This window comes from Budorcas taxicolor, chromosome 2 (assembly GCF_023091745.1).
Source record: "Budorcas taxicolor isolate Tak-1 chromosome 2, Takin1.1, whole genome shotgun sequence".
Classification (NCBI taxonomy): domain Eukaryota; kingdom Metazoa; phylum Chordata; class Mammalia; order Artiodactyla; family Bovidae; genus Budorcas; species Budorcas taxicolor.
Window position 1 is genome coordinate 108,190,541 of NC_068911.1, and position 986,751 is coordinate 109,177,291.

General features: G+C 40.0%; 1 protein-coding gene across 1 annotated transcript; it reads left to right on the plus strand.

Annotated features, from left to right (window-relative positions):
• Positions 1-9,136: 9,136 nt before the first annotated feature.
• NCKAP5 (NCK associated protein 5) lies at positions 9,137-915,705 on the plus strand. Its single transcript, XM_052635984.1, has 17 exons — positions 9,137-9,205; positions 267,706-267,779; positions 374,436-374,499; positions 481,720-481,853; positions 634,746-634,833; positions 668,684-668,833; positions 758,705-758,773; positions 769,033-769,071; positions 777,213-777,329; positions 840,088-840,189; positions 845,685-845,873; positions 851,079-854,836; positions 855,725-855,902; positions 863,248-863,326; positions 908,352-908,666; positions 912,434-912,570; positions 915,601-915,705. The coding sequence occupies exons 1-17, from the start codon at positions 9,137-9,139 to the stop codon at positions 915,703-915,705; spliced, it is 5,667 nt and encodes a 1,888-aa protein (XP_052491944.1).
• The last annotated feature ends 71,046 nt before the right edge of the window (positions 915,706-986,751 follow it).

A 986,751-nucleotide genomic window follows, 5' to 3' on the forward strand; every position in this document is an offset into this window, starting at 1 on the left:
AGCTAGAAAGAGATGTATGTGAGGGCAGATCGCTATCAATGACCATCCGTCACCAGAAGATGCTTAATAGCCTGTCTTCCTTAAACACTGACCATTTTCCTCCTCATACAGGGAGGGAGAGACAGCCAGCCCATCACTCGGAGGCAGGTATATGCTCTTTATAAACAGAGATGTAAGAAGCCATAGAAAAGAAACAAGCATGACTGGATTATGGTGCTTTGTAGGTGCAGTCAAGGCCCAAGCAGTAATGTTTAGGTTGACAGGGGCTTTAAAATCATGATAAAATATTGTCTTTGAGGCTTAGATATATCTGTATGTTTCTCTAAGAAAGTAATTTCAGTGTTATGAATGTCCATGGCCTTTATTTGCTTTAACAATGTTATATTGCTTCCCAGCTCTTTATGCGTTCATGAAGATAGCCATAAACATTCAAGCATTCATTTATCCATGCAAACAACAAATGCTCATTGAGTATCTGCCACGTTGCTATGCATCAAGCATTATACTACCTAGGAGAACATGGGGTATAAAACAGTTTTCCTGCTCTACAAGAGCTAAGTGCCTAGTGGAATTTTTAATTTCCATGCTTTCATTTCAGAGTGTATTAAAAAGCAGAGACATCAGTTCCCAACAAAGATCTGTGTAGTCAAAGCTATGATTTTTCCAGTAGTCATGTACAGATGTGAGAGTTGGACTGTAAAGAAGACTGAGCACTGAAGAATTGATGCCTTCAAATTGTGATGCTGGAGAAGACTCTTGAGAGTCCCTTGGACTGCAAAGAGATCAAAGCAGTCAATCCTAAAGGAAATTAACCCTGAATATTTAGTGGAAGGACTGATGCTGAAGCTGAAGCTGAAGCTCCAATACTTTGGCCACCTAATGCAAAGAGCTGACTCATTGGAAAAGACCCTGATGCTGGGAAAGATTGTAGGCAAAAGGAAAATACAGTGGCAGAGAATGAGATGGTTAGATAGCATCAGTAATTTGATAGATATGAACTTAGACAAACTCTGGGAGATGGTGTAGGACAGAGGAGTCTGGCATGCTTCTGTCCATGGGGTCACAAAGAGTTGCATATGACTTAGTGACTGAGCAAAAACAACAAGTTTCAGAAGGTTCACAAGAACGAAGCCAGGGATTACTCAAGGAAGACCAGCTGCCTGGTCCAAAGGCATTTCTATCTTGACCTCAGTCATGGTCAGGCCTGGAAAAAAGAAACTACTTATTTCAAGCAGAGAGGAATTTAATGCAAGAAATCAGTTGTGAAGCTGTTGGAAGGACTGGAGGGGCAAAAGACATAAGGTTATGGTACTCAAGGCTGGGCAGCTGCTCCTGCCCTTTCTTAGGATGAATGGTTGGAGGAATCATGGAAGTTACTGGAGCTGGTAGTCCTTGCTTTTAATCCTGCCCATCTAGAGATGGAAGCAGAGTGGCTTCTCCCTTCCTATTGTGTTCTGATCTCTTATTACCTCCTATTGGTGGCATCCAACTTGACCAACCAGCTAAGAAGTCTTGATAATTTAGTTTGTACCTCTAGACCTATAATACAGAGAAGAAGTTATAGCAGTGCAAGGCAAATGCAGATGATGGTGGTCATGAATCCAGTAGTCAAATAACTAGAGAGAGGTGGGGTCTGGGAGTAGTCACTGACACTCAAGAGTTTTCCTGACTTGGTGCAATGAGATGTGACCAGGCTTTGAAATCTGACTGAAACTAATCATTATGGACTGAAATGTATTCTCCCACCCAAATTCATATGTTGAAGCCTCAACCTCAACTGTGCCTCTATTTGGAGATAGAGCATTTTAGGAGATATTAAGGTTAAATGAAACCATAAGAGTCAAGGTCTCATTCATTCTGTGTGTTAATTGCTCAGTCATGTCCAACTCCTTGCAACTCCATGGACTGTACTCACCAGGCTCCTCTGTCCATAGAATTCTCCAGGTAAGAATACTGGAGTGAGTTACCATCCCAGGTGATCTTTCTGACCTAGTGATTGAACCTGGGTCTCCTGTATTGGCAGGCATATTCTTTACTGTCTGAGCCACAAAGGAAGGCCCATTCAATCAGACGGGTGTCCTAATAAGAAAAGGAAGAGACGCCAGAGGCATGTGTACAAAGAAAAGCCACGTGAGGATGCACAGAGAAGGCAGCCAAATGCAAGTTAAGGAGAGATACCTCACCAGAAACCCAACCCTGCCAGCACCTTGATCTTGAACTTTGGGCTTCCAGAACCATGAGAAAATAAATTTCTATTGTTTAAGCCACCCAGTCGGTGGTATTCTGTTTTGGCCACACAAGCTAATACACTAAAGAAATGTATAAATGATGAATATAAATAGTCAAATGTCAAATTGCAAATTTTTACTAAAAATGTAACTTTCTAAAACATTGCCTACTTATATTTGCTGGACAGAATGTTCTTCTTCTACAACTAAAACCACATGGCGGGGGCCTTCTTTAGTGGTCCATGCTTGAGAAACTGTCTTCTAGTGCTGGGGACATGGGTTTGGTCCCTGGTCAGGGAACAAAGGTCCCATGTGCTGCAGGGCAACTTAAGCATGCTAGAACTACAGAGCCCATAAGCTCTGGGACCTGTGAGCTACAACTAGAGACAAGCCTGTGCACTGCATGGAACAGTGTACATGCCACAATGAAAGGTTCCTTATGCTACAATGAAGATCCTTTGTGCAACTAAGACCTGACACAGCCAAAAAAAAATCCCTACATGGTAATCAAATAAAATTAGGAGGTTGTTTGATGACAGTCTCTGATCAGGAGAGTTTGTTGGAAGATATGAATAGCCAGTGTCATAACAAAACGTCCTCTCTCTGTGGAATTCTCCAGGCAAGAATGCTGGAGTGGGTAGCCATTCGCTTCTTCAGGGAATCTTCCCAACCCAGGGATCGAACCCAGATCTCTTGCATTGCAGGTGGATTCTTAAGGTCTGAGCCACCAGGGAAGCCCCAAAGTAAGTCTGACATACCCACTTTTCCTCTAGACCCACAGTCCTTGTTGGGTTTATATACACGAGGGCACTCCACCCCCATGGTGCTGGGGGCAGAGTGTATCAACATTTCTGATGTTCCCTTTGTGGCTTCCTCCTCTTTTCATACTGACACATCCTGGCTGCCATTTTGTTTCTTTTGGATGGTCTTGCATTGACCCTTTTGGATAACTCACTTTGATCCTTTGCGTATGTTTTATTGTTTAATTTACAAATTTTCAATTCTTGGGGCAGAGATAGTTCACACTTAGGCTGGTAACTGCCCAGGATACACTGCTAGAGCTGTACTGCTTATTGCCTTTGTTCCCTTCTGATCCATCAATACTTGCGCCATCTCAGTCACTAAATGTTTCGAATGTCAATCTTTGCCTGTGTAATTAGCACCATAAAGTGTGAAAAGAAATTGACCAGGTTAAGCTGTTCAATTAGCCTTCCATATAGCAGACTAGACTATTTGAGAACTGTCAAAAAGATTTCCATTTCCAAAAATAACAGCTTCATCAGCCTATCTCAGAGCATAAAATCCAGCCACTAGAGTTGCTCCTTAATAAATTTAATCTTATTTACCAGAAGGGATAATCAATATGTCTAACATTTAAAGCTTAACTACCATGTGATCTTTATTTATTTAATTAAATTTTTTCTTTGGGGGGAGGAGCAGAGAAATGTTTATTGCAGGGCCAAGCAAGCTTAAAAAACTCCAAACTCCCTAATGGTTTTTGGGAAAAAGATTTCATGGGCAGGATTCGGGGTGAGGGTAGCAGAGTGTGTAGCTTTCTTCTGATTGGTTGGTGGTGAGGTAACAGAATGATGTCCCAGAAAGTGGAGTCCCAGGAGTCTGTGCTCATCTTGAAGTTATCATCCTTCACCTGCTTAAGTGCCTTAGTTCCTGCAAAAGGGATAAAAGATATTGCTATGTATAGTATTTGTGGAGGAATCAGGCTCCGTATTCCTGCCCCAAGGCTGCGCTGTTTGTTGGCTGCTGCTTCCTAGTCTCTTCATCCCCTCCTTTCCCTGACCAGCACCTGATTGAATATACCCTTTAGAACTCAGGGAATGTCATGGAGGCTAAATGAAGTCAGTTTCCTACAAACAAGAAATGGGGGACACAGAAAGGATTTGTACCCAGGAGCCCCACAGGATCCTGCTTGGCTTCAGTCCCCCCTTTGACCTGATCCTTCTCAGTCTTGGGGAGAACAGGTGATGGACGAGAAAGAGCATAATGTTTGGATAGTTACTGTTGTTTAGTCTCTAAGTCATGTCCGACTCTTTTGTGAACCTATAGCCTGCCAGGGTCCTCTGTCCTTGGGATTTTCCAGGCAAGAATACTGGAGCAGGTTTTCCTTATCCAAGGGGTCTGCCTGACCCAGGGATCAAACCAGCTTCTCCTGCATTGGCAGGCAGGTTGTTTACCACTGAGCCACCAGGGAAGCCCCAACATTTTGGATGGAGACATTAGTCATAAACTCAGCAGAAGAACTCAGTTTTAGGGGGACTCAGTTTAAATTCTACTATGTGATCTTTAAATGGATCATCTCATTCATCATCACAAGCCTACTAGGAAGAAAGAAGTGAAAGTGTTAGTTGCTCAGTCATGTCAACTCTGCGATCCCATGGACTGTAGCCCATCATGCTCCTTTGTCCATGGGATTTTCCAAGCAAGAGTATTGGAGTAGATTGCCATTTCCTTCTCCAGGGTATCTTCCTGACCCAGGGATTGAACTCTGGTCTCCTGCATTGTAGGCAGATTCTTTACCACCTGAGCCACCAGGGAAGTCCATTACTAAGAAGAAGATCATGTTATTAGTGTCCTTTCATTGATGAATCAACTGGAGTTTCAATAGGTTAAATAATTTGTTAGGACTTCTCTGGCAGTCCAATGGTTAAGACTTCACCTTCCAATGCAGAGGGTGTGGGTTCCATCCTTGGTCAGGAAGCTAATATCCCACATGCCTTGTAGCCAGAAACCAAAAACATAAAACAGAAGCAATATTATAACAAACTCAATAAAGATTTTTAAATGGTCCATGCTTAAACTCAATATTCAAAAAACTAAGATCACGGCATCTGGTCTCATCACTTCATGACAAATAGATGGGGAAACAATGGAAAGTGACAGACTATCCTCTTCACCTGGAAAATCACTGCAGATGGTGACTGCAGCCTTGAAACTAAAAGACACTTGCTCCTTGGAAGAAAAGTTATGACCAACCTAGACAGCATATTAAAAAGCAGAGACATTACTTTGCTGACAAAGATCTGTATAGTCAAAGCTATGTTTTTTCCAGTAGTCATGTGTGGATGTGAGAGTTGGACCATAAGGAAAGCTGAGTGCCAAAGAATTGATGCTGTTGAACTGTGATGTTGGAGAAGACTCCTGAGAGTTCCTTGGATGGGGTGGAGATCAAATCAGTCAATCCTAAAGGAAATCAGTCCTGACTAGTCATTGGAAAGACTGATGCTGAAGCTCCAGTATTTCGGCAACCTGATGCGAAGGACGGACTCATTGGAAAAGCCCCTCATGCTGGAAAAGATTGAAGGCAATAGGAGAAGGGGATGATAGAGAATGAGATGGTTGGATGGCATCACCAACTTGATGAACATTGAGTTCGAGCAAGCTCTGGGAGTTGGTGATGGACAGTGAAGCCTGGCGTGCTGCAGTCCATGGGGTCTCAAAGAGCTGGACACGACTGAGTGACTGGACTGAACTGAACTGATGTCACAAACAGAACAACAATAATAATTTGTTTAACATGATCAATTGGTAAACAGTAGAGAATCAAATCTAAAGATTAACCATTGTGTTTAGAACAAACAAGTCACCTTGACCTACCAGATCCTGTGTGATCTAGTTGTTACATTCTAGAGCTTTTCTCAGACTCTTCCTAACTTGCTTTATTCCTAAGAACATGGTCCCAAGTTTTGGGGCACACAAACCTTTTTCCCAGCTATTTCCCAGCAGAAAGACTGACCCCTCTACTGGGAATGCTCTTTACCCATGCTTTTATATGTCTAGCTCCTCCCCTTGCCATTCTATCTAAAATTTGTTCTCTTTTCTTATACCTGACCCTATGTTATACCAACTACTGGTGGTTATTTCCTCATAGTGAAACCAGTCTAGGCCCTATGGGGCTCCCGGACACAAAGGGCTTTTTTTTCCCCCCTCTGTTTCTGAAAGGTAAGACTCCACCCCCAAGGACCTTCCCTGAGTTACAAAGGGCAGATTTGAACAGTTTCTAATGAAGGGAGGAGCAATCACAAAACCATTAAAGGCAAGATTGAAGAGACCAGAGACGCTCATCAAGTTTGGGAGAACTGACCACCTGAGGCAAGGTTAAGGGAGTGCAGGCCCTACACACACCCTAGTCTTGTCAGAGACCCCACCTTTGAACCATTGTTATAAAACCCCTCATCAAGTCCTCTGAGGTGGGATGCAAAGTTTTCAAGGGTGAGATCTCACTGTGTCCCACTTTGCCTGGCAAAGCATTAAAGCCATCCTTTTCTACTTCACCCAAAAGTCTGTCTCTGAGATTCAGTTCTTCACCAGTCTAGAGAGGCCAAGCTTGGCATCAGTAGCAGGCATCTATCATAATTTGGAATTGTTTACTTATTTGTTTTCTGTATCATCCCACTGGTCTTCCCAGGTGGCTCAGCGGTAAAGAGCTCACCTGCCAATGCAAGAGATACAAGAAACGTGGGTTTGATCCCTGGGTCAGGAACATCACCTGAAGTAGGGAATGGCAACCTGCTCCAGTATTCTTGCCTGGAGAAGCCCATGGACAGAGGAGCCTGGTGGGCTACAGTCCATGGGCTGGCGAAGAGTTGGACGTGACTGAGTACACACACACACACACACACACTCCTCCCACTAATTTTCATGAAGGCAAGGGCTTGATCTTTGTTATATGTGGCTGTTTTGCAAACACAACACAACAGAAATATTGAGTCCTCCACTTATTAGGCACTTAACAATTTATTGACCAGAGATGTATTAATACATCATTTTTTATCCAAATGTTATAGAGTGGAAACTTATCAATATTCACTTAAATAACAATGTGCCAAACACACACATTAGTTTCTGCAAAAATCCTCCGATCAATAATGTTCATAAATATGAGCTAAATGCCAAAGTATCATCTATTGTGATCTATTAAACCCCAAAGTTCTTGGGAATAAGACTCAGGATAGTATGCTTTTGTTGGACAGGGACTTCTCAGGGTCTGAGTGGTCTCTGTAGCTGGACTGATTATCACAGAGAGTATTCTGAGTCACCAATGCATAAAGTCATAGAGATGAGGAGGCGGCTGCAAAACGGTTGGGGATAGCTGAAAGCAGGAAAGACAAGCTCCCAAATAAATTTCAGTTGACTCATGTGCTCAGTCACCTCCAACTCTTTGTGACCCCATGGACGGTAGCCCTCCAGACTCCTCTGTCCCTGGGATTCTCCAGGAAAGAATCTGGAGTGGGTTGTCATGCCCTCCTCCAGGGAATCTTACTGACCCATGGATCAAACCCATATCTCTTACATCTACCCACATTGGCAAGCAGGTTTTTACCAGTAGCACCACCTGGGAAACCCCCTTAGTGTGTTTGGGGATTGTAAAAGACTGGTTGGCAGGAACTTGAATGTGATGTTGAAAATTTTGGATTTTATCCTTGTTAGAGTGCACTCCTAGGAGTTTCTGAGTGGACTAGTAATGAATTAAAATGAATGTTTCTGAAAGTGAGAGATGGAATGATTAAGATGGAGGAGGGAATGTGTACTGGAAAAGGAGCCCATCAGTTTCTGACAAATTGACTATAATGTGGGCAAACCCTGCCTGGGGCACAGCTGTCTCAACTCTCTTCCTGGCAGAGGAAACCAAGGGAAAGAGGCCACATACTGCGTATGGGCTGTGCAGTCTCATCTGTTGTATCCTTGTTAAACTTGGAGCAGTTGGAATAATTCTAAAAGGTATTTCTTCTCAATTCTATTAGAAACCGATTGGTATGGTATTTTGTTAATCTCAGCTCTTCCTATATTGGCAGTACAATGACTGATATAAAGAGTGTTTTCTGCAGACGATGAACAATTTCTGTACCTCAGAGTAACTTCTGAATTATCAAAGATATGTTAAATTATGTTGACTTGTATTTAAGGTTAGCTGGTTTTTAACATAATCTTTGTGTAATTAGAACTTAAATATAAGTTGTCATTTAAACCATTTTTATATACATCATTTGATGACCATTTTTTATCTGTTGTTGCAGTAGAGAAAGATTAGCTTCAGAGAACCTCGGTGTCTTGTACAAGGTCACTTGGCTAGTAGGTAGAAACGCCTGGGTTTAAACCTTTCTTTCATTTCCAGCATTTTATATCTTGGTAAAAACTGGAAGCTAGTGCTTAATACATATAATGCATCGTTATGAAACAGAATTCTGAATCATTATAGAGCAAGCAACTCAGTGGAGTGCAGGGGTTGACTCTATCTGATTTGATGTAATTCAGTGGGTGTTCAAATCACTCAGTAATGATAATGATGTCATCACCATTCATTCTGATTCAACCCATCCCAAAGTGAATGTATCTTATAATGTTCCTCAAACAGGTTTAATTTAAGTATTTTTAAATTAAATATTGACAGTAATGTTCAGGCTTCAGTTTCCCCTCATTGGGTTTTGGACTCCACAACTCTAGGATATGGAGTGTGGCTTTGTTCGTTTGCTCTCCTGGAATTTGCAGACAGCAGCTATGTACTTGGCAACAGGTTGATGCTGGCAAAGAGAGAGAGGACGGGTATGAAACAAGTGTGGCATGAAACTGTTTGCTTTTCTCCACCACAGTCTGCTGATTCGACCTGCAAACCCATTCCCCAACTCGGTTAGCAAAACCTGTGAAAACACAGGGGCCTCCGTGAAGACTACTCTGACCTTGGCAGCTGGAGAGAGCTTCTGACCCCAGTTCTAAACTTATGATATGGGCCTGGGTATTTTTGGATTCAACACTTGCCCTTGGTTAGAAAGTGAAAAACAAGGGTCTAAACACTATTCACTCAGATAGTAAAACGCATGTTCACTTTTTGCAGTGACCCTGGCAACAGAAGGGGAATTCTTATAAATCACAAAGGAAAATAAATCACTTCACCCATGGAGGGAAAGAGACAGCTTGAGAAAAGGGACTTTGGGAAAAGGCTGTCTTTAGATAGCAGTCTCGTGGTAAGTACTAAATATTCATTACACTCTATATATTTTGGCTTGAAATGCATTATTCTTTGTGATTTCTTGAACCCCATGCTTTCAAAAGCCTCTATTCGAGTTACCCTGTTAGCAATATCCCCTGGGATTTTTGTTTCACTTATTTTTTTACAAAGTCAAAAGCCAGCAAGTTATTGGAATGTTTGTATAGTGTCCTAATAGGCAAATGTCATAATCTGTCAGCATTACATGTAATTACATTAATTCCAGCTGAAGTAGACTTTAACCCATACAAAAACACTACTGTGCAGCTAATGCCAAATGCCAAGCCTATTTATAGTTGTTCTATCACCCACTTATCTTAACTTTGGGGATAAGTTGAACAAGAATTCAGTAGGGTTTCTAATACTGAAGAGAAGAGAAAATCTCTGAGATCTTAGGTATAGAAATTAGTTCATTGGTCCATAAACTTTATAAAGTTTGAATGCTGATAATCATCATTCTTAAATTGGTTGGGTTTCATGTATGAGAATCTGGTTAGTTCAAAGAAATAGACTATATCAGTGATTTCTGAACGTTGGCGCTTCTTTCACAGTCTGAACTAAGATGTTTTGGTCACTTACTCAAGTAGCCATCTGAACAGAATAAGAAACCAAATGGAGCAAGTCACTCCTTTCTCTTTTGGCCATTTACTCACATGAAAATGTAGCTTAGTTCCTTCTTTGGCATGTTGTTGAGGAACGTGGTTTATTCATTTTGTGTCTTCCCGGTTCCTGGCCTGGAATTTGGGTCAGAGTAAATGTCCAATAAAAGATTTGTTGAAGTGATTTATCAATTGCCCTTTTCCAATCTCTGACTGCTAAGGTTTCACATCATAAACTGTTCATAGATGTGAGTTTCTGGGAATTGAGAAAAGGATTGCATTAAACTTTTGTGTCTAGCTCTTCGGTTATTAACATCAACTTCTCTGTCTCTCTGACTGAGGTAGGTACTGAGCAACATACCTTCAGAGGCTAAGAACTCTTATAGGATTTTAAGTTCTTCTCCCAATGGATGTACCTTCTCATCTCTGAGGTTTTTCTGTCTCTAGGTAGAGTGTGGTGAAAATAGTATGTGTTTGTGTGTGTGTTTCTGTCTATACCCTTTGCAACTTCTAGGGAAACTTAGAATAAAAAGATAATTTCTCAGCTTCCCCTTTTTCTCTTTGCCAAAGGAAACACTTCTTACATATCAATCTGCCAGTAGGGTCTGTCTTATGCCTAGCCAGGCACTCACATTGTATATATAATATGAGTAGTAAAAGAAAGTTTCTCTTAACCCGGAAGCATTGTCCTTGCTGATTACTCCCTAAAGCTCATAATTCTGCCTTAGGGCCCAAAGAAGCTAAGCTAAGCTGTTGTCTTTTTTTGATTGGAGGGGGGTATCATACTCTTTTATTCACATTTAAATTTCACCAAGAGTTCAGGAATATGCTAGCCTTATTTTCAGATTTTTGAAATGAAGGTAAAATGGACTAACAGCTTTAAGGGTACAATGTATTCATATTAACAAACTAGACATTCTAAGGGATGGTATAACTATATGCTTTGGAGCACAATATAAGGACAAGCCCTGGAATTGAAGGAAAAAGCCACCATTCAGGACTGAACAAAGGTCCTTGGTTGCTGATAGAATCTCCCCTTGACTTCAGACTTGAGACAAACTGTGAGAGTCTGTCCGTATACAAGAACCCTTGAATTCAGGACAAACAGTAACAGGATAGATTGACCAGAGCCCTTTAGACTGTGGTGGCCTTTCTGAAGCGAGCAGGAGTGGCTGGAGGCTGGAAATGTTGCAGCTGAGGTCTGGGATCCCTAGATGAGAGCAGCTATCTTCGAAAATTCGCTGATGTCCAAACAAGTTCCTAAGATGTTTCTCCCAAACAGTGTAAGCTATTGTCTTTTAATCATTCACAGTAGCACTCACTAATAAAAGGTCTTGGATCATTCTCAGGTGTCAGCCAGATGAGTAGAATTTTGTTGAAGTTATTGGTAAAGAAACACATGCAGAGCATGGAGTCCTGGTGTGCAGGACTGGGTTGGGGCAAGGAGGAAAGGGGACATGGATTATCACAAGGGTATGAGGAATCTGAAAATCAGAGAAGGTGTTTCAATGAAGTTTTGCCCACGTTTAAATTTTCCTTAGGCCAGACTTGACTGTGAGCATAAATCAAAGCCCTTCATATTACCTGTGCAGGCTGAAATCCCCAAGCTGAGCTTGCATTCCCATTGGCATGTGGCTCTAGCCTGAGTCTTGTGAGGGCTGTGGATCTGTTTCTTTACTTACAGTGTCAGAGAGCACTGAGAAAAGAATGTGTTGCTTGGTACCACTTGAAAATCATCAACCTGTTAAATCTCCCTAAATGATGATTGGAAGGGTTTTTGCACTAATGAAATATCTTCCTTGTTTCCTGGAGGCAGATTGAGTGTGACATTTGCATGAGAATGTTGGGAAAATCCTGAAAGAGTGTGTGGGTGTGCTCTCCTATGACTCTGTGGCTCCATGTATAGGAATGCTTGAATACCATTAATCATTATACAATACAGGCCATATGACTGATTTTTGTCTTCTATTTCACTGTTATGTTCTTTCCTCACATAGGATGCCACTGGTGGAACAATGACAGCAAGGTGATTCTTGTCAGGTTGGTTTTTAGGGTGTGAGACCCATTGAAAGGCCCTTAAGTGAATTTTATTGTGACGCTGAGAGAAACAGATGAGAGAGATTAAAGCTGACTGGCCTGTAAGGGACTTGAACCCAAGACTTTGTCCTCTTCTTGGGCTCCATGCCAAAACCACACAAATAACTAGGCAAGAAGCACACAAGGATGATTCTAGACCAAGGTTTCTGGGAAATACAAGGAAAAAAAATTAAGAAACACCTGGTATTATATCACACACACTTCATTCCCAAGGCATGTTTACTTTGTGTCATTCTATCCCACTCTATTCTATTCTATTTTTAAATTGTAGAATGCAATTTGAGAATGGGTTATCTAGTCCCCCCACTTTACAGAAAAAGTATTGGGTTGGTCAAAAAATTCATTCATATTTTTTTCAGTAAATGTTATGGAAAAACCCAAACAAACTTTTTGGCCAAGCTGATACTTAATAATCAGCAGGGTTAAATGCTTTCCCTGAGGCTACACAACTAGGGTACAGCCAAGAGTAGAAGTGAAGTTTCCAACCTGAAGATTCACTTCTTTGTTTTTCTTTCTCTAATAATAACCCAGTAAGAGAAGATCCTTTTGGAAAACTGAGCAGAGGAAAGAGAAACATACTGAACTCTTAAGTCTTGACATTCCACTGCAGTAATCATTATGAGCCGTATTTTTGAGAATTAGATGGCCCAGAGGTAATTTCCACTTACAGATTTTTGCAGGCAAAAAATTCCTTAGAATGTACTGCAAGGATAAGGGGCTATTAACTTCATTACACTTTTTATTTTTCATAATCAAATCGTGAAATGTTGAGTAGAAATTATTGCCCCCCCTGCAACAGTTTTTAAAATTTTATGCTTGAAGAACCACAGAATAAAAAACCTCACAGTTGAGATACTGAAGAAAAGCTCCAAATGCGGGAATATGAGTTTGTGGTCCTTGGTCACAGTTTTTCTTTCAGGATGTGACACGGGGAGGGCGTGTGTGTGTGTCTGCACACATGCTCACTCTAGTAAGGGTTGAGTATTCTTTGATGTTGATGATTTTTTACTTGGTAAATCATCCTTTTAAAGACAAACATGGCAGGGAAGTGAAACTGAAATGAAGCATATGTTTCAATGTCAGGGGTAAAGACCCTGAGAGAAAGACAAGTGATTGCACATTTGCCTCCCCCTAGTAGGAGTGTGCCAAGTAGCTACATATCCATGGCAAGCACAGTCTTCTCTATGATAACAATAAAAATCACTCCAGGAATTGGGGCCTCTTCTTGACCCAGAGCTCTTCAGCCCACACCCCAGGATGTTTTCTGATCACAAAAAGTCAGCATTTCATAATGTGCTTTATTTGTAAGAATCATCCCCAGGCTATGTGTTTAGCTATTTGACACTTATAGCTGTGATAGCATTTAACTGATGAGCAAGTCAGGGAGTGAATTATCATTTTTACCAGCTCACATTTCAAGAGCAAAGATTCTCTTTCAATTTTGGAAAGAATGCTTTTTGCTTTTAAGTACAGATAGGTGTAACAGTTTCTCTTATGAATGATGAATTGCAGTTGGTACCCCAATCCTTTCTCCCTCACCAAAAGGAAGACAAAACGTGCTAGATCCTTACACCTAACCTCAGCACAGTTTTGATAGATTCGTGGCAGCAGGAAAGGCCCTATGCTTGACCTTCAGTTCATCCTTCAACCTCTTTGATGGTTTGCATCCAAATCATTAGAGTAATTAGGCCTTCCACAGGCTACATTAACTTTGTGGATCAACAAGCACCACTGAAAACCTGCTTTATATTTAAGATGCTTTAGTAGCCATGGGATGTGCTGGATAGTTGCCATTCCCCCACCCCACCCCCACTCCAGTTGCACTCCATCCTTCTCTACGTGGCTGTCCTTCCTTGCAGGATGTACCACATGGACCTTGGCAAAAGAATTCCTGGCCTTCTGGCAGCTCGTTCAGTTTGGCCAATGGGATGACCTAGCAGGACGTCATTGGTTGGGAGGAGACAGAGGTCAAGGTAATTGTTTTCCTGCTGTCTCCCTGCCTGGCTGTGGACCACAGTGACTGGGCTACTCTTCCCAAGTCCACGGCTTTTGTTGGGCAATCCTATCCCACAACTGTAGCTGTGGTTATAATCACAGCTCTCTGTGTTCTGGCACTTGCTCTCTCCCCAGGTTCCTACAAACATTATGGTAGTGATGATTCCTGGATGTCGCCAGTCCATCTCACATTGGTTTGTTTTTTGATCTGCCCACACTTCAGTGAATAATTTCTTTTACCAAAATTTCCTCAATTAGGTGGTTTGGGTGTGCTATCTTTTTCCTGCAGGGTGCCCCTGCCTGATACTCCTTCTCAAAGTGTTTATAGTTTATCTGTAGAAGCTAACCTATTAAAGAGGAAAAATGACATAGCACAGAGAAGGTAAATCAGGTGTGACATTGACAGTGATAGGAGTTGAGATCCTTCTGGGAGGATATAAGGAGACACCACACAGAAGTTGCAGTTATAGCTGTTCTTTGAAGCAATGGAGAGAATTTAGGAAGTGAAGACTGGGATAGAAGAGAAAGAGGCAACCCACGGATATTGTGCTATGCCCCTTGGTGACAACTCACTTCATTGCTGAATTATTTTTTTCCCAGGAAAACTTCTTCCTCATATCAAATTGTAATGGTTAATTTTATATTCACTTCAACTGGGCTAAGGGATGCCAAGATAGCTGGCAAACATTATTTCTGGGTGTGTCTTGCTGGTGTTTCCATCAGAGATTAGGATTTGCACTGGTAGGCTGAACACAGAAGACTGCTTTAATCAATGGGGGTGGATATTGTCTGATCTGTTGAGTGCCTATATAGAACAAAAAGGCAGACGGTGGGTGAATTCATCTTCTTCTGTCCTCAGACAAGGGTGTTCCTGGTTGTTAGGCCTTTGTACTCAGACTGAGACCTGTATCATTGGCTCCCTGATTCCCAGGCCTTGGGGTTTAGAATCAACTATAGCACCAGTTTTCCTGGGCCTCCATCTCCCAGAGAGTGATGGGACTTCTCAGCCTCCATAATCACAAGTAAAATAATCTCATAATAAATCTCTTTATTCATACACACACACATACACACACACACAGATCTCTGACTAACACACAGAATTAAACCTTTCTGCTGTTTTATCTTCAGTTATATCCCCATGTTTAGTGACTGGAAGCTATTCAAAGTAGGGCTCAGCAAACTCTAAACAGCCAGTGAGTGACCAGTTGAGTCTTTGCAGGCCCAAGGAGGAGTCATGACAATTCAACTCTGTCGTTGTAGCCTGAGAGCAGACACAGACAAGACACGAATCAGTGGGTGGGACTTGTGTGCCAATAACACTTTATTTACAAAGACAGGCAGCAGGCTGGATTCTACAGGGTATATGCACACATTACAGAAATGGGAAACTTGAGAGTCCAGGTTGGATTTGTTCTGAGTGCTGCCTTTCTGAGTAGTGACTTGTGTTTCCCCTTAGGATACACAATACACCAAGGCAGGCAAAGGGATAGGTTGAGGCTATTAACATAAAAATGAAGATCTTCAAGTGGCCAGAAGTTGAGCAAAGGGAAAGATTTTAGAAGTTTCCCGACTCACTGAGACTTTTTCTAAACATGAAGTAAGGTCATGGTTAGTGTGGCTCAAAGTAGCCATTAGATTGTGAATACTCAGGAAAAAATCTGCACCTTGGAATGCTGCAGGCATTTCTTCAACCTTCTCTACTCTTTTGGTATTATAGTTGGACCACCCCTCACTGGAGGGATGCTGTGCAGAAACTACCAGTTTGTAGGAGGTTTCTAGCTACTCAAATCCTAACTACCCTTGACCAGTTCTACTATTGGAAGCAAATGTAAAGTATGGTTTACTCAGTGCTGTGACCACTGGGCAAAGGCCAAGCTGTCCCCTGGGAAGCTTGACCTTTGTTCTCTGGTGTCAAGATTGTTTGAGATTTCCCAAGTGAGCATCAAGTGAAGGAGGGTCAAGGAATGTGAGGGAGCTTCTTATTTCCCAACCACATTTTTCCCTCTAATGGGGCTATTCTCTTAGCCATCTGTTAGATGTCCAAAGAACAGACCATGCATTGGAGCCTAGAGTTGGAGGGTATGGTTTGATGTCTGAGGATTCAGCCAGTCTTTTTTTAAAGAAAAAGCAACAATGGAGAATAGACCAGCTTTTATCTAGGTTATTCACCTTTCTGAAGTGGCTTGCTGAATCTGACTGCTCCCCTTAAAAGTGGGAAATTGTAGAGTTTGAGAAGTGTCAGATCCTTATATGGATATTTACCTAGTGAATCTGCCTACTAGCTTAGCCCAGCATCTTGACCATCATGGCAGGTCAAGAGAGGACTGGAGAAATACCCTGTCCAGCTGCTCTCTAGCAACACAGATCCTTGGGGACTATGGATAGATTCAGGGCAGATTCAGCACAGATCGTTGGGGACTATGGATAGATCATGGGGATTATGGATAGATTCATGGGGATTATGGATGATTCAGGCCAGATTCAGGGGTGTGGGTGGTGGGTGGGGAAGACCGGAGAGGTTTGGCCAAGTGGGCACAGCCCACAATACCTGGTTGCTAAGGGTTGTAAAGGGGCTCTGGACAAACAGAAAGAGATGAGAACAGTGGTGGAAGGGAGGTTAAAGAACTGAGCAATGCTACTGCTGGGGACAGAGTCTGAAGGGAGAGTGATAACAGAGGACCATGTGTAGACCATGCCCAAGCCAAGGGGCTTAGAGTGTCAGCAGCGGGGCTGGTTGAGTCTAATACAGAAGCCACCTTAGCAGACATTGAGTCATGCATTGAATCTCAACCAGGAGGGCTTTCTTCCCTTAGTAATAAAAGCGGCAATTTGTTGAGGCTTACTATGTGCCAGGAACTCTGCTCAGTACTTTAGGTGGAAACTGAAACTGTCATTTAATACTCATGAAGCCCTTTAAAGTAGGAACTCTAATTATTCCTATTTTACAAATGAGAAATCTGAGGCTTGATGAGCTCATCAACTTCCTCAAGGCTAGAGGACTGCAAAGGGAATTAGACTGAGTGATGAGCTGGTATTTCAACTCAGATCTGGCTACCTCTAGACTACTCTCTGCTGTGCAGCTTGGAAGCAGAAAATTTTCTGCCAGTGACTGGGAGCTCCTCACGTGATTGCTTCCCAACCATAAAGAGCCCCAGACTCAGCAGGGCTAGAGGTTTACATGTGCTTTGCCTCCTCTGCCGTATCTTTGCCTCCTGATGACAGAGGGCTGGTCCTGATTTTGACAAAAGAATTGTCAAGGGGCAGAGGTTGGAGGTGGAGGGTTATAAAAAATAAAAAACTGCACGTGTTGAAACTTGGTCTAGACCTAATCTGGTCTTGTGTTTTTTCATATAAACCAGGTCTCGGAACCAACCTCTACAAAGATTAAACTTTGTAATACACGTACAATATATATATATGATAAATACATATTTATAATATATAACTTATCTGTAAGTTAATGTTTTTAGCCATATGAGAATGATTGTGGTATGTACATGTACGAGGTGAAATTATTTACTAGATAGGAGTAGAGTTGGGAGAAAGTGGTGAATGATGGGGTTCATCAAAAATACAGGTGTCCCCCAGTAAGAAGCAGGGAGTATGACCTGAGCGATGCCTACCAAATGGCTGGACCACCTTTTGACTGGGCCACTGCCTGATGGAGATGTATATGGCGCCAGCATCGTTTCCCATGAGGAGATTCCCGAAATATGTCATGTGTTTCCCCACTCCTTGCAATTGGTGCCCCTTCCCCTGATGTCACCCATAGGAGGGTCTACCTTTATTATGATGATGGCTCCCCTTAAATGACTCATCTCTCTCTTCTTTTCTTCATCTCATTATTGAAAATCAGGCAGATGTAAATAAATAAATCAGAGTTCTTATTAAAATGTCCTTTCCTCAGGTGCTGTAAGAGTCACTTCTGATCTTTATCTCCACACGTACCGCTTGAGCACAAGCTTGTCCACTGAAGAACCTCAACTGAGGCACTACTGACATTTTGGACCCTGTATTTCTTTGTTGTGAGGGCTGTCCTGTGCATTGTAGAATGTAAAGCAGCATCCCTGGCTTCTACCTACTGGATGTCAATAGCACTCTTCCTTCAGTTGCAATGACCAAAATGGCCTCCAGACATGGCTGAATGTCCCCAGGGGAGCACAGTCAGCCCTGACTGAACTGAATGCCCTTTGAGGACATGAGCCTTTTCATAGTCATATTTGTATCCCTAGAGTCTGATGCATAGAAAACTTTCCATGAAATGAATGAGTGAGTGAATGTACCAGTGAGTAGCTGTTTATGGCATGTACCAACCAGCTGGAAACACTGGGTATGGGGGGAGATGCAACTACTTGGAAAACACTGAATGCTGAGTGGGAAGGTCTATGATATTCTGCTTCTTCTGTTTTGCCCAGGGATGAGTCTAATGTGTGGCTAAAGTTTTTATTATTATACATCAGAAATTTTACCATATCTGGACCCTGAGTCCCAAGGTGCTTGATAGGGCACATTTATGACAAGATTCCAGAGGTTTAAATTTTCTGAAATGCATTAGATTTTATGTGTATATGCTTAAGTGCATTTTTCTGAGGGGTGAGTCCACAAGTATAATCAGATTCTCAAGGGCATCTGACTCAAGAATGGCTAGGTGGCGCTACCTGCTGTTAGCCTAGGAAGTCCAGCCTGTAGCACCTGCACACAGATGGCTTCCCTTCCCCAGGTCACAGAGCAGGTCTCAACAGCACCTGCTTCCATCACCTGCGCTCAGCTGCTGCCGTGAGTGCTGTCTGCCTGCTGTGCATACGCAGCGTCTCACAGATCACCAGATCAAACCAGGAACTGGGAACGTTTTGAAAGCTCTTTGCAAACACTGTGTTATGAGTAGATGATGAAATGAAACTACCTCTACACAAGAAATTACTACAAATGGGCAGAGACGTTTGCTTGGCGTGTTCTGTGTTGTCTTAAGACTCAGAGATCTGCTTGTCATTCTCCTGGTGTCTCTCCATCTTTCAACAGTGGGAATCATCAGATCACACAAGTTTCCATGGCAACTGAGTTTTCTGCATCATTCTCTGGCAGCCTAAGATCATTCCTGCAGCGGACTCTCTCTAGTACTTTGTCCCTAACAAGAGATAGAGCTTTCATCGATTGCCTTAAAGGCGGGTCCTCAAACCCAAAAGGTAGCTGGGGTGTCCTCTCTGATAGGTGGTTGCTTTTCTTTCTAGAGTTTCTAATGAATCAGCACAGACACTGAGCATCTAACAGGTCTGAAGCACTGTAAAGTAAGTGCTAATAAATGCATGGCATGATTTCTGCTTTACAAAGCTTAGGAAATCGAATCAAATGTATAGGAATCATAGTAACACCAGCAGGTATGCAATGGTGCCAGCAAGCAGGCTGGGATTTAGAAAGGAGAGGTTGCTCTCTGGCTATATTGATCAGGGAGGGGGGCTTCTCAAGAAGGAAAGCTTTCATTCCCCCTCTAGAAAATTGGTGCACATTAGTCTATGGTGTCTCTGAGTTCCTGGAAGCAGAAATTGATTGAGAAAGCCACAGTGTCTTAAAAGAACAGACCAGGACTCCGAGGTGCCTGGTTTATACTTGTGGAATTGCTGAGACCCTAAGAAAGCTCTATTGTGATCCTGAATTATCATCTTAACTTTCCTCCTGTCATCTCTAGCTACCCCTCCCCACCCTTTTATTAATATTCTCTTACCCATACATCCTGGTGCCAGGCAAAATGCACCTCACAGATAAATCACTTTTATTTTCCTTTCTTCTCATTCATTTAGCAGTGCATACCCACTGTGTATATGTTAGCTGCATTTCAACAGCCTAACTGTCTCACAGTAATTTACCACCCTGTACTCTAGTTCATTATTATCAATTAATATTTATTAAATATCCACAGGGTTCATAGCTATGAATTCAACAGCATTTTTATTACTTTCTGTTGCCTTGCCGTGTTCTGTTGACTTGGCTCAGCCTAGCCAGTATTTATGATCCTCTTGCCAGTTTTCTATTCATGTGACAGCCCTCATATTCATCCCAATTTCAATTAATATTTCAAAAGCAAATCCAGGAGCCATCATATTAAAACGCTTCACTTAACACCAGATGTACTGCCTCGACTCGTGTCCCTTTCATGTACTAATTTTGCAGTTTTTGCCTAAGACAGAATCCCATTTGTCTGGGCTGCTCTCTACAAGCCCAAACAGTGGTTCCTTCTGGTTCCTTTGCATTCCAGGCAGCTCCAGATGTTTCCTCCTCATAAATTTCAGTCCCTTAACTAGGCTTAATGGATCATAATTGTCCATTTCCAAAGATGCCTCTGAGGTTTGCTTGCCTTCTGTCTTTCAGCACCTTTTTGGTTCTTAGTTTGAAGCAGTTGTCTTGAGCTTGGTAGGTTTCCTAATACAATTAATCCATTGACTGCTCTCATGCATGTGTTGAGGGAAATAAAATCATTTGGTCTAGTGAATTCTGGGATCCATCTGTCAGGGCCAGCAGAGAAGCAGGCTCAGGGGCTATTAGCCTTTTTGTGAGGTGGAGCTGTGGTCAGAGGCCTGCCACCTCCAGAACAGTGAGGCCTTGAAGGCTGGCAGGAGCTGGTGTCAGTGGGTACAACCTGAGCTGACATTCTTGAAGGCACCCACTAGATATGACTGGGACATAGCTGGTACTGTCTGTCATTCGTTCCTCCCTGGTTGGAATCCTAGCTAGATGGTGTTGGGGGAAGCTATCTGGTGATCTCCTGGGCCAAATTTGGAGGTCTGCAGAATACCTTACTTCATTCCTGTTTCACGAGGTGCAGTAAGGAGGAAGTGAGGCTATGAGAGAGTCAAATGTCACATAGTTAGCATTTGCTATCCTCTTCAGTTCAGTTCAGTTCAGTCGCTCAGTTGTGTCTGACTCTTTGTGACCCCATGAATCGCAGCACGCCAGGCCTTCCTGTCCATCACCAACTCCCGGAGTTCACTCAAACTCACGTCCATCGAGTCAGTGATGCCATCCAGCCATCTCATCCTCTGTTGTCCCCTTCTTCTCCTGCCCCAATCCCTCCCAGCATCAGAGTCTTTTCCAATAAGTCAACTCTTCACATGAGGTGACCAAAGTACTGGAGTTTCAGCTTCAGCATCATTCCCTCCAAAGAAATCCCAGGGTTGATCTCCTTCAGAATGGACTAGTTGGATCTCCTTGCAGTCCAAGGGACTCTTAAGAGTCTTCTCCACACCACAGTTCAAAAGCACCAATTCTTCGGCACTCAGCCTTCTTCACAGTCCAACTCTCACAGCCATACATGACCACAGGAAAAACCATAGCCTTGACTAGATGGACCTTTGTTGCCATCCTCTTAGGAGGACCTAAATAAGGGTCCATAGTTTTGTCTACAAAGATGGTTCATCAACAATCTGGTTTTCTTATTAATTGCATCCATTGAGGTTCTCAAAGGAAACAGATGGCACACTGACGCAGAGGAGGGTTTAGTAAAGAACCTCTTTACCAAGACGTGATGGAATTCAGGGAAACTTATATGACCGTAGTGCAGCGTCCAAGGTTGGAAAGAGTGGGACGCCACTGTGACCTAGGCCTGAAAGGACTGGGCGGGGGGAGGAGGTAACCCGAAAACCATGTGGCTGTAGGCAGGGAGCCACTTGGTGGGAGATGTCATCTTAGATGGAAGGATGCAGACCACCAGCAGGGAGGTGATCAGGACATGAAAACTCTCACTGGGGTCCCCTCCCACTCTCCAGGCTCCTGCTGGCACCTCCCATTTGTCAAACCCAATTGAAAGCCAAAGAGGAAGGGGCCCTCAGAGCATCTGGGGACGGGGGCAGTGCGGAGAAGGATGGAGAGTGGGTGTGTAGGGGCATACAGGGTGTGCTCAGTGCATGTATCCCATATAAATATATGCCCTGCCTCAGTCTCTCTCTTCTGACATTTCTGGGATGAGAAAATACTATCCAAAGTCTGACTAGTTTATTATTTATATACTAGAAATGGGTTCTTGCCTGTTAGATTTGCCAACTTAATTTGACTTGAGCAATATGATATCACATCTTCAGAAGATAAGTTCCACGTGACCAGAGGCATGGCCTTCTCTTCCAGGGTCCTCATAAAGATGCCCAGTGCAGGGCTGTGTATGTGTTGTGCAGTGGCTGGGGTTCAAAGAGTGTGATCTAGTGGATTAATCACTGTATTAGAACTCGAAGTCTGTAGATTTAAACTTGAAGCGCACCCTTTAGTAGATGTGTGGGCTTCAGCAAGTCTTTGGAACTCTCTGAATCTCTGTGTTCTCAGTAGCGGAGATGCTATGAAGGCAAAATTAAATAAAGAACAAGAAGTTATTTTACTAAGTGAAGTCATACAGGGAAAGATGGGTATCGTGTGATCTCACTTGTAAGTGGAATCTTAAAAAGTGATACTAATGAACTTATTTACAAAACAGAAATTGACTCACAGACTTAGAAAACAGCCTAGCCAAAGGGGAATGAGACGGAAGGAGGAATAAATTAGGAGTTTGGGATTAACATATACACACGTCTATCTTCTATATATAAAAGAGATAAACAGCGAGGACCTATTGTGTAGAACAGGGAACTATACTCAGTATCTTATAATAACCTGTAATGGAAAAGAAGTTGAAAAATAATATATATTTATATGTATTATATACATATATGTATAAAACTGAATCCATCTGCTGTATACTTGAAACTAACATAATCTTTAAATCAACTGTACTCTAATTTAAAAAAATTAGTGATGAAGACAGGCAGTCTGTGACTCCACATAATTTATGTGCATGATAAAGTCACCATTGGCATTGAACAAAAAAGAACAAGAGGCTGTTCTGGAGGCTGTAGGATGCTTTGTAAATGAAACATCTTGCTATCATGGCCCTGCTGCAGCTCCTACCTGCTAAACTTCAGTGGATCAAAAATATACATAGCAGTGGCAGCTTTAGGAAGAAATACACACTCAGGGCCTCCTGTGGACAGAATACTCCTTTCAAAGGCTACAACAGAAACCAGTGTCACATCAAGTAGTGGAAAGAGCATGGGCTGGCTGGAGAATCAGCCTGAACTGGATTTGAACCTCAGCCTGCCCAGTTCTGCCTACCTGTGTGAGGTTGGCCATACTCTTTACCTCCTCTGAGACTCCATGCTCTCATCTATAGGAAGAGGTGCTAATCTCCTCCTCGAAGGGATGTTGAGAGAATGAACAGAAAGGATTCAAGCAGAGCACACAGCCCGGTGCTTGGAGAGTGGTTTCCTCTGTGCTGAAAATCTGTGGAGCTGGCCGCCGTGGGGCCTCCAGATGGCAGTTTTCTTTGTCTGCAGATGGAAGGGGGCATTCAGAAAAGATGTTTTCTTAATGTGTGGTTTGCGTATATTCCTATATGATGTTTAAAAGCTGAATGGCATCTCTGTGATGTTATTAATACTGGCTAGAAATGTTCAGCCAGGTGTTAACTCCAGGTTGTGCCTGACCAAACCTTGGGTTTCTTTCTTCTTCGTCCAGTGGCTCAGTTGGTCTTCGCCTATTAGTGAGCTGACTCCAGACCTTCTTATATGGAGCGTTATATTTTTTCTGGAACTTTTAGCCTACTGCTGTCACCCTTGAAGCCCAGCCAATGTCTATTTATAACAGGCAATTGTATTCAAAAGGCTTCCAGAAGTGCCCATAGTTTTCCAAGCAACTGTACAATGACCCCCTGTGCACAGGGGCCCGCTGGGTCTTGGGCTCCAGGCCCTGTGCCCCTGATAAAATCAGGCAGGAGGACTGGGCACCAGAGCTCTCCTTTGTCTGCCTAATGCCTTCGCATGCTTTGAGCTGTGCCAGCTCAGAGCAGTGGGAGATGAGATTTGGGGAAGGGGCTGGGGACCATTTCCCATGTGACTCCCTCTCTTTACTGCAATGGGGCGGGGTGATTGGGGGAAGACTTGGAGGGGCTGGAGTGGGAAAGATTTTCCACTACATAAAGAGAATGAGAAAGGAAACAGGGGCCCAGTGGCCTCTTGCCAGGCCCCAGGAATGCACCAGCCCTGGGAATTGGCCCCTGGCCAGCCTCCTCAGAGGCTGCTGACTTGGGAAAACAGGCTCCCTGGCCACTGCCAAGAATGCAGACAATGGTCTTTTGGATATTTCACTTTTGAAAGTTAGGCTTTTTGTTTTATTATCACCAAAGGTAACATTTATTGGGCACCTATGTATGCCTGCCAAGAGATAAAGCGCATGATTGGAAGTCAGTGTAACTTAAACCGAGCAGAAACACCAGGGTCCTCATATAATATTTACAACCTGTTTCTAATTAGGGCCTAATCCTTTGCTTGGGTACTTTGCTACCTTAAATGTGACTGCTGAGTGGTACTGTAATTTTAGAATTAAAATTCATTTGTAAGTGCTCAAGTGACTCATATTATGTCACCTGAAATGTCCAATTGTCATTTGGCTGAGAAAGGATTTTGAGAAAAAGAAGCACAAAACTGGTGTGTTCTGTTGGAGGAAAAGAGGACAAGATCCAGCTATTGGTTCAGGATGGAGTAACTCCAACATATAGGATGTGAATTCTGAGATGGAAAGAGGGGGACCAGTTACATACGCCCCTCAATGTGTCATCACATTGGGTGAAATGATGATGATGGTGTTATGGAAAAATCAGATGACCTTAAAATATTCTTTATGATTTTTAATTCCCATCTGAATAAGTGGCATTGATAATAATAGCAGTTAACATTACAGAGCATTTGCAGTATCCTGAGTGCTGAACTTACATATTTTATTTATGTTCAATTTATTTAATTTTCATAACAACTCTACAGGGAGGGACTATAATATCCCCATTGTACAGATGAAGAAACTGAGGCTCAGAAATTAAATGAGTTGAGTGCTCCAAGATCACTCAACTAATAAACTCCAAGGGCAGTCTTACCAAAAATCTCATGCTATTTGTAATGCCTGCACTGTCCATGTGTATCTTGAATGCATTTTAGAGTTGAGAGGAGCTTGCCTCTCTGGGTTTGACTGAGGGCTTTCTGGCTTCCCTTTCCCATGGTGATGGGGTGGTCTACTTACATGACATCATCTTCTGGAGGGTTCTCAGCTGTAGCTTCAATAACCATTTGACAGTGGTTCTTCTCAAAGCAGTTTTCCTGTTGGTTTGAAGGCCTTTACATCTGATATCAGTGTAGCCTCCTTCATGTTTAGAAACCTTCCTCAGTTTTGTGATGAGAGGTCCTACCAGGATTCTGAGCAGGTGAAAGGATGAAACAAGCTGCTGTGAAATTCCAGGAACTTCACCACTTTGCAAGTGAGGCTGTGCTCACACCTTGGTTTAAGAAAGTTCTATTTATATGACTCTACTGTGTGGATCACAGTAAACTGTGGAAAATTCTGAAAGAGATGGGAATACCAGACCACCTGACCTGCCTCTTGAGAAACCTATATGCAGGTCAGGAAGCAACACTTAGAACTGGACATGGAACAACAGACTGGTTCCAAATAGGAAAAGGAGTACGTCAAGGCTGTATATTGTCACCCTGCTTATTTGACTTATATGCAGAGCACATCATGAGAATGCTGGGCTGGAAGAAGCACAAGCTGGAATCAAGACTGCTGGGAGAAATATCAATAACCTCAGATATGCAGATGACACCACCCTTATGGCAGAAAGTGAAGAGGAACTAAAAAGCCTGTTGATGAAAGTGAAAGAGGAGAGTGAAAAAGCTGGCTTAAAGCTCAACATTCAGAAAACGAAGATCATGGCATCTGGTTCCATCACTTCATGGGAAATAGATGAGGAAACAGTGGAAACAGTGTCAGACTTTATTTTGGGGGGCTCCAAAATCACTGCAGATGGTGACTGCAGCCATGAAATTAAAAGACGCTTACTCTTTGGAAGAAAAGTTATGACCAACCTAGATGGCATATTAAAAAGCAGAGGCATTACTTTGCCAACAAAGGTCCATCTAGTCAAGACTATGGTTTTTCCTGTGGTCACGTATGGATGTGAGAGTTGGACTGCGAAGAAAGCTGAGCGCCGAAGAATTGGTGCTTTTGAACTGTGGTGTTGGAGAAGACTCTTGAGAGTCCCTTGGACTGCAAGGAGATCCAACCAGTCCATTCTGAAGGAGATCAGCCCTGGGTGTTCTTTGGAAGGACTGATGCTAAAGCTGAAACTCCAATACTTTGGCCACTTCATGTGAAGAGTTGACTCATTGGAAAAGACCCTGATGTTTGGAGGGATTGTGGGCAGGAGGAGAAGGGGACAACAGGGGATGAGATGGCTGTATGACATCACGGACTCAATGGACACGAGTTTGAGTGAACTCTGGGAGTTGGTGATAGACAGGGAGGCCTGGTGTGCTGTGATTCATGGGGTTGCAAAGAGTTGGACACGACTGAGCAACTGAATTGAACTGAGGTTTACACAAAATATTGGGGGGGGGGTTTCCTCTTTCCACAGAGATTCCTCATATAACAAAGGACTCCCCAGAAGGTTTCTTAAAATAGACTTTAATGCATTTTAAATTGAATTGAATTTCCAAAATGCAGTTTGTCGTGGTAATTTCCCATGGAACTAAACACCCAAAATCAGACTTTTTTTTTTAAATTTTCCTGTGATGGAAAACAGATCATACGTGGTATTTGGGGTCAGAGCTCTGTCCCCAGAAGCCCTTAAGGGGCTAAGAGCCTGTGACTGTCAGTTCAGTTCAGTTGCTCAGTCGTGTCCAACTCTTTGTGACCCAATGGAACGCAGCATGCCAGTCTTCCCTGTCCACCACCAACTCCCAGAGCTTACTCAAACTCATGTCCATTGAGTTGGTGATACCATCCAACCATCTTATCCTCTGACATCCACTTCTCCTCCTGCCTTCAATCTTTCCCAGCATCAGGGTCTTTTCTAGTGAGTCAGTTCTTTGCATCAGGTGGCCTAAGTATTGGAGTTTCAGCTTCAACATCAGTCCTTCCAATGAATATTCAGGACTGATTTCCTTTAGGATGGACTAGTTGGATCTCCTTGCTGTCCAAGGGACTCTCAAGAGTCTTCTTCAACACCACAGTTCAAAAGCTTCAATTCTTTGGCACTCAGCTTTCTTTATAGTCCAACTCTCACATCCACACATGACTACTGGAAAAACCATAGCTTTGACTAGACAGACCTTTGCTGCATAGTAATGTCTCTGCTTTTTAATATGCTGTCTAGATTGGTCATAGCTTTCCTTCCGGGGAGCAAATGTCTTTTAATTTCATGGCTTCAAACACCATCTGCATTGATTTTAGAGCCCCCCCCAAAAAATAAAGTCTGTTACTGTTTCCATTGTTTCCCCATCTATTTTCCATGAAGTGATGGGACCAGATGCCATGATCTTTGTTTTCTGAATGTTGAGTTTTAAGCCAACTTTTTTGCTCTCCTCTTTCACTTTCATCAAGAGGCTTTTTAGCTCCTCTTCACTTTCTGCCATAAGGTTGTTATCTGCATATCTGAGGTTATTGATGTTTCTCCCGGCAATCTTGATTTCAGCTTGTGCTTCATTCAGCCCAGCATTTCTTATGATGTACTCTGTATATAAGTTAAATAAGTAGGGTGACAATATACAGCCTTGACGTACCCCTTTCCCAATTTGGACCCCGTATGTTGTCCCATGTTCAGTTCTAACTGTTACTTCTTGACCTGCATACAGATTTCTCAGGAGCTTGGAGGTAATTTTCACTCAGGACAATAAGAGGAGGATCACCACCAGGACTCTTAGGCTTGGCTCTTCCCGGGCAGAGTCATTTTCTTTCATTCTTCTTTTCTTTTAGTTTGTTTGTTTTTTAAATTTTTTGGTATTACCACGCAGCCTGTGGGATCCTAGTTCCTCAACCAGGGATTGAAACTGCATCCCCTTTGTTGGAAGTGCAGAGTCTTAACCACTGGACCATCATGGATGCCCCTCTTTTCTTCACTCTTGACAGCTCTGGTGGGGCTCATGAGCTGTGCTCTCTGTCATGAAGAATGGGTGGCAATCTACAGTTAATCCAAGCAATTCAGACATCTTCACAATCCTCTTGCATGTCTCTGGAAGACTTTCCTGGTAGTTTTTTCTATAAAACGTTTTTTAAAGAACTTTTTAATATAAAAGTTCTTCCCTCCTTGCCAATTATATCCATTAAACATTTATTTGTACAGATCCCATGAAGCCCATGGAGCCCATGGAGCTGAATAAATGAAAGAAAACATCGAAATGGAAGACATTAGCTTAGAATTAGATTATGACTCATTGGGGATACTGTACTGATCCAGGTTACATATTTTAATCAGTCCTTTAACAAATATTTATTGTGCTTGATTCTTTAATGAATTCTGTGGTTAAACAAGCCAAATACTGGCCTTCTCTAATGGAGCTTATATTCCATTAAATTTTCTCAACAGTCTGTGAAGCAGGTATCATGCTTTCCAGTTTAGAGATGTGGAAACTGAGGCTCAGAAAGGTTTAATCACTTGCCCCAGACAGATCACCCAAGTTAGTAAGAGGTGGCATTTGTTTCAGAACCAGAACCAAGCTCAACCAAAAGTCAGTTGCTTGGTTTTTCTATACCCTGAACTAAATATTTGAAACAATTAATGATCAAATCTATATTTCTTTTATATTTATTTGATAATTGGAGATTATCTGGAAGACACAGCAAAAACAACAACAAAAACAACAAAAAACCCTGGTATTAAGTGAGGAATTAACCAGGATGAGTCTTAGTAGAATAGGACCAGAAAGATAGTTAATCCTTTCCCCTATGTGGTTACCATCTTCCCAGTGGGAAATTGGAAAAGTATTTATAATGGTTATTAGTGAAAGCACAGCTTTGCAAGTCACACATTTGGTATTTAAAGTCCTTTTGCCCAGAGAGGATCGACTGTTCCTGTTGATAAGCACGTTGCTGCGGGGCTCCTTTAGAAAGGAAAAGAGCCACAGGCTGGTAGAAATGATGTGTAACTCTCAGTGTCACAAAGTAAGACCTAGCTCTGCTGCTGCCTGGCTGTGTACCCTTTAACCTTTTCTGAGCCTCTGTTTTCTTCAGGACTTATATTAGAATCAAGTGACATGAGAGGGAAAAAAAATTGAGAGAGTTAAAAATTATACCCCAGTAACAAATGAGAACAGTAACAATATGGAATTAGGATAAGGAATAAGGGTTTTGACTGTGTACAGTGAGATCCCCCACTACCTGGTGGAGGGCCACTTTCCAAAATGGTCCATGAATGGCTGAGCAAAAGAAAATGAAGGATAATGGTTGCACTAATGAAATAAAAACTAAGTGTCATTGCAGTGGCACTACAGCCACTACATAAAGCTCTATTCTATTGAGTACAGAGAGTGAGCCACACACATTCTTTTATTTTTAAAATTTTAATTGAAGTATAATTGATTTACAATTTGTGTTTCAGGTGTATAGCACACTGATTCAGTTATACACAAACACACACACACTTATTATCAGTGAATCACTGTACTAAAACTAACGCAGTACTGAGTTGAGAAGTTCTCCTGGACAAGGAAATGGCTACCCATTCCAAATGAAGATTTCTATGTCTACAGCCTTTGTATACACACCTAAATAATAAATCAACTAACTAAATGAATAAACTGAAATTCTCTTGGTTGGAGAAGTCCATGAACAGAGGAGCCTGGCAGGCTATAGTCCATGGAGTTGCAAAGAGTCAAACACAACTGAGCAACTAACACACACACATATATGTATATACACACATATATATTCCATTTTGGATTCTTTCCCCTTATTTCTTAATTAAATAAAAAAATGACAACTTGCCCCTGAGAGTGGTAGGTGCATCTGGCCACTCTCAGATGCCCAGGAAGCAGTTCACACAACTTGATGTGATCTAAGAAAGATCATGGTGGATACCTGCCCTTACTGGGGCAAGGAAAAGGGGCCACCTCCATCCAAAGCCCCACCTCCTGAAAGAGCTTCAACTTTTCCCAGACACATTTGTAGGCTTACCATTTAGTCTTCCGTTTACCACATGTTCATTGAGTACCTTCTGTGCAAGGCACTCTCCTCCTATTAAAATCTTTTAAAAATGTAGCTCTCTTAAAAATTTACTATTTCTTTCTCTCCGGATTTCTGCCATGCATTCTTCAGAGCTGTGACGAGGGCCCTCTTGGGAAGCTGCACAGATGGGAGTCACAGAAGCTTGTAACATGTGCTGTGAAGAGCTGCATTCAATAAGTGTTGTCTTTCTCTGCATTGGTCCTTTATGAATGTTGAAAGTGGAAGTGGATGGGTGACAGAACGGGGAAAGAAGGCAGAGAACTGAGTCAGTCCCAAGGCTGGAATAACTCTCTAGAGAGAAGCTAGTGACTTTTGGGCTGAAGGAAAATGAGAGACTAGAACAATGATCGCATCACACACACACACACACACACACACACACACACACTCACACAGATGCAACAATGACACACATACACACCCACAGACACAACAGATATCCAATAATCGGATCCAGTTTCTTCTCTGCTCCCTCACTTCTCAGATATGAGCCAGCATTTATGTGATATCCCAGGGTAGGTAAGGACCCTGGTTCATAATGTCTGCATGCATGAAGGGACGCAAAGACCCCTGAAATGACACAGCTCAAGCATTATACTTTTTTGCCCATCTCCAAAATGAGATAAAGTTAGTACATTTGGGAGAAGACACACATCAGCCAGATAAAGAAAATGTGCAGAGAGACCAGACAGAACCATACATGGAGTTCTGAGATGCTGGGGAAACCCAAGGCCAGAGCCAGACACCAAAGTAGTAGGTATTGTAGTTACCACAAGTACATGAGGGGATGGGAACTCAGAAATCTAGGGAACCTCCATGTGCTCATGAAGTAAGGGCTGTGTGTCAAGTGTTGGAAGTTAATACTCCTTCCTGTTTGAGCTCTGTGATTCATATCCTTGTCCCATGGTTCAGACAGTCCCAAGAGGACTAGAAATTGATAAGGTGCCACATTGTGATATTTCTTAAAACTAATTATCTGAGAGAATTCATGGAAAATTGAATGGAGTAAAGGTTCACACTTGACTAAAATTCACTATCATGCATGACAATGTACAAATTGATCCTTTAGGAAAATTAATAACTTAGCCAATGTTAATAGTAACCAGTTAGATCTGAACATCAGAATTAAGATTTTTATGTCTACAGTCTTTGTATACACACCTAAATAATAGACTAACTAAATGAATAAACACAACTTTAATTCTGAGTATATAATTAAAGAGCTTGAGCTCTCTCTTCACAGTCTATAAATGCATTTTTTTTTTTTTTTAGTAAAGTTAAAAACACATCTGTGGGCTCTAAGTTCTAATACTTCTTTATGGGTGCAACATTCTAAGGATATGAGTTTTATATCTCATTTATTAAGTTCATTAGATCAATTCACAAGGGTTAAGAACTAACTTCTATGTTTATGGGTAGGCAGGCAGATTCATTGTAACTATTGGGTTTTGAGTCTGGCTAACTTCTATATGAAAAGGCACTTGTAGTCCTTTTCTGGCCTAGCCCACAGAGGGCTCAGTAAAGTCTTGGGAGGTTGATGCCAAAACTTGGCCTCTGTGCATCAGTGCTGAGTTGAATCTCGGATGAGAGTTTTGGGTGAAGTAGAAAAACAAAGCTTTATTGCTTTGCCAGGCACAGGGGGACACAGGGTGTGTGTTGTGCCCTCAAAAACTGTGTATCTCAGCCTGGGTGGGGGGCGGGGGGGGGGGATTGGTGAGGAGTTTTATAGCAATGGTTCAAGGGTGGGGTTGCTGATAAGTATCAGGGTGTGTGCAGGGCCTGCACTGCTTTAATCCAGCCTCATGTGGTCTCCTGACAAGCTTCTGTGGTTCTCGAGGTTATCAAACTGTGACCCTCTATCTAGAATGAAGAATGCTTCATCAGATAGTTAACATCTTCCATTTGTTAGGGGTCTTAGTTCTGTAAAGAGCTCAGACACTGTTATGTACTTCCCTTGAGTTGGAACCAGGCTTTTGTCCTAAGAGCACTATTGTTTTTTGGCTGCTTCTCCTTTGTCTCTGTATCCTCTCTCTTCCCTGATCAGCAAATATTTGAACCTGCCCTTTGGAACAAAGGAAAATGCAAGAAGTGAGGAACACAGAAAGGCTTCCATGCCCAGGAACCCCACAGGGTCCTGTTCCGTTTCAAAGTGTGTTGCCAAGTGCCTGCAGGTGCCACACTTCTGGACCCAGCTTTGTCTCTAATGAGCTGAGTCACTGTAGACAATTTTTCTTTTTGTTTTGAGTTTTAGCTTTACCTTTTTGTCTTCGTGATCAGAGGGTGGGGCCCAGTGACCTGTCAGGTTTCTTGGACCTCAATGATTCTGTGATATTAAGTGTCTAACATATTGTGAGGAATGCCAAAGATGGGGAAAAACAGATTCTAGCTACCACAGTGTTCCCGGTACAGCTCTGGAGATGGAGTTTTGGTCACTGAGAAGACATAGCAGGCCTTTCCTCTGGGTGATAAAGGGAGGAATGCCTAATGATGGAATTGCAAGGAGAGAACAGAGAAAATAAAGGGAAAGAAATATATGTCACATATATATCACCATCATAAGAAACTCACTTGTAAGGTTCTGAGGAAAATTCAATGGGAGATAATTTGTACTATCCGAAAGTTATTTGCTTAGATTCCTTTCAAATGCATAAAGATAACCTTATTTGTTTATTTTTATTAATTTTTAAAATATGTATTATGTCATCTTTATCTGTTTGGCTGTGCTGCATCTTAGCTGTGGCACAGGGCATCTTGGATCTTTGATCCTGCATGTGTGGTCTTCAGTTGAGGCACGTGGGATCTTTTCTAGTTGTGGCATGCAGACTCTTAGTTATGGCATGTGGAATCTAGTTCCCTGGCCAGGGATTGAACCTGGGCCCCTGCATTGGCAGTGCTGAGTCTTTTAGCCACTGGACAACCAGGGAAGTCGCAAGATAGCTTTTTTTAAAAAAAGGTCAGTTTACAATCCATCTTACTGCTTTAATTTCTCACTTTGTCCAAAGCCATCTTGTGAGATTTACAGTGAATTTAAGGATTCTATTTTGCCCAGCACAGTGTTGCTTCAATGGGATGTGGCCAATGGGTATTGTATTTGAGAGACGTTATTGCTATGTCTGGTTTGCATATTCCCCACTAGAGTTATCCCTCTTCTGCTTTCCAAAGTTATACTTCAGAAAAACACATGTCAGTGGAGCAGTGTCTTTGACCTGATAAGCATACTTCAGTTGTAAATTATAAGGAAAAGTCTTGTCACAAGTCATACTTTTGTGGACTTGAGAGGGGTTGAGTAAATGGTCAAGCCTCACTGATTTGGAGACTTTGGAGTTGATAGTCTGTATGACTGAATATTATTTAAAAGACTGATGGTTAAGGCATTTCAAATTTATAGTTGAATTAACAGTGAATAGAATTTTTTTCACTCTGTTTGAAAGATAAATAAATAAGTTATGATTGGCATTACTTTGCCAAAACATCCATATCCCTCTCCTCCTCTTCTTCCTCCTCCTCCTCCTCCTTTTTGAAGAAACCCTTGCTTAAAAGAGGAAAAGAGGGGGAGAAATGAAGAGATGGAAGCATTTGAAGAAAGTATAAATAAAATTGCAGTGGGGTAAATAAGAAAACAAACTCCACTAGCTCAAAGTCTCACAGACAAGCCTGCAGAAGGATCTGGACTAAGACTGTTAAGATAGGGACTGCTTTTGCCTTTATATCCTTTGAGAATGAAAGAGCACCCAGTCCATTAGATGCCATTTGAATGAATGAATGATATTGTGATGAAGAAATACTTCAAAATGGATCTGAAGGTCTAGGATAAGGACCCAAAGCCAGCAAAGCCCCAGGAAACAGAGGTTGGCCTCTGATAACTCCCATTTGGTACCAGTTCTGAACTTGAGAACTTTGTCAGTCAAGTGAGTGTGAGGCATCAAGTTATTATCCTCAGCACAGGGAAGATATACTATCTATTGAATGAATGAATGCAGAAATAGGCATCCATGTTGCTAAAAGCAATGGGTCCTTTTCACAAAATGCCATGTTTTTCTGTAAGTTGATATAGACTCAGTAGATTTCAGATGGAATAATCTTACATATCCAGGTAGTCAACTCAAAACTCATGAATGTTTACAGTGTTTGCTCTTCTAAATCCTGTGACCAATCAGGTCATATAGCATATGACCTTTGAAAATGTGGTTCTTCCACTTAGTTTAGGTGTTTTTAGGACCCAGAGATGATTGAGACAGAAAGACAGACATGTGTTCCACTATCTTGGGGTCATAGTTTAACTTGCAAATAAGCTTTTGGAGTTAAATATTTATCTCATGACCAGATAATATAAAACTTCTCTGTTTAAAGACTGGTTCATTTTTACCAATTTGGTACTGGGTTGCAAACCAAAAATAGCTCGTAATTCTTCAGTAGAAGTCCTTATGACTTTGATCAAATCTGCAAAAGTTGCAAGCAAAAAGATAAAGCCATGGACGCCTGGCCACTCCAATTTAGTAACTGGAATGATACCAATGACTTCCCAGTTAGTTTTAAAAGGCTACCTTCTCCCCACACAAAGAAAGCAATGTTGACTTGCCAACCTGTATTAGAACTCAAATAAAATGTCAGCCAGCAAGTTCTTTGAATCAAGAGGTCATAGACCTGGGTATGACTGCTACATTTCAGATAGGCCTGGGTTATTCTTGGAGCAATAAAACAACTGTATGTGTGGAAGCTGAAATAATGAACTATCAAAGCTTGTGAAATAATCATGTCAAGCTTGGGGATCTGAGTTGATCACCTCTTGCAGAGGACAAGCTCTCTCATCTCCTTCTAGACCTTCAGGTCAGCACAGCCAAAATCACTTCCATCTTCTCTTACAAGTGTTTTTGCTGCCTTTTCCTTTTATTTTGCCAACTCTTCCCTTCATCCCTTCCATTTCTTCCCTCCATCCCTTCCATTTCTTCCCTCACACACATTCTGCCTAGTTACATGTCAATGTAAATATCCTGAAAGGAATCCATGAATTTATTTGGACCCTCAGGGCCTTGTTCAGCAGATTTGCTTATCAACAATAAACTCTTACCTTACCTTCCAAAATATGAAACTCTGAAAACTACCTCTAGCCCTTGAAAATGTGAGGCACAGCTCTCAGATGCTGAGCATTTACAAACACAACTTCCAATTAGGAGCATATTTACTTATGGACTTTTTTTTTCCTTGACAAAAACCTCAATCACTGAAAGCTGGCATGAAATTTCAAAGACTTAGTCCCTATGAGAAGCTACAAGATCAGAAAAGTGGAGAGTTTTAAATCTGGGGTCTTAGATATTTGAATAGATATTGAAATAAGCCCAGCTCTGCGGGTTGCATTTGCTCATTTTGAACATCCTGGTTTGTGTTACCTGAGGTTCTTTGTGTCTGTCTGAGGATGCAGAAACAGAATCCCCTACGGGTCTCTAATTTTTACTGGATACAAAGGCCTGTGTCAGAGCAGAGTTAGCCATGTTTTGAACTTGTTTGCTTTCTTCCCAGTTGGTCACAGTCATATATAAAATTAGAAAATGCCAAAATTGCCCAAGGAACAAACAAATCTTTCAGAGGTCTAAAGCAATTTCTCCCTGGTTTTCCATGCTTGGGAATGGCAGATAGCAGATCTACTGTTATTAATAGCAGACTTCATTATACAGCAGATGTGTCCTATGTGATAAGGTCATTAGTGAGGACCAGGGAAGGAATGCCAGAAAGAGTGGATAGAGGCTGGATCACTCTTACTGCTTTGTTACTTCCTGTTGATCTTCCTGGTGGGATGCTCTACGGCAGGGGCGTGGGCTAGGAAACCTTATCTGTGAGCATCTTATTCAGCCCATTCATAGCTCACTCATGGCTGAAACTTGGCATGCTGGAGTCCAGGCAGGAGGCCATGGCAACCCATTTAATACCAAGGTTCAGAACAATCTCCTTGTAATGAGGGCAGTATTAAGAAAACAGACCTTCTGCCTTGTTCTGGCCAGAGCTTAAAGATGCTAGGCTGTGTTGTAGTAGGGCTTTTCTTTTCTCTTAAGTCAAATTTTGATCATCCTTTATCCTCAAATATAGATGAGCCATGCTTGATATTTGGAAAATAAATTCGTGGTATCAAATTTTCAATGCTAATCTTTTAAAATTGGCAATTACCTTAGCTCAGTTATATGTTCTCTAACCCTATCAATTTGTATAGTACTTGGTTTCCATGGGAATAAGCTTTGCATGTTCATTCATTCAGCCCAGAACCTGAATTAATTCAGGAGACTGTGGTTGTCCTGACACTCAGTGCTAAGCAATTCTCCTGATAATTAGAAATATCATCTGTGTTGCTCCATTAGACAAGCATTTCTCTGTTTTATGGGTGGTTTTAAACAATTTTTTCGTATCAATAATCTTACTGTGCCTACTTTCTGCAAGAAGTAGTTCTTTGCTAAGATAATTGGAGTTTTTTGTTTTTCAACTTCTTCAAATCCATCATAAGAACCCCAATCTTTCCTTTTTCTCATAAACTAAGCAAATCGTCCAAATAGATGCTGATTTTTAGTCATAGGACCATAATTCTCCAGTTTGAGATAAAAGTCAAAATCATACAGAAGTCTCAATAAAACACAGATTACTGGTCCCACCCCAAGAGTTTCTGATTCGGTAGGCCTGGGTGGGGCCATGAATTTCCATGTCTAACAATTTCCTAGGCGATGCTGATTCTGGTGCTGATGGATGGGGATGTACACCTTGAGGCCCATGAGGTTTGTCAATGTTAAGTTGTCACAAAAGAACCACAAGGCTCAGAGAATTTCTGGAGAAGTTGCTATGTGCCTGGTTGCTGCTGCTGCTAAGTCGCTTCAGTTGTGTCCGACTCTGTGCGACCCCATAGACAGTAGCTCACCAGGCTCCCCCATCCCTGGGATTCTCCAGGCAAGAACACTGGAGTGGGTTGCCATTTCCTTCTCTAATGCTGGAAAATGAAAAGTGAAAGTGAAGTCGCTCAGTCGTGTCCAACTCTTAGCGACCCCATGGACTGCAGCCCACCAGGCTCCTCCGCCCATGGGATTTTCCAGGCAAGAGTACTTGGTTAGCATGTTGTAAATTTTGTCAGATGTATTTTTTTACTATCGTGACTTTGTGTAAATTACATGCAAATTCAAGAGGGATACACAGTGAAACCTATAAATAGAGAAGGAAAGAGAATGAATATGAGGTGGAGGACACAGAGTAGACTTTGAAGAAGATATTAGACTAGAGCTGACCAGGAAACAAGTGAAAAATGTAATTTTAATAAGGCAGATAATTGTTTTTTCTTTTTTTATAGGAAGGAAACTCCTTAGGTGATTTATTGTTTAAATTATAGAAAAGCAGTTCATTTATAGGATATGTTCTTGCCTTTAAAAGATCAGTTTTTCCATATAATGGCTCTGTAATTTGTGTTAAGAAGTAGATTCCAGTTCCCTAGAGTGATCATGCTTTTGAAATTGTGTTTTCAACTAGCTCTATAGGTATTTCAATTGCTCTAAACTTAAGTTATTGTCAAAGTTTTAGAAGCAAATCTAAAAAATTTTTTTTGAAATATGGTTGATTTATAATGTTGTGTCAGTTCCAGGTGTACAGTATAGTGATTCAGTTCTACAAGTGTATGTATTCATTCTTTTTCAGGTTATTTTCCCATATAGGTTATTACAGAATATTGGTTAGTGTTCCCTGTGCTATATAGTAGGTCTTTGTTGGTTATCTATTTTATATATAGTATTGTGTACATGTTAATCCCAAGCTCCTCATTTATCCCTCCCCTCAACTGAAACAGATGATTTTCTCTTACTTTTTAAAATAATTTATTTATCTTTGGGTCTCCTGGGTCTTCGTTGCTGCGGGGGCTTTCCTCTAGTTGCGGTGAGCAGGGGCTACTGTCTAGTTGTGGTGCTCCGACTTCTCACTGTGGCGGCTTTTCTTGTCACAGAGTACAGGCTCTAGAGTGTTCAGGCTTCAGGAGCTGTCGTTCCCGGGCTCTCAAGCACAGTCGCAGTAGTTGTGGAGCGTAGGCTCAGTTGTCCCACAGAACATGGGATCTGCTTGGACCATGTGTCTTGCATTAGCAGGCCCATTCGTTACCACTGAGCCACCAGGGAAGCCCCAAGGCTGGTACTTTTTCAATCAGCAATTAACAAGTAGCACAGACTTGGGTTCAAGAGATGCACCATGTGTCACCCATACGGTTAACTGTTGCATGTGTAAGCAGGATTTCCACTTTATAAACTAACAGATTCAGCAATGATTCAACAATAGCTGCTTTTTAAATGTCTCCTTGTCTATAAATAATGTCCAAAGTTGGCTTGTTCACTGTCTCCAAAAGGATTTTGTTAGATATATTTGACTGAACCACTGGTAAAAAAAACAAACAATGACAAAACCCACATTTTTTAACCTTGAGTATTGTTGGATTTTGTACATACTCCTGGTTTTAATGAACTTCTGAATAGACATATGATCTGTCAAAGCAAGTGTACTTATTTAATTGAGACCTTGAGATATTGTGACATTCTATGCTGCTGCTGCTGCTGCTGCTGCTGCTAAGTCACTTCAGTCGTGTCCAACTCTGTGCGACCCCACAGACGGCAGCCCACCAGGCTCCCCCGTCCCTGGGATTCTCTAGGCAAGAATACTGAAGTGGGTTGCCATTTCCTTCTCCAATGCATGAAAGTGAAAAATGAAAGTGAAGTCACTCAGTCATATCTGACTCTTTGCAACCCCATGGACTGCAGCCTACCATGCTCCTCCGTCCATGGGATTTTCCAGGCAAGAATACTGGAGTGTGCCATTGCCTTCTCCAGTGACATTCTATGAGGAGGACATAAAATTTTGCCTGAGAGTAACCAGTAAGGAAATGTTTTACTGCTTATTTATTTTAAATGTAATCATTACCTAATAATTCCTTGTCTAGTATTTATACTACACAGATGCATTAGCGGGTTTATTCCTAAGTGAGACTAATTGACACCCCCACTTCCCCACCCCCTCCATACCCATGTCCCTGGATTGAATCCTTCTGTGCTATCCTGAGGTCTTTCTGTGCACATGTAACCACAGCCCTTCAGAATCAGACTGGCATGAAATAGCAGTTTCAGTATTAAAGAAGAACTAAAGAAGATGCTCTGGCTTTGGACTCTACAAATCTCACAGGAGTTTAAATCATGCTAGCTCTTGGCAGGTAATGGTGGGTTGTCAGCTCATTCTGAGTGTGAATCTGTGCATGTGTTGCTTGGTCAAGTTGCCGTGTTAGTGTGTTCCTGGCATGCACACCTGTAGTTCTTCATAGCTGGATGACAAGGCATTCTATCACAGAAGTCTGCCAGGGATCACATTTTCAGTTTCTCCTTTCAAATATAGTCATTGGATTGTTGCTCTCTCCTTCCCAAGGACCAGGAGTCTTGTCTGGGACTGGTAGGATTTTCTATTCCCTCAACCTCCCAAGTGGCATAGCAGTACACTTGATTGTTTTGTGGCTCTCTTCTGACCTCTGGGAAATCAGCAATTGCATTATTAGCAGGAAGAACAGGAAGGGCAGATCTAAGAGACAGAGATGAATATATTTATTCATTAGGTTGGCAGCCACTTAGTGAGCATTAGATGTATCCTCTTTGTATATGTATGTGTGCGTATAGATGACGCACGATCTTCAGCCTTGGGGAGAGGTAAGTAACCAGCTAATAATCTAGCACTATGGTTACTATTGATAGAAAGAGAAGGTGCCAGGGACACACAAAGGTGAGTGGTTGGAGGGCTGCCTAATAGAATTAGGGAAATCTCCAGTAGGTTTTAAAAAGAGAGGAGATTGGAAGGAAGATGACAGAAAGAAGGATGTTTTAGACAGAGATGTAGAACAAGCACAATAGTATGAGAGAGCTAGTGTGCCTCAGGAATGGCAGGTCGATGGGCAGAGTTGGAAGGGAGAGTGTCACCAGAGAAGCTGGACATGAACCTGGAGAGGGTAACAGGAGCCAGGTCATGAAGAGTGTTATATCCTGTGCTAAGGAATTGGATTTCAGTACAATGATATACGATGAGTACTGCCTTTTCAACTCACACCCGGGGTGAAAATATTGAAAACGGATTCAAGGGGCATATGACTGGTTAGAAAATATTTCTGTTAGTTTAAGAAAAACCCAAGAATAAGTTGAGCTAGGGTCATGGCAGTGGGAATGCAGAGAAGAAGGCTATTACGAGAAAGAGGATTGGGAAATTTGGGGGGACAGGAAAAAGGGCTAAGTGAAAGCCTGAAGTTCCAGGTTGGGGCTAGATAGAAGTTAATCTCTATTAACAACTTTGTTAGATAGCCTCTCTGGCTTTTGGTGTGCTGAGGATGAACAGTAAAGGCACAGAGAAGAGTCAGTTTTGCGCTAAAGAGGCAAACCTACATCTCTCCATTGGTAAAAAGAAATGGAAAAGGGGCCCTCTGTGGACCTTGTAATACCCACTCCAGAAGCTGCATTATGGTCCATAGCATCATCTCTGAACAGGAAGGTCTGCCGAAGAATGCATATTCATGTAGAACAAGCTAAAGGACCACCAACCTGTTCTCATAAATCCTTTCTTCCCTGGTTACAATGAGTTCTTGGGTAAGGAAGAAAGATTTGACCTCTCTCTCTTTGTTTTATTGCTTAAAGTGAGCAGTCTTCAGGTGCTGGAGCACAAGGGCAGCTGGCTGATCTCAGACCTTCCAAGTCCTCCCTTTTGTCATCATCTCTTGGTTGCATCATCTCTTCAGTCTGCTCACTTTTTCTTTCTTTTGATGGTGCTACACATGCTAATGTATTACTCTTCTCTGCAGCGCAAGCAAATGGAAAAGTTTGCTCTATAAGACAATCAGTGGCAAGTTTTTAATTGTGTAAGAGGGTGATGACTTCATAACATTCTACAGTGGAACTTGAAAAACTAAGTCACAACTAGTGAGTGGAAGGGCTGGAATTAGAATTCACATTTTTCCTGACCGCATTTTTACTGAGGGCTTCCACAGAGATGACATGGATGTACATGCAAAATAAAAACAAATCCAGATCCTGAATCCTGCATCAGGTGCTTGTGGGACAGGTATTATGAAAAGCAGTAAATAGACTTGAAAGAAGAGTTAGGTCAAAGAAAGGAGCAAGCATTCTGGCTGGGAAGGCCTTCCAGAAAGCCTACGAAAAAAATAGAAGTTCATGGGGGAAGTCACACAGAAAAGAAATGGAAAAATAATCCTCCTCCAATAAAAGCAAGAAAAATATATGAAAGAGACTGAAGCACATTCATCTTTCTTTTCTCCGCCATCCTCTGTGCAGTTGCATTTGCTCCTCGCCAAGTCTTCTCCCAAGACTTTCAAGATTAAGTGATTTTTTTTGCCAAAAACAAAAGCTGGATCATCTCATTCCCCAATGGTTTTGCATGAAAACTGGTACAAGAAAATGGGTACAGTTCCTTGCTCTCCTGATGCCTACATGTTGGATTTTTACAAAATATTTTTGTAGTGTCCATACTGTCACCAGATTTAATAAGCTTGCCAAAATTATGGTGAGGATACTGTAATATCCTTGAACAAGAATGATATGGAGATATTTAGTCATTGGTTAGAGATGCTTGTTACTTTCAGCTATGTTTTCTTTTTCCTGTGCCCAATCTAGATTATTCCTGCCCTATGGACCTATACTGGCATTCATGCCTGTATTATTTTTCAACTACTGTACACCTGGCTCTGCCTTCCATACTTTGAAGTGTATCAGCCAAATGTAAATCCTGTCAAGGTCAGGGTGTCATTTAGAATTGCAAAAAAGTTGCTGGGCATGTCCATTCGGGCACTGTGACCTATCTCCACCCAACTTTGCCCTGCCATTTGGTGAGATATTTATAACACCACATGACTGCTTCAGATAGAGGGACTTAAGCTGAAATAAACACAAAGTGATTTGTCAGATTTACCAGTGCAGAGTCCGTTAATGACCTTCACCTTGGAAAGAAATACATGGGGGTTTCTGATAACCCTGAGCTGAGTCACATGTACCTTAACAATGGCCTTCTCCTTGTGACTTCTGTGCAACATCAGAATGACTCTCACTTCTCCCTGGTCTTCTAGTCCAGGAAGGAGTTGTCAGAGAGAAGTACTTAGTCTCTGAATTTCTTTCTAAAGGAATTATAGCTTCACATAACTGAATTTTGTATTAAATCAACAAGAATTAAGGAGTTAAGAGCCACAGAATCAGAGGTTTTAGAACAGGAAATGCTTTCCTTTTTCTATCTATTATCTTGTAGATTATATCCAATAACCCTGTGAGGTTAGCATGATTATTCCTATTTTGTAGATGCGGAATTTGAGGCTCAGAGGAGTTACATGACCTTTATTCTTGGTCATATAACTAGAAAGTGACAGAACCTGAAAGGAATCTGTCTCTGATAATTCTAAACCCAGTGCTTTCTGGAGCATGTAACACTATCTTCAAAGACCGTTGATAGGAAACATAATGTGTTATTAAAAAAAAAGTGGAAACAGAGACATATTTTATCTTCTTGGGCTTCACAATCACTGCAGACAGTGACTGCAGCCATGAAATTAAAAGAAGTTTGCTCCTTGGAAGAAACGCTATGACAAACCTAGACAGCATATTACAAGCAGAGACATCACTTTGTCGACAAAGGTCCATATAGTCAAAGCTATGGTTTTTCCAGAAGTCATGTATGGATTTGAGAGTTGGACTATAAAGAAGGCTGAGCACCGAAGAATTGATGCTTTTAAACTGGTGGTGCTGGAGAAGACTCTTGAGAGTTCCTTGGATAGCAAGGAGGTCAAATAAGTAAATCCTAAAGGAAAACCCTGAATATTGATTGGAAGGACTGATGGTGAAGCTTCAATACTTTGGCCACCTGATGGGAAGAGCTGACTCATTGGAAAAGACCCTGATGCTGGGAAAGGTAGAAGTCAAACAGAGAAGAGGGCAGCAGAGGATGAGATGATTAGATAGCACCAACTCAATGGACATGAGTTTGAGCTATCACATGATAGCTCAAGACAGGGAAGCCTGGCATGCTGCAGTCCAAGGGGTCACAAAGAGTCAGACACGACTTAGCGACTGAACGACAACAAAGTGTTATAGGTACTGTGGGACATAACTGAGTATCAAAGGCATAGCCCCTTATTACAGAAACCCATAGCCCTCCGACATCTGTTCCCATGCCCAAACGCCCGTTTATACTGCTCTCTCTTTACAAGCATGCTATGGGTACTAGCGTGCACATTCTGTTTTACAGTGGAGTTTGAAAAACTAGTTTACAACCAGTGAGTGGAAGGGCTGGAATTAGAAGTCACATTTTTTTCTGACTTCACTTTTACTAAGGGCTTGTCCAGAGATGACATAGAAGTACATGCAAAACAAACAGAAACCTAAATCCTACATCCTACATTGGGTGCTGGTGGGGCAGGTATTATGCAGTTCAGTAGATTTCCCTGATGGCTCAGCAGGTAAAAATCTTCCTAAAATTCAGGATACCCAGAAGTCATGGGTTTGATCTTAGATTCAGGAAGATCCCCTGGAGGAGGAAATGGCAACCCACTCCAGTATTCTTCCTTGGGAAATCCCATGGACAGAGGAGCTTGGTGGGCTATAGTCTATGGGATGGCAAAGAGTCGATCACAATAGCACACATACACACAGACTCCAAAGAAGAGCAGGGTCAGAGAAAGGAGCAAACAATTCTGGCTTGACTAGCTGGGAAGGCCTTCTAGAAAGCCTGCAAAAAATGGGAGCTCCTGGGGGAAAGTCACACAGAAAAGAAGTGGAAAAATAACCCTCCTCCAATAAGAGCAAGAAAAATACATGAAGGAGATTGAAACACATTCATTTCTGTTTTATTTTTTGCCATCCTCTGTGCAGTTGAATTTGCTCCTTGCCATGTCTTCTCCAAGACTTTCAAGATTAAGCAATTCTTAGCCAAGAAACAAAAGCAGGATCATCTCATTCCCCAGTGGATTTTCATGAAAACGGGTAATAAAGTCAGGTACAGTTTCAAGAGAAGAAGAATCAAGCTGAGTCTATAAGGAGTCCTGCACATGAGCACATGAAGTGGCACACATATTTATGCTGTGTCCAGATCTCTTGCCTCTCACTACATTGCTCTGAGAACATCACTACTCTCTGAACAGCGGGATGTGTTTTATTGGAAAAATAATTTGTCTCTTTGTGTCAGTGTTTCTACTCCAGCACTTTGGCTCAATAATAAATATGTGAGAACTTTTGTTGAAAAAGGAGAGAAATATAAGCACACTTACAAAGAAATGCATTAAACTTTCACATGCCTTTATGAATGGACATAAAGAGATTGAGGACTTGTATGCATGGTCCTCATCTGACAGGCCCTGCAGGGAGGCAGTGACTAAGCGGTCTCCTGTTTCTACCTTAGCCTGCACCAGTGGCTTTAGCTGACCTGCTCATCTTGAGGTTCTTAAACTATGCTCACATCTCAGAGCAAAGGCTAGCTAACCCTTCACATCTTGTCAAAATTCCTTCCCTCACATCATAGGGACCCCTGTTCAGAGAGCCATCCCTGACTACCTTATCTAAATTAGCTCATGCCAGGCACTCAAGAACCCCAATTCCTCCTATATTTTCATTCAGGGCAATTGTCATTACCTAGCTTTAATAATAAACTTACTTATGTGTGTTTTGTCCATCACCCATGCCAGATAGCAAACTCCACAGGAGTAGCTTTTTATTAACCTTTTTTTCTAGTGCTTAAAACAGGACCTAGCATGTCAAAATGTCCAGTAGTTATTGAATGAATGAACTAATTAATATTCAATGATGTGGATAAGATATCTTAGGTGGACATGAGATGAGTTTGCAAATTCCTAGTGTTCTCTTTCTCTCAATATCAGTTATCTTCTTTTCCCACTTCCAGCTGAGCATTTCCCTGACATCTCTTCTGGTTCTTTTTGGAAAATAAGCATACCTACTTTTTTTTTTAAAGGACCTCTCCTCGAGGAGAGGAGAACAGTTCTTCACAGAACAGATTATGAACTCAGTAAATACAAAGCAAATAGACAGTGCTTGAGTCTCTGATGACTTGGCTAAAAAGGAGCATTGCTTTGAAATTTAGCACCAGAAACTCAGTTGTTAACTGTGTCAGTGGCGTTTTCCTGGGGCTAGCAGCCTGGGTCTGACAGGTTATGTCCACAGGTATTAAAAATATTGACATAAAGCTGAACGATGATGCATGAGGTGCTCTCTTTTCCTGTCCCTTCACTTAACTTTGCATTCGAACGAACCCTAAGTCTCTTGGCTCCGGACCTTGTCTTCCTTATGCTGATGGTGTAGAACATGCTCTGTGCAATGGAGATCATGCTTTAAGTTTTTTGCCTTTGCCCTACACCATTCTCTCTCATTCCCACCATTCTCAAAAAGCTTAGAGATGCTCTTTGATTCAGACATAACCTTGGTGATTCTCTTGGACTTTTCTGCACACACCATTATTGCCATAAAACAAGTGTTAACTGCTCACTCTGCAGGCCTGAGGAATCTGGAAACAGTGTTGAGAGGGGTCACTTGTGTTGCTTTCTAGACCAGCTTGGAATTGCCTAAGAATAAGTGCTCCTTTAGGGCTCTAGAGAAACTGGCATCACCGTAACTACTCTCAGCGGCCCATTCTTGGCCTCACTGGGGACCTGTGTCCTAGACTTCACTCAGGATATGGGAGTAAGGGTGGTTGCAAGACCAGGGCTGCATCTAGCTCCAGGGTGTTGATCATTGATGCTGGCACAGCCAGCATGTCATGAGTACTCCCAGCACTCATGGCATGAGTACTCCTAACTTGGACATTTGGGAAATTATGTCAGAAATCATAAGTTTGCCAAGAGGAGGTCCTTGACCCTTTATAGCACCAGTGCTCTGTCTCTGAGACCCTTGGGTCCCTGTTCTGCCAGCATCATAAGCCTATTTTCTGCCAACCTCTTCCATAGCCACCTTTGCTCAGCACACTGGAAATTCCCTGCCTAGTTCTGCCTAGATCTCTGTGTGTAATAGAATCCGTAGGTTAACAAAGTTGATTATCACAGTTTCCACCACTCAGATTGAATCTTGGTTGTCTGGGTATTCTGCCTGCTGCTGAGGCATCTTTCTGAGTTGCCCCCGTAGCTCCAGTTCACATCTGAGGATTCAGCTAACCTCGGACTGTGTAGTACAATAGCATTCAGCCACGAAAAAAAAGAAACACATATAAGGGGAAAAAAAACTCATGCAGTTCAAACCAGTGTTGTTTAAAGCTCAGCTGTAGTTACCTGGGAAAGTAAAAGGAAGATATTCAACTAAAGAATTTGTTTGGTTTCTTTCTTGCTACTTTAAAATTCTCTGATTCTACTTTGCTGTAGAATGACCATATCAATGTGAGTTAGGAGTGAAGATGACTAAAAATACAGTACTACCAAAGCCTTGCTTTCATATGAGAACTTCCATGAGTCCTTCTGGAGGGATGATTGTTTTTTTCTCCCACATCTCCCCAGAAAGATCCCCTTTGTAACCCATTTTTAATTTTTATCTCCCTGAACATAGACTAATTTCTCAAAATGTCTTTCTTTCATGTAAGATGATTTGTCTTTTGAGAGCTGTTTCAGATGATCTAACCTCATGTCTACAGAAAAAGTAGACATAAACATTAGGATCCTGACTTTAGATGAGCATTTATACCTATAGTTTCCATATATTATTGACTGATTTCTCAGCACATTTCACAGAAGCAGAAGTAATAGAGGAAATATCCCATCTGATGACACTCCCAACATACAGGTGTATGTTCCTTTTCATGATGAGAGGGGTGAGAGGTAAGGGAAACACTTTGCATGTCTAGGTGGATAGCAAAATGTGCATCTGTTGCCCTAGGGAAATCTAACCATAAACTTGGAGTCCCCGTTTCAAATGTTTAGATTTACTCACTAAGTGGACCAGGGCTTCCCAGGTGTCACTGGTGGTAAAGAACCCACCTGCCGGTGCAGGAGACATAAGAGACTTGGGTTCCAGTTCCTTGGTTTAGCAAGATCCCGTGGAGGAGGGCTTGGCAATCCACTCCAGTATTCTTGCTGGGAGAATCCCATGGACAGAGGAGCCTGGTGGGCTACAATCTAAAGGGTTGCAAAGAGTCGAGCATGACTGAAGTGACTTGTCGAGCACTAAGTGGTCCACATTAGAGACTTACAACCTGATTTTTGCCTTTTTAATAGAGCTCAAGTCAATGTGCAGTCAACTGCTGCTTGACCATTCCATGCTAGAAGACTTTCTTTTCCCATGGAAGGTGTTAGGGTGATTCAGGAGGTCAAAAGACCTGGGAAAACAGACCAAAACAAAACAAAACAAAACACAAACATTTCTTCAAGCTAAATAAATGAAATGCTCTGTAAAAATAATGTTAACAAATACTAGAAGATAATGTCTATTGAGTGTTTAACCCTGTGTTGTGCACTTGATAGCTACATTTAAAGCTTATAACTGCATTTCTGTCTGCATTTTGGAAAATTAAAAGGAGCAACAACAATAGCTGAAGGTCAGAGAAATATTAAGCAGTTTCCCAAAGGCCATGGATCTGGTACTCGGCAGAGTAGAGAGTACAGATCTGTCTGAGCCCAGCACCTGTGCTCTTTACCCACAGGCTGTGTGGCCTCTAGTCAAAGGGTGTGCATTCTGCCATCTTGAATTTGTGAGCCCTGGGGAGGAACATTCATTTGGGCACCAGAGAAGATAGAAGGGAATTTTATGGTTATGGATCTCTGAGAATTAGACTGTGGGCTCCCTTGGTGCTGCTGCTGTAGCCAGGAGGTTGAGGACAGCTTTCTTATCATCCATTTAAGCAGCCGTCCTAGGAGGAGCAAAGCAATGACCGTGAACCTGGATGTGCTTCAGTCTTCCTCATCTTCAAATCCCTTAATACCCTTCCCAAGGGGACAGGAACTTATGTATTTGGCAGGTGAATCCAGAATTCCTTCCAGCTCCTCCCCCCACTAGCCAACATTCTCTATAGGTTCATACAATAGAACATTTTTGGAATTAGAGGAAATTCTTACAGGCTGTCCAGCTCTGTCTCTTTTACCCTCTGCCCATTTTATGCAAGAGACCTGGAGATGTTTGGGGGCATGCCCAAGAGTGGGGGCATGAGTAATTCCCATCAGCACCAACAAAAGCCTTGATTTTTCTAATTTCTGCTACAGTGCCCTTTTCATATCACTTCTGAGAGGCAACCTTTACAAATCCTGCCCTTTTTGTCTTGCCTTCCCATTTAGTTTAAATTTCTCATTACTTAAAAAGTGTCTCCTCTCTACTCTCTCTACTCCTCCTAGGTTTTCCTCGTTTTCCCTGCATTGTGTCTATGACTCTTCCTGTGCTATTTTTGAAGGCACATTAATGTTGAATAATGTCCATTCCTTCATCCAGTTTTAGTTTGTATTTTCTTTGTGGCAGGGAGGGAAGTATGAAAGAAATGTGTGCTATGAACAGCTGTTACTGAGTTCTCCAAACAGGAAAGTGCCCTGGACTATTTATAAGCCCTGCTTTCAAAGACGCAGGTCAGGGCACTGCCTTTTGCCCCTGCAGTGTGCTGCTGGGCTGTGTTTTCCAGGGTCCAGTTGATAAAAGCTGTGGTTATTGTTTCTTCAAGCGTTTGTCTTCCTCGAAGTGGGGCCCAGTCAATGACTGCACTTGTGAAAAAGTGTGGGAAGACTGAATTACAGGAAACACAATGACCTATTGAATGAACTGGTGTCTATCAATGATTCTAGTGAATAGATTATGAATTGTTCTTACCAGAACCAAAATAAGTTCTTCATAATGCCTGACCCTATTTAACTACATCAAGGTTTGGGCTTTTTGTGTAATTGCTGAGAGGAAAAGATTTTTAAAAGTTCGCTACTCAACCTGTTATAGAATAAAAAAATTTGTTAACCTAGTGAGGTCAGTTCAGCTGATTGAATCTGAGTTCTATATTAACATGTGTTGAACACTAACCCATCTGTAGTCTCTGATTCTCTGATGGTATGTTTAAAAGCATTTGAACATTAAATTACAGGTAAGCATATGAAGGATTGCCGAGAATGTACCTCAGGTGACAGACAAGTGTTTATCATTATTATCACATGTTATTGGAGTTTGAGTTTCCCTTCCAAAAGAGTAAAAAAAAACATCATGATAGTGATGCTGCTGCTTATAGCAACAGCAACAATATAATGAAAGATTTCAAATGAAATCAGACAAAGGACTGAGGGACCTGCCCTAAGATCTTTTTCTTGAAAAGCAAACAAGATGTGTGATGTTTACCTACTTTGGCATTTAGTATAGTCACTGGCAGCTCAGCTTTCTGAGAAAGAATACAGTGGGCTTTTACAGGATGATTAGAGACTAGCTGTGGTCTATTCCATTCCGTGTATCTTCTGTGTAATCTAGTCTATGTGTTTTCTTCCATGTCATCTGTTGTTTTTGGACTTCATCACTATTAGTGTCTATGTGGACTTCCCAAGTGGCTCTAGTGGTAAAGAACTTGCCTGCCAAAGCAGGAGATGTAAGGGACTTGAGTTTGATCCCTGGGTGGAACGATCCCTGGAGGAGCACATGGCAACCCACTCCAATATTCTTGCCTGGAGAATCCTATGGACAGAGGAGCCTGGTGGACTGTCCATAGTGTCGCAAAGAGTCGGACATGACTGAAGCAGCCTAGCATAGTGTCTATATAGCAGCCTTTTGACATAGAGACATATGGTGTCTGTATGTGTGTGTGTATGGACACATATGTCTGCATGTTTGCCAATTAGCTACATAACTTGGAAGTGATTCAATCACTTCTTTAGCCCATAGTTTTCTTCTTTCAGATGGATAGATCACCCCATCTACTGCACATAGTTGTGAGGGTATATCTTATGTGACAGCTGACTTAAAGACATCATTGAGGTTACAAATGTGATCTGGTGTAAACTAATGTCTTGTTAATGGAATTTATTAAGTTTGGGTTAACCCTACCACCCCAATATTTAGCAAGTAGGATACCACAGTAGATGTTTTCCATGACTGGAGATAAATTTCACCAAGCTTTCCATATGCTCTTGGGTTCCTTTACAATCATCTCATGTTTGGGAGAAGAGCCAATGTTAGTAGTTTATTTTGTGGCCATGAAACATTTTTGCTAAGTGAAGTTAATGGGCCTTAGTTTATGACTTTGACCTTGCCGTTAATTCCTAGCCAAGGGATAATGTTGACACTGAGGTCACATCTTTTGTCTTTAAAGTTTAGAGACCCTGTTGGTTTTCATAGAAGATATTTACATAGCTACATAGCCCTGCAAGCAAAGTGTGGATACTTCCTTACAAAGTATATGTCTATAGTTATCTAGAAGTTGCCAAAATCTGATAAGACTGATCAGTTTCATTCTCAAGGGTAAATCAGTTCATTTGGAGAGTTCCTGGAATGCACAGCCATCTGCCTTTCCACACTTCAGTGATTTAAAGGGCCAGGTGTGCTGTCTAGGGTAGGAAAGATTCCAGCCTAAATAGTTCCTTTAGAGTGCCTCACCATCTTTCTTTTCCTCCTCAGAAATAGTATCAATGTAATTACATAGTCACTGTTCATTATTTGTCTGTTTTCCTTATGACTATAAACTGTTTGTGGTCAGGGAGCACGTTTGTCTTATTATTTCCTGCTTTTACCCAGTATGTAGCCATTGAGTGGTACACTGAAGGCCTCCATGAGGGATTAAATAAGTGATAGCCTGATAGACATGTACCACATCAAGCCAGAAAGGGTTTAATTTCTTCAATTTGAAGATGGAGAAATGAAAACGTAAGGGTATTTATGATTAGCCTGACTTGGCTATTTTTGTTAGTGGCAATGTTGAAACTTCTATCTCGATATCCTGATTCAGTCTGCGGTTCTCTTTATGGTGTCATGCTTATGTTTGGATTATAATCCATCCTTTCATATTATTTTAAGTGTAGTTTTTTGATTCTAGGGGATACATTAGGGAGAGGTTAGGGGAAAAAATCATCTTGTACTGTTCATTTGGGGTGGGGACATGCCAGCTTCCTAGCTGCACCAAGTGCCCCTAGGGAAGAATTTATTCACTGCTGAGATGCAAAACACAAGATGTGAACTCTCCCTGCCTTGAAATTCCTAGAAGCAAATCACAACCACATGAAGACAGGGACAAAGCCAGATGGTCTCTCCTCGTACTTTCCAGCTTTGTGACTCAATCCCAATGATTCAGCCAGGTTGGAAATAACTTCACATCTTCCCCCTCCCCGGGGCCTGTCCCCCACAGAAGAGCTATCAGAACTACAGTAATCAAGGATCAGATTATTGTTGAAAGTCTTTATTTAAACTTTTTGAAGGGCTTTTTCAAAATGGAGGATTTGGACACAATATTGGTCCAATGATTTCCCATCCAGGTTTTTCTTCCAAAACATAAATCCAAAGGAAATTAATAGAATAAAGTTATAATCACAGGCACTAAAATTTTAACTGCTAAGGCAATATTTAATGTTCAGACTCGAGACTCTAGGCATGCATGGTTTTCAAACCTGGCTGAATATCAGAATCACCAGGGAAACTTATTCTTACCTGCCAGAGATTCTGCTTCAGTAGGTTTACTGTGGGACCCTGGAATATTCTTCTTCTTCTTCTTCTTTTTTTTTAAATTGACAGCCCCGCTGAGTGATTTTAATGATGGGCTGCATTTGGAAGCCACTGTTCTAGAAAATCTTAAGAAACTTTCCAAACGGCAAGTTCTATTTTTAAAGCATTGTTTAAAAGCAAATCCCTTGTTCAGGATTCTATTTTAGGAGATAAAAGGCCCATTACTGTGTGGAGTATTAACAGAGTTCTCAAACAGTTATTCATCTTTGGTTAAGCGTTGGATTTTTCTTAGCATTTTTTTTTCTTTTTATAAATTCAACAGAGTGTAAAACACACCCCGCCCCATCCCCGAGCAGGGGGAGGGGCATCTTGGACTCATTTGCAAGTTTCTTAGTCAGTGGATTTTTATGATCTCCTTGACATCTGGTCAGCTAGACTTAAACTGCTCCTGTATGGAGGAGTGCTGTGAGTCCAGGAGTCTCAACTCTGTTTCAACAGTTCTTTAGTGTAGTTTATGTAATATATTAACTTATGAGTTAGACTCACACATCTGGAGAAATCATGACAATAAAAGATACAACAGATTATGAATTAACAAGTACCAGATGCACCAGAGTAATGTAGATTGTTCTATTTGCAATTTCAGATGCAGGTTTTAGAAAAATGGCCACTTTTCAGGACTATACATGTGTATTTGGAATCACTTAGTAGTTAGGTAGAAGACAGATGATAGGAAGAAAGTAGGATGATAGCTAGATAACTGAATGGATGATAGATATACTTGGACTTAATAGGAATCTAGCCTGTTTATTTCAAGTGGTACTGGAAAGCTGTATGATTTAGTGGATAAAAAGAGTTTTGGGAAACCATGTATTTGAATCTTGCATCTGTTCTCCAGTTCCTTACCTGGAAAAGTAAAAAGCAACTTGTGTTTTCCTCCAAAGATTACTCTATCACGGGAGTGGTCCTTAAGTGAGAAACAACAGAAGGTAATGATTTCAGAATATGGTGGGGGAGCTAATAGAGAAGGCACAAAATCATATGGAGTCTTAGTTTTAGATGCCCAGGCACTCGTCAGGGAAATGCTGGATTTCAGCACTTCAACATGCCAGGTGTGGGCATTGGCAGAAACACCATGAATCATTTGCCAGATGACTGTACAGCTCATCCATAATGTTCATTTTTTAAGAGCAACTTAATAATACTGTCAGATGTTTCAGAATTTCTTGCCATCTAAAGTAATAACCACACTGATCACCAGCAAGATTTGTATGTTTGTATATATGTACAACTTTCCTCCTATTATTCAAAGATATAATATGGGTCCACTTAAAATAAACCTATAAATATATAAAGTTATTTGGTGGTAAGGAACAGAAATGGATGCCAGCTGCAATATACAAGTGGAGCAAGAATGTTATTAGATGAGTGGAGGATAGATTGGGGCTTCCCAGGTGGTGCCTGCCAATGTAGGAGACATAAGCGATATCTTCCCCCTGGGTTGAGAAGATCCCCTGGAGTAGAAAATGCAATCCACTCCAGTATTCTTGCCTGGAAAATTACATGGACAGAGGAGCATGGCAGGCTACAGACCATGGGGTCGCAAAGAGTTGGACACAGCTGAGAGACTAACACACACACACAGAGTATAGATTAGTAACAGAGTGAAAGTTGCATAATCTCACCTTGGGAAGGATGGGCAGAGAGCAGTTTCGGCATCTCAGTATGAAGAACTGTCTTCACTTGGGTTTTCTCCAAGGCAGAGTATAATTAAGAACTTGTAACAGGCAGCTCATTTGGGAAGTGTTCCCAGGGAGCAGCAGTAGGGGGACAAGCAAGGGTGAGTCAGAGGAGAGGACAACCATGCAAAGGTGTGTTCATGAACTGGCCACCATTGTGAGCTACGGGTGGTCCACCTGTCTGGTGCCTTCTGAAGAGCAGTGTTGTCTACACAAGGCATAGAAGGTACACCAGTAGTCCAGTGCTGCCTCTGGGAGTTGACTCCCTTTCACTTCCTAGATTAGCATATCTGAGCATGCCCTTGTGCAGAGGGCTCTTGCTACAGCGTTAATGAAGAATAATGACAGGTCTGTTCTGCAAAGGAAAGACCATGAAAGGGTGATGTTACCAAAAGATGGGGAAACAATGAGGCAAGCAAAACCAACAGACATTGCTTAATTGAAGCCTAAGGATGTTCATGTACATATGTGAGAGAGAGAGAATGGGGGAGAAAGAGAGGCTTGATTTAGGATATTAGGACCTGGTAAGTTATTCATATTCACCCAGGCTTTCATTCATGCTTTTCCTTCTCCTTCTCCTCCATTCATCCAAATCTTAACAACCCAAGGCTCCAATCCTCCTGTATGTCTTGAGAGTATCATATTTCTCATCATTGTATTCTTTCTTTCTTTTCTCTAAAGCCTCATCAAAGTGTCTCCACCATTGAACTTAAACTGCAGTTATCCCCTAGGACTTCAATGTTTGATTCAGTTCCTACTCATTGTAGAAGTACTTAAGTTTTTGCAATAGCCAGAATGAAGCCAAAATTATTATTCTGCCACTAACTGGTTAATGCCATGTTCTCTTGGGCAAGTCACTCCTTGTACCTTAAGGTTAATTCATCAGTAGAATGAGTGTGATAGTAACCACTTGGTAAGTTCATAAAGATTATATTAAAGCAAACTATTTACTTTTGCAAAGTAAATGTTAGGCACTTAATAATTATTAGTTCCTCTGCTTTGATAACAAGGACTAGGCCTTATGCTTCTTTTGAATATTCCCTTTAAATATTAGTTTGGAATGAGTTCTTACTAGAGTTTAGAGTTATTTCTTGGTTATCCATGCAAACTTGGTTGTTGAAAGCCTTGCAACAGAGATTGCAAACTCTTGTGATCCATGGGGCAAATCTATCAATGATGAATTTGACCATTGTACGTTTAATAACTGAATGAAAGGCCAACAATAAAAACTCTAGGTATTTTGCTTACAGAAATATGGATTGCTGCTTTTCTTAAGATATTTGGCTTACCTTTCTGCGTGGTACAATTAATTGGACCCGGTGTCAGTGCCACACTTTAGGAAGACATGGACTCTCCAGTTTACTACAGTCCTCAGCACACCTTACATAATCTTATGCTAGGTCTTCTTTTCACATTTTTGGTCTCCCTGATCCTTCTGCATTTGTGTTTAAAACTCCAGCTTATTCATGAGGATAGAAAAAGATGAAAACTTAAAATGCATTTTAGTCTGAGTGGTGAAACCACTGTCTTGTATGACTTATCTTAAATATTTGCTAGTTTGTGAGACAGTAGTACTTACTCAGATGATTTTTAGAGCATCTGTGTGAGCCCTGGTGGTTTGAAAAGTGGCTTGGCAGATTCTACTTTATGGGACCATCTCCCATCATCCTGGCTTTTGAGGTAACAGGGCAAGTGGCATGATCATCCCCACTTAATGGCAAGAAACCAGCCTCTGTGGGATTGTGAAAGTATCAAGGTCATAGTTCTAATAAATGGTGGAATTACTGACTCCAAATCCAGAATTGTGCTGATGTCTGGTGAAGGAAATTTTAAAGAAAGCAAAGGTCATTGACCTCAAGGAGTTCATTATCAAATGATATTTCTAGAAAAATGCAAGGAAATGTGTCAGGAATATTTATTGGGAATACATATAATGGTACAAAATGAGCTACTGGTATGAACAAACTGCAGAGGACTTGCTGGCATGATTAGGGTCAAGTGATTCATGATTCATTGTGATAGAAAAGAAAGAAAAAGTTTGAAGCCACATTCTGAAGATTTGGTTCTTTTTGCACAGGCTTAACTTTTCCTTTTATGTTTTAAAGTTATAATGTAGATCCATGTGAAATTGAGAAATAGGAGCATGTCTATGGGAAAACACTGTCATGTCATTAAAAACTCAGTATTTAATTGGAAGATGTATAAAAGAACCAACAGCAACTTGGTCTTCCTGAAATAGAATAGAATGTCTAAGCTGAAATAAAAATAAATCATCAAGAAGATTTTATCAAAGGGAGAGGGTACAGCTCTCCAATTGTGTGCTAAGGGCAATAGCCAGAGTTCCTTGACCTTGAGATTATAACAGGAGCAGTCAACTAGTCAGGCTGCTGGGTCAGGACACCTGGGCTCAGGGCCAATGTTCCTCTCTTTTCCTCTTCTGAGGAAGTAAAATTAGGGTCATATTGCTCAACAGCTTTGGAAAAAAATGTACAGAGTAGTTAAAATCAACCTTAAATTTTCTCCATAAGGGAGAAATCATGATTAAAAACATGCTTCAGAAACATATTGAAACTGACCAACAGAAAAAGAGAAGAGAATTTTAAAAAAAGGTTGAACAGAGCAAGACTGAGTAGATTCTTTTGTGGTTGTGGCAATTTCACATAGGGAACCTTGATATGAATTCCAGTCTCATGTCTAGCTCATGATGGGAAGGTGTTCAGAAATAGACAGGTAATTATAATAACATCCTCAGCTACTACCTTTTTTCTTTAAGCACTTTATATTGGAGGATCTGGGAAATCAGATGTATTTTCCTAAAGAAAATCTTCATCCATAATGTAAAAATCACTGTGCTATATATGATCATGAAGGATAGTCAGTGTGAGTGGGAAAAGGTGAACTAAAGATGGATGACTCTATCTAAACACTTTAAAATATAATTTTACCTGGTAATTTATTTTTTCTTCTTTTATATTGATTAATATCATTGGCTCTAGGGGAAGAATATATGAAGAGTAAGCTAAAACAGTAGAGATTAACTCCTCTATTAAAATGTAAGGGCACAGAAAGCAGGATATAGGGCTATCATATGTTGCTTGATTACTTGATAAGGCCTCTGGAAACTGTAGGATGCTGTCAGCAGAATCAGAAGTTTTAATTACGCAGGTGTGAAACTTTCCAGTGTGAGGGCAGCCTGATTAGAATGGATGGACCTTGGCTAATAAAAGCCTTACAGGTTATGAAGTTACACTTTATAATTAAAGAAAATCAGTTATCTTAAAGTGTTTTTTATTTCCCCATGGTTTAATGCTTAGTCGAGATGAAAGAGAAACCTGACTTTGCATTCCTCTCTGCAGTGAGTTTTATTTACACTGAAAGTATGAATCAAAGGGCACCATTGGCAATATCTTTTCCTTATTAGGAAAAAACCTTCAGGGCTCAAGAAACCAGTTAAATTCAATTTTAGTTTTATATTTGATGATTGTCAAAACACACATAGGCCTAGGAACTAGACAACTCCAGAACCAAAGGATGCTAAAGAAAAAACTTTCTGGCTTGGCTTCCTTTCTGTCAGGCATACTACAGAGTGTTTTTTTTTTTTTTTTTTTTCTTGTTGTTTTTGTTTGGGAAGATTTTTTAAAATTATTAAATAGATAGAAGACAGCTGGCTCTTGGATTGATGCATAAATTTTCCCGTTTCCAAACACTGTGATTAATTGCATGCTTGTGAAAGATTACCTGGAGTTATGATAAGGGAATACTGATGCCTTTAGTCATTGTCATGAATCACACCCATCATTTCCCTCTTGAAAGACACACCAAGATAATGCTGCTTGATCCAAATACATCCAGTATTTATATTAGATGACTTAGACCAATATTTTTCTGTATATCTGTTGAAAGTGTGGCTGAACTCTGGGTGTTTCATTGTGAGAAATCTAACATGTCACTGAGAAAGTCCAAAAAGGGCAGTTATGGTATGTGAAGCAAAATGCTGTTTGCCATGTCATAAAAGAGTTTACACTTAGCTGTTCGTTCAGTCTGTCTTGTTTATTTCTGTATGAAGAAACAAGAGCACTTCATACCTATTTCTTAGGTACACTGCATTTGGAAATAAGAATAAAGTGTAAGATCTAGTTTCTGTTCTTGAGCTGCATTGTAGTAAAGACTAATACTTGTACAAACATTTTAATTGAAATAAATGCTTTCATATAAATTTTAACCAAGTGTCATAAGATCAGAAAGGACAGCATCACTAAGGCTGTATGTGTGTGTACATGTGTGTACTGTGTGCACATTGAGAGTATGGTTGTGGGTAGCCTGCATACTAGGGAAGCTGCATTGAGGAACTGACATTGCGTTGCAATTCTACGTTGCAAACTTACAGGCCTTGGGCTGAGTTCAGCCATCATATGGTTTCATTGTTGAAAATTTTTTGAATCCATTGCACATATCTAAGTATCTGGAGATTTTGCTTAGAAATCTGAATTTCTGGCCTCTTTTGAAAAACATCAGAAGTCTTAACAATAGTTTCCTGAGGATAATAACAGTGAAGAGCTGGGGAGAGGCTGAACCTTTAAATAGAACTCTCTTCATGTTGTCATTCTCGTGTTTCATGCATTCTTGACTTCCTACTTGGTCTACGTGCATATTTAAGTTTGTGATTTCATTTAGTTATTTGACAACAGAAAAAGAAAACTTGTGCTAACTAGGTTCAAGGTGGTAGAATAGAAGAACGTGCACTCATCTCCTCCTGTGAGAGCACCAAAATTGCAACTAGCTGGTGAACAACCATTGACAGGAGTGTGCTAGACACCCCCCACAAAAGATACCCCACACCTAAAAACAAAGAAGCTGCAACAGGATGGTAGGAAGGGCATAATCACAACAAAATCAAATCCCTTACCGTGGTGGGAGAAACACTCTTGGAGGGCACAAACAAAATCTTGTGTGCACCAAAACCCAGGGGAAAGGAGCAGTGACTTCACAGGAGAGTGAACCAGACCTACCTGCTAGTGTTGGAGGTTCTCTTTCAGAAGCATGGGTCAGCAGTGGCTCACCATGGGGATAGGAGCACTGGCAGCAGCAATCCTGGGAGGTGCCCCTTGGTGTAAGCCCTCTTGGAGGTTGCTCTTAGCCCTACCATAGGCTCCAGAGTTAGGTTGCTTCAGGTCAAATAACCAACAGGGAAGGAGCCCAGCCCTACCCATCACCAGACAATCAGATTACAGTCTTACTGAGCATGGTCCTGCCCACCAGAGACAGTGCCACTTTTACCCACTGCCAGTCCCTCCCATCAGGAAGCTTGTGTAAGCCTGTTAGCCTCATCCACCAGAGGGCAGGTAGAAGAAGCAAGAGGAACTACAATCCCATGGCCTCCAGAACTGAAAACCAGAATCATAGAAAGTTAATCAAAATGAGAAGGCAGAAGATTATATCCCAGTTGAAGGAACAAGATAAAATCCCAGGAAAACAGCTAAGTGAAGTGGAGATAGGCAACCTTCCAGAAACAGAATTTAGAATAATGATAGGAAGATGATCCAGGATCTTGGAAAAAGAATGGAGAAGATGCACGAAATGTTTACCAAAGACCTAGAAGAACCAAAGAACAAATAAACAGAGATGAACAGTATACTTAAAGGAATCAATAGAGGAATAACTGAGGCAGAGGAATGGATAAGTGACCTGGAATACAAAATGGTAGAAATCACTGCCAAAACAAAATATAGGCAAAAAGGATGAAAAGAAAAGAAGACAGCCTAAGAGACCTCATCCCAGCTGGCACAGTGGTAAAGAATCTCCCTGTCAATGCAAGCGATGCAGGTTTGACTCCTGGGTTGGGAAGATACCCTAGAGGAGGCATGGCAACCCACTCCATTATTCTTGCCTGGACAGTCCCATGGACAGAGGAGCCTGGCAGACTACAGTCCATAGTGTCGCAAAGAGTCAGACATGACTGAAGTGACTTAGTGTGCACACACACAGGAGAGCTCTGGGACAACATTAAATGCAATATAGGGGTCCCAGAAGGAAAAGAGAGAGAGAAAGGACCCAAAAAATTATCTGAAGAGATAATACTGAAAACTTGCCTAAACTGGGAAAGGAAATAGCCAAGTCAAGGAAGCGCAGAGAGTCCCAGGCAGGTTAAACTCAAGGAGGAACACACTGAGACACATAGTAATCAAACTGACAAAAATTAAAGACAAAGATAAAATATGAAAAGTAACAAGGAAAAACAGCAAATAACATAAAGGAATTCCCTTAAGATGATCAGCTGATTTCTGAACAGAAAAATAAGCCTTGGATACAAGGGCTACTCTGGCAACCATATACAAGGAGGGGCAATTCTGAAACCAGTTAGGAGATGCGCATAGCTGGTAATTTTAGCAGGCAGGAAAGTCATTTTCACTGGTCAGCTCTACCAAGTAAGGCTGGATGAGTAAACTGAGTCCAAATTTTAAAATGTACACAATTAGATTGTCAGTTATTAGATTATCAATATTATTTTACAGACTAGCAGATTTCAATGAGTCATCCCCAGACTAGCAGCTTTGGCATCTCCTAGGAACTTCTTAGATACACAGATTCTCTGGCCTGACCCCAGACCTACTAAATCAAAAATTCTGGAGGGTGGGACCCAGAAAACTAGTTTAACAAGTCCTCCAGGTAATTCTGATACATGCTGAAGTTGGACAATGATATAAGCAAGAGAAAAAACTAATAAAATACTTAATTGGACAAACTTTGCTTCAGATCAGATGGGTTACAGTGGTGAATTGTCAGCATGGAAATCAATTGCAGACAATTATTACATAAGTAAAAGATGATAAAGACCTAGAACAAAGCAGTGACCGTGAGAGAGCCAGTAAGAGAAGCACTCCAAGGTGTGAAAGAGACTTCTAAGACAGTGCTAAGGAGGACTTGAGGCCTGTTGGATACGGAGAAGAGAGAGAGGAGATTTCTAGTGTCGTTGCCAACCTCAGAGATTGGATGAATCTTGGTGCCTTTACCTGGGTGCCATTACATGTCCACCTGGAAAGTAGAGTAATTTCTAGAAGTCAGTGTTTACTGCTTGTGAAAATATTTGAGGTTTTGGTGGGTATATGTTTGTTGGCTAACAGACACAGGTCTGGGGCCCCAGAGAAAGTATGGCCTTGATTGTGAATGATTTCACCCAGATGAGAAGAAGAATACAGAAAGAGAATTATTCATGAAACCCAAGAGAACCCTGACTGTTGAAGAGTGGATGGTGGAGGCGGAGCTTATAAAAGAGATGGAGAAGGAATAATAAGCAATCCTAACAAAATAACCAAAGTTGGGAAAATCTATATGTGCAAAGATATCCCTCACAGAATTGTTTAAATGAGAAAAATAAAAAGCCACATTAATGTTTGATAGCAAGGTTAATTATAAGAAATCTAAAGAAAGATTCCATAGGCATTAGAAATGATTATTATAAAGCCTATAGTATGGTATAAAAATGAATATTTACAAATGAAACCAAGCAAAATTTTAAAGTATACACAATTTCATGTAAATATGATTTCAGTTATGTAAAATTACATATAAAATGTAGTTTGGTGCACGAACATGGTAGAAGTAAGAGAGTGAGATGGTGAAATTATGGGTGAATTTATCTTTGCTCTCAGAATTTTTTTTCTTTTTTAAATTAATTTTTAATTGAAGGATAATTGCTTTACAGTTTTCATTGATTTCTATGCATGAATCAGCCATAGGTTTACCCATGTCCCCTCCCATTTGAATATCCCTCCCACCTGTCTCCCCATCCCACCCCTTTAGGTTGTTATCGAACCCCAGTTTGAGTTCCTTGAGTCATATAGCAAATTCCCATTGGTTATCTATTTTACATAAGGTAACGTATGTTTCCATGTTAGTCTATGCATACCTTCCACCCTCTTCTTTGCCCCCACCCCTCAGCCATGTCCAAAAGTTTGTTCTCAATGTCTGTGTCTCCATGCTGCTCTGCAAATAGGTTCATCAGTACTGTCTTTCTAGATTCCATATATATATATGTATACAATAATTGTTTTTTTCTTTCTGACTTACTCTACTCTGTATAATAGGCTCTAGGTTCATCTGCCTCATTAAGACTGACTCAAATGTGTCCCCGTTAATGGCTGATTAATATTCCATTGTATATATGTATGACAACTTCTTTATCCATTCATCTGTTGATGGACATCTACGTTGCTTCCATGTCCTAGCTATTGTAAATAGATCTGCAATGAATATTGGGTTCAATGTATCTTTTTCAATTCTGGTTATGCCTAGTAGTGGGATTGCTGGGTCATATGGTGGTTTTATTCCTAGTGTTTTAAGGAATCTCCGTACTGTCTTCCATAGTGGCTGTATCAATGTCATTCCCACCAACAGCACAAAAGGGTTCCCTTTTCTCCACAACCTCTCCAACATTTATTGTTTGTAGATTTTTTGATGATGGCCATTCTGACCTGTGTAAGGTGCTATCTTGTTGTTGTTTTGATTTTCATTTCTCTAATAATGAGCGATGCTGAGCATCTTTTTATGTGTTTATTAGCCATCTGTATGTCTTTTTTGGAGAAATGTGTGTTTAGGTCTTTTGCCCATTTTTTGATTAGGTTGTTTGTTTTCCTGGTATTGTATGAACTGCTTATATATTTTTTTAAATTAATCCTTTGTCAGTTATTTTATTTGCTATTATTTTTCCTATTCTGAGAGTTGTCTTAAAATACCTAGGAATAAGCCTACTGACAAAGCTAATGGAGGTGATGGAATTCCAGTTGAGCTATTTCAAATCCTGAAAGATGATGCTTTGAAAGTGCTGCACTCAATATGCCAACAAATTTGGAAAACTCAGCAGTGGCCACAGGACTGGAAAAGGTCAGTTTTCATTCCAATCCCAAAGAAAGGCAATGCCAAAGAATGCACAAACTACCACACAATCGCACTCATCTCATACGCTAGTAAAGCAATGCTCAAAATTCTCCAAGCCAGGCTTCAGCAATATGTGAACCATGAACTTTCAGATGTTCAAGATGGTTTTAGAAAAGGCAGAGGAACCAGAGATCAAATTGCCAACATCTGCTGGATCATGGGAAAAGCAAGGGAGTTCCAGAAAAACATCTAACTTCTGCTTTATTGACTATGCCAAAGCCTTTGACTGTGTGGATCACAATAAACTGTGGAAAATTCTGAAAGAGATGGGAATACCAGACCACCTGACCTGCCTCTTGAGAAACCAATATGCAGGTCAGGAAGCAACAGTTAGAACTGGACATGGAACAACAGACTGGTTCCAAATAGGAAAAGGAGTATGTCAAGGCTATATATTGTCACCCTGCTTATTTAACTTATATGCAGAGTACATCATTAGAAACGCTGGACTGGAAGAAGCACACGCTGGAATCAAGATTGCCGGGAGAAATATCAATAACCTCAGATATGCAGATGACACCACCCTTATGGCAGAAAGTGAAGAGGAACTAAAAAGCCTCTTGATGAAAGTGAAAGAGGAGAGTGAAAAAGTTGGCTTAAAGCTCAACATTCAGAAAATGAAGATCATGGCATCCGGTCCCATCACTTCATGGGAAATAGATGGGGAAACAGTGTCAGACTTTATTTTGGGGGGCTCCAAAATCACTGCAGATGGTGATTGCAGCCATGAAATTAAAAGACGCTTACTCCTTGGAAGGAAAGTTATGACCAACCTAGATAGCATATTCAAAAGCAGAGACATTACTTTGCCAACTAAGTCCATCTAGTCAAGACTATGGGTTTTCCAGTGGTCATGTGTGGATGTAAGAGTTGGACTGTGAAGAAAGCTGAGCGCCGGAGAATTGATGCTTTTGAACTGTGGTGTTGGAGAAGACTCTTGAGAGTCCCTTGGACTGCAAGGAGATCCAACCATTCCATTCTAAAGGAGATCAGCCCTGGGATTTCTTTGGAGGTGATGATGCTGAAGGTGAAACTCCAGTACTTTGGCCACCTCATGCGAAGAGTTGACTCATTGGAAAAGACTCTGATGCTGGGAAGGATTGGGGGCAGGAGGAGAAGGGGACGACAGAGGATGAGATGGCTGGATGGCATCACCAACTCAGTGGACGTGAGTCTGAGTGAACTCTGGGAGTTGATGATGGACAGGGAGGCCTGGCATGCTGCGACTCATAGGGTCAGAGAGAGTCGGACACAACTGAGCGACTGAACTGAACTGAACTGAACTGATGCCTACCCAAGGAGAGAAAAGAGCAGTATACAGAAAAGACATTGATGAAAGAAATCAGAGACAACAGAAGCAGATAGGGACATATTCCATGTTCCTGGGTTGGAAAAATCACTATTGTGAAAACGACTATACTACCAAATGTAATCTACAGATTCAATGTAATACCTATAAAATTACCAATGGCATTTTTCACAAAACTAGAACAAAAAAGTCTTTGTATGTAAACCCAAAAGACTTGAATAGCCAAAGCAATCTTGAGAAAGTAGAATGGAGCTGGAGGAATCAACCTTTCTAACTTCAGACTATACTACAAAGCTGTAGTCATCAAGACAGTATGGTACTGGCACAAAAAAAACAGAACTATAGACCAATGGAATCGGATGCCTTATTTTTGACAAAAGAGGCAAGAATATACAATCAGGCAAAGATAAGTGCTTATTGAAACAGTGCTTCAAGAAGTGCTGCTGGGAAAACTGGACAACTACATGTAAAAGAGTGAAATTAGAACACTTTCTAGCATCATATGAAAGATAAACTAAAAATGAATTAAAAGCTTAAATGTAAGACCAGAAATTATAAAACTCCTAGAGGAAAACATAGAACATTCTATGACATAAATCACAGCAAGATCCTCTATGACCCACCTCCTAAAGTAATGAAAATAAAAACAAAAATAAACAAGTGGGACCAATCCAACCTAAAAGCTTTTGCACAGCAGACTTTTTTTTTTTTTTTAATGTTGTTATGTTATAATTGGGCTTCCCTGGTTGCTCAGTGGTAAAGAATCTGCCTGCCAATGCAGGAGATGTGAATTTGACCCCTAGGTTGGGAAGATTCCCTGGAGAAGGAAATAGCAACCCACCCCAATATTCTTGTCTGGGAAGTCCCATGAACAGAGCAGCCTGGTGGGCTATAGCCCATGGGGTCGCAAAAAAGTCAGACATGACTTAGTGACTAAACAACAACAACAGCATGTTATAATTACTTCTAAAAGTTTACTCAGTTGAGATTATGCATAATGAACACTAAGTTGAAATAAAGAGGAAAAAATAAACAAAAATTTATTAGCAACTACTGTTTCAAACTAAAGCATAATTTATGGTATTGAAAGTTTGAAACTTAAGACGAGTGCTTTGAAGGGGTTGTAAGGAAGGTTTGCCTCATTTTCTGGGTATCGCAGAGGGAGCCCTGAGTAGGCAAGGAATAGGAGATCAGTGTCTATGGGCAAGGCAAGAGGAGTATTAACTTGTCAATTATCCCTTGGGAAAAAAGTTAAAAAGGAGTTTAACCTGTGATGAAAAACATCCGTGGAAGCTATGTTTTATTTACACGTGAAACACCGGTGGTCCAGATAAAACACTGTCAGGAGGTCATCAAAATTGCCCTCTTTCTGAATGCTTATGCCCAACAACCACAACTTTAATCTGTCCCTGCATGGTCATTTTTCTCCTCCATCCCAGATTTTCATTTCCCCTGATTTTAGAACCTGGAAATAGTTCTATCAATAGGCTCCTTGCAAAGAGAGACAAAATTTAAAATAACGAGATAACTAGAGAGAAATGTCATTGCTTCTTTCTTGGGTTAAGGGTTGGCAAGATAAAAGCTGGTCCAGTAGACTGGGGTGTTCATGAAGGACACTTTATTTTTTTCATCCTTTTCTGAATGAGTACCACTGGCTAGCATGAATGCAAAGCTTTTGGGCACTGTAGTAACTATGACTATTCTAATAGTACATAAAAGCCCTTTGTCAAACAGGGAAAAGGTGCACTGAAAGTCTGAGAGATTATCATTGCAACGAATATACCTATTGAATATACAACATAAAATAAACATTAATGCAAATTATTGGTTAGAAGGGAGGTATAAGATTTTACAACTGGATTCTTAGGCAAAACTATGGTGAGATTAAATATTCTGTAAAAGGGAATCCTCAAAAGCACTGTGTTATGTTGATCTTGGGAAATTTGGAGAAGGATAAAGCAGAGATGTTGGTGTATTTGGCTATTACTAATAGGATTCCAAAACCATGCAGTGCTATAGGCCATGTTGATGTATTGGCATGTGCCTGGAAGATGCCATGGAAGGAAACATTGAAAATGCATTGAAATCTTTAGAGAAGACAGCCTAGTGTGGGGCCAGCTTTGTCCCAAAGTGTTGTTGGATGTCCAAGTACATGGTGAGGAAGGAATAGCCCTGGTAAGAACCAACAGACTTGAGTTTGTATTCTAAGTCAGTGACCCCACATCTCTGTGACTCTGTTTCTTCACCAACAAAATCATCCTCATCATAATGCCTGCTTTTATATTAATAGTTAAGATGAAATGGAATATTGAGGAAAACTGTGTTTCAAACTACAAAGTATTATATAAAAGTTTATTCACAATTTTCAGAGTTATCTACCATGGATTTAACTTTAGTACATTATATGTGGTCACTCAGTTTATTGTGTTTCTGTCTTTCTACTCAGAATATCTGTTTGCTGAACCTTTGAGATATCCCCAGAAGCCCCAGATGTCTCATATAAATTGCCAAGGCGGCAGACGGAAGTCTGGAATGACCCAGAGCCCATTGATGAGACATTGGGAAATGCAGATTAGATAGTGCTGTTTGCAATCATTCCCCATGAAGATGCTAACCTGAAATCCCCAAGCTTTGTCCAATGGGATGCTTGCTGAAATATATGGTTAATAGGAGAAAGAGATTGGATTATAAATCTTTGGAAGTAAGACTTCTGAGATAACATCTGATGCTGGAACCTCAAGGGAACCTAAATTCTTTAATCGATTGAAAACCTGCCTTGCAAAAGCTTTTAAATATTTAAATACCATGATATAAATCAAGTCAGAAACATCCCACCAGGGAATAAAGGGGTCCTTGCCATGTAAAATATTAATTCATCCTTTCAAGGCAGAGAACAAACCCTTCATCTAGAAGAAAATTGGCTAGGAAGTAGTAGAGGAAGCAGAAAATGCAGACTAGACTCATTGTATTCACTTTGGATGCCCTCTTAAATGTCTCAGGTCTTTGGGCTTTTACTTATACTGAAAAGTGAAGATCGTTCAGGGCTTTGTTCTAGAGTATTTTACTCAAAGTTGTTCTCATGTCTTTGCACATTAGTTGTCCCCAACTGTTTATTAATAAATGATCTGCAATTCAACAGTTGATTTCAGCCTAGAATTTAACAGATAGGCTCCTGGAATGGCAAAGGAATATTGGCAGTGGCACTAGATTTTAAAACACAGTTGCTCTACAAAAACAACTGTGAATGAATCACAAAAGGGCAAACACCAACCACATGGCCATTACTTCATTTGCTACAATATACATGCATCAGGAGTAACACAAGCCAGCCTGGAAGACAACCAGAAAGGAAACTATATGATTAGCAAAGTTAAAATCTGATTTGCATCTAAAAAATTTAGGGTATGCTCATTTATGTGCAAATGTAATGGAAAAAGGCTGTAGGTAAAGTGACTAATGCCTAAACAAAATAAACACTTAATTTTCTTTTATTGTACCCTGTGACTATTAATAATATTATGGTACCAAGTCAGAAACATTAAGCCAAGCAGGGGAGCAATAAATGTTTCTAGACTGTGCACCACTGTGGATATTAGCAACTAATCACTCCAGAGTTCACATAAAATTCAGATGGGAGTACAAGGAAGATATTTGATGAAGTCAGCAGTAGCAGGAACCATTCACAGTGAAACCAATAACTAGAGGGCAGGCTCAGCAGGGGCAGGCCCTGGGGAAGAGATCGAGAAAGGCTTCGAGAATCATTGGTTTTGAACGTGTCTGTACCTATTGACATATGGATGTTCTTAAGCTCATAAGTTTCTTGATCTTAATCTCAACTGACAATATTATTTGAGCATTTACAAAATTCTTTATCAGTTGATCATTATCATAACTTGATGAGATGTGTATGATGACTCTGGTTCTTCCCATCCTTGTGTGCATGCTAGTAAGCTCAGTTATATCCGACTCTTTGCCACCCCATGGACTGTAGCCCACCAGGCTCCTCTGTTCATGGAATTTTCCAGGCAACAATACTGGAGTGGGTTGCCATTTCCTACTCCAAGACATATTCCCGACCCAGGGATTGAACCCACATCTCCTGCATTGGTAGGCAGATTCTTTACCACTGTACCACCTGTCTTCCCATGAGCAAGAAATCAGAGTTGTGAGTATGGTCTGTTGACAGAAGAAATTCAGGAGTAAAACTCTAGGCTTATGATTCCAGCTCTCTTGTTCTTTTGATGATCTTCCTTAAATAATTATATATGCATATAACATATATATATATATATAATCTATGTAAGTGTCTATGTCATTATAATTTATGTAAGCATGTGTGTCATGTAACATGGTATTCAGGGCTTTCATCTCCTAAGTGTCTTAGAAAACCCCACACCCAAGAAGAAAATTAAAATGCTGGTTAAACTGTAAAACAAATAAATAAACCTCATAATTTTAAGTGTATTGCAAAGCTAGAACAAAAGCAAGGATTCCAGAGAGGCCAGAATTAAAATAGCAACAAGAATTAAGGAGGGAAGTGGGCGCCAAGAAACTAAAGGGTATCTGCCAATCCATTAACTGCCATTCTGATGGCTTCATAGCATGATGTAGCGTGAAGTAAAAGCTCAGGGCCACTCAAGGTGAGAACTAAAAGGACTGTGGTCTCAGAATGCGGACAGCTGGAAATACATCCAATGCCCTGAAAAGATCCACAGGGAAACTTGTCTGTGAGGGCTAACAGAAATTAAATCAATTTAACATTTTTTAGGATTGGTAAAGGCAAATGTATTTGCTCCCTGGAAGAATGCAACTTCAACCCAAGCCCTAAAACATTCCCACAGGAGTGCAAACTTGTACAGCCACTGTGGAGAACAGTGTGGAGATTCCTTAAAAAACTGTAAATAGAACTGCCATATGACCCAGCAATCCCACTGCTGGGCATACACACCAAGGAAACCAGAACTGAAAGAGACACGTATACCCCAGTGTTCGTCACAGCACTGTTTATAATAGCCAGGACATGGAAACAACCTAGATGCCCATCAGCAGATGAATGGATAAGAAAGCTGTGGTACATATATACAATGGAGTATTACTCAGCCATTAAAAAGAATACATTTGAATCCATTCTAATGAGGTGGATGAAACTGGAGCCAATTATACAGAGTGAAGTAACCCAGAAAGAAAAACACCAATACAGTATACTAATGCATATATATGGAATTTAGAAAGATGGTAATGATAACCCTATATATGAGACAGCAAAAGAGACACAGATGTATAGAACAGACTTTTGGACTCTGTGGGAGAGGGAGAGGGTGGGTTGATTTGGGAGAATGGCATTGAAACATGTGTATTATCATATGTGAAACAAATCACCAGTCCAGGTTCGATGCATGATACAGGATGCTTGGGGCTGGTGCACTGGGATGACCCAGAGGGATGGGATGGGGAGGGAGGTGGGAGGGGGGTTCAGAATGGGGAACACATGTACACCCGTGGTGGATTCATGTCAATGTATGGCAAAACCACTACAATATTGTAATTAGCCTCCAATTAAAATAAATTTATATTAAAAAAAAGAAAAAAAAAATTCCCACAAAAGATGTCCCATAGAAGATAAACTCACAGTCACAAATCACAAGAAACAAAGGGCAATATGACATGATAAGTAAAAAACAGAAAACAGCAGATTCAGACTTCCAGAGACTTTGATAGTGGATGTATTAAGCACATAATGTAACATCTTTATGTTTCATGTTGTTGCCCTCATTTCACATGCCAGCAAGATTATGCTCAAAATCCTTCAAGCTAGGCTTCAGCAGTACATGAACTTCCAGATGTACAATCTGGATTTAGAAAAGGCAGAGGTACCAGAGCCCAAATTGCCAACATATGCTGGATCATAGAAAAAGCAAAGGGATTTAAAAAAGTACCATCTACTTCTGCTTCATTGACTATGCTAAAGCCTTTGACTGTGTGAATCAAAACAAACTATGGAGAATTCTTAAAGAAATGGGAATACCAGACCACCTGACCTGCCTCCTGAGAAACCTGTCTGCAGGACAAGAAGCAGCAGTTAGAACCGAACATGGGAAAATGGACCGGTTCAAAATTGGGAAAAAAGCACATCAAGGCTGTATATTGTCACCCTGCTTATTAAACTTATGCAGAGTACATCATGAGAAATGCCAGGCTGGATGAATCACAAGCTGGACTCAAGATTGCTGGGAGAAATATCAGATATGCAGATGATACCACTTTAGTGGAAAAAATGAAGAGGAACTAAAAAGGCTCTTGATGAAAGTGAAAGAAGAGAGTGAAAAACCTGACTTAAAACTCAACATTCAAAAAACTAACATCATGGCATCTGGTCCTATCACTTCATGGTGAATAGATAGGGAAAAGGTGGAAACAGTGTCAGATTTCATTTTCTTAGTCTCCAAAATCAATTCAGACAGTAACTACAGCCACAAAATTAAAAGATGCTTGTTCTTTGGAAGAAAAGCTATGACCAACCTAGACAGCATATTAAAAAGCAGAGATATCACTTTGCCAACAAAGGTCCATATGGTCAAAGCTATGGTTTTTCCAGTAGTTGTGTATGGATGTGAGTGTTAGACCATAAAGAAGGCTGAGTGCCAAAGAATTGATGCTTTCAAACTGTGATGCTGGAGAAGACTCTTGAGAGTCCCTTAAACAGCAAGGAGAGAAAACCAGTCAATTCTAAAGGAAACCAACCCTGAATATTCATTGGAAGGACTGATGATGAAGCTGAAGCTCCCATGCTTTGGCCACCTGATTCAAAGAGCTGACTCATTGGAAAAGACCCTGATTTGGGGAAAGATTGAGAACAAGAGGAGAAGGGGGTGACAGAGGATGATGGTGGGATGGCATTACTGAGTTTGAGCAAACTCAGGGAGTGAAGGACAGGGAGCCTGATGTGCTGCAATTCATGGGGTTGCAAAGAGTCAAACACAGCTTAGCAACTGAACAAGAACAAAGATGTTTCATAAAATAGATTTTCACCTATTCCATAGTAATAGTAGAAGATACACTGCCGCCTAGTTGATTGCATTCCCCTGTTCCCTTTGGAATCAGATGTACAATCATAATTAGGTTCTCACAAATAGAATGTGTGTGAAAGTGATGTGTACCACGGCCACCTCTTGCCCGTTCATACTTGAATGAAGCCCAGAAAAGTCAAAACCAAGCTTTCACTATGCCCATGTTGACAGTGTTTTAGGAGGTGGAAGAACAGTGTGTCTCTGAATGAACATAGAAAGACCTCGGTCATTCAGACTCAGACCAGGTGAAAGAGATGTAAACCCCTGAGTTATTTAAGTTTCTGTATTATATTGTTAAAACGACAGCTTTGCCCTTAATAATATATATAGCTGCTTTTGAAAAATACTGAAGAAGCTTGAACATATAAGCAAAAAAATCACCAAATTAATGGATCAATAAAAAGATCAAGGAGGGAGATTTGAAAAAGAGTGAAGTTGAACTTTCAGGAAAAAATTTTTTCATTAAATTTAAACAACTTATAAAATATAAGAAAACATAGGGAAATAGAAAAGGTTATCCATATTTCCAAAGACAGTGTTTACATTCAGAGGTTCTTCTTCCAGTGAAGACTGCCAAAGACAAGGGTGCATTCTCCTGCAGCCACTGACCCATGCCATCTCCATTTGGCTGCCTTTTGTTGCTTGGGTACAAAGAACATAATTTAGAGTTTCTGTGGACTAACAGAAGGCTCACGTAAGCCACTTCTTAAAACTCATTTGGAAAAATAGGGTTCTTTTTTTTTTTTACTTTAATAAAAGAGATAGGTTTGTTTTTCTCTAAAAATTGTAAGTAATGTACTGATCCTCTGATTTTTCTTAAATATTGTAAACTCCAATACTTTGGCCATGTGATGTAAAGAGTCGATTCATTGGAAAAGACCCTGATGCTGGGAAAGATTGAGGGCAAGAGGAGAAGGGGGCAACAGAGGATGAGATGGTTGGATGGTATCACTGACCAATGCACATGAATTTGAGCAAATTCCGGGAGATAGTGAAGAACAGTGGAGCCTGGGGTGCTGCAGTCCATGGGGTCTCAAAGAGTCGGACATGACTTAGCGACTGAGCAACAACAGTGCTTCCTAAGGGAAGTGTTAGCTTCTCGTTCCTGACCAGATACATACAATGCTCATCTTTACATATTTGTAGAACTTTACAGGCATTTAGTAGGTCAGGAGAGTCTGGCCCAATTCCCAGTTTTCAGAATGCCAGTCTATTAAAAAAAGTACAAATGCTAATCAGTTAGGAAAAGGGATGAATTTTAAATGTTCCCATTGAACAACTGAAGTGAAATCATCCATGTGGAATTCTTTCAATCCTTACAGTGTAACTCTCCATACATAGGCATAATTTCAATTGGAGAAACCCAGAAACTATTGGTAAAGAGGAGGCCTGGCCTCAGTGGCCCCTCAACTCCTTAGGAGGATAGGCCCCAGAAGAATCCTACAGAAATGTATTCACAAAAGCCAAAGAGACAAATTGTTAGTCCCTGATGCCTCGGAGCTTTGCTCAGGCTCACATCTCAGTATGGGAGAAATGTACAAATATCCTGGAATCTGGTTTTGTGATGAAAAATTCCGAGAAAATCCTTTTTCACCCAAGTGCTCAGTGCTTCAGCTGTTACAGACCCAGCCTTTGTGCTAGTTCGTCTCATGAGCTTAGCTCTAGAGAGAAAAGAGCACAAGCCTACGTAAAGCTGAAGTAACGCCAACACGGCTGGTAACAAACCAGAAATGGAATACATGCATATCTAGACTCCACAAGGCAGGAAGTCACCCAAGAGTCCTCTTTCAGGAAAGTTTATGATCATCATCAGAAGCCATTTTAAGGATTTTCTAAGTGAACATATTTGTGAAGATGAAATTCTCTGTAGGCCAGTCAATAATGTTCCCATCTCAATTTGATAGTATTGATGACCTGCCTATTTAAATACCTGTTTTCTCGAATCCTAAGATTCTTACCAGCTTCCTCTTCACCCCTCAGTCCTTCCCCTCACTGTCCTGTTGTACCCAGGAGTGATTTCTTCAAAACGTTCTGAAGTAGTAAACACAACAATGAAAAAGATTCTATTCCCTTTGTTAAGGGCTTATTTTTTCCTGCAGGAGCCTTCTAAAAGGTGACAATCAGAATCTAAAGACTTGATATTTGTTTTTCCGTTTCTTTTTTTAAAAATATAATTGATTTACAATGCTGTGTTAGTTTCAGGTGTACAGCAATATATATATATATATATATATACATATATATATATACACACACACATATATGTTTTTTTTTCATTTTCTATAATCTCACATAGTCGATTTAGAAGGTAGGTGTGGTATGTGGATAGGGAACAATCCACCTCCAGTCCGATGCTTCCTCTGATCTGATCAGATGGCAGCCAGGATATTGCACTGGTCCCTCAAGTTTTTCCTGCGTCTGCACATTTGAAACATCTAAATGCCTAATACATAATGTTGCTCATATTTTTAAATTATCCTGATGCTTAGGATATGGTCTTTTAAGATTGGGTTTGAGGGACAGAGAAAAGATGGAAATCTTCATGGGAGGTGGGAACATTGTCTTCACTACTAAAGGAGTTTCATCTGCCAAAGTATATCATGAGGAATATCAGCCCCCATCCTCTTCCCTGACAAACAGTAGATTTTAATTAATCCTATAAATGTGATTCAAGTTACTACTAGTCAATACCTAATCCAGTGGCAATGGATGGGCCTATTGTAAATGCAACTCGGTTCTCTTTAACTCTGCGTATGTAGCTTAAACTGAACACATCCTTATGAATGCTCCTGGAACTCAGGATTTTTTTATGTAGCCACCAGGCATGGTTGTACATGCCAGCTGAGCTCATAACGGATTTATTGGCTGCAATATGAGGTAATAGAGGCCTGAGATCAAGGCTGAACACAGGAAGTGGTGAAAAGAGCATGCATGTTTATGTATTAGTCTAAGTAAAGAAAAAGGGAGAAAATGATGTTTAATCTTTGTCCTAGTACAACTGTCTGAAATTTCAAAGTATATAATTTTCCTTTTATTACCAGTCATTATGTATAGCCTGAAGAACATTAAAAAAAGAATTAGGATTTATACTCTTAGTTTAAAGAAAAAAAAAAAGAGGGAGAAACTAGCCCTTTAAGGAGAGATTTTAGCATTTCCCTTTTCAGATTACACAAATGAAGATTATTAGGTAGACTTGTCTGTATAGTCAACTTTATGATATTTTACAGTAGTCATGTGTAAATGTGAGCATTGGACCATAAAGAAGGCTGAGTGCTGTAGAACTGATGCTTTCAAACATCAATGTGGTGCTGGAGAAGACTGTTGAGAGTCCCTTGGACTGAAAGGAGATCAAACCAGTCAATCCTAAAGGAAATCAATCCTGAATATCCATTGGAAGGACTGATGCTGAACCTGAAGCTCCCATGCATTGGCCACCTGATTCAAAGGGTCAGTTCATTGGAAAAGACCTTGATGCTGGGAAAGACTGAAGGCAGGAGGAGAAGGGGATGACAGAGGATGAGATGGTTGGATGACATCACCAACTCAATGGACATGAGTTTGAAGCAAGCTCCGGGAGATGGTGAGGGACAGGGAAGCCCAGTGTGGCTGTAGTCCATGGCATTGCAAAGAGTCAGGCACGACTGAGCAACTGAACAAGAAAAAGTAGACTTTATTGAGTTGGCCTTACACCTCATCTCACTTGGAAACTCATGAATGTTATTTTTGATGTGGATTATTGATTGTTCTGAATGAAAAAGTTTCCATAAGACTTTTTTCCTTCAGGCTATCAAAAAAATAGTTACTTTAAATTTATCTTCCCATCTTAAATATTTTACTGTTGTTCCTGAGCCAGCTCTACGCTATTTAGAAAGTATCCTATTTTGAAATATGAAGATGCAGTCTGTATTATCATTCTGCGCTGGACATGGTATAAGTGCTTCTGTGAACATCTTTGCCTCCACATCAAATGGGAAAGAATTCACAGTGGCAGCATTTGATATGTAACCAAGGGATGGATTGACTCTTTGAGGTCAAATTGTAGTTTTGGCTCTACAAACCCTAGGAGACATTATCTTAAAATGATATAAATTCAGTTACAAATGGAAAGATGATTACATGATTAATGGAAGTTAATAAAAAATCATTGAAATCGTAGCCTGGATGAGGCCATAGAAAACTATTGAATCCAATTTTCTTTGGCTCCAGGCAGGCCACATGGGAACCATTTTGTCAGATGGAATCTATCTCCTCATCACATACCTCTCTGGGGAAGTCAAGTCCCTTTTTAATATGAAATATTATACATCTTAAGTACCTATTTTTACCTGGGACTTCTTTGCTACCAGTGTTTCTCACTAGAAATTAAGCTCTTGGCTATGGACTAATAAAATGAATTGGTTGGACAGTATGGGACTGAAACACAAAGCTCTCCCTCCACTAATGACATATCCAACTGTCCCCAAAACTTTAGTAAGCATTTACATGGCTACTGAGAGTACGATGGTTAGAGTTATATGGTTGACACCCTATTTGTTGTTCAGTCATGTCCAACTCTTTGCAACTCCGTGGACTGCAGCACTCCAGGTTTCCCTGTCCTTCACTGTCTCCCAGAGTTTGCTCAGACTCATGTGCATTGAATCAGTGATGCCAGCCAACCATCTCATCCTCTGTCGTCCCCTTTTCCTCCTGCCTTCAATCTTTCCCAGCATCAGAGTCTTTTCCAGTGAGTCAGCTCTTCACATCAGGTGGCCCAAGTATTGGAGCTTCAGCTTTAGCATCAGTCTTTCTAATGAATATTCAGGGTTAATTTCCTTTAGGATTGACTGGTTTGATCTCCTTGCTGTCCAAGGGACTCTCAAGAGTCTTCTCCAGCACCACAGTTCAAAAGCATCAATTCTTTGGTCTTCAGTCTTCTTTATGGACCAATTCTCACATCTGTACATGACTACTGGAAGAACCATAGCTTTGACTATACGGACCTTTGTTGGCAAGGTGATGTCTCTGCTTTTTAAAATGCTGTCTAGGTTGACAAAGGACACCCACAGGGTACATTTGACAGTGCTTTAGTTCAAAATATATAGGAAATACTACTTCAGTTTAAAAAAAGAAAAAAAAAAAAAGGCCAATTTGAATTTAAAAAAAAAAAAGTTGTATTTGCTCTAATACCAGAGCACCTGACCTGCCTCTTGACAAACCTATATGCAGGTCAGGAAGTAACAGTTAGAACCGGACATGGAACAACAGACTGGTTCCAAATAGGAAAAGCAGTACGTCAAGGCTGTATATTGTCACCCTGCTTATTTAACTTCTATGCAGAGTACATCATGAGAAACGCTAGGCTGGAAGAAGCACAAACTGGAATCAAGATTGCCGGGAGAAATATCAATAACCTCAGATATGCAGATGGCACCTTATGGCAGAAAGTGAAGAGGAACTAAAAAGCCTCTTGATTAAAGTGAAAGAGGAGAGTGAAAAAGTTGGCTTAAAGCTCAACATTCAGAAAATGAAGATCATGGCATCTGGTCCCATCACTTCATGGGAAATAGATGGGGAAACAGTGGAAACAGTGTCAGAGTTTATTTTTTGGGCTCCAAAATCACTGCAGGTGGTGATTGCAGCCATGAAATTAAAAGACACTTACTCCTTGGAAGAAAATTTATGACCAACCTAGATAGCATATTCAAAAGCAGAGACATTACTTTGCCAACAAAGGTCCGTCTAGTCAAGTCTATGGTTTTTCTAGTGGTCACGTATGGATGTGAGAGTTGGACTGTGAAGAAAGCTGAACGCCGAAGAATTGATGCTTTTGAACTGTGGTGTTGGAGAAGACTCTTGAGAGTCTCTTGGACTGCAAGGAGATCCAACCAGTCCATTCTGAAGGAGATCAGCCCTGTGATTTCTTTGGAGGGAATGATGCTGAAGGCGAAACTCCAGTACTTTGGCCACCTCATGCGAAGAGTTGACTCATTGGAAAAGACTCTGATGCTGGGAGGGATTGGGGGCAGGAGGAGAAGGGGATGACAGAGGATGAGATGGCTGGATGGCATCACTGACTCGATGGACGTGAGTATAAGTGAACCCCGGGAGTTGGTGATGGACAGGGAGGCCTGGCGTGCTGCGATTCATGGGGTTGCAAAGAGTCAGACATGAGTGAGCAACTGAACTGAACTGAACCTATTCTCACTAATGGAAAAATGACTTGATTAATGTATTACTGATTTGGGGTCAGCAGCCTTCTTCAAATTCACTAATAATAAGACTATTACATCAGGAGTTAAGTACACCTGAAAATAAGAGATATGAAATCATGAAAATATCTTAAACAAGAAAGGAGTTTTTTTTTTCCTCTGCAGCATGAATCTTGGAGGAGGCAATCCAGAGCTGATATTTGTGACTCCTGGATGTCATCAGGGAACTGTACTCCTTTTTTTGGCTATCCCACCATTCTTGCTATATAGTGTCCACTATCAAGGTCTCGTCAAGGTTACCTCAGGTCACAATGTTATTGAAGGAAGGAGGAAGAGGGAGATAGGAGGGCAAAGGGGCAACTGCCAACTCAGACACCTTTGAACAGTTTCCCTGGGAGCCCTGGCACAACAACAGTGACTTTAGCTTACAATTTCAGTTGTTACCCCTGTCCTCCAAGGAGCCTACTAAGTGCCATTTTTCACTTGGGTGCAATGCTACCCTTGCAATATTGAGGTGCTTTTAGTGACGTATAAAAGGAATAAGGAAACTTTCCCAGGAAACTGCCAGTCTCTGCATCAGGTACTATGCTTAATTTTTGCTTGTGTGGGCTCTCACCTGGGATCCCAAAGGGATGATTTCATTGCTTATAAAACAATAAAAGTTCAGAGAATCAAACAAGATATGGTATACAATCACTCCATAGATTCAGAGCCCAGATGTCTTTCCATTTTGATATTGTTTGATTTAGTGAATTTCAGCTTCCTCTTCTTCTCAACTGTGGTTGGGAAAATAAGTTATGGGGTGTTTTTACCTTTGTACTTTTATCAGTGGATTTATTTGTGTCTCAGCATTGCTCATGTAAGACTTAATGCCTGCAAGGTTTTACCTTGGCAGCTATTTGATTGTTAGGATTTCAAACTCTAAAGAGTTTTATGTTCTATTGCAAGGACTTTTTCATAGATAATCCTTTATGCTCCCATTTCTTATTGTCTTCATGTCTTGTTTTGTTTTTTCAGGGGGTGGTGTAGAAGTGGTGTAAAGCGCATTTGGATTTGAAGGTATCTTGGCTTCTGATCAGAATTTGAACAAGCAGAAAAACCTAAGATAGAAAAAGAAAGTAGAAACATTGTCAATTAGAGTAAATAAAGAATGATCATCATATAGTGCAGTCTAGATATAATTACTCTGTTAGGTAGGGATTCCTGAGAAATGGATTTGATATATAGAGCCCAGTGACATAAGTGTGCAAGAGTGTATTTGGAGTAATAATGAATACATTAGAATATTTGTCCCACAAATGACTAGAGCCACTAACCTATGATAAAGCATGGAAGGGGGAAAAGCCATAATTCTAATATTCATAAAGCCATATCAAATGACTGACCTTGAATTTAGACAGGGAGGAAATGGACATGAACTGTATCTCCATGTGGCATTTTAGATTTTACAAAAGGAATCTGAATTGTTAAGACTTTAAGATATTATAATCATACCCCCCAAAATTGCAGAGTCTTTCTTTTTGGACTATATAAAGAATATGCTGTTGTTTTATTGTTATTGTTGTATTACCTGAAACACATCCAGGCTTGATGAAACTTTTGTGGCTTTTAGAAAGCTATACTTTACCCAATATTTGGGTAAAGATTCTGACCAATCATCATGAAATATATTTTGAAAACTGAGTCATAGGGTTTGGTTCATTTCATCTGTGAAATGTGTTGGTCGTAAAATAACCACTGTTACATCTTCAAGGGTACAATGAAGCTGTGGATCTGGGGTTGTTTTTGTGGTCTCACTACTTCCTTTGACTGCTCTAAGGATAGTCAGTCTCCTGACCTGGTGCAGTTCAGGGGATGCAAATATCTTATTAGTCATATTTGTCCAAGAAAATATATTGGGTTAGCCAAAAAGTTCATTTGAGGTTTCCCTTAACATCTTATGGAAAAACCAGAACAAACTTTCTGGCTAATCCAATACTTAGCACCTTCCTCTCTGAACTCCCTAAGAAAGACTCTTTTGAAAATTACTATTTGTCCTTCCTATCAGTTCTAAGTGGAAACTTCATTGTATTTTAATCTGAAGGAATCAAGGAATCATCAGCTATGTTTAAAAAAAAAAAGGTTTTCACTCAAGCTGCTAGTAATCTACCAGTGCTGAATATCATGCCACATATTTGCTCGATTCATACACTTTGGATAAAAGTATGTGACCATTGGTCCAGATTCTCTCTGTGTGATACGTAACATCCCAATTGTTTTCATTTTGGATTGATTATCATAACTGAAAGTATCTTGGATTGTGCAAATAATAGGGTAAAATATTTCAACCTATTTTTAAAAGTTAGAGAAAAAGTCCCTGAAAGGAGGTAAGCCCTACAACCTGTTTATGCAAACAGCCTTGAAAATAGAAACCATCTATAGAATGTAGACATGTTTATACTTAGCTGGGCTTTCTAGGTATGATTATTTTGAACATCTCAGCTACGTCCAAAGCGCTTCAGTTCTTATGGAAGCTGACATCTGAAATACTAAACAGATTCTTTCTTGGTGCAGAGAGGGTTTTGGGTTTACTAGTATATTGTTTGATCAAAAATGTTGATAGCCATTATTGATGCAAATGATTGTTTGATAACTATTACATGGTTTGATCTGAGTTAAAGAGATACTCATCTCAAAGGCACAGAGCACTGCTACAGATTTCTGAAGTGTTTCTACATTTTCTTGTCTTTAATGACCTGACTCAGGTAACAGACATAATATTTATCAAAATCTTTATTATGTTTAAGTATAATTCTGTAGGAAATTATTTCACTGTAGGTTACAGAGTTCAAAGTAAGTCAGCCATGCTTTACATGTGGTAATCACTGGAATCACTGGCTTATTCCATTTCAATTGTATTGGCCAGCTTGCATACCCTGAAAGCTGTTTTGCTAACTCTGTTTAAAAGAAAAGTCTGAGCAATATTAGCTTGATTTCTAATCATAAGTGCCTAGTTTCTTAGCTTCTACTCATATTATTGGAAATGAACATGTACTATCCCTTTTACTGATTTGCAACTGCCCACTAACAGCAAGATAATTAATAACTACTGTTGCCCTTTTTAAGATAATTATTAAAGTAAATTCAAAATATGTGACAAATTCTTATATGTAAGTAACAGGCTTGAAAATGCTTAGAAGTAGTTTTAAAACCTGACTCTCCTATGTCACTTCTTATTTTCAACTTCTGTTTTTCAATAAGGTGTAATTGACATAATATTATATTAGTTTCAGGTGTATTACATAATGATTTGGTGTTTGTATATACTGTGAAATGGTCATTCACAATCATGCGCCTGAGTGGCACAAGAGGGGATGAAAGAGGAAGTAGGGGGCAGATGATACATTTCCTGTCTGGATAGAATCTTCCCAAATGGCCCCTGCTTAACAATTTCTAAAATAGAAGATGTCAACATGACAGAAAGGCCATCAGAGGAAGCAGTGTGAAACCAACCTGTCTACCATTCAGCTCTAGTTAATATCCATTACTATTTATAGTTACACATTTTTTTTCTTGTGTTGAAATCTTTTAAGATCTACTCTTACCAATTTTCATTATGTATTACAACATTATTAATTATAGTCATGTATTAAATCATCATGATATTTATTTTCTAACTGAATGTTTGTATCTTTTGACCCCCTCAAGTCATTTTGCCTCACCCCCACTCCCTATATCTAGAAACCACCAGTTTGTTAAAACAGTCTATTCTCTGCATCTAGGAGTTGGGGTTTTCCTATCATTGTTTTACATTCTACATGTAAGTGAAATTAGAGTATTTTCAACTTTATTTTTTTGTAATTTATTTGAATGTGTTTCTGAGTATGAAACTAATACTTGATCATTATAAATATAGACATGAAAGTTCAAAAAAAGAAAACTCAGTCAACATTTTGGATGGCTGCCCTGCCTGTCTGCCTTCATTCCTTCTGATTGCCCATCTGTCTGCCTCTCCCTTCATTCATTTGCGAGAGACCATACTGGGTGTATAATGTTTCACTTTCCTGTTTTCATGAACACTGTTTTATCCATGCTTTCCAATGGAATGATAAAATCTGAAACAGTACTGCTTTTACTGGGTACATTGTATGCATGTTCAGTTGCTCATTTGTGTCTGACTCTTTGTGACCGCGTGAACTGTAGCCTGCCAGTCTCCTCTGTTCATGGAATTATCCAGGCAAGAATACTGGAGTGGACTGCCATTTCCTCCTGGGTCAGGTGAACCTGCCTCTCCTGCATTGGCAGGTGAATTCTTTACCACTGAGCCACCTGGGAAGCCCAAATATTCCATTAAGTAAATTGATCTTATTCTGTCGATTTCTAACTGAATTCCCTTCCTCATTCCCTTCCTTCTTCCCTTCCTTTCTTTTTCTTTCCTCCTTATTTTTCTTTTATATCATAAGCACCAGTGAACATCTTTGCTTATAAGAATTTGTCCATATCTATTACTAATATCCTAGGAAATTTTATTATAATTGAAGTTATTTCATCAATAATGTGCAGAATATTTTCTTCAGGGTCTTTATAGTAGGCAAGATTTTCTGTTGAGATTATTGTAGCTTAATCTAATACTACTGGTTGGCTTAAGGAGATGGAGAATTCCAGGGTTCTTTATCCTGTGGTTCTATAAATGTCTTGAAATAGTTAAATAATAAATTTATTTTGATTATTTTTGCATTTAGGATTTTCTAACTTTCACAGATCTTGTGAATGAGGTGACTTGATGATTAGGGGGAATCATACATTGTTTCACTCTACTGTCTGATGTTCTTCATTTATAGTTAGGTGATGACAGAAAGTGAAGAGGAACTAAAAAGCCCCTTGATGAAAGTGAAAGAGGAGAGTGAAAAAGTTGGCTTAAAGCTCAACATTCAGAAAACAAAGATCATGGCATCTGGTCTCATCACTTCATGGCAAATAGATGGGGAAACAGTAGAAACAGTGTCAGACTTTATTTTGAGGGGCTCCAAAATCACTGCAGATGGTGATTGCAGCCATGAAATTAAAAGACGTTTGCTCCTTAGAAGGAAAGTTATGACCAACCTAGATAGCATATTAAAAAGCAGAGATATTACTTTGCCAACAAAGGCCTGTCTAGTCAAGGCTATAGTTTTTCTAGTGGTCATGTATGGATGTGAGAGTTGGACTGTGAAGAAAGCTGAGCGCCGAAGAATTGATGCTTTTGAACTGTGGTGTTAGAGAAGACTCTTGAGAGTCCCCTGGACTGCAAGGACATCCAACCAGTCCATCCTAAAGGAGATCAGTCCTGGTTGTTCATTGGAAGGACTTATGTTGAAGCTGAAACTCCAATACTTTGGCCACCTCATGCGGAGAGTTGGCTCATTGTAAAAGACCCTGATGCTGAGAGGGATTGGGGGCAGGAGGAGAAGGGGATGACAGAGGATGAGATGGCTGGATGGCATCACCAACTCGATGGACATGAGTTTGAGTGAACTCTAGGAGTTGGTGATGGACAGGGAGGCCTGGCGTGCTGTGATTCATGGGGTCGCAAAGAGTCGAACATGACTGATCGACTGAACTGATAAAAATAATAAATACTTCAAGTTCTATTTTTTCTATAAAGTTGAAGCTATTGTTTTATATATTACTGAATGACTTATTTGGAGATTTTTAAATCTCTCCTGCCTTGTATATAAATTCACCTATTTAACAATGACTTTATGTATGTAGCAATGCAAAGAACATGAGGAAAAACATGAAGAGGAGAGGCTCCTTCAGGGAGTTTAGTATCTAGTGATGTGAAGACATATACTAGATTAGACTTCCCTGGTGGTGCAGTGGGTCCGAATCTGCCTGCCAGTACAGGGGGCATGGGTTCGATCCCCGGTCCAGGAAGATGCCATATGCCACAGAGCAACTAAGCCTGAGGACCACAACCACTGAGTTTGTGCTCTAGAGCCTGTGCTCTGAAACGAGAGAATCCACCACAGTGAGAAGCCGAGCACTGCAACAAAGAGTAGCCCCCTTTCACCACAACAAGAGAAAGCCCTCACAAAAGCAATGAAGTGCCAGTGCAGTCAAAAATAAATTAGTTTTTTAAATATACTAAATTGCAGTAAGTTGAAGAGTGGCAACTTCTAGTAGCAGAGAATACAGCAGAAGCAAGGTGCCCCCTGGCCTTGTACAGGTAGGGCTTTTGGGCTGCACAATTATGTGTAAAAATGTACCTCACTTTGGTGACAACTTTTTGTTTCTTATTTTTTTTTTTGACTGCTACATGTGACTTGCAGGATCTTAGTTCCATAACCAGCGATTGAACCTGGGTCCTAGCAACGCAATTGCAGAGTCTTAACCAATGGACCACTGGGGAATCCCCAGTGACATCCTTTTGTTGCATGTATCAGAAACTAACTCCTGAATCTTGTCCTGAATGGATTGACAGGTTGGTTTCACTCTGCTTCCTCTGATGGCCTTTCGGAAAATGTTGACATCTTCTGTTTTAGAAATTGTTAAGCAGGGGCCATTTGGGAAGATGCTATCCAGGCAGAAAATGTATCACCTGCCCCCTACTTCCTTATCCCTCCACTCTTGTTCCACTCAGATGCATGACTGTGAATGACATTTTCTGGTGAGGTCCAGTGACAGTTTCTCTATCCCATGTTATCAGCCATAGGTCTAAATTTATAAATGGTTGATATTTTTATTGAAAAACTTACTGATAAACTATTCTCCACCAGTGAATTTCCTTCTTGGGCACATGTTCCTTGTAATCAGGGCTTCCCCTGGTCCCATATTCCTCATCTCATGGACTGCTCCAGAACTACTGGTTATTTTCCTAATCATGGAGCCTCTTCCAGTAGGCTGTGTTTCACACTTTGGTTCTTCAAATGGTCCCATGTCCTGGGAACATGGATGCCCTTCAGTGTGCACTGAACTTGCATCAGTGGGAAATAGTTCTCTCAAGGAGAGGAGGTTGCTTTTAATGTAGTGCTGTTTTTGAGTCAAACGTTATTATTTTTGGCCAGTTGGCAGTTTTCTTCTTCATCTCAGAGAACTGAAATATGTAGTGAAATGAGCTGGGTAGCTGTCTCAGAAGACTCATTTGCCAGATCACTTGTCCTAAAGAAGACTCAATGAAATCCTTTATTTGTGAAGTTTCCTCTCCTCTGAATAGGCTTGTGTGGTGTACACATAGACCTGGTTACTCAGTATGTGTGTGCAATTGAGTGTGGGGTAAGACCATCCACAACTGTATTTTAGAAGAGAGTGTTTGAAGCTCCTGTCACTTCTTTTCTGCCTAGTAGGACCTACTAGTATGAATCGGCAAAGCCACACAGGGGCTTTAGCTCAGAAAGAGTAAAATGTCAATTCACTCTTAGGTCTCGGTCTCTGGGACTGCGGGATTACTTGGCATCAGACAGCACCAGGGATGCAGGTTATCTGGCTGATAGACGCTGGTATTGTCACTCTCTCTGCCTTGCTATGGAAACAGAAGGTTTAGCTCAAAAATCAGTGTGTTTTTAGTGAAGTGGATCTGTTACCCTGGCAGAAAAACCGGTGCGGTACTTTTGTGTGATTGTTACATGGCTGTGTGTGGCATTGTAGGGAAAAGATCCTTTAAAAGACAGACAAGATCTCACAACTCACTTTTCATCAGACTTGGTTTTCACTGATGAAGTTGATTACTGGAAATGATACTCATGAGTCCTTAGGTTTTCTGATATCTGCATGTGAATAGACCCCAGTCCAGTTCCCTGAAATGTGGGCCTTCAATTTCTTTTTTTTTTTAACTTTTATTTTATATTGGGGCTTCTCTGGTGGCTCAGATGTTAAAATGTATGCCTGCAATGCAGGTTCAATCCCTGGGTCAGGAAGATCCCCTGGAGAAGGAAATGGCAACCCACTCTAGTATCGTTGCCTGGAAAATCCCATGGATGGAGGTGCCTGGTAGGCTACAGTCCATGGGGTCACAAAGAGTTGGACACGACTGAGTGACTTCACATAGTCGATTGACAATGTTGTGATAGTTTCAGGTGAATGGCAAAGGGACTTAGCCATACATACACATGTATTCATTCTCTCCTAGACACTCCTCCCATCCAAGCTGCCAAATATAGCCTTGAGCAGAGTTTCGTGTGCTATTCAGTAAGTCCTTGTTGGTTATGCCTTCAGTTTCTTTGTGACATGAAAGATGGAGAGAGGTGAGGTGAGAGCTGGTTTCCAGGGAATTTGCATTGCATTTAATGGGTGATGCTGAAGAACAGGAAGTAGTGAGATACATTACCACAACATCAGAGTCAAGGATGGCCTCTGATTAGACTCTACAGATGGCAAGATTTCCCCCTTGCTTATAGAATTGCCCCATGATATTGAATGATCTACAGAAAGCATATTCATATTACAGATCAATTGTATAACTGAGCATTCATGTATCATAGGTTAAAAAGTAATTAACATGAGGACAATATAAAAGGCCAAGAAGAAGGAAAAAAGAAACAATATAATGCATAGTATATTCTCTCTAAGTGGAAAGGTTAATTTTAAAATTTAGTAAAAATTCCTTAAAATATATAACTTCATATTTCCTATTGACATATTATAACATGTTCTTTAAAGTGTTATAGTGTTTTATTCAGGCTGTTTCAATTCAGTTTGGTCTTTCAATCATGGCTGACTCTTTGCAACCCCATGGACTGCAGCACACCATGCTTCCCTGTCCATCACCAACTCCGGGAGCTTGCTCAAACTCATGTCCTTTGAGTCAGTGATGCCATCCAACCATCTCATCCTCTGTTGTCCCCTTCTCCTCCTGCCTTCAATCTTTCCCAGCATCAGGGTCTTTTCCAATAAGTCAGTTCTTTGCATCAGGTGGCCAAAGTATTGGAGTTTCAGCTTCAACATCCGTCCTTCCAATGAATATTCAGGACTGGTTTTCTTTAGGATTGACTGGTTGGATCTCCTTACAGTCCAAGGGACTCTCTAGAGTCTTCTCCAACACCACAGTTCAAAAGCATCAATTCTTCAACACTCAGCTTTCTTTATGGTCCAGCTGTCACATCCATACATGACTACTGGAAAAACCATAGCTTTGACTAGATGGACATTTGTTGGCAAACTAGACATGCTGTTTACCAGGATAAACTATTCCAACTTAGTTCAAATGAATTATTTGCTTTTTGAGCCTTATTCTTCTAATAATCATTTGTTGGAATGTTTTGTGTATGTGTGTGTTCATGCATGTGGTATTGTGTACACCAGCAATGGACATAGTTGAAGTTTGGTGCTAGAGTGGTTACAAAAAGAATATTATTCCTTTCCTCAGTAAGGTTATAATATAATTAGAAGTATAAGAGTACCACTCAAGAAATAATTGTAGAACATGACAATGTATGTTACTAGATGGTAAGTTCTGTACTTCTCCTTTTAATGACTAAGTAGTGAAAAGAAGGTAGAGATGAATATGGAATTTCAGTAGATGGGGCAGGGGGCATACTTGGTTTGCTCATATGATTTGGGCGGGTTGAAGGCAGAAGCCTTGTGCTCTCCATATGATATACAATATATACATTTCTCCCTATGATACAGTGCATTAGTATCCAAGAGCTAGTGGGAACAAATCATACTCACTGTGTGGCTTGAAAAAAAAAAATCATTCTCTCATAGTTTTGGAGACTAGGAGTCTGAATCCAGGGTCCGCCTGACTGTGTACCCTCTGAAGGCTCTAAGGAAAAATCCTCCTTTGCCTCTTAGCTTCTGGTGGTTGCCAGCAATGCTCAGGCATAACTTCATTCACTGTATTCTAGTTCACACAGCCATCTTCCCTCTGTGTCTGTATCTGCGTCCACATCTCTGTTTCCTTATACGGATACTCATCCTTGAACAGAGCCCTATATGACATCATCTTAAATTAATTTCATGTGCAAAGACCCTGTCTCCAAATAAGGTCACAAACTACTGAGTGAATATGAATTGAGGGAGGAAGGAACACTATTTAACCCAGTACACACAGTTTGAGAAATACAATAATAAATTTTTTCTCCATCTTTTTTTTGGCAAAGCATTCTTTTAGTTTTATCTTGTGGAAACTTTTCCCAAGATTTCTCATTTTCCCTTGTGGAAAATGTGGAGAAATGTGGTCTGGATGCAAAGACTATATGGTGAATTAGATCTTGGTTGAGTTATTGCCCCCAGAGAGAGATTACTGTCAGTCAAAAGAAGGTTTTTGTGGCATACTCCACAGTGCTTTTCATGGCCTTGGGTATGTTCAAATTTTTAGTCAATTATGTGAATGAAGGTAATGAAAACATTGTCTGTCTCATTTGAAGATAGCACATAGTTGAATTTTTTAGTTTCAGCCAAATAATGATGTTAAAGGATAAATAGAGCTGGAAAAAGGATGTTTTAAAAAATGAATGTAAATTTTGATATGGTTCTAAAATCAAGTGTGCATTAGAGCATCCAAGGGCTATTGTCTTAGTGACCATATGTATTTAAATAGCCAACATTAATCTCAATATGAATGGCTCCCAAAATAGTAATGTGTAAACCAGAAACTGCCCTAATGGAATGAGAGAGGCCATCATCTTCCTCCGCTTTAGGCTGGTCAAATTATATTGCTAATAATGATGTCCAGGGGAGGTTACCAAATATTTCAAGAAATCTGATGGAGATTTGAGAATGTATTCAGAGAACAATGGCCAAGGGAGTAAATGACTCAAGATGACATTACTTGAGGGATAGGTAAAACTTGAAATGTTAGCCTGAAGAATGAATGGGAGGAACCAGGCTGAACAAGTCAGCTTTAAAAAAAAATTTTTTCAAGGCTGTTTGTATGTATGTTTGCTTGGAAGAGGGATTCTATTTTAGCCTATTTTACTCCAAGAGGCCACATTTGGACACATCAATGCATGGTTCTGGAAGGTATATCTTTGATACTTTGTAACCTCTTTTCTGAGATCCAGGGATTGCCTAGGGGACAGTGAGTTCCAAGAACTCCTGGAGCTGTGCAAGCAAAAAAGCATGGCCATTTGACAGAAGAGTTTGTCATGACAATTCAGTCAATGCAACAGTGCTATTTGGCCTCTAAGAGGCCTTATACCTCTGAATTTTATAACTTCTGTTGAAAGAATATGCTGTAAAACTCTGTGAGGTTTGGATGGGCCATAATGCATTAATTATATATTATCCTCCCTTTATGGTTCAAATTGATACAGCATGTAAAAGAGAAATGGTAATAAAGTCAGGATGATACAATCTATGATCTCAACTTTGACATGAAATTCACTTCAGATTGGCCTGCAGTCTTGGAAAGGGAGCATTTTGGAAGTTGAGTCATATTATTAAAAAGAACTGCTGTGCTTGGGGCAAACTGTTCTATTTCCTTGTTCAGAGAATTCTTTAGGTTGGAAGGGACCTAAAAGTATACCTGTTTCAGAGGTATCTGGGTCTAGTATTTCTGTCTTAGGAAAGAAGATATATTCCCTATCTATACAATGTCATTTATACTTATCTATACATTCTATATAATGCCATTTACCTATTTTGATAATTTCTCATTATTCTAATATATTTTAAAATTCTTTAAATCTTCTCAGGATAAAATAGATGACTTAGAACTGCTTTTGCCTAAGGCACTGTATCTTTCAGCTAAAGTTGAAGAAAAAAAGAAAAAAGCTAGGGTCAGAAATTCAGTTTTTTCTAACATATATGAGAGCTGATAATAGTTTAGGGAATATTTTTTCATTCAGCCATTTACTGACCCACCAAAGATTATGCCACAGCTATTCTGATAGGAAACAGAAATGTAAAGTAGATAGAAACTATCCTTAATCCTGTACTTTCAGTCTAGGAGGGAGAGATAACTCTATATAGTATGAGAAGTGCTCTTATGGAGGAATATTCAGAGTGCCTGAAAGTTTCAAAGAACATCAAATCCACAGGGCAGAAAAAAAAACCCACCAAGCACAGCGTATATATAAAATGGATAATCAACAAGGATTTACTTTTTAGCACAGAGAAGTATAGCCATCATTTTGTAATAAGCTATAATTGACTAAAATCTGCAAAAATACTGAACCACTATACTGTACATCTGAAGTTAATAGAATATTATAAATTAATTATACTTCAATTTTAAAGTAATAAATACATTTTAGAAAGCAATAGACTCACTTGAATAAATGTAGCTTCATAGATAACTCAAAAAAAAAGAACAGCCTATACTTTGCTCATGTGTACATCTTATGAATGTCTGTGTAAACATAGCATCTTACCTACCTATGTTATTTTACAGAAAGGAGAAAGATGATTAGAAAGTCTAAGAAGCAGATAGACTAAAATGCTAAAATAGCTGTAGAAGTCAGGGTTCCTCTCTTATCAATAAGGTTTTTTAAAGGGGAAAAATAAATTATGGAAAAGCTGCCCAAACACATACTTCTAGGTAGAGTTCACTTTGCAGCCTTTAGAGAAATCTTGAAGAATACCAAATCAAGCATTTACATGTACTGCTTTGTTTTAAGATTTAGCAAGTCTTTCCTCTTGACTGCTCAGGATAAACAATTGGATTGCTTGACATGATTCTACGCAGAATGGATTAAATTTGTTCCTCCCAAGTCAATGAAATGCATGAACTTCCTCATGCCAGAATGGTTCAGAAGTTTGATTTATGGTGAAGAGTTTCTAGGAGCTTACAAACTGTAAAAATTGTGCCTTTTTTTTTTTCAGAATAAATGTCAAACTGCTTATTGGAATGAATGCTGACAAAGGGGAGAATACATTCAATAGGAAAATAAATCTTGCCTTTATTTCAGTAGTACTGTTTCATAGTATTTCTAAGGGAAATACTATGGGAGGAGTAACTTAGAAGTAGAAATTTTAAGTATATGGATTTAGGACACTGATCTGCTGATTCGTCTCTGCTTTAGTCTGTTGCTATGTCTGTTGCTTCACGTGTGTCTATTTATAATATAGTTAATAGGTGTGTTTGCTTTAGTCTGACCAGTATTCTCAGCAGTGCCCTTAATGCTGTACAAGCCAAAAGCCCATGCATGTGGACAGAACTATTGGAAGTACCATCTGTGGAGCTCTGTCTCAGCAGGCTAGACACACCAGCTACCCTTTAGAGCATCAAAATGAGGCCACGGAGAGAAGTGCAATATGATACTGCCTCAAGACTGAGTTTTCCTCCATTTAAAATAAATAAACAGACTTTGAAAATAAGTTGTTAAACAGATTAGCTTTGAGTGTATTACCTATCTAAAAGGACTATTTTACTATAAGAATGAGTTCAGGGACCTTGCCATTGACCTCCAAATTCTACATGTCACTCAGTAGAAGATGCAGATGGAGTTTCCTCTTAAATATGAAACCTCTCTTGGGTTTATGGTGATTTGTTTCTGGTTTTCTCCTGGCTTTGTTGAGGAGAGGGTGGGAGTGGCTGGTGGGGAAAGTTGGAGTTGGGAGTTGCAGTCATTTGTGTTAGTGTTAAACTCACCGTAAACCATGAACTCTACCTCGATCCCATCAGAATCACCAGCTCAGCTGTACCAATGGCCTTGCTTGCTTGGTTCCTTGCTTAACTGACCTTCCACATTTAGTTTTAATGGGACCATGCTTAGAACTTACTTGCAGGTCTTTGTTTAGTGACTATAAGCCTTTGGTCTCTTTCTCTAGTTCTCCTTCTTTCTCACCTACTAAGTGTGTATATTTCTAAGTTGCATTCTTCATCTTCCCTCCCATCTCTGCTCTTCCTTCCCCTCACTTCTCATTGCTTCTCCCTGCCCTTCCCCTCTCCCCCAGGACCAGCTCATCCTCTTCATAAGTCCAGTTGACAACTCTGCACAGATGCCCTGCAGAAGTGCACTTTATCTTCTGTTACTTTTACACTTCATCCTTGACTTAGACCTGCTTCTTTGCATGTTCATCTAGTTGGTCCAGGGCATATGTGATTGCTCCTAAAAGAACCAAATACCACCTTGTGTTCACTCCCCTGATGGACACTGATTGCTGCAAACCAAAGTTCTGAGCCTTGTGTGGTGAGAAGGATTTGGAGTCTGAAGGAAGGAGATCTGGAATTTTAATCCAAGGTCTGCCAAAGTCAGTCTCCATTTTATTGCTTACATAACTGTCGTAACAATAATAGCCAAATCACAGATTTTTTAATGACGATTAAGTCAGATATGTATGAAAAACATTTTAAAACTAGCACTTTTTTAAAAATCCTAGTTTTATTTAAGAACTAGTTGCTTTGCATTTCATTTTTAATATATTCCCCACGTTCCTTATGTATTATAACCTATTTAGGATTGGTGTTGAATAATTATTTTTGACTAAAGCTGTAAGATTCAACTTGTAAAACTTTGTAACCACAACTTCCTTCTTTTAAATAGAGTTTTATTTAAAAGAGTTTTATTTAAAACTTCCATCTCTCCTAATAGAGCTTCCCAGGTGGTGCTAGTGGTAAAAACAAAAGCCCACCAGCCAATGCAGGAGACATAAGAGACTTGAATTCAGTCCCTGGGTTGGGAAGATCCCCGTAGGAAGAAATGGCAACCCACTCTAGTATTCTTGCCTGGAGAATCCCATGGATAGAGGAGCCTGACGAGCTACAGTCCATAGGGTTGCAAACAGTTGGACGCAACTGAAGCAACTTATGCATATTAGTTGAGATCTAACTAAATGTGGGGGCTGTGTCAAGGTGGTAAAACATGAGAGAAAAAGTTCACATTATCTAATACTTTTGTAACTTGCCCTTTCATATAAGGAAAATGGCCTTTTAATAAATTATTTCATTTTCTAAATGAATCAGTCACAAGAGAATGTTTAGCAATGTTTAACATTCTCTTATCGGAGAAGGCAATGGCACCCTACTCCAGTACTCTTGCCTGGAAAATCCCATGGGTGGAGGAGCCTGGTAGGCTGCAGTCCATGGGGTCGCTGAGGGTCGGACACAACTGAGCAACTTCACTTTCACTTTTCACTTTCATGCATTGGAGAAGGAAATGGCAACCCACTCCAGTGTTCTTGCCTGGAAAATCCCAGGGATGGGGGAGCCTGGTGGGCTGCCATCTATGGGGTTGCACAGAGTCGGACACAACTGAAGCGACTTAGCAGCAGCAGCAGCATCATCCTCTTATGAGATAAACAAAATGATCTAAGAAATCATTATTAACAACTAACATCTTATTAACAACTAATATCTCTCCTCGCCCCTTGAGATCTTAAAAGGCAAAGTATTAAAACGGTTCTTCACATGGAGAGCACAATCCATGAGAGAATCATATTGGGTAAAAAGGTTCAAAACGTTAGCTGAGGAGGGAACATTTAGAGACTGCTGCTGCTGCTGCTGCTGCTGCTGCTGCTGCTGCTGCTGCTGCTGCTGCTGCTGCTGCTGCTGCTAAGTCACTTCAGTCATGTCCGACTCTGTGCGATCCCATAGATGGCAGCCCACCAGGCTGCCCCATCCCTGGGATTCTCCAGGCAAGAACACTGGAGTGGGTTGCCATTTCCTTCTCCAATGCGTGAAAGTGAAGTTGCTCAGTCGTGTCCGACTCTTAGTGACCCCATGGGCTGCAGCCTACCAGGCTCCTCCACCCATGGGATTTTCCAGGCAAGAGTACTGGAGTGAGGTGCCATTGCCTTCTCCGATTTAGAGACTGAAAGTGAAGTAGCTCAGTCATGTCCGACTCTTTGCAACCCAGTGGACTGTAGCCCACCAGGCTCCTCCGTCCATGGGATTCTTCAGGCAAGAATACAGGAGTGGGTTGCCATTTCCTTCCCCAGGGGATCTTCCTGACCCAGGGATTGAACCCAGGTCTCCCACATTGCAGGCAGACTCTTTAACCTCTGACCCACCAGGGAAGCCCCAGATTTAGAGACTAGGTGGATTCAAAGAAGCAAGGAGGCCACTGTCTGGCCTGGTGTCAGGTGTTAGGTTAAGAGGGGTTAGCAGTCAAGTGAGGAGTGAACTGTTGTTCTGCTTGAGCCAATAAGTGGGAAACCAAAGATGAGGGTATGAGGAGGGAAAACACAGGCACCTGACAGTGCCCACAGGTAACACGTAGAGAGACTTCTAATCATCTCCTGACTTGAGATTGATGTCTTACATCTGTTATCTCACTTTATCCTTTTAACACCCCACTGGGATAAGGAGAACAAGGTTCATTATCCTCCTGTTTGACAAGAGAGAGAGGTACAGTGGGTTTCTCTTGTAGACTATATCAAGAAGGTATTTTTAAAGCAATACCAGAAGATGGATAGCTCTAAAAAAACAAGTTCTTCCAGTTTTTGTCTTAAAATGTTCTTTATAGTTTGGAAAGTTTCTGGGGTCCTCATGGCCTTATGTTGGTTGTTCCATTGTACTTTATCAGCCCTAAGATCCTGGGGCCACTTTTCTTGATTGTGTTCCCAAAACTTGAGCACATCAGTCCTTCATTCTTTCTGATCTCTTTCCTCATCTGGAGAATGGGACAAAATGTTGGAGGCCTGGACACATACCAGCTTTATTTAAAGGCCTCGTGTATGTCAGTTATGAGAAAGGGAATTTTGGACAATGAAGTAGACTAAAAAAAATAATAGAAACGGATCGCCAGTCCAGGTTCAATGCATGATACTAGATGCTTGGGGCTGGGGCCATATTTAAAAGCACTCACCAGGAATTGAAATGTCTCAAAATTTTACACTTGCCAGGTGTTTTTTGTACATTGATTAAGCATCTTGCATGCAATTAGGAAGGAGCAGCCAGTTGCCCTGGGCAGTGGTGTGAAACTGTCTGAAACATATCAGTGAAAAAGCTTGTTGGAATCTTGACTTCTAGTTTCAAGTGTCAGCCCTTAGGTTCAAACACAGGAAAGATCACCAGGAGAATGAAAATATACTCAACTGGTCCCTTTACTCATCCTTCCCCCACTCTCTTTTTCCAGCAGAGAAACAGCACTGAAGAGGAAAGATCATATATGAAAAGGGAGCAGGACACTCAGGGATGAGCTGGGGCAGCAATTGATGGAAGCCTACTTGAACCTTGGGAGTCACAAGAACGTGTGACTGTCCATGACTGTGGCCTGGCTAAATATAGAGCAGCTGCCTTGGGGCACATGCCCCAGGCTATGTGGCACAGTGGGAATGGGAGGCTGATTCATGCCAGAGAGGCTAGAGTCAGCTCAAAGTTCTCAGAAAGTTCCTGCAAGTAGAGAGTCCAAAAATGAGCTATAGAGAGGAAGGTCCATGGAGGAACATCAGAAGGAAACAGGAAGTTTCCTACTAGGGATGGGCTGAACTTCAGTGCTTTGCCATGCCATGTAGTCTGAGTGGAGCTATGGGATCCTGTGGACCAATCAGTGGCCATCACTGAGGAGCATGATTGTTGGCTTTTGTTAAATTCCAGGAAGAAGAAGCAAGGTTAGAGCAAAGGCCAGCACTGAACAGAAAGAGCAGGACAAGAGAAGAGCTCTTCTCCCTCCCCTGTAGGAGTCTGTGAGGTTCAGATTGTGACGTCCCTTAAGCCTGCATCTCTGGGGACACTGGCTTGAGAAAACTCTGGAGTGACTAATTTAAGATTCTATTTTTGTTTTTTTTTTAAAGCCATCTAAGAGGATAAGTCGGAGAAGGCAATGGCAACCCACTCCAGTACTCTTGCCTGGAAAATCCCATGGATGGAGGAGCCTGGTGGGCTGCAGTCCATGGGGTCGCTAAGAGTCGGACACGACTGAGTGACTTCACTTTCACTTTTCACTTTCATGCATTGGAGAAGGAAATGGCAACCCACTCCAGTATTCTTGCCTGGAGAATCTCAGGGACGGGGGAGCCTGGCAGGCTGCCATCTATGGGGTCGCACAGAGTCGGACACGACTGAAGCGACTTAGCAGCAGTAGCAGTAGCAAAAGGATATGTACAGAAAGAAAAGCTACGTTTTGGTAAATATGTGTTTGGAATAATGCCGTTCATTATCACTTAAAAATAACATCTAGCCTCAAATTAGAGATGAATATTCAGAAATTTACATGCAGCTGATGGCAAGAATGTTCTAGAACAAGAACTCTGTGGCTACCTCTTTTTCCCAGGCAGGACTGTCTTCAAGCCTGCAGCCTCTGCCTTCTGAGTAGCTATCTGAGATGGCCTGACCCGAGGCTTCCATGCTGTGCTGACTGGGAACTGGCTTCATCTCAGAGGCCACAAGTATCCCCTTTCAGGGGCTCAACAGACACATACAGGGTATGTTATATGTACCTAGTGCTGCCGTCGGAGCTGGCTGAACTAAAGGTGGGTAATGCATGTCATAGCACCAGGGAGCCAGCCCTCAGTCTAGTGGGGCAACAACTTTTGAGGTACCAATTAGAAAGCAGTAGAATAAGAGAGCCACACCCAAGGCCCAGCATGGTGTGGACCTTAGGAAGGCTTTATGGCAGAAGTGATGCTGGCCATATCAACCTGGGTTAGTGATTTGTGCTTTTCCCTGGCCAACCAGAATGGAGAGAAGATACAACAAAAGTGGAGTAGTGAAGAGGGTGAAGAAGAGGAAAAGAGGGAGTGAGAGGTTGTCTATGTTATCTCTGCTCCACTAAAGCTTCACAAAGCCCAGGTACATTGCAGTCATTGCCATAGGAAGGACTAGTAGAAACTCAGCAGCATCCTGAGGCAGGCAGATGAATTTTTTCCTGGCTTGGACAGTTTTGGGACATTTCTCTAAATTATATGTAAAAGCAACATTTAAAATGCCCATCTTTCATTGTTTTCTTTCATCAACTAATGGAAATGATGCTGCGGCCTAGTCCTCACTTCTCACCCCTTGATCAAATAGAAATGGTGCTTTTTGCCATGCCATTCTGTGCCCAGCGAGATTTGCCATTAATGCTGCCAAAAGGCAACTAACTTCCTTCAGCCTTGACTCAGAAAAATAGACACGTCTTTTCTCTTCTCCCCTCATTCACACACTGCCTACCACTTGCAAGGCTCTGTGCCCAGCATACTGGGCAATGGCATGAAGTATTGTGTGGTCCATGTTTCAGAAATACTTAAAGGCGCACAGAGACTCAATGCATATACCCAGTAAATGGTGCTAAAGTTCAAGGCCATGAGGATCTGGGGCCAGATAGCAGTGATGCAGAGCAGTGTTTTCAACCACTGCGTGGTTGATCCTCTGTTGTGTGGCTGTCCTGTGCGTGGTAGGATATTCAGTGGCCTCCCTGTTGTTTGCCACTAGAGATAGCATCCTCCCAGCTGTGACCACCAAAAATGTCTCTAGACTTTGGCAGTGTCCCCTGTGGGGGCAAAAATCACCCGTAGTTGACAAGAACTGGTACCAAGAGTAAGTACTTCAGATGTCAGAGGGGAGTTGCTAGGTGCCTTGCAGTTGTTACAGGGATGTGAATCTCTGCAGTGACTCAGAGATGAGGAAGGTTTTGGTAGGCACAGTGGAGTAGGGAAGTCTTTCCAGAGGATGGTTCTCTTTGTTATTACCACCCTATCTCCTCTATTTGTATAACTGTCTAGAGTCATTTCTTCAGCTCAATCACTGCAACTCTATTCTATTTCGTCTTCCCCTTCCGTCCTGCCTTTGATGTGTGTCCCTGACTCCTTTTCTATCACTGAGCAGAGCTTCGTTGTGAGACAACAGCTGCTCTTTCAGAGCACCAGAATAGCCTCCTTTATGTCTGACGCCTCTCCTAAGAACTCGGATTTCATTAGACATCTACCTGATGTTCCTGTGAAGGGCTGCAGGTAACTCTCTGGTAATCTGCCTTCCTCTGTACTTAAGATTTTCCTTTGAAATCACATTGTCTGTTTCTTCATTTGGTCTTTTTAGTCGTTACATTCTGTTCTATCTGAAGGCCATGTAGGCACAATTCTCATTGTTTCCCTGATTTGAAATGCATTTGAATCCTATTTGGGTATAAGAAAAAGAACAATACTTGGCAGAGTTTCTCTGACAGAAGGACCGAAAGAACAAGATTGATACAGAGAAGACTGGTATAAGTATATACATGAAAATCACGGTAATGATATGAGTTTTTCCTGAGCTGTTTTGGGAAATATCTAAAGCAACTGGAGTGTCCTGTGAAGGTCATTGTAATCGACTGGTGACTAGAGAAGAGGAGGCGGCAAGGCCAGGAGCAAAGAAGATGTGTGGGATGGTGGTCGGTAGCAGAGGGCTGTTTCAAAGAACTTAAATACTGTGTAAGTCGCAGAACTAGTTTATTATCTTAGCTCATTGTTCATCTTGATGCTGAGCTTACTCTGTTACCTTTCTTGGAGTCCCCAAATCTTTTTGCACATTCACTGATGTGCAGCTGTGTGGATAATTTGTACCCACTCTTGGAAAGTGTTTTGTATCCCCATCCTCTGAAGACTTCCAGCCAGTTCTATAATGCACTTCATGCTGACACAGGCAATCTGCTGGAAGAGGCTTCATATTTAGACATTGATGAACTTCATTCAATGTTTCCCTGAAAGTTCATCTTAATGCTGGGCTCTGAGTCCAGACCTTTGCTCTTCAAGCATCTATTTTAGATAAGGCACTTCTGGCTCACCAAAAAGACCATGGCTAGAGAAGACGTTCTGACAAACAGTCTTCAAGTTGAATATTGGATTTGAGTTCAGGTCTCTTTTTCAAGCCAGCTTCCTAGCTGGTTATGACAGATCATAAATTTTTGGGCCTTCAGATACTGCAGGTAGCAGATGAGTGAGTTGTGACAGAGGAAGGAAAAAGATGAAACTCTGATATGTGTGTATAGACACTGGGGACTGTCTCAGTATATATGTTATTTTATTTGTGGGGCTTTAAAGGAAAGAGTACATATGTCTTCATTGCAGAACTATAGATCCAGAGTGTCAAAGACCTTAAACTAAGTTCATTTGTGTGTCTTAGGTAGGGTCATCATTAGTAATACTAAAGCCACATACTTGTCTGTTTCAGCACTCATAAGGGATGTACAGGTGTTAACTCATGTAACCCTCACTCTCTAGGGACATGGATACTGGTAAGTACCCATATTTCACAGGTGAGGATTCTAAGATGTACAAATGTTAAGCAGTTTGCCCCAGATTCCACAGCCAGAAGGTTTAGTATTGGGGTTTGAACTTAGGCAGTCTGGTTCCAATGTCCTTGCTCATGAGTACTGCCTTCCAGTCCTTCTCATATCCCCCAAATCTTTCTTGGGTCAGGGTTTCTGTTCAGCAAGGGAATGACTATGAATTGAACTTCCACTGCACACCAGACATTGCACAAATGTCATATAACAGCATCACAGTGTGGGCATCATTATGGGTTATTACACCCATTCTACAGATATGGAAACTGATTCAGGCTCACGCAGATGTCAAAAGTCAGGGATGGGATGAAAATTCCAAATTCTAGCTCCCAAACTAGCACCACCTCCTTCCCTCAAACACACACACACACGCACACACACCAACTGGATTTAGAGAAGTAGTAATTAATCTCCTCCTCTATGTTTTGTACTGTGGTCACCTAAGAATAGAAGAGTCAGTCAGTCTGCCCTAGAAGCACTCACACCACTGCCATGGGTACACTATACAAATAGAGATATAAGTCTATATTCTGTTAAAATGCCAGTGTTTAAGATATAGAAGAAAAAATATCCCAGAAAAGTTTACAGAAGGGAGAGTTTTATGGAGATGGTAATTATAGAGACTGCACTCTTCGACAGTTCCAGTTTTTAAATATTTGAATGTACTTGTCAGATCTCATATCACAATTATTAGTCCATAAAATGTGCTTCTGTGGTTACTAGAACCTTGTGGAAGACAACAGTCTTAAAACTGAGCTGCGGTGGCTGGGAAACAGGTGGGTGAGCTGAGAAGGGAGCATGATGGGTGTCCTTTGGATCAACAACTACCAGGATTGTGGTGTATCTGGTGGGTAGTTAGGAGAGGGGACAGGTCACAGAATAGTATGCCCTGATCATTCTTTGAGGCATTTATAAGTTTATTTTTCCCTCAGTGGTGATGCTCAGTATCATACAATTTTCCACTCAGTTCCTGAGCTGATGAAAAACAATGGCCCAGCCTGTTCCAAAATCACATAAATATATGGCACTGAAATAGGTCTTTGCTCTTACATATGATGCTTTTGAACTGTGGTGTTGGAGAAGACTCTTGAGAGTCCCTTGGACTGCAAGGAGATCCAAGCAGTCCATTCTAAAGGAGACCAGTCCTGGGTGTCCTTTGGAAGGACTGATGCTAAAGCTGAAACTCCAATACTTTGGCCACCTCATGCAAAGAGTTGACTCATTGGAAAAGACTCTGATGCTGGGAAAGATTGAAGGCAGGAGGAGAAGGGGATGATAGAGGATGAGATGGCTGGATGGCATCACCGACTCAATGGATGTGAGTTTGAGTGATCTCCGGGAGATGGTGATGGACAGGGAGGCCTGGCGAGCTGCGATTCATGGGATCGCAAAGAGTCAGACGTGACTGAGAGACTGAAATGAACTGAACTAAACTGATGCCTGGCCCTTTAAGTGTTGAATTGACGCCGTTGCCCCCTACGTCTTTTTCCAGCTTTGTTAATTTTATTTTTGACCTCTGCAAAGAGCAATATGTCTACGTATAATCATTAATTGAATATGATTCAATCTGGTCCCATCTTTAATAAGAAACCAAAGAAGGAAATTCAATTAGGCTCACCCTTTCCATTTCAAAAGATCAAGTCCTCCCCTTTCACAGTTTAAATTATGAAGGATTATCTTCTTAGTGGAAGGCTACAGGAGAATTTGGATTCCTGTCAAATATTTAGTGTACTAGCCTGAGATCTGGATTAATATAGCTTTCCAGCAGCTTGCTCTGAATTTCTGTCGATGTAATCTCTCTTCTGAAAGCCTTTGAATAAAAGACATTCTGGACCCTTGCATGACTCAGTGTATTCAGCAGAAATGGTAACAAGATCAAACAGTTTTAGGACAAGTTATCTTGCCTTCTGGTCATAAAAACACAGATACCTCAATCTCATTCTCATAGCTTGGTGTGATCTGCTAAATCCTTGGAAAATATTGAAATGATTGTAGTGTATATGAATATTTGGGAAGTGATCTAAAAATCACAAACAACAGCACCAGGAAAAAATAACATAGGATAAGATGAGAATAACCTAATCATCTTTGCTGGAATTTTGTAAAATAATATTATTAATAATTACCAATGCAACATTGTAAATCAAGTATACTCCAATATAAAATAATTTTTTTAATAATTACTATTATTACTACCACAGTTAAGGCTTATTGCATCTATTTTTGGTTCTTGATACTCAAAGTGCTTTATTTTCTCAAATGTGTGTCTGACTCCAGACACATCTGCTATAATCCCTGGACTGTAACCCCCAAATTCCATTGCTTTTTAACCCTATTGATAGTCCCCTTTCCCCAGAATGAAATATCTCCTATTATATTTTATGCAAAGTTATCCACAAATCTTCTTTGGGAACAAGACATATATATAAATAACTGGGACTATTTTGTCGTCCCAAGCTTTATTTTGCAGTCTGATGGCATGATGTGTTACAAATATAATCATAAAAGTGTTGATTTATGCAAAGCTTTCCATGTCATTTCAATGAGTTCTGCCTCAAAGCTCTGTTCAAACAGAAACCCCTAGTGTCCCCTGGTATTCCAGGTAAAAAGGTAAATATTTATAATAGGTATATTGCAGTTATATTCCCAACACTGGCAAGAGCATTCATTTCTTTCTATGTCATGCTGCTAGAAGCTGGCACCCATCAGCACCTGTGGCTTGCTCTGAAATTTAAGTCATGGGTCACTGGTTTTTTTTGTGTGTGTGTGGTTTTTTTTTTTTTTTTTTTTTTTTTTTGCCACTAACATGTTCTAGGGAGCAGGCAAGGCATGGGCTTGAGTCTCTGAATTGCAGAGGAAAGGAGTAACACTGGCTCCATCAGCCACTCAAGTTACAAAGATCCCAGGGGAGAGTCAGGTTGAAATCTCTATAGTCAAACATTTCTAGCACCGTGCTTTCACAAAGTATTTCTTTTTAATGCAAGCAAATCCCTTCTTCAAGTGAAATATTATTTTAAGTCCAATAAGTAAAATAGGTAAAAGCAGAAGGGTTTCTGTTTCTCTGAGGCTTTCTCTGTGACAGGCATCTTGATAATCTTCCTGCATAGTTTTGCTCATGTAATTCTCTGTGATTGTGTGAGTAGGTACATTATTCTCCATTATAAAGTTGAATTAGAGAGTTTATACAAACTTACCCAAGTCATGCGTCCTCGCAGTGGAACAACACAATGCAAATGCAGGTTGCCTGACACCAGAGCCCAAATCTTTGGCCACAAAAAGCATTCCTGGGTTGGGAAGATTCCCTGGGGAAGGAAATGGCAGCCCACTCCAGTATTCTTGCCTGGGAATCCCATGGACAGAGGAGCCTGGAGAGCTATAATCCATGGGGTCACAAGAGTTGGACATGACTAAACCAAACCAGGTGCTCACCAGGTGAAGAATAGGGATCAACATGATGAATAAAGAAGAGAGAATGAGCCCAGGGCTGAAGTAAGGAGAACAAAAGATGTGAGGCAGTGTCGGGGCATAAGTAGAGAGGCCACAAAAAGTTAAGGAATTTGGGATTCACTTTCTAGACATTGGGCAATCACTGAAGAGATTTAGACAGAATGAGTAGATGAACATTATAGATGGAGCATCCTGGTACTTCCTCAGGGTTGGTTGTAGGGGCACAAAACCAGAGCCAGAGATAAGAACAAGAAGAGTGATTCTGAAGTCTGACTCCACTAAAGTCACATTCAGTTCAGTTCAGTTCAGTTGCTCAGTATGTCTGACTCTTTGAAACCCCATGGACTGCAGCACACTAGGCCTCCCTGTCCATCACCAACTCCCAGAGTTTACCCAAACTCATGTCCATTGAGTCAGTGATATCATCCAGCTATATCATTCTCTGTCATCTGCCTCTCCTCTTGCCCTCAATCTTTCCCAGCATCAGGGTCTTTTCAAATGAGTCAGCTCTTCGCTGACTCATTTGGCCAAAGTATTGGAGTTTCAGCTTTAGCATCAGTCTTTCCAATGAACACCCAGTACTGATCTCCTTTAGGATGGACTGGTTGGATCTCCTCGCAGTCCAAGGGACTCTCAAGAGTCTTCTCCAATGCCACAGTTCAAAAGCATCAATTCTTCAGTGCTCAGCTTTCTTCATAGTCCAACTCTCACATCCATACATGACTACTGGAAATGGAGCCCCCAAAAATAAAGTCAGCCACTGTTTCCACTGTTTCCCCATCTATTTGCCATGACGTGATGGGACTGGATGCCATGATCTTAGTTTTCTGAATGTTGAGCTTTAAGCCAACTGTTTCACTCTCCTCTTTCACTTTCATCAAGAGGCTCTTTAGTTCTTTACCTTCTGCCATAAGGGTGGTGTCATCTGCATGTGTGAGGTTATTGATATTTCTGCCAGCAATCTTGATTCCAGCTTGTGCTTTATCCAGCAGTGCCTAGGCCCTGCCCCATCATGAAGAAAACCACATCTCTTGGAATGGATCAAGCCCTGGTCATGTTTTCAATTCCCCATGTGATTCTAACATACAGCCATAAGCAAGAATCCCTCAGCTAGAAGAATATTGGTTAAAACACAAGAAATAATTGATAATTTAGAGTGTATAGTCATAGGTGGGATGTAGGGAATGGATTTTAAGAAATATTTTTTGAAAGGGAAATATCATTGTAGGAAGAATTGATAACCAGTTGGATGGGGTTAGGGAGAGATAATGTTTCCTGCTTGGGAAACTAGGTGGAAGATGGTGCCAGTGACCAAAGTAACAAACTAATAAAGAGCAGCTGTTTTACTGGAGAAGACAAAGGGTTAGATTTTGGCAATGTAGAATATCAGGTATCCCAAAAACAGTTGTAGAATGTATACAGAGTCACAAAAGCAGGAGCCAGTGAGGCATCCCAATAGGTATGTAGCAGATTTTAAAAAAAGACAAAAACATTGTGAAGGAGACAGAGAAGAATAGAGATGTCAAGGGGATTCACCTAGCCTTCACCATCCAGTATGGTAGCCACTAACCACAAGCTGATATCCAAAATGAAATCCATTCTTGACAAGATCTGATGAATGGGAAAAACCCTGACTCTTTCATCTACAATCTTTTGTAGGTCAGTACCTTCTCTAACTTCATTGTATGTGTTCATTCAATCATACATTCATTATCTCACTCACTTCCTTGCCCACTCTTTTACCCTATTGTGTCTAAGGTGAAAATGGTGATGCCACACCCAGATCATACTAAACACTGTAGAGGCTGGCTATGTTCCACCTTGGTAAAGCCAGTCTGTCTCCATTTTGAATGATGTGAGCTGTGTGTCTAGCCATCCTATTATCTTGCGGTTCCTAGGAAATACATTGCTCTTTCTAACTCCAAAAATAAGAATTGCATTTTAGTGGTGAGTGATGTGACTACTAAGTACATGGATTAAAAAAAAAAGTTAAAAATGACTCTGGGATTTTCCAGGATAAGTTGTTGCCGACATTATGTTGTTTCTGATGTCCTGGAGATTAAATAGGCCTACATCAGCTCCTGAGTATTTTATTAGTGAATCTGTGTCATTTGAAAAATCCTTCCCTGAAGCTTTCCTACCCACTCTCCAACCCCCACTTGAATGAAGAAATAATTAAGGATGAGATCAGAATCTCCACTTCATCTTGACCCGTTCCAGATGGTGTAATAGTCATGGCTTTATCAGTAAAGAGTAGAAAGGCAGGCCTGGGCTATGCCAAGAAAATTGTACTTGCATTAATTCAGCCATTTGGATTTGCGTTAAGACTCTTCTTGTCTTTTATCTGATACTGTTCATCGCTCTCTCATTATTCATTCTGTTGCTGCATTCGGGTACATGCACCCTGCACCCTGGAATTGTTTCTGAAATGTACCTGTATTGTCAGTCCTGTGTTGCACTTTCATACTTTGAAGACACAGGAAATGCTGTCCTTTCAAGAAATCCTAGTAGAAAAGTCTTTATAGCCATCCTTTTATTCAGCAATTATTTATGAATCACCTACTGTGTACCCAGGTGATGTTGGTTCTAAAGAGTACACATATATTATTCACAAGATATTAATAATCTCATATGGAGAATACTTGGTGTTATGTGCTGGACACTGTTCAGAGTGTTCTTACATATTTAACTTACTTCGTCATTACAACACTATGAGATTGATAATGTTATTATTAACCCCATTTTGCAGATGAGGAAATTGAGGAATATGGAATTTAGCAACACATCCCAAATTGTACAGCTAATAAAGGCTAAGCTGGTATTAGACTAAGGCTGTCCATCTCCAGTCTCTGTTCTTAACCACTGTACTTTATTTTCTCTCCTCCACTCAGCTATGGTCTCCAGTGGGAGACAAAGCTCCCCTTGAAATGAATTTTGTAGAATGCGGTAGTTGACTTTTCAGTGGCTGACATTTAACTCTTTATATATTAATGATTCTTGAAAAGGAACATTAAAAAAATACTCTGTCTCTTCTTATTAAGCATCGCTTAGCCAAATAGAAATGAAAAAAGAAGTAAACATTTAGCTCACTGTGCACACCTTGGGTTATCATTATGAATGTTTGACCTTTCAAATCTAAATTTTTTTTAAAAGATCATGATGCTTTTATTTTTTTATTATTTATTTATTTTGCTTTACAGTACTGTATTGGTTTTGCCATACATTGACATGAATCCACCACGGGTGTACATGAGTTCCAAATCCTGAGCCCTCCTCCCACCTCCCTCTCCATCCCATCCCTCTGGGTCATCCCAGTGCACCAGCCCCAAGCATCCTGTATCCTGTATCGAGCTTAGACTGGCGATTCATTTCTTACATGATAGTATACATGATTCAATGCCATCTCCCAAATCATCCCACCCTCTCCCTCTCCCACAGAGTCCAAAAGTCTGTTCTATACATCTGTGTCTCTTTTGCTGTCTCGCATACAGGGTTATCATTACCATCTTTCTAAATTCCATATATATGTGTTAGTATACTGTATTGGTGTTTTTCTTTCTGGCTTACTTCACTCTGTATAATCGGCTCCAGTTCATCTACCTCATTAGAACTGATTCAAATGTATTCTTTTTAATGGCTGAGTAATACTCCATCGTGTATATGTACCACAGCTTTCTTATCCATTCATCTGCTGATGGACATTTAGGTTGCTTCCATGTCCTGGCTATTATAAACAGTGCTGTGATGAACATTTGGGTACACGTCTCTTTCAATTCTGCTTTCCTTGGTTTGTGTGCCCAGCAGTGGGATTGCTGGGACATAAGGCAGTTCTATTTGCAGTTTTTTAAGGAATCTCCACATTGTTCTCCATAGTGGCTGTACTAGTTTGCAGTGTAAACAGTGTAAGAGGGTTCCCTTTTCTCCACACCCTCTCCAGCATTTATTGCTTGTAGACTTTTGGATAGCAGCCATTTGGACTGATGTGAAATGGTACCTCATTGTGGTCTTGATTTGCATTTCTCTGATAATGAGTGATGTTGAGCATCTTTTCATGTGTTTGTTAGCCATCTGTATGTCTTCTCTGGAGAAATGTCTATTTAGTTCTTTGGCCCATTTTTTGATTGGGTCATTTATTTTTCTGGAATTGAGCTGCATAAGTTGCTTGTATATTTTTGAGATTAGTTGTTTGTCAGTTGCTTCATTTGCTAATATTTTCTCCCTTTCAGAAGGCTGTCTTCACCTTGCTTATAGTTTCCTTTGTTGTGCAGAAGCTTTTAATTTTAATTAGATCCTATTTGTTTATTTTTGCTTTTATTTCCAGAATTCTGGGAGGTGGATCATAGAGGATCCTGCTGTGATTTATGTCGGAGAGTGTTTTGCCTATGTTCTCCTCTAGGAGTTTTAGTTTCTGGTCTTACGTTTAGATCTTTAATCCATTTTGAGTTTATTTTTGTGTATCATGTTAGAAAGTGTTCTAGTTTCATTCTTTTACAAGTGGTTGACCAGTTTTCCTAGCACCACTTGTTAAAGAGATTGTCTTTAATCCATTGTATAATCTTGCCTCCTTTGTCAAAGATAAGGTGTCCATAGCTATGTGGATTTATCTCTGGGCTTTCTATTTTGTTCCATTGATCTATATTTCTGTCTCTGTGCCAGTACCATACAAATCTAAAATATTTTTATAAGTATTCTTGGGTGTTTACTTTCATTCCAAGCATTTAAGCAATGAATATCTACAATGAGAATGCCTTGTTTTGGAAGTCACATATAAACATTTATACAATAATACCAACCTCTGAGCTTTACAGAACAGATTCCACCTTGGGCCCTGTTGCCAATTGCCTAGATTGTCTCCACATTCCTGAATGGGTCTATTCCCAAAGCCAAAAATACTTGAGCTGTATGAACATAAAGAAGTTAGATACACCAGTAGTCCCAGAGCACTTACAGAGTAATTTGATCAGGACTTGGGTTTCTGGGAAGGTTTTATTTTATCACTCCACTATTATCTTGAATCTGCCATTCACTCAAAGGTTTTTGTTGGCCTTAATTCAATTCTCTACCTTCTGGGCTATCAGTGTGTTGCTGAGCACTTTTCTATCCAGACAGATAACAGGATTTGGTGACAGCTGTCAATTGTATTAGCACTGAAACTTGGGTAGGTATAGGGTTTCTTTGTGTGGGCTGGTCCCTGACTGTGACTTACTTCAGCTATCATTTATGGCTCATAAAACTGGCCTGACTCTACCAAATAACTTACTAATTCTGCCAGAATGAAAACCTCCAAAGGTATTTATCAACACATATGTAAATAATCTCAGGGGCCCCGGTCTATCATATAAGTCCATTGAGTAAAGAGATCCTTGGCAATAGAAGTATTAAGATCACCTAAACTTCAGCTTTCAAGGCTCCTGTTGTACTTTTGAGAAGGAATATCAAAGGAACCAAACTGTCAAAAAAGTTATGGTGCCGAAGTTTAATGAAGTATCCGGGAAAGGCTCCAATACATAGAATGGGGAGTAGTTCTTCAGTTGATGGACCAAAAAAAAAAAAAAAAGAAACTATAACTAAACAGAAAAAAATGTTAAATTTACAAAATTAATTCCATTCAAATTACAACAAAATATTATTAGCATTTTATTCTCTCCTCAAGTTATCCACTGTTTTAAAAACCTTTAATAGCTAGTCTTCATGACAAGTGATAAAATTTATTTTTTCTTGTTTACTTATGACATTGTTCATGTAAGTCATTTGGCAAGAATCTTAAAAATCTGATTCTTTGGCCCATTAATTCTCCTTTTGAGAACTCAAAATATGGAAAAGTCACATGAGTAAAGTATTAATCCCAGCAATGTTTAATATGGTAGTAAAAGAAGAAACAATGCAGAAGCAGTTAAAGAAATTATAATATCCTCATTTTACAGATAGACAAAGTTCAAAGATTCTTATAGGCTCCATTCAACATAAGCATGTATTGTCTTATACGTGCCCGGTAGTGCCAGGTGGCTCAGTGGTAAAGACTCTGTCTGTTCATGCAGGAGCTATAAGAAATGTAGGTTCAGTCCCTGGGTCAGAAAGATCCCCCTACAGGAAAAAATGGCAACCCACCTCCAGTATTCTTGCCTGGAGAATCCCATGGACAGAGGGATTCTGTCCATGGGATTCTACAGTCCATGAGGTCACAAAAAGTCAGACACGACTGGGTATGCATGCATGCATGGTCCAAATACTGCTCCAGGTTCTGAGACTATCGTGATGAATAAATTACTTACCATTTGCTACTAAGCTGTCAGCGGAGTTAGATATTAGTGAAATTAACACACCACCTTCATGAGCAGGTATGTAGCAGGGCTAGTTTGATGGTTAAAAGATTGACCTTAATATGCTACCTGACAGAATTGCATTTGGACCTGACTTTGTGCACAGGATGGTAATATTGATGGAATGTTTATCCCTGGCTTAGAAGTGACATCAGGCAATGGGAACATCTGAGCAGCCTGTGGGAAGGGCAGGGTGGAACTCTCAAAGTGCTCAAGTGATCAGTGCTGTTATGAGGTCTGAAATCCAATGTTTTGAAGCTCCGCTGAGTCTTCTGTTGACAAAACTAAATGTTTAGGGTAACAACACTTCTGTTTCTCTTGTGTGTGTGTGTGTGTGTGTGTGTGTGTGTGTGTGTGTATATATTTTAGGTCCTATATACTAGAAACAAAATATGAATAATTAATAAACAATTTTTATTGTATCTCATGAACTACAATGATGGTAAGCTTGTTGCCTGATACAGATAACGCAGTAGTAGTAACTGCGCAGTTCGACTGTAAAGGTGATATTCCCTCTTCGCGGTTTAATGAGCTCTTGCTGTGGGCAACATTAGGCACTTATAGAAAAGTCATTTTTCAACTTAACTTGCTAAGGTTAAGGAATGATGTAGTGATAGATTCCATGACTTGGATATTTATCTGATTCAAGTGTTTGGCAAAATGTGTATGTTTCAGAGGGAAACATATTTATTTCTTCTCAATAGGACCCTCTCTTACATGGACAATTTTACTCAAAAGTTATACTCACTAAGAACTCTTGGGTTCTTGGGTTGTGATTTCTTAATTTTTATTTTCACATAAATAGGTTTGATTCTTCTTCTCATTTGCATGGAAAACTTACTCCTGTTCTTGCTTTCGTGATAAAGGAAATTGTTTTCTCACCTCTCACTTTCTTCTTTATTAGCATCACTTCCACTCTCCATCTCCCTGTTTGATATTGGTAATAGGAAGAATCTTTACTTTTGAGGTTTAGGTGTAATTGCTAAAAAGTACAATAAAAAGAATCCTCTCCTTTATGTACAAAATGCAAACCTTGTTCTGCTATGGAAAGCACAACTCACTTAAGCAGGTTACCCTGGTTCTCTGTGCTTCTGGCTTGATGCAAGCAGGCACTGTAAAAAGATGTATTATTGCTGACCACTGCAGAGGTCTCAGATGATCTTTGCATCAACTTCAGCCTATTTTCTCTGAGGATGAGTCAGTGAAACCAAAAGGCCACATCAAAGAGACAGCCTTCAGGCCTTCCAAGCTGTGTACCTTGGAAATGGCTTTCTCCCTCCTCTTCAAGCTGAAAGCCCAGAGGTGGGAATGGGAGGTGGTTAACATATCTCATCAACACACAGTAATTAATTCTATGCTGGGACTAGATTATACATCTGAAGACAACTAGAAACAGCTAGCTTAAACATAGGAAACATGGGCAGTAGGACCGATTAGCTTGGCAGAATAGCTGAGTTCTGTTGATGTTTGCCTTCCGGGGAATTATTATTTCAATATTCTGAGGTTCTGTCAGCTGCAGTACTGGTTTCTTTTATGTCTCATTGGTACTTGGTCATCTCAGCAGAATTGGATACATGAATTTATGCACCCCTAAAAAATAATACTATTTCCATGATGCAGCAAAACTTTATTTAGCCAGATATTTCTCTCTCTCAAAAATAAAAAAATAAAGTTTTGAGATTTTTATTTTCTTTCTTGTTACTGTGTAGTATAGATAGCATTACTGTTTGTTTGTCTTTATCTTATTTCTCAGTTGCTTTAATGTAGTCTCTGAACTTTTTAAAAGATTGTGCTGTGTATCTTGAATGCACAATTTAATGAATTGTTTTATATAGTATTTCCCAATATTTATATATATATATTTCATTTTCACATCTTATTACATCTGCTAGATGCTCTAAAGTGATGTTGAAAAGTATAGCAATAAGGGAGATATTTATGACTTTAATATGAATGTGGTTTGTTTTGCTTTCTAGTAAACAGTTTCTCATGCTTACGAAGCTTCCAGTGGTGTTTCTTTTACTTAAAGTCAAGATTCTTGCAAAAGTGTTGTAAGTGATTTCAGCATCTAATGATATAATTACATATTTTTGTTTTGATTTGTTAATATAAATTCAATGGATAGAGATGCTGATTCACCCTTATATAACTAAAATAAACTATACTTGGTCATAGTTTATTATAAGGCTGAAAACAATTTACTAACATTTTATTTAATACGTTTAACTTTTAAGATAAAAGCGGAATTTGTCTATGCCAGGTTTATCAGGCTTCAATATTAAGATATACTGGCTTAACAAAGTTAATTATAAAATGTGTTTTCTTTTCTCTGACATAATTTGAATTATATATGAATTGTCTATTGCTTAAAATTTTACAGGGCTTCCCCGGTGGCTCAGATGGTAAAGAATCTGCCTGCAATGCAGGAGATGTGGGTTTGATCCTTGAGTCAGGAAAATCCCTTGGAGGAGGAAATGGCTACCCACTCCACTATTCTTGCCTGGAGAATTCCATGGACTGTTTATTTGCTTACTTTTAAAAAACAGATCTGTAGCAATATCTTAAATTTATTTTATTCTATTTTCTTCAGCCTTATTACTTGTAGTCATCTGTATTTTACTTTTAAAAAATATTCAGTTCCCAATGCAGTGTCAGTGAATTGCACGTAGTCTTTTCATTTCTCAATATACATCAATAACTTATTTCTTAGTCTTTGCATTGTATACTTTTGTCTTTTTTCATTAATCAGGATGCCAGAGAGTTACTTATTTTGTCTTCCTGAATAACCAGTTTTCAATTTAATTGCTCCTTTGCTTTTTTATTTTGATGTTGTCTCTCTCTCTGGAACATTTCCCCTCAGATTTCTCCCTGAGCTCCCCCTCCTTCATTATGAGAGTCTCAGCTCAAATGCTGCAGAGGAAATTTTGCTGATCACCCTTCCCAGCCATTCTCCCAGGACATCCTGTTACATTACCCTATCTGACATTCTTTGTAACTTTGCTTTCCTGGTGGCTCAAATGATAAAGAATCTACCTGTAATGCATGAGACATGGGTTTGATCTCAGGGTTGGGACGATCCCCTGGAGAAGGAAATGGCAACCCACTCCAGTATTCTTGCCTGGAGAATACCCATGGACAGAGAAGCCTGACAGGGCTATAGTCCATGGGGTCTCAAAGAGTCAGACAAAAATGAGCAACTCAGCACAGCACACAGCACATCACTATCTGAACTCATACACTTATTTTTAAAATTTCAAATAGACTTTGTTAGAACATTTTTAAGTTTACAGAAAAGCGTGACCAGCTAGGGCAGAGAATTCCATATCAATTCAGCTCAGTCGCTCTGCCGTGTCCGACTCTCTGTGACCCCATGAACCGCAGCACGCCAGGCCTCCCTGTCCATCACCAACTCCCAGAGTCTACCCAAACCCATGTCCACTGAGTCAGTAATGCCATCCAACCATCTCATCCCCTGTCATCCCCTTCTCCTCCTGCCCTCAATCATTCCCAGCATCGGGGTCTTTTCCAATGAGTCAGCTCTTCACATCAGGTGGCCAAAGTATTGGAGTTTCAGCTTTAGCATCAGTCCTTCCAGTGAACACACAGGACTGATCTCATTTAGGATGAACTGGTTGGATCTCCTCGCAGTCCAAGGGACTCTCAAGAGTCTTCTCCAACGCCACAGTTCAAAAGCATCAATTCTTTGGTGCTCAGCTTTCTTTATAGTCCAACTCTCACATCCATACACGACTTCTGGGAAAACCATAGCCTTGACTTGACAGACCTTTGTTGGCAAAGTAATGTCCCATATACTCTATATCTAGTTTCCTCTGTTATTAGCATCTTACATAAGGATGCTATGTTGGTCACAATTAATGATACATTATTATTTTTATTAACTTACTATCACCATACTTTATTTGAATTTCCTTAGTTTTTTGTTTTTTTGTTTTTTGACTCTTCCACATGGCTTGTAGGGTCTTAGTTTCTCAACCAGGAGTTGAACCTGTGTCCCCAGCAGTGCAACTGCTTAACTGCTTAACCACTGTCTTAACCACTAGACCACCAGGGAATCCCTAAATTTCCTTAGTTTTACTTACTGTTCTTTTTCTGTTCCAAGATCCTATCCAGGATACCACACTGACATCTGGTTGCCCTGTCTCTTCAGGTTCCTCTTAGCTACCACAGTATCTCAGTGTTTCCTTGTTTTCCATAACCTTGACAGTTTTGAGAAGTACTATTCAGGCAATTTGTAGGATGCTCTTCTCTTGAAACGTGTCTGATTTTTATTTCATGATTACACTGGGGTTATGGGGCTTGAGGAGGAAGCCCACAGTGAGAAAGTGCCATTGTCATCACATCATATCAAAGGTACATACTGTGAACAGAATATATCACAGTTGATGTTTATCTTGATCACCTGGCTGATAACTGTTTTTCTGGTTTCTCTACAGTAAAGTTACTATTCCCCAACCTCCTTTCCATATTATACTTAGAGAGTAGGGAGTTATGCTCCTTCTCACTGAAGGTGGAATATCTACATCAATTATTCATCCATTATTTTTTGTTCATCTATTTAGTAATGGTTTTCCTTCACTGCTGTATTCACCGAGTCAAAAAAAGTAGGAAAAAACAAACAACAACAAAGAGAACTCCTAGGCACTGTTCAATAAATGTTTGTTGAGTCAGCTAATGTATAAATTGATTACTAGCCAATTTATTTCATGTTTTTTCTATCCTTTTTTAAGTTCATTTTATTTCGTTAGGTCCCTTAATTCCTTTGGGAATTTTGAGATATTAATTTAATTATATTAAAAAAAAAAACTATATAAAGCTATATATTTTCTTTGCATTCAGCTGCATCCCAGTTTTGATAAGAATGAAGTATTCTTGATTGTTGTGCTTATATCTAAATAACTTGTACTTTGTATTTTTATTGCCTTTGTGATACTTGGTTTAGTTAGGAGACTATTTTTTTCATTGAAAACCACTTAAATTTTCTTATTTTGTCCTTTCCTCATTCACTTCAAGGAATCTCAGTGTCTTCTTTGTGTCCATTTGCCTAATCACTTCCTGTAAATTTATGCCCCATGGGCAAAAAGAAGGCTGTATATTTCCTGTTCATAAATGTCCATGCATACACACAGTGTTGGGACCTAACCTGAGCCATGACAGGCTCAAGAGGCCACACTAGGCCTAGCCTCAGGTTCCTGTAAACATGAGTCATAATTCTAGGAAGCCCCACCCTAGGAGAGTTCCAAACTGGATTAAAACCTGAGTCATGATTCCGGGGAACCACACCCTGGGAAAGTCTCCGATGGCACCAAACCTGAGCCAATCCGGGTAGGGATGCGGGATTTGGAAATCGCGCACGCCAATCATTACCCGCCAGCTGTACTAAGACCCGCCTGTATAAAAGCAGCTGTGAGTCAGAGCTCAGGGCTCTTTCATCAAGATTCCACTGTGCTGGATGAGACTTGAGCCCTAGCTCGAGCTAGCAATAAACCCCTTTATGCTTTTGCATTGCTGTGAACGTCTTATTCTCTCAGGTTTGGGGACTCGGACACTGGGCATAACAACACAAATAAAACTTTGTACTCAGTTCCCATTTGAAATATTTAGAATTTCAGATTCAGACTTCTATTGTATTTGCTGTTACAATATGTACCTTCTGTTTTAGGAAGCAAAGCCTTTAAACCTTTATATTATTTCAATTTACCATGTTATAGTCATCCATTTAGATTTCACTTTTAGTTACTTTAAAAAAAAACCAGTTATTTAACACCAAAACATTTTGTATTGGGGTATAGTCCACTCTAGTACTCTTGCCTGGAAAATCCCATGGATGGCAGAGCCTGGTAGGCTGCAGTCCATGGGGTTGCTAACAGTCAGAGATGACTGAGTGACTTCCCTTTCACTTTTCACTTTCACGCATTGGAGAAGGAAATGGCAACCCACTCCTGTGTTCTTGCCTGGAGAATCCCAGGGACGGGGGAGCCTGGTAGGCTTCTGTCTATGAGGTCACACAGAGTTGGACATGACTGAAGCAACTTAGCAGCAGCAGCAGCAGCAGCAGCATAGCCAAATAACAATGTTGTGATAGTTTCAGGTGAACAGTGAAGGGACTCAGCCATACATATGCATGTATCCATTCTCCCCCAAAATCCCCTTACATCCAGGCTGGCACATAACATTGAGCAGAGTTCTATGTGCTATAAAATAAGTTTTTGTTGGTCATCCATTTTAAATATAGCAGTATGTACATGACCTTCCCAAATTCCTTAACTATCCCTTCCCCCTAGAAACATGGATGGACCTAGAGAGCATCATATGGAGTGAAATAAGTCAGATAGAGAAGGAGAAATATCATATGACATCCCTTATATATGGAATCTAAAAAGAAATGATACAAATGAACTTACAAAGCAGAGACACAGATTTAGAAAACTTTTAGTTACTTTTTGCTTATCACCCTTTTTAGTTTTGCTTTGCTTTCCTTTTTCCTTTTGCCAAAGGGTGTTTGTGCTGTCCTCTAGGCCTGGAATGCTGTCTTCTATAAAATCCTTTATCCCTTTATTATCTGGTACAGTCCCTATGCTGACAGCTCTCCAGATCATTTTACAAAAGGAAATCATGTACATACCCCTTTGGAACTTGCTTAGTCCCAGACTAGTACGTCCAAATACCAAATTGACCCACACATGTGTGTTTATTGGCCCCTCAAATCTCCCACTCCAGAATAGACTTCTCCACATATGTCAGAAGCTTGCTTTTTCTCGTTTAGACTTGACTTACATTTTATAGCCTCCTTGACTATGAAACTAGAATTCACAAGGCACAACAACATAAATTACAATAATGTCTTTCATTTCCTTGCTCAAAAAGCTTTGACTTGCAGGAATGTTTTTATTTTTATAACTCTATCAAATGATTTTATGGAGGTTTGTTCCCTCTTTACCCCAGGCTTAAACAAATTCTAAAACAGTGCTCCTCAAACTGTCATGGCTTCAGACACCCAGCAATCTTCCAGAAGTGCAGATTCTGATGCAGGTCTGGGGTGGAATAGGTTTGTCCATTTCTAACAAGTTCTGGTGATACCAAAATTGCTAATCCTGTGGATACACTTTGAGCAGCAAGGCTATAAAATCCTTCTGGATTTAAAACAAAAATTTTTTAAAGTTAGTTTCTGAACCTCTCAAAAAAGAAAACTTTTTAACTGATGAACACTTCTCATTTTTTACATCAAACTTTTTACCCACCTTGCAAATCTATTGGGTGGTGGGGGAGCAGGGGTGGCTCTAAATATTTATTTCAAAAAGCCAACTGAGTTCTGAAGAATCAAAATTTGTTGGCTCAAAAAGATATAAATAATTGATAATATACTATATTGACTAAAAATGGTGCACAATGTGAAAGTTACAAGTTGAGTTTTATTTGGGGCAAAATGAGGACTGCAGCCAGGAAATAGCACTTCATATAACTCTGAGAGACTGCTCCAAAAAGGCAGTGGGGGTAGGTCAATAATAAGATTTTTATGAAGGGGGAGTTCAATACAATCAAGTGCTTACTTGCAAAAGGTCTTGTGTTAGTCATGACATGAGGAGCTGATGTCACCACGAAGGGATTTAGTGCTTTTCTAGATATGAGGCAATACAAGGATTAGGATCATGAAATCAGTTCCTAAAAATATCTAACTAACTATAGACTGGTTCCACCAGTTTCCCTGGAGCACAGAGTGCCTCACTCTCCACCCTGAATCCCCTTCAGGGGATGGTGCAGGGCAGCAGCTGCAGCAGCGCAAGCAGATGCCAGATGCCCTTGCTATTGTTGCTCAGTCACTGGCAAGTGCTTGGCAAGTGCCAATCTGTAGTTGACAGGTGAGTGCCAATTTGTAGCTGACAACTATAATGTCCATTCCCAGCACAGAGTTCTAACATGAGCCAAGTGATAGGAAGTTCAGTGGCCAACCCATAGGCTGCCCCAGACTTTGCTGGTGTTAGCACTCAACATCATGCTTGTTGGGAGTCCTGCCCCCAGTCCTGGGAAAACTGGGACAGTTAATAGCAACCTGAGAAGGACTCTGTGACCTTGAACATGTCTTATGCTCTCAAAGTGACTATTTTAAAAGGCCCAGAATTCCCTGCCCCACAGGAGTGCTGTGTGCTTTCAATAATCATCACTTATGCTTAATTATTCCTCATAAGAGGGGGGCAGGCCTAGCTACCTCATCTCAGGGATGAAGTGCCTTGCTCAGGTTCACATAATATCATAATATTGACTGAGGCTTCAAGTTTTTTGTCTATATTCATGATGAGTATATAATGCCACTTCCTTTCTGAAAAAGAAGACTATTTAATTGGCTTTTGGGCAATTTGTTTTATTTTGGAAATTTTCTTTAAGATGACTTATTAAAAACAAGCAAACAAGCAAAACAACCCCAAACCATCTTTCTTCTATTTTGTAAAGCTGAGTACACAAGAGATAAGCAGGGTATATTTGAAATATTCTGTATTTTGAAAGAGGCTTCCCAGGTGGCACAGTGGTAAAGATTCTACCTACCAATGTAGGAGACACAAGAGCGGCAGGTTTGATCCATGGGTGGGGAAGACCCCCTGGAGTAGGAAATGGCAACCCACTTCAGTATTCTTGCCTAGAAAATAACATGGCCAGAGGAGCCAGGCGGGCCACAGTCTATGGGGTTGCAAAGATTTGGACACAATTGAGGATGCATGCATGCATGTCTTTTGAAAACAGAAATTCTTCATAATTGACATCTGGATATGTCAGTTGCATTTGCTTATTATTCTCCATGGGATGACAGTTATCTCACTACCTCTGATATTAATTGTATTATTTGGAAAGTGTCCCTCACCTTGCTATAGTTTACTAAAATTGCCTTTAAAAACAAACAAAGGTCATATAGCACCATATCCTTCTAGTGGGATTGCAAGATAAATGGCACAAATCCACTCTAATTGGATCCAGAAATCCCTAGGCATTGGGCAATTAGAAGTAACAATTGTTCTATTAATAATGTATAGTATCCCCCATGCCAAATGTGTTATGTGTTATTAAGAAAAGAGATTCTGAAAACGTCTTGTTTTTTTTTTTTTTTTAAAGAGCAAGCTTGAGTGTGATAAAGCTTCAGTTTTGTGATGATTTAACATGCACTGTGGATTTATTAAAGACTGAAATTAAACCATGTTTCCAGGATATGAAAGAGACATTTGGGGCAGGATTCTGCTGAACATTAATGACCGATTAAAAAATGTCTTTGGCCACAACCAAGTCATTGGCATTAGTTCCAGGTCACCAGTTTTCACTGGAATGGTGGCAATGTCAGTTAGTATTTGTCAAAACCTTAAATACCTTGTAGTAAAATATGGAAACAGACTATAAACGTTCACTTTAGAAACAGTTGGGGAAGTGGACGTGTGGAGCTAGGAAATGGCCTGAGAAACTGACTGTGAGAGATGCTTCCATGCAGAGATGCTCTCGAGTTTGGAACATGTCCCAGATTAGATGTGTTGAGGTCCTCAGGCTGCGGTTTGCAATTCAAATATCCCAACGCTTTATGTGGCAGTCTCTTAGGCTCCCAATGGTGGGGTTCTTTGAATGTTCACATATAAATGGGGAGCTTTGTTCTCTGCAGCATGAAATTGAAGTCAGTTTTGGTAGAAAAGAGATTATGTGGATATATGTGAGGGCTGTGCTGGGTGGTAAACTCAAACTTTGAAAAACATCCTAAAGTGAGTAACTTTTGAGCTTTCCTGATCACAGATGAAAGGCCACAGTTTAATATTGCCCAGGCTCTGTAAATCTGTATAGATTGTTATTTAAAATTAATTTATTTATTTTTGGCTGAGCTGGGCCTTTGTTGCAGCTTGGGCTTTCTCTAGCTGTGGCGAGTGGGGGCTGTACTGTAGTTGCAGTGCCCGGGCTTCTCACTGCAGTGGCTTCTCTTGTTGCATGGGCCCTTGGGCACACAGGCTTCAATAGCTGTGACACATGGGCTCAGTAGTTGTGACTCCTGGGCTCTAGAGCACAGGCTTAATAACTGTGGTGCATGTGCTGGTAGGCTGCAGTCCATGGGGTCTTGAAGAGTCGGACACAACTGAGCGACTTCATTTTCAATTTTCACTTTCATGCACTGGATAAGGAAATGGCAACCCACTCCAGTGTTGTTGCCTGGAGAATCCCAGGGACAGTGGAGCCTGGTGAGCTGGCATCTATGGGGTTGCACAGAGTTGGACACAACTGAAACAACTTAGCAGCAGCAGCAGTATGGGCTTAGTTGCTTCGCAGGATGTGGGATCTTGCTGGATCATAGATGGAGCCCTTATCTCCTGCCTTCGCAGGTGGATTCTTCACCACTTAGTCACCAGGGAAGCACCTGTCTATCTTATTTAAAAGAGTCATCATTTGTTCATTAAGTGTCAGAATTTTTGTATCTTTGCTTTGGAATAGTCATGAAGAGATTAGAAGGGTATTTGGCAGATCCCTGTTTATCTGTGGCCAAGCCATGTTGTCCCAGATTAATTCCTTTGATCAGGGAAGAATGTTACTCTGTTATGCGAACTCTTTTCTCCCTGATCTTGAAAATAGGTTCCAGGTAATCTTCTTTACTCTCTAGGTTTATCTGCTATTTGAAAGACCTGAGGAGTCACCCATATTTGTAACACTAAGGGACCAATAGACTTCAGTCAGTTTTCCCTGTTGAGACATCTGCGTTCAAATATTCAGTCTTAGAAATAGCTGGAGAAACAGATGTTGTTTAAAAGTACAAACATGCAATGAGAGACAAACATGTCCTAGAGATCTAATGTGCACTCAAGTGAATATAGGAAAGAATATTGTACTATAATCATGAAACTTGCTAAGAGGATTAGATTTTAATGTTTACAACCACCAAAAATAAATAGTAACTATGTGCTGTGATAAAAGTGCTAACAACACTACAGTGGTAATTGTTATAAATACATCAAATTAACATGTTGTTACCCAACTAAGGTCCGTCTAGTCAAGGCTATGGTTTTTCCTGTGGTCATGTGTGGATGTTAGAGTTGGACTGTGAAGAAGGCTGAGCGCCAAAGAACTGATGCTTTTGAACTGTGGTGTTGGAGAAGACTCTTGAGAGTCCCTTGGACTGCAAAGAGATCCAACCAGTCCATTCTGAAGGACAGCAACCCTGGGATTTCTTTGGAAGAAATGATGCTGAAGCTGAAACTCCAATACTTTGGCCACCACATGCAAAGTGTTGACTCATTGGAAAAGACTTTGATACTGGGAGGGATTGGCGGCAGGAGAAGAAGGGGACGACAGAGGATGAGATGGCTGGATGGCATCACTGACTCGATGGACGTGAGTCTGAGTGAACTCCAGGAGTTGGTGATGGACAGGAAGGCCTGGCGTGCTGCGATTCATGGGGTCGCAAAGAGTAGGAGACGACTGAACGACTGAAGTGAAGTGAACTGAACCTTAGTATACACATATTATATGCCAAATGAAATTTAAAGAAAAAAGAGAAATAGCTGATAATCCAACTCATCAAGAAAATATGAGAAATGACTGACCTCTCTCATACCTGGCCCGTGGTACTTATGTGTGCAATCCTGCTATTCTGTAGACTGATAGAGCCCCCTGTGTTGAGTTTCAGCTCCTTGAGGATAGAGGCGATGCATTTATCCTTCTGTGTTTTTCTGGATCTAGCGTGGCCCATTAAGGATGTGATTCTGAGTGTCCCCATCTTTGGAAAATTCTCAGGTCCCATTCATGTCATCTCTCTGCAGCCACCTGTAATAGGAGATTCCCTACCCTGTGTGGTCCAGCATCCTAACACATAACACACTGTCTTGGCTGCCCAAGGATGAGATCTTAAATTCTGTATCTCCATTGAAAATTCAGTAGGTGCTCAATGCATGCTAAAAGAACTGAAAGAAATGAATGCATGGAAGGCACTCGATAAAAGTTCAGTTCAATACAGTTCAGTTGCTCAGTCGAGTCCGACTCTTTGCAACCCCATCAACCACAGCATGCCAGGCCTGCTTGTCCATTACCAGCTCCTGCAGTTTACCCAAATTCATGTCCATTGAGTCAGTGATGCCATCTGATTATCTCATCCTCGGTTGTCCCCTTCTCCTCCTGCCCTCAATCTTTCCCAGCATCAGGGTCTTTTCCAATGAGTCAGCTTTTCGCTGACTCATTTGGCCAAAGTATTGGAGTTTCAGCTTCAACATCAGTCATTCCAATGAACACTCAGGACTGATCTCTTTTAGGATGGACTGGTTGGATCTCCTCGCAGTCCAAGGGACTCTCAAGAGTCTTCTCCAACGCCACAGTTCAAAAGCATCAATTCTACAGTGCTCAGCTTTCTTTACAGTCCAACTCTCACATCCATACATGACCACAGGAAAAAACCATAGCCTTGACTAGATGGGCCTTTGTTGGAAAAGTAATGTCCCATATACTCTATATCTAGTTTCCTCTGTTATTAGCATCTTACATAAGGATGCTATGTTGGTCACAATTAATGATACATTATTATTATTTGCCATGAAGTGATGGGACCATGATCTAAGATGCCATGATCTTAGTTTTCTGAATGTTGAGCTTTAAGCCAACTTTTTCACTTTCATCAAGAGGCTTTTTAGTTCTTCACTTTCTGCCATAAGGGTGGTGTCATCTGCATATCTGAGGTTATTGATATTTTTCCCTGCAGTCTTGATTCTAGCAATCTTGATTCTTCCAGCCCAGCATTTCTCATGATGTACTCTGCATATAAGTTAAATAAGCAGGGTGACAATATATAGCCTTGACGTACTCCTTTTCCTATTTGGAACCAGTCTGTTGTTCTATGTCCAGTTCTAACTGTTGCTTCCTGACCTGCACACAGGTTTCTCAAGAGGCAGGTCAGGTGGTCTGGTATTCCCATCTCTTTCAGAATTTTCCACAGTTTATTGTGATCCACACAGTCAAAGGCTTTGGCATAGTCAATAAAGCAGAAATAGATGTTTTTCTGGAACTCTCTTGCTTTTTCAATGATCCAGCGGATGTTGGCAATTTGATCTCTGGTTCCTTTGCTTTTTCTAAAACCAGCTTCAATATCTGGAATTTCATGATTCACGTATTGCTGAAGCCTGGCTTGGAGAATTTTGAGCATTACTTTACTAGCGTGTGAGATGAGTGCAATTGTGCGGTAGTTTGAGCATTCTTTGGCATTGCCTTTCTTTGGGATTGGAATGAAAACTGACATTTTCCAGTCCTGTGGCCACTGCTGAGTTTTCCAAATTTGCTGGCTTATTGAGTGCAGCACTTTTACAGCATCATCTTTCAGGATTTGAAATAGCTCAACTGGAATTCCATCACCTCCACTAGCTTTGTTGTAGTGATGCTTCCTAAGGCCCACTTGACTTCACATTCCAGGATGTTTGGCTCTAGGAGAGTGATCACACCATCGTGATTATCTTGGTCATGAAGATCTTTTTTGTACAGTTCTTCCATGTATTCTTGCCACCTCTTCTTAATATCTTCTGTTTCTGTTGGGTCCATACCATTTCTGTCCTTTATTGAGCTCATCTTTGCATGAAATATTCCCTTGGTATCTCTAATTTTCGTGTAGAGATCTCTAGTCTTTCTCATTCTATTGTTTTCCTCTATTTCTTTGCATTTATTGCTGAGGAAGGCTTTCTTATCTCTCCTTGCTCTTCTTTGGAATTCTGCATTCAGATGCTTATATCTTTCCTTTTCTCCTTTGCCTTTCACTTCTCTTCGTTTCACAGCTCTTTGTAAGGCCTCCTCAGACAACGATTTTGCTTTTTTGCATTTCTTTTTCTTGGGGATGGTTTTAATCCCTGTCTCTGTACAATGTCACAAACCTCCGTCCATAGTTCATCAGGCACTCTGTCTATCAGATCTAATCCCTTAAACCTATTTCTCACTTCCACTGTATAATCATAAGGGATTTGATTTAGGTCATACCTGAATGGTCTCATGGTTTTCCCTACTTTATTCAATTTAAGTCTGAATTTGGCAGTAAGGAGTTCATGATCTGAGCCACAGTCAGCTCCCAGTCTTGTTTTTGCTGTCTGTATAGAGCTTCTCCATCTTTGGCTGCAAAGAATATAATCAATCTGATTTTGGTGTTGACCATCTGGTGATGTCCATGTGTAGAGTCTTCTCTTGTGTTGTTGGAAGAGGGTGTTTGCTATAACCAGTGTGTTCTCTTGGCCTAACTCTGCTTTTTCCCTGCTTCATTCTGTACTCCAAGGCCAAATTTACCTGATACTCCAGGTTTTTCTTGACTTCTTCCTTTTGCACTCCCATCCCCTATAATGAAAAGGACATCTTTTTTGGATGTTAGTTCTAAAAGTCTTGTAGGTCTTCATAGAACCATTCAACTTCAGCTTCTTCAGCATTACTGTTTGGGGCATAGACTTGGATTACAGTGATATTGAATGGTTTGCCTTGGAAACGAACAGAGATCATTCTGTCATTTTTGAGATTGCATCCAAGTACTGCATTTTGGACTCTCTTGTTGACTGTAATGACTACTCCATTTCTTCTAAGGGATTCCTGCCCACAGTAGTAGATATAATGTTAATTGAGTCGAATTGAATAGAACAGGCACACCCTCTAGCTATCGCTGGAGTGGGATTTAGTGCAGGTGATGTAATGTAACTTGACAGGGTAGTTAACTATTGACAAGCAGGAGGAAACATACTGGTCCTGTTAGAAGGAGGAAAGAAAGATCTGGCTGTCAGATTGGGGAACTGAGGCTCTAAGGGACCAAACTGAGAAGCTGCAGTGATCCTGATGACCCAGTGAGGTCACTCCCTCGTGAAGACTTCTGCTTCAGTAGAGGTAAGGACTGGAGCCCAGTTGGGACACTAACGGCTTGTGATGTGAGTCAGTGCAGATTCTGAGCCTGTGGCTTGGAGATGATTGGGATCTCTGCTGGCTGCCCCTTCGTGTACAGCTCAGGCTGACTCTCATTGAATGCAAGGTGTGTGAGTTCTATTTGGGTCTGTCCTCCCCTCACCACACCTTACTGCCCTCTCCCAGGTGATTTATGCTTTAACATTACCTCCTGATGTGTGTGGGTTGGATATAGGTGCATGTGTTCTGAATGTTTACTTGAGGAGCTCGTCCACATGAATTCACATGCAGGTGTTCTTTGATGGTGACAATGAGAGACACGCATGCAATAGAATGAGGATGTCGTAAACATGTTCAGTGCTGTCTAGATGTTGTTTTATGTATTCCAGGGTAAGGTGAGAGGTACATTAGGCAGTGCTTTTAGCTCTAATATTTAATGAGGAAGAAAGCTGAGGTAAGTTCAAGGAGTACATTGGGTAAGTGAGAAAATGTCAACTGACGGCAGATAGAGAAGTGGTTTAGGCAGGTCTAGCTCTGCGTTTAGAAAAGGACACATTACCTTGAGAGAAAAAAGGCTCCCTTTGGCTTTAGAAAGACTGGCATATTGCAGGTTAGCTTTTAAGAAAAGCTGCTTTCCTGTTCATAATTAAGTAGTCAACTTGCAGCAGTAAGAAACAGCCAAGGGAAATCATTTCTATTTAGTTTCATGTCTTTGAGAGGAGGAAATGCTGCATGACTGATGTGGGTTCACATATCAGCTTAGCGAGTAACTAGTTACGGAGGCCTAATCTCTGAGAGCCTTTATTTGCTCATCTATGAAATGGTCAAAATGAAATCAATTGGCAGGTTGCTGTGAGGCTTGAATAAAATCATTCACACTTACACTCACACACACACACTCACACACACGCACACACACACACTCTCTCACACACACACTCTCACACACACACACACTCACACACACACACACCACACACAGGCTGAGTCTGCCTGGCCCATAGCAGATCCTTTCAAAATATTAGTTCCCCTTTCCCAATTACAAAAGGCTTATCAGTTTTTAACTTTCTTTAAATAAGAGCTTTACTGAGCTGTAATTCACATACCATAACATCCACCCGTTTATAGCATCCTATTCAATGATTTTAGTATATTCACAGACTTGTGCAACCATCACCACAGTCAGTTTGGGGACATTTTTATCTGCTCCAAAAAGAAACCTCATCCCCACTAGTAGTCATTCCCGCTTCCCCCCCGAGTCGCCAGTGGTGGGCAACATTAATCTACTTGCTTTCTCTATAGATTTTACCTATTCTAGACACTTCATATAAATGAAAGTATACAATGTTATACTTTGGAATGGCCTCTTTCACTCACCAAACCATTTTCAAGGTTCATTCCTGTTGTAGTATGTATCAGTAGTTCATTTTTTTTTAATTAGCAAATAATAATGTTTTATTGTATAGATGTAAAATATTGTAATTATCCACTCATCAGTTGATTCAAATTTAGATTGTTTCTACCATGGGGTTATTATGAATAATACTGCTATGAAATTCATTGTGTGGACATATGGGTCTAGCTTATCTTTTTAATATAGATATAAAACTAGATTCTCCCCCTGCCCCATCTTCCTGAGAAGTTACATGGGAGCACAGTAGAAAAGACTAGGGGAGGCTACATCTTACCCAGTGGAAATTGAGAAAAATGACAAAATGGTCATCATTCTCCTTCAGAATATTGTGATACAAGTAGGACTTTCTCAATGTTTAAAGTCTTAGGTACATGCGGATATAATAAACAGGCCTCCTGTACTAGCTTATGTGAATGCACATGCCTTGTGTTCCCTAAATACATAATCACCATAGGATCAAGACTGTGCCATGTAAACTTCCCTGGTGGTAGAGTGGATGAAAATTCACCTGCCAGTACAGGGGACATAGGTTCGATCCCTGATCTGGGAGGATTCCCCATGCCTTGGAACAACTAAGCCCATATGCCACAGCAACTGAGACTGAGCTCTAGAGTCCTCGAGCTGCAACTACTGAACCTGCGTGCTGCAACTTCTGAAGCCCCTGAGCCTAGAGCCCATGCTCAGCAACTGGAAAAGTCACTGCAGTGAGAAGAAGCCCGTGCACCACAGTGAAGAATAGCCCTTTACTCTTCTCCACTAGGGAAAGTCTGCAAAGAGCAACAGCAACCCAGTGCAGCCAAAAATCAATCAACCAATCAATCAATCAAGAAAGAAAAGTGTTTTAAAAAAGTGTGTCATCCATGCAGATAGACATTAAGTTTCTTGTTTGTTAGTTCTTTGCAAAAATTATCATGATTACTATTTAGGAAAATAAAAACAACATATGGAACAGAAGGGGTTGCAAAATCAAATGTTCCATGGCCCATGAAAATAAGATGAATGAATGAAATCAATAGTTAAGATAAGCAACTGTACAAGTATGATGATTCATTCTAAATCTCCTGTGACCTCATGTCATGGTGACATTAGGGAGTGGGGTGACTATGGCAAACTAGAGAGTACATGTCACATCTAAACGGGACAGAAAACATGAAACTCTGGCTGATTGTGCTCGGATAGGTATATGAGCTCACCTGACAATGCCTTCTAAATTTTCAAGGCAATTAATTTTGAATTTTAAAAATTGACTTTGTGGGCCAAATAAAATATAACTATGAATCCTGTTTACCTCACTGAAGATCAGTTTGTGGCCTTTCAAACAGCAAATCATATGCCTTAGTGACCACAACATTTTCCCTGTGGGGCTAATTGGGGTAATTCCAGTGTGTCCTCCTCCTAATTGTATTATTTTTAGTTTGTCTCTATTTCTCTAACCTTCTATTTCCTGTTCAGAAAATAAGGATATTTGATGAAATATACTTGGTTGGTCTTTTTGCTTCTATCATTCGAGAGCTGCATAAAGACTGCCCAGTCCAGACTTCTGATTCTGACAGCAGTAGCACAGACCACATAATGAACAGAAGCGATGTTCCAGCCCATGACAAACCTAAAAAGGCAAGGGTGCATTCCACTTCTTGGGAAAAACTTAGATCTGCTTGGGACAAAGTCTCTCATCTTTTGGCTGAAAAGGATTCCCTTTATTTTCGAAGGTTCTTTTCTCCTTAGCTAGAATTCTGGATGGACAAGTTTTATTTTCTTACCTGGTAACTGAATATGTCTTCAGCTTGAATTTGCTCTAGGGGTAAAAATTTCCATCACTTTATGACTATGCTAAAACACTTCGCATTCCAGTATTTTTGCCTGGAAAATCCCATGGACAGAGGAGCCTGGCAGGCTACAGTCCATGGCATGGCAAAGAGTCAAACATGACTGAGCGAATAACACACATACAGAAAACACTTATATTTATTTGTCAATTTTGTATTTATTTAAAACATACCTATAACAAGTACCAAGGTCAGTAGAGTTCCCTAGTTCTGATATTTGAGAATTTCGTGGTGGAGTGTTTCCATTCGAAATGTCCAAACACTGTGGAGACTGCAGCCCTGGTTACACCTTATGTGTTTGCTTTGCACTGGTCTAGGCCTCCTGGTTGTGCCCAATGTTGGGCTGCAGATCTGGGAAAGACAAGAAGGAAACAGCAGCTTGGACACCAGCATCGCTTTGATCTTGAGTTCCCTGTCCTGCTGACCCTTCTTTGTTCTCACACAGAGGCTAGGTAGGAGTAGCTTATTAGAATAATACTAAGGAAGCCAGGTATTTTACTATTTGGGAGTAGCCCCGAGGTCTGAACAGTCTAATTACTACATACTTGGGTTCACTGTGCTTTTCATTCCTTTTATAATATGTCTCTCCAAGCAGTCCTCCAAGGTACAACACAGCAATCATCCCCATGTGACAGTTAAGGAAATTGAGCTTCAGTGCTTGTTTGAAGTCTGAGAGTTGATTAACAGCAGAGTTGACATCAGGATGCCCGTCATCCAAGGTCTTGATCTGTCACTTGGCCACAAAAACAAGTCCCATCTCAGCTAAGTAAGTTATTAAAACAAGGTTTAGGGAATCCTGCATGGCAACATCAAATGCTATCATTTTTTAAATTTTTTAATTGGAATATAGTTGCTTTACAATGCTGTTAGTATGTTTGTTGTTGTTCATTGTTCAGTTGCTAAGTCATGTCCAACTCTGTGACCCCATGGACTTCAGCATGCTAAGCTTCCCTGTCTTACACTGTCTCCCAGAGTTTGCCCAAACTTATGTCCATTGAGTCAGCAATGCCATCTAGCTAACCATCTCACTCTCTGTCACCTGCTTCTCCTCCCACCCTCAATCTTTCCCAGTATCAGGGTCTTTTCCAATGAGTTGACTCTTCACATCAGGTGGCCAAAGTACTGGAGCTTCAACTTCAGCCTCAGTCCTTCCAACGAATATTCAGTGTTGATTTTTTTAGGACTGGCTGGTTTGATCTCCTTGCTGTCCAATTAATTCTCAAGAGTCTTCTCCAGCATCATGGTTCAAAAGAATCAGTTTTTCAGTGCTCAGCCTTCTTTATAGTATCTACTTTACAGCAAAATGAATCAGGCATACATATAAATATATCCTCTCCCTTTTGGACTTTCTTCCCATTCAAAGAGACGTCAGTCATAAGGGGCAGTGGTGAAGGGCCAAATTCTGTTTTGCACATGGCTAACTGAAGGGGACTCAAAGGACCCCTGTCTTCTCCCTGCATCCAGACAAGTTTGCTTTTAAAACTCTCAACTGAGAAAATCTGAATTTTAAAACACAAAATGTATTCCTGTCACCAATGTTAGTATTTAACAGCCCGTACCATTGGACATTGCAAACAAGAATTTCCCCATCCCAGTCTACATTCATTTTCTCCTTCTGCCTTTCTTCTCACACAGAATGTTGAACAGTTGGCCATGTCAACAACATAATAGCCCCAATACCATCCTGGTCTCAAGACCCCCTCCAGTTCCAGCTTTTCTTCTCCCCGGCAAAATACTACCCAGGCCCTGGACCCTTTGCTTGGAGGTTCTCCTCTGCCATCCCTTGATCTCCATTGTGGTTCTCCTCTGAATCTCCTGTTGGAGGCCAGCAAGACAACAGCTCCATCTCATAAAAAGTGCACCGAAGCCTCTCAAATGAGAGGTCACAGAGCCTGGGGCTCCCATCACCACCCTGAATATTAGCATATTTCCCACATCCACATCAGGGGAGCGCTCTGCCAGGCAGGACACCTGCCATCATTCAGGCAGTTGGCCGACTTGTTGACAGCATTACTTCCCATGATCATAAAATCAACCTGGGAAAGTGAGGCGCAGGTTGATTGCATGCTGTGACGTCTGTAGGTTCACCTTATGGGACAGAAGGGCCTGCCTTCAGGGGGAGAGGCAATCAGAGGTTAATGGGAAATCACCATTTGGGGTTGTCACAAATCATGAAATGCTGAGAGAGCTGACCCCTCTGGATCCTCCAGGGCTGTTGGGAGCAAAGTGCCAACTGTCAGGACCAATAATTGGAAAAAATCAAATGAGTCAGATGGAAGATAATGTGGTTTTTAATAGAAACAAAAAAAAAAGTTTTCTTTTTATTCTAAAAAAATAGAATGGGGCGAAAAAGAAAGATATTTCCCTTATTCACATAAAAGTGCAAGAGAAAAGTGTTTCTCATTTGAAGGAACATTTTGAAAGCAGGGTATCTGGCAATGCTTTTATTGAAACTTGGGTTTCTCATTCTCTTTCTAAACATGCAAAACCAAATGTTTGGCAGGGAGAGGAGTTTTGTAAAATAGAAAGATGCTTCCCTTGGAGGCCTCTTTTTTCTTAAGCTTGAGAAGTTGCATGTTGCTTCAGAACTGGCGTTTTCTCCAGGATGGTCCAGGAAATGAGATGTTTCTCACAGAAAGCTTAGAATGATGAACCTGGGCTGAGTTGAAATCCTACTGAGAGATAAAAATAGGAAAACAGGCTGTAAAAATCATGTAGGATATAGTTATTCCAATATGATACCAAACAAACTTTTTCAGGTGATGCCAGAGGAAATCACTTTCATTGTCAAGTTGGTCATAAGCCCCTTTCCCTGCAAATCCACACAGGTAATAAGGAGATAGGGAACCCACCCAATCTTTCAGATGTAGTTGGGCATTCTCAAGAAGCCTGTGCTTTCTGTTTGCTGTGACCCTTTTCATCAAGAAGATGGCTTCTTAACTGAAACAAATATGTAATTCAACACTTTACTAAAATTGATGCACACTCAAATTTTCTATTCTTTTTTTTTTTTCCAATAAAATGCTACAAGAGTGAAGGGGATCAAAAGAAAAAGAATCTGGCTTCTTTTCTTTTCTGAGGATCCCCCATTCTCAGAAATTCTGAGGCTTTTTGCAAATGTGAAAAAGTTGTTCCAGAATATGTTTTTAATTTTTTTCCCCTTTATAGTCTGATAGGTGATTACTAAAAAATAATTCTAAAGGGATTTTTTATTGAGCCTATGTAGGAAATTTCCCATATCTTGGATTTGGAAAACAAAACATATGTGTTTGCTAGGAAAAAATAACTAGAGAACTTTCTGCTCATTTCAGTCTGTGAAAGAAGGGACCTCATCTGTCTTGTTCCCCGTGAGACCCAGAATCCCACATGGCACTGGTTACAGAGGAGGATGTTCTCTAGATATCTGTTTAATCATGATAACATGCCATATCATGAAGAGGGCAGGGAGGCCTGAGGTTTATCAGGGACAAACAGAAACCTGAGATCTCTTAGTAGCAGAGAGATCTGGCACTAAATGATAACAGGAATATTTTATTCAATGGGACTGTTGATTTGACTCCTCAAAATCAAACCAAGCTGCTTTCAATCCACCGTTCATAATGATGTTTTACTTTTGCTCCAATAAACTCATCTCTGGGAAGCAAAACCATATTTGATTGCTATCTTTACCTCTATCTATAACTATAAATCTATTCAGAATAAGTACATCATTTCAAAAAAGGAGTTAATCATTTTTACAAAAGAGAGCCTTTGTATACAGAGAGGGGATCCATGGTTGCAAAAAATATTTGAGTAAGAAATACAAGTACCATTTGGAAGTGAAGCTCTAGATTGGGGGTTGGAGTTTAGCTTAATTAGGGAAGCTGCAAATTATTTGCCTGATTTGTTGCCCGATGGTCAGTGGAACCCCTGGTGACCGAACACACTTGTTCAAAGTAAGAGCCAAAGCCCCTTTGACCTTTCGATGCATTGTCTGCAGGATGGATGGACAGCTGGCTCCATAAGTGAGCTGGGCCAGCAGCTGCACCGCCAGCTGGCTGTCACACACGTGCAGCAGCGCACGTGGAGGGGCCTCATGGCCTCACCAGATGCCTTATAGCAGGGTCCAGCTGATGCTACATGCAGTGCACCACCAATTTTACGTTACAAATAAAATGTCTTGATTTACACGTCATTGACATTACTTTCAATTCAGCAGAACCAGCATCTCATGCTTGTAATCTGGTTTCCCAAATGCACGAGCTGTGGTCCAATCTATAGCTGCTGGTGACAGCCAGATCACAGGCTCCAAGCATTTTGAAAGGAATTCCAGATATGCACTCTCTTTGGCAGTGACATACTGCAAATGGTAACAATAACTGCCTTCTACCAGTGTGAACTGAGGCAGCATCTGTGGAGACTAGAGGGTTGAATTAACCTGTGTAGCCATACTGAATAAATCTGAGGACGTAATGAACAGAAGCAGCTTGGTCTGTGTATTTACCAATTTGGAAAACGGCTAAGCGGAAAGGGAACATATTGTGGGTCAAAGATCAGCACCAAGGAGGATGAGAGAATCCCATCAGTGAATCCTTGACTTAACAGGCCACATGAGGGACCATTAGCCAGGACCTCCATCTGCCCCTGAATTTTAAATGCAATCTATTTATTTTAATTTTTTTATTTTATATTGGAGTATAGTTGATTTCCAATGTTGTGTTACTTTCAGGTGTATAGCAAAGTGCTTCAGTTTTACATATACATATATTCATGCTTATTCAGGTTCTTTTCTCATATAGGTTATTATAGAATATTGAGTAGAGTTCCCTGTGCTATATAGTAGTAGGTCCTTGATGATTATTTTATACATAGTAGTGTGTATATGTTTTAAATGCAATTTAACTCTCTTGATAAGCTAACTTATATGTGAAAAAATATGTAAAAAAATCATACTTTCTCTTCACTATATGGTTTGTATGCTATAATATTCCAACTCTAATAGACTTATTATGGGGAAAATCTGATTTTCTTGGCTAAAATTATGAGAAAACATCACTATTAGAATGGCATAACTAGGAAAAATTATGTCTGAGCATGACATGAATAGTGAAGAGATGCTAATAGAGGAGATGGACCATACATTGAGTAGGCCAAGGATCATACAAAATATCTTTTAATAAACATAAAGATGGAGTTAAAGATGTGAGTCAATTTCATGCCTTTTTGGTGTAGCAAGGAATGAATGACCTCAATTCATCCTTCCTGTCTTTACCCCATTGGTGTTTTTGCCCTTTGCTGCTTAGTGATAATGGGAACATTGCATTGCCTTTGGGGTAAATGATTCCACTTGAACAATTTACCATGTGGAAACCAAAGGGAACAGGTTTTTAATGTGGAAAATGTTTAATCTCAGAAAACTAAAAGGCAGACTCCATTTGGAATGATACTCTGTCTTTGAATCCTAGTGTGTATGTATATGAGAGCTCCAATTAAATCATGTGTCTATGTATTTTCAACTTTGATTAATTAGGCCTTACCTGATTCTTATTTCATTGATAATTTCAGAGAATTTGTGACTTTAGGAACTCCCTATATTTTATATGACTCCTCAGTTGTGACAGTTATAATAGCATGACATTTAGTATATCATTGATTTTTCTTGGAACCCACCCTAAGTGGTTCAGTGACTATAGAAGAATACAATAAGGGTACCTTTTATGTTCACAACCCCAGGGGGACAGAGATAGTGAGGTGTCCTTGTATTCTCATTTATGATGCAGTGTTAAACCTGAGACAGACTGTGCAAACTCAGATGACTTCTTGGGCAACCTAGCTTTCATCTCCATAATTCTTTATAGGAGGATGGGATGAAGCTAGTGTCTGTGGGGACCAGACAAATAACATACATAAGTGTGGCAGCCTGGGTAGTGAATGTGGCCAAGTGAAGATTTTAAGGCCTATCTTTGAGAATTAGGCCTCCAGTTGTTGTGATGGGATACCATGCTACTGTGGGAACAAGGTATAAGGGTGCTATTGTCAAATCTTCCAGTTTTTCAAGAACAGCTGGAAAATAAAATGTTTATATGAAATCTTCTGGTTTATAAAGGTTAACTCATTTTCTTGAGTTAAAGTTTAAAACATTTTTTTTGCTTTGAATAATTATAAATTTTCCAGCAGTGGCAAGAAATAATACAGAGAAATCCCATACATCTTACTCCTTATTTCCCCTGGTGTTAACATCTTGCATACTACAGAATATCACAATCAGGAAATTGACATTAATATAATACACTGACCTTATTGGCTCATTCTTTTCCAACTCAGTACATATCCACCAAATTATAGCTGTGGGGCAAAGTTATCCTGCTTTACTATTTCTACTTGCAACCAGTGTCTCTTACAATCTTGCTAGAATCAGAGAACCAGCCCATGGCTCTGGGTCCTCATTGCTGAAGATAGAGAAGCCTTTTTAGAACCTGGCTAGAAGATGGACCCCTCCTATCTTTCCCTTTCTGAATGCCTTTCCGTTCTTCTGGTCTGATCCCATTTGCATCTTGCCTAATAGTGAGAGCCCAGCAATGGTCCTGCTCGACACCCACCCTTTCTCTCCCCACTGTGTAGCTCCATATCTGGCCTTGCTTTCCACTGAAGCTTGGTCAGCTCTGCATGCGTCCTACAGGTGAGCCTGTCCCTGCAGGCTCTGGCCTTGGACATGCCCTCTGGGCTCACAGGCATCTCAGACTTGCTTTTTTCACATTCCTTCCTAATTTCTCCTGCTCTCTCCTTCCCCACTGAAGGCAAATACTTGAACGTGGTGGATATCCAAAGTATTTATTTGTTTATACTGGAATTTTGAAATCTCAAATATTTATTTAAAAGCAGTGAGCTGTAATTTGGAGATTACAGTTATGGAGTTGTTTTGCTTTTATACCATCTGTCATAAAAAATCAGTTTTCTACTGTAAATGGCTTTAAGACCCCCATGATATCAAAAAGAAAATGCCAATAAAGTCTTAGAGTATTGAGGGTGGTAATATACTTCTAGATTTCCTTCTGCTATAAGGGAAAAGTCTTCCTTGAATGTTTGTTGGCTGATCTCATAGACTTCAGTGCTTTTTCCAACCTCAGTGTGGGAATGGTTCCTATGCTACAGTGTTGTCATTCCAGGTTATCATGACAGAGGTAATAGCAGACATTCTTGGAATAAAAAACACTTTAATCAGCGACCTGAGATTTCTGAGTACCAACCAAGGTCAAAATTATGGGTTCAGAATTGGAAAGAATGTGGCAAAGAGGAAAAGAGGGGGCAGAGCCTAAGTGACCAGCACATGGTGACCACGATGACCCATGATGGGTTGAGGTCTAGAGCCAGCTGCTTTCTTCCCAATATTGTGTGTAAACAGTAGTTGGAGGCAGAAGCCATGAAGCTTAGTTTGAAGCTTCTTCTCAGATGACAGTGAACCGTCCTCACCCAGCAGAGCTAGTGATTCAGTTGTGTCTCTCATGGAGAAGAAGCAGAGGAAGAGGAGGATAGAGATAGTGGATTCAATAAACCCAAAGTTGAATTTTCCTGGAGTTAACTAGTTCATTTCTTGGATCCCATCCTTTTGAGCTAATGAACTTGTGTCTTCCTTACCAAGCAAGAGAAAATAGTTATAGAAGGAGAAATGAGCTACATTGTCCCTGGGTCCCCCCTCCATCTTTTCCAGCCTGACCAGAGTGCACACAGATATTCACCCAATTCTGTTTTGGACTAACGCCACACTCTCCAAGCCCTTCCATGTTGATTTGGAAATCAAAGTCTCCATGGGTCCTAGCCAACACTGCCTGCCCCTCTACTGACCCCTGTGTAAACAGGGTCTCCATCCGTGAGCACACCCACTAGTCACCCCTTCCTGATGCTGCTCCTTGTCTTGCCCTATACATCTCCCACCAAGTCCTGTGAGACCCACAGTCCCCTTTCTAGATGTTACATTCTCCAATGAATACCTAGCAGCTCTGCTTTTTGGCATTTAAGCCAAAAATACTCTAAGGTTTACCAATGCCTTCTCCATCACCCCCAGGTATTTCTCCTCCCTTCACCCAGACACATGACTCTCCAGCAGAGAGGACCCAGCAAAGACTGGTCCTGGTCTTCCTTCTATTACTGTAGGTGTAGCTACAAGTGAAAAAGACATTAGAATTCAGTTTTCACATTTGAAAATATAAATATGTGGTAGGGATTGTTACTGTTTCTGTTTTGTAAATGAAGATGCTGAGGCTAAAAGAAGTGTAGGAAACATCCCCAATATCACACAGCTACTAAGCGGTGTGGCAGGTCTGCATCCAGAGGGGACAACTGCACGTTGATGGATCTTCAAGTATCCATCACAGCCTGAAGAAAAGGAGAAAAATGGACTTCCCTGGGCTTCAGAATAAATAATTTAAATCACTGGGGGTCCTTCTAATAACTGTCAATGCCTGGGATTCTGATTTAGTCTAAGGTAGATTTGAGTATCAATTGTGTTTAAAAGCATCCAAGGTGATTTTAATGCTAAGCTGTGATTGCAGTTCACTTCTCTAGCAATTCTTCAGTGAAACATCTGTCAGAATTGTGCGGAGTGCTTGGTAACATACTCTCATTGGGCTCCACTCCTAGAATTTCTGGATTCTCTTCGTCTGGGGTGGGCCTGAGAATTTGCATTTCTAACAAGTTCCTTGTGATGCTGCTGCTGCACATCATAATCGAGGACCACAATTTCACACACACCTAAATGGAAGACTGGGATGGGGCTACATCTTAGCCTTTATTGCATACATGCTAGGTACTAGGCAGAATGATTATATGTTATATGACTTGGCCAACAAGTGACACAATCTTCCCACAAACCTTTTGATTTAGGTTGGATTATTCCTATTAAATATATGGAGGAAACTGAACCTCAGAGAGGTTAAATCTGTGCTTCTCAAACTGGGATCTCTGGGGATATAGCAGAAATTATGAAAACCACACAATGGATAACATGTAACTTCTTGGACCATGAATTTCATTGGCATCAGATGAACTCTTTGCTGAACAGGCTTGAATTACTTGAGAGGGAAATGTCCCTATTACCTGTACATTGATTATCTTAACTTTGATGTATATTCTAGGCCAGTAGTAGAGAGTCAAGTCATGGCTGTAAATTTTCCCCATTCTACTTCATCCTTGACCTGAAAAGACAAATGGAGATTGAAATGAGGCTTGGGAATTATTACTATTACCCTGTATACATAGTCACATCTCAGAGAACCTTGAGCCCTTGCTTTACTGCATCTGTGATTGACTTTTGTAAAGGAGAGGATGAAGTTTCCCTCATTGCAATGTGTCAAGTACCATTTTTATTAGTCATTAGTTCAGTTATAAGGATATTTCTTAAATAAGCTCTTATCTCATTGAAGTTGTTATGTTTAAGGGTTTTTTGGGTCATTTTGATAAAAAGTCTATTTTTTGTATGGTCTACAGTTTGATCTTCCATAGCAAAGTGTGAGTAAATGCACTTATTATATAGTCATATAAGTCATACAATAAGTCATATACAGGTTTCCCCATTGAACACACATTTTTCATCCTTTCTGAGTCAAGGGCTCTTTCAGAAATCTGATGAACAATATATATTCAGCACAGAACAGTACACACACACACACACACACACACACACACACACACACACACACACGTATATACATTCATACATAGCCTTGCTTTCTGGAACACTTACAGACCACTGAAACCCATCCATGAATCCTAGCCACAGGCCCCAGAACTCCTGCCCAAGTTTGAAAGCTTCTCTATGGCAAGGTTTGTGACTTGTCTGTAATGGAGTCTCTGGCGTCTAGTGCAATGGCTGGCTGGAAGGGCACTCAGTCAATGTCAAAGAATGAATGATTTCTACTGGAGTGATGAAGTAGGAAATGAGCTTGAGCACTTGTGGATATTGTGCCATAGGTGTTGTGTTTGTAGCAGTGTGTCAGGACTTTACAGGTGTGATGGGATACTCTGGACCTCTATTGGCTGCCCAGCAGGGCTTACAGGGAACATTCCGTCTGAATCCAGTGTGAGTACCATGTCAGTGTCCTCTGCTCTCACACCAAGGCTTTGCTATCTGACTTCCTGCCTGGTATTTCCTCTGCTGGATTTAGGGCCATGAACCCTTGCAATTCTTGTTTAAATAATCAGAACGGCCTCCTAATGTTGCTTCTTTTTTTGTTTCCTTTTTTTTGTTTGTTTTTTGCTGAAGTCCTGGCTGGAGGTGTGAGTCCCCAAGCTGATGTTTCCACAGTAAACCTGTTACAGGCAGGAAAGACTCTCACCCTAGGTATGGCAGCCTGGGTATTTCTGGAGGGTGAAGCAGAGGCAATAATTTCTGTGTCATGGTGTCTGCAATTTACTTCAAAATACTTTGGACTAGTGTGATTTTATGTATGTGCTAATTAGTTTAATTTTCAAATTAGGTTACAGATTTCTAATTGCAAATCCCCATTCCAGGGCTGGACAATACACTCCAGGGCCAGCTTCTACAAGCATTTCAGCCAGCCACCTGAGGTTTTGTGAATGTCAGACATTGCTTTTATTTGTGAAATTAGTAAATTAGCTTGATAAATGTTAGGAGTGGTCTTATTAGTGAAGTTCAAGGTGTTACATATTTGATATATATTAATTAGTTTTAGATATATGGGGTTCACTGGTGGCTCAGACAGTAAAGAATCTGCCTGCAGTGCAGGAGACCCGGGTTCGATCCTTGGCTCAGGAAGCTCCCCTGGGGAAAGGAATGAATACACACTCCAGTGTTCTTGCATGGATAATTCCATGGACAGAGGAGCCTGATGGGGTCCTCTGGGACCTCCTCCACAGAGAAGCCCATGGGGTCACAAAGAGTCAAACACAACGGAGAGACTAACAATTTTTTTCACACAGTTTTAGATACATAGATAGAGAATAGATAGATTCACCTTTGAGGCATAAAACAGGGATGAAAGCCTGACAACTGAGTCTTGACTTCTAGAAGTCCTTTTGCCCAGGCCTCGTTACAAAGAGTAATAGTTGCTTGCTGCCTATTAAAAGGCATGCTGCCTCTGGAATGTTTGGTGTTAGCTTCTAGAAAACATTTCATGGTGGGGTGAGATGAGCATCAAAGGACAGAGATCTGGCACTTTCTTGAACTTGCACAACAGGTTCTAAGGACCATTTTTATGCCTGCTGGCTAAGCCATATTTAGTTAATCATTGTTTACATTTGTGGAAGAACATCTGATCTGAGATTTGCTTCCGTTATAACTTAGCAGCAAGGTCAGGCTTCTTCAGGAAATGTCATTATCTACCAGAAAGAACCTCAGTGTTTTCTGTGATCTAATTGGCTGAGAACAGTTCACAGCACTTCAGCTCTATGGTGGATTTGCTTTTTGGAGAGATTCCACTTATTAAATCATGTGTGGTAACAACCCGGGAAAAAACACATTGGCTACAGTAACCAACATCCATTTCTCATTCATGGCTCTTTGGGTTAGCTGTGGAGCTGCTGGGTCCTTGCCTGGCTTGGCTGTGCTTGGGCAGCCAGATGAGTTGGGTCTGCTCCTCCTATCTTATCCCAAAGCCCAGACTCAAGGAGCAGCCCCACTTCCCACTTAGGAGTGTGTTTTCCTCACAGGGGAGGCAGGAACACAAGAGGGGAAGGCAAAGAGGCTCTGCTTGAAACTGGCACAGGGTGACTTCTGCCCATGCCTCGCTGGTCAAAGCCCATTCCTTGGCAAATCTCAAAATCAGTGGTGATAGGAGGTGTTTTTTAATTCTCCCTGAACAGGAATGGTAGAAAAAGGAGAATTACGAACAGGCAATACAATCTGTCACCATCCAAGTTAAATGATACAGCTTTCAATGTCCCCTTAATCACTCAGCAGGCAGTCCATTCCAATCAGTTCCTTAAATATTACCAAGTTAGTGTCAATTGCCATACACTTGTAGTATGGAAATGAGCCAGAAATATGAAAGGCATAGACCTTGGCCTTGAGGAGCTTTAAGTCTCAGAGAGGAGAGATTTTGTCTGTCTCACAGAGCCTATAGATTTACTATGGAACAGCATTCTGGCAGAATTTAAAAAATACAGATGTGTGATCAGGCCACCCAAGATGACTGTTCTCTTGCTGTTTGACAAGGTCCTGCTTCACCTACACCCTGCTGATATGACTGACCTTCCCTCTTCATCATAGAGCCTAATCAGTAAATGCCCAGGTACTTCCCTCCGGCCCCAACTAGGGATTGTTTTCATCTCTAGATCATAACGACTCCTCTATGATAGTTTATTAAAGGGGAAAATTCCTCCTATAACTGGTAACACCGCCCCCCTCCTATTGCCTACCACCACAGTGAAGCCTGCCACCATATCCTGTCCACCTTCTGCTGTACACAGTGGGGTGTCACTCCAGGACCTCACTTCAGACATGTAAGGTCCTCCATCCATTAAACCACTGATCTCTCTTTTGTTGCCTCTGGGTTTTTTCCTTCAGTTTGGCAGGTGGGCAGGTACAGGGCTTGCGGGCCTACAAGGTGCAGCCTAATAACACACTCCACACGAAAAGAACACAAAATGTGTGCCAGCCCAAAAAACATTGTTAGAGTAGTAGTCATAGGTCTAGCATCCCATTTTAGCACCAGCTGTCCATTCTAAAGCAGATCAGACCCTGGTGTTCTCTGGAAGGACTGATGCTAAAGCTGAAACTCCAATACTTTGGCCACCTCATGCGAAGAGTTGACTCATTGGAAAAGACCCTGATGCTGGGAGGGATTGGGGGCAGGAGGAGAGGGGGACAACAGAGGATGAAATGGCTGGATGGCATCACCGACTCGATGGACATGCATTTGAGTGAATTCTGGGAACTGATGATGGACAGGGAGGCCTGGTGTGCTGCGATTCATGGGGTCGCAGAGTCGGACACGACTGAGTGACTGAACTGAACTGAACTGAACTGAACTGTGCTCCACACCATTAGGAGACCAAGGGCTCTAGGATCTCCTCTTTGTAGTAAACTGCAATCAGATCTTCCCCAACTCAGCAGCAGGGAAAAGAAAGGAAAATATGCTAAGAGGCCAGACCCTGGTCCTAGCTCCCCACTGGGATGTGCAGCTCTAGCAAACTGCTTGAGTTTTCAGGGCTCTCAGATTTCTAGGTCTTCCCAGGTGGCTCAGTGGTAAAGAATCTGCCTGCTAATGCAGGAGATGCAAGATACATGGGTTCGGTACCTGAGTCAGGAAGATCCCGTAGAGTAGGAAATGGCAACCCACTCCAGTATTCTTGTCTGGAAAATTCCATGGACAGAGGAACCTGGTGGGCTACAGTCCATGGGGTCACAAAGAGCTGGACACAACTGAGGGACTGAGCACCTCAGATTTCTCATTTACAAAGTAGGGCCTGCAGTCTAGCTCATGAAGCCTACGATCCTGAAAAGTGAGGTGTGATCTGCCTGCGGTTTCCTTTGGTCTCTGTCCCCTCCCGTCAGGGCACCCAAGGATTGTGAGGCTGTTTCCTCCTGTCCTATTGCTGGTTAACCTTGATCCTCTCTATTCCTCTATTATTTCTTCCCTTCCCAAACACCAACTGTAGATGAAGTTTATTTGTATATATTGTTGAAAAACACAATTCAAACGAGTAAATTTATAGCCTATTAGCTTTCTTCAATGATTCGTGAATCAGGCAGTATTCCATCTAGCAGATAGAAAGGAGCTCTGAGGAACTGTACGAAATGGAAGGCTTAATAGGCAGAAGGGGGAGGAACAGGAAGTTATTAGCAAAGAGTAGATTGTTTGTCACATTCCATGAGCAGACAACAGGGGTCTATCAGGCAGATAGATACCTCACTGGTGCTGGTCAGGTAATTCCAGATCGACTGGTTTCAGATTCTATCCTGGGAGAGCCCGAAAAGTGTAATTGAGTTAGATGTTAAGCCTTGGTTTGCTGATATGCATTTATCACAAGTGACTGCATTTTGGGTCAACTGGCTCTTTTTAAAATGTCTGTAAACTTGTTATTTATAGTCCAACACTAGATGTTCTTCTCTTCACTCTTAGAAGAATTGAAAATTAAGAAATTGTTGCATTTTAGTTGTGATATTTCTGTGTTTTATATGCTCAGGGATGACGTATATTTGTTATCTTTGCTTGGGATAGTCACAGCATGATGTAGATTCCAAAGGAGTCCACTTGGGAACTTGAGGGACACTTGTTTGCATCCCTGTCTTCTTCTAAAAAACCCCAGACTCAGCTTGTTAAGTGGATGGCCCAGTCACCTCTCCCTGTGAAGGGGCACAGCAAACATGATTTGCTATCTCCCAGCCTCTTCACTGCCCCCACACCCCAACCAGTCCCGGGTCCCCAGTCCCACTGCATGTTAGCTTTCCTCCCAGACTTGCTCAATTGTTTTGACTGCTGTGGTAAATGGATTATTCTTAAATGGGAGCCTGGGCAAATCTGGTTTGGACTGGAAACCACTCAAGGTTTTAAAAGAAGCCAACAGGAGTGACTAGGATTAGTTTGGTTTCTCTGTTTTCATGGTGTGCTGACAAGCCCTAAAAGAAAACAACATAGTTATCCTGAGAGCAAACACTTGTGTTTCTAAGAAAACTTGAAAATCAACACTGATCAGCCCCTGAACAATAGACTCTCCTTACTTGCAAGTTAAGACGAAATTCTTGGAGCCCTTATTTCATCTTTCATACTTGGCAGATAAACATTCCTTATCTCAGGACTCTGGCTCCTGTACTTTTCAGATGCTATTGTATGAGTTCAGTTCTTTGGCAAAACAGATATGCATAGAGAGTCAAGTATGAGCTTGGGGCACAGAGACACCCTATTTCCCATTTGAGAGACTTCCCTGGTGGCTCACATGGTAAAGGGTCTGTCTACAATGTGGGAGACCCGGGTTTGATCCCTGGGTCAGGAAGATCCGCTGGAAAAGGATATGGCAATCCACTCCAGTACTATTGCCTGGAGAATCCTGTGGACAGAGGAGCCTGGTAGGCTACAGTCCATGGGGTCGCAAAGAGTTGGACACAACTGAGCGACTTCACTCACTTGCTCTCTGTGCTCTACCTGTTGGATCTGAGACATAGGAAGGCTCAAAAGGGCTGCCAGAATTGTTGGATTCATATTAAAAACACTACTAAAGGCTGCTGCCCTCCCTGCCCCCAACCCCCAGTAGGAGAGAGAAGTTTGGATTTGCCATCATGAAAATCCCCTGGAGGGCAGAGCCAGGTGGAACTTGATATGGACTTTGATTTTTTTCTGGGAGGTTAAGGAACTCCATGGTGGCCTGAATCATGTTTCTTGAGTACAACAATGCACTCCCTATGACACCACCCTTATGGCAGAAAGTGAAGAGGAGCTAAAAAGCCTCTTGATGAAAGTGAAAGAGGAGAGTGAAAAAGTTGACTTAAAGCTCAACATTCAGAAAATGAAGATCATGGCATCCGGTCCCATCACTTCATGGGAAATAGATGGGGAAACAGTGAAAACAGTGTCAGACTTTACTTTTTTGGGTTCCAAAATCACTTCAGATGGTGACTGCAGCCATGAAATTAAAAGACGCTTACTCATTGGAAGCAAAGTTATGACCAACCTAGATAGCATATTCAAAAGCAGAGACATCACTTTGCCAACAAAGGTCCGTCTAGTCAAGGCTATGGTTTTTCCAGTGGTCATGTATGGATGTGAGAGTTGGACTGTGAAGAAGGCTGAGCACCGAAGAATTGATGCTTTTGAACTGTGGTGTTGGAGAAGACTCTTGAGAGTCCCTTGGACTGCAAGGAGATCCAATCAGTCCATTCTGAAGGAAATCAGCCCTGGGATTTCTTTGGAAGGAATGATGCTAAAGCTGAAACTCCAGTACTTTGGCTACCTCATGCGAAGAGTTGACTCATTGGAAAAGACTCTGATGCTGGGAGGGATTGGGGGCAGGAGGAGAAGGGGACGACAGAGGATGAGATGGCTGGATGGCATCACTGACTTGATGGACGTGAATCTGAGTGACCTCCAGGAGATGGTGATGGCCAGGGAGGCCTGGTGTGCTGCGATTCATGAGGTCGCAAAGAGTCGGACACAACTGAGCAACTGAACTGAACTGAACTTCTCTTGTCTGTGAGTTTACTCATCAGAAAGCTGTATCTGCATTCCCGCGACAAAGAGCATCCCAACTTGATTAATTAATCATTAAACTCAACTGGTTTTCAGTTTCTGTCTCTCCTGCCTTTCTCCTTCTCTCTCTCCCTTCCTTCCCTCTTTATTAAGGGTTTTCTTGGGACTTCCCTAGTGGTCCAGTGGTTAAGATGCTGGTACTTCCACTACAGGGGGAATGGGTTCAATCCCTGGTCTGGGGACTAAGAGCCAAAAAAAAAGAAAAAGTAAAATAATCTTTCTTTCTACCTTCCTTCCTTCTTTCTTTCTTTTTTCTAAACAAATTGGGGTCATACCAAGAGAGCATGAGGCAGGCCCAACCTCGAGCAACACTGTGAAACAGAGGTTTGATTCTGAAGGCCTCACACCTCCCTTCCTTTCTTCCTTGTTATGTTTTGTATTTCTTCTCACCTCCAGGAGTCCATTGCCTTTATGCTGAATCTAGTTCTCCAAAGCGGCCCTTTCCTTCTGCATACCTTTTTTCACATTTTGCCTTTCTCCCAAATCACTACCCAAAGCTCATCAAAATGCTTCTCTTAGCTTAGCTAACAAATCAGCTTAGTTAAGTGAAAGGAAATTGTCTTCATTTGAGAGATAAGAGAATAACAAATCTATATCAGTACTCAGGTGAAATTGCCCCAAATCCCCTCTTCTCTCAACAATTTAGTACTGTTTCTAATTTGAGAGGCTGCTGTTGACTTATTGATGACATGTATGATTAAATAAAATCCAAACATAATAGGAAAAGATTATAGGCTGGAACTTCATAGAGGGTGCTTTTTAAAAGTAGTGGATCTTCAAGTTGGGGATTTTTTAGACCTGTAAAGTAGTCCCCTAAAATTTGGATACTATCAAAGATGGGCTATGTATTCTGTTTTGCCGAGAAAGTACATCTTATGAAAACAGTTGTCACTAATGAATTCATTAATTTGACAAATATCTATTGAATACTTAGTATATTGAGTTCTAGTGTATAACTGGGGATACAGTGGTAAAGAAAGACAAGCTATAAATTTTGGAGGCTATACTTCTAATATTGTTGCTGTCTAAAAGGAGAGACAGCAACAATATAAGAACATCTTATAGAGGTGGTTCCTAGGAAGAAAATTAACCAAGGCATGGGATCAGGTGGGACCAAGTGGGAACTGGTAATTTGTATAGGGAGGTCAGTTAAGACCTGTACTGTAAGGAAGACAATAAAGATAATAATATAATAAGGAGCCAGGCCTCCCAAGATCTGGGGGAGGCACAATCCAGGTAAAGAGAACAGCAAGTGCAAAGGCCCAGAGATAGGGGTGAGCTTGGGCTGACTTAGAAATGTGGAGATCAGTGGTTGTTGTTGTTCAGTTGCTAAGTCCTGTCTGAATTTTTGTGACCTTGGAGTGAAACAAACAAAAGTATTGAAGGAGATGTGGTTAGGAATGTAGGAGGTATCAAGTTGTATCTGGCCTTAGAGTTCATGTAGAGCATTTGAATCTGACCTAACTGAAGTGGGAAGCTGGGGACTGGGGGTGATCCCTCAAGTGATCTCATTCACAAAATCTAACTGATCATTTACATGCTGGTGGAGAATTGACAGAAGAGAAACAAATTGAAAGACCTGTAGTCTAGGAGTAAAAAATGTTAGCTGAAAAGAGGAAGACACACCAGCATTTAATAAAAGACAGCCATTTGCAAGAGAAAACAAGTGACAAATGTCCCCTGATATAACACAAACAGGAGAGCAGTGTTTCTGCTTTTAAAGGAGCACTATAGGAAAGTTTTGCTTCATAATGTTGCTTTGCATGTTACTGTGCTTTATGTTGCTCACTTTGGGGCTGTATTTCAACAGTTCAATAGGATAGGGAAGCCAAATGACCACAGTCTTTCCAGCCATGGTCACAGTGTAGTTTTGTTACTGAACCAACCTTGGACCCAACTGTCCATGTGCAGTGGAGCAATCTGCTGACACAGCTGGGTTATGGTGATGCAGGGTGCCAAGCAAGGAGTCCAGTTAGCTAGTGTTCAAAAGACCTGAACTCCCTGAAGGCTTTCAGGGAAAAGGTTATAAAGACAAGGCGAGGGAGGGGATTTGCAGGGTGTGTGATCAACTCATAGAAATTCTTCTGGTTGGTTGGCAGTGGATAATTGGGAGTCAGCACCATCAAACTTCTGGTTACAACCAGTTTGGGGTCTCCAAGCTTATAGGCAGCATAAGGTTAACTTCTTCCACCTGGTAGGGGTTTTAGTATATGCAAACAGCTCAAAGGACATGGCCCAGGATATTATCCATAGTCCTTGAGGAGGAGCTAAAGGCCCTTGACTTTGTTTCACAGCTATACTATTATTTTGTCTTGCTTGACTGTTTTCCTTTCTTTCTGCATTTTGTCACTTCTCTGATTAAACTTATTCTTTGAAGCTCAGGGAAGGCCTAAGAGGCTAATGTTTTCTACAGACAAAGGAAGGCGGAGGACACGGGAGGGATATGTCCTGGGAAAGGCCCTATAGGGGCCTTGGTTGGTTACACTTTCAATGAAGTGTGTTGACAAAACTGGAAAGTAGGCTCCTAATTCATTCAATTCAGAATACTTGGGAGACAGAATAAAGCTGAGGCACAGTAGCTGTGGTACCTGAGCCTCTGGGAAAATCCAGGCTGTAGGCTGTGTGGGTATGCAGAGCAAGCCTGGGGGCCCTGGAGCTGAGAAGTGGGCCTTCACAGGGCAGTCAACAGGCTCAGAACTGATTGGGAAAAACTCGCCTCTCCATATATGCCTCCTAGCCTGGCTCCTGGCCAGCTGTGGAAGCCCTAAGATTGAATGCATTGGTTAAGTGCTTTCATTTCCTGCACCCTCTGAAAGGTTGGATAAGGATGGACTGAAATGATGTGAATCCTCTTTGTTCCATTTTACCTAAAAAAGGAAGTTGGGGCTGGTGGAGGTGAGATGGACAAGCACTTGGAGCACTACAAAGAATGTGCCCAGAGGAGCATGTTCTATAGGACAGCATTTTGCAAAGGAGGTGATAGGAAGGGCCACAGTGACAAAAGTAGTTTACATCATCTGCTGTTAAAGCTAATGTCAGCCTCAAGTTATTAAAATTACATCAATAGATGGGCTTTCCTGAAGATCAAATATATTTCACATGGATGTGAAATGTAGTCATTTTGAACCAAGAGTCTTATGTTAAATGCTAGACATTCAGATTTTTAAAAACTCAATAAAACATTGTTGGTAGACTAAATACTTTGAGTAATACATAGAAGAAATAACTTACAACACCATGTGGTCATACATATCCACGACAGGCCATTTACTTTACTCTTATAAGGTGCTGGCTAAAGTAAATTTAATTAAATCAATTTCCGTATTTTTTTAACACTGTGGAAATACCAATTGTCACTAAATAATCAGTGATGCATGGCATTTTAATTATCCATTAGTCATTTCCTTTAAAATAAATGCCTCCATCTTAATGAATTTGGTTTTACATTATTTGTTTTAGAAATGAACTTTTGTGGTCCTACTTTATTAGTCATGACCTAGGACTTTCCACTCCAGTGTTCTTGCCTGGAGAATCCCAGGGACGGCGGAGCCTGGTGGGCTGCCGTCTATGGGGTCACACAGAGTTGGACATGACTGAAGCAACTTAGCAGCAGCAGCAGCAGCAGCAGCAGCAGCAGCAGCAGCAGCAGCAGCAGCAGCAGGACTTTCTTAGCTGTTTGAAGCATAATCAGCGAATCACAGTGCTATCTGGTTTCTGTGGTATAATTTCTTCTTTTCAAAGCTATTCAGAGATCTGTGCTATGCCATTTTGGGTCTGGAAATCTTTCTCCACAGGGATATAAAACTTAACCCTGGTCAATTATTTCCACAAACTGAAACAATCTTTCTGTTCCTTAGAACTCACTGGGAAATGTAAACAGTAAATAAAGATATATTGCTATGTCTTACATTTTACGTTGCTATTAAATTTTTGTTGCTGGTGACCTCTGTGCGTGCATGCTCAGTCATGTCTGACTCTTTGAGACCTCATGGACTGTAGCCCACCAGATTCCTCTGTCCACTGAATTCTCCAGGCAAGAATACTGGAGTGGATAACCATTCCCTTCTCCAAGGTATCTTCCTGACCCAGGGATCGAACTTGTGTCTCTTGCATCTCCTCCATAGCAGGTGGATTCTTTACCACTGTGCCACCTGGAAGCCCAAGGGTGACCTCAAACTCTCCTCTTATTTTGCAGCTGCCACATCTCTATGACCTAAAGAGAAATGTTTTCTCCATCAAATCTAGCATCGCAAACCAAATCCCCCACTTCCCATCTAAGCTCCTTTCTCATCTCTTCCTCACATCCAGATGACCAATCACTAGGAGCCTCATTCTAATGAGGACTTTCTAGATGGATCTATGTTCCATGCCATCAGAAGGCTGAGTGCACACAGTGCCAGTCAGACAAAATTGCAAGTTGAGCTATTCTTTAGCATTGGAGGCCTCCTATGGGTTTGCCTTTTCCCCTATTTATCCATCAAAAATAACTTTCTGAATTGAATCATAAATACAGTGTGCATAGATTATTAATTTGAAAGACACCAGGCTTCTCTGTCCATTCTCTGGGCCAGAATACTGGAGTGAGTGGCCATTCCCTTCTCCAGGGGCTCTTCTCAATGCAGGGATCGAACCCAGGTCTCCAACATTGCAGGCAGATTCTTTACCATCTGAGTCACCAGGGACGCCCCAAAACTTTACAGCATCCCTGATGAAGCTGTATAGGCTACGATGGTGACTGACAGGATGGTGTCCCTGAAAGGACATAAAGGATTTCACAATCTCATTCCTTGAGCTGATTTTTAAGAAGTCAGGGAAGGCAGGTTTGGAAACCACAAGTAGATTAGAGTAGTGCAGTTGGTCCAAGAAAAGAGTACAGGGAGAGAGAAACTTGGAGAGGTAGGTAAGAGCCAGGCTTTCCTTGTCATGCTAAGGAGTTCATTAAAACAATATGACTCAGAATTACCAGGTAATGCACTGAAGCTAAGGGATCTCCTAAGACCAGACATTGTATTCTGAACTTAATTAGCCAATTTATTTACATGTCTATCCCAATAGTAGGGTAAATGCACTTTGACAAAGGGATATGATCTTTATGTGCCTAGCACAATGCCTGAGACACACCAAGATCTTCTGGGATTGAACTACTCCTTAATTCTGGTACAAAAGCATGGATGTCATTATGTGTTATGCTTTTTACTGGCTTCATTTGGTGGTTACCTTGCAGAATATATCTTGCAGTATAGCTGTGATTTTTCCTCATGGGTTATAGATTTTATTCAATTGTTGTGGTAACAACATTAAATCATAAAGCATATAAATGTTTAAACACTATTGCCATTTAAAAGTGTTTTGTGACATTTTTAAAATAAAGAGCATTTAGAGATAAATTTTACCTTAGCTTCTAGTTTTATTACTAGTGCTTTATTATAATATACTTGCATATGTGAGTGCTTAGTAATTCAGTGTGTCCAACTCTTGTGACCTCATAGACTGTACATAGCCTGCCAGGCTCCGCTGTCCATGTGATTCTCCAATTAAGAATACTGAAGTGGGTAGCCATCGCCTTCTCCAGGGGATCTTCCTGACCTAGGGATCAAACCTGGGTCTCCTGTATTGCTGGCAGAATCTTTACTAACTGAGCCACCAGGGAAGCCCATAAGATACTTATTTTTAATCATTTAAGAGATAACAGTGGTAAAAAAAAATCAGCATTTTATATATGTCATGACTTTAATGAAAAGCAGATAAAAATAAATGGGTATCATTTAATCGTGGTGACAAATTACCATCCACATGGTGGTTTAAAACAACAGAAAATGTTCTCTCACAGTTCTGGAAGCCGGACATCGCAAATCAGATTGGGCTGTATTCCCTCTAAAGTCTCTAAAAGAGAGCTTTTCCTAGTTTCTTCCAGCTTCCTGTGGCTCCAGTCATTGCCTAGCTTGTGACTTCATTACTCCAATCTCTGCTTGCATCTTCACATGATCATCTTTTTCTTTTCTTCCTTCTCTATCCTCTTAATGTCTCTTTTTAAAAAAAATAATGAATTTGTTTATTGATGGCTGTGCTGGGGTCTTCATTGCAACTTCAGGGCTTTCTCTAGTTGCAAGTGGAGGCTATTCTCTAGTTTCAGTGCACAAGCTTCTCATTATGGTGGCTTCTCTTGTTGTGAAGCACGGGCTCAAAGGCATGGGCTTCAGTAGTTGTGATGAGTGGGCTCAGCTGCCCCAGGGCATGTGGAATCTTCCTAGACCATGGATTGAATCCATGTCCCCTGAATTGGCAGGCAGACTCTTAACCACTGGATCACCAAGGAAGTCCCTCTCAGAGTCTCTTCTAAAGAAATTTTCCCTTGGATGTAGCACCCACCAGATAATACAGAATGATCTGAGATGGAAATCCTGTCTTCCCTGGTAGCTCAGCTGGTAAAGAATCCTCCTGCAATGCCAGAGACCACGGCTCAATTCCTGGGTTAGGAAGATCCACTGGAGAAGGGGTAGGCTACCCACTCCAGTATTCTTGGGCTTCCCTAGTGGCTCATCTGCTAAAGAATCTTCCTGCAATGCAGGAAACCTGGGTTCCATCCCTGGGTTCGGAAGACCCCCGAGAGAAGGGAATGACTACCAATTCCAGTATTCTGACCTGGAAAATTCCGTGGACTGTATAGTCCATGGGTTAGCTTACTTATCTTCAGAGATCTTTTTCCAATAAGATCACATTCCACGCTTTAGGGTATGGGCATATCTTTTGAGTAGACCACAATTCAACCTACTATGATCTTGACTAATAACATTACACTTCCGATGTTTTATCTCTGACAACTAGAAACTGGGTTTTGAGAGACTGAAAATGCCAATCTTCATTAATATAAAACTATTTTATGTGTAAATATATAAAAGAAAAGGATAGATCTGCCCTCTACCCTCTATCCTCCACAAAAGTGTGCGTGGAAGATAGGGGGTGGAGAGCAGATAAGATACTTAAGAATTCAAATTAATTTAAAAATATTTAAGAATACTGTGTAAGGAAGATTAAGATTAAAAATGGAAAAACTTTTGTTTGCCAAAAACAAGTTTTTGCAGACATCTAGTATTACAGACCCGCTTTATATATTTATGTAGCAATTTAATAGGAGCCAAAAATGTGGTCAATATCAATGGAACTTTTCTGTTTTAACTTGGCACGCCATTATGTGTAAACTGACTGGTTTTTACAGTTACTTAAGCGTATTTAAATTGGGAGAACTACTGAGACCCCTGAACACCCCCCCCTTTTTTTTCATTAATTTTGATACACAAAAGTCTATCTATACTGTGCTGTGTGGTCAGAAATGGAGTCCACATCAGTTACTTGCAAATGTGAGGAAGGAATCAAGTTAGTCCTCCTACATAGATTTCTAAATATTATTGAAGTTTCCACACTGTCTCTCTTAATAATTTGCAAAAAGTATTCTTATTGAAAGGGATTGAAGATTTGGAAATTTTAGGAGGAGGGGAATAAAACCTCATATAAAATGCTGGAAAAAAAAATTCTGAAGTGAGCTTTTCCAAGTCACAATTTTTGCCTGTCAATATGGACAGAATCTTAAGAAAACTCTGGGCTACTGCTGCCCCTCCCCCACCAGCTCTGTAAAGATATCTTATCTTTTAATCTTAGGGTCAGTTCCTTATCTATGAGCCTTATTTGGCTGTAGAGACCTCCCTAACCTTATTCCTTCTTTCTCCTCTTTTACTTAGCACTTGTGCAGCTTTTGTTACAAAACTGTGACTGTAAGGAGCAGAAACTCACTGAGGCTAGCTCAGATAAAGAATGAGGGTGTTTCGTTGCACGGTTCCAGGGCTCCCTCTAAAAGGAAGCACGCTCAACAGGAATTAAACTTAGGATCCAGGAAGCCATCAGCAGGCTGGGAGGCTGTCCCTTTTTTGATACTTCTCTGGTTTTCTGTTATTTCCACTTGGCTCCTCTTTTCTCAAATTTATTTATTTATTTGCCCTCACATTTTGGAAAAGTGGCCTCTCTAGGCAATCTTGGTTTATGTCACTTTGACACCATTATCTGTGATGCCAATTCTCAGACCAACTCCATGTTAGAAACTTTCACCTGCTGTTTCTTGCTCCCTGCTTCCTGATGCTTTTGACTGGCTAACTTTGAGTCAGGTGATCAAAACTTATCCAGTCACACCCACCCAATGGGCCCCAGCCCTCTCTCCATTCTCCTTTCCCTATATCTCCATCCTCTGGGGCTTTGCTACCAGTCACCGCGTACATCTCTCTCCAAATACATCACTATTGATGTATCCACACTTTTGTCCCCCTGAAAATTTATCACTGCTATTTTTCCTACTCTCCAGTTAGAAGATGTATTTATTTAAAATGGACATGTTTTCTTTTACTCCATACGTTCATTATATTGAAAAAAATATGGTTCAGAGTGATTCTACTGACTCGCCTTATTGGTCATATTGCTATTTTGTGTGGAGACAATTAGGATAATTCAGTAAAACTTTCCTCTGGATGTGTTAAAACGCGCTAATCAAGGTCTTTATCACGTATCAGGGTGCCACATTTCTACCAGGTACTACCTTATTTCAGCTGCTTCTCATCTTGAGAGTTTCTTATTGTTGAGTTTGTTTCTTGTCCAGAAGAGTCAACTGTGATGAGTGAAGACAACAGGGTGGCCAGGTCCCCGCTCTCACATAGGAACCAGAGGGTAGAACATTTGCCAGGAAGGAATTCATACTTCAGTATCTTCATTTCTCCAATGCTGGCAGAATCGCCACTCACCCAGGAGCCCTTCCTAAGTAAAATTGTTCTTCCTGAGCTGATGCTGAGGGGGAGGCTGTCCCTGACATAGGACTCATCGGAAGATTTTCCCCAGATTAACTTTTCACATGATGCTAGAAATGGCACAGATTTTCTTCCTTTGGCTTAGCTCTTCTTGCCTGAGAATCTCCTGAGAGAGTGATGTGTAATCACTGGCAGCAGGAACAAGAGTGGCCTTTGCATCCCCTTCATGCAAATTAGAAAAAGCATCCCTTCTCATACAGATTAGAAAAGTGCTATAACATTCAGATTTACACTAGAGCAAGGCCTTGTAAATGTTTGCTCAAGAATTGTTATAATAATTATAACACTTTACACTCTTGTCTACAAACTGCTCCAAACTACTCAACAACTTCAGGATAATTTACTACTCAGTCCCCCAAAATGCATCTATGTTTTTTTGCTGCAAGTAAATTTTAAGAATAAGGAAAGAACAGGCAACACAAATACTCCCAATAGACAGTGAATATCAAGGTTAGTGAGAAAGAACAGACTGGGAAACAAAGGTAGCTTTCATAGTTGCATAACTTTCCCATTGAATTACATAGAGAAGGTAGTTAACAAAAAGGCTATCTTTGAAAATATTTTCAGATATCATTGGATGCACTGTTCTTCCATTCCAAGAGATTGCAATCAAGTGACTAGATGGATTCAAATATGAAAAGACAAGAAGGATCCTTTTAGATTTCTTTCTATAGACTTGAGTAAACAGCCATAAATAAAAAACCTATCTTTATTATGAGAAAAGAATATTTAGAGTCTTAGGGGTAAACAAAGATATTTGAGTGATTTTTTTTGAATTATTTTTAAGATGTTTCCTTTTTTGAAACAGAGGAAGAAGCTTGATTTTGCTGTGTTATTTTTGTTTTATGAAAAGAATGAGCTGACTTGATGTGGGTTAATTTACCTGGGTGTAACTAGTTATTGGTGACCTGTAATGTACAATTAGCATTCCCAGGTGGCTCACTGTGGCAACCTACTCCAGTATTCCTGCCCAGAAAATCCCATGGACAGAGGAGCCTGGCAGGCTACAGTCCATGAGGTCGCAGAGTTGGACACAACTGAGCGACTGAGCACACACGCAATGTACAAAGACCTCTTTATAGAAGCTGGTCCCCCTGCCTTGGCGTCATACCATCCTTGCATGATAGAGATGTTATCTGTATCTCATATAGTAGGGACCCTCAGAGGTGAGTTTCAGCCTGAGTCCATCAAGCTAGAAGCTTGCGCCTTTCCCATTGTAATTGCTGCTCCACAGACTCAGTTGAATAATAATGATGGTAAAGATATTAACATGTGTCATGGGTTGAAATGTATCACCCAACAATTTATATTATTTAAAAGAATTTGTTTATTTAATAATAATCCAATATATTAATTAATAATTAATGATCAATTAATATTAATAATTTGGTGATTTAATAATATTAATTCAATTAATAATTTCTATTATTAATTGAAGTTTTAACTCTCAGTACTTCAGAATGTGACCTTGTGTGGAGACACACAAGCAATCAACTTAAAATGATCTTTACATAAGTAATCAGCTTAAAATGAGGTCATCAGGATGGGCCCTGGTCCAATATAAGTCGTGTCTTTAGGAAAAGGAGAAATTTGCACAGACACACACAAGGAAAATACCGTGTGAAGATCAAGGCAGAAATTGGGTGATGTCAGCAAACCACCAGAAGCTAGGAGCAAGGCCTGGAACAGATGCTCCCTCAGAAGGACCCAACTCTGCCAGCACCTTTGATCTCAGACTTGTAGCTTCCAGAAATGGGAGAAGGTAAAGGTCTGTTGTTTCAGCCACTTGTCTGTGGTACTCTGCTACTGATGTCCTAGCAAACTAATACACTGTTTGCCTGAACTCAGGTGCCATCTGTGTTAAGCAGAGATCCTGAATCTCATTTTGGTTGCCTTCCTATAAGGCAAGAAACTTGGAGGAACCAGCTGCTATGAGTTTTGAGAGAGGAAAGGACCAGAGTGGGCTTAGTGATTCTCTTTTGATGAGAATCAGCTGGAGTCATCTTGGCGGCAAGAGCTGAGGTGTATAAATACGAATTCCTGCAAATTTCAAAAGCCCTTGCAACCACATTGTTCATTTATTGAGGGTTTGCCCCATGCTTCCCAGTTTTGTTTCTACCTCTTGTTGTAGTAGACAAAGCTCATTGACCTTTATATATTTTTATTCAATTCCAAGCAGAATTTTTATAACATCCCTCAGCTTGCCAACACTGCTGGCCGTATTCCTTGGATTTTATATATCTTGGTGATTCAATGACTCTTCCACGATATTCTCTTGGGCAATGAATAGGAGAGTTGAAAAAAGGAGTATGGGAGAGATGAGGGTTCAGTTCAGTTCAGTCGCTCAGTCGTGTCCGACTCTTTGCGACCCCATGAATCGCAGCACGCCAGGCCTCCCTGTTCATCACCATCTCCCGGAGTTCACTCAGACGCATGTCCATCGAGTCCGTGATGCCATCCAGCCATCTCATCCTCGGTCGTCCCCTTCTCCTCCTGCCCCCAATCCCTCCCAGCATCAGAGTCTTTTCCAATGAGTCAACTCTTCTCATGAGGTGGCCAAAGTACTGGAGTTTCAGCTTTAACATCATCCTTCCAAAGAAATCCCAGGGTTGATCTCCTTCAGAATGGACTGGTTGGATCTCCTTGCAGTCCAAGCGACTCTCAAGAGTCTTCTCCAACACCACAGTTCAAAAGCATCAATTCTTTGGTGCTCAGCCTTCTTCACAGTCTAGCTCTCACATCCATACATGACTACTGGAAAAACCATAGCCTTGACTAGATGGACCTTAGTCGGCAAAGTAATGTCTCTGCTTTTGAATATGCTATCTAGGTTGGTCATAACTTTTCTTCCAAGGAGTAAGCGTCTTTTAATTTCATGGCTGCAGTCACCATCTGCAGTGATTCTGGAGCCCCCAAAAATAAAGTCTGACACTATTTCCACTGTTTCCCCATCTATTTCCCATGAAGTGATGGGACCAGATGCCATGATCTTCGTTTTCTGAATGTTGAGCTTTAAGCCAACTTTTTCGCTCTCCTCTTTCACTTTCTTTCATCAAGAGGCTTTTTAGCTCCTCTTCACTTTCTGCCATAAGGGTGGTGTCATCTGCATATCTGAGGTTATTGATATTTCTCCCGGCTATCTTGATTCCAGTTTGTGTTTCTTCCAGTCCAGTGTTTCTCATGATGTACTCTGCATGTAAGTTAAATAAGCAGGGTGACAATATACAGCCTTGACGTACTCCTTTTCCTATTTGGAACCAGTCTGTTGTTCCATGTCCAGTTCTAACTGTTGCTTCCTGACCTTCATACAGATTTCTCAAGAGGCAGGTTAGGTGGTCTGGTATTCCCATCTCTTTCAGAATTTTCCATAGTTTATTGTGATCCACACAGTCAAAGGCTTTGGCATAGTCAATAAAGCAGAAGTAGATGTCTTTCTGGAATTCTCTTGCTTTTTCTATGATCCAATGGGTGTTGGAAATTTGATCTCTGGTTCCTTTGCCTTTTCAAAATCCAACTTAAACATCTGGAATTTCTCAGTTCACTCACAGCTGAGGCCTCACTTGGATAATTTAGAGCATTACTTTGCTACTGTATGAAATGAGTGCAATTGTGCGGTAGTTTGAACATTCTTTGGTATTGCATTTCTTTGGGATTAGAATGAAAACTGACCTTTTCCAGTCCTGTGGCCACCGCTGAGTTTTCCAAATTTGCTGACATATTGAGTGCAGGACTTTCACAGCATCATCTTTTAGAATTTGAAATAGCTCAGCTGGAATTCCATCACCTCTACTAGCTTTGTTCATAGTGATACTTCCTAAGGCCCACTTGTTTCACACTCTAGGAAATTGAGTCTGGCTATTTTCCCAGTGGTCATGTATGGATGTGAGAGTTGGACTGTGAAGAAAACTGAGCACCGAGGAACTGATGCTTTTGAACTGTGGTGTTGGAGAAGACTCTTGAGAGTCCCTTGGACTGCAAGGAGATCCAACCAGTCCCTTCTGAAGGAGATCAGCCCTGGGATTTCTTTGGAGGGAATGATGCTAAAGCTGAAACTCCAGTACTTTGGCCACCTCATGTGAAGAGTTGACCCTGAGGCTGGGAGGGATTGGGGGCAGGAGGAGAGATCCATACCACTTCTGTCCTTAATTTTGTCCATCTTTGCATGAAATGTTCCCTTGGTATATCTGATTTTCTTGAAGTGATCCCTAGTCTTTCCCATTCTATTGTTTTCCTTTGAAAACTTTAATATGAATTATTTGCTTAAGAGATGCTTTTCCTCTCTAGATCAATGTATCACATGTATTATGAACTGGTTCCTCATAGATGATGATAACACTAATAACAACAATAGTACCTGACATGTAGGGAATATTTTCTATTGGCAGATGTATTGCTAAATATTTTATTTATCTCATTCCTTAATTCAGAGGGAATAATCCCCTTGGTTATTTCAAAACCAGGTAACTAAATTTGCCTTTTAATTTTTCTGCCCACTGAATTTTTCTGTCCTTTTAATTTTCTGCCCAGAGCCTGAGTTAGGTATTTTCACATGGTTTAAAGTGTTGTTCCCATCTCCTGGGGTCTATCTCTGAGGCTATGGAGTCACAGGCATTTTGGTCTGCTTCCTCCTCATGCCTTCCTGGTAACTTCTTTGATTAATTGGATTGCATCTCCCCTCATATAATCTAATTCTCTAATGTGTTTTTCAAGGATCCTCCTCCAAAATGACACCTGGAATTTCTGTTAAGAAACATCACTACTTATTCTTTGGATTCATTTGAAAAGTTGGGATAATCATTTCCAAAGCCTCTACTAGAGGATCTAATATCTCTGGTTCCTTTTGCTACATAAAACCTTCCTAGAATGAACATTGTAGTTATCCTAACTCTAGTCTTTAAATCAGCACAGTGTGTCTGTGTTCTTACTGGTTTGCAAGTCACATGGCCTGCAGCTTCCCTTAGCCTATATTCTCTACATCCACCTCTTTTATCATTTTTAGCTCTGCCTTGAATGGCCCATCTCCTTAAAGACTTTTCCTGGAAACCTGTGTTCTGAGTTTGGAGCCCTTGCTAGATGTTTCTATGCACTTAACCTACCAGAGACATAGGTCACTGTTTTGTGATTGTGTATTTACCGTCTGGAGCTTCCCAGGTAGTGTTAGTGGCCTAAAGAATCCACCTGCCAATGTAGGAGATGGAGGAGATGTGGGTTTTATCCCTGGGACAGGAAGATCCCCTGGAGTAGGATATGGCAACTGGCCCCAATATTCTTGCCTGGAAAAATTCCACAGACAAAGGAGTCTGGTGGGTTATATTCCATGGGGCTACAAAAAGTTGGACATAACTGAGCAACTGAATATAATCACACTTTCTGTCTGAACATCTGTGACAAACAATTGACTTGATTTGGTTCTCTGGTACTTAATACAGTATCTGACATCTGAAAGTCAGGCCAGATTTTTTATTGAAAGAGTGACAGAAAAAGACATGTCTCTTCCCTCACTTTTACCGAACTGTGTGACTTCTTATGTAAATTGCCCATTATACAGAAAATATCTTTGAAAAGACAATATCTTCCTAAATAATCTTTGTATGCTGAGTGCTCAGTAAGAAGGCCAGGTCATAGATAGGTGCCAAATGAAGAAATAAGCAAGTGGGGACCAAGATCCCTAGTAAGAATCTCTTACATCATCTTGTATCATGTTTTTGGCAGTGAGAATTAAGACAGAAGGAGAAACTCTGATTTGCTTCTTAATTTTGCTCTACCACTAATGACCCTCAGACAAAGCACAGCAATTTTCCTTCCAATTATTTATAGCACCAAGGTTCTTAGCAGTGCTTTGTTTTTCCTTTATAGATAGGAAAGCGACTTAGGAAAGAGCCCCGTGATGGGAAGGTGAAGGAACTTGTTATTTATCACTTTCTATTTGTTTTGGAGGCTGGGTTACCTAGAATTCCAGAAACAAGTGTTAGAACTAATATTTTTATAAATATGAAAACCTGCTGGCTTTATATCAATCTGTAATGCTGCACTAACTCAGCATGAGAGATGAATATAATTTATGTGTGGTTATAAACAGCAGCCATTCCCTGGATATTCCAGATCCATTTTATAGAGTTGAAACATGCTTGGTTTTTGTTTGTAATTAAAACTGCAAGAATTTTTTATTAACTATTGCTCACAGTTCAGTGGTTCTCTGAATATTTCTAGGGCCTCTGGTGATGACTGCTAGGCAGGTGCAGATGAACGTGAAATAATGTGCATATATAAGCACATTTTTGATAACTGAAAGCTTTCATGTGCTCAACTAAAGTTTAAACAACTTGGAACGAAGAGGCGGAACCAACAAGTTTTCAAAACGCTGCTGGATGTTGGATTTTGACAAGGTCAAACTGAGTTTATTACTCAATGGCTCAGTGGTTCCCTCTCAAATCTCTAATAAAATAAGCATCCTGTATAATTCCTCCTTTGGAAAGCTCTGTTCCACTCATGCACATCTTTGGTGTAACATCTGAAAGTCTAGTTTCCAAAAAGAGTTGGTTGATTTGAATGTGGGACAGGCGGTCCAGTCAGTAGCTCTTGATTCAGCAGTTGTTGCTGTTCAGCACTCAGTCCTGTCTGACTCTTTGCAATCCGTGGACTGTAGCACCCCAGACTCAGCAGACCAGCCTCCGTATTTGTCTGATTCTATAATTTGGCTTCTGTAATGAGATCATTTGAGTCTTTTTTCTGATGAGAACTTTTTCTGAGAAACAATCAGATTATGGAAAGTGACAAGGTGAGTTTTAGGCTCTGTTGTTTGCTAAGAGTGTCATTTTTCACTAGTATTAATAATATACATGACCTGTCTATATCCTTCAAAAGGTATAGTAAGCTACATTCTCCCAGTGTTGAATTAAATTGTCTTATTCATGTTGGGCTTCCCTGATAGCTCAGTTGGTAAAGAATCCACCTGCAATGCAGGAGACCCTGGTTTGATTCCTGGGTTGGGAAGATCTTGAAAAGGGATAGGCTACCCACTCCAGTATTCTTGGGCTTCCCTTATGGCTCTGCTGGTAAAGAATCTGCCTGCAATGTGGGAGACCTAGGTTCAGTCCCTGAGTTGGCAAGATCCCCTGGGGAAGGGAAAGGCTACCACCCCAGTATTCTGGCCTGGGGAATTCCATGGACTGGTCCATGGGGTCGCAGAGTCAGAAACGACTGAGCGACTTTCACTTTTTTGTGTACTGAGTATAATGGACCTTTGGGGTACATGTTAAGAGTTTGGGAGGAGAGAAAGCTATTTCTGGACTGTGATAGGTGAACATAAAATCTTTAAAAAGTGTATTAGATTTTAAGCTTTTTAAGGGAATGTATGCTAGGAAAGATAGAAGGCAGAAGAAGAGGGTGACAGAGGATGAGATGGCTGGATGTGATCACCGACTCAATGGACATGAGTTTGAGCAAACTCTGGGAGATGGTGAAGGACAGGGAGGCCTAGTGTGCTGCAGTCCATGGGGTCACAAAGCCTTGTACAAGACTGGGCGACTGAACAACAGCAACAACAACAAAGGGGAGGCAGCATTCATCATTTTTTAAGTAGCTACTGAGTACTTGAGATGACTCAGTCATTGTGCTAGATTTTGAAAATGTAAAGGAAGGAAAAAAACAGTAACTTTACAGTCATAGTTACTGTCTTTAGGGAGTTCACCAGTGGGGAAGACAGAAATAAAGACAGCTAATTACACTGTTCTTTTTTAAACTGGTATCATGCTTGAGATTGTGCACTCAGTATGATGACAAATCAATTGATCATGAAGTATGTGTATGATGGGAGTGAGTTTTTCAGACAGAGGTGCCTGAGCAATGCCATGGTGGTACAAGTGAGAAAGACCATAGGTGGCCAAGGGAAGCTGCAAACCATTTTATGTTGTAGATTTATAATGGATTAGTAATGCATTCTAGTTGAGGCTGGAGAGTTAAGTGGTGTCAGATTTTGGAGGGCATCACATGCCTGGTTAAGGACCTTAAATTTTACTTTTGAGCAAAGGAAGAACAGTGACATGAATCACATTTTTCTTTAGATGTTTATCCTGGTGATTCTGCTGAAGATGGGACTGTAATTAGCAAAATAAATTAAGGGACACCCATAATTAGCCTTATTTTGTAATTAGCAAAATAAATTAAGGGACATCCATCAGAGAAAGGATGAAGGCCTGAATCAGGACACTGGGCACCAGGGACTGGCCATGTGAATGAACATAATTTCTTGGAGACAGTAGATTTAGAAGATGAGGGGAGGAGTGCCTGGGAGAGGTAGGAGAAACAAGACTCTCAGGTTTGAACTTCAGTGACCAGATGGATGATGGGTCTGCCAACTAAGAGGATGCAGAAGAAGTAGGTCCAGTGGGAAGCCAAAGCATTTTCTTTTGACACATTGAATTTGACTTGTCCATGGGATCCACCAAAGCAGATGTCCATGATGTGGTTACGTACACTAGTCTGAACATCTGGGTGGATATCTGGATTGAATATTTCAACTTGGAGACTCTCAGAAAGTAAATGATAATTGGATGGAGGCTGAGAGTTTTTTGGAGGGAGAAGAGAGCTCAGTTGAGAAGAACAGGGAGGCTGAGGATGGGAATAGTCAGAATGTCAACACAAAAGAAGGTTGTATTTGTATATTTAGGCAGGCTCAGGGCCCAATACAGGTGCATGTAAAAATTTAATAAATATAAAATGACTAGATTATTCATAAATACATTCTGAATGAGTAAATGAAAGTTAAAAGGTACAATTAGATAAAGAAATGTTTGGTAGTGACTCTCATCCCTGAGTATACAGTGAATCACGGAAGATCCTTTAGAAATGATCAGTGAGGAAGTCTTACTCCTTAGCTGCTGCTGCTGCTGCTAAGTCGCTTCAGTCGTGTCCAACTCTGTGCAACCCCATAGACGTCAGCCCACCAGGCTCCTCTGTCCCTGGGATTCTCCAGGCAAGAATACCGGAGTGGGTTGCCATTTCCTTCGCCCCTTGCTCTAGGGTGGGGCTGGGACAGAGGCACAGTCTCCTGTGTGTAGATTTTTAAATCTCCATGTGATCGCAGTGTGAAGCCAAGGGGAAGAACTACTGCTCTAGAGGAAACGAGAATGAACTGGGAGGGTAAAGTGAAGGTAACACCCTGGCTGGGGAATGGGAAATGAGGCAAGAAAAAAATTAAGTGATACAGTTTTAGGAAACAGGGAAAATTAGGATTAGAAAGAGCATATTCCATAAGAAACCAGACAAAGATCTTTTCCTAAGAAAAATTTGACTGAAAGAATTGGGTTAAAGAGCAGAACAAGTCTGCAAATAGGTGCATGCCCTCCAGGCACTGGGCATGTGTGTGTTGCTCTGCATTCTGTCTGGGAGGCACACCACAGGTACATTAAACCGGAAAATCAAGAAGTTAATTATCACTGACTGATACCCAGAACATTTTGAGGGGCTAAAACAGTCTTCACTGGAAGCAGTCCTGTCCATTCTGGGGTCTGAAGGGTTCAATGCACGGGCATGTCCTGTGAAGGAACAGTATGAGTACTTAGGTATTGACACCAGTGGGCCTGGTTGCCAGGAATTGCCCAGTCTTACTGATAGACAGCTGTCATTATGGGCGTGTTACTTCCCATTCTTAGTTGTGGGTGTAAGTTGGGATAAAGTGGAAGGCATCTTTGGTGCTGAGGGTTTGATCGAGATGCCTCACGCATGAGTGTGTGCTCAGTCGTGTCTGACTCTTTGTGACCCTATGGACTGTAGCCTGGTAAACTCCTCTGTTTGTAGGATTTCCCAGGCAAGAATACTGGAATGGGTTGCCGTGCCCTTCTCCAGGGCATCTTTCCGACCCAGAGATTGAACCTACCTTTACTGCATCTCCTACACTTACCACTGAACCTCCTGGGAAGCCCTAGAGATGCTTGAAGTATTCTCCAAACAGGGAAACTGGTCTAATCAAGCTATCACTTAGGTGGCCTGGAAGCCAAAGCTTCTGAAGGTTAATTTCAGTTTCAAGATTCTACTGTTGAAAGACCAAGCCACTAGATGTTCATTCTAAAGGTGAAAAGTCATTTTGTATGAAAAGAATGTAATTGTTGCTCGACATTGGAGTTCTCTGACGAATAAGAACAGAGAAAGCGAGAGAAAGTGAGAGAGAGAGGCAAAATAAGTAAGGGCAGGAGTATGAGGGGATTGGGGAAGGGAGACCCTGCAACCAGGACAATAGATGAGCAAGCACAGGGCCATACATTCTAATTGTTGTAAACCCTGTGATCCAGTTGGCTGTGGCATGTCTCAGAAACATGTGGGGTTGCTCAGTATTATTGGCTTTGGATGTTAGAGACTTCTTCCAGACTGTGATACAGAGCAGGAGGACCTTATGTTCACTGTTGCCTTCCATGCTGAATCTCTAATAAATACAAGCGTGTTAGGCACTGTCCTCTGGTAGGCTTTGTTGCTGACAGTGCACAGGTTAGTCCTTGTCCCATACCTGGGACTTACCTGGGTGCTCATGTATTTCGTGGCATCTCTGCCCCAATTTATGAAGCTGACACCTGGGTGGGGGAATCAGTCAGAAATGATAAGAAGTAAGACATCGTGATTTCACATCTGAACCTAGAGATGTGGTTTGACTTGGGTCTTTTGGATACACATGGCTTCCAAGAATAGGCCATTTTGCAGAAATACGCTGGTGAGATTTATGAGCCACTGGTACAGCTAAGGAGCTACTTCCCCTCAGAAATCCTAGAAGGCATTACTCTCATATGTACCTAGAAGCTGCAAATTATTACTAGCTGCTTCGTAAGCAATGGCATAAATTTCAACTAACTTCTCTCCTTCCTTCTTTCTCCTTTCCTTCTTCCTTCATTTCTTCCCTCCTCTGTCTGCCTCCCTCCCTTCCTTCATTCTTTCTTTTTTTTTCTCTGTTCTTCCTCCCTCCTTCTCTCCCTCCCTCCTTCCCTTCCTTCCCTGTTTCGTGTATGTCTACTACGTGTCAGCTGTGGGTTAAGCACTGAGGATAAAATGGTGATCTATCAAGGTCACAGTCTTGTTCTCGTGCAGTTTGCAGACTAGTGAGGACAGGGTGGTGTGTGAGGAGGCAGGCATAAATCAAGAATGTCCTAATGAATGTAGGGTTATATACTCGTGGAAGTCCTCCAAAGGAAACACATACTTATACTTAAGAGCATATTACTGAGCAGTGTCTACACTGATGAGTCTGCAAAGGCTTCCTAGAGGAAGTGGGTTTAAAGCTGAGATTGGGGAGAATTAAGGGCTGAGGCAGGAGTGATGGGTGGGGTCAGAACATGTAAGAAATTGAGGATTGTATTAAACCTCTGAGAAGTTATTGAGTGGCTTTAAGTGGAGGTGAGTGACATAGATATTTGAAAAAAATTACTCTGGCCACTGTCTGGTGGACACATGGGGGAGAAGGACAAGTTAAAAGTGAGAAGACCAATTAATAAGTTACTGTGCAAGTCTAGGCAAGAAAGGACAGTGTGTATGACTATCATCGTAATGGGGAAAGTGTAGAGATGTGGGGAATTCCAAGCTCTCTAGGGATATAATTTACGGTGCTGCTGATCAGATTTGAGGGTTTTTTGTTTTTTTTTTTTTGTTTGTACCATGTGGCATGTGGGCCTCACTCATGGTTCAGATGGTAAAGGATCTGCCTGCAATGCAAGAGACCTGGATTTGATCCCTGGGCTCAAAAAGATCCACTGGAGGAGGAAATGGCAACCCACTCCAGTACTCTTGCCTGGAGAATTCCATGGACAGAGGAGCCTGGCGGGCTACAGTACATAGGGTTGCAAAGAGTCGGACACAGCTAAGCAACTGATGCATGTGACATAGATCTTAGTTTCCCAACCAGAGATTGAACCTGCTTCCCCTGCACTAGAATCATGGAGTCTTAACCACTGGACCACCAGGGAAGTCCTGGATTTGGGACTGAGGAAGAAGGAGGGATGGCCTCTAGTCTTCAGTCCTGCAAAATCAAAAGAGGAAGAACAGGTTTGCTGTTGCTTTGGCATGGGTGTACAGAATAAACCATGAGTTAATTTTCAATGTCTTGAGTATTCTGGGAGAGACCTAAGAACAGATGTTCAGCAAGTACAGCCTCAGACCTGACCTTTCAGATTCCTTCTTGATACTCTCACATACAACACTCCTAGGAGTACCTGTGCATCACCCCCTGGAGGAATTTTCCATTTTGTTGTTTATCTTTACTCTACCTGATGGCTGGCTACACAGCCTTACCAAGAAGCATGGGCCACCATTACATGAGTTTGATTTACCCCTGCAACTAGGAGATGATGTGGTTCTCTGTCTCTAAACCCATATGCATATCCATGCCCAGTTTATCCTCCCAGTGGCTGTCATGGTTTTAGGAGTCATCTGACATAGCAGGAGAAATCCTGGTTAGATACAGTTGATCCCCAGTTGGGCTCAACCATGACTAGTAATGTGACTTGCCCACTGTGATTTCCCTAGATCAATATTCCCTCCTGAGAGAGAGAGAAGCAGTTGAGCTAGATAATCAATGAGTCCATCTGGCTCTAAAATCTCATTTATTCTAATTTCTAATCTCAATCTGTACTAATTGAGTCTCTTGGGGAATATAGATAAATATGTTTCTAGAGGTAGGGAGTAATATTTGGCCATTTCAGAATCTCTCATGTTTGGTTTGCTCAGTGGAGCCTCAAATTACCCATCTTTCATTTGTCATCACTTAATCTTGTTACTTATCATTTCTAGCAGCTTTTAAATAGGGATAAAGACACATTTTTGTAATGCTAATTTTGACTCATGGGCCATGGTTTACCCTGGTTCTCTACTAAGAAGGATTCTGGTGCAGCACCTTGGCTGGGAGGAGAAAGAGCCATAGTTGATCGGAGATGTCTGTCTTTCGTATGGGATGAGAAGTGGTTGCATCTTGAATGTCATGTCTTGCCATCCCTGGGTAGGGAAGATCCCCTGGAGCAGGGCATGGCAACCCCCACAGTATTCTTGCCTGGAGAATTCGAGGGACAGAGGAGCCTGGTGGGCTATAGTTCATGGAGGTCACAAAAAGTTGGATATGACTGAGCAACTAACACTTTCACTTTCACTTGCCATCTCAGTTATGAAATCTGGATCTCATATTTGCCCTGCTGATACATGAGCACTATCTGGTGGTTAAAAAAAGTAATTGCAGGATTATACTTAGCCAAACTTGTTCTGGAGCTGAAATTTTCCACTATCCTTTTTATTTTGTTGTGTTGAATTCTAATGCCATTTCCAGCTATCTGATGGGATAATGCTGGGGGTGGGGGGGAGGGGCAGTGTGCCTATTTGTCTGGTTCACTTTGTTTACTAGTTAGCACAGTTTTGCACTTCCTACAGAAAGTAGAAAATGATCTACTTTTCTGTTTCCAAAAGGAAAATCTATTGAAATAAATCCATCTTTCTTTGTAGGTTGAAAATCATGCAGGATCTCAGGGTTAGCCTTCCAAACTAGTACCTTTCAATTTTCATGTGCGTACATATCAGTTAAAACCCAGATTTCTAGAGTCTAACCCCAGAGATTCTGATTCAGTAGGTCTGGGTGAAGCCTTTGATTCTGGAAACCTGCTTGTCTGGGACTGTACATGGAGGAGCAAATGTCTCAACAGTACTAATACTTGTGTACCAACAAAGATACAGGTAGATTACTTAGAAGAGCTGAATGGTTGGTAGTGAGACCATCCCCTAAAAACACTTTATTTTGATAAACAATACTGCTTTCTAAATTCTTGATATGAATTTGTTTTTATATGATGTGCTTCTTACTAAGAATAAAACAAAGGAAAACATGCTAGTTTATTGAGGTCTTTGATTATATTCTGGACAAAGTTTGACTGAGCACCTAAAACACCCAATATATACCACAAAATGTGGTTATATAATTGTTATTTTATTTTTTTCATTGTTTTACTTAACTACAAAAAATGATCCTTGCCCATCACATGAAATTCAGACAGTGCAGAAAGGCATAAAATAGAAAGTGAAGACATATCCTCTCCCAAACCCTACCTCTCAGATTTAGTAACATCATTACAGCGTTTGAAGAGTTTGTTGTGAGCTTTTAGGCTTTTTCCTGTGCTTATGTAAATCTTGTCTCTGTATTCACATAAGTAGTTTAGAGGGAGAAACAAATTAATATCTTTTTTCTTTCTAAAAGGGAAATTATATTTTCAGTCCTACAGGATGAGTTTCAAAGGGGCTAAAAGTAGATTTTCTCTCTCTCATATTTCTGCACTTCACTTGTTGACACTTAAGATGCAAAATTTTAAACATCTTTCCAAATAAGTCCACACCCTTATTTGTTTCCCACTATTTTCCTTGTGTTAATTAGGTTAGTTCCCATCATCTGATTATAGATCCTAATTTTTATTCTTTTGTATCTCACAAAATACCTTACATGAGGTCCCTGATATTAATAAATACATAACTGATGCATTTTATTGCACTTTGAAGTATTCTGACATCACAATGGATCACCCTCTCAGATCTGGGATGTAATATTAATAATGCTTATTCGTTGATTCCATAAGCATTTCATGAGTCCCTACTTTGTGCCAGGTGATAAGTAGATACCTGTGCCAGACACTGGGGATATAAACGTGAATAAGTGAGAAGGCGATAGCTCCTGCCCACATCAAATTGACAAGGCAAGGAAAGATAAAACACTGGGGTGTTTTGCTGCAGTATAATTTTAGAACGATGGAACTTGGTATTTGGGAGATTTTTAATGAGAATGGGCTTACCTGGTGGCTCAGCTGGTAAAGAATCTGTCTGCAAATCAGGAGACCCTGGTTTGATTCCTGGGTTAGGAAGATCCCCTGAAGAAGGGATAGGCTACCCACTCCAGTATTCTGGCCTGGAGAATCCCATGGACTGTATGGGGTCCATGTGGTCACAAAGAGTTGGATACTACTGAGCAACTTTCACTCACTTTAATGAGAACAAGAAATCCTGGTAACTTTCCTCCCTTCACTTGATATGAAAGGATGAGATCATCACTAGTGTTGAGATTTCTTCCCCAGCTTTGGCCAGAACCCAGTTTGGTGAAATACATCTGGAGGTCAGATGTAGAGTGGGGTAGTCCAGAAAATAATTCTCTCTCCATGAATGTATCGAAGGATATGCAAGGGCAAGACTGGGAAGATATTATTTTGTACCGAGAGAGGTATGCACATTGGGATTTACAGGAAAAGTGATGAGCTTTATTAATTTATTGCTTAGGGCAATGGAGTGTGTAATAATGTTTTTTGACCAGTGCAAAGGTGGGATATGAATTCTTGCTACCAAGTTAACTCATGCTATATATAACCCCTGTTTTGCATTAGGCACCATTGGCGTATTGTATAGAGTTAGATGATTATATAAAGACTATCGTTGCTGACAAGTCAGCTCTTAATAGCATGGTTATGTTATCTGGATATTGAGAGTGCCAGGATTTGTTCTTCGGTGGCATAAGTTACTTTATTATTAGGATATCTTAGGAAGCTCGTTGATTGAAATAATTAGAAGCAAATTGCTCATATCCACATTGGTTAGGATAAGCTTCTTAGCAAATCACCACTTCACAATCATCCCAGATTGGGCTTCTGGAAAAAAAACCCTTACACACTTTTATTAGCAAGCGTAAAGACTGTATGTATATAGGTTTTAAATTTAATACTTGATAATCTTCTGCCAACAGTTGAGCAGCACTTAATGAGCTTAGCCTCTCTGCAATTAAGATGCTCTGAATCTGGGTGAGATGGGATGGAGGGAGGTCTTGTTTGTTTCACTTAATATCCTAGGTGGCACATGCTGCTTTCCCTCTGATACCCTTTCCTGGCTATGGGCTGCTCCCTATGCTGAGAGGAGGAGGCTTGGGAAGGAAGGTCTGGTCTGACAGGTTAATTATACCTGTCTCTCACCTGCTGCTCAGCAGCCTCATCCCCTGTGCCTTTGATGGCAGGCTTTGCAGGAAAGTCAGCCCTTCTTGTCTGATTACTGTCAATGAGGTGGAAAAAAAAAAAAAAAAGGCAGAATTGGATGCACAAAAAACATTGCAGATAGAAACTAAGAAGTTGGGTTTAGACCCACCTCACTGGTTATTCTGTGAAAATTTGAGAGTTTACATAAGAACTCAGATTATTTTGTGTCTGTAATTTATCTAACAAGTAGGGGGGAAATAACCTCTCCAAGAATATCATTTTAATGTTAGCACTAGATATTTTTTTTCAACTCACTGACGTGCCTTATCTTATCTCATTGGTTAAGTTCAGATTTTTTTCAAACTTTAGCAATTTGATATAAGCTTCACAATTTTCCATATCCCAGGAAGACCTGTGCTATCATTTACTTATAATTTTTCTTCATATCGACTCTTTTTTAATTTATGTGACCCTAAGAAAGAATATTAATGAATCACAAGGTTAGTTTTATTATAAAACAACTATACATCGTTAGCTTTATTTTTTATTTTCTTTTAGTATATACTCAAACTCATGGCTATGAAGATGTAAGTATGTTTTTCTGTGAGCTGCTATAATCATTCTACATATAACATAGCACATAACACATAACACACCTGGGGAAACCCTGCTTTTGTCCAAGCTTGTCCTCCCTGTGATCATTGATGTTAAGGTAGATCCAGGCACCTGCTAGCTGCCCAGTTCAGAACTTCTGCTTGATTCCAGACATCAAGGCCACTTTGGGGCTTGCACTGAGCTGGCTCTATCACAAGTCCAGCCTAGCTCTCACCTCCGTCTTCCCAGTATTGTGCCTTCTGTCTTTCTGTAGATCATTTGCTCTCACACATCACATGCTCTTTAGAACATTAAGCCTGCTGCCCTTGCTTTCAACCTCACACTGCTTTGCACACACTAGGTGGCCTGTGAATCATTTCCAGGTAACTCAGGGGAGCACTGGATGCCTCACCATGTAGGAATCGAAAGTGCTACTTAAGCCCATTTTCTACACTTCCCTTCGCTCTATCTCAAGGCTCTTTACACAAAATGTTTTTGTAGTGTTTTTTTTTTCCCTTCCTTTTCCTCCCACTTTTGATCCAGGCAAGGGGTAGTGTGGGAAATAATGTATTTTCCCCTACTTGCTTAGTGAATTTTCAATAGTGTAGGTGGGTGGCAAAATCTTTGCTGCAGCATTCACCAAGAATTTTATAGTGGTGTTATAATATTTTTACTGTGCTTATTGAAGCTTGTATGTTTTTCAGAATGCATCAATACACTTAATAATTTGAAACCGGCAAATCTCAAATAACTTATATTTGGCTTTGGAAATTATAGTCATGTTGGGTTTTGTAACAGGCTTTCTTTTCTGTTTATGTATGATTTTGGCAATGTTCAGCTAAAACAAGGGATAATATAGATTGATATGTTTCCAATGGATGGCTTTAGGTGAATGAGAAATACAGAATATAGGAACAGATTTTGATGTCTCAGAAAAACAGGACAAGACACTCACCTTAAGATGATTTTTTAAATTTTTATGCAATTTCTAAAGGTTACTTTCCATTTAAAGTTATTACAAAACATTGGCTATGTTTCCCATGTTGTATAGTACATCTTTGTGGCCTATCTTACCCTAATAATTTGTATAATACCTCCTACTCCCCCACTTCTATGTTACCCGCCTCCCCACTCAGGATTCTTTGTTAATTTCCTTGATACTATTTATTCAGAGAACTTCCAAACATTATGTCTGATATCTCAGGCATTTCTGCCCACACTGCTAGATGAACACAGTACCAGAATTGATTTCAGGACTCTCTACAGAGCTTTGCATTGTGTGTGGCTGTCAAAAAAAAAAAAAAAAAAAAAATCCAAGTTCCCGACAGGAATGGAACATGTCAGCAACAATATTGACTTCATTTCATTTGGGAGTCCCCAGCAATACTTAGTGCTGCTATAGACCAGCTCTTACAGTGATGCTTTTCTACCTTTTTTATTTGTTGGAAATGACAATGGAAGAGATTGGAAAGCTTTGTCAGGCCTGGACACCTGGCTTGATTCTGTAGACAGAGGAAAGCCACCAGCAGGCTTGAAGCAAGAGAGTCTGGTGATGAAATCTATGTTTTAGAAAGATCACTGCAGCTGAAGTTTGTTGTGGAGGGTGGGGGAATGAGGCAAGCAGCTTGGTTAGGAAGTCTCTGCAATGTTCTCACTGAGGCTTGATAAAGACAGAAATTTAGTCATAGTGGCTATGAGGATGGGGATCAAGTGAAATATTTCAAGTTTATTGAGAATATTAATGCAAGAGAACTTGGTGGCATGGGACTCTGGCCAATGGAGAAGGGGGCTTGAGGATGACTCCCAAACCCCTGGTCTGTGTGACTGGGTGACCAGTGATGCCACATCTCACGTGGTCTTAGTCACATGTGAACATACTGAAATTCAGGTATCAGTCACCATTTATTAAAAATTGTCCCCAGTTTCTAACACCATTGCTTTTATATTGGGTTGGTCAAAAAGTTCTTTCAGGGTTTCCCATGGGATGTTACAGAAAAACCCAAACAAACTTTTTGTCCTACCTAATAAATCATTTATTTTTACTAGGTTTGAGTATACTGAATTTGAGATCTCAGCTATCATGTATTGGAGATAATTTATCATTTCTGTTGCCTTCAGTTCATTCACTGAGTCGTGTCTGACTCTTTGCAACCCCATGAACCATAGCACGCCAGGCCTCCTTGTCCATCACCAACTCCCAGAGTTCACCCAAACTCAGGTCCATTGACTCGGTGATGCCATCCAACCATCTCATCCTCTGTCGTCCCCTTCTCCTCTTGCCCTCAATCTTTCCTGGCATCAGGGTCTTTTGAAATGAGTCAGGTCTTTACATCCAGTGGCCAAAGTATTTGAGTTTCAGCTTCAGCATTAATCCTTCCAATGAATATTCAGGACTGATTTCCTTTAGGATGGACTGGTTGGATCTCGTTGAAGTCCAAGGGTCTCTCAAGAGTCTTCTCCAACACCACGGTTCAAAAGTCAATTCTTCTGCGCTCAGCTTTCTTTATAGTCCAACTCTCACATCCATACCTGACTACTGGAAAAACCATAGCAGTGACTAGACGGACCTTTGTCAGTAAAGTAATGTCTCTGCTTTTTAATATGCTTTCTAGGTTGGTCATAACTTTCCTTCCAAGGAGCAAGCGTCTTTTCATGGCTGCAGTCACCATCTACAGTGATTTTGGAGCCCCCCAAAATAAAGTGAGCCACTGTTTCTACTGTTACCGCATCTATTTGCCATGAAGTGATGGGACCGGATGCCATGATCTTTGTTTTCTGAATGTTGAGTTTTAAGCCAACCTTTTTACTCTCCTCTTTCACTTTCATCAAGAGGCTCTTTAGTTCTTCACTTTCTGCCATAGGGTTGTGTCATCTGCATATCTGAGGTTATTGATATTTCTCCCAGCAATCTTGATTCTAGCTTGTGCTTCTTCCAACCCAGCGTTTCTCATGATGTACTCTGCATGTAAGTTAAATAAGCAGGGTGACAATATACAGCCTTGATGTACTCCTTTTCCTATTTGAAACCAGTCTGTTGTTCCATGTCCAGTTCTAACTATTGCTTCCTGACATTCATACAGGTTTCACAAGATGCAGGTCAGAATTGCTTTCAGAATTTCCCACAGTTTATTGTGATCCACACAGCCAAAGGTTTTGGCATAGTCAATAAAGCAGACATAGAGGTTTTTCTGGAACTCTCTTGCTTTTTCCATGATCCAGCAGATATTGGCAATTTGATCTCTGGTTTCTCTGCCTTTTCTAAAACCAGCTTGAACATATGGAAGTTCACAGTTCATGTACTGCTGAAGCCTGGCTTGGAGAATTTTGAACATTACTTTACTAGCGTGTGAGATGAGTGCAATTGTGCAGTAGTTTGAGCATTCTTTGGCATTACCTTTCTTTGGGATTGGAATGAAAACTGACCTTTTCCAGTCCTGTGGCCATGGCTGAGTTTTCCAAATTTGCTGACATATTGAGTGCAGCACTTTCACAGCATCATTCGATTTGAAAGATTTGAAATAGCTCCACTGGAATTCCATCACCTCCACTAGCTTTGTTTGTAGTGATGCTTCCTAAAGCCCACTTGACTTCACATTCCAAGATGTCTGGCTCTAGGTGAGTGATCACACCATCATGATTATCTTGGTGCCTACCTCTTTTTAAATTTGTTCATTCATTCATTCATTCATCAGATGGCTATTGGGTGTTTATTGAGACTATGTGCCAGACTTGTGTAGACAGCAGTACTCTGACACCTTCTATTCATTTCTGTTGTGGTTCAGTCACTAAATTGTGACCTACTCTTGTGACCCCATGGAATGTAGCCCACTGGGCTCCTATTTCCATAGGATTTCCCAGGCAAGAATACTAGAGCAGATTGCCATTTCCTACTCCAGGGAATCTTCCCAACCCATGGATTGAAACAATATTTCTGGCATTGCAGGCAGTCTCTAGCATTCCAAGTGGATACTTTTTTTTAAATTGAAGGATAATTACTTTACAATATTGTGTTGATTTCTGCCATATATCAACATGAGTCTGCCATAGGTATACATGTGGCCCCTCCCTCTGGAACCTCGCTCCCACTTCCCACCCTATCCCACCCCTCTAGGTTGTCACAGAACCCTGGTTTGAGTTCCCTGAGTCACACAACAAATTCCTACTGGCAGATTCTTTACTGCTGAACCACCAGGGATTCCCTCATTTCCATTGTACCTGTGCCTGATTCCATTGCCCAGCCCTTGCTGGTGGAAATACCATACTTCTCTGAACACCTAGCCAGGCCTTTGCTGCTGGAGAGCCAGCTTCCCTGATTGGACTCAATGGCCACCTTCTGAAGCCCTTTCTTTCCTGCTTTAGCTGGTCTTTCAGACATTAGACCCATTTCCCTTTTTAGAGTTCCTGTAATCATTGGCATCATTGATGAGCCTACTCTTAAAAATAGTGGCTTTCAGATTGCTATCCTTTTTTTTTTTTTTTCTAGATATTTAACTGCATGCCAGATTCACTTCATCTGACTCATTTCTCAGTACAGGCTACTGCTGGCCTACTTTTATCTTCTTAAAACTTTACCCACACTCTAGAATGACAGCAATATAATCACATTTTGGCAACATGATAAGTTACTATGGGTAAACTCTAAAATGGCAAAGAGAGCATAAGATTATGGAAGCAGTGTGTTTCCAAATGAGTATCTACACTTCAGTCTCATTAATAGAAGTTGGAACAGGGGGATTTTCCACTTGAAAAGGGTTCATGCTGGGAGGGATTGGGGCAGGAGGAGAAGGGGACAACAGAGGATGAGATGGCTGGATGGCATCACTGACTCGATGGATGTGAGTCTGAGTGAACTCCGGGAGTTGGTGATAGGCAGGGAGGCCTGGCGTGCTGCGATTCATGGGGTCTCAAAGAGTCAGACACGACTGAGCAACTGATCTGAACTGACTGAACTAGGGATTCATTTCATTGCCAGATAAGCACTATTTCACTCCACTGCCCGCAAAGCTGTGGCAATACAACAACCCCGACCCCCATACTTGCTCTCTCCCTCCAACTGAAAGAAGGGCACAGGAATAGAGGGAACTGTATTTATAAATTTGGGGTTGTCTCACTTGGGGAGTTTGAAATCCAGTTGTTGGAGTGGCCTTTGGCTTTGGGGTGGGGATGTCCATCTTTAATGGAATTTCAGAAGCCATCTGGGTATTAATTTGGCCTTAGGAAGAAAGTGTAATGAGTGTTTTCCTGAGACTGATTACTTCTCTAGTTGTGTGGCTCTTATTGTAATGTACGTTGGAGATGCTTCTTTCCCTAAAGACCAACAGCATAGAGAAAAGTAGATTTCATGTTTATTTCATGATTGATTTGCCATCTGTGTGGCCTGTTGTTGGTTAGAACTGGGATGTAGATGGCTGGAGGGTTTAGGAGAGGGAATGTGAAAGAAGGAAAGAAAGAAAGCCCTTCTCAGTCACTGGAAGGCAATGGAAGTGTGCTCAATTTGAGAAAGCAGAAAAGCTAAGGAGAAGACTTTATCCAGTTAGAAGGGGCCTAAAAAGGACAAGTTGGTGACGGGATTATAGGACTGACTCTAGATGGAAGTGCAAATCTAGAAGAGAAGTGTATTGTTGAGAAGAAAATTTCTTCCTGGAGCAAATGTGGCGGCGTAGGTGGATCCAAGCCCAACTTGTCCTCCCCCAGGTCTAGGGAGGGAGCTGCCTCTGGAAGTGCTCAGAGATTTGAAGGCAAAACTCCGTGGGTCCCTCCTAGCAACATTTACAGCTGGCTGGAATACCCATGGTAATTCATCAGCCTGGGCATGAGTTAAGCTAAGCCCTAAGGCAGTCCTCCATACTGTTGGGTGGAAAGATTTACTAAAGGGAGGAGGATGACACAAGAGAAAGGAAGAGTCATTATTAAGGGTAAAGTCTAGGAAGGAAAATCCCTCTTTCTTGGAAAAGGGAGTGAACAGTGATGAAAACCAGGGAATCTCCCTGATCACTCACAGGGTACAGCCAAAGAAGGAACAAAACTTCAAATCAGCTTAAATGACAGATTTAGTTAATTCCAAATCTGTGGTCAGGATCATGTCTCTTTGATGATGGAGAAGCATGGGAATGAGAGGACCAAGTTTTCCAAAGAAAGGCGCCAACCCAGCCAGCACTGTTGGGGAGCTGGTGCTGTACTTACTGAGAATAAAGGCTCTAAACCACCTGCTCTGGACTTGTGACTGGTGAGGTACAAGTACAAGGTACAAGTTGGGGGATGATTGTCAGGAAGCTATCAGCCTCTTGCATAAGCCAGACCTTGTGAAAAAGGAGAGGCCAGGCTTAGGGATGACGAACCCAAAGAAGTGCTGGGCACTGACCCTGCCCTCAGGGATCCCACCTGAATCCTCACTTTCCTAAGTGAGGAAACTAAGGTTGAATTAGTTGTAGAAATTTGTTTACACACATAATATAACAGGTCCAGGATCAGAGCATTTTCCTCTATAAACAAATCTCTTTCATTATACTTCTAACGATGGCCATCTTGTTTGCTAATCCCTGAGATCTCTACATAAAGCATGTGGAGGAATAAAGTGAGTTGATGGTATAAATGAAGAGGAAGGAAAGAGAGACTTACTTCATTCCACTGAGATATAAGAAAATTTGTTACTAAGTTTGAATTTTGTTTTTTGGAAACAAGTTTTGTTTTTTTTTTTAACCTCAGTGATTAGCATTAGGCAGTACTGATTTTTTTTTTTTTTAGTTTGCATTTTATTTTATTTTTTGCTGTGCCCCAGCCAGGGATAGAATCTGTGCTCCTGCATTGGAAGCATGGAGTCGCAATCACTGAACCACCAGGGAAGTCCCTAGAAACAAGTTTGCTTAATTAGTTTTAACTATTACATTTCACTATTTATCTCTTTTACTTTCTAAAAGTGAACTATTTGTTATGTTTGAAAAGGGGATGCTAGTTGATAAATAGTGGAGAAGGAAATGGCAACCCACTCCAGTATTCTTGCCTGGAGAATCCCAGGGACGGGGGAGCCTGGTGGGCTGCCGTCTATGGGGTCGCACAGTCGGACACAACTGAAGCAAGTTAGCAGCAGCAGCAGCAGCAGTTGATAAACAGAGTGTGACTTTTAGTCTGTTTACTTTTCTACAATGCAAAAAGAGTGGTTTTCCATACAGCTTTTGAATGTAAATGTTATGAACCTCTCTCCTCATGCTGGTGCTCTCAAGGGAAGTTGTCTATGATATGTGTATCTATCTTTAGTCTTCCATATGATTTAATTCCTTAACAGTAAGAATATGTTAATGGTATTGTCAAATACATAACTAAATTTTGTGACTCCTGAAATAACTTTTTTTTTTTTAATTTCAAAAATTTTTTTTTCTGAGAAAGTGAAGAAATTTAATGTTAAGTTCAGAAGAGTCTGGGAGAATCTCAAGTGGTCCTCACTTTGAAGTATGTGTTCTCTCAGCCTGTCTGCACACATCTTTCTCAGATAAAAATCTTAGAAAGCAAATCTGGCTCACACAAGTCATGCCCAAGGCAAGGCTGGGCCTGCTCCAAATTATGACATTGGCTGGGTCAGATATCCATTCCCTTCTCCCATTTGTCATCTTTACATCATTTGACCCTTAACAGTATTCCCTCCCCTCCTTTTTTTTCTGGATTAAGACTTTTTAATATACAAACTGTTTAGTACTTCATGGACTTCCCAAGTGGCACTAGTAGTAAAAAGCCCGCCTGCCAGTGCAGGAGACATGAGACAAGATAAAGTTTTGATCCCTGGGTCAGGAAGATCCCCTAGACAAGGGCATGGCAACCCACTCCAATATTCTTGCCTGGAGAATCCCATGGGCAGAGGAGCCTAGCAGGCTACAATCCATAGGGCTGCAAAGAGTCAGACACAACTGAAGTGACTTCACTTCAGTCAGACACAACTGAAGTCAGACACAACTGAAGCTCAGCACAGCACTGCACATGGTACTTCATATAATTTATTAATGTCATTTTCTATAGAACACTGTAATAACTGAGTGACATCACTATTGACCTCATACAGACAAAGGCGGAAAGCTGGGTTTTCTTGTGTATCAAAGACAAAACATGTGCTGAAGAGTTACCCCACACAACAGTTTTAAGATCAGCTTTAAGGATGACTCACGTTTACAGTAGTTGCTGCACATGGTTTTCCCTCAAGACTTGGAGACTCTTCGCAGTATCCCATAATTTATGCTCCCTTTGGTGTTCTGCATCTGTACTTCTTTTCCGCCTTTTCATTCAACATCCTGAGTAAGGACTGGATGAATGCCTTTCCACTAAATCTTAAGCATAAAAGCATAGCAGAATACTAATAATATCTAACATTAATATTTACCATGTGTCAGGTATTTTGACATATACATTAAATATGTACTTTATAATAGGTACATTATGTACATTATATCAACAGTCTTACATTCTGGGTAGTATTTTTGTCATTCCCACTTTATAGAGGAAGAAATTGAGACTTGGAAAGGTTACAAAACATAACCAAAATCCCATAAAGTCAGCAGAAGAATTAGGACTGGTACCCAAGAGAATCTGATGCTAGAAACTTCCCTTTTATAGCATACTTATAATATACATATAAAGAGTTTTGGGGAATGTAACACATATAAAGAGAGAAAATCTCAGGTTAGCTAAAAGAATATCTAATGTTGGAGCTTTGAGCTGAAACCAGTCATGGTTAGAGACATCTTACATGCCCATGGTGAGGGGTGGTGAGTTGGGGTGGGTGAAGAGGAAACTTCTGAAATCATATCATGGCTGCTCCTCATGTTGCCAGCTAGTCACATTCCTGAAACTCAGCTGTGGAAAACAGCCACAGAGAAGGCTGTCTAAGGAGCTATCTTTGTTGAGGAGTTGCTTAGACAGTGGCTTATCTAAGGGGCAGAGATTACTGCCAAGGACTTGTAGCATGGCCTGTGTCCATGTAGACTGGCTGAGTCATCAGACCCTGATTTGAGCTCACACAAAATTTCTTTGAGTGAGCTGCCTTTCCAGCATATTGGGGAAGGGTTTATGTCATCAGAATTTCCACCACCTAAATATCTGGGCACCACTCAACTACAATTATGTTGGTTTCCCTGAGCCCAGGTTGAATGCTACAAAGAAGATATGGGTATTAAAAGGAAAAGTGCAACCCAGAAGGTTCCTATGGTAGTAGGTCAAAGGGGAGGAAATCCTGAGTTACAGAGATTATTGTAGGTTTAAAGGGAAATGAGAAAGTTGAGAGAGGTTTGGAAGAAAGCATAACAGCAATTAAGCATCATATCATATCATATCATAGGTAGTAGTCTGGGTCCCCAAGTTGTCTGGATTCACTTGGTCTGGGACAGGGTTTAGGAATTTGTACTTATTTAAAGGCCCCCAAGGTGATTTTGGTCAGTCTTCATCTAATGTTGAAGCCAGTGACAAACATCAAAAATACTGCCAAGGGTATCAGCCTTTGAACCAGAGAGGAATGTTTGTTGTCACTGACATAAATGGCTGGGCCAGTGGACATAGGGAAAATAAATATGAGTTCTGGAACAAGCAAGCAGTGATGAGATAATGAGAAAGTATCCTGTAGCCAGTAAGAAATAGGAAACAGATCATTTTGATTGTCTTTTCCACACTTAAAATCTCACATAGTTCCTGCTTTCCTAAGGGATAAAATCCCATCCCTTAATAGGGCATTTGAAGGTCTCCAGAGTGGGTCAATCTGCCTGGCCCATCCTCTCCCCCAATATTCCTATAATGAAACCTTCATGGCAGACACAGCAGTATCCTCACTGACCCAAAACAGTCACACATTTTTCCATCCCCACCATCTTTGCTCATAATAGTTGACCCTTCTAATATTCCCACCCCCCTCAACTACCTTTATATAAATCCCACTCATCCTTCAAGGGCCAACTCAAATCTCATCTCCTTTGCCAATGATGATACAACTCTCTTCTCGAATTATGGTTCTTCTGGGTTTGCCAACTCACTTGTCCTTAAAATCATTATTTATCCTTGGATGTGTCATTCACTTACTAAACTATTATAAACACCAGAGGATAGAGACCTTAGATTAATTCCACTTTTCATCCATTACAAAATCTAGTCTATTGCTAAGCTTGTAAATGTTGAAGGACATGGTTGCACAGCAGCATTTGTTGAAGCCCTGAAACTCAATAAATTTGTAAGAAAATGTAAAAGGGAATGAACAGGAATGGGACAGCAATAAGTGACAGGAGAAGGAAGCCCAATAAAGAAATATTCAGAGTTCTGGAGGCAGAACCAGGAGAAACCAGCACATCAGCAGCCCAGGAAAGACAGATGTCAGAGAAGGCGAGATTGGCTCTGAGTCTTTATTGATTCAGAGGTTGAAGCAGGTGTGCATGAGAACATATATTATTTTTATAGTAAAATAGAGGATGTAAAAACTTTATGTAGCAGATTGTATATAAAAGAACTCACTCTTCCATCCACATTTGAAGAAATATTTATTGGGTGCTTATTGGGTGTCAGACACTCTGCATATTATCTTGTAGTATTATAAACAGGGCTGTTCCTAACTTCATAGTGGACATCATTGCAGGCAAGCTCCATGGCCCTTGATGCTATTTGAAAACCATGAGTTATGTTATTTTATGTTGCATTAAGGAGCATGTGGCATTCGTTTTCTGGGAAACCTAACTAAGCACAGATGTCTGATTGTGCCTTCTCACCTGGGGATTTAACTGCAAAACAGGGCTACCTTTTCTCCCATGTCCCCAAGTGCTTTGATTATACACATGAGTATTGAGATTCTTTTAAAATAATGGTTTAAAAGAATCCTCATGGTGAGGAGTGAGAATCTAATTTCTAATTCATGACTGACGGTATATTGTACAAATACTTGTAAATGCAAAACCAGCAAGTTTTCTCTTGCTTAAGACCAAGGGTCTTAGCTGATGAGAAACAACCACTTCTATTTGGAACCACACATAGATGTTTTCATACCCCGCTTCTTGTTTCCTACCTACGATTATATTGAGAGGCAAAAGATTTATGTTTCCCCAGTCTAATGACTGAAAAGTGTGCCTTCCTGTGCTCTCCATTTGGTTAGGAGGCATATTATGAGGCTTGGCAAATTCAATTGAATGAATCCCATTTGTTACTTTCAGGTCAATAAGCATCGTAAGCACACTGGGGCTGGCAACACTCTTTTTGTCATATCCCATAACTTCTAAACAGGGCTCTCCCTGGAGAAGTGTTAGCCAAAAGAAATGTAATCCTTTAAGTCTTACACGGACATACTTGAGTTAAAAAAAAAAAAAAAGCTAAAGAATCCATTTTGATGATGAGGCATTTTCTTATAAATGGTAAAAATACATTAGGCAAAATTTTCTAATTGACTTCATTAACTTCTTAAAATTACATACACATTAATAGGATCTTTAGTATTAATTCTTCTAATTTGTTTATAGTAGGCTTTGAAAGGGATCTTATTATTATTATTATTATTTTGAGCCTAGTTTTGCTTTGATGAGACTCATTAAACATAATGGAATCTGCCAGTTTATCACCCAGATTAAAAGCCCTTTCCCTGTAACCTCCATTTTTACCCTTCATATTTAGAGGCACCTCTCTGGCATCAGTCAAGGGCTTGGTATGATTTCGCAGATTTCTCAGTAACAGAATCTCTGCATAGCTAGGCATGTCCTTCCTATTCTGCCCTGCCCTTCGTCCCACCCACATTACTTGAATACTCAATTCTTTTCAGTCAAGCAGAGTTGTAGAAAGTACACAGAGTTAAGTTGTTTGGGTAAATGCAATCTTGCCTTTTCTATCATTTCTTTCCCAAGCCTTTTCTGGTCATATTTCTTCACTTGAGCCTTGTTCTGCAGGGAACTATCAGAAATCAATGCCCTTTACAAATGTTAAATGTCTCTTTCTTGTTATGAATGGAACATTAGCCACCTAAGGTCTCCTGTCTTCCCCTGTGGTAACTAATAGGATTGTAATTTCATCAAGGTCTCTGATGACATCAAAACCCCTACCAGTGGAACGTTAAGTGGATTTGGATGTCACCTGATCTCAGAGATGAAATTCGAAGCAGTGTCTATTTAAAGGTTCAGAGGCAGTGAGGTCTTAGCTCAGCCAGCCACTGTGACCCAATCGAGATGTCCCTGATGGGGCAGCCTGGATGATGATAATAAATCATTTCTTAAGAAACACTTTAAACAAAATATAGGAGACCTAAGCAGACATAAGGAAGACAGGATGACTTGTATTTTAGTTCATCCTTTGCATTTAAAATCTCTTTTTTCTCCTTTACAGATAAATTAAAAGGAAACATTCAGCTGCTCTTTAAGCCGTATAAAATACTATCCCAACATCCAAGGAAAGTGCTATTGATCTAGATGTCATATTTTCAGGATTTTTCTTATTAATTTTTTTTATTAATTGTTGTTTTCTCTTGGTATTGCCTTATTGATCTTCTGTATTTTTATCCTAGCCCTGCATTTGTGATAGCTGCATGAAATAAAAATAACACAGCTTAAGATTCAAAACAAAACTATATTGCAAATCAGAAGTTTGAATCTAGTCCCATGGCCTTAGTGTACAAATCTACAAAGCCAAATAGTTATAGTATAATTTTAAAAAACAGGAACATGAATGCTTCTATCTCTTTGCTTTCCCTTCTAAGATAGTGAGCCTCATCTTAACCATCTGTCACTGTCAAGGGATCACTGTTTTCAGAGACATTCATTTAGAACCTTGAGATCTTTGTGACTCAACTTCCCCCTTCACCTCCACCCCCACACATCTGATCTCTTGTTGATTTACACAGCCTACCCTCACTTCCCTAGCCCTGTACCTGGCATCTTGGACTCAAGCCTCCCCTTGCCAACCCATACTATACACTACTGGGAATTTCATGCCAATTAAATGACTTTTGCCACATGGTTTTCTTGACAAAATTTGTCCATGGCCTCCATTTCTTTCCACATCAAATCTAAACCACTCTTGCCTTGGCTTTCAAAGCCTTCCTCAGTCTGTCTCCACTCTACCTCTCCAGTCGTATTTCCTTCCTTCCCCATCATGTGCAGTCATATTTCTACCATCCGTTATCAGTCATGCTGTCTGGTTATTTCTTTGTGGAAATGTCCTCCCTGATCTAGCCTTTTCAAAGCATGTTCATCTTGGACCCATGAAGCCTTCTCTGGTACTTCTGTCTTATCTTATACTCCTCCACATTTATGGGGATTTGTGATGTGTGTGATGTAACATTATACTTTATTCTCTCTTATTTGAGGTTTATATGTACTCCTCACCCCCCAACACACACACAGCACATTTCTTAAAGTATTTGTAGCAGTTACTTAAGTAGATAGTATCTCATAATATTTGATCAATGCTTCCTACTTATATTTCTTATCTCCTCCCTTCAGACATCAGCTCTCAAGATAGGGACCATACCTCATGTTTCATTGCCACATTTGGCATGAAAAAACATGGAGAAGATCAGAACTAGAAGTCAAAGGATTTAAATTCAAATATAATTTTGCTACCAATTAACACTGTGACTTTGGTGAGTTGTTTGAACACTGAGGGACTAAATTATATATAATTTGTTAATGATTACAATTTCCACCAAGGGTTGAGCTCTTTTCCCCCACAAAAGATAATGCTTTCTCATTATAAACTATTCAAATAATACAGAAATGCTTAAAAAAGAAATTTAAAAGTCAATTGAAAATGTACTACCTTGAGATAGGTACTGTATTAATATTTTGGGATTTATCATTTTACATTTCTTATCCATGTGCACACATAGGTAAGAGATTGATCTATCTACCTATCCATCTACCTATTAATAATAGAAAGATATTTCTTGGCAGCTTTTCTCACTTAACACTATAAGATAGATACTGCTTACACATCACACAATCACTGTGCCATTGTATGGATATTAAAGCGTATATAGTCTCTTCTTGACAATATATTTTAGAGAATGAAGTCAGAATAGACATATATACTGACTGCTGAAAAGGATCTATAATCTCCAAGTGACTATCTTTGGTGAGTATTCCTGACTTTTGTACAGAACTTTTCACTGAACTTCATCACTGAACTTTTGTTTGTTTCTTGCTGGCCTCAGTTCAGTGGACTGGGCTGAAGTCTCCACTTCTGGCTTCTGAGAAGCTCCAACTTCACTTCCACCACATAGATGTGCAGTCCTTTGGCCACAGTCCCAACATCCAGAAAGCCCTAAGAGTCAAAAGTTTTCTTTATTTTTTTAGAAGTTTCGGCCCAGATCAATTGGCCAAAAAAAAAAAAAAAAAAAAGATGTAAATTGCTGTGAGGAAACCTATAGCTTTTTATGTAATCCATTTGCTGCAAACACTTATGTGTTTTGCTTTCAATATATGAATATATTTAACTATGAGTTGCTGCCCTAAGTCCTTCCTGGGAGCAACACCTAATATGGAGGATATGTTCTCTATTAAGTAGCTCATAGATACAAACTATTCTGAGTTCCAAAACATAGCTGGAACAAAGAGTTTTGAATAACAGACTCTAGCCTAAATTTATGAGATCTACAATCCCTGTGACTAAAATCAGCACTTTATTTTTTCTGGTTTGGGCTCATTTAAAAAAAAAATCAATAAATGAAAGTGTTGGGTGTTATAGCAGTGATATTTGACAGTTTCTCAGGGTCTGCGATATCAGGTAGGGCAGGACTGCAGCCACAGTAACCTCAGACACTGACTGGGCAAATCTGCCACCTGCCACTGCTCCATGGCTGGGAAGGTTTTGTTGTGGATATTTCTTTTGTTTTATTTTGGTAAACAGGAGTTCACACTTAGCATTTAAGAAGAATCCTTAAGAAGGAGATTCCATTACAGCTCACATTATTTAGAGGTAGAACATACATATGGGAGTTGAAGACCATTTGTCTTTAGATTTATTAACCGATCCCTGTTTGAGTTACTAATTTTCAGCGTTTTTGTATGATGAGTAAGGTCATGGGGAACATAAGAGCACATACACTAGTGCATGTTTCTATTACAATATTTTTATGATAAATTCTGAGAGTAAAACTGTCTCATATGCACTTTAAATCTTTTGTATATAGTGTCAAGATTGTATTCCAGAAAGAGCAAAACAATTTATATCATGTACACCCTAAATGTCCCTTCAAGTCCTGATTTAGAAAGATTTATTACATCAATAGTCAGTGTTTAACAATGCTTCCTCACTCTTTCATTTTATTTTTGGACTATACTAATTTTTAGTGTCATACAAATTTAATAAGCACTGAAAAGAAGTTATATCAAAACAACTATTTATTTAATTGTTAGTATTTAATTAAAATATTTATTTACATTCAAATCATCCATATTGTTTTAAAAATCTCTTATAAATTTGTGGCTTTATTGTCTTTTCTTTTTACTATTGATAAGAGATTTATAATGAAAGATCTCAGAATGGTCATTACTCCTTAAATTATTATAAAAAACTCCAAACACTAAAATTTCAAAAAAAAATGTACACTAGACAATTTTTCCCACTTCTGCAGGTTTTTTACTTTTAAGGTGAACAAATTTCTTTTTTCTCTATCCTTTTAAACATATCAAGAAACTGTCTCTAACTGAAATAATAAAAGCACATTGTTGAATAGGGCATTTTCTGGAGAAATCTTGACAACTAACATCTGACAACAATGTTTTAGTGTCAGCAGGGCATACCTCTGCTACTTTAAATACTAAAGGTTTTTTTTCCTTCCTCACAGTGACTGAATTGTAGAATGAACACATTTCAGATTGAATGAGACTATAGTTTTCAGAGGAGATAAATCTAACAAGAAAAATGAGAAAATGTGTTTCAAATGTGTTGAAATCCAAGAAATTTTAGAAATCAAGTCAATAAATAAATGCGGACTCTCCTAATAGGTTAACAATGTGCCTGTGTGAGCAGTGATGTGTCTTTAGTGTCTCCATAGCAAGCTCTTTTCATTATCAGTTGCAGTTTTGAAGTTAGCTAGGTGGCTGAATAAGATGTGAGAAAATAAAGTCCCCTTGCCTTCATGGGACTTATGTATTTTAATATAAATATAGAATCAATGTGTGTATTTTTTTTTTCTATTTGGCCAAATATAATGATGAGATTCTGGAAGACTCCCCCACCATCCAATAAGCCTGGCTAATAGGTGAGGCAGGAAAACTGGGCTGGTCTGACTCATGCAATGAATGAATATTTGGATCATGACCCAAACTACTCTGGTCTTTGGAATTCAGAGACATACATGCTAAGAGTTCATTTCTGTCATTCAACATGCTTCACCAGCTAGCATGCAAATGGTTAAAAATAGGAAGTAAACTTAGGATGCTCATAGCCCAGTGCTTATTCCAGTAATCTAGGAATTGTTGGAAAAAGGTAGAACTGATACTCATACTGTTTGTAGTTCTCAACAATTTCTGAATTGGAACTGTCATGAGATTTTGTGTGTATGTGTACACACATAAGTGTGTTAATGACTAAGCTACACATCAGCTTACTGAGCTTGTAGTCCATTAAATAAAAAGTCACATTGACATTTTAAATACCATGGTATAAGGCATGGGGAACACAGCATTTCAGTGCTATTCTTGTCAAAACAGCCTCAGCCTAGCAGGAGAGGAAAAAATCAGACAAACTCAAATTGAGAGACATTCAACAAAAAGCTAATCAATATTTTTCCAAAGTGTCAAGAAAGTGAAAGGCAAAGACTGAGAAAGTGTTACTGATTGGAGGAGACTAAAAAGCGATAGCAACCAGATGCAAAGTGGGATCCCAGACAGGATCCTGGCACAGAAAAAGGACATTAGTAAAAAAACTGGTGACATTTGAGTAAGATCTTTAGTTGAGTATTGTGCCAGTGTTAATTTCCTGACTGTCATTGTGCTGTATTTATTTACTTATTTTTAATTTGGCTGTGCCACACAGCATGTTGGATCTCAGTTCCCAGGCCAGGGATTGAACCAGTGACTCCTGCATCAGAAGTGTGGAGTCTCAACTACTGGACCACCAGGGAAGTCCCTGTGCTGTATTTAATAATAGGTTAACATTGGGAAAAACTGAGTGAGGAACAGAATGGGAATTCTGTACTATTTTTGTAATTTTTTCTGTCTAAAATTTGTTGAAAATAAAAACACTTTCAAAAAGTATGTTTTTCGTTTTTTTAAATTTTTATTTATTTATTTATTTTTTAATTTTTATTTTTACTTTATTTTGCTTTACAATACTGTATTGGTTTTGCCATACATTGACATGAATCCACCACGGATGTACATGTGTTCCCAAACATGAACCCCCCTCCTACCTCCATCCCCATAACATCTCTCTGGGTCATCCCCGTGCACCAGCCCCAAGCATCTTGTATCCTGCATCAGACATAGACTGGCGATTTGTTTCTTACATGATAGTATACATGTTTCAATGCCATTCTCCCAAATCATCCCACCCTCTCCCTCTCCCTCTGAGTCCAAAAGTCTGCTCTACACATCTGTGTCTCTTTTGCTGTCTTGCATACAGGGTCATCATTGCCATCTTTCTAAATTCCATATATATGTGTTAGTATACTGTATTGGTGTTTTTCTTTCTGGCTTACTTCACTCTGTATATTCAGCTCCAGTTTCATCCATCTCATTAGAACTGATTCAAATGTATTCTTTTTAGTGGCTGAGTAATACTCCATTGTGTATATGTACCACAGCTTTCTTATCCATTCATCTGCTGATGGACATCTAGGTTGTTTCCATGTCCTGGCTATTATAAACAGGGCTGCGATGAACATTGGGGTACATGTGTCTCTTTCAATTCTGGTTTCCTCGGTGTGTATGCCCAGCAGTAGGATTGCTGGGTGATACATAGAAAACCCTAAAGACTCCACCAGAAAATTACTAGAGCTAATCAATGAATATAGTAAAGTTGCAGGATATAAAATCAACACACAGAAATTCCTTGCATTCCTATACACTAATAATGAGAAAGTAGAAAAAGAAATCAAGGAAACAATTCCATTCACCATTGCAACGAAAAGAATAAAATACTTAGGAATATATCTACCTAAAGAAACTAAAGACCTATATATAGAAAACTATAAAACACTGATGAAAGGAATCAAAGAGGACACTAGTAGATGGAAAATATACCATGTTCATGGATTGGAAGAATCAATAGAGTGAAAATGAGTATACTATCCAAAGCAATCTACAAATTCAATGCAACCCCTATCAAGCTACCAGCGATATTTTTCACAGAACTAGAACAAATAATTTCAAGATTTGTATGGAAATACAAAAAACCTCGAATAGCCAAAGCAATCTTGAGAAAGAAGAATGGAACTGGAGGAATCAACTTGCCTGACTTCAGGCTCTACTACAAAGCCACAGTCATCAAGACAGTATGGTACTGGTACAAAGACAGAAACATAGACCCATGGAACAAAATAGAAAGCCCAGAGATAAATCCACACACATATGGATACCTTATCTTTGACAAAGGAGGCAAGAATATACAATGGAGTAAAGACAATCTCTTTAACAAGTGGTGCTGGGAAAACTGGTCAACCACTTGTAAAAGAATGAAACTAGATCACTTTCTAACACCACACACAAAAATAAACTCAAAATGGATTAAAGATCTAAATGTAAGACTAGAAAATATAAAACTCCTAGAGGAGAACATAGGCAAAACACTCTCCGACATAAATCACAGCAGGATCCTCTATGATCCACCCCCCAGAATTCTGGAAATAAAAGCAAAAATAAACAAATGGGATCTAATTAAAATTAAAAGCTTCTGCACAACAAAGGAAAATATAAGCAAGGTGAAAAGACAGCCTTCTGAATGGGAGAAAATAATAGCAAATGAAGCAACTGACAAACAACTAATCTCAAAAATATACAAGCAACTTATGCAGCTCAATCCCAGAAAAATAAACAACCCAATCACAAAATGGGCCAAAGAACTAAATAGACATTTCTCCAAAGAAGACATACAGATGGCTAACAAACGCATGAAAAGATGCTCAACATCACTCATTATTAGAGAAATGCAAATCAAAACCACAATGAGGTACCACTTCACACCAGTCAGAATGTCTGCGATCCAAAAGTCTACAAGCAATAAATGTTGGAGAGGGTGTGGAGAAAAGGGAACCCTCCTACACTGTTGGTGGGAATGCAAACTAGTACAGCCACTATGGAGAACAGTGTGGAGATTCCTTAAAAAGTATGTTTTTCATAGGAACTTTTCATAGGTTCTTTCAAACAAATAATAAGACTTTACATTTATCCTGAATAAAATTAGGCTTATTCATGTGTATAAGTTGCCCTAGCATATGATGGTTAGAAGATCAGAGTCAGGAAGACAAGGTTTTGAATTTCAGCTCTGCCACTTACTTGAAACTTGACTTTGGGAAGTTATTTAGTTTCTCTGAGCCTCAATTTTCTCATCCACAAATACTGTAATGAGGGTGAGGATGGTGATGATACTAACATCTTGTGAAGAGGTTGAAAGAGTTAAATGAAATAACATTTAATAAATATGTAACATGGTGGTTAGGATGTAATAACTGCTTTATAAATATTAGTTGTTGCTCCTGATATTATTATCTCTTTTCCTTTATTCAGAAGTGAAATGTAAACTATGTCCCATTTCTGCTATAAGGATAAAACAAGGTATTCTATCTAAACCATTATGTGTCTCTGGCACACAGTTGCTACTGCATAAGGTATGGTTACTGCTATCATCCATCCATCCAGTACTTTTGAGGGTCTCCTGTGTACTTGAGCTTGGCTTGTTTTTAATGTGAAGAGAAGCAATTAATCTTTGAACAGGCACAGAGATCATAATAAGCCATGCCGTACATGTGTAGAGCACTTTAAAATCCACACAGAGCTTTCTCATACATTATTTCATTAGATACCTTGTGAAGCATTTGCTGTAGTCGTCAGTTTCTAAAATGTGGGTGGTGATGAGTGTCTGAGAGGCTGTGATACATCTTAGCTTATGTGACTCATCAGAGGGTTGGCAGACGTTTTCTGTAAAGGGATCAGCAGTAAATGTTTTAGCTTTGTGGGCCATGTGGTTTCTGCACAGCTATTCAGCTCTGCCACTGGAGCCCAAAAGCAGTCACAGATGACAGGTGAGCAAATGCGTGTGCTGCGTTCCAATAAAACTTGATTCACAAAAATGAGCAGTGGGTCAGATGTGTGGGCCCCTCAACAGTGGTGAAGCAGAGACTCAACTTGAAATTCCTGACTCCAAGCCCAGGCATGTTACTATCTTCTGTTGCATCATTTCAGCACAGTTGTTAGGCAGAGAACACTACAGTACACCTCTGCAATGCTTAACTAAAATGCACTTCTAGGCCCTGTTTCCATGTCCTACTTCTTGGTTTACTTTATTAAACACTCAGTAAAAGTCCAGATTCACTTTACCCCTCAGTCTTATTACTTTTATTCAAGACTTATGAACATGAATTGTTCTTAGGAAGGCCCTGTGACTACTGATGTGTTCTCTCATTCTCATATATCCTTTTTTAAAACATTTCATTCTAGACATACTTTCTTTTCCCTTTTTTGAGGAGGGATGGGTAGAGGGGAGAGAAGCAAACTAAAAATTGATTTATAGCTTTTAAATGCAGCTTATGCCTTAATAATGAAAATTTAAAAATTCTGAAATGTCTTTAAGCACATTTTTCTCCTCCTAATATAGGCCCCTCTCTGATGCACCATGATTTCCCAAAGATTAGCAACAATGCTTCCACAGTTCCATGTGAAGGCCTTTCATTACCCGGGTGTAGTTGATCGGTGAGGGTTGGATTTATTCAAAATAGCTTGCTGATCTCCGAGGGATTTCTTCACTTTTCTTGGGCTTCATGTGTTCCTCTTCTTTTCAATATGGAGTAGTGTTAGTTGTGTAGTGGGTGAGGCTCTCTCTGGCATCTCAGATGCAGCCTCCAAGAAAAGACCGAAATCCCTAGTTAGCAATTTGAGATGAGTCCATGGCTGCCTCTAAAGACTTCAGGGAGAGTTCTCCAGTCACCAGAGAGAAGGTCCTTGTTTCTCTCTTCAGGTTGCCCACTGCTTTCTCTGACCATTCCTATCTCACACATTTTATGTTTAAGATAGTTATGAATTCTTCCTCTGAACTGGTATTTTTTCTTCCTTCTATGAGAAGACCCTAAAACCATTTATTGATTCCAGTTTCTTTCCAGCTTTGTAAATGGTCTTCTTCTTTTTTTTTTTTTTTGGTAAATGGTCTTCTATCAAATGATCATCTATGGTTTCTGGGAATGCTTTTCCCTTTTAACCAGTTGGGACATGGAGAAAAATCCACAAGATCCCACCTGCTCTGATACTTGTCAGATACTAATTGACATGTCCTATATCGATGATTCTCAGATGCCAAGAAGAAAGCATTTCATTGCATTACCATCAGGATAATGAAAGGGCTCTCTTGCTATCTAGACTTACCGATATTCAAATGAACTGGAATACCTAAAAGTCCTAGAGGATCCCTGGTATGCAGACTTTCTCTTGCCAAGTTTGTTGATGACTTTAACTTTTGAAAGTTTTGGTTGTGCTTGGTCTTCGCTGCTGCACATGGTCTTTCTCTGGTTGGGGCCAGTGGGGGCTACTGTCTAGTCGTGGTGTGTGGGCTTCTCATTCGACACCTTCCTTTATCACAGCCTGGAAATGGGCATTTTCTTGATGTCTACTCTCTCCTCTTTCTTCCTCTCACTCTTTCCTATTCTTTCCCTCCATCTTTTATGGGCTACTCGTCAGTCTTGGCTTATGCAATATAACATTAGCTCTGCTTTTAAGAGAAATACACAGATATTGGCTTTCTGTTTAGAGCATCTCACTCAGTCCCTTCAGCTTGATTCACTTTCCCTCTCTTCCCTTTACTTCTTATCTTCGCTCCTATTGGATTTCTATCTGGGATCCTGTGGTATCAAATCATCCTATGTGAAAACCATACACTTTTCAGAATTGGTTGTTTGGGAAATTAGTAACTTGGCTATGTTTTCAGGCAAAGTGTTGCTTAGGATTTTGTTGAAATTTGACTTCAACTTCTATAACTATTCTCGGGATGCCACTCTCCTGATGGCAAATGGCTGGATTCATTGAAATTCTCTCTCACCTACACCTGACAGAAATGTTTCTCTCCAAAGATCAATCATGATTCCAAAATCAATTCTGAAAATCTGGTAATCAAAACAGTGGTCCATGTGAGCTGTCTAGTGATAATTGGCATCATATTTCACATTCTAGGATGGCAGTGGTACAGTCAGACAAGAAAGATATAAGAGAAAGATACTCATATTCTTGTTGAGTGGTGTGAAGTTTCAGCACACAGTCTTCAGTTTAGACTGCCTTTGACTAATGTCAGATGATCACTTTCACCATAGCTCCCAACTTGAAATGGTCTGTGCCATAGAAGTAGAACAAATAAGTAATGTTAATGAGGTTGTTACAGTTTCCCTTAATTTCACACTATTGTAAAGCACATTAACCAAAATTGCATTTCCTAAGTTTTGCCGTAGCCAAAATACCTATAATATAATTAGTGATGGGATTTTAAGAAGTATAATTGTGGAAGAACTTCTCTGGGGTCACTTCTTAAAGGATTCAGGGAAGAATTCAACGGGTTCCAAAAAGTAATGTTTTAGAAGTTCTTTCTATATTCTGAGAGCCTGACTGGTTTCAGTGATGTGCTTCATCTTCATGGTGAATTCAGTAACTTTTCTGGTTGCATTATTTATATAATGACTTTTGCTTATAGATATTCAAATATATGCATTTGGTTATAATCCCAGAGAAAATGAGGGGGAGGAGGTGGGAAATAGATTCCTGAGTCATTACTATGGAGAATGATCTCAAACACAATAGATTTTCCTCATGACAAATCACATAAAATCTCCATAGCAACTTCACATAATTATGTATAAGATTTCAGTGTAGTAACAAAACAAAGCCCAGAAGAAATTGTAAAGAATAGTGATATAGGGTGAGAGAGACGTGGGTATAGGTAGAACATAGGAAGATTGAAGGGGAACAGTTCTAACATGTGAAAAATGCACAAAGGACAAAAATGATTGCGTATTTTGTGCTTTGGGGAGTACTGATTAAGTCACTTCATTGCACAGTCTACTGATGATACTGAGAAGGCTGCTAGAACCACCATTATTCAAGGAGTGTCAGCATTTCTATTATAAATTCTTCTGAGTTTATAACAACCATAAGGAAAATCTCTCTAGGCAATACATTGAAATACTAGATTGAAATAGAGAAATGATTTTATAACTATTTTTTGAATTTACGAAACGAGTTCTTAGATTTAAAAAGAAAAAAATCTATAGAAGCATTCCCAATATGCAAATAATATCAAATTTAGTTACTATGAAACAGAACTGAGATGGTATAATAGAAATGTTGCTTTCAACTTAAGTGATTATATTTTGCAAGTGTTAGCACATTAAGCAAACTCATGCTTGGGTATTTTTCCCACCTGAGTCTCCAGTATAAAGTTGCTTACTAATATATCAGTGTCAGCAATATGGCTTTTGTTAACACACATTTATGAAGAGTGTTGTTGCCCTATCATTATGAAGGACATTAGTAGCTTAATTCACTGATTCATGTAAGAAAAAAAAGAATGATAATTTATGGAAACTCCCAGATCACAACAGAACATTGAGAAATTAGGCAATATTGATGGTAAGAAAACAAGATAATGTTAGTCAGTTTGGTTCAATACATATTAATTCCATTGGTTCTGTGATTCTGATTTCAGAATGAGTGCTGGAAATATTAAGATTACTGATGTAGTTTGTGAAATGAGAATACCTAGAGTGCAGAGTTGGATATAAACATGTAACTGGTTAATTTCAATGTAACATAGCAAATACTGAGATACACTCAGGCATATATGGGGCTATAACAGAGGAACATATAACCAAATATCTCTAGGAAGATACCCCATAAAGCTTAAAGGGAGAAAGTATCAACAAGGTGAAGAAAAGTGAGGACAGCCATTTAGACAAAGGAAAGGACACAAAGGCACAGAGGTGTGTAAATGAATGCAGTGTGTTCAGAAAGGTGGTAGTAACTATTTCTTTAGAATTTCCAGAACTAAGGCAAAGAGCAAAGGGAATTGGGATTGAATATGTAGGAGGAGCATAGTTCAAGTCAGGGTTTACCCACCCCTCACCCTGCCAAAAACAAACAAACAAACAAACAAATACATTGCTCTTAAAAAGATAGGCTACTGAACAGGCTCATGAAAAGATATTAATCCTTGTTAATCATCAGAAAAAATGCAAGTCAAAACCAGCCTAAGATATCACCTCACACCTATTAGAATCAGTTCAGTTCAGTTCAGTCGCTCAGTCATGTCCAACTCCTTGTGACCCCATGGACTGCAACACGCCAGGCCTCCCTGTCCATCACCAACTCCCAGAGTTTACTCAAACTCATGTCCATTGAGTGATGCCATCCAACCATCTCATCCTCTGTCGTCCCCTTCTCCTCCCACCTTCAATCTTTCCCAGCATCAGGGTCTTTTCAAAAGAGTCAGTTCTTCGAATCAGGTTGCCAAAGTATTGGAGTTTCAGCTTCAGCATCAGTCCTTCCAATGAATATTCAGGGATGATTTCCTTTAGGATGGATAGCCTATTAGAGTGGCTATTAGCAAAAAGATCACAAATAGTAAATGTTGGTAAAGATGTGGAGAAAAGGGAACCCTCCTACACTGTTAGTGGGAATGTAAACTGGTACAACCACTATAGAAAACAGTATGGAGGCTGCTAAAAAAACTAAAAATACAAAATTAAAAGAAAAATAAAACTATCATATGATCCAGCAATTGTATTACTGCATATGTATCCAGAAAAAAAAAGGAAAAAAAACACTGTAATGAAAAAATACATTCACCCCAACATTCATAGCAGCAGTATTGACTATAGCCAGGCCACGGAAGCAACCTAAATGTCCATCAACACATGAATGGTTAAAGATGTGGTAATATTTTTATACACACACACACACACACACACACACACACACACATGCACACACACACAATGGAATACTTGCTGTTTAGTCGCTAAGTTGCATCTGACTCTTTGTGACCTCATGGATGGTAGCCTGCCAGGCTCCTCTGTCCATGGGATTTCCCAGGCAACAATACCGGAGTGGGTTGCTGTTTCCTTCTCCAGGGAAAATTTCTCAGCCCAGGGATCAAGCCTGCATCTCCTGCACTGGCAGGCAGATTCTTTACCTCTTTACCACTGAGTGACCAGGAAGTCCACAGTGGAATACTGTTGCTGTTGTTCAGTGGCTAAGTCATGTCTGACTCTTTTCAACCCCATGGACTGCAGCACACCAGGCTCCTTTGTCCTTTAATATCTCCAGAATTTGCTCAAAATCATGTGAATTGAGTCAGTGATGGTATCTAACCATCTCCTCCTCTGCTGCTCTCTCCTCCTTTTGCCTTCAATCTTTCCCAGCATCAGGGTCTTTTCCAATGAGTCAGCTATTGCATCAGGTGGCCAAAGCATTTGAGCGTCAGCTTCAGCATCAGCCTTTCCAATTAATATTCAGGATTGATTTCCTTTAGAATTGACTGGTTTGATCTCCTTGTTGTCCAAGGGACTCTCAAGTGTCTTCTCTAGTACCACGGTTCGAAAGTATCTGTTCATTGGCAGTCAGCCTTCTTTATTGTTCAACTCTCACATCCATAAATGACTACTGGAAAAGCCATAGCCTTGACTATATGGACCTTTGTTGACAAAGTGATGTCTCTGTTTTTTAATATACTGTCTAGATTTTTCATAGACAAACCTAGGAAGCAAACCTTGCTCCTTTCCTTCCAAGGAGCAAGTGTCTTTTAATTTCATGGCTGCAATCACTGTCTGTGGTGATTTTGGAGTCCAAGAAAATAAAATCCATCACTGCTTCCACTTTCCCCCCATCTATTTGCCATGAAGTGATTCTGAGGATCAGCTCTAGGATTTCTTTGGAGGGAATGATGTTGAAGCTGAAACTCCAGTACTTTGGCCACCTCATGCGAAGAGTTGATTCATTGGAAAAGACTCTGATGCTGGGAGGGATTGGGGGCAGGAGGAGAAGGGAACGACAGAGGATGAGATGGCTGGATGGCATCACTGACTCAATGGACGCGAGTCTGAGTGAACTCCGGGAGGTGGTGATGGACAGGGAGGCCTGGCGTGCTGCGGTTCATGGGATCACGAAGAGTCAGACACGACTGAGTGACTGAACTGAACTGAACTGATGTGACTGGATGCCATGATTTTAGTTTTTAGAATGTTGAGTTTCAAGCCAGCTTTTTCACTCTCCTCTTTTACTGTCATCAAGAAGCTCTATAGTTCCTCTTCATTTTCTGCCATTAGAGTGGTATCATCTGTATATCTGAGGTTGTAGATATTTCTCCCAGGAATCTTGATTCTTGCTTCTGACACATCTAGCCCGGCATTGAAATACTACTCAGCCATTAAAAGGAATGAAGACATTTGCAACTACATGGATAGATCTACAGAATATTATGCCTAGTGAAATCAGTCAGAGAAAGATAAATACTGTATGGTATAACTTACACATGGAATCTAAAAAATAAAACGAATATAATAAAACAAAAACAGTCACAGATCTGAAAAACAGTAGTTAGCAGTGGAAGGGGGAAGGGGAGAGAGGCAAGATGGACAATAGGGGATTAAGAGGTACAAACTACTAGGTATAAAAGTAAATTAGCTACAAGGGCATATTGTACAGCACAGGGAATATAGCCAATATTTTATAATAACCTTAAATGGAGTATCATCTATAAAAATATTGAATCACTATGTTGTATACCTGGAACTAATATGATATTATAAATAACTATACTTCAATAAAAATAAATTAACAAATACATAAAAGAAATCATAAAAAATTGAGGGATATCTTTCAGAGCTCCTAGCACCATTCTCATTTTTAAATTTAGTAGACTCCAAATAATAATTTTTTCTTTTCTTTTTTTTTTGGCCACCCACCAGCTTTGCAGTATCTTAGTTCTCCAACCAGAGATTGAATCCTGACCCTTGACAGTGAAAGCACAGAGTCCTGACAACTAGACCACTAGACCACTAGGGAATTCCCTGTCTTTTAAATATTCAAATGACTTTAATTAGATATTAAAAAAGAAGATGGAGACTACTGAAATACCGAAGTGCTTAAAGCAAGATAGCACCATGACAGGATTTACATTTTAAGTAGGTACCTTGACTTCATTTTGGAGACTGGAATTAGCAGGGTAAGATTAAAGCCAAAGAGATTGATGAAAAGATCATTTTTGAAGCACAGACCTTTCCAGTGACTTGTATCCTTTGTCCCAAGTATCAGGGCCTAAGTACAGGTCCCATGCAAGCTTATTAATGCCCCCTCTAACCATGAGAATCTTTATTTAAAATCATTATTTTCAAGGTGATCTTAGTGATGCCCTCTTACAATTAAAATGTTAACTGGTTTAATTTTGTAGTGTGGAAACCAGTCTCATTTTTAGGACAGATTTAGTCAATTTCTTTGCTTTTAATCAGAACATCTAAATGATTATGGAAACATAAGGATTTAATCCATTTTAAAGGCTATAAGAAAAAGTCTATTTTCACATTAGTCTGTGTGTGTGTATGTGTGTGTTTGTGTGTTTGAGTATGTGTGTGTGTGTCACCCAACTGATAGGGATAAGTGTTGGGTGACTACAGTTTTGAAAAATGGACTAGAAATAGAACATTATCTAGGGTTGGGAAAGCATGCACTCATTCATTTATCAATCTATCCATCAAATATTTCTGAACCCCTAACAGGTGACAAGGACTATGGAATGAAGCAATTGTTTTCAAAACGGATATGAGCCTTGCCCTTATGGAAATTACAGTCTAGCAAGAATGACCAATGTTACTCAAATAAATGCATTTGCCTTTAAACAATTAATGCAGTTCTATCTCACAATATCATTTATCCAAGTCTTCAAATTGGTCAAGAATCTCAGTTCCTTGGTATTTTCCAGCTCTCCATCAGCTGGCTTTGTATTGTTGGAGAAGGAATATAGATATTGAACATGGTTCCCTGACTTCCCAGGGAAAATAGCTTAAAGGCCTTCCCATCTTTTTTCATATAATGCAAATACCAGTTGTATGATTTCTCCTATTATCCATAAATCCTAATTCAAAATATCATAGTCAGACTTTAACTTCAACAGCAAAATTGTAGGTATTTCTCAAGGTGTAAGTATTTAGTTACAACTCCTGGATGAATGAATAACTATCTAATTTGTGGGGTATAAGCTTTCTCCAAATTTTATCATAAGTAAATAAATTCCCAAATGTGCAGTAATATCTTGATTGGGTAGATACAGCCCTCAGTTTATCTTACTTACATCCTGTCCTTTAGTCTCCATTCAATTGTGTGACCCTTTAACTCTAGGGAGTTAGATGTATTGGCCAGAAAATCAGATTTCAGTCTCCAATACTGATGCTGTTGGACTCTGCTCTCTTCTTTTGGACGCTGCAGGGAGAGTGGTGAAAATGGTCATTAAATGCTTTACTTTGGGGACTTCCCTGGAGGTCCAGTGGTTAAGACACCAAACTTCCACTGCAGGGGGTGTGGGTTCAATCCCTGGCCTGGGAACTAAGATCTTGCATGCCACATGGTACAGCCAAAATATTTCTAAAAAAATATAATGCTTTACTTTGTTTCCTTAAATAGTAAGTATTTATCTTGCATTGCTAACTCAGCATGCTGCTGCTGCTGCTAAGTCGCTTCAGTCATGTCCAACTCTGTGTGACCCCATAGACGGCAGCCCACCAGGCTCCGCCGTCCCTGGGATTCTCCAGGCAAGAACACTGGAGTGGGTTGCCATTTCCTTCTCCAATGCATGAAAGTGAAAAGTGAAAATGAAGTCGCTCAGTCGTGTCCGACTCTTAGCGACCCCATGGACTGCAGCCTGCCAGGCTCTTCCGTCCATGGGATTTTCCAAGGCAAGAGTACTGGAGTGGGGTGCCATCACCTTATCTGAGCTAACTCAGCATAGATAGTGGTAAATACGCATAATATTTTTTAATCATGGTGCCACAGGACCATGAGAGGAGGTTAATAAAAATACAAGACACAGGTGTGAGTTGAGATTTGTGCTGTAGGACATTGCTTCTTCAAGTGTGAAAAGCAGAATCATGGGTTTTAATATGACACTTCTGCACAAATATCTAATTCAAAGAACCTAGATTTTTTTAAAAATGCAGATATGTGACTTGGAGTACTTATATGCCATGTATCGTGTTTGTAGAATCTCTCTGCTTTGCTGGTTGAATCCCTGGTGGACAGACAGTAAAGAATCTGCCTGCAATGCAGGAGACCTGGGTTTACTAGGTTGAAATTAAGAAGCCTTCTTGGGAAAGCTGAACTCTGAGGTATCTTTTGCAGTAGAGTATCTGGGAAGTTGATTTTTCCTGGTGAGAAAGAGACTGAAGGCTAGGCAAGGTCATGAAAAAGAAATACTTTCATAATCACAATATTGAAAAATCTTTTGACTCAAAGTAACACTGAGGCTCCAGTTCCAAATGTACTGTAGCTATGAGGAAACTAAATATTTCCAACGCTACCTGAACATTTTGAAGACAAAAAATCAAGGAAAGAATTAACTCTTTTGTGTGATATTAGCATCTCATTTCTGGAGAGGTTCTGTCTGTTAATATGAATCATAATAAGATGATTTGTCAGTAGATATATGCAGAACTTTTTATTCAAACCTCAGTATGCTTTATTTGCATATAAAGTGGCACATTTATACTGAACAATAACTAGCCCTGAAGGAGTGATATTTAATAGGAGAATACAATTATCCCAAGCAGGCCATAAACATTTTCTTTAGAGCAATGGCTACAGTTTAAGATCAGCTCATAATCACTCATGTAAAGTATCAAGCTATTACAAAACTGAGCTAGAGAAAAATTTAAGCAAGAAAAATATTGTGGTTTCATTTGAATAAAATATCCATTTTCACTTATCTACCATTTTAGGAGGTATAAACATAAAGGTCAATGAGCTATTAAATTTTTATTTCAGATTCTCTGTGATGATCTCAAACAATTATTTTAAGTACAAATGTTAAGAAGTGTAAGTATTTTATTTTATACCATGTTAACCATCCAGAATAACTTTGTTTTTCAGCTAAGATGATGACATTATATGGAAACTAGTTAGAATATATCTAGTTCATGACTCGGGTCTTTTGAAGTGGACTCTTCAGGATGTTTTATCACATGCCTTATGTATCAATACCTTGGCACTATTTTTTTATTTTTGCATTTTTTTCTGATTAACTTTTTCTCCTTAATTTTTTAAGGAAATTATAGTTGATTTACAATGATATGTTGGTTTCAGGTGTACAACAAATTTAGTGATATATATATGTGCTTGTGTGTGTGTGTGTATATATATATATATATAATCTTTTTACATATACCATATATATACATATATAGGTTTTTTCCAGTATAGGTTATTACAAGATATTGAACATAGTTCCCTGTGCTATACTCTAGGTCCTTGTTGGTTATCTATTTTATATATAGTAATGTGCATATGCTAATCCCAAGCTCTTGATTTATCCTTCCCCCTGACATGGTTGTTCTTTCTACTGAGCATTTTTTTCTGAGATTTTTGGATGTTTTCTAAATAGCTATCATGTCTCAATATGTTACAAGTTATACATGATCTTGCAAACAAACTAGAAAAAATAGAAGCTAACTTATTTTACCCCATCCTCCCCATTTTGGTAGAGGTATTATTTTATTAGGAATCAGAAGGCTTGGGTTATTAATTTGGCTATCATTAATAAGATGGAAGACAATCAATTCTCTTCTACAGAACATTTTTTTAATATATTAGTTGATGCATTTGACCACTACTGAGCATTCCCCAGGCCAAGATTGCTAGAGACCTTGTCCCTTGACCCAAGATGGTGTGTGGTAACAACATCAAGGAAGTGTGTGGGCGAGAAGCAGAGAAGTGAGGAGGAGAAGGGAGTCTGAACAAGTAATGAGGGGGCCTGGAGTCAGTCTTACAGAGGACAAGGAAGACCTGAGTCACTGATGAGATATGAGAACAGTCACAGCCAATGCCTTGAGGTTGCCTTGTCTGCTGGCTTTCAGGGAGAACTGTGCTGAGAAGCCCAGGGAAGGGATAAACATGGGAAATCTGGACTGGATGGTCTGTAAGATGCCTTCGAGCAATGAAAATTGTAGGAATGTCTTCTCTCTTAAGCCTGTTGGATAACAATCCAGCTTGTTTCCTCTGCAAATGCTTCATGTCTATTGGTAACAACAAGACAGAATTTAGGTTTTAGATTTTCATTTAGGCCTGATTTTATGAGGCCTAAATACTAATGCTTTTTTTCTTTTCTTCCTTATCAAAGTTCACTTCCTTTAAGTTTGTAAATAACTGCATTCTAATTGAGAATTCAGTGTCCTCTGCTCAGTCCAAGTTTGTTTGAATAAGGCCCAAAGTTTCTTTCAATGCTGGTCTACTCAGAGCCTTGGTATGGTCTTCAGTTTCTAACAAGACAAACTTGTTTATTTGGCAAAAAGCTGTGGAGTCGCAAGACAGGCAGCCGACTATAAATGTTTCTTTTTGGCTTTTCTTTGGCCAACATCTGGACAACTCATTTTGAGCCAGTTTCTCAGCATATGTTCTGGAAATTCAATTTCAGTTGACAATGGGAAGTGAATTTGGCTAGTCTAAAAACGGCCTCGTTTTGGCCCCCAAGCCAGCAGGATTTCTGTTCAGAGTCTTCTGCCGCAGGCATGTCCCTGAGTTTTGGCAGTCCGTGTCAGTCACTGGCAGGTCCATCTGATCAGATCATTCTCTGAAGGGGAACGGATGCCCTTCTTTGCATGTGCAGAGAGCAACCATCCTTGTCCTTTTACACACAGCCACTCAGCAGTCCCAGAGTCATGAGGCTGGCATTGCCACCACCAGGGTGCTACCAGTGTCCCTGCCATACTGATGTGGCCACAGTCAGGAAGCCAGTCATCAGCATGTGCTTGGGTACACCCTAACCTTTCCTCCTCCTCATGGGCCTCTGCCTCACACTCACTTGAAACAGGTTTGCTGCTTATCTGTGCCTTGTAACCTATATCAAATTGTGTTTGGGACAGCTCTTGCCTTGGGAATGGTCATGCCTCATCCATGCATCCATCCATCTATCCATCCACCCATCCCTCCCTCTCTGCCATCCATGTATTGAGTCGAGATGTATTTATTGAGCACCTGCTGTGTATCAGATACACATCAGATACTCCCTAGTGTTCAGTGCTAGGGAGACAGCAGTGACAGAACAAGCATACATCACTGCCCTCCAGGAGCTTCCTTTCTAGTGTAGAAGACAGATTATAAAGAAAATGTGTAGAAGGTGGTGAGTGTTGAGAGATATAAAAGCAAAGCAGGGAGAGATACAGTGTGCTGACCTTGTGGAGTAGGGAAGGCTCTCCTTGAAGGAAAGATCTGAAGGGGAAGAGATGTGCCAGACAGAATCCAAGAAAAAGGGCAGGTTGTGGGGTGCTATCTCCACTCCAGAAGTGTGTCGTGTGTTACCCTGTGGATGACAGGAAGCCTTGGAGGAGGTTGAGCAGGAGAGTGACCTGATATGACTTATATTTTAACAACATCATTCTGGCTGTTCACAAAGGCAGGGGCAGAAGCAGGAGACCCATTTGGAGCCTGATGTAATAATATGGGTGGATCAGAATGTAGTAGTCGATACGGTGGGGAGTGGCAGGATTCTGAACATATTTTGAAGGAAAGCAGACAAACTTTCATAATGGATGTGATGTAAGGGGAGAAAGGGAAGAGTCCAAGAAGATGCCAGGTCTGGCCTGGGTCATGGCCAGGATAGAGTGCCTGTCTGATGTGGAGAGGTTGAGGGGAGCAGGTGGAGGAGGCTGGGTCAGGTGTAGAGCACTAAGTCCTCATGGTGTGTCTTTCATGAAGCAAGACAATCATCTTAGACATGGGATATATTTGAAACAGCTTTAGCCAAATAGTATTGCTATTAAGAGTTAACATTTACCCAATGATGTCCTCACCTGAATTTTATAGGGTAGATGATCTTTTGATCATTATTATAATAAATAATTATTATAGATTTAATTAATAATTTTATAATTATTATGATATAATTATATAATTAACTATATAGTTATAATTATAATTAGCTATAGTTATATAGTTATAATGGTTATAATTGTTATTATATGTAGATGAGTTTATTATTAGCAGTTTTATAGCTACTACTACTACTTATAGAAGAAAAAAAATAAGATTCAAAGAAGTTAAATTACTAGCATAAAGTTCTTCAGTTAATAGGTACCAAGTTTTAAACTTGGGACTTTCTCTCACTCACTAAAGCTGGGTTTTAAGTGGTTAAATGAGCCATGCAGGCAGCAGCCTACAAAAGAAATGCAAGTGCTTTTCACTTTTATTTTTATTCCTAAAGCCATCAAGCACTTGCTTTTGTTGCCCCTGGAGCTGTCAGCTGAGCTTGTTTCTGTTCAATCCATAGCTTTGAAATAATTGTCTTCTGTGTAGCAAGGTTCATGCTGGTTCTGGGGATTGCTGTTGCGTAAACACGAATATGCCCCCTGCCTTCTTACAGGTTACTCTTTACTTATAGAAATGAAGATGAAATTACAACTGTGATAAGTGATTCAGCGGAGAGGTCCAGGGAGTGGTGAGGACATGTAATGGACAAATGTGACAGTCTGGGGAAGGAGTGATGATTTAGCTGAACCAAGGCAAGTAGGAGCTAACTAGGCCAAGGGGGGTGGGAAGCAGGAGTTATTCCAGGCAGAAAGGACATGTGCAGGGTCCTGAGGCAGGAAGAAACATTGCACATCCTGCATCCCATCCCAGGATCTTAAAGAAAGTCTATGCCAATGGCTAACAAACATATGAAAAGATGCTCAACATCACTCATTATCAGAGAAATGCAAATCAAAACAATAAGGTACCATCTCACACCGGTCAGAATGGCTGCTATCAAAAAGTCTACACACAATAAATGCTGGAGAGGGGGAGGAGAAAAAGGAACCCTCCTACACTGTTGGTGGGAATGCAAACTAGTATAGCCGCTATGGAGAACAGTGTGGAGATTCCTTAAAAAACTGGAAATAGAACTGCCATACAACCCAGCAATCCTACTTCTGGGCATACACACTGAGGAAACCAGAATTGAAAGAGACATGTGTACCCCAATGTTCATTTCAGCACTGTTTACAATAGCCAGGATGTGGAATCAACCTAGATGTCCATCGGCAGACGAATGGATAAGAAAGCTGTGGCACGTATACACAATGGAATATTACTCAGCTACTAAAAAGAATGCATTTGAATCATTTCTAATGAGGTGGATGAAACTGGAGCCTATTATACAGAGTGAAGTAAGTCAGAAAGAAAAACACCAATATAGTATATTAATGCATATATATGGAATTTAGAAAGATGGTAACGATGACCCTATATGCAAGATAGCAAAAGTGACACCGATGTAAAGAACAGACTTTTGGACTCTGTGGGAGAAGGCGAGGGTGGGATGATTTGAGAGAATAGCATTGAAACATGTTTATTATCATATGTGAAATAGATTGCCAGTCCAGGTTCGATGTATGAAACAGGGTGCTCAGGGCTGGTGCACTGGGATGACCCTGAGGGATGGGATGTGGAGGGAGGTGGGAGGGGGATTCAGGATGTGGAACACATGTACACCCATGGCCGATTCATGTCAACATATGGCAAAAACCACTGCAATATTGTAAAGTAATTAGCCTCCAATTAAAATAATTTTTTTAAAAAAAGAAAAACCACAGATTTCTAAGTAAAATTCTCTTTCATAAAAGAACTACAAGGAACAATAAAGCGGTGACTATTTCTAGGTAGAGCAGCCATTAGATTTGGGTTGAGATACCTTTCTTTTCGTTTGGAATGTAATCTCAAGGGGAAAAACAATGCCTGACTGCAGCTCAACAAAGATGCACAAGAGTGGCTTCCAAACCCACTCGTCGCCCAGGACCTTACAGAAAAATATTCCTGAGTCGATAAAATGTGGAAAAAATTATGACACTTATGATGCTATTGGAAATTTGAACACTGACTGCATGTTTGATAATATTAAGTAATTACTGTTGTTTTAAGAATAATGGTGATACTATGATAAACTTTTTAAAAGATCCATACTGAAATATTACAGATTCAGTCATATCTGGGATTTGCTTTGTATTACTGAGGAGAAGAACATGGAATGGAAGGAAAATAAATAAAACAAGATTGGCCATGAGTCAACAGCTAAAAATAATAATAATAAAATAAAATTGAGAGATTAAAAAAGTAGCACATATAACAAAGTTGCTTTATATGTTCTAAAGTTATATGTAATGGTATCATATATTAGTATCATTTTGAGCTTACTAACAACCAACACTAATTTTTAAAATTTATCCTTGCTGCTTTGCTTTTTTCTTATTGCTATGTAGCAGTCCATTATTAAGTGTGTACATGTAAAACACATACATATATTTCATTGTTAAAAAAGAAAGAAAGAAAGTCTGTGCCACAGGGCCTCAAGAGCAGGGAGTTGAGTGATGCAAAACATAAGTTAGAGGTCTCTAGGCAGGGTCAGACATGGAGAGCTCATTGTGGGTGACCAAGTAATTTGTCATCCAAACTGCCACTCTTTTGAGAGTACTCAAATGTTAAATGGCACTCTGTGTGAGAAGGAGGTCTGTTCTGGCCAAACTAGACTGATAGATACACTATTTATGAGCCAGCTTAAGGATTTTAGTCCTGTTGTAAGGGTTAAGGAAGTAATTAACGGGTTTAGCAAAATGGAAAAGGTTGGCATAGTCAGATTTGCATTGTAAAGGATCACTCTGATTTAGTGAATAGCATTGTACCAGCATAGATTTCCTAGATGTTATGTTTGTGGTTATGCAAAATGTTATATTAGGAAAGCTAAGTAAAGGGTACAGGAAACTCTGTGTTTTAATTTTGTAACTTCTTTTGAGTCTAAAGTTATACCTACTCTATAGCAGAGGGAATTCTATTGAACACTCTATAATGGCCTACATGGAAAAAGAATCTAAAAAAGAGTGGATATATGTATATGTATAACTGATCCACTTTGCTGTACTCCTGAAACTAACACAGCATTGTAAGTCAACTATACAGCAATAAAAATCTTTTAAAAAGAATTCAGTATATAAAGGGCAAAAGAAAAAAAATCAAAATGAAAAAATAAATATATATATTTTTAATTTTTATTTTTACTTTATTTTACTTTACAATACTGTATTGGTTTTGCCATACATTGACATGAATTCACCACGGGTGTACATGCGTTCCCAAACATGAAGCCCCCTCCCACCTCCCTCCCCATAACATCTCTCTGGGTCATCACCGTGCACCAGGCCCAAGCATGCTGTATCCTGCATTGGACATAGACTGGCGATTCGATTCTTACATGATAGTATATATGTTTCAATGCCATTCTCCCAAATCATCCCACCCTCTCCCTCTCCCTCTGAGTCCAAAAGTCCGTTATACACATCTGTGTCTTTTTAGCTGTCTTGCATACAGGGTCGTCATTGCCATCTTTCTAAATTCCATATATATGTGTTAGTATACTGTATTGGTGTTTTTCTTTCTGGCTTACTTCACTCTGTATAATCGGCTCCAGTTTCATCCATCTCAAAGAGACACGTGTACCCCAATGTTCATCGCAGCACTGTTTATAATAGCCAGGACATGGAAACAACCTAGATGTCCATCAGCAGATGAATGGATAAGAAAGCTGTGGTACATATACACAATGGAGTATTACTCAGCCGTTAAAAAGAATACATTTGAATCAGTTCTGATGAGATGGAAAAAATAAATATTAAACTAACTCTGGTTTCAGAGAGCAGATAAGAGACGGGCCAGTTGGAAACACAAAATTCAGAGATGAGGCTAGTTCTATAGGCTGGGCAGGAGTTGAGGACAAAGCAGCGTGGTGGTGTTGAAAAGGGATAGTTAAGATACAGAGCCAACAGTCTCCTCTGGATACCGCAGTTCTCTATGCTCTCTGAGATGTCCCACCAAAGAGGGTCCCTGGAAGAGAAGACAGGGGGCATTGGGGCTCCCCTTCTAACACACAGCTTCCCTCCTGTTAACTGCAGACTCTCCTCTTCTCAGGCGGTCCCTGAAGTGGCAGGGAAAGAAAAATTCATTCATTCGTACTAACATTATCTCTTCTTTCTAGGGAAACAAAATGATGTTTCCCTAAACTGAAGGCCACAGAATAGGAATTGTAATGTTTGAACTTACCACAAACAAATTATTAAAATATACTCCCCTTTCTTTTTGTGGACAGAGAGAAGGCAGTAAAAAGGAAAGAGTTGACAGGACATTTTTAAATTAAGGAGAGGTCAAGAAGGATGTGTGCTCAAAATAAACTGCTTTTAGGGGGAAAAAAGTGCTTAAGAGTTATTTCTGGGAGAGAACTTTTTTATTACTCCAATACCAGAAGACTTCTAAAAAGAAATATGTTAGTATTTACTTACTTTTCCATTTTTGCTTGCATGGCTTTGGGGGTTTTCTAAACTTCAGTTCCTCTTTGTTATGTCTTCTTATTTCTTGTAACTCCTTCCCAATTAGGCAGAAGCTTACAGTCTTGATAAATTGCCTTTATTGGATATTGAATCTCGTTCATTAACCGTCAGGAGGAAATTGGTGTTTTCAATAGCATGGGTGGCAGGAATCAGGAAGAAAATGAGATTCCTTTGTTTTAACAGGGTTAGAAACTGTATTTCTTGTGATCAAGAGCATACAAATTGCAGTATGATATTTACGTGCAGGTTAGTGGTACCTCAGTGCCACTGATGGGCATCTGGGGGTGTAGGGAAGTGATGATACTGGCATGGCATCACTGTAACATCGTCTTCATAGTTTCTGAGAAGTATTTCCACCTAAAAAATTAGATGCAGATTTTGTGTTTTTTTATACTAGATAGATGGGTAAAATAAATGGATAGAAGTTTAAATATTGGAGTGATCTGTAAACAATATTGTCCAAATAAAACTTTATGTAAGAATAGCCACTTGCTTGTGAGCTAGGTCGCTTCAGTTGTGTCTGACTCTTTGTGCCTCTATGGACTGTAGCCCACCAGGCTCCTCTGTCCATGGGATTCTCCAGGCAAGAATGCTGAAGTGGGTTGCCATGCCCTTCTCCAGGGGATCTTCCCAGTTCAGGGATCAAACCCACATCTCTCATGTTTCCTGCATTGGCAGGTGGGTTCTTTACCATTACTACCAACTGGGAAGCCCTAGCCTCTTGCTTATTAAATTATTGTATTCTGAAAGTCACTTATTTGAAACATGGAATTTTTTTCAGCTTTATTGAGGTATAACTGGCAAAGCAAAATTGTATGTATGTATGTATTTATTTTGCTGAGAACACACGATTTATCATCTTAGCAAATTTTAGGGAAATCCTGTCATTTGCAACAACATGGATGAACTGGGAGGACAATACGATAAGTGAAGTAAACCAGACACAGAAAGACAAACACTGCATGATTCCACTTATATGTGGAACTTAAAAAAAAAAAAATCAACCTCACATTCTAAACAAACTTCCCCAGGATTTTGCAGCACCCTGGCTGACTTCACTTACTTCACTTCCTTGATCCCAGGTCACGGTTTGCTTTACTCCATCTCAGCTCCTATGTCACATCCTGAGCCACCTTCAAAGTCACAGTGCAAGCATCCCACTCCCTGACCACAACCCCTCCCTTCTCAGATGACTTTGGCAAGTACCCTCTGCTTTATCAAGGCCTTCAGGTCTCTGATTCTATCACTGCCTTTCCTATCTTTTTTCCCCCTAATTTAATTCCTTTCAAAATAAATCCATACCTTCACCAAACAAATCAGAATGGCCTCAGGGTGTGGATGTTTGGGGGTGTGGTTTGGGTGTTAGTATTTTTCAAAGCTCCTTGGTGATTAGAATCTGTAGCTGGGTTGAGAACCATTGCTCCCCCTCTGAATATCAAAACATTCAGTTTTCTAGCTAAGTTATGGATAAATCTCTTTTAGTTCATTGATAAGTATTAAGTAGACTTAATAACAGGATTATTTGGGAAGTAGCTACTATTGCCTAGAAAATTCCATGGATGGAGGAGCCTGGTAGGCTACAGTCCATGGGGTCACAAAGAGTTGGACACCACTGAGCAAGTTCATAGCTTCAGAAACATGGAGAGATTAACAGGGAACTTCCACATTTGTATTTTCACTCCTGACCTTCCCCAAGCTGTAGACTTTTATATATCCTGCTATCTACCTGATATCTCCATTTTCAGGTCATAACGCTCACCTAAAATGACCTAAACTGAACTCCTGACTTTCCCCTCTACACTTGCTCTTGCCTCAGTATTCTCCATCCAAGCTATGGTGCCACCTAGTAGCTAATTCACTTATTCATCTAAGAGCTAAGCTTAACTAAGACATTCTTGAGATTACCTTTGACTCATCACTTACCCTCTCCCATCTAGTCCATCAGGGACTTCTGGTAGGTCTCCTTGTCAATTATATTCCAAACCTAAAAGTACCTCATCACCTCCACCTCTGCCACTCCAGATCACTTTCATCTCTTGCGGAAATTACCTCTGTGCCCTCCTGGTCAATCATCATGTTTTCACCTTGGAAGAGAGCACGTTCACTACAGTGCTGTTTCCTACTGCTTCTTCAGCAGCCTGACTGCTTCTTTAAAAACGTATTGGGTTAGCCAAAAAGTTAATTTGGATTTTTAAAACAAGCTAACTTTTTGGCCAACCCAATAAATCAGGTCACAGCTCTGACCTTTTCAGAATTCTTTATTGATTCTCCATCTTATGCATACATGATTCAGATTCCTTCCAGTGCCAACAAAGTCCATGTGATCTAGCCCTTGCCTACCTCTCCTCTCACACTGGCCTTTCTGTTCCACAGAGAGAAAAGATATTTCCTGCCTTAGGTCCCTGTACTGACTTTTTCTTCCTGACCCATCCCCAACTTCCTACTTCATGGCTTATTTTCTCTTCATTCCCATCTCTGCTTAAATGTCATTGGCTTAAGAATTTTGATCACCTGCCTAAAAGATCCACCATTCCATGCAGCACCTGGCCCCTTAACCATGCTTTGCTTCTTTACATCACGTCCAGGCACGAGTTGGACCTGCCTTGCACTGCTCCACAGAGCTGACTGTATACAACATGTTGTCACACTGAATGTGACATCACCTTGGCAGTTTGAGGTTATCCAGAGTGGGAGTGTTTATACTGTGGCAAAAAGTTACTAGCTTCCCTGATGGCTCAGCAGGTAAAGAATCTGCCTGCAATGCAGGAGACACAGAAGATGCGTATTTGATCCCTGGGTCTGGAAGATCACCTGGAAAGGAAATGGCAAGCCACTCTAGTATTGTTGCCTGGGAAATTCCGTGGACAGGGGAGCTACGCCAAGTGCTCCCTCCCTGAAGTTTTTTGTGAAACATTTATACCACTGCTTCTGACTACCTGAATTCAGATCATAGACTTTGTGTGTTTGGCCTGACTCCTTCAGTAGAATTTAAGTTCCATGAGCACAGGGGCTTATGTTGGACCGCACCCCAAGGCCTGCAAGCCCTCTACTTGCCCACCCCACTGTGTGAGGCAGAAGGCAGGCAGGACATGGAAGCCTCACTGCGGCTGGGCGTGGGGGATGAGAGTGTTGCCGGTTATAGGGCAAATTGACCTCAGGTTGGTTTACTAGTTACTAGGGAAACCAGCAGAGGAGAAAGTCCCTTTAATAAACCATCAGAACAATCACTAGCTGGGCCCTGGGGCAAGTATGTAGGTACATACTGAATAGGTTCTGTGGTTATGTAGGAAGATCAGTCATGTGAGTAGGGTGTAGGTAAAGCAAGGATGGGTCAAGCAGAGGATGTACAGAGAGCAAGAGACATCCATCTTGGGTGGCCTGATCATATAACTTAGAGTGACTTTGGCCTATGGTCATATTTAACTGTCTGTGAGAGTCCCTGGACACAGTTGGCATTTAATTAATCTTCATCAGATGGGTGGATGAGTGAAAGTCATATTTTGGTGGTCTCATCCCAATTTTCAGAAATGAATTTTTCAAAGGGTGGAATTTTTTATTTTCGCTCCCTTATATTTTTCTTAAACTATTGATCTTTGCAATACTTCTCTGAGCACAGGTAGCATCAGTTCAGTTCAGTTCATTTCAGTTGCTCAGTAGTGTCCGATTCTTTGCGACTCCATGAATCGCAGCACGCCAGGCCTGCCTGTCCATCACCAACACACGGAGGTCACTCAAACTCATGTCCATCGAGTCAGTGATGCCATCCAGCCATCTCATCCTCTGTCATCCCCTTCTGTTCCTGCCCCCAATCCCTCCCAGCATCAGAGTCTTTTCCAATGAGTCAACTCTTCGCATGAGGTGGCCAAAGTACTGGAGTTTCAGCTTTAGCATCATTCCTTCCAAAGAAATCCCAGGACTGATCTCCTTCAAAATGGACTGGTTGGATCTCCTTGCAGTCCAAGGGACTCGCAAGAGTCTTCTCCAACACCACAGTTCAAAAGCATTAGTTCTTCGGTGCTCAGCTTTCTTCACAGTCCAACTCACATCCATACATGACCACTGGGAAAACCATAGCCTTGACTAGACGGACCTTTGTGGGCAAAGTAATGTCTCTGCTTTTCAATATGCTATCTAGGTTGGTTGTAACTTTCCTTTCCAAGGAGTAAGTGTCTTTTAATTTCATGGCTGCAATCACCATCTGCAGTGATTTTGGAGCCCCCCAAAATAAAGTCTGACACTGTTTTCACTGTTTCCCCATCTATTTCCCATGAAGTGACAGGACCAGATGCCATGATCTTCGTTTTCTGAATGTTGAGCTTTAAGCCCACTTTTTCACTCTCCTCTTTCACTTTCATCAGGAGGTTTTTTAGCTCCTCTTCACTTTCTGCCATAAGGGTGGTGTCATCTGCATATCTGAGGTTATTGATATTTCTCTCGGCAATCTTGATTCCAGCTTGTGTTTCTTCCAGCCCAGAGTTTCTCATGATGTACTCTGCATATAAGTTAAATAAGCAGGGTGACAATATACAGCCTTGACGTCCTCCTTTTCCTATTTGAACCAGTCTGTTGTTCCATGTCCAGTTCTAACTGTTGCTTCCTGACCTGCATACAGGTTTCTCAAGAGGCAGGTTAGGTGGTCTGGTATTCCCATCTCTTGAAGAATTTTCCACAGTTTATTGTGATCCACACAGTCAAAGGCTTTGGCATAGTCAATAAAGCAGAAATAGATGTTTCTCTGGCGCTCTCTTGCTTTTTCTATAATCCAGTGGATGTTGGCAATTTGATCTCTGGTTCGTCTGCCTTTTCTAAAACCAGCTTGAACATCAGGAAGTTCACGCTTCATGTATTGCTGAAGCCTGGCTTGGAGAATTTTGAGCATTACCTTACTAGCATGTGAGATGAGTGCAATTGAGCATTCTTTTGCATTGCCTTTCTTTGGGATTGGAATGAAAACTGACCTTTTCCAGTCCTGTGGCCACTGCTGAGTTTTACAAATTTGCTGGCATATTGAGTGCAGCACTTTCACAGCATTATCTTTCAGGATTTGAAATAGCTCAACTGGAATTCCATCACCTCCACTAGCAGGTAGCATAGTTTCTTCTTTTTCTTTTCTTTTTTTTTTTTTTACATGTGATTTTCTTTTGCATGTATATTGTATTTGTCATTTCCTACAAAAATAAGACTTTTCTCTTTTATGTATCTGTCTAAATTAAACATGTCAATTTTAGTGGGGGAGTGCTATTCTTCAGGGTCACCATAAATTCTGGAAACCCAGGAAAATGTACATAATGAATAGTATGTGGATAAGACATCAGCCAGCATGTTTGGGGACATAACAAGTTGAATGCATTGTCCCCTATGAACAGCACTTAGTTCAACTCAATGCTTTGTGCCAAGGGGAAGGAGGACAGTCATTAACACAGCACGTCCATCAATCACCACACCTGCATCTGTGATGCCTCACCTCGGAGGATTTGTGTCTCTAATTTTCCCTGAATGAACCTTTGCCTTTATACCTGGGAAGAAGGAATAAGAGAGTTTAGATCTGGTGAGCCTGCAGCCCATGTTCCAGGGTCACTTTCTCCCATCTTGCTTTGGAGATGATCTTCTCACCCATCTCTCACTGTTCTGATGTAAAGAGATGGTGCACCAGCCTGTGGGAACTGCTTTGGTGACCTTCTCCTAGCTTGTCAAAAGCAGACACTGATTAATCACAAAATGGTGACATCTGTCCAAATGTCCCCTATGTTTTCAGGCTCTGAAGTTACCTGAACCAAGAACACAGTGACCTCTGGGTGTTTTTGGGTCTGAGCATATTAGAGAACCCTTTTCCTAAAAGAGGTACACGGAGATGCAGGAGTGAAAGGGTCCTCCCCAGCATGCACAGTGCAGACTTGGAGGGAGAGTGGGAACATTGTTGAGCAATAGTCCTTAAACTTCTAGGGACTTCTCAAAGGACAAATTATCCTTGCAAAAAGCATATGGTCATAAGGCTGAATGAAGACAGACATCCAGAGTATCCAGGCCCTCCTAAGTCTGGCTCACACAGCCAGTTCTGGGAAGGATGAGGAGGATTCCCATGGAAAGGAGCAGTTGGGAGGCAGGCTTGTCTCTTGTCTCCTCCTCATTGACCAAAGCACATATTCCTCCCTTTGGGTCATCAAGGGCGGCGTTGGTCACAGTGTGGTCATGCATCTTCTGCATAACGTCGTCTGTGATACTAGTTATTCTGTAGGTTCCTGGGTCCCACCCTAGAACTACTGCATCAAAATCTCAGTGATGTTAGTTTTCTTCTCTTCTCCATTTCCTTTCCTGGAAGTCCTTAAAAAAATAAGCCTAGACTCCTCTATTCTTCCATTCACCAATCATTGCTTCCAGTTACTAGACTGAATCTTATGAAGTTGCCAGTGTGGCTACGTTTGAGCAGCAAAATTAGCAATTGAATGTAATCCTAAATCATGCTGAATTCCAGGCCCTGTCCCAGGTGCTGGAAATGCAAAAACAAAGAACATAATCCTTGATGTCAAAGCAATGATCCCCAACTTTTTGGCAGGATCAGTTTTGTGGAAGACAATTTTTTCATGTATAAAGGATATGGTTTTGGGTTTCACCTGCCTCTCACCTCCTGCTGTGCTGTAAGGCTCAAAGACTTCACTTTGTGGGTAGAGAAACATAGATGAAGAGATAATCTAGTGTAGTTATGTGTGCAGGTGCTGTTCTACTTAGCTGTTGGTAATTTTAAAATGACATTTAAGCACATGTATTCTGAAATACAGATAACTTTTAAATTATTTAGGTAGTCTCAGATGAGAGATTGAGAATAGGTTATTAAGGGAAGCTAGCATGATACTCATTGCATTTGATGTTAAGAAGAAATCCCTATCCAAGAGAGGGATAATTTTTGGTGATGGGAACCCAATGATGGGGAAGATAAGAATATTAAGATCACCTGAGGGTCTTTTCTTGAGTTACATATTTCTCATCTCATGACAGCATGTGCTATTTTCCTCTAAGAAAGAGATCCCATTCCTCCACCCCTCTTAGAAGTACTGCCTAGAGGGAATTGGTGAGGAGTGAGTCATAGCCTTCAGGTCTGTGCATACAGAGAAAAATATTGAGAACAACTTTCACTTCCAGAGTGACAAGTCAGAGGTCAGTGTTGGATTTGACCTAGTTGGTCATTATTTCTTGTGTTGTTATAGTTTGACATTTTTACCACTAAATATAGACTCTAATAAATGCTTCTTTTATGTAATAAATGAGCATGGTTATAGGAGATAACCAGAAATAGATTTGAGCCAGTGATTTTCGTAATTTCATCTAGAAGTGGATAGCAATTAATGGAGTTGAAAAGAGTTTGGAGGGGGGAACTGAATATTTAGAGTGGTTTGGATGAAGTATGAGACATGAACATGTCTAAATAAAACTACTTTGTGATGTTCCTCGGGAAGTCTAGGAACAGTGATGCCCCTGAGGAGGTGAGTTAACCGAGTCAGGAAGCAAATAGGAATGCACCGAGGCATAAGCAGTGGAAAATGTAGGTGTTAGAATGCCTTCTCCTTCTCCAAATGTACTTTTAAGATCCAGATTTATCCCATTCTTCTGAAAAGCAATCTGTCTACTCCAGCACACTCTCTCTGAATTCTTAGACCCTTCACCATTTTACATCACTCAAGTGGTGTTTATTAAGGTCATTGTTATGGGTCAGTTACTCCCTCTTTCTTGGCTTGTCAGATAAATTGTAAAGCTCTTCTTATCCCACACTTTGTCAAGGAATATCCAAAGTCACTTTTGTAAGTCAAAGAATTAGATTACATAGAATCCAACTCTGATGCAAAATAAAATCTTAATAAATACTTGTAGAATATAGAGAGAAGAGGAAGTAAAGAAGTAGGCTAGGACTCCCAATGTCTAAAATCCCATGAGTTTTTTTGGTAAAACTTAGTTTGGCTAGAGAAAAAGACTTTTGAGGGTCATATTAGGTCTTTGAACCTTCAAGATGAAGAGAAGGAGAATTGTTTTTCATTCCCAAAGTGACAGCAAGAATATATTATCCTCAGTTTTTTTAAAAAGGCACTTACCACCAAACTATTTAAAAAAATTGCTTGTCAGCTTCACACAGTTGTGAGTAAGTTGGTATTACTGTGATTTGGTCTATTTTCAAACACTTGTTCTTTTCATGAAAAGCCAGATTTTGTGTGTGTGTGTGTGTGTGTGTGTGTGTGTGAGCTGATATAATTAAAAAATACAATAATTTGTTGACCAGGGAGTATGTATGTTAGGGGGTAGAAATCTGCTTTTGAACCCCAGGAAGCTAAAATAACTAGAAAAATGTTCAGCAGTGGAAATTGGATTTGTTGTTAAAACCAAAAATTTAAAATTAAAGAGATTCCCAGAATCATAGCTGGTATACACTGACACTTCATTTTTTTTTTTTCCTTCAAATTGTATGGCCTACTTATGGGATGGGAACAAGTATTGGTGAAAGAAAATGAGATTAGTATTTTAAATGACAAACTATTCATCCCCAAATTTGCCATGTGTAAAGGTCAATTTTCATTCCAATTCCAGAGAAAGGCAATGCAAAAGAATGCTCAAACTACCGCACAATTGCACTCATCTCACACGCTAGTAAAGTAATGCTCAAAATTCTTCAGGCCAGGCTTCAGTAATACGTGAACCGTGAACTCCCTGATGTTCAAGCTGGTTTTAGAAAAGGCAGACGAACCAGAGATCAAATTGCCAACATCCGCTGAATCGTCAAAAAAGCAAGAGAGTTCCAGAAAAACCTCTATTTCTGCTTTATTGACTATGCCAAAGCCTTTGACTGTGTGGATCACAATAAACTGTGGAAAATTCTTCAAGAGATGGGAATACCAGACCACCTAACCTGCCTCTTGAGAAATCTGTATGCAGGTCAGGAAGCAACAGTTAGAACTGGACATGGAACAACAGACTGGTTCAAATAGGAAAAGGAGTACATCAAGGTTGTATATTGTCACCCTGCTATTTAACTTATATGCAGAGTACATCATGAGAAACTCTGGGCTGGAAGAAACACAAGCTGGAATCAAGATTGCCGAGAGAAATATCAATAACCTCAGATATGCAGATGACACCACCCTTATGGCAGAAAGTGAAGAGGAGCTAAAAAGCCTCCTGATGAAAGTGAAAGAGGAGAGTGAAAAAGTGGGCTTAAAGCTCAACATTCAGAAAACGAAGATCATGGCATCTGGTCCTGTCACTTCATGGGAAATAGATGGGGAAACAGTGAAAACAGTGTCAGACTTTATTTTGGGGGGCTCCAAAATCACTGCAGATGGTGATTGCAGCCATGAAATTAAAAGACACTTACTCCTTGGAAGAAAAGTTACAACCAACCTAGATAGCATATTCAAAAGCAGAGACATTACTTTGCCCACAAAGGTCCGTCTAGTCAAGGCTATGGTTTTTCCAGTGGTCATGTATGGATGTGAGAGTAGGACTGTGAAGAAGGCTGAGCACCGGAGAATTGACGCTTTTGAACTGTGGTGTTGGAGAAGACTCTTGCGAGTCCCTTGGACTGCAAGGAGATCCAACCAGTCCATTCTGAAGGAGATCAACCCTGGGATTTCTTTGGAAGGAATGATGCTAAAGCTGAAGCTCCAGTACTTTGGCCACCTCATGCGAAGAGTTGACTCATTGGAAAAGACTCTGATGCTGGGAGGGATTGGGGGCAGGAGGAGAAGGGGACGACCGAGGATGAGATGGCTGGATGGCATCATGGACTTGATGGACGTGAGTCTGAGTGAACTCCGGGAGATGGTGATGGACAGGGAGGCCTGGCGTGCTGCAGTTCATGAGGTTGCAAAGTCGGACACGACTGAGCAACTGAACTGAACTGAACATTTTATCAATAGCTAATTACAAACTGAAGAATCACATTGTCAAGACAAGAGTAACTTTTCTGCTCTGGCTCTAGATTTTCTTACTTATCCTCTCCCCCCTGACACACACATATTATTGAGTGTAAGTCTGTCTGTCTTGGTAAAAAGAAATGAATGGCTGCCTTTGAGCATGCTATGATGTTTGGTTAAAGTATGGTTACTCCAGCTGTGGTCCTAACAGTCCAGCCCACTTGTCCAATTAGTTCCCCTTCACACACATAAACATTCTTAAATGTCAAAAGTTAAGGAATTCTTAGTTCTTCCTTATTCTAAAGTTCAGGCCTTCAAAGACCAAAGCAACTCACTGTTTATATGCCTTATTAAAAATAGCTCTGGGGCATGAATTCACAGCCCAGGGGACCTGTTTCATAGAATTTTTTTTCAATGACTTAACCTTGTGTTCTTTTTTAAGATCAAAAGGGGAAAAGTTCCACAAAGTTCTCATTATTTCTAGGAGATTCTCTCTTGTGGCAGAGTTATTTTTAAAAAGATACACAACTTACAGTTTCTTTCTGTTGCTAAAGAGACTTCAGGGAGGAGAAAGAAACAAAGATGGGTAGTTCAGTTCTTAAGAATTTATATTACATTAGTGACTTCAGTTTTTTCCCCTGCATATTATGATAGCAGGAACAGACAGAAAGGGAAGAGTGTCCTTGTGTGTTAAAGAAGCTTATGTGTCAGAGCACCTTTGCTTGCAAAGAAGGAATACACTAAAGTAATGTAGGAATTCATGGGTTCTTGTCTTGATGGCACCACTAAACACTAAATAAATCTTGCGGTATTAAGTCAGTTATTGTCTCTGTTTCCTCACATATCAAATAGTACTCATTTGTTTTACCTTTGCTGAAGACTAAAAAGAATTAATCAGTCATATAGTAATAGGATTTAATGTCTCAGGATGAGACCTGCATATAAGAGTGAGGTGCACTATCCAGGTTGCTAGCATTTGAGTCAAGGCCGCCTTATGTAGCTTACTCTATCATTAATGAGCTGAAATACAATGATGTTCCTTGTGTATGCATTCTTTTCCAGGCAGAATTTCATTCTCATTAGTAAGAACTAGTATGTCTTTGTCTTTGAACATGTATTGGTATCTGTAGAGAAGAATATGCTATCACTTTGTGCAGACTTCCCTGCACTGTTTCACATCATTCATACCAAGTGCTTGTGAGGAGAAAATGCTACATAATTTTTTAACCAAATTGTTCCATTTAGAAATTTGATTGAAACCAACAAAAGATTCAATAAACCCATGTAATCCAGTTTTCCTTCCATCATGCCCTTTATATGTTCCAAGAATTTTTACTATACCTTGCTAATATTACAATCTAGACTTCTTGAAAATTTGGTTCAAACATTTGGGCTGGATGGAATAGAACATGTTTAAACATATGAATGTAACATATATCAGTGTTTGTTTATAGTCTAGAATATGTGTTACCAATTTTGGGGTAAGATTTTCTAAGGATGTACATTCTCTGCTCTAGCATGAAATTCTTCCTGAAAATGATTCATCCTACCCAAGGATGTTGATTAGTGGCATAATGAGTATAGTAGGGACTTCCCTGGTGGTCTAGTTGTTAAGACAGTGCACTTCCACTGCAGGGGCACAAGTTCAATCTCTGGTGGGGGAACTAAGAGCCCACATGCCCTGTGGCATGGCCAAAAAAATAGAAAAAAAAAATAGTTTATTAGTTTGTCCAGACTGCCATTACAAAGTTCCACAGACTGAGTGGCTTAAGCAACAGAAATAGGTTTTCTCACAGTTCCAGGGCCTGAAGTCAAGGTGTTGGCATATTTGATTTCTTCTGAGGTTTCTCTCTTTGGTTTGCAAATGGCCACCTTCTGGCCCTGAGCTCTTGCTGTTGTGTTCCTGGGTGTACATGTGTCCGATGTCTCTCTCTCTCTCTGTGTCCAAATCTCTTCTTCTGATAAGGACACCAATCACATTGGATTAGGGGCCACTCAAAAGATTTTCACTCAGTCACCTTTTTGAGGGCACAGTGATCTCTAGGTACTGGGAGTTGGTGTGAATTTTGGTGGGACACAGTTCAGCTCAAAACAATGAGGAAAATTCTTTCTACATCAGTCTGCTTTGAATCCATTCCTGTAACAGAGACACTGAGCAGAGTATTAATGCAGACCTCCAGTTTACCAACTATCTCTTCCATAAACCTGTATCTTAAACCAAGCTGCCTTGAATGTGAAACATCAAGGAGATGAAAAATCTCAGGTTGATGAAGTCTCCTAGTTTAGATGAAGTTCACAGAACACAGCTAAACAATGGCAGAGCCAGGCTTAAAACGCAGGTATGGTGAATATGAACTGAATATGTGAAAATCGCTCAGTTGTGTCTGACTGTGACTTCATGGACTGAGGCCTGCCAGGCTCCTCTGTTCTTGGAATTCTCCAGGCAAGAATACTGAAGTGGGTAGCCATTCCCTTCTCCACAGGATCTTCCGAACCCAGGGATCAAACCAAGGTTTCCCACTTTGCAAGCGGATTCTTGACCATCTAAACCATCAGTGAAGCCCTTGGACTGAATATGCTGCGTGGAAAATAAAAACTGTCCATCATGTTGACATAAGATGCATCCCTTACAATAAGGAAGTAAAGAAGATTGGGTGTAGGGGAGGGGAGCAGAGAGCACAGTTGCAAGGAGGCCTGACTTAAAGTACAGTCACAGAAGTTTGTTGGCTTATGACAAGAACCTCTAAAGGCTCTGACAGTTTTAGTTGTTTGGTATTTATGATAACAATGCCACTCATGTTTCTCTAATAGACACCTGGGGTCACGAGGACAAATCAGGTGAAGCTGTTTAATGAACGCCTCCTCTGCTCCTTGCGCTGAGAGACCCAGAGGGGCTGTGCTCTGCCTGATGGAGGCCCACTGCCTGTCACTTTTAGCGGTGGAATCAATTTTATCAGCTCTTCCTGAGGCAAAAGAGAAGTTGTTAACCTGAGAAGCATAACCCTTCATTCTACAAATGAGGTATTTCAAGGCCAGAGTGAAGGGGAACTTATTCAAATCTCCCAGCTTATCATTAGCTGATCTGAAATTAGGATTCTCACCCTGTCCCACTGAGTGGTTCTCTCTTTCATTTCAATTCACTAGCTCCATTAATATATGTGAAACTATTATATGTGTCTTTCCTTCAAACACATCTTTCATTCTGTGTTTGTTTGTTTTTTACATTTTCCTATACAACTCACTATGGTGTAAAAACCGGGGGAGGGCATGCACTTTGGTTTGAAACATTGCTAAAATGATCATGCCAAAGGGCACAATTATCGTGGAGCTCAATCCTTGTGTTAAAATGTATTTATGTAAACTGTGCATTTAGGGGGTTAATGGAAAGAAGAAAATGTGGACTTTTGAACCAACAGATCTGAGTTTGAATCTCAACTCAGCCACTGACAACTATCTGATTGACAGAGCATAAATCACTTTCCTTCTCTGAGCCTATGTCCTTATCTGAACAGTAACTACCTAGCCAGACAACTGTAAGGAACAGAAAATATATATGTATGTTTTACTGAGTTTTTTAAAGTATTCTTTAACTTATTTACTTATGTATTTATTTTTGGCTGCTCTGGGTCTTTGTTGCTGTGTGCAGGCTCTCTCTAGCTGTGGTAACCAGGGCCTACACTCTACTGTGGTGCACAGGCTTTGCGGCAGTTCCCTTGTGGAGGATAGGCTCTAGGCACGCAGGCTTCAGCAGCTGCAGCTCACGAACTCTAAGGCATGGGGCTTCAGTAGTTGTACGCATGAGCTTAGCTGGAATCTTTCCAGACCAGGGATTGAATCCATGTCCCCTCCGTTGGCAGGTGGATTCTTAACCATTCTTGGACCATGAGGGAAGTCCTGTTTTATTGAGCTTAATGCCAGGTACACCCAAGACATTTAGTAAATGGGACCTGTCTCTTCTCTACTTTCTCATCAAACTCTAAGAAATAATGGCTGGATTAGTGAAAACAAGATACTGACTTTCCAACCCTCTGTGTTGGTTGAAGGCCTATACCTCTTCATTCTTGGGAATATCAGATACCTAAGACTATAAAATGGAGGAATTTCTACCTGCTTGAGTGCTAACAGATGTAATAATCAGCAATACTGTCTCAAGAGAAAAATGCCTTGACAAACACCAAATACTATATAAGGCATCTAACCTGAAGCCTGACCAGCCATTCATTTTGCTTTAAGAAATTTATATCTCAACTTTCCGACTCTATTTAGCTTCTAAAATCAATTTTTTGGAATAGAAATGGAAAATAAAATATCAGCTCTAATTACTTCACTTAGCAAAGTAATTCGTAAAGATAGGAATACTTTTCATAATTGGCAATTTATTACAATAATAATGGGAAAAGTGAATAATTATTTAAACTCAGCTTTTAAGGGATCTTTTTGCTACAACACAGAGTATGCAAAAATGAAGATATGTATGCACAATCAATATATCATTAGGCTAAAATTTTTATTTAAGTTTTTTATGGCTCCTTGTTCTATGCATTTTTATAGAGCAAGTGACAGATTTAAAATAAAGGAGATTTATAGTACAGGTAAAATATATGTAGGATTAGGGGGCTTTGTGTAATTGCTTTTCTTTCAGTGACACACCCAGCTCCCAAGTGCCTAACTGATTTCCAGTTCTCTCTGTACATGAATTATAATAATTATAATATTACACTGTGTGTTCTTCCAACTAAAGGAGAAGGAAGAGGTGTAATGGTCCCAGCTAGAGCACCTAGTGGTGAATAGGAAGAACTGCTAGCAATTTAGGAGCTAGTGCTGTGCTTAGTGGCTCAGTTGAGTCCGACTCTGTGATCTCATGGACTGTAGCTGCCAGGCTCCTCTGTCCATGGTGATTCTCCAGGCAAGAATACTGGAGTGGGTTGCTATGGCCTCCTCCAGGGGATCTTCCCAACCCAGAGATTGAACCCAGATCTCCTGCATTGCAAGCCGATTTGGGTTATATTTCTGTTGGGAAAGTTAATCTCTTTGAAGTAATTTTTTTTTTTTAGCTTTAAGAGTAAGACAGGAAGAAACTATAACACAGTGATTATAGCTCAGAAAACATACTGCCTACATTTGAATCCTAGCTCTGTTGAGGTATTCCACATATACCATAAGTTGGGCCAGTTACTCTACCACCCAGTGCCTTGGTTTGGGCACTTGTAAAATGAGGATGACACCAATACTTACACCATTCAGCCACATGAAACTTAAGGAACAGACTTTTGGGAAAACACTTAGCATAATGCACGTCACATAATTAGCACCCAGCACGTGTTTGCCATTATTACAGAAGGCAGTGAGCAACTACAAGGTAATGAACATGTGTTTGGGTTTTTCTCTACCTCTTTGATTAACAGCAGAGACCCCTTTCAGCCAGGGCTGAAAGAAGCTGTTCTTTCCTACCAGTATGAAAAATCTAATATCAGGAAGCTATTTCCTGCACTTACCAGTGTGAGGGGCACCCTAATTCAAGAGTTTTGCTAATCACTTTCTGGCAAGGCATCTGGTGCTCCATGCTTGAATTAGCATGCACAGCTATTTTGCCTTTAATGTACACAACAGCCCTCTTGAACGGAATAGTATGCATGGGGAACAACTTGATAACAAAGTCAGTTCTCTGTGGCTTTGTACATGGAGAATTTCCTTCCTACAATTGAAGGAATTTTATTTTTATGTACAGTAATGTGGAGAAATCATAAAAGGCAATGTAGAGTGACGGAAGAAGCGTGGACTTGGGAACTAGACAGCTGTGGGATTGAATCTCCACTCAGCCATTCATTACCTTGTGACCTCAAACAAGTCATTCAATACTTGTGAGCAGTCACTTTAAAATGGGGGTAATAGGAGCTACTTGCTGGAAAGATTCAATAAAATAAATGATGAACATAAGGTGTCTGGCATCGGTCACATGGCATGCCCTCCATGACAAATATTTCTCACCACCACCACCGAGAGCACTGCTGTGTCAATTCAGTCCTCAAGGGGAATGGCTAACCCTTACACAATGCCAGCTTTACAAGTATTAATTTGTATGATTTTCTTGAAATCCATATGAAATAAGAATCATCATTGGTATTATACCCATTTTTCAGATAAGGAAATTGATACACAGAGTGCTGAGGACTTAACCAAGGTCAAAGAACCAGTGAGTTGTAGAACCAGACTTTGAACCAAAGCAAGATAATTCTAGCATCCATGCTCATAACCACTAAAATAAACTAACTTTCAAGGGATTGGTCACTGACTTTCCTCCCCTGCATCTCCTTAGAATCCCTTCTATAAGGCCGGTCACACTTTGTGGTACCTGGTTCATATATGTATATGCCTGTCTGCCTGGGAGGCTACAAGTTTCGGCTTGTGCCTGTGGCATGTTCAGTTCCTCAAGGCACCCAGTCTAGTCCCTCACTACATATGATGGCCAACGAATAGCATAAAAATTGAGGCAAAGAAGATTTTTACAACTTTCAAAATTTGTATACAGTTTTAAAGTTTACTTTCCACTTACAGTTACTGCAAAATATTGACTATATTCCCTGTGTTGTATAATATGGCCTTGAGCATATCTTATACTGAATAAGACAGGAGGAAACTTCCCTCCCCCACTGCACTGTCCCTTCTCTTTTCCCTCTCTCCACTGGTAACCACTAGTTTGTTCTCTATGAGTATGCTTCCTTTTTGTTATATTCACTAGTTTGTTGTACTTTTGAGATTCCACACACAAGTGATATCATACAGTATTTACCTTTCTTTCTTAATTATTTCACTTAGCATAATGCTCTCCGAGTCCATCTGTGTTGCTGCAAATGGCAAAATTTTGTTCTTTTTTATGGCCAAGTAGTATTTCATTGTGTGTGTGTGTGTGTGTGTGTGTGTGTGTGTGTGTGTACACCACACCTTTATCCTTTCATCTGTTGATGGACACTTAGATTGATTCCGTGTTTTGGCAATTATAAATAATGCTTCTGTGAACATTGGGTGCACGTTATCTTTTCAAATGGAATTTCTGGGTCCAGTGGTAATTCTAGTTTTAGGTTTTTTGAAATGCCTCCCTACTGTTTTCCCCAGTGTCTGAGGCAAAGGAGATTTGAGAAGATCTATCTCTCTGGGCACTCTTGTCTCATGGTATTGAGCAGTGCAGCCTGATTGACTCTCAGAACTGTTTGAGACAATTTATGGAAGGTCTCGAAGGAAAATGGTGCATTGCCACCATTCCTGACTCTACCACTAATTCAATGGTGTGGACAAGGTGACAGTGTGTGGCTAGGATAGAGAACTGTTGTGGACATGAATGATCATAGTATTTCTGTGTGACTTCACTTCCATACTCTTATTTGTTGAGAGCCACAGGGTCATGGCTATGCCTAGTTATGGGAAGAAGGAGAGAACATTGACATTCATGGTAATGCCTTAAGGGCAAAGGTAGCTTCAAACAGGCCAAGAGACTCCAGCGCTTTTGCTCCTCCAATGTACCATGTGCTCATCGATAAACTCTACAAACTCCAGGAGCCAGGTTTTATCTAAAACAGAAAAGATAAATATTTGGATCTATATATTGCCGGGAGAAATATCAATAACCTCAGATATGCAGATGACACCACCCTTATGGCAGAAAGTGAAGAGGAACTAAAAAGCCTCTTGATGAAAGTGAAAGAGGAGAGTGAAAAAGTTGGCTTAAAGCTCAACATTCAGAAAACGAAGATCATGGCATCTGGTCCCATCACTTCATGGGAAATAGATGGGGAAACAGTGGAAACAGTGTCAGACTTTATTTTGGGGGCTCCAGAATCACTGCAGATGGTGACTGCAGCCATGAAATTAAAAGACGCTTACTCTTTGGAAAGGAAAGTTATGACCAACCTAGATAGCATATTCAAAAGCAGAGACATTACTTTGCTGACTAAGGTCCGTCTAGTCAAGGCTATGGTTTTTCCAGTGGTCATGTATGGATGTGAGAGTTGGACTGTGAAGAAGGCTGAGCGCCAAAGAATTGATGCGTTTGAACTGTGGTGTTGGAGAAGACTCTTGAGAGTCCCTTGGACTGCAAGGAGATCCAACCAGTCCATTCTGAAGATCAACCCTGGGATTTCTTTGGAAGGAATGATGCTAAAGCTGAAACTCCAGTACTTTGGCCACCTCATGAGAAGAGTTGACTCATTGGAAAAGACTGATGCTGGAAGGGATTAGGGGCAGGAGGAGAAGGGGACGACAGAGGATGAGATGGCTGGATGGCATCACTGACTCGATGGACGTGAGTTTGAGTGAACTCTGGGAGTTGGTGATGGACAGGAAGGCCTGGTGTGCTGCGATTCATGGGGTCGCAAAGAGTCAGACACGACTGAGCAACTGAACTGAACTGAACTGATATATTATCACCCCTTGCTGTTTTGTCTCAAGCAATTCTGAAATGAATTAACCACCTATCACCTATAAAACTTTTGGGACTGCTAGAGTAATAGAATTTTTACTTACAGAACTAGCTCTGGGGAGACTGAAATGTAGAGGCTTTGTGTTCATTCTGCTAGTGACTATTAAGGGAAAATTCAGGGATCAATGGCAAATTTTATGCTCATAATTAATTATTCTGCAGACAGTTGGCAAGGAGTCACATTGATGGTAATATTGGGCTTTTACCAATTTTACCTGTTCAGAAAAAACCCAAATGAACTTTTTAGTCAATCCAATAGAAACTCCATTTTTTTGTTTATTTTGTTTTGTTCTTACCAGAATTCTCTCTCAAAGGAGAACCATTTAGAGAAGTGTTGTCAAGTGGTCCACCTACATAGTGATGGATTCCCTCATGAAATGATCAGCCCAAGCCCAGGGGTCTAACCCTAAATTGGGTATTGACATGCTGTCTAATTCTGAGCAGGTCATAGAACCTTCTACCTCAGGGACCCATCTGTGAAGTGAGAGAAAGATTAGTCTTCCCTCAGAAGGGGAAAAAAAAACCACACAATTAACAGAGTAAAAGAAGCACTTCAGTTTTGACTCTGGAATTCTAGAGGCCAAGAGTATATGCATGGATATAAATTTCTGTTTACCTTAATCATTAACCTCATAGTCCCTAAAACTTTTTAAAGTTATGTACAGTGGAAACATTTTCTGAAATGTTCAATTCTTAAGCATAAACACGTCAATCATTATATCTTTTTATGATAACTGTAGGATCATTGCCCAAGGGTCTTATGAAAATTTATTCTTTTAAAAATTTTATTGAAGTATAGTTGATTTACAATGTTTAATTTCTACTGTACAGCAAAATGTACAGTTCTACATGTATATATTCTTTTTCACATTCTTTTCCATTATGGTTTGTCACAGGATATTGAACATAGTTCCCTGTGCTGTACAGCAAGACATTGTTGTTTATCCATCCTAATAATTTCCATTTGCTAATCCCAAACTTCCAATCCATCACTCCTCCACCTCTTTCCCCCCTGGGCAGTCAGAAGTCTGTTCTCTATGTCTGTGAGTCTGTTTTGTAGATATGTTCATTTGTGTCCTATTTTAGGTTTGACATATAAGTGATTTCATGCAGTAGCATGTCTTTCTCTTTCTGACTTCCTTCGTTTAGTGTGACAACTTCTAGGTCTATCCACAGTGAAACTGTGAAAGCTGTTCAGTCGTGTCTGACTCTTTGCAACCCCATGGACTGTAGCCTGCCAGGCTCCTCTGTCCATGGAATTCTCCTGGCAAGGATACTGGAGTGGGTAGCCATTCTCTTCTCCAGGAGATCTTCCCAATCCAGGGATTGAACCAGGATCTCCTGCACTGCAGGCAGATTCTTTACCAGCTGAGCTTGCAGGGAAGCCACAAGGTCTATCTATGTATGTTGCTGTAAATTGCGCTTTTCATTCTTTTTGATGGATGAGTAATATTCCACTCTCTGTATACTCCACATCTTATTCATCCACATATCTGCTGATAGATGCTTAGACTGTTTCCATGTCTTGGCTATTGTGAATAGTGCTGATGGGAACATAGGGGTGCCTATACATTTTCAAGTTATAGTTTTGTCTGAGTATACACCCAGGAAAGGATCTGATGGATCATATGGCAACTCTGTAAAAACCCATTCTTTATGTAAGAAGCTAGATAGAGGCTGAACCACTGAGATGACCGACTCCAGAAAAAACAATGAATTTTGTTTCTTTAGCTGAAATGAGAATATGCTCTTGAACATCCTATTCTCTTTTCTAAAAATGAGGTAATAAAACTGATTCTGGTTTGTTGGGCACATCAGTTCCATTGGATTCTGGTTAATATAGACTTGGTGCATTTATTTAGAATGAAAGGCTTCACTTGGTTCTTGGTAGTATTTACAAGGCAATTTCCCTAGCACAGAGAGGCAAAGGTGCATTAAAAAATAACTCAGGTGAAAATGGTATATTGAGCGTGTTTTGCTGGGGCACTTGACCCTCAAGCTTAGAAACTCAGGTGCCCCATTAGGTGCAAAGTTCCAAGGTAACACTGAAGTTTCCCTGAAGACACATGTCTTCTTATCACCCAGAACCTCCTTCAGGACTGTCCAGATATAGAGGAGTTAGACAGGGGTCCACACATGTGACACGTACATGAGCTTTTAAACAAAACTGCCTGTAAAAGGAAGAGATGTCATTCCTGACAGCATCTGCTCCCACCAGCTGGGAACAGCCCAACCTCCTCTCCAGGGCTGCTGTCCTCAAACTAAGTGAGCGGGAAAGGAAAGTCAATATGTTATCTTCCCAGTCACTGTGCGTTGCTTTGTGCGTGGGAATGCAGTGTGTTCCCCGGAGGGACGATTGTAGTAGTTACTGGAAGGGCAGTGTCTGCTGGCAGCTTTCCACACCCTTAATGGGCACCACAGGTGACATCAACCTGCCACCCAGATGCCATTACGAAGGCTAAGCCACTTAAAACCTGGGTTGGCTGTTTATGCACTTTAGTGGGAAAGCAGTGCCCAAGCTGTCCCCAAGATTTAACGAGGACACAATAATTGCTTTCCTTTCCATGACCAGCAATGCATTTGCCACCATGGAGTAAAGCACATGGCTGCTCGTAGTCATAACAGGAGTGGCAGGAGAGAAACGCAGGAGGAAATAGAAAATGTCAAAGAGCTCAGGGTTGAAAATTGCATTTTGCAGATACTATTAGGTGCTGCCAGGAGAGAAAATGAAAATGCTAATTGATAGATTTAGTTATGTTTTGTTGTCTTCAAGTTTCTGAGTAAGTCATCAGGTGATTTTAATCAGGTGCAATTTAATCATTAATGTAAAACTTTGGAGAAATCCATCAATTGTTTGTGATTCATCATTTATCCTCTCCACAAAGATGTCTTAAATGACTATACCCTGCCAACAAGAAAAGGAGAAAGAGAATAAATATTTATATTAAGAGCAAGAACTGATAATAAAAGTTAATATGTACAACACAAGAATATTTGTAAAAATTTGTGTATCAATTTTGAGGACACTGTCCTTAGGATATATTTTATATTTTACTTAAAACCATAGCCACATACACATACATAGACACACACTTATGCAAACATATTTACCCAGGGTCTCTTGATTTGTAAAATGAATATAATACTAGTACATGCCCAACTGGGCTGTATGTGTGTATCTGTGTGTTTGCACAGCTTAAATAATATCTGTGTATAGTATAGAGTATAATGTTTAACTGCCACTAATACTATATGGTGTAGAGAGCAATACATCAAAATAAAGTTTTAAGTAAGAGACTTCCAATTTTCTTTTCTTTTTGTTATGACATAAAAGATGTCCTTTAAAAAATAAGGATCGATGTATTTAGAAAGGGAAAAAATACAGCTGTTTTCTCGCCCACATTCCCTTCCAAGGCTGGAGAATAATGCCAGTATGCTGTTATACTCTCTGTATCTTCCACAGCATCTTAGACACTGCCCTTTCAGGTCAAAGGTTAGGTGCTCAGGATTAAATGAAGACCTTTACACAACACAGAGTCCTCAGATTTATTTCAGACCCATGCATCAGAAGAGCAGAATCCATATTTTGAGACTCCTCAAGTGATGCATGAAACTGGACAGAGCACCCACAAACAGAGTCGTGGGTGACCACTCCTTTCCTGCACATTTAGGGAACGATGTGTGGGGACCTGGATTAGTCTAGGGCCACCATTATGTATGAGTGTGCGCTCAGTCATGTCCAACTCTCTGTGACCCCATGGACTGTAACCTGTCAGGCTCCTCTCTGTCCATGGGACTTCTCAGACAGGAATACTTGAGTGGGTTGCCACTTCCTTCTCCAGGGGATCTCCTCAACCCAAGGATTGAACCCACGTCTGTTGCGTCGCCTGCATTGACAGACATAGGGGAAGCCATTACAAAGTACCAAGTACCACAGGCTGAGTGGCTTCAACAACAGAAATTTATTTTTTTACAGTTCTGGAGGCTAGAAGCCCAAGGTCAAGGTGTGGGCAATGTAGGTTTCATTCTGAGGCCGTTCTCCTTGACTTGTAGACAGTGGTCTTTCCCTGATGTCTCCACACGGTCTTCCCTGTGTGTGTGCTCTAACCTCTTCTTACAAGGACCCCAGACATATTTGATTGGAACCATGCTAATAACCTTATTTGATACTAACCACCTGTTAAGGACCCTATCTTCAAATACAGTCACATTCTGAGGTACTGGGAGTTAGGATGTCAAGATATGAACTTGGGGGTGCACAATTCAGCCCATAACAGGATTCTACGCAGCTCCCTGTGTCTTTTTTAGTGTTTCCAAAATTCCAGAGCACTTAAGAGTTACAAAAATGCACATAATCTATTCCAGCATTAGCTCTGGTGAATAAATTAATAAAGTAATCATTTAATGTGTCATGGTACAAATATCTTTCCTATTATCTAACCCAAATTTTGACAATTCAGGTGAATTGATGTTAGGCCAGTTGTTAAACCTGTCTTCTCCTTCCATTGCTCTCCAAATGCCTTACTTATCCACCACCTGTTTTTTGTCAGATTTGTTCTTTTTCTCTTTTTTTATTTTTTTTAAATTTTTTTTTTTTCACTTTATTTTACTTTACAATACTGTATTGGTTTTGCCATACATTGACATGAATCCACCATGGGTGTACATGCGTTCCCAAACATGAACCCCCCTCCCACCTCCCTCCCCATAACATCTCTCTGGGTCATCACCGTGCACCAGCCCCAATCATGCTGTATCCTACATCGGACATAGGCTGGCGATTCGATTCTTACATGATATTATACATGTTTCAATGCCATTCTCCCAAATCATCCCACCCTCTCCCTCTCTCTGTGAGTCCAAAAGTCCGTTATACATATCTGTGTCCTTTTTGCTGTCTTGCATACAGGGTCGTTATTGCCATCTTTCTAAATTCCATATATATGTGTTAGTATACTGTATTGGTGTTTTTCTTTCTGGCTTACTTCACTCTGTATAATTGGCTCCAGACTCTTCCTTATTAAAGGATGGTGTTTTTGGTAGGTAAATTCTACCTCAAGGTCCTCTGCTTGCTTCTCTGTTATTTCCCCCTTTTCCTAAGGCAACTGGAAAACTGTGAAGTTTATGGGAAGTCATATCTGGTACACCCTCTTCTTTTTATGTGCCGTCTCCAGCCTCCTGCTCCCTTGCCCAGTGGCCACTTGGCTCCCCTTGCTTGCTCTGTATTCTCTCACAGACCTGTAGACTGCACAGTGGGAATAGCTAATGAGGCAAGACAGGGAGGTGGAACCAATCCTCATGGTTCAAGTGTTTCCCTTCTCCTGTTTCTTCAATAATTTGGCAGAAAGCTCGATTCCACTTTCAGAAAGTTTAGAAGAGAAAATTAAAACATGTGGTACATGTATATAATGGCATACTACTCAGCCATTAAAAGGAATGAAATAATTATATTTATATTGGATTGGAAATAATGCCATTGCATGGATGCAACTAGAGATTATCATATTAATTGAAGTCAGACAGAGAAAGATAAATATCATATGATGCCACTGATAGAAACAGAATCATGGACATAGGTGAGAGACTAGTGTTTACTATAGTGGGGCTGGGGGGAGGGTGTTGGAAGAAGGATGGAGAGGGAGGTTGGAGTTAGCGGATGTAAGCTTTTATATATAGAATGGATTAACAATAAGGTCCTACTGCAGAGCACAGAGGACTATATTCTATATCCTATGATAAACCATAATGAAAAAAATGATTTTTTAAAAAGAATATATATATATGTACAACTAGATCACTTTGCTCTACAGCAGAAATTAACAAAACATATACTTTCATCAAAAATATGTTAAAAAAGAAGTAAATAAGAGAAAATTTAATATATATGTAGGCCCCTATATTTGGGTAAAGGAAACAGTGAAACTCTAAATGCTTCCTTAAAACTAATTCCTCTTTATTGTCTTACTTTTCCTTATTATACCATGTTCATAGTTACTACAGGGCATTTCCACATAAAGAGATCTGCTTAATCATTTGTCCTGGGATTATAAACACCTGAGAGGAATAGAATTCTAATATTTTGATTGCTGTAAATTTTTACTTTCAGGAAAGTTCCCAGCATTTAATGATATTTCAGTAGTGCTTATATGAGTTTGAAAATGCAAGTTCATTTTAAATTAAACATGAGGCATGCATCTAGTCTATTCTTCAAATAAAACTTGTATATATTTTTCCATTTGTAGATGTATCTGTAGACCTTACTGGATGGGCTGGTTGCTTTCAATCCTTATTACCAACACATCATAATGGAGTTCATAGTGTCTGACTTTTTCCCATGTTTCTATTATGTGTTCATCATTTAATGCTCTTAAATATTTAAAACATTGGCTGTCAAAGAATGTCAAGGCCACTGAGACTCCAGGAGCTGTATGGGGTGCAGAAGAATTCAGAAAGTATTAATTACTTTCAACCTACTTGTCATTCTGTCTCTATTGTTGAGTCTTTTTTTTTCTCTCTCTTTAAATAGATTGTTTTAAATATCTTGATTCATGTAAGAGCTCAGTTTAAAACAAGAAGAGAAAAATCTTCATCTACGTCCAAGCTACTATATTATGTTAACTCCATTCTTCCATGACTATCTCCTACCCGAAACTTATATAATGAGAGCGAATGTTCAGTGAATTTGAAAATCAGTATAGAATTTGCAGTTTGCAGGACCTCCTATAAATCAACAAAGGAAGATTAAGGTAGTCTGCCCAGAAAGGGGAGGCGGCAGGTTGGAATGGGAAGGACGCAGCTGTAGAGGTAAGAGACATTGGTTCAAATCTTGGTTCTACCGAGTAGGTACCCTTGCGTTAAATGGCAGCAGGTAGAGAGCAGGTTAATTGTCATTAATGGAGCCCTGAGGATGTGGACAGTCTCTGGTTTGGTCTACATCAGAATTTCTCAACCTCAGCCCTATTGACACTTTGGCTAATTCTTGATTGTAGGAGCTTCTCTGAACAATGAGGTTGCTTAGAAGTTTCCCTGGATTCTGCTCACCAGCTGCCACGCCCCCTTTCCCAGGTCTGAGACCAGAAATGTTTCCTTGGGTACAAAGTCGCCCCCTGGTGAGAAGTACAGGTTTGCACGTTCACCTTTGGGCCTCGCATCCTCACGGGAGCCCTTTAGGTGTGCATATCCCTAGAGTCTTATTAAAAATCCAAAGCTATAGAAGGGAAAATATCTAAGGGCTTTTCAAAGGCTCTAAGAATTTGAGGCAATTGTATTAAATATATTTGCCAGTTTTAAAAAGATCTAGAAAACCATAACAAACACTGTTTTCCTAGATCCTAGATGGAGGGTTATCATTTCTATCCATTTTTTTTCCATAACAACTGTTCTTGCATTTTGTGAGTCCTGCAAATAAACTAGTTACTCAGACCAATCAATATACCATGTCTACAACCTGCAGAACAATGAGAGTCAAGAGTCTACATTTTGTTTTTGAAACTCTAAGAACATTAAACAGTGCTACTGGGTCGTAACTAGTAACATCTCTTGCCTAGGATTGCGATGTAAATACTTCAAAGGTCTTTTCTCACTTAATGATATAGAGTGAAGGTAAAAAACAATTTCAGATGCTAAAGACGCAGCATTTGGTAGCAAGCCTTCAAGAAAAAAAAAAGAAAAAAGAAATAGCTCAATGGGGAGCACTAGTGTGTTTCCAGCTGCTGACCCCCAAATTTAGGCAGGACAAGAGCTAGGAGCTGAAGGCACAGCGTGGAACTCGAAACTCAATTCCCATTTTTGTCTGTCCTTCAGAAAATCACCTGGGTTGCCTGGTAAATATCCAAGTTTCTTTTCTGGAGATTCTGAATCTGAAGGTTTGAGGTTATGCCCAGAAATTGTATTTTTAGGAAGCTCCCTGTGTGAATTTTATGATCAAGTAGGATTATAAAACACTGAGGTCTAAACCCTTGCTGCTTAGAATGTGGTCCACAGGCCAGCAGCAGCAGCATCCCTGGGCCAGCAGCTGCAACCCCAGGCCAGCAGGAGCATCTCTGGACAAGCAGCAGCAGTAGCAACTTGAGAGCTTGTTACAATCAGATTCACAGCCCACAGGTCTGAGGTGGGGCCCAGGATACTGCATGCCTAGCCAGCACCAAAGAGATGCTGAGGCTTCAGGTTAGTACACTTCGCTTTAAGTAGAAAGGATCCTGGAAACTTTTAAGTAGGAAGTAGTAAGAAAAATAAGTCATCACTAAGTCCCACTCTGTGGGTGATGACAGATCTCACAGGTCATCAGAGATGGGGGAGAGGTCCCTGGAGATGGGAGTGCAGAAAGATAAGATTTTCCACGTTAATGAACAGAGTGCTCAGAATTCCAGGTTTCTGTAAAGTTTTTTCAAATAAAGAGATGGAAAATGTCTCCAAGGGAAAGTGGAACTGTTATGTGCACCCCTCCTTCAGTGTCCCATTTTACAACTCGTGGCAACTTTTCCTGTACTTTCATCAGTGGTATCCTAAGTTATAGCTCTTTGTTGCCAGAAATGCTGAGCATATCATCCCTAAAGTGGTCCATCCTCCAGAATGAGTGAAAGGAGAGCCTGCATGCTTATGCTGCTGCTGCTGCTGCTAAGTCATTTCAGTCGTGCCTGATTCTGTGCAACCCCATAGACGGCAGCCCACCAGGCTCTTCTGTCCATGGAATTCTCCAGGCAAGAATACTGGAGTGGGTTGCCATTTCCTTCTCCAATGCATGCATGCATGCATGCTGAGTTGCTTCAGTCATGTCCGACTCTGCATGCTTATAAGGTTAACCTATTCCTTTTAACTACTAGAAGGCGGCATTGTTAGTGGACCTTAATGACATCCTTTGAATGGTTTCCCCTTTAACTGATTCGAGCATACACACCATCGGCAGCTTTTTATTGAAGAAATTGGGTAAAAGTGAACATTTCAGCTATATTGAAGAGGGGAAAAGGTAGCCAAAAGGTCACATGTATTGGGCCCAGGGGATGGTGATGGCTCCAACCAATGCAGAAGCTGGTAGTCTCAAGACTGGAAGAGAAAAGGAGATGCCATTCACGCTTTAGTTCCAGCAAAACCTCATTGGCTCTGGTTGGGTCCAGTGCCTATCTGTGAACCAGTCAGCATCTCTGGGGAATGTGATTGCTATTTGCCTTTCATTCAGGTCACAGGCTCCACCCTGGGAGCAGGGATAGAGAGCCACTGGGTAGAAGAGGAGTGAGTCTCTGAAAGAAAAGGGTTTCATGCTCTCCAAAGTCACAAATGTCTGCTCTGTGCACCCACCAGTAACTGAGAAATGCAATGCCCCATAGAGAGTGGTGCTGTGGAAACTAAGGATGTGAGCACTTAGGGAGAGCTGGGACTGAAATCATAAAAATGAGTCACAGTGCATGCAGATCCCTCAGGAAACATCATCCCCAAAGGCCCCGTACTGAAAAGAGTAGCTGGTAGAAGTGTCCCCTGTTGTTAGGCTTATGTGGACAGAGGGTTAAATAAATGTGATCTTTGCAAGATGCAGTGATCTGGTTTGCATACCGTATTTGGACCCATCCCTTCCCAAAGGTCAGAGCACATCCTTTGGAGACACAAAATCCTGGCTACGTTTCCCCTGATGCTCTCTCACTCTCTGGGAATAGTTGGGAAAGGGGCTTAATGTGGTGGAGCTATAGGGCTTCTTTTATTAAGTGAGATACCACTGCCTCATTTCCTCTCTTGCTTCCTCCCTCCCAAATGGTTATAAAGATTATATACGGCATTGATGCAGGGGACTTTATTTTTTATCACCATTGTACCCAACAGCTCCTAGCACTACATATAGCAGATATCAGCAAAATTTGTTGAGTGAATAAATAAATAAATGATTTTAAAAGTACTTGGCCTATAGGAGGTGCTTTAAAATATTTGTTATTTTCTTACTTGATTATAACTGATGCTTAGGTGTGCCTCTACAACAGGTTTCTTCTATTTGGCTAAAAGCAGGCCTTCTTTGAGAAATTTTCTTGTTTTTAGGATCTTCTATGTGCCAGGTATTTTCTTTTTTCTTTGTAAAAAATTCTTATTGGAGTATAGTTGCTTTACAATGTTGGTGTTAGTTTCTGCCGTACAAGAAAAATTAGTCACCCATACGTATATATTGTCCTTGTTTAGTCACTAAGTCGTATCTCTTTGCAATCGCATGGATTGTAGCCCACCAGGCTCCTCTGTGCGTGGGATTTCCCAGACAAGAATACTGGAGTGGGTTTCCATTTCCTCCTCCAGGGGGTCTTCCTGACCCAGGGGTTGAACCCCACATCTCTTGACATTTCCTGCATTAACAGGCTGTTTCTTTACCGCTGAGCCACCAGGGAAGCCAGTACGTTTATGTATATCCCCTCTTTCCTTCCCATTCAGGTCACCACAGAGCGTTGAGCAGAGTTCTCTATGCTATACGGTAGATTCTCATTAATCATCTATTTTACACATACTGATGGTGATGGTGGTCTAGTCTCTAAGGCATCTCTAACTCTTGTGACCCAATGGACTGTAGCCTGCCAGGCTCCTCTGTGCGTGGGATTTTCCAGGCAAGAATACTGGAGTGGATTGCCATTTCCTTCTCCATTTATACATAGTATCAGTAATGTAATATGTCAGTCAGAATCTCCCAATTCATCCAAGTGAACTCTTCAAAGAAGTTCTGGGTCTTTTTCTTTGTGCCTTGTTTTCAGAAGCACATCTCCAGGCCTTGCAACCAAGAAGCTACAGCATACCTGAAAGTTTCCAGTTTTTCTGGCAGTTTAGTCTGACTCATGGAGAAGGCAATGGCACCCCACTCCAGTACTCTTGCCTGGAAAATGCCACGGATGGAGGAGCCTGGAAGGCTGCAGTCCGTGGGGTCGCTGAGGATCGGACACAACTGAGCGACTTCACTTTCACTTTTCACTTTCATGCATTGGAGAAGGAAATGGCAACCCACTCCAGTGTTCTTGCCTGCAGAATCCCAGGGATGGGGAAGCCTGGTGGGCTGCCATCTATGGGGTCGCACAGAGTCAGACACGACTGAAGTGACTTAGCAGCAGCAGTCTGACTCAGCTGTCTGTGAAACAGACTTCCTACTTCTGACAAAAATCCTTTAAAATATTTTTTAGTGTCATTCCAAGTAAATGTTTTTCAAAGATTTTCTCAGTGAGTCAGTTTTGCTGTCACAAATAAGCTCAGAGAAACCGAAATGCCATTCAGGCCTCTATACTCTCAAAATAGAGTCTCTTGTCCCCTTGAACCGTCCCTGGAGGTAGATTAGTCTGCTGACCCAGAAGGCAGGGTTGATTCCTCTCCACTTCTTTGTAGAGGGATAAGTGTGCATGATTGCTAAGTCACTGCAATCTTGTCCAGCTGTATGTGACCCGCCAGGCTCCTCTGTCCATTGGATTATCCAGGCGAGAATACTGGAGTGGGTGGCCGTGCCCTCCTCCAGGGAATCTTCCTGACCCAGGGATCAAACCTGTGTCTCCTATGTCTCCTGCACTCGCAGGCAGGTTCTTTACCTCTAGTGCCGTCTGGGAAGAGGGATGGGCAAGTTAAACTTAATACCGTCCAGCCTTCAAACCTTACTTAGCCCTTGGAAACCCCATGGGCAGGGGTGGGGAGGGAAGGTCAAAGGGTATAGACAAAGGCAGGTATTTTTAGAAGCCAAATCTGTAAATGAAGACCTCTGTCTGGAGCTCAGGATCTATCTCACACAGTGAGGGTGATTTAGTGCCACTTCCAGAAAAATCTCTGGGAGTTTCTTTGGGCATCATTTCAAATTGTTGATGCTAGGTCCTGGATAGGACCAACCGTCATCGCAGTGAGGAGCTGAGGTTGACTGAAGGTTTCTGTCTTAGAGAAAAGTATTGGGCATGTTTGTTTTTGTTACTGCTTTTATGATTATTTCTAAACATGTGTCTATAGAACCTTAGTCCCATAAAAATGTGCTTCAGGCTGGGACAGTAATTATATCAAATTTACCTCTCTGTCAGATTTCCCAGACAATTGGCTGCTCATTTATTTTGCTGCCAACCCTGTACTCCCCGAAGTATATGCTAGGAAGTGAGGTAAATTTCAGGAAATGCATACCCTCATTAGTGGCACAGTTGGCACTAATGAGAGCTGATTCACACTGTGCAGACAAGGGGTTTTGGTCTCCATCAGGTAATGCACTGTGTTAGGAGTCAATTATACACTTTGCATGTAACCGTCCTCCCTTCTCTTTAACCCCAATTCTCCCTTTCTCAGCCTGGGCTCCATGTGGTCTTTGCTTTCCTAAGCTTCTCCAGCGAAGGACAGGGAGGAAAACTCAAAAATGCTGAAATAGGAGAGAGATGCTTGCAGTTACAGTGCGCGATCCTTCACTGTGGTGTGGAGGCTTAGTTGCCCTTGCCGCACAGCTTGTGGGATCTTTGTTCCCTGGCCAGGGATGGAACACCCATTCCCTACTTTGGAAGGGATCCAGGACCCCTTAACCACTGAACTGCCAGGGAAGTGTTAGTCACTCAGTCAGGTCCAATTCTGTGGGAACCCTTGGACTGTATCCCACCAGGCTTTTCTGTCCATGGAATTCTCCAGGCAAGAACACTGGAGTGGGTTGTCATTTCCTTCTCCAGGGGAGTTTCCCGACCCAGGGATCAAACCCAGGTTTCCTGCATTGCAGGCAGATTCTTTACTGAGGCAGGCTCTTAGTTCCCCAGCCAGTGATGGAATCCTCGTTTCCTGCATTGGGAGGCAGATCTTAACCACTGGACCACCAGAGAAGTCCCTGTGTTTTATTATCTATTTGCTAAATCATCTTCCCTACTTTTACCCAAACTGGGAACAAATGGAAAACGTACTGGTAATAAACATTCAACAAATGTTTTTGAAAGAGTGGATGGATGATGCTGGATACATGAAGACATAACTCTCAGCTGGTCCAGATGGAAGACCATTATTTAAGTTTTTCATACTCAAAACGACAGCAGCCTTAGTGCCTTGATCTGAGATATAGTTCAGTGGTTCCCCAAGTCCAGCAGCATCAGCATCACCTGGAAACTTATTAGAAATACAGATTCTCATGTCTTGCTCCTGCTATCTTTGTTTTAACAAGCTCTCCAGTTGATTCTGATGCCTTGTGAAGTTTGCCAACTACTGATCTGGCCCAATCTCCTTATAAGTAAGGCTGCAGAGAAGCAGAGGTATCAGAGTCTATATGGCTTGTAAGTATCCTTCATCTGATCCAGGGCAGATTCTGATATGCAGTTTTTAGAAGGATATTTTGAATGAACAGTGACAAATTGTATGACACTGTATTAAACATAAGGCATTATGTAAAATGTGATTTTTATACATAAATTATTTTCCTGCAAGCTCCCAGAAGCCTTGATCTTACATGCTGCTGGATCTCAATCATAGTTAGAATGGTACCCTTTTTATGTAAAATATGTCCATATGATTAAATGTGTGTAACTTTCCTACATCTATGCAATGTTACATTCTCAGAGGCTAATGGTCTTGTCTGTAGCAGAACAGAATTTGCATAGTGAGTATTAAAATATTTATTTGCTGATTTAACTATTGATATTTTAATATTTATGTTTAATCAAATCTACTGATTTTCTGCTAAGCAACGCTAGTATATATAAAATACTCTTTACAAACATGATGAATTGAGGGATGATACTCACTTTATGAAATGATTCAATGCATGAAAATTAGGTCCACATACAATTCTTACAGAAACATACTTTTGGGTAAAGTAAATGCACAAGCATAATTTAAAGATTTAGCTAATGTTTAAAAGCAAGCTAAGACAAGGCATAGTTAAAGTTGAGAAGGCTTTTAGCTTAAATTGGAGTGAATTAAATAACTATTGCTCTGGAGTTGGGCTTAATCTGGGTATTGTCCTGGGGTTTTTGTTTTTTTTTTTTTTTTTTTTTTTTTTAAGGTGAAATGGAATAGAGGATAAAAGAGTCAAGCACATTGTATGTGGATAGGGACTATTTCATTTCAAGCTTGGGGTGTAGCAAGGAGGTAGATTAGCAGGCTCTTGAAACCAAAAGAGTCAAGTGCTTTTAACAGTCAGGCTCAATAGGAAGCTGGATGTCTCCATGTGTCAGCAGCCAGGCAAAGTCCTTTTATCATTCATATCCTCCTTTTGTTTTTACAAATTATCTCTACCATGTCCATCTTTTCTCAAATCTAAGGAATGGCTGCAGCTTTCAAATTCTGGAGTTTCTTTCTAAATTTAGTACAGCTTTGACTTCTACTTTTAGCCAAAAACATGCTACTAAAATCTGTTTCTCTCATTATACAAGCCAACCTTGGAGATATTGTGGGCTCAGTTCCAGATCACTGCAATAAAGCAGATATTGCAATAGAGCAAGTCATAAGAATTTTTTGGTTTCAATGTGCATATCTACACTATATGGTAGCCTATTTTGTGTACAGTTGTATTATGTTAAAAAAATGTGCATCCTTTAATTTAAAAAATACTTTATAAAATAAAGTAAAATACTTTATTTATAAAATAAAGTAAAATATTTTATTTATAAAATAAAGTAAAAAAATAATAAAAAAAATGCTAACTATGATTTGAACCTTCAGTGGGTCCTGATGTAACATTAAAGATCATGACTGGAGATCACCATAACAAATAAAATGATAACAATGAAATAGTTTGAAATAGTGCAGGAATTACCAAAATGTGACACAAGGACATGAAGTGAGCAAATGCTGTTGGAAAAATGGTGCCAGTAGACTTGCTCGAGGCAGGATTGCCATAAACCTTCAATCTGTAAAAAATTGTCTCTGCAAAGCACAATAAAGTGAAGAACAATAAAATGAAGTATAACCCGATACTAATACAGTAAAGCACTATATTAAACAGAGCAACAGTATTATGCCCAGTGCTTTTGTGTAAATTGTGATCCTTTGAGGAAAGACAACATGAATTTTCAAGAAGTACAGTATTCACTTCTCTTAGGAGACAGAAAAGTATATTTTAAGAAGAAAAACTGAGTAGTGTCCTGAGTAATAATAGATGTCACACACAGTGTCTAGGGTGGAGGCATGGCTGTGATGCAAACTGATCTATCTTGGGGGCTTTAACCTGGGGGTGATGTTGAGGGCATGGGCCCTCTGAGAGTGAGCTCCCTGTAAGAGAGCAAGCCTTTGATTCCAGAGCAGTCCACGTGGGATAATGCAAGACTTGGGACAGTTATTGGACTCATCACTCCCCACCTCTTTAGTAGATGGTGGAGGAGCAAAAGCACCCCCTAGAGTTAAGTCAGGTCAGTTGCAATAAAGTTTAGGGGTGAATCCATTTCCAGAAAGGAACTTAGAGCATTTTTTAGAAAAACTGAAGCCCAGTAATGAGAAATTGTTACCAAATCAGACTCGGGTTCCTTTGCCCATTCACAGTAATGCCAGTCTACTGACAGCAGGTTGTGGTGAAGGAAAGTGCAGTGTTTATTGCACGATGCCAAAGCAAGGAGTCCAGGTGAATGGTGCTCAAAAGTCCTGAACTCTGAAAGGCTTTCAGAGAAAGGTTTTTAAAGACAGGGCTGGTGCATGGGGATGACCCACAGAGATGTTATGGGGAGGGAGGTGGGAGGGGGGTTCATGTTTGGGAACACATGTAAGAATAAAAGATTTTAAAATTAAAAAAAAAAAAAAGAAAAAAAAAATAAAATTAAAAAAAAATGTGAGGGAAAAAAAAAAAAAGACAGGGTGAGGGAAAGGGTTGCAGTGCATGTAATCGGCTCATGGACGTTCTTCTGATTGGTTGATGATGAGGTAACCAGAAGTCGACATCATCAACCTTCTGGTTCCAGCAGGTCTGGGGGCTACATGCTTGTAGGCAGCACACAATTAACTTCTTCCACCTGGTGGGGGTCTCCGTATCCACAAAACAGCTCAAAGGATATGGCTCAGAATATTATCTATAGCCCTTGAAGAGGAACTAAAGGTCCTTGACTTTGTTTAATGGCTAAACTATTATATTTTGTCTTGCTTGACTGTTTTCCTTTCTTTCAGCATTTTCTCACTTCTCTGGTTAAATTTACGCTTTGGAACTCAGAGAAGGCCTAGGAGGCTAAAGTTTTTCTACGAATAAGAGGCAGGTGGAGGACCTGGAAGAAGGTGTGTCCTGGGAAGACCCCTGGGGATCCCGTTTGGTTATAGAACAGGCAAAAAGGCTGAGAGTTAAGAGTTGTGATTACGGTAGAGTGACCACCTTGACCCAGTTTGTCCAAGACTTCCCTGGTGTTAGCCCTGAAAGTCTCATACCCTGAGAAGCCTCAGTCCTGTGCAAGTGTGGATGACCTATAACTCAAGTGGCCAGAAGGCATGTGTGTTTGTGTGTGTGTATGTGCATGTGTTAAGTTGCTTCAATCGTGTCTGACTGTTTGCAATCCTATGGACTGTGGTCCACCAGGCTCCTGTCCATGGGATTCTCCAGTCAAGTATACTGGAGTGAGTTGCCATGCCCTTCTCCAGAGGATTTTCCCAACTCAGGGATTGAACCCACATCTCTTATGTCTCCTGCATTGACAGGTGAGCTCTTTACCACTAGTGCCAGGCCAGGAGGCATGTAGAGCCTAATTTCCAGATTTTCCAGCAAGGTCATAAGACACAGAACCTGTCCAACAAAAGGAGGTCCAGAGCCCACTTGTTAGTGGGAGTGTTGGCAACCCACTCCAATATTCTTGCCTGGAGAATCCCATGGATGGAGGAGCCTGGTGGGCTACAGTCCACGGGGTCGCAAAGAGTCGGACACGACTACAGAGTGAGGAAGGGAGAATCAATATGCTAGAAGGCTAAATTCTCTCCAGCCTATCAGCCTAGGGCAGGAAGGAGTGGAGCAGTACTTAGATTTTAGAGAGATTCCAAAATAGAAGTTTGGTTTTGTTTTTCTGATATTATTAAATGATCGTGTTAAGTCCTTCCAAAATAACTAGAGGCTAAAAGACACATTGCTTCCACTACTTTTGATTCTTGTATCCAGACAAGTGGTGCCAGAGTCAGCAGAATCCTCCCACCTCTCACTTCAGTTGGTTTTGTTTGATCTGAGTGAATAACAGTACTGGAGACTGCAATGAGATTCACCTGCAGTTTACTCTCAATTTGTAGCCTTTCAGTCATAAAAATGAGGGTCCCTCTCATGTTAACTAGTCTTATTCTCGACTGTGATTCGTTATTATAGTAAATTTAATTTTGCATGAAAAGCAGAATAACTAATTATGTGGCATTTGCATACTCAGAACAAATTCCCAAAAATATTTGCATAAATTTCCTGATGTTCTTAACAACCTCATCATAGTAAATTGCCTTTCTAAATTGACTTAACACATCTGCCTTGTCTAAATGTGGCTTATTTTCATCAAAAATAAGGATTAGGATAGCTAAATTACTATCCACTGGTAAGTGACCTGTCTGTGTCTCAACCCCAGATAAGTATTTGTTTTAATGGAGTTCTTGTCTTGGGTGATTGTCCTGGTACAAAGAGCTCATGACTCTTCAAATCTCAAATGTTGCCCAGTCCGTTCACTGAATGGTCTTAGCTACTTAAGGCTTTCCGAGGAAATACTTAAATAAAAAAAATTAGAGTAACAGCACAGGTGTACCTCCTACCATTCTACTTATCATGGTTACTGACCCCATGCTGATTTTTTAAATGGCACCTTCATCAATAGTATGAAAGCTGGCTTCACAGCAGCACAGCTATTTTGCACTATTTTAAATAAACGGAGTTTTCACCAGATGTGATGAAGCAAGTCCCTTAATGATTCTCTAGTCCCCTACCCTCAAAATGAGATTTTAAAAAAAAAGAAAAGAAAAAACTTGGAATCTTTACTCAATGCTGAGAGCAACTCAAACTAATTATGGACTTTTGAGATTAGTTAATTTTGAAAATTCTAGGGGTGGGACACATGTGGTTAATGAATGTAATAAGGATGGGCTGATTAACTTATTAACCATTTATTGGGATGGTTCTCAAAGTAAAGTGAGATCAGAAGCACCTGGGGGTCTTGGTAAAACCAGATTGGTGGGCCCTGACTATAGAGGTTCTGCTTAAGTTGGTTTCAGGAAAGACCCGAGAATCTGCATTTCTACCAAGTTTGCAGGTGAAGCTACTGCTGGTCGGGAGACCACAGGGATAAAAGCTGAATTAGATCCTAATTTTAAGAAGAATGTACTTTTGTGAAGCATAACAGGTATTTGTGCTGTGTGCGAAGTTGCTTCAGTTGTATCTGGCTCTTTGTGGCCCTATGGACTGTAGCCCACCAGGCTTCTCTGTCCATGGGAATCTCCAGGCAAGAATACTGGAATGGGTTGCCATGCGCTCCTCCAGGGGATTGAACCTGTGTCTCTTATGTCTCCTGCATTAGTAGGCAGGTTCTTTACCACTATTGCCACCTGGGAAGCCCCATAATAGGTATTCAGCTAAAGCTAATGGACCGTTTTGGTCAGACCTGGCAGAGCTGAGAGGAGAATGAATGTGAGTAGGGTTCAGGTGATGTGAAATCATGAGATGCTATGTTCTGATCCTGCTTCTCTTCCGTGACCCTGGGTACAAAGTCTCTGTCTAAATTAAGAGGTGCTGTGTGTTACAACATTTCTCTTTAGATTTACCAATGAAAGCATTCAAGACTCCTATAACCACATTCTAACACCTACTTAATTTGCCTAGCCCTTCAAGAGAAAGAAATTTCTTTTCTCCAGAATCAGAGAGAGTTTCCATTGTCAGGACAAAATGGTTTTCTAATTACCTTACCAACAAGAGACAGTGCCATTTCCTTCAGCTGTATCAGTCCTCTAATTACCTCTAATAAGAGTACTTTTTAACCAGAGTGGTAATCATGTTATACTATAAGACATTGGGGGCACTTTGGAGAATAAACTCACATTTCTTTCTATATATCACACTATAGCATTGAGAGTGGAAACAATGATATTTAATCCAGTCTCTTTGAGAAAGGGCTTCTCTGGTGGCTCAGCTGGTACAAAAGCTGCCTGCAACGCAGGAGACCCGGGCTCCATCCCTGGATTGGGAAGATCCCCTGGAGAAGGGAAAGGCTGCCCACTCCAGTATTCTGGCCTGGAGAATTCCATGACTATATAGTCCATGGGGTCGCAAAAAGTCAGTCACGACTGAGTGACTTTCACTTCACTTTGAGAAAAATGGAGAAGTTCACTACTGAATTGTTATTGGGTTTTATTTATTTTTATCTTCTACTTCCTAAATCCTTTCTCTGCATCTTCCAACACTATGCTAAAATCTTCTTAGTGACTGGCAGTCATGCCATGGGCCTGATTCTGGGGGAAACTGTTTATCTTGGTGTTAAAGAATCCTCTAGGCTAGAAGATCAGGGTCTCTGGAGGCAAAGTTGAAGAAGAAAATTGTTCTGTCATTTCAGAGGAGGGCATGTTTTCCCACTGTGCTCTTTCTCTTTAAAAAAAAAATTTGTTTTCATTTATTTGGCTGTGTTGGGTCTTACAGCTCTCGGGATCTTTCATTGTAGCTCACAGACTCCCTAGCTGCAGCATGTGGGCTCATCAATTGCATCATGCAGGCTCCAGAGCACACAGGCTTCAGTAGTTGCAACTTACTTGCTTAGTTGCTCTGCAGCATGTGGGATCTTAGTTCCTTGACCAGGGATGGAACCCATTCCCCTGCATTGCAAGATGGATTCTTAACCACTGGACCACCAGGGAAGTCCCCCACTGTGCCCTTTTTCTGCCTTGGCAGAGTTGCAAACTAGAAAGAGGGGCTGCCTCATGAAAATGTAGACAGCCCCTGGATGCAGTCTGTTTGTCTTCAGGAGGCAGGATCCATTGGCAGAAGGGAGTCCTCACTTTCAGTTCAGTTCAGTTGCACGCCAGGCCTCCCTTCCATCACCATGTCCCGGAGTTCACTCAGACTCATGTCCATCGAGTCCATGATGCCATCCAGCCATCTCATCCTCTGTCATCCCCTTCTCCTCCTGCCCCCAATCCCTCCCAGCATCAGAGTCTTTTCCAATGAGTCAACTCTTCACATGAGGTGGCCAAAGTACTGGAGCTTCAGCTTTAGCATCATTCCTTCCAAAGAAATCCCAGGGTTGATCTCCTTCAGAATGGACTGGTTGGATCTCCTTGCAGTCCAAGGGACTCTCAAGAGTCTTCTCCAACACCACAGTTCAAAAGCATCAATTCTTCGGAGCTCAGCCTTCTTCACAGTCCAACTCGCACATCCATACATGACCACAGGAAAAACCATAGCCTTGACTAGACGGACATTTGTGGGCAAAGTAATATCTCTGCTTTTGAATATACTATCTAGGTTGGTCATAACTTTGCTTCCAACGAGTAAGCGTCTTTTAATTTCATGGCTGCAGTCACCATCTGCAGTGATTTTGGAGCCCAAAAAAATAAAGTCTGACACTGTTTCCACTGTTTCCCCATCTATTTCCCACGAAGTGATGGGACGAGATGCCACGATCTTCGTTTTCTGAATGTTGAGCTTTAAGCCCACTTTTTCACTCTCCTCTTTCACTTTCATCAAGAGGCTTTTTAGCTCCTCTTCACTTTCTGCCATAAGGGTGGTGTCATCTGCATATCTGAGGTTATTGATATTTCTCCCGGCAATCTTGATTCCAGCTTGTGTTTCTTCCAGTCCAGCGTTTCTCATGATGTACTCTGCATATAAGTTAAATAAGCAGGGTGACAATATACAGCCATGACGCACTCCTTTTCCTATTTGGAACCAGTACCTTTTAGTTCCCACTTGACATTTTCCTGGTCATGTTTAAAGATCTGAAAATGAAGAGTGGCAGCCAGACATGTCCTGCTTTTCCTTCATGCCTATTATATCAGTAAAGATCCTGGCGTAGGGAACCATATTGAAATACCATTGAACTGGCCTTCAAGGAGCTAAGTTTCTTTCTGTAGAGTTGGCCTCTTCCTGGAGGATGTTGGACAAGTTCAAGAGTCTCTACCATTAGATAGTCACAGCTAAATAAGCAACCTAGAGCTCTCCATGATTCACTGAGGTCTTGCAGGCTGACAGCTCTTACTGGCAGGGTTCTACTAGCATCTCTTGCAGAGTTACCAGTGGATACCAGCTCCTTTTTATTTTTTTCTTAGGCCCATAACCCACACAGAATCCAATCTTCAAACGCCACCCTAACACCCTGGCCCTGTCTGTCCAAGGATGAAATTAATCCTCAGTAGAGGACAATTCTTTTTTCTTTCTTTGCTTAAAAACTGAAGTAGAGTTGATTTACAATGTTGTGTTAATTACTGCTATACAACAAACTGACTCAGTTATACATATGTGCGAATGTGCCTATTAAATCGCTTCTGCTGCTGCTGAGTTGCTTCAGTCGTGTCCGACTCTGTGCGACCCCATAGACGGCAGCCCACCAGGCTCCCCCGTCCCTGGGATTCTCCAGGCAAGAACACTGGAGTGGGTTGCCATGTCCTTCTGCAAGGCATGAAAGTGAAAAGTGAAAGTGAAGTCACTCAGTCGTGTCCGACTAGTAGCGACCCCATGGACTGCAGCCTACCAGGCTCCACCATCCATGGGATTCTCCAGGCAAGAGTACTGGAGTGGGGTGCCATTGTCTTCTCCACTAAATTGCTTCAGTTGTGTCTAACTCTGTGTGACCCTATGGACTGCAGCCCGCCAGGCCCCTCTGTCCATGGGATTCTCTAGGCAAGAGTACTGGAGTGGCTTGTCGTGCCCTCCTCCAGGGGATCTTCCTGACCCAGGGATCAAACCTGCGTCTCTTATGTCTCCTGCATTAGCAGGCGGATTCTTTACCACTGGCACCACTATACACTCTTTTTCATATTCTTTTCCATTATGACTTGTTACAGGATATTGAATATAGTTCCCTGTGCTATACAGCAGGACCTTACTGTTCATCCATCCTATATATAATAGTTTGTATCTACTAACCCCAAACTCCCAACCCATCCCTCTCCTACCCCCTCCCTCTTGGCAACCACCAGTCTAGTCTCTGTGAGGACAGTTCTTTTCAACCCTGAGATCAAACTTCCTTGCTTCTCGTTGGTGTGTGCAAAAAGGGAGATGACCACAGAATAGTTAATTTGAATACATCACACAGACTATTATGTAGGAGACCCTTTCTACTCTTTTTCTGTTCTGTCCAAGCTTGGAGTTTTTCTGGTGCAGCCAGAAACTATTCATGATTGTTTGTTCTTATTTTGGACTGTCCCCTTATACCTTTTGTCAATTACACTAACATTTTTGAGTTCTAGAATTTTTCATAACTTTTTAGCCCTCTTTCCTATTTTGCATTGATAATACAGACTTATACTATATGTGTGTGCATGCACACACATGTATGCCCTGCAGAATATTATATCAGAGAAGGTTGTTGAGAGATGGCATATCTCTTCGGCGCCACCATCCTTTATTTCCCAAGATGTGTGTTAGGGGGGCACCTGTAGTCTCCCATTATACATCATTAGATATAATATGGACACCAGATTGAAGGGTAAGAGGAAGAACATGGTCAATGGTGGTCATTCAAATGTTCTGCCTTTTCTTATCTTAGGAAATACAAGAGAGAGCTAGTGTTTCTTTTCACCCAAACAAGTCTGAATGTTTAAATACTTACAACAATAGCCTCCAGCCACAGGAGAGTGAGAAAAACTCGAGCTTGGGTCCATTACCTTCATTTTTTTAATTTTTATGATGAAACTATAGACATCAATGAGACCTGATTGTACACCACCCACCCGGACCCAGAGGCAATAGAGAGGAAGTCTTTGAAACCTCTCGCTCCAGGAGGAATGTTTTTCTCCAGCATGATTGATGTACAGTGCCCACAAGTGAGAAATGCAGTTTAACAGGCAGTGTACTCAAATCTTTGAATCCACAAATACTTTCAGGCTCAGAAAATAAAATCCAAACACGGTTTCTGTGTTAATACATAAACCATCATCTTATCACCCAGTAGGAAGTAACCCATTTCTTAGAGAATATCACTTACCAAGCATGAATATGAAAACAAAGAACATTTTTAAATATTTTTACAGCTTTTTTTGTGTGGCAAGGGCATCTTCCTAGGATAGGCAACCCAAGCTTTCCTAGAAGAGTTCCTGGCTCCAACATGGATAGAATAATATACTGCTTTTCTCAAACATCTTTGTGTTCTGAGTTTTCTTTAAAAATATGGGAATGTCAATTGACTGCAACACCCTGACTCATGGAGATAGAACAAGTATTGTGAGTGGGTCAGCAAAAGGTTCATTTAGTTGATTGCTTGTTGGTGATTGGTTGGTTGGGTTTGATGCATTAGACCCTCAAAAATGACTGAAACCTCCATGTAGCTGACAATTCTCCAAAAGTGCCCCCAGAAAACTGACAATATTTTCTTCACTATTCCTGTTAAAATTAGATCTCTGGGGCTTCCCTGACTCCCAGATTTACAGAACCAGAGTCTTTGGTTTGGGACCTGGAATCTGCCATTTTTCTCTCAGGAGCATTGACCTTTAAGACACATGATATATTCTAGAAAGCTCTGTTCACACTTTTTCTCCAACCTGGCATCAAACTTTCCTTGAATCTCCCCTGCGGGGACTCTGGAGAGCCTGAGCCATGAAAACTGCTTCCGTCAGACCACTGAGGGCTCCATACTGGCAAAGGCCAAGGTCAACTTTGGGGCCTGTCGTATGTAATCCTTGATTGTATTTGACCTTCTCTTTTTGAAACACTTTGGGAAATTCATCCCTCTTTCTCTCTCACTGACTTCTCCTTCACTTATTGGTTTATTTTCCTTTTCCCAACCTTTGACTATGGGATCCTTTCATCTTCAGTGTTGTTCCTTCCTCAGGTAACCTCACTTCTGTCTTGTGGCTCGAAATGTTATCTGTGTCCTTGTCAGTATCTCCTCTCCCACATCCAATAGGCATCTTATACTCTCCTGTCCAGAGGAGGATAGTTTCTTCAAGATCCCCTGGATAAGGGAATGGCAACCCACTCCAGTAGACAGAGGAGCCTGGTTGGCTACAGTCCTCGGGATCACAAACAGCCAGACATGCCTGAATGACTAACACTACTGCTACTATATTGGTCTCTTAAAAGCCTAATTGTGAATGACACTGCTGAAACTCAACTTGGCATCTACCTTTCTGCAGTCCTGTTCTAGGTGCTGGAATCACAGAGAGCTTATATCTTGTTTATTATTTTTTCAGGAAAAGTGAGGAGCCTGGAAACACAAGTCCCAGGACAGCTTTGGGGGAATAATAGGAGATAAAATTAGGATATAACTAGCCAGATTTTGAATAGTGTTGATAGCAGTAGGCTCAGGGAGCTATGACACACTGTAATCAGTGCAATAGTATTCTGTGATATGATATTTCAGTGGAAGGAAATGTGAAAAGTTCAGTATATTAATGTAATGGATCCATCAGTCAATTCCTGATGTGTTTTGATGTGATACTGGAATTTGGAATAGTCCTTGAACTTTCTGTGGCCAAACTCTTCTACTTACAGTAGCTAGTGACCTCATTGAGGCTTTCTACTTATGTAAGGCTCTGTCAGCATCTCTCCATCAAAACAGGAATCAAGGTTGAAATGAGGACTCTGTTAACTATGTCATTTATATTTTTATGGTGACCAATATTTTTGTTGAGATATATATATATATATATAATCTACTGCCTTGCTGACAAATGATACGTTACTGACTCGCACAGTTTTAGGATTGATTGAATTATTTTTCATTTCTACTTCAGGAAAAAATAAAAAGGAAAATTAAAAGTAAGTTATTTTCCCATTTAAATGAGTTCCTTATTTGACCAATATATACTTATCTCCCAAATTGCTATAAAACAATAAGTATGAAAATAATATAAGCAACTTAGAAATACAGTAACACTTCTCTTTTTTACTTAAAACCAAGTATAACTCTTATGTCTTTTCCTCAGAGAATATCTAGGTATCAGTAATAGCATCTTTTCTCAAATGTGATAAAAATTAAAATGTATTGTGTTTGAATTCATTCCATTTCTTAGAGTGCTAAATATGAAATTACTAATTTAACTTCTGCCCTTGGCCTTATCAAAGCAAAACCAAAGTCAAACTTACACAGCATGTACCATTAGTATGAATTTGGAGGTTTATTCCTGACTTTGTTTATGACTGCAACTCTCCAGATTACCCTAAGTGAGGGACTGGCGGAGTCATTGTCCCTCTAGTTTCCCTTTCAGCACTGGGGTGCTGCGATTCATGGGGTCGCAAAGAGTCGGACATGACTGAGCGACTGAACTGAACTGAACTGAGCCCACAGGGAAGGACATTCTCCTACTTCAGTTTGGCCGGAGGCAATGAGAAATGTGCTAGACTGAGTGATTGTCTTAAGTCTGTCATTGTTTGACCCCAAACAAATCATCTAACCATAATCTGAGCCATAGTCTTCTAAATTGAAGTGGTGACCATGACTTAAAGGTGTTGTGAGGATTAAATGAGAATGGTTGCCAAAGTGCTTTGGAAAATGATGATAAAATGTATCAATCAATCAAGAAATATGGAGATGTTAAGTTGGTTGTTTAGTACCATATTTCACTTTGTCTGTTTGCCATGTTAATTTTGAAAGAATTGTCTTTTGAACAGAGTATTTATTCTATTACTTATGGTATAGGGCAAATTGTGTGACAAAGAGATCCCAAAATGTTTCATCTAAGATAGAAACTTACTTCTTTTTCACAAGGTGGGCAGACAGCTGCTTTAAAATCAATCAGTTTTGCCCTTCTGTTTTTGAGTCCAAGGTTGTTACTGTTTCCTCCCAGGGGAAGAATGTGTAATGGGCAAGCAACCTGTCGTTTTTTAAAAAACAGAATTTGAAAGTAGTTTGTTAGGATTTTTTTTTAAGGCCATGCCGTGTGGCATGTGGGATCTTGGTTCCCTGATACCTGATTGGGGATTGAACCTGTGCCCCCCTATATTGGGAGCACTAAATTTTAATCACTAGGCTGCCAGGGAAGTCCCAAGCAACTTGTCTTTAGGTTGAAGTTTCCTTGGATACTGCAAGTACCATTTTTGCTCCATGTTATTGACTTGAACTCAGTCACATGTTCACACCTAACATGCTGGGAAATAGAAACTCCACCTCAGGAACGAAGTGCTCAGCTGAAACTGGGGAGGAGTAGAAGCTATCTTTATTTTCTTATTGAAGTATAGTGATTTATAATATATAAATTAATATTTCTCTGTATAGCAAAGTGATTCAGACATATATGTATGTGCATACATGTGTGTATATATATATATACATTAATATATATGTTCTTTTTCATATTCTTTTCCTATATGGTTTATCGCAGTATATTGAATATAGTTGCCTTGTTTTTTGTCAGTTCCCTTTAAAATAAATATACAATGGGGGACAATTTAGTGGTCTCCAACAAATTGATACATATTGTCCTACAGTGTCCTGTTAAACTGTACTCATAGTTTGATTTACATTAATTGCATTGCCTTGGTCCCAAATAGCAGGCAATGAAACTTTTTGGGGACCACATGTACTATTTGTCTATACTCTGTCACTATTAATTTATGTTAATGAAATTCTCATATGTGACAGAAATTAAGAGATGTTTTCACCCTGTGGAGTTTACTATTCATTTTGCTATCCATTATCCTTCTATTTGACAACAAACTTTGGCTATGACTTTTTGTATTGTGTTGAAATCTTTGACAGCCTGTATGACTTACATAGCATAGATAAGCAGTGTAGCTAAATCTTCCTCAGGAGGAAGGATTAGGAGATCAGCAGAACACAATGATTTTGGAAAACTGTCCATAGGTTATTTTTCAGATTCCATTTCTGGTTTGTACTAATAGAGTAAAAGTGAGCATACAGTGGTTTTGGAAACCTGGCCTAATGTCTCTATGACCACTGTAATCTTTTTCAGTTAAAAAATAGCCCTGTAAGGTCAAACTAATACACTTATAATTTCAGATTCTCTTTTATTAGACTGACTACATCTAGCTGATTATCTAATTTACTTATTCATTTATTTATTACACATCTGTAATGTTCCAAGTGCTCGGCTAAGTATTGGAGGGTACAAAAATGAAGGAATAGGTGCTTTGAAGATCTGTGGCACATTCAAAGGGGCCTGTTTGGTAAATAGCCAGATACACAGGATTGGACCTCAAAAGAGTGATCTGCATGCTCACTCACTTGCTAAGTCGTGTTCATCTCTTTGCAACCCCATGGACTGCAGCCCACCAGGCTCCTCTGTCCATGGAATTTCCAGGCAAAAATACTGGAGTGGGTTGCCATTTACTCCTCCAGGGAATCTTCCTGACCCAGGGATTGAACCCACGTCTCCTGTATTGGCAGGTGGATTCTTTAACTCTGAGCCACCTGAGAAGCCCAAAAGGTGATCTAGCATACAGGTAAATATTTGGGAGTTTCTGGATTTTGGGTGATATTTGAAGGCCGAGTAGTCTATAGGATTTTCCAGGAGAAAAGGGGCCTATGATAGAACCTTACTTTTAATACATAAGGGGCTGGAAGAGGAAGAAGAAGGAAGGAAAAAAAACAAAGATCTCAGAGTGACAGCATGCAGGAAACACTTTCATAGAATACCAAAGAGGGATAAAGTATGATTTCACATGTTGTGCTATAGGAACTGTTCATACAATAAGGATCAAGGCAATACTCTGAGATTCCACCTGTGGAGGCCATCAGTGGCTCTAGTGGAGCAATTCCACTGAAGAATTTGCAGTAGAAGTGAGGTTTAAAGAATGATTGGAAAAGAAAAATTAGAGGTGACTAATAGGATAAGGCAATGGCAACCCACTCCAGTACCCTTGCCTGGAAAATCCCATGGACGGAGGAGCCTGGTAGGCTGCATTCCATGGGGTCACGAAGAGTCGGACATGACTGAGCGACTTCACTTTCCCTTTTAACTTTCATGCATTGGAGAAGGAAATGGTGACCCACTCCAGTGGTCTTGCCTGGAGAATCCCAGGGACAGCAGAGCCTGGCGGGCTGCCGTCTATGGAGTCGCATAGAGTCAGACACGACTGAAGCAACTTAGCAGCAGCAGCAGCAGCAGTGGAGAGATAATTGCAGTGAGATGAATTTGTCACAGCTAGTATTTCTGAATTGATTTGTTTGTGTTGTTTAACATTTAAAAATATTTTATTGGAAGAACTTATGTTGGCACAGATGCTAATCAAGTATGAGGCACCTTTCTTGTCTGTTACCTTGCTATGTCATTTCCAAAGTGAGTATGTTTTAGTGTTTTATATTTACTGAATAGATGTACCTTTCTGTTAAGGTGACAAAATAACTTTTGAGGACAGCGTCACTTGTTGTAGTAGTTAGTCATTTCCTAGGTGTGAAAAATCCTGTAACTAATGCTAGATCGGTTGATTTGAACAGTTGGCCTAGTTCATACAGCTTTGCCTGCAGGTGGATTTGGAATCCTACGTAAGTAGTATAAAACTGCTGACAGGATTTCACAAGCTCTGACATAAATTATGGTGATTATAGCATAACGATTATTTTGAGGGATTTTGGATCTCTGTAAGCTTTGAAATAGTATTATATTTTAAACTCCACTTGAAGTGAATCAAAAACAAGATCCTCTCATCATTGGAATTCATTTATAATGGGCTTTGCTCAGAACCGACACAGATCAGACAATACCAGGCTCAGTTTAAGTGGGCTTATACTACACAGATATGCAGTGTTCTGTGTATCTATAAACCTAATTACTTTAAATGTTTCATACTCACTGTCCTGAAGCATGTTCATTAAAGAAGTAAAAGGCAAATTCCATGAAATAGAGCGCCAAAATGATTCTAATTTGCATAAGTTAGATTCCTTTGTACAAGGAACAGATGCCATACCTTTGTAAAAATTTTAAAACATATCATACAGCTATGTCATGGTGTAACTTGGTGTTCCTCACCTGTCTGCACTTGGGTGGAATGCTTTTAGCATAACATTGACAAGAACAAGTGAAGAAAGGCTTCATTGTTTCAAATACTAGCTTAGCTCTCGGATAATATAAACTATTTTGTTTTATTGTGGTATTTTAGATCCAGCTTTCTAAAATTTAATTATAATTAAATTTTTGAACATTAGTTTATTGGCCTGTATTTTTCTAAATAATATTCATCACTTTTAATATTTATATAGTGAAGAAATTAATTTAGTCCATAATATTACCATGTATTATTTGCTTTATTCTCTTTTGACCTTTTATACATTTTCAAAACTGTGCTATATTGAATTATACAGTTTTATATCATACTTCTTTTACCTAATATTATACTGTTATCCCTTTTATTATATATTCTTTACAAATTTAAGAAACTGTATAATTCTTCAAATGGATAAAGTGTGCTAACCCTTTATTTTTGGAACCTAATACATCAAATTTTTTATATTTCTATAAATAATACTTTGAACATCATTTGTTTTGACTTTTTACTCAGGGTGATTCCTAGAGATGAAATTTCTGGATCAAATGAACATGAATGTTTTAATTTTCATGATGTATTACTAAGCTGCTTTTCCCAACTGTTAAATACAGCCTTGTACTTCTGATTTTCAAGTCAAATAGAACAATAACTTTATACCTATGTCCTCAGATGCTCAGTTGTGTCTGAGTGTTTGTGACCCCATGGACTGTAGCCCACCAGGCTCCTCTGTCCATGAACTTCTCCTGGCAAGAATACTGGAGTGGGGTGCCATTTCCTTCTCCAGGAAATTTTCCCAACCCAGGGATCAAACCTATATCTCTTACATCTCCTGCACTAGAAGGTGGATTCTTTGCCACTAGGGCCACCACAGAGATAGGGAAGCTCTGTCTCTATGTACGGAAAGATCTTTGCATCCTCCTGCTTCCCCCTTTCTCTTCCTTCTCCCTCTCTCTACCACAAAGATGCATAATTTACATCTTACATCTTCTTTTTAGGATGTTTAATTTTATAAATGTAGTTGAATTTTTAGACATTAAAATCTGTTTGAATTATTTTGAATCTTCCTTTTATAGTGTGAATTCCATATTTTTCACTTATGGTTCAGTATATAATGTATGTGTATATACACACATGCACATACAGGCATATATACATATTCATATCTGGTATATACTTTTTACTCACCTCTTTGATCTTTTGTGATTCTATGGACCAGCCCGCCAGGCTTCTCAGTCCCTGGGATTTCCCAGACAAAAATACTGGAGTGTATTGCCATTTCCTTTTCCATGGGATCTTCCAAATCCAGGGATCAAACCCACATCTCCTGCATTGCAGGTGGATTCTTTACCACTGAGCCACCAGGGAATGAATACAAATATGCGTGTGTGTGTATATATATATATATATTCATATGTGTATATATATACACACATATATACATATATATGTGTATATATACATATTTATAAGATTATGCAGTTTTACATCATAGTTCTTTCATCTAACATTATACAGTTTTATGTATGGGTCAGGGAGATTCCTCTGGAGGAGGGCATGGCAGCTGACTCCAGTATTCTTGCCTGGAGAATCCCAAGGACAGAGGAGCCTGGTGGGCTACAGTCCATAGAGTTGCACAGAGTCAGACATGACTGAATCGATTTAGCATGCATACACCAGAAAAGTAGAATTACTAGATCATATGGTAGTTCCATTTTTAATTTTGGGGGAGCTCCATGCTGTTTTCCAAATTGGCTGCACCAATTTACATTCCCACCTACAGTGCATGGGAGTGCCCGTTTCTTCACATCCTTGTCAAGATATGTCGTTTTTCATAATAGCTATTCTAACAGGTGTGAGGCATTTTTTATTGTAGTTTTGATTCACATTTCCCTGATGATTAGTGATATTGAACATCTTTTCATGTATCTGTTGACTATTCATTTGCATCTTTAGAAAAATGTCTGCTCATTAAAAAATCAGATTTTTTGGATTTTTTGCCACTGAGTTAGTATGAGTTTTATATTTCAAATATTAACCCATTATCAGGTATATGATTTCCAAATATATTTTCTCTATTCAGAAGGTGGTCTCTACCTTTTGTTGATGGTTAACTTTGCATCAGAGGATAAGATGGCAGGATGGCATCACTGATGCAGTGGACCTGAACTTGGGGAAACTTCGGGAGATGGTAAGGGACAGGGAGACCTGGCATGCTGCAGTCTGTGAGACAGCAAAGAGTCAGACATGACTGGCTGACCAAACAACAACTTTGCTATGCAGAAATTTTTGTTTTTGTTTAATGTAGTCCCACTTCGTTATTTTTGCATTTTTGGTCTTTGTTTTTGGAATCAGATTTAAAAATTCATCACAGAACACTCATGCCAAGGAGTTTGCCATCTATTTTATCTTTTAAGAATTTCAAATTCAGGTCTTACATTCAAGTCTTTAATCCATTTAGCATTAATTTGGGGATATGGTGTAAGATAGTGGTCTAGTTTCATTCTTTTGCATGCGGCTGTCCAGTTTTCCCAGCACCATTTATTGAAGAGACAATCCTTTTTAAATTGCATATTCTTGACTTCTTTGTCACTAATTAGCTGACCATATAATAAATATGGATCTATTTTTGATTCTTTGCTCTGTTCCATTGGTTTGTGTTTCTGTTTTCATGTCAATGCCACATTGTTTTGATTACTCTAGCTTTAAAATATAGTTTGAAATTGAGGAGCATGATGCTTTGTTCATCTTTCTCAAGATTGCTTTGGCTGTTCACAGTCTTTTGTGTTTTCCTGCAACTATTAGAATCATTCGCTCTGTTTCTGTGAAATAATGTTGGAGTTTGGTAGGTATTGCATTGAATCTATAGATTGCTTTGAGTAATATGGACATTTTAATAGCATTAACTATTGCAGTCTATGAGCATGAAATATCTTTCCATTTCTTTGTGTCGTCAATTTCTTTTATCAATGTCTTAGAGTTTTCTGAGTAGAGGTTTTTCAACTTTTTGGTAAAATTAATTTTAGGTATTTTCTTCTTTTTGGTGCAATTGTAAATGGGACTGTTTTCTTAATTTCTCCTAGTATATAGACATGCAACCAATTTCTGTATATTGATTTTATGCCTTGCCATTTCACTGAATTTGGTTATTAGTTCTAACAGTCTTTTTTGGAGAAAAGTTTAGGGTTTTCTACATATAAAATAATTTCATCTGTTTATAGTGACAGTTTTATTTATTTTTCCAACTTGGATGCCTCTTATTTTTCTTGAATGATTTCTTTGGCAAGGATTTCCAATATTATGCTGAATAAAAGTGGGGAGAATGGACGTTCTTGTCTTATTCTTCATCTTAGAGGAAACATTTCTAGCTTTTCACTGTTGAGTATAATGTTAGCTGTGTGCTTCTCATATACGACCTTTATTATGGTGAGGTATATTCCCTCTGTACCCACATTGTTGAAAGTTTAGTATAAATGTATATTGAATTTTGTCAGAAGTGTTTTTATACATTTACTGAGATGATCAAATGACTTATGTTCTTCATTTGGTTAATGTGGTATATCATATTACTTTGCAGATGTTAATGTTGAACCATCCTTACATCCCTTGAGTAAATCCCACTTGGTCATAGTATATGATTCTTTTAACATATTGTTGAGTTTGATCTTCTAATGTTTTGTTGAGGATTCTTGCATCTGTGTTCATCAGGGACATTGGCCTGTAATTTTAAATTTTGTGATGTTTTTGGTTTTTGTGTTTGTCTGGTTTTTGGTATCACAATAATGCTAGCCTCATCAAATGAGTTTTGAAGAATTTCCTCCTGTTCAACTGTTGAAAGAGTTTTAGAAGGATAGGTATTAACTCTTCTTTAAATGTTTAATAAAATTCACTAGACAAGGCATCTGGTCCCAAACTTGTATTTGATCAGTAATCAAAAGCCTCCCACAATCTCTCTATGTGTTTTGGTCTGTTCAGATTTTCTATTTCTTCCTAATTCAGTCTCTGAAGATTCTGCGATTCTAAGAATGTATTCATTACTACTATGTAGCCCAATGAGTTGGCAAGTAATTGTTTAGGATAGTCTTTTAAGAACTTTGCTTCCCTGATACCTCAGTTGGTAAAGAATCCATCTGCAATGCAGGAGACCCCAGTTCGATTCCTGGATCAGGAAGATCCCCTGGAGAAAGGATAGACTACCCACTCCAGTATTCTTGGTCTTTCCTTGTGGCTCAGCTGGTAAAGAATCTGCCTGCAATGCGGGAGACTTGGGTTTGATCCCTGGGTTGGGAAAATCCCCTGGAGAAGGGAAAGGCTACCCACTCCAGTATTCTGACCCAGAGAATTCCATGGACTGCATAGTTCATGGGGTCACAAAGAGTCGGACACAACTGAGTAACTTTCACTTACTTACTTTAAGATCCTTCGTATTTCTGTAGCCTCAATTATAACATCTCCTCTTCAATTTCTGATTTTATTTATTTCAGACCTCTTTTTTTTCCTTGGTTAGTCTGGCTAAGGGTTTGTCAATTTTGTTTATCTTTTCAAAGAATCAGCTCTTAGTTTTACTGATCTTTTCTATTGTCCTTTTAGTCTCTATTTTATTTCCATCTGATTTTTATTATTTACTTTCTTTTGCTGACTTTGTACTTTGTTTCATCTTTGTTTTCTAGCTTCTTTAGATGTAAACGTAAATTGTTTTTTTGAAATTGTTTTTGTTTCTTGAAGTAGGTTGATATTTCTTCCAGCTTCTCTTTTAGAACCACTTTTGCTCCATAGGTTTTGGTATATTGTATTTCATTTGTCTCAAAGTATGTTTTTATTTCTCTATTGATACTTTTCATTGACCCAGTGGTTGTTCAGTAATCTGTTGTTAAATATTCACATATTTGTGATTTTTACAGTTTTCTTCTAGTAATTGATTTAAGTTTCATACCATTGTGGTTTGAAGAAATGCTTGATATGATTTCAGTCCCCTTAAAATTGAAATTTGTTTTATGGCTTAATGTATGATCTGTTCTAGAGAATGTTCCATATGCACTTGAAAACAATATGTCCTGCAGTTTTTGGATGGAATATTTTGTGCATGCTAAGTTGCCTCAGTTCGGTCTGTTTGTGACCCTATGGACTGTAGACCACCAGGCTCCTCTATCCATGGGATCCTCCAAGCAAGAATACTGGAGTGGGTTGCCCTGCCCTGCCCCAGGGGATCTTCCCAACCCAAGGACTGAACCTGAATCTCTTATGTCTCTTGCACTGGCAGACAGGTTCTTTACCGCTAGTGCCACCTGGGAAGTGGGAATATTCTGGGAATATTCTTTCACCCAGAATATTCTGTAGATTCTATTAAGCAGATGTAAGTTGTCACTAAGGCCAATGTTTTCTTATGAGTTTCTGTCTGAATATCATCTTATTTGGAGTTCTCTGGGCTTCTGAGATCTGGATGTCTGTTTCCTATCCTAGGTTAGGGAAATTTTCAGCCATTATTTCTTCAAATAAGTTCTTCCCCTCTCTTTTGTTCTTCTCCTGAGACCATCACAACATGAATGTTAGTCATCTTGATCAGATCCCTAATATCTCTTCACTTTAATTTTACTTGTAACATTATTGTTGTTGTTGCTGCTTAGTTTAGATGAGTTTCCTTGCTTTGTCTTTTAAATCATGGATTCTTTCTACCACTTTATCTAGTCTACTAGTGAATTCTTTTAGTGCATTTTTTCATTCAGTTATTTTGTTCTCAGCTGTGTGTACTTCGTTATATTTTCTATCTCTTTGCTGAAGTTCTCACTGTGTTCATATATTCATCTGTGTTCAGTGAGCAGTTTTATGACTATTGCTTTTAATCTTTATCAGTTAGATTACCTATCCTCATTTCATTAAGGGCTCTTTCTGAAGGCTTGTCTTATTCTTTCTTTTGGCACATATTTCTGTTTTGTCATTCTGTTTGATGCTCTGTTCCTATGTATTAGGTGAGATGGTGACCTCTCTGTGTCTTGAAGTATTGACTTTGTGTATGTGAGGAACTTTATAATTCAACCTTGCTCTGGTGGTTGGTTGTCTTTTGAACCTTTGTGATTGTCCTACAGCCTGATTTATTCTTGACAGGTTCCTGTTGTTGAAGGTGTATCAAGACTTTTCTGTATTGCAAGGGGAAGGATCTCACTTTGTACTTAGCTTTAGGCTATTTGAAAGCCAGATACATGGGGAACAAGTTTTGAAGTATGCAAATATATAGTCCTATGGACCACATTCATAAGCCCTGCTGGCCTTCACACCAGGAAATCTGGAGGTGACCCTTGGGTAGCGTTTCCGTAAATCAGACCTCTAGACAAGTGTATAAGCTCCTTTCAGGGAGGTATCAGTGAGCTCAGGGAGGTCAAGGGAGTATGCAAGAATGGTGTCTTACATTCCCCAAGAATGCCTCTGTACTCTCGAGATGTGTGCAGACCTGAAGCCTGTCCCTCAAGCTGAATCTCCAGGACAAGTAAATTGTCCTTTTTAACAAGACTGGAGGTGTGTTTCAGTCTACTACCTGTACAGTGCCCTGGATGTGGCATCCTGTCAAGAACTATCTTTCCAATTGTTATAGTTCCATGGGGCCCAAGAATGCAAATCCCCTTGCCCACCAGGGCCAGATGATCAGGGGGGCATAGTCTGTCTGTCTGGGTTGCTTGAGCTTGCTGGCTCTAGAAAGGCATCTGGAATGCATGGGGGTGGGACATGCTCCTTGGCTTCAGCATGACATCAGGAAAAATCCTTGTCTGTGTGCCCCTGCCAACTTCAGCAAGGGAGTGGGAAAGTGTCATAATTTCACACTAGCTGGTACCAGCCAGGGAGTGAGGGAATGCCATACCCACTCATCCCTGCCTGCCTTACCATGACAGTGGGAGGGTCCCCTATCTGCATACCTGCCTGTGCTAACAAGGGAGGAGAGTGCAAAATGGCATCTGCCAGCACTCCACTCTCCAGAAAGAGCTCCAACGTCCTGACCTCCCCCAGCAGATGCTTGAAGATTAGCATATGAATCTACTTCACATTCCAGGCCTTTTCAAACTGCTGGTTTTGCAGTGGGTTCTAGGGCCAATGAGGCTTCCCTGGTGACTCAGATGGTAAAGAATCTGCCTGCAGTGCAGGAGACCTGGGTTTGATCCCAGGGTCAGGAAGATATCCTGGACAAAGGAATGGCTACCCACTCCAGTATTCTTGCCTGGAGAATTCCATTGACAGAGAAGCCTGGCAGGCTACATTCTATGGACTTCCAAAGAGTTGGACAACAGAGCGACTAACACTTTCCCTTGTTTCTAGGGCAAATGAGACCTCATGCAAGCCTTTTAAAAGGAGAATCTCAAGTCACCTCAACTGTTGACTAAAAAAAAATGCACATCCTAAAAATTGAGAGTTATGTTTTAGTCAGTGGACAACACTGGGACTTAAGGCTGAAACACAGCATCTCAGATAACTCTGAAAGACTGCTCCCAAGAGGCAAGGGAGGGAGCCAGGCTATATAGGAATTTTTGCAACAAAGGCCAGGTAGTCAGAACCTCAAAAGATTACTGTTAATTAAGGAAAACCAGATATTTCAAATTAAGGAATTTGGCACTTTTCTATATATGTGAAGATGCCAAGTCTGGGCTCACTGAAATCATTCCTTTGATATGCACCTCAGTTCAGTGTCCTGTGCTTCTTATCCTTGTCTCCTCAGGAAGTACCATCAGAGGTGGCTGTAAGCCCCTGGCTGACACATGTGGGACAGATCCTGCCTCCACCCTGAGTTCTCTCAGGGCTCACCATGCAGCTGTAATGTGATGGCTTGATGTCAGCAACATACTCTGTTTACTTATGTGGCAGGTGGCATTTTTAGTTCACACAGACTTTTGGATTCCTTGAACATAAGCTTTGCTGGTTTCTAAGCCAGACATTTTGGGGGCTCATTTCTTTGTTGTAGGTTCCAGGGCTGGGCTGGCTGATGTGGGGAACAAGTTCATCATCCTGGGGAAAAGCCCTCTGTTTGTGAGATCCCGCCCTATTGTGGGACTCTGCACCAGGGATGGAATTTTTGTTGAGCTTGCATCTCTGCATTTTCTACCAATCTCAGTGTGGTCCTTTGATCATGTATTGTGGAGGAGCAGTTCAGCTAATTTTCAGTTCCTTTTTGAAGAATATTGTCCCATATATAGCTATAGAGTTGGTGTGTCCATGGGGCAAGGTGAGTTCTTGATCTTCCTGAGTCTCCACCTTGGAACACCTCTCCCTGCCCCACCAACCCCGACCCCTGCCATGCACATGTATTTTTAATTAAGGGAGGTGCTTTACTTTCTGAATTCATGTAAACCTGGTAATGTCTTTCTGTTGCTTTGTTACAAAGACTCTACTTTATTGGGATTGTTTAGGAATTAAGACTCAAAGGTTTCAATGGACATCTGTACTTGCCAGAAGCTATGCAGTTAGCCTTTTTAAAATCCTTGGTAGGAGACCCATTTGTCTGTATGGGTACATGCAGTCTTCCAGCCCCCACCCCAAACATACACACATTTTTTTTTTTTCAGCCCTTATGTGGATAGAAGTGTGGATGATTTTCTGTAAAATCTACCTGGAGTGTGAAGAAACTTTTTGATGTGTAAAATCAAGTGTTTTTCTTTTTTCTCAATTTTATGCTGAAAGGTCTCTTTAATTATCCCTTTGATCATTGTTTACCTTACTGCTGCTGCTGCTGCTAAGTCGCTTCAGTCGTGTCCGACTCTCTGCGACCCCAGGGATGGCAGCCTACCAGGCTCTTCTGTCCCTGGTATTCTCCAGGCAAGAACACCAGAGTGGGTTGCCATTTCCTTCTCCAATGCATGAGAGTAAAAAGTGAGAGTGAAAAGTGAAAGTGAAGTTGCTCAGTTGTGTCCCACTTCGCAATCCCATGGACTGCAGCCCACCAGCCTCCTCCATCCATGGGATATTCCAAGCAAGAATACTGGAGTAGGGTGCCATTTACAAATCTTGCCAAATACTCAAATGCTATAATTAATAGACACACCTACATTTTCTGACCTGATATCCATCCTGTCTCTATTCATTTTCATCTTTATCCTTTATTTATCTAGATTGTCCTTCACAGGACTGTGTAAGTGTTTTTATTGTCACTTCTACTGTAAAATCTAATGTGGGTTTGTCATAAGGAAAATGAGTAGAATACAATGTTCATCATGTTAATAACTAAATTTGAATATAGTTTTTATGCTGAGTAACATGAGAAGTACCTTCTAGGCAAAGCAAGCCTGATGAAACTGGCATTTTTTCATGGATAATATTACAATGAATATTGACACCAAGGACAGTGGGAATATGGTATATGTTCTTCTTCTAGCTTGCATGCATGTGTGCTAAGTTGCTTCAGAAATCTTTCTCCAAGGTCTCCCAATGTCCAGTCTCTCAGGTACATTGGAGAGGTGTGTTATACTGAGGTAAACTTTTGCCATTCCCCTTCTTTTTGCCTGTGGCTTTGATATTCTGGAATATTGGAGCTTGTGTTAAGAACATTCAGTGTGTGCTTTATACTCAAGCTGGCACTATACACACCATTGCTACAGCACTGTTCTGGCTGTGACTGTAATTCCAGCGTGCACTGCTGCCAGCCCCACTGTGATCCTCCTCCATTGTTTCCTGGGAATTAATCTCCAAATGTAAATGATTCCCAGTAGAATAATTCTATTTTATTCTTAGAGAATGATAGGTGTTTATTATTAGTTAACAAATCTTTCCAATTCAGGAGCCAGAATTGATAAATGTATAAGGTGCTGCCTAAATTCTCTTGGGCAGAGGAAAACATTTCATTTAACAGAAAGCACATGTAAGCATCATCTTTTCTTCTTTCAATTCATTTAAGTTAGTGTGTGTGTGTGTGTGTGTGTGTGTGTGCATAGGGGTGGGGTATAGGCAATACCCAATAAATATGCAAGTAAGATAAACTGGATATTAGAAGTAAGCATGCCATGGAGAAAAATTAAGCTGAAAAGAAGGATGAAGAATTCATAGTTTTAGTTTTCCATTGTTTGTGGTTTAAGAGGTCATTATATTATAGCTATTTTTATGGACAATTGGGTAAAAATACCTTAAATGGAAGCACTCTGTCTGTATTTGTTATTTGAAATAGCATTTATAGTTTAAATCATAATCCAGATATACCAAATTAATGGTTGAAAAGCTGTATTATTACTGTTAATCTCTAACTATCTGTTCTAAAATCCAACTATAATTGAAGAGCGTTGACTTACAAACCTTGAAGCTGCGTAAGAGAAGAGAAAATGCATATAACCTTCACCTTGTAAAGTGGTTTGCCTTTTGAGAAGAGGTTTGATCTTTTGGAAATGGCTCTGTTCACTGCTTGCCTTGTGTTATATGCTTAAACTGTTTTATTTAATCCTTACTATACCTCTTCAATTATTTATCTCTATGAAAAAAAGTAAGGTTTAGAGAGATTAAATGACTTGCCTGAGGGGGCACAGCTAGTAAGTACCAAAACCAGGATTTGCACCTAAATCTCTTTGATCCAAAGATTATATTTGTAATAACATTTTAGAGTCCACCTCTGACTTGAGCTAAGCAGAATAAGTGGAACACAGATCTCTTGGTTACTAGAGCTTGCACATGGTTTGGCCCCTACCTTCCTGTCTAGGGAGGGCTTCCCTGGTGGCTCAGATGGTAAAGAATCTGCCTGCAATTCAAGAGACCTGGATTCGATCCCTGGGCAGGAAGATCCCCTGGAGAAGGGAATGGCTACCCACTCCAGTATTCTTGCCTGGAGAATTCCAAGGACAGAGGAGCCTAATGGGTTACAGTCCACGGGGTCACAAAGAGTCTGACATGACTGAGTGCCTCATACTCACTTCTTGTCCAGCTTCTTTTTAGGCTACACACCTCAGGCTCTGTTCCCTGGCCCCACTGGCTTCCTTTCTGTTTTAAATACCACATTTGGGGGTCTTTGCTTATGCTGTTTCCTTTGCCTGTGGTGTTCTTCCCCCTCTTCCTTTTTCTATTTGTTTGCCTATTTCTCTATCAGGCCCTAGACCCAGAATTCATTTGCTCAGAATCCTCTTCCAGCCATGGTGTATAAAGGAGGTGCCTTCCCCACTTAAAGTCCTTCCTATTTGTTATTTCCTTCCTAGCAGGTAGCCAACCTGAAATCAATCTGATCGCTTCCTTGTTATGTATCTCTCTACAGAATGTAAGCTCTCTGAGGGCAGGTATTTTTTTCCTCTTCAGTTCAGTTCAGTCACTCAGTGGTGTCCAACTCTTTGCGACCCCATGGATCGCAGCACGCCAGGCCTCCCTGTCCATCACCAACTCCCGGAGTTCACTCAGGCTCACATCCATCGAGTCAGTGATGCCATCCAGCCATCTCATCCTCTGTCATCCCCTTCTCCTCCTGCCCCCAATCCCTCCCAGCATCAGAGTCTTTTCCAATGAGTCAACTCTTTGCATGAGGTGGCCAAAGTACTGGAGTTTCAGCTTTAGCATCATTCCCTCCAAATAAATCCCAGGGCTGAACTCCATCAGAATGGACTGGTTGGATCTCCTTGCAGTCCAAGGGACTCTCAAGAGTCTTCTCCAACACCATAGTTCAAAAGCATCAATTCTTCAGCGCTCAGCCTTCTTCACAGTCCAACTCTCACATCCATAAATTCAGACTTGAAGAAAGTAGGGAAAACCACTAGACCATTCAGGTATGACCTAAATCAAATCGCTTATGATTATAAAGTGGAAGTGAGAAATAGATTTAAGGGCCTAGATCTGATAGATAGAGTGCCTGATGAACTATGGAATGAGGTTCGTGACATTGTACAGGAGACAGGGATCAAGACCATCCCCATGGAAAAGAAATGCAAAAAAGCAAAATGGCTGTGAAAAGAAGAGAAGTGAAAAGCAAAGGAGAAAAGGAAAGATATAAGCATCTGAATGCAGAGTTCCAAAGAACAGCAAGAAGAGATAAGAAAGCCTTCTTCAGCGATCAGTGCAAAGAAATAGAGGAAAAGAACAGTATGGGAAAGACTAGAGATCTCTTCAAGAAAATTAGAGATACCAAGGGAACATTTCATGCAAAGATGGGCTTGATAAAGGACAGAAATGGTATGGACATAACAGAAGCAGAAGATATTAAGAAGAGGTGGCAAGAATACACAGAAGAACTGTACAAAAAAGATCTTCATGACCCAGATAATCACAATGATGTGATCACTCACCTAGAGCCAGACATCTTGGAATGTGAAGTCAAGTGGGCCTTAGAAAGCATCACTACGAACAAAGCTAGTGGAGGAGATGGAATCCCAGTTGAGCTATTTCAAATCCTGAAAGATGATGCTGTGAAAGCGCTGCACTCAATATGTCAGCAAATTTGGAAAACTCAGCAGTGGCCACAGGACTGGAAAAGGTCAGTTTTCATTCCAATCCCAAAGAAAGGCAATGCCAAAGAATGCTCAAACTACCACACAATTGCACTCATCTCACATGCTAGTAAAGTAATGCTCAAAATTCTCCAAGCCAGGCTTCAGCAATACGTGAACTGTGAACTTCCTGATGTTCAAGCTGGTTTTCGAAAAGGCAGAGGAAGCAGAGATCAAATTGCCAACATCTGCTGGATCATGGAAAAAGCAAGAGAGTTCCAGAAAAACCTCTATTTCTGCTTTATTGACTATGCCAAAGCCTTTGACTATGTGGATCACAATAAACCGTGGAAAATTCTTCAAGAGATGGGAATGCCAGACCACCTGACCTGCCTCTTGAGAAATCTGTATGCAGGTCAGGAAGCAATAGTTAGAACTGGACATGGAACAACAGACTGGTTCCAAATAGGAAAAGGAGTATGTCAAGGCTGTATATTGTCACTCTTCTTATCTAACTTATATGCAGAGTACATCATGAGAAACACTGGACTGGAAGAAACACTGGACTGGAAGAAACACAAGCTGGAATCAAGATTGCTGGGAGAAATATCAATAATCTCAGATATGCAGATGACACCACCCTTATGGCAGAAGGTGAAGAGGAACTAAAAAGCCTCTTGATGAAAGTGAAAGAGGAGAGTGAACAAGTTGGCTTAAAGCTCAACATTCAGAAAACGAAGATCATGGCGTCCGGCCCCATCACTTCATGGGAAATAGATGGGGAAACAGTGGAAACAGTGTCAGACTTTATTTTTTGGGCTTCAAAATCACTGCAGATGGTGACTGCAGCCATGAAATTAAAAGAGGCTTACTCCTTGGAATGAAAGTTATGAACAACCTAGACAGCATATTCAAAAGCAGAGACATTACTTTGCCGACTAAGGTCCGTCTAGTCAAGGCTATGGTTTTTCCTGTGGTCATGTATGGATGTGAGAGTTGGACTGTGAAGAAGGCTGAGCGCCAAAGAATTGATGCTTTTGAACTGTGGTATTGGAGAACTATATCTATGAAGTTAGAACAGTACATGACATATAATAAGTGTTGAAAAAATTTGAAAGAAGACTGTATGGGTGACCTTCAAGTTTATATATTTGCCTCTACTTAGAAACACTGTCTTTAAAATTTTTTCAAAGGATGTATTTGAAAATATCTTTAAGAATTTTGAGTGTTCCTATCATGTTTAAACCTTGATCAAGATACTTAATAGTGTTACCACAAACCATTGCAACTTTCTGCAGCAACAGATTTCTGCTTTGCTTCTCATGTAATGGTCTTGTTTAAATAACTCACCTGAATGTGCATATTAATAAGAGTATAACTCTTCGGCTAATTTTCTGCAATAGAATTATGGAAAACTCTTAGAATAGTTTTGCTAGATAAGGACTGGGGATGCCCTCCAGTCTAACTGAAATCTTGTAGAAAGGTGAAAAGGCTTCTCCAAGGCTACATAGGTCCAGAAACTTGAACAGAGCCCTTCCTGTTACAGAAGGTCACCTCTTCTACTCCCCCACCCATGATAGTCAATATTTTTATAGAAACAACTAATTTTATATAGTATTCCATCAAAATGAAAATGTTTTTAAAAGGTATCAATATTAATCTGAGTTCCTAGTTTATCTTAAATCCATAAGATATAAAATGGTAACTTTCATGGGTACCTTAACACTGAAATCACTGCACACACTTCTGTCTAAGGCTGCTGTGATGTAGACACAGAGGCCTGTGGTCTCCTCAGAGAGAAAGGGAAAGAAGTATTAGGTTCAGGATGAAATAAATTATACAAGTTTTCATTGTTGTTGTTGTTGTATTTATCTACATAGTTAGCAATTAAAATGACTGTATTTGAACCTCATATTCAGGAATCACAAATTTTAAAATAATTAGGTTCAATAACTTACAGATTCTATGAGCAGTTCTCATGTAATGAAGGAATCCCTCATTTTTTGGAGATGTTTCTTGAAAACCTAATTTGATTTACACAAATTTATGACTATTTCTAAACAAGATAAAGCTTGCCTTTATATCTTCCTAGAAGCTAAAGATTGGTTTTCTAAGGAAATAAATAAGATAAAAAGAAAAAAAAGGAAACTCAAGAACAAATTGCATTGTTCATATAAGGAAATGAAGGAAAAATAAACATGTGATTCATCAATATAAACGATATGCCCAGTGAAGGAGGGCAATGACTATGTAGTTTCTATGTAGCTCAAAAATAGCGTTTTTGTTAGAAAGTGATTTGTGTAAAATCAGTATAATCAAGACTTGCAGTACCTACTTTATTCCTTCTTTTCTAAGGTTGGCTCAATTCCCATCCCCCCACAACCCCATATTTTTATATGGGAAAACATATAAAACATGGCTTCCCAGGGGGTGCAGTGGTAAAGAATATGCCTGCCAATGCAGGAGATGGAAAAGATATGGATTCCATCCCTGGGTCAGGAAGATCCCCTGGAGTAGAAAAATGACACCCTGCTCCTATATTCTCACCTGGAAAATACCATGGGCGTGGGAGCTTGGTGGGCCTCAAAGAGTCAGACACAACGGAGCAACTGAGCAGCTGAGCACACATACACATAAAACAGAGTGTAAATGACTATGAAATCGGCTTTTCTCTGTGATTAAGAGCATTTTTATGCTGACTTGATAGAACTCCAGTTCTCCTCCATTTTTTCATTTATGGAACCATCACAGGATGTGGGGAAAAATTTATTTGTCCCCAAATGACAATGCATATAAGTCACAGAAGCATCTATTCCTACAAATGAGAGGGACCAAGGGAATTATCTTGTCCAAAAGTGTCCTGTAGAGATAAAGATGGTCTTAGAACCCTGATGCCTATGGTAAAGAGGTTTTGTCTTTGCCTTTGTCTTTGGTGTAATGCAGCTTTATTTTTCTATGTACAGGAATACATGGACTCCAACAAATACATTGAACATCTGTTAAATCAACTTGAGGAGCAACACAGAAGTCTCTGGAGGTGAGTTAAATCTACTTCTTAACTTAATAGGTGCATCTATAGCTTTAATCTTGATCACGGAAGCATGGAGTTGGCAAAAGGTCCTTCTTCTACTTGGTGGCCAAACGCACCTTTGGGGGCAAAAATCAGCAGAGGCTACCTAAAGAGATCCATTCCTTTAATTAAAGTAAAACAGTGGTTGTCAAAAGTTGTCCTTGAGTGAAGGACCTGCTCAGAGCTTGGAGGATGGTAGAAATCATAACACTTGCCAAGGTCAAGGAATGCATTTGTCCACAGCCATGCAACAAACTTATATTGTAGAAAAGAAAGTGAAAGTGAAGTCACTCAGTCGTGTCCGACTCTTTGCGACCCCATGGACTGTAGCCTACCAGGCTCCTCAGTCCATGGGATTTTCCAGGCAAGAATACTTGTATTCTTGTAGAAACTAGAACCCAAAATCCTCTGGCCTTTGCCTGCCTAAATATTGTTTATGTTTTTCTATAATTGAAAGGCTGAGAACACGTCTGCTTAAAATTTCTGCTTCTCTTTATATTAAAAAATACATATTTCAAGAATGCTGTTATATAGGTCCCCCATGTTTGGTTTGGTTTTTGTTTTATGTGATGAATTCTAACTCTAGGTATGAAAACATCTGCAGGTAAACTGAAAAGAGAAGAGAGTATTACATAAGTATTATACAAGTTTTCCCAAGTAACTCATTCGCTGAGGCTTCTAGGGAATGGAGATTATTGTGATAGGGTTATCTAGATCTTTAAAGCCCATGTGGCCTTGTTTTTGTCAGTGCTAGTATGGACTCTGAATTCCACTTACTAAATTCCTATAGTTCTTGTTATCTGGAATAAATATGCTAGTGCTTAATTACATGATACCTTACACTGCATCAGAATTATTGAATATAATTAGCTTCCTCTCTAAGGGGTCAATAAGCCCCAAAAGTCCTTTATGTCTTATCTCCTCATGGCATGGAGGCCAGTTTCCCCTCTGTGAGGAAGTGAAGTGACGTTGCTCAGTCATGTCCGACTCTTTGCGACCCCATGGACTGTAGCTTACAAGGCTCCTCTGTCCATGGAATTTTCCAAGCAAGAGTACTGGAGTGGGTTGCCATTTCCTTCTCCAGGGGATCTTCCCGACCCAGGGATTGAACCCGGGTCTCCCGCATTGCAGGCAGACACTTTACCCTCTGAGCTACCAGGGAAGCCTCCCTCTGTACACAAAGATATTAGGGAGGTAAGTAGGACCTAACCATGTGGCTTTCTTGCCCAACCTCATCCAAATCCACTTTACTCATTTGTTCTGCTCTGATGTTAGTTTTCCTACTAGGAAACATGTTGTTCAGTCTCTAAGTCATGTCCGACTCGTTGTGAAACTAGAAAACGTGTCGGTAGTTATAGTAATAGACAATATTCTATTTTTCTACCTAGAAGAAAACTGCTAATAGGATACAACAAAACTGTACAATTTTTAAGTCCACTTGTCACTAAAAGACACATCAGTTAACTTTATATAAATTGATGCAATATTTGTTAGATTTGATTTTGAGATCTATAACTTGGTGATACAGTTTTCTTTTGAGAACGAGTGTGTAGCAATAGCAATATATTTATGGCTATATGCCTTTTAAATTATATTTTCCATAGATGTACTGCAAAGTATATTTAACTGAGTTGTAACATTTTCTTAAAACTATTTGTATAAAATAAGTTCCCCCATCTTTCCAAAGGAAAATATATGAATGATGAATACCATCTGATGAATAAATTATACTTTATTTATAATTTGGTCAGTGTGTTTTATATACATTTTTGAAGAGGAATAATAGTTTCACACATTTTTGAATCAAAAAACCTGCATGGGAAAGGATATTTTCCTGCTTTTTTAAGGTAGTTAATAAAAACCTTTGGTTTTCTCTGATATGATTAAATTAAAATCTCATTTCAGGTACAGACATCACCTAACCTAAAGTAAGAGCTCAGATTTTTGTGGGCAATCACAGCTATTTTCCTTCAGTAATAGAATTTTGCTAGTAAAGAAGCAAAGGCTTACATATAGTCACAAGATCTAATAGAAAAGCTTTATTTGAATAATAATAAAGGGCAATAATGATATTTGAATAGTCAGAATAACAGTGAGGAAATGGAAATGGTAGTATTGAAATGAAAATGAAAACCAATAATAGTAGATTTACATACTATTTATTGAATCATGAAATTATACTTGATTATATTTTGTAAACAGATCCTGACTGACGCATAGTGATAGGCTTTCTGATGCTTATTACAGTATCACAACTTCAACTACAGCCAAATAGTTTATGGTGAAAGATTTATGAGTGACAGTGAGCAGTGGGGGAGTTTTTTTTCTGTTTATGATTGAATATTTAAAATGCTTTCTTGAGTTAAGGTAGACTCTATGATATGCCGAGGACCATGGCATACCACAAACACAAGCACAGCTAAAGCGTCTGAAGTCAAACAAACATTCCCATAATTCAGTATATATGTTTTCTGATTTTTATTGTGCATTTGATTTGTAGCTGTTACAACTTTCGTGTAGCTGTTACAACTTTCGTTGATGTTGATATTAACTAATGGTCTTCCATTTATACTTAACCTATAACTTAAAAATTCTGAATATTTTTAAAAGATTATTTTGATGTGAACTATTTCTAAAGTCTTTATTGAATTAGTTACAATGTTGCTTTAAAAAAATGTTTTTGTTTTTTGGCTACAATGCATGTGAGATTTTAGCTCCCTGACTAGGGATCAAACCCACACCCTCTACATTGGAAGGGGATGTCTTAACCACTGGACCACCAGGGAAGTACCAACTTTGAGTATTTTGATCTTCCAACAATAATATTAGTCAGCATTAATTTATGGCCACAGTCTTTGAGGACTGATCAAAAGAAGATATACGTCATACTGTTATTGCCTCTTGCTCAATGATAAAAGAATTGGACAAATGGTAGAAGATTGGATATAAGAATGAAAAGTCTTATTTTTGTGAAGGAATCTCATAGTCTTTAACAGGCTTTAGTCATTTTTTATAGCATAACCATGTGCTGTGACACAAATATATTGTTGTAATCATACTCTCAAGATAACTGGTTATTTTGGGGTCCAGTTTAGTATTGTGCTGAAATAGACCTTTAATCTGCTCTAGGTTTTCAAATTGTTAAGGAATTTGTGGTGTTCAACTATAGCTGTCTGGCAAAGAGCATTTAGCTCAATTAATGTTTTGATACCAGCAGAAGAAAACTTCTGTGAATTTATCTGAAGAAGAGGGTGGATTTGGGATCTAGAACCTAGTCTAAGACTTGAGTACAAATCTGGGTGCATTTCAATTGCTCTGCCTCTCCCTACCTGATAAGAAAAAATAAACATACCCAGCAACAACTTATTTATAAGTTGATGTTGAAATGTGATCATATATTTTTGTATGTTTATTTGTTTTAATGAGGAAAGTTAAGATTAGGAGAAAAAGGCTCTTTTGTACTTAATGATTCTTATATCATCTGTTACTGTTTCTGATTTGACTAAATATATCTGTGACTGACAAGAAGGAATGTGAGAAAACAACTGCTGAGACTTTCTCCTGATATTTGACAGAAATCTTTATCCATTTGCAGCCTTAGATTAAGAGTTTAGAACAAACACAAACAGTTGGAAAATACAAACGGGATTCATGAATATTTATGGTGTTAATTACTCTTTCATGTCACATATGTGAAATTATGTATGACAAATAGAGGCAGCATAACACTCTAGAAATGGAAATAAGACTGGATTGGAGGTTTTGGAGGCATAGACTCTGGTCCTGGTCTGTCCAAAGTGATTACTGGGTAACACCTCTGAGACAGAGTTTCCTTAGGTATAAAAAGAAGGTATCAATATAGCTAGTATTTAAGATAACTGAGCACTGAGATTATATGAAGCATATAATATCTAAAATAGCATTACCTATAAATAACATGTACTGATCTGTATAATATTTTTTCTCTAATACTTATATAGCTGGATCATGTAGAATTTAATATATGTCATAAAAGGCTTCGAAGAATCTGTAGAAATGCCTCATATAATAGATCCCTAATGACTTGTGGGGCTTCCCAGGTGGCTCAGTGGTAAAGAATCCACCTGCAGTGCAGGAGATGTGGGTTTAATCCTGGGTGCAGAAGATTCCCAGAGAAGGAAATGGCAGCCCACTCCAGTATTCTTGCCTGGGAAATCCATGGACAGAGGAGCCTGGTGGGCTATGGTTCATGGGTTGCAAAAGAGTCAGACACGACTTAGTGAGTAAACAACAACAGCTTGCCAGTGACTGAACCAGATAATGTCAAAGTATTCATTTCAGATTTTCAGAGTTTGAGTTAGAGACAGAGTTATCAATAGCCTGTAAGTAAGTGAAGAATAAGTAGGTTTCAAGGCCAAAATTAAATGACAAGATCTGGTGAACGCACAGTGCCAATTTCCAGTCAACAGATGCCAAAGCGAAGCCTCATTGGAACAAGCTGTATTTAGGCTAGAGTTTCTCAGTTAAGGCACTCTTGACATCTGTGGACCAGGCACGCCACTACAGGGGGCACAGGCTCAATCCCTGGTCAGGGGCCTGAGATCTGTCATGCTGCATGGAGTAGACAAAAAATAGACAAAAAAGAAAAGATTTTGCTTTAATTGTAGAACTACTCAGAGCCATTTATATTGCTAATGTGTTATGCATATCAAATATAGACTATAAAATATAATTTTCACTTCTTAAAAAATATTTCCCAATCCTATTTTTCTTGGAGCATCTACTCTGACTAAAGGTCTAAGGAATATATTTTGGGAAATGGTGACTTATCTAGTTTGGTAGCCAAATATACAAAAACATAGTTGCATCTCTTTCTTCATCTTTCTCCCCTTACTTCACAGGTATGGGATGGGTACCTGTGAATGGTAGTTTGTAAAAAGAAGCAAATGGTATGGGTAGTTTGTAAAAGAGATGGGAAGTTTGTAAAAGAGAAGCAAATAGTGTGAGAAGTCTGGGTTATTGATAAAAGAGGAAAGTTAACCCCAAGTTCTGAGGGGCAGTCAAAGTATCAGTAATACCAGATTGCAAGAATCTGAAGAACGATTGATCACAAGCAATGTTTGCCCTGGTAAAGCACAGAACTTGTGTTTCCCAGAGGAATAAGTGTTGGTTGCCTACATCACCAAGAAGAAGAAAACACTTCAATGAAAAGCATGTAGAGATCTCTGGGTGCAATAAGAGTCCCTAGGATCCATCCTTCCAACAATAAAATGATAGTTTCAGTGCATCCAAAAATCTTTAAAGTAGGCTTTTGCATTCTGCCTTATTTGTGATTCTTAATATAAAGGAAGAGATAGAAAAAAATATTGGGCAAGAGCTTTGTTTCCATTCCCACCATGATTCAACATGCTGCCTACCTAAGCAGAGTGAAGACTGCCGTGAAATGATGCACATCCCAAATAGTCTTCACGTTCTCCATAATTTTGACGTATTTATACATTTTGGGGTGAAGGTAATTGGCCCCAGTGCCTAAAGTTTCCTTTAGCAGTAATCCCTGTTTCTGTAAAATGTGAGTGACATTAAAGTTGCTTACTGAGAGGCGACATGCTATCATTCTATCTCTAGGAAAAGATCATCCTTTGCTACCATGTTATACAGAAATTGTCTTGTGGCTGTAAAATAGAGTTAAGAGGCAAAAGCACACACAGCCTGAGAAAAGTCAAGCCCAGAACTTCTTGGAGATTTGCCTTCTGTGTATTTTGGTTCTTAGAATCGAATTATCCAGGCATCTTAAGAATTAGCACGTCTCTATCCTCAAGGGGTTAATTTATGTAGACCAAAGTGATTCCAAGTATTACACAGGGTGCCTTTGGTATAATCATAGACTTCCACTGGGAGAGCTTAATTGGCAACAAGTAAAATTGCTCTGCATGAATTCTTAATGGTGGACACCAAATAAAATAAGAACTGTGATTTGTTTTTTAAAATCCCTTCAAGAGAAAAGGAGACTACCTCTGGGGGATAGACTGTAGCAAACAAAGAACTCAGTGCTCTCTGCTAGCAATAAAAGCAAAAGCTCATGCTAAGCCCATAGAATAATAGTGTACGCTTTCCCAGCTCTGCATATTTCTCTCTGCTGAGGTCAAAGGAGACCAGGACTAGCAAGCTTTACAGTTTATTCCCCTCCTCTCTGCCCTTGCGCTGGATTTCTAGTATGTATCTGCGTCCTCGGGGCAAGTGCAAGCATCAGGCCACCCTGGGAACCCATCAATGTCACTTCTCAATTACCCACCAGGGGTTGTTCCAGAGATGCAGACAGTCTCAGACCCCTGCCAAGATAAGAGTCTTGCCTTTAAGTCATGCCCTCTGCCCAGCACAAGGGAGAATAAATCAGGAAATCGGATATTGTCACATGCTTCAGTGGTTATGTCATCCATGGACGGTGGTGGTGAAGGCTGTGGGCTGAGATGTATCCCCAAGGACTCTTATTATAGACTGATGGTGCTGCTTTAGGTAAACAAGGGAGCATGTAGGCTTCTTCTCAGAGCTCCGAGACTCTGGCTGAACTAACAGCTTTATCTTTAAGGTGACTTTTGTTCAGTAACAGAAGGGGCTAATAGAGCTAAATCCAGAAAGGTATCCGATTGATTGGAAGATTGCCCAGGTTCATCATGCTTCATGCTTTGCTCCTCAGTTGTGTCTGTTTCTTTGCAACCCCATGGACTGCAGCCCACCAGGTTCCTCTGTTCATGGGATTCTCAAGGCAAGAATACTGAAGTGGGTAGCCATTCCCTTCTCCAAGGCATCTTACCAACCAAGGGATTGAGCCTGGGTCTCCTGCATCGCAGGCCTGATTCTTTACCCCATAAGTCCCCAAGGAAGCCCGCCCAGGTTCATATTTGACATTTACTTTAGGATTGATCAACATTATTGTTGATTTAGGTGGCCGGTGTATGGTCTGCATGTTTGTCTACTTTGAGAGTTGCCTAGTATTTGAATCCAAGTTATCCAAGGCAAAGAGATTACCAAAAATGCCAGAGTGAAACTCTACACCAACTTTATATATACATGATTTACTTATTAAACCTGTCCACCCTTAAAAAGGCTGTGCTAATCCATCAGAGAATATATTTAGGTCTCAACTGAATAAATGTATAAAATAAACTATTTAAAACCTATGGGTTTTATCTTTGCCTATTCACTACAAATCTTGTTTGAAAGAAAAATTCACATCCATTTATCAAGACTGTTCCACCCCAGGCTAAGTGGAAGACTCTGTAAAACACTTTATATGAAACAGTCCTTCAAAAGACCAAAGGTTTCCCCAAGGAGCTGATGGTTTGATCTGAGTCCTGAGTAGGAGCAGGTCTAGAAGCATGAGGACAGATGAAGAATTGGTTATTGACTAGATTGAATTTGGGCTGCCTTTAAGACCTTTGAGTATAACTATATGTAAGATCTTTGATGAGGGATTCAGGTCTAGAGCTCTTTATAGTTAATACGTAAAACAGTATAGATAGAGCATTCGATTAACCTACAAAGACATAAAACTGCCCTCTGCTATAACTGGGGACACATCCCCACATTAAAGATGGATTTATTGCAGCCATGGGAAGCTTGAGTTGAATAATATTGTACAAGTAGGTCTGTAGAGGATCTGAAAATTATTCTACTTCTAGTTTAAATAGGTTTGTGCTCTTCAAGAAAAATTCTTAAAGTGCCAAAAAATATTTCAACATCAATAAGATTCAGGGGTGACCCAGAGAAATTTACTACTATGTAATCTGAAAACATTTGACTTAAAAACACATTTGTTATTTTTAGATCCATGCTTATCTTAATATGACAGCCAGGAACCTAATGTGATTTATTTATGTGAAATTAAAGTAAAAAGCCTCGAGCAAAAGGCATTTTGTAGATTTATTGGAGGTAATAAAGATCACAAATATTCCCTACTAAGTTGAAAGAAGAAAAACTCCAGCAGGCGATGATATAAATGACCTACTAGACATAAATGCATGTGTTGAAGCTGACGTGCACCCACAGTAAAGAATGACAAAGTGTCTTTTTTTTTTTCTAGAAGGAGGAATAAAATGGGTAATTTACCATGGCATCCTATTTAATTTTAATTTTAATGGAAAAAGAATCACCAACTTGTTAGTGCATGAGCATACTTGTGACTTTCCCCACCCCCAAAGAGATTGATTCTTAGGATATAACTCTACATATCTCTCTACATGTGTAACTCTGGAGTTTAAAGGAGTAAATTTATTTGTTTTTGCTTACCCTCTATTCTTTTTGTGGCTTCTGTATTCAGAGGCCTGGAAGGGAGTTCTAGAACCCACCTAAATCCTTCAATTCTAGGGAGAGATGTTAGAGCTTCTATGAAAAGAGAAAATACAAACTGTACATCTCAATTCTACGCTGCTCCATTAGCCAGCTTTTACTAGTAGAGGACATCATTCACTTAGATCCAAGGGAGGCCCTGGTTCTTGCTCTATCCCTTTACCCCTCCCCCAAGTTAATGAGAAAGATCCTTCAACAAAATAATCCAAAATGTAACACTGGCTCTGTCCACACCTCCAGTGACTTCTATACCAGTTCCAAGCATGAAGCTCTCAGTCACACACTGTCTTATTTTTTCATGCATGCGCATGCTCATGCTCAGTAGCTCAGTCATGTCTGACTCTTTGTGATTCCATGGACTGTAGCCTACCAGGCTCCTCTATCCATGGAATTTTCCAGGCAGGAATACTGGATCAAGTTGCCATTTCCTACTCCAGGGATCTTTCCAACCCAGGGATCAAACCTGCATCTCCTGTATCTCCTGCATTGGCATGCAGATTCTCTACCACTGAGCCACCTTATTCCTCTAAGGTTTTTGGCTTGTAAAACCAAATCTTTGGGTATCTCATCTCTCTCATAGTGCTTATCATAAGACATCCAACTTCAAACCTAACACTTCACTTAGCCTGAAAGCAGAGAGACAATTGGTTGTATGTTCTAATCATCTTTGTACCTAAGAGACTTAGCATGTGATAGAATTGATGTTGATTCAAGAAGAGAAACTATTAATGGTTCATGTGTTCATTAGGGATGAGTCTGCCTTTATTGGTGAGTCCATTGCAAGGAAAAGATCAAGCAAGCATAACAAAAGGTCCTTTGTTTCAGTGCTGTACCAGTGCTAAAAGGGATCCATAGTTTCAAGATAGTTCCTCTTAGAAAGGTAAAGATGGGATACTTCATGAAGATGTGAACATATTGCTTTTGCTATATAAAGCTAGGAAGAATGCTTGCTTCACTAGACTTTTATTTTATGCTTGTAAAAAAATTCAATCATAAAATAAGTTTGGAGACATGTCCTGTCTACATGTTGTGTCACTGGGCATCATAGGAAAGATTCCAACCATTAACAATAATCAAATGTGTATTTCTGTCCATAATTTTATTCCCATTATCTACCAGTTGTATCTTGGGCTGCAAACAACATTTTCAATAGACACAATGAAAGAATTTCTCATAATTTTTAAAGAAAAGGACTAAGAGACTATGAGAGGTTAAAAAAAAAAATCCATGGTAAAAATCTAGGCCTTCAATAATTTATCACCTTGAATAAAATGAAAAAAATTTAGAAAAATTGTAGACAATAGATTGTTACTTTTAAAGATAGAATTGATAAGATACACACTGCTGTACATAAAATATATAAACAATAATGACCTATAATGACCTTCTGTATAGCACAGAGAACAATATTCAATATCTTGTAATACCCTATAATGGAAAAGAATCTGTAAAAGTGTGTGTGTGTGTGTGTGTGTATATATACACACATATATATATAAACCTATATATATAGAAGCCTATATATAAGCTTATATAGCCTACATATATATATATATAGGTTTCCCAGGTGGCGCTAGTGGTAAAGAACCCACCTGTCAATGCAGGATACATAAGAAACGTGGGTTCTATCCCTGGGTCGGGAAGATCCCCTGGAGGAGGTAACCCACTCCAGTATTCTTTCCAGGGAAATCTCATGGACAGAGGAGCCTGGCAGGCTACAGTCCATAGGGTCGCAAAGATTCGGACATGACTGAAGCGACAGCGCACGTGTGTGCACGCGCACACACACACACACACACACAAACGTATATATATACACATACATATATAACTTTTATATATATATATATAAAAGCACACATTCATATATATATCACTGTATAATATATATAATACATATATTAAAAGTATATGTAATAGATATGTACATATATATTAAAAAACTGAATCACTTTATTGTACACCAGAAACTAATACCACATCATAAACCAACAAATACTTTAATTTAAAAAAAAAAAAGAATTGGGGCTTGGCCTGAAAATCTATAAAGTGGTACTGGCAGAGAAGACCTTAGAATTTCGTTAAGATGGACACACACTTGAAGTCAAGGTCATTCACCATAGATAACAATGACATGGGCTGCCAAACAGAGGGCAAGTTTTCAAAGGATTAGTGGCATTAGTAGAAAGTAAACAGATGAAAAAAGAGAGCAACTAACAGCTAAAAGTAAATTTCATTTTTATTAGCTTTCAGAGAAGGCAATGGCACCGTACTCCAGTACTCTTGCCTGGAAAATCCCATGGACGGAGAAGCCTGGTAGGCTGCAGTCTATGGGGTCGCTAAGAGTTGGGCACGACTGAGCGACTTCACTTTCGCTTTTCACTTTCATTCATTGGAGAAGGATATGGCAACCCACTCCAGTGTTCTTGCCTGGAGAATCCCAGAGACAGTGGGCCCCCGTCTATGGGGTCGCACAGAGTCGGACACGACTGAAGCAACTTAGCAGCAGTAGCAGCAGCAGCAGCTAAGTGCTTTAGATAACAAATAAGGGGCACTTTTTATCTCCTAAACCTCTGATCTAGTCCACCTGGGGTGGTATTTGGTGGCACACTGCCACAGTCAGGGTCTCTGTTCTGACTGCTTGGTGAGTGTGCTGTCCTGTTGAGAACTTTTTCAAATACTATCTCTGGCTCCTTCTCTGCAATGTGAAGTTCATGTCCTGATTCTGACACTTACAGTGTGGTTTCTGAAAAAGCCCTTTAGGCATCCAGGCCCTTGGTTTCCCACTGATAACAGGACAGGGTTAATCAGTGATTTCAGCAGTCTTTTCTTTAGGGCTAACAGTCTAATTATTATCAATTACCTTGTAGGTCAGCTGAAGGGTTGAGTGATGAAGACAGAAGAGAAATGATAGATCCACAAAATTACTGAAAGTTTGAAAGTGATAGAAAGTGACAGTTTTCCTTCTTGAAAGAAGGCAGCAAATTATTTTTATATACCTGGTCTTCTTTCAGCTCTAACTCTTGGACTGTGTCTTGGCACTGAATCTTCCAAAGGTAGTAAAACAGCATGCTGGCAGACCCAGGGCACCAGAATAGAGTCAGAGTCTGTGACACTTTCAAAAGGCTTTGCAGGAAGTTGTTCTATTGAATAATGTTTAAGTTTCCACAGAAGCTATGAGCACAGCATGGTGAAAAAAAAAAAAATCATTTGCTCATTATTTGAAAAATATGCCACTCTGAGGTTATGGTCCCTATTAAGGGAAACTGCACTGTCTTATGATGTCTCTTCAGTGTTCCCTAGAGATTCACAAAGTCATTGGCTAATTGAAAGCCAAAATGTGTATTTACCTGGGTTTATTCATTTTTATTATCTAATTGATTTTCCTGTATCTTGGCTTTGGAAATACATATCTGAGTGGGGTCAATTACAGACAGCCACTCTAAAAGAGAAATTCTTTGGGTCAGATACATAATTTAGGACTTTGGCCTTTGGAATCATTTGTTACCAAGATGATATAATTTAAACTGTACCAAAAATTGCATCTATCCAAAAATACCTCTACCACTGGACTGCTTGGAATTCTCACGCCTGAAATAAAAGAAATTGGGTGTCCAGAAAAATCACTTCTGAAATCTGTACTTGCCACCTGAGGGAAGTTCTAGCTTTACTCTCTTAGCTCCTGGTAGTATTCACCAAGGATTAGTTTGCCAATTAGGGAACTGTGGATATCTGAATACTGGCTTTTTTTTCTTTTTTTTTTTTTTAGCAAAGTCAAGCTCAGCATATTTAGAATTGAAGAAAGTCCTAGTAGACATGTTAAGAGTAAAAATCTAAGTATTTCTATTTCTAGCTATACATGTCCCTACCAACGCTGACCTTCTTTATTACTGATTATTCCTACACACACACTCCCTACTGTCAGTGTCTTATTCTAGTCACACACATCCTTCAAAGGAGAGCAGAGATGAGCTCAGTTCAGTCACTGAGTCCTGTCCAACTTTTTGAGACCCCATGGATTGCAGCACACCAGACTTCCCCATCCATCACCAACTCCCAGAGTTCACTCAAACTCATGTCCATCAAGTCAGTGATGCCATCCAACTATCTCATCCTCTGTCATCCTCTTCTCCTCCTGCCTTCAATTTTTCCCAGCATCAGGGTATTTTCCAATGAGTCATTTCTTTGCATCAGGTGGCCAAAGTATTGGAGCTTCAGCTTCAGTGTCAGTCCTTCCAGTGAATATGCAGGACTGCTTTCCTTTAGGATTGACTGGTTTTATCTCCTTGCAGTCCAAGGGATTCTCAAGAGTCTTCTCCAACACCACAGTCCAAAAGCATCAATTCTTTGGCATTCAGTTTTCTTTATGGTCAAATTCTCACATCCATACATGAATACTGGAAAAACCATAGATTTTACTAGACGGATCTTTGTTGACAAAGTAATGTCTCTGCTTTTTAATATACTGTCTAGGTTTTTCATAGCTTTTCTTCCAAGGAGCAAGCGATGGTCCTCCTAATCTATTACAACTCAGCACCTGGATTCCTCAGCCTCAGTCCGCCCAGGCTCCCTTTTTAAAATTCACCCTGAGTTTGAGACTATACCACATATGTCTACATAATTGTTTGCATCTTGCAAAAACTCCAAAATTATTCCACATACCTCAGTTTTTATTCTATAGATATTTTCAGCACCTGGTCTTCTACTTCTATATCAAATGGTGGCTAAGCATAGGGTTGAACATAATAGATGTTCAGCTAACACATACTAACTGATATTTCTTCGACAGGAGAATTGAAAGTTCTATTCTGTACTGTGTCTGGTAATACTGCATCAAGAATACTTATTTCAGATGTCAGCTAAGAACATTAGAAACCAGAGAGTATCTGGAGGGTCTGAAGGAATTGCACATGTTTAACTTGACACATAGAGAACTAAGAGAACTCCCATATGACTCAACAATTCCACTCCCTGGTATGTATCCAAAAAAACAAAACCATTGATAAGAAAAGATACATGCACCCCAACATTCATGGCAGAATACAGTTGTCAAGATATGGAAGCAACCCAACTGTACATCAATAGATGAACGAGTAAAGAAAATGGTGTGTGTGTGTGTTTAGACACACACACACACGCACACACATATCAGTCAGTTCAGTTCAGTTGCTTAATTGTGTCTGACTCTGCGACACACATATATAGACAATGGAATACTATTAAGCCATAAGAAAGAATGCAGCCTTGCCATTTTCAGCAACCTGGATGGTTTTGGAGGGTATTATGATAAGTGAAATAAGTCAGACAGAGAAAGGAAATGCTGTATGATATCACTTACATGTGGAATCTAAAAAATATAACACATTAGTACAAATAGCAAAAAAAAAAGCAGAGTCCTAGATATAGGAAACAAACTAGTGGCTACCAGCTGGGGTGAGGAAGTGGGGAGGGGCAAGATAGGGGTGGAAGATTAAGAAGTACAAGCTATGATGTATGAAATGAACTACAAGGATATTGTATGATATGGGAAATACAGGGAATATTTTATAATAGTTCTACATGGAGTATAATATTTAAAAACTATGAATCACTATATTGCATACCTGTACTTCATATAATATTATACTTCAATAAAAAACAACTGCAGTGAGTTATCTTGTGGAGAAGAGATCAACAGTATCCTAGGATATTCAGCAGGGCAGGTACTAGTTATCCAGTTGTCTATGTTAGAACCTGAGGGATGGCAACTCAGGGCTAAAAAGAAGTGTTCTGATACATTCTGTTTTCTAACACTACGGAGGGTGTTTGGAATAGTGAGCTCTGTGCCAGTACAAGTATCCAGGCAGAGCCTGGGTGACTATCTTTCAGAGGTCGTGTCCAAGGGATTCTCCTTCCGTGGATGGGGAGAGGTCAGGTGCCTTTTGTGTTGGATAACTCATCATACAGCTTTTACTCTCTGGCCCTAACACCACCATCAGTATCTCTATTTGTAATGACTATTTCCTTGTCAGCCCTTTAAAATATTGACAGTTTGATCTGTCTGACTTCAGTCTTCACTTTTCCAAAGGAAGCAGGTTTGGTTCTTGCATTGTTCCTGATACAACTTACATTTCAGACCCCTCTTACACATGGCCACCTATGTGATTTATTTTAGTTTGTCAATATCCCTCTGAACATGTGGGTCTCTAATATAAACATAATATATTTGATTAGGAGCAGATTACAAGTTCAATTTCAGTCATCCTTTGAGAGAGGGTTATTATTCAACTTTATGATTTTTATCCCAGTGGTACTAATTGTTAATAACCTTTACGCAAAATACCTAAAATTCCAGCATTGCATCACACATATCCAATTACTCTCTTGTGGACTCAAAAAATATAAATCATTATTTCAAGAAAGGACAAGGAGTGTTTTAAATTTAGAAAATCTGTTCTCTTTTTCTCCACTGTTCCATTACTCCCTGACTTTTGAAAATTGCTTTGTCCTGTTTCACATCTTTTTTTTTTTTTTTTCCAATGCCAAGGCTTTATTTATGGTTAAAGGGTCAGAGAAGAATTAATAATTACAAATAAATTAGGTCATTTCTGACCTTGGGAGAACTTTGATTGGATGATTACTCTGCTCTTCAGAGGGAAGAAGGGAATGAGGTTCGGATTATCAGTGAAATGAATAATTATTAATTTAACATTTACAATCCCAAGGTTAAGGAACATTAGGAAGGATACTGCTAGGAAGATTAAACAAAACTCATGAGAAAGTATTTCTGAGCATAGCCAAAGTGAATGGAACTACTGGATACTTTGCTTATGACTGAGACAGAAGTTGAGCCTTGTAGATGTTGTCTGGGTTCAAATTTTGACTTTTTCCAATTTTCTGACAGTGTTGTGTGCATTTTAGGACTTCTCTGGCGGCTCAGTGGTAAAGAATCTGCCTGTCAATTCAGGAGACACAGGTTTGATCCCTGGGTCAGGAAGATCCCCTGCAGAAGGAAATGGCAACCCATTCCAGTGCTCTTACCTGGGAAATACCATGGACAGAGGAGCCTGGCCGGCTACAGTGCATGGGGTCGCAAGAGAGTCAGACAGGACTTAGCGACCAATCAATAGCAACAACAGTGTGCATTTTACAGAGGCAGATGTCGCTCCCCCCACTACCCATGGCCAGAGGGATGGGGATAAGGAAAGGTATCACTTTTTGAAGATACATTATCCTGTGAGTTTCAGATCATTTATTTTGGAAATCCAATTCCACTGCCCAGTCTTTGTGTGTGACCCCACCCCGAGGTTTATTTCTGGCCCATTTATGGTTGTAGCAGGAGAGTTTATTTTTTCTGGCTTGATGCTACACTATCATTATAGAGATTCCATTTCCAGGCCATTTTAAAGTAGAACGATTATCTCCTTCCTCCTAATTTTAAAGCCAACATTTGAAAATCACTTTCAGCTCTGGATAACAGCTGAAAAATGGCTGTGTGAAGCTGGCATTCATCTTTGTCAGAGTGGTAGAGATTTTGCCATAAATACAATGTAGATTATTTTTCCTGTCAAAAGGCTGCTAGTCATTGGAGTAAATTAATTAGCTGGGACTGTTGTCAGATGTGGATGTCCTGATACTGTCACAGAGAAGGAATGAGCTGAGGTTGGGTAAAAGGCAAAAAGCTGATTCCCATGTTAGCAGGACACATTCTGAGGAAGTCGTTTAGGGTAGCCTGGGAACATCATCTTGGAGACCTGATAGGTTTATGTGATAATGGACTTCTGACATTTCTGAGCCAATGACACCTTCTTTTTCCCAAGAAACATGCAAGTTAATTCATTCAGTAGTGGGTTGGAAACAGTAGTGTTCTAGATATAGGTCTAAAACAAGATGCTATAATGTGGTAAGATTTTCTAATTGACGCACGGATGCTTGTGTATGTTGATGGGAAAAACCACAAAAGGGTCAGGATGTCTGGAAGGTTTCCTGCTTTGCAGTTGAGGAAACCAAAGAAGAAAGTGTGGATAAATCCTTATGAAAACTTTCTCATGGGATTTCCAAGACCTGATTCTTCATGTAAAGTTAGAATGTAGAAATATCCCTTATGCTCCTGTTAGGGAACAAGATATTTTAGATAGAGTTGTCATGGTTAATATATAGTCAAAAATTGGTTCCTTGAATGTCCATCTTCTGTTCAGAAACCCAACAGCCTAGCAGTTTCACATGGCATCCAAAATGAGGCATGTGGACACTTCACAGATGGAAGCAAGAACTGTCATGGTGCATCATGGTTCTGTGCTGCCTGTCTTTGGCGGAGTTGGCAAAGCAGCGCTTCTCTGATGTTCACTTCAAACACTGATAACATGACACAGACATTGCATTTTTTATTATGAGCTGTGATGGGCCCATTGTTACCTGACACGAGCCATTCAGAATTTGTTTGTATTTCTGACTTCCTCTACCTTGCGTTTAAGTTCCATAAACATAATCCCTACCTTGTGCAGTAGGGCTTCCTTTTACATGGCTGAAACACACATAGATTGCAAGTAGTGACTCCTCCATTAGACATTTTGAATTTAATGAATGATTCCATGTTTACTCTATTCATATCACTTACGTTCTTACAGACATAAATCACTTAGGTTCTAATACAGAACATTCCCAGAGAAACCACAGGAATAGCTCTGGATTCATGTTTGTTTTCTTGATTCTTTCATCTTTTAAAGCAGCTGGTACATTCAGTATTATAACAGTTCTAGTGTTGAGTCTGGCACTCTTGTCAATATGAGTAAGTCATTTGGTTACTGGACCTTCCATCTTTGAAGCAGAACTTTGGACTGTGATTTCTTTTCAGCTCTATGATCTTTTGAACTTGTGACCATCTAGGGAAATAGAGACTGTGGAGCTTACATTTCAAGACTACAGAAATAAAATTCAAATTAAATAGCCACTTTTATATTGTAATTACTATTTTGGGGAATAAATAGCAGGGAGTTTTATAAATATAAATTCATTATGAAATGAGAACTTCTTAAGGTGCCTCTGAATTATTACCTGTGGGTCAAAAAAAGAGCTCCTTTTACTTTTTAAAATTTGTTTCTCCTCTACTCTCTCCAAGTGGTCACTTTTACCCATTTTATGGTCATTCATGATATTTCATTAGCTTGGTATTCATTACATCCTTTGACTTTTATCCCTCTTCTTCTTTAAAATCTCAGTTAAAATGTTAGTTCTTCCAAAAAGTATTCCCTAAATATCTCCTGAAAATGGACCTTTCCTCCTTCTGTGTGCTTTTAAAATTTAGCATGTGTGTGCAGTACAGAATTTCTTTCATTCTGATTTATATTATGCATGGGTTAGTAACTTTTCTGTGTCCCTTGTTATTAGCTCCTGGAAGAGGAAATCATGTCTGCTCTTCTCACCTGGTGCCTAACTGTCCAGAATCGTTGGGCTATGTGCTGATGCAGGGGTGGTCACGGGTGGATGGTCAGGGGTGGATATCTGGTCATGGATTCAGAGCAGTTGTACTGCTGTGTACTGTACCAGTGCTGAGTCAACAGCTCTGATGGGAACTGAACAATGCCATAAACCCACCATTTGCTATGTTCTACATAGGATGGGAGCTGACTGCACATCCTGCACACTGGTTCTTGGCTCACTGTCTCTTTCTTCCCATTTCTCTTCTTTTGGTATTACCTTTGCCCTTTCCAATGGGACTCAACCCCTGGTGGCTCAGATGGTAAAGAATCTGCCTGCAATGCAGGAGACTGGAGAAGGGAATGGCAACCCATTACAGTATTCTTACATGTAGAATTCCATGGACAGAGGAGCCTGGAGGCTACCATCCATGGGGTTGCAAAGAGTCAGATACAACTGAGCCACTAACAATTTCATTTTTTTTCTAATGGGAGTCTTCTACTTTAACACTTATATTTAGTCTGACACAAACCTCATAAACCACTTATTAGAAGGGATTCATTCATATACTGTATTACCCAAATGTGTATACTATTAATATATTCTAGTCCTACCCAGCATATGCCACTTACTTTGTCCATGTTTTATGTTCACATCCTAAAATTCATTCTCTGACATTCATATTTCATAAGACCTATTGTAGTTGATGTCTTTATCCCCCTGGTGCTCCAGCTTCTCTTGAACTGGCTACCCCTTTAATGGCATGTCTCCTGCCTCTTGGATCAATATTACTTAGAAGGAAAACCTAGCATTTTGATTTCTTTCATTTAGTCATGGACCTTTCCTCATACTTCTCATAGGCATCTCTGCTAGGCCCAGGTCAACATTCCTAAGGCTGCCCTACTCTCTTTTTGACTCTGAAGAGCAGTGTGGCAAGTACATAACTTGGAATGAAACAACAATAACACATTTTACTGTACTCCAATACTCTTTTAAATACTGTGTAAGTTTTAACTCATTTAATTCCTACATTTCTATGAGGTTTAGTATTTTCATTGTACAGATGAGGAAAGTAAAGTACAGACAATTAACTAGCTTGGTCTGAGGGTTAAGTCCTTAATCATTAACCTAAACATCCAATGAGTTGTTAGTAAATAATTCTACTCTATCCCTTATGAGTACATAAGTGAAAGTGAAGTCGCTCAGTCATGTCCGGCTCTTTGTGACCCTATGGACTGTAGTCTACCATGCTCCTCCATCCATGGGATTTTCCAGGCAAGAATACTGGAATGGGCTGCCATTTCCTTCTCCAGATCTTCCCAACCCAGGGATTGAACCCTGGTCTCCTGCATTGTAGGCAGGAGATTTACCATCTGAGCCACCAGGGAAGTACATAATAGGATTACAGTTCCTGGTCCCTTGTGGTTGTGCAGGGTCATGTGACTATTCTGGCCAATGAGTCCTTAGCAAAAGGGACATTCCAAGTTGAATATGGTGCACAGACAACCCTCCAGTGTGCTCTTTTGTTCTGGCATGACAATCAGCAATGCTCAAGATGGTGTTTTATCTAAAGCTTGGGACATAGAATGACTACCATCAGCAGAGGTCTCTGCCAACATGTAGCATGAGAAACAAGCTTTTGTATCAAGCTATGCATATCTGGGGGTGATTTATTACCATAACCTAGTCTTTCCTGACTCCAAACACAGACCAAACAGAATAAAGGCAGAACAGATTCTCTGTGGTGCCTAGAAAATATTTCCTAAAAATTAATAATTTATTATGGTGCTACCTTATTTCAACCCCTTATATGCCAATTTCTGCTTTAGACTTTTTCTTTATTTTATCCCCAGTATATCTGAATAATATGTCTCAAAATTCTATTCCTTTTATAAGCAACTCTGGAATCCATTCTTCTTAATATTCCTTTAAATTTACTGAAATTGAAAAAGAATAGAAATATACACACACATACACACACACACACACATATATATGTAAGTGAATCACACTGTTATTCAACCATGCTCCACTATAAAATAAAAATTAAAAAAATTAGTTACTGTAATTGCTCAAATGGTAGCTACAGTTTCAAGATTTTATAGTGTAACATAGAAACTTAGTGTAACACATTGTTACACTAAGTCTTACTTATAGTATAACATAGAAAACAACATAAATATTGTATTCCTAATATATAAAAATGGATTTAAAAAATTTCATGTTTGTATGTTGGGAAAATACAATAATCTTGAGTGTACAAAGAACAAAATGAAACTATAAAAGCAACTATAACTGTCTTTGTAAAGAAAGTTACAGTAGATATCCTTTCATTAGGAACACTGTATTTTAATTATCGGGAAGTTTTCTTAGCTGTAGTTATAGCAGGCTATAAAATGTTAATTTAGGTTTAATTTTAAGTTAATTAGCTAAAATTACTCCTAGCTATTAAAAATGGAATGTTTCAGATTCTGCAGAAGTGTATATGCTGTAGAACAACTTACATCAGAAACTTGAGGGCTCATTAGACTCTATAACATGCATTTAATTACCATGGTTGTTTCCAAGTGTAGCTAAAAATTATAATCATTGGCAGTGTTTTGAAGTATAGTTATTAATGTGTATAGTTATAGCTTGTGAGAGAGCAATATTTTCTATAGTGGGGTGAACAAATTTTTCTGTTAAGGGCCAGGCGACAAATATTTTTGGCTTTACTGGCTGTATCCTTATGGTCACTGTTGCAACTACTCAGATCTGTAGCTGGAGCTGAAAAGCAGTCACAGATAAATGAATGGGTATGACTGTGTCCCCTCAAAATTTTATTTGGTACAATAGCTAAGATTTTGCCTGTGGGTGCCAATTCCTGATCTAGAATGTGTTTTTTAAAAAAACATGTTTGTGTTGTTTTGCATCTGTCTACATACCAACTTCTGTATAAGTAAAGAAGGATTATGGGTCAACATAATTATGATTTTGTGTCTCTACGTCTTTCTAAGGCATCTTTCAGAGCTGCTCTGCTAAGCCCTGGGGCACTTAAAGGTCCACAGATCTGGTGGCTAGGGTTCTGAACAGTGGATGTGGAAACCTCCTAGCCAACACTCAATTCTCTCTATAAATCCCTTGTGTGGTCCTAAATATAATGTAAGCCCAATTTCCCTATCTATAGAGCAAGCACAAAGAGTGATTCTAGGCTCTTTTCAATAATCATATTCTTTCATATGTGTCTATTATGAGAAACATTAAGAATGGAAATCCATAAATCATCAGGTAAAATCAATTGAAAAAACTAATATATGTAACACACACACACTAACTTTAGGAGACATTCTAAGACAGATCTGAATACAACACAAAATATTCAGAAAATCAGCTTTTAAAATTTGAAATCATGAAACTTTTTTGGCTCAAAGACTTTTGAATTTAAAAATCTATATCTGGGTAATAGTTGCTTAATAAATGATAGTTGAATACATAACTATGCTAATGAAAGAATGCACTTCCCTGGTGGCTCACATGGTAAAGAATCTGCCTGTAATGCGGGAGACTCGAGTTTGATCCCTAGGTTGGGAAGATCCCCTGGAGAAGGGAATGGATACCTGATCTAGTATTCTTGCCTGGAGAATTGCAGGGACAGAGGAGTCTGGCAGGCTATAGTCTATTGGGTTGCAAAGAATCTGACACGACTGAGTGACTAAACACAATGAAAGAACACGAATCTTTAAGCTTCAAAAAATAGAACAATTGGTAGAACATGGATGTGTATTTATCTGGGTTTTTTTTTTTTTCACCAAGGCCCAGAAGAATAACCAGGTACTACTTAAGTGCATTCCATTTATAAATTTCTTTGAAGACAATAATGCTATCCTAGAATGATGATCTGCTCAATTGTGACTGCAGAAGTGTAGCAAGTCCAGTGGAATCTTCTCTAAGTGTATGTGCTGAATTCAGCCTTGTACCCTAGCCTCAGAGGTCTAATTATTGAAGAAATCAAATTTCCCAATTAACAGAAAGTTCATAGGAACCATGAAAAAAATATAGCAGACAACAATCTTGGATAAATCCAAAATTAGTAAGCCATATAGTGTTAGTTATATGAAAGCTTTATTTCAAAATGAAATTTCTTATAACAAATAAATGTTTAGCCCTAATAATTTTCAAATCAATAAAGATTTATTCAATGTTACCGCACAGAAAATAGTGTAGAAATTGTTCATAAAGGATTACAAAATTAAATAATGGTTTTTAATCCAGTCCAAAAGATAAATAATAAGATAAGGATAAAGAAAAAATATAGAGTAAGAATAAGTTCCCTTCCTTATTGCTCAGTCTGTAGCCTACCAGGCTCCTCCCTCCATGGGATTCTCCAGGCAAGAGTACTGGAGTGGGTTGCCATTTCCTTCTCCAGGGGATCTTCCCAACCCAGGGATCGAACCCAGGTCTTCCGCATTCCAGGCAGACGCTTTAACCTCTGAGCCACCAGGGAAGCCCCAAGAATAAGTTAAATATATTTTAAACAACAGTTTAAAAATTTAGAAAGATGGTAACAATAACCCTGTATGCAAGACAGCAAAAGAGACACAGATGTATAGAACAGTCTTTTGGACTCTGTGGGAGAGGGCGAGGGTGGGATGGTTTGGGAGAACGATATTGAAACATGTATATTATCATATGTGAAACGAATCTCCAGTCCAGGTCTGATGCATGATACAGGATGCTCGGGGCTGGTGCACTGGGATGACCCAGAGGGATGGTATGGGGAGGGAGGTGGATGGGGGGTTCAGGATGGGGAATATGTGTACACCCATGGTGGATTTATGTTGATGTATGGCAAAACCAATACAATATTGTAAAGTAATTAGCCCTCCAATTAAAATAAATAAATTTATATTAAAAAATAAAAAAATAACAAACAATTTAGCATTGAATAATCATGTGCCTGTGTATTTTTGTATTGTTGGAAGTATACTTTCATCCCGGAAATCTTCCAAAAAGTGAAAATGCTCACTCCAATTGTAAATATACATGGAATTTTGTTAGAGATGTTGCCAAATTTTACTTCAGGAAGGCTGCAACAGGATCTTTGATCTTTGCTGTGGCATGTGGGATCTTTAGTTTGATGTGGGAACTCTTAGTTGTGGCATGTGAAATCTAGTTCCCCAACCAGGGATCAAACCCAGGCCCCCTGCATTGGGAGTGGGAAGTTCCAGGCACTGGACCACCAGGGAAGTCCTTGAGCTTTTACATTTTAAAACTTGTTGATAATTTATTGTTCTACTGCATTTTACCCACAAACCTTTGTCATATTTCAACCTTATGGAACTTACTGATACTTACTATGAGACTGAATATATAATGACTTACACCACTAGTTTTATTGAGATATAATTGAGATGCAGTACTATATAAGTTTAAGATATATAGCATGAGTTGACTTACTCACATCATGAGATGATTACTGCAGAAAGCTAGTGAACATTCATTATCTCATATAGATACAAAATAAAAAGGAAAAATAATGTCCTAGTGATGAGAACTCTTAGGATTTACTCTCTTTACAACTTTCACATATAAGGTAGAGCAGTGTTAATTATATCAATCATGTTGTACATTATATCCCTAGTGCTTATTTATCTTATAACTAGAACATATACCTTTTGAAAGTTAAGAAGGCAGACACAGTGTGAGTGGCAGCAGCCTTCCGATGGGCAAGGCCAACTCCTGTTAGCTGGACTTGGCACAGGCAGACCAGGGGGCCTCAGTTTGGTGGCAGACCAGCGTCACTTCTGTTTTTATCCCCCCCTTTCCTCTCCTGAGCCTGGCTTCCACCTATCCTCTCTGGCTGGGCCCATGGGCAGCTCCACCCTGCCCTGGATGGAACTTTTAGGACCTGAGGCTCTCAGGAGTCAGCTGGCTGCTGCCCCTCACCCTGGCTCTCCCAGCACATCCCACACCAATGGTTGGTCCCATGATTCTCCCAGTGCTGTGAGGGGTGTGGGTGGAGAAGCATTTGTTATTAAATGGCTGGAGTTTTACAGCCAAGTAAACAACAACAACAAAATAATACAATTTTGTATGTTCCACGTGTGCTTGTATATATATGTGTGAGACTTGCCCTCTTGCAGGTACATAGATATGGGGCAGCCATGTTTTAGACAAGGAGCACTTTCACCTTTCCAGCATAGGTCTAAGTGTTTCTGCCTGACATGTGTCAGAGTTTTGTTTTCCATGAAGCCCCACCAAAACATACTGTAATCAGAATGATTATTGCTTTCCTATCATGATAGGCATGAAATAGTATCTCAGTGTTGTTTTAATTTGTATTACCCCAGGAATGAGATTGAGCACTTTATTTATTGCCATTCAATTATCTTCTTTTGTGAGCTGTCTATAAATATATTTTCTTTATAAAAATTATTTTCTACTAGTGAAGTGGAAGTCTCTCAGTCATGTCCAATTCTTTGCAACCCCATAGACTACACAGTCCATGGAATGCTCCAGATCAGAATACTGGAGTGGGTAGCCTATCCCTTCTCCAGCGGATCTTCCCAACCCAGGAACTGAACTGAGGTCTCCTTCATTGCAGGCGGATTCTTTACCAGCTGAGCCACCAGGGGAAGTGTTTTTCTTTATCAACTTGGGATAGTGATTCTTTTTAGGTTATGTGTGTGTGCTCAGTTGTGTCCAACTCTTTGTGACCTCATGGACAGTAGCCCACCAAGTTCCTCTGTCTATGGAATTTTCCAGGCAAGAATACTGGAATGGGTTGCCATTTCCTTTATTAGGGGATCTTCCTGACCCAGTGATTGAATCCATGTCTCCAGCATTGGCATGTGGATTCTTTATAACTGTGCCACCTAGGAAGCCTCTTAGTTATATATGTTTCAAAAATATTCTTCTAATCTGTGCCTTAACTTTTCATTTTCTTTATGGTAATTTTTTTCTTTTCACAGTGGTTCAAAAATATGATGCAGTAAAATACTTCTTTATCCTTCCCAGCCTGATGATACAAACGTACTCTTCAAAAGGTTTTATAGACTTGCTTTTTGTGTGTGTTTTCTTTTCAGACTTACTTTTTAAGAACAGGTATAAGTTTACCAAAAATTGAGAGGAAGATACAGAGATTTCCAATATACCCTCTGCCTCCACATGTGCATAGCACCCCAGCTCCATTATTAACAGCACTCACCAAATGGTACACTTTTACCAACTGCGAACCTATGTTGACACACCATAATCACCCAAGTGTATAGTTTACCTTAAGGTTCACTCTTGGTGGTGTACATTCTATGGGTTTGAACAAACTGATGACATATATCCATCATTATAGTGTCATGCAGAGTATTTTCACTGCCCTAAAAATCCTCTGTTAATTTCACTGCCCTAAAAATCCTCTATTCATTTCCAGCTCTCCTCCGACATCTAAGAATCATGGCTATTTTTATTGTATGCCTTTTCGAGAATGTCATATAGTTGGAATTATACAGTATGTAGCCTTCTCAGATTGGCTCCTTTCACTTAGTAATATGCATTTATGGTTCCTCCCTATTTCTTCATGGCTTGATAGTTCATTTCTTTTTCTTGTTCGTTCACTAAGTTGTGTGTGACTCTTTGCAACCCCATGGAGACTGCAGTACACCTGGCTTTCCTGTCCATTACTATCTCCCAGAGTTTGCTCAAACTCATGTCCATTGAGTCATTGGTGATGCCATCCAACCATCTTATCCTCTGTCATCCCCTTCTTCTGCTTGCAATCTTTCCTAGCATCAGGGTCTTTTCCAATGAGTCAGCCCTTTGCATCTGGTGGCCAAAGTATTGGAGCTTCATCTTCAGCATCAGTCCTTCCAATAAATATTCAGAGTTGATTTCCTTTAGGTTTGACTGGTTTGATCTCCTTGCTGTACAAAGGACTCTCAAGAGTCTTCTCTAGCACCACAGTTCAAAAGCATCAATTCTTCAGTGCTCAGCTTTCTTTATGGTCCAATTCTCACATCCATATATGACTACTGGAAAAACCATAGCTTTGACTAGATGGACCTTGTTGACAAAATGATGTCTTTGCTTTTTAATGTGCTGTCTAGGTTTGTCATAGTTCTTTTTCTAAGCAGCAAGCCTGTCCACTGTCCACAGTGATTTTGGAGCCCAAGAAAATAGTCTCTCACTTTTTCCTCATCTGTTTGCCATGGTGATGGGACCAGATGCCATGGTCTTAGTTTTCTGAATGTTGAGTTTTAAGCCAGCTTCTTTGCTGACTAATATACTAGTGTCTGGAGGCACCATAGTGCATTTAACTACTGAAGGACCTCTTGGTTGCTTCCATGTTTGGGCAATTATGAATAAAGCTACTGTAAATAAGTTTTTATGTGGATGTGAGTTTTTTTAAGTTTTATTGAAGTATAGTTGATTTATGATTAATTTCTGCTGTACAGCAGTGACTCAATTATACATATATATGCATATTTTTATATTCTTTTCCAATATGATTTATCACAGGATATTGAATATAGTTCCCTGTGCTCTACGGTAGGACTTTGTTTATCCATTTTATATGTAATAGTTTATATCTGCTAATCCCAAACTCCCAATCCTTCCCTCCTCTATACTGCTTGGATATGGGTTTTCAACTCCTTTGAATAAATACCAAAGAACATGATTGCTGGATCATATGGTACAAGTATGTTTAGTTTTGTAAGAAACTCCAAACTGTTTTTAAACTGGCTCTACCATTTTGCACTCCCACCAACAATGTATGAGAGACCCAGCTGTTCCACATCCTCACATTATTGGGTGTTATCACCGAATCCTACCCATTCTAACAGGTATCAGTGTTATCTCATTAGTATTGTTTTAGCTTGTATTTCCTCAGTGACATTGTGTGGAGTATGCTTTCATACACTTATTTGCTGGGTGAGGTGCCTATTAAGGTTTGTGGCCCATTTCTAAAATCAGGTTGTTTTCTTATTGTTGAGTTTCAAGACTTGTCTGTAAACTGTAGATGACAGTACTTTATTAGATAGGTCCTTTGCAAATATTTTCTCCCAATCTATTCTCTTGATACTGTATCTCATTGAGCAGACATTTTTAATTTTAATGAAGTCCAGCTTATCACTTATTTCTTTCATGGATTATTTCTTTAATGTTATATCTAAAAAGGCATCACTGTACCCAAGGTCATCTAGATGTTCCCTGATGTTATCTTCTAGGAGTTTTATGGTTTTGTGTTTTACCCTTACGTCCATTTTGATCCATTTTGAGTAATTTGTATGAAGGGTGCAATGTCTGAGTCTAGGTTTTTTTTTTTTTTTTTTTTTTTTTTTTGCATGTGGGTTTCTAGATATTCCAGGACCATTTGTTGAAGAGACTGTCTTTGTTCTATTGTCTCTTCTCCTTGTCAAAAATCAGTTGGCTGTATTTATGAGGTTCTATTTCTGGTCTCTCCATTAATATATCTGTCCTTTCTCAAATATCATGCTCTCTTGATTACCGTGGCTTTATTTAAGTCTTGAAATTGGGTGGCGTTAGGTCTTGAAATTGGAGGTAAAAAGTCCTCTAAATTGTTCTCTTTTACACATTCAGTGTTTAATCTTAGTTTGTTTTTTTGTGAATGGTCTGAGTTCTTTATTCAGATAGAAAGTGGATTTGTTGCCATTGTTTCAGTAGTCAATTCTTTCTCCACTAATTAATGACACCATAATGTGGACCATTTTTAAAGTCTTTTATTGAATTTGTTATAATACTACTTTTGTTTTATGTTTTGGTTCATTGGCCACGAGTCATGTGGTATCTTAGCTCCATGACCAGGGAGCAAACCCACACCCTCTGCATCAGAGAAGTCCCAATGATACCATTTCTGATCAACACCTTTATTCAATAGATGTACCTCTATGTCTAGGCTCTCTTACTATTTCACTCATGCAATTGCCTACTTCACTTACCTGTTTAATTACCTACCTTTATAGCAAGGTGCCTGACTCATTTCTGGATGTTAGTGGAGTCACCATTCTCAAAAATTATTGTGCATTTTTTTGTTTTATTTAGAATTTTTAGGACAACATTCATTAGCTTTCCTGTATGATATGTTTACTTTTAGTATCGAGGTCATTCTAGATGACTCATAAAATCGTTCCTCTCACCTTTTTCTCCCCCCTTCTCTTTAATCTTTCTCCCGTCCTTGCCTTATTTTGCTAGAACTTTTCCTGCAAGATTTGAATATTAGAGTTTTTGTATTGTTTTCATGCTTTGTAAAACTTGCCTTAAAAAAACTGGACCCACAATTCAACAATAAAATGACAAATAATCCAATATAAAAATGGGCACAGGAACTGAAACAAAATTTATCCAATGATATCTCTCCATAGAATGACATATTGTTTGGCAACAGGAAGAAATGAAACACTGATATGTGCTACAGCAGGACAGGTATTGAAAGCATTATGCTAAGTGAAAGAAGATAAACCCAAAAGATCACATAGTGTTTGAGTGCATTTATATGAAATATCCAGAATAAGCAAATTTTATAGAGATACAAAGTGCATTGTTGGTTACCTCTGGCTGGAGAATGGAGAGTGACTACAAATGGGTACTGGGGGATTTTGGGGGGAGGGGTTATAAAAGTTCTTCTAAACTTAAATGATGGTGATGGTTTGTACACCTTAAATGGGTGAATTTTATAGTATATGGATTATATCTCAATAAAGATGTTTTTAAAATCTAGGCCTATTGGTTATGCGGGGGTAAAATTTTATTTTCAACTATTGAGTTGATGTATTATTTATGATTCTGTTGATTCTAGAGTTTTATGGACAGATTTTTTTAAAATTTAGGACATTGATGATTTTATCTGTGTTTTAAAATTTATTGCTATAAAGTTGTTCATAGTGAAGCAGTCCTATTATTTTAAATCTCTTGTATCCTTAGTTATGCAGCTTTTTTTTACTCTAAAACTTAGTGATTTATGTCTCCTCTGTTTTTCATTGATCTAAGCAGTCTCTGTTTTATTGATCCTGTATTAATGCTTTGTTATACCTTATTAGACTTTGATTTTATCTTTACTAATTCTTTTATTCTACTTGTTTATTGCTATGTTTGCCTCTTTACTTGGATGCTTTACACATTAATTTTCCAATTTTTTTCATTTCCAGAATATGCAATAAAATTATTCATTTCTCTTTAGTTGTTTTCAACTTACAAGTTTTGATAGTGTGTTAATTTTAAGTAAGTTGTTAAAACATACTGCTTTAGTTGTTTTCATCTTACAAGTTTTGATAGTGTGTTAATTTTAAGACATCAAATTCTATTTTTTCTAATTCCTTCATATTTAACTATTGGGTTTTATAAGTATGTATTTTTTCATCTTTTATTATGAAGAAATTCAATGTATAGAAAAAAGTAAAAGACCAGGGCAATGAAATACTCATTTATCCATAACTTGGCATTGTGCTCAGTCATGTCTGACTCTTTGCAGCCCTATGAACTAGCCCACCAGGCTCCTCTGTCTGTGGGATTTTCTAGGCAAGAATACTGGAGTCGGTTACCATTTCCTACTCAAGGTGATCTTCTTGACCTAGGGATTGAACCTGCATCTCTTGTGTCTCCTGCATTGGCAGGCAGATACTTTACCACTCAGTTCAGTTCAGTTCAGTCAGTTTGGGCGCTCAGTCGTGTCCAACTCTTTGCAATCCCATGAATCAAAGCACACCAGGCCTCCCTGTCCATCACCAACTCCCGGAGTTCACCCAAACTCATGGGCATCTAGTTGGTGATGCCATCCAGCCATCTCATCCTCTGTCGTCCCCTTCTCCTCCTGCCCCCAATCCCTCCCAGCATCAAGGTCTTTTCCAGTGAGTCAACTCTTCACATGAGGTGGCCGAAGTATTGGAGTTTCAGCCTCAGCATCAATCCTTCCAATGAACACCCAGGACTGGTCTCCTTTAGGATGGACTGGTTGGATCTCCTTGCAGTCCAAGGGACTCGCAAGAGTCTTCTCCAACACCACAGTTCAAAAGCATCAATTCTTAGGCACTAAGCTTTCTTCATAGTCCAACTCTCACATCCATACATGACTACTGGAAAAACCATAGCCTTGACTAGACAGACCTTTGTTGACAAAGTAATGTCTCTGCTTTTGAATATACTATCTAGGTTGGTCATAACTTTCCTTCCAAGGAGTAAGCGTCTTTCAATTTCATGGCTGCCATCACTATCTGTAGTGATTCTGGAGCCCCCCAAAATAAAGTCTGACACTGTTTCCACTGTTGCCCCATCTATTTCCCATGAAGTGATGGGACCAGATGCCATGATCTTAGTTTTCTGAATGTTGAGCTTTAAGCCAGCTTTTTCACTCTCCTCTTTCACTTTCATTAAGAAGCTTTTTAGTTCCTCTTCACTTTCTGCCATAAGGGTGGTGTTATTTGCATACCTGAGGTTATTGATATTTCTCCCAGCAATCTTGATTCCAGCTTGTGCTTCTTCCAGCCCAGCGTTTCTCATGATGTACTCTGCATATCAGTTAAATACTAACGCCACCTAAATGTTAATATTTTGTTTCATATATAATTTTTCCAAAATGAGTGGTAAACACAATGATACTTCACCCAGAATACTTTAGCATGTGTCTTTTAAAACTAAGGACTACTGTCTTTATAAACACAATATCATTTTCATCATTAGGAAAAGTAATAAAACTTCTCTTATCCTATTCAATGCCAACCTTATTTGAATTTCTCTAATTTCCAAAGTATCTTTAATTTTTTAAAATGTTTGTTTTATTAAAACAGGTTTTGTGGCATCATGGGTTCTAGTTGTGGCATATGGAATCTAGTTCCCTGACCAGGGATTGAACCCAGGCCCCCTGTATTGGGAGCATGGAGTCTTAGCCACTGGACCACCAGGGAAGTCCCTCTAAAGTCTCTTAAAGCTTTTTTATTGGACCAAGATCTAACCCCATTAGTTTCATTTAGTTTTGTCACTTAATCTATTTTGATTGCTTCTACTTCCTTCTGTTCAGACATTAAGTGCTGCAGAGCACCCTGTATTTTGCATAAGCCTCATTGTTTCTTCGTAGTGTCATTTATCTTCCTTATTTCTTATAAGCTGGAAATTATATCAAAGTCCTTACTTAGATTCAGGTTAAACATGGTTTTTCCAAGACTACCCCACAGGTGATGTGGTGCTCTTCTCACATAGCATCATATAAGCAGGAGCATGTCAGGGAATCTCTCTCTTGTATAACTTTTCCCTTAACAATTAGCAGAAAATCACAAGGTGATACCTGATACTGGATTAATCTGTTACTTCCCATCAATCCTTTATTTGATGGCTTTGGTACGTGTGTGCTAAGTTGCTACTGTCTTGTCCAATTCTTTGCTACTCTATGGACTGTAACCTGCCAGGATCCTCTGTTCATGGGATTCTCCAGGCAAGAATACTGGCATGGGTTGCCATGCCCTTCTCCAGGGGATTTCCCAGCCCAGGGATTGAACCCTGGTCTCTGGCATTGCAGGCAGATTCTTCACCATCTGAGTAGTTATCTATCTATACATAGAAGTGTATATATGTCAATTCCAATCTCCCAGTTCACCTCACCCTCTCCTTCCTCCTTTGGTATCCATAAGTTTGTTCTCTACATCTGTGTCTCTATTTCTGCTTTGCAAATAATTTTACCATTTTTTAAGATTCCACATATAAGTAATATTATGCGGTATTTGTTTTTCTCTTTTTGACTTAGTTCACTCAGTATGACAAGCACTAGGTCTATCCATGTCTCTGCAAATGGCACTATTCATTTGTTTTTATGGTGAGTAATATTCCATTGTGTGTATGCACCACGTCTTCTTTATCCATTCTACTGCTGATGGACATTTAGGTTGCTTCCAGTCCTGTCTATTGTAAATAGTGCTGCAGCGAACATTGGGATACATATATCTTTTCTGTGTTTAACTTTTTGAGAAGCTGTCAACTGTTTTCCAAACTTGCTATACCCTTCTGCATTTCCATCAGCTATGTATGATGAGAATTTAAGTTTCTCTACATCCTTGCCAACACTTGATATTGCTAATATTTTTAACTTTGTTGATTCTTGTAGGTGTGAGTAAATGTAACTGAGATTTTAACTTGCTTTCCTCTAGTGACTCATGATGATGATCATCTTTTCATGCAGTGATTTACCATTTTTATATCTTCTTTGATAAGGTTGTACTTAAATCTTCTGCACACTTAAATTGGGTTGTTGTCTTAAGTTGAAAATTGCTTACAGAAGTATATTTTTAAACTTCCATATGTCTGCAAGTTGTTTCTTTGTTACTACTTTACAATTTATTGAACATGATCTGAGAAAACATTCTATATGAAACTTGTGGGCTAGAAATCTTTGGTCTATTGACATTGCTTACTGAAAGGGAAACATATCTATTCCCTCTCAGAAACCTTGTTCTACATCAATATTTCTTGAATTTAAGAATAGGCGACCCCTCCAAAATTATCCATAGATAAGCTAAGAAATATTTCTCAGCATAAGGCATTTGATCCTTCACTGATTCATTACCTGATTCAGCACACACTGAATACCTCTCAGGCCCCTGACCTTTACATAAGTGATGGGACACCCTGAATGTTGTGCTGTAAACAGACAATAGATAATTAAGTTTTCTAGTAACCTCGGTTAACTCTCTCATAGCTTTCCTGTATGTTCTTTTGGGTTTTCTATGGAGATGGTCATACCAGGAGACTCTGATTAGCAGATCACTCCTTCCTTGATATACCTTGATTACTAGGTTCCTGAGGGAGTCTGCTTTCCTACTTTACCTTCTCCCTCTCAGGTTGCCATTTGGGGTCATCTCCTTTGCTGGTTCCTCTCTATCTTCTTGACTTTTTAAAGTTGGAATGTCTTTCGGGATTTAATCCTGAAACATCTTCTCTTTTCTAACTGTGTTCTCAGCCTTAACGGCCCACCTGATATGATGATAAATTTAATTTAACCATCTATGGTGGCTCAGATGGTAAAGCATCTGCCAGCAATGCGGAAGACCTGGGTTCAATCCCTGGGTTGGGAAAATCCCCTGGAGAAGGAAATGGCAACCCACTCCAGTACTCTTGCCTGGAAAATTCCATGGTCTGAGGAGCCTGGTAGGCTACAGTCCATGGGGTTGCAAAGAGTCGGACACGACTGAGTGACTTCACTAGCAAAAGCCAGGAACTATGAAGGGCTTTATTTATATAGCTATTTAAAAATGTAACTTAATAGGCATCCTAATCGTAACACATCTAACACTAAACCTCATATTCTTCCACCAAAATTTGCTCTACCCATTGTCTTCTGCCGAGGTCCAGCCTCAGCAGAGTCCAGGGATATCCTCAGGATGGACAACGTCAGTGAATGAAGAAAGATAGATACAGAGATAACACAGGGTGACCCAGCTTCTTCGAGCGAGACCCATTACTTTATTCTTCTCGGGGCTTTTATACCCTGAGTTATACATGCAGCGAGGTGAAAAATGCAGAGTCAACTCAACATTCCATCAGTAATAACTTTTATCGATATCAGGTTCCTTCCTGCAAAAGTCTTATTTTCTGTACATCATCTTCTATTCCGGAGGCCTGTTGATATTCCATGACCTCCTTTTGATAAAGGTTGGTCAGCCAGAACACCAGAACAATGATTTTCCCTTAAAGTGTTTCTTCTTAAATTCTTAGCCTGCGTCACCCTTAAAGTACAGTTACATTTTTTATGGAGCAAAGATTCAGCAGGTTACAGCAAAGAAAGAATTTATTAACTCAAAGTCTAATGTTGCTAATGCTAAGGCTATTACTTGCTTCTTCTACATCCTGACTATATGCACTCCCAGGAACACAATGGATAAGGGATGTGAGAACTTGGCAGCAGGCATTGCATAGGCTCAACAATGTTGCAAGAGTCTGGATAAAGCTGCCATGTAAGCTAGAATGCTAACAGAGGGTTTGAAACACTCCTTTCATGCCCAGGAGATTTAGAAACTAAAGCCCAATGTTAACTCTTTTGGTCAGGGACAGACCCCTGCTAATGTCAGAAGAGCTGGTGAAAGACATAAAATAATAAGGGTGACAGATTCTGGTTCGGGGGTAGATGCTCGAGCAAGTTCAGAGAGTCCCTTGAGTCCTGATCTCGCCTTTGCCCGTCAGGCCTCTTCCTCATGACCTTTGCCATGGGTGGGATTCTCCACACTGGTTCCCGGCATTCTTCATTTCAATTAATAGCAACTCCATCCTTTTGCCTGCTAAGTCCAAACACTTATTATTTTTCTTGTTATGGTCCTGCCCAAGTCACTCTGTCTTACCTGGATTTTTGCAATAGCCTAATAACAGATCTCCCCCTTACCATTTTCCTTTTTTTAAATTAGTTTGCAATATGGGGCTTCGCAGGTGGCATCAGTGGTAAAGAATCAGCCTGCCATGCAGGAGATGTAAGACACCTGGGTTCGATCCCTGGGTCAAGAAGATCCTCTGGAGAAGGGCATGGTAATCCACTGCAGTATTCTTGCTGGAGAATCCCATGGCCAGGGGAGCCTGCCAGGCTACAGTCCATGGGGTCACAAAGCGATTTAGCATGCAGGCAACCAGAATAATCTATTAAACAAAAGTCAGATCATGGAATTCCTCTGCTCAAAACTCTGTTTGGGGGATTCACTGGTAGTCCAGTGGTTTGGACTATGCACTTTCATTGATGAGGGAGTGGGTTTAATCCCTGGTTGGGTAACTAAGATTTCACAAACTGCACAGGGTGACAAAAAACAAACAAAATGCTGCCCTCTACCACAAAACCTCTCTATCCCTGCCCTCCCACATCACTTAAGAGTAAAGCCAGTCCTTCAGTTCAGTTCAGCCACTCAGTTGTATCTGACTCTTTGAGACCCCATGGACAGCAGCACGGGAGGCTCCCCTGTCTATCACACACTCCTGGAGCTTGCTTAAACTCATGTCCATCGTGTCGATGAGGCCATCCAACCATCTTCTCCTCTGTCGTCCCCTTCTCCTCCTGCTCTCAATCTTTCCCAACAACAGAGTTTTTTTCAGTGAGTCAATTCTTCGCATCAGGTGGCCAGAGTACTACAATTTCAGCTTCAGCATCAGTCCTTCCAATAAATAGTCAGGACTGATTTCCTTTAGGACTGACTGATCTCCTTGCAGTCCAAGGGACTCTCAAGAATCTTCTCCAATACCATAGTTCAAAAGCATCAGTTTTTTTTATGCAAAGCTTTCTTTGTAGTCCAACTCTCACATCCATACATGACTACTGGAAAAACCACAGCTTTGACTAGGCAGACCTTTGTCAGTAATGTCTCTGCTTTTTAATATGCTGTCTAGGTTGGTCATAGCTTTTCTTCCAAGGTATTTCATGGCTGCATTCACCATCTGCCCTGATTTTGGAGCCCCCCAAAATAAAGTCTGTCTGTTTCCACTGTTTCGCCATCTATTTGCCATGGTGATGGGACCAGATGCCATGGTCTTAGTTTTTTGAATGTTGAGTTTTAAGCCAACTTTTTCAGTCTCCTCTTTCACTTTCATCAAGAGACTCTTTAGTTATTTGCCTTCTGCCATAAGGGTGGTGTCAACTGCATATCTGAGGTTATTGATATTTCTCCTGGCAGTCTTGATTGCAGCTTGTGCTTCATCCAGCCCAGCATTTCTCATGATGTACTCCGCATATATGTTAAATAAGCAGGGTGACAATATACAGCCTTGACGTACTCCTTTCCCAATTTGGTATCAGTCTGTTGTTCTGTGTCCAGTCCTAACTGTTGCTTCTTGACCTGCATACAGGTTTCTCAGGAGGCAAGTAAGGTGGTCTGGTATTCCCATCTCTTTAAGAATTTTCCACAGCTTGTTGTGATCTACACAGTCAAAAGCTTTGATGTAGTCAATAAGGCAGAAGTAGATGTTTTTATGGAACTCTCTTGCTTTTTCTATGATCCAATGGATGTTGGCAATTTGATCTCTGGTTCCTCTGCCTTTTCTAAATCCAGCTTGAACATCAGGGAGTTCACGGTTCTGAAGCCTGGCCTGGAGAATTTTGAGCATTACTTTACTAGCATGTGAGATGAGTGCAATTGTTGCGGTAGTTTGAGCATTCTTTGGCATTGCCTTTCTTTGGGATTGGAATGAAAACTGTCCTTTTCCAGTCCTGTGGCCATGGTTGAGTTTTCCAAATTTGCTGGCATATTGAGTGCAGCACTTTCACAGCATCATCTTTTATAATTTGAAATAACTCAGCTGAAATTCCATCACCTCCACTAAATTTGTTCGTAGTGATGCTTCCTAAGGCCCACTTGACTTCTCACTTCAGGATATCTGGCTCTAGCTGAGTGATCACACCAACGTGGTTATTTGGGTCATTAAACTCTTTTTTATACAGTCTTCTGTGTATTCTTGCCACCTCTTCTTAATATCCTCTGCTTCTGTTTGGTCCATACCATTTCTGTCCTTTATCAAGCCCATCTTTGTATGAAATATTCCCTTGGTATCTCTAATTTTCTTGAAGAGATCTCTAGTCTTTCCCATTCTATTGTTTTCCTCTATTTCTTTGCATTGATCACTGAGGAAGGCTTTCTTATCTCTCCTTGCTATTCTTTGAAACTCTGGATTCAGATGGCCTGTTATGTCCCACCCAATGATCTGCCCTCTCAGATCATCCCTGTAGCCCTCTCACCTCACTCTGTTCCATCCCTACTGCCTCACTGCTGTTCTCAGACCTCTCCCAGCACACTCTTCTGTAAGGGGCACTGCACCTGCTCTTTCTGCTTCCCAGGACCATCTTCCTTCAGATACCTACATGGCTCACTGCTTCCTTGCCTCTTCTTTTTGCTTACTCACACTTGGTATTTTCAGTGGGATTATCACTGATAATTTTGCTTAAACTTTAATACCACCCAACCCTCCCTGCTTTATTCTTCTCCTTAGCACTGATGACCTTCTAACAGAGTATTATTTCCGTATTCTTTTCTAATGTCTGTCTTCTCCTGCAGAATGTAAGTTCCACAAGATCAAAATGTTTTTTTTGAATTTATACTCATTTGTATTTTCCAGCACTGAAACACAGCAAGCACTCAACATATAACTGAGAAGTAAATAATTGAGACAACTAGACAGGATATATTTTGAATTTAGAACCAAAGACTTGATGGATTGGCGGTGGGGCCGTCTATTTAGCCTCTCACTTATGTGGGCCTGATACAATTAAAACTACCAGCTTGCAGGGGAAAAACACAGCAGAACACAACAGTAAGGTGCCTGTAGCCCAGGGCCTGACTTTCCACTCAGCTCTTGTCTACTTGGACAACGGTGATTTCCTGGACATTATCCCTTAAATTATTTACCACCATCACACTTTATTCTGGTGGGGAGGACCTTTTTGGAAATGTTTACTTCTTGGTACCATGTTGATCAATCTTTAACAGAATTTTTAATATTAAACAAACTGGCAATGAAAAAATGCAATTTTTAGATATTATAAAAACATCTTAACATTGGATCTGTAGCTGTCCTTTATATTATTTACTTATGAAGGAAAGTAACACTTGAACTTCATTTTAGCTCACCTGTCCAGCCACAGTAATGTATATGATTTTAATTTACAGTGACCTGTAAATTAAAACTTCAAACTATCAGCATTCATGGAGTGCCCGTTACTGCATATTCCTGTTGTAAATACTACTGGGCTGTAAATAAGTAGAAGACACAGTCTTTGGTTGGATCAGTGGGGGACTTACTGTGACTTGCCTGCATTTCTCAACTATAGCATCAAGCAAAAGAATGATTTGAGCACTATTTTAAAGCTCTATTCAGTTTTCACAATATAGTTTTTTTTTTTTACCTGACTCTTACATCTATCTGAATAAATGACTTGAAGATTTTCCTCTTCAACTTTCCAACTGGTGATCTGTTTATCCAACAAATTATTTTACCAACAAACACTGTCATTCAGGGAACATTTCCAGCACTTGCAAAGAATGTATGAAAGCAGGCATAATCCCGTTGGTTGTATTCTTTATACTTTAAGATTTATGTATATCTAGGACTGCTGTTATTTTCATTTAAAAATTTTTGCCATAATCCCCATAAGCCTATAACCAGTAGAAATATGTGTGATTATATTGCAGTGGCATATTAAAATAGTTCAAAGTATATTATAGAAAGGAGCAGAAAAACTTATTTCATCTGCAGAAGAAACTATTTTAGTTGGGGAAAAAAAATCAGTTTCAGAAGTCATGATTTTCTAATAAAATAGCATTTCTTTAAAAAGGCCATTTCCATTAAAATGTGAGAGAAATATGATAATTCTTTTAACTAAGGATGGGGCTAACCTGAGTCCAGAATTTTCTTGCCCAAAGCAGATTTTCCTTTTATCTTTCAAAATGCCAACAGGAGGCAGTGGGCCCAGCTTCATCGCGAATTACAGGGTGGTTCTCTCTCCATAAACTTGATTCTCAAATGTACTTGGGAACCAACTTCTGACTGCAGACAAATGACTGTTAGTTCTAGCTCTTACCTCCCAATTACATCTTACTTTGACTATCCCTGTCAGTCTCTGGATCAGCCTGATGATAAGACCACAGGACCTGTTTGTTCAGTTCCTTAGCATTCGTTCCACCCAGAAAGAGCAAGCAGCGGTTTGGGATGCGGGTAAGGGGATGGATATGTCTACCAGGATGGATGGATTTTTCTTATCGGAAACTGGGAAAGGAAACCATTATTTCTCCATTGGGATCCCCATTTCCCCATTCACTTCCTCTGTTTGGGGCAGACAATAGAAGCCTCCAGGCCCCGCTCTCCCCGCGCTGTTCCCGGTAGCCCCCTCGCCCCCTCCTCCCCTCCGCGCCCGCGCCCCGCACCCACCGGCTCCCCCAACTCAGGCTCCAGGCAGAGATTTGTCAGAACCGTTGGGTTGAGACTGATTATGATTGCAGCAGATGGGCTGGATTTGACAGCCTGATTCTAAGCAGCTTCTGATGTGGGGGCCGCGGAGGGGCGGGGAGGGGGAGAAGGTGGGGGGCGGGAATCTACAGGCCGGAGCCGCCTGCTAGGAGCGCACCGCGCGGCCCCGCCAGGCGCAACGGGGCAGCTGTTTAACGCGCGCCTCCGGGAGGAAAGTGGCACGCGGATCCCAGGGGCCTCCCGGAAGGCCGGGGAAACGTCCCATTGCCGAGACGGCACCCAGCACCCCGAGGCAGGCTCAGGAAGACAAACCCAACACAACAAAGCGGAAGAGCGCCCGGGAGCGCACGGAGGAGGCTTGGCTGCCGGCCGCGGTAGGCGGTGGGGTGCGTCTGGCTCCAGCTGCCTCCGCGAGCCCGGGGTATGGCAAGTTTATCAACTGCGGGCTCCGCGGCCAGCGCCTTGCTGCCCCCGAAGTGACAGCACTGCAGGGTCTGCCCATCCCGGCCCCGACCCACTGCAAGATGCTCCACCACCGGCCAGGTAAGGAGATGCCAGCCTGTTCCCCTCCCGGGCTTGCCTCCCACTCCCGCCGCCCGCGCTCTCCAGCCTGACCCTTCGGCCCCTTTCCTCCCACTAGTCCGCGTGGACTCCTTGGTTCAGTGCCTCCCTCTGTGGTCTCCTCGGTCCATCTCTGCCCTCTACCGCCCTGCCTCACTGTCGCCCTTCTTTTTCCACCTTACCGGATCCCAACATCAGGGGGATAAGTTCGGAGGTGGCATGAGGTTCCGGCTCTCTTCCCCAAGCGCCTGCACCTGGACTCGCCTCTCAGGCTGTGGGTGGGAGCCGAGATGTGTGCTTTCATCCCCCTTCCCGCTCCCACGCAGTCCGAGCCTCGCACAACACACACACACACCCTCCTTTCCACCTGTGGGGCCTTGTTTTTGTGCTGGAAGCGCAAATGAAAACAAGCACACGTGCAGACACAATTCCACGTTGGCGTTCTCCAGAGACTCCTGAAGGGAGAGGGGTGGCGGGGGAAGGGGCTGATCTTGAGAACTTGAGGACCAGTGCTTCTTCCTGCTTCTTGGCCCTGACTTCTGTGTCCTGGGCTAGCAGAGCCAGGCCCCTCCAAGGGGGGTCGGGAGGCTACTGTACTTGGCACTGGCAATGCTGTACCACCAGAAACCCTTCAACCTAGCCCCCTCACCCCGCCCCCCATCCCCAGGGGCCAGCGGCCTGGCACCGCTTCTGGCCCCTGGGGCCTGCCTCCATCCCGGTACCCCCAGGCCCATCACCAATGGTCTCTGATCTTGTCTACCCAGCTCAGGTTGTCTGGCCCTGGCAGCCCCTCACTGGTTGCTGTCTCCCCAGCTCACCAGGAGCTACTAGTGTGTGCCCTGTTGCTACTGGCAACTGCCTGTGCTGAAAGCTCAGCCCCCAAAGCCGCTTAATGCTGATTGATGGGCAGAAATGTGATATTTTCTGGAGCTTAGCGGCCAGGCTAGTGCAGGGGCCCTCCCAGCCACTGGAGCCCTGCAGACCTCCTGCTACCGTTCCCAACTCTAGGCCCCACCCCACCCCACCCCACCCCACCCCACCCCACCCCTTAGCCAAAAGGGACAGTTTGAATCACCGTAGCCCCTGGGCATAAAGTGTCTGCATTTGCTTTCCTGAGTCTAGCAGTCTCCCTGGAGTTTCTGTTCTTGATTCTGTTGAGATGGCTTCTGCTGAGAAGCATAAACAAGGCAACATTTTCTGGTCGCTATGGTCTTCCATTCCGCTGCCAGCCCCCACCTCCTCACACAGAGGTAGACTTCAGATAGATCATATCATGACCTGAACTGTGCCTGCAAATGCTCCGGAAAACATTTTCCAAAAATAATTCATTTCCTCTCAGCACCTCTTCCTTAGCAGACTCCTCTCCTCCCACTGCACTGCCTCTTCCCTCCTCCCATAGGAGCTGGTCCTCTGCAACCCAAGGAGACACAACCCCGGAATAAGCCTGAGCTTGGGATGCTCCATACTGGGCCAGCCTTTACCACCTCTGTGTTTTTGCACATTAGCCATCCAAAATCCTTTTCCCTTCCCTTCTCTAGGATGGCAACCTCCTCCTCTAAGCTATTGTGAACTAAAAGAAATTTTTGCAGGCTCATAGAAATTCCTGTACCTGTCTGTCTCCCTTCTCTTCTTCTCCAATACTGAGTGCACAGGGCCAGCTTTTATTATCAGTGAAATTTTCTTCAAAGTAAGTTTTGGTTCTGCAGTTTTTTTCTGAGCCCCTTAGTGTTTTGGGCAGAATATTTTCACTATCTAAATAGTCTAGCTTCATTTTACATGCGGATATTAATTTGGAAAATGATGTGATGTTTTAAGCCATTCATTTGTTCATGCCAACCAAGCTTTTTTGTGAGCTCTCCTGTGTTGGACACCAACCAAGGACATGGATTGGAAATGGAGCAGAGACAAGGCCCAAATGGCTGTGGTCATTTTAAAGCCTCCATTAAAGCTTGATTGTGGTTATTGCCATGATGGTTAATATTACAACAGCACACTACGTTCGACCAGGACTTTACAGTTTACAAAAGGCTTTCATAGGCATTATCTCCTTTAATCCCAGCAGTGGGAATTTTCAATTGTAGGGATTCCACCAAAAGGCCCAATAAGGCTCGCCAATCCCGCTTAACCAAAAATAAAAAGAATCTTGCAGATCATCCCAACAGCTGACAGAGCTTTAAAACACAGAGTAAACAATTCAGAAGAAGCTTATGAAGCTTAGTTACTGGAATGTAGCTTGAGGAAGATAAGTGAAATGCATGGAACATGGGCATTAGCAGAAAGGCATCTTGGGAAGACACTCCATCTTTAGAGGGCTGGCCGCTGGAGGTGGCTTTCTGGGCTCTGGACCTTTGCCTTATGCCAAGATCTAAAATAGGATGAAAGTGTTAGCGCAAAGTTGCTGAGAGACTAGCAAATTAAGCAAAATGAGTAGGCAATGATGTTACTTTCTTTAGCTACAAGGCATTCTTGAGATATCCGCAAGTTTCTGGCATATATTTACTTTAGAAATGAAGCAATTTTCTGTATTTAGAGCAAAAAACTTAAGAATATTTGTGCCTTGTCTGAGCCATATGAAGACAATCAGGGTTTTATTTTCCAGCCACTACTTGGAAAACTAGGGTTATATTTGGAAACAGGTGGATAAATAGAAATTTCTCTGTTTTATCATTTATAGGGAAAATGTGCAGAAGGCCTTCATGTAGATTTGTTTCCGTAGATTTGTTCCTTTTCCCTTATTCTTCAACATGGAGGGCAGCTGTTTCTCATGTCTCAGCTGTGAATATCACTCATGACTTCCCTCCAAAAACGATGTCAAGAATGCCAACTGGTAGAAAATTTGGTTGGCATTTCAGACATCATATGAGGCCTCTTGTTTGTCATTTTGAACACTTTTATTCAAAGAAGATTTACAAGCAAGATGGTATATCATAAGGAGCTAAATATGGCCAGAGGCTGGCTGCGGGTACCACTAACTAGATAACAGATAAGCCAAGAAAGTAATCACAGAGTAAGGTCTGTTGTTAGGGAAGAATGAGATACCCAAGGAAGCTTTTTCTTGTTTGGTATCATGAGGGCTTTGTGGAAAACTTTTGATGTGTAGGTATTTTGGTTTTAAGGTTTTTTTTTGTTTTTTTTTGTTTTTTTTTTTGTGGAGAATCTGTTTTCTCAACCCTGATACTCTGTATTTGGCATTCCTGTATATTATTTTTAATTCTTAGATGTTAAAACATTTAGATTAGAGTTCAACTTACACGCTTAGGTTGGCTGTATGTCAATGAAAAACATATATATATATATAGAAAGTTTGATTGGGTCTAATGGACCCTCCTCTAACAGGGGGACTTCTGCAGCTTTAGTTGGATGCTTGAGATTTCTAGTGAAGTTTACAGAGAGGTATGATTGATTCCAACTCTAGGCATCCTCCTCTGGTTTTCCTGTTTAATGTGAGAGGCACGAGGAGAGGAAAGTTGTGGGCACCGTGATGATGGCTAACATCACCCTGCTGCAGGGTTGTCAGGCTTCCCCATGACTCTCTAATCTAAACCCTCATTACTGATTTGCTTGTTCAATAAATATTTGTTGAGCATTTTTAGAGACCAGTCTCTGTGGTCCAAGCCTCTTCGCTTTTTCTACAGAGCTGTGCCATTTCATCTAGTCCATTAGTCGTGTTCCTTTCAAATATCTGATGGTTTTGCCCTTCGGGGTTCCTGTAGCTGTGGTTTAGAGGACACAGAATGTGGTGCTTGAGAGGCTTTCTTGCTGCAGTGAAGTCCTATAGTATTGCTGCCAAAGGCTGCTGCCTCTGACCGTTGTTTCTTCCTAAATATTACCCTCTTCCAACCTTCATTCTCCCAGTAACTCTGTTCACATGTCTCCTCCTGCTTAGACTTCTTAGATGGCAGTGAATTAAGTAAGCTGTCCCTGTGAATTCATTGCTCATCTCAGAGAGCATGGCTGTTTCATGTTACTTGATGTTAACTTAGCACACAAATATATTAAGGATATTTCTGGTTCTGAACCCAGATTCTCAGGTTCTCTGACAGCTAGGGAGGGTTGAAATAAAGGGAAGGAAGTGAATCATCATATGCTGTGTTGAAAGATGTCAAGAATAGGTCATGGTACTTACAGCTGCAGGTAAGACTGTGACTCCTAAATGGATTGTGGATTCAGTGTTGTTATAACTGCAAGTTACCTGGCAAATGGTTAAGAGATTAAGCCTAGAAGTCTTGTAGACTTGGACTCAGATCCTGATACCATCATTTACTATTGATGTGATTTGAGGCAAAGTTGTTCATCTCTATAACCTCAGCTTTGTTTCCTTATTAATAAGAGAGAAAACAATATGCATTTATAACGCATTAAGTATAAATTCTAACATATACATTCCAAGTATACATTCATGGGCTTAGGACGGCATCTAATATGCAAGAAGGTTAGTGTATGCTCTCTGATGTGGCCTTCTAAGGTTTTCCATTGTGCTGGAACTCAACAGAACTGCTTTTTCACATCTATATCATCTTTGAACTGTCTCCCAGCACCATACAGAGGGTCACCATTATAGGAGAGTTATAGTTTAAAGCCATTGCAGCTACTTTCTGAAGGAGCACATGCCTTTTGCAAGTATGACGGTAGATGGTACCTGTTTCTCTCTTTCAGCACAAACAGTTTAGTTTCCAGGGTTCACAGGTAAACCTAGAAACTTTTCAGTTAACATTCAGTTCATCCGATGAAAGGCACTATGCTGGGATACAAGGGATGCAAAGAGATAAAAACAGTTTGTTCTCAGCTTTCAAGGTGGGAGAGAGGATGTGTTGATGTGAAAAAATATTACAGCATAATAGTAAGAAACTTCATCAGAATGAAGACACCTGTCACTTAGTAAGCCCCGGTGTGTGTCAGACACATCCTTTATTAAAAGCAGAATATGATATCTGTGAGAGATGTTATTTTAGATGTTATTTATTTTATCATATCTCTATCCATTATAGAGATAGGATAAAGGTAAACTTAAGTTTCACAGCGGTATTATTAACAAAATACTATTGGTTGCAAAGGAGAGTGTCAGCCTCATCAGAAAAGCCTTCATTAGGTGGTTTTTGCTGGTGTTTGAATGAGTTGCCTGGAAATATTGAAAGTGATTTATTTCATAACTGCATTATCCAGGGTTGTGTTGGGGTTCAACAATTTCTTGATCCCCTATGCTCTGTTCATAGCATTATAGAAAAGAGAGAAAAGACTGGACTTTATTAAGCAGCCACTGAGGAATTCATTCTCTTCTCTTTCTCAAGTCTTTGTTCATTTTCACTGTACATGCCCCCGCAGAAAATATCTTACTCACTTCCCTTGAAATGTTCTTCCTTATTCTAAGGACCATATTATCATCAATGATTTTTTTGAATTTATTTCTGTTTTTCTATTGCTTAACATTAAAGTGACCAAACTTTCCTGTAGTGTAGTTCATATCAAGTTTGTAAACACACATGGGTGTCTGCCAAATGGTAACTGTGGCATTTTAAAATAGCATGGATTATTGACTACCGGCATCAGAGTCAAATCCAAGATTCAACACACATTTCACGTGATGCAAATTCTGATACGCTGACTTCTCCCAAACTGTTCCTCTTTTGTTTTTCCTTTTAGTCACGTCTTGTTTTTTCACCTAAGCATGTTAATATTCTAATATTGTAATGCTTTTCTTCCCACCTCCTCCCAGGTGACAGATGTCCAAGCTCAACTGTCACTCTCCACTTTCTCCTATTGAGACTGTATAAAATGAACTGTCTTCTCAGATTTTTGAAGTGGTGTTTTTATCTTAGGAATCCTGAATTTGCCTGAATCACTGTAACACAAAAAGAGAATCCCATAGGCTATCTAAATATTTGGGCATATGAATTTTAATCATTCATAATGATATTTTAAAGGAGACAGGTAGTCTCTTGAGAAAGCATAGGTTGATCTTTGCAGCTCATCATCCGCTGTGCCCAGTTTAAAGAAATTCCAGCACAAAAAGAATTCTAGCCAAACACTGAATTTCTGTGCATTGCCAGAAGGCTTTCTTGCCTGCCATCTTTCATTCACTTGTTTATTCATTAATTTAGTCAACAGACTGGGATTAAATACCTACCATGTGTCAGGCAACATGTCAGGCTGAAGAGGCACTGCAACCAGTGTCCATTCTTCAACAGAAAGTCATTAATTCTCAAAAGAAACAAGCACAAACATTTGCCATTGCACATTTCTGCCCACTTCCTGCTTTGTGACTTATTTCAGGTGATCTCATTCTTATTGCATTAATATACTATTTCGCATGGATTTTCTTTTTATTTCACCAAAACATTTATTCAGAAAATAGAAACTTTTGCTCTTCTAAATGATTATATCTAGATTCTAGTCTGTCTCAGAGTCTATACTAGTTTTCCTGATACATTTTCACTTGTCTTTTTTGCTCAGTTCTCGATGCCCAGTAGGCTTTTCATAAATATTTGTTAACTAGACTACAGGAAGAAAAGGAAAACCTGACGAAGCTTAGGAATTTCTTAAAATGTTCAGTTCAGTCGCTCAGTCATGTCCGACTCTTAGCGACCCCATGAACTGCAGCATGCCAGGCCTCCCTGTCCATCACCAGCTCCTGGAGCCTACCCAAACTCATGTCCATTGAGTCGGTAATGCCATCCAACCATCTCATTCTCTGTCATCCCCTTCTTCTCCTGCCCTCAATCTTTCCCAGCATCAGGGTCTTTCCCAGTGAGTCAGCTCTTCACATCAAGTGGCTAAAGTATTGGAGTTTCAGCTTCAGCATCAATCCTACCAATGAACTCCCAGGACTGATCTCCTTCAGGATGGACTGGTTGGATCTCCTTGCAGTCCAAGGGACTCTCAAGAGTCTTCTCCAACACCACAGCTCGAAAGCATCAATTCTTCAGCGCTCAGCTTTCTTTATAGTCCAACTCTCACATCCACACATGACTACTGGAAAAATCATAGCCTTGACTAGATGGACCTTTGTTGACAAAGTAATGTCTCTGCTTTTTAATATGCTGTCTGGGTTGGTCATAAACCTTAAAGTGTTAGGAATTAGTAAATTCTCTGATTTGGGGGTTGCTGCTGCTGCTGCTGCTAAGTCGCTTCAGTCGTGACTGACTTTGTGTGACCCCATAGACGGCAGCCCACCAGGCTCCTCTGTCCCTGGGATTCTCCACTGGAGTGGGTTGCCATTTCCTTCTCCAATGCATGAAAGTGAAAAGTGAAAGGGAAGTCGCTCAGTCGTGTCTGACTCTTAGCGACCCCATGGACTGCAGCCTACCAGGCTCCTCCGTCCATGGGAGTTTCCAGGCAAGAGTACTGGAGTGGGATGCCATTGCCTTCTCCGGATTTGGGGGTTAACATACTCCAAAATGACAGTCATTTTTATTCCTGCATGTCATCACGTCTGCCTCAGATCATATGAGGGAATGTATCCTCTTTTTCACTGGACAGTCCATTTTAGGGTTTGGTGTACACTGCCTTATGTCTGTGTTTTCGTCTTAAGACATTTTGGTACTGAAGGAGATCAGCCCTGGGATTTCTTTGGAAGGAATGATGCTAAAGCTGAAACTCCGGTACTTTGGCCACCTCATGCGAAGAGTTGACTCATTGGAAAAGACTCTGATGCTGGGAGGGATTGGGGGCAGGAGGAGAAGGGGACGACAGAGAATGAGATGGCTGGATGACATCATTGACTCGATGGACGTGAGTCTGAGTGAACTCCGGGAGATGGTGATGGACAGGGAGGCCTGGCGTGCTGCGATTCATGGGGTCGCAAAGAGTCGGACACGACTGAGCGACTGAACTGAACTGAATGATTTTCTAGAACTGTTGGAACCCTGATGCTGCTCCGTGGACACCTCTTACCCACTCTGCTAAATTCTAATTATTCTGAAAGTTGCATTCTGTCTCAATATGACCTCCCTCTTCCTCTTCCTACACTGGCATATTTGGAGACATCTACTTTATTTCCATTCAAAGAGACCATGTGTAACACTTGTCCTGCACAAGACCTTGCCCCAGATTTCATGAATTTGTAGTGAGTTGTTAAAAAAAATGTCATTAGTTATAAAAATTAGTTTTAAGATGCAGATGTCCCAGAGGAGCTTATTATCTAGATGGAATAAGAAATATACCTGTAAGATAACAAAAACGTTTAGTGAAGGAAATCAGTGTAGCAGAAGTGGGAAGATGAAATGGTAGATGAGGACCAGGTGGATGGGATAGGCTTCTGGGTTTGGGGGTGAGGAAGGAGTGGGGAGGAGAACATAGCTGACCCCAAAAGCTGATTAAAAAGAGGGAGAAGATCTAGGCAGGAGAGGGCTTGCTCTTTGGCGCTGAGACAGGCACTTCAAGCAGCCCCAGAAGAGAACGGGTGCTGAAGATGGAGAAGTAGTGGGGACCCAGCAACAATGGTCGGCACATGTGTGCTAAGCCACCTGGGCTCAATCCTCTGGGCTAACTTTACCCAAAATACATCTCCCTGGAACGGTAGGTCTGCTGGGTGTTGTAGATGTGTTAGCCCAAAAAAGTCCCCATGGTTGAAAAGTAAGAAAAGCTGAGGGAGAGTTAAACAGATTTTCTTTCCTGCAGACATTCTCAGGGGCTTTAATACACTAATCTGCATTGTTCATTTCTTAAGAGTTTCACAAAATATTTTTGATAGCTGAATCCATTTTTTATGGGATCCTGTTTCAGGAAATGCTGTTGGAGGCCATTGATGATTTGGAGTCATATGGGTAAAAGATGTTAGGAGCAGGAACCTGAAGACAGTGCATAGTGGGTGGGATATGAGGGAAGAACACTGGACGATGAGGAGGCGGCAGGTCAGGATGAAGGCCTGGATTGGGGAGTGTAGTGGGAATGGGAAAGAAGAGAGAGATTTTGTGAATTCTTAGTGTATAAGAACCTCCATTCTTTTTTTTTTCCAATGACCAAATGGAAACGAGTTGCCAAGATGGGGAATCAAGGATGGCCTCCAACTTTTAGATTCTTATGTATTAGGAGCCTTATCTAGCAATTTCTATTTCTAAACTTCTTTAGTCTTCCAGGTGGTAGTCAAAAGCAAAGAAAACTTGATGAAACGGGTATCTTTGCAGGCATGTACCTTTTGGGGGAGATTGCCCAATAGTCCAAATACTTCCTCAGTAAAACGAACTTAACACAGTCCTGCTATTTTAAATTATGTGTCTGGTATAACATTGTCATAAATGACCCAACACAGCTATTAGAGCTTTCTGAATTGGAAGTGGCTTGTTTTTGCCGAGGGAGTGAAGACACCACACCCTGCTGTTGGGAATCTGGCTAAAGGGCACTTATGTTGGTTTTCCTCATCATGGGGAGCTTTATTGGAAATGACAGTGGGCACAGTATAGGAGTCACACCAATTTTGCTGCCAGTCTCTTGAGCTTATTCATCCCTGGAGAGGCAGAGATTTCAGCTTACAGAGTTGAGTCTCATCACTTGTCTGTTTGGTCTCCAAGGACTGGACTCCAGGTCTGTTCCTCATCTGCATATACTGTTTAATTTGTGTGCAGGAAATCATGCACCTGGCTTTTGGCTGTTCACATAAGATTACACAGAGTAATGATTTTTCCTTTTCTATGATTATTTTCTATTTTTGAGAAATGTTCTTAATACCTTTTCCCCCCCAAATAGGCAGCAGAATCATGCAGGGTATAAAATGAAAAGCTTTGCTGCTTTTTCTCTAAAATTGTTCATGGGAGCAATTAATTATGATAAGATTCCCAGTTTTCTTATATATTTATGAATATAAATACATTTAACTGCTTGATAACTCATTCATTCCCTATATTTACCTCTTTCCATTGCTATACCTATTGTTACTCTGTTCATGTATTTGAAAGCTTGCAAATGATTCAGAGTAGTTGTGAATATTCAGTACTTCTGAATGTTCTTCTCTTTTATTGTTTGAAATTCCAAAAAGTATCTGAATCCTTTTGGTTCTCCACTTATATTGCTTATTTGCACTGCTCATGGCCTTGAAAACCCTGAGTTATGCTTTTTTTGAAAAAATTGTATTGGACTATAGCTGATTTGCAGTATTATGTTGGTTTCTGCTGTACAGAAAAGTGAAATCATTTATACATGTACATTTATCCACTCTTTTTTTTTTAAAGTCTTTCTCGTGTAGGTCATTACAGAGTAGAGTTCCCTATCAGTAGACCCTTATTAGTTATCTATTTTATATATAGTAGAGTATATATGTCAATCCCATTATCCCAACTTATCCCTCTTCTCACAACCCCAATAAGCATGTTTGTTTTCTACATATGTGACTCTTTCTGTTTTGTAAATAAGTTTATTTGTACCATTTTTTAGATTCCACATATAAGTGATATTATATGTGTCTTGTCTATACTTCTTGCTTGACAGATCTCTGTCCGTTGATGCCTCACTGTGAAATTAACTTGTAATCTGTAAATAAACCAGTGTCCTTGAGCATATCAACTCCTTCAGGCTATAGACTTTTAGGTTGTTGCCTGATTTCTTCATTTGGCTGTCACTGTTGGCTAAATTACTATATAATTGCAAAATCAGTCTTTTCCTTTTTTGTTTGTTTTGTTTTTAGTGCTACACATTTGTGGCTATTTTAGTAATTATCCCCAGCTCTTCTGCTACTCGGATCCCACCCAACCCCCACTCAGTCCATTCCTTTGGTGAGCACTGTGTATTCTCCGCCAGTGTGTCATAGACAATGGCTTATAAAGGGTAAAGATGGAACTCTTATTATGACTCCAGCTCACTTGTCCAGCTATTGTTATTGTTTGGTTGGTTAGGATTCGCTGACTTTCTGTTGCTACATGAATCTAGGAGAGAAGGAAGGGAGGATAAGGGAAACAAATAGAGAAGGCACATCTTAGGAGGAGATACCTACCTGGGAACAGTTGTCAGTGAATGGCCTCTAGTGTGCTAGATTTCAACAGAAAGTTTGGCTGTTTCTTTTCAACTACAGGATATATTTTTCTTCCATTTCATATATTGTAGATAATAATCCAGGCCAAATGTCTTTACTAGTTTGTGTGGCCACATTAATTTCCTAAGTAGATGATTATAGTATCCTCAAGATTTTTATCTTTGTCATTCTTTCTCTAAACCACAATTTTAATATGCTTGTGAGAATATTGACTTGCCTTTTTACATGCAGATTTAAGAGAAAGTTTCAGAGTCTCTTGAATGTTCTTTGATAAAAAGAAAAGCAAACATGAACAAGGTATTATTAATATTCATGATAAAAAAAAACAATTTGAGGAAGATTAGAACAAAAGCATGCTGAATCAACCATAATCAATCTATAGTGATTGTATTTTGTAGGCACAACTTTTCCTAATGGGATTTTTAATTTTAATGAAGGATTTAGTCTCACTGCCTACTCACAGCTTCTATTTCTATGCAATTAGATTTAAGAAGAGTGGGTAGCATTCCATTTTGTTTAATGAGCAGATAAGAATATGTCACATAAGTATAAGCAAACACATGTATATATTATACATATTTTATTAGCATAATATGATATGAGTACCATTACTCAGAAAATAAGCTGCATATTTGAAATCAGACTGATCAGATTATATGTCCAACTTTGTTCTTGGTTTATTTAAACATTTTTATGTTTAAGCATTAAAACATAGATTGCTTTATTTAGTTTTAGTCTACCATTGTTCCTTCCACTTTTCGGTAGAAGCCATGATATTTTGTTTGTTCACATACTAGAAAATATATATGCTTTGAGGCCTTTGGAAAAGAATAATCTTAAATCTTTAATAAGAGAAGCATCTTCCTTACTACCTGTCATCTCATACTCAGGAGCTGGCACATAATTTGTTCATGAATAAAACTCTTATTTTTAACTCTAAAATATAAGCTTTAGGCATGCATTATCTTATTATGGTATACATTTTATTTCCGATGAAAGAAGTCCCATAAATTGTTGAGACTACCAGTGACACCATTTGGTTTCCAAAACAAAAACTGCTAAAAGAATTCTAGGCAATGACTTCAGGGGATATTGTAATGCTCTTAGCTGCCACTGCCTACCCAAGGAGCAGAGAGTTTCTTTCTCTTTATGAGAATTCTTATATCTGATTTCATTCAATAGAGCAGATAACTTCATATACACATTTGCTTTTTGCCAGACAGAATCTATAGTCATCATCTCTTTTGCACTTCTTTTCTGGTATCCAGTACCAGGAGGAGACCTCTCTTTGCCTAAAGATTGTGAGTATTCTCATTGCACTTTGCCTAAAGCTACTGCTCCCACCCCCGTCCCCTAGGAACAAAACTCCTGTAAATCAGTGGATCAAAGGGATGAGGAATATAGACATTCATTAGAAGTCACAAGGTTTCTGCTTTTTACAACTTTGCCTCCAAAAATATTAATAAAAACTGATGTATTATAGTTATCTTTGAGTTTATTCCCCATTTTTAAAAAGGGGTGTGTCCCAAAGCTCTCGAAACAAAACAGTAATTATATGAACATTTATCTTGGAAGGAGGCAAGAAAACACAGTTTGAAACTGGAAATATCTCTGATAACTATGGAATAGAGAAATGTCAACTTAATTCAACAATTCTTCACATTTGTATTGGACTTTTTTTTTTCCTTTTTGGCTTACAGAAGTTCTTTTTATTAAGCATATCATTTTGATCCCACAACCACCACAAAAATCTAAGACATTATTTTCATTTTTCATAAAAGGAACCTTTTGGTAGTCAAATTGTGTGTTCATTTTTATACAGCTGGTGATTAAGTCAGAAGTCAAGTTCAAGTTTCCAGGCTCCTAGTTGAAAAGCTATTTTCACTATAACACATGGGCTCCACTTAGATTATTTAAAATAAGTATCTAATAATTAGCAACATTTTCTGTTAGCCCAGTTTTCCAATGATTCATCAAAGACCAGTAATTTTATCATATGTTTTATGAAAAGTATAACACAGTTATTAAGAAAATGGGCTTTGTGGTCAGAGCTGGGTTTCAAATCCATGTCTTCTCGACCTTAGATAACTTACCTCGCCCAACATCGTGTGTGAATCGGAAGCATAAACCCTGTGTTAGTGAAGGTTAAATGAGGTGTATAGTGACGGTTCAGATGAAGGTAGCTCTCCCTCTCCTCTTCCTTCTCCACTGGTACTGTTTTCTTTACTACCTGATAAACAATTCCTGAACTTAGGGTTTAGAAGAACTTTCATTTTACTTCCTTCCTCTTACAGTTCTGCCTTAAGCTTGACTGGGTGGTTCTTTTGCTCCTTTTTGGCTGGGGCTACCATCCTCCGGGCGCTCCACTGGCCTGTAGTATCCAGGATGACTCACCCACGTATCTGGTGCTTCGGTGGGATGGCCAGAAGGCTACGCTCAGCAGGGATGCTGAGATGGCTGGCTCTGTAATTTATTCCACTTGGTCTTTTGAATAGGACCTCTTACATGGTGTCTCAGGGCAAAACTAGAAGCTTCTAGACCTTCTTAAGGCTAAGTTCTATAAGTGGAAGATTGTTACTTCTGCCATGTTTTATGGGTTGTAGGGATTCACAGGACCAACCTGTTTTCAGTCTTGGAGGGGACTATGCCTAAGAGTGGTCATCTTTGGAGATGACCAACTGTCATAGTCATTCTAATTGTTCAAAGCCTTTAAGGATGTCTTTCCCGTGCCTTTGCTGTGGTGCCATGAGTAAGACAACTCCAGTCCACGAGCAGAGGACTTGAGTCTGTCTCTGCCACTCCATGAGTTAATAGAGGGTAACCTGGTTGCTCTTCTAAGGAACATGTTAGTGTCCACTATTCTCTCTCATGTTGAGCTTCCCGTGGTAGAAGAGCTGGTGGAACATGTCTGGGTAGGGTTTTGTGGTAGTGACACCTCACATTTGAGTTTTTAACTGTAAACCACTTTTGCATATATTTTTCCTCTTCTCTCTGAAATGCACATAGTTTTGACCTATATACCCATTCTACAGATAGAGAAACTGAGTCTAGGACTTTAAATAACCTTTGCAATGGCATGAAGCTTGAAAAAAAGTAGAAATAGAGTCTCATTGCAGCGGCTCTGCAACTGAGATACTGCCTCCCCATCTTGCTTCCATTCTAGAGATAAATGTGGTGAAATGGAATGGGAGTGGGGACGGTGGGAGCAGAAGGGAAGAGTAATGAGTGGAGGGTGTTAAGGGGAAGCGTGGGGTGATAGATAGGACCTGAGTTCTCCGTATGTTTCCTAATTCTGCTACTTTCCACTTTGTGAACTCCAGCCTTTAACTTCTCTGCTCTTCAGCCTTCATTGGCTTTATTTGTGGGATATGTTATCTATTCCATGAAAAAGAGAAGAATCATACTTGCCTTAATCACTTCATAGGCTTGTCATGAAGGTTGAATTAAGTAATCATAGGGCCCAGCAGAGGACCTGGCATACAGAAGATGTTCAAAACATGTTAATTCTTTTTTCCTCTTTCCTTATATTTCTGAAAGGATCTTCTTTCTTGGGCACAGAGCTGAACACTTACTCTGTTTTTTAAAGTTTGATTTTATTCACGTAAAATTGATACACAATGAAATGTTGTGTTAATTTTCAATGTTGTGTTAATGTGTGATTCAGTTATACATGTATTGTGCTTAGTTGCTCAGTCCTGTCTGACTCTTTGGGACTCCATGGAATGTAGCCTGCCAGGCTCCTCTGTCCCTGGGGATTATCCAGGCAAGAATACTGGAGTAGGTAGCCATGCCCTCCTCCAGGGGATCTTCCCAACCCAGGGATTGAACCCAAGTCTCCCACATGGCAGGCAGATTCCTTGCTGTCTGACCACCATGGAAGCCCATACATATATTAGATTGGCCAAAAATTTTTTGAGGTCTTTCTGTAACATAGAAAAACTCAAACTTTTTTGCCAACCCAACATATATATATATTATTTTTCATATTCTTTTCCATTATGGCTTATCACAGGATATTGAATATAGTTCCCTGTGCCATACAGTGGGACCTTGCTTTTTATCCATTCTATATGTATTCATTTGCATCTGCTAATTCCAAACTCCCACTTTATCCCTCCCTCTCCCCCCGATTCTCCTTAAAACCATGTCTGTTCTCTCTGTGAGTCAGTTTTTGTTTCGTAGAGAGATTCATTTTTATCATATTTGATTCCACATTTGAGGGACATCATATGGCATTTGTCTTTCTCTTTCTGACTTAGTACAATAATCTCTAGTTGCATCCATGTTGCTGCAAATGGGATTGTTTAGTTATTTTTTATGGCTTAGTAGTATTTCACTGTATATATGAACCACATCTTCTTTACTCATTCATTTATTGGTGGACATTTAGGTTGCTTCCATGTCTTGCTAATAGTGCTGCAATGAACATAGGGATGCATCTGTCTTTTTAATTTTTTGTTAATAAAAAATCTATGAAATATTTATTATATTTTCAAATGCATTGAGCATTTTTATTGTGCTCTGTGTCATCACAAATGAGTGGAAAAGTTGAGGGTTACTTGCCTGGTTTCCCATCAGGGATTCTTTTATGGTTGCCCACTTCAGAGAAATGCAACTTGGGAAAAGTTGGCATCTTTTCCCTTGAAACACAGAACCAGTTATTCCTTAACAGGAGTGGTGACGTGAATGAATCCTTCTGTCCAGAAGGTAGCCAACAGAGTCTTCACCACACATACCACAAAAACTGTATTTGGCAGACCCACCGGGATTCACCACCTACCTCAGGAGGATGGGGAGGGACCGTGGCTTACTTTTGTAAATGACTGCTTCAGAAGATTAGTCTAAGCATTGGGATAGAGTCTACCAGCAGCACATCAGTCCCAAATTTAAACTTGTAGACTTTATGTATTACAGCTTTCTAAGCCTTCTGGCCCCTCCTTTTGGCTGGCATCGAAGAGAAGCTTTCTTCATTTGCATTAGATGCTGCTCTCTGGAAGCCTGACTCTGGCCTCAGAAACTTCTGTTCTGGAAAAGGGAAGGTTGGACTCACTCCCACAAGGATATAGGAAAGTGTTAGTGCATCTTCTTTGCCTAAATCAAGTCAGGACAGCTGAAATGTGACCTTGGAATTAAACAGTGACTCTTCCCTCAGTACTCTGCTCACAGATCTTTTGTGTTCTGATCTGATGGTGTCTGGTGGTTCTGAAGGGGGGCTCAGCTTCCACCAGTGATGGGATATCTGTAAGTTGTGGTATTGTTGGGAGGTTGGGCTTTTGTGTGTGTGAACAGAAGGAGAGCTCTGGGGTGAGAATGAAAGCTTAGAGAGTCTCTTTTCAACTGCTTCTAGGCATGATTATGTCAAAACCAACTTGAGCAGATATATTTATTTCTTCCTTTTTGAAAGCCTCTGGAAAAAATGATTTTATAGCTTTTCTAAGTAACCTTTCCTGCCAGGAACTCTCTCCTCATTGCTAATAAACATATCTCCAGTCTAAAAACCAGGCTTCTGTTCTCTTGTTTGTTTAATTAGGAGATGTGGGGATTGGACTGAACAGTGATGCTTCAGGTATTGAAGAGTACAAGATGGATGATATTAGCTCACGGGAGCTACCTTCCCCCGTGTTATGGAGTTCCAATTCTTAAACTCAGGGTCTGTGAAATCATTTTTTCCTTGAGAAATTAAAAATAATATTTTAGTGGGTTATGGCCAAGGCCAAACATGAGGAGACTTCCTCCTCATTTCAGGGTCTAAGCCCTCCATTTCAGAGAACCACTGGAATAAACAAAATGAGGTTGAACATTCACGGGGCAGATATAGGCATTTGTATCATGTCTCTGTTTCATTGCTCTTAAAAGAAATAAGCCTGTGAAAATAAATGTTATGAGTGCGTGTTTCTTTGTATGCACTGATTTCATTTGTATTTTCTAAACTTAACATCTAAAAATTCTCAATTCCCAATGGGTAGCGAACTTGCTTTAGGTTAAAGTTGCATACTTAAAGTGCCTTGCACAGTCAATAATGAATGATTGTATGTAGTTTTTGGCAATGGTATGTGCTGGATGCTGTATTTAGTGTTATTATCCCCCTTAAAACCACTGTGCCTGATAAGTCCATAGCCATGTCACAAAACAATGACTAGCACATTCATGCAAAGCCTGACCTGTCCTGGGAAGGCCTGGCCTGGCCTTGGGGAAGCTCAGTGGCAGTTTTAGGGTCTGGATCAACATCTATACAGTTGTCTATTTTCTGTTTCACTTCTGTGACTGTGGGCTTCCAAGCTGGCAAATATATTTATCCTCTTGCCAGTGCAGGAGACACAAGAGATGAGGGTTTGATCTCTGGGTCAGGAAGCTCCCCTGGAGTAGGAAATGGCAAGCCACTCCAGTATTCTTGCCTGGAAAATTCCATGGACAGAGGAGCCTGGTGGGCTACAGTCTATGGGGTCTCAAAGAGTTGGGCCTGACTGAGTGACCGAGCGTACGTGCAGTACACTTTGTGACTAGCAGCAGATACTTGCTTTAAAGGCAAATAAAAGTAAATTGGAGAGAATTTGTTTCCGATGTGGGTTCTTTTCCACTGAGGAATTAGCAGGCATTGAGATGCCCAAGAGGGCAGAGCTGGCCTCAGAGGCAGTTTGCCTCATGCTCCTCAAAGTTTTGGGAGGCATGTCTGGCATGGTTTCTCAGCAGCCTTGAAGGGTGGCATCTCTTCTGTGAGGTTGTGAACTCAGCCAAGGACAACATCATGTCCATTCCCGTGGTGGAGGCTAAGGCTCAGCCCTCTGGGGTTCCAACTAGCAGTGAAACGAAAAGTGGGCCAACCCTACTCCACCTGCTCTGCTCACTTGGGGTCTGGGCTTCTCTCCAGGGGGTCACCCAAGGTCCAAGTTCTGGGAGCTTGCCCCAACCAGGGGCTGTCCTGAATGCATGCTTCCCCTCTTCTCCTAGGCATGTTTTCTTCCTTATTCGATGTCCGTGGGGCACTGCTCTGTGGCTGGCTCACCAAAAGATGGATTGTTTCTGATAAAGGTTTATCCCAAAGCTGTGGGTTAAGAGGTACTCTGCCTGGGAAATATTTGCACATTTCATCAAAACCGCAAAGAAAAATCCGATGTTTTCCTTGTGCTCCGGAGTCTGTGCTCTGATTTCATCTCAGGAACGTGATATTTGCAGATATCCTGTAATTCCTCTGTTTAAAACCGCTCTCCTTAGATTGAAGTTAAAGCAAAAGCAAAACCAAAAAAAAAAAAAAAAAAAAGCACTCTTTCCTGTGGCATAGTAGTTGGATCTGATAGGGTCTGCCTTCTCCTCTGGCTTCCTTTTTCACAACCCGCCCCGACCTTTCCTCTGCTTGCAAAGCTCATTGCTGGCTGCTTGTCTCCCATCTCCAGGATAAAGCCTCCTCTTCTTTCAGGTCTTTATCTTAAGCCTCCTTCCTCTAGAGATGAAGTCAGCCCCCACAATGTGCTCCCATGGGAATGTCTTACTCACCTGGGGCTGCTGTAACAAATACCGCAGACTGGGTGGCTTAAACCACAGATGCTCATTTCTTATAATTCCAAAATCAAGATGCCTGGCATTTCAGTGTCTGGTGAGGAATCTCTTCCTGGCTTGCAAACTGGTGATTTCTTGCTGTGTCCTCTCCTGTGTCTTTATTTATAAGGTTGCAAATTCCATTCATGAGAACTCTAAGCTTATGCCTTCATTACCTCCCCAAATCCCCATCTCCAAACACCTTCACATTGGAGGTTAGAGCTTCAGCTTATGAGTTTTGGGGAGAACACAAACATCCAGTCCATGGAGAACATTATTTGCCTCCTTTGTAGCTTTCGTGTCATTTGCTGTTATTGACTTTGGGTCTGATCATCGGCTTCATACCTGTGGACAGTGTGTCCATGCTGTCCTGTATGGAGCAGTATGGAGCACAGAGCTGGCACATAGAAGGTGGTCAGTAAACATGCCCTGGGAAAAAGCAGGAAGACAAAGGAAAGGTGCTGGGATCTGGTCAGACTGGGGATAGTGGTACCGAGAACAGTCTTGGAGAGTGTGGTAGGTAGGTAGGTAGGAACGTCACTCAGTCGTGTCCGACTCTTTGCGACCCCATGGACTATAGCCTACCAGGCTCCTCTGACCATGGGATTTTCCAGGCAGTAGTACTGGAGTGGATTGCCATTTCCTTCTCCAGTGGATCTTCCTGACCCAGGGATGGAACCCAGGTCTCCCGCATTGTAGACAGACGCTTTACCGTCTGAGCCACCGGGGAAGTCTAGTCTCCTAATGCTGCCTGTAACAATTTGCCATGTATTCAGTGGCTTGCAGCAACATACATTTATGATCTTTACAGTTCTGGAGGTCAGCAGTCTGAAATGGGCTTAATAGTTCAAAGGTCAAGGTGTCGGCAGTACTGATTCCTTCTGGAGGCCCTTGTGGACAGTCCATTTCCCTGTCTTTCTAGCTTCTAAAGACCGCCTGCATTCCTTGGCTCACGGCACCCTTCCAGCAACTGGGTCACTCTGGCTCCTGCTTCCATTGCCACATCTCCTCCTCTGGTGCTGATCTTCCTTGCCTCCCTCTTCCAGGGATCCATGTGATAAAACTTGACCCACTCGGGTGACCCAGGATCCTCCCCTGCCCCCATCTCAAGACCCCTGACTTGGTCATACCTTTGACATCCCTTTTGCCATGTAAGGTAATATTCTCTGAGGTTTCAAGGACTGTGCTATGGACAGCTTAATGATGATGGGGAACACTATCTGACTAATCATGGAGAGTTCTGGGGACATGGAAAGATTGTGTCACACCTCAGTTAGAGCCAGAAGGGTCAGGGCATAATGGGGCATAGTGGCGGTCAGAGTGTCACAACAAGTAGGTGGGGGGGACACATTTATGTTGGGTTAAGTTGTTCTGGGGTTGAAGTAAGAGGTGTGACCCAGCAGGTCCTTTTATGTGGATGTAAGGAGGCATCACTCTATAGCCAACTGTCTGCGTGGTAGGCTACAGTCCATAGGGTCGCAAAGAGTCGGACACGCCTTCACTTTCACTTTCACTTTTTATTTTCCTGCATTGGAGGCAGAAATGGCAACCCACTCCAGTATTGTTGCCTGGAGAATCCCAGGGATGGAGGAGCCTGGTGGGCTGCCATCTATGGGGTCGCAGAGTCTGACACGGCTGATGCGACTTAGCAGCAGCAGCAGTACGTGCTTCATCTGTCCACTTGGAGACTGTCTGACTGCTACATTCGCATGTGGGTGATCGAGTTTCTTCCACAACTACTTAAATGGGGATATCAAGATGTTAGGAGTGGATTCAGACTGTGGGTTGGGGGGAGACTAAAGGGACACCCATAGTCCAGGATAAATGAATTTAGAGTTATCTTCCTTGGCAGGACTCAGAGGAAGGAAATAAAAATGAGAAAGTAAGATAGAAACATACAAGGGTAATGGCCACCAAAATCTCTCTAGTGGGGAGAGCATTATTTCTCTCTGAACTATTAAGTTATTGGTTGGAATTGAGGAAGGAAGAAGTAGGTTTTCCCAGGGACCAGGAATGGATCTGTTGAGCCAGTAGGGGAATAAGCAGAAGCAAGTCAAATGTTCTGTGGGTGCTCTGGGTTGGTCTGAGCGAAAGATGCCACTGTAAACCTGTCAGTTATGCAGCTGCATGTGCTGTGCATGCTCGCTCAGTTGTGTCCGACTCTGCAACCCCTTGGACTGTAGCCCACTGCCAGCCTCCTCTTGTCCATGGAATTTTCCAGGCAAGAATACTGGAGTGGGTTGCCATTTCCTTATCCATATAAAAGAAAATTTTAAAGTTGAACTGCATTTTAAAGTTGCCCCTGCATTTTATAACTTAGAAAACTAAGACCTAGAAAGTTCAAGTGGGTTGTCCAAAGACACATGGCTAGGTGGTGTCAGAATTTAGACTAGAAACCAAGGTTCTTGGCTTCAATCCTGAAATGGTCTCATATTAGTGTCCCATATACTGTTCAATGCCTGTTGTAGAGAAGCGTGGGGCTAGGACACATGCCCACTATCTCCATCCCAAAAACAGATTGCTTTTGGTTTGATGGAGCCCTGAGTGGTTTTGTTTGAGAAACAGATGGACAAAAAGCAGCTTTCTATGAGTAGCATACAGCAGGAGGTGGAACATGCATACCCGCTGTGTGATTGGGTGTAGATTCAAAAATAGCTAGTCCCAAACAATAGCAATGCAGTTAAACTCACCCACTTGGTCAATATAGTATTGTAATTACACCATCTTCTAAAAGTGGCTGTCTTGAAATCAAGGGAGGTCATATGACTGGCTGATAGGAAGGCAGCTGCACAGGGTCAAGTTCATTATTATTCCCCTTTCAGCATGGAGTCCATTTTCTTCCTGGGCAGTAAGAGAATAGTTTCTCTAGAATATCCATGCAGCTTTTGGGGTTGAATTCCTAAACTGCTTTGAACACTTCATCAGTAACAATTAGTAAGCAATCAACACATGGCTTTATTGACAGAGCAACTGCAGATACCCAGATAGGACTCTGAAAGTTTCAATTCCCTTTTCCTAATATAGTAACATATCTGAAAGGATTTTAGAGTAATTCTGGAGCAAGTAACATGAGATGAACATGACTTCAAGTAGCCTTAGCAGAAAATAGGATGTGATGGGGGGAAATTGGAGAACCGTAGAGTATGGGGAAAAGCAGATTTTTGCAGAAGAGGAAGTGAATATACACTTGAGATATTCTGTGACTGCCTACTTCCAGGTCGCCAAGTTTCAGAATGAATGAAGGCCTTCTCCACTCCCAGTATAAGCTTATATAAAGAAAACATGTACTCAGATATTTCAGTGGGCCTTTAACTATTCATGGATATTATCCCACAATAAACGCTTTGTGTAGCTGATTGGAATGCTTTTACTGCCTAAAGACCTTGGGTTCCTAGTGAGTTTTCTTTTTTAATTTAAAGTGATGACGGTGGGGGCATGGGTGGAGGCTGCTTATTGGATTTTAATTTAATGCTATAAAATTTGAAGGGGTTGGGAAATTTTTATGTTCTTTTAATTGAAGTCTGCATAATTTTAAGGAGATAGGAAATTAACATAGAATAAAATTGCTGTATGTAAAAAATTATTTTTAATATTCATCACAGTTTTTAATGTCAACATCATTAATGGCATGATCATAAAACAGCCATTAGCTTTGCTGATGCTGGATTTATTTAGTGAAAATGATGTAGAGACATAACTAATGAGATAAGTTAAAGAAAAGACAGCTTGCAACCTCACCTCAAATTGCCAGTTGTTTGACCCTTCTTAGGCAGCGCTAGGTGTATTAGGTGTTCCAAATGCAACACAGTTTAGAATTTACAAGGCAGAAACAGAATTACAGATACTTAAAACAAGCTTATGGTTACCAAAGGGGAAATGTGTGTGTGGGGGGTGGAATAAATCAGGAGCTTGGAATTAACACATACACATTACTATATATAAGATAGATAACCAACAAGGATCTACTGTATAGCACAGGGAACTCTACTCAGTATTCTATGAGAACCTGTATGGGAAGAAGAGTCTGAAAAAGAATGAATATACGTATATATTAAAATCGAATCACTTTGTGCTGTGAAACTAACACAACATTGTAAATCAACTATAATCCAAGACAATTTTTAAAAAATACAAAAGAACATAGGAAATGATTAAATTCCAGCATCATTTGATATTACTGAATTGAAGAGCCTTGGGAAAGAGGACATTTAGGGAGAAACAAATAACCCTAAGGTTTACGCAGGAACTTGGGAAGGTCTGCATGTCATCTTACTGTAGACTTTCGCTCTAGACTCTTACTGTAGACTCTGCACTGGCTGTTCTTTCATCTACTGAGTATCTCTCTCATTTAGTGTTCTTTGGCAAACATTCAAGCCTTTCCTTGTTTAAATTCATCCTACAGAACTCTACTTTCAGAGTCATGTTTTCCCAATTTTTTTGACTGCTAACCACAGTAAGAAATATACTGTATATTTCAACTTAATGCATGTATATGTGTGAATATATACACATACAGGACACGTACACATGTGTGACTAAAACAAATTTTTTAAAAAAGAATGCTCTAGCACCAGATGAAATGAAGACAAGCTGGATGAGTCAGCCATTACATATATTCCTCATATTCCCTCCATCAGGTATCCCCCACTCTGCCACATTTCCATCCTGGATCAGTTGCAATATGTATGTCCTTGCCAAGCGTCTGTGGAATGCACTGTGGTGTTTTCTTTCTTTCTTTTAAAATTGATTCTTATTGGAATATAGTTGCTTTACAATGCTGTGTTAATTTCTACTGTATAACAAAGTGAATCAGCCATTCATATATATATGTCCTCTCTTTTTTGGATTTCTGTCCCGTTTAGGTCACTATAGAGTATTGAGTAGGGCCCCCTAGTTATCAGTAGGTTCTCATTATCTATTTTGTACATAGTAGTGTATATATGTCAATCCCAATCTCCCAATTCATCCCACCCTTGCATCTTGGTATCTGTACGTTTGTCCTCTGTGTCTGTGTCTCAGTTTCTGTTTTGCAAATAAGATCATCTATATCATTTTTCCACTGTGATGTTTTCTAGTCTACCCTCTTCTTAAGGAATGTCAATTTTAGCAAAACTGTTTGAATAATTGCAGTTCAGGTCAGTCGCTCAGTCATGTCTGATTCTTTGTGACCCCATGGACTGCAGCATGCCAGGCCTCCTTGTCCATCACCAACTTCTGGAGTTTTCAGCCAAACCCATGTCCATTGAGTCAGTGATGCCATCCAGCCATCTCATCCTCTGTCATCCCCTTCTCCTCCTGCCCTCAATCTTTCCCAGCATCAAGATCTTTTCAAATGAGGCAGCTCTTCGCATCAGATGGCTAAAGTATTGGAGTTTCAGCTTCAACATCAGTCCTACCAATGAACACCCAGGACTGATCTCCTTTAGGATGAACTGGTTGGACCTCCTTGCAGTCCAAGGGACTCTCAAGAGTCTTCTCCAACACCACACTTCAAAAACATCAATTCTTCTGTGCTAAGCTTTCTTTAGAGTCCAACTGTCACATCCATACATGACTATTGGAAAAACCATAGTTTTGACTAGACGGACCTTTGTTGACAAAATAATGTCTCTGCTTTTTAATATGCTTGTTGGTCATAGGTTGATCATAACTTTCCTTCCAAGGAGTAAGCGTCTTTTAATTTCTTGGTGGCAGTCACCATCTGCAGTGATTTTGGAGCCCAGAAAAATAAAGTCAGCCACTGTTTCCACTGTTTCCCCATCTATTTCCCATGAAGTGATGGGACTGGATGCCATGATCTTAGTTTTCTGGATGTTGAGCTTTAAGCCAACTCTTTCACTCTCCTCTTTCACTTTCATCAAGAGCCTCTTTAGTTCTTCTTTACTTTCTGCCATAAGGGTGGTGTCAACATGATTTTAATCCTCAACTAATATATCGCTTCCCACAATTTGAAAAAGTTTCCAGAACATGGCAGTAAATGTAGTTGGATGAATTAAGATACCTCTTTCACAAGCTTCTTCTCACGCCATTGTTTTATCTAAGGGATCCAAGAGAGGACAATGATTTTTTTTTTTTCCATTAGAATAGAGCTTGGTGTTCAGTGTTATCTTCCCCAGCAGCTTCTCTTTACAGACCTCATGGTGGAAATTCAGTCTGTTTACAATCACCACCCATCTGTCCCAGCATTCTCCCTCTCTCTGCAATTTTTCTTAGCACTCTCTCCTCAGACTGCAAATTCAGTGTTGTATTTGTCTCCACTTCAGGCTCACATTCCCTTCTTCCACCAGGTATATCTAGATAGATTCAATCCTCCACCATTATCCTTTCTCAGGCTTCCCTACAGCACAGCTGTGGGAAGATATGGTCATTGCTGGTGCCAGCACTATAATCATTTAGTGTCTGGCACCACTTTTTTTCCCTTTGATAAAACTGAATCATTAAGTTATGAGAATTCCTTATTCTCTACATCTTTGCCAACACACACTTGGTATTTTCTTTCTTTTTTTTTAAACTTAACCACTGTGGTGGGTGGGCTTCCCTGGTGACTCAGCAGTAAAACCTCTGCCTGAAATGGATTTGATCCTTAGGTCAAGAAGATCCCTGGAGATGGAAATGGGAACCCACTCCAGTTGGGAAATTCTGTGGACAGAGGAGCCTTGTGGGTACAGTCCATGGGGTCACAAAAGAGTCGGACATGACTTAGCAAATAAACCTCCACCAGTCTGGTGGGTGGTAGCAGTATTGAACTGTGGTTTTGTTTGCATTTCCCTGATGACTAATGAAACTGATATGCATATGCTTATTTGCCATTTACGTATTCTCTTTTTGATACGGTCTGTTCAAGTCATTTGCCCGTTTTCCAATGGGTTATATCTCTTTTTTCTTATTAATTTGTAGAATTCTTTATATATTATGGATCCAAGTCTAAATTGGATGTAGGTATTGTGTTGCAGGAAAGGGGACCCCTTCCAGGGCCTGAAACTGGGCTCTTGTCTAACACTCGGAAGTGAATTGTCCGAGGAGACACATGTGCTGACAAAGAAAGAGATTTTATTGGGAAAGGGCACCCGGGTGGAGAGCAGTAGGGTAAGGGAACCCAGGAGAACAGCTCTGTCACATGGCTTGCAGTCTCAGGTTTTATGGTGATGGGATTAGTTTCCGGGTTGTCTTTAGCCAATAGTTCTGACTCAGAGGCCTTCCTGGTGGTGCACGCCTTGTTCAGCCAAATGGATGCCAGAGAGAAGGATTCTGGGAGGTGGTCGGACATATGGTGTCACCTTTTGACCTTTCCCGAACTCTTCCGGTTGGTGGAGGCTTGTTAGTTCTGTATTCCTTACCGGGGCCTCCTGTTGTAAAACAACTTATGCAAATAGTTACTATGGTGCCTGGCCAGGGTGAACGGTTTCAGTGTGCTTTCCCTCACAATTGCATATATATTTTCCTACCCTGAAACTTAATCTCTTCATTCTCTTGAATGTGTCTTTTGAGAATAAAGCTGAGTTTTCAGATTTTCCCCTTAATGCTTAGCTGAGTCCTCTCTAAAAATCCTTTACCTATTCCAAAATTATGAAGATACATGTTCCTGTGCTTTTTAAAGTAGATACTTTGTTGTCTTTTGTATTTATATTTGAAGTCCCTCAGAAGTTGATTTTGGTTTATGATTTGAGTAATGAACTCGAGTCATTTTACCCCCAGTAGATACCCACTGAATCCAAATCACATAGTGAGAAGACCACTCTTTCCCAAATACTTTCCTTTGTTATCTTTGTTATATATCAAGTGACTCTCTATTTCTGACATGCCTGTTTTATATATATATATATATATATATATATATATATATATATGTTTCAGACTCCATTGTGTTCCACAGGTCTATTTGTTTATTTTTTTGCTTCCAACAGTCTCAAGTCTCCAGCTTTATGGAGACTCAGATGGTAAAACATCTTCCTTCAATGCTGGAGACATGGGTTTGATGCCTGGGTCAGGAAGATCCCCTGGAGAAGGGAATGGAACCCACTCTAGTATTCCTGCCTGGAGAATTCCATGGACAGAGGAGCCTGGCAGACTACAGTCCATGGGGTTGCAAAGAGTCAGACATGACTGAGTGACTAACACTTTGACTTTAACATAGCGGAAGTCCTCTAGCTTTGTTGTTCTGTAGGATTGTCTTGGGCATTTTTTAAGTGTCATGCTAACAATATGGTATTCTTCAAATGGGCTGTAAACAAATTTTATGTAAGAGAAAGATGACAAAATCATGGCAAAATCAATGAGAGAAATTTATGCATGTTGTAAGATAATAGTTACTCTATTTTGATTTTGCAAATTTCACAATTGGGGCTGCTGCTGAGAGATGATCGTATACAGAGAAACCGATTCTGAGGGGATTTGACTGAGGAAAGTAAGAGACAATAAAGATGAATTAAGGTGGTGTTTAGAGTAGGAGAGTGAGCACTAAGAACGTCTGTCTTTATCAAATCTTGTGCCAAAAGAGAGACTTAAGTATAAGTAAGATGTAACATGGTGAACCTAGAGTGACTGCATCTAGGAAAAATTTCTGAAGACAGTTCCATTTCAAACGGATTATGATTAAAATTCACATAGAAAAAAAAAAAAAAAAGACCACAGACTTGCTTTATATTTTGGTTTGTCTACCATTTTCTTCTTGAAGGAGCCACAAAAGAAAGATCTTAGATACAAGGAACCTCTTCACTCTGAATTGCTACTCAGCCTGTGGTGTATGTACAGCTGCAGGAAAAACTCATGGGCTGATGACATTACAAGTGATGGGAATGTACATAGTTTCTTACCTCTGGAGAAGAGGAGAAATAGAAAAATGTAAAGAAGCAAACATTGTATTTATTGGAGCATATCAAACAGATTTAACAAATGTTTACTCCTCATTGTCTGGGCCTTAGGACTTCTTGCTGCCTTAGTTAGAAACACCTTCATGGGTTTTCTAATTTAAAACCATGGTATCGATCAAATAGGATAGCTTTAGCTTGCAAATACCTAGAGCTGGAGAGGGCTTAGCTAAGTTAAACATGTTGAAAAATGAAGCCTCCAGACATGGAATCCATGGAGGGTGAGAAATAGTTTTATTTTATATGGTTTGTAGGGAAGGAGACCAATTGGACTTTAAAAGATAGTTTCCGTAGCTCCTGTGCTGAATCAAAAGAAAATGCTGTCACAGCATTTTTCCCCTTGCTACCTTTACTGCTAGATGGTAGCTACCAGGCCAGGTCTTTTCTAGGAAATGAATTATTCCATGTATGAAATACTTCAATCTAGGATCTGCTGGAAGCAAACTTGCTCTGTTGTGAGAATGCCATTACCTATCCTAGAACTGCCTTTCTGTTCAAAAACATCTTTAGAAAGGTTCTCTCCAGGTAGAGTTCTGTTGAGCAGCTCCCTACCAATCGAAAATCTATTTCATGATTTAATAAATTGGGGCTAGTCAGACACGACTGAGTGACTGAACTGAACACTTAAATTATAGAAGAGTCCAGGCTTTTACTGCTCTTGACCTTTTTTCTTAAAAGTGAAAGTGAAAAGTGAAGTCGCTCAGTCGTGTCCAACTCTGTGCGACCCCATAGACGGCAGCCCACCAGGCTCCACCATCCCTGGGATTCTCCAGGCAAGAAAACTGGAGTGGGTTGCCATTTCCTTCTCCAATGTGTGAAAGTGAAAAGTGAAAGTGAAGTCGCTCAGTCGTGTCCAACTCTTCATGACCCCATGGACTGCAGCCTACCAGGCTCCTCCATCCAGAGGATTTTCCAGGCAAGGGTACTGGAGTGGGTTGCCATTGCCTTCTCCAAAAACAATATTAGGACCAAGTTTTCTTTTTTTTAATTTTGGATACAAGCTACACATTATATATCATGTTACTCTAGTTTTATACTCATCTGATATTTGTGCCACAGTGGTCTTGATCTTTTGTATAAAGTCCTCTGTAGTATGGGGCTTTTATTAAAACATCTTCCCAATAATAATTTGTAATGGACGCGAGGAGGAGGAATAGACATTCACTTTTCCTTTAATGCTTATGTGTCTCCCAACTGAGAATTGTAGAGTCTGTGAGTGCCTCTATTGTGTTTTTTCAAAGATGCTTGTCCAATCATTTATATTTCTTGTAAGGCTGATAGATCCAAGCTGACTTCTAAGAAGGGTCCTACTGATGCTGCATACAGAAGCTGTGTTCTTTCCGAGGAGTTACCAAAGTTTGCACCGACATAGCTAATGGTGGCATTTCCTTTAGCCATTCACTCAGCCACTTTTATAAACCCACAGTCCATTTAAGAAGTATGAGCTATATGTCAAACTCCCAATTCACCCAATACCCGCTTTCTCCGCCTTAGGGTCCATAAGTTTGTTTTCTGCAGTCTCTGTCTCTAATTCTACTTTGCAAATAGGTTCATCTGAACCATTTTTCTAGGTTCTACATCCATGTGTTAATATATGATACTCGGTTTACTATTTCTGACTTACCTTCACTGTATAAAATGGGCAACTAATGAGAACCTACTGTAGAGCATGGGGAACTCTACTCAGTGCTTTGTGGTGACCTAAGTGGGAAAGAAATACAAAAAAGAGGGGATATATGTATATGTATGAATGATTCACTTTGCTCTATAATAGCGGAGAAGGCGATGGCATCCCACTCCAGTACTCTTGCCTGGAAAATTCCATGAACAGAGGAGCCTGGTAGGCTGCAGTCCATGGGGTCGCTAAGAGTCAGACACAACTGACTTCACTTTCACTTTTCACTTTCATGCATTGGAGAAGGAAATGGCAACCCACTCCAGTATTCTTGCCTGGAGAATCCCAGGGATGGGGGAGCCTGGTGGGCTGCCGTCTATGGGGTCGCGCAGAGTCGGACACAACTGAAGTGACTTAGCAGCAGCAGCTCTATAATAGAAAACGGCACAACTTTGGAAAGCAACTATATTCCAATAAAAATTAAAAAAAAATAAAAAAGAAGTATGAGCTTGCTCTCCAAATAGAGCTTCAAGGCAAATACCCTGCATCCTCATTCTGACCCAGTTGCTCCTTTGAAACCCCATCTAGAAATTCTGGAGCCACCACTGTTTGTTTCAGGATGTCCCCTCCATGAGCTTCCCTGATGGCTCAGTGGGTAAAGAATCTGTCTGCAATGCAAGAGACACAGGAGATGTGGCTTCAGTCCCTGGGTCAGGAAGATCCCCTGGAGGAGGGCATGACAACCCGTTCCAGTGTTCTTGCCTGGAAAACCCCACGGACAGAGAAGCCTGGTGGACTATAGTCCATGGGGTCACAAAGAACTGGGCATGACGGAGTAGCAGTGGCAGCAGTCCGCTCCATGCTAGAGCCAGTTTCTTGTTTTTAAAGTACATTCACTTTTTTTCTGATGCAAGGGTATCTCCCTTTCTTTAGAGTAGATTGTGATTCCAGGAATAAGTCAAAGTTAATTTTTCTGAATGCTCTATCAGTTGTTTTTGTGGTTTAAAAAAAGAAAAAGGAAACAAGGTATTCAATGCTGAGAGCCTTGGCTATTTTCAGGAATTGGATGAGTAATTCCAAATAGAGATTGAGCTCTTTTGTCTTGATCATGTTTATTTTTAATGCACCAGATATCCCTATAATCCATATCATTCATCTCATCCTGAGATTCAGCTATCTAGGAGACAACCCTGGGGGTAGGCCAATTGGGCAAAAACACATTCCTGGGATATCTGAAAGGGGGAGGGTTATTAGCCCTCTGCAGATATGGGGGAGGAACAGAGAGCTATGTGGCAGGGTAGCTAAAAACTAGGAGAGAAAAAGCCATTTACTCCTCAAAACGAGGAGAAAGGATCTCCTTAGACAGGCCTATCTCATATCTCTGGGAACTTCTGCTGAAAACAAATGATGGTTCCAGGCTATGACTTGTTGCATCCATTGCTGAGTGCTGGCATATACCTCTGTTTATAAATACAAATTGTACTTTGCAAACATGATGTAAATAAATTTTCTTGGAAAGATCCAAAAGTCAGATTTCAGGGCTTGAAATCGCCGGTGATTTTGGTAATGTTTGAGCTCCTCAGCAACAGTGTGAAATGTTCATGGATATTTACTTGGGAATTTTTATTTATGACTGATGAGTAGCACTGCTGATTCTGAACTAAAACCCCAGAAAGGGAGGGGAAGGGAGTTCTTTGACCTCTGAAAACAAACAATTTCTGAGATGAAATTCCAGAAAATATCAATAGTTGTTTAGAAGCATGGCGTGGGAATGTTGCACCAGGGCAAAGCCTATGAGCTTTGCTAAAATCTTTAACTTGGTCTTGAAAAGCCAGTTTTCTTTGCCTATTAGTCCCAGATGAGACACAGAAAGTGAAGCCCATGTTGAGGATTGCAATGTAGAATAAGAAAACGATAAAGGAAGAAAGCTTAGCAACTCAAGATTGTTTCTAGATACACCAAAATATTAGCAGCTGATCATGTTGGGAGAGTGGATACAAGGGAGCAACATGTCACCAATTGCTTTTATTTGAAATAAGATTAATCTTCTATCCTGAATGAAAATAGAGGCAAACAGCAGCCATCCAGTGTGTGCTTTGTAAATCACATTATTGGGGCTTGCTTAAAGCGTTCACCTAGTATTCTATTGATATATAGAGTTGGTTGGTGGGGCCGCCATATGCCGGCTTGGGCCTGAGCCAGGGAAGCACACAAGGCTTTTGCATTCCAGCCGTCCACTCCTGCCTGGCAAAAGGCACTTTTTGTGCGTGGCATAAGTGGCCAAGTTATTTGTACACAATGGGAAGCTGAAATTTCATTTTCACGTGAAATTAGTGAATAATGGCTTTCAAGACTCACTGAATAAGCATGCCCAAGACACAGTCAACATTTTAAGTCTGTCTACAGGACGCCAGCCATCTGGATGAGAAATAAATCAGTTATGCAGTTACTTTGGGGGCCTCAGAGGTGGGACATGGGGAAGGCAAAATGAATGGGTGTTGTACTAAAGCTTTGCTTTTCACTGAGGCTTTGGTGCAGTCAAGGTTTGTCACTTCTGTGATTCCATGTCACTTTTCTACTGACCTGATGTACCAAGCCACAGACATTCATGCCTTGATGTGCACTTGTGTTATTTACTGTGTATCTGTTTAATGCTTTTTATCAGTTTTATTATTTTTTTATCTTTTTGAAATATACCTACACATGAATTTTGGATTTTAGACTCCAAGAGAATAGATATTCTATTTGCCTGGCGAAGTTAAAAGCTGTAGAATATACAGTTATACTGTTATGCAATTCTAGAAATGATACTTTCCCCAAATGGTGTGATAAGATCTCCTTTTCTACTAACTTACAGATTGTTAAAATAGCACTTTCTGAAAAAAATCTGATTTCATTTTTGGTAGATTATGATTTGAAAAAATGAGAACAGGGTTATTTATTTTGAGACCATAAGATCTTGGTAATTTATCTATGTATAATAATTAAAGCAAAGCATGAAAACTAAAATGAGAGAAGCAGATGGAACATCCCCTAGGTCAGTATGAACATTTGTTCTAAAAAATGGAACAAGTGCCAGCAAGGTGTATCATTATTTTCTTTCAATTACACCTGATTTTGATTTTTTTAAAATGTTGGCAAAGCAGGGTTTCAGCTTTATTTACCTTGCTTAGATTTCCTTCAAAAATGCTTTGGAATTTAGCACATGAACAGGATGTAAGTGAAAAATAGAGATATTTGAAGGTAATCAATTAATGGGCTATAAATAATTCCTTGGCTTGATAATTTTGGGGGTAAAATCGGAATCTAGCTAATGCGTTCAGATACTCCAATTTTCCTATATTGGTTCTATATATAAAAGGTTAACAGTTTATAGGAAAAAATGAAGGATCAATAAGGTTTCTTTAATTTGCTAGAATTCCATGGTATAGTACTTCATAGAATATATTATTCAATATATACATTGAGAACAGAACTATTTGTTTCATGCTCCTGTAATTTTGTTGATTCACATACTGCTCTAAATAAATGGGCCATCAGCTGGAGTTTCACTGTCCTTTGCTATTTGAGCTATGCACTGAAAATATATTACTTATAATGGGATTTGGCTTGTAACTTTATCATGTGAGCTATACACATTAATTAATTTCGAGGCAGCTGCTCATTACAAATTCTTTCTGGTAAACATAACAAGTGAACATATTTTGGAAGATGCCACCACATGATGTATTAAATGGATTTTGATAAAGGCATTTGGCTGATTTGACTGGCAGGTATAAAAAATTTCGTATTTATGGGAATCCAGCTTGAGTAACTGTAAAATGGTTTTTACGTTATGGATTTTAGGTATGCCGCGTGTGTGGTGTCCGACTCTTTGTGACCCCATGGACCGTAGCCCGCCAGGCTTCTTTGTCCATGAGAATTCTCTAGGCAAGAATACTGCAGTGGGTTGCCATGCCCTCCTCCAGGGGATCTCCCCAACCCAGGGATCAATCCCAGGTCTCCTGTGTTGCAGGCAGATTCTTTACTGACCTAATAAAGGAATTGGGTTGGTTATTAACTTGGAATGGGCGATATATTACAAGGTACCAGGTAGATTAATATGAAATGAAAGGGGACTTACTAATCCTCTTTTATCTACTCCTCTTGCTTTGTCATGGGAAAACCGAGACCAAAGAAGTGGTAATTTATCTGAAACCATATAAATGATAGAAGAATGGAAGCTCGAACTCAGCCTCTTGACACTTCAAATGCTCTCTCATGAATCATGAATTCATGGAACCCTGTCTAGGTAAGAATCAGATTAAATGAGAAGTTACCATAGATCCAATTCACTTGGAAAGAAAGAAGACTGTTTTGCTTTGGAGAGTACACACTTGAGGCTGCCTAGAAAAGCTGTGGAGAAAGATGGTAATAATAACCCTCTATGCGAGACAGCAAAAGAGACACAGATGTATAGAACAGTCTTTTGGACTCTGTGGGAGAGGGCGTGGGTGGGATGATTTGGGAGAATGGCATTGAAACATGTATATTATCATACGTGAAACGAATCACCAGTCCAGGTTCAATGCATGATACAGGATGCTCGGGGCTGGTGCACTGGGATGACCCAGAGGGATGGGATGGGGAGGGACGTGGGAGGGGGGTTCAGGATGGGGAACACATGTACACCTGCGGCAGATTCATGTCAGTGTATGGCAAAACCAATACAATATTGTAAAGTAATTAGCCTCCAATTAAAATAAATAAATTTATATCTAAAAAAAGAGGCTAGAGAAGTATAAGTACTGAATGGTAGAGGTATTAACCTAATGAAAGCATGAAAAGATTTTTTTTTTTTAAAGCTGGCAGAATGTGAATACTTAACTGAGGCATGTAAGATTCACTTCCCCAATCAGGGGTCTAACCTAGGACCCCTGCACTGGGAACATGGAGTCTTAGCCACAGGATCACAAGAGAAGTTCCACGAGAAGAGTCCTTTAGCTGCTTCTGAGAGCTGGGATTTCCTCATCTCTTCCTGTGGTCCACCTTTTCCATCCAATGGGATGATTCCTCTTAAATTATGCATTAAATTCACCCTGCTTGAGACCTGTGCTAAAAAACAGGTTTCCGTCTTCCTTTGGGATGCTAGGCCCTCCAAACCTGCTTCTACATTTATTTCCTTAGTCTTAAGAAAAGGTATCCTCTGAATCATGATAGTGTAAACCATGCTGGAGGAATCATTTGGGTCATAACTTTTGAAGTCTGCTTTCTTTTCATTATACACAGTATTTTATCTCTGTTTGTTTGGGAGCTGTATTGTTTTTGGATTTGGAATAATGGTCCCATAGTCTGCATACATTTAGAAGACTTAAGAAGGTGAGTTGGTTTCTCTCACGGGTGGCACATACCCACTTGGGCATTTTCCTCTCAGAACTGTTGAACGAAGTCTTCTCAAATAATTGTGGTTCTTGCCTTGTGTCTAGAATCCTCATAGATGTCCGAGTCTCTGCCTTCTTTCTGGTTCCTATCAGCATCACCCCAGTAGATCAGGTCCTTTTCCTGGTGGTACCGAGGAAGGATTAGCAGTGGAGGCCAAGGTGACTCTAATTCCAGCCTGGTTGGTCAGAGTGGACAAAGATGCTTCCTGCTCAGCAGCAAGGCCCTGAGCTCTTGGCTCTTGAAAGTCGTTTAGTGTGTGTGGGCTTCTTTGGAGATGACCTACCTGGGGGGATTGAGTTCTTTCAACTGATCCTGTTCCTCTTCAGTAGCCTCAAACAGATAAACTAACCATATTCAGAACTTAAGTCTGGGAAAGGACATCCATCACATTCCTGTTGCGTTAAAAGCAGGGGGAGATGAGAAAGGGATAAAAGAGGTACTAATAAAATTAAGAGGTGTCACTTTGTAGAGGGAAACTAAGGTGTGGGTCAACTTTCCATCACTTGCCCAAGCTAACTAACATCAGGGTAATGAAAACTGTGTACTCTCTCTTTCATGAGAGCACATATGTTTTCAGTGGCAAGAGTCAGGGTGCTCCAGCCAGAAACAACACTGGTGGGATCCAGTATCTCCACCTTCCGGCTAACTTGCTTTCAACTTGTTGTGGTGTGGACAGCAAAAGTGACTTGACAGTGAAGGTGAGAGTTGCCCATCCAGACTAGTCTGAGCATGTGAGGTTTCCCTCCCTCACATATGGAGTTAGAGTTGCATTATTTCTCAAGTGTTCCTATTAGAGCAGAGCTGACTGGTACTTTGGCCCCTGGAGAAACCATACTTTAATGTGGAGATGAGGTCACCCCTTGCAGGGTTATTTTTCAAAGCATCAGCCTCAGCTCCTTGGGCTTCCCTGGTAGCTCAGATGGTAAGGAATCTGCCTGTAGTGCGGGAGACCTGGGTTCAGTCCCTGGATTGGGAAGATCCCCTGGTGGAGGGCATGGCAACCTCCTCTGGTATTCTTGCCTGGAGAATCCCCATGGACAGAGGAGCTTAGTGGACTACAGTCCACGGGGTTGCAAAGAGTCGGACACGACTGAGCAACTAAGCACAGCACAGCTCAGTAATATTTTTCTCCTCTTGCGGTTCCATCTTTCATGGTATTTATCACCTTGTGATGCCTTTGTTGGCAATGTTTGTTCACCTATTAGAATGTGAGCTTCAGGAAGGCTATTCTATATCTTGTTCTCCTGGCAGTGTCTCTGATGGCCAGCCCAGAGAGGAACTCAATAAATTTGTGTGGAATTAATGCATCTTGAATGAATAAATAAATAAGTTGTATGAAAATAGATGCTTTCAAAATCTTGAAAAGCTTTTTAAAAAATTCTTAGTACAGTATTCTAAAACTTGTTTCCTTTAATATCATTTAGTGTGTTTTTACCTGTCAAATGTTTTTATAGAACAAAGCAATACCTGCCTAGACTCTTGATTCTGAGTTAGTGAAATCTGAATTAAAATGATCTTATCTTTACTAAGAAAGGGTTACTTTGTTATACTTTTACACAAGTGTATCTCTGCTAGGAGTCTATCTCTGCTTAGGAGTGCATTAATTTGTTTTTCATAATTAATCAAGGCAGAGTTTTTAAAACAATACTCTTGTTTCCTAAAGTACATTCTCTAGATTCATTAAATGGAGCCGTTCTTATTGGTGAGTTTCTGCTTTATGTTGAAACCCTGGAATTTTTTTACAATGAGGACAACTTTAATTTGAAACTATTGTCACTGACATGCTCAAGTTTGATTTGCCATTTTAATTGGATTTGTTTGAAGGGTTTATGCATAAAAGGCTATGATTTTCTAAGTGGCAGAGTTAATAGCCTATTCCAGTAGGCTATATTTACTTGACCTGGAACTCAGATGCCTTTTGATTGATTATAGATAATCTTAGTATTTCCAACTTCTACTAGTATACTAACTTCAGGGATATATTTAAATGCAATTTCATGTTTTCATACCCTCTCCTGTGGAATACAATGAATCAGAGGTCGATGTTTTACATTATGTTGCTTGCACATAGCTGAGAAGATGCTGGCTTTACCTTTAGATGGGTCAGATTCCCTAAGTGCCTACTTGTGCTGGTCACTTCACCAGCATTTTCCAAACCTACCTTTTCTCAGATCTAAAACACACTGATTGAATAAGGACAGTCACTGCTTATAATTCATGGTAGTGATGTTCTAGAAGCTTGCTACAAACACTGATTTGGTGTATAATGAATCATCACCCCTAAGGGAAGTAAAGAGTTTGGTTTCTACTAGCCTGTGGTGTTAATGTTTTCATTATCCAATCAGCACTTTATCTCCATGTATGTTCTATGTATATCTTTTTAAAATACCTTATTTAATATAGTTGATACCTTAACATTGAACTCATGGCTGATAGCATTGTAACTCATACCTGAATGAAACTGATCTAACATATATGTTTTATATGTAAGATATATCATAGCTTTTTTCAGTTAGGGACAGTCTGTGACATTTCAGCACTACATTTGAGGGCCAAAACAACAAAAACACAGAAGTGTAAAAAAACATGGCATTAAGTAGAGCATGGAAAGGATGCTTGTTTATGGTATGAGAGCTACAGAGTATTGCCCTGTTCAACCTCAGCCAGCAGTGTGGGCATTGACGACTCACATTTTCTGCTGCTCTATTCATGTTTGCAAATGATCATGAAAACACCTCAGGTATTGATTTTGGGATTGCAAATACATTTTACTGAGTAGGCAAATTTGCAAATATGTAATGGATGAATAATGAGAAATGATTACATTATCATGCGTGCATGCTCAGTCACTAAGTCGTGTCCGACTCTGTGCAACTGTGTGGACTGTGGCCTGCCAGGATCCCCTGTCCATGGTATTTCCCAGGGAAGAACACTAGAGTGGGTTGCCATTTCCTTCTCCAGGGGATCTTCTGGACCCAGGGATTGAACCCAGGGATCAAACCCACGTCTCCTGCATTGGCAGGCAGATTATTTACCACTGAGTCACCAGGAAAGCCCCTGATTACATTATCACTGGAGTTTAAAGATGGAGACTCAGACTTTAGATGTTAGAAAAATTCAGTTCAGTAATCATCTACCAAGACCTACTGGGCATTGAGCATGATACTAAGGGAGACATGGTCCATGATTCTAGGCTTGGCCCCTAGTTGTCAACTGGCCTAATGACTCATGTCTATATTTGTATAGACTTAAGAATGAAGTGCTTACTCTGTCTGAATAATTATTATTAAAATAATAATATTTATTTTTTGGTTCTTGCTTTAACATTGGATGTTCTTATAGAAAGCAAAACCAATCTTTAAAACTTTAGATAAATATTTTAAAAGTAAGATTTGATGTCACACTTTCCATTATCTTTCTCTAAAAATTAGAATGAATGCACAGAATTTAGCTCATGGTGAAGGGCTAAAAGTCAAAAGTAGAAGTCAACAAAACTGCAGGCTAGTCTAGATTTTGTTCTTGACAGATTTCTCCAGATGTGAGCAATGTGTCAAGAAATCCATGATGGTCAGTACTGGAATTAATGTTCCTAAGGCTGGCTTCTCCATCGTGGTGTATTGGTGCCAGAGAGATCTAGATTCACCCTTTCTCAAAATGAACCTATCAGGGTCCAGAAAACTGATACTAAGTCCCCTGCATATGAACCTTCAAGGTGCAAACTTTTGAAGATGCAAATGTGCCCCTGTTGCCAGCTGTTGTACTGCTGTACTTTTCAAGATACTGTACTGTAAGATTAAAAATGTTTTATTTTTTGTGTTTGTTTATTTATTATTTGTGTGAGAAGTATTACAAACCGGTTACAGTACAATACTATATAGTTGACTGTGTTAGTTGGGGAATTAGGCTAACTTTGTTGGATTTAATGAATAAATTGGACTTGTGAATGTGCTCTCAAAACAGAACTCATTCGGGGACTTACTGTTGAACAGAAGAGTGAACTAATACATTTTATTTAATTTGTTTAAAAGTGTTATGGGAGAGTAAACTTAAAAGCATGCTGCTAAGTCGCTTCAGTCGTGTTCGACTCTGTGTGACCCCATAGATGGCAGCCCACCAGGCTCCACCATCCCTGGGATTCTTCAGGCAAGAACACTGGAGTGGGTTGCCATTTCTTTCTCCAGTGCATGAAAGTGAAAAGTGAAAGTGAAGTCGCTCAGTAAGTGTCCGACTCTTCGTGACCCCATGGACTACAGCCCACCAGGCTCCTCCATCCGTGGGATTTTCCAGGCAAGAGTACTGGAGTTGGGTTCCCATTGCCTTCTCCGAACTTAAAAGCATATGTTTGTATATTAATATTATCCTTGTTTCTGATTTTACCTATTCTGAGTAGATCCCTTGTAATTTTGCCCTGTGCTTCAGCTGATCTAAGACTGTTTATCACATTGCTCATCCCTTGTAGAAACTGGAATTCTGTCCTTGAAACTTAAACTCCCAGGTGACCACTAGCTTTGAAATCCCCTTCATAGAACCTGGATTTGGGAAACATTCTGGACTTTTCCAAATCTAGACCTTTCCCTATACCTGTCAGAAGGTGCTTCTCTGAACTATGTGCCTGAATTTCCTATTTTGAACTCATAGGCCTGCTCCTGAGGGTAAGAGCAGGGGTGGCTCAAAGGTCCTCGCCCTGCCATCTGGCACTTCTAGTTACAGACTCTGTTGGGGAATTATTGTTGGAATCATCTTTGGTTTGATCATGTTTCAAAAGCAGTGTACAATTCCATTCATAACCAACAACAAATTAGATTCCACCGAATCTCTTCTGGAGGTGTGTGGCTTGAAGGAGTTTAGTGGTTTGAAGTTCAAATGACTGTTCATTTAGAAGGTCTTTTACTCATCTGTAAGAAGGATAGATTTGTGAGGATTCAATAAGAAAATAGAGGTAGCAGCATATAAGACAATGGCTGCCACGTTTAACGGCTCAGGAAGTACTGATTCTGATTGGGAGCAGGAGGAGAAGGGGACGACAGAGGATGAGATGGCTGGATGGCATCACTGACTCAATGGACGTTGAGTCTGAGTGAACTCCAGGAGTTGGTGATGGACAGGGAGGCCTGGTGTGCTGCGATTCATGGGGTTGCAAAGAGTCGGATACAACTGAGCGACTGAACTGAACTGAACTGAATAGTATTATGGATTTTTTTTTACTCTTCTCCAACTCCAGCAAATTATCAGCCTCATCTCTGAAATACCTGATCAGATTGTACTTCATATATAAGATGGTTGGTATTCAAATGTAGTTAGGTGTACATATCATGCATATAAAGTTATGAAATAGGAAACATCATATTCAATAGATTGTTCATAAACTTGGACTTCTGAAAATATGCATTCTATTTTGATTTTGTATTTTGATATAGTAGAAATGTACTTTGCAGCAAAAATATATTAATATGGGGATGCTGGCCAGAATATGAAAATAACTTCACTTACAGTGTTGAACATTCTGTTTATACTTGCAAGAAATGAGCTTTAGTAAACTCAGAGACCAAAGTAGTAGTTTATAAGTTCTAGCTTTTGGAGGACAGGGGCCATTGTGGATGTGTGTACTTTTCAAAACCCTGTGTCTTTCCATATTGACTTAAATATAACAGGTCAATGAATATAACGTTGAATACAGAATTACAACTTGTATTGTCACCCTTTCCTCTGTTTCTCTCTCAACTTTCTTTTTTTCTTTAATGATTTCCTTTGCCCCCGCCCCCGACCATATATTGGCATTTTGACAGCACTGCAGGTTTTCCCAGTGAGGAGCAGTTATCCCTTCTTGGGTTCACACGACAGAAAAGCTGGTTGGTTGAATAGATTCAGTGTGGTTCCTTCTGCAAGTGCTTATCTTGTTCACTGGTTGCTTTGTAATTGTTATTACTTTGAAAAGGCATTTCTTTTTCATCTGGACACTCAGATTATATAGAAGGAGACTTTTTCCTATTGAGGTATATTCTTATCAGGATGTTTTTCTTCTATTTTATAAATAATAGTATTATTAGACATAGGATGAGGCTCTCTTGTAGTTAGTGCCAAAAGAAACAATACCATAGGGCATGTGCGGTAGGGGGTGAGCCAGATAGAGCAGCTATCTTGTTTTCCTTGCCTGCCTTTAATCAATGTGTGTATTCTCTAAAAATGTTCTTATCCATCTTCTGTGGGCACTGTTTTGTGAATTTCCTTCCTTTCTTCCTTTTCTTTTGTGACAGTGTTTCTGTTTCTTTAATTTATCAAGGTGTCACATACAACAGACTTATTGTTTTCTGCTAAAGACATTCTCCATTTGCAAGAAAATCTGTCTGTTGCTAGGTTTGCTTTTCTTTTGGACTAACTTGGACATTGCTATTTTGCCTTTGATCTTAAGAATGTGTTTCAGCTCCAGACTTTGTATATCAGTAATTTACAAAAAAAAAAAAAAAAAAAATGAATTGAGCCCTTCACCACAGCAAGTATATTGTCCTTCTTTAATGGAACTCCCATCTATGACGATCTGTTTTTATTGTGACTTTCAAGGACTGAACCTTTCTTGTATGTGGATGCCTGCAGAATCCTTTTCTTGTTTCGTTTTCATTTTTGTCTTTTAGACATGAGAGTGTAGCCAAGGAGCAAAGAAAATAACAAAGCATTTGTGATCAAGAATGTTTTTAGCTACAAATCTCAGGTTTATCATTATCCACTAAAAAAGTACATCATTTCTTTACCTGTTTAGTTGTAGGGGAGATGATTACACAGAAGCCATACAAAACTTGAGTATCTTTTTTGAGCTTAGGAAAATGGCTAGAATCAAAAGGAAGTCAACCCCTTAGTAATTTACACATTCTATTTGCTTTTATGTAAAATTTATTAATCTCTAGTACATTTCTTTTGGAGAAGCAAATTTAGAAATCATTGAAGTGATGAATGCTCGAAATAGCTTTGGCTTTTATTTGCTACAGTCAAAAGCAGCTACTTTTAGTATATTTATTTTTTGAAGATTGATCCCATTTATTGCCTGTTTCAGTTTTTGTTGGATGTGATAGACATTGTAATCATTTTATTTCAGAGCAAATAACTGATGAGTTACTTATCTAGCAAGTAACTGCTTTTGATGTAATAAACAAATTGCTCTCTGTTTTATATCTTTAGTTAAGCCCTGATACTGACTTGGTCCTACATCACATTTGAGCATAGTAAAATGGGGCTGTATTACTGTATTTTTCTTAGTAAGTTGAATTGCTCACCTGCTTGTTTCAGTTGTGTTCGACTCTTTGTGAACCTATGGACTGTAGCCTGCCAGGCTTCTCTGTCCATGAGGATTCTCCAGGCAAGAATACTGGAGTGGATTGCCATGCCCTCCTCCAGGGGATCTTCCCTACCCAGGGACTGAACCCACATCTCTTTACGTCTCCTGCCTTGGCAGGCGCGTTCTTTACTACCAGCGTCACCCAGAAAGCCCCAGTAACCTGAATAGGTCAGATTAAAACCCAATAAGATGCACAGTAATATGGAGTCAATGAATTTGTTGAGTATTTAGCATGTTTTGTAGTTTGTACAGATTTGTTCATGTCACCAAATATTTTTCTTATAAACACAATTAGCCTAGAAGGAGCACTGGTTTGATTCCTATAGATAATGACTCTGTTCTTGCTCAGACTTTAATTTTTCTCAGCAAAGTAGTCAGCCTCTTTGACACTCGATTTTCTCCTCTCTAAATTAAGAGTGGTACTGTGAAAGATCTCTTTGGGCTCTCATATTAGTGGCCTGTGATCTCTCAGATAGATTAGAAGCACCAAACAGTTACTTTCTCTTTCTCAGTATCTGCTGCAACTTACAGAGTTGTCATCGGCAGCATCCCCTGGGAGCAGGTTGGGTGGGACATCATTGTGAAACAGGAGCTTTTACATAAAATATTTTACATTAGGAAACTAAAGCTGGTCAGAAGTCATGAAGCAAAAAACATGTCAAAGTTATATAATCCTTCACCCTTAGAAACAGAGATAGATAGCAGCTGCTGTGATCGTAACTCAAATTGTGTTCCATCAATGGAAAAACTGATGTTCAACTCTATTTCCAAATGACAGCTGAAGGAAATGAAAGAGGTGCATCTTCATGGGCAAAATAACTGACTAGATCTTGTAGAAGGAAAACTAGAGACTTCAGGTCTTTAATATTAAAGTCCTGGATTGTCAATAAATGAAAAAGATTACTGGGGACATTGAAGAGAAGTGTGCAGAAAGCCCAAAAGGCAACCAGTAGAACATTAGGACTGAGTTGAAAGAATCTGAGAATTAGAGAAGCATTGGATTTGATTAGTACCAGAAATGTTTCCTCTAGCAATTTTTTCTCTACTTGTGTTTTTTTCCATGTGAGTGTCTGGCTCATTAATACTTATCTCCTACCAGTTATAGATGATAATGGTTATAAGCATGAATACTTCCACACAGCTTGCCAGCCACTGTTCTAAACACTTCATAAAAATAATGCATTAATTCCTATAGCAATCCTAAAAGGAGGTGTAGGACATTGAGGCACAGAGTGTATGAGACAAGAGAGCCAGTATGTGACAAGCAGCCCCCGAATTATAGTGGGTTATAAACGCAGTGGTATATTTCTTACTCCAGCAGGAGTCTGTGGTGCATCTGCTGCTTGGCTTCAAGGCTGCCTCACTCCAGGACCCAGGCCAGCCTCTTTCTCAAACAACGCTGATCACAATGAGAAAGATAATAATGGCAGATTTTGTCCTAGCTCTACAAGTTTCTGCCCCAAAGTTACACATGTTCCTTCTACTCAACATTTCATTGCCAAAGTGGGTCTCCTGCCAAGACTGGTATCAGTGAGGTGGGGAAGTCAAAATGTTTCCCCAGAAAAGGGGCAGTCTGTATTTGTGAGTGATTGTACATTCTGTCTCAGGAGGGTAACTTCCCCTCAGTCAGTGAGTTGGTGGGTGGGTGAGCTTGAATTCTGAACCCACGCAGTCTGGTTGTAGTCTGTTCTGCTAACCACACCTCTGTTCTGCCTCTTTAGTTGCTTGCTCCCAGAGGGAATGAAAATGGATTTTGAGAAATTCACACAGATCTTTAGTGTCCATGTTACTGAACAACAATGCACCAAGAAAAATCGTTAACTCCAGCTAGAATTTTACTTGTCCGGGTGGCACAGTGGTAAAGACTTTGCCTGTCAATGAAGGAGATGCAAGAGACATGAATTTGATCCCTGGGTTGGGAAGATCGCCTGGAGTAGGAAATGGCACCCCATTCTGGTATTCTTGCTTGGAGAATTTCGTGGACAGGGAGCCTGGTGGGCTGTAGTCCTTGAGGCCACAAAGAGTCAGCCATAATTGAGCACACATTCACACACACTAGAATTACATGGATAGCACAGCATTCAGATGAGAATGGGGCTTTGAGACCAAGAGTGCCTGCCTCCAAATCCTGACATCATCAGTCACTACCTCCAAGACCTTTGAGCACATAAATAATCTTTTTCTGCCTTATTTTCCTTATCTGTAGAATGGGGATAACAATAGTGCCTACTTTTTGGTTAGGATGACGATTAAATGAGTTAATAACTAACATGCTTGGAATGTAATCACAATGTGAGTGTTAAGATTGTTGTTATTACTCTTATTATCTAGTTTCTTAAATGTAACCAAAATTTGTTAAAAAATGACTCCTCACTTCTTTAACCACCTTCTGACTTGAGGATGATGAGTGCCTGTCATTCTTCAGAAAATGGCTTTTTGTTAAATTTTAACTACTCACAACCTGACTTTCTCTTCCCTTGTTTTAAGATGCTAAAGATGCCTTCATTTTTCAAATGTTTCTCTTAAGTAAAACAGGTAATTTAAATGCTTAGATTTAATTACCTATAAATGAAAAGTTTTCAGTAACCTGTTTTGACAGAATTAATTTTGTTGCCTGGTTGTTGTGCTATTATTATTCTTCAAAAACATCTGCTGTTGTTTGCATATGAGTTATTTTCCTTTTTCCTAAAATATTTTTACTTCTGTTGAGAGTATCCCATGTGGTCATATATCTGAGAATTTTTTTTCCCCACTAGGGTCTTACCTGGTGTCACATATATTCTATGATTTTACAGACTGGTTTCTCAGACATTAGATTCTATTTTTTCACCCATGTCTTCTCTTTTCCCTCTAAAACTTCCCATTGTTGACTGTTTGGTGGCTACTCAGTTCAGATACTAATTGGATAGTATAGGTAGTTGGCCACAGTTAGGTTGTCTACAAAGAATATAGGGAAATATGAGCTTTTATTTTCTAGCTTTTCTACATTGACCTCCCTTTAAATGTGCCTTTAAAAGATACAGATTGTCTTGTAGTGTTACCGTTGGTGTTTTGAGGAGACTTGCTGATAATGGTGTGAGGGGCAGGAGCTAGAAGATGAAGATACACCCTGATTTTTTCATATCTTCTGAGAGTCTTCTCTCTAGTTTTAATATTATGTGTACTGTGTGAACATGTACAGAATGCTTCATAGTTGATAGTATCGCTAGGAATGTGCTCAACGTAAATTAAGTAACGCTGACAGTGGGGCTAATAAGGCAATATATAGAAAGCATATATGGACTAAAACTATTCTAGAAAGAAGTGAGAAATGTGCTCAATATAAATTTTTAAGTCAGAAATAGTGGAAGGGTCAAGAGAATATGAGGAAAGCAAGGTATAGGCTCCATTCTAGTCCAGTATTTTAAAAGGACTCCTCAAAAGGAGTTAGCCCAGTTAAAATGAATGTAAAAATTATTAAATTAAGAAAAAGTATGATATCTGGTTATTTTTGCTATAGGTCCAAGTAAAGATTAATTAGGATATCTATAGAAACCATTTTCCAAAGAGAAGACAACACATCTTAGCAACCCATAAGATAGACTGTTTTCTTCTCTGAAACAGCCCCCAGCCTATATTAGTGAGGAGTATGTCTAAGACTATGCTGTGTGACCTTGACCTCCAGGCCAAAGCCCATCAACTCAGAAGGTGTGCCCTACTCAAGCTGTGCCAATCAGGATCTGATTCCAGGGAATTTAAAATATGAAACTGGTGAGAAATGGAAACCAGAAGTTCCCAGAACTGAGCTCAAGCATTATAGCCACGCCTAATGAGAAGGTAAATCAATTCTGGACATGCTCTGGGTCCTGCCCTTTCTAGGGTTTGGTGGTTCAGTTGCTCCTAAAATAAAATAATCTGTTCAGTAAAAAGCTTCATCTTTCCTATGCCAGCTGGAGTTTGTTTCTGTTACAACCAGGAAATAACAGACTCATACATTCCCTATGAAAAGATAGAGAAAAAAAAAAAATCAGGTTACAAAGCTCAATAATGAAAATTCTGAAAGTAAAGTAAGTGAGCTAGGTTCTGATAGATTATGGATTCATTAATATGAACTGGCAAATGATCAAAGCTTCCAAAATTATTCTTCCTGAATGCTTCAGGGAAGGTTATTAAGTTGGATGGTTTATAAAAATCAGAAAATTAATAGTTCTAAGGCTTGATAATGGCTTGTTGGGAGAGACTTATGTTAGTGGGAGCCTGGTCATGGATTCTGTCTCTAGACAGAGCAGTTCCAGGACTGCACTTGACTCCTAACTGTTATGCTCCGAGCCCGTATCTCCGAACCGACTGAGAGAGCAAGTCCACCACAGTAATGCAAAAACAAGAAGGGAGTTTATCTCTAGCGCGCTAGGGCCCAAGTCTCATCCCACACAAGGGAATCCGACAAGAGCCCCGAACAAAGGAGTATGGCGGCTTATATACAGGCAGTTTTTTGTCTCAGTTACAGGAATAGCTGGCGTTACATGATTGGCCAGGCAGGATGAGTGCATATCCTGTCTCTTTTTGGTAAACATGACTCAGGTCCTAGAGACCGTCGTTTGGTCCCTAACATTCCCCCCTGTCCTTAGATCATATAGAGGAATCTTCCTCTTGGTCCTGAGACACAGTTTGATATTGTTGTCGAAGCACAAACAGCTGTACTGTATTTATGCATTCTTTTACAAAGGCTATAAGTCTATTGATAATACATGGGCCAAAGGTAAGCATCAGTAGAAGTATTAGCAGGGGTCCCAGCAAGGTGGAGATTAGGGTGGTCAACCAAGGGGATTGTTGAAACCAAGACTCAAACCATCTTTGTTGAGCCTCACGTTTTCGTTTACGCTGGGCTAGTCCCTCTCTTACTTTGGCCATAGATTTTTTAACTATTTTTGTGTGATCAGCATAAAAACAACACTCTTTTTTTAGGGCAGCACAGAGTCCCCCCTGTATCTCCCCACAGATCTTTTAGTTATGCCTGGGCGCACCTGGACATGCCCAGAATGCATGATTTGGGAGCTTGCCCCTCTTCCAGGGTACATTTACCACCGGCTTAAGGTCAAAGTATAAGTCTGGCCACCAAGTATTTGGTGGATGTATTGCGGTGGTGGAGTTAAGCATCTCACGTGTTAGTCTATTTTGCAGCTTCCAGGTGATTTTGATGGGTTGATGCGGGTTCACGCTGGCAGCTCCGGAGCAGAGTAACTGGGTCATCCACAAGACGGCCCAGCCGAGCTGTCCTGGTCCTGTTGGCGCCTTTGAAGCTTTAGCCTCAGGGGGTTGGACGGGTGCAGAGATGCTTTCTATTTTTTTTAGCATCTTTTTGCTCTGCTGAAGCAGCTGGGCGTATGTGGTTGCAATGCACCCAAGGCCCAATACCGTCGACCTTTAGGGCAGTTGGGGTGGTAAGAAGAACAACATAAGGACCCTTCCATTTGGGTTCTAGTGCCTTGGTTTGGTGCCTTTTGACCCATACCCAATCTCCTGGGCCAATGTCATGTGAGGGAATAGTTCCCTTATTTTGACCCACATGTATTTCCTGGATCAGTTTTTAGACACGAGAGTGCACCTTGCTTAAGGCCATCAAGGCCTCTTGGAATTGTCCCAACGTGGGAGGCGGTCGTTTTTTTTTTTTAAATATTGGACATACAGGGGGAGGTCTCCCATACAGAATTTTAAATGGGGTCAGATTAAGTTGATAAGGAGTATTACGTGCACGGAAGAGGGCGAAGGGAAGGAGGGTCACCCAGTCCCCGCCAGTCTCTATAGCCAATTTAGTTAAAGTTTTTTTTAGAGTCTGATCTATTTTTTTTACTTGCCCTGAGCACTGTGGACTGTATTTACAATGTAACTTTCATTTAGTCCCCAGGGCTAGGGCAAGGCTCTGAACTATTTGACTCACAAAAGCAGGTCCATTATCAGAGCCGATGGTCACTGGCAGGCCAAACCTGGGAACTATTTTTTTTTAAATCTTTTTTTGGCACTATCATCGTGGTTTTTCCCTTTGTAGGAAAAGCCTCCACCCACCCTGAGAAGGTATCCACCAACACTAACAAGTACCGGTAACCATATTTGCCTGGCCTTACCTCGGTGAAATCCATTTCCCAGTGTTGCCCTGGTCCTTCTCCCCGATACCTCAGTCCTGCATGTTGTCCTTTTCCCGGCCTCATCTGTTGACACACCTTACAAGCATGCACTATGTTCTTTACAGTTGTCTGGTGCCGGGGAAATCGCAGGCGCGCAGTTTGAAAGAGCATCAGAGTCTTCTTTTCTCCCAGATGAGTAGACAAGTGTAAATGCTCACATAGTTGCCGTCCCAACTGAGCAGGGAGTATCAAGTAGCCGTCTGAGTCTCGGTACCATCTATCTTCACCTTTTTAAAGGTTGGTGTGTTTTTGGATCCAAGCAAGGTCTGTGGATGAATACTCAGGGGTTGGGGGCAGAGTTCCCATACCTGGAGGTGGAAGTCCGATTGCCAACACAGGGGTGATGAAATCTTTATCAGCTACTTTTCAAGCTGCCAGGTCTGCGGCACGATTTCCTCATGCCGTGGGGCTGTCACCCTTCTGATGTCCAGGTACGTGTACTATTGACACAGCCCGAGGCATCTGTACAGCCTTTAAAAGTCTATGGATTTCAGGCAAGTTTTTAATTTTTTTTCCTTCAGCTGTCAAAAACCCCTGTTCCCGATATATCGGGCCCTGGATGTGTACCGTGCCAGAAGCATAGCGACTGTCAGTGAAAATAGTTATTCTTTTTTTTTGGCTCTCTCTAATGCTTGAATCAGGGCAATTAACTCTGCCTTTTGTGCTGAGGTATCCGGGGGAAGGGCCTCTGCCCATATCGTCTGTCCAGAGTCATCTACGACTGCGGCTCCCGCCCCTCTCTGTCCATCTTTTACATAACTGCTGCCATCTGTGAACCATTTTAGCTCACTGTTATCTAATGGAGTATCGGTTAAGTCTTTTCGCATTGCTGTTACCCCGGCCAGTATCTCATCACAGTCATGGAGGGGGCTATTTTCCTTCGGATTGGGCAAAAGAGTGGCCGGATTTAGAGTGCAGGGCGTTTGGAAATGAATCCGTGGGGTGTCAAGTAGCAAGGCCTGGTAGTGCGTCAGGCGGGCATTAGAAATCCATTTACCTGGGGGTTGCTTTAAAACTCTCTCTATGACATGAGGCGTGTAGACCAAGAGTCTCTGTCCATAAGTCAGTTTATTAGCATCGTGGACTAAGAGCGTGGTGGCCGCGATGATACGGAGGCAAGGTGGCCATCCGGCTGCCACTGGGTCCAGTCTCTTGGAAAGGTAAGCTACAGGTCGCTTTCATGGTCCCCATCTCTGTGTTAGTACCCCTTTTTGTATCTTCCGCTTTTCATCTACAAATAATTGGAAAGGCTTAGATGGATCAGGGAGGGCAAGGGCAGGAGCTTCTAGCAAGGCTCGCCTGAGCTCTTGGAAGGCCTCTTTCATTGGCTCAGTCCATTTTCAGTCCTTGTTTTTTTTGGTCCCTTCATATAGGGGCCTGGCCTTTTTTGCAAACCCCAAGATCCATAACCGGCAATATCCCACAGTTCCCAGAAGTTTTTTCACTTGTCTAGGGTTAGCCAGCTCAGGGATCTGGAGGATGGTTTTTTTATAGCCTGTGTTAGCCACCTCTGGCCCTGTTTTATCTTATAACTGAGGTATTTAACCTCTTGCTTGGCAATCTGGGCCTTTTTGGCACTGGCCCTGTAACCTAAAGTCCCCAAGGTTTGGAGAAGGTCACCTGTTGCCTCTTGGCACTCTTTTTTTGTAGCCGCTGCCTGCATAAGGTCATCAACATATTGTAATAAAATAACGGTAGGGTGTTCAACCCGATACTCACGGAGGTCTTCGTCCAGGGCCTCGTTAAATAACGTGGGCGAGTTTTTGAAACCCTGTGGTAAGCGAGTCCATGTCAGGTGCACAGGGGTCTGACCACCGTCTTCCTGCCATTTGAAGGCAAAGATCTCTTGGCTTGCGGGGGCAAGAGGCAAACTGAAAAATGCATCTTTTAAATCTAAAACAGTGTACCAAATGTAGTTTGGAGGCAAGTTGCTTAGCAATGTATAAGGGTTAGGAACCATAGGATGAATATCATTTACCCGTTTGTTGACTTTTCGTAGATCTTGAACCAGTCTAAAATCAGTTCCCCCAGGCTTTTTTACAGGCAACAGGGGAGTGTTCCATGGGGACCGGCACCTTCTCAAGACCCTAGCGTCTATGAGGCGTTGTATGTGAGGAGTAATTTTTTTTTTTTTTTGCCGAGCCTCTTGACTCATGGGATATTGTCGCACTCTCACTGGTGAGGCACTGGCTTTCAGTTCTACAATAATAGGGGGCCTCTGTTTGGCCAGTCCCATTCCTGCTGTTTTAGCCCAGGCCTGAGGGTATCTCCGAACCCATGGCTGTACTTCTGGACTTATTGTCGCTGGGGCCTTTGGCAAGTACAGTCTGTATTTATCTTTTAATGCCAGAGACAAGACCTGAAGAGGATGCCCGGTTCCATCTAAAACTGACACTTGCCCGTGGTCAAAATGAACTTGGGCATTTACTTTAGACAGTAAATCTCTTTCCAGCAAGGGCGCTGGACACTCAGGTATCACCAGAAAAGAATGGGTCACTTGGTGGGCCCCCAAGTTCACATGCCGTTTTGTAGTCCATCCATATCGCTTAGTCCCGGTTGCTCCCTGCACCCAGCTACTTTTCTTAGACATGGGTCCATCTTTTTGGTTTAAGACTGAGTATTGAGCTCCCGTATCCACCATGAAGCCAACCAGTTTTCCCTCCACATTTATAGTTACCCAGGACTTGGGGAGGGGCTTCGAGCCCTGACCCCCCTAGTCGCTATCCTCACCCGCATAGAGGATATGACTGTCTGGAGAGGGAGTCTCGTTCTTGGGGTTCTTGGGCCCCTCTTTTAGATTTTTCTTGGGGCATTTATCTTTCCAATGTCCAAACTCTTTACAAAACGCACATTGGTTTTTCTTAAGCTTACGCCTTGTCGTTTTTGTTTTTTTTTTCAGTTTTTGAGTCCAATTTTTTTTTCTTTCTGGAACCTGTTTTTGTTTTCAACCCCAGCAAAAAATATCTGGGCCAGCTCTTTTTGATTTTTACGGTTTTTTTCAGCTCTAAATTTTTTTTTTTCTTTTAATGTGGTCCTCTCTCTCTTTTGGGGTCTCTCTATGATTAAAAACTCTCTCGGCTGCCCTCACTACATCTTGCAAGGATTGTTCATTTAACCTCTCTATCTTTTGTAATTTTTTTTAATATCGGGGGCTGCTTGATTTATAAATGCTAACATAACTGCCGCTCGTGACTCATCTGCCTGTGGGTCCATAGGGGTATACTGTCTAAAAGCTTCCATTATCCTCTTCAGGAAGGCTGCTGGGCTCTCATTTGGCTCTTGTCTCACTGAATTTATTTTGGCCAATTTAGTTGGCTTTTTGGCAGCCGCTCTAAGGCCAGCCATGAGAGTCTGATGGTACACTCAGAGATGCTCCTTACCTTCAGCGCGTTCGAAGTCCCAGTTGGGTTGCACCAAGGGGAACCCCTCCTCAATGAGGTTAGGCTGTATTGTGGGCCTCCCATCCACCTCTGGCACAATTTTTCCGGGCTTCTGACAGGATCCATTTGCGCTCCTCTGTAGTAAAAAGTACCTGTAACAGTTGCTGACAATCATCTCAAGTGGGATTGTGAGTAAACAGGATAGACTCTAAAAGATCAATAAGACCCTGCGGCTTTTCAGAGAAGGAGGGAGTCTGGGTTTTCCAATTGTACAAATCACTAGTGGAGAAGGGCCAATACTGATATGTCTATTTTCTACCCTCTCTGGCTGGCCCCGCCTGGACCGGAAACGCATGAACGGTGGAGGAGGGAACCTCCGGGTCTTCTTCCGCTACACCGGCCATTTTGTTTTGTTTTGTTTTGTTTTGCCTTTCCCTGAGTTCCCTAGGCGGGGCCCCTTTTTCTGGGAGGAGCTGAAGGCTTGGTTCTCTTTCTGGCTTCTCCCGATGAAACCTGTGGAACCTGTGGAAGCAAGGGTGGGGAAGAGGGAAGGGAGGTGAGGGGCTGAAAAACAAAAGGTTTTAGCCAGGCCAGGGGGTTTTCCACCAGGTCCTGTCAGACCAAAATGTATGGAGTTTGGTCTGGCTGGGTGTCCCGAAGTGTAGGGGGCAAGCACCTTCTCTCTGACCACTCGAATAGTAGGCAGGCTGAAGGTGCCTTCTTGTGGCCAGCTGACATCAAAAGCAGGCCACTCGGCAGAACAAAAAGTTACTAACTTGCTTTTCTTTACCAGCAATGATAGATTCTGTGCTCTAGACTTGAAATCAGAGAGAAGTGGTTAATCATAAGAGATAAAGGAGTAGAAGTTGTTTGTCCCATGATCACAGAAAAGTACACTGGGAGCCAACAGAGCACACAAAGAGAACCGCAGACACCACGAATAGACAAACAGATAACAAACACAAGGTGGCCACCAACAATGTACTCAATCTTACCTGCAGGATGTTCACAGAGCCAGCTGCCTCCCCAGCACAAAACCGGGCCCCGGCCTTACGCTGGGCTTACCTCTGCACTTTACACCCAGATGCCTCCCCAGCATGAAACTGGGCCCCGGACTTAATCTGGGCTTCTGCAACATTAGCACCAGTGCTCAGAGCTCTTATCTCCTAACGAGGTTACTCCCTTCTACCAGGAGAGTTGTCCTCCCCGGCGGGACGGAGATCCCGGACGAGCCCCCAAATGTTATGCTCCGAGCCCGTATCTCCGAACCGACCGAGAGAGCAAGTCCACCACAGTAATGCAAAAACAAGAAGGGAGTTTATCTCTAGCGCGCTAGGGCCCAAGTCTCATCCCACACAAGGGAATCCGACAAGAGCCCCGAACAAAGGAGTATGGCGGCTTATATACAGGCAGTTTTTTGTCTCAGTTACAGGAATAGCTGGCGTTACATGATTGGCCAGGCAGGATGAGTGCATATCCTGTCTCTTTTTGGTAAACATGACTCAGGTCCTAGAGACTGTCGTTTGGTCCCTAACACTAACTCCTTATTATCTGCCAGTGACCAGTTCACATCCCTGTAATGAGGGTGGTGGCCAGAGAGTGAGTTAAGTGTAGTTACAAGGGAGAAGGTGGCCGCCAGAGTAAATATGTTTGCAAATCATCCCCACTCTGAAAGACCAACCAAGTCAGTATTCTAGTAGCACAAGGAGGCAGCACTTATCTTATACTGGATATCACGGTAGCCTTTCAGTTCAGTTCAGTCACTCAGTCATGCCTGACTCTCTGTGACCCATGGACTGCAGCACACCAGGCTTCCCTGTCCTTCACTATAGCCCAGAGCTTGCTCAGACTCATGTCCATCGAATTGGTGATGCCATCCAACCATATCATCCTCTGTCACAGTAGCCTTAGTAAAAGCAATACAAAGATGAAAGGACTAAAAATATCTTTGTCGCTAAGATAATGTATATTTTTAGAAGTTTAGATATGAGGTGTGCCATTTGAGCCATTCATATAGACTTCTTGAACTTTCTTGAGAAGTGGCATGGTAAAAGAAGTGAGTTGATTAGATGAGAAACAATAGGAACAACTTTGCAATAAATACTTTATAGTTCTATAGTCATAAATTCCTAGGTTTGCCTTCTGAATTATATAGCTCTTAACTTGTCTAAATGTGACTACCGTTTCCTCTATAAAGACCTCCTTGATTCTCTTGGTCAGAAGTACATATTCCTACTAAAACTATATGACACTTGCTTGGGGCAGCCATTATATTTTACTAAGCTATGTGTATATTTGCTTGTAGAGAGAGGGAATATGTCCAAACACATATACTTGGTAGATTTTATGTTAAAATTTAAGTGTATCTGAATATATTCATTTGTTAGGGCTGCCCTAACAAAGTAACACATACTCGCTGGCTTAAATAACAGAAATGTTTTGTTTCATGGTACTGGAGGCTACAGATACAAGATCAAAGTGTTGGCACAGTTGCTTCCTCTGAGGGTATCTGTTCCATGCCCTTTGCCTAGCTTCTGGTTTTCTGGTAGTTCTTTGATTTACAGAAGAATCTTCACAATCTCTTTCTTTGTCATCACATGGTATACTCTCTGTTTATACCCATCTTCAAATTTACCCCCCTTTTTAAAGGACTCCAGTCATATTGGATTAGGGCTCACTCTAATGACTACGTTTTAACTTGACTACCTCTGTAAAAACACTGCCTCCAATAAGGTCACATTCTGAGGTACTGGGAGCTGGGACTTCCAACATACAAAGTCATTCAAATTTTTAGGGGGACACAGTTTAACTCATAACACTGGCTATAGGCCCTGTTTTCTGAGACATGATGCTTCCTGACTACAGGGATTAAGCCTTACTTGTCATTGTATCTGAGACTAGCCAAGTGCTTCCAGCATAGTATGTGTGTGCTTAGTTGCTCAGTCGTGTCCAAATCTTTGCGACCCCATAGACTGTAGCCCACCAGGCTTCTCTGTCCATGGGATTTTCCAGGCAAGAATATTGGAGCAGGTTGCCATTTCCTCCTCCAGGGTATCTTCCCAACTCAGGTATTGAACTTGGGTCTTCTGCGTCTCCTGCTTTGGCATGTGGGTTCTCTACCGCTGAACTACCTGGGAAGTCCCATCCAAAACACTAGGCAGGACAATATTTGTGGGACAAATTTATGGCATTGCTAATCCATTCTAAGTGGCCACCACGTTGTTGAGCCAAATTCACCTTGGATGTGCAGCTCATTTCACAAGTGAAGAAGGAGTACTTAGAGGATAAACTGTGTTCTGTGTTGCAGTCTTACCATGGCTTTCTTCATTATCTCCTTTAATTTAATTCCCATAGGAACTCAAAAACCTTATTTTTCTTGGTCTAGACAGATGGCTTGAATCTACGCACAGATACTGTCTTGAGACCTTCATGAAAATAGAGACAGAATGAGATTTCAGGGCTATTGATAATTTAAAGCCATGAAAACCAAATTAATTGTCATATAAAGGCTTTTGTCTCACATACCCACAGGTATGTAGTGCTCCTTAGGAGACAGCTAACATGTGTTTTCTTGAAGAATTCTCTTTACATAGTAAATGACACTGTAGCTCCTTCCTTTTGAATGTTACCAAAATTCCAGTGGTCATGTATGGATGTGAAAGCTGGACTGTGAAAGCTGAGCGCCGAAGAATTGATGCTTTTGAACTGTGGTGTTGGAGAAGACTCTGGAGAGTCCCTTGGACTGCAAGGAGATCCAACCTGTCCATTCTAAAGGATACCAGCCCTGGGTGTTCATTGGAAGGACTGATGCTAAAGCTGAAACTCCAATACTTTGGCCACCTCATGCGAAGAGTTGACTCATTGGAAAAGACTCTGATGCTGGGAGGGATTGGGGGCAGGAGGAGAAGGGGACAACCGAGGGTGAGATGGCTGGATGGCATCACTGACTCGATGGACATGAGTATGAATAAACTCCAGAAGTTGGTGATGGACAGGGAGGCCTGGCGTGCTGCGATTCATGGGGTTGCAAAGAGTCGGACACAACTGAGCGACTGAACTGAACTGAAAATTGATGGAAGAAAATGCAACATTATTAATGAAGTTCTATTGTTTTTCCATTGTTTTCCTTAATTGACAGGCATAAAACAAACCTAGATGTATCTTTTTTAGTGGAATTTTAATATTAAAGGAAGACCTATGGGTGCAGAATATGAGAACATACAAAATTTGACATTTCTTAGAAAACTTAGAAGCCTAAGGAATTCTCATTCAGAAATCTAGGTTTTTTAGAAGTGACAGTTAAGTTTAAAAAATTAAACAGCCCTTCAATGACTCATAAAATGTGTCTCAAGAAGATCTTTTTTAAAGTCCTTAAACTTTGCTTAACATTCAAGAAAGAAATTACAGCAAGAGTTAAGACTCAAATTTCCTGTATTAAAAGGGAGGAGTTTTTTGTTATAATATGTATTTTAGATACACATTTGGTAGAAGACCTTTGGGATTTTCTTCTGCCCCACAAAAAGAAGAGAAGAAAATGGGGTTGTTTTAACTCAGTGTTGTGTTCAATAAAGTTAGTAGACCCTGTGTTTATAAAACATGTTGGGATGAAAGCATGTATTCTTCTAGTGAAAGCTAATAATTCTAAGTATTAGAAATATAGAAGAGAAACCCCAGAAATATTTCTTCACTAGTTTATTTATTTGCTAACAAGAGTACATGGTTCATCTAAAATGAGCAGAGTTCTGCAAGTGTGTTGGTAGAAGTAGGATTTACTATTGGCACATTTTGTTAAGCGCTGGGGCATGAGACTAACCTCTGATAATCAGTACAGATTCAGATACTCGGAAGATAGCTTGTGGTCTTGCCTCAAGTCCATAGGTTGTCTTTGCCCTGAAGCATGATCTTTCATTCATTGAGGATGTGTCTGTGCCTCTGACACACAAAGACGGTGAAGTCCTACTTGCCTGGGTCTTAACGCCCAGGGGAGGTGAGAAACTGGTAAGCAATTAGGATACAGTAGGTGGAGCAAGTGGCTGTATGGATGTTCACTAAATGAACATGCGGGTATCATTTGAGACACCGTTTTTGAGAGTGGAAGAACGTTCATTGTAGAACAGTTTATTTTAATCTTTATATTAGTTGATTAACAGTGTTGTGTTAGCTTCAGGTATACATCAGAGTGATTCAGTAATGCATATACATGTATCTGTTCTTTTTCAAAGTCAAAAATACTTATGTGACGTCTTCTTTAGAGAACTTTTAGAAAATTCTCAAGAAATTTAGAAAATTGGAAAAAAAAACATTGATAGCACTTCAGAAAACACCATGAGGAACAGCATGTGGATAGACCTTCAGGAATCAGGCAAATGAGTGTGCATTTGTTTTTACTTATGATCTCTGTATTTCAATATACTGAATTCTCTAAAAAGTTTGTGTTAATTTTTTTTTGGTAGAAAGGAAATTTGGTTAATTAGCACAACACACTGTTACTACACTGCCTGTCTCTCAAAGTCAGTGGGTGTGTATGCTGCCTTAAGTTTTGCTGCCCCAGATCGTTTAAGGTCACCAATTTAGAACCACTCTCAACTTACTGCATTTTATGGATTGTGGATTTTAATTGAGTCCTCTGAAATATGAAATAAGAGGGTGATTTTTGAGTTGTACAGACATTTCTTTCATCTGGATTATAGCTCTCAAAGTTTCTCTTTAAGTCTCTTGCTCTGAATATCCAAGTGGATGAGTAATTAAATGATCTGTTTTGGAAGGCTAATTAATTTAACCATTACTCAGGGCTTGTTGCCACTGATCTCCCCATCTGCCCACTCCACAGGCGCACCTGGCACTCGGTATTGTCCTGCCTCTCTGGCCGACACCTCCCTAGGATGCCTGTGTGTGCAGAGAATGGTTCTAGGGCTCCTGGAGGAGCAGACCTGCTCTCCTCTCTCTCACATACACATGCTCTTATCCATGGGGCCCATTCAGAAATGGGAAGGTGGATAACTTATTGAAACTTTTCTCCAAGAATTTAGAGTGTGACTTTCTGCCCCAAGGTATAAATGATAGGAATCATTTATCTCATTTCCCTTTGGGCACTTGGTGAGATCTTTGTAGCGAAAAAATGGGGGTGGGGATTGTTAACTGAAACAAAATGTGTGCCTGAACTTAGGTTTATATGGGGAATATCATTAGTATTTTTCTTCTACTCTGCCAGAAATGTAGGTTCATAGTTCTTGGAATTCAGTATGTCCTTGAAAAGTTTGATCAGAAATTTTCCTATTGATTGCCCTTCAAATAGTCAAGAAAGTTTTATCCTTAAAGACCCTCATTATTTCTCACATTATTGTGACCCTGACAAGGGTTCTTGACCTCCTTAATCAATAGAAATTGATCAGAGGTCAGACAGGAAATTCAGGCAAGGCGTTATGGGGGCCAGAGCTTGGAGAAGCAACAGGTTCTCTTCCTCACTCACTCCCAGATCGGGGAGGTAAGCTGGTTCCTCATATTTGGTGAAGGTAGAGGGGGGAGGTAAGCTGGTTTCTTGTATTTGGTGAAGGTAGAGGTGTGTCCAGGAGTCCAGTGGAGGGGTGGCTTGGGTGGTTTACCCACTGCTTTGGTGGTGGTATGTTCAGGGGGCATGCAGTGACCCGCTTTTGCTCCCTGCTCCTCAGAAGTGGCAGCTGGGTTTTTTGGTCTCTTTGTATCTTGTTGTCCATGATTTGCTTCAGTTGCACATGCACCCAGTTATTTTTAGTCCCTTATAGTTTCTTTGTATTTTGTTGCTGGAGGAGATGTTTTTCCAGCAAGCCTTTCTGCAAAGGGTCTCAGGTCCAGCCTGTTTCAATAGGTGATTCCTTTTCTAGCAGTAGAGGCAGTGTTTTATAGCTGATGGTAAATACAGAGGCACAAGTTCTAGCAAATGAGATTTTAGCTACATAAATATTCATTGCTATTTTGCAAATATAGAAATACCTGTGTGGTTGTATTTGAACTTAACAGCAAGGGCACAGTGGGCATGTTTTCCAGACTGCTTGAGCCTCAGGTTGCCAGGGAAGCCAGGTGTCACTGCATCAAGAGCACTCAGACTGTGGACCGGGGTGCTCCAGGGGCCCTACAACTTTTTCAAGAATTCAGAGTTCAAAACTGTTTATAAGAATACTGATATGTCATTTGTCTTTTTCACTCTCATGGGTGTATAGTGGTTTGCCAGAGGCTACTCAGTGTATAACACTGCAACATCCTGAATACAGAAGTAGTTATGGGAATCCAGATGTCGTTTTTTGTTAGGCAGACATGGAAGGCATTAGCAAAACTATAAAACACTGCCATTCTTTTTATTAATTTTAGTTTTGTATATAGTTGTATTTTATAATTACATATTGTTTATAATGAAATTATTTTTTCAAATAGATTAGTATATGTAGTATACATATTATACTATAAATTAATATATATTTAAAGCCTGTTTTAATTTTGAATATGGGAAACACTGGTAGGTATAACCTACATAAATTAAAGCACTTTGGAGTCCTCAAATTTTTTTCAGAGTGTAAAAAGTTTCTAAAAAATTTTGAGAATCATTGCTCTGTGTCCTGTTGATGATAGTAATACCTAACTCATGGGCTTGAAGTTGCGATATTTTATGTATTTAGAACTGTGGTTGACATACTAACTTTTCAATAAATATTAACTGTTAATATTATTTTTTATAATTGTGATATGGTATATTGGAATGGAAAAGGCTGAAGAAGTCAATTGAGTTTCTCTGAAAAAAAAAAAAAAAAAAAAAACCTGGATAGCATCATTGTCTCCTTGGCAAAACTTCGAACTGAAGTCCAGTATCATCACCTGCAAAACTTAAGGAATTTAATAGTGCAATCAAGATCTGTAATAGACATTCTTAAGAACTAAAATACTTGTGGAAAGAGACCTGTTTTTCTATATGACTTGCTGCTAAACAATGAAATTTGGAAAATAATTTTCTTAGAAATAGGAGAATGCACCTATTCGTTTAAAGGCAGATAAATTCTATTTTTTGAAAAAATCATTACCTCACATTTATTTTAAAACCCAACTTTTAAGTAAGCAACACTTTTTAATACCCAGCACTCATGTTATGCTCATGCACCTTATGACACACGTGTGCCTAGGTGTGCTCTCTGTGTGTCATACCCTGAGCTCTCTATTTCCCTGTGCCTAATATCAGGCCAGGCCTAGAGTAAACTCACATTAAATGTGTGCCGAATGAATTAGTATTTCCATCACTGGATTGCTATATATAATCAGCAGAACATTCCAAGTAAATTAAAATAGGGAAAGATATATACATTATATAATACATAAAATAACTGAGTTTAAATACTTTAAAATATAGGAATTTATCCTCACAACCAAAACGAACATGAAGGTACAGTTTGGTGGGATATTAGAAGATTCTTAAATATCATAGTATCTTTCCTACAGTTAAGGAAATGGACTTTAGGTTTGTAAGCTGCTCAGTAATATTGTTTTAAAAATACATATGTGAACATGCTTAGTTGTTATACTTTATTTTTCTAGAAGAGTCCAATAGAAGTAACACAGATTAGCTGGCAATTTGGTGGAAATACAGAGTACTTACTGTATTGATAGCTTGCTGGATGTACATTTCGATCTGCACCTTTCAAATGTGTTGTGTATATAGCCAGTTTGGGTGTGATGAGACTTACAATAAGTAGAAGTAATTCTCCACACTCACACTGAATATCAACCAGTGCTGCCCCTTCCTTCAGGGCAGTGTCACAGGGGTACCATCTGCGTGGTGGAGAGCAAGCCTGGACAGCGGCATCATTCCTGCGCATTCAGGATGGATAGGGCTTCCTTGCAAATGGCAGCAGAACACCACTGACAGGGCTGCCTGCCCCACTGCTGCAACAGATGGCTGTTCGGTGCCCTGAAGTTTGAGGTCTCCACACATCAAAAACTGAATATAGTCCCGCTTTGCAAGCTGCTGTCTCTTTGGGGAACATTTTTCTAAACATCCAAACCTTGCAGGTCTTTTCTGGATTTTACAAATGCCAACATCCTGTTGATATTGATATCATTGTAGACAATCTTTCTGTGGCTTAACTTGCAGGTGTATCAGTAGTATTCTGAAGGTTCATGGTTCATGTAAATAATTTTGTTGTTGTTTGTTACAGTCTTTAGATGAGATTGTCTGGGGCTGCAATGAAGGATTTAGAAACCTGGGACTAATTCAGTATTTGGGTATAAACTTGAATAAAAATGTAGCTCTGTTTCATCCTTCTTGGAAAGAAAAGTTCTCTTTGCATTTAACTGAAGGACAAGTGAGTGTTGTGATCTCTTTTGTTTTATTGATTGTTTATTTTTTATATCCTTCTTTTATCCCTGTTCTATAAATAAGGGGCCACAGCTCTTGATAAAATATCTCTGGACATTTGTCTTGTAATCATAAAGTCAGTATCCTCTTCATAATGGGTTACTAGCTTTGCCACAAACATAAAACAAAACAGAGATGCATTGCAAAAGCACAGTTGTCCATTTTTAGCAGATAAGCTAAGGCCTTTAAACAGGAACCAGAGTATTTGGGAGTGGGTTTAATTTGCCTTGGGTAGCCTGCAAGTTAAGGATTCTTTATTTCTTATACAAAGCTGTTTTTAAGAACCCTGAATTTACATGAAAAAGATGCTGGTCCCAGTTGGTTCCATACATATACTGGGACCATGGGAATTTGAAGATATGGCTTGCCAAGGGGCAGCTACACCAAGGGCAAATGAGAGTACAGTTAAAAAAAAAAAAACAATTTAAGTTTTAATACTTTAAGTTCATAATTTGAACCCAGAAATATTAACATCTAGAAATCCTAAGAATTTTATCATAGATCATTTCACCCATTCAACAACTCCATTAGTTTCTTAATTTTAATTTAAAAAAAAGACAATCCTTCTTTCATACACACAAAAAATACAATTTCTGCTGGGAAAAACTCCTGCTGACATAAAGTGTACATACTTGAAATACCAAAAGCTTGAAAGATTTAGGGAATACAAAAATATGGAACCTGAAGACCCTTTTTGGTGAGTTTTAGCCTTGAAACCCTCTTTTCAAAGGAAATATGATTCAGAGCCTTACTATATGGAAATATGATTCAGAGCCTTACTACATGAGATAGCTCCTAGAACATAAAATTGGGGTTCCCTTGCTGTAGTTTGATTTAGCTGCCACTAGTCTTGCCAACCCACCCCATAGAAGACACTGGGCTTTTATTAGTAATATTTGTTCTAAGACGTTATATATATTGTCTTTCCTAAACAAATGATTTAGAGCATTACAGAGCATGGGCCCAAAGAGGCACTTGTATTTGTTTTTCATGAAAATTCTCCTTCACCACCAGGCTGCTTTGAATGAGAGTAGTTCCCATAAACTAGACTAAAGTGAGTTTCCAACTTGTAAATGAAGACAACCAGGGAGCAGGGCTAGGGATGGGAATTGTCTTTCCTGTGACTCAGACTACTTGGAGATTTTCTATGTTTGCATCACACAATTCCACATGGCTGTTTGAAAGTGGGCATATGTCTTCACATGTTGTTCACTTGCCAAGTCATGTTCAACTCTGTGGCACAGTAGACTGCAGCACACCAGGCTTTCGTGTCCATCAGTAACTCCCAGAGCTTGCTCAGACTCATGTCCATTGAGTCAGTGGTGCCATCCAACAATCTCATCCTCTGTAGTCTCCTTCTCCTCCTGCCTCCATCTTTTCCAGCATCAGGGTCTTTTCCAATGAGTCAGTTCTCACCAGTAGTCAAAGTACTGGAGCTTCAACATCAGTCCTTCCAATGAATATTCAGGACTGATTTTCTTTAGGATTGACTGGTTTGATCTCCTTGCAGTCCAAGGGACTCTCAAGAGTCTTCTCCAACTCCACAGTTCAAAAGCATCAATTTTTTGGTGTTGATCTTTCTTTATGGTCCAACTCTCACATCTATATGTGTCTACTGAAAAAAACCATAGCTTTGACTAGACAGAGCTTTCTCGGTAAAGTAATGTCTCTGCTTTTTAATATGCTGTCGAGGTTCAGTTCAGTTCAGTTCAGTCTCTCAGTTGTGTCCAACTCTTTGCGACCCCATGAATCGCAGCACGCCAGGCCTCCCTGTCCATCAACTCCCGGTGTTCACTTAAACTCACATCCATCAAGTCGGTGATGCCATCCAGCCATCTCATCCTCTGTCGTCCCCTTCTCCTGCTCCCAATCCCTCCCAGCATCAGGGTCTTTTCCGATGAGTCAACTCTTCACATGAGGTGGCCAAAGTACTGGAGTTTCAGCTTTAGCATCATTCCTTCCAATGAACACCCAGGGCTGATCTCCTTTAGAATGGACAGGTTGGATCTCCTTGCAGTCCAAGGGACTCTCCAGAGTCTTCTCCAACACCACAGTTCAAAAGCATCAATTCTTCGGAGCTCAGCCTTCTTGACAGTCCAACTCTCATGTCTATACATGACCACAGGAAAAACCATAGCCTTGACTAGACGGACCTTTGTTGGCAACGTAATGTCTCTGCTTTTGAATATGCTATATAGGTTAGTCATAGCTTTTCTTCCAGGAAGCAAGCATCTTTTAATTTCAGGGCTGCAGTCACCATCTGCAGTGATTTTGGAGCCTAAGAAATAAAGTCTGTCACTGTTTCCATTGTTTCTCCATCTATTTGTCATGAAGTGATGGGACCAAATGCCATGATCTTCGTTTTCTGAATGTTGAGCTTTAAGCCAACTTTTTCACTCTCCTCTTTCACTTTCATCAAGAGGCTCTTTAGTTCCTCTTCAATTTCTGGCATAAGGGTGGTATCATCTGCAGGTCTGAGGTTGTTGATATTTCTCTTGGCAATCTTGATTCCAGCTTGTGTTTCATCCAGCCCAGCATTTCGCATGAGGTACTCTGCATAAAAGTGAAGTAAGCAGGGTGACAGTATACAACCTTAACATACTTCTTTCCCAGTTTGCAGCCAGTCCAGTTTTCCATGTCCAGTCCTAACTGTTGCTTCTTGATGTGCATACAGATTTCTCAGGAGGCAGGTCAGGTGGTCTGGTATTCCCACCTCTTGAAGAATTTTCCACAGTTTGTTGTGATCTACACAGTCAAAGGCTTTAGCATAGTCAATAAAGTAGAAATAGATGTTTTTGTGGAACTCTCTTGCTTTTTTGATGATCCAGTGGATGTTGGCAATTTGATCTCTGGTTCCTCTGCCTTTTCTAAATCCAGCTTGAACATCTGGAAGTTCTCGGTTCAAGTATTGTTGAAGCCTGGCTTGGAGAATTTTGAGCATTACTTTGCTAGCGTCTGAGATGAGTGCAATTGTGCGGTAGTTTGAGCATTCTTTGGCATTGCCTTTCTTCGGGTTTGGAATGAAAACTGTCCTTTTCCATTCCTGTAGCCACTGCTGTTTTCCAAATTTGCTGGCATATTGAGTGCAGCACTTCCATAGCATCATCTTTTAGAATTTGAAATAACTCAGCTGAAATTCCATCACCTCCACTAAATTTGTTCGTAGCGATGCTTCCTAAGGCCCACTTGACTTCTCACTCCAGGATGCCTGACTCTAGCTGAGTGATCATACCAACGTGGTTATCTGGGTCATTAAGTTCTTTTCTATACAGTTCTTCTGTGTATTCTTGCCACCTCTTCTTAATATCCTCCGCTTCTGTTAGGTCCATACCATTTCTGTCCTTTATTGTGCCCATGTTTGTATGAAATTTTCCCTTGGTATCTCTAATTTTCTTGAAGAGATCTCTAGTCTTTCCCATTATATTGTTTTTCTGTATTTCTTTGCATTGATCACTTAGGAAGGTTTTCTTATTTAGAGGAAAAGATACACTAAAGTAACAATCAAGGGAAATATAATACAATATAGATTAGAGTGTCGACTAGAAGTTAAATGTTTCTGTATTCAGTACAAAGAGAAAGCAATGAGTTCAGGTACTGTTATAATAACTTATTTATCATCATAAGCATCAGAGTAGTTTCTGGGTTCTCTTTATTTAGTTTCATGGTGTTATATATTCCAGTGAGAAATAATTTATTGATTATTTTGGTAAAAATTTGGGGTGTGATATTAAGTTTTTGTGTCACATGAATGAGGTGTGTGTCATCTCCTGTAAGTGCTGTACAGAGTGTTTTGTAGTGTAGCAGTCTTTTATTACATTTATTCCCTAAGTATTTTATCTTATTATAAATAATTTAAATTTGATTGTCCAATTGTGTGATGCTTGTACATAAAAACACAATTGATTTTTGTATATTCATTTATATCACTGTGTATCACTATCACTGTACTCTATATTCACTGTATCACTGTGACTTCGCTAAATTTTGTATTGTTTTGTAAATTCCTTGGGATTTTCTGTTTGGAACATTATATTGTTTGTGAATACAGACAATTTTTGCCTCTTCCTATCTGATAAAAGTGGAAAAGAAATGGAAGCAGTGACAGATTTTATTTTCTTGGACTCTGAAATCACTGAGGATGGTGACCGCAACCATGAAATTAAAAGATGCTTGCTCCTTAGAAAGAAAGCTCTGATGAACCTAGACAGTGTATTATAAAGCAGAGACATCATTTGCCAACAAATGCCCATACAGTCGAAGCTATGTTTTTTCCAGTAGTCATGCATGGATGTGAGAGTTGGACCATAAAGAAGGCTGAGTGCTAAAGAATTGATGCTTTCTAATTGTGGTGCTGGAGAAGACTCTTGAGAGTCCCTTGGGCAACAATGAGATCAAACAAGTCAATCCTAAAGGAAATCAATGCTAAATATTCATTGGAAGGACTGTTGCTGAAGCTCCAGTACTTTGTCCACCTGATGCAAAGAGCCTGACTCATTGGAAAGGACCCTGATGCTGGGAAAGAACGAAAGCAAAAGGAGAAGGGGGCAACAAAACATGAGATGGTTAAATAGTATCACCAAATCAATGGCTAGGAATTTGAGCAAACTCCAGCAGATAATGGAGGACAGAGGAGCCTGGCATGCTACAGTCCATGGTCTGCAAAGAGTGAGACACTACTCAGCGACTAAACAGCAAAACCAAATTTGATAATTGTATCTTTAATTTCTTTTTCTTACTTTATCAAGCAGAGTTATGCCATCTTTGAACTTCAATAAGTGAAATAAATTAGGTGTATATTCATCTACATTTTCTTCTTTCACCCATTATTGTTTCACTGAAGTCTTGATTATTCCTTCTTAGTACTTTATGATATTTTAATGTGTAACTGTGTTCAGGTTTATCCATTCTACTGTTAATGGGTGTGTGCATTTGCAGTTTAATGGTGTTATGAGTAGTCTTTCTATGAAAAATATAGTACAGTGTGTTTTAGTAAACATATATATACAGTTCTGTTGGGTTTATACCTCAGAGTGGACTTACTGAGTCATAGACTACTAATGTAATCTTCTCCATTCTTTTGCGCTCATGAATACTTACCAAGTGTTTAATTTTCTTATTAAACCAGAAATCTGTCATAGTCTTGTTTCAGTTCTGTGCTCCTGCTCATCTGGACTTGGATCAGAAAACATGTGTGGGCTCTTTGCCTGGCTAACCTCAAAAAGGGACACATGACCCCATCTCTTTCTGGCTTCTTCCCACCTACTTTGTTGCCATCTCACAGATTATAAGCACAGGTCCTGCCCTTGGTTCCTAAAACTTTATCCCTCAAAAGTCTCCTGATTCTATGTTTCCTCCTTCTAGTTTGTGTCTTTAGGTGTTAATTCAGAGAGAGAAATATTCCTACTACAAAGTCAGTCTACTTTGTGTGAAAGCGGAAGTGTTAGTTGCTAGCTGTGTCTGATTCTTTTGCAATCCCATGGACTATATCCTGCCAGGCTCCTCTGTCTATGGAATTCTACAGGCAAGAAAACTGGAGTGGGTAGGCATTCCTTTCTGCAGGGGATCTTCCAACCCAGGTATTGAACCTGGGTCTCCCATATTGTAGGCAGATTCTTTACCAAATGAGCCACCAGGGAAGCCCATAACCAAACTAAAATGCATGGCTTCTTGACAGTCTTGAGCATTTCAAATACATAAATGGTTAGAGAAGGAGAAATCCTCACCCTGATCTTGGATTCAGGTTGCTTCCTTGCTGCTTGCATGTAGCTGATCCTGTGTAGAGGGAAAGCAGAGGGCTGAAATAGCTTTCAAATTGAAGGCAGCAGAGGATTTCAGGGAAGATCCTTGCTAGAGCTAAGACTTGAGAATTACTGGAAGAGTTCATTACCCCTACTTCGTCTATCAACTTTTTAAGAATAGTTGAAAAGTTGGCCAAAATGAAGATATCTGTCACCTTACAAAAGTGTTTTTAAAATTTTAGTTACTCTTAGTGAAATCAGAATTCCAATTATAAAGGATACAAAGCTCTTAGAAACAGTTCCCTTGTTGTGAATTAAAAAATAGTTAAATAATCTGATTTTCAATTTCACATTTTCATATTTCCTAGATCCTGAAAAATGATATGCAGAATTTTAAAGTAGGTTTTGAACTAAGGAAAACCTAAAATTTGGTTGTGATATTACTATTTACCAGCTGGGGGCTTCATATATTATTTAGCCTCTTAGCCTCATTTCTATATGTATGAAATGGAGATAATAAAGCCTATTAATATTATAGAGTTGTTGTCAGTCTCATATGAAATCAGGTAAAATGGCCAGCACTGTTCCTGTTATGTATCAAGCCTGCCAAGGATTTTCTGTTTTTATTTCAAGAATGGTACCAGGTTACATTTTGTTTGCTTTTCAAATTCAATTATCTACATAGGGCAACAAAAGAAATAAAAATAATTAAAACTATTTATGAGCAGAGTTGATACAGAAAGGAAAACTGAAATATTTTAGCTATGGAACATTTATAAGTGATACATGCTCATGAAGTTAAAGGGAAGCTTTGAGTTGGGATATAGCATTTATTTGGCTATTACAAAAATCCAAGGCAAAATATCTCTTTCATGACACACAGTGAAAACAATGCACTTGTGACCAATCACTTTAAATATTTATAGAAAGTTTAGTGGAGGAAGTGAGCTAAACCAAGGAGGGGGTTTTCCTGGAGACGGCAAAAGGATGTTTCAAAGCCATGCCAGTGTCCCTCTGCCCTGAGAAGGATGGTCAGCTAATCATGTACTTTTGCTTCTCCAGGGAGAAGTTGGCTGTGGCCCGACTGCAGAGAGAAGTTGCCCAGAGAAGAAATGAGGGGGCCATGGTAAGTCCTGGATGGTCTGTCCCAATTCCCAACCTCCCTTCCGGAGGTCTCTGGCTTGAAAGGCATTTTGTCTCACTAAGGATTTCAAAGGAAAATATTTGCTTGCAGCAAACTGAATGCTACATTGGTAAATAATATGTTTATAATGCAGTTTAAACAGATCTGCCGTTTGCTGAGAGAGCAGGAAATATTAATTGGGAAAAATAACTCTTTGAGGGCTCTAAGGAGGATGTTAAAATGTTCAAAAGTTTGTCAGCATTATTTCCTGAAGGTCTATTAGATGCCTAGGCTTCCAGCTGGGAGCACAGTGCCCCTAAAGGATCAATCTCAGATTCTCAGATAAGGAGAGTGCAATTTAATTCAAGCCTCTCAGTTCTACAAACCTGAACAACAACAACACAACAAAAAAAACCAAAAACCTCAGAAAGAAAACAAAAGAACACTCAGATGTTTGCTAATGTAATTGTCTTTTACCCTCTTCTTTCTCTGAGCTGTTTGCAGTGTATTTTCCCTGTCCATTTCAGTATGTGCTACTTAGGAAACTGATGTTTCCTTGTGTTTTGAATTGTACTAAAAATCAATATAGGTGTTTTGGTCCAGGCAACTTCATTTTATAGACTTCTTTGCCAAAGTATCTGCCTGTGTGTCCTTCTATAATCAGAGACGACTGTCGGGGGACCTGGAAAATGGACTTGTGTGGATTAACTGCTGCTGTTACCTCTGAGAAGAGAAATCTGACACCAGATTTTTTCCCCCTACTGATAACAAAACAGTGGCATGTGTTCAATTTCTCAGCCAAAGGTTTTTTAAAAAGAGAGAAGCCACACATTTTTAAACCCTGAAAGCTGCTTCCATTTGATTTCATGAGAGTTGGCAATTCATTTGCTGAAAAAAGTAAGAAACTTATAAAATAAGCTGGCCTTGAACTTCTCTCCAGAGGGCAGGCAAAGGTCTGGAAAAAGGCTGAATGTTCAGTGGGTTCTGGAAGTTTTGGTGGCCCTTGAACATACTTAGGGAGGTGATCACATTGCTTGCTCTGCTAGTGATCTCAAGGCAAAGAGAATCTTGACTGTTCAAACAATATGATCTCTGAACAATGATACAGGAATAAGTTGGAGAAAATGGAAGTTTAGTTACATGGTGAGTTGAAAATGTTCAATCTGGACTTATGCTGCATTGCACAATGTTTCTCAGCTAGGTCATTCTGTAATACTTCCATCTTTGTTCATGCTGGCTGCTGTTCAGCACTTCTTCAGCTATGTTCAAAGTGAAGGTGAAGCAGTGACAGCTTTTCTAGGACTATTTCTTCATCTTTAAAATGAGGAGGTTGGGATTGTGCGATTCCGTTAGCTTAGTGAATCGTGAATGAGCATTTGCTCATGTGACGTTTTTATAATGAGAAGGTTTTTCTGGTATATTATTTAAGCTCATAAGATCAGACCCCTAAATAATTTATCTTTCTGAATCTGACAGTGGATGAACCTGGGTTGAAATCATCTCAGATAACTGTCTAGTTTTTTTTTTGTAAAATGAAACCCCCTTTTAAAACATTATAGAGGTTATTGTTCAGTGTAGGAAATACCCAGAGAATCAGTTCAGTTCAGTCACTCAGTTGTGTCCGACTCTTTGCGACCCCATGGACTGCAGCACGCCACGCTTCCCTGTCCATTACCAACTCCTGGCGCGTACTCAGACTCATGTCCATTGAGTCAGTGATGCCATCCAACCATCTCATCCTCTGTCATCCCCTTCTCCTCCTGCCTTCAATCTATCCCAGTATCAGGGTTTTTTCCAGTGAGTCAGTTCTTCACATCAGGTGGCCAAAGTATTGGAGCTTCAGCATCAGTCCATCCAGTGAATATTCAGGACTGATTTCCTTTAGAATTGACTGGTTTGATATCCTTGCAGTCTGAGGGACTCTCAAGAGTCTTCTCCAACACCACAGTTCAAAAGCATCAGTTCTTCGGTGCTCAACTTTCTTTATAATCCAACTCTTACATCCATACATGACTACTGGAAAAATCATAGCTTTGACTAGCCGGGCCTTTGTTGGCAAAGTAATGTCTCTGCTTTTTAATATCCTGTCTAGATTGGTCATAGCTTTTCTTCCAAGGAGCAAGCGTCTTTTAATTTTAAGGCTTTAGTCACCATCTGCAGTGGTTTTGGAGCCCAACGAATAAAAGATCACTGATTGCTCAAAAGGCAACTTTGGAGAAATTACCTGTGATTTATTATTCTTATTTATATAATATTATTGAAAAATCACATTTATGTATTGATTGATGTAGCCAATAAGTTATGGAGCACCTAACCCTTATCCTACCCAGCTCTATATAGGCACTGGGGAAGTATTGGTGGGAAAACAAGCAAATAGGTACATTCTGAGAGCATACTTTCTAGTGGTTGGAGAACAGCAGTTTGATGGAATTACTGATAGATGGTAGAAGCTGCTATGAAAAAAACATCAGGGTAGAGGAAAGTAGCATGCCAGAGGATCAGTATGAGTGTTCTTAGTAGTGTATCACTGAAAAGTTAGCGTGTGAGCAACATTTGAGGAGGAAAAGGAGTGAACCATGATGGTATCTGCTGGGGGAGAATGTTCCTAGTGGGGAGGTGAGCAAGTACAAAGGCCTGGATTGCCTGAGGAACAGCATGGAGGAGCAGGGTGGCTAGAGGACAGTGAGGGAGAGGCTGATGGTAGAACAGGAATCAGAGAAGTGATGGAGGCAGAGGGGTACATCCTGAGCATTCCCAGAGATCCCCGGTTCATGCCCTGAGTGATGGGACCCATTGGCAGGCTTTGAGTGAGTGCCCTTATCCAATCTGATTTACTACTATTCATGTGATATTTCCCCCTTTCCATAGTTTATCACATCTCGATGCTTTAAAGACACCTAAGCCCTGATTTTTATTAATGTTCTTTATTTCACTTTTTCTCACTATTTCCCCCCTCTCCTTACCCAGTCAACCCCCTCTAAGTTTTCGACTTAATTATATGCTTCAGCTTTTCTGCTCCTAGGATTCATTTATTTCTGAAGTCCTGATTCTCTCAGTATCTGACAGCTCCTAAAACCAGGCAGTTCTATTAATCCTCTAAATTTAATTCTTGCTGTTACAAGTCCAGAACTTTTGTCACTTTTGTAGCAGAAATGAAGACAGTTCATTACAGCCAGATCACCTTACATTTTTAAAGAATAATACTTTTAGTATTCTGTGTTTTATCACATGAAAGGAAAAATGTTATGAAAAAAGTTACGTAAGTTGTATTTTCAAAAAATAGTATAATCAAGGGTGATAATTGTTTTTAAAATCAGTGAACCTCTAATAATTGAAGCAAACCTGTGAACTTGTTATAATGTAAAACATGCCCTTTTAAAAATTTGACTATGCAATTAATCTTTTTCCTTATGAGTTTTAAGGTAGTAACAAAGGCATCATTTTTGAGAGTTTGCTTTTATTTTTTACCACACTATTTATTTTGGAATAATTTTAGACTTCCATGATGTTGCACACCTACAGACCCTTCAACCAGCTTTCTAGTGTTAATACTTACATGACTATAGGATAATGATCAAAACTGAGACATTAACACTGACATGTTACTACTAAGTTCCAGATTCTATTGGAATATTACCAGTTTTTCCAATAATGTCCCCTTTCTGATTTAGGATTCATTTCAAGGTATTGCATTGCATGTATAAAGATTTCTTTCTGATGGCTGATTGACACATATGTGGAAATCAGAGGAATATAAACATGGGAATAAGGCAGGTCTGGATTCAAAGTACAGTTCCACCACTAGTTAGCTATGTAACTTGGACATATTACTTTATGGGTTTTTAACAATTCTGTCTGTGCTTTTGTTCTGTTAACTCAGGTCTTATTTGGCAAAGCTATCTTTCATCATATTAGATACTTCCTGTTTGTTTCTTTGTTCTTTATTCATTCTTCCATACAATAAATATTGCCATTGTTTTCACAACTACCTTTCATTATTTTTTCACAAACTGCTATAAGGTCATGTTCCTCTTTATTCTGGGAAGTTGTGTTTCCGCCTGTGTTCCCTATCTCTGACTCAATTTATTGCCAAATTGATTCTGTCTGTAAGACTTTGATGTCATTTTCAGTTCAGTTCAGTTCAGTCGCTCAGTCATGTCCAACTCTTTGCGACCTCATGAATCGCAGCACGCCAGGCCTCCCTGTCCATCACCAACTCCTGGAGTTCACTCAGACTCACATCCATCGAGTCCGTGATGCCATCCAGCCATCTCATCCTCTGTCGTCCCCTTCTCCTCCTGCTCCCAATCCCTCCCAGCATCAGAGTCTTTTCCAATGAGTCAACACTTCGCATGAGGTGGCCAAAGTACTGGAGTTTCAGCTTTAGCATCATTCCTTCTAAAGAAATCCCAGGGCTGATCTCCTTCAGAATGGATTGGTTGGATCTCCTTGCAGTCCAAGGGACTCTCAAGAGTCTTCTCCAACACCACAGTTCAAAAGCATCAATTCTTTGGCACTCAGCCTTCTTCACAGTGCAACTCTCACATCCATACATGACTACTGGAAGAACCATAGCCTTGACTAGATGGACCTTAGTCGGCAAAGGAGTGTCTCTGCTTTTGAATATGCTATCTAGGTTGGTCATAACTTTTCTTCCAAGGAGTAAGTGTCTTTTAATTTCATGGCTCCAATCACCATCTGCAGTGATTTTGGAGCCCCCAAAATAAAGTCTGACACTGTTTCCACTGTTCCCCCATCTATTTCCCATGAAGTGATGGGACCGGATGCAATGATCTTCATTTTCTGAAAGTTGAGCTTTAAGCCAACTTTTTCACTCTCCTCTTTCACTTTCAGCAAGAGGCTCTTTAGTTCCTCTTCACTTTCTGCCATAAGGGTGGTGTCATCAGCACATCTGAGGTTATTGATATTTCTCCCGGCAATCTTGATTCCAGCTTGTGTTTCTTCCAGTCCAGCTTTTCTCATGATGTACTCTGCATATAAGTTAAGTAAGCAGGGTGACAATATACAGCCTTGACGTACTCCTTTTCCTATTTGAAACCAGTCTGTTGTTCCATGTCCAGTTCTAACTGTTGCTTCCTGACCTGCATACAGATTTCTCAAGAGGCAGGTTAGGTGGGCTGGTATTCCCATCTTTTTCAGAATTTTCCACAGTTGATTGTTATCCACACAGTCAAAGGCTTTGGCATAGTCAATAAAACAGAAATAGATGTTTTTCTGGAGCTCTCTTGCTTTTTTGATGACCCAGGAGATGTTGGCAATTTGATCTCTGGTTCTTCTGCCTTTTCTAAAACCATCTTAAATGTTGTTACACGTAAGAAAGCTCTTTCCATTCCAAGAGTTTAAAAATATTCATCCCATTCTCTTCTTGAATGTACATAGTGTTTATTTTTCTGTATGTAAATCTTTGCATATTCTAGGTGGAATTACATTGTTGTGAGGTAGGGATCAAAATGAGTGTTTTTCCAAATTAATTGTTCAGTAAATGATGTTGGGAAATGAAGCAATATCTGACTTTTGCTATCATATTTATTATTTTCCAAATCCACTCTCAATCAATCTGCGTCAATTACTGGACCGCTTATTTTTTTATATTAACCTTAGTTTAGTCTTCAGTTCAGTTGCTCCGTCGTGTCCGACTCTCAGTGACCCCATCGACTGCAGCATGCCAGGCCTCCCTGTCTATCACCAGCTCTCGGAGTTTACTCAAACTCATGTCCATTGAGTCAGTGATACCTTCCAACCATCTCATCCTCTGTCATCCTCTTCTTCTCCCACCTTCAGTCTTTCCCAGCATCAGGGTCTTTTCCAGTGAGTCAGTTGTTTGCATCAGGTGGCCAAAGTATTGGAGTTTCAGCTTCAGTATCAGTCCTTCCAGTGAATATTCAGGACTGATTTCCTTTAGGATGGACGGGTTGGATCTTCTTGCAGTCCACGGGACTCTCAAGAATCTTCTCCAACACCACAGTTCAAAAGCATCAATTATCCGGCACTCAGCTTTCTTTATAGTACAACTCCCACATCCATACATGACTACTGGAAAAACCATAGCCTCTACTGGAAAAACCATAGCCTTTACTAGATGGACCTTATACTAGCCTAAATTTTTTTTCCGAGTTGTTTTTATTATTAGAAATTTGTAGTCTAATATTTTATAAGTTGAGTTGTTTCTGATTAATTCTTTTCTCCAAGTTTATAAAAGATAATTTTATTTAGTGAATAACAACTCAGGTTCATGAGTTAAAAATAAGTGTTTGGATTTTTAAAAAATAGCAAAATTGTTCGTATACATGCTTATGACAGAACAGTATCTTAAAGACTATTTCAAAATGACATGAAAAAAGCTTAACATGTTCACTTTTCTACATTTATGTTAAAAAGTTTTAAAAGAATATCTCTTCTGCCAATGAGTTTGTTTTTTATTAATATCTGTAGAACACTAAAATTCTACCAAATATAATTTTTAAAATCCTTGGGTTAATTATGCAAAGTTAACAACACTGTATGGCTCCTTTTCATCCCATTGAGTAATTTCTAATTTGAGAAAAAGAAAAATACCAATTTTTGATTACTCATCTCAAGACACTAAGGCAACATTGTATCCCCATTTACCCTGTTGCTCATTGCTTTTTCTTTCATCTAGATGGATATTCAAACACTGACTGGGTGTCCATTGTGTACCATCAGCTGAATTTGGAACCATATCCCCTTGTTTTTTGTGTAATTAACATCTAAGGAATAACTATCAGTGATTAGGATATTTTCAGTCATCTCAGGAATTTGAGAAAAAATGAAAGTTGGAGGAGATAGGGAGGTCAGAATCCTTGTATGGATGTGAGAGTTGGATTGTGAAGAAAGTTGAGTGCTGAAGAATTGATGCTTTTGAACTGTGGTGTTGGAGAAGACTCTTGAGAGTCCCTTGGACTGCAATGAGATACAACCAGTCCATTCTAAAGGAAATAGTCCTGGGTATTCTTTGGAATACCCTTCTTTGGAAGGACTGATGCTAAAGCTGAAACTCCAGTACTTTGGCCACCTCATGCGAAGAGTTGACTCATTGCAAAAGACTCTGATGTTAGGAGGGATTGGGAGCAGGAGGAGAAGGGGACGACAGAGGATGAGATGGCTGGATGGCCTCACCGACTCGATGGACGTGAGTTTGAGTGAACTCCAGGAGTTGGTGATGGACAGGGAGCCCTGGCGTGCGGCAATTCATGGGGTCGCAAAGAGTCGGACATGACTGAGCGACTGAACCAAACTGAACCGAACATGGTTTTTGAGAGCTTTAGTCCTAGTCTTATTTTTAACATGTCGATTCCCTGCCCTCTACAGTGCATGAGTTTACTTTGCCTATTAGTTATTCACAGAGAGCAAAAATCACAGTGTTAAATAACTGTGTCTTAAACAAGAAGAGATGCTTTCTTTAAAAAAAACAACACTTTTTCTTTTACATTGGAATATAGCTGATTAACAATGTTGTGATAATTACAGGTGGATAGCAAAGGGACTCAGATGTGCATATACATGTATCCATTCTCCCCCCAAATCTCCTCCCATCCAGGCTGCCACATAACCCTGAACAGGGAAGAGATAATTTCTTTTAATTTAAGAAACATATGTGAAAATAGGAACATTGCACACAACCCAGGTGAACAGTGCCTTGGTGAATGGCCAGGACTGCGACCAGTGTGTCTTTCATCTTTTCATGCCTACCCAGCTGTATTGTCTGGCTTCTGATAGACAAGAGGGCAGCCAAGAGTTTGGAAACCCAGAAGTAAGAGGGCCTGGAGCTGCAGTACTAAACATGTCAATTCCTGCGGCTAGATTTCTTGGGGTCAGTTGTTTGGTTTTGGTAGAATTAGAGGACTACTGTTCACAACACAGTGGGTAATATAACTGATTTTCTAACTGCTGGTAGTCAAACAGCAGTGGGCTTTCCTGATAACTCAGTTGGTAAGGAATCTGCCTGCAAAGCAGGAGACCCTGGTTTGATTCCTGGGTCAGGACAATCTGCTGGAGAAGGGATTGGCTACCCACTCCAGTATTCTTGGGCTTCCCTGGTGGCTCAGCTGGTAAAGAATCTGCCTGCAATGTGGAAGACCTGGGTTTGATTCCTGGGTTGAGCAGTTCCCCTGGAGAAGGGAAAGACTACCCTCTCCAGTATTCTGGCCTGGGAATTCCATGGACTATATAGTCCATGGTGTTGCAAACAGTTGGAAACAACTCAGTGACTTTCACTTTCACTTCAGTAGTCAAACAAGAGGGGTTAGGATTATAGGCTGAATTAACTTTCTTGTATTTCTTTTCTTTTTTAGACAAAACTGACATACATCATTGTTATTAGTTTGAGGTATCCACCATAATGGTTCAATATATGAGTTTATCGGTTTCCCCTGCTGTCTGAAAGTAGATAATTCCTATGAAATCCTTGGTAAGCTGAATGGTGTAAAACTAGAAGCAGTTACCTTCTTTGTAATAGTGAAAGTCCTCTATGAATTTCTTTTGGTTGGCAAAAATGGTATAGATATATGTCTTTCATAAAAATGAGGTCATGCAAAATAAACTTTCAAAAAGTGGTTTCTACCTATATATTGCAGTATGATCACCTCAATAAGTCTAGTTAATATTCATCATTACACAGTTACAAATTGTTTTGCTTGTGATGAAAACTTTTAAGGTATACTCTCATAGCAAGTATAAAATACAGTGTTATTAACTATAGTTGGCATGCAGTCTGTTACATCCTCAGGACTCATTCTAGAACTGGAGGTTTGCACCTTTTGGCCTCCTTTACCATTTGCCTACCCCTTCCCCCCTCCTTGCCTCTATTTTTGTATCTATGAGTCTTGCTTATTTGCTTTTTAGGATTCCACACATTTGTGTGGTATGTGTCATTCTCTGTCTCATTTCACTTAGAATGCCCTCAGAGTCCATCCGCATTGTTGTAAATGGCAACATTTCCTTCTTTTTATAACCAAATAGTATTCCATTGTATGTATTATATACTACATTCTCTTTACCCATTCATCCATCAAAGGACACTTAGGTTGTTTACATGTCTTAGTTATTGTAAATAATGTGGAAATGAGCTTGATGGTACACTTGTTCTTTAAAGATAGTGATTTTATTTCCTTTGGATAAATACCTAGAAGTGGAATTCCTGGTTCATATGGTAGTTCTATTTTTAATTTTTTAAGAAACCTCCATATTATTTTTCATAGAAGCTTTACCAGTTTACTCCCATCAATGGTACACAAGCCTTCCCTTTTCTCCACATCCTAGCCCAAACTTTTGTTTCTTATCTTTTCATTAATAGTCATTCTGAAGGGTGTGAGATGATATCTTATTGTGATTTTGATTTGCATCTGCCTGGTCATTATATCTACTACTGCAGGCAGGAATCCCTTAAAAGAAATGGAGTAGCCATCATGGTCAACAAGAGTCTGAAATGCAATACATGGGTGCAATCTCAAAAACGACAGAATGATCTCTGTTCGTTTCCAAGGCAAACCATTCAGTATCACAGTAATCCAAGTCTATGCCCCAACCAGTAATGCTGAAGAAGCTGAAATTGAACTGTTCTGTGAAGACCTACAAGACCTTTTAGAACTAACACCCAAAAAAGATGTCCTTTTCATTATAGGGGACTGGAATGCAAAAGTAGGAAGTCAAGAAACACCTGGAGTAACAGGCAAATTTGGCCTTGGAATACAGAATGAAACAGGGCAAAGGCTAATAGAGTTTTGCCAAGAAAATGCACTGGTCATAGCAAACACCCTCTTCCAACAACACAAAAGAAGACTCTACACATGGACATCACCAGATGGTCAACACCGAAATCAGATTGATTATATTCTTTGTAGCCAAAGATGGAGAGGCTCTATACAGTCAACAAAAACAAGACTGGGAGCTGACTGTGGCTCAGATCATGAGCTCCTTGTTGCCAAATTCAGACTTATATTGAAGAAAGTAGGGAAAACCACTAGACCATTCAGGTATGACCTAAATCTAATCCCTTATGATTATACAGTAGAAGTGAGAAATAGATTTAAGGGCCTAGATCTGATAGATATAGTGCCTGATGAACTGTGGACGGAAGTTCCTGACATTCTACAGGAGACAGGGATCAAGACCATCCCCATGGAAAAGAAATGCAAAAAAAGCAAAATGACTGTCTGGGGAGGCCTTACAAAGAGCTGAGAAAAGAAAAAAAGCCAAAAGCAAAGGAGAAAAGGAAAGATATAAGCATCTGAATGCAGAGTTCCAAAGAAAAGCAAGAAGAGATAAGAAAGCCTTCCTCAGAGATCAATGCAAAGGAATAGAGGAAAACAGCAGAATGGGAAAGACTACAGATCCCATCAAGAAAATTAGAGATACCAAGGGAACATTTCCTGCAAAGATGGGCTCGATAAAGGACTGAAATGGTATGGACCTAGCAGAAGCAGAAGATATTAAGAAGAGGTGGCAAGAATACACAGAAGAACTATACAAAAAAGATCTTTATAACCAAGATAATCATGATAGTGTGATCACTCACCTAGAGCCAGACATCCTGGAATGTGAAGTCAAGTGGGCCTTAGAAAGCATCACTACAAACAAGCTAGAGGAGATGACAGAATTCCAGTTGAGCTCTTTCAAATCCTGAAAGATGATGCTGTGAAAGTGCTGCACTCAATATGCCAGCAAATTTGGAAAACTCAGCAGTGGCCACAGGACTGGAAAAGTCAGTTTTCATTCCAGTCCCAAAGAAAGGCAATGCCAAAGAATGCTCAAATAAAGCAAATATCACAATAATGTGAATCACATGAAGTTTTTGGTTTCCCAGGGCATATCTAAAAGTTATGTTTACACTGCACTGTAGTCTGTTAAGTGTGCAATAACATTATGTATAAAAAAATTACATGCCTTGATTAAAAATACATTATTACTAAAATGTTTCCCATAATTTGATAACACAGAATTTCCACAGACCTTCTGTTTGTAAAAATCACAAGCGTGAAGCACTATATAGTAAGCACTTAAAACAAGACGTGACTGTATTCAGATCCTCTGCCTATTTCTGAATTGGATTGTTTGTTTTGCTACTGATACATGTTACTTCTTTATGTATTTTGGATATTCACCCCTTAACATACATGACTGCAATTTTTTCTTCCATTTAGTAGATTGCCTTTAATTCTGTTGATTGTTTCCTTTGCTGGGCAGAAGCTGTTTAGATTGATATAGTCCCCTTTGTTACTTTTTGCCTTTGTTGTCTTTGCTTTCTGTGTCAAATCCAAAAAAATCATTGCCAAGACTGATCTCAAGACACTGCCTATGTTTTCTTCTAAGGGTTTTCTGGTTTTGGGTCTGTGTTCAAGTCTTTAATCCATTTTTGAGTTAATTTTTGTGGATAGAGTAAGATAGTGGTTCAGTTTCCTCTTTTTGCATATTGCTGTCCAGTTTCCCCAACACCATTTATCAAAGAAACTGTTTTTTCCTCATTGTATATTCTTGACTCCTTCATCATAAATTAGGTGACCATACACATGTGGCTATATTTCTATGCTCTCTATTCTGTTCCACTGAACTATGTATCTGTTTTTATGGCAGTACTGCACCTTTTTGATTACTGTAGCTTTGTAATATAGTTTGAAATCAGGGAACATGATGTATCCAGTTTTGTTCTTCTTTCTCAAGATTCCTTTGGCTATTCAGTTTAGTTGTGTGTGGTTTCATATGTGTTTTAGGATTGTTTGTTCTATTTCTGTGAAAAATGCCATTGGAATTTTGATAGAAATTGCATTGAATGTGTAGACTGCTTTGGGTAGTATGTACATTTTAACACTATCAACTCCTTCAAGCATGAGCACAGAATATATTTCCATTTATTTGTGTCTTCAATTTCTTTCATCAGTGTTTTAAAGTTAAATTTGGTTAAATATGTTCCTAGCTATTTTATTGGGTAAATTTGTTCCTAGGTATTTTACTCTATTTGATGAAATTATAAATTAGATTATTTTCTTAATTTATCTTTCTGATAGTTTATTATTATTATGTAGAAATTAACTGATTTTGGAAAAACTTAGTTATAGTCTCATGAGAAGTTTTGACTTGTCTGTTTGTGTTAATATATTGATGTTAGCAGCCATCATGGCAGTTGAATTTAAAGTGTCATCCAAGAAAAGTGTCTTGGGCAATACATCATTCATATTGTTTATCACTGGCTAAAATATATCCATAATATATCTCTGGAAAAAGAACCAGTTTTTTTTCTCTTTTTCACAGCAGCAATTAAAGTTGAAAAATCAAGTAGACATGTCTTCCTAAGAGTATAGAACGGTAGGTGGCAAACTTCAGGACATGTTTCTGTATATGTGCTAAATTTTGGAAATAGGCCCTGCATATTATTGTGTTCATTTATCTGTTCAACTTATCCAGCTGAGAATAAAATGAAGTACTTGCTTTCATAAAATTTATAATATACTTATTGCAGAAATACATCAATGTCATACTTTTCATGATATTTGTTCACAGTTACACCAGAAATCAATAACATCCCCTCAAAACTGCATATCTCTGAAAATTTTAGTAAAATATTTTAGATTATTCACTTAAAATTTTTTTGAAGTGGAGTTGATTTACAATATTGTGTTAGTTTTAGGTATACAACAAAGTGATTTAGTTATACATGCACACACACATATATATATATACACACAAATGTCTTTTCCACTTTTTAGAAAATAAATTATAAGAGAATTTAAAATATTTAAGCTGAATGAAAATGAAAACACTCTGTGTACACAAACTTCGGCAATATAATTAAATCAAAAGTTATGGTGAGATGTTTACCTTTAAAGGTATATAATAGGAAAAAATTTTAAATTAATCATTTAATTCAAGAAGTAATCAGGAGTAATATACAGAAAGAGGAAATAAATAATGAAGTAAAAAACAGAAGCCAATGAAGTACAAAATGAAGAAATAGCAGAAAATTTTCAGCATCACTATCAGATATGCATAAAAATGATAAGATAATTGTACTTGTGATCACTGACTATTTGATATTAAGAATTATTGTGTGTATATATACATATATATGTGTATATACATATATATGTAAACTTGAAATTGTGATTCTGTGTTTCAAAAGAGTTATGTTTAGAGAAACACACAGAAATATTTACCCTTAAAATGCTGTGATATCTGGGTTTACTTCAAAATAATGCTGGAAGAGGGAAACAGCTGAAGTTTAGATAAATTAAAATTGGTAATATTTCAGAGAAAGATATATGCTGTATAATATCAGTTATACATGGTATCTAAAAAATAAAACAAGCTGGTGAACAGAATAGAAACAGACTCACCAACACTGAGAACAAATTAGTGGTTACCAATTGGGAGAGGGAAGGAAGGAAGGGCAAGAGAGGGGTAGAGGGTTAAGAGGTACAAACTACTATGCATAAAATAAGTAAGCTAAAAGAATGTAATTACAGCAAAGGGAATATATCCAATATTTTGTAATAACGATAAAGAGAGTATAACTGTTGAATCACTATGTTGTACACCTGAGACACAGTATTTTAAGTCAACTATACCTCAAAAGTATAAATTGTTTTTAAAAATTGGCCATATTTGATAACTGTAGAAGTTTGAGTGTTGCTTCCCTGGTGCCTCAGACAGTTAAGAATCTGCCTGCAATGTGGGAGATGTGGGTTCAGTCCCTGGGCTGGAAAGATCCCCTGGAGGAGGGCACAGGAACCCACTCCAGTATTCTTGCCTGGAGAATCCCCACGGACAGAGAAGCCTGGCAGGCTACAGTCCATGGGGTCGCAAAGAGTCAGACATGTCTGAACGGCTAAGTACAGCACAGCACATACTTTTACAAATGTTTAAAACTTTTCATGATAAAAGTTTTTAACCATTCCCACCCCTCCACCCCCCAGAAAACTGCCAGGTCATGATTTCAGAGTTCAACCAAACCTGGAGTGAAAGAGATAATATTTTATACACATTGATGTGAAGAAGATGAAGAAAATATCCCCAACTCACTGTTTACAAAAATAAAAGCTAAACTTTTCTGTTGAGAAGTTATATGTTTACCAAAAAATTGCAAAGATATTACAGAGATTTCCAATATGTCTCATAGCCAGTTTCCCAACTCTTAACCTCTTATATTAATATGGTACATTTGTCACAGCTAAGGAACAGTGTTGATTTGTCATTAGTAACTTACGTCCATTCATTATTCCTATTTCCATAGTTTTACCTAATGTCCTTGTTTCACGAGCCTATCCAGAATTCATATGACATTTACTCACCTTGCCTCCTTATGCTCTTCTTGGCTGTGGCAGATTCTCAGACTTCCCTTGGTTTTGCTGATGTTGACAGTTTTGAGGAGTCCGGATTAGCTGCTTTGAGAGATTTGTCTCAAGGAGATTTGTCTGCTGTTTTTCTTATAGTTAGATGGGGATAGATTTGGGGGGGGTATTTAAAAGGCAGGTTAAAGTGCCATTTTTATCACATTGTATCAAGATTGCATATTAGCTGTATAACTTACCTTTATTTTGGTGAACCTCTGTCAGGTGGCTCAGGTAGTGTCTGTCAGGTTTGCACTGTGAAGTTTCTCTCCCAACCCCTGCTTCTGTACTGTTCCCCTTGAAGGAAGGTCACTCTTCATGGTCCACGCTTAGAGTGTGCTGTTGTATTCCTCCTCCTGAGGGTGGAATATTTTTGTAATCCTTCCACATGGGAGACTCGTCTGTTCTTCGCTGTTTATTTGCTCAGTCATTTATATTACTATGAATGCATCGGTATCTGCGTTTATACTTTGGGTTGTGAACCAACATACACTACATAATTTTGTTGGTATTTTGTTTCTCATTGTCCATTAGCAGCCCTTTCAGTTGGTTCTCTTGTTGCTCTGACACACTGTCATCATTGGTTTTGTTTATTTTCCTGTCCTTTCCTTTCTTTTCTGTGTGTGTGTGTGCACGTGTGTGTGCACACACATGCATGCTCAGTAGGTCAGTTGTGTCTGACTCTTTGTGACCCCATGGACTGCAGTCTACCAGGCTCCTCTGTCCATGGAATTTTCCAGGCAAAAATACTGGAGTGGGCTACTGCTTTACTCCTCCAGGTGATCTTCTGGACCCAGGAATTGAGCCTGCATCTCTTGCGTCTCCTGCATTGGCAGATGGATTCTTTACCATTGCACTTTCTTACTTTTTTGGTTTTACAAGGAGCTTCAGGCTCGTATTGTATATTTCCTGCCACAGTCTTCAAATCAGCTATTTATTTAACGAGCACTGGTTTTATTTGAAGAACAAGGGTATTTGAAACCAAGATCTGGTTGCTAGGTGTCAACTCACTTTTCTGAGGCTTATTTAAAATGGGGTTTATTCCAGAAATGCAGTGATTTCTTAACATTAGAAGATCAATTAAAATAATCACAGCTATAGATTAAATACAGAGAACAAAGCCTCAACACATACAAAATAAAACATTTGATAAAATTCAATAGCAATTCACAGTAGTTTTTAAAAATGCAGTCACCAAGAACAAAAGGATGTTTTCTTAAGTTGACAAAAGGTACTCACAGAAGATCTTCAGTGAGAATTGTACTTAAAGGTGAAAAACTGGAAGTGTTCCTTTTAAAAACCGTAACCAGATCAGGATTCTTCCAGTCAGCACGGCTATTTGTTTTTACACTTCTGGACCTAACTGACATGTGAAATTAAGTGATATATGGGTCAGGAAGAAAGCACAGTTTTTATTATTTGTAAATAATTGTCTAAGTAGAAAATCCAGGAGATTCTTTAGACATACTTTTAGAAGTTTACTGAATATTATAAAAGTTACTGAATATTACAAAGTTTGCTGAATATTACAAAAAGTTTGCTGAATATTACAAAGTTTGCTGAATATTACAAAAGTGAATAGAAATCCTGCATTTCCATTGTTGTTATTGTCTTGTTCAGTTGTGTTTGACTCTGTGTGTCCCCATGGACATGCTAGGCTCCTCTGTCCTCCACTGTCTCCCAGAATTTTCTCAAATTCATGTCCATTGAGTCAGTGATGCCATCTAACCATTTCACCCTCTGCTGCCCTCTTCTCCTTTTGTTGTCAATCTTCCCCAGCATCAGAGTCTTTTCCAATAAGTTGGCTCTTTGCATCAGGTGGCCAGAGTATTGGAACTTCAACTTCATCATTAGTCCTTCCAGTGAATATTCAGGATTGTTTTCCTTTAGGATTGGCTGGTTTGATCTGTCCATTATCAACTCTTAAAGTAATTTTAAGGAACAGTATAGTTTTTTTAAAGGGCATTTAGGAATAAATCTAAAAAGGAAGGAATATGTGAGATATTAATGGAGAAATGAAGTATTAAAAAAGGGACAAAGGTTGGTGGAGAGATGTATCATAGATACATGATGTACTCTGCATATAAGTTAAGTAAGCAGGTGATGGATGGATTCATTATCTTGATCTCATATAATGTATACATGTATCAAATGTATGTGTCTAGTTTCTCAGTTGTGTCCAGCTCTTTGTGACCCCATGGACTATAGCCCACCTGGCTCCTCCGTCCATGGGGATTTTTCAGGCAAGAATACCAGAATGGGTTGCCATGCATTCTTCCAGGGGATCTTCCAGGAGATTTTGCCAACCCAGGGATCAAACACAGTCTCCCACATTGCAGGCAGATTCTTTACCAGCTGAGCTACCAGGGAAGCCCATATCAAATGTGTATGTATGACAAATCATCACATTGTACAGATTAAACAGATATTGGTTAATCCTCAGTGAAGTTTCAAAAATTACAAAAATGAAAATAAATTGAAAAAATAAAGCTGTAATAACCATCAGCAGAGAAGATAGGAGAAATCAGAAGAAAATATTAGACTTCTCAGATTATTAGAAAATATGCGTTGTTTTTTTATGATCAGGGCATGGTTAAGTCATGTCTCTGCATGACACCTTGCATGTCACATGCAGGGCCATAAACTGTGAAGGTAAATGATGGAGAAATGATATGGACCTAACAGAAGCAGAAGATATTAAGAAGAGGTGGCAAGAATACACAGAAGAACTGTATAAAAAAGATCTTTGCGACCCAGATAATCACGATGGTGTGATCACTCACACTCACCTAGAGCCAGACATCCTGGAATGTGAAGTCAAGTGGGCCTTAGGAAGCATCACTACGAACAAAGCTAGTGGAGGTGATGGAATTACAGTTGAGCTGTTTCAAATCCTGAAAGATGATGCTGTGAATGTGCTGCACTCAATATGCCAGCAAATTTGGAAAACTCAGCAGTGGCCACAGGACTGGAAAAGGTCAGTTTTCATTCCAATCCCAAAGAAAGGCAATGCCAAAGAATGCTCAAACTACTGCGCAATCATACTCATCTCACACGCTAGTAAAGTAATACTCAAAATTCTCCAAGCCAGGCTTCAGCAATACATGAACCGTGACTTCCAGATGTTCAAGCTGGTTTTAGAAAAGGCAGAAGAACCAGAGATCAAATTGCAAGTATCTGCTAGATCATGGAAAAAGCAAGAGAGTTCCAGAAAAACGTCTATTTCTGCTTCATTGACTATGCCAAAGCCTTTGACTGTGTGGATCACAATAAACTGTGGAAAATTCTGAAAGAGATGGGAATACCAGCCCACCTGACCTGCCTCTTGAGAAACTTGTATGCAGGTCAGGAAGCAACAGTTAAGACTGGACATGAAACAACAGACTGGTTCCAAATAGGAAAAGGAGTACGTCGAGGCTGTATATTATCACTCTGCTTATTTAACTTCTATGCAGAGTACATCATGAGAAACTCTGGGCTGGAGGAAGCACAAGCTGGAATCAAGATTGCCGGGAGAAATATCAATAACTTCAGATATGCAGATGACACCACCCTTATGGCAGAAAGTGAAGAAGAACTAAAGAGCCTCTTGATGAAAGTGAAAGAGGAGAGTGAAGTTGGCTCAGAGCTCAACACTCAGAAAACTAAGATCATGGCATCTGGTCCCATCCCTTCATGGGAAATAGATGGGGAAACAGTAGAAAGAGTGTCAGACTTTATTTTTTTGAGCTCCAAAATCACTGCAGATGGTGATTGCAGTCATGAAATTAAAAGACACTTACACCTTGGAAGGAAAGTTATGACCAACCTAGATACCATATTAAAAAGCAGAGACATTACCTTGTCGACAAAGGTCCGTCTAGTCAAGGTTTTTCCAGTGGTCATGTATGGATGTGAGAGTTGGGGTATAAAAGCTGAGCACTGAAGAACTGATGCTTTTGAACTGTGGTGTTGGAGACTTTTGAGAGTCCTTTGGACTACAAGGACATCCAACTAGTCCATCCGAAAGGAGATCAGTCCTGAGTGTTCATTGCAAGGACTGATGTTGAAGCTGAAATTCCAATACTTTGGCCACCTGAGCGAAGAGCTGACTCATTTGAAAAGGCCCTGATGCTGGGAAAGATTGAAGGCAGGAGGGGAAGGGGACGACAGAGGATGAGACGGTTGGATGGCATCACGGACTCAATGGACATGAGTAAACTCCGGGAGTTGGTGATGGGGTTGCAAAGAGTCAAACACGACTGAGCAACTGAACTGAAATGAACTGATAACTTACACATTTGTTTTTGTTTAGAGGCTAAAGCTGTGTCTTACTCTTTGTGATTCCATGGGGCTAAAGCCCATCAGGCTCCTCTGTCCATGGGATTTCTGAGGCAAGAATTCTAGAGTGGGTTTCCATTTTTTTCTCCAGTAGATTATGTAGCTATGTTTTAAAAGTTGGATCAGTCTAGAGCCTCTGAGATTTTCCTAGAACTCTTTCAAGTTGAAATAGTGTTCCCTGAAGAAGGGTATATTCTTATTCATCTGTTCACCTCTTGCTAACCAGGTCTATCCCACAGAAGAGTTAGGTGAAAATCTCCATTTTCCTTTTAATGCAAGGTTGATACTCGAGATAGATACAGTATTCTATCAGGAAGCTCGTGAACTATTCTGAGTGTGTTCCATTTTCAAATAAGGTAGGACTTTTAGAAGACTACGTACTTACACGCAGAGTCCCTTTGCCTCTGGGTTCTGTATTTGAAAAGGGTACAGGGAGGTACAGGACACCATGAAACATGGTGCTCCCCCTTCTTGTACTTAAAAAATTTGAAGTGAAATTCACATATAGTGAAGTGCATATATCATAATTCTCCAATTTGATACATTTGTGTATATGTATTTCCCTATAAAAGCAACACTCCATATATGAATATTGAAAATATAGAATATTTTAAAAAAGATTCCTTCTTAACCTTTCTCCATCACCCCCCCCCCCCCCGCTGCCAAGTTCTGCAGAAACCACCATTGATACACCTCAGATAATCCATGTATTATTTGCCTATTCCTGAATTTTATATACATGCTTTCATACAGTATGTATTCTTTTGTGTCTGGCTTCTTTCCTTCAATGTAATGTTTTTGAGATTCTTCATATATTGTCTGTTTTAGTTTTTTCAGGTTTTCCTTATTATTTTCTTCAACTGTTGAGTAGTATTTCATTGTATGAATTTCATACTTTGTTTTTCCAGTTTCCTTTTGACAGATATATGGTTTATTTTTACTTGGTCTATTACAAATAAGGCAGCTATGAAATTCTTATATAGTTCTTCTTATGGACCTGTCAGCCCATTATTAAATACATGATTTCAGATGCTTTCTCCAATTCTGCTAGGTTCTTTCACTTTCTTTGTGCACACTGCCCTTTAAAACACGAAGGTTTTTTTTTTTTTTTAATAACTCTAGTTTATTTCCTTTTTCTCTTTTGTCACCTTTGGTGTCTTATCTAAGAAGGTCTTGCCTAACCCAAGACCATGAAGATTTTCTTCTAAGAGTTTGATAGTTCTAGCTCGTACATTTATGTCTGTGTTCCACTTTGGCATTTTTTTGGTTGTGTTGTTTGAGGAACGGGTCTAGCTTAATTCTTTTGCATGCGGCTATCCTGCTGTCATAGCATTATTTGTTGAAAAGACTGTTCTATCCCACATTGAATTGTCTTGCACTCTTGTTAAAAATCATTAGAGGTGAATGTGGAGTTTTGTTTTTGGACTTCCATTTCTTTTTTTATATCTTTTAAATAATATCTTTATTGACATATAATTTATATACCATGAAATTTACCCTTTTAAAGTGTACAGCTCAGTGTTTTAGATTGTCCAGATATCATCCCTATCTGAATTTTGTAAAAAAAAAAAATTATTGGGGTATAATTGACCAACCTAGATAGCATATTCAAAAGCAGAGACATTGCTTTGCCAACTAAGGTCTGTCTAGTGAAGGCTATAGTTTTTCCTGTGGTCATGTATGGATGTGAGAGTTGGACTGTGAAGAAGGCTGAGCACCAAAGAATTGATGCTTTTGAAATGTGGTGTTGGAGAAGACTCTCGAGAGTCCCTTGGACTGCAAGGAGATCCAACCAGTCCATTCTGAAGGAGATCAACCCTGGGATTTCTTTGGAAGGAATGATGCTAAAGCTGAAACTCCAGTACTTTGGCCACCTCATGTGAAGAGTTGACTCATTGGAAAAGACTCTGATGCTGGGAGGGATTGGGGGCAGGAGGAGAAGGGGACGACAGAGGATGAGATGGCTGGATGGCATCACTGACTCGATGGACGTGAATCTGAGTGAACTCTGGGAGTTGGTGATGGACAGGGAGGCCTGGCGTGCTGCGATTCATGGGGTCGCGAAGAGTCGGACGCAACTGAGCAACTGAACTGAACTGAACTGATTTACAATGTTTGTTCGTTTCAGGTTTCATCCCACAAAGAAACCCTATACCAATTAGCTTGGACTTTCAGTTCTGTTATACTGATCTATATGTCTATCCTTCTGCCAGAACAATGCTGTCTGAATTACTGGAGTAGTCAAGTAATACAAGAGCTATGGTGTAGTATAAATTTTGAAATTGGGAATTGTGCATCCTCCAACTCATTCTTCTTTTTCAAGATTGCTTTGATTAGTTTAGGCCTTTTGCATTTTGATGTAAATTTTAGGATCAATTTGTTAAATTTAGCAAAAAAAATAAAAAATAAAAAATAAAAAAAAGCACCTGGGATTTTAAAAGGGATTATATTGAATTTGTCAGATTAGTTTTGCTCGTTCCGAACTTCTTATGAATGAGTCTAGGGTATGTACTCTTATCATGTCTAGATTCTCTCAGGATATGCTTTTGAGAGTCATTCATGTCTTTGTATGTAGTAACAGTTCATTCCTTTACATTGGTGAGTAGTAGTTCATTGTGTAAATGCATCCATTTTGTTTATACTCCCGTTGTATACTTTTGGGTAGTTTCTAGTTTTTAGATATTATGAAGAAGCTACTCTGTACATTCATGTGCCGTTCATTATTATGGGCATATGCTTTTATTTGTCTTGGATAAATATGTAGGAGTGGAATTGTTGTACTTTAGGATAGATGCATATATATTTAATTTTGTAAGAAATTGCCACTGTGTTTTCCAAAGTAGTTGTTCTATTTTGTATTTCTACCCAGTGATATTTGAGAGTTTTGGTCCACTGATATCCTTGCCAATATTTGGAATTGTTAGTCTTTTGAATTTTAGCTCTTGAAATGAATATGTGGTGGTATCTCGTTGTTTTTTTTTTTTTTTTTTTTGACTGAAGTACACTTGATTTACAATATTATGTTTCAGGTATACAGCATAGTGATTCAATATTTTTGGTTTATATTCCATTTAAAGTTGCTGTAAAATAATGGCTGTATTTCTCTGTGATGTACAATATATCCTTGTTGCTTATTTATTTTATAGTAATGCATAGTAGTGGAGAAGGAAATGGCTGCCTGCTCCATTATTCTTGCCTGGAGAATCCTGTGGCTAGAGGAGCCTGGTGGGCTGCTGTCCATAGGGTCGCACAGAGTTGGACACGACTAAGGCGACTTAGCATGCATGCATTCATTGGAGAAGGAAATGGCAACCCACTCCAGTATTCTTGCCTGGAGAATCCCAGGGACGGAGGAGCCTGGTGGGCTGCCGTCTGTGGAGTCACACGGAGTCAGACATGCCTGAAGCGACTTAGCAGCAGCAGCAGCAGCAGCAGTAATGCATAGTAGCTTATCTGTCTTAATCTCATACCCATATCTTGCCCCTCCCTCATCCCTTCTCCTCACTAGTAACCACTAGTTTATTCTCTATATCTGTCAGTCTGTTTCTGTTTTGTTATTATTTTTGTTTGGTTTTAGATTCCACATATAAGTGATATCATACAGAATTTATCTTTTTCTGATTTGTTTTACTAAGCATAATACTCCCTAGGTCCATCCACATTGTTGCAAATTGAAAATTTTCATTGCTTTTTATGGCTTAGTAATATTCCATTGTGTAATATACCACATTGTCTTTATCTGTTCATCCATCCCTGGACACTTCGGTTGTTTCCAAATTTGGCTGTTGTAAATAATGCTGCTGTAAATATTGAAGTGCTTGTATCTTTTTGAATTAGTATTTTCATTTTCTTTGGGTATATACCCAGGGGTGGAATGGCTGGATCATATGGTAGTTCTACTCTTAGTTTTTTGAGGAACCTCTATACTGTTTTCCAAAGTGATTGCACCAGTTTACCTTTCCACCGACAATGTACAGTGGTTTCCTAAAGGAAGAAGTAAATTGTCACTATTTGCAGATGACATAGTACTATATATAGAAAACCCTTAAGTCTCCACCAAAAAACTATTAGAACAAATAAATGAATTCAATAAAGCTGAAGGATACAAAATTAATATAATGTAATCTATTGGTTTTCTTTACATCAAGAAACAGAAAGAGAAAGCAAGAAAGCAGTTATGTTTAAAGAATAAAATAACTAGGAATAAATTTAACCAAAGAGGTGAAAAATGCATTGTGATTTTATCTGCATTTCCTTGATGATGAAAGATGTGGAGAACTTTTCATCTACCTATTGTTCATTTATGTCTGTTAAATTCTTTTGTCTAATTGAGAGAAGTAACTAGTTTTCTTAATGAGTTGCATTATGTATTTTGAATATAGGTCTCTTGTCAAAGTATGTGTTGCAGATTTTCCATTGTTGGTTTGCCTAATCATTTTGAATAATGTTGTCTTTTGATAAGCAGAGACATTTTAATATTGATGAAATTGTGTTTAATTTTTCACAATTAGTGCTTTCTGTGTTCTGAAAGTCTCAGCCTACCCTATATTGACAAAAATATTATTTCCTCCAGAGCTTTCTTTTTTATGCTTAGATCAATGATGCACTGACCCTTAATTCTTTCTGTGGTGTGAGTTAGGTGTTAAGATTTGTTTTTAAAAATATAGATATCTACATGTTTTGTTATCATTTTTTGAAATAACTTTACTTCCTTTATTGAATTGTTTTGTTGCCTTTGCTGGATGTCATTTGACTCTATATGTACAGATTTACTCCTGAATTCACTTTGGTTGTTTGTATACATTTCTCTGTCCTTTGCAAATACTGCATTGCCTGAATGTGGTGAATTTGTAGTAAGCTTTAAAATTGTACAGTGCAACTCTTTCAACTTTGTTTTTCTGCTACTACCAGGGGCTAGGGAAGGAGAGAAAGGGAAATAGAAAACAACTAAATACTTCCCCTCCTGCCCTGTATACTCTCTTATTCTTATGGACCCCCTTTCCTGTTCCTTAGGCCAGAAAGAGAGGTATTCGTGGAGTCCTTTCTGTCTACACATGCTGTGTACTTCTGAGTTTTGGGGCTGTCACTGAGTCCAGGCCAAGTGGTATCAGAGGGGGAAAATAGTAAACTGACTACGTTCAGTAAAACTTCTAATCTCCTTCTCCAATATACCCTTCACTTTTCAGAGTCCTTTGATAATAGTTCTGTGCATCCAGGGTTTATATTTGCATTAAATGAGAGAGGTGCTGGAGTATTCTTGCTCCATCTTTGCTGTAAGCAGAACCAAGGGATTTTTAGGTCAGAATTAATACCTTCCCTTCATCTTGGCTTAGACCCTGAGCAATTCAGGGGCCTTGGAGATTTCCTTTGCTTTATTCCAACTGCCAATATTTGAAAACATGGCTCACCTCAGATGTCTTGCCCTGCAGCCCAGCTGATAGCATTTTGAGTCACTGGGAAGAGATCTTTGCCTCCTTGTGGTACTCTTAGCTTTTCCATGCCTTCCATGTTATCCTCTACTCTTCTTCTCTGCCCTTAGCCTTAGAGGGCTGTTGTATTTTCAGTGAGGGTTTGGAGTGCCTATGTGCATCTTAGTTCTCTTGCTTTTAGTCACAGTTTAGGAAACCCTGTACATACCTTCCTCAGGGTAACTCTTTCCCAGCTGTCTATGGTCCTTCACCAGCAGCTAGCTGTCCATGTTTATTTAGTACTTGTTGAAAGCCAAGACTGTATCACGGGCTTTCTGTGCTGTGCCCTTATCTTTAGTATTTCTGCTGCTCACATAACTCAGGGGAATCCTCTCCCAATTCTCTTCATCTGACCCAGTACTTACAGGTGGTGTTTCAGTGAAGAGTCACAACAAAAAGTTGACAGGTGGTATGTCAATCCCTAGGGGCTTCTAGGGTTTCTGAACAAACACACCAGCACACTCAACCTTTAACATTTTGTAAAAAGTTTGTCTGGTTTCTCCTAATTCCCATCAGTGGCAGGCTTCTCCTCTGTCATTGTCCAGGGTGAAAGCAGTCATGGGTCTCTTCATTGCTTGGAGTAGGAGCTCATCAGTTTCTGGGTTTTAGTTCATTTATGTTTCTCAATATCTTTAGTTCTCCAATGGGGTTGAGAATTTATAACCTTGATTTCTATGATTCAGGAAGCTCAGTGAACCTCAACAAGACAATTTCAAAGATATTTATGCCCAGGTACATCAGATTTGTTTTCAATTTTATGGTAGAAACAATATTATCTTGTGATTTTCTCTAAACTAAGCTGTTTGACATTTAAAAATTACTTTCTGGTACCATTTGTTGAACAGACATCTTTTCTGTATTGAATTGCCTTGTAAAGTTATAAAAAAAAATTCTGTGTTTTCCTAATTATCTTTAAAGTTTAATGTCAAAACTTCTGATTTTCATGATACTTTCAAGGCACTTATAAAGATGCCATGATGAGGTCCCCTTTCAACTGTAGTTATCTTGGGTTTCAGTGCTGATTAATTTTCACCATCACTTTAACCAATTTTCAGTGGCCCAAAACAAGAAAAATATTCTCTTGAGTATCTATAGGGAATTTTCCTCGAAATGTTTTTTCTAGTGATTGATAGTGATTTAAATAGAGACAGCAAGCCTTATAGAAGCTCTTAACCTCACTGTGTTCTGATTTTGTACTCATCTGATCATTCATGTCATCCTGGTGTACAACTCTACAGAGAGAAATCTTGAGGTGAGGATTTAGATGAGTAGTTTCTTACTCTTAGCCACTGCTTCTAAAATTAGCATTCAGCTCTTAGCAACTGGAGTGTGTAGTGTGAAAAGCAAGGGTTTAAATATACTTTAGAAACTCAACAACTCATACTCCTCTACTAGTGATTCAGTAGTAGTATAATATATATAATTATATTAAATTATATAATTTAATATATATTTAATTCTACATATAATTATATTAAAAGCCCCAAGGAGTCTTGCCGAATAGTGTTTAATTTTGCTTCCCAGGTGGTGTAAGTGGTAAAGAATGCGCCTGATAATGCAAGAAGCTCAAGAGATGGCTTTGATCCCTGAGTCCTCAGGAAGATTCCCCTGGAGGAGGGCCAGACAACCCACTGCAGTATTTCTTGCCTGGAAAATTCCATGGACAGAAGAGCCTGGTGGGCTACAGTCCATGAGGTTGCAGAGTCAGACACAATTGAGCATGCACACGCTAGACCAGTGCTACACTAAATGGAGTTGGAATATATTTTTTCAAATATCCCTTTGTTAACAGTTATCTAGTAGTTGTCTATACTCCAGTGATTCTTTTATCTAGCAAGAGAATTATCTCTTCTTCATTATCTGGGTCTTAAGATGGCAGGGATGTGAGTGCATTCTTTTTTTTTTTCTTTTTTTAATTCACTTCACATTAGAAGTACCAACATTTATATAAATATATTTTAGTAATATATTTGGTAATGATTGTAAAAACGAGCAAGATTCAGGATGCAGAGAATGAGAAATCATAGGTGTATAATTCTCAGAAATAGGGAACACAGGAGGACAGGTAATAGTGACACAACAGAAAAGTTAACCTGGCAGTCCTAGAAACAGTGATCTTAACATTGGTGTCCTTGGCAAGACGCCTGTACTTGCTGTGCTTGCTGGTATCTCGGGAAAGGTGAGGGTGGTGTGTGCGTATCCTACATGTAATACGAAATGAGAGGTCAGGGTGCCAGAGACTGCCTTGTAGGTCTATGATGCTAAATAATTGCCCATGTATTATGTGTGGGATAAGGTGCATTTCACAGTCTTTGTCTGGAGGAAGATGTTTGTTTAGTTATTAGATACACATTTTATTCCATTAGAATGACAGTGTTAGGTTTGCTGAGCAAGCACTCTGTTAGTGGATAATATATAAACTAAGGTACCTAGTGGAGAAGGCAATGGCACCCCACTCCAGTACTCTTGCCTGGAAAATCCCATGGGCAGAGGAGCCTAGTAGGCTATAGTCCATGGGGTTGCGAAGAGTCGGACACGACTGAGAGACTTCACTTTCACTTTTCACTTTCATGCATTGGAGAAGGAAATGGCAACCCACTCCAGTGTTCTTGCCTGGAGAATCCCAGGGACAGGGGAACCTGGTGGGCTGCTGTCTATGGGGTCTTACAGAGTCGGACACAGCTGAAAGCGACTTAGCAGCAGCAGTAGCAGCAACAGCAGCAACAAGGTACCTAGACTTAAATGACTGATCAATTTCAGGTACAGAATCAATTCAGTTCAATTGCATCCAGCTCTTTGCCACCCCATGGACTGCAGGATGCCAGGCTTCCCTGTTGGTTGCCATTTCCTTCTCCAGGGGATCTTCCCGACTCAGGGATCGAACCCGGGTCTCCTGCATTCCAGGCAGACACTTTAACCTCTGAGCCCCCAGGGAAGCCCCTGATACAAAATAGTCACTTTCAAACCCTTCTCAGAGACAGTGTCTCTTCTAGCTCTCATGAGTTTAAAAAAACAAGAGCCTTAAAAGTTGCCGTTTTTAAGCTTAGTGTATATAATAAATGTATATATTATATGTAATGTATTACACTTAAAAACAGTGAATTTAGTTTCAGGTTTCCTTTATCAATTGTAACCCAGCCCCCAATCCACTTTGTAAGTAGGAAATTTTCAGTATGCTTAGTTTTCTACTAAAATATATTTTGTGGAAACTTGTCTTTTTAAATGTAATTTAGTATTAAATCAGACATTTGCTTATTACAATCAGAAGATAAAATGCCATGTGACTCAGAGGCTACAAGTAACTGATTAGCTTTTATGTATTTACTTCTCTTTACAAATTTAATCAAACCTTAGTTGGTATTCACAAATATACACCGATTTCAGGGCATTTGCAAAGAAGCAAAAGTATCTCCGTATAAAAAAATAATAATTTCTGTTTTTTAACCTTTTTTATATCTAGATAACTATACATTCATATGAAGTTGTGTTAAAATAATATAGATTCCAGTGTTCTTTTTACCCAGTTTCCCCCAATGATATCCTCTTGTAAATAAATGGTATAAAAATCACAGTATCAATTGACACTTATACAGTCAAGACACAAAACATATTTTTGACTGTATGGACCCCTCATATTGTTGTTTTATGGCCACATCCATTTCCTTCTTTTTCCTACCTGCTCTTTAACCCCTGACAACCACTAATTTGTTCTCCATTTTTTTAGTGTTGTCTTTTCAAGAATGTTATACTAATCAAGACTTTTCTGGAAGTCCAGTGGTTAAGGCTCTGCACTTCCACTGAAGGGGGCTTTGGTTCAATCCCTGGTCAGGAAACTAAGATCCTACATCCTGCTGGAAGCCTTGTGGCTTAGCCAAAAAGAAAAAAAAAAAAAAAAAAAAAGAATATTCTAGAATGTAATGGAATCATATAATGTGTGACCTTTTAAGATTGGCCCTTTTCACTCAGAATAGTTCTCTAGAGACTCATCCAGATAGCTGTGTGTATCAAGAGTTAATTCCTTTTTATTGCTAAATAGTATTCCGTGGTCTGGATGCATCACAACTTGTTTAATCATTCACCTGTTGAATGACATCTGGGTTGTTTCCAGTTTTAGGCTGTTATAAATAAATCTGCTGTAAACTTTCAGTTTTGTGTGTGAACATGTTTTCATTTCTCTGGGATCAATCCCCAAGAATTATAATATGCAATTATATGATTTTGATTTATTGATGCTTTTTTTATCTCTTTGAATAGCTCCTCTATTCATTCCACTGATTATTACAATATAAACATAACTTATTAGTCTACTGATGTTGTCATTTTACCTAGTGAAATACAGAAATCTTAAATTCCTTTAAATCCCTTTACTGTTTCCCATTTAAATATAAATGCCTTAAAACTTTCCTCTACAAACATTTAAAACCACATCACCCTTTTCTATTTTTTTTTTGTATTATTTCTTTTCTTTTTAGAAAATTTTAGATATTCTTTTAGGGTAGGTCTACTATCAATAATTTATCTTCACTTTTCCTTCAACTGAGAATGTTTTAGTTCCCCTTTCATTTCTGAGGGATGTTTTAACTCAACCCAAACAATTCTGGGTTGGCAGAATTCTGGGCTGAAAGAAATTCCAACATTTTCTGAAAAATACTGGGCTGTTTACTTCTGGCTGTGATAAATTTTGATGAGAAATCTGTTCTAATTATAGTCTTTGTCTTTCATTTTCAGAAAGTCAGCTGTAATCTGTCTTGAGGTGGATTTCTTTGGGCTTATATGTATGGGATTTACTCAGTTTCTTAAATTTGTATGTTTTGGGTCACATTTGAGAAATTTTTGCACATTATTATTTTTTGTAGTGCTTTGTCAGTCCTACCCTTTGTCCTCTCTTTCCAGAACTCAGGGGACATAAAAGGTAGGCCCTTTGTTAGTGTCCACACACCCTTGGGGTTCTTCTGTTTCATACTTTTCTTCAGTCTCATTTCTCCCTGTTGTTCAGATTGTGCATTTCCTATCGGCGAATTCTTTCCTCTGGCCTCCCTGCTGCAGTTGAGCCCGTTCATTGGCTTCTTCATGTTGGTTACTGAATTTTTCAGTTCTAACATTTCCATTTGGTTCTTGTTTATGTCTTTTGTTTTGTTGTTTATATCCTTTATTTCTTTACTAAGGGCAAATAACCTGATTCTAGTTTTCATTTGTTTCAAATGTGTCTATGGCTGCTCAGCTAAGCATGTCTTTTGTGGCCATTTTAAGGTCTTTGTCAGATAGTTCTAGCAGCTCTGTGTTCTTGGGCTTGGCATCTTTTGAGTGTCTTCTTTTTTCTATTTGAGATTTTGATTACTTTTTAAATTGATTTATTTATTTTAATTGGAGGCTAATTACTTTACAATACTGTAGTGTTTTTTTGAGATTTTGACTATTTTTAAGAGTGATTTTTGCAATGACATCTGGACCTTTGTGTTATGAGACTCTGCAGCTTATTGGAACCTTCTGCTTTGCCTGGTTTTCCCTGACACTGCCCGTTGGAAGAAGGGAGAGGCACCTTGTTACTGCGAGGTTAGTGAGGAAGTTTGTCAGCCTCCGTTGACACCCAAGGGGGTGCTTCTCATTGTGCTGGGCAGGGATGGGAGTTCCGGTTCCTCCTTGGCCCCTGCCAGTAATCTCCTTTCTGGATGAGGGACGGGTGGGAGTGTCTTTTTACTGCTTCCACGTGATCTTCTCTGGCAGTAGGGGTGCTCAGCCTCCTTACTACTCAGTGATGGTAAATGCTTTGACCACCTGATGTGAAGAGCCAGCTCATCAGAAAAGACCTTGATGCTGGGAAAGCCTGAAGGCAGGAGGAGAAGGGGATGACGGAGGACGAGACAGTTGGATGGCATCACTGACTCAGTGGACATGCGTTTGAGCAAGCTCCAGGAGATGGTGAAGGACAGGGAAGCCTGGCGTCCATGGGGCCACAGAGAGTCAGGCATGATTGAGCGACTGAACAACAGCAAGTGGTAAACATGTCATCTCTCCACTAGGCCCCCACTGATACCACTGCAGTGGGACATGGGGTAGGGGTGAGGCTCTCATTACTGCTAGATAGAGGTGGATGTTTAGGCTGACTTGCCAGGGGGTCTCCACTTATATGGTGAGGGTCATGACCACATGACGGGGATGAAAGTCCTCATTTCCAATGGCTGCCTCTCACTCCCCCGTGGGTATGCTGAGGTGTTTCATTACAGCTTCAAAAGTATGGGATATAGACTAGGAAATACCAGAGATAGGAGTGGAGACTCGAACACAGACCCCTCTTCCCAAACTTGCCATATGAAAACAGCTCAAGGTTAAAGTGCTAGCTGGGAGCGAGATATGGGATCGAAGGATGAGTTGTTCTTTTTGTTTTGTTCTAAATGATTGGCACCATGTGTGTTTGCATTCTGAGAACATCTGTGTGGTTGAAGAGAGTAAAGCAAGGCTAAGGAAGCTGCACAGAGATCGCTTGGGCTTGCATTCTGGATTCCCAGTTCCTCTCTCTCTCGTTTTTCTTCACAGTGTAGAGGTGGGGAGAGGGGCCCAGAGAATTCCTAAAGTCCTGCTCTTGGGCTCACAGTGTTCCTTCTTTCTCTTTTCTGTACTTGGCAATGAACTCTGGAGGGTCTGAATCACTGCTAGCCTACCCAGATACTGTGAGCATGGATAGGTGGAAAACATGGACTGCGTGGATGCTTTTTATATAATATGTGCAGGGAAAAAAAAACACTGTGTCACCAAAATCCATTCAGTGTTGACTCCATTCTTTCTAGACTTAAATCATCTGCAACCTGGGCTATTTAGCTTAAAGTCACAGTACCTTTGAGATGCTATATTTACAGTGGGACTTTCGGCATTCATATCTTAAAAATACTGATTTCCCACCATTTTGGAGGAGTAGAGAGTTGATGTGATAAAGTTTCAGCTCAAAGAGGAATACACTATAGGACATTATTTATATAGATTTAAATATACTTGCTTCTAGGATGGGTTTCAGATGCCTGCAGTTGGGGAAGGAGAAGTGGAGTCTAAACAGGCTGGGAGACAAAGAAATTACTACAAAAAGAAAGACTGTAAATCCATATTGAAACTAGTTTTTAAAATAGATTTTAAAAACACAGCTCTGTTTTCCCATATATATATATATATATATATATATATATATACACACATATATACACACACACACACACTCATGTTTTTCATATAGACGTAGAGATTATTGTACCTGGTGAAATATAAAATCATTTAAAAGTGAATCCCTGGTTGCTTTCTTTCATTAGGTGTTTTCTAATCAAGTGACACAAAAGAAACAAAACTATCACTTGGAAGTGTTTGAGGTTGGGAATCATTGGCACACACTTGATTTAAAAATACAAATCCCATGTTTTAGGAAAAGAATATGAGTAACATTCTATCCAAAGGACAGAACAGAAGTGTAAACCTTAAAGCAAGAATATTTAATAGAGGGCACTAGCAATTTCAAAGGTTCTTAGAATGATGTTTGGTCCATGAAAAAGAAAAAAAAAGACAGTGATTCCATCTGTTACTTCTATTCCTAACAAAAGGAAATAAAAGGAGATCATTTTGATCAATGTCCTTTTAATTCCTGGACTTGGTATGAAATAAATCACAGTGCTGTGGCAGTTCATTTATAGCGGTTAAAGCAGTGTGATGTGGCTTTCATGGTAACATGGGTTTCACTTGCTGAGCGCCTGGGACTTTGATTTGCCACATTACCTGCTGTGGTGTAAGTGATGCAAAATAATTATTGGGACTTCTTGTCACAGTGGCCTATTCCACACCTGCACCCTTTTGTTGGGAGCCCGACAGGGATGCTGGATTTGAGTCTCCACTGAATAGCTGTCCTCTCTGTGTAGTCCTTCTCCACTGGATTGATTTATGGATGCATCAGGCTCTTTGTTAGCATGTAAACCCCTAATTAATTTAAAGCCCTCTGTAGAGAAATTAAACTCCTAGTTAAGATTTTTAACAGACTCAGATGGCTAATAATGGGGAGCAAGTCCTATTAATGGATTTACCATGGTCCCTGGCATTCGCCCTTCACAATGAGGGTTGGTATATGGAGCTTGGAGTGTATCCTGCAATAAAGGAAATCATTCTGTTGTTGCCTCTAAACCCAATTAAGCTTATCGTTAAGAGTTCTAGCTTCCCATCTGTGGGGTGAGAGAGGGAGACACAGACAGAGACAAACATGGAACAGAAGAGACAGGATAGGGAAAGAAGAAAAACTGGACTGCATAAAGCTTCAGATGTTTCTCTCCAACTTATGACACCAAGCTAAATATCTACACTGGAGTTAGCCCTGGTTTAGGTCAGAGTAGAAAAATCAAGGCATTCTCAGAATGGTCTGAGAATAATTGAGTAAGAGGCCTTAAGTAACCATCAAAAAAACCTTATTTCTTTTGATTATTGTAAAGCAATGAATTCTGAATGGATTAGTGACTTAAATGTAACATGAAACTCTGTAACTACTAAGATGAACAAAACCCAGATAAATTTTTCTTTAATGTTGGTTTAGCAAAAGGCTTTCTAATTATGACTCAAACTCTAGATGCAATAGAAGGCATCTATTTCACATAAATGCCTGATGTATTTCACATAAAGATTAAACATATTTGCATGACTAAAAACACTGTAAGCAAAGTCAAAAGACAAGTGATAAGCTGAGGTAAAATGCTATATATAATCTCACAACAAACAGCTAATATAACTAACATTTAAAAAAATCCTTTAAAAGTTGAGAGTCAGAGGACCAAAAACCTAATAGAAAAAAATGGAGAAAAGATATGTTCATATAATCTACAAAAATGATATAAAAATGACCTATAGGCATATGAAAAAAATGATCAAGCTCAGTTCTAATTAGAGACATGCAAAATAAAACATTGAGATACTATTTCTTACCTATGGAAGTGGTAAAAACTAGACAGTATCACAGCACATTGTGTTGAGTGGCTGTGTTGGGAATAAATATTGTCTTATCCATTTTTAGCGGAAATGCAAATTGGTGCTTTCCTTCTGAAGGGAAATTTGGTAACACCTAACAGAATTGCATATATACTTAGATTCAGACCTAGCGATCCTACTTCTAGGAATACTTAGGATTCCTACTTCTAGGAATTCCTACGTCTAGGAATCCTTATGATACATCTGCAGCATGCACAAGGTTATTCATTTAAGATGTTTTGTAATTACAAGATACTGGAAACAACCTAAATGCCAACAGATAGGAGATTTATTAAATCATCTGTAGCATAGCTACCCAATAGAATACTATGCAGCTGTGAAAAAAACAACAAGAAAGATCTCTATGAATTGGTCTGGAGTGATTTCATATTTGTGTGTGCGTATATATGTGTATATATATACACACACACACATAATTTTTCACATCTACACACATACAAACATATACATTGTACATACTTAACAGCCTATATAGCCCCCACACACATACAATATGCACAACAGTGTGGTATAAACAGAAATATAGACGTATACAACTGCATAGGTTACCATATACATGTATGTCCCAGCCCACTGAGGACCCAGTGGCGCTCTAGTCACAGTGAGCACATCTAGAGCCCAGATCTTGATTTCTGAACACAATTCACCAAAAAACTGAGACTCTTTGGAAGAGTGATTTACTCCAGAGCTTGAGCAGAAAAACACAAGATGAACTTGAAATATGTTGTTTTCCCAGAAAGCATAGAAGTGCCCCCAAATAGATGGAAATTTCTCAGAAGAACATGGGATCTACCTGAAGCAGCTCCTAATAGCCAAAGCTAGAGAAATATGAGTAGCAAAATAAATAATATCAATAACCCAGAATTGAATTTTAACCTATAGAACAGATTTCCATGGGTCCATATGGAGGATTCTAAAATTAGTGGGTATGTTTGAGGAAAAATCAAATTTACATATTCTCAGAGTAGCTCATCTGAGTTGCCTGCTTCCCTTTGTATTTAATATAAATATATTATGTGCATTTACATTAACATTTATGTGCTACATGATATATTAGTATTTATATAATATAATATACTTATATACATATTATAATAATATAAATATGTTATATTAAATACAAAGCAAAGTTGGCAACTTTACAACAGAGAGACCTCCACTAATGATCAAAGTCAGCATCACCCGTAGTAAGACAGAAGCATCACAAACTCTTGGTATGATACACTGAGAACATTTTTTGTGGTTATACTTTCCTACACATACCCTCATTCCAATCATTAAAACACCAGAAAAACTAAAATTGAGGGGCATTCTCCACAGTAACTAATTTGTACTCTTTGTGATTCTCAAGGTTATGAATGTCAAGGAAAAACTGAAGAGCTATTATAAACTGGATGAGACTAAGGAGATATGCCAATAAATGCAACATGGGATGCTGGATAGGATACTGGAACAGAGGAAGGATATTGTTAAAAAAAAATTGATGATGTTCAGATATGCTCCTTGGTGAATGGTGTTATACCAATGTGAATTACGTCCATTTATATCATTGAAAACAATGTAGTACATATTTTCCTACATCTCTTCATTTTTTTAGTCTGTGTTTCTGGTTTCCATATCTCTAATAAATCTATCATGTGTGCTAATTCACTTCAGTCGTGTCTGACTCTTTGCGACCCTATGGACTGTAGCCTGCCAGGCTCCTCTGTCCATGGGATTCTTCACCCAAGAATACTGGAATGGGTTGCTCTTCTCTTCACCAGGGGATCTTTCTGACTCAGGGATCAAACCCACGCCTATTACATCTCCTGCATTGGCAGATGGGTTCTTTTCCACTAGTACCACCTGGGAAGCCTGTGTGTCTATATTTTGGTATGAATGATGCTTGATATTTCCATATCCATTTCCTTTCTTCCAACTCCCCTCAGAGTTGCAATGTGCCTCTTTTTTTATAGGAAAGAACAAAAATAAGTATATCTACCCAAGTTGTCTTTGGCAATACCCCACGCCCGACTTCCTGTCATTTCCGAAAACAGGGAGTTTACTTAATCTTCACTGAGAGTTGGAGCCATCCTCAGAGGCCAAACACAAGATCACCCGGGTCTTCACTGGTCATGTTTGGTATGAGGCTGGAGCCCTCTGCCTTCCTCAACTTGAACTTTCTGCATGGAAGCACAGTGCATTGCTCCCAGCACTGAACTGCTTTCATCAAGATAAGATAAATCTAGGCTATAGCTCCTAGCGAGTGGCAGGATTTGTGATCCAGAAACACTGGGATCATTCAGGAGTGAATATAATTTAGCAATCAACGAAGTGTTCAGAGATAGAATGTGGGGGTCTAAACAGGCTCTTCTGTTAGGACTGTGAGCATTTTTGTTTTGTTGTGCTTTGTGTTTAACTATTCCTTGGCCTCTGTCATGCTCAGCCTAGTAGGAGTCCTTTTGGAAGCAGCATGTTTGTGCATCACCATTCTGTAATTTTATGTGGCTGTTGAAATTCACATAAGCATACATATTTGGCACCACACCATGGTTGTCTACATTTTTGGCTTAATGATACAAAATTATCTAATGGGGGCCCAAGTCTCAATTTCTAATAAACAAAAGACTCTTTTTTCAAAGCCTCCCTTCATAAAAATTCCTTGTATGTGATGGAGGGTACTTTTAATGCTGTGTATTTGACCTCATGAGGAATCAAGATGTCAAATAGGCATATTGAGATATTGACTTGGTCCCAGAAGAATTCTGTTCGTAATAGTTTTTCAAAGCAGTAGTTCATCAGTCCCTATATCCATTCACATCTTTATAGGTATGGCTCCTCTTCAAGAGACCCAAGGATCAGGAGACTGTTTCTTACTATTTCTTATTATTTAGAGGAAAACTTAGTTATTTTAACCCCAGATATCTTCTTTAAACAGCCCTTGAAAATACCTTTGTCAGTGTCTCATTTTTCTCTACTCAAAATGGGACTTCTTTTTTCCCTTTCTTGTCACTGTATTTCAGTTACGGCTCTCTTGACCATATTAGTATTGGTATCAGGAAACAGTGTAAGAATTATGGAGGGGCTGACACTGCCTGATTCACTTGTTGGGGCTCTTGTGTTGACATCTGTTTCTGGAACTGAGAGGAAGGTAGGCTTCTCAGAGTTTCTTATTGATTCAGACTTTCCACCAGAAGAGGGAGCCACATCCATTTAAAATCCATGTTGAGTTCTTTATTAGGCAAGTTTGGATGGAGTGCATGGGGCAGGATGCTCTGAACATCTTGGGCCCAGATCTCGCCTTGGGAGTGGGAGGGAGACAAGCTCAGAGACCAGCACCAGAGGCTGATGGCATGAGGATACTTTCAGCGCTGGGATGAGTAGATAGGTCTTAATGTGTTTTATATTAAAACAGTAATAGCAAAAATAAATGAAGAAAGGCAACAACAAAAATTAAAAAGCTGCTTGCTTTTTCTCCGAAGCCCACATTTCTACTCAGCTGGGAAATCGCATCTCCGTTGGATTAAAAGGATTGGATCTCTAATTAAGTGTATAATAGCCTACTTTTCCTTATCATTCCACGAAGACAATTCTCTCTTCTTTTGTGAAATTGATGCCACAGTATGAAAAATAGGTTGTAGCCTTTGTAACACAGTTTGAAATAGGCCTTCAAAAGGATCCTGCCCCCACATTCTCTCTACCTACCAGCTCTAGAGTCTAAAATTGCAGTGTGAAAAATGAATTCATTTGGATTATTACATTTTACTTCAGCGAGTCTTAGAACTGTAAATATCTCCAGCATGGTAATATATTCCTCTATCAGGAGCCATTTAACTGTGTATACTGGATTAGTTTATTAGACTTAAGAAGCTTGCCATCTGAGTGACTGAACCAGGAGATGGTTATGCAGTTTTATTTTTAATTTAATTTTGTTAATAATACTTAACATGAGATCTACCTTCTTAATAAAATTTTAAGTGACAGTAACTGCTATTGACAACAGTGTTGTACAGCAGATCTCTGGGACTTACTTGTCTTGTTAAACTAAAACTTTATGCCTGTTCAATAGCAAATCCCCATTCCCCCACCCCATCTCACCTGCCCCGCCCCTGACCAAGGCCCCTGACAACCACCATTCTACTCGTTACTGCTATGAATTTGACTGTGTTGGATATCTCATATAAATGGCTCCTCGCTTCAGTTGTGTCTGACCCTGTGTAACCCCATAGATGGCAGCCCACCAGGCTCCACCGTCCCTGGGATTCTCCAGGCAAGAACACTGGAGTGGGTTGCCATTTCCTTCTCCAATGCATGAAAGTAAAAAGTGAAAGTGAAGTCACTCAGTCATGTCTGACTCTTAGCGACCCCATGGACTGCAGCCTACCAGGCTCCTCTGTCCATGGGATTTTCCAGGCAAGAGTACTGGAGTGGGGTGCCATTGCCTTCTCTGCATATAAATGGAATCATGCATTATCTGTCTTTATGTGACTGGTTTAGTTCACTGAGATGTAATGTCCTCAATGTTCATCCCATATTGTAGTTCCTTTTTTAAGGCTGAATGATATTTCGCTGTGTTTGTATAACACATTTTCTTTATCTGTTTATCTGTAGATGAACATATAAGTTGTTTCCATGTCTTGGATGTTGTGGGTCGCCCTGAAATGAGCATGGCGCTGCTACTGGGCTGGTTATGTTTTGAATGGAACTGGAGAGAGGTTATTCCTGTTTTGAGAAGTGACTCAGGGCCCAAACAAAAACATATGTAAAATGAGACTTCAAAAAAGACATTATGGAAAGGAAATTTAGAAGAGAGGAATACACGTGTCTGAAGATATCCACGGCACCATGGCCCTGGTTGAGTCTTATCAACAACCTCTGAAAAATAAGCTGTGCTCATTTGATCATGATTGCCAGAACATGGGTGGAGTTTCTCAGTAGAGTCAGGCAATAGCTATTTCTTCTATTTTTTCCTCACCTATTACAACAATATGAATACAGAGCTGACTGTCAAAGTCACAAAGGTAGGGTTGATGCCACTGAGTAGAATCCCCTTTTATAGCAGTTGCAGAGTTATCTGAGAACTCACACGGACAGCAACTCCAGTCTACATTGGATAATGGTTGCAAGGACTTCTATTCGGGGGACACCTTTTCTGCTGAAGCTCTTTACAACAACCTGTGAAAATGACTCCTCTTAATATCGCATTGTTCTAGTTCAGAGAAGTTAAATAACTTGCCCAACTCCCATAGCTAGGAAGTTGCAAAGCTGGGTTTTGAACTCTGTGTGACCCCAAAGTCCAAGTTCCCAACTATATGCTTTCCATTTTACAGGAAGTCCCCAGAGGCAATGAAATTATACTTTTCTCCTAATATTTTCACTTTTGACATGCCTGTCTTTCCAGCCATTTTAAAAAGAATTGCTTTTGCATGAATCACTAAGACTTATTTAGACTTATAATATACCCTGACTAAAATCATTTAAAAAGTCATCCAAGGGGAAACATGTACTAAAAGTCAGTGTCTGATTATTGCAGTTTCTGTTGACTGTACATTGGGAATACAGTGCATTTTTTGCATCGATGGACTTGTTTATTGCTTTACAAACAAACCTATGATGCACAGTGATGCCTTACGCTTGATAAACACCTTAATTCTTTACTCTTGCAGCCATACTAGGTATTTGCTGTTACTTCTAAAGTCTGCCAGGTCTATTTCGTACTATTCATTTTCAACTGCACAAAAGCCATCCTGTTTTCTTTCTGGAAACGGACAAAACCCACTGCTCTAGGTAACACTCTTGGGGAACTGGCCGAATGTATGTGCAGGTGTGAACTTGCCACACACACACTAATAACTGTGAGTGGAAACCACTTTAATGTAAAAGTGTTGGGCTCAGCAATCCTGATAAACTTTCATCAGACATCCCTGCAGGCAGCGAGCAGAGGCTGGATGCTTATAGCAGCAATCCTGGGTTAATATTGTCACAAAAGGGAAGCTGTGTATAACCACTGATAAAAGATGACAAAGTCGCTCTTCAAGAGGAAAGGATAGATGACAAACCGTCTAGTTGTTCTGTCAGTAAAACTTGCCAATCCCCCAAGTGAGCCTTCTTGAAAGGCAAACAGATGCATTACTTTATCTGCACAATTGGACCTAATTGGGAATGAAAAGATTTCCATCTTGATTAGTGTGAGTGAGATGTCCTGTCACATATCTCATTGGAGGTTTCTACAAACAGAACAGCAGTCAGAACATTTGATCTGTTGCTCTTTTGTTTACTAGAGTGAACTTTGGCATTGCAGGGTCAGGGTAGTAAGATAAGATTGTTGAAAATTGTTCTCAAGTCTTTGTCCCAACTTGATAAGGTTTACTTTATTGTATGCATCTGCTGCTGCTGACAAGTGCTGGTTTGTTTTTCTTATGCTGGGACGCTGGGTCCAGGACTGGATTCTACAGCATTACAATGGTATTGATAAAGAATGGAAAAATTGACTAATGTGGTCCCTTAATGTCAGGGCTGCTGGGAGAGAGGGGTAGGTTTTCTGATTGCCTGGCTGTGCTTAGAATATGGGGGTGCTGTCCATGGTGCAAAAAGGAAGTACAGGGATGGATAGACTCTTGGCTGGAATAGGAAATGACAACCCACTCCAGTATTCTTGTCTGGAAAATCCCGTGGACAGAGGAACCTGACAGGCTATACAGTCCATGGGGTTGCAAAAAGTTGGATACCACTGAACATACACGCACAGACTCTTGGACTCTTTCTTTATCTGAGGAGTAGTCTTGGTCTTTTGCTATGAGAGAAATCTTCACCATTCATATAAAGAGTAAGTTTGACCTTTACAAAAATGCAAGAAAATTTCTCAGTGAATATTAAACATAGGTAATAAAAATATGTTTATTGTATTTTGTTTTTTTCTTCTTGGGGTGAAAGAAGAGGAAACTATTTTGGGGTCTTAGTGTCCAGTCTTAAGAGTTCTTCTTGAGAGTCAGTGAAGTTACAGCAAACTGAACTCAGTGACTCTCTACTGACTCAAAGAAGGAAGTGAGTTTTCTAGCAAGTCCAACAGGTGAAGCAGAGGAAGGGAGCCAGGCACAGGGGAGAACCTGGTCTGAAGGCTCTAGCCTGCAATAGATCTCTTCCATTGAGCCATTGCTCAACAACTCCTTTTGTTTGGGGAGACCCTATGATGGAAGAGTTCCCCAAAATGGTACAGACATCTCCATCAACAGTGGACAGGAATCCATCCACTAGGCAAAAACTGGTTTGGGCTTTTTACATGGGAATATGGTATTCTTCTAGACAAGGTAGATTTAAGCAAGGTCTATGGTCAAGAAATGTATGTCAGTTGGAGTCCACCCTTGAAGACTATTTTGACAGAATATTAAGTCAAGAACTGTGGCTTCATAAAATGGTTGTTGAGCACAATGGGCTCCAGAATTATATTGTCTGACTTTGAATCTTGACTGAAGCTTTGTGACCTTGAAAATATAACTTTACCTCTGCCAGGTCTGAGTTTGTAATTGTAAAGTAGAAATAGTGATTTTACCTAGTTCACACAGAGTTGGACACGACTGAAGTGACTTAGCAGCAGGGTCATCATAAGGATGAAATGAGTTGTTATATAAAATACTTAAAATTGTGCCTTACACATAGTAAGCACACAATTAAAATTAGCTATTTATATTCTGTTATTTCTATTCTATTTCTACTCTATTCTATTTCATATTACAGTTATAACACTGAAGTTGACTTATTGAATCAGATCATATTTATATAAACTTGGCATGGGCTGGAGTGTAACTGGTGATGTGGGGAGCAGGAATGTGTATTGGGGAAATGATTTTTCTCATGTAAAGAAAACAAAAATTTGTTCATAGAAAGTTGAATTTTCAGCCTTTAGAAGTCATGTTGATCAAACGTTATCCTATCACAAATAAAGACACTAGACCCAGTGTTACTTGACTTGCACAAGGGAAAATGGCTAGTTCATGCCAAAAGTTGAACTAGAAATGAATTGCTGTTCAGTGTGCTTTGATCCTGGTAGCATAGTGCAGAACAGTTGATTTGGAATCAGGATATCAGCGTTCATTGCTTTACTTCATTATATACGACTTCAGGCAGATCTGTTAACCTGCAAAGGAATCATTTTCTCATCTACAAAATAACAGGGCTTTCTGTCCTATAAACCCTTCAGAGTAGGAGGGTCAAATGTATGATTATGATTTATGAACTCTAAAGAACTCTGCAAATAATAAGCTCTAATTATGCTTGCATCATTCAGCATGCAGTTTAGAAATGATCCACACGGGAATTATTCTTAATGACGGCAAAGATATGGCGCATTCCAGTGATTTATTTTAGATCTCTCAATGATAGCTCAGTCCTTCCTTGTGATGCTTTCCACCTCTCACTGATGTTTAAATCACTGGCCCAAAGCAGGCCAGGTGATAGTTTTTCAGGTTGTCACCTGTCATCCCAATACTGAGTAAATTTGTGTCACCACAAAAAGACTTGAAATTTTATCACATGCCTACTATTGATTTTATGTAAATAGTTTCTGTGACATGGAGGAATTTCTCGATAGACCACAACCTGTTAAGTTCAGGACCCAAAATGGGTTGGAGCCACTGGAAAGCATTTGCACTGAAATTTTGAATTTACTTGTGAAAATTCAAATTTTAACTTTGAATTTGCTTAATAAGGAAGGGATGGAGGCCATTTGGGGATGGGAAATTGTTACCACTCAGAGGTCTTACAGAATCTCAAGAAGGAGCCACTCCTCTGATATCAGGACACTCAGCTTTGCGAAGCTTGGAACCAGCAAGTGCCGAGAAAAATATGATAAACCACTGATACTGACTTGCTCCAAAATGGTGGAGTAGAAGGATGTATGTTCATTTTCTCCTGTGAGAACTCCAAAATTACAACTTGCTGCTGAACAGCCATCGACAGGAGAATGTTGGATCCCACCAAAAAATATACCCAAGAGCAAAGGAGAAGCCCCAGCAGGACAGTAGGAGGGGCAAAATCGTGTCTAGAATCAAACCCCATACCCATCAGAGATGCTCAGAGTGCTCAAACAAAACCTTGTACGCACCAGGAATCCCCGCAGAGACTAAGCCAGATCTGCCTTTGAGTATCTGAGTGTCTCCTGCAGAGGTATGGCTCAGCAGTGGCCTGCCACAAGGGCAGGGGCTCTGGGTACAGCAGACAGGAGGAGGTCACCATTAACCCCACCATAGAGCCACCAGAACTTACACTGGATTGGGAAAACAGACTCTTGGAGGGCACAAACAAAACCTTGCGTACACCAGGACCCAGGAGAAAGGAGCAGAGACCCCACAAGAGACTGATCCCGACTTGCCCATGAATGTCCAGGAGTCTCCAGTGGAGGCGTGGGTCAGTGGTGGCCTGCTGCAGGGTTGGGGGCACTGAGAGCAGCAGTGCACATACAGGACCTTTTAAAGGAGGTCACCCTTTTCTTTATTACCTCCAGCATAGTTTGGTCTCAGGTCAAACAACAGGGAGGGAACACAGCCCTGCCCATCAACAGAAAATTGGATTACAGATTTATTGAGCATGGCCCCGCCCATGAGAACAAGACCTAGTTTCCCCCTCAGTCAGTCTCTCCCATCAGGAAGCTTCCATAAGCCTCTTATCAGAATGAAAACCACAATCACAGAAAACTAATGAAACTGATTACATGGCCCACAGCCTTCTCTGACTCAATGAAATTATGAGCCATGAAGGAGAGTTCTGACAAAATGTAGCCCACTAGAGAAAGGAATGGCAAACCACTTCAGTATTCTTGCCTTGAGAACCCTATGAACAGTATGAAAAGGCAAAAAGATGAACTCCCCAGGGCAGTAGGTGCCCAATTTGCCACTGAAGAAGAGTGGAAAAATAACTCCAGAAAGAATGAAGAGACAGAGCCAAAGCAAAAACAATGCCCAGATGTTGATGTGACCAGTCATGTAAGTAAAGTCTGATGCTGTAAAAAACAATATTGCATAGGAACCTGGAATGTTAGGTCCATGAATTAAGGTAAATTGGAAGTGGTCAAACAGGAGAGGGCAAGAGTAAATATGGACATTTTAGGAATCAGCAAACTAAAATGGACTGGAATGGGTGAGTTTCACTCGGATGACCATTATATCTATTTCTGTGGGCAAGAATCCCTTAGAAGAAATAGAGTAACCCTCATAGTCAAAAAAAGAGTTTGGAATGCAGTTCTCAGATGCAATCTAAAAAACAACAGAATGATCTCTGTTCATTTCTAAGACAAGCCATTCAATATCACAATAATCCAAGTCTATGCCCCAGCCAGTAATGCTGAAGAATCTGAAGTTGAATGGTTCTATGAAGACCTACAAGACCTTCTAGAACTAACACCTCAAAAGATGTGCTTTTCATTATAGGGGAATGGAATGCAAAAGTAGGAAGTCAAGAGATACCTAGAAGTGAAGTCAAGTCACTCAGTCATGTCCGACTCTCTGCAACCTCATGGACTGTAGCCTACCAGGATCCTCCATCTATGGAATTTTCCAGGCAAGAACACTATGACCTAAATCAAATCCCTTATAATTATACAGTGGAAGTGAAAAATAGATTCAAGGGATTAGATCTGATAGGCAGAGTCCCTGAAAAACTGTGGATGGATGCCGGGGTCCAGCCCCTGCAGGATCCAGGGAAACCCGAAGGAGAAACGGTGTCGGCGATTGCGATTGATTTAGAGAGAGAGAGAGTTAAGAATGTTGTAGATAAGAAAATAGAGGAGAGGAGAAAAGAGGCTGGTGTTTCTTGGTTTATATAGGAAATCAATAAAGTCTCAAGACAGGAGACTTGCACCGTCTACGTGAGGCCACAGGTGCACTCCCGGTCTTCCGAGGGAGTGAAGGCGCAGGGCGCCTTCCCGTTCAGGTCTTAGAAACCCAGGCAAATAAGTAGACACGGCAGATCTCTGTACTCCAGATGGGAACTAGCCTGAAAGAGAGAGTAAGAGGAGGAAAATGATTGACACGAGGAGATCAAGCTGCTTTGATGAGCGAGATCCATAGCTTTGTTTTTAAACAGTACTTATAGACCTTTTTTGTACATAGAGGGAAATGAAAGATGCAAGGTCATACAGAGTCAGCCCAACATTCCAGCAGGATTGCCCTTATCGAAACCATGATTTTTCTGCATACCTTTTCCACAAAAGATGTTGTGTACCGTATCTTCTGGCCTTGGAGGCCTGTGAACATTTTATGACCCTCTTTTGATAAAGGCTGCTCAACCAGAAAACTTATTTTCCCTCAAAGTGTTTTTTCTTTATATTTTTAATCTATGTCAGCCTCAGAAAATGCCAAACAGAGTTACGTTTTTCACAGAGCAAAGGTGCGGTGAGTTACAAGAAATAACCAATTAGCTCAAAAGTCTGATGTGGTTAAATTCAAGGCTACACTTGTTTTTCTAGCATTCTCACTATGTTAACTAATGCATTCCCAGGTGCACAGTGGATAAGAGATATGGGAACTTAGCAACAAGCATTGGCCCAATAATGAAATCCTACATCAGCACTAGCACTACTCTAATAACTTTTAACTCTTTCAAAGGCTCTATGTTTTAGGCTTTCCGTGCTTCTCACAGTTAGGAGGCTGTAAATAATTGTATGCATAGCTGCAAGAGTCTGGATAACCTGCCAAGCAAGCTAGAATGCTAATAGAGGGGGTTTGATTTGAAATATTCCTCTCATGTCCAGGAGAATTATTAGCTATAGCCCTAAGTTGATTTTCTCCAGAGAAAGGTGGTCAGGGTTAGCCCCCTGTTAATGTCAGGGGTGTTGGGGAAAGTCATGAAACAGTAAAACAGACAGATTCTGGTTTTGGGGTAGATGCTCGAGAAAGCCTAGGGAGCCCCTTGAGTTCTGAAGCCTTGCTTAACAGTTCTCTTCCACATGACCTTGTCATGGGTGGGATCTCCCATGGCGGCTCCCGGCAGATGGAGGTTTGTGATATTGTACAGCAGGCAGAGATCAAGACCATCCCCAAGAAAAAGAAATGGAAAAAGGCAAAATGGTTGTCTGAGGCAGCCTTACAGATAGTGAGAAAAGAAGACAAGTGAAGGGCAAAGGAGAAAAGGAAAGATATACCCATTTGAATGCAGAATCCCAAAGAATAGCAAGGAGAGATAAGAAAGCCTTCCTCAGTGATCGATGCAAAGAAATAGAGGAAAACAGTAGAATGGAAAAGACTAGAGATCTCTTTAAGAAAATCAGAGCTATCAAGGGAACATTTCATACAAAGATGGGCAATAAAGAACAGAAACAGTATGGAGCTAACAAGAGTAGAAGATATTAAGAGGTGGCAAGAATACACAGAAGAACTATATAAGAAAGATCTTCATGTTCTAATAATCATGATGGTGTGATCACTCAGCTAGAGCCAGACATTCTGGAATGCAAAGTTAAGTGGGCCTTAGGAAGCATCACTATGAACAAAGCTAGTAGAGGTGACAGAATTCCAGTTGAGCTATTTCAAATCCTAAAAGATGATGCTTTGAAAGTGCTACACTCAATATGGCAGCAAATTTGGAAAACTCTTCAGTGGCCACAAGACTGGAAAAGGTCAATTTTCATTCCAATCCCAAAGAAGGGCAATGTCAAAGAATGTTCAAACTCCTGCACAATTGCACTCATCACACATGCTAGCAAAGTAATTTTCAAAATTCTCCAAGCCAGGTTTCAACAGTACGTGAATTGTGAACTTCCAGATGTACAAGCTTGATTTAGAAAAGGCAGAGGATCCAGAGATCAAATTGCCAACATCTGCTGGATCATCAAAAATGCAAGAGAGTTCCAGAAAAACGTCTACTTCTGCTTTATTGATTATAACAAATCCTTTGACTGTGTGGATCACAACAAACTGTGGAAAATTCTGAAAGAGGTGGGACCACCTTACCTGCCCCCTGAGAAATCTGTATGTAGATCAAGAAGCAACAGTTCGAACTGGACATGGAACAACAGACTGGTTCCAAACCGGGAAAGGAGTACATCAAGCCTGTATATTATCACCCTGCTTATTTAACTTATATGCAGAGTATATCATGTGAAATGCCAGTCTGGATGAAGCACAACCTGGAATCAATATTGCTGGGAGAAATATCCATAACTTCAGATACATAGATGACACCACCCTTGTGGCAGAGAACGAAGAAGAGCTAAAGAGCATCTTGATGAAAGTGAAAGAGGAGAGTGAAAAAGTTGGCTTAAAGCTCAACATTCAGAAAACTAAGTTCATGAATCCACTCCCATCACTTCATGGTTACTAGGTGGGCAAACAGTGGAAACAGTGAGAGACTTTATTTTGAGGGGGCTCAAAAATCATTGCAGATGGTGATTGCAGCCATGAAATTAAAAGATGGTTGCTCCTTGGATGAAAAGCTATGACTAACCTCAACAGCATATTAAAAAGAAGAGACATTACTCTGCCTACAAGGGTTCATCTAGTCAAAGCTATGATTTTTCCAGCAGTGTTGTATGGATGTGAGAGTTGGACTATAAAGAAAGCTGAGCACCAAAAAATTGATGCTTTTGAACTGTGGTATTGGAGAAGACTCTTTGAGAGTCCCTTGGGAGATCAAACCAGTCAATTCTAAAGGAAATCAGTCCTAGATATTCATTGGAAGTACTGATGCTGAAGCTGAAACTCCAATAATTTGGCCATCTGATTTGAAGAACTGACTCCTTGGAAAAGACCCTGATGCTGGGAAAGATTGAAGGCAGGAAGAGAAGGGGATGACAGAGGATGAGATGGTGGGATAGTTACCACCTACTTGATGGACATGAGTTTGAGTAAGCTCCAGGAGTTGGTGAAGGACAGGGAAGCCTGGCAAGTTGCAGTCCATGGAGTCACAAAGAGTTGGACACTACTGAGTAACTGAATTTAACGGAACTGACTGAATTCAAAGACAATTGCAGGTAATATTGTCATATATAATGTGTCTTGGTGATCATTAGCCATCTTCAAGAAGAAATGTTTAAGGTTGATATGCTAGAGACTAAAAAGAGGAAACAAATATTTTAAATCATAACTTGGAGAAATGTCAGCCTCCTAAAATCAGGCTTTAGATTTTAAAATCTTTCTGTTAACTGTAGTTCAATTCTTCAATTTATATATGTGATGAATTTACAGAGAATTCAGGACTATACTGAAATTAAAGATATAGCTTGGATAAGGTGAGCTATTCTCTAAACACTTGAGGATTTGAGATATAAAACAGATTAAGATGAATCAGGAATGAAACATTCTTCATTATCCTATCATGTGCATCTGTGTTTAAATTTACGATAGGAGAAACTAGCCTAGAGCAATAATGCAAAAGGCATAAGGAAAAATTATGTTAAAAAAACCACTATATTTCAGCACTCTTCAGAAGGGCAAAGAATTATAAGTAACACAAATGACTTAAAAGCAAGACAGTGATTAAGTAAAAGGTGGCATAGCCCTCTGTGATATATCATGCAGCCATTTAAATTTTTATGAAGGCTGTGTGGCAACACCAAAAAAATATTCACTGATACAATATACTAAACAAGATACTAAAGTGCATGCAAATTATGACTACATCTCTGTAAAATATGAACTAGGTAAAATGACAAACATAAAGTTACATTGGAGTAAAGTAAAGATTCTCATGCTTTCTTATCTTCTCAAACTTCAGAGTTCTTTTTCTCTGGAATGTTGCTCTGATAGTTCTTTGCATTGCTGACTGTTCCATCCTTCTTTCGTCTGTGGACGCTGCATCCTCAGACAGACCTTCTACCGTAGTATCCCACTTGATACTGCTGCCAGAGCATGATCCTCAGATTGTCTGGCATCCCTGGGGAGCAGAGGTCACATCTCCTTCACCCCGATTGTGTGTATAGCACCAAACACAGCATCCTGTTCTATAGTAGGTGTTTGAACATCTGTTGACTAACGAATGCTAGTGGGGTTAACAAAGAAATAATATAAATTTTATATAAACTACAGTGAAAAGATAATGACTCAATCAGAGCCCTGTTTAATAATTTTTACAATTTTTCTTGCCTTCAAAAGAGGGGAAGACTTGGAATTCCTACCAGGGCCCTGCCTCTTTGGGCACCAAGGTACCTACGGAGCTAATTAATCATCAGAAGGTGACTGGGGAGAGTGACGTTCCATGCCAGGGATGGGAGATGATATGAAGGCATGACCCCTGGATCCTGGTGACACCAGAGGAGCACCCTTGTTTCACACACCAACGCTTAGACCCACCAGAAACAAATATCTCTGTTGTCTGCCCTGGACCCCTGCTCTTTATGTCTCCTCAGCTCTTTTTTCTGCAGTTCTCTTCTACTGGAGTCAGTTCATATCTCTGTCTGTCTCTCTATCTGCCTCTCTTTTTCAAGGCATGTAGCTGTAGTCCATTCATTTTCACAGCTCTATAGTTTAACACTGTATGGATATCGACTGAAAAAAATGCACAACCTAAAAGTTGAGAGTTAAGTTTTATTCAGCAAACATTCTGAGGACTTCAAGCCTGGAAAATAGGACTCAAGTCATTTTGAGGGACTGCTCCATAGAAACTAGGAGGGGAGGCAGGATACACAGGAGTTTTTTCACCAAAGTAATTACTATTAATTAAAGAAAACCAGATGAGAAGAAAGCTGAGCGCCGAAGAGTTGATGTTTTGAACTGTGGTGTTGGAGAAGACTCTTGAGAGTCCCTTGGACTGCAAGGAGATCCAACCAGTCCATTCTAAAGGAGATCAGCTCTTGGTGTTCTTTGGAAGGAATGATGCTAAAGCTGAAACTCCAGTACTTTGGCCACCTCATGTGAAGAGTTGACTCATTGGAAAAGACTTTGATGCTGGGAGGGATTGGGGGCAGGAGGAGAAGGGGACGACCAAGGATGAGATGGCTGGATGGCATCATGGACTCGATGAATGTGAGTGAGTGAACTCCGGGAGTTGATGATGGACAGGGAGGCCTGGCGTGCTGCAGTTCATGGGGTCACAAAGAGTCGGACATGACTGAGCAACTGAACTGAACTGAAAGAAAACCAGATATCTCAAGTTAATACACTTTTCTATGTAAGGGAAGATGCAGGAGTCTGGGCTCACTGAAATCATTCTTTTGACATGTACCTCAGCTCTCTGGGGCTAGCATCCTGTGCTTTTTCATCCTGAGTCTTCTCAAGGTACACCATTGTGGGTGTCTGCAGTGACTGCCTACTTGATGGTGAGCATCCTGTTTGCATCCTGAGTTTTCCCAGGGCTCACCATCAGGGTGGCTGTAATGTGATGGCTTGATGGCTGCAACATCATTTGCTTACTGATATGGCAGGCAGCATTTCTCTTTCACGTGGATATACCGCTAGGTATCTATTCTTCTACTAATAGAATTTTAGACTGCTTCTCCAAACAACAATGAATAGGGCTCTTTCAAGAATTTCTTGAAGGCACTGCCTAGTAGAATCTCTGGGTCATAGGCTATGAGCATGTTGAGAATGACCGTAGACTGCTAGCTTGTTGTCAAGGGGCAGGGAGTAGTTTGCAGTCCCATCGCAGTACATGAGAGTTATGTCTGTTCTCCATCAGTTTATCACTCTCAGTGCGACTGACATTTCGGACCAGTGATTCTTTCCTGGGAAGGCTGAGTGGGGGCTGTCTGTGGGCTATTGGAAGCTTAGCAGATTTCCTGACTCTATCTACTAGATGCCAGTAGCATTACTCCTGCAGTGTGACTACCAAAATTGTCTCCAGACATAGCCAGATGTCCCCCGAAGTGGGGGTGGGGAGCAAGGCAAAAACCTCCCTCTTTGAGAACCACAGCTCTATATCTTGCCAACACTTAGAATTTTCTGGGCTCTTTTCACACCACTTAACACCACAGGTCTGGGCAGGCTATGCCTCAGAGGAGGAATCTTTATAGGCATCTGAGAAGGCAATGGCACCCCACTCCAGCACTCTTGCCTGGAAAATCCCATGGATGGATGAGCCTGGTGGGCCACAGTCCATGGGGTCGCTAAGAGTCGGACACGACTGAGCGTCTTCACTTTCACGCATTGGAGAAGGAAATGGCAACCCACTCCAGTGTTCTTGCCTGGAGAATCCCAAGGATGGGGGAGCCTCATGGGCTGCCATCTATGAGGTTGCACAGAGTCAGACACGGCTGAAGTGACTTAGCAGCAGCAGCAGCAGCAAGCTTAGCTTATTGCTCTATGTTAAAGGTATTTTCCCACACTTTTGGGTGAACACTAGTGACTCATTGGAAAAGACCCTGATGTTGGGAAAGATAGAAGGCAGAGGGAGAAGAAGGTGACAGAGGATGAGATAGTTGGATGGCATCACCAATTCAATGCACATGAACTTGGGCAAAGGGCTCTGTACACAGAGAACCATTCAAAATTGTGTTTTTGCCTGAGGGCTTGGAATTGTTCTCTCATTGTTTGCCATGACTAACTTCCTTTATATTGTCTGTTTTCTTAGGCATTGCTGAGCTTAAAATAAGTATTCACTTGATGCTTGTTTTGTTCAGTTGAGATATGCCCATAAATGAATCACCAGTCTATGTTCGATACAGGATGTAGGATGCTTGGGGCTGGTGCATGGGGATGATCCAGAGAGATGATATGGAGTGGGAGGTGGGAGGGGGTTCAGGATTGGGAACTCATGTACACCCGTGGCGGATTCATGTCAATGTATGGCAAAACCAATACAGTATTGTAAAGTAAAATAAAGTAAAAATAAAAATTAAAAAAAAAGATATTGAAGTTTTGAGAATCCATACTTACAAAACAGGTAAATTATTCAGGCTAGAAACACAAGAAAAGGTTCTTACCTAGTTTAAAATGCTGCCTCCAAATAACAGTATTCTTTGAATTGGAATTCATCTAATGCAATTACTACTTGACAAAGAAACTAACAGTTAAGATGTTAAGGCAACTGATAAATAAAACTAAAAATTCCTTTGAAATGAGAATAGAATGAGAAATGGAGCATTTCCTGCCATATCAGTATACAAGGATGTCATAGTGATCAATGATTCCAGCCCTCCAAGGCATTCAGGAAGGAGGAGACTACCTGTGATCTGGCAGCATGAGGCTGCAGCCACTCCCTATGGTGAGCACAGGGGAACTCAGGATGTGAAGAATCACAGGATACTGGCCCCAGAGAGCTGAGACGCATATGAAAAGAATGCTTTTCAGTGAGCCCAGACTCTTGCATCTTCCCATATGTAGAAAAGCACTAAATTCCTTGAGTTATATGATTTTCTTTAATTCCCAAAAATACTTTTGATATTCAGACTACCTGCCCTTTGTTGCCAACTTCTATATAACCTGACCACTCCCCCCCACCTCCTCAGAGCAATTCTCTCAGGGTCACATGAGATGCTGTCTCTTGGGCTTGAAGTCCTAAAAATTCCCACCAAATAAAACACAATTCTCAACTTCTAGGTTGTGACTATTTTTTAAGTGGACAAGAGGTCAATAGGAAAATGAAAAAATGTTTAAATAAACAACAAAAAAACTCTGCTGCTCACTAAACCTTTTCAAGAATACATGGGTAAAGACCATCTCAGCATCTCTGAATAGTTAAATTCTTTGGACAGAAGCTATGCGTTTCAGAGTTCCAGTGCCAAATGATTTTTATTCTGAAGTTTTACTCTAGCAAAAGATAAAAAGCTGGCCTGACTTGGTGTTGACTAATAACTATCAGTGGTAGGGAGATGTGATGGTAAATTTTTTCAAAATAGCTGAGAAAATTTGGCAAGTAAAATATCTGTCCCCATTTTCCTCGGGGCCTCTGTTATTGAATGTTTCAGCTCAGGAACCCAAGAATGCTTGTATTCCCATGACATCAGGCTTTTCTGAACAGCTGATAAATCAGGTCTCAGTGCCCTTGTACCTTTACAAATAGAGGCAATTAAGTTAAAGCACAAGAAAGAACTATGTCCAAGAACAACAGTGTATATGGGGCCTTCAGGACCAATCATACAGGCAGAAGCAGGGCAGCCCAAATGGTAGGATGTGGTCATCTGAAGGGCTGGCTCTTTAGTTCCCCTCGAGGTTTCCAAAGTGCTATTGGAGGCATTTTCTTTTTTACTTTTGCATTTCTTGAAACTTAGTCCTCCATCTTTTTTAAAAACATAAAAGTAGGACATTTTTTGCCTCTCTTGAGGTATGGCATAATACCTAAGTTTCCTTGGACAGCTCTCTTTGAAACTTCTCCTTTTATGGAACTGAAAACACCACCCTAGTCCTCTAGTGCCATCTTTATGTCACTGATCCTTCACAATAATGCATTTGGTTATGTGGCAAGCAATAACATATGGCTGTTTAGGGGATCCTACTCTTGAAAAACACTTGGTTTACACAGTTATTTTAACTGCACAAAGTAATTTAGGAAGAGTCACAAGTGGCTTTGAAAGCTCTCAATTTTCCTGGCTTGTCTTCTTAAAAGACTATATATTTGTGAAGGTATAAATACTTGAATTAAACATTTCCTAAATTTGGAATGTTTATATATATAAATATTATCAAGAAAGTCGAGTCGGTGTTTCTGTAGGGGAAGAAAAGTTTCCCCTTCCTTCCTTCTAGATTCTTTGGCTGCTCTAATAATTATATTAACATAAGATAGATTAACATGAGAAAAAAACAAGTTTAATTTTATATGTAAGAGAGTTGCATGAAGACATGAGTGAAGTTGCTCAGTGGTATCCGACTCTTTGCGACCCCATGGATTGTAGCCTACCAGGCTCCTCTGTCCATGGTATTTTCCAGGCAAGAATACTGACGTGGGTTGCCATTTCCTTCTCCAGGGGATCTTCGCAATGCAGGGATGGAAACCCGGTCTCCTACATTGCAGGCAGACCCTTTACCATCTGAGCCACCAGGGAGCACAAAGACATGAGACATTTCCAAATGTCAGGCCGTTGAGGCTTATATGTCATATTGAGATAAGGAGAAGGGGTTAGGCGTCAGAGACTTTACAGGGGAGAAAGAGGATTCACAGAAAGTTGTGAAGAGCTAATGTTTGGTAAACAAATGTTTGCCATGCCCTGCAGATGAGTCTTCCTGATATAAAAATTTATTTTTGGTAATAAGTCTCTTCCTGGTACAGCTCCCTACCCCCATCTAAATTCTTTCCTGCAGTTAATGGAGAAGTAAAATCTCTTTGGGTTTCTTGGGCCTTGATTGTCTTCAGCTTGAAATAATTCACAGGCCAAAGCAGTGCATTCTGGAGTGACCTCTCTAAACCTCTTCATTTCCTTAAGAGTCAAAATGGGGCATCCGGTGTGGAGGTTGATTAGTAAGTCAAAGTCCCAAGGGTGTTCAAGAAAGAATTTAGGGCTTCTATAGATCACTTTGATTTTTTTTCCCCCTCTCATAGTCACACTGTATTTACAGGGATAAGTAAACGTTGTACTTCCTTTTACAAAAATAAATATGACACTGCAGCTTGAAGTATTTATACTTTTCTTTTCCATAGAGCAATCCTTTTCTGATTTAAGATGCTATAACTCTAATATATGTGGATACAGCCCTTTTTTAATTCAAAATGTTTTTCCATGCAGATCTTTACTCTTTAGTACAGTGCTTTATGTGAATTTTAAATGCAGTAATTAAATTTCTTACCAAAAACAAGTCTCTGCTAACAGTATTCCTTGACTGTGATAGAAATTATCTAAAACTTAAAAAAAATCTTTCTTCGTGGCCTTTTGTCTATTTATGTAGAGTATGTTTTCTGAGGTTAGTGGCGTGGTTGTGGAAAACATATGCTTTCAAGAGTGGTGAATGCCTAATTATAGGCTCTGTATATGAACTCTGCAAGAGGGCACAAGAGTAAGAACAAGAAGGAGCAAGTGCATCTTGGATCTTTGAGGATGGGGAAGGCAGAACCATGTGAAGTCTCTAGAATCTGAACCTACGTTTCAAGGGCTTTCCAAGAAATTAAGACACATCTGTACTTTTCACCTTGGCTGTATATCCTTTGTGCTTGTAGAAGAAAATGCCTTTGTGCATAACTCTGGGGTGTTCTGCTTTCCTACTGGCATGAAAAATAAAATAAATATTTTTTGGAAATCCTGAGCTTTGGGAGTGCAATTACTTTTCAAAACTTAGGTCTCACTTGAGAGCCTCTGAGACTTAATTTTAACATGGGTTTCTGTCTTTATCTTTTCACTTGAGAAATAGTGCTCATTGCCAGAGACCACAGTGCTTTGCTCAGTCCTGTGCTGACATGTAATGTTGACGTTGGAGCGCTAGGTGGCGCTTTTCCAGCTTTGGTTGGAAGATTGCATCTTCAGCGCAGTACTGTAGTTACGAATGCTATGTGTCCATGTGTATCACTCAGACACAAGGTAGTATTTGCCAAAGTGCTTGGCACACCGAAGGACCCATATGCTCATTATAAATTGGCCAGGAGTGTGTTTCTATGGGACAGAGTTTACATTTAGCTTTGAATTCCGTTTTTGGATATGTAATGTTTAAATATATTTTCAGATATACTAATTTTAATGAAAATGTATGGGGTTCATGCTGCACATAGAACAAGGCTTTAGGTAGAAGGGGATTAAAATCAGTCAGGGGTCTTGGCTCCTGTCTCAAAGAGGATGTCAATGCAGTAATTACTAAGCAGTTGATCAACAAGCATAAGATAGCATATTACTATATAGTTAGTTAGTAACATAATGAGTAAAACAGTGTCCTCCCTAGAAACAGTTTTTCACTTGGATTTTTCCAAATGATAAAGGAGAGAACTCTGGACCTTAACATTGGCACTGTGTATAGAAAGTTCTCAGAGAGGAGAGGTAATAAGCAGGAGGAAGAATGAGTAAGTTGCTTGCCTGAAAGCTTCAATTTGGACACACTGGAAGGCAAGTTATTGGTTGGGGGGCTTCCGATGCTGGTCAGAGTTGTTATTTGATACATATAGTTCTCAAAGCTTATCTTAGCCATTGTTATGGGTTGAGCTATGCCCTCTCCCTCCAGAATTCATATGTTGAAGTCCTAAACACAATTCCCAGAAGGTGACTTTATTTGAAAACTGAAGATGAAATCAGTTAAGATAAGAGTTTAATGCAATAGTATGAACTCCTAATCCAGTGCCTGACGTCTTTAGAAAAAGGGAATTTGGACACAGACATGCCCATGGGGAGAACATCACATGAAGGCTGAATGTAATGTCACCACAAGCTAAAGATCCAGCTGAAGCTAGAAGGGAGGGCTGGAATAGGTCCTTCCCTAGCACCTTCAGAAGGAATTTGGCCCTGATGACACCTTGATTTCAGACTCTGCCCTCCAGGGCTGTGAGAGAATAAATTCCTGTTGTGCTCTGTCTCCTCTTTCGTGGCCCTCTGTTACTGCAGCCCTGGTAAACTAGCAGCCATGGAACCTTTTTCGCAAATGTAGTCATACCCAGAGATTTAATATGTGAAAGCTGTCAACATAGAACTGCTATGACTGAAGGAAGGATGGAAAGCAGGGCTCAGTTACCCCCATCATGGAGCCTGCACACTCCTCTTTGCTTTGCTCTGCATCCTGACGTTGGCCTTGGGTACCCCTTTGAACAATTAAACCATTGTTTAGTCATAAGCCTTATGATCCATGCCAACCAATGAAGTTTACCCTTCCAGTTGAGCTGTTCTTTTCACAGTTATCCCAGCTTGCTTGTTCCTGCCACTACCATGTCTTCACTTGTTTGAAATATTTAGTTTATTTATATTTATTTTTTAATATGCACTTATTTTTGCTGTTCTGGTTCTTCATTGCTGCGCACAGGCTTCCTCTGGCTGTGGAGTGGGGCTGCTCTCTGCTGTGGTGTGTGGGCTTCTCATTGTGGCTTCTCTTGTTGGAACACGGGCTCTAGGGCATGTAGGCCTACTAGTTGTGGCATGGGGGCTCAGTAGTTGTGGTGGACAAGCCTGGTTGCACCATGGCGTGTGGAATCTTCCCAGATCAGGGCTGGAACCCATGTCCCCTGTAGTAGCAGGTGGATTCTTTACCACTGGACCTCCAGGGAAGTTCCCTACTTCTTTATGTAGCACTTTTCTTTATTCCCCCCAGGTGGCTTAGACGGTAAAGAATCCGCTTGCAGTATGGGAGACCTGGGTTCGTTTCCTGGGTTGGGAAGATCCCCTGGAGAAGGGAATGGCAACCCACTCTAGTATTCTTACCCGGAGAATTACATGAACAGAGGAACTTGGCAGGCTACAGTCCATGGGGTCGCAAAGAGTTGGACACAACTGAGCAACTTTCACTTTTCTTTATTCAAACAATTCACGTTCTGTTTCCTGCACAAAGCCTTCTGTGACTTCTATAAATCTCACTGACTTTTCTCTCCTCCAGATTTTTTCAAAACTTAAAATTTTTTCTTTAATTGGAAGAAAATTCCTTTACAATGTTTTGTTAGTTTCTGCTGTACAACAATGTGAATCAGTCATAATTATACATATATCCCCTGCTTATAGAGCCTCCCTTCCCTATCCTCACCATACCCCTCTAGGTTGTCACAGATCACCAAACTGGACTCTGGGTGTTAATATAGCTATTTCACACTAGCTAGCTATTTTACGTGTACATGTCACTGTGCCAGTGGTTCTCACCAGACTCTACATCTTCTACTTAAATATGAAATGTGTTGCTTTATAGAGTAGTGCTACTCTGCATATAAATCATTCATAGATTCTTTGTATTAGCCTTTAGTTGTTTCCATACATTATGTGCATTTAGCAGATTATAGTGGCTAGGTATATTTTATATAGGTTCAGAAATCTGGGACGGCTTGACTGGTTTCTCTGTTCCTGGTCTCATAGGTCCAAATTGAGGAGCTGGTCAGCTGGACTCTTATTTGGAGATTCTGGGAAGAATCTACCTCCATGTTGATTCAGGTTGTTGGCAGGACCTGGTTCCTTGTGATTATGGGACAGAAGTCTTCATTTTTCTCAACGGGAAGCCACTGCTGACTCCTGGAAGCCTTCTTCTAGTGCTAGCATGTGGACCGGCCCCTATGTCTCAGAGCTAGGAATAGTGCATTCAATCCTTTTCTTACTTGAAAGCTCTCTGACTTTTCCTTCTGCCTCATCTCTCTGCATAAAGCAAGAGAAATTCTCTGTTAAAGACTCATGGGATTAGATTAGTCCCATCCTTATAATCCAGGATAATATCCCTATTTGAAGTGTGTAACCTTAATTATATCTTCAGAATCCCTTCTGATTAATTTATAGATTCCAGGGATTAGAGCATGGACATCTTGAGGGAGGAGGGACATTATCCAATCTTCCACAGTCTTTAAGAGGCAAAGTTCTATGTGGTATTTCTTTTGTATTCCTTCTCCCCTCGATGTCCACTCACCTCCAGTGCCTAGAGTAATAGTAGGTTCTCAGTAACTTTACATGTTGATGGATTAATTGAATCATTGATAATCACTGAAGTACCATTTTGTGTTATTAATCCAGTAGCCAATGATCTAAATAATACTTGGCAAGACTGATTTGTTGATTGCATATAAGGTGAATTGAGATCCCAAATACTGAAGGTATGCAGACAAGCAGGAGGTAGAACTAATCTAGAAATGAGGTAATAGAGGTTGTTGGGGAAATGGAGGCTAGAGAAGCTCTGTTCTTCAGAGATGTGAATAGGACACCCGGATGCTACTGTGAGAGTAGGTGGCCCCTTATTTACATGTCTGGCACAAAATCTCAATGATATTTTTTGAATGAGCAAATGAATGAATACAGCAATTCAGATCAGTTCAGTTGATCAGTAATGTCTGGCTCTTTGCAACCCCGTGAACCATAGCACGCCAGGCCTCCCTGTCCATCACAACTCCTAGAGTTTACCCAAACTCACGTCCATTGAGTTGGTGATGCTATCTGAACATCTCATCCTCTGTCGTCCCCTTCTCCTCCCACCTCAATCTTTCCCAGCATCAGGGTCCTTTCAAATGAGTCAGCTCTTCTCATCGGATGGCCAAAATATTGGAATTTCAGTTTCAACATCAGTCCTTCCAATGAACACCCAGGACTGATCTCCTTTAGGATGGACTGGTTGGATCTCCTTGCAGTCTAAGGAACTCTCAAGAGTCTTCTCCAATATCACAGTTCAAAAGCATCAATTTTTTGGTGCTCAGCTTTCTTTATAGTCCAACTCTCACATCCATACATGACTACTGGAAAAACCATAGCCTTGACTAGATGGACCTTTGTTGACAAAGTAATGTCTCTGCTTTTTAATATGGTGTCTAGGTTGGTTATAACTTTCCTTCCCAAGAGTAAGCATCTTTTAATTTCATGGCTGCAGTCACCATCTGCAGTGATTCTGGAGCTCCAGAAAATAAAGTCAGCCACTGTTTCCTCATCTATTTGCCATGAAGTGATGGGACTGAATGCCATGATCTTAGTTTTCTGAATGTTGAGCTTTAAGCCAACTTTTTCACTCTCCTCTTTCACTTTCATCAATACAGTACTTTGAATTTTCTTAACTCAGAATTCAAAGTGAGTTCAGAAGGTAAAACTTCAATTCTGATAATTGAAGTATCTGTTTCTATTCATGTTCTTGAAATTAAATGGAGTAAAATTGGTAATCATCTTGGATTTCCCTCACAGCCCAGAGAAATATTATCTGCAGGCAGCAGTGTGTTTTCTTCATATTTACCCACGTTGCCTGTTTCTATAGCTGAATCCAGTACACTGAGATCAAAGAACACAATGATAGCAAATATATTCAGCACCTGCTTCAAATAGGTTCCAATGAAAGCCTACCAAACTGAGAGCAAACAGAAAGGAGAAATGGAATGTTTTGAATTTTCTAAAGGATAATTGTCTGATTTTTGCCTAGCTTAATATGTATAGGGATCGATACTCCTCTCTGGATACCCATGGCCTCTTTCATTTAGAAGCATCCACCCTATAGTTGCATTGAATGAAATGTTTTATGTCATATAGCTAACATGTTAGTACCCGTCAGTGCTTCATGAGGTTAAGAATTAGCTAGTATACCTTTGTTATATGAAGGGATTTATAAGGCAAATAGAGAATCATTTTCTCAGTTGGCAAATACCTTCATTCATTGTATTATGTGGATTTTTTAATGAAAAAAATAATCGAATAAAAGTATCTGTTAATAGGACCTGTTTAATAGTGTTTTTTACAATTGCTCCATCAATAGCATGAAATCTCTGTTTCTTTTCCATGCTTTTTCTTCTTTTATACACTATTCTAGTGTTTGTCAAAATGAGGGTCAAATACAAAACCACCAGCATTTTGAATAGCTTAAAGTCCTCAGTAATAAGGAAATTCCTGGACCACATTTACATCTTTTGAGTTATAGTCTCTGGAAATACATCTTGAAACCCTCTTTAAAAAAAAAAAAAGTGTGAAAACCAGGAATCAAAGCGTACACTGTAGTTGCTCTTTTCAAAACAAACACTCAATAAAATTAGCTACATGTAGAGTCTTCTTCTTTCTGTAAAACACAAGCAGATGGAGTCCTTTCCTGTATGCTTTTATTGCCTCAAAGTAGGAGCACAGTCAGTACAGGTTCTTTAGAAGCATAGTTTTTCACCAGCAATGAGGAAACACACTGAAGAAGGATGTGTTGAATGCTATCCCTGGGCTATGACGACTTTGCTTGAGGTTTGGTGTATACAAGAAAGTAGAACACCATTTAAAAATGGCATCCCACTCCAGTATTCTTGCCTGGAGAATCCCATGGATGGAGGAGCCTGGTGGGCTACAGTCCACGGGGTCGCAAAGAGTCGGACACAATTGAGCGACTTCACTTCCACTTTCACTTGATTACCTACAGCCTAATTTGAGAGTTGAGACATACCTACTTACTTTTCATAAATATTTACTTTGGAGTTTGGTTGATTTACAATGTTGAATTAGTTTCAAGTTTATAGCAAAATGGTTCAGTTGTATGTGTGAATATATCAATTCTTTTTCAGATTCTTTTCCCATTTAGGTTATTATGGAATGTTGGGCAGAGTTCTCTGTTTGATGCAGTAGGTCCTTGTTGAGTATCTATTTTATATATAATAGCGTGTTTATGTTAATTCAGAACCCTTATCCTTCCCCCCACCTTTTCCCTTTCATAATGATAAGTTCGTTTTCTAAGTTTGTCGATCTGTTTCTGTGATGTAAGTAAGTTCATTTGTATCATTTATTTTAGATTCCACATCTAAGTGATATCATATGATATTTGTTTTTTTTGACTGACTTCACACAGTATGATAAGCTTTAGGTCCTTCCATGTTGCTGTAAATGGCATTATTTCATTCTTTTTCATGGCCGAATAATACTTCATTGTATATATACACCACTTCTCTTTTATCCATTCATCTGTCTGTGGACATTTAGTGTGCTTTCCACATGGACATCACCAGAAGGCCAGCACCAAAGTGAGACTGATTATATTCTTTGCAGCCAAACATGGAGAAGCTCTATACAGTCAGCAAAAACACGACTGGGAACTGACTGTGGTTCAGATCATGAACTCCTTATTGCCAAATTCAGACTTAAATTGAAGAAAGTGGGGAGAACCACTAGACCATTCAGGTGTGACCTAAATCAAATCCCTTACGATTATACAGTAGAAGTGAGAAATAGATTTAAGGGATTAGATCTAATAGACAGAGTGCCTGACGAACTATGGACAGAGGTTCATGACATTGTATACGAGACAGGGATCAAGACCATCCCCAAGAAAAAATGGCTGTCTGAGGAGGCTATACAAATAGCTGTGCAAAGAAGAGAAGTGAAAAGCAAAGGAGAAAAGAAAAGATATACACATTTAAATGAAGAGTTCCAAAGAGTAGCAAGGAGAGATAGGAAAGCCTTCTTCAGTGATCAGTGCAAAGAAATAGAGGAAAACAATAGAATGGGAAAGACTAGAGATTTCTTCAAGAAAATTAGAGATACCAAGGGAACATTTCATGCAAAGATGGGCTCAATAAAGGACAGAAATGGTATGGACCTAACAGAAGCAGAAGATATTAAGAAGAGGTGACAAGAATACACAGAAGACCTGTACAAAAAAGATCTTCACGACCTAGATAATCATGATGGAGTGATCACTCACCTAGAGCCAGACATCCTGGAATGTGAAGTCAAGTGGGCCTTAGGAAGCATCACTATGAACAAAGCTAGTGGAGGTGTTGGAATTCCAGTTGAGCTATTTCAAATCCTAAAAGATGATGCTGTGAAAGTGCTGCACTCAATATGCCAGCAAATTTGGAAAACTCAGCAGTGGCCACAGGACTGGAAAAGGTCAGTTTTCATTCCAATCCCAAAGAAAGGCAATGCCAAAGAATGCTCAAACTACCGCACAATTGCACTCATCTCACACACTAGTAAAGTATTGCTCAAAATTCTGCAAGCCAGGCTTCAGCAGTACATGAACTGTGAACTTCCATATGTTCAAGCTGGTTTTAGAAAAGGCAGAGGAACCAGAGATCAAATTGCCAACATCCTTTGGATCATTGAAAAAGCAAGAGAGTTCCAGAAAAACATCTAACTTCTGCTTTATTGACTATGCCAAAGCCTTTGACTGTGTGGATCACAATAAACTGTGGAAAATTCTGAAAGAGATGGGAATACCAGACCATCTGACCTGCCTCTTGAGAAACCTATATGCAGGTCAGGAAGCAACAGTTAGAACTAGACATGGAACCGTAGACTGGTTCCAAATAGGAAAAGGAGTACGTCAAGGCTGTATATTGTCACCCTGCTTATTTAACTTATATGCAGAGTACACCATGAGAAACATTGGACTGAAAGCAACACAAGCTGGAATCAAGACTGCCAGGAGAAATATCAATCACCTCAGATATGCAGATGACACCACCCTTATGGCAGAAAGTGAAGAAGAACTAAAGAGCCTCTTGATGAAAGTGAAAGAGGAGAGTGAAAAAGTTGGCTTAAAGCTCAACATTCAAAAAACTTAAGATTATGGCATCTGGTCCCATCACTTCATGGGAAATAGATGGGGAAACAGTGGCTGACTTTACTTTTTTGGACTCCAGAATCACTGCAGATGGTGACTGCAGCAATGAAATTAAAAGACATTTATTCCTTGGAAGGAAGGTTATGACCAACCTAGACACCATATTTAAAAGCAGACACATCACTTTGCCAACAAAGGTCCATCTAGTCAAGGCTATGGTGTTTCCACTAGTCATGTATGGATGTGAGAGTTGGACTGTGAAGAAAGCTGAGCGCTGAAGAATTTATGCTTTTGAAGTGTGGTGTTGGAGAAGACTCTTGAGAGTCCCTTGGACTGCAAGGAGATCCAACCAGTCCATCCTAAAGGAGATCAGTCCTGAGTGTTCATTGCAAGGACAGATGTTGAAACCTAAACTCTAGTACTTTGGCCACCTCATGCAGAGCTGACTCATTTGAAAAGACTCTGATACTCAAAAAGATAGAAGGCAGGAGGAGAGAGAGACGACAGAGGATGAGATTGTTGGATGGCATCACTGCCTCAATGGAGATGAGTTTGAGTAGACTCTGGGAGTTGGTGATGGACCAGGAGGCCTGGTGTGCAGTGGTCCATGGGGTCACAAAGAGTCGGACACAGCTGAGTGACTGAACTGAACTGAGGGTGCTTTCTTGTCTTGCCTACTGTAAATAGTGCTGTAATGAACATGCATGTGGATGTATCTTTTCAGATGATGCTTTTATCTGGATATATGCCCAGGAGTGGGATTGCTGGATCGTATATTAGTAGATTTCAAATGTGACGTGTAGGCAGTAAGAACTGAAAGTGTTTGAGGAAATGAAAGGTGAGTGTAGGTGGCATAGTGACAGTAACAGGATGTGTGTGTGTGTGTGCATGCTCAGTCCTGTCTGACTCTTTGTGACCCCATGGACTGTAGCCTGTTAGGCTCCTCTGTCCATGAGATTTCCCAGGCAAGAATACTGGAGTGGGTTGTCATTTCCTACTCTAAGGGGGCTTCCCAACTTAGGAATCGAACCTGCATCTCCTGTGTCTCCTGCATTGGCTGGAGGATTCTTTACCACTGTGTCACCGGGGAAGCTCCAGTAACAGGCTTGTAACTGGGTTTTAGCAGATGCATATGAAAATGAATAGCCGATGGTTTAAAGCAACGGATAGAGTATGACACAGAGCTAGAGATGCTCAGAATGTGTACAAAATACAGTTAAACAGCACCTGGGGTAGAACATTAGCTTAAAGAACTGGTAAGACTGATACGAGAAATTAGCATGGGACCAGCTCGTGAAGAATCTTGCATGTAATAACTAAGAAGTTTGTATCATATTAGTTTGCTAATAGGATGCCATCACACTAGAAAAAGTTATGATCAGAAATTTAAGATGTAAAGTAGAAAGGGAGACTGGAGGCAAGGAAACAATTTAAAGTTTGTTTAATTATTTGGGTCACCAATAATAGAATCATAAAGCAGAGTTGTGGAAATGAGAATGGAGAAATGATGGATACAGATATAATTATGGAAGAAGGACCTACCCAAATGTTAATGGTGAATCTTTGCTTATCGGAGCAAAGCATTCCAGAAAGAAACTGAGATTTGGAGTCTGGAAGCAATGTATATGAAAGGCATATGCAATCTATAAGGATTTATAGAATTTTAATGTATTCATTTTTTTAAAGCATAGTTTGGGAACACTTGGAAGATGCCCAGTACATGCTGTGTTCGACTCCACTGATGCAAAAACCCAAAATGACATGCTACTTGTTAAGGGGCTTCCAGAATTGCATAGAACCCAGAAAGTTGAACCAACAATTCCATAAAGTCAGAAAGTGATACTGAGCTTTCAAGTCTAGGTGCCTGGGAGGAAGCACAGCAAGGAGCCACAGGCTTAGAGAGCAAGAAGGTGAGTTGGCTTTTCCCCTCATGGAATTTAGGATGCATTATACCGGTTCTATCCCAACAAAAAGCAGATGACACATTTGAAATAGGATAATTCAAGAAGGGTTAGTCACATAGGGACTTTTTCCAGAAGTGTGGAAATAGGGACGCCACAAGAGACAGTGCATGTACCAGAGACTTTAAGCTGTCAGTGTTAACAGCTTGTCTGAAGAAACATGCAGGACACATATTCCGTGCAGGGAACAGTTCTAGAACCTAGAGGGAACTAGGTCCTTGTATTGGTCAGACTTCTCCAGAGAACGAGGGTTAACAGGATGTGTGTGTGTGTGTGCACATGCATGCATGAATCTACCTACCTACCTATCCGTGTCTATCTATATGACTGTCTGTGGAGAGATTTATTTTAAGGAATCGACTTACATGATTATGGAGGCTTAGCAAGTACGAAATCTTCAGGGTAGATTGGCAGACTGGAGATCCATGGAAAAGTTGTGGTTTAAGTCCAAAGGCATTCTGCTGACAGAATGCCTTCTTCTTCTGGGGAGACTAAAAAGTGTGAAAGTGTTAGTTGTGTCTGACTCTTTGTGACCCCATGGACTGTTGCCTGCCAGGCTCTTCTGTCCATGGAATTCCCCAGGCAAGAATAGTGGAGTGAGATGCCAACCCCTTCTTCAGAGGATCTTCCCAACCCAGGGATCAAACTCAGGTCTCCTGCATTGCAGGCAGGTTCTTTACTGTCTGAGGCACCAGTGAAGCCCTCTGGGAAGGTTACTGTTTTTCTAATAAGGCCTTCAAATGATTGGATGAGGCCCACCCACATTATGGGGGATAATCTGCTTTACTCAAGAGTCCACTGACTTAACTATTAATTTCATCAAAAATATACCTTCACAACAATATCTCAATGCTTGACCAAAAATCTGGATACTAAGGTCTAGTCAAGTTGACACAAAAAATCAACCATCTCATTTGTGTAGAATGAGTTACTTTGAGAGGAGCAGTCACTTTTAGTGGAAGGACGTTAGAAGTATTCAGAAGTTCCATTTGAGGGAGGGAGCTTGGCAGTTGTTCTCAAGGTGGTATTCTGAACAGCAGCAGCAGCATCTCCTGGGGAGCCTGTTTAGAAATGTACATTCTCAGGCCCCATCCTAGCGGGCCTGAATCAGATATGCTAACAATGTTAACATTGTTAACAATCTGGGTGTTAACAAGCCCTGTTCTGTGTGATTTTGATGCTTTCTAAACAGGAACAGTTTAGTTAGGTAAATGAATCCACTTCCCTCCCTGCTTCCTCCTGATTTCTTGCTGGGCCAGACCTGACAGGAAGCCAGAGTACAAAACCTATTAATGAGGACCAGACAGGGTAGCCCCCCAGGGCAGGGATCAGTGTGGAAAAGGATAAGAATCTAATAGCCGCAAGGGTGTTATTGAAATATAATTTTTCTCTCTGAAAATGATTTTTACCAAAGATCTCCAAAGTTAGACTAATTTGCTTGCAAATAAATAGATTCTGTAAATGTGGCCTGGTTATTTACATAAGTGTAGCAATAATAGTGATTTATCATGTATCTGGTTTGCTGGATTTTTTAATAAGGAATCTCCAGATTAAGCTTTTAGTAGCCTCTCAAAGCTGAAAAACTATGCTGGACATTTGCCATCAGACTGCCTGCAATACCTATAGATTTGGGTAAATTCTTCTCTTTTTTAAGATTCTCAGAATATCCTAAGGTTCTTGGACCTGCCAGGAAGTAACTTTTCTTATTCATCAGTAAAGTTGTTGGGAGTCCTATAAGCAAGGTACCAGCGCAATTTTTTTCGGGGGCATTATGGATTTTTTAAAGCTGTCAGGTCATATCTGAGTCTGTATATGTCTCTCTCAAAAATGACATGCTAGTCAAAGTTTTGGTAATGTAATCCATGTTTCCAATCGTGTCCTAGAGAAAATTTGTATTGAACTTATGCAAATAACTATATTATCAAGAAATTAAGAATACTCACTAAGAGTTTCAAACTCTGAAAGGATTGGGTAAGGAGAAAAATATTTCAATTCTGCTTACAAAGTATCATTTAAAAATGTGCTCTAAGTCATAGTTAGCTTAAGAGGAAAGGTGTTCTAATATCTGAAAAACAAAAATTAAAGAATCAGCAATATTTTAAATAAAAAGTCATTAAAAATTATAATTATCCTCAGCAGTTCATTCAGCCCCATGTAATTATTCTTGTTCTGCTTGATCTTTTGTTAGAAATTTTATGAAGCTGTCAATTTCTCCATTAAGAATCTGTAAATTTTAGTTCAGTGGTATAATTTAAAGTTATCAGAAACTTGTATTTTAGTGAAAGTGAGGTTGCTCAGTTGTGTCCAACTCTTTGCAACCCCATGGAATTCCATGGAATTCTCCAGGCCAGAATTTTGGAGTGGGTAGCATTTCCCTTCTCCAGGGGATCTTCCCAACCCAGCAATCGAACCCAGGTCTCCTGCATTGCAGGAAGATTCTTTACCAGCTGAGCCACAAGGGAAGCCCAAGAATACCAGATTTGGTAGCCTATCCCTTCTCCAGTGGACCTTCCCGACCAAGGAATTAAACCAGGGTCTCCTGCTTCGCAGGCAGATTATTTACCAACTGAGCCATCAGGAAAGCCCCTTGGCAGGCGTGGGTAGGTGGATTCTTTACCAACTGAGTACTTGTTAGATTCCTCTCCATGAACTTCTCTAAAGGTGAAATACATTTACCAGAAGCTTTTGTAAAAGTGTCTGAGCAAAACAATAACTTGGTAAATGATAGAAGACTTTCAAATGGCCATGGTTAAAGATCTTGATGAGGCTTCATTCCAATGAAATTGGCAAGGAAATCTGGTTATTTCTGTGATAAACATTATGATAATAACTAGAATTACAAGTAATAAACTTATACCAGGACTTATCAGAATTTTATGAATTTTGTATGATTTTTAAAACACTTATATTAATAACATTTACCCATACAGTACAACCTAGTAAGGTTTATCATCACTTATTTAACAGTGCTTCCCACATAATTTAATATACCAAATTAGCCTGATTAGTTTAATATTTCCATTTCATAAGGAGAGAAAACAAATCTTTTGTGGTATTCATAGGCCCTCTGGAAAACTCAAAGGTCATTTCCAAGTCAGTAAGATTTCAGATAGAACTTGATTTTTGGGGAAGTTTGACAAAATTATCATAAGATTTTAAAACACTTGGTGAAATACGATCATAGGTCACTGTGCAACAATACTTAGTTATCCATTTAACTATAGTGAAAATAAAAGACTTCACAGGCAAATACAGAACACTGAATAGTTGTAAGTAAAACATTTTTTTATTTCTTTTTAATCACAAGGACTGACAGTTTTTTTTTTTGTTTGTTTGTTTGTTTTTAAATCCAACACCTGATAGAAACAATATGAAGGCGAGGAAATCATTTTGGTAAGAAACAAAGTCCTTGTTTTCTAGGCTGATTATTTTAAAAGTAAAGAACATCTTTTACAACCTGTTATCAGAAGAGCTGATCAAAATTCAGCAAATTCAGCTTTATACAAGTACACTACTGACAGTAAAGTTTGTTTTTCAAACAAACCTTTTTGTTTGCTTTTGAAATTATTTCAAAATTCAGCAAATTAGCAAATTCAGCTTTATACAAGTACACTACTGACAGTAAAGTTTGTTTTTCAAACAAACCTTTTTGTTTGCTTTTGAAATTATTTCAATCTGAGCCAGCTTGAGCACATATAAAATTACATTCCCTAAACCTTCAAAAACTTTTTAACTCAGCTTTTGTCCTGTGTTTTCCTTTTTTATTCTGGAAATCATTTTACTTTAGGACAAAGTACTTTCTTTTCCATCAACAAAATGTAATTCATGTTTCATACCTTATCCAAAAGTACATTTTTCTTTTCATGCACACGGAATTATTGCCCTTATTAATTCTAATGACCTTAATCACAGAAATTAATTAAAAACTTTAATTTTTAGTGACAACTAAGAAGTGTCTGATTGTGAACTGCCTGCTATACCTGAATTCTTTTAACTTTTTGAACACATTTATAATTTTTAGAAACATATATTTCCTCATAGCATAATAATTTAAAGTAGCACAAAGCGTATTTGCAAATAAATCCAGACATCTTTATTTGCTGTGAAGTAAGAGGTTAAACACAAGTAAACTTAAATTTGTTTAGAAATTAATGTTTTGGTATTTTATCTTATTTGGAAATCCAGATATTCAGTGAGTTTTCATCATTTAATTTAACTTAGCAAAACTCTAAGGTTTTAAATTACCGAAAAGAATTTAGAAGATAGCATTTGAGAACACATATCGTAACATATTTTATGTTAAAAATTATAACCTTTTTATCTATTTCCATCTAATTATTGTTCTCAACAGTTAGATTACTCATAAAAACTTTATGAAACATTAGACAAAATGAGTCATTATCTCAAGCTGATTTTCTTGCTGACACATTTTGTAACAGAAATAATGTAGACTGTCTTGACTTTTAGTAAAACCTGGTAGAATAAAAATTACCTAATGTTGGTAATTGTAAGAACTTGTCTGTTTTAATTAAACCAAAAAACTTAAATTAGACTTTATTTACCAAAACTTTTTCCCAGATCATATAAACTTGACAAATACTTGGCTTAGTTTCCATTATATTTGAATTTATATAAACATTTACTTGTTTTTAAGTGATTAAATTGAACTCTTTTACAAATTAACTTTGGTAATGCCATCTGAAGGTGAAAAATACCATTTAATGTGCATACATAGGCATCAGTTCAGTTCAGTTCAGTTGCTCAGTCGTGTCTGACTCTTTGCGAACCCATGAATTGTAGCACGAATGGCACCCCACTCCAGTGCTCTTGCCCAGGGAATCCCATGGACGGAGGAGCCTGGTGGGCTGCAGTCCGTGGGGTCGCTAAGAGTCGGACACGACTGAGCGACTACACTTTCACTTTTCACTTTTATGCACTGGAGAAGGAAATGGCAACCCACTCCAGTGTTCTTGCCTGGAGAATCCCAGGGATGGGGGAGCCTGGTGGGCTGCCATCTCTGGGGTCGCACAGAGTCAGACACGACTGAAGTGACTTAGCAACAGGTTTCCCTGTCCATCACCAACTCCTGGAGTTTACCCAAGCCCATTTCCATCGAGTTGGTGATGTCATCCAGCCATCTCATCCTCTGCTGTCCCCTTCTCCTCCTGCCCCCAATCCCTTCCAGCATCAGAGTCTTTTCCAATGAGTCAACTTTTCACATGAGGTGGCCAAAGTATTGAAATTTCAGCTTCAACATCAGTCCTTCCAATGAACATAGATACAGACATAAACAGAGGTCTCTTTGCCTTCATTTTAAAACTTTATCTATGAATCTGGTACAATACAGAATATAAACAACAGTTGGAAAGAACTGTTTATTTGCTCAGATGGCTAAAGTCTTCTACTACTTTTGGTGAAGACTTTTAAGATTTGTATTTGCTCTTGACAAACACTGTTATGGTGGCTGTTTAGAGTTTGGACAAGAGAGCTTTCTTAGTTGTATTTAAAATGGCCTCTTTCCTGTTTGTTTGTTTTTTTCTTTTAGTTTCAAGTTTGTCTCAGTTATCTCCTGAAGTGTTTACATTTCAAAGACATGGTAAGATTTACTTGTTCAAGGGATAGAGATAGAAAATATACCTGTTTTTTTCATAAGAATTTTAGAGTGTATTTATCTTATTACCAGAAGTCTTGGGCTTCCCTGGTGGTGTTAGAGGTAAAGAACCCACCTGTCAAGACAAGAGACATAAGACACGCGGGTTAGATCCCTGGGTCGGGAGGATACCCTGGAGAAGGAAACAGCAACCCGCTCCAGTATTCTTGCCTGGAGAATTCCGTAACAAAGGAGCTTGGCAGGTTACAGTCCATGCGGTCACAAAGATTTGGACATGACTGAAGCGACTTGGCATGCACGTACCAGAAGCCTTAGGGTAAACACTATATAGTTATTATTATGTTTTTCCTTAAGTACAGGATCCTTTTGGTTCTGATATCTTGATCTTTTATAATATCTACAGGCATTTTGAAAGAAACAGACAATGTTTGGGGATCATAATGATAGGTAGGCCTTGACTTGCTTCTAGATTTGTATTTCTGGTTTTATAGCAATTTGCAAGACAAAGATGGTTCCTTCTATTAGCCCTTGAATATTGGTTTCCAGGTGATCCATTTCCTGATTATTTGTAGGAGGACCAGGGGAGTTGAGAACATAGGATGCTTTTTTTAAGAAGGAGAACTTACAATGAATTTTTTTAAAAAATCTAATTTCTCTCATCTTTTTAGGGCATCCCTAAAGTCCCTAAAACACTTTCTATGTTTTGTTTCTTTTATCATGTTTTGATTTGTTTTTAAAATGAGAGCTCTCTAATTTTTTTTTTCTTTTAAGTATAGCCAACTTAAAGGATTTGTTGTTTGGCAGTTGATAAGTAGGATCTTATATTAATCTCAAATAGTGACTCTAACCAATAAGCCTTTGCATGGCTTAACCCAAGGTGAAAGAGAAATCTCACAGAAGAGTATGCAGCCCTTAACAGATCTAAAAAATTTTCTTTCAGCTTAGTCTAAGAAAGTGAAAGCCTTCCGTGGCTCTGGGTGGTAAGAATGGTGACATGAAATAGGGTCTCTGGGTTCCACAAGACTGGGGATGCCTCCAGTCATAGACCTGCTGTGTGCCACCAGGCAGGCACAGTTGGAATGGCATCTTTCCAGCACTAAAGAAGCAATGAAAATTGAAATGACAGATGCCCCTTTATGAACTGACAGCCCTTATGACAAATTCACCTGAGAACTGATATGACTGGACAAAGAGAGTGTGGCTTGTAACTGTGTTTCAGAACTTCATTTTACTTGACTGGTCATGAGAGACACCACAGTAAGGGTACCTTCTGGATGGCAGAGACCAGAAAGAATATTCTCACTGGTCATAAAGCCAAGATCTCAAGACATAGAACAAGCTGAAAAGAAAATTTTCCTTCGATTTTTACATAGAGGAACCACGGTAGAGTTTGCCGATCTGGTGAGAACCATTAATTTAACAGTCTGTGAGTCCAGCTTGAGCAGCAGGCTTATAGGGGTTTTGCCTATATTTTGCCCTGTGGTTTTCCTTCCTTGTGACAAATGACGCAAAACACAAAAACAAAAACAGTGATCATCTTTGGGAGGGAAAGAATCGATACTTATTACCAAATTTACCAGAGCTGCTATGTCCAAGAAGCTCTTCCCACACACATTTTCTCCTGATAATCTAAATTTAGAAAGAAAAATAGATTCGCTACTTTTATTTTCAGCAGATCGTGCAGCCAGAGGTCTGGGAGGCTGACAAGTAGTCTCACCTGTCGCTGGCTCTCGTGAGGAGAGGTCCCAAGGTATCTGTGCCTCAAGGTGGGAGTGGACAGGGAAGTGAGATCAAGTGAGCATCTTGCAGTCCATGACAGTTGTTGGGGAGAGGAAAAATTCTCCCCCTAATGCATTTAGTTCTTTTTGTTGTTCTAATACTTAAGTTGCCATTGACATAGTACAGGAGGAAAAAAAAAAAAAAACTGAAAAGACTTCCCTCGAGGTTCAGTGGCTAAGAAAGACTCTGTGCTCCCAATGCTGGAGACTCAGGTTTGATCCTTGGCCATGGAACTAGATCCCACATGCTGCAGCTAACAAGATCCTGAGTGTTACAACTAATACTCAATGCAGCCAAATAAATAAATAATTTTTTAAAATTTAATTCATACATATGAAAGTATCATAGAAATGGGATCTCCAAGGTGACCAAAGCAAGCTTTGTTTAAATAGTGTTTTGTTTACAAAGCTGTCTGGTGCTCAGATGGTAAAGAATCTACCTGCATTGTGGAAGACCCAGGTGTGATCCCTGGGTTGGGAAGATCCCCTGGAGTAGGAAATGACAACCTACTCCAGTATTCTTGCCTGGAGAATCCAATGGAAAGAGGAGCTGGGAGGGCTACAGTTCACAGGGTCACAGAGAGTCAGGCACAACAGAGCAGCTAACACTTTCACTTGACCTTTTAAAAAATTTAATTCATACATATGAAAATGTCATAGAAATGGGATCTCCAAAGTGACCAGAGCAGGCTTTGTTTGTATAATATTTTGTTTATAAGACTGTTTATATGTCATTTGGCTCAGATGGTAAAGGGTCTGCCTACAATGCAGGAGACCCGGGTTCGATCCCTGGGTTGGGAAGATCCCCTGGAGAAGGAAATGGCAACCCACTCTAATATTCTTGCCTGGAAAATCCCATGGACAGAGGATCCTGGTTGGCTACTGTCCATGGGGTCACAAAGAGTTGGACAGGACTGAGCGACTTCACTTCACTTATATTATTTTAAGACAAAGAAACAATTACTTTATTTTTAGACAAGCAAGTACTTGTGAAGGTTTAACAAAGCAAAAGGGCTTGTGCTTGGGGTAGCATGCTAATAAATAAATAACAGTGTTTGTTTATATAGTTTTCTTATCCTTGAGTCCCCCGACTCTGGTGATAGGGATGCTTTCTGTCCTCCTGGTATAGGGAAGATACCTTCACATGGGAGATTTATTTCTCATTTTCAGGAGGAAAGAAGGGAGTCAGAGTGTTTTTCCTGGCATTGGCCATTTGAGTACATTCTTGTAAAACAAAAATAATCAGTGTGCCATATTTGGCATACTTTAGGAGCAGATTGCCCTGAGGCCCCAAAAGTTGCTATAACATCTTGTGCAGGTTTTCTGTAGGCATAACTTTTGAACTGATTTTGATGAAAACCAGAGACTATGATTGCTGGGTTGTACATGGAACCATATGTTCAGGTTTACTTTGCCAACAAAGGTCTGTCTAGTCAAGGCTATGGTTTTCCCAGTGGTCATGTATGGATGTGAAAGTTGGACTGTGAAGAAAGCTGAGCACCGAAGAATTGATGCTTTGAACTGTGGTGTTGGAGAAGACTCTTGAGAGTCCCTTGGACTGCAAGGAGATCCAACCAGTCCATCCTAAAGGAGATCAGTCCTGGGTGTTCTTTGGAAGGACTGATGCTAAAGCTGAAACTCCAGTACTTTGGCCACCTCATGGGAAGAGTTGACTCATTGGAAAAGATTCTGATGCTGGGAAGGATTGGGGGCAGAAGGAGAAGGGGACGACAGAGGATGAGATGGCTGGATGGCATCACTGACTCGATGGATGTGAGTCTGAGTGAACTCTGGGAGTTGGTGATGGACAGGGAGGCTTGGCATGCTGCGATTCACGGGGTCACAAAGAGTTGGATACAACTGAACGACTGAACTGAGCTGAACTGATGTTCAGGTTTGTAAGATACTGCCATGCTGTCTTCTGAACTGGTTGTACCATTCTGAGTTGTCACCAGCATTGAATGTTAATTTCTCTTGCTCCTCAGCATTTTTTCTTACCACTGTTTGGGATTTTAGCTTTTCTAAACGGTGTATAGTGATATCTCACTGATATTTTAATTTTCAGTTCCCTAATGCGATATTATGCTGACCATCTTTTATAGGTTTGGATAAAAAAATCATTCATTGGTTAAAGACAGCTATTTGTTGAGCACTTGCTATGAGTTCTTCAGCAGGTGAATGAGGGATTTTCAGTGGAGAAGGACTGTTGGTATGTGTGTTGTGGGCGTAGAGTGGGGGGACAACAAAGAGCACTGGGATTTAGTAACATTAATCAGTGGTTGGTTACCTAACTCTTGCTATCGTTTTGTATCTGATTTTGAGAATCATTTTTAAAGGAAATGTGAGAATACCAGAGAAGGGTGGCAAACATAGTAATTAAAAAGAAGCTGGTGACAAGCCACAAGAGTGCATCATTGTTCATGCCATACATAAGTGTGAAAATAAAAGCTTGTCCTAGGATGAGAAGTGATGTGACTACTAATAGAAGACTGAAGGCTGACCTGATTTTTTTCTCCTGAAGTAAGACCTTTTTATGAAGAGCTGTGAATCTGTTTCTTGGATTGGTAGAAGTCCAGCTGATAAGGCAAGGAATGAAACTAAAACACAAAATATTTTGACCCATCATAAGGGGCAAAAAACTTCTTGACCACCAGGATGATAAACTGCTGAAATACAGAGGAAAAGTCTGGATACTTTTTCCCCCTTGGGGACCATTAAGAAATGGAGAGGCATTGATCAGTTCTGAGCAACTGAAGTGCTTCCCTGCCTCTTAACAGGACCAGGGTGAGGCGATCGCTGATGGGCCCCAAGTGCCCTTTTCACTTTAAGAAGAGGCAAATGTAAAAGAGAAAATTAAACATTAAGTTTGGAAATGCCCAAGTTGAACTTAAGACATGCTGACATTTAATTAAATAACAAACTCTTTAAAGACCCTAATGAAAGAGCTTTACAGGATGCCTGTTACATTTGCATAAGCACCGTGATGCCCTTCAGATTGGTTATCAGTCAATAAAAAGTGATATGATCCAGTGGAAATGACTTCCCCATTACCCATTACCCTATAAGCCATTGGCTTCTGCTGGCAATGGAGGCTTCTCTGCAGACTCCAGAACACCACTTTCAGAGGCAAATTCTATCATCCTGATGGCATTTTCTAGTTTTATTTGATCTTGAAAAACATTTCATTATGTTTAATTTAGGGAAATGAGATTTCTTTAATTACTATCAGTAGCAGCTATTAGGAGCTCAATTACATTTGCAAATTCATTTTTAAAAGCTTTATGGTTTTCAGATAAAAAAATTCAAGTTCTAACTGCACCCATTAAAAGTTACTGTTCCTCCCTTTGGTGCCCATGATTCCGAGAGAGAGGATAGGTTTTGTAGTGGAAAGTAAATAATGGTGGAAGCTGAGGATTAGCCTGAATAGGACAGAAATACTCATTTGAATAAATTAGATATTTCATGTAATACATTGGTTGATCAAGTGTGTTTATAGATTCCCTTCCCTTTGGGGGTTTCCCGTATGCCGTGCTCTGCAATGTGAAAGGTCAGGGTGGACCCATGCAAGGAGAGGCAGCTGATAGGCTGGGAATACAGATGTTTCTCATCTGTGTGCCTTCCTTTCCCTGGTTATAGTCCTACAGTGAACTGTGTAATACATCTCCACTATCAGGTCTGCTACAGTATCTCTGTGAAGGATTGTAAAAGGGGGTCCACATAACCTCCACTTTATTGGTCTCTTGAATACTATCAGTGGTTTAAGAAGCGACTCCAATTTTATGTGTTCAGAAGCTTCTCGTTCATGCAATTAAACAGTTACTGGCAGTAAGTAAACTTTCCCCAAGCTGGGTATTACCCTTGTTCTCAGGCACAGTAGCACTAATTGATTATTTTTTCCCTTATAGATTATAAAGATATAAATTTGTGTGTGTGTGTGTATATATATATATTATTAAATTTTATATATTAAGAGATAAATACAGTTTCTATATATCTAGAAAATTGTGGTCCATAATTGGACTTTGGTCTTCTCCCTCATAATCACAATGTATTTAATCTGTAGCATCTGGGAGAATAACTTGTACGTAGTACGTAATTTAGAAAATGCTAGTGGATATGATTTGTTCAACTGTCCTCAGATCAGAAGCAGCTGTTTGCTGTACAGCTATAAGCAAACTGGTGTTTGTCTATCCACTTGGTGGCAATTTTGAGCTGAGGTACAGAGGAACAAGCGCTAAGGCATCTTGGAACAAGAAAGAGAAAGTATGTTTTGAAAAACCTTGGAGTTGGTTCACTGAATTGCTTCACTGTAATGCAAAACCACCTCTGTTGGCAGTAAATATCAATGGTTGCTAATAAAAATTGTAAATGCCTTTGTTGTAGTTTGTCACGGATAAACACATGCAGGGTTCATATGATTTAAAATCGCTGTTCCTTGTTTTTTTTTTTTTTTTTTTTTTTTGCTAATAAACAGGAAGGCAAGCAACTGCCATAACCGATCTAAGGTGTGTGCATCGGAAGTGCTTGTTTGCGTGCTGTTGTACTTGGAAGTGCTTGGTGTTATTCTTCCCAACTTCATTTAGCTCTCACCTAGACCACTGACTACTTATTGCCAATTACGTGCTTTAGGAATTTGGTGTTTGAGTAAATTAGTCTTGGAGGGAGAGAGTTACACATGGTGCATGTTGATCGCAATCTTACGTGTTGCTGGCTGTTCATGACCCACATCTACCATGATTCTCACCAGAAGTTGCATTAAAGAGTATCCTTTGACAAACAGACAAACTGGAAATCAAGCGCTTACAAAAGCCAGGAATGTACAACTTTGAGTGTACAGGATTAAAATCCCACATAAAAGCATGCCTTGCATTTAGGGTCCAAAAAGTGCAATGATTTCTGTTTTGAAAAACTTACAGTAGTTTGATGATACACAAAGTCAACACATTTCGTAACCTCATTTTATTGAGCTACTGCTCTTTAATGACTTTGCCACCAAAGATGCAAAAAGGAACATGAGCAGTGTGTTTGCAATAGTTTGAAACAGTAATAAAGGCCAAAGGTGCGTTAATTGTTATTCTCAGAAAGCTTATTACTCAATAGCTGTCTAATTTAATAAAGTCTTGTTACAGTGGAATGATTCAGCTGTAAGAAACTTGTAAAAATTGTAATAAGTGCTGGAGTCAATGCGATCTTTTAAATTCCAGGGAGCGGTAGTTTTCATGCTGTCTGCTCTCAGGCAGGCTGCAGTGTGCTGCATAGTTGCTGTTTGTCAATGCCTGGGTTTATTTTTGTAAGAAAGTATTGATTACAGAGTGAAAAACATTTAGTTTAACAGCAATCAATGATCACAGACAAAGGACATTTGAAGTTTTGAAGTCTTTAAAATATGAACTAAATGCACAATCTGGGGAGTTAAATTTTCAGTGAAAGCATCATGACCCAAGGGCTACACAAATTCTAGTTTGTAAACTTTTTCTTTCTCTCCCGATACAACTCAGACATTATAAAATAGGGGGCTTAACTATTGACCACAAAAGAGTCAATTTATTTAGCACATAGTAAATACAAAACTTTTGGTAGAGCGATGGAAAAATAATTTTTTTGCTATAACCTGCAATCTATACACTCAAGGGTCTTATTGTATACTCTGAGTTGTTTGATCTTAGTGTTAGACTTAAGATTTTACTTTTGCATCTGAGAATATATAATAGAAAGCATTTAAAGATGTCATACCCTGCCAACATTAAATCCTATAGCCTCTTGGAGAATTAGAGAAAAACAAGATGTTTATCTGTATGACTATATAATCTTTTATCTATCCATATTTTATGACTAGAATTCAGAATTATCTAATATTGAGATTAGCTTGACGTGAAGTAGGTCCTTTGTAAATTGTTGTCGATTTAAAGTAACTTGAATAATCTCTAACACTAAGCAACACTGGCAGCCAATGACTATAGACTATTCTTTCTGTGGGGAGAGGTGGATATCTATTTCTAATGAGAATAAGAAGAGACTTTGGCTAATGGCTCAACATCAAATGATAAAATGTAATTCAGTGTGTAACATAAAGCTGGTGGCTTTGTACAAAGATAGCCACACAGGAATGGATGAGAGATTTGTCCCCAGCACACTGACCAGCACAAACATTACATTATTTCCAGAAGTACGAGAAGGTTTGTCCTTTTTTGGAAATCACAAAACTAACTTCTTGCTTACTGACAGAGGCTCCAATTTCATTAAGTTTGGGAAAAGTGTAATTGTGTTTGTTCCTCAGTAATAATAAGACTGTTCCTAACCCTATGGCTTCTGGGGAGCTTATAGATTTATTTTAATTTTATTTTTTTTAGCTTTTTATTTTTTTAATTTTAAAATCTTTAATTCTTACATGTGTTCCCAAACATGAACCCCCCTCCCACCTCCCTCCCCATAACATCTCTGTGGGTCATCCCCATGCACCAGCCCCAAGCATGCTGTATCCTGTGTCAGACATAGACTGGCGATTCAATTCTTACATGATAGTATACGTGTTAGAATGCCATTCTCCCAAATCATCCCACCCTCTCCCTCTCCCTGTGAGTCCAAAAGTCCGTTATACACATCTGTGTCTTCTTTGCTGTCTTGCATACAGGGTCGTCATTGCCATCTTTCTAAATTCCATATATATGTGTTAGTATACTGTATTGGTGTTCTTTCTGGCTTACTTCACTCTGTATAATCGGCTCCAGTTTCATCCATCTCATCAGAACTGATTCAAATGAATTCTTTTAACGGCTGAGTAATACTCCATTGTGTATATGTACCACAGCTTTCTTATCCATTCATCTGCTGATGGACATCTAGGTTGTTTCCATGTCCTGGCTATTATAAACAGTGCTGCGATGAACATTGGGGTACATGTGTCTCTTTCAATTCTGGTTTCCTCGGTGTGTATGCCCAGCAGTGGTCAAAGAGGACACTAATAGATGGAGAAATATACCATGTTCATGGATCGGAAGAATCAATATAGTGAAAATGAGTATACTACCCAAAGCAATTTACAAATTCAATGCAATCCCTATCAAGCTACCAGCCATATTTTTCACAGAACTAGAACAAATCATTTCAAGCTTTGTATGGAAATACAAAAAACCTCGAATTGCCAAAGCAATCTTGAGAAAGAAGAATGGAACTGGAGGAATCAACTTGCCTGACTTCAGGCTCTACTACAAAGCCACAGTCATCAAAACAGTATGGTACTGGCACAAAGACAGACATATAGATCAATGGAACAAAATAGAAAGCCCAGAGATAAATCCACACACATATGGTTACCTTATCTTTGACAAAGGAGGCAAGAATATACAATGGAGTAAAGACAATCTCTTTAACAAGTGGTGCTGGGAAAACTGGTCAACCACTTGTAAAAGAATGAAACTAGATCACTTTCTAACACCGCACACAAAAATAAACTCAAAATGGATTAAAGATCTAAATGTAAGACCAGAAACTATAAAACTCCTAGAGGAGAACATAGGCAAAACACTCTCCGACATAAATCACAGCAGGATCCTCTATGATCCACCTCCCAGAATTCTGGAAATAAAAGCAAAAATAAACAAATGGGATCTAATTAAAATTAAAAGCTTCTGCACAACAAAGGAAAATATCAGCAAGGTGAAAAGACAGCCTTCTGAATGGGAGAAAATAATAGCAAATGAAGCAACTGACAAACAGCTAATCTCAAAAATATACAAGCAACTTATGCAGCTCAATTCCAGAAAAATAAACGACCCAATCAAAAAATGGGCCAAAGAACTAAATAGACATTTCTCCAAAGAAGATGTACGGATGGCTAACAAACACATGAAAAGATGCTCAACATCACTCATTATCAGAGAAATGCAAATCAAAACCACAATGAGGTACCACTTCACACCAGTCAGAATGGCTGCGATCCAAAAATCTGCAAGCAATAAATGCTGGAGAGGGTGTGGAGAAAAGGGAACCCTCCTACACTGTTGGTGGGAATGCAAACTAGTACAGCCACTTTGGAGAACAGTGTGGAGATTCCTTAAAAAATTGCAAATAGAGCTTATAGATTTAGAATAAAAGAAATACCACCTCCTGGAAAAGAAGACTGTGATTCATTCCTTTTCATGAGATGTTAGCTGGTCATCTTGATAAAGGGTCTGAAAACTATGGCTGAGCTCTCCCCCTCCCCACATGTTTTTGGGAATAGATTATTGGAACACATCCACACCCATTCATTCATTTATTGTCTTGGCTGACTTTTGTGCTACTCGGGCATACCCAGACAGTTGCGACAGAGACTGTGAGGCTCATAAAGCCTAAAATATTTATCATCTGGTCTTGTGCAGAAAAATTTCACCAACTTCTGTTCTAGGAACTCATGTTCTGCCATCCAGTTGTTTGATGTGTGATTATTATAATACTCTTAATAGCAAAAGACTATCTCTTCTTTTTTTAAAGACCGTCTGTTAAATCTGTTTTATACCCCGCACAGTCTAACAGGTCATGGAAAGGAAGAGGCTTAATGACAGTTGGTCCAGTGGTTGAGATGGAAGTTCACTCAACCAGGACGAAAACTCTTTGGTACTTGTAGGGAGAGGCAGTCAAGCTCTGCAACCCTGAAATCAGGTTGCCTAGGCTCAGACTGGCTCTGCTACACCAGTTCCTGTAGCCTTAGCTTCATAATCAGAAATGAAAATTGTCTTGGAAATAGTGCCTGCAGTCCAGTGTGTTGTGAGATTCAGTGGATAATTCATGAAAAGTGCTTAGAACACAGTCTGGAATCATCATTAATATCATTCTTATTTGCGATACAGGAGTATTCATTTTTTTCCCCATCTTTTATTCTCACTCACTTGATATGTCCTGGATTTGGTTTTGTAATTTCTTTTGTAGTTTTGAGTATACATTTTTCTTTTACTTTATTTTTCAGAATTTTTGAAATATTTATTTTTATTTATTTGGCTGCACTGGGGCTTAGTTGCTGCACATGGGAGGTTTTGTTGAAACATGCAAACTCTTAGTTGTGGCGTGGGGAATCTAGTTCCCTGACCGGGGATCAGATGCAGGTCTCCTGCACTGGGAGTACAGAATCTTAGCCATTGCACCATCAGGGAAGGCCTAACACAGGCACTCTTTAAATGTACGTATATGCATATGTCCTTGCCCTACACATCAGTGGGGCTGCTGCCACCAACCATGTCATACTGAATACCAGTGGCCACCATCTTGTTGATTAGATGGATCCTTTTGGATCCTTTTTTAAACAAAAAGGAAAATAAAGCTTCAGAGGCCCAGTATTATGGTAGTTGCGCTTTTATATATGCAGTAACACCTTGTAAGTAATGTTCAGTATACTGAGTCCTTTGTAAATTGTGCACTGTGTGCAATTCTTCCTGGCCTGCTGCTGTTCCAGGCATTTGGATGTGATGAATCCCATGGCTGTGTTCTAGTACCCATGTTTTTCTTGACCATAGCAATGAATGGCAGTTACGTCTCACTCATTTCCTTTGTACCTGTTGAATCCATTTCTTTGATCAAAAACTTTTGAGAGTCCTAGCTTGTTTAGAAATTTACACAGTACACCAATATACTATACCTGTAAAACTGAAGGAACCACATTTCATAACATTTAAGGCTTGGCCAAAAAAACAAAAAGCAAAACTTAGCATTTAACATTGTTGTTTTCTGAAGAGGGAAGCACATTTTTTTCTAGGAGGTATTTTAACAATTGTTCTTGTTGTTGTTTAGTTGCTTGGTTGTGTCCAACTCTTTTGTGACCTCATGGACTGTAGCCTGCCAGACTCCTCTATCCATGGGATTTCCCAGGCAAGAATACTGGAGTGGGTCGCCATTTCTTTCTCCAGGGGATTTTTCTGAACCAGGGATCGAACCCATACCTTCTGCATTGCAGGTGGATTCTTTACTGCTGAGCCACCTGGGAAGACTGCTTTTAAAGATACTAATATAATGATGATTAAAATGTTTTATGGTCTTGCCAGTTGCTTTTCTATTATCATGTAGGAGTTTTATTTTGATCTTCAATTGCAAAGGAAAGTAATTGATAAATGTAGATAAAAGTTTTGCATGTAAATCCTAATATTCCAGAAGCACAATTCCACCAACCTCCTGAAAATTTGCCTTTCACTCAGTTATCTTGAGAAGAGAGACTTTGAAGAGGAGGTTTGGTCTGCACTGAGACAAAGACTTGGGGTGGGCTGGATCCCCCTGGACAGTTAGCACCCTTTAGGACCTTTAAGGCTTGGCGATCTAAAGTGCCTTTCCAAGTGTAAAGACTTCCATTTACTTTTTGTTTGTTTTTTATGAAAGTTGAAAGTGAGTAGCACAGTTGTGTCCAACTCTTGGTGATTCCATGGTTTGCAGCCTGTTCTGCTCCTCTGTCCATGGAATTCTCCAGGCAAGAGTACTGGAGTGGGTTGCCGTTTCCTCCTCCAGTTTGTTTTTTAATTGGAGGATCATTACTTTACAGTATTGTTATGGTTTTTGCCCTGCATCAGTATGAATTGGCCCTAAGCGTACATGTGTCCCCCTCACTCCTGAATCCTCCTGCCACCTCCCTCTCCAGCCCATTCCTCCAGGTTGTCACAGCACCCACAGAGCATGGTCTTTGGGTGCCCTTAATCATACATCAAATTCCCACTGGCTATCTGTTTTACATATGGTAACATATATTTCAGTGCTCCTCTCTCAAATCATCCCACCCTCTCCTTCTCCCACTGAGCCCAAAAGTTTGTTCTTTATGTCTGTGTCTCCTTGGCTACCCTGCTTGTAGAATCATCAGTACCCTCTTTCCAGATTCCATATATGTGCATTAATAAATGATTCTTGTCTTTCTCTTTCTGACTTACTTCACTCTGTATAACAGTCTTGAGGTTCATCCACCTTTACTTTTGATTGTAAGATCTATAGAGGATCCATAGGTTTCTAGCGGAAACCTAGTTGAATAGCTTGGTTGTGTTCATTCAAGTCTGATTAAGCCATTCAGGAGAGACCACTTCTGGATGAGAGAGGGCTAAACATTCAGCCAGGAGTGGAAACTGGGGAGAAGCCAGGGAATCGCCAAAAAAATAAAAAAAAATCACTTGAGAACATAATTTCTGATACTTATATTGTATAACAACAACTTATAGTCATAATGTAGGAATTTCTACTATGAGGTTTTTCTCAGCAGTGTGACAGACAGACATTTTGTAAGTGGTAACTATAGTCTACACTGACCTCTTTTTCATGCCATTACGCACTGTATGGGGCCATGTTTTCTATTAGATCTCACTTGCAGCTGTCCACCACCACTCAGTGTGTGTTGGCTGCTCTTTTGTGGGTGACTCTTTGCGACCCCATGGGCTGTAGCCCGCCAGACTCCTCTGTCCATGAAATTCCCCAGGCAAGAATATTAGAGTGGGTTGCCATTACCTCTTCCAGGGTATCTTCCCAACCCAGGGATTGAACCCAGATCTCCCACATTGCAGACAGGTTCTCTACCATCTGAGCCACCAGGGAAGCCCATCACTCAGGAACTGCAATTTTGTTTCATAATCTTCTCTTTCGTTTATGTGATTAACCAAGAGTTAAGTACACCTTTCAAAGAGATGCTCAGATTGTGTTTTCACAACACACATTTTCCCTTTCTATAGATTCACGGTTCATTTCTATGTCTTTAATGATTTCCCCATAAAAATGGTATTTCTGTTTAACCTTACCTCTCAAAAATAACATAAACTATAATTATTCAATGCATAATATTTTCAGTTTATTTTAGCTTTGGTAATTGTATGAAATGAAATGCTAAAGCATTGAACCAAAACTTGTGATTAGTTCCACATTGATCTTTTAAATATTATAGCTGACCTTTTAATGGAGTGATAGAATATGTAAGTTTGCATTTGCTAACAAGGATAAGGGGCACTGCTAAAAATCATGTTGTTTCAAAATTTTATGTGTCTAAAATAGTCTAGTATCACAAAATAATGGAAGCTGGCTATGTAAAAGCCTATCCAGATGTTCTCAGGGCCTAGCTTAAAAAATATTTGGAGTTTTCTACCATAAAATTGGAAGTATGAAGGCATTCTAATATGTTTTCCAAATGAATAAAACATATTTGTGAGAAATTAATATTAATTACTGAGGTCCCAGAAGCCATTTCTCTGACAAATTTTAAAGGAAACCTCTGGTAATACCTTGTACAGTCTGTTGCTGACATTATAATTATTCTCCTGTTTGAGAGGAGTGAATAATTATCATAGCAAATACTCTAATTTCCCATACACATAATTACACCCATTCACTGAAGAAAGGCAGGAATATAAGGATTCCAATCACAGGGAAACAATAATTCTTTGTCTGAATAGTTTTTTCCTCTTACAATTCTGTAAAATCTAGTAGGGTGAACAAAAGAACCGTAAAATGCACTATCCTAAAAAATGTAATGAAATTAGACATGCTTTTTCAAAAGGCCACAACAAATGCTCTAAAAAGAAAATTTTTGACTTAATAGTTGAGAAATGGAAGTGACTAATGAAATAAGAGATTTCATTCTGAAGTTTGGGATTACAATCTGTGGGCAATTAGGAGAGGGCAAAAAACAAGACCAGACAAAAGCAATGGTCAGGGAAATAAAATGACAAACTGGATGAGATGTATGTTGAGGGTTTTTAAACCAAAGAAAAAAAATCTCATTACATTGTCCTTAAAGCAAAGACTGAAAGTTGTCATGGGTACAAACTCTGAAAGCCTAGATCTAGCTGCCAACTAAGGGAGAGGATGTAGTAGGGGTCAGTAGGATTTGGGCGAACTCGACAAGAGTGTGTGGAGCGTTTCTAGAATGCTTAGAGATATGCTAACCTTCCACAGGGCTATATTACCAAGCGTGAAGCTCAGTCTCTGCCTGAAGAAAAGGATGCTCTTTGAGGAGATAGGGGATAATAATTATATAGGAAATGCTTGGCAAATAATGTGACATCATGTACTTTTTAAAAAGCTAAGTTAAATATTAAGAACATCAATGTAGGAAATAAACAGGAAATAATCAGTGAAGTAAGAGAGACAGGGTGGAGAAGGCAGAGCAACCGATAACTTTTATAGTCCGTAGAGCTGACGTTAAAGAGGGCAGTGTAGAAGGGAGACCGCGTGGAGCTCACCTGGTGCTCTGTGACGGCCTAGAGGAGTGGGAAGGAGCGGAGTGAGAGGAAGGCTCAGGAAGGAGGGGATATATGTCTGCATATAGCCCATCTACCTCGTTGTACAGCGCAGAATAATTATACTCCAAGAGAAAATAAAAGATCTTGGAATTCTCTACAATAAAGCATGAGGAGAGAAATGTAGTGACTCAAAGTTTGCAGTGGAAACTGAGTGCTGAGGAAATCCATTCATTCTTCACCAGTCACTGTGGGATAAAGATAGAAAAGGAACGGAGTGGGGGTGAAGTGGAGAAAAAGTGAATCTAGGGCCATATGGATGGGTGCCAGCCTGAAAGTAAAAATTCCCTGAAGAACTGAAATTCTCCCACTTCCTTTATGAAGTATACTCTATCCATGAAACAGGAAAGAATACTTAAGATTTCAGTCAAGTTGGAAGGCACTTAATAAATAAAATTGACTTTTGAGAACCCCCAGAGGGATAGAATAATTAATAGCTACTGTTAACAGTGATCAATTAACATGACAACAGAGAAAGATCTGTGACCAGAGAAGGAGGAGGAGTCATTGACTTCTTATAAAAGGGCCCCATGGTTGTATAGATGAAGCTTTTTTATAAGTAAACTTGAAAATTGGGCCTTTAGACCAAGTTTACTCAAGGAAATGATAGAGGCTCTGAATTGGCATTTGACAGTGGAACACAAGCATCTATTCACTTCATTACTTGACATTTTGCTTTCATTGGTCAGCCTCCATAATCATCAGATATTCAAAGGCTTGGGAGAAAATAGTTTTCTGAGAAGCTTGTTGAAATCAGAAAGTCAGTGAGCCAGAAAATCCTAAGGAAAACCTTTTCCAGCTCAAGGTACCATTGCTAATGATTGACAGTAATTAAGAAGCAGTCACTTCTGGTTCCTATTACAGTTGCCTTTCACTTCTGGGTACACCCTGAGGAAGAATCATCTTGCTCACACATTTAGATTCTGTCACTCTCAAAGTCTGCTGAGACTTGCAATTGTTTGGGAACCTAACGAAAACCTGTGCCTCTGGGGTCAAAGTTTTACCACTTCTCTTCCCAGTTGTGTAATGCCCAATGGTAGTTACCATTTTAACATCGCCTTGCCTATTTTACAGGCTTCCTTGGTGGCTCAGTTGGTAAAGAAACTGCCTGCAATGCAGAAGACCGAGGTTTGATCCCTGGGTTGGGAAGATCCCCTAGAGAAGGGAATGGCAACCCACTCCAGTATTCTTGCCTGGAGAATCCCATGGACAGAGGAGCCTGGCGGGTCCAGTCCAGGGGGTCTCAAAGAGTAGGACACAACTGAATGACTAACACTTTCACTTCACTTTGCCTATTTTCACTAGCCAAGAAAACAATATCCTTACCCTCTTAAATCCACAGCTTCACCTACCTTATTGTCCACTCAGGATGTCAGTCACCTTCATCCATACATGGATGAAATCCATGCTATGATTAACCCCACATATATATACCCCCATGTCTTATAGATACCATGTTTCATCTCATTATACTCTTTGAGCCATTAGTATTTTTCTTTTCCTTGGTGCTGTAGGGAAGGAGAGATTGTTGTTTTCTACCATTTTTTGGTGTCTGCTTGGGCCTAAGAATTAAAATGATATAAAACAGATTAACAGAAGAAAACCAATTGCATTTTATTCATTTTTAAAAATTTATTTTATTGAAGTATGGTTGAGTTACAAAGTGTTAATTTCTGCTGTGCAGCAAAGTGATTCAACTATACACACACATGAATATATTCTTTTACATAGAGATGACCAACCTAGATAGCATATTTAAAAGCAGAGACATTACTTTGCCAACAAAGGTCCATCTAGTCAAGGCTATGGTTTTTCCAGTAGTCATGTATGGATGTGAGAGTTGGACGGTGAAGAAAGCTGAGCACCAAAGAATTGATGCTTTTGAGGTGTGGTGTTGGAGAAGACTCTTGAGAGTCCCTTGGACTGCAAGGAGATCCAACCAGTCCATCCTAAAGGAGATCAGTCCTGGGTGTTCTTTGGAAGGACTGATGCTAAAGCTGAAACTCCAATACTTCCGCCACCTCCTGCAAAGAGTTGACTCCTTGGAAAAGACCCTAATGCTGGGAAGGATTGGGGGCAGGAGGAGAAGGGGACGACAGAGGATGAGATGGCTGGATGGCATCACCGACTCGATGGACATGGGTTTAGGTAAACTTTGGGAGTTGGTGATGGACAGGGAGGCCTGGCGTGCTGCGGTTCATGGGGTTGCAAAGAGCCGGATACTACTGAGAGACTGAACTGAACTTAACTGAACTGATATACATATACATTCTTTTTCATAATGTTTTCCATTATGTTTTATTATAAGATATTGAATATAGTTCTCTGTCCTTTCCATTAGGACCTTATTGTTTACATTGTATTGAATTTTATGTGTCCATAGCAGCCTTCACCCAAAGAACTGACCAGAACAGGAAGCTTTTAGATTAAAAAAAGAAAAAAAGGGAACCAATTCGTGAAGAATTAACAGGACAGAGGGGTATGGGCTAGGGGTAGTAAGTGGTGAAGAATACTAGTAAGATGAGTTAGTTTAACAAGGTTAGTGTGAATTTTTTGGCCTGAAATTCTCTGTCTCCTGGGTAGAGGAAGGATGTCTCTCACACGAGAGTTTATGACCTGTTGCCGGGAAGAAGGTGAAGGAGTTGGGGGAGGTCAGAGCAACCTTCCATCTTCTGCATCTTGTTTCCTCAAGCTGCTTCAGGTTAAGACATTTAGTCTGCCAAGGTGCCGTATTTAAGGGTAACTTGTCCCAAAGCCCATCACTGTGATTGTGGCAGATTTCAGGGATGTCTATGTGAGTGTTGAAAGGAACCTTAGCATTTTAGAAAGGGGTCCAAAAAGGTCGGTGCATTTCCCAATATTGCAGAGGGAATTCATGGGAGAACAAAAAAGACAATAACCCAGTGGACTGGCGTTCCCAGTGGTGCTTGCACAGAAGTCCTGACGGCGAAGTTCATAGCACTGCAAATGGATGAAAAGTGTGGGGTGTGGATCAGTGTGTAACTTTCTGTCCTTTTATTTCTTTAGCTATACAGTGATAATAAAGTCAAAACTGCATTACTTTATATTATGAATGCCATATCACTGCTTTATTCTTTGTGTAGCACTGTTTGATAGATAATAAAGATCAGTGACGATGAGCAAAAGACAACTTAATTTGCTGTCCTTGGTGGATAGTGTGATCTGTTGCAATTTGTTCCCACATGGTTTTATAATCCACATCAATCTTGACATTCCCAGCCTTCGTTTCATCGTGCTTCTGTGCACAACCCACCCTGAAAATACTCCTCCCAGAAAGTGCACATTGGTATCTTCTTGATAAGGAATAAATATATAGATGATCTTTGCCTAAGAAAATGTAATCGTATGGAGTGATTCACCTGTGGCCACTTCTCTTTTTAGAGCTCCCATCCAGCATTAAGGACATTTTTAAGCTCCTCCTAACAGTAGATCTGTCGTCTTTACCCTTGAAATCCCTGCCTCCCCAACACACACCTTTCCTTTATTTGTCTTGCTTACCCTTTCCTCTGTCCTCTCAATTTTTTTTTTTGTTAAACTGAGCTCTGTGTATTTTTTTGTTAGAATAAAAGCTTTGTCTCTCTTGGGTGATGTTATCAGCTGTGTAGATGTGTATTGGGCCACTTCTGTCCTAGCATCTCAAAATCCAATTCTGATACTTCTGTTACACGTAACAGCACAGGCTTAAAAAAAAAAAATCAATTCTAAAGTTCCTTATCTGTTTCTCTGCTTCTAGGGTAACAGAATCTTTCATAACTAATGGGGATATTGAATTCAGGGAGCCTTACAGGGAAAATATATTGCAATTTGTGTAAAAAGCAAAAATGAGGCTGCAATTAGAGGTAATAAGTATAGCTTAATTTAGACCCATTTTTACAGCGGCTTGATAGAAATTGGTTAATGCAGAGTTTTCCCATTAAAAACTAGTTTTCATGAAAACAAAACGGTTTCACTTTGTTGCTGATGTGTATTTAGTTTATGGACTTCGGAAGAAAAAGAGTCACTTGTTAATTTTGGATTCTCAATAGGTAGCAGGAGAAATAGAAGGATTAATTTGGGTCTCTCAGTTCAGTTCAGTCACTCAGTCGTGTCCGACTCTTTGCGACCTCATGAATCGTAGCACTCCAGGCCTCCCTGTCCATCACCAGCTCCGAGTCCATCCAAACCCATGTCCATTGTGTTGGTGATGCCACCCAACCATCTCATCCTCTGTCGTCCCCTTCCCCTCCTGCCCTCAATCTTTCCCAGCATCAGATCTTTTCAAATGAGTCAGCTCTCCACATCAGGTGGCCAAAGTATTGGAGTTTTAGCTTCAACATCAGTCCTTCTAATGTACACCCAGGACTGATCTCCTTTAGGACGGACTGGTTGGATCTCCTTGCAGTCCAAGGGACTCTCAAGAGTCTTCTCCAGCACCACAGTTCAAAAGCATCAATTCTTCTGCAATCAGCTTTCATTATAGTCCAACTCTCACATCCATACATGACTATGAGAAAAACCATAGCCTTGACTAGATGGTTGTTTGTTGGCGAAGTAATGTCTCTGCTTTTTAATATGGTGTCTAGGTTGGTCATAACTTTCCTTCCCAGGAGCAAGCGTCTTTTAATTTCATGGCTGCAATTACCAACCACAGTGATTTTGGAGCCCAGAAAAATAAAGTCAGCCACTGTTTCCACTGTTTCCTCATCTATTTGCCATGAAGTGATGGGACTGGATGCCATGATCTTCGTTTTCTGAATGTTGAGCTTTAAGCCAACTTTTTCACTCTCCTCTTTCACTTTCATCAAGAGGCTCTTTAGTTCTTCTTCACTTTCTGCCATAAGAGTGGTGTCATCTGCATATCTGAGGTTATTGATATTTCTCCCGGCAATCTTGATTCCAGCTTGTGCTTCCTCTAGCCCAGCCGTTTCTCATGATGTACTCTGCATATAAGTTAAATAAGCAGGGTGACAATATACAACCTTGACGTACTCCTTTTCCTATTTGGAACCAGTCTGTTGTTCCATGTCCAGTTCTAACTAGTGCTTCCTTACCTGCAAACAGTTTTTTCAAGAGGCAGGTCAGGTGTTTGGTATTCCTATCTCTTTCAGAATTTTCCAGTTTATTGTGATCCACACAGTCAAAGGCTTTGACATAGTCAATAAAGCAGAAATCGATGTTTTTCTGGAACTCTCTTGCTTTTTTGATGATCCAGCAGGTGTTGGCAATTTGATCTCTGGTTCTTCTGCCTTTTCTAAATCCAGCTTTAACATCTGGAAGTTCACAGTGCATGTATTGCTGAAGCCTGGCTTGGAGAATTTTGAGCATTACTTTAATAGAGTGTGAGATGAGTGCCATTGTGCAGTAGTTTGAGCATTCTTTGGCATTGCCTTTCTTTGGGATTGAAATGAAAACGGACCTTTTCCAGTCCTGTGGCCACTGCTGAGTTTTCCAAATTTGCTGACATATTGAATGAAGCACTTTCACAGCATCATCTTCCAGGATTTGAAATAGCTCAACTGGAATTCCATCCACTAGCTTTGTTTGTAGTGATGCTTCCTAAGGCCTACCTGACTTCACATTCCAGGATGTCCGGCTCTAGGTGAGTGTGAGTAATCACACCTTCATGATTTTCTGGTAGTAAAGATCTTTTTTGTACATTTCTGTGTATTCTTGCCACCTGTTCTTAATATCTTCTGCTTCTGTTAGTTCCATACCATTTCTGTCCTTTATTGAGCCCATCTTTGCATGAAATGTTTCCTTGGTATCTCTAATTTTCTTGAAGAAATCTCTAGTCTTTCACATTCTATTGTTTTCCTCTATTTCTTTGCACTGAGCACTGAGGAAGGCTTTATCATCTCTCCTTGCTATTCTTTGGAACTCTGCACTCTGGGTAGTCTTAAAACATTTCAGTATACATCGGATGTTGATTGGTGAACACATGGCAATATCTGTGATTGTCTAGATAGCAATTAATAAGCAAATCTAAGCAGTTTTGATTATTGGGTTTTACTGCCATGCTTTATGTGTATGTCATTGAATCAAATGTACTTTTCTAATGATCTATTTACTTAAAATCCCCTTTGCACAGTATATAGCTTTTTTGCCAGAGTCCACATTTCTTCAATGAATTCATTTATTTTTTTCATGAATACCCACGAATATTTAACCCAGGGCCCTTCGCTAATGGCGTTTTGTTCATTTTTCAGTATCTTTTAGATTCTTTAACCTTCCAAGAGTGTTAATATTTTTCCTTTAACTCTTTGGTTGTAAAATGTTGTTCAAAAAGAATATTATATTTTGAATACATTTCAAGAAATCTTTTGAAATGGAAACATAGTGAATGCCTTTCTATATAGTATCATGTGCCGTTGAGCATCATATCAGTGCAGAATACCTCTAGATGACACGAGGCCTCGTGTCACTCACTAAGCAGGGCTTACACAGAATGCCTGGAGCATATGTGGGAGGTGCTTCTCTTACTCCCGTGCGTCTTCACCTAGCACATGGCCATACGAGATGGCACTAGAACTTTCACAGCAAGTAAACTCCTTTTTTAAAATTTATTTCTTTTCAATTGAAGGATAATTGCTTTACAATATTGATTTGATTTCTGTCATACATCACCATGAATTAGCCATAGGTGTATATATGTCTCCTCTCTCTTAAACTTCCCTCCTGCCTCCTACCCCTTCCCGCCCCTCTAGATTGTTATAGAGCCCTGGTGTGAGTTTCCTGAGTCATGTAGCGAATTTCCATTCACTGTCTATTTTACATGTGGTGATATATATGCGTCCATGCTACTTTCTCCATTCATCTTTCCCTTTCCTTCCTCCGCTCAAACGCCCTTCGTCTGTGTCTCCTTTGCTGCCCTGCAAATAGGTTCATTAGCACCGTCTTTCTAGTTTCCATATATATGTGTTAATATACTGTGACTCTTCTGTAACTAAGTTTGCCAGTAGTATCACCCACGCATGTAACTAGAATCACTAAATATAATTAGACCTTGGATAGAGGTATTTCTTGGCTTTCTGTATTTGCAATGAAGTGTTAATATTTTAATATTAACTCCTGGCGTTTTGGCACATCACAGATCAGGCCACCTGTTTAAGATGATACTAGGTAATGAAACTGAAAAATAATGTCTTTCAGGAAGTCCAAACACAATGTTATATGCATTCTAATTAACATTTGTGATAAAGTTGGTCTCTAGGTTCTTACATTAAAATATAATTTAAATGGTACTTCCCTTCAGAATTAATGTTCGGTCTGCTTTAAAAAAAACACATTTTTGAGCCTTTTAAGAGAAATATGTAACTGCGATATTTATTTAATATGTAGTAATCGTTAAAGATTAAAATGTCTAACAGTTCAGTCGCTCAGTTGTGTCTGACTCTTTGCGACCCCATGAATCACAGCACGCCAGGCCTCCCTGTCCATCACCAACTCCTGGAGTTCACTCAAACTCATGTCCGTCGAGTCGATGATGCCATCCAGCCATCTCATCCTCTGTTGTCCCCTTCTCCTCCTGTCCCCAATCCCTCCCCGCATCAGTCTTTTCCAATGGGTCAACTCTTCACTTTGCTGGCATATTGAGTGCAGCACTTTTACAGTGGCCGAAGTATTGGAGTTTCAGCTTTAGCATCGGTTGGTTGTTCCAAAGAACACTCAGGACTGATCTCCTTTAGGATGGACTGGTTGGACCTCCTTGCAGTCCAAGGGACTCTCAAGAGTCTTCTCCAACACCACAGTTCAAAAGCATCAATTCTTCAGTGCTCAGCTTTCTTCACAGTCCAACTTTCACATCCATACATGACCACTGGAAAAACCTTAGCCTTGACTAGACGGACCTTTGTTGGCAAAAAGTAATGCCTCTGCTTTTGAATATGCCATCTAGTTTGGTCATAACTTTCCTTCCAAGGAGTAAGCGTCTCTTAATTTCATAGCTGCAGTCACCATCCGCAGTAATTTTGGAGCCCAAAAAATTAAAGTCTAACACTGTTTCCACATCTAGTTCCTATGAAGTGATGGGACCAGATGCCATGATCTTAGTTTTCTGAATGTTGAGCTTTAAGCCAATTTTTCACTCTCCTCTTTCACTTTCATCAAGAGGCTCTTTAGTTTTTCTTCACTTTCTACCATAAGGGTGGTGTCATCTGCATATCTGAGGTTATTGATATTTCTCCCGGCAGTCTTGATTCCAGCTTGTGCTTCTTCCAGCCCAGCGTTTCTCATGGTGTACTCTGCATATAAGTTAAAAAAGCAGAGTGACAATATACAGCCCTGACATACTCCTTTTCCTGTTTGGAACCAGTCTATTGTTCCATGTCCCGTTCTAACTGTTGCTTCCTGACCTGCATATAGGTTTCTCAAGAGGCAGGTCAGGCGGTCTGGTATTCCCATCTCTTTCAGAATTTTCCACAGTTTATTGTGATCCGTACAATCAAAGGCCTTGGCATAGTCAGTGAAGCAGAAATAGATGTTTTTCTGGAACTCTTGCTTTTTTGATGATCCAGAGGATGTTGGCAATTTGATCTCTGGTTCTTCTACCTTTTCCAAATCTAGCTTGAACATCTGGAAGCTCACGGTTCACGTATTGCTGAAGCCTGGCTTGGAGAATTTTGAGCATTACTTTACTAGCGTGTAAGATGAGTGCAACTGTGTGATATGGACCTAACATAAGCAGAAGATGTTAAGAAGAGGTGGCAAGAATACACTGAAGAGCTGTACAAAAAAGATCTTCATGACTCTGATAATCACGATGGTGTGATCACTCACCTAGAGCCAGACATCCTGGAATGTGAAGTCAAGTGGGCCTTAGGAAGCATCACTATGAACAAAGCTAGTGGAGGTGATGGAATTCCAGTTGAGCTATTTCAAATCCTGAAAGATGATGCTGTGAAAGTGTTTCACTCAGTATGCCAGCAAATTTGGAAAACTCAGCAGTGGCCACAGGACTGGAAAAGGTCAGTTTTCATTCCAATCCCAAAGAAAGGCAATGCCAAAGAATGCTCAAACTGCTGCACAATTGCACTCATCTCACACGCTAGTAAAGTAATGCTCAAAATGCTCAGAATTTATCAAAAGTAATTATATTAGGTAATGTAAGCTGTATAGTTCCTGTTAGCCCTATCTTATTTTTATATGGAACTTTCAAGATTTTTCAGTGCTTTTCTTTACATTATTTTATTCATTCCTTACAGTGATATTGTGAAGTTGGATTGGGCGATTTTGCTCTCCCAAAAAGGCAGAAGAAGCAAGCTTAAAACAGTTATAGTTCAAGTTAAATCTGCTGTCCAAACCTTCTGGACTAGCAAGTGGTACAATTTAAACCAGTAGCTGGTAGCATTCACCATTCTCTATTTAAATATCTTCCCATTCTGTTATTCAGCCTCTTAGTTCAGTTTTTTATCCACATAATCGTCAGGTGATCTTTGCAAAATCTTTATTAGAGCCTATCACTCACTAGATTAAAATGTGGTAAAGAGTTACTGTTGTACTCTAGATATAATCTCACATTTTAATATGACCTTCTTGTTCCCCTGGCTCCTTCCACCTGTATCATATGTCACTCTGTCCCCTTGCTCACCAGGCTCCAGGCACACTGAACTTCTCTTTGTTCTTTTCACATGTAACTAAAGACTTTCTACTTGCTACTCATTCTGCCTATAGGACTGATCCCTTTTCTTTACCAAGTAACTCCCGGTCATCACAGAGGCCTCAGTTTGTATATTAATTCCTCAGAGAAGCCTTTCCCTAACATAGTGAACAAAATCAGTTCCTCTGGCTGTCATCTTTCAGCAAACCCTTAATTATCCATCAGTTTATATTGATATATTTGTCTGTGTGATAGTTCATGTAGTACCTGCCATGTCCACTAGTGACTAAGTCTACTGCAGCCAGGAATAGTGTCTTTTGGATTCTTGGCTTGTCTCATCTAGTGTCTGGCACATAGTACCTGTTCAGTAAACATTTATGGTCTAAGTTAATTAATATGTCCATGAGCGTGTGTGTATAGCTTTTTTTTTTAAGAAGAGTTGTATTAAATTAGGAAATAATGTCAGTACCTATAGATTTTTCTCCATTTCCTGGTAACATACAGTTAGGAGGGTTTTTTGATACTCAAAACAATTTAAGCAACTCAGGAAAATTAGCAAAATAAGAGTTAAAAAAAATAAAATGAGTTACCCAGGGGAATGGTGGCATCTCCCTTGCTGGAGGTTTAGTTAGAGGATAGTGATTGAGGAAATTTAAGACTATGTGAAGGCTATGAGATAAAGATGTGATCAAAAGACTTGGAATTAAGAGAGTTTTCTTGGGACTTCTCTGAAAGTCCAGTGTTTTAGACTTTGCCTCCCAATGCAGGGGATGGTGGGTTTGATCCCCAGTCCCAGAGCTAAGATCCCATGTGCCTTGTGGCCAAAAAACCATAGCATAAAACAGAAGCAATATTGTAACAAACTCAATAAAGATTTTTTTAAAAAATGGTCCACAGTAAAACAAAAACTTAAAACAGTATGTAAAACACTTTCTTTTGGTTTTTATGCTTGATTCTGTGTTGAAGGTCCAACTATTTTCTTGTGCCCAGAGAAGGAAAGGAGAAGGAAATGGCAACCAGCTCCAGTATTCTTGCCTAGAGAGTTCCATGGACAGAGTAGCCTAGTGGGCTACATACAGTCCATGGGTCGCAAAAGCTGGACTCGACTGAGAGGCTAATACTTACTTACTTAAAGAGGAAAGGGCTTTGGAATCCTCCTCTTGATTCAGAGTTCTTTTTCTCCACCATGATATATAGCCCTGCTGTAATAGGACATATCTGTTTCTAAAAATCATTGCGCAGGGCTTGTAGGAAAAATGAAACCAGGGACACAATACCGAAAAATTGGAAGTGACACTTTAAAAAAATAGGCATCTAGTAAAAATGGCAGCTAAGTTTTACAGTGTTAAATGGTTAAGATATACAGAAATAACACCATAAATATGGCACTTGACCTTGAAAAGGACGTGCAGTTTGCTTGTGGGAGTGATCATGGGAAGGGGTGCAGCTCGTGAGTTATTGTGAAGCAGTGGAAAGAAGGCTGTGTGAGATCAGAGGGCAAGTGTTACCATCAGACGTGGATGGGGTGACTTATGACACACGTGGCGGGCTGAGGTATGGATTGAATGTTTCTAACTAGGTTCATTCAGGTGCAGTTTTCTGCGTTCACTTATGTTTCTCATGAATGAAATTGGGTCTAAGAGAGTAGCATCATCCTCAGACTGTCTGTCCATTGTGCTGGGATAAATTTGTCTTTTTAAAATATGCGTTAAAAGGTGATCTAAGATGGCATTGTGGGAAGATGCTGAACTCGCCTTCTCCCACAGACCCTCCAAAACTAGACTACATATGGAACAATTCCCTCTGAAAAATACTTCCAGACTAGCTTAACTTTTTCATCATATCAAGTGAGAAAAAGGCCCCATCGAGGTGGGTAGAAGCAGATACCTGACCCCGCCTTAAATCGCACACTCTGGCATGGTGACCCACAACTGGGAGGGAATTCATAAATCCTGAACTTCTCCCTCAGGAATGGGAAGTCTGTACCCCACGTCAGGCACCCCAACTCAGGACTTGCACCTGAGAGATGAGCCCCCAAAACATTGGGCTTTGAAAGCCAGTGAGGCTCATGATCATGAGACCCAAAGAGCTGTAGTGAACTGGAAAACCGCTCTTAAAGGACTCATTCACCCCAGGGCACAGCACAGAGGCAGCAGTTAGAAACACACCCAGACTGTGTGTGAAGATTGGTCTGCTGATCTTTAAATGTTTAAGTGCATGCCAGAGGGGAAGGGGCCTATTCAGATTCTGACTAGGAATGGAGGGACTGGCCAGTGGCATCCTTGTACTCTTCCTCTGCTTCACTAAAGCCTGCAGGCACCGTCTCTTTTCTTTAATTCTTGGAAGGTGGCATCTATGTGGTCTCTCCCTGCCAGCTCCTCAGTGCCAGTGTCTCAAGATGGGAGCTGTCACACACAGCTGGTGCTCTGGATTTTTATGTCTGGTATACAGTTTTCTGGCAGCAACCCAGGGGACCGCCCTTGGGCACCTGGCTCTAACAGTTTGCTTTCCTAGGTTCATGGGAGTATAACAAACACAGAGACAGTTCTTAGCAGGCTGCCACCCTCAGCGCACAGATAGCAGATTGTAACACCCCTGGTCTTTCTGAGGAGGCCCATTTCCTTGTCCAGAAGCTCCTGGCCTGGCACACTCCTAGCGACCCAGGGAAAGGCTCTCGAGATAAAGGCTGGTGGATAGTCTTCATCCTCTCACTGTCCCTCACTCTAGCTTTCTGGTATCTCCCAGAAAAGAGCTTGTACCCTTGTCTGGTACCCTCATTTCTGCAGCAGCCACAAAGGGACACCCCTATATCACCTGGCTCTAGAAGTCAGGAGGGCTTACACTTGTGGGTCTCACAGAATGATAACCACTGGAGAAAGCATTTTTAAATAGCTACCACTTGAGGGCACACCAAGAGGTAACAGACCCAGGAACTCAATCTTTCCGTGAAAGACTTATCAGCATAGCTGCAGTGTTAGGGGCATTCTTCTAATTAAACACACATCAAAGGACTGACTTTAAATCTTTCAAAGACCTTAGAGGGCAGATGCTCTCTTCACACTCTGTACTGTGCTCCAGAATGCCAGTGTCTCTTGGAAGATGGCTCTAACCTGTGTCTGGTGCCCCAGTTTTTGTGGGCATAGGAGATGCTCCTTGATTGCCTGGCTCTGGTAGCCAGAGGGGCTTGCATTGTGAAGTCCCACAGATCTGTAACAATTGGAGGCAGTTCTTAGACACTGCACAGACACTAGAGTGAAACACACATTTATTTAGTCTTTCTGTGAAAGAGGCCTATTTACTTATCCTGGAGCCTCAGCCTGAGGGACAGCTTCAGGTTACCACTCATCTAGAGGCTATGGCGGTAGTCTTGGGAACAGACACTAGTGACTTACAAATACATTCATCTGGAGCCCTGAATATTGCAACTGTTGCCCAGAGGACACGTCCAGAGGTCTGGAGCCAGCAGGGTTTACAGTTGCATTCCTGAAAGCTTCAATCATTTGCATATGTCAAAAGCTGCTGCCTGACGGGCCTGGCCTCTAAGCACCCTGACACTAGGTGCTGACTGAGATCTTTCCCTTTATAACGCTGACAGTTCTTGGCACACCACTGCTACCTGCAAGCCATTAAAAAATAATAAAGCAGACTACCTGGCCAATTACAAAGTTTCATGAGAAAGCCAAGATCTAGGGCAAGGAGGCCACTCCTTCAAGGTGGGGAGAGGCAAGTGTTTCACTTAACACACAGAAACAATCATAAAGAGTCAAGCAAAATAGAAAAACAGAAAAAATTTTCCAAATGAAAGAATAAGGTAAGACCTCAGGAAAAACCTAAGTGAAGTGGAGATGAGTAATTTACCCAGTAAAGGATTCAAAGTAGTGGTCATAAAGATGCTAACCAAACCTGGGAGAAGACTAGATGAACACAGTAAGAACATTGATGGAGATAGAAAAAAATAAGAAATTACCAAACAGAAGTCAGAGAGCTGAGGATTAAAATAACAAATGAAAAATACACTAGATCAGTTCATCAGCAGACTAGATGAAGCAGAAGGGATCAGTGATCTTGAAGACAGGGCAAAGGAATTCGTCTAAGCAGATCAGAGGAAAAAAAGAATTTGAAAAAAGGAAGATAGCTTAAGGGACTTATTAGACAACATCAAGCAGACTAACATGTCTACTCCAAGAAAAAAAAAATATCTCAAATAAACAACCTAACTTTATACCTTAAGGAACTAAAAAAAGATAAACCAACTAAGCTTTAAGTTCATAGCTGGAAAGATGTAACAAAGATCAGAGTGGAGGTAAATGATATCTAAAAGTTTCTAAACTCAAAAATGTTGACTAAAAAGACAACGGAAAATAGCAATGAAACGAAGAGGTGATTCTTTGAAAATAATGATTGACACGCCTTTAGCTAGTCTTACCAAGGAAAAAGAGAGGACTCAATTAAGTAAGAACCAGAAATGAAAGAGGAGATGTTACAATTCATACCACAGAGATACAAAGGATATTGATAGGTGACTGTGAAGAATTGTATGTCAACAAATTAGACAATCTAGAAGAAATTGGTGAATTCTGGAGACATACAACCTTCCAAGATTGAATCATGAAGAAACAGAAAAGCTAAATAGAGTGCTTACCAGGAAGAAATCGAATGAATAATCATCAACTTCCCAAAGAACAAAAATTTAAGACTGAATCCTACCAAACATTCAAGGAAGAATTAATACTAATCCTTCTCAAACTTAAAAAAAAAATAGAAAAAGAGGTAACATTTCCAAATTCATTTTAAAAGACCAGTATTATCATGATGCTAAAACCAGGCAAGAAAAGAAAAGAAAGAAAAGAAAATTACAGGGCCATAGCTTTGATGAACATAGAAGCAAAAATCCTCAACACAATCTTAGAGAACTGAGTACAGCAACGCACTGGAAGAGTCATATACCATGATCAAGTGAGATTTACTCCACAAGTCAAATTGAGTTCAGCATCTGCAAACCAGTCAACATGATACACCGTGTTATCAGGCTGAAGAATAAAAATCATATGATCATTTCAATCACCATAGAAAAAGCATGTAACAAAATTCAACATGTATTTATAATAAATACTCTCCACGGTGTAGATGGAGCATGCCTCAGCATAATAAAAGGCCATAAGTGACAAGCCTGTGATAATAGCTAATATTAATACTCAACAGTGAAAAGCTGAAAGTTTCTCTTCTAATATCAGAAGAACACAAAGATGTCCATTCTTGCCACTTTTATTTGGCATATTATTGAAAGTTTCAGCCAGAACAGTTATCAAGGAGAAATAAAAGTCATCCAAATTGGAAAGGAAGAAGTACACTGTCACTATTTGAAGAAGACATCATTTTATGTATCAAAAATTCCAAAAACTACCAAAAAAAAAAAACTGTTAAAAGTAATAAATTCAGTAAACTTTCGGGATACAAAGTCAGTATACAGAATTCCAGTTCATTCTTTTACACTAACAATAGACTATCAGAAATAGAAATTAAGGAAATAATCCCATTTACATACATCAAAAATAGTAAAATACCTATGGAATAATTTAACCAAGGAGTTGAAAGGCATATATGTTGAAAACTATAAGACACTAATGAATGTAACTGAAGGCACAAGTAAATGGAAAAATATACCAATTCTCATGGATTGGAAGAATTAATAATAAAATGTCTATAATACCGAAAGCAGTCTACAGATTCAATGCAATCCCTATTAAAATTCCAGTGACATTTTTCACAGATATGGAACAAGCAGTCCTAAAATTGGTATGAAAGTGCAAAGGCCCTGAATAGCTAAAGCAATCTTGAGAAAGAAGATTAAAGCTGGAGGCATCACGCTAAAATTATATTGTAAAGCTCTAGTAATTAAAACAGGATGGTATTGGCATAAACATAGACACATAGGTTAATGGAGTTAAATAGAGGCCTCACAAATATAGCCACATATACATGGTCAATAAAAAGCAGAGACATTACTTTGTTGATGAGGGTCGTATAGTCAGAGTTATGGTTTTTCCAGTAGTCATGTATGGATGTGAGAGTTGGACCATAAAGAAAGCTGAGCACCAAAGAATTGATGCTTTTGAGGTGTGGTGTTGGAGAAGACTCTTGAGAGTCCCTTGGACAGCAAGGAGGTCCAACCAGTCTATCCTAAAGGAAATCAATCCTGAATATTCATTGGAATGACTGATGCTGAAGCTGAAACTTTGACCACCTTATGTGAAGGACCAGCTCATTAGAAAACACCCTGATTCTGGGAAAGATTGAAGGCAAAAGGAGAAGGGGACAACAGAGGGATGAGATAGTTGAATGGCATCACTGACTGGATGGACATGAGTTTGAGCAAGCTCCGGGAGATGGTGAATTACAAGGAAGCCTGGTGTGCTGCAGTCCATGGGGTTGCAAAGAGTGGGACACAGCTGAGCGACTGAGCCAAAACAGCATGGTCAATAAATTTATGACAAGCTAAGTTTGTAAAATGGGGAGAGGATTTCTTAATAAATAGTTTTGGGGAAAATGAATATACACATGCAAAAGAATGAAACTAGACTACTGTTTTATAACGTGAACAAAAATTAACTCAAAAAGTATTAAAGGCCTAATGGAATGTATGTCTTGAAACCATCAGTTCAGTTCAGTTCTGTCTCTCAGTCACGTCCGACTCTTTGAGACCCCATGAACTGCAGCACGCCAGGCCTCCCTGTCCATCACCAACTCCCGGAGTTCACTCAAACTCATGTCCATCGAGTCGGTGATGCCATCCAGCCATCTCATCCTCTGTCGTCCTGTTCTCCTCCTGCCTCCAATCTTTCCCAGCATCAGAGTCTTTTCCAATGAGTCAACTCTTCACATGAGGTGGCCAAAGTATCGGAGTTTCAGCTTTAGCATCAGTCCTTCCAATGAACACCCAGGACTGATCTCCTTTAGGATGGACTGGTTGGACCTCCTTGCAGCCCAAGGGACTCTCGAGTCTTCTCCAACACCACAGTTCAAAAACATCAATTCTTTGGTGCTCAGCTTTCCTTAAAGTCCAACTCTCACATCCATACATGACTACTAGAAAAACTATAGTTTTGAGTAGATGGACCTTTGTTAGCAAAGGAATATCTCTGCTTTTTAATATGCAGTCAAGGTTGGTCATAACTTTCCTTCCAAGGAGTAATCATCTTTTAATTTTATGGCTGCAATCACCATCTGCAGTGATTTTGGAGCCTAAAAAAATAAAGTCTGACACCGTTTCCACTGTTTCCCCATCTAATTCCCATAAAGTGATGGGACCAGATGCCATGATCTTCATTTTCTGAATGTTGAGCTTTAAGCCAACTTTTTGACTCTCTTTCACTTTCATCAAGAGGCTAGTTCTCTGCACTTTCTGCCATAAGGGTGGTGGTGTCTGCATATCTGAGGTTATTGATATTTCTCTCAGCAATCTTGATTCCAGTCTGTGCTTCTTCCAGCCCAGCGTTTCTCATGATGTACCCTGAATATAAGTTAAAAAAGCAGGGTGACAGTATACAGATTTCTCAAGAGGCAGGTCAGGTGGTCTGGTATTCCCATCTCTTTCAGAATTTTCCACAGTTTATTGTGATCCACACAGTGAAAGACTTTGACATAGTCAATAAAACAGAAATAGATGTTTTTCTGGGACTCTCTTGCTTTTTTGATGATCCAGGAAATGTTGGCAATTTGATCTCTGGTTCCTCTGCCTTTTCTAAAACCAGCTTGGACATCAGGAAGTTCACGGTTCATGTATTGCTGAAGCCTGGCTTGGAGAATTTTGAGCATTACTTTACTAGCATGTGAGATGAGTGCAATTGTGTGGTAGTTTGAGCATTCTTTGGGATTGCCTTTCTTTGGGATTAGAATGAAAACTGACATTTTCCAGTCCTGTGGCCACTGCTGAGTTTTCCAAATTTGCTGGCATATTGAGTGCAGCACTTCCACAGCATCATCTTTCAGGATTTGAATCAGCTCAACTGGAATTCCATCACCTCCACTAGCTTTGTTTGTAGTGATGCTTTCTAAGGCCCACTTGACTTCACATTCCAGGAAGTCTGGCTCTAGGTGAGTGATCACACCGTCATGATTATCAGGGTCATGAAGATCTTTTTTGTACACTTCTGTGTATTCTTGCCAACTCCTCTTAATATCTTTTGCTTCTGTTAAGTGAAGTTGCTCAATCGTGTCCGACTCTTTGTGACCCCATGGACTACATGTAGCCTACCAGGCTCCTCTGTCCGTGGGATTTTTCCAGGCAATAGTACTGAAGTGGATTGCCATTTCCTTCTGCAGGGGATCTTCCGACCCAGGGATTGAACCCGGGTCTCCCTCATTGTAGACAGACGCTTAACCATCTGAGCCACCAGGGAAGTCTGTTATGTCCATATCGATTTTGTCCTTTATTGTGCCCATCTTTGCATGAAATGTTCCCTTGTTATCTCTAATTTTCTTGAAGAGATCTCTAGTCTCCCATTCTATTGTTTTCCTCTGTTTCTTTGCATTGAACACTGAGGAAGGCTTTCTTATCTCTCCTTGCTCTTCTTTGGAACTCTGCTTTCGAATGGAAATGCTGCTGCTGCTAAGTCATGTCAGTCATGTCTGACCCTGTGCGACCCCATAGACGGCAGCCCAGCAGGCTCCCATTCCTGGGATTCTCCAGGCAAGAATATGGAGTGGGTTGCCATTTCCTTCTCCAGTATATGAAAGGGAAAAGTGAAAGTGAAGTTGCTCAGTCATGTCCAACTCTTCGTGACCCCATTGACTGCAGCCTACCAGGCTCCTCTGTCCATGGGATTTCCCAGGTAAGAGTACTGGAGTGGGTTGCCATTGCCCTCTCCTTCAAATGGATATATCTTTCCTTTTCTCCTTTGCCTTTCACTTCTCTTCTTTTCACAGCTATTTGTAAGGCCTCCTCATACAACCATTTTGCCTTTTTCCATTTCTTTTTCTTGGCGATAGTCTTGATCCCTGTCTCCTATACAGTGTCACAAACCTCCGTCCATAGTTCATCAGGCACTCTGTCTATCAGATCTAATCCCTTGAATCTATTTTTCAGTTCCACTGCATAATAATAAGGGATTTGATTTAGGTGATATCTGAATGTTCTAGTGGTTTTCTGTACTTTCTTCAATTTAAGTCTGAATTTGGCAATAAGGAGTTCATGATCTGAGCCACAGTCAGCTCCCAGTCTTGTTTTTGGTGATTGTATACAGCTTCTCCATCTTTGGTTGCAAAGAATATGATCAATCTGATTTCAGTATTGACCATCTGGTGATGTCCATGCATAGAGTCTTCTCTTGTGTTGTTGGAAGAGGGTGTTTGTATGACCAGTGCGTTCTTTTGGCGAAACTCCATTAGCCTTTGCCCTGCTTCATTCTGTACTCCAAGGCCAAGTTTGTTTGGTACTCCAGGTATTTCTTGAATTCCTACTTTTGCATTCCAGTCCCCTATAATGAAAAGGACATCTTTTTCGGGTGTTAGTTCTAGAAGGTCTTATAGATCTTCACAGAACCATTCAACTTCAGCTTCTTCAGCATTACTTGTCGGGGCATAGACTTGGATTACCGTAGTATTGAATGGTTTGCCTGGAAAAGAACAGAGATCATTCTGTTGTTTTTGAGACTGCATTCAAGTACTGCATTTCAGATTCTTTTGTTTGCTATGAGGGCTACTCCATTTCTTCTAAGTGATTCTTGCCCATAGTAGTAGATATTAAATTCACCCATTCCAGTCCATTTTAGTTTGCTGATTCCTTAAATGTTGATGTTTACTCTTGCCATCTCCTGTTCGACACTTCCAATTTACCTTGATTCATGGACCTAACATTCCAGGTTCCTATGCAATATTGCTCTTTACAGCATCAGACTTTACTTCCATCACCAGTCACATCCACAGCTGGGTGTTGTTTTTACTTGGGCTCCATCTCTTCATTCTTTCTGGAGTTATTTCTCCACTGATCTCCAGTAGCATATTGGGCACCTACCGACCTTTGGAGTTCATCTTTCATTGTCATATCTTTTTGCCTTTTCATACTGTTCATGGGGTTCTCAAGTCAGGAATACTGAAGTGGTTTACCATTCTCTTCTCCAGTGGACCACGTTCTGTCAGACCTCTCCACCATGACCCATTCATCCTGGGTGGCCCTACAGGGCGTGGCTCATAGTGTCACTGAGTTAGTCAAGGCTGTGGTCCTTGTGATCAGATTGGTTAGGTTTCTGTGATTGTGGTTTTCAGTCTGTCTTCCCTCTGATGGAGAAGGATAAGAGGCTTATGGGAGCTTCCTGATGGTAGAGACTGATTGAGGGGGGAATGGGTCTCATTCTGATGGGTGGGCCATGCTCAGTAAAACTTTAATCCATTTTTATGCTGATGGGTAGGGCTGTGTTCCCTCCCTTTATTTACCTGGGGCCGCCTAGACAGCATATTAAAAAGCAGAGACATTTCTTTGCCAACAAAGGTCCATCTAGTCAAAGCTGTGGTTTTTCCAGTAGTCATGTATGGATGTACGAGTTGGACTTTTAGGAAAGCTGAGCACCAAAGAACTGATGCTTTTGAACTGTGGTGTTGGAGAAGACTCTTGAGAGTCCCTTGGACAGCAAGGAGATCCAACCAGTCCATCCTAAAGGAAATCAGTCCTGAATATTCGTTGGAATGACTGCTGCTGAAGCTGAAACTCTAATACTTTGGCCACCTTATTGGAAGAACTGACTGATCCATAAAGACTCTGATGCTGGGAAAGATTGAAGGTGGGAGGAGAAGGGTACAACAGAGGATGTGATGGTTGGATGGCATCACCAACTCAATGGACATGAGTTTGAGTAAACTCTGGGAGTTGATGATGGACAGGGAGGCCTGGCATGCTGCACTCTATGGGTCGCAAAGAGTTGGGGACAGCTAAGTGACTAAAGTGAACTGAAACTGTGGTGGAGGTAATGAAGATAATGGTGACCTCCTTCAAAAGGCCCACGTATGCACTGCTACACTCAGTGCCCCCAGCCCTGCAGCAGGCTACCGCTGACCCATGCCTTCACCGGAGACTCCTGGACACTCACGGGCGAGTCTGGGTCAGTCTCTTGTGGGGTCACTGCTCCTTTCTCCCAGGTCCTGGTGCTCACAAGGTTCTGTGACCCCCAAGCATCTGTTTCCCCATCCTGTGTAAGTTCTGGCGGCTCTGTGATGGGGTTAATGGCAGTGTCCTCCAAGAAGGCCTATGGCACCCTCTGGTTTACCACACCCAGAGCCTTTGCCCCTGCAACAGTGTACTGCTGACCCGTACCTCCACAGGAGACACTCAAACACAGTTCTGTCTTAGTCTCTGTGGGGTCTCTGGGTCCTGGTGCACACAAGGTTTGTTTGAGCCCTCTGAGCCTCTCTGGTGTGTATACAGTTTGACTTTAAACATGATTTCTCCCCTCTTACCATCTTACTGGGGCTTCTCCTTTGCCCTTGGGCGTGGGGTTATCTCCTCAAAGTCTTTCCAGCACCACGTAGCAGCAGCTCCCGACCGAATAGAGCAGGCTTCTTACACAGAAGAGAGAATGTAGTCAAAGTTGCTGAGGCACAGAGTGTGAAGTATTTTTAGAGGACCTTGATTCTTTTCCAGAAATGGTCTGTTTCATTCATGGCCCTCAGAAGAATTTTTTTTTTTCCTTGAATGATACAGTGGATCAAGTTTTTCTGGGTAATTCAATGTACAGAGTCGTAGTGTTTGATTTATTTAAAGATTCAAATCTCTGCTTCCATTCTTTCCCTTGAAGAATGTAGGTCCCTCATAATCAGGCATTGTCTTTGATTTTCCTTCTTGATTATATATGCTGTACACAAAGTGCTTAATTTAGTAATATACATAACCATAATAGCATGACATGCTTTAAAAAAAGAAAAGGCAGCAACAACAGCAAAACAAAAACAAAAAAAGTTGTTAGTTTTAGCTGAGTCTATAATGTCAGGATCTGAGCATGTGTGCTTTTTAACTGTTCCTGAAGTGCGATTTTGCTGAACCATTTATCCTGGGTCATCCAGTCCCTCTTTTTAACACCTGATGTCCATTTGTGAGGAGCTCATTTTCTGGGATTACAAATAAGCCACTTTATTTGTAATTTATAAATTGTAATCACTGGTTTGTGATTTAACCAGTTTCCATCTGTGAAAATCTAATTGGGCAAATTCAAAATAGTTCTTTAACCTTATCCTCATCAGCTCCATGGTATAATTAGGTTGGAATGTCTGTATATAACACAGAAATATTCCCTTTAAAGTATTACCAGAGATTGAAGAGATGAAATCATTCTCAACAATCACCAATAAACTTTACTCATTATTACTCAAATTGATATGCATATGCTGCTGTTGCTAAGTCACTTCAATTGTGTCCGACTCTGTGCAACCCCACAGACGGCAGCCCACCAGGCTCCGCCCTCCCTGGGATTCTCCAGGCAAGAACACTGGAGTGGGTTGCCATTTCCTTTTCCAATGCATGAAAGTGAAAAGTGAAAGGGAAGTCGCTCAGTCGTGTCCGACTCTTTGCAACCCCATGGACTGCAGCCCACCAGGCTCCTCCATCCATGGGATTTTCCAGGCAAGAGTATTGGAGTGGGGTGCCATTGCCCAGTATGGCATTATTCAGTCATCAGTCTTCATCTCTGTCTAGGAAGCCACCTGGTTTGGTGGAAATCATTCAGGCATTGGAGTCAAATCAGCCAGGATTGAATACTTATTACCTTGTTTGTTTTTACGACAAACTACTTTGATGTCTTGGATCCTTGGTTTCCTAGATAACAAGAGTTTAATACTAGAACCTACTTTATGAGGTTGCAATGAGGATGAAATTAATACATAAAGTCCAAGGTAGCATTTAATAACCGAAAGTAACTACGAATTATTTTTTAGTAATATTTAAGAAACACATTCTTAAAAGCCATCCCCTGTGTGCCTTTTGCAGCATGAGAAGCTGATCCATGAATTGGAAGAGGAGAGACACTTGCGTCTTCAGAGTGAGAAGCGCTTGCAGGAGGTGACACTGGAGTCTGAGCGCAACAGAATTCAGATGCGCGGCCTGCAGCAGCAGTTCTCCAGGTACTGTTCTGTCCGGAGCATCTTGCTTCCTGAGGTGCATTGCTCCCCCTACCAGTTACACCTTTGCTTGTATTTCCACTGTGCAAGCTCGTGTTACATTTGAGAAGCTAATGACCAACAGTTTAGCTTCTAGCCAAGCCATCCAATTGCATTTGAACCAATATTCTGGAGCTTTCCATCTGTACCTCAGACTTGAATTTCTTGAGCTTAGTTATCTTTTCTTCCCTAATGGCTTTTCAGAGTATCTTTCCAAAGTAAGATGAGTGGGTTGTGTGGCCTGCAGGTGTGATCTGGGAAAGCCCCGCCAGGAGGATGCAGTTTTACTGGGCTTATCGTCCAGTTTTCAGGTAGAGAGAGCGTGAATCTCCCAGCAAACTCTTACTCCTTATTTAGAGTGATATTTAGAATCTGTTAAAATTATAATCATCATTTTTCCTTTAAAAAAGAAAACTTTAATTCGAAACAATTTGGCAAAAGTAACTCTTTGGTTTAATGTCAGCACAGTAAAAAAGCTTTCAACGTTCAAATATGGTTAATACAAGGCCAGGTAAAGTTTCAACCTATTATTTAAAATCTCTTCAGTTTCACAGAAGAAACAGAAACTTGTGCAATTACAGTCCTAGAATCAGATCTAGGCACCCTATGAGGGACTTTGCTTTCATTTTTGTGAGTTTTACTTTACTTTGCAAAAACCAGGAAAATAATTTTTAACTCTTTTCTCCCTCATGAGGCTGTCTCAGATTCAAATTTAAAAAGTTGCCCTAAGATTTTCTTCAGCAAGCTCTGTCTTGCCTTGGATTTACCATTGGGATTTGAATAAAATTGGTGATGGATAATTTTGCTTCCTCATCATGAGGCTTTTATATTGGTAACAGTTTTATCTGGGTTGCAGGAAGAATTGAGCCTTTAGATGATTTATCTCATGGTGGCTCGTACCATGAATGTGGGCGATTTTGGTTTAGAGGCATCTTGGAGAAATAGGGTAGAAAGGATGGATGACTCCTGTGTGTTCAGAGTCATAATTTAACACCCTGCTCAACTCTTGGAGCCCATGGTAATACAGGTGCTGTAGAAATGCACCAATCAATACTTTAACAAATGCATGTCCCACCCCTCACAGGCTATTACTTACATAGCCTTGTGCTCAATTTTTCATTGTGTTTGATGGCAACTCTCGCTTTATGTCTCCCACCTTGAAATAATAGCTCCTCCCCCACCCCCTGAAGCAACTTTGAAACAAGTACCGCTTTGTAATACTTGCCATTTTAATGATATAAGAAAGGAGGGTGCAGATTGTGCTACCCTTGTACCATCTAATTGAGATGTCTCTGTATTCAAGCTATTGATTTACAGGACGTGAGGCATCGGCACAGTAAATTATTTTCTTATGATGCCAGGCGATCTGCTATAAATCAGATGACAATCCCATACAGATTTGAGTTGCACAAGAGTGGATGCTACATCCTAGGCTGAAAAAGAAGATAATTATTTGCAAAACAAATAGTGGTTTGTTTTACATACTGCTTTTGTGAAGATTTTTTTCCCTCAATATAATCAGTTTTCTTGGTAAGCTTCTTTGACACTGAAAGTTCAAGGCCAGTTATAGCCAGACAACTAATGTAAATCAGCAAAAGATGGGGGAGAAAGCATATGTAAGAGAGAAGATAATTACAGAATAATTCAAGTAGACGCACCAAACCACTGCTGATGGCCTTTCACATTTTAAACTTTGGTCTGTACGATGTCTCTAGTTAGGCTTATTTAAACAGCCCTGTTACTGTACTCTAAGTCTTTATAAAATCCTCACCACTACAAAACATGTCTAGAGCACATCACCCTGAGACATTTGTTGCTACTGTTCAGTCGCTAAGTCGTGTCTGACTCTTTGTGACCCCATGAACTGCATTATACCAGCTTGGGACATGGTCAGTATCCAAATGCTCACGTAAATAAATTCTATAATTCAAATAATTGTATTGAATTTAAAACTTTAATAGTCAACAAGTCTTTTTAGTACATGATGATATCCAGGGTATACTGTAGACATACTTCGGGGATTGTTCATGGGGTGAGTTTATTTTTAAAAATAATGTAATGGTCTCTCTTTTCAAAGGATATGATGTAACTTACAATCAAAGGCAGTTTTACAATAAGACTATTAAAATAAGAACAGAAAATGAAGACCACGAAAGGGAAGCATGCTTTCTGAGAGTGGGCATTTAATTGACCTCTAAGATTCATGGCAGACATGATTAAAAGGAAAATGCAAGAGGATATGTAATTATTACCTCAGAGACAAAGGCTACTACTCTTTAGAAACATTATCTTTGGCAGTAAACTCATAGTGGAATGCATTTCATAGACCCCTCCAGAGATGGTATTGAAGGATATGATAGACACTGCTCCAAGATAGTGTAAATTATGATTAATTCTTAAAAGTATTATTGCATCTGCTATGTCACCTATGTCTATGAAGTTAAGCAACTTCACACTACATGAATGTTTTGGTCCATATCTGTGTGAATAACAAGTGAAATAGGCAGAACTTCACTGCTTAGTGTTTTCAAGCATTAGATCTCAATTTCATGGGGAAGTGTAAGTATACATGTGTTGTATCTTTCTAATACTCTTTTATGAAACTAGAGCACAGAGGTATGAGATATTGAAGCCTGGGCTGAGTTGAATGAGGTATTTTCATGGTATTTTTGATCATACTGTATCCATGGGAGAATCTAAACAGTAGTCAAGGAGATTGTGAGGCTCAGGTCCAGGAATGACATGAGGCATTAAAGGGAAAAAATGAATAATGAAGTTAGAAGATGGGACAATTAGGTACATGTGTGAAGTAGAGTTCAGGTGTCAGAATGAGCGATTCAGAATGATTTTGAGGCTTGATTTTATACAATTTCATTTAGGTGATGGGCTTGGTGGCTTAGAAGCACTGGGCAAACCTGGTTGTGATTATCTGTGGTAATGAGTAAGGGGATCAGTTAGGTGATAAAAATCGATTCAAGTGTTGAATGAATAGTTCTCTTTTATGTCACCACCAAACCTTCATCTATAAGCCTTTCCTCCCTCTTGACCTCTTATTAGGGTATAATGATTAGCAGGAGTCCAGAGTTTGGGCAATTAAATAAAATTTGGCCAGAGGTTACATAATTATCTATAAGCTCATAAATCAGAAATTGCCTTCACTGATGGTGATTCAGGCAACCATAACAAACTTGATCTAGACCATTTACCTTCTTTAATGTCAATTCAGAGAAAAAAAGGAATGCGGTCAAATTTAGCCTTCCCCATAGATGAAGGCATGAATCAAGCCAGATGCAATAAGAAGTACATAAAGGCAGGTGGTGGTGTCATTAGGGCTACCCCTTCCTTCTCTTATTATTTAATGATTAAATCAAAGATGCTTTCCAGATGTCAGAGTGATTGTTTAACCATATGTCTGGGCATATTTTATGTGGGGTTAGCTTTGTGATTCCCCCCTATAATTCTATAACTTCCTTTACACTGTTTGAACTGTCTTTTGTCAAGCCAGCCAAGGTCAATGGTGCAAACTAAGGCTATGGCACTTCCTTCCTTCCTGTGTAAAGATAATTAGTGTTTGAACCCCAGTTTCATTACTCCTGCAGTGTCTCAGTAGGTAAAGAATCCTCCTGCAATTTAGGAGACACAGGTTCAGTCCGTGGGCCAGAAGGATCCCCTGGAGTAGGAAATAGCAATCCACTCTAGTATTCTGGCTAGCAATCCACACTAGTATTGGCTCAGATGGTAAAGCGTCTGCCTGCAACACGGGAGACCTGGGTTCAATTCCTGGGTCGGGAAGATCCCCTGGAGAAGGAAATGGCAATCCACTCCAGCACTCTTGCCTAGAAAATCGCATGGACGGAGAAGCCTGATAGGCTACAGTCCATGGGTTCGCAAAGAGTTGGACCTGACTGAGCGACTTCACTTTCACTTTCTAGTATTCTTGCCTGGGAAATCCCTGGCAGGCTACAGTCCAAAGGGCTGCAAAGAGTCAGGCGACCGAGAGAGTGAGCACAACTCATGCTCCACCTTGAGTGAACGAAGTGGCGTTGACCAGGTAGGGTGTAAGCGGAGCACTCAGCAGGGCCACAGGACCGGAAAAGGTCAGTTTTCATTCCAATCCCAAAGAAAGGCAATGCCAAAGAATGCTCAAACTACCGCACAATTGCACTCATCTCACACTAGCAAAGTAATGCTCAAAATTCTCCAAGCCAGGCTTTAACAGTACATGAATTATGAAGTTCCAGATGTTCAAGCTGGATTTAGAAAAGGCACGGGAACCAGAGATCAAATTGCCGACATCTGTTGGATCATGAAAAAAGCAAGAGAGTTCCAGAAAAACATCTACTTCTGCTTTATAGACTATGCCAAAGCCTTTGACTGTGTGGATCACAACAAACTGTGAAAAATTCTGAAAGCGATGGGAATACCAGACCACCTGGCCTGCCTCCTGAGAAATCTGTATGCAGGTCAGGAAGCAACAGTTAGAACTGGACATGGAATGACAGACTGGTTCCAAATAGGAAAAGAAGTATGTCAAGGCTGTGTATTATCACCCTGCTTATTTAATTTATATGCAGAGTACATCATGTGCAATGCTGGGCTGGATGAAGCACAAAGTGGAATCAAAATAGCCAGGAGAAATATCAATAACTTCAGATATGCAGATGACACCACCCTTATGGCAGAAAGTGAGGAAGAACTAAAGAGCCTCTGGATGAAAGTGAAAGAGGAGAGTCAAAAAGTTGGGTTAAAACTCAACATTCAGAAAACGAAGATCATGGCGTCTGGTCTCATGACTATATGGTAAATAGATGGAGAAACAATGGAAACAATGACAGACTTTATTTTGGGGGCTCCAGAATCACTGCAGATGGTGATGCAGCCATGAAATTAAAAGACACTTGCCCCTTGGAAGAGAAGTTATGACCAACCTAGACAGCATATTCAAAAGCAGAGACATTCTTTTGCCAACAAAGGTCCATCTAGTCAAAGCTATGGTTTTTCCAGTAGTCATGTATGGATATGAGAGTTGGACTTTTAGGAAAGCTGAGCACCAAAAAATTGATGCTTTTGAACTGTGGTGTTGGAGAAGACTCTTGAGAGTCCCTTGTTCAGAAGGAGATCCAACCAGTCCATCCTAAAGGTAATCAGTCCTGAATATTCACTGAAAGGACTGATACTGAAGCTGAAACTCCAATACTTTGGCCACCTGATTGGAAGAACTGATGATCTATAAAGACTCTGATGCTGGGAAAGATTGAAGGCCGGAGGAGAAGGGTACAACAGCAGAGGACGCAATTGTTGGATGGCATCACTGACTCAATGGACATGAGTTTGAGTAAACGCTGGGAGTTGGTGATGGACAGGGAGGCCTGGCTTGCTGCAGTCCATGGGGTTGCAAAGAGTTGAACATGACTGAGTGACTGAACTGAACTAATCATTGATTTCTAAAACACAGACTTGTGAAGATACAAGCAAGTCTACAGAGTACTGATTTCATGCAAAGCATGCATGATTTGCACAAGTTATTTGTGTTGGTCCCTTAGGAAACAATCTAATCAGTGTGTAGGTTATTACTGAAAGCTGCTGTTCATATAGACAGTCAACTACTTTTGTATGCACGATAAGATAACATACAGTGAAAGTGGAAGTCACTCATCTGTGTCTGACTCTTTGTAACCCCACGGACTATACAATCCATGGAATTCTCCAGGCCAGAAAACTGGAGTGGGTAGCCTTTCCTTTCTCCAGGGGATCTTCCCAACCCAGGGATCGAACCCAGGTCTCCCACATTGCAGGCGGATTCTTTACCAGCTGAGCCACAAGGGGAGCCCAGAATACAGTATGTGTCCTCAAAACTATAAACTCCAGGTGGAGAAGCTGTATGTACATCTAAGAATCCAACAACACATTTTAAGTTTAGCTGTAAATGAAGGGACATTTGTCTAAATTCTGGACAACCATACTTCATATTTACTAATGTATGTTTTCATGCAAAGACATGAGTCAGATCAAATGAAATAAATAATTGAGTAGTGAAACTAGCAGTAATAACATATGTGATCATTATGTGGAAACTCTATGCTGCAGTATATATCTGAAACTTTAAATTAGAATCAACCTGGTAGACTCACCATCAGGCAGACATGTTTTGTAAGCGATCTGCGGTTAGCAAATCACATCACACCCAAAGCATCAGGAATCAATGTTTTTCTGTGGCCTTGAAATATTCCAGGCCTGGGCGGCGGGGGGGTGATGGTGGTGGTGGTGGTGGTGGTGGTGGTGGTGTGTGTGTGTGTGTGTGTGTGTGCATGTGTGTGTGCATGTGTGTGTATGTGTTTATGCCATGCAGTGAAAATTTCAGTAACAGGAACAATTAAACTTTGTCACTCATAATTGACTAAGATACTTAAAAATCACCCAAATGGAATCCAAGCTGGCACTCTATCTCCAGAATTTCTCAGCACCTGTTTTGCCCTTCTCTCCTGCTCTGTTATCTGCTGCTTTGAAGCTGAAGCTATTTCTTCGCTTACTGTAAGGGGATTTGGCCTCTCACAGTTGTTTGCTGTGCTTAAGTGCAGTCTGCTGCTTGCTGAACTTCAAGGAGACATACATGGAGCTGGTTTTACCACTTAACTCCTTCACTGGCCACTGTTCACGTTATCATATGTCAGAGACTTTATGGAATCCTAGGGTTCATTTTCTGTTGTTCGTTTGGAAGCTGTCAGCACCTGACATAGAAGTGTGTGTTGAAGAAAGTAATCAGTTCAGTTGAGTTGCACAGTCATGTCCGACTCTTTGTGACCCTATGAACCACAGCACACCAGGCCTCCCTGTCCATCACCAACTGCCGGCGTCTGCCCACACTCATGTCCATTGAGTCAGTGATGCAATCCAGCCATCTCATCCTCCATCGTCCCCTTCTCCTCTAGCCCTCAATCTTTCCAGCATCAAGGTCTTTTCAAATGAGTCATCTCTTTGCATGAGGTGGCCAAAGTATTGGAGTTTCAGCTTCAGCATCAGTCCTTCCAATGAACACCCAGGACTGATCTCCTTTAGGATGGACTGGTTGGATCTCCTTGCAGTCCAGGGGACTCTCAAGAGTCTTCTCCAACACCACAGTTCAAAAGCATCAATTCTTTGGTGCCCAGTCTTCTTTATAGTCCAACTCTCACACCCATACATGACAACTGGAAAAACCATAGCCTTGACTAGATGGACCTTTGTTGACAAAGTAATGCCTCTGCTTTTTAATATGCTGCCTAAGTTGGTCATAACGTTCCTTCCCAGGAGTAAGTGTCTTTTAATTTCATGGCTGCAGTCACCATCTGCAGTGATTTTGAGGCCCCCAGAAAGAAAGTCAGCCACTGTTTCCATTGTTTCCCCATCTATTTGCCATGAAGTGATGGGGCCAGATGCCATGATCTTAGTTTTCTGAATGTTAACTTTAAGCCAACTTTTTCACTCTCCTCTCACTTTCATCAAGAGGCCCTTTAGTTCTTCTTCACCTTCTGCCATAAGGGTGGTGAAAGTAGTACACCTTCCATTGTTCTGTCCACATATTCCTTTCTACCTCTGTATCTGTCTGGTGCATTAAAAGAACATTTTCTCTACATCTTTAGAAGTAGTGAAACGTAAGAAGATGAGAAGAGCTGTCAGCTGACCTTTGGGCAGTTAGCAGCACAGGCCTCTTCTGCTCCTATTTTCCATTTGCTCAGTTCCCAGAATGTTTGTCAACTTTAACCTGTCACTAAGGCTGGCTCTCCTGAGTGCCTTGCTCTCCTGATGAATGTAGAGTGTGCTTTCCTATTGATTTGGAGTTACTGGTTCCACATGATCAGCAATATTTCTGGCTGAGACTTCTCATAAAAATGGAGGCTTCTCATTTGCTCCTCTGGGTAAATCTAGCAGAAGTTTAAAATGACATGGGACTTCCCTGCTGGTCCAGTGGCTAAGATTCCATGCTCCCAATGCAAGGTCAGGGAACTAGATCCCATATTCCACAGGCCACAACTAAAAAGTAAAAATGGCAAAACAACATTGGTCAAATAACTTCTCTTCAAATGGCAACAGATGGAATAAATGGCATGGCATCTTTTAAAATGCTTGGTTAACATAGTAAGAATCATACTTTGATGTCAGAAATGTGTATCTTAGTGATATAGTGAATAAGTCCTCACCTGAGCAAAGCAGACAGGGTCTGAAATGAATTATACAGACAATGGAAAGAAAGGAGGCCTTTTACAGCTCCCTGAGCAGCTTCTAACTTAATGTGAAACATTCCTTGAGTCCCTTGTAGTTCTGCCTCTGCATAATACAGGATGATCTCACAATTTAAAAACAATTTTAACAGAGCTATATGTTGTTGAGTAGGCAGCATGAAAGCTGTACTGCCCATTACTCATGTCTGGTAGAAAAAACTGTATTAACATAGAATACAGTTCCAATTTCATTTCAAGGAGCCCTATCCTATGGAGTATGAGGTTTTCTAATACCTCATTCTAGCCCCACTCCTAACTAGCTTAATAACTTTGATTAAATAGTTTGACCTTTCTGGATCTCATTTCACTCATTTGTAAAATGAAGAAGTTGAATTGCATTATAGTTTTATAATGCTTTTTAGGCTTTTGAAAAGGCCATGTTTTAGAACTGAAATGCATTTCTTGAGTGAAGTTATAATTACACTATTATAACCAGGGCTCCTTGAAGTCCTAACCAACAGGTTTCATATTGAGAACTTGAAGTGGATCGTCTTATTCTCCATGTTGTGATGACAAGGACGTTTTTTGGAACAGTTTCACCATGTCCATTTTGGTTACTTGACTCTGGAGAAGTCGAGATGAGAAAACTGCCAAGCCTAGATGAAATATTTCTGTTGAGGATAGTCAGATTGAATCCTGAGAAATCTGGCTGGTAAAAGAAAGTAAAGATCCTCTGCTATGAACATAACCATTATTGCTCTCAGCTCTGATATTGTCTGCTTTAGGATTTATTTGAACTAGTTTGGGGGAAAGCTGAAACAGAGAGAACTTTATGACAACCAGAGTTGTTTCCACTTCTAAACAATTTCTCTGAAGGCATAGTCCTCAGTAAAAAATACCAGTGATTTAGTCTCTCCTCCAAACTTTTTTTTTCAATTACTGATTTGACTCAATGTACTATACCCACCCAACACACTTTTTCTTTTAAGAAAATAAATGCAAGATATGGGAGAATAGATTTTATTTTAAAATTGAAAACTAAATCCATCCCTACTCTAAATAATAAGTGCTTTTTGGTTCAAGTTTACAAAAAATCCATTTTTTAAATGTAGAGTTTGATCAGTTTTGACAGGCATATGTCATATGACTACTACTACAGTCAAGATACAGAATATGTCCATGCCCCTGAAAAGTTCCTTCATTTCGCTTTATTTTCTGTTTCCTCTCCACACCCTAAGACCCTGTCAATGACTGATCTGATTTCTGTCTTTGTAGTTTTGCCTTTTCCAGAAGTTCTTCTTGTTTAAGTTGTAAAGTATTTAACTTTTCTGCCTGCGTATCTGGCTTTTTTCAGTTAGCAAGTCTTTTGAGGTGCAGCCCCGGGGTTGCATGTGTCAGAGCTTCTTCACCTTTCGTCGCTCAGTCGTATTCCCTGTATAGACATAACGGTACCACCGTTTCTTTATCCACTCATCTATTGAAGGGTTTCTTCCATATTTGGTGATTATAAAAGTTGCTCTAAACATACAACTTTCATACCCAAGTCTTGGTGTGCTTTCATTTCTCTTAGACAAATCACTAAAAATGGGATAACTGAGTCATATAGTAAGCCTATGCTCCACTTTACAAGAAACTGCCAAGCTGTTTTCCAAAGTCACTGTGACATTTTGCATTTCCACTGGCAGTGTGTAGTGGTTCTCATTGTTCCATGTTGATAAATGCTTCTTGAAAAACAAAACACAAATACATAAGATCACCAAAACAAATGTTTGGCTTAATGAATTATATTAAGGAGAATATCCTTATAACCAACTCAAATCAAGAAAGAGAATTCTGCCATACCTCCTAGAATCCCTCCCAGGTGCCTCTTCCAAGAAGTAACTATTATTATCTTCCTCCAATAAGTAACTATTATCTTCATCTTAGAGCAGTAAATGCCTAGTGTTTTTAATAGTTTTTTAAAAAGTTTTATTGAAGTATAGCTTATTTACAATGATGTGTTAATTTATTCTGTATAGCAAAGTGATTCAGTTATACATATATATATGTATACATTCTTTTAATAGTCTCTTCCATTATAGGTTTTTGTAAGATACTGAATATAGTTCCCTGTGCTATATCTATCCTTGTTTATCTGTTTTATATATAGTAGCAGGTAGCTGTTAGTCTCAAACTCCTAATTTATCCCTAGCCCCCACATTTGGTATTCATAAAATTGTTTTCTATGTCTGTGATTCTGTTTTACTTTTGTAAATAAGTGCATTTGTATCATTTTTTAGATTCCATATGTAAGTGATATCTTTCTCTTTATTTGACTTACTTTGCCTAGTATGATAAATCTCTAGGTCCATCCATATTGCTGCAAATGGCATTTTTTTGTTCTTTTTATAGCTGAGTTATTATATATATAATATTATATATAATGGAATATATACATATACATATATGCATGCATATACACACACATATATATATACACACACATATATATACACACACACATACATACACATACCACATCTTCTTTATCCATTCATCTCTAGATGGTTTAATAGTTTTTTTTGTTTTTCATTTAATGTACATCTGCATACTTTATCTTGTCTGTTTGTTATAAAACTGAATATATCTTTTAGGTTTCTTTTAACCAACAGATTACCCTCTATCACTTGCTTTTTCTTCAGATTTATGTATTGAAAAACCTAGAGGATTGGACCAATCGAGTTTCTCAGACAGAGTCTAAATTTATTAGTTATTGTTCTTGGGACAATTCAATGTGTCCTCCTGGTCCTCCATATTTTCCACAAAAGAGTAGCTGTTTCTATACATTGCTCTTAATAATGATTCAAATAGAGTTAAAGGTTGTTTATGCCTGTTTAAGGGGGCAGAGAATATTTCTCATATCCCCATATACCTTTTATACCTATGACCTTTACCATGATGCTCATTCAAAAACAATTTTGTTTGAATTTGGTTAAAAAATGAATGAATAAATACAAGAATAAATGAATACCTTCACTGAAGCAGAAAGGTGCAGTCAGCATTGTATTGCTACTATGAAAGACTTAGGTTAAACATATGGAAGAATTTTAAGGATAATGTGTTTATGATAGAAATTTGCTGTCAAGAGAGATTTTACAATGGCCATTTCTGAGAATCTTTAAAATTTGGAACATAATCATCATTCTTAGAGTTATAAACCAGGATGGCCTGGGAGGATTAGGAGCCCATTTTCCATTCCTGGGTTTCTATGATAGAGTGCTCACCTATAAAAGATGAGTTTTCTGTTTCAGAATATTCTTTTCAGAATTCCTATCTGCAGGGCACGAAATGGAATTTGGTGCATTGAATATTTGCTTCCCATAGGGTAAAGTTTACTTTCAGAGAGTGTTTTATGACCCTCAGATAACGTTTATACCGGTCTGTCTAGGGTAGGGAGTGGGACGGATGCAACAGCAGCAGTCTGAGTAGCAAGGACTGTTTGCTGTTCTCATTACCCTTTAGGTCCATAGGCAGTGCATTTAATGAATGGTATTCCCGCAGAGTGTATCTCTGCATGCTGATTGTAAACATTTGGAACTGTTCTTTGGGATCCTTTGTTTAATTTGTGAAAAATAATTCAGTGAAGATGGTCTTTGTTTATAAATGTCTACATCTGTTGCTAACAAACAGCCTCAAGCTTTTAAGAAGGTTCCCAGAGAATAAAGTAGTGAATTAGTTATGCTGAAGCTATGGGATTCTGACAAAAGAAACGTGTTGTAGTTTTCATTAACTTGTGTTTCAAGATTCTTTTTCACATTTATCCTGACCGAAGGTTTTTTACCTGTTGTTTGGAGGAGCAGCAAGTGACAGGATGCATTTTCTCAAGACACCAATATGAGCTTCATTTTGCATAGTCTCTATAACATTTCAAGCTGTTAGGTTTTATAGTAAGCATTTTTATTAATATTGATGTCAACATGGCCACAGAAATGATGACATTTTATACTTTTATTTTTCAGTGTTTACAAAACCATTCCCTACATTATTTCATTTAATTCTCACATAGTGTATGTATATACATTTTTTTTCACATTCTTTTCCATTATGGTTTATCACAGGGTGTTGAATATACTTCCCTGTGCTGTACAATAGGACCTTGTTTATCCATCCTATAAATAATAGTTTGCATTTGCTAATTCTAAACTCCTAATCGACCCGTCCCCCATCCCTCTTCCCATTGGCAACCACAAGTCTGTCTCTGTTTCCTAGGTAAATTCATTTGTGTCATATTTTAGATTCCACATATAAGTAATATTATATGTTTTTTGTTTTTATTTTTTACTTACTTCACTTAGTATAACAATCTTGGGTCCATCCATGTGACTGCAAATGGCAATATTTCATTCTTTTTTCATGGCTGAGTAGCTTCCATTGTGTATATATACCACATTTTCTTTATCCAAGCATCTGGAGATGGACATTTACATTATTTCGATGTCTTGGCTATTGTGAATAGTGCTGCAATGGACATTAGGGTGCATGCATCTTTTCGAATTGTAGTTCTTTCTGGATATATACCCAGGAGGGGTATTCCTGGATCACATGGCAGCTCTTAAATAGATACAGTATTGAAACTTGAGAAATGAAGTGACTTGTTCATGGTCACAGGGTGAGGTGGACACCAACTGAGATACTAGAACTGCTGAGTTCTGGTCAGATACTCTTTCTCTTGTCGTGCTCATTCATTTTGTAGTTTACAATCCATGGTAGAAACTAAAGTTTCGGATGATATCAGAAGTAATCGTAGATCATACAGGTCTCAGTCTAGATCATAAATTTATGCCTTCTGCCACTGATGGTGTTTTTAAACTTGATTATTATCACCTGAAACTGTACCCAAGAGAAACATAGGCTAGAGGGATAAATGACATTATACCAGACTAAATGGAAAATTTGGTGTCTATCTTCTTATTTCAGAATTCATAAGGAAAGTCCACTTGTATTTTTAGTGCCTCTTTTATAGTCCACATTATCAAGTTAACTCGGCTAATGTCTTTGTAGTGCATTATCAGATTAGCTAGGCTGATAATAAAGTTAGCATTTCCAAACATTCAGGCTACCATCAAATTACAGTTCCATTTATTACATGGACTGTCTGGTCATTGAATTTAACTGAATTGACCCAGATTTTCCCACTGCAGTTGGCTTGGACAGTATGTGTTTAGTTAACAAAGCCCAGATCCAGATTCACTTTTTCCTGATGCTGTTTATAGCATTACACTTGCTCATCTAATTATTAGACAGACCTTAAGCACATAATTACATATTTTTCTTGATAGCATTTTTGGACCCCAGTATGATGTATTTCTTCTAGTAGACTATAATCTTCTTATGGTTCTAGAGTGATATATAGTAGGTACTCAGTAAATATAATAAACAAATCAAGTAGCATTTCCAGCAGGCCCTGTTATTGTTTTAGCTACCATTAGTAAGACCTCACTCTGGGTGACATTTGGCCATTCTGGTGCATCATGTTTACTAAATAATTTTTAAGATGTCTTATTAATTTTAATTTTACTTTTATATGATTACATTTTTTTCTTTCCATTCAGTTGGTGATAAGTCTTTCCATTCAGTTGCATTAAGAGTTAGCAGGCACTTTTGAGATCCAAGTGTAACAATTTTTTTTTTTTAATGACAACATTGACTTGACTCTGTGTTAAGTAGAGGGAAAGAGCATGCATTAAGTCAGTTCTGTCCCCTGTCCCTCAGGATTTTATGGGAAAGTCACACTTGCAGGGAAGGGAAAAAAAAAAAAAAAAACAGCGGAAAAAAAAACAACAACCCTGAGGTTAGATGAAATCAAATTTTTGCTGCAAGAAAGGGAGAGAAAAATGACCTGAGAAAAATTCTGCTAGTCAGAAAGAGACTCGTTTGAGATGAGAATTAAAGCATTGGGGGTGAGGAGGATTTAATTGAAAACTGAAGAAGGGGGATTTTAGGTTAAGAGAACAGAAGACAAAGGTGTGCCTAAAGGTGTGAACGTTCCCGATGGGTCTCAGAAGCAGCTGACAGTCCTGTGTGGCCGGGGTTCAGTTCCTATCAGGCTCTTATTTAATCACACCAGTCCTTTGAATTAGGCCTTCGGCATTGCCTTGCACCTTGGATCTAGTGAAAGAATGCCTGGCCTAACTTTGCAGAGTTGATGTTAAGAACATCTCAATCACTCAAGTCAATCTTACTTTGAACCCTTCCCTGAAGCCCAACGGTCACCTTTCATGTCAGAAATACTTTAAGGATTGATTTCTGTTCCCTCAGCAATTCACATTATTGTCAAGAGAGTTCCCAGTGAAATAGTAATATATTTAGTATACTTCCAATATGCATGGCACATATAACACTTACAAGTCTATTGCTTTTTCAGAAACAATCACCAAAGCACACAGTATGTTATCAGGAAATACCCTACAGGTCTTTGTAATGGATTTGAATAGCTTCAAGATGTTGCAGATCAAGACTTTCTCAACAGTCTCTCTTGAGTAAAGAATCTAATAGTGGAGTAGTAAGGTTGGGGAAACTGTTTCAGTATACTTAAAGCTTTGTTTAGGAAAGGCTAGGACAGTTCATGGGGTCACAGAGTTGGACACAACTGAGCGACTAAATAATAACAAGGACCGTGGAGGTTACAGTGATGGTGAGAACATCCATCATTTAATATAGCCTGGAGAGGCAAAAGACTAAGTCTAAAGGCACAAGGAGAGAACTCCTTAGATGTGATTAATGACAAAGCTGCATACTTGAAACATCTATGACGATCCTTCTATGATGCATAAGTTTAACTCATTTAGCTTTTATTGGCAGTTAAGGGGAACTAACCATGTGCTGGATTCTTTTCTCAGTATCCATATCAGTTCAGTCGCTCAGTCACGTCTGACTCTTTGCGACCCCATGGACTGCAGCACGCCAGGCTTCCCTGTCCATCATCAACTCCTGGGAGCTTACTCAAACTCATGTCCATCGAGTCAGTGATGCCATCCAACCAACTGATCCTCTGCTGTCTCCTTCTCCTCTTCTCTTCAGTCTTTCCCAGCATCAGGGTGTTTTCCAGTGAGTCAATTCTTCACATCAAGTGGCCAAAGTATTCATCTTCAGCATCAGTCCTTCCAAAGAATATTCAGGACTGATTTCCTTTAGACTGGTTGGATCTCATTGAAGTCCAAGGGACTTTCAAGAGTCTTCTCCAACACCACAGTTCAAAAGCATCAATTCTTCAGTTCTCAACTTTCTTTACAGTCCAACTCTCACATCCATACATGACTACTGCAAAACCATAGCTTTGACTAGACAGACCTTTGTCAGCAAAGTAATGTCTTTGCTTTTTAATATGCTATCTAGGTTGGTCAGAGCTTTTCTTCCAAGGAACAAGCGTCTTTTAATTTCATGGCTGCAGTCACCATCTATGGTGATTTTGGAGCCCAGAAAAATAAAGTCTATCACTGTTTCCATTGTTTCCCCATATTGTTTCTCATGAGGTGATGGGACTGGATGCCATGATGTTAGTTTTCTGAATGTTGAGTTTTAAGCCAACTTTTTTACTCTACTCTTTCACTTTCATCAAGAGGCTCTTTAGTTCTTCTTTGCTTATCTGCCAGAAAAAAACATCTACTTCTGCTTTATTGACTATGCCAAAGCCTTTGACTCTGTGGATCACAGCAAACTGTGGGAAATTCTGAAAGAGATGGGTAAAGCAGACCACCTAACCTGCCTCTTGAGAAATCTTTATGCAGGTCAAGAAGCAACAGTTAGAACTGGACATGGAACAATAGACTGGTTCCATATCAGGAAAAGAGTGCATCAAGGCTGCATATTGTCACTCTGCTTATCTAACTTATATGCAGAGTACATCATGCGAAATGCCAGGCTGGATGAAGCACAAGGTGGAATCAAGATTGCCTGGAGAAATATCATTAATCTCAGATATGCAGAAGATACCACCTTTATGGATTCTCTTGTAGGTGCCAGGAATACAGTAGTGAAACAAAACAGAAAAATGTCCCTTCTTCATGAAGGAAACATAATACTACGTGTAATTTAATTCTTAAAACAACTTTCCTTAGAAAATATTCCTACTATGTCTGTTTTATAGATGAGGAAATTGAAGCTTATAAGGGTTGAATAACGTAACCATCATCACACAGTTTGAATATATTGTAGCTAGGATTTGAACTCAGATAGCCTGACTCTTTACCATTACTCTAGACAATTTTTTATTACCTATGAAAGAGCAAGTGAGCTAATATTTACCGAGTATTAACCTTGTATCAGTAGCTTTTGAGACTGCTTTAACATAGAATCTTATTGCTTGTAATCCTGTGAAGAGTATTAGAATCCATATTTTATAGACAAGAAAAATAAGGCTCAGAGAGGTTAAGTAATTTACACGAGGTCACCCAGCCACTAAACAGCTGAGCCAGGATTCAGCTCAGGTCCATCCCTTAAGATATATTTTCTTCCTATTATACACTATTATACATTCTAAATAAAAATGAATAAAATAATAAATTCAACTGTCTGAAAAAATAAAGACAAAAAAATGTAATTGTTTTTAGTAGACATGTTTCTGGAGGTCATGTTGCTATTGTTATTCTGAGACTTTTTTTAAAAAAGACAAGCCAATTTGAAAAGACTTCTACCCATCAAAAATGTCTCAATTTGTGCATCAGTAAGAATAATAACAGTAGTATATTGCAATGCATCTGTCATGGATAAATCCTTTTGTTCATAATGATACAAAACAACCATTAGAGGATGCTGAGAACCAACTCATTATTTTCAAAACCAATATCAAAAGAAAGGATTCAAGCATTTATTGTGTCTTTCCTTTAAGAACTATAACTAATACATTGTTAAGGGATGTTTCTCTTTATAGGATATTTCAGCTGATAAATGAGGAAAGAATGATACAGTTAGAATATATTTTGCAACTCTTAATGAAACAATGGATCTAGGCAATGATCATCTTTGGCTACTAGCATCACAGAAAAGACTATTGTCTGTATGTACCTCCTGATAGAAATACACACTGCCACCTATGCAAGCGTCTTAACAAACCTTGAACCTGAATGCAATCAAGCCTGCAGATCTAATGACCAGTTTACAGGAGACATCATGAAAATAGGTTGGGCAAAATTCAAACTGCAGGAACCTCTTATAGGACAAATAACCTGGTTTCTTCAACAAGTAAACTGCAAGGAAGAAAAAAGGTAGAGAGAAAATCTATAGATTACTCAAGAGACATCATGTGGACCTGATTTGAACGAACAATAAAAAGAAAACAGATGAGATACTGGAATGTATGAAGTGGTTGGAAGATGTATATCCTTCCTGGATATTTTATACAGTTCTTGTTTTGTTTTTTTTTTTTTTTACTGTGGTAATAGATAATTGCATTTTAAAAAAGAGTCTATATTCTAAATATACATACTGACAGAAATATGTGATTTGCTTTAAACCACCTGGAAGAAGGATGAGGAGTAAATGTGAAACCTTATTGGCCATGTTGTTATTGTTCAGTTGTGTCTGATATTTTTGCAACTCCATAAACTGTAACTCGCCAGACTTATCTGTCCACAGGACATCCCAGGCAAGAATATTGGAATGGGTTGTCATTTCCTCCTCCAATGCATCTTCTTGACCTGGGGATCAAACTCATGTCTCCTGCATTGCAGGTGGATTCTTTACCACTGAACCACCTGGGAAGCCCCCTGTTGACCATGAGTTAATTATAATTAATCTGTGTAATAAACACATGAGAATTTCTTATCCTGTAAACCTCTACTTTTGTAGATGTTTGCAGTTTTCACTAAAAGAAAAGAATATCTCAGAAACATGCTCTTTCTTATTGTGGTTTATTAGCTATAATCTTAGTGCTAAAGAAATTAGCAGAATTTAATACAATTACTCTTTCATTTGTAGGCCTGTTATTTTTCTAAAATTAACTTACATAGCCTACTGCTAACATTTAGAAGAGCCTTCAGTGAAAGTAAAGTGGTACCCATGTTCTTTGTGTCCAATACATAAGTCACAAGTCAGGCTAGTGAACTGCCAAATGAAATACGTTCTATTTCCTTATCTAGATGAGTACACCTTCATCATGTCCTGGAAAACCAAATCTGAGTTGAAAATTCTCAGCTTCCTTCCTATGTTTTGTACTAGACCTCCAATTTCTAACCCCTGGCCTGCAGCCCAGTCCTTTGGTCACCTCGCTTTTTATTCCCATTCCCCATCTTTGTTTACTTTGTTGTTCAGTCACTATGTCCAGCTCTTTGCGACCCCTTGGAATGGCCCATGGAATGCAGCATGCCAGGATTCCCTGACCTTCACTGTCCCCTGGAGCTGGCTCAAACTCATGCCCATTGAGTCAATGATACCTTCCAGCTATCTCATCCTCTGTTGTCCCTTTCTCCTGCCCTAGTCCTTCCCAGCATCAGGGCCTTTTTCAGTGAGTTGGCTCTTTGCATCAGGTGGCCAAAAATTGGAGCTTCAGCTTCAGCATCCGTCCTTCCAATGAATATTCAGGGTTGATTTCTAGGGTTGACTGGTTTGATCTCCTTCTTGTCCTAGAGACTCTCCAGAGTCTTCTCCAGCACCACAATTCAAAAGCATCAATTCTTCAGTGCTCAGCCTTCTTTATGGTCCAACTCTCGCATCTGTACATGACTACTGGAAAAGTCATAGCTTTGACTGTATGGACGGACCTTTGTCATCAAAGTGATGTGTCTGCTTTTTTAGCTTTTCTTCCAAGGAGCAGGTGTCTTTTAATTTCATGGCTGCAGTCACCATCTGCAGTGATTTTGGAGCCAAAGAAAATTACAAGGAGCCTCAGTATACCTATGTGTACTACCCAGCTTTCCTGTTTACACCCTTTCACATACCCTGTATGCTGCCACTCCTTGGGCCTTGAGTATATACTGAGGCCTGTACAGGTCCTCGAACCAGCCTTAGGGCCTTTTGGAAGAAAATTCCTGATTTTAAAGTACCCAGAGCATCCTGAGGCCCAGGAGAGGTACCGATTCTTCAAGGGACATATCCTCTTAATCCTGAGGAGTCCTCACCTGGTGGAAATTGGTGATTGCTGGGGGGTCAGAGCAGAGCCCTCTAAAGCTCAGGGCCCAGACCTTGACATGTTGTCCCTGGGGCCAAGGGAGGTAGATCTCTGTTAGGTTGAATTCTATAATTCTTATAAGAAACCCTTAATTTTGTTCACATTGTTTGACATTTCTCATTCCTTTTGACATTCAGCTTTTGCAAATATTGACAACAATTAAGCTAAAATACAAACTGAACATTCATCTTTTTTAAAAAAATTTTGTTTTGCTATCAAGTATATTTAGCAACTTGAGAGGATTTAGCTACCCATTCACTTGGTAGAATTAACACCAGTTTAGATCGTATTCAAGGGAAAAAAAGTGTAAACCATCCTTAAAGGAAGAGTTGATTGTTGTTTGTTAACATCCAAGGCAGGGGTCCTGGTCCACCTTGAGTCTACAACGCACATGCTACTGTAGCAGAGTAAGAGCGAGAGAGAGCGAGAGAGAGCGAGAGAGAGCGAGAGAGAGCGAGAGAGAGAGAGAGAGAGAGAGAGAGAGAGAGACTGTTTTGATCAGTTGGCAGAAAACTTTCCCAGAACAGGGGAGGATAATCCCATGGAGCATCTGGAAGCAGAATTCATCAAGGATAACTGCCCTGGTTGCCCTCTGGTCAGTCATCTGGGGACAAATTCCATTCTAAAAATTGCTGAAAATTATAAGCCAGCAGTCGATGCCATGCAAACATCTGGCCCTGGATCCGTTATGATAGAAAGAAGACAGTCAGCTCTAGGACAGTGGACTCCACCATGGTGACCTTGGGCCCAATTTAGGGGCATCTGGACATTTGTAAAAAGCAAATGATAGGGTAGTACTGACCATAATTTTCTATTAAGCCAAACGGCTGCTGCTCATCTGTCTACACAGAGGCGTGGAAAGGATTCCAATCTTCTCGCTGCAGATGGCATTGCCATTATTGTGGCTGATAGTTTCAGCTCCAAGTTAGCAGCAGAAGTATAGCTACTAATTATACTGTTAATGTATCCCTTTAGCAGATTTTTATGAGTGGTTTTACTGTGTGTATCAGGCATTGTTACGGACATTGTGTGTGTGTGCGTGTGCGCATTCATTTAATCCTTGCAGTTAACCAATGAAATGAATAGCATCATAACTATTTAAAGATGAGTAAACTGAAACTCAGAGAGCTAGGCATAAAATTAGTAAGGACTTCTGTATAGTATTTGATACCCTGCTTTCAACTTCCAAAGTTTTAGGCTCTTTCTGTCTTCTGTGCTGCCTTTATCTTCCCATTTTCTTCCCTGGCAAGTTTTGTGCTTCTGTATCCCAGCCAGAATTTGGTTTCAGTATCTTCCCATATACTCCCTTAATTCACCTGGAAACTTAGTGTATATTTTTGAGGTGTTCTTCCACTCATACTCTGTTATGTCTCCCTTCCTAGAATTAAAATGTTATATGGTATTCCACTAATTTATCTTTTCCTCTATGGTCATTTATCTGTATTTTTCATTTAAGCATCCTGTTGACCAAGTGTTCAGCATAGTTCGATATGAAACAGACTCGAGTGAATTTGGAACTGACTACAGTGAACAGTTTCATCAACATCACCCCTCTATGCAGCAAAAGTTCCAGGGCTGTCTGCTTTGGGTCATGTTACTGTAACGGGGAATATTCTTGTTTGCATGGAAATCATGGAAGAGAGGTATAAGGAGGTGGTCATCACAGTAGTATTTGTAGAGGGGTGTTTGTACCTGTGAAAATTCCGTATGGCTCTCATGCATTGATTAAATAGAAGTGAATTGATGTATTCACAGACTGATTCATAAGTATACTCTGTTTCCCTCCAAACTATGTGGACCTTATACTTCTTGCTTATCTCCTTGGTCTGGGAGTACATTTGGCATATAATAAGTATTTACTGGTTGGTATGTTGGGTACGCTAGGAGTTGGGCACGACTGAGCGACTTCAGTTTCACTTTTCACTTTCATGCATTGGAGAAGGAAATGGCAACCCACTCCAGTGTTCTTGCCTGGAGAATCCCAGGGATAGGGGAGCCTGGTGGGCTGCCATCTCTGGTGTCGTACAGAGTCAGACATGACTGAAGCGACTTAGGAAAAAAAAAAGTTGGGTACACAGTAGCAGTGATGAGGTGTGGTTTTAGCCAAGGTGGCGCAGGCCTCACTGAGATCCTGCTCACAATGAGTCCATCAGTTCAGTTCAGTTCAGTCGCTCAGTCGTGTGTCCGACTCTTTGCGACCCCATGAATCGCAGCACGCCAGGCCTCCCTGTCCATCACCATCTCCCGGAGTTCACTCGATTCATATCCATCGAGTCAGTGATGCCATCCAGCCATCTCATCCTCAGTCGTCCCCTTCTCCTCCTGCCCCCAATCCCTCCCAGCATCAGAGTCTTTTCCAATGAGTCAACTCTTCGGATGAGGTGGCCAAAGTACTGGAGTTTCAGCTTTAGCATCATTCCTTCCAAAGAAATCCCAGGGTTGATCTCCTTCAGAATGGACTGGTTGAATCTCCCTGCAGTCAAAGGGACTCTCAAGAGTCTTCTCCAACATCACAGTTCAAAAGCATCAATTCTTCGGCACTCAGCCTTCTTCACAGTCCAACTCTCACATCCATACATGACAACTGGAAAAACCATAGCCTTGACTAGACGGACCTTTGTTGGCAAAGTAATGTCTCTGCTTTTGAATATGCTGTCTCGGTTGGTCATAACTTTTCTTCCAAGGAGTAAGCGTCTTTTAATTTCATGGCTGCAATCACCATCTGCAGTGATTTTGGAGCCCCCCAAAATAAAGTCTGACACTGTTTCCCCATCTATTTTTAGGTGATTATTAAAGTTAAATGAGGTCATAAGTACAGCACCCTAGTCCAATAGGACTGATTCCCTTATAAGGAGAAGATACACCAGAGCTATTTGTCCATGTGCCCACAGAAGAAAGGCCTTATGAACACAAAGTGAGAAGGCGGCCATCTGCAAGCCAGAAAGAGAGTCTTTCCAGAAACCAACCCTGGTGACTGCTTGGGCTTCCAGCCTCCAGAAGTAAATTTCTGTTGTTTAAGCTTCCCAGTCTGTGTTATTACATTATGGCAACCCTAGCAGAATAATATAGTGCATGAGACTAGAAGGGCAGAGTTGTAACCCTTCCCTCCTATATTTATATGTGGCATACTTCCCTGGGTTCGCAGGTGAGAAAACCCATAAGCTAAGTATAATTTCCAGCCTTTCCCCTTTGCTGTTCAAGAAAATATAGTAGGAAATGTGTGAATAAAGCTAATATGATAATCAAAAATGATATTCACCTTTTTCTCGCCCTAATAGACAGATGTACTGGGTTGTTAAAATGCCAGGGTGCTTCACTCCTAGTTGATAAGAGCTTAGGTTTCTTAAGCCTCCCTCCTCCCAGTGCCCTCTGTGCTGACACATTTCTTCTCTAGCCCTCTGGTCCACCCCATCATTCAGCACCTGGGACAGTGGCAACCACTCAGGCCGGCAAGTTTGATAGTTATCCATGCCTTCTAGTCATACATAGTTTATCACCCCTGCTTACTTGAGAAATAAATCTGAACTAGCTTTTTGAAGTAGGTCATTTGCAAACTTTAACATTCTATATTTAGTTGCTCAGTTCAGTTCAGTCGCTCAGTCGTGTCCGACTCTTTGAGACCCCATGAACTGCAGCACGCCAGGCCCCGCTGTCCATCACCAACTCCCAGAGTCTACCCAAACCCATATCCATTGAGTTGGTGATGCCATCCAACCATCTCATCTTCTGTCTTCCCCTTCTCCTCCTGCCCTCAATCTTTCCCAGCATCAGGGTCTTTTCAAATGAGTCAGCTCTTCGCATCAGGTGGCCAAAGTTTAGTTGCTCAGTCATGTCCAACTCTCTGCAACCCCATGGACTGTAGCCCACAATACTCCTCTGTCCATGGGATTAGTAACAAGTAACTAGAAGCACTTGGCAATTGGATGCAAGTCACAAAGCGGCCATTGAGAACTACTGTAGGAGCTCACAAAAGGAAGGCAAGTCTATGAATGAGATCATTTAAGCATATGAAGGACTGGCTTATGAACCTCTCCTGCAAGTCTGTGGGGGAGGTGGGATGATAGTAAACCCTAGTTATTGCAAGGCTTGCAAATAATGAGTAATGTACTCTTTATTTTTTGTCCTTTTAATTGCATTTCTTTTTTTTGCTCTGAAGCCTTCTTATATCAAGTACAAGGAAGGAAGTAATTTGTTTCAACTAGGAACAAACTCAGGGTAATTACTTAACTTGAATGATCATATTTCTGCATGTTTCTGTGGATACTTGGTTCAATAGTACAAGTTATATTGCTGTTATTTTTTTGAGCTTCATTTTGTAATATTCCATAACATATTCACATGGAAATGTTTTAATATTTGGTTTCATGTTTTTCAGAAACTCTTATTTCAACAATACCTGATGGAATTGATTCTTGATAAATATTTTTAATCTTAATTATTTGAATTCAAGAAAATGCCTCATTTGAAAAGTTCTTTGAAAGTATCAAACTCAAAATTATAATAGCCTATATTTTGTAGCACACAGTTCAGTTCAGTTCAGTTGCTCAGTTGTGTCTGACTCTTTGCAACCACATGAATCGCAGCACACAGATATGCTTAAATGAAGTTTAGACTTTTTGAGACCCTACATCATATGGAAGAAATTTTTTAAAAAAATAGAGTAAAATCATGAATTTAACACCTCTAGTATTTTATTTTCTATGTCCATAACTGTTAACTATTAATAATAGTTTACATTTGTAGGCACATAGGAGATATAATTCTCATAATTCTCCAAAGAAATTATTACTGTTTAGTGGCCAAGAGTTGTTGGTGAGAATAATTTATAGTATTTTGGTTTTCAGTTGCATATGTTATTATTTCCAAATTGTATTGTAGAATTTTGTTCCTATAGAGTCTGCAGCACAAATCACCTCATCTGAGTTTAAAGGTCTGTCTATATGGCTCTATACCCAAGAAAATAGTGTCTGATTCCTATAAAGCACTTTTATCCTGAGATGCTCAGGGAACTTGCATTGTTTCAATTAACATTTGTGTAATTCAAGACATTAATGATACATGATCAGGGACTTTTTATCCATTCTCAAGAAGGGTTTGGTGGAATTGCTTCTCTTACAAGTCAGTGCAGAAGTGAATGACTGGACCTTAACAAGATGTGAAAGAAGCCACAAGAGAATGAATGTAGACTTAAGAAAAATTAGAAGTGTTAGTTGCTCAGTTGTGTCCAACTCTTTGAGACTCTGTGAACTATGGTCCGCCAGGCTCCTCTGTCCATGGAGTTCTCCAGGCAAGAATACTGGAGTGGGTTGCCATGTCCTTCTCCAGGGGATCTTCCCAACCCATGGATTGAACTTGGATCTTCTGCACTGGAGGCAGATTCTTTACCATCTGAGCCACTAGGGAAGTCTGATAAAAATTATATGCCATGACCTTATTTCCCTCAAATATTGAACATGTATTTATATAAGGAAGAGTTCAGTTCAGTCGCTCAGTCATGTCTGATTCTTTGTGACTCCATGAATCGCAGCATGCCAGGCCTCCCTGTCCATCACCAACTCCCGGAGTTCACTCAGACTCATGTCCATCGAGTCAGTGATGCCATCCAGCCATCTCATCCTCTGTCATCCCCTTCCCCCCTGCCCCCAATCCCTCCCAGGATCAGAGTCTTTTCCAATGAGTCAACTCTTTGCATGAGGTGGCCAAAGTATTGGGGTTTCAGCTTCAGCATCAGTCCTTCCAATGAACACCCAGGGCTGATCTCCTTTAGGATGGACTGGTTGGATCTCCTTGCAGTCCAAGGGGTCTCTCAAGAATCTTCTCCAACAGTATAGTTCAAAAGCATCAATGCTTTAGTACTCAGCTTTCTTTCACAGTCCAACTCTCACATCTATACATGACCACTGGAAAAACCATAGCCTTGACTAGACGGACCTTTGTTGGCAAAGTAATGTCTCTGCTTTTGAATATGCTATCTAGGTTGCTCATAACTTTCCTTCCAAGGAGTAAGCGTCTCTTAATTTCACGGCTGCAATCACCATCTGCCGTGATTTTGGAGCAAAAAAAAAAAAAAAAGTCTGACACTGTTTCCACTGTTTCCTCATCTATTTCCCATGAAGTGATGGGACTGAATGCCATGATCTTAGGGTTCTGAATATTGAGCTTTAAGCCATCTTTTTCACTCTCCTCTTTTACTTTCATCAAGAAGCTTTTTAGTTCCTCTGCACTTTCTGCCATAAGGGTGGTGTCATCTGCATATCTGAGGTTGTTGATATTTCTCCAGGCAATCTTGATTCCAGCTTGTGCTTCTTCCAGCCCAGCGTTTCTCATGATGTACTCTGCATATAAGTTAAATAAGCAGGGTGACAATATACAGCCTTGACATACTCCTTTTCCTATTTGGAACCAGTCTGTTGTTTCATGTCCAGTTCTAATTGGTGCTTCCTGACCTGCATATAGGTTTCTCAAGAGGCAGGACAGGTGATCTGGTATTCCCACCTCTTTGAGAATTTTCCACAGTTTATTGTGGTTTACACAGTCAAAGGCTTTGCAATAGTCAATAAAGCAGAAATAGATGTTTTTCTGGAACTCTCTTGCTTTTTTGACGATTCAGCAGATGTTGGCAATTTGATCTCTGGTTTCTCTGCCTTTTCTAAAACCAGCTTGAACATCAAGAAGTTCATGGTTCATGTATTACTGAAGCCTGGCATGGAGAATTTTGAGCATTGCTTTACTAGCGTGTGAGATGAGTGCAATTGTGCAGTAGTTTGAGCATTCTTTGGCATTGCCTTTCTTTGGGATTGGAATGAAAACTGACCTTTTCCAGTCCTGTGGCCATTGCTGAGTTTTCCAAATCTGCTGGCATATTGAGTGCAGCACTTTCACAGCATCATCTTTCAGGATTTGAAACAGCTCCACTGGAATTCCATCACCTCCACTGGGAAGAGTTAATGGAGGTCATTATAGTGAGAGTGGAAAACCTCTGTTTTTCTTCTTTCCTTCATTTAAGTTGATTGAAGACCTCCAGCATGCTAGCCAATGTATGTGATCCTAGGTCAAGAAAAGGATCTAAAGAGGTCTAAGAGCATGGTTCTTAGTCTCTCAAAGGGCTCCCTGGAAGACTGTTATTAAAAAGAAGGGTGCTCTCCTGTTGTGATGATTAAAAAGAAGGGTGCTCTCCTGGTGTGCTGCCATGTAAACACAGACAGTATCTTCAAGCACTTCTTTCTCTCTCATTCCTTGGGGGCCTGATCATGCCCTCACCAGGACACCACTTGTCTTGGCAAATATTTCTGCTTGTCAGCTTTGTACAGTTTTCAGGCTTCCTGATTAGGGCAGGCACAGAGGGGAATGATGCATACTACCTACTGACATAAATCAAAACCTATGGATTCCAGAAAACAAGAAACTAAGATGGTATTCTGGTTACATTAATGGGTTGGTTAAAATGTTCATCATCTTCTCTGAAGAGTCCATAAAGAAGGGAAGAGAACTTGAGTTACAACATGAAGAATATAGGCTAGAGGTAATGTAACTACATCCTAAAAGTAAAGATGGCTAAATGTTGGAGAGACTATTCGAAAGAGGTTCATTTTTTTTTAAATGGTGGATGTGGTTAAATCTTATTCTTGCCAAAGACCAGGGAGATGGACTAAATAATTTTAAAGGTTACTTTCTACCTTAAAGGATATGCCTTCTAGATGGACAAAAGTAAGGAGACAGTGTAATTATTCTCAACAAAACCATTTAGAGGATGCCCTAACTTATTTTTAAAGGGTCTTTTTCTCCTACCAGATTTGACCTTTCCAGTGTTGAGGGCTCTATTTATATCTGTATCCATGGAACATAGCCAGGTTCTGCCTTGTAATGTCCACCCAATAAATGTCTGACTGGAGATGCTTCCATGACTGATGGTGGCAGTGAGGTATCAAGGGCATTTTCTCCATTTCATGTAGACGGACCACTCTTATACAAAGCTTTAAATATGAAAATTCAGCAAATGAACATATGGCTTGACTAACATTAAATTAACACATGTTATTTACATTTTGTGCAGTTTTAATGCAAAATGTCTTTAAATAGCAAGTTCCTCTGCTGCTTTTGAGCTAGAATTCAAATATACAAAATAGAATTTGCGCTGTGTCCTACAGCTTTGCAGAAATATAGCTTCTATGCAAAGCAAAATATATGAGTGCAGAATCCACAATTGAACTTACAGCCACTGTCATGACCCATAGAACATGCCGGAGCCATCAGCACCCTTTCTGGTTGGAAAGTAAGGTGATGACAGGGAGCTTGTCATGGTCCTTCCTGCCCCATGGGACTCTGTAGAGTAGAGAATAGAGGGTTTGCTGTAGGTTTACCTGGAGGCAGCAAGAACTTTCAGATGACCCCTTCTGACCCAAAATTTTAGAAGCTTTGGTGATTTTAAAATGACCTTTCACACTATACTATTTTGGATTCAGGCAACAGTGGAGCAGCCTAAAAATTGCTCCCATCTAAAGCCAGGTTAACAGAAAGATTGACATTTGAAAAGAAAACAGTGAGACAATGTCATATACTGGAAAACTCACCAGACTGGTTTTCACTTTGGTTCCAACCTCATGAATAAGATGCTGAATGACCTTGAGCAATTCCCTTAATTTTCTGGGGCCCCAGTTTGCTCATTTCTAACATAAATTCTTGGGTTCTTTCTCACTCTAACATTTTATGAGTCAATAAAAATTTTCAAACTTCCAGAGCAGCTGTTTTCAACAATTCTGTTCCCTCTTTCAATAGTCTAGGCGAACCATATTTTTTAAAACTGCTATATCTGAGGTCACACAAGTTCTGCCTCACCACTTCCCAACAGCATTTAAGGAAAGAAAGCAAAAAGAATGTCATTATGTAGAAATAAGTGAACTCAAATACTATTCTTCACATGTTTTCTAAAACAGGTGACCTTTATTCAGCATCAGTGTGAATGAGAAGAAAGCATTTGTCTCCCTTCTGGGAGTAAAAATAGCAACTGGGCAGGTGCCTAATAAATGTGCCTCAAATAATTGCCCACTGAGTAGACATTGCTGGTCCTGATGCCTAAAAGATGTGCTGATGTGGCCCCTCTTTCTTTTTTTTACCTTTTTTATTTTATATTGGAGTATAGCTGATTAACAATGTTGTGGTAGTTTCAGATGGACAGTAAAGGGACTCACCCATACATAGCCATGCATCCAATCTCCCGCAAACTCTCCTCCCATTCAGGCTGAGTGATCCCCTCTTTTTGATAGCCCCTAAAAGTTATCCGTAGGATAGCCCACGCTGTCTTCTCTGATACAAGCAGCTTCCTGTGTTTTTAACTTTCTTCACAGGGAAGAAAGCTGCCAAGGAAGGAAAGGAATAAAGTATGAGGTGGGTGGGTAGGTGAGAAGAGGCCATATGGTAGGATTTTGGCTTGAGTGAACAGGATTTATGTTTTATTTCTATGACTGTGAAAGCTGAATATCAACATGTTGAGAAAGGGGGAAAAAACGTTAAAGCTAAGAACATAAGCAGGAAGTTTAAATATAGTAACAACCAAAACATTTTTTAAAAAATAATTGTTATATAGTTCCTTCCTTCAGACCCTCTGCCCATTTACCTCTGTGATAATCAAGGCATGTGTTTGAATACCATTTGGGACTCACTGGATTTAACCATGGAAATCAGCATGTCTTCTGAGAGTTTGGTATCCCACTGGTCAGCATGGTGGGATGCCCAGTGAATTGACACTGTGCCTGAGTTGTCTGAATGAAGAACGTATTAATGCAAGTATTGGGTGGGCCACAAAGTTTGTAAGGGTTTCCCCATAAGATCTTACAGAAAAACCTGAATGACCTTTTTGGCCAATCCAATAAAATGAGCAAAGCAGACAGAACTTGATTTTGAGATGCAGGGGATAAAGAGACACAGAGCTCAAAGGACTGGATGGAGGGAATACTCTCAGGTAGCATGATAAAGTCAGATGGATAGATTGAGATGAAAATTAGTATTTTATCCTCTCAAAGATGAGAACAGATAGAATTCTTCAAATTAAAACCAGTGGCAAAAACAGTTGTTGAGTCCATGTATTTATTGTCCTTCTAAACCACCATCAAGTAAATAGAAAAAGTAATGTACCTTAGCCAATCTAGGATGGAATGATACTACGCATCTGTGTTAACTAGTTGAAGGTTAAAAATAAAGTATACGTCCAATGAAGATATATATGTTTGTGTACAATTTGTAATGAAGAGAGAAATATTTTAGGTATGGTTGGTAGGAAGAATCTAAAGATAGCTCTAAACGTGTGAATGACTGAAATATAGAGCAAAAAAATATAAGAAGACACAATGTGATTTTCCTGGAAAATGAGGTGAACAGAGTATAGCTGCATGTGTCCACAAAACAGAAGAGAATTCTCCCAGAGGAGGATACCTGCCACTTATTAGAAAGAGAGAAGGGCAGGCACATTGCAGGAAAACCGTGAAGTCATTACCAGCTCTCCTGTTCAGCCATCACTACAGAGGTTAATAGTTAAAGGATGCTAGTACAGTAATATTCAGGAGAAAATCAGTGAGTTCTCATCTGGAGCAGGTTAAGACACACTTTAGCAACTAAATGTATTGAAGGCATTGAGGTTTGATTAAGTACACTTAAGAGTCCTAAAGGAAACGGAATAAGTGAAATGATCTCTGAATATTTAGGAAGGACAAGTGTGTATGAAAAATGGTAAGTTTGTTGTTGCATAACGACATGGGCATATAAGAAGCTATAGGAAAGGGTAGATTAGAACAGTGATATAAGGCATCAGGGCCCCACATCCTGAAGGGAATCAGGGAAGAACAAAAGCAGAAATGAGATCTACATGAAAGCATGGCCATCTCACCACTGCCTCCAACAGATCCCTGACACCGATGTCAGTTCCATGTGTGGTTTTGCACACTGATGATTCTGAAACATACATGGTCGTTTAGTTTAATTAATTATTAAACTCATTTATTATTCAACAGAAAGTACCTTGATTCTCTAAATGGATGGAATTATTTCTCTCTATCTAGCCTTCTTGAGTTTTCATTTGAATAATTCTATTGAATTAGTGCTCTGGCTCATTGTGGAAATGAGGAGGCGTCAGAAACGTTAATAACAGATAACCCCCCAACAGTAATTTAAACAGTATTGATTATATACCTGTCATCTGGTGCATCTGAACGTGCTTTCTCTCCGTTAAGTCTCACAATGACTGACAGGTTTGGGACTATTATAGTGCTCATTTTATAAATAAGAGTACTTGGCCATATTAAGTGACCTGCAAAGTGTTTCACCTTGGTCAAGGGACTTCAAACCCAGGCAGTCTAAATCTGAGCCTTGACTCCTAACTGCCACCCTACATGATTTTTAGGAAATAGTATTCAAAAAGTAGCCATAAAAGAAAATAGTGAAAAATGAAGGTAGAACTTTCAAAGATGAAGATAACTTATGCCATTCATTCATGTGGAAAAGTTATGGAAGGAAAACATAATAACCAACAAATATGTAAAAATATGTAATGAGATTGCTAAGGGGAAAGCTATCAATCATTCTCACTGGGGAAAATGAAAAGAAATGAGCTTTTAGTACCATAGAAATAGGGTGAAGTAGCAGACATGACTCATGGATGATAAAATATCAGAGCTGAAAAGAACATCCTCAGATACAAACCCACTGGTTTTCAAAAGAGAAGATTGAAACTGGAAGAGGAAAGGTGACATTTCCAAAGTCGCTTAATTTTTTTTTTTGGACTGTGCTGTGCTGCTTGCAGGATCTTAGTTCCCCGACCAGGGATCAAACCTGTGCCCCCTGCAGTGAAAGCACGGAGCCCTAACCACTGGACAACCAGGGAGTTCCCAAAGTTGCAGATTAAGTGTCATGCTGGAACTTGAAACTGGATCTTCAGGAACTCAGTCTCAAATGTGTACCACTCTATACTCTTACAATTATTAGTGTAAACGACTTATGGGACCAATGTGTTTGTATACATCCATGGGTGCGTGTTTATATGCTTGTCCGAACTATCGATTAAAAATGATAACAGTTAGCAATGCCATAGCCAAAGATGTGTCTGTGGAGGCAATGGAAGAGATGAATAAATGGCAGTGGCAAATGCAGTCTGAACTTGAATGTTGAAATGTAGATCCCAAAGGAAGAGCTGATGAAGTTTCTTACATGAATAACCGTGTACCAAACACATGTAGAACATTAATTAACAAAACAGCCCTCTTTTCCTTCCTTTATTCTTTGACATGTCATTTCCCATAGTTAAGGAACCCATATAAAAAAAAAAGAAAAAAGTCAGTTTAGAATAAGACACAGATGTGTATAATGGACTTTTGGACTCAGAGGGAGAGGGAGAGGGTGGGATGATTTGGGAGAATGGCATTCTAACATGTATACTATCATGTAAGAATTGAATCGCCAGTCTATGTCTGACGCAGGATACAGCATGCTTGGGGCTGGTGCATGGGGATGACCCACAGAGTTGTTATGGGGAGGGAGGTGGGAGGGGGGTTCATGTTTGGGAACACATGTAAGAATTAAAGATTTTAAAATTAAAAAACTAAAAAAAATAAATAAATAAAAACAAGTATATTTAACTAAAAAAGAAAAAAAAAAAGAATATTTCATTCAATGATCTCATGTTCCTTACTACAGTCTTTGCGTTTTTGCTAAGATTTTACAAAATCTTTAAGATTACTTTTTCTTTTTCTAAAATACTTTTTTTCCCTCAAAAACTCCTTTTTCTCCCCAGTTATTAGAATCTGGATGTGCTTTGAGGAGCCTGGCTGACATGCTATTGAGGATGTTAGTGACTGATTCAAAAGCCATGTGAGAAATAGATTCCGCTTCAGCACATCGCATCTTTCATTGTGTTCTGCAACCTACCGTCCCTGGGGGAGTCTTGACTTCTTAACAGGTTTCCTGCTTAGCCCAACATATGCCTCATGTGAGACTTGAAACCTCAGTGGAGCAGTCTTCCAATTATATCCAGAAACATCCTTTGATATCAGGGGCTTGCCTTTCTACATGCCTCAGACATTGCTTTTAGTAGTATTTTTTGAAAGGAAAAATATTATTTTCCTTATGTTTTCCCGCATCTTTTCCATTAGCTTATAATATCCATATAATACAAAACATTGTTAAGAATATGAGCATCAACAAGATATTTTCAAATGATAACTTTAATCTCATATCTGTACTGGGAAAATCATTGTAAAGAAGCATTTTAAGATGATGGAACTTTATTTTTCCAAGCCCCCACAGAAGAGAGTTCATTTGAACTGCTTAAATATAAAGTATTACTGCTAATTTGATCTGAAGAGAAATAACATTTGAGAATATCATTTATAAGGGGTTTAAAATAAGTGAGATGCTTTTTGCAGGGTTTTGCAAGTTTCCTGTAAGCAATAAGAATGTCTTATACTGTTGCTACAATCCAATTTCTAGTCTTTTTAATTTGAGTGCCTGCAGTTCAGGAATATTTGGGGAGCAGAAATTTAAATTACTTCCGAGTCAGCACACTGTCACGCCTGGACCATGGAGTCCCACTGCCTGTATTCAATTCCAGTTATGCTTTTTTTCCAATTATGCATCCTTAGAGAAGCGCTTTTAACTCTGTAAACTTCAGTTTGTTATTTGTAAATGGATGTATATTTTACATATACATAAGATTATGTATATTATATATATTACAAATACATATATTTCAGCTATGTATATTTATTTGGGAGACTAAATAATGTATGAAGAGGAACTGAGGAACCTCTTCATGAAAGTAAAAAAGGAGAGTGAAAAAAAACCTGGCTTAAACATTCAAAAAACTAAGATCATGGAATCCAGTCCCATCACTTCATGGTAAATAGATGGGGAAATAATGGAACAGTGACAGCCTTTTTTTTCTTGGGCTCCAGAATCACTGCAGATGGTGACTGCAGCCATGAAATTAAAAAACACTCTTTGGAAGAAAAGCTATGATCAACCTTGACATCAAGCAGAGGTCCGTCTAGTCAAAGCTGTGGTTTTTCCAGTAGTCATGTATAGATGTGAGAACTGGACCATAAAGAAGGCTGAGCACTGAAGAATTGATGCTTTTGATTAGTGGTGTTGAAGAAGAAAGTCTCTTGAGAGTCCTTTGGACTGCAAGGAGATCAAACCAGTCAATCCTAAGGAAAATCCATCCTGAATATTCAATGGAAGGACTGACTCTGAAGGTGAAGCTCCAGTACTTTGGCCACCTGATGGAAGAACTGACTCACTGGAAAGGACCCTGTTGCTGGGAAAGACTGAAGACAGGAGAAGGGGACGACAGAGGACGAGATGGTTGGATGGCATCACTGACTCGATGGACATGAGTTTGAGCAAGCTCTGGGAATTGGTGATGGACAGGGAAACCTGGCATGCTTCTTGTCCTAAGAGTCAAACACGACTTGAGAGACTGAACTGAACTAAACTGAAATAACGTATGTAAAGTTTCTGATGCAGAGTAACAGGAGAGCTTAGGAAAACTGAATGGGTAATATCTAATTATCAGATGATTAATAATCAGTATCTGACATTAAAATGAGGATCCATCCCACCTAGAAGATGACCTAGGTGACCATGTGTCACTTGAGCGCCTCCCCCTTTGGGAGTTTATGGCTGGGAGTGGGATTAGGGCTACTTTGCTTGAAACACTTATTTCAAGTGGATTGTTGGAAGAAAGTTATTGACATATGCCCATGGTTCATCATGAATAATTCCCCACCCATCTGTTAACTTCCATCTTAGACATTTTCAGCTGCTTTCAGAGGAGAATCAAAAGAGTTCTGCAGTGCACAAGCACTGAGGATCCTGTTTCTAATGTAAACTCATCCTGTTAAGGGCCAGATCATAAATGCTTAAGGCTTTTTGTGCTAGGTAGTCATTGTCACAGCTACTTTGCTTTTGTAGTGTAAACACAAGTTATATTTGCAAGAAAAGCTGGATTTTAGTCCAACTTTATTTGTAAAAGCAGGGAGCAGCACAGAATTGGCTTGCAGATCCTAGTTGGCCACCGCCCCCCCTCCCAACACACACGCACTCTAGGGAGTTACATAAGGAAAGAGGGGTGGGGGTTACAGTGAAGAAAAAGTGAGATCATACATCAGGTGAATGTAAGATGAAGACCGGCAGAAACTTTGAGCCCCAACAAGTGAAAAGGGTTTTATGAGAATACCCTGTTTTGTCTCCCTAAGCTTTTAATAGGCATTGTTGGGACTATGAAAATAAAGATATTTGAGACACGGTATGTGTTTCTTAGAGGTTACAATTGACTTGGGGCAAATTTAGCAGAGACCAGTAGCTAGTTAGTGACAGTGACCCCCATTATTACCTGCTCAAGTTTCTCTCCATTGTCTAAGTGAAGATGGAGGCAGGATTTCTAACTATAGTGATAAACACTGGAGGAAATCAATTACCTTTATTCTGAAGAGCTCAATATGTTCTCTCAGCATTATTTCATTTACCTTTTTTATATTGTTTTAAACTGGGAGACCAAGTCAGAAAAATACCGAGTCTGTATATATGAGACAAATTCCAAAGAGATGGGTAAATTAGAGATAAACTCAAAATTTGAACCCATGGAAGTTTCCATACCAGTTCAAAACAATTCTTTCCACATATGCTTCCTCTCTTAATAGCATTTGCATTTTTCAGTCATTTACAAAGTTACTCTTGGGGCTGAGAAAAGCTTGTTCTAAGAACCACAGAATCTTGTACAATATTATACTTATCTTTGGAATTAGCATCCAATCATACTAAAACGGTAGGAAAAAATAAATCATTTTCCATAAGTGTTTGTTTACTGTCCACTTTCAAGTACATGATTACTTTACTAAGACATTGCCAAGTCTGGGTCTGATGAACTGCTACCAAGTTTTCTCCTGAGAAGTGCTTGAAAGTGTTTTATAACCTAAGCATCTTCTGTAAACAATTAAACACCAGTTTATGCTTTTACTCTTCATAATTTCTTAATATGTTACCAAAAAGTCTAACAGTAAAATAACATGTACTCCTCCAAAAGAGGCAATGCATTTCCTTTCTGTAGCTCAACACACACATAGAGTCTGCATTGCATGAATTATTTTGAAAGAGTTAATATCAAGATTTTAATTGTTGCCAAGTATCTTTAATTACACAGCTATATTGTTCAAATATGTCTAATATGTTAAACACATCATCTGGTATTAATTATTTAAAGTAGATAGTTCAGCTAATTTTTTTTCAAATTTTAATATTTACTCATTAATAAGGTTGACCTTTTGAGGAATATTTGTCTCTGCATTTAACGCAGTAACTATTAGCAATAAGTTTAATTGGAAAGTTTTCATGAAACATAACTCTAAAATTGTAGGAAAATGTCAACACTTTAGAATAAATAGCTAATCATTTTAATTCTCTTGGTATTCACTGCAGTATCATTAATCATGATAGAGGCATCTGATTCTAATATGGATGTAATATCTAATTCTGCAGAGATTCAGCTATAATTTAGTAAGAATTACTGTCTACTTATTATAAACTGATGCCAAAAACCCTAATGCAATTATTTTAATGCATTTTGATCACATTATACAATAGGATTCAAGTTTGTGGATGTTGCAAAAAACTTTAGATGGATGTATTTGATTAAAAACACATTATGTTGGAAATTTTTTTACTTGAGGTGTTTATGCTGGTATTTCAGAAAGTGTTTCTCATTCCATTTTTTGAATAGTTCTAATTTACTTCACTGCTTTTCTTGGATTTTCTTCTGTGTATGGGCTTTGGGGAAAGCAAATTGTTGCATTTTCTAAACATGTGCAACTTTTGAAGAGAGTACTTTTTATGTGACCTGCCAGCATGGAGCTTGTTCCCTGGGACAAGAAAGCATCAGCTGTTTTCCTGGGTAACAGGGTTCACCCAGATGTAGAAGATGCACGTGTTAGGAAACAGGGATCTCCAACAACTCTAGCTCTGATAGGTCCTCTGAGGAGTTAACGCCAGTCACCATGTGCTTCACAACATGTGTTCTTTTAATCTTCATTTCATAGCACATTGCCAGTCACCTAGGGCAAAAGGTGGCTTTATGGTTCTGCTGTGCCTCTGTGCGGTCAGACGTGTGTAGTCAAACTGTGAAGGAGGAATTGATTATTACTGTGTTCTTTGTGGTTTTGGTCCCTTCTGTCTTAAGAGAGAGTTCCCACACCATTGTAACCACTCACCAAATGAATTCCCATTTTCCTTCCCTTTTATCAAATCCTGTTCCCAGTAAAGGATTTGATAATCAAGTAAGAGAGGAAGTGTGATCAGGTAGCCAGGTATATTTGCGTCACATTTTCTATTGACTAGAAAATGTGCACAGTGTGGGATTTGTGAGTTAACTTTTATTTGGAGATAAAAGGAGGGAAAAAAAGCATCTCAGATAGCTCTGAGGAGCTGCTTCAAGGAGGGAAGGTCAGTATTACATATGATTTTAGTGAAGGAGAGAATGTGCAGTCAAGTACATATTTTGGCAGAAGCGTGGTGCTAGTCACGGGAAGGTTGCTGTTGGTCAAGAGGAGTAGATATCTCCAGTTATGATTTTAGCGCTTTTCTAGATACGAGAAGATGGATGAGTTTGGGCTCATAAAATCTCCCGAAATCTTGTAACTCTCTGAAGGCTGGTTCTGCCAGTTTTTCCCAAGGCATTGAGCGCCTCATCCCTGATCTCCATCTGGAACTGCTTTCAGGGTGTGTTGAAGGTCAGCAGCTGCAGTGGCTACTGACTTAATACTTATAGAGGCAGCTGGCAAGTGACCGTTTTTATCTGATTCTACAGAAGTGAAAGTGAAAGCAGCTCAGTTGTGTCTGACTTTTTGCAGCCCCATGGACTGACTACACAGTCCATGTAATTCTCCAGGCCAGAATACTGGCGTGGGTAGCCTTTCCCTTCTCCTGGGAATTGTCCCAATCCAGGAATCAAACTGGGGTCTCCTGCATTGCAGGTGGATTCCTTACCAGCTGAGGCACAAGGGAAGCCCAAGAATACTGGAGTGGGTAGCCTATCCCTTCTCCAAGAGTCTTTACCAACTGAGCTATCAGGGAAGTCCGTGCTACAGAAGACAAGAGTTTATATCACGGGGACAAGTATAATCTGCCACATATAAATACTGTTTAGGAAGAGTCTGTGTCTCTGCCTTAACACACATTTAGTAATTTACTTCTTAATAAACACATTCTAGATATCAGTTAACATAAGCCCCCCCAGCTATCAACTGTGATAGCAGTATCAATATTAACTCTGATATTGGCACTCGGATGGATAACCCCGTTCGTTACCCGTGGAGCAGGGCATCTCTCTGTATTCTCATCTGTTGAAACTATGTCACCTCCTAGGCTGGGGCATCCTCCCACTGCTTGCCTACTCCAGTGTCACTCCCAGCACTTACATGACATCTATCATGGAACATTAACTCAACTTATATTCATTTAACTATTCCACAAATAGGAAGGTATATCTATCTTAGAATAGGCACCTACAATATAATATTAAAATTCAAATCAGAATGCCTTGTAGGGTGTCAGGAATTTTACATCAGATTTGCCAACACTTTTTGAATTTTAAATTGGTTCGTATTATGTTGGCTGCATCTTGAGTCCTGGGTAACTATTTTTATTATAACGGAATTCTAGAAATATATAAATCAAGGAATATAGGATAACATTATACACTGACAGTAGAGCATAAGTTGGTAGTCACTGTAGCAGGTAATTTTGCAACATCTGCTAAATGTAAAGTGTGCCTGTCCTATAACTAAACAGTCCTGGTATCTGATACTCACTCTTCAGTGATACCTCCCACCATGTACACAAACAGGCGCATGAAAGAAGAGTTCTAGCAGCTTTATATATAGGATTGAGCATCATGAAATTGCTGATATTTGACCAATTTTGACTTATAAAAGTGGGATTTTCATATGGTTCAATTTAATAAAGACAAAAATGTTCATCAGTAGGAAAATGGATAAGTAAACTCTAATGTTTACAATTTATCCATTTATGACGTATCCACTCATGATGTATCTATTAAAATGTTATCTATTATTATAACAAACTATTTTATTATTGAACCTCATGAAATGGTTGATATTTTACCAATTTTGACTTATACAAATGGTACTTTCATATGGTTCAATTTAATAATTTGAAAAACAGTGTTCATCAGTGCAAGAATAAACTGTAATGTTCATGATTTGTCTATTACAATGTTATTTATTATTGCATAGCAAATTACCATATTCATTAGTGACTGAGTATTTCTCACAACTCTTTGGACTGTCTAGGCTTAGCTGACTGGTTCTTCTGCTCTACATACAGTCTTTTCAGTATTACCTGGGGCTCATGGGGTCCTAATTTCTCTCCTTGTCTGTCTCTCCCTCCCCGTCTCCATACTCCCTTCCTTCTTTCACCTGTTTCATGACCCCTCACTTATGTGGTTTACTTTGAAATTTTATACATGCAATTTGGATCCCAGAAGGGTGAAAACTTCAAGGTCTCTCAAGACCTGAACTCAGAATTTCTAGAACATTATCTCCAGTAAATTTTATCAAACACATCATAAGGCCAGACTGGATTCAAAGAGAAGGGGAAGAGAAAAGTGCTGGATCTGAACAGTCATGGCAGGAATTGGTAAGTAGCCATTTTAGGCAATTTTGTACCACACATACAGTGAAAGATGGTAGAGAAGTTCAAAAGAATGAATTAATATGCTTAGATTTATAAAACATATTCTTGAATAAAAAATAACCATAGAGTGGTAGGTGGTATCAGTTTTCTGTTGCTGTGTAATCAGTTCCCACAAATTTAGTGACTTAAAACAAAACCCATTTACTTAGGTATTGGTCTTAGTTGGGTACTCTTCTTAGAGTCTCACAAGACTCAAATCAAGTTGGAGCCACACTGGACTCTTACCTAGAGGCTCTAGAGAAGAATTGGCATCTGAGCTTATACAAGTGGTTGGCAGGATTCAGTTCCTTGCAGATATAGAATGAAGTGCCATTTCCTTGCTGGCTTCAGTGGAAGTGACTCTCAGCTTCTAGTGGCCATCGACATTCCTCAGCATGTGACTGTTCCATTTTCAAAGCCACAAATGGTACATCAAATTAATTTCATGCTTTGTATCTCTCTGACTTCCTTTTGGCTACTACCTAGAGAAACTATGCTTTTAAAGGGTATGTGTGATTAGATTAAACCCATTTGAATAACATCTTTTAATTAACTCTAAGTCAATTCATTAGTAACCTTAATTATATTTTCAAAATTCCTTTTGCCACATAACAGAATCAGAGTATGATAATTCATCATATTCATAGTTCTGGGGAATAGACAGGAAATTTTAGGGGAGCATTTAACAGTTCCGCTTATCACACTGTAAACACATAGATAGCACCCTTGACAATACTTAATGCATGTGAATACACATACAGCGGTATGTGAAATGATGTTACTAAATTAGCAACAGTATTTATCTCTGGAGAGTAGACCAAAATTTGGAAGGCAGGTGATATATATTTAGTTTTAATAGGAATGCTTTAAATTTTTAACAAGGAAATTTTGTCCCTGCATTAATGTAATTAGAAAGCAAAATGTCTTAAAAGAATTTGAGAGATCAAATAGTCGCCTCTGTGACTCTATAGAAATAACAGCACCAGCACGGATACACAGTGGTATCCTCGTCCGTCTCTCTGCAACCATCTTCCATTACATGATTGCCCCAGGATTGACCTGCCGTCATTGTGCCAATCTAATTCATTATAGTCTGGTCCAGGGTGAATATTTACCAGTCCATCCATGCCTTTACAGCCACAAAGTTGTTATACTGTTAAAATATTTTTGTGTTGGTAGGCAAATTGTCCCTGCCCCAAGCTCTCTTGAGTGTCCTGCAACTAAATGAGATGTCTTCACATCCTAAGACTTGGAACAACCTGCCATTCCCTGAGATGCTCAGACCACCTGCAGTCCAGGTAGTTAATGGCTAAAAAGAAAGGGAACGTGAAAGTGTTCATCAGTCACGTCCAACTCTTTGTGATCCCATGAACTGTAGCATACCAGGCTGTTCTGTCTATGGAATTTCCCAGGCAAGAATACTGGAGCGGGTAGCCATTCCCTTCTCCAGGGGATATTCCCAACTGAGGGATGGAATCCCAGTCTCTATTTTTTACAGTCTGAGCCACCAGGGAAGTAAATGGCTAACAGTAAACAGGGCTCCCCCACCCACACTGGGTTCCATATTGTGATGATTACTCTGTGCCTGGTCTCGATTTTAGAAGTATGGATTCATAAGGTAGCTCCGGTTAAGTGCAACTGTACCCTTTCCTCTATCAAACTGTACAGGAATAGGAACTATAGCTGTTTTCTTTGCACACTTCCCAGTAACTGGTTTGTGTTCTGCTCACTCTGAGTAGCTGTACCAGAAACCACTGCAGAGAAATGTATACACTCTCTCCTCTACCATTTAGAAGGAAGAGAGCATGTCCTGTGTTTCCATTATAAATCAACTTTGTATATTAGATAGGGAGAAGACTTGAGCATGTTACTAGATGTCAAGATGTTTAACTATTAAAAACCTTAGAAACAGATGGGTTTCCCTGTCTCCACAGTAAGGAATATAATGTTTTACTGGCTTTGAGCTTCACTCAGAAGTCATTTGCTGGATGCAAGGCTTCCTAAATAGTAACTTGGACAAGTTCAGGTGAGTGTAATTGGTGTTCAGGCATTGCAATTCCAAAATGGAATGCTTTTTGTTTTTAAAGGTGTTCCAAGGAGTCAAACTCCTGATTTATCTTCAAGGAAAAGAAGAAATAAGGTCCTCTGTTGTGTAGTATTAGTTGCTCAGTCGTCTCCGACTTTTTGTGACCCCGTGGACTATAGCCTGCCAGACTCCTGTCTGTGGACTTCGCCTGGCAAGATAGTGTAGTGGGTTGCCATTTTTTTCTTCAAGGTCCTCTGTACACATAATCAGTTTTAGTTATATCATAGTTACTGCATAGGGCTTTAAAAAAAAACAATTAAATTAAGTGATGATTTCTCTTTCAGTTCAGTTCAGTCGCTCAATTGTGTTTGACTCTTTGTGACCCCATGAATCACAGCACGCCAGGCCTCCCTGTTCATCACTGACTCCCAGAGTTCACTCAGACTCACGTCCATTGAGTAAGTGATGCCATCCAGCCGTCTCATCCTCTGTCGTCCCCTTCTCCTCCTGTCCCCAATCCCTCCCAGCATCAGAGTCTTTTTCCAATGAGTCAACTCTTCGCATGAGGTGGCCAAAGTACTGGAGTTTCAGCTTTAGCATCATTCCTTCCAAAGAGATCCCAGGGCTGATCTCCTTCAGAATGGACTGGTTGGATCTCCTTGCAGTCCAAGGGACTCTCAAGAGTCTTCTCCAACACCACAGTTCAAAAGCATCAATTCTTTGGCACTCAGCTTTCTTCACAGTCCAACTCTCACATCCATACATGACCACTAGAAAAACCATAGCCTTGACTAGACGGACCTTTGTTGGCAAAGTAATGTCTCTGCTTTTGAATATGCTATCTAGGTTGGTCATAACTTTTCTTCCAAGGAGTAAGCGTCTTTTAATTTCATGGCTGCAATCACCATCTGCAGTGATTTTGGAGCCCCCCAAAATAAAGTCTGACTGTTTCTACTGTTTCCCCATCTATTTCCCATGAAGTGATGGGACCAGATGCCATGATCTTCATTTTCTGAATGTTGAGCTTTAAGCCAACTTTTTCACTTTTCACTTTCACTTTCATCAAGATGCTTTTTAGTTCCTCTTCACTTTCTGCCATAAGGGTGGTGTCATCTGCATATCTGAGGTTATTGATATTTCTCCTGGCAATCTTGATTCCAGCTTTTGCTTCTTCCAGCCCAGCGTTTCTCATGATATACTCTGCATATAAGTTAAATAAGCAGAGTGACAATATACAGCCTTGACGTACTCCTTTTCCTATTTAGAACCAGTCTGTTGTTCCAACTGGACTGTTAGAACAGTCCAGTTCTAACTGTTGCTTCCTGACCTGCATATAGGTTTCTCAAGAGGCAGGTCAGGTGGTCTGGTATTCCCATCTCTTTCAGAATTTTCCACAGTTTATTGTGATCCACACAGTCAAAGGCTTTGACATAGTCAATAAAGCAGAAATAGATGTTTTTCTGGAACTATCTTGCTTTTTTGATGATCCAGCAGATGTTGGCAATTTGAACTCTGGTTCCTCTGCCTTTTCTAAAACCAGCTTGAACATCTGAAAGTTCATGGTTCACGTATTGCTGAAGCCTGGCTTGGAGAATTTTGAGCATTACTTTACTAGCATGTTAGATGATTTCTCTTTAGCCTCCACTAAAGCCAGTATTTCACTTCATGGGAAATAGATGAGAAAACAGTGGAAACAGTGTCAGACTTTATTTTGGGGGGCTCCAAAATCACTGCAGATGGTGATTGTGGCCGTGAAATTAAAAGACACTTTCTCCTTGGAAGAAAAGTTATGAGCAACCTAGATAGCATATTCAAAAGCAGAGACATTACTTTGCCAACAAAGTTCCGTCTAGTCGAGGCTATGGTTTTTCTAGTGGTCATGTATGGATGTGAGAGTTGCACTGTGAAAAAAGCTAAGTGCCAAAGAATTGATGCTTTTGAACTGTGGTGTTGGAGAAGACACTTGACAGTCCCTTGGACTGCAAGGAAATCCAACCGGTCTATTCTAAAGGAGATCAGCCCTGGGTGTTCTATGGAAGGAACGATGCTAAAGCTGAAACTCCAGTACTTTGGCCACCTCATGCGAAGAGTTGACTCATTGGAAAAGGCTTTGATGCTGGGAGGGATTGGGGGCAGGAGGAGAAGGGGACAACAGAGGATGAGATGGCTGGATGGCATCACTGACTCGATGGACGTGAGTCTGAGTGAACTCCGGGAGTTGGTGATGGACAGGGAGGCCTGGCGTGCTGTGATTCATGGGGTCACAAAGAGTCGAATACGACTGCACGACTGAACTGAACTGAGCTGAAAGCCAGTATTAACAATAGTAAGCGCTAATATTTATTGAGCAATTTTCATGTCCTAGGTACTGTCCTAAACATTTTGCATGCAGCAGGAACTCAATGAGGAAAGGATGATTATTATTATTTGACAGATGAAGAAGTTAAGGCACAAAGCTCTTAAGTATATTAACCAAGGTCGTGTAACTTCTAGTTACATGAGACAGGAATTGCAATAAAAAAAAACCCTCTGGCACCTGGGCCTGTGTGTTCAGTACTTTCTCAGATCACACTAGTGTACAGTCTGTTCCCAGAGCTGAGTCCCCCAATTCCCATAATTCTGGCCTTGCTTCTTGTTATCCAATGTCTGGAAGCAATTGCTAGTAATGGAATTATTAATAGTATGACAATACCCAGTGAGATGACTCTGTAAAAAATACAGGCAAACTATAAAATATACCACTAGTTACTGACTCTACTAGTTTTCTAACCCTACCGAAACAAAAAAAAAAGTACCACAGACTACTTTAAGGGTGGCATGGAGCAAGCAAAATTTATTCTCTCACAGTTTAAGAAGGTAAAAGTCTGAAATTTAGGTATCAGCAGGGTTGTGTTGGAGAAGGACATGGCAACCCACTCCAGTACTCTTGTCTGGAAAATCCCAGGGACAGAGGGGCCTGGTAGGCTAGTCCATGGAGTTGTGAAGAGTTGGACATGACTGAGCGACTTCACTTTCACTTTTCTCTTCCATGCATTGGAGCAGGAAATGGCAACCCACTCCAGTGTTCTTGCCTGGAGAATCCCAGGGACAGTGGAGCCTGGTGGGCTGCCGTCTATGGGGTCACACAGAGTCGAACACGACTGAAGCAACTTAGCAGCAGCAGCAGGGTTGTGTTTCTTCAAAAGGCTCCAAGGAAAAATCCTTCCTCGTTTTTTGTTAGCTTCTAGTGATTGCTAGCAGTCCTTGGCACTTCTTGGCCCATACATGCATCTCTCCAGTGTCTGCCTCTGTGGCCGTCTCTTCTATGTGTCTCCCCTCTGAGTCCTCTGGGTTCCCATGTGTTCACGTCTCCCTCTCTTTTTCATTTTCTATTGAAGTATAGTTGATTTATAATGTTATGTTAGTTTCTGGTGTACAGTAAAATGATTAAGATAAAACACACACACATATATATGTATAATCTTTTTCATAGTCTTTTCTATTCTGGTTTATTACAGAATATTGAATGTATTAATGGTTCCTTGTGCTATATAGTGGGACCTCATTGTTTATCTCCCTTTTTATAAGGACACCAATCACTGGATTTCAGGCCCACCCAAATTCAATATGACCTCATTTTAATATGACTACAGCTAAGAAGATCTTATTCCCAAATAAAGTCACGTTCATCTGTTCTGCGTGGGTGTAAATTTTTATGGGCACATAATTCAACCTACAAAACTGCCCATGAGCTAATTGTATTCAAACATTGAATCAGAGATTGGGATGATTAGCCCCCTGAAATAAGACATTTTAAATACAGTATGTAGAAGAATCTGTTCCTTAAAATATTTCTTTATTCTGGAGAAACACATGTTGCTGCTGCTGTGAACCCTAATGACAAGGGCTTTTTAAAATTTTAATCAGAACATCTGTAAATAGTTGTATACAAATATTCACTCATAAGATACTTATATATACATTTCTCTACTCTGGACATCATGCCAGGCTGTAGAAAAACCAGTGGTGATGAAATATACCCAAAAGTTCTTCTCTCAGGAAACTTGTGCTCTAGTGAGGAAACCAGTATTTGCCAGAGAATCATAGGCGTGAATGTTTAGCTTGAAAAGGAGGTGGATGCTCTGCAGAATGGAAAACAGTTCTATGCCCACTTATTTAAAGAATGTGAATGTTTTCAGCTGGAAGAAAATCTTGCACTGAGATTCATCACCTAAAGGGGGCAGGGGGTGCTGAGTGGAGTGTTCAAAAGAGAAAAGTTCATTTTGTAGTTTCTCCCTAGTGTCCACCCTTGTCTGGGGAATACAAAAGCCTTAGAGAAAAATAAACACGTCAAAGTAATTGTGTATTAAACTTCTGCCCTGGCTGGTAACTGACTCACCTGGTATATTAATTACCTTTGGTTACTGTAACAAAGTAACACAGACTTGGTATCTTAAAACAACAGAAGGTTATACAGTTGTGTAGGTCAGAAAGTCAAAATCAAGTTATGCCCAGGGCTGTCCTCCCTTCTGCTCCACAGGGGAAAATCTGCTGTTTGCCCCTTCCAGCTTCTGGCTGCCAACAATCTCTGGCTCATGGCCACATCCCTTCAACCTCAGCCTCCATGGTCACATTGCCTCGTCCTCGTCTTTGTGTCTTCTCTTCTTTGTATCAAACCAGTCTTTCTCTTATAAGCACACTTGCTGTTGGAATTAGAGCCCACCTGGATAAGCTAGGATGATCTATTTCAGTATCTTTAACCTCATCACACCCACAAAGCCTGTTTTGTTTTGTTTCCCCCAAAATAAGCTGACATTCACGGGGTTCTAGAGATTTGATTTAGGTATCTTTTCCACTCTACCATTCCTGGGGTCACTGATAGCAAGCATGTTGAAACACAGCTTAGAAGATTCAAAGCACTAGGGGAGAACGAGAAGACAGGAAAAAAAAAAAAAAAGCATCCTAAAAAGCCATAATTTTGATTAGAAAAGTACTGCCCACTGCGTGATCTTTTGTGGGGGTTGTGTTTTTATCCCTGTTATCATAGGTGGTGTTGTTCAGTTGCTCAGCTGTGTCCAACTCCTTGCGACCGGATGGACTACAGCGCACCAGGCTTCCCTGTCCTTGACCACCTCCCTGAGCTTCTTCAAACTCATGTGCATTGAGTCAGTGATGCCATCCAGTCATCTCATCTCCTGTCACCCCTTTCTCCTCTTGCCCTCAATCTTTCCCAGCCTCAGGGTCTTTTTCAATTAGTCAGCTCTTCGCATCAGGTGGCAACATGTTGGAGCTTCAGCTTCAGCATCAGTCCTTCCAGTGAATATTCTGGGTTGATTTCCTTTAGGATTGATTGGTTTGATCTCCTTGCTCTCCAAGGAACTCTCAAGAATTTTCTCCAGCACCACAGTTCGAAGGCATCAATTCTTTGGCACTCAGACTTTTTTATTGTCCTTTTATTGTCCACATCCGTACATGACTACTGGAAATACCATAGCTTTGACAATGCAGACCTTTGTAGTGCTACTGGCTTTTAACGTATAGGAGTCAGGGAAGCTCAATGTCCTTTAACATGCAATCAAGATTCCCAAACAAAGAAATGCCCCTGGTTCTGCCGGACATTCATGGTCATACAGATAATAGAGATAAATGCCTGGAACCAGACTCTGTTTTATATGTATACTCAGAATATGCTTTTGCCTGCTTTCCCAAAGTGCATCTGTTTTGTAAAATAAGGGTACTTTATTTTATTTAAAACTTAAGTTTTTTGCCATTTTGGTAAGCTGTCACACACAGGATCATCATTTGTACCATTGAGTTAATAAGTAAACACTCCTGCTTTTATCAATCTGCATTTATAGTTGCCACATACAAATATGTAATAGAAAAGATGAGTGACTCTGATTAAGATACTTAAACATAAAATTAGTGGAGAAGTGAAACTCAATAGACCTCGTTGAATTTTATTATTAATGCTTAATTTAGAACATTTCTGCCATTATACACACTCACACAAAAGAAATCATTTATATATAAATGCATCACGTTTGTATGTGTGTACATGTGAGTATGTGAATAATTTGGTAGCCCCATGTTAAGAAACCTGTAGGTTATAAAACTTCCATATTAAAAATATTGACTTTCCTGCATTTTTCATCTTATTCTGATTCTTTCTTAAGAGGTCAACACCCAGTTGTTTTTCAGCCTCTGGAATTATTCTTTCACTTTCACATTCATCCTTTATTTCTCATGACCTATGGAAGAGCGTGTGGTCCAAAGTGTTTTAAGCTAAAGATGAAATGCATGCTTCAGCAGGTGGTGGAATTTTAGGATAAGAGACATTTTCCATGGTATTTATCAACCATGTTGCATGTCATTACTCGAAGGAAAATGTTGACACTTCACTTGTAAATAAGGCTCAGGTCATTTGTGAGAATATCAGACTTCTCCATCATACATGTCTCCATTTTGGCAGTCTGAAATTTGTCTCTGCAGGTTCTCTCTAATTAAAGCTGTTTCCTTCTATTTATCATATATAAATAAGTCTGATCTGTTATTATTTAAGCAAACTTTAGTTTTTATTTTAGCATCAACTTCTACTTCTGTTCTTTAGCATTCTTGTACTTCTATGGAACTTAATATTTTTGTTTGTTTCTTTTAAATCCAAAATTATTCATTATAATTATAGGTAGGTGCAAGTTTCTGCTTAATTCAATATGTATTCCAAGATACCCTTGCTCAGTACATATTATTTTATTCCTAACAGCTTCCCTTTTATTTCTTTGTTAGGGCATCATATTGATTTTGTTCTTAAAATAATGTTGTAGGAAGGTTATATTATCTGTTAATTTTATTTCAGGATAGTAAAGGGAGCATTGCATAACATTTGTTATAAAATGGTACATTGCATCTGATAGGGTTGAAAACTGTTACTGTAAATAATATGTGTATTAAGCAAAAGGCAGAAGCAGTGGTCTCTCTGGGGTGGTGAGAGGAGGTGGAGGGGTGAGGAAGGTGGGAAGAGAATAAAGAGAAGGTGATGGATGTGGGGAGTATGTGTAGACTGGCTTTCTAGGGGAGAGAGACCTCAAGCTTCTTTTGAAAAGAAGAGATGGTCTTGGGTAGAAAAGAGCACTTCTGCTCCATGTTTGAGGGGCAGATGAGGCAAGGCTGGCAGACAGAAGAATGAGGATTAAATGCCCATAAGATTTTTGCAGAATTGTGAGTGGTGTGATTTATAGGCAGATTACACTGTGTTCATGTCTCCATGAGTCAGAGTTGACATCACTTTGATACAGTTACCGAGAAGGTAGTATAGGATCCAGCTACAGGCTATGTTTAGGTTCTGTGCTGTAAGCATGAATTATAATTATCTTCATTTCAGGCTGCATATATGGAATTCTAGAAATCAAGGACTTAATGTTTCCACAGCAGATCAAGGCAAAGGGTCTATTGTTAACCTTTGTCTTGGGGAAGAAAAATAAAGAAGCAAGACTTTCACTCAAATAAATGAATAGAACTGGGCTTTTGACAGTGAAATGGAAATGAGGGGTAGGTGTGCTTAAGGGAGATTATGGTGAAGAAAAAGCCCTTGTCATATCTGTCCCAATTTCTGAACATACATTTATTTGTCTGTTAGATTTAATGGTCTCTGTCTCAGAATGGCAATTCCATGAAAAAAAGGACCATGTCTGTTTTATTAAAAATATGTACAAGCCCCACAGTGCCCGAAACAGAGTAGTCGCTCAATTAATATTTGTTAGCAGAAAGAGTGAAGGAATGATTTGGCTAGGAGTTCTTGAACATCTACATTAAACATCTGTGTAGGACCATTCTGTATTTTAATGATCTTCTGTTTCTGAAGAATTATTAATGTGGAAAATAATGAGATTAGTTCTAGTCATGCCGTATTTCCATTGTATAATGTTGGCAGAGCTATTAACAGCCAAGATGTGCGTCAAGTTCCACTGTCAAAATAAATAGCTAGCATGTTACCAAGCATCAATGTTTAGGGGAAATAGCCAAGCAAAATGTTTGTATAGCAGAGCTTTCCATTCTCTAAGAATACAGATTAGATCATTAAGAAGCAGCACATTTCATCCACTTACCAGTGTTTGCATACAGTGAAGTCTATTAATTGAACGAGTTTGTAGAACACTGATATACCATCTCACTCCATCAGAGGATTACTTCTGTCTTTCTCAATAAATTCTGCCTTTAATCTTGAGAACTGATTGAAAAGAGAAATAGCAAATTTTTTTAAGACCGTTCTTTTTGGTTTTTGAATTTCTTTGTCACTGGTTTTGTAAATTTCACTAGTAACTGGGTTTAGTTATAGAATGCCCCACGAGGCCACACATTAGATCTGAACTCATTTACAAGAGTAAATGAAAGTAAGTAGGTAAGAAAGTTCCAGTAATCTCTCTTGGTATCAGAAGAAAAGCCAGAAGAAACTGGGAATCAGATAAAACAGCTGTTTGTTCATTCAGACTTTTAATTAAACTCAGAGATTAATAGATCTCAGAATGAGCTGTTTTAACAAATTATGCAGCTGAGAATTCTCCTTGGTTCCACCTTTTATGCTCTCTATTATTGAAAAGTCACTTTCTATTTGTTTTTTTTTTTCCTAATGTAACCAAGTGACATGATAATACTCTTAATTCATAAATAAATTCCTATATCACAGATATGCTTGGAAACACAAAATATTCACCTCTTGAATCATGTCAGAGCTCTTTCTTTCTCCTCATGCTCCCTAACTCTTCCACAAACCCAGTTTCCTTTTTAGAAATCACTGCCTAGGCTGACATATGCATAATAAGTTGATTATTGTATTCTTACATTATGAAAAATATGTGATCTCTTTGTGTGTTATTTTTGAGAAAAACTTAAGAAAAACAATGTAAAGAATGGATTTCAAATTATTTCAATGTAGTATTTCACTTGACTTAAAAAGAAAAAAATAGATCTGGGCATCAAATTAAGAGTTTGTTTATTCAAATGCTCTCTTCACTAGAAGTATTTTCAAGTACTAAGAGTTTCTCTTGACACTGTATACCCAATGAGTGGGCATCACCTAGCATGTTAGGGGGCTCAGGAGGGGACAAAGGAAGGTCCAGTTGACTTTAGGAGACCTTCTAGTATAGCTCCTGCAACTACAGATAAAGACCCTGAATCAGGGCTATGAAATCATTGATCTAAAGTTACACAGAAGTGACAGTGCTCTAACTAGAAACGGAAAAAATGTTCTGGTAGCAGGTGTTGATTGTTTAGTCACTTGGGAGTTTGTGTGTTTCCTGGTTGGTTGTTATCTGTCGTGTATGTTGGGGACACTCATTACTGATGGAGTACCACTCCTGGGTTCTTCTGCCCTCCTTCACCTGATTCTCCAAAGGAAACAAAGGGGGCGATGTCTGCCTGGTTCTCATTTGGGGTGTGTTTAGTCTAGTACTCCCTCTAAGATGAACTAGGGGTCCTGCCCCTATAGGGGAGGACTACAGCTGTTCAAGGATGGGTTGGTGGTTGTTCAAGTCGCTCAGTCATTTCTGACACTTTGTGACCCCATTGACTGTAGCACGCCAGGCTCCTCCATCCTTCATGTATATATATTCTTTTTCAAATTCTTTTCTCTTATAGGTCATTACAAAATATTGAGTACACTAGGCCCTTGTTGGTTATCTATTTTATATATAGTAGTGTGTGTATGTTAATCCCAAACTCCTGGTTTATCCTTCCACCTCCATTTCTCCGTTAATATGACATTCAAGGTCATTCCCTGGAACCTGCTACTTCCCTTACCACTTCACTCTCCGCACTTCTTTTTCTTTTATGCAGTGACCCGGGGTCACATGCAATTTCCCAAACATGCTATGTTCTGCAGGCTTCCATGTATTATTAAATGTAGCTCCCTCTGCCAGGGAGGCCATTTCCTCTGGGCTCAGAAACTCCTATTCATCCTTCAAACATCATAGCAGATGTCACCTCCACTTAAGCAACATGTCTGACTCCTTCAAACAGTTACACAAAATTCTCTAAACTCATTGAAATTGTTCATATATATATACATATATGTATACACACATACATATATATCTTGGGCAGTCAGAAAAAACGTTAGAAAAGACCCCGAAGCTGGGAAAGATTGAGGGCACCAACTCAGTGGACATGAGTTTGAGTAAGCTCAGGGAGATGGTGGAGGACAGGGAAGCCTGGCATGCTGCAGTCCATGGGGTTGCAAAGAGTTGGACACAACTGAGTGACTGAACAGCAACAACATTTGAATCAGTAGACTTTTAATAAAGAATATCCATCTGCCCTCACCAATGTACGTGCAAATCATCCAATCTATTGAGGGCCCAAAAGAACAAAAAATGGAAGGATGAATTCACTCTCTTCCTGACCTGGGATGCCCATGTTCTTATACTCCTGGACATAGGAGCTCCTAGTTTCTGACCTTTCATCTCTCAGACTTACACCAACAGCACCCCCTACCCCCTTCTTAGGCCTTCAGACTCAGACTGAATTGTAACACTGGCTCTCCTGGTTGTTCAGCTTGCAGATGGCAAATGGTGGGACTTCTTGATCTCTGAAACCATATGAACTGATTTCTATAATTAATCTCCTGTAATATATATTGTTGTTGTTGTTTTTGTTCAGTCTCTTAGTGGTGTCTGACTCTTTACAACCCCATGGACCTAGCATGCCAGACTTCTCTGTTCTTCACCATCTCCCAGAGTTTGCTGAAACTCATGTCCATTGAGTCGGTGATGCCATCCAACCATCTCATCCTCTGTCATCCCCTTCTCCTCCTGCCCTCAATCTTTCCCAGCATCAGGGTCTTTGCCAGTGAGTGAGCTCTTGCCATCAGGTGGCCAGAGTATTGGAGTTTCAGTTTCAGCATCAGTCTTTCTAATCAATATTCAGAGTTGATTTCCTTTTGGTTCTGTTTTCCTGGAGAACCATGACTCCAGGAAAATACAGTGTGGATTTTTTTTCCTGTTTTATATGCTAGTGATCATAAAAAGAAAGTCTTATTGTCCTCTTGTAAGAGAATCTGAGCAATTATCAAGTAGTTTTTTAAAACATTGATGACTGTGCTTTCTTAACACAGGATCACTGAGACACAGAACCTGAAAGTGTTCTGAAACAGAGCCCTCAAGATGCTCTCTTTTCTCAGCTCTACAACCACTATAGCAGCTCTGCTGATCCCCATCTGGCTTTCTTGGTTTCTGGTAAGGAACCAGTGGCCCCAGAGCAGAATACAGCATACACAGGATAACTCAGTGCACCCAAGCTCATATAAATATTGCAGCGTTTTAAATTTTCATAAACTATAATCTGTAATGGCTCCCATAGCACCAACTATTTTCTCTCCACCACATATCATGCATTTTTAACTGTCTATAATTATACAATTAAACAGTGGGCCATTGCAGCTCACAGGGCGTTTTGACTTGACAACTGGCACCAGGGAGAGTTCTTGGCTGGGGGATGGTGGGTCTGTTCACCCAGGTGCCCAGAGCAGAAGAGCCCTACTCTCAGGAGTAGAACTCTTAACTGAACTTGAACATGGCAGAAGGAAATGGGAAAGATGGAAGCCCCAGCACCAGCCCGGGAGTGGGAGGAGATGGAGAGAGTGAACTAGGCACTTTTTCTCCATCCCCATCATCCCTACCAGGGAATGTTCTTTCCATGAAAAAGCTCCAGAGATGTCCTGCTTTGGCACAGTCGGTATGCTATGATACTTTCCATTAAGAGTCTTCAGTCTTCTGCTTGTGGCTTCTGTGATTCAAATCTGCCTCAGGGTGTCTTATTCTAACACATCACATAGGTCAGATATGGGCTTTCCTGGTGGCTCAGTGGTAAGGAATCGCCTGTGAAGTAGGGAACGCAGGTTTGATCACTGGTCAGGAAGATGCCTGGACAAAAAAATGGCAACCCACTCCAGTATTCTTGCCTGTGAAATCCTATGGACAGAGGATTCTGGAGGGCTACAGTCCATTGGGTCACAAAAGAGTCAGACACGATTCGCGACTAAACAGTAAGAAGTCAGTTGTCTATGAACATCTGAACAGTGTGTGCTGAGAATAACACCTACACCATTTTATATTGGGAATCAAAAATTTGATGCATTCATTCAATAACTCGTCCTTCATTTAAAATTGCTATGGAACCTTTTCTCTAAAAAATTTCTCCTAAAAGGTCATCCCCTTACCCCTGTGCTTTCACATACAAAGCATTGATAAAGAAAATAGATTCAGTGTTATATTCATCTCTGCTCACTCATGCCATATAAGAGTGTGCTCTGCAGTGAAGAATTGCTGATTAATAATGACCATACTGTAAATATATCTTTCTTTGCAAATTTTAAAAGGCATTTGGGGTCTCAAAATTTATAAACAACAAAAACAGAGGACTTACTTTTACAATGACATTCGTGTGAGCTTGGATCAAAGGGAATAGAAGACAAGCAGATACTCTATTTTTGGCATATTCAGAAAAATGCAGTGTTAAACAGGGAGCTTTGGCAAATGGTAAGTGATGAGATCAGTTTGTGGGTTCTTTTGTATTTTTGTGTATTGCATTCAGATACTATTTTTCCCTAGTCTTTCTAATGTTTCAGTGTAGTTTTGCACTGGTATTCAGATTACTGAGAAATAAACTGTCTGTTAGATTTGGAAAAGGGGACGAAAATTAGACATCATGAACTATAGAGACGGACTGTATAATAAAAATTTGCTTCATAAAAGGATTCTTTGCTTAAGTAAAAGGCATATTCTGGGTTCCTTTAACAAAAAATGTGTGCCTTTGAAATACAACATGGGTAAAGTAGGTTTTACTTTCAGACCCTATGGCAGAATAGGTTTTCTAATATACTCTCCACCTGCATCTGGACAGAGTCCCTCCTCATGGCTCCCTGCTGTGCATCCCACTTCTCTCCTTTTTTTTTTTTTTGTTTTGATGCTCCTGATGCCAGAACAGTCTTCTCTTCTGCTTTCCTGCCCCCAAGATCTTCTTCATTCACCATCTAACTCAAGTTCTGCCTCTCAGTGATATTTTTGCCTTTTTTTCCCCAATCCCAGCTCTTCTCTCCCTCTTCTGAAATCCTTTAGTACTTTATCTTTCTTCCAGTACTGTCTCCAAATGTGGAAATGCTTTTTAACTCTAATTTTTACATATCTTTTTTTCTCCATGAGTATATTTTAAGTTCCTTGAGACTAGGTAGCATGTCCCACAGTGTTCAGTAAATGCTTGCTAACTGATTTTTTGTCATGGGTGTACCATTAGTTTCTATCATGGAATATTATTCAGCCATAAAAAAGAACAAAACTTTGCCATGGGCAGCAATATGGGTAGACTTGGAGGGCATTATGCTAAGTGAAATAAATCAGAGAAAGACAGCTACTCTATGATATCACTTATATATGGAATCTAAAAAATAAACAAAGTACTGAATATAACAAAGGAGAAGGAGACTCACAGATATAGAGAATAAACTAGTGGTTGACAGTGGAGTGGGCCAGCGAGGGGCAATATAGGGTTGGGAAGTAGGAGGTATGAATTATTAGGTCTAAGATAGGCTCAAGGATGTATTGTACAACATGGGGAATATAGCTAATATGTTGTAATAATTGTAAAATAATCTTGAAAATTATATAGAAATAAAAAATTAAAAACAACAACAAAACACAAAATATCAAATGCTCAGTTAGAAATTTATAGAAGGGTTTACCATTTCCTGTAGGCTTCCCAGATGACATTGATGGTAAAGAACCTGTCTGCCAGTGTAGGAGAGAGAAGAGACCTGGGTTCAGTCCCTGGGTCAGGAAGATCCCCTGGAGGCAGAAATGGCAATCAACTCCATTATTTTTGCCTGGAGAATCCCACGGACAGAGAAACCTGCAGACTTATGTCCGTAGGGTTGCAAGAGTCAAATAAACCTGAAGCGACTTAGCACACACAACATTTCCTGTAAAGCAGAGGTCCCCAACCACTGGGTTTCGGACTGGTACTTGCTATTAGATCAGCAGAGGCATTAGATTAGAAATAAACTGCACAATAAATTTAATGTGTTTGAATCATTCCCAAACCATCTCCTCCCAACCCCCGGTCCATGGAAAAATTGTGCTGGGGACCACTTCTATAAAAGGGTCAACTAGTAAGTATTTTAGGCTTTGCAGACCTTACTAATCTGTTGCAACTACTGACCTTTGCAATGGTAGCACAAAAGCAGTTGTAGGCAATATGTAAGCCAGTGGGTGTGGCTGTGCTCCAATCAGAATTTATTTACCAAACAGGCAGCAGGTGGGAGTTTGGCAGGCCCTGGTTTAAGGCAAAGAAACAACTCTCTTATAGAATACCCCTTTTGATTTTAGGGTAACTAATGTAAATCATACAGGGCGTGTTTCACATTCACAAGTTCCAGGAAAGAATATCTTGTCAGTTTCTCTGAAATGTTCCAAAACCCCCAGTAATGTTTTGTTGGTTACTCAGAATGTGAAAATCAACTGATGACTTTTGTTTGTTTTCTTAAATTAATATTTATTCTGGGCACACTCACACAGCTGTCAAGAGTATAAATTGGTCTAGCATTTCCAGAAGCACTTTGATATTTTATATCACAGATATATTCATAGTCTTGTATCTGCTAATCCTCTTCTGAAACTATGCTGAAGAAATCATTAATTCTTTCAATCTATATTTGTTATTGTTGTTCAGTCACTCAGTTGTGTCTGCCTCTTTATGACCCCAAGGATTGCAGCATGCCAGGCTTCCCTGTCCTTCACCATCTACCTGAGCTTGCTCAAACTCATGTCCATTGAATCAATGATGCCACCTAACCTCTCTGTCATCCCCTTCTCCTCCTGCCTTCAGTCTTTCCCAGAATCAGGGTCTTTTCTAATGAGTCTGCTGTGTGCATCAGGAGGCCAAATTATTGGAGCTTCAGCTTCAGCATCAGTCCTTCCAATGAATAGTCAGGGTTGATTTCCTTTAGGATTGACTGGTTTAATCTCCTTGCAGTCTAAGGGACTCTCAAGAGTCTTCTCCAACACTACAGTTCAAAAGCATCAATTCTTCGGCTCTCAGCCTTCTCTATGGTCCAGCTCTCACATTCGTACGTGACTACTGGAAAAACCATAGCTTTGACTACATGGACCTTTGTTGGCAAAGTAATGTCTCTGCTTTTTAATACGCAAATTTTTATGTTTACGGAAGGCCTACAATGTGGCAGGTACTTTGCTGGGTATTGCATCATTGTGGAAGTGAACCAGAATTGAGCTATCAGTTGTTAATTACAAGACTGTTTGCCACAAAGAAAAATCAGTACCAAGTCTTATATCCAACAATTGGAAGAGGTAAGCTCTGCTTTACCCTATGATGGATTATTTTGCAAACATTATAGATAATATAGAAGAATTTTAATTGCATGGAAAGATTCAAATACTCATAAGAAGTGGAAAAGAGGTTAAAATGTACTTATAGAAATCTTTTTAAAAATTTTAAAGTATATAAGTAGGCTTAGATAAAAAAATCATGATAATGATAGTCACCAAATATTAACAATGACTTTTTCTTGATAGCGAAGTTCCCAGAGATCTTTCTCATACTTTTGTTTCATATTTCATAGTTAATTTAAAAAAAATGTATCATTTATCAGAAAGCCAAAAGAAATCTAAAAGATGTTTTTAATTGTACAGAATGGCTAACAACAAAGCATGGTATCCACAAAATGAAGTTTAGGGTGACTTTCTGCTGGGCAAGAATAGAAAATCTTCTTCTAGTTAAATTGTTGCTGAGTTATCTATGAGATTATAAATGTTCATCTTTATGCAAATGTTTAAATCTTTAAATCAATTCAAATATTTGAATCTTTTTCCATCCACCCACATATTATATAGAATTGGGTCTTTTGATTTACGAAGGGTTAACCAGAAAATCCTTTGTTGCAACCTTTCTGGATCTCCAAGTCCCCTTTGCTACTGGGGCCCATCCAGTCTTATGAATATAATTCAATCTCCCTTTGATGATTCAGTGTGTTGCAGGACCTGAGGGCTGTAATGCTGACCATCAGTTATCATTGTATAGGACAAAAGATATAGATGTGGAAGATACAGAATATTGAGCTGAATGTGAAATGATTCTAGGATAGCCTCTGGAAATTGCTTTGCTGAATAAATCCCCAGTGTCAGTGAGTTTTTGTTGTATGTCTTTTTTCTTTTAAAAGCTTTAGTTCAAGGAAAGACAAAAGAAAGAATCCAGCAATTTGAACTTTCTAGATACTAAGAGCTTGCTTACCCCAGATTATTATTCTATGCCTTCCATCTCCTGTTTTCTCATATAAAATAGGAAATGCCTGTTCTTTCGAACCTGTCGTCTGTGTCTCTCCATGAGTACTGAGTGTTTATCTAACCTTGGCTGGAGCAGACCAGAACTGTGTCTTGGGGTCAGGGGGCCCAAAACCTCTCATAGTGTTTTTTTCATCAGCCAAAATCCTTTCGCAGTTGAAATCCGGTTGAAGTGAACAAACAGCAAAGGCTGTTTAGAGGGAAGGGAAGTTGTAAAGGGCTTTCAGTGATCTACATCTGTGTTCAAGGGATATTGTTCTCTGGGGTTCTTTTCTGTCTCCATCTGGTTTTGGTATTAGAATGATGAGTTATGAGTGGGAGAGTGAACACATGAGAGGCCCATCTCATCCCCTTTGTCTTCCTGAGAGTCACTGGTCTTTCTGTCTGGCTCACATTGGTTTGAATCTTTTCAGCTTTTAGGATGACCACATTTCTCAACCTCCTCCTCTCCAACTCACCCATCTGTCAGCAGAGGCCCTGAGGGAATGGCCCCACAGAAGGCTGACTCTGACAAACACCATCAAATTCCTTAAACATTTCAAGCAGCAACTTCTCCATTTATATAATAGTGATAAAACTGAGATTTTATGAGGACAGAAAGGAGATAATCCATGTAAGAGATAATCTATGTAACAGTCTCACCATGATAGCTGGTATAATAGTAAGTATGTAATAATTATTACCATTACTGTTGTTGTCATCATTAAAGCCCTTTACCATGAAGCATATCTGTTCTTCAGTGCATTTGTTAATTATGGCAAATAATTATACCTTTTGAATATAGCAAACCTTATTGTGAAAAATGACTGTGCAGTGAAAATCTCTTTTCATGTATCAGGTTGAACCATGTAGAACTATCATTTTATAGATCAAAAATGGTCAAATATTAACAATTTCGAATGGTTCAACTTAGTACATATGTATTTACCCATTTACAGTGGATTCCCTGGTGACTCAGACGATAAAGCCTCTACCCACAATGTGGGAGACCCATTTAGAGTCCTAGATCTTACCTGTAAATAAGAAAATCTTAAGATTTTAACGATTTGCTGTTGCTTAGTCTCTAAGTCGTGTCTGACTCTTTTGCATCCCCATGGACTGTCTCCCGCCAGGCTCCTCTGTCCGTGAGATTTCCCAGGCAAGAATCCTGGAGTGGGTTGCCATTTCCTTCTCCAGGGGATCTTCCCAACCCAGGAATGGAACCCAGGTCTCCTGCATTGCTGGCAGATTCTTTACCCTCTGAGCCGCAAGGGGAGCCCCCCAATTTTTCGGGCCATACCATGTGGCATGTAGGACCTTAGTTACCTGCCCAGGGATCAAACCTGCATCCTCTGCATTGGAGGTGTAGCATCTTAACTACTGGACCATAAGGGTTACATTTAGGCAGTAGCTTCCCAGTTTTCTGTGTGCTACCCAGAATTACACATGTGCTGAGACCCTGATTCCCCTAAGCCCTCAGGACTCCAGGAAGCCTCTTCCATATGTGCCAGAGTAGAATGCTGATACAGTTGGTACTTTGTGTCTGCATATTCTATTCAAAGGGGTCTTAGAGTCCATTTTCCAAAGATATCTTTGTGTACTATATGTATCACAACTTGAAAGGTTGGAACACACTGATCATGTTTCCCTAAAGATGATCCAGGAAGGTTTCTTGCTGCAAGATAAAATATCTGATAAAGTTCAGAGTCAAATATATGTTTGGGTCAATAAGTGCTCTCTCCAGTCCAAAACAACTCTCTCATTTTATAGCCAAGAAACCTGAACCTAGATGTCATAGTTAGCTGGTGGCAGAGTTGGTACCAGCATATTGGTTTCTTATCTCATTTTTCAGTCTCCTCTCTCCTGCGCAAGCAGCTTCAGAGACTTTGGTGAAGACTGGTTTCTCAAATATAAAAGCATCGCACGGTTAGTGGGAATGTACTGTCCAGGGAGTCAGGTGACCTGGGTTCATGTGCTGCTTCTGCCTCTTACACAAGCCACTATATTCTAGTTTTCATTCTACAGATGAAGAAATTAAAGATTCTTCTACAGTGTGCAAAAGCTGGTCCAGAGTAGCAGAAACTAAGAGGAAACAACTTGGACAAGGTATGATAGCTGGTTAGTGGAAAGCTCAGCCTCCAATGGAGCTTTCAGCCCTTGAGCATCTCTGCCCACGCCTCCACCCCTCCCCGCCTCCCCACCTCCACTGCTTGTGTTTTCTACACCACTGCATTTCAAAGGACATAATTATATTAAGAGAAAACAATCTGTCCCATCATGTTTTTGTGTTGGCAGGAAATAAAATACTAACAGCAGTTAAATAGTGTAAAGTTTCTTTTTCTGGCTTTTACCAGAAAATAGATTCTTTCTCAAGAGTCTCCATCTGGAACATGTGAAGTTGTAAAATGACCTTTCATCACCATGTGTATCCAAGCTTCTGCAACAGGGTCTGCAAGAAGAATCCTCATGTGGAGAAGTGAGGATCAGTCTAAAAACACATATTTTTGTTTCTTGTTTTCTGGTCCAAAAAGAAGGGGAATAAACATCCATGGTTAGTTCCATTTGGATTTAGCTCAAATTAAAATTGAAACCCTGAAGATAAAATGATTCTTTAATTTTGAGGAGTGGAATGTCTGTCAGTATATATTTAAACAACTGTGTTTGTAATAATTGCCATATCATTCTGCATTTCAGAGATAATACAGATATAGATCTAGTTTTATAAATATGTGAATGGAATTCTTTGTTCTCCATTTTTTTCCCTTGTTCAATTCCATTGACTTGAATTGCTTTTCTAAAATAAGATTCTGCAAACAGCTAATACAAGTTTGAATTATTGTCTAAATAACTAGACTGCTCCTTGCCTGCCAATAGTCATTCTTCTCTTTCTTCTCCTTGTAGGACCTCTATATTGTTGAGGATGACTATAAGTGCAACGTGTAAAAACTACATTTCCCAGCCTCCTGTGCTGAAAGAGATAGTCATTGGGATATAGGGTGAAATTTATTACTGAAACTTCCAAGAAGGTTTTTTAAAGGAACTTACTCAGCTGACACACACCCTTCTGGTTTCGTCATTTCCCTTGCTCCTCCTACTCCCTTTCATGTGGACCTGATGTTTTTAACTCATCCTGTGTAGCCATCCTGTGACCATGGCTGACCTTGAGGGTGAAAGTGAAAATCACTCAGTTGTGAACCATCCTTTGCGACCCCATTGACTATATTGTCCATGGAATTCTCCAGGCCAGAATACTGGAATGGGTAGCTTTCCCCAGGGGATCTTCCCAACCCAGGGAACGAACCCAGGTCTCCCACATTGCGGGCAGATTCTTTACCAGCTGAGCCACCAGGGAAGCCCAAGAATACTGAAGTGGGTAGCCTGTCCTTTCCAGGGGATCTTCCTGATCCAGGAATCAAACTGGGGTCTCCTGCATTGCAGGTGGATTCTTGACCAACTGAGCTATCAGGAACCTTGAGGGTAGAAGCGATTATATTCTAAGGATTACAAAACAGACCAGTAAAGAAAAAAGCCTGAAACACTGATGATATTGTATACCCACTATCATCCAGGTAGTTCAAATAATATTGGACTGCCTACCTTTTAGGTAAATGCAAAACAATCTCATAATTTATATAAACCATTAATTTGGCTCTCTGTTACAAGCAACTGAACACTCTTCCTAATTAAGACAATAATCATTCAGATAGAGTTGCAATATTAAACTTATAATTTACAGTCAGCTTTTTTCTTTCCTACTATGTAGGGTTGATCATCATGTGGTTATAAAATATGTCATCTAGAAAGTTCATGTTTTGGATTATAAAGTGTATAAAGTACATGCATGTGTGTTTGCTAAGTAGCTCAGTTGTATCCAACTTTTTGGGACCCTGTGGACTGTAGCCCACCAGGCTCCTCTGTCCTGGGATTCTCCAGGCAAGAATACCGGAGTGGTTGCCATTTCCTACTCCAGGGAACCTTCCCAACCCAGAGATCAAACCCGTGTGTCCTGCAGCTCCTGCATTGCAGGCAGATTCTTTTACCACTGAGCCATCAGGGAAGCCCATAAAGTACATAGAAGTAAATTAGGAACACTGAATTCTAAGAAGGGGATAATTTTTAAAATTTGCATACATAAATCTGCTTTTTAATGTACAGCTTTGTGTTTATGACAAATACATAAAATTATGCAAACATCACCACAATTGAGACATAGGAAAGTTCTGCACTCCAAGAAACTTCTTTTAGGCTATTCTCTTGTGGTCAGTTGTTTGTATGGTTTTATTTTTCAGACTGTATTCTCTTTTGTTGATCTATAAGTCTATCTCATTGCCATTGCTGTACTTGCTTATTGTAACTGTTAAAATTAGAAGTAACTCTTTATAGTAACTCTTAAAATTAGGCAGGATGCATAATCCATTATTGCCAATTTCAAAAAAATTCAGCTGTTCAAATACTTTTCCCTCTCTATGTACATTTTAGAATCACCTTATTGATATCTATTCCATTTTTTAGAGTCACTGTAAATTATGCTGTTCTTTAAATGTCAGTTTCCAATTGTTCATTGCTAATATATAGAACCCAACTAATTTTTATATATGAGTTTTATTTCTGTAACTTTGTGCTTATGAATTCTAAGGAATTTTTTTTTTTTTTGGTAGATCCTTTGGGATTGTCTACATAAACAGTCAGGTTGTCTGAACAAAGATTTTTTTATTTTTTCCAATCTTGATTCTTTCCAATCTGGCCAATAAGGCCTTGCCTTATTTGTTTGCAAGTTCAGTATGGTATTTAACAGGGGTGATGAGAACAGTCATCCTTCCTGGTTCCCAGTTTTAGGAAGAAAGCATTCAGTTTTACACCACTAAGAATGATGTGACCTGTAGATTTTTGTAGAAGTTCCCATGTATTCTTAATTTACTGAGAATTTTTATCATTAATAAATATTAATTTTTTCAAATGTCTTTTTATAAAATATGATCATATGTTTTTATCTTTCAGCTGGTTACTATGGTAAATTACTTTGAGTTTTGAATGTTGGATCAGTCTTTCATTTTTGCGATGAACTCCATTTGATTGGAATATATTATCCTTTTTATATATTTCTAGAATATGTATTATATATAATATATATTCTAGAATATATTTGCTAATATTTTGGTAAGAATTTTTACATTTGTTTTTGAGTTTTATATTATTCTGTAGTTCTATACTTTCTCTTGTCTGATTTGAACATCAGGTACAATGCTAGCCTCATAAAATAAGATGAAAAATGTTAGTTTTTTTATATTTTGGGGAGAGATTATATGAGAATTCATATTAATTTCTTCCTTCACTGTTTGGTATAATTCACCAGTGAAACCATGTTAGTCAAGAGTATTCTTTGTTGGAAGGTTTTTAACTACAAATTCACTTCTTTAAATATATATGACTATTCAGGTTGTTTATTTCTCCTTGAATGAATTTTGATAGTTTTTGTCATTCAAGGAATTGGTTTATTTCATCAAAGTTGATGAATTTATTAAAATAGATTTGTTTATAGTATTCATTTAGAATTCTTTTAATAAGTCTGTAGAGATGCTCCCTCTTTTGCTCCTGATATTATTAAATTGCATCTTGCTTCTTTTTTTTTTCTTTCCTTGGTTAGTAAAGACCAAGAGGCTTAATCAATTTTATTGATGCTTTCTGAGAAACATTTTCAGGTTACATTGTTTTTTCCTATGTTTTTCTTTTTCAATTTTATTGATTTCTTCTCTAATTTGTATTGTTTCGGTTTGCTTCAGGTTCAGTTTGTTCTTCCTTTTTCAACTTTCTTGTGATAGAAACTTAGATGACTGCTTTGGGGACTTTCTTTTGTAGTAATGTAAGTGTTTGATGCTATAGTTCCTGTCTAGCAACCTTTTTATAACTCCATCTCATAAATTTTGATATATTGTATTTTCATTTTTATTCCATATGAAAGATTTTCTAATGTTCATTAAGATGACACTCTCTTTGACCCATGGATTACTTAGAAATGTGTTGTTCATTTTTAAAGTATTTGGATATTTTCCAGTTATATTTTTGTGACTAGTTTCTACTTTAGTTTTTGTTATCATCAGAAAACATAGTTAGGATTTTAGCCTTTTAAAGTAATTAAAGATTATTTTACAGCCAATGTATGTGTCATCTTAGTGATTGTTCCATGCGTACCTGAGACAAGTATATATCTTACCTTTGTTGGTTAGAGTGGTCAACTAGTTGAAGTGATGTTCAGATCTTCTATATCTCAAGGATTTTCTGTTTATCAATTAAAAATGTTGCAGTTTCCAACTACAGTTATGAATCTATTTCTCCTTTCTGTTCTATCCATTCTTGCTTCATATATTTTCAGGTTTTGTTGTTGTGGTACATGTGCATTTAGAATAGTTATGAATTGGTATTATAATCATTATGTAATATTTCTCTTTATCTCTGGTAGTTTTTCTTGGTCATAAATCTAGATTGTCATATTAAACTCTGTCCATGTTTCTTTTGATTAGTGTTTACACTGTGTTTCTTTTTTACTATTCAGACCTGTCCAGCATTGTGCCAAGCTGGCACCCATCTGGGACTTGGGCAGTAATCTACATTCTAGTTTAATTCTCAAAGCTCTGGGGCAGTAATCTACGTTCTAGTTTAATACTCAAAACTCTTGATGTGCTGTTTCAGGATAATTCCAAAAATGTGTATCTTGGGAGTAAGTCAAGAGAGTTGGACATGACTGAAGCAACTTAGCAGCAGCAGCAGCAAGCACTTTATGCACAGGACTAGGGAATCCAGCCTCACAGCTTCTTTCTCTCTGTAATTTACCCTGCACTTTCCAGCTCTCTGGGAGTCTCTTTTCCTGGTTCGGGCTACAAAGCTGGATTTTAAGCTTTCTACACTATTTCTGCTTTCCACAAATGGGTCTATCTTTGTCACAAAATGGAAAGAGAAAAGGGGAAAAAAAATCATAAGAATTCTTTCCATACTCTTCTGACCATGGAGAGCTCCTTTTCCAATCCCTCTGGTCAGAAAGAAAGATTTTCTCTTAGAGTTCTAGGTATCAGCATGTTTGCTGCCCCCAACAGGAGTATATCCTCCTTACCAGTGCTCTACTCAGGACAAGGCAGGGAAACTAAAAGAGAGAAAGGAGAGGGGAGGGGAGGGAAACTTCCATACACACTCCTCACTGACCCACAGAGGTCTCCCTTCCTTGTCCTATGGCCTAAAAATATCTTCTCTTGGGTATTTCCTGGTTCATACCTGCCCTACAGTTTGAAAATCTGGCCTATCCTCAAATCTAAGAGAGGGAGGAACAAAGAAACAAATTCACTGCCTTATGAGTCATTCTTTGAGTTCTCACTCTTCTTAAACTATGTGCTACTTTTTAAATTTTCAGCGTTCTCAAATAGTTGAGATATATCTTTTGTTCAGATGTTTTTCATTGTAATCAGCAGAATAGATAGAATGTGCTTCTTGCATCTTAGAATTAGAAGCCCTACTGGGTTTCTCAGTAAATATGATGAGATTCATTTTTATATTCTTTTTTGATGTTTCTTATGATGATTCAGTTTTTACGATGATTCTGAAAATACCATAGACATAATGGGTTTTGAACATGACTTGATAGTTTAGTTTTTTCCACAAGCAAAAAAATATTGCATTTGAAACACCATTGACTGCTATATTAGTTTGCTGTTGGAATGTTTTTAATCATAAGCTGCTTGTAGTCAAGGACATTGTCCGACATTGTATCCCATCTCCTAGAACAGTCCTGGTGCACAATTGCTCAATAAATGTTTGCAAATGAACTGAAAATGGCATTTAGCATGCCATAATTAAAACCTTGGGTCTTCTCTGGTGGCTCAGTGATGAAGAATCTGCCTGCCAATGCAGGAGATGCCGGTTTGATCCCTGTGTCAGGAAGATCTCCTGGAGAAGAAAATGGCAACTCACTCCAGTATTTTTGCCTGGGAAATCCTATAGATAGAGGATCCTGGTGGGCTACAGTCCATGGGGTCTCAAAAGATCTGAACATGACTTAGCAAGTAAACAACAACAATTAAAAACCTAATAATTTTGAATGATTGGGATTTGTGAAAAGCAAAACTGCTTTTAAGGTGTCCATTTATAATAATGACATCATCTTTTCAAGAAAAAAAATATTACTGATTGCTCAATATACTTCCTTGAACCTAAGACTTCAAGTGAAAGCTTGGCTAGGTTATTGACTTGTGACCAAGTGGAAAAATCACAGACCTGTAATCGCTGGGAGGGACTTGAGCAAACATCCAATCTCTTCCACTGGTGTGCCTCTTGGCAAGGGGAGCATCTATCAGTAAATAAGCACACCCAGAAGAAGGTGGTGCTCAAATTGAACCTGTATCAGAATCACCTGGAGCACCTGCTAAACAGGTTGCTCTATCCCAGAGTTTCTGAATCAGTAGTTCTGGGGTGGTGACAAGTGATTTGTATTTGTAACAGATTCCCACATCCTGCTGATGCTGCTGTTCCAGGAGCCACACTTTGAGGATGACTGTTCTGAAGATGATATTTAGTTGGCACATGTAAAAGCAGGCTAATAATTGACACCAAGCTTGTTTGACAATTCACTTGTCATTCAAGACCTAGATACACTTTTGTAAATGAGTCTCTCATTAAATCTGTAAGACACATCCATATGGAATGTAAGCTCAGGAAAAAATTGTGAACTGTGGATTCAGACAGGTTTTGGTTCAAATCTGGGATCCTGCTTTTACTAATTTTGTGTTCTTTGAATCTTCATCTCACTCAATATTGTGTTACTCATATATATCTAGTACAAAATAGGAGTAACAGTGTTCTCATTTTGTAAGGTTTTTATATGGATTCAGTGAAGGGGCATACTAGTCTAATAGTGTAGAATCCTTGTAAATATCTAGGACTGGACTAGACCCCGGGGGTGGAATGGGTGCTCTCAAGTTGCCTCCAGTGAGGCAAACGGTAGCAGGACATGGTGAAATGGGAGTGGGGGCTCCTGTTCTAGTTTGGAGAGGTCAGGCAATGTTTCCTAGAAAAGGTGAGATGTTGAGGAGAAACAGTAAGGGAAGGCAGGAGGGAAAAGGGTAGGGGGATGAGATGAGTCTAGATAAACAAAAGAGCATGGCAACTAACTGAAACAAGGGAGACCATGGAACATGTCAGAAAGGGCCTTGCACAGAGTAACAGAAACAATAGCCAACTTTTAATGAGCACTTACTATGCTCTGCAGTAATATTAATTCATACAATAAATACAGCACCCCGTGACACCGCCTGTGAATGGCAGCGGTGAACTCTGAAATCGGCAGTCTGGCTCTAAGCACCTACTTTTACCCACTGTGCTATTCTGTCTTTATATAGGAAGCTCTCAGGAAATGTTAATTCTCTGCTTTCCTCTCTCTTTCAAAGCATATGGTATCCTGAAGGCATTGATACTTTTTTCTGAATTTCAAAACTCAACAAGTATATCTTTAAGATTGTTGGCAAGAAGATTGAATTTTTTTCTCTGCTTAAAATACTATTCTATTTTCTGCTTAAAGACTCCAAAAGAATAAGACCCTTCCCGTGGTTCTGTCTTTAGAACGTTCTCAGTAAAGCAGAGTACTGCCCAGCTTCATTAACTTCATCTGGTTTCTATTAAGTGGCATTTGATTGGGAAGGATAGTATAAAGACTGAAAGTTTCTCCTATATGGACATTCCACCAATCCTGGTACATGGGACTGCTGTAATTTTATTGTAGGTCTTGTTTGCTCTTGCTTTTCCTGTTCCTATTTTACCGTAAGAATGCCTTCTTTTTCTCAGATTCAGATATTTTATTCAGTGCTCCCTGCCAATATGATTGGTCTACAGTTAAAACTTTCTGGAAATGAATTGTGTTCCTTTGCTTCTTTAATGCCGTCTTTTGTTTCCCTTATGCTAAAAGGTAATTTCGTTAATTTTCTCTAAAGTAATTGATGCATGTGTGAACAACTCTTCTGGAATTATTATTAGCTGGAGTGACCTCTCATATACATTTAAGCCACTAAATTATTAAGATGAATAAATATTTCTAGGATTGGATACTCCCATAATTTCTGCAAAAATGAGCTGTATATATACTTATAAAATATATATTGGGTTGGCCAAAAAGTTGAACTTGGAGTTAGAAGGCAGGGGTACAATTGTGAACATTTCTAACTCCTTGGGAGGCTGAGCCTCTCTAGGAAACTGGAACTTAGAAATCAGTCCTCAGGTAGCCTGGAGAGATCATGCAGGAAATTTTTCCATGTCCTTTTCTCTTGGCTAAGATGGCTTGATATATAGGTGCCTCTCATAGCAAGTGGGTACCAAACTTGCTTCCTTGTGACTACCTCTACCTAAAAATTGATCCAGAGTTGGGATGAAAAGAATCTGCTGGTCTAGTGGGCACAGCATATCTCATCAACCATATCATCCCATCTTAATTTACTCTGTCTTTAATTTCCATTCATTATCTTTACATAGTAATTCTCCTCGCAGCCTTGAGAACTCTAATTGTATTTTTCATTATGTAAGGAGACAGTGTTCTCATCCTACGTTTTACAAAAGGAAAATCATAAACTGACGCTAAAGTGACACTTCCTGTTCATCAGCAAACTCCACATGTGATATTAATCTCAGAGTTTACCAAGTCGATTTAACTCTAGTTCTGATAATTGTCATATATGTGAGGTGATATTAAATGCAGTGCAAAGGTTTCTCTGGCCAAATATGCTTTCCCACATACCTGCCTTAGCTGTTGAATTTCTGTCTTAAATTATAACTTCGGAATAAATAATTAAAGATACTTACTGAAAAGCAAATACTAGATTCTGAATGTAGTATATATCTGTTGAATGAATCAATGACATTTTTAAATATTTATGAGTGATTTCTATAATTATTAGGTACTGGGGGTTTGTTCATCACTTTACTCAGCTAACCTGTTATTTTTTATACACCTCCTGTGCTATCTTCCTTGTCATTTCATTCAGTCACTCACTTTCAACAACTGCCTTGTGTGCTATTTTCATTTTGCCTAGCCACACCAACCCTCCCATCTAATGAGGCAGGGAGGAAATGGCAGACTTTACTCTGATACTATCCTTCTTTACATCTTTGAAATGAATCAATAGGAATTAAAAGGAAGTATCTGTCTATAGCTGGGATGGACAACCCACTAAATAACAATAGCCATCAATGCCTTAATTTTTATGTTTTCATCATTTGCCTATTAGGGAAGAATTCCTTGGGGAAATGAGAAAATAATTTTGATTGGACACCAGAGGAAAAATTCTGGGATGTGGTCCATATCAGCATGTTATCTCTTTTAGTGGTGATTTCTAGGCAACTGGGGAACAGAGTTGATTCTAGTGATTCTAAAATAGAGTGATTCTAGTGATTCTAGAGCAGAGTGATTCTAAGCTTCTGGGGAACGGAGTCTCAAAGGGGTTCACGATATCCCCAAGAAGGAAAAGATTTAGGAAAGGAGTTTAGAAAGGTGTTAGAATGACAACAACAATAACAAAATTTTATTTCCATTTTTAAGTTACTTTCTATCAATACTTAGGCTGGACAGGACCTGTAGGAAGATCTTAAGGCATCTAATTTTCAAATTCTTCACTGAATCACAAGTACCTCACCGTGTAATGTTGGTTCCCTAACTCTCTATCACTTAACTCCTTGGGCTGCAATTTTGTGCCATCCTGTCACAGTTTGCGTTCTCTATCCAATCCAGCAAGCAAAGGAAAGTGATAATCCAGAAGTATAAAATTCCTGATTTCAAACTTGGAGTGTAACAGTTGGGGAAATCCTTGTTTTTATGTTTAGATTCCTCCCTAACGAGCTTTTAAGTTAACACATGATGCCTCACTTTGCTAGTTACAAGTTTGTTAGTTGAATCTTAAGGATAGAATCTTCCCTGGTTATCTATATTCTGAAATCCCTACCTAAGGGTGAAGTTAGTTTCAGGCGTCTTGGGATACTAGACAGATCACCAGTGGGCAGGCACACCTAGTGTTACAGTTCAGAGGCCTCTGTGGGGCCCACTGTTTCAGGCCTGACCCAGACAGCAGTGGCTTGGCTGGAGTCAGATGATTCCTTCAGGAATGATTTTACCTCCTTCCTAATTGTGTTGTTGGTTCTTTAGACCCAGAGTTGAGTTATTGTTCTACGAGTCCCAGCTTTGATCAGGGAATCTATCTCTGGTATAGAGTCTGGAAGGAGTCCCTTGATAAGTTTGCCTGGTGTCCTGAAATTGAGCTCAGTGGCTTTGTTCATTGTCATGCACTCCCCTTTCTTCATGCCTCCAATACTCTATTCAGGCCATCTTATTACTATTACTGTCACTAGAAGAATATAGATGGTATAAGACCATTGATAATCCAAAGACCATGAGGAATTATATTAGAGCAGTATCTGAGTGGCTCTGAGCGGAATCTGTCTTGCTGGTACCAAAACCTTGTACCTTGTATATCTGAGTGAGCCCTGGGCCTGCAAAGATTCAGGCAGTCCTAAACCCACCTTTGCCATCAGACTTTATCCTAAGTTGCCTGCTGCACACCTGCTGTGGCTTCTATGATGCTACTCTCCAGACTATCTATGATGTACTGTCCAGACCTTTCCCCTCAGGACTTCCTTTTCTTTCCTCCAACAACTAGGGGTTTGGATAGAAGACAGATCTCTGCTGAGTCCCTCTCTGGATATCTCTACCAGGTAAAGAACAGCATCTTGCCCCAGTTCCTTATTCTTCTCAGGGTCAGGCCTGCATCCAGTGACTACTTCATGAGGGGCATAACAGACTGGGTGCGCTCCCCCTGTTGGTAGCAATTTTTTGGGTCCATCCTAGCTCCAGAGTGACTTTAACCCCTCCTCCCTTTACATTTCATTCATGCTAATACCTGTTTCAGAGTCTAATTTTCCAGTGAGACAGTCTGCACCTGCTCTTCCATAAACAGAGCCCAGCCTCTCATCCTGTAAAGCAGCCTGGCCCACTCAGGCTGACCCTGCCCAGCTTCTTCTCTGGCTGAAACTTGTCCTAACACTCTCAGCTGCTAGGGGGCATTCTTCTTCGCATTCATATGTCACCTCCCACCTGATTGAGTATTCCCTGGTGCTTGGGTCTCCCGTCCTCTATACTGGATTCCCTAGGACACCAGGATCTCTTGAAACCACAGGCTAGAGTTAGCCCTCTGGCTCCCTTGCTCAGGTCAGCTCTAAAACCTAATGATTTACGTCCGCTCTCATTTGTATATGACCCTGGATTCCTTTTGTTCATCATTCCTTTTCTTCATCTCTTCAAAGCTAGATTCCAGCAAACCTCATTCCTAAATACTCCCAATTTTGTTTGCCTATTTTCTTGAAGGCAGACTAAGGAACAGTGTTTTCTGTCTTAAGCATAGGTTTAGATGACATCAGAATATCTTAGTTGGGATATCTGATAGACTATTGAAGATAGAGAATGAGAGCTTACATGAGAGATGACAAAATCCCAGAATATGGATGGAGAACTTAACTCTTGTAACAAAATGCCAGTGTCACCATTCTGAAAACCCTGTTGAATAGTAGCTATGAAAATGGTATGTAAATTCCTCCATTCTGCTTAAATTTAGGTTATCTGTTCCCTCAGGATCTCAGGAAAAGTTTTAAATGGAGTAACTGCTAATTCAGATATGGTTTAAAATTAAAACTTGCCACTGTTCCACCTAAATTCAGGTAATCTCTCTGAACAAATCTAAATTCCACAAGAGTGCTCTGTCACAAGGAGAGGTCTTTAATGTTAAAAACTCTGATTTTAGTATTTCCTTTTCTCTCCCATCCTCCTCACTTCTATACAACCATTGCACAATTTTTTTTGGTCAGATTTGTTATGCTAATGTTTCTGAGACCGGAATACAAATAAGACAGGGTTTTTTCATGTGGGAGGGTAAACAACATTTCCTTTTAATTGCAAGGAAATGAGTTTGGTCTTATTCAGTTTAATGGAAAATATAGCACTCAAAATTCCAGTGTTTGCAGTGTTTTTCATAGATGAGTATGTATGTGTAAGTGAACATGTGAGTGAGTGAGGGAGTGAAGAAGGGAGGGAGCCAGAGAGAAAGTGTATAGGCCTGAATGGCTTGGAAATGCATATAATTTCCCTATTTTGATGGACTATTTTTAATGAGTTGCATTGGCAATATCTAGCTTACAATTCTAATTTATCTGGAGAACCTAGTTTATAGTTTTTGTGATAGATTTGAGTTTAGTTGTGGAATTGTAAGAAGCATTGTAGAAAAAAAAAAAAGACCGTTTTCTGGATAATAAGAAGAGGAGCACTTACTGAAAACGCAGAGAAATATGATGACGAGGCTGTTTCAATTGTGGGCTCTTCTAACATGAATCATAATTTTTAAATAGCTTCTACAGTTTGGTAATTAAGCCTTAAATTTGTCTTTTATCATGTTGATGTAGTAGAGCTCCAGATTTCTCTTGCTTTATTTCTACTAAATTTTCCAGTCATCAATTATGGTTCCTTCAGTTCTAATTATCTTAATAAAGCATATGAGGGAAACACATGCATATGTTAAGCATGCATACAAATGCACATGTGCACGCAGATACACATACACATGAGCCACACATTCCTTAGCCTTGTATATGAACATTTGACATGAAGGGTGAATAGAGGTAGCAGTCCACATTAAGATGAATGAAGAAGACATCAAATGATAGTATCTATGTGGATTGTGTGTTACATTGTTATAAACAATTTTCCACCAAACGTTCATAATCTCATGCAGTATCTCACATGGTTAATCTGAATGCAAGTGAAACACCAACCAGTCCTCTCCTGCAGTTCCAGGAGACCTCCTGACTGCTCCGTGACTTCGCCAAGGTCACCAGACCACCAGATGCACTGACTTTCTACCAGTAGCCTCTTGCCTGTACTATTCTCCCTGTGAGTTACATTTTTATATCCCTCCTTATGATAAACTCACTTATGAGAGAGAACACTTTCTATTAAAGAAGAAAAAACAAAAATGGCTTTTTTTCACCGCTGGTTTTCTTTCTTTTTTTTTTTTTTTACCACTTGAGCTTTTAAAAAATTACAAGTATGGTTATTAGATTGTGGATTTTTGAGATGTTTCCCTTTTGCTTACTCTGAAGGCTGGAAATGAGAGAACCTTCTTCTCATAACTTTTAGGCAATCAACCCTTTAAACAAGAGGGCAAGGCTAAATGACTCTGTTCATAGCTCCGATCACTTTAATCCAGTTTGGCTGTTGGGCACTCTGTAAAAATATTGCTTCCAGAGCTTCTTGGAGCTCTCTGATTTTAGTCACATACTAAGGAGGCTATTTGTACCAGCATCTCCTCAGATGGACTGGTCCATTTACTTTAATGCACTTTTACTTTCTTGCAGAATTTGAAATAAAATAAACTAGTGCTGTGACTGTGGTTACTAAATGGTTATGCTCAGGGAGACAGATTAAAAGACAGACTCTTTTGTAAACAATATTGTGTTTGGATTATCATCATAGTTATTGGGATTTTCTTTTTCTTTCTAGCATCTGAGTATTCCTTATGCAAAGCATACCCCTCCCAGAACAGTGATGGGCAGTATCATTTATTTTCATGTGAGCCGTAATTTAAAATTTCATTATTTGCCAAGCTTTCTTTGGCTTTTTGCAACATTTTGTAATCGTTCTTTGAGTTTATCTCTTCTTTGAAATGGTTTTGCTGTAGTCGAAGTAAAACTCCTTAACAGTTTTCCTTAATCTGTTTATTCATTTGTGTAATTGTGGGAAAGTGACATTATCTGCTTAGAAGTAACTTTCGTTTTCAGCTCAGCATTCTTTCTGGCACATATGTTGTTTTTATGTTGTTAGAAGACCCTTTTAAAAAGACTTTTTCTCATAGGCAAAGCTTTGCTCAAACTAAACATTACACTTAGTATATCAAGGTGCTTCCCTGGTGGCTCAGATGGTAAAGAATCAGTCTGCAATGCGAGAGACCTGGATTCAATCACTAGGTTGGGAAGATCCCCTTGAGGAGGGCATGACAACCCACTCCAGCATTCTTGCCTGGAGAATCCCGATAGATGGAGGAGCCTGGCGGGCTGCAGTGCATGGGGTTGCAAAGAATCGGGCATGACTAAGCACAGCACAACGCAGCAGTGTGTCAGGGTATTCAAAGCTCTATCTTCCCGTTGTAATCACTTTTACTTGGGAAGGGGGATAAGCTTTAAAAGCAACTTTATAAAGCACTGCAAATTTGTTTGCAACCAGTGAAGTTCCCTGATGATGTTTTATAGCTAGCGATGAAAAGCCTGCTAAGATGAAAACTGTGAGATAGGGCAGCGTCTGTTGATCTCAGCATCTTTTGCCTGTCTTTCCTCGGTTTCCTTATTAATAAGGAAACCTTATTAATTTCTTTCTTTCTTAAGAAAGAAATGGAATAGGAATCTTGACTCATGAGTCATTGAGGCTGAGTTGGATTTGATGCCTGGTGCCTAGGAACGGAGTTTTTCATGGTGTGTGGTCACCATGGACAGTTCCAGAAGGAGGGAGGGGTTTGGCTGGGTATTTCTAATTCCTGTACTACTTTTAATCTGTCATATAGCAGATCTTAAAGGGTTTTTCCCTCCTCTTATTCTCAAATGTCAGCATTTCCCCCTCACAAAATATATGTTAGTTGGTTTCAGTTTTCCTACTTTTAAAGAAATTGAAAACCTATCTTAGGCAGGAGAGTCAAAGTTGGTAGCAACTTGCTTTGCTCAGCTTATATGGGATACGATGGGAGCCATGAGTAGAGAGAAAGATAAGCTGCTGAGGCCTTCCTGGGTATAAGGACAAACGTGAACTAAAATGCTGAAAAGCACCTGAAATTATAGTCGTACATTCTAGAACAAAGAAGCAAGCAATTGATGGGAGGGGGGAAAAAAGTCATGATAGGTTTTCCTTTGTGCTAGTCACAGAGCTCCTCAAATCTTGGTCACATAAAAGCTTTAGAGGAAACTCATATTCAGTTATCAGAAATTGCTTCCCCTTGATTTATGATCTGGTCAGGCTCCTTGGTAAGCTATATGAACTCTCCCGACCAGAAAAAGAGAAACTGCAGATGGATTCGGCACATATAAATGCATGTTGGCAGTGGATATATAACTTCAGACAGTTCAGAGATAATAAATTGAGTTCCCTGTCAATGCCAGCTGAATAAACACATTTGTTGTAAATGATCTGACAATAGCATTATTGATTATAAATCCACAATTTGACATTCGGAATCACATCTCCATTTTACTCCTAAGGAAGGGAGCGACTTGGTCCTTTTTATAGGGGCGACTTAGCAACATCTCTGGCAACTCAGCTTCTTCCCACTGTGATTAATTAATCCTGAGTCCCTCTGATGTCTCTCTTGGGGGGATTGCATTAACCTTGCTTTGCTTATCTGGAATAATATGTATGGCTAGTGCCTTTCAACAGGAGCTTGGTTTTGCCTGCCTGTTTTAGTGTTTTCTACTTTGAAGTTAGAGGAACACACTCAGGAGAGACTGGACCACTTATTGTGCGTCTGACATATTCAAATCCTTATTCTGTTATTTGGACATAAATATACTGATAATACAGTCTTGTTATTTGTTTCTCCATGTGAGTCAATTTATAGGTGCTTTTTACTGAATTTGCTTTGGTTTTATAAAGGTTCCTATATAAACCTTGTAAGCAATTGAACTATAAAGATTGATTCACCAAGAAAATAATTTCACAGAGCATTTTTGTTCATCTAACTTTATAGAACATTAATCTCACCAGAAATAAAATTAAATGCAAACTATCTTTTAAATATATTTTAAAATCTGTAACCCTGCTGTTTAAATGATCTCTAGCCATCCACCAGATCACATACCTAATAAGTACCTCTTGGAAGAGGAGGGGGATGTTTCATTCATTTCTATCTGAAGGATTTGCTTTGTTTTTCATGATGATTGAGTGGCTCATTTGAAGGACAGACAAGTGTTTATTTCTTCACAACAATGCTGAATTTTCATATTTCAAGTTGTGCTTTTGTATTTTTCTCTGTGATAACTTAGCCATAACCATTGTCTTGTTCTTTTGAAAATGCTGCTCAGCATCTGTGCTGCAGATCTGCGTAATGCACTTCAGTGACCCTCCGGACATTGCGCCAGAGCATTGCCTCGTCTCTCATCTAATGGGAGGTGTGAGGCCAGGCCTCATACAGTGATACCATAACTTTTTTTTTTTTTAAACCAGAGTTCAAAATAACACCACATGTAAACTTAATTGGGCTTTTTGTCTTGGCCACAGATGTGGAAGTTGAACATTCAATTTGATTTTAAAGATTTTTCCCCAACCACTATAATTCCTTACAAAACATAGTACCTAAGGTTCTTTTATAACACTTCTTGTTCCACCTCTAAGATTGTTTACCTTTTATCTATAGTACTTATCAGAAAAAGTTAAGAAAACAGGAGTACACCAAGACTGGAATGAGTGGCAGAGAGTTAAGATATATATATATATTTTTTTTTTTTTCACATGAAATGACTGCAGAATCAGTGGGCATGATACAAGAGTCTGTTGGTTTTCAGTAATGCAGAATGTTTGGAAGACAGAGAAAAATGTTTAGATGGTGAGGGGCTTATCATTGTTTCCTTAAGATGGAATAGCCCTAGCGACCCAGCAGACACCAAGGCTTAATAAAATAAAGGCTCAGTCCTATAAGAGAAGTAGGACTTTGATCAATTATGAGCTTTTTTTAAAAAAATTTCTATTTCCTCCTCTGAGAACTCATATGTCTTTTTCTCCTCTTTCATTTTCATTTTCCCTGACATATTCAAAGAAGAGGTTTGATAGTTCCAGTAGACAATGAGTTCCTGTAATTCTGTCCCCTGTCCTTACTTCAAATCTGAGTCCAGAGCCTGGCTTTCTGCTCTTCAACTGGTTCTGTGATTTGGGCAGGATGAGTTGCTTCTCTGAACTTCAGTGTCTTAATTATGAAGTGGAGAGAAAAATCTCTCTTAAGAAGGTTTTGAAGATTCCATGAGATACTATTGATGAGTGATTCAAGTATAGTGCTTGACATAGGGCCTAAATACAGTGATTGAATTTGAGTCTAATCTAATGTGAAATCCAATTTTTTTACCGTCTATGAATGAAACAAAATTTTAAAAAGACTAAACAGCTTTCTTGAGTATTCTAGCATTTGTGGACATGGAAAGTAGTTTTGCTTTTCTCTTTTCAGTAGCTGTTGCCAATGTAGTTCCTCTGTTTACTGAGTTGTAGCTTTATAGACAAGAATGCCGGAAGTCTCTATAGTATTCTGATGATAGGTTAGTCGTCAGGCTTATTATAGTCCTCAAATTCAGCAAGGAGAGCAGAGAGAAGCGTGGATGATGAAGTCACTAGGGGAAGAAAATGGTATGGAAGAAATGATAAGATATTCAGAAGGCTGCTCAAATGCTGCCTCCTAATAAATTGTCAATTCCTCCCAAAGAGAGTGATGTCTTTTTATGCTGATGTACATTATGTGCAGAGCTTATATTCCTTATCCCCATGTGCACGTTTGTCTTCATAGGTCATAAGAAAGGAAAATAGTCTCACGTTTGACATCTCCATTCGATTTTACTACTTTAGCATCTTGATGGCTTTTAAATAAAAATGGGGAAAGGATTATAGTTGGCAGCAAAGTGAATTTCAGGGACAGCTAGAAAATAGGAGGGAAGACAGCCTCTTATATTTTGATTAATCTAGTTCATGAAAACATATCCATGAACATACAGCTATAAAATATATTGACACAGTCCACTTTTCCTTTGTGGTGTTTATACATGGTGATATCTGGAATTTTTAATAGGCTGTTTTTTTGTTCAGTAGAAACCTGTCACGGTAGGTATAGTCTTGGCAACTTTTTCAGGATAACACCTTTCTCTTTGAAATCACCTCTTCCCTAAATGGCCTTCCATGAAAGTTTGATATTTTTGGTTCCCAGAACACACCTACCACCTGCAAGAATTTGTTCATGTGAAATTTTTAGTTATGAGAAAAGTACTTATTATATATGTAAGATATTACAGTCATATCACAACTGTGATTTTTTAAAAAATGCTAAGTGTAATTCACTTAAATAGCTTAAAGTTTAGCTCTTGGGATGGTTTTGTTTTCTTAGTCTAATTGAGGTCTTAGAAAAAATAAATATGCTTTTTTATGCATTTATATAGGGATTCCTTGGTGGCTCATATGGTAAAGAATCCGCCTGCAATGAGGGAGACCTGGGTTCAATCCCTGAGTTGGGAAGATCCCATGGAGAAGGGATCCACACCAGTCTTCTTGCCTGGAAAATCCCATGGACAGAGGAGCCTGACAAGCTACAGTCCATGGGGTCGCAAAGAGTCGGACACAACTGAATGACTTTACTTCACTTCATTTGGGGTTAACTTAATTTGGGTCCTGGGAGGGTAGGGTTCTCTGACTGCAGTATCTGTTGGTTGTCCTGGAGTTATCAGATTAATTCAGCTGGTTGGACTGGTGAGAGGACTGTCCACTTCCTCCGTTATTATCTTATACTTGAGAAGATGCATATTTGATCAAAGTAAAACAGCCGTTCCTTATATCTTCATCTTTGGAGCCATGTATTTCTAAGCACACAGATTTTCAAACAAAATTGCCTGAAAGATACTTCTTTTTTAAAAAGTTAGTGAAGTGAAAGTGAAGTCGCTCAGTCATGTCTGGACGCTTTGCGACCCCATGGGCTATAGCCTACCAGGCTCTTCCATCCATGGGATTCTCCAGGCAAGAATACTGGAGTGGGTTGCCATTTCCTTCTCCAGGAGATCTTCCCGACCCAGGGATTGAACCCGGGTCTCCCGCGTTGCAGGCAGACGCTTTACCATCTGAGCCACCAGGGAAGTCTGCTTGCATAACTTTAAAAAAAAAAGTTATGGGGTTGTCAAATGTGCACAATCATCTTGTATCTGTAAAAAAAGAACATGGGAAAGATTTCCCGCTTGTCATCAATAGTACACATTTAGTAAATGCTTGTTGACTTGAAGAATATCAGAAGTCCATATATCTTTAACTACCCTGGTTATATTTAGCACAATTCTCATATCTAGAGCTTTTTAGCATTTGATATGTAATTGGCACAAACCTTCACTGAAAATGAAAAGCAACATGGATAAACACTTTAACGTTTAGCATTTAAGAGAACACCAGATTTTTTTTTTTTTTACCAAGCCCTTAATTTGCTAAAGAAAGGGACATTTTATAATTTATCCATCAATAAGTATTATTGATAACTCTCCTTTGTGCCCAGGATGGTATATAATACCATACATAATATAATACCATCCTAGGCACAATGGAGAGTTAGAGAAGAATAGGGACCATTTGAAACTAATACATGGTAGGTTATCATACAGAACAGAGTTGCTAGACTAGGGATGATGAGTGTTGGTATTCAGAGAGGAGATGCTGCCTTTGAGGAAGTTCTCATGAAGAGGCTAGAATTGAGCTAGTCACAAAGAGACAGAGGTTCTGGATTGGTATAAGCAAAAAAACAATTTCAAATGACAATAACATAGATAGAGATAAAAGATAGGTACAATAAAAGAATCTACATCATATAGAGAATTCAGCCATGTAATTCCCCTGCCTAGAATACAGGTTAACACTAGGATTCAAGAGTAACTTGATTAAATATGTAAAACAAGAAAGTGAGGAAAGGAGGGGCAGTTGAAGAATGAGTGGAGGAATTTGTTCCTATCTCTCTATCTATCACATAGGAGTCTCTTAATAACTGTTGCAAGTAATCTTAAGAAACAAAGCATTTTCTATCCCCAAAATTAAAGCTCATGGTGAAATGGACACCCTCTAAGGGAAGCAGGCAAACCTCAAGCAGTTTGGCCAGGTGGAAAATTCAGAGATCTCACCAAAAAGAATAGTTGTACTTTCAAATCTCTCACCAAAAGGATAGGCGCCGTTGCTGGGAGTTATGTTTTCTTGCAGCGCTGTTAGTGGCTATTTAATGAAACCTAGAGAGACAATAACTTGTAGATAGACTAAATAATGCAGTAAATGTCACCCAACAGCATTTCATTGTCTGCACGCATATTTCAGAGCTTAAATTCACTACAGCCAATATATCTGTGTTGTTTTATTTTGACGTTAACAATTTTTGTTTGGATTGATATAAAGTGGCATCATTATTTCTTAAATAGTCTGGTATCTTGTAGCATATACTATCCTTGGCCTTTTCAATGTGGCTTTCTACTTCGTTCCATATTTTAAGATAAAAGTGAACTATTCTACATTGTTTGCTGTTATTTCAAACTAGGCCCAACTTTCTGTTTTTTGCCCTTTGAATCTTCTTTCTTGTCTGTTTTCCACTCTTTTGGGTGGATGACTCATTCAGAGTTTCCTTTCTTGGCTGATTGGACTACCATTCTCCTTCACCCTTGATCAGTGTCTTCCCTGATGCTAATATCACCTGTGGAGTCTAAAATGAAAAACTGCCTTCCTCTAATTTGGTCCTTTGTGGTAACACCACTCCTTATTCCTGTATCCCCACTTACTTCTCTGAATTAATAATAGTTGACTTCAGTAAAAGCAATGTTTTATAAATAGACTTCACAGGTACATCTGTGAAGATGATTATAATGCCTCCTACAAAGATGTGAAAAATTTAAGATTTTAGGTGAAGTGTTTTATTGGCACTTTTCATCAGGTTTTAATTTTCTGGGATGAAATAAAGATGATCTAGTTATAAGGGACTTCCCTGGCTGTCCAGTGGTTAAGACTTCATATTTCCACTGCAGAGGGCACAGATTTGATCCCTGGTCGGGGAACTAAGATTCCACATGCCATGCAGCGTGACCAAAAAAAGCTCTGATTAGAGACCAAAGCCTTGCATGCCATACTGTACCAAGTCACTTCAGTTGTGTCCGTCTCTTTGCGACCCTATGGACCACAGCCTGCCAGGCTTCTCTGTCCATGAGATTCTCCAGGCAGGAATACTGCAGTGGGTCACAAGTGCCATTACATGACTCATTAATTTGCTGAATGGTGAATCCTGGTAATCTGGTAGACACCTAATTCCTGAGGAAATCCCAAATCAAATTTGACGAGAGTGAAAGTATATCATTCTATCTTGTGAAGAGAAGTTTGCTTTTTTAGTTTTGAATTCCTCTCTGAAGTATTTCTGTTTCCAGCGCCACTACAGTCTGCCCATCATCACTACATTTAGTTCAAAACTCAGATTCCTTGGCCTGTTTGTTAATTCACACTATCCACCTCCCCCAGGAGAGGTGGATAACTGGTTAACTTAACAGCATGTAAATTCTCAGTATCACACTCAGTGCTTGAACTGTTCCTTGGAATGTATGTTCACTTCTCACGCCACCATCTTGGCTTGTTCCACTGGTAAAAGGGCCAGCACAAACATTTCACTTACGTGAGGGCTTTTGTGCATATGTTAGCCAGCAATAAACTGCTCCTGTCCATCTCTCATAGCACATCGTGCCTTTCTTTAGCCCTCTAGCATATTTCTGTGTTTTTTTCTGTATATGTTCTTTCCCCACTGGGGCGGGGATGTAACATGTCTTTGAACTACAATATTTTATTGAACAAGGTATGATCTCAGTCAATGTTTGTTGAGGGAATAATTGAGTTTCTGAGTATACATTTTGGAACAAAGCATTTTAGAATTAATGCATAATTAAATACTGCCTGCATTTCCTTGCAAACTGCTTAAATTTTGTACCAGCCTGTGACTTACCTTTGCTGTCTTCCTTTATCTGATAAACACTATAGGATCATTATATAGGTACTAGCTTAGCTGTCATATACTACCTCTATTCATCCATTTACCCTATATAAATTCTTGAATTTGAATTTCTAATGACAATTAATATGAAAATTTAAGGGTAAATTAATACATAGGCTTTTAAAAATAAATTGGCTTCCAAGCTATGTGTTTTATGGAATGCTCTCATAGTATTTGCTTTTGCAGTTTAAATGGATTACTTAAGAATTAGGAGAATGAGGAATTAAAGGATTTACAGTATAGCATGGCAAAGAAGTGTTTCCTTAGTAACAAAAGCCAAGGTTACATGAAGACACCAGGAAATGGAGCTTACTTTGAAATCTTACCCTGTAAGCAACTTAGAGTTGAAAAAATTAAATGGAAATCTGCCAAAGAGTGTAGAAATCATAAGGGAAACAGATTAGACTAGTGCTGATTTACATGGCCACACATGGCACAATAGGATTTAAAAAGTAAAGAAAGTTAACCTTTAATTTTTAAAGGTCACTTTGCACATTTGTCTAATTAAAAATTTATTTCTATAGCCAAGATTTATTTCAGAAAGGAAATTTTGACTGTAAAATCAAGAGTATGAAAGTAGAGTTGTGATTAAGATAGTTGACAAGTAGGTAGCAAGCACCTTTTTAGAATATGAGTTGACCAAAGCCTCTGACTTTTTTTTTTTTTTTTTTTTTTTTTTTGAGAATCTTGGATCACTGGACTAGAAATGGCAAATTTCCATCCAGGAGAAAAATTTCAACTCAAGCAGATTTCTGAACAGTTATTTTTGTCATTAGGACTACAGCTCAAAAAAAAAAAAAAGGAATGAGCTGTTACACCTAGCCACTTTAGAATAAAATCTCTCCTAGTATTGAAGTAGAGAAAAAGCTGTTTACCAGCTAACCCAATGAAGGCACAGGCAATAGGCGGTTGTTAGTTTAGTTTATCACTCTGAAAATTTTAGCTCTGGTGAATAGGAACTAAAATTTATCTCCAGATTAACTGTGCTTTTTTCACCTCCCACTTTTCTCTTTTCTTCTACATTTTTGTTCTCCCCCTGTCTCTCACTCCCTGTCCCAGGAAGCAAACCAAAAAAAAACAGTTGTAGTATTATGATTTTGATCATATTGCTCCCTGATGTTTAATCACTGCCTTCTTGTGACTTTTCTTCCACTCCTTCAAAGAGGCTTAACATAATTGTACTGGATGTTTTTCATTAATTATTCCTCATTTTAAAGAACATAACAGATTTTATTTTCTTGTTAATGCTTCTTGGCCAGAAACCCTCCATTTTCCAGTCTTTTTGCCCATCCCTTGTCTCCACCTTAACATGCTTTTCTAGAAAGGTAGAAAGTCCCCATGCCGATTGCCCATCATCAGAGAAAGAAGAGGCTGACTTGATTTACTGATCCGTTTATTTTGTAATTGTTGAAAAGGAAAAGCAAGATTTTCTGAGCTTCTGACTTGTGAATCTGGGAATTTCACTTACGCTGATGATGGAAACCAATGATAATGTTGCAAACCCTCTAGGGAAATGTGCTCATTTGCACAGGAAAACAGCAGTTTTATTCATCTTTATGCCCCTAGATTTCTTGACACATAGTGGGCCTTCAGTTAAGGTGTATTGAAAAAATACATGTGTGAACTTGGATATTTAATTTAAACTCTCTAGACCTCACCTTTCTCATCTACACAGTGAGGATGGTGAATGAGGTTAGCAAATGATTTTTAGTTTTTTCATTTTTTCATTCATTCATGTATACTCATCCAGGCAGCATTCTGCAAATGTGCTCTGAAAGCCTGTCATTTTCTAGGTCCCTGTTTTAAGCACAGTTAGATTACATCAGGGGAACAGAGGACTTAATTCTTTCCCGTATTCACTGTGCATTATAATATAGTGCATTAACAACTTTGTCATGGGTTTAATCCATGTATCTGGTCTCTCTTTTTTTTTTTTTTTAATTTTTTTTAATTTTAAAATCTTTAATTCTTACATGTGTTCCCAAACATGAACCCCCCTCCCACCTCCCTCCCCATAACATCTCTGTGGGTCATCCCCATGCACCAGCCCCAAGCATGCTGTATCCTGCGTCAGTGTATCTGGTCTCTTTTAATGCTTCGAGTTGCTCAGGGTAAGGACTTACTTCAGATATTGTTAGGCATGCTATAGTGAAGTGAAAGTGAAGTCACTCAGTCGTGTCCAACTCTTTGCGACCCGTGGACTGCAGCCCACCAAGCTTCTCCGTCCATGGGATTCTCTAGGCAAGAATACTGGAGTGGGGTGCCATTTCCTAGCAAAATATCCCCCCACGGACCTCAGGCCTTACAGAGTCCAGCACCTGTTCAAATTTTGGCCAGTTCAGTTTGGGAACTCTTCCAGCTACTTTTGTTTCTCCTTCCCCTCTCTCCTTTAACTAAAAGGCTTCATCTGATAAGAGTAATTTCTTAAACCTTTTTTTGGGCATCACTCACCCACCTTGTGTTATATATCAGACAATTATAAGGAAGCCAGTTGTCTATAAGTAAGGTTTTTAGGGCTGCTTAATTAAAGAAAAAGAGTTTAATTAGTTAAAGTATAACTTTAACCCCAGATCAGCTGTAGTCTCAGAGGAACATGCAGAGGGAATAATTAGGAAGCTGACTTATTTCTCTACCAAGTCTCAAGTCAGTTTTTTTCAATAGAGAAGTGGAAAACTTCTGATCTTGAATAACCCAGACTCCTGACAAGAGTAACTAAGGAAAAAAAAAAAATCCATTAATCTGATTACTTTACCTCTACAGTGTTAAAGGATTCAAATTCCCAAGGTTCACTAAATTTTAATGATTCTAATAGTGTTTCCATCTGAGAATCTAAAAGAATTTCACAAATGTGTGCAGCTGCATATATATTTCAAGGCAAGCACTGTTATTCCTCTTTATTTTTAGTGATAAAACTGAGACAAAGGTTAACAAATATTTTGAACTATCAAAGGCTGTTTGGTGATAAATGTAAAATATAGCAATCTTTTGTTCAGTTCGCCAGTCAAATAATTAACATTTTACAAAACTGGTAGCACCCAGTCCCCCTGAGAGTATATGTATGAAACTTAAGAGATACAGTTTAATATTAAAAAGTAGAATAATATTCCTGGACTAATGTTTCAGAAAATAAATAGCAGCAGAAAATAAGCGTGCTCTGAATTATAATTTCGTACATTTTATATGTTCCAGGCTGAATTTAGCTAATGGAGAAAATTTTGTTGTTCCTTCTTTAAATAGATTTAGTACAAAGTGTGTTATCATCTTTGCATGGTTTTCATTTTACAAATAGGAAAGATTACTTTCTATTAGCCTGTAGAATGCAGATTTCAAATGGTGCAAAGATTGTTCATTTATTTATTTCCTACCGAAAAAAACTCCCCCACATTAAACCATTTCTCTTTTTCCCTCTTATGCCTTCTTCTGAAAAGAAGCTCTGCTTTCTCCCAGCTTTTTTAAAAATCATTTCCACCCATTGAGTCTTCTATATACAATTAATTAATGTGTCTCTACTGAACTCTGATGTTGTAACCAAGACTATGCCAAGTACTATGAGAGTCATCTAGAAGAATGACACCCAGGTTGCTTCCTTCAAATGACTTACACCCCAGTGAAGAGCTGTAAAAAAAAATCGCTGGAGAAGCTAGAAAACCCTGCAGGTGCTAAATTGTCAATTACCAGTAAGAGCCATGGGTGGTCAGAACAGGTAATGACCAGACCCCCTCAATTCAATGAAATGTATTATCTGTATTTTCTTAGCAGATTTTAGCATATCAGTCTGAAATGACAGTTATCTATCGATGAATATTTCCTCCATTCTCTTGAAACTTTGGGGGGCCAGTTTATTTACTTATTTTTAATTGGAGAATTGCTTTACAATAGTGCTTTGGCTTCTGCCATACACCAACATGAATCAACCATAAGTACACATATGTCCGCTCCCTCCTGAACCTCCCTCTTACCTCTGACCCCATCCCACCCCTGTAGGTTATCACAGAGCACTAGATTTGAGCTCCCTGTGTCATACAACAGATTCCCACTGGCTACCTCTTTTACATATGGTAATGTTTATGTTTCAGTGCTACTCTCTCAGTTCATCCTACCCTTTCCTTCCCCCACTGTGTCCACAAGTCAGTTCTCTCTGTCTGTGGCTCCATTGCTAGAAGGGCCAGTTTTATATCTGTACAACTTTTGTCTTTAGCACTGGTCCTGGGCATGATGGTGATTCATTGGTGAGGTTGCTTTGACTCAGACCCTAAAAGATGACCTGGGATTTAGGTCGACTGACCAAAGCATGCTGGAGCCCTGGAGCTCTGGAGCAAAAGCACAAAGCTTGGTGATGGAGCTGAGCGGAATGGGAATCTCCAACAAGGAGGGGAACGTCCTGGCCAGGGTGCACTGTGTCCATTTATTCCAAAGGGAAGTGAAACCAATTAGTCTTTTCCATAGCATTCGCTCCGTGGCCACTGATTGCTTAGGGGCACTGTGTAAAATCTTTCTGTGGTCAAAATCCACAGGGGTCACTGTGAGAACAAGCTGAAAACAATGAATCTTAAAATTTAGAAATTTAAAAGTCCTTTTTCAAGCTGGGTAGTAATAATGATTATTGTTATTATCCTGTTTCTTGCCAAGTATCCGCAGGAAATGCCAAAATTCCAATAACAGATGAAAACAGATCTGGTTAAATGTGACAGTGAGAGTGTTTTATCACCAGGTGGGATTTTAATTTGCCTAAAAAATACGCCCATTCAAGCCTCCTAATATTGCCCAGAGAATTTGTGATATAGGATATTTTATTAATCATACAAATTAATACACATAGCCTTCATTCACTAATTATTATAATTCTCATTATCAAATAAACCAATGATGATGACTTCTGAAAACTTTAGTTTTTGAAGTTAAAACATATTCAGACACTAATCGCCAAAATGTTAGTCACTGTGGACTAGGTAACTAGGTTAACTAGGTTAACCCTTAATTTCAACAGTTTTAGCACCACAAACTATATGTATTGTCTGCCTTCTGTATGTCAGGCACATTAAATTCTTCTTAAAACTCTGTGAGGTAGCTGTTCATGTTTGGATTATTTTAAGAAGGCAGACTCATAGAGGCTGGAAGACACCCCAGATAGAGTTGAGTCAGGTGCCCCTAGGTGTAATACGGCCCCCTTTCCACTGCTACATCACAGAGCACTGCCTTCTAAACGTGTCTGTGCAAGGGCTGAGGTTTGCCATCCGTTGAGCACTGAGAGCCTCACATCCTGGTGAGGCCCTGGGACTGAGGAAGGTGGGCAGCTCACACAATCTTAAAATAAAAGAGACTTAAACGCAGATTGGTAGAGGCTCGAATGGGCTTAATCATCCGGTTGTGTCCGACTCCTTGTGATCCTGTGGACTATAGCCTACCAGGCTCCTCTCTCCATGGGATTTTTCAGGCAAGAATACCAGAGTGGATTGCCCTTTCCTCCTCCAGGGGATCTTCCTGACCCAGTGATCAAACCTGAATCTCCTGTGTCTCCTGCACTGCAGAAGGATTATTTACCCTCTGAGCCATCAGGGAAGCCAGGGATTCTAAGATGTCTGTTTCACCAAAATTTTTTGTTATTTATTTTTGTTTTATATTGTACTATATTTCATTTACAGTGTTGTGTTTGTTTCAGGTGTATAGCAAAGTGATACAGTTTATCATATTTATGTATACATATATATATTTCAGATTCTTTTCCCATTTAAGTTATTGCAGAATATTAAGTAGAATTTCCTGTGCGCTATAATAGGTCTGTTGTTGATTATCTATTTTATTTATAGTAATGTGTATATGTTAATCCCAATCTCCTAATTTATTTCCCCTCCAAAACCTTCCCCTTTGGTAAACATACGTTAGTTTTCTAAATCTGTGAGTCTGTTCTGTTTTGATGTGGAATCACCAGTATTTTTAAATGCGTGCACTTTGTGAGAGTCTTTTTGTTTATTCTCCAAAGTTCATACAGGCCAAAGTTCTTCTGGCTGTTTTTGAATATGGGAGTTTATTTATATCCTCAACTTTACAAATCCTTTTTTAAAAGTTGTAACAGGCTTTGCCAATGCTGCGCACCCCCAAAGAATATGATTACTGGTTACTCAGAAAGCTTAGTGTAAGTAAATGGATATTATAATGTAAATCATTTGTAAACGCTTACTTCTTGGTCCCTCTTGCAAACAAACTGGCTCATCTAGCTTAATGAGGTTTTCCTGAAGTGTTTACAAATTTTAAATAATTAAAATTAAATTGAATTGACACCCATTGTAATTATAACTGCAATTATGCCATTATCATCCAGGCAGTTGCAAGGGGGTGGGGGTGGGGGCAGATGCTTTCTTTCGTATTTAAAGCCAAAATAAGTATATTGAAAAATGATACCTGATATTTTGTAAAGTTTCACATTTCCGTTAACCATGGAAAAAATACTTTGAGAATTCATAATCCAGCACATTTTTAAATGGTCTTTCTCAAACATAACACGTATTGGATTCACTTCATAGGAAGGGTTTTAGGGATCAACATTGATCTTGGCTGCCTTAAGTATTAAAAGCAGTGGTTTGGGCATGAGCAGGTACTAGATTTCATGGGAGTACAGGCAGGAGGCTGCTAAGACTGTACGGGGTGTGTGGGTGTGTGCCTGTGTGCTGTCGCATCCAGCTCTCTTCGACCCTATGGAGTGTAGCCCACCAGGCTCTATACTGAGTGGGTTGCTATTTCCTCCTCCAGGAGATCTTCATGACCCAGGGATCAGCACGTGGATTCTTTACCACTGAGTCACCTGGGAAGCCCACTGAGACTGTCTACAAACAAGTTTTTTGAAAAGTGCTTAACAGAGCTGCTTATAACTTCAGTTCAGTTCAGTTCAGTTCAGTTGCTCAGTCGTGTCTGACTCTATGTGACCCCATGAATCGCAGCACGCCAGGCCTCCCTGTCCATCACCAACTCCCGGAGTTCACTCAAACTCATGTCCATTGAGTCGGTGATGCCATCCAGCCATCTCATCCTCTGTCGTCCCCTTCTCCTGCCCCCAATCCCTCCAAGCAGCAGGGTCTTTTCCAATGAGTCAACTCTTTGCATGAGGTGGCCAAAGTATTGGAGTTTCAGCTTCAGCATCAGTCCTTCGAATAGACACCCAGGACTGATCTCCTTTAGGATGGACTGGGCGGATCTCCTTGCCAGGGACTCTCAAGAGTCTTTTCCAACACCACAGTTCAAAAGCATCAATTCTTTGGTGCTCAGCTAATTTAGTCCTTAATAAAGAACTTTGGGTGGAAAAAACAAAGCCTACGCATCAAGTTCACATTGCAGGCATGAAAATTAGCCTGGAAGATGAGGGCACAGTACAATTTGCAATCATTGTGGCCCAATGATAAAGTAACCAGAAACAATGTAATTGAATTTACTGAGAACAAGTGCAGGCTATTACACTTTAAGTAGGTCTCTGTGGCCCAAGATGGGGACAAGGGCAAATCACTCGGACTTTTTCCTTGGCATGAGTTACTTTGATAAGCTATCCTATTAATTCACTGGGATTGTGGAGATGGAACCAACAGCAGAATAGGCAGTTTGGCAACACCAATTGAACAGAAAGAACAACAAACTCTGGACCCTTCATGTTTCTTCCCTTCTGGAGAAAACTCATGCTAATATATATCCATTTCCAGAAAGTATTTATTTCTCTTTCTGAAATCATGTAAATAATTTGCAGTACCTTCCCAGTTATCTTGTATAGTTTTTAAACTATTTCTGAGGGCTAGGTAAGTTTTTCTATCTTGAGTGAAGTGTAAAAATTTATTGGAGGGTCTCTACTTTCTTTTAAAGAAATTTAAATCTTTAGAAAAATTATTTAAGAAAATATATTCAATTTTTTCATTTAGATATTTTTAAAAATTAAATAATATTTTGGTTCAAAATTGGAGAACAGTATAATAAACACATATTCTCAATAAGCAGATTAAGAAGTAGAATATTACAAATAGAGTTATGGTCATCTTTGTTTCTCCTACTTTTCATCACAAAGTTAACCTAACCTTAAATTCAGTGCCTATTAGTCCCATTCATACCTTTTACTTTTACTACATATATGTGGATCCCAAGTCCATATACATTACTGCTTTTCATTTACTTCTTTCCATATGAAGAGAATTGCCAAGCACCATCAAATACACAAAAATAATGAAAAGAAATTAACCTGCTATTGGAAATGATATCAACATTTAGTTCTCCCTAAATCAGTTTATAAATTTAATACTACCCCAATAAAACTATGGTTTCTTATGGATAGACAAATAAATTTAGATACATATACATGTATGTGTTAGTACCCATACTTATGTTTTCTAGCTCTGTCTGCAAAAACAGGCCTAGAAGCAGTGATACCCTAGAAGCAAGAAACAAATTTATAGCCCAAGTCTTGGTTTCTAAATGCCATTTTATAATAAATGGAATCAGGAGCACTTGGGGAAATTGTTGAGTCCAGAACTGATGCTAAGAAAATAGAAGATGAGTCTGAAATGTCCTGTGGTGCCCCAAAGTAAGGCAGTACTTAAAAACTGATGGGACACGTCGAAGGAACAGGAGCCACTTGAAGGAGCTCCTAATGGCAAAATCTGGGACAACTTGAGCAATAAAATAAATGACAATATTGGATTATAGCCCTGAGAATAAAATAAATATCCATGAACCCATGCTGATATTAAAAATCAAAGATACATGGGTTTTTGACTAAAATCAACGGTAGCATCTGGTCTTAGTTTTCCATTTATAAAACATTATACAAGGGCAGGGACTATTTGAGAAGTGCCTATACCCACTGATCAATAGTGCTATGACCCTAAGCCTTTAAAAATGAAAAAAAAATAATAGTGTATAATATACTATATAATATAATATATATTATGTATAATATATAATGGGCTTATATATTATATTATATAATGCATAATATAAAATATAGGCTTTTCTGGTGGCTCAGTGGTAAAGAATCTGCCTGCAATGTCAGAAACACAGGTTTAATGCCTGTGTCAGAAAGATACCCTGGAAAAGGGCATGGCAACCCACTCCAGTATTCTCGCTTGGAGAATCCCATGGATAGAGGAGCCTGGTGGGCTATAGTCCATGGGGTCACAAAGAGTCAGATATGACTGAAGTGACTGAGCATGCGCACTGTGTGTTTTCTGCAACTTTCTCTTTTTGATTCACCATTTTATTTGTGAGGTGTATCCATGTGGGTGAAAGTGAAAGTGTTAGTCATTCAGTCATGTCCAGCTCTTTGTGACTCCATGGACTGTAGCTGCCAGGCTCCTCTGTCCATGGGATTTTCCAGGCAAGAATACTCGAGTGAGTAGTCATTCCCTTCTCCATGGGATCTTCCCAACCAGGGACTGAACCCATGTGTCTTGCATTGCAGGTGGGCTCTTTACCTTCTGAGCCACCAATATGCCTGTTTTCTCTACTGTATAGTATTTCATTACATAAATGAATGCTAATGATTTTTATTTCCTTTGTGGCACATACAAAAAGTGCTGCTGTGAATTTTCATTGAGCATGTGTGCAGGAGCTTCTCTGGGGGCATATAAATAGGTAGGAGTGAAATTTCTGGGTTGTTTGGTATGCTCATTCTTAACTTTACTAGATCTTGCCAAACTTCTGTCCAGAATTGTGGCACTAATTTATATTCCCACTGGGATACTTTACATTCCCAGAGCTCTACATCCTGCCAAGTTTTGGTTTTGTCAGGCAACATTTGTGGTCAATTTTATGTTTGTGAAATAATATCCATTGTGGCTTTAATTTCAGTTTACCTGTTACTAATGGAACTGATCATCACTTTACACATTTATGGGCCATTTATATAAAATTTGTCTTCTGCAAAGTTCCTGTTCAGCACTTTGCTTAAATTTCCATTGAGTTGTCTTCTTCTCTTTGATGTATGGAATACCAGTCCTTTTCTGACTATATACATAACAAATTCTTCTTTTACTCTGTGGCTTACCTTATCAATTTTTTGTTTATGTCCTTTGATAAACAGAATATTTTATTTCAATGCAGTGATGTTTGTCACATTTTTCTTCATTGTTTGCATTTCTAGGTTCCTGCTTATGGAATGTTTCCTACATCAGATTCATAAAATATTATACTTTAAATATTGATCTTTAGATATGGTGTTAGGTAAAAGTCTAATTATGGATAAAATGTTTCCCAGTACCATTAATTGAATAACCTATTTTTTTTTCCATGTTAGTCTGCATAGAGATTCCCTCGAGAAGGAAATGGCAACCCGTTCTAGTATTTTTGGTAGGAAAATCCCACGAACAGAGGAGCCTGGTGGGCTACAGTCCATGGGGTCACAAAGAGCTGGACATGACTGGGCACTCATGCATGCAGATAGATATCCATATGGTAGAAAGTGAACCCTGATCCCTACAGTCTTGACCCCTGCAGAGACAGTTCTGTCCAATACCAAACTGTCCTATTTATGTGGATCTGTTTCTGGGCTCTGCCATTTATAGCTTTTGTTTTTTTATTTATTTATTTTTTATTTTTATTTTTTTAAATTTTAAAATCTTTAATTCTTACATGTGTTCCCAAACATGAACCCCCCTCTCACCTCCCCCCCCATAACATCTCTCTGGGTCATCCCCATGCACCAGCCCCAAGCATGCTGTATCCTGCGTCAGACATAGACTGGCGATTCAATTCTTACATGATAGTATACATGATAGAATGCCATTCTCCCAAATTATCCCACCCTCTCCCTCTCCCTCTCCCTCTGAGTCCAGAAGTCCGTTATACACAGCTGTGTCTTTTTTCCTGTCTTGCATACAGGGTCGTCATTGCCATCTTTCTAAATTCCATATATATGTGTTAGTATACTAACTGGAGCCGATTATACAGAGTGAAACACCAATACATTTATAGCTTTTGAATCCTTAACATTTTTATGTATTATTTCAAGCATACTAATAGATACCGTTGAATCAGCCTATCATCCAGCAAATCAAAAAAGCTATCACAGAGTTCTCAATTATGTGCTCAGCATTGAGATGGAGAGAATGCAAGAAAATATAGAGGGGAATAAAATATGAGGTAATGTCTTTGCCTTCAAAGAGAAATAAGAAAAGGAAGGGACAAGCATTTTTTCTGTGTCCACTCTGAGCTGAGTGTGGTGTGAGAAGCTCTGGGTAGTTTGTTAACAATCTTTCTTGGTATACAGTGTTATTTCTTTCACAACAGTTAGGTAGTACATCCAGACAAATTTTGTGTTAAATTGTACTTTTTAGTTTGTAAATGTTAGAAACATTCCAGGAGGTTTTTGATGTGTAGTTCATTTATTCATAAAGAAGCAAACATGATTATGTGATGGATTAACAGGAGAATAAATACCTAGCACTGATTAAAACTGGGTCTTTTGTTTAAATCTCCTCTAGTCTGTTTGTCTGTCAAAAGTTAAATTAGTTCCTAGACAAACATGCCTAACTCTTCTTCACAAACTAATATGTGACACAAAATAGTAAGCCCCCAAAGAGAAACCTTATCGTGGTTCACTGGGATTCTCCATCCGATCCAGATGGAACTCAGGTGGGAAGCCCTGCCCACCGGAAGGCCAGCCTTTCCATATAATGACTGTAGAAGTCAGTTTCAGGTTCTCTCACCCCTCATCGTGATGCCTAGAGCATAAGTCTGGATTTCACTACTGAAATTCCTAAAGGTCTTTCTTTAATGTAGGAGTGCTAAGTCTCTCATGTTTAAGTGTATTCCTCAGATGATGTTGTGTTTAATTAGCCAATTAAATGGTGTCTTAGATTGTCCCTGGGATTTGTTTTCATCAAATATGATAAGATGCAAAATCACAGAAATGAATGTTATGAAAAGAAGAACGTTGTTTACTGAGGGATTCCCTAGAAATAGGTGCCATGCAGGACCCTGTGAGGAAGCACTGGGCTTCATTAAGAGACAAAAGGAGAGTGAGGGAAAAGCTTGGGTAAGGGCTTCATTGTGATATCTGCAGCAGCTTCCCAGGTGGCTCAGTAGTAAAGTAATCCACCTGCAATGCAGGAGACCCAAGAGACACCGATTTGATCCCTGGGTCAGGAAGATCCCCTGGAGAAGGAAGTGGCAATTCACTCCAGTATTCTTACCTGGGAAATCCCATGGAAAAGAAGCCTGGCAGGCTACAGTCCATGGGATCGCAAAGGGTTACACAACTGAGCGAGCAAGCAAGCAGGAAAGGCAGGACAGGGTAAGTATGTTTAAAACTGACTTCTTTTGATAATTTCAATGAGCTGTGCTGTAGGGGCTATTTCTAGCTGTCTGGTACCTGGCCCTGGGTGATTAAGGCAGAGAACCATTACCTCTGGACTACAGGAACCAGAAAAGAGGAGGTGGTTTGGAGTGTGGGGTGTGGATTGGTTGGCTTGCATATGAAAGGCACACTCCAAAGGGGCCTTAGATACTTGGAGAGGGAAAGTCTCTTCTAGGTCAGTAAGGACTCAGGTACCTGAACACCAGCAATACAAAATATAAGAAAAAAAGACATTTAATACAAATGGCCATAATATTATATTAATATACTGTTATTTTTATTTTTTCAGAAATATTAACCTGGAACCTATCAAAAATCAAATAAAATTCTTCAGAATTTTTTGACATATTTAATGATCCTATAAAATTATTTGTATTGAAATAAAATCCAGGAACTGTCCAAAGAAAACAATGATACTGAGATGAATTAGGTAGACTAGGCCGCTCTGAATGAAAGGCTGATTTTCATTCATTTATTTAATTGTGGTTAAATTAAATAATACTAATGAAAATCATCCCATTATGATTGAGTCTGTAAAATTCACCATATTTTTAATTAATATTAAGGCTTAATTATGGAAGATAGGAAAAACACATGTTTATACTTATACACAAATTGTCTAGACTAGTTTACAGAGTAGTTTTTGTTGTTGTTCAGTTGCTCAGTCGTGTCGCACTCTTTGTGACACCATGGACTGCCGAATGCCAGGCTTCTCTGTCCTTCAGCAACTCCCAGAGTTTGCTCAGACTCATGTCCATGCCATCCAACCATCTTGTCTGCTGTCGTCCCCTTCTCATTGTGCCTTCAATTTTTCCCAGCATCAAGATCTTTTCTGGTAAGTTGACTCTTCACATCAGGTGGCCAAAGTATTGGAGCGTCAGCTTCAGCATCAGTCCTTTCAATGAATATTCAGAGTTGATTTCCTTTAGGATTGACTGGTTTGATCTCCTTGTTATTCAAGGGTCTCTTAGGAGTCTTCTCCAACACCACAGTTTGAAAGCATCAAGTCTTTGGTGTTCAGCCTTCTTTATGGTGGGCTTCCCTGATGGCTCAGACATTAAAAGCGTCTGCCTACAAGGCAGGAGACCCAGGTTCAATCCCTGGGTTGGGAAGATCCCCTGGAGAAGGAAACAGCAACTCACTCCAGTACTTTTGCCTGGAAAATTCCATGGACTGAGGAGCCTGATAGACTACGGTCCATGGGGTTGCAAAGAGTTGGATACAACTGAGCGACTTCACTTTCTTTTCTTTCTTTCTTCTTTATGGCCCAACTCTCACATCCATACATGACTACTGGAAACACCATAGCTTTGACTATATGGACCTTTGTTGGCCAAGGACTATCTCTGCTTAATAAAGTAGTTACACTATTCTATTATACATCAGAATTTTAGTGTGTAAATACAAGCAGTTCTGAAAGAAGTATAAATTTGTCAGATCCAATTACTTATTGGAAGTATGTTAAATACCTATTGCATTTACTTCACTTTTCACTAAGCAAGCCTTTGGTTTCATGTAGAAATTATATTACTGTCAGCTCACCTTCCTTTTGGAAGAGCATCTTAACCAATTAATATGTGGGCTGAGAAAGAAATCTGCCACCTGCTTGTGTGATCTCTTCCCACCCTGCCACTTACTTTCCATTATACATCAGCAGCTCCTTAATGATGCACCAGCTAATTACTAAAAAACTCACTCTATTTGTCAGATACTGGGCTAGATGCTTTCTATACCTTACCATCCTGTTGTTAGGCCTGTTGAATACATATAAAAACTTGAAAATCAATGGGAAAACACCTTCTTATTAACTTAGATTGTATGTATAAAAAACTAAGCCAAATCCTTGCATAATAAAAATCTGCTACATTTAATTAGCAGATAATCTTTTGATCAAATCATCAAGCATATCCTAAAAGTAGAGGCAAATCAGTGAAGTAAATGATATTTAGTGTGTTTGTCATTCATAAAATATAAACTGCAATGAGAATAGTGTTAAATGAGAATTTTTGTTAGAAAAAAGTTTTCTAATAAAAGCTAATTTCTTATTTTATTTTGCAAAGAATATGCATAACAGCATCATTTATTTCTCTCTTGTTAAGGCTGAAAATGTACTATTTAGAAGAGTCAATGTTTACAGTTTTAATCAGTACAGAGCAAAGGACTTATATAAGTTCACTGCTGAATACTTTGGTCATGTATCTCGCTGTGTATTTTTATTGAAGTTTATTTAGCAGATGAAGCAAGGCAGCCTGTTTTCAAATGGAGCTGAGTTAAACCTTAACTTCAATAAGACAGTTCCAGTTTGTACACCTCAGAATAATGGCCACTTCAGTGCCATATAAATATATATATATATATATATAAAATCTCTCTTGCATAAATATATCATTTTAAGTATCATTTGCTGAACAGGTGTGGGTGATACAAAAAAATTCCTCACATGAATATTCTTAAGCTACATGCAATAAATGAAAACTACTTGTGAAATTCCAGCTTTTAACATTTTCATCATCAGAATTTTAACTGAAGTAATCATTGTCAGTTCTTATCATCAAAATGGGTGATCATTCCCATGATAGTACTTGGTTTTGTGGTTTCTGCTACTATGATTTGTTAGATGGAGAATTTACAATTTTCCCCAGTTCTGGGTCAAGTGTGTGTAAAAGTTATCATGCTGTGCCCTCAGCACTCCTTACGCAGTTTGCTTTCGCTTTATCCAGCTTTAGTTCCAGAGCAGCTCAGAGAGAGGTAAAGAGCATCTCCTTTGCAAAATTTCGCAGTTGCTATGAGTGGAATGTATATTTGTAGTCTGCCACAGAGTCTGAAATATGCAAAACTCCTTTGGGGTATTTTACAAAATCATCACTATTCTTAGGCTGTTACTTTTGCATAAGTTAACATTTGTCATTGAACTTGAGACATTCCAAACCTCTTATCTACTCCAAATTTGAGTGCATAGCCTAGAAATAATCCAGGGGAAAATTCAATACCTTTTAATTAATTTTGTGTGGCTTGGAGAAATAGAAAAATTGCATGTAACCAGTAGTGTTACCCATGTAGTATGAGTCTGAAAGATAGCCCAGCCCAGCTCTTCACAGATGTATCCAAACCAGTTCCCTTTTGTAAAGGAACTCAAGCTGTCTGGTTACAACCAGATACCTCAGATGGGATGGCTTTCTTTATTAGTCTTCATTATTCTTTCAACATTGTGTGTATATATATGTATATTTTTTCCCTTATTTCTTTAGAAAACAGTTTATTTCAAGAACCAAATTGGTAGACTTGAAAAGATTTTTTAAAATATACTTGTATAACCATGTAATGAAGTATGGAATTATAATCATATAATGAACTTCGAAATTATTAAGAAGACCATACATGCTTTCCATTTAACTTAACTCAATAAACTTTTATTTATACCAGCTTTGTTCACAGCTGCTTTCTAAGGGCATGCACAAGGATGGAAAACACCACGCTCCTGAAACCAAAAGATGTTGTCCAGTGGCCTTCACAAATAAATCCATCATCATGTAGGATGTAAGAAATATGAGAGGAGAAGTATAAACACATAAGAACTAGCTAGAGGATCAGGAGAAGCCTGTAGTATGTGCCTTATCATATAGATTCTTTAGTAAACAGAAAGCAAAGATTGAAGAATATATAGCACACTTCCATTAATTCTCAGTTCTGTTAAGGTATGCTGGATATGGTTCTGAATGAATATAGAAGTTTAGTTTTCTTCTATAAATGTTTAGTGTATTAGGGATGTGTGCGTGCTCAGTTGTGACCAACTCTTTGCAACCCCATAGTCTAACCCGCCAGGCTCCTCAGTCCATGGGATTTTCCAGGCAATAATACAGGAATGGGTTGCCTTATCTTTCTCCAGGGGATCTTCCAGACCCGGGGATTAAATCTGTGTCTCCTGCATGTCCTGCATTGGCAGGCAGATTCTTTACCACTGGTGCCACCTGGGAAGCCTAATTCTAGGTAAAGGGGATCTGGGATTTAAAAGCAGTGTTTGAAAGAAGTAAAATTAAATGAAGGATCCTCCAAATTAAGAATAAGTTTTAAATAAATTAAAAACTTGGTTAAAATCCCTGAGCGAACGTACATGATCAACAACTTCAGTTTATTGTACATTAATATGTAATATGTCCCATTCTAAGTAACTTTTTTTCTCCAAATCTCATTTGTACTTGTCTGTGAGCAATTTCACTTCCACTTACCAAATGTGGTTCCTAGACCACCTAGAGCAGAATTATTTCGCAGGTGCTTATTGAATCAGAATAAATAAGCTCTGGAGCTCGAGCCCTGGTGTCTTTATTTTAACAGTGTCCTACCCCAGATAGACTTTATGTCTGCCAGAGTTCGATACCATGGTCTCAGATTATATAAAGTGTTCATAAAAGGAATAGAATTGTTTTTCTTTTCATATCTCTCTTAAGAAACAGTTTCATATACTTCTCCATTATTTCCATTTGGAATTTTATTGGCATGTTCTATTTTTCTCTTAATATCTGTTTATTAAATGCTGAATACATTGCTGCTGCTGCTAAGTCGCTTCAGTCGTGTCCGACTCTGTGCGACCCCAGAGATGGCAGCCCACCAGGCTCCCCTGTCCCTGGGATTCTCCAGGCAAGAACACTGGAGTGGGTTGCCATTTCCTTCTCCAATGCATGAAAGTGAAAAGTGAAAGGGAAGTCGCTCAGTTGTGTCCGACTCCTAGCAACCCCATGGATTGCAGCCTACCAGGCTCCTCCATCCATGGGACTTTCCAGGCAACAGTACTGGAGTGGGTTGCCATTGCCTTCTCCGAATACATTGTCTAGATATCATTAAATACTTTTTAAAAATTGTAGAAAACAAAACAAAACAAAGCTGTCCATGGGACAACTTTCCATCTTGACCTCTCTTCCTAAAGAGTGTGGCATTGTATGTTCTTCTGGTCTTGCAAACTTTGTGGCTTGTGGTGCTAGTGTTCAGAGCTGGCTGGTGGCTTCCAGATACCAGGGCCCATGCCAAAATCAGTCTTTCTGATAACTGCCTAGCTCTGGACTCAGCACTCATTGCTGCAGAGCTGGCCCTGGAGGGGTGGCTCTTCTATTCCCACTGGGTTATAATCTCAAATGTAAAAGTGTTGTGTGTTACATACAGGTAATGGAATGGTGTATTCCTGATCTCTTAGCATCTGAACTCCTTAGTCAGGGCTAAACCTTGCCATGCAATTGTGTGTGCAGAATTGTATTAGAATTTTGTTGTGAATCATCTTGAAGCAGTGAGACTGTTGCCTGGGGTTCAAGATCAGGGGCTTGATCCTAAATGAAAAATAGAGCCATGTGGATGTATTGAAGATTGTTTGCAAATGACTTAAATATCCATTTACTTTTCTTTTTTGTTATCAAAAATTTTTATATACTTGTTTTCCCCATCTGTATTTTTAGTACCAGTTTTAAAAGTTAAACTCCCTTTACAGTTATTACAGAATATTAGCTATATTCCCCATGATACATAGTACATTCGTGTAGCCTGCTTTACACCAAACAGTTTGTACCTCCCACTCCCCAACCCCTACATTGTTCCTCCCACTGCCACTGGTAACCACTAGTTTGTTCACTATATCTGTGAGTCTTGTTTTTTTGTTTTATTTCAGTAATTTGTTGTATTTTTTAGTTCCATGTATAAGTGCTATATACACACACACACACACACACATATGTATATAATGGGTCTATACAAACACAGACACCACATCCTCTTTATCTATTCATTTGTTGATGGACATTTAGGTTATTTCCATATATTCCCTATTGTGAATAGTGCTGCAGTGACATTGGGGTAGATGTATCTTTTCAAATTAGTGTTTTTGTTTTTTGAATATATACCAAGGAGTGGAGTTGCTGGTCCATATGGTAGTTCTTTTTTTAGTTTTATGAGAATCCTCCATACAGTTTTCCATAGTGGCTGCCACCAATTTACATTCCCACCAACAGTTTCCTTTTCTCCAGTCTGTTATTTGTCTTGTTTTTGATGGTGGCCATTGTGATAGGTGTCTTTCGTGTTTCCATACAAATTTTAAAATTGTTTGTTCGAGTTCTGTGAAGAATGCCAGACACTGTGGTTTTCATTTACACTTCCTTAATGATTAGCTATGTTGAACATCTTTTCATTGACTGTTGGCCATCTGCATTTTAAAAGTTAACTGATAAAGTAAGCCAGAACCTCTTATCTTGGTTTGCTCTACAGAATTTCAGCATCCGAAGTATTCCCTGGCATGGGGAAATTGCTGAGGTTTATATTGAGTGAGTGAAGTGAGTGAAGTCACTCAGTCGTGTCCGACTCTTTGCGACCCCATGGACTGTAGCCTAACCAGGTTCTTCTGTCCATGGGATTTTCCAGGCAAGAATACTGGAGTGTGTTGCCATTTCCTTCTCCAGCAGTCATCAGTGTCACCTGCATTTGTCCATTTGCCACCTGGCAGGTAAGCTGATCTGAAACCTGCTGCTCTTCGACAAATGCATGGCCAGGGACTCCTCTGACCTTTGTGAACACATCTCGTAAATTACCCATATCCTCTCCTCCAGTAGCTGTCACCTGGGTTCCTTCATTTCAGTGACCACATCCTGGCCTGGTCTACTTAAATTCATTTATTGAAATCTTGTAAGGTTCTTGAGGTTTCCCAGAACTGATCCTGCGATGCACTCTAGGTTTCTGGTAGACCTTTTTTGTCTGTTTTGTTTTTTAAAAAAATTTTAATTGGAGGATAATTGCTTTACAATATTACGTTGGTTTCTGCCATAAAACAACATGAGTCAGCCATAAGTGTACATATGTCCCCTCCCTTTTGAAGCTTCCTCTGACCCTCCACCCCATCCCATCCCTGTAGGTTATTACAGAGCACTAGGTCGAGCTCTTTTGTGTTAAACAGCAACTTCCCACTATCTATTTTACATATGGTAATATGTATGTTTCACTGCTACTCACTCAGTTTATCCCACCCTCTCTTTCAGACCTTTTGCAGTCTCTGCTACCTGCCCCAACTCCCTGCTCATAGTGAGTTGAATTGTGATACCCCAGAAGATATTCCCATGCCCTATATCCAGAACTTGTGAATATCACCTTATGTAAAGGAAAAACTTAGTTTTTTCCCTTCTACATAGAGAAAAACCCAGTTCTTCCCTACCGTGTATTTCTTCCCTCTGTGTCTCCTTTTCTGCTGACACTCCTGGTTACCAAATGTGTGAGAGTTTTTCCATACCAGGCAATTCTCTGTGACACCAGCTGGGTGTCCTACAGTCCAACTCAAGTGTAGCACCATCTTTCTGGAGAGAGTGTCAGAGTCCATGAGCTAAGAACCGAGCCCCACGAGACTGCTTCCCTCCTACTTCAGAAGCCAGTCACAAATAGTAGTCCCCATGTTACCCAAAACTTTTGTCTCATTCAGCTGCAAATCCAAGGTTCCCATAACCTCTCCTTAGGTTTGACTGGGGCTTCCCTGGTACCTCAGCTGATAAAAGAATCCACCTGCAATGCAGGAGATGCCAGTTCGATTCCTGGGTCAGGAAAGATCCCCTGGATAAGGGATATGTTACCCACTCCAGGATTCTTGGGCTTCCCTAGTGACTCAGATGATAAAGAATCTACCTGAGATGTGGGAGACCTGGCTTCAATCCCTGGGTTGGGAAGATCCCCTGGAGAAGGGAAAGGTTACCCACTCCAATATTCTGACCTGGAGAATTCCATGGACAGAGGAGCCTGGCGGGCTATGGTCCACGGGGTCTCAAAGAGCAAAGAGTCAGACATGACTGAGTGGCTCTCACTTTAGGTTTGATTGATTTGCTTCACCAGCTCACAGAACTCAGGAAAACACTTACTTGCATTTATCAGTTTATTAAAGGGTATGGTAAAGGATACAGATGAACAGTCAGATGAAGAGGTATATAAGACCAAGTCTGGGAGGGTCCTGAGCACAGGAGCTTCTGGTGCCCAGAAGTTGGGGTGCATCACCCACCCTCCTGGTATGGATGTGTTTGGCTAACATGGAAGCTGTCTGAAACCTATGCTTACTGGGATTTTTATGGACACCCCCTCATATAGGCATGATGAATTATTAACTCTATTTCTAGCCCTTCTCTGGAGGATGCAATGTGGGGCTGAAAGGTCCAAGTTTGTCATCGGCTTGGTCTTTCTGGTGAACAGCCCCATCTAGGAGCTATCCAGAGTCACCTCATTACAACAAAAGGTGTTCCTAGAGCTCTTATCACTTAAGAACTTACAAGGGCTTTAGGAGCCCTGCAGCAGAGATGAGGTGAAGGGCAAATAATAGAATAAGAGATGATCCTAGTATTGTAGTTGCTTAGGAATTTATAAAGGTTTTAGAAGGTCTGTGCCAGGAGCAGGAGGCCGAGACAAATACATATTTTCTGTTATCTCACATCTTATATGGCAAAAGTGTGAATATTACTGTATATGGCAGATGTGATATGTTGATCATCTTGAGAGAAAGCACTTATTCTGAGTTATCTAGGTGGGCCCTGAATGGAGTCACAGTTATCCCTATCAGAGAGATGCTCAGAAGAGAAGATAGGCAAGAAGTCAGTGGGAAGACAGAGCACAGAGACATGTGGGCATAGACAAGGATGCCAGTAGTGATCGGAAGCTGGAGGAGGTAAGGAGCAGATTTTTAGTTAGAGCTGAAAGAGTGTGGCCCTGCTGACACCTTGATTTGGGGCTACTGGCCTGAAGAACTGTGAGCAGTTAAATTTATGTTGTTTAGTGTCTTTGTGGTCCAAAATGACCATTGGAAACTAATACATCGCCTATTTTGCCCACTCTCCCACTGGCCAAGACATTGGCGCCTTCTGCCACGCTCTGAAAATAGCCATCCACTGAAATGGACTTGGTCAAGCCACTGGCTATAGAGACATGCCATTCATAGCCCTGGGGCATTCAACGTGGTAGTCTTATTGAGAGAAGAAGCATTTGGAAACTGCTCGTTATCCTGTGCCATCCAAATGGCCACATCAAATATAAAAGCAGAGTTTGGTGTTTTAGGGTGAAGGTTAGCACAAAACACATGTGGCTTCTATCCTTGACTCCTTTTCTATCCTCAAGGCTCACCCTGTGTCTGAGTGTCTATGTACTTATGAATTTATTGTAAACAGTAAAGAATGCTCAGTAGCTTAGGTTTTTACATCTCATCAGGATTTCCACATCAGCCTGGCTTCATCCAAATGACTAAGCAGAATTTTCTGTACTGATATTGAGTTACCTGCTTGTCTTCTGGGTCAGAGATGAAGCTGGAGGCATTCTGGAGGGCTTCAGCAGCCCACAGACTCCATCCTCATTTTAAAATATAAAGATACTGGGACTTCCCTGGTGGTACCATGGTTGAGAATCTACCTCCCAATGCGAGTAACATGAGTTCTATCCCTGGTCTGGGAAGACCCCATGCTGCGGAGCAGTTAAGCCTGTGTGCCACAACTGCTGAGCCCATGCTCCAGAGCCTGTGCTCCTCAAGAAAAACCACCTCAGTGAGAAACCCAGGCACCACCATGAAAAGTAGCCCCTGCTCACTGTAGCTGAAGAGTTCCCATGTGCAGTAAGGAAGACCCAGTGCAGTCAAAAATACAAATAAGTAAAAATTATTTTTCAATAAGTAAAATATGAAGATATCTGTAAAATCTAGTTGTATGTCTTCCCTGGAGAATTGGATGTGTTTTGACACAGAATGACCTCCCCACAGCAGGCATGGTCAGGGGGTGGTGGAGCTGGACTGCTCCCTGGCTGGTCCCTTGACTTGCTGTGTCTGCTGGGCCCTCGCAGACCCTGAGCGTGAGACCCTGGTCTGGAAATCCAGTTTCTACATGCTCCCTCATCACCCTGAGAATAACCCACACCCTTACGCTCTATCATTAACCATCCCTCTGTAACCTCAAGATTATTCCCTTCTCAAAATCAATTCTTTGACATTGTGGTTTAATGCCAAAACATCTCTCAGTGATCAAACTTCACATGTTCTTCCTTGAAACCTAATCTGCACTAAAGAACACATGTCTGCATGTGTATACCTGGAAACACGTCTCTGAAACATGCTGTTTTGTGCAGGAGGGGGATTTGGCTGACAGCTTCTGCTGGTACCTGTTTGCATTGACAGCTGTGTACATAACTAAGAGGCTCTTCATGATTTGGGCAGCCAGTCTCACTGGGACTGGGACCTGAGGGATATTTTCATTTCTAACGGGTTTAGGTATATATCCAGAAAAATCCTTGTCAAACATTTATTTTTGTCTAATGGGTTTCCAAAGTCGTTTATGGCTTATTTGAAGCAGGAAAACAAATAGGAGTGGACAGCTGGTGAGTATTTTTCTGACAGTGTACATACTTCCCCACTCTCCTGTCTGCTTCTGCTTCCCTTTGAGCAGTGTACCCTGGGGCACCTGTTAGCCTGTACTGTTGGATGGGACAAGTACCAGTCATTTCAAGGCCCTGAGATGCTGTTTATTATTGAAATCCATATGGTAGATACTCAGTAAATGTTGACTGATTCAGTCTTACCAGTGTAAGACCATACTACATTGGATACTGTTTCTACCTTTAGATACAAACCATCTTTTGAAAGGCCTGTTCTGTAGCTTGAGAGTTTGTATTATCCCAGAATTCAGTTCTGAAGCCTAATCCCCAATGTAATGGTGTTTGGCAGTGGGGCTTTTCAGCAGTGATTAAGTCCTGAGGGTACAGCCCTCATAAATGGGAATATGTTCTTGTAAAAAAGGCCTCCTTCTGCTGCATAGGACACCATGAAAAGATGGCCATCTATGAACCAGGAAGCCAGTCCTCACTAGGTTCCAAATCTCTTGGTGCCTTGATCTGGGACTTGCCAGTTTCCAGAACTGGCTTTCAGTCTATAGCTTTTGTTTTAGCCTTGCTGACTGTAACAGCCTAGAAAAGATGGATTGGATCTATAGTTATATTGTTATCCAGTGATAACTTTTTTTTGGTAATGGTTATTGTTATTCTGGGTTTGAATTCTTGCTCCAGTACATTTTAAATGGTCTGGGGCAAGTGACTTTACTCGGTGAGCTTTACATGATAGTCTGCAAATCAGGACAGTAGGTGGCAAATGAAATGTCCTGATGTATGTACCATACACAGTATATGGCATTAAATACCCTTCAGCATCATTAATAGTAAATGCTACTGAGACGGTAACAGGCAAGAAGGCCAGGGTTCTCCAAACAGAGGAAATAGGCTGCGAGAGTCAGTCATTTTTATCTCTTTGTCTCCTGTCCTCCATCTCATCCTGTATTTCACCCTTAGTTTTTGCTGTCTGAGCTTCTCTTACTTCGATTATCTGAGTTTCTATTGAAACCAGAGTAGTCTGAGGTCGTACTGAGACAGGGGTTGTTTGGACTTCTACTTGGGCAGTTGGAACCGCAGTTTGGATTTTTACCAAGACCAAGGCAACCCTTCCTAAGGGGGTTCTCTGACTTTGAGTTTGCTCAGTTTGGAGCCCCGAGTATGGGGGCAAAGTAGGAGGACAGGAGGGAGCTGAAGGTTTCATACCCAAATCTATACCCTTAGGACATAAGTCTGATGTGCCTCTCAGAGAAAAAGGGCAACACATATGCTACTTCTGCCCATTTCCCTTGTCTCCTACAGAACTGGTCTAATTGTAAAACAGTATTATAATTAAGAGACCCTCCAACCGGCCATCATTTGCTGTCCTCCAATGGATACCATGGCCGTGCAGTATCACATAGGAAGATCAGGCGTGTCTTCTTTAAGCTCTAGGGATCAAATCTATCCCAGTTTTTCAGGACACAGTTCAAAGGAGTGAGGCTGGAATTGTTAGCTCCCATCTGTAAGAGAGAAAAAAGTGACAGCACCATCTTTCTACTGGAAGTGTCTCTCCCTGCTCTAGATGGGGGTGTTGACAGACTTTACACCGAAGCTTTCCTTCCCTGGTCGGACTTAGTCTGTCCCTTACTGACTCAGGTGCCATACTCGTCCCTCCTGGCTCTACCACCGAGGCGGGGTGGAGATGCACTGGGGTAGACCGCATGGTATCCCAGTATAGTGTCCAGTACCCCTTGCTTGCCTCCGATGCCACCTGGGGTGCTATCAGAGTAACCTTCCAGAATGCCTCCCAAGCTAAGACTGCTGGGAGAAACATTTGTCATTTGAGTGCCTGTGCACGACCCTGAGTATATCCCTGACCATAATAAGACTGGTACAAACATAAAACCGATATATTCCTTCTGAGCATCACCACACCAGTATAAGTGACAGCAAAAGAGATGGTGAAGGGCTGGCCAGTGAGGAAAAAGTGATTTTTGTCCTCAAATTATTAGGGCCAGTGTTTCAGTTCATTCCCACAGATTCCACAGAAAGAATATATGAGGAGTTGGTACTGGAGAGCCTCCTCTAGTCCACTAAGAGCTAGCGTTACCAGAGGAAGAAGCCTGCTGTACTTCCTATCTGAGTGACCTTTAACCTGAGAGATGCTCTTGAAGCTAGAGCTCCATCTAGCTTCCAAACTTTCGACTCCTAGGTGCTTCCTGACTACCAGTCCATGTTTGGGACCTAAGTAACAGCGCACAGTACCAGCATAGATCACAAGTCCCTTCAAAGTCTGTGATCCGACAGATTAGGTTAGTAGTTCTAATTCCCAAGAAGTTATGAAATGGTCAAAGAGATTGGAAAGTTTGACCAAGAAAGGAGTATTTGGTCCATACACTCTGGCCGTTCCCTGAAGGAGACATTGGTTGCCTCTTGACGTTAGCAGGTCGGCATAATCCCCCAACAGGGTTTCTGCCATAAGCCTTATGAGGTCACCCCAGAAATGCAGAGCAGGGCTTCTCATTTGCTTCACGCAGGGCATGTCATTCATTCACACAAACACACCATAGAGTTAGTAAAGTAGAGCAGAAAACGTGCTTGCTAAGAGAACAAAGAACTAGAGCTCCCGGCATCCTTACCTGTCCTGAAGGATCCCAGACGAGCCCCCAAGAGGAAGGTTGTTGCTGAACCACGAAAGACGCTGGGATTCTTGGCCACCTGAGGAAAATTCAATCCGAGGCCAATGATGAGTCTTGATCACTCAGAGCTTTTGTGTAATCAAGTTTTATTAAAGTATAAAATAGATAGAGAAAGCTTATGACATTGACATCAGAAGGGGGTAGAAAGAGCTCCCCTCTGCTAGTCTTTAGCCAGATGTTATATAGCCACTAGCAAGCTGTTAATTATAGAAAGAAGATGTCTCAAAACTCAGAGTGGCACCAGGCCCCTCACCCACAACATGCATTTTGAGATAACATTGGCACCAGGTGAGTCATCCTGGGCCATAAAATGATTGACATGAATCTTGAAAAAAGGCTGATTTCCAAGCAAATACAAGTCTCATTAACATAGCTTAACAGAACTATGGTTTGTCCAGCGGGTTCTGAGTCTTAGGCGGAACCAACTTGAAGAAAGACAGTCTAGGGTAAATACGTAGTTCATTAACATAGCTTAAGACAAACATTTTGAAAAGACCCTGATGTGGGGAAAGATTGAAGGCAGGAGGAGAAGGGGATGACAGAGGATGAGATGGCTGGATGGCACCACGGACTCAATGGACATGAGTTTGAGTAAACTCCCGGGAGTTGGTGATAGACAGGGAGGCCTGGCGTCCTGCAGTCCGTGGAGTCGCAGAGTCGAATACAACTGAGCAGCTGAACTGAACAGACTGAAGACAAACAGTTCCCTAAGAAAAATGCATTGGTTAGCTCAAGTTTGAGAAAAGTTAAGTTCAGGTGGAGCCAGGTGTCGTCATGGCAGCCCAGAATTTTAAGAGAAACTTCTTTTAAATTTATACAGAGAAGGGGAAAAAAAGCTAACACTTGTTTGTTTCCTCCTGCCCCTTAAGAGAGAGAGAAAAATGTCTGACACTTGCAGCCTATTTCCTCTGTTTGGAGTCCCCTGGCCTTCTTGCCTCTCACTACAACTGTTGATATGGCTGTAAAATGTATATGAAGTTTACTTACATGATGAATTCAACTTCGTAGAGCACAGCTGAAAATATAAAAGGAATGAAAAAAAATTTGTGTGTGTGGTAGTGAAAACAAGTGCCTCAGGCTCTATATACTGAATTGAACTCTATTTATTCATTGGGAGAGTGCTACACTTCCCACTCATAATTGGTTTATTTCTGTTTCAGGCACATTGTTAGTTAATTTGGTTATATAGTTTCTTAAGTTCATAGCAATCAGTGAGGAAAATATGATATGGATATAAGTAATTGTTAGAGGCAAGTATCATAATAACAGTGTCAGACAAATGACAAATTGAGAAAGGAACAGGAAAATTATATATACTCAACAGTTGATAGCTACAGTGACTATTCTAAACGGTCCTGGAAAAGTTAAATTATATTCAGATCATTCCCATAAAACTTAAAAGTATGTGATCCATTTTAGGAAAATGTTTACCAAAAGATTTTTTAATTGAATAAGTAGTTAATAGTTATCTGAAAAATTCATTTGTTTTTAATATTTTGTTTTTATTCCTCTGAGAATAAAAATGTTGGGAATAATAGTAATTTATATTATTAAATTTCCTGGGTCATGAGAAAATATATTTTGAGGTACATTAAATGATTCCCTTTAGGAATTTTATTCCGAGATCATAAAATTTAATGCACCAGTGGAGATTCAGTGTAATGCTATGCATATAATATTTTGTAAAAGCATATAGAACTGCAAATATTGAATACCTAAGACTTTGAGTAAAAATTAAATAATGGAATATTTTAAAATTATTGTATGTATAAATGTAATTTAGCATATCATGAGCATTTTTGAAGATCATTGTTTATGTAAAAAAAGAACAAACAAACCATCCCTAAAACTCTTAGATTTCTTAGAAACACAAAAATTTCAAACTGCAAGGAATTAAAGATTTTTAGTCCAGTGTCCCTTTCAACACAGGCATCACCAGTACAAGTTCCTTATATGACAGATGCAGATATGTGGAGCAGTTTGGATACTGAATATTACAGCCAGATTCCCTGAATGCATATCCCACTTTACCACTAAATGGCTGATGTGACCTTGAGCTCATCACTTGTCTGTCTCATTTCCTTCATCTAATTACAGGGGATGAGAGATAGTCGTAATAGTTACTCATAGAGATTATTATCTTGAACATTATATGGTTTAAAACATGCAAAGCACTTAGAACAGGGTCTAGAGTAGAAGTGACAGGAAGTTGTTGTGTTTAGTGACTTATAATCTACCATCCTTTAAATTATGAGTTGCACTGAATGAGAATGAATCTAGAAAAAAATGGTGCAGAACCTATATGCAGGACAGGAATAGAGATGCAGATGTGGAGAATGGGCTTGTGGACACAGGCAGGGAAGCAGAGGGTGGGAAAAATTGAGACAGCAGCAATGACGCATATGCACTACCATGTGCAAACTAGAGAGCTAGTGGGAAGCTGCCGTATAACACAGGGAGCTCAGCTCAGCGCTCTGTGATGACCTGGAGGTGGGAGAGAGAGAGGTTCAAGAGAAAAGAGATCTATGTATACACATAGTGGATTCACCTGGTTGTACAGCAGAAACTTACACCATGTTCCATAGTAAACTAATACAACATTTAATTGGAACAATTATACTCCAATTTAAAAGAAACTCAAGGGTGTTTGCCATGTAGTTCATAGATGCTACCTGCAAGGTGATGTGTATGAACTTATCTGTATAGAACTGTTAGATCTTAAATCTTGTGATAGTTTTGATGTCCCAAGTCATTTTCCTGGATATAAGACCCTGATACTGGGAAAGACTGGAGAAGGAAATTACAACCCATTCCAGTACTCTTGCCTGGAAAAGTCCATGGATGGAGGAGCCTGGTTGGCTACAGTCCATGGGGTCACAAAGAGTTGGACACAACTGAGCAACTTCACTTTCTTTCTATAGTTCCTTTTGGAGAAGGAAATGGCAACCCACTCCAGTGTTCTTGCCTAGATAATCCCATGGACAGAGGGGCCTGGTGGGCTGCAGTCTATAGGGTTGCAAAGAGTCAGACACGACTAAGCAACTGACACACACACACGCACACAGTGGGAAAGATTGAGGGCAGGAGGAGAAAGGAGCAACAGAGGATGAGGTGGTTGAATGGCATCATTGACTCAATAGATGTGAGTTTGAGGAAACTGGGAGATAGTGAAAGACAGGGAAGTCTGGCCTGCTGAAGTCCAGTCCCTGCTGCTGGGATCACAAAGAGTCAGACATGATTGAGCTACTGAACAGCAACAAGTAGCTCACAGGGGAAGTAGACATAGGGAGGCACCATTATTATTGGAAAGAAGAGTCATGCTGGCCTGTCCCTGAATGTCTTGCCTTCCCAAATGCATTTAGTTCCAGGGAAATATGTCTCTTACCCCTACTCAGCAGCATGAGTCACTGCTGCTGGTTAGGATACAGGGGAATGAACTGTCCTGGAAGGTAGCCTGGGTGAGATCAGAAGGAATAGGACAGGGCCGAGGAGACAGGATTGAGTCAGATATGATGCTAACAGATATGGCTAGGTCTCTGACTGGGACGTAGCTAAAAATATTTGTTAAAGGGGCAGTATCACTGATAAGCACAATGGACTGCAGTGATGAGGATTTGTCTGAAAAGTTGGGAATCTAACAGGCAAGAAAGTGGCAGAGGAATTTGAATTCAGCACCATGGATGGTTCCCTGAGCGCCTTCTCCAGCACTGGCCTCCTCAAAGTCAGTTCAGCCTCTAAGATGAGCTCTCCTTTGATTTAAAATGCCTGGTCATAAAAGTGAAATCCAGTGAAGCAAGTTTATGTGTGTACTGAGTCGTTCAGTTGAGTCCAGCTCTTCCATGGACTGTTCATGGACTGTAGCCTGCCAGACTCTTCTGTCCTTGGAAATTTTCAGGCAAGAATACTGGAGGGTTGCCATTTCATACTCCAGAAGATCTTTTCTGACCCAGGGATTGATCCCCCATCTTTTGCATCTCCTGCTTCTCCTGCATTGCAGGAGGATTCTTTCCCATTACGCCACCTGGGAAGCCCCCCAAAAAATGCCTTTTAAAAAAGCTACATCTTTTTCTTTCAAGAAGTCTTCATAGTTCTTTTCTCAGCATAACAATAAACCATCCTTTAGGTGCAAAGGCAGAGAAGGCAATAGCACCCCCACTCCAGTACTCTTGCCTGGAAAATCCCATGGACGGAGGAGCCTGGTAGGCTCCAGTCCAGGGATGGGGGAGCCTGATGTGCTATCATCTATGGGGTCGCACAGAGTCGGACATGACTGAAGCGACTTAGCAACAGCAGCATCAACAGCAGGTGCAAAGGGAGTTTTCTGAATTTTTAAAAACTTTCTCACTATTATTTTCTGCTGGAATCCTTCTTCTCTTTCTGAAGTCAGAGAAGTTTCTGAAAAGTAAGTCCACGATGATTCCCTACAAATGTGTTCTTTAAAAAAAATTAGAAAGGATGTAGTTTGCTATGACTTTTGATTGCCAAGATAAGAAAATGTGCTATCATCATTTAACAGACCCACAATGACCACTATCCCTGGAGCTCAAGAATGAACTTGGGTCCTTTGTAGCTCCAGTGGAAATATTTCTGATACACTGTGCTAGGAAATCCTCTGTTCCCATTAATCCAGGGCTATAGTTGCTCAGGAAGTTCTCCATCCACCCCTCTTGGTCTTATCTTTGCTCCTTGCTGACATTTAGTGCAGTGTTGTTGCCATAATTAGCACAGTGTCAGGTTTTCCTTTAGAACTCACCTCTACCTGTAGCACCCAGGGGTGTCTGCTGAATAGATATCTCTCACAGACACGGAAGCACTCACAAATTAGAAGTAATACTTTGTTCACCACCCTACACATATTGTTTCTTCTTAGAGTTAGGTTTCATCAAATGGCATGATCTAAGTTTTCTAGAAGCATGCAAAGTAGAACCCCTTGCTTTCTCAAAAATCATAGTCTCGAGAGGCAAAATAAAAGGCAAATCATAGATCAGATATATCATATGCTGACTGATTCATTCTATAGATATCAGCCAACAGTTAGTTATCTTCAGAAATACAGGCACTGGGAACTGTTTTTCCTAATGTAAGAAAAATGTTTTGGATATTTGCCTGTTTTAAAACTTTCTTGCTACACCATATTTGAACTGCAGAAGTCAGTGGGAGGAATACGTTGGAGAAAATTGGATGCTAATAAGGATGGTAAAGTTAAGGGAGAAAACTTATTTCTTTGTCTGTTTCTCCAGGGTGGTAATTGGACCAATTCACCTAGTATTATCATTCTTTGCAAAATACCTAAAAGCATAGTCAGAAATACCAAGCAAGGATAAGACTTTGTTATCTTTTCAGACCCATCATCATATTTTCTATGGCATGTCGTCAAATGCATTATCACTCCAGGAAGATAAGTTGGATCTCTTTGTAACATGGTAGGTATGGCTAGGCATACACAGTAAGCATCTGTACCAGGCAGTGGGGAATGAGTTCCAAAATGCAAGAGATTTGTCATAAAATGTTCTCCCATAAATGAACCAAGCTCTTATTCATGTACAGTTAATACATAAGAGGAGAAGATTGAGAAAACAGGTTTCTTTAAGAATGCAAGAAAGAAAGCCACTCAGTTTTGCTTCTGTATTTCCAAATAGCATCTAATGATAGAATGATTATATAGTAAATCATGTTAATTACTTTCTTCCACAGCTGTTGTTTTCAATATGCAGAAATTATAATTGTTTAAAATAAGTGCATAACTTTTTCCCACATTTAGTGTACTAAATACAAGTAAATGAGGTTTTCAACGTCTTTTTAAAATGTTTTGTTAGTGCAAGATAAGTTAACTATAAATTTTCAGAATTAAATGAAGTACCATAGTCTACATTTGCTTAATAAAGGCCTATTATTTTCTTGCATAATGAGCAGTATATTTTAGATAATTCTTTGAGGTATGTGTGTAACTTCCCTTGGCATTATTCTATTTTAATACCTTGTGAAGTTCTCAGGACTAACATCCTTAGCTTATATTCTATTCAAACATGTATAGTTTGTCTTTATATGATTTACTGATTTTAAATTTATGTCAGAAGTGAAGATATTAATTTCTGTATTTTGAGTTATTTCTAAAAGTTCTTTGAATGCTCTATGAAAGAGCTTGTACTGTATTTGCAAAATTAATCCCAAATCTACACTGAAGGGCTGTGAAATACAAGCAGTTCTTTGTGGGTCACAGATCTTCAGAGTCTGTGATTAGATATCCTTCATGCCCTTACATAGTTTACAGTTATATCAGCAAGAAGCAATTAATGCGTACATGTTTGTGTCAAGTATAAAGACTGTACATTGCATATATCAAGGAAGCTAGTTCTTGATACAAGTTCTTTATCAGAAAGAAGTTCATCATTGATGATTATAAAGAAGATGGTAGGTTTGCAGCCAAGCCGTTCTTAAGGAAGAAGCAAAGAAAGGCTGGAACTGGATGTTGTTCAGTCGCCCAGTCGTGTTCAACTCTTTGTGACCCTATGGACTACAGCACGCCAGGCTTCCCTGTACTTCACTATCTCCCAAAGTGTGCCCAAGTTGATGTGCATTGAATGAACAGGATGAGGAAATATAAATAAATTATAATAGAATATACGTTAAAAAAAATAAGGTCTAGAAGACAATATGAAAAGGTGCTGGCAATAGTTAACTTGGGAGAAACTTTACAATTTTCCTTGTTTGAATGGAGAGGATTTGTTTTAATGTTTGGCTTTTATGTTAGTTATCTATTGTCCTGTAAGTGACTACCCCAAAACTGTGCCTTAAAACAATGCAAATATATGTTTCGTTGCCTCATTATATTTGAGAGCCTGGCATCTGGGCCTGACTTGGCTACATTCTTTGCTGCAGTCTCTTAACAGCTACATTGAATGTGTCTGCTGACACCTCTACCCTTGGGGAAGGACTAGCTTTCAAGCTTGCTGTTGCCTGGATTCACTTCCTTGATGGAGGCTGGTCATTGGCAGTTCATCAGTTCCTGACCACATAGGCTTTTCCCACATGGAAGCTTGCTTCATCAAGGCATGCAAGCAGAGAAGGCAGCACAGAGTTTGCTAGTGAGATAGAAGTCACAGACTTGTAATCACCAAAGTGACATCCCATCAAATTGGCTGTATGCTGTAGGTTAGAAACAAGTCACTAAATCCTGTCTGTCCTCTTGCAAAACACACCTCATAATTCTCAGGAGTATGATATAGCAGGAGGCAGGGATTATCGGGGGTCAACTCAGAAGTATGCATACCGTTGTACTTTACCTTGCTCAGCTGCAAACATAACCCATAAATTAAGTATTGTGTACGTGTGTTCATGTACATATGCATACACACAAATGTGTGTAGATGAATATACACACAAATACATTCATAAATAAAATATACTGGAAGACTTTTTCATCAAGGTTTTAAATATAAACATTCTAGCACCAAAGAATTAATGCTTTTGAACTGTGGTGTTGGAGAAGACTCTTGAGAGTCCCTTGGACTGCAAGGAGATCCAACCAGTCCATTCTGAAGGAGATCAGCCCTGGGATTTCTTTGGAAGGAATGATGCTAAAGCTGAAACTCCAGTACTTTGGCCACCTCATGCGAAGAGTTGACTCACTGGAAAAGACTTTAATGCTGGGCGGGATTGGGCGCAGGAGGAGAAGGGGACAACAGAGGATGAGATGGCTGGATGGCATCACTGACTCGATGGACGTGAATCTGAGTGAACTCCGGGAGTTGGTGATGGACAGGGAGGCCTGGCGTGCTGCGATTCATGGGGTCGCAAAGAGTCGGACACGGCTGAGTGACTGAACTGAACTGAACATATATTTGACCCCAAGAAAAATCTAAAGTAGGTGAAAAGAATATCTTTCTTCCTTTCCCACTTCCCCTTCTAGGGACCCCTTTGTTCATTTTTGAGTTTCCCTTGCCTCTAGCCCCATTACATCAGATTTCTGCCTGCTGATTCCCAGACTCACTCCCTGCTAGAGAACCTGGATTTCTAGGCACCGACTATGTCCATGCTTCTTTCTAATAAGATCTCCGCATCCTGTGACCAGTTTTTCCTCTAAGGATGTTAAATGTATAATGTATATATTTTCCAAAATGTTAAAATGTGTAATTCATCAAAAATATTTGTTCCTAGCACAGCTAGCCAATCTGTTCCTCTCACAAGTAGCAGAAGCCTGGTCTAAACTGTTCATTTCGCCAAGACTTTCTTAAAAGGTGTGTTTTTCTTAGTGTGTGCCCTCAGGTGGATGGGGAAGTTATTTTGGCATTTGTGGCATTATCACGAGGGAGTAGCTGTTGACGTGGCCTGTCCTGGCACAGTAGAGATGGTTTTCTAAAGTTCTTCTGCGGCTCTACCATTTTCTACACTTTGTCTTTGCGTGTGCTGCTCTCTCTCCCTGATGTAGCCTCCCTCCCATTGACTGTTTGGTAGATGGCTCTCCACCTTGACCTCACTGGGATTTTATCTTCTGCTGTGGTCCCTGGCCCCTTGGGGCAGAATTATTCACACCACCTTTCTTCAGCCTAACCTATCTTGAATTGAATGTAGCTTACCACATTGTATTTATTTTGAATAAGTGCTACTCTTCTGGACTTTTAGACCCTAAAGGTCAGAATGCTTTTAATAGAATGAAATGAAATTGGAAAACAAAACCACACTGTCTTAGCCTCCAGCCAGCTTCCATTCTTAACATCCTCTGCAGTTGCAACTATGGAACCTCACTCAGCATCATCCAGTCCCTCTGGCTTCCCTTCACCTTTGCTCGTTCCTGTGGTTGTCTCTGCATCCTGCCAGCTCTTGAAAATGTCTCTGACATATCTCTTCATTTCCCATCTCCCATTTCTACCATGTCTCCAACTAACTCATCCTCATCTGAATTGAGTGGCTCCTGCTTAAAGCTGACTACAAGACTCAGCCCCTACAAACGTGCTTTTGGTAGGTAGTTTACTTCTGTAGAGCTCTCAGTGTTTCTCATCTAATGCTAGGATCAAGTTCCAACTCCATTGCTTATTATTTAATGTTCTTTATGTTGTATTTCTTAGCAACTTTCTGTTTAAAAAAAAAAACACAAGTTTGACTGAGTAAATTATAAATATCCAATTGTTTTCATTCAGTATATCATGGTTTTTCCAGTAGTCATGTATGGATGTGAGAGTTGGACCAAAAAGAAAACTGAGCACCAAAGAATTGATACTTTCTAATTGTGGTGCTGGAGAAGACTCTTGAGAGTCCCTTAGACTGTAAGGAGATCAAACTAGTCAATCCAAAAGGATATCAACACTGAATATTCACTGGAAGGACTGATGCTGAAGCTGAAGCTCCAGTACTTTGGCCACCTGATGCAAAGAGCTGACTCATTGGAAAAGACTCTGATGCTGGGAAAGATTGAAGGCAAGAGGAGAAGGGGATGACGGAGGATGAGATGCTTAAATAGCATCACTGAATCAATGGACGTGAATCTGAGCAAACTCCAGGAGATAGTCAAGGGCAGGAAAGCCTGGTGTGCTGCTGTCCATGGGGTTGCAGAGTTGGACATGACTTAACAACAACAACAAAGATGTATCATGAGTCAGGCTGCATCTCATCTAGCAAACAGGAGCTCCAAAAGAAGTCACTAGCAAAAAATGGATGTTTCAGGCAAGGCCACCTTCCTTTGTGGGGATGGAAGGTGTCTTATCAGGTGAATTATATCACTAGTGCTGACCAGGTGATTTTAGAGTGACTGGTTAAGATTACATTCCTGGGAGAGGCTGAAACTGCTATTAGGATAAGTATTAAGTCTTGCTTTTCTGACCTGGAGCTTAGCACAAGTGACTCCATCTTAGGTCTGTTGACACTTTTTTTTTTTTTTTTTTAACAATTCCTCCCTTTTGATCAACTGAGAGATGTGATCAAAATTCAGGGTATTAGCACCACTCCCAGCTACTGCTCTGAAATTGTCGCAGGTTTTGCTGATCTGCAGCGTGGTGTTCACAGATCATGACATTATTTGCTGAATCTCTATGGTATTCACAGGTCATAACTTCAGGTTCACATTATTTTACTCATTTATTGTCTGTGTTCCTTCTTTGATGTTCCAGTCTTAGGAAAAGAATTTTCTTGATGGTTAGTGGCTGTGAACATTCATTTAAAGCTTCTGAGAGAATACAGTGTACCAGGGAGACTATTATGATTGTTATAAGCAGGATAATTTCCACTGTCTGGAGTACACTTCAGGGCAGTGGTCGTTGATCTGAGTGAATCTAAATCTGAGTGATCTGAGTGAATCTAAGTGATCTGAGTGAATGTAAATCAAGTACGTCAAAGAAAGACCCCCCTCAAAGGAGTCACTTTCTTAAGCCAAGTGTCTTTGCTCAGTGATCTTATGTAGCTAAGTTCCACCTTCTCGAGAAATGTTAATCTAGGTACAGCAAGTGGTGTTGGCCATAGCGCAGACACCTCCTTCTTTAGCTAAAATATAATCAAGGGCTGCCCTCTTATCAAAAAACAACTTTGGCCTTGCAAAGATGAATACTGCTGGTGAGATCTTTTTGTGAGAAGCACATCTCATTTAGATAATCATAAGAATGTGGAGATGCAAATAGTTCACCTATTTATAAATATTTATGTCAAACAGGGAAAATGCAGTTATACTCTGAGAAGGGTAAAAGCAAAGCATTGGATGCTCTGGCCATAGAAGTTGGAATCCGCCAGTGGCTTCTGAGAGGAGTTGATTGTAGTCTGTAGTGACATTGGGAGTAGAAGAGAACTGGGGAGGACAGGAGTCACCAATAACGGGAGCAGATGGGAATTTTTGACGACAAACCCAGCACCCTGAAAGATGCCCTCCATTGGCAATGGCCCTGGGAGATAAAATGACGGTGTTATCTTTCTAGTAGCCTACAAGTTTCCTCTGTCCATGAGATTCTCCCAGCAAGAATACTGGAATGAGATGCCATTTCTTCCTCCAGGGTATCTTCCCAACTCAGGGATCTAACTCTAGTCTCTTGCATCTCCAGCATTGGGAGGTGGACTCTTTCCCACTAGATCTACCTGGGAAGCCCAAAGAAAAGACAGAGAAGAAGAAAAGATTTCCTGTTTAAAGTATGAAGTCTTGATTTGGCATCTTGAGTGGAAGCAGTCTACCCCTGATGTCAGCTATTTCTCTGCGTGTGTGTGTGTGTATTCCATAGCTTCTTTATCTAGTCATCTTTTGGTGGACAATTAAGTTGCTTCTGTATCTTGACTATTGTAAATAATTCTGCAATTAACATAGGAGTTCATTTATGTTTTTGGATTAATGCTTTCTTTCTCTTTGGACAAATACCTAGTTGTGTCCTTCCTGTATTGTATAGTAAATCTGTTTTTAATTTTTGAGAAACCTTCATGGTGTTTTTCTACATTGGCGGCGCCAGTTAACATTCCATCCAGCAGTGCACAAAGGTTTGCTTTTGTACACATCCTTGCCAACATTTGCTACTTCTTGTCTTTTGATAATACCCATCCTGACAGATATGAGATGGTATCTAATTGTGGTTTTTATTTGAATTTCCCTGATAATTAGTGATGGTGAGCATCTTTCAGGTGTCTGTTATCTGTCTGTATGTCTTCTTCAGAAAAATGTCTATTCAGAGCTTCTGTCCATTTTTTATTGTTTTTTTTTTTTTTTTGATGTTGAATTGTATGAATGCTTTGTGTATTTTGGATATTAATACCTTATCAAATATATAATTTTTAAATATCACCCCCATTCAGTAGGTGGCCTTTTCATTGTGTTGATATTAATAGTTCGGTTCCCTGTGCAAAACCTTGTTAGTTTGATGTAGTCACATTTGTTTATTTTTGCTTTTGTTTCCCTTGCCTGAGAAGACATAGTCAAAAAATTATTGCTAAGACTGATGTCGAGGAGTATACTACCTGTGTTTTCTTCTAGAAGTTTTATGGTTTCAGGTCTTACATTTAAGTCTTTAATCCACTTCTTAAGTTATCGAATATCTGATAAACACAACCTGAAACACAGGAAATTATTTTGACATGACACAAAATCATTGCTCTCGAGGCAGACTACGTAATTGATAAAGATGAAACTTTCATAATAAACTCTTACCAAAAAGTAATCAATAGCTCAGTTAAACTTTGTCCTTTTAACAGAGAGTAAATTAAGTTTTGTTATTGTACCAGTTTATTTTTTAATTAAACTGATTATTTTTAATAAATAAAAATGAATAAATGTTTATTAAATAAACATTTAATAAATAAACCTATTATTTTTTTTATGAAACTCATTCTTTTCACCTAAATAAATTCATTTTCATCTTGACCATGGAGAAAATTCTTTCCTCAAGATTTCTTTTCCAAAAACCTTCCACAGCTTTATTTTTCCATCCAGATTTTGTCCTATGTGTTTTCTCTTTCTCATTCTGGAAGAACCTAACGCCTCACTTTAGGACAAAAGTACTTCTTTTTCACCTCAACAAAATATGTTTCCAATCTTCATACCGTCTCTTAACCAAAGACACACATTCTGTTTGCCTCGCATCTGAAAGATGTTTTTCTTATTATTTCTAGTAGCTTTAATTACATGTTAGAATTTGTAACCCTTAAAAGCCTCAATGTTTAGTGATAATAAAGAAGTAAGTGATAGTGAGCTGTCTTTCACATTAGCATTCTATGATTTGGTAAATTTATAAATACATTTTATATTTTTTAGAAACATGTACTTTCTCATAGTAAATTTTTCAGTGTGACATAAAAATGTGTTTTGCATAGATTCAAATACCATTTAATTTCTCTGTAAAAGGAAGCCAAAACTGGATACACCTTTGTTCAGTGATTGATGTTTCACTCTTTTATCTTATTTGTAAATGATCTAGGTAATCAATGAATTCAACTTAACTCATTATTTAATTTGACTTAATAAAACTTTAAAGTGTCAAGTAACTAAAAATATTTTAGAAATTATATTCTATAAAGTAGACATGCCAGAAAACATAATTATTATTGAAGAGTTTACCTAGAAAACTTTCATCCCACTTACATTTTTAAATTCCCTTATCTTTAACAATTATGTTTAAATTACTCATGAAAATTTCATGAGAATTAAACCAAGTCAGCTATTAGTTCAATCTATTTTTCTTGCTAGTAAATTTTGTAAGAGTAATATGAACTTATTTGGTTTTCAGCAAATTAGATAAAATAAAAAATGTTATATTTAATGCTGAAAACTCTAAAAACATGCTTGTTTTTAATTAAATGAAAATAAATTTAATTTGATTTTTTTAAAATAAAAAAGCTTTACCTGATACTTAAAGATTATCTGAGATCACTTGAACTTGAAAAATATTTGGGTTCATTTCTATTATATTTCTGAGAGTTGTAGTAATACTTAATTTATGCTGCTGCTGCTAAGTCACTTCAGTCATGTCTGACTCTGTGCGACCCCTTAATTTTCTTTGTGTTTTGTGTGTCTTTGTGTTTCTGGGTGTTCATTGGAAGGACTGATGTTGAAACTGAAACTCCAATACTTTGGCCACCTGATGCGAAGAGTTGACTCATTTGAAAAGACCTTGATGCTTGGAAAGATTGAGGGCAGGAGGAGAAGGGGACGACAGGATGAGATGGTTGGATGGCATCACCGACTCAATGGATATGAGTTTGGGTGGGCTCGAGGAGTTGGTGATTGACAGGGAGGCCTGGCATGCTGTGGTTTATGGGGTCGCAAAGAGTCAGACACAACTGAGCAACTGAACTGAACTGAACTTAGTTAATCTTTTGACCAAGGAGTAAAAAGATACCCAAAGCGGGTTGCCTGTAGCCTCGGGTCATCTTTTTAAAAGGTAACTCCTTCAGACTCATTGAATGTCTTCAAAATGCAAATACAATTCAGACATAGGATTTCTAAAATGACTATGCAAATAAAGGAGGATAGAGGGGGAGCAGAAGGAGTTACATCTGTTACAGCCTTTTGTTTTAGGTGTCTCGTATCTTTAAGGTTTAGTTACCCTTTTGCAATGAATTTTTCAATGAAGTTACATGAAAGTCTTGAAGCCTTTTGAAAGTGTGGATAGCAATTAAAATAGGTATCCTATTCTATTTACTTGGCTTGGAAACACTTGCTTTCAAGTGTACTTTTAAAATAAACTATGTTGTCTAATTAGAATCTTCCCCAAATGGCCATCTTAATTCTAGGGTGCCTTTAGTAAGATTTTGCCATTTTTGTAGATATTTATAACTTCTGGGACCATAGTTCTTAGTCATACAATTAGCAGGTACCAGGAGGTCATATGCTGGACTCTTTGGAACTTAAAGTTCCCATTTCTTTAGCTACGACTTTGCGTTTTTCAGAGTCACACTAATACTGAAGAGGGCTGTACCTCTTGAGGTTGTGGATTGTGTGTTGTGCTACAGTGTACCCCTTTGCATGGAAATTTTCCTGAGTTTGGCAGGTGACCAAGTGTTAATCTAACCCATTCTGTAATCAACTTATGCTAACATGGGAGTCATAGAGGGAGATGGTGAACATTCTAAAAACCTTTCAGTGCTTAGTCTGTGCCCACAAATTGTGTGACTTTCGGCTTCTGAGATTCCCATTAGCAACAGCTTTTACCTCATGTGGGCCTTCACACACCAGCAGTAACCAAAGAGATGTTACTGTGGACTGGACACAAGAGGGCTTTGGGCATACCTCCAGTAATTCACAACGTGAAACTAGGAAAGGGGGATAGGGTTGAACCAACAGAATTCAACACAAGGGGACTGTGGACTGGGATTCCAATCAAATGGGTAGCTGGAGACTGAATCAAGCGCTAGGGACTTGGGTTCTGGGTAGAACTGTCTGCTAGATTAAGCTAACTGTCCCTGGACTAGAAAGCTAGTTAGATCAGGAGCTCAATACAAAGAGAACAGAGCTCAGAACTAAGAGGAAGGAACTTATCACCATGTTCAGAAATGGCGAGAAAGGGAACTCAAAGGGTTTGTGGGTACCAGGACATGCATTTCTTACTTTAAAAATATAAATATATTTATTTGACCCCATCACTTCTGTGGCACAGAGGATCTTCAATCTCCATGCAGTACGTGAGATCTTTAGTTGCAGTGTGCAAACTCTTAGTTGCATTATGTGGGATCTAGTTCCCTAACCAGGGACTAAACCCGTGCCCCCTGAGTTGGGAGCATGGAGTCTTAGCTACTGAACCATAAGGGAAGTCCCAGGATAAGTATTTCTCATTGTCCCTGAAACCATCAGAAGTCTCCTTCCATCCCTTAGCTGCCACCGGATCTTTTAAAAAACAGAATTCAACTGAGCAAATTTTATAGATTTTACTGACTTTATTCAGCAATTCCATCTAGCAAATAGAAAGGAGTTCCACCAAGCTGTGCAATAGGGAAGGCTCTTATAGTTAGAAAGAGTCAGGACAAGGATGTCACTAGAAAAAAATGAATTGTTTCAATCAAGGTCATCTGCCTTTGGGGGACAGTAGGGGTCTCTCAGGTAGATTACATCTCTAGTGCTGACCAGGTGATTTTAGACTGACTGGTAAAGATTGCGTTCCTTGAAGAGGCTGAAACTGCAGTTAGGTTAGGTATGATGTCTCAGTCTGGTTAAGTGGGCTTACCAAGAGACTTACCAATTTGGTTAAGTGGGCTTACAAGTGACTCCATTTGGGGCCTGATGTCTCTTTTATCAGGGCTTCTCAGGTGGCTCAGTGGGTAAAGAATCCATCTGCATTGCAGGAGACACAGGAGACGTGGGTTTGATTCCTGGGTCAGGAATATCCCCTGGAGGAGGAAATGGCAATCCCCTGAACAGAGAAGACTGATGGGCTGTAGTCCATGGGGTCGCAAAAAATTGGACATGACTGAAGCGACTGAGCACACACATAGGCACACATATCTTCTTTATAATACTTTTCCCCTTCAGTTGAACCAAGGTGGATTCACTCAGAGTCTTCTTTGATTGCTTCAATATCTGCTGCTGCTGCTGCTGCTAAGTCACTTCAGTCATGTCTGACTCTGTGTGACCCCATAGACGGCAGCCCACCAGGCTCCCCCGTCCCTGGGATTCTCCAGGCTTCAATATCTAGGGCAGTGCTAAATACATGGTAGATACCAAATAAATAAGTAACTTTAGTTATAATTTGCTACACGTATGATTTATGGAGCCGTTCTTCTATGACAGGCAAATTTTACTCCTAAGTAAACTGAGATAGAGGGAGATAATAATTGGCTCAAGGTCACACAACTTGTCAGTGACAGGGCACAACAAGAAAGCCACTACCAGCTCCGCCTCTTTGGCAGTTTGCAGGGTTTTGACCCAGACATGCATTTCTGAATTGCACACGAAAAAAGGGTGAATAGGAGACTTAAGTGGAGGATTTGTTTTTGAGAGTGATTTTCACACATTTCAGAGATGATTACAGTTTTATCCTTATTCCATTGTGTGTTTATTTACAATTAGCTATATTTTCAAGTAATAAACTTCTGTTTGGGGAGTTTTGTTAGTCTGGGCAGCTTTCCTGACTTTTCAAGTGTGATTAGGCATGTGCAGTGAGTCTTGTGTTCCTGTTGAACATGAGGGACAAGCGAAATGCCTCCTGCTCAGCCTTGTGTGACTTTATCATGTTTTCCAGGGATGCAAGGTCAAGGAATAATCAGAGTTCACAGTGAGGTTTTTGAAGGACTCTAGCACAGATGTTAATTAGGGAATTTTAATTAGGTGTAAAACGGTGTGAAGGGAGAGACAAAGTCATTCACAGGTCAGGCCCCAGGATTCCGAGCAGGTGAGGCATGCTTTAGGTTTAGTTGTCCTCTGCTTTTACCACCCTCCTGCCTCTGTGGTTCTTCCAAACACTGGTAGTGAACCCCTCCTTGCTTCTGTATCCTCCATCAAAATACCCTGTTGTAGAGGAGCAAAAATCATGTTCCCTCTGCCTGTCTGAGTTCTTATTTAAAACCCCAGAAATAAAAGACAGGTCAACAAGAAAAAAATGAATGGAAATTTGTTAACGTGTGCGCCTCTTGCCTACACGGGAGATGCCTAGGAAAAACAAATTACTCAAAAGATGGCTTTAGGATTTAGGATTAGAGCTCATCTTCACAGGGAAAGTGGGGGAGGGTGAAGGCCTCTTAGAGGAGAGTAAATGATTATTCGGAAAGATAAATGGGTCCTTAGAGAACAGATGAAAGATGTGATCATTTGTGGCAAAGTTTGTCTGGGTGTGGTGCCAAGGTCTAGTCTTCTTTCCTGTGACAAGTCAATTTTTCCTGGTTGAGGACATTCCCGGGAAGGGGATGGATGACAATGGAGTTTCTTTGGGAAGATCTGTCTTTAGGCAGAAGAGGGGCGTTCAGGGAAAACTTTTCCCTACACTTGCTGCTTTTCTCAAGTGCCTGCAGCTCAAAATAATCGCAGTGTCAAAGCAGTATATTTTGAGATGATGTGTCCTGAAATCCTACAGTCATATTTTGGGGTAGTGTATTCTGCTGCCTTCACTGTCCATGAACTTTTACTTCAGAAAAATCGGATAGACTCTTCTCAGTGATTTAACATGATAAAAAATGAAGAGAATACTGCAACGCATCAAGTGTCTCCTGAGCACCAGGCACTCTACTGTGTGGCTTCCTTGTATTGTGTTATCTCCTCTCCAAGTAACAGCTCAGTAAGGTATCCCTGGGTTTTAGTTGCTGAAAGGGGAGTAAATTTCTCAGTATGATACTGTACAATCAAAAACGTTAACAAATAAGATTCCATTCATCCTATGGCCAGGCCTATTTCCTTCATTAATGTTTTCCCTCCAAGAGCTTTTTATTTATTTATTATCATAAAAACTGTAACACCACACTTGTTTTTTCTATCACCATACGGTTGATCCCCTTTAACCATTTTACCCTCGCCCGATCCCTTCCTCTCTGGAAACTGCTAATTTGTTCTTTTGTCTATATGTTTGTTTTTGTTAGATTTCTATGTTCACTTGCTTTGTATTTGTTCATTTGTGCCTTATTAGCTTTTTAATGTGCCCCCTATGAGTGAAATAGTATGGAACTTGTCTTTCTCCATCTAACTTATGTCACTTAGCATAATGCCCTCAAGGTCCATCCTTGTTGTCACCTAATAGTAGGCTTTCATCTTTTTTTCTGGCTGAGCTATTCCACTGTCTGTAAATGCCACGTCTTCTTTGTCCATTCATCAACTGATGAATACTCAGGTGGTTTCCATATCTTGGTTTATTGTAATTAATGCCACTATGAACCTGGGGGTGCAGATATCTTTTTAGATTAGTGTTCTCATATTCTTTGCATGAATACCCAGAATTAGGATAGCCAGCTAATACTGTAGTTCTAATCTTAATTTTATGAGAATCCTCCATGAGATGCCATGATCTTAGTTTTCTAAATGTTGAGTTTTAAGCCAGCTTTTTCACTCTCCTCTCACTTTTTATCAAGAAGCTCTTTAGTTCTTCTCTCTCTGCCATAACGGTGGTGTCATCAGCATATCTGAGGTTACTGATATACCATCCGGCAATCTTGATTCCAGCTTGTGCTTCACCCAACCCAACATTTCGCATGATGTACTCTGCATTTAAATTAAATAAGCAAGGTGACAATATGCAGCCTTAACGTATTCCTTTCTTGATTTGGAACTAGTCTGTTGTTCCATGTCCAGTTCTAACTGTTCCTTCCTGACCTGGATGCAGATTTCCAAGGAGGCAGGTAAGATGGTCTGGTATTCCCTTCTCTTTAAGAATTTTCCATAGTCTGCTGTGGTCCACACAGTCAAAGGCTTTGGCATAGCCAATAAAGCAGAAGTAGATGTTTTTCTGGAACTCTCTCAATTTTTTGGTGATCCAGCAGATGTTAGCAATTTGATCTCTGGTTCCTCTGTCTTTTCTAAATCTAGCTTGAACATCTGGAAGTTCACAGTTCATATACTGTCAAAGCCTGGCTTGGAAAATTTTGAGCATTACTTTGCTAGTGTGTGAGATGAGTGCAGTTGTGCAGTAGTTTGAGCATTCTTGCCCTGGAGAAGGAAATGGCAACGTACTCCAGGACTCTTGCCTGGAAAATCCCATGGGCAGAGGAGCCTGTCAGGCTACAGTCCATGGGGTTGTAAAGAGTCAGACACGACTGAGTGACTTCACCTTGAGCATTCTTTGGCATTGTCTTTCTTTGGGATTGGAATGAAAACTGACCTTTTCCAGTCCTCTGGCCACTGCTGAGTTTTCAAAATTTGCTGGCATATTGAGTGTAGCACTTTTACAGCGTCATCTTTTATGATTTGAAATAGCTCAACGGTAATTTTATCACCTCCACTAGCTTTGTTCATAGTGATGCTTCCTAAGGCCCACTTGACTTCTCAATCCAAGATGTCTGGCTCTAGGTGAGTGATCATACCATCATGGTTATCTGGGTCATGAAGATCTTTTTTTGTATAGTTCTTCTGTGTATTCTTGCCACCTCTTCTTAATAGCTTCTGCCTCTGTTATGTCCATACAATTTCTGTTCTTTATTGTGCCCATCTTTGCATGAAAATTTCCCTTGGTATCTCTAATTTTCTTGAAGAGATCTCTAGTCATTCTCCTTCTTTTGTTTTCCTCTGTTTCTTTGCATTTGTCACTGAGGAAGACTTTCTTCTCTCTCCTTGCTATTCTTTGGAACTCTGCATTCAGATGGATATATCTTCTTGTCTCCTTTGCCTTTTGCTTCTCTTTTTTTCTCAGCTATTTGTAAGGCCTCCTCAGACAATGATTTTGCCTTTCTGTGTTTCTTTTTCTTGGGGATGGTTTGATCACCATCTCCTGTACAGTGTTATGAACCTCCATCCATAGTTCTTCAGGCACTCTGTCTATCAGATCTAATCCCTTGAATCTATTTCTCACTTCCACTGTATAATCATAAGGGATTTGATAGGTCATACCTGAATGGTCTAGTGGTTTTTCCTTACTTTCTTCAACTTAAGTCAGTATTTTGCAATAAGGAGTTCATGTTCTAAGCCTCAGTCAGCTCCCAGTCTTATTTTTGCTAACTCTATGGAGCTTCTCCATCTTTGACTGCAAAAAATATAATCAGTCTGATTTCAGTATTGACCATCTGGTGATGTCCATATGTAGAGTCATCTCTTGTGTTGCTGGAAGAGGCTGTTTGCTATGACCAGTGCGTTCTGTTGGCAAAACTCTGTTAGCCTTTGACCTGCTTCATTTTGTATTCCAAGGCCACACTTGCCTGTTACTCTAGATATCTCTTGACTTCCTACTTTTGCATTCCAGTCCCCTGTAATAAAAAGAATATCTTTTTTGAGTGTTAGTTGTATAAGGTCCTGTAGGTCTTCATAGAACCATTCAGCTTCTTCAGCATTACCGGTTGGGACATAGACTTGGATTACTGTGATATTGAATGGTTTTCCTTGGAAATGAACAGAGATCATCCTGTCATTTTTGAGATTGCACCCAAGTACTGCATGTCAGACTCTTTTTTGACTATGATGGCTACTTCATTTCTTCTAAGGGATTCTTGCCCAGAGTAGTAGATGTAATGGTCGTCTGAGTTAAATTAACCCATTCCAGTCCATTTTAGTTCACTGAGTGCTAAAATGCCAATGTTCACTCTTGCCATCTCCTGTTTGACCACTTCCAATTTACCAGTTCTTGTTATTTCTTGACTTTTTGATAGACATTCTGACAGTTGTGAGATGGTATCTCACTGTGATTTGCATATCCCTAATAATTAGTAGGAAATAATTTAAACTAAAGAAATTAACCTTTACTAACTTTCAAATATCAACAAGGCTAGAGGGTTGGAAGTCCTTTAGGCATTCTCCACTCATCATACCTTGTAGGCTTGCTCTATGACTTTGTGTAATTCCAACTATGAACTTGTTTATTTTTAAGACAAAGTTCTTCTTGAATTAGTGTAGCTGAAAATTTGTACTCCTTCTGTCTCTGAGTACCCACAAAGAAGAAAGTGGAAAAACTCCTTGGGAGCCTGTCTTTCAAGGGATTTTGTTAATTTTTTCATACCCCTGAGCAAATGACGACTATACACTTATTGAGCACGGGAGCAACAGAAACGCTTGTGTATAATTCTAAGTGCTTTAAATCTTTTAAACTTATGTGACCATCATACCTTCTGTAAGATGTGATAAATGTGTTTATCCCTGCTTTAGGAGTAAGGACACTGTGGCCCAGAGATATTAAATCTAGAAGAAGTAGAACTCCAGCTTTCTGGAACCAAAACTCATAGTCCTAATCATTTTGCCCCCTTCCTCTTTATTGTGATCTTCCTGCAAATAATGTATTGTCTCCTGGGGGCAGAACTCCATGGAACACACAACATAAGAGTTGTGAGTTTCAGTATTATTTGGAGACCATACTGAGGGCTATAGCCCAGGAGACAGCCCCTCTCTTAGCTCTGAGGAACTGCTATGAAGAGGTAGGGGAGATGCCAGTATACTTGTGATTTTGGCTATGGTGTGCATGCGATCCAGTACATATCTCTCTAGAAGGTTGTCGCTAGTGACAAGTAGCCCTCTGGTCCATTAGGAAAAGAAAGTTATATTACAGTTCTAAACTCTAACCTGGCTTTGTTTTTAGGAATTTCCATAATGAATCTGAATACCCAGGGGTTTCCCAAAGAAGGTGAAATGCCAAAAGAATACTTATGTGCCTCGAAGGTGGCCAGGATCAATTCAATGGGAAATGATAACCTTCAGAACTCATAGGAAGGAAGAAAATGAAATAATACAAATAGATTTTGGCATGAGTCATTAGCAGATGGTTCAGATAGGCACAGCAGTATTGCCTTAGCACTTTGCTAATAAAAATTCTGCAGGCATTGTTTTATTATGTTTGTCAGGAAATGATCATATAAATAAAAATAGAAGATTGGTGTGGAAAGAATATAAATTTGAACACCTTTCACGCTGCATCTCAATCAGTTAACAACGGAGTAGTTTCCTTGCCCTTTACCATTATTCAATGCAAATTTAGGAACTGTAGAAGGTGTGTTATAAATTTGTTGTGTCATTCAATTACATATTAAAAGGTGGTTTCATTTGAGTTGCAGTCCATAAATATTGCATTGCCGTATATCTCCTGGTTTTCTGTCAAAATTACATTTTCTAGTTAGGTAAGCAGATGTCTTCTCCATAAGGCTGATCACTTTGGAGATGGCCATTAACTCTGTTCTGTTAGCCAGACACACTTATCTCTTCCTGAACCTTTCAGACACAAACTTTTAAGAAATATACTTAAATCCTCCCTTATACTGAATGTCTTTAATAATGTGTCCAGACATAGAAAACCTCCTCTTGTTTTATTATGATTTATTTTGGAAACAGACCCTATTTTCTTCTCTAGGATTAATACTGCTTAATTAAGGATTCCAAAAGACCAGTTTCCTTGTCTTATTTTGTATTTAGACAAAGAGCATACCAGCTCTGGGGAAGGCAGCTAAATTATTTCTTAATACAGAAGGCCTGTGAAGATTTGTTTCCATCAGATTTTGGTGAAATGCACATCTGTTCAGCTGAAGAGCTACAATTACCAAAGCAGGTAGAAACAGAACCTTCTTTATTTTCATCAGCCTTTTGTACCCATGGAACTACATTTTCGACTTTCCAAAAGTTATTATAAATCAACAGACTTTTTGTGAGATGGTGACTCTTTTTCTTCTTACATGCCAGGATCTCTTTTGTGGGTGATTCTGAGCATTAGGGTCATGGCCACTGAGCAGTAGCTCTGAGTTCATCTGGTTGTATTGGTTGGTATGGGGTGGCTGCTTTATCTTCATTGAAGCTTTCCCAAAATCAAAGGCAAATTTCACTAGTTTCCTTTTAAAAAAAAAAACTGTTTTCCTTTTTCTTTCATTTTTTCTTTCCAAGTTCCTTTCCCTTTCCTATTTCTCTCCTCTACTTGCTTGTTTATTTCTATCCCTAAGCCAAATCAAACACTCACAATGATTTGAGTATCTCAGGCTCTTTTATGTCTTTGCGCAAGCTGTTTTTTATTTCTGAGTATCCTTTTCTCAGGTTTTTTAGATGGCTAATTGACTCACCTTTCCAGCTTCACCTCAATAATATCAGGCTTTTAAAAACCACTGCTGGATGCCCCACTTCTCTGCTCTCTGCACATTCAGGCTTACTTCTCTCATCGTATGTAATGTGGACTGTTGTTTGTGCTGTCACACTTTTTTGTGCCCCATTAACCAGTAGTAAGTTCCTTTTGAGTAGAGACTAGGTCTTTTATTTTAGTGTTCTTTGCAGCCAGCAATGTTAACATCCAGTAATTGTTAGATGAAGGGATGGATGGATGGGTTGTGTTTAGGTGAAAATGCAGTATCTGTTGCTTGGTCTTGGAAATGAAACACATTGCACATGCTTATATTAACGTCTTATTGAAGTTTTACAACTTAACTGAGAAATTTCAGCATATACAGAGCTATGAAAAGAGGCAACATATGCTAAGTCCAGCCAAAGGGGAAGGAGAGAGAAAGGACTGTGTAGTAATACTGCACGTACACCAAAGCCCCGGCAGCCAAGCGAGGCTTTGAGGAGGAGGTGGCATTTGGGCTCTTCCTTGAATTCTGTTTCTCTTCATTCTTCTTCCTGGCATTGTCTGGAGGAACCAAGGGATCTGAAAGACTCCAGGAGATAGTTAATTTTATTTTATGTGGCTAAATGTAGAATAAATCTTCTCATTCTACAACTGCAGAGTAAGTCTTCCTTCAGATTCTTCCATTGCTTACTAGCTCAGTGATCTTGGGAAAATTCCTTAACCATTTCAACCAGCAGTTTCTCCATTTATCCAATACTGATTAAAACGTAAGTTTTTATGAGGACAGAAAAGATATAATCTATGTAAGAGATTATCTGTGTAACATTCTCACCATGATAGCTGGTATAATAGTAAGTATGCAATAAGTATCACCATTACTGTTGTCATCATTAAAGCCCTTTTCCATGAGGTATATCTGTTCTTCAGTGCATTTGTTAATTGTGCCTTTTACATATAGCAGACGTTATTGTGAAAAATACCTGCAATGAAAATCTCTTTCCATGTATTTATTAGGTTGAACCATGTATAACTATCATTTTATAGATCAAAAATGGTCAAATATCAACAATTCCACATGATTCAACTTAATGTATATGTGTTTACCCATTTAGAGTCCTAGATCTTACCTATAAAAAAGAAAATCTTAAAATAAAAAATTATATATGAGAAACTTTGAGATCTCATGATTCACTAAATTTAAGCAATAGTCTCTATAAGACTATGGCTTGGCAGAGATTGGGAAGTTAGCTGGAGTACCTCATTAACTATTAAATAGGTGAACCCTTAGTGCTCAGATCTCAGTCAGATTAGGGTCTAGCTTGGATCGCAGACATGGCAAGTGAACTTAGTACTATGTTTTCTGGTTTTCACAATTTACCAAACCAAAGACTGAAGCCAAGCATAGAGAATTTGCTATTGTTGTTTAGTTGCTAAATCATGTCTGACTCTTTTACAATCCCATGGATTGTAGCCTCTCAGGCTCCTCTGTCCATGAGATTTCCAGGCAAGAATACTGGAGTGGGTTGCCATTTCCTTCTCCAGGGTATTTTCCCGACTCAGAGATCAAGCCCATGTCTCCTGTATTGGCAGGTGGGTTCTTTACCACTGAGCTCTCGGGGAAGCCCACATAGAGAATACAGTTTAAGTGAAAACTATGTGGCTCCCATGTTGGGTCACAGGGTCAGCACAGCTATTGAGATGTAGGATGAGCCAGGTCAGGTTCAGAAGGCTGCAGGAATCTAGCCAGATATGGAGAGTCCCAGTGACAGTTGAATTGATTCTTAAAGGATTTGAAGACCTCCATGGTGGGGTGGAGGAAAGTCACACTGTAAATGGGAAAATGATGAGAAGTAGGTGTGGAGTCCAGAAAGCAAGCGTTCTGTTGTAAGAGTGAATTCCAACTGGCTATGATTGACGGGACATATGCTATGGGAGGAGGGAAGGAGCGGGATATAATAAGGCCACAGGAAGATGGAAATATTGCACATACCCTGCTATGTGGTTCACTCTGTCCTGTGGGCAGGCAATATGGGCTCATGTAATGTTTGTAACCAAATTCTTGAAAGCATGACCATTATTGTTTGGAGAGTGACCTGATGGTGATTGAGGGTGATGAAGAGACTTAGTAGTTATGGGAACTAGTTAGAAACTTTTAGTGTTGTTCAGTGGCAAGAAATAGAGAGCCTCATCAAAGTAGAGACATTGATCAAGGAAAGAGGAGGACACTGAAAGGGAAGAGTTGGCAGTGCTTGGAAAGTGGTGGGACTTGGATGGCAAAGAGGGGGCAGTTCAAAAAGATGCTGCAGACCTTTCATCCTGAGTGACTGGGAAAGGAGTGGTCTCGGGATCAGTCAGGAAAAGGATAGCTGCAGCATAGAGGGGTTCCATCCAGGGGAGTACATGCCCGCAACAACAAAAGGAAAGGTTCAAGGAGCGTCCTTAAGGGGACTGCTGCTGTCAGGTTCAAGCTGAGCTGTGGTCCACAGTTAGAGGGTTTGTTGCCACTTCCAAAGATGCAGAAACTGTGAGAACAGTAGTCACAGCAGCCCTGCAGTCAGTCCCAAGACTGCTAACAGGCAAGGAAGCGCAAGTCCAGCCAACTGTGGCAAAACTTGACATTCTGGAAGCCCACATGATCTCCACCACTATTGGAAGAGGAGAAAAACGTAGGCTTCTTTTCAACTTTCAAAATTTTGTTCATGCACCTCATTGGAGGAACCTGAAACCAGGTAATGGTGTCTGAGGTAGTAAAATTCCTAGGCTTTCTGCTCCTGAGCCATCAGGGAAAGTATGGGAGTGGCAGGGAGTCTGCCAAGGGCAATAAAACAGTACCAGACCCAACAGGGAAAAGAAGAAGGCAGATTATCTGGGGAAGATGTTGCTGGTGAGTGTGTATATGCTGAGTATGAAGTTCTGGCATGGCATCAAGTTGAGCACTGAGTAAGTGCCAGTTCTGGGCTTGGAGATTTAGCTTTGGAAATACAGAGCACAAGAGGTAATAAATGAGATTGGAGAAAAAGACAGGTAGAGAAAGAGCTAGCAGAAAGAGAGGACAGAAGACTGAGGCCTTGGCCATGAGGTGTGTTCATCTTTAGGTGATGGGAGAGGAGACCTCAGTAGGAAATAGAGACATGTTTAGGTAGGAAGGAGGAGTATGTGGAGGATGTAGCCGTGGAGGCAAGAGAGAGGAAAGCTTCAAGAAGGAAGGGGTGACCAAGGTAGGCAGACGCTTGAAGTCAAAAGACTTAGGACAGATTAGTGAGTGTGGTGATTTTAGGTCTACTGATGATAAGAAACTAGTCTGAGCGTAGACATCAGGGTAGAAGTTGGGTGAAAGGTAGTCGTTGAGATTAATTTGGTGGGGAAAAATGTGAAAACAGAACATATAAACTATTCTTTAATATAGATGGTAAGAGGAGAGAAAAGAGGAATACTTTGCAAAGGGGGAGTGGGGCCAAGGAAGATCCATTAGGGTAAAATTGACGTTAACTTGTTTGACATCTGATTTAAAATTAAAACCAAAACAAAAAAAAGCTTATGGAGTGAGAGAGACCAGCAACGGGGCAGGTGTGAGAGCGAAGGTCCAGAAGAGATGGAAGAGGATAGAACCCAGGGGCCCAGTAGCAGCCACGGCAGAGGGGCTCAGGGAGGACGTTAGTTTCCTCATTGGCGTTGTCACTGAGATGTTACAGATGTATTGAATTTCCTCCCAGAGAGTAGCGTGTCAAAGCAAGGACCAGAGGAATGTGTCTTGCCGAGTGAAAATTATCCAATATATCCAAGCAGAAAAATCTGGAAATGACCACCAGTCAGTGTGGATACAAATGCCCTCTTCTGTATACTTAGTGACTGCTAAGTGGTAATGACAGCTCCTTGTTACAGGCTGTGGTTACTGCCAATACTCACCCATAAGAAGTACGTTGGCGCTAGATTTACTCAGCTTCATCAATCAATTTCTTGGCTGTAGAAAAACTGCAATATCATTTTAGAGTCCCTTATAGCCTGACAAGAGGTAGATAATTAGGTCCTAGGGGATCTGTGTTCTAATAGGTTATTGTGGAGTGACCCTATCCCTCCCGTTTCCAATCTAGAAGAAGTCTCTGTTCTTTATGATTAAATGTGTTCTTCTTCATGTAGAGGAAGGTAAGGATGACTGGAAGAAAGTTGAATGTTCTGCTTATTACTTGGTTTTGGATATTTGTATAGTACGCATGAGTGCGTGCTAAGTCACTGCAGCTGTCACTTCAGTCATGTCCTACTCTTTGTGACCCTGTGGCACAATCTGTGGTCCAGGCAGCAATACTGAAGTGGGTTGCCATGCCCTCCTCCAGGGGATCTTCCCAGCTCAGGGACTGAACCCACACCTCTTACATCTCCTGCATTGGCAGGCAGGTTCTTTACCACTAGTGCCACCTGGGAAGCCCTTTGTATAGTGTGGGTGTGTAGAATTTACCAGTATTGCAGTAATCCCACACGAGTGGACAGACGACAGAGGTCTGCCTAGTTGCTCATGTTCACAGGGAGACAGGAGGAGAAAAGGACTTCTGACCATGGGTCTGGAAGTCCTAAAATAGCATAGCTTTAACATTAAAAGCAGTTAATGTTGTATGTATCTATGCATGCTGCCATGATAATTTCTAGCAATTCAATCAGCATAGCGTATTCTCACTCATCATTTACATTTTAAAAATCCTGACACTTGGCAGATTTTGAGTGTTTATTGGTACTTAGTGTCTCATTTTTTTTCTTTTGCGATAAGCCTAAAAACTGGTTTCTCTGGTGCTTTTACATATCAAAATGTTTTTTCTTTTTTTAAGTTAGTGCAGAGGTTCTCTGCCCTTTCCCCCAACTATCCTTGCTTCTTTCTTTCTGAAGCATTGAAAATTCGAGGATAAATGGGCACTCTTTTCACCAAAAGTCACCCTATTTCCAGCCTCTATTTCACTGGGCAGAAATGTGCAATAAAAGTGCTATATAACAGCTTGTATTCCACAATAAGAAATAATTGAAAACAATCCAGTGTTATTTAATCTTAACCTTCTGGTTGGGAAATTTTGCAGCTATTGGTACTAGTTTTATCATACTAACTATTTCTTAGCAACAGATATTCTGATGTGGTTATTCTTCATTTTCTCATAGACATTCAAAGTCAAGAAGAACAGAATCTAAATAGTGGAGGAAAGCTGAACATCCCAAGTTGTGGGGAATAAATACATATGTGCATGGAATGTAATGAGACCAGTGCTCCATTTAGGAATATGTATCAGTTGGAGAGCAGTAACTAGAGGCTCTGTTTGACACTGTTTGAAACGTAGTTATAAATTTCCGTAAAACTGTGAACATAACTTTAAATGTATGTAATTTATTTGGAAGAACCTTAACTAGTTTAGCTAACAATGATGGAAAAATGCCTTACATTGGATTAAAATGTCTATACAATACTATACAATACTAAAATGTCTATACAACCTATACAATACTAAAATGGAATGCTCATACATTCAGTAGGCATAGAGACTATGATGTACACACTTAAAGCATGTTTCTCATTACAAAATCTCATGGCAAGAAATTTAAAAATTGTAAACAAAATCATTAGTTTGAACATCTCTTTTCTGTCAAGTTAAATCCTACTCATTTCCAGAAATTCAGCACATGTCAGCACCTCCAAAGGAACTGTCTTAGCCTCTTAGATTTTTTTCACCTCCATGGCATCTTCTTTTGGAACTTATTACATATAGTGTAATTACTGGCCTGCCTGTTTCCTATACTTAGCTGATTTTATTTATTTGAGTGGCTGGTTATAGTACAAAGTGCATAGATGGGTTCAGTGGCTGATTAGCAAATAAGGAAATAGATAAATGCATGAGGGGATGATGAAAGAAAGAATGAGTAAATGAGAGAATGATTATTCATATTATAGAAGGAATTGTCTTTAAGTTTTCCAGCATTGGAATGAAACCTAGGTTCATCTAACCATACTTCCCATCTACTTTTCACTATCAACTATGCTCCAGATGAAGCTAATTAGTATATAACTCCACAACTCTAGAGATATTCCATACACTCAGGGTAAATTGATACTGATTCTGTGATGGGGATAATAGAAGAAGACCTGAGATACATACTGGGGCCCTCTAACTAACTTACAGATAGTTGTTGAAACAAGAATCCTGCACATTAAATTGTTTCTGTAATATTTAACCATGCCAAGTAGTATATAAGTAAGTGTTTGGGGAAGACATGAGATTATAACAGAGATCCCTAAAAGTTAATGTGCAAGAATTTCCTTATAATAAATACAGATTCATTCTCAGAGATTCTGAATCACTAAATCTCTGGTGGACCTGTGAATCTGAATTTTAATGAGATTCACCCCCACCCCACCTTGGTGATTTCCTGCAATTATTCTTGAGAAAACACTTTTCACTGGATGAAGGAGAGACTCCAGTGGACCAGAGCTATCAGGGAAACAGGAGGTGGGACTTAGTCTGGAGCTTGATGGATGCATGATATCTGGATAGGCAAGGAGGGAAAGGAAGGAATCTCCTTTGTCTTATGGTAATTGGCAGGAACCTCTCTCTCCAAATACCAGATGATTATGATGATTGACAAAATACACTTTCATGGCATTGCAGAGTATTCCTCTGTTGTTTCCTTTTTTGTTTTTAATCTACCACAGAAGCAGGTTTTAAATTGACTTCTTTTTCCCCAGTTTTCACTTTTACCTGTTAAATCTTGACACATTTCTACACTTCAGAATTTCTAAGGATCAAGCATGCCAGTTATTTCCATATCTTGAGTTGTGATGACATTTTAAACAAGGACTATTGGGTAAAAAAATAAGTGGAACATTAAATGTCTCCTTCTGCTAACACCACTGAGAAACCACCTCTTCCATTTTCCTCTCTGATGTGACTTGGATGATCACAAAAGTTCTATGGAAGTATAGGCTGCTTTTCCATGTTTATAGATAGTTGCTATAACATAGGCTACATCAGAAACATATGTATATTAACTGTCATGCTGAAAGCTTACACTGTGTTCTTCAAAGCAAAACAGACTTTGAAGGTGTTGATTTGAAAATTTCCCATTAGAAGGAACACATTTGTAGACAATTCAGGAAGCTCAAAAGGACTAACTGTACAGGGTGGTGATCAATTTACCATGGGTGAAAGAAGGGTGACCATGGATATCTAGTTGGGAAAGGAGAAAAGTCTCAATAGTGACAGCTCAGTCACCAGACAGAGAGAAGTAATACCCAAAGGGAAGAGACCAACACGACTAACACCCATTTGCCTGTCTTGTGTTTTGGCAGTCAGCCACCTGGAGATGACTGTGTACAGTCAGACAGGCCGAGCAGACACTCACTGAGAAGTAGTTCTGTGTAAGTGTTCAATTCTGACAATGCAGATATGGAAGACTTTTTATTAGCACCAGTATCTGGTTCTCTTCTCCTTGCTGGGTGCAAGACAAAATTTACCAGCTACCATAGCATTTAGTCAGGCCCTGTGATTAGTTCTGGCCAAAGGCTTTTAAATTGAAGTGATTTCTGAAATGAGATAGTAAAAATTCCTACAGTGTTCACCAGGGTCTCTTTTCCCAGTAGCACTGTAGGCCTCATGTTGAGAGGCTAAGACAGCTTGAATATTTGAGTTATTCCATTTACAGGAAGATCATAATATTTTATCATCCAACCAGAAAATGTTGGAGTGAAAAGGATGCTGTCAATAATTGTGCCAGGATGATAGACATAAACTGGACTGTCCTGGGAAGCCAGGACATAGAAACTCCCTACTCCTGCAGGACAGTTGACTGCCAAGGTACCCAGACCGTGTGTCAACATACAAATCAGTCATTTTTAAGCCACTGGGATGTTGGGGTTCTTTGTGACACCAGTGTAACCTGTCATTTCCGGACTTAGAAGATAGGTTATTCCTCAGACCAGTTGTTGCTGAAAAAAGGAAAAGACAGTAGGTGCCTCCATCAAGTGTTGACTTGATTGGTTTATATTCCCAAAGAGACTATTTTCTATCTTTCTCACACCATCTCCAGAAGATCTACAATTCACAGAGCCTTTACTTCTGAACGTTAGTTAAAGACATAAGAGAAACAAATACCAACTTATATAACATTTCACATTTTGTCTCGTTGCATCCTCGCAACATCCTTCTGGGGTAAGTAGGACTGACGTGATATATCCATTTCAAAGAGAAGGAAACTAAGGTTCTAGAAATGTAAGTGATTTGTCCAGAGTTGCACAGCTGGTAGAAATGTTTCCACAGACCCACTTATGTCATTTTAGGAAGTATAGGACTCTTCATACATTTACTTACTATACTGTGGCCACAGGAGTTGAGGCTGGAAGAGGATCTGATAGCATCAATTTTCTGGCTGTGCTATGGTTTGCAGTACTGTCTTCTTGATTAAGAGAAGCCACCCTAAGATATTATGAATCAAATGTCAAAAGAAGCATATGAATTAAAGAGCAGGCTCATTGAAGAATGCCCTGTGGCATCCAGGAGACTCCAGAAGCCAGTTTTATGGATTCTTAAAACATCTCTTTGCTACTATTGCACTTCTTGCTCCCAAACTTAACACTATAACTGGATCCCAAATATGGTCAATTAGATTTTCCTGTCCTTCTCTAATATTCCCAACAACAACAACAAATACTGACTGACAGTGCTGCCTTGGACATTATTCAGATCCAGTGTAGAGTTGGTTTGACTCTTTAACATTAACTCTTGTTCTTCCAGGCCCCCTGAAAAAGAGTCTTTAAGAAGTGGAAAGTGAGAGTCAAATTCATGATTAATTTCCCAATGAGAAGCAAGTCTAATCATCTCATTCAATTCTTCATTTTTTTCTGGGTCAAATCCCAAATAGGTTTTGAAGCATGATAAAACAGAGTGTGTGGTGAATTCTTGGGGGTCTTAACCATCTTGTGAGGAGCCAGTCACAACTGTGGAAAAAATTATAAACATATGGAGGGCCTCATTTTGAGTACCTGACATCCTTACATTACTAGATTTCGGCTTTCAAAAGCATGGTGCAAATCAAGAAAGAAATCTTGATGACTGAGTCCACATTTCATTGTTTTCTTGACCAAGGTAAAGTCTCATTTTAAGAAATGGGGAAAATGATGCTCCAACTAGTTAATATTCTAAAAGAGAATAGCCTCTACTTACAATTTAATATGTATCCTCATGATACATTATTTTATTCCTATTATCAGCAGCCAATAAGAATAAACAGTGAGGATCGATTACAAATAGAAATGTCTGTTATCTTCAAAGTTTCCCTAACCTTTGGCTACTGAGCTATAAAGATTTGTACCCTAAATAATATGTGTTGCCGTGCTGTGTGAAGTCACTTCAGTCATGTCCGACTCTTTGCAACCCTATGGACTGTGGCCTGCCAGGCTCCTCTGTCCATGGTGTTCACCAGGCTAGAATACTGGACTGGATTCCCTTGCCCTCCTTCAGGAGATCTTCCCAACCCAGGGATCAGACTCATGTCTCTTAAATCTCCTTCATTGGCCAGGTAGGTTGGGTACCACTAGTGCTAAATAATCCATTTATATTAAAAGTAGTCTTGCTAATTCAAAGTTCTTTTTGGGCAGTGTCAAACTCAAAGAATATTCATTCTTCAGACTACTCAAGAAAACAAAATCTTAGAAAAACCAAGTAAATCTGAGTGTATTTGTGGAAATTCACTATTTTGAGGAATTCTATTAGAACACATCATAAGGGTAGATTTAGAAGTTAAAGAGACAAAACTAACTTACAAACAGAAAGAGATTCACACTTAGAGAATGGATTTATGGTTACCAGGGAGGCAAGGATGGGGGAAGGGATAGTTAAGGAGTTTGGAATGAACATGTACACATAGCTATACTTAAAATGGATAACCAACAAGGTCCTATTGTATAGTACAGGAAACTCCACTCACTGTTATGTGGCAGCCTGGATGGGAGGAGAGTTTCGGGGAGTATAGATTCATGTGTATGTGTCCCTGAGTCCCTTTGCTGTCCACTTGAAACTTTCACAGCATTGTTAATCAGCTATACCTCAGTACAAAATAAAAAGTTTTTTTTTAAAAAGGAGACTGTATTGGTGTTTTTCTTTCTGGCTTACTTCACTCTGTATAAGCAGCTCCAGTTTCATCCATCTCATCAGAACTGATTCAAATGTATTCTTTTTAACGGCTGAGTAATACTCCATTGTGTATATGTACCACAGCTTTCTTATCCATTCATCTGCTGGTGGACATCTAGGTTGTTTCCATGTCCTGGCTATTATAAACAGTGCTGCGATGAACATTGGGGTACATCTGTCTCTTTCAATTCTGGTTTCCTTGGTGTGTATGCCCAGCAGTGGGATTGCTGGGTCATAAGGGAGTTCTATTTGCAATTTTTTAAGGAATCTCCACACTGTTCTCCAAAGTGGCTGTACTAGTTTGCATTCCCACCAACAGTGTAGGAGGGTTCCCTTTTCTTCACACCCTCTCCAGCATTTATTGCTTGCAGATTTTTGGATCGCAGACATTCTGACTGGTGTGAAGTGGTACCTCATTGTGGTTTTGATTTGCATTTCTCTAATAATGAGTGATGTTGAGCATCTTTTCATGTGTTTGTTAGCCATCCATATGTCTTCTTTGGAGAAATGTCTATTTAGTTCTTTGGCCCATTTTTTGATTGGGTCATTTATTTTTCTGGAATTGAGCTGCATAAGTTGCTTGTATATTTTTGAGATTAGTTGTTTGTCAGTTGCTTCATTTGCTATTATTTTCTCCATTCAGAAGGCTGTCTTTTCACCTTGCTTATATTTTCCTTTGTTGTGCAGAAGCTTTTAATTTTAATTAGATCCCATTTGTTTATTTTTGCTTTTATTTCCAGTATTCTGGGAGGTGGATCATAGAGGATCCTGCTGTGATTTATGTCGGAGAGTGTTTTGCCTATATTCTCCTCTAGGAGTTTTATAGTTTCTGGTCTTACATTTAGATCTTTAATCCATTTTGAGTTTATTTTTGTGTGCGGTGTTAGAAAGTGATCTAGTTTCATTCTTTTACAAGTGGTTGACCAGTTTTCCCAACACCACTTGTTAAAGAGATTGACTTTACTCCATTGTATATTCTTGCCTCCTTTGTCAAAGATAAGGTGTCCATATGTGTGTGGATTTATCTGTGGGCTTTCTATTTTGTTCCATGGGTCTATATTTCTGTCTTTGTGCCAGTATCATACTGTCTTGATGACTGTGGCTTTGTAGTAGAGCCTGAAGTCAGGCAGGTTGATTCCTCCAGTTCCATTCTTCCTTCGCAAGATTGCTTTGGCTATTCGAGGTTTTTTGTATTTCCATACAAATCTTGAAATGATTTGTTCTAGTTCTGTGAAAAATATGGCTGGTAGCTTGATAGGGATTGCATTGAATTTGTAAGTTGCTTTGGGTAATATACTCATTTTCACTCTATTGATTCTTCCGATCCATGAACATGGTATATTTCTCCATCTATTAGTGTCCTCTTTGATTTCTTTCATCAGTGTTTTATAGTTTTCTATATATAGGTCTTTAGTTTCTTTAGGTAGATATATTCCTAAGTATTTTATTCTTTTTGTTGCAATGGTGAATGAAATTGTTTCCTTAATTTCTTTTTCTACTTTCTCATTATTAGTGTATAGGAATGCAAGGGATTTCTGTGTGTTGATTTTACATCCTGCAACTTTACTATATTCATTGATGAGCTCTAGTAATTTTCTGGTGTAGTCTTTAGGGTTTTCCATGTAGAGGATCATGTCATCTGCAAACAGTGAAAGTTTTACTTCTTCTTTTCCAATTTGGATTCCTTTTATTTCTTTTTCTGCTCTGATTGCTGTGGCCAAAACTTCCAGAACTATGTTGAATAGTAGCAGTGAAAGTGGGCACCCTTGTCTTGTTCCTGACTTTAGGGGAAATGCTTTCAATTTTTCACCATTGAGGATAATGTTTGCTGTGGGTTTGTCATATATAGCTTTTATTATGTTGAGGTATGTTCCTTCTATTCCTGCTTTCTGGAGAGTTTTTATCATAAATGGATGTTGAATTTTGTCAAAGGCCTTCTCTGCATCTATTGAGATAATCATATGGCTTTTATTTTTCAATTTGTTAATGTGGTGAATTACATTGATTGATTTGCGGATATTGAAGAATGCTTGCATCCCTGGGATAAAGCCCACTTGGTCATGGTGTATGATCTTTTTAATGTGTTGTTGGATTCTGATTGCTAGAATTTTGTTGAGGATTTTTGCATCTATGTTCATCAGTGATATTGGCCTGTAGTTTTCTTTTTTTGTAGTATCTTTGTCAGGTTTTGGTATTAGGGTGATGGTGGCCTCATAGAATGAGTTTGGAAGTTTACCTTCCTCTGCAATTTTCTGGAAGAGTTTGAGTAGGATAGGTGTTAGCTCTTCTCGAAATTTTTGGTAGAATTCAGCTGTGAAGCCGTCTGGACCTGGGCTTTTGTTTGCTGGAAGATTTCTGATTACAGTTTCAATTTCTGTGCTTGTGATGGGTCTGTTAAGATTTTCTATTTCTTCCTGGTTCAGGTTTGGAAAATTGTACTTTTCTAAGAATTTGTCCATTTCTTCTACGTTGTCCATTTTATTGGCATACAACTGCTGATAGTAGTCTCTTATGATCCTTTGTATTTCTGTGTTGTCTGTTGTGATCTCTCCATTTTCATTTCTAATTTTATTGATTTTTCTCTCTTTGCTTCTTGATGAGTCTGGCTAATGGTTTGTCAATTTTATTTATCCTTTCAAAGAACCAGCTTTTGGCTTTGTTGATTTTTGCTATGGGCTCTTTTGTTTCTTTTGCATTTATTTCTGCCCTAATTTTTAAGATTTCTTTCCTTCTACTAACTCTGGGGTTCTCCAATTCTTCCTTTTCTAGTTGCTTTAGTTGTAGAGTTAGGTTATTTATTTGACTTTTTTCTTGTTTCTTGAGGTATGCCTGTATTGCTATGAACTTTCCTGTTAGCACTGCTTTTATAGTGTCCCACAGGTTTTGGGTTGTTGTGTTTTCATTTTCATTAGTTTCTATGCATATTTTTGATTCTGTTTTGATTTCTTCTGTGATTTGTTGGTTATTCAGAAGTGTGTTGTTCAACCTCCGTATGTTGGAATTTTTAATAGTTTTTCTCCTGTAATTGAGATCTAATCTTAATGTATTATGGTCAGAAAAGATGCTTGGAATGATTTCAATTTTTTTGAATTTATCAAGTTTAGATTTATGGCCCAGGATGTGATCTATCCTGGAGAATGTTCCATGAATACTTAAGAAAAAGGTGAAATTCATTGTTTTGGGGTGAAATGTCCTATAGATATCAATTAGGTCTAACTGATCTAATGTGTCATTTAAAGTTTGTGTTTCTTTGTTGATTTTCTGTTTAGTTGATCTGTCCATAGGTGTGAGTGGGGTATTAAAGTCTCCCACTATTATTGTGTTATTGTTGATTTCCCCTTTCATGCTTGTTAGCATTTGTCTTACATATTGCGGTGCTCCTATATTGGGTGCATATATATTTATAATTGTTATATCTTCTTCTTGGGAATACATGTACACCTGTGGTGGATTCATGTCAATGTATGGCAAAACCAATACAGTATTGTAAAGTAAAATAAAGTAAAAAAATAAAAAAAATAAAAAGGAGACAAGCTTTTGAGATTGGACATGGGGGACTGTATTAACTGTTAATTATTTTGTATTAATGAAGCTAATCATATTAATAATCACTGCATTAATTAAAAACCAGGCTCCACAGATAGAAGTAACCCATTTTGTAGACCTCTTGTGGATTCTTGGGAAACATCACCAACCCTGCCTTCAGGACAGTGAGAACTAGTGAGATACACTTCTTTCTGGCATTCACCAGTACACACAGGATTCTATATCTCTGGATTAGTGCAAACTCTACAAACACATGAATCCATAAATGCAGTTTTGTGTTCTGCCTCTGTTGTGCAAAGACACTTGAGATTTGCTTGTTAACATTCAGGACATTCCCTTCAACTCGATGTGAAAAATGAGGGTTTTTCCCCTGAATGCATATCCTTGCTTCCTTGCCTTCTTAAAATCTGCCTCTCTCCACACAGTGAGCTCTCCATGAAAGATCAGGATAAGCCTGCCCATGAGGAAATTTATGTTGCTTTCTGCTCACATACAGATGGCCCTGGAGTGAATATGATGCAGTAATTCAAATTAGACTAGCACCTTTCGATCTGTTTATAGATGGTGCTATGTCCCCATGAGTGAATTAAGAGCACTGTGGTTTCTGGGCAACAGTATTATTCTGGCAAAATTTGTGCTGAATTAAAAATATATATCATCTAGGACAGAAAGAAGAAATCCTATCTCTCCCACATTTAACCAGAGTAAATTTCAGTTTCTGTGCTGTCTTTAGTTATTGTCGACATAGATTTAGTCTTCCTAACTATTAAAACCAGGATAAGGAAAGACTGGGTTAAGAACATCAGAGTCACAGCTGACCTGGGAATTCTCCCTGCTTACATGCTTAGATGTGCTAGCTTCTAAGTGAGGAAGCTTATTTGGTAAGGAAACAAGTTGGTATACTTGAGCAGAACCCAGTTCTAAACCAGCAGAGTTTCCACATGAACAGTTTCATCTTGAAACTGAAAATTAGTCAGCTCTTCCTCTCACTCCTGACCGTGAGGAAAGCTTTTCACTGCAATTAAAATGGAGAGGTAGGGTGGGTTGTTGAGGAAAACAATGGAAGTAGAATGGGAAAAAGAAATTTAAAAGCAAATGATTTGCAAACAATTTGGCAGACCATACAAAATATGTTCTTTATTAATATAATTCTCCGATCCTTTCTCCTTTAGCAGTGGGACACTGGGCTTTCTTAGCAGAGATTAGTTGGCCAGGTGAAAAAGGGTGTCCAGGCTAGGGACTGAATCGCAAACCCTGGCCTCATTAGGATAATATTCTAACTATCTAAGCTAATTAGTTGCAGATGAAGCATATGAACTGTGGACTGCATATTAAATTTGACAGAAAGAGCGGGGAGTTATTTCTGAGAGATGTTTGGTTTGTTTTACCAATGACCAGGAGCCCTGCATCTTAGCCCCATGAGTCACAGCCCATTTAGTCTTGTGGGTACCTCTCACTTGTTATGACTTCTCTCTGACCAGTTAGATCTAGATATAGGTCTGTAGGGCAATGACAATCTAAGGAGCCAGGGAACGAATGAGTAGAAGAACTATTAGATTCATTTGTTCATTCACTTAAAAAGGAACTTATTGAACACTGACTCAGTAACACTAGCTATGGTTAGTTGTCAGAGATAAATAAGACAGTCACTGACCTTAAGGAACTCAGAGCTTATTAATAAGATGCTATGAGGCTATGATGGAGAGGAGCCCAGAGTGTGAAGAAAGCACGAAGGTAAGGCTTCTCCTTATGGAAAGAAGACTATCCACTTGGTGGTCCACTAGGCTTAGGTACAGAGGAGATCCTGGGCTTTACCTTTCCAGGCTTTCTTCAGATTCTGTGTGGTTTCAAGGCTGCCGAGAGACCCATGGGGCCTGCTGCGGCAGGTCCAGGGCACGCCTATAGCAGTGTCTGGAGACAAACCGCTAGGTCAGCACACTCACTAAAAGTGGCCAAGATTCAGAACAGTGTAGCAAGCAGAAGCTAAGTGAAGGTCAGAGTGCCAGAGAGACCTCCAGGCTCTAATCAAATAGAACAGACAGACTGGCAATAGCCTCAGGACCTACACATGGAAGCAGAGGGGCCAGCAACAAATCTGAAGACAAGTGACTTCTCTCCAAGTGTAAGGTGACAACACACCCAAATCTCCTTTCTCTGGAGAGACTGAGATCCACACAGCCAGACCTGCATATACCTAGCAACCATTTGTAGAAGAAAAGCAGTTGCCTCTCTTCTATATTTCTATCCAAGAGATAAATGGTCTACATTTAAATACAATTAAAACTTTGTCAATAATTTATTATGAAAAAAATTTAAATACAGAAAAAGTTGAATGCATTTTATAGCAAACACTGTAAACCCACCAACTAGATTCTGCCATTCACTTTTACTGAACTTGCTCTACTCTATATCTAGCCATGTATCCATCTCTCTCTCCATCCATCATCTAATCATTAAAGCATTTCATAGTAAATTTCAGGCATTGATATATTTTGGCCCAAATTATGTAGATATGGGCATGTATATTGCTAATTAGAGTTCCATATTTGTTTACTCTGTGTTTTTTGTTTGGGGTAAAATTTATGTATAATGATATACACAAATCTTAAATGTAGCATTGGATGAATTCCAACAAATGCTTATGTTTGTGCAATCCATTGAAACCCCTAGAGAGAAATAGAACATTAGCATCATCCCAGGAAGTTCCTTGTGTTCCTTACCAGTCAGTCCTTGCCCCTCCCCTGCCCTTTCTTGACAATCACTGTTATTAAATTTTACATCTTAAATTAATTTTCCCTGTTGAAGTTACATATAAATGAAATCATATAGTATTTAGTCTTTTGTGTGCCTTCTTTCTCTCAGCCTAATGTTTTTGAGAGTCTTCAATACTGCATGTTATCAGCTTATTCCCTTTGATTGCTGAATAGTCTTCCAATGTAGGAAATATATACAGGCATATTTTGTTTTATTGTGTTTCATTCTTTTGTGTAATGCTTCCCAAATACTACATTTTGAAGGCTTATGTCAACCCTGCATGATCAGATGATAGCTTTTTTCCTTGTTAATAATAAAGTATTTTTAGTTAAGGTATATACCTGGTTTTGTAGCTATAATGCTGTTGTACATTTAATAGGCTACAATGTAGAATAAACATAACTTTTATATGTAATAGGAAACCATTTGTGAGAGTTTTTATTGCAATATTTACTTTATTGCAGTGGTCTATAACTGAACCCAGAAACTATCTAATCAAGGTATGTCTGTCATACAGTTGTTTATATATTCTCTTGTTGATGGACACTTGCTTCTGAATGGATTTTAAAATTTAAACCACAATGAGGTACCATTTCACGCCAGTCAGGATGGCTGTGATCCAAAAGTTTACAAGCAATAAATGCTGGAGAGGGTGTGGAGAAAAGGGAACCCTCTTACACTGTTGGTGGGAATGCAAACTAATACAGCCACTATGGAGAACAGTGTGGAGATACCTTAAAAATCTGGAAATAGAACTGCCTTATGACCCAGCAATCCCACTGCTGGGCATACACACCGAGGAAACCAGAATTGAATGAAACAGATGTACCCCAATGTTCATCACAGCACTGTTTATAACAGCCAGGACATAGATGTCCATCAGCAGATGAATATGGTACATATACACAATGGAGTATTACTCAGCCATTAAAAAGAATACATGTGACAGTTCTAATGAGGTGAATGAAACTGGAGCCTATTATACAGAGTGAAGTAAGCCAGAAAGAAAAACACCAATACAGCATACTAACACATATATATGAAATTTAGAAAGATGGTAACGATAACTCTGAATGCGAGATAGCAAAAGAGACACAGATGTATAGAACAGTCTTTTGGACTCTGTGGGAGAGGGAGAGGGTGGGATGATTTGGGAGAATGGCATTGAAACATGTATAGTATCATATATGAAGAGAATCACCAGTCCAGGTTCGATGCATAATACTGGATGCTTGGGGCTGGTGCACTGGGATGACCCAGAGGGATGGTACGGGGAGGGAGGAGGGAGGGGGGGTTCAGGATTGGGAACACGTGTATACCTGTGGCAGATTCATGTTGATGTATGGCAAAACCAATACAACATTGTAAAGTAATTAACCTCCAATTAAAATAAATAAATTTATATTAAAAAAAATCCATCATGTTAGACTAGGTCTAGGGTTTGAAGTAAGATTTGAGACAAAATTTAATGCTAGTCAGCATGTGGGGGCTCAAGAAAAAGATGTTTGGTTAAATACAAAATAAATGAATTGTATTATGTCTGAATACCCTAGTGGTAGTATGCTTAAACTTTTTAACCCTGCTAATAGGCATCCAATGAAAGACTTTCTTGCAAGCATTTCTCTTTTCTCTGGCAGATGTGAGAAGGATGCTTGTCCCCTTATGGCCTTTGACCTGGCTGGATGGTCGCTGTTCTCCAAATGGGGTCATGTGGCATGTTTTTATAAGGGGGAGGCTCCAGGAGAAGGAGAGGTGCTGCCCTGCCCCAGGTCCTTCAGCCTTCTTTCTGTTTGAACCACAGTCCCTTTCTTCTTGTCTTAAAATGAAATTCAATCATGGAGGTATCCTTGCTTAAACTGATAAACTTTCTCAAAATGAGAGGATTGGGAGTCAGTAAAACATAGGGAGAAGCAATTTGCAAGTCCCAGCAGCAGCTCTGGACAAACTTCACACTGTAGGTGAAGAGAATATGGCATGCATTTATCAGAAGTGGGTGGGTTATGATCTTGAAGCCTCTCACATAAGAATATATGAGGGACTATTGAAACATTATATTAGTGATTTAATTTTATGTGACTCATTAGCAAATATACAAGTTAAAGTATATTTCTTAAAAACAAAAAGCATGATCAGCTTTTGGTTTAAAGAGCCTATGAGTTACTAATTTGATTTGGGGAGAGTGACTTCTTGTTTTTGTGTTCATTTTGTTCCATTTCTGTCAAAAATGACATACTAAACTGAATATTTGATCACAAGAGTCACAAAAGAACACTTCAGTCTAATGGTCTGATCAGTTCCCAGAATGTTAGTAAGCAAAAGAGAGGGCAGGATTTGGGGAGAAAGAAAGGAGTGTGGACGAGTTCACTTTCCTTTACCTGCTGTTAGAATAAATTGCTCCCAGAGTGCCCTGGGATCCTGTTTCCTAATAGTCCTTTCATTATTGAATGAATGAAGTTCTTTAGGGCTCAAATCATATTCTCTGATTGTGACATTATTAGGTTGTTTCCTGCCTTGAGGAGATTCAGGAAACCATTATCTTTGAACATTTACTTGCAGAAGAATCTTCGTTTGTTGTGCAGGGAGACTGTCTCTATAAGGAAGCAGATCCAATGACAATTCCCCAGTCATGTGCTCTTTAAAAGGGGGCTCTGTGACAAAGGTCGATCCCTGGGCACGGGGAGATTTTGTTTCAAATTCTCACTGATCCAGCTCTTAGGTGGTTTTGAATTGTTATTCTCATGAATTCTTTTTTAATGTCCTTTTTTTCTGACTTTTAAGTTTGTGCCCCTTTTAAGCAAAACCTTTTTTTTCTTCCCCTAGAGAAAATACTATAGTGGTGGTGGTAATTAAGTGATATATACTGTAAAACATGGAATCTGTTTTTAATTAAATACAATTCTTACATTTTTATCTATGTTATCTAAAATATATTGTTTGCATATGAATTTAGTTTATTTGTCTGATGTGTATAGGACTTAACTTTTAAAAAATAGTTCACTTAATATGTATTAAAATTTATTACATCTCACCAAGTATAATTTTAGCCTAGACAATTTTTAGTTATGATAGTTACTTGACCCATACTTAGAGGATGAAAGGATTTAATCTAAGGTTAGACAAAAGTGGGGAAAAAAACAGAACTAGAAGATATTAATTAAGGTTAGTGTTTAATGATATGTTCAACAAATCAGCAACTTACAAGCAGGAAAACTCTGCCCATGCCTGACCTGGAAAAAGGAATTGAATTATTTTTAGTTCACATTTGGAAAGTGGATAGTGTAATTGTTCTGTGTGCATACTAGACTCATACACCAGCTATCAAAATAATAAAATAAAGTGTCACTGGACATTACACTACAATGGATGGTGCTTCACAGTCTTTGATTTTTAAAATAAGGGAGTTTACTAAATGATAATCTTTTTAAAAAATGTCATTAGGGAATAAATAATGGTATATTCTTATCAGGTTCAAAATATTTCTCTGTCACCAGATTCATAAAGGTTGTGAAAAGATGAGACAACTTTATTTTTTTTAATCAAGAATTAAGCTGAGTCCCTACAACTCTATTCCAAGCTGTAGCTTGGATATATAACTGGTTTTAATTAATCATGAATTTGTGCCAGAAAAGTGTTCATAGTGTTACTGTGGGTCTAGGCTGCTTGAGATTCTGTTTTAACGATTTTCTGTCCATGCCCTCTTTTTTCTTTCTTATTTTTTAAACTGTGAAGTCAAGAAGAAAGGGGAGAAGGTGAATAAATGTTTTTCTTTTTGATCCAGCAACTCATGCATAGAACTTTTAATTATACAGAAGAGATAATTCAGCAAGATATGCACTGAAACAGAATTGTATTCTAATTTATTTATGACAAAGACAAGATTTTATTTTAACTGAGTTTTAACTATTGGGCCATAATTAAGCCAAATTTTTATATAAATGATTAAAGTAAGGATTGACGTGAGAGAGACTTTCAGTCTCTTTGCTAAGGTAGGAAAAGAGTAGATTAATATTTAGGAGATGAGAGCCTAGTCTCTGCTGAGTGATCTTGGACAAGTTATTAACATTATCATTACCCTTCTCTTTTTTCCTACTTAAAATGTTTATATTTATTTATTTTGCTATGCTTTGTCTTAGTTGCAGCATGTAGGATCTTCAGTCTTCCTAGCAGCATGCAGGTTCTTCCAGTTGTGGCATGTGGGATCTAGTTCCCTGACCAGGGATTAAACCCAGGCTCCCTGCTTTGGGAACTCAGTCTTAGCTGCTGAACCACCAGTGAATCCCTACTTTTCTTGTTTCTGATAGGTTTAGCAAATATCATGGAAAATCTACTACCATTAAAGAGGTTGTTTCTGTTTCTATAAAATGAAATTTGAAAGTGTTAAAATCACTTACTATTTCAGAATTTGTAACTTCTTCACAAACTTACTTTGTCTTTTCTACCAGGTCTTTCTAACCTCTCCACAGGTCAGAAATAATATTTGTGCTTTCTTGGGTTTAGCAGCTAATAGGTGTTCACAAATAACTCCTAATTAGGAGTTAAGACTCTACTTCATTTAAAATCATTTCCTTGAATGTGAATAAAGCCTAGTGGGAAAAGGATGCTGTTTTTACAGTCATGAAAATAGTTTAATCCTAACTCCTTATCCAACTAACCGTGATCGTGTAAGTAAGCCACTTAACCTTTCTGGGCCTCAGCTTTATCATCTACCACAGAGGAATAATGATATTTTAAAAAGTGCATTGTCGCTGCCATATGCTCATTCATGTCTGACTCCTTGTGACCCCATGTACTATAGCCTGTAAGGCTTCGCTGTCCATGAGATTCTCCAGGCAAGAATACTGGAGTGGGTTGCTGTATCTTCCTTCAGGGGATCTTTCCAGCCCCGGTTTGATCCAGGGATCAAACTTGCATCTCCTGCATTGCAGGCAGACTCTACCTACTGAGCCAAAAGTGCATTATAATGATTAATAGATGAGAGAGTTCTTTGACAAGCTTTAAGTACTACTAATCACCGTTAATAAAATGAGATATGTGAAACTATTGGGAACGTATTTTGTTTTCCTAGATGGAGTCATGAAGAGGTGGCTTGTGTAAATGTGCAAAAAAAATCATTCTCTGCATACTCATAATCAGTGTCCACTATCTTCTCCAAATCCTGAAAGGATAATGGTTCCACTCCCTGAGAAGGCAGAATTTCCCCAATTATAACCCAGGTTTGGATTAGCCCAGTTCATGTGCAGTGTCTTTTCTCTGCTGTTAAGTAATGATGCACCATATGAGAAGCTGGCTTTCTCAACCACACTACCTTGGTTACTGTAAGGGTCTTGCGACTTCCAGGAATTCATAGGCCCCTACAGCCCCTAATTTGTCTTGCTAGATGCCCGAGAGAGAGAGAGGGCTTAGTCTGCTTCTCCCTACAACTCTTCTGAACTAGGATCATACTGAGTCAGTAGAATACATGCTTCAGGATGGGACTTGAAGAGAAAACCGACTCAGGCTCTGGGCACAAGAGCACTATGTTCAGTGTGTTTCATTCAGGCGGCCCGCTCTCAGAATTCTGGTCCATGAATCCTCACAGATAAAATCCCAAGGACAAAGCCATTTGAATACAGTTTGAATATACATTTTCATTGCTGGTTACAGAGTAAGCATTTAATATTAAAAAAAAAATGAATCAATCAGAGATTCACATAATATTGTCTTCTGAGTGTTTACTTTATCCAGAATTGAAGGATAAATTAAGAATATATGACGTGGTTCTATACAAAATATTGTAATTTACTTCAGAGGACAGAGCATGCATACATGAAGTCTTTGAGGATTAAAATGGAGAATTTTAAAATGAAAGAATGACTGTAGGGCTGTAAGAATTCATACAGGTAGGGTACTAATAAGAAGTCTCTTAGGAAGTGAAACTTGAGGTGGATTTTGAAAGATGGATGGCCCATGAGAAGATGACAGGCTGTTGGCATTCCAGAAAGTAGTTGTCTGGAAATGGAAATGAGTGTGTGTGTTTTACTCTTCTCTTTTAGGCTTGAGGGAGGAGGTACTGGAAAGGGGTACTGTGATGTGGGTACTTAATAAGATTATGGCATACAATATGTGGTATAATGTGACCTATAGAAATATTCATAAATGTGCATTAAGATGTATTTGTAAATGTATTAATTGAAATAGCAAAAATTTTGCAGCAGTTTAAATTCCATCAGCAGAGGAATGTTTAAAAAATTTATGGCACATTCACACTACGGAATATTAGGAGGTAGTTGAAAAGAATAAAGTAGATCTTTGTGTGCTGACATAGAAAGATCACCGTGGAAAGATGTAACAGTATATTAATGGTGAAAATGCATTCATGTAGGATTTGTCGACTCTGAAAATTGATTTTTAAAAAATCAAGAGAGTATTTCAGAAAGATTACTGGAGTGACATTGTGTCAAATTGAAAGTGAAGAGGGATGTTGGAAGATGTTTGCAATAGTACAGACATGAGAGTCCAAGGATAGAGACCTGAATGGTAAACAAAAAGAGAGAGAAGCCAGGGCCATTCTGCAAAATGATCGTAGAGGACTTATGACAGATTCTTAATACAGGGGATGAAGGAGAGAGGAGAGAAGAGAGATTTCTAGGCTTTAAGCTTAGGGAATCATTTACTAAAGAATGATTTCTACTACCTGAATAAGACCCATGTTAATAGGAAACATTTCTTAAATTATTTATTTATCCATCTATTTATTTTTGTTTGTTCATTTTTCAGAATGGAAGAAACAGTACGAAATTTACTACAGAGTCAAGGACCTCCAGAACAGAAAAAAGAAGAAACTGTTAATATAATGGTCTATCAGGTACACTACATGTCTTACTCTGGGCTGGGTACCGGTCAGCTTGTATTGCTCAGATTTCTCTCTCTCTGTCCATTCTTACCTGGAGATAAATAAGAAAGGACGATCTGCCCCCAGGGCTGAGAGCCACCCCACTTACCTCTGTTTGAGGAATCCTGTACACATTTACTTCATTCATTCATTCCTTGTACTTTGTGAAAAAGAATCATAGATTTAGTTGTATGAGAGTGCAAAAAGTAAGTTTATAGTGATGCAGAGAGACCTAAAGAAGTATTACAGAATTCTGACCAGGGCTGTAAAAGAAGTATCTGGGAATAAAGGGGAGGGAGTAATTCTTCCTGTTCAGGGAGGTAAGGAACACTTCTCAGTGCTCTCACACATAAAGTGGGCCTGAGGAATAGAGAAACAAGAGAAAGAACATTCCAGGCAGAGGGAAGCCTACATAAAGGGGCAGTGGTGTGAGTGTGCATGACAGACTCCTGGAGAGGAAGATGATCCCAGGATGCTGAAGATCTCTGAAGGTTATGCCTGTCTGCTCCGCTTATGTGTGTGGCCTTGCACCTCAGGCCACATTAACTCTATAGACATCCAAAGAGAGCCAGTGGTCAGTAGACTAACAAGTTGTTACCTTTTGATAACCCTTATCCCCCAGTGCTTTAGCACTAGTTACATGAGGGGCTTTCCTGGTGGTCAATTGGTTAAGAAGCCACCTGCCAATGTGGGAGGCATGGATTTGACCCCTGCTTCTGGAAAATGCCACATGCTGCATGCCAACCATGTCTCTGCGCCCCATCTACTGAACCTAGAGCTCTAGAGCCTACGAGCTATAGCTACTGAGCCCATGCACCACAACTGCTGAAACTTGAGTGCCTAAAGCCCGTGCTCTACAACAGGAGAAACCACCTCAATGAGAAGCCCTTGCACTGTGACTAGAAAGCAGGCCCTGCTCTCCACAATTAGAGAAAGCCAGTGCGCAGCAGTGAAGACCCAGCATAGCCAAAAATAAATAAATCTTTAACATAGAACAGAAAACACTAGCAAGGTGACCAGGCCAGGAAGCTGGGCATCTAATCTGAGCATGACCCAAGTTGGCCACACAAATGAGAAGAGTCTGATAGCAGAAAGAGGCCCAGGCATTCTATCTAGATCAATGGAAGACTTTTATTGAAAAGCCCTTAAAATCACAAATAAACACCCAATATCCATTGCACAACTGTGCATAGAGAGCTTTTAAAAGCTAAAAAAGTCAAGGGAATGGGCTAAAGTTTAAGATGATCATTGGGTGGCCCCAGGTTTTGGCTAGCTAAAAAAGCAAGTGGGTTTGGAGAGGCAAAGAAAGGAACCCAGCTGGTAAATGGTCATTTCACACTAGCTTCCCTGAATTCACAGGTTCTGGACTCTACAACCCAACTTATGATGACAATATTGAGAGGAATCTGATAATAAAAGTCACAGTATCATATAAAGTGAAGAAATCTAGGTAAAGTTAGAGTTAAGAAGTCTATGTGTGTGTTTACTCTCTAAGTAATGTCTGACTCTTTGTGACCCAAGGGACTGTAGCGCACTGGCCCTCTGTGTGTGGTATTTTCCAGGCAAGAATACTGGAGTGGGTTTGCTGTTTCCTTCTCCAGGGCATCTTTCCAACTCAGGGATCAAACCTACCATTTCTTTGCCACTTACAGTCTGTTTCTTTACAGCTGAGCTACCGGGCAAGGCCCGAAGTCTGCGTCCTAAATCACTGACTCTTGAGACATCTACAGGTCTACAATTTGACACCGGAGACAGCTGTTTTCCATCTCAGTGAAAACAATGTGGGGTGTTGACTGAAGTTAACTCAGAAGAGATTAAAGTTAGCTCCATAAAGACAGTAGAAAAACCACTAAAATCTGTTTCTAGGGAAAAGGTTGAGATTCTTCTTGAGGTCATCTTCACGTGGGGAAGGCATACCCAGCTTTTCCTTAGTGTGTGGTCGCCTGCAGTTAGGATACGGTTTTAAGTGCTTCTAGGTCTGAATCTTTCCTAGTAGTAATATCTTCTTTGGCAGAAAATTGAAGTATAAGTTAAAAAAACCCAAAAAACCCAGATTGACTCTGCATTAAATGGTTCTGTTTAACCTTAAAGAATCATATTCTCTGCCCCCTGGTAATACTTGGCTTCAATTAGAACTAAGTAACTCAGCATTCCTTCTATGCTTTTTCCTGTGTCCTCAATGTGGCTCTGTTTCATCCAAGTTCTTATTTTCTTTTAATCATTCTTTGCTTATCTCTTTACCACCCATCAGCCAAGTCTGTGGTATAGACACTTATCATCAGAATTCATTTTATGAAACCAGAAGCTTCTTAGAAAAACAGAGACTTCTAAAAATGTGTTTTAAAAGCTATTTCCTCTTTGAGAGTTGCTACTTGGAGGCAGGGCCCACTGTGGCGCTGATGAATCGTTGAGCGGGCCCTCTAACCTCGCTGTAACTTTCTGGCATTAGTGGTCTCAGGGTAACTGGTAACCATTGCCTGGTAATGTGTTGTGTGGTAATGGCACCCGGCAATGGCTGCCTGCTAAGGGCTGTGCACTGTCCCGCTCTGTTATGATTCCCCCTTTTTGTTGATGCTTCTCAATTTTAAGGAGAATACCCAGGCTTTTCGGCCAATAGTCGATGGAGGGGTTGTCCTTAGGAGAGTGAAGTAGGAGGCCTCAGGCCGGCAGGTGAGCTGGGGAGAAGGCGAGGCACAGGGAACAGGCTGGGGGTTGTGTCCTGCCGGGCCCCAGAGCTCTGGCCAAGGTTGCCCGGCCCTTGAGTTGCTGGTGAATCTCTCCCCCATCCCCACCTCTTGTGACCTGATATCAATGGGAGTCTGCCTGGGGCTCAGTCTTTGGTACATGGCCTGTGCCATCTGAGGAGTCTGAGGACCAGCTGGGTCCTGAACCCCTGGCGCCCTCAGCAACAACAGCTGGGCAGGGTCTGGGTATGTGGCCCTAGGGAACCAGCTGAGATCCACCTCCTCTCAGCCAGGACCTGGACCTCGGAGGGTGAAAGTTGTGCCTCAGGTCCTTGCCTGTTCTTGTCAGAACAGGAAATAATCTTACTTGGTGGAGGTTTACAGGAACATCATTACCTGACCATGACCTGACCTCAAGAACAGAGGTTCTGACACCAAGAAGTTTGCAACAACTACCCACGCCCCTCCCTCACCTTTCCTAGAAAAGGGCTTTGCTGAAAGCTTTGCGGGAATTTGGGGGTTTTAAGGCAGGTAGCTCAGCTGGTAAAGAATCCGCCTGCAATGCAGGAGACCTGGGTTCAATCCCTGGGTCGGGAAGATCCCCTTGAGGAGGGCATGGCAACCCACTCCAGTATTCTTAACTGGAGAATCATCATGGACAGAGGAGCCTGGTGGGCCACAGTCCCTGGGGTGAAAGTGTCAGACACGACTGAGCACCCATCTCCTTGCATTGGCCTACAATAAACATTTCTCTACTCCAAACTCAAAAAAAAACCCCCAAAACAACAAAAAACCTGTTTCCTCTTAATAGTCTAGTCTGTTAGATTTGGGAAGTCAACTCTCCTCTCTAGGGAGGAGACAGTTACTAACATGAATTCATGCTCCACGGAAGGGATTTTTCAGCTATTGCTCTCATTGGCCTTAGGTTTACTATCAGGAAAATGGGAGAGGAATTTGGGTTACATGAACCATAAAGGTCATTTGCAGATTGAACAGTTATTTATTGAGTTTTTATTGTGAATTAGGCACAACTTTACCCTCTGGGGATTCAGAACATGAGAACAGAGAAGGGTGGCCCTGAGTCCCACGGAGATCCCTGTCACCTCCGTCATCACAGTGTTCTAAATATGGGAACAGTAGTGAAACCAGTTGTGCAAGGTATATGTGATGAAACCAGTGGACTGCATAGTTAACACTCTCTGAGATCATATTCTGTGGGGTAAGAGCTGGGAAATTTATTGTTTCATAATATGAAGGGTTATTGGCACACCTGACTCAAATTTTCCAACAGTAAGATTTCTCTGACATGAATTAGAGGCCCATGCAGAGCTGAGGTCCACAGGAAGGCTGAAGTGGATTTTATTTTCCATCGTTGAAGTGTTTGTCTTGAGGCTTTTGTCTTTGAGTTAATATAGTAACAGTAGGGTAATAGCTTTCTAGGTTCCAGACCCCTGCTAACTGCTGGCATGCATTGAAAGGTGGTCCTGGTTCATTCAAGGGGCATGTTCCTGAAGACTTCTCAGAGTTGGTTACTTGTATCATATAGAGCTTGTATAATTTCATCTAGACCTGCTGGAAATCAGTGGTCGTTTTTGTTCTCCAGCTAAGACAGACCTGCCTGTGGCTATCAGTGGTTTCACCAGCTTTGTCACTGTGCACTTCCTGACTTTTTTTTTTTAATTTGGAGAATTTGCATAATTTCAAGGTTTGAGCATCAAGTGACATAAACAGCATTTTTATGTGATCACAGTTTAAAATAGACCTAGTTCAGGGTCCCATTGACTGTGGACTGGATTGTAGCTTAGTCCCCACAACAACCGTGCAGGAAGTACTGTCACTATCCCCACCTTACAGACGAGGACATAGACTCCCAGAGGTGAGCTTTTGCCCCAAAATGCAGCTGGAAATAGCTTAGAAGGGATTTGAACCCTAGCTGGTCTGACTCCTTGGCCTTAACTCCTTATGCAGATAAATTCTGGAGGGATGAAATCATGGAGCCCAAGTTACTCTGCTAAATGGGACTTGAACCTAGGCCTTTCCACTGTCTGCCTAGAGCTCTCTCCAGTCATTCATTTACTTGCTCCTTCATTCATATAGTTATTTACATTTGCAACTATGTATATTGTTTCCTGTTGCTGCTGTAGCAAACTTAATGGCTTAAAACTGCACAAATGTATTGTCTTATAATTCTGCAGGTCAGAGTCTAAAATCACAATAGCAGCAGGGCTACATTCTTTCTGGAGGTTTCAGGACAGAATTATTTCCTTGTTTTTTCCAGCTTCTAGCATTCTTTGGCTTTTGGCCTCTCCCTCCATCTTCAGAGTACATCACTGCAAACTCTGGTTCCATTGTCATGTCTCCTTTTTCTGGCCCATCCCCCTAGTCAAGGATAATCCCCTATCTCCAGATATTTAATTTAATCACATTTGCAAAGTTTCTTTTGCCATAGAAGGTAAAGGAAGCACATTCACAGGTTTTGAGGTTTGGTAGAATGTGGACATTTAAGTGAGGGAACATTATTCTGTCTACTACACTAAATAGCACATTAATCTAGCAGGCTGGAGGTACCTAGCTGACAGCAAGCTAAGTGCTGGAGGTAGAAAGATGCCTTCTCTTGGAAAGCTCAGCTTACAGGATGCTGGAAACTAGGGAGGAAAGGCAGATAATTGAATATGTGCCACTCTGTGATAGGAGCCCAGAGGGCAGCCTGCTTGAGTTCTGGGAACAAAAAGGAAGATGCCACCACACCTACTGCTCTGCTCTCCCTGGAGACTCTGCTCCTGCCTAGGACTTCTTCTCAGTAATCGGTTTCCCTTTCCCTTTAGCCTCTGATGTCATGGACTCGAGAGTCGTGTGCACCACAGCCTGCCTTGCACAGAGCATCTTATATCCCTGGCATTTTAATACAGCTGTGACTGTCAGGACACATGTGTTTGGTGCTTTTACAGTTGTCAAAGTGCTTACACAGAATGGGTCTCATTTGTTCATTTTAGCAGTCTCTAAAGAGAGATTATCCTGCTCATTTTTAAGGATGAGTCTCAAAGAAGCCTGATTGAACTCCGGTAAATGCTAAGTGGTAAAACTAGAAAGAAATCTCAGGCTTTCCTAAGTGAGAAACATAGAATGAAACTGAGAAGTTACCAGTGAGATAATCAGATGGTGCAGGAGGGAACAGACACAGACTTCCCTGCTCACAAAATCCTTGTCTCAAAATACAAAAAAATCAGTGAAAGGAAAATGAAATCAATTAATAAGCCATATAATATTTGCACCTGACATTTCTTTTGTGGGAGAGACAAGCCCATGAGTGAGAGAAATATTATCAATATACGGAGGGAAAGTGACATACCTAGCACCTTGGACAGATTCCTTTCATTACAGGAAAATAAAAAAAAGACTCCAAAGGATTTTCTGTAAAGGAGGCTGAAAAGGAGAAACATCTTCCGTTTCTCTCTTCTTCTGTTTCTTTCTCCAACTCTTTTTTTCCTAGGCATTTGGGGGTTTCTTCTGTGTTATATAGTGTATTCTTGAAACCTCTGTAACCGTTTCATTTAGTTGAGTAGTTAGGAAGCATAATAGATAAAACATTCATGATTCAATATGAGCAAGGGCAATTAAGCATAAATGAAATGGAGCAGTTCGTTGAGAGGACATTACTCCTTCAGCTTCATCTGTCAAAATATTTCAACCTAGACAACCTAAGATACAGGGAACTTTAATCCTGATGATACATTACCCATTAGAGTCCTCTTGTGTCTGTAGCTACCTTTTGTGTTGCTTTGTTGTAGCTAAAACTAGATTTAGCTGTAGATTTCTTCTTGTCCCTTCTTCTCTCTATGCAACATGCATTTGAACCCACATTAGCTCATTTATTTAGAAAGAAAAAAGTGGACAGATAAGTGCAAACAGAAATGAGGGGTGGAAAGAGACCTGTGTGTGGGTACAGCTTCTGCCACTAAAGTCTGCCAGGACTTTTGACCTCAGATTGTGTATGTGTGAATGAAGAGGTTTGGGACTAGATTAATAATCACAAACCCAAAAACCTACAGCTGCCAAAAAACACAAATGTTTAAAATGGTCTAGGTATGAGAACAATGGCACCCCACTCCAGCACTCTTGCCTGGAAAATCCCATGGGTGGAGGAGCTTGGTGGGCTACAGTCCATGGGGTCACACAGAGTTGGACACGACTGAGCGACTTCACTTTCACTTTTCACTTTCATACACTGGAGAAGGAAATGGCAACCCACTCCAGTGTTCTTGCCTGGAGAATCCCAGGGACGGGGGATCCTGGTGGGCTGCCGTCTATGGGGTCGCACAGAGTCAGACACGACTGAAGCGACTTAGCAGCAGCAGCAGCAGCAGGTATGAGAACAATTATGTGTCCTCTGGGGAGTTACAGGCTATTTTCCCACTTTTGGTAAGGAAATAGGTGGTGTTTGTTTGCTATTCAAAGGCAAAAATGCCTTGGTTTTAAAAACCACAGTAGCATCATACACCTGGTTTATTGTCAAAGGGCAATAGTGATGGACAGGGTGGCAAACTGACCGAAGAGTCTGTCTGGTCTAAAGGCAGCAGTCACAGTCCCACTGCAGCAGATTCAGATGACTCAGAATGAACACAATATGACAGATGTTTCAAAAGATGAAAGTTCAAGTGTTTTATGAGCAGTTTCTTAATCTGTAAATAATGGCGCATATATATATATAAAGCAGAGTAAGTGAAACATGTGCCAGACTCAGGGCAACAACACTCAGCACAGAAAAATGCTTTTGTGTGTTTTTTCTTGCTCTTAGAACTCTGAGATTTTGATGCTTCTGTGCAGTCCTGTGAGACCTGGTCTACACAAAGTGCAGCACGAAGCACACACCTACAGCACCGCCACCCCTGCTTCTAACACCTGCTGAGCAGCTATGTACTGGTCACAGTCCAGTCATTTCACCAGTGTGAGCTCACTGAATTTTCACAGGAACCATTTGAAATGTCTCCATTTTACAAAAGAGGAAGCTGAGGCATAGAGCAGTTAGACCGTCTGCCCAAAGTTGCACATCACCAGGGTTCTGTCCCTTGAATGGCCTGGTGCCCTCTCGGCAGCAGAGCAAGTCGCCGCAAGGGTGGGGCACAGGAGCTTCATCAGGAGGTGCCCTTGGCCCGGCACAGCAGCAGTGTTGCGATGGTCCACAGCCAGTTTTCTTCACCCCTTTACTCTGCACGTCTTTGTGGACAGCCCTGGGCTGTGTGGCATCTGAGCCCAGCTCCCTCTCTTCCAGTGAGGGTCTAAGCTCAGTTACTGATCCCTTAGCCTATGTTTAAAGCATTACTGTCTGATAACCCAGTTATTTCCATTTTCAATGATCTAATTGAAAATCAAAATGAATTTTTCCTTAAATAGTTCCTTAAAAAGTAGAATTAGATGGGATTCATGGGGTCGCAAAGAGTCGGACACGACTGAGCGACTGAACTGCACTGAACTGAAGCAGCTGATGCTTGGGGAAAGGAAATCTTTATAGTCATTCTAAAATCTGTCAAACATCAAATACATATCCAGATTCTTTTATGTACACAGAAAGCATGTGACACGGGCTGAGGTCTTTCTCACTGAAGCCCAAGTCCTGCCTAGCAGTTAACATTAGTTCATAATTTAGAATTTTTTAATTGAAGTGTAGTTGATTTATAGTGTTGTGTTAGTTTCAGGTGTACAGCAAAGTGAGTAGGTTTTATGGTTACCAAAAAGAGGAGGGGAGAGATAAATTGGGAGTGTGTGATTAACATATACACATTACTATATATAAAATAGACAATCAATAATAACTTATACTGTATAGCACAGAGAACTACACTCATTATTTTGTAATAATCTATAAGGAAAAAGAATCTGAAAAAGACTGTGTGTGTATACACACACACATATGCACACACAGAGATTATTTTCCCTCCTCTTTTTGGTGACCATAATTTTTTTTTCTATGTCTTTGGGTGTATTTCTGTTTTGTATATAAGTTCATTTGTACCATTTTTTTTTAGACTCCACATATAAGTGATATTTGCCTTTCTTTGACATACTTCAGTATTGTAACCCTAGGCGAGGTCCCTCCTTGTTGCTGCAAATGGTTTTCTTTTTGTGGCTGAGTAATAAGTCTTGTATATACATACCACATCTTCTTTATCCATTCATCTTTGATGGACATTTAGGTTGCTTTTGTGTCTTGGCTATTGTGAATAGTGCCTCTATGAACATTGAGGTTCATGAATCTTTCCAAATTATGGTGTTCTCCAGGTATATGTCCAGGAGTGGGATTAATGGATCATACGGTAACTCTACTTGTAGCTTTTTTCAGGAACCTCCATACTACTCTCCATAGTGGCCTCACCAGTTTACATTCCCACCAGCAGTGTAGGAGGGCTCCTTTTTCTCCACACCCTCTCCAGCATTTACAATTTATAGATTTTTTTGATGATGTCTGTTCTAACCAGTGTGAGGTGATAGCTCACTGTAATTTTACTTTGCATTTCTCTAATAATTAGTGACATTGAGCATCTTTTCATGTGTCTTTTAGCCATCTGGATCTCTTCTTTGGAGAAATGTTTATAAATGATTATTCTTATCAGGGATAGGATTTTTGTTTTGTTTTGTTTGCTTTAAACTTCACCTTCTTTCCCTATAATTACTTAAATGTACTTTAGGCAAATAAAAAATTTGAGTGCACTAGAAAGAAAAGTTAGGGCTGAAAAATTAAATAATCACAAAAGATTCCTTTCTAAGAAAGCTTTTCAAAGCAACAATATTCCTCCTATATTTAAAGTGTGGATTTCCAAGCTTATATCATAATCTCATTTTGTTTTTGTGAACATGCATAAATGCAAAACAAAACTTCTGTTTGTGGTTCTCAGGAGGAGCAAAGTTCCAGTCTCTGTTTCCTGGCTGAGTATACGGATCACCTTAGGAAACCTTAGATTCAGCTATGTAGGCAACTTCTTCTATCTTCACACTTAAAACAGTCTGTCTTTTTTTGGTTATTTATGAGTCTGATGGGTAATTTTGATTTATCTGGTCCACAGATGTGTTGGAGACCAGTGAGATATCTCAAAACCCACCCAGACTACCACCCCTATTTCCTCATTTTGCAAAGGAGGAAATGGAGATGAAGTTCAGAGTGCGTTATGGGCTCTTGTACTGCATCGTTCACTGACTCTCTCAGTGACGTACTGACTTCAGTAAGTGCTCCGGCAGTTAATTAGCTAAGAGATCTGAACACTTTAGAACTCTACAGAGAGCTTGACTGTAATTCATACTGGTTATTCAGAAGTGTTTCTGTTTCTTTTTTTTCTTTTTTTTTTTTTTTTGCCTAAACAAAATGTGGTAAACAAATGCAAATCCATAGGTCACCAGTGAGTATATTCAGTGAGTACATTCTCCCCCCTGGGGGGAAATAATTTTGATTTCATTTCCTCCCCAGTTGGGGGGAAATGATCTGAAATTCTACTGAGTGGCTGTTGAGAGACTGGTTAAGTCTTTACACAGGTATTTATAAAATTCTGACACACAGTGGAATGGGAAATATTTTTATTGAGTGCTTTTATTTATGTGTATGGCCTGTAATCTCAGGAAGTCTCAAGTGTGTTTGATTCTGTTTGAAGAAATTTTGGCCTTTTCTCTGAATTGCTGTGAACTTTGAATTGCTGCTGAAGTGGGTAATGGTAATAAAGGGAGTATTTTTATTGTGTGTTAAGTTTTAAAGGGCTGAAAATGTTCCTTGAGGAAGTGGTTTTCTTCCTTCCTTTTATTTTAAGGAACATGCTCTATTCATATATTAAGTTTAGATAAAGGAGGGAGAATTTCTTAAAGGCAAAGTGTCATCAGTATAGTCAAAGTCATTGTCCTTCATAACATATCTCTTTTCTCTTTGAAAGTGTTCTATATGATGAATGTATGATTTTACACCCTATAGAAACACTTTCTAGAATTCCAGAAGTTATGAAAGCAATCTTTGTTAGCACACTGACTAAGGAGAGGGTTCACCTCTGTAATTTCAAAGTCTATGAAATACTTTGAAAGAAGTAGAGGGGTATCAAATATCACTCAGAATTTGAGTAGTTACTTCTCTCCTTGGGAATTTTAAATTCCTGGTTTAATAGGTTCTGACTCTTCTTTCTCATTCTCAATTTCTGCCTACATTCTATGTGCAGACATGAATACGTTCCGCATTGGATATTTTGACCCAGAGTTGAACTCTTATGAAGTAAAAGCAGAATACAGACGACTCTCTGTTAAAACAAATATAACCTATGAATAAGATGGTACCCTGAGAAATCACCTTCTCTTTCTATAGGTGAGCTGCTTTCCTCAGCTGATCTTAGCAGAGGGTCAGACTTTGTTTTGGAAACCCCAAGTGGGGTCTCAAGTTGGGAGATTGTGTGGGTAGAAATCAAAAGATGTTGCCCTTTCGTAAGTGTGTGGGTTGTCTAATACTTTGGGCACATCAGGTCATCAACTAGTCGTATCAGTTATTTCTTCCTCTTAGGAAATAGATGAGTTTGAACAGAGCAAAATCATGATGATACCAATCCTTGAACTTTGATCCTATTTTCTTAACTCACCTGAAGCTAAAAAACAAAACTTTTCTTGTTTTTTAGGGCTTGGCTTATCAATGCTTTATGAAATGGAGATAAAATTATGTGTAGGGAAAAATGGACAATGTTGGAATTAGAAAATAGTAAAGAAAGAAGTGGAAAGTGCTTGCTAGGGGAAAAAAACTTTTATTGCTGAAATCTCTCTTATACTGTAACCTTTCAGCTATATTGTCCTTATTGATCTTGCCTGCACCGGCCAACACAGCATGGCAATGAAGAAGAATCACTGAATGTGGGGTGAGAGGAAGATGGTCTGGCCTGGGGTCTGCAGTCTCCATTGAAGCAGTCTGGACATTTCAGGGGAGCTAAACCCAGGGTCAGGTTTCCTGACATGATTGGCCTTTTTAATGATATCTTCTCCCATGCTACAATTTTGTCATCCCTGTACCCTATCTACCAATATTTTCTCACTCAGATATGTTTCTCTGAAATTGTATCCATTAAAATATCATTCTATGTAAGACATAAAGAGTCAAGAAGATAAATATTTAAGGGATGGTCCTTCAGATGTTAGCAGGAACCAGTTAAATCTGTGGGCTTTGCTCTATCAACTCATCTCAGAAAACTGAAACTTGGAGCTTGAGAGATGAAAGGAAAAGAGACAGGAAAATAATTTTCCTAGAGTAATTTAAGAGCTTATAATCCTCTATGTTTGTTAAGTTTGGCCGAGGCTACACCATGGAGGGAGGTACCAAGAAAGAAGTGTTAGGAAGCAGCATAAGGGTACAGAAGGGAAAAGAAAGCCAGCAAAATCAATTTTCAAATTTCAGCCGTCATTTCTATGGTTTGCTAGATGCTGTGCTATACTGCTCTTAGTCGCTCAGTCATATCCAACTCTTGTGACCCACCAGGCTCCTCTGTCCATTGGGATTCTCCAGGCAAGAATACTGGAGTGGGTGGCCATGCTCTCCTCCAGGGTATCTTCCCAACCCAGGGACTGAACCACTTCTCCCACATTGCAGGCAGATTCTTCACTGTCTCAGCTACCAGGGAAGCCCAGGAATACTGGAGTAGGTAGCCTATCCCTTCTCCAGGGCATCTTCCCATGCCAGAAATTGAACTGGTGTCTCCTTTGCTAAGTGCTGTATACATACAAAGGAGAGTGAAACCTCTTTGTCTTCCTGCCATGATACTCTCAGAACCCAAATATCAGGCTGCTACTGTCATACTGTGGGTCTGGTCTACTGCCCTAGTGTCATTACTGCATAACTTCTGTGAAATGCACCAGGTATCAAACTGAGAAGTTCAAAGGAAATTTTGGAGCAAGCATATTAAGTCAGGGTCTTACAATGGCCTATATTCTTCTCTTACCTGTTTAAATAAACAGGCAAATATCTGTAAACAATTCATGATGATTCCATTATTTTGTAAACTGATCAAAATATGTTTTTTCAAATGCATTTTGTTTGGTAGGTTTACCCCCACACCCTGATAAATTTTGTATCGATGCTAAATTAATGAAGTAGCAGAATAAATTCATTTCTCCCCATTAAAGCCAAGTCTATGCCTTAGTCTGAATTAGTAAGCTTCTACTGTAAGTGGTGATCTGGAAACAATGCCATTGCAAGTGTTCTCCAACAACCATTTTTTATTTCATTTACAAAATAACTGTAAATATAATCCTTAAGATATGAATTAGGCTGTATTTCTCTTGAGTCAGTTCAGTTCAGTTCAGTTGCTCAGTCATGTCCGACTCTTTGCGACCCCATGAACCACAGCATGCCAGGCCTCCCTGTCCATCACCAACTCCTGGAGTCCACCCAAACCCATGTCCATTGAGTTGGTGATGCCATCCAACCATCTCATCCTTTTTCATCCCCTTCCCCTGCCCTCAATCTTTCCCAGCATCACAGTCTTTTCAAATGAGTCAGCTCTTCGCATCAAGTAGCCAATGTATTGGAGTTTCAGCTTTAGCATCAGTCCTTCCAGTGAACACCCAGGACTGCTCTCCTTTAGGATGGATTGGTTGGATCTCTTTGCAGTCCAAGGGACTCTCAAGAATCTTATCCAACACCACAGTTCAAAAGCATCAATTCTTCGGCGTTCAGCTTTCTTTATAGTCAAATTCTCACATCCATATATGACCACTGGAAAAACCATAGCCTTGACTAGACAGATCTTTGTTGGCAAAGTAATGTCTCTGCTTTTTAACATGCTGTCTAGGTTGGTGATAACTTTCCTTCCAAGGAGTAAGCGTCTTTTAACTTCATGGCTGCAATCACCATCTGCAGTGATTTTGGAGCCCAGAAAAATAAAGTCAGGCATTTTGTCCACTGTTTACCCATCTATTTGCCATGAAATGATGGGATCAAATGCCATGATCTTAGTTTTCTGAATGTTGAGCTTTAAGCCAACTTTTTCGCTCTCCTCTTTCACTTTCATCAAGAGGCTCTTTAGTTCTTCACTTTCTGCCATAAGGGTGCTGTCATCTGCATATCTGAGGTTATTGATATTTCTCCTGGCAGTCTTGATTCCAGCTTGTGCTTCTTCCAGCCCAGAGTTTCTCATGATATACTCTGCATTTAAGTTAAATAAGCAGGGTGACCATATAGAGCCTTGACGTACTCCTTTTCCTATTTGGAACCAGTCTGTTGTTCCATGTCCAGTTCTAACTGTTGCTTCCTGACCTGCATACAAGTTTCTCAAGACGAAGATCAGGTGGTCTGGTATTCCCATCTCGTTCAGAATTTTCCACAGTTTATTGTGATCCACACAGTCAAAGGCTTTGGCATAGTCAATAAAGCAGAAATAAATTTTTTTCTGTAACTCTCTTGCTTTTTCGATGATCCAGCGGATATTGGCAATTTGATCTCTGGTTCCTCTGCCTTTTCTAAAACCAGCTTGAACATCTTGAGTAATTACGTCTAAGTTTTTCAAATCCAACTATTATTGGATTTTTTCTTCTCTATAATTTTTTATTACCTCTTCTCTCCAGGGCATTTAAACATCAACACTAGAGGATCAGTAGTCAAAATTGCCACAGTAATAATTAATATATACAGTTTTCACTTTCAAAACATCATCTCATTTGATCCTCATATTAACCTTTCAAAATAGGAAGATCAGAAAGTTCAAGTACACTTTACAGATGAAGAAACTGAGTTCTACAGAGGTGGTTGACTTACAAGTGTCATACAGTGTCAGGCCACCGTGTATTTGGTCTTTTTGTTCCAAGTCCTATAATCTTGCAGGTAGCATTGATTACATTCTCTACTAGTGGTTCTCATGTTTGGTTTGCCTTGTAATCATCTGAAGAGTTCAAAAAATTTGTGATGTCCTGGTTCCATCCCAGCGATTCTGATTTCATTAATCAAGGGTGTGGCATGAGGATTTTTTTAAATCTTCACAGACCTATTCTAACTGTTAGAACTGATCTGGGTTGAGAACCACTGTGCTACAAGGCATTATATTCAGCTGTATATTTTTCCTTTCTTGTTCATCATGGTAAAGGTTCTTCCAACCACGGTCTTGTTTTCATTAACCTATCACCAGCATTTTCCTCAAAGCAGCCAACCTACTGGCTCATGTTTAGGAAACATATTGAGCTTCTCGGGAAGGTAAGAGCTGAGTTAGTCACATGTGGGCAGGTGTGTGGGCTCAGTCATGTCTGACTCTTTGTGACCCCATGGACTGTAGCCCACCAGGCACCTCTGCCCATGGAATTTTCCAGGCAAGAATACTGGAGTGGGTTGCTGTTTCCTACTCCAGGGAATCTTCCCAATCTAGGGACTGAACCCATGTCTCCTGCATTGGCACACAGATCCTTTACCACTACACCACCTGGGATGCCCTGAGTTGGTCCTTAAAAGACATTAAAATTCAGATAAATGGAAAGGACCTTTTGTTTTATGTGTACTCTGATGAGAGACAGCAAAGGATTATGGATATTGTGGTGAGATACGGCAGAGTGGGTATTCTGTGAGTATTCCACTAGAGTATAGCAGAGGATTATGAGGATTCCAGTGAAGTAGAACAGAGGATTATGGGCACTCTGGTGAGAGAAATCAGGGGATTATGGGTAAGCTTAAAGCCTTTGGAGGCCAATAGTATGGATTCACATCCTGACTGAGCCACTTACAAGCTATGTAATATTTGAAAATTTACTTAACCCCTTGGGATCTTGAGGACCTTACTCTTGGTCATATTCAGTCCAAGGATTGGTAGTGAGCTCATTGGTGAGGAGGCAATGAGGGGTCAGAAAGATACCCGAGACTTTGGGAGACCATGAGAACATGGAACAGGTAGGTAGGTCAGTGAGTCACTCAGACAAATGATAGGGGCAGTTGGGCCCAGTTCAGAGACCCCCAGCTAGATAGAGTGAGAACTAGTGGACATGCCTGAGGATACAGAAGTGTTGAGGAAAACTCTGCTGGTAGGGAGGCCTTGCTGGAAATGGAAAATTATTTCATTTGTATGAATAGGAGGGACCCATGAGCACAAAGAAAAAAAGATAAAATTCTAAATTCATCCTAATTAGTGTTCCATGTTAACTGAACTTGAGGCTTATTTTCCTTTTCAAAAATTCTAACAATTGGTTAGTTTTAGAGAATTACCACACTAAGACTTTGTCCTTGGCATAAGGCAAGGCAGGCCCTGAAAGGGACAGTATAAACTTGTCAGCAAGAATGTGGTCAGCTGGCCCTAGAGGCTAATCCTCAAAATGAGATCCTCAAACTTCTCTCAGCCTAACAAATTCAAAACCTTCCACTTGGAGCTGATTTTCCAGAGTGACCTGAACTATAATTGCTTTTGACTCTTTTATCGGTGTCTGAGATCATTGTGGACACACAAAGCCAGCTGAGTTTGATGGGTTGAGAGGGTGACAAAACTGGGCAGTTTTACCAGGTAGCAAGACCTACAGCCACAGTGCTTCTGGGCAAGTGTCTTTAGTGATGGGAAGAGTCAGGAAAGGGGTAACTTGGTATCTTGGAAACCCAGGGCTGCTTGGAAGGGGTTAGATCATCTTGGCAGCCAAGAACATAGGCCATTTTTTACCAACTGTTCATTGTGATGTTGCTGTGTGTAGGGTTCAGTCCAGTCGCTCAGTCCTGTCCGACTCTTTGCGACCCCATGAATGGCAGCACTCCAGGCCTCCCTGTCCATCACCAACTCCCGGAGTTCACTCAGACTCACGTCCATCGAGTCAGTGTTGCCATCCAGCCATCTTATCCTCTGTCGTCCCCTTCTCCTCCTGCCCCCAATCCCTCCCAGCATCAGAGTCTTTTCCAATGAGTCAACTCTTCACATGAGGTGGCCAAAGTACTGGAGTTTCAGCTTTAGCATCATTCCTTCCAAAGAAATCCCAGGGCTGATCTCCTTCAGAATGGATTGGTTGGATCTCCATGCAGTCCAAGGGACTCTCAAGAGTCTTCTCCAACACCACAGTTCAAAAGCATCAATTCTTGTAAAGTAAAATAAAGAAAAAATAAAAGAAAAATAAAAGCATCAATTCTTTGGTGCTCAGCCTTCTTCACAATCCAAGTGTCACATCCATACATGACCACAGGAAAAACCATAGCCTTGACTGGACGAACCTTAGTTGGCAAAGTAATGTCTCTGCTTTTGAATATGCTATCTAGGTTGGTCATAACTTTTCTTCCAAGGAGTAAGCGTCTTTTAATATCATGGCTTCATCTACAGTGATTTTGGAGGCCTCCAAAATAGAGTCTGACACTGTTTCCACTGTTTCCCCATCTATTTCCCATGAAGTGATGGGACCAGATGCCATGATCTTCGTTTTCTGAATGTTGAGCTTTAAGCCAACTTTTCACTCTCGTCTTTCACTTTCATCAAGAGGCTTTTTAGTTCCTCTTCACTTTCTGCCATAAGGGTGGTGTCATCTGCATATCTGAGGTTATTGATATTTCTCCTGGCAGTCTTGATTCCAGCTTGTGTTGCTTTCAGTCCAGCGTTTCTCATGATGTACTCTGCATATAAGTTAAATAAGCAGGGTGACAATGTACAGCCTTGACGCACTCCTTTTCCTATTTGGAACCAGTCTGTTGTTCCATGTCCAGTCCTAACTGTTGCTTCCTGACCTGCATACAGATTTCTCAAGAGGCAGGTCAGGTGGTCTGGTATTCCCATCTCTCTCAGTATTTTCCCCAGTTTATTGTGATGCACACAGTCAAAGGCTTAGGCATAGTCAATAAAGCAGAAATAGATGTGTTTCTGGAACTCTCTTGCTTTTTCCATGATCCAGCAGGTGTTGGCAATTTAATCTCTGGTTCCTCTGCCTTTTCTAAAACCAGCTTGAACATCAGGAAGTTCACGGTTCACGTGTTGCTGAAGCCTGGCTTAGAGAATTTTGAGCATGACTTTACTAGCATGTGAGATGAGTGCAATTGTGCGGTAGTTTGAGCATTCTTTGGCATTGCCTTTCTTTGGGATTGGAATGAAAACTGACCATTTCCAGTCCTGTGGCCACTGCTGAGTTTTCCCAGTTTGCTGGCATATTGAGTGCAGCACTTTCACAGCATCATCTTTCAGGATTTGAAATAGCTCAATAGGAATTCCATCACCTCCACTAGTTTTGTTCATAATGATCCTTTCTAAGGCCCACTTGACTTCACATTCCAGGATGTCTGGCACTAGATGAGTGATCACACCATTGTGTTTATCTGAGTTGTGAAGATCTTTTCTGTACAGTTCTTCTGTGTATTCTTGCCACCTCTTCTTAATATCTTCTGCTTCTTTTAGGTCCATACATTTCTGTCCTTTATTGAGCCCATCTTTCCATGAAATGTTCCTTGATATCTCCAATTTTCTTGAAGAGATCTCTAGTCTTTCCCATTCTGTTGTTTTCCTCTATTTCTTTGCATTGATCGCTGAAGAAGGCTTTCTTATCTCTTCTTGCTATTCTTCGGAACTCTGCATTCAGATGCTTATATCTTCCCTTTTCTCCTTTGCTTTTCGCCTCTCTTCTTTTCACTGCTATTTATAAGGCCTCCCCAGACAGCCATTTTGCTTTTTTGCATTTCTTTTCCATGGGGATGGTCTTGATCCCTGTCTCCTGTACAATGTCACAAACCTCTGTCCATAGTTCATCACGCACTCTATCTATCAGATCTAGGCCCTTAAATCTATTCTTCACTTCCACTGTATAATCATAAGGGATTTGATTTAGGTCATACCTGAATAGTCTAGCGGTTTTCCCTACTTTCTTCAATTTAAGTCTGAATTTGGTAAGAAGGAGTTCATGATCTGAGCCACAGTCAGCTCCCAGTCTTGTTTTTGTTGACTGTATAGAGCTTCTCCATCTTTGGCTGCAAAGAATATAATCAATAGCCAGCCTTTGTTATTCATTATTTTCTAAGGAATCAGTTGTGGTGTGACACATGAAAGTCAGTCAGTATATAGAGATGATCAGGATATTTAGCAAGCCTAAGGTGCTCAGAAAGAGGAAAGTTACCTCCAATATCCAGCCACATCATTTTGCACATGAGGAAACAATGTCACTGATAACCAGGGACTTTACTAAGGCACCACTGCCCATGAGTGGCACACCTGCGACAAGCAATCAGCTCAGTAGCTAGTTGTATGTTTCCTCCCTCCCTATGGCAATATAAAATGGCTTAGTACTGAGGTGACCATCTCTGGGATGTAGGAGTAAGTTGAGAGACCTCTGGCCTTTGTCTCAGGCACCAAAACATGTCTGATTCATTACTTTTTACATGTACAGGTTTTGCATGAAGAAAATGCTTACTCTTAAGGTTTTGATTCACATTTATTTTAATATTACTTTTCATGTGTATGTGTGTGAGTGTGTGTATTCTGATTTTTCTGATTGTCCCTTAGAATCATGTTTATTTCTTGCTAATTTATCTGAATTGCCTTCCTTCTCTTACCAAGATGAATCATCTGGCAGGGTTACAGGTGTCTTCACCAAGTAGCTCTTTGTCTGTCTACACCCACTGTGGCTGTGAGCAGCTTGTCAGGATGTACATCCCACTCAGTGACAAAGAAGCACCTCAAGTGATAGCTTTCTGCTGTTTTCAGGGGTTAGAGATAAAAATAAGAGTTTTAATGTCAAAAAGCATACCAGGACAATATTGCTAGCAAAAGTTCTTCTGTAAAATCCTCAAACAATTGGGCCCTATGCTGTGCCTTGGGTTTTGCCTGACTACAGAGAGCAGGTATTATGTAAATTTTATTAGAAAAAAAAGTGTAATATTCTTGCTTTATGTTTAAGTTCCATTTAGGTGCAAATAAGTGAAGCTACTCTCTGTTCTGACATGAGACCCCAAGAGAATTAACTAGATAATTCATCTCTAACTTTCGAAAGTATAACTAATGCACCTCATTAGAGCTTTTCTTTTAGGTAACTCCAGGAAAGAGAAAGCAGGAGGAACTGAGTATCTTGATTCGGAGTGTGTGAGTCTCCAGAAACTCCCAGGGCATTTTAGGTTAGATAGTTACATGGCATAAAATATGAGCTTCTCAGTGAGATCCTTGTGGTCCACTGTCCCTTAAAGGATAAACAAGCAAAATCTTATTTTCTTGGAGTGGAAATCAATATAGTGGTGCTTTACCTATTATGTAAATATTCCATCAGTCCATTGCTTCTTGTTTCTGTTAGCAAAATACTGGCTTAAAATAGTTTTCTGTTGAAACTACTTAAGAATATTTAGGTAGTTCAGCATTAAGCTTGAGCATAGTGTTGTCAGAAGTAAATTGAAGTGATGTCATTCCTTATTCACCCACTCAGTACTTTTGCCTGGAAAATCCCATGGACGGAGGAACCTGGTAGGCTGCAATCCATGAGGTCACTAAGAGTTGGACATGACTGAGTGACTTCACTTTCACTTTTCACTTTCATGCATTGGAGAAGGTAATGGCAACCCACTCCAGTACTCTGGAGCCTGGTAGGCTGTAGTCCATGGGGTCGCTAAGAGTTGGACACGACTAAGCAACTTCACTTTCACTTTTCACTTTCATGCGTTGGAGAAGGAAATGGCAACCCACTCCAGTGTTCTTGCCTGGAGAATCCCAGGGACGGCGGAGCCTGGTGGGCTGCCGTCTATGGGGTCACACAGAGGCAGACATGACTTAAGTGACTTAGAAGCAGCAGCAGCAGCATTCATTATGAAGCATCATCACACCAACAACATTGGACATTTATTGAATGCCTTTTGTGTTATGCAAGGTGTGATGATGGGGATGTGATTTATAAAACATTCCAACCCCCGAGAGTCTTACGTTATAACTGGGACCTAGTAAACTGCATATAACATCTATTTATTGAATTTGAAATGATAGTTTTCTTCTCCATGTTGTTCAGTCGCTAAGTCATATCTGACTCTGCAACCCCATGGGCTACAGCACCCCAGGCTTTCCTGTCCTTCATTATCTCCTGGAATTTGCTCAAACTCACGTCAATCGAGTCAGTGATGCCATCCAACCATCTCATCCTCTGTCAGCCCCTTCTCCTCTTGCCCTCAATCTTTCCCAGCATCAGAGTCTTTTCCAATGAGTCAGCTCTTTGCATCAGGTGGCCTAAGTATCAGCTGGATGCTGAGCTCCATCTTCGCATCAGTCCTTCCAATAAATATTCAGGGTTGATTTCCTTTAGGATTGACTGCTTTGATCTCCTTGCTGTCCAAGGGACTCTCAAGACATTTCTCCAGCACTGCATTTTTTTTTCAGCTTGTCATATGTGAATTCCATATTTTTTAAATTTATTTAATTGGAGGATAATTACTTTACAATATTGTAGTGGTTTTTCCATACATTGACATGAATCAGTCATGGATGTACATGTGTTCCCCATCCTGAACACCCCTTCCCTCTCCCTCCCCATCCCATCCCTCAGGGTCATCCCAGTGCACCAGCCCTGAGTACGCTGTCTCATGCATCGAACCTGGACTGGAGATCTATTTCACATACATGATTCAGTGCTATTCTCTCAAATCATCCCATCCTCACCTTCTCCCACAGAGTCCAAAAATCTGTTCTTTATATCTGTGTCTCACATATAGGGTCATCATTACCATCTTTCTAAATTCCATATATATATATGTTAACATACTGTATTGGTGTTTTTGTTTCTGGCTTACTTCACTCGGTATAATAGGCTCCAGTTTCATCCACCTCATTAGAACTGATTCAAATGCATTCTTTTTAATAGCTGAGTAATACTCCATTGTGTATATGTACCACAGCTTTCTTATCCATTCACCTGCCGATGGACATCTAGGTTGCTTCCACGTCATGGCTACTGTAGACAGTCCAGCACTACATTTTGGAAACATTGATTCTTTGGTGCTCAGCCTTCTTTATGGTCCATCGCTCACATTTGTACATGACTGTTAGAAAAACTATAGCTTTGACTATGTGCACCTTTGTCAGCAAAGTGATGTCTCTGCTTTGAACTATCATTTATAAGAATAATAATAATATTGTATTTGAACACTTAATTGTTTCTTAGGAGAGACTTGTCAGTTCGGTTCAGTTTAACAAACTCAGATGATACATAAATATGGACCTGGCAATAATTGTCAAAAAAAGAATATATATATAGTATTGATCACATTTTCTGAAACAAAAATTTGGATATGTTGGTTATCAGACACTATATATTTATGGGAACAGTGAGATAGAAATATTTTTAAATTACTTAAATTTTCTTTAAAATTCTGTCCAGGATTGCAAACATATGACTGTTGAGATGTATATAAAGACATCAGTAATATAGGCACCTGCCCACCACTAACTAGTTAAGGACTGAATAATTTGTTTGTTTGGGGATGGCCTTTGCTGAGCCCAAGTGCTTTCCTCTGGAGGCTATCTGGCTCTCCTCTTCCATGAATTCTCTCTGAAAGCTAGGAAGATGGGAGAAAGGGAGCAGAAGAGGAAAAAGAGATTGATTTTGAATGCAAATTTTGATGTTAATTTACGAATTGTATTTAGTGATGTCCAAGCATTTACGTGTAGACACTGACTACTGAAGTTCTCCACCTGCATAACATTCTTAGCATTTTTGATTTCCTTCTGCTTGGGTTACACTCAGACAACTATTTATGGGCTACAAGGACATCATTTTTTTTTTTTAAGATTTCTTACCACCTGAAGCATGCCTATAATGAAAATTACACCTCACTTTTTCACATCATCCTATTCCACAGTAGAGTTTTCCTTGAAAGTGTTTTTGGAATTGAACTTTTTCTTAAAGGAAATAAATGTTGCTGATAGATGGAACAGGCAATAAAAGCATCATCTGAAAATTTATTAATGTACATTCACAGAGCTGTTCAATATGGAAGACAGTTGGCGGTACTGAGGAGTGTTTTGAGTGAAGAATAATGTGGAGTAGATGTGAATTGATATGCCAGTGGTCGTGGTTCATATTAGAGACATAAAGAAAATACTTTGTTCTCTTATCCATCATGCACATTTAATCTCGGGGATTTTACTGTGTGCTGAGTTCATTTTGTAAGTCAAATCCAGGGATGAAAAAGAAGAGTTTTATATGTTTTGCCTGACAGTACTAATGTTAAACTGTGAACAAATTGGATGTTCTTTTAAAACCCTGTGATTTATCTGCCGTTGTGTTTCCCCCCTTAAAATTTAGTATGCTATTCCTGAACAAAAGCTGCTAGCAATCCCTGGGAATGTTGTTATGGTGTTTGCCGAAGTGCTAGCTAAAGTGACGATATATTCTGTGCACCCTCCCCACAACCAGACAACAAATGAGTAAGTAAATCAGAGGCTGAAGCCACCGGGGCTCACTGGGGCAGCTGTCAGCTAAACGACTGGCCTCTACGTTTTCATTTTCCTATAGTAGGTATGTGTTTCTGTTTTGAAGGAATTGAAACATTATTAACTATGGAAATGGTTGTGGTTTGTTAAATCTCTTGTGCTGGTAAAAGTCATCTGAGACCAGATCCACCATCTCTGATAAAATCACCTGCTCCCTGGATAAATGACCAGGGAACCTTGGGAAGATGTGGTCTCGCAGCATGGCCCATGGTTGGATAAAGATCACAGATTCTCAGATAGAATTAGCAGTAGGGATAGATCTATAAGTACATGGGAAAGTCCAAAAGAAGTAACTGCACCTGTAGAAAGAGCATGACACTGGAAATTGCACTGTAATTAAATTCTGGCTCTGCCACTAAATATTAACAGGACTCTTGGTAACCTATTGGCCTTCCCTAGCAGCTCAGATGGTAAAGAATCTTACCTACAATGCAGGAGAACTAAGTTCAGTTCATGAGTTGGGAGGTCCCTGGGAGAAGGGCATTGCAAGCCACTCCAGTATTCTTGCCTAGAGAATCTCTTGGATAGAGGAGCCTTGGGACTACAGCCCATGGGGTCACAAAGACTTGGACACAAATGAGCGACTAACAGTTATACTTTTATAACCTGTTGGAGTCTGTTTTCTTGTCTATAAATGGAGTCCAGGCTATTTGTCTTATGTCCCCATGGCAGTGAGTATGTTAATTGATATGCATGAGGTGATTTGGCTTAACTCTGAAGTGTTCTACAAATATTAAATGCTATTTATATCTTTTGTGTTCTGGAAAGGGCTTAATGTTTTATGCTAACACCACCCAAGTCTCTTCCTTCTGTGATCAGTCTTAAATTATGTATTTTTATATTTTTACTATGAATTAGTAGGCAGATATTTAACACATGGCTGGATATCCAAAATGAAAAACATGTTCCAACTTCCTTGACTGACTATCTTTCCACAGTTAGATAGTTAGTTGTCTCTTCATATCCCCGTGGTTTCATTTTGCCATCTTCAAGTACATCTGTGTGTACTTGACATGGGTCTCTTCCCTTCTCTTCCTCTTCCTCTCTTTACTCCCTCCCTTCTTCCTTCCTTCCTTTCATGGTAAGAGCTAAGGACAATCTCCTTTAGAAAAATAATGAATGATCTGTAATATAGTATGAGAAACCTATATGCAGGTCAGGAAGCAACAGTTAGAACTGGACATGGAACAACAGGCTGGTTCCAAATAGGAAAAGGAGTACGTCAAGGCTGTATATTGTCACCTTGCTTATTTAACTTACATGCAGAATACATCATGAGAAACACTGGACTGGAAGCAACATGAGCTGAAATCAAGATTGCCAGGAGAAATATTAGTAACCTCACATATGCAGATGACACCACCCTTATGGCAGAAAGTGAAGAGGAACTAAAGAGCCTCTTGATGAAAGTGAAAGAGGAGAGTGAAAAAGCTGGCTTAAAGCTCAACATTCAGAAAACGACGATCATGGCATCCAGTCCCATCACTTCATGGGAAATAGATGGGGAAACAGTGGAAACAGTGTCAGACTTTATTTTGGGGGGCTCCAAAATCACTGCAGATGGTGACTGCAGCCATGATATTAAAAGACGCTTACTCCTTGGAAGAAAAGTTATGACCAACCTAGACAGCATATTGAAAAGCAGAGACATTACTTTGCCAACAAAGGTCTGTCTAGTCAAGGCTATGGTTTTCCCAGTGGTTATATATGGATGTGAGAGTTGGACTGTGAAGAAAGCGGAGCACCGAAGAATTGGTGCTTTTGAACTGTGGTGTTGGAGAAGACTCTTGAGAGTCCCTTGGACTGCAAGGAGATCCAACCAGTCCATTCTGAAGGAGATCAGCCCTGGGATTTCTTTGGAAGGAATGATGCTAAAGCTGAAACTCCAGTACTTTGGCCACCTCATGCGAAGAGTTGACTCATTTGGAAAAGACTTTGATGCTGGGATGGATTGGGGGCAGGAGGAGAAGGGGACGACAGAGGATGACATGGCTGGATGGCATCACGGACTTGAAGGACGTGAGTCTGAGTGAACTCCAGGAGATGGTGATGGACGGGGAGGCCTGGCTTGCTGCGATTCATGGGGTTGCAAAGAGTCAGACATGACTGAGTGACTGGACTGAACTCAACTGATTATTACCACACGTGCAGAGTTTCTGTATATTGGCTTTGTGTTGGCCATCAGATTTAAAAATAATAAAAATTGAGAGATGGGTGATTAGAAAAAAATACTTGCAATCGGAAGATACTTGAAATTATTCCTCCTCTAAGCAAAGGCCCTTTTCACATACAGGATTCACATTGGGCATGATTTCCTGTGAGTGTTACAAGTATCTTTCACTAAATTCTCCCTTAATATTGCTTACCAGGTCTTTCCTTTCTTACAGACAGAAAATGAAACAGAAAAAAAAAAAAAAAAATGAAAAAAAAAAAAAAAAAAGCAAAGATTAGATTAGGTGATGTCTATCCTGGCGCCCAAGAGAAGTACACAGCAAAAAAAAAAAAAAAGTGTTGCGGATTTTACCCAAGGAAGACAGACAGACATTCTGGAAAGAAGCAAATAGATTTTATTACCTAGGCAGATCTAACCTTAATGGCATTCTGTATTAACATTCCTGAACTTCAGTAGTATTTAAATACTTATTCTTCTAAATTGAGTTTTTACAGATGATCAAAATTGTAGACATTTAAAGCTAGGAGGGACCTTTGAGATAGTCTATTTCTGTACATTCTATTCACAGATGAGGAAATTAAGGGACAGAGAAGTTATGTGACTTGACTAAAATCACACAGCTGGTTAGTGGCAGAGTTAGGACTGGAATGTAAATTTTTCATTTCTATTTATTCTAAAACCAAAATGGGTCTCTTCCCACTCTGGCTTAGAATAGATCACTGTGAGATGGAATTTGATGGCCTTCAAGAAACAGATGAGGCTGACCCTCCCTTTATCCTGTCAAATGAAGTACCAAGTTATGTCCACATGTGGCATACACTGCCTTTCCCCTTTGCCCAAATTTATGTTCTTTAATGATCCTCGCAGTCCTGGGCTCAGACCTAATGTCACTCCCCCAGTTGATGGGCTGGAAGACAGCAGTGCCACCATGTTAAGGCCAGCTTGTGCACCAGGCAATTCTGCAACATTCTTATAATTATTCTGTTTATTCTGTAGAATAATTATAAGAATTAAATCAAATGCACAACCTCAAAAGCTTATCTAAAGTAAAAATGATTTATCTTATATATTGAAGCATCTTTGTCCAGAGGCTCTTACATTTTGACATAGATTAGTATTATCTGAGGTGCTTTCTAAAATTGCAGATCCCTGCCCTCACTCCTAGATATTGTAATCCACTGGGGCCAAAGTTGGCCAAGGTATCTGCATTTTAAAGAAGCCACACTTTGCTCCCCACACCCATTGACCAATGACTGACGGATGCCAGCCAACATCAGTGACCCAAGGAAATTTTAGCATTTGTCATTCTTGGAGTAACTGCATATGAAAGAATCAAAATCACAAGATAATTACAAACTATGAGGTCTCATTTTGCGAAATTGTCACTTTAATCATGGGTCAGTCTACTCCTGTTGAGACTATTGCAGTAGCATCTTATTTTTCCCACGTCTATGTTAACCTCACTCCAATCTATCCTCCACACTTTACCAGGGATCTATTTTAGAATAAGATGCTACCTTGTCAACTGCCCCCACCCTGTATCATGTGTGTGCATGTGTGCACACACACACGTGCGTGACAACAGTCCATGGCTTCTTATTGAGTAAAGGCATAGAGTAAAGCCAACATTCCTTGACCTGTGGCATGGTCTCATTAGTCCACTGAGCTTCACTTTCCTCCCCAGCTACACATACCTCCTTTCAGACTTTTTAAAAACTGCTCTCTCCCTCCCCAACCTCATGGGCCTTTCCTGGTTAACTGCCATGGTGGTAAACATGAGCATTGGCTTTCCTGACCTCTCTGGCATCCCTCTAGTAATGATTTTTCAAAGCTCCTGGAATCTCTTCTTCCCAGCACATACCACAGTGTTATTTTATATTTGCTGGTGACATTTTGATTACTGTCTCCTTCCACAAGACTCTAAGCTTCATGAAAACAGGCTCCACTTGTGTTTTTATTCACCTTTCTACCTCTGGCATCTTCCACAGTGCCTGGCATACAAAAGCTACTCAGTACATATGTATTGGATGGATGGATTAATTAGTTATAAAGTAAGATGACCTCATGATATCTTGCCTGAATCCCATTGTGCTGGCCTAGGGGAAGCTGGTGACCAAAAGATGAATAGGACGTAATTTGGGAGCAGGGTCTTCTGATCATTTTCCTCAATTATGTTTTTGAATAGTAGCTGGCCATCAGTAAGGGGCTGTCCTGGCTGCTCTTTGGAGTAACTGAGCCCCCCGGACTGTCATCTATCTGAGATGAGCTGATGTGTCTGAGAGCTTTGTGTTGATCAATATTATTTTACATAGGTCTGATGATGCTGACTACGTGAGAACAAAAGATGAGGGCTCCCCCACAGGTGAATCATTGCCCTGATAACCGCTTAAAGAAACTTATAGCTCCAAGGATTGCTTTATGTACCTTCAAGGCAGAGTTTGATTTAAACCCTTGGATATTAACTGAACTTTTAAATCTTTAACTTCCTGCGTACCCGCTGGTATTTGTTGAGAGCAACAAGCTTATGGTCTCAACCATATGTGAAATATGTGGGGAGTGAAAGTTTTTTGTGGTGGCCTCACTTTTATAGAATTCACTGCTGATTAAAGTCCATAAAGGTCTGAAACATGAAAACAGGTCACCTCTGGAATCAACTTATTCTCTTCACAGTTTGCCATTCTCAGGAGTGGACTTGGCTCATTTGTCTTGTTTCCCTGTTAGAGGTTTATATGAAGAATACATTTTATTTAAAATATGTTTCTGATCTCTGTCCTGCTCTCTTTTTACTAGGTAAATCACAGGAGATTAATTATTAATAGGAAAGGGACTAATATTTCTGATTGAAATGGGTTATTTGTGTATAGAATTCGTATACTTAATGTTTAAAAATATGGTCATGCTTTTTAAGCATAATATAAATCCAACAGCTGTCCTGTCTGAAATCGACAGTAGTCATCTGTCAATGGGGTTTAGCCTTCCAACTCTCCCAGAACTCTCCCTTGTCCTTGTTTCTCTCCACCTATTTTCCTCTTTTGCTCATCTGTTTACTTAATATGTCCTTTCCATTTGTCTTCCTCCTAAATATTACATTACACTCCAACACTCTCATTGGTACGTGCTTAAAGAGACAAAGTAAAGAAAAGGATAGGATGGATAACTCTACAGCACTTACTGGATTGGTTTTAGGGCATTTTATTAATAGCATTGAAACACAATAAAATGTGCGTTTAAGCTTGAGAAGTATACAAATGTGGCTTTCTTTCCTGGTGGGGTCATATAAAGCAGTCACAAACCTCCTCTCGACTTGTAGAGGACACTGACGATGCTCAGCCCATACCCCAAAGTCATCCAGAGTGCTCCCGAGATCTCTAGCTATCAGTGTCTGTGTTGAAGAGCGCTTTTTTGTGAGAAGTATTTTTAAAAACCTTACTGCCTGTGGCAGCTTGGAGACTGACACCCCAGAATCTGCCCCCAATTACTGATTCTTTGGAGGTTGGTGCATGAATGTCCCAACTCCCTTGCAGTTGGTAAAGAGTCTGCCTATAATGCAGGAGACCTGGGTTTGATTCCTAGGTTGAGAAGATCCCCTGGAGAAGGAAATGGCAACCCACTCCAGTATTATTGCCTGGAGAATCCCATGGACAGAGGAGCGCAGCAGGGGACTGTCTCTGGGGTCACAAGAGTCGGGCGTGACTGAGCACACACACATACACCCTTGGCCCTAGGGTGGGATGATGCTGAGCTCCGTGCTTTGTTGCATTTCCCTGAGTTTCTCATGGATTTAATCTCAATGGGTTAGTAATATGCCCTCTAGTGGCTCCCTTGCTTGAGTCACTTCCAAACTGGTGTTTTTTACATGTCTCAAATGGACTACGTGCACGTAAACCCTTGTTCTTTAAGAACCCAGGCTAGACACTAACTACAGACTTAGCAGTACTAACTGGGAAATTACTCTGTGACATAATATTTTGCAGGGAACCACATTTAAAGAAAAAAAAACAAAAACATTGACTTTTCCTTCAAAGCCTTTCATGCTCTGCCTTCTCTGCTTGGGAAATCTCTTCCTACCTTCATACCACCTTTGCTAGCATCTCTTTAGTTCCACCTGTTCTCTTTCTTCCTTCAAACAACTCAATTTTCTGCATCTTGAAATCAAGGTTTCCACTTGTCTCTTCAGTGCTCTTTGGCTGTAGTTCTTTATATTTCCTTTCCTTCCCTGCCACTCTTTCAAATAAGCATCTGAGAAAATTGCTGCAATTTTCTCTTTTCACTTTTTGCATAACCACTGACAATTTGGTTACCATCATCACACTTGAGTCAAATAGCTCTCAAGTTCCCACTAACAACCTTCTTATTACAAAATGTAGAGGTCCTTTTTGTGTCCTCTTGTCATTCTTGTCATTTCTGTTACCATTGAGCATATTAATAGCTTTTCCTCCCGGAAAAGTGTGTCTTGAATAATTGAATTCTTAGAACCTTTATATTGCAAGGGACATTTAGTCCATCCATTTCACTTTACATCTGAGGGAAACTGAGGGACTGAAAAGATTGAATGTTTTGCCTAGCAAGGGGCACAATTGTAAAGCCAGGGTATTAAATCCAGGGCATCTGGCCTACCATCCAGTATGAGAACTGGTTTTGGTGAGTTCCCATCCAATACTTTCAGAGCATTCCTAATTTTTATTCCTTCTTGTAGAAAACTCTCCCAGCTGGTCTCCTGGCTCCTTCTTTCCACAGCCCATTGTCCACTGTAGCAGTTAGGATGCCGTTTCTAAAATGTAAACCAAAGCTTATCACTCCCCTACTTAGCCTCCAATCCCTCTTTACTGCACTTAAAATAGAACCAGACCCCCTTTCCATGCCTTGAAAGACTGCCATGGTTCAACTGTCTCTAATCTCATTCCGTGCTGTTCTTTACTCTTAAGAGTTCCTATGCTCCATCACACAGGCTCTCCCTCAACTGGTCAGCAAGACAAGCTGAGCCCTGCCACTGGGTACTTGTCTTGCTGTTTCTTCTGCTTGAAATGTTTTTCTCCCAGACCATTGTCCAGCTGCTTCCTTCCCATCATTTGGTCTCAGCTTTAAGGACCACCTCCTCAGACATGCCTTACACTGATGACACCGTATCTCATATTGTCCCTAAACATACCACTGGCTACAGTTATAGAGCTTACTGATTTGACTTGGAGTTTATTGTGTTTCCCACACTTAGGATACAAATTCATACAGTATAGAAACTTTGTCTTATTTGCCGTACCTCTAGTACTGGACTATCAAATGGCCAATACTTTGTGTTTAAGAAACATTTATAGGATAAATAAATGAATTAATGAATGATATCTGAATTTTTCTTTCTCATTTCCAGTAACCCTTTCTTTTACTCTCCAGTTCTATTACCTGCCTCTCAGTTTTTCTTGCAAGATAATCAGACTGGTTTCCTCATGAACCAATAAGGACAAAATGCATTCCTGTCTGGAGGCCTTTGTTCCACTTTTCTGTTTAACCAGAAATCCCATCCTATGCCTCTCTACCTATTCAAGTCCACCAAAGCATAAGTCATTTCCATTTTTACAAAATCACTCCTCCCAGTCATCATTGATCACCATTTCTTCAGTTATGTAAAGTGACCCTTGAATTTTATGTAACCTAAATACTCATCTATAATCTGTACTATCCTGAATTGTGTCCAGTTTGTTCATATTAATAATATTTAGGCACTGTGCCTAGACACTTTAATGTGAGTGTATGCATACATATAGCCAGTCCTCATGATTTTTGACTTTCTGAATTCACTTACTACTGAAAATTTACTTGCCAGCCCCAAAATGAAAGCCTGCAGTGCTTTCATGGTTATTCATGGACATTGCAGAGGGGTGAAAACTTTAAGTCATCCAACACCTGTGTTATCCCAGCTTAGGTCAGCCAACGCAATGTCCTGCCTTCTTTTTTCAGCTCTCCCACTGGAAATGTGTCCTTTAACACTCTGTTTAGCGCCACTTTTTTATATTTTTTTGTGAGTGGTCTCACTGTTGAAAATGGTCCCCAAGCATGATGTGAACTGTTAATCTAATTTTCCTAAGTGCAAGAAGGCTGTGATATGCCTCATGGAGAAAATGGGTATTAGATAAGCTTTGTTTAAGCATGAGTTATAGTGCCTTTTGTGGTTAGTTCAGTGCTAATTAATCAACAATATATATTAAACAAGGTGTCTTTAAATAGAAACACTCATAAAACAAGATTACATATTGATTAGTGATGAAACTGTTGCAACCAAAGGCCTCCAGAAACCTAACCCTATATCTCCCCTAGGAGCAATGATTCAGTATTTGTTAATTCAGTGAACACAGCTATCATGAATAATGAGAATTGACTGTAGATGTGTGCATGTTATGTGTGAGGCTGTTAACCTCATTTAAGCATTTAGGAGACAAAGACACCAAGATTTATTGAAATTAAGTAGTTTGCCCAATATTATTTGCAAAGCTAACAAATGGTAGATGTGGAATCTGGCTGCCATATCCCAAAGTCTTTTGGCTTTCAGTTTATACCAGTGACTTTCCTTTGTTAGTTTTAATTAGATAGAATAATTCTATTTAATTAAGTAGAATCCTAATTATTTCTGTGTATACACACACACAGAAATAGTGGTAGATCATATATTTTTTTAAAGCTTGTTTTGTAATCCCAATTTAGTGTTTAAGTAGTGCTCTTGAATCTTAAAAGAGAAATAGAAGGAACTCTATTTCTAAATTGAGTTGTAACTGCAGATTTCAAGTCCTTGTCATGGAAATGAAGGTCTGATGAGTGAACAAACCTTAAAGAATCAAAACTATAAAAATACAGTCCTGGATGTTTGTCTTGGCTTGGGGATCTACACTTTAAACTTGCTGAGCATGTATCTGAACCAAACTAACTCCAGCTACCGAAGTGGACACACCTGTGCGTTGTATGTGGCTACACCCAGGCCGGATTTTATAACGAGCTATCACCTGCTTAGTCAATTGCACATTTATATAAAGAAATGGAAATTATATCTTGAAATCTGTTAGGAAACAGATTAACATGTGTTAAGTTTCTATCTAGTCTCCAATGTGTTATGTATTTATACATGCATGTATACTTACACATGTGTACATATACATTGAATTTTTCCTTCATATTTTATTTTCAAAAAAAGAAGTTAAATAATTTCAGAACATGCAAAACACTTTTATGAACACAGTTAAAAACTGTTTTTGTTTTTTTTTTTTCTGCTTATGCTGTTGTTTTCCCAGTGGGTTTTTTAAGAATCCTATCTCTTAATACTTTTATATTTGCAAATGATCTCAGTCTAGTGCTGAATATAAAGAAACCCTTCACCACTGAAATCCGGTTTAGTCCACATGGTTGGCAACCAGCTGTATCAATACAAAGATTTCTACAGCATTCTGCTTAGAGTTAAAAAGTGTGATGAAATGATGACACCTGATTCTGTAGCACAGTGTCTTGACGTATGTATAAAAGTGGATGAGATATCTTTTTTTCATATGATATGCTCTTGACATTTCTTTTTACCTTGAAAGCAAGAGCCAATCATGAGGCTCAAATGAATACTTCCCAGCTTCCAAAAAGCTGAAAGTGACAGGGTTGAGGAAGAAGCCACCAACAAACAGGGAGGCCAGGCAAGATAACATTTCATGTCTGCCTCAAGGCTATACTAGAGATCCCGAAATATTTTCTAGAAAGGGGCCTATAGGGTCCTTAAGGGAGAAGGCAATGGCACCCCACTCCAGCACTCTTGCCTGGAAAATCCCACGGATGGAGGAGCCTGGTAGGCTGCAGTCCGTGGGGTCGCTAAGAGTCGGACACGACTGAGCAACTTCACTTACACTTTTCACTTTCATGCATTGAAGAAGGAAATGGCAACCCACTCCAGTGTTCTTGCCTGGAGAATCCCAGGGACGGCAGAGCCTGGTGGGCTGCCGTCTATGGGATCGCACAGAGTCGGACACGACTGAAGCGACTTAGCAGCAGCAGCAGCAGCAGCAGGGTCCTTAAGAGCCATGTCATTATTGAGCAGAAGGAGCTAAGTGGTTTCAGCATAGAATTCTGAGATCTTTACCATTTAAATATTTTCTCATATTTTCTTTTACCTTATACTGGTTGCACGTCCAGTGACTTTGATGATCTTTTTGTGAGGAACTAAGTTATTCACAAGTCAAGGTATCAAGATTGACTGACTTTCCTGCAGTTACGAGCAGAGCTGAATTTCTCAGTGCAGATCAAAGTGAATTAAACACATGACTTCACCTACCACTTTGTGGGCTCAGTCACTTCTCCAGCAGGGCAGAGGACATGTGCATTCAGCGGTGGTAACCCAATGACTTGACCTGCCAACATTCATTAAAGTTAGCTCCGGTGTTTATAGTATTTAGCACCGCTAATACAAGCACCACTCAGAATTTGTTTAGCAAAATTTTCTCTACCTCAGCCCTAGAAAGAAAGCAAAAAGAGTAGGAAGATTCCAGACTTTTCAGCCTTAAACTCTTTCTTATTTTTCAGTGAAGATTACTAAAAACAACAATTCTTTCTTGCTTCAGGAAAAACTGTCAGAAGAGGAGCGAAAACACAAGGCAGCTTTGGAAGGCCGTCACATGGTGCTAGATGAGGACTCCAGGAGTGAAGGGAGCAGTGCAGATGAAGGGAAAGGAAAGACCAAATGGCTGTTAGAAAGATTGAAAGCTCTAGAGGTAAGAAATGGAACCATTTTTTACACGTTTAAAGAAAAATAACCGTGTTCTACTTCTTTTATTGGCACTGCTTTTGCGAAAGGATAAATCTCCCTTTCTTAGTTCTCCCAGACTAATAGGATCTAGTAGCTGCCATTGAGATGCCTTTGTCAATGATGAGTATAACGTTAAAATTTGTTTCACTGAATGAGTCCTAACCTAGTAACTATGACTGTATTGCCTTGAAAAGAGTACATAAGGCAATAATTCATCTTAAATTCAGTTTGGCCCTCAAACTAGATCAGTTTCCCTAAAATTTCAAGTTCCTTGAAGGAAGGTCTGAGTGATATTCTTGCTTTATTTTCCCAATACCTAATGATTGAATAAATGAATGAGAAAACAAACTACTGAATACTGTATAAGGACAATTATAAGAAAAATAATGTTAAGCAGTAGAGCTATTTCTTCAAAAAACAGAAAAAGCTTATGCTGAAGTTCAACATATAAAACATATATAAATAGAGGTGAAGTTGCTCTAAGGGTGCTTTAAGGAGGGTTTTTGACCACTGTAGTCCTTCGAAACAGTTCGAGACCTCTGGTCTGTTACTTAGTGGCATTTGACATCATTTCAACTATTAATTCCTGAATGTTTATAGCAGCCCTCAAAGAGCATTTTACTTATTAGTTCACATGCTGAAAGATCCAGCAAAGATGACTTGTTCCGTGAGTTGGCTTACCTCCTTTCAATAAATGTTTTGTTTGCATATAATACTGGAACGTAATTATTTTTAAGCAAGGACTATGGTAAGGCCGGGCTTCCCTGGTGGCTCAGAGGTTAATGCGTCTGCCTGCAATGCAGGAGACCTGGGTTCGATCCCTGGGTTGGGAAGATCCCCTGGAGAAGGAAATGGCAACCCACTCCAGTATTCTTGCCTGGAGAATCCCATGGACGGAGGAGCCTGGTGGGCTACAGTCCACGGGGTCACAAAGAGTTGGACACGACTGAGCGACTTCACTTTCACTATGGTAAGGCCACCTCTTCTTAAACTAGGCACAATGGGCCCTCAGCCAATATCTAAAAATGTAGCTCCAGTGTTCTTGCCTGGAGAATTCTAAGGACAGAGAAGCCTGGTAGGTTACAGTCCACGGGGTCGCAAACAGTTGGACTCAGCTGAGTTACTTCACTTTCACCACAGGGTCTGCAGAATCCTGAAACTTCCTGCGCTAATGTAAAGAAACATGACCTTGGAAGATCTTCTTTTCTTTTACTAACTTCTGCAGTTCTGTCCCTAATCCTAACCTACCATGTTGTCTCTAGCCGCATTCCGTTTTTACTTTAATTTCCTCAGCAATAGTAAAGCGAAAGGAATAAGATTATGGACTTTGAAGACAGATTCCCACAGATTGGTTTGACTCTCAGTTTTATTATTTTCTAGTTTTGAATCCTTGGGCAAATCAATTAGACTCTATGCCTCTGTTGCCTCAACTGCAAAACTGGGGATAATAGTAACTTACCTTACAGGGAAGTAATGAGGGTTAAGTGAGTTAATATTTGTACAACAGTGCCTAGCCAATCGTCTTTTCTATCCTCCTACTCCAAGGCTCCTGCCTTTCCTTACATGGTTTTTCTCTTCTTTATCTGAGTACAATCATTAACACAAGAACTATGAATGAAAAACTTCAGCTGTTCTACGCCAGAGTGACTGAAGGTTTAGTGTGTGATGTTACATATGGGGCAGAAGAGAGGTCAACTTAGGGACCCTCTGGCAGTTCCTTTTGAGCAAAGGGCCAATATTCACCTGTTTCCCCAAAGGTTCTCATTTGTCGTTTTCAAGATAATCGCTATGAAAGGTAGAAAGACCTTCTCAAGGGAAACTGAGGCTGTTATCTGAGAGTTTTGAGAACTCAGATTTGTCTTGAGGTTGAATTAACTGAATGTAATTGTAGGAATGAATTGATATTACAATTTATTTACCTAGAACCACGTACTTAAATTGTTAATCTTATTGATGATCACAGTCAGAATTGCTTTTAGTTCATCTAATTGTCACTGAGACAACTTTTGAAGGACATTTTATTTAATCAAGCTAAGAGGTTTCTAAAAAATATCTTTGGCAGCAAATGTTTTTTAAACCCTCACTGAGTAGGAGAGAACAGTTTGGTTTTTTTTTTTTCCTTTCACAGAGATCTTTACACTTCAGGCAACAACTCTTGCCTCCAGGATCAGTTGGATGCAATAGATGACATCTCTAAGTGCCATTAAGCCCCACAATTTTAATTAAAAAAAATATTTTATTTCCTAAATTAATGTTCTCTAGTCACAATGTCATGACTTGTTTCCTAAAATTCTTTACTGAATAGTAAATGAACTCTCTCCTTGCTCCTAATAGTAGTCACTATTGTCTACCTAAACAGATAATAAAAAGAAATCATATCACATACACAAACACACAGAGTTATACATCCTCTGATTGTTTCAAGAATTTTGTGTTACTTTATTTTTTAAAATTTAATATTTGTGTTCTCTGTATAGAACCTTTTGCATAAGTTAGCAATTACTGTGAGACGATAAAAGACTGATTTTGATAGACTGTAATCAGATCTGGTCACAGACCCCCACATAGATTTCTACACTTTAACAAAATGCTCTTTTGGAAGATTGCCGGTGAATTAACCATAATGCTTCAAAATTACTTTGGTGAATTTTGATGTCGTACAGCAAGATTTTAGAAAGACAAAAATATTTTCTTTTCCACCAGTGTATTTTTGAAACAATCATATTTTTGTACCTTAATCTCTTGGCCCCTGGTGTGGTAGGAAGCAGAGAGTTATGATTGTCAGAGTAATGGAAAGCCGGTTTCATTCATTCCTGCTGCACAAACAGGTGCAGAAAAGAAGAGACACAAACTTGACTTTTAATATTATGTTCTTGATGAATATCACAATATTATTCAAAGCCAGCCTGAACTGATTCAGGGATAGACTAAGCGTTTGGAAATAGCAGATACAAACTATTATATATAGTATGGATAAACAACAGGTCCAACTGTATAGCACATAGAACTATATTCAGTTCCCTATGATGGACCATAGTGGAAAAGAATATGAAAGAGAATGTGTATATATGTATAACTGAATCACTTTGCTGTATAGAAATTTACACAACATTGTAAATCAACTGTACTTGAATAAAATGAATTTTTTCAAAAACAGCCTAGATTATAGCCAAGTCATCCCAGACTTTGAGAATTAATTAAGCATATGTTGTCCAAGCACCAGATCCCCCAGCCTGAAGAAAGTCTAGTGCTCCCACGCCTACCTGAGTCATTCTCTCTTGTGGCTATTCCAGGGGCTGTGTTTCTATACCACTCAACTGTCAATCTCTCTTCTTTCAGAATCAATCTCAGGTGAAACAGAATCCACTCTACTCACTTTTCCCAAAATCCAATCCCACGAAGAATATGTGGTCATGCAGAATGTCCCTGAGGCTAAGGGCTTTGCACTTACCCTTTAGAGAGCCCTTCCTTTAAGTTCCGCAGCTGCTGGGCATTCCTCACGGGGCACTTCTCAGTTCCTAGCCTCCTGGCAGAGACCAGCTTTTTCTCACATGTTCCCTCTCCCCTAGCTGTCCTCCCCATCATGTTATTACATAGAGCTCTGTTGGTCTCTGCACCTCATTCATGGTCTCCTTCCACACTGTTCCCTGGCTCATTAAGGTATTTTGCTAAATAAGACATTTATTAACCTTCCAAAAAGAACTCCTTGTCCATCAGCCAAAATAATAATTTCATATACACATGCATGTCACACTTTTTTTTTCTTCTCTTAGCAGCTGTTTTCTCCACTCAGTGCCTTGGTTTTGGCATTTGTCAAGTGTTAATGCAGAAGAGCAGGACACTTAACATCACCACCCAGCAACTGCTTCCTCTTGGTCTAAATGATAATTTCCATTTGGGGTCCTGATGTCTGCTGGAGAAGCCATTTGATATATTTTATGTCTATGCCACAAGGACCACATAGGCAATCTGGATGCCGCTTGGACATTTTCTGTAACTCTTAAGTGCTAAGTATGGTATTTTCTGTTTTTAAGAAAAGTTTAGATTTCCATGGCTGCTATCAGAGACTGCTTTCTCAGAATAGAGTTCACCGTGTTCATTGGCACAGCACCACCATGTCACAGGCCCCTGCCATTCCTTTCTCCTATCCCATCCCAGACCATTGATTTAAAGACTCTTCCCAGACCTGACCTTCACAGTCCATTGATCTGACCTTGTATCTTCCTTATTCTCTACTCCTGGGCTTTGGCCTCAGGCCCCAGGTTTGCTCTTGGCATGTTCGTTGACATGCACAGTTCCTTGTCTCCAAACCCTCTCCCTATGGACCAAACAGCCCTTTCTCCCCATGCATTAACCAACTTCGTACATGACCGGAAGTCAACCTGGACATCCGTATACTCACTTTTACCTCCCATCGCATTTCTCATTCTCAGACTGTAGCCAGAAGGAGGACTGCCCTGAGACCATCTGGGAGTTTTGAGCCTCCAGATTCATGCTGAAGTCTTAGCTACAGCCTGAAGTCAGAAGAACTTTGCTTCTCATAGGAAAGATTTACTCTGTGCAGAAAAAATATGGCAATTAAATGTGTTAAAGTAAATAGCTTTCTCAGCTCAGTTAAACTTTCCATGAAAGTAGGACAATTAAAGTGCTAAGCTTAAGCATTCTTGTTAATCGTAACTCCTGTTTAAAATGAGGTAGTCTAGAATAGCAATTCTCAAATCTGGCCACACATCACAATTATATGTTGATTTTTTAGTCAATAGATATTAACTGAATGCCTTCTATGGGCCAAACACTATTCTAGACACTGGGATTTGAGCAATTTTCATGGTCCTTAACCCCAGTCAATCCCAGGGAATGCAGACAAAATGTACAAACTTAAATAAAATAATAAATAAGCAAACAAGGAATATATAAATAAGGCCCTCTGAATAAGAAAAAATGAGGTGATACAGTAGTAGAGACTCTGGGGATGGAAATGGGAGAGGTATTTATCTCCAGTGGCTTCTCATATTGGGTCACGTGGAGATAATACCACTTAAAAAAAGGAGACGGCTGTAGAAGTGTCTGGAAGATGAACAAGAAGAAATTGTAAGTGTGAAAGCCCAGAGATGGTAGAAAACTTGGCAGTTTAGAGGAACAGAAGTAAGAACTTTGTCCTAAGGAAATAAGGTATAAGATTTGAAAACTGGAACGAAATTGAGTTCAGTGAAGTAGACAGAGGCTATACCCTTTAAAGCTTTCTAGGTCAGTAAAGACTTCTAACATGATGATACATGGGAAGGGAAGCCAGTAAAGATTTTTAACTAGGGAAGTAGCATGATCTGATGTGTGCTTTAGAAAGACAATTTTGCTGGTTTGTGGGCTGATAGTAGGACAGAGTATTCTTGCCTGGAGAATGCCGTGGACAGAGGACACTGGCAGGCTACAGTCCATAGGGATGCAGAGTCAGACCTGACTAAAGTCAGACTTAGCAGCAGCAGGACAGAGGTAAAGAAGATCAGGCAGGAGGTTGTTTCAGATTCCAAACAAAATGTTTTATTAGACTGGTCTAGTTGGGCAACTTAGGACTAACAGGGAATAAAAACGATAAAACTGTACGGTAAGATCAGTGGACTAGTGGGGAATTGCAATGATGATTTTCACACACATACACATATACACATATACACTATTGAAACCTTCATAGCAACCCTGTGGAGTGAGATGTATATGACTATTAGGATCCCCATTTTACAGATAATGAAACTGGAGTTCCAGGCAAGCTGGGTAACTAAACCATGGTCAGGTTAAGTGTGATAATTTGATTTCCAGTTGTGTGGTTTCTCTATGCTATGCTGGCAAGAAATAGTCAAGTAAGAAAATATTTTAAAAGTAAAACCTACTGGCATTACTGAAGTATTGGATGTGGAATATAGAGAAGGAGACACAAGGATGACTTTTAGGCTTTTGACCTTAGTAACTGAACGTGAGGTGTTCCAGATTTCTGAGAGAGGCAAGGCTTGGAGAAGAGGTGACTTGGGGAAAGAAATGTACCATTTGCTGTGTCCATGTTGAATTGAGATGCCTATTAAACATTCAAGTGATGATGTTCGATAGGCAATTGGCTATCCAAGGCCAAGGTCAGGGCTAGATATATAGATTTGAGTGTCATCAGAATATAGATGACATTCTACGTTGTGGAACTTAATAAGGCCATGAAGGTGGACCTTAAGGAGGCAGAGGACAGAGCCCTGGGGCACCTCTCTATTGGAGATCCAGCAAAGGAAGAAGAGCCAGCAAATGAGACCAGGAAACAGTAGCTAGTGAGCTGGGAGGAAAACCAGATGCCTGAGGAGGAACGTGTTTCAAGGACAACCTTGTCGAATGCTGAGGGGAGAATAAGAGAGAGAAAACATAGAAATCCTCACTGGCTCTGGCAAGGGATGGGTTAGCTAAAAGCCTAGCAACAACAGCTTCTGATTGAGTTGGTAGGCAGGTAAAGACATGGAGACATCATGGAGATAAATAGCTCTTGTAAAGGTTTCTGGTGAAGTCAAGCCAAGATGGGTGAGAGTCATAGCTGGAGAGAGACATTGTACAAGAGAATTCTTTTAAAAAGACAAGGGATGTTAGGGCATGCTGATGTGCCATTGGGAACCATCCAGTAGAAAGGGAAAAATCCATGAGTTAGGAGTGAGACATATAACTCACTCCTGTATAAATGTAGCAATGACATCTGCAAGCATAAGAGGGATGAATTGCGTGCAGGAATGGAGCTTCTGAAAAACCAGATGCCTATGAGACAACCCAGGAAATTCGAAGTCTTGTCTAAGATGGAGGCTAAATATCTGTGTTTTTATAAAACCCTGGGGGTGTTTCAGATGCACAACCAGAATTGAGAACCACCAGTACAGCTTTTAGAATAACACTGAAAGCTCTTGAAACACCTTAGGTCCAGTTCAGCACCAAACTCATTGGTTTCAACCAGTTTTCAATCTAACCTTTCTTTGCCCCCAGTACTACTCAAGACGGGGTACTCAAGTACCCGATCTTGAGTACTACTTTTCCTAAATCTTCAGACTCAAATGCAGAAGCCCTTCCCATGTGTGCCCGTTGCCAGAGAGCTTTTGAACCTGAGGAAAGTTTATAATCAAGGTGCTCCGAAGCGGCCTTTGATGGCTCCCCTGCCATGGCTGTGGGTTTGAAACACCTAGGTCTGACTTTGGCTCTTTGCTGATGAGAGAAACGGTCTGCTGCATGGCATTCCTGATTGACTTCAAGCTCTTACCTTCTTATTCCTCTCATTTTTGTCCTCTCCTTCATGCATGCTAAGTCACTTCAGATGTGTCCAACTCTTTGTGCCCCTATGGACTGTAGCCCTCCAGGCTTCTCTGTCCATGGGATTCTCTAGGCAAGAATACTGGAGTGGGTTGCCATTTCCTTCTCCAGGGGATCCACCTGACCCAGGGATCAAACCTGCATCTCTTATGTCTCTTACATGGGCAGGCAGGTTCTTTACCACCAGCGCCACCTGAGAAGTCCATCTTCTCATATCCTAAGACAATATAAAAAGAAATTTTAAAAGTTATAAAGCAGCATACTGGTGGTTGTCTGAGTAGAAATCCTTAACTGTTTCCTTTTAATCTTTAGTGTCTATGACAGCCTGGTGACAGGTAGCTCCAGACATACCTGTCTTAAGGTGCATGGTGTATATCTTTCTTCTGATTAATTCCTATACAACTGTTGGTCATTTAGCAACAATCAATGAACCAGGATTTGAGACAAAATCTCCTCTTCGGTAAAGGGGCTTGAAGTTTAAAAAAATATTCCTTCCTATGTCAGTATGTAACTTTGTACTAACAGATTTCTGATTATAAAAATAGTCAGTAGTCACATTATAGAAAATTAGGAAAATATAAGGAAATAATGAAAAGTAAAATTGTTAGTTGCTTCTGTTGTGTCTGACTCTTTGAGACTGCGTGGACTGTAGCCCCTCCAGGCCCTTCTGTCCATAGAATTCTCCAGGCAAGAATACTGTAGTTGGTTGCTATTCCCTTCTCCAGGGAATCTTCCAGACCTGGGGATTGAACCCAAGTCCCCCACATTGCAGGCAGATTCTTTACCATCCGAGCCACCGTGATAAGGAAATAGGTAAATTATAATTACACCCATCAGAAATATATGCTATTGACATTTTGGTATGTATATTTTCAGTCATTTTTTTCCTCTGTTGTACTTAATCAAGTTGTTCACTCACTCAGTTGTGTCCGACTCTTTGTAAACCCATGGACTGCAGCATGCCAGGCTTCCCTGTCCTTCACAATCTCCCAGAGTTTGCTCAAATTCATGTCCATTGAGTCAAAGATGCCAATCAAGTTTAAAAATCATAAATGTCACTTTATACAGATAGTAGCTTGCTCTTTCTGTAATATATCAAAAACATGCCCCACGTGATCCAACGTTCCTTAAAATATGTCTTGATGGCTAGCAGAAATTTGTCAAATGGATGCTGAGTGCCATTTATTTGATCACTTTCATTGGCTACTTATGTTGTTGATACTTTTTCCTTCTTATAATGAGATGATGAGTGTCCTGGTGCAACAAGCCTTTATACACACATATTTTAATAGAATACTTACCGCATGACCATTCTTTTCAAAAAGTTATGCAACTAGATTTCTTCATATCTGTTTAAATGAAGCAGTGGCTCCCCAAAGTTAAGAACCCCAGAAATGGCTCGGATGGGGCAGCAGTTAGGGAGAAGCACCCAAGCCACCTTCTAGGAGCCACCATGTTGCTCAGCGTAGGATACAGTGATACAGTGACACAGCTGGGACAGTTTCAGAGATCTCAGTTCTCAGGAGAGCTACAATGCAGGCAGTCCTGCTATTCTTTCAAGGCACTCTGTGATTACTCTTACAGTTCTAAGTCATAGTGGCCCTGCTCAAACGGACTTAACAGAGAGACTGTAGCTGGAAACTGAGGGGTATCAGTGGATGAAGGCATGGATTGGTGCAGGGGTTCAGACTATGTCAGGGAGCTTTTCCATCTCTCAGCCCCACTCTCCTGTGAGTTGGTTTCATTCTTAGGTGGGCTATCTCCATTCACTGGCAAAGAGAGCAATTGGAAGCTTCCAGACTTGTCTCTCACGGCATCAGCAAATGACTGAAAGGTTGTTTCTCTTTCCTGGTAATTCCACCCAAGCTCTCAGACTCCAGAAGGGGATGTCACTGACATGTGTTCACATACTGAAAATTGAAGGGGGGACATCACAACTGACAGTCCCATTATTTCTAAGATTTGGGAAAGTTCTTGGGGTTTAGTTATTTAAATGTCAGAATTGCTTGAATACCACTGAAAAAGGTAGGTTCCTGCTTGGGTATTGTCTTTTCTTTGTCTTCTGTGGTGTCTTCTTTCTTTTTCTCTTCTCTCTCTCCCCTTCTGTATGTCTATCTGTTTCATTCTCTCTCTCTTCTCTACTTCTCCTTCTCTCCCTTCTTTGACATCTCTAAGCCTGGAGTGTTACTTGCTACTGGAGTTACTAAGATCCATGCGGCATTTTCTCTGCCCTGGAGACACATTTTTGGAAGGAAGACACAAATATGCTAATTTAAATAACAAAAAAATATACATTAACATTTATTAAAAAATTTTTTTAAGTATGTCCAAGGGTCAATCAGTTCAGTTCAGTCGCTCAGCCGTGTCCGACTCTTTGCGACCCCATGAATCGCAGCACGCCAGGCCTCCCTGTCCATCACCAACTCCCGGAGTTTACTCAAACTCACGTCCATTGAGTCGGTGATGCCATCCAGCCATCTCATCCTCTGTCGTCCCCTTCTCCTCCTGCCCCCAGTCCCTCCCAGCATCAGAGTCTTTTCCAATGAGTCAACTCTTCGCATGAGGTGGCCAAAGTACTGGAGTTTCAGCTTTAGCATCAGTCCTTCCAAAGAAATCCCAGGGCTGATCTTCTTCAGAATGGACTGGTTGGATCTCCTTGCAGTCCAAGGGACTCTCAAGAGTCTTCTCCAACACCACAGTTCAAAAGCATCAATTCTTCTGTGCTGAACACCAAAATAGAAGGATGTAATTGGATTCTTCTGTGAGAAGACCAGCAGATAAGAAAGTGCCATTTGAACCGAATCTTTGAGACGTTGTATACATTTTCTAGGCAAACAGTTCAAGGAAAGGCAGAGGTGATCTTGGCAAGTAACCAGTGAGCAGTGGTGTAAAGCGAGATCTTAATTCCCTGCCCAGGAACTGAACCTGGGTAGAGTTGGTGATGGACAGGGAGGCCTGGCGTGCTGCGATTCATGGGGTCGCAAAGAGTCGGACACGACTGAGGACCTGAACTGAGCCTGCATGAGAACCAGAAATCCTAGCCACCAGACCAGCAAGGGCTAGAGGCTAGAAAGCTATTTTCCCTGGACCTTTGCCCCCAGTGAAAAATGTGTTTATCACAGAAGAAGAAACTATAAATACAGGTACAAAGTTCATTATTAGAGACATAGCACAACAGCAAGTGGGAGAGCACACAGAGAAATGCTTTGTTTAGTTAAGACAGAAGCAGGCAGAAAAGCACAGGAGAGGAAGGGTGTGGGCATCCCGCCTAGTGAGGAGGAGCACGGAAAGAGGTGGTTAATTAATTTATGTAGGCCAGTTCTTCCAGGTCTTCTGTCTTCTTTCAGGCCAATCATCTGGTTTCTTTTTCCATACCTGACCTACCCTGGAACCCTCCCCTGGGGTGTGCACGCACCCTCAGCCAAGAGGGATCTGTAAGTGAAGGCTTCTGGAAGGAGCAAGAGTCAGTATGGTCTGGTGTTATCCCCTGACTTTTGACCCACAAGGAGCCTTTCTATCTGGTGTAATATCTCCCTTGTCCCAAAAGAGGGGAGAGGGAGATCCCTTAATCCTTTACTCAAACAGGATTTTGCCCCTTTTTGTCCTTACCTTGACTACTTAATTGCCTTGACTCTTCCCTTGAGGTGTTTACAAGAGACAAACACTGGGTATTTACCCTGTTTCTGTTGTTACTTCCATCTTGGATGACCAATAGAAAGCTGATTGTAAATGCCTTAACTGGAGTTCACCTATCTCCTATCTCAGAAAATGCTTACAGTTCTAAGTATCCAGCCTGAAGCCCACTTCTTTGTGCTCCGTGGCATGTAATGGCACCCCACTCCAGTACTCTTGCCTGGAAAATCCCATGGATGGAGGAGCCTGGTGGGCTGCAGTCCATGGGGTCGCTAAGAGTCGGACACGACTGAGTGACTTCACTTTCACTTTTCACTTTCATGCATTGGAGAGGGAAATGGCAACCCACTCCAGTACTCTTGCTTGGAAAATCCCATGGATGGAGGAGCCTGGTGGGCTGCCGTCTATGGGGTCGCACAGAGTTGGACACGACTGAAGCGACTTAGCAGCAGCAGCAGCAGTGGCATGTAAACAGGAGGCCGGTTGTAAATGTCTAACCCGGAACCCATCTATCTGCTACATCACAGGGAGTTGACTAGACAAAAGCAGAAAAGTCTGAAACAGCATCAAGCAGCCATCAGGATGCGGGCCTGCCTAGAGCCTGGGTACATTCTTCCAGAAATTAAACTGGAAAGCTGGGCCTGTCCTGGCATTGCCAGTGCATGGAGCCACTCATCTATTCCACACATGTGTATTAAAAGCTAACAGTGTTTATTTAAAAAATTCATAGAGCGTCTAATCAAACCTCTAATCTGTTTAGAGATAAACAGCCCCTTGAATTTCCCCAGTGTCTTGCAACTACAGCTCCTCGGGTGGCTCAGCCCATCTTTAGAGCATAAAATGAAACAGCCGAAGAAACACACCAAGTGAGGGTGCGAAATAGACCTGGGTCACGGAGAGAATATTTATGACTTTCAAGTTTACACCCCCACCCCCCACCCCGACTCCTTTAGAGTGTGGAGAAAAGATGTGCCTTCCATAAATTAAAGTGGTGCCAATCATCAAAGCCTTTGATCTGTGTGCGTTGTCCTGTTGCTGTCTCTTCATTATAGATGTGGAGGAAATGAACTTGTTTGCACTTTTAGTTTCCCGATAATAGGCAGCAGGGCTGTCCTCTTGCTTTGGGTTCTGTTAGCATCTACATCGCTGTTTTACAGCAGCCCTTTTGGCCTTCCAACTCCTGGAAGCTTCTTCAATCAAGACATAACCTTTCATCAGTTATGACTTAACTGCTGAGGGGAAAGAAAAAAAAAAATCCTCAGTGTGAGTTAGTAAGCTTCAGTGTTAAGGGGACCTGTGACTGAATTGCCTGGCAAGGGCCTGATTTGAGTGGAAATGTGTTAGAAGCGCCTCAGATGTTAGAAAAAGCTAATATGTTTTAATCTGCATAAATATGGTACTTTGCCCTGCTCAGGTTTAGGAGCTGGTAAGAAAACCCCAAATCTTAGTGAAAGATAATGTATCAAAGCCTAATCTCCATAAATATTCTAAGAGCTCTCAAAGAAGAAAAATGAACCATTGGGCCAACATTAATTGTGCCCAGAGGTAATTAGAACAAAGTGTTGTTAATTGTGTGTTGGTTTAATATTATGTAGCCGTAGCCTTGTTTTTTTTCATGAAGGGTATAAATTTTGATGTCAGAAACTGAAAGCTGCTGGCTTGATTAAACAAAAGGCCTCAGTTTGGTTAGTCATAGCCAATTAGGCATTTTAATCCTCACTATCTATGCAAAGTATGATTAAGCCTGGTATGTCACGAGTATAATTGGAAAACAAAACCCCAAATCTTGGTTCTTTTTTCATTGTGGGTTTCTGAATTATTCTAGATGTAGTCCTTTTCAATAACTTACTCAAGTGTCATGAATAAAAATTACAATCTGTGATTCAAAAAATTGTATGATTGATGAACAGAACCAGTTCCCAGTTACAGACTCACAGAATTCTATAAACTCTAATAGTTTGCCAGGAGAAAATGTTACACAGCCTTGGGGGAAAGAAAAGCTGTGGTTCAAGAATGGGGTCCAGAAAAATGCCCTTGTTATATAGGTATTGCCTTTATGTGCTGAGTCAGTAATATCAGTCAGTTCAGTTCAGTCACTCAGTCGTGTCCAACTCTGCAACCCAATGAATCACAGCATGCCAGGCCTCCCTGTCCATCGCCAACTCCCAGAGTTCACTCAGACTCACGTCCATCGAGTCCGTGATGCCATCCAGCCATCTCATCCTCTGTCGTCCCCTTCTCCTGCCCCTAATCCCTCCCAGCATCAGAGTCTTTTCCAATGAGTCAACTCTTCGCATGAGGTGGCCAAAGTACTGGAGTTTCAGCTTTAGCATCATTCTTCCAAAGAAATCCCAGGGCTGATCTCCTTCAGAATGGACTGGTTGGATCTCCTTGCAGTCCAAGGGACTGTCAGGAGTCTTCTCCAACACCACAGTTCAAAAGCATCAATTCTTTGGTGCTCAGCTTTCTTCACAGTCCAACTCTCACATCTATACACGACCACAGGAAAAACCATAGCCTTAACTAGACGGACCTTTGTTGCCAAAGTAATGTCTCTGCTTTTGAATATGCTATCTAGGTTGGCCATAACTTTTCTTCCAAGGAGTAAGCGTCTTTTAATGTCATGGCTGCAATAGTGTTGTAAGAAATTCACTTACTCTGATTTCTGATGACAGTCTTTTGAGGGTGACCTAATTCACTAGCATTCAAATCAGCCCCAACCCTAGGGGTTCTCTACTTTGGGAGTGGGAAATACACAGTTTTAGTCTGTCACTAAAGCATTGTGACCAAGTACTCTATGAGCAGATCAGGGAATTTAAAATTTGAACGTGGGAGGAGAGATTATAAATACAAACTGTCCTGGATGTAAAAAAATCTCTCTGCAGTATTGACTTGGGTAATTAGTCCTATTTCAGAACTATCTAAAAATATCTTTGTTTTTATTTGTGAATTTAACTTTCTAAACATAACTGTCCTCAGCATGATGCTTAATTACATCCCTGGTTTTCTAATTGGAGCCCATTAGTTACAGTCATCTAGGGTAGGCTTGACCTCTCCAGTGTTCAATGTTGCCAAGTATTCAACTAATGTAGGGGACTGGGCTTTTCTAGAAAGTTAACTTTCTGATGTGCTCTTTAAGATACAGCTTATAAAATGTGCCTGTTGTTTTGGACAGACAAGATCTCAACACAGCAAAGAAAAATGAAATACTTTTAAAATTACACGAGGGTACATGACCTGATTGGAAATTTTGCATCTTTTTTCCCCAAGGCAGAGTCTTTTCCTTTACTTGCATCTCATTGGTAGTCATATCCATGGGGGCTTTCTTAGAAACAGGAAAAGCATCTTTTCCTGTGACATCTTTTTTTTTTTTTTTCTTTTTGTATGCCTAGAGCCAAAGTTAAATTGGCTTTGGTAATCTCATAAAATACCAAGATGATTGTGAATTCGTTTAGAGGTGACTGCCTCCCTTATAGCATAGGAACTTGGAAGAAGGAACTCTAAGTAATTCCAGCTTAAAATGAGAAGCAACCACAGGCAAACCATACAATGTGCTACTGTTTCAAGTCCATATGATGAAATGCTTCCCTCAGAAATCCAAGTAACCAAAAATCTCCCTGCAGTCTTGTTTTATGAGAGAGACAAATAAGCAAACAAACAGGTTTTTCTCTTCCCAAAGCAGTGTCTGCCTATTTCCTGAGATGAATGTAAATTCTTGAGTGCAGACCCCATTGATGGTCTTTCCCAGTTCTCAGTGCCCAAAACCTGATCCCAAGGGTTTCACAGCAAGGGCATAAGCCCTTTATGGATCATCAAAAAAAATCTAAACCATGCTCATTATTAAGTAATTATTATTATAATAATCACATAATTATTATAATAGATTTAATAAGTATATATTCACTAAAATAATGATATTATAATTATAAAAATGATATAATATTACAACCTCTTGTTGCTAGCCAGATGTAAATTTGATAAATTCACTGGCAATACATTTTGGGGGGGAAATATTAAAAGAGACATATCTGGTAATCGTATATAGTATCTTAAATTATTAATAGCTCAGCTCACAATTTTCAAAAAAGAATTTTTCAGAAGTATTTCTAGTAAGAGGCACTGTAGGAATATGTATTTAATGAACAGATTCAAGTTTGGTTTGTTAAAAATATATGAATTTCTTTTGCCTGTTACGACAGTTTTCAATGAGCTAGAAAAGAATTATTTGTTCTTCCTCCTCTACCATCACCCTGGTACCCTTATATTCTTCACTGGTTCGCAGACAAGTGAGTAGATACCCAGACATACACATATGTGGTCTGTGTTGTACATATCTGACTCCCTCTACCTGAGGCTGCAGGGGCATCTGAGAGTGGACACTGTTTTAGTGAGTCACACAGGTGACTTGAGGACCCTGAGATATTGTGCTTCCAGACTTCTGGGCTGTTTCCTTTATCACTGATCCTCATATTTCACTTCCTCACCAATTTCTTTGTATCTTCTTATCCCCAGAGTGATTCAAAGGGGGAGGGAATCTCTTGTCTTTCCTTCTCACCATGTGTTTTTTTTTTTTTAACCTTACTTTTTATTGAAGTATAGTTGATTTTCAATGTTGTGTTAGTTTCAGCAAATTGATTCAATCATATATGTGTATATATATACATATATTTTTTTTCAGATTCTTTTCCATTATAGATTATCATAAGATATTCTGTATGGTTCCCTGCACTATACAGTAGGACCTTGTTATTTATATAAGGTAGTGTGTAGTGCTATATAGTAGGATGCTGTTATTTATTTTATATATAGCAGTGTGTTTATATTAATCCAAAACTTAATTTATTCCTTCCCACCCCTCCCCTTTGACAACCATGATTGTTTTCTATGTCTGTGACTCTGTTTCCATTTTGTAAATAAGTTCATTTGTATCATTTTTTATGTTCCACATATATCAGATATCATGATATTTATATTTCTCTGTCTGACTTATTTTACTTAGTATGATAATCTCTAGGTCCATCCATTTTGTTGCAAATGCCATAATTTCATTCTTTTTACGGATGAGTAATATTCCATTGTGGATATATACATACCTTCTTCATCTGTTCATCTGTTGATGGACATTTAGGTTGCTTGCATGTCTTAGATATTGTAAATAGTGCTGCTATGAGCACTGGAATACATGTATCTTTTCAAATTAGAGTTTTCATATTTTTCCAGATATTTACCCACGAGTGAGATTGCTGGATAATATGGCAACTCAATTTTTAGTTTTTGGCTTTTTTTTTTTTTTAGAGAATCTCCATGTTTTTCCATGTTTCTTTATTCTGATTTCTCTGGTTTTTTGTTTTTCTGAATCAGGACACCAGAGATTCAGTGTGACATAGACCTTTCCTCATCCATTGGAATTTTCTTTTCCTTACACATAATGAATTGGTTATAATGAATCAGACAGTCCCCCTATATTAATCTTTGGGTGGCTCTAAACTTGATTTATTTGTGCCCAGGGATTGCTATCCACCTGCCAAGGTGGAGGTAGGGGGAAGAGGTGGGAGGGCCAAAATGTTGAACCTGGGTCTGCAGTCATTTCAAAAGCCACAGCTTCCAAGAGACCAAATTCCAACTGGTCAGGATATCAAGATACACCTCTGTGTTAGTGCCTTTCATCTTGGAATTTGCATGGAGCATCTGGAGGATGGGTCTCTTCTTCCCACACAGCCTGTCCTTTGAAGCTGTCCAGGGAGCCCATCACTATTTTTCACTCCCATATCCTAGGCTCATATTTGGTCCCCAAACCTTTACTCTAAATAGCCAGTTTACATTCTCTGCAGTTGCTCATCAGCGGGGCTATCAGTTGCGTAGTTTCTCCGCCTCGCTGCTGATGCCCCTTTGCTACTGGAGGTTGTGCTTTAGGGAGTCCTTAAAGCAATTCTTCTGCTGTTTCAGCAGGCAACAGTCCCTTTTAACTTCTCTCTGCAGTTATTTGGTTACATGCTGCCAGCTGCTCTCTGCCCACAACCAGCTGAGATGAATCTTGTCGCAATGAGCTACGAACCTACAGAAAACCAAACTAACCTTCTAAACCAGCCATTCATAAAGAGGACCCACTTATTTTTTGGAAGCCTCACATGCATGATTGCTCAGAAAAAATATAGAGAAAGGGTCTATAGGATATAAAAAATAAAGTTGGAGCTGTTTTGGTACAAAAATAACTAAGTTATTACTATGGTGGTTCTACCATTATCCAAGTCTGCCCACAGGCACTTGTCACTGTTCCCCTCCCTTCCCTGTATCCCATGGGCATTCATTGAGGATGCTATAAGGATGCCAGTGTGTTAGATAAAGATTTTGGAAGATCCTGTGTATCCCAGGTCAGGGTGATTTCAGTTTCAGTAGCAAGTTTATATATATTTCCCCACTGAGGCTAGTATCATAGTAATCCTTCCTGAAGAATAAAAAGATATTCTTACAAGACAGTGCATTGGCAATCTGGGATAGGGAGCAGTTGAAACTGGTGAAAAATGCACTTTATATAGCCCCCCATGATGTGATTCTGTAAATTTGCATTTCTTTTATTTGGGATTTAAGTTCCCTTCCCCCTGACAAAAACAAAAAAAAACAAAAAAAAAAAAACTAGTGTCCTGTCATCCCTCTCTAAAGTGTGGGTTCCCAGAGGGTAAGACAAGGAAGTACAGTTTCACCTCGAATTTCTGTTGAACAGGACTCACTGTGTTGAATTGTAGCATTTGCTTAAATCACCCAGGCAGTACACTCTGCATATGAATACAAAGGTTTATAACAAGAAGAGGGGCCCTGCTAAAGGGATGGTATACCAAGATAATAGTCACAGAACTAATCTGTTTTTCATTCTTTGGCTGCAAGGAATTGTGTACTATCTGCTGAGGGAATCATTTCATTTTAAAATTACACTTTATTATTAATACTGATAAACCAAGACAGAACAAAACCCAGGAGACTCACCTATTTTGCATCATTTCTAGTTTTCATTTATTCTACTCTCAGTATGTAAATAAGCATATCTTATTTTAAAATCAGCACTGCTGTGCAATGTCTTTAATGACTTTTAGGCAGAGTTGATTAATCCATAGGTCATCTTTTTTTTTTATTTAATTTTTTAATACTTGACAGAAGAGCTTTTCCAAAAAAAACTCAGAGTTAACAACTTGAAAGTCTATAATTGTTATAGTTCTCTCACTTTGATTTTTATGTCACAGAATATTTAATTTTCTTTTACTATATGCATTGCCACCTCTATTTGAATTCACCTTAAGCATATGACAAATAAAAACCCTACTCTGATCTTATGAGTAGAGGTAACCAACATGCCCCCTGTGAAACTGAATTTTTATTGTATGTGTGGAAAACCATTGAATTTACTTTGTCTGTTTTGATCAATGCTTTTTAACTATCACTTTTCGAAAATGAATCCTGTGATAATTTGGCCTCATATATGAACTTCTGAAGGTGATAAAGCATTCATGAATTGAAGCTACTGACTCACTTTTTACAGCTTGCATTTCCTTGTCGCTTTTCACCCAGAGAAATTAGAGATGTTTTGAGGAGGTGTGAGGCAGTGAGAGCTTAGCCAGTACCCACAGAAAGATTGATGGTATTTTAAGGCCAGCTGTCTTCTGCAGGGTCATTATAAATTCCAAAGCCCATCAAAACATCATCATTACTCATTATTGCTGAATTAAAACCTGTGTGTTCACCCCAAAGACAACTCTGGAAATGGTATCTGTTGCCCCATTTCCTCTGGATGCCTTAGGAGGTCACTTACCTGCCAGAGGACAGGCCGTTTCTTAGAGAATATCTTGCTGAGAACCTCACCCCCAGCTCCTTTCACAGAAGCAAATTTGGAAATTGATTACCAAGCAGTCTGAAGAGAGATCCCACGGTCAGCCTCCCCTCCTTTCCCTTCCAACACCAACTTCTTCAGTAACTCGCCCATTTCACAAATTTCCTGTATTTTAGCTCCCCCCGCCCCTCACTCTAAGAGTCTAATATTAAAATTCAAATTTCTTAGGATAACTATTACATGACGATGGATTTTCTGACAGAAGCAAGTAGGACATGCCTTTACCTATATTAAGAAAAACAAAAATTCAGTTGAATAGATTTAAAGATCAAATTGACTTTGGTGATTCATGAATGCTCAGCATCCCATTCAGCAACAGAAAGGAGCTCTGCTGAGCTGTAGAAAAAAGGAAGGGATTTTAGAGGTGGAAAGGGAGCTGTAAGGGGAAACTGTTAGCAAAAAAAGAAATGCATTGTTCAGGCAAGGTTGCCTTCCTAAGGGGACTGGAAGGAGTCTGTGGGTCTGTTGGGCAGATTATCTCACTAGTGCTGAACAGGTAATTCCAAGTTGACTGATTAAAGATTACATTCCTGAGAAAGGCTGAAACTGCAGTTAGGTTAAGTATTGAGTCTCAATTTGTGCTAAGCCCAGTGACTCCATTTTGGGCCTGTTTTCTCCTTTTTAATACTTGTTAGCCAGGGAAGTAAAGAGAGCTTATGGTTTTGGGTTCTGTAATTTTCTGAACTTTGAAATGTTCCTAATGCTGAAGCAGCATTATAGAAATAAGGAGAAACTGAACTCTATTCCTGGGTTCAGATCCTTCTCCTGTCACTAACTCTGGGGCAGTTCTCTAACACTTTAAAGATTCAGTTCTGCATCTATACCATGGGCATAGTAATACATATGCAAATGGACTAAATGTAAAAGTAGTATTTTTAAATGCTAGAGTTGGATATGGCTCAATAAGACTCCCTGGTTTCTTTCTTCTAAACTGAATAGCAGAATCTTTAGAGTTATTCTTTTTAAGTGAGACTGAGGCAGAACCTTGTGCACCAGGACCCAGGAGAAAGGAGCAGTGACCCCGCATGAGACTGACCCAGACTTGCCTATGAGTGTTCAGGAGTCTCCAGCAGAGGCGTGGGTCAGTGGTGGCCTGCTGCAGGGCTGGGGGCACTGAGTGTAGCAGTACATGCATGGGATCTTTTGAAGGAGGTCACCATTATTTTCATTATCTCCACCATAGTTTGGCCCCAGGTAAATAGCAGGGAAGAAACACAACTCCACCTATCAAGAGAAAATTGGATTAAAGATTTACTGATGGCCCTGTGTACCAGAACAAGACCCAGTTTCCCTCTCAGTCAGTCTCTTCCATCAGTTCAGTTCAGTTCAGTAGCTCAGTCATGTCCAGCTCTTTGCATTCCCGGGGACTGAAGCACGCCAAGCTTCCCTGTCCATCACCAACTCCTGGAGTTTACTCAAACTCATGTCCACTGAGTTGATGACGCCATCCAACCATCTCATCCTCTGTCGTCCCCGTCTCCTCACACCTTTAGTCTTTCCCAGCATCAAGGTCTTTTGAAATGAGTCAGCTCTTTGCATCAGGTGGCCAAAGTATTGGAGTTTCACCTTCAACATCGGTCCTTCCAATGAATATTCAGGACTGATTCTTGCCTTGAGAACCCCATGAACAGTATGAAAAGGCAAAAGATAGGACACTGAAAGATGAACTCCCCAGGTCGTTGGTGCCGAATATGCTACTGGAGATCAGTGGAAAAATAACTCCAGACAGAATAAAGAGACAGAGCCAAAGCGAAAACAACACCCAGTTGTGGATGTGACTGGTGATGGACGCGAGGTCCGATGCTGTAAAGAGCAATATTGCATAGGAACCTGGAATGTTAAGTCCATGAATCAAGGCAAATTGGAAGTGGTCAAACCAGATGGCAAGAGTGAATGTCAACATTTTAGGAATCAGTGAACTAAAATGGACTGGAATGGGTGAATTTAACTCACATGACCATTATGTCTACTACTGCGGGCAGGAATCCCTCAGAAGAAATGGAGTAGCCATCATGGTCAACAAAAGAGTCTGAAATGCAGTACTTGGATGCAATCTCAAATATGACAGCATGATCTCTGTTCGTTTCCAAGGCAAACCATTCAATATCATGGTAATCCAAGTCTATGCCCTGACCAGTAATGCTGAAGAAGCTGAAGTTGAACGGTTCTATGAAGACCTACAAGACCTTTTAGAACTAACACCCACAAAAGATGTCCTTTTCATTGTAGGGGATTGGAATGAAAAGTAGGAAGTCAAGAAACACCTGGAGTAACAGGCAGATTTGGCCTTGGAGTACAGAATGAAGCAAGGCAAAGTTTAATAGAGTTAATAGAGTTTTGCCAAGAGAATGCACTGGTCATAGCAAATATCCTCTTCCAACAACACAACAGAAGACTCTACACATGGACATCACCAGATGGTCAACACCAAAATCAGATTGATTATATTCTTTGCAGCCAAAGATGGAGAAGCTCTATACAGTCAGCAAAAACAAGACTGGGAGCTGAATGTGGCTCAGCTCATGAATTCCGTATTGCCAAATTCAGACTTAAATTGAAGACAGTAGGGAAAACCACTAGACCATTCAGGTATGACCTAAATCAAATCCCTTATGATTATACAGTGGAAGTGAGAAATAGGTTTAAGAGACTAGATCTGATAGAGTGTTTAATGAACTATGGATGGAGTTTCATGACATTGTACAGGAGACAGGGATCAAGACCATCCCCAAGAAAAAGGAATTCAGAAAAGCAAAATGACTGTCTGGGAAGGCCTTACAGATAGCTGTGAAAAGAAGAGAAGCAAAAAGCAAAGGAGAAAAGAAAAGATATACCCATTTGAATGCAGAGTTCCAACGAATAGCACAGAGGGATAAGAAAGCCTTCCTCAGTGATCAGTGCAAAGAAATAGAGGAAAACAATAGAATGGGAAATACTAGAGATCTCTTTAAGAAGATTAGAGATACCAAAGGAACATTTCATGCAAAGATGGGCTCAATAAAGGACAGAAATGGTATGGACCTAACAGAAGCAGAAGATATTAAGAAGAGGTGGCAAGAATATACAGAAGAACTATACAAAAAAGATCTTCATGGCCCAGGTAATCATGATGGTGTGATCACTTGCCTACACCCAGACATCCTGGAATGTGAAGTCAAGTGGGCCTTAGGAAGCATCACTTTGAACAAAGCTAGTGGAGGTGATGGGATTCCAGTTGACCTATTTCAAATCCTAAAATATGATGCTGTGTAAGTGCTGCACTCAATATGCCAGCTAATTTGGAAAACTCAGCAATGGCCACTGGACTGGAAAAGGTCAGTTTTCATTCCAGTCCCAAAGAAAGGCAAGGCCAAAGAATGCTCAAACAACTGCACAATTGCACTCATCTCACATGCTAGTAAAGTAATGCTCAAAATTCCCCAAGCCAGGCTTCAGTAATACATGATCCATGAACTTCCAGATGTTCAAACTGGTTTTAGAAAAGGCAGAGAAACCAGAGATCAAATTGCCAGCATCTGATGGATCATCAAAAAAGCAAGAGAGTTTCAGAAAAACATCTATTTCCGCTTTATTGACTATGCCAAAGCTTTTGACTGTGTGGATCACAATAAACTGTGGAAAATTCTGAAAGAAATGGGAATACCAGACCACCTGACCTGCCTCTTGCAAAATCTGTATGCAGGTCAGGAAGCAACAGTTAGAACTGGACATAGAATGACAGACTGGTTCCAAATTGGAAAAGGAGTATGTCAAGGCTGTGTATTGTCACCCTGCTTATTTAACTTCTGTGCAGAGTACATCATGAGAAACGCTTGACTGGAGGAAGCACAAGCTGGAATCAAGATTGCCAGGAGAAATATCAATAACCTCAGATATGCAGATGACACCACCCTTATGGCAGAAAGTGAAGAAGAACTAAAGAGCCTCTTGATGAAAGTAAAAGTGGAGACTGAAAAAGTTGGCTTAAAGCTTAACATTCATAAAACTAAGATCATGGCATCTGGTCCCATCACTTCATGGCAAATAGATGGGAAAACAGTGAAAACAGTGGCTGACTTTATTTTGGGGGGCTCCAAAATCACTGCAGATGGTGATTGTAGCCATGAAATTAAAAGACGCTTACTCCTTGAAAGGAAAGTTATGACCAACCTAGACAGCATATTAAAAAACAGAGACATTACTTTGCCAACAAAGATCTGTCTAGTCAAGGCTATGGTTTTTCCAGTATTCATGAATGGATCATAAAAAGTTGGACTATAAAGAAAGCTGAGTGCCAAAGAATTGATGCTTTTGAACTGTGGTGTTGGAGAAGACTCTTGAGAGTCCCTTGAACTGCAGGGAGATCCAACCAGTCCATCCTAAAGGAAATTAGTCCTGAATATTCATTGGAAGGACTGATGTTGAAGCTGAAACTCCAATACTTTGGCCACCTGATGCAAAGAGCTGACTCATTTGAAAAGACTCTGGGAAAGATTGACGGCAGGAGGAGAAGGGGCCGACAGAGGATGAGGTAGTTGGATGGCATCACCAACTCAATAGACATGTGTTTGGGTGGACTCCAGGAGTTGGTGATGGACAGGAAGGCCTGGCGTGCTGCAGTCCATGGGGTTGCAAAGAGTTGGACACGACTGAGTGACTGAACTGATCTGAGGCAGTTCTTTTCATACAGCTTGTAGGAAAAATGAACTATGAAGAATGTTAACCATGGGTGCTATGCTTTCCTAATGTCTCATAAGGAATCCAGATGATAGGAAAGTACTTCCAGTTATTCCTAAGTGCTGAGAGGTCCTTCTGTATGCTTCTTGGGCAGTTTTATTGCTGCCACTGGTTTCCAAGTTCCCTTGCCCTACTTCTTCAGCTGTCCTGTCCTCGCTCTAAGTTAAGGAGTCGGAGAAACCGCTGACAGTGCTTCTGGTCACCTCTCCCTCCTCCTCCCCAACAGGAGGGACAAATCATCCCCTCAGCGCTCCATGTTTTAGGTGGGGCTGGCGGGAGACTGTTCAGTTAGACCTTTACCCAGGGCCCTGATGTCCGCATGGATGTGGTTACAGGGAGTGCGTCATCCAAGAGTTTCCTTCTCCTGTCCCTTGAGGAGCAGCAGCACAGCCTTTCCCCTGCCAGGTGTCTGGGGTAACTGGCCCGCTCATTGTCGCGTCTAGTTACAGCCCTCTTCAGGGTCTCATCCCATAGGGCCGCAGAGAGTCAGACACGACTGAGTGACTAAATGAGTAATCTTTAAACAGCTTTCATCTTTTAGAATGACCTCTCTGAGGTTCTCCCAGGAGGTATACCCACTAGTGCTAGTTCTCTCCCCAGAGGCCACAGAGAACAATTTAATTCCTCTTCCCTAACAGTCCGTCTTATCCAGGGACAGCCCTCACATCCCCTCCAGGACTTTTCTCCTTTGGGCTAAGTAGGCATAGCTGCTTCTGCTGTTGCTTTACATGATTACAGTTAGGTTTGTTGTTGCTTAGTCACGTAGTCGTGGCCAAGTCTTTTGTGATACCACGGACTATAGCACTCCAGGCTTCTCTATCCATGGAATTTTCCATGCAGGAACACTGGAATAGGCTGCCATTTCCTTCTCCAGGAGATCTTCCTGACCCAGGGATCAAACTCAGGGCTCCCGCCACATTGCAGGCGGATTCTTTACCACTAGCCACTGGGAGGACCTCCTGTGGTTCAAATCCCTCTGCCACTCCGATCCTTCTCTCTGATCTCATTTATGCGTGTCTCTTGTGAGTGTGGAATCCGACCAGCATAACTCGAGGTCCCCTCTGAGTGAGGATGGGCAGAGTAAAGTCTTGTCCCTCTGTCCCCTCTCTGCATGCTGCACAGTTCTAGCAGGCCAGGCGTGTTGGTCGCACAGCAACTCATGCTTATGTCTGCACTCCCTGAATCCTCTCTGCTGCGCTCTGGTACCATGCCTTTTCCCCACCTTGTTCTTGCACAGTTGTTTTTGACCAGAGTGCTGGGTAGTGTGTTGACTCCAGCTGAGTTTTACTGGTTGGATACATTCCATCATAATCTATCGCTTCAGACTCTCAGGGTCTTTCTGAGTCCTTGAGTCTGTTGTCCAATATATGTGCTCTCTGTCCTGCTCTGTATCATATGCAGATATGTTGAAAGGGACTGTTTTCCATTGGAAAAATGAGAAACATTCTGATCAGCAACACAGTTTTTACAGCTAAATGAACTCTTCTGAAAAGAAATTACCCTTTCGGGAGCTTGTTTCCCTGTTTGTGTAAGCAGGGATTTGAACAGATGGTCTATAAGACTTCCTCCAGCTCTATGCATTCATGTTATCTCTGTTGTACAGAAATAAATATCCTTATTGCCAATCATGATTTGTCACCCTTAAAGCTAGTGTTGGCACATTTTAGAAAGTATATATATTTTTGATGCAGTATGTGAAAATGGGCTGTGTTCATGTTGATTTCCAGTCAGAGAATATATTTTACCTGTAACATATAGTGAAGTTTCTGTCATAATCTAATCTTAGTTGTTAAAATATATAAGAGTCTTATTTCATCAGTGGTTACACCATTTTTTAAACTTGTTTTTAATTAAATGATAATTGCTTTACAGTATTGCATTGGTTTCTACCAAACATCAACATGAATCAGTCATGCACACTCCCAGTTGAACCTCCTTCCAATCTCCCTCCGCATCTCACCCCTCTAAGTTGATACAGAGCTCCTGTTTGAATTCCCTGAGTCATATAGCAAATTCCCATTGGCTGCTATTTTACATATGGTAATATAAGTTTCCATGTTTTTGTCTCCATACCTCCCACCCTCTTCTTTTCCCCCTCCCCGCAGCCATGTCCATAAGTTGGTTCTCAATGTCTGTGTGTCCACTGCTGCTCTGTAAATAGGTTCATCAGTACTCTCTTTCTGCTGCTAAGTCACTTCAGTCATGTCTGACTCTGTGCGACCCCATAGACGGCAGCCCACCAGGTTCCCCCGTCCCTGGGATTCTCTAGGCAAGAACACTGGAGTGGGTTGCCATTTCCTTCTCCAGTGCATGAAAGCGAAAAGTGAAAGTGAAGTCGCTCAGCCTTAGTGACCCCATGGAGTGCAGCCTATCAGGCTCCTCTGCCCGTAGGATTTTCCAGGCAAGAGTACTGGAGTGGGGTGCCATTGCCTTCTCCACTCTCTTTCTAGATCCCATATATATGAATTAGTATACAATAATTGTTTTTCTCTTTCTAACATACTTCACTCTGTATAGTAGGCTCTAAGTTCATCCACCTCATTGGGACTGACTCAAATATGTTCCTTTTTATGGCTGAGTCATATTCCACTGTATATATGTAAGTGGTTATACCTTAAATGGGAAGATGGGGTAAATGTGATGATTTATCAGTGGAAAATAAAATTAATTTGGGTGATTCTAGAAAAAGTCAGTTGGATATTGTGCTTTGGTACTATAAAACTATTCTTACCTATTTTATTTTTTCCAGTTTTATATGGTTATCATAGCTTAAAGGTATATAGCAAACTTACTTGACTTACATATATCAAGGAATGATTACAGTAAGTTAACATCCATCATCTCATGTGTGCATGCATGCATATTCATGTCTGACTTTGTGACCCCATAGACTACAGCCCACTAGGCTTCTCTGTCCATGGGATTTTACAAGCAGGAATAGTGGAGTGGGTTGCCATTTCCTATGCTAGGGTATCTTCCCCACCAAGGGATCTAACCCACATCTCCTGCATTGGCAGGAGGATTCTTTACTACTGTCACCACCTGGGAAGCCCCATCTCATATGTCATATAGATAAAAACAAACAAATGTGTATTTTTTTCCTTGGATGAAAACTCTTAGGATCCATCTATTCTCTTAAGTTTCATGTATACCATATCATGTTAACTATAGTCTTCATGTTGTACATTACATTTCCAGTATTTATGTATCTTAAAACTGGAAGTTTGTAACTTTGACCACCTCATCCAATTCCCCCTGACCCCACAATGGTAATCAAAAATTTGACCTCTTTTGTGTGTGTGTGTGTTTTGTTTAGTTCCGAATTCTACGTATAAATGAGACCATATAGATTTGTCTTTCTCTGTGTTACGTACTTCATTTAGCATAACGCCCTCAAAGTCCATCCATGTTGTCAAAAATGCCAGTATTCCTTTTCTTGTGGCTGAATAATATATATATATATTTTTTTTTTCTATTTTTTTCTATTTTTAAGTCTGAGAACCTCTTACTTGAACTAAATGGATTAAACATTATCATTTTTTTTACAAAGTAATAAGGCATCAGCCCTGGAAGTCAGCAGATTGTTTGGATTATATTCTCATTTTAATGACTTAATGCAGAACCAGGTTTTGCTAAAATGTTTACTTGTTTTTCCTAAGAGCTTCTAATCCAACTGGCAGATAGAAACCGCATAGTTTTGTTAGGCAAAGGCAGAAAGTCACCTAGGAATTTGTCATGTTCTTGATTACTTTGACCTGGTGAACTTTGCTAATAAATGCAGCAGGGCAGCATTTAAGTCTCCCTTTTCCTTGATGTAGCAGAATGCCTGACTGGTCATGTCATCTATTGGAAATGAAGGTTGATTGGTTTCCATAATGAAATATTTTAATTAAACTTTTTCCCAGATAACTTTATACTCTGTTATATCCCATTCATCTTTAAAACGCATCATCCTTACGTCCACAATTTTCAGATCTAAATTATGTCTACATCTAAAAAACATGGGCCCTGTTTTTAAGAGATATTCAATAAATACCAGCAGTTATACCAACATGTCGATTTTTTTTTTTTTTTTACTCTAAATCAGTGTTTCTTAAACCGTGGTTCTTGGACCATTGGAGTTAGTATCAGCATCACCTGGGAATTTGTTCAAACTGCAGAGTCACAGGCCCAGACCCACTGATTCAGAAGCAATGTAGTGTGGCCAGCAATTTTTTTTTTTTAAGCAGCTCCTCCAGATCATTCTCACACAACCTAAAGTTTGAGAATCACAGATCTGAATTATTTACCATTAATAAAAAAATGTCTTCAGGTTTATATATATAGAAAAATCTAAACCCAGATTGAATAAGTATGGCTAATTAAACACCTTCCTTTTCTGTTTTATCAATTAAGATTTGCTTATGAAAACTTATTCTTAAATACTGTGTATATTTCAGATTGCCAAATGTAAATTAGCCTATCTGAAGTAATTTGTTGCCTTGCAAAGTTAGGAAGGAACTATAACACCCATTTGTGATAAGTGAAGTAGCATAACTGTAATTCAGTATTTTCCCCTGAATTTAGCATCTTAGAAGATGCTCAAAAATATACTAAAGGAAGAAGTTTGTAATGGATCACAACAGTGGTGAATGATCAGAGACAATTTTGATGACCTCATATAGAACCATAGTGGTTCTATATTAATCAGTAATCATTTGTTTAACCAGAAAGTATATTTGTGTACACTTTGCTGGGTAATTGCAGAAACATGAGTCAGGGGTCTATTGTAACAAAAGCATCAAAGTTCAAATTAGTGCAAAGAGATAACAGAATTTATTGACTTATATAAATGAAAAATCCAACAATGGGTATTAAGCCTCATATCCAGGCGTCAGATAATATCACCAGGAATCATCTCACTGTATTCTCAGCTATGCTTCTCTTTGGGTTATTTTATTCTTAGGCAAGATTATAGAAACGGTAATAAATAGGATTATCTGCAGCACTAGTTTTCTAGGCTTGTTATTGTTGTTGTTTAGTCACTTAGTCATGTCTGACTCTGTGACCCCATGGACGCAGGCTTCCCTGTCTTTGACCATCTCCCAGAGCTTGCTCAAACTCATGGCCATTGAATCAGTGATGCCATCCAATCATCTCATCCTCCTCGTCCCCTTTTCTTGCCTTCAGTCTTTCCCAGCATCAGGATATTTTCTAATGAGTTGGCAGCTTTACCTAAAACTGTGGATCATGAATGAAAAAAAGAGTTGTTTACCAAAGGAAAATCAGGACGAGATGCCAGAGAAGGGTAGGAAGCTTGCCTAGGCAAGTTTTAAAAAAAAAATGCAGAGATATTGTACTAAAAGGCAATAATAGAAAGATCCCCCCCCTCCAAGTGCATTATCTATAATGTGTACTTACTTTTATACAAGAAGCAGCTATCTGATTTGGGGGTAAGAAGTGCTAGATGGGTATTAGCAGCTTTGGTTTTGAGGATGTGCTCTGTCCTGACCAGGGTCTGGACTTTGCCAACCTTCACCCATTGTCTTGTTTGCAGATTTAACAACTTGGTTTCTAACATTTTTGCTTTGAATTTAATATAGCAGTTGAAGAATTGAGATAGAGAAGCAGAAAGTATTTTAAAATTTTAATTCATATATGACTATAAGTAATAGAGAAGTTATGTCTGTTTCCATCATTAATGTATTTAGCAGTATACAAGTAATTTAAATGTATTATAATATATGATATAATTATAAAATAAATGAAAAAGAAGAGTTAAAAATACTTTTACATGTTCTTCTTGATTATATGTTAGCATTTTGGTTTGTTTTCTTATAGTACTTTTTTCTTGTATATTTTCCTTAATTATAATGTGACATGATTACACATCCATATCTTTGAAACATAATATGTATAGAATCATGTTACTCTTTAAAATTTAACATTTCATCATAAGAATCTACCACAATAGTACATTCTTTTCATAACTGTCATTTAATGGCTGTATAATATCCTGTCAGTGGTATGTCATTATGTGACTCTTTTGATGAACATTTGGAGTGTGGTAATTTTTCAGTTAACTTAGTTTCATTGTCATTTTCATGTCCAATAGGAAGAGATGGCACTTACAGATGGTAAATCCATGTCTTTCTATTTGACATATTCTAAGTGTAAACATCTCCTGCAAGCCTAGGAGTGCATCCATGGTGTGGTCTTTTCTGAGTGGGGAGGGATGGGCTCTGTCTTTGGTGGTTCCAGTTTGATCTTTTCCCAGAAGTAATCTGTGCGATTGTGTCTGGCACATTAGATGCATAGTAAGTGAAAATGGGCCCTTAAAGCAACAGTACCAACAGAATCTCTTTCATGTCGATGGTTAGTAGTGGTGATGAGTGTGACGTTAGGTGTCCTAACTTTCCAAGAACTTAACAGATTTTCCCTGCCTCTCTTACCGAGTTCATTGTATTGTCTTCCCCTTCTTTAATGTAAGAACAGCTATGAGTTTTCAAAAGAAGACTGATCTCAGTCTACAGAGATTCCCAAAGTTGTTGGAATTTTTACTTTCCTAATTCAAACCTAATTAATGAATGGCAGTTCTGTTACTTACATATGAATGAAACTCAGTAAAATTTTCAATGAACTGCATCATAATAGTTGTAGTTATCTATCCTTAGAATGCCTAGCTAAGGCTTCTAATTATAGTGGACTGCATTCTCATCTTTCCTAATTTATAATGTCAAGATGTGTTTAGTTTTAATACACTAAGCCATGGGGAAAAGACTTGGGATCAAAAGTTAAATGGTTAAGTGTTTTTTAAAAGGTCATTTTCCCCCACATATCACTATTAAACATGTGAGGAAGCTTATAAAAATTCTTCCCTTATTGCATTTTATCACTCATTAGGGGAATATGACGACTTGATAATTTGAAACATAAATATTAAAGAGAATATACACATGTATGTAATGCCACTGCTCTCTGCCCTAGTTAACTGATGAAAAACAAATTTTCAAAAACTTGAATGTTGTAACTCTACTGGAAGGAAGTGAAAGGGAGTCTCCTACAACCATTTTCTGTCAATTCTGTTCAAGTTTGCTCCATAGAGACAACTTTATCATATGAAAATACTTGGTCTCTGTTCCCCTTCTCATCCCTTTCCTTCTCATTTCCCTCCCTCCTTTCTTTGCTCCTTTTCTCCCATCTCTTTCTGCCCTTCCTTTTGTCTCCAGGAATGTTGTTTCAGTTTATCAATGTTCTCTTAGCTATAGGAGGGATACATAAGGAGCAGATACAAAAGAAGCATTTGGACATTTTCCTTAGCAGTCTTTGAAAGGAAGCCATTTGCCTCTGTTGGAATGCTGAAACTTTAACCAGGCAGGGCTGTCAGATGTGTATGAATCTTAAACTGATGGAGGGAAAAGTTTCAGTATGAGAACACCTGGTTAGTTAGTAGCCTGTCAGGCATAGAACTGTCCTGACTCATTCCTGAGTACCTTAAGCTTTCATGGGTCATGGATTACTTTGAAAATATAATGAAAGCTCTAAATTCTCTTACTTGAAAATGCACTCATTATATATCTATGCAACATTTCTCAAATAATTTTATGGGATCCCAGAACTCCTGAAGTTTATTCATAAGTCCCATACCTCTGAGGTAAGAATCCCTGAATACACCCATGCATTTTTGCTCAATTTCTGAAATGCCATCTTGATAGACTTTTTATGGCTAAGAGGTCAATGGAAGGAAGCTATTTCAGGATAAACAAGACTTTCCCAGTACACTTTAAATTATGCCATCTTGACAGCTACCTACATAGATGTGTGATTGGGCTTTCTGGTTTGGGAGAAGGAGATAATAGTATATAATCAACTTATTGACTCAAAGCTCAACAGATGAGATGGACTTGTCCAGTCCATATTGAACCACAACAGGAAGTCAGGATCTTACCAACATGTAATGTGCCAGTGGGTCTGCCCTTTATATTAGCAAATACAATGAAGCATTGGAGTTTGTGCTGGGATCATCTTGGTTGGATAATTCTCTCAAATCTAACATTCTGTCTCCCTAGGGATTATTTTCTTTGGGGACACATAATGGATGCCAGACCCAAATTTATTGGTGGAAGCCAGATAATTTACATTCTTCTCTAACCCGTTTTATACCAATTGAATAATTCAGGCCACCATTGGTTTATGCAAACATTCTTAACAATCTGGCATGTTGCTGTCAGGAAGAAAGATTCCTTTCCCCAAACTTCAGAAGTCTTGTCATTGTAACAAGAAGTAGTAATCCATATTTAGTGTCCCCAGATATCATCAAGCTTTTATATCCAGTGGTTCTAGTTTCTAACATCCTCATTTTAGAATATAAGACTTTTTAATTTTCCTTCCCAGTAAGCAGTGCTAGCCAATAATACATTATTATTCAGTCCTGTTTTTTAACCCAAAGTTAACATTTTTAATAGGAATGGATATAATCATGTAATGAAGGTGTTCATAGTTATTTAAATAAAACAATAAAGATGTCATATCATGAATATCTCTAGCAGATGCCATCAGTCTTTCATGCATATTCCCTCAAATCCCTTTGCTATTTTCATGCATGCTCATAACAGCCAGTACCTGTGTCTCTTGGTTGGCAGACTGCCATCAAGTTTTCCTGCCTATAAGGAGAAATATTTGCATCTTCCCAGGGGCAGCTCTTAATCAATGAAAGACTTGAGGACCAGTAATCAAGTCTCTAGCTGACTTGACCTTGATGGATTGACCTCAGGTTCTCTCCAGTGAAGCTTTGTCTAGTATTACACCCTTGCTTTGCCTCTTTCCTTGATTATTCCCACCTTCCTGCTCACCTACTGGATTCTCCATACAATACTTTCTAATCATTTCCATACACATCCTCATCTCATTATCTCCTTCTGGGAAACTCAACATAGACAGTGTCCTTTAAAATTATAAAGACTGATGCATGTGCATTTTAGGAAAAGAAAATAAAAGCTGTAAAGAAGTCAAAGAAAAAATACTCCAGATCCTATCACTCAGAGTTAATGACTATAAGCATATTGGTGTGTATTTTTTTTCTATGTGTTTGTATTTTTCTTAATTTTCAAAACTAGGATCATATCAGAACAGTGTTTCTTCTTTTCTTTCCTCCAAGTTGAAGTGGTTTCTGTGACATTCTCTTATATAATGATTCTCAACTATAGCATGCCAAGGGATCTATTGGTGGCTGAGAAACAGATGATGTTGAAATGAACATGTAACCTACAGCCCTGCTGCAAACAGCCCTGCTGTATTCTTTTTTATGGGGGAAATATTATCAATCAAGTGAGTCACCAACAGAGAAATGTTAATAACTCACTGTATAGTATTTTACTCATTAGTGAATATACCATAATTTATTTACATTCCTGTTATTTTGTATTTAGTTTGTTTCTGTGACTGCTTTTAACATATATATAGATATAAGGAGGGCAGGGCAACCCATTCCAGTATTCTTGCCTGGAGAATCCCATGGACAGAGGAGCCTGGCAAGCTACAGTCCATGTGGTCACAAAGAATCAGACACAACCTAGTATGTATAACTTCAACTCCTATGCCTGAATTCTTATTCCTGATTAACAGCAAGGCATTAGCTATTACTAAATATCTCAAGAGTAAAAACTTACAGTCCATTTTTTACTCTCTCTTTTCCTCCCATGGAGTGTCACACCCATGTATTCTATTATTGATGTACCTCTGAACTCATCCTCTGTTCTCTATTTTCCCTGCCAGTGTGCAAGTGAGTGTTTTGATTATCTCTCATCCAGATTACTGAAATGGCCACCTGCAATCAGCTTTTTTCTATCATAGTTATAATAATTAGGATACACTTGGCTGCAAGTAAAAGAAAATTCAGCTCTAGCTATCGTAAGTTTCAGAAATTGGCTGGACTTCTGCCCATAATTTGATTAAGTTTCAGGTTCCATTTTTTAAATATAATTTTATTGCCTTTGCCCTTTTTCATGTGCTATTATTATTCTAAAATGGCTTCCCTCAGGGTAGATAAATGGTTGTAGAAGATCTGAGCTTCACATTCACTTACTACATTACCCAATATATTTCTCAGAGGAGTCCCTGAAAATACTGAACCATTGAAAGTCCCTATGGAACCTCCCCTTTCTAAACCTACCTTTTATTATATACTCTTTACTAAATCAGTCCCTGTGGCCACAGGAAAGTCATGTACTAAGTAGGTTTATCCTTGGGATAGGTTGAGCAATCACTAGGATAAGGGAGTTGATATGGCCCTCGATAGATAAGACAAATTAGGATTGCTGTCCCTGAAAAACGGATCAATACTGACCAATCCGGTGACTTCCACATATTAATATCCGAAAGATGAAATCAGTGTTATGTAGATGGCCACAGAGTCCTCCATACTAGAATAGATCACAGAGATGCTTAGAGATGGTATATTCTATGTGATTTCTTGGTTGTAGTTCTTAGACATGGTCACCCTTGTCTGACACAAAGTAGGCCTTTAGTAATTATGCAATGAATTTATATGCTTTAATGAGTTGAAGTAAAATAGAGTGATTTAAAGGATTTTTTTTGTTTAACTTTGATTTTCAAAGTTAGTTCTTCATTTGGAGTCATTGTTTAACTTTTTTGTAACATCTTTTTTTCATACAGTGATTGTTGTCATATTCAGTTATCCATGATTTTACATATTTTGTGCATGCCATTACCAGAGGAAATTAATAATTGGCTGTACATATGTCTATTTCCTGTTATAATGTAGATATTGGTCCCAACGGCAAGATTCATGATTTGACTGGACAGATCAACAAGTATACTTAAAGTTATATGAGTTTTTCAACTTCCATGATTAAATAGGGGCAAATCTTGTTGCATTGTGTTTGAAATAGCAATTTCAAAGATCTCAAAAGCAAGATCCTGTAGTGAAGAGGCCAGGCTCCACTGGGCAGAGAGCCCTCTTTCATTTTAATATGCCAAATGAATAGACAGTCTGCTGATGTTCTCAACAGTGCATCTTCTTCTTTGGGGATTGTGCAATGAATGTCTCCAGTTAAATTAGAGCTATTGTTGTAGCTCTTTTTTTTTTTTTCCTTCTCTGAAAATGCACTTTTTTCTGAAAATATATTTAACATTCAAAACTCTCTGGCTTCTAGGTACAATCATCATAATGAGGTTGGACCTCCACATGTTTATGTAAATCTTAAAAACCATTTTTCTGTCTTTAAATTATGGTGACAAAAAAAGCAACTCATACATTTTTATCAGATCAGAGTTATTTCATTGGGGTTGAAGAATTTTAATTGGGATCATGATCATATTGGGACTTTTGCCACTGCCTTTTGTGATATTTTAAAAGAATAGATATTACCTTTTTTAGATGCAGTTAAAGACAGTTATCATCAATTCCATAGAAACACAATGTTTGATAACTCTTACAATACTTGGAAAAATTTCCACTTGGATTCCTATATTGAATTTGGATATCAAGAGTAAAATGATAGGATTCATTTAATTCTATTGCCCATTTACTGAGTACTTCTTATATGTCAGGCTCCATGCTAGATACTAAGAACAGATCCATGAATGAGAGACATTTCTTTCTGTCAATCACAGTCTAATGGGAGAGAGAGAGATGTACAGTACATTTCTAATATGATACAGGGATACGTGTGATAGCAAAAGTATGGAAAAATATAGAAGTGAGGGTTATTCAGTCCATGGCTGAGGGGTAGAATGAAAGGATAATAAGGAAAGATTAGGCTGAATGGGTGGTATTGAACTATGTCTGCTAATGTTTAATCCTCTTAGTCCCTTGCAGTACCCCATCATGGTTGCCTAGAGAAGACAGCTAAGAGTGACTTATGGTGACTTCCCTGGGATGGGTTTCATGAGCTTCTTTTTCACCATGTTCCTGTTAAGCAATGAGTTCTAGAATGCATACCCAGGAATGTCATTATACATGCATGTGAGCATATTTCTCCCCTTCTTGGAAAAGTAAGACCGTTGCTGACACAGGCTCAGACGCAAGAAAAGTAACTAGCACAGCGGGTGTTCATATGATGGTCACCTCCCGTTTTTAGCGGTGGCTGCATTTCCAAGTGCAGTGTCACCTTAACCTTTCTGGTGAGTGCCAGTGGTACCATTTTATTTTCTGTCCATTGGCGCAGTACAGGTTTGACCAAATTCTGAAGGTCGCTGATTTGGACTCTGGCCTGTAAAGATAATCAGCATCTATTCTTGGATCGATTGTCCAATTTCTTAAATTGCTTTTACACTCTGTATTATTTTCCTGTCACTAACTTGATGCCTGCCTCTTGGTTTTTCAACTCTTGGGAAAACTTTTGCTAAAAAGTGACATTCCTGATTAGACCTTTTGTAATATTCACCAAAGATATAAAGTTTAAAAAACAACAAAACAAACAATAATGAAAATAGTAAATCTAAAGAGAATAAAACTGTGGCACAAAAGCTGTCATCCTTTTGTTTTTTTGCATCTATTTCATGGGGATAGTTATATTTGTAAGATAAGTTGAAGAAAATTAAAGTAGATGAATAACAGTGAGGAACTCACCAAAACATGACTGTCTAGTGTGGGCACTGAGGACCCAAGGTGGGTGAAAAGAAAATGCCAAGGGTCCTTGCACATACAAAGGATAAAAATTACTATTATAATGATGTAAGGAGCTATAGAGGAATTTTTGACACAGGAAATGGTGGAAAGCTATTAGGAGGAAATCAAATATACAGTGGCAGGTTTTATTACCTGATTTTATTGTATCTAGCAGCTTTCCTTCAAAGGTCTTCTAATATCATCCTCAGAACTTTAACACTCTAGAGTTGTGAACCTTTAGAGCAGGAAGAGAACATTGAGATTATTTTACAAATAAGGGTATCAGCATGACCTGTTCAAGATTACACAGCTAGTTAGTGGTTAATTTAAGACCAGAACTGAAGTTTCCTGATGAATTGTCATAAGCTAGCTTTCCATTATGAAATGTTTCTAAAACCCAGAGTACCCAGAAGATGAAAACTCTTAGATGCAGGTTGATTTGAAGCCATAGAATAGTAGATAAGAGTACATAGTACATAGATTCTGGAGCAGGAATGCCCAATTTTAACCCTTGATCTTTCACTTACTATCAAGTTATTTAATCTTACTGTGCCTGAATGGGCAGAGGAAGACAAAATAATAGAAATTAATCACATAGATTTTTTGGTTGAATAAAATTAATCTTTAATATTGGGACCATATACATTGTAAGTGCCGTGTGTGTGGGTGTGTGTGTGTGTGATCGCTCCCTTGTTATCTTCATTATCTGTCACTTCTAAATTCCTAAGCCATATCTATAACCTCTTGGGGGCTCTTTACCTTTCTCCATAGATGTGGAGGACTTATCAGTGAGATGACTGGAGATAACCTTGTCAGCATCATTATGGGCAAAATAAATGACCACACCAGTCACAGTTCAATCAGAGAGGCAGAACCAGTGTAGGAACTTAGCTTACACAGTTGTAGGGACTGGTAAAGCAGTCTGTAAGCCTCTGTGGGGCTGTTGTCTCTGCACCTGAGGCTGGAGCTTAAAGTTTACAGGGCAGGCAGGCAAAGAGGGAAGATCAGAAGTAAGCTGACACCCTTATCTGTGAGCTAGAATGCCATAACAATGAATTGAACCTAGTATTCTTGTGTCTGACCTTGGTTGCAAGAGTATCCTGCACAACCATTTGTCATAGACCTAAATGGGAGTCAAGAGTCGGAAGAAGTGAAGAAGAATCCAGAGGAAGATAGAGCAGTTGCAGGCCAGCTGCTGCTTCATGACAAATTGAATCAGCAGATCAACAACATGTGTGGGCTACAAATTACTGCTGCTTCATTTCTACGCTCCAAAGCCCCCAACAGTCTCACTTGTGACTCTGAAATGTGCACCCAAAGGAATTCTGGGAAATGTAGTTTAGCCTAGCCAGGTAGGTATATCACAGAGCCAGCAGAGTGACCAAGAGTAGGAAGAAGAAGTAGGCAGAAGAGAGGACAAAAACAAGGGAAATCAAGAGGAAATGAGATATACATTGAGCTTGATTTGCCTCTATTTCAAAGGAAATGTGTGTTGAGGATTGTGTGACAAAGTTCTACAGATCTCTGCATGTATCTGCCCCAATCTCTCAAGAGCTATGCTAAATAAAGCAGGGACCTGTGGTTTGTTCTTTAGTAGATCCCTCTTCCTAAATATGACTTACAACTATTCTCATAAAGCATAATAAATCTAATATATTTGATTTTCTTAAAATATACTCCCAAAATACCATCTAGATTTTGGAATATGAGCCAGATATTTTATTTGATCTTTTACTTTATTATCTCAGGTAACACAAATCAAACAAAACCAATCCCATCCACATGGAGAGCCAGGCATTCTCAAATTTAATTTTAAATTTTGAAAATATTCTGTATCAAACATACATAGGTTAGAAACAATAGAAGTGTTTTGTATGCTTTTCCCTCTTTGCCTTGTTTTGAGTCTCTGTAGTTCCTTAGTTTAACTTCCTGTTAAGGACTTTGAAAACCATCTCTATCAGTTATCTGTTGCAGTGTAACAAACTCTCCCAGACTTTCAGTGACTTCAAATGACAAACATTTTATATGCTCATAATTATGTGGACCAATGATTTGGCCTGGATGTTTCTCATGCTGTTCTGGTTAAGGGTCATGTTTGTGGCTATAGTTGTCTGACAGCTGTCTAAGGTGGTCTCAGTCATACTACAGGTGGTTGGTGTTAGTGGTCAGCTGTCTAGTTTAGAGGGCTCCTGGTGAGATGAATCATATCTGCTCCAAGTGACCTTTCATCCTTCAGTGAGCTAGACCAGGCTTCTTCCCATGGTGATGCAAGACAGTGAGAATTGAAGCTATAAGGCCTAGCTAGTCCAAGACTTAGAACCTCCATGACTTTATTTCTTCTGCATTTTATGAGTCAAAGAAGGTCAGAAGACCAGCCTAGATTCAGTTCAGTTCAGTCACTCAGCCGTGTCCAACTCTGTGACCCCATGGACTGCAGCACGCCAGGCTTCCCCATTCATCATCAACTCTCGGAGCTTACTCAAACTCATGTCCGTCGAGTCAGTGATGCCATCCAAACATCTCATCCTCTGGCATCCCCTTCTTCTCCCGCCTTCAATCTTTCTCAGCATCAGGGTCTTTTCCAGTGAGTAAGTTCTTTGCATCAGGTAGCCAAAGTATTGGAGTTTCAGCTTCAGCATCAGTCCTTCCAATGAATATTCAGGACTGATTTCCTTTAGGATGGACTGGTTGGATCTCCTTGCAGTCCAAAGGACTCTCAAGAGTCTTCTCCAGCACCACAGTTCAAAAGCATCAATTCTTCGGCACTCAGCTTTCTTTATAGTCCAATTCTCACATGCATGCATGACTACTGAAAAAACCATATCTTTGACTAGACAGACCTTTTTTGGCAAAGTAATGACTCTGCTTATTAATATTGCTGTCTGGGTGGGTTATAGCTTTTCTTTCAAGTAGCAAGCTTCTTTTAATTTCATTGCTGCAGTCACCATCTGAAGTGATTTTGGAGCCCCCCAAAATAAAGTCTCTCACTGTTTCCATCGTTTCCCCATCTATTTGCCATGAAATGATGGGACTGGATGCCATTATCTTAGTTTTCTGAATGTTAAGTTTTAAGCCAGCTTTTTACTCTCATCAAGAGGCTCTTTAGTTCCTCTTTGCTTTCTCCCAAGAGAGTGGTGTCATCTGCATATCTGCCATATTTCTCCTGGCAGTCTTGATTCCAGCTTGTGCTTCATCCAGCCTGGCATTTCACATGATGTACTCTGCATATTAAGTTAAATAAGCAGGGTGACAATATACAGCCTTGACGTACTCCTTTCCCTATTTGGAACCAGTCTGTTGTTCCATGTCCAGTTCTAACTGTTGCTTCCTGACCTGCATACAGTTTTCTGGGGAGGCGGGTCAGGTGGTCTCGTATTCCCTAGATTCATGGGGTTGGAAATAGACCTCATATCTTGATGGGCAGCATGACAAAATCACATCATAAAGGATATACATACAGAGATGGGAAAGTGTCACCATTTTTTGGTCATTTATTTCACCTTCCATGCCAGATAATCATTGGTATGTTTTTAAGAGGATAACTTTCTCTAACTCTGTCTTCTTACTTGTATTTTTTAATAAAGCAATAATCACTTTTATTTTTCAGTGTTGATACAAAAACACTGTAAGATACTGTATGATAAGAGTCTAATTGTTAGAGTATACCAGCTTCATCTCAGGCATTGAAATTCATATCAATGCTGATAACTTGGCTTTATCCCCTCAACCCCACCACTGTGCCTTTGGCCATTTAGGAAATCCCATTTAATTCACTTTAGCAGTTTTGTTCAAAGGTAGGAATAAGCCTTACAGGGGAAAGGAAATTCCTCTGATAACTTGTTTGTCTTCCTGGACTTTAAAAGAAGATGAAACTTTAATGAAGTTTAGTTGTTAACATGACTTTTGTTTCTCTTTTCGCTGACTTGAGTTTTTCAGCAAGTAATAAATGATTGTGGAGGCCCTTACAAGGTAAGTATATGTGTCATAGCTGTTATCAACCGGCTTATCTGAAATAATAGCAGATGGAGTTGTTCAAGGTTTAGCAAATTCCCAAACCAAGTATTGGTTAGGGAAACCTTATCAATTGCTGAATAATATTAATTAGTATAAGTGCAAAGAAACATTTGGTCATTCAATAAGCATTTTATTTTAACTTAGCATATATATAATGCTTATCACTTGCCAGGTATTGTTCTAAGAGGTTCATGAATAGTTCATCTAATATTCACAATAACCTGATGAGATAATAGTAGTATTTTAGCTGTTTTAAAGTTGGACCTACTGAGGCACAGAGAGCTTGAGTAACTTACTCAAGGTCAGTTGGTTAACAGATGATGAGGTTGAAATTAGATCTCCAGGCAGTCTGACCTCTTAACCAGTACCCTATGCCGCTTCCCACTGTCTTCAAAAACTGCATTATGATGGCTTTTGGAGACAAGTAAGGGAAGAATAAGGAATTCTACTTCTGTTTGAAGAGACCAATATATCCTATACGTGTGAAACTGAAAAATAATTAGGAATCACCACGCAGGGCTTTGCCCTTTTGTCTCTTCCCCATGAAAAAGAGCAAAGGAAATATCGTAGATGAACTTGTCTTGGTGGAATCCCATGGCTTACTTCTTAGTGATGAAACCCCGTTCTTTGTTTAAAGTATAGTAGTTACTATCATGAAAAGAGCATAACACCTGGTAGTCAGGAAATCACAACTTCATGACTTCCTATCCCCTACCTGGCTGTGTCAATATCGGCACAGTCACTCTATCAAATTAACAGAGGAGGTTTAGACTAGAATTAACTACCCCTCCAAAAGTAGCAAACAGCTATCATGACTAAGACACAGCCAGTATCAGAGGGATTGTGAGATGCCAGTCATACAATTCTAGTTCTCAAGGTGCCATCTTATCCCTAACTTTTTGTGTTAACTATTCATTTTCCCCCATAGATTAAAAAAAAAAAAAAAAAAGAATTGTCTTGATCTATCACACATTTTAAATCTATAATGAACGTTTCATGTTCATTATAGGATTTTCTTTGTTGTTTTGTGTTTTAGTTAATTCTCCATTGCAGGTTAGACTGTGTTCTTAAACAGGACTTTGCATGAGTTTCCTTGCCTCTTAAGTCGCACTGGTTAACACTCAAGTAATCGTTAAGCTTAGTCAAATTAAATCTCTAATATATATGTAAAGCTTTGAGATTAGTTGTCATTTGAGCCTTTAATAATCTAATCCATGCCAAGGGATTAACCTGGATGTTAAGGGTTGTCTTCCATCAATTATGCCTATTTCTGTTTTACTTGTCTAGGTCAATAAGAGGAAATTTCATGTAATTTTAAAGGAATTAAGAATAATATTTCAAGTTTTGGCATCCTGCATTTAAAGTGTGACTTACTGAATAAGCATGATTAATGTATACAACACAGAAGGAGATGCCTCTCAGTAACATTTTATATTTTCTTAATCTTTGGACTTGAGAGCCTTTAAAAATATTAATCTTTTAAAGTCATCCTCACTTCTAGCCAGTTGGTTGTAACAAAACTTCCACCTGCAATACAGTCTTTTGGAGATCCTATAACTATTTTATGGGTCCAGGGTATAGCACAAGAAAAACAGGTTGATTTTTTGATAGCCACTGAAGTTAGGGGAAAAAAATTGTTTTCCTGGGTGGAGTAATGGCTTTTTTCTGCTCACAGAATGTCTACTGCCTAGCCTGAGATTTTCATGGCAGCAAAAGCCCCTGCCCACGAGTAGCAGCTGTGTGTGGGTCACCTGCCCAAGGAATCTTTTCTGGACACCACATCCACTCACTTCTGTAGACCCCAAGGGACAGCAAGCATCATTTATCCATGGGTTATGGGGCAGCTGCTCAATTTCCCTCCCATGACTCTCTAATCCCTCTGCACTCAGATGAACTGGGCTCATGGCCAGCTTTCAACCTCTTGAACCCAATTTAACTGTTGTAAGGGGTAAAAGGACTGATCCACTTTTATACATTTACAAAAGATGGGACTTTTTGATATTGGAAATTTCCCTTTTAAGTTTTCATTTTGCAACAACCTTTTCTTATTACAATGTTTTGGTTGCTGTAACTCCAGTAGCCTTTTTTAAAAAACCAAATAAGATTTATTAAATAATTACTGGGCTTCCCAGGTGGTGCTAGTGGTGAAGAACCTTCCTGGCAATGCAGGAGACATTAGAGATGCGGGTTCAACACCTAGGTCTGGAAGATCCCCTGGAGGAGGGCATGGCAACCCATTCCAGTATTCTTGCCTAGAGAATCCTATGGACAGAGGAGCCTGGTGGGCTATAGTCCATAGAGTCGCAAAGGGTTGGACACACAATAGCATTAAAGATTTGACCTTAAAATAAAAGTGCTCTTTTATTTTCATTGGATTCTTGGTTCCCGCTTTGTGGTGTATGTTCTTTCTTTCCTTTTCGCTTTTAAAATATGTTCTTTCTCTTATTAGTTTTTGCATATTTCATATAAAGAGCCTGTTAAGTGATGGTCAGTTTTGTCCCAGTCAGAAGAAAGGAAGGCACTTCTAGTTTGTGATCCTGTAGAATTGATGCATTTAGAAATGTTGTTCACTTTGGTGAGATATAGAATAAAAATAAGGCAATGAAAATTTCGTATGTAATTAAATCAGTGATTTGCCCTGTTCATGACCCCTTCTGAGCAGTCTGCTTTGCAATCTGGAGCCTGGCTGAGTGAGCTGTAACACAATTGATCCCAACTATATGAGACATGGCACAGTTTCCTTCATTGATTTATTCCCAGTCTATTCTCCACCTTATCCCATTTAACTGATCAATTAATCTCTGCTATAACTCTTGAGCAGTACTGGTTGAAAATAATGCATGTGATATTTCCTTAGCAGCAGCAGTAATGAAGTTCCATGTGTGTATAAGAAAGCAAGAGGCATTTATTCTCACATGAAGCCAGGAAGGAAACCTTCAAAATTAGAACCTGGTTAAAGAAATAGATTACTCTAATCACTCTGAATCCAGGGACTGTGGCTGGCTTTGTTCTTCCCTGGCCCAGGCCCTAGCATGAAGGAGATGCTCAGAAGTGTTTGTAGACTAGATGAAGAAAATACAAAGAATGTTGATTTTAGTGGCAAAATATAGCTTGACTGGATTAATAAGCATCTCTCCAGTCCCCACCCCTGATATTCTGAAATTGAATTTATTCCATTTAAAGACAAAGCTGTGAAATATACAGATCTGCAGACCAGAAGTCAAAAGAACTGGGATGAGTAATGATAGAGAAGAAAGAGTGAGAACTTTTAACAGTGTCAGACAGATGTGTCCTAATCCCAGCTTTCCTTCTGACCAACTGTATGGCTTTTGACTTCCCTCAGACTCTTTCAGTTCAGTTCAGTCCAGTTTCTCAGTTGTGTCCAGTCCGACTCTTTGTGACCCCAAGGAATGTGGCACACCATGGTTCCCTGTCCATCACCAACTCCCGGAGCCTGCTCAAACTCCTGTCCATTGAGTTGGTGGTGCCATCCAACTATCTCATCCTCTGTCGTCCCCTTCTCCACCTGCCTTCAATCTTTCCCAACATCAGGGTCTTTTCCAATGACTCCGTTCTTTGCATCAGGTTGCCAAGGTATTGGATCTTTATACAGTGGCCAAAGTATCAGATTCTTTTTACTCCTTATTTTTCCCCATCTGGAAAGTCAGAACAAGAATGTCCTCTTCCTAGAGCTCTCCAAGGATTAAATGATACAATACATATAATATCAAGGCACAAAGGCGTGAAACAGCATGCATGTTTGGAAAACCATAAGTAGTTTTATTTACTTGGAGCACAGGGTGCCTGTGGGAAAGATGTGGGAGATGATACAAAAGAGAGGAGAGCAAGCAGGTCATCAGGAGCCTTGGGTGGCAAGCTAATGGGTTTGAACTTCATGCTAAAACCTTTGGGATGATGTTAAAATATTTTAATCAAGGAACAGGAATGCTGAGGTCAAATTTGCATTTTACTACAGTAGCTCTGGCAGAGCAATGCTGTGTTAGAAATCACTGGCCCTTAACCTTTTTAGCTTCTTCTTCAAATGGACAGAGGAGCTTGGCTCTTGCTATAGTCCATAGGGTTGCAAAGAGTTGGATGCAACTAAGCAGCAACAGTAGCAACTACCTACATAGCTATCTATATTCACAGGCCCAGACAGTGTCATAAGAATCAATGTTTCTTCCATTTATCTTTCCACATTATTACCAACACTTGTCATTTTTCTATTTGTTTTTTAAAAAATAATGTTCATTCAAATGGATATAAGGTAATATCAAATTGTAGTTTGGTTTGCATTTCCCTAGTGATTAGTGACGTTGAATATCTCTTCATATGCTTGTTAGATATTTGCATATAATCCTTGGAGAAATGTCTTTTCAAATCTTTTGCCTATTTTTAAATCTATTTGGTTTTATGTGTTGAGTTATAAGAGTTCTTTATCCTGGAAGTTAACGCCTTATCAGATATATGATTAGCAAACATTTTCCCACTGATTTATTTTTTAAAGCCTTTCTTAATTCCTGGCCCTGACTCTGGCCCTTCCTGCCATTTTCGTGAGGACCTGTAAATGAAAGGAGGGCCCTTTCTAGGTGCAGAGCCACTTCTGCTGCTGCTGCTGCTGCTGCTGCTGCTGCTAAGTCGCTTCAGTCGTGTCCCACTCTGTGCGACCCCATAGACAGCAGCCCACCAGGCTCTGCCATCCCTGGGATTCTCCAGGCAAGAACACTGGAGTGGGCAGTCATGTCCAACTCAGTGCAACGCTATGGACTGTAGCCTGCCAGGCTCCTCTGTCCATGGGATTCTCTAGGCAAGAATACTGAAGTGGGTTGCCATTTCCCATTCCAGGGGATCTTCCTGACCCAGGGATCAAACCTATGTCTCTTACCAATTAAGAGTATTCCATCCATAGTAAGGAAGGAGAATGATTGAAGATGGTTGCAGCATATGAGAACCACAGGGGCACCTCTGAGATTCATGCTGGTATTCCTACCCGGGAAAGAAACAAACCTCAGAAAGGGTAGGCAACCTGACCTGGTTAATAGAGCTAATAAGTGGTAAAACTGGGTTATGAACTGTTTGATGTTAAAACTGGCATCCATATAGAGCCTCATGTGATTAGAACCACGAGACTCCATTCCATGATTTAGCATCAGGCATTTAATTGTTTAAAAAGTTAGTAAGAAGCCCTGTCATGATAAGGGGAAGATGAGGGCCATGATGGACCTGGAAAGGCACTCAGTTGGCATGACTAGGTATGTAATAGCCAGCAAACAAGACAGTTGATTCTTGGATTTTAAATTGATTCATTCCAACAGCTTACACTATAACCAACAGTGACCCACTGGCCACAAGGACACTTTTCCTATCGATTCACACCCAAGGGAGAGAGAGACAAGCCAGGCTTGGCCTCTCTTCGTAACTTTTCTGGGGCTTTCTGCCCATAAGGGAGCTGCATGGGAGTTGATTTAGACTCAGCATCCTCAGACTTTAAGGCAAATTTCAATGTTTCACATAAACCCTGAATTTCCCTAGATACCAATGCATGATATTGTAAGAGGTATGCAGTACATCTGCTAAAGATCACTTTTTTTTTTCTTTCCTCCATTTATTTTGTTCCTTTGTCATCTTTGTTGTCTTTCTCTTTCCTTCTCTTTCCTGTCTTCTGCTCTTGATCTTGCCCTTTCTTCCTGTTCAATCTGATTTCTTTAAGGGCAAAGTATACCTACTTTCTGGAGAAGGAAATGGCAGCCCACTCCAGTGTTCTTGCCTGGAGAATCCCAGGGATGGGGGAGCCTGGTGGGCTGCCATCTATGGGGTCGCACAGAGTCGGACACAACTGAAGCGACTTAGCAGCAGCAGCAGCATACCTACTTTCGGAAGCCATACCATCATCTTCCTGTTGATTTTGCATCAAATGTTGTGTAGTTAATCCTATGATTGGTGTTTACATTAATTTCTTGGCTTGGTAGCATTTAGCTAATTTGTGTGATATGTGTTCAGTGAATGATTCCCCACCGGCAGCTGTTTCCACCCACACCTCTCTCCAGGTGCCCAGGCTCTGGCAGGCTCTGTATGATGCTGTGCAGAGCGCATATTCAAAATGAATAGCCTGAAACATTTTCTACCAAGGACTCTGCCTCTTGACATCTTTCCACTGTGTAATGTGTTATAATCCTGGAATTCCCAGTGGCATGGTAAGTGATGAATTATAGCTGAAATAAACATGGTCTTGGAACGCTCTGCCTGTAAGTGCTCTTGTCCCTCCTTTCTCCACTTCCCAGTCCAAAGTGCTGTATCAACAGTCCAACCATGCATGGAAATCATTTCTTCTCTTGTCACTGAAAATCTGCTTTGTCATGTGGTCATATTGGCTGAGCTGAAATAAAAGAAGCTTGACAATTTCCATTTACCTCTTTGACTTTAGGTGATAGACCCAGAAATGAGCAATAGGTCCTTTCATCGTCAAAGAAGACATTAATTCAGACCATTCATGACTTAACATGATGCCTGCTCTCAGAATGCTCGGGGAATATCTTTGTCTTGTTTGAAATCAGACGTTTGAAAAATGAATTTTTGAAAACATCTTTGAGTTTTTATCCTGATAGCTGGCATTTCACTATAGGAGACCTTCAGGCACCAGATTGTGATTAACTGTGCAATATTCAGGAAGCAATTTCTTTTCATGACTTTTTTTCTAAACTTGGGATCTTCAGAAAGCATTGTTATTTACATTATACAGACCTTTGAATCAACTTGTATTTTATCATCCTTTTCTTTCTTGCTTTAGAAATCTGTTTAAATACAAAGCTTTGAAGAGGGACCAAAAATAAGTCAGTGTTAATGTTTTATAATAACATTGCTATTATCATTATTGATATTATAGTGTCATCACATGATAATTATTCATGTTACATTTTAATTGGAGGGAAAATGATCCAATAAATGTGTTACACTATTAATATTTAACTAGTGACTATGAAAAAACCAGTATTATTACAAAATACACACTGAATGTACCATGACAGACTTAAAACCTATTTAGAAAAAAAAAAAATCCGCCCCCCTGCCCCGCCACCTGGCAAGAGACAAACCAATGAATTCTTCAGAAACAGGTCATTCTGAAATATCTAAGGGTAAATCTTTTATGGGAGTGCTTAAATATCTGGTATCTTCTGTAGAGGGAAATAAAATGAAATTTTAAAATGAAATAAAATAAAATGAGTACTACTTTTCAGAAATAAACTAGCCTCTCCTTATGGCTGAAACATCAGGAGGAAAATAATACAGGTTCTTTCTAAGTGTCTTAAACATCAGCGTATAGCAGTATATTAAAGGAATCTGATTTATAGTGATGAGTTATTAAGGAGAAATTGAAAGTTTCCCATCCCAGGGGTTTTTACATGCAAAATTTAAAGAACCCATTATAGTCCATTAGTTTAAAAGGTAAACTTATTAAATCCTTCATGATAAAATAGCTATCTCTGATTTTATGGTAAAATTAAAAAGGCATGGATAGCATTTTAAGACTTGATATAATACACTTCTTGGCTCCCCTTGCAGCCAATGGTAGCTAGTGTTTAATGTGATGATTTAAGGATGATTTAAATTGGTTGTCCTGCAGATGGGGAGGAAGATCCTCAAAGAAACTAGATTTATGAAATGATGTAAGTTGAATTTAGAGTGAAGTAACAGAGTTATTAGAGGGAAGTCTTATGGTTTCCAAAGCTGAAAAACATGTTAAAAAGAATGAGTCACAGGCTTATGTCTCAGATGCCTTCAGTAAAGAACCCAGGGACTGGCTATTTAAGCCCCACATCTGCAAGTGAACATAGGGGCTCCAGCAGGACTGTTTTTCTTTGAAGCCAGTCAAGTCAGAGTGTTTATTCATGTTCTGCCCAGTATTAACTTCATTTATGTCTGTTCATCATGTTGATTAGCAAATTAAAATAATCATAGATTATGAATGTTCTAGCAGAAAAGATGTCTTTACTTAAAGCTTCATCAAGTGTTTATAAGAAATTATAACAAATGAGCAAACTATCCCAATATATTAAAGGACAAGCCAAAAGTAAAAGGACCCTATTGCCTGAGACTCAGCACCCTCATTTCAATGCTTCTTTTTGTATAACAATGTGATGTACTAGCAACATGGGTTATTTATAATGAGCAACATAATATATGTAATATATATCTTATATGTAAGCCATCAAGAGCTATGTATTAAAATTAAGACAAAAGAGCTGTTTGCTAAAATATTAAAGACCACTAATAGTTTTTTTTTTTTTCCCTCCTAGATTCCTAGATTTGAGAGTAGCTTATTGTTCTCAGAAAAACCACTACAGATGGAGGATATATTATGCATCTTAAGCCTGCAAGTCACTGAAGATCTTTCTTGCTCAGCTTTCTTAGCTATAGAACAGGGATGATTGGGGAGTTTCTAGCTCACTGTGAGGATTAAATTATTGTTAGGATTAAATAAAACAAGTAAAGACCTTAGAACAGTGCCTGATATAGAGATATATGGAAATCACTCCATAAACATTAACTGTCATTATTATTGAGTCTCCTTCAGTCTTACCATTACGTCAAGCTTGCATTAGAGAATCAAGACCTAAAATGAAATATTTCAATATGATTACTCCAGAAAGGAGGCCATATACTACTATATCCAGACTACACATTGATGTTATTCCAATCCCTCTAAAGAAGTAAAAGATGAAATAAGATCAAGATCATGTTTGATAAAATTATAATTTAAGTCTAATGAACTTAAATTGGATGATTTAATATGACACTTCCAAATGTGATCCAGAAGTTGAATTTCAAAATTAAATAACCAGGGCCATATATAAACTGTGCTCTTGGTCCTCAAATTAACTCTTTTTTACAGTTTTACATAAACTTTAATTTTACAAGTAACAAAATGTCTATTAATAGGAAAATTGAAAATCATATAATTTAAGTATTCATTTTTACAATTACCCAGAAATAATCATTCCTAACAGCATCTAGATTTCCAGTCATACTTTTCTATGCATTCCCCCCCATATTAATGGGATCATACATTTATACTATTTTGTAACATTTTTATAATGTGACAGTGGGACTTTTTCATGTTATAGTGTATGTTTGATGATAAAACTTTAACGGTTGTGTTGTGATCCATTAATAACAATGGCAGTGGGTCTGCCAGCTCCATGTATAAATATTGTAGTTAAGGTCTAGTTACTTATCCAGGTAGCGTCCTCTTTCACTGTATAAAGTGATCAACTTTGATTGTAAAGCCTATGGCCACTCTATATGTAGGGAACTTCTTATCCCAGGTAAGATGTACCAGGTTTCCCTGATTGCCCCATTATTTTTTTTCACCCACACAATGACTCCTCTCTGGTATCTGTTTAAAAAAGGGGAGTAGGCTCTTCAACTGTCTGCATCAGTGTTTCTGTCATCACTTTGTCAATCAACTTCTCTGAGCTTTGCCTTTGCTTCATGAGGTCTAGGGATGCTCTTGGGATAACAGGGAGAATGAATGTAGCGGGACTGTGGAATACACAGAAAATATCCACATTCATTCTTTGAGTCATAACCCTGCCTACTGTAGGGATATGTGATAATCCCCTTTTGTTGGACATTTCACTTGTCTCCAGATTTACTGGAGTATAAATATAACCACAAATCTCCATAGCTCATCTGCCTGTGGGTGCACATGAGGTCACACTAAAAACCCAGATGTTGCTGGCTCTCTTCCATCTTTTCCCACCTCCAGCTGAAAGAGAAGCGAAGTTCATTCTTCCTTGCAAGAAAATGCTTCTCAGTTATTTTAGAAATCCCCAGGAAGCTCATATGTATGTTTATGAAAACATTTTCTCCCGTCATCTGATTGACCTTCCAACATACACACCCCTGGACTGAAGGCAGCTTAAGAAAGACCCCTCTCTGCTGCCTCTGCTTAGGAACCCACACAGGGGCCCTCATGTTCCATCCACTAGGCTGCCCTGTGTTCCAGTATTTCACAGCTTCTCATAGTGAAAGTTCTACTGTGCCTTGTTGTAAATATTTCTCTCTGATTGTTTCACATTCACACTGGTTCCCACAAGGAAAAAATGATATAACACTGCTTTCCTACATGGCCCCCATAATGGTGTTCTGGTAACTGGAGTGGTAATTCCCAAATCCTGTTTGGGATTACCATCTACTTCAGTCTTCTGCCTCTTCTATAAGAATCATACCTGATCAGACTAGAATGCACACGCCCTGCCTCTCATTTCTCTTAAAACACTATGCAGTAATCCATTTTTCACCTTTCATACTTCTTTTCCCAGGAATGTAAATTCAAGCAAAAAAATACTTGGGCAGCCCTGGCCTTATGTCCAGCAGAAGCATCAGATTACCCATCCTGACCTAGTCTCATCACACAGACAGCTCAGCAGCAAGCCCCCTTCTACCTAAATTTTTGTGTACATCTGTGTACATCTCCAATTATCATAAATTGTGCCCTTAGATAAATTCTTAGAAACCTAATTGCTGAAATGGAAGGTAGGCTATAGGCATTTGGGAGCTATAGCTTTACTTAATGCCTGGTTGAGTTCCGGCAGCATCTTATTTTGCCACTGGGCACACTCAAGAACTGATGATTTTTATGGAGGTCATAGCAAGAATATTGCTCATAGTGAAACCATAGGGCACATATATCCAGGAATGTACACTTCATCCTGAATTAGATTTGTTTTTTTTACCATTCCTTTCAATAACCACAATAAAGGACAGAAAAGGCAAGGACAGGTGGCAGGAATACACAGAAGAACTATACAAAAAAGATTTTCAGGACCCAGATAACTACGATGGTGTGGTCACTCACCTAGAGCCAGACGTCCTAGAGTATGAAGTCAGGTGGGCCTCCCATGAAGTGATGAGACCAGACGCCATGATCTTTGTTTTCTGAATGTTGAGCTGTAAGCCAACTTTTTCACTCTCCTGTTTCACTTTCATCAAGAGGCTTCTTAGTTCCTTCTTCACTTTGCTGGTTCCAAATAGGAAAAGTAGTATGTCAAGGCTGTATATTGTCACCCTGCTTATTTAACTTAAATGCAGAGTACATCATGAGAAACCCTGGGCTGGAAGAAGCACAAGCTGGGATCAAGATTGCCGGGAGAAATATCAATAACCTCAGATATGCAGATGACACCATCCTTATGGCAGAAAGTAAAGAGGAACTGAAAACCCTCTTGGTGAAAGTGAAAATGGAGAGTGAAAAAGTTGGCTTAAAGCTCAACATTCAGAAAACTAAGATCATGGCATCTGGTCCCATCACTTCATGGGAAATAGATGGGGAAACAGTGTCAGACTTTATTTTTGTGGGCTCCAAAATCACTGCAGATGGTGATTGCAGCTATGAAATTAAAAGACCCTTACTCCTTGGAAGAAAAGTTATGACAAACCTAGATAGCATATTCAAAAGCAGAGACATTACTTTGCCAACTAAGGTCCATCTGGTCAAGGCTATGGTTTTTCCAGTAGTCATGTATGGATGTGAGAGTTGGACTGTGAAGAAGGCTGAGCGCCAAAGAATTGATGCTTTTGAACTGTGGTGTGGGAGAAGACTCTTGAGAGTCCCTTGGACTGCAAGGAGATCCAACCAGTCCATCCTGAAGGAGATCAGTCCTGGGTGTTCATTGGAGGGACTGATGCTAAAGCTGAAACTCCAGTACTTTGGCCACCTGATGCAAAGAGTTGACTCATTGGAAAAGACCCTGATGCTGGGAGGGACTGGGGGCAGGAGGAGAAGGACAGAGGATGAGATGGCTGGATGGCATCACTGACTCTATGGACATGAGTTTGAGTAAACTCTGGGAGTTGGTGATGGACAGGGAGGCCTGGCGTGCTGTGATTATCGGGTCGCAAAGAGTAGGACACGACTGAGTGACTAAACTGAACTGAGGAAGCATTACTATGAACAAGGCTAAAGGAGGTGATGGAATTCCAGCTAAGCTATTTAAAACTCTAAAAGATGATGCTGCACTTAGTATGTCATCAAGTTTGGAAAACCCAACAGTGGCCACAGGACTGGAAAAGGTCAGTTTTCATTCCAATCCCAAAGAAGACAATGCCAAAGAATGCTCAAAAAGTGAAAGTGTTAGTCGCTCAGTTGTGTCCAGCTGTTTGCAACACCATGGACAGTAGCCCTCCAGGTTACTTTGTCCATAGAATTCTCCAGGCAAGAATACTGGAGTGGGTATTCCCTTCTCCAGGGGGTCTTCCTGACCTAGGGATCAAATCCAGTTCTCCTGCATTGCAAGCGGAGTCTTTATCAACTGAGCCACCAGGGAGGCCCCAACTACCATACAGTTATGCTGATTAACCTGCTAGCAAAGCAGTGCTCAAAATTCTTCAAGCTAGACTTCAGCAGTATGTGAACCAAGAACTTCAGATGTACACGCTGGATTTAGAAAAGGCAGAGGAACCAGAGATCAAATTGCCAACATCTGTCGGATCATATTAAAGCAAGGGAATTCCAGAAAAACATATACTTCTGTTTCATTGACCAGATTAAATCTGTTGACTGTGTGGATCACAACAAACTGGAAAGTTCTTAAAGATACGGGAATACCAAACCACCTTACCTGTCTTCTAAGAGACCTGTATGCAGGTCAAGAATTAACAGTTAGAACCAGACATGGAACAACAGACTGGTTCCAAATTGGAAATCGTCAAGGCTGAATATTGTTAGCTTTATTTATAAAAAACATCAGTCTTCATTAGAATTAGCATCAATTAATTAGCATCAATATAGACGAGATACAGGCAAGGTTACTTCCGTTCATTAGTGAAATCAGCTCTAGGACTCAGTTCTCCTGACCACCCATGAGGGCATTTTTATAGCTCACCTGGAAACCAATGACGGAGAAGGCAGTGGCACCCCCACTCCAGTACTCTTGCCTGGAAAATCCCATGGACGGAGGAGACTGGTGGGCAGTCCATGGTGTCGCTAAGAGTCAGACATGACTGAGTGACTTCACTTTCACTTTTCAGTTTCATACACTGGAGAAGGAAATGGCAACCCACTCCAGTTTTCTTGCTTGGAGAATCGCAGGGACGGGGGAGCCTGGTGGGCTGCCATCTATGGGGTTGCACAGAGTTGGACACGACTGAAGCGACTTAGCAGCAGCAGCAGAAACCAATGAGGGAAATATACTTAGTTGAATTTTCAAGATCATTTCTAGCATAAAATGTAGGGACACTGCATGAGAAGAGCTGCTGATATGCGTAATAACACTAGCATGACTTCATTTTAGTTTTATAAGTTATAGTCATCATTGTCATCATGACCATTACAGAGCTCGACCTCTGAAATCTACTTTAGGTAAGATGTGGTGGTTGGTGCTTTGGGTTTAGTTTTTAAAGGTAATGTTGTTCCATGAGAATATTTGTGAGAGTGAGCCACAGGGAAAGCAGAACAATGTCAGGACTTAGAATACATCTCCTTTTTCAGGTAGAAGTTTATGATTCCCCAAATTTCCTATCTCACTTTTCTTATATTTTATACTTCACTGCTTTTTCTAAACTATAATAAAAGACTATGTAATGAGTTATATTAAAATAAAATTATTACTGTTTTGAAGCCTGTGGGAAGGTTTTGTATTAATTAAAAGAGAACTATTTCTCTGATTTTTTTTCCCATGCATGAGAATTAGGCTTTTTAAATGTTATTAAAAAGTTTCTTTTCACAAATAAGATTCAGCCTTGTAGATTTTAAGAAACATAATGGACGGCTAGTATTCACACAGATGTACTATTTGAAAGGAATTTGGCTTACTGCTGTTATTCAGTGCTGCATTTTTATGTGTAGAAATTGATGTATGTCTAGAAAAAGGCAATTAAGACTCTTATGCTTATTTTTCAGGTGTATTAAACTGGTTCAGATTTTAACTATATGTTTACTTTAAGAATCCTAAAAGGACCCCATGGGAAATACTACCAACTGGGCCCACTGGGCTAAACTAAGAAGGAGATTCATTTCCATAAATGAATCTGAATTCCATTATTTTTCAGATTTACTTACAGATTGAAGAAGAAGATAAGTATGCTAATAGAGGATAAAGAAATGAAAAATTATGACAAATATCTTCTCTATGCAGTCCATACCAACTCTGTTGTTTGTTTACTTTTTTAAGTTATTTCCAAACATGGATATATTAAAGTCTGAAGGTTATTTATTCAAACGTTTGTTCAACAAATGTTTTTTTATAACTCATGATGTACAAGGCACCGTCTAAGGCATTTTTGGTAGGATGCAAAGCCACAGGACTCAGTCAAGAGCCTCAGTAAGCCTTTACCCCAAAAGCAGTCATTCACATCTGTAATACTTAACCAGCTTTGTGGAAAAGCACTATAATGATAATGCAAATCTGAAGGACAGCTAACATTTATTGAGAGATAACGATGTAGCAGACATAGTCTAAGTATTTTTCATCTCTTTCATCTTCACAAAACTTATTAGCTTCTCTTACGGCTTCCACTTTATACCAAGACAGAGAGCGGTTAAATGACTCCAGGATCACACAGCTCATAAATAATGTCAGGACCAGACCGTCTACACTGTCAGCCACTATGTGGCCTAGTTATAGTCAGATCTGTGCTTACATAATTTTATTTGTTAAGACCTCTATTTTTTCTTCTAAGTTGTAAGCTAGGTCTGCATAATTACCTCATGACATTTCTGTGCAGACTGTAGATGCCTGATACATGTTCATCCTCATCAGTGATTCAGCTATATCATCTCCAGGGTAGAGCCCGACTCCAAGTGTGAAGTCTAGAGAAGGAACCACAGGAGTTTACTTTAGGCCAGTGGGGTCAATTTATCAGGTAGCGAAAACTGAGTATTTTGTAATATTCCTTAGGGAGAAGAGTCAAGTTTGAAAGTTAACAAGAATTTTGTGAAGTTGCATGCAGACCTTGGCTGCATACAGTTAGTTGTACAGCACATATCAGGAAGATTAAGAGATAAGATTAAAGCCAGAGTATGCAGGTGGAAGATAATTAATCTCCTCTGCATTGAAAGGAAACATCAATAGAGGTAGTGAAATGGAACCTCAGTTATCTGAACACCCCTGGAAATTTCAGATTGTTGAAAGCAGTGCTTCTGATAAATTCTTGGCTTGTCCTGGAAATAGTTTCCCCTCTCTGAAAGCAGAGGGAACAGTGAGAGGGTCAGCTACTCTGCACTTAATTCTGAACATCTGGAAGGATCTGATTTCTAGTTTGGAGGTAAAGGAAAACTCAGCATCAAAGGAAAATTGGAAACAGGGCAGTGGTTAGATATTTTCACTTTGCCTGGTCTTTAAGAGATAAGATGTATCAACTTCCGTACTGAAAAAGTAGTGATGAAATCATGGACACCCTCTGAAGAGTAACACAGTTCACAAAGGACTGAAGGTTCTAAAAGAGGAATACTGGGGACTTCCCTGTCAGTTCAGAGGTTAGGAGTCTGCACTTCCACTGCAGAAGACATGGGTTTGATCCCAGGGGGAACTAAGATTCTCTGTGCCACATGTTGCACCAACAAAAAGAAAAGAGAAAAAGGAATGTTGGTCTGAAAAACTGAGTACTCCATCTCAAGCCTTTTTTAAATTTAATTTTTGTTTTATACTAGAGTATAGTTGATTTACAATGTTGTGTTAGTTTAAGGTATACAGCAAAGTGATTCAGTTACATGTATATATGTATCCATTCTTTTTCAGATTCATTTCCCATATAGGTCATTATAGAATATTGAATAGAGTTCATTGTGCTATACAATAGGATTATCTATTTTATATATAGTAGTGTATATCTGTTAATCCCAAACTCCAAATTCATCCCTCCCCCCCACACCTTTCCCCTTTGATAACCATAACTTTGTTTTCTAAGTCTGTGAATCTGATTTGTAAATAAGTTCACTTATATAATTTTTTCAAGAAGAATTTTTGTTTTGAACACATTGTGTTACTCTCCAACTTGTGCTTAACTGCAAGGTAGTTATGTAGTAGGCCAGGAATCAGAGGCTAAAAAAATTCACTCTAGTCCCCATGTTGCTTGAAAGTCACAGATTTGATTCTCTCTGAAAGCATATCCAGGAGGTAAAACATGTTTAAAGGTGTTTTTTTTTTTTAATAAGAATTTTAGTGTACCTGAACTTTGGACTCTGTCATGACTGGAAAACACTTGTTACATCTTGAGTTCAGACACAGTGACCTTTTATAAAGGACATCATGTCACAGAGAAAGAGCTTGGCTGACGGCAGGCAGAGCATCCCCTGTAGAATCCTGCAGGAGGTCCCCAGGCCAGCCTGTTTCTGTCACTACCACTTGGTCACCTCTGACCATACCTGACCTTAGACAGGATTTATCCATCTAGGCCTCTGCTGAGGTGACTGTGTGCACTCTTTCCGAACCTGGCTGTTTCTCCAGTTACCTTGTGTGGCTCAGGTTGGTAGTTTCTTCAGCAGCCCCAGCTCACCAGCTCAGCCAGGTCATGCCCCCAGCCATCGGCAAGAAGCAGAAACTGGCTGAATCTCTCAGGACAGGTTGGAGAGGGTGGGAGCGGTGCTACTCAGCAGCCCCAGAGTTGACAGGAGTCAGCAGGGAGCAGAACAGACATGTGTAATAGGGTCTAGTAAATCTTTCTACTTTTTGTGCTATGGAGACACTTCTCCATTATCACTTAGAAATGGGAGGCAGAGACTTTCTCATCTTGTGGAGTCCACTTAGCAAAAAAAAAGGCAGTATGCTCATCACATTGGCGGTGCTTAGAAGACGGTGACAGCCTTTATGTGTGTGTGCACGTGAACACAAACTCGCTTAACAAGCTTCTTCCACCTCAGTAGGGCAAACGGTAAGGTCACAGTGAGATATTTAAGTATAATATGATCCTCCAGGGAGTTCGATGATAAAATCAAATATTTTCAAAACATTTTGCTTATTTATTTATGGCTGTGCCGGGTCTTGGTTGCCGCCTGGGCTTTTCTGTAGTTGCAGCAAGCAGGGGCTGCTCTTTGTTGAGATGCGTGGGCTTCTCATTGTGGTGGCTTCTCTTCCTGTGGAGCCTTCCCCTTGCCCTTCTCATTCCTTAGAGCCTAGACGGGCTCTAGGGCACATGGGCCTGAGTAGTTGCTCCCTGGGGCCTCATTAGTTGTGGTTCCCGGGAATCAAGAGCACAGGCTCAATAGTTGTGGCCCACAGGCTTCGTTACTCCCCAGCATGTGGAACCTTCCCAGACCAGGGATTGAACCTGCAGCTCCTACACTGGCAGGTGGACTCTTTACCACTGAGACACCAGGGAAGCCTGGTTTTAGAATCAGGTTTTTACAGGATGTGACTATTCACTAAAAGGAACGACTGTTAAAATATATGAGAGCACAAATGTGAAAGAATAGCGTCATTGAATACAAATGTCAATAAATAGACCAAAATTTACCAAAAAGAGTGTCACTCAAATTTGCATTTTTAAAATGAATTGCAGTGGAGCATAACAGTTAATATTAAGGTATAATAGTATTGCTGGTATCGGGAACACCTGATTTGAATATTGAATATTGACTCCATGTCTTGCTAGCTGTGCATAGGACAGGTTCCTTAACTGCTCTGATTATAAGTTTTCTCATCTGTAAAATGAGGATAATCTATACTGCCATCATAGGTTTACTGTGACTAATAAATGAGATAACTTCATATAAAAAAGTTAAGGCCTAGCACATTGAGTGAGAGCTTTATAAAATCTTACTATTATTATTGTCTAAGATGAAAAATATATTATGATTTCTCAACCACTTGGACTTTTTGATAACACCTTGAAAACAGCAGCATTTATAACAGCAGGACCAGAAAATGGCAAAACTTATCACCTCCTGTTTTCTGTCTGTAGTTTCTATAACGTGTTCCTCACTTAATGAAGGATGGGATGATTATCCCAGAAGGTGAATTATGCCCAAGACTGGGGACTCAGTGAAATATAAGCAGTTAGCTACTCTAGATGGATGACTCATCTTCCCCCAGCCCAAATAAATTGCATTCCAGGTACTGGGTATTATCCTACAACCACAGTTGATAATCTCCATGGAAAGGCATATAGGAGATGAGCTAAAAGATCAGAAATGGAAAAATAGTGTCCTCATTTTTATAGCAGAAAAAAATCCTGAAAACTATAGTATATAAAGCTTGAAATTGGTGCTTGGAAGATTTCTAGAAAAGTGAGAATGACAAAGACAAGATCACTTAGATACAGCATAGGATCACTAAAAATAAGATACTTTCTTTTTTAGAAGATTTTTTTAAAGAATAGCCATTAGTCAAGAGACTGCCATAACTTGGTTGATTCAGGATTTCAACAAAGCATCTATTTTCTCGACTCATGATAATGTTCAGAGAAGATGAGGAAAGGTATGTTGGTTGATTGTTCAGTTGGATAGATGCGTATAGTAATCAACTGCTCCACTGTACACAAATATGGTCAAATAGTGACTAATTAACCTGGAGTAACCTTTCTAGAATTATAAACAGAACTCTACCTTTATAACAACATTGCTCATCATATTTTACCAATGACAAAAATATTAGAAGTCATGTTTTTAATGTAAAGATATATACTACCTAGGACAAGGGGTAATAATTGATTTTATCAGAGTCCTAATATTTTATGACACCTTAATATCTTGGAATAGTGGGCTGTAATAAATAAGATAAAACTGAACAAGAATAAAATTTCCTGCATATTGGACTTAAAATCAGTTTATTAAATCAGGAGGTTTAAAAGCAATTAGTACTAAAAGAGTGTACTAAAAGCTAAGACAATCAGAAGGTGCTCAATAAAAGGAGAGTATTCTTTTCTAAGACTGTGATTAGCCCTGCCACACTCTGCTCCATTCAGGCCACATCTTAAAGGATTTGGTCCTGAATAGTCCCCATTTCAAGAGAGAGATTGACAAGCCAAAGTACCCGTTTTTAAAAAAAAAAAAAAAAAAAAGACAACAGGACAGTGAGGAATCAAAACCTTCTGATATAGAAACGTGTATCTATAACTGAATCATTTACTATAGACCTGAAACTAACACAACATTGTAAACCAACTATACTCCAATAAAATTTTTAAAAAATAAAAAGCAAAATGAAATTTAAAAAAATTTTAATCTTGTAAGAAAAATATAGATAAATTCAGGCCACAGCTACTTAATTTGAGAAATGCAGATCAAGAAGAAATAATTCAGATCTGTAAATAAAGAACTTTCTCTGGAACCACATACATTTTAATATAACTCTCAAGGCAAAAAGGAGTTAATGAGGAGGTGTTTTAGGGATGAAAATCTAAAGAAAGAATTTATAAAAATTAGAAGTATCCAGGTAAAGGATAAGCTTCTTATTAGGACTGACAAGTTTCTCTATATAAAAGTATTGACCAAATAAACTTCTGTAGAGTGTGAGACTTTATGAAGAATAATTACATTAAATAGGAGGTTTAGTTAGAATGGCTATAAAATGGGTTTTGCAGGGATGAGAGACTTACTGTGGTGGTACTTAATGCCAGTGATAGCTTCAGACTTGTGGAATAGGAAGTATCTTTCCCCCTTAAAAGGTAGAGAATGTGAACACAAGTTTCTGGAAGTAAATTAGGCATCTTAAGGTGAAGGTTTATCATACTTCTAGGCTCAGCTGAAGAGACTTCTTTAAATTACTGGTAAGAAAAGCTGAAGGCTTTTTTGCCTCGATAATCTGAACCTGTGAAACACCCAAGTTAGAGACAGATACATACTAAAAATAGTTTACCTTCTAAGTAAAGCATCGTAACTGGGAGAAGTCTATATTCAATCTCAGAAATGCTTAACTTTGTTGAGTGATAACTGGTTAGAGTTGAGGACGGGGGAAAAAAAGGTTTCCCACTTCCTGCTGCTGCTGCTGCTGCGAAGTTGCTTCAGTCGTATCCGACTCTGTGCGACCCCACAGACTGCAGCCCACCAGGCTCCCTCATCCCTGGGATTCTCCAGGCAAGAACACTGGAGTGGGTTGCCATTTCCTTCTCCAATGCATGAAAGTGAAAAGTGAAAGTGAAGTCGCTGAGTCGTGTCCGACCCTCAGCAACCCTATGGACTGCAGCCTTCCAGGCTCCTCTGTCCATGGGATTTTCCGGCAAGAGTACTGGAGTGGGGTGCCATTGCCTTCTCCAGTCACTGTTCCTAAATAAACATTAATGTTTATGCTAGTTTAATTTTATAGTGTGTCCTATGCAGTATACTGAGTTCTTTAAAAATGTTATATCATTTAATATTTTTGAGATTCTGGGAAGTAGATACTGTTATTATACCAATATTACAGATGAGGAAACTAACTTGCAAAGTTTTAAAAACATGTTGAAAATGCTAGCAAATGCAGCTGAGATTCAAATGACCTCAAACCTCCACACTATGAACTACAACACTGTAATGATGTAGGTTCACAGACAGAATATTCAATGCAGCCCAGTGGGTAAAAGCAAGTGGTACTGGAATACAAAGGATCGAGGTTCAAAATGTAATGCCTTATTTACTAATTCTCTGATCTTAGGAAAATCCCATGGACAGAGGAGCCTGGTAGGCTGCAGTCCATGGGGTCGCAAAGAGTCGGACACGACTAAGAGACTTCCCTTTCAATTTTCATTTTCATGTATTACAGAAGGAAATGGCAACCCACTCCAGTGTTCTGGCCTGGAGAATCCCAGGGAAGGGGAAGCCTGGTGGGCTGCCGTCTATGGGGTCACACAGAGTCAGACACGACTGAAGCGACTTAGCAGCAGCAGCAACATAGTACATTTAATTGTTGATGTTATTAATATACTGTGTGTTAGTCACTGTTGATTCAATTACCTCTGCCTGTGGAAAACCTATTCATTTAGATTTTGCAGTTCTACTCTAGGTAATTGTTCACCAAAATGTGAGCTATAATGCTAAGAAGTGGCTAAGTTCTTTATTTCTACTCTTGAAAGTTTGAAATAGTCTTTTGGAATCCGAATAACAAATATTTTGATTACAGTACAAAAGTACTGTACACTCCAGTACACAGTATGAGTTCAGTAAGTTATTTTCCAAATAGTAAATCATTCAAGTAACACCTGTCAGGAACAAAAATTCTTTTGTACTCCAAACCCCTTATCCATCGTGCAATTTTGAATATAGAAGAGGGTTGCTGTTTTACTGCCTCCCAAGCTCCTAAGGTCACCTGTCCTCAACTTTCATTCCTGTCTTCTCCACCATCAGATCCGTGTTCCTCTGCTTCCCCCCTCTGCCTGGACTGTAAGAAACACATGGACTCCATTTGAATGTTTGCTGACAGTCTTCCAGTGCCACTGTTCTCCTTACCCTTTCTGTCCCACCTCTGGGCCAGTTGATGAGAAAGCCCGAATGTTCCCTGTTTTTGGCATGATTAGAAAACTCGAACCATGAGAACTCTAGCTTTCCCACTGCATTTTCAGACCTACTTTGAAGATTTCTTTCATCTTCCCAGAAAGCCGCCTTGTTGAGTAAATAGACCTGTTCCTACCTTTTGGTGTGTATGTGGTATCATCGGCTTCAACATCCACACCAAATTTTGGCTGGAGGTGATGGGTCCATATAGCTTCTGCAGGGTGATGACCACTCCAAGAACCCTTCCCTCTTTACCCCGAAATCCCTCTTCTGGAAAATTACCACCTGCTTCTACAATTTGTTGGCACTTTGATTAATAGATGGATTGTCCCTCATCTGTTGGAATTCAGTCTCTTTAGTCACATTCAAGTATTAGATAGTTTTCTTGTTCTGTTATTCTATAAATTAGAATGGGGGAAAAGATATCCAAATCTGACAAAAGAAATACTCCAACATAGATAAAATTACAGATCAAAGTTTTTCAGTCAATTTCAAACCAATTCCTGTTTAAACTCTTAGGAAATTAAAATTCCTTAATAGGATAAAGACTGTCTTAATCTGGTATCACTATCAGTAAGAAAATGTGCTGTAGATATTAGGCTATGGTCAGGAACCATAGTGCCAGCAATTAGCATCCTTAGTTAACATCATTTTGGAAGTTCTGCCTCATTCTTTAATATAGGTGTCCCCTGCTGTCTGAAAATAGAGTGTTCTATGAAATCCTTTGTAAGATGAAATGATACAAAGTGAAGAAACGTGAAGATCTTAGGATGTATCTTGCTAACAGATGCACAAGATAAATTCAGATAAAGCACAGATGCTCACACAGTTCAAACCTGTGGTGGCTTGATGTTCAGATGCTGAGTGTAGTGTCTGGGGAAGAAACTTGGTGGGGCCAACACCCCCTGCTGAGATGCATGGCACCTCTCTAATGGCTTTCTTTCTGTAAAATAAATAAACGCTATTTTCATTTTTCACCTTTTTTTTTCATGAAAGCAAAAGTCCTCTTTGAATTTCTTTCCATTAATGAAAGCAGGTACAAATGTATGTGTTTCATAAAACCAAAGTGGTGTAAAGTGAGATTTCAGAATCCAGGGACACCTGTATGTGAATCAGAAATAAAACTGGTATTGAAAAGAAGTAAAAATTGTTCTTGGCAAGTGACATTATCTATACTAGAAATTAGAAAATCAGCTGGAAAAACCTAGAATTAATAAAAGAGTGCAATAAGTTAGCTATAAGTATTACAAAAGTCAGTACTCTTATGTTAATAAGGAATATGGTTCAAAAAATAATTAGGGGAAATTGGTGTATACTTGTAAGGTAGGTCATAAAGTACTATTTGAAAGAAAGGGCAGAACCCATCTAAAGAGAAATATTGAACTTAGTAAGATAAATAAAGAATTTAATAAAGAGACAAACCATGTTCCTGGATAGAAAGACTAAATATTACAAAGCTGATATTTCTGCCCCAAAGAATTTAAGGTCAAATTAAATTCTGAAAGAAATAAAAATAAATTGGATTGTAGGAGGGGAATAGGGAGTACTTAATAAAAGTTTTAAATGGTTCTATAGATCATGTAGGGAAAAAATGAGAAATTTTTGAAAATAAAAGGAATAGCAAATGATGGCTCACTCTAATATTAAAATGATATGGACTTATGTCATTTAAAGCATTATGGTTATTACTCTAGATCAGGTAGACAGATAAAATAGTATGAGTTATCTGGCTAGTAGACTTTATCATTTTAAATGTTTAATACTTATAAAAGGGATATCACATATCAACCAGAAAACAAAGACTGATCCCGTAAATGTTCTGAAGTCATTCTATTACTATCTGGAAAGAAAATAAGATGCTTACCTGACAATGAAGCATAATATAAATCCCATATGGATCACAGAGGTAAATGCACCAAAAAAACACATTGAAATATTATTAAACTTGAGGAAAACAAAAGTGACTACTTAATTGCTCTCCAGTGGGAAAAGGACTTTCTAATTTAAAATCAATGAAGGAAATCACAAAGGAAATAGAAGATTTATTGGACTTCATAAACATTTAAAATTTATGAAGATAAAAATATCACAAAAAGACAGGAAAAGAAAAAATATTTCAGAACTAAAACAATTTCTGCTATCTTTAATATGTGATAATTTAATATAAATTCATAATGAAAACATTATAACAAGATTCTGGGCAAAGTATATGAGCAGACAATTCACAGAATAAAAAATACCTTTAGCTAGAAACACAGGGGAAAAAATTAGCCTTATGTGTAATGAATGACATAATACATGAAATAACAAAAGGGGGTTTTGCCTGAAGAATTGGCAAAATGTTTAGAAGGTGCTAGTCAGTGTTAGAGAAAGACTAGTGACACTCACATGTGCTCCTGGGGAAGTGAACATCGATAAAGCCTTTCCCAAAGGCTAAGGGGTGATGACGAATCAGGAATCTCTGACAACATTCTAGGGCTTTCACCCAGTAATTCTACTGCCAGGGCTCCATCCCGAAGAAACAATTCATGATTTAAAATGAAACTTGCGTTTAGGTGCAGATTTGAAGCATTATTTTCAACAGCAAATGTGGGAAATGGTTAAGTAGTATAGCCCCGTAGGAAATTCTTGTGTTTTCATTAAATATGTTGCCCAATAATTTTTAATGGAGTGAGAAAAGATTCATTCTAAGTGAAATCAAATTTGTCACCTAATAAATGAACTGTAATATGCAACATGTATTTTATATTTCTAGAAAGTGACAACATAGCATCAATGATGGCTATCTGTGGGCTGTATAATTTTGAGCAAGTTTTGTTCTCTTCACATGTTGGTGCATTTTTCATGTTTTTTCCAACACACTCTCATTAATTTTGAACAAGGAAAAGTAAATCTCCATTCTTCCTGAGTAATATCCCTTACCTTATTTGTTTCATATTCTCAAAACTCTCCAAGGAACAGACATTGTTTGCTCATATGAACATAGATACTCTCCCTGTATCTGCTTCTCTTGTGATATGAAAATGATGAATGTCTAACATATGTTACCTCACAAGGATATTATAAGAATAAATTGAGATAAATATGAAAACATGATGTAGAAGAAAAAATGTAAGAAAATATAATGAGTTGAGGTCTATCAACATATATTTCTCAAGTCAACATGTTTCATAATTTTCAGTGACTATTAGGCAGATTTAATATTAGTTAATAGACATCGAAATATATGTCAACCTCTAGAATACTGCTATCCAATAGAACTTTCTGTAATGTTAGAAAGGTTCTTTATCTGTGCTGACATGGTAGCCAGTCATGGCTATTGTGCGTTTGAAATCTGGCCAGTGTGACTGAGGACCTGAATTCTTCATTTTAATTAATTTAAATTACATTTAAGTAGCCACAGGTGACAAGTGGCTATTGCTCTACAATGTAGCATGACTATAAATCAGGCGTCAATGCTTCCCATATATTATCTCATTTGATCCCTGTGACCACCTGTGGTCCAGGTATTATTTGTACCCCCATTTTATAGATAAGTGACCTGACTGATAAAGAGGGTAAGTGAGTTGTCCAGGGTAAGAGTGCTAATAAGTTGTGGAACACCCACGTGGGAGGATACCTGAGCTAGCCTCTTCCCCACCCCCCAGTTCGGGACCCCATATTGCCTCCCAGACATAACACTGGGCCATGACCCAGGCAGTCATATGCAGGTGAAAGTGACAAACTGCAAGGGAAGTCAGGGAATTTTATGGAGATGAGCCTGACAATGGCCATGTCTTGTGCCAGCTTGGTGGATCCAGTCTGCGTCCAATGATCGCCGTCCTCTTACATTACGAATTCCACATCAGTGTCCATGAACCACAAGAACAACTCAGTAAGTCATCAGGGAGAGGTCTCAAAGCTTAAGTTGCTGACTTTCTCTTGAATCAAGCCCTTCATGTTGAAAATATAGCCAAGATCCCAGACTACACACAAGTGACAAAGCAAATTTGCAGAGTATATTTGAAATACCCAGGCAGCTTTTAATGTACTCTATAGGGTGTGACAAATGAGTGTCTGTGTAAATCAATAAATCTTTCTGTGAAGGGACTAATGGTTTTATGTGAATAGCAAGGTAACATACATGGAAACCAGTACTGTCAGTATTTTTAAAGCTCACTGTCATAACTCTGTTCCCCTTGACCTTTATCATGATACCTGGCAGAGATTTGAGTTACTAGTTGAGTTCTAAGTGGACATCTACCCTCGTTCACTTTTCCCTCAGTGCCCAATAAATGCCTCCTTTACGCCTTCCCCTCTCTTGGGTCACTCATTTCTTACCCATGTCATGATTGCTCTTGAAATAGTAATTGATTTTCTCAGATTTAAAGATATTTCATTCCAGATAGATAGAGGTTTTTTTTTTTATCTTCATGCTTTAAAATCAGGTTTATTATCATTCTGATACACAATAATAATTTCTTTGGTGTACAAATGTTGATAAGTGAAAAATCAATATGCACAGAAACTCAGGAATCCTCAAATGCTGTGAAACTAATAATTCAAATGGTGATAGAAAATGAGAACCTTTGGTTTTGAAAAGCAAAGTGCATGTCACCTAGAAATATGACTGTCTTTTTTCTGCTCTCAAACATAAGATGATGTAACATCATTATGGCTGAAAACCCTCTGCTAGCATTTGCAAATCGCAACCAGCCCCTTTCAACTCCTGACGTATATTTACATGCAAGTAATGCACAGGGCAGCTCTGCTCTTTGCTCTTTTAAAGTAGTTCTTTATATAACCCTGTCTCGATAGTCCCCAAAAGCTACATTTTTTAAAAGACAGTAATTCTAGGACAGCTTTAAAAAATGTGAAGTCTGTTTTTTGCACAAGGGACTTTAAGTAGTTTTTTTCTATAACAAAAATGTTATATTGACACAATCCTATTTCACTTAATACGCTGTTTATTTAATGTGTATCCATCCAAAGGTGAAACATAGATGTGGATTGCAATGTGGGTATTATTTTGCTAATTAGCGTCCAAATGCGGACTTGGTTTATGTAAATAGAACTCAGCGTTAATGTAACAGTGTATTATTGAGCTAAAAAGACAGTTCCAAATCTGTGAAGTGCTAACTGCCATCACACTAGAATAGTTGTGTGATTAATTACAATAGTGTGAACTTGGTCATGTTTTTGAGATGATGTTCCCTCTAAAGCAATTGACTAGATAATTGTTCTCTCGCTGCCATGAGTCCTAAGTAGAACTCGGCAGGTGTAAGACCCAAGCCTGGACCTGTCTCCCCCTGCTGTCACTTACTTGATCAAAGGGAACATGCTTTGTGAAGCTGTTTCTTCACAGGTTAATTGGGCACAAATTCTATGCCACCTTGAAGAATCAGATTTATTTAATACCAATAATCTATGAGTGCAAATGATCCAAATGATCAGTGGAATGGGTAGAAGGGCAGAAAAACAAAGAGCAGAGATCAAATTTTCTTGTACAGAGACAGGATTTAATGAAGTTGAGATCTCTTTAAGCTCTGGTATTGTTGAATAATACCAAAAGATGAATTACAGTGACTGGGTGGATAGTCATTGTTTACATCTCTGGGATGCAGTTTGCTTTATCTATAAAATTATGTGCTTAGTAAAGCTCCCAGTCTGTTCTAACTCTAAAAATTCACCTTTATTCATGAAGTTGAAAGTCCCAAGCCAGTATATATCTGATGTTATTGACATATATGCATGAAAATTTGAGCATATATACATACATATATGCTTCCCAGGTGGCACAGTGGTTGATTCTAAAGAATCCGCCTGCCAGTGCAGGAAACGAGACGTGGGTTGGATCCCTGGGTCAAGGAGATCCCCTGCAGTAGGAAATGACAACCCACTCCACTATTCATGCCTGGAAAATCACCCAGAGGAGCCTGATGGCCTACAGTCCACGGAGTCACCAAAGAATTGACTGAGTGACTGAGCACAGCACACAGCACATATATACATATAGAAAGATAAATATGCGTGCGTGCGTGCGTGCGTGCGTGCGTGCGTGTGTGTGTATAGTGTGTGTGCATCTCTCCCAGAAGACATTTGGCAAAGTCTCAACTTTGGTGTCAAACTGAATGAAGAGGATGCTACTGGTATATAGTGAGTGGAGATGACAGTCCTTCCAAACCAAAAATTATCTAACCCAGAATGTCCCTAGTGCTAAGGTGGAGAAATCCTAGTTTGTATATAGGTATAGGGATATGTGTGTGTGTTCTTTGTGGGATTTTTGTTGTTGTTGTTATTTCAGTTTTAATCTTTTTTTTCCCCATTTGTTCCAAGGGCAAAATCGATAGTACTAGAGGCCACAGGCATTATTTTTATTGTGTCACAAGTCTGATCAGTATAACCTGAGACATAGAAAATACTGCGCAGTTGTACAGAAAGTATTCCTGGAGCTTACTGGCATGATAACAAGTGGAAATAGTAGAAATGGAACAGGTATTAACATTTAGAACAGGACTTGTAACCTGGTCGTTTCTAGACAATTCTAGGAACATGTTGCAGGCCCTTCATATGTCAACTGGTGATTTCCTTTGACATAAAATAGGATTCTATTTCTAGAACTTTTCCTAGACCTTCCTCTTGCGACACTTGAATGGTTCCTGTTCCCACAAGAACTGGCTTATGTTGTGGGTACATACACACACGTACACATTGATAAACATACACAGATAAACTGCATACATACTCATTATATAGAAGATTTTTTTATATCTAGTTTGTTTTAACAGATCAACGAGATGTTTTCCTAACCATCTGTTGAGACATAGAAATAAGTTTTGCTGTGTACAGTTTGACATTTTATCCATGTTTGTCATAATGAGACTTCTTTCTAGTTTGGTTACATTTCTGTCTGCTCAACAGATTGTATCAAAGTCTGGTTTAGAGACATGAGACCAGCTAGGCTCTGTGATTTCTAGTGGAAGTTGGCTGACTCTCTCATAGACTTAAAGAAGGGAGGAGGGAGAACCATGTATGTATGTTCAGTATTTTATAAAAGAGCTGGTTGAACTATGACAGAAGTTCAAGTATGATGCACTTCATCATCTCTTTAGAATTTGGGATTTTATGATTATTTATACTTGGATAATTACTATATAAATGCAAAGAAATTTGGGACTTACATCTGGGAAAGACTTTTTAGATGACATGATCCAGTAAAAGGATGAGGGAACAAAAAGCAAAGCCATGAGACGTTAAGCAACTTGATCAGGGTCACAGTAAGTAAATGCCAGAGCTTGAAACCATGCGTTCCTGGCTGTGATCTCTGCCATATTATGCTGCTTTTAAATCTTTTTAAAATCACCAAACTAAAACTAAAAATCCAGGTCTCATGATATCATACTATGCTTATCCTTAAAATGTCTCTCTGAGATATCATCTGGTATAAAATACCTTCTTAGTAGCGTCACCGGATAAGTACATAGTGTACACACGGATCCAATATTATCTTGGTAAAACGATGTGTAATTCAAACAGAAAAGTCTTTTAATAAAATTGGTGGCTGCTCGCTTCCCAACCTACATGTCTGTTATTGCCCCTGAGCTGAGCTGTAAGCTAAGGTGTTTACTCTTCTTTTATCCAGCCCTCAATAAGGAATTACATTTCAGCTGCCTCTTCCCTTATCACCACCAAGGTCCCAACTGCTTAAAAAATATCTGCTGTTATTTCTCATCCACTCACCCACAGGAGGTAACCCAGGAAATTTTCAAATCAAGAATGAGAAGCATGAGGGCGATGTGTCAGTGTGTTAGTTCTCCCCTCTCCTCACGATTTTCAAAGTAAATCCCACTGCTTACCGGTTCTCTAAAGGGAAGCAGGTCACCCACCCCCTTTTAGCTCCTGGACTTGCAAACAAGGGATGTCATTTCTGGAAGAGGATTCAGTTTAGCATACATTCATTAAATCAAAGACAGCTAGGAATTCAGGATGCTATGAAGTTTGCTGTAATGGTTTAGAGCGCTTGGATTCAGTTGGGTCTGTGTTATCTGAAGAAAGCCATTCAGTCTCTCTGAGGCTCAAGTTACTCATCTGGAAAATGGACAGAACAGCCTCTCTATAGTGTTGTCATGAGAATCCCATGAAGTAAAGCATACTGAGTGCTGAGCACAGAGCCTGGCACATACATCCATACTCATTAGCTCCCATTGTCATCATGATCATCATTTTCTAGAGCTTCCTTGCTTATCTCTGTCTCAGCTATGCCAATGACTCTAGCCCTGGCTTCCGTCTTAAATTAGACATAATTACCAACATCTAGCTTCCCTCATTGGAGAAGGCACTGGCGACCCACTCTAGTACTCTCGCCTGGAAAATCCCATGCACGGAGGAGCCTGGTAGGCTGCAGTCCATGGGGTCACTGAGTTGGACACGACTGAGCAACTTCACTTACACTTTTCATTTTCATTTTCATGCACTGGAGAAGGAAATGGCAACCCACTTCAGTGTACTTGCCTGGAGAATCCCAGGGACGGAAGAGCCTGGTGGGCTGCCATCTATGGGGTCGCACAGAGTTGGACACGACTGACGTGACTTAGCAGCAGCAGCAGCAGCAGCAGCAGCAGCTTCCCTCATAACTCAGTCAGTAAATCATCTGCCTGCAATGCAGGAGACCTGGTTCCGTCCCTGGGTCAGGAAGATCCCCTGGAGAATGAAACGGCAACCCACTCCAGTATTCTTGCCTGGAGAATCCCATGGACAGAGGAGCCTGGTGGGCTACAGTCCATAGGGTTGCAAGAGTCAGACACAACTTAGCGACTAAACCATCCCCGCCACCATCTAGATGGATCTCTTCCAGGTGTTACTCTCACATCTCAAATATACAAAACTGAACTGTTTTTTCAAAACTGATGGGTTTTGAGAACTGCTATAAATTTGAGGGTAACTTTGATCTCTTGAGGAAGTTTCAGGACAGCAAACGAATCAAGAGATGTCACACGTCCTTATGCATGTGTGCGTGCTAAGTTGCTTCAGTTGTGTCTGACTCTTTGTGACGCCATGGACTGTAGCCTGCGAGGCTCCTCTGTGCATGGGATTTCCCAGGCAAGATACTGGAGTGGGTTGCCATTTCCTCCTCCAGGGGATCTTCCCAACCCGGGGATCAAACCCACATCTTCTGTATTGGCAAGAGGGTTCTTTACTACTAGCACCACCTGGGAAGTCCCACATGTCCTTATAATTTCAGCTAAAGGCAATAATCAAACTAAATTATCCTTAGACACTGGATTACCCCCATTGCACTGGGTCCTTGCAGGAAGGAGAAGATTCTGAGCTGCTGCCCACTCATGTAGGGGACAGATGAGAGTGCAGAGCAGGCAGCCGAGGCAGCCTTCACTGACTGTCTGCTACCCATCTGTTCTACCCATTACCAGGCATTGTCCAGAGTGGACAGGCCAGAGGTTATGTTTGATAATTAGATTTAATCACAGTCTTCCTAAAGCTTAATATCATTTCCCTTGTGAATTCTTAAGCAAAGAGACAATATTCTTCCCTAAAGAGAAAGAGAGAGTCAGAATGAGCCCTCAGCATTGCTGAAAAGGATTTCCTGGAAACATGTAAACAGCACAAAGGGGAGAGGGGTCAGTGTGACTGCAAACATATGTTGCTTAAGAGCAAGAGCTGTACATCCGTTGTCATTTTGTCTTCTCTGTAGAAAGGGAAAACATTGTTCCATGGCAGGGCAATGGATTCTTTTTTTTCCTAAAAATCTCCCATAACACTGTTTATCTCACTTTGCTCTACTTTTTTGTCAAAGACCTCACCACCCTCTCAGAGGCCTAGAACATCAACCTTTGTTTCATCTCTGGTTCCCAACTATCCTTCCCACCCAGGTTCTGGTTAGGAGTTGGAAGAATCGGTTCTTGATTCTCTCTCCAGTGCGTGTCTTCCTCCTCCCTGCCCCGCCCCCCCCCCCCCCCCCCCATGCTACCATTGTATTTCAGGGGTGGGTGGTCCTTGCAGGATGCTGCAGTCACATGTTTTCTGATCTCCCCACCTGCCCTTGCAATCTCTCTTTGTTGCTGGTACTGGAGGGTTAGTTACTTAAAATACGTGTTTGGTCATTTTTCTTCCCTACAGTGTCTCGCTCCTTCCACCTATCTGGTTTTCTCCCTGACCAGTGCCCCTGTTCTGCGCCCTCTGACCCTGTTAGAGCAGAACTGGCTGCCCGAGGACACCGAGGCCCTTCTAGAACTCCCTCGTTCTCAAGCTCTGCCTCGTGCTCTATGACTTATTTATAGCTGTGTTTGTCTGTATGTGTGTGTGAAATGTGTTTACAAATAAGCCATAAAATACGTCTCTACAGTGAGAAATTATAATGCAAACTGTTGAGTAACTGCTGTTAGATCAGCCAATGAAATATCAGTAACAGCGCAGAGTACCACCCTCTGCCCACCCCCTTGAGCTTGTCTCTCATCACAGCTTCCTTTCTCCCCATTGAAGGCAATGATTCATCTGACTTCTGGGATAATCCTTTCCTTGCTTTTCAGAAGAAAAATAATTTTGCTTCGTATTTTTATATTCCTAAACAATGTAAGTTTTCCAGTTTAACATGTGTACATGAAGTCATAATGGGAGGGTGTGTGTGTGTGTGTGCGCACGTGTGCGCATGTGTGCATTCTTGTTGTTCAGTTGCTAAGTCATGTCTGACTCTCCCCATGAACTGCAGCATGGCAGGCTCCCCTGTCCTGCACTATTTCCTTGAGTTTGCTCAAATTCATGTCCATTGAGTTAGTGATGCCATCCAACCATCTCATCCTCTGTCGTCCCCTTCTCCTCCCGCCTTCAGTCTTTCCCAGCATCAGGGATTTTTCCAGTGAGTCCATTCTTCACATCAGGTGGCCAAAGTATTGGAGCTTCAGCTTCAGCATCAGTCCTTCCAATGAATATTCAGGGTTGATTTCCTTGAGGATGGACTGGTTGGATCTCTTTGTTGTCCAAGGGACACTCAAGAGTCTTTTCCAACATCACAGTTCAAAAGCATCAGTTCTTTGGCGCTCAACCCGCTTTATGGTTCAACTCCCACATCTGTGCATGACTACTGGAAAAACCATAGGTTTGACTATACAGACCTTTGTCAGCAAAATGGTGTCTCTGCTTTTTATATGCTCTCTAGGCTGGTCATAGCTTTTCTTCCAAGGAGCAAGTGTCTTTTAATTTCATGACTGCAGTCACTGTCCACAATGATTTTGGAGCCCAAGAAAATAAAATCTGTCACTGTTTCCATTCTTTTCCCCATCTATTTGCCATTAAATGATGAGACCAGATGCCATGATCTTAGTTTTTTTAATATTGATGTTTAAGCCAGCTTTTTCACTCTCCACTTTCACCTTCATCAAGAGGCTGTTAGTTCCTCTTCTCTTTCTGCCATTGGGTGGTGTCATCTATATGTATGAATATAAATAGGTTTAAATATATTCATATGATAATCTCTATGTATAGCAAGTACATCCCTGTCACTGCAAATATTTATTGCTAGATATAATCTTACTGTTAGTATTTGTTACTGCAAATATTTATTGCTAGATATAATCTTACTGTTAGTATTTGTTACTGCAAATATTGCTTCACTCTTTTGATGTCTATTCTCACTATTCTGATGACTAGGTAATATTCCATTGTATGTATGTACCATATCTTTTTTATCCATTCATCTGTCAGTGGATATTTAAGTTGTCTCCATGTCTTGGCTATTATAAATGGTGCTGCTGTGAATGTAGGGATGCATGTATCTTTTCAAATTATAGTTTCCTCTGGCTATATACTCAGGAGCAGATTGCTACTTCATACATCCACAATATTTTTATATTTTGACCAATGGGCTTTTGCTTGACCAGTATCAATTTGTATTTTATGAGTCAAAAACTTAAAAAATAGATTTTCTGGAATGTTTCTCCCTTTTGTGTCTTAGTCTGTATTCTGTCTTACACATTGTTAGAGGTAAAAAAAAAAAAAGATTGTTATTGTTGCCATAAAGGTAATAATAATAGTAAAAATAACATAAGACAGACTTTCCAGTCACTATTTAAAGGTATATTTAGCATACTTTTACAAACAAACAGCCAAACAAGATCTTTTTATTTAGGGCTATCATTGCAAGATTTATACATGTCATACACGAATCATTCTCTCTATTCCACTGTTTATTTTTTCCATATAGTATTTTATTATATAAATAAACCACAAATTATATACCAGTTTTGCTGTTAATCTTCATCTGGATTATCTCCATCTAGGTAAGAGCAAAGCTGCTGTGAATGTATGTGTATGGCCATCCTGATATATGTGTTCACAGGCATCTGTAATAGATATACCTACAGATGGCTTTGCCGGGTCAAGAGGTATATGAGCTTCTTGTTTTTTGTAGGTTAAGCCAAACTATTCTATAAAGAATGCACTCATTTACGTCGCCAACAGTAGGATAGGAGAGTTCCTGTTGCTCCATGTGTTGACCAACCTTTTTTCTGTTCATGCCAATCTGGTGTGTGTGTAATGGTATATCTTTATGGTTTTAACTTACATTTTTAATTAACTTCCTCTCTGGAGTAAAATGGTTTCTGAACCACAAATGTCTGTGTGCTTGTTTGCTTCCCTTGTTTATCTTTCAGGTCTTTTCAGTTCAGAGGTCAAAGATTCCTATTCCTGGAGATATTCTCAGTCAATTCAATAACCTGAGTTGCCTGCTTCTTAGCAGACTGGGGACAAACACTTAGGCTATATTTCTCAGGCTATGTTTGCGTACATGCTGTTCTTAAAAATACTTTAAGGATAAGGACTATGTATATAAAGAAAATATCCCTGTAGATTAGAGGATGTATATGGATGATTTTTCAAGTTTTTGTCTGTGAAACGGAGCACTTCATACAGTCTAGGGGTCGTCCCTTAAGTGAGATAATAAGGTCAATATAGTAACTGATATTATGTTATACAAATCAAGTTTTATATAGTTCAACTATTAAAATGACTGACAATTAATGTCCCAAATATTCTGAACGCAACAAAATGATCAGATCTGTTCACTTTTCTCAGTTCTGTGAAATTTCTCTGTGATTCTTCCAGAACCAAAAAATTCACTCTAGTCCCCCTGTTGCTTGAAAGAGATTTGGGATTTCTTTCTTTCTTTTTCCTTTTTTTGGCTGCACGGGGTCTTCACTGCTGTAAGCAGGCTTTCTCCAGCTGCAGGGAGCAGGGGCTAGCCTCTGCGGTGACTTCTTGCTGCAGAGCACAGGCTTCTGTGGTTGTGGTGCATGGTCTCAGTAGCTGCTGCTCCAGGCTTCTAGAGCACGCACCTGTGGCACATGGGCCGAACTGCCCCAGCATGTGGATTCTTCCTGGGCCAGGAATCACACCCATGTCCCCTACATTGGCAGAGGGACTCTTAATCACTGGACCACCAGGGAAGTTTCTAGATTTGGTATTTCTGAATGCATATCTTGGGAGTGAAGTATGTTTAAAGGATGTTTTTGCTAAGAACTATAGAGTACCTGAATTTTGGGCTCTGTCATGATTAAAAAATTACTTATTGTATCTGAGCACAAATATGTAATTTTTGAAATTGCTGAAGTTTTTGATTTTAATAGAAATCCTTTAACAGTAGTATTAAATGTTTGTAATAGTTAAATGTTTGTACCAGTCTTTAAAAATGTGCACTTGTCAAACATACAAAACTTCACTTCCCTGAATTAACACAAGTCTGACTCCCAAGCGCAGTCTGTTCTAAGCTGAAAAGACCAATTTTTCTCTTCAAGCTGGTGGAGGGGGGAGATGAAATTTCAGGGAAGTGGATGCCAGGTTAACCCCCCTTATTTAGCAAGTACAGAGACAAAGGAAGCAACATCATTAATAGGGAAGAAGTATAAGTACTAGCAGCTTTATGATGCTTTGGTATTGGGTTTCCAAAATCAACTTGTCAAAACAGACCTTGGGCAGAAGATCTAAATAGGCATTTCTCCAAGGAAGACATACAGATGGCCAATAGGCACATGAAACAAATGTTCAACATTGCTAATCATTAGAGAAATGCAAATCAAAACTATAATGAGCAATCACCTCTTACCAGTCAGAATGTCCATCATTAAAAATCTACAATTAACAAATGCTACAGCAAGTATGGAGAAAAGGGAACCCTCCCACACTGTAGGTGGGAATGTGAACTGGTACAGCCACTGTGGGAAACAGTATGGAGGTTCCTTAAAAACTAAAAATAGAGCTACAGTATGCTCCAGAAACCCTGTTCCTGGGCATATATCTGGAGAAAACTAATTTGAAAAGATACATGTACTCCTATGTTCATAGGTTGTTGATATTGCTCCTAGCAATCTTGATTCCAGCTTGTGATTCATCCAGCCTGGTATTTTGCATGATGTACTCTGCATATAAGTTAAATAAGCAGGGCGACAATATACAGTTTTGTTTTACCCCTTTCTCAGTTTTTAACCAGTCAGTTGTTCCATGTCCAGTTCTAACTGTTACTTTTTGACCTGAATACAAATTTCTCAGGAGACAGGTAAGGTAGTCTGGTACACCCATCTCTTGAAGAATTTTCCAGTTTGTTGTGATCCACACTGTCAAAGGCTTTAATGTAGTCAAGGAAGCAGATGTTTTTCCAGAATTCCCTTGCTTTCTCCATGGTCCAGTGAATGTTGGCAATTTGATCTCTGGTTTCTCTGCCTTTTCTAAGCCCAGCTGTACATCTGGAAGTTAACATACTGCTGATATAAACTGCCATGTGCAAAATAGATAAACAGGGTCCTACTGCATAACACAGGAAGCTATATTTAATATCCTATGATAAACTATAATAGAAAATAATATTATAATATATTATATATATACACTTCTCTCTCTATATATATATACTTCTCTCTCTATATATATATATACTTCTATATATATATATATATACATACTTCTCTCTCATATATATATATATATACACTTCTCTCTCTCTCTCTCTCTATATATATATATATACTTCTCTGTCTATATATATATATATACTTCTCTCTCTATATATATATATACTTCTATATATATATATATATACATACTTCTCTCTCATATATATATATATATATACACTTCTCTCTCTCTCTCTCTCTATATATATATATATACTTCTCTGTCTATATATATATATATATACTTCTCTCTCTATATATATGTATATACTTATATATATATATGTGTGTGTAGAACTGAATCACTTTGATGTACACCAGAAATTAACATAGTAAATCAACTATGCTTAAATAAACTATAAAATAAAACAGACCCTAAGAGAAAAGCAGAGCAGGGAATAGCGTCAGAGTTGAGCCCTGTGGTTCAAATGGTTTCCTGGATGGAAAAACAGAACACAGTCAGGAGCAGCAGACAGCAGTGTACCTTTATGCCGTAAGAGAACTGCTGTCAGGCGCTCTGTTGGTAGATAGGAACAATGTGTGCTGCAGCCCGCTCATGGCAGCTTTTAAGAGCCAATTGGTAGTTTTCAAGAATTTTCCAATCCTGCTGTGAAACATAGCAATTATTATTAATTAAGTCATATAAACTTATACATAATTAAAGACAAGGTAATACATACTCAAAACAAATCACTTCTTAATTATGTGCTAACATTTTACCACCATCTAAATTCTATATCCTGGATGGCAGGCATCCTATGCGGTGGTGCACCACTGCTCTGCATCTTCTCCCAACTCTGTGCAGCTGGAAATGAGTCATGATGGGAGTGATGACACCGTGGAAATCAGAAAAACCACAAAGCAGGACTCTTCTCTCCCAAAGAGCCAGTTGTTAAGTATCTGCCAGTGGGCTCCTAAAGAGGACGTTGATTTACTGGTGTGAGAATGTGATTCTGGAGGCAGGTGTGTGAAGCCTGTTTTCAGTGTGCCAGGTCCATGTGCCATGTCCAGAGTACTATCCTGTGACTTTGTTATCCTTACTCAGTGTCATTCTGAGGATTTACTTGACTTTTCCATAATTGGCATAACCCTTGATAGGGGGAGGGGGAAAGTGGGGAAAAGGGGATCAGCAGCTGTAGTGATTTGCCAAAATGTCAGACCTATGCAAGTGGCAAAAGTCTGCACAGGAAGTTTGAGTAGAATCAAGAGACAGAAGCTTGGAGGCATAAAATAGAAGCGTTCATTTCCCTAAACCTATTAATATTTCTTTTTGTAATCCTAGAGAAGGCAATGGCACCCCACTCCAGTAGTCTTGCCTGGAAAATCCCATGGGCGGAGGAGCCTGGTGAGCTGCCATCTATGGGGTCGCACAGAGTCGGACACGACTGAAGCGACTTGGCAGCAGCAGTTGTGGCCTACATACCTTCAGTGCAAGAATTTTATATGTAAAGGGTCAGAATTTCAACGAATCTGGATCTCTTCCACATCCTAAGGGCGTTACAGGATATGGGAAAGCAAAGGGGCCTGCTTTCAAAGAGTAGAACAACTGGCAGGGAGGAATATAGTCCATCCTGGACTGTAACGTGGTGGGTACCGTAACAAAAGGGCAGACAGGATGCTCCAGGAACATCAGGGACCTGGCCCAATGGCATCCACTAATCAGGCAGGCAACTGTTTCATGTGTACAGTTCAGGAAAACTATGAGTAGCATATTGTTCTTTTCATCTGCCCTAAAGGCTCGTGGAGGTGATTATTCTAAGCCTTGCAGGAAAGCCTAGCAGGAGATAGGCTTTCAAGGTGATAGGATTGATATCCTAAGATAGGATTTCAAGGTGAAATGTAATGTCCTCTCCCAGACCGTCCTGCACCCCTGCAAACCTGCCTACTTTCTAACTCCTGAAATGTTACAATTTAAGTTTCACTCCTTAATCCTCTCTTAAAATGAAAAGCCTTTTGGTGCTTTGTTTATCAGCTTTGAATCTTAATGTGAATGAAGTTAGCAGTATGTCTCTGAGGGAGATGGTGCTTGATAAATGGGTACCTGGAAATAGAAATAAAGTATGAGAAAGTGAGGGGAAAACAGAAAAGGGGGACCCACAGATGAGAGGAGCCAGTGGCTAAAGCTAATCTGTATGTGAGGCTGTTTACAATATTGAGGACCCAGGTTACACTGGTCTTGGCTAAACCTTCACCATCAACAGAATAACTTCTCTCCTGGCTGACACCCTTCCTGGTGATAAAGCCTATGAGTTGCCCATGTTCCAGATGGGAATTGTTTTACAAAGGACAGAGGGAACTAACACTGATCAAGTTCTGCAATGGGCCAGGCTCTCTCTGTTTTAGATTTGTTCACACTCATCATCTCATTCATCCCTAGAAGAGCGGTGGGGATTTACTGTCACTCCTGTTTTTCAAGGAGGAGACAGACTCAGAGGGTCCAGGTGACTTCCTAGAAGTGATGGGAAGCCGGAGGTAGCATCAAGATCCAAATAGACACTTGACTTCAAAAGTCAGGCTTGGTTCCATTATTTTAAAAAATAAAAAAGGAGATTAGCAAAGCATGTTGGGACGTCCCTTTAGAATCACATACTTTCCTCCTAGGATGATAGATTCTTCTCATTCCTACATATGAAATCTGTACATGGATCTTTCCTGTATATCCCCATAGAAAAGAAAATTATCAAGCTTTTTTTGTTTGTATTATGAAAACATTAACATTTATTATTTTCCAGATATGTAATATCAAATAATATTTTTCTGAATCACACACATTTTTCTCTATTCCACACATACATGTACACACACAGAAATGCCCTCTCAGGGGCCATTTCTCCCCAGTGAAAATCACTGATCTAGGAGGAAAGAGACAGACTCATAAACAGAGAAAGTGAAGTACAAGATTATATGGTGTTTTTATCTGTATGTAGTGAAAATCATTATGGTAGGTGTTCTACTCAGAATCTGTAGATGGCATGTTGTGGAAGTAAAGAAGAGCACCTGTTACACAAGAGACTCATGAAGACTTCCTGATGGAGAAGGCAAGCATGATGACCATCCCCAGTTGCAGAGAAACATTAAGAAACTCCTGCACAGTTAAAGGCAGGTGGTATAGCCAGGGGGAGGCAGAGGCTGATGACTGCCTTCATTCTGAAACTGATTCCCCCAAGTCACTGGTTCTCCAAGTGTGGCCCTCAGACCAGCAGTATCAGCATCACCTGGAAGCTTGTTAGAGATGCACATTCTCAGGCCCTGTCCTAATTACACTGAATCCAAACCCTAGGGATCTAACAAGCAATCTTAGATCTCAGAATCATACCAAGCCATCCTGTTGTCTACTCAAGTCTGCCAGCCCCTGGTCTAAAGCCCCATCCAAGGATTTAAATTCTGCAAATACATAGAGGTTTCATTGGAAAGTGTTTTCTAGTCAGGCCTGCAGACATGTCTTGCATAACATGTTATCATTGCTAGGGATGCTGAACTCCTTGAGACATGGATGCTATTTTTATTTGAATTTAGGTCTCCAGTGCCTTGGGCTGGACCTTGAGTTCCTGGGATCCATCAGGTTGGTTTAGTGCAAGAGAAAGGACATTTTGGCTGTGTGTCTGTGGTATATGAGCACTGAGATTCCTCCTAAGCCTTCTAGGAATTCATATCTTATTCCTGTGGTGGGAGGACAGAGCTTGTAAATATTTCCTGAAATTTTCTAAAGTGACAGAATTTATCTCCCTGATGCACAGCAGCCCTAGACATTGCCCAGGTATGGAGACTGCAGCTTTTAAATACAGTAAGTGGGGAACTTTGCTGGTGGTCCAGGGGTTAAGACTCTGTGCTTCAAATGCCAGGGGTGCAGGTTTGACCTCTGGTCGGGGAACTAGGATCCCATGTGCCCCATCGTGCTGCAAAAAAAATTACTGTCAGTGGAAAAGACCCTTTTGCTGGCTACCCACCCCAACATGACCACCACAGTGACTGGACATGATGAGATGAATGATCCTGAAATTCCAAAAGTTTTGAAGATGAAGATAAAAGGGAAGGAGATGTGATATCCAGGTCTAGTTCTTGGTGTCCTCTATATTCAGGCTTCCTACTGCTCTACTCAATGAAAATGTGAACACTTGGATGGCCTGCTTGATGGCACATTTAGCCACTACCATGACGCTTTCTCCTCAGATAGTTTTCAAAATAAACAGATTACAGTGTAATTAAGGAATTTAGGGCATCTCTATTTTGCTTGGAAGGCTGAATCTGAAGTGAGGTTGTTAGGATGGTGCTTTAATGGGCAACTGGGGTACGTAACTGGAGTGCCACAGGACTCTGCTTCAGAGATGCGATCATAAAAGAGTGCTTTCCCACTCGGGGCCTAACCACAATTTTCAGAAAATATCTTTTTCCTGACCTTATTCTGACCTGTTTGCCTTTGCTGAATTAAAGGGTTTTTTGCAAGCTGGGAAGATGTCATTCTGAAAAAGACCAGCTGTTACAGAAGGGAAACCATGGGGATGCGGCCCTTGTAACGATTGTGAATTGGAGTTTTTTCTCTTTCCTGCTCTTTTTCCCCTTTAGAGAACATCTTTCTCTTTCCATGTTCTTCCTTCCTCCACAAAACAAGTTATAAAGCAAGGGTGGTAAAAACTAACCTCTGAGGAGTCTGAGTAAAAGATATGGAAGAATTCTTTGTAGTATTATCAAAGCCTTTTTTTACATCTGAAATTACTTTAAAATTTAAATATGTGCCCCATTTAAGTTTTTAGGTTCACATCTTAGCCAGACCACAAAGAAATGAGTAGAATTTAGAAAAGCCAATGGGCAAGTGAAACATATCCCATCTAAAACAATGGAACCAAAGGCACAGCCTGGGGAATGAGAACTTGGACATCATGAGATGAACAGGGACTGGCACTGACCTGAGAGGTGGTACATACAATCTAGTGGGAAATGTATGTTTGCATAGATGAGTGGGCACAGAGTGTAAGAGGTGAAAATCCTGCAGTAGAGTTGTTATTTTATGCAGAGGAACATTTTTAAGGTAGAATTATTCTACCTTTTGGTCTGTGGAAAAGGATACTGTCTTAGTCTGTTCAGGCTGCAATAACACAATATCACAGACTGAGTAGTTTATAAATAACAGAGATTTATTTCTCTCATTTCCAGCATCTGGGAAGTCCAAGACCAAGGCCCCAGCAATGGTCACGTTTTAGCCAGGGTCCTCCTCTTGCTTCACCGCCATAGTTAGCACCTTCTCACTCTGTCCTCACAGGAGGAAGAGGGGCTAGCAAACCTCCAGAGCCTCCTTTATGAGGACTATAATCCCCTTCATGGGGACTCCAACCTCCTGACCTACTCTCCTTCCAAAGGCCCCACCCCATAGTATCTCAGTGGGCACTGGGACCATAAGCATTTGGGGAGGACACAAACATTCAACCACAGCAGATGGATTAAGTGCATTTATAGTGTAGAGAGATCTACACATAATAAGCACTTAGAGGGTTAATGTAGAGCAGTCCTTTAGAAACATTGGTCCAGTTAGTCATTGGTAAGCTCTGGCCAGCATGTCTGTTAACAGAGCAGGGCCTCTAAGAAACATAGTTTCTTTAAAACATATTGATATTGCTGTGTTAGTTGCTCAGTCCTGTCTGACTCTTTGTGACTCCCGGGACTATAGCCCACCAGGCTCCTCTGTTCATGGAATTTCCCAGGCAAGAATACTGGAGTGGGTTGCCATTTCCTTCTCCAATATTAATATTAAACATGCATTAACTCAACATTGTAAATCAACTATACTTCAATTAAATTTTTTTAAAAAACAAATATTAATTCATGCCCATTTTCTTCAGTAAACCAAAACAATATAGATTTACTCTATGTAGCTCTTCAATTTTATAAAGATATTTTAGGACTTTAGGGATGAAATCAGAAACATATTTAGATCCCTGTAATTTGGAGTCATGGGGAAACAGCATCGAGCAGGACATCCTCTAAATCAGGGACTAAGCCTTGCACAAGGTTTTGATCATCGTTGCGCAAGACAGAGCTGAACCCTAAAACCCACGGTTACATTTAATTGAACACTCTAACGGCATCCTCTGAGAACACTGCTTTCATAACATACTTGTTTAAAGTGACAAAACCCGTGTCATCATTCTGTAATTCTCAGTAGTGACACCAACATTTTCTCTTTCTCTCTCTGCCTTCTTCTCTCCTATCTCTGCCATATAAATAGATGCTGTCTCTTTAAATCACATTTAATTAAGTTTCTTTTTTCTTTTCCTGTTTTTTCCCCTGTTGTCTTGTGTTGGTAGCAGGTTAATGCTGAATTTCTAATAAATACAAATGGATTAAAGAAAATCATGAGTTTAAGATTATTTTAACTTCATTGGCATAATTGTTAATATCTCCATCATCCCCTGGGATATGTAGCATTACATTAATTAAAGTGGTCTCTGTAACTGAATGCGTTAACCATAAATGTGGCTGCTGTGTCTTCCCCAGCACCCTTTAGGTATTTAATTTCCTTGCCTGCAATAGATTGTCAGAGCAGTAAACGTGAGGCAACTAATGTAAATGGTGTAATGACGGTAATTATCTGAATGGATCGATTGGAGTGTTATTGCAACGTGATATTGTGGGTAGAAGCAATATTAGACATCCCATACACATTCTGTTTTCAATTTTATTTCCTTACACATTTTTTTCCCAAGATTTTTCAAGTGAAAGTAATGCTAGCCGGCGTTGCTATTCTCTCCTTTATCTCTCCTTATCATCCTTTGTGCTACTGCTTTACTAAATAAAACCAGCAGAGCCCAGGAAAACTAAATTTCTCCAAAGAAAACAGTGACCTTGTAACATGGAAATTCTAGCAGTTTCTCTGTGATTCCTGGTATCCAAATATTTGAACCTGAAGTCACTTTGAGGAAGGGCTGTAGATTGGCTAGTTTGTCCCCTTCACTCATTAACTGCTAAAGAACTGTAATCCCCAGGAGGGTTCAATGACTTGTTGAAGGTTACACAACATGGTATTGCCAGGTAAACTAGAAGGGGGTGGAATTGGCCCTCTCTTCTGGGCTGGGCAGGCAGCCGAGAGTGTGCACCAGCTGCAGGCCCAAAGGGGTTCAGTGTGACAGGCCGAAGCAGGGCGAACCCTGGAAGAAACATTAGGTCAGGAAAACGTTTCCTTTTCCTTTGAGTGGGGAATGAAATGATGGAACCATCTGGGATAACCAGTACTTAAAAATCCAAACAGATGTTCAGCATGAGGGCAGAAGGCTTGGGTTGGGTGGCAGATGTCTGTCCATGATGAGAATGGAAAGACCATGGCAGGATCCCACCTGAGGGACAGGAGTGTTGGGAGAGGATTACTAAAACAGGGATTCAAACGCAGAGGGAAAAGGTCAAAGCCAAGTATTAGAATTGGAAGTTGAAGAAGAAACAGAGGTTCGAATCCTTGGACTTGAAAGATGACTAGGTCGAGATGATCTGACAGTGGCAAGAGCACCTTGAAACAGCCTGTTTCCTGTCAGTTTTCTTCAACTTTCGTGCCCCATCCTAGTTCAGTCACACCACTGGCTTTGCTTGTTAAGTAACAAATGGGTATAAGTCTAAAACTTTTCATACATCTGCCCCCCAAAATCCCAACAACATTCAAATCATCAAAGCACTGATAAAACCACGCAGAACCCACACCTTCTGTGTTCCAGAAAACGGAACACTAGAACTTCAGTTGCTGTACACAGAAAAATAAACACCGAATACCCACAGCACTACCTGCAGCAAGCCTGGTGTCCCAGGGCAGGATGGTGGCGCAGAGTACACGGAAAGCACTCCCAGAATGAGGCAGCCTGACACCACAAGCTCAGATCTCAGTACTGGCTATCGGACAGGGCTTAAATGTGTGCACAACCTAAGGTGACCATCTCAGCAAGGTAGTGATTCTAGGGGGAGGAGGGCAAAGAGAAAATGTACTGTTTGGAGATGTGAATGTGAAGGGGAAAAGATGAGGGAAAATTTAAAGATGCTATGGAAATAGACCAGCCTCCTCCATCATCATCTGGTAAAGAGGCTAAAACAAGGGTATATAGTGCAAGGCTGGAGGAATAGTATGTGAAAGTGATAGACTCTGATAAAGCAGAGAATGTACTGGAGAGTTAGTTGGGAAAAGGAATGAGGCAAGGACTGTTGATTGTTGCATGTGTAATAGGAAGAGGCAAGGCATGGAATTGTAGCTAGATGGTAGCAACAGAGGGAGCAATGAGAGGACCTGTAAGAGGTGGATGGGTGGTATCAAAGAGATAGGAAAGGAAGCAACACTTTGCTCCCTTTTAAGGTACTTTGACTTTTGGAATCATGTTCATGTTTTTCATATTCAAAAAATAATATGAAAGCAACAAGAAGATGAGAAATTAAATTTGAATGCCATCAGAATGCCATCAAATGAACTGAATTTAAAAATACATTTTCAAATTAAGAACATAACCACACTAAAGTGGGAGGGGTGGGGAAGAGCCAGTCTAGTATCTTTTCAATTCAGTCGCTCAGTCATGTCCGACTCTTTGAGACCCCATGGACTGCAGTACACCAGGCTTCCCTGTCCATCACCAACTCCCAGAGCTTGCTCAAACTCATGTCCATTGAGTCAATGATGCCATCCAACCATCTCATCCTCTGTCATCCCCTTCTCCTCCTGCCTTCAATCTTTCCCAGCATCGAGGTTTTTTCCAGTGAGTTAATTCTTTGCATCAGGTGGCCAAAGTATTGGAGTTTCAGCTTCAACATCAGTCCTTCCAATGAATATTCAGGAGTGATTTCCTTTAGGATTGACTGGTTGGATCTCCTTGCAGTCCAAGGGACTCTCAAGAGTCTTCTCCAATACCACAGTTCAAAAGCATCAATCCTTTGGCTCTCAACTTTCTTTATTGTCCAACTCTCACAACCATACATGACTACTGGAAAAGTCATAGCTTTGACTAGATGGAACTGTATTGGAAAAGTAATGTCTCTGCTTTTTGATATGCTGTCTAGTTTGGTCATAGCTTTTCTTCCAAGGAGCAAGCATCTTTTAATTCCATGGCTGCAGTCACCAGCTGCAGTGATTTTGGAGCCCAAGAAAATAGTCTCTCACTGTTTCCATTATTTCCAAATCTATTTGCCATGAAGTGATGGGACTGGATGCCATGATCTTTGTTTTTTGAATGTTGAGTTTTAAGCCAACTTTTTCACTCTTCTCTTTCACTTTCATCAAGAGGCTTTTTAGTTCTTTTTCACTTTCTGCCATATGGGTGGTGTCATCTGCATATGTGGATTTATTGATATTTCTCTTGGCAATCTTGATTCCAGCTTGTGCTTCATCCAGCCCTGCATTTCACATGATGTACTCTGCATATTAAGTTAAATAAGCAGGGTGACAATATACAGCCTTGACGTACTTCTTTCCCAAATTGGAACTAGTCCATTTTTCCGTGTCCAGTTCTAACTGTTGCTTCTTGACCTGCATACAGATTTCTCAGGAGGCAGGTAAGATGGCCTCGTATTCCCTTCTCTTTAAGAATTTTCCACAGTTTGTTGTGATCCATACAGTCTAAGGCTTTGGCATAGTCAATAAAGCAGAAGTAGATGTTTTTTCTGGAATTCTCTTGCTTTTTCAATGATCCAACGGATGTTGGCATTTGATATCTGGTTCCTCTGCCTTTTCTAAATCCAGCTAAAACACCTGCAAGTTGACAGTTCATGTACTGTTGAAGCCTGACTTGGAGAATGTTGAGCGTTACTTTGCTGTCATGTGAGATGGGTGCAATTGTGCAGTAGTTTGAACATTCTTTGGCATTGCCTTTCTTTGGGATTGGAATGAAAACTGATCTTTTTCAGTCCTGTGGCCACTGCTGAGTTTTCCAAATTTTCTGGCATATTGAGGGCAGCAACTTCACAGCATCATCTTTTAGGATTTGAAATAGGTCAACTGGAATTCCATCACCTCTACTAGCTTTGTTCATAATGATGCTTCCTAAGACCCACTTGAATTCACACTCCAGGATGTCTGGCTCTAGGTGAGTGATCATACCATCGTGGTTATCTGAGTAGTGAAGATCTTTCTTGTATAGTTCTTCTGTGTATTCTTGCCACTTCTTCTTATTATCTTCTGCTTCTGCTAGATCCATACCGTTTCTGTCCTTTATCATGCCCATCTTTGCATGAAATGTTCCCTTCGTAGCTCTAATTTTCTTGAAGAGATCTCTGGTCTTTCCCATTCTGTTGTTTTCCTCTATTTCTTCGCATTTTTCACTTAGGAAGGCTTTCTTAGCTCTCCTTTCTATTCTTTGGAACTCTGCATCCAGATGGGTATATCTTTTAGTATCTTTTAGACACTGAATTTTACTATATCTCTGCATTCTAAAGAGAAAAGAAATTAAGAATTTTTCTTGGTACTGTTTTTTAATTAATTTTTATTGGAGTGTAGTTGCTTTAAAATGTTGTGTTTCTTGCAGTACAGTACAGAGAATCAGTCATATGTATACATACATCCCCTCTTTTTCGTATTTCCTTCCCATTTAGGTCACCACACAGCACTGAGTAGAGTTTCCTGTGTATATAGTAGGTTCTCATTGATTATTTATTTTATACATAGTAGTGTATATATTGGAGAAGCCAATGGCACCCCACTCCAGTACTCTTGCCTGGAAAATCCCATGGGCGGAGGAGCCTGGTAGTCTGCAGTTCATGGGGCCGTGAAGAGTCGGACATGACTGAGCGACTTCAGTTTCATTTTTCACTTTCATGCATTGGAGAAGGAAATGGCAACCCACTCCAGTGTTCTTGCCTGGAGAATCCCAGGGATGGGAGAGCCTGGTGGGCTGCCGTCTATGAGTGTGCCATCGCACAGAGTCGGACCCGACTGAAGTGACTTAGCAGCAGCAGCAGCAGCACCAGTGTATATATGTCAAGTATTATTTTTTGTAGTGTGACTATTTTGCACACACTGTGGGATTGAAGAAATGGGTTAATATAATGATGTCAGCAGCCCATACTCTCTTTCTAAAAAATGGGGATACAAGTATGAAAAGGGAAGAACAAGGAGGAAATGTGTGTGTGTGTGTGTGTGTGTGTGTGTGTGTGTGTGTGTGTGTGTGTCTAGGAAGAGAGGGAGAGAAAGAGGAAGAGAAACAAGAAGAAATCCTTCCACTGAAAGGAACTAAAAGCAAGGATTCCTCAGTGGTAATTGGCAAGCATTAACAACCAGAATTTAGTTTCCAAATAGCATTGCCCCACTAAGAATAAGCAGGATTCCTATAAGAAATGGCTGATTTCAGGATGGGACAATAGACAAGCAAAATGGATATGGGACGTTTCCATTTGCCAAAAAGGCAAGAACATGTCTTAAAAATGAAGGGAATATGTCAAAGGGCACAGCTTAAAGAGAGTCACCTTCCCAAAGCTGAGAAAATTTGAGCATCAAAGTGAATACTTACAGACTTATGAATAATAAAAGCATCCATGTATTCATACTGATAAATAGGAAAAACAATTTCTTAAAATATCATGCAAACTCATAAATGTAGGTAGAAAAATGATAGAAATCATCATTCTCAGCCAAAATAATTATTGATTCAAGATTCATTGATGGTTACTAAAATAAATAGACAAAAGTTTGATGTGGAATAGGAGTTTTCAGTCTCTAAGTACCTACCCCCAGTTTACTTATTAATTAAAAATAGAAAGATAGTACATTTATAGTGGAGAGATTTGGTAGACCCCAGCTTAACCAAGTGACAAAGTTAACATATCCAAATATGGGACAGATAGATATATAGGAGCCTGATATGATGCACTAAGAAGGCTGTAGTATCATTTCTGTTCCATTATTGCCAAGTTTGCAGAAGGAAACTTGAAAGAAACCTAAATTAAAGGACATTCCACAATGTAATTGTCTGTTACTATTTAAAAAAAAAAATGGAAAGAAGAAATCATGAAAGACAACTCTTCCAGATTACATGCTCTTGGGTGAATGCTAAACAGATGCAGTGCCTGATCCTGGATATGATTCTGGGTTGGAAAAAAAATTTGCCATAATGACGTTATTGGGACAATGGATGAATGGAATAAGGACTACAGAAGAGACTGTGTACTGTGTTAATCAACACTGTATTTCCTGATTTGAAAACTATACTCTGTCTTCATTATTGGAAAACTCATACAGAAGTAGTTAGGGGTAAAGAGTTGCAGGAAGAAAAAATTGAAAGAGAAGAAAATAATACAGAAAATCTGGCAAAATTGGTAAATCTGAGGAAAGGGTATATGGCAGTTCATCATACTTGAACATCATCTGCAAGTTTGAAATTACTTCCAAATAAAAAGTTTTTTAAAGTCTGGTGGAAAGAATCTAAATAGAAAATGTGGATCTATGTACCAGTACCTCCTAAAAATCATACCATAGTTTTGAAAAAAATGATTTTGAGATCAGTATCCCCATTTCTAAATGTCAAGGAGGGCTGTCCTGAAGGGGAGAGAAGCAAGGTTGCCTCAGGGGATTGAGACAGCGGTTATGGCAGCAGTGGGACAGGTTAACTCACACAGTTTAGGATTCAGCCCAGGGTCAGCAGTTGCAGGAGTGAACCCAGGTCACCAGACGCAGAAGGCAGTTCTCTTGCCACCACTCTATGCTTCACTGAGTGTTTTTGTTCCGTTGTTATTTTGCTAGTAACCTAGTAACTATATTCAACCTAAGATCCTATAGTAGCTTATTTAGCATTCAGGTACCTACAAGGCTCTGAGGAGCAGGAAAGCAGTACTTTTAAGAAGGCAAGGGGAGAGGGGAGGGACTCAAGTATAGTTCAGTTCTTGAATTTCTCATTGTAGTCTCATGTTCAAAAGTCATTGATTAACCAGGAAAACAACATGTTTAGTCTGCATTTGGAATTATACTTTCATGAATTTACCAGAGATTCTCTTATGTGACCTTAACAAATATCAGGCTATATATCTATGACAGGTCTTAATGAAGTAGATTAAGGCCTTTCTTCCATTAAACATTTTCATAGAATGAAATAAACATTGTAATCTTTTTTACAGAACACTTTCACATCAGGCCATGATTTGATTTTCTACCTGTTCAGAATACCAAGTTTTGCATTTCTTTAAGCCCTAATACCTTTTTGTGAGAGATAAGACAGAAGTCATCCCTGAGAGATTTATAATAGTACTTAGAGCAAACTCGTCAACGATTCTTCTACAAGATTGTTTTGGATCCTGAGGAGATATATTTAGTAACTGTATTGAAGAAGTTGTCACGTAACACAACATTTCATTGATTTATTTGTATTATTTTTGTGTCTTTACTGCAGGCAGAGAATTCAGCATTGGCTTTGGAAAATGAAAATCAAAGGGAACAGTATGAGAGATGTCTTGATGAGGTAAGGGGAACAGAGAGGTTCTGGATAAGAGGCTGGACTATTTAGGATTCCTTGGTCAGATCTTAATATATGTCTATTACTAGTCCCGAACAAACATTAGCATTTAGTCCTTGAAAGGGAGGTTGCAAACAAGGAGTATGGATAAGGAAGCTCAGTCCATCCCCTCCCTCTCCCTCCCTATATCCTTATACAGGCGCCTACAAATTCCTTTTGGTTATTGTTTAATATTCTCGGGGCATAGGTTGTGAGATGCTTCACTGTATGATAAATTCCTCCTGTCCAGTAAGTGTGATCCCAGCCTGTGAATGAGAAAAGCTGCCTCAGGGCACCGTGCATCCTCTCCAGTTGGATGCCATTTCTGAATAAAAGCAAAATCCTTGATAGAGTGGGTGGGGACGGTGTTCACAGTTGGCAGCCAGACGGAAAATATCAGTCAGTAGATTGCGAACAAGCCAAGAAGACAAAGGGAAGCGAGGAAGAAAATTTGAGCAGAATGGAAGGAGACAGAACCATGAGCATGAGCCAACTTAAGAAATATAATTTGATGATGATGGAGAGGTGAAGGCAGAAATGGCAGGTGTCTCAGATTCCTGAGAGGGGAAGGAAAATTGGAAAGTGTGCAGGGCCCTCATTCTCTTCTCAGTCATCCTCTCACACCTGGCAGGGAATGCACCATCCATCCTTCCTGTGTCACCTAGCCAGGACTTGCCAGTGACCTCCCTGACCAGCTCTCATCTGGGGTTGGCTGGTAATTGGAGTTATTCATTTAATGGGATGACTCTGCCAGTCATCTGCCCAATACCCTGAAACTTGCACATATCCTTCTAGAAGATTCAGTTTAATAGTTGTTATGATAGAGCTGACAGAGATTTCAAGAAAATTAGAAAAATATGTTCAGTCACGTTCCACTTCTTGAACAATGGAAACTGGAAGTATATCTTCAATCTTTTCCTCCTCACTGTCAATTAGGAAACTTTTTCCAACAAATGCTCTTGAACTTCCTTACGCCTTCCCTAGCCCGTCCATGAAGGTGATGGAGTAAATGACAAAGAACACAATTAAAAAGCCCAGTTGTGGCATACTCACCTCTGCCATATACTTCTCTTCGCCCTCAAAATTAGAAATGGTGTTTCTTCTCAGAATTCCACATATGCTTGATATTTCCCTACACCAGTGGTTCTTGTAATATGATCCCTGAACTGGCAACATCAGCCTCATCTGGGAACTTGTTAGAAATGCAAATTCTTTTTTAAAAATTTAGTTTAAGTTTTAAAATTTATTTTGGCTGTACTGGGTTTTTGTTGCAGCATGTGGGCTTTCTCTAGCTGCAGCTCTGAGGCTTCTTTCTTGTTGTAGCACAAGGGCTTCTCTTGTTTCAGGGTACAGACTCTAAGGGAAGCCCCAGAAATGCAAATTCTTAAGCCTCAGCCATAGAGAATCAGAGACTCTGGGAGTGGAGGTGGGCCTGGCTGTGATCTGTGTGTCAGCAAGATCTCCAGATGATCCTGTTGAACTCTGCAAACCAAGAGCCATTATCCTTATAACACACACCACTTGGCTTCACAGTCACTTGTTGAAGAACCTTCAAACAGTCCCTAGAATATTGTTTAGTTATTTAATGTTTTAATTGTCTCATAGCTCCAGCCATATGGGGCATTCCTGGTGGTTCCAATGGTAAAGAATCTACCTGCATTGCAGGAGACCCAGGTTCCATCCCTGAGTCGGGAAGATCCCCTGAAGGAGGGCATGGCAATCCACTCTAGTATTCTTGCCTGGAGAATCCCACAGACAGAGGAGCCTAGTGGGCCACAGTCCACAGGATCACTAAGAGTCAGTCACTACTGAGTGGCCAACACTTTTCCAGCTATATGTATTACTTACTCAAGCAAAATGGTGTTTTCAGTCCCTCTGCCCTGTCAGGACTTGAGAATAATTGTTACAATGTCCAGAGTTAAAAGAATCACTCAAATAAGTTGACATAAAAGGGGGAGTGATGACTCATGTCTAGTGAGGCCACTTCAGCCCCTCTCATCTCTATTCCCCAGGCTGTTGGTCCAATCAAAGTTGAGGCCAAGAAATTCCAAATAGATCCAAGGATATTTAAAGGAACAAATATTGCCCTTGGGTCATATGTACTGATCAGCAAAGTACTACCTTAACCTCCTGCACAGGAATTTCCAATGAGAATCCCTATTCAGAAGTCAAATTTATGTGAATCACACCACATAAACTTAATTTGTCACAGTTTCCCTATAAATCGTCCTTCCTCATCAGTCAAAAAACTCCAAGCATTTATTTATGGAAACTCAGGGTCTGTTTTCTATATGTCCCCTATGCTTGCATCCCACATTTCATTAGAATGTGACTGGCAAAACCAAAGTTTTCACCCACAAAATCATTTAGTATAAAGTTTCCACCAAAGACAGAATTTTCAGAGGGAGAATTTCTCCCTTCTTAATTGCAGAAATTAACTGTTGCCGAAGAGGTGATTTGTAACAAAGAACCACCTCTGAGAAGTACAAATGTTTTGTATTCATGAATCCTGGCCCCTGATTACACATGCCAGTTGTTTTGTAACTAATTGCATGAGGGGAGACAATCTATTTCTATACATTGCAAGAGAACACTCTCAAAGGGGTAGTTGAATGTAGTAATAATGCCAACTGGAAATTCTTTTCCAGGCTTTTGGTACTAATTAAACAAACTAACAAGGTAAGGCCTCATGTTAAGTTATTTCCTTGCTAGTGGGTTTCACAAAATATACACAGGTGGATAAAATGTAAATTTGAAGTGTTCTTCAATCCCTTTTGCACTGATCGTTATTTTCTGAGAAATGGAAAACATATTGAGGATTTGGAGAAAGTACTTGGGGATCAGAGATTCCCCCTGATTTCCTAATAAAAGGGTGTGTTTATTCAGAAGGAACAGACATGCATCCATAGATACACAGAGTTCAGTTCAGTTCAGTCGCTCAGTCATGTCCGACTCTTTGCGACCCCATGAATGGCAGCACGCCAGGCCTCCCTGTCCATCACCAACTCCCGGAGTTCACTCAGATTCATGTCCATCGAGTCCGTGATGCCATCCAGGCATCTCATCCTGTCGTCCCTTTCTCCTCCTGCCCCCAATCCCTCCCAGCATCAGAGTCTTTTCCAATGAGTCAACTCTTCACATGAGGTGGCCGAAGTACTGGAGTTTCAGCTTTAGCATCATTCCTTCCAAAGAAATCCCAGGACTGATCTCCTTCAGAATGGACTAGGTGGATCTCCTTGCAGTCCAAGGGACTCTCAAGAGTCTTCTCCAACACCACAGTTCAAAAGCATCAATTCTTTGGTGCTCAGCCTTCTTCACAGTCCAACTCTCACATCCATACATGACCACTGGAAAAACCATAGCCTTGAGTAGACGGACCTTAGCCGGCAAAGTAATGTCTCTGCTTTTCAATATGCTATCTAGGTTTGTCATAACTTTTCTTCCAAGGAGTAAGCGTCTTTTAATTTCATGGCTGCAGTCACCATCTGCAGTGATTTTGGAGCCCAAAAAAATAAAGTCTGCCACTGTTTCCACTGTTTCCCCATCTATTTCCCATGAAGTGATGGGACCGGATGCCATGATCTTCGTTTTCTGAATGTTGAGCTTTAAGCCAACTTTTTCACTCTCTACTTTCACTTTCATCAAGAGGGTTTTTAGTTCCTCTTCACTTTCTGCCATAAGGGTGGTGTCATCTGCATATCTGAGGTTATTGATATTTCTCTCGGCAATCTTGATTCCAGCTTGTGTTTCTTCCAGTCCAGCGTTTCTCATGACGTACTCTGCCTAGAAGTTAAATAAGCAGGCTGACAATATACAGCCTTGACGTACTCCTTTTCCTATTTGGAACCAGTCTGTTGTTCCATATCCAGTTCTAACTGTTGCTTCCTGACCTGCATACAGATTTCTCAAGAGGCAGGTCAGGTGGTCTGGATTCCCATCTCTTTCAGAATTTTCCATAGTTTATTGTGATCCACACAATCAAAGGCTTTGGCATAGTCAATAAAGCAGAAATCGATGTTTTTCTGGAACTCTCTTGCTTTTTCTATGATCCAGTGGATGTTGGCAATTTGATCCCTGGTTCCTCTGCCTTTTCTAAAACCAGCTTGAACATCAGGAAGTTCACGGTTCATGTATTGCTGAAGCCTGGCTTGCAGAATTTTGAGCATGACTTTACTAGCGTGTGAGATGAGTGCAATTGTGCAGTCGTTTGAGCATTCTTTGGCATGGCCTTTCTTTGGGATTGGAATGAAAACTGACCTTTTCCAGTCCTGTACACATACACACACACACATACAAACACATGCACAGACTTTGTCACTTCACCATCACCTCTACTGCCGCCCAACCCCTCATCTCCTCACCTTGCAATACAAAAGCAAAACCAAGGACCACTCCTGATTGTGAGGGAAGGGACTAGAGGTTTTCATGTTTGCATCTAGCTTCTGTGTCCAGCTGTTGAACAGTTCACTGGCAAACGGTGAAGTGTTTATTGTCAGTATCATCTTGGCCAGTTCCTTTAAGACCAGTTTATTCCCAAGTAGAGAAGTGTAATGACGCATACAACTTCCTCAAACTAACGTCTTACATTTGGGTAGATTCAGCTGTGCCCTCGAAACCTTTGTAAGATATGAACCTTGCCTAGGCTCTGGGATCTCAGGGTGTCCCCAGCCCAGCAGGATAAATGAGGGAGATGGTTAATCCCTGAGGAAGGAGGTAAGGGAAACTCACAGAGGAAATGGGCTGCACTGGGGACTTGGAGAACAGATACCACAGTCACCAAAGGTCAGGAGGAATGGTGGGCAGGAGGTAAAGAGGGCGAAACTGAAAGGACATCTTCAGTAGAAACAGCTGGAGCAGGTGAAGTCAGATCTAGAAAGGTGAGTGATTCTCACTCTTACCAACACATTGGACTTACTGCGGAGCTTTGAAAGAACAGCTGGCTGTCCCCAGAGATTCTGACCTGATTCTGCTCTAGATCAGAGCCTGAGTATTAGAATTTTTTAAAGCACTCCAGGGGTTTATAATATTCAGCCAAGATTAAGAACCACTACCCTTATGTCTCTGAATGTGTGTTTTAGAGAGCTTTTCAGAAAGCATCTGTAAGAAGATGAAAGCTCCACCGAACTGAGTATGATGATAGAAGAGCCAGGTGAACCCATGCCGAGATTTAAAGTTATTTCCAATTTCCTAACAGTGTCTGAGCAAAAAATAAACCCTGGCCCAGTGTTTCTCAAATTGTTTCTCCAGACCCCTTCCGCATCACCACGAGGTGTCTCAATTGTTAAAAATTTGATTCTTAGACTTCACTTAGCTACTCTTAAACAAAATGAGGGGTGAGAGAACTGGTAATTTGAAGAAATTTCCCAGGTGAAGCCACTGAACACAGAAGTTGGAGAACCTGCCTCCCCATCAGGCCGTTAGAGTTAGACTAGAGTTCTCAGTCAGCCAGGCTACCAGAGTGTTTGAGTTCTTCTTGGACTTTTCCACACTCTACACTTCAGAGCACAAGGACAGGGAAAACCAGACCTCTGGGTGTAGTTCAGAAAAAAAGGAGAAAAAAAAAGGCATCAGAATTTCTTTTTTAAAGCAAGACTAACTAAAGGCAGAAGTAGGTTGAGAACAGTTTTTACTTTTCTTTCTTATTCCTATGGGATATGCCAAGACTGGATTGCTGAATCATCTACCACATCTGGGACCTAAGTCATCTTTAAAATAAATGTCTTGACAAATGTGGATGGAACATGGTGTTGCTCATGGCCCGCACATGCTTCCAATCTCCATTTCATGGCTGTTTCATGAACGGATCTTTAAATCAACAGATAACCCACTTCTTGTGCCTGCTCTAGACTCTAACCACCAGTAGCAGTACTTTATTCTCATTAACAATATTTCTCCAATATTCAGCACAATCCTTGGCCCAGACTAGGTCACTCAATGCATATTTATTGAATAACTAAATGAACGAATGGAGATTATGAGCAGCAAATTAATTTCCAAATTAGTTTTTGCTGGAATTCCGCATAATATTTAGATGAATTTCTCCCAATCCCAGGATCTTACAGGGTTTCTTTTTACAGAGTAAATAAATAACGTAGATGCTTAGTGGTTTTTATTTATACATGTATTTTACACACAAATAGACACACACAAGACTTCATCCCTTTATAAATGAAAGGGCTTCTTCTCAAACCATCCTTCCTTAAATGCTTACCTGAAAATGTGTTTTACTTCCTGAAGTTTGAGTGACCAGATTCAGATTTAACATTTTTGTCAGGTATTTTTCATCAGGTACTGTCCGAGGTGGTTTTTCTGATGATGTCTGTCATCTCATACTTTTTTCACAACAACTTCAGAGGCCGATGGTTCCCCTGCATTACGGATGAGAAAAATCAGGTTGCTCTCCCACCCCTGTGCATATCAGTGATCGGTCAACACAGGACAATATCGGAACCCGGGTTTTTCTTGTGATTCTGCCACCAGTGCTCCTTGTACTTGCCCCCAGCTGTCTTCCTACAATAAACCAAGGTCAAAAGTAGAGAAAACTTCTCCAAAGCACAATTTCTAAAACGTGTGCTTTTGTGACCAGTTTTTTAATTACCTGGCTGACATGGCAGTGGCTTTGCATGTAAAGCATGTAAAAGGATGAAAGCAGGACAACCAGGCTTGAGGACAAGACTTTAAGCATGGTGTCCACTGAGTTCCTCACTCGCCCACCTTCGACCCCATCTCCAATTGTTTTCTGGATGTGGTGAGAATTGGCTCCCTCTGGAATGAACTCCCAGATATGGCTTCTCATTCAGCCTCAGGGGCTGTTGTGCAATAAAATAACAGACAAATCTGCATCCCCTATTCTCCTCCCTCTGCCCACCCACTTTGAGATCCCTCTACACCTGGGGATCAGAGGAGCTGGCTTGTCTGAGAGAATTCTTATGGAGAGGAAAGAAGAGATGTACCACAGTGCCCACCCATCCCTGTTCCTCTCCTAGATACAAAGGGGGAGCTTTCCACAAACAGCCTAAGGGAAATTGTCAAACAAGCCAGAGGCTTAAGGACCATCAGCTTGCTCATTGTGTCTCAAGTTCCTGTGACCCAGCCCAGCTGCTCATTTTTTTTTTTTTTTTTTTTCTTTTTTTGGAGAGGAAGGTTGTCAGCTGACACTGGAAGGTATCTGTTCTCATTAGCTGGGCCTGCCAGGGTGTGATTATTTAAAACCCTAGTGCTGAGGGCAGGATGCTATGATGAAGGCAGGGGCCCATTTCCAGGGATCATCTTGTGAGACTGTTAGAGGTTGCAGATACAAACTCCGATCAATTGTTCTGTTTATGCATCTGGGAAGCCTAGCTGTTAAAAGTCGTAACAAAACCCAATAAACTATCCTTATAGACAGTACCGAGGAAAGCATTTGTATCACTTGCCTGCTTTTCTGCAGAGAACCTGTGAGCCCTTCCGGGTAATAGAACCCCATGTCAGTAGGTAAAGAAATAATGCATTTGTGTATCTTTGTTCAATTTTCGGGTAGAGCAAACAATTGTCCAAAATACATGCCAAAAGTAACTGTATCAGAAATAGAGTCTGTAAGCCTATAGGGCAAACATGCTTGGATTGCAAAGATATAACATATTTATTCCTGCAGGCTTTTACAGATAAGATACTCGTTTATGACTCCTGTTAAATCATGCAGAGAGCTCTTTTATGTGACCACCATTCCACAGACTGGTTTAAGTGAGGGGCCAGTTCTGAGGAAGAAAAGAAAATATTGATATTAGGCAGTTTTATGAGAATGTAAATCAAATCCAAAGGTTGCTATACAAAAGAATTAAATTATTTATGGTATAAATTAAGTTTGGTACATTGCTTCTGACTTAAGCAGCATGAATAGTTCTTCTGTTTTTTTTTTTTTTAATTTGCAAGAATAAAATAGATGGTATGTAGTTTGACTTTAAATTCTCATGAATTTGAATGAACGTTTAAAAACTGAAAGATTTTCAAGATTATGCTATTGGTCAATTTGTGTGGGCTGAGAAACATTTATCACCATTGTGATCATGTATAAATAAAGTGATAAAAGAAAAAGAAATATCACAAGTTACAGAAAATGACTTATTTTAGTCTACAGTAATTCTTAGATATCTTCTTTAACTTAGACTGGACTAAAAGAAATACCTCATAATACTTTTTCTTCAAAACTATAGTTAGTTTCAGTAAAAAGCCTTTCTTTTAAACTTAATGTCAGCAATGTAAATTTGAAAAGGGTTCGGATAGGAAAAAAATTCCCTCTTGTACATATCAATTGTACAGGTAATCTGATTTTAGTCATTTACTACTTGTAGTGTGAATGTCTGCTAACCACAAATAGATGGCAGCCTCTATTATAATTTTCAGCGAGGCTACTGGTAGCCAGCTGTCATTAAGGATATGCTGTTTTGTCAATATTGAGTCAAGAAGCAAATTCCATGAAAACGTTTTTATCATAATCTATTCCAGTATACTAAAAAGAGAAATGAACATACACAATTTAGTATCAACAAGAATTTAATTTGTTATCAAGAGAAAGAGAAGATAAAAGTATGGTCTTTAGTCTTTGGTTGAATGTGAGACTTAGCAAGATGATTACAAGCTTATCACCCTTATAACTGTGTTCTTGCCTATCTCTAACCAGCTATGTTCCTTTTGAAACCAAGAAACACATCCCAATCCTAGATACTCTGCAAATTTATATTGGATAAGTGAAGGAAGAAATGAATGAACAGAAATATTTAGGATATTTAAATGGCCTGACTTGGTCTTTAATGTTGTCAGTTTCAATTATCACACTAAATGTTTACCGTATGTGTATGTACTGACTAAAACATTCCATATAATTCATCTATCTACCATAATTTTATCAATAGTAGCCATATTGGTATATGACTTTAAGATTGTGGTGAAGTTTAATAAGTGACTCTCTGTGAAGTGTTTTTGAAATCTGCAGGTGAAAAAGAAATCTTAGAAAGAGAAAGCTTAGAAAAAGAAATCTTACATGTAGAAAGATGAATAGTTTTCGGAGAAAATGCCAGATCCTTGAAATATGAGGGATGTGTTACTGATTTTTCACATGGCCTTTAACTGGAATTGTGTCGCATGCCCACTCCTAAGCCAGTCACTGAAAGGGAATGAAATTACCAACGCCAATTCACCATTCACCTCCTAGGGCCTAGAGGGCTCCAGCTTTTCTTACTGTCCCAAACTGTCTGATACCTGAAGAAAATTAGAGTTCTAGTAATAAGTGACAATTTTATTTAGTTGTGTATTAGAAGAAACTAAAATAACAGTGGATATTTTATTTCTATCTCATATGCAAGTTCAGAAATAGAAAGTGCAGCTCCATACATCATCAGGACAAGGCTCACTCTATTTTTCTGCACCCAAATGTGACTTTCATTTTCAAGATGGCTGCCGAAGCTCCAGCCATCACTTTCATATCCCAGCTAGGAAAATAAAGAATAAGGATGAGCCCTCTTTTTTAAGGAGACTGCCTATCCATCAGTCCAAGAAAATGGACTGCCTGGAACTCATTGGGCCAGAATTTTGTCACACAGAGACAAGGGAGGTTGGAAAATGCATTTATATGTATCCAGGCAAAAAAAATCACGGGACGAAGGGGAAAATAAAGAATAAAGTAGGCAACTATCAGACTCTCTTACAGGTAGTAACGACAGAGGATAATATAAATGAAGATGTGGAGGAAGAAAGCGGAGCATATATAGGAGTGAAGGAGTTGCCCCTGTTCTGCACTTTCCACCTACCTCTATTGCAAGTAATTTCAGGCAATGAGATAGTCACACAGCAAAAGAATGGGAAGGAGAGGCAAAGGGCATTGTAAATCAGCAGTGTAAAACTGTGTACAGATAATTAGGATCATGTTTTGCACTATATCATTTTTTAGCCTTCTTAAAGTACTTTACATATGAAAGGATATTATTTTTCCAAATATGGAAATGTGAGAGTCAAGATATGAATGATCTTTCCAGCCTAACCGTCTTAATTAGCAACAAGGTCACCTTTGGAAAATGCAAAATATTACCTAGAAGGATAGGCTTATTATGAAAAGAATCAAATCCTCTAGAAGTAGAGGAAAGAGCCAGATGAGGAGCTCATTAGCTTTGGGAAACTTATTGGTAAATTAGAGTCTGTGCATATAGGGTCTCATTATTATAATCAGCAACTCTTTTCTTTATTTTTTAAAGGTAGCGAACCAGGTTGTGCAAGCCCTGCTCACTCAAAAGGTAAGTCACTTTCTGGTTTTATTATTTTCATAGTACTTACGTGAATAGATTGGAACTCACATTGTCAAACTAAAGGAAACTATGATTGATAGCTGCAATACTTTTCCATTTATTCAGTTAGGTTAAAACTGTATGCATTTTAGATGGCATATGAACATCAATGACCAATAGATTCATAAAATTTAAACTCTTGGGAAAGTAATAGAAAGCTTTTTGAAGATGAAAGATTTCCATGGGCCTACCTAGATGAGTAGCAAACCTATCATTTTTATTTAGTAAATGTAAACGTTAAATAAGTTGATGGATTCCTCTGGCCCCTATAAAATGAATAGCCTCTGATAGACAGCATTAACAGAGGCCTAAAATTCAGCAAGAGATCTCTGAGGTTAGGAAGGTTATTTAACTTCTCTGGACCTTGATTCCTCTTCTGTAAAATAGAGATAGCAGTGTCCACCTCCCAGAATTGCTGTGGTCACTCTATGAAAAGGAAGAGCTATTCTCACAGGAACAGCTCTGTGGTAAAGATAAAGCAAACGGTGGTACTATATACTTGAAAGTTGCTGAGAGTAGATTGAAAGCCTTCTCTCCACAATTTTTTGTTTAACAGAGTTAACTATGTGTAATGATGGATGTGTTAATTATTTTGCTCTTGGTAATCATTCTACCATGTAATGTATATCAAATTATCACATCTTACACTTTCAGTATATACAATTATATATGTGAATTTCTCCTCAATAAAGTTAGGGGAAAACAAATGTTAGTCTCTGAGCATGAAATTTTTATACCTTCTCCTTTGTTGTCATCTTATTCTGCCTTTAGATCATGTTATTGGGGCAGAATGGGTAAATGCAGGTAGTTTGCCCAAACTTAGCTAGTTTGGTGAATTGTATTGAACATTTTGCATCTCTTTCCATGATCTATCTGAGAGGCTGAATTCTAGTTCCTTCTGATTTTGTTTATTCTGAGTTACTGCTCTGTGAGATAGAGATATCCTCTTAAAAGAAAATGTGGGAACATGTGACTTGTTCAGGCAGATGTGGCTTAGGAGAGCAAAATCACTTATGGCATTTAAATTTTTTTAATTGAAAACAATTTGAGGGGTTGGCTACTTCTCATGAATGTACTTAAATAATTATTTTAAATGCATGCTGTAAGGGCATTGTGATAACAGTTTTGCTAGACTTTCTCCCCCGACTACTTCTATCAAAATATCATGCTTCCTGATACAGATGATTTTAACTAGTTCAGATTTTACATTAACATTACATGAAGAGAGAGATTTGAGCATACTTATTAGGTTAGAGGTAGATTCAATTGTGAATAACAAAAATCCAAAATAATGGTGGCTTAAATCAGGTAACATGAAATCAGATCAGTTACTTACTTCTCAGATCTAAATCTGCAGGTGGGAAGTACATAGCCAGCATGATGGCTTTGCTCCATAAAGTTCATAGGGTCACTGGCATCATGGTTTCTATCTTGTTATTCTGTGGGATGTGGCCTCCATTTCCACAGTTACCTCATGGTCCAAAATGGCTGCTCTACCTCCAGTCATCACATTAATATTTTAGCCATCAGGAGGAAATGAAAGCCAAAGAAAAGGAAGAGGGTAAAACACACACAGCAGCTATCTTTTAAGAGAGACTTCTAAAAGTTTACATACTTCCCTGTTTACAAACCTTAATTACACAACCACACCTAAGGAAGCCAGTGATGGAGTCTTTCTTCTGGCTATGTGCCCAGTTGAAAAGTGATTGTCACCTGACTGTAGAAGGGAAGAAACATACATTGAAGGGCAGATCATGATTTCTGTCACAACATATTTGAATACTTTTTCTCTTTCAAAGGCTTTAATTTCTCAGTTGCTTTTCCTCCTGTTTCTCCTCATTTAATTACAGATGTAGGGAATGCCAGGGAGCACTGTTGCAGCTCAGTGTGTAACTGTTGAAAGACTTCTCATGCCTGTCTTTTTTAATGGTGCTTCAGAAAAGAGGCAAGAAAACCATCTGGCACAATATATAGGAAAATGGGACCTTTCAGGTCAGCCACAAAAACGTAGCTATACAAATTCAAGTAATAACTAGTAAACAGATAAATCTACCTTGGTACAGTTAAGCAGGAAGACTCAAAAAGATGTGCTACTGTGAGATAGCATACCTCAGGGACAATGTGAGCAGGAAAAGATGCCAGAGCTTTCAGAGATTGCAAAAGAATCACGTTCTGCAGAAACGTGCGCCTCCCAGTTTTTATAGAAACTGTAAAATGGCTACAGAAAGACTAAAATCTCTTAATGAAAAGCACAATATGGGAAATAAGATGTACGCCAAAAGCAGATGAGAAGCCTAATTCTAAGGAGTGATGTAGCTGATACAGGGTGAAAAACAGAAATCCTGAGTGAACTATCTAAGTCACACACACACACACACACACACACACACACATCCTTGAGGAGAAATTATAGTCATAAGCATACAGTTATGGAACATGTCATTTATTGGGACACAAAGGCAAATCTCCCATGACTTCTGTTCCTCCCTCAGCAACCGAAAAAGTATTTTGCTGACATACAGTGAATTGGCCCTGATACGTATCTTGACGTCACAGAGTATGCAGAGTATATTTCCTTTCTAAGTACTGAGAGGAAAAAAAAATTATTTCTATAAATTAGCAGTTTCTGTTAAATGTATTGATACATATCATGTCCTAGTAAAGTAATTCAGTTTATCTCAAAAATCTACAGGTTCTCTTAAGAGAGCTGACTGTTCCTCCTTTAGATCAATAACATTAAAGTGACAATATTTAACACAGCTCAGTTCCAATTATGCCTCCAAATCATAGGTACAAGCCTGTAAGTGCAATCAGTAATCTGAGCCAAATTCACATTTTTGTCTGAAATATGTTCTGTCTTCATTAAGACAATGACACACACTGAAAATTTAACTCTTCTATGTTCTTTTTTAATTTTTTTTTTTTTTTTTTGCCACTAACACAAAATTGGAAGAAAGGCATTTTCCCCTCTAGTTATTTTACAGTATATCAACAACCTTGGTCTTATCTTCAAGTTCTTTAAAATAACCAAATATTCATGGTATTTTTTAAATTTTCCAACAAGAATTAAGGCTCTTATATGGTGAAATCGAGCAACACAGCCATCCAGATAGAAGCAGAACACAATTTTGTAGCTTTAAACTAAAAGAACTCCCAACTCCTATGTATTTCCCTTGTAGAAAGAGCAGTTGGGCCATCTGGGTGTACTTTTCTAGCAATGGTGTGTGTAGGATCTGGTTTCCTTAGAGTCTGTTTATATTTACTGCACTCTTACAAGGAATCAGACACCACGTCTAGCACTTTAAATGCACAAAATAATTTGGTTTTCACCACAGTCTTGTGAGTAGGACGATGAAGATAATTTCCCCATGGTTCCAGTTGCTACAAGTGGCAAAGCCCACATGTTAACCTGGGGTTATTGCATTCATACTCCATGCCCTTATCCTTTGCACCATTCAGCCTCCACAATCCCTTCAGTCACTTAATGTTTTCCCCACTGTAGTTCAGCAAGCAGGGAAACACTGTGAAATTCAACAGATGGGTTGAAATCCAATCATTAGTCACATACGATTGGAAGAAATAAAGGGGCAATGTCACAGGTGGATTTCTGAAAACTTTTGGAAGCCTTGCCAGCCCTTGCTAGCAAGGACATCCAGGATCTGACTTGCATGGAGTCAAAAATGACTGTAAATTTGGAGCTGTTTCCAAATCAAGCTTTCTTAGAATCAGTCTTATTTTTGGATGATAGAATTTCCCAACTGCCAGGGACCTTAGTGAACATTTAATCTTGAGCTTGTCAACTAGCTTTGATAATAGGCTCAATTTACTGTAATTGCATAAACTGTTTAGCCATCACTCAGATTAAAAATGTTTTAATCCGAATGCCTTTTGGATGAAGGCTTCCAGTATTCAGTTTGCCACAAGACTCAGCACTCCCCATTGATTAGAACTGACCTGATTCAGTGATACAATTATGTTACCTGTCTCACTGTTTTAAGTGTTTGATGTTGAGGTCCTTGGTTGGTCTGAGATGTGAACAATCTTTTCCAGCAATGGCTTTTTTTTTTTTTTTTAACTGAAGTATTAGCATTCTTAGAAGAGATAGGGATATGAGTGACAGACAGTGAAAAGGATTGTGACAAGGAGAGGCTGGTGGATGTGGTGGTACCAGTAAGCCTCAGCAAAGGATTGAGGTGGTGGCCCTTGACAAGCCATGTCATGAAGCAGCTGAGGCATCCCTTGTTTTGAAAGCCTGATTTTGTGCAGTAACTCCGTTTACAGATGAGGAAACTTGAGGCATAATCAGAGTAAGAAACTTCCTCAAGATTGTGTGGGTAATAAGGACCAGAGTCCAGTCCCCTTAAGTCTCAATCCAGTGTACTCCCATAGTACATACTACCTCTGAAATAGTTATACCAGTATAATAGCATTTTACATGATAAAATCAACTTTCAATAGTTTTGAACAATAATCTAATAGTAATATCAGTATACATCAAGCTTCTAAGCAACCAGCATTTTCCTAACTTTCCTTTAGCCTGGAGCTGATAATGGTTTTGCTCTAAGTGCATAAAGTGACCATACTCCACAGCTACTCCATAGCAGCGAATCCAGAATCTCGTTCAGCCCTAAGCACAGGGGAAACTTGTTAGGAGTGCCGTGTGTGGATCCTCCCGGGCAGTTGTGGCTTGGGATCATTAAGATACACAGGACCCTTTTAGACCAGTATACCACATTGCTCAGTATATTTTCCCCACACATCCAGCTGTAATGTCTTACTTTGTTTTCAGTTGAGAGTGGCATGCAGATTACGAATAAAACCGGCTATTTCCTTGAACCCGAAGACCACTGTACTTGCTTACATGAGACGAAATGTAGTCAAATCTTTGGCATTGTTTACTTCTTGATAACAATTATACAACATATTCCCTTTTTTTTGCTTCAAAAGACACAACCCTATATTTTATTTTTAGTGAGGTCCTCCTCTTGAGACCTGAGAGGTACAAGGGAGTCAGAGAAAAAGAAGGGTTGTGCGTGAGGGCAGATGGTCCAGCCCTTATAGGGAGCCATGATCTCAGAGGCTGGCATCTAAACAGAAAAATTCTTTAGTTTCTAACGCCTTTCCTGGGAGGCATAGTGTAGTTTCCGTCTCTGTAACTGACAGAGTCAGCATTAATGGTCCTTTTACCCAGCCTCAAAATGTCCTATGTGCCTTTATGTCAGTGGGTTCTCATTGTGAGCCCAGAGGAAGAAAAGACAGTCAGCTGACACTCTCTGCTCAGGTCTCACTGTAGTAGTCAGAAAAATTGTTGTTTTTCTCTCTTTCCATCTTTCCAGTCTGGTTGACTTATGTGTATGCACATGGGTACACACATGGTTTTGATTACACTTTCTTGGGGTGAGAGCTGTCTGGCATCATTTACCATCCACAGCTTGAGTGAAGAAAGGAAGAATGTTAGAACAACACAGAATATTCTTTAATGTCTACAAATTTGCTCTGCAGCTCATGTCTATTGGTCAGTGATGATAAGACCTGCATCACATTCCTAAAGCCCTTTGTTTTCCCCTCTTCTGTGTACTGATCTAGATAAGCCAGGAGTGATAAATGGTTCTCAAGGTCAATAAATTGTGTTTCTGCTAATGAACTTTTACTGCCTTAAGTAATAGTAATGGCCATGGAAATTTGGGCACTGGTACAGAAACTCGTTATAGAATATATTGATTTTTTTCCCTTCTTTTTTTTTTAAAAACTCATCTGAAGAGATCTTTTCAAGTTATTTTCAGTTTTGCTGCTAAAAACAGTTGCTGGTATTCCTTACAAGTCTCATTTCTCCTTGCAAATCCACACTCATATGCTTCTGTCTCTACCCCTCCCCCTGCAAGTGAGAAAGAATGATTGTGTTTTCCCACCCAATAGGTACTATTAATATTTATTTACCTCACAGTCAAGTTTTATTAATTGCTTAATTAGCAGTAGTGAAAACAATTAGTGTTTGGGAGCAGGGAGTGTTATATACATGCTAAGAGCAAAAATTAGCATAAGTGAAACACAGAGGTTGAATTCTAAATAAAGACAACAAATCTAGCCTTTTAATTTGAGCAGTGCCTAGGCCTCCAAAAGAGCCTCTGCCAAGTGGCATGCATGTTTACGTGTGCACACACCCACTGCCCCTAACTTACAGCCACTGCCTTCCTAGAGCTTGTACCTGGGTGCCTTGCTCTGACATGACATTCCTTTGCTCCGCTCTTCATTAGAGGCAGCAATCAGTTGAAAACATCCTAAGCATAGGCTTCCTACTTACCTAAAAAGGGGAGTATAGTATAAGCTGTGCATTGAGCTATTATACCGTGCCTTGTCTCTTTGCCTTCTGTCAATGGATTGGATAAGCCTGGAAATGATGAGGCTCCTCAGGTAAAGCCTTGGAAGATACTAATAGATCTCTCTCTAGCTGCACACTCAGGTTGCCACATGGTTATGTATGGCAAACACCTACTAACCTCTGTGACTCTGGGGAGCAGAGCTGTGGACTGGCACTTTGTCTTGCTTGCAGAGCCTTAAGTAAGATCTTAGTTGCCCAACCTGTAGTTGCCCCACATCAGAACATATAGATGGATAAACTAGTAGTATATCCCACCATCACTAGAGAGTAAAAGAATTCACCATAATCCTCCCCTTTAACAACATAATCACGCAAGTTTACTAAGCTCCCACTACTCTGTGGGGTACTGTACTAGATGATGAAAGAAAAGTGTCAGACAATATGCTCAAGCTGGTGTTTCTGTATCTTCTTATGCTTTTTGAGGAACATGTTACCTAATTGACAACATTAAGTCCAAAGCATGAAAGAAAATCAACACAAAGCAGTATGTGACATTAACTAAATGTCACAGAAGAAGCATTGAGGGCTTACTGGAGTTCACAAAAGGGAGCAGATAAAAGTGGAGGATGCCAGATTAAAGCATCAGGAAGGAGACAGAATTTGAGCTGGATGTCACCCAAAGAGCCAGACTTGGACTGGAAGAATGAGGAGGTGGATGAGAAGCCAGAGGGAGGTGAGGCAGGAAGGATGGTGTCAGAATGCATGGCTCTTTCGAGAACAAGCAGACCCTTGTTCTTCACATGGTAAGAGCAGAAGCCTATTTTAAAAAAATCATGAAATAGTGTAAGATAAAGTTTGAAATACAGAAAAGGGTCAGCTTTTGAAGAACCTTGCCTTGGGGCTTTATTCTACCTGGTCTTTCTTGAACCTCATCAGAGGATGTAGACAAGTCAGTACAAGTATCTTTTTATTGTAAGTTTGTTTGGAAAGAAGCTCCTTGGTGGGGTTCCAGAGAATCCTAAAGCTCCGTTTTCTCAGCTCCCCTCATGAAAGCTGGAGGAGAGTTCTCGATGGTGTTTTAACTGTTATTCAAAAGAGCTGCTCTAAGGAGATGCCGAGGTACGGTTCTTCCACTTCTTCCCCAGCACTAAGACCAGAACACCCCCCAAACGAAATGAAAGTCCACTAATGTAGAGGGTGGGAAAGTTCCAAGCGGCCTTGTAAGCCTTTACTTCACAGTTGCTTCACTCCATCTAAATGCATCACTGATTCGATTAGCAACCGCATTGAGAGTTTCAGCTCGTTTCCACAAATGACAGCGAAGGGCTCCGTCAAAAGTGATAGTTTCTTTAGTTCATCAAATCTCTATTCACTGCAAAAACATTACTGTCCTTGTGGCTTGTGCTTGATGATTGCTTTTATGAAGACCGTGAAAGGCCAAATATATAGGTGGAAGCTTAAATTCACTTTATATCGCTGAGATTTACCATCTTTAAAAATAGCATGCTAGATTAATGCATTTCTGATTTCAAGGTGCTGTTTTGTTGTTGTTGATTTTTTTTTTAATATTGGCTTTCCTGAACATAATAATTCTATCAGACAGTGGGCTGTAGAAGAAAATATTATGTGTGATTTATTTCTGGGGGTTTGAAGACTAAAAATACTATTTTTTACTAATGCATCTGAAATAGCAGATGAAATATGGTTATAATATGCAAAGCTATCTTTCAATTATAGACTTTATTTTTTCCTTTCAATGTGTTTTTTGCAGGATCTCAGGGAGGAATGTGTAAAGTTGAAAACAAGAGTGTTTGATTTGGAACAACAGAATCGAACGCTAAGCATCCTTTTCCAACAGCGAGTCAGACCAACTTCTGATCTCCTCCAGGTATGTGTTTTTGTGGAAAACAGTCTTCACTACTAAAATGCTATTGACAAGAAGTGACTTAAGTTCAAAAGTTACCACTGTCTTCATGGGCAAGACATACTGCCTCAGAACATCCATTTTCTCACCTCTCAAGGGGTGTCATTAAAATTGAACATCTCTTAAATTTCTGACTCGTAAAGAAATGCATCAACAAACAATAAACAGGTAAAAGGAAACAATCAGAGTATCATCTGGTTAACTCAATGAAACTGGGAAATGGAGTCAGAAAATAATTGATGGCTTTGGGAACCAGTATTAGTACGTTTGCACTCCATGATGAGCAAGGCAGAGTTTTATGTAATGGCCAAAGAGCATTTCTTTATTTCGAACACTCTGTAATAAAAAGAAAAAAAACAGCTAAGGTTTGTTGTGCTTCCATATCTCTCTCTATGCAGCCTGCCTCCTCACAAGCTAAGACTTCCTCCACTCTGCCTCAGTATTTTACAGGTTCTCTTTGTCTAGGTGTTCTCACTGAACTCTTTCAGTTGCTTTTATAACAGGCAAAGTCATGGAAAGTCAGACCATTTGAATCATTTTGAAGCTGTCCCTGAGAAAGCGCTAGAAAATATATCTGAGTGCAGGAAGACACGTGGATTGGCAGAGGGGTCTAGAAAGCTGATATTTGCCATTGCCTATTTTTAAAAAAATCCTCTTAATGTGCATATTTGCTCAAACAAGCTCCAATGAGCCTTGCTCAGAGCCCTTTTGAGACCAAGCTGGCATAGAGTATGTGGGGTTTCACAGGGGCAGTGTACGGTGTGTGAAGGATAAACCCCAGCTGCCTGATCTAATTGGCTAAAGGGAAGAAGAAAGAGATATGCTCTAGACTAGCCTGTCCAGTCGGAGAAGGCGACGGCACCCCACTCCAGTGCTCTTGCCTGGAAAATCCCACGGACGGAGGAGCCTGGTGGGCTGCAGTCCATGGGGTCGCTAAGAGTCAGACACAACTGAGCCACTTCACTTTCGCTTTTCGCTTTCATGCACTGGAGAAGGAAATGGCAACCCCCTCTGGTGTTCTTGCCTGGAGAAGCCTAGAGACGGGGGAGCCTGGTAGGCTGCCGGCGATGGGGTCACACAGAATCAGACATGACTGAAGTGACTTAGCAGCAGCCTGTCCGGTACTGTAGCCACTAGCCACATGGCGCTATTGAAATTTTAAATGAAGTTTCTATGTCAAGCTCATCAGATTGCAAGTATTGAAAACCCACACATGACCAGCAGCTACCATATTAGATAGTGTTTATATAGAACATTTCTGTCATCTAGAAAGTTCAGCATGTTTCCAGATGGTTGAGACGGTGTTGCTAATTTACCCTCTGAACTTTGACACAAACATCTTCGCCTGCCTCCTCAGGGAAATAATGAGAAATTGTAGTTCATGTCAGAGATAGAAAGATGTTTGGTAAATCCTCTCTTCAAAATGTAATCCCTCACACACACAAATGAAAAGAGCTCTCTGAATTGTAGAATAGATCTCATCTCTTAAATTAATTTTCTCTCTGCTTTATCTGTTAGTGCTTAATTCATAATTTATTGGTCACAAATTGTGTGGGAAGAAAATCATCTCCCTCTATTCTGTTTCCTAATCCCAGCCACGATAAATGTTGGTCAGAGAGAATCTTGGATCTGTAAAAAGTTGTATCTCATTTGCTCTCTTACAATCAAGATCCAATATTGTAATTACTTGTAACAGCTGTTGCATGTTCATGAGCTTTTCCATTTTGCCTGTTTTAACTTGAGGCTTTTCTGAAATAACTTTTAAGGATCTCTAGTCCCTGCTTATGAAGCACGATGGTTTATTTTCACAGTAGGCACATGTGCCATAGATATGTAAGCTGTTTCATTAGCTGTCACAAATTTCTTAAATACACATCCAAATGGCAGAGGATGGTGTTTGTTCTAACAATTGAACTCAGTATTTATTCATTGGGTGTCTTCTGCCAACACACTATTTCTCCCCAAATAGATCTCCTTTCCAGGAGCCATTCTAATTTAAATGAATTTTGTAAAAGACGGGCTGACAATATTAGCAGTTCTGAGAGGTAGAATAATAAGAGTGATGTCTGCCTTCTAACACGTAAGAACTCGCAATCATAGACAAAGTTGCTGGCTTTTCAGGTGGTCTGTTCTCATGTGACCTGTGATTTTTTTTTTTTTTTTTCTTTCTGATGGCATAAATGTGTATCATGAAGCACGGGCTAAAGTAGAAGCAATTTGAGTTTGCTTTGCGTTGCACCCATGGAAGCTCTGTAATTATTTGTTGATTAAAATAAATGACCCAGATTCATTCTGTAAGCTGGAGAGTTGCTTTACATACATCACTTCATGGGAAAGAGATGGGGAAGCAGTGGAAACAGTGGCAGACTTTATTTTGGGGGGCTCCAAAATCACTGCAGATGGTGATTGCAGCCATGAAATTAAAAGACGCTTACTCCTTGGAAGGAAAGTTATCACCAACCTAGATAGCATATTCAAAAGCAGAGACATTACTTTGCCAGCAAAGGTCCATCTAGTCAAGGCTATGGTTTTTCCAGTGGTCATGTATGGATGTGAGAGTTGGACTGTGAAGAAGGCTGAGCGCCAAAGAATTGATGCTTTTGAACTGTGGTGTTGGAGAAGACTCTTGAGAGTCCCTTGGACTGCAAGGAGATCCAACCAGTCCATTTTAAAGGAGATCAGCCCTGGGTGTTCACTGGAAGGACTGACGCTAAAGCTGAAACTCCAATACTTTGGCCCCCTCATGTGAAGAGTTGACTCATTGGAAAAGACTCTGATGCTGGGAGGGATTAGGGGCAGGAGGAGAAGGGGATGACAGAGGGTGAGATGGCTGGATGGCATCACCGACTCGATGGACATGACTTTGAGTGAACTCCAGGAATTAGTGATACACAGGGAGGCCTGGCATGCTGTGATTCATGGGGTCACAAAGAGTCGGACATGACTGAGCGACTGAACTGAACTGAACTGAAGGGAGGTTTACACCCCTATCTCTTCTGAATGTTTCCTGTCTGCGTGGATGCTTTGGAACTATGTAGCCGTGCTGGTCCAGCCCGGTCTGTTGGAGGGCATGGCTGGTGAGTGCAGCAAATCCATCAGTATGCCTAGTCCTGAGTATGATAGATGTTTTAGGTTCTGCCCATGGACTACAGGTTCAATACAATTTTTCATCCTATCTGAAAAAACTGCATTAATTGTCATCTGCTGAATACAGCCTAATGATTCTATACAATCTAAGTAGCTACCTAAAGAGAGACACAGAAAGAAGATTGTTGAACACATTGTGAGTTTAGTAGCTATATTTTAAGTAGTGAAAAAGAAAATAATTTATAAAAATATTTAATTCTTTGTCCCTCAAAAATAGAGAATGAAAGGGTTACCTGGATATTATTTAGCATATTCTGATATAGGAGGAATAAAAAGGGTTAGTTCTAAGGGTTAATTGTCAGATTCTTGGAAACTTACAAAGAGAACCAGGTCGGTGATGGGAAAGAAAAGAAGCCTAACCTGAAATTTAAATCTTAAGAATGGCCATAAACTTCTCTGTTGGTTCCAGTTTCCAGTAAAGCATCTCTAGGACTATGGACCGTAACAAATCAGATTAAGAAGTTCCTTTATATTAAAAGAATTTTCTAAATTCTAATGAATTAAGAAACTGGTATAGCAAATAAAATCCAAAAGTAACATTCTTAATGGAATTGGAGTCTCTAACTTTATTCAGACTTACTGGTCAGATTAAATAATGCTCACCTTTGCCACTTACAAATCATATTAAATAACACTCTCAATTTACTGAACTAGCAGAGAGCTCTCTACCAAGAACACTTACTTCTCCGACCAGTTGAGTTATGAATGAGTTATGTTTGTAACTCATTCTCATATGACTATCATTTGTGTTGGTAATTATATGATTTTAAGTACATTATAAACCAATGAAATGTGGTGCAAAAAGAACTGTTTTTATAAAACAAAGTTGAATGCTTCAAAAGCATGTAAAGGCATATCTCTAAAAGAGTGGGATCAAACAATATTTGTGTCTAATGCAAAAACAAAAAAAATTTTGGGAGATGGGGAGTTATATTAAATGTAGAGGCATGCTGCATGGAAGTTGCTTCTCAAGTGGTTTTAAGTTCTTGTTCCACTGTTAAGAAAAACAAAACCTAGCATGTGTTTGATGCCAAAAAAGACATTGGAAGATCTAATAATAGGATCCCTGGAAAAGAAGCAGCCTTGGCCCTATTTTAAAAAGAATGTTATTTAACAAGCACATAATGCTTATGATGTCAGGTACTGTTCTCCAGCCTTTACAGTGTTCATCAGTGTACTCTCCATTATAGTCCTGTGAGGTAGGACCTATGTCTGTACCCATCTTCCAGACGGGGACACTTAGGCACAAAGAGCCTGTGTCACCCAGTGGTAATTGACAGAGTGGAGATTTAAGTCCATGGTCTGGGTCCAGGTGCACCCTTTCACTTGCCATCTGTGCTCCCTTTGCACAGAACACAAATGGGCATGAGGATCATTTTCTGATTCTGTACTCTGACATTTTGATTAACCAGCCCACTTGTGATCAAATCAGATCAGGGGCTTCTGCAGTGTAATCACAGTAAGGAGCCTACCATGTTTACACATTTCTGAAAGCCTCTTGCTTTGTGGCATCCACAACTTTCCCCTCTCTTGTGTATTCTGCCCTGTCTTCTTTTGGACACCTGTGTTATCGTTACATTGATAGGACATTATTCACATGTTTTCTGCCTAACACAGTTTTTTTTTTTTCTTTTCCTTTTTATCTGATATTTCAAAGGGTCCTATACTCATATCTTTGGACCAAAATAGAAAGCAAAGAATGTTATAGTGTAGATTATTCTCACAAACAGTTGAGAATCTGACAGTTTAGAACCACAGTGTAAAAATTTGCTGTCACTTCTGAGAGTATTGACTTCTTTTTGCTAATGTTTTGTTTTATATTATTATTTCAGATGAGATGAGACAATTTTTAAGTTCTTCTTGTGCTTCTGATGTATTTTTCCTTTCCTGAATTTATTTTCAGAGTGTAAATCTCTCCAAGAGTCTTATTTGACAGGACACCACACAACACACTCACCTCTCCACCTGTCCTTAAGCAATGAACCCTGCTTTCTGAGAACCAGTCTAACTCCCCTGCCATTCAGGGGCCGTCCAGAGTCATGGGGGTCCTCACTGAACTTCTCCTCTGCTGGAGCTTCCATAGTATTGGTAATCTATACCACAGAATAAGCAGTTCATTCATTGTCCTCTATGCGGTTACAGAATCCTAGTCTCATGGTACTGATGGTGGAGGTCACACAGTGGAGCCTCCATAACTCGGGATGTCATGTTAACTTTTATTTCACCTAAATAGAAATCTCCTTGAGGGTAGCAGCTATGCTGAATGTAGCATTTTATCCACCCACAATATCGTTCATAGTACATATTCAGTGTATGCTTTGATGGCTTAACCTTAATTCAGTATTTTTAATGGAATTTAATTTTGTGTATGTTGGGAGTGATGTTTCTTTTTGTTTGTTTTTTGTATGCAACAATCTAATTGCCTTTATTCTTCTAGTTTAACTGAGGTATAACTGACATATAACACTGTATATGTTTAAGGTATACACTATAATGATTTGGTATGTGTATATATTGCAAAACGGACATTACAATAAATCTAATTAACATGTCACTATGTACAGATTTTTTTTTCTAGTAATGATGGTTTTGAAGATTTCCTACTAGATTTCAAATATGCAGTATAGTATTATTAACTGTGGTCACCATGCTGTACATTACATCTCCAGAACCTATTGACCTTAATAACTGGAAGTTGGTACCTTTTTATCCCCTTTATCAGTTTCTGCAACTCCCCATCCCCCACCAATCTGTTCTATCAATGAATTAGTTTTTTATTTAATTCTACATATAAGTGAGATCATGCAATTTTTACTGTCTGTCCAAATTATTTCGCTTAGTATAATGTCCTCCTGGTCCATCCATATCATCATAAATGGCAAGATTTAATAATTTTTATGGCTGAATAGTGTTCTGTTATCTATATCTATATATATATTTATAAATATATCTCTAAAAATATATAAATATATGTTATGAATCAAAAATATATGTACTGTATATAACACATTTTCTCTATTAATTTATCCATCTATGAAAACAGGTTTAGGCCCTTTGGCTGTTTCCCCATTTTGGCTCTTATAAATAATGCTAAAATTAACATGATGTACAGATAATTGCTTCTTTGGTATAGTCCTTTCATTTCTCTTGAGTGTATGCCCTTAACTGGAATGGTTAGATTATATGGTAGTTCTGTTTGTAATTATTTGAATCATATCCATACTGTTCTCCATTGTGGCTATACCTCCTACTAACAGTGTACAGGGTTCTTTTTTTCTTCACAACCTTAATAGCACTGTTATCTCTTATTTTTTGATAGTGGATTCTAACAGGGGAAAAGTGATAACCCATATGATTTTAATTTACATTTAACTAATTATTTGTGATGTTGAGCACCTTTCCGTGTACCTGTTGGTTCTTTGAATATTTTCTTTGAAAAAAGACTTATATCCTTTGCCCACTTTTTAATTGGCTTTTATATTTTGCTTTTGGATTATATAAGTTCCTTTTTTGCTTTAGATACTAACCCCTTACTAGATATGTGACTTGCAAATATTTTCTCCCATTCTGTAGTTTGTCTTTTTATTTTGTTGATGGTTTCCTTTGCAATGCAGAAGCTCTTAAGTTTGACATAGTCCCACTTATTTAGTTTTGATTTTTTTGCTTAAACTTTAGATGTCATATCCAAGAAATCATTGCCAAGACCAATGTCCAGGAGGTTTTTTTTTTTTTTTCTATATGATTTATTCTAGGAATTTTGTAGTTTCAGGTCTTATATTTAAGTCTTAATCCATTTGAGTTAATTTTTATGAATGATATAAGATAGGGGTTTAGTTTAATTCTTTTAAATGTGAATATCCAGTTTTCCCATCACCATTCATTGAAGAGCTTGTCATTTCTCCATTGAGCATTTTTGGCTCCCTTGTCAGATATTAGTGACCATATCATGCATGGATTTATTTCAGGATTCTTGATTCTATACCATTGCTCTGTGTGTCTGTTTTTATGCCAGTACCATACTGTTTTGATTTCCATTGGTTTATAATATAATTTAAAATCAGGAAGTGTTATCCTTCTAGCTCTGTTCTTCTTTCTCAGGACTCCTTTGCCAATTAAGCATCTTTTGTGATTCCAAACAAATTTTAGGATTTGTTTTCTATTTCTTAAAAAAAAAAAAAGCCACTGGAATCTTGATAAGGACTGCATTGAATCAATATATGACTTAAGTAGTATGGACATTTTAATGATATTAATTTCTCCAATCTATGAACTCAAGATATCTTTCCACTAATTTGTGTCATCTTCAGTTTCTTTCATTAGTGTCTTATAGTTTTCATTGTAGAACTATTACATCTCCTTGGTAAGATTTATTCCTAAGTATTTTATTCTTTTCAATACTATTATAAATGGGATATTTTGCTTATTTTTCAGATAATTAGTTATTAGTATATTGAAATGCTATTGACTTTCTGTATGTTGATTTTGCATTCTGTAACTTTATTCAATTCATGATTAAATCTAAAAGATTGTTATGCAGTTTTTAGGTTTTATAGATATGGAATACCACTGAGTATGATATTAGCAGTGGGTTTATCATATATGATGTTTTTATGTTGAGTTCTATCCATTCTATATACAAGGTGTTGAGTTTTTTTATGAATGAATGTTGAATTTTATCAGATTTTTTTTCTGCATCTATTGAGATGATCATAGGGTTTTAAAAATTCTATTATTAGGATATATCACACTTAATGATTTACATATGTTTAACCATCCTTGCATCCAAGGGATGAATCCCAATTGATTTTGGTGCATGACCTTTTTAATGAGCTGTTGAAATCAGTTTGCTACTACTTTGTTCAGAATTTTTACATGTATATACATCAGGGATATTGACCTATAGTTTACTTTTCTTGTAATGTCCTTATCTGGCTTTGGTATCGGGGTGATACTGGCCTCATAAAATGAATTTTGGAGAGTTCCCTCCTCTTCAGTCTTTTGGAAGAGTGTGAGAAGATTTGGCACCAGTTCTTAAATCTTTGGTAGAAATTTACAAATGACTATGAGGTCCTAGGCATTTCTTTATTTGGAGGTTTATGTTTACTGATTCAGTCACATTACTCATTCTTCGTCTCTTCAGATTTTTTGTTTCTTCATGGTTCATTCTTGGTAGCTTGGTTGTTTCTAGGAATTTTTCAATTTATTCTAGGTTGTCCAATTTGTTTGTATATCATTGTTCAAAGTAGTCTCTTACGATCTTTTGCATTTCTAATATATCAGTTGTAATGTCTTCTCTTTTGTTTATGATTTTATTTGCTTGAGTCATCTCTCTTTTTTTCTTGGCTAGCCTAGCTAAGGGTTGATCTGTTTAAAAAAAGCTCTTAGTTGGATAATCTTTATTATTCTTTTGTTAATCTTTTCTATTTTTTTTTTTCTCCTCTATTTTTTATTATTTCCCTCTTCTGCTTCTCTTGGGCCTCATTTGTTCATTTTTCTAGTTTCTTAAGCTACAAAGTTATTTATTTGAGAGCTTTCTTTTGTCTGATGTATGTGTTTATCAGTATAAACTTCCCTCTTAGAATTTCTTTTACTGCATCTCATATTTTTTATGTCATGTTTCCGTTTTTGTTCCAAGATACTTTTTTCTCTTTTCAGTTCTTTGGTTCATTGGTTGTTCAGAAATGTGTTTTGTTTTGTTTTTATTTTAATTTATGCATTTGTGAGTGTTTTCTTATTGTTGTTGTTTGTTTGTTTTTTCCTGTCTTTGGTCTCTAGTTTCATATCATTGCTTTTGGAAAACATTTAGTGTGATATCAGTGTTTTAAATTTACTGACTCATTTTGTGTTCCAACATGTGATCTATCCTAGAAATTGATCTTTCCAGTTGAGAAGAATGTGTATTTTGGTATTGTTAAATGGAATGTTCTCTATGTGTCTTGTTAGGTCTGTTTGGTTTATAGTATTATTCACATTTACTGTTTCCATATGGATTCTCTGCAGGATGACCTATCCACTGTTGAAAGTAAGATATTAAAGTCTCCAACTATTACTGTATTGCTGTTTATTTTTCCATTTACTCCTTTTAGTATTTGCTTCATATATTTAGATGCTTCAATACCATGTGCATAAGTATTTATAATTGTCATATGTTGTTGATTGATTGACTGCTTTATGATTATATTATGACCTGCTTAGTCTCTTCTGGACATTTGTAGTTTCAACTCTGTTTTGTCTGATATAAGTATAGTTAACCCTGCTTTCTTACCATTTGCTTGAAATATCTTATATCCCTTCACTTTCAGTATGTGTGTAGTTAAAGCTAAGTTTCTTGTAAACAGCATATTAATTTTTTTTAAATTTTCATTGTATGTCTTTGGATTGGAGAATTTAATCCAGTTACATTTAAAGTAATTATTGGTAGGTGAGGATTTATTATTGCCATTTTGTTGATTGTTTTCTGATTACATTGTAAAACCTTTGTTCTTATCTTACTGATTAAATTTGTGATTTAATGACTTTTGTAGCAGTATGCTTTGGTTATCATAATCTTGTGTAGCTACTACAGGTTTTTCCTTTGTAGTTATCATGAGACTTACATAAAATGCATTTATAACATTCTACTTTAAGCTGATAACAGCTTAATTTCAATAGCATGCATAAAACTCTGCATTTTTTCTTCTCCCTTCTCACATTTTAGGTTATAAGTGTTACAGTTCACATATTTTTGTATTGTGTATCCAATAATAAATTATTGTAGTTGTGGTTATTTTTCATACTTTTTTTTAAGAGCTTTAATCTAGAGTTGTAAGTGAACTATGCAACAGCATCACAATATTAGATAATCTGAGTTTGTCTATGTATATACTGTTATATAACTTACAGTGAGTATTATACCTCCATTTATATACCTTTATGATGTTGGTGAGCATTATCGTATTTCCTCTGGAAGAACATCCTGTAGCTTTTTTTGTAAGGCAAGTTTAGTGGTGATCTTTATTAGCTTTTGTTTGTTCAGTAAAGTCTTTATTTCTCTCACTTTTGATATTCTTGATTGTGCATTTGCATATATGATCACCTCCTCCAGATTTTACTGGTTCATTACAGCGGAAACAGTCCTTAACCATAATGAATATATTGTTTCTCTTGAGTGTATCCCCTAAGCCCCATAGACTTTTATACTCTTTTGATTTTTTTTTATTTGTTTTTGCTCAAATGACTGGATAATTTCAAAATGACCTATTTTCTAATTCTTTTGCTTGGTTGAGTCTGCTGTTGAAGTTATCTATTGAATTTTTCCATTTAGACAGTGTATTCTTCAGTTACAGAATTTCTGTTTGGTTTTTCGGGATGGTTTCTGTTTCCTTGTTGAACTTCTCATTCTGTTTATGCATTATTTTCCAAATTTTATTTAGTTGCCTGTGTGACCTTGTAGTTTACTAAACTTCTTTAAGAGGATTATTCAGAATGTTTTGTCAGACAGCATATAATAGATCTATTTCTTCAAGGTTAGTTATTAATATTAGAGCTTTATTAGTTTCTTTTGATGGCATCATGTTTACCTGATTCTTTGTGATCTTTGACTCTTTGCATTGGTATCTGTATATTTAAGAAAGTAGTTTCCACTTATAGACTTTACAGATTCCGTTGGTCAGAGGGCTTCCCTCATAGCTCAGATAGTAAAGAATCTGCTTGCAGTGCAGGAGACCTGGGTTTGATCCCTGGGTCAGGAAGATCCCTTGGAGAAGGAAGTGGCAATCCACTCCAGTATTCTTGTCTGGAGAATTCCATGGATAGACCATACGGTCGCAAAGAGTCAGACATGACTGAGCGACTAACACTCTTTTCACTTTTAGTCAGAGGCAGTCCTTCATCTGCCAGTTCATCTTGAGATTCTGACAGGTCTGCTGGTAGCATCCTTGGACTAATGGAGCTTGCTATCAGGGTCTCTATTTGGATGAAGCCACTGCCTGAGCCCTGAGTTCAGGAGTGCTACTGATTGGGAATAGTTGACTAGAATTGCTGATTTGGTTCTTGCTCAAGTGCAGCTGTAGAATGGGCTCTATAGTTGCTAGTTTGGCATTATACTTAGTAGTTAAGAGGTATAGTAAAAATTACTTCCCTACCTGGCCAAGGCTATGGAACAGCTGGTATCTCTCACTGCCTGGGGAATCAAGGTCAGGCAAAACTATTCCCTGAGCTCCCTGGTCAGGCAGAGCCACTGAGTTGGTTCTATGGGTGGACAGAGCTATTGGCTGGCTTTTCTACTCAGGTGTCCCTGCAAGTGCAGCTAGAAGGTAGGGCGCTCAGCCTTCCAGGTGCTCTGGTTATGCTTCCTGATCAGGTGTAACTGAGAGCTATCCTGAACAGTAGGAGCCTGCTTCCCTGCCTGGTGGTGCAGCAGAACAGGCCCCAAGACCAGCACAGCTTGTTTGGGGATCAGATTAGGCGGAATTCTGCATCAAGTACTCTGGCCAGATGAGGTCACCAGCTAGGCTCTGCAGATGGGCAAAGTCACTGGCTGGGATCTCCTCCTCCACTGTTAAGAGGAACTTGGTGTGCTAAGACCCAAGTCCTGGTTACTGTTAGCCCTTCCACGCATCCCCCGCCCTGGCCCCACAATATGATAGCCGTGGGGTGAGACCCAACCGTGCCTCCAAGGGAGTGACTCATAGTACTGTGCGCCTTGGGCTTTCTGTATCTCACTAGGGAAACCATAGGCCCCAGGGGCCTCTCACTGTGCTGCTGTGCCTTCCGGGGGACGGGTGATGGGATCAGTGTATAGCCATTACTCTTGCCCCTCTAATGAGGGCCTTCTCAGTCTCTGTGGTCTAGAGGGGAGCTTCCATCTTACCTCCATCTTTTGGGATTTTCACGGGGGTGTCTCACCTATGTTGGTGTTACTAGCTGATCTTCTTGTAAGAGGGACTAAATTCAAGAATGACTTGTGTCACCATCTTGATGATACCACCCTTGAGGGAGATGCTTCTAACCACAATAAAACTATAATCTTCTTGGTTCGAAGACCATGCCTTTTTCTGTCCACTTATGTGTATTTTTGTATGAATCCCTTGTACCTAGGTACCCAACTCATATTTTTAATCCTTTAATTTTTAGTTTCTGAGAAGCAAGAGATTTTTTTTTAGGCATTTATGTTCTTTGTTACCTTAGAACTTGCCGTTGCAAAATGAACACAGCCTCACAGAAGTACCCAGAACTGAACCATCAAACAGCCAGCCCAAAGCCATCTCCTCTAGGGTATTTGGCCATTCAGAGAAATTAGAAAATGCTAGTCATATTAAACATCTTAAAATGTATTTATTTTGCTTTATGGGACTTTCCACGTGGAGCTGGTAGTAAAGAACCTGCCTGCCAGTGCAGGAGACAAAGAGATGTAGGTTCAGTCCCTGGGTGGGGAAGATCCCCTGGAAGAGGGCATGGCAACTCACTCCAGGATTCTTGCTGGGAGAATCCCATGGATGGAGGAGCCTAGTAGGCTAGAATCCATAGGTTCACAAAGAGTCAGATAGAAGTGCAGTGACTTAGCACGCATGTGTTTTGCTTTTTTAAAAGATCTACCTATCTGTCTCTTGGGTACTTTCAAACTATAGACAATAAAGTGAGAGGAAAAGTAGAAGTCATCAAGGGGACATTAGAATGATATGGACAGAAATACGGGAGGAGTAGGCGAGTGAGTGAGGGGTTGGGTGAAGGAGGAACAGTGGGTCTGAGTTCTGGTTATGGAAGGGTTTCATGTTGATTGACCTGTGCCTCTCTTAAGACACAAGCCATGAGGGAGTGAAGAGAAGAGGCAGGGACAGCCATACAAGTTTAGAGCAGCTATCTGGTTTCCCATACTGCTAGGCTGTAGGTTTGCCTTATGAGTTTCTGACCTTGAGCTGCTTGTGTGCTGGCCACAGAGGCAGCCTCCAAGCCCTGCCCTGTGAGCAACAGGAGCAGCAGTGTGGTGATGCTTCAAGGATGCTGAGGACTGTCCGGGTCCAGATGGCGGAGTACCCACCAGCAGTGGTCTGTCAGCTTGCATGATCAGAAGGACCATGCTGGCTTCATTATGGACACCTGTCAGCATGAAAACATACAGAGAATGTGCAACAGAGATCCTGTTTTACACACTGAGCCCTGCAAAGGATGTTAACTTGTCTGAGGTGCAGAAAGTGGCCTCTCTGAGAATGAAGGGACACTTTAAAAGACCACACAACTCCTGCATGGCAGGGCTTGAAATGATGAGATCCTCCACACAAGGTTGGTTTGGAATCAAGTTAAGAGCAGCAGAGGAGACGAGAAAGAATCTTCAGGGTTATGGCACGATGTGATTTTCTCCTCTTCACAGTGTACCCAAGACCCTCTATGGACTTGCTTTACCCTCAACAGCCTCATTTTTCTTTTTTTCCCTGACACAGATTCTTTGCTCTAGCCAAGCAGAAACATTCTCACTCCACAGAGCATGACATAGGTTTTCCTTCAACTGTTCCATTTTGTATGCCATTCCTCCATTCAAAATGCTATTCTACCCACCCTTATCCCACCCACTGCCACTCCTCTTTATTCAGTTAACCAGTTCAGAACATCAAGGGTTTGCTAGTATTAGGGATTCAGTGGTAAAATGCGTTTCTCAACAGTTCAGTCTGCAAGTGCCATGGAAAGAACAGAGTGATACGGTGAGGGGCATATGAGAGTCTATGGAGGGTGGGGATGGGCAGAGTAGGGGGTACCTCTATTGGACAAGGTACCTGAAGAAAACCTAACAAAGGAAGTAATGCCTCCATGTGCATCTCAACAAATGAATAGGTGTTTATTAGGTGGATAAGGGAGAGTGTAAATGCCAGCCAGAAGGAACAGCCTGTGCAAATATGTGAGGCATCCTTTCAGTCCTGTTTCTGAATTAATATGCTTTGAAAGTGGTCCTGAAATAACCACCCTGCTCCCCAATCTCCTGCACATACCTGGCTCACCAGGTCCCAGTCTATATTTATATGTTACTTTATGCTAACTGCTAAGTCACTTCAGTCGTGTCCGACTCTGTGTGACTCCATAGATGGCAGCCCACCAGGCTCCCTCGTCCCTGGGATTCTCCAGGCAAGAACACTGGAGTGGGTTGCCATTTCCTTCTCCAATGCAGGAAAGTGAAAAGTGAAAGTGAAGTCGCTCAGTCCTGTCCGACCCTCAGTGACCCCATGGACTGCAGCCTTCCAGGCTACTCTGTCCATGGGATTTTCCAGGCAAGAGTACTGGAGTGAGTTGCCATTGCCTTTTCCAATGTTACTTTATAATACGCCGTATTTTTTTTTTTCTTGCATGTTTGTTCTTCATTCCCAAATCATTTGAGGGATGTTTTCTACTTTTGTTCTTTGATGCAATACTCAGGCTTACTGGCTTATGTGTCATGGTGTGCTTCCTGTCTACATTATTGTTGAGGGTAAACATAGCCTGTTATAAGGAAGTGAGGGTTGATTCCTACTCTGTAATTGCTTGCTTTGGCTTTTATTTTCATAAGGACAAGGACCTTGACTTATTGGCCTCTGAACCCTATCAATGCAAAATTCTAATAAAGTGAGCTTCACTAAATGTTGAGTGCACTGAGTGAACCTCTGGGATAAATGTAAAGGCTTGCCAACAGAGGACATAAAAGGAGATGGCTTCACAAAGAAAGTGACCATGAGGGGAACAAGAAGAGAAGGGAGGGAGAGTGGTCCTTAGGGCACTGTCCACTTAAGATGAAGAAGGCAGACTTTGCAATATTATGTTTAGACATGTCAGGACAACCAGGGGGACTTATTTCTCCTTCTAAGTGCATTCTAGTTTTATTGTTGTTTGGTTTAGTTTGGGGTTTGGGTTTTGCTTTAGTTTTATGTCTTCCTGATTCCATTGGGACCTCATATGTGGTTTCCCTCTTGGAATTGTTCGTACATCATGTGTCTTGGATGAGGGACTGATGTTTCATATAGTTTAATGGATGTGGGTTCTTATCTCTCCTGCCCAAAGCCCCTACCCCAAAATCTTAGCCGCTTAATAGAAGGCACCTGGCTTCCTGTTCTTTGTCTCATCTTAAAACTAGACATATACCAAATATGTATTAATTGCTTTTAAGAGTACATGGATAGCTCTTCATAAACCACCATCACCTGAAGCAATGAAAAATCTAATATTCTAAAAGCAACAATGCAAATGGAAATGCCTAAGGGGCTCAGCCAGGTAAAGGGATAAGCAAGGGAAGCTGTGTACCCAGCTGCCAGCTTCCACCACATGTGATCATATGGAAATGCTTGTTAGATTTTACCATAGATTTAGACATTTTAAGAAATTGGAAGTGCAAACTTTTGTGTGCAGTCTCCTGACTTTTAAATGTTGGCTCCTGATTCAGCTATTTTATAACACCGAGGAAGCCCAATAAAACGTCTGTGAACCAGATTTGATCTGCAACCTGCTTTTCTTTTCTTGCTGTAATGATGATAGGTTTTAATTTCAAATAGTATAAATTCTCAGAATACCTGGGCACCAAGCTTTAGAATCATATTCATGAGACAGCTAGAATATATTGCTGTATTCATTATTTCAAGAAAAATTCATTGACCATCTACTGAGGATGCAAAATTTATCATTTAATAATAAGATATAACATGAACAAACAGTTGTGTAGCAGAATAGTAAATTAAACAGCAATACTTATCAGCAGAGTTTCTCAGAGGAAAGAGTAATTTTATCTGGGATATCAAGGAAGCCTTTTAGGAGGTAGTGACAGATAAAATGGGCCTTGAAGGATGCATAGGAGTTTGTTAAGGTAACAGGCAATTCTTAGACTAGATTCGGGATTAAGCTTAGTATCAGGGTTTATATTCAGATTAAACCCAAAGTCTGGTTTTAATTGTGACTAAAAAATTATAAAATTGTCTTCACCTGATTTGGTATTATTTGTCCTTCCCAATCCCTTCCAACAATATCAGATTAATTCATTGAGTTCTATGGAAAAGCATAAGCCTCTGAGGAGTCGCCATGCTAGTTGAATTCTCTGCCACTATGACCTTCTACATTCATTCTTTCTAGCTTTTTGTCTGAGTAGAATCTAGTTCAGCTAAATTAAGGAACCTGATGAAAAATACAGAGCCTTCTGCTTCTAAAGTTTGTTTTAAGAATTTTAACATTAAAGAACTTTTCAAACCTGAACATAAACCAACATTATATTGAAACAGGCTAAGTGATTGAAATGTAAATTCAGGAAATGTACCTTGTCGCATGTAACCTTCAGGCTATATATTTTTTTTTCATATTTTAAACATATAGGAAAACCTGATAATTCAGAATTTAGTGAATTTCATGCAGTCAGTGTTTATCATAGTAACCTTTAAAGCTCCCACAGTAAAAATTGTTATTAAGCATTACATTTTCATGAATTTTAGATAAATGTAAGGATTTGGAAATGCACGGGATGAAAAGTACTGAGAAAGGCATGGTGATGTTTACCTGGGGATTTGATTATGCAGATTGGAGCATTAATTTCTTGGCACTCAAAGTTGTGGAATGTCCGTTGCTATCAGTGGATGTCACACCAGGGAAATTTTATACCTGGCACTAAAAGATTAAATAACCCAAACTCTGACATGAAAGACCACTGTTTCCAGGGATGAAAGCAATCTGGCTTTGTCTTCACCTCTCTTACCAAGAGGGCACACTTGTCTGAGACCTGCCTGACGTATTCAGGAGCCACTTTCTGGAGCCAGGTAGAGATTCACAATTTATATAGCTCTTAGGAAACTCAGGAACAAGTCTTTTAACTGGTCAGCCTTCAGTGATGATGCATATCCTTGAAGTCCAGGGTCAGAAGAGGGAGGGGAAGTTGGGGTATATACCAAGGAGACAGATAGAAGCATCTGCAGTCTCTCAGCAGAGCTGACCTACCATGGGCTGAGGCTCCATGAAGAGAAAACTTCAGGCAGGTCTGAAGCTCAGTGCAGCTTGGGATGGTCAGACCCTAGAGACAAATGGGAGTGCCCTTCAACTGTGCCTGGCCTACTGAGGTTGCTCAAAAATATGCCAGGACTATGCTCACAATAGCTCCCAAACTGATCAGATGGATGGAGATAAATATTCCCAAGGCAAGATGCTCTCATTTGCTGATGCACTGATGTGTAGCTCGTGTTCTTGGCTGCCCCAGAGCGGTCAGGACCAGCTGCAGGGGCACAAAGACATGCCCTTTCCCACCTGCTACCATTTACACACATACATACACGCATAGGCCTAGGTCATATTTCCACACACTCTGATGGAAATGCTTGGACAGGTGTGGGGGCGGGCACCTTTGTAAGACTGGGAAACCAGAGCAGTGTCACCAAGGCTCCTGTTCATAAAACCAGCTGTGTTCAATTGATTTGCAGCAGCCTTTTCTGCCTTTAAAGCAGCTAGTTTCCCTTACCTGGGTCAATTTCTGTTGATCACCATCGGCCTCATGTCTCAGAAGCAAGAACTAAAATAACTCCTAAGTTTTGTACAAAATTTGGAGGTTGGACCTTCAGCTGCCCAGAGGCCTTCTGGAATGAGGGATGAACAGTGTCACTGCTAAAACAGTATCACTGCTGCCTCATGGTGACCGAAGACGGGGCACACAAACACATCACCACTGCCTCCAGCCTCACTCTGTGGCTGATAAATCTCTACCTCACTGTACCTCACAAGCAAGAGTCTAGAAGGACCAGGGTGTACTTGTAAAGTGATGCAAAGTAAATGGAACAGGGTTGTGCATACAGAGAAGTCACCCATGCAATTCTGCCAGCCTAGTATGGGCTATATTGAGGCTGCAAGAAGATTTCTACATCTGTCTTGGGGGGAGGCATGGGGGAAGCCAGGCTTGGTCAAATCTAGAGTTTTCCAAATAGGTATCTCTGATAGTGAGGTTGGTCTATACCTTATTAACAGACAGATGTCGTTTCACTGAACCCTTACTCTTAGTCTGGAGTATTATTACTTTTTAACAAACAAAAATATAAAATTCCTAGAAGCTTTTTGTTCTTAACCAGGGTTGTTCTCCTGGTCCAAAACTTCCCACCCAAAGTACCCACTGCTAGCTCATGCCTTCATCTCCAACTCTTGCCCCCTGGCCTGCATAAGGGAGGCCTGGTGCAGCAACTTTCAGCAAATCAGCCCATTAAAAGACGTTTACGGGTCTGTCTGGACTTGGCAATATGTTACACTGTGGACAAATAGAGTTAAATATGTTTGTGTGGTGTCCTTATAATCTGAGTGCTAGATAACACCGTGGTGGGCCTAAGTGATATTTCCCCAAATAAAGACAATGGATCTAATAGCCTAGTAACATGATCAGATCACTTTCAATAGAAACATATTTATGCCAAGGAATAATAGAGTTAGAATATTATATCTCAGCTTTCAAGATCATGTAATTTACCCACCTTGTTATCTGACACTCAGATCGATTCATGCCTTGTGCAAGGTCGCATGGTCTGTTTTGGGCAGGCAGGACTCAGGAGTCCTAGTTCACAGCACTTCACATTTGCTCCTGTGCCATGGGTGATACATATGAAATTTACATAGGGAAGAGCAAGAACGCAGTATGAGACATGTGCTGTTAACCTAACAGGCAGCTTTGGGAAGTAGTTTAGGTGAAGTAGGCTGACTAAAAACACCCACCCCTCCAAGGAGGCATAAGGGAAAGGACAAGTGAGGCAGGGAGGAAGGAGGAATCACTGTGTGGAGGAGCAGAAAGACAATACTAAGCTCCAAGCTGTCTTGGGTTCAAGTCCCAACTGTGCCCAGTGGCTTTGCTTAGGTGACCATGGACAGGCTCCTAAAATTCCAAGAACCTTGATTTTTCATCTGAGAAAATAAAGCAATGAAAAATGTCTAAAATGCCTAGTCCACTGACTGTCGCATGGGAGAAGCTGAACAGCTGTTGTATATGTTTCCCCTAGTGATCAGCATCTACATGATAGGGAAACTGAGGAGGGGCACAAAGTGGTCTGGTTCTTCATCTTTTTGAAAAACTGGTCTGAGGGAATGAGGTTTCAGGCCCCACATTTACTGTATTTAATCAGTTTCTCTTCACTGTTGACTTTTGTTGTTGTTGTTTTTAAGTTTCCTGGGTATTTGTATTTCTGAAGACTCTCTGGAGATGCTTAGCCCTAAGTAGATCCTTACAGGCTTTCACCTCAATGCCTCAGAGTGAATGTTTAAGCAAGAGTATGTGTATGAGATGTGCTGAAATTGAGTGAATTGGAAATACCCTGGAATTAAGCTATTTACCTCATCTGCTGGTTAACTTTGAAGGGGAGGAAGGTTGTGGCTGGATCACAGAATCCTTTGAGATTCTGAACAAGACAATGTAAGTTTTCTCCCCACATTCAGAGAAAATTTTTCTTAAAACCTCAAGACCTACAGGGACCCTGTGAGGCCTATCTGTTACTTCCTTAAATAAGAAATGAATCCTAAATGAAGATTGAATTCTTGATGGTAGTCTGCATCATAATCTACTTTTATTCATTCATCTTGTGTTAGACACTTTCTATTTTGTATTCTTCTTTCCTTTAGACCTATTTTGAAACCCTAACAAGGTATGTTAGTTCCCTGAATGTCCACCTTTAAAAATTCAAAGTAAAAGCCCCCCTAAAATCAAGAATTGTTTTCAGGTTTCCCTTTTAATGATTGCATTTCTTTACCAAATAGTTAAATATTTAATGAAGGGATGGTAGATAAAGGATCATGTCACAGAATCGTATTGCATAATAGGTATCTTTCAAGGTAATTTTAATGTGAAGAAAATCAGACTTTCAAAACCAAAAGTGATGTGCATTTCTTGATGTGAGATGCATGCAGGTGTTTTCCAATAAGCCCTGTTCATATTTCCTCGTTCTGTTTGATGTTGTTCAAGACAGGCATTGAGATCCTAGAATTAGCGCACAGATCTCAAAATAATATGAGTGTCAAAAGCCATTACGATGATACTACAGCAGAATTTGCCATAAAAATGGGGAAAGCTGAAATGCAAGAGATAATCGGCAAGCTGACACCTCTGATGTAAAATTATCTTCCCCTTACAATATTATATCCATTTCAAAAAGAAAAAATAACCGACTGCATTAATTCCATATGAAAACAGGACATTTGAGATGTTCCCACATGCCCTTTGTGCAGCTGAGTAGATTACCACCATTGATTGTTCACTAAGCTTCCAGACTGTTTATTTTAGTAGCTAAATGTTGCTGCTATTCTCAGACCAGGTTGCTGAAACATTGAAGGTCCACATAACATAGTATTCATTGGTGACCCCTCAAAGATGTTTTCTGATATATCTTAGTCCTTACCCCTCCTTACCTAATTAAGAGGAAACATTAAACCCTTTCTACCAATGGTTGTGACCCGCTTCTGAAGAATATTTGCTTTACCTATTCATGCACCCCCTAAATATTCCCTTGTTTCCTTTCCCAATCACTTCTCCATGATCTCCAGCCCCAGGCAACCGCTGATATGCTTTCTGTCACTATAGATTAGTTTTGCCTTTTCAAGAGTTTAATATAAATTGAATCATATAGTATACACACTTTGGTGTCTGGGTAATTTTGCTTAGCATGTGTTTGATATGCATTGTTCTTCCACAATGACTTGATCTTTTGATTTGTGATGAGATATGTCATGAGTATTTTCTCAAAGGCATTCCTGGGAATGACCAGCTTTTTGGTAGTAGATGCATATGGGTCTCAGTTAATAGTTACAAGTGTTCCTGGGACTTGTTATACTAATGTGGTATTTCCAAAAGGGAAGCTATGTGTGTATTTTTAGCTGGATTCTGAGGGAAATAGATAAGTGTATAGGAAAGTTAGAACAAGAATTTTGGTGTTAAATACACCCAGGTTCCAATTCTGTCTTTGCTATTCATTAATATCTTGACCCTGAGCCAGTAATTTCATCTCTAAACTTCTGGTATCTCCTCTAATATAAAACAAAACCCTTTATTTGCCTCTTGATTGTTGTGTGTATATGTTTTAGAGTTAAGAGAGTTACCATTTGTAAAGCATATAGTACAATGTATTAAAGTGCAAATAACAGCTATTTAATTAAATCACTTCTCTATTATTCTTTGCCCCATTTTATATAATCTTTGTTTCTCTCAGAATGCTTATTGCACTTTGGGGGATTAATAACTTTTCATTGGCTTTTACTCGCAAGCATTTTGATAACTGCCTTCAGCCATTTTGGATACTTGTATACTGTTACAATATAAATATGACCCATTTTCTACTTTTTAGAAGTACATAATGGAAAACCAACAGTATTTTCATGGCATGGAAATTTGCTCATTTCATACTCAATCATAAATACTACGCAAACCATTCCATAGAATACTAAAATGGATAAAACTGTGTGTAGAAGCATGTATAATATATAAGAGAGGCACAGGTAAGCCACTGTTATTATGTTAGGAATTATAATAACTGTTCTAGAAGCTAATCCAATTCTGCCTTTTTCTGAGCACTCCATTGTGTGACCTTAGACAAGTTACTTAAATGCTTTAGGTCTCAGTAGGTAAAATGAGGTATTTGTCAAGGAAGCAGGAGTCCTTCTTTCTGATATATTTTGGTTGGTGCTGAGAATAAGGGATCGGGTCAGTGAGTGGGAAGGGGAATGGGGCATGGAAAACTCATTGAATATTGACTCAGCATAAAAAAATATAAAGAAAGGGGGGTCATACTCTGCACACCTAAGTTTGAACCTCACTTCTGAAACTTAAACTCTAAATGCATATCAAAACATATGCTTGTTACTAGAAAATAAGGCTTCATTTAGCAGAAAAAAAGTTTTGAAAGCTAATATGTTCATGAAGGTAAACTAACAGCCACTTGTAAAATGTATCTGAAATAAGATTCCATTCATAATACCTATAAAAAATATGAACTACTTAACTAAGATTCATGGCAAATACACAGGGAAACAGTGGAAAGAGTGGCTGATTTTATTTTGTGGAGCTCCAAAATCACTGCAGATGGTGATTGCACCATGAAATTAAAAGACACTTGCTCCTTGGAAGGAAAGTTATGACCAACCTAGACAGCATATTAAAAAGCAGAGACATTACTTTGCCAACAAAGATCCGTCTAGTCAAGGCTATGGTTTTTCCAGTAGTCATGTATGGATGTGGGAGTTGGACTATAATGAAAGCTGAACGCTGAAGAATTGATGCTCTTGAACTGTGGTGTTGGAGAAGACTCTTGAGAGTCCCTTGGACTGCAAGGAGATCCAACCAGTCCATCCTAAAGGAGATCAGTCGTGGGTGTACATTGGAAGGACTGATGCTAAAGCTGAAACTCCAGTACTTTGGCCACCTGATGCAAAGAGTTGACTTATTGGAAAAGACTCTCATGCTGGGAGGGGTTGGGGGGCAGGAGGAGAAGGGAACGACAGAGGATGAGATGGTTGAATGGCATCACCGACTCAATGGACATGGGTTTGGGTAGACTTTGGCAGTTGGTGATGGATAGGGAGGCCTAGCGTGCTGTGGTTCATGGGGTCACAAAGAGTCGGACATGACTGAGCGACTGAAGTGAACTGAATAAAATAGCATATATAAGATCTAAATGAACAAATGGAAAATTTTCATCAGAAAAGAAGTGAGTAAATGAATAAATGGAAATATATTATATATCCATGAGATAAGTGAATATTATTAAAATGTTCATTCTTCCAAAGCCAATTTAAAAGTAAATGCATTTTCAATCAGAATTCAACAGAATTTTTTATGAGACTTGTCAAGCTGATTATAAATTCACCTGAGAAGCTTAAAATGTTCTGATATAAACAAGACAGCTTTGAACTACACAGAAGTGTGGAGTGGAAAAATTATCCTATAATACTTTAAAATATACTTAATAATTGTAGTAAGTGGAAAAGAGTAGATTTGAACCACAAAGAAGTAAATCCACTGAAAGAAGTCTAAAAATAGACCTATTTTTAAATGTGAATGTATTTTATGATAAAAGTAGCAGTGGGAAATAATGAACTATACATAAACGTTTGGAGGACATTTGATAATAGATTTTAAAACCATCATCATCATCATCAGAGCCCTACCTCACCATAGGAAGCATAAATTTTACACAGTTTACTATCCTAAATGTACAAATAATACAGATGATAAAATTCAGAAGACTATTGTCTTTAATCTTGTGTATTGTAGCCTTTCTCAAACAAATATACTATAAACAAAATGACTATTAAATTTTGACTACCTCAAAATTTATAAATTTTCATTGCCCAAATATCCCATAAACATAAGCAAGGATAAGCAACAGACCTAGAATAAACGCTTGAACATATTTAACAATAAAGGAATGAAATCTAAAGTTTATAAATAATTCCTGTGAATTATAGTTTTGATTTTGTTATGAGTTAGAAAAATGGAGCGGGAAGATAAAGAAATAGACAATTAACAGGGTGAAGTGAAGTGAAGTGAAGTGGCTCAGTCATGTCTGACTCTTTGTGACCCCATAGACTGCAGCCTGCCAGGCTCCTCTGTCCATGGGATTTTCCAGGCAAAAGTACTGGAGTGGATTGCCATTTCCTTCTCCAGGGAATCTTCCCAAACCAGGGCTAGAACCCAGGTCTCCTGCCTTGTAAACAGACACTTTACCGTCTGAGCCACCAGGGAAGTCCAATTAACAGGGTAGCAAACACAAATAGCTAATAAACTTGTGAGAAGATGCTCACCTAACTACTAATCAGAAATTAAAATCCAAGATGCTTTTTTTTTTTTTTACCAACATATTCTGGCATAAATAAAATTGTGATAATATTCATTTCTGTCAGAAGTAGAGGGAGCTTGCTACATGCAAAATAGTATTATTTCGGGGCAGTACGCTTCTCTACATATGTACACTTCTGTATATATATTTAAAAACATATAAAAAATGTTTGTAAGAGTATTACCCCTTGTTACATTGAAAACACTGTTATTTCACTGATAGGATATGATAACTATTTTGTAATGCATGCAGACCAGTGTTAAAAAAAAAAAAGGTAGAGGGAAACAATCTTATGTACTGTTGTTGAAAATATAAACTTCACTTTTTGCTGGTAAGATTATAAACAGGTACAATAATTCCTGTGTGGCAACTTAGTAGGAAAAAGATCTACCCTTTGATCTAACAGAAACATTTATTCATGTGCAGATAGTGACAGGTAATGTATTGTACACTGTTTTAATAGCAAATTAGTAGAAATGACCTAAATGTCCACCATAAGAATTGTACTATACTAACAATATTATGCAACAGTTTAAAATAATCAAGTTAAACTCTATTTACTCATCTAGAAAGATCTCTATAGTATATTTAGTGAAAAAAGTGAAGTTGGAATGCAGTACAAATATCATGATATCATTTATATTAAAAATATACACTATAGTGTGTGTGTGTGTGTGTGTGTGTGTGTGTGTGTGTGTGTGTGTGTGTGTGTACACATGGAGGGCATGGCAGCCCACTCCAGTATTCTTGCCTGGAGAATCCCATGGACAAAGGAGCCTGATAGGCTGTAGTCCATGGGGTCGCACAGAACAGACATGACTGAAGCAACTTAGGACATGTGTATATACATACAGAAAATATTCTGAAAAAATGCATGCTATAATGATAAGAGTATACCTTTAGGAAAGAATAGGATGAGAGATGGTCAAGTGACACTTCATCTTTCTTGTTGAGTTTGAATTCTTTAATGAAAAATTATTTATATATTATTTACAGAGTTGAAATGCCTTCTTTAACATAAAAGTAAATTAAGATAGTATCAATGGTAGAAAAAAATTGTTAATGTAAACATTGAAAATAATTTGTAGACATGTAATATATACACAAAACACACATTTATAATGATAGACTTCTGAGAAAGTGTAATATATGTGTTTCATAGGGACTCTTGAAACAAAAATCACATACTACAAGGGAAATTATTGATCTAGATCTTAAAATGCTAAGCTATTCTAAGTTAAAACCTTGAAGTAGGAAGTAGTGAGGGACAGAAAGAGAGAGTGTTCCAAAGATCTCATGGGAGGGGACAGAGGAAGAGAGAAAGGGGTGGTGGTGAAAGGATTCTTAAGGACTTAATTTATGAGGTTGAGAAAATTCAGGGATAGAGTAAACATTTGTCCCAGTGGGGAAAATAGGTGATAATCATGTTTTCTCAAAATGTGAGAGGGGTGTGTGTATTATTTAGGGCAAAATAGCACAGGAATTTTGAAGTTAACAAGAGAAAAAAGCAAGGAACTAGTAAGCAACCTAGGCTTCCCTGGTGGCTCACTGGCAAAGAATTCACTTGTCAGTGCAGGAGACATGGGTTCAATCCCTGGGTCGGGGAGATTCCCTGGAGAAGGGAATGGCAGCCCGCTCCAGTATTCTTGCCTGGGAAATCCCGCGGACAGAAGAGCCTGGCAGGGCTACACTCCACGGTGTCACAAAAGAGTCAGACATGAGTTAGCGACTAACAGCAATAAGCAACCTAAATCTGTACAAATAAGAGATTAAAGGACAATATAACAGAAGAGATCTAAAATAAGATGGAAGAATACAATTAATTATTTTATTAATATCAATTAGTGTCATATTAATATGACACTACAGTGTATATAGTTGGGAGGAAAATAGGGTCAGATCATGGTCAAAAGCTGAATCTGAGATTGTTAGATTGGGTTAGATAATAATACCCAATAATAAGCTGTTTATTAATCAAACAAACTTATAGTGGAGGAAGCAATGAATAATTAATACCTGAAAAATGCAAATATAAAGAAAACAAGTACGGAGGAATTACAACAGATTAAGTGAAATTTAAGGGTAAAAACCTTTTAAAGAGATCAAGAGGGAAATTTGTAACAATAAAAAGCATATGTCATGAATAAAAATTTAATCATCACAAAACTGTATATACCAAACCCCACAGCAGTAACAGCAAAAACTTAAATGCAAGAATATAATAAAAAATACTATTATAGAAAGTGACTTCAGAACATAAAGACACAGATTCTTTCATAATTGGGTAGCTGTGATAGACAAATAATAGGTAAGACATAAAGAAACACATAACCAATAATCTTGATATAATAGCTATGTACAAAACTCTACATCATTTCAATAAGGTATATTCATTATTTTAATGTGTCTATGGAACATTTGGAAAAAAATCAATTATGCCTTAGCCACAGAGAAAACTTCAATGAAATAAAAGATGTGTGGATTTTACAGGCTGATTTGCTGATAATAAGCTAATAAAATTACAAATAAATAATAAAAATGTGATCAAAACATATTGCTACTTGGAAATTATATTCAGACAATCCTAGGATCAGAGAGGATAGCAAGGGACTTCCCTGGTGGTCCAGTGGTTAAGAATCCACCTTGAAGTGCAGAGGATGCAGGTTTGATCCCTGGTTAGGGAAATAAGATCCTTGATGCCAAGAAGCAGCTAAGCTCATGCATCACAACTAGAGAGCCCACATGCCGCAACCACCGCTGCCATCTACAGGGTCGCACAGAGTCGGACACGACTGAAGCGATGTTAGCAGCAGCAGCGGCAAGTGTAAACTAAAGATATTTGCCATCTTAAAAGGACTCAAACAAAGAATAGTATGTGTCCCATTTCTCATTTAGCATAATGCCCTCAAGGTCCATTCAAGTTCTCTCAAATGGCAGGATTTTCTTTTTATGGCTGACACATACAATGGAGTATTACATATACAACATACCTATATATATGTATGTGTGTTTATATATATGTGTGTGTGTGTGTGTGTTTGTATGGCTTCCCAGGTGGTGTTGGAGGTAAAGAACCTACCTGCCAATGCAGGAGGCATAAGAGATGCAGGTTCAACCCCTGGATCAAGAAGATCCCCTGCAGAAGGGCAGGGCAACTCACTGAAAAATTCTGTGGATAGAGGAGCTTGGTGGGCTATAGTCTGTAGGGTTGCAAAGAGTCGGACACAACTGAAGCAACTTAGCACACACACGCACAGGCACACACATACACATGCACAGACACACATACACACCACATTTTCTGTATCCATTCTTGCATTGATGGACACTTACATTGTTTCCATGTCTTGGCTATTATAAATAAGGCTACAATAAGCATGCTGCTGCTGCTGCTGCTGCTAAGTCGCTTCAGTCATGTCTGACTCTGTGCGACCCCATAGAGAGCAGCCCACCAGGCTCCACTGTCCCTGGGATTCTCCAGGCAAGAACACTGGAGTGGGTTGTCATTTCCTTCTCCAATGCATGAAAGTAAAAAGTGAAAGTGAAGTCTCTCAGTTGTGTCTGACTCTTCGTGACCCCATGGACTGCAGCCTACCAAGCTCCTCCATCCATGGGATGTTCCAGGCAAGAGTACTGGAGTGGGTTGCCATTGCCTTCTCTGACAATAAGCGTGAGAGTATAGCTATTTCTTCAAAACGAGTGTTTTCATTTCCTTCAGATATATACTCAAAAGTAGAATGTATGTTAACTGAAATGTATGTTGCTGGAATCTATGTTAACTCTATTTTTAATTTTTTGAGAAACCCCCATACTTTTTACCATAGTGGCTATTCTCACCAACAGTGCACAAGATTCTCTTTTCTGCATATCTTTGTCAACACTTGTATTTCTTCTCTTCTTGATAATAGCCATTCTAACAAGTGTGAGATGATATATCATTGTGATTTTGATTTGCATTTCCATGATGATTAATAATGTAGAGTATCTTTTCATGTGCCTGTTAGCCATCTATCTGTATGTCTCCTCAGGGAAAACGTCTATTTAAAATGCCTCTTAAAAAATTCCATTTGTAAATCAGATGTTTGGTGTTTTTTCTTCTAGTGAGTTGTATGATTTCTTTCCATCTTTTGGATGGTAGCCTCTCATCATATATATGATCTGCAAATGTTGTCTCCCACTCAGTAGGTTGCCTTTACCTTTTTTTGATGATTTCCTTTGCTGTGTGTGTATTTTTTAGAATAGTGTTTGATATACAGTGAGCACTTTGTGAGCCATTACTATGATTATTATTTAAAAACTGGAGCCAAATATAAGGAGGAAATGCAGTAATATAATTTAGACCCAAGAAGTGGAGAAGAAAGGGATAACAGACTTCTATTTTTTGTTTTAATTTTAAACCATTTAGTAATACTTGACTTTTAAACTTTTACATATTTTACTTTAACAAAACAAAATTAATTGACATGAAATTAACTGGCAGTTAAAGACTAAAATGGAAACTATGAGAATAGGGTTATGGTGAGTATGACTGTTTGAATGAAAATTGGAGCAAAGAAATTAATCAATCCATTAAAAGCAGAGAAGTGAAAAAAAATCAACACAGACCTCCCCAACAAGGAAAGAAATTTGAATAAGCCTGAAGTAGGGGAAAATGTAGAACTGCAAATAAATGACATTGGAAATTAGAAAATGGTTTTGAACTACAGATAAGGAGAGCCTTATACCAATAAAACTGAATGCATAGTGTTCTAAGGAGGACAAAAGAGGAAAGTCATCTCTGGAGACGGTAGGAAGTTTTGGCCAACCAGTGACAGTGACGAGAGAAGAAGTTGAAAGGGCAAAGACTTACCTCAAAGCAACGCAGAAGTTTCACAAGGCGGTACCACCCCATTCTTTAGGCACAATTTGTATCATTATTTAAACCATTTCAGACTCAAAGTTTCTCAACTCATTCCATTGGGCTAGGCAAACCCAGAAATTGACATTGGACAAGAACCCACACAAACCTGAAGTACAGTTCTCTCACTTATGAAACACCTGTGCAAAAACAAGCAAATAATTCTAAACACTGACAAATGATACCTCATGCCTTTCATTCCAATCTGGTCCTTTCCTATGAAACCATTCCTTTGGTCAGAAAAACAGTCACGAGAACAAGGTGGGCCAGCCAACCACAGATGCCTCTTCTGGGCCTTCCAGGTTTTGTCTGCCCTGTGGTCTGGGAGGTAGAATGTGTGTGGCCTTCTAATATCTGTATGTGAAGCCCTCAGTGATTGCCCCGTGTTGAGAAACAAGACACAGAATACTCTTTCTCTGACATTCAGTTCTGCTTGCGGCTACTACCAACAAGGTTCTCTTCCTCTACTTTTCCCTATGCTACTTACCTCAAGTGACTCTTGCTATGATGGCAAACGGTTACATCCTGGGGAAGGCATATAGCCTAATATATACACAGATGAAATATGTGCATTTCTTTGTGCAAAGTCACTTCAGTCGTGTCCAACTCTTTGTGACACTATGGGCTGTAGTCTTCCAAGTTCCTCTATCCATGGGATTCTCCAGGCAAGAATACTGGAGTGGGTTGCCATTTCCTTCTCCAAGGAATCTTCCCAACTCAGGAATAGAACTCACATTTCTTACGTCTCCTGCATTGGCAGTTGGGTCCTTTACCATTGGCGTCACCTGGGAAGCCCATTACACATATGCCCAGATGCAGAGCAGTTAGGAGGGCAAGTATCTGGCATTTAGACATAGGTGGGCAGCAGGCAGTCGAGAAGAGGGAAAGTGGTTAATACCAATGGACAGGTAACCAATGGTGTCTGCCACAATATTGCCTTATAACCATGGGGTAGGGAAATAAAGAATAAATCAGCATACTGTCCCCCACCCCAGTTAATCAACTGGACTTTGTGTCACATTTCTCAAATTTTTTTTTTTTTTAATAAAGAACTGAAAGCAAAATGAAACAAAATTTCATGATGTTTTGCTCCCTTGAACAATCACCATGATGTCTTTAGAGAATTTCATTTTCTCTTTTGTCTTATAAATTCTGTGGGTCTCCTTGTTTTCAAACATATATTTAACCCCTCCTCAAGTATACAGGTTTATTTCTTTCTAATTTTAACACTTGTAAGTAAAAGGACTACGCTCCTCTATAGATCCCAAAGCAATTCTGGAAAGAGGGGAGAGCTGGTGAGAAAGGGTATCTTGGGTATGCTCAGTACTAAAGGCAGCCTTGATGCATGAAGGGACTAGAGTGTGAGATTCCCAGCTCCTAGCTGGTGAGCACTCTCTTCCTCTCTACAGTGCAATTCTCATAAAGGTCAACATATTATTTTAAAAAATGATGTATTATTAAAAGTTGTAATAAATTATTACCAAAGTTTATTCCAATAGTACAAAGATCCAACTTTAATGATTCCATTTATGTAATATTCTATGTTAAAAACAAGGAAAACTAATTCCATGTAATCATCTCAGTGGCTGCCAGAAATTATTAAAAAGAAAAAAAAAATCTTAGCAAGCTAGACAATACTTAGTTGTCTCTTAGAATCCAACAGCAAGTTTCATTTACAGTGTTTAAAGTATTTAAATTAAAATCATCAAAAACAGTTATGTTTATACTTGTTGCTATTTAATATTTACTAGCCAATCCAATGTGAAAAGTAAAGAAATAAGTGGTATATGTATTGAGGAAAGAAAGGCATATCGCTGTCATTATTTCTGAATACTATGATCCGGGAAGTCCAAACATATTACTGGACAGCCTTTACAAGCAATTAAGAAAGTCATCTAATGTGTAATATAAAAATACAAAAAAATACCAATTCTACATACCAGTATGACTAATTAGAAAATTAAAAGGGAAATGCATTGATAGTAACAATAATAATCACCTTAAAACACCTATAAATAAGTCCATTTGAGAGCTCTATGAATGATATGGGAGGTTAACTGTAACATTGTATTCACTGTAAGAGATCCATAAAGTGGAAGGATAAAATATCCATGGAACACACAGCAATATAATGCCAACACTACTTAAAAAGCAACACTATGAGTCAAGTTTATCCAGTGTCTTACTGAGGTCTATAGCTCAGGAAACAACCTCTCAGATAGCTCTGAGAAACTGTTTCTAAGAGGTAAGACAGGGATAGTCAGCCAGTATATATGTGATGCTGGCGAAAGGGTACATGCAACCACGTACACGTGTCACAAAAAATGGCTCTTAGTTAATGATTTTAGTATGTATGGGAAGATGCAGGAATCCAGATTCATAAAAAAATTTTCTCCTGAAAATATCTATCTGAAAGCCCATTTTCCAGTTTTCCCAGAGCACAAAGGGTCTTATTCCTGATTTCCACTCTGAACTCCTTTCAGGCTATGTCAAAGATCAGTGGTGACAGTGGCAAGTAACTCGATCACTGTGGAGCCAGGTGGCTAGTAATAGTCTTCATTTGATAATAGCAGTATTCTCCAAATTGACGAAAATTAAATTGAATCTCATTTATTTCATTTATGAACTTTGACAAAAACTGGAAGAAACTTTGGAAAAGAAAGTATGAAGGGAGACTTGCTTACCAAATCTAAAACTGAATTGCAAAGCTGCAGCTAAGTATGGTATTGGCTCAAAAGTAGAAAAACAAATTAACTAAGCAAAAGAACAGTTTCAGAAATAGTGTTTAAATAGAAGTTTTGTTTATGATAGAGATATTTTAAATCAATAGAGGAAACAATAAACATTCATCAGTATGTGAGTGTACAGTTCTAACTCTAGCACAAGCAAAAATAAACTTCAAATAAATTAAAGCATTAAGTATAAAGATATAGAAGAAAATGGTGTTATAATCTTCTAATAAATACTACTAAGTAAGACACAAAACCCAGAAGCCATAAATGACAGATGTATTTAATTGCAAAACCAAACCAACCAAACAACAAAAACCCTATTATAGAAGGTATCATAAAGTTAAGAGGCAAATGACAGGGAGGAAAAATATCCCAGTATTAATATTCACGCTATATAAAAAGTCCCTCTAGAAATAAGGACAAATACCCAATAGAAAAAAGTTTAAAACCTTTGCAGAAGAATAGATTCAAAGCAAAGTTTCCTGTGAACAACCAATAATCAATATCCAACAATCAAGTGCATTAGTAATCAGTGAAATGAAAATAAAAACAGCAATCAGAAACACTGATTGACAAAACTTTTAAAAACTGACATCCAGCGTTTGGCATGTGATACATGAGAAATGCTCTTAAATATGAATAGGTACAGTTTTTTTGGAAGGCCATTTTGTAAAAAAACCAAAGTATGCTCTCAGTCCCAGAAATACCTGTTCTTAATATCTCTTCATCGTAAATGTTTGAGCATGTGCATATATAGATTGTTAGGATGTTTATTGCAGTGTTCAAAAGAACAATGACTTAGAAACAACCAAAATAGCCCTCTAGTGGGAAAAAGATTCAACAAAGAATGTTTCTTCTGAGTGATGGCAGATTCTGCAGTGAGAAAAATTATCAGATTTATCTATTCCTATGGATCAGAAATAATTTCAAAATATTGTATAAGAAAGCAAGTTGTGCAACCATATGCATAATACTTTATCAACCATTTATGTTTTTGGAAAACGTGTGTTCATATGTATTTCAGAATGTAGGTTTTATTATTACTCAGGTTTGATGAGGACAACAGATAAGGAGATGATTACCGTGGAAAAGATAGTTTCGAGGGACAATGATATTTTTTTGTTCTTCTTTTTTTTTTTTTTTTTTTTGTTTTTAAATGGTTCTTTTATTCAGAGCGGTTGCTTTTTAATGATGTTGTTTTAATTTTCTGCTAAACCTGTTTCATCTCTAGTCATCCAACATTAATATTTATTTTGTTCATTTACTTTTAAAATATTCTTAAAGCTGTTACAAATATTCTACTGCTGCTGAAGATAATTCAGCATAGGCGCTACCATGAAAATATCATAGAAACCATGATCAATGTTTTTTTGTTCTTCTGAACAATGCAATGTAGCACTTTTTAAAAGAAGTACCAATTCATATCCAACAGCATTTACACATTACATGCCATTACACATTTATTTTAAAATAAATTGCAAGTTAGGGATTAACAGATACACACTTGTCGTTGTTGTTTAGTTGCTAAGTTGTGTCCAGTTCTTTTATGACCCCTTGGACTGTAACCCACCAGGCTCCTTTGTCCATGTGATTTCCCAGGCAAGAATACTGGAGTGGGTTGTCATTTCCTTCTCCAGGGGATCTTCTAACCCAGGGATAGAACCCACATTTCCTGCATTGACAGGCAAATTTTTTACCACTGAGTCACCAGGGAAACCCCAACAGATATACACTACTGTATATAAAATAGACAAACAAGGACCTACTATTAATACAGGGAATAGTACTTAATATTCTGTAATAACCTAAAGGGAAAAGAATCTGAAAAATTATATATATATATATATATATATATATATTCCATATTTATATATGTGTGAAACTGAATCACTTTGCTGTGCACCTGAAACACAACATGGTAAATCAAATATACTTTAATAAAATAAATAAAAATAAGCTATAGCATTTCTCACCAAAAAGAGAAAAAAAAGAAAACTTTGAGGATATTTGTTACTAGTCCCAAGAGGAAAACATAGGCCTTTGTGCCTGACATGATGCCATGCAGGGGTCAGTGACATGTTTCAGCACCAGGGTTGATCAGAAGGCTTGAAGAGTAAGAGGAAAATGGGAGCAAGAGAGTTTGTTGTGGTTTTTGCTGGAAAGAACTGGTAAAACAGGATAAGCAGGTTTAGAAGTGGCTAGTTTAAATAATTCCAGCAGGCTCTGGGGTGTAGGGGCTGCTCTGAGATATCTAGCCCTGGGGCGATTCAGGCAGAGATCTAGTATAGTGGAGGACAGAGGAGTGTGGTGCGCTACAGTCCATGGGGTCACGAAGAGACAGCAGTTAGGGACTGAACAACAACAACTAGTATAACAGTGTAACAGAGTGTAAGGGCCTAGAAAAGAAGGCTTTGGAAAGGTGTAGGCTCTTGCTTGGTTAGTTTGCATTTGAAAGGCTCCCTCTCAGGTGAGTAGTTTACTACTTCTAACCCTGAGCAAGTGCATGCTCAATCAAGTCTGACTCTTTTGAGACCCCAATGACTGTAGCCCACCAGGCTCCTCTGTCCATGGGATTTTTCTGGCAAGAATACTGGAATGGGTTGCCATTTCCTACTGCAGGAGATCTTCCCAACCCAGAAATTGAATCCTTGTTTCTTGCATCCCCTGCATTGACAGGCAGATTCTTTACCACTGTGAGAACTTGAGAATCCTCATTTACTACCTCTGTAGAATGGCTAAGTCAGGAAGAAGTAACCTCTCCAGGATCAGTTCAGTTCAGGTCAGTCGCTCAGTCGTATCGACTCATTGCAACCCTATGAACCTCGGCGCACCAGGCCTCCCTGTCCATCACCAACTCCCAGAGTTTACCCAAACCCAGGTCCATTGAGTCGGTGATGCCATCCAACCATCTCATCCTCTGTCATCCCCTTCTCCTCCTGCCCTCAATCTTTCCCAGTATCAGGGTCTTTTCAAATAAGTCAGCTCTTTGCATCAGGTGGCCAAAATATTGGAGTTTCAGCTTCAACATCAGTCCTTCCAGTGAACACCCAGGCCTGATCTCCTTTAGGATGGACTGGCTGAACCTCCTTGCTGTCCAAGGGACTCTCAAGAGTCTTTTCCAACACCACAGTTCAAAAGCATCAGTTCTTCAGCACTCAGCTTTCTTTATAGTCCATCGCACATTCATACATGACTACTGGAAAACACCAGAATTGTATAAAACAGATAAAGCATGATTAATGATGCAGAATGGATTTGTAAATTCCACACATTGTAAATGTTCTGGAGGGATGCACACCGATAAGCAATGGCTGCTTCTGGGAAAAAGAAGAGAACCTAGTGAGAGTGAAGATGTTGAAAAGACTTTGACTTTTACTCCCTATACTTCATTATTGAAGTTTTATTATACGAACATTTTCATATATTTTTTAAAATTAAGACTAGTAAATGCCACTGATCCTTTTTCTATTCTTTTGATAAAACCTGTATTTTGTTCTTGGAACTCTGAACAGCTTCAGGAAGTGACTGAGCAGATGATGAATATGTATCCTGAGAGTCCGAGTGAGAGAAAAGTTGTGTTATTTTCACTTCTGCTGGAAGCAGCATGCAGGCTATTCTAGAACTCAGTAGATAGGTGGAACAGGCTCCTCTGTGCTGTTATCTCTGCGGTGATTTGGGGAGTAATTTGTCCCCACAGTGTCTCTTTTGCCATTGGCCAGTGACCCTCACAGTACACTTAGTCTTTTGTTCTTTGGTTGGAGGTATTGTTTACTCTCCTGAGTTCCCAGGTAGCACTGCAACAGAGAAAATTACCAGCAATTATCAGTCCTCAGCACCTTAGCATAATTAGCAGAACACGAAAAAGCCAATTTAGTCTCCCAGCCACCTCTATCACCCTTTCGAAAAGCAAAAAAACAACAACAAAAACCCAGGATTCCCACTTATAAGAACTTTCTGTTATTTGTTTTTAATTCTGTGCATCTCGTTGAAAATAATTTTTACAGCTTGGAAAGGAGTTGAAAAGGGTCATGTGGGAATGGATTTTTCAGGAAAGGCTTAGTGGAGAAGAAGCTGAAAAAGTAAAACATCAGACATTAGGAGTGCTCTTCTGCTTACCAAACCTAGTTTGTGTGAGAGAAGCAATAAAGCCTGGGCTTTGCCTGTTGTGTCTTCAGACTGTAGTAGGAACTAAAAGGGAAGAGTCAACCTCACTGGTGAAATCTGAAAATTTAGCCAGAGTACCAGATGGGCCTCAAGGGTCTATCAACAGCCACAAAGCAAATCTGATGGTATGTATGCATTCTTTTGGAATTGTAAAAAAAAAAAAAAAAAAAGACAGAATTTTAGTGAGTTTCTTTAGTTGGGTTGCTCTCCACGTGGAGTCCTTGTGCCAGCAGCATCAGCCCCACCTAGCCACCAACTGGAAGTGCAGATTATCAGGTTCACCACAGCCCTAATGATGGGGAGTTTATCAAACTGCCTGGGTGGCTCTGATGCATGATACAGTTTGAGAACACCTACTCTACATCAAGGGTCAGGAATTTTTTTCTGCAAACGGCCAGATAGTTAATATTGAGTCTTTGAAGGCTGTAGGTGTCTGTCAAAACCAAGTACTCCTTTTGCTGTTGTAGGCCAAAGCAGCTAGAGGAGATATATAAATGAGTGGCCATGGCCGTATTGAAATTGTATTTATAAAAACAGGGATTTAGCCCATAGGTTGTGGTTTGTAAATCCCTGTTCTAGATAACAATAACAGCTCCTACTTATGGAGTGTCTCTTGTGGGGCCAGTATAAGGGTTTTCGTAAATCATCCCTTTTATTTCCTCAGTACTCTATAAGGTACATGTTGCTTCTGTCATTCACAGGTCATGAAATGAGTATCTCACTTTCCTAAAGGCATTCAGTTCACCAGCTCAGAATTCAGGCCTTATTTCACTGCACAGACCATGCTTTTCTTTTCTTCCTTTTATGTTAAACGAATGGAAACTAATTGCATTGTTTCAATATTACTATCATGACATAAGTCAAACATGGCTGACATTTTCTTCACTTGGTGAACTGGCTGTGTCATTGTTTCAGTAAATATAAAGGAATATTCATAAATGCTTTTCTCTGGTTAGTTGTTACCTCAGTCTGCTGTCTCTGTTTCATTGTTGTTGTTTTTGTAAGAAATGAAGTCTCCTAGCTGAGAACTAAGATGACACCACGTTATTTCTGGAAACCAAAAGTGGGAGGAATGACCTGTCACACAGGGCACTGCCCAGGTCATGGTTCCACGGGCCTCAGATGAGGGCCTCCCCAGGGATTCTGGGCATCTCGGGTAGCACCCCGAGAGAAGACTACACAGAAAAACACCAGCAGGCAATGTCTACTTCTCAGTCTTGTCATGCACTGAGCCAGCATAGTTACCTGTGGGAAGAGGGCTGTAGAAGGGTCACAGGAGAAAGGAGGTCACTTCCTGAGACTGGACCACACACATGCACTGTCCACTCTGAGGAGAGTCGTGACAAGAACAACGGTGTAACATGAACTCCTGGGTTCCACACACCTCACTAAGAGATCTACTTGCTGTCTCTCCATTTATTACCATAACATACAAGGAGGAAACATTTCTATTTTACAAGTGACAAATAAAATCAGGCAGATCCTTCAGCTTGGACTTGAACTTGTGGGTGACTTCAAAGCCTGTGTCTCAACTAATATATCATAGTAGTTCTGTAAACTAAAAACAAGTGCAGGGTCAACCTTGGGCTTTGCAAGAGCTTTGTAAAAACCTAAAAATTATGTTTCAGAATTCAACTGAAGTATATTTAAACCTTACCTTAGAGGCCTTCATTTAAAAGCAAAAATCAGTAAACCGGAGACTTTAAGGTCATGCATCAACACAATCTCAAAAAATCCTATGAACTTTTTTTCTTTTCTTTTTTATTGAAGTATAGTTAACTATACTGAACAATGCTGTGTTCATTATTGCTATACAGCAAAGTGACTCAGTTATACACAGATATACATTCTTTTTCATTATGATTTGTCACAGGATATCGTATATAGTTCCTTATGCTATACAGCAAGACTGTGTCATTTATTCATACTGTATATAATAGTTAGCATATGCTGATCCAAAGCTCCCAGTCCGTGTCTTCCCCACCCCACCCCCCCCAGCAAACGTAAGTCTGTTCTCTACCTTTACAAACTTTTTAGTGTGAGTGTAACTGCTGATCACTGAATCATTCTTTATAGCACAGAGCTTATAAGAACACTCTCTGGAACAAGACTATCTAGGTTTTTACCTTGAGCAAGTTATTTTACCTTTCTCTGCATTTGTTTCTTCATCTGTACAGTGGGACTAGTAGCCACGTCCACCTAACGTGGAAGTTGTGAGGACTGAAATAATACATAAGGACCTGAATCAGGCCTGACACACAGTGGCCTGGCCATCATTGCGCTGGCTGCAGTTGTTTTCTGTGCGACTCTACCCCCACACTCTGTCCCTGACTAACTCAGGGTGGATATTTACCACGCTCTCCGTGTGGCCTTCTGCTCGCGCCTGAGAAGCAGTCTCATGTATCAGCACCTCTGGGGATACCTGCATGTCCATTTGCCCCTGCACGCAAGCACTTTCTCTTTCCTGCCATCGGCTCTTGCCTCATCTTTTCCCACCTTGCACAGCACCCACTGCATTGTAGGCACTTGCAAAAGGTCTGTTGCACTAAGCTGAACTGCAGTCTGTTCTCAGCTACTAGAGAAATTTCTGCTTGCTTTGTTTTCTTTCTTTGTGCTGTTAACTCTTGTTCCCTCCACTTGCCTCTCAGGTTCACCACAAGCCCTGATTATATGCTCCCTCACTTCATTCATGTGTCCTCAGAGACGATGAGTTCTGAATGGGTGGTCCTGTACCTTGGAAAGGGGGGTACTTGGGGCATATTGTTGGATGAGACAACATTTGGGAAGCACCGCTGACACTCACGTTTCAGGGACTGGAGACAAAAATGCCAGCCTTCATCCCTTGTACCTAACCGCCTCAGAGTTCCCACCAGGCCGTCATCTGAGCAGAGAAACTACCACATGTCACACAGAAACTCAAAGTACTGGGGGCATGGTTTAATAGAAGCTGAATTTTTGGGGGCATTCTTCAAGAAGAATTGAACTTTTTCATTTTTAATTGTGCCAAGGACTGTTCACTGATGCAAGAAAGCACATCGTTGATTGCAGTGGCTCTCTTTGTGTTTGAGTTGCCAGGACAAGAAAACAGAGTCTGTATTTATGGCTGTTTCATTGGTGCTGACTCCACTGGGCAAGCATCGGACCACTTCACTGTATCTGCACTGGAGGATGCCTGAGCATTTGCATATCAAAAAGCCTCTTGTTCTATTCTAAATTATATGTAGTTTTCCTTTTATGTGAGTTCAAGTTTGTACAGTGTATTTTTTAAGTAATATATTTATTATGATGACAGGATAGAAAACAAACTCAGTGAGGGAAAAAGGTGCATGGAGCGAGTCTGGAGAAGACCTGCCATGAGCTTTGCAGGCTCTCCTATTAGAGTCACGCAAGATACACAGTGGGTTGTGACAATGTGTATGGAATGTAGTCTATCAGGAAAACTCGGTAGAGCCTCAGTGCCCAGGATTTTATTAAGGGCTTGTCACACAGGCACCCTTCGACCAGCATGTATCAAACTTCTAGACTCCCAAAAGGAAAGCAGGTATTCAACCAAACCACATCATATATACACACAGCTTAGGCATGGTGAGCCACTTTGATTAGCTCAGAGGGTGAGCTAATCCAAAATCCGGATGCCAGCTAAGAGCCAACCTTGGGTAAGAGGGCCTTTCTGCTACCAAGAGATAGTAGTGAAGCCTGCTATGTTAATTTTCTTTTCCTGTGTAGTGGGTTATATTACCCATGCATATCATTGATAAACAGTAAGTGGAGAATTAAAAAATATTTGTTTACAAAGGACATTAAGTCTCCTAGACTGAGAACCATTTTCTTAAACAAAATAGTGCTTCACCCCCAGATACCCACCCAGAGAACTGGCCAGAGCTGTGAAATTACAATCTTTTGTTATTGGCTTCATGGGCCCTAAATCAAATACTGAAGTAGAGTTAATTTTTTTTAATATGTTTTACTTCCTTCTCCCACCAGCAGTCTGTTAATGAAAGGGTAGCAAACAGAATATTTCTTTTCCTGTATTACGGACAAACCCAGAATGGCCTATTCTACCCCCTGTTTCTTTATCTGTAAACTTCCTATTTTAACCTGGGTATAGTCAATACTTTGAGAAGGCAATGGCACCCCACTCCAGTACTCTTGCCTGGAAAATCCCATGGACAGAGGAGACTGGTGGGCTGCAGTCCATGGGGTCACTAAGAGTCGGACATGACTGAGCGACTTCACTTTGACTTTTCACTTTCATGCATTGGAGAAGGAAATGGCAACCCACTCCAGAGATCTAGCCTGGAGAATCCCAGGGACGGGGGAGCCTGACGGGCTGCCGTCTATGGGGTCGCACAAGGTTGGACACGACTGAAGTGACTTAGCAGCAGCAGCAGCGTAGTCAATACTCAACAAACAACAGTGGTTTCCGCTACTCTTATTGTTCTATCACTAATCCTGTAGCAAATGTGAACTCTAATTTTTCTTTTAGACCTGAAGATCTTATTGACTGCTGTTGTGGATTTCAAACATGATTTTGACTTGAGAAACAAGGATGATTTCACATGAGGGCAAAGCCCAGGGCACGTCATACAAATAAAAGTTGAATGTGGTGGCATCAGATTACCTCTGAAGGCTCTCCGCGCCACTTCCCCCCACCCCGCCCCACTTGACGCCATGCTGTGGACTGAAATAACAGTTCCAGCAGGCCCTCCCTGAATACAACATGCATAAACAACAGGTGTGCTGATTAATTGTTTTCTCATCATGGTGCATATTTCACACCCCATAACTCCCTAATGAAATACCAAAAGAATACATAAAATTAAATGATTCAAAGATTTAAAGGGTTTATCCTTTTTATGGCAGAGTGGGAATCCACTGAAAACTTGAAAAGAAACTGTAACACCACCACTAGTGATAGCCCTAAATAGGTAATGTTCTTATTTTTGCTGCAAAAATTGACACTTGAAATGAAATGAAGATGGAGACCCCAAAAAGTGAGGTGGGTACACACATTCAGGGAGTGTAAAGCAGACCATACTTGGATTTTTAGGAAAGGACGAGATTATCTCATCCCTTCTGCTAAATGAGCAATTGAAAACTCCAGGGAAATGTAGCATTCTGTGACAGTGGTCTTTTGTTTTCCCATTGCTGTTTTCAAACTTGCCTTTGACCTTTGCAAGCGGGAACTAGAGCATGACTGTCTAGAAAAGACCAGCTCAGCATCACGCTTGTAGCCGTATACCATTCCTTTTGCCGCACACCCTGCTCTGCCTGCATTTCAAACCAGATGAACCTAGCATGAGTTTTGTTAAGTGATTTTTAGTGCATAAGTATGTTGTGTAAGATTCTGCGTTACCATCTGTTGTGGAGCCAACCATTTTGCTGGCATAAATCCATATGGCTCGCCTCTCCCATCCCATGACCAGCCCAAGGAAAGTAGTTAAAATGAAATGTGAGCAACAGTGAAACTTGAACCAGCCTGTCAGGCAGTTCACCTCTTCTGTATTGAATTCTACTAGCATTCCCTTTCCTCCTCCATATGATTTGCCCTCTGATACATGGGTTGGATGCTGGTAGCTTTGGGGTCCTTGTGGGGAAAAACCTTGTCATTATTGAATGAATTTCTATTGACTTTGCTGAGGATGTGAAATACTATATTTAGAGATCAAATCAGATTTTTAATGTAACTGAAGAGACCATTAATGTTTAACTCTTAGTAACCTCCCCTTCCTTGTTTTTTTGTTTTTGTGTGTGTGTGTGTGTGTGTTTGGTCTTCTTCTTAAGGGCATGATCAGCAAGGCAGACATGTGAATTGTATCATTAACTAGGCTTGTCAGAAATTACAGCATGCTCATTATCATGCACTAAATTTTGTGGATGGTCATCCTGGAAGTTCATATTAAATTTGGTGGCTTACCTTGAACATGCTATGTTTCATTAGCCACTTACCTATGTAGAGATGCAGGAAAAAGAGGTAATTTGTCTGTGTCCTGTGGGCAGCACAAGGACAGCTATCTCATTATGAATTAGAGTCTACTTAACTACACTTGAAGTCGAGAAAATTGGCTTCGGGATATCATCCCACTGACAACCACGTACCAAGATCGCTAATACATTGGCCTTCCTGAGACTACTTGTGCCTCTTATATGTTCCCTCTGGCACTTCCGGTTGACTCGTTGGATCAGTCAGGACAGACTGGGTCACCCTGAGGTGTGTGTGTGTGTACTCAGTCATGTCCGATTCTGTGACCCCATGGACTGTAGCCCTCCAGGCTCCTCTGTCCATGGGATTTTCCAGGAAAGAATACTGGAGTGGGTTGCCATTTTCTTCTCCAGGGGATCTTCCTGACCCAGGATTGAACCTGAGTCTCTTGCTCTTCCTGCATTGGCAGGCGGAAGCTTTACCACTGCGCCACCTGCTGTGATAACAATGATAAAACCTCTGTGGTTTCAGACATCGTTTATTTCTTCCTCATGTTCCCTGGCTCTTGTGGATCAACAGGGGAGCTCTGCATGTTTTAGACATGCAGGGGACATGACCTATGAAGCAGATACCATCTCAAACATTGCCAGTCACCAGGCCAGGAAGAAGAGAGTTCTAGGAGGTCTCACATCACTATTAAAAGCACTCTGGTCTGGAGCACCACCTTCAAAATTCACCAGCCAGAACTAGTCACATGGCCCCACCCAACCGTAAAACAATAGGGAAACACAAGGCAACGCCTTCACAAAAGGAAAGCGAGTTAGGCATACTTTCTAGCAGCCCTCATGACCAACACACTCAATCAACATCCTCCTTTCTTTTCCGTACTTTAAAAACTGGAAAGCCACATTTTCTCCTAAAAGAGTCCATGTGGTCCTGATTCTGGCCTGTGAAACCTAAATGGAACTCTGCAATGGGGACTTACGAAAGCTTTGACTTTCCTAACAAAGGGGACTGGGCATAACCATGGTGTTTTTCATTCATACTTAACTCCTTCTTCCTGTCTGGAAGGTGAAGCAGTGTCAGCACATGTAGCAGCCATCTTGGCATGAGTTCCCCACCCCCTGCCCCAAGTGGAGGGGGAAAAAAAAAAAAATATATATATATATATATATATATGGCATAGCAGAAAGCTGGGAAGAGAGAATTTGGTTCCTTGATGATATTGGTGAACCACTACACCTGAACTGCATACCTGTGGACATCCAACTATGTGAGAAATATAAACCTTGTAGGCTGTAAGTCAAACTTTCCTTTTTTGTAACTAAATGCAATCCTGAGACAGTCTTTCTATGTTTTGAATGTCAAAAGAAAAAGATCCCCTTTGGAAGAATGTCTTACAGTCACTCCAATATTATTAGAATATGGCTTGGAGAATTAGTGGCTCAGACGGAAAGTGTCTGTCTGCAATGCAGGAGACCTGGGTTTGATCCCTGGGTTGGGAAGATTCCCCTGGAGAAGGAAATGGCAGCCCACTCCAGTATTCTTGCCTGGAAAATCCCATGGACCTTGGAGCCTGGTAGGCTACCGTCCATGGGGTCGCAAAGAGTTGGACACGACTGAACGACTTCACTTTCACCCTCTTTTAGACCACTTTTTGCCAGTTGGTCCTTTTGGTTTGTCATTTTATGTTGACTCTCTTCCTCGTGATAAGGTAGTTTCTTTACAGTAACAAACAATCCCCCAAGTCTCAAATCGCCTATCTCTGAACTTCTTGATGTGTGAGAAAACAAATACCTGTATGTTTAAGCCCCTGAAAGTCAATGGTTCTGCTTCTTAAAGCTAGATGCTATATCCGCCAATACAGTCTGGATTATTCTTGAACTTAAAAGGATGTGTTACCTGTAATCTGTGAAATGTTTTCAGGTTTTCTTATGAAGGGCTATTTGGAGAGATGATTCTATATAATACTTCCTTAAGAGTCCCCAGTGTATTTCCCATGGTCAGCTCCATCCATCTGAAAAAAAGAAACCCTGCTAGAAACATCTTTTATCACATTTTCCATTCTGTTTCCTTTTTCTAAATTGAAGGACTCTCGAAAAGAAATCCTTTAATAAAAATATAAAGCTCCCATTCTGTGATTTTTACAAGTCTGGTTTTCATGACTTTTGGGGGTACCTGGGACACACAGAAGAAAATCTGTTGGAAGTAAAATGAAGGAAGAGAAGAGAATATACTGTGGTTTTAAAAACTTTATGAAAGCCTTGAAACTAGCTATGAAAGTATTTCCGTTTCCTGAGAATTTTACAGAATAGGGCTGAAATCTCTCAGAATGCAAAACACTTTAAAAACTGTAACCTGCTTAACATTAACCTTGACAAATTCAGATTCTGTCATGTGAATGAATGAAAGTGTGCACTCTTGAGAATTCTGGACCTTGAACATCTAGATTGAAGTAGGATAGCAGAAAATTATCTTTATCTTTCTCTCTCCTTCCACCTTCCATTCCATCCCCATTCTCTCTTTAAATTTTTAACAGATTGAGTGAATGACTTTAACAAAAAATCTAATGAGAAAGTCTCTTCAAAAGCACTGTTGGATTCCTCACTTCTTATCACTGGTACTTCCCGGAAGGACAGCACTTTGCTTTATGACCATGTATTGATCGCTAATATCTTTATTGAACCTTGTCTCTTCTTTGCCTCCTACAGGCAAAGGGTGAGAGTTAGATAATAGTATTAATTTTCCAGACATCTGCACACGTTTTAATGGCCTTTTGAAATTTGAAAATCGTTTCTCTGTGAGCCCACCACAGGGCTAAAATGCCATTAAGGTCTCAACTGCAACAATACATAATGATCACAGCTGAAGAGGTAGGCTTGTCAATGAAAATAAAACTCATTTATTTTAGTGGAGATTCAAATTAATAGAAGGTCCTTGCCAAACCAGAGCCAATGCCTCCAGGTTCTAGAGGTAAATGGCAGGACACAGGATGGCTGAAATTCACCCATCCTTGTTCACATGTGTGGAAAATCAGGGCTGGGAAAGATTTCCATGTCACATGCAACATGATGTAGAGGGTTGGGGAACAGTCAAATAATTGGGTTCATAAACATTTTGTAGCCATGGTTGATTTTTTAAGATCATAGAGGCCTGTGGTCCCCTTGTCAGAATAATGCTTTGAAATGTATAAAATAAATGACATAGGATAATAAGGAAACAAATTATATTGAGGTATAGTTGCTAAAATATTAAAAAAATGACATATTAATATATGTGCTTCATTTCTAGAGTATAAAATAACAAGTTCAAATAGATTTTCAGCAACTGTAATGTGACATGAAGATGTCTGATTTCTGTCAGTGACAAAGTCACCAGTTAATATATCACTGAAGTTTGATGCCTACCTTCCTGTCGGAAGGAGATGCTAAATTTTAGTTCAGATTTCATTAAATTGAAGATGTGCATTCTCCCACCAAGTTCACAAATGCTGTGAATTCTATCCGTGGACTCCTGGAGTTTCATATTAAGAAGCCCTGAGCATCTATATTTTCTACTTCCTGGCAACTGCATGTTTATGTAGCTACAAAGGTAATTATTTGTATTATTCCTCCAGAGGAATAAGTGCAGAGTAGACTTTCTAATAGTAGACTTTAGAAAATATTTGGATGACTGTGTTTCATATTTTATGTCACTCCTGGAGCATGCTTGATTCTGTAGAATTGGATTGAGTTCTCTGATAGTAGCCATACTGCTTTTTTCTTGGCTGTCTTACAACTAATAGAAGTGTGGAGCTAGAAGCACCTTGAAAGTTCTGTTTCTTACTCTTTATACAAGGCTACCTGAGCAGCTGTTGGGACCCTAGCAGATACGATGACATTTTCATTAGCTCTACCCAACTGGCCAAGGTAACCACATGGAGATACTTGCTTTACAATCTGACATCTGAAATTCTCTGAGAGTAAAGGGAAATTGGTTTCAAGGAGTCTTGTATATATTTTCCTTAGGAGTCAACAGTGGTTCTCTCATGGAACATAATTTTAAGGGATAGTAACTTCAAGTTAATCTATATATGAATGAAATTATCAGGGAAATGTTTAAAGTTTGAGAAAAGGGAGATTTAAAACCAGGGGAATGTGTTTTATTTCTTGTAGCATACTAGAGGAACCGATTTAGTCTGTCCCATTTCATAAGGATAAAGCAGCATTTGATAGCAGCAGCCCCTGTGATAAAATGATTATGGCAGCAGGGAGAAAGAATCTAATCAGAGAATTGATCTGTGGATTCCAATTCTGTAAGAGCCAACATCGATCAACATAAATGTCAATAGCGAGATCAGATTGAGAACTGCCTGATTCCTTCAGATGGTTCTGGGGGCTGATGACAAATTCAAGAAGTAAATGTGAAAAGGAACTGAAAACTTTTACAATCACTTGATTGACCAGCAGCAGGCTACATGTACTTTAGTGGTATAGGATAGGCTAAAATTAATTAGAGATTGTTCCACTGGACATGGAACAACAGACTGGTTCCAAATAGGAAAAGGAGTACGTCAAGGCTGTATATTGTCACCCTGCTTATTTAACTTAATATGCAGAGTGCATCATGAGAAACATTGGACTGGATGAAGCACAAGCTGGATCAGGATTGCTGGGAGAAATATCAATAACCACAGATATGCAGATGATGTCACCCTTATGGCAGAAAGTGAAGAACTAAAGAGCCTCTTGATGAAAGTGAAAGAGGCAAGTGAAAAAGCTGGCTTAAAGCTCAACATTCAGAAAACTAAGATCATGGCATCCAGCCCCATCACTTCATGGCAGCTAGATGGGTAAACAATGGAAACAGTGGCTGGCTTTATTTTGGGGGGCTCCAAAATCACTGCAGATGGTGACTGAAGCCATGAAATTAAAAGACACTTACTCCTTGGAAGGAAAGTTATGACCAACCTAAACAGCATATTAAAAAGCAGAGACATTACTTTGCCAACAAAGGTCCATCTAGTCAAGGCTATGGTTTTTCCAGTAGTCATGTATGGATGTAAGAGTTGGACTGTGAAGAAAGCTGAATGCCAAAGAATTGATGCTTTTGAACTGTGGTGTTGGAGAAGACTCTTGAGAGTCCCTTGGACAGCAAGGAAATCCAGCCAGTCCATCCTAAAGGAAATCAGTCCTGGATGTTCATTGGAAAGACTGATGTTGAAGCTGAAACGCCAGTACTTTGGCCACCTCATGCGAAGAGCTGATTCATGAGAAAAGACCCTGATGCTGGGAAAAATTGAGGGCAGGAGGAGAAGGGGACGACAGAAGATGAGATGGTTGGATGGCATCACCAGCTCAATGGACATGAGTTTGAGTAAACTCTGGGAGTTGGTGATGGACAGGGAGGCCTGGCGTGCTACAGCCCATGAGGTCACAAAGAGTCGGACACAGCCAAGCAACTGAGCTGAACTGAAAGGATTTTCACATTGTGGATATGTAGTACCACATGGTGAAATATAATAATGGTTGTTTTTGTAGCTGGTAATTTATAGTTGGACTTCTATGATGGCTCAGAATAAAGAATCCGCCTGTCAATTCAGGAGCTGTGGTTTGATCCCTGGGTCGGGAAGATCCCCTGGAGAAGGAAATGGCAATCCACTCCAGTGTTCTTGCCTGGAAAATCCCATGGGTAGAGGAGCCTAGTCCTATAGTCCATGGGGTTGGCAAAGAGTAGGGCATGACTTAGCGACTAAACAACAACAATTTATAGTTAGATATGGCAATTTAGAGAGGGAGCAGAAGAAACTTAGTGAGCTTATTTACTGTGCCTTTGGGAGGCCATGTCTGGAGAGTGCAGTGGCCTAGGAAACTGTCAGTTCTCAGAAAGGTTTTTTAGGGTAGACTCCTGAAGTCATCATTTGCCATTTTGTGTGCCTTTATTGACTGTGTGCCCACGGTTTTTGCTCAGAACATGTCCTCACCCCCATGTCATGTTAGGGACCATGGACAGCAACAGAACAAGCATCAGCAATGACTTTCAGGATCAAGAAAACCAGGGAGTGTTAAGGCATGTGGAGTTGCTAAGGAGTAGGACAGAGGTGTTGGGGGGGAGGGGGGGCAGAAAAAGAAGAATGTGAGTATAAAATATCTCTCTGCCCACTGCTACCTGGGGCCATCTTGCTGATTTGGCAGGAGATTCCTCTCAGATTTCCTGTCTAGGCAGGAGTTCCTTTCAGAGAATGGGTGGCCCTCCTGTGGGGGCACGAAGGGGAATATGTGAAAATACGCAGCAACTTTTGAAGTCACCCTAACATTCTGATTATAAAGCAACTGTGACCCAGAATTGACAGAACTGACATTCATGGAATATTTACCTCTCTTTCCATTGCTATTTGCATTTATTTGTACCTCAGTGGGGTATACCCTGTTGGCACTTCTTGGAATGTGGAGTCTTACGTTGCAGATGGTCGTTATTACTTATGTGCTGCCAAAGTGGTGGTTCTTCAGTGAATGTGATCTCATGTTAGCTGTCTCATAACTACTGTTGGTTTGCACTGGTAGACAAGTGTCACTTTTTGAGGATAAACAGGTGGGGAAATGCATGCTACTCTGTTAATAAAAATTATGTCAAAATTCAGGCTTCTCAGGTGGCGCTAGAGGTAAAGAATCCTCCTGCCAATACAGCAGACGCAGGAGACATGGGTTCATTGCCTGGGTCAGGAAGATCCCCTGGAGAAGGAAATGGAAACCCATTACAGTATTCTTACCTGTAAAATCCCATGGACAGAGGAGCCTGGTGGGCTACAGTCCATGGGGTTACAAAGAGTTGAACACAACTGAATGACTGAGCACGTGTTAAAATTCAAAATTCCACTCTTAACCCAGTAAGCTTAGTAAAGTTAACAAACTGTATCCTTGCTTGATTATGGGTATCTTTCAGAGTTTAATGATTATCAAAGAAGATGATAGTCAGGGCCCACTTCGTGGCTGTGAACCTGTGCAGTCACGTAAAGCCTTAGAAGGGCCTGTGCTTGATATCCCCCTGTCCCAAATCATCTTAAAATCTTAATATGTTTTTCGCAAATGAACCGCTGCACTGGGTTCCGTAAATTATGTCACTGATCCTGAAAATAGCTAACGTTTACTGAGTAATATGTCCCAAGCACTTGAACGAATGGAGTCTCTATCATAACCTTATAAATTCAGAAATTTCTTCCCTTAAACATCCAATCTTCAATAAACTCCTGTACATTAATATCACCATCTGACACAATGATGATTCTTTTGTACATTCAAATTAGAGGGTTTCTTATTTCATTAGTTTTCAAACAATGGAAAAGTATCAATATCTATGAAAAATCTACACCATCCCACACAAAAGAGCTGAACAAGAAAGTAGAGATTTATATTGAAAAAAATTATTTGAAGCCCCTGAAATTGTGAACATTGGGCATTTGAGGAGAAATATTTGTGGTCCCCAACTCATAGTCTGAGAAGAAATTTGTTGTCTTTAAAATTAGCTGACTAATAACAAGTGTTCAAAATGGATCTCGAATTCTAAATAAAAATTCTTGGCAATTGGGATTTTCCTGTAGTTTCACAAGTTAGTCTAAGGGATGGTTTCTTGTCTCTGTAGTGCCTTGTAATATTTGTAGATCTATAACCAATTTCTTTGTAATAGTTATTTATAAATCAGTAACCAAAACCCGTTTTTGGTATTCTCTGAGATTGAAAATGTTGCATATGTTATCAAATGAAAAGAAACTCACAGGAAGGTTAGTTTGCATCTTTTAAGAAAGTTCCCATCAAGGCAACTTATGAAAATTAATAAATCTGTAGTGATTTGAGAACAGAATAATTTTAGGATTATGGTAACTGGTGATTATCTTAGAAGAAAATGGAGAGATTATGTTATTTGTGTTTATGCATCAAATATTCATTTAATACTTGATAATTCCCACTCTAAAAGACTAGGAATTTCTCTTTTCACCTTCTTTCTCAGTGCCTGGTTCACAAATTCGTAGTGTTTACTGAACATGCTTGATGAAAGTAAAGTGTTCTGTGCTTTCAAATATGAAGCAAAAACAGTGGAAGCATTGTTTTATGTCTCATGGAGGATATGCCTTTTTGATGCAGTTATAAACTGCCTAAAATGTCATATAGATGTTTGTAATCTCATATCATGTACTTTTCTTTTGGCTGTTATAGCTGAGTCTGTAGTCAACTTATTGGACGGTTTTCTGGGGAAACCAAGAAACAATTTTGATGTCATTTCTATCTCAGATTTTGTTTTTAACAGCTTGTCCTAATTTGCACACACACAAAATTGAAATTGAAATAGAGAATATATTTAACAAACTAATAGAAAAATAAAAATAAATCCACTTGACTTGATAAATCCTATGTAATAGCTGGAAACTGCCATTTGCCAAGAAATGATTTAGCTCAGTGAAATGTATTTTACAGCTAATCTTTTAATGTCTGTTTTACATATTACCCTTCCCACTGTTAATATTGAACAGTATTGTAAGCTAGTAATTTTATGTGCTATATTTCAAATTGCTATTAGGAAGCCACATAAATAACAATTTTCAACTGCTTGTTTATAATACCGTGAGGCATTTCTTACCTTGGGGTAGAGTAACAGTGGATTAAAAAAAAAAAAAAAAAAAAAAACTGCTGTGGGGATGTAACTCCAGGGAAATTATGTCTCAGATATGTAGCAACAAAACCTATAAGGCCAAATAAAGTCATGAGTCTGAGACCCTGATAATGCACAACTTAGTATTAACTGCCAAAGGTGCTGAGACTATGGGCCTTCGCTGAACATTCAGCCAGAAACTGCCTTGCTTGATATGTCTTCACAAATGTTATAAACTGAATGAGACTCCAGCAATTTGTCCCATTAGAGTCAGGGCATCGAGCCATAATATGCAGAGGAGGGCTCATCACAGAGGTCGTCTTCATCCACTCTGATCTGTGTCTTACCCCAGCCCCCCTGCAGGGAAATATTGTGAGAGTGACTCTTGGCGCCTGTGAAGGTCCCAGTGGTTATGTAGTCTCCAAAACTCTGCATTTCATTTGTTCTCACTTTTCCTTTAATAATGTAAGGCAGCACCCATCTGATAAATAATTCCGCATGATTGGTGTTTTTTTTTTTTGGTTCTTCCAAACACTGACAAGACATTTTCCTTTTCTAGAAGAATCTCGTGTATGGTCAAGCAATAATCGTTTGATGTTAATATCCCCTCACAGTGGTTGCAAGAACAGAGCAGGGCGCAGGTCTGGTTTCCTGCTGGCAGCCTGCATGATGCATGGACTATTTTGGCATCATAGGAGGAGTCACTCTAGGTCTTCAGGATTAGTGCCTAGAGGTCTCTGGAGCACGGGCAGCTCTTCGGACAGCCCTAGCATGCAGCATGAGCGAGGATCCTGGGTGAAACTCCTTGGCAGCCCTTTTAGGAAGAAGCTTGATGAGAAGGCTAGAAGCTGTATGTGCCTTCTGTGGCCACATTTCCTCTGGACCCTTCTAGTGTCTTCTTCCAGGCCTTGTTTACATGGACAGGGGTCATGGAGGCCAGCAGCCATGTTCAGCATTAGGGGAAAATGTGTGATGGGCAAAGGAAGGGGAGAGAACGCATGTGTTTTGTAGAGTGACGGGTTCAAATCCTGGTTCCACTACTTGCTCACCCCGTGTGACTTGCCACAGGTGCCTTGTTACTGAGATGTCCCTCTCACCGTGCTCCTCCTCAAGTTTGCTGCTGTGGTCTTGCTGAGCTGAATGCAGGAATGTGTCACTCTCTCTCATCTCTGGACCTTTTGTGTAGGTATTGCCCAAAAGTCCTTTATTTCTTTCTTGGCTTCTTCCCCTGCATCATCATTTCTTGTTCATAAAATCTCAACTTAGCTATTTCTTCCTGGGAGGAGCCCTGCTAGAGCCCTTTGCCGATGTTCCCATGGCACGTGACACTGAGGGTACAGTGGCTTGTTCTACAAGCACCTTGTTGGCAGAGGCTGCATTTGTTCATGATCGTACCCCAAATAAGAGAACATAGTAGCAAAAGACGTCATGAGGGACCCTGAAGTCTCTTTCCAGGTTCAAATCCCTTACCTGGTGTATTCTTTAACTCCTGTTGTTCCTCAGCTTATTCATCTGAAAAGCGGAACTCATAGATTCTCCCTTGTTAGATGATCCTAGGATTAAATAAGGAAAAAATAGCATCTTGAGTTTTTTTTTTTTTTTGCCTTAGCAAGACATGTAGCGAGCACTCTATAAATCCTTGCTATTTTTCCCTTCAGTTCAGTTCAGTTCAGTCACTCAGTCGTGTCCGACTCTGCAACCCCGTGAATCACTGCACGCCAGGCCTCCCTGTCCATCACCAGCTCCCGGAGTTCACTCAGACTCATGTCCATCAAGTCAGTGATGCCATCCAGCCATGTCATCCTCGGTTGTCCCCTTCTTCTCCTGCCCCCAATCCCTCCCAGCATCGGAGTCTTTTCCAGTGAGTCAACTCTTCTCATGAGGTGGCCAAAGTACTAGCGTTTCAGCTTTAGCATCATTCCTTCCAAAGAAATCCCAGGGCTGATCTCCTTCAGAATGGACTGGTTGGATCTCCTTGCAGTCCAAGGGACTCTCAAGAGTCTTCTCCAACACCACAGTTCAAAGCATCAATTTTTCGGCACTCAGCCTTCTTCAGAGTCCAACTCTCACATCCATACATGACCACTGGAAAAACTATAGCCTTGACTAGACGGACCTTAGTCGGCAAAGTAATGTCTCTGCTTTTCAATATGCTATCTAGGTTGCTAATAACCTTTCTTCCAAGGAGTAAGCATCTTTTAATTTCATGGCTGCAATCACCATCTGCAGTGATTTTGAAGCCCAAAAAAATGAAGTCTGACACTGTTTCCACTGTTTCCCCATCTATTTGCCATGAAGTGATGGGACCGGATGCCATGATCTTTGTTTTCTGAATGTTGAGCTTTAAGCCAACTTTTTCACTCTCCTCTTTTACTTTCATCAAGAGGCTCTTTAGTTCTTCTTCACTTTCTGCCATAAGGGTGGTGCCATCTGCATATCTGAGGTTATTGATATTTCTCCCGGCAATCTTGATTCCTTAGTTTTACTTTTTAGTTAGCTCCAAACATTTATATACAAATTGTGTTTTCCTGAAAAGAACGTACAGACCTAAGAAGGAAATATCACCGATACCAAAAATATTATCAATAATAATATTAATAATCATAAAGAAAGTACACTTTTGAATAAATTAATAATTAATGTTTCAGTATAGTAAGTGAAGCTGTGACATTGTACTTAGAGTTATTTCTGTTTTTTAATTCTGTGTAATTGTCTTGTCTAATTAATTTAAATAGTTATTTTAATAAGTTGTTTCCACGAAACTATCATTAATCAGATTTAATTGTAGAATTAAGTCTGAACTCTTCAGTCAAACTGCCTAGGATTTAAGTATGATTTATATGACCTTAGAAAATAATTTTAACTCTGAACCACCATTTCTTCACCTGCAAATGGGGATAATTATGGTCTTTACTGTGAATTGCAATAAGGATTTACAATGATAAAATTTGTGAAAATAGATACTTAGTGCTAAAAAAAGCTTAATCAGTTGTCACAGCTATTGTTACTGTTTTTGTTATGAATACTTCTTTTTTAGTTATTATCTGCCTCTGAGAATAGATCTTGGCAAGAAAATTCCCAAGACAACAGCGTTCACTTAATGGGAATAGCATAAATTATGGGCTTAGAATTTAGACGAAATGAGTAACTCATGACATGAGTTTGAGTAAATTCCGGGAGTTGGTGATGGACAGGGAGGCCTGGCGTGCTGCAGTCCATGGGGTCACAAAGAGTCGGACAGGACTGAGCAATTGAACTGAACTGAACTGAAGCAATTCATCTTGCAGAAGATACCTGTGAGGCTGTTTCCTTCCTTGAGGGGATAAGTGAACAGAATGGGGTAGAGTTTGAACTCAATAGTAAGGGAGACCTGGGAGAGAATCCTGCTTCTTCCCCTTACTGGAGTATATCCTTATGACTCTGGATACCATCTTTAGCTTCGGTTGTTTGAGTTCTTCACCCTTAAAAATAAGAAGTTACCTTCTTCTGTACAGCAGTGTGAGGATTCATGAGATAAGACCTGGGAAGGGACTTCACTCAGCGTTCCTTTCCATCACAGGGCAGGAGGTGAATCATTTCTTCTTAATAAACAGAGTATTGGACTCTAGTGACCATCAGTGCAGTTTCTATTAAGTCTGGCAAAAAATAGAAGGTCAAGTTGTTTTTCTCCCTAATCCCTTTAGTTCTGTGAAATCAGAGGAAAAAATTTTCCCCCCACATGTAAAAGTCAAAAACCTTCAGAAATCCAGGAGATTTTTCAAAAATAAAGCTTGATTAAAAATGTAAAATGCAGCGTAGATAATTTTACAAAACAGCAGGGGCAATTGCAAAGCACTTATTAAAGTACCTGTTAAAGTAATTAGTGATAAAAATGGAAATTTCAAGGCACTTCTGTATTTCTTAGATCCCAGAATAGGCTCAGACTATGCTAAATCACTTCCTCTCTCAGATCAGAGTCACAGAAAAAGACAAAAGTGAAGCTTCAGAGAGTTTTAGGGTTGGGAGGCAGGTGTGAATCACCATTAGGAACTGGCTCTTCCCAGGTCTGAGTGGGCTAATCCCTCACTCACTCTGCAAACTGTTTCCGAACTTCTGTCACTTGGCTGTTACATATTAAATACTTACGATTCCTTCCTGTTTGTTTTATGTAAGGAGACCAAGCAATTTGTGAGCTTGACAGGGAGACCTAAGCACCTGTGACCTAAACCTTTTTTGCACAGAATATTATCTTATTTATAGGGCTTCCTAGGTGGCGCTAATGATAAAAAATCTGGCAGCCAACGCAGGAGATGCAAGAGATGTGGGTTAGATCCCTGGGTCTAAACCGCTATCCACTCCAGTATTCTTGCCTCGAAATTTCCACAGACAGAGGAACCTGGTGGGCTACAGTCCCTGGGGTCACACAGAGTTCAGATGCAATTGAGCAACTGAGCACAGCCCACAGCGCATCAGCACATATTTAACCGTGTTGCCACACTGACCCCTACTCTCACCTCCACCTCTGCCTCTATCTTACTCTTCCTGCATCTCTCTTGTATATCCTGGCTTAAAAATGCTTCTTTTTTTTTTTTTTTTTTCTCGTCAGTGTGTCCAGGCTCCTCATTCACATTATAGATTACACTAATGAGCTTATTTGAGTCTGTTCATGGTTCATAGTTAGGACTCTCACATAGTAGATGCTTCATAAATGCTTCTTGTTGGACTAATTAGAGTGGAGACTCCTGAGAGCATGGTTTGCTGTTTACATCCTAATCCATGTCTCATTGGTCCTCTCCCAGCAGGACCTCAGGGCACTCTTCATGGGATTTCAGAACAGGACAGATTTGAGACACTCTAGTCATCAGTCTAAGCTGCAGAAGCCCCACATAAACTTCCTAGTCACCAAACGAAATGCTCCCTAAGGCAGCCACTGGGTAATTAGGTTGTCATGGCAGCAGGGACCCTTGAAGAAGGTTTTGAATATAGCTTTGAAATAATTGTTTCAAAACATTTTATAACCTTGGATCCCAGAAAAGTAGAAAAGAGGATGTAGAACCATGTCATTTGCAGAAGCACCATCCAGAGTGAAAGAGAATGCACTAAGGGCACAGAAAAATGGTTATGTGAGGAAAATCTGAAAGTTGTCATGGAAAATAAAAATTGCAGCAAGGACTGTTGTAGATGGCTAAAAAAAAAAATAGCTATAAAAATTTTAGACTCTGAAATGAGATCAAATTTTGATGGACATATTTTTAAAAGACCTCTAAGAAAATATTCAAAAGGCATGCTCTGGCATTGGCAGGATGACCGAATGCAAATAGTTAGAATGTTTTATCTTTGTATCCCCAAATAGAAATAATGACATAAGAATTAAACATTAGCTTTTATCCAAAAACATTTGTCCTAGGCTCAAATTTTTGTGAATCTAAGAAAGGACCATATAATACTCAGTTATGTAATACACAGTTATATAATATTCAGTTTTATGATAAATTCTTAATGGAATGGAATGAAACCTCTGAAATGTGAACCAAGGGTCTGCCACAATATCTCTTGATGGGATTTGGAAGGGCTGATGAAAAATCACATTTCTGGGTGTGGCAAAATATAAGTAAAAATGTAAATCTAGTGTGTCAGTAAGATAAAACTTGGGGTTTTTGAATGGTCATTTGGTGAGTAAAGCTTCCAATGAAAAATTATCTTTATCAGGCTCCAAGTCATTTTAGGAGATTTCCTTGAACCTCCTTTCAGAGCCTTGCGCATATCTGTGAAAATCATTTTATTACTCAACAGAAGGAACAAGGCTTTTCACTTGGTGATGTCTAATTCAAGCCATATTTAGAACAAGTCTGTTAAACATATACCAAATCCACCACACATGTTTTCCACCCCTGTAACAGTGGATAGCCAAGGTTTAAATTTCATCACAGGAAAACTGTGGAATTGGCAAAATCTGAAGATGCTCAGAGGATTTCATAATTACACACTCCAAACTTGCTTCCCTTGTGTTGGGATTAAAGGAGATGAAACACACCACCTGGGACCAACCTAGGGCTGAGTTGAGAGAGCAAGAATGGGGCTCTAGGAAGCTCTCTGGAAGTTCTGAGCCGAGATCAGCTCTCTAAGGTGGAAGAGGACAATTTGAAAACAAAGCCACAGCTAAAGAAGCAGTAAGTTCTTCATCCAAGAAATCAGCCTAAGATTCAGGCCACTATGAGACAGGCAGGAAGGTGGCAGGGTACAGCCATCAAAAGAATGACACGATCGTTAAGAATAGGATATGATTTTTTTTTAAAACCACAGAGCAAATAAATAAATAAACAAACAACAGCAAAACAGAACTTACTAGGCCCAAGATGGTGGAAGATTTTACTTCTAGTAGACCTTAAGCTTCATCAGGCTCATTAGGCTCTAGTAGACCATTCAGTTCAGTTCAGTTCTGTCGCTCAGTCGTGTCTAACAATTTACACCTCCATGGACTGCAGTATGCCAGGCATCACCAACTCCTGGAGCTTACTCAGACTCATGTCCATCAAGTTGGTGATGCCATCTGACCATGTTATCCTCTGTCATCCCCTTCTCCTCCCGCCTTCAATCTTTCCCGCATCAGGGTCTTTTCCAGTGAGTCAGTTCTTCACATCAGATGGCCAAAGTATTGGAGTTTCAGCTTTAGCATCAGTCCTTCCAATGAATATTCAGGACTGATTTCCTTCAGGATGGAATGGTTGAATCTTCTTGCAGTCAAAAGAACTCTCAAGAGTCTTCTCCAACACCACAGTTCAAAAGCATCAATTCTTAGGCGCTCAGCTTTCTTTATAGTCCAGCTCTTACATCCGTACATGACCACTGGAAAAACCATAGCCTCGACTAGACAGACCTTTGTTGGCAAAGTAATATCTCTGCTTTTTAATAGGTTGTCTTGGTTGGTCATGACTTTTCTTCCAAGGAGCAAGCATCCTTTTATTTCATGGCTGCAGTCACCACCTGCAGTGACTTTGGAGCCCAAAAAATAAAGTCTGTCACTGTTTCCATTATTTCCCCATCTATTTGCCATGAAGTGATGGGACCAGATGCCATGATCTTAGTTTTCTAAATGTGGAGTTTTAAGTCAACTTTTTCACTCTCCTCTTGCACTTTCATCAAGAGGATCTTTAGTTCTTTTCTTTCTGCTGTAAGGGTGGTGTCATCTGCATATGTGAGGTTATTGGTATTTCTCCCAGCAATCTTGATTCCAGCTTGCGCTTCATCCAGCCCAGCAATTCTCATGATGTACATGAGACATAGGACAGTTCTAAGGCTGACCATATAAACCAAAAAGTGGGTAACACCCCAATTCTTGGAAATTCTACTCCTTTCCCAAAATAGTTGTAATAATCCTCCCACTCTTTAGCCTGTGAAATTACCCAGCCCGTGAAAACTAACCACCCTATATTTTGGTGCAATCTCTCGTCTTCTGAGACAGTCCATACTCTGTTTTTGGAATATATCTCTCTAAATAAACCTGGTTTCACTTTGCTATGACTCGTTCTTGAATTCTTTCCTGCATGAAGCCACGGACCCTCACTTGGCAGCTGTCCCAGGGGCTCAATACTTGAAACATGACTGTCCTCTGGTGTTCCACTTTTCCTATAACAAGTAGCTCTGTGAGGGAGCACTCTTGCATGCTCAGTCACTTTAGTCATGTCCAGCTCTTTGCAACTGTATGGACTCTAGCCCACCGGGCTCCTATGTCCATGGGATTTTCTAGGCAAGAATACTGGAGTAAATTGCCATGCCCTCCTGAAGGGGACCTTCCCGACCCAGGGATCAAACCTGAGTCTTCTGCATTGCAGGTAGATTCTTTACTACTGAGCCATCGGAGAAGCCTGACTCAAGGCCAAGTACAAATAAGCAACCAACTCACAAGCTAGTAGGAGCAGCAGTGCTCCACAAGGGAGTGAGCAGGAGCAGGTGAGCATAAGCTTAGACACAAGAAATGACGAGGGGCAGCTGCTGGTACTGTGTCTCTTGCAGAGGGTGCTGAATGACCAAAGATACCAATTGTGAGTGGGCAAATCCCAAGAAATTCTTCTACTCCTCCTCTAAATATCCTGCTATGAAATTTTTGGAGAGTAGAAAAATACCTTCTAATGTTGGTAGAGTGCTTTAGAAATAGATAATAGAATTCAGGAAAATACAGTCGGTAAAGAAGCTTTAGCCCTGGATCATTTGGCAATAGCAGACCTCACTTCATAAATAAAACAGGAATTCAAGAATTGTGGGCAGAGGAGCCATCTCCTTTGACTGAGAGACCTTTTCCACAAGGAGAGAAAGAACTCTAGAGAATATAAAACAGGACAGGGTAGAATTCAGGATATCACTACTAGAGCATTTACCAAGGCTGAGTAAATCAAGAGAATTGAAGCAGATCAGATTAAAAACACAGATTCACATCTACCTTTTGTTGCTGAACCTAAATTACTCATGGTGGTAGAGTCCATTAATCAGATATATACCATATTCACTCTCATAATTTCCTTTTTACAGGTATTTTGTTTTCTTAGTTGAAAGGGAGAATAATTTATATGAATGATTATGGTACCAGATTAATTCTCTCACCAAGTATGAATAAAGATAAGGGAACAATGGTTAAATGATGTGTTTTGTATGTTCCTTTTTTACATCTGACATCTTGAAGTGAAAAAAAATCACATGTTCCTTTTCAAACTTCAAGGAATACATCAGTAAATATACAAAAGCTCCTCATCACCCTATTTGCTTGTTTTTTCCTGCATGGTTTCCCATGTTACCCACATTTATCAGATAATCTACTTTTTAACCCCACCTTGTAGCACTGAATGAGGACTCAGTGCTTCCCTGGCCTCAGCAATCACTGCATTCCAGTTGAGACATCATCTCAGTACTGAGCGAAAACCCACAGGTAGAATTCTGTTAAATGCCACAAGCCGACGCAGCATCTGAAGATCTGCAGCTCAATGAGTGAGAAGAGACAGAAAATGGCAAAGTGGCCCTCCAGCCCCGTTCTGAATGGCTGCCTGCACATCATTCCCAGTCTCTGCTGCGTTCATTAGCTGGAGAGCTGTGGAGCCAGCCTTGCCACTGTGAAGGGGCCACTCCACCTCCATCCCGCTGGATAATGGACCACTGGCCTTGAGTGCAGCCTTTCTCAGCCTTGAGTTACAGATTCAAAACTGTAAAATAGAAAATACAGCTGACTGACTGAAGACGACAGAGTAACCCACCGCAAAATCATTAACGCGGCGTGTATTTCTGACCCTGGCTGCTCTGGCATTCTCAGGTCCCCAGAGCTGACCTTGGTCTCTTCACTCTGGTGTGAGCATGCACTCTAACTGTGGATTGAGCTGCACCACCACTTATCTCACAGATCCTCACCCCTCCTCCTGCATAGTGACACGAAGTAGCCTCTTCTCCATGAAGCTGAAAATCCATACACACACACACACACACACACACACACACACACGTGTGTGTGAATATGTATTTCTGACTTTGAGTTCCCTATGTATACATTTTACCTACTTTTCCCTGAGATCTGAATTATGGCCAGATAATATCACAGTCCCAGTTTGAATAGTGATATTCTCCCTCCTCCTTTGATGATTTATTATATATATATGTATATATATAATATAAACCTTTCATAAAAATTCTTATTATAAGAAGTATAACACCTGTGGGCTGGTGAGCTTTTGTGGTAATTAAACCGTGAAGAATGTGTATATGTGAAAGGATGATCTTTACCTATCATTTTCTTACCTACAGCCTTAACACAGAAGTAGATTTTATTTTCATCTAAGTCAATTTTTATTTTCCCTACATATGTGGAAACTATAACAGTAAATGATTCATTTATACCTTAACATTTAAGAAATTACCATCAGTTATGACAGTTAATTGATATAAGACTATAAATTTCACCATGCTGTCTTATTTATTATCCTTTCTGACTATGCCAGTACCTTTCCCTACCTGAGAGGTAGGTTAAGTAGCTTCTTCCATCCTTTTGTGGCTGGCAAGTAATCTGAGACAAAGAGATTCAGTTACATCCCCAGATCTGATAAAACCTGTATCTTAGGGCTAAAACTCAAGTCCCCTTGCTCTAGGATCTTTACCCTCTCCCTCATGACTCTACATATTTCAGTGGAGAAAACTGACTATGCTCAGTTGCTTAGTCCAACTCTTCTTCATGACCCCAGGGACTGAACCCCACCAGTCTCCTCTGTCCATGGGACTTTACAGGCAAGTATACTAAAGTGGGTTGCCATTTTCTCCTCCAGAGGACCTTCCCAACCCAGAAATCAAACCTCCATCTCCTGCATTGGCAGGCAGATTCTTTACCACTGAGCCACCTGGGAAACCTGACCACTTGCATAAAAATAAAATAAAATATAACATCATTTAGGACGATGAGTTTATATATACACATACTCATCCTGAAAGCAAAATGATGCCAGCATATATCTGGTAAAAAGGAGTGAAATATAACCATTAACCAAATAAGAAGTCAGATATCTAATCTATAAGGACTCTTCCCCCAAATCACATGATATACCACTCAAAATCATCATTTCTTTTGTTGAATGTCATTTCCCATAACTTCTTGGACTCTCTGCATAATGACAAATGTGTTCTTAAGTCAGAATGTTATCATTTTTTTGGCACTCTCTCAGTCCTTAAAACCCAGATTTTGGTGGAGAAAATATAGACAGCTTCTTCCTTATGGGCTGTAAGAAGCATCAGTCAGTTACTTACTGAGCATTCACATTTGACAAGTCTTGGGTCTTAAAGGATCTTTGGTCCCGGGGAACTCATACTCTAGAGAATGCTTGAGATAAGCATTATAGAAATTGTGCAAAACAACATCCTGGTTCTACTTACCTATGTCTTAAGTTTCTTGGAGAAACTAGCATTTTCAAAATAATGAACAACCAGTTATTTATGTTATTTTTGATAAAAGTAACTCCACAAACACAGGTTGAGAGAAGCAAAAGTATAAGTCTGAAGTAAATGGTTTGAGGCTCCACTGATAAGAAGGAGAACTGATGCATAGCAGGAAAAAAAAAAAGCCTTTATTCTTGCAATTGGTTGCAGCTCAGCCCTACCACCATGCTCATCCTGAGAGCTGAATAGAATTTGTTGTGACTGACTAACCAAGCTCAGCAATAAAGAATCCACCTGTAATGCAGGAGACATAGGTTTGAACCCTGAGTCAGGAAGATCTGGAGAAGGAAATGGCAGCCCATTCCAGTATTCCTGCCTCAGAAATCCCATGAACAAAGGAGACTTGCGGGCTACCGTCTGCAGGATCACAAGTGTTAGACATGACTAACCTCTGAACCGCCACTTCCCAACTAACCACGTACGTAGGGCTTTCACACGAGTTGAACCTGAAGAAAGTCAAATGGGAAACAGAGTAAAACAGGCCTCATTTTAGAGGCATTTACATCCTTGCTGACAACATGATGGATCTGCTGGGACAACGTGACTGTCCGGCAAACCCCTGCCCGCTAAGATGATCCTAGCAGGAATTAATGGCAGAGAATCAGTCATTTCCCAGATCAACATCAGCATGCAGCAAGGCCTTTCCTGGGAGACAAAGGAATAGAAAAACTTTTCAGAGGTGAGGGAGCCATCTCAGTCACATTATTTACTTACTCAATTCGATTTTTTAGTGTCTGAAGTCACAAAAGTTGTAACCAAGACAAACCAGGCTGCAAGTACCATTTTAAAAATGTCATCAGCCTAGCAGAAACATGAGACATAAATCACAAGTTTTATTGTATTTGCAATTAAACAGATCAAATTTAATGTCCACAGAAAAGCCTTAGTAATTAGGATAAAGATTAATATAGTGAAATGTCCCTGGTTTAGGAGGCCACCCAAGCAAAACTGAAATAAAGAATTGAGTATATAATCGAATAGCATGTGAATATTAATGCATGAAACCCTCCAAGTCCCCAGATCCCTGATGCAATTATTTTCTATTCACATTAATTGTTCCTAACAGATGACATTAATGACTTTGAGTTGAAATGTGTGCAAGGGAAGATTTCACAAGATCAATGCTGTTTAGAAATAAGGTCATTTTTATAATTATTTGCTCAAATTTTAACCACTGCTCAACATAATAAGGTTAAAATGGTGAGTGTTTCATAATGTGAATATCAAAAGTTAATTTTCATGCTGGCTAATAAGTGTATTGGGGTATTCACATTTTTCTTACTGTTTCTTTTTCCTTACTACTTATTTTCCAATGCATATTGACAGACTGTGAAAGTGTGATTATTGTTTATAAGCTGTAATTTGCACATGTGTATATATAGAACACTAATAACCTCAGATAAACATTTTTGGGGTTAGGATATGTGTTAGCTAATCTAGAAATGTCAATTCTTTTGAGATTTACCTGTCTGAGGCAGGATTTTGAAACAAGCAATTAAATCAACACTGTTCAAAGTTTCTGCCTGTTTTTATCCAGAAACTTCACTCACGCATCTTAGATCTTTCATCCGGGGATTTACTCTCAGATGTGGAAAGAAGCCAGAGTCTGACGCACTCACGAACTGATGTTGAAATGCATGTGAGTTTCCCTGTCGCCTTCAGAATACTTGTTCAGGTGGTTATTTTCCTCCATCAAATGTGATGTCACAAGTGAACCATAAAATGCATCCTTGAAGCGTTGTCAGATAGATAAAAATACTTTCCTTTCTTGTGTTCTCTGCAATTCAGCATCATATCCCCCAGCTGATAGAGTAAGCAGAAAATGTCACTCTCAGCAAAAATATTATAAATCTTGCCTTGTCCCCAAGATACCTTTTTTGGGTATTGATTATATCTCAAAGTCACAGAGAAATGGTCAAGGAGCTTTTTATTAAAGCCCATGTCCCATATTACTCATCTTACTTTTATGATATATTATGTATGAACTGTTAAAAATTCATGGGCTGTACTTTTTTTCTTTAGCGAGGGTTAGCTTTGTGCTTATTTTGCAAAACTTTAACCAGCATGGTTTTTTAACTCTCATTGACATTAAAAAAAAAAAAAAAAGATAGCTTGAAAAATACAAGAGTCAAATATATAATGAAAAATATTAGTGTTAAAACAATGACTGATGGGCATTTGTGAATAACTGGCCTTTTAGTCTACTGTCTAAATTTATAAGTATAGCTAGGAGAGTCTATATCAAAAGTGAATATTCTCAAGTTAGACTGGAATTGCATGTCAGTGGAGTACTGTCACCTTTAAACATTCTTGAAGACCCTAATGCCATCCAATATAAAAAGTGGCCTTAAGATCAGGAATTTTTTAAGTCGCAAATTTTAATCCAAGAAATTCTTGCCTTCATTCTCTGTCTCTCTCCTTTTTTAAAAAAAACTAAAATTGTGGATTTTGTATTGCATTTCACATAATAAGGATGTTAAAGCATATGAGTGCTTCAAGGTGGTAATCTAAAATACACTATGGGAAAAAAATGCTTTGAATAGTGCAAACAGTGTACTTTGTCAATTCAATCAACATAATTAAGGTAATGTTGCAGTGGAGACCAACATACATCTTTAGGCAAACAAGAATTTTATTAATAATAACTATCTATTACAACTCTTCTCAGGAGGATGCTTGGCAGTCTGTATATGTCCAGGAGTTCTGCTTATTGTCAAGGGCTTTACTTAGAGCTATAGCATAGAGGCTGGGACCTGGGGCTGACATCAGAACCTTGTATTGATTGGGTGACCTTGGATAAGATTTTAAAGCTTCAGTTTAACAGTGCCTCAAGTTCCCCATCTGGAAAATGAGAAGAATGATATTTCTGTTCTATTTCTGAGAGTTGTGGTGAGGATTAAATGAGATAACATGACATGTACATAACACAGTACCTGCTGAGAATTTGGGGCCATAATGAGATCTCTGCTGCTCTGGCTGTCTTCTATTCTAAAATATGTGGCCCAAGAATTAAGTAATTTTCTTGTCACAGCCACAGAAGAACATGGCAGAGATGGAGAATGAGAGCTGAGATAAGTACCTGCTAGTGTGCCTGTCCAGGTCACATCAGTGATCCCCAGAAACAAAGTACATCCACTTTCGACTCTTTCTCATCACAGATCCCATGTGCAAGGCATCAGATATGATGGCATGGTAAAGGTAATACAGAGTCCCTTCAGTTCAGTTCAGTCGCTCAGTCGTGTCCGACTCTTTGCGACCCCATGAATCGCTGCACGCCAGGCCTCCCTGTCCATCACCAACTCCAGGAGTTCACTCAGACTCACGTCCATCGAGTCAGTGATGCCATCCAGCCGTCTCATCCTCTGTCGTCCCCTTCTCCTCCTGACCCCAATCCCTCCCAGCATCAGAGTCTTTTCCAGTGAGTCAACTCTTCGCATAAAGTGGCCAAAGTACTGGAGTTTCAGTTTTAGCATCATTCCTTCCAAGGAAATCCCAGGGCTGATCTCCTTCAGAATGGACTGGTTGGATCTCCTTGCAGTCCAAGGGACTCTCAAGAGTCTTCTCCAACACCACAGCATCAGAGTCCCTTAGGGAAGCCATAAAGTACAATTTTGTTGAAGAGCCAAGACACACACATACTAAAAAAAACCTTTTAGTAATAGTAGCAAAACCTAAAAGTTACTAAACTTTATTGTTACTAATAATCACTTAGTGTCATTAAGCATGCAGGCCTGCATGCTAAGTGGCTTCAGTCATGTCTGCCTCTGTGCGACTCTATGGACTGTAGCCTGCCAGGCTCCTCTGTCAGTGGGATTCTCCAGGCAAGAATACTAAAGTGGGTTGCCATGTCCTCCTCCAGGAGATCTTCCCAGCCCAGGGATCGAACCCAAGTCTCGTACATCTCCTGCACTAGTAGGCGGGTTCTTTACTACTAGCACCACCTGAGAAGCATATTACTGATTGCCAGAGGCCCATCACTCTTCACATTGATCTTATATGATTGGAGCTTTCATTATCTCCGGTTAGAAAAAAGGAAACTAAAGTGTGGAAGAATAAAGTAATTTTCCCCAAATCAAAGAGTTAGCCAGTGAGAGAGCCAGGATTTAAACCTTATAAATGACCTTATAAATGAGCAGATAATCCTGATGATAATCATGTGCTGATGAGGGAGGAAACCTCAGGAAAAAGGAGCTCACTTTCAGTCATGATGTCAGAGATTCTGAGTCCCTTCTTAAATTCCAACATCAATTGTCCAAGGTCAGGAAATGTGAGAGAATTTCCCAGTAGAGAGGACTAGCCCCTTCCTCTTCTTGTCAAGGAATTACTCTGTAATCAGCCCACTATACACACACTCCCTCTCTCCAGTACTCTGCCCCCAGGGAGGGCTCAGACCCCTGCCTTCATCCTGCTCAGCACAGCCCAGGTCAGACTGAGATAACACAGCTTTCTACCAGGTAATTCACATGAGAGGTTATCCTCTCTCAAAGCTCTTCCTAAGCTAGGGACTTTCTACTCAAAGCACAGGCCTTGGACAGCAGCCTCAAAGCATCTGGGAATTTCTTAAAATGCTACATTTCAGACCCCTCCTCAGAATTGCTAAATCAAATCTATATTTAACAAGATCTGGGATGACTCAAGTGAATATTGAAGTATGAAAAGCCTGGCTTAAGGATACTTTTCTATTTAACTACCCCAGCCCTGCCCACCTCCACATAACATTGATGGGCCTTCCCCACTTCCTCACAGTACCCTCTGTCATGTCAGGGCATCTCAGGTTCAAGGTCAAGGGAGAGATAACAATGCTTTTCTCTCCTAGCACAACTTCTGTGTTCTAGTTTCCTTTCATCTTAATCCGGCATCTATCAGAGGTGCACACAGGGTTGATAACAGGACAGAGAAGCATATTTGTTAAAAACCTGGGAATTGAGTTATAAAGATAGGTATATTGTAATGGGTGAGGTGAAAAGGTGAAGACTGGAAAGACAGGGAAATCACATATAAGCTTCAGCACTGTGGAGAAAAGTAGAATGCAAACAGTGACTAACACCTGTGCAGTGTGTGCAAAGGCTGCTGGAGAAGTTTAGATCTGATGGCCTCAAAAGACACAGACATAATATTTCCCTGAATGGTAGACATAACCATCAGAACAGAGGTGCATGCTCAGTTGTGTCTCACTCATTACGACCCCGTGAACTGTAGCCCGCCAAGCTCCTCTGCCCCTGGGATTCTCCAGGCAAGAATACTGGATTGGGTTGCCATTTCCTCTTCCAGGGGATCTTCCCAACTCAGGGATTGAATCTGCACCTCCTCCATCTCCTGCTTTGGCAGGTGGATCCTTTACTGCTTGAGCCCTTGGGAAAGCCTCAGAGGAGAGGTCATCCAAAATAAAGACCACCACCCTGCTGACTCAAGTAACAGAATATCAGAGAATGGGATGGAGAAGAACGAAAGCACACAAGTAGAAGTGGATTGTGATGTGCTGTTTCTGAAAGTCTGTTTCTGGCATGTTCCAGATGTGTGCAGTGGCTGAAACCTTCAGCCTGTTCTCCTGACACTGGGACCATGTGTGGAGGGCAGCTGTAGAGACATAAACATGAACTCCCTTTAACTAAATTGCATCTGGCAATAAACAAGATCATAAATCAATAGATATTGCTGGATTTTAAGACAACTTTCTCCTTTCAGCGATATTTAGAGCCAAATTTCAGGGGGAAAAATAGAGTAGTAAAATTCCCTGGCATTTTCAGACCACTTTAAGAGATGATTAGGCAGCCAAAATGAAGTATCAATAGCAAGGAAGATGCCTGATATTGAAAATCTAACATTATTAAGCATTATGGATATTGATTAGAGAGCAGGTTAAACGTGCCCTCTGTACTGATGCAGGGGTTTGCTATTGACCACAGAGGCTCCCAGAACAGTATCACCTTCCTTCACCACACTGGTGTTTAGTCATCGTCAGTTAGAATTGCATTTGGAGAACAGTGATAAGTACTCAGGTACTAAAGGCTCCCATAAAGTGTCAATAAAGTGCATAAGTAAGAGGCTTTGCCATTCTGCCAGTGACACGAAGACAGATGGTTCCCCCATCCATGAGTTTCTGAGACAAAGCTTTTCTAGATAGGGGACAGGAATGAGACTGTAATGGAGAGATTCCATTCTTGCAATCGGAATGCTGAATTAATTTAGCCCATCCAGTTAGTGGAGCATCATCTGTTACATTAGGGGCCTGTAATGTGGCTGTCAAGATGTGCTGGGTGTTTATGGCTTTGCCACCTGTGCCTTGTGCAGACCCACTAGAATTTTAACTGCCTGGATCCTTCCTGCAGGGCCCAGATCTGTTTGATGTGAAACTCTTTATCATTTGAACATCCAACTGATCTGACCTGAAAAGTCCTGGAATCTGTACAGCAGAGCTTCCTGACTCCTTCGTTTTGGTGTTTCACTACAGGACATAATTTCCTGGGCATTTGATCCCAGACTTACAATGATGTTATCAGAGCCATACGGACGATAGGAGTAATCTGGTAGAACTGGCCCACCCTACACAGGAAGACATTAAGATCCACAGAAGTTAAATGTTTTCTCTGCTCTGTATCTCATATCTGGTGGCACGTATAGCCTGAGAGCCAGGTTGCTAGACTTCCAGTCCAGGGCGCATGCCCTTGAACTCTTAAGCCAAAGAAGTTGCTCTGTCTTCTTCCTTTTGTCACATTAGATTCATGACTTGATATTGATGTGATCCTTTAATCAGTGTGATGGGATAAAATGAGAAACTACTATGGTCATACTTCTGCCTAATGCTGATGGCAGCTCACTGATTGAGCACCTGCTTCTAAGCTGGATCTGGTGCTGCATGCATCTCATCTAGAACCTCAGTTGGTCCTAGCAGTGACCCTATTTGGTAGGCAGCGTTATCACTTTTTGAAAAGGAGATGTAGCTCTAAGAGATTTAATAATTTCCCACACATGTTAGTCTGAGGCAGAGTCAAGAGTCAAACCTCTAGTCTGTCGACCCCAAAGTCTGCGTTTCTAACCACAGTACTATATTCATGCCTCCCTCATTATGATGTTGAGTTGATATTTCTTCTCCCCTAAGCAGAGTCCTAGCTCAGAGCTGTCCTGCTTTTTCAGGGCTGCCAGCTGAACACAAAAGCAGGAACCCCTGCTTTGAAATGCCCTGGCATGGGGATTGCCGTCTCAGGTCATCTCTGCCCTCGAAGCAGCTACAGCAGCAGTGAGCTCTCTCTCTCCAGCACTTGCAGCGAGTATTCCAGCGGCTCTTCCTACACGTGGCATGATGGAAAGAACCTCAGGAAAAGGGTAAGGCTCCTTCAGGGGCATTGCAGCATCAGAGGGAACCAGAAAAAAAGCCTCTTCTGGTAGGAAGGCGGAAGGCGGGAGGGAGGCCAAGAAGGAAACACCCATTTGCTGAGTCCTTATTCTTTTACACCTCACAAAGCCATAGGGGGAGATATTATCTTCCTCATTGCACAGAAGGAGAGATTGGCTCTAAAAGGTTAAGTTCCTTGCTAGAAGTCATACAGCCAGAGAGGAGTGGAATGATGACTTTATCTCAGATGATGAGGACATTATGGGAGGGAGTTTGGGAGAGAAAGACGTTTTTCTTCTGTGCTTTGGTGGAGCCCACCAAGTTCACAGACTTGTATCAAGTTGGAATGGCAGCCCTGGCCTAATGGAACTGACCATGCTTCAGACTGACTCAGACATTTTCAATTAGTTTTATAGACATTCTCTATCGCTGTGATGCTTGGAGAGACTTGTCGATGTCCAATGCAAATGAGGCTGAATGAGGCCAAGTCATCCCAGACTGAGCACCCTATGAAAGCGCAAAGAGAAGGTTTTCTTCTGGAGAATAGGGAGAGGGGTGCATTCTCTCAGAATAAATGACCAGAAGTTTTGGAAGTCTCATTAGCTTTGTGGAAATTTACTGCTCAAAAATAGCAATGTAATATATTGACCTCCTCTGTTCAATGCAATAGCCTCATAAAACTCTAATTGGCTATAAACTGAAGGAGGTACAGTAGAGAGAGAGAATGCTATGGTAGATTTCAAGCACCATAGCTTCAGTGAAAGTCTCCACATAGATACCAGGAGTTTCTTTACCAGATTGTTAAATAACTCCTGTGACTGGAATGACTCGCATCTGCTAAGTGGGCTCACATGACAGATTTCTTCATGATTTGAATAAACATCTTTGCACACCGGTATAAGTCAAGAATCTGGAATAGCTGTTTTCACAATTTCCTTATATTAAAGAAAAACAAGATTGGGATTGACATACATACACTATTGGTATAATGTATAAAATAGACAACCAATGACAACTCACTCTATAGCACAGGAAATTCTACTCAATACTCTATAATGGCCTATATGGGAAAAGAATCTAAAAAAGAGTATGTGTATAATATAACATTCACATTGCTGTACACCTGAAAACTAGCAGAACATTGTAAAGCAACTATGCTCCAATAAAAACTAATTTAAAAGAAAGAGAAAAGTGAAGAGTACGAGAGTGTGGGAGCCCTGAATCTGAATATTTGGAGGTCAGTTTTCTATCATCTGTATAAACTTAGTTTATAATGTCAGAAGTATAAAAAACCAGGGAACGTCTATAACTATCAGAAAATTCAGGTGAGGAAGGACGTTTGTCATACTCTGAACAAGAACTGAGAAAAAGATTTCAAGCTTGAATTTAGAGTTTATTCCCTTGGACTCAGACTTAAAATGCAAAGTGCGGAGCCTGGGGTGTTGTCAAAACTGTTCTTGCTAAGATGTTCGGAGTTCTGAATAATGACTGATAGGGACCTGGCTTTTACCAGACTGGGGAGATGGTCGGGAGTGTGTTCCCTCTCTTTGTCTGAATATTGCTGGCTCTCAGGGCCCCTCGCTCAGCACTTTTCATTCATAGCTAATCCTCTCTCCCTCTCAGCCTTTCTTCTTCTTTTTTTTTTTTTTTTTTCTCTTTTGACTAAAATTTTTCCAGTTAGAGCAAACCTTGATCTTTTGGAGACATCTTTTCCCTGAAAGAGAAGGCGTAAGGTTCTTAAGACACTTCTTACATACTCCGGTAGACATCACCCAGAAATTTAACAGTCCCAACTCACAATGGCCATGGAGTACCAGCATGCCTGTCACATTCCCCAGAGAAAAGTCTTAATTCTCAGGGACCCAGCAAACTGACCCAGCCCTATTAAAACATTTTAAATGGCATTATTTAGAAGCTTAAGTTCTTACCATGTACCAAGTACTCATTTAGTATTAACTGCCATAATAAACACATACAATATAAATTTGCACATGAATATTAGCTTACACAATAATAAATATATGACCATTGGCTCTTTGGTAGTTTATAAGTATTTTATTTTTAGTATTATTTTGTATAGAAACGGAAAGGCAGAAATGAAACCTTCATGAAATGCACTAGCCTGCCCTTCATGGAGGAAAATGGCTCTAGTTACTAAGTAATTACCATGTGTCAGCGTTGTTAGCACTTCATAAGCACTAGCTCATTTAATGATCATGATAACTTATTGCTTAGGTTTTCTTATTTCCCCTCTTTCACAGAGGAATAACCTGAAGTCCTGAGAAATTACACATTTATTTCAAGGTCTCATAGCCAGTAAGTAGAACTGAGCAGTTGGCTCCAGAACCTCAACTATTCTGCTAGACTTTGAATTAGTCTAAAACTTGGAAGAGTCCCAGGTGTTGGGATGGATTTGTTCCCATAAGACCAAGAATGTTCTTTAATGAAACAAGAACAAAAAAGAACGCATGAAACAGATATCTATTTAAGAAATAGAAAAGAACTGTGGACATTAAACCCAGGCTCCTGCCTTAGCAGCAGCATCATTCAGCCACTACCCTCCTTCCAGAGCAACTCTCTTCTGACTTTCCTGCAAAAAATGAGGAGCTCTACCCCACCACCTCCCCAACAGAAGATTTGTGCTTCTCTTTCTCAGGTTTCAAGATTGTCTCCAACTTTTCTCAAGTTATTAAATACCATAACCTTCTGTGGAAAACAGATTGAGGAATGTGGCTAATCTCACAGGGTAGGGAGCCTGGGCCCTGGGAGCTTTGCAGCTGCTGGCCCTGGGGATGCATCATACCGTAGCATGGGCATGCTGTGGGCAGGAAGGAAGTGGGTGGGCTGACGCAGAGCACATCTTCTACGGCTTGAACAAATCTGCCCCTTTCAAGCTCTGATGGAGTACTTCTATCTGGCTTCTCTTCTTTATTGTGCATGTGACATCAGAATCATGGAAATTCTTAGAAACCCAAGCTGTGGCAGTCTACTCACTGGTCAGTCTACAATACCCACTAAAGGGATTTTTTTTTTTCTGCTTTCCAAAGAAGTTTTTAATGGCACAGCAGAGGAGGAGAAGGAATGGGGGAAGGGAAGCATCACCAAAATAGATCTCTCCACAGCAACTTCTGACCCTGGAGAATTTTCCAAACAGAATATATAATTTGACTTAAAATTAAATATACATATAACAAATAGAAAAAAAAAGACATGTTGATAGCAAAGGTCAGTTTTATGAAAACAAAACAGAAAAAAGTCTTCAGTGTAAGCAAATGCAGGCAAATGCCCACTGCTTAGTAAAAATCTGAAATTCCAAAGTAAGTTTGTGACATTGAGTTGACGTCTCCTTATGAGCATATGCGTGAGTGTTCAGGGTCCCAGGAGAGCAGGGCAGCTAGTAGAGAGGCCAAAGGGAGCTGTAACTCTTAGCCAAAATTGGTACTGAGAACATGTATCAGATTCATTCATAGACATTCTTCAGCATTAATTATACAGCCTTTTTTAAAAGAGTCATTAGTTCTGAGCCTTCTAATTTCCCTGAGTGCTAGTTTGTGATTAAATCCTGCAACTTTCATTCAGAAGAGGGCTGTTGGAGTAACCTATGGTCTCTATTATGACTTTGACTAATACAGAGGGGAGAACAGAGGCTAAGCCTGACTCTAGCCGTATCACTGCAAGATTAATGTGCAGTCTTTAGAGCCAGACTGCCTGGTTCCGATCCCCATGCAGCCACTTCAGAACTGAGTCATAGAAAGGGCCCAGGAAACCAGAGTTGAAACTTTTGCACTAGCTCTTCCTTGACTGTATGATCTCCAAAGGATAGATCTTGCTGAATCTCAGTTTCCTTCCTCTGAAAATAGGATTGGTGTTGTCTGCTTCATGGTCTTGTTCTGAAATTAAGTCAAAGTACTGGGTCAGTGGCTGGTACACAGCAGATGCTCGGCCAGCATGAGTTTCCTCCTCTGCCATTCTGTTTCTTGCTAGCAATATTTTGATAAATGTGAATGTCTGAGGAGAATGCCATGTTTTTTCTATGTCATTTCTTGGTCACTTCTCCAGAACTAATACTGGTATTTGGAGAAATATGAAGAATAGGAAATTGACCTTTCAAAGTTAGTAGGTCAATCATTGCTATGGGTTCTAACGGCAAATGGCCAGCTGCTCTATGTGTATAAATATTTCATAGATATTCACTGCCTATCAAATAAAGTCTTGAAGCTGCATGACATTCTAACTTTCAGTCGTTAGAATGGAACGGACTATAAGGCCTGGACCAACTCACTTTTCCTCTTACCCTCTTCACCTCCCATAAATGCTGCAGTGACCTAGATGGTCTTTTATTCCCTAAGTGTTCCTTAAGCATGCTTTTCCAGTTAGGGTCTTTGCCATTCCATTCCTTCTACCTGGAAATTGTTTCCTCTAGTTTAAAATATATATATATATGTTAAATTTTATTTATTTATTTATTTAATTTTGGCTGTTCTGGGTCTTCATTGTGGTACACCAGCTTCTCACTGTGGTGGCTTCTCTTGTTGCAGAGCACAGGAACTAGGTGCAGGGGCTTCAGTAGTTGCAGCAAATGGGCTCAGGAGTTGTGGTACACGGGCTTAGTTGCTCCACAGCATGTGGGATCTTCCCAAACCAGGAATCAAGCCCGTGTCCCCTGCATTGGCAGGTGGAATTTTATCCACGGCACCCCCAGGGACGTCCTCCCCTACTTTTAAACTAAGGCAAACCCATCCATCTTTCTAGGGCTAAGTTTGTTATAAAAACAAAGGAAGGAAAGAAGGAAGGAGAAGAATAGAGAGAACTTCTCTTATATGCTTTTTGTGGTTTTTCAAACACACCTGTGGTCTCCCTCCTCTGAAACTCTAGAGTACCTACTAGTTTTCTATGTCTCATTTGCTCCCTTAACTTACAGTACTTGAGCCCAACTTCTCCTGGGTCACCTGCTCCTTGAAGGCAGGGACCTTATCTTGTACTTACCTATATCATGCACTCCTTAATTCAGGACCTGGCAAAGTAGAGTTTTGCTACATAATAAACTAGTTTTCATTAACTAATGAATAAATACATTTATATATGAATATTTATTAACCACTAGGATGAACTAAGTTTAATGAGGGCCTTTTCCTTCTATAAACTAGTGATCCACAGGGCTCAATCATGTCTAATATCTCCTCTTTCTTTCCTAGCAGTCATCACAAAATTGGGACAAAAGGTTAAGTATTGACTCTTCGCTCCCGAGTGGCTTTGCTAGTCCTACAGATGAACTACCTCCGACTCGCATCAAGGAAAGCCACATTTTGGAAGGACTAAGAAAGCTCCAGAAGCGAAAAGTGTTACTTGAACCCCCATCAGTGATAACCAAATGGGGTTATAAAGATTGCATGAACTCCAATGAAGGAATCTATTCTCCAGGAATTAAAAGTAGCAGCCTGAAGGAATATCCACCCTGCAAACCCACAGACACAGGGAGCCCCTGCACGGATCCCCACAAGGCATTTGTTTATGACATGGATTCTCACGACGAGGCTGATGAGGACGCTTCCTCCTTAGCCTCGGTCCAAGTGGTTCCAAACCAGGTCTGCAGGCTGCACAGTTGTAAATTAACCCACAGTGTCTCTGACAGCCTTTTTGGCTGGGAGCTGAATGGCAAACACTGTTCAGAAATCACTTCCTCGGTCTACTCCAGGGAGAGGCCTGAGAAGCTGACCGGTTGTGCCAGTGACTGCCCCTTGGAGCAGAAGCTGTGTCCAGGCGTGCAGGGGCCTCGGGTACAGAGAGAGAAGGTATCACCCATCCAGGGCTGCCAAACCCTCAGTCTCCAGCCCTCAGACACCGATGACACGGAGACCCTGGATGAGCTGCACATCGACAGCAGTGATGAGAAAAGCCCTTCAGATGTGTCTGCAACCGCGGATACCGACCAGTCCACGGAGAACCTGGATATCCTCACAGGATTTGAAAAATCTTCACGTGGGTCTCCTGAGGAGGAAGAAAACCAAGTACCCGTCCATTTAGAGAGCAGGCCAAAGACGTTTAGTTTCATTAAGCAACAGAGGGTTGTAAAACGGACTTCCTCAGAAGAATGTATTACTGTGATATTTGATGCAGAAGACGGCGAGCCCATTGAATTCAGCTCTCACCAGACTGGCCTTGTTACTGTTACCAGAAAGGAGATTTCCATCCATCAGGCCCCTGCTGGGCCCCAGATGGAACACACCGAACTTTCACCTCAGGGAATTGCTCATTCACAGCCAGGGCCTGCAGCTAGAGACTACCCTTTTTTAAAGAGGTCTGAAGAGGAAACTGAAAGAAACATTCCACAAGATGAGGTGGATGATACTGCCATGGCGCCTGCTGTGTCTTTCCACCCCAGGACAGTGACGCAAAATACTCAAAGGCTGGCCAAGCCGACGCATGTCACTCCATGCCAGAGTCATTCTAGGTCAGCTGTGGGCACAGGCATCTGTCAGAAGAAAAGTCTGACAAAAATACCTACCAGGGGCAAGTCTTCACCTCAGAAATCAAAAGTAAGGGAGCCTGAAGCCTCCCTTATCATGCCCTCAGCTGGCCCAGTGACTCTTGAGAAATCACCAGCTCCAGCAAAACTCTCACAGTTCAAAAAGACTGAAGGTCCAGCTCCCCTTTTTGATTTGCAGCCAGATTCACACATTCCAAAACCCCCTACTCAGCTTCCTCATGGCTCCAAGATGTCCAGCAGAAGGGATTGGGTCCAGAGCTCCAAGAGTCAGATTCTAGCATCACAGTTGCTGTCCAGGCCCCCTACTGAATGGAGTGATGATGGGGAGCCCCCCACGAGGGATAAACACTGTGATCCAGGGCCAGAGGCCGGGGTGAAATCGCCCTCCCCACCATCCCCTCCAGGCAGGTCGGTCTCCCTACTCATCAGGCCCAATTATGACTTTTTGCCTCCACCTTCATCTGCCAAATCCGAAAGCAGGGTCCCCAACGAGACAGCCAGAATGGTATTGAAATCGCCCCCTCTGAAAGGATCCTCTGCTCCTGTTATTTATTTTAACCAGACCCTGACAGATGTGCAGGGGAAGAAACCGTCTGTGGCCTTCAGAAAGCCTGTCTTCACTCCCTCACCGCCCTCTGCAGAAATAGCAATCCAGATGAGAAGCCCTGCTCACAGCCCTTCCAGCTCATTTGCTGTGATGGTCCCGGAGAACCCAAAAGTCTCTCCAAAGAGAAATGTCCCCAGAGCTCCACCTCACCAAACACTTGGGACCACACAGAACAACACAGGGTTACAGACTCCCAAGAACTATGCTTCCCCCCGTGAGCCACTGGAAATACTGTCCTCCAAAGGTGTATCTCCAAGGAGAAAAGAACAGTTGAATGGCAGTGTCTCCGCATCCTCCAAGCCTTCCTTCTTAGGGGTAAATGAATCACCATCATCTCAGGTTAACAGTCCCTCATCATCAGCATCCTTCAAAAGCCATAACCCCCTACATGGTTGTCAAAACCTTCATGAGAGAGGACTGAAAACTCGCCTCCCAGTTGGGCTCAAAGTTTTCATGAAGTCTCCCCAGTTGCTCAGGAAAAGTTCCACGGTGCCAGGGAAACAGGAAAAAGACAGTCTAAATGAAGCTTCGAAAACCTCCGTGGCTGTGAGCAAGGCTAAGCCAGGGGCCTCCAGAAATCCAGCCAGCCTGCAGACCACAGGAGGGGAAAGAAATGCGTCTCCAGTGGGTTTACCAGCACAAGAGAGTTTGGCCGAAGGGCTTCCCCTGAAAAGAGCAATGCCAGAGTCACTGGAAAATAGCATGCCTGGGGCTGATAGAAAAGATGGACTAGAAAACAGGTCTGTGAAAAGATCCCTGTCCTCCAGCAAACCACACCTGAAACCAGCTCTAGGCATGAATGGAGCCAAAGCCCGCAGCCAGAGTTTCAGTGCTCACTCAGGGGAGAAGCCCCCCACGCCCCCCACAGAAGGGCTGGGCAAAGTCCGGACACAGATTATTACCAACACCGCTGAGAGAGGCAATTCCCTCACCCGGCAGAGCTCTTCCACCGAAGGCTCTCCCAGCAAGAGCGCATCTGCCTCCGTGTCTGATGGTCTCCCAAGCACTGGGAGGCCCCTGGGACATCCTTCCCCCAGGCAGGGTTCCTTGGGGAGCACAGGCAGCTCCAGCAGCCAGCATGGGAGCCCAAGCAAGTTGCCTTTGAGGATCCCTCCAAAATCCGAAGAGCCCCTCACCCCAGCTGGAACAGAAGAACAGCAGGCCTACGCCCAGGGAGAAGGCCCCAGGGTGACGGTGCCTGAGGAACCAGGCAGCGACCACTGCAGGTGCCCACTCACCCCAACAGATAGCTCCGGAGGCCCACAGAGCCTGGGGAGGACACCACATCCCAGCAGTTTCACAGCAAGCAGGACCTCCAAGTTAGAAACTTCTGGAAGGTATACAGACACTTCAACAACCAGGGCCGGTGTTGTAAGCCCAGAAGCCCCCCTCTCACCCACAATTGAAGAAAAGGTCATGTTGTGCATTCAGGAAAATGTGGAAAAGGGCCAAGTGCAAACAAAGTCCACCACTGTGGAAGCAAAACCGAAGCCAGGGCCTTCTTTTGCCAGCTGGTTCGGTTTTCGGAGGAGCAGACTCCCGGCTCTCAGTAGCAGGAAGATGGATGTCTCCAAAACCAAAGCAGAAAAGAAAGATGCAAAAGGTTTAGGGTTTGGAAACAAACAGCTGAAATCAGAGAGAAAGAAAGAGAAAAAGAAGCCTGAGCTACAGTGTGAGATGGAAAATGAACTTCACAGGGACATCGAGTTGGCAGATGGTCCAGACAGTGGTTTGCAAAATAGAAATAACCTGAAAACACTGCCAGACATTTATGACCAAGTGAAGTTTGAATCAAGAAATAGACTCAGCCCTGTTCCATGTTCAGCAAAAGATACCTTTATGACAGAACTTCTGAACAGGTAGTGTATTGGCAAAGAGAGTGGGAGGCTGGCAGTGTGTAGAGCAGTGCAGGACCCCACCCCACCCCCAACCAGGAGAGCTTCTTGTCTCCTGCATATTGAATGCCAGTCAAGCATGCTTTTCAGACAAGCAGGAATGCATCATAGCAATCTTTTATACATTAGCCAGAATTTAAACAATGGAATAAAAGTTAGCAATAAAATGATAATTTAGTCCATGTTACTCTGTTAACCAAACCAATGGTCTTTGAAATTAAAGAATGGTAAATTTTATCAAGGTTGATAGAAATTCAACCTACACTAGAAATCATGAGTGGATCCACATGGCATGAAATGGAAGAAAATTACACATACATTTTAAAGGATGCTGATCTCACTTATTGTACCAAACAAACTTACACTTAAAACTTTCCAGAGATAATTACATATTCTGCTGATCTTAAGCCAGAATATATTTAGCCATTCTCCCCAAGTCTCCACTCTGATCCAGGGCGCCACATGTACATGTATATCTGAGTTGCTCTGCTGTGTACCTGCAACTATGATAACATTGTTAATCGGCTGTACACCAATGTAAAATAAGTTAAAATGGAGAAAAGAAGAAATATATTTAGCAATCACTCCTCACAGGTTTTTATTTTATACCCCACCTCATCTCACAAGCAATCATAAAAATAAAAACAAATTATTGTATATCAAATCTAAATTAACACACTGCTGGAATAGCAGATGCAGATTTGACCAAGGCTAGTGAGACGCACTTACCACTCAAAGGTTTAAAGACAAGGAGATATATGGAGGTTACTTTAAACATTAAAGGATTGGGATAAATAGAGTGATTGAAGAAGAGCAATGTAATTGATCAGAGGAATCACTTTCTACCTGCAGAGTTGATAAGAAACCAGCTCAACAGGCGGAAAGTGGATCAAATAATCTCTCCTGTAGGAGTGTGCTAAAGGGCAGCCCCCAGGGCTCCTGTCTCACCAGCAGCTCTCTCAGCGCTCAAGGAAACCACAAGAAAAACATCAAAACCAAAGCAGATATGGAAAAACCGAAAGGCTCCCCGGTAAGTACTTCACCATCCTGGTTATAAAGTGTTGGGTCCCTATATGGGCTAGTTGGGTTCTGTCTACTTTTTACTGATGAAAATACAGGCAAGGGATGACCAGGAAAGAGAAAGGTAAAGCCAAAGAGAAGAGAGAGAGAAGTCATAAAGACACTGCAACAGAATGATGGCAGCTAGATTGGAAGGGTCCCAGCTCCCTCCACCCATGCTGCTGCTTTTGTAGCTCTCTGTTCAGAACCTTGGTGTGATCACAGTGCAGGCAGTGATGCTGTGGGTGTTCACCTTCACGTTGTACCCTTGTGCTGGGAATTTGTTATGGTGATTATTTCCATCATTTCCAGCAACGCAGAAGGGAATGAAAATGATTAGAAAAAATAAAAATGCAAAACAATTTAAGAGAATATTGGCTATATTGATGATTTGATTTAAGCATTTCCCCTTTTTTCCTTAAGTTGTATATACTGATTAATCCTACCTAAGATAGAAGGAGTTAAGATTCATGGTATCGTTTTTGGAACTTAACTCCCTATCATTTTGTTTTTTAATTATGAGGTTCAGAACTCAGGGGGTAATTTCCTTTTAAAAAATGAATAAAAGGCATTTCCCCGGGATATGCTAGTTTCAAATATTTTTGTTTTAAAATTATCTTAAATTGAACTTCCTCTCCTTACATTCTTCCTGTTCTTGCATCATTGATCTTGTAATATTCATTGTTTCTCCATGTAAACTTTAAAGCACTCGAACAACAAATAAAATCTCTTTGCAGAATTACCGTATCCATATATTTGTGTACTCATAATAAAAGATTATAAAATATACTATGTACTACCTTTTTTCTTTCCTTTTTCAGGAAAACCTGAAAAATGAAGGAATTAGTCATGTTTTTCTGGAGTGGTTCAAGAATAGAGGAGATTTTAGTAGTAATCATGATTGGCATTATTATTAATTATTAGTTAATAATAATTAAACTCTAGGGCTCCTTAAAGTTTCACTTTAATTTGAAACAAATGTACACTTAAATGCTTTTTTTTTTTTTTTTTCAAACAGCTCTTTACTCTAAAAAGCTACAAGGTCTTTTTTTGTTTTTTTCAGACTCTGAAATGGTATGCAGACTATGTTCTTTGTAAAAGTTTTTTTTCTTTCCCCTTACTCTTGCTCTTGGCTTCCATGATATCACCCTTTCTTGAAACCATAGATGTCCCTTGCATTATAAAATCTCAAATTAGAAGTGTATCTAAGGCTGCCCTTGTAGTGTCACTGAAAGAAAGAGAGAGAATAAATGTGTGGAAATGTGCAATATGCTGGAAATTCAATCCAGCTGATCTAAAACTTTGATAGCCTGGCAAAGCCCCTTATCAGAGGCACTCAGTTTAACTATGCCCCATTTAAGATGGTTCTGACAGCTTGGGGTATATCTTCACTGTACAAAAATACCAAAAAGGAGGAAAAAAAAACAACAACAACTCTGTTTGGCTTTTACAATTTCATTTTTACTTTCCTATTACTTCCTAATGGGAAAGTAATTTGCCTTGCTTTTCTTCTCTCATTTTCAGTCTTTTACAATGTAGTAACAAGTTTCATTTCATCTTCCCAGAATATCTGCAAGAAACACTCTTATTGTTTTCTGAGAACAAAGATTCCCTAACCACTCCAAGTATACATAATCCATCAGCTGTTAGTCACTCAGTCATGTCTGATTCTTACGACCCCGTGCACTGTAGTCCTCCATGTTCCTCTGTCCATGGAATTTTCCAGGCAAGAATAGCCAGTGGGTATTCTTGCAGTGGGTAGCCATTCCCTTCTTCAGGGGATTTTCTCGTCCCAAGGATTGAACCTGGGTATCATAGGCTAATTTTCTAGTTAGCTGCAAGAGAAAATTAACACATGCTGGGAAGCTTTCAATATAGAGAAATATTATTAACCTAGATAGTTGACACGCTAGTCATTTCTTCAGATGTAAAATGCAATTTTTTTCATCTCTATGATCATCAACATGGGTTGGACTAAAATTACTAATTCTAGAAAGGACAATGGCCATAATCCCCTTTGGGACTATTAAAGGAATAGCAGTGAAAACCTATTTATTATATGTTATCAGCCTATATGGAAAGGAAATTAGATGCAAAATAAGAAAATTATAATACCAGAGCACACTGATGTGAATGCTCATTAACCTTTTAAAATCAAGAGTTTAAGGGAATTTTCCTCTACTAGGGCTCAAGGTAAATATGCTATCTGCTTCTTACGTTGCAAGTGTGTTGCAAAAAATTCTCACAGTAGTTATTTTGGGTGAAAACAATAGCATACTTTTTCCCTGAAATCACTCTTCAAAAATCATACCAAGAACTTCCCTGGAGTTCCAGTGGTTAAGACTCTGTGCTTCCACTGCTTAGGATATGGGTTCGATCCCCGGTCAGGAACTAAGATTCTGAATAATGTGAGATGCAGCCAAAAATATAATTTTTATGCCATAATATACCATCATCCTTGCCCTTTACAAACTAAGACTATATTTAATCACGAGAGTCCTAAGGCTTTTTCATTATTTTAATCTGTGTCCATATGTTCAGTCGCTCAGTTGTAACTGACTCTTTGCAACCCCATGGACAGCAGCCCACCAGGCTGCTCCAGCCATGGTATTTTCTAGGCAAGAATACTGGAGTGGGTTGCCATTTCCTTCTCCAGGGGATCTTCTTGACCCAGGGATCAAACCTGCATCTCTTGTGTTGCCAATCCGCATTGGCAGGCAGGTTCTTTACCACTGCTCCACCTGGGATGCCTTTATTTTAATCTATGGTAATATAATAGAAAAATTATTTCTGTAATATAACAAGTCTCTGTATGTAGCACACCTCTATTTAATTCATTGGTGACTGCATATCCATTTTCAAGATTGCTAGCTGCTTTCTAAAATATGTGTAAAAATCCCATTAACACTTTACCGAATTAAATCTTTTTCTGTTTTCAGAGCCTTAATTAGAGGCTTATGTCCCCATTTATGCCATGATTTACAGCCCGGTTAGCTCTAATTTTTGTGTAATTTTGACAAGGGCCATATTACTTTGTACTTTTACTTAAATTATGCAAAATCATTATAAGAGGGGAAAAAGGCATCCCCGGAAAAGATTGCAGCAGCATTAAGTAAATAAGTCAGAAAGAAATACACTCCCCTTTCTGTAGGTTGTAGATCCTTCCTTTTTATGAATTTAGATAATTTTCTGAAATGAGAAGTCTCAAAGGAACAGATCCTGTTCCACTGTCACTGGACAAAATAAAAATCACTAACAAAATTAACAAGATCATATACCTGGAAAGAGAAGGCCATTTTAATATGGGTATTTTAATTTAAATTATGAGTATTCTCTTCACCTAGTATCACATAGGCTGAAAAAAATCACATATGCCAATAATAAAGTATCAAATTCAATCCCATTAAAGTTGTGGTGATGAAGTAGTATAAAATAGTACAATAATTACACAAATTGTTATCATCTTATTAAGTTCTGCAAAATTTTAGAATTTCAACATCTTTAATTGGACACTTCTGTTCTAAATACTATTTGGATGTTAATAAGAAGCATGCCTATTTTACCCTCCTCCTGCAAAGCTTTCTAAATGACTGACTTTTCTAAAGGTAATGCCTTCCAGGAGTTTTCCCTCTAAAGATCACTTCTCTCATCTCACAGAGGTTCATTATGTTCTTTTCCTTTTCAATGAGCTTTAACATCAAAATGTTGTTTTCTGGGAAAGCAATTCGTGTTAGGATGATTCAAAGAAGAAATATACACAGAATTCTAAATGAAGGATGTCCCCCAAATACTGGGTTTTATTCTGCAATTATGTAGATATTTGTCAGCAGTGGATTATTTTCTCCCTGTTTCCTTCTGTGTCCTTTGTAACTCATTCCTCCCAGCCTTTTCTAATGGGAGAGGTTAATAGAATATAATGGGCACAGTGACATTTAATAGTTACTTGTTAGATACTGGTATTTTTTTTAAGAAACTGGTATTTAGTAAGCTCTTGACTACAACTGCGGAGCTCAAAAGATGGGCAAGAGTTGAAGGTACATGCACCATTAAAAAATGCCCAAAATACTGACAGCAAACTGAAACCAAATTAGCCCACATTTGGAACTTCCCTGCTGGTCCAGTGGTTAAGACTTGGTGCTTCCAGTGCAGGGGGTATGGATTCTCTCCCTGGTTGGGAAACTAAGATCCAACATGCCCCATTGTGTGGCCAAAAGAAAAAAGTCCACACCTGTTGTCTATGAATCACTTGCCATTAATACTTCCTACCAAGTGGGACATTACTGACTTTGATTTGTATCTGTTTCTGGTAGAGCAATGGCTGAAGAAATTATAAATCTCTAAACACCATTGTTTGCTGAATCCGACTTTTTGGTTTTGTGACTATTCCCATCTGTGAAGTCCTTTGCCATGTGAAGAATTCACTTTGACAAATTCTTCCTCTTAAGCTGGCAGCCCTTTGCCCCCTGGAAGTTCCACAACCTTTTGCCAGCATCCAGCCCCTGTGTGATCAAGAGTGAAAATTAATTTTAATTTCAGCCTATGAAAAATATAATTAGCAAGGGGAATCTGCTGCCAAAATAAATTATGCCCCTCATTTCCATAGGCAAATGGATTTTTTTAATTACTCACCACTTTGTATTGAAATCTATTTGTATGGATAATTAGAGCTGACAAGAGTGCCATTCTAAGACACTATCCTATTTTCCATTCCTTTGTTGATTCTTCATCCATCCCCTTCCAATTCAAAATTTGCCCTCATAGGTCATCTGCTCCTCATGGGTCATCTGCTCCTCATGGATCGTTAGCCCAGAGGAGCTGAAGGAACTAGAGGCCTGACTACAAGCCCAGTTCCTCTGATAAATACCCAAGAGGCCACATTTAGCATTTGCTGTTAAGCACTTAATTCCATAGCAAAGTTCTGACAAGGAGCTAACAGGTAGGAACTCAAGATGGCTTTATTTTCCTTCTTAAATATGGTACTTAAACAGAAGTGGTGGTGAAGTTCCACAGAAGACACTGGGAAGAGAAATGGGGCACTTATACACACACACACACAGAAAATTTTTTGCTACTCTTAAATGAAAATATGGTTTTTGTGTATTTGAAATACTGCCTACCTAATTGCTAGACACTAAGAAAGATACAGTAGTTCTTGGGAAGTTCTGGAAAGGATGAGTGTGACCATATGGTACACTCTGAAAAAATTAAATTACAGCGATGAATAGGGGTCAAGAGTGCCCATTCTTAAAACTGAAATTCTTTTATAACCTTAAAGAGATCACCAACCTTCTCTAAGCCTCTTTTGCTTTATCTCCCAAGATGATAACCTTGTTCTAATTATTGGATTCTTTTGTTCGGTATTTCACAGACTGACGGAGATGTTGACTCATCCACCTTGCAGCACCCCATTCAAGTTTAAAATTGGTTGGTTTAGAAAAACCCAAAGGAAATACTATTTTACATAACAGGTGTGGGAAAATATGGAACATCCTGTCATAAGTGTTGGAATGGTTTGAAAATATAAATAGACTTCCTTGATATTTCTATAAATGAGGATAGAAATTTCCTGTTGAATTCTTAATGGAAATGAAGGTGTTTGGATCTCCCTCCTTTTGGGTTTCTTGGCAGCTTTGTTACAAGAGGTCACTGAGCTAGGTGAACTTTGGAAGGCAAATAAGTGACATAGTCTTTTTGGTGCTCACAGAGATGTTCCTCTCTGCCTTCCATAAATACTAGAAACAGAGCTGGTTGATCGTTCCCTTACTCCCTAACTCCCTTCCTCCAGATGTGCTAACAAAACAGTGCCAACAGCAGACAGATGATGGGAGAGAAAGAGATGAAGCATGGCCTCTGGATACTCAGCCCTTAGCACACTCTGCTTGTGAGGGTTCAGATAGCCATTGACAAACCCCCTTGAGTGTGCCATCTTCTGGCTATTAGTATGTATGGATCACGCACCAGTTACTTCTGTTATTGGAACCATAGTCATGAAATGTAAATAATTGTTCTTATTCCATTAATTATGAAAAGTAAGAGATAAAAAGTAGAAATCTAAGTCTAGCTCAAGATCAGTTTACAAGTATATGACTTTCTATATTGTTAAGTATAAAGTAATGGTTTCTCAGCCTTCAACTTAAACCCCTGAAGAAATTCACTGACAACCTCTAGTGAACCGCCACTACATTCATTGCACAGTTCACACTAGTATCACTGGGTGGCTGGAATGCACTTTCAAAGAGATTTTCAGGATCATTCTGCCAAGGACCATGGCTATCTTGACCCTTTGGCCAAGTTTACACTGACATTGTTCAGTGGAAATTGGAGAATAACAAAATTTCACCAAATGAACACAAATCTGAAACCAGATTTGCTGTGTTTGAATCTGGGTTTCACCACCTGGACAACTGCTTATCTTTTCTGTTTCTTCAGGGCCCTTATCTCCAAAACAGAGCTAACAATAGCACTTAACCTCTTAGCATTGTGAGGGTTATGAGAGAATAGGTGTGAGGAACTTAACCAGCTCCTGATGCATAGTAGTTAAGCATTGGCTATTTTTATTACTACTGCTACTAGACTGGGATGTACGGGGCATGAGTTTTAGTTCCAGTGTTGGCATTTATGGTATCTTTAAAGAAAGTAGCTGTATTTCAAAATTCTCATTTGTGAAATACTGTGATTTTATTAGATTCTTGCTCAAGTTCCATCTGGTACTCCTCTGAATATCCCAGCTGAAATATAAGGAGGGTGTTTTTGACGTGAAAAAAATCTAAATAAATGTATCACCATCCTAGTTCACTGAGCACGTATCATAGTCACCTCACATTTCATTCTGGAAAGAGCAACAACAAAATAACATTTTCTTAGAGTTATATTCTAGGATAAGGTCAAAAGATCTAAGTGTATTTCTTTATTCTCATTAAAATAACTTGTGGGGTAGTCACTGTCCCTGGAAGAATTATGTTTCCTTAGACTTAATTTTTCCTAATAGCTCTGTTACTTACTTTATTAACTATTTAAAAAAAAAAAAAAGAAAGAAGAAGAACCTAAAGCTGTTATCTCGAAAATCTTTGCAGAATCAGATGCCCTGTAAGAGCTGGGGTTATATTTCTGAAAATATGCTCTTATAATTAAAACTTGTAATAAACCAAGCAGTAGAGTAGGGTAAAATGAACTAAAGAAAATATATGTGTATATATGAACATATACTCAGACACATACATACCCATGTTTGTTATATAATGCACCAATATTCTGAGGATTACAAAATCAATTTAATATAACACACAAGAACTCACAGTATTTCCTTGTTTCTGCAGATAAGAGAGGCAAATGAACACCTGCAAGAGGATGAAGAAGATACAGTTGCAGATTCTGCATTTCAGAGCCATACCATAGGTAAAAATTCATGGCTCCATACGTCTTTAACTGACATTTTCTACATGCAACCTTATTTCAGAGAGGGCATGTTCTTAAAGAACATGTCTCATGCCCACTTATACCAGGATAGGATTTTAACTTCTGATTCTTGGTTATCTTTATCTTAAATATTGGAAACTACCATAAAATAAATGGGTCAAAGCACAGCCTATGAAGAAAACATAGGTGTTTACAAATGGAAACTAAGGTGAGACCTTGTCAATATACAATGAAAATGATACTGATGTAAATAATTTCTGAGGAGAAAATCAACTTTGAATTGATCCAGTTTCTACTGGCTTGAAATGTGGAGTAGTAGCTTTCTTATATTGAACACTTTTTTAAATTGAATATGTTTTACCCAGAGAACTAAATAGATACTGTTGTTGTTTAGCCACTCAGTCATGTCTGACTCTTTGTGACCCCATGGACTGTAGCCCACCAGGCTCCTCTGTCCATGGGATTTTCCAGGCTAGAATACTAGAACGGGTTGCCATTTCTTTCTCCAGGGGATCTTCCTGACCCAGGGATCAAACCTGTGTCTCCTGTGTTGGCAGGTGGACTCTTTACCACTGAACCACATGGGAAGCCCCAGATTAAGTATTTACAGCTTGCCAAAATCTCCAACTCACTCATTTTCTTTACATTTCTATTAGAACCCTGATTATGGGTAGTCCTGTCTCAGAGACATATTTGGCTTGTCAGCTCTGTCCTAGAATTTTGCATGAGCCTACATTGAAGGGACTCAGGTTTCTAACACAGAGGGATTTTCTCAGCCTGTTTCCATCAGCCAGGAGGTAACTGGTAATAGAGTAGCTGTCTATGACCGTGATCCTTGTCAGGAAATAGAAGATGTGATAACAGCTCTAGGCCACCTTGGACGTTTGCAAAATTAATTGTTCTTTGGGCTCTAGAAATAGCTGTGAATGTAAAGCATGCTAATTTAGTTTTACAAAAAACTTCAAAGCACGAAGAGTCATTTTTTCAAATCACATTTGGGTGTATAGACAGTACCAATTACTGTACTCTGGGCTAGGACAGCCCCACAGATGTCGGTTTCTGTTATCATCAGCATTCACTGTGCCTCTTCCTGTTCTTTCCCTGGAGTACCTTTAGCTGCCAACTCTCAGTGTCTCATCACTCCTGGCTCCATGTTGGTATGTTCTGCAGCTGTTTTTCTAGCTTACCCAGCTGTCTTCTTCCAGCTACAATTTACAGTTTATCTCAGAGATTTATTGTACCCCCAAAGTTTAATAAGATTGGCACACCATTGTTACTCTTTTCTGGTGTAATTGGGAATATAAATGTCTTAACAAACAACAGAATGAGTGGAATCTGAATATTTTTATTCCAGAAGGGCATCGTTTAGTACAGTTGTCAATGTAAAATGCTTAAATTAGTATCAGTTCTACATAGTTAGCTAATATGCAAGTTAAATATTATTCAACAACCTTCAAAACTGGCACTGTGTAAAGCCCCACTGAGTCATCATTTTTCTATAATGAAGTGTTCTTGGGCTTTTACAGTAACATATATAAAGTTAGAGGCTGCATTTTGTTCGAGAGAGCTATAGTTATCTGGGTACTTTCTAGAGACTAGCAATCCTTTAGATCTATACTGTTTGACATGATAGCCAGTAGTCAAATGTAGTTGAGACTCAAATTTATTAAAACTACATAAAATTAAAAATTCAGCCCCTCAACTGAATTTTTCAGTTGCATTAGCCACTTTTCAAGTGTTCAGTGGCCACATATTCTGTATGGCCTGTATGAACATGTCCATCATCACACAAAATTCTTCTGAAAAGTGCTGGTTTAGAATACTCTCCTGGAAGAAAATTTGAACTCTGTTTCTGACAGAGGAATGACTTGGTCTTCACATAATTGTAGACTCGTCTCCTCAAACTAGTGGTGATCTATCTGAACAAGCTGCTATTGGCAGCAAGTAACAACAAAACTGACTAGCCATGACTTAAGTAATAAAGTCACTGAATCATCTTATGTAATTAAAAGTCTGAAGGAAGGCAAACATAAAAGAGGAGCAGCAGCTCAGCAATGCTGTCTAAAGCCCTGTTTATTTGGATTTTTTTGTCCTCATCCTTGTCACTTCTGGTTGAAAATTGATTCCTACCACTCTAGGTATCCCACCTATATTCAAGACACAATGTGTAAGGAAAATTAAAAATTTTTCAGAATTCTCCCCACTATAGACTTAATATTACATGTCATCAATAAGAACCTGATCATAAAGCCAATCTTAGGTGCACAGGAAGCTGGGAAGGTCAGTATGTTGCTTCCCAGCCCCTGTTGCATGAGATAGCAGAGAGAAGAGGGGTGAAAATGTTCTCTGAGTTAGACAATCAATAAGACAATCAATAATATTACCACAGGCCTTTTAAAAAGTTCGTCCATTTCAAGACTGAGTGACATTCTATAAATCAAGTGGTTATTTATCTTTATTGCACAAAAATGACTGAAAAAATATTTTAGCACCTGAAAATCCCAAAGTTCTTCATTTTGTCTAAGCTAAGTGTTATCACATATCTTCCCAATACTTACAACCATCGTATATTTCCAATTTTCTCAGCAACTGAGAAAATCTAAATATGGTCTTAAAACCAAACAGCTGCTAATATCTTTGACAAAGAACAACAATCAGAAAATCTGTGAAACTGAATGTTTATATTTCTGTGGTTAAAGGTAATCATGTCAGTTTAATCAAAATGGTATGAGTTGATTACAAAACAAGATATTGTTAACTTGTTCTATATTGAAATTCAAGATTCATGAATGAAGTAATACAACTAGATTTTTTCTTTAAAATCACCCTAATAAATATCAGACTTTCATGTTAATAAGCAACAAGCAAATGACCATACTAGCCTAATAGAAGTATTAACATGAATGATCACAAATACCAGTTGTTCTTTCTTGCTGTTTAACTGATTCACCCAGTGTATTACACTAATTATCTAATAAGATTAAATGATCAGTAGGAATTCAAATAACATTACCTCATATTAAAAACATCAGCTAATGATAGCATCAAAAATAATCTAAGAGGAGACAGAGGATTTGGAAATTTCTTTAAAGAGGAAGAGATGTCTTTTGAGGAATTTGAGGAAGAAGCGAAGCAGAATTAGTGATAACCAAGAAAACAAGGCTTCATGGTAAGCTCTTGTTAAGTGAAAGATGTGTGGTATTTCCTTAAATCTAAAAGAGTTGTTACGGAGTGGAAGTTTGCATGCTCAACACACAGGCCGACAAGGCGAAACATCCGAGTTTGGAGCAGAGAAAGGTTTATTGCAGGGCCCTGCAAGGAGATGGGTTTCTTGTGCCTAATAAGACCCCAAAGTCCTGGATGGTATTCAGCAAAGCACTTTTAAAGGCCAGGAGAGGGAGGGCTGTGGTTAGTTGTTGAAGACTCCTTGGTCTCGGAATTAAGAAGACCGAGACCAACTTTGTTCTTGCAGCTGTCCACATAGGTCAGATCACAATATTCCTGTTAAACCTCCAACAAGACAAATATTATTCTCTGCTCTGCAACTTTCTATCTCTGTATGAATGGACCCTGAAAGGTCAGAGTCGTGAGAATAGGCTATTCTATATATTTCAAGGTATAGGTAACTGTGCTTTTATAGAAGGTGCAGAGCCAGCATGACTAAGCTTGAGAAAATGAACAGACCTGATATGGAGTCAGATTTGTTCTTCCCTGTGACAGAGTTACGGAGAACACTTGTCCAGTAGCACAGTGGGCAACTGTTCCAGTGCCTCATTGTGGGACACAGTTTGTCTACTCTGCTTCATCGGCTATGTATACTCCTAGCCTCTTCTAAAGGACCCCTTCTGTCTCCCACTACCAGAGGACAGTGTGACAAGGGACGTGGTCTAGTTCTGAGTATCTTGAGGATCAAGTTTTCTTTGTTTAGCTCTGTAAATTTGCCTTGGTGCTGTCCTGCCCAGCTCGGTAATTGCCTCCAAGAGCTCTCCTGTTGTCCTTCTTCATCACTCCCCAAACAGTCTTACAGCAGCTAGTATACTAGCAGGAGGATTGTGGATGCTCAGTAAGTACCCACTTTGACTTACTTAAGACCATACATCACTTTATTTCCATTTCCCCAAGGTGTCTTGCTTTCTTATTCCTTGTGTCCATATACACTTTAGCTGTCTAATCTGGTAAACTTATGCATGTCAGTAAGTTAGATTAAACAGCTATTTTTTTTCAGATGATGTATTTGCATTATAACAGGGACTCAAGAAAAATTCTACCTCTAGTTAAGAGGAACTCTGGGGAGCTAACATTTCAGGCACACACTGATTTGAGCAAATTATAGGGTGAAGAAGAAAGGACAGGAATTAACCTGACTTCAGACAATGAAGAGCACAAGAAGCCGTGTAGCAAGGAAAGGAGTTATTTTGCTGTATAAAACCCTACTTTGCGTAATGGCCTGCCTGAAAGTGAAGAAGTAAGACAAGGCCATGCTGAGCCAAATAGAGAAGATTTGAACCTCCTGGTACAATGGCCATTTTTACCTCTGTAGCACACAGAACTTGTTCTTGTAAGTTCTGACTGTCCAACCATAAAGCACCTAATCCACACTAGTAATGTGTCTGGTCTGGAGGGTGGTAGAAATAGAAGGGATAAAAGAGTCGAATGATTTATAGTTATCATTGTTGAGGAATCTTTACACCAGACTGCAATGAAGAGCGACAAATGCAGCATCTCTTTTACCCAGTAGAAGAGAGAAGACCTGACCTGATGTTGATATATCTGTATCTGTGGTTCTTCAAGTGACAGGGAGGGTCTCACAGATTCTTGAATCAAGTACCTCAGTTACCTGGAGAACAAGAACATGAGCCTATTATCTCATCTGAATGGAAAGAACTCCATAATCTGTTCAATACTTTATTGTATTAAAGTCCTAATGTGATCTGGTTAGGGGCTTCTCAGATGGAACAGCAGTAAAGAATCCGCCTGCTAATGCAGAAGACACAGACACAATTTCGATTCCTGGGTCGGGAAGACCAACTAGAGTAGGAAATGGCAACCACTCCAGTATGCTTGCCTGGAAGAGCCCACAGACAGAGGAGCCTGGCGGGCTGCAGTCCATGGGGTCCCAAAGAGTTGGACACAACTGTGCAACTGAGCATGCACGCACAATATGGTCAATGGTGGTTGTCCATACATGGATTATACAGTTTCATTAGCTAGATCACAGTTATTTTTAAATCCAAGACTGGATTTCCCTACTTGTTAGCACCAATAGGACTAGGTTCATATGGGAGGGAAAGGAACTCAAATTACAGTAATTTATTTGAATAAGAACAGAAGTTTCTTTCTGTCACACATGACAGGGCACAGGGAGGTGGTTCAGGCTGATAGTACAGCCTCAGCCTCCTCCTGTTTCATTCTCTGCTTCATATGGTCTCCATTCCCAAGGCCACTTTCTGGCTCAAGATGACTATGAAAAAACCATCCTTTATGTCCACTTTCCAACCCACAGGAAGGAAGAGCAATGAGGAAGGATATGGTCCATCCCTTTAAGAATACTTCCCATCACTTGACCCATTCTTTGGGTAGCATTGCATTGGTTGGCACTTAGTCACACAGAAGAAGAAACATTAATCCAGGCAGGAGGACATAGGTCCAGAACAAAAAACTTAAAATACATGGAGGTTCTCATAACTCTGGAAGAAAAAGACAATGAATATTAGAGGACATGTAGCAATCTAACCTGCTTCTTGCCCCCTACCAAGGTTATCTTCTTGTTAGTAACAAATAAATTTTCACTGTCATTTAAGAAGACCATAGGAAAATAAATTTCAAGAGTTGTTGGGAAAGATGTAATTAATTTCAATGATTTATGCTAGTTTTGCATGATCTGAACTACCACTGGTCTCTATTTGTACACTTCACTTTGACTAACTTTTTCAGGAAATGTATTGAACTTGAATTAGTTTGCCACCACCATATTTATGAACATATCACTGGTTAGCCACAAAGTTTAGAGGTTCAAATAAATTTTCTGTGGAGTACAGTGCAGCTAGAATTTTCCTTTCTCTAAAATTAAAACCAGTAGGGCACCAGTACTGTGGCTGCCAATCGATTAAAGTCCTTGATAACTATCTGTCTTATTTCAAGACTATTACTAATTTTCCCCACTGAGAAAATTTGAAAAAGTTTAGCAATTTAATGTAGAGGGAATGACTTTCATATTACAAATTAAAATATCTCAGAAAGTTGATCAGATTTTCACAGCTTTTTGAGTGGAAGACCATTTGAGTCAAATGCCACATTTTGAATAGCACGCCGATATGTGTAGGCTTAGTTGTAGAAAGAGTGAGCTGCTGATCATCAAAACAAACATGAGGGCTTAAAGGTTCTCAATAGCAATGTTGATAGATAATGTTCTGTTGACTAGTAACAGATTGGTTCTGAACGGGAAACTGCATGGATAGTAATAACTATGGATGAGGAATAGGGAGGAGTGATTTTACATAATTTAAATTGTTAATACTTCCCAGGATGATAATATTTCTGCATTTCCAAATATTACAAATGGCATTTCAGAGATATTACAGAGTAATAGCTTGGCCACGGGAGCTTCTATCGTGGCTGCACTGAGTTCGTCCATTTATATGGACAAGCAACAAACTTCAGAGGGGAAGCTTTGCATCTGGCAGCCTGAAATGTAAATCCCACGTGGCATGAAGGTAGACTCATGGAAACAGAACCATGTGGTTCCTTCTGGTTGAAAATGACTGAAGATAGTCATATTCCCATCCATTGAGTGTCTCTTTTTCACCAAGCCCTATGCTTAGAACATTACCCATAATCCTTCTGGTTTCACTCTCTTGTGGCTGGTTCTCTGGTGTTGTCATCTATACACTTGCTCCTTGAGTGCTTCTCTCTAAATACCAGAGGTAATCATGAATGAGGCTTTGGTGGAGACTTCTATATTGGTGGTGGTGTTCAGTCACTCAGACATGGCGAACTCTTTGCAACCCCACAGACTGCAGCACACCATATTTCCCTGACCTTCACCATCTCCCAGAGCTTGCTCAGACTCACATCCATCGAGCCTGTGAGGCCATCCACCATCTCGTCCTCTGTCATCCCCTTCTCCTGCCATCAATCTTTCCAAGCATCCAGATCTTTTCTCATGAATCAGCTCTTCACATCAGGTGGCCAAAGTATTGGAGCTTCAGCTTCAGCCTCAGTCCTTCCAATGAATATTCAGGGCTGATTTCCTATAGGATTGACTGGTTTGACCTCCTTACAGTCCAAGGGACTCTCAAGAGTCTTCTCCAACACCACAGTTTAAAAGTATCAATTCTTCAGCACTCAGCCTTCTTTGTGGTCCAACTCTCACATCCATACATGACTACTGGAAAAACCGTAGCTTTGACTATACGGACCTTTGTTGGTAAAGTAATGTCTCTGCTTTTAATATGCTGTCTAGGTTGGTCATAGCTTTTCTTCCAAGGAGCAAGCATCTTTTAATTTCATGGCTGCAGTCACCATCTGCAGTGATTTTGGAGCCCAAGAAAATAGTCTCTCACTGTGTCCATTGTTTCCCCATCTGTTTCCCATGAAGTGATAGGAATGGATGCCATGATCTTTGTTTTTTTAATGTTGAGTTTTAAACAAGCTTTTTCACTCTCCTCTTTCACTTTCATCAAGAGGCTTTTTAGTTCCTCTTCACTTTCTGCCATAAGGGTGGTGTCATCTGCATATCTGAAGTTGTTGATATTTCTCCTGGCAATCTTGATTCCAGCTTGTGCTTCCTCCAGCCCAGCATTTTGCATGATGTACTCTGTATATAAGTTAAATAAGCAGGGTGACAATATGCAGGCTTGACCTACTCCTTTCCCAAATTGGAACCAGTCTAGTGTTCCATGTCGAGTTCTAACTGTTGCTTCTTCACCCGCATACAGGTTTCTCAGGAGGCAGGTAAGGTGATCTGGTATTCCCATCTCTGTAATAATTCTCCACAGTTTGTTGTGTTCCACACAGTCAAAGGCTTTAGCGTAGTCAGAGAAGCAGAAGTAGATGTTTTTCTGAAATTCTCTAGCTTTTTCTATGATCCAGAGAATGTTGGAAATTTGATCTCTGGTTCGTCTGCCTCTTCTAAATCCAGCTTAAACATCTGGAGGTTCTCGGTTCATGTACTGTTGAAGCCTCCTTAGGAGAATTTTGAGCATTACTTTACTAGCGTGTGAGATGAGTGCAATTGTGCGGTATTTTGAGTATTCTTTGGCATTGCCTTTCTTTGGGATTGGAATGAAAACTGACCTTTTCCAGTTCTGTGGCCACTGCTGAGTTTTCCAAATTTGCTGTCATATTGAGTGCAGCACTTCCACAGCATCATCTTTCAGGATTTGAAATAGCTCAGCTGGAATTCCAGCACCTTCACTAGGTTTGTTCACAATGATGCTTCCCAAGGCCCACGTGACTTCTCACTCCAGGATGTCTGGCTCTAGGGGAGTGATCACACTAACGTGGTTATCTGGGTCATGAAGATCTTTTTGGTATAGTTCTTCTGTGTATTGTTGCTACCTCTTCTTAATATCTTCTGCTTGTGTTAGGTCCATGCCATTTCTGTCCTTTATTGTGCCTATCTTTGCATTAAATGTTCCCTTGTTATCTCTAATTTTATTTAAGAGATATCTAGCCTTTCCTATTCTATTGTTTTCCTCTATTTCTTCACATTTTTCACTCAGGAAGGCTTTCTTGGCTCTCCTTGCTATTCTTTGGAACTCTGCATTCAAATGGATATATCTTTCCTTTTCTCCTTTGCCTTTAGCTTCTCTTCTTTTCTCAGCTATTTGTAAGGCTTCTGAGACAACCATTTTTCCTTTTTCATTTCTTTTTCTTAGGGATGGTTTTGATCACCGTCTCCTGTACAGTGTTATGAACTTCTGTCCATAGTTCTTCAGGCACTCTGTCAGATCTAATCCTTTGAATGTATTTGTCATTTCCACTGTATAATCATAAGGGATATAATTTAGGTCACACCTTAATGGCCTAGTGGTTTTCCCTACCTTCTTCAATTTAAGTCTGAGTTTGGCAGTAAGGAGTTCATGATCTGAGCCACAGTCAGCTCCCGGTCTTGTTTTTGCTGACTCTACAGAGCTTCTCCATTTTCAGCTGCAAAGAATATAGTCAATCTGATTTCAGTATTGACCATCTGGTGATGTCCATGTGTATTCTCTTGTGTTGTTGGAAGAGGGTGTTTGCTATGATCGGTGTGTTCTCTTGGCAAAACTCTGTAGTCTTTGCCCTGCTTCATTTTGTACTCCAAGATCAAACTTGCCTTTTACTCCAGGTATCTCTTGACGTCCTACTTTTTCATTCCAGTCCCCTGTGATGAAAAGGACATCTTTTTTTGATGTTAATTCTAGAAGGTAGGTCTTCATAGAACTGTTCAACTTCAGCTTCTTCAGCAATAGAGGTTGGGGCATACACTTGGGTTATTATGATACTGAGTGGTTTCCCTTGGAAATGAACAGGGATCATTCTGTCATCTCATTTTTGAGATTGCATCCAAGTACTGCATTTTGGACTCTTTTGTTGACTATGAGGGCTACTCCATTTCTTCTAAGGGGTTCTTTCTCATAGTGGTAGATATAAGGGTCATCTGAATTAAATTCACCCATTCCAATCCATTTTAGTTCACTGATTCCTAAAATGTTGATGTTCACTCTTACATCTCCTATTTGAACACTTCCAATTGACCTTGATTCATGGACCTAACATTCCAGGTTCCTATGCAATTATTGTTCTTTACAGCATCAGACTTTACTTTCACCACCAGACACATGTACAACTGGGCATTGTTTCCATTTTGGCCCGGCCTCTTCATTCCTTCTGGAGCTATTTCTCTACTCTTCTCCAGGGGCATATTGGGCACCTACCAACCTAGGGAGTTCATCTTTCAGTGTCATATTTTTTTGCCTTTTCTGACTGTTCAGGGGGTTCTCAAGGCATGAATGCCAAATTTGTGAGCATGGTGATAGGCTATATCAGTCACTCAGTAGTGTTCAGTTCTTTGCAACCCAATAAACTGTAGCCCACCAGGCTCCTCTGTCCATGAAATTTTCCTGGCAAGAATCCTGGAGTGGGTTGCCATTTCCTCCTCCAGGGGATCATCCTGACCCAGGAATGAAACCCACGTCTCCTGCATTGGCAGGCATATTTACCATTGAGCCATGTGGAAAGCCAGTTTGTCAGCATACCGGGTCATAGTTTATGACTCCCCCTCTTATGTTTCTTTTTTTTTTTTTTCACTAGAGAGATAGAGAGCTGTAGACTTTGAGTTGAAAGTGTGACTTTTTTTTACTGCTATAAAATATTTCCTCTATAGATTGCACCAGTGAGCTGAGTTCTGTGTAGTTCAACAAGCCTGTATCGAGCATCTTCTTCCAGCCATGTCCTATGTTAGAGGTTGGAGATATGGAGGTGAATGATACATGGTACCCACACTCTATGAACTCCAGTCAAGTAAGGAAACAGAGAAGCAAACAAATAATTCTGATACAGTATGGTCACAAATAAGATGGAAGCATGCTCTTCATACATATGAGTGCATAGAGCAAGGTGTCAAGCCCCTCCTGGGTGAAGCCAGGCATTTTGGTGTCCATCTGTAAGGAAAAGATAAGAGTGAGAGAGTAAGATACTGAATTTTAAGAGCATTCACCATTTATATCAGTGGTTCCCAAACTCAAATTACAAGGTCTAGGAAGGAGAGCCAGTCATTACTATGTTGTAAACATCCCCAGGTGATGCCAGTGGGCAGCAAAGTTTGGGAACCACTTTCCGAAGGAGTAGGATTTCATCAGCAAAGGGGAGAGAGATATCCTTAAACTCAAGGTAAACAGCACATTTAAAGACCTGGAGATAGAAATATGGCACACCATAGGGAAGGGAGTCAATAAATGACCAGCTTGGCTAGAGTAGAGGGTAAGTTTTAAGGATGAAGTACAGATAAAAGGGCTTTTGTAGGATGGGACCAGATTATGGGAAACTTGAAAGCCAAGCCTACATGTTTGAATTTAACCCTATAGACAACACATAGACAGTGGGAAGAAATTTAAAGACCAACATAATAAGTGGTCATCCAATCACTATGATGCTCATTCTTTGACTTTCAAAACAAAAACATGTCTTCATTTTCTCTCCCTTAGCCTTGGACCAACCAAATATACATCCTGTTTTCTCACAAGGGATATGCCATGATGAGTAGAGTTATATAGTCATGTAAAAGGATGGACTGCTAAGGTTACTACAGAGTTGCCAAAAGGTTGCTCCAAAAGAACTCTCCTGGAAATCTATCAGGGTAGGAAATCTATCACGATATTTATTACATAAATATCCTACCCACTGAGTGCAAGTGCTCAAGTCTCTTTTTATATATACAGCTGGTGTTTGGGAGGGGTATCCACTGAGTGTCACTGACTGATAACCTCAGTGCATCTCTCAGATTAGCAACAGCAAGACCCTAGAAAAGTGAGCTCTGAGACTTGTCCATCCTCCTGCCAGTGAACTGAGAAGCACAAGAAGGCATGCTTGGGCGTTAGGAGAGGTAAGGATGGTGCTCTTCCGACAGGGATCCCAGCTGCCAGGGCAGAAGTAGACATGAAGCCCCAGGGGGTGGCACGTGCTAGTAAGGCAAAAGATCCCATAGAACAGGTGATAAGTGGGTATGTTAAATAAGTTTTTTCTTTTTTCTCCCATGGTTTTTCCAAGGCCTGTTGCTCTAGAGTACATCGCTGGGGAATCAGAAATAGCTGTATAGTTCCCTCAGTTTCTTGTTGTGGTTCACTTACGAAGTTGTGCCTGACTCTTTGCATCCCCATGAACTACAGCACACCAGCCTTCCTTGTCCTCTACCATCTTCTGAAATTTGCTCAGATTCATGTCCATTGAGTGCAATTGCTATATATATCCAGAAGTGGAACTGCTAAACCACATGATAGTTTTGTTGTATTTGGAAATAAAATCACTATCTCAAAGAGGTAGCTGGACCTCCAGATGCACTGCAGCGTTATTCACAATAGCCAAGATAGTATTGATCTGTTGATAGATGAATGAATAAAGGATTTGTGGTATGTGTGTGTGTGTGTAGATGTGTGTGTGTGCACGTATGTATAGTTTTATAGTCTTCACTTTACTTGTAGAGTCTTACCACACTATTGTTTAGTTTTTGCTCACTGTACAAATAGAATCATACTATAAATATTCTACTAGATTGGCAATGTTGTTTTTGGAATGCATTGGTGATGGTCCCTGCAGTTGTAGTCCATTCATTTTCATAGTTGTATAGTCCTCCATAGCAGAGAAATTTCAGATTTCATTTATTCTTTCTAATGTTAATAAACATTTGGGTTGTTTTCCATTTTTTGCTATTATGACAGTGTTGCTAGTGTCACTGTGATGCATATTCCCTGATATACTTACTGAGAGTTTTTCTAGGTATGCATAGAAATAACGTTTTACATCATAAACCAGTACACCTCTGCATGTATACCTATACATAAATGTAATCCAATGTTATATTCTTTTTTGCTAATTTGAAAACCACAGCAAATTACCAAGTAGTATGAAATCCAACAATGGGTTTCCTTATGGAAGGGAAGTGGTGGGAGAAGGAGGTAGTGGAAGGGGTGCAAGAGTGGCTTAAAAACACTGAGTTGTTGACCTTAGAGTTGGGATGGTTTCATCTCATCACAGGGCCTCTTAAGAGTGAGAGGAGGAAGCAGAAGAGGGCCAGAGAAAAAGATGTATCAACAGAAACAGGGTCAGGAAGGTGCATTCATAATATGAGAAACCCACCTTAATGGGATCTGAGTCAAACTCAGATCCCTTTTTTTTTTTTTTAATCTATCACATTGGAAAAGCATAAGAAGTTTGAAGACAAAAACTTTGTTGGCAAGGATATGAAGAAAAAGGCATTGGATACGACAGATGAGAGGGTGCTAGTACAAGCTCTATGGATAAGTTTGCAATATCTAATAAAAGCCACACTTATTTAATGCTGTTAAATAGAAATTCCAATCAAATAATTTATGCTACAGATATACTTGCCCATATGAGAAATAATGCATGCACTGAAACCTTATTTATAGTAACAGGAAAAAGTCATGAATGAACCAAATGTTTATTAGTATGGTACTGGTTAAATGTATTCTGATAATGGAATATAATATAGTTGTAAAAAAGAAATCAGGGGAACTTCCCTGGTGGTCCAGTGGCTAAGACTTTGCCTTCCAATGCAAGGGGTGCAGGTTCAGTCCCTGGTAGGGGAGCTAAGTTCCCACATGCCTGGCGACCAAAAACCCAAAATATAAAACACAAGCACTATTGTAACAAATTCAGTAAAGACTTTAAAAATGGTCCATATCAAAAAAACAACTTTAAAACCAAGGGAGATCTTTACTGATAAGAAACAATTTCTGAGCTATGTTATTAAATGAGAAGAGCAGGAACAGAATACTGCCTATAGTATGCTTGAATTTTTAAAAAGTAAAAAGGCCTATAACACACATATATAGGTTTTAAAAAAGCTAAATGCAAGTGTGAATATGATTTTGTACATGTACACACACGTAATTGTTGGCATGAATAAAACTAATAAAACACAAGAGGCCAGTACTGTTGATTGCCTCAAAGCAGACCTGGGTTTAAAGAACACAAAAATGAGAGAATGTTTTCAGTATATGCTGTTTTGTATCTTTTTAATTTTGCAGGCTTATAATACCTTTCTAAAACATAAAATATAAGTTAAAGATTGTGCCTTAAAAAATAAACTGAGGCGCATGTATGTATTCTTTTACAGTGGTAGTGATTTAAATGTAACTGTTTGCTGTATATACTCCTGTGTTCATAGTATATTTCATATTTGTTTTTAAAAGATAAGCAAAGTACAGTCTGAAACAAAGCACATGTATGGGCTGAATGGGACTTCCTTTTGCCTGGCTGACCTAGATCATCCATCCCCCACCTTCCACACTCTTCCTGTCTGCCCTCTGACCAGCTCATTAGCATCTCCAGAAGAGAGGTCAGCCAAGAGGAGAAAGAGCAGGAAAGGACACATCCCTGACCACGCATAGAAAGTTACATCATCAATTCTGAAGCTCATCAGGTGTCTGAGGAGTAAGTTGGAAACAGAGGTTGTGGACAACTCTTGAATCTTAATCTCTTTGTTCTCCATGTTACCACAGATAATTCTGGGTTGATTAGATGTTATAGATAGGTTGAACTGTCAGTGCCATCAGTGCTGTTGAAATCAGCAGTTCTTCTTAATCCTAAAGATAATTTTTAAAAAAATTAGTAACTGAGAAGCAGCAATGATTAAAAAAAAAAAAAAAAAACTTTTGCCAGACAGGCACTTGTAGCTTTTCAGAAGTCTGTAGTCAAGCTGGGAAGGAAGATGCTTTCTTGACTGTAAGAACTCAATCACAGAGACTTAGTGAAAAACCATCTCAATTGAGTTGATCTCTGTACTCCGTCCACCAGGACTCCCTATGATGTGTCCATTAAGTTTGGCACATTCAAATTAATACCTTAGCTTGAGACAGGTGTAAAGGGCTAGATCAGGTGAGGGCTATGGCAAATCGTGGTGGCAGAAACTGAGTTGTGTAATGAAACATGCAACTGAGGGAAAAAAAGGTGGAAGGGTGATCTTGGGAACAGAATGCTCTTGACTTGAATGAATCCTTATTCAAGAAAGGTGCTAAGTTGCTTCAGTCATGTCTGACTCTTTGCAACCCTATGGACCATAGCCCTCCAGAGTTGTCTATGGAGTTCTCCAGGCAAAAATACTGCAGTGGTTTGCCATTTCCTTCTCTAGAGGATCTTCCCAACCCAGGGATCAAACCGGCATCTCTTAAGTCTCCTGCATTGGCAGGCAGGTTCTTTACCACTAGCGCTACCTGGGAAGCCCAGAGAAAAAAGAAAATGAATGTAAAGAAAGGAAAGCATTGCCATCAATCTGTTACAACACAGGGCAGACCTGGGCACTTTTTTAATGTCACAGACATGCAACTGGGGTATAACTGCTTCAGAAGAAACACCTTCATTTTTGAAAATGGCCTGAGAAAATAACTCATCAATGTCAGTCTTAATTTTGTTCATCAGCCCATTGATAGAATTTGAGAAGAGTCATTTAGCAATCTTCTTATCAGTGGTACAGTGCCTGCTCTTCTCATTTTGCACAGGATCAGATAAAAGGATGATGTTTGATTTATCTTTGCTTTGCCACCCTGCTGCCGCTAAAAGCTTTTCAGGAAGGGGGGAAGAATAAGCTGAGAGGTTACCAGGTTATGAAACATTGTCACAGCCAAGCCAGGAGCATTGAATCAATTTCCAATATGTTTCTTATGTAGTTAAAACCTATACTCTGGAGATGTTATTGTTTGATTATAAAAGCATGAGAAATTTGAAGAGAGACTTTCTTGCCACTGTGATAAACAGTCTCTGCCTGTAACTCGATTGTGTCAACTCCCAGATGGAGGGGAAAAATGCTTTAAGGTGACTTTCTGCCCATTTGAAACTCATCCGTGCGTTCTGCCTTCAGAGCCCACTCGGAGGGAATTTTGTGTGTATGAGAACGCATTTGGAGTGGGTAGCCGCTGCCCTGCTTTCAAATGAGTGGATTGCATTTCCAAAGGTGTCATTTCCCCTTCCTTTTGACCCAATCATCAAAATGTTTCCAAAAGTATGTGCATATTCTTCTTCTTTAAAATAGGTCTCTTTTCTGTGTGATTTATAATTAAAAAAATGAAAGTACTTCCTGCATGCTGAGTTACACACAATTGAATCTGATTTTTAAAAAGAGAAAAACATTGATAAGGAGGAGGCGGTGCGCTGAAGAAATGAATGGGGTGGGATCCAAAGTCCAGTTTGGGATTTTATGACTTAGTGTACAATGCTGCCTCTCTCTATTCCATAATCATCGAATGAAGGGCTTAGATGCTCTCTGATGTTTTTTTTCTTGTCCAGAGTTCCCACATCTGAGGAGGAGGGTATACCTGAATTCACACATACCCATCCATGTCAAGTTCCCACCTCCCATGATTCTGTAAGAAAGTGGGTTTCAATCCCAGGATCCAAGCAAACTAGAAAAGTTGCAAAGCTTATCTAGTGATTTCTGGGCAGGCCTCAGACCCCCTTCCTAACAGTAGGGTCACCACTGGGTATTTGCCTAGACTTTTGCATCTTTGAGAGTGCTTCACTGGTCTCCTCAACAGAGTCTCCCAGTCTAGGGTTGGCAGTCGCATAAGGCAATCTCCATTTCTCCCTTTGCCACCTAACAGATATTGTGACCGTGAGTAAGTTCCTTCCTTACTTGAGTAAACCTCCTTCCCTCATGTGCCAAATGGAAAGCATAGCAAGACCTACTCAGAAGTATTGTTGAGAACTTTGAGTTTTTACATATGAATGCTTGACACCAGGCCAGGAATTAGTAACAGCTCCACTGTTGGTCTTCCTTGTTATTAAGAAGGTGAGGAAAAAGTGTGGGTGGTGTGGATATCAGCTTTCTCTTTCCCTCTCTCTCTCCCTTCCTTCTAGTTGTATTCATAGCTGTGATTCATTACAGTGGAAGGATACACAGCAAAATCAACAGAGAAATGGCCCATGGGGCAGCATCGGGAGGTAACAGTGCCCAGGGTTTTCTTCCTGGAAGTCACACAGGACACGCTCAGCTCCGCCAGTGATAAGCGATGACAGTGCATGCAAAGTGCTAACTACCTGAGTTGGTGAGAGACTCAGAGCCCAGGGTTTTTACAGTCACCGTCTTGCCTCATGCCTTCAAAAATCCCAGTTCCCCAGAAGGGAAACCGTTATTCAGCATAAACCACATTGTTTGCATGAAACATTCAGGCCCAGTAACTCTTATCTGTTAGGATGGTGAGAACTCTCTCAAAATGCAGGCTCCCAGGTGCTAGTAAAGGGTCCACCTTACTCACAGGTCTTTCTAAGGGTGAGTACTCTCAGACTTGCTCTGATAACTCTTCTGTGCACAATCCAGCACGTTGGCCCTGTCCAAAGCATCTTTATGGCAAAATTTTTATCAGTTGGACTCCCTTACTGAAATTTTGACTTCAGCTTTTCCCTTTGGGGCTCCTGAACTAAGTTGAATTTGACTTGAATGACCTGACCTATCCAGGGCTGAGGCCAGCATGATAGTCACTGATAACATTTACAGGAAGGGCTTTCCCATGCACAGTCCTTGTTACTTCTTTTAACAAGGATTTTCCTATCATGAAGGCCCTCCAAACAGGGTATTTATTATTCGGATGGTATAGGTTAGCAGATCCCAATGTGGCTTCTCTCCTTGGAGTTTCCATCCCTACGATCCCCAGTCTAGTCTGAAAGAATTCAGTTCAGTCCCTGATTTCAGAAGCATTGCAGCCAGTCACAAGTGTGAGTGACATTTGTAAGTGTTCTGTTTGAAAAGCACAAGAGCTGGCCCCCTTCACCCTCTCCCAGTTGGTGCTGTCAGGGATGACCTTGGGTGCAGTTGTCAGTGTGAATTCAGTTCAGTTCAGTTCAGTCACTCAGTCGTGTCCAACTGTTTGCAACCCCATGGACTACAGCACACCAGGCCTCCCTGTCCATCACCAACTCTCGGAGTTCACTCAGATTCATGTCCATTGAGTTCGTGATGCCATCCAACTATCAAGGCCCTCACAGTATCCTGGAAGCACTGCAGGAGGACCTTTCATTCAGGAAGAGGGGAAAGCTTCCAGTTCTGTAAAACAAAGACATGCCCCCGCCCACCCCCGATCTCCCCAGGTGCCAGGACTTTGGTTTCTCCCACTGATACAAAATCAATGCATCATTCAGTAATCAAAACTTTTTATGTTTTTTCATCCCTAAATTCTAACCTAGGTGGTTTTTGTTTGTTTTTTGTTTTTTGTCTAAGGAGGTCATATGCAAGAGGGATAAAAGAATTTTCACAGAAAAATATTTTTTTTAATTGAGGTATAGTTGATTTAGAACGTTGTTTTAAGTGTAAAACCTCGTGATTCACTATTTTTATAGATTATATGCCATATGAAGTTATTATAAAATGCTAGTTATATTCCCTTTGGTGTACATTACATCCTTGTATCTTATTTATTTTATGCCTAGTAGTACATACCTCTTAATACTCTATCTTGTACCTCCTCCAACTTTCTCCCCACTGGTAACCACTAGTTTGTTCTCTGTATCTATTGGTCTGTTTCTGTTTTGTTATAGTCATTCATTTGTTTTATTATTCAGATTCCACATATAAGTGAAAGCAAACAGTAGTTATCTTTTTCCATCTGACTTACTTCACTAAGCATAATACCCTCCAGGTCCATCCACATTGTTGCAAATGGCAAGATTTCATTCTTTTTATGGCTGAGTTGTATTACATTATATGTGTTCTTTGTACATTCATCTGTTGATGGACACTTAAGTTGCTCCCATATTGTGGCTATTGTAAATCATGCTGCTATAAAACACATAAAAATATTTTTATACAATTTAAGCAGACAATTATCATGTTCAGAAATTGGCTAGAACAAAAACTTCAATTTTAAAATGTTTCAAAATAGGTTTTTGTAACCTCTTTGGTCCTGATCGTCTATCCGGTGAGCAGCCTCAAAAGTTTCACCTTTCTGTGGACAGCTCCATTTAATAATCAGTCTGTTCAAAAGCTTGTGTTCCAGGGGAAAGGTGAGAGAAGTGGAGTCAGGATCTCAGCCTACTGATGCAAACTGCATGTAGGCTGGATGTCATCTTAATGACTGATGAGGAACGTAAGGCGCAAGGAGGCTTCATGGCCATAATTCACAGCAAGGTGATTACAGGATTCATATCGAAGACCATCCCGCCTTAAGGAAGGATGGATTTGATCTTAGAAGTTCCTGCTCGTAAGTCTCACACATGGAGAGAAAGGCCCAAGATGACCTTCGAGTTCTCCAGCCGCTTCTCAAGTGTTACATCCCCCACGTACTGCAAATGGACCTGAACCGCACCTGCTAGCCACCTACTGCCTTCCATAGTCTTCCTCCCACCAATCTTTTGCACTGGGACTACACCCATTTGATAAATTCCAGTCTGTAAGAAAGAACTAGAGGAAAACCTATAGCTTCTTCATAGGTAGGGGTGAGTCACTTTCATTTTCTGGTACCCAAGCCTCAAGGCACAGCCATAAGCCAAGTTCATTCAGTTACTAAATATTTATTAGGCATCAACTCCATTCTGGACATTGTGCTAGACCCTAGGACATAAAAATCGAGAATACATGGGCTCTGGATTACATGAGCTGAGCTGAGCTGATTCTGAACCAGAATTCTTATTTATGTCTTTTTCTTAAAGGTTAGTTTGAGATTGAATCACTGTAATAATCTCTTGCCTCTTCATTGAACTGTACAAAAAGGTCAATTTCCCTGACCTGTTTTTTTAAAAAAATTTTGTGGGACATTAGTAAAGAAGTGTGAGGACTATAGACAGGGCTGTCCTTGTAAAATCAAGAGCTTACATACTTTAGTAGCTCATAAATTATGTGGACTTATTCTTCTTGACATGCTGGCAAAGACAAATAATTTCTTTAGAACAGATGGCATGCAGAGCCGTTGTTTAAATGTCAACTCCACTGCTGTTTATTGCCCTACTTCTTTGGGGAGATATTTGCATGTGGGAGTCACCTGGGCACTTGATCTGGAGTGCAGAGAAGCTGGAAAGCTTTGCTGAGGATTACTTCCTATGAAACCTCTTAGATATTACAGTGGATTATGGCATTGATATAACTGTGATTTTATTTTTAGTGACAATTAAGCCCATGTGTATTATTATTTTATTTTAATAGAATAGGGATATGTAGTAATACTTTTCACTGTTTTTCGAGATTATCATGACATTTGCAACAGTCTAGTTTGGGTCTCCCAGAAGTAGACCCTGTGAAAAGGATTCAAGGACAAATGGATTATCAGGAAGTATGGGAGAGACCAATAGAAGTCAGATCACAGTAGGAGAAGTCAGATGGAGAAGAGAACTCAGACAATGAAAAATATATTATCCTGCCAGCTACCACCAGAACTGACTACAAAATTTGCATAGCCCAATGCAAAATAAAATCTAGGTTCCCTTGTTCAAAAGTTATTAAAAATTGCAAGATGGTGACTGCAGAGCACAAGGTCCTATATAACCATACAGGTCACACACACATGCTGCCAACCCTGAGTGTGTGAATGTGAGAGACAGAAGTTTAATCTCGGAAAAATTCCAGGGTATAGATAATAGCCAGAACATGGAAGCAGCCTAAACGTTCATCAAGAGAGGAATGGATAAAGATGTGGTACATGTATATAGTGGAGTATTACTCACCCATAAAAAAGGAATGAAATTGTGCCGTTTGCAGAGATGTGAATGGACCTAGAGACTGTCATACAGAGCGAAGTAAGTAAGTCAGAAAGAGAGAAATGCAGTGCTGCTGTTCTTCAGACCCTTAGTTGTGTCATATATTAATGCACAGATGTGGAATCTGTAAAAACGACATAGATGAACTTATTTTCAAGGAAACAGAGATGCAGATATAGAGAACAAATGTATGGATACCAAGGAGGAAAAGGGGAGGTGGGGTGGATTGGCAGATAGGGATTAGCATGTATACACTACTGTGTTTGATCCCTGAGTTGGGAAGATCCCCTGAAGGAGGGTGTAGCAGTCCACTCCAGTATTCTTGCCCGGGGAATCGCATGGACAGAGGAGCCTGGCAGGCTGCAGTACATGGGATTGCAAAGAGTCAGACATGACTGAAGTGACTTAACACACAGTGAGAACCTGCTGTGTAGCTCAGGGAACTCAGAGTTCTGTGGTGACCTAAATGGGAAGGAAATCCAAGGAAGAGGGGATACATGTATACATATGGCTGATTTGCTCTGCTGTACAGCAGAAACTAACACAACATTGTAAAGTGACTATACTGCAATTAAAAAAAAAATCATATAGCATATGTAAAAAAAGAAAGAAGATTAGAAAGATTTAAACAAAATAAACTTCCAGGGTATAGAATTCAAGTCTGAGTCTTCCCACCTGAGGAGTGAGGGACCAGGATATTCATCACCACCTTTCATCACTGATGTGTTAAGGGCTGGCTCAGAGGCTGTTAGCTTTAGGCAAAGAGATGCAGTTTCTGGCAACTGTTAAGTTCAGCAGGAGCACACTCAAGCAGTAAGACCCCAGGAAGGTACATGGACCAACCAGGAACAGTAACCAACACATTACCCAATTAAAATGAACCTCCTATATCCCATGTCAGTCCCAAGTCTCCTGAGAAGTGAGCTACCTTGTTGAGGGGACTCCCCTTGAAGTTTCTCCCCTTTACAAATAATATCTCTCTCAATCCTGTCCTTGCTGTCTGCATCTGAGCCAGCTCTTTAATAACTAACAGAGCCATCAATTTCTACCTGTGAAAGCTTCAGCATACTCCTAAAAATAGAGGGTATGCTAAGTCACTTCAGTCATGTCCAACTCTGCAAACCCATGGACTGTAGCCCGTGAGGCTCCTCTGTCCATGGGATTCTCCAGGCAAGAATACTGCAGTGGGTTGCCATTCCCTTCTCCAGGGGATCTTCCCAACCCAGGAATCGAACCCTTGTCTCTTATGTCTCCTGAGCTGATGGTGGGTTATTTACCACTAGCGCCAAAAATAGAGGGTGGGTGACTGCAATCCTGAGTTCTTTAAAATGCAGCCACATTTGTTTTCCAAATACTAAGACGCTGGACAAGCTGTTTCTCACCCCCGTGCTTCATTTCCTCATCCAGGAAGAAGACACTAAAATTATTCTCAGGCCATTTCCACAAGATTTGGTAGTCTTCATAAGAAAAATATGGGGAACATAGTGGTTTTAAAATAAGAAATTAAACAATGAAGTTTAAAACAATAAATTCATTCCTAAGTAATAACAATGTCTCTTAGAGCTGGGGGTGGCCCCAGAAGGTTAGAGGGAAGGCATTAGCCAGGCAGTTTCCACTGAGTTCTTTTAACTAGGTCATCTTCAGTGTTTATTTGAAGGGGGCACAAAGATTATGTTTTAATTAGAAATCGCTCCCCCTAATTTTGGCTCTTTAATCACTGCTGTATGCCATAAGCAAATCCCAAATTACATGTGATGATTAATTTTCTATGTCAACTTGACCGGGCCACAGGGTGCTGGAATCTTTCAGTTCAGTTGCTCAGTTGTGTCCGACTCTTTGTGACCCCATGGACTGCAGCACGCCAGGCTTCCCTGTCCATCACCAACTCCCAGAGCTTGCTCAAACTCATGTCCATCGAGTCAGTGATGCCATCCAACCGTCTCATCCTCTGTTGTCCCTTTCTCCTCCTGCCTTCAGTCTTTCCCAGCATCAGAGTCTTTTCCAGTGAGTCAGTTCTTCGCATCAGATGGCCAAAGTATTGGAGCTTCAGCATCAGTCCTTCCAATGAATATTCAGGACTGATTCCCTTTAGGATTGACTGGGTTGATCTCCTTATCAAACATGACTCTGAATGTTTCTGTGAGGGTGTTTTGGATAAGATTAACATTTAGATCAGCAGACTGAATAAAGCAGATTGCCCTCTTAAAATGTAATGGGCTACATCTAATCAGCTGAAGGCTCAAATAGAACGAAAAGCCTGACTCTCCCTCAAGTAAGAGAATTCTGACTGCTTTTTAGCTGGGAGGTCAGTTTTTTACTTGCTTTCCGACTAACACTAAAATAGGGACTTTTCCTGGGTCTCCAGCCTGCTGACCTTTGGACTGGAATTACACCATCAGTTCTCTTGGTTCCCAGGCCTCAGGACTCAGACTTGAACTAAGCCTTGGGCTGTCCTCAGTTTCCAACTTGTCAAGTTACCCTGAAGATCTTAGAATTTGCCAGCCTCCATAAATGCATAAACTAGTTTCTTATTACACACACACACACACACACACACACACATTCTTAACTGTTTTTCTGCAGAAACCTAACAAAAGTACATGTAATTAGATTTTCACAGGATGATTAGACTATCAGCTTGTTAGAGGACATTGAACTGCTGTCATCTGTCCAGGTGGCTAAAGATTTCAGTTTGCTTCATCCAGTCCAAGGAAAATTGAGCTGAAAACCTAGCATCCTATAAACTGGGCAGGGGTGTGAAAACTCAGGGTTGAAGTATTAGACAGCCCATATTACCACCATTGATGTAAAACAGTGGAGCAGGCAGCCCTGGGGAAACCCCAGTTAATAAAAGCCGTTTTAGTTGAGCACTCCAGTTTCCCGTGAGCAAACACAACCAGGTAGTTTGATTTCTTGTGGATCTGAAAGCAGAATTCATTCAGACGTCTGTATGATGTGAACTTTCTCATGGAGGTGTGTGCCCTCTGCAGACGTTGTTCTTATCGCAGTGGGAAGAAAGATTTCAGAGGCCTGTGCCTGAGGGTAGGGCCCTTGAGGGCCCCAGATATCTGCATGTCGGCTCATGGCATGTTTATTCATTACAGAGTAATGGCTCCCCTTAAATAAAATTTGTGTTGTAGGGTAAAGCTCCTTCAAGCCAAAAACAGTGACTTCCAAGGTTCACAAGATGCTCCTGCTGTCAATGGAGCAGGAGCTCCATGAAGTCAATGGGAGTCGCTTCCCACGTAGGTGATGGTGCTGAATGGCTAGAATTGTGGATGACGGTTAGTGGGCCAGGAGACTCACCTGTGGCTCCGCTCTGCAAGAAGACAGGGCTTCCAGAGAAGCTGGGTTAAATGGCCTTCTTTCACCCAAACTAGCATGTCCAGGATTACATAATGGGTGGGGTGCTATGCTTCCTTTGTGCCAGCTCCTCGTTTCCAGATACGGTCGCATAGAATGTTGTGATGAAACTGCCAGGCAGAACAGTCCACTCTGTATGGAGGGAGTCCCACTGTGCTCTAACCCCTATGGGAGAAAGCGACCCTCAAGAGTGCTATACACATACCGCTTCTTTTTTTCTTTCCTTTTTTTGGCATGTGTTGGTTCATTGGCATCTGTTTTTTTCATTTGTTTATTTTAATTGAAGGATAATTTTTGCAATATTGTGATGGTTTCTGCCATACGTCAACATGAATCAGCCATAGGTATGCATGTGTCCCCTCTATCCTGAACCCTCTTCCCACCTCCCTCCTCACCCTATCCCTCCTGCTTCTTTCATTGCACAAAGATCCTTCAATCCAGACTATCGTCACATCAAGCATGGGAACCTTGCTGAGTTGGGTGAAATGTCCCAGGATGACAGGAGCTTTGGAGTATTAGCAGACAGAGGCAATGGGGCAGTGCCTTCACAGTAAACTACACCCTTTAGTGAATTTGCATTTACAAAGATAATAGATTTTAATGCTAAGGTGATATTCTGCAGTCATATGGATAGAAGCTAGGATACATTCCTCAGAAACAGATGGATTGAGCTGTGTTTTTCAGACTGAAGTTTCTCCTTCTCCTGCACATTGAAGCAGATCTAGCTTGCAAAAACCTTTGAAGCTTTGCATGTTTCATTTGGCTGCAACCCTGAGGACCCCACAGAGTCTGCCCCCCACTCAGCTTCTGCCTTTCTCTCCTCATTCTGTCCATCCATGACTCTTTCCCTGTCAGACTGGGGAAGGGACAGGTCTGAGGGATCATTAAGTGTCACCGTGACTTGCTTGAGTTCGCCAGAGTAATATTCATTCTATTCATCTTGAATTCTCTAAGGTGCCTCAACCCCACCTTCAACAGTGTTATCTGTCAAAGCTATTTGGCATAGCTTTCCTTGTCATTTCCCTGTTTACAAACAAAATCTCCAAGAAGAGCTCTAGATAATTCTGGAATGGCCTTCACCATCGTGATTCCCCTCAGTTTCTCCATCTCCTCCTTCTCACAGTGGTTACGTTCTTATTATGATTTTTTTCTCTAGGCTCTCAATTGGCTCCTATGTTAGTAACCCCTAAAATAGGGACTTCCCTGATGGCGTTAGTGGTAAAGAACCCACCTGCCAATGCAGGAGATATGAAAGACCTGGGTTGAGTATTCTTGCCTAGAGAATACCATGGACAGAGAAGCCTGGCGGGCTACAGTCCATAGGGTTGCAAAGAGTCAGACACAACTGAAGCAACTTAGCACACATGCACCATTGCTATACTCCCAATTCTTCACATTTAGAAAAATGAGAGATTTTTTTTAAAGTATCTGTTTATTTTTGGCTGGGCTGCATCTTTGTTGCTGTGTGTGGGCTTCCTCTAGTTGCAGTGAGCCAGGGCTACTCTTCATTGCAATGAGCGGGCTTCTCATTTCAATGTCTTCTCTTGTTGCAGAGCATGGGCTCTAGGGTGTGTGGGCTTCGGTAGTTGCCGCAGGCAGGCTCAGTTGTTGTGGCACACAGGCTTAGTTCCCCTAAAGCATGCAGGATCTTCTCAGACCAGGGATCAAACCATGTACCCTGCATTGGCAGGTGGGTTCTTAACCACTGGATCACCAGTGAAGTCCCTGCGACTCTTCTTTGATGACTATTTCACCTCTTTCTTCTTATCTTCAAGAGATATATATTTTCTAAAGAATCAACAGCATGTTCAACATTATTCAATGTGCAATGATAATATCTTTCTGTTGGAAGGCCAGGTTATGACAGTTGCCTTTAGATGGTACCAACATGTATTCCTGAACATCTTTTGAATTTTTATGTATCAGCCTTAGGTCAAAATGGTTGCAGCTACTCATCAGATTTCCTGTCAAGTCTTGTTTGCGTTTCCTGAACACCACCAAAAGGTCAAAATATATATAAATGATTCAAACTTAAATTCCAGGGTCAGTGGTACTAAATTAATTCCTAAGTCTTCAGGTTTTTCAAGCAACTTCCTTAACTTCTCAGGAATCAAAATAGTACAGTATAAACAGCACTGATCCTTGAACCAGTATAGCTAAGTTTCAGTTACAATTTTATCCCTTATCAATTAAGCAAATCTTTATCTTGGTTTCTGTATCTTAGACTAAGACATACTGGTTTCTGCCTTCCCAACTCAGTGCATGATATTTGGGAAAGTCAAAGGACATGAACTTCACATTTTAAAATGTAAGATGGGCCCCAACCCAGGGAAGCTTTATACTAGCATCTGGGGCTTTGCTAGGTACCAAGGTCACAGTCATACCTGGGCCAGTTCTCTATTTCTGTTCCTTTGGGAACTTGATGAAACACTGCTGTGTGTAGATGTTTTGGGAGTTTTGTAGGTGTTTGAGGAGTTTTTCCATGTGATTTCTCTTATATATCTTTTTAAGGGAAAAGATGATAGCTTTATGACATTCTTGCTTTAAAATCCCGAAGGCCAAAAGTGTCTCATTAGGTCCATTATGGAGAATGAATACAGGTGATGACACCAGAAAGCCTGCGGGTATAGTTTGATAGCATGCGGAAGGTAGATGTGAAAAAAGAATTTGAAAAAGACAGTATTTCTGAACACAAGTTTATTGAAAAAATAAGATTGAGGAGGAAAAAAGAAAAGAAAGTCTCCATCACACTAAATAGGTTTTAAGGTACATCAGATTATTTATTTTAAATGATAGCTATAAAACCTCATTAGAAGAGAAGTGCTTTAAAAAAAAAAAGGCCTCCTGACTTGGTTATAAATGGCTCACTAGAGTCCATAATGAAATGGTCATTGAATTAGGAAAAAGGGATGATAAATACCAGAAGAGAGATCCTAGAAGATGAATAGGTTCTGAGCAGCATCTTAGAATTTTGTTCTGAAGAGGAAGCATGGGTTAAGGTCAGAGTAGTTGCCAAGTAGTGAAAAGAAGTGAACTTGGAGTTGGAAGACCTGACTTTGAATCCTGGCTGCTGGGTATGTACTCATGTCCCCAAGAGACATCTGTTCCCTGTGCATTTGCTTCCCCACCTGTAAAATGGAAATTATCACTGACACATACTGTTGCTGTACAATTCCACTGAAATAATAACTAAGAAAGGACGTAGCTCACATTATGGTTGCCACCCCAACATTCGTCTCTACTCCAGGGGTGCTGTGTGATTAGAACAGTCATGATAACTGTCCCTGCCAGTGCTGAGAGCTTGTTTGGAGGTTCCAGACGGGGAGCACAGCTACCTGTATACTCTTGACCAAAGACCCGTCCCTTCTCTATCAGGGATGGTCGTCCTCTTTGACTGAGCGAGCAGGTTTTGGAGGAAGGGGGCACCTGCCTAGCCAACCAGATCAGCTGAACCGGTCCTAGTGATCCATGTGACAGATGTTGCAACCAGGTTGCCCTCACATCCCCTTGCCAGTGATGAGAACCCAGGCCTGAGCCACCCCCTGAGTGGCATCCCACAGTGACGTGGACTGGTCCAGGGATGAGCTCGTGACCCTCATCTGACTAATTTTCAGGAGCCAGTATGGTTTTAGGTATAGAAAGGTTCACATGGAATCAGCTTCTCTTTCCTTCTAATCTTGGGAATGTAGAGCTGACTATTGCAGGGCTGCTCCAACCAACTCCTACCTCAACAGGAAGATAAAGGTGAGACACAGGAGGGGCAGAGTCAAGAGAATTGCAGGGAAGCCCAGATGAAGGCAGCTCTAAAGCTGTTCCCTGAAGCTCAATGGTAAAGAATCCTCCTGCCCATACAGGAGACACAGATTTGATCCCTGGGTCGGGAAGATCCCTTGGAGTAGGAAATGGCAACCCACTCCAGTATTCTTGCCTGGAGAATCCCATGGACGGAGGAGCCTGACAGGCCCCAGTCCATGGGGTCATAAAGACTCAGACACATCTTGAGTGACTGAGCACACACAGGTGCACGCACCTCACTGTAATCATGGACCATGAGATAATACATACTTACTGTTTAATGTGTTACTATCCACCAGAAGCATTCCACTGCACTCATTCAGAGTGTTCAATAAACTGAACATAGAAGACAATATTGGGATCACATACAGTCAAGCCTGTCTGTAGCTATATGATCATGGGCAACTTTATTAACCTCCTTAAAAACCTCAGTTTCCTCGTATGTAAAATGTGTCCATTGCATGTTGCGTAGTAACCTGATGCAAGCAAAATGCTTGCACCATAGTTAGCAGTCAGCAAATGTTATGCTGCAGAAATACGAGGTACGATGAAGGTCAAATGCATCAGCACAGAGCATATTTAGGCTGCTTGTACAGTCATGATTTACTGACTTCTTAAGGACCCTTGCTGCAAAGAAGCCTGGGACACACATCCAGAGAAAGCAGAGGTCTAGGTACCATGCCCCAAGCTGGGGAAGTACTACACTACAGAGTCCCTGGCAGGCCCTCTGATAATGGGGATCCCTAACCCTACTGGTAGGTAGGTTGATGAATAGAGGGCGCCCGAGCTTTGGAGTTGGACTTGTACTCTGTCCAATTACCATCTTCATTTCTAAGAGCTTTGCTTCCTCCTCTACCAAATGGGGATAATAATAGCTACTTCCCAAGATTATTGAGAAGATGAAGAAATCCAGTTCCAGTTCAGTTGCTCAGTCATGTCCAACTCTTTACAACCCCATGAACCACAGCACACCAGGCCTCCCTGTACCCAAAGCATTTTGTGTGCTACCTGGATCTAGCATTAAGGAATGGCTCCAGTTTTGCTTCCTAGTGACTCCTGAAGAAACTTCCTCCTCAACATCACTTTCAGATACCTCTAAAGTTTATTCAAAGTTATATGTGGGGAAAGCCCAGTTCCTCTGTTCAGCCATGTTTAACCAGAATTGTTTATATTTTGGGATTTAAAGATTTAGTATATCTTTATTGGCAGCCTGGGTCCGTAAGATATATTCAGTATAATTTATCTAACAACAAAATGTACCCATTGCAAGCATCCAGTACCCATTGCAAGCATCCAGCTCAATGAGTTTTGATTATTTAATATATGTGGTTATATAACCACTATCACAATCAAGATATATAACATTTTCATCACCCCAGAGTATCCCCTCATGCCCCGTTACATCCAAACCTCTCTCAGCACCACTGGGCTTGGGTAACCAGCTGCCGATTTGCTTCCTGCCACTTCAGTGTTGCCTTTTCTAGAATTTTATGTAAGTGGGATTAATCAACCAGTATGTAATATTTGAGGTTTGGCCTCTTTTAAGTAGCATAATGGTTTTGAGAATCACCCATGTTGTTATCTGTATCCTCAGGTGTGTGTGGGTGTGTGTGTGTGTGTGTGTGTGTGTGTGTGTGTGTGTGTGTTTTGTTGCTAATAGGCATTTCATTGTATGGATATACCACATTTGTTTATCCATTCACTAGCTGATGGACATTTCAGTTATTTCCTGTTTGGGTATTATGCATAAAGCTGCTATACATATTTGTATGTGAGTCTTTAGGTGGATATTATTCTTTCTTTTGGGTAAATAATATTATTTTCAGGTCACATGATGAGTGTATGTTTAACTTTACAAGAAACTGCCAAACTGTTTTCCAAAGAAGTTTTACCGTTCTGTACCCATATCAAAAATGTATGGGAATTCATCTTGTTCAGCATCCTCATCAACATTTAATATTCTTAGTCTTTTGAATTTTAGCCATTTTAGAGGAGTATAATGATATCTCATTGTGATTTTATTTTTAAAAATTTTCTTAAATGTATCCCCTAACTTTATTTATTCATGGCTGTGCTGGATATAAGTTGTAGCACACAGGCTCTGTAGTTGTAGAGTGCAAGCTTAGTTGCCCCATGCCATGTGGGATCGTAGTTCCTCAACCAGGGATCAAAGCCACACCCCCTGCATTGGAAAGCAGATGCTTTCCCACTGGACCACGAGGGAAGGTCCCCTCATTGTGATTTTCATTCACATCTCCCTTATGTGTGCTAATGTTGAGCATCTTCTCATGTGTCTATTTGCCATCCACATATCTTCTTTGGTGACATATGCATTCAAATATTTTGCTCAATTTACTACTGAGTTGCTTGTCCTCGTTATTGCATGAGAGGTCTTTTTATTCTATATCCAAATCCCTTATTTGAAATATTTTTGCCGTATTCTTCCAACCTGTTGTTTGCCTTTTAATTTTCTTAACAATACTTTTGAAGAGAAAGATTTTTAAAACTTTTGATCAAGTTTAACTTTTTTGTTGTTTTATGGTTCATGTTTTTGAGTTGTGTTTAAAAAATTGCTACCTAATCCAACATCACAGAAATATTCTTCTTTGTTTTCTTCTAGAACTTTTATGGGTATAAGGAAAGAGGTGAGGTTCAGTTTTCTCTGAATGAATATTCAGTGTTTCCAGTACCTTTTGTTGAAAATATACCTTTCCCTTATTAAATTACCTTGTCATCCTTGTCAGGAATCAATTGACAATGTATTTGTAAGTCTATTTCTGATATGTGTTCGGTTCCACTGATCTATATGCAAATCCTAACCTGGTACCACATTCTCTTGCTTACTGTAGCCAAATAGAATTCAGGTATTGTGTACTGTAAGTCTTCTGACATTGCTTTGCTTTCTAAAAAGTGTTTGCATTTCTAAAGAATTTTAGGATCAGTTTCTCAGTGTCTATAAAAAAGCCTGATAGCGTTTTGATTTTGAGTGCATCCAGTTCAGTTCTGTTGTTCAGTTGTGTCTGACTCTTTGCGACCCCATGGACTGCAGCAAGTCAGGCTTCCCTGTCCTTCACCATCTCCCTGAGTGTGCTCAAACTCATGTCCCTCAAGTTGGTGTTGCCATCCAACCATCTCATCCTCTGTTGTCCCCTTCTCCACCTACCTTCAATCTTTCCCAGCATCAGGCTCTTTTCCAATGAGTCAGCTCTTCACATCAGGTGGCCAAAGTATTGGAGCTTCAGCTTCAGCATCAGTCCTTCCAATGAATATTCAGGACTGATTTCCTTTAGGATGGACTGGTTTGATCTCTTTGCAGTCCAAGGGACTCTCAAGAGTCTTCTCCTACACCACAGTTCAAAAGCATCAATTCTTCAGTGCTCAGCTTTCTTTATAGTCCAACTCTCACATCCATACATGACTACTGGAAAAACCATAGCTTTGACTATATGGACCTTTGTTGGTAAAGTAATGTCTTTGCTTTTTAATATGCTGTCTAGGTTTGTCATAGCTTTTCTTCCAAGGAGCAAGCATCTTTTAATTTCATGGCTGCAGTCACCATCTGCAGTGATTTTGGAGCCCCTCAAAATAAAGTCAGCCACTGTTTCCACTGTTTTCCCATCTATTTGTTATGAAGTGATGGGATCAGATGCCACGATTTTAGTTTTCTGAATGCTGAGTTTTAAACCAGCTTTTTCACTCTCCTCTTTCTATTTTATCAAGAGTCTCTTTAGTTCTTCTTCGCTTTATGCCATAAGGGTGGTGTCATCTGCATATCTGAGGTTGTTGATATTTCTCCTGGCAATGTTGATTCCAGCTTGTGATTCATCCAGCCCCACATTTCATATCATGTACTCTGCATATAAATTAAATAATCAGGGTGACAATATACAGCCATGACATACTCCTTTCCCAAAGGGGAACCAGTCCGTTGTTCCATGTCTGATTCTGTCTGTTTCTTCTTGACCTGCATATGAGTACATTTAATTTCAATGAGTGCATTGAATTTATAGATCAATTTGGAGAGAATTGACATCTGAATAGTATTGAATATTCTGATCCGTGAATGTATTTAAAGCACACTTCTCATAAATAGCATATTATTGGGTCTTGATTTTTTTAAAAACCAAATTTAACAATCTTAGCCTATTAATTGGGATATTTAATAATCTAAATGGCTGGGTTTAGATCTATTATCTTAATATGTTTTATTTATTCCATCTGTTATTTATATTTTTGCCTCTTTTTCTGCCTTCTTTTGTTTTTTTGGTTTTGGTTTTTGTACTGGTGATTTTTATTTTATTCTAGTTTCAAGTTAAAAAATTCTCTAAGACATATTAAAAGCAAATTTCTCTGCCCGAGTCCTCAAAGCCCTGGGGCCCACAGTGTACGGCTAGTTTCTAGCCTTTCAGCTATTTCTTTCAGCCTTGTACCTCCATATTCTGAAATGAAAAATGAGCACTGCCATTTCTTGAGTTTTTGAAAATGTAAACTTATCTATTGACTTTCTATTATGTGAGATTATGAATTTGCATTCTTGATCCTTTTTTCTCCTTTTTTTTCCCAAAATAAATGTATTACAGATTTTGGTTAACTTAGTATGTATTGTTTAGAGCTTTATGATTGTGCAAATACTGTTCAGTGATGAACTAATTATACTACTTATAAGTTCCTTTCTTATAGAGCTTAGAATTTTTTCTAGCATTAATAATGACATTTTATCCCAATTATCAGGTTTCTATGTGCTGCTCATTGGTTCCAGATTCTCCAACAAAATTGTAAGGCCCCTTTCAATATTAATTTCCACTTAATCAAATGCATCAGGTCATGGACACTTTCTTTTAAAGATTTTTCTCTAGGAGCTTCCCCCAGGGAGCTTGGGTCCTCCTGGTCTCTGGGGCTGTATGTACCGTCTTTTGAATTGGGTATTTTTTTATGATTCCACTTTACCTCCATTTGCACTTTATTAGCTATACGTCTTTGGGGTTTAATGGGGTTTTGATTTCGTTTGGTTTAGTGATTGAACTAATGTTTAAATGTAATTACATCTTTCCTTTAGCAGTCTATCTATATCTATCTGTATTCCAGATTACTTTCTTATAATCTTTTTCACTGTTTATACTATTGTTGGATATTTAACTTCTAGATATTGAAAACCTTGCAATATGTTGTAAATTAACTTTAGTGAATTATCTTCTGGAGCAATTTTAAAAATAAGAAAAATATACTTTATTTAGCATATAATTACATTTCTTTCGATTTTCATTCTATTATATCATCCCGATTTCTACCTGATGCATATTTATCATCTGCTTGTGAAGCTTCCCTTAATATCTTACACTAAAAATTCTCTGGGCAGTGAATTCTCTCAGCTTTTTGTTATGTTGAATAGCATATATTTTCCCTTGGTTTTTAAATTAGTTGAGAAGTTGATTAATTCAAATTAATTTTTTAAAGTTTGAAAGGTTTTGTTGGATTTTTCCCCCTCTGTCAAGACTTTAAAGATGTTATTTCATTTTCTTTTGGTTTATGTAGTTTCCAGCATGAAGTCTGCTGTCAGTTTTACCTCTGTTCTGTAAAGTATCTTTCTCCTCAGTTGCCATTAAGATTTCATCTGTATTATTCATCTTCAATAGTTCGATTATGATGAGTCTAAATGTCATTTTCTCCATGTTGGTTCTGGTTCAGGTTCATTGAGTCTCTTAGATTTTGGGTTTATGCTTTTTTTTTTTATCAAATATGTGCATTTTTGGCTGTTACTTCACATAATTTTTCCACTGCCTTTTCTTTCCTTCCAGGGCTCCGATTATACATATTTAGACTGTTTCGTATTGACTTCCAGGTCACTGATAGTCTCTCTCTTTAACTGTTTTCTCTCTATGTGCCTTATTTTGGAGAATTTATTTTGTTATGTTTTAAAACTCACTGATCTTTGTTCCTGCTGTATCTAATAGCTCTGAAATCTACTGTGAATTTTGTATAGTGTGTTTTTTTATTTAGATGTATTTTTTCCTGTCTACAGTTTCCACTTGTGTATTTTTATCATTTTAATATCTCCTAATTATGTTTCAGTTTTACTTTATATCTTTGTACATATTTATGACATCTACAATATGTTTAAGTTTCTTATTTAATTTCATGGTCTCATTACTTTGTTTCTACTGATTAATTTTTCTCTTGGATATGGAGTGTGTTTTCCTGCTTCTTTTCATGCCTAGTAATGATTTTTGATTGGATGCCAGAGATTGTCAATTTTTGTCAAGCATTGTTGAGTGCTTGATTTCATTGCATTCCTATAAAGACTGTTGTTCTTTATTTTGGGGTGCAGTTATTTACAGATTAATATTATTTTTCAAGCTTGCTCTTAAGTTTTGTTATGACAATCCAGGGGAGACTTTATTCTGGAATGATTTAGCTTCATGACTATGGCTTTACCCTTTTTAGGACTCTATCATGTGGTCCATCTTTTGAAAGGTGTATTCTCCATGGATGATGGAAATGTAAACTATTTTCAGCCTTATGTGATCTCAAAAAATTATTTAACCTACAGCTTCATAGTCATTGCTTCTCTGACCTCATGAATCTCACCTCATGCCTGTGCAGGTTAATACATAGTTGAAAACTGTAGGAAAATTGCAGCTATTATCCTTTCTTTCTAAGACATAGCCCTGCAAATTCTAGCTGCTTTGACTACCCCCCCACTGCCACCAACACACACATGCCTATATCAACCTCTTCAATTCAGCAGGCCCTCCAGACTCTGTTCATGTTTCTCCTCTTCATTTTCAGTCTGGAAGCCATCACCCAGCAGTTGGCTACAGACATTACAGAGCTCACTTCATTTGTTTTCCTTCATCCGGAGATCAAGTTCTATGCTCCCTGCTGTCCAAAACCTGAAAACAGTGTTTAATAGTGTATGTTGTTCCTGTTATAGTTAATCCTTAATGGACAGAAGCAAAAGTCTCTATATATTTTTACCCATATTCATATCCTTTGGTCTGTTGGATTTCATTACTTCTTTATTATCTTCCTGTAGAAACAACCATGGAATATTGGAGAGTGAAGAGGGACAGCTGAACTGGAAAGATAGGCTCATATCTGCTTTAGCCTTCTCTTCACCCACATTTCAGCTACGGTCACATAAAAGAAAAATAAATGATCCTTGAATATCCACTTAAAATAGATTACCTCATATTAATTAAAATCCTGAACCAAGCAAGTAAGGTACATGAAAGTGAATTTTTTTTTAATTTTAAATTTCAGGGCATGAAGATTTAAGCTTTTTTCTTCCTTTCTGCATACAATTTGAAAAAATCCTTAGCATTGACTATATAGAGAGACAAATGGAGAAAAACATCTATGAGCTTTAAATTCTTATCTTTCTGGAGCCCTTTATTAAATATCAATAATGACTGTAATAAAAGCAAACTAAAATAATTTGTAATTTTAGAGTATGTAAAATTTTAATTTAAAAAATAGGTTTGTAATACATAGGATGCTTAAGTTCTTATAAACATCTTTAATATTTTTAATCTGTTTTTAAACTGATGAATCTGAATCCCCTCATGCTCCTCTATTTTTATAGGCTCCCTAACAAATTAAGTTGCTTTGACACTCTTCCTGCAGCAGCTTACCTCCAATTTATTTTCTTTCCTCCCTTTCCTCACTTGCCTTATCAGAGCAGATGTTATCCAGGCAGGTAAAACGGAGAGTAGAGGCAGTTGTCCATATAATTCAGGAAAGCTGATATTGAGTCTTAGAGATTTAGAAAGACAGATTTACCCATAATAGCCATCTGTGTCTATCAGATTCACCAGATAATTGTTCAGCTTTTCACTTCCTTTTGGCAGAGCAGATAGAGATGGAGTGAAGCTGAGAGAGAAGTTAGATCATTAAACAGATACAAGGATAGCCTTTTAGGATAAATATGCCGTATCTTCTCTAAGGGGAAATTATAATGTGATCTGAGAATACAATACCTCTTTGAACTAAGGAGAACCAGTAAACAGTTTGTTTAGAACTTTATTATGCCCTTTAAGGGCTTCCCTGATGGCTCAGGCGATAAAGGATCCAACTGCAATGTGGAAGACCTGGGTTTGATCCCTGGGTTGGGAAGATCTCCTGAAGGAGGGCATGGCAACCCACTCCAGTATTCTTGCCTTGAGACTCCCCACGGACAGAGAAGTCCAGTGGACTGCAGTCCATGGGGTCACAAAGAGTCTGACACGACTGAGTAACTAAGCACAAAAGCACAGCATGCCTTTTATAAGCACCAGTCCCAAAGTGGATTAAAAGAAACAAATAGCTAAATTATTATTAGATAAACAGGGGGAAAAAACTGAGATAAGAGCAATTATGTCGTGGATATAGAATGAGTAAGAATAATAGGAAACAAAAGAGAGATAAATTAGCATTTCTTAAATTAGAAAAAAAATGATGGTCGCAGGTCAGGGCTAGAACCATGGTGGTTCTACATTTTGGTGGTACTCTAGAAAGTTTTGCTAATAAAATTAATTTTTTTTTCCAATAAGAAAAGTATCTGAGGAGGACAATACTTGATATATGATTAGGAAAGTGGTTGATTGGTAATTATCTCTCTGTGCAGAGATGGGAGTAATCTATATTGCATTCTTATTAATAAGGACTTTAACCTGGAAGTGGTGACTTCTGAAACAAGATGCAAGAATCTGGGATCCAGGTCTGTTCCTAGACCACTTGACCAAGTCAAGCAAATGCTGGTTTTTAAACTGTAGTGATCATGTTACCCTTCTCTTATGAAAGTGACAGCGTTAGTCGCTCAGTCATGTCTGACTCTTTGCAACTCCATGTCTGATTCTTTGTGGCCCCATGGACTGTAGCCTGCCAGGCTCCTCTGTCTATGGGATTCTCCAGGCAAGAATACTGGAGTTGGTAGCCTTTGCCTTCTCCAGGGGATCATTCCAACCCAGCAGTCGAACCTGGGTCTTCCGCGTTGCAGGAAGATTCTTTACCATCTGAGCCACAAAGAAGACCACAGTGAATACCCTGTACAAGTCTGACTGCAGTTTTACAGACAGGCACAGTGGTATAGCAAGATGTGAAGGAGTTATGTGAAGAGCTCAAGAGTTTTCAGTCTAGAGGGATAAGAGTCTAGAGAAAATTATTAAAATTTGTAAAATCAAGAAGGATTTGGAAAGTTGCATAAAAAAAAAAATCTCAGAATACTCGACCAATGGCCATCCCAGAAACCTTTGAAGAGGTTGTCTTAATGTCAACGACAGGAAGGAACATATAGCAAACTTAAGGAATTTTCTCTCAGGGTTTATGCCAGATGAATAATTACATAAATTCAAGAAGGGCTTCTGTGAATTCATGGTCAGCACAGACATTTGGAACATATTCCTGACCTTTTCCAATTTATGTCCTTAAGTCACATCCCACTACAATATTTTATGTGATCTTACGACTAACAGTATTAGGTCCACAGGATACCAACCCATCCCGAGGTAGCACGTCTTTTATGTTGGTTTAAATAACTTGTTCTTCACCTTGACAAAGGAGTTTTATAATTTTTTTTCTTTTTAAAATTTGTGTCACACTAGCTCCCTTCATCTTTTCTCCTTTCCATTCCCTGTATACCAGTGTTGTTTGTTGTTGTTTACTCGCTAAGATGTGTCCGACTCTTTACGACCCCATGGACTGTAGCCCGTCAAGCTCCTCTGTCCGTAGGATTTTCCAGGCAAAAATACTGGAGTAGACTGCCATTTCCTTCTCCAGGGGATCTTCCCAACCCAGGGATCAAACCTGTGTCTCCTGCATTGGGAGGTGGATTCTTTACTGCTAAGTCACCAGGGAAGCCCGAGTACTAGTTCACCAGACCCCCAAAGTTCCAGTCTTCCTTCATATCAAAGAGAACACATGGGTTGGAAAACAAGTTTGCAGTCTCCTATATATTTTTAAAATCTCAGAAAGCTTAAATCCAATTTGAACTTAGGAGCTAAGTCTCCACACGCATTCTGAAACCATCAAATTGAATTTACTCTTCCAGAAGGTCATCTTAATGCCACAGTCAAAAGTTACCCAGCGTTTGTGAGTAAATAGCCAGTATAGTCATTTTAGACTACTTTAACAAAACCACAGAGTAAACTTAGAATGAATAACCTCCATGTAATTAATACGACTTTGGCAACAGACTTAGGGTTTTTTTTTAACTTGTTTCAGCCATACAGATGAAGAGAAGGATGTGCAAATAAAGAGATCTGTTCTCTCATCTGCAGTTTAAGTTTATATTGCCAGTGCCACATGTAGCTTAAGATGTTTAGGAACTTGGAGAGAACTCCTGAAAAGACTTAGGTACATGAACGATTACCTTATAGGAACATATGCCAATTAATAATATGGTATGAATGTTAAACACCCGTAAGTTGCTCTTTCTGGCTGGTAAATTACACTGGGTCCTCACTGCATGTTTGGCTGAAACTTTGTAGATATGATCAAAGTTCTCAGAGTAAAAATGAGTTTGGGTTTTAAAGTTTTCCATTTTCTGAGGATTTATGAGTATGGAAGGGAGAAAAACAGTGATACTGAATGAAGTAGTTTGCTTGAATATATAAGAGAGAATAGATCATTGCACTGAAGCAAGTATATAACATTTTAGGATAGACTGAAAATCACAGCTTGCTAATTTGGGAGTGTTCCCTGAGAATGTAATAAGTCTGTGAGCAAAGGAAAATCAGTAAACCTCATTTGTCTAGGCTTTTTAAAAAACCTTTCTGGTGTCAACTCCAAAATAGATTTCTTGAGAGAATGGGCTCCATCTTTTCTATACACAAGGCAGCTTGCAACCAACTCCAAGTACTTTGCCTCATGTTTGTAATTGTTCTTGACAGTGTGATCAACTAATCCCCAAGGAAATGGCTGTCACATGGCACTTGCTTAGGAAATGAACAGGGTAGCTGTTTAGTGAAATGTACTCAGGTGCTGCAGTAGAATTCTGACCACAGAGGCAAAGGTTTGATTAGTCTTCAATTCTGTGACAATACAGGTATCATGTACCTGCAGAGGCCCTCACCTCTCCCTGACAACCCCTTCTGGAAACTTTCTGAGCACCTACTTTGTAATATGCACTGTGCCAGGCTTATCACCAATGAGCTATGGTTATATGAGGTCAGCATAGTTTTTTAAAAAATCACTTTTTTGATATAGCCAGCAGGTAGCCAGGAAGGTCATCAAGCCTCCTCTTTCCAACTCTGGAGCATATTCTCTTTTCATTTCATTCTTCTGAATATTTAGACTAATTGGGAACTCAAGGCACATTTGCTTAAGACTGTCCTATACAATAACCTCTTTGGACAGATATGTTAATAATACCAGGAGTTTTGGTTTACATATTCAAGCAATTAAAGATTTGTGAGATAGGATCTATGGGGGAAAAAAAAAAGTTGAGATACTTTATCTGGAGAAGAGAAGGCTGAGGAAAAAAATGATTTTGTGGCCCTTCCCAAACACTCCAAATCAGTGCTAATGCAGATTCCACCAACTTGGAAATTTGTATTATCTGAAGCAGTGCTGGAAATAAGATTTTCCCTTTGCAGCTATTTTTGAAAATAATGTTACAATGTAAGGGAACAGTGTAAAACAAGTTTGGAAGATTCAAGAAGAAAATTATAAGAACAAATTGTTTTAAAAGAGAAAATCCTCACTGTTTTGCGTAAAAAATATAAGAAGTTACTGAATAATTGCAACTGTTCACTACAAGTAGTTCCCAGGAACTTGCCTTTGTGAGAACTTGGTTCTTGTACAACTGTGGGTGCTGATATTAAAGGCAATGCTGACACTCAGCTTGGCATCTGCATTCCTGAGGATGAGGGCTAGAGGAATGATGCCAGACCTGGGACCTCCAGCCCAGTGATGCTTTGAGGCAAGGGAGGGACTAAGGTGGATGCTGAAGCCGCATTGCCTGTGCTATCCTTCATCTTGGTCACTGACCTTTGCTCTAAGGGCTTGGAAGTATTAAGAAATCTGTCTTTAAAATATTCAGTTATTCTGAATGATCTTATCCCCCTGGCTATCTGAATTAATGAAGTCTGGCTGTAAGAGAAATATAGCTACACAGAAAAATGAAGTCAGCTGTTTTCTCTGGTTGCTGAAGTGAGAAGAGAAAGCAGCAGGTTTCAAAAGGAAAAGTTCATATTCAACTTAATCTCAGGAAGAATTTTCCAAAGATGAGAGCTGTTTTTCATCCACCTCTGGTTTCTTGCACTCCATGTGAGCTGACTATGTGTCAGGCACTGTGCTTAGCATGGATGATGGAGAATAAACCAGACACTCTCTCAGCCTATAAATCTCATCATCTCTATCAGCATATAATTGCTGTTCAGTGGAATAAAGGTAAAGTAGAGTCAGGAATGGGCTTCCTGTGAATTCTGAGGAGATGGGTAAAACCCAGTCTGCCCCCAGGATGCTAGTAGTCTAATAACACTTATTTTGAGAATTGCTGCCATTTTCTGAATGATAGCTATGTACCTGTTCCAGGCATTGGGCTATTGTTTATTGTATGCTGTGTTTCTAGTCCTCAGAGCACCTCTGTGATGGAGGTTATATAATCTAATTTTCAAATGAGGAAATTAAAGCCATCTGCTGGGGCACCTGATTCAGGAGCAGAGGGCTTATGCTCACTGATGAGCTGAGTGGAGATTTTGTATTGCACATCCTAAGTTAACAGTTGAAAAGCCCCAGGTTGAAATGTTTCTCCAAAATGTCTTCTCACCACCATCGCACGCAGAATGTCACCCTTCTTGGTTGCTCACCCCTAGCCCACTCATCCCCTCTCTCAGGCACAATAAATCCCTCTTTGCTGAAGTTTTGAGACCAGACAGTATTCCTAACCCAAGTACTCTCAACATTCTTTCCAAAAAAGAAGGGCCTAGAGATCCTTCTATCAGCTGCTAACAGACTGCAAATCTGTTTGTTTCCTTTCCTGCCATAGGTATGCAAAATAAAGGTGATAGTAAGAGAAGGTCCCAAGTCCATAGTAAGGAAGAGATTCCCTACCATGCTGATGTGCCATGAATGGACCCCAGGTGTACTGAGATGTTGAGCCCTTGGGTCTCAGGTGCCAGGGGTCCAGGAGCAGGTGGTGTGTTCCTTGGTGAGTCAAATAATTCTTGTGTGTGCCAGGACTTTAAAAGGACTGGGAAGCACTGCTGTAAGTCATCTCATGAAACATCTGGGGCTTATTGGTGGTGATAATTGAGAAAACTTACCTTGGGAGACAGAAAGCAAATGGGATGACAAATTACCAGGGACAGAGAAGTCACTGATGACCTTGAGAGAATGAAACCTGCTGATCCACCTAGTGACCCAATCCTTAAACTCATTGGCAAGGCCCTTTCGGCAGCTATTTTCATAGACACGAATGTGAACTTAGACTTGCTGAGGTCAAGACTGAATCAACTCATTGTGGATGCAAAGCCAGTGTGTGCCTTTGAACTTTATTCTTCAATTCAGTTCAGTCCAGTCGCTCAGTCATGTCTGACTCTTTGCAACCCTATGGACTGCACAGCAGGCCTCCCTGTCCATCACCAACTCCTGGAGCTTACTCAGACTCATGTCCATTGAGTCATTGATGCCATCCAGCCATCTAATCCTCTGTTGTCCCCTTCTCCTCCTGCCTTCAGTCTTTCCCAGCACTGGTGACTTCCAATAAGTCAGTTCTTCGCATCAGGGGGCCAAAGATTTGGAGTTTCAACTTCAGCATCAGTCCTTCCAATGAATATTCAGGACTGATTACCTTTAGGACGGACTGGTTGGATCTCCTGAACAAGGGACTCTCAAGAGTCTTCTCCAACACCACAGTTCAAAACGTCAATTCTTTGGCGCTCCGCTTTCTTTATAGATCAATTCTCACATCCATACATGACTACTGGAAAAGCCATAGCTTTGACTAGATGGACCTTTGTTGGCAAAGAAATGTCTCTTCTTTTTAATATGCTGTCTAGGTTGGTCATAACTTTTTTTCCAATGAGCAAGGGTCTTTTAATTTCATGGCTGCAGCCACCATCTGCAGTGATTTTTGGAGCCCAAGAAAATAAAGTCTGTCACTGTTTCTACTGTTTCCCCATCTATTTGCCATGAAGTGATGGGACCAGATGTCATGATCTTTATTCTTATCTTATTCAATTATTTTGTGAGTTCTTATAATTCCCTGGGGAGGGGGGCAGAAACTGACTTCAAAAGTACAATATCTAACACTTTTTCAGGTTACAATATTTTTTTTTTATGAACTATGAGAAACTTATAGTGCCTTAAAGAAACTACATAAAGAAGGTGTCAGCATTTTCAGTATAAACTCTATTTCTAAAGGTTTTTGCATTCTGGAGAAATTTTGCTTGAGGGGGAACTTGGCATATGGTGTCTGAGTTCCTGACTGTCCACACCTCATTTCATAGGTACTTACAATTGAGTCCTTCAAATTCACTACATTTGGCATCTGTAATTTTTAGAAATAAAAAGATGGCTTTAATAGCAGATGATTTCTGAGGTTAATGTCAATGCACACAGTTCTGAGAGAATGAGAAAACTCAGGAATACCAGATGTTCTGTTTTATAGATTCTAACCAGGACAATATTGTGGAGGGAGAGAAGGAAAAGAAGAATAATTTAAAGGGACAGATGTGAAAAAATGTTGGTGTCCTCAGAAGGGCACGAAAGTTAGACTTCCTTTATCATTCTTCCTACTCCAGATTTCTCCCTGTCCTATTCCTTGCCTGGTGATCCAGGCCAGGCAACATCAACAGGCTTTGACGTCTGGGGCCTTTCCCCAGAAAATCACTAGAAAGGTTGCCAAGAATCCTACTTTGCTTTTTGAGTCTGCATTTCAGGGGACTATATTAATGCATAAAATGCCTACAGAATTCTTCAACCAAGCCAAAAAAAATATTGCCCTTGGAGGCAATGTCTATCACCAAGCCCAGAGAGGTAAGATTAAAAAAAAAACAACCCTGGCATGGAAGTCTACAGATGCGATCCAAGAGGGTGCAGGCAGAGAGACTGAGTAACTGTGGTTCTCAGGAACCATGCAGATGCCAGAAATGCCAACCACTGACTCCATCTTCAGGATAAGCACAGGAGCCAGCTGGTATTCAGGGCCAGCAGCAGTTCCAGAGGACAAGCTGGGCTCTCTGGCCAGAAGTAGGGGGCCATTGTGTGTGCTTTCAGCTCACAAGGCTGTCTCAGTGGCTGTTAACTGAGCCATCAAGTGAACAGAACTCTAGAACTGTTAATTGTTAAATCCAGAACTGAAGCATCCTGAAGATGCTGGGAGGAAATTATTATGGCAGGCACCCTGGGGCACACAGGAACTGACACATCAAAGCAGTTACATTCCATGAATTTTTGATCTCCATCCCTAAAGACTGATCCACTTGCTTCTGTGTGAGATTGAAACAATTTAGATAGTTAAAATTGTCCCAAGTACAACATATGGACATGCTAAACATGAGGAGTGCTATATATCTAGGTTAGCATGAAGAAAGGACACCAAATTTTGAATAAGAAGATCTTTCTTTTCTGGCTGTGCATTCCCATGCAAACAGCTGAGTATTTTTCTATAAGTCTCTTTTGTAGCAATTGAGTTTGCTTAATTGAGGAGAAAATGAGCAGAGAAGATAATGAAGAATCTGGGAAGCTGAGTGAGAAGAAAGCTGACCGGGTGGAGGCCCTGAAATAAATGGACCTAAAACTTAGCCCTTGTGGTTCTAGCAAAGATCTCAGACCATAGTTATGTGATTCAGGGCTCCTGAAGTCCATGATGAGTCTCATAAGATCAGATGGCATATGAGATGGCTAAGTGGCACCATACTGGAGAAGGGGTGTCTGCACCTTCCTGCTAACTTTCACTTTGGAGACTGAATCCTCTCTTTTGATGGGGACTCCATCTTCCTAAGAGCTTCTAAAACCAAGCACTAAACCTAATAGAACCTATAAAAGTCAGCTCTGTACCCATCTCCACCCGCTTTGTTTTCACCTTAGTATCCGGAAATTTCCAGAATTCTATTACTCAGAGCAAAGAGGTTTCGAGGGGGAAGGTGGGGAAATAGACATATCTGCTCTTCAGATACTAATTGCTGTACATTCAGTGAGATTAGTAAGAAAAATCCTCAAAGATAAACTATATACCTGTCATATATCTACTGAAATCTAGTAAATATCCCTAGCATATTGTCTATGTCATCATTCATTATTTCCTTCACTCAGCTATTGATGGTGTGCTAAATTTAAGAAATTCCACAGTGAACGTATTTTTATTCTCACAGCAACTCATAAGGAACTTGAGACCTTGAGGGGTTAAGGATCTTCTGTGGCAAGTTCACACAGTTAGTTATTAGCAGAGACCAGACTCCAAGCACCACTGAAATGTTAGTTGTTAAGCCTCTTGGTACAAAGATCATGACATATTCTATTACATTCCTCACCATGCCAAACACAGTGCTGAGATGTTCCTATTCCCCAGTCCTAGACTAAGATGGTCATACAAATTATACTAAGGATGTTTCATTCTAAGATTGTAATGTGAACAGGAGGCTTTTGGGTCACAGGCAAATCTTGGAAGCTATCTCATTAGCTTAGACAAACTACATCTCATTTCAGGAGTTAACTGTGTAATAATTTTTTTCAGATATTATATTTTTTTCTTGGATAAAAAACATTTTGAAGTTGAGATGTAACCAGCAGAATGTGTCACACATATGGTGAAATCAGCTTGGTTTGTTTTGGCACATAGTGGGATCCCTGGAAACAAGAACTCCAAAGGGCACTGATGAGTTTTGCCATTGAGAAAGGGAGATGGAAAGGCAGAAAGTGGCCCTGTAACCTTCTCAGTAAGACCTTAGATGGCAGTGGAGTCACAGGAAGCCCACACGATAGGTGATGTATTTGGGGGGAATGCCCTTGTAGTGAATTACTTGTCCTCACAGTCAAATTGAGAGGCCAGAGACTTAGTGAACTACTGGACGGATGATAATTCATGGTAGAAGATGCACAATCTCCTTTGTTAGGACATCACTTCAGTTTGTTATATGTGCTCATTACTCTTCTTATTTCAGTTAATAAATGTCACGCGTTGATTGAAGTCATATGGTTCTCAATTGAAATAAGAGTGAGCAAAAATAATTTTTGGCCTCTAATGACTGTTCTTTTTCTCTTACAACTCTAGACAACCGTGCACATTGTATGTACACATGACTCTTGCTGTCGATAATGGCCAGCCTTCTAACTTCACATTACGTAATCAGAATATGTCTTTGTTCAAATAAATGTCTGTTTCATGCCACTCTTTAGAAACTTACTACACCCTTAATAGTACTTCTTCCTTCTAGATATCCCCTTTCCTCCAGACCAGATCCAAACGCTCATGATCCTTTTCTCCTTTTATGTGAGCCATCTCTAACCCTCACTATGTTACTCTGTCTAGAAACAAACTGCCAGATGAGGACCCTGGACAGTGGGATTGGAACCTTCCCACTCCCAGACTCAGGAACTCGCGCAGCGGGACGGTACATACGCCAAGCAGACTCCCCTGAGGACACTGACCCCATCCTGTCTCTCCAACCGGCCCTTTGTGCAGCTTCTTCCATGAGAGCCCAGACCCTTGAAAGAGAAGTGCCTTCCTCTGCAGATAGCCAGGGCTCTGCAGACAACGCCATTGTTCACTCCACGTCCGACCCCATCATGACTGCCAGAGGGATGCGACCTCTTCAGAATCTCCTCCCCAAACCAGCCTCCTCAGGTACAGTGCCCCTTACCTTTCAGATGAGATTGTTTTCTCGTCAAAGTCATGTACTTGCTGACAGAAATGGAAAACAGGCAGCAGGAAAGGTTCCCACCAGGTCAGTCAATGGCCTCTGCCCATTGGAAGTGTGTATACATGAAATCCCTTTATGTCCTCAACTAAAAAGTTACAAAGTGAAGTGAAGGCCCACACTTTGCGACCCCATGGACTGTAGCCTGCCAGGCTCTTCCGTCCATGGGATTCTCCAGGCAAGAATATGGAGTGGGTTGCCATTGCCTTCTCCAGGGGATCTTCCCAACACAGGGATTGAACCCAGGTCTCCCGCACTGCAGGAAGACTCTTTAATGTCTGAGTCCCCAAAAGTTATAAAAGTAAGTACTGAACATCATCAACTCAGTGTTATTTAAGGAGCCTAGGTTGCCCTAGTGTCAAAGAACCCACCTGCCAATATGGGAGACCTAGGTTTGATCCCTGGGTTGGGAAGATCCCCTGGAGGAAAGCATGGCAACCCACTCCAGTATTCTAGCCTGGAGAATCCCATGGACAGAGGAGCCTGAGGGGCTGTGGTCCATGGGGTTGCAAAGAGTCAGACGCAAACTGAAGCGACTTAACATCCACATGCACAAACACACGTAAAAGAAAGCGGCTGGTAAGCACAGGTATGTGGACATAGAAATCGATACAGAGAAACCTATATGACATACGCTTCAGGTTTTATCTTTCAGATCTTAACTTTGAGTATAGACCAGTCTAGGCCCAAGACATAAATTTAGCTGAAATGTTGTTTGCCCTCTAACCAGAAACATATGTCTTCTGACATATTCCTATCCTGTTCAAATGTATTTATATGTTGAACTATAAAAAATGTAGTTTGATATATTAGCAATAGATTGTGCATTAATGACAGTGGAATGGAGGGAGCCTTCCACCTGAGAAGAACTATCCTTCGCAACAGTCAGTTGAAACAGGCTTTCATGATTAAAGACAGGATCAGGCTAAGGGTCAAAGTTTTTTCACTGTTCACTCAGGATTAAAAATATTTATTACAGTTCAGGATGACACTAAATAATTTGTAACTTGTATGGCCCATGTTGCATTTATGATGTGCATAAGCATATGAGCTAGAATTCTGAAGGCTTTCATTTATGATTTGATGATGAGAAAGCAACCACAAGTAGAGATTATACCAGGGGCTTCTGAGAAATTAGAAATGAAGACTTTTCGTTAAACATCTTTGAATCAGTGTGATTGGGTATTTCCATGGCTGAGTTCTTCCTCCACACTGTAATACTAACTGCTGTGAATGTTTCATCACAAACTTCTGCTCATCTCAAGCCAAGGCTACATTTTAAAAGGCCTGAATGCATATTATTTTTGAAGTAAATGCATTGTTAATTAATGACACAGCCTCCAGAGATTCAGGGGCGAAATCGTAGTTATAGATTATGTGCTCCATGCCTGACTAGCCACATGTGTGACCTCAATTCAGCAACTGGCGGCCGAGCAGACTCCATGATTAAACACTGTCATTATAACAAATTGAATAGAAACCGCAAGCCTTGAATTGCTTCATAGGAAGAGAATAGGAAGGAGATTGTTCTGATCTTGCTGCTAATATTCAGTGCTCCAGTTTTCTAAGGTTTCTGTCTTAATTAAATCGTCATGAAGAGTTATAAAAAAAACAAAAAGTGGTATATGGTAGAGAGTGAGGTCAACACGATGCAGGACATTTTTGTGCTGTCCATCCTGAAACTTCCTGCCCACCTTAGGATGGTGTTACCATGCGTCAGAGGCAAGGCCTGCTTTCCAAGACTTCTCTCTCTTCTGTGACCATTGGTTACTCATCTTAAAAATTAAGGAACAGAAAACTAGATGGAACAAAAGGAAGGTAGTTCCATGCAGTCACTTCTGGTTAAAATATGTATTGGAATTGGTTATTTTCTTATCCCCATATCAAAAATGGAAGTAACTGTATAGATCTCCCATTCCTGATGAAAATACGATTGCTTTGCTTCTGCTCACAAGCGAAATGCTACTGAGAGGCTCTCACAGCATGTCCTGTTGATAATCATTGAGGCTGGAGCAATAATAAGAGCAATTCTCCATTCCGACATGAGGAAGAGCTACACTGTGCAGGTTAGTCCGCTATTATGTGTTATGGAGGAACTCTAATCGTTCTCTGCTAATTGCACCCTGGCTACTTAAAATGTAATCCCTGGGCCAGCGGCAGCCCCTGGGAGCTTGTCAGAAATGCCAGTTCTCAGACCCCACTCCAGACCCCTGAATCAGGATCAGAATCTGAAGTGTTACAAAATCTCTGGAGGTGTATGCACATGTGAGCTTGCACAGTACTGCCCAGTGAGATCTTTAAGGGCCTCCGTGTGGTCATGTATGGGTGTGAGAGTTGGACTGTGAAGAAGGCTGAGCGCCAAAGAATTGATGCTTTTGAACTGTGGTGTTGGAGAAGACTCTTGAGAGTCCCTTGAACTGCAAGGAGATCCAACCAATCCATTTTGAAGGAGATCAGCCCTGGGGTTTCTTTGGAAGGAATGATGCTAAAGCTGAAACTCCAGTACTTTGGCCACCTCATGCAAAGAGTTGACTCATTGGAAAAGACCCTGATGCTGGGAGGGATTGGGGGCAGGAGGAGAAGGGGACGACAGAGGATGAGATGGCTGGATGGCATCACGGACTCGATGGACGTGAATCTGAGTGAACTCCGGGAGTTGGTGATGGACAGGGAGGCCTGGCGTGCTGTGATTCATGGGGTCGCAAAGAGTCGGACACGACTGAGCGACTGGACTGAGCTGAACTGAACTGAACTGTGCAGTTTCCCAAACCACCTATTTCAAAATGGTCTTCATCAGGTTGCTAGGAAAATCAAGGCTCCCTAAGCAACCATGTTTGGGAAAAACTGCAAATTCACATCCTTCCTTTGGAAATCATGACTGTCCCCATCAGCACAATGAGGACTCCGAGATGTTCTCCAAAAATGAAACCCATTTGTTCATTGTATATTGACACATGCATATGGAATCTAGAAAGTTGATACCCGTGAACCCATTTGCAGGACAGCAGTGGAGATGCATACATAAGAGAACAGACTTGTGCACACAATGGAGGAAGGAAAGGGAGGGGTGAAATGAGAGAATAGTGTGGAAACATGTATATTACCATATGTAAAACAGATAGCAAGTGGGACTTTGCTGTGTGACACAGGGGGCTCAACCCAGTGCTCTGTGACAACCTCGAGGGATGGGAGGGGGCAGGAGATGGGAGGGGGATTCAGGAAGGAGGGGATATATGCATGCCTGTGGCTGATTCATGTTGATGTATGGCAGAAACCAACACAATGTATGAAGCAATTATCCTCCAGTAAAAAAAAAAATCTTTTTTTTTTCTAAAAGAAGAAATCTACTTTCTATTTGATGTATTAATATAACACCACCTGGAGAATGATCAGTGTTTCCCAAGCAGTTTGCCCACTAAATGCTTTGTAACATGGAAAGTCTGTCAACATCTTGAGGAAAAGTGGTCCGAGGGCAGTTTGCCTTTGGGTCTCCAAGACTGAACATCCTCTAACGGTGCATACAATTATGCAGACATTTCTGTTAGCAAGACTTGCAGGGGACAGAATGTTGGCAAACCAAGCTTTTGCCATGTTTGGACCTTTTTGATTATTTCTATATGTCCTCCCTTCCTCCCTAAACTTGTAAAGAGTTGAAGAAAGCCAATTGTGATTTCATTTACATTTCCTCATTTAGGAAAAATCAGTTCCCAAATGCAGAGTGAAGCCGAACCAAGGTCTCAAAATTGTTCATCGTTCGAATATGTCGAAAACACAATGACGAGCAAGCCACTTCCAGCCTGGGAGTGTGATGGCGCTGCTGCGGAGACCCAGGTAAGGAGAGATCGCCAGGAGGGCACCCTCCATCTGCTGGGCCTGAGTGTGAAAAATGACCTCCTTAACCACTTCTGTGGTAGAGTTAATGTTAAATCAAATTTGTTGTGGTTCAGTGAGGAATGACCAACGCCCACGGCTCTCCTTTTTTCCTGAATTATTAGATAACACTGTGTTCTTGTAACTCAACTGCTTCTGCCCATCTGCACCCTGACTCTCGAGGTAAGGATTCTCTGCCCTGATGAGACACTGTGGGACTGTCATTCACTCTCCCAAACTGTAACAGCACCACTTAGAATGAGTTCATGATTATTTTTTCATTATCTCATCAGTTACATTAACTTTACCTTGCACCTGTGAAACAGGTAAAGCAGGCGTGATTATATTCCCTTTAGGGATTAAGAAACTGAGGCCTGGAGTGGTCAAATGACTTGCTGGGGTCAGTGAGACATGTGTTTCTTCAATCCTTGTCATTTTCACAGTCCTTCGTCCTTCATCCTCCCTGAGATGGCACACCACAGGCCTCCTGGCATGTGATTGGACCTGGGGAGGAGCTCAGGGCTCAGGGACTCTTGGGTCTTCTCCAGCAGCTACATGGTATTTCCTCCTTAGCACCCTCCCGCTTACCTCTTCCAACTCATTACCTGGCCCATATTCAGCCTGTACGTGATTTCTCACCTTGTCCTTGGGCTAGCCCACTTTAGGGTCTTTGGTGGTGCCCACACACAGAAGAGTGGGTGGAAGGACATAAGAGTCAATCACCAGAGCTTCCTGGCTCTTCCTTGACCCTTCCTGCTTCTGCCACCTCAGCTCTCCCACTCCTGGCATTAGGAGGCCCCGTTACTATTTCTACTAGGGTTTCTACCCAACCGTGATGAGCAAATACCAGATTAGCCCACATCAGAGATCCCACATAGCCAGTATGGTGGAGCCTTCTTTCAGCCTTTAACACCTCGGTATGGAAATGGGAACCTGGACAAGTAGGGGAAATGATGCCCTGGGCCCATAGCCTCAATGTGCAGCAGAGGACACCAGCTCCAAAGATGCTGGACTGCGGTCAGGGTCGAAAGGAAAATTACTATGGCACTAAGATTAGAACTCAGCCCTCTGAATTCCATGTCCAGCACTCAGAACAGGGGTCTGAAAGGCAAAGGAGTAAACAAGTATGTTTTGTCATGCCTTAATCAGACACAGAAATGTTAGGCTTTTCTCAGTTTCCTCTAAAGCAGTAGCTGCCACATGTAAGCAGACATCAGAATCATGTGGAGGGCTACACGGGATGTGTATCTTGCTGCCTGCACCCAGAGTCCAGTTTGGTATAGATGGGGTGTGGTCCAGACACTTCTAATAAATTCCCAGGTGATGCTGATGCTGCTGGTTCACAGAACACACTTTGAGAAGCAATGCCTTAAGGACTCTGTGCTTGCTTTGTGGAACTAAAAAATTTATAAAACTCTAAAAGACACCCAGACTTGGAGGGGAAACAGTTCAGAAACAATAGGTAGTGACAGTGGCAAAGGATTCAAGCAATTCCAAGAAAGTAATAAAACAAAAACAAAAAAAGAGGGGGGTGTCATTCAGTGCTGGCAGGAGGGAGCCTCTATGAATATTTATATCCCCAACACAGACACACCTCTCTGGGGTTCCTTTCTCATCATCCTTCACCAGCTCAGTTCATTGGAAATCTTGCATGGTCTTGTAAGAGTCATCACTGGGGCTTGGAACTCATAACTCTGCTTCACTGACTGCTAGGGAGGGAAAGTGTAAAGTATGGGTGAGCTTTATATTTCTAGTTCCAAGTACAGTGGTTGGTTCCATTCATGTCTCTTGAATAGAGGGATGAAAATGCATTTCATCATACCCAGATTCCTGCCAGAACTCTAGACACGGGCCTCCCTTGGAACCACTGCTGTAGACCTGTCATCCTTCATAAATGTCATCCTTACTAGACCACTGATATCTCCTGGATTGAGCTCTGTACCCCCGGAACCTAGGACGCCACTTAGCCTAGAGTAGGTACTACGATGCTTAGCACAGAATCTTTGGAATGGGTGAATGAATGATTAAATGAATGAAGGAATAAAGGAAATGGGTAATTGCCTGGATTCATAACCCTAGATAAAGGAGCTTACATCCTAAAATATGTTTTTATCGTTTCTGACTAAATGGCACCCTCCCAAACAGATTTAACTTGAGAGACATATCCCACACATCTGTGCATAAACTGCCTGGGGTGGGTGTAGAATAACCAGTCCTAAGAGGGCAGTCTGCAAATGTAAAAGAAAGCCCCAAATGCTCTTGATTCTACACAAAGGGGTTGAGGTCTTAGATACCAGTATTCTGCTTAGGTGCACAGTGTGAAAAACCATCCATACAGTTTGAACAACCTCAGCAGTTCCTGATCTTGGCTTTGTTGCCATACCTGTGACATCCTCATGGGTCATGTCGTATGTTCATGTGAGCAGGAGAGGAGACCGATTCCCTTGACCTGTGAACTGTTAGTAGATTCAATGATTACATATAACCCTATAGAGCCAGCAATTGTGTACTTTCCTAAAGGCTTTTAGTCTTTCAGGGCCTGGAATAAAATTATGTATTGGGCAAACACATATTCTTTTGTTCCCAAGGTTGATTATCGTCATACTCTCTGATACTTGAAAGCTAGTGGTGAGATCAGCTAGATAAATAAGCCATTAGGCTTAGGACAGCAGCTCTAATGGGCACTTGAGAAAAATAACATGCCATAAAATAGTGTACAGAATGCAGAGGGGGTAACTGTGGGGACTGTCCCATACCTGGACAGTGGCGGCATATGGCTTCATCAGCGCATTCCCATTTCTGCAGCTCTGATAACCTAATAGAAGGCACCAGTTCCACAGGAGACAGAGCAACAGACCAGGCAGTGAGGGTGGGGTGATGGGAATAGAATTCTGTGCACAGACCAACAGCCAGATATGAACATCCTCGCAGGATGCACTGTCGATTTTGACTTGCATGAATAATGTTAACAGTCTCATATTACTCATTCAGGACAAGGTACCCAGAATGTGTGCATACTCTGCCAGCGGTAGCAGTGATAGTGACAGTGACCGGACTATGGAAATAATGGTTTTGGAGCTGGAAGGGGCAAGTTAGTGAAAGCAATGAAGAGCGCCACCCCAGGTAACACCCACCGGGCCCCCAGGAAATTCAGGGAGCCTCTCTCTTGGGTAGCCTTCGATCATGCCTTTCACCAGGCTCTGTTTCAGCCTCACTTAGATCTTACATCTTAGTTCCACGTCTCTCCTGAGATCTAATTTCCTGGTACTTATGGAACATTGTCTACGCGCATCAATTTGTTTTCTGGTATTATCTTAATGACATTGCAGTGCAGTCTGAAAGGATTTTATTTCCAATTCTGGCGTCTCCCAAAAAGTCTCCAATGGAGTTATCTTCGTAATGAAGGGATGGCTATAAAGATAACTTTGTTCTTAATTACACACTTTGGCAAGTTAAATCACCCCATGAGCTATGGATGGGGTGTTCCAGGCTCTCTGCTCATATCATGCTCTGTAACTCTGGACCTGTTACCCATCATGAGCAGGTCTGTTTACTAGGTTCAAACTCCCTCACATTATTTTTATTTGAAAGAGAATTGGCAGTAGAAAAGCCTTCATCCTGGGGCATTTAAAAATATATATAGTCAGATGGCATTTCCTTACAGATACAAGAGGACAGATGACCCCTAACGCAGAGTGTGATCCAGGATCTGCTTTTCTGCTGATCTACTCTGGATTATCAGAAATACTTTAATGAATCTATGGAGAATCATTCTTTCCATACTAATCAACTTTTCTCAAATACCGATTTGGCAATTATCTGTTGTAACCATGACTGTCCTTTTTAAAACAAGTCTCGTATGTTACTTTTGAAAAAAAGAAATTAACTAGTAATTATGCGTGCGTTACCAGTTTTCCATTTGTCTTGGCATTTGTGACATGTGAGGTGAGATGGGTGTGTGAAAATAGTCATTAACCTGAGCCTCCTTTTTGTTCCTTGCATCCTACAAATCACCAGAGAGGCAGGACCAATGGGTGGATCCTGCAAAGACTTACCAAAAGGAAAGTGGCTAATACCCCTGGCGTTTTAGTTAGGCTGTTGTCCTTGTAAGCTCTCAGGGGTCTGTCAGTGTCCCTTTGTTGTAATAGTTAAGGGGAAGGGGAATTAATCGTCAAGGGTCCTTCTCCATGAAGATGCTGAAGGCCAGGCCAACTGCTAGTCTAGCTCCTTCCTTGCGCTTAGCATGGATCCACAGTGAATAACCTCACCTCACTGATCCTTAACTGTTCTTCCTGGCTCTAATTTCATACATTTATTGAACAAGTACTTATTAAAGGCCTCCTCTGGGCCAGCTTTCTGGCAGTGAAGGAACGAACAAAGATCTCTGCCAGGCAGTAAAATATAGGTATTTGTTGGTGGTGTTTAGTTGCTAAGTTGTGTCTGACTCTTTGCCACCCCATAGACTGTAACCTGCCAGGTTCTTCTATCCGTGGAATTTTCCAAGCAAGAATACTGGAGTGAGTTGCCATTTCCTACTGCAGGGGATCTTCCCGACCCAGGGATCAAACCCGTGTCTCTTGCATCTCCTGGTTGGAATAAACTAGTAAATGAATATATTTTGTTGAAAGGAGATATGGAAGAGACAAGTAAAGGAGGATAGGATATGGAAGAACAGGACTGCTCAGGAGTGGTGGTTGGTCCAAAGGGAGAGGAAGGGGATCAGATGTTATAAAATTTCAATAGAGCAGTCAGAACAAGTTTCACTGTTGTTGTGTTAATCACTCAGTCATGTCTGACTCTTTGCAACCCCATGGACTGTAGCCCTCCAGGCTCCTCTGTCCATGGGATTCTCCAGGCAAGAGTACTTGAATGGGTTGCCATTTCCTTCTCTAGGGGATCTTCCTGACCCTGGGATCGAACCCAGGTCTCCTGCATTTCAGGCAGATTCTTTACCATCTGAGCTACCAGGGAAGCCCAAGGCTCACTGAGAAAGTGGTATTTGAGCAGAGATGTGGAGGAGGAGAGAGTGAGCCCGGAAGACATCTTGGGGAAGCACATTCTCAGCCAGGGAACAATCAGTGCAGACACCTTGATGCTGTGGCAGAAGGAGGATGTTGGAAGACTAGGAGATGAGTTCAGATGAATGGAGAAGGAGTCAGAGCTCTTGTAAGGCCTTGCTCACCTTTCTGAGAACTTTGCTTCTCCCCTGAGAGCCATCCATGGGGGCCTTTGGGCAATCTGAACAGAGCAGTGGCATGATCTGAGGTGCTTTCCAAGGACCACTCTGGCTGCTATTTTGAGAAGACTGAAGAAGCCAGGTCAACTAGAAGGCCATTATACTTACCCAAGCAACATGTGTTAGTGGCTGAGACCAAGATGGTCCCCGTGAAGGAGTGGGCAGCACGGGCTAGTAATAGGACCATCTGTAGTGAAGAGCATGTTCTGTATCAGCTCTGTCTGGTACCAGGGCCGTTACCTACACAGGACTCAGGAGTTCTTGCAGTATGACTAGTGTGAGAATAGAACTGGATTTTTCAGTTTAATTTTTTGCCATAGTTTCTCTAAGAGTTCCATTTTCCTCTATTTTTTTAATTCTAATTAACTGTAAATACTAATAGCTGGTACAACACAAGGAATGACAATGGTCTCATTCTAGTTCTAATTAAAAATACAACACGAGTCATTGATAGATTGGAGGTGGAGTGAAAGAAGAAGCAGAGTCGAGGGTGGCTCCCAGGTTGGGGTCCTAGAAAGGACAGCCCTCTGCCCACCGAAATAAGAAGACTGAGGTTGCTGCTTGAGGAAGCCGATCGGTAGTTGCTTGCCCAGCAAGTAAGCAGAGGTGTGAGTATGTTGCCCACCAAGATTCTTGGCCTCCTTCATCAATAGAAATTGATCAGAGGTCAGATAAGATATTCAAGCAAGGCTTTATTAGGGTTCCTGCTGCAGTAGTGGGGAGTGAGAACAAACACCAGGCTCCTTTGCTCACTCCCTAAGGAAGGGGGCAAGCTTGTTCCTTATATGGGGTGAGGGTAGAGGTGTGTCCAGGAGTTGAGCCAGAGGGACGGCTTGGGTGGTTTGCCCACCCCTTAGATTGTGTTGTGTGCAGGAGGCATGCACAGTACCCTGCTTTTGCTCCAGGCCCTTTGTAAGTGGCAGTGGGGTTTTTTGGTCTCTAGCTTATGTTCCGGAATCTGTCCCTAACTGCGTGCACATACAGTTATTTTTAGTCCTTTATAGTTTCTCTGTACTTCCCTGCTCGAGGAGAGGTATGTCCAGGAGAAAGCACTGCAGCACTGCAGCAGGGTCCCAGGTCCCAGGCCTCTCAGCTAGGTGGTGGGCTGTGTGAGCCTGGGGTTGGGCAGGTCAAGTCTGGTCTGGAGAGGTAATTGGATGTCAGTGTGCCGACGGAGTCTAAGGTCCTGGGTCCCACTGAGATCAGAAGGGGGCCAGAGAGGAGAAGAGGAAAAACCAACAAAGGAGACTGGGCAGGAGCCAGCAGTGAGCAAAGAGGAGTGTGTGGCATTCCTAAAGCTGAGTGGAGAGAATGTGTCAAGGAAGAATACCATGGTTCAATATGCTACTTGCTAAAAAGAAGGACACAGGCTTCATATTGAGACCTGTCTCTTACTCTGACAGTAGGGTTCTGGGGGTAGGAAGTGGGGGTGGGGGAGGGATGGTCTAAAGGCAGTTTGAAAACATCTTCAAAAAGGAAACAAGATTAAGACAAATTGATTCTGCATGAGGATGACATACCTGAGTATGAAAGAAATCACTTTAGGGTCCAGAGTTTTAACCTAGCTTGTTTAAATGAGGTGTGCAAAGCAATACAGAATACACATTAGGTGGTGGCTATGGATCTTGGTGGACAGAGAACTTGCTTCTTTAACTTTTTTTCTTTTTTTTTATACTTCACTGCAAAATAAAGCGAGTCTCAGCCTCAGTTTTTTTTCTCTCTATCCTCATAGTGCTCATCCTCTTTCCTCCAACCAGAACAAATCCCTATTTGAGAGGTTTCTTTCACTCTATTGCTATAGCCTCTGGGCCCATTGGTGCTTCTTGAGAATAAGATGCAGAGTAACTGGAAGCAGCACAACCAGCACAAAAATCAGTCCCTCTCGCCAGGCGTCTGCCTTCTGTCTGTAAAATGGGACTTGTTGCCAGAGCTCTGTCATCTGTCCACCCTGACTGACCCAGCCACCCCCAGCCCCGCTAATGTCAGTGCTGCCAGAAAGAGAAAATGTGTCCAGACAGCTGGCGTGGCTCTGGGTGTGTGCTGGCTTCCTGCAAGCCTGGAAAGGGGCGTTTAGGGTTGCTGCAGCACCAGTAACTTTTTGGATGTTGGCAAAGTTGATAAGAAGATTGAAACAAAAGAAAAACACGGAAAACGGTGCATGCCTTACGTAGGTGGTAGAGATTTTCTTCCCTTTGGAGTCACAATTTTGTCTTGCTTTTATCTCCTTTGTCTGCAAGGTGAGATTACCCTTCCCCCGCTCCTCCCCCATGAGCTGGTTCACTCTTTCAGTAACAAGGTTTGTAATAGAGATTCCCAACCCATAGGATGGAATTTTCCATATCTTAAAGCCTTAGTGGAAGTTGTCCCGGAGAGTTGGCCTCTCTCGAACACACCGTCTCTCCCTGGTCCACTGAAATATCCCTCAGGTAAGGAGGATACCTGCCATTGGCAATCTGTCCTCCAAGGCTTCTAGAAAATGGGCACTCAGTGGCCTCTACCCCTTATGCAAAAGAGTCCTACTTTCTAATACCCTGCCTGTGGGCTCATAAAGGACTCAAGTAAATACACGTCTTTACTTTAAAAGTTGGTTTCTATAGCGTGACTTTGAAATATGTGTAGAAAGCCCAGGTTGTTAGTAGAGAGGCGGCAGCAGAAGCAGGAGTTAGGAGCTGGGTGGGTGGCGCAGCGGGTGAGGGAGTGGGCAAAGTAAGTCTGTGGCTTTGTTTCCATGGAGCTATCTGTTCTGAATTGCCATGTTGGGCATAACAAACACTCCTACCCCCTTCCTGCAGGTAGGACCCGGGAGAAGGCAGGAAGGAGCCAGGTACAGAGGTAGGAAGATGAAGGACAGAGAGCAGACCAGGGCCAGAATGTAAAATAGGGACAGCCCAGCAGAGTTGCAGCAGTGAAGCTCAGTCTCACACCTGAAACAGCCATTTCTCTAAGACCCCTCCACTAAGCTTTGGATTCATCCATCTGGCTGCCCACCACCGTCACCTACCCTGCCAGGTATCTCAAGGGCAAAAATCCAAGCCAAGACCTTTCCTTTTCACTGTAGAAATGTCTGTTTCGCCGACTCTCTGTCTTAGCTGATGGTCTCACCATTCTTCTAGCACAAACTACGAAGCTGGAAGTTTTCCTAGACTCTTCCTTCTCTTGCCTCTCCCTCCTGGCAGGCCAAAGGTTCTGCTGGCTTCTTGGTGAGCTGTTCCTCACACCTACCCAATCTCTAGCCTTTCTGCTGCTGCCCCAGTAGTGCCTTCATTTGGTCAACATGCCCACTGCCTCCTTGCTCCCCTCCCTGCTCAACTCCCTGCCTGTCCCATTCATGCTGCCACAAAGTATAAAATCCCATCATATTCTTCCTTTGCTTAAAATCGTTCTTATTCACAGACAAAATCCAGTGTCCTCCACTTGTAAGATTCACAAAGCCCACTTTGACCTTGCCTTTCTGACTTCATCTTTCTCCATTTCCTGTCTTAAACTTAGTTGCTGTTGTTCAGTCGCTAAGTTGTGTTCACCTCTTTTTGTCCCCGTGGACTGCAGCACGCCAGGCATCCCTGTCCTTCACTATCTCCCTGAGTTTGCTCAAATTCAGGTCCATTGAGTCAGTGATGCTATCCAACCATCTCATCCTCTCACCCTCTTCTCCTCCTGCCCTCAATCTTTCCCATTATCTGAGTCTTTTCCAATGAATCGGCTTTTTGCCTCAGGTAGCCAAAGTATTGGAGCTTCAGTGTCAGTCCTTCTAATGAATATTTAGGGTTGATTTCCTCTAGTATTGGGTGGTTTGATCTCCTTGCTGTCCACGGGACTCTCAGGAGTCTTCTCCAGCACCACAGTTTGAAAGCATCAATTCTTCAGCACTCTAGGCATCATCGAAATGCTTGTTCTGTCCTGAACACATGATGCCCTTGGGGACTTCCATGGCTTTGCTCTAGTGGTCTTGCTTCCTGGAATGGCTTTTACTCCAACACCCTTCTATTCTAACCTTTATGTAACTCCTACTGTGTCTTTGAGAGTTCAGACTTTACCTCCTCCAGGAAGTCTTCCCATTGCTCCTCCATCAGCCATGCCCAAGTTACTCATACTTGTCTGTTCTCCTGCCCTACCCTATGTTTATTTGTGTCCCTTGCCCCTTGAGATTATATTATTTCTTTGCATATTCAGGTGTCTCATTAGTGCCGAGATTGTTTCTTATTCATATTCTGCACTTAGCACAGGGCCTGGTACAACGTAAGTGCTGAATAAATGTTAAACAGCTTCCTGACTATTGAATTAAAATGCAGCACAGGACTGGTTAAGGCCTTGTTAGCTCCTCATGCAACATCCATCATCCACTTGGGCCTTTCTTTGTACCAGAGAAAGAATGACTCAGAGCAGCTATCTACAGAAGGAAATTCAGTAAGAACATTTCTCCTTCTCTGGACGGTTATGCTAGAGAAATTGGTGAATCCATTTTTCCAATTTTTCTCAGAGGTGTAGATGTACTTTAGCTTCCTCTTCCATGATGATTCTTCATGGGGACTGTTGGAGGCATATCAGACTCCTCTGTTTTGTTTTGTTTCTTTTAAATGGTTGCATGTCCCCTGGCTTGATTTTCATCTCTGCCCCAGTGTGGGAGTTACTGTCACAGAGAGTCTCTTCTTCCTGATAACACTGCACCATACCCTTGAGACCTGAAAGAGACATGTAATTGTTGAGAACCTTCAATCTTGGGATATTTGTTCTGTGAAAATCTCCAAGTTGCATTAGTTAGTGGATGAACAGTATTGACAGAAAGAACAGAAGCAAAGAAGAGAGTTAAAACGAGTTCATCTGGTTTACTCAGCTCTTAATCTGTATCCAGGCCAGTGCTGGACACTGGGGATTGAGGGCAGGTTAGTGACACAGCCCTGCTCCCTCAGTGCTTCTGATCAGACCTACAGACGCAAAACATCAGCTGAGATAGGAGCTGGTCAAGAACCCTAAACAGTTGTGTTCTGCTGCCTAAGGCCATGCTGTTGGGTCCTCAGGGTGAGGAACCAGAATTTCATTTCCTTTTAGTTTTTCACAAATTGACTTCCCACTAGGGTCTACAGATCACGGGGTCCTGAACTTACTTTCAGGAGCTCTCCCTCCCACCTTAGGCACCTCAGTCTCAAATACACAGATCAGGTCCACTGAGCAAAGCTTCAGAATCATGGTCCCACAGCCCCCAATGATGTTCCCCTAATCAAGCCCCAATTCCCTGAACAAGAAGTACATTTTATTCATTTCAAGGTGATTGCGTTCAAAAAATTACAAAGAGTCAGGACAGTTGAGTTAAAAACAGTTGGTTTTGCAGTAATTAGAAAAACACAAGGACATGATGACTGTGGACCAATATTAAAAGAGACGCTGAAGGATAATGGCTCCAGTTCCTGGTTAATTCCTCAGCTTGAATATTTCGAGATTCACAACTAATTATGCAGAGATGATGAATTTTAAAGACGCTGCCACCCTGTCTTGCCAAGGCCAAGGACTTTGGCTATTAATAGAGCAATCAGATTTTGCTATATTGTAGAGAATTCACGCAAAGTTGCATCTATTTTAAAGCATTCATCTGGCACATGACTTAAAGATGACAAATCGTTGTAATGTGCAAAATCGGCATTGGGTTAAACTAAATCCAAACTCATTATAATCATTCTAAGTTCTCCCAGGAGAAATCTTTTGTTTGAAATGGACACCACAGGTAAGAGCTGTCTTTAGTCCTTCTTGGATCTTCTGTCTTATTTAGATCATTTTAAAGATTAGCTTTATATTTGACAAACCCATCCTGACCCTAGGGGAATGAACACATGCAATAAAACACGAGGGACTTGTGTCCTAGCATTAAGCTTTCCTGGATGACAAATGGAAACTCCTGACCATGTCAGGCAGGCTGTTCTTAGACCCTTGCCAGAACCAGGGTCTCAGATTTCTCTCTGTCACTATTTATCCACTACGGCCCTTTCAGCCGTTACGATTGGGTTTGCAGTCTGCTGAAGTGTTTTTTTTTTTTTTTTAGTGGAGAAAAGTGTCATGCATAGTAACAAAACAAAACAAAAAACCCCACTAGCTTTTAAAACCCACGTGGTCAGAAGCTAACCATCAGAAAGAACCCACTGGGTCCTCAGACAGGCTTGAAAAAGGAGGCTGCGATGTGACTTGCATTTAATTATTAAAGCTGCATATTGGGAGGCCCTTAAGAAAGCAAATGTCACGATGGACAGAATGAGTTTACCCTCCTGTCGAAAGAGCAGTGTGCCATGGCAAAGCCGTCGCTCAATTAAATTGGACTGCGGGATACAGAGGAGATGGAGACCAAGTCTGGGGACCCTAATGAGACATTTTGGAGGGAAGAGATACCAACCCCCCAGAGTTTGTCACTCTGTGATGGATGTTCTCCCCTCCCCCACCACCATTATCGCAGCACCCCCCAGCACTACCCATTATAGCCCCAAACAGTTAAACAGGAGCTTGCAGAGTGGAATTTCAAAGTGCAAAGCAACTCCCTGCTTGTTGTGGAATAGGTGGGGGGAGCAAATGATACAGAATGCTGTGCAAAATAGCTATCTTTCGCTGCCAGGACTGAAAGAAAGCTGGGCAATGGATCTAAGTAAATAAGCCATGAATCGGATACCATTTCATCTATGAAAACGTGTGCATCCCCTCAGTCTCATGCAGGGGGAGCAGAAGGAAGTGGAGTCTGGTAAACCCCCAAGGCCTCTTGCCACCTTGCAGCCCCGGAAGAGTGTCTGAGATGACTTTTGTGTAGAGCTTACACAGAATCTGAGGAATACCCCCACTGTTCATACTGGGTCGTCTAGCCCAGTAGCTCTCAAACGGGGTGATTGTGACACCCAGGGGACATTTGGCAATGTCTGGAGACACTGTGGGCTGTCACAACTCACAGGTGAGGAGGAGCTTGATGTCTGGTGCATGGAGCGCGTGGATGCTGCTAAACATCCTGTAAGGCACAGGGCTGCCCCTAATAACAAAGCCTTGTCAAGCACAGGATGTCAGCAGGGCCAAGAAGCAGCCTAACAGAATTAACCCCTGGGTATCGGAAATGTTCGCTGGGAAGCACAAGCTGTCAAATATTTGCGCCAAACTATAACAGCAGAGAAATCCCCCTGCCTGCCGTGCATTTGCCCCAGGCCTGGCCCAGCTGCCTGATTTGGGGTCAGGGTGTACTCCCTCTCCAAGGGGCTTCAGAAGGGACATTTGTGCTCCTGTCTGGGCCTCTCACGCTGGCCTGTGGAGCCTGTTCCGTGCTTCTGTCTGAGTGTCAGGGACACTGCGACTGTCTGAAGTGCTAACACAGAGCACAGACTGTTTAAGGCTGATACCCATTAAGTCTCTTATTAGTATTTCATTTCTGTCTCTCTTAGAGAACATGTGCCCTGAGGAGGCGGAAATCGTTTACAGACTTGAAAGTTACCCGAGGACAGTTAATCCTCATGCTGCTCTAGTAAAGTAGGTAAATTGCAATTAGATATTAAAAGAAGAAAAAAACATCTTCCACAGGTGTTTGGAGTTCCTGGGGGACCTCAGAGTTCATGCTTGGCTAAAAAGCACACAGTGATATTTAAAAAGGGCCCCTTGCCAGAACTCTTCCACAGAACGGTTAAGACTAGGAAGATTAACATAAATCTCAGGAATAAAAATGCAGGGTCAGTAGAAGGAGCTCTGTTGAAGAAATGGGGTCTGTGGGGAAAATAAAGGTCTCGGTATTCAGGGAAAATCTTTCTAGAGGTAATTATTAAAGTTTGAAAAAAGTGAATGTGATGTGCAAATCTTTGAGATGTGGGAGAAAAGAGACAGATGCATTCTAATTATTTAGAGTATTTTGTTCTCAGACTTGAAGAAAAATGACCTCATGTTCTCCCACCCCACTCAGCCCTCTTCAACCAGCCAAAACCCTAGAAACCTATCTTGTACTACACAACCAAGCAGATGAGCTCAGGGAAAAAAACAGGGTTCCCTTCCTAACAAGCAACTAGGAATTTTTCCAGGAAAATGTCAAGTATCATTCAGCAAATCATACAACTGGTTGTTCTCTGTGAACTTTTCAGAATTTAGAAACCAAAACAATGGGCCATTTGGCGAAATGTGTGGGACATGCCTGTAAGTGAGAGTTAGGACACTTGTGTTCTAATGAGTACACTTTGTGGCCCTGAACCAGTAATGTTAGCTTTTCTGAGCCTTTGTTCATCTGCCATCCAATGTCCACCTTGCCTCCTTCTCATGGAATAGTTCAGATTTGAAAAAGGATGTCACAAGGCTTCCAACCTGCAGAGTGCTAAATAAACATGAGTGGAACTGTGTTAAATATATTGAAGAAGAGAACAATTCCTAGAATTTAAGGTTGAGGTTATCAGAAAAGGGGAGGAGGGCACATGGACCTTGCAAACTGTGGGCTGAAATAATGTTAGGCTACAGCCTCAGAAAGGTTATAAAGCCCCCTCATAACTTAGCCAGGGTTATACAGTTTCATTAAGGGAAATATCATAGTCTCTTTATCTGTTGTTAAAATTCAGCCTAAGTAAGAAAGAACTGATTTAAACTTCCATGAAACAAGCCCAGTAGCATCCTCCATCCTTTATTATTTATTTTTGCAATGAGTAGCAATATCCCAAGCTATCACTCAGGATCATTGTTTCCAGGTTCAATTACATGGGACCCAAGAAATATGGTGAGGCTGGATCAGGTGGGGAAAAGTTCCATTTTTAATTAGACCATGAATTTTATTATAAATGAATAAATCAGCATACTCTAAGAAATTTAATTAGAAAAGGAGACAGCATTCTTTTCATGGTTTTGGCCAAGCTGACTCTCAGTCTTGGGCAGGCAGAAATGGTTAACGGTTGGCTCCCAGCCGCCCCCTGATCAGCTTACTCACCTGTTTATGAACCCCTACAGAAGCATCATAAACAGTGTTTTCTTCCACCTTCATCTTTTCACATTTTTAAAAGCCTTCCTTCTATCTTGGTTTGTTTGGCCCATCCAGGGCTATTGTCTCTTTTCATCCTGGAATGTTCCCGCCCCTCCCCCCAAAAAACCTCTAGGTATCTTCTTAAATTTGATTAGGATTCCATAAAAAGAGAGGTGACAGGATCAGTATTTTTAGGGAAGACCCAAAGCTATGCTAACATTGTTCACAGTGCCCACAGGACCTTTGAGATGTACAGAAGAACTCAGTTAGCCAGCTGGAAGAAGCATGCCTGTGTCTTCTTGGACCATAACTTACTTAGTGATATCGAGCAAGCCTCTCCCTTCCGTCATTTGGCCCATCTAGAACTAGATATCTTCCAGATCCTCCTGCCCCAACCAGGCCTGATGTTCTATCACTACAGCCTGTAAATCAAGGCTGTAATGATTTGGACATCAAGCTTCAAGCTTCAAGATCCAGCAGCTTTAGCTATTTGGAGAGCTTCTCAGAGTTTTCATCAGGTCTCATTTATCAAAATTTGATTTTATTGTTTTGATCACAGAAGCCACTTCCCTACTTTGGTGCCCCTTGCCTCGTGTAGGTTAACCATCTTTACGGCTTTCTTGTTCATCCTTCTAGTCTTTCTTTGTGCAAATCAAGGAAATGCAAACAAATACTTTGCATTACAAAGTGAAGCAAACTGTATACTGTGCTTCATCTTGTTCTGTTTTCCTTCAACTCACAATATATCCTGGAGATCACTCCATGTCAGTACATAAAAGTCTTCCTCCTTCTTTCTCACAGCTATGTTGTATGGCTGTACCATAATTAATGTAACTAGTCCTCTATGGAATGGATTTCCAGATTTAGACTTTTGAGTCATGGTATAAAAGGATTTGGCAGAAAGTGAAGAGGAACTAAAAAGCTTCTTGATGAACGTGAAAGTGGAGAGTGAAAAAGTTGGCTTAAATCTCCACATTCAGAAAATGAAGATCATGGTATCTGGTCCCATCACTTCATGGGAAATAGATGGGGAAACAGTGGAAACAGTGTCAGACTTTATTTTTTGGGCTCCAAAATCACTGCAGATAGTGACTGCAGCCATGAAATTAAAAGATGCTTACTCCTTGGAAGGAAAGTTATGACCAACGTAGATAGCATAGTCAAAAGCAGAGACATTACTTTGCCAACAAGGGTCCATCTAGTCAAGGCTATGGTTTTTCCAGTGGTCATGTATGGATGCGAGCGTTGGACTGTAAAGAAGGCTGAGCACCAAAGAATTGATGCATTTGAACTGTGGTGTTGGAGAAGACTCTTGAGAGTCCCTTGGACTGCAAGGAGATCCAACCAGTCCATTCTGAAGGAGATCAGCCCTGGGATTTCTTTGGAAGGAATGATGCTAAAGCTGCAACTCCAGTACTTTGGCCACTTCATGTGAAGAGTTGACTCATTGGAAAAGACTCTGATGCTGGGAGGGATTGGGGGCAGGAGGAGAAGGGGACGACAGAGGATGAGATGGCTTGATGGCATCACCAACTCAATGGACGTGAGTCTGAGTGAACTCCGGGAGATGGTGATGGACAGGAGGCCTGGCATGCTGCGATTCATGGGGTTGCGAAGAGTCAGACACGACTGAGTGGCTGAACTGAACTGACTGATAAAAGCATTCATTGTCAGAGGAGTTGGGCTATTTTCACATCCACATGTGATCAACATGCCTCGTCCCCCAAAGCCTCACCCTCAAATTTAAGGTCAAACTACTGTGCTCTGCCAGTCTTACATAGGAAAAATGTAGTGAAAAACAGTGTGGTTTGAATTTTATTTATCTTATGAACAGCAAGGCTGAGAACTTCTGCTTAGATCTACTTAAATGTCATCTGTATTTCTAAATCTGTGAATCATCTGCGAGTGACCTTTGCCCAATTTTTTGTTGAGTTATGTAGGTCTTTTTCAACACCATTTCTAAGAGCTTTATAAAATTTAGGGAGATTATTCCTTTGTTTGTGATACAAATTGTCCATGACATTCCCAGTTTTTTCATTTCCCTGTGATGTCACTTTGGATGTTCTTTGCAATAGGTTTTATTTTCTTTCATAGGGTCAAGTCCATCGGTCTTTTATGATAAGCCTTTGTACACTGCAAGTTTATTAATTTAAAAAACTCATGTTTTTTCATAGTAACCCAGACAGTGTGTATTTTTGTCCTCACATATGGATCCAAACTTTCTTTTTGACTATCCAGTTGTCTTATGTCAGTTTTGTATCAAAGAGATACTTTAAAAAAGATAAGATCAATCAATTTCTTTTATGACCAGCTGTGAAGGAAACAATTTTGTAACTGAGGAAAAATGAAAAGACCTTAGTTTCTTCTGGTACAATAATTCAGTTAGCCAGCCTGATCCTTTCAACCCCATATTCTGTGTCAGTCATTTCACCATCAGGCCTAATTAATGCAAAAAGAATCATACGACCCATGGCCAGGTGAAGGAACATCCTTTGTTTCCAGTGGTCTTCTGGATGAATCGTAGAGTGTGCTGTCCTGTTGTGACTAATTTTGGGAGGCTATTACAGGCCTGCATATGAGCAAGGAGAGGAAGTTAAGTGTGCATGAAAAGGCTCCTAGGACATTTGGGCTCTCCTTTGGCCATGCTTGTGGTGGACTCTGCTCGTGCTTGTTGGGAACTCATCTCTAAGCTAAGTGCTGTGGGCATTGGAAAGGAAGCATGAGGCATGGTCCTGCCCACACAGAATGCACAGTCTAGTAGTAATAGTAGAGAGAAGAAGTTAGAAATTCTAAAAGTCACTAACAATAATATCAGCAGCATATAAGTAAGTTCCCAAAAGTATGGTTACAGACACCCCACCCCTGCTCATGCCTCTTTGTCCCACTTAGAATGCCTTCTCAGTAACCTAACATAGTGGACTGTCATAGGGTCTTATTTTCCTGTGTCAAATAAAGACTTGTTTTCCACATTTCAAATGGAGTGAACCATCTCAAGTCAAAACTCTAGATCTGGGCTTATATCCTTCTCCTGGGATTCCACAATCTTCTTGTTTCACCATGACCATCAAATCACTACTATGCCTGTCTACCTCCCTGCTTGTTTCTTAACAGCAGGAATTGTGATCTTTTCCACTGAAGCTCTGGCATATGAGAAGAGCTTACTGGAGGCTTATTGAAGGGCTGGGTGTATGAATGGTCTGTGACTCTGAGATTGAGTGCTAACAAGGATTTCCAGCAAAAGGCAAGAAGCAGTCATGCTATCTCCCTGAAAGGGACTTTTGGAGCCAGTCCTGCGATTTTGAGTTGGCATAAAGGGGAAGAGAATTTCTCCTTGGACCTAGTGAGGGAATTGGGAAGTGAAGAGAGGGTCAGAAGAGGGCAGTGACAGTCAGTCTTCCCCAAAGGTTCAGCATAACAGAGGTCATGTGGTTTTATGAGAGTAATTTATATAAAGGTGATTCCAACCTGCAGTTGTTGTGATCTGTCTGTGCCAGTGAGTTTGAGAGGTGAGCTAGAACACATGTAATCAACAGGCTTGGATTTACTATTACTGTTCCCAGAATCTGCCTTTCAACCTGAATCTGTCCTGCAGCCGTTGCTGAAAAACAGTAATCAGAAAACTCGCCTCTCTCTCTTTCTGCTTTTCCTCTCCATTTGTAATAACCTAGAGCACAAAAGTGTTAGAAGAGAACTCAGACATTATCTTGCCCATCTTCTCTCTTGCTGGAATGTAAGCTCCGCGAGGGCAGGAATTTCTGTTTTGTTTAGTGCCGTAGCCTGAGAATTTCTTGGATATTTATTTGATAAATGAAGAATGATTTAATCCCCCTTATCCTATTCTTATGCATTCTCTCCTTAATGACTGTACAAATCAGGCTATTCCATTGGAAAGAATTTAATTATTAAAACATTTAATTGAGATTTTCTATCCCATACACTGGTGAGGGAGGAGGACAGGAGGATCTGTGTGCCATTTGGGTCACACAGTAATAATAGCTGGGAGAAACATGGTCTTGATGGATTGTGGATAAAGATTACACTCAGCATATGCTCAGGAGAACCATGAAATCCAAAGTTCTCTTTGGTATCTAATGCATGGTTTGCTAAGATAGTGGATGAAAGAATGCATACCTGTATGAATGCATAAATGAATGAATGAATGAATGGGACAGCCAGATATACTGGGAAATACTCATGAAGGATTTGGAGTCAGGAAAACTTGAATTGATATCCATAGCATGTGGTATCACTGAGCTTCTCTGAGCCTCAATTTCTCATCCATCAAATGACAATAATAATGCTTAAATGTAAGATTTTAATGAGACAGTATATGCAGCATGCCTTTTTGAAAGGTGTCCTTTAATGCTGGCTATTGTTATTGCTATAAATTAATTTACAAGTAAAGGCTCAGTGAGGTACAGCTCTGGTACGGAAGGGTGACAGAAGCCTGGAAGAGGTTCAACCCAGACACTTTTCTTGTACCTAAAATGTCATAATGGAGGGTTTTCAGAGAGAAAAGGAAAACATAGAGTGGGACTGGGGGTCCCCATGCTAGGACCTTCTGGACACACCTTTGTCATATGTTATTATTAACAATGCTCATGTGTTTCTGGACATTTAAGCAGCACAAGGACTGAATGTGTTATTTTGTTCATTGTTAGATCACCAGTGCCTAGAACAGTGCCTGGCACATAGGAGGCACCTAATAAATGCTTGTCAAATGAGTGAAAAGCATTACTTCTGAAATGAATTATTCTCTTCATAAAAACTCAGTTGGGTTTTCAGAGGAAAGCATAAAATGAACCAGTGTCTTAGAATTTCTCAGTGTCTTTCTCAAAAGTTAAAAAAAAAAATTGTTTTTTTAAATTATCATGTCAGTGCCACAAAATGTCTCTTTGGAGTGCAAAGTTCACACACATAATGTGCTTAAATCACAAATGTTATTCAGTATAATACCAGTTGGATCATAAGATGAAAGAAATTATGGGCTAAAACAGCTCTTTAAGATATGCATTCAGAAAGCAAAATGAGTTTAATTCCTTGGTTCCAGAGGAAGATGGTATTTAGCCTGGATAATACTTCAGGATTTACAACTATGTCAAATTATACTTTTCACTTTTTTTTCTGATAAAATGTACCATGCTGTATAGCATCATTTTTAAAAAGAAATGTGCTGATGATTTGGGGCAGGGAAGAGTGTTCCACCTTTCAAAACACTGAACCTTTGGTCTAAGAACACAGGTTTTTAGAGTTACATTTGAGGGGGAAGTTAGCCTGAAGTTCTATGAAAAGGATGTATAGTTCTAAAAGAAAGATTCTTTGATCAGTGATGAAGCAGTGATGATAGGCATTCTAGTCTTATGGCTCATTTTTAAAGGGACTGTTTCAGTGTTTCCCCATTTAGGATGATTGTTTTTTGTATTTTTGTTGTTGTTATTTTTTGGTAAATTAGCTTTATCATGTTACAGAATTCTGTTTTAATCCTAGTTAACTAAGGTTTTTTATAAAATCATATATTCATGTTGACTTTTATCAGAGAGTATAGATGCATCTAATGAGATGATCATGTGGTTTTTACCTTTAATCTCTTAATGAAATAAAAGATATTAATATATTTAAAAATTAAACCAGCCTTATATCCTTGAGATAAACCCAATTTATCTATAATATAGTAATATTTTATATATACTGATACATTTAATTAGTTAATATTTTTGCTTCAGTTCAGTTCAGTTCAGTCGCTCAGTCGTGTCCAACTCTGTGACCCCATGAACCGCAGCACACCAGGCCTCCCTGTCCATCACCAACTCCCGGAGTTCACCCAGATTCACGTCCATCGAGTCAGTGATGCCATCCAGCCATCTCATCCTCAGTCGTCCCCCTCTCCTTCTGCCCCCAATCCCTCCCAGCATCAGAGTCTTTTCCAATGAGTCAACTCTTCACATGAAGTGGCCAAAGTACTGGAGTTTCAGCTTTAACATCATTCCTTCCAAAGAAATCCCAGGGCTGATCTCCTTCAGAATGGACTGGTTGGATCTCCTTGCAGTCCAAGGGACTCTCAAGAGTCTTCTCCAACACCACAGTTCAAAAGCATCAATTCTTCAGCGCTCAGCCTTCTTCACAGTCAAACTCTCACATCCATACATGACTACTGGAAAAACCATAGCCTTAACTAGATGGACCTTAGTTGGCAAAGTAATGTCTCTACTTTTGACTATGCTATCTACGTTGGTCATAACTTTCCTTCCAAGGAGTAAGTGTCTTTTAATTTCATGGCTGCAGTCACCATCTGCAGTGATTTTGGAGCCCAAAAAAATAAAGTCTGACACTGTTTCCACTGTTTCCCCATCTATTTGCCATGAAGTGATGGGACCGGATGCCATGATCTTCGTTTTCTGAATGTTGAGCTTTAAGCCAACTTTTTCACTCTCCTCTTTCACTTTCATCAAGAAGCTTTTTAGTTCCTCTTCACTTTCTGCCATAAGGGTGGTGTCGTCTGCATATATGAGGTTGTTGATATTTCTCCCGGCAATCTTGATTCCAGCTTGTGTTTCTTCCAGTCCAGTGTTTCTCATGATGTACTCTGCATATAAGTTAAATAAGCAGGGTGACAATATACAGCCTTTACGTACTCCTTTTTCTATTTGGAACCAGTCTGTTGTTCCATGTCCAGTTCTAACTGTTGCTTCCTGACCTGCATACAGATTTCTCAAGAGGTAGGTCAGGTGGTCTGGTATTCCCATCTCTTTCAGAATTTTCCACAGTTTATTGTGATCTACACAGTGAAAGGCTTTGGCATAGTCAATAAAGCAGAAATAGATATTTTTCTGGAACTCTCTTGCTCTTTCCATGATCCAGCAGATGTTGCCAATTTGATCTCTGGTTCCTCTGCCTTTTCTAAAACCAGCTTGAACATCAGGAGGTTCTTGGTTCACGTATTGCTGAAGCCTGGCTTGGAGAATTTTGAGCATTACTTTTACTAGCATGTGAGATGAGTACAATTGTGCAGTAGTTTGAGCATTCTTTGGCATTGCCTTTCTTTGGGATTGGAATGAAAACTGACCTTTTCCAGTTCTGTGGCCACTGCTGAGTTTTCCAAATTTGCTGGCATATTGAGTGCAGCATTTTCATGGCATCATCTTTCAGGATTTGAAATAGCTCAACTGTAATTCCATCACCTCCAGTAGCTTTGTTCGTAGTGATGCTTTCTAAGGCCCACTTGACTTCACATTCCAGGATGTCTGGCTCTAGATGAGTGATCACACCATTGTGATTATCCGGGTCGTGAAGATCTTTTTTGTATAGTTCTTCTGTGTATTCTTGCCACCTCTTCTTAATATCTTCTGCTTCTGTTAGGTCCATACCATTTCTGTCCTTTACTGAGCCCATCTTTGCATGAAATGTTCCCTTGGTATCTCTAATTTCCTTGAAGAGATCTCTAGTCTTTCCATTCTTTTCCTCTATTTCTTTGCATTGATCACTGAGAAAGGCTTTCTTATCTCTTCTTGCTCTTCTTTGGAACTCTGCATTCAGATGCTTATATCTTTCCTTTTCTCCTTTGCTTTTCACTTCTCTTCTTTTCACAGCTATTTGTAAGGCCTCCCCAGACAGCCATTTTGCTTTTTTGCATTTCTTTTCCACAGGGATGGTCTTGATCCCTGTCTCCTGTACAATGTCACGAACCTCATTCCATAGTTCATCAGGCACTCTGTCTATCAGATCTAGGCCCTTAAATCTATATCTTACTTCCGCTGTATAATCATAAGGGATTTGATTTAGGTCATACCTGAATGGTCTAGCAGTTTTCCCTACTTTCTTCAATTTGAGTCTGAATTTGGTAAGAAGGAGTTCATGATCTGAGCCACAGTCAGCTCCTGGTCTTGTTTTGTTGATGTATTATTATATTATTAAACCATGTAATTATTTATTGCTATTTGATTTATTATTAACCCATTTTATTTATTAAATGGGATGAAATGGCTAAGTGGTGTTATTTTCCTGTGCTTTGTTTACCTTGTACTTTCTTATACTTTACTATCAAAATAACACTGGTCTTGTAAAAATGACTAGGGAGTACTCCCTCTTTTTCTGTTCTTTTTAAGAAGTTGTATGAGTTAGAATATCTTATCCTGATATTTTCTTTATAAGAATATTATTAATGATGCTTTAATTTCATTAATAGCTGTAAAATTTTTCTGGGTTCTTCATCTTCCTTCAGTTCTGATAAACTGTGTAATGTTTTATGAGAATATATCTCTGTCTAAGTTTTTATGTTTATTGACATAAACTAGCTGATTGATTTTACTTATTATCATTTTGGTCTCTACTACATATGCAGTTACATTCTCCTTTTTTTCATAATATTATTTAATGTTTCTTTTTGTTTAAATCGGTCTTAGCAGTGGTTTGTAAACTTTGCAAGTCTTTTCCAAAAACTAACTTTAACTTTGCTCAATCTATTGTTTTTAACTTGTATTTTATTGATTTCTTTCCTTATTTTTCATATTTTTTTCACCTTTGCTTAGTTATTTTCTCTTATTCTGACTCTCACAAGGGCATTTAGCTAGTTCATATCTTATGTTTCTGTTTCTTCTATCTCTTTCTTTTTCTAGTGTTCAAGCATTTTTTTTGTTGTTGTTGTTTTTCAAAAAAGATTTCCTCTCCTCTTTTATAGCATTCTCTCTTTCAATTTAGATGTTATGGACATGTCCATTAAAAAACACAAAAGAACTTATGTAAACCTACTCTACTAGAAATAATAAGGAATGTTTTGCAAGGTGACTTAATATAAGGTCAATATTTTAAAATTTTATTGTATTTTGATTTAACAGTAACAGTAAATTAGAAGCATGACTTTACAAATTCCTTCTGAACTGAAGGAAGGGAAAGGTTTCTGAATACAAAAAGCATTGTTGTTGTCCAGTCACAAACTCACGTCCAACTCTCTGTGACCCCATGGACTGCAGCATGCCAGGCTTCCCTGTCCTTTACTATCTCCAGGAATTTGCTCAAATTCACGTCCTTTGAGTTGGTGATGCTATCCAACCATCTCATTCTCTGCCATCCTCGTTTTCTTTTGCCTTCAACCTTTCCCATCATCAGGGTCTTTTCCAGTGAGTCTGCTCTTCACCTCAGGTGGCCAACGTATTGAAGTTTCAGCTTTAGCATCAGTCCTTCCAGTGAATATTCAGGGCTAATTTCCTTTAGTACTGACTACTTTCATCTCCTTGCTTTCCAAAGGACTCTGAAAAGTCTTCTCCAGGACCACTATATGTGTGTGTGTCTGTGTGTATGTATACATATATGTATATATATACAGTATTTATATTGTGTATACATATAAATATTGCATTTATATCTTGTGTTCATATATGGTTCTATATATATCTACATATATATGCTTCTAAGGTATTTTTTAATACACACACATGCATATGCACATATAAGAGGTATGTAGGTAAAGGTAAAGCAGTGTAAACGGGATACTAGGATAAGAAGATCTAGGTGGTAATCCCAACCCTGTAACAATGGAGAAAACACTCCTCTCCTCTGGACCTCAGTGTAAAATAAGTGTTGGGCTAGATGAATTCTGAAGTTCTAGCTGGCTTTCAGAAGTTTATGCTAAAATGTGGACATCATCAATTTTAAAGACAAGCTCTTGGGTCCTCCTTTTTCTTCATAATTTGTTTCATCAGTTCAGTTCAGTTCAGTCACTCAGTCATGTCCAACTCTTTGTAACCCCATGGAGTGCAGCATTCCAGGCTTCCCTGTCCATCACCAACTCCTGGAGCCTACTCAAACTCATGTCCGCTGAGTCGGTGATACCATCCAAACATCTCATCCTCTGTCGTCCCCTTCTCCTCCTGCCCTCAATCTTTCCCAGCATTGGGGTCTTTTCAAATGAGTCAGTTCTTTGCATCAGGTGGCCAAAGTATTGGAGTTTCAGCTTCAACATCAGTCCTTCCAATGAACACCCAGGACTGATCTCCTTTAGGATGGACTTGTTGGATCTCCTTGCAGTCCAAGGGACTCTCAAGAGTCTTCTCCAACACCACAGTTCAAAAGCATCAGTTCTTCGGTGTTCAGCTTTCTTTATAGTCCAACTCTTACATCCATACATGACTACTGGAAAAATCATGTCTTTGACTAGACAGACCTTTGTTGGCAAAGTAATGTCTCTACTTTTTAACATGCTGTCTAGGTTGGTCATAACTTTTCTTCCAAGAAGCAAGCGTCCTTTAATTTCATGGCTACAGTAGCCATCTGAAGTGATTTTGGAGTGCAATAAAATAAAGTCTCTACCTGTTTCCATTGTTTCCCCATCTGTTTGCCATGAAGTGGTGGGACCAGATGCCATGATCGGAGTTTTCTGAATGTTGAGTTTTAAGCCAACTTTTTCACTCTCCTCTTTCACTTTCATCAAGAGGCTCTTTAGTTCTTCTTCACTTTCTACCAAAAGGGTGGTGTAATCTGCATATCTGAGGTTATTGATATTTCTCCCAGCAGTCTGGATTCCAGCTTGTGCTTCTTCCAGCCCAGCGTTTCTCATGATGTACTCTGCATATAAGCTAAATAAACAGGGTGACAATATACAGCCTTGATGTACTCCTTTCTTGATTTGGAACCAGTCTGTTGTTCCATGTCCAGTTCTAACTGTTGCTTCTTGACCTGCATACAGATTTCTCAGGAGGCAGGTCATGGTGGTCTGGTATTCCCATCTCTTGAAGAATTTTCCACAGTTTGTTTTGATCCACATAGTCAAAGGCTTTTCTATAGTCAATAAAGTAGAAGTAGATGTTTTTCTGGAACTCTCTTGCTTTTTCGATGATCCAACAGATGTTGGCAATTTGATCTCTGGTTCCTCTACCTTTTCTAAATCCAGCTTGAACATCTGGAAGTTCATGGTTCATGGACTGTTAAAGCCTGGCTTGGAAAATTTTGAGTATTATTTTACTAGCATGTGAGATGAGTGCAATTGTGTGGTAGTTTGAGCATTTGTTGGCATTGCCTTTCCTTGGGATTGGAATGAAAAATAACCTTTTCCAGTCATGTGGCCACTGCTGAGTTTTCCAAATTCCTCCCAGTATTTGCCTCATAGAGGTAAACACCTCCTAAGTCAGAATTTGATGTCACTAGGGCCTTGCAAGCAAGTTACATTGTAAATCTGACTCAACTTTTCAATGTAGGTTATGATTACAAACAAGTTCCCAAGGAGGGGAAGAGATTAAATTATATCAAATGATGTCAGTAGTTAGATCAACTCACATAAAAACTGAAAATTAACCTTCGAGCGATCTGGAAGTCACTGCAGATCTAGACCAGAAGGAGAGCATAGAATAATAAGTCGGTTGTCCAGTTAGAGAGGGCTTAGGAAAGAGTAGAGAGGAATTAGATACAGTAAATATATATAAATCTTGCAAGATTTTTACTGTAAATGGTATAAATAAATGGTGTCACTGGAGAAGTATTTTTTTTTCTTTTTAGATAGGAAAAATGACTACACAGTGTATACTGAAGAAAATAATCTAGTAAAATTAGGAGAAAAACAGATGCTGTAGGAGGTGTGTACAAGTAGAGGGGCTGCCCTTAGATAGGAACATGTGTTTATGCGTGATAACTAGGAGGCAGGAGAATTTATGGGCAGATGGTATTAGATATGAATGGGACCTTGTGAAAATTCTCTTCTGCTTGGTTCTCTTTTCTCAGGAAAATAGAAAGCAAGGTCATCAGCTCAGAGTAAGAACTGATAAGAAGGTGTTGAAATTTTGGAGAGGAGAAAGCATGAGATAGGCTCACATAGGGGAGAGGGAGAGCCAATAGGCTAGAGAAATTGAGCAGAATTGTCTACTTGACATTAGGAATTATGAATTAAATGAGACCAGCGAATAGGGTTGTGTGTTCATCTACGTCCATATTCAGCAGCACGAATGAAAAATAGCCAGTGAGTTGGACTTCACAAAGTTAACTCTTTGCCAGGTGGTACCACAGGGAAAAAGGCAGTGGAGTTGAAAGCACTTGAAAGGAAGTGATTACAATGATGAGCCTTGAAGACAAAGTTAGCTAAAAATGGAAATGTTGACATGAGGGATATAAGGAACCATTAAAAAAATGTAGAATCAATGGATGATAGATTCAAATCAAAAGATTGTTGAGCTGAAGTATTAGAAGGAATAAGCTGGTAAAAGAGGAGGCTGGGAAGTTTGAAATTGAGGTTCAGGAGAAGTTGCATTTGATGGCAGTGGGTGTGGGTGGAAGACCAGCCCTGTGGAAGACCACAGCCAGGGCTTTCAAATAATTATCTTCATGGACATTGAAATCATCAAGATTTTTAACTGGAGTTATATCAGAGAATGTGATAGTATAAGCTAAAATCATCAAGGAATTAGAGGAAATGACCAGGAGATCCATAGATGATTGTAGCAAAGATGGGAAATAAATGGCAGTCAGAGGACATGAAATTCAATCCTGAGGCAACAAGGAGGGGAAGGAGGATTTCTACTGCACCTCCAGGCCCAGTGGTACAAAGGGGGTAGGGAAGAAAGTAGCCAAGACTTGAGAGGGCTTCATGGGAAGCCATTTCCCCAAAGAAGAGTCAGATTTCAGTAAGAGTTAGAAGATGAAGTGGGTGTTCAGAGAGGCTGAGGGTATGTAGGTAATATTTCTATTTGTTTACTTCAAGTTTCAAGAGCACAGGGGCAGGGATAGGAGAGAGATTCTACGTGAAATAAGACTCAAATGAAGATGAGGGTCAGGGGATGATGAATCACCCCAGAGTTCTAAGTTTTTTGTGATTACTGATACATACACATGTATGAGTCTTTGTGAGATTAACCTTGAGACTTCCAGGAACATGATAGTGGCAAGACTGTGGATATCAGCCCTGAGATTTCCAGGAAAATGATAGTGGCAAGACTGTAGATATGAGAGGGCAGACTGGAGGAGAGGGAGATGTCCCTCCAGAAGTAGGACAATATGGAACCCCCCACCCCCCGCCCCTCTAATCCTTCCAGTGACGATGCAGAGCTCAAGGGTGGGTCATTCTTATCTGAAGCATTTTTGCACTAAGCCTCCATTTCTCTCCTGCCAATGGCAGTATGGAGGCGAGTGGAGGAATGGTCTTACTATGAGCATTCAGAACTCCTGAAGATGTAGAGATCAAAAGACAGATGTTCTCACTACTCATGATGGAAAATTTCTTAAAATATCTTGCATACAGTACATCTGGGTGACTCAGTACAGAGCAGAGGCAAATGAAAGGATTTAGTTTCTTTTTTTCTAAGTGTTCAGAGTAAAAAGACAGTTGACTTGACATGTGCCTGGTTTATCATTTGGAATGTAGCCTTAGGTTAGACCCCAAAACACAATGATGAAAATCAAGATAGAAATCTGTTTCCTTCTCCATCTCAGTCCAGTGGTAGGAAGATGAGTCCTGCGGTGGTGTTCTGTAAAATCATCCAGGTACTCATGTTCCTTTCATGTGTTACTTCACCACCTGCTGGGGTGTGATTCTCATCCTTATAAACCAAGCTGACTCACCAGTACCTCATCTGTCTTCCAGCTCCCAGGAAGGGAGAAAGAGGAAATGGAGGACAAAGGTACCCATTTTATGGATACAATCTAGAAGATACATATATATCACTTCATTCAGAGCCACTGGTCAGAATTTAGACATATGGCCATGCCTAGCTGCAAGGGCATCTGCAAAATGTGGCCTGTAGCTGGGAGGCCAAAACCCCAATTAAACCTCAGAAGGTTCAATTATTAAAAGGAAAAATAGGATATTAGATACTGGCTGACAGTTAACTATCTATGTTACTGATGTGACCACATAAGAAAAAGGAGTAACTTTAATAATCATATTTTGTAACTAGCACATCAGAACTTAGACATCTAAGGAGTACCAGGGGATTATATATTTTTATCAGTAATGCTAAATTTGCTCAAAATACTGTTAGAGCTATAAAAACTATGAACTATAAAAATATGCAATTATAGAACTTTATAACAAGATGATTTTACTCATATAGCTTATTCCCTCATGAATTATTTATTTTGGTATCCCTAAACATGTTAATGTTTACACAAAATAAGTGTTTAATTAATGAGTGACTCAGTCAATCAGTCTTGTATATTCATTTCAACCGACTGAGGAGGAAAATCCAACCCATTGTTCAGAATGTTGTGTTCCCTTAAAGTGGATGTTTTCAACCACTAGAGGTGAATTTGGTTTTTGGAATCAGCCCATCATTATTAAGACACAAATCTGGTGAATCCAGGCAATAATACCATTTATGGTCAAAAACAAAATATGACATGTAACTTTGAAATAATGGAGCTAATAACCTGATTCTGAAAGCAACTTCAAAAGAAAAATTCCCACAGAATAAATTTATATGTTTATAAAGAGGACTTGAATATATTGAAAAGAACAGTGTTTGAATACTTACATTGAACACGTTAATTACTTAAAAATTTTTCAAAACATTGTGGAAATCTGGTAATAACAAATACCTTTTATCCTCAAATGGTAACAGACTCAGACTATATATCCTAGAAATTACTCTGCACCTGAGAGAGTCCTACCCTGAGGTTCTTAGACCCATGGTGATCCTGGAAGGAGGTAATAGGGAGGCTTGGGAGTCCCAACTAAAGGAAACTTCATAATGAAACTGAAGGGCATGGAGGAGACAACATGGTTCCCAGTGATGCTGGTCGGGAGAGAGGCAAGATGACGAAAAACAGAAAATACAAAGACGCAAAAATCAATAAGTCTTCTGTAGATGGTGTGAACAGCCTGCAATTTCCCGCACACTGTGTGAGCCTTGGGGACTGGTTGGAGTCAGAGTCCAAACTCTTAGGGGAAGATAATTGTATCTCTGGAGTTTTCTTGCCCTCAAGATTGACCCCTTTATGGCTTGTTAGTCCTGCTTCCTTTATCTCTTTCCCTGAGGCCAACTAATCACTAAAAAGTCTTTCAGTCACCTGGAAATGGGAAGAAGAAGCTGGAGTTTCCTTTAATTTCAGGGTCCTTGGCATCCAAAAGTGATGCCAAGGAGCAGCTGTCTTTCCTCATTGCCCTTCATAGACCCTGCCAAATTGACACTGGCAGGGAGGTCCTTAGAGAATGCATTACCTCCACTCCACCCAATGCCTATTTGTATTTTATTTTTTCAAATGGCACTGAAACACTGTTAGTGACTGCCCGCCTTCACTGGATAGGAGTAATGTATTCCCCCAACTAGGAGGGCACATTTTTTTTATTCCCCGAACCTCGTAAGTTCTATGTGTGCTTAGTCGTTCAGTCGTATCCGACTCTTTGTGACCCCATGGACCACTGCCCACCAGCCTCCTTTTTCCCTGAGGATTCTCCAGGCAAGAATACTGGAGTGGGTTGCCATATACTGGAGGGGTTCTTCCCAACCCAGGGATCAAACCCAGGTCTCCCACATTGTGGGCATATTCTTTACCATCTGAGCCACCAGGGAAGTCCATTAAGTTCTATGTGATTCATTTAACTGGAGAACATTCAAGACCATTTGTCAAAAAAATCTGACAGATATAGCCATTATGAATCACACCACAGCACAGAGTACAGTCATCCCCGTGTCATTTGTCATCATTTACTCTTGATTCCTTTAATTTTCAAAATGCAAATTTAGATTAGATTCCAGTTGCCTCTGGTACACCCAGTGCTATCTTCTGACCTCAACCTACCATTCTCATTTTGCATATCAAAGAAGGATACTTTGAATAGTCAAATTATGGAGGGAACAAGTCAGAAAAGTCAGTGGCATTTCTTTCTAAAGACAGCTACAGTGTTTGTGCTTATCTCCCTGTATCAGCTCCTTGAGAACTGAAATCACACCTTAATCCCTAGGCTGAGCACAGTCTCTGGAAAAATTTTAGGGATTTGCCAAATGTTCCTCCAGCAGTTTTAGATAGGATCATAGCACCTCTTATTCCTGACCTATATCTTAGAAAAAGGAAAAGGGTTCTAGCAAAAGCATCTGATGAAAGAGTTTGGTTTTGCAATTGATTAGCTATGAGAGCTTAACTAAGAGCCATTGTCTCTGGGTTTTAGATTTTGCTAATCTGGAAAAAAGATCTTAAATTAGATCAGAGGTTTACAAATCTTTTTTAGTCATAACAGAAACTTTTTTTGCAAGCAAAATATTACAGAAACAATACATAAGATAGATAACAAATGTAAAATTTTGTATGTAAATGTAAAAATTAGTAATGTAAATGTAAAAAATTTGCAATTTTCGAATGTAAAAGTGTTAATAAAAGAAAAGCAGGTTTGATGGGCACAGATGGTGCTTGCCATGCTCTCTTAGGTCACTATAGTTGCAGCTGTATTTCAGTGGGAACCCTACAAGGGCATTTCTCAATCCTACCTGGTCCTTAAAATCCTCCAGTTTGGTTGCCATATTTAACAAACAAAAATACACGACACCCAGTTAAAGTATGATTTCAGTTAAACAAGGAAATAATGTTTTAGTATTTACCCAGGTATCCAGTTTTACATGGTGTCCTGTCTTTTATCTGGCAACCCTACATAAGGAACTTTTAACCAGCTAAATTCTAGACTAGTTAAGTCAGAATTTTGTGAGTTGTATGTTCCCATTACAGTTTTTTTAAGTTTCTCCAGAGATTCTGGGAGGAGATCCACTAATCTCTGCAAAGCACAGTGTGAAAACTGAAATGGATGATCTGTAAACTACTTCCACTTCTAAAACTATAATTCTAAGCATATCACAATTTATGATTTCAGAATTTCTAAGATAGTTCTTATCAGGAGAAAGACCATTTCTTATCACTTGGCCCCAGCAGGGAGATGGCTGGTATTACTAAATTAACTTTGGTGGAGCCATGCTCTCTCCTATACTTGGTGCACTTATAACTAAGATTTATCTATTTACCCTGTTCTACAAAGAGAGAGTGTGGAGTGGAGGAGTGGCCCAGCCGGCCACTTGATTGAGCAGGAAGGCTCAGGTGCCCTTTCCAGCACTGTCACCACCTGGCTCTGTGCTTCAGTTTCTTCCATACAATTGGAGTAATAACAGAAAGACAATAGTTACTATTTCTTGAACTTCTAAAATGTGTCACAGAAGCCCTCTGTATAGATTATGGCTGATCTTCAGAGCAATTGTTCTCAAAATTATTTTTTTAGATTCATTTTATTGCAGAATAGTTGATTTTATAATGTTGTATTAATTTCTGCTGTATAGCAAAGTGAGTCAGCTATACATATATATTCTTTTTTGTATTTTTCCATTATATTTTATCACAAGGTATTGAATATAGTTCCCTGTGCCCTAGAATAGGACCTTGTTGTTTATCCATTCTATAAATAATAGTTTGCATCTGCTAATTCCAAAGTCCTAACCCATCCCTTGCTCTCTCTACTCTCCCCCTTGGCAACCACGAGAATGTTCTCTCTGTCTGTGGGTCTGCTTCTGTTTCATAGATAAGCTCATTTGTGTCATATTTTAGGGTCTACATATAAGTGATACTGTATGGTATTTGTCTTTCTCTGAGTTAATTCACTTAGTATGATAATCTCTAGGCCCTTTCATGTGCTGCATATGGCATTATATCATTCTTTCTTGTGGTTTAGTAGTATTCCATTGTGTATGTGTGTGTGTGTACATATATATGTATGTATATACACACTTATACCACATCTTCTTTATCCATTCATTTGTCATTGGACATCTAGGTTGCATCTGTGTCTTGCCTATGGTGACTAGTACCACTGTGTTCATAGGGGTGCCTGTATCTTTTTGAATTATAGTTTCAGTCAGTTCAGTCATTCAGCTGTGTCCTACTCTTTTCGACCCCATGGATTGCAGCATGCCAGGCTTCTCTGTTCATCACCAACTCCCGGAGCTTGCTCAAACTCATGTCCATCAAGTCAGTGATGCCATCCAACCATCTCATCCTCTGTCATCCCTTTCTCCTCCTGCCTTTAATCTTCCCCAGCATTAGGGTCTTTTCAAATGAGTTGGCTCTTCATATCAGGTGGCCAAAATATTGGAGCTTCAACATCAGTCCTTCCAATGAATATTCAGGACTGATTTCCTTTAGGATGGACTGGTTGGATCTCCTTGCTGTCCAAGGGACTCTCAAGAGTCTTCTCCAACACCACAGTTCAAAAGCATCAATTCTTCTGCACTCAGCTTTCTTTCTGGTCCAACTCTCACATCCATATATGACCACTGGATAAACCATAGCTTTGACTAGACAGACCTTTGTCAGCAAAGTAATGTCTCTGCTTTTGAATATGCTGTCTAGGTTTGTCAGCTTTTCTTCCAAGGAACAAGTGTCTTTTTATTTCATGGCTGCAGTCAATATCTGCAGTGATTTTTGGAGCCCAAGGAAATAAAATCTGTCACTGTTTCCATTGTTTCCCCATCTGTTTGCCATGAAGTGATGGGACCAGACTAAATTATAGTTTAGTCTGGATCTTCACCTAAGAGTAGGATTGCTGGATTATAGTAGTTCTGTTTTTAGTTTTTTGAGGAAATTCCAAACTGTTCTCTATAGAGACTATACTAATGTACATTCTCACCAACAGTGTAGGAGTGTTCCCTTTTTTCCACATCCTCTCCAGCATTTGTTATTTATAGATTTTTCAAAACTTGTTTATTTTCTACTGGGGTCTACAAAAATTTTTTTTAAAAGTTTAGGGAAGAAAGGATACATGCATATGTTATTTATAGATTTTTTTTAGTGATAGCCATTCTAATTGGTATGGTGGCACCTCATTGTCTTTTTTATTTGCATTTCTCTAATAATTAGCAATGCTGAGCTTCTTTCCATGTGTCCGTTGGCCATCTGTATGTCTTCTTTTAGAGAAATGTCTATTTAGGTCTTCTGCCCATTTATCAATTGGATTGTTTGTTTTTGTGTTGTGTTGTTGAGTTGTGTTTCTCAAAATTGAATGTCAGAATCCCATGGAAGCTTGAAGACACACATTACTGTGCCCTACTCCCAAAGTTTTTGGTTCCTTGGGTCTGGAGTGGGGCCTGAAATTGTGCGTTTCTAACTAGTTCTCTGGAGAAGGCAATGGCACCCCACTCCAGCACTCTTGCCTGGAAAATCCCATGGACGGAGGAGCCTGGTAGGCTGCAGTCCATGGGGTCGCTAAGAGTCAGGCACGACTGAGTGACTCACTTTCACTTTTCACTTTCATGCATTGGAGAAGGAAATGGCAACCCACTCCAGTGTTCTTGCCTGGAGAATCCCAGGGACGGGGGAGCCTGGTGGGCTGCCATCTATGGGGTTGCACAGAGTCGGACACGACTGAAGCAACTTAGCAGCAGCAGCAGCAACTAGTTCTCAGATGCTCCTGTTCTTTCTCCTCTGGTGATCACCTGTTGAGAAACACAGTTTTCCAGATCCTCTGTATTATTCCCTAATGTACATGTGATAAAACTGAGCCTTAGACAATGACTAAGGCTTGCCCGAAGTCAATGACTTGTCCAGAGTCACGCAGTCCATATTCATACCCAGGTCTGCCACATGTATCTGCGTTTGTGCTCTAAAGAGTTATTTTAGAATTTAAAGCAAGTTGTATAATTTTCAAGGGTGCTATTTTAATTTTTAAATTGATAAATATCAATTTCAGAAAAGACAAATAAAAAGACAAAACAAATGTGTCTTGTTTAAGCAGGAAAAAATGAGCAGATGTCTATTTTAATGAGATTCTGAAATATGTGAACTCCAACACTTTGATACTGTAGGATAATGGTTGGAACTATTTTGTCTTTTGAAATTGTACTGTCAGTTTGTAAAGACATGGCCTACATAACCCCTTAGCACATTCTTAACCAGCGAAAGGCTTAGAAGTAAAGAGTGAGCTCTTGCAAAGTTGGGTTTGAAATACAGGCTAATAAAAAGTCACAAAATAACAATTTACTCAGAAAGTTTGAAACCACTGTTCATATTTTCCACATTTTTAACAAACAGGCAGAAAACTAAACCACAGTGATTTTTTTTTCACAGCTTTGATTAATCTGTTTTAAAGAAGGAAAAATAAAAGTTTGATGGGAAGAAAAATGTATTTCCTAACAACTAATTTGAAAACCAAAGAGTCTCCCTTTTTCCTGTTGGCTTGGAAACAGCCATTTCTCTATATTTCTTGAATTATTTTTCTTTCCCAAAGGGTTTCAACTTATATTTAAATGAAAAGTCATTTCCCAGTTTTCTACAATCTGGAAAATAGATCAACTATATCAAAATGAAAAATGTCACTGTATATATACACTTAGCTTCCTCCAGGACATGAAAAAAAGATAGTACCAGAAGCTGACCTGTGGAAGCCTCTAGAAAGGTCAAAATTCTCAACAGAAAACAATAATGTCATTTTTCTTTCTACTTTTGCTAGTGTTCCCAATGTTACTTTCATTTATTGAGAAACCTACCAGTTTTCAGAGTAAGAAATATGATCTAATATGACATCTCTCTCAGAGGATTCAGTATCCTAGTAACAAAGAATGGCAGAAATGATGTGGACAGTTTATAAGTTACAATTCTGCTGTTTAAATGCACAAAATATCCAAAGTATAAAGTCAAGTGGCACTTGTCACAGTGCTTCATCCAAACTGATCTCCATGCATTCTGTCCTGACAGGCAAAACCCCCAAGACCAATTCCTCCAAGGTGATTGCTCTCTAAGAGACCATTGTTAGAAGCTTGGGGACATGAGACTGTCAGCCACCCTGGAGTCTATCTTATCTTGTCCCCTTTTAATTACTTTAGATTACTCTAACAATTTATATTAACAGATTGTTAATGGGATTATTAAAAAAGTTGCCAACTGTGAGTCAAGGAAAATTTCTCCTTAGTTTTGATTTTCTCACCTTTAAGTCTGAAAGCTTTTTAACTCTATCTAAGTTTATTACCAGTAAATATAGATGATTAAATTTTCTTGCCAATAAAAAGACTAGGAATGCATAATCAGATAGCCCTTTCTGTCCCTACAATTCCTTAACTTTGTTGAATCTCAGTTTTCTCATCTCTATAATGGATGCTGTGAAATCTGCCTCCATAAAGTTCTAAGAATTAAAGGAGATGATGTGTGCACATCCTCTATCACAGTGCATTGAATACAGGAAGTATTTGGTAAGTAGTAATATGATAATGGCATCTGATCCCATCACTTCATGGCAAATAGATGGGGAAACAATGAAAGACTTTATTTTCTTGGGCTCCAAACTCACTGCAGATGGTGACAGCAGCCATGAAATTAAGATGCTTGCTCCTTGGAAGAAAAACTTTGACAAACGTGAACAGCATATTAAAAAGCAGAAACATTATTTTACCAACAAATGTTCATATAGTCAAAGCTATGGTTTTTCCAGTAGTCATGCGGAGATATGAGAGTTGAACCAGAAAGAAAGCTGAGCACTGGAGAACTGATGCTTTTGAACTGTGGTGTTGGAGAAGACTCTTGAAAATCCCTTGGACTGCAAGGACATCAAACCAGTCAATCCTAAAGGAAATTAGTCCTGAATATTCATTGGAAGGACCAATGCTGAAGCTGAAGCTCCAATACTTTGGCCATCTGATGCAAAGAACTGACTCATTGGAAAAGACCCTGATCTGGGAAAGATTAAAGGCAGGAGGAGAAGAGGGTGACAGAGGATGAGACAGTTGGATGGCATCACTGACTTGATGGACATGAGTTTGAGCAAGCTCCGGGAGTTGGTGATGAACAGGGAAGCCTGGCATGCTGCAGTCCATGGGGTTGCAGAGTCAGATATGACTGAGCGACTGGACTGACTGAACTGAATATGATCACCATCTCTATATGGGCCAATTAGCTTTTAATAAAAATGATAATGTTAACTGCTCACAAGAACTAGAACATCCCAGAGCTGGAAAGCTTTTTGTAGGTATAAACTCCTGGTCTGTAGAGGACTAGGCTCTATAGAATGCATCAACCAACAGAAATCTATACTAATTATTGAAAAATAGAAGCCATGAACCTGTCCTTCTGTGGGGTCATTATGGCCTCGTTTTTACATACAAACCCAGTGTACTTGATTTTCTCAGACTATGTCCATGTAAATAAATATTTACTACTTTAAAATAAATGTATGTACCATCATATTTGTTGCAAACTAAATTTTCCTAAGCATTGAATTTTTGAAACAGACTAGGATTTATTAGTATTGGTTTGGCCAGAATATTCACATGAAAGTTAGTTGCTAGTATAGGTAGTATTTGGAAAAACATTTAATCATCACTAGAAAAAGAAAATTCTGGAACTTCCCTGGCAGTCCAATGGTTAAGACTTTGCCTTCCCATGCAAGGGGTGTGGGTTCAATCCCTGTTCAGGGAGCTAAGAGTCTGCATGCCTTGCATCCAAAAAAACCAAAACATAAAACAGAAACAGTATTGTATAACAAATTCAATGAAGACTTTTAGAATGGTCCATATTAAAAAATTTTTTTAATTTAAAAAAAAGAAAAATTCAGCAAAACTTGGAAGAAGTGTATACATCTCTGAAATGAGATACTTTTTAAGATTTTTAGAGTTAAATAGAAAATAATGGATTATCAGAGAAGCAAAATTGTATGGTTTGTAAAAAATTTAAAAGAGTCAAGGGGGAGAAAGGCAAATATGTGTGGTGTGGACAAGCTGCATGTAACAGGAGCAACTGAGTATCTTTGTGTGTGTTGTATGTGCTCAGTTGCTAAGTTTTGTCCAACTCTTTGCAACCCCATGGACTGCAGCATGCCAGGCTTCCCTGTCCTTCACTATCTTCTGGAGTTTGCTCAAACTCCTGTCCATTGAGTCTGTGATACTTTCTAAATATCTCACCCTCTGTTGCCCTCTTCTCCTTTTGCCTTCAATCTTTCCCAGCATTGAAGTCTCTTCCAATGAGTCAGCTACAGTATCCTTGTATCCTGTTTCAAATGAAGGCACAACTTTATATCATTAGGCCCCTACATTTCTATAGCAGCCCTTTTTTGGATTCATTCCCACTTTATGCACCAAAGATCATAGGAAGGAAACTGATAGAGTGATTACTGGCTCATTTATCCTAGAGGTGGTTTAGTCACTAAGTCGTGTCCGACTCTTTGTGACCCCATGGACTGTAGCCCGCCAGGCTCCTCTATCCATGGGATTTTCTAGGCAAGAATACTGAAGTGGGTTGCCATTTCCTTCTCCAGGGGATCTTCCTGACCCAGGAATCGAACCCAGGTCTCCTGCATTGCAGGCAGATGATTTACCAACTGATCTATGAGGGAAGCCAAAACAGGTAATTCCATTGAGAACTAGTCATGACCTATCATTTGTTTAAGGATTATGGGGCACAAGGTGGGAACCATGGTCAGGGATCAAGCAAAGGAGTTCCAGGATCAGAAGACTGCTTCTCCCATAAAGGAAAGGCAGGTTCTGACATTTCCAGCTCCCACGCTGATTTTCCCAACACTGAATTAGGTGTCACTCTTGATAGACCTTCTAGGGCAGAGATGCTGCTATTCATTCTGAAGCTTTTTGCTCTGTACCAAGAAAAATAACATTTTTTTCCCCATTTGGATAAGAGATTTCTTTCTTCATCATAAGCATAGAAATGGCCCACATGGGTCCACAACTTTATTGAGGCTGGGTGATGGCACCTGAGTTTATCCTGGCCACACTGGAGGCTGGGGGATGGCACCTGAGTTCATCTTGGACCCATACATTTTTGAGCTAACCTAACTTTCATGAAACCACAGGGACTCTGTAAAGAGCCAATTCATATTTCTCTTGATATTAAGAAAAGCTTTCAAACAAGGAGTTGGTCAGACTCTTTTTGTTATGCCAGATGGCCCCCCAGTTGGCCTGTGCTTAACTTAGTCTATAACTCACTTACTTGGTTATCATCTCTAAGGGAGTAGAGGAAGTTAAGCCATTCACATTCACAGCCTACCAGGTGTATTCCCCCAAGCATACTGTGAGCAGAAATTCTAGCTGGGAATAGAATCCTGGGCCTATATCCAACATTTTCAAATTTTAAGAGGAAATTGAATTTGAACTTACTTTTAAAGAAAGAAAAACCTTGGGACAAAAACTTAAGTTTTAGTTAAAACTTTATTTGGGCCAAGAACATGTTTGTAAGGAAATGTTGATTACCATTTTCCACCACTCTTTGGATTCAGCTATACTAGGGTTGGGGGTTGCAGGAGGGGTGAGACAGTATAACTAACATGTTAGCACAGCCAGCGAGCTAATGCATGCATAAAAGAAACGTGGCGTGAAATATTCCATCATTGCTTGGTACTCTAAATATAACTTCATTTCCTTTCTGATGATATTTCCTTTCAAATGAAGTATTTTTTAATATTTTACAGAATTAATGTATTCATAATATATTCATAGTTTCATAATTTCACGTAGCACAGAGTTAAACAAAGTTGTTTTATCTTCAGCATTCCATTTTAAGTCCAATAAAGGTAAAAAGTGTAAAAATAAGCTTCCCTTCTTTTCTTCTCATCAGTTCAAAAAAACTCATAAGCGTATATTTGTAAAACCTGAAATTTTAGGAGTACCTTAAAGTGGCTCCTGTTAATGAGTACTCTAGCAAGTCTCCTAGGGTTACCATAATGTAATGAAGAACCATAAATTGGGGAGCTTATAACAGTTCTGGAGGCCCAGTGTTTGAAATGAGGGTATTAGCAGCTCCCCTGGAATCTGGTGGCTACTGACAATGCTTTGCAGAATTTGTCTATTGCTTTGTAGCCATACAACCCCAAATCTCTGTCTCCATCCTCACATGGCATTCTCCTCTCCATGTGTCTCCCTCCACGTCTCCTTCTTCTGTGCATGACTGCCTCTCTACCTCTTCTCCTCTTCCTTTTTTTTTTTTAAAGAAAAAAAATAGATTTCTATTCTTTTATGTTTAATCATTTTTGGCTGCACTGGGTCTTCACTGCTTTGCATGGGCCTTCCCTGGCTGCAGTGAGCAGGGGCTACTCTCTGTTTGCAGTGTACGGGCTTCTCCTTTCTGTGGCTTCTCTTGTTGCAGAGCACAGGCTCTAGAGATCATGGGCTCAGTAGTTGTGGCACATGGGCCTGGTTGCCCTTAGTGTTCCATGCATTGGCAGGCAGATTCCTAACCACTGGACCCCCAGGGAAGTCCTCTCCTCTTCTTAGAAGAACACCAGTCATATAGGATTAAGGACCCATCCTATGCCAGTATGACCTATCCTCACTTGTGCCTTAATTATATCTGTTGCTATGTTGCTAAGTCGCTTCAGTCGTGTCCGACTCTGTGCGACCCCATAGACAGCAGCCCCCCAGGCTCCCCCATCCCTGGGACCCTCCAGGCAAGAATACTGGAGTGGGTTGCCATTTCCTTCTCCAATGCATGAAAGTGAAAAGTGAAAGTGAAGTTGCTCAGTCGTGTCTGACCCTCAGCGACCCCATGGACTGCAGTCTACCAGGCTCCTCTGTCCATGGGATTCACCAGGCAAGAGTACTGGAATGGGTTGCCATTGCCTTCCATATGTGCAAAGACCTTATTTCCAAATAAAGTCACATTCACAGGAATCAAGGGCTAGGACCTCAATGTAGCTTTTCAGGGAACATAATTTGACCCGTGAGTATACCCAAAGCCAAAAAAAGTGAAGATGATGTGGTAGAGGAATTAATCAGACATTTGACTTCAGTAGGAAGAAATCAGCTCTGATTACTGTTGTAGTTATTGCTAAGTCATGTCCGACTCTTTGTGACTCTATGAATTGCCGCATGCCAGGCTTCCCTGTCCTTCACTCTCCCCCTCAGTTTGCTCAGACTAATATCCATTGAGTCAGTGATGCCATACAATATTTCATCCTCTATCGTTCTCTTCTCCTCTTGCCCACAGTCTTTCCCAGCATCAGGGTCTTTTCCAGACAATTGGCTCTTTGCATCAGGTGGCCAAATTATTGGAGCTTTGAGTTCTTCGGATTAATCAGTATCTATCCCTGAAACAATCTGGTAAAGAATCCGCCTGCAATGCAGGAGACCTGGGTTCGAACCCTGGGTTGGGAAAATCCCCTGGAAAAGAAAAGGCTACCTACCCAAGTATTCTGGCCTGGAGAATTCCATGAACTGTATAGGGCATGGGGTCACAAAGAGTTGGACACAACTGAGCAACTTTCACTTGAAACAAGTGGTCATTTCTAACTGTAATTCCTGGTCAGAAGAAGCAGCAGGCAAATAACTCTAGACATCTCAGGTGTATATTTATTCCTACCTTAAATAATTAAAATAAGCATACCAATGTGAAAAGAAGGGAAGCGAAAAGCAAAGGAGAAAAGGATAGATATACCCATTGGAATGCAGAGTTCCAAAGAATAGCAAGGAGAGATAAGAAAGCCTTCCTCAGCGATCAATGTAATGAAATAGAGGAAAACAATAGAATGGGAAAGACTAGAGATCTCTTCAAGAAAATTAGAGATACCAAAGGAACATTTCATGCAAAGATGGGCTCAATAAAGGACAGAAATGGTAGGGACCTAACAGAACAAGAAGATATTAAGAAGAGGTGGCAAGAATACACAGAAGAACTGTATAAAAAAGATCTTCATGACCCAAATAATCACCATGGTGTGATCACTTACCTAGAGCCAGACATCCTGGAATATGAAGTCAAGTGGGCCTTAGCAAGCATCACTACGAACAAAGCTAGTGGAGGTGATAGAATTCCAGTTGAGCTATTTCAAATCCTGAAAGATGATGCTGTGAAAGTACTACACTGAAAGTACTGCTGTGAAAGTACTGCCAGCAAATTTGGAAAACTCAGCAGTGGCCACAGGACTGGAAAAGGTCAGTTTTCATTCCAATCCCAAAGAAAGGCAAGGCCAAAGAATGCGCAAACTACCGCACAATTGCACTCATGTCACATGCTAGTGAAGTAATGCTCAAAATTCTCCAAGCCAGGCTTCAGCAATACATGAACTGTGAACTTCCAGATGTTCAAGCTGGTTTTAGAAAAGGCAGAGGAACCAGAGATCAAATTGCCAACATCCGCTGGATCATGGAAAAAGCAAGAGAGTTCCAGAAAAACATCTATTTCTGCTTTATTGACTATGCCAAAGCCTTTGACTGTGTGGATCACAATAAACTTTCAGAAAATTCTGAAAGAGATGGGCATACCAGACCACCTGACCTGCCTCTTGAGAAACCTATATGCAGGTCAGGAAGCAACAGTTAGAACTGGACATGGAACAACAGACTGGTTCCAAATAGGAAAAGGAGTACATCAAGGCTGTATATTGTCACCCTGCTTATTTAACTTATATGCAGAGTACATCATGAGAAATGCTGGGCTGGAGGAAACACTAGCTGGAATCAAGATTGCCAGGAGAAATATCAATAACCTCAGATATACAGATGACATCACTCTTAAGGCAGAAAGTGAGGAATGACTAAAGAGCCTCTTGATGAAAGTGAAAGAGTGAAAAAGTTGGCTTAAAGCTCAACATTCAGAAAACTAAGATCATGGAATCTGGCCCCATCACTTCATGGCAAATAGATGGGGAAACAGTGGAATCAGTGGCTGACTTTATTTTTTTGGGCTCCAAAATCACTGCAGATGGTGACTGCAGCCATGAAATTAAAAGACACTTACTCCTTGGATGAAAAGTTATGACCAACCTAGATAGCATATTCAAAAGCAGAGACATTACTTTGCCAACAAAGGTCCGTCTAGTCAAGGCTATGGTTTTTCCAGTGGTCATGTATGGATGTGAGAGTTGGACTATGAAGAAAGCTGAGTGCCAAAGAATTGATGCTTTTGAACTGTGGTGTTGGAGAAGACTCTTGAGAGTCCCTTGGACTGCAAGGAGATCCAACCAGTCCATTCTGAAGGAGATCAGTCCTGGGTGTTCATTGGAAGGACTGATGTTGAAGCTGAAACTCCAATACTTTGGCCACCTGATGTGAAGAGTTGACTCATTGGAAAAGGCCCTGATGCTGGGAAAGACTGAGGGCAGGAGGAGAAGGGGATGACAGAGGATGAGATGGTTGGATGGCATCACCGACTCGATGGCCAGGGGTTTGGGTGGACTCTGGGAGTTGGTGATGGACAGGGAGGCCTGGAGTGCTGTGGTTCATAGGGTCGCAAAGAGTTGGACAGGACAGAGCGAACTGAACTGAACTTTATTCACAAAGTATCTGGTTCTGAGCAAACTGAACTGAACTTTATTCACAAAGTATCTGATTCTGTTTGATACATGGAAATTTAAAAGTATTTCCAACATCACTTGCAAAGTGTGCTAAATATAGGTACTGAGGAACAGTGCTTGAGAAGGAGGGATGGCAGTGATGTAAAAATGGAAGAAATGTTAATTCTTGGGGACTTCCTCTCTAATCACTGTCCACTCATTAACTTCATTTGTGTCATAATGCCCAAGCAATACCCTGATTTGCAGTGGGTTTCCATTTTGAAGACATACGTTGATTTAATTAGGAAAGTGTTGATCTGTTTTCCTAATGTTTTCTAAAATGTTATTCTAATCATAGAAGTATTTATTTGTGCCAGTTGTTTTTCACAGTGCTATTCCTATTGTTTCAAGAATGTTTATAGAGTTTATGCTACTTGACAGGCAACATTCTAGGTCTTACAGACAAAGCAAGTTAACAAAAAAGTCCCTGCCTTTGTGGGTAGGGATTGTGTCTTGGATGAGAAGACAGATAATAAACAAAGCATACAGTCAAGTAGTGATATGTTATTTAAAAAAATAGGCAGGATGAGTAGGTACTACTTCAAAGAGAGTGATCAGCTAAGGTCTCTCTGAAGAGGGGACGTTTGAAGAGTTTTAAATGAAGTGAAACTTTGAAATGTGACTCTTTGGAAGAGGAGAATGTTGTCAGAGAGTGTAGGAAAGTACAAAAGCCTGAAGTGTGTGTTCCCCAACAATTATGGATGAAACAGAGAGATAGAGAGGAAGGGAATTAGAGAAATCAGGAGCCCGTGACATAGGACCCTGTAGGCTGTGGCAATAACTTTCGGTTTCTGAAGTTCTCAGCAAAGGGAAACCACTGGAGGAGTTTGAACAGGAACGTGTTGTGACTTGATTGAGTTTTTAAAGAATGCTGTGGCTGCTGGATGGAGAATGGACTGTGAAGAGGTCAGAGTAGAAGTGCCAAGACCACGTAGGAAACCATTGCAGTCATCCAAGCAAGAGATGGTGTAACTTGGCCTGATCATTGTAGCAGAAAAGAAATGGTGGAGAATGAATGAGTTTGTGTGTACTTAGTCACTCTGTCTTGTCCAACTCTGCAGCCCCATGGACTGTAACCTGCCAGGCTTCTCTGTCCATAGAATTTTACTGGAGCAGGTTGCCATTTCCTACTCCAAGGTATCATCCCGATCCAAGGACTGAACCCATGCCTCTTGCATCTCCTGCATTGGCAGGCAGATTCTTTACCACTAGCACTACCTGGGAAGCTGAATGGGTGTGTGTGTGTTAGTCGCTCAGTTGTGTCCAGCTCTTTGCAGGCCCATGGACTGTAGCCTAGCAGGCTCCTCTGGCCATGGAATTCGCCAGGCAATCATACTGGAGTGGGTTGCCATACCCTTCTTCAGTGGAATGGGTTTAGGATATGTTTTAAGAGTAGAGCAAACTGGGAGTTCTCTGGTACCAAGTGGTTAGGATTCTGGGCGTTCACTGCCATAGCCTGGTTCAGTCCCTGCTCAGAGATACTGAGATCCTACCAGCTGAATGGTGGGGCCAAAATAAGAAGGAAAAAATATATAGAGCAAATAGAGTTTGATGATTGTATTGGCCAGAGTCCAGCAAGGAACAGGACTTCCCTGGTAGCTCAGCTGGTAAAGAGTCTGCCTGCATTGCAGGAGACCCAGTTCAATTCCTGGGTTGGGAAGATCCCCTGGAGAAAGGATAGGATACCTAGACCAGTATGCTTGGGCTACCCTAGTGGCTCAGCTGGTAAAGAATCCACCTGCAATGTGGGAGACCTGGGTTCGATTCCTAGGTTGGGAAGATCCCCTGGAGAAGGGAAAGGCTACCAACTCCAGTATTCTGGCCTAAAGAATTCCATGGAATGTATAGTGCATGGGGTTACACATGACTGAGTGATTTTCATTTCACTTTAGCATGGAACAGGAACCATTCTAAGTCTTTCTGTAGAAATAATTTGTTGTTGTTCTTCAGTCACTCAGTTGTGTCCAACTCTTGGTGACCCCATGAACTACAAAACACCAGGCATTCCTGTTCTTCACCATCTTCCAGAGCTTGTTCAAATCATGTCCATTGAGTCAGTGATGCCATCCAACCATCTCATCCTCTGCCGTCCCCCTTTCCTCTTGACTTAAAGCTTTCCCAGCATCAGGGTCTTTTATAATGAATCGAATCTAAGCATCAGGTGGTCAGAAGTATTGGGGTTTCAGCTTCAGCATCAGTCCTTCTAATGAATATTCAGGACTTATTTCCTTTAGGATTGACTGATTTGATCTCCTTGCAGTCCAAGAGACTCTCGAAAGTCTTCTCCAACACCACAGTTCAAAGCATCAGTTCTTCAGTTCTCAGCCTTCTTTATGGTCCATCTCTCATGTCCATAGACGACTACTGGAAAAACCATAGCTTTCACTAGATGGATCTTTGTTGACAAAGTAATGTCTCTGTTTTTTTAATATGCTGTCTAGGTTTGTCATAGCTTTTCTTCCAAGGAGCAAGCATCTTTTAATTTCATGGCTGTAGTTACCATCAACAGTGATTTTGGAGCCCAAGAAAATAAAATCTGTCACTGTTTCCATTGTTTCCCCATCTATTTGCCATGAAGTGATGGGACTGGATGCCATGATTTTAGTTTTATGAATGCTGAGTTTTAAGCCAGCTTTTTCACTCTCCTGTTTTACCTTCATCAAGAGGCTTTTTAGTTCTTCGCTTTCTGCCATAAGGGTAGTGACATCTACATATCTGAGGTTGTTGATATTTCTCCCAGAAATCCTGATTCCAGCCTGTGCTTCATCCAGCTTGGCATTTTGCATGATGTACTCTGCATATAAGTTAAATAAGCAGGGTAACAATATACAGCCATGTCGTACTCCTTTCCCAATTTGGAACCAGTCTGTTGTTCCATGTCCAGTTCTAACTGTTACTACTTGACCTGCATACAGGTTTCTCAGGAGACAGGTAAAGTGGTCTGGTATTCCCATCTCTTTCAGAATTTTCCACAGTTTGTTGTGATCCACACAGTCAAAGGCTTTCACGTGTTCAATGAAGCAGAATTTTTTTCTGGAATTTGCTTGCTTTTTGTATAATTCGACAGTTTTGACAATGTGCTCTCTGGTTCCTCTGACTTTTCTAAAACCAGCTTGAACATCTGGAAGTTCTCAGTTCACTTACTGTTGAAGCCTAGCATGGAGGATTTTCAGCATTACTTTGCTAGCGTGTGAAATGAGGGCAATTGTGTGGTAGTCTGAACATTCTTTGGCATTGCCCTTCTTTGGGATTGGAATGAAAACTGACCTTTTCCAGTCCTGTGGCCATTGCTGAGTTTTCCAAATTTGCTGGTATATTGAGTGCAGCAATTTCACAGCATCATCTCTTTGGATTTGAAATAGCTTAGCTGGAATTCTATCACCTCCACTAGCTTTGTTCATAGTGATGCTTCCTAAGGCCCACTTGACTTTACACTCCAGGATGTCTGGCTCTAGGTCAGTGATCACACCAACGTGGTTATCTGGGTCATTAAGATCTTTTTTGTACAGTTCTTCTGTGTATTCTTGCCACCTCTTCTTAATATCTTCTGCTTCTGTTAGGTCCCTACCATTTCTGTCCTTTATCGAGCCCATCTTTGCATGAAATGTTCCTTTGGTATCTCTAATTTTCTTGAAGAGATCTCTAGTCTTTCCCATTCTATTGTTTTCCTCTATTTCTTTGCCTAGTTCACTTAAGAAGGCTTTCTTATCTCTCGTTGGCATTCTTTGGAATTCTGCATTCAGATCGGTATATCTTTTCTCCTTTGCCTTTTGCTTCTCTTCTTTTCTCAGCTATTTGTAAGGCCTCTTCAGACAACCATTTTGTCTTTTTGCTTTTATTTTCTTGGGGATGGTTTTGATCACCTTCTCCTGTACAGTATTATGAACCTCTGTCCATAGTTCATCAGGCACTCTGTCTATCAGATCTAATCCCTTGAATGTATTTGTCACTTCCACTGTGTAATCATAAGGAATTTGATTTAGGTCATACCTGAATGGCCTAGTGCTTTTCCCTACTTTTTCAATTTAAGTCTGAATTTGGCAATACCAAGTTCATGATATGAGCCACAGTCAGCTTCCAGTCTTGTTTTTGCTGACTGTATAGAGCTTCTCCATCTTCAGCTGCAAAGAATATAGTCAGTCTGATTTCAGTATTGACCATCTGGTGATGTCCATGTGAGGAGTCTTCTCTTGTGTTCTTGGAAGAGGGTGTTTGCTATGACCAGTGTGTCCTCTTGACAAAACTCTGTTAGCCTTTTCCCTGTTTCATTTTGTACTCCGAGAGCAAACTTGACTTTTACTCCTTGTATCTCTTGACTTCCTCCTTTTGCATTCCAGTCCCCTATAATGAGAAGGACATCTCTTTTTGGTGTTAGTGCTAGAAGATCTTGTAGGTCTTCATAGAACTATTCAGCTTCAGCTTCTTCAGCATTAGTGGTTGGGGCATAGATGTGGATTACTGTGATATTGAATGATTTGCCTTGGAAATGAACAGAGATCATTCTGTTGTTTTTTTTTATTGTACCTAAGTACTGCATTTTGGACTCTTTTTGACTCTGAGGGCTACTTCATTTCTTGTAAGGAGTTCTTTCCCACAGTAGTAGATACAGTGGTCATCTGAATTAAATTCGCCCATTCTGGTCCATTTTTAGTTCACTGATTCCTAAAATGTTGATGCTCACTCTTGCCATCTCCTGTTTGACCACTTCCAATTGACCTTGATTCATGGACCTAACATTCCAGGTTCCTATGCAACATTGTTCTTTACAGCATCGAACTTTACTTCCACCACCAGACACATCCACAACTGGGTGTTGTTTCTGCTTTGGCTCAGCCTCTTCATTCCTTCTGGAGCTATTTCTCTGCTCTTTTCCAGTAGCATATTGGGCTGGGGAGTTCAGTAGCATACTGACCTGGGGAGTTCATCATTTAGTGTCATACCTTTTTGCCTCTTCATACTGTTCATAGGGTTCTCAAGGCAAGAATGCTGAAGTGGTTTGCCATTCCCTTCTCCAGTGGACCATGTTTTGTCAGAACTGTCCACCATGACGCATCCATCTTGGGTGGCCCTTCATGGCTTGGCTCATAGTTTCATTGAGTTAGACAAGGCTGTAACCCATGTTCAGTTTGGTTAGGTTTCACAGATTGTGGTTTTCATTCTGTCTGCCCTCTGGATGAGGATAAGAGGTTTGTGGAAGCTTCCTGATGGAAAGGACTGGCTGTGGGGAATACTGATTCTTACTCTGGTTGGCAAGAGTAAGAAGGCTTAGTCTTACTCATGCTCAGTATATCTTTAATCCAACTTTCTGTTGATGATGTGGCTGTGTTCCCTCGCTGTAGTTTGGCCTGAGGCCAAGTTATGGTAGGGGTAATGGTAGTAATGGCGACCTTCTTCAAAAGGACTTATGCCAGCTCGTAGCAGTTCCCAGGACTGTTGTAGTCAGTGCCGCTGGACCCACGGCAGGCCACTGTTGATCCGCGTCTCACCTGGATACTCCAGACAATCACAGACTCACAGCATGTCTGGCTTAGTCTCTTGTGAGGTCTCTGCTCCTTTCTCCTTTGTCCTGGTGCATGTAACATTTTGTTGTGCCCTCCAAGAGAAAGAATTAACCACCCAGATAATGGAGTAGCTGAGAAGCTAAAAGGAGACAATCAGGCAAGCCAGAGATTTAGCAGAAGCAAGAAGTCCCAATCATTCCCGAGAGATGGAGGATGGCAGAAAGTGATATCAAAGTCCAGAAGCTGGACTGTCCAATGCTAGCTACAGCACTGAGTAAGGGGTGTTATTTGGCAGGAGATAGAGCCACAGAGGAGAAGCATTTCCTGCCAGGAATCCCACAGGTCACGGAGAAGGGAAGAAATGCCTTGCTTTCTCCTCTCCTCCTTCCATCCAGGATTGCCTTTCATTCGCTGAACCTTCCCAGAAGCCAGAGAAACAGGGAGCCTGGGAAATGTAATTCCCTGTGATGCAAAGCAGGGAAAAGGAGAAGAATGCATCTGAGAACAAACGCAGTTTACCAGAAGGCTGGTAGGCTATGAAAAAAAGAGAGAAAGACAGGGGTAAGATAACTTCAACTTTCCACATACTTCAATATACTTATCTCATAGTATGAAAATTTACTCAAGGATATACCTATTCCACCAACATACAGATACTGTGTATATGTATTTCACACAGACACTAAGCAGGGATGCCAAATAGCCTTCATCTCAAATGCTAAGGACATTCAGTAAACAGAGGTTGCTCGAATCACTGTATTAAGAATTCTGAGGCTGTATCCACGTTCAGCGGGAGGTGATTGGTAGGCAGCGCCTGCTCTGGCCATGGGAGGAGGCAGTTGCCATGTGAGTGCCCAGATTAGCCGTGTCTGCATCATAGCAGTGAACTCTGTACAGTGGGAGCAGTAGGAGCCACTTCCTCACCTTTAGTGCTTCAAAGAGGGATTTCTGTTGTTTTCTTAAAGATAGTAGTAATATCTATCATGAATCCCCTGTGGAAGGAAACAGCCATGATTAAACTGAAGTTCATGGAAAAAAGATATTCTCATCACCCCCTACCTCTCCTAGGAGTTTAAAAAGAACATCTCCTTGGGTCAGCTCAGCCCAGTAGATTATCCATTATCCTAGTGAGTACACATGATGACTCACACCAGCCCTGTTCCCTTTGACCCTTTCATCTTTCTGTCGATGAATCCAGGCAGTTCAGATCTTGGGGCCAGATCTTTAAGCTGATGATCTATTATGAGGTTGATCTAGAGTGAACTGTGGTGTTTCTCAGACATGGCATGGCGTCACCCTCTGACTACATCCCTGGGCCTTTCCAGTGAGTTCCATGCGTGCTCTGGAGCCCGCCCCAGGTGGTGCCCAGCCCCTTGGCAGCCTAGGCTAATGTAGACATCTGGGATGGTCTATACCTCAGCAAGCCTTCCACGGTGGATGGGAAAGTTGGCCAGTTGGGCTTATGCCGTCAGGGATCTCTTTGGAAAGTTGTTTTTGAAATGAATTCAAGTGTTCCACCATCCAAGAGCCAGGCCTGGGGTTTTCCTGTCTATACCTCCTCCCAAGGAGATTGTAGTCCCCACATCAGACATGCTCACCAGCAGGCTCAGCGCCATGGTCTTCACCTCCCTGCTCACCTTCCTGTGCCTTGTCCACGTTGTGAGACAAAATGAGAACTTGGGGGATTATCTGTAAGACTCTATTGATGCTTCTGGTGAATATAAAGTCTTGCCTTACCTAATTCACATAGCAATTTATATGATTATTACCTTAAAATAAAAATCTTTTAATTTTTTTTTTTAATCTCTTGTGGGATAACAAGTTATTATTCATATGGGGCTCTCTTCCTGCTGTTTTCAATATGATTTTTAATAAATATGTAAATTTTAAAATTAATTTATAGTATACATTGGGAGGCATGATTTTTGAAATGACAAAAATTTGATGGATTGTAAAATTATCCCCCTTAAAACCATCAGTCACAGTGAACAGAATGTACCAACCTCTGATAATTTTATAGCTTTTTCTTCATCTTATCTTCTGTTAGGGACTCACTTCAAATTGATTATAAAATAGTCTATTTTTAGGCTATAATTCATTTGCAGATTAATTAGACTTTCAGTTAATATCCCATCATCGTATGGGCTGGGAGCCAATGGTGTTGTGTAGTTGTTCAGAGTTGCAGGAGAGAAACCTGATTGCTATTCCCAAGTGACTGAAGCTACCAGCACTAATCACTAATCACATTCAGACCACATAAAGTGTAACATCCTTCCCCTGGTTTCTTTTCTAGCTGGCTCACAGCGAGAGATCTTTATTGGCCCTGACGAAGAGACTAAAATTCACTTAAACACTTTTGTGAGGGGTGATTCTTTTTTTTCCCCTTTGCTTACAATGGCATTTTTGTAGCCTTCTGAAAGATCAGGAGTGTGTGTGTGTGTGTGTGTGTGTACATGTTCATGCTTAGCCAGTCTGAACTTAAACGTCTCTTTCTAGTCATTTTCCAATAAGGAACAGCCTTTGGATTAGTTTCATGAGTTTCAATAAACCTTTTGATATGACCCAGCAGGCATATTTAAGGGACATTGTACCAACAAATTCTTAAACACCAATTTAAGGAAAAGTATATTTTCGAGTCATTTTAGAGAACTGCTGATATATGTGGCAGAGAAACCACTGCACTGTAGCCAACCAAGAGAAACTCTAGCCCACTCACATCTAACTGTAACTCTAGGCTTTTACGCAGTTGAAGGATGCTTATCTTCCCCCCATGCCCTCCACACTCACTACAATACCTGGTGCCAGTTCTGATGTATGAAATGTTCCCACCTGTTGGTTGCATTGGTCTGCTTCTGCCACATCGCGTTTTTCCTCTGCGTCCCAGAGGACACAGCCAAGGCCAGATATTTTTCCAGGTGACCCTAAGGTTCCACTTTGTCCTGTGTCGAGGTAGTCACTTCAGGCCTTTCAAAAGTCTCTTCTGTTCTTTAGGGACATCCAGTATTCTTTAACTTCATCCCAGAATCCTGAAACCTTCATTCTTAGGCAATATCCCATTTTATTTTGTGCACAATGAGGATTTTTTTTTTTCCTTCACATAAAACTACTTGGATTTTTAAAAAGCCTCACTGACATATTCAGTCTTCCCATTGCTAGATGATATAATCCCCACTTATTTCCTCTGTTTTAATCTCTAACCTTGCAGTCTGCAGTGCTGCTGATTATTTCAAAGAGCTTGGTTTATAGCAAAAGAACTGCTCCTTGAAAGTCATCTGTGAATCAAGTTTTTTTGAAAATCAAAATCTCTTTTCCTGTTTATTTACTGGGAAAGTTATCTCTACTTTCTAAATAAATGAAACCCAAGTGTCTTCTGAGTAATTAGAGCTTTAACTACCCCTCAGGAAATAAATGAATGTTCCCTGCCAGACTATACAGTATCTTGTCCTTGGAACTCAGTCACTTTCAAAGACAATAAAGGGTGTTAGGAGAGAGACAAAGAAAAGATAGGAAATGGAAAGAAGATCAGTAAATAAGAAATACAATTAGCAAACTCCCTTTATTCCGGTAACATCTATGGACCTCCCATGTGCTAGATGTTCTGAGCAAAAGGGATGCAAAGATAATAGGATCATAGTACCTACATGAGAGAGTGAGCTGTGGCAACCAGTTCACCACAATGGCTCACTGGTATCATGGTGACAGCCTGCCCAGTGAAGGAAGGAGAAAGAAAAGCGGGCAGTGGTCAAGGCCCCTGGTCAAAAAAGGATTCACAGAAAGCTTTCCTCCGCTGAGTCTCCAGAGATAGTAGATATTGGCCAGCCTTGAAATGTGAGCCAGAACACGGAGACACTGGCTGCCTTTCTAGACTCAGAATTCAGCCTGTTGCTGTCCCCAGCTAGCTGGCAAAATTAGTCCCAGGACCCCCCGACAGATAACAAAATCCATGGATGTTCAAGTTCCTTATATAAAACGGCATAATGCAGTCAGTCGGCCCTCTGTGGATACGGAGGACCAACCATAATATGTTGGCACCTGTCTGCATGCTTGTGTTAGTTGCTCGGTCATGTCCAACTCTTTGCAACCCCCTGGACTGTAGCCTGCCAGGCTCCTCTGTCCATGTGACTCTCCAGACAAGAATACTGGAGTGGGTTGCCATTCCCTTCTCCAGGGGATCTTCCTGACATGCTTACTGATTTGTTTTCAAGGTGTTGCTGGGCAGTTTTAATTTCCTCTTTAAAGGCCTGGATCATTTATATCCTCCTTACTTTTAAGATTGCTTTTCCACCCTTCCCCCTACATTGCCACTAGATACTGCCGAGTTAAGTCCACTGATGCCCAAGTTTGCCTGGAAATAGGGAATTTCTTTCTCTTCTCCCCAGTCTCCTTCCCCCTTCCTTCCTTAGGTCTTTAAACTGTCTTTCAATTTTATCACCAGTTTTCCATTTCTGACACAGAAAAAGACCACTAACTACTACACTTAACATATTCTTAGATATAACCTAAATCCAGTGAATTAAAATGGTGGTCGCCAACCTTTTTGGCACCAGGTACCAGTTTCATGGAAGACAATTTTCCCACAGACCATGGGGTTGAGATGGTTTGGTTTGAATGTAATTCAAGTGCATTACATTTATTGTGCACTTTATTTCTATTATTATTACATTAGCTCCACTTCAGATCATCAGTCATTAGATCCCAGAGGTTGGGGGTCCCCTGCTTTAAAAGACTGTAGAAGGCAATGGTATGCATGGCAGTGGTAGGTGCAATTAGCCTGTGGAAATTCACAGTATCTTCATTGTATAACTGGATTTTGATTATTCCTTATCCTACATGTGAATAAGTTCACAAACTCTAACTGAAGAAAGGGCCCATATAAAACCAGTATAGTAACTTACACACACATACCAGCCCCTCTCCCCCTTCTGAAAAAATATCCTGTGGTGTGTGGTTTGCGGATAACAGGTCAAGAGGCAATTTGTTGTTGTTTGTTGTTCAGTTGCTGTTGCTAAGTCATGTCCAACTCTTCGGGATCCCATGGACTGCAGCACACCAGGTTCCTCTGTCCTGCACTATCTCTCAGAGTTTGCTCAGATTTATGTCCATTGAGTTGGTGATGCTATCTAACCATCGCATCCTCTGCTGCCCCCTTCTCCTTTTTGCCTTCAATCTTTCCCAGCATCAGGGTCTTTTCCAATGAGTCAGTTCTTCGCATCAGGTGGCCAAAGTATTGGACCTTCAGCTTCAGCATCAGTCCTTCCAATGAATATTCAGGACTGATTTCCTTTAGGATACAGACATCATCTTTCCCACCCATTGCAGCCAAGGAAAGAGTAGAAAGCCCATGTAAGATTAAGAATAAAAGCTTCTTTGACTTACCGTCTATGTGGTAACACCAAGCAGTGGCCCAGGTGTTGGATGTGAGTTTACAGACATCAGAAAGCTCTGTCACCTGCTACCCCTAAGGTTTAAGGAGTGGCTTTTGAAGTTTTTTGCTTGTTTTTATTTGGGGGATTTTCTTTTTGGGAGGGGAAGGCAGAGACAAAGAATTTAGAAGCATTATGAGAGTATTGGCAACCCACTCCAGTATTCTCGCCTGGAGAATCCCATGGACAGAGGAGAGCCTGGTGGGCTACAGTCCATGGGGTAGCAGAGAGCTGGACACGACTGAGTGACTTTCACTCACTCACTATTTAAAACACCCTTGCCCCAGGGGTGGGGGTAGTATGTCAATCCTCATCATTTTTCCAGTAGCTTCAGGAAGCCCCCTGCTGGAATATCACTAGATTTGTTGTTGTTTTTCATAAAGCACTTTAATTGCACTGATTTTTGATCAAAGGGCTTCTTTCTCCTTCCACCTCCCACTCACCATACACATTCAAATACACATCAAACTCCCATTAGAAAGAGTAAAATGACTGTTGAATGTCACAGGGGAAGTAGTGGTGGCTCAGTAGTAAAGAATCCACCTGCATTGCAGGTGACTCAGGTTTAACGCCTGGGTCTGGAAGATCCCCTGGAGAAGGGAATGGCAACCCACTCCAGTATTCTTGCCTGGAGTATCCCATTGACAGAGGAGCCCGGCAGGCTACAGACCACAGGGTCACAAAAGAGTCGGACAGAACCTAGTGACTAAACAACAGCAAAACGTTGGGAGATTTCATATGCAAAGTCCAGATTTTCACTTCTCTTGAAAAATCAGAAGTTCTGGCAACAGTGAGCCAACATGCTCACAGGATAAGATGGAGCTTGTGTCAAGGCAGAAGGCATAGTAACTGAGAGAGGGAACTTTGCCACTGGACTCCTGAACTGGGATCCTGGCCTTGCCTGGCTTCTCACCGCCGGGGGGCCTTGGGCAAGATACTTAGCTCCCTTTGTCTCCCTTTCCCTGTGAATTAAATGGTGTAACTAATGGCACCTCCCTTGTAGAGGTCTTCCGCCTAGCCTTTAGGACAAGAACAAGTGCTACCTAGATGTTTGTTAAATAAGCAGTAGCTGCCCGTCTAAATGAGCAGGTGCAGTTGAGTCCACCTTCGTGCCCATTACCTACTCATGCCATCCTTGCAGCCGTGCTGTAGTTATATCCTTCCTAGTGGGCTTCATCAGCAATGAATTTTCTTCCCCTGGCCTAGAATCAAGCCATCCATCAGCCAACTCTTCGGAAAGAGGAAGTTTCAACAAAAATAAGGAGACTAAAACGGTGTGTATGGAAAGAACCTTGTACTTATTCCTAAAGTTCAGGTCTCTGTTCAGGTCCCCAGAGCTGTAAGTACAAAAGCCATAAAACGATGGACAGTATTGTTTTCATTTCTGTCATACATCAATATAAATTAGCCATAGGTGTACATACGTCCCCTCCCTCTTAAACCTCCCTCCCACCCTTTCCCACCCCTCTAGGTTATTACAGAGCCCCGGATTGAGTTCTCTGAGTCAGACAGCAAATTTTCATTGATGTATGGCAGAAATGGAAACAATATTGTAAAGCAATTATCCTTCAATTAAAAATAAATAAATAAAAACAGTGAAATATTCAGTTCAGTTCAGTTCAGTTGCTCAGTTGTGTCTGACTCTTTGCAACCCCATGAATCGCAGCACGCCAGGCCTCCCTGTCCATCACTCAGACTCACGTCCATCGAGTCCCTGATGCCATCCAGCCATCTCATCCTCTGTCGTCCCCTTCTCCTCCTGCCCCCAGTCCCTCCCAGCATCAGGGTCTTTTCCAATGAGTCAACTCTTCACTTGAGGTAGCCAAAGTATTGGAGTTTCAGCCTCAGCATCAGTCCTTCCAAAGAACACCCAGGACTGATCTCCTTTAGAAAGGACTGGTTGGATCTCCTTGCAGTCCAAGGGACTCTCAAGAGTCTTCTCCAACACCACAGTTCAAAAGCATCAATTCTTCGGTGCTCGGCTATCTTCACAGTCCAACTCTCACATGCATACATGACCACTGGAAAAACCATAGCCTTGACTAGACGGACCTTTGTGGGCAAAGTAATATCTCTGCTTTTTAATATGCTATCTAGGCTGGTCATAACTTTCCTTCCAAGGAGCAAGTGTCTTTTAATTTCATGGCTGCAGTCAGCATCTGCAGTGATTTTGGAGCCCCCCAGAATAAAGTCTGACACTGTTTCCACTGTTTCCCTATCTATTTCCCATGAAGTGATGGGACCAGATGTCATGATCTTAGTTCTCTGAATGTTAAGCTTTAAGCCAACTTTTTCACTCTCCTCTTTTCACTTTCATCAAGAGGCTTTTTAGTTCCTCCTCACTTTCTGCCATAAGTGAGATATTAGGTAGGTGCAAAAGTAGTTTTCGTTTTGCATTGTTGAACTTTGCCATTTGATTTTGGAATACATCCTTAAATAAATGTGGATATGTTATACATCAAAAAATAAAAAACGATGGGCAGATATCTGTTGCCTTGCGAAGCTGGCTTCCATGAATCCCCAAAGTGCCCGAATCTCAGCAAGGTGGCTATTTCAGAAGCACCTCTACTTGGTTTCTAAGACCTGGCTTCCAGGGCAACAATGGCAAGAGACGAGATCCTTTTACCCTCTGAGGATGTGCTGCCTGATGAGAAGGCAGGAAAGTGGGAGGAAGTGGGGAATTTGCTATGATTAATTTTAGCTCCTGGATGTAATACATCAGAACCATGGTTTTCTAGACTGTTGGGAGGCAGCATTAACTAGAACTTTCTTTCCTTTAGTTAACTTGCTCACAGATCAAGAGGCTAAAGCTTCCTCTGCCTGTCATTAGCAGAACATTTATTTCCAGTGTTACTGGGTGAAGGGCTTGGGTGTTTTCCCCACCAAGGTCTCTCCAAAGACACTGCCCCAGGAGTCCTGTGGAAGGAGGCCCCCGGTCACACAGTGACACACATGCTGCTCCTTGCACCTGAAGCACACCGCTTGCCCATCCTAGGATGAACATCTTAGTGCTATCACAAACATTTTCCCTTTCTGCAGGTTTTTTTTTTTTCCCTTGAGGCAGGAGAAAGAGACCCTCTCATTATTTATCTTGAGTGTTTGATAAGCCTCCTTTGAGAAGGTCATTGTCTGCAACAGTAAAATAATCATGGGATTTCTGGAGAAGCTGGCAAAAGAAAAATGATTCATTATTTCAAGAATCATTTTGCCTTCAGTCCCCAAAATGGATGAAGGCTTCTAACAACATGTAAGAGAGAGTAGGGCTTAGGTTGCATTTTACAGGGAGAAGAAGTTCAAACATTACATTTTTAGCTCTGCTGTAATAAAACTGGGGTCAAGGCAGTCCGTCTGTTACCCCCATGGTCTTCTGGACGCTGCTGTAGTGTTCCCTTTGCAAAGGAGGCCTGCCTGCCCTCCTTCCCATCTCATCAGTTTGAGCTAATGAGATTGGAAGAAGTGTTTTTAGATTCTATTCAAACAGCTCCCCCTCGCTCTGGTCCCTTTGGGAATGTCAGAACAGACAGTATACCCATCTATATGGGCTCAACTCGACCTTATATGTCTTGCTGTGTCACACAAAATTGTGCATCTTCAGAGCACAGTGTATTTTGCTGATAGGGGATGGGGTGGTTATGTAGCTATTTAACTGCGAAGGATAGTGTAATCAAATATACCAAAAGGTATTTTAGAACCCAACTTATACAACATGTCTGGTACCAAGACAGCTATTGTGTTGGGTAATTTTTGAAATAAAGTTTGTTTGGCATCAGTGCCAGCCAGATACCCAGAATGAGGCAGCTTGACTGATAAAGATACTGACTTTTAAAATGAAAACTGGAGAAGCTAAGTAATCAATATGACCTTGACTACTCATAAGCCAAATATCTTATGGAAATGATGCACAGACCCTATGAGCTCCTTAGCCTGACAGAAAGGCTTGAAATAATATTTTAAGAAAATCAAAAGCAGCCATCTCCTGGACCTTCTTTCCAGATTAGATCTGAAATAAAAGACCCTGAGTGACACAATTAACTATTGATTTTTGTTGATCCATCTTTAATTCTCATAGCAATCGAGTTGTGTTTACACAGTCGTGGTGAGCAGGCATACCTCACTTGGAGCAAGGCGCCTTTCAGTTCTACATTAATTTAAACATTACATTGTTCTGGGCATGTGAGACAAAAATAAAATTTGTTTTTATTGTAGTGGATCGGTGACGTAAACCTTGTAAGGTTAAGCCAGCCTAGGTGGTTCGTGAAGAGAATCCCTTTTATAAAGCAAGAGTCAGTTTGTCAATTGAATATATTACTGGTGGCAGGGAGAGAATAAAAAAGCACCTGGATGCTGCAGGGTACTGGAATGTTGTCCAAAGTTGGCTGTAATTTAATCTCCTTACAGTTTCATTTCTTGATTTCACACACTCAGTAATATTTGTGGGTTTATCACCCAGATAGTCTTATTGATGTCTCTAAGAATGTCATCATTGTCCTGTTTACACTTTCACTTAAAAGCACCAAAACACATCACCCAGCTTCCCCTGTCTTCAGGAGATAGAAATCTGAATTTAAGCAGCTTTCTGGGACTGGCTCAGGCCAGGAAAGACTGCACTTGCTCGTTGAAGGACACACTTAATAAAAGAGTAGAGTCAGTGTTGGTGCCATTTATCACAGGCCTGATCTTTTCAATAACATTGCACCCCAAGATACAAGCTTATTGTCTCGGCTCTTGTCCTGAATTTCCAGGAAGCGATGGCAGCTTCTGCTTCACCCAGCCACAGGCCAGGCCCACCTGGAGGTACAGAAGAAGGCCCAGGATGCTCAGCAGAGCTGCCCGACTAGGATGGCCGAGGGATGTGAGTCCACTGGTCTCTGCTCTTGCTAGAGAAGGGAAATTGCTTTTGCTGAAGCAGATGGTAGTCAGGCATCCATTAATCTAAGGGCCATCCTGGTTTTTATGAGGCTATCCTGGAATCCCAGAAATCATGAGGTTCAGTGGTAAAGAACTTGCCTGCCAGTGTAGGAGACTCGGATTTGATCCCTGAGTCAGGTAGATCCCCGAGTAAGGTAGATCCCCTGGAGAAGGGAATGGCAATCCACTCCAGTATTCTTGCCTGGAACATTTCATGGACAGAGGACCCTGATGGGCTACAGTCAATGAGGTCACAAAAGAGTCAGACATGATTTAGTGACTAACCAACAACGACAGTGCTTCTGCTAGTGTGTCCAGGACTGGAAAGCAGTGTGGCTTTCACAGCCCAGATGAACATCAGAAGTGATCTTATTTTACCTGCCTCTTCATCATGGAAAATTAGACATTATGAAAACTCAGCAAGTCTATGAGCTCTGAAATGGAATTATGTATTGAAAACAGACCTGATAGTGACTGTTCATTGATATGCAATCAATGGCAACTCCAACATGTAAGATACTGGGTCAGAATCTGAAGAAGAAAGAAGAACCAAATTTAATGCCTGGCCTTCAGAAGTGTGTCATCTAATTTAGAAGCAGGATGTGGATATGAAAAGAAACTATATAATAGAATGAATATAAGTTCAAGATTGAAATGGGTAATTTGGCCACTTAGGCCAGGAATTCATAGAAAGATCCCTGTGGATGAGGTATTATAGAAACAAAACGAGCAAATGTGAATAAAAAAGAAAGGAAAGGATCAAGTTATAAAATGTAGTTAGTATTAAAAATGATATGGAATTAGAGAAAAAGAGAAAAAATTCAACTTAAGCTTGTTAAATTTAGGAGATAACTAGACCCAGAAAGATTAAGAAAGGTGAATGTAAATAGTTATTAGTTAACCTATGGAAAACATTGGCTTGAATGATCTTAAAGACTAAAAATGGGAAAAGATCAAAAGAAGATAAGCAAGTTAAGGAATTATTTAAAAATTAGGATTAGGGTAAAGGGATACAGTTAGAACTTCGAGTTTGTCAGGATATTTGTGTTCTAAATGCCATTATCAGACAAAATCAGTGTTACTTAGGCATGTCCAACTCTTTGCAATCCCATGGACTGTAGCCTTCCAGGCTCCTCTGTCCATGGAATTCTCCAGGCAGGAATACTGGAATAGGTTGCCATTTCCTTCTCCAGGGTATCTTCCTGCCCCAGGGATCAAACCTGGGTCTCCCACATTGCAGGCAGATTCTTTACCATCTGAGCCAGGGAAGCGCATAAGACCAAATACTAGGCTGGATAGCCTAGTCAAACAGTTCGCAGGGATTCATCTCCTAATATATCTGAAGTCTTGTTCTCTGTTGACATCATATTAAAAAATCTTTCGCATGCTCATTCCGTGTGAACAGTAACTTTGTCTCATGCCCCCCCAATATCTCCAGTATTTAGAGTACTGCCAGTACATGAAAGGTGCTCAACAAATATCTCTTGAATGAATAAATGACGTTGCAGGAGCAGCATAATCCCTACTTAAATGTTTAGTGAATCCAGGTCCAGACTTGACGTAGGGATTGTCACTACTGTGTTGTGGCAAAGCAAAGGATGGAACTTAGAACAAATGTGGATTCCCACTGGCATTCTCCCACCTAGCACATCCTTCCATTCTAGAACCCCTGGTGCTTACTGGGTAATGAGGAATGAGAGCACCTTACAATTGTGTGCAACACACAACATACAGCTTAATGTTTCTAAGTCTTTTAGAACAATTCCCATCAAGAAATCTTCTCTTGAGAAAAAGGATCAGTACATTGGTACTGATTCTGAGTTGCTCTGACACTCAGGATTCGATATGTCAAATATCCTTGGGAAATAGCTTTATCTAAAGCAAAGGCTGACGGGCCCTAGAACTGAAATATGAGTTGCACTGGGAGATGAACAGCGTAAACCTGAGTAGAGGTAACACTCTTCCATCCACAAATAGCAGTGTGTCTCTGGGTGACCTTAGTGCTCAGTCTCACTGGATTCCATGGCTGCTGCAACCACCTAAATAGATGTGTGCCCCAGTGCACTCTGACTCCCAGATGGTCTACCAGCTTGTGTTAGAAATAATTCCAGGCTGCCTAATTATTTGCAGGCTAATGAGTAATGCAAAATGCAGAATGTTTTCCCCTGGTTTTAACCCTCAGCATTTTTGTTGTTGTTCAGCTGCCAAGTTTTCTCCGACTCTTTGTGGCCCCACAGACGCAGCATGACTGGCTTCCCTGTCCCTCACTATCTCCCAGAGTTTGCCCAAGTTCATGTCCATTGAATTGGTGATGCCATCCAACCATCTCATCCTCTGTTGCCCCCTTCTCCTCCTGCCCTCAGTCTTTCCCAGCATCAGGGTCTTTTCCAATGAGTTGGCTCTTTGCATCAGGTGGCTGGAGTACTGGACCTTGAGCTTCAGCATCAGTCCTTCCAATACTTCATAATGAAAACTTTGCACTTTCAGGTACATTTTTATGATGTCTGTGATGATGGTGGTTTTGGAGATGTTTCTTTGGAAGGAGAACATCCATGAAAAAAAAAATAGTATAACCTTTTTTTAATGCTCCTCTGAGTCCCACCACCCCTCAAAAAAAGTTTTTCTTTGTTTTTTTTTTTTTGTTTTTTTTTTTCTTGTCTTGAAAGAGTAGCTCAAACTCTATTACTCCAAGGTGAAAACATAGCATCATTCTTCTGGAATACACAACTGGTGCCTTCAGGCTGCATTTTCCTCTGACAAAGTTCATGGGCTCTTTACAAATACACTGACATCTAAGCCAGTCATGGCCCAGCTCACTGGACGAATAGGTATACTGTTTAAGACATAAAATGATGGAAAGGTTAGTCAGAGAAAAAAGTCTAATCAATCTTTTAAGGCAAGTGAGTAGCATATAAATTAATTTTTATCCATAATGGTGCCTATAAATGAAAGGCCAGAGGTTTGATGCCCTCTCTCTCTTCGGCTGGAATCATTAACCTGACACTAAGTTAAACAGATTCAGAAGTTCCAACCCAGAATCTGCTCAATGCTCATTCCTAAATAAACATTTTAGTTAATAGCATTGCCCTGGAAGAAGAAAAATAAATCTAACAACATGGCTGAGCATGTTCTGTTTAGTTAATTATACAAGCTGCTACCAATGAGCTGGCTTATTTCCCAACTCTCAAGAAGTCACTATGAAACAGGGCAAATTTCACTTTCAGAGAAACTGACCAATAGTGATCATCAAATCTGATATATTAATTCAGGTGATTAAACTGTATTTTAAATTAAATTTGTGGATCCACCTACCTCCTAGAAAACAAAAAACAAAAACTACAAGGTTTCAAATGGGCATTTCAAGTCAGGGCACTAATGTTAGAGAAATCACAAATGTGTTCTTTGCATGTTGATAAAATCATTTTGCCCAAACTTGTGATTATATGCTTTTCCTTTTCCCAGATGCCTTTCTCTGCCATAGACAAAGTTTGTGATTTTCTCCATGTTCCTTTTTTTCTCCCCCCACTGAGGGACCTTTTCTTCCCCATTTTCCATGTATGGGAGCATTTCCCATCTCTTTGATGAAATAACTTCACTTTCCTACCATCCTTTTGATGTGGTCTCTGAAAGTCCTTGGCAGCCACTGTTTATCTCCAAGCTGAGTTCTTTTCTCTTCCACAAGATATATTATTTTCTAACAACCCTAAAGCTTACTACTGCACTTCTCTCTGCTTGCTTTTTTCTTTTTTCCCCAAAAAAGTAAGCTCATTTTTCCTCTCTGAGTTCAGGGGTTCTAACAGAGGTCACTGGAAGTCATTGATCATGATAAAGAACAGTGATACAGTTAATACTGTACTCATAAAAGCACATCTCAGCTGAAAATTACTCTTTCACTTAATAAAACCAGTTTGCCCTGGGGATGCTGAAGACTCTTCAGGACCCCAGTAAGGAAACAGAGTGCCCCCAAGTGCTGAATCATATCTCCTGGTGTTGGGTGGGTGGGGAGAATGGTTCTCGAATACTGATCCGGCACATTAATTTTTCCAAAGGGCAAGCGAAGAGTAATGTGTCCAGTTGAGGTAACAGAGGGAACTGAACTCCGAGAGAAAGTAATTATCCAAGTTGGAGTTTGACCAGGTTAACCGGGTCAACGCCACAACTCTCAAGAAGAGTCTGGAGGGTCTTCCGTGTTCACCAAAGGTCACTGTCTATTTTTACCTCTCATTCAGAAAGCAGCTCCACCAGGAATACAGTAAGAGGTGGTATTAAAGAAGAGATTAACTGTGCCTCTGAGAAAAATGACTTGAGCTGGAAGGTTTCCCTTGAGGTTGGCCTGCCCCCAGCAAACATCACTTAACAGAGACTTTGAATGTGCACAGATCTTCAACTAAGCGACCCGGTATTAAAATACCTCCTCCCCATTCCCACAGGAATGTAACACATAATCATCTTCCTAGTGCCCAAGATTTGCTCTTCAGGAAAGGGATAGGGGAAATCACACCTTCCACTTCAACTCGAAGCTCAGGATTAGCCAGCCCATCTCCTCTGTTTGATCCATCACCTGTTTATCACATCTGCTAAATCACCTCCCTCCTACTGCTTCACCCATGGAAAATGCTCTCTGCCCAAACTAACTCTCTGCAGTCTCCAAACTTTTCACCTTCTTGGCCCCAGCGCACACGTGATTCTTTAGTTAAAACCTGCATCATCACACATAATGGGAAATGTGGGGTGATGGTGGGGCCATGGCCATGACACTTCTTCCCAATCCTGGGGACGTGTTTCTTTCCATGTGGAAGGAGTTCTCTAGGATGACATTTCTAATGTCTCTAACCTCCGTTCGTTCACTCCTCAGGAGAAGGAGAAATAGCTTGTTTACATAACAAAGTAACAGATGCACACTTCTATATACAAAATATTTTTGCTTTTTTTTGCCAAGTCACTTCAGTTGTGTCTGACTCTTTGCAACCCTATGGACTGTAGCCTGCCAGGCTCCTCTGTCCATGGGATTCTTCGGGCAAGAATACTGAAGTGAGTTGCCATGCCCTCCTCATAAAATAGATAAACAACCAGGATATATAGCCTGGGGAACTCTACTCAATAGTCTGTAATAACCTATATGAGAAAAGAATCTGAAAAAGAATAGAGATATTATATAATATATATATATGTCACTTTGCCATACACTTGAAACTAATGCCATATTGTAAATTAACTATACTTCAATTAAAAAAAAAATAGCAAGTTTAGGAAGGGAACAGGGAAAGCTTGAGTCCACCTCCTGCTCTCTGCATCCTTCCTCTCAAGTCATGCTGGCTGGTAGAAGCACACATTCTAATCTGTTCCCTTCATGCTGTAGGTTTTAGAAGAAGTCACTTGCCCCCAGCCCAGGGCTACCAGTTACTAAGCCCGTCTACTTCTAGGGCCACTGCTAAGAAACTCACTTCTCTAAAGATAAAACCTCATTCTTCTCAGAGGCTTTCTCAATAATACAGCTGGTATTTTTGCCTTCCATCAGCCTTTTTTTTTTTTTCTTTTGTCTCTTTCTTCAGTTCATTCAGAGCTAAAGGTGGGGAAGAGAATTATTATATCACCTGAAATTCCAATAATGGATGCATAGAAGCTGCACAATTAAGAACACTTTAGAGTCTTGGAGTTTTATAGAATGGGAAGATCCTTTAAAATTTTTTTAAAGAAACTAAGGTTCAATGGGGCCACACAGCTAGTTAGTACAATGCCAGGATATGAACACTGGTTTCCAAATACCCAGCCTTGTGTGGTAACCCAAGTTCCACATAGAACCCACCCAAGATCTGTGTTCAGGCTTTTCCTGCTTGAGTCCTGACTCCCTGTTTTATTAACCATGTGTATGTGGCTAAATATTTCAACCTCTCTACTCTCTGTCTCCCCATGTGTTTATTTTTTTTTAATTTAAATTTATTTATTTTAATTAGAGGCTAATTACAATATTGTATTGGTTTTCCCATATATCAACATGAATCCGCCACAGGTGTACACATGTTCCCCATCCAGAACCCCCCTCCCACCTCCCTCCCTGCACCATCCCTCTGGGTCATCCCAGTGCACCAGCCCCAAGCATCCTGTATCATGCATCAAACCTGGACTGGAGATTCGTTTCTTATATGATATACATGTTTCAATGCCATTCTCCCAAAATATCCCACCCTCTCCCTCTCCAACAGAGTCCGAAAGACTGTTCTATACATCTGTGTCTCTTTTGCTGTCTCGCATACAGGGTTATCGTTACCATCTTTCTAAATTCCATATATATGCGTTAGTATACTGTGTTGGTGGTTTTTTTTCTGGCTTACTTCACTCTGTATAATAGGATAAATAGTACTGTCTCATAGGGTCGGTATAAGAGTTAAATGAGATAATTCATGCACTGCAGTCAACCCAGTACCTGACACATAGTAAAACGCATTGTAAAAACACCTTATATATGTAGCTATTATTCTCTTACCATATGTCTTGTTGGACTGATTGTCAGTGAATCATTATGGCAATAGAGAAATAAGAAATCTGTTGAGAAAGGTACTGTTTAATTTGTTCTAAAAGCTCTAGTCCTCTTGACAAATATTAGTGCCCAGCTGAGGAATGATGCTGTGTTTGAATTCCACAAGTAGAGCTGAATCTCCTCCTGACACTTCACAGTAGATATACTAACCAATATTTTCAATATATAATCAACAGACGGAAACTTTCTCGAAATAATAAAACAGTAGCCTTCATCATAGAACACTAATCCATTGTGCTATTTCATGAATTTGCTACTTATTTCTCCTTGGCTCTGGGCTGAGTTTCTGACTGTACATGGATAACATGTCTCTCTCTGAAGCTGATCTCATCATACATATATTTATTCTGGTTTATCACTTGAACTTTTCTGCATAACTTTATATATTCTCCCCATCTTTTCCTTATGAAAAGGGGACATGTCACCTTCTATTTTATTCTTCCTTATGTTCAGGTTGTTGGTTTTAGGCAGACTCTCTACTTCATGATTATTGTTGACTATTGGGGGGGAGGGGGGAAATGATATGTGTTTCCATTTTGAAAATCAGGAAACCAAGTTTCCAGGTCTAATTTCACCTGTATTTGAATTTGTATGAACCACAATTTCCGTAAATACTCCATGTAAAATACAGCTGACACCAGCCTTCCTCCCCTTCCAGGCTGATGTAAGAGCAAAGTGAGATCATAGATGAGAAAGCTCTTTGGAAATAAAAGCTACTCATTATTTATAGCCCATGGTAGTGCTCGTCATTCAGTCGTGTTCAACTCTTTGCGACCCCTCTGTCCATGGAATTCTTTGAACCCTTTGGGATAGGCATAGCTCTATGTTTCTGTGTTTAAGTGATTCTGTCCATTACAGAATCTAAAAAGGCAAGAGACAAGACTATCTGGGCAGCTACTAGACCCAAGAGAGACTGTGGAATATCTACAGATGAGGTAGCGGCACAAAACTTCTTGGAATGCCCTCCTTCTTACTTGCTGCTGCTGCTGCTGCTGCTAAGTCGCTTCAGTCGTGTCCGACTCCGTGCAACCCCATAGATGGCAGCCCACCAGGCTCCGCCGTCCCTGGGATTCTCCAGGCAAGAACACTGGAGTGGGTTGCCATTTCCTTCTCCTATTCATGAAAGTGAAAAGTGAAAGTGAAGTCTCTCAGTAAGTGCCCGACTCTTCATGACCTCATGGACTGCAGCCTACCAGGCTCCTCCGTCCATGGGATTTCCCAGGCAAGAGCACTGGAGTTCGTTGCCATTGCCTTCTTACTTAGTATACTTCAAAAGCATTCCAAGAGCCTCCTCTTCTATGAAACTCTGAGAATGAGGACCACATGATTATTCACCTGGTCCCATCACTTCATGGGAAATAGATGGGGAAACAGTGGAAACAGTGTCAGACTTTATTTTTTGGGGCACCAAAATCACTGCAAATGGTGACTGCAGCCATGAAATAAAAAGACGATTACTCCTTGGAAGGAAAGTTATGAGCAACCTAGATAGTATATTGAAAAGTAGAGACATTACTTTGCCAACAAAGGTCCGTCTAGTCAAGGCTATGGTTTTTCCAGTGGTCATGTATGGATGTGAGAGTTGGACTGTGAAGAAGGCTGAGCGCTGAAGAATTGATGCTTTTGAACTGTGGTGTTGGAGAAGACTCTTGAGAGTCCCTTGGACTGCAAGGAGATCCAGCCAGTCCATTCTAAAGGAGATCAGCCCTGGGATTTCTTTGGAAGGAATGATGCTAAAGCTGAAACTCCAGTACTTTGGCCACCTCATGCGAAGAGTTGACTCATTGGAAAAGACTCTGATGCTGGGAGGGATTAGGGGCAGGAGGAGAAGGGGACGACAGAGGATGAGATGGCTGGATGGCATCACTTACTCGATGGACGTGAGTCTGAGTGAACTCCGGGAGTTCGTGATGGACAGAGAGGCCTGGCGTGCTGCGATTCATGGGGTCGCAAAGAGTCAGACACGACTGAGTGACTGAACTGAACTGAACTGAGATTGATTTGATTGATTGATTATTTGACTAAAAGGAATCAAATTAGTTAAGGCATAATTACCAAGGGATTTCTGGAGACTATGACACTATCTACTTTGTGCTTGAATTATTGTTAATAATGTCATTACACAAAGGACAGGAAAATATTTAGGAATAAGCAAAACTATTTATTTTAAACTTGAAAATATATTCTCACCCTTTTTAGCCCAACTTGTGTTCCCAAGTACAGTGAAAAGCCCCACCAAAAAGTGAACTGTACAACTGTTGCCACCTATCGGTGGCAAGTGTAGTATATTAATTTTATGGTAATTTCTATGAAGCACACTCTACAAAGGAAATGAGTGTTATGTGGAACCCACGCAGTCTTCATCAGGAATCTTTACTAGGTTTGTTATCAATACTATCACTGCTGTTGTGTGATTCTTATTTCAGATGCTCCCCTTAAAGGTAATATGGGCTGATATATGTGAAGTTCTTTTCCAGGATAGGTTAAGAGCTTGGACTCTGCAGGCAGACTGCCTGGGTCCAAATCCAGATCCCACCAGGTATTGCTCCATAACCTTAAACAAGTTCCTTTCTCTAGCCTTGATTGCTTGTAAACGGAGAGAACAATAATACCTTACGCCATGGTACTGATGGGAAAATGAAAACAGATAATCCATGCAGTGTGCTTAGCCAAGTGTCTGTGCAGAGCAGGCGCTTGACCGGTGTTGCTGTTGTTCAGTTGCTCAGTTGTGCCCCACTATTTGCAACCCGTGGACTGTAGCACATCCGGCCTCTGTCCTCCGTCTCCTGGAGCCTGCTCAAACTCAGGTCCATTGATTCCGTGCGGTGATACCATCCAACCGTCTCATACTCTGTCATCCCCTTCTCCTCCTGCCTTAAATATCTGCACGATCAGGGGCACTTAATTGAATACTGTTATTACCATGATTAGTTTTCAAAGCACCTTCACATACATTTGTTACCAATGGATGTGCACTATTGTTACCGAAATGGAAGTCCAGCTGCTCACTCCTCTAAAGCCAATAAAGAGGCAAGCCCAGTGGAAAGGATAGTTTGCTTTATTTTGGAGACCAGCAGCCTACAGAGGATGAGGGGGGCGGCTGTGGCAGACTCCTGTCCACAGGCCAACTCCATCCCACTCCTCCACCCCCACAGACCATCGGTGGGCTAAAGCATTTATAGGCAGAGGGAGGGGGCTACATGCAGAATCAACACAGGCAGCTCTGACAGGCATTTTGAAATTGGTCATGGGGTGGTCTTATAAGCATCATCTTGATTGTTTTATGTATAGTCAGTCTTCAGTTCCAGGGTCAGTTTGTTCCCATTTTTTGAAGCCAGTTTATCTTGTGGCTAGAGTCTAGTCATCATGCAGTTAACTTCTTCCACCAAATAGCAGTTTCAGTATCTATAAGACAGCTCGGATATGGCTGTATCATATGGCTCAGGATATTATCTATAGCCCTTGAGAAAGAACTAAAGGCCTTTAAGTTTGCTTACTGACTAAATTATTATTGTTTTGTCTTGTTTGATTGTTTTCCTTTGCTTCTGTATTTTCTCACTTCTTTAATTAAACTTATCCTTTGGCTAAAATGTTTCTACAGACAAAAGACAGGTAGAGGACACTGGGGAAGGGAGTTTGGACCAAAGGGTCCTGCTCTGTTTCACTATTTTGTTACCATTCAACAGATCCATTCTAAGCACAGTCCTGTTGGACCTCAACCCCTCCTTATGTTTTAAATTTAAATGTTTTGTGACTTCAAAATTAACATACCTGAGATCTGACAAGACAGTGTTGAGGCTGGCTGGGTATACTCCTAATTCAGGGAAGGAAAGTAAGCTACTTCATTGTTTTTATTCTTAGCTGGCAGGACTACTGGAGAAACCAAAGCCGACAGCTGAAATTCTGCTGATGCTAGAGAAAGCTGAATCCATCTTCCAGTCTCCATCGAGAATCTATTGATGATTAGCATTGGGCTAGATTTTTAGGCTGAAAACTGGTGAGAGAAGGAGTAAGAGGGGGTCAGCTATTACCTATAAAACAAAATCACTAGCTCAGGAGTTCAGACACTGCAAAGATTATTTACTTGACATATGCAGTGGGGGTTTTGTTGTTTTTTTTCTTAATCGAAGCAAATAATTAAAATTAGAGAACTTTAAATACGAGGGAATATTGTGGCCTTAACTTTAAAATCAAAGATCTGGACCAAATCTGGACTCCTGTTTCTGCACAGCAGTGATGAGCTAGATCTGAGCAGCTGCTCCTGCCTTTACCTGAGGCACATGCTCGTGAGCTGACCGTAGTCCTCCCCAGTCCCTTCAGCTCCTCACACCAAGGTCGAATGCCAGTGGGTCCTCACCGTCACTCTTGCACTGATGCTGTTCTTACAGTCCAGAATATTTGGCACCCACCCCTCATCAAAACTGAAAACAGAAGGAAGACTGAGAAGGCATGTGATTTTATAGTGGGCCATTCCTTTATTTCCATTGCCTCCTCGGCCAGTGTAGGCTTTTGTCATAATTAATTGAAAGAACCAAACCTACAAGTGGGAAACATTTAGAAAACAAGACGCACTGTTTTTGTCCCATAAACAGTGAGTGTTTTCACGTAAATAACCCTTTCCTTGTTGCTTAGTCACTAAGTTGTGTCTGACTCTTTTGCGACCCCATGGACTGTACAGGCTTCTCTGTCCATGGGATTTTCAGGCAAGAATACTGGAGTGGGTTTCTATGTCCTTCTCCAGGGGATCTTCTCAACCCAGGATTCAAACCTGAGTCTCCTGAATTGCAGGCAGATTCTTTACTGTCTGAGCCACCAGGGAAGTCTGCAATTTTATTCAGCTATATATCCTCAGCACCAAAACCTTCCACCTACCTCATGATAGCTTCTCTAGTGAGTGTTTATTGAATGAATTTGAGATCCACAATAACTGGAAATAGGCAAGAAAAAGAATTGTGGTTCTTGAATAAAGAAAAAAGGGAGAAGATATTCAGGTGAGGAGGAAATTACATTGAATGCCCTCTATTTACCTACACTTAGCATGATCAATGGAGAAGGCAATGGCAACCCACTCCAGTACTCTTGCCTAGAAAATCACACGAACAGAGGAGCCTGGCAGGCTGCAGTCCAAGGGGTCGCTAAGAGTCGGACACGACTGAGCGACTACACTTTCATTGGAGAAGGAAATGGCAACCCACTCCAGTGTTCTTGCCTGGAAAATCCCAAGGACGGGGGAGCCTGGTGGGCTGCAGTCTATGGAGTCACACAGAGTCGGACACGACTGAAGCGACTTAGCAGCAGCAGGAGCAGGAGCATAATCAAAGCTTTTCTATTCCCTCCATGTATTTTTCACATTGTACTTTATAATTGTTTTTAAAAGAATGCTTAAAATTGGCACAGCATGAAAAGGGGCTGCTATATCAAGTTGTTCCTAATTATGGGGCCACTTTTCTGTAATCACCTAGGAATCTCTTCGTCAGCCCATCTCTGGTCTCGAGGTAGCCATTTCAGATCAAAAATTAGTTCTGTGAATAGTGCTCCTGTATGTTAATAGTATAATGAAATAAACACCACTTCAAGGATGAGTCTCAAATATTCCCACTGAATTACGCCATTTCCCACAGCAGAGAGACAAACGCTGTCTGAGCCTGCTCTTGGGACACCAGAGCCATCCACTTCTGTGTCCTTTTCTTTTCTCTTTCTATTAAATATTAACGGACTTCCCAGGTGGCTCAGTGGTAAAGAATCTGCCTGCCAATGGAAGCGACACAGGTTTGATCCCTGGGTCAGGAAGAGCCCCTGGAGAAAGAAATAGCAACCCACTCCAGTGTTCTTACCTGGAGAATTCCATGGACAGAGGAGCCTGGTGAGCTATAGTCCATGGGGTTGCAAAAGAGTCAGACACAACTGAGCAACTATAAAACAACCACCACCACAAATTAAATATTTAGTATGTGAGAATTCACAGGCTTTGACTGTGTTCGCTTTTCCTCAGATCCAAATACAATTTCCTCATTGTACCTTTGACATCCATCATAGCTATGTTGTGGGAGGGGTGGGGAATAGAACTGCCTTGTTAGGGCCTCTGACAGGAGTAGTTGAGATGGTTTGGCATATTTGGGTGGCAAAATGAAAAAAACGAAAACCATACCGGACACCTTGTCCTTTATTACAAGAGCATGGAAGGTTGCCAGACAGGAATTCAGATCTTTTTCTCCATCACTTGCTGAGCCACCTTGGGCAGGTAACCCTGTCAATCTGAGCCTTGTTTTCCTCCTCATTAAAGTGGAGATGTGTATCTTGCAGGCTTCCCTGGTGGCTCAGACAGTAAAGAAGCTGCAGGCAATGCAGGAGATGCAGGTTTGGTCCCTGGGTCAGGGAAGACCTCCTGGGGAGGAAATGGCTACGCACTCCAGTATTCTTGCCTGGAGAAGTCCATGGAGAGGAGCCTGGTGGGCTACAGTCCATGGGGTCGCAAAGAGTTATAATTTACAGGTTTGTTGGGGGGTGGAGGGAAAGGCTTATAGATAAAGTACTTTCAGTGTCTTTTATATGGTGGATACTTAATAAATGCTAGCTACTGTTATTATCTCTAAGGCCTGTTCCTGTGTCCTCCTTGTGTTTCGATGGAATTTTTGCCTGAAAGAGGAAAAGGAGATGGAGAGATGTGGTCATGGCTTTAATACTTCCACATTTGTCAGTTTTCATATCTATGCCTCCGGTCACCTTGGACCTCAGGAACTACTTAAGCAACTGAATATATTCACATTTACAGAGTTCACCTACAATAATTATCAAATATGACTGCACTGTTTTATGAAGTCCCAGAGACTACCAGTAACAGCCTATAAGTACCCTTGTTTAAATTGGTTTTACTAGAACCTCCTGGAGGAGAGGTTACTGGGGTACAGAACTGTTACTATGATTTTTAAGCCCTTGGGCCTTGAAGAATCTGTCCCCTCAGACCCAAGATCTCTTTCCAATAGCGTAAGACTGTGAGCAAAAATACACATGACGATGCTTCTGACAAATTTAACGTGTACTTAAATTGTGTGGCAATTTAAAGGATTGTATGCCTTTTTTTTTTTTTAACATAGAACTGTCATTTCTGGCTGAAATTCAATCCCTATCCATATTTAGAAATAGGACAACTAATAATATTTAGGAAAAGAAAGGCATTTGAAACTTTAAGAAAAAGAAGACACTTTACCTGAACAAATTTCAGAAGGATCCATTTAAAATGAAATTAAGTGGCACTTAAATGATTTGCAAATTGGGACCTATTTATCTCAGTAAAATGATTAAAGTCTTGATTTATCCCTAAAATTGGTTTTATTATTACATTAAATTATACTAGAAGATTTGTTAAAAGACTTGTAGGTTCCTTCTATCCTTTTAAATTGTGCTTTATACCAACAATAATTGAATATTGCCTAGAATAACTTGATTTTGCAAAGAAATATGTTTCTAATATTTTCCTCTTTTTATTGCAGAAATTGAAACAAGTTGAAGAAACCAGAGAAGATCCTGAGAATAGATTATGCAAAATTTCCCTGGAGTCATTCAATAAATATGACAGCAATACTGTGATCTTATTAGGAAAGGAGAAGAACTCTCTAAACAAGGTTGAAGGACAAAAGGAAGAAAAAGAAAAAACTGAAGAGGCCTCTTTGAGTAGTTCTGATAGGCCTGGGATAGACCACCTGGAATCTTTGAGTGATTCTTTATATGATAGCTTCTCTTCCTGTGCAAGTCAGGGTTCAAATGATGTATAAAGGACTTTTTTCCCCCCTTAGTGAGCTGGAAATGGAGCACTTAAGAAACAGGGGTGGGAGGAGCAGGACAGGTAGAGATGACAACACATAAATGATCACAGTACCAGAGCCTCTGCTGTCAGACTCAGAGCCAGGAGCCCACTGAGCTTACTTCCCTGACAGGGCAATAAAGATAGATTCTATTTGTTGTGTTCCACAAGGATTAAAAGTAAACACACCCAGGATACAGAAGTCTTAATTTTGCACTTTTTTTTGAATACTTGTACAGAAGTTGTAAATTTTCTTGAAAAAGAAATTATATTTGTAGCAAAAAAAAAAAAAAAAATGCCAGCAATAAATGAATCAGTGCCATGCTCTTGAAATGATGTCCTAAGTCTTAGAAGTTGATAGTATATTTTTTTAAAATTCCAAATCAACTTTTTGTTCAGGTCACTGTCCTAGTCCTCAGATTGTGGGTACACTCTGTAAAATGAAAACAGGGCCTGCCAGAAAAACAGAAGGCTCTTGTCATCTCCCTCTCGTAATCTCAGTTTGATAGAAACTTTAATTCTAGTGCAAATTCCAAGTTGTTGACAGATTCAGATTCTAGTAAGAAGTGTTATCCTGCTTCTATCGAAAACTGTAAAGGAACTCAAGTGCGACACTGATCAGAAGTGATATATATCAGAAACAATGTAGTTCTATTTTCCCTTCAATCATTTCCTTACACCCCCTTCTACTTAGTGGTTCTCTGTGATTCTCAACATTATTTGTTGATTTTTATCTTCCTGCTCTTTTGATTAAAATCTGATCAATCTATAAATAAAAGCAGTTTCCTATTTGCAATGTTCACTTTGTAAAAAATAAGATGATTGGTGCTATGAAAAATTCTTACTTTTAATATCCTTTTTTTTCTACAAAGTGTTTATATGTAAGGATAAATTCTATTTTAAAGGTTACTGTGTATTTTTTCTAGATGTGAACTATTTATAATTGCTTTTGTACAGGAGCTTGTAAACTAGGCATAACAAATATTTTAGGATCTATGGATACTTTAGTACACACTTGTTTCTTTAAAGAGTATTGTATGATCAGTGTTATTTGGTTAATTTGTGCAATTTGTTACATTTGAATTTTGTTGTCTTAAAATTGTGTGTCTTTCAAACTTTTTAAGATTCTTTTGTTTCATTGCTAAATAAACGTCATATCACAATGGCACCCACTGAAAGCTTAAAAAACCTTATTCAAGGACCCTTTGAGCCAATTAGCTGTTTGAATCTCACTCGTGCTCTAGCTACAGTTCCCAGAAGAAACAGACTAATAAGCAAACGCCCTATAGCGCCAGAAAGAGTACTTCAGCCAGTAGTAAGATTGGAGTCTGCAAACTAGCCAGTAATGGTCAAAGCAGTTTATCTCCCTGAGGGGTTAACCAGCTAGAAAGGAGAGGAAGAGATGGGCAAAGGGAGAGAGGGGGCCCGAGGCAGATACGGAACGATCTCTGCAGAGGAATTACAAGAAAGCCCTTTAAGCGCATTTCCAGACCCGCTCTGCTGGCAGGACAGGCAAACAAATGATCAGCATTTCGGCCTGAGAGAGCTTCCTCCTAGAGGAGGCCCGAGGTGGAGAGGGACAAGGCT

Coding starts and splice junctions, on each gene's coding strand:
- NCKAP5 (XM_052635984.1), top strand. CDS start 9,137: ATGGAGGGAAAGAGACAGCTTGAGAAAAGGGACTTTGGGAAAAGGCTG. Junction 374,500..481,719: donor GAAGAAATGAGGGGGCCATG/GTAAGTCCTGGA, acceptor TGCCTTTTGCAG/CATGAGAAGCTGATCCATGA. Junction 854,837..855,724: donor ATGACAGAACTTCTGAACAG/GTAGTGTATTGG, acceptor TTCTACCTGCAG/AGTTGATAAGAAACCAGCTC.